General features: G+C 43.3%; 1 protein-coding gene, 1 long non-coding RNA gene and 1 pseudogene across 16 annotated transcripts; all 3 read left to right on the top strand.

The window, feature by feature from the left end:
• Nucleotides 1–181,016: 181,016 nt before the first annotated feature.
• NTM (neurotrimin) lies at nt 181,017–1,150,832 on the top strand. Of its 15 annotated transcripts, none has more exons than XM_030829620.1 (10): nt 181,017–181,434; nt 722,704–722,788; nt 958,998–959,230; nt 1,024,450–1,024,575; nt 1,122,930–1,123,064; nt 1,125,345–1,125,465; nt 1,129,715–1,129,866; nt 1,132,767–1,132,802; nt 1,144,538–1,144,570; nt 1,149,468–1,150,832. In XM_030829620.1, the coding sequence occupies exons 1-10, from the start codon at nt 181,353–181,355 to the stop codon at nt 1,149,566–1,149,568; spliced, it is 1,104 nt and encodes a 367-aa protein (XP_030685480.1). In that variant the 5' UTR covers nt 181,017–181,352; the 3' UTR covers nt 1,149,569–1,150,832. The 15 variants fall into 15 exon arrangements, with proteins under 15 accessions (XP_030685480.1, XP_012351441.1, XP_012351440.1 ...); XM_012495987.2 differs by lacking the exon at nt 1,132,767–1,132,802 and adding an exon at nt 475,753–475,871; XM_030829615.1 differs by lacking the exon at nt 181,017–181,434 and adding an exon at nt 579,913–580,484.
• Nucleotides 195,777–195,891, top strand: LOC115830561 (annotated as a pseudogene).
• LOC115838622 lies at nt 852,307–874,914 on the top strand. Its single transcript, XR_004033678.1, has 3 exons — nt 852,307–853,117; nt 857,339–857,348; nt 874,900–874,914. It is a non-coding gene; the product is annotated as an uncharacterized LOC115838622 (long non-coding RNA).
• Nucleotides 1,150,833–1,153,433: the final 2,601 nt, after the last annotated feature.

Raw genomic sequence — 1,153,433 nt, 5'->3', positions numbered from 1 at the left:
TTCACAGCCACCTGTGACAGGCCTGAAAGCCTGCTCCTCCTCTCCGTCACTGTTCTCTCCCAGCCCTTTCTCACTGGTGTTTGCAATCCTTCTCGGCTTCACTGTCTGAAATATGTAGGGATCATAACTTGTGGGTTCGTACAGGAAGCCAGCAGCCCTTCCATAATTGCCTCTGACATGGAAATACAGGAGCAAATGAGTAGCATTTGTCGCTGTGTGAAAGAACAAAAACCTCTACCGAGGAATTAAAGCCATAAATATCTGACAGGGCTCCTACCTGTGAGCTTGTTCCTGACATCTGGAATGGCAGCTCACTGGAGCCACTCTGCTGTCAGCATCCTGCTGCACGCTGGCTCCAGTGAAGCTGTGAGAGCGGAAGGGACCAAAAGGGGAAGTGGGGGGAGCCAGTCCTGAGGGTGGGGGACTTCCAAGGGAAACCTGGTGACAAACAGGTCACTTTCCCTTACCATGACCACAGCGACGAGGACGCCCAGACTCACTCACTCCCACTTGGAGCCGCCTGAAAGCCTGCCTGCCCACAAGAGTTCCTGTCCTTGCGAGAGGCAGAGCAGCTTTGTGGCTGATCTCCCATCTGGTTGACAGGAATGACAGCTCGGAGTTGTGCTCCCGGAGGGGAAAGTGCTGAGGGCAGAGAAGAGGAAAGAAACTGCAGCTTGGGGCTGCCCACACGGTCGTGGCAGGCTCTAACAGGCTGCAGAGATGAGGGAAGCAGGCAGGAAGCTCAGAAGCAAGCCAATCGATGACCCTTAGAAGGTGGGAATTTTACTAATGGGGCTCTCTCTTAGCAGATGTTTACTATTTCTGGAGGTGGGAGGGATGCTGGCGACGGGGATTGCATCCTATGCTGGAAGCAGCTGTTGAATGTGATTCTGTCATTGTGGAGGGATTCCCAGGCTTGGTGCTTTTTCCTGGGACCAACGGTATTTGCTAAATGAAATGGATCCTTAGCTACTCATGACAATTTGCCCAGTGTTTTTTTGTTTTGTTTTGTTTCATTGTTTCTGGCTACTGTTATGAAGTGAAAGCACAGTGTTTTTCAGGGGCCCTGAGTTGAGTACTAATTGGAAGGGTACTGACTGGAGGCATTTCACCTTTGCTTACCTTGTATCTCTATCCATCATTCAACATGTGTGGTAGTGTGATTGAGCTCCTGGATGCAGACCAATTCTAGCAAGCCATTCCTCATAAGGATGGCCTTGGTGGTTGCTGGAAGCTCTCATAGGCCCTTCGTGCCTTAGTTTTCTTATTTGAAAAGTAGGATGCCAGGTGCGGTGGCTCACAGCTGTAATCCTGGCCCCTTGGGAGGCTGAGGTGGGTGGATCACAAGGTCAGGAGTTCGAGACCAGCCTGGCCAATTTGGTGAAACCCCGTCTCTACTAAAAATACAAAAATTAGCTGGGTGTGATGGCGCACGCCTGTAGTCCCAGCTACTTGGGAGGCTGAGGCAGGAGAATTGCTTGAACACAGGAGGTGGAGGTTGTAATGGGCCGAGATCACACCACTGCACTCCAGCCTGGTGATACAGCGAGACCCTGTCTCAAAAAAAAAAAAAAAAAAAAAAGAAAAAAATATATATATTAGCTAGTCTTTGTTCATTTGGGCTGCTATAACAAAATATCTTAGACTGGAGGTGGCTTATAAACAACAGATATTTATTTCTCACAGTTCTGGAAGCCAGGATGTCCAAGGTCAAGGCACTGGCAGATGTGGTGTCTGGTGAGGGCAACCTTCTTCTCACTGTGTCCTCACATGGTGGAAGGGATAAGGGCACTTTCTAGGTCGTCTCTTATAAGGACACTAATGCCATTCGTGAGGGCTTCATCCTCATGGTCTAATCACCTCCCAAAGATTTTACATCCTTATAATATCACTATGGGGATTAGGATTTCAACACATAAATTTTGGAGAGGTGTACGGTTCAGTCCATTGTACAGCTGCACATCGTTTTTTGATTGCTAAAGTGAGTAAGGATCTGAGATTTGAGGTCTAAAGAGCTGTCTTCCTCCTGTCGTCTACCCAGACGAAAGCAGCTGAGCTTTTGTCTTCCTGGTTCTACATAAAATTGAGACAGATGAAAATGAAGAAAATGGAAAGGAGTTCTTCCCTACAATAATTTAGGGATAGAATTGAAAATGCCATATTTTTATGTATAAACCAATTTTGAGATTCTATGAAATGAAGATAAAAATAAACAGCAGGATTCAAGATAGATGCAGGCTATCCTGTTTTACATCAAGGCAAAAATGAGTAGGCATTAGTTCAAAACATTTCCTTACTCCTGGCTGTCTTGTAGCTTCCACTTTCAGGCCCCAGTGTGGCTGATGACCAGCAGAGGAGAAAATTAGGGATTTTAAGTCGACCTGCTCTGCAGGAAAGCGTAATGCTACAGCTGCCAAACCAGATAAACGTACCTGCCTTTTGACCTATTTGTGGCATCTCACCAAGACCTTGGTATAGATGGACTCTTCTTTGCTTTAACATTTAAACATGTTGCTCTACCATTCCTTGAGTTTTCATTACTTTTAAGACATAGTGGTGCAGCTTAGTAAGAAAGAAAGAGTGTGGGCTTAGAACAGAGTTTCAGCTCCACATCCTGACTTCCCTACCAGTAAACCATGGGACCTAAAGCAAACTTTCTTCTCTATGTCCTGTGGTCTTACCTAAAAGTAAGGATACTAATCCTCGCCTGCCTGTGTTGTGGAAGGGTAGGGGACCATGACTTTGCTCAGCAGATGGTGGAAGGGTAGGGGACCACGCCTTTGCTCAGCAGATGGTGGAAGGGTAGGGGACCACTCCTTTGCTCTGGGCACTGAATTAATTTTTTCCTGTGCTCCTCATTCCTAGAAGTTGGCAGCACATGCCACTGCTTCTGCTAAAGGAGAGAGTAAATAACCTGGCAATATAAGCTAATTTTGTGTTTATTTTTGTAAGGGAGGATGGCTGCTTTTAGCCTCACCACTTCCAACTTGCAACTCAAGATGGTATGTTCACTGAAGAAGCAAAGATAGTACATTTGACCTACTAGGCACCCAGGAAGTGAATGAATAGTCATGCAAGTAAAACATCAAAGACTTGAAAAATTCTTCTAGGGGTTTTCTGTTCAGAGGTCCAGTCTTTAGGATGTAAAAATTAAGTAAATAAGAAAATTATGTTTAATTTTTTTTTTGGTTTTTTTTTTTTTTTTTTGAGACAGAGTCTCCTTCTGTCGCCCAGGCTGGAGTGCAGTGGTGCAATCTCGGCTCACTGCAAGCTCCGCCTCCCGGGTTCACGCCGTTCTCCTGCCTCAGCCTCTCCGAGTAGCTGGGACTACAGGTGCCCGCCACCACGCTCGGCTATTTTTTTTTGTATTTTTAGTAGAGACGGGGTTTCACCGTGGTCTCGATCTCCTGACCTCGTGATCCACCCGCCTCAGCCTCCCGAAGTGCTGGGATTACAAGCGTGAGCCACCACGCCCAGCCTATGTTTAATTCTTTTAAAAATATTTTGCAAATTCCCATTAAAGATACTGTATCTAGGGGAGTATATGTCATATCTTGCCATCTATGTGAAATAATGGGATGGAAAGGCATACGTGTTTGCTTATGTATGACGGACTGTTTCTGGAATGATTCAGAAGAAATTGGTAACTGGGTGACACTAGGAAGAAGAACTTAGTGTGAATCGGGAATCAGAGGAAACTATTTCACTGGGTGCTCTTTGGCCCTTTTGAATTTTGAACAATGTGAATGTATTGATTAGCTCTTCACAGTAAAAATAAAGAAAATTAAAACTTAAAGTAGAGATTGTATCTTGTGAAAATCAATGTACTTTCTGTTCATTTCTAAGAAGTTAAATATTTGTAAAACTATGCCATGGCAAATGTACTTCAAAAATACAATGTCGACTCTAGTTAATACCCAGAGAAAATCCCCTTATTTTGTATCCATTATTATGCTGTTATGCTGGCTCACCAAGGATTTAACTCTCAGAGTAGTATTATTACCCCTGTGAATTCTGTGTGTGTGTGTGTGTGTGTGTGTGTGTGTGTGCGCGCGCGCGCGGAGAGACTCCCCTGGCTATGGCTCAGCCCTAATGAGGCTGAGGTCTTGGGTCTGACCTGCAGATGACAAGTTAATTGCACTCAGTTCTGGGGGCACAGAGTGTGCCTTTCACCCTGATTAGCTGCTTGTGCATGTGGCGATTGGCCTTGCAGCTTGCAGTGGCAACCTTGGGTGCAAGCCTGATGAAATCTACACAAGTTCATCTCTGAGTAGAATGACAAGTGGGAGGTCAGGGGAGCCCCATGTAAGGGTGGAGCCAGTCTGGGTGAGGATGGGGGAATATATGGGATACTTACAAACCGGGGATAGGTCTGCCAATCCACTTTCTGCCCACTGCCCTCCTCTTCTCTTCACACTCTTGACTTTTAAACTTTGTGGTTAGAGTTGGTGCAAGTGCTTAAGTGGGCTGGGAAGGGGGTAGAGGTGTTGCAAACATGCATACCCAGCTTTATTGGAAGTTCTAACTAAATATCTGAACACGTTTTGGGAGTCGGCAGGTCTGGGCTTAATTCCTCCTCTGCATTCTGCCTCAGATCAGCACTTGTGATATTTTAGACATGAGAAAGTTTTCAGAGTGACATGCAGGGTGTGTGTATGTGCATGTGTGTGGATGTCCCGTGTGGGGCATGTGTGTGGGAGATGCAGAATGCGAAGGCTGTGCCTCCCTTCTCAGTACTGAAAGTTTTCTAGATACCACTGAGGGTGGGAGTGGGCTGGGGGGGTTCTAGTCCCTGTCTAACCACATCTGTGCCTCCTACAAATTCCCACATAAAAGTCCCAGGCTCGCGTAGTGACCACCAGGTTGGAATCACAGTTTTAATAACATACACTTGTAAAACTTTATTTTTCTAGCCCTGCTCCCATGCTAATTGTTTCATTCATTAGGACTGGACAACACTTGGAAATAGGCTTATCTTTATTTTGCATATGAAGAAACTGGGGCCAGTCTCGAGAGCCTCCTTCAATATCAAGTCTTGAGACTCACACTATTTCTCATCTATGAATAAGAGGTTTGGGGATATTTGGTATTTCTGCATCATGGTCTGATTCAGAAGCCAGGAAAACATGGTAAGAGTAGGGAGCTTGCTCACAAATTCAACTATATTCCTTGAAGATCATTTTCACTGGAGCCTAGATTGAAGCCAAATTTGGGGCCAGTTCTCATTTCACCTGAAGCTAGTCCTAATAGCTACCTGTTAGTGTTCATTGGTGCTTACCTAGCAGGAAGTTATTGGTAAATATCATGTGTTTACCCAGTAATTACACACCCTTGCGAATTACTCACTAATTACGCTCAGCAGGTGCAGAAGTCATTAACACAACACACCCCTGGCACTGGGGGTAAAGGAGGCAGACCATGTTGTATTAATTTAGTAATTGCTTATTATTCACCCTATCTGAGGGTAGTTTCACCTCAGAACAATGAGAAAGAGCTGTGTGGTCCATCTGCTGAAGCCGTTTGTCACTGCAAGTCAAGGACAGAACTGAGCATGCGGCGGTGTGGGTGTGATTGGCCTCTCATTCTCCTTGTGTAAACTATGTGAAGAGCCAGACCGGGGGGATACTGGAGGTCTCAGGCCAGCCTTGATGGCAGAAGAGCTGGCCTTAACAGCCGTGTTGCCATTACCCATGTGGGTCTGTCCTCAGCAAATTTAAAATCCTTAGGCCAGCCCCTCAATGCCCAGCATGTTCCTCAGCTGCTGTGTGCTCAGGGAATTAAAACTAATTTTAATATTAGCCCTAAGCAAAGCACAATTAGAAAGATAAATCTTCAGCAACTTTCTCCTACCCAGGCCTCTCCACTGCCACCTCCCAGCCCCGTCCCACCTCCCTGCCATCATGTATTATGAAGCCCAATATAAACGGCTTTGAGATTATCTGTAGCAACACTAAACACATTTGTTCAGCTAATTAAAAGTTGGTTGAAAGTCAGGCAGGGAGCAGTGGTGTGAGCCCTGTGAGGTGTCCTGCCTCCAAATGCTGGGAGGAGGAGACAGCTTGGTAGGGACCTTCCCCGCTCATTCCTTCAGATGCCCAGGCCGCACATCATTTGTTCCTGGAGCAGATGCTGGCTTATCATGGCCACAAGAACCTATAAAACCAATGGTGAGATATAAGGCTCCCTTAGACGGAATAAGGCTCCCTTAGACTTCAAATGTCCATCTTCATCTCTGGAAATAACTGTTCATCTTTCACAGCTTTATGTCACTGCAGAGAGACTCTCCTTGTTTTTGCTTGGTCCCCTGAAGGAGGAGACCAAGATGGCAGGCACGTGTCTGGCAACTTAAGGAAGGAGTGTCCATGGGGGAAATCAGATTGGCTTCCCCTGGGGGCAGGAACCATGGTCTGGAATGATGGCCAGGAAGCGGGCTACTGTCTACTTACCCACAGGTTAGGGGGAGCTGGGCTCTCTGTAGACATGAAGACAGCTAGATTCTCAATTAGGGAGAGAAAAGGGGCTTTATGATTTAGGGGGAACTTGGCCTGTGGCCTGGGTGACTGAGAACTTCCTGCTTTACTCTGTTGAAAATGGGCTTGGCTAATGATACTAGGCCATCTTGGGTAGGAAGACCAAACTCTATTTCCTAGTTCTTATTTATCTTTCTTCCAAGAACCAGCACGAGGTTGCCTTCTAATTCACGTGTCTCACCATTTCACTGAAGATTTACGGAACGTGCCCCCTTTAAAAGTGTTAAGTACTTTGCTGTCAGCATCACCATCACAGCCTGCGAAGTCGACACTAAAGAGAAAGAAGTGGAAAAGGCAAAGTAAGAACAAAAGCCAGCCACGTCACAGGGCTCAGAACTCGTCCTGACAGCTGGGGATGTCCCCTCCCTCCCCAGGCCTCACATGAAAGGGCCCTTTCCAAGCTGGCTGGAGACTCTGACCCCCATTTCTTCCAGTCCTGAGCCCCAGCTATTGTGTTTTCCCTGCGGACACCTCAGACATCACTGACAGCAGACCAGAATCCTGAGCCTTCTGTTCTTCACATATTTCCCACACCTTTTTTACCCTACAACTGTCATCTTTGGCTTTCTTTAAAAATTTCTACTCTTTATATTACGAGGTGTTAAAAACAGGGAGGTGGGGGCGTGGATCTTAGCTCAATTAGGGAACTCTGGAGTCAGCTTTCTCCCGACAGCAACACCCCCATTCCTCACCCTGCCCCAAGTTCAAGTTCTAAACCTGGAGCGTTCCACCAACCCGCTTGCCCTCATTCTCTGCGGTGCATACCCCCAGATCTCTCCTGTTAAGTCTCCCAGTTGTCCCCAATTTCGTGACCTGTGGCTGGTGCTCTAAAGAAACAGGCAGGATCTCGCTAGCACCCTAACCTTGAAGCTCTGACTGCGTGGGTCAGGGAGCTCTGAGAAAGGAAACCTGTGCAGAAGGTTGAGGTAGAAGGAGGTGTGTGCATCACAGCTTAATCCCCACTCGCTGGGCCGCAGGTGCTTCTAAGGCACTCGCAAGTGCACCACATACAGCACACGCACTCCTCCGTGCCTTTTCTCAGGCTCTTCCTCTGCCTGGGATTTCTTTCTCTACTTTTTTTTTGTGGGGAGATATTCTTGGTTCTCATTCATGGATCATTCAGGGTTACCCCCTTTTTTGATGCTTTCCCCAGAGATCTTGAGGCTGACTTAATCCCTCTCTCCTGTGATTCCCTGTTGCCCTTAGGCATAGACAAAGCATATGGGGATGGGGGGTGGTTCTTCCACTAGTTTGCAGGCTTGTCTCTGAGATCTGGTTCTCGTTTATCTTAACATTCCTAGTGCCAAGAGTGATACCAAGACACAAAGTAGGTCCTGAATGAGGCCGGAGTGAACGTAACTCCCAAAGCAAGCCAGCACTTTCCAAGGTCACCTTGACCTTTCTAAACACAGTCCCAGGGCTTTGTGGGAAGAGGACTGACATCTCTTAGTACCCACTATGTGCTAAACACTGTGATAAGTCCCTTACATCTGTTCCTTCGTTTAATTCTTAGAGTAAGTGAAATGGGCATTTTCATTCTGTTTAAGATGCAGAATTACTTACAGAGGTTAAGATAGCTTAGGCTGATAAATTGCAGATTTCCTATGCAAACCCACATTTCTCTGGCTCTAAAGGACATATGTTTTCCCAGCCTTTGCTGTCTCCTCAGGGAGCTGAGCGGGAAAAGAGTATTTCCTCTTCGCCAGGAGCACCCACTTCTGAGACCTGCTTTGTTCCAGCTTTGTGGGGATTTGTCCATCCCCTTTGCAGAGATTGATTGACCCTGCATGGGGGAGATCGGGTACATTCCCTTCCTTCAGGGTACCTCTTTTAAGTCTCTGACGTAAACACATAATTTCTGACCAAATCCCAGGCTCTCCGTTATGCACTGTCTTCTATTTTCCAGCCGCGTCTGCAATTGGTTGCATGGAGAAAGTCTGCCTGGCTCTGGAGTGGAAACTCCACGAATTCACTTTGAATGTAGGGAATTCACAATCGCTGCTTGAAAACAGTCCCTCTGAGCTGGCCCACCCCACTTCTCTCTTGTTAAAATGCCACTTATTTGGCTTTTCAGCCATATAAAGGTTTTATATGATCTATTATGTGGTGCTTTAATTACTGTTGTTTATTGATTATGATTGTATTCGAATTTCCATGGATTGCCAAGAATGACTTGGCAAAGGGCACACAAAGACAATATTATAATATCATTACCAGGAAGGCAGTAGGCCTGGATTACAATGTGAGAAGCTAAGTAGCAACTGAAGGGAAGGGACGGTCCTCCTGACTGGTGTGGCTGGCGTGTAATTGCGAGTCTGTAGTGGGTTGCTCATCGGGCCTTTGTTTGGAGTAAATGCTCCTAGAAGGAAGCAGCTGAGAATCTTCCCCAGTGTTGTGTAGCACTTGGTAGGACTTCAGTGAAATGTGCTGTACTTTCCGTACAAAAATAACAGCAGCCCGCTCTCAGTGTGTTTGCCAGCAATAATGATGCCTGTGCTGGGATCTGGCTACATATACGTTTGCACTGGATCGCCACTGCGATCAGGGCCACATATCCAGTGAAAGAAAATGCCCCACATGAGTACCATTGCTCTCCACTCATCAGCCTCATATTATAAGTGGCCAACAGCATGCAGGGTTCATTTACACTAAACCTCAATGCTCTGTGAAAGGGCTTTGCTAGAAGCTGTACTCGCTGGACCATCACAGCTTGCTCATTGGCCACTGATTTATTGAAATTTTCATAAACGCCCATCCTGTGGTAGGTACTCCTCTCTCCCACCCCCCAACCTTAGTAGTTAGGGATAGGGAGTGCATGGTCGTAGCTACAAAGAATTTAAAGATCTAGCACCCATCTTCACGGAGCTCAGCATCTGGTGGGGGTAGACAGAAACCCAAAACAACAATAATATCACCCGATAGGCGTTCAGGGTTTGACTTCACCACCCTCTACACTCTGATAATACTAGGTCATTACCAAGTGGTCTGCATTCATGTTCTGAGCTGCAGAACCAAAATGTCAATGCATTCCCTGCCCCCAGAATCACGTATTTATTCTCAGAAAAGATGAGCTAAAAATCAGCTCTTTGAGGAAGGAGCCACTTCGCTTGCTCACAGTTCCAGTGGTTGCTAGTCTCTGCCTTCAGTCAGAGAAGGCATCCTGCTTCTTCCTTCAGAACTTTGGGCTTTTTGGCAGAAAAGATCCTGGAGGAAAAGTGTAGATCTGCCAGAATTGAATAAAAACATCTTCAGAGAGGACAGATAAAAGGGAAGAGAGCAGCAGGTCCTCAATGGGCAGACAGGCAGCCCTATGAAGAGAGTCGCCTTCAGGGTAGCAGGTTGAGGACTGAGCAGAGGTCTGCGGTGGTGGGCATAGGGGGAGAGTCAGGGCTCAGCCCTCTCCACGGAGAAATGGAGGAAGCCAGCCGTATGTGTGCAGAGTGGCTGGGTGCCAGGCGGGCACGGGGAATCTTCAAGGGGATAAATACTCAGAGATTTCCAACCCTTTTGGGATGAGTGCCAGGGAAAGAGGCCAAGATTCCAGGGAACACAGCCAGGACAGGGTTATTATAATCCCTAGGAGGATTCATTTGCCAGCTACTGAAGCAAAAGCAAGCAGCACCCTGAAATGGAGACTAGCTATTTCGGAGCAATTAGCCATTGGTGCCTGCTGTTGTCTTTGGAGAAGCTCCAGAAGCCAGTAGGGTAGAAAGGAGGGCAGGGAGCCCTGGTCTGCTGCAGGGGAGATGACTCTACCTTTGGTATCTCCCCACCTGACAGATCCCTGCAAATCCAACACCAGACCTGAGATCCGAGGGGCTTCTGCTCCTACTGGGTTCACGCCCTGCCCTCAGGACAGCACTGAGCCATCACAGGCGACACATATACAGAACAGTCCCTGGCTGCCCAAGAGCATAAAGTCCAGAATGTTAGAGCTGACCAGATTCGCTTCTCACATCAGGATTTTGAGCCTGGCACACATTAATACTTTAGAGAATTTGCCTTTGGGGGACAGTGAATCATCCCATCATCCCAAATTATTCTATGTATATGCATTGTATATGTATATGTATAAAATTGTTCTGTGTAGATGCATTTTTTTTCTGGTGAGAAGATCCAAATATTTATTAGAATTTCAAAGGGCTGTTATTTGTTTATACTACTTTGTCCATTCTTAGCCAAACAGAGAAAGGCTAAAGAGGTCCTTACCCCGCCCATATTCTCATTATTGCTGTCAGATGTCACTCATCAACATGGCCTCTTTAAGGGTAGTCCAACAAGACCTGGACATCTTTGGGGTGAAGGCAGGATGGGGGACAACTGCACTTAAAAGCTTTAAGCCGCTGCTCCATAAAGGATTCCCCGGTGACTTTTTTCTCTCCACATTGCCTGTTCGGACAACTTTCCAGGCTCTGGTCTCACTGACTTCTATGCCTTTGGGGTTTCTTTCTGGACATCCTGGGCCTTGGAGCCTCTGGTGACAGTTTCAGCTCATTTGCTTTGGTCTGAGATCCTGCAAAATCCTGAGGCATGGCTTGTGTCCACTGCCCTGTGTATCTCTCCTGCTTTCCAACGGGCTTGGCTACTAATCCACTGGAGTAGAAAGAGGTGCTATTGCAGTTGAATAAAACAGCAACAAACTTCCAACTTTATGGAGCTAGAGAGGCAGTGTGTGTCTGTGTTTTGTTTCACAGCATTGGATACAAGAAGAATGGATTGGGTGGGTGCTGCTCCACCTGCATGGGTAGATGAGACCAGAGGGGAGCCAGGCAATGCATAGGGTGTGGAGATGCTATCCTAGTGGTAATAACGTTTAAAACTTTTATGCCAATATAAAGGAGTCCTCAGCAACTCTTTAAGGAAGGATCTTTTTTTGTGCATTGCAAAGTAACTCTCCAAGTCTTTGTTGTGTGTACTCACCATTCTCCATCCTGATCTTTTTCCCATAGCCCTCCACTTTCAGCCGCCTCCCCAAAACAGAGCTGTTGCTCAGGTGCTGCCCATAGCCAGGGCTGGGGCATGATGCCTTCACCCAGAGCTAGGAAGATACCAGATACCTTGTGATAAGATCATTGGAGGGGATTAGCACTTTCTAGGCTGAAGTTGAACTTGAATTACCTTTTGAGGAATCACATCTCTATGGACCTGTGCTTGCACTGCAACAGTGGAGAGAAGAGCATGACCCCAGCAATATTCTGCAGGAAGCAGCTCCAGCAAGTTCTGTGCTGGATGCTGAAGGGCGAGAAGAGAGAGGAGATAATGGGGTATCACAGAGGAGTTTGCATGGCTAATCCCAAGGGCTTCAGCTTCAGTCCCATCCCAACCACTAAGGAAGCGACAAAGCTGCCTGTGACTCTCCCTGTCCCTGGAAGGACGGGCTGGGAGCTAGGGACAGAGGCGCAGGACACAGCAGCAGTGTGCGTGCTGCTGCTGGGTCCGTTCTCTTTGAAACTAGATGAAGAGAGAGAAGTAGGGGAAGAAGGGGAATTGCTGTGTCGTCACTGTGTTTATTTCTGACCCCCCCAGAGGACAGTAACTGTGCAGGTGGCCTCGCCTCCTAGTCATGCATATCTGTGCATTTCCTCACCTCCCCTTCCTGATCATGCTTCTCAAGGACTCACATTTGAAGAAGTTGGTATTTCTGGAGCACTCACTTTTTGGGACACAATCTAAGGAAGAGGTAGTTTAGGATGAAACATGTTTTTTAAAGCCTAACCGAGGTGAGGCCTCTGCCTTGACACGGGTCCCCTAACCTTAGGACCAGGTCATGCTCCACTGCACCTAGACACATCCCACCTGTCTGGCACTCTTTTTGTACACCAGCCTTGCCTCCTTGCTCCACCTCAGGCTCCCGGGTGAAGGAACCTGCTTTGCATGCCTTCCTCCCTCCACCCCATGTAGCTAGCACAGGGCTCTGAGGAGGGACAGGGGCTAGGCAGCAAGGGGGCAGGGCAAGTCATTCCTTGGTGCCTCCCCCTTCCCAGGGTGCTCCTCTCTCCCCACCACTCTGAGCATTTGTCTACAAGTCAAAGACACAGGGGCACACACAGGATGTGCCCACAGCAAGACAGCACTGTGATTTCTGTGCTCTAAAGATGAAGGAGCTTATTGCATATAAATGATCATGCATCTTTCAATGGCTTTGCTAGTATCATCAGCTGGTTGGCTGGAGACGTGCCTGTCTCCTCCCTGGGTCACCGCCAAGTTACCATTCTTTGCCAGAGTTATCTTCTGATTAGGACTCTGGGCTCAGGTCATGCCTGAGGTAGTCCTTTAGCTCCCGCTTGGGCAGCGTAACTATCAAAGGCCTCCTGGACACCTGGGTGTGATACAGGCGGCCAGGGGAGGGGGTCAGATGGCCAAGCCTCAGGCTGAGAAGTCCAGGGGGTGACTCTGGGGCAGGACCTGGGGCTCCTGCCCATGCTGCCTGCCCAGCCGCAGGGGGCCTCTGCTAATGGGAGGGACCTGTTGTCAGGCACAGCTGAGCCCAGCTCCTAGGGATGGGCACATGCCACAGAGGCCTGCAGGGCTGACAGGAAGTTGGTAGCAGGCACGGGTGCAGTCTGCCACCCTTGCCTGAGAGGCAGGGTCTGGCTCCCGCACCATCTGAACATCTTGATTTGCTGCTAATGAGCAGCCAACACCCACCAAACCATGTGGCCCACAGCAGCTGAGACCAGAGCCTCCAGCCCCTGGCTCACCAGGATCCCCAGAACCCATGGCCATGCCTGCCCCGAAGCTGACTGGCAGGGCCTCCAGCCAGCGAGGAGCAAGGGCCTGGCTGCAGGCCCAAGGGAGGCCAAGGGAGGCCTGGCTCCCCAGCTCGGGTGCCACGGAGCCCTGCAGCTGGCTGCACCCGGATCTCCTGAGGTGGAGCAAGGATGAAGTCCCAGCCTCATTATCCTGCTTCACACCCTCTCCATGCCTGCATGTGCTGGATGCTGTTATCCCTATTTTATGGACAAAGGAATGGAGCTGAGGAAGGAAAGACAGCCAGGAAACAGCTCACAGGCAGCAAGGCTGGGAAGCGACCCCAGGGGCACTTGGCTGCAGAGTTCATACTTGACAGACTTGAAGATGGTATCGCTTAAAAAAAGAAAAAAGAAGGATTTGTCTTTCTGTGCCTGGCTTCTTTCACTAAGCCTGGTGTCCTCCAACATGTTGATTCATGTTGTCACATGTGGCAGGATTACTTCTTTTTGAAGGCTGAATAATATTCTATTGTATGCATACACCACATTTTAAAACCCATTCATGCGTTGCTGGCCCCTTTGGTTATCTCCACATCTTGACTGTTGTGAGTAGTGCCGCCATGACCATGGCAGTGCAGATAACTCTTTCAGATCCTGATCTCAACTCTTTCGGAGAAACAGGCATAAGTGGGGTTGCTGAATCATGTGGTGGTTCTGTGATTCCATAGAGGCATCTAAAATAGTCCTACTCCTAGAAGCAAGAATAGAATGGTGGCCGTAGGGTGGGGGTATAAATGTTAGTTATGCAAGATGAGTAAGTTCTAGAGGTCTGCCGGGCAACAATATGCTTACAGATAACCACGATGTGTTCTCCACTTAAAACATCTGTTCAATTCAGAAGATAGATCTCACATTATTTTCTTATCACAATACAATATTTTTTTTGAAAAAAAATGAAAGAAGGAAAGAACCCATGATGACCCCATCAGCATATCATTCATGAATTTCCTTCAAACATTATGATTCTAAATATCAGGAATACTGGGGAGAGTAGAGTAGTAGTTATCTTGTACTCACCTGATACGCGTAAAGCATGCTTTTACGTCTGTCATCATATTTGATCCTCGTAACCACTTTCATGAGGTGTGTATTTTCTAGGTTTTTCAGGTATGCCTAAAACCCAAGGTCCAGGTGAGTAGGAGGCTCCCTGGTTGCACAGCCTGCCCCCACCTTTGGACGCTGGCTCAAGTGTGCTTCCCACTTGGCACCTGGAGCCATTGGCAGAATCGGTGTTGGAATGGGCACAAATCTACCCCAGGCCTTTGCCCTGCTTTCAAACCCCTTGCTGCCCAGCTTTGGCCCGGTGCAAACTGATGAGTCTGTTCCAATCACTGCTCATTTTTGCGGTGTGATCCTTCAAATCCATTTGTTCCATTATTTGATTAATCCAGGGGATTAAGCCAATGTGCAGAAGCTTTGATGTGGCAGGAGGAGTGTTTAAGCATTTCTCTCTCCCCCTTGAAGTGCTTCTCCCTTCTGGTGGTACTGGGGAAGGAGAGGTAGGGCACATGCAGGTGAGAGAGAGCATGTGGCCCTGCAGATGAGAAAGGCAGCAGAAATGAAGGGAATGATCTGGAGCCTCACAGTTTTTTACTGGAAGTAAAAAATCAATCCATGACCTTAAAGAAGTTTATGAATTCCTTGCTTAGGAATCAATGCACATCGATTTTTGGGCCTCTGCTTTGGTTGTACTATCAAGCGAGGAAAGCTGTATTTTGCTGGCGTTGGATTGGGGATGAGCAAGTGCCATTTCTCCCACATTGCCAAGAGTCAAAAAGAAAAATGAAAAAAAAAAATCTGTTGCCCAGTGAAGGTCTCAGTCCAGAGCCTGGGTCTTCGGGCTGTGTCTGCCAATCTCAGGGTTCTAGGCAGCTCTGTCAGAGGACGAGCATCATACATTCCTGAAAGCAGGATCCTGATTTTTCCTCCCAAACCCCTTTCCACGGCCCCAAACATTTCCACCTACAACCCCCCTTTCCCAAGATGGTTTTCTAAGCTTTGATTTACAGGGTGAAGGGTTGCTAGGAGAAGAAACGGTGGGAGATAAACAGAATGTGTCATGGAAAGGCACCTTCATAATTTCCATTGGAAGAACACTCTTCCATACACTATGTCCTTTGATCATCAAGCTCTGGAACTGGCTGGAGCATGTATCAGTTCCTCATTTACAAATAGGGCATGGTGGTTAAGGAAGGTTGGGCCTTGATTAAGACCCTCTAGCTGATAGGGCCACACCCAGCACTTTACCCAGCATGTCTTCATCCTAGTCTCCTACACTGGGGTGGCTCCTATGATATGCAGAGGACAGAACAGCTCTGCTGTTATGGAACCTCCAGGCTAAAGGAGAACAACCTTTACATGTAGGGCAAATGTGTTGGCATGTACATGAAGCATGTGAAGGAGGTAACGTGATGGAGTCAGTGTACAAGGATACGCTCAGGGACCCTGAGGTAGAGAGGCCGGCAAAGACATCCTGAAGGTATGGCCTGGGTTGCTGCAGGAGTTGAGTCGCCCTGGGGATGCCAGGTTCAGCATCTCCAACACTGAGCAGCAGTTATGGGGCACAGGCTCGCAGGGTGGCTCAGCTGCTGGGGACACCGCCATCAGAGATGGCCCTGGCACGCGGCACGTCATGCCGCAGGGGATCTCTGCATCCCAGCACCCCACATTCCTACTCCTGAGTGGGGCTGCCATTGCCTGGTGCCTTGTCCAGAAGCCCAGTGTCCTGCTGTCTTCCCTTCTGCGTCCGCTCAGTCAACAGCTCTTATTCTTTCTCTCCATCGTTTAGACAACTTTAATAAGAATTATTAGTCCCACACTGCTTTCTTCAAGAGCTGTATCTGGAATATTCTTTTTTATTTTTTGGTTGTGATACGAAAAATATGAGTTCTACTCTCATAAAAATTTTTTAAGTGTACTGCATGTTGTTAACTCTAAGGACAATGCCATACGGCAGATTTCTAGAACTTATTCATCTTGTAGGACCAAAACCTTACACACAGTGAACAGCAAATTCCTCTTTCCTTCCCCCATCCCTTGGCGACTGCCATTCTGCTCTTTGATTCCATGAATGTGACTACTTTAGATACCGCATGCAAGTGAGATCATGCAGTATTTGTCCTTCTGTGTCTGGCTTATTTCCTTTAACACATTATCTTCCAGGTTCATTCATGTTGCCACGTATGGCAGGATTTCCTACTTTTTAAAGGCTGAATAATGTTCCAGGTCAATGTTCTTTATCCATTCACCTGTCTATGGACATTTAGGTTGTTTCTATATCTTGGCTCATGTGAATAGTGCTGCAATGAACATGGGTGTGTAGATAATTTTTGAGATCCTGCTTTCAATTATTTTGGATAAATACCCAGAAGTGGGATTGCTGGATCATATGGTGGTTCTATTTTTAATTTTTTGAGCATCTTACATTTTTCTTGAATCTGGAGTCCATCCTCCTCTCTTATTCCCCCATCTTTCTTAGTTCATTCAGGATCTCATAATTTCTTACATGAAATACTGGTGTCTCTTCCTTCCATGTGTGTATTATTTAATTTTTTAAATGGCCATTGTGGTGGAGTAACCAACTTTAGCTACTAATAATGATTTCTCCTGTTTTTTATTTATCCATTTTAAAACAATAAGTCAGAAGCACTGGCCAGCACTGTGGGCATGCGGGGACCCCTGAGTGGGAGATGGTCCCCCTACTGCCTGGAATTGCTGGAGCACTTCCCAATCCTTGGCTCAATCTGTGAGGCAGCATCGCCTCAAAATCTGTGGTTAAAGTTTTCTAACAACTTTATCAGACAGGACACTTAAAGGGAGTTCCAAAAATGCTATCAATCTTATGCACCTAAATTGGTGGCCTGCAATTCCCAGACACTAGCTCCATGTATTATCAATAAATCGGAGAGACATTGAGATGTCATGTTGAAACAGAGCAGAGCCTCATTCCTCTCCCTGCACCACCCTCACCCGGAGTAGCCAGAGGGGGCTTGCCAGGAAGTGCATCTCATCATTTCACTCCCAAATTTAAACCCTCAGGGCCTCTGGATGTCTGCATATTTGAGGCCACAAGTCTTAGTAGGGTCCTGGGTGCCCCAGCCCCAGCCACCTGTCTCCCCAGCCTGCTTCCTCACTAGCCAGCCTCTCTGTTTTGTTCTCTTCATGGAATCACTTACCAACCCCAGCAGGCCCATGCCCTTCCATGCCCTTTATCAGACAACAGCTCTCCTCTCCCAATCCCCTTGTCTCCTGGACAACTTCCAATCGACCTTAAACTCTTGTCCTCAGACATGAATTCTTCCAGAAAGCCCTGCCTGAGTCCCTGGGCTGAGCCCCGACTCACCTCCCATGGCAACTTCTCAGAGCTGTCAAGCTGCAGGGCAGCTCCATGGTGGGCTTAGCGTTCAGTGGGCCAGGCTGCTGGGCCAGGCCTTGACGTTGTCAGCGCAGGCTGGTGACAGGCAGAGATGGTCCTTCAGGAGAAACCTGCCCCTCCGCTCTTTACACCACGGAGGGCACAGTGGGTAGAGATGAATTTGAGGCCTTTCGAGGGTTGGCTTCCATCAGGCTGCTAGCACAGAAAAATATATACCAGTAGCTTAAAATGAAAGATCAAGAAATAAGGTGTTAGCCAAAGTGACTTCTGGCAAGAAAGGTTAGTACTTTGGGAATAAAGTTTCCTCCCTTTACTTGGGCCTGTGGGTCCTTCTTTTCACTGAGGTCTAATCAGGTTGGGCTCCCTTTGGGCAAGTCCTAGAACCTGGGAGAGAGAGAGAGAGACAAGTCTCCCCACCCCACGTCCCCAAAGGAGTAACAAGCCGCAGAGAAAGAGGGAGGGAGGGATCCATAGACCATTATGTGTGATTTCCATTTTCCCTTCCCTCATTCTCTCCTTAAGTTCTTTTGCATCGTCACCAGATAATTTAGCCAGCCCTTGGACATGGGGGTGGGAGGTCTTAGACTGGAAAACCTTGAGCTGATAATAATTAGGGACTCTGATCAGTGTCCATCACCACATTTGCTTGATTTTGAGGACTAGATTGGGAAGGGTTGGAAACGGAGGCTGCACAGCTGATTGTGCAGAAGGGGCGCTGGCATGGGGCATCCAGGGGGTTTGTTCCTTGGAGGAAGATGGCATAAGCTCCCAGCCTCCTCCTGCAGGCAGCAGGCAGCAGGCAGCAGGCAGCAGGCAGCAGGCAGCAAATAATCAGCCCTTGGTGGCCCTTGTGGCTGGAAGCCAGTCTTCCATCAGCACTGGCCTCACTTCTGAGCATTCTTTCTGCTTTTGGGGGCACATAGTTCTGCGCGAGTGTATGCATGATGTGTGCTGTGCTGGGTTCATGCATGTATATGGATGAAGAACATAGAGAAGAAAACATGTTGTTTTCTTTCTTCTCTCTCAAGTGTTTGCCCTCATTTTGCGTGGAAGGGAGCATCAATTGGAGGATGCCTGGCTCAGAATGGTGTGGAGCTTCCCGGTGCCAATCTGAGTGTGTTTGGAGAAGGAAGGGCAGAGAGGGGCTCGAATGTAATCTGCAGAGCCTACTCCTAATCAGAGCAGCCCATTCCATAGGCTGACTGGGAAACGTGAACACGAATCCTCAGTGCTGCCTGGGAACACTTGCTGAGAATACACACCAGCTCCGTGGTCAGTTAAAGGTGCTCTTTGGGCTTGGGCCGCAGTACAGTGAAGGAATGCAGCCAGGAAATGACAAGGGTGGCGGCTGGGGAGCACCAAAAAGCACAGAAAAGGGGTGAGCCTCACAAGTTGTCAGGCTTCTTGATTTATTTTGTGGAAAATAAAATTCACTAAAAAAAATACAATAAAGGGGAAAATAAATAGCTTAAAGCCCGAATGAACCAGCTCCTTGCAAACCAGCCATTCTACTCCTGATGGAGAAGGCAGCTGAGGGAATTAGCAAGCTGAATCCCTCCAGCCAGCAGCTACAGGCTGTCCTGGGGCTGGATAGCTCTGATTCAAGATATTCCTTTTAATATGTATTCTGGGGGGGGGTCATAGGGTAGGGGAGTGAGGAGCTATATATATATATATATATTCTTTTTTTTTTTGCTGGGCTAGACAAGAGTTTCCCAACCACAGCACTACGGAAATTTGGGGCTGGATCATTCTTTGTTGTGGGTCCACCTGTGCACTGGTGGATGTTTAACCATGTCCAAAGTCTCTACCTACCAGATGCTGGTAGTTCCTCCATCACCAAGTGTAGCAACCAAAAATGCCTCCATTGGTGGATGTGCAATGGTGGATGTTCAGCCGTGTCCAGGATGTCCACCTGTGCATGGGTGGATGTTTAGCTATGTCCAAAGTCTCTGCCTACCAGATGCCAGTAGCTCCCCCGTCGCCAGGTGTAGCAACCAAAAATGCCTCCAGATGTCCTCCAAAGTCAAATGTCCCCTGTGGGGGAGGAATTGCCCTTGGTTGAGGAACCCTGACCTATACTCTGTTCTGGGACTTGACATGTATTATCTGGCTCATTTCTCACTGCAGGCAGACTTTTCCCTTCCATTTGACAGAGAAGAAACAAGCCTGGGACTAGTTTCCAGGTCTACCTGATTCCAAGGCCTAGAGCCTTTCTGTTACGGGCCTCTCCACTGGAGCAGAGTCTGTTCCACTATTCCTGACTGATCTGTCCTCTGCATCACAGTCACTAATGGGGGAGCCCTTCTGGGTCCAGTTTGACCTCAGCTGTGACTTCAAGAATATATGGAAGGCCTCCTTTTCCTCTTTTTATATTTTTATTTTATTTTATTTTTTTGAGACACAGTCTCACTCCTGTCACCAGGTTGGAGTGCAGTGGTGTGATCTCGGCTCACTGCAACCTCCGACTCCCAGATTCAAGCAATTCTCCTGTCTCAGCCTCCCAAGTAGCTGGGACTGCAGGTGTGCACCACCATGCCCAGCTAATTTTTGTATTTTTAGTAGACACGGGGTTTCACCATATTGGTCAGGATAGTCTCAATCTCTTGAGCTCATGATCTGCCTGCCTTGGCCTCCCAAAGTGCTGGGATTACCAGTGTGAGCCACTGCGCCTGGCCTCTTCCCTCATCTTAACTTCAACCACACCAGATAGTCTATGATAAGAGAGTCTATATTTTAGCTTTAAGTTAAACCTTATTCTACTGGGGTAGGTTAGGGGATGGGAGAGGGAAGAACCTGGAAGGGATGATCCATTAAGCTGATTCATATCTCAGTATGAATAAATTTACTAGACCCAAACTGGAAGTGCCCTTTCCTCCCAGCCCCCACGTCAATCAGAATAATACTGAAATAGGAGACGTTGTAAGCAAAAGCACAATGGGATATCCCTCCTTCCTGGTATTAGAAACCTTAGAAATAAAAATACTGTGTGCATTCATAAGGTTTCCAGTAGCTCACTGTGATAATCTTTGTAGAAATACTATCATTATGGTAGAATTAGTACCACTAGTAGTATTCTCAATGGAGGAAACAGTGCATAAGAATTGAAATGTTTCTAAGTGGTCATCATTGATATGTATTTTTATTTATCAATTAAGGGCCTTATCTATTTCTGTCTGAAAATTTTGAATGGTCCCTAAACAGGTCTCCCTGCCTCCAGTCTCTGGCCTATCCATTTGTCCAATCTTTGCCCTTCACATTTATGTGAGACTGACTTCCCATATTATAAATCCACCCATGCCTTTCCCCTTTCCATGCTTGGAAGGCTCCCTCTCAAACCTCGAGATACATTTCACATTCCTTGGCATGACTCACAAGACTTTTCTTAATGTGCGTTAGCCCTACTCCTTGCTACTCCCACATCAAGCTTATATTTCAATCACACAGAACTAATGGAAATTATCCAAGTGCATTTGGTTTCCTCATTCCTTTATAAACTTTTGCACCTGCTATACACTCTGCCTGGAATAATTTTCTCATTTTTCTCCATCTGGCTAACTCTTTCTTGTCCTTGAAGACTTAGCAAGGATCTCTTCCTTCCAGACAGTTTCCCTAACTCCCTTTTCCCTTGTCCACTCCATTTGCCTTCCACAGCACCCCATGTAGGCCACAGTGAGATCCCATGTCCTACCACAGGAAAATTACTCCTTCACTAGCCTATGAGCCTCTCCAGAGCAGGGAATGTATCATCATTTTATCCTCAGTGCCTAGCACATGCCTGACATAAAGGAGATGGAAGAGATATTCAGTCAGTATTTGCAAGATGACCGGCTAGCTGGCTGTGGTTTAGCCCAATCATTTTCCTTCTTCTTTTGACACCCTTACTTAAATAATATTCAGATTTTTAAATCTATTGAAAACCGTCTCGATCAGAACTTCAGAACTGTTAAGTTATTTTGGGGGGATCAGCTATTTTTATTACCCCTCTGTGGAGTGTTAATCAATTAAGCCTCCATGTTCAGCCTCTTCCACCATTCAGATGCTTAAAAGCCAGAGGGACTGAAGCTGGAAAGCACAGTGGATGTCAGGATTAAAGCAAAGGGAGCATCTTCTACCTTTGCTGGATTTGAAGTTCGCTTCTGATACATGTGCACTGTTTATCATTTATGGTTAGTTTACAGGTTTAAAATGATGGAGAGTTGTTGATATTGGGTTTCAATCATACCATGAGGTCTTTGTCTTCCTTGTTGGCTATTAGCCATCTCTTTCCTAACAGCAAGATGTTTCCTTGCATGCAGTAGGTGCTGTATAATTGTGGACCTACTGTCTGACTGACATCAGTAGCAGGTTCTTCGGCATGAGGGCAGAGAATGAAAAGAAACCCGATTAGGTTGCCTTATCCTGAGATAGGTCGTGGTAAGATTTCAGTCTGTGCTGAGCTGAGCATGTTCTTTATTTATTAATTTATTTTGTCTGCCCACTCACCTTTCTTCACAGCTGCAAATGTCTTTTGATAACAACTGTGGATTATGAAGGGTGTTAGAAATGTGTTAGGAACAGAAGGTTCGGAATTCTGTTCAGCTGTTAATAACTTGTGAGTTGTGTCAGCGTGCATAGCGGCAGCAAGCACTGAGCTAGAGACGGTGGCATGGGCACTGCCTCTGGGCCCAATGCCCGTGGACCTCACTTTCAGTGAGGGTTTATCAGGGGTGCTGCTAGCCACCTAAGGGAAGGGTCCTGTGTTGTGGGATCTTGGAAGAAATCATGTGTCTGATGTCATCTGCAGAAGGAAAGGAGTTTTCTTCACTCCTGGCTACAGTAAATCCATTTGTCAGCCAAATGTAGTACCAACTTGGCAGTCCAAATGGTCAGGATGTGAAGGGAATTAATAAAAACTTTATAGTAGCACAAATGAATCTAAAACAGACACTATAGGTAATGGGCTGTGTTCACTAAAAAAAAAAAAAAAGTAACTGAATTTAGTATCTCCTTTCCCTGTTTAAGTCCAGGGAGAAGGGGCAGGATAATGTTTGTAAGGTCTTTTTGAGGAAGATGGTGTTGCATTGTCTCTGAAGAGGAAGGATTAGATAGTATTGTTTGCATTGCAGAAGCAAAAACTGTACATTCAGAGACAGAATTGGAGCTTTCCCAGAGACGGTAGAGGGAGAGACCCGTTCTTCAGCATCCCCAGGTGCAAGGCTGGATTCCACCAAACAGGCTGCGGGGAAGAACATAGACAAGTATATCCAAAGCAGAGTGCCGGAGAGAGGGATAGCAGATGACAAGTACCAAGGGCCAGTGTTGGGCAGAGATGTCTGCAGATGGCTGCAGAAATAGAAAAAATAAATATCGGGACAATCATTTGACTCTACGGAAGGAGAGATAGGAGGCCTCAAATTATTGAGGCTGGTAGCTGGGAGCTTAGAGCAGATTAAGTCTGATTTTGAGAAATAAAGTAAAGTGACATTTATTGGATTCTGGTAGCATACCAGCTACATATTCTTGGAGAGGCTCAGAACATCATAGAAACATGGGAGCAAAAATAAACAGATTGTTGATGGAACTCCATGTCATGCTAGCAACTGTACGTAATACTAAAAACTTGTATTCTGAGAAATTCTGATAGTCCATGTTTTTATAGGGGTTTAGAATTTGTTGCTGCTCTCTAGCTTTCCTCACTAGGAAAAGAGAGAATAGAGAAGTAATTTGGGATCGTCAGTCTATTTTGGTTTTTATATGGAAGCCACATTCAAGCTTGCCTCTTGTTGGAGATAAAGGTCTAATCTTAGAATCCATGTCTCACTGCCTTGAAGAAGGTCAAGTGCTGTGGTTAAAGAGTGCTCACTCTGGAGTAAAAGGTGTGTGCCTGGGTTCCCATCTCTGCTCTGCCCCTTGGTAGCTGAAGGACCTTGGTGAAGTCCCTTAGCTCTACACTCTCATGTTGTCTCCATCTGGGAAATGCAGTTCTTAGTAGTCCCTACTTCACAGTGCAGTGGAGGGTTCAGATGTGATGGCACTTGCTTTTTTTCTTTTTTCTTTCTTTCTTTTTTTTTTTTTTTTTTTTTTTGAGAAGGAGTCTCGCTCTGTCACCAGGCTGGAGTGCAGTGGCACGATCTTGGCTCACTGCAACATCTGCCTCCTGGGTTCAAGCAATTCTCCTGCCTCAGCCTCCCGAGTAGCTGGGACTACAGGAGCGTGCCACCATGCCCGGCTAATTTTTGTATTTTTAGTAAAGACAGGGTTTCACCATGTTGGCCAGATGTTCTCGATCTCTTGACCTCATGATCTGCCCACCTTGGCCTCCCAAAGTGCTAGGATTACAGGCGTGATCCACCATGCCGGGCTGGCACTTGCATTTTAATAGAGGAGAAAAGAAATACTTATTTCTATCAATAAAGAAATACTACTCTAGTTTTAAGTAATGAAAAATGATATGAAATAAGTCAGGCAACAGATTAGAGGGTTGGGCAGAGAGTGGTGGTTCTTTATGTCAGGTGGTCAAGGAAGGCTCACTTCCAGAATGTAAATTAGTACAGCCACTATGGAGAACAGTATGGAGGTTTCCCTACAAACTAAAATAAAACTACCATATGATCCAGCAGTCTCACGGCTGGGTATATGTCCCCCTAAAAGGAAATCAATCTACTGAAGAGAGGTCTGTACTCACATGTTTGTTGCAGCACTTTTCACAAAAACCAATATTTAGAAGCAACCCAAGTGTCCATCAACAGACGAACAGATAAAGAGTACTATTCAGTCATAAAAAAGAATGAGATCCTGTCATTTGGAACAACCTGGATGGAATTGGAGGACATCATGTTAAGTGAAATAAGCCAAACACAAAAAAACAAACTTCCTATGTTCCTACTCATCTGTGGGAGCTAAAAATTAACACAAGTGAACTCATGGAGATAGAAAGTAGAATGATAATTGTCAGAGGCTGGGAAGGGTAATGGTGATGGGGAGGGGTAAGTGGGGATAATTAATGGGTACAAAAATTTAGTTAGATAGAATAAATAAGATCTGGTATTTGATATCACAACAGGGTGACGGCAGCCAATAATAATATATCATAAATTTGAAAATTACTAAGAGTGTAATTGGAACATTTAAAACGCAAAGAAATGATGAATGCTTGAGGTGATACCCCAGCTACCCTAACGTGATTACTATACATTGTATGCTTGTATCCAAAGATCTCATGTACCCCATAAATATACACATCTACTATGTACCCATAAAAATAACACAGAATAAAATTAAAATAAATTAAGAAAAGAAAGGCTCACTCTCAGATGGCCTTTTGGCAGAGACTACTGGAGGTGGTGGGGGCAGTGCGGAAATGAGCTGATACACATAAAGCCCAGACTATCTTTCCTGCCCAAAGTGAATGTCCCATAACTGCCTGCTGCCCTGTTCCTCAGTATACAGAATCTGATTCAGGACAAAGTGTCTGTTCAGGAACGTGGAGCTTGGTAGGGTAGACTTTTTACTGTCTTTCTTGTATCTAAGTCTCTGAGTCCACAAGCCTCTGACATTAACACAGGGTATAATAATTTTCTACCTTGGAGATGCTTTAACTATCAAGGCACAGCTCTGGAAAGATTGGACAAGCAAATACAAAGAACAAGATGTAAAAGACACAAGGGGATACACACAGGGAAGATTAAAAAGAAAGCGTGTGTGTGTGCGTGTGTGTGTGTGTGTGTGTGAGAGAGAGTGAGAGAGACAGGATGAGGAAGAAAGCAAAGATAACAATGGAAATGAGATGGGAATAGGTGTAGAAATGAAGATATGCTTTTTAAAAAATTTAATAAATATAAAATAATAAACACAAATATAAAATATATAACTCAAAATAAAGGATGTATTTTGAGTTAATGGGTTGCAGTGGATTCTCAGTGGGTTTTTGAGCCCCGAGTTGCTTGCAGTGCATTAGCTGGACTGTGTAAGGAATTGGCTCCCAGAAAGGCAGGATCATTTGTTCTCAGTTCTGTGTGTTCCCTACCCTCCTACTGCTCTGATGTCAACTTTTGACATTTTCCATCGTGCAATTTCTACACTATCACCTGCCAGCCTTCCCATAGTACTCGTGTTTGTTTGATCTCATACAAACTCCCCTCTCCGATCTGTTGATGAAATAATAAATCTGGGACCTTTGAAGATGGTGCACTGCAGGAGAGCACAAATGAAAATCTTTCCTCGATACTTAAGCGTTATGAATGCCGAGCCCCCAGTGCTGATTCGGTCTATACCGTACACTTCCTTTTAGACACATTTAGAAAAATCCATCAAGCAGGAGTCCCTAAAAGCCTGTAATTTTCCAGCCAATATGGGCAACACACCACATTGGTAATGGAAGATTCTTGTAAAGCAGCATGATCCGGAGCAAAGCTACCTATTTATTTGATTTAAATTGTTTTAAGTACTTTTGAGTTCCTGGTGCGATAGCAGGAAGCTCACATGATTTAACTTGAAGTCATAGATCTGACCCTCAAAAAACTTAATGTCCCAAATAACATTGCTTATTTAGGATATTCATATTTCTAAAACATGTTTTGGATCTCTCATAGCACTAGCTGAAAATCTGAGCCACTCAAGGGTTGTTGAGTACATTTTAGGCTCTTTAACCTGGAATTCACAGTTTTCCCCAGCCTGAGTTCAGGAATCTTCTAGCTTATCTCACACTTCTCTTTCATGGAAACCTTCTGTTCTGACCCCTTTGGCTAACTCATAGCTCCTGAAGGCTACTGGTCCTCACAGACACAATCCCTGCTGTCCATACCCATCCATTCTTGAGAAGTTACTGCAAACCCCACTTTTTCCAAGCATCCTCTTGCGACTCTGTTTTCTCTTCTAAATACACTAGTTTTTAGAGTAGTTTTAGATTCACAGCAAAATTGAGAGGAAGGTACAGAGAGTCTCCGTATACCTGTGCCCCGACACGAGCATAGCCTTCCCATTATCAACACCCCCCACCAGAGTTGTACATTTTTTACAACTGATGAAGCTACATCAGCACATCATTGTCACCCAAAGTCCATAATTGGCACTGGGGTTCACTCTTGATTCTATACATTCTATGGGTCTGAGCACATGTACGATGACATGCATCCACAATTATAGTCTCATACAGAGTAGTTCCTCTAAAAATCCTCTGTGCTCTGTCTATGCATCTTTCCCTTCCCTTACCCCCTGGCAACCAGTGATCCTATTATTGTCTCCAGAGTTTTGCCTTTTCCTGAATGTCATACAGTTAGCATCATACAGATCCTACAGATTCCTTTTTACATTGGCTTCTTTCACTTGGTAATATACATTTAAGTTTCCTCCAGGATTTTTTCATGTCTCAATAGCTCATTTCTTTTTAGCTCTGAATAATATTCCATTATCTAGATATAGACCACACCTCACTGCTCCTTTTAAATCTCTGGTAGTTCTTACTGTCTAAACCTATTCTGTCAGATGCAGGAGCCACTAGCTACATATGGCTGTTTATGTTTAAAATAATTTAAATTAATCACAATTACAAATTCAGTTCCTCAGTCTCACTAGTCATTGAAACTGTCAATAGCCACAAGTGGTGAGTGATTACCGCATTTAGACAGCCCAGATGTGGAGCATAGAAGGTTTTATTGGATAGTGCTGCTATGGACTATTGACTTTGTCATTAGATATGATAATGTATTGAGGTTCTACTATAGTTAAATACTTTGCCATATTAACATGCATTAACTCATTTACTTTTACTAACAAACGTGAAAGGAAAATAAATCTCAGGACCCCGAAATCACTAAGCCAAAGGGAAAAGCCGAGCTGGGAACTGCTTAGGGCAAACCTGCCTTCCATTCCGTTTTTGAAAAGGGTAACTACTAAGATAAGGAAGCTACATACCGCCCTCACAATTTGACCATAAGGAAATTCCTTGTGGACAAAGGACAGAGAGGGCTCAAAGTCATCCCTCTGCTTACACGAGACAAATGCCTATCTGATTGCTTCCTTTGCCCTATCATCTCACTAAGCCAGATTAAGGCATAAGTGACTATTCCTATAAATTGTGTATTCAGTGAGATGCTAATCAGAAACTGAAAATAATGCAACCATTTGTCTTTTATCTAGCTATGACCTGGAAGCCCCGTCCCAACTTCGAGCTGTCCCACCTTTCTGGACCGAACCAATGTACATCTGACATATATTGGTTGATGTCTCATGTCTCCCTAAAATGTAGAAAACAGAGCTGTGCCCCAAACACCTTGGGTACATGTTGTCAGGGCCTCCTGAGGCTGTGTCATGGGCGCGTCCTTAACCATGGCAAAATAAACTTTCTAAATTGATTGAGAACTGTCTCAGATACTTGGTTTACACAACCAACTGAGGATGGTGCTCTTATAATTCCCATCCTGACTCCAAGGCTCTGCTCTTACATAAGTCATTGTCCTACCTCCCATTTGCTGTGATATCTCCTATCTCTCATTGCCTCAGATTTTACTTCATTTCTAATCATAAAATACCTGAATTGAAAATGGCCTGCAGATTGTCCCTCCCAACACTCTCATTATATAGATGAGAAAACAGAGATCTCAAAATGGGAATACCTTATCCAAGATTGCAAAAGTCAGGTCATTGGCAGAACAGGGATGAGAACTGAAGTCCCCTAATTGCCAGTCCGTTGAAGCCTTGTTCAGCCCTGTTTTCTAGAAGGTGGGGGTTGTTTCACAGTTTTGTAGCCCCGTAGCAATTAGTATAAAGCCTTTGAATTAGATAGTGTTTGAGACAAAAGTATGCATCTACATTTGTCACAGGGCAAGAAGAGCAGGGGGTGTGGTCTAGTTTCCTCAAGCAGGGAGTTGTGGGAGGTAAGATTAAGAGTATCTTTCACATCCCTCCCTGGGCTGAAATCTGGCTTCTTCTCGGGACCCAGAGCAGATGTGAAGTGATGTTAAAGAATGAGGTGGTTGGCAATCAATGACAATAACTTATTCATTCAACAGCATTCAACAGATATTTATTCGTCGAGCACCCCCTGTATGCCAAACGCTGAGATAGGTTCTAGGGTCCAAGTGTCAGTAAGAAAGCCTGGGAAAAAACGTGCACATTCAAAACTAACACTAGGAGACAAAGGACAGTTGGGAGCAGCAGGAGCATGGCTGGGGATGGGAGGAGGAAGAACAAGTTGTCTTTTGCAAAGACAAACCCTGAGCCTGATGAAGCGGCCTCCTCAGAGAATGCCTGGTAAATGCTACAAGCGAGATCAATTTCTGACTTTTCCACTGTGCAGGAGAAGCCTCCTGACCTCAATGGAGGATCCCTGAGCTATAGAACTGACAGGGGCTTCATATTTGCAGCTGGAATTTACACGCGCCTCTGCCCTCTTCCACGGCCAAGTTTCCCTTTAAATGGACATTTGAGCATGCTCTGATTTTCAGCACTCCCTGGGGAAAAGAAAGAAGAAACCGGGCTGGCAGAATGGAGGTGAGGGAGGCGGTGGCTGTCTTCAGTGTGTACTCCCCTCCTGAGCCTGGCCAAGAGCTCATGCACTCTTTGCTCTGCCCTCTTCCTCTGTGTGCCCACTCTTCTGTCACTGTTCCTGCTCAGCCCCCCCTTCTGCCTTGTTTCCTAGCCATCATCCTACTCCAGACCCTGATTTCTAAGGACAGAATCTCAGAGAATACTGGCTGCAGCCCAGGGGGGTGTTTCCCACCTTTCAGCTCATCTCCTTACCCCCTACCCTTGTCCTGTCTGGTCTATTCTCAGCCCTCTGACCAGAGTGACCCTTTTAAACATTGGTTGCATCATGTCACTCCTCAACTCAGAACTCTCTAATGGCTTCCATCCACCCTGAGAGTAGACTCCAGCCCCTTTCAAAGGACGACAAGGCTTTATGGCCTGACCCCCAGCTGTCATGCTCCCTCCTGCTCAGCCAGTTCCAGCCAAACTGGGCTTCCTGCTGTCCCTCAGCCATCGTGAGCATGCCTGGCCAAGGGCTGCGCTCAGCTCTTCCCTCTTGCTGCACACCCTCATAGCTCTCGCTCGTTAGTGTCCTTCACTGTAGACCAGCTGGGTTAGACAGAGAGCTCCCAAGGAGAGAAGATGGGAAAGACGGCCAATGTCACTTTATCAGAGCACTGTTCCTCACCATGTCTGGTTATCTGCAGCCTCTTTACTTGGTTTGAGTGTTTTTCTCTGGAGCACATATCAGACACGGCTGAATCCAGGAGCTCTGTCACTTTGGAAATCTTGCCCACCATGCCCTGTTCCAGTGTCATTCCTCTTTCCCCAGCATTGCAAGAGGCCACCTGCTTCTCTCGGCTTTCACCCCCACCCGGCATCCTCCATGCCAAGAACATGCTTCCTAGCCAGTGGTTCCTGGAAAAACACAAGAGCTGACTCCCATGGCGCCACCTTGAGATGGGGCCTGTTTACCACTCTGTGTGGTGAGCGGGGAGGACCATTCTGCCTAACTAGGCCTGGGCCTCACATCTGTCTCTGAAAGGAAGTGGGAGTGGAATCAGCTCCTCCCAAAACACAGGGCTTGAGATGGACAGGAAATGGGTCCCGAAGGAAAATCCAGGCCCAGTCAGCCCATAAGGAGAAGGGGAAATGAGTACTGAACATGTGAAAAGAACCCATATTCACTAGACTCCTGCAAACCCTTCCACAAGTGTGTCCAAGCCTCTTCTCCCTAGGGCCATCCTGTCTGCATCCTACAATCATTTTGAACTCATTAAATATCCCCTCTGATCTGCTACTTTCCTGTTTGTAAGTCTGTGGTCCTTAGAGGTTAAAGTCTAGATGTCTTAAACTAGCATTAGAAGCCCAGCACAGTGGCCTGGCCTCTCCCCTCTGTCTCTGTGTGGCTTCTCTGTGTGGTCCTCCAGATACACTCACTGCCTGCTGTTGCTTCCCATGCTTTTCCTGATGTGCTATGGTGCCTGTGACCTCCTATGTGAGAACTTCCTGCAACACTCGGACACACTTTGCTAAAACCCTTTAGTGTTTATCATCTCCGCATTCTCTGTATCTTCTCTTGTGTTGTTAGGTGTTCACTCGAGACTTCGCCTTCCATTCCCCCAACCCTGCTGTAGGCTACTTGAGAGTGGGGGCCATTTTGCATATTCCTTAGTAGCAAAAATGCTTCCTAGCCAATGGTTCCTGGAAAAACCTTAGCATTTGTTGGGAACTCAAGAAACCATTACTTATTGTGTAAATGCCACTGTTCTAAATTTCAGCCTTATTCCAAAGAAGCTGTTTCCTCTTCACCAAGTCCCCCAGATGGATGCTTGGACCTGGGGTTGTGTTGCATTGAGAAGTCAATGGGTCATCTGAGAAAACTGAAAGACTCTCCACTCTGTATCCCCACCTTCTCCCTGGCTCCTTTTGCAAAGTTAGGATTTTCTCACCAGGGTTTAATATAATCCCCTGAATTTTTGCTATTTGCCTTCTGTTTTCTGGAGACAAGTTCCAGGGCTCTGATCTGGGCTCAAGAGAGTAGAATGTAGATATTCAGAGAAGCAGAATGACCTGCTTTCTGCATCTCCACCCTCTACTCCACTCCTCACCAATTTTGTGTCTCTCAGAGCTCTGCTCCTGTTCTCACTGTCTTCAGGTACTGCTGGGTATAGTAAACCTTGCCTTCCAGCAAGGAGGTCGGTCTGGATAACTTACTAGCCATGTGACCTTGAGCAAATTATTGCTGTGACCTCTCTGAGTCTCAGTTTTCAAATTTGTAAAATAGGGATATAATATGAATGTCACAACTGTTATGCAGATCAAATGAATAAGGAGTGAAAAGGCTTCTAACTGTGCCAGACACGAGGTAAGCACTCAATAAATATTAACTGCTTAGAATCTCTCTGTCGGACTCTGCCTCTCTTTCATTACAGCTGACATGAGGTTGCCATCTAGTGGGCTCCCTGCTGACAGCTGTGAAGGGCTAAGCAGCGATGGGTGCCCTGCAAGGACCAAGCCCCCAGGGGCTCCTGAGGCAGGGAGCTTGGAGGTCTGCCTGAATCTGAGTGTAAGCATTTGGATTTCTCCCTTGTGTGGTTCCATAGCTCAGTCCTGAGGTGAGATCTCTCATGCATCTTTGGCGGCTCCTTCCCAACCACGGAGAAGAAACCCTAACCTGACCCTCACTTGGCTCTTGGTCACACTTCCCGCCAACTCCTGCTTTGTGCTGTCGTGGCAAGCAAGGCACGAGGGCTCTGTTTGGTTTGGAGCTTTCAGTTTTATTAAGCTCAGGATCTCCCCTATTTTCAGCAGTTTTCCTGATTACCAGATGGATTGGGTGTGCTGAGGGGGCATGGCCAGTGTTTCTATGGAGCAGAACACCTTTGAGTGAATGGGAATCAAACAAAACCAAGAGAGGCTCTTTAAGACTAAAATCTTACCATCAAAACAAGCCTTTGGCCAATCAGAACCCTGTTGTTAACCATAAAGAAACTGAGAAACTTGAGGCCACAGAGGAGGAAGAAATTCACCAGCAGGCAGAAGTCATTAACACCACACAGCATGTCAGCAGTGTTATGCAGATGCCCCTCCAAAATTATCACCATGGGCATGCGGCTGGGACAGTCCTGTATTGGGTGCCTGCCCCACAGAGCTCAGGGACCACATGAACATGTCAAAGCATGATATGAAAGGGTCGCAGGAGTCTTGAAGGAAAAACATGCTTAACTTTAGCTGGGCTGTCATCAAATTAGGTTGGCAGGAAAATGCTTTTTTTTCCTGCATAACCACTATTAACACCCCATAGAGCGATTGTTCCTGAGAACATGTTGTAAACAATACAGAGTTACACACAATTCTGTGCTAGATTGTGTGTAAAACTGTAGGAGTTCATTCATCCACTCAAACATATTTCTGAGCATCTGCTGACCACCAAACCCTGACGCAGCAATGAGAAGAACACAATTCTTTCCCTCGTGGAGCTTGCATTCTTGTGGGGAGAGACAGGCCACAAATGAATATGTAAAACATTTGATACATCAGATGGTGATGCATATGGTGGACAGCAATAATCTCTACCTGAGGTGAAGTGGACAGGGGTTCAAAGGGTGAGGGTGATGGACTGATATTTTACATAGAGTGGTCAGGGAAGTTTCTGAAGGAGATTGGCCACATGGTCATTGGATGGAAAAGCATTCCAAGCAGAGAAAACATCCCTGAGGGCCTAGTTCCAGAGGCTGGAATGTGCCTGCTGCATTTGAAGGACTGAAAGGAAGTCAAGGAGCCTGTCAGGTGAGAGGTGGGGTGTGAGGAGAGGAGATTAAGGGATAAAGGAGGCAATGGTCAGAGTGGGATATTGAAATGATATTGGAAGAGGCTTCAAGAGTTGGGGGACGGCAGGGAGGTCAGGAGTGAAGGAAAGAGTTGAATCACATCTGGAGGATCAATGACCCTGCAGAAACAGGTGACTCAGGGACCCAGCACTTCCCCAGCACCAGAGGTGAATGTGTGAGCTGCAGTTCTCCTTCCTGATTTAGGTAGAGGCAGGTGGCTGGTCTCTGTGACAGGTTGTATGCTTTTCTTGGTCTAAATGGCTTCTCTCAATCCCAACCCATTAATGAGATATTAATTAGGTATTATTGTCCATCATATTTTAGAAAGTGGGGAACTATGAGAGCACTTAGATGTTGGAAGTCTTTCGCAAATCAGCTCTTGGAAGATGGGATGAGATAGATCTGCATGGTTCTGTTCATATTCTTGTTGAAAATGACTCATTTCCAGAAGCTAGATAAGCTTTCTTTTTTTTATTTTTAATTGTGGTGAAATATATGTAACATAGAATTTTTCATATTAACTATTTTTAAGTGTAGAATTCAGTAGTGTTAAGTACATTCACATTGTTGTGTAACCAGTCTCCAGAAGTCTTTTCATCTTACAAAGCTGAAAGCCATTAATCAACTCCCCATTCCCCCTTCCCCCAGCTCCTAGCAACCACTCTTCTCCTTTCTGTCTCTGTGACTTCAGCTGCTTTAGGTACCTCGTATAAGTGGACTCATACAGTAGTTATCTTATTGTGATTGGCTTTTCTTCATGTTGCATAATGTCCTCAATGCTGTAATGTGTATTCACATTCATCCATGCTGCAATGTGTGTCAGAATTTTCCTTTTTAAGACTGAACAGTATTTAATTGCAGGTATATTTGTTTAACCGTTCAACTGTCAAAGGATGCAGCTTGGGTGGCTTTTGCCATTTGCCTTCTGTGAATAATGCTGCTATGAACATGGGTGTACAAATATCCCTTTGGATCCCTATTTTCAATTGTTTTAGGTATATGCCCAGAAGGAAAATTGCTGGATCATATAGTAATTCTATTTTTAATTTTTTGAGGAACCTCCATACTGTTTTCCAAGCAGCTATACCATTTTCGTTCCCATCAGTAGTTCACAGGGGTCCTAAAATCTATACATCCTCCTCAACACTTATTTTCTGTTTATTATTACTTTATTGATAGTAGCCATCCTCATGGGTATAAAGTGGTGTCTCGTTGTGGGTTTAATTTGTGTTTCCCTAATGATCAGTGATGTTGAACATTTTTTTCATGTGCTTATTGATCATTTGTGTTCCTTCTCTGGAGAAATGTTTACTCAAGTCCTTTGTCCACTTTTTAATATGGCTGGCTGTTTGCTAGCCAAGCATTTTTACTGACCACTGAGCTAAGGTAATAAGTATAAATAAATAGGCCAAGCTGGGCTAAGAGTTTACCTGTTCAGACTCCAACATTCCAGCTGGTGACTTCCTCAGCAACTCACCGCCATGATCAAGCCTCATGCTCAGAGTGGCTGTGGATGCTCATGGTGAGAAAGGAGTGACTGGTGAAACCAGGAAACCAGGGCTGACTTTAGGACCCTAGCTTTTATCCAAACTGAGGTTGAAAGATAAATTATTTGTGTTAAAAACACAACAACAAACAACGACGCATCCTTTTCCTTTTGCCCTCATGGCCCAATCTGAAGCATTGCCACTACAGCCACCCCAGCAATTATTACCATTTCCCTCTAACTGTCACTGTTACTGTCCCCAGACATGGATCAAGGGCTTACTGCATCTCACATATGCACCCCGAGTGCATAATACATCTGGTGCCCCTGTGGCTAGAATCAACCTGTATTCAAATCCCATAGGTAAGAAATAACCAGCCATTCGAGTCATTTGAATGGCTGAATATACTACATGTCTGAAAATGAGAAGAATATCTGAGTGTTTCTTTATGTTTTCATCCATACCAGAGAATAATGAAGCTTGTCTTTAAAATTTTTAAACAGAAGCTTTGGTCAGGCTGGGTGGTTTACAGAGATTAACTTAACCTCCTCGTAGTGCTCAGAAACTAACCAGAAGGCTCTCCGAAGTCAGGCAATTTTATAATTAAGTGGTAACTGTTTTTTTTGGAGGACTTTTTCTTTCCTGGGTAGCCTAGAGAAAGATAAACAGCTGCAGGAATCAATAAGCATCAAGGTCATAGGCTGAATTATTTACTGATTCTTTGCTGTTTATCTAAAACTTTCCTCTCTACAAGGAAAAATTGTGTCTACTTCACAGAAGATTTAGAACATACCTGGTTTAGTTTCACGGTTGTTGTTACTGTCTTTACCCTTTTAATGGCCGAGCAACATCACTGCCTTCCTAACAGAGCCTGGCAAATGGGAGAATGGGAGGATCTGATGACCCGGCTCATTCACCACGCTGGGTCAGGATGGGGGAAGCCTGAGTGGGCTCTGAGCAGTAGGAAGCACGGGGTGGGTGAGGTGAGCCACAAAGACGTGAGCCAACTGCACACAGGTTCATCATTGTGCATCTCCCTGGTGGCTGCAGCGTCTTCCATCAGGTCTCCTAACTTTCTTCTTTTCCATGCTCCACCCACAATGGATTCTCCAGTCTACCATTAAAATGGTCTCTTCTCGGCTGGGCGTGGTGGCTCACACCTTTAATCCCAGCACTTTGGGAGGCCAAGGCGGGCAGATCACGAGGTCAGGAGATCGAGACCATCCTGGCTAACACGGTGAAACCCCGTCTCTATTAAAAATACAAAAAAGTTAGCCGGGCATGGTGGCGGGCTCCTGTAGTCCCAGCCACTGGGGAGGCTGAGGCAGGAGAATGGCGTGAACCTGGGAGGTGGAGTTTGCAGTGAGCCGAGATGGTGCCACCGCACTCCAGCCTGGGCAACAGAGTGAGACTGTTTCAAAAAAAAAAAAAAAAAAGGATATCTTCTTAACCCTCATCTGTTAAGACTTTTGTGAAGAGGCCTTCCTCGTCCTCTCTGGAGTATCTAAATCAATCTACATTCTCTGTGAGTGCTGCAGCTGCTGTCCCCCTGCAGATTTCCTGGTCACAAATCAGGTTGCTCTCTGCCTTTCTCCCTAAACTCTTAACATACATCTTTGAGTTCCTCAAACACACCTTGCTCTTTCCCCTCAGGTTGCACTCAACGTTGCTTCTGCTGGAATAACTTACCTCTCCTTCCCAGGGCAGGCCCTACTCATCCAAGTTCTAACAGCGCATACCTTTTGAAGCTAACACATCTCACAACCCTCATTAGCGGTCTTGAGTCGTTGCAGGTGAAAAACCGTGCCCACACGATGTCTATTATATCACTAATAATAGTTCAATGCTGAGCCCATAATAGATAGTCAATAAATATTTGTGCAGCTAATAAAGGAGTCTCATAAGTTACCATGGACTACTGAGAAAGAAAAAGAGCTCAGAGAAACGTCGCCTACTAAAATGTTGCTGCAAAATTCTATCGGCCTGTCTGAAAGCTCCTTGCTTGCCTAGGATTGAACTTCACACTGACAGGAAATAGTTGTGACTGCTGCAAGAAAGCACAATATTTTAAAATTTAGTATTAAAAACTTGATATATTAGGAGACAGTTGTCTATTCATAAGAGGATTGTGATTCCTCTAAGCAAAACTGGCCATTTCCGTCTTATTTTAGTATTGAATCAACTTGTATACTGCCTTCAAGGAATACACCTGTTCTATAAAGCAACAAGACACCTGTATCAAAAATATCCACTTTTTGATGGGTCACTAGCTCTTCTGAACATTAGCATGTTGATTATCAGAGAAGGGAATACAAGGAGCTTGGAGGGACAATGTAATCTAGATATGCCTGCCCTCTACCAATTCTGAATTAGCTGAGTTAGAAGCACCTACATCCAAAGTCAAATTGACTTATTGTTATTTCATGTTCTTTTTAGGCATAGTCCCAGTTTGTTTTGTTTTTTCCTTTGGTAGGTAAGGCTGATAGGTAGCTCTGAGTTTGCTGAAGCACCTCTATAAATCTAAATGGTGCCAAATATTTGGATGAAAGCTATTTGAGATTATGTAAACAAAATAGCTGCGTAAATAACACAGGAGTTTTCTTTTCACTTGTATTTTGGGTGCTTTGCAGATGAATTGAAAACATGTGGTTTCCTGGTTGGACGATGTTACTCTCAGGCCTTGGGTGTTAACTGTGGTTCCAGGCCAGGCACCAGATCCTTGCTCAGTGCGCTCTCCTAGCCAGGAATGGTTTCTGAAAGAGCTTCTTGATCTGCATTAAGGGTGTAGATCCCAACGATGTATTCATTTTCTCTTTTTCCTTTCTCTCTCCTTCACCCCAGCAACTATTAATGAACTCAAAATCAATCTGTCTGGTTGCTTGATGAGATTAGAGGACTTTCACTGGTCTTATAACTGCTCATAGGAAACCAGATGCAGCAATCCGTTTATTGGGAACTCTCTTTCTCTCTCTGTATCTCTGCTATTGATTAAGTAATGCCACCCCGGGGCTTGTTCCTGATAAAGCTGCTTCAGAGAAAGCAAAATGATGGGCCTCCACACAATCCTGGCAATTATTCTCCAGCCCGGCACCAGAGCAGGGATGGCTTAAGGTAAGCAAGGCAACGTGTTGATGCTAAGCAGTCCCTCCTGAGAATCTTGGTGTTAATCTGCAATAGTGTTTATTTTGAGACAAGATTTTTACAGAGGTTAGGCAGGGGCTGGGAGGCTGTACAGGCTATAACACTGGCTGTTTGAAAGGATTCAAATAACTTGGCCGGGCGCGGTGGCTCGCGCCTGTAATACCATCACTTTGGGAGGCCGAGGCGGGTGGATCACTAGGTCAGGAGATCAAGACCATCCTGGCTAGCACGGTGAAACCCCGTCTTTACTAAAAATGCAAAAAATTAGCCGGGCGTGGTGGCGGGCGCCTGTAGTCCCAGCTACTCGGAGAGGCTGAGGCAGGAGAACGGAGTGAACCCGGGAGGTGGAGCTTGCAGTGAGCCGAGATCACGCCACTGCAGTCCAGCCTGGGCAACAGAGCGAGACTCCGCCTCAAAAAAAAAAAAAAAAAAAAAAAAGGGATTCAAATAACTTGATAGTAGGAATCCAATTCAGCTTTGCTGAGTGTTCCAAACTCCAACCCTTCATATGATCTTAATTATTCTAATCCTGATATACAGAGACTGACGGTTAGTTATGTCTCCATAATGACTCCTGAGGACGAAAGGAGAGTGTTAGAAACAGGAAAACAGGAGCAGCTGAAGCTGGGAGGCAGGAAAATCTGCAGCTCAGAAGGAGCTAGGTGTGGGGCCAGGCTTAGGAAAGCCTGTGTAGTATGGAGAACAGGCACACCCTCCTCCTTTCATGAGGCAGCCTGCAGAGGTTGAGAAGGATGAGGGGCTCATCCTGAGCCTAACAAATTGACACCGGAATCTATATATGTCTATTGTTTTCTTTTACTGAAAAGCCACATTAACAGCTTTCCCTAGGGGGTCTTCACTTCTTTAGAGACTAACAATCAACTGCATGTGTTTTAAAGAAGTCAGTGGACTCTATCACGGATAAAGTTCGCGACAGTAAAAGTAGGGGCTGGATTCTTTTCCAGAGTCCTTGTTCCCAGTTTAAAAAGTAACAGCAATTTCTCATTGTTTTCTTTAAATAGGGATAATACAGGGATTGCAGGAGAAATTTGAGTTACTATGCAAATTTATCGGCTCTCTTGGGCAAAGAAAATTAAAGAGGTACTATACAGTATTAGTTAGGATTTATTCTAAGCTGCTATTACAAAGAAAGCCACCCAGTAATGTAGAGCTTAAACAAAAATGGAAATCTCAGCCACTTTATCACAGCGTTTCTCAGCCAGTGGGAAGATGGACAGAAGCATGAAGCTCACATACAGATTCCTTTTAAAGCACAACCAGGAAATGACAGAGCTTTGTCACATGGCCACACAGCCAGGCAAGGCTGGAAAGTCAGCCTTCCACTGGGTACCCATGTTCCGAGACTAAAGACAGGAGTTCTGCTATTAAAGGAAGAAAGATAAAATGATATTGGTGGACAATTCGCAGGCTCTGCACAGGTAGAAGTAAAGTAAGACAAAATGGAACTCGAATTAACATATCAATCTGCTTAGATCAAAATAACAACTGAAGAATAAAAGAGAGGACTAAAGAGAACTTTAGATAAATAAAAGAAATTAGATAAAGAGGAGCAAACAAAGTTGTGTATACTGGAAGGAAGGATTGGAACAGGAAAGGAGTATGTAGTCTACTTTCGAGTTTTCAAAAATTCAAGTCCAAAGTAGCTGAAACAGGGCTTAACTTTAATCGGCTGGGATGCTTGATAATAGGAATCCCATGTGAAAATTCATTTTAATTGGGCTGGAATTGAAAATCTATAATTCTGTAGCCCTTTATTTTGAAATGCCCTTCTTTATTCATGGTAATATCTTTTGTTCTACTTTGTTTCCATAGCATCTCCAGCTTCCTTATGGTTAATTTTTGCATGACCTATTTTTAAAGCACATCTATTTTTTGATAATAAAAGATTTCTAGTAGACAACATGGAGTTTGGTATTGCTTGTGTATTCGGTCTGACAATATTTGCCTTTTTCTTTATGCATTGACCATTTACATTTAATATAATTATTGCTATAATTGGTTTTAAGCCTATCATTCTACCACTTGTTTTGTATTTGTCTCGTGTTCTTTAGACTTATTTCATCATTTTCTGCTACTGTTTGGATAAAAGATAGATTTTCTATTATCCCATTTATATCCACTGTTGGCTTATTAGCTATCTATCTTGTTTACTTTTCTTTTAATGGTTGTTCTAGGGTTTATAATATGCACTTAAGTTATCATAGACTGCCTTGAAATAATATTATTTCTCATGTAATGTAAAAAATGAAACGAATGTCCTTACATTCCCCCCGCTTCTTTGTGCTGTTGTGATCACACATTTTACTTCTACATATATTATAAAATCCCATTATACATTGGTTTCTTTTTGCTTTGAACATTCATTTATCCAGTAAAGAAATTAAAAAGAAAACAGAAAATATCGACCTCCTTAAGTGCTCTTTTTTGTGTGTGTAGGTCTACGTTTTCATCTGTCATTATTTTCCTTCTGCCCAAACAACTTGTTTCAATATTTCATATAGGAATGATTTACTGGTAATAAATTCTTTCAGTTTTTGCTTGTCTGCAAAATATTTTATTTTGTCTTCCCTTTTAGGGACTATTTTCACTGAATGTAGCTTTTTTCTCTTTTTAATACTTTTAAGATGTGATTCTATTGATTTAAAGCTTGCATAGTTCCCTGCTCTAATTCTTATTACATAAAGTGACTTCTTTTTCCTCCAGCAGTGTTTAATACTTGTTTAATATTTTGTCTTTATCACCAGTTTTAAGCAATTTGATTACAATGTGCCTCAGTGAGGTTTTTTTGTGTTTATTCTGTGTGGAGTTCATTGACCTTATTTCATTTCTGAGTTTATAGTTTTTATAAAATTTCTTAAAAACTTGAGCCATTATATTTTAAAAATAATTTTATACCTTACTCTCTTTTCCTTTTCTTTCTACTACTCCTGTTAGATGTACATTAGGCCACTAGATATTGTCCCCAAATCACTGTGGCTCTATTTATTTTATTTGCAGTCTTTTTTCTCTGGATGCTTTATTTTAGATAGGTTCTATTATTGTCTTCACGTTGACTGATCTTTTCTTCCACAGTGTCTAATCTGTTGTTACTTTCATCCAGTAAAACTATTATTTTATAAATTGTAGTTTTTATTTCTATGGCAAGGGTTGGCAAACATTTTTCTAAACAACAAGCTAATAAATATTTTAGGATTCCCAGGCTAGTTTCATCCTTCCTGGAACTCTGTCCTACAACATTCAGTTGCCACAGTTTTCTTGAACTCTGTTCTCTCTCCTTGATTCATGAAGGCTATTACATATTGTTCGGGTTACCCTTCCTGAATGCAGTTTAGAAATTTCCTCCAGAAATTTTCTCTTCTTTCAGCAATTATTACTTTTTGTTTTCGTTGTTTAATGTCTGAAAACAGTTAATTCATACATTTTGTTTAGTTTTCTGATAGTTTATTGTGGTCAGTTAAGCCCAATTTTTGTTACCCCCATCATGGCAGGAAGCAGCAGCCTTCTTAGCCCTCCAAAAAGGAGTGGTCACAAGAGAATCCCTGTTGAATATTTACATGCAGCTTCTTAATATATTCTTCTATGACAAAATGGCTAATTGTTTAAGCCTCTAACTAATAGTTGTATAATAAGTAAAAGAATCCTGGTAGGTTTGGTGGTGTCTGACCTGTTTCATGGAATGATGCTACTCTAGGTTCAGTAGTGGTTGACATCATGAGATTATACAGAAATAGTAGTTGTAATCTGAATTTTTTAAATGGAGAACTAATGTTCACTAAAATACATTGGCAAAACATTCTGCTGAATACTGGCAAGTTATATCACATGGCAGAAATATTATTGAAAAAACAACTTTTACTAAAAACTCAAAATGACAATAGCAAGTATGAATTCAAAATTACACTCATTTCTTTCCACATTAACACTATTTTAAATACATTTATGGTATATATTCTGAATGGACTGCAACTGTGAGGGACAAAGGAGGTGTGTTTCTGGGTGATGGTTTAGTGTGTATAAGCAGCTATTCTAAAAGAAGCCTAGTAATTGAAGTTTGATGTGTGCTGTAGGGATTCTCCTTTGACTTGAATATTGAGCAGCCACTCAAGTCGTAGCTGAAAGAATAAATATCTGTTCAACTTTGTCTTTTAGTTCCTCCATGTTGGAAGCAGCTAGGACTGGGGAATGTCTGGACATAGAGTTGGTGCTCATCGTCCTGATGGTGAAGGAAAGAGCAAGGCATCTGAGTCATTTTGGAAGGTCTCTTTTTTGACAAACAAGATACTTTAGGGGGCTCTCTCTAAAAGAGTACATACACTGGGTACACAGTCATATTGGGGCTTCTCTACAGAGGATATTTCAGAAGTTTTGCAGGTAGTCACTGTAGTGACAACCAATGCATCACTGGTTTTATCAAAAGTGCAAGGCTAGCGTTGTCAAGTACAGAAGCCAAGATAACAGCAAGGTGTATACAAGCTAGAGAGCATGGTTTCCAGAAAAAAAAAAAAAAGACTAAACAGAAATCACACACAAAATGATATGCCTACAGTTGTACAGTTGTTGTGATAGTGTCTGTGGTGGAATGAGGGCAAAAGTGCTCAGAACTGATGTCGGGGGTTCAATTTAGTTTGGGAGTTGAAGGCTGAGAAATGAAACATGCAAAGTTAGGAGAAAAGTGTGAGTGAGGATGGGGTAGAGATCCAGATATGGGAAGGAACTTGTTAGTTTGAGGGAGAAAAGACCAATATGAAGGGGCCCAAGTGAGTGAGGCACTTGAGATTACATGATGACAAAGTTTTTTAGGGGCTCAGCCATGCTGGACCATAGAAACGATTCTATGGCCTTGAAGGTTTGTTCTAAGATCAACGGGAAAACTTCAAATGCTTTGGAAATGTAATAGTGCTGGGATCAGATTTGCCTCTTCCTGGAGAAGGGATTGGAAAGAGCTAGGAACAGATGCAGAAAGACGGTGCACAGGGGTGGAAATGGGGTGAGCTTTCCATGATTTGCAAGTGGTCTCTGCCCTCCTCTCATCCTGTTGCATGGTTCCACCAAATTAAACCTCTTCTATAACACTTAGGGAATGGTGGCCATATATTAGGTAAGTGGACAAAGAGGAAAAAAGAAAAATGGCACAAGTAACCTGTCTCCATTTCCAGCACTGTCATCATGCCCAGTCCTTGACAGGCTCTCTCTATGGAGGGACCTGATGCATGGTGTGGATGGTGCCTGTTATGTGTGGGCTGTGGGCTGTCTTTCCCATGCTGGGGGGATTGTCAGAGGGAGCAGTCATGGATATCAGGGTATCATCTTAATGAGTTGGGATATTGTATCAACCTCAGCAGCCTGGTCTGCAGTCAGATCTTTTAAAATTCCTCTCGCACTCCTGCCTTTTAGAACAAAACTGTGTTTCTACTTCATCTCTACGCTGAGTCACCTTGGAAGCAGAGGACTTTTCTCTGGGAGCTTTACTTCCCCAATATCCAGGAAAGGCAGAAGGCAGGATATTAGGGTCTACCTCTCAGTGGAAATTTAAACAAGAAAAAAATGAAAAACGATAAAACTTTCATAAGGGGCATATTAGCTAGTCATACATTCAGTTTGATTCCTGTCATTTAGAGGCAAACATATTGAATAGCTGAACCTCAATGCTGGTATGGCCTTGCATTGTGTTTTTTGTTTTGTTTTGTTTTTGTTTGTTTGTTTGTTTGTTTTTGAGACAGGGTCTTGCTCTGTCACCCAGGCTGGAATTCAGTGGTGCCATCAAGGTTCACTGCAGCCTCAACCTCCCAAGCTCAAGTGATCCTCCCACTTTACCCTCCCAAGTAGCTGGGACTATAGGCGCACAACATCATGCCTGGCTAATTCTTTTATTTTTCGTAGAGATGGAGTCTCACCATGTTGCCCAGGCTGGTCTTGAGCTCCTGAGCTTAAGTGATCTGCCAACCTCGGCCTCCCAAAGTGCTGGAATTACAGGCGTGAGCCACGGCGCCCGGCCAGTGTTTATGTTTTGTTTTTGTTGTTTGTTTTAGTGATGAATAGAAGAAAGAAAATCAGTAAGGAAAATTCCTGTATAAAGGCTGAAATGTATTTTGTGTTTTTTCTTCCCATCATCCAGGGTTAGATAACCACAAAAGCACTCTTTTATAGCACTTAGGGTAAAAGATATTGTAAAAATATCCTCTGTGAAAGACCTTAAGGTCATTCGAGACCAAAATTATTCCCACTGTACTTAAGCTTAGTTTCCATTTCTCATCTCCAGAAAAGTTGAAAGTAATACTACTTAGAAGTGGTCTGTGGATTGGGGCCAAGCCACAAAACATGAGCTACATGTACAAACCAAAAATAAGCATTTAGAAATTTTCATAAAAATGTTTGTAACTTTATGTCTATTCCTTTTAATCTGATCATAAAGAATTTGGACTAGTACTTTACACATCTTTTAAGATTTTGTTTCATATTCCTGGTAACTTATTTTTTTCTTTCTTTCTTTCCTTTCTTTTCTTTCTTTCTTGCTTTCTTTTTTTTCTTTCTTTCTTTTTCTTTTTCGATTTTACAAAAGTATTTGATCCACAATGGATTGGGGAATCAAAAAGAAAAAAACATCTTGACCCTCTCTGTATTATTTGATTTTTTTTGCAATTTCTTATAAATCTATAATTATTTCAAATAAGAAGTAAAAGCAAAACAAAAATAGGATAAAAGAATATGTAAATAAAAAGCTGATCCTTGACCACAGACAGTTAGAGAATCAGTAGCCTTGGACCCAATCAGCTACACGTGGGAAGAGCAACTTACAAAAGAGAAAAAACATCTTAAGGTCATGGTCGGTAGTTATGGCTGGATTCATCGGGATATAATGTGGTGCTATTTTCTTATCTCTTATGTATTGCTACAATAATGCTGTGTAAGAAAAGCAGATAAAAAAACACAAAGCCCTGTGGCATCAAACAATGGACATTCGTTTAGCTCACTGGCAACTCTTCTGGGCTGGAATCTCACGTCTCTGCAGTCAGCTGGTGGCTCCCTGGGAGGAACTGGTCTAGGATGGCCTCTCATGAATGGTCTGGCCCCAGTCCTTGTGGTCTCTATTCTCCAGCAGACATGCTTGGCCTTGTTCTTACGACAGTCACAGGGTTCCAAGAGAGCACACAGGAATGCAAGGCCTCTCGAGGCCTGGGCTTGGAACTGGGACGTGGTCATTCTTACTGCAGGACCAGACTGGATTCTAGGAGTGGAGGAGTGGGCTCCACTTGAAAGGGCAATGGATAAAGAAAGGGAAAGGATTGGGGCCATTTTGAAACAGCTGACCAGGACCTGGCTCATTGTTTGAGCTTCCACATTCTCTGTGATATCAGGGTGATCTCAGATTCCAGATGCTAGTGCTTGTCGTCCCTACCCTAAGGGCTGTTGATGAAATATTGCCCCTTTCCTTCAAGTGACCAAAATAGACACAATTAATTGATTCATGTACTCTGCTCATTAACTTGAATGTGGCTTTTAGAATCTTTCAGAATTGGATTTACGTGTTGAAATCTATCACTCAATACTACAGTTATGGACACACAGCAGGTGGCTCAGGAGTCCCACAGCCCCTTCAGAGGGTGCAGGACATGCACTGGTGGTTAGAGGTGGTGGTGACCATAACCTCTCGGATATAAATCTTGACCCTTCACAGGTTACTGTGGCCCAGTTACAAGGCCTGAGGGCATCTACTACCTATTGAAAAGCAGATTACAGCCAGACATTTGTCAAGGAAAACGTGTTCTCCCACATATGACGAGTAGCCTTAGGTTGCACGTGGGGTCCTTCAAGCTTCTCTGGGTGAAGACACAGTGTATTTCTGTTAGTTTTGAGGTTATCAATTATAATAGATGTGGTTACAATAATAGAAGTTCTCAGGAATGGCATAAAAGGACGCTGAATGCTTTAGGTCACACACTGGGTCTGAATTCCAAGCATTCATAAAATCGTATTGTGTATGCTCTCCCATAGTCTTGGAGAAAAGAAGCAGAAGGCATGGGTGCTGGAGGTTGTGAGGTACGATGAGGCTTTTGCTAATACAGGAATGATGCCCTCACCCACTGGGCCATAGGATTGGCCTCCCAGGATCAAAGAACATGGGGAGCCATCACTGGTGAGCCATGGAGACTGGGTGGGGGCGGGGTGGAATTCCTGACAAGGGAGAAGGTCTTCCTACCTTGGCATTCTCTGAGGTTTGCCTCTATAACAATGACAAAGCTTCCGAAGAACAATTATGGAACCCTGGGGACTTCAGAAAGGCAGAAACTGTGCATCAGCTTTTCCTCCACAGTATCTCTGTGCTAGACACTATAATAAGAATGTCGCTCAATCATTCTGAACCTTTACCCCATTCCTGTGAGACTCTAGCCACATGTTAGAGAGAGCTGAGAAAGAAGTTTGTTGCTCAAGGTTCCACAGGGGTCAGTATATAGCTCAGATATGTGACACTGAAATTTATATCCTTAACCATTTCTAACACTCTATGGCCTTGTAAGGATTTGGGAACTTTGGAAAAGGCAGGGGTTAGTTTCGTTTGTCTCAGAGATAAACACAAACTTCCAAGGTGGACGAACTGCACAGACTTTGGATACAAGGGAATGTTGAAGCAGCCATAGCTAAATCACAGGCACACCATGAATCTGAGCCACTTTCCTTTGCAGTCCATTGAAGGCACAACAGACCCCCTGTAGCCTTCCCAATGTGCTTTGGTCAATCAAGGAAGACTCAGCCCACTGAAATGCAGGCAGACTAAGAAGGGTGTCTGTAGGGGCCAGTAGAACAGGCTTCGGGGCTCAGATGCACAAAAAGCCTCTACAGAGGTGGGATTTGGAGATTGGCAAGCTCCCTGGGGCTTCATGGAGGAAGAATTGCTCATTACACAAGTCCAGTGAAAGGGAGCTTGTGTGTATGAGAGCAGGCAAGGGAGGAAAAATACTATAAGGAAATGTAAACAGGTCCTGGAAGTCTATCTGGTTGGTCATGCTGGGACAGCAACAGCAACCTGCCTGGCATGAAAAGGCCCCCAACGTGGAAGCTGAGACATGGGCAGAGTTCAGATTTTAGAGAATGGTGCCCCTCGGCTCCCCAGAACCTCAGTTACCAGAACCAAGACAGAGCATCAGAAGGGAAAGCCTGAGAATAAGGTCAGCTTGAGGATGTCACGTGACGATCCCTCAGTTCCCCCAACAGAGGACTGTATTAGTTCCACTCCCCTCACACAGGCCTGAATCACTGTTGATTCACGCAGAGTGATCAAAATGTCCAGATATTGATTGCAGAAGGCTTGGGGCAAGGAGACAGAAAATCCAGATGGTTTTTATAGTTGAAAAGGGGAGAGATTTTTCTTGTTCTTGGTATATTCTCTGCCTCTATTTTGCTTTCATGCAGATCCAAGATTTCAGAAAGAGGGTCTGCCGAACTCTATTTAAATTTTTGTTCTTTTATGTTGAAGTATTTTGAATCAGTAAATTGTCACAGTTTTTTATTGGCTGGACCCAGGAAAGCATGAAACTGGCTGGAATTGCAAGAGATATTTGAGTTAGACACGTCAGAGGACTTCCTGGCCTGAAGGGCACCAGCATGAGAGAATAAAGTTATTTCTGTCGCTGTCATACTTGCTTTTTTTTCTCTGCCCTTTTCCTCTCTCTTTGGAACATTTTTTTCTCTTTCCTCCTGCATTTCACTCACTGATTTCAGCCAGAACGAAGAAAGAGCTTCATTACTATGAACTTGCTTGTGGCTGGAGGAATTGAAGTGGAGACGCTGTCTCCCGTGAGCTTGGAGACTGCAGGGATGACAACCTTATGTGAAATTTATGTGTTCTCATTTTTGTTGAGTATGACTATATTTCTGTACATTTTATTTCACCCTTTAAACATTTATGTTCCTGTGTTATGATTAATTAAGTGTAGTAAAATGAAGTGTTTGCAAAGTTAAAAAAAAAGCCCTCACTCCCCTGGAGTCTTTGTACTGCACATTCTTTTCGCTCTTGCCAGTTCTTATTTCTCTCTGCTCTTTTCTTCGATTTGTCACCTTTCTTTATTCCTTCCTTTTGTTCCTCTGGGCCAGTCCTTCAATCCCCACTCCATTAAAGGCCTTGCTGATGCAGAATACTTTCAAGGCAACAGGGGTTTATTCCCACTAGATAATCAACTCTCTTCTCTTCTCTTTCCTCCTCTCCCCTCTCCTCCCTTTCCCTCCCCTCCCCTTTCCTCCCCTCCTCTCCTGTCTTTTTCTCTTCTCTCATTGTCACTCATTTCATCTCCTTCTGTTTCTTCATGTCATCTGATACCTCCCATAATATGTTTTGTTTTTTGAGATGGAGTCTCCTTCTGTCACCCAGGCTGGAGTGCAATGGCGTGATATTGGCTCACTGCAACCTCCGCCTCCCAGGTTCAAGTGATTCTCCTGCCTCAGCCTCCCAAGTAGCTGGGACTACAGGTGCGTGCCGCCACACTTGGCTAAGTTTTGTATTTTTTAAGTAGAGATGAGGTTGGCCAAGCTGGTCTCAAACTCAAGCTGGATGACCTCAAGTGATCCACCTGCCTTGGCCTCCCAAAATGTTGGAATTACAGGTGTGAGCCACTGTGCCCGGCCCCGTAATATGTTTTATCGAGATAATAGCAGTGACCACCATAGTCCATCTGTAATGTCACAAACCAGGTGAAACCCAGTGAGAGAGGCCAGCAGAGTTCTCCTGGCCCCAGGTGCCTATTTGGTCAGCTAGGAAGATGAGTTAGGAGCTAAGAACATTCCTGGATCATCCTCTCTGACATGCAGGCCGACAGTCTTAATGAAGTAACTGGAAGTACGAAAAAATTTACCCCCACACTTTATTGCTTAAACCTTCCTATACTTAATTCTGAATCAGTCAGAAGAAAGGCTTTGTAGAATGTGATTTTAGAGATGCCTCAATACATGGTTTAGTAAATTTACTAAGTGCTTCTGAAAAGGACTTAAAGCTACTACTGAACAAACACTCATTTATCTAAGTCAGTATTTCTCAAACTTCAAAGAACCTAAGGCACATTCGGTGGGCTTAGTAGACTGCATTTTCCCAGGCCTCACCTCTAAAGAGCCTGGCTCAGGATATCTGAGAAAGGAGCCAGGGAGCTGCATATTAAACAAGGTCCCCAGGTGATTCTGAAGCGGAAGGTTCACGGACTGCACTCTGAGAAGCCGAGTTTAAATGAATAAAAGCTGTCATTATTCTTGAGATGAAGGCGAGGAAAAAAATCGTGACTACTCCCTGACATCACACAAGTATTGAGTGCTCGCTGTATGTAAAGTTCTGCGCTAGGCACTGAGTGGGAGGCAAGGAAATAGAAGCCGAGGTCCGTATCAGCAGTTCTCCATCTGTCTTTAATTGCTCCTCCAAGTTTTGAAACGGGGCTAATTTATCCATGTCACAATGTGCTTGGGTACCCACTTCCGCATTCGCTTTCCTAGGCCTCCTACATTCGGTGTTTGACTACTGTATAAACACAGAAACTAATCAGGAGAATAAGGTAATACTTATATTATTAATGGTAGTAGTAATAGTAGGAGTAGCTAAATGCAGGTCCTGGGCTATGTCCAACCGAAAGATGTCCTGTGGTCTATATGAAGATGATGCTGAACACATTTCACAGCATGGCCTTTCTTTTAAAATTCTTTGAAAGTAGGAAAGATATGATGCATGCCTCCCTCTTGCCTTTGATGAGAAATGGTGTTTGCATGCCTGCCATTCTGCTTCTGACCACAGCTGGGATCTCAGAGCAGGGATTTCAGGGCTGCATCCCTGAGGTGGGCCTAAGCCCCAGTGGCTCCCACTGGGAGAGTTCCTTTGACTGCTTTAAAACTCCTCAGCAGCCACCCCGATTGCATGAGATCTGCTTCTTGACTTCCTCTCAATTATGGTTTAGTAGTCAAAGATGAGTGGAATGTTCTTGTTGCATGTCTCAGGGCAAGAGAATTTCCTTCCCTTTGTTTCACCTGCAAACTGTGCACACCCAGCCTAGAGCCAGGCTGGTGAGATGCTCTGGAACACCTGCAGGCTCCTGAGAGGCAGAGGCTGCAGGAGCGCAGCTCTTCAGTCCCCAGGAGTGTGCAGCTGCCAGGTGGGGGCATCAGGACTGGAGGATGTGTGTGTGTGTGTGCACGCGCACGTGCATGCGGACGCGCACTTGTGCATTTGTGTGTGTAGTCACAGCTGTGCCCGTCCCTGCCCCAGTGAAAGCTATGGATTTAATCCCCAAGCATACTCAATGAATCAAATGCAGGTGTGGATTGTGGACCCCAGAAAGCCCGTCCATGTACTCCAGGTAAGAAATACTGGTCGCCGGGCGCGGTGGCTCACGCTTGTAATCCCAGCACTTTGGGAGGCCGAGGCGGGCGGATCACGAGGTCAGGAGATCGAGACCACGGTGAAACCCCGTCTCTACTAAAAATACAAAAAATTAGCCGGGCATGGTGCCGGGAGCCTGTAGTCCCTGCTACTCGGAGAGGCTGAGGCAGGAGAATAGCGTGAACCCGGGAGGCGGAGCTTGCAGTGAGCCGAGATTGCGCCACTGCACTCCAGCCTGGGCGACAGAGCGAGACTCCATCTCAAAAAAAAAAAAGAAATACTGGTCAAGGTGGAGAAGAAATATCTTTGTATTTCTTGAATATAAGTGGGGGACAAGGCCTAGAAAAGGTAGCTCTCAGAAAGGTGGGTGAGTCACAGAGGTGATTTGGAGCACCTTAAACTGGAAGTTCCACGGACACTGGGAGTTCCTTTACCTGATATTTTAATCATTTTCACTCTGGCCTGACAGGGTTCAAAGTGTGCATGAAAAGTCATTATTTAAAAATTAATGCATGTATAATATTTAATCACTTTTGTCTATTCAAAATATATTATACACATACATTTTTTGAGTGCCTATTAGTGTATTGCGTAGGACTAGGGTGGAGAAAGGAATTACTATTTATCAATCAATTATAGATTGAGTCTTTTAATTGATTCATTGCTTTTCACAATGATGCTGATGTGTTTATTTTTTACCCCCATCTTACAATGAGGGAATAAAAGCTGAGAGAGTTTAGATTACTGACCCAAGATCATGCAGCTCGTGACAGTGGTACTGGTCTTGATTTCAGAAAGCCCTTTTTCTTTGCCCTCTGCCCTCTGCCCTGTGGCCTTGAACCACCCACCTGTCAGGGGCCACGAAGGAATCACAGAACTGAGCACAAAATACAGCCCCAGGTGTTCCTCCTCTGGTCCTCCCAGCAACCAACCCGACTGGCAGCTGCCATCGGAATCACATCTCTACGGTAGAGAAGCAGAGTGAACATTTCCAGTTAGTGTCAGGGACGGTGCCAGCACCCAGGCAGCTGTATGCCCACCCCGTGTGCTTTTCACTGCCACTGTTGTCTTACATTCCTACTGTGGACACCCACTACCTCCTGCAAACACATCCTGCTTCAGGCTGGTCCCTCCCGCTGCCCTGCCTGCTCCGCTCCGAGGAGCCTGTCCCCTGTGTCTCACAGGATGGGGGCCTGCAATGCCTGCCTGACTCCAGGTGTATGTCCGAGGAGGTAACACCCTCCTCACTATTCATCACATAACAAAAAACTCTTTGGGAAAAAATAAATTAAATCCAGACCAAAAAAAAAAGCAAGCCTTTCCTCCAAGTTAATTAATTTGAGCACTATTTTCAGGAAAAGTGTTTCTTAAATCCCTATCGCTGAAGGCAATTTTCTTGCCACAATCACTCAGTGTTCCTGGCAGAAAGGAGCATAATCACTCCTTGACAGAAGGTGACTGGCAGAAAGAGGGCTGAGGGGAAAGTGAGTTTCTATAGCCATGGAGGAGCTGCAAGCGCCTCAGAGGACACCCCGCCCCCAAGGAGGCTCTAGCGCCTGACCAGGGAGGTCTCTCTGCAGGGCATGTTGACTGCTGTGTGTGTGTGTGTGGTGTGTGTGTGTGTGTGCATGTGTCTGCGTGTGCATGTGCCTGTGCACATGTGTGCATGTGTGTGCATGCACGTGGGAGTGGTGTGCTAGTGGATGGAGAGAGTGGCAAGATCTTTGCCTCCACAGGGATCCTGGACACATATCCGATCCTTGACAGGGTACAGGGTTGCTGGCCTCCTGCAGGCTGGTTTGCCTGGGCCACACATGCTGGCATGTGCAGGGGTCTGCTGAACTCAAGGCTCTACCATGCATTGGAGGGCCACACGTCCTTGGTTCCCTCCATGCCTACTTTAGTGCCTCAGCGTCCTTCCAACTCCAAGTTGGAAGTTGCAGCTGGGCTCTCTCGGGGTTGGAATCGACTGTTATTGATGGGAGAGCTGTGACGGAGATTTTCCCACACCTGGAAATGGGGGTAAAATGTACGATCAGCATGGGGGAGCATGCCATTTCTCTTTCTGCTTGGAGGCAGCCAGAAAACTGTCTCAGCCCCAGTGCCCTTAGCCATTAAGAGTAATAATAGCTTCCATTAATCAAGCAATCAAGCACTAGGCTAAGCATTTTATGTGTTTGCATACATTATTTCTTATAATCTTTCAACAACCCTGAGAAGTTGCTATTCTAATCACTAGTTTACAGATGAGAAAACTGAGGCTCAGGGGGAACATGACTCACGCCATTCATGCAACACAGCCAGAACTTGATCCCTGGAATACATTACTGTCAAAGCCCTGCTCTTAACCAGTCCACTCTGATGCAGCCTGCTATCCAGGTTAGGCACTCCTCAGGCCATGGGCTGATGCAAAAGGAATGGTGGTCCCTGAATGGCCTTGACTGGGAGGACCTTTAGAATGAGGGGCTTCTTCTGTCCTCCAGAACTGAAGATTTATCTGACTTTGGATAGGGCAAGAATATTTTTCCTTCCCTAGCTAATGGACAGAATTCACTCCTTCACTGGTTGGTGAAGTGATGCTGAAGAGAGACAGTTCTGTGAATAGCAAGGCGACAACATCTGAATGTACCTGTGTGCACCAGGGCTGAGATGAAGAACAGCAAATGGTAGGCAAAGGCCCACGGGATGCCTTTGCTTCTTGCTAGCATGCTTACATCATCGTTGAGGCTCAAATGATTCAAGAGCAAATTAAGGATAAAATACTTGCCTCTCTGGGTTTTGTGAGCATTAAATAAAATAATACATGTAAATGGCTGAACACAGTGCCAGGCTTAAAGAAGTGCTCAGGAAAGGGTAACTAGCATTATTAATTATTTCCTTCTCCGGGTGGTAAGTAGCAAAGCTGCAGCAGTTCCTGCTGCACATCTGCACCTGTAAGCACCAGGGCTTGGAGCCAGGTGCGTCTAGATCCCATCTGGACCTGCCAGACTTGTGACAGTGAGTACCACACTTCCCTCTCTGAGACCCATGTTTCTCATTTGCAAAAGGGGAAATTCATGGTCTCTACCGTCTAAGGTGATGTATGAGAAAAGGGAAAGAGGGGCTGGGCGCAGTGGCTCACGCCTGTAATCCCAGCACTTCGGGAGGCCAAGGCAGTTGGATCACAAGGTCAGGAGATCAAGACAATGCTGGCCAACATGGTGAAACCCTGTCTCTACTAAAATACAAAAAATTAGCCAGGCATGGTGGTGCGTACCTGTAGTCCCAGCTACTGGGGAGGCTGACACAGGGGAAATCACTTGAACCTGGGAGGCAGAGGTTTCAGTGAGCCGAGATTGCACCACTGTACTCCAGCCTGGTGACAGAGTGAGACCCTGTCTCAAAAAAACAAAAAGATAAAGAGGAAAGAGGAGAGAACACATCTAAAGCATAGCACAAAGTCATGGCACCGAGTAGGTGCTCAAAAAATGGCAGCTATTATTGTTATCATTATTATTATTGAACTGCTTATGCATCAAATCTGTAGGCGTTGTCTAAGTTCCTGTTGAAACCTAGGAGCTGCGGAGAGTACCTTCATTGCCTGGAGATGAGAATATCAGCACAATTCATAGTTCATTAGAGGAAGCGGTGTGTTGTTAAATGAGTCCCCTAGGAGTTAAGGACACTTCTAAAAATTGTTTCAAGTCAGTCTATGGAGTATAAAGCAAGGACAGAAAACAGTCTTTTCCTCAGGCCTCTTTCGTGCTTATGTTTTGACTTTGGTCTCAGCACGGCTTCCATCTGAGGAGGTGCCTGTCTCCTCTCTTCTCCAAATCATATGGATTGGGGACGCATGATTCTGGGTCCTTGCACATCACCTGAGAAGCATCTGCTAATAAGAGTGCAGAATGTGGTCACCTTGCACTAACCCCATGGCTTTATCCATATTCCTCAGCCTTGTCTCTCAGACCAAGCCAGACTGAAAGGTTTTTGTGTTTCTAGTCCTTCCTCTCCTATGTCCTAAATTTATTTATTTAAATTTTATGCCCTTCTCCATTTGGAATATATTTGTCTTCAATCCATCCATCTACACACATTTGTCTAATTCAGTGGCTCTCAGCCTGGCATATGTTTGAATCACTTGGGAGAATTTAAACATAGAAATCTGAATTGGGGGTGGGAAGGAGGGGTCTTGGGTATCGGTTTCTCTTTTACAGCTTCCCAGGTAACTATGCAACCCCATTTGAGAATTAGTAATCTAGTTCTTTCTCTATGTTGGCAAAAATACCAGCCTTGCAAGATTGATGAGGAGATCCAAACTGAGATCATGTCTGTGGAAGCTCCTTGTCAGCTATACAGCAACATACATACAGATGTCTCTTGTTGCCTTTGGCTTTTAGACAGATCGACACGTTGGCTTCCAGGTGCACTGCTGCAGGTGAGCCGTGAACACAGTTTTTGCTGTGCAGTCCTCATCTCCCCCGTTGCTGCTTTCCACAACCTCCGTTCCTCTCTGACTCTCCCTGGGCAACTTGTGTGGACCTCCATCTGCCTCAGGGTGTCTCCCCAGCCTGGCTGACTTCAGAGGTGAATTCATGCTGCAGATCCATGGAGAAGGACACAGCCCTCAAATTCATGTGGCTTGCAAACTGATATAGTTACTGAAATGAAATAGTTACTGACAGGGACGAAGGTGCCTCTGTGTCCTATCTTGTCCACCTAGGGCACTGCTTCGTGGAAGCAGGCCTTTTGGCCAGGTCTACCAGATGATTAACACTTTCATAAAAACTGATACCTTACAGCTGTGTTCATCAAATCAGACAGCGCCTGTGTCAAATCCACTGTCTCACAGTGTTGCCCTGTCCCTGATTCCACACATGAAATCAATTACCACACATTAAGGGATGTTTAATACTTTAATGGAGCATTTTTCTCTACCATTGTTTGCATAGAGGGGACATGAGGAATCATTACCAAGTGACCAGCAATGGATTTTGTATTGGCAGAGAGGAGAGGCTGGAGCTTAGTGAAGTGAATTCAGAATGCCCCAGGAAACATTACAAAGTCCCTATGCTGGGGCTCCTAGTGGCTGAAGAGGTTGAGAAAGCTGCACGTGGAGTGCGGATTCACTGGAAAATTCTGAAAGTCCATGTGCAAATCTGGGGAATGCCAATCACTTCCTCTGAATCTCATAGATGTACACCTCGGCTCACACTCACATTCTCCAGCCATCCTGCCTAGTGCTGGCTTTTGCTCATGGTAGGGTTCACACGGCACATTCCTCACCTGAGGAGGAATAGTGTCATGGCTGAAGGCATGGTGACATGGCTTGGCTGTGTCTCCACCCAAATCTCACCTTGAATCGTAGCTCCTATAATCTTCATGTGTTGTGGGAGGGACCTGGTGGGAGGTAATTGAATCATGAGGGGCAGGTTTTTCCCATGCGGTTCTTGTGATAGTGAATAGGTCTTATGGGATCTGATGGTTTAATAAAGGGCAGTTTCCTTGCACACGTTCTCTTGCCTGCTGCTGTGTAAAACATGCCTTTGTTCCTCCTTCATCTTCCGCCGTGTTTGTGAGGCCTCTCTACCTATGTGGAACTGTGAGTCCATTAAACTTCTTTATAAATTACCCAGTCTCGGGTATTTCTTCACAGTCGTATGAAAATGGACTAATAGACATGGGCTTGAAATCAGACCATAATGACATGAATCCCAGCCCCAGTCACTTCATGGCTATGGGGCTTCAGACAAGTCACCCAACCTTTTTAAACTTCAATGTCTTCATCTATAAAATGGGGGTCCTACCCAATAGGACTGCCCTTGGAAGAAATAGAATTAGAAAAGCTCAAACATATAAAAGCATTTAATTCTGCGCTTGGTGCTACTTCATAAACATCAATAAATGCTTTAGAATAAAAGTTTTCTTCTCTCTCTTCCTTTAGTCACAGAGCCACTTGTCCTTCAATCATACTAAGTATCCTCTCAGCAATATCGTTTCTGGAGTCAGCTCTTTCTCTTCGTCCCCCTCCTCCACCCTCGTCAGCAAAGGGGCTGGCCTGGCTTATCTCTAAAATCCTTCCCAGCTCCAGTCCTAAATGTGGCTGGTGAATTCAAATAAACACAGACACATACACCCCCACCTCTCTTACATGCACAAAGACAAAGAAAACGGATGAAGGTTAATTTTTTTGGCCCCTGCTCATAATGACTCATCCGTAACGGTTTCTACTGGTTGTATTTTCTTCTGTGACAGAAACAATTTACTGCATTCTTGCAGAGCCCATTTTCTCAGCATGATCTGGTTGTGTGGTGGTTTGGGAAGTAATTTACTGATATTTTGCTTCAAAATAGCTTACAAAGACAAAGGGGTTTTGTTGACACCAAGGTGCATTCCTTATGGGCTAGAAAAATAGGATAAAACCATTTAAAAAGTAAAAACATGGTATTATCATCACTTTGAACTTCAGTTGTAAATCACAGACCACTAGTTGAGACTGGCCTCTCCTCCCCTTCATTTCTGCGTCTTGCTCTGTGTGCCAGCAGTGGATTGTTTGTCTGCATGGGCAAATTCACATTCCATCTTGTTGGAAGCAACTTTTGTATTTGATTATATTTCTCATCCTTGGAATGCCAGTGTATGACTTTCTTCTATTTCTTACCTGTCACTCTATGAAAAGCAAGCAGCCATCGCAGGGCCCGTAACTAAGCAGGATCACAGAGCCCTCGCCTCCCTGTGTTCTGTCCTTGGTCCCAGCTCCTTTTTTCCCTTGGGCATTCCTCAGCTTGGTAGCATTGACTCTACAGTAGTTCCCCCAGTCCTCTCTTCAGGCTACAGACTAGAAAGCTGCCTGGAGGATCCTTACCAGTCCCTGGCTTTCAGCAGAAGCAGTGATGCTGTCCTTCTCATCTTCATCCTCATCCTCTCCAGGGAAGGAGCATCCTCAGCCTCTCTCCATAATCTGCTCCAGCCTGAGCTCTCCAAATTAGACAGGATTTAGGCTTCTTCTTGGTCTTAGAGTTGGCAGGCATTTGTTATTGGTTTTGCCCAAGGTTTTATACTCATTTTAAAATTAATAATGATTTTAGAATTTTATAATGGGCAAGGTTTATGATCGTCAGTTTAATCCTATAAGCCTAAATCCTAAACCAACATGAATTATGCTCAGGGTGGCCTAAGCAGCTGCACAGATCTTTGATTTCCTGAGAAGTAGACATGAGTAGGGAGGAGAGAGGAGCAGCTATTGTCAGCTCCACACTGTGCCCTCCCCAACTGGGGGACTGTGGAAATTGACTTCTAAAGGAGAGGGCTCCAAGGACCTAACATGTGTTACGTTTGTTAGTAGGTTTGCTTAAGTTGCACTTAGGAAATTAGAACACGATTTCCTCCATTTTTTCAACAACTGTTAGGTTACTATGCTGAATTTCTGGGCATTTTGTAATCTACATGTAACCATTTGCTCATTCCCAGGCATCTGTGGAAGACCTACTACATGTAAGATGCTGTGCTAGAAGCTTCAGAAAAGATTTTTTTCAATGGCCACTAACTTGGAGATGCTGCCAGTTTAGTGGGGGAGGGCAGCGTTCTCAGACATGTAAGTATTAAAGTTCTTTTCTTTCTATATTTGTTATCTTCTGCTCCTTTAGCTGACTAGATGGAGCTCAAGTGGTTGGGCTTCTCAAGTGTCACTGAGTTCATATGAGTAATGTTCCCATCTGCATTCATTTCTGATTCCTGACATCTTGACTGTTTCTTTCCTCTTTCTCTTCCTGCCAACATGATATAAGAAGATAGACATTTATTTCTAAACCAAAGTACCGAGAAATGACCCATGAAACTGTCTTAGGAGAGATCACGTTTCAGAAAAGTAGTCTAGAATCCTGCCTATCTCATTTTTGTCTGTCCTGATTTCCTTGCAGCCTGGGCATGCGCTAATTTGTTCTGCATTGTCCTGTGACAACTTGGTTGCAAGGACAGAAAGTTAATTCTCTATTAGTCAGGTCTCTAGAGCTATGTAGTCAGGTAAAAAGTCCAATGGGTCTTCAGATAGGATATTTAAGGCCCAAATTGTATCACTTCCACTCACGCACTGCCTAGACCCACAGCCAGCACCAGCTTTCTTGAGTGGCCTGGGAGGGACAGCACCAAGATGACGCTGACTGTGATCACACAGTTTAGCACTGGACCTCTTCTGGGCTACTTGGCCAAATTAAGGCCATTATCTTCCTTGTCCTTCTTTCATGAAGGCTGCTGATCTCAGCTAAGTGGCCCTGGGACCCTGTGGAGAAGGCTGACAGTCTTCTTGATCTGCCAGGAAGCCCAGGAGAGACACATGTCTAGTTAATAATAGAATCAGCTACTTGACAAGGCTCTTTTAATTTATTAGAGGGATGTCTCAGATAGCAGGTGGTTGGTACTAGGGAGGAAAAAAATGGGGGAATAGTGTTTCTATTTTGTATATGGCATTGGCTTGTGAAGCAACTTCCACCCCTAATCCCTTTGACCCTTTTGTAGCTCAGCTGACCAACAGGGGAATAGTTATTTATAGTATCCCTTCCCCTCCTCTAACTGAGATCAATGCATTTTATTTAATTGACATCACCCCATCATATTAGAACATTTAGAATTTGTCTTTATGGCCTTCTTTATACCCCAGGAAGGGCTCTTGAGGGCAACGCAAAAGGGCAGCTTTGGGTGTTGAACGGGGTCTCCATTAATTTGGGATGAACTGAGTGTCAGAAAATTGAGTTTCAAGGGCAGCCTAGGAAACTTGTCAATTTCAAGCTGTCTGCTGTGGAGCCAAAGCATCCTTAGTTGCTGGATTTTGGAGGCTTGTTTACGTTCGTTTATGTAATAGCTACAGTCCCCCAGGTTGATTAAGTAATTTCTTCATTTAGAACATCCTAAATTGCATGACATTTGAGAGATTTCCTTGACCTTGTCAAGGGCAAATGCTCACTTTGTTGCTTTTCCTTATTCTTTGCTTAAAGACAACAGACTGCTTTCTCCCTCACGACAACTAGAGGTGAGTGGAAATGACCACAGATGTTTTATGATTCTCAAGCCCTTGCAGTTGTACTCCCTAAACTGGCTAATAACTTCTCTCCTGTGTGTTCTTGTTCTGTCTTCTGTAATTTTTCCTCCCATTTTCTTTCCATGTCAAAATCTTTGCCCTTTACGTGAAGCATAATAATACTTAGCATTTATGCAACACTTTGCATTTTTAGGGCCCCGAATGATCAGTAATGAGCTAATCCACACATGGTGATGGTTGTGCAGCAGGCCAGCTGTTACCCCATTGCACAGATGAGAAAACCAAGGTCCCAGTACAGCAACTCCCAATCGAAAGCCAGGCAACCCTTGCACATCCGAGTCCCTGGCTTCAAGTGAAGGCTTCCTTCGCACTTGGCTCCCAGGAGTAAAATCGAGAGAGAAAGAGAAGGATCAGAAGTTAAATTTTCCCTACATGCTTTCTTTATTAAAATTTAACCTGTTCCCATTTTCAACTATTTCTTTAATAACCTGCCTGAGCCATAGAGAATTGCAGGCCAGTTCAACAGGAAGCTGCCTGCATTCCACTTCCAGTGCCACCCATGACTTAATAAGGCCCATCCTTTCTCCTGTCACCAATGTCACCAATGGAAGTTGTACATGCTTCAGGACTCAGGACGCATTCCTCCCCAGTGCCTCTTTCTTGTCTTCTTGGGCCGACAGCTGGCTGGTTATCACAATCATCTGAGTGCACCCACCTCCTAGGGCAGCCTCCTACGCTATATTTGGTTAGCTTACTTATGAGGATGTCACACACACAGAATCAACAACCTTCCTGTTCTTGGGCTCTGCTATGTTTATTGTGTCATCACTTCTGCAGGAATCATCTTCCTCTTTGAGATAGGAGTAACCTGGATGAGTCAGACACAATGTGCTTCTTTCAAAGCCACACTGGTATTTCCCAGCACTCTGCGGGAATACCACAGAATACCACACTGGTATTTCCCAGCACTCCAGCTCTGGAGGCTTCCCCAACTCTTGAAAAAGTACACTTGAGGGAGGAGATAGGGTGAGGCTTTTGTTGGCAGAGTACTGAAAAAAAAAAAAAAAAAGATTTTCTTGGAATCAGCGCCACCAGATGACTTAGGGATACTATAAAAATGAGGCCATACTCACTACCTGGAAGTCAAGAGACCTCAGCAGCCCAGGAGAAGGCCATGGTGGGAGCACACGAAGACCAAGCTGGGACCGCCTGTGGTGGCAAAAATCAACACCCAACACTCAATGCCCAGATGCAGATGGGGTTCTGGCCATCAGGGGGCACTGTAGCAGAAGCCCTGGAGCCCTAGCTGTGTATTGTCAGGGCCACTGCGTTTCAGGACTCCAGGGAGTGCCATTCATGTCGCATACACTGGGAAAGGTGCCACCTAAAGTCAGCACAAAGTGGCGGCCCCGAGTGTAGTTCATCCTGCACGATAGTGTCTTCTCCAGTCGATATAAACCCTGGGAAGATGCTGTGTGTAGTGAAATATTCCTGCAAACTCTATCGAAACATGTCAGTTTTCCTTGATCAGCACAAGATGAGTGTTCAATAAAACAGTGTATAAGGTTAATTACAAGGGCATTCCACATAGTGCAGTCACTTTGTTAGTATCACGACCTTTTATATGTCATGTGTGACAACACTGCAAAGTGGTTTGTACTGTTCATTAATTGTAACTTGGAACTTCCTTCATTTCAAAGTGGGCATTTATAGGCACACGTCCCCCAGATCCTGGGTAGGTGGAGATTGTTTTAAAAGGGGGATGGGGGTGACAGTTTCCCCAACTGTCTTCACTAACATGCTTGCTTTTTAATTTTTTTCTCTTTCTTCTTTCTCTTTTGTTTTTATCCTTCCTTTTCTTTCTCCTTTCCTTCTTCCTTCTGTTGACAAAGGTGAAACGAGTAAGATGCCTTTTAAGGAGCTCTGGGTGAGTGCACTACCTTCTACTCTAGAAAAACAGAATGAAAATGGGCTGGCTGCAGAAACCAGGATCTTGTCTGATCCCTAGGTGTATTCTTCCCTTTTCCTTGTTCTATGCTATTTCTCATGCTGCCTTTGTGCCTTTGATTCCTGACTTTTTTTTTTTATGGAGTTTGTATATGCTGGAATTCAGATGCTTTCAAAATTTTTTTGACTGAAGCACAGTATGAAATAGATTTTATAGCTTCAGCTCAGAACACACACAGAACTATACACTCAATACTCACATAACAAACAAAAGAATCACTGAATAACATTTAATCTTAAGATGGAGGATGTACTCTGACATTTTATATTCTAATCTGTCTTTTCCTATTTTATTTCATCTATTCAATTTCACTTACAAAAACACTCAACCATAGCTCACTAGAATTATTTCATAGCTAATTAATGGATCATAATTGATAGTTTGAAAAACTCTTTTAAATGATTATTAACTCCTGAATTACTCCTGTCTCTTAGTGGTCTTTCACTCCTACCCAATTTCAGCATGTGCTTGATTGGATTATTTTCTTGAAATCCAAATGATGACACCAATAGCATAGATTAAAGAGCACATGAAAAAAAAAATACAAAAGAGCATGCAGATAAGTTTGAAGTACATTAAGTTGGTCTAAAAAGCTTGAAATCTCACATTTTATTCAATATTTTAAAAGGTTTTTCCCTATAGTGTTATAATCTCTACCTGTATTTGAAGAAAATCCTGACAGGCTCATGACATTTTTGCTCCGTGCTAAGCAGGTATACACACTGGCCAGTCAGAATGAACACAGGCAGTAGGCAATCTCTATGACAGCACTGTGGCTGGCTGGTTCAGTATCAGATTGGTTCTTAAGCAACAGATCTTCTATTTAAGTTACAAATACAATCTGAGTTTGGGAATTAGAATATGCAGTCTAGGATTAACATCACCATTCTGAACTGAATTTAACATCAAATCAACCCTGCACCAGTGTGACAGTAACCTTCCTCCCAACCCACTTGGAACTTGAAGACAGCCTCTGATGGGGCTGGGCAGAGGAACCTAGGAGGAAGGATGGTCACAGGAATAGGGACGTCCTTCCCTTCCCTGTAGAGCAATCAGGCCCTGGCAGCTGAGGAAAGGTGCATGTTCATGGCAAAAGAACAACATGAGGTCCCACGGATCCTCCTTGCCATTGTATTCCTCTCACACTCTGGCGGGAGCCTTCTTGGGCAAGACTCAAAGGAGGTCAGGCCCAGCTCTCTTGCTCTGGCATGGCCATGCCTGAGCGTAGGAAGCATTGCTCACTCAGACTAACTGGGAGTGCAGGCTAATTGGGGGCCACCTTCCTATTCCACCTTTCCCTGTGAGTCAGGTTCTGGCCACTTGCCCTGACACTGACCACTGGAAACTCAGCCTCACAACCTCTCTTGGGAAAAGAAGGAAGCCCCTCCACCCGCTATCCCCAGGGGCTGAGTCTGAAAGCATAGTGATAGCTATTGGTAAAGGAAAACTCATCATATCCTCCCTTGACCCTTTATGTCCTGAAAGCAGGAAAAGTGTAGCACTGTACAGAGTTTTTATTAATTTCCTTGTGTAATCTACACTGTCTGACCACTTGCTTTGGAATTTTCTACCTACTGCATCTTGGCATCTCTGCTAAAACTTCAATTTTTCTATCTTGTCACTCTGTGAAGAACATTTAAAGTTACATGTGATTATAAAGAAAACATAACGGAATTTTTTGGGGCATTGTAACTCTTTGTATTATTGTAAGCCAGGTCAAATTAATTAATTTCAAATTTGTCAATTGCATTTGCATCACTTAATTATATCTTTCTTGACAATAGATCTGTTGTATTTTTTCTTTACAAAATTCATGTAAACTTGCTTTCAGAATAATCCTTTTATATTTAGGATTCACTACTAAAATAACAGCAAAATGAAATCTGCAGCTCACTCTTTTCAGTCTTCACAAATGAAATCTTAAAGTAGATATTCCAAAAAAGGAGACTTGGTAGCCTTCTGCTCAGTTACCACAATGGGACTTGGAGGGTCAGGGAAGTTCAAGATAAAAATCCCCAACCCCAAATTATTTGCCACACCCAACTTTGTCAAGCCAAGTATGAAGTAAGGGGAGGAAAAGGGAAGGCAGCTGTCAGTCATTGCAAACTGTCATAATGAAGTACCATAAACTGGGTGGCTTATGAACAACTAACAGTTATCTGTTACACTTCTGAAGGCTGGAAGTCCAAGATCAATGGGCCAGCAGACTCTGTTCTGATGAGGGTCCATTTCTTGCTTCTTGGTTTAGACATCCATCTTCTCATGGCATCCTTACATGGCAAAAGAGAATCAGAGAGTTTCTGGGGTCTCCTTTATAAGAGGACTAATCCTATTCCTAAATTCTCCACCCTCATGCTCTAATCACCTCCCAAAGGCCCCACCTCCATCACACTGGAGGTTATAATTCAACACATGAATTTTGAGGGAGACACAAACATTCAGCTCATAACACAGCCAAGTTAAGCCATAAAATCAGGAAAATAAAGGACCCACCACGGTTCAGGAGATCAGGCTGGAGGTTCAGGAGATCAGGCTGGAGAGAATAAGAAGACTAGGGAGGGTCTACAGAGCTGCCAAGAGGACCTGCCACGTTCTGTGTTCTTAACAATGGCAGGTACAGTCAATTTCCTAGTGCACTTGAGCCCAGCTCCAGGTGACCCTGTGTGTCCAGCCCACAGGTACCTTAGTCTTCCTGCCTCCTGCTTGCTCCCGCCCTCCCCAGGTCTAACAGCCAGTCATGGGAAGACAACTGTGATTCAGCTTTGATCCAGCATTCCAGGTGGCAATATTTTCCTGTTTTACTTTCTTTTGGTGGAGATTAAAATATTTTTACTATTAAGCAGCTACTACCTGACTAAAAAGAATCTGCTTTTGGGGTGAGGGTTATCAGGGGGATACTATATGGGAGCTCTGTGTGAATTGTAGAGGAACACAGAGAACTAAGTGTAAGCTGAGGGCAAAAGATTGCTATTTTAAAAAAATGACTTCATCCACTTGTGCATTATAAGGGAGTAGAGGTTTTATCTCAGGGAAGATGACTCTTTTGTTTAGGAAAGGCAATTAACAGGCCTTTGGGTTAGGGTCCAAAGCCCAGTCTGCAGTGGAGGACTGAGACAAAAAGGAATTAAATCCTTCTGCATAATAAAACAGAAGCCTGGACCAGAGAGCTGTGTCACATTTAATTTAAAGCAGTACAGTCCAAACTGGAATTCCAGGTCTTTGCCAGATCTTCAACAGAGCCCAGGGTTCTTGAGCACTCAGTGACCCTGGGATCTTCTAGATTTCCTTCCTCCAAGGTTGTTTCTTTCATACAAACCATCCCATGTCATCGTCTCCATCTTGCCTGGAAGATAAAAGTCCGTCTTTGTCTCTGTTCCTGTTCCCACCATCTTGCAGGACCTCCTACTAAGGGGTCAAGCCCGCAGAGTCAGGGCCCTGGAGGCCATGATCTGTACTCCATGGTGACCGCAGTTCTGAGAATTCTTTCACATGGCTATTGTCTTTTCTCTTCCAGTGAGCAGAGGAAAGTGGGGAAACTTGGTAACATGCACCTGCTGAACCCCACATGGGCATGATGGGGACAATTCTATGCTTTTACATAGTAATAAGTTGTTATTGTCCTGAAAGTCATTGGAAATTGCGTGGAAAGGAATGGAATTTAGGCACCCCAGGAGCCTAGGTAGTCTGACAATGATAGGTGCTCTGGGGATAGAGGACAGGACAAGTCCATCCCCTGTGGCTTCAGGGCAATTCCCAAACACAGGGGAGAGGGGAGCCCCTGTGCTCCGAGACAAATCAGTGACTATTTAGAAATAGTGGCATCTGGAATTAAATTTGATACAGTTTCTCTTAGAGCCTAACATTTCCCTCTTTTCTCCAAAACAGCCATCCTTGAAAATGGATCTTTGGGGCGTGAGGAGTGGATTGAGGTGAAGAAATGCAGAGCTAGGATGGCGGAGGGAAAGAGAGGGAGACCGAGAGCCCAGGGGATTCAGAAATCTGGAGGACTGTGCTGGACTTTCTAACAGGAGAGAGCCACTTGGGAAGACTGGATGACTGGGGCATACTTAGATGATGGAAGAAATGATGGCGATGATAACCCACAAGGAGATAATTCACCTCCAGTAACGTCAGAGCTGTCTTTTAGGTTCTGAAGTTAGCACAGGCCCTTATGAGTGGAGGGGCAGCTGTTCATTATCCTTACCTGCCTCGCTTCACCCCAAGATGGTCCCCTGTCTCACTGGTGTCAATCAACAGCAAAGATCCTATCCTCTAACTACCTGCAAAAACACTGCTTAAGGTGTCGCCCCCTCTTCATGGGAGTAGACATATTCTCCTTCTCTCTCTTCCTCTCTCCCCACTCTCCGTCTTGTGATGGATTGATTGATTCATCTGACCTCTGAGATTCATCATCCATCACCTCTGAGATGATCTTTCACTCACAAATACAGATGTTCTTTAAACTTCTAATTTTTCCCCTTCGTTTGGATCCCTTGCTTAGTTGCTTCAAGAATTGTCTCCCCCCTTTTGTCTTCCTGGCCTCTCACCTTCTTTTCCTCCCTGCCTCACCCTGTTTCTCTTGGTCTCTTTCTCAATCAGTAAGGGAAAAGCAAAAACCGATTTTAATTATGGGGGGATAAGTAGAAGTAGTGCCAGCTATATACCTGTATCAAGCAAAAGGCAAGGCATAAGCTTTGAAGTGAAATGAGACGCATTCAGCAGCCTGAACCATCAGCCTCAATAGCTCTTGATGTAACCTAAAGCCTCCTTCAAGAGCACCACACCATCTCCATTACCTCCTCATTCCTGTCCAGTTAATCTTACTTTCCTCAAGAATGAACTTCCGTGTGTGTGTGTGTGTGTGTGTGTGTGTATGTGAGAGAGAGAGAGAGAAAGAGAGAGAGAAAGAGTGTGTGTGAAAGAGAGAGGAAGAGAGAGAGAGAGAGGGAGAGGGAGAGAAACATTTTATTTTATTGTTCTACTGTTTGGTTTAATTATGGGTATTGCACTGTTGTTGTTTTCTACAAAGTTTCCTTGCAACTCTATAATACCAGTACCACATTTTGAGCTAGATGTGCATTTGTGGGCTAGACTAGAGCACTATTTATAACATCGTTTCTATGGGAAAGTTTATTCCAGGTCCCAAGCAACTAACTTAAAACTGAACTTTTTGATTACAACATGGAACAAAGCGTTTGCATTGGGAAGTGCTTGCTCATGAATATGCAGCCTGGGTTTGTGGGGTGAGTCGGTATGCGCTTCAGTTAGCACACTGGCATTTTCTCTATGTTCTCCTACCTGTTCTCAGCAAACAAATGGCAATTGGTCATGCTCTGGGCAATTTACTGACGCAGAACCACTTGTGACAAGGCAGATGGACCCCTACTTTACTTAAGGGGCTCACATTCAGGTGCATAGTCCTAGGATCCTGTGAAAGGTGAGTTCCACAGAAATGTTTATTCTTATAGAAATACAATCTACAGAGGGCTCTGAAATCAGTTTCTTTTCTGGTAGGCCTTGGGAGGAAGCGTTTTATAGTAGCCAACACCCAAGTGCTCTTTTGCGAGCTTATATGGGTAACCTTAAACTAGTCCATTTAACTTTTCAGACTCTTCACGAGGAGGGTTATCATGAGGTAAAAGCAGAATTTTACTGGGAAAATGTAATAAGCATGATATGCATACACACACCCCTTTCATTTTACAATCCTTGTGATTGATTGGTTGTACTAAAGATGGTCAATGGAGGATATTTTCCTGAGCTAAGAGGAGTTTGCACCACATGGATTGGAGACTTTAATCTTCCAAGCATTTACCTCCAGTGATGATCATCTGGGGAAAAAAGAAGTTGCCAGGGCAATGCTGTCCCAGCCCCTAGCTCCCAGAATGAGTCCCCTGTGGAGAGCCATTTACACTTAGGAAGAAATGTGATCACCTCATGCTTACTGTGGTGTTTGGGGTGATTTGAATTGCAATGTGGTGTATGCAATCCATAGAGTAAAGAAAACTGAACCAGTGTCATTAAAGCTTGAAGTGTTGAAATAAGTGGCCTGGGACTGGCTTCCATGGTGATAAGAGATTCATCTGGTAGCACCAGAATAAAAGAAGTCTCACTAAACACTGGCCGGGCAGCTGCTGCTCGGTGTGAACATCCTGGGCATGCAAGGGTTGGGGAGGTGTGTATATATATTTTTTCTTTCTGGTCACTGATTTTTCTGTCTTAGATAAATGATTCATTGGAATGCCATTCTCTATTAGGAGAGGATCCAGCTTACTTACTCTGAGGGTCAGAAATGTTTACAAATTCCTCTAAATTATTTCCCCACTCCCTTAAAAGATAAAGAGTTGATTTGCCTAGGGCTATTGCAAAAGGGTTCTGTCCACAGAGCATTAGCAGCTCCTGATATACAGGCACATTTGAAGCGGCTGGCGGCACCACCCTTAATAACACTCTTCTTTACAAAGTGCTCATTGTTAAATATTTATGAAGCCTTGCAAGATGGGCCCCTATCACTGCTAGGGCATATATAAGTTCCTTGCCCTCCCACAGTGTGTGGAGCTGCTCTGCAGAAGGTAGGTGCAGAGTCTTTCCACTCCACCCCTCTGTGATGCTGCTAAAACTGCATGTCTCTGAGCTGATGAAATCACAGACTCAGAGGAGGGCTGCCTGCAGAGGTGCTGGCAACAGAGCCAAAGCGGGAGGGGTGGGGGGTGGAGGGATGCGATTCGTTCCCAAGTAAGAGCCAAGGCAGGCTCCCACCATCACAATCTTTTAAATATTAATAGGATCCAAAAATATATTCATAAAAAATGAACAAAACTAAAATAAAAGGAAGAGCAATAGACTGGGGAAACGTTTGCTGTAAAGACGAAAAATTTAAGGTTAGTCTTTCTCTCTCGCCGCCCCCCCCCCCAATCCTGCACAGCTCACTCAGGTACACAGCTCTCCACAGCAACAGCAGGGGCGCGGGACCCGTTGGGAAGAGAGAAGAGTTGCTGAGCCTGAATGTGCTGGCGCAACACCTGGGGTCTTGTCGCCTGAAGTTTCCAGGGCAGGAGGCCTGGGAGGAGCCTGAGGTTCTGATCCCAGCACAGGCTCCCAGGTGAAGCATTTCACTAGCGTCCATGTGAAGAGACCACCAAACAGGCTTTGTGTTAGCAACAAGGCTGTTTATTTCACCTGGATGCAGGTGGGCTGAGTCTGAAAAGAGAGTCAGTGAAGGGAGATAGGGGTGGGGCCATTTTATAAGATTTGGGTAGGTAAAGGAAAATTACAGTCAAAGGGGGGTTGTTCTCTGGCAGGCAGGAGTGGGGGTCACAAGGTGCTCAGTAGGGGAGCTTTTGAGCCAGGGCGAGCCAGGAGAAGGAATTTCACAAGATAATGTCATCAGTTAAGGCAGGAACAGGCCATTTTCACCTCTTTTGTGGTGGAATGTCATCAGTTAAGGCAGGAACCCGCCATCTGGATGTGTACCTGCAGGTCACAGGGGATATGATGGCTTAGCTTGGGCTCAGAGGCCTGACATTCCTGTTTTCTTATATTAATATGAAAAATAAAATGAAATAGTGGTAAAGTGTTGGGGTGGCGAAAATTTTTGGGGATGGTATGGAGAGATAATGGGCAATGTTTCTCAGGGCTGCTTCGAGTGGGATTAGGGGCGGCGTGGAACCTAGAGTTGGAGAGATTAAGCTGAAGGAAGATTTCGTGGTAAGGGGTGATACTGTGGGACTGTTAGAAGAAATATTTGTCATTTAGAATTATTGGTGATGGCCTGGGTACGGTTTTGTATGAATTGAAAAGCCAAACGGAATAAGAGAAGGAGAAAAACTGGCATAAAAGGTCTAAGAATTGGAAGGACCCAGGACATCTAATTAGAGAGTGCCTAAGGAGGTTCAGCATAGTCCTGCCAGCAAAGATTATTTATTTACTTCAAGAGTTAAGAGTGGCGGTTTGGGGATAGCACCAGGAGATATCAGCTGTGATGGCTTGGAGAAACAGTGTAAACCGGCAGTGTAAACAAAAGCAGGGCACGTATGAGTAGTTGAGAATGGCGAATAGGAGTATGACTAGACAGACGATAGTAGGGATGACAAGTTTTTTGGGGCACAGTCCAAGTTGGTCTGGTGTCTGGAATGAGACTGGAGCCTAATAAAAAGGAGCATCCAAACAGGACCTCAAACGGACTGTACCTTGTGGCATTCCGAGGACAGGCCTGAATTCTGAGAAGGGAAAGTGGTAAAAGTATTGTCTAGTCCTTTTTAAGTTGGTGGCTGAGCTTGGTGAGGTGTGTTTTTAAAAGACCATTAGTCCGTTCTACCTTTCCTGAAGACTGAGGACCAAAAGGGATATAAAGGTTTCACTGAAGGAGGCTTTGAACTGGGGGAAAAGGTGGCAGTGAGGTGTGGTCATAGTCCAGGAATAGTCAGGGAAGCAGATAATTTAGTTAAAGTGTCTCGGCCTAATAAGGGAACTGGGCAGGTAGGGATAATTAAAAAGGAGTGCTTAAAAGAGTATTGTCTAAGTTGGCGCCAGAGTTGGGGAGTTTTAAGAGGTTTAGAAGCCTGGCGTCAATGCCTACAACAGTTATGGAGGCAAGGGAAACAGGCCCTTGAAAAGAAGGTAATGTGGAGTGGGTAGCCTCCATATTGATTAAGAAGGGGACGGACTTACCTTCCTCTGTGAGAGTTACCTGAAGCTCGGCATCCGTGATGGTTTAGGGGGCTTCTGCCAGTGATTGGGCAGTGTCAGCCTTCAGCCACTAAGCTGAGAAGATCTGGGAAGGAGTCAGAGAGCCTTGGGCCAGAGTTCCAGGGGCTCTGGGAGTGGCTGCCAGGTGAGTTGCACAGTCCGATTTTCAGTGGGGTCCCGCACAGATGGGATGTGGCTTAGGAGGAATCCTGGGCTGCGGGCATTCCTTGGCCCAGTGGCCAGATTTCTGGCACTTGTAGCAAGCTCCTGGGGGAGGTTCTGGAGGAATGCCTGGCCACTGCTGTTCGTTTGGAAGTTCTTGTGTGCTGGAGATGTGGCTGGGGTTTGTCTCATAGTGGAGGCAATGAATTGCAACTTTTTTCTATTATTGTACACCTTGAAGGCCAGGTTAATTAAGTCCTGTTGTGGGGTTTGAGGGCTGGAATTTAATTTTTGGAGTTTTATTTAAAGTCAGGGGCAGATTGGGTAATAAAATGTATATTGAGAATAAGAAGGCCTTTTACTTTTTAGGGTCCAGGGCTGTAAAGCATCTCAGGCTTGCTGCTAAAGGGGCCATGAACTGGGCTGGGTTTTTTATATTTGATGAAAAAGAGCCTAAACACTAACTGATTTGGGAAAGGTCAGATAAAGAAAAAGGAGCATTAACCTTGACTGTGCCTTTAGCTCCAGACACCTGTTTAAGAGGAAATTGCTGGGCAGGTGGGGGAGGGCTAGTCGCAGAAAGAAACTGTAAGCCGGACCAAGTATGAGGAAGGGAGGTGATAAAAGGATTATAGGGTGGAGGAGCAGAGGCTGAGGAAGAACTGGGACCTAGCTCAGCCTGGCTAGGAGGAGAGAGGTCAGATGGGTCTGTAGAAAAGGAAGATTAGAAAGACTCAGCGACACTTGGGGTTGGGACTGAGGGGACAGGCAGGAGGGAAGGAAGATTTGGGATGAGTTGCATTGGTAACAGAGACTAGGGAGGGACCAATGTGTAAAAGAATGCCTGGGCATCAGGCACCTCAGACCATTTGCCTATTTTATGACAAGGATTATTTAGATCTTGTAGGATGGAAAAATTGAAACTGCCGTTTTCTGGCTATTTGGAACCACTGTTGTGTTTGTATTGGGGCCAAGCGGCATTGTAGAAGAAAATAAGGCATTTAGGTTTTAGGTCAGGTGTGAGTTGAAGAGGTTTTAGGTTTTTAAGAACACAGGCTACAGGAGAAGAAGGAGGAACGGAGGGTGGAAGTTTGCCTATAGTGAAGGACAGAAGCCCAGAGAAAAGAGAGAGTAGAGACCTGGAGGGAAGGGGTTCGGGGGTTCTTACCCTCCAGAAAAGTGGGAAAGGGGTTGGGGCTTGGAAATAAGGGGTTGGGGTGCAGAGATAAGAGGTTGGGGCATGGAAATAAGGGATCGGGGCACAGAGATAAGAGGTCGGGGCACAGAGATAGGTCGGGGCATGGAAATAAGGGATCAGGATGCAGAGATAAGACGTCGGGGCATGGAAATAAGGGATCAGGGTGCAGAGATAAAAGGTCTGGGCATGGAAATAAGGGTTCGGGGGATTCTTGCCCCCTAGAAAAGCGGTACTTGCCGCTAAGGGTAAAGGAGAAGGGGTTGGGGGGTTCTTGCCTCCCAGAAAAGCAGAGAAGGGGTAGAGACACAGAGAGAAGGAGTTGAGGGGTTCTTGCCCCCCAGAAAAGTGGTACTTGCTGCTAAGGGTGAAGGACCAAGGCAGGCACCCCCTCGTGGTCAGACACCTCTGAAACGTGGGTTAATAATCAGAGAGGCATCCCTGCAATGATTAGACCAAGGGAAGGCTGCCTTCCTGAGTCCATGACCAGCGCCAGGGTTTTGGGTCCACAGATAAAACGTGTCTCCTTTGTCTCTACCAGAAAATGAAAGGAATTGAAATTAAGAGAAGGGAGAGATTGAAGGGTGGTGCCAAGATTGAAAGGAGAAAGTGGTTGAGGCGTAGTGAGAGAGGTTGGAGAAGAGAGTAAGAAAAGGCCACTTACCTGATTTAAAATTGGTGAGATGTTCCTTGGGCTGGTGGGTCTGAGGACCCGAGGTCGTAGGTGGATCTTTTTCATGGAGCAAAGAGCAAGAGGACAGGGGATTGATCTCCCAAGGGAGGTTGACTGATCCGAGTCACGGCACCAAATTTCATGTGCGTCCATGTGAAGAGACCACCAAACAGGCTTTGTGTGAGCAACAAGGCTGTTTATTTCACCTGGGTGGAGGTGGGCTGAGTCTGAAAAGAGAGTCAGTGAAGGGAGATAGGGGTGGGGCCATTTTATAGGATTTGGGTAGGTAAAGGAAAATTACAGTCAAAGGGGGGTTGTTCTCTGGCAGGCAGGAGTGGGGGTCACAAGGTGCTCAGTAGGGGAGCTTTTGAGCCAGGATGAGCCAGGAGAAGGAATTTCACAAGATAATGTCATCAGTTAAGGCAGGAACAGGCCATTTTCATTGCTTTTGTGGTGGAATGTCATCAGTTTAGGCAAGGACCAGCCATCTGGATGTGTACGTGCAGGTCACAGGGGATATGATGGCTTAGCTTAGGCTCAGAGACCTGACAAAGCAGGAGCTGCCACTGCGGCAAGTGCTGGCCCACGTGGAGAAGCAAGGGCTGGAGCCCCGCCCCACAGCATGTCCTGAGACGGTGGCTTGTTCTGCATCTGCGATGCCTGACACACTCGCCGTGACCTAGGCCTGGGCAGCTAGCTAGTGTGACTGAGGGGACAGGGTTTTAACTTTTGTTCATTCACTTAGTTTACATGTAAATAGCCTCTTCTTTTCTTTTTTTTGAGACGGAGTCTCTGTCTATCGCTCAGGCTGGAGCTTAATGGTGTGATCTAAGCTCACTGCAACCTCCACCTCCCAGGTTCAAGTGATTCTCCTGCCTCAGCCTCCCAAGTAGCTGGGACTACAGACGCCCACCTCCATGCCCAGCTGATTTTTGTATTTTTAGTAGAGACAGGGTTTCATCATGTTGGCCCGGCTGGTCTTGAACTCCTGACCTCAGGAGATTTGCTCCACTCGGCCTCCCAAAGTGCTGGGATTACAGGCATGAGCTACTGCACTTGGCTGTAAATAGCTGTAAATAGCCATATGTAACTAAGGGCTGCCTGTGGGAGAGGTGAGGAAGAGGCTCTGACAGTCAGCTTGGGAGCCAGTTCTTGCCAATGGAAGGGAATGTCTGTAAGTGGGTCCCAAGTCCAAGCCCCTTGTGAACTCTCAGTGCCCAGCAGGCTCCTCCTGCCCTGCTTATGTCCTTCTGTGCCAAGCCCCTGACTGAGCTGCCACCTTGTTCTCTGGTTTGTCCTCCTGCTCCCCAGTGAACGGTGCCAGCCCCAAAATGTCACCTGACAATCAAGGAATGTGACAACCTGCCCCTCTCCTGCATGCGCCTGCCTTTGAGAACTCCACTCTTTCCAAAACCCCAGATGCTGCCAGGGCCCTGCCTCTGGTCAGAGGTCCTCTGTATTTGAACAGCATCTCCTTGAGTGCCTCTGCAGAAGCCTCGCCCACAGAGTGGGTGGATCCACATTAGTCCCCACCGACCCAAGAGCATGGTCCTCCCCACCCCGTGCTTTGGGTTGTCGGCCACACGTTCTTGTGAGTGCTGGCAAGGCAGCTTGAAGCAGCGAGAAGGATCTCAGGCTCCAAGTGCAGAAAAACATAGATGCAAAACCTGACTTGCTTCTTCCTACCTGTGAGGTCTTGGGCAATTGTAACTTTTCTGAGAGTCAATATCTTCTCCCCATCATGGAGTTACCATTGTATCTACCTTTCAGTAATATAAGGACTAGATATAGTATTTACAAAATGTGTTCTGTAAATGACATCTGTTGATGAGGAAGAGGAAGATGATAATAATATAAATATAATTATATGCTTTACTTCTTCAGCTAGACCCACCACCTCCACCTCCATCTATTCCTAGTTTATTCTCTTTTCTCAATGACCCCACAATAGTCCCAAAGATTTAAAAAACAAAATATATGGGGACAATTCCTAAGAGAAATTGCCAGATTTACCTTACTAAGTAGAGCACAAGTGAGAAACAATGCAAACACTGAAAGAAAAAATTTGCAAATTTGCTTAAACCTGCTAATCATTAAATTAGTGAAGAGAAAACCACTGCTCAAACTATTAAAGAGCCTGCTAGAGCAATAGAATTCTGTACTGGCAGCATTGTAAATTGGTATAAGAATTCCAGAAAGCAATCTGCTAAGAGTCATTCATTCAGTAGACAAGTATTGAATGCCTACCAACCAGATATTTTGTTAGGCTCTGGGGATGCAGAACGAATAAGGCCAGATCCTTATTCACAAAAGCTTATGAAATGGTTGGCATACATAACGTGTCATCACAAAACTTCATCTTCTTGACTCAGTAACCACAAGTAAATAATATTAAAAAAGTATTTTCATATATTGATGTGCATTGCTAAACCGTCTATAATAGTGAAAGACTAGCTACCTACTACCCAAATACCCAAGCAAGCAATGTTTAAAATTACAATAATTTATTAATAGAATAAAAGTTAACAGTGAAATCCAAATTACAAATATGAGAACTATAGAGACATGACAAATATTGCCAAATGGAAAGAATACAAAATAGCATTTATATAACAATTAAGTATGAAAAGTTGTGTATGAATAACCTAAGAATCAGATATCAGTGAATTTTATCAATGGGGATTTTGTTTCAAATAGAAGAAGAGGATTGTGGCAGTCACAAGAGCTCCTGATTTTGACTATCTTCACATCCCACCCTTCCTACTTCCCAGATCATGGTATCATGGTAGGATGGCAAGTTCCTGACCTTTTTGAAGTCAGGCAAAGTCATGAGATTTGCTTAGGCCAAAAACATGTAAGTGTAAGAGCCACATGGTTTTTCTCAGGGGGGTCTTTCTCTTAAAGTGAAGCCAGTTCTCTTCATATGGACAATGTACCACATTCCTTTCTTCCTACCATTGCAACTGACAGCACTTTATATGTTAGATGTTCTGTCAACCTGAATTCTGGAGTGAAGGGATATGAAACAGAGGCCCAGATGACCTGAAATGTATACTTAGCAAGTGTGAAAAAATAAAATTTTGTTATTTTGAGCCCTGAAATGGCTTTTCTAAGCAATATCCTGATCAGTACAGATATGTGTGTTGTTGCTTTTTTTTTAAACTTTGTAGACAGCTTATTATTTCTGAAGGGATCCTGACATGGCTTTGCAGAGCTGTAACAGATCGCAGGGTGCCAAGAGCTTTATGTCCTTAGACCCACCACCTAGGAGAACTCCTTGTACGTCTGGAAGCATGAATGGGTCTGAACACCACCTGGTATGTTCTAAGCCAGTAGTTCTAAAACTTTTTGGTCTCTGGAACCCTTTATGTCCTTCAGAAACATGAGGTTCTTGGTGTATAGCAGGGTTACCAATTTGTGTACATTAATTTTGTATTCTGAAACCTTGCTGAATTCATTTATCGTAGCTATACTATACACCAACAGTGACCAAGCTGAGAATCAAATCAACAACTCAACCCCTTTTACAATAGCTACAAATAAATAAAACACTTAGGAATATATCTAACCAAGGAGGTGAAAGACCTCTACAAGGAAAACTACAAAACACTGCTGAAAGAAATCATAGGTGACACAAACAAAAGGAAACACATCCCATGCTTGTGGGTGGGTAGAATCAATGTCGTGAAAATAACCATCCTGCCAAAAGCAATCTACAAATTCAATGCAATTCCTGTAAAAATACCACCGTCATGGCCAGGCGCAGTGGCTCACACCTGTAATCCCAGCACTTTAGGAGGCCGAGGCAGGTGGATTATGAGGTCAGAAGATCAAGACCATCTTGGCTAACAGGGTGAAACCCAGTCTCTACTAAAAATACAAAAAAATTAGCCAGGCACGGTGGCGGGCACCTGTAGTCCCAGCTACTTGGGAGGCTGAGGCAGAAGAATGGCGGGAACCCAGGAGGCGGAACTTGCAGTGAGCTGAGATCGTGCCACTGCACTCCATCCTGGGCGATAGAGCAAGACTCTGTCTCAAAAAAACAAAACAAAACAAAAAAAACCCACCATCATTCTTCAAAGAATAAGAAAAGAAAACCTTAAAATTCATATGGAACCAAAAAAGAACCCACATAGCCAAAGCAATATTAAGCAAAAGGAACAAATCTGGAGGCATCATGTGACCTGACTTCAAACTATGCTATAAGGCCATAGTCACCAAAACAGCATGGTACTGGTATAAAAATAGGCATATAGACCAATGGAACTGAACAGAGAACCTAGAAATAAAGCCAAATACAGCCAACTGATCTTCAACAAAGCAAACAAAAACATATTGTGGGGAAAGGACACCCTATTCAACAAATGGTGCTGGGATAATTGGCAAGCCACATGCAGAAGAATGAAACTAGATACTCATCTCTCACCTTGTACAAAAATCAACTCAAGATGGATCAAGGACTTAAACCTAAGACCTGAAACCCTAAAAATTCTAGAAGACAACATTGGAAAAACCCTTCTAAACATTAGCTTAGGCAAAGACTTTATAACCAAGAACCCAAAAGCAAATGCAACAAAAACAATGATGAATAGGTGGGACTTCATTAAACTAAAAGGTTCCTGCACAGCAAAAGAAACCATCAGCAGAGTAAACAGACAACCCACAGACAATCTATGGAAATTGTGGAGACAATCTTCACAATTTATACATCTGATGAAGGACTAATATCCAGAATCTATAGTGAACTCAAACAAATTAGCAAGAAAAAAACAATCCCATCAAAAAGTGGGCTAAGGACATGAATAGACAATTCTCAAAAGAAGATATACAAATGACTAACAAATATTTGAAAAAATGCTCAACTTCACTGATGATCAGGGTAATGCAAATCAAAACAACAGTGCAATGCCACCTTACTCCTGCAAGAATGGCTATAATAAAAAAAAAATAGATGTTGGCAGGGATGCGGTGAAAAGGGAACACTTTTACACTGCTGGTGGGAATGTAAACTAGTACAACTACTATGGAAAAACAGTGTGGAAATTCCTTAAAGAACTAAAAGTAGAACTACCATTTGATTCAGCAATCCCACTACATTTGATCCAGGTAATTCTCTGGGTATTTGACCAGAGGAAAAGAAGTCATTATACAAAAAAGATACTTGCACACACATGTTTATAGCAGTGTACTTCCACAATTGCAAAAATATGGAACCAGCCCAAATGCTTACCAATCAATAAGTGGATAAAGAAATTCTAACCATATATATGTGTGTGTGTATATGTATATATATATATGTGTATATATATATATATACACATATGTGTGTGTGTATTTATATATATATATATATACACCATAGAACACTATACAGCCATAAAAAGGAATAAAATAATGGCATTTGCAGCAAACTGGATGGAATTGAAGACCATTATTCTAAGTGGAGTAACTCAGGAATGGAAAATCGAACATCCTATATTCTCACTCATAAGTGGGAGCTAAGCTATGAGGATGCAAATGCATAAGAATGATACAATGGACCTTGGGGACTCAGGGGGAAAGAGTGTGAGGGGGGCGAGGGATAAAAGACTACACATTGGGTACAGCATACACTGCTTGGGTGATGGGTGCACCTAAATCTCACAGATCACCACTAAAGAACTTACTCATGTAAGCAAACACAACTTGTTCCCCAAAACCCTATAAAAAAAAAAAGAAAAATGAATAAAATAAAAAACTAGAAACAAATGAGGTTCTTAAAAGGAATTAATATTACATGTGGGTTATTGCTGTGAATATTGCCATATTAGCAATAAAAACTGAAAAAAACAAGAGTATCAATTAATGTAAAAGCAACAATAATAATTCCTTTACGTAGTAACAAAAAAGAGTAACCATATTTTCACAAATAAAAAAAAGTAAGAGAATGTGTCATTATTTTACATTTTGCCAGTATCATTAATGTCTGATTTAATAGAATTTAGCTAGACACTCATTTCTGTTTTTGTATTCAATCTGTTGGAATAAGTTGTTTTGATCAAAGTATCTGAAAATTTGGCCTCATACAGATATGTAGTAGGGAAAGAGAGAAAGACTCTAATAGACTTTTCAGGTGACTGTGGCTATTCTTCTTTGACACTGACCCATAATTGACAGGTAGTAGTAGCTTTTTAAAGGCCAATGAGACGTGGAATCTGACACAATATCAGGAAACTTTTCATACTCTCTTATATAAGAATTATTGGCTTATTTTATACTTTTTGTTATAGTTTAAGTTCTGGGATACATGTGCAGAACGTGCAGGTTTGTTACATAGGTATAAATGTGCCATGGTGGTTTGCTGCACCCATCAACCAGTCATCTACATTAGATATTTATCCTAATGCTATCACTCCCCTTGCCCCCTACCCTACAACAGGCCGTGGTGTGTGATGTTCCCCTCCCTGTGTCCATGTGTTCTCATTGTTCAGATCTCACTTATGAGTGGGAACATGTGGTGTTTGGCCTTCTGTTCTGTGTTAGTTTGCTGAGGATAATGGTTTCCAGCATCATGTCCCTGCAAAGGATATGAACTCATTCTTTTTTATGGCTGCATAGTATTCCATGGTGTATATGTGCCACATTTTTTTATCCAGTCTATCATTAATGGGCATTTGCATTGGTTCCAAGTCTTTGCTATTGTGAATAGTGCTGCAATAGACATACATGTGCGTGCGTCTTTACAGTAGAATAATTTATAATCTTTTGGGTACATACCAAGTAATAGGATTGCTATGTCAAATGATATTTCTAGTTCTAGATTCTTGAGGAATCACCACACTGCCTTCCACAATGATGGAATTAATTTACTTCCCACCAACAGTGTAAAAGTGTTTCTATTTCTCCACATCCTCTCCAGCATCTGTTGTTTCCTGACTTTTTAATGATCACCATTCTAACTGGCATGAGATGGTATCTCATTGTGGTTTTGATTTGCATTTCTCTAATGACAAGTGAGGATGAGCTTTTTTTTCATGATTATTGGCTGCATACATGTCTTCTTTTGAGAAGTGTCTGTTCATATGCTTCGCCCACTTTTTGATTTTTTTTCTTGTAAATTTGTTTAAGTTCCTTGTAGATTCTGGATATTAGCCCTTTGTCAGATGGATAGATTACAAAAATTTTCTCCCATTCTGTAGGTTGCCTGTTCACTCTGATGGTTGTTTCTTTTGTTGTGTAGAAGCTAGTCAGTTTAATTAGATTCGATTTGTCAATTTTAGCTTTTGTTGACATTGCTTTTGGTATTTTAGTCATGAAGCTTTTGTCCATGCTTATGTCCTGAATGGTATTTCCTAGGTTTTCTTCTAGGGTTTTTATGGTTTGGTCTTACATTTAAGTCTTTAATGCATCTTGAGTTAATCTTTGTATAAGGTATAAAGAAGGGATTCAGTTTCAGTTTTCTGCATATGGTTGCCTGTTTTCCCAGCACCATTTATTAAATAGGAAATCCTTTCCCCATTGCTTGTTTTTGTCAAGTTTGTCAAAGATCAGCTGGTTGTAGATGTGTGGTGTTATTTCTGAGGCCTCTGTTCTGTTCCATTGGTCTATATATCTGTTTTGGTACCAAGTACCATGCTGTTTTGGTTACTGTAGCCTTGTAGTATAGTTTGAAGTCAGGTAGGGTGATGCCTTCAGCTTTGTTCTTTTTGCTTAGGATTGTCTTGGCTATTCAGGCTCTTTTGTTGTTGTTGTTCCATATGAAATTTAAAGTAGCTTTTTCTAATTCTGTGAAGAAAGTCAATGGTAGCTTGATGGGGATAGCATTGAATCTATAAATTACTTTGGACAGTATGGCTGTTTTCACGATATTGTTTCTTCCTAAGTGTGGAATGTTTTTCCATTTGTTTGTGTCCTCTCTTATTTCCTTGCGCAGTGGTTTGTAGTTCTCCTTAAAGAAGACCTTCGCATCCCTTGTAAGTTGTATTCCTAGGTCTTTTATTTTCTTTGTAGCAATTGTGAATGGGTGTGCAGTTATGATTTGGCTCTCTCTGTTATTGGCATACAGGAATGCTTGTAATTTTTGCACATTGATTTCTTATCCTGAGACTTTGCTGAAGTTGCTTATCAGCTTAAGAAGATTTTGGGGTGAGACAATGGGGTTTTCTAAATATACAATCATGTCATCTGCAAACAGAGACAATTTGACTTCCTCTCTTCCTATTTGAATATTTTCTCTTGCCTGATTGCCCTGGCCAGAGCTCCCAATACTATGTTGAATAGGAGTGGTGAGAGAGGGCATCCTTGTCCTCTGCTGATTTTCAAAGGAAGCACTTCCAGTTTTTGCCCATTCATTATGATATTGGCTGTGGGTTTGTCACAAATAGCTTATTATTTTGAGATATGTTCCATCAATACCTAGTTTTTTGAGTGTTTTTAGCATGGAGGGGTGTTGAATTTTATCAAAGGCCTTTTCTGCATCTATTGAGATAATCATGTGGTTTTTGTCTTTGGTTCTCTTTATGTAATAGATTATGTTTATTGATTTGCATATGTTGAACCAGCCTTGTATCCCAGGGATGAAGCCAACTTGATTGTGGTGGATAAGCTTTTTAATGTGCTGCTGGATTTGGCTTGCCAGTATTTTATTGAAGGTTTTCACACCAATGTTCGTCAAGGATGTTAGCCTGAAATTTTCTTTTTTTGTTGTGTCTATACCAGTTTTTGGTATCAGGATGATGCTGGCCTCATAAAATGAGTTAGGGAGGAGTCCCTCTTTTTCTATTGTTTGGAGTAGTTTTAGAAGGAATGGTACCAGCTCTTCTTTTTACCTCTTGTAGAATTTGGCTGTGAATCCATCTGATCCTGGGCTTTTTTTGGATGGTAGGCTGTTAATTACTGACTCAATTTTAGAGCTTGTTATTGGTCTATTCAGGGATTCAGCTTCTTCCTGGTTTAGTCTTGGGAAGGTGTATGTCTCTAGGATTTTATTCATTTCTTCTAGATTTTCTAGTTTATTTGCGTACAGCTGTTTATAGTATTCTCTGATGGTAGTTTGTATTTCTGTGGGATCAGAGGTGGTATCCTTTTATCGTTTTTTATTGTGTCTATCTCATTCTTCTCTCTTTCTTTCTTTATTTTTTTAGCTAGCAGTCTATTTTGTTAACCTTTTCAAAAAAACAGCTCCTGGATTCGTTGATTTTTTGAAGGGTTTTTCATGTCTCTCTCTTCTTCAGTTCTGCCCTGATCTTAGCTATTTCTTGTTTTCTGCTAGCTTTTGAATTTGTTTGCTCTTGCTTCTCTAGTTCTTTAAATTGTGATGTTAGGGTGTCAATTTTAGATCCTTCCCACTTTCTACTGTGGGCATTTAGTGCTATAAATTTCCCTCTGAAGACTGCTTTAGCTGTGTCACAGAGATTCTCGTACGTTGTGTCTTTGTTCTCATTGGTTTCAAAGAACTTATTTATTTATGTCTTAATTTCATTATTTACCCTTGTTCAGTTCCCATGTCATTGTGTGGTTTTAAGTGAGTTTGTTAATCCCGAGTTTTAATATGATTGCACTGTGGTCTGAGAGACTGTTATGATTTCCATTCTTTTGCATTTGTGAGGAGTATTTTACTTCCAATTATGTGGTCAATTTTAGAATAAGTGATATGTGGTGCTGAGAATAATGTATAATTGTTGATTTGGGGTGGAGAGTTTTGTAGATGTCTATTAGGTCCACTTGGTCCAGAGCTGAGTTCCAGTCCTGAATATTCATGTTAATTTTCTGTCTCATTGATCTGTCTAATATTGACAGTGGAGTGTTAAAGTCTCCCACTATTATTGTGTGGGAGTCTAAGTCTCTTTGTTGGTCTCTAAGAACTTGCTTTATTAATCCGGGTGCTCTTGTATTGGGTTCATATATATTTAGGATATTTAGCTCTTCTTGTTGCATTGATCCCTTTACCACTATGTAATACCTTTCTTTGTCGTTTTTTATCTTTGTTGGTTTAAAGTCTGTTTTATCAGAGACTAGGATTGCAATCCCTGCTTTTTTTGTTTGTTTGTTTGCTTTCCATATGCTTGGTAAATATCCCTCCATGCCTTTATTTTGAGCCTGTATGTGTCTTTGCACGTGAGATAGGTCTCCTGAGTACAGTACACCGATGGGACTTGACTCTATACAATTTGCCAGTCCGTATCTTTTAATTGGGGCATTTAGTCCATTTACATTTAAGGTTTATATTGTTATGTGTGAATTTGATCCTGTCATTATGATACTAGCTGGTTATTTTGCCCATTAGTTGATGCATTTTTTTCATAGTGTCAATGGTCTTTACATTTCGGTATTTTTTGCAGTGGCTGATACTGGTTTTTCCTTTCCATATTAAGTGCTTCCTTCAGGATCCCTTGCAAGGCAGACCTGGTGATGACAAAATGCCTCAGCATTTGCCTGTCTGTGAAAGATTTTATTTCTTCTTCGCTTATGAAGCTTAGTTTGGCTGGATATGAAATTCCGGGTTGAAAATTATTTTCTTTAAGAATGTTGAACGTTGGCCCCCACTCTCTTCTGGCTTGTAGAGTTTCTGGAGAGAGATCTGCTGTTAGTCTGATGGGCTTCCCTTTGTGAGTAGCCTGACCTTTCTCTCTGACTGCCCTTAACATTTTTTCCTTTGTTTCAACCTTGGTGAATCTGATGATTATGTGTCTTTGGGTTGCTCTTCTCTAGGAGTATCTTTGTGGTGTTCTCTGTATTTCCTGAATTTGAATGTTGGCCTGTCTTGCTAGGTTGGGGAAGTTCTCCTGGATAATATCCTGAAGTGTGTTTTCTAACTTGGTTCCATTCTCCCCATCACTTTTACGTACACCAATCAAATGTAGGTTTGGTCTTTTCGCATAGTCCCATATTTCTTGGAGGCTTTCTTCACTCCTTTTTATTCTTTTTCCTCTAATCTTGTGTTTGTGCTTTATTTCATTAAGTTGATCTTCAGTTTCTGATATCCTTTCTTCCACTTGATCGATTTGGCCATTGCTAACTTGTGTATGCTTCACTAAGGTCTCATGCTGTGTTTTTCAGCTCCATCAGGTCATTTATGTTCTTCTCTAAGCTGGTTATTCTAGTTAGCAATTCCTCTAACCTTTTATCAAAGTTCTTAGCTTCTTTGCTTTGGGTTAGAATATGCTCCTTTAGCTCAGAGGAGTTTGTTATTACTCACCTATGAAGCCTACTTCTGTCAATTCATCAAACTCATTCTCCATCCAGTTTTGTTCCCTTGCTGGCAAGGAGTTGTGATCCCTCGGAGGAGAAGAGGTGTTCTGGTTTTTGGAATTTTCACCATTTTTGCACTGGTTTTTCTTCATCTTCGTGGATTGATCTACCTTTGGTCTTTGATGTTGGTGACCTTCGGATAGGGTTTTTGCATGGTCATCCTTTTTGTTGATGTTGATGCTATTGCTTTCTGTTCATTAGTTTTCCTTCTAATAGTCAGGACCCTCTTCTACAGGTCTGCTGGAGTTTGCTGGAGGTCCATTCCAGACCCTGTATGCCTGGGTATCACCAACAGAGGCTGTAGAACAGCAAGGATTGCTGCCTGCTCCTTCCTCTGGAGGCCTTGTCCCAGAGGGGCCCCTGCCAGAAGCCAGCCGGACCTCTCTTGTATGAAGTGTCTGTCGACCCCTGCTGGGAGATATCTCCCCATCAGGAGGCATGGGGATCAGAGACTCACTTGAGGAGGCAGTCTGTCCCTTAGCAGGGCTCTAGGGCTGTGTTGGGAGATGTGCTGCACTCATCAGAGCCAGCAGTCAGGAACGTTTAAGTTTGCTGAAGCTACACCCAGAGCCATCCCTTCTGCCAGGTGCTCTGTTCCAGGGAGATAAGAGTTTTATCTGAAGCCCCTGACTGGGGCTGCTGCCTTTCAGAGATGACCTGCCCAGTGAGGAGAAATCTAGAGAGGCTGTCTGGCTCTATTTTCTACTCTTAATAGATATTTTACCTATGCCTAATTTCATAACATCAGGTACTGGACACTAAAAAATACTAGTGTGCTGAGTTTTTCAGCTCTTCCAAAAGCTGACACATTCCATTACACAATATCAAAAAAATCACATTTATTAATATAATTACTGATTACATCAGAAACTGAGTATCGGAAAGCTGTCAAGCTCACAGTGGTAGACACATGTTTTTTTTATTCTGATTTTTGCTCAGAAGTTCAACTTTTATCATTGGCAACCAGTACTCTCAGTTGTTTTCCTTTAAGTGACAAGCTCACTTTGCTCATTTTTGAGAAGATGCCTGCCAAATGCCCAAGTCTGAATAACCACAGTTTGTCTGGAATTTGTTATTTCAAGCAAAGATTGTGTTACAAGGAAGAAAGTGGCTAGTTCAGTGCACAACTCAGTGGCATGAGTGCTGTTCCTCAAAATAGCCATCGTACTTCATTTAGCAGCATATGTGCTTTATCGGTTTGCCACACAGAATATGAAAAGGGTCTGTATTTAAGGAATGAGATTTAATAAAATTAATCTTTTTTCCTGTTTCATCAAAGAGCATGCTTAAGTGAGCTGGCTTCTCTTGCCTTGACTGTGAGTGTGTGGCGATAAAGAAGAACCCCATGGCTGCTGATAAATTTGGGTGCCCCTGGCTTGATTTGTGTTATGGGGCCAGCAGTTTTACCCACAATTACTTTATTTCATCAGTGCAAATGTCAACAGAGGTTAAAAATGAAATAACTTTCTTAGTATGATTATTAAAATAATTTTGACCACAAAGACTCCTGAAAGCGTGTCCAAGACCCCCAGGGTTCTCTGCAAACACACGACTGTTCTAGTCTATTGCAAAAGTGGCATGTCACAATAGCACCAGCACTCCTCTTCTTCACTATCCTGCTTTGGAGAATCTATCTGGCCTTGGGGAGGGCACTTTATCTATTGAGCTTCAGTTTCCTTGTTTGCAAAACAATAGCATTCATTGACTTATTTATTCATGCATTCAACAAATATTTACTGTCTTGTGTTATATGCGCTGCTAGTGCATAAGGCCTTTGGAATAAAGCCATGAAAAGGCAGACAAAGTTCTTCAACTCACTTTATGACCTAGAGGAGACCAAAACAATACGTGTGTGTGTGTCTGTGTGTGTGTATGAGTATTTATTTAGATAAAAACAATGTAAATATTTAACAAATAAATACATGAATGAAACCACTACACTGTTGTATGCACTAGAGATTTCATTTGGTAAATTAAATGAACCAAAGGGCTCTGATAAGAATTAGTGGAGTGGGTGGCACAGGGACACAGGATGGCCAAGGAAGCTTCTGTTCTGAGAAAGTGACATTCAAGCTAAGACCTAAGGGGTTGAAGCTACCAGACATGTATCTTTCCAACTCAGATTTCTTCTGATTCTGACAGTGCCCAGTGGGGCACCTGAGAAATGTCTTTGAGTTCTAAAAGGGGTGGTGAATAAGTGTTGGAAAGGGATAAATAATACCAGTATTAATTAACATATTAAGCACATATTGTTTTCTGGGCAATGTTTTAAAGAACTTATTTTTATGAACTAATTTAATCTTTACAATAACTTACTGAAGTAAGGTTCTATTACTCCCATTTTGTGGAAGATAAAATTAGGACCCAGAGGTCCCACAGCTAGGAAACAGCAGAGACACGATTCAGACACAGGAAGTCTGATTCAAGAGGTATTCGCCATTTCCTGAAGTAGGTAGGAAGTATTTTACTATTTCTAAAGCACATAGAGATCCCAAGATATGAGTATGTATTATCATTATTATTGATATAAATATGTTTTTAAAATACATAAAACTAAGTAATACAAACTGAGTTATTTTTAAAAATTATTTCACAAATTATAGAACATGTTATCTATAGAGCTGGATAAAATTGTAAGGGTAACAACGGGAATAAAGTTGGAGCTATATTGAAGGGCTAAGGCAAAGAAACATATGAACTGCCTGTTTTTGGCCTTGTTTTAAACATGAAAGGGAAAGGTTAGTGATCTGAGTGTGTAAGGTGTTGGCTCTCTAAACTGTTCTCGCTTGAAGGGCTATTCTAAGAGCAAAGTGTGGAGGACTCTACGATTGTGCGTAACTGGGGCACACCTCAGGACAGCTCTTTGGATCAATTTATTCCAGCTGCCTCTGAGCTCTGGAAGATGCTTCCGCTTGCCCTTCCCTGAAATCCTTCCCTACATTATTAAAGAGGCTTCCCTGTTCCCTGTTCATTCACACGCACTAATCTTGGCCCAAGGAGAGTTTGGGAGCAAGGTCTGGCTGTATTTTCTCTGAGAGGCAGCACTGAGAGAGCTGCTTTTGAAATTCTCTATTTGACAGTTTTGCAGCTGGGCACCAGGCATGGTCTGTGAAGGCCAAGTTTTTATTAGCAGCGGCTTTTCTTCTTGCTCTTAGGCTAAGGTGATCCTGGAACACAGGCATGCTTGGTCTTGAGTTTCTCTTGGGAGAAACAATGGATTTTGTTCCTTCTCTGTTTCTTAAGCAATATGCTCTAAATTGGGTCCATCTTCTCAGGATGAAATTTTTTAAAACCAGAAGGCAAGGGTTTGGAGAACCTAAAGAAAACCATTAGCTGAACAGTAGGGCACAGTGAATAAATAATTTTCAGAATTTCAGAGGCAGTAGATGATAACGTAGACACATGGAATTGGAGAAGAAGGTTCATGTAGAGTCAGCACGGTTGGGGGGTTCTGAGCTGAAGACCTGGCCCATTTTGACAAGCTACCTTACGTTTCCTGCCAACAGACCCAATAAGCATTCTGATTTGTCATAGGTTTATGTCGTGTGTTTTTTAGCTAGTGCATTTTTATCAGTGTGGACAAAACGTGAATCTGGATATTTTAATGCTGCTCTGCTTGGAGCAGCATCTGAGCCATCAGCAAAGAGAATGGGAGTCAGTCAGTCACTTAACCAGTGGTAACAGAGCTGGGCACAGACAGTGTGCAGCAAACCAGACAGAGCCTGCCCTTCCCCAAGGAGCTGCCTACACCTATGTAGATGCTGTGCATGGCGTCTCCTGCTGCCGACATGCACATTTAGTGAAGTTACTACTGTTAAGATAAATATGAACACTTCATCCTTACAAAAGAGCTAAATAAATGCCTTATTATTACTATTGCAACTGATAGTGGGTGATATGGTTTGGCTGTGTCCCCACCCAAATCTCATCTTGAATTGTAGCTCCCATAATTCTCATATGTTGTGGGAGGTAATTGAATCATCAGGGCGGTTTTCCCTCTGCTGTTCTCCTGGTAGTGAGTAAGTCTCCCGAGATCTGATTGTTTTGTAAGGGGAAACCCCTTTCACTTTGTTCTCATTCTCTCTCTTGCCTGCCACCATGTAAGATGTGCATCTCACCTTCTGCCATGATTGTGAGGCCTCCCCAGCCATGTGGAACTCTGAATCCATTAAACCTCTTTCCTTTATGTGCATGGGGCCTTTATACATTACCCAGTCTTGGGTATGTCTTCATTAGCAGCATGAGAACAAACAAATACAGTGGGTAATGGTAGTAAATAATTAAGCGTAGGTATACCAAGGGTTATTTATGCTGAAGGAAAATGAGTGCAGGTTTTTCATAAGAATGTGGTAAATAAAAATTTTAGGTATGAACTCTTTCTTCTTCCCCCCACCCCAGAAGATGCAGTTTTCACGTGCCTATGACCCTTCTTGCCAAGATGTAGGCGATAGCTTTCTGTAAGCACTGTCCTTGGGGGAGTTTAGATAAATACTAAAAAGTATAAATTTCTGTGTTATTAAATATATAATTTAATGTGCAGCAGAAACAATAGTCTTGAAAATGAAAGCTTTTGATTTGCAAGTGCTGGGCTTCAGAGAGAAGAAAAGGCTCAGGGCATAAAATATGTGCCACACCAGCAGCTGGGTAGAAAATGCATGAGAGAGAAAAATTTAGGGTCTACACAACCAGAAGAGGTGACCCTTTCCAGTTGCAACGGTTTCCAGAGAGGTGTGGAAGTGAATATGAAGACAGTGTCAAAGCTACGACATCAGGAAATAGGACCCCTCCCTTCCAACCCATCCTATGGTCAAGGGTGGGTGGAATATCTGAGAAAATAAGCTTAATACGAGGATGACAGAGAGGCTTCTACCTTCCTTCCCAGCTGCAGGTGTACTTGGGCAGGGGCTGCCTTAGCTGCAGGGTAGTCTGCGTTGAGTGAGGTGCTAGACAGATGGACCCAGGGGCAGCTTCACAGCATACGTGCAGCATGGTCCAGTGCCAAAAGAGCAACTGGGAGGTCCTGAGCCTGCAGCAAGGCACTAAGGGATGAGAGAGTAGATAGAACTGGAGTAGCCTGTGCCTAAAACAGAGAGGATGCACAGTGTTTGCTCCTGGATCTCACAGAACATTCTGGAATGGTGGATATCAACAAAAGACACCAGGGAAAAATGACAAGGACCAGAGGAGGCAAGTACATCCCAAAGGTAACTGACAAAGGCAGAGGGCAGGAGGGAGCAGGTTGGCAACCCCTGCAATAGTCCCAGATGATAAAAACCTCCCCTCTTCCCCCTCCTGTTTTGTTCTGACCACCGCCAGGATTGGGGGGTTGCATCCGAATGTGTGCTGGATGACAGCTCTAAGGTGATGTGTTAACAACAAGAGCTATAATCACTTAATTTATAGGGAAACTATGGGGGGAAATTGGAAAACTGGACAATGGACGGGACTTTTAAATAGTTAACGTGAAGACAGACTATACATACACACACGCACGCACACACACGTATCACTCACACATATTCAGTCACTGAGGCAATTTCTGCTTATAGTGGAGAAACCAATCACATCAGTGACCAGGCTAAACCTACGCATTTTGTGGGTGAATTTAAATTTCAAGTGAGTGCAGAGTTGTTTTGGATCATCTCCGCCAAGTTGCTGCCTAGCATGACATGCCATTCATGTGCCTAGATCAGTATAAATATGGATACCCCTGTATGAATTAGGCAGGGAAAGTGGGACAATTTGACAGCCCCTTGCTGAGACACAGCGGCTTCCATCCCTGGGAAGGGCCTGAATAGCCCAGTGCAGCCCTGATGGACTATAAGCAAGAAAACAGCAGCCCGGAAAATGCAGATGCTTTGGAGATGCTGGCTTGACAGACTGAAGCCTGTTTGTCAGACAGGCTGTCACCTATCAGAGTTTTAAATAGGAGCTTTCTATGGGATGTTACGTAACTTGCTGGTTCACAACAGCCCCAGTGGAACGGAACGGGGGCAGCGCCAATGAGAAGCAGCTGCAGGATAGAGGACAAGGCCCTGCTATTCTTTTCCTTAATGGATTCCCTGCCTCCTGCATTGCCATGCTTGAACACACAACATGGGAATGGAGGCGCCTGCTCTTTAAGGGCCGTGTCAATCAAGGAAGGGACATTACGTGTGGCAAAGTTGGAAAGAGAGCAGGGTAGAAAGATGTAGGTTCTCTGTGGTGGCTGATCCCTTGGGCTAGTGCCCTGGGCGATGCAGGGGGCTCACCCCAGCGCTGCCCCTGGTCTACCAGGCTGGCATCGCCCTCCTACATACCATGTGCCAACTGAAGGCTGATGGTTGAACTCAGTTCTCCCCTTTTGGGAAGGGATGTAGGTTCAGTCCCACAGAGGGTGTGAGATGAGATGTTCATATGTTTGAAATCATGTAATGGTGTGTGTGTTTTTTTAATGTTCTCTGGACATAATATTGCTGCTTTGGTTTGTCTTCTCTTCCAAGTAGGACCTAGTTCTTTTTTTCTCTTTTTTTTGGAGATGGAGTCTCACTGTGTTACCCAGGCTGGAGTGCAGTGGTGCGATCTCAGCTCTCTGCAAGCTCTGCCTCCCAGCTTCTCACCATTCTCCTGCCTCATCCTCCCGAGTAGCTGGGACTAAAGGCGCCCACCACCACGCCCAGCTAATTTTTGTATTTTTAGTAGAGACAGGGTTTCACCCTGTCAGCCAGGATGGTCTCGATCTCTTGACCTCGTGATCTGCCCGTCTCAGCCTCCCAAAGTGCTGGGATTACAGGCGTGAGCCACCACGCCCAGCCTAGAACCTAGTTCTTTACTGCCCCTTCAGTCAAGTTGAATCCAGTGAGAGAATAATCAGTCACAACTTACCCTATGTCATGGTGTAGTCCTGAGAATCTATTAGTAAAGTAAGTTTGGAGATGAGTTTTATTTTAGAGGCCCTAGGGGAGTTGGCTATTTTAAAGACTCCTGATGTAAGAGCGAATAATTCTATTGTGATGGGATGAATCACTCTCTACTTTCTGATTTATCTGTTTTATAAGTTTGGAATTTTGCATATTAAGTTGTTCTTCCCTTATGTGTATTAGCCACATATTGCTGAGTCATCAAAGGGCCTGAAGCAGAAAGGAAGACTTTGGATGTAAGTTTTCACATAATCAAATTTTATGTAACCAAAAAGAAGAGCCCTGTTAATAGGCAAAGGGGCTGTACTAAAGTGACTGGAATTTTCATACATTTGTAGCAGTCACCCTGTGTTATATTGGGGTGACAGCATTCTCTGACATGGAAAGTTGAAGACAGTATACATAAGCTGCTGTTGAAAATTCATAAGGATTGGTTATTGAGACTGTCATAATTGAGTTGCAGTGTCGTGGTAGCTATGCCAGTGGAATAGCAGCAGTGGCTGGCAACACCCAGTTGTAGTGTACTATTTACAAAACCACAGTGATAACTTTCCTTGGTTATTCCCCTCCCACACTGACTCTGGGTCTGCCCATGCAATTTCTGATGGCTGATAAGACAATAGCAAATAGGGCATACCCAACAGCCTGAACATTTCTCGTGTTTTGTGGTTTGCCCTTTTTGGCTGCTCTGGTGGATCCTGGGAACACCACCATGAGAAGGAGCCTAGGCTAACCTGTGGATAATGTGAGACATAGGAACAAGTCACATTTATTGCCCCAGCAGACTTCCCCAACCACCAAATGAGGGAAGGCATCATAGAGCACATGGCCTCATTTGAACCACCAGCCAGTCACAATGATCAAACCATTCCAAACAAACTGCCCAAAACTGTCCAGGCACCCTACAAGCATTCATGAAAAATAAGAAATGTTTGTTGTTCAAAGCCACAGGTTGGGGGCAATTTGTTAGGCAGCAAAAGCTAACTGATACACAAGTTAAGATTAGTAACTTGTAATATTTTGTTTGGGAGAGGAGAATTGTTGGGATGACTTGAAGTTGATCCTGCTTGGATACCAAAGCCATGTAACCCAGCAATAACTTCATTATATAATGGGGAATTTAAATACTAAAGAAATTTAGAAATTTAGAAAAACTTACAGGGACTATGGTTAGACAGAGGTTTATTAAATAGTTAACCTAGTCGTGTATATAAATGATTGAAATATTTATAATACAGGTGTGATGCTATCTCACAAAGGGATTAGCAGATTCCTGCAGCTATGGACAACAACAGGCAAAGTCTCAGAGTTGGTCCTATCTTGTACAGGTTTCTCCTGGGGCTTCATATTTGTCCCTGCAGCCTGGTCATCATCTTATGTGATGATAATGTCTCTAGAGAATGTTGGCTAGCAGTGCTCTGCAATATCCCTCTTAACTAATTAAAGTCAAATTTATGTTGTTTCAGCCATTTTCTTTTAAAAGCTGCCGCTGCTACTGTTATGCTGTTATTATTAGTGGTGTTTGTTATATCTTTCAGCTATTCCTGTATTTTTGCCTTTGCATATCCACACATTGCAGGGCACTGTGGGTGTGAGACATTTGCTTCAGTCTTGTTAGGAAAAGCAACTTTACTTTAATCTGCTATGCTGTGTACTTGAGGCATAGCATTGATCCATGCTGGTGACAGCTTTCCCTGACCTCCACTAACAGTGAGCCGTATGACCTTTCTGTGGGCCGTTTGCACCCACTTCTCAATACTGCAATCTCCCTTTAGTCATCTGCCTCCTAAACTTAGGTTTTGAACTTCCTGGAATGTTAAGGGACTGCGCTGGCTATGCAGTTGTTCACCTCCCTAACCACATGTTCTGCTTGTGCTGACCAAATTAAGCACACTGACTACACCCACCCCTGGCTAACTTGACCCCTTCAAGAACAGCAGAATCCCCCGATGGCTACCCTTCTGCCATCTCTTCTCATCCTCAGATTCAAGGATTCCTCTCATTATTATGACCCTCTGGTCAATTAATTTTGCATTCTCCTCATAGCCTACTGGGGTGGCTATGTCTCTTGCCCTGTTCATTTTGTATGAGCAGGCCCATAATAGTCCCAATAATCCTATTGTGATGGCTAATTTTGTCTGTCAACCTGACCGGTGTGCCCAGACATCTGGTCACACATTCTAGTTGTGCCTGTGAGGGTGTTTTATGTGGGATTAACGTTTAAATTGGTGGATGGAGTGAAGCAAATGACCCTCCCTGTTGTAGGTGGGTGCCTTGTCAATTTTTGTGTTGCTATGAAAGAATACCTGAGGCTGGGTCATTTATAAAGAAAAGGGTCTGACTTGGTTCATGGGTCTGTAGGCTGCACAGGAAGCATGGCGCCAGCATCTGCTTCTGGTGAGGGCCTCAGGGAGCTTCCACTCATGGTGGAAGGTGAATAGAAGCTGACATGGAGAGATTATATGGCGGTAAGTGAGAGAAAGGGGTGGAAGGTGTCAGGTGCTTTTTAACAACTATAATTCTTTTGGGAACTAAGATAGTGAGAAGAGAACTCAGCCATCACCAGGAGGACTGCACTAAGCCTTCATGAGAGATCCTCCCCCATGACCCAAACACCCCCGACCAGGCCCACCTCCAACACTGGGGATCACATTTCAACATGAAACAGTGGCATATCAAAACCATAGAAGTAGGCCTCATCCAAGCCACTGAATATGGAACAAGACTGCTGAGTAAGAAGGAACTCCTCCTGCCTGATGACTTGAGCCGGGACATTGCTTTTACTCCAGCCTTCAGATTCAGACAGAAACACTAGTCGCCTTGGGTCTTGAGCCTCCTGGCTTTTGGGCTGGAGCTACACATTGGCTCTCCTGGGTCTCCAGCTTGCTGGCTGAAGATTTTGGGACTTCTTAGCTTGTAGAATCATGTGAGCCAATTTTCTCTTTCTCTACACACACACACACACACACACACACACACACACCATATTAGTTCTGCTTCTTTGGAGAACTCTAGTATATATTAATTTGTAAACTGTTTGTCCCAGGAGAAAATAACAAACCTTTCTCTCATTTTTTTCTTTTTACTCTTTGAAAAATGTCCCCCTTTTCTTACAGTTGTTGAACAAAGCATAAATGGTGATGCTTAACATACATCATCCAAGTCATAAATTCAATTTATTCTAGAAGAAACTGTCAATGAACATTCTAAAATTCTTTAATCCTTTTTCGATCCATGATAAGTGAATTTTATTGAAATTTGACTTGAGAAGACATTAACTTGGAAATAAGTACTCCTCTCATGAGCTATTTGATAGAATTGTAAAGAAAACAAAACTGCTTTGAGAGAAAGCGGGGAGAGGCTGAGCAGAGATGTGCATGGGTTGTGGTGAGAATGAGCCCTGTGGAGAGGAAACTTAATTTGACCTCTTATTCTAGGCTGTGATCTAGAGGAAAATGAATTTAATTCAGGCTAGTTCTGTGGCAAAAACTTAGTGATGTCCCTGAATTAGGCCTTGAGTGATTTAAAAATTAGAAAAACAATTTAACCTGAGAATAACAAAGAGTGGCCTATGCCATAGGCAGGATGAGCTGAGCTTCTCAGTGCCAAAGGGGCCAAGAGAAAGACCTCCAGGCTACTGGTGGCTGAGGTGAGAGAGAAATAGACAGGAGGTTCCCAGGAGCTGTCCAGGCTCCATGCAGGATGAAAGCCATGCCAAACAGTTTTGAACAACACGAGGCTGCGTCCTTGTGACTTCCTCATTTGTATACAATTCCACTCCAAGTTTCTCTGCCACTCTGCCACAATAGCAGATGCTCCATTGACTGCCTGTGTTGTGCTGGAAAGGACACAGTGTGGGGAGTCAACCCCAGAGTTCAGCTAGAGGTCGGGGGGGGACACATATTTGGAGGGAAGACTGGTCACCCAGGGCCTGGCAAACAGGTCACAGAGCTGTGTTCAAATGCCTGCGGAGGATCATTCTATATCAGATTTGCCGAGAGGTGCATATCACTTCGGGGTCTGTGAAGAGAAGGGCATTCTGGCAAAGAGACTCGCTCTTTTGAACACCAGTGGATTTCCTGGTCACAGGGCAGGACAGCGAGGAGAACAATGCTTTTTTGGAGCTGGACTCTATGCTGTGTCCTTCTTCTGTTTTCTGCTCACATCTGCTGGTTCCTCAGCTGTCTCCTGTTTAGGTTTGATGTGGAAATCTGGGACATCCCGCTACTAATAGATGCCAGATTGGGAGCTGCCTGCAGCCAGGAGCCTGGTTTCAAGCCTGCTCATTAATGGGTTCCATCTCCAGTGGCATCTCTGTGTCTGTGTCACAGAAAGGGCAGCCACGTGGGAAGCAAAGAGCTTTACCTTGGTGCCTCCTGGGGGTGCTTCAGGAACAGTAGACAGGAGGGAGGCTCCAAGCTGGGAGGCAGACAGAGCTTCTAGACCCACAGCAGGGTGAGTTGGGAGGCAGGCAGGATTTCCAGACCCACAGCATGGTGAACAGTGACAGGCATGAGTGCCCTCGGGCAGGTGCTCACTCGCTGACATGCTCATTATCCCTCTGACCCTGCAAAGGGGTTTGCCTTGCCCTGTTTAGTGAGCCGGGTGAGGGAGTTTCTCTTGTTGCAGTCTGGTGTGTAAGTGTATAAGAGAAAAGTATTCTGAAAGTAGAAGAGAAAAGGGGAGAAAAATCACACTTCCCAGAGCTCTTCTATAAGCAAGGAGAATTTTCCAGCTGGTATCAATGGCGAAATAAGTTAAAGGAGCTCAGATACTTAGCTAGTATGAGAAAACTAGAATTGCTCTTGTCAAGATTAGCAATACCTCCCCTAAAAAAAAAAGATTATATACATTGACTGTCTTCAGTTAATTTAATTCTTTAATATTTTGGGCATTGTCATTCACTTTCTTCTTTTTGAAACCGGTCTTCAAGTAAGTTTTTGACTCAAGTATAATATATACATATAGATACAGGAAAATGCACAAATTAGAAGTGTACACATAAATTAGTTTTCATAGAGTCAGAATACCCATGGAACCACCACCAAGGAAATAAGACACTGCCAACACCCCAGGAATCCCCTCATATCATTTCCGATTCACCTGCCACGTCTCCAAAGGTAACCGCTAGCCTGATCTCTAACGCCGTCAATTTGCTTGGCCGGTTTGAGTGCTCTACAAAAATGGGATCACATATTGTGTATTCTTTTGTTTCTGGCTTGCAGTGCTAAATAGTAGGTCTGTAGCATTCATCCACGTTTTGCATATAGCTGTAGTTTATTTATTCTTGTGTAGTATTTCATTCCATAGAAAAAATTTAATGGAGCATTGCAGTGTTAATAGACATTTGGGTTATTTCCAGTTTGTGTCTACTAGGAATCCTACTTTTATGAAAACCATCATACATATTTTTTGGTGCCTGTATGCACACATTTCTTTTGGTCATCTACCTAGAAGAGAAATTTCTGGGTCATACATCTACCTTCAGTACATATTGTACATACTGCAAAATCATGTTCCAGAGTGGTTGTAACAACTTATACTCCCACAATCAGTGTATGACAGTTCCAGTTGCTCTGTCTCTTCAATGACACTTGGTATTGGTCTTTTTGATGTAAGATGTAGTCATATTTCATTATTTTCAGTCATAGTGTTGTGATTGCTAATGAAACTAAGCACTTTATGATTATTTGGCATTTAGAGTTCTTATTTTGTGAAAGTCCTATTCAAATCTTTTTAGACAGAACTTTCAGAAAGGTAGAATTAGATTATCTGATATTACCCAATGTTATCTAACATTTGCTCACTTTTTAAAATTAAAATTTTGCTCACTTTTTAAATCAAAATTTTGTCTTTTTCTTATTGATGTAAAGGCATAATGAATATATTCTGGATATGAGTTATCAGTTACATATATTGCAAATATTTCCTTCCACTCTATGGCTTTGACTTTTACTTTTGTAGGTGTGAAAACATACATTTTTAATTTTAATACAGTCCATTTTTCTCTAGGATAGTATTGTTTATATCCTTTCAAAAATTTACATAAATCAAGGTTATGTAGATAGTGTTCTTTCTATCTCCTAGAAAATTTATTTTGTTTTCCTTTTACATTAGAAACTAAAATCCATCTGAAATTTACTTTTGTATATGATGTGAGGTGGAGAGTAAAATTTTATTCTTTCCAACATCGATATTAAATTCATTCAGCACCATTTATTGGAAAGATTATCCTTCCTTTACTCTGCCACAGTACCAACTTTTTCATAAACCAAGTGACTATATTTATGTGGACTTATTTCTGGGCTCTCTATCCAATCACTGCACACACTGCACTTTCTTAACTAGTGTACCTTTATAGCTGCGGGGAATGAGTCGTGGTATTTAGCAAGTTAAGTCCCCTAACATTGTTCTTCTTTTTCCAGATAGCTTTGGTTATTTTTAGCCCTTTGTATTCTGATAAAGTATCAACTGGTCAATTTCCACTAAAACCTACTGCAGAGATATTGATTCATGCCGCATGGAATCTATGCATTAATTAAGGAAGAATTGGCAGCTTTAAAATATTAAATCATTAAGTCACCAATAAACGTGGTCCATTTCTCCATATATTCAGATTTTCTTTAATTTCTCTTAGTAACAATTTATAGTTTTCTTGTATAAATATTGTACATCTTTTCGTTAAGTTTATTCCTAGTGTTTGATGGTATATAAACAATATAGTATTATAAAAATCTCATTATTGGTGGTATGTAGAAATATAATTATTTTTGTGTAATTAATCTGGTAATTATTGATTTGCTATACCTGTGTATTAATTATAATACTTGCTTTTGGTAGATCATTCTACATTTTCTAGGCTCCCCATCATGCTCCCTGTGAATAATGATGGCTTTATTTCTTTCATTCCAATTATGATGCCCTTTTTTTCCCTGCCTATTTCATAGTCTGTAATTTTCAGTACAGTCTTGAATAAAGATGGTGATAATGGGTATCTTTATCTTGTTCTTAGACTCAAAGGAAAGTTTTCAAAATTCCATTAAATGTTAGTGCCATGGTTTTTTTTTTTTTGTAGATAATTGTCATCAAATTAAGAAAGTTATCTTATATTTCTATTTTGGTAAGAGTTTTGTGTCATTTTATATCATAAATGGTGTTGAATGCCATCAAGTCTTTTGCATCTGAGGAAATATTATCTTTTATTTAGTCTACAATGTGCTCAATTATATTATTTTGTTTTAGATTTGTGAAACTGTGATTTTGAGAAAGAAGGCATGTACTTTTATCTCTTTTATAATATTTGGGTCATGTTTTGATAAGAAAGTTATGCTGGCCTCATAAAACTAGTTAAGTTCAATCTGCTGTGTAACACATTTATTGGGTTTATAATTTCAGAGTTTATTTTCCAGTTCAAGAATTTCTGTTAGAGATAGGTGTAGAGATTGCATTCTCCAGTGAAATTCTTCATCTTGTCCTTCATTTTACTGAACATATTAATTACAACTATTTTACATTCAGTTTTGAAAAGCCCAATCTGTATCATATGTGACTGTTTTCTGTTACTATTTTTATTTTTATTTTGTCAGTTAATATGTTTGGTATTTTAAAAAAATCAGACATTTCATATAAATAATTAAATGGCTCTGGCTAATGTTGTCTTTCTACAGAGCAGTTTACCTTACTCTCTGACGGCCATTAGAATAGAAACAAATCACATCAATCCAATCACAAAGTGAGCTAACAAAGGCAAGGTTCCCCATTGCAAAGCCAACTCTGGGTCTTTCTTACTCCTAGGATCTAGCCCTTCAAAGGTACTGACTGAGATCCAGAATATAGCAAGTACCCCCAACACGTTATTAAATCAATGAATAAGTGAATGAATGTTGGCAATAAAGGAGGAGGGTAACTCTGAAAAGAACGATGAGAAAATAAACATTTCCAAGTGATAAATAAGGTTCAAGAATAAAGGAGAGGAGGGATCATCAATGGTAAAAAGTTTCTAGCCTGTGAGTCCTCGTACTACTGATAGGAGAGTCAGTCACTGGAAGCATAATGGAGGTATTTGGAATGAAGACAGTTGGAGGAAATAAGGCAGAATGCGAGTTCCATTTTCAGCTAGATAACATTGGGTGATATCAGATAATCTAACTGCAGACTTATGGTACATGGCTTAATATATGTGATATGAATCAGTGCTCTGAACTGAGAGAGAGATGTCAAGTTACCTCCAGCCTGAAAGTTACAGAGTGGGCCAATTTTATAAGTTTATATAGGTATGCCAGCTGTTTAGAATGACATTTGTGGATATAGCAAGAGGAGATTTGGACCACATGAAAACAAAAATTAAAACTTGAAAGTTCTGCCTTTTGACAAGTCCAGTTATGACTTGAGTTCCCTTCTAAGTTCAAAGAGACTTTGAATGAACAAGCAGAAGATATTTGTTCATTATTCTGAGAGGAAACCCTTAAGGGGCTGTCTTCCCTGCTCACCCTCCTGGATCCCTCAGTCCCAGAACCACTAAGCATGGTAAGAGGAAACATTTTTTAAATAAAAGAAATCACTTTATTGCTTCCTCAATACTCCCTACATAAACTCTTGGGTATTTTTTTAAGGTCTTGATTAGTCCACATTCCTGATCACCTTAATTGTTCTTATATTTGCCTTACTGCACATCTACGCGTTAATCAAATACATAATTCAGCACCAGAATATGCAGTTTGGCTACAAAACTCACCTGTGTGGCATGGTAAACATTGTGTTGAAAGTTACTCAACCATTTAAATTTATTTAAATTCATGATTTCCAGTTGTGGGCCTCTATATTTTCTGTGGAAAATATTCTAGGCAGTCTGATGGTAGCGCAGAACCACATTTCTCTCTTTCTGAGAGTTGATAGATAGAGCAGGGCTCCAAGTAATCGTGGTTTCTGCTAAGACTCCAACATGAATTACAGCCCTGTGTTCCAGGAGCCCTTTAGTATCCTAGGGTTTGTAATAGATGTTTCTAATTCTCATGAAATTATTGGACAAACATCAAGGAAAGATGTTTTACAATGCAAAGCTAATGCAGAGGGTCGTTAACATTGTTATTATAGACAATCAGCATGATTTAGCCAAGACCTTTGACAAGGGTATACACCTGTCTGTGAATAATATGTCTCTGTTTATTACCCAAGCTATTAATTAGACTAAGACTAAAGACGGGGTGGGGCTCATGCTCCAGAGAGTGTCTGAATGGCCGAGAGCATGAGCTAAGAGGTCGCAGTGACTCCTTCATAGATGGGCTATCAGCTGCTCCTGTTCTGCTGTGGGCACAGACACAACAAGAGACCTTACGTCACCTGAATGCCCTACCCTTAAACTCAAATTGCATCTTCTCCCAGAATTCCACATAAAGTGAACTCTGAAAGCAACTTGTATCATTTCTACTATTGTGAAGTATCCTTACCACTATTTTGGGTATTTAGATCTCCTGAAATATATGCCTTTCTCTAACGTACTTCACCAGTGCTGAGTTATTTCTTCTTCATTGTCAGGACAGAATATCTATTATAGGAATAACTTGAGTCTCAGGTTGAATTTTGGTAAAGTAAGTGAGAAATTACCTTGTAGTATTTATTTTTATTTATTTTTATTTTTATTTTTGAGCCGGAGTCTCACTCTGTCACCCAGGCTGGAGTGCAGAGTCACAATCTTGGCTCACTGCAAGCTCTGCCTCCCAGGTTCACACCATTCTCCTGCCTCAGCCTCCTGAATAGCTGGGACTACAGGCGCCTGCCACCATGCCCGGCTATTTTTTTTTTCTATTTTTAGTAGAGATGGGGTTTCACCGTGTTAGCCAAGATGGTCTCGATCTCCTGACCTTGTGATCCACCTGCCTCGGCCTCCCAAAGTGCTGGGATTACAGGCGTGAGCCACCACGCACAGCCCACCTTGCAGTATTTTTTTTAATTAAAAAGTAAAATAATACTTCTTTAGAAAAATATAAAATAAACAATGTACCTTAATTAACTACCACAAGAACAAATCAAACAATACCAAAATGTTTGATAAATGGCCAAGGAAAACACACATGAGCTATGCATTGTCTTTCTTAATTAACTTGTAACCCATTTACGTGTCACTCAAGGCTGCTCACAGCTGGGCTTTCTATAAAGCCATCTATATAGTCTGGAGCTGGGTAGCAAGCTTTCATTGTCCCCTGCTCCATCTCTTACACACGTCATTCACAGGTTGGTAGGTTCAGAGTCAATGTCCTTGTCCCTTTTTCTTACTGCTTGTACAGTTTCTCTGTTCTCCATTATGACTCATTATTTGAGTGGATCTTTCTTTCCATTTCTTGGCGGTGGGGTCATTATCCATATCAGTCACTGTAACCTACACTAATGGCTTTAAATTCTTGTTGTACGTCAGATATTCATACCTTTCCAAATGCTTTAAATGAATTGCCTAATTTAATACAGGAATTTGATTCCTTGTTTTTGGATGAAGATATGGAGGCTTTGGAGGTACTACACTGACTGTCCCCGCAGGAGGTTAATGGCACAGCTGTGAGGGAGGCACACCCAGTCTTTTCTCTACTTTCCTGCTTGCAGAGAGACTGTAGTAAATCCCTCAACTTTGATGTGCCTGTGAGTTTTATTACAATGCAGATTCTGACTCTGGGATCTGGGATGGGCTGAGTCCACATTTTTAACCCACTCTGTGGGGAGGGTGGTGTCACTGGTCCTGGATCACCTCTGACTGCCCAAGGCCAAGAGAGAATTCTTTCTTCCTCCAGGAATGGGGTGGGGGGAATGGAGGGTAGGAAAATTTGCCTGGCATCAACTAAAATCTGAAAGTTTCTTTCTAGTCCTACCCTATTGCATTTTCTAAATCCCTAAGGGGAAATAAATTCAGTGTTTTTTTTTTCCCCTCTCTGCCTCCGTCTCAACAGACTGCCCCTGTGGACAGCATGGGGGAGGGCTCTGTGTGTTCCAGAGGGTCTAGCACAGCGTTGCCCCTCTGTTTTTCAGCAAACACCCCTGGAGGATGAGCTGCAATTGGGCAAGCGCAGAACGTTTGATCTTCTTAGAAAGGCTCTCTATTGTTTGCTTCAAAAATGCCCCAAGGCTGCCAGTTTCCCCAGTTGAGGCTTTAAACATATGATGGCCATTTATCTATTTTCAGTCCTTTCAAATTCCTTCTCATTCTTGTGATTTGGGACAGGGGAGAGGGCAGCACCTGAATGGCCGCTCCTCGCCATTCATTATCCAATAGATCTCTATTAAGCCAAAGAATTTTTCTGCAATTGTTTCTTTCCTTCTCCGGATAAAGACCTCCTTTCACCCATTATGTCTCTGATCATTTCGCTGCCCTTTTCTGAAACTTCACTTTGTTGGCTCTGCTTTCTTTGAGGCAAAGATGATCAAAGCAGCTCTAAGCATGCCGGCAATTTTTACAATAAATAGCATTTTCTGGGTTATTTTTCATTTCCATTTTAATGCAGCTCACTCACCTTGCTGGTGCTTTAAACTGTCCCTGTGCGTTCTCTGTGGCTTTATATCAAACAGGAAAGTCATTTCCGATTACATGAGAGCACTTGTCCCTATCCCAAATTCACCTTAATTTTGTGATTTGAAAAGATTCAGTAAATTGTAGCTCCATAATGGTTTCCTTTTCTTTTTCCTTTTCACCTCTTTGTTGTTGTTGTTGTTGTTGCTGAGTTTGTTGGAAGCACAGTGATCTGCTGCCATAGCCACGAGTAAATTTGAATAGAATCAGGCATTTACGAGTTTTTCAAGCTTCATCAAATTGTAGACTTTTCCCTTGACAAAATAGTGCTTCTGGAGCTCGTGACACCTCTCACTTTCTGGGTCTTCCAAACGGATACTAAATGGCCTCCCAGTTGCATCTGTTTCTGCTTTTTCAACTCCAGCTTACTCTTACTACTACGGCAACTATTTGCCAGGTAACAGCAGTTCCTATTAATGGCTAAAATTCATTGAGCACTTACTATGTGCCAGGCATATTTTAAGAACGTTACATGTGTTAACTCATTTAGTCCTCTCTATGACTCTTCAATAGGTTCAATTATTATTCCATTTTACAGATAAAAAAATTAAGGTGCACAGAGCACTTGACTATGGCCATATAGCTAGTAAGTGGAAGAGGCAGGATTCAACCCAGTCATTCTAGTTCCAGGGCCTGAACTTTCTTCAACTCGGATATGTGTAACTATGAATCTCTTAACCATTATATTTTATTGTTCGTTTTTACTGCTTTTAATAACTTTACTATTGTTGTCTTGAGTTGATAGCTAACCCTTAGATTGCTCCTAATTTTGCATATGAACAGCTTGGGTTTTCTATCTAGTTATGTTAAAACCAATCTAGTTAAGTTAAAACCAATCACCTTCTTACTATGTAATAGGCAAGCATGAAGTGCTTTCTATGCCTTATCTAAATTTCAGTGATAGTATGCCCTGTTCGAAGAACTTCATGTTTCTATCTCTCATCCAAATGAAACTGTATCTCAGTCTGTTACAAACACCTTACTGATTAAAATAAAGGAGTAAGCAAAGCTCAGAGCCTCCAGCTACAAATCACTGAGGCAGTACCATGCTTGTCACATTAGATATTAAAGGGTTTGCCCATAGTAGACACTGAGCACTTTGAGGACGGGGCCGTGCTTTCTTCATCTATATATCAAATCTGTACTAGTCTCTGAGGAAGGTTTAAACACACTTCTTTCAATGGTCCAGGGATTGATTCAAAGCCACCTAGAATCTGAGAGGAGTGAGTGTGGAAGGCTGGGTGTGGTGCTCCTAATTGAACTACTTCCTTTAGTGCAAGGGCTCTGGAAGGTGGTTCCACATTCATCTTGTTTCTTCTAAATTCTTTTCTTCTCCCTGCACTTTGAACAATCCTTTCCCTGTTTGTGCCTGGCAAATGTTGTGGCTTCCTCTGATCAAACGTTGTTGTCTTTAGAGGAGAGAAAGGGAGATTCTGGTTTTGATGTAACTGTTGACTGTACAGACCTGAGGGGCTGAGCTCATTTTCCCCCAAAGTTCCTCGTATGCCTGTAATTCAATACACTGTCACTGGAAGGATTCAAAGACCCCGTTTGTTCCATCCAGGAAATCGATTCCATTGACTTTGTTTTTTGTGAGCTAGCCCCCTGACCTCAGAGAGGTCCTCCTGACACTGCTTTTATATTCTGCAGCTCTTGCGGATGGCAGGGAAGGGTGGAGGACCCAAATAACGCACCTCAAATCCTTAGTGGGTGTGGGATTCATCAAGACATCTCAGTTTCCCCATCATGCCCCAGGCATGTCCCTCAGTGTTCAGAGAGGACAATCCTTAGCTTGCAAAGCTGTCAGTTAGTGAGCCTGCTCCAGTACAATGCCAAACGCAATGCCCAAGCATAATAATCAATTTTGGAGGTGTTGAGATCCTTTCCTGCTGTTCCCTTACTTTTCTCTCCCATCTCTATTTCCTGTTGACTCTATACTCCGAGCAGAGAGAATCAAAGTCGTTATGCTAGTGTACAGGAAGCAAAACTGAGGCAGAGAAAGACTGGCCTTTGGTTTGATTTCATAACAGTTCAAAGCACAGGCCTAGCACTTGGCTCAGTGACAATTGATCAGAGCAGCCTTTACTCTCAGTCAAGGACATTCACTCTCCATTGTGGGGAGTTGAGTTCCAGAAATCCAAATGCAAATATAAAATCATACCAAAGAGTGTCTAATATAGCATAGTAACAATAATAATGACACTTGCATTCATGTAGGGCTTTCAGTGACTGAGAATGCTGTACAAAGTATATTTGTAGATCACCTTCTTCCAAACTCACATCAACAGAGTGCTATTTCTTTGGTGCAGTACAAAGTTAAATCAGTAGGAAATCTTTCAGTTACAGGTAACAGAGGTTCATTTCGTGTTTTATTATAACAAAGATGTGCTGGTTGGTAGTGGCTTATGTAGATTTAGCAGCTTAATAATGTCAGGGCTCAAGGTCAGTATGTCTGCAATGCTATTGACGTTTTCATGGTCATAAAATGGCTGCAGCAGTGCCAGAAATCGTGTCCTGCATTCCAGTTAGGAAGCATGGCACAGAGTATTCTTCTGTCAGGGAGGAAAACCCTCCCTGTTTCCATCTTATTGCCTAAAATAGGATTAATGGGCTGAGCTATGTTTCCTAAGATCAAAAGCTCCCCTCTAACTCCTAAATAAATATGGGACAAAATTCTGCCTGTTAGCAAGAAGAACCATGTTTTGGGGAGGCAATTAGCAGTACCTGACACAAAAGGACATTGGCCTAGAAGTAAAATGAACAAAGAAGTCAGGTCTTTTTCTTTCATTTGCTAACTGAGGCACATTGTAAAACTCCTTATGCCTCTTTGCTCTTACCTATAAATTAGGGATAATAATAGCCTATTCCTCTCACAGGGATGGAGTGAGAAAATATACATATGCAGAAATGTTTTGAAGATTGTAACGTACTGTGGAAAAGCAAATTATTACATCTAGAGCATTTTTTTCACTTGAAGGGATATTTAAAAAGCATAAAACTGTCTCTTCCTACTGTGACTCATAACTAGATAGAAAACCCAAGCTATTCATATGCAAAATTTGGAGTAATCTAAGGTTTAGCTATCAACTCAAGACAACAATAGTAAAGTTATTAAAAGCAGTAAAAAGGAACAATAAAATATAATGGTTAAGAGATTCATAGTTACACATATCCGAGTTGAAGTCCCAATTTCAGCACATCTGAGTTGTGCCATCTTGGGCAATTCACTTATTTTCTGAGTCTTACTTTCCTCATCTGTAAAACAGAAATAATTCCCCCCTCACAATGCTTTTGAGGTATTACATCACTTGAAATATATACAAAAGAGCAACACTTAGCACGGTGGCTGGCATTGGAGATGAATTTAATAAATGTTAATGAACAAATAGCAGTCATTACGTGATTTACTAGAAATTTCTCCTCCAATGCTTCCTCCATCCCTTCTAGAGCCAGGTGTTCCGTGTCTCAGGGCAGTGATGGCCTTTTAACATATTGAACATGTCCTGAATTATCTCAACCCTCACATTAGTTACCCCACGCTCCAGATTAACCTTTTCCCAGGATGGTTATTGACAATCTACTCTCAGTCTTTGCCTCCTGTCTCTTGATTTGTTTTGGATTTACAAGGAGACTCTGTTTTCAGCCCTGAGGTTGCAAATGAACTCATTCCTCTCTTTGCCTGAATCTTGGCCCCCTGTTACTTACTGAGTGAAAATGGCCCTAGCTTTGTTTTCAACTGGCTTGGAGGACAGCAGGGAATAAGACATGGCAAAATGTCAAGAGGCCTGTCAGGAGAAGGGAGACTCTCAGATATGGGCCCCTCTATCCTGTGTCAGTCCCTATTATACCTGCATGAAGATGCTTCAGAACTCTGGGAGAAAAGGAAGAAGGTTGCCCATAGCCTTAGGATTTTTGGCATAATTATTTTCATCTTAAAAAAAAAATGTTTTACATGTGAAGGCTGTTGTTTGAAGACTTGTCTGAAGCTGGTTTTCTTCATTAGAAATATAAACAGTAATTGAATTACAACAGGAGCACACTGTAATTTAAGTTAGAATTGCAGGAGGGCTGGTCCATGGAACAGGGGTTTTAACCCTGGATGGGTTAAAAAAGAGGCTGCACATACCCCTCCTCTGCTATAAAACAGGAGAGTTTTTATTATTATTATTTTGAGACAGAGTCTCACTCTGTCACCCAGGCTGGAGTGCAGAGTGCAATGGTGTGATCCCGGCTCACTGCAACCTCTGCCTCCCGGGTTCAAGCAATTCTCCTGCCTCAGCCTTCCGAGTAGCTGGGATTACAGGCACCTGCCACCACGCCGGCTAATTTTTGTATTTTTAGTAGAAACAGGGTTTCACCATGTTGGCCAGGCTGGTCTTGAACTCCTGACCTCAGGTGATCTCCCTGCCTCAGCCTCCCAAAGTGCTGGGATTACAAGTGTGAGCTACCGCGCCCGGCCTAAAACAGAAGAGTTATTATGTAATGTCAGTCATTGTCTTTCTTGGCATCCCTTAGCTATAGCCACTCATGCTTCCTAATCTGAGTGTATTCCTCCCTCCCTACCTCTTGGCCAGAAACAGCAGTGGAATGGCAAGCTCAGGCCCATTGGGTGGTGGAGAAGAAACTGCAATGATGAGCTTGGGATAGACAGCAACTCCAGATACCCACCAAATTGCAGCCTCCTCTCCCTCTTTCCAACAATTCTTACACGGTGTTCAATCTGGAGGGTGGATTTCCTGGTTTTTACATTCAGAGCTAGTGTTCATTTCAGAATCAGGACCTGTTTATCTGGGCTTTGCACCTGCTCTTTCTTACCAGCCTCCTCCAGCAAGGGCTGAAACGGGCTTCATTCTCAGCCCTGAGCTAGGTCCCATTGGGAGGGGATGATCCCTGTGTCCAGAAAGCCCGGTTACTATTGTCATCCTGAGCATGTGCCGCCAGTGCCTATGTTGGGCCCGTGGACAGGACAGCTGAGCTGCCAGCTACTAGAATCACATGAACTTCTTCTTGTCAGCCTTTGTCTTCCTCTTTCTACAGAGCCCCCAAAACTAAAAGCCTGAGCTTGCTCTGTAGCTAATCCACCTGAACCATGAGAAATCATATCTTCGTGCATGAACTTTCAGATACATTTAGAGCCAAGCTTTCTGTAATACCCTGGGCTACCATACCTGAGGAATACGGCCACATGCACAGGTGCTGGGACAGACATAACTGGATTCGAGTCCTGAGTCTGCACATGCTAGCTGTGTGTCCTTAGGCAAGTCACTTCCTTTTCTGAGCCCTCAATTCCTCATCTGCAAATGACATAACAAAACCCACCTTCACAGTGAAGCAATGCGTCTAACACACTCAGAATAGTGCCTGGTACACAGTAAGCGGCAATACAAAGTACTCATTATATTACCATGCATGATTCGGGAAGGTAAACCTTTGGTTTAATCCTGTGATACCTGGCTGCAATTGAAAACATAGTTTTAAACATTGAAATAAGCAGAGTTGCATTGTGAAGCAGAGTACAACATTCATATAAATCTTTCAGATAAAACAGGTAACTTCTCAAAACTTTCTTTCTGTTGTGTGTTGCTTTGGGCTCCCCCTCTGACAGCCTGAGGGGAGAAGCTTTTTTTCTCTGCTCTTCAAGGTATTTCAAAGACTTCGGTAATAAACAATAAAGCTTAAGTCAGAAAGGGAAGAATACGGGAAATATATTTGCAGGGAGAAGATCAATGTGTTAGCTACGGATGGTTAAGAAGGAGGTTTAGATTATTTTTGGCTCTTTTTACACAGACATTTACCCCTATTTCGTTGGTCATCTCTGTCCAGCCCCTCCTACCAAACAAATGTTCCCTTCAGGGCTGTAGGGAAGATATTGTGGGAATGTTATCTGGAGGGAAGCTGGTTTGGAAGCTTTGTGAGTAGGAATAAGTTTCTCAAATTCTTTGGACCTCAGTTTTCTCATCTGGCAAATGGGGTTTCTAATACTTATCTCACAGCATTGTGGGATTAGATATATGTCTCTAAGCTACCACCCACATTTCCCAGCCCTACCCAGAATCAGAGCTGTTACCAGCCAGGCCACAGTCGCCTCCACCATGACCTGGGCCCCTGCAACATCCTCCCAGTCAGCGTCCCTGTTTCTGTTCTTTCCCACCCTGCCTCCAATAACCAGAGTCCAGCCAGCACATCTTTGAGGAACTGCACTAGCTTCATACCTTTGATCTCTTGCAGCCCTCTTTTGGCTTTGCATTATGCTTGGAATAAAATCCAGACTCCTTACCAGCAATCGCCCAGGCTGCCTCTCCTCCTCATGCTCCAACCTTCTGCCCGGGACCACACTTCACTTCTTTGTGTTCCTGAGCACATTGCTGTCCTAGAAACTCAGGCTGCCAGCCCCTCTCCCGGTTGCGCTTTGTTCCGGTCACCTTGAGGCTCATCCATTCACATCCTTCAAGTCTCAGATGAAATGCCACTTCCTGTGTAAGACAGAAGGCAATGGAACCCCAGCGAGAGACGGTGAGCCCTGAACTAGAGCTTCTAGCTGATTTCCCTCCTCCTGGCCTCACTCTTTTCAAACCCAACCTCCACATGGCTCAGAGAAAGAGAGCTAAAGCATGAACGGATCACTCTTCTTCTTAAATCTCCTAATTCCTCCCCGCGATTTGGAGGATAATGTTTAAGCTCATGAATTTGGCCCATAAGACCCACCACAGTGCTTCTGCAGCCCTAGCCCCCTTGTGACCCTCTGGGCATAGCCCAAGCTCCAACTACCTCAATCTGTTTTGCTTTCGTGCTATCATTTCTCAATTCTGTATCTTTTGTTCACGTTGCCCTGTGTACCTGCAGTGCCCCCCTGGCACCTCCTCCAGGAAGCCAAGCCACCCAGTTTGCCTCAGATGCCCCTCCTGGTATCCCCATCAATCTCTGGGCCTAACCTGAAGCTCCCTCTCTGCTTGGTGTCATTTCTTAATGTCTTTATGACCCTAGGGTCTCACTAGGCTCCTGATTCTCAGCATCTCTGCACTGCCCAAGGTTCACAGTGCACCCCTGGAGTGTTACTCAATGTTTGCTGAATGAGTGAATAAATAAATGAACCTGTGATTCAATAACAATCTATTTCTTGGTGCATTTACTTCTTTGATTCATTTTGGGCATTATGAACTATCTTCTACTACACTAATATAACATAATGTACATACTCATCTGACTATATTTTGGTCAGCTAATCGATTCTGTTTCCTACTCCCTTGTCTTTTATGTGCTTCTATGCAGCTGTGTGAAATGATACCCATAGCTGTCATTTATTCAGCACTTACTCTGTACCAGACACTGTTTAAAAGCTTCTTTCCATGTGTTAAGTCTTGTAATTTTTTAAAGAACCTTCTCAAGGAAGTATTATTATTATCATCATTCCCTGTTGTAGATGATGAATCATAGGCAGAGGGCATAATTTCCCCCATCCTGCATAACTGGTACAAGGCAATACCAGTCTCGGGGCCTATGCACTGCTGCTCTAGGGCCTGGCACTGATCACTGGATGGCATTTTCCTTCTTCTGCCAGAACCCACCTCTTCTCTCAGTGAGGCAGCCCGGAACATCACTTGTCCTCATTTTGGTGTTCATAGGACCAGTCCGAGGCACATTTTGTGTTTTCCATGTTCACATTTGTCCTTTCAACATCCTCGTTTTTCCTTGTTCTTACCTGATGCCGTCATGTGACTCCCTTATGCTTAGGGTAGTGGACTGGAATCATCTGGAAGGCCTCTTAAAGCACAGACCATGCATCGCACTCCAGACTCTCCGTTCAGGAGGTCTGTAATGGGGCCCAAGGTCTGGGGTTTCTCGCAAGTTCCCAGGTGGTGCTGCTGCTGCTGGTTCGGGGGCCATGCACTGAGACCTACAGTCTAAGACCACTTGCAGCTCTGCCCTACCCCACCTCCCCAGCACATGGATTTCCAAGTTATTTTCTGATTTTCTTACTCCCAATCTCCAGTTTTACTTGTTCTAGTGCTTATTGCCCCAGGGACTTGCTCCGGCCCCTGCACACTTGATATATGTAAAAGTGTTGTGTATAGTTAGGTATTTTGTTACCCCAACTAAGTAGCTGATTTGCTTCCAACTGAAGGGTGGGTGGAAGGCGTCCTGGGTGGGTGGAAGGAGTCCTGGGTGGAAGGAAGAGGTGGGCAAATGGGTGATACTCAAGCTCTCACCTGCATGCATCGCACCATGTTGGTAAATCTTTCCCACCTCTATGCAGGTCTGGCCTTGGCAGGGATCCATGGAAGTAAGCGACAACCCTCCTTTTCACCCACAATTCTGCAGAGAAGCCCAGCCTTATCTATGCCTTGTTCTTACTGCACACCACTCAGGGAATCACATTAAAGCAAAGAATGATATTTGCATACAGGCATTCGATAAAGAATAGACTCCCTAAGCCGGAAACCACACAGCCCATAATTGCTGTAGGTATCTAAGGTGTCAGGCCTCTGCTACCCAGTGAGGCTGCAAACCAGCTTTTTCATCATAAAGGAATGAGCTGCCAATGATTTTCATAGCTTGATTAACGCTCTTCAAACCAATCTCCATTGGGTGCAGAAGTGAAGCCAGAGGAAGATGGATGTTTCCTATTACTTGACGTAATGACTGTGAGGCAGGCTAATGAAACCTTTACAGCCCGAGTTTACAGGAAAAAAACCAACAAACACAGATCAATACCTGAGTTACAGTTCCAACGCATTGATAAATAGATGACAGGCTGTGGGCCTGGCCCCAGCATAAGAAAAGAGAGCAGGAAGAAATGTTGGGGGATGTTGAGAGGGAACTGGAGGCAGAAAGAAGAAGAAGGGTTAAACCACAGTGTGGACTGATGGGCCCAAGGGCACCGAGAGGAGGTTGTGAATCTGAGCACGTGTGTGTCAAGGGAAAGAGAAGGACCAGACAGCCAGGAGGTGAGAGGAAGTAAAAAGCGGAGAGGCTGCACCGCCAGACTGCACTGAAGGAATCGGGTCCGCAAGTGAGGCTGGGATGCACACCCTGGCCAGGCTGCTGTCATCCTGAAATGGGCAGCCCTTCTGATTTTCCCCTGCACTAATTAACACTTCAGCCCCACTGCTTGCATTCCCAGTTCTCATTATGATTTTCTTCTGGTGACACAGGCATCCCTTTGTTTCCTGAGTCCTAGGATCAGGTCCCCGACGAGGAACAACGATGCCTGGACTCAGCTTCAGCCTCTGTTCTTCTACCGTTCAGAAGCCACCCTCCGGCAAGGTGACCCCAGCTGCTGGATGGGGCAAGCCCAGGAATTCTCGGCTTCTGACACATCGCGCATTCATCTTCTCCGACACTGTTCCCATGCACAACTTGTGGCTCAGGTTGGAAATGCAAATGGAAAAATGCATAGCTGTAACCCCTCCTCCAAGGCCTCCGTCTCTCTGCTCATATTCACTGAGGCTAGTGATCCCCGACTTCCCACTCGCTGGCCCCTCCTCCTCCCCTTCCAACATAATACGCTGTTCACTTATTTATTGCATTCATTGTCCATCTCATCCAAATCTATTCTAGAAAAGGTTTTTTGTTTTGTTTTGTTTTGCTATTTTTTAGTGTTTTGTCCATTGTTGTGCCCCCAGTACTTAGCATCTCATTTGCTACACAGCAGACACTCAGTAGATATTGGTCGAGTGAAGAAATGATTGAGGACAAGTCATCATGCTTTTGTCCTAGCCTCACTGGGAACCAGCTATACAGCTATTGCCCTGTGTCTCAGTTTCCTTATTGGGAAATGGGGATAATAATCCCTGAAGAAACAGATGGATGCATATATACAAACTATTTATATGTTTATATATTCCTATTTGTAAAGTGTTTGTATATTCACATATGTAAAGTAAAAAATGTAAAATGTTGGATAAATGTAAGGGATCCACACTATTTGCAGTGCATGGACACCTGTCATGGTAAAGAAACTGGAGAAACAATCACTAGCAAATAGATCATACTGAGATGTGTGTGCCTCCATGAAAAACCTCACATTGTCGAAAGTGCTACCTGTTCTAATCTCCTGTTTGTGAAGATTAGCCCTATTTCTTTACCCAAAATGAAGTTATTTTGGGAGCCCAGCACCCCAAAAAATTAGATCCCAGGCCATTGCACTATGTCTAAGGGGTATGTTGTGTAAGATGTGCACTTAGTGGAAATTGGACAAAAGGCACTATATATAGAATGTGAAAGTGGAGTTTTCAGGACCTGTGCTTTAAATATCAGGCATGACATCGTCACCAGCACCTCCAGGAGTGGAGCCGGAGGCAGGATTCTCTGGGGAGTGCATTTCCTCCAGTTCTGCTGATGCAGGAGAGATGGGTGAATCAGCAGTAGGCGGCTGAAAGTTTGATAATCACAATTTGCTCTGGGTGATAAAGTGGGGCCTGGACTGAGGGAAACAACTGGGTATCTAACTAGGCTAAACAAGAGGGCTCAGGGGACTGGCAGGAGAAGGACACTGTGCTTTTACCTCCTGATCAAGCTTTTCCCATCTGGTCATTTTATTTGTCAATTTTTCCCATTTCATTTACCAAGCCGTTCCCTGACTGTTAGCGCCTCTGGCAATAGCTCAGCCAATCATTCTGCCTTGGGAAGTCTGCCTGGCTAAAGTGCCCAACGTGGCCCCACCTAGGCCTTTTCCTATGAGTGCCTCTCTCTGTGGCCCAAGCTCTTCTCCTCTCTGCCATAATATTAGATGTGGGATCCACAACATGCCTGCAGCAGAGAAACCCAGCCACTCTCATCCTGCCCTTTTCCTTCCTCATGAAACAGGGTTGCGGGTTGGGCTGGAAAGGGGCTGAGGGGGTGAGTTTAGAGAGAGGAGACTGGAAATGAGGTTCCTAGCTCCATCATCATTAGCAATGTGACTTTGGGGATATTGCCACACCTCTCTGAGCCCCATCTTCCTTCATACCGAGATGATAATCCCTCTCTCATAGTCTCTGGTGAGAACCAGAGACCAGGAGACGAAAGTGCTGACACATAGTAGGTGAGGAGTACATGACTATTGAATATACACAATGGTCTCTCGAGAGCTGTCTCTACTCTTGAATTTTTGAATTCCTAAAACCAGAAGGGAAGGAAAACCAACACTGAATAAAAGTGTTAGGCTGTAGTAGGTGCCTGGTGTATGTCATCATATCACTCCCCCAACAGACTTACAAACTGAAGAGTAGTATTCCACCCCTCTGGTTTGCATATGTCCCCCAAAAAGCATGTGCTGGAAACATAATCCTCAAGGCAACAGTGTGGAGAGGTGGAGCCTGATGAGAAGTGATTAGACCACAAGGGCTCTGTGGTTATGAATGGATTAATACCATTATTAAAGAAGTGGGGTCTTTAAAAAATAATGAATTTGTCCCCCTTTTGTCTCTCTTTCACTCTCTCTTGCCATTCTACTTTCTGTCATGATGACACAGCAAGAAGGTCCTTGCCAGATACCACCTCTTGATCTTGGACTTCTCAACCTCCAGAACTCTGAGCCAATAAATTTCTGTTCATTATAAATCACCCAGTCTGTGGTACTGTATTAAAGCAGCACAAAATAGATGACGAAACTGAATTATAGAGAGAATTACTAACTTGTGCAAGGTTAGGCTGCTGATAAATCACAGAGCTGGAGCTCCATACTGGTTTTGATTTCAAAGTCCATCCCTTTCCTCATCACTAGGCTGAATCCTAGGAGACTGAAGGTTAACCAGAGAAAATCCCAGACTGCATGACTAGTGGAGTTTGCCCACAACCCCTAGGCATGAGACACGTGGTTTGTAAATCACATTGCACATGCCAGTATGTCTGCTGCCACCACCTCACTGCACAATAATGAGAACCACCTGCTTCAAAACAAAGCAAGGAAAAGAAAAGAAAGCTTCACTGTGGTCTGGAAATAGCTTCAATTAACAGTAGCACTCTAGCCCAGCACATAGGCAGATTATGAGGCAGCCACAAGGCATAGCCCTCTGCAGCCAGGGCCTGGGCAGAAAAACCTTGTGGAGAGTAGTATCCATGGACCTCCAGCTTTGGATTTGATAAAGAGAAAAAGATGAGCTAATATTCATTAAACTTCTAATATGTGTCCCTCATGGTACTATATACCTCCCTATACTGTACTTTATTTGCTTCTGAAAATAATCTTGTGTAGTGTATCTTACTCCCATTCTACAAATAAGAAAAATGACTCTCAACAAAGTCACCCATCTGGAGAGCAGAGTCAGTAGCTAAGTAAAAGAGTTCAGCAGAAGTACTGAGAACTGACCAAAGGCAGAGTCCAGAGAAGCAAAGAGAGGGAGAGAAGTTCCTACGCATATACTAGTTCTATTTGCTGTAAAGTACTCCCTGTCTACCCAACCCCATCCTAACCTAAAGAACTGCTATTCAACCTTTGAGAGTCATGTAAGTCATCACCTCTCTGAAGCCTTTCCCAACATCCCCAGTGAGGTCTTGTAATCTAAGGACCTGACATAGTGCTTAGAATACAAGCGCCTGCCTAATAAGTGTTCGGTATTTGTCGACAGATAAATAAGTGACTAAGCAAAAGTCTAGAGCTGTGTTGTGCAACAGAATTCTTGCAATAATAGGGATGTACTTTAATCTGTGTTGTCCAGAGCAGCAGCCAGCAGCAACATGTGGCTTTGGCTGTTGTATAGGACAACACATGTCTGGATACCTGGTGCTTTCTGTGCTCCCGCCATTGCTGCCATCAGAAAACTCATTAACCATGAAGGTTGTGGGGGCCAATCAGGCCCAGCTGATTCTGCACTTGAGTAAATCCAGCCATGCTCCTTGGAACGTGGCTAGCTCATCCTGTAATGCCTTTTGAGAACTTCTACTTTCGTTAGCTATTTGTTCAAGATAGCAATTTATAAGGAAATATGAGAATTTGATTCTCTGTGAGCACCAAATCCTTCCATGACAGTAAGATGGGCATCTTCATCTCTTCATAGGGTCATTTTGGGTCCATTTTACTTCTCAGCTCAGCACTGTGGGAAGCTGACCACAGATGGACAAAGCTCAAGCATTTGCAGTCTCAAAGGAGGGATTTAGGGTAGAGATTAGGGCACAGAGAGGGCAACACCAAGGTTGAAGGCATCTCCTTGGGAACACTTTACTATCTTCCAGGGTTCAAACATCAGGGCACTTCAATAAGTATTCCAGGAATTGGTACTTTAGGAACACATTCATACTCATTTAGATTGATCTATTCCTTCTTCCAGAGTACCTGTGACCTACCTTAAATTTCAATAAAGACTAAGGAATGGCAGGAGGTGAGGCGGGAGCTTTGACACTCTGTAGACATCTTTCACACAGAGCTGTTAGGCCAACTCTGAAGGGATAGCAATCTACTTCCTGCCCTCCAGTGTGGTTGAAGAAGGAAATCATAGAGGGCTAGTGGCCCCTGGGTGATGTGAGGTCTCTGGGTTTTAAGTAATAGAATCACTGCTCTTCCCAGTTGGACTGGGCTACCGTGGCAGGCACCAGCTGGAGGCACCCTGTGTCTCAGCTCTGTTCTGACCTGAGAGCTCGCTGTTGGAGAAGCCTGTTGAGGCTCTCTTCAGGATGTGAAGAAGGTGTAATAGTGGCTTTCACCCAGCTTGGCGGCCCTGGTTCTAGATGTTTGTGGTTTGCTTGGATATTAGGTGTAAGGGAGATAGAGTGTGGGAGGCTGATACAGTCCTGTGGGTGATTCTGGGATGCCAGGCAGAGCTGGGTCTCACTCTGTCTCTGAATTCTGCCCCTAACTCCCCACAGTGAGGCCACATACATTTTCCATCATGGAGCGCTCCTGTTCTCCCCACTTTCCTATTCCAGGCCCCCTTTCCTCTTGAGATGCAAATACACTTTTCCTTTCCAGTCTGAGCAGTACAAGATTCTCTAAATTAGGGTGCTGACTCTGGGAAGAAATGCTTAGTGAATGATGGCTCATGGTTGCTAAGCAAATCTGAGCTGCCTGACTTCTGCATGGAGTTCTCGGGATTCTCCATGGAGTGACTAAGAACGGAACAAATCATTTGGCCCAGAGTAATGGGTTTCTGTGCTATTAGTCGAGGTAGCTTAGTGTAACAGAAAAAAGCAGTTTTTTCTTTTACTGGTTGTCAGGAGTTCTCTAGATCTGCCTCTGTCACTGCCTAACTTGAGAACTATGACCTCTCAGAGCCTCAGTTTCCTAATCGATCAAAAGAGGGCATCGGATCAGATTTTATGCTTGTTGAGCTGTATTCCTCAGAGAACACGATGGAATGGTGGTAGGTGGGACACTGGAATCCCCACTTCTGCTTGCAGTGGATTACTTATGTGTTTATCTCTTTTATTGATTTACATCTCTGCATAAGATTTGGTTTGAAAAAATATTTGATGGCTATAAATAATCTGAAGTCCCTGGACTAGATGATCTCTAAGGCACCCTTGTAGCTCTATAATTTTAATGTAGCACCTGCTAATTGGATCTGATCATAAACCCAGGTCAGAGACTAACAGCTTGAGGTAAGAAGTCTTGAGGCTGTGTTTCAACTCATTTTAGCAATTTGCTCACTTCTATACATCTGACCCTTGAGGTTAAATCTGTAGCTGTTTTTGTGCATGAGCATTTGTGTTTGTGAGTCCTCTGAGCACTGAGAGAATGTGCTGAAGATGTCTCTCTCATTTCATTTCTCCTCTGAGGGGCCTGTAGGATGGCACACAGGTCTGCAAGGGAGACTGAGCTTTCTACCTTTGCCTGGAGACTTCTGATGCCTTTGCCCCAGGAGGGCTCACCACACAGGGAGTCAGGGCAACCTTCACTCACGGGTGATGGGAGACGTTGTACCTTATTCCCCCTCTGAAAAAATAATAATGACTTATGAAGCACTGGCCAGGGTCAACCGCAAAGATAGATAGATCTAATGACTTTTTCACAAATACCCATCCTATGCTCTAACACTTCAATTCACCTCTTCCTGTCCCTCTACAATTTGGGTTTGTGCTCTAGGAATTACAATAGGGAACCCACTCTTGGAGTGAGAGCTAAAGAACTCCTCTACCTCAAAGTGTCTTTTTTTTTCTTTTAAGATCAGCTTTATTGAGGTACAATTTACATATGATAAAGGGACAGTTATAGAACTCCAGTGCATAGTCTACAAATTTTGAGAAATGTATTTTCATGTGACTACCCCCCAATCAAGATAATGGAGCATTTCCATCACCCACTCCACCACCATGTCCACCACCATGGCATACCATTGGTAGGCTACTATAGCATGGGGTGAGGAGTGAGTGGCTGGCTGATGGAAATGCTCTGTGTTTTGATTAGGTTTGGGTTACATGGAATTTACATGCATCAAAATTCATGCAACTGAGCACTTAAAATGTGTGCAATTTACAGTTGAAATTGAGAAAGATTAAGTAAATGCCTTAATGCCACACATTTATTAAGTGACTGATCCCAAATCTGACCCAAGGACCATTGAATTTCAATGCTATCCTCGTCATTACCATGTTACCCTGCCCCCGCTCATGACTGTATTCATAGATGGAGGTAGTGCAGGTTGGGAACTAGCACTCTGGCTTAACCTTCTCATTGTATAAAAAAGAAAACAAACTGTTAGAGGTGGGGCAATTTATGTAGCAAATTGGTAGTGAAGCCCAGACCAGATCCCATACTCAGGGTTTCTCAGTCTAGTGATGGAGCTAAGAATGGCAGTGTCCATATCATTATATCGGTTATGAGTTATCATATCACAGAACTTGCTCAAACATGAAGAGATATCAGTGCCCTAGTTGATTACAGTGATTGTTCCTATGAATATGGAGCACTTTACAGTCATACTTCTCTCACAGAAGATACATGGAATCAGGTGGAGATCTTGTTAAAGTACAGATTCTGATTAAGAAAGTCTTGGGAGTCTCAAAAACATTTTGAAGAATTCAAAACCAAAATTAAGTACATTGTATTAAAAAATTCCCTGAAGATTTCCTCTCTTCCTGTGGGGGAAACACACACATACACCAGCCTTGACCCCAGATATCAGTGAGCTTCTGATATCAGCCTTAACTTGATCACCAAAGTCTTGACTATAAGACAAATTCCTGGACATGGATTGATTGGTCACACCCACAAACCACAACTGAATGTTTTATTGGCTTACATTTTCCAGCTGAAATTAGACACCACAGGATTGACTATTTTGATTGACTTTGCATCTGGGTCAGTCAAAATTGCGGGTCCCAGGGAAGGGCTATGTTACACTAAGAGCTTTTCATTTTGTGCCGCCAGAACCACTTTTGGCGAGTGATTGATTGATAGATCCCAATCCAAATCTAATTGCTCATGCTTTCTGCCCAGAAGGATTCGGGATGTATTGATCTCTGTCCAAGCTCATCTGGGGAGAACAATGCTTCTATAATGGAGAGAGTGCCACTTGGGGTCCTGCATTGTGCTGCTTTTGTTTTTCCTGCCAACTCAGACCAAGGCTTTATCTGCAGAACTTTCGGCAGCTGGCAGGCATGATTCTCTGCCGGAGACAAATTTGATTCCCCATTCCACTGCCTGTCCTTTGATGGCAAATTCATTTAGGCACATTACAGTCATACAGATGCAGACTGACCCAGTTAGCTCTACATGCGTTGTGAATCCAGTTAATTGTGTATCAACTAATTGCATAATTCATTTATTAATGGACTGAATTAAAATCCAAGTGTTGCAGCTCCTCTTCAGGATCAGTGAGAAGAAAAGCCTTGGGAAAATTTCATTTTTCAGATCCATGATCCTCCCCTCTCCAAAATATATTCTCTCTTTTTCATTTGGGAAAAGAACTATTCCACGAAACAATTAAGGATGAGATAAAAAATAAAACATAGCTACATTACTAAAACTGCCTTTTTTTTTCTTTGAGACAGTTTCACTCTGTCACCCAAGCTGGTGTGCAATGGCACAACCTCGGCTCACTGCAAACTCTGCCTCCCAGGTTCAAGTGATTCTCCTGCCTCAGCTTCCCCAGTAGGTGGGATTGCAGGCACGTGCCACCATGCCTGGCTAATTTTTGTATTTTTAGTAGAAACAAGGTTTCACCGTGTTGACCAGGCTGGTCTGAAACTCTTGACCTCAAGTGATTTGCCCAGCTCGGCCTCCCAAAGTGCTGGGATTACAGGCGTGACCCACCTCGCCGGGCCCTAAAAATGTTAATTCTTTATATCCAGCTGCATATCATTAGGATACAGATATTAACAGATTACATTGGTGCCCCCCAAAACAATAGTTTTGAGAAGACATATTTTGAGTTTAGAAGAGGGTCCAGATTTTCCCGTGCACCTCCAGGTGACTCCTCATGGGATGACTGTGCTTACCAAGTGGTTGGAGTCACGTGAGCTCTCTGTTTCCTAGAAGAGAGGTGCCCTTACCTCCCGGCATCTCCCGAGCCCTCGCCTTGGATACTGGTTTCTTTGGAAGGAGGTTACCTCTTGTCAGCTGCCAACAACAAGAAGCAAAGGCCCAGTGTTGTTCCTTGCGAACAGCCTGCCAGGCCTTACCCTTTCATCACCAAAGTCCTCCTTGCTGCTGGTTTTGGAAGCACATCATCAAGCTTCTTGTGAAGTAGCAGAAATACATAGAATAAGTCTCATTCTACATCTTATGTTGGGCCTCCCCAGAAGGAGCCCTGAGATAAGAATTTTAATGTAAATATTTTATGTAGACGGGGGACTTCAGGAAGCACTGGAATAGGAATGGGGAAGAGAGGAACAAGAAGAGCCTAATGACGGGCATGTTATTAATGAGGTTGTCCCTGGGGCAACTGGGCTCTAGCTGTTTGAAGACCTCTAGGAGACCACTTAGAGCATCCTTGGTGGTCTCACTGCAGGGATGAAGGAGGTGTTGGGTTTGTCCTCCAATTCTCAGATGTCATTGGCTGAGGGCCTCTCCTACAGCACTCGCTCCTTGTCTTCTGTGGTAAGGCACTCTCCAATGGCAGGAGAGAAGGCTGTGGGGTGGAGAATCTCAGGTGTCTACACTGGGGTCCTGTGGACGTGCATGGGGACATCGAGGGCCAAGGGGATACCTGATTGGCACTGAGAGCCTAGAGTAGCAACCCAAGGGCTTTCACCAGATCAGCTTTCTTCTTTGACTCTGGCCCCCTTAAAACCTGAAAAAGCTCACTCCAACCCAATTTCATGGCTTCCATTCTGTCTCCATTGTGGGTCCAGAAAAAAATGACCTCTGGTTCTAGAGAGAAAATATTCCCTCTCCATTCCTTGTTTTACACCCTTCTCCACCTCCCAGAGTCCTAATTTTCTGCCTTAGGATAAAGTCTCTTCCCTAAGAGACTCTCGGTGTGCCACACAAATTCCTTTTAGGGGAAGCACAGCCATGCCTCCAGGAGTGTATTCTGTCCCTATATCCTGATGAACAGTTAGAAAGTGATCTCTCAGTGGAATGTTTTCCAGTATATGGATTGGTAAGTCCTGTATATTATTACCTTGTATATTAATAATAATAATAATAATAATGCCTTACCTTTCTATTGTTTTTATAATTTCCAATGCACTTGTATTTTCTGAGCCGATTCTACCAACCTCCTGGGAGAGAGGCATTATTAGATATTACCAAGAAGAAGATCAAATACCTAAGAGGGTAATTCAGTCCCTAAGGAGTGAAAATAGCTATTAGGAACTGAGGCTTCTCAATCGGTTGACCTGAATCCAATTCTTGGCTTCTTCGTTCACACGCTGTGTGCCTGAGACAATTTGCTGGACTTTTCTGAGATTGTTTTCTCAAACATGAAGTCAAATTTGTAATAGTCCCACTCCACTGGAGTGTCTTGAAGCTTAAATGGAATAATGGAAGGAAAGACTAGTGACTGGCTCATAGCAAGTGCTGATAGACCCTGTTGTTACTATTAACTGACTCAGTCAGAATTGCCCAAAATAGACAGAGCTTGAAGCCAGATCTTGTGACTATAAGTCTTGTGTTCTTTCCCACCATTTCATATTTTTGGTTAAATTCTGCAATTGACCCCAAATCATGCATTTTGGTGTTAGATTTGTGCTGAACTTTCTCTCAATTCCTATAAAATACGATTCAATCACAGTGCATGACTTGGGAGGAGGAAGTTTTCAATCGTTGAAAAATAGAAATAAAAACATTCATAGAGCCATAGAGCTGCAGCCTCCGTGAGTTTAGTAGAACAAATGCCATGTACCCAGGACAAAACCATCTCAAGCAGAATAAATTTGCCTTTTTATGCTGAGAGGAAGCTGAAATGAAGCTTTCAGGGTCTTGGTGTCATTGGCATCATCTTTATGTTCTTAAATGAAAACAGAGAAAGGATTTGCTTTATTACAGGAGAAAGGGCCAAATGTGTTTGCTTTCAAGTACAGAGTAAAATGAAATGCATATTCTCAGGGAGGAACTTCATTTTGATTACCCGTCTGGAAGAGGAGAACAGGAAACGGCCGCCCATACCCATCCTGGCCCCCCATCTTCCTCTTTTTATTTGTTATTGAAGCAAATGAAGCCAATTGTTGGAAATTTCTGTGCAGCCCTGAATGCCTCAATTGTGACTCTCACAGAGATTAATGCATTTAATTTACCTCTTTGGTATATTCGAGACACTATTCAGCAGCCAATTGGGAGTTCCTCGCCCTGTAAGCTGCTCCATGATGAGATACACTCTGGCTGTCTCTACCTCACATGCTGCAGAGGACTTCAGTTCAGCCCAGGGAGGAGGAGGGCGGCCCTGCATTTCCAGGCTCCCTACCCCTCCTCCACAGGTGGCCATTAGTGAAGAAAATTGGAAAGAGCTGAACTACAGGGACAGATGAGCACAAAAGACCCGCATGTACCATCTTTCTGGGCATTATGGACTGTCTTCTCCCACAGTGTTCTCATCAGTAAAGAAGTCACTTCTATTTAAGTAAAAGTTCCCTATGTATGGGGCAAATCAAGGGGACTAAGTAGTTTTCCTATGGATCAAGTAGTTTTTAACTTTTTGATATTAAGTATTGACTTTGGCATTATTTCCAAGAGAGACAACACTTTCTGTCCTTGTTTCTTTATTCCCAAATGTTTAATGAGTACCTACCTGAAGCGAGGCACAGCGCTAGGTCTGAGGATAGAGTCAGGACAAGTAACGCATGGTTCCTGCCCTCTGTGCCCTAGCCTGTTGGATGGTACACAACCACACAAAAGTCTACCCCATTACAGTTTTGATAAATGTCACAAGAGAAACACACAGGTGACCTAATCTAGAATGGAGGATTCCAGGGAAATTCTTTTTGAGGAAATACGTTGTAAAATATATTTTGAATGATGACTGAGAGCCAAGGGATAAGGAGCATTTCATGGTTGAGGGGAGAGTTGGATACAGGTGTCATCACTTTCAGCCTTCAGCTTGCTCCATGGCAGGTGTCTCATCAGGCTGGGGTTGGTCGTTTTGTTGCATCTCTAAAATCTAGGTACATTAGGGCTAGCACCCATGAATTGCCATGGGGAAGCTATTCTGGGAGGCCCCCTTTGATCTTATGGTCTCTAGGAGGCCCTCTTTGATCTTATGGTTTCCAGTCTTAAGTGCATTGCATTGTCTTAAGAGCTCCGTGGGAAGAGAGAGATTTTCCTATTTATTTTCAAGATTTCCTGGGTGTCTACCCTCAGTATATGGCTATAACTTGCTTGGTCTACTCTCTCAAAAGGATGGGAGAATATTATAGCTACTCTTCACTCTATTCTTCCAACCCCACTAGGAGTATTTTCAGAAGGAAACAACATCCAAAGATTTACCTTTAGAAATTGAGAAATGAAGCTTTAGCCCAAGACTTCCTCAGATAACTTTATGCAGTGTCAAAATAGGGATGAAGTACCTATACAGTTCCCTACTCATACATACATTTCCCCTGATACTCAGAAAATATACTGATGAGGCCACTTCAAAAGATGAAACTCAGCACGAACATAGTAGGTGATCCCTGCAGAAGGTGAGCAAATTTTCTAGGCCAAAGCAAGGTCTCAAATCCAATTTCTCACACACATTATAGTATGGTGAGGATTTCTCCCATGGCTAGAAGCAAACACAGTTTTAAAAATTCAAATCATGGATAATTCATGCAGAATTGGAAACTAACGTTTTTAAAAATGTTAAATGCATGTTTCAAAGCCAACTTCAAGTATAAATTGAGTTCCTAACTTGCTGCATGCTATTGGGAGCTCGTTGTTTCTATTGGGGCCTTAGTCCTTGAAGTTTCCAGTATAGGACTACTGCCATCAAGATACTCTTTTCCCAATTGTAACACAGATGAAGGACTTCAGAAACACCAGAGGAGGGTACTGTCTGAAACAGTTTATTGATTATTTGCATCCCTTGTTAGGGAAAGTAGACCGAGGGTTGGGACACCTAGGCCTCCCTCAAAGCTCTTTAACAGCCTTATTGTAGAAACTGGAGGAATGTGTGGCCCCTCCCCTGCCTCTGTGACTTTGTTGTCTAGCAGCAATTGTAATCGTGCTCTCTTCCTCCCTGCTTGCCCTAACCTGACTGCAGGGACTGTGAGCTCGAAGAAGGAGAAACATCATGGGGAGTGATATGTGAGCCTCAGGAGGCTTCATCATTCACTCTGAAATGCTGGCACCGAGTCAAGTTAGTTCTTATGTGACATTAAAAACCTCACTTCAGTGAGGAAAACAAACAGATAAAGAACACCAGCTAATGACTTTGGAAGGCCAGAGAGCAGCTGAAGTATTGTTTTTTTAAATGCAATAGATTTTAAAAGGCATTTCCAATAATGAATATGTCATCCAATTACTGCACTCTTCTCATTCTGAACACCTGTCCCAGTGATTCTCAATCCTCAGAGTGACTTTTATTTTTAACAATATTTATTATCATGAGTGTTATCACATAAGATGAAATCAGCTGGAGATAGAGGTTGCATTCGCTGATGGCATGGAGGCACCGTGCCCTGGGGGAGGCTGTTTTTCATCCTCCTTTGGATACTGCAGTTGCTTTGCACTGCTGTCTTTGACAGTCCCCAGTGGACATGGAGGACCATCTCATAACCACTCTTCAGGGTAAGATCGCCCTAGGGTGCCCCATGACTCTCATCTCAAAGGATCCTTAGTATTTCACAAAGCACTTGCTTGGAGAAAAATCTAAGAACAGCCTCACTTAGCATCCAAAGACCAGGGCTTTGGGGAATGGGACTAAGTAGCTATGTCACCACCATGTAGTGTTTCCTATTTGCTTCTGAGGAACTGCTAGAGAATTGTCAAGAAAGCAGAGAGGCAACAAGGGCAACGACTCAAAAATGCCTTCAGTGCGTCCTTTTTGTTCTTCAGATAGGGCCCAGAAATCAGGCAAATACTACTTATACAGTTCCTACAATATCCCTAGCATTGGACCTGTCACCTATCCTTAACAAAGGATCTAATAGGAAACGAAAGCTGTCCCATGTTAAACAGCATTTCATAAAAGAATATTCTTTAGTTATTTATTCAATATTTACTGAAGGCCTACTATGCATTTTACATGTAGACTTGATATACCAAGTTGAATTAAAACAAAATTCCTGTATTTAATAAAGTTCTGAGTAGAAAGGCTTGAGTAAGTAAACAGAGTGGCTGGGAAGCTTGAACTGGGTGGAGCCCATGACAGCTCAATGAGGCCTGCCTGCCTCTGTAGACTCCACCTCTTGGGCCAGGGCATAGCTGAACAAAAGGCAGCAGAAACTTCTGCAAACTTAAAGGACCCTGTCTGACAGCTCTGAAGAGAGCAGTGGTTCTCCCAGCACAGTGTTTGAACCCTGAGAACGGACAGACTGCCTCCTCAAGTGGGTCCCTGACCCCCGTGTAGCCTAACTGGGAGACACCTCCCAGTAGAGGCTGACTGACACCTCATACAGCCAGGTACCCCTCTAAGACAAAGCTTCCAGAGGAAGGATCAGGCACCAATATTTACTGTTTGGCAATATCTGCTGTTCTGCAGCCTTCGCTGGTGATACCCAGGAAAACAGTGTCTGGAGTGGACCTCCAGCAAACTCCAATGGAACTGCAGCTTAGGGATCTGACTGTGAGAAGGAAAACTAACAAATAGAAAGGAATAGCATCAACATCAACAAAAAGGACATCCACACCAAAACCCCATCCGTAGGTCACCATCATCAAAGACCAAAGGTAGATAAAACCACAAAGATGGGGAGAAACCAGAGCAGAAAAGCTGAAAATTCTAAAAACCAGAGTGCCCCTTTTCCTCCAAAGGATCGTAGCTCCTCACCAGCAATGGTACAAAGCTGGTTGGAGAATGACTTTGACGAGTTGACAGAAGTAGGCTTCAGAAGGTCAGTAATAACAAACTTCTCTGAGCTAAAAGAGGATGTTTGAACCCATCGCAAGGAAGCCAAAAACCTTGAAAAAAGATTAGACGAATGGCTAACTAGAATAAACAATGTAGAGAAGACCATAAATGACCTGATTGAGCTGAAAACCATGGCATGAGAACTATGTGACGCATACACAAACTTCAATAGCTGATTCGATCAAGTGGAAGAAAAGGTATCAGTGATTGAAGATCAAATGAATGAAATGAAGTGAGAAGAGAAGTTTAGAGAAAAAAGAGTAAAAAGACATGAACAAAGCCTCCAAGAAATATGGGACTATGTGAAACAACCAAATATACATTTGATTGGTGTATCTGAAAGCGACGGGGAGAATGGAACCAAGCTGGAAAACACTCTCAGGATATTATCCAGGAGAACTTCCCCAGTCCAGCAAGGCAGGCCAACATTCGAATTCAGGAAATACAGAGAACACCACAGAGATACTCCTAAAGAAGAGCAACCCCAAGACACATAATTTGCAGATTTACCAAGGTTGATATGGAGGAAAAAATTTGAAGGGCAGCCAGAGAGAAAGGTCAGGTTACTCACAAAGGGAAGCCCATCAGACTAAAAGCAGAAACTGTACAAGCCAGAAGAGAGTGGGGGCCAATATTCAACATTCTTAAAGAAAAGAATTTTCAACCTAGAATTTCATATCCAGCCAAACTAAGCTTCATAAGTGAAGGAGAAATAAAATCCTTTACAGACAAGCAAATGCTCAGAGATTTTGTCATCACCAGGCCTCCCTTACAAGAGCTCCTGAAGGAAGCACTAAACATGGAAAGGAGCAAGCATTACATGCCACTGCAAAAACAAGCCAAATTGTAAAGACCATTGATGCTAGGAAGAAACTACATCAACAACAGGCAAAATAACCAGCTAGCATCATAATGAGAGGATAAAATTCACACATAACAACATTAACCTTAAATGTAAATGAGCTAAATGTCCCAATTAAAAGACACAAACTCGCAAATTGGATAGAATCAAGACCCATCGGTGTGCTGTATTCAGGAGACCCATCTCATATGCAGAGACACAAATAGGCTCAAAATTAAGAGATGGAGGAAGATCTACCAAGCAAATGGAAAGCAAAAAAAAGCAGGGGTTGCAATCCTAGTCTCTGATAAAACAGACTTTAAACCAATAAAGATCAAAAGAGACAAAGAAGGCCATTACATAATGGTAAAGGGATCAATTCAACAAGAAGAGCTAACTATCCTAAATATATATGCACCCAACACAGGAGCATCCAGATTCATAAAGAAAGTCCTTAGAGACCTATAAGGAGACTTAGACTCCCACACAATAATAATGGGAGACTTTAACAACCCATTGTTGATATTAGACAGATCAATGAGACAGAAGGTTAACAAGGATATCCAGGACTTGAACTCAGCTCTGCACCAAGCAGACCTAATAGACATCTACAGAACTCTCCACCCCAAATCAGCAGAATATACATTCTTCTCAGCAGCACATCACACTTATTCCAAAATTGACCACATACCTGGAAGTGAAGCACTCCTCAGCAAATGTGAAAGAACAGAAATCACAACAAATTTTCTCTCAGACCACAGTGCAATCAAATTAGAACTCAGGATTAAGAAACTCACTCAAAACCACACAACTACATGGAAACTGAACAACCTGCTCCTGAATGACTACTGCTTAAGAAACGAAATGAAGGCAGAAATAAAGATGTTCTTTGAAACCAATGAGAACAAAGACACAATATACCAGAATCTCTGGGACACATTTAAAGCAGTGTGTAGAGGGAAATTTATAGCACTAAATGCCCACAAGAGAAAGCAGGAAAGATCTAAAATCGGCACCCTAACATCACAATTAAAAGAACTAGAAAAGCGAAAGCAAACATATTCAAAAGCTAGCAGAAGGCGAGAAATAACTAAGGTCAGAGCAGAACAGAAGGAGATACAGACACAGAAAAACCTTCAAAAAATCAGTGAATCCAGGAGCTGTTTTTTTTTTTTTTTAAAGATTAACCAAATAGATAGTCTGCTAGCAAGACCAATAAAGAAGAAAAGAGAGAAGAATCAAACAGATGCAATAAAAAATGATAGGGAGATATCACCACCGATCCCACAGAAATGCAAACTACCATCAGAGAATACTATAAACACCTCTACACAAATAAACTAGAAACTTTAGAAGAAATGGATAAATTGCTGGACACATACCCCCTCCCAAGACTAAATCTGGAAGATGTTGAATCCCTGAATAGACCAATAACAGGCTCTGAAATTGAGGCATAATTAATAGCCTACCAAAAAAGTCCAGGACCAGATGGATTCACAGCCGAATTCTATCAGAGGTAAAAACAGGAGCTGGTACCATTCTTTCTGAAACTATTCCAATCAATAGAAAAAGAGGGAATCCTCACTAACTCATTTTATAAGCCAGCATCATCCTGATACCAGAGACACAACAACAAAAACAACAAAAAAGGGAATTTTAGACGAATATCCCTAATGAACATTGATGCGAAAATTCTCAATAAAATACTGGCAAACCGAATCCAGCAGCACATCAAAAAGCTTATCCACCACGATCAAGCTGGCTTCATCCCTGGGATGCAAGGCTGGTTCAACATACGCAAATCAATAAACATAATCCATCACATAAAGAGAACCAAAGACAAAAACCAAATGATTATCTCAATAGATGCAGAAAAGGCCTTTGACAAAATTCAACAGCCTTCATGCTAAAAACTCTCAATAAACTAGGTATTGACGGAACATATCTCAAAATAATAAGAGTTATTTGTGACAAACCCAGAGCCAATATCAAACTGAATGGGCAAAAACTGGAAGCATTCCCTCTGAAAACTGGCACAAGACAGGGATGCCCTCTCTCACCATGCCTATTCAACATAGTATTGGAAGTTCTGGCCAGGGCAATCAGGCAGGAGAAAGAAATAAAGCGTATTCAATTAGGAAAAGAGGAAGTCAAATTGTCCCTGTTTGCAGATGACGTGATTGTATATTTAGAAAACCCCATCGTCTCAGCCCAAAATCTCCTTAAGCTGATAAGCAACTTCAGCAAAGTCTCAGGATACAAAATCAATGTGCAAAAATCACAAGCATTCCGATACACCAATAACAGACAAACAGCCAAATCATGAGTGAACTCCCATTCACAATTGCTACAAAGAGAATAAAATACCTGGGAATCCAACTTACAAAGGATGTGAAGGACTTCTTCAAGGAGAACTACAAACCACTGCTCAACGAAATAAAAGAGGACACAAACAAATGGAAGAACATTCTATGCTTGTGGATAGGAAGAATCAATATTGTGAAAATGGCCATACTGCCTAAGGTAATTTATAGATTCAATGCCATCCCCATCAAGCTACCAATGACTTTCTTCATAGAATTGGAAAAACTACTTTAAAGTCATATAGAACCAAAAAAGAGCCCGCATTGCCAAGACAATCCTAAGCAAAAAGAACAAAGCTGGAGGCATCATGCTACCTGATTTCAAACTATACTACAAGGCTACAGTAACCAAAACAGCATGGTACTGGTATCAAAACAGAGATACAGACCAATGGAATAGAACAGAGTCCTCAGAAATAACACCACACATCTACAACCAGCTGATCTTTGACAAACCTGACAAAAACAAGAAATGGAGAAAGGATTCCCTATTTAATACATGGTGCTGGGAAGACTGGCTAGCCATATGTAGAAAGCTGAAACTGGATCCCTTCCTTACACCTTACACAAAAATTAATTCAAGATGTATTAAAGACTTAAATGTTAGATCTAAAACCATAAAAACCCTGGAAGGAAACCTAGGCAATACCATTCAGGTCATAGGCATGGGCAAGGACTTAGTGACTAAAACACCAAAAGCAATGTCATCAAAAGCCAAATTAGACAAATGAGATCTAATTAAACTAAAGAGCTTCTGCACAGCAAAAGAAACTACCATCAGGGTGAACAGGCAACCTACAGAATGGGAGAAAATTTTTGCAATCTACCCATCTGACAAAGGCTAATATCCAGAATCTACAAAGAACTTAAACAAACTTACAAGAAAAAGATCAAACAACCCCATCAAAAAATTGGCAAAGAATATGAACAGACACTTTTCCAAAGGAGACATTTATGCAGCCAACAGACACATGAAAAAATGCTCATCATCACTGGTGTCATCAGAGAAATGCAAATCAAAACCACAATGAGATACCATCTCACACCAGTTAGAATGGTGATCATTAAAATCAGGAAACAACAGGTGCTGGAGAGGTTGTGGAAAATAGGAATGCTTTTACACTGATTGTGGTAGTGTAAACTAGTTCAACCATTGTGGAAGACAGTGTGGTGATTCTTCAAGGAACTAGAACTAGAAATACCATTTGACCCAGTGATCCCATTACTGGGTATATACCTGAAGGATTATAAATCATGCTACTATAAAGACACATGCACAAGTATGTTTATTGCGGCACTATTCACAATAGCAAAGACTTGGAACCAACCCAAATGTCCATCAGTGATAGGATTAAGAAATTGTGGCACATATACACCATGGAATACTATGCAGCCATAAAAAAGGATGAGTTCATGTCCTTTGTGGGGACTTGGATGAAGCTGGAAACCATCATTCTGAGCAAATTATCTCAAGGACAGAAAACCAGACATCGCATGTTCTCACTCATAGATGGGAACTGAACAATGAGAACACTTGGACACAGGGTGGGGAACATCACTCCCCATGGTCTGTCATGGTGTAGGGGGACTGGGGAGGGATGGCACTGGGAGAAATACCTAATGTAAATGACGAGTTAATGTGTGCAGCACACCAACATGGCACATGTATACATACGTAACAAGCCTGCACATTGTGCACATGTACTCTAGAACTTAAAGTACAATAATAAAAAAGGAAACTTCTGATTCTAGTATCTTTTAGTATCTAGGGGATACTAGAATCTAAACTATGTTTAGATTAGATTGTAAACTAATCTAATTTCATAGTTTAGATAGGAATGATAACAATAATATTTTAAGTACCTGGAAAATATTGAACTACTCAATTTATAGATATCTTGTAGACAAGACTATGAAGTACACAGAAATAACTTGCCCAAGATCATACAGATACTAAAGAGTAGATTTGGGATTGGAACCTAAGAAGTTGGTGTCCAGAATGCAGGCATTTAACCACCATGTTCTACAGCTTCCCACAAAGATGGGCGACAAGGATAAAATAACTACTCTTTTTGAATGCTTAAACTGTAGGCTGCCAATGTGCCAACCATTTAACATGTCTTCATAGAATTTAGTGTTTAGAACTACTCAGTCAAGTACTCATGAATCTTGACTGTAAGAAATAGGCTTAAGTAAAAAGAAGAATTAACACAAGTAGATCATAAGATGAAAGAATGTAGGGCAGATCCTCCAGCAATAGCGACTGGAACAATAGATATGTACACTGTTAGGATTCTCCTTTTTTCTCATTCTTGTTCTCTCTCTTATTCTCTATTCTCTTTCTCCCTTCTCTCTTTCTGCTTCTCTCTCCCTCTCTCTCATCTTTTATCCTTGCTCACCTCTTTCTCTCCTTTCTCTCCTCCTCCTCCTCTTCCTCTTCCTCTTCTCTTCCTCCCCCTCTTCTCTCCTCCCCCTCCCCCTCCTTCTCCTTCTTCTTCATCTTCTTCTTCTTCTTTCAGTCTCTCTCTCCATGTCATTTTTTTCCACCTTCCATTTCACCTTCACTGCCTCATTCTTATCTACTACATACAAACTTTTTTTTTCACATGTAAGAGACAAAGAAATAAAGCAGCCCACGGCTGATACATTTACGTCTTTACCATCCGTGTAAGAGGTTTCTCCCTCAGCTCTAAGAAAATTCTCAGTAAAGACATAGGTTGGCTTTCATCCTATCAAGTCTAAAGACTAAACGCAATGAATAGCAAAGGAAGGTCATAAGAAGATTGCCATTCCCATTCAGGCCACACATTAGACTGAAGGGTATGGGAAGTGAGTATTTTCCCCTAAAAAGTGGGTAAGTAGGGGTGCCCACTGAGAGAATCATTAGGAACTTAATAACCAGCCTAGTATGTGGCTATAAAGTATAGGTTCGTTGATATCCTTTATTGCAGATGATAAATTGAAAATGAGAAGAGTTAAGAAATTTGCTGAAAGCATCATCTTTTGCTCATAAGAGATCTGAACAAGGTGGAATATATGGTGTGGCCTGGATCCTAAGCCATACTGGCATGTTGTCAGGAGTTGAACTATTTAATAATCATCCAGGAAGAGACAGTGCTCACTCTGCTTATTGAAGAAAGAGCAGAATTCGGAGTGGCAGAGAAAATTACTCCAGGAAAACCCACAGGAGGCAGAAGAAAGAGTTAAGCTGACATGAAGGAGGCTCGGGAAGAGGCCAGTCTCAAGGAAGTGGAGTGTTTTTTGCTGTGGTCAGAATAATGGGACTGCCATTTGAGTCCCTTCACAGAGGCCAATGGGATAATGGGTTCTTTGTACCCAGTGCACAAATGCTGCCTCATGGTTGGCACCAAGGTGATTTGCAGAGCCTTCTCTGTGGAGCTAATACCTGTGGCTGAAAGATCAGAGTTCCCTCAAAAGAGCAGTGCATGATCTTGAGGCTAATCATCTGTCATCACCCTCCTGGGGAATAAGTGGGTGTTCCTTTTTTTTTTTTTTTTTGAGATGGAGTCTTGCTCTGTCGCCCAGCTGGAGTGCAGTGGCGCAATCTCGGCTCACTGCAAACTCTGCCTCTCCTGGGTTCAAGTAATTCTCCTGCCTCAGCCTACAGAGTAGCTGGGATTACAGGTGCATGCCACCATGCCTGGCTAAGTTTTGTATTTTTAGTAGAGATGAGGTGTCACTATGTTGGCCAGGCTGGTCTCAAACTCCTGACCTCAAGTGATCTGCCCACCTCAGCCTCCCAAAGTGTTGGGATTACAGGTGCAAGCCACCATGCCTGGCCAGGTATTCATATTTTTATCCAAACTTGGAGATCACAGCCTTGACCTGCATTTTCTTCCATGTCTCACATCCTCACAGTTTGGGAATTAGAAAAACAAGGATGCCCAGGTGAACTATGCGTACCAGAGTCTATGACTAAGCCATGTATCTGTCATTCAGACACAAACCTGCTTTGAAACTGGAGCTTCCCTTGAACGCTGGGTTACCAATTCTCATCTCTAGATTATGTGGTCATGCCCACTTCAAATCATTCTTCCTAAGCCTTCCTTGCCCGAGTCACTTTCTCTAGGAAACTTTGTTTCAGCCTCAGCTGATTCTCTTTTTTCTCCTTTTCTAGGCTTCTGACAGTCTTTACTAAGTGCTGCTTCTGAATTTTATCCATTTCATCCTTTCTTCTCCTTCTTAATCAGCACGTTTTCTTCCCCACTCTGTCCTCTCCTTCTGGTCACATCTCCATTTGTGCTTCCTGGCTTTTGCTTTTCTGGTTGGCAACTAGAGCATCTTCTATCGTCAGAAACCATCTTCTAGCTCTTCCTGCCAGGTGGGCTGGAGCCCCCAGGAATGTGCCCAGTCTCTTGTAAATTTAAACCCAATGACAAAATCACCAGGGCCTCTAAAAAGAAAGCCCCAGAATCCACCATGGGTGGCTTTGCTGCCTCCACCCGGGGAACAAATATCGCTTGCTCATTGAGAAGTTTCTGGATTTGTATCTCTGCTTTGACCTCAGTTGAAGTCCCTCTACTTAACCATCACTGTTGGGGACTTTTTAAATGACCCCACAGAATCTGTTTTATTCCCACTATCTTGTTGCAGAACAAAGACAGGGGCTGTCTTCTGAGAATGAAGGAGAGAATCAGAAACAAGCAAACAAATTAAAAAAAAAAAAACTGCTGCAAATCTTTAAAAATACAAATTGTGAACCTTGTATCTGTACTTCCTATGCCCTCTCACCTCTAGAGCACAAATGCAATATATTCCCAGTCCCTATGTGGGTCAGCCTCAGAGCTCTATTGTTTTTCAAGACCAAGTCCAACATCTAAAAAGCAATTGAAGTTTGTAAGGTTTCTAAAGTCTTCATTCATCTCTTAAACGGGATAGTGTTTCTTTATGATCCTCCATGACTTCTCTTTCTGTCTTACTGCCTCCTTTTTTTTTTTGAGTCAGAGTCTTGCTCTGTTGCCTGAACTGGGCAACAGAGCAAGACTCTTGCACCACACTGGGCTAAATTTTTAACTTTTTTGTATGGATGGGCTCTCACTCTGTTACTCAGGCTGGAATGCAGTGGTGAGATCATAGATCACTGCAGCCTCAAATGCCTGATTTCAAGCTATTCTCCTGCCTTGGCCTCCCAAAGCATTGAGATTACAAGTGTGAGCCCCTGTACCCAGCCTACGTTTGTTTTTGTTATGTCTTCAGCTTGACCCTTTGACCCTTTTTTTTTTTTTGCTTTTTCCATTGCTAAGATTTGTGTTACCAACTACAGCAGAGAATATTAACCCAGCAAGAAGAACTATTCTAAAACATGTGTATCCGTGTGTGTGTGTGTGTGTGTGTTCCAATACTTTATTAAATGCTTTTTCTGCCATATAAGTTTATCTGTTTTTTAAAATAAAGTCAGCAATTGAGTTGCCATAGGACTTTGGCCCAGGGAGACGCTTACAGGCTGCAATTTGGTTTTGAGAGACTACTATCCTGTGTTGGAAGCATATTTGCACATTTTGACACAATGTGCATATAATTCTTAAAGAAATTCCCAGCTTGATTTCCCAGCAAGACAGATTTTGGTACTTCTGAGCTCTAGAGGTGGAGGTGGACTGGCTTTCATCTAAGTTGTTTCAAGTCACTTGGCAAATATTTCACTAAAATCTCCTGCCAGTGAGAAAGGCATTCCTCTAGTAATTCATAATGTTTGTTGAAAGTTTCCTCTCTGTAGATTCATAAGTTTCCCAGTGTAGGATAAGTGTAGCTGACAAAATCTCCTGCCTTCAAGAAGCTTGGAATTGAGGAGAGATCTCTTTCTCTTTCCCTTATGTATATGTATACACATTCATACAATACAGAAACTCTTATCAATCTACATGTAAGCAGCTATGAAATAGAATTCAAACTTAGTATACATCCTTAAGTATATTAGGCGATTTGTTGAGACTTCCTGGATGAGAAGCTAATGAAAATATTTTCAAGAGCTGTACTTCATAAATATTAGTTTTTGAAACAAATTATTTTTTGTATCATTACAGAATGCAAAATTATTAAAATCAAATATGTAACTTTCCTCTCAAAATTGTAGTCCAGCCAATTATTTTTGATTCACTCATTTCTCAATTATGTATCAATCCCTGACTTTGTACTGGGCTGGGAACTCAGGATAAAGAGATGAATAAGCCATGACCCTTACCCTCAAGCCCAGCTTCCATGGAAGCAACAACTGTGGAAACAGCATCTCAGCAAGCATGTGGCGAGCCTAACCATGGAGGCTGCACGGTGATTATGGGGGCATGGAGTGTGGATGCACACATTGGGTAATGGGGCAATTAAAGAAGATTCTTGAAGAAAGTGAAGCCTCAGATGTCTTGTCAAGGGCCTGTAGGGGTTAGCCAGGCAAACAACAGGTAGAAAGAGCATTGTAGCAGAAGCCACAGAGAAGCAACGACAGAGATGAGACATGGCCCAGGCAGCTATATGTGTGTTTGTGTTGCGGTGGGGTGGTTGACCTCAAGTTGTTTAAGCGCAAATTCCGAAGAAGGGTGTGTTGATAGACAAGAGTGAACAGATAGGTAGACGCCAGATAAGGGAGGTCTTATGAGCCATGTGAAGGATCTTGAACTTTCCCTGTAGGCAGAGTGGATGATGGTGGTGGATGGTGATTTTAGTCTGGGAGTAATTTCGCCAGATTTTTATTTGACATAGCTCACTCTGTGATGAGGCTGCATTAGGGAACAATTAGCAGACGGGGAATCAGTTAGAGATCTGCTGCACTAATCCTGGTGAGAAACAATGGGTGGATAAATTAGGGAAATTGTCTTAGGGATGAAAGAGAAAGAGTCTAGAAATCCCTAAGAGATAAAACTAGCAGGGCTTGGAAGGTGATTTTTAATCACGAATCATCTCAGCAAATGCCAACTCTGTTCTTCCACTTGATCAGTTCAAAGGCCCTTGGAGTCACCTCTGGCTCCATTTCTCTCCAATAGAGAGGCCTGTCCTCTAGGATTCAGCACCTCCACTGCCAGGACTGTGGACCTCACTGCTAGTGTTTCTCAGCGAGAGTGTCGCAGTGGCCTCCTGGTGGGTCTTGTGGCTTCTCCCCTCCCCCTCCTTCAGGTTATTTTCTGGAATGCAGAGATCCTATTAACACATGCATGGCCAAAATCCCCCATAGCTCCCCATCTTACTCAGTAGAAACCAAAGTCCTCAAAATCCCCTTCAAGCCTGCATGACTGACAGCTGCCCTGCTCCGTACACCTCCTGCCTTGTCTTCTCTCCCACCATTCCTTCCGCTCTGGGCGCCTGCACCTCCTCTGTCCTCCTATTGGCCAGGTGTGCTCCCACCCAGGGCCTGAGCCCTTGCCGTCTGCTGGTGCTGGAGGCTATTCCCTTGGTGAATGTGTGGCTCACTCGCTCATCTCTTGCAGTTCTGTCTTCACCTGGCAGCTCGGCGAGGCCTTTCCAGACACCCATGTGGCACTGCCGTGCCTCCGATGCATTCTATCCCCTTCCACATGCCTCTCCTTGACCCTCTCACAAGCTGACATATTTCAGTTATCTTCCTTACTGCCTGCCTTCTCAGAAGTGTTGTCTGCTCTGTTCTCAGCTGTATCCATAGTGCTGGAACGGTGCCTTTCATATACAGGGTGTTCAGTAAACTTCTGCTGTTGAATGAATAAGTAAACAAAAGAAATTGATCTGATAGAGAGGTAAGAGAAGGGGAAAGTGTGAGAGTCTGTGTGGAGGGTGGTGTGACCAAGTGTGACAAAGGGCACAGAGATACGAGGCGATGTGAGGGGTGTCGATGAGGTCTGCAGTGTGATGTGCTCTGTAGATGTTATCATTTAAGACAATAGAACACAGGAGTGTTCATGGAGGATTCCACAGGACAACATGCCTGTGAAAGCAGGAGTCCACTGAATATTATGATGAACAGTGAAACAAATGTACAGACACCCCCAACCCATGCCATATCAGGAGGCAGTGCATCCCACGTGGTTGAATGAAGACATTTTCAGCAAGATTCTGAGAGAATGGAAGAGTTTACATTGATGGGGAAGGCTGTCCTGGAATGAGAAACTCCAGGAAGAAGGGACAAGAGCAGTGAACCATTTATCTTTTTAAAACGAAACGTCCACCCTTGGGTGCTCTGTCCAACAGCCAGCTTGTTTTCCTATCATGGATGAGGCAAAGGCATCTACTGCAGCTCGGATGAAAATGCTCAGAGCCCAGTGCACTGCCTGGCAGGCACCGAGTGGGATGTTTCTGTTCCCACAACCTCTGTCCTTCTGCTCGCCTCCAGGACAGACACACTTTGGCTCCTGTTACTTATCTGTGTGCAAACACCACACAGACACTCGGAGAGACAGCCAGTGGTCTGCATTTTCTAATGTGAGCTTATGCTGTGCAAACAGCTTTATTGTCAGCCCGCGTGCACAGAAAGGCCCACAGCAAACAGATGCTCAGCCCCGCCCCATCTTACTAGGGTCCTTGTGAGACATTTGGATCACCAGGTATTAACATTCCCCACCCACAATAAGTACATTTCATGCCTCATATTCATCTTCTATACCCTGCTCCATACAACATTGCCCAGTGTATAGCACTCTTAATTCTTTCCAGTCATTCCTATAGCCGACCATACTCTGTGTGTGTGTGTGGGTGTGCGTGCGCGTGCGTGCATGCAAGTGTATGTGTGTGTGAGCACTGATATGGTTAAGGACACGCTATTCCAAAATGTAGCACCTTGGTATTTGAGAAAACAGCAGAAGCAAGAAGATTGCTCTCACTTCCCCCACATCATTTTCCCCTGAAGCGAGTCATGAGCCCGTCATTCCAGAGCTGCCCTTCCTCTACCTGGAGGGAAGGAGCGCCCTCATCTCTGAAGACACCTTGACACCGAGCAGAATCTGAACAAACAGGGCCTTGTTAACTCCATCCCCAGTTTATTGCCATTAGATCCAACCCTTATGTCCAATCACACTTCCCCGCGGCTGCCGCTCTTCATCAGACCTCAGCGGAAAAACGCACGCATTCCCTTGTTTTGGGAGGCGTTTATTTCTGAAGGTCCTCACGTTACATAAAATTTGTGTTAAATACATATGTGTGCTTTTCTCTTGTCAATCTGTTTTATAATATGTGGTAACATGAAAAAGTATTTGTTTTTCCTACAGTATACACGTATATTATTTGTATTAATATGTATAGATGTGCATATATAGGTATATAAATTTTCAGATCTTGGATAGCTGACACAGGAAAGTTAATATCACACTGAGAGTGTGTGCTGCAGAGTCTTCAGATCTGGGTCAAACTTCAGCTCTGCCAGTTACTAACTTTAGATTTTAAATGAGGTATGTAACATGTATAAGCCTTCCTTCTTATCTGGAGAATGGGGATAATAATATATGCCTTTCAGAGTTTGAAAATAATCCATTAAGTGAAGGGAGATAGTGTCGGGCTGAATGTTACTGTTATCGTTAAAAGTACAATAAAATACCATTGGACCCTTAACAGAATAAGAGATACGTATAAAATTGGAAAGGAAAGAAATCTATGGAGACAGAAATGTAAGTCGGTGTGTTGTGTGTTAGCTTCTGTGATAAAGCACTCAAGGGCCGCATTCGGGCCGGGAGCCCTGGAGAGTTCCCTGGCGAAGGCACCTCCTTGGACTGTGTTGCTGAGAACATTTGGGATGGGATGGTCCAGCCAGCAGTGCCCTGGCATTCAGCCTTGTGCCCTTCCAGAAGCTGGTGGCAGGGCTAACTGTGACCATCTGCCAGGTACCCTCAGTCGAGCGTATGGGGTCAGCTGAGGTTCTAGAGGGGTCTGGTCTTGACAGACTCACGTTTCCTAGAGTCATGTTCTAATAGACATGGTGGGGCTGTCCTCATCTCTTGTTTAAAAACATTTTCTCTTTGCCCATTCTCTTCATGCCTCTCCTCACAGGAGGCAAGGATAGAAGGCGAGGCACAGGCCACATGGGGCTCAGAGAGCCTCCCCCCTGATGCAAAGCCTGGGTGGCCGGGAGGTGTGGAACATGCAGGTCCACTGGCTCTTGCATTCCTCGGGGCCTCTGGTAGAAAGTAAATAAAAGATTCTGCTCTCTGGGGCTCTTAAGCCATCCTCCCTGGAAACCAGTTCTACTCAAAAATGTTTAATTAGCATGCTCCCACCTTCCTAAAAATAGGAAAGAAAAATCAATAAGCACTAAATGGCTACAATCCTTGGATCAAAGTGGTTTTAAGTAAGGTTGTCTTCAGCTTTAGACCTTCTCTCACACTCTCCATCTGCAAGCAGAAGAAGCAAACTTGGTCCTCACACCTGCATGGGTGCTCACAGCAGCAATGGGTCCTGTTAACCTGCAGAGGTTACCAGCTGGATTTGTAAGTAAGAAGGGACATTTCAAAGTCTACTTCCAAACCCTTGTGCCTTCAACTCTGGTGCTGAGATGTTTGCTAAGCTTAGATATTTGAGATGAGGAGGGCGTGTGGATCCAATCAATGTAATTAATTCTGACAACCTAGGTCCTAGGGTCTTTGCACGGGCTGCCTCTGCCTGGGATGCTCTTGCCCTCGGCTGCAGGGCTAGCTCTCTCACTTCCTTAGGTCCTGACTCATACACCACTTCCTCAGTGAGGTTTTTCCTGATCCGACATTCCAAAGTTTCCCCAGGTTGAGACAACATCTCATTCCCCTCTCCTGCTCCATTTGTATTCCTTACCGCTGACCACTTTCTAACAGGGTAGATATTTTACTGACTTGACTTGTTTATTGTCTGTCTCCCTCTCGAGGAGGTGAAGAAGAGATTTTTGTCTGCGTGGAGCTCTAATGTATTCCAAGCCCTTGGAATAGTGCCTGGCATTTAGAAGGAATTCAGTCAGTATGGACTGGAGGACATCCAGTAGTTAAGAACCGGCCTTTATGGGCATCTCGGAGGCTCAGATTCCAGGTCCACCTCTTAATAGCTCTTCACCTAGGGCAATCCTTTAACTTCGCCTCTCTGCACCTTGGTCTCTTCATCTGTAAAATGGGGATGATAGTATAGCACCTGCTTCACTGAGCTGTCACAAAGATTAAGTGTGTCGATATGTAAAGTATTTAGAACAGAGCTTTGACGCATGATGTGTGCTTTAAACGTGTTTTTATGACTGTCGTTATTTTAAAAAGTCATTCAGTAATTATTAAGTACTTACTTTTCCTGGGAACCACATCATGAACATATAAAGCAGTTAGAATCGTATGTGGCGCATATTAAGTACGTAATAAATATTAAGTATTATTTTATTTTATCTCCTTTAATACTCAAAACCACACAGATACTATTATTAATAGATACTATTATTATTATTATTACATTTGGTGAGGTTACTTCACTCCCTCAAATCCACAGGGTAAGGCTCAGATCCACAAAGCCATCCCCAAGCACCCCACAGCCATGCCTTTGTTGTGGGACTACCCACCTGCCTCCATCCGGTTTCCAAGGCACAGGTGCTGTTGCTTACATACAGGCTGGTTCTTTTTTGCCTAGTTGGTTTTAATGGCTATGAGAGAACACTCTGAGGCTCCTTGGATCACCCTCCACCCCTAAAAGTTCAAATTCAATCCAAGCCTATTCTCTCTCTTACAGGAGGAGTTACATGCAATTTATCATATGGGTCCTGTTGATTGAAATTGTTTAAATTGGCTCAGTACAGACACTATAAATCCAGAGCACAAAGCTTCTGAACCAGTCTGGTTTGGGAACTGAGGCTGTGGCTTTTCCCTGAGGGCTTGCAGTGTATTTGCTGCCCTATAAAACCAAAATTATAGCCTGTTCCTTCCTGCAGCACCTGCTACCTGGCAGAGCCACACCGTCTTCCCTCACAGCCGAGGCTGATGGGGCTGGGAAAGAAGCCCCACAAAGCCATGGCTGGGGTCGTGGAACAGGCAGAGGCAAGCGCTCACACCTTCCTACTGTCTTAGGGTTGAGATGAGTTTTCAGAGCTGAGGGTGGGGAGGCAGGCAGTCGGCAGTGAGTGAGACAGTCAGTTTTGAGTGGCAGCACTGCCTGTAGGGATATTTCCAAGCATCACCCATGACTAGGTTTCAGTTTCTTTTTGCATCATGGCCTGAAATCCCCTCTTGCCCCAGTAAGGGCAGGTCAGCATGGCCAAGAGGCCTTGCTGCCGTTTAGGAAACAGTGTCCTGAATTTGTAGCTACTGGGTCCAGAGCTTATCCCAGGAGGAAATCTGCGAGTGAGTTGCAGGAGAGCCTTTTGTGTGGAGGCAAAAGCTAGTGATGAAGATTTGAACCGCCCCTACATCAAATGCAACAAGACAGGCACTGTCTAAGTGGGGCAACTGGAGAAGTCACCATAGGTAGGATCAGGGAAGGGGAGATAAAGAGGAATGGCTGCATCCATGCAGCGCTGCAAGAAAAAGACAAATCTGTATTCTGATGGGGCTCTATCCGTGGGAAGAACAAGCAGAGGACCACAGTCCATGAAAGCCGCGGGTGCAGGATGAGAGGAAGGCAGAGTTGAAGGGAGCATGACCTGCAAGAGCAGATGGAGCATTGGAGGGAAGGGGAAAGTGGCCCCACTAACTCGCAGAGCTGAGCAATGTTGCAAAGAAAGCTTCCCTTGCTGGGAGGCCCAGGCGTTGGCTGCAGAAGTGGCCTTAGCTCTTTTCATTGCCACCCCTGTATCAGAGGTGAGGCTGATAGCAGGCCAAGGAGTCAAGGAGGCACCGAAGCTAAGGGGAGGCAGATGGCACAGCCAGCTCCGCGTGCTGGAAGGCCCTTCCTGCCCCCACATAAATTCCATAGCTTATTTGCCCTTTCTTCCTTTTATTTTTGTCTCAAATGTAAAATTTGGTGTCACTCTTCTGGGGTAAACAACAAACTGGTCTTTGGAAGGGATCTACTTGAATAGCAAATATTACAAAACAAAAGTGACGAGTGTAAATGCGTCCTCTTATGAGGGCATAAGAACCTTGCTCAGCTGCCCCATTGAAGGACACATGGAAAGCTCAGCTTCCAGGGCAGGAAAGGACGATGGTATCCCCTTCTCCTGGGGCACAGTAGGCACAACCCGGGGGTCTAAGCAGATGGGAGCAGGCAGAGCTTCCTAATGGGTAACCCTGGACAAACGAGCCTAGGGAGGGAGAGGTGAGTGTGCTGGGCTAAGGAAGCGCAAGGCAGAGCTGGTAAAGAGGCTCAGCATCATGAGAACAAACAGCTGGGCCCCAGAAAAGAAACATGGCAGCCCCAAGTCAACGACGGAGCTCAGTGGTCTCCAGCTGTCTCATTCCTTTGCTGTTTCCCACCATGAATCAGGGGTCATTTTTCTCACGGGTCATCTCTCCCCCATTTCCTCTTTCCTCTCTGCACAAGATGGAATCTCAGAACTCCCAAACATTTTAATTTTTTTTAATGAGGAAGCAGCAAGCTGACCAATTTCTTGGAGCACAATAGCAAAATATCAGAGAAAAGTAGAACAGTATCATATAGATTTTTCTCAGTCCATTTTCCCTCCTAAATATTCATCCAAAATAGAGTATTAAACAGTAAAAAATAACAATGCTTTATTATGCAGTACACACACTCGAGTGTGCGTGGCACTGTTGTGACACCTGGACTGCTTGTCTGTCTGTTTGTTTTTCCTTCTGTTTCCTCTTCTCTCATTGGAGTGAGGAAAGAAGAGGGGAAAGGGGAGCACTTAGAAGAAGGGGCACAGAGGGGCAGAGGGACCAGGATGGGGCAAAAGGGAGAAGAGGAAGACAGAACACAGAGGGTAGAGGGGCAAGGGCGTTAGTGCTCAAACACCTGCCATAAATTAAAATGCTGAAATCACACTCCTGGTCAATAGTTTTTGAATTGTTTTTAATAGGAGAAATGTAAAAGTGGCTAGGAGTGGAGCTAAAGGCAAATTTGGTTTTTCTCTTTAGACTAAGACCATTTTCTGTTTTTGGCAAATCAGATTCTGCTTTGAAAGTAAAGAGGTGGGTGGTGGAAGCTAAAAATAAAATCCTAAGCCCCTGCCATAGGCTGAGTGGACCCCTTCTTGGCAAATGGGATCCCAGAGAAACCTTAAAAACTAAGTTCCCAGCCACGGCAAGATGGGAGGTCAAACACATCGTGCTGCGTCCCCTCCCTTTTGCCGTTTAGACACAACAACCAACCAGCATTAGCAGAGACCATAAGACAGATGGAACGGACGCTTTGTGGCAACAAGATTTCAAATGATAAACAGGACCTAAGGCCGTGCCAGGCAGTGGTTAAGTCACGCACCCCAGACTTAAAGCAGAAACTAGGTTCCAATTGTCACGCAACCCACACTTAAAGCAGAAACTAGGTTCCAATTGCCACAACGGTCTTTCTTTTTCTCTAGCAGCTAAACAAGCACTGGCCTTGAGATAAACAACATTAAAACAAACACAACTCATCAGCTCACAAAGACTGACTGACAGACCCCCTGTTTCACCAGCCATGACAACACCTTAGATTAGACAGGGAGTGATTTCAGTAACTTTCTCCAGGTAAGAACACTGACCACGCAGTGGTTCTGGCTGGTTTACAGAGACTGTGCACTTGCGTGCCTTCATGTCCTGAGACTTTTTGACAAATAAGACCTAATTGTAATACATTTAAATGCTCCGTCTCCACCCCAAAGTGAACATGGGTCATATGTTACATGCATGTTTGTTCAGTACGTGTGTGTCAGGATCACCTTCGTGAATATTCATAGCTCCTCCTGTCACCTGTTAAACAGGTATGTTTAGCCAACCCATTCAGCATAAAGCTCTTCGTCCAGCTCCTCCTCCTGCGAAGTGCCTGCCTGGGTTTGGCCGAGGCAGGTCTCTCAGCCCGTGGGATGGTCATCTTGCAGGCTATAATCCTCTATAAGAAATAAAGTTTCTCCCTTTCCTTTTCTAAATTTATAAATTTGGATTTTTTTTAAAGTTACCAGTGGTGTGGGAGCTTTTATGTATTCTCTCAGCAGAGTAGGAAGAGAATCCCAGAATTAGAAAATATGGAATAATCAGATTCTGTTTAACGCCTTTCCTGGCATCCAGGGAGATTACACCTAAACCACTTAAGCTGAAGTCTCAAGGGTTGCAGTTGGTCCCATTTCTATTAAAATCTTGCCTAACAGGAGAGCACAGTAACTTTTTTTTATTAAAGAGGAAAAGAAAAAAGCTGATGATGATACTAGTCTAACTCTAAATGATACTAGTTCATCTAATCACTCAATGATGCAGTATGTTTACCATCTAATTTCATCCAAAACACCCTAAACTGAAAATAAAGTGCTGCTTAATAGTCACGCAAAGATGTCATTTCATTTTGCTGAATGTTCTAGTAGCAACTACTAATTATTTCAATGTACTTTTTTTCTGTAATTATTTGGAACGAACTATTCAGCACTCCCCTATTAACTTCAAAAATATTTCAGTGTCCTACAGAAATTCAGTAGTATAAATTTAAATAGCTTTTTCCCTCCTTTCTTCAATATGCTGGGAAGACAGCTGGATGAGGTTGAGGGAGGAAACACATCTTGTACAAACAGAAACAACCAAAGAAGAGTAAGAAAGAAATAAATCCCGCCCCTGAACTCTCTCCTTTTACATCTGGGCTCCTTTCTTCCCACGTTCAATTTTCTTCAGGTTCCTGAGGGCAGGGTTATAGTGCTAATCCCCCAGGTCTTCCTTTGGATGCTGAAGGACTGAGCAGCTAATAGAGAAATGGCAGATGCAGGGAGCAGGGCTGGTGAGGAAGGCAGTTGGGAGGAATTCTGTTGCCTTCCTGGGGTGTTTTTAAATCAGTCTCCTCCAGAGCTAACCCCTGATTCTTGTTGATATCATTTAGAATGAAGAAGACAGGGTCAGGCGTGGTGGTGCACGCCTGTAATCCCAGTGCTTTGGGAGTCCAAGGCAGGCAGATCACTTGAGGTTAGGAGTTCCAGACCATGTTTCTGGCCAACATGGTGAAACCCCATCTCTACTAAAAATACAAAAATTAGCTGGGTGTGGTGACATACCCCTGTAGTCCCAGCTACTCGGGAGGCTGAGGCAGGAGAATCGCCTGAACCCAGGGAGCAGAGGTTGCAGTGAGCCAAGATCGTGGCATTGCACTCCAGCCTGGGTGACCAGAGAGAAGGACCACTCCTAGCCACCCGAGGAGCTGGATTGCTAGGCTTGGCTGATCCTGACAGGGGCTCCAATGTCCGTCTGAAAAGGAGGGCACTATTCCATCCATTCCTCTTCAGGGCACACTCTACCCTGAGGGCCACATCACAGCCACAACTTCAGCAGCACAGGGCTAAGAGGGGCTGAGCATTGGCATGTACTGAGTGGTGCACCAAGTGTCCTACCCAAGGAACAGTAAGGCTGGGAGGATCTCATCTAGCATCTTCCTTTGACCAACCTGTGGTACAAACCTTATGAGCAGTAGATTTTCCCAGAGCAAGAGGAAGAAATGATAACAGCAGGTGAACTCACCACCAGCATTTGGGTTTCTGCTGCAAGTGTATTCACTGCTCCTGAGTCCACACATCTTCATTAAAACCTCGTCATGCATAGCAAGCACTGCTGAGAGAGCTTGTCATTTTACAATGCCCTTGTGCCTGCATTCACCTATGTGAGAGTGACTACCAGGTGTGGGAGTAGGGACGCCCAGCTCCCCCGTGGGCACAGCTCTGAGGAATGCCGTACCTGAGATAAGGCTAAAGCGAGCCTCTGGGGTCTCCTGCTTGTCTAGTTTCTCCTCTTCCCTGTCCTGTCCCTCTACCTCCAATGGATCCTTTGGGAGCTCTTTCTCAATAAATCACTTGCATGTGATGAAAATACAACATAAAACATGGCATGGTACCATATCTCACACAGTTTAATAGCTACCTATGTGGCAGCAATCAAGAAATGGGGGGGTGGAAGCAGTGGGAGAAGTTAAATCATAGCCCCTCGTTTTCTATAACTGGAAAGTCTCCGCTTTCGTGTGCACGTATTATAACTCCTCATTTAGTGTTCTTAACGATACCGAAAAGGAAATCTCAGATAGCCACAAATTAAGTAATTTTTTTTTAGAGAATAAAGAAGCTGCCCAAGAAATGATTAATTGACAAAGGAAGACTTCTAAGAAGAGGTAATTTCTGTGTGGACAGTACAGAAAGCCCCAGAGTCAATGGTTGGGCATCATTTTGTTCCATGGTCCTTTAGAGTAGGCTGGCCAGAGGGCTGAGCAGCTGTGGAGTGATTCCCTTGCAGACCGTAGTGTGGGTCCTGCCTAAGCTCCAAGGTAGAGTGGACCCACCTCTGGGGAACTTCCAACTTCAAAATGCCATAAGTTTTTGCTTTTGCCTCTCATTTTTACTGACTGAGCCAGTAAGTAAAACATAACATTCACATATAATCTAATGATGTTTAAATACTTGAATGTCTATTACTTCTCTGATCTTCTCAATGCTCAAGTGCATTACGTAGTGAATGATGAAATGGGGTCAGAGACAGAAGGCAACATTCCCCAGGTCACTCCCAAGCTCTTGGGTAGTTAAGTGGCGGGGATGTGGGGGAATCTGCTTGCTTTGACTGTCTGAAATTTCCTCCAATATCACGATCAATACCTTAATTTAGATGTTCCATGGGTACATCATAATTCTAATGTTCATTCTCGTTTCTCTAAAATTTTTCTTGCTCCCAAATGATCCCCACTCCTTAATTTCTTATAACCATTAAATGAAATGAAAAATGCGGAATTCAGCCTGGATCCTTCTTCTTCATGATGCTCATGGCTAACCCAATCATTAGTCATCATTTTTAGGCTCACTTTTCATTCATAAGCCTTTTTTTCTTCTCCTTCTTACTAAGCATGTGTCTTCCATTTGCATTCCTGCCTGTCATCAGGTTTGTCCCCTCACATCTGTCCTCCATAGAGTGCATTTCCACTGAAAACTGTGCAGTGGCCTGCCACATCCTTCAACAGAATGAGGTTGGGGGTATGGGGCTCAGGCCACTCACTGCTTTCCCCTAGGAGAGGCCCTGCAGGAGAAACAAGTCTGTATAGCCTGAGGGCTCCCAGACATAAAGTTTGAAAGTCATGGACTTAGTGAATAAGACTATCTTGCTGTGACCATAGCAAGCTCCTCCAAGACCTGGCCTCAACTTCTTTCCAGTCTCATTCCCTGTCATTTACTGTCTTCCAGTTTATATTGCATAGGTAGAAAGAAACACTGAGAAAATATTAACGATTATTTTTCTATATTTGTTTTATAGATGAGACTACTAAGACATGGCATAATTAAATAACATGCTCAAGGAGACACAGCAAACACATGCGTGAGACAGCATGAGCCCAAAGTTCACGCTTTTCCTCACAGCATGGCACCGTCTGACACCTCCAAGGAGGAATATTCCTGAGCAAAGTCCAGGATGCACTCTGTTTAGAGAAAATAAAGAATGCCAAATATTTAATTCTGGCCCTTAGAAAATCCAAATAGAAACACTTAAGTAACCTTACATGTACTCAAATAAAAAGTGCAATTAATACAGCTCTGAGAAGGATGGGTTCCCAATCTATAAAATATTGACCTTACCAGGTTGTGAGGATTAAATACAATAATGTATATGGAAGGGCTCTGCAATCTTGAAAGCAGAGAGCAGCACAGGTAACATGGATGAATTCAGCTATCCAGGTGACGACAGGGAGTGCCGATGAGTACCTGATCCTTTTAAAGAACCCGAAGCTACTCAGTTCTAACACACCTTTGCATGAGACTCAGAAAGAAGGTTCTCAGTGTGGGTAACATTTCTGAATTCCTAAAATAAGTCTTCCTGTTTTTAAATATTGGCAACTTTTAAAATCACTATGTGGGTCAAACAAAACTTCGGGAATCATGCAGAAGGATTTGGCCATGAGGCTGACAATTTGCAACCTCTGCCTGGTTAAGGGCTTCAGGGATGTTGGCACTGTCACGAGAGCTGAGTGGACCCTCGCAGAGCAAACCACCAAAAGCAAAGGAATTTGGAAACAGACTGGGTGTCCTCCCAAGATGCTCTAATTTTAGTGTGTCCAGAAGAAGGGGAATAATGATTGTCTGCAGACAGGAAGCAGACATGATAGGTGAGAATCATCAAGCAGGCAGAAAATTAGAAGAGGCAGAATCAATCTGCTCTTCAGAGTCAAAGGACTCAATCAAGGTGGAAAAAAATAAAGAGAAAACTGAAATCAGTGAGTTCCAAATGGTTTATTTTGAACCCTGGCTCCAAAAGGGAGTCACATAAAATGCTGCTAATATCTTTTCTAGGCACTTTAGTCTGTTCACTCAAAAAAAAAAAAAAAAAAAGAAAAACAAAACAAGACGCTATCTTCATGCACTCATGCACTTAGTTTTCTAAAGGACTCATGAATTGGATCCTGTCACTCTACTACTTAGAACCTTTTATGATTTCGCATACTATATCCAAGAAGATAAAAGCTAAACTCAAAAATGTCAGCAGATAACCAGAAAGTATAAAACATTTTCAAAAGAATGAAGTGGAAAATTAAACGTAAAAAGCACAACAAACCTTTTTTACTCCTAAGTCTCATTTACCTAGTCTTCCTCATGCTAGCTGATGGCAATTCTGTCTGGCTAATTGCTTAGGCCAAAAAACATAGAGTTGATGCTGAATCCTCTCCCTCTCTTTCACCCCATAACCAATCCAGCAGGAAACTCTTGGCTCCGCCTTCAAAATATATCCACAACCCAGACACGTTTATCATTTCTAATACTCATACCTGGACTCACCCAACATCTTCTCTCACTTAAATTCTTGCAGTATCTTCTGCTTCTCCTCTTGCTCCTATATTGGTAAGAACAGGCTATATTATGCTCCAGAAATAAGTCACACCAACTTCTCTGTGACTTAACCACCAGGGTTACTTCTCACTCACTGTCACATTCGACATTGATTGGAAGAGGAGCTCTGCTCATCAGAGCCTCCGCTGGACCCAGACTGACAAAGCAGCCCTCATCACCAGTCACAGGGTAGAGGCCAAATTGCCCACAAGCCTTTAAACCTTCTACCAGGAAGAGAAACCTATCACTTCTGTTTGCAGCTCTGTGGCCAAGTTAGTCCTATGGCCATGCCTAACTTTACGGGAGAAGGAAAGTACAACTCATTCATGTTCCAGGAGAACCAGAAATAATTTTCGGACATTACAAATGACTATGACACCTCCCTAGAATCTGTATTAAATCCAATAGCCCAAGTAAGTGATCTTTTTAAAATCGTAAGCCAGGTGATGTCACTCTTCTGATCTCCATTCCTCCAGAGTCGAAGCCAGAGCTCCCAAGATTAGTACATGGTGCTACCTGATCTGCTGCCCCATTACCTTTCTGGCCCTACATGCCCCACTTGCTACCCCTTCCAATCCCAGTGCTGCTGACCTCCTTCCCATTCCTCAAACAAGTCAGGCAGATTCCTGTCTTTTAACTTTGCACTGGCTATTCCATCTGCCTAGAACACTCTTCCCCAAGTATATACGTAGCTATCTCCTTCACATCCTTCAAGGTTTTGCTTAAATGTCATCTTATTTAAAATTGCATCCACACATCCCTATGTTTGACTAGAGAATCCACAATATCCAAGCTGCATTTATTGAGAAATTAGCTTAATCCCTTAAAATTTCAATATCCTCCCATGTAAGATTAGAATGACAGGGCTCACCCTGCTAGACTATTATAAAGATAGAATGAAAAAGACACACACATGGTGTTATACTTCTAGCTGTCACTCAACATGAGGCTGGTCTCTCTTGCCCATCCCCAAGCATAAAATAGCATAATGGCCACTTAACGGTCTTTCGTAGAATCCCATAATTTTGGAGAATTGGAAGAGATATTTAAGACCATGTAGTTTAGTCTTCCCTTTCTCTATATCTTTGCTGATGCTAACCAAAACCCCAAAAAGCAAAGCAAAAATAAAACAAAACCAATACAAAACCCCCAAATCCTATGGCCAGATAAGTTGAGAAAAATGTTTCTCCTATTTACGGTGAGCTGTTGGACACTCAGAAGTCGCATTAACATATTAAAAACTCTGAGCATTCTTGGAGTAAAGAAACCTTTCAATTCTGTTTAACCCAGCATCCCCCAAACTTAATTGACCACAGCACCCTCTTCTTTTTTCTTCACATTAATGCGCATTAACATACTGTAGAACTAATGTTCTGTTGAACACACGTTGAGAAATCCTGAGCTAGTCTAAACCTCACATTTAATTGAAGACTAAATCATAGGCCAGAGAGATTAAGTGTTGAGTCCATTGTGACCCAGAAACGGTATGGGACTGTGTATTAATCCATTCTCACCCTGCTAATAAAGACATACCTAAGACTGGGTAATTTATGAAGGAAAAAGGTGTGATTGACTCAGTTCTGCAGGCCTAGGGAGACCTCAGGAAACTTACAGTTGTGCCAGAAGGGGAAGCAAACACATCCTTCTTCACATGGCAGCAGCAAGAAGTGCAGAGCGAAGTGGGGGAGAAGTCGCTTATGAAACCATCAGATCTCCTCGTGAGAATTCACTTGCTATCACAAGAACAGCAGCATGGGGGTAACTGCCCCCCTGATCCAATTACCTCCCACCAGATCCCTCCCACAACATGTGGGGATTATGGGAACTACAATTCAAGGTGAGATTTGGGTGAGGACTCAGTCAAACCATGTCATATTGGAACCCAACTTTGACATAATTCAGCGTCAAGTTCCTCATTTCTTACTTACTTCATAATAGAGAAAGTCATTAAACATGAAAAATATACTCGTTTTCCATTTACTGACACTGTCAGACTCCCACTTCCCACCCTGGTTCAGGACTCGGGGCTTTCTTTCCCTGCCTGTTTTCATGCCACATCCCCCACATTGTTCTTGCAGAAAGGGATACTCTTCCTTTCACCACTGAGCGTCTCTGTTCAGTTTGGATCTCATGGCACAGAAAAAAATAAAAATTTGAGAACAAATGTCTGGGCAGAACTGTTAGGTACTATTTATCTGTGCCTAGGTGTCTCACTAGATTCTATGTCTAAATGAGGGGGAAAATTGCTCCATAAATAACAGCAATAATCACCCCATGGCTTTCCCGTGCAGGAGAGCTCACAGACTGAGGGCTGCAGACAAATGATCTGCCATTCTCTAGACCCTCTTCCTGCCCTCAAAGCCCCCTGCACCATGAGCCACCTACTACATGCTCATGCCTTTTTTATCATTAGCTCATATTCTGTGTAATGTGATGTGACAGGTGGACTTTTCTGGGGATAAAAGTTTTCAGCTAAGATGGATGGGCTGGAGCCATGGGTTGGACATACACTATTGGAAAACATAGCGCCTGGCCTAGGTATATAATACTTCCTTCCCCAGTGTACCCACAGTTAAAGAACAATGTATAAGAGCTATCTCTGGAGTGATACCTAGATCTACATTGTTATTTACATCCATGAAAAGTATGCATTTCAATAATGTATTTATTCTCAGGTATTGTCATATTAGATGCAAAATGATATCTCTGGCTGACATGTTGTGAGTAACACAGCCTTTCTTCTCTGCTCTTTATGTGATCCTGGCTCTCATAAGCTTGTTTATGTCTCACAGTAACCCTATGAGATGGGCAGGGTTGATATGACATGCCCTTTTTGTAGGCAAGTAAATCAAGGCACAGATCAGCTATTAGAAATTTAAAGAGGCCAGGCATGGCAGCTCATGCCTGTAATCCCAGCAGTTTGGGAGGCCGAGTTGGGGGGATCACTTGAAATCAGGAGCTCGAGACCAGCCTGGCCAACATGGCGAAACCCCATCTCTACTAAAAATACAAAAATTAGCCAGATATCGTGGTGTATGCCTGTAATCCCAGCTACTCAGGAGGCCGAGGCGGGAGAATCACTTGAACCAGGGAGGCAGAGAATGCAGTGAGACAAGAATTGTTCCACTGCGCTCCAGTCTGGGTGAAAGAGTAAGACACTGTCAAAAAAAAAAAAAAAAAAAAAAAAAGAAAGAAAGAAATTTAATTTGAAGAGGTTGGACGTGAAACTTTATCATTTGTCTCTAAGTCCTGGACTGTCTTCTCAGTATGACTTGTGAGCTAGAGAAGTCTGGCCCTGCTCTCTTAGCCTTGTTCCTGAATGAGCTGCCTGACTGGTGACGTGGAAACCACATGTGGTAGAATCAAGGTGAAAGGAGCTGTACATGCCCAAGATGCCCGCTTTCAGTGGGGAGCCCACTGCCATCCCTGTAGTCCATAGCTGAACAGATAACCTTTTCTCAATCTATCTCCTCACCTGCGCTAACTTCAGTTAGGGGAAAATTTTGTATAATTACATTGCTGATGTCGTCTATTTTTTGTGTAATAAATCTCTATGGCTTAGTCAACAAGAGATGTGTACAAGTAGTAAAATGCATAATTTCTCCCCAAGTAAAAATAGGTTTAATGTGTTAGTTTTCCTGATCATAAATGCAACATGTTTATTGTAAACAATTCAGACAACAGTGACACATATTGAGAGGATACAAGCATAACCTTATTTCCCACTCCTGAAAGGCAGTCAGCTTTGAGGTGGGCACTCTCCGGGCACAGCCCTCACTCAGCCTGCCCACATGCCCTGCAGGAGACAGCACTGGCCTCTCTAGCTCTGCTTTTCTGAGCTGGCTGCTTCAGCGTCAACCATGAACACTAGCAAATTTGATCAATTCTGAGGGGTGGCAATGGGAAAAGAAGAAAATCCTGTCTGGCGTGGTTCTAAGGCATCAGTTCTTGACTTTCAGGAGATCATACACCTCTTTGAGACTTTGGTGAAAGACATGGATACTTTTCAGAGAAAAAAGCATCTGCCTATATTCATAGAATATTTTACATACAATCTTAAGAAACATATGGACTCCCAAAAGCCCATCTATAGTTCCCTTGAATATATAGATAATAATAATATATAAATAATAATAATATATAGATAATAATACATTGATAGACTATAATACATACATAATATACAGATAATAATATATATAGATAATATGTAGATAATAATATATAAATAATAATAATATATAGATAATAATATATTGATAGAATATAATATATAGATAATATACAGATAATATATATAGATAATAATATGTAGATAATAATAATATATAGATAATAATATAACCTTGAAGGCTTCAATTTGAAAAGACTCTTGTTGTAAAAGAAAATACAAATGTTCATAACACAAGTCATAATCTGTATTTATGTATTTATTTATTTACTTATTTAATATTTCTCTCCCCTACTAGATTATAAGCTTCACAATAGCAGGGACAATTTATGTTGTTCAAAGATGAATACCCAGCACCCTGTAGGGAATCTGTGTCTCAGTTATCAGTAAAATGAATTAACAGATACATGAATGAATGAATGAATGAGCGCTTATTGGTGTTCCTTCTGCCACCAGAAGCTACTTAGGCTTTTTGTAAATAGGTGGACTGGCTAGGGAGGTTTAGGGAGAGAGGTGTTTCGATTTACCTTTTCTATACAAATATAAAAACAATGGCAGGGTGGGAGCCCCTACCTTTAGGGGAGAGATGGCATTGATTGTTTGAAGGATGGTAGTGGCCCAGGTGTTTGAAAACTATGCCCAATGGTCTATCACAGGAAAGTCTTTTCGTCTACTTAGGAGAAGTTGCCTTCCCCTGACCCAGGACAGGAAGGCATAACCCAGAATTTCCCATTGTTTTTCCAGGCCCTTGTTCCCATTATATTATTCTAAGTGCTCACTTTTCTCCGAATTCAAGGTCGCGCCTCTCTCTCCCTCATACTCTGTACCTAGAAGGTCAGAGCATATTGTTCACACTCACTAAATTCCTTACCAGTTACATTTCAATAAGAAACAATGTTCTTTGCTCCAAATAACTGCTGCTGCTCATTGACAGGTTTGCAGCTGAAGAGCTGCTTGGGCTGCATTCCAGTGAGCTCTTTCTCAAGAGAGCCTATGGTTCAGCCTTGAATACATGGTGCAGCAGGGCCTCAGAGAATGGGAAAGGAGCACCTCATTCTCCTGAGATATTAAGCAACGCACAGAGCCAGGGCATCATCCCTTGGCCTTTGCTGCATGTCATTACCTTGTTCAGTGTACTCAGCACTAATTGCACAATAAACACAAATGTGCTTGGTGAGCTGCGCAGTGTAAAGCAATAAACTGGTTGGGAAGATTAGATCACAGCCACACCACTGGGGTAAGAGGTGCAGGCAGGCAGAGGGGGTGTGGAAGGAGCAGGGACCAGTGGGTGGAGTGATGCTGAGTCTGCCCACTGGGAGGCAAGAATTGCTCTTCAACACCGGACCACAAGAATGCTCTCGTCCCTTGCTTCTTCTTCCCCCTTGACCTCATTGGCCTCTGAGACCTCCTAGATTTTAACCAGACTGTTAATGCCTAGTACCTAGCAGGCAATCAATAAACACATGCTGATTGCAACTAGAGAATAATTTAATTTAATTATTCAGACATTTATTGAATTTCTCTCTTCCAGATATTGTACTAGGTGCTAGAGATGAGATGATTTTCCTCTCTAGTTCTAGTCCAGAGAGAAAATTCACACATAAACAATTTTTAAAAAGTACAATGTCTTAAGAGCTAGAATAGACTTAGACTATTGTTCTATAAAAGTACACAGAAAGAAGTAACTCTCTTAGTTTACAACATCAGGAGAGCATATAAGAAGCGATCTGTGAGCGTGTATTTACCCAAGCCACATCTATTGAGCATCTATGATGTGTCAGGTGTTGTGTAAAGCATTAGGAAAAAAAGATGCAGAATCATTTTGGTTCTAAAGGAACTTACATTTTAGTGGGAGAGACAGACAAACAATAAGGCATTCAAGTCTAAGCACTTGTGGTGGATTGTAACAGCATTTACAGTCATTGGTTTCATCCTCTGTAGGAGTGCACTTGCCCATTCTTGCCTTGCCTCCCTGAGAGAGGAGTATGTTTTTCTGCCTCATTGATGTTGGGCTTGGCCATGTAGCTTTCTGTGGCCAGTTGAATGTGAGTATATGCAACCTACGCATGTCCTATCAGAAGCTTTAAATTCTATGGCATTGTTCAACTCAGCCTCTTATGTTCCTGTGTCATCTGCCATGAGAAAGGCATGTCTCAGAAGGGGGCTTCCCTTTAGGCTTGAGTCCTAGGAGAGGGAATACATGGAGAAGACCTGAACTTGACCCACAGCCTGAAGCAGAGATTCATCAGCTAGCCTAATCTGCAAACATGCAACATGGGTAACAAAAGATATATATTCTTGTTTTCCTATAAACTGCTGAGACTTCGGAGTTGTTTGTTATGTAGCATATCCTTGTTAAATCTGCCCCAGGAGTGTGGTATAATAGAAGTAAGCAGAGAATACTGTGAGGAAACATCCAATAAGTTCAAAAGCAAGCCTTGAGTAATGGTCAGCAAAAACTGCTTTGAAGAAGAGATGCATTAAGTCCTGAGTAAAGAGAAGTTGGAAGGAGAGGAAAGATGATCAAAGAAGTGGGACACTCATACAGAGGCTCAAATATAATAGCTAGCATGATATATTCAAGACCATCTGGAAAATGAAGATTGGTTATGAGCTTACGTACATACAAGGGAGAGTGTGGAGGACAGGCTGGGGAACAGGTTAGTGGGAGATAAGACTGGAGAGGTAAGGAAAACCATCTTATGAAAGACTTCTGGTGCTATGCCAGCAGTTTGGACTTTACATTTTCAACTATATTCACTGAAGGGATTTAGAAGAGGGGGTAGGGGAAGTAACTTGGCATTTGAAAGTGATCATTCTGGCTGCATTTGGAGGATTGGATAAGAAGAGATAGAAAGCCTGAGACAAGGGAAGCAGGTAAGAAGGTGTTGCCATGTAGATGAGAGAGACAGTGCAAACAGACAGAAAACGCTGCGGTCTGGAGATAGTCAGGGACCAGGATCTAGAAAACTTGGCAGACGATGAGAGGCAAGAGAGAGATGGGAAGGCAAGAAGACTTCTAGATCTCTGGAGGAGCAGTAAGTGGATGATGATGCCATCATCTCAACTAGGGAAATTGTGTAGGGATTAGGATTAGGAGTGGGTGATGGGAGAAGAGAGTGAGTTCAGTTTGGGACACACAGTGCTGGTGCCCCTGAAGCATCTAAATGGAGATATCCTTTAAATGCTGGATCTGAGTCTGGGGCTCAGGGGGAGATCTGGCAAGAGACAGAGACTTGGGAGTTGTTAGTATAGAGATGTGAGAATGGGATTTTGTTTTGCGATTTTTAAAACATGATATGTTTAAATGGTATTAGAAAAGGCCTGGCAAAGAAAAGTGAAGTCGGAGAAGAGGAAAGAGGTGATATAATGAATGGGAGGAAGTCTCTGAGGAGGAAGAAATGCCATCTGGGGCATTGAGGAATGACAGTGGAGAGAGACCCTGGATCCCATGGTGATGGGAATGGGAGGGGACACAGTGCAGGTGGCTGTGGGCACAGAGTTCTTAGAAGAGGGAGAAGAGCTTGACAAATGTTCATGTTATGTTCCTTTGGAGTCCTCACTCAGCACCTTATCAATGAAGCCTCTCTTTACCACCTATTTAAAATATCGATTCGCTCTTTCCCCGCCCCTTCTTCAATTTTCTCCATGACAGCTTCCCTATCAGACGTACTCTTTGGTAATGAACTTGATTGTTTGTTTACTGTCTGTCCATTCCCAGTGGAATAGAAGCTTCACAGGGGCAGGGATTTTTGTCTGTTGTGTTTACTACTATATTCTTAGCAGCCTCTCACAGCCAGACGCATCCTGGGCTCATAGAAGAAACTCCATAAATACCCGCTGAATGGATGAATGAATGATGACTTCTATTTTTCCTCCAGTGAAATGGGAGGCAAAGTCGTTTCCTAAGGGAGGAGAAGAGAGTATGACAATGGGGAAAAGACATATCTAAGGAAGGACAGACGTGTTGCCATGCAACGTTAAGGCCCCAGGGGAAGGTAGAGGCCATGACATTGTTTATGAGTTGTGATTTTCTCCAAAGTTTCTCAGCAGCTCCCATATAGAAAGGGAGATGACAGTTGGATAGATCCAGGGTTGAAGCTTTTTCTGGGTCAATATAATGGAAAGAAAGAGGGCAAGAACATTTTGGGAACTTGACAGGAGTGAGTAGGGTTGAAATGTTAGACCATGGAGTTTTGCCTAGATAGAGAAAGAAATAAGAACAGAAGGGAACTGACAGATTGGGAAGGAGGAAGGAGCAGCCTTTATGGTAAAGAAATCGAGAATTCCAGGCACAGTGCATTGAACATCCTAATGAATGGTGGCAGGGAAGGCATGCCCTGCGTGAGATGGAGCTGGATGAGCGGACTTGACAGGAGGTGCGATTAGTCTCAGCCGGGCAAGGGTCTTACATACCGTGCTTAGGGATGGCTCTGTGGAAGGGGGTCTACATTTAGAATCAAGACCCAGGTTGAATTTAGACTCTGGAACTTACTAGTGTGTGATCTTTGATGAATTCTTCTCTCTAGGTCTCCATTTTCTTATTTTAAAACTAAGGATAATAATAACATTTTTCTCATGGAACATTTATGAGGATTGAAGGAGATAAGATATGCAAATTCAACTACTATATTTAAGGAAATACTTTAGATGGCACAGACACTGCATATTGCCTGTATGGAATAAGTGTTCGATAAATATTGGTATTCTATTGTGTTATTGGTTTGCCCATTTGTTTTTTGTTTTGATAGGTCTTGATTTACACACATATATAACTCTGGTGGTTGTGTGGAAAACACATAGGTGGGAGAGACTGAGTTGCATGTGCAGAGAGGCTGGGAATGTCACAGCCAAGATGGTTGTCTTGGCAGGAAACTGGACGAAGTGAGAGTTTCATTTGACCTCTCATTAACTTTTCTGTGTCTAAGGAATTGGGTATTAGGAAAGATGAATTGGATTCCTTATAGTTTATGTTGAAAGACTGGTCAGATTCAAATCCTGACTCTTCCATTTATTGGATATATGAGCTGGATTAATTACATCATCTTTCAGTTTCATTTTTTTTCTCATATGCAAACTAAGAAAGTAAAGTTCACCTCAGAAAGCTACTGTGAGGATAAAATGAGATTGTGTATCCTAAGGGCATCTGACAGAGGTCCCATCTGGCATTAAGCAAGTGCTCATTAAATGACAGTAGTGTTTATTGTTGAATTTGTCATTATTGGTGTCCATGAGGTTTCTGAGGTGGGGAAATCTCTGAGTTTTTTCCAACAGGTAAATAGTCATGACCTCTGGAGTTAGAAAATAATATGTGGAGAAAATAATATGTGGTTAATATATTATTTAGGACAGGTGCTAATCTCCACAACAAAGAGATACTAAATTACAGTGCTGTCAACAAAATAGAAGTTTATCCCTCTCTCATCTAACAGTCCCACAGGTAGTGGCACAGAACTAGTGGAGCAGCTCTGCCATGCTCATGTGGCTTCTGCTTCTGAGTCCAAGGCAGCTGCTCCAGTTTATTCACCCCTAAAACTCACAGGGAGTTCCATTGCTACAAGAGGAAAACGGGTAACAAGTAGGTAAGAAAAGAGAACAAGGCGCCTCTGGGAAAGGGAAGCTGGGTAAGAAAATGGCAAAGGCACATTCATTTTAGGCATCTGGAAGACTTGGAAAATTCTTAGCAAGGTGAGGTTACCTTTTCATCCGCCAGAGCTGAATCAGAGGTAGCCTGGTCCACGTAGCTGAATTACAGAGAGCCTCAGAGCCAAAGATCCAAGAAGGGGTTTATCATAGAAGCCTTATAGGTGGAGAATTGGGTAGTCTTCAGGTAGGACCATCATCCCAGCTTGCCTAGGACTGCTTCAGTTGTATCAGCGAAATTTATCACTATCAGTGATAGTTGATCAACTTATCTCAAGGATTCATTTGTGAAATTTCTTTCCAGTGATTCTTCAGTTACTGCCAAGTAGGAAAGCTTTTCTTTCTCCTATCACCACAACAGCAAAACACACACACATACACTCCAACCCCAAACTTCCCTATTGGGTAAACATGCTATGATCAATCTCTTCTGGAATGATAGGGCTCAAGGAAAAATACAATTTGTTCACTTTTTTTGGCATTCTTATGTACTAATCATATAGCAAGTACTACAACAGGCACACAAGGTAAAAGGACAAATGAGGCATGAACCCTGATTTCAAAATGTTCAAAGTCAGTTTTGGAAGAGAGATCAGGAAACTGATGATTGCAATAAAATATGTAAGTGGTAAGTGCTATGATGAGAAGAAGCCTGGGATCTGTAGAAATGCAAGGGCAGTATGTCTGGCTCAGCCTAAGGAAAGCAGGGCAGGTTTCCTGGACATAGTCAACTTAAATTCTTACCTGAAGGAGGGTTATTAATTACTCAGGCAAAGTAGCTATTGGAAGGAGGATGGTGTGTAGGGGAGAGGAAGTTGTGTAGGAAGAAGAAAGAAGGAAGCTAGCCCAAGCAAAGGGGGCAACTGAATGGCTGAAGCATAGATTAGGCAAGAACAGACTTCACAGTTGACGCTTAAGAAGGAGTCATGTTGGTTGAATGACAACCCCACTTCTAAAATCTCCCTACACTGCCAACTGTCTACTTGACCAGGGTGCTCTTGCTTTTGGAAGTGCACTGGGATCCTAGTAAGTCACTGAGAAGTGAGATGCTCCTTTTGAGGACTTCATCTTTAACCAGTGCTCAGTATTTTGGAAAGCAGGTGAATGAAGTCAATCAGGGTCTAGAAATCTTCCAGGAGTCCTGCGTCCATGTCCTCAGCATGTCCAGCCAGGGAAGATGCAAATGCGTACCAGAAAACGCGAACTCTCAAAATGCAAGGGAAGCACGTGGGAACTCACCCTTCTCCCCAGAGGTGCCTAATGCCAGCTGTGTATTTTTCTCTAATGGAGCTGTGTGTAGGGTCCAGGAAAGTTATGAAGTTAGAGGATCTTCCCATGTTTTCCATGAATAACACAAAGTATTGACTAAAACAATTTGTTAATAAAATTACACATAGCTGTGATCAAATCCAATCAAAATATTAATCTATATTTATATTAACATTTGCCAGAACTCAAATTGAGTGAGCTTCTCCTCCTGGAACCAGGTCCTGTCCTAGTCCAGGCCTCATCTTATTCATCTCTTTCACCCTGGCTGCATATTTTTTTTTTTTTGAGATGGGGTCTTGCTCTGTTGCTCAGGCTGGAGTGCAATGGCACAATTTTGGCTCACTGCAACCTCTGCCTCCCTGGTTCAAGCAATTCTCCTGCCTCAGCCTCCTGAGTAGCTGGTATTACAGGCGCATGACACCACACCTGGCTAATTTTTGTATTTTTAGTAGAGACAAGGTTTCACTATGTTGGCGAGGCTGGTCTCAAACTTCTGACCTCGTGATCCACCCGACTCAGCCTCCCAAAGTGCTGGGATTACAGGTGTGAATCACTGCGCCCAGCCCCTGGCTGCATTATTAGCAACACCAACAGGTACTTCTGGGATGTAATTCTTGGCCCTGGTCAAAAAGAAACCCTTTGGAAGGTGTCTCTTTTCTTTTCAGGTAAGTCTCCTTTACCAGCTGTCACAACCTCAGACTCTTTGCTGAATAAGGAAGAAAAGAGTGGGGCTTGCCTTTCCCTGTCAGTCAGCCAGGAGGGCAACACCTTTGCTAGGAGAAAGGATCTTACCTGAACCTGCCCTGACTTCTGCATCTTTAGCTGGATTCCTCTCTGCCTTTAATGGGATGACGGTTGGGAGACACTCTTCAGAAGGAAAATTGAAATTGGTTCCAATGGCAGATCACTAAACCTCTATACCTTAGGCAAGGCTTAAAGTGTGTTTTGAAGATCAGACCAGGTTACATTTTGTAGAGGCAAAATGTCTTTGCTGGAAGGATTTCTGCTTTTCTGTTCTGGGAGCAAATGAACGTCTCTGTCTCCAAGACCTCCTGGGGGTCCTTTTTTCTCTAGGGAAATAAAAACCCATCTTTTCTGTTCAGTCTCCCGCCATAAGGCACCTCACACTCCTCAGCCAGCAAGATGCATTGGCAGTGATGGATACACCCCAATTCTCACACACATCCCAACAGAGTTGGAGAGTGAGAGGGCGCGAGGAATGATGAAGAACACATCTGGAAGGCATTGTGCAGTGAAGACTGGAGGCGTTCCCTCGCCTGCACTTATGAAGAATTCATGGGTATTCTTGCTGCAGCCACTTCGTTTATCTGGATCTCTCACAAAAGAAGCATGCATAATTGAATTGTCAAAACAAGTGCCTCCTGCAGGAGAGTGGAGGGATCTGCGTGCGGGCTGTCTGGTGCATGCATGCAGTGTCTGGTGCATGCATGCAGCTGTGCAGGATATGTTCTCTGACATCATCTTCTGTGGCCATCGCATTGCTTTATGTTTAATGCCTCAAATGTGCCACACTATTTGGTAGCAAGTATTGTGTATCTAAGTAGATGGATGCCGGACCGTCACTATGGGGTGGGTGATGCAGCGAAGACCTGCACAGTCTCCTGGCTGGTTGGTGTAGAATTTCGATTGCTCTTTTCTAACTGCAAGTCTTGCCACATTAATGGTCACAAAATTAACTTATTAAGCTACAGTCAGCATTTTTTTAAAAAAAGAATAGGATAGAAAAGATAAAAAATTTCAGGATGGACACACACACACCTCACAATGTCTCTTGATATAAAATGTGAATTGTGATAAAAACAACTTGAAAGCCATTGATGTATCTGTCTTTTAAGTCCCTCTTACGCCTGAAATTCCGTCATAATCCTATGATGCTTCTACTTTGTGTTGAGCCTCATGCAAGGCACTGTGGGATATGAACAGCTTTAACACGTATTTCTAGTCTGGGGGCCTAATCCAGGGAAGCAAAAATCAGCTGATATGTCTAAGCTCCTCCCCTCCACCAGGCACATGGCTACGCTCTCATGTGTTATTTCTTTCAATTTCAGCAAAAATCCTGTGAGACATATATTGTTCTTTTTTATGTTCCAGGTGAGGAGACGGGTTGAGAAAGGCTAAGTCCCTCCATTTAGGTCACATGGCGATCATGGAGCACAAGACATCACATGAAATAACCAGGGATGATAGAATTTGGGATCACAACTCCATTCCAAACTTTGATACAGGCAATAATGATGACAGAGAATGCATGGAAGAAGAGATCAATGTGAAATACTCTGTACAAGCAAACTGGTTGTCGTGTTGTCACCAGTTTCGTAACCTTTGTTTAGGAAGCTACTTTTAGTTGGAGGGACAGAAAAAATATAAGTACAGATCAATTCGAAAAATACGGACTGCGTTCCAGATACTGTGTTAGCAATTGGAGCACAGCAACATGTTTTAAATATCCCTGCCTTCAGGGAGCTTCACTTCTAGAGGAGGAGGTTGCAGAAGCGAGCATTGGAGGAGTACGCCCATCTCTATAGCTGAAAGCATTTCAGGGGGCTCGAGCAATTTCCTGGTACCTGGAACATATAGTTGTAAAGGAGCGGCCCGTATAAAAACATGGTTTTTTCCCCAGCTCCGAAGTTTCACTTAGCAGAGAAAGAGCAATTTACTGAATTGTATAGAATGGCTGGAAGAGCGAGGTGCTTTTTCAGAGCAGCCAAGAATATAGTCAGGGAGTTTCTCAGGCATGGGAAGGCCCTTATTCAGCAACTCTGAATAAAACCCAAGGTGTATTTAAACGGCCAGAGTGCAGGCTTGGATAAGATTCATTCAGCCTGCTCTATGTTCGGAGCTGCCTGGGCATAGCTCCAAGGGCCCAATCATCTTTTAGGTGTCTCATCGTTGCCTCTCAATCATGTGTGTCTTATTATTTCAAAATTCCATGCCAGGGCTAAATGACCTCCCTTGTGGTTTACTGGTACCCACCATCCGCTTTTCTCTAGCATTTCCTCGTCTCTATCAGAGCCAGCTCTTTTGCCCTGGATTTCCTTCTTTGTCCTCTTCTGTGTTCCCCTATTGGCTTTTTGCTAAAGCTCAGCAAAATGTCTCTTTGTCCATCTCCTCTTTTTCTCCCACTCATGTCATTCCCAATTCATGCCTCAAAGAGTGCCTGTAAGGCATCCGTTACACACAGAACACATGCCGACTTCCTCAAACACCTGCTGTCTCTCAAACTGAGCTCCTTTAGGAAGTTTTCCCTGACTCAAGATCAGAGAGACACGATCTCACCTTACAGAAACATCCCCTTTATAAAACTACTTCTTAAAATGAATTCAGTACAGCAGATACACAAGATCATTAGGAACGGCAGCTGCTTTAGCTTTGCGATGTGGCCTTAGAGCAGGTGTTTCCAATGGAGGAACCCCTTGTCTTTCTACTACATAATTGAGTGGTACCTGGCATGCTGTGGAGTTCAGCCAACAGAAGCAATGTGGGAATAGACCAATCCATTCACGCACAATTAGTGGATTTCTTATGTTCTGGGGGATACCAAAGATTAAAACATAAGCTGTGTCCTTTGGTAGGTTACACTGGATCTGGAAAGGGGGATGCAGGTATATTAGTAAAGCACCCTTGACAAAAGACAGAATCCTAAGTGGAAGGGCATGTATGATTCTGGGCTGCTATACCGGGCACCTTTATTAGTTTGTTTCTCTTCTCTCTCAGGCCCAACAGGCCCACAATCTTTCCAGGAATGATCAGACAGCTCTTCAGCTCTTTGCTTCCCCTGCCCCCATGGTGCATCCCTGCATTTCACCTGTCCTGCCTTCCCAGCAGTCAGGAGATGGCTCCCTGAGGATGAATAAGGAAGGGGATTTCATCCTCTATGCATCGTGCTCAGTGCCAGGATGGGCATCCTGATGAGCCACTGGGAGCAAGTGCAGAGGGGATGAAATAATACAAAACTCAGTACTAAAAAAAAAAAAAAAAAAAAAGGAAAATAAAATAAAAGCAAAATATTTTCTGCCTATTTTTTCCATGCAAACTTCTCAACTCTATACAAATATTTGATGATTGTATTTTCAAATAAAGAAATGAATATGGAAATATGGAAATATCCAAAGTGAAATATGAAAGCCACTCTTCACAGCTGTCTGTCCATTGATTCCCCTCTCAATATATAGGTACATTTATACCTGTCTTTTATCAATAAATGGGATGCTATCTTCATTGCTATTTAATTTTTTAAATATAATAATAGGACAGAGATACTTCCATGTGAGGACAGATATCGTATACCAAAATTCATAGAGCTACATCTCATTCTTTTCAACAACTATATAATATTCCACAGAATGGAAGAACAAACATGTACTTTAAAGTATCTCTTCTTGGCTTGGCGCAATGGCTCATGCCTGTAATCCCAGCACTTTGGGAGGCTGAGGTGGGCGGATCATGAGGTCAGGAGATCGAAACCATTCTGGCCAACATGGTGAAACCCCATCTCTACTAAAAATACAAAAATTAGCTGGGCGTGGTGGCATGCACCTGTAGTCCCAGTTACTTGGGAGGCTGAGGCAGGAGAATCGCTTGAACCCAGGAGGAGGAGGTTGCAGTGAGCTGAGATCACGCCATTGCACTCTGGCCTGGTGACAGAGCAAGACTCCCTCTCAAAAAAACAAAAAAGAAGAAAAAAATCTCTTCTAGTGGACATCAATGTAGTCCTTGTTTTTATAGTTACATACAGGCTGTAGTAAACACACTGCGGATGGTTCTTTGTGTCTTCGTGTATTTCTCCACAATAAAGGACCTAAGAGTAGAATTGTTGACTCAATGGGAATGCACATTTAAAATGTTGATTGACACTGCCCAAGAGTGGTAAAAACACTCATTTCTTTCATCCTCAACAAGTCTTGATCTGATCAATATTTCTACAAATATTACCAATCTATGGCACGTGGTGGAGTAGCGAATCCTGTTGTTGTTTGAAGACCTTTGCTTGCTAATAATCTTGAACATCTTATGCTTCATTATGTATTTGATTGTCTTTCCTTTCTGTGTATTGTCTGTCGCTTGTCTGTTTTAATATTGGGGTGTTTCTGTGTGTGACAATGCACTGGCTGGCAAGGGGAGCACTGTCAGTCCCTCAGGGATCACCTTCCGGGTTGGGACCCCCCTTGCCCAGGGTCACACCCTTCCCACATCTGACTATATTCAATGACTCATTGAGATGTAGGTGCCATGGCCTGGCCATCTCAGCCCCTGCAAGACAACTCTGTTGGGACAGTTGAACTCCAGAGATCCCCATGGGGTCTGCTTGGTGCTTTTGGGCCAGCTTCATAGCTCAACCTCTTTCCCTGGCCAATCCTACCTCTTTTCCCTTTTCTTCAGGTTTTGGTACCCTAACAAGCATCCTGTACCATTGCTCCATCTCAGAGCCGGCTTCCCAGAGCCTCTGCCCTGCAGCAGACTGTCTGCCTCTATGCTCATCGTGCCTAACAGGACCTTTTATACTCTGGATACCGAGTGAATGCTGGCAGTGTAATGGTTGCCAAATTCATGGAAGCAAAACTCTTGCCTTTTCTCCAACTTCGATGTCAGCCCTTTCCATTAGGTGGCAGAAGCTGAATCTTAGACACGACCATCATCAGCCCTTTCCTGGTCTGGGTCCAGGTTTGGGAGGGTCCTGGTGGCAGGATGTGGTGGATCCTCAGTCACTTTTTGTCCACATTGGCATTCCCTGGGGAACACTTATTCCCCCTGGATCTTGGTGCTCAAGTTAGAGCTGACTCAGCCCTTGCCCCACCTCAAGTTGACTTTACTTGCTACTTCAGTGCCATTACTGCATGTACTGGGATAACTTGGCTATTTTTATGCATGTCAGGCGTGGGGGAAATGTGTGAGAATGTGTCAAGTACATCCTCCAAGACACACCACCCCTCTTCTCTCCCGTAACACTGGGCTGAGGGGAAGGAGTGGAAACACTGGGGGCTTGTTCCTCCCTGGGCTGCTTCACTTTGGAAAAGGGACTTCGGACATCGGATTCTTTGTTTTTTGAGTTTTCTGTCACTAGCAAACCTTGCTACCCCTTGCCCCCTGCTGCCCCAACACACTGCCCCTGCAGAACCAGGCACAGTCCCTGGCCAGGGCTGGGGCAGAATCTCTACCTCCTCAGCTCTTTTACTTCCCTTTCGGCTGCTCTTCTTCCTAAGCCAATAGAATCTTGATTGAGAATCAAGACAATCAAATCTTAACATTGAGGTGACTCCAAACACATTTTTCCAAATAGTTTATCTACGCTCCGTCCTAGGCTTTTGAAATTCAAAAACCGTGAATGGCCTCTTTGTTCTCTGCGTAATGCTGTGTCATCTCTTCTCTGAGACGATGAACATAGAATGCCTGGGTTGCTGCCAAGTGGGGAGGGGCGGTTGGTGGGGATGGGGTGGGTGTAACAGGAAGTTAGAGAAAAATCAGTTATTACATCAAAATATTATTCCACTGCACTGGTGTTTCTTTCACTTGTCTTTTAACTTTGTTTATGGAGTCTTTTGTCATGCAGACATTTATAATTTTTGTACAGCAAAACCTGTCAATCTTTTCCTTTATAAATTCTAGGTTTTGTATCTTTCTTGAGAAAGCCTTCCAATATATAAATTAAAAATAAATTCTCTGATATTTTTCTCAAACACTTTAGAATTTTGCTCTTTACCTTATGCTCTTAAATGCATTTCGAATTAATTTTTTCGTACAGGATAAAAAATTAAGAGGCCTCTCTCTTTCTCTCTCTCCCCTACCCCTTTTAGATAGACAGCTACCGTTTTTTAACACTATTGATTTTATAGGATATTTCCTAACTGATTTAAAATTCCATTTTCATTATCAACTAAACTCTGATAGATGCACAACTCTTATTCTAGACTCTATATTCCAGAATTTTCCAGATCATAGTAAGGACGAGATAGTGTTATATTGCTCATTCAATTGGCTTCCATTCCTGTGTACATTTTGTGAAAATGAATGTGATTCTAATGTCTAAAAATAACGTTTTCGTGCAACATGGCTGCTAAATTCAACAAGGTACTTCATTTTTAATCCACTCAATATAAACCCAGTGAACTCTTCCAATTCTGGAGAAAAACAAATTGTCTATCCTGGACTCCTAAGAAATTGTAAAAGATAATTTTGACTGTACATAATTTTGTACATTATGAAACTCCATTGTTTTCTTTTAATATACTGATAGATAAATTTTGAAATATTTTTGAGGATTATTGTACTCAGAGTTTCTGCCTCTTGAGTAAATGTTGGCAATTCTATATTCCTAAAGAAGCTTCTATTTTATATAGATTTTCAAAAGATTTGGTTTAAAGTTGTACCCAGCAATTCTCCTAATATTTAAAATTTAATTCACGTCTTCTTTCTTACCTCTACTGTTGCTTGGACAACACATTTCCTTTGATCTCACTGGCTTGAATTGTATGTATTTCATTTTTTTCAAATAACTATATTTTATTTTTATTGATCAAGTTTTCTGTTTTGTTTCTGTTAGATCTTTCTTCTTTTCTGGCTATTCGTTATTTTCATTGACTTTACTATTCATTTTCAAGTTTTCCTTAGAGCCAATGTTGGCCATTTGGCAAGTTCTGGCCAAGAAAAAGTACCATTTTTATGTGTGAGAGAAACATTGGCTTTCCTGATAAAAGAGGATAGAGAAAAGCTGATAAATCCTTTCATATTCTGTTTCTTCCTGCTTGTACTATGGATGTAATGTCTGGAGAACCAGTTGACATCTTGAGAGACAAGGCAAAGACAAAGGGAATTGCAGCAACATTGGTCACGTTCTCATTTAGCCACTGAACCACTGAGCCAGTGACAGTCTGCTCAACTCCAGACTTCTTTCTGAGTGAAGAAAAACAACAATAACAACTAATTCTCTTTGTTTAAGGTACTATATATATATATATATATATATATATATATTTTGCTACCTGTGAAATATATACAACAAAATAATAACAGACGTATGCCTACTGAATTTATTTATAATCTTTTCTACCATCTAATAACTTCATTTAAGCCTATAAATTTCCTTTTGTCACTTTCATGAGATTTAATATATAAGGCCGGGCACGGTGGCTCACCTCTGTAATCTCAGCACTTTCGGAGGCTGAGGCTGGTGGATCATTTGAGGTCACGAGTTTGAGATCAGCACGGCTAACATGATGAAACCCCATCTCTACTAAAAAAAGTAAAAAGATTAGCCAGGTGTGGTTGTGGGCGCCTGCAATCCCAGCTATTCGGGATGCTGTGGTAGGAGAATTGCTTGAGCCTGGGAGGTGGAGGTTGCAGTGAGCTGAAATCACGCCACTGTGTTCCAGTCTGGGCGACAGAGTGAAACCATGCCTTGAAAAACAAAAAAAAAAAATAAAAAATAAAAAAATAGAAAAAGATTTAATATATAATGTTCTCATTCTTTTATCAATATTTGTAATTTTCACTGGAATCCCTGTTTAGGATTTTTCTCTTTCGGAGTAAAGAAAAAGAATTTCCTTATTTCTCTGCTAATTTCTATTATTGCATTTCAATCTGAGAATGAGCCCAGAGCATTCTGATTGTTAAGGTGTATGCAGACTTTGTTGACCTAAAGGTGATCTGCTTGTGAAAATTTCATTGCGTTTGGAAAGGCTGAGCATTTTCTATTCATGAATTTAAGTTTCTGTTTTTTTTTTTTTTTTTTTTTTGAGACGGAGTCTTGCTCTGTCACCCAGGCTGGAGAGCAGTGGCGCAATCTCCGCTCCCTGCAAGCTCTGCCTCCAGGGCTCACGCCATTCTCCCACCTCAGCCTCCCAAGTAGCTGGGACCACAGGTGCCCGCCACCACGCCCGGCTAATTTTTTGTATTTTTAGTAGAGATGGGGTTTCACCGTGTTAGCCAGGATGGTCTCTATCTCCTGACCTCGTGATCCGCCTGCCTCAGCCTCCCTCTGTCTGTTTTTTATACCTGCCTATCTCTCCACCCATCCGTCCATCTTATTCATTTAATTATTTTCAGAATGTTGATTTTTTACTAATATCACTGTGTGCTATGTGTTTTTATTATTTGTGCTCTCAGTTTTTTAAAGTTGTGTGAATATTTTTTACTTTAATTGAGGAATTGTCAATTTGTCCTTGCATTTCCAAAAGCTTTTAATTTGATAAACTTTTTGTTCATTTCATCAAAGCTCATGACTATTATTTCTTCTTAGTGGATTACACTGTTTATCCTATGAATACCTCTGTGTTTCTCATGGTTAGTCTTTTCATCTTGATTTCTGTTCCTTTTGATATTAACACCATTGTATCTGTTTTCTTGTTACTATTTTCCTTGCATATTATTAAAGCTTCTGGATTGCATTATTTTAGATGTACCTTAACAAATAGTATAAATTATATATTTTTTGCAATCTTCAAATCTCTGTGTTTTTATAGAGAAGGTTCATTCAGTCATATTTATTTGGAGTAGTAAAATGGGAAGACTTTTTCTAGTCACCTGCCTTTATGTTCCCTTCTTTGTAGTTGTTTATTTACCTCTTTCAGATTTTTTGCTGTATTTTTAAAGTTCTCTGTATTTCTGTTTTTGTCTTTTTTCCTTCTCAATAGTTTAGAAGTTATTATCTTTCCATTTTTATGCATATTATTTATACATCTTTAACATGTGGAATTACTTTTTTTTTTTTTTTTTTGAGAGGGAGTCTTGCCCTGTCACCCAGACTGGAGAATAGTGGCCCAATTTTAGCTCACTGCAACCTCTGCCTCCTGGGTTCAAGTGATCCTCCTGCCTCAGCCTCCCTAGTAGCTGGGATTACAGGCATGTGCCACCATGCCTGGCTAATTTTTGTATTTTTGGTAGAGACAGGGTTTCTCCATGTTGGCCAGGCTGGTCTTGAACTCCTGACATCAGGTGATCCGCCCGCCTCGGCCTCCCTAAGTGCTGAGATTACAGGTGTGAGCCACTGTGCTCGACTGGAATTCATGTATTTTTCTAAAAATATGTAGAGCTAGTCATTATTCTTTAGCTTGTCTTTTCTTCCTGCTTTCTTGTTACACTGCTGTCCACCTAACAAACCCTTGGTCTCTCCCATGTCAAAAGTATCTGACATTTAAGTTTAAGATGTTAAGAATTATTTATTTTTTACAAAACCATCACATCAATAATGATTTAAATTGAATGATAAATAATACTGGTTTATTTCTACTCTACTATTACTGTTATCTCTATACTTTGGCATTTAGAAAATGCTTTCTTTCTCCTTTACTATTTTTTATAAGAATCACTATGTTCAATAAAACTGTCCCGAGATTTGTCAGTATCTGGTGAAAGGCATCTTCCAGCATAGCACCTTACAGGAGGTGTCTCTAGAACACAACTCCTACTTGTTAGCTCACTGCTATGGCCTTAGTTTGCGGCCTTCACATTTTTTGCCTAAGCTTTTTTTGACCTCCTAATTGGTCTTTCTGCTGCCATATGGGACTTAGCATGAGCTGAAAACAACAACAATAACAACAACCACAACAAAAATTACTTTCCCTCAAACCACGGAGATTCTAAAGTTTTTTCTTTTGTGTCAGTTATTGTCACTCATCTTGATTAATTCAATAACCATTATATGTATAACTGCTGATCAGTATCCCACTTCAACTATGAACAACTTGACAGAAAAATCATGCTAATAGTTGTATCTCTAGTAGTTGGACAGTGTCTGCCTCACAGTAGGTGCTGAATAAGCACTGGACTACTAATACCATAACTGAGTGAATACATGGTGTCCTCCTGGATGGCGGGGGTGAATTGTCACAATATTTAGACCAGACAGAGCCGACCACAGTGCCTGAATGCAGCTTGAGCTCAGTAACACTTGTTGATAGCTTGATTTATGAATGCACATCTTTAAGTCTCTCTAACTTGACAGAGAAACATAATACAATCCTATGCTATATTTAAAGGAAACAAAGCACTCAGCACTTCTGTAATATGAACAATGCTTTTCTAAAGTGGGGACATCATCTGGAATCAGTAATTGCAATGTAAAGGCTGAGGGGCAGACCTCATGCATTCTTTTTCTGATTTGATTATATTGTGACTGCTTGATTATTTTGCTGCTCACTTTTCCTTCCTATAAGATAAGGAAGAAAACTAAGGTGAGTAAAGCATAGTATAATAACCAATAAACATGTGAAAATTCTGGTTGTATTTTCACTACTTTCACTTTCACATGTGATTTTGATTGAACTACTTTAGTAAATGCAAAACACAAACTGGAAGAGAAAGAGTGTGTTAGGCTGTCTTTGTTGTTGTTGTTGTTGTTGTTGCTATAGAAAAATAGCTGAGGCTGTAATATCCTTACAAAGAAAAGAGGTTTAACTGGCCCACAGTTCTGCAGGTTGTAACGGAAGTGTGGCGCCAGCATCTGCTCTGCTTCTGGTGAAGCCTCGGAGAGCTTTTACTCACAGCAGAAGATGAAGCGGGAGCAGACCCATCACAAGGTGAGAGTGGGAGCAAGAGAGGGAGAAGGGGGAGGCCAGACTCTTTGAAACACACCAGATCTCACATGAACTAAGAGAGGACTCACTTATTATCAAGGAGATGCTGCTAAACCATTTGTGAGGGATCCTGTCCCACGATCCAGTAACCTCCCACCAGGCTCCACCTCCAACAATGAGGATCACATTTCCACATGAGATTTAGAGGGGACAAACTTATAAAGCATATCAAAGAGGGAGAATGTGGTGTGAGTGTGTGTATGACTGTGCCTTCAGCTTTTATTAGGAGTTACATTTCCTTGCCCCATGTAGGTGTCACACTTTTGCAGTGACATTTCTACAAACGTTTCATTTCTAATGACATCACACACAAACATCCTCATTAAAGCCATGTTTGCCCCCAAAAGCCTTTGCAATGGCACAAGGATGTTTCTGGACTATTGTAGCAGGCACAAACTGTGTCTGTGTGTGCACAGTTCTCTTGACAGTGACAGGAAGTTGTGAATTGAAGGCCCCTAATCTCATCTTCTCCCAAGAATAGACCTCCCTTTTGAATGAGATGGATGTGGGGAACAACGTTCCACCTGGAATTACTTCCTCTCCCATATTTCAGTAGCCAGTTGTCATGTATGTGTCAATATATACCACCCCCAGAAAGCTGTTTTGGACTAAATGCAAGGAAGATATACTGAAGCTTAATTTATCTATTAAGTCAACAACCTGCACTTAATTTACAAACAAAAGAAAATAAAGACAGAAAGAAAAGAAATCAAAGGTAGAGACAAAGAAATCAAAATTATAATGTAAAATCAGTCTTTATTTCCTTAAAAACTTTCCCCCAAAATAATCATATATCTCTACTTAATTGAAAAAAACAATATCCTCTAGTAGGAGACCTAATATATGCTTGGAGCATCTTGAGTGCCAGTGGCTTTACATGTGCACTGTGTTTAATCTTGTGAGGTTGTTTTTCTTCCCCATGTTCACTAACGGGGCATCTGAGACTCAGACAGCTTAAGTGTCCTATGACTAAAAGCTGTGTATACACGGAGACACATATACTGGGGGAAGAAGCCAGGTCTGCCTCCCCTCAATGGCCATGCCATCTATTCTGCCTGTAGGCCTCTAAACTAACTGCAGGAACTTTCTTCTTTCATAAGGTGTTTTTGTTAATATTTTTATCATTGTCATTATGTTATCTGCGCATAGTTTGTTTTATGTTGTGTAGTAAGTAAAGATGACCGATTCCTGGACATTAAGAAGAGGGTAGGGTGTTATGACACCTTGGTTCCCACCACCCCTTCACTGCTGCCTTATTGTTTGTTTTTGGCTGGGAGTTTCGCTTTTCAGGGAAAGTCAGGAAATCCAGGTTCTATTTTTCATCCTGTTACTTTTCTAAGATCACTTCCAGATGTAGCATGCTATCATTTTCTTTTTTTCTTTTTTTTTGACGGAGTCTCACTCTGTCACCCAGGCTAGAGTACAGTGGTGTGATCTCGGCCCACTGCAAGCTTTGCCTCCCAGGTTCACACCATTCTCCTGCCTCAGCCTCCTGAGTAGCTGGGACTACAGGCGCCCATCACCACGCCCAGCTAATTTTTTGTATTTTTTAGTGGAGACAGGGTTTCACCGTGTTAGCCAGGATGGTCTCAATCTCCTGACCTCGTGATCTGCCCGCCTCGGCCTCCCAAAGTGCTGGGCATGCTATCATTTTGTATGCCTCAGTCTCCCACCCTAAAACAAAAATGACAATAACAAGCACTGATGAACACATACTTAATAAGTAGATTATGAGGTAGGATATGTAAATGCACTTTGAAAATATAAATGCAACTTAGAGATATACGTGTGTTTGTGGTTAGATCCGTTCATATATCATGGTCACAGAATACATTGCCAAGGGCCCCAACATTCATTAATTTGCTTTCCCTCCCATTTAGCTTTGATCTCAGCCTCATCTAAAGCCCAGCAGAATGGCAGGAAGGACTTGCACCATGGGCAACGAATCACAATTCTTAGTGAGACAAAGGGCAGAGTGTATGGGTATGGGTGGGTGGCTCAGAGCACTTCAGAATGATTCAGGTAACTGTCTCCCTCTTTCCTCTTCTGGGCATAAATCAAGGGCTCCGGCTTTCTAGGCTGCCAATTCAACACCTTTTATAGGCACTTAATTCACTCAGAAATTAAAAATATATACATATCCCTAGCAGAAAGTACCATTATTCTTCAGCATGACACATGATTTGATTTTAAGCCTTTATGTGTCTTGTCTGTATTCTACTGTGGGTTAGAATCAGTCAAATGTCTGTGATGAGCAGCCCTTGCTGTCTGGGCTAGTCACCTCCCACAGAGACTCCACTGATCCCCTCCTCGAGGAATCTTCTCCCACCCCTGTAAAAGTAATCAGCGTAGCTTTTGGTGGGGGCAGCACATGGGCAAGTCGGGTGTATGAAAAGACCATTGCCCCATGCCCACCTGCTGCCAGCTCTCCTATCTCCTCTCTGGAAAAGCAACCATCAGAATCACAAAGAGGACCACGTCGGTCATTGTTGTTGTCAAACCCAGTCTCTCAGGTTTCTATCCTCATCCTCACTTCCCCTTTCCCCATATTCCATATGCCCATACCCTGCCCAGGGTTCCAGGGATCTTCTGGTCTCACTATGTAGGTCTCACTCCTTCTTTTATAACCTGTGCTTGCTAAGGAAGCTGAAACCCCTTCACCCTGAGCTTTTAGTGATAGGCCACAGCTTAAATTGTCCATCTTTATAAGAGGCATGGTTGCATTTTTAAAGACTTAGAATTTGCAGTTATAAAGAGTACAGTTTTGGGTAAACAAGCCAGAGTGAATTTCTTGGTCAGAGGATTCTTCACAAGGGGCCATCCGATCAAACTTTGAAGGCATCCAGACACATTCTGGAATAAAAGAAACAACGTTGGACAAGGACCAAATGAGTTGATTCTATTCCCAGTTCTGTTGTATGAACTTAAGCATGCGATTGCCCTTCTCTGGACACCACTTCTGAGTGTAAAATGACAGCATGAGATACTCATACAAGGGTTCCTAAGCTGTATTTCCGAGTCTTCCTCCAAATTCAGCTGGTGGAGTTCAATTGTTTTTAGATAGTATTAAGATAGCATGAAGCCAAATCATTAAAAAAATATAAATCTTTCCCTAGACCATACTCTTCCTCCCTATAAAGTCTTCAAAACAGATGTGTCCATGGACAGAAATGGCCAAAAGCAGTAAAGTGACACTTACCTGTCAAATAAGCTCTGTTATCAGCCCCAGTACAGGAAAGTGGGTCTGCTCCAGGTATCCCCCAAAATCTCCCCACCATCCTTGAAGCCTGATCTCCACTCCTACCATTGTACTGTGTCCTGTTCAACTGGCTGGTGGGCAGCAGACTGCAAATAAGAGGTTTCTAGGGCCCACGTGCACCAGAGCTACTCATACATGTGATGTATGGGGGTGGGGGATGGGGCTAAACCACTGTCCCACGTCTGCCAAACTAGACTAGAGATTAGCACAGGATGGGAAGTTGTCCACATCCAGAGGGCCAAGAGAGGCTTCTCTAGGGGAATGACCTAATTCACCATCCATTCCACTGTATAAACCTTCAGAAATATCAAATTTTATTGCTTTCACTTTCTTACTCAGAATTAACAGCAGTGATCTTCTCAAATTCAGTTCAAACTGTGTAGATATTCAAGACTCTCTAGTTTAGGCCCAAACTCTGTGAACTCTCAGTACTCTTGAACCACAGCCTCAAATTCATCCACGTTGGATCATTGCTGATTTCCACAGAGCTTTATGTTCACATCCAGCCTTTACCATGCTATTCCCTTCAGTTTAAATAAGTTCTTACTTTCTTTTATTCCAAACTGATCAAGACCAATGTTGCTCTGGGAGTTCTCACCGACCATGCCAGGCTACCATGATCTTTGCCTTTTGAGTCCCAGTTTCACTTAAAGTATAGCCAAACATACTATAAGAGAAAGAGCAGGCTCTTGGGTGTTCAGAGACCTGGCCAGTTACTCTCTGTACAACTGGGGATAAGTTAGTTAACCTCTTTACTTGAAAATTAAGGATAATAGTATTTATCTTCTAGAAACACTGTAAAGATTAAACAAAATGACATGCGGAATTTTCACACAGAAGCCGTTCATGAAGTGGTGTTTTGCTCCCACTTCCAGAGCCCCAACCTTTGGAAGAAGAGGGATTTGGTCCATTATGATTTCCTCTATGACCTTATTTTAATTCTAATTTTATGTCAACACTGGCTACTTGGTTTTTTTTTTTAAGCAAACGGCTTCAGATGCCTACATCTCTGCCTAAGGCATTCTCTCCCACAAGCATCACATACTATCCGGATATTTTCATTGTATCAGGGAAAGTCATGTGGGAAGGGCAGGAAAGCAAGGACATTTCTACTCATGGCCCTCCAGATGGATGCCTTTAGTCCAGATCCTCTGAGGTTTGAGGGACAGAAGCTCAACTCAGACTAACTTAAGCAAATAGAGGATCAGGAATTCCGAAGGGTGGGTGTCTGGGTCCATACATGACATGTCCTCCTTTCAGTGATGGCCTCTCCTCTTGTTGCTTCTTTCCTTTTTGTTGACTCCATTTCCTTGCAGAGTTCTCCATGCGTTAGGAAAGATGTCCTCTAGCTGCAGCCCCTCTTTCCCCAAAGCACCTGGAAATTTCTCAGGAAAGAAATTGATTGACCAGGCCAGGGGCCTGTGCCCACTCTTATGCCAAGAGTAGAGCAGTGCCTACTCCAACCACATCCAACAGATTCCCAGTGTTCTGGGGATCCAGATGCAATAGCCACCCTGTCTACTACAGACCCGGGAAAAATATCCCTGACAGTGAGCATCCTGAAGGCACCGACTCACACTGTGAAGTTCATGTTGAATATTATCCAGCACACTGATTGGTTTTCTCAAGCAAGCTGATCCTAAAAACCAGGAGCCAATATGTCTGCATGTGCCGATCACTGTACTGGGACATTTATAACCTTCGTTTTAATGAATCTGCAACTCTGTGCAGTAGATATTATTATTTCCACCTTAAGGATGAGGCGGGATGAGATGATGTGAGAACACTGAGCATTACTGGATTGAACTTGATCAATGGAATTAGACTCGAATCCAGGTCTTCTGATTTTAAATCTTAAATTACTTCTGTTATACCGCTCTATGGTAGTTCTTCTTTTTGAGATGAAGGTGATAAATATAAATCAAGGCCAGATGACTATGCCTGTAATTCAATTAGAAAACACTGAAAACTCCTTTTGTAGGACTTTGGGCTTACATCCCTGTGTCCTTAATTTCTGGGCTGTTAACAGTTACACGTTCATTTTAATATCAGGTTAGGCAACTTATCAGTAAATCAGAAAACCTGCTGCTCTAAGTCAAATTCTCAAAGTAGACTCACATAATTCAGACATTACCTGTGCCTGGACCCATTCCATTCCCATCCAAAGTGACCATGCTCAGAGCCCCATCCAAGATGGCTGCAGCTCTCCCTTTCTGGGGAGAGTCCCTTTAAGGTAGGAGGCTGCCTTCTTACCACCATGGTTTTCACCCTCCCTGAAGTGGCATTGCAAGTCAAAGCTGAACCCGGCCCAACCCCAGATGTGTGAGGGCAGGCTGGCTTCCTCTTCCCCTAGGGCAGGCTCCTCCAAGCTTCTGGGCATGTAAGATCACCCACCGCATGGAGCCTCAGCAGAGGCAGGCCACAGCAGGCGGATGGCAGCAGAGCAGCGGCTTTTGTTAAGTCCTGAACATTATTTCAGCACTGCTCTTTAGATTTAAGCTCCTGCAGTTCTTTCCATAATAGCTGATAGAAATAAAAAACACTGCCTCCACACCCCTTCCTCCCTCACTCACAGGCACACACACACCCACCTCCTCCTCCTCCTCATGGTGGCATTCTGTCTGCCAGTCCTTCAAGCCTGGCCCACCATGTGTGAGTGATTATGCATCCCCTCTCCTATGTCTGCTGTCAGGGTTCAGCTGGGATTTGGACAGCAGGGCAGCCAGGTCCCACAGTGAGCTTACTGGACTTATTGTCTATCGTTGGGTAAGGTGACAGGTGTGCATGGGGGCAGTTTACAGAGAATCAATCCCTATTTGTACTAGCTCATTGCACACAGTGCAGATTCCTAAGCTGCCCGATGATAAAAGGTTTATGAAATGCAATCCTAGCTGCCCTCTCCAAAGGAGTTAAAGACCTCATCTGTTTCCCCTTCCTTATTTTTTATTTTCATTTTTATGCCCCTTCCTTGTTTCTTATCTGCAAACAGAAAAATCATGTCTGTAGTAAAGTTCTTCTAACTTCAAGCAGTGTGGGTGGTGAAAAATTATCATTCTGTCTAGAATTTAAGGTCCCTTTCCGGACATTAATTTTGTCTTACGCCATTCATCCCCCTCTGCAAAAAAAGTGGACTCATGAACTGGGAAGTAAATGGTGCATAACATAAATCTGGCTAATGCAAAAGGCAAAGTGAGTCCTCCAGACACCTGATGAGAAGTACTTGAGCCTTCTAACTCAGAGGAAGGAGCTCTGATTGTTGAGGAGGGAACTGCGATTTCAAAGTGTCCCCTTCCAGTCATAGCTCCCCCCAATCATAGCTTCCCCCAGTCAGAAGTTCTTTAGTCATTGCCTCACTTCTACTGGCAGAAATCTCTAACCATAGTCACGAGCCACCCCAAAGCAGAAGGACCAAGCTGTGCATTCTTTGGGGTAGTTGCAACAATGGAGATTCTCAGTCCTAAGCCTGATAGATCCTGAGACTAGAATGGAAAATGGAAAGGAAGTTTGCTGACTGCATTGATGAGACCTGTTCCATTAGGCAACAGATGTGCTTGGTTGAATGAAACCCTTCTGTGTGTAGCCTAGGATCAGCTTTTCGATTTGTAATTACAGCAATGAGCAGCTGACTGATCCAACATGCCTGTATTGGTGATGCTGTGTTAAACCCAATAACAAAGGAGGGAAAAAGATGCCTTCTCTAGAAGGAGGTTAATGAGGTGCTTTTGTGAAACCTGGAGGCCATTGGGAAATTTTACTTCATGTGGCAAATTCAAGCATTGAAAGAGCTATAGCTCTCAAGATAGTTTAGCATTTAGCAGTGTTCAGAACCCAAATTAGACTTCTGGTTCGGCAATCCCTGAGGATATATTTTGCCTCAATGAATGCACAAAGCATAATGCTGAAACAGCTCTGTCCAGGAGTCTTAGTTCCCAAGCACAGATAGCTTCTACCAATGACACATGGTAGGCCACATCCATCTCAATTTGGTTAAAACAGTAAAATTAATGAAAATTAGTTGATGGTTAGGCTATGGTTGGGATGGGGGTGTAATTGCTATCCTGTTTCAGATGTGGAGTTGAAATGACTCAACCTAATCTTGCAGCCCCTAGGGGACAGAACTGGGCTTTGGACCCCAAGCAAAGCAGCCCTAAGTCTGTGCTCTCATTCAACAAGTCATGTCAGTGACACCCAGTGTCTGTGCCTGCCAGGTACCAGACATGGTTACGTCACCTGTGTGCAGAAAGTAACTGCCAAGGTTCATATTGTGCTAAGGTTCATTTAGAAAAATATTTTCAAGCTTTTATTGCTGTACAGAAGGGTAGGATGGGGGATCTCAGAAAAGTCAGTAGAACCTCAAATATACTTGGTGTATTTCTAACTCTAGTTTTTAATTCATGGTATTCTTGTCCAGCAATATCCTTCCCTCTGCCTCAGATCTAGGATCAGAGTCACTCTCAAGGTGTTCATGACTCCCATCATCTCCAAAGAACTTTACAAAACTATCATAGAAAACGGCCACCTATCATGTGCTGTCTGATGAAATTAATTATATGTACCAACAATTGGAAACTCAGTTAAGATTGAAAGCAGTATATGAGTCTTCCTGTAGTTTTGTATCAACATATGTATTGTTTTGTAATGTTTATTAATAATCTTGTATGCTATTGAAAATGACAAAAAGATTATACGCTAGGATGCTTAATATCTATTTGAGTCCCTCACAGTATTTAGCACAGGATATTATTTTTGAAGTTGATCTAAGATGAAAATGCTTAGGTTTAAGTCCTGATTCCACTCCTTAACTGTTGTGTGGCTGTAGACAAGCTTTTTCTGAGCCTCAATGCCGTCATCTATAAAATGGGGATGATAATATCACAACTTCATAAGTTGTGAGGATTTAATGAGAAAAATGCATGCAAAACACTGAGTATCATGTCTAGCACATTGCAAATAAATATCAATAAATGTCAACTCTGATGATTAATTTCTTATCATTTGTACACACACGGGAGCTTAATAAACATTGTAACTGTATAGATTTATTATAGTTCAGGGTGAGGACATTTACAAATGTTATTGTCCACCTCTCCTGATTGGCACTAAAGACTTACCAGTGGCCCATGATCTTTATCATCATTCTGGAGAGAAATGAAATGGTGGTGAAAGGAAGCCACCTTCCTTCTGCACTGCACTGTTATCACCTGCCGTCACGGTTGTTCCAAAGCATTTAATTACACATGTCACTGTGCTGAGCACCGCACAAAAAGACTCATCTACAGATAAAATTCTTGTCCATTGGGAGCTCACAATATCAAGGACATTTTGATAGACATGTGAATTAGAACTTGATGGCAAGAAGAAAAAAAAAGTACCAGTTAACATAAAACATCTTTAAAATGAGAAGGAGTATAATAAATTATTCCAGTTCTATAATTTTATAGACAAGAAGCCAAGGTTCACAGAGGTGAAAGGACCTGCCTCAGATCTCTTGGTTGTGCAGAACCGTGAGTAGGATCTTCAGGTCCCCAGATCTTGAGGTCCCAGGGCCCCTTCCTCTCAAGGTCACAAGATCCCACATTCCAGGCAGTATTGTTCTTATTCATACACAGCACAAGATAAATTTCTGGGAGGCCAAGGCTGGAAGGACTGCTTGAGGCAAGGAGTTTGAAACCAGCCTGAGCAACATAGTGAGACTTCATCTCTATAGAAAATTAAAAAAAAAAAAAATTAGCTAGGCATGGTGGGTAAGGCAGGAGGGTTACTTGAGCCCAGGAGTTCAAAGTTGCAGTGAGCTGTGATTGCGCCACTGCACTCCAACCTGGGTGACAGAGCAAGAGTCTGTCAAAAACAAAAACAAAAAAGAAAGAAAAAAGAAAAAAACCAAGGTAAATTGTACATGTTAGACATGTGCAAAATGGCAGTGATGTTTTCATTTCACCTGTGTACACTAAAATACAAACAGACGATGAGTACTTTTCTTCTATGCAGTCTGAAAATACATTAACATTTTTATGGGGTTACAAGGAAGTATAATAATTAGCGGTGGAGTTCTGGAAGAATATTTTTAAAATGTGTGTCAAGGCATAGTAGGGGTATGAATGTGTCAGAATTAGCTAAGGAAGGTTCTGTGAGAAGCTACATTTTCTTTTTCTTTTCTTTTCTTTCTTTTTTCTCGAGACAGGGGCTGGCTCTGTCACCCAGGCTGGATTGTAGTGGCGCAATCTCGGCTCACTGCGATCTCTGCCTCCCAGGCTCAAGCAGTTCTCCTGCCTCAGCCACCCAAGTGGCTGGAACCACAGGTGCGCACCACCATACCCAGATATTTTTAGGGATTTTTTTTTAGCAGAGATAGGGTTTCACCATGTTGCCCAGGCTGGTCTTGAATTCCTGAGCTCAGGCTACTGGCCTTCCCCGGCCTCCCAAAGTTGTGGGATTGCAGGCGTGAGCCACCATGCCCAGCCAGGAGCTACATTTGCTAGATTTTTTGTCCACATCTTCTAACTTGCTTCTCATAAAGGGGAAGCCAAAAATTAGAATAAACTTCCAGGCCCTAGAATTAGATCTCTTAAGAAATCATTTATATCCATTAGATTATTTCTGTTCGGTTTTTATTCTTTCCTATCACCGAGGAGGTTAATATCTTCAACTCTCTGAGGAACTACACAAAGTTTACACTCAGAAAGCCCCTCCGCATGTCTAACCTGAATCTTTCTCGCTGCAGTTTAAATCACAGATGCTTCTATTATTGCTTTGGTGGATGTGGATTGACCAAGTCATGGGGAATAAACTCCTGCTTTGTTTTCTTTTGAAGAAGGTTCTCCATCTTCGGACTATAGAGCTTCTTCTCAAATACTAGGTACTTTGTACCTTTTCATTGTATCATATACACATGGATGACTTTAGGAAATTTATTTTTAAAAAGTGAATGAAAAAGAGGAGTAACATAGATGTTCTGAAACAGAAGTGACAGGAGGAGAAAATAGAAAGTTATTTACTATTTTCAAAGCAACTAAGTAGAAAGGTTGATGAAAGAGAGAAAAAAAAGCTGTCACTGAATGATATTTCCATTGGAGGGTAAAATAGGTACCAACAAATGAAATTTGACTCATCTTTACAAGTTTCACTGAGCATGAAAATGTCCCTTTAAAATTTCCCATAAGCCATGGCTGGCTATGGGATTTTTCCAGTGCAAAGGGAATCTGAGTTCAGGAGGCCAGGGAATGCCAGGGGGAAAGGGATTTTCTGATACTCAGAAGACTCAGAGACTGTCAGTTTAAAAAATGAAAGTAATATAGAAGGGGCAAAGTGGCATTTATCATTCTATCTCTCCAGGCTCCTGTCTCTTTAATCAGCTAGCCTGATTTGCCCAGTAAATGATTCCTGAGAGTGTGTGTGTGTGTGTGTGTGTGCCCGCGCGCGTGTGTTGTAGCTCTGTCAATCCTTGGATTAGAACCAATGATTGCAGCTTGTAGGAGGGCTGTCCAGGGCCAGATTGTACAATGTGTCTCAGTGCCAGAGTATGAGTGGAGATAATTACGGAGAAGTCATACTCTCTCACACCCTCGGCTTTCTTGTTGTGTCCTTCAGCAAAACAGTGGATTTAAATCTCCTTGCACAAGCTTGAGAGCAACACAATCTATCAGGAAAGAAAGAAAGAAAAAAACCGAACCTGACAAAAAAGAAGAAAAAGAAGAAGAAAAAAAATCATGAAAACCATCCAGCCAAAAATGCACAGTTCTATCTCTTGGGCAATCTTCACGGGGCTGGCTGCTCTGTGTCTCTTCCAAGGTAAGAGCGTGCTATTGATTTGCCTTCGGTAGACCCAGGAATTGTACAGTGTGCTTTAATAAGATTTGCAGACTCCCCGAGTCGGCTGTGCTGCGCTGTTTGCAGGTGGAGGAGAGAGCGTTTAGACAGCATGGCTGGGACTTCATTCTCCCGACTAGGCTGTGAGAATATTGATTTGATTCTGGCTGCTACCGGAATGGGGGAATGTATGTGCATAAGTAAAACGTGTTTGGTGCTCCCGTTAGGTCTGTGGTTGTGTGCTAGGCTCCCTGGCTTCACGCACATTCTTGCACACATACACAACGGAGCACACATGTAAGCAGGGGGAAATGACAGATTCGGAGGGCAACAGCGTTGCTAATGTGTTGCTTATGCGACTGGGAAGAAATTACAAGAGGAAACTTTAAATATCGGCCAGCGAACTTGCCAAGCTTTTAAAAGGAGCAAAGGGGAAAATGCAGGCTAGAAAGAATCAGGTGCTTCCTGTGAGGTTCTGGTCAGCGATCCAGCTTCAAGGGATGAGTCAATTTGCAGCAGCGGGGGACAACTGTATTAGTTTTAAATGTGTTCGGGGTGTGTTTGTGGCTGGGGTCGGAGGTGTGGATAACAATCAGATAAAAGGGAGGGGAGCCGGGGCTCTGAAATTCTAAAAAGCTTTTCGAAGTTGAAGGGAGAGAGGCAATAAGAGTCGAATGCTAATTTTCTGTTTATTTATCGGCTGAGCCGGGAGCCCTGGGGGCTGCGGTTGAGTGCAAGCTTTGATGTTCCCAGTGCTGTGTTCTGTGCATTTGGAATCGGCCTCCACCTTCAGTCCATTTGCTGCACCGTGCCCCCCCACACCCCATCCCGGCTCTCACGTCCGTTCGTTCCAGCAACAGAATTATCCACTAATCTTCTTGCTCCCACCTGCCCTGTCCTTTAGGGTAACCAGTTTGCCTCTTTCCTATTAAACACAGCTAAAACTCGTAAGGATCGAGACAAGCTGAGAAACTTTCCCAGGGTGGCCCAGCAGGGCTGTGGGGGAGGAGCCCTCTCTCGGGAGGTGAGGCTCAGTCCTATGCAGTTGTATTCCCAGAGGAAAGTTCCCTCTGACCTAGTGAAAAACGATGGGGAGTCCCACCCCCTCGCCCTCTTCTCCCCCTGCAGTATGGAGTTCTCCTGATCTGAGCTGAGTCCTGAGCTGTAGTCCTGCTGACTCTTCTCCGAGGTTAGGATTTAGGGATTGCTGCTGTCCTCTTGACATAGGTTGCAGTGGCTGCAGTGTGGATCCACGTAAGGTGGGCAGAGAGACCAGGCTGGAAAGATCATATGTGTACACCCTTGACTGGGGCTCGATGAAGAAGGCAAGGGGTGGGGACAGGAGGGATCCGTGTCGGATGATAAGGAAGTCCAAGGTGGTGAATCTTGCAGGGATGCCCATGATGTCGTCTGCTGCACCCAACCCCAGGAGGCACGGGCCTCAGGGTCTCCCCGCTCTCCCCTAGGGGCTTTGGTGGGTGTTTGAGTGAAGGGAGTCAACTTGGAGGCATCCTTGATTGACTCCTCTTATATAATGTGGAGCAGTATCAGCGTGTGTGTGTGTGTGTGTGTGCGTGCGTGTGTGTGCACCCCTGCTTGTTCTGGGTGCGCAAGAATGAAGTGGGGAAGCTGAGTTCAGGATCGGGCAGTTTCGGAAAAGCAGTTTCTATGGGAGCTGACAGCAAACATGAAAACTAAGCAGGCAAGGGGTAGGGTGAGGGGTCAGAGGTAGGGAGAGGGAAGGTCCCAAGCCCTCAGTAATTTCTATCTGTCCTGAGATCCATGTCTCTTCTGTCTGTGACATCAAACTGGAGACAATGACCAAACTTCCACCATCAACAGCTCTGCTGGCTGCATGCCAGGAGCCCCAGGGCCATACTGAATTTACATATAAATTAGCATACGTGATTTTTTTTTCATCAGAATAAATGCAGGGAAGCATAATATTTGCTCATACTTTGAATCGTCTCTGAATAGATGAGTAGCAAAGTGGTGGTGCAAATTTAAGGTGCCATCAGATTCTGTGGTTGTTCCTAACTTGGGGTAGGGGTGGCGGCCACGGCACTATCTCAGACCTTACTTATCACATTCTACCAAATCCTGAATTTCTCACAAAGAATGATGGCCTTATTTGTGCTCCCCTCACCCGGTCAGCCCTGAATAGGCTTCAGTGTGTCGTAATAGAACAAGGCTGCCCAATTTTAAGGCAGAACGACCCCCAAAGACCCGCATATTGCATGCCAGTCGGATGTGGCAAAGGTGATGTCTGTTTTCTCTTTCAGAGGAAGGAAGCTGAAGTCTGCCAGCTATCTCTTATCAAACTTGCAGAATTACTGAGGCAGCCCAGGTCTTGCCTGCAATAATCCACCTCTATTGCACTGACCCAGTGGGACTAGTTAGAATGCAGTACACATTCCAAGGCGATTTTTTCTTCTCCTCTGTTTTTGTTTTAAGCTGGTTCTTCCTAGAGCTGCTACTTCCTGTGCCTCCTGCCTCTTGAAAAGGTGTCTGGTGCTAGTGACAGGTTAGGAACCCCTCCCTGACCTGCTCCTCCCCCCAACCCAACCAGCAACCATGATCCAGCTTAGGTAGGAAGGGGGGTTTCTGAGGGAATCAGCACTGATTAGTGACGCCGACAGGAGGGGCGATTAGCTCCCGGGGGCTCTGGCCCTAAGATACACCAGGGTTGATTAAGTAGAGGCATCCCTTTCCTGGGAGCAGACGCTACAGAACTGGATCAGGCGCTGTCCTTTGCAGCACACCCACCGCCCACCTTCTGCCACTGAGAGCCTCTGAAAGGAATGGCTGCTTGTGCTGCAGCTTCCTCTTTCTAGAAAACCGACCATTTCTCCTTCGAAGGATTGTTGTTTCTTTTAACACCTTCCAATTTGCTCGGCTAGGTACCTCCCTTACCTTTCTCATTTCCTCACCTCTCTTCACATCCTGCATCCACTTAGCAGCTAGCTTGAGACACAGACAGGGCAGAGGAGAAGGAAAAGGTGCCTCGAAGAGTTCACACTCCCCTTCGCGCAGCACCCAGGAGGTGGGTGGTGGGCTCCGTTCAGCTGGGCAGGCCAGCCAGGTTCCTGCCATGCACAGTACACATGTTGTGCCAGCAGCAGCTTGAGCTGGGCAATGCTTCTGAGATTCATGGGTGGCAGATGAGACCATAACAATATTTACTGGCAAAGTGGAAACCTTAGCCTGGGATGATGGGACGCTGGGCCTGACATAGGCGTTGTAGGCTCTTGGAAGCATGGCAGTAAGGGGAGGGGGTCAGGGAGCCTCATCCAATGGAACCTGCCTGCCAGGCTTGGGGCTGCCCACTTGGGGCAAGTTCCTGGCAAGGCGTGCACAGTGGCACAAATGTAGCTCACCTCCACCCTTTGTATTAGGAGGCCACTTCACCAACGGGGATGGCCCTCTGAGCATTCGCTCGAGCGTGCCTGGGGAGCGTCTGCCGTGGCCAGCAGGTCGCGCTGCATGAAGACCATTCTTGAAACTGCAGCTTTAGTTACCAGGCACAGAGCCTGGTCCTGGTCCTGATTCTTCCCATTTTTGGTTCCCTTAAAGCCAAATATAAGCCCCCAAATCTCGTCTTATCAGCTGCAATGTGCAGTCCCTGACTTCTGTTCTTTCTCAGTAACCTTCTTCTATAGCGCTGGTTTTAATTCAGGCGTCCTGAATAGTGTCTTCAGTTGTGTCTCTTGGGTCCCTGCCTGAGGTGATAGGGTCTAGATTGCCTGCTGGCCGTTCCCTGGGTTCTGCTCTCTGCCTGCATGCCGTCTGCCAGGCTGGTACTGGCTCCTTTTCTTGATGGGCCAAACAACCTGGTGTTGATTTTAGCCAAAACTTATCCCTTGGGATGAAGTGAGCTCTCTCAATATCCCAAGAAATGGCAGAATTTCTGAATCAATATGGGGCACGTGATTCTGACGTGTGCAAGAAACACATGCTGGAGAGATTTGCAATGCTCTTGCCATTCAATCATAGTAGAGGCACACTTTGGGTAGGATGAACAGGTCTGTGATTTGGCTTTTTTCCTAGTATTTTGGATTCAAGCTCATGATCTGCTTCTGCCCACAAACTAGAATGCTGAAGGTCAACAAACAAACAAACAACAAACAAAAAACCCACATTGCTCTCTATCTTGCTGTAGCAGAGATCCTACGAATGCTTCAAACACCCAATATGCATGGTCTCCAGGTTTCAAGCCATTTCTAGTGGTCTGAACATAGCTCCATGGGGGACATGTACATCTAAGCTCAAATTTCTCTGTTTTCTGTAGGGAAAAATCTTTCCCTCTGCGGGCCTATCGCCCCACCTGCCCGCCAGGCCGGGGAGTGACTCCCCTGGGTGTTGTAAGGACTCATTAATGCTTGTAACACTCCAAACATGTGGTGCTAAGTGGAACTCCATGCTGAGATTATATTTATGCAGTTTACTTCCTTTCTGCTCTATTGTCTTGTTACAGGTTTACTTTATGTCTATAGTCATTTGAAATTCAATAAAACCAATTAAACATAAAAAATGAAAGCATACAGTAATAAAGAAGTCGGTGGCATACAGATTGGAAGGGTCAAAGGGTACCATCCTAGTGTTCCTAGAAGCGTCTCCTCCCCATTGTGGGAGGGTGCCTCACCTTATCAGAGAGTGCACTGGGGAAGGGCAGAAGGGCTTTAGAAGGCAGTTGCGGGGAGCATGCCTCCCATCCCTTTGCAAAAGGAGGCTTCAGTGTGGGACTGCAGTGTGAATGGTGGAGAGGGGGAGCACTAGGGAGGATGGAGCTGGAGGTAGGAGTTTCAGAAAAAATAGCTCTAATCTGGACTGGCAAAGGGTGGGAAAAAAGAGCTCTAGCTTTTGCTTTGACTATGATTTTGGTCAGTAACCTCTGAGAACTTTATTTTTTCTTTCATGTATGTATGTATGTATGTATGTATGTATGTATGTATGTCTTTCTTTATTTATGCAACCTTCTGGATTAAGCCTGCTCTTGCTACCACTGCTTAAATTGAAAAGATATAGGAGTGCATCCGTTTTCCTTCCCATTCTCTCTCCCTCCTTCCCTCCTTTTCTCCTTCTGCCCACTACCCCTACTTCTCTGTTCTTCACCTTAGCTTTTTCTCTTTCCATTTCTCTGTCTTCCTTTTGTTTTTCCTTCTCCTCTATGGGAAAAGTAATTGATCAGTTGACAGATCTAGGTCAAGCTGGCAGGGGTTGCTCTGCTTCATGCAGGCTTGCCTAGGAGAAGGAGGGGAGAGCCTGTCTTCACAGTTCACAAGGAGCCCAGCTGATGTGATGGAAGCGGGGAGGGAGGCCAATGGACCATGGGCGAGTTCAGCCCTCCCCAAAAGGTTCTCTGGGATCCTATTAATTACAGAGTCTTCCATTATTTGATATCTCTCACACTCTAATTTTCCATATCAAATTTATCTTTGCCTATTTCCTGCTTTTTTTCTCAGCTTCTATAAGCTGCCTGTTTCGGTTTTTCTTTTTCTTCTTTCTACTTGCCCCTCCTTTCTCTTCTCCTTTTCTACTGCTTCTAAAATCATGACAGGAGATCACAGAATCTCCCCTACTTAAGTCATATTAGAGAAATGGCCTTTTGTTTATTTGCAAGTGGAGAAACAGAAACCCTGCCAGAAGAGCTCTGTAAGTCATTTGCAAACTGCAAAACAAACCAACAAAGATTCACATTTTCATTGCGGAGAAGAGAGTATTTCAAGAGAGACTGTCAAGCTAAGAAATCAAATATTGGAAAACACATTCTTCAGCTCTGTTACTAAGGACATCTTAGGTTACTAAATTTGATTTTTTTTTTTTAGCTTCTGTGAGAGTATTGCCCTTTGCGATAATAAAAGACTGATCAAAAGACTGCTGGTTTTGGCTTTACTTACTCATTCAAATTCACTCTCCAGCGGTGCTTCCTTTGCTCATCTTGGAAGTGTCACCAAACTCTCACCCTAACACAAAATCCATCTGGTTGTTTATTTGTCCACTGGCTCAGTCACATCCAAGTGTTTATCGAGTGCCTACTACGTCCGGTGCATTGTTTTAGGTGCTGGAGATACAACAGCGATGAAAAAGCAACTAACGAATAAGACCAAAGACCTAGTTGCATCTCTCAGATTTGGCTTGGCTTGGCATCCTTTGTCATAAATGGAAGGCAACAACAGCAGTACCAGAAGCAAGGGTGGAGACTCCATGACACAGCCTCTGGCCTCCTATGCAAATGATGATGGATGGCAGGAAAGTAACTAGCCCTCAATCCTTGTTTTGAGACAGGGGGTTGGGGAGAGGAGGTGCACACCCTGGCTCTGGGTTCTCATAACACAGAGATGCTGCCTTTGCTACTCCACACAACCTCTTGTAGAAAAGGAGCTCATGGATGTCTTTGGTGTATATAGGATGGGGAACGCTGCTGTGAGTTCACTGTCTTTGTGGTCATTGTCTTGTGTGTTTGAGTTACTGGTTGATGCTGAACATCACTGTCACCTCTCTGGCCTCTCCACCTCCTTTACGCCCTGACTTCTGCACAGAACTGGAGGGCCAAGAAGATAAAGGGAGAATACCAGATAAGGCCAGGGAAGAATTTGCCTCAGACAGCTTTTCTGCATGAGGCAAATACTATTCATCTGACCTCTAGGAGGGATTCGGAATTCAGGGTAGAGCTAAGATAACCTCCTCTATGAGAACCCTTTTAATTTGCTACCCAATCATCACATCTTCATTTAGAGTTCCTGGAATAATACAAATGCATTATTAACAAAAGGAATTCCTTTGTTTTCTTCTGGTGGGATACAATGTTTTGGACGTCACATTGCATAGTTGTTCTCCTACACACCCATCTTCTTTCAATCCATGGATTGTGTTTGCAGCACTGTGTGTACAGAGGTAACAAAGCTGCTCTGGTGCTCATGCTGTGTACTATAGCTGCACCCTGAATGCTTTAGGAGGGCTGCTGCTATCTGCATTTCCATCATGGTGGTGGTGATCATGCCTAGGTTTTCTCATAAACCCATGATTCTTCCAAGTCCAGTGGTCTAGAGCAATTATACATCTCCCAACTTGATCTCAGAAGTCAGAATGATCCTCAGCGGGTAGGTGCAGTCTGCATTTATTTGCAATACTCTGTCTGTAAGCCAGTGGTTTGCAAACTTGCCATACCATAGAATCACCTGGGGAGCTTTATAAAAATACCAATGTCCGGACCCTATCACAGACCAATTAAATCAGTATCCCTTTGAATGGGGCCCTACACTGATATTTTTAAGAGCTCTCCGAGAAGGCCTAATCTGTAGTCAGGTTGAAAAGTGTACCTCTAAAGCCATCTGAACATGTTCAAAGACCTTGGGTAAGACACATCCCCTATATGGGCTTCAGTTTTCTCACTCTAAAATAAAACACTTGGACTAAGAGATTTTCAAGTCTCATTCCAAGTTCAACATTTGGCAATACTGCAATTAGTCTTTTTGAGTATAGTTATTGATAGGTAGTGGTGCTAAAAGAAAATACTCAGCACCAGCCTCTGCCTGCAGGAAGGTAAGAATATAAACAGCATCACAGATGAATGAACAGAGTCAGAACATGTAAGTGGTGTGTGTGCATGCAAACTCTACATGCTGTCTCATATATCTGATGTTGTGTATTCATATATGCATGCATTTACTTACCTGTAAAGCATCCTTAGAATGGAAGGACAGGATTAACTTGTCATGGGTAGGGGGAATAGAACTGATAATGACTCTCAATTGATCAATTCTTAAGCCTTCCTACAAGACAAATTCAGGAGGCATTTGATTGGGGGTCAGAAAGGAATGTGTTTGAGGTGGATTGGAGAGTGCTCAGCAATGACGAGCCTTAGAAGAAGCTCCATCCCTAGGTGTGAGAATTACATATTTCTCTTCTACCTAGCCTCCGTGCCCCTCCCCAGGAATCAGTTATCCAGCTGCATGGCTTCCACTACTCCCTCCTTCTCATGCTCAATAAAGACTCATGCTCAGAACCTCAATGACAATTTTTGCAGCTTCATATGTTAGGTAGAAGTGATGCTGGCTCCTCTCACATGGCCGGGAAAGCTCCTGTGGTGTGTGCAGGAGTGAAAACTTGTTTGTTTTCTGATGGAGTCAGCAGATCTAAGAGGCACATTAGAGCAGGGCTACTGGCAGATTTGTGCCAAGTTTAGTCTCTGGGTAACCCACACACCCACCTGGCTGCCCAGAGTGTTCATACTGCTGTGCCAGACAACTCCTGATTCACAACCAGCTCAGGCTCAGAGGGACTTTCAAGATACTTTATTTCAGTTCCTCGTTTTGGGCTCTGACCCCTCAACAATGCAGCTGCAGTGGTCCTCCAGCCTCTATCTCCAATGACAGGAACTTGCATGTCTTCAGAAGTCCATTGCATCTGACTGTCAGATTTCAGGAAGAGAGGAGGATGGGAAGAAGAGGCAGGGGAAGAGGAAGGAGAATTAGATTCTGCCTTCTTATAGAAACCAGCCACATGTCCTGTATCTGGAGAGTGGTTATAACATAGCGGCTGCAGGCCCAGATTGCCTTGAGCCAAACCTGGCTCTGCCTGTTTCTGGTTTGAGATCTGTGGCAATTGAATCAACCTCTGTACAACTCAGCTCCTCTTCAATAAGACAGAGATAATTATAGGACTTACCTTGTAAGGTTATTATAAGGATTAAACAAGTTAATGCAAATAAAGTGTTTGAATACTGCCTTGTACATAGTAAGCTCTCAATAAATATTACCTAATTCTACTACCCACAGGACTGGTCTAATTTTTCTACAACATGACTGTTTTCAAATATTTGAAACTCTGATTTCCTCCCTTTCTCCCCTGAATTTCCTCTTTACTAGGTTAAATATTCCAAGGTTTGCCTCCTATTTTCCATAAAATCATCCATTAACAGAGTGCTGGTGGTTCTTCTCTAGAGTTGTTCTGCTTCCTCTGCATCCTTCTTCCAGTCCTCTCCCAGTGTGTCCTGGTAGCCCAGCATATGAGAGCCCAGCATATTACAGCTTCTCCTGATTCCAAATCCAAGTAGAATGAAGTCTCAGCTCTGTGGCAAGGCATGTGAAATCCTAAGGGTCTGTCCTCAGTTTGCCTCTCTCCTAAACCGACGCACTCCCTGCTCCATGGCCTCTTTGGGGTTTCCTGTTGCTCCCTCTGTAAAGCACACAGGCATGCTGTTCCTTCGGCTTATACTCAGGCCCTACCCTGCCCCTCTCTACCTAGAAAATGTTTTTGATATTTTCAGACTAAATTCAAAGTTCGGTACCCTTTCCTTTGAGTCTTTTTTTTTGAGATGGAGTCTCCTGCCCAGGCTTCAGATGCAATGGTGCCATCTCAGCTCACCTCAACCTCTGCCTCCCGGGTTCAAGTGATTCTCCTGCCTCAGCCTCCAGAGTAGCTGGGATTACAGGCACATGCCACCACGCCCAGCTAATTTTTTTCTATTTTTACTAGCGATGGGATTTCTGCATGTTGGTCAGGCTGGTCTTGAACTCCTGACCTCAGATGATCCGCCTGCCTCAGCCTCTCAAAGTGCTGGAATTACAGATGTGAGCCACCGCGGCCAGCTGAATCTTCTTACTCCTTCTCTTATGCTTACCTTGCACTTTTTCTTACCTTTACTGTTCATATCCATAACATGTTAGTGTAGGTGACCTATTTACATGTCTATCTCCCCTTACCAGGCTGTGGGCTCCAGAAGGGCCAGGACTGTCTTATTTATCTTTATATACCTAGTACACATAGCACAGCCCCTGGGACAAATGTGATACTCAGTGTTTATGGATGAAAGGAAGGGAGGAAGACCTGAGATCCCACTAGGTATTTCAGCTGCCCTATAACTCTGTTGACTCAAGGTGAGCTGTTGTTCATTCAACTCTTCCTTATCGTTTGCCTGAGTTGTTTCAATAGGTATGCAAGAGCCTGACCTCAGAACTTACCCTTTCTATTATAAAGCCATTTTCTTAGATTCAACTCATCTCTTCTTTCTGACAAATCCTTTTTTAAGATCCTAAATCTTTTTCCCCGTCTATTAGTAATCCCTCCTGGCTGTAATCAATAATAAACCAGATGTTATGGGTACCTATGTAGTAGTACTTGTGGAGCTCAGTATTTCAGGCTAAACTGACTCAAGAGTGGAAAAGTCATTCTAATGGTGAACTGCTCAGATCAGTAGGGGAAGGGGGAAGAACCTACGCTCTACATCTAGGTGAGGTGCTGGCATCAGAGGGAAGAATGGGGACAGGGAAGCTTGAACCTAAGAAAAGAGGAAAATGACTGGATGAATTTATCTAGTTAGAGAAGGTGAACTGGTCCAATGTTTTTTAGTTGTTTCTTCAAATCTAGTCTCTCTTTCTTCTACAAAGCTGTCCACCAGGGTACTTGACTTTCTTCCTGAACAGTCAAGAGGAAACTCAGCCCAGACATGGAATAGATTAATCAACAGCTTTTTTTCTCAATGCAATTGGTGATACATGAATATTTATAGTTGGATAAACCATTTTGCTAATTCTGAAGACAAATAAGAATTAACTAATCATTCTACATTTTCTTTTCCTTTTCCATGAAAACTTCCTAATAAAAGGATCTAAATGCCATATTGTCATTTTTTTTCCATTATTTTCTCATACTGCTAACTCCTTGTCCAAGGTCAAATAATTTAATAATTAAATCCAGAAGCTTTTTCATGGACTCCTAGAGTTGTGAGATACCATGGCATTTCAGTTGCCCAGTCTCCTCCCCAAGGCAACAATACCATCTGAACTGTGTTGATTAATTCCTGCTCAAGAATTTCGGAGATTTCTAGTGACCAGACACTCACTACCTGAGTTGTGGCTCTCTCAGTTCTGGCTGCCCATCAGAATCACCTCTGGAGATTGTTATAAAGCAGACGCCCAGGTCTGACTCTCAAAAATTCTCCTGGCACAGGTCAGAATAGGGAAAGTTCATCTCTATTTCAAAAGAACAGCAGATGATTCTATTGGGAGGTACAGCTAAGCATAACTGATGTTAACACTCTTTTTCATAGCTGATAAACTATGTGAGAAAGCACTTTGCAATTCTGGCAGGCATTTTTGATGCCTCCTCAATATCAATTCTATCCTTTCTCTTTTGAAATAGTACTCTAAATTTTTTCATAGTAGGAATATGCCCATTTAAAATACTCAACTTCCAGATTCTGTTATAACAGGGTATGGTCATATACTGCGGTTCAGGCCAATGGGATACAAGCATAAGATGACTGGGTATGGTGTGGAGGGTTGTACTTGGATGGCCTGTGCTTTTTGGACTTTATTATTTTCCCTTCTTGACTGGAAGACTGGGATCCTTCCTGGAGGTGCAGGATCCCACTTACCAACAGGAGGACAAAGAACATCTATCAAGAATGACAGAGAAGGACGCTTGTAGATCAAACCACATGGACTTGCTGTTTGGGTAAATAAAAAATAATTGAGTATAGGTAATTTCATGTATCTCAAACTGATAGGGGGAACTCAGGTTCAAGATGACATAGCAGTTGTACCAGCTCTAGAATGCATAGTCATAAAGTTATCATCACTTGTGAAAAAAAAATCTCCATTTAATTAGTTTTCTTTTCCTTGCAGCTGAATACAATTCTAATGAATCTATGTGGAGCAAAACTTTGCCCCTCCTTAAGTTTTGCCTTTAGAGCTATCAGGGTAGGAGTAATAGTGTATGAACCACTTTCTAAGAGATGACTATCATAGACCTTACTTATCTTATCTTGGCATCCTTCGTTCTTTCTTGTGATCATTGCATGGCACAGTTTCTGGAGCACTAATCATCCTGATCATTATCTTTGAAACATGACCGGTTTGAAAATGATCAACTGAAAAGGTGTTGCCAGAGCAGACTCTGCCAGCTATAATCTGACTGGCAAAGTAGAAAGTGAACTGTTACTTAGCAGATTTTGGACTTTATAGTTACGTAGGTTCATTCAATTATTGTGTTAGTTTCATTCTTTTTTTCAGACATGCCACATCCTTGGCTCATTTTGAGGCTGTATTTGTTCCTCTCACGAAAAAACTGATTCCATAAGACCTCGCCTATCCTTGCTCACAGGTGATCTTCCCTAAATGATCTTTTTAAACACTTAAAACTTTATTGCCCCTGTGTCCATCGTTTAAATCCATTGAGATTATTTTTGGATCCCGATGAGATGTCTTCATCAGCTTTTTGTTATCTCCAAATGATACAGACATGGCATCTCCACATAATTGACTCTAATGCTAAAAGAGCAACATAATCGATCTGAAAGCATGGCCAGGTGCTTACTTCCATTTATATTTCATCCACGTTAGAATTATTTGTTCAGACCCTACCAAGTATTAGGCACACACAACAACAAGGCAGGTGTAGTTCCTGCACTCAGTTAAACAGACAAGTGACTACCACGTGGTAAGTGCTAGGATAACAGCAGGTCAGTCTGCTATGGCAGCATTTGGGAGACTTTTCAGGACAGGAAAGTTCTCTGGAAGGAAGATATGTTAAAGCTGAGAGTTAAAGGTGAATAGATTTAACCAGGTGAGAGGAGAGATGAGTGTTACGAGTGGAAGAAACTGCATATGCTGATGTCTACAGGCAAGAGAGCATGGTAGGAGTTCAGGATTCTGAAATCAAATATGGCTGGATTGAGTGTGTTTGTATGGGGTGATGGGAGGAGGAATGTAGGTGGAAAGACAAGAGGTATATGTAGAGAGGTAGGTAGAGGTCAGGGCTAGAACTGTTTTCACTGGAGATTTTATACTGAGGGAAAAGGGTGCATTGAAGCATTGTATGCCTGAGAGTAACATGATCACACTTGCAGTTGTAGTGGCCAAACAACATGATTTGGGTTAGTTGAAAATGGTAATGTGTCACTCTAGTTACAATATGGGAAATGAATTGAAGTTGGGCAAGACTAGAGGAAAGGGAACCTCCTCAGGGACGTTGCAACCAGTTAGGCACGAGGTCACCAGAGTGACAGTTGCAGAGAAGGAGAGATATGCGTGTATTCAAAAGTTGTGGAGGTAGAAGGGTTAAGACTTGGAGATGGATGGGGAAGAAGAGGGCAAGTAATAAAGAAAGTGTAAGAGGACTTCTGTTTTCTAAGTGAATGTTTTAAAGGTGGGTTTTAGAGAGATAGTAATTAATGCAATTTGGGTCATGATGGATTTAACAGTAGCTTTCCAATATGAGGTTAGCTAGATGGATCTGAAACTCTGGGTATGAACAAAGACAGTCTTCAACACAGATACAACTAATTACCCAGGGAAAGAGTAAGGAATACATAAAAAAGAATTGAGGGCAAGCACTAGTCTTTAAAGGCTGGGAGGAGAAGGGATCTGGGAAAGCAGATTGACAAAAAGTGGACAAATACACAGGAGAAAAATCTGGAAAGTGTGAGGCCATCAAGGCCAAATGATGTAAATCTGAGGAAGGCAGGAATGTCAGCAGTGTCAAATGTTTCTAAGGGATCAAGGGAGATTATACTTAGTTGCAATAATCTTTTCCATGTTCTTGGGGATAACAGTTTTGTGGGGCGGAGCAATGGGGTGGGGATACCAATAGAAAGAAGAAGTGGAGTCAGAAAATGAGTGTAGTTATTTCAAAAGGTTTTCTATTTAAAGAGAGAGAGTGAGTGAGTGAGATGGGCAGGGGCCAGGGAAGGAGAGGCAAGAAGGAGGATGTGGGGATGGCTGGCCAGGTGAGGCCCTCAGGGAATACAAACAGGGCGAGGAGTGGCAAATCCTGAGAATGGGTACAGAAAGGAGTCTTGAAAAGAAGAAGAAAGACTGCTTCCATTACTCTTTAAAGTGAAGAAGGAGAGAAGTGTTTGAGAATATGCATTATGATTAGATTCAGCTGCAAATGACAAAAATGATGCAATTAGACTGGCTTAAATAACATAATCTGTATCCCTCTGGTTATGGAAATACTCTACTTTGTCTGTTCATGGCTAGGGAGGTGTTCCCTAAACTCAGGCACCCAGGCCTTTCTGCCTTCTGGACCTGTTGCACATGGCCTTGCCTCCACGGTCTAAGGCGGCAGCATCTGTGTGCCAGAGTGGACTGAGGGAGAGATGAAGAAGAGGCAGGAGGTACCCGGGCATTGCCCCCTGCAGATGCTCCTGGAGGCCATGACGTGGCATGCTTGCTCACCTCCTCTTGGCCAGGACTCAGCCACATTGCCACACCTAAGTAGAAGAGCGTGTGGGAAACTCACAATCCCCTGTGGATGATCACATGCCCAAAGTCAGGGGCCTATCACCATGGAAAGAGGGATGGACATTAAGAAACTATTGGTCACATGAAAGGAGGAAAAAGTGGTATTCCCTTGATAAGGATGGAAGAGGCCCTCAAGTCCATAAGGTACACATATGGTTAAGGCATTGCCACCATAAAACCATGATGTTTCAATATCACTAGTCATTAGGGAACCACAAATGAAAACCACAATGAGGTACAACTTCACACCCATTAGGATATTACTAACAAAATAAAAAAGGAAAATAAATATTGGTAAGGATGTGGAGAAATTGAAACCCTTGCGCATTGCTGATGGGAATGTAAAGTGATGCAACCACAGTGGAAAGGGTTTGGGGTTTCTCAAAAAGCTCAACAGGCTGGGCTTGGTGGTTCATGCCTGTAGTCCTAGCACTTTGGGAGGCTGAAGCTGGAGGATTGCTTAAGCCCAAGAGTTCATGACCAGCCTGAGCAATATAGAAAAATCCCATCTCTACAAAAAAAAAAAAATTTAAATTATCCAGGCGCAGAGGTGCACACCTGTAGTCTCATCTACTCACGGGGCTGAAGTGAGAAGATTGCCTTGAACCGAAAATTTCAAGGCTGCAGTGAGCTATGATTGCACCACCACACTCCAGCCTGCGCAGCAGAGCAAGACTCAGTGTCTAAACAAACAAAATAAAACAGAACAACATTAAACATACTAAATCAGTCAGTGAATTGGAAAAAAATAAGCTAAACACGGTATTACCATATGACTCAGCAATTCTACTCCTGGGTATATATCCAACAGAATGGAAAGCAGGGCCTCAAACCGGTATTTATACATCAATGTTCATAGCAGCATTATTCACAATAGTGAAGGTAGAAACAACCCAAGTGTCCATCATCAACAAATAGATAAACACAATGAGGTCTGTGCATAAATGGGTATTATTGTCTTAAAAGGGAAGGCAATCTGACACATGCTGTAGCATGGATGAACTTTGAAACCATTATGCTAAGTGAAATGAGCCAGACACCAAAGGACCGATAAGGTATGATTCCACTTACACGAAGTACCTAGGGTAAGCAAATTCATGCAGAGGCTATCAGGGGCTTGCGGGAGGAGGGAAACGGAGTGATTTAACGGTCACAGTTTCTATTTGGGATGATGAGAAAGTTCTGGAAATGAATGGCGGTGATAGTTATATAATATTGTAAACATACTCAATGCCACTTAATTGTACACTTAAAAATGGTTAAAAGTGTGAATTTTATTTCATGCATATTTTACTAGAATAGACAAATGAAAATTAACAAAAGAGATAATCAGCTGTCTGTGGTGTAGGAAGGAGGAAGGTGGCAGGAAGTTAAAGGAGTTTGCATTTGCTGGCTTTTATTTGCCCTGAGTATAATGCAGGGAAAATAGTGTGTGTTTGCACACACCTGTGTCCAGGTCCACGTTTGTGTCCATGTACCTACAGCCTGGTTTTTCCAAAGCAAAAAGGACTGAACTAATTGCTTCTGTAATGGGAGAGACCGCCGACGAGTGAACCAGAAAATCCCGTGCAGTATTAATCACTTTTCCCTCATGCCACTGTCTTTTCTCTGGATTTTAAATAAAAATATAATCTACCCCAGTCTTCTTTCTTTATCCCTTTTTTTTGATTCTGGTCCTACCATTTAGGGCCAACTCCCAAACATATCCAGAGCTCATTACTTACTCTTTCTTGCATTGCCTTTTTAAGGAATTAAAAAGATATGTTTTTATCTTTACAAATTACAAAGCATATTCATATCAAATACATTTCTTAATCTCCACATCAATGAGAATATCCTTTCTAATCCCAGTCTATCATTAACTGTAGGAGCTCAGTTTTTTCCCCAAGCCCTTATTTTCCTCATCTTTCAAATAGGATATATGAATTTCCTTGGAAGGTAGTTTTCACATTTAACTGAATTAACTGTGTGAAAGCTCTCGGCACTCAATTCATATTTCAAAATTAAAAGCCAATGTTTTTGAAGCTCTCTGACAGCACAGGTACTCGGGACTGGACCTCCCTATCAAAGTCATCTGCTTCCCTCTCTTGGCTCTCTCTCTCTCTCTCTCTCTGTCTCTCTCCCTCTCCCTCTCTCTCCCTCTTTGTCCCCAGCACTCCCCTCTTCACTCTGCTCCATTGCCCCAGCAGACACTGCACACTGGTGCCCTTCCACAGCTCCATACCTTTGCAGGAGCTGCTCTCTAATGGGAATGTTCTCCTGCAGGCTCAGGACAGTGGAACACTGTACATTCTCATCTTAGTGTTGAGTGATGATGGAGTAAATAAGACCAGGAAAAGAATTTAAGAGGCTGAGAAAGGAGAACAACAATAGCAGAAGAGGGTGCCTTTAGTTAACAACAAAGTATTATATATTTCAAAATAGCTTGAAGGCTTGAAATGTTTCTCCCACATAGGACCAATGTTTGAGGTGACGGATATCCCTAGCACCTTGATTTGACCATTACACATCCTATGCATGTAGCAAAATATCACAGGTACCCCATAAATATGTACAAATATTACGTATCAATAAAAACATTTGTGAAAAGAAAATACATCTGAAACCCACTCCCCTCTTAAAAAAAAAAAAAAAGGAGAACAAAAGTTTGTTAAGACTGACTCTAACCCATCATTTTTATACTTAGCCTTCCTGGGGACCCTGGTTTCTAATCTGCCCTGGGAAAAGAGAAAGGAGTGTGTGACACCTAGCATCATTAGACTAGGACTCTTCAAGTGTGGTCTCCAAATCAGAAAGTATGGGGCCGGACCCCAGCAATCTGTGTGTCAAGAAGCCCTTCAGAATATTCATCCTAAAATTTGAGAACCATTGATTTAAAGGAGTGCGAAGACTGAATGTCAGGAGCTCTTTCTGAAAGGGCCACTCCCAGGACTGGACATGTGGAAGAGGAAGCAGCAGCATGGACCCTGCCTCCTGGGAGGGGCCTCGAATACTCTCACCTTAGAAAAAAATCCTTTAAGCCACCAGGACAGAGGAGGCTAGGTGGTGTGTAAGCCGTATAAATATGTACATTCACTTATCTATGTAAGTACATATAGATTCCCTTTGGCTAGGGCTGCCAGATTTAGCAAATAAAAATCCAGGACACCACATATATTTAAATTCCTGATCAACAAATGATTTTTATTATGCAGAGCACATACTAATACTAAAAGACATTTGGGTTTTGGTTTTTTTTTTTTTTTTTTTTTTTTGCAATTCAAATTTAATTGGGCATCTTTTTCTTGTTTTTAGCAGGCAGGATCCTACCTTTTGCCCGTAAGTATTAGGTACATAGTGGAAATAGCCTGATCAGAATCAATGTCTAAAAGGTAGAAGTGGGTTTTAATGGCCTATTTATTTACATTTTAATAGGAATGTGTATGAGTTGGCAGGGAAGAAAAAGAATGCTGCTCTTTCTGGCTCCTGGTGTTATTTTCAGATCTGTATTTGGGGAAAGAGAAAGCAAGGGAGAGAATATAGGGAGAAAGATGGTGGTTGGCCTGCAGTGGTGGCTCCTGCCTGTAATCCCAGCAGTTTGGGAGGTCGAGGTGGGCGAATCACTTGAGGTCAGGAGTTTGAGACCAGCCTGGCCAACATGGTGAAACCTCATCTCTACTAAAAATACAAAAATTAGCCGGGTGTGGTAGCATGTGCCTGTAATCCCAGCTAATTGGGAGGCTGAGGCAGGAGAATTGCTGGAACATGGCAGGCAGAGGTTGCAGTGAGACAAGATCATGCCATTGCACTCCAGCCTGGGTGACAAGAGCAAGACTTCATCACAAAAAAAAAAAAAAAAAAAAGAAAAGGAAAAAGAAAGATGGTGGTCGAAAGTAGCCCCCATGCCAGCAAGTCCTCCCGCTAGTCAAATAACTGAGCATATATTATGGGCTGGGCCCTGATCCACATGACCCTGAGCGAGACAAGCAGCAACGCTCTAGGAGGTTGAGCTCCCTGCCTTGGGCCTGGCTCCTGGGCAGGTTTCCTGCAGCCACCCCTTACCTGCCCCAGGTGACAGGATGCCACCTCAGAGGGTGGGACCTTGATGCTGTGGCTGGGCAGTGAATGACAAGCTTCCTAATGAGATGCAGCTGGGGGAGTGGCTTGCTGACAGAACAATTTGCCGGTGCCCAGAATATCCGCCCAGCCTCGGCAAAGCGGCAGCCTGGCGGGCATCAGGAGGAATTTCAGGATTTATCATTCGCCTTGGTGGCGGGTGTGCTGTGAGCCGCCCTACTTCCCGCTGTGCTTTTCTAGACCTGCAGACTGGATGGGCAATCCACCCAGGCTTCTAGAGCCTCGGGAAGAACGTGTAAAACTATTTCCTATTTTTTCCTCCTCCTGATCAGCTTGTGTTTATGTAAATCACTGGAAAAGCAGTTTTCGGCTTATTTTCACAGCTTAAGGGCTTCGTGAGAAGCTTATTATTGAAAAATTAGAAACTGAAAGCAACTTCTTAGACAATGAAATAGCAACCCAGAGACTGTGTGTGTAAGGCTGGGTGTGCTGTAACTGGCTGCGTTACAAATAGGAACTCCCCTGGGATTCGGTAATCAAACACGTGGCAACAGGTTGTCTGTTTCAACAGAGAGTGAGTAATCAAAGGAGATTTGCAGTTAATCCAAATATAACAGAGAAGCATTCAAGGGAAGCCCAGGAAAAGGAGACTAGAAGGGTGAGGGGTGGATGAGGCCAGAGCTTCCTGGTTTGGAGTTCCAGATGCAACAGAGAGAATTGGGAGAGGGGCAGAAGGTTAATCTCTCTGAGTGCTCGTGTTGGTCCATTTGCATTGCTATGAAGGAATACCTGAGACTGGGCAATGTACAAAGAAAAGGGGTTCATTTGGCTCATGGTTCTGCAGGGTGTATTAGTGTGGCACAAGCACCTGCTCAGTTTTGGGTGAGGCCTCAGGAAGCTTTTAGTCATGGCCAAAGAGAAGGGGCGCTTTCATGTCACACAGTGAGAGAGGGAGTAAGAAAGAGAGGAGAGGGAGGTGCCATGGTCTTTTAAACAACCAACTTTCCAGTGAACGAGAATCCATGACTTTGAGGAGGGAGGGAACCAAGCCATTCATGAGGGATCCGCCCCCATGACACAAGCACCTCTCACCAGGCCTCATCTCCAACACTGGAAATCACATTTCAACATGAGATTTGGAGGGAACAGACTATCAGCAATGGAGGAACAAGCTGCACAGAGGAAGGGGAAACTGAGGCCTGGCTATACATTGAAGCAAACCAGAAAAATAACCTGAGCACTTGGCCCTTACACTTGACCAGTGATGTAAAATTTGGGAGGAATTAATTAGCATTCAGTGATTTACTTCAAAATCCTGAATCCTACACTGGATTGAGGTCAGGGTGGAGAAGGACTTGCTCCATCTCGATGGGCTAGAAAGAAGAAAGTGGTGCAGGCCTGGGAGACAGTGGTAGCCATCAGCATTTCAGGAAGACACTTGAGTTTGCATGTGTATCTCCGTGGTTCTCAAAGTGTGGTCCCTGGCTGGCAGCATCAGGGTCCCCTGGCACTTGTTAGCAATATGAATTCTCAAGCCCCACCCCCAGAGAGCCCTCTGACTCTGGACCTCTGAGAGGAGGCCCAGCAATCTGTGGATCAAGAAGCCCTTGGCCAGGCGCGGTGGCTCACGCCTGTAATCCCAGCACTTTGGGAGGCTGAGGCGGGTGGATCATGAGATCAGGAGATCGAGACCATCCTGGCTAACATGGTGAAACCCCGTCTCTACTAAAAATACAAAAAATTAGCCGGGCGTGTTGGCGGGCACCTGTAGTCCCAGCTACTCGGGAGGCTGAGGCAGGAGAATCGCTTGAACCCGGGAGGCGGAGCTTGCAGTGAGCCGAGATCGCACCACTGCACCCCAGCCTGGGTGACAGAGCGAGACTCCGTCTCAAAAAAAAAACAAAACAAAAAAAACAAGCCCGCTGGATGATTTTGATGCATACTTCCGTTTGAGTACCACCAGCAGACCTGGTTACCTGGCCAGAGGTACCAGGAGGTGCTCACTCAGGCTTCCTATGTGGGCTTGTGTGTGAACTACTACGCCCAGTCCCAGGTGAGGTCCTGGAGCAATTCTGTGCTGACCCATCTGTCCTGATCTTCCTAACCACACGGGGCTGTGGGGAAAGGTACATTTATTACACGTGTACTACTACCATGCGCCAGGCACTGCTAAATGTTTTATGTGTGATATTTTATTTAATCTTTTCCTCAACCTTGTGAGGTAGGGGTTGTAGATAGCATTTTGGTGCTGAGAATATTTGAGTTCAGAAAGGCCAACTTGCCCAGGTCTCTATGTTTCCTGAGCCTGTACCCTTATTCATTCTCACATGGCCTCTCCGCCACATACTTCTCTGTCCCCACATGCTTTGGGTGCCACCTACACAAAGCAACTACCAGCCTGGCAGGGCCCCAGCTCTCCACTGCCAAGCTTGGCCCTCCCCGCCCCACTCCTTGCCTCATGTTAATTTCCCACCTGAGTACTGAGTACTTTATAAATAGCAAATCTAAAATGAATTTTCTACCAGCGATCATTAGCTCCCTTGACATCCATTAAACATTCTCGCAAGCAGAGTGAAGTGACAAAAGGGATTGATTTTTACAGTATGCTTAATAGGGGAAAAGAAAGAAAGGTGTTGACAAGTCTTTTTTTTTTTCTGTCCTGATATCACCAGGAATTTGAAATCAGTCAAATGACTTTTATCTGAAAAAAAAAAAAAAAAAAAAAAAAAGAAGAAGAAGAAGGCTAGGATTGGGTGTGGGAGGAGAGGGTTGGGAGACGGAAACAGGCTCCCAGCACCCTGTGCGGCTCATTTCTGCACCCGTGACAGGTAAACATAAAGTTAGTTACCTAGTGCCAGCCACCAAGATGAATATGTCAGATTTAATGCTTCAAAATATATAGGGTCCAAGCCAGGGAAGGAGTAGGGGGGAGTGGAGGAGGAGGAAAGAAGACTGTATTAAAGGAGAGGGAAAATAACCAATCTTCTGCTGAAACTATTGGAAGAATAAATGTGTCGATGCAATAGTTGAAGTCAGAGAAGGCTGGCATATGAGGCACTGTAGCTGAAAATTTAACTTTGATTTCAATTTTCATATTTGTCAGCAATAATTAGATTCAAGAAATGTTTTGCCACTGTTCTAAAATACTAATAAGTAGAGGCCTTTGTAGTGTGGTTAATGGAGTCTTTTTTCCTAGTGGTCTAGGAAAATTCCATTAAAGCAGAAAGTCATACTATATTACAGTGTTTCAATATACATTGACTCTGCTGCCGCGGTGATATCATCCCAGGGATGGGAGTCCCCTGTGCAACCACAGAGCCCCTGACAGGGAAGGGGTTGGGGCTTCATAGGCCTTAGCTGTCTTATCATTACAGACCTCCCTGGCTCATGGGTGAGGGTAGGGGAGAGAGAAGAGCAAATTCAATAAAGCCTCGCCTTGGGAAGGATGTGTTTTATAAGCATCGCCTCCTGGAGCAGGTTGAAGAGAGGGCAGGAGGAGTTGATGGGCTCCTGCCTGAGGAGAGGAAGCACTTGCCCTGCTCTGGACACCTGTTGCCTGTTCCTTTAATGAAGAAGCTCCACCCAGTGGCAGAATCTACATGCACTCCTCCTCCCAAGCCTCAGCCTGCTCTGAAAGTCTGGAAGGTTCTTTCTCTTGAGATCAGAATTTGATTAAGAGCACCAAGGTCTATTATTTTTGATTGGCTTTTCCCTGGAGTGCCTGTGCATCTCTGATATCTCAGGTAACTCCCTGCAGGGCAATATGGGGTGGATTGGGCTTCACCTGCTTTAATGTAGAGGTAAGTGAAGGGTTAAGTGTATTGTAACCACACGCTCCAGAGAGTCCCTGTGGATGAGGGAAGGCCTAGGGCATCCTCATCTCCCTTCTACCCTACTTTCCACACTACTCTCCTGCCGTCAGGGATTAATAATCACATGCTGGGCTTATTCAGATGGGCTCTCTCTGTCTGGAACGCCTTCTCGTAAGCAGATGGCTGCTGCAGCCACCTGTTAGCCCATCTCCCTGAGTCCAGGGAACTCAAGGACCCTGCTCTCAACTGTCCTTCCCAAAACTCTGAAGTGGATCCCCAGACTGGGATGCCAGTCCTTGACGAAAGAAAGCCCCGTGGGCCTGTGTGACGTCACCCGCCTCCCCGCACATGGGCTCGTTCATGTCAAATTGTGCTCTTCTTGACATAGTAGTAGAGAGACTTGGAATTTACTAATCCTAAACCATAAATGGGAAGTGATGGAGGAATGGACAGATGGCAGGTGAGGGGAGGAGGGTCCCACCAGGATTACCACCTAGACCTGGATAAAGATGACTTGCAGAAGCCACGCAAAGCAAAAGGGAGATCACGCCCATTCCATTAGTGCAGGGCAGCTCCCTCCCACCCCTCCCTGTGCCCATCCCTGGGTGCTTCTTTCCTGGCCCCATGCCCTCCCCTTGCTGCCCCCACCCCCACCTCCCAAGGTGAACAGAGAGTGAGGGCCTGTACTTCTTCCCAACAGTGCAAAGACCCACCTTTGGCCCATGCCTCTCTCTCTCTGCCCCTCCTTCCTTCCCTCTTTCCCCACCAATCGCTGCCTAGCTGCAGCTTCACTTTTCTCTAGTGGCATGTGCCAGATCTTATCCCTGTGAAGCACTTGAGGATGAAAGAAGGAAGGGGATATTAAATCCACCAGTGATACGCGCAACTGGGACAGGCTTTTGTTGTGTCATTTCCTACCTCCTTCAGCCTATTAAGCAAACAAAAGTGCTTGTGGAATGAGAAATGTAAATGGCCAATGCAAGCCGATTAATCCTAGATGTACAATTCCATTAATAAGGCCGCTTTTTAATAGGCAGCTCTGGCAGCAACAGCAGGCAGGCCAGGAATTGATGTATTCTCTGTAATTGTATTGCAACTAATAGGATATGAAGAAAATTGTACCGGAGAAGCAGGTCTTTCAACACGATTTTCCAATCAGCTGAAATAATACTTGCAGGGGAAAGCCTTGAAAAGGAATGACACACACACAAATACAACATGGTCCAGAAGTGTCCATGATTCCCAGTCCCAGCTTGAAGTTTCTTTCTTTCTTTTTCCCCTGACTTTCCTCATGGCTCTGTCTACTCCACTCTCGGTTTTCATCTCTTCTTCCCCATAGGTAATGCCAACACCCAGAAGAGTCTGGTCCCATGTGGAGGGCCTCCCAGGGAGATCCCCCACTCCTGCCCCCCCAGCCTTTTGCCTGTCTAGGCCCCCTCACTGGCTGAGATTGCTTGGTCCACCTTTTGAGAAGTCAGAGCGAGAAGGAGACAGGCTGGGTGCTCTCTGGAGAGAAGACTCAGTGTCGGCCCTTCTACTAATGCTGGTTGTTGAGTGACTTTGGAGCCATGCCTTCACCTCTCTGGATTCTCATCTGAATGAACCTTCCAGCCCCAAAATGCAGCAGCTCTGAGTGCATTTTCAAAGATCAGGCTAGGAGAAAAGCTGGCATCCTTTCACTTCAGGACCAATGAAGGCTGTCTAAGAAGAAGAGCCCTTTTCTAAAGGGGTGTCCTCATTATCTGAATGTCCATCTACTGAGAAGCCCTGAGGAACTCAGGCTTCTCAGTGTTGAGCTCAGCTTTGGAAATCAGGCCTGTGTACATGCTTAATCATGGATAAGTTGGTCAATTCACTCCTTCCTTCAACAAATATTTGCAGGGTGCCAATGGTGCACCAAGGCACTGTTCTAGGTTCTGGGAATGAAGCAGTAAATAAAGCAGGTGAAACAGAGATCAATCCTTGCCCTCATGGTGCTTGCAGTCTATCAAGTCAGCAATGCTTTTGGTGAGCCTAACAGCTGGGGTGTTAGCCACGGGACCTTTCTCTGAGACTACTTAGGGATGGGAACTAAGGCCCCTCTGCTGTTGTTTACTTGGCCAAGGTGGCAGTGGGAGCCAGGCTGCCTTCACATGGCCCCTGCCAGCACCTCTCAGTCCTGCTCTCAGCCTCTCCTGGTCACTGGGTCTCTGTCCTGCCCATTTGTGTGTGGACTCTGACCCTTCCTTGGTCACAGGCTGGAGAGTAAATATAAAAAGAAATGGCAATGCACATTTCAGTTGAAGTCCCCAAGGAAACTGATATGATTGCTGAACAGAAATGGTTCCAATAAGGGCAGAGAGGAATATTGCTTTTATAGCTTCTGGGACATAAAACATTTAGAAAATGTGATTGACTGGCAGGGTCTAATTTATCATTTATCTCATTCCCTCTGTTCTCACACTCTCTGTCTTGCTCCCCATAACACCCAGGCAGACACTTATGTGCAAACTTTTTTCTCTCTTTTTTCTTTCCTTTCTTCTTCTCTCTCTGAGACTTGGATTTATCATCATTCCGTTAAGCAGGAGAACTCCTGTGGCTATTTATAATTAATGCTCAGAAACCTGCCAATCCATTTAATGACACTAGCAGGTCATGGCCCCCTTATAGCTCTCCATTAATCATCATTAGAACAGCTCTGAGTTTTTACATTCTTTTTAAATGTTAATTCACCTCTGTAATGCTCCTTTTAGTTAAAACTGTAAAGGGAGAAGTGGCTGGTGTCTGCACGCTGCCCGCCTGGGAATGGCGTGGTGGGGTTGATAAAGTCTGGCTGATTTCCTCTGTTCTTTTTCTCCTCTGACTCCTGTTCCTGCTACCAGATGTCAACCCAGTTTATTCTTTGGTTGCCTAGATTTATCTTCTAAAAAACACCCAGTGGCTTAAAGTTCTGGGCAAATAAACATATTTGAATACCTTTGGACTCCCAAGGCTCAAGCAACAACCTGTGAGAAGTTCTTGGCTTACCCACTAAGACCCAGGGTCCTGATGTGGCAGTGCAGCTCCTAGAGGTGAGGGGGCAGAAAGAAAGGGTTCTGGAGGTGAGCAGGGTATAGAACTGTTCATGTGATTTCCCAACACTCAAGGGCAGGCTCCAGAAAAGCAGGTAAAAAGCAGTCAGGTAAATAGTTATCTTTCTATCAAGAGAGCTGACAACTTGCTTCATTTTTGCTACTGATGGGCAATGAGACTGGGCAAAACATTCAACCTCCTTCCTCACCTACAAAACAGGGTCCATATCTGTCATTTCCAAGGATAAGGGTTAAATCTATAAAATATTAACTGTCATTGAAATCATCCTGGACTTTTAAAACCGATCTCAGTGCCAGGTGTAGTATTAGTGTCATTCTTGCCCTTCTCTGCCACTTTCTTATGCACAGCTTGACTTCCAGCTCTGCAGCCTTCGTCCCTGTGGATGTATACACCTTCACACCTCTCGGTCTGTTGCTTTTAGGTCGTATTTCACCAGCCATAAAAGTATATTTTGAATCATTAAAACAAATGTGGTGAAAGAAGTTAAATTAAGAATGGGGAACATACGGCTGGGCGCGGTGGCTCACACCTGTAATCCCAGCACTTTGGGAGGCTGCAGCAGGTGGATTACTTGAGGTCAGGAGTTCGAGACCAACCGGGCTAAGATGGTGAAACCCTGTCTCCGCTAAAAACACAAAAATTAGTCAGGCACTGTGGTTGGCAACTGTAATCCCAGCTACTCGGGAGGCTGAGGCAGGAGAATTGCTTGAACCCGGGGGATGGAAATTGCAGTGAGCTGAGATCGTGCCACTGCACTCCAGCCTGGGTGACAGAGTGAAATTCTGTCTCAAAAAAAAAAAAAAAATTGGGGAACATAAATGCGAACACCAATTCTGTTATTGATTAGCTGTGCAACTCTGGGAAGCTCATGTCACCTCTCTGGGCCTCATTTCCCTTACTTCTGGACTCCATATTTTTAAGACGCCATGATCTAGTAAATGCTGTGATTTTATTGCTTTCCTGTGAGTCTTCCCAAGGGGCTATGACAGTGACTCAGGAATAACTGGGAAAAAGTGGTCCTGTTTTGACCATCTGAGCTCTTAATTTTTCTTGTCTTGTCAAGTGACATGCCCCAGAGTTGAGTGCTCTAACAAAAGCAAACACAAATATATGAGAAAAATAGACAAGACATTTTTAATTCATTTTTGACTCACTGTCTCATTTTTCTAGGCATAATCCATCTTCATGTTAGCACTTTGGAACCATACACTTGAATTTACTTTCAAGGCTGCCTGAAATCTACATGTTCAGCTGAGAGGACCCCTCAGGGCCAGCTAGATACCAGATGCCTCATCAGTTTTATCATTTTACCTTTTTAAGTACTCCTTCAAAATAGCTTAGCCTCATTTTATACAGGGGTGAACTGAGGCTTTAAGAAGTAATGTGGCTAGTCCAAGGCTGATGTATTTTGTAGTTTTCAAGGTCATGAGTCAAGCCTAGCTCTCCTGAATTGAAGCCCAGCTTCTAATTTTGTATTATTTCATCTTGCTTTGCCCACTCTCATAGCTTTCTTTGGGCTGGCATGAGGCGATACACCTTGAATGAAATAAAGCCATGTCCTATCAGTTCTCCTGTTCTGGCATGAGTTATAACTAGTGACCTCTGATTTGGACTAGCAACCTCCTTTCCTGAGTTTATTCTTCATTGTGTTCAAGTTCCCTTCGGCATCAGGATGTACAAATGGGCTTCCTGGGGGTTTTCTATAAGAAAGCCCCCCAGCCATGCCTTCTCTTTTCCAGTCTTTGTACCTGTCCCCAATTCTTACAGGGACAGTCATACTTATCTCTCCCTTCCCTGCAGAGCACCGCTGATAGTTTAAGTAGACACGAGTCCCCAAGCTGGGCTTTGGCCATCTGTCTGCCCTTCACTTGAGAATGCAATAAAAATCTGCTTGACAATTATGTCAGTACAAAGGGCAGAGAAGACTGCATGTCAAAAAGCTGTGTAAAATTTATTCTTTCAAAGGTTGTATCAAGAATATTCTGGCCAAAAAGAGCTCTAATAGCAAGTGATCACTGTGTCATCTGCCTCTTTTTCACATGGCTACTTTCCCCTATTAGTGGATTTGTGTTAGTTCTGCTTGGTACCAAGTTAATAACAATAAGACCTTATAATAATGTAGCACTGCATATGTTTGAAAGGGCTTTCGCGAATCTATTATATCATCAAATCTTCATGACTGCAGTTGGATTTTAGAATTGAAAGGGCTTTGGAAAACATTCAACCCAACATTCTCAGCTGATTATTATTGATGTATTTTGTTTAGCTTAAGTAATGTATCTTTATTAAATATAATTTGGAAACCATTCAAAAGAAGCTTTAAAAAGATTTAAAGTCACTCATGCGTAGTTACATTTAATGTTTTTTTTTCTAATTTTTTCTTATTCTGTGCCATGGTTTTTATTATATAGTTATAATCATATCATTTATATCTCATTTTTTTCTTTTAAGAATAGATCAGAAACAATTTTCCATGTCGTTACATAGTATTAGTGAACATTATTTTAATTCGTTTCATTATATTACATCAAGTAGATGTACAATACCACTGCACTATGTTTGGACATTTATGTTGTTCTAATTTTTTGCTCTCGTAAATAATATTTCAGTGAACATCTCCATGATTATGGCCTTATTCCACTGTTACGATTATTTCCTTACACACAATCACTATAAATTCTATTACCACCAATACTCTTACTTTACTCGGGGAAACTGAGGCATGGAAAAACAAAGTGATCCCAGACCCCACATTCAGTTAGAAAAACAATACAGACCCCAAGTGAGGTCTTTTGTCTCGTGGTTTCACATTACTTCTATTATATATATAGTGGTTCTCAGAATTTCTAAATAAAAGGCTTGAATATTACATGAAAGTAATTTTATTTTTAGTACCCAGTGGTTGAGAAAAAATTACAATAAAAACTGCAATAAATCTTGTAGCACCTGTAAACAGCATGTATGCAATTAAACACAGTGGCATTCATATGTATTTGGAAGTGGTGCGAACAGTGCACGTGGAGAGAAGTGCATTGGAGCTGCCGACAACACTTCATGTGCATATGGACCCTAAATCCCTTTTAAAACTCCCCTCTTTGCCTCACACCCCAAACTCACGTCCATTGTTCTTTAAAAAGAAAGCATCCTTCGTTTGCTGCCAGGATGTTCATTCCAAGCTGGAGTCCATGGGGACCATAATTATCTCCATTTGAACCTCTCCTGCCCTGAATTTACAGGGATAGCAAGTGTGGTAGAAGAGAGATGGACCCACTATTCTGAATATTGAGAGCTGGAGCAGTCCTGCAGTGAGATTGATGTACAGACATCAGGGCTCTGCAACCCAAAAGAAGAGTCTCCAGTAATAACAGTAGTTTAAATTTGCTGACTGCCTACTAGGTGCTAGGTACAACCCCAGTTGCTATGTATGGATTGTATCTGTTCATTTTTACAAGACTGCTGTATTTGTCACAGTTTCACAGATGAGGAGACTGAAGAGGATAGTTGAACTGACACAGAAACTGAGTGATAGGGGGGGGCTTTGAGCCCTGAAAGTGTGGCTGCTAATCCTATACTCTTACCCTCAGCACACAGAGCCCCTCACCCAGTGTCCCCAGACATTTGAGAAGAGGTGTGATGAGGCTGGCCATGGTGCTCATGTGGTCAGCTCTTGTTCTAATCCTTAGCGCCCATTTGGAAGCCAGTTATGGGGAAAGCACAGTGTAGGACTCTTGGGACTCTGCACCTGACTGGCTGGCTTTCCAAGATCACTGAGATGGCTCTTCCTCCAGCAAAGAAATTAATGGATTGTTATCCGGACAGCAACCTCTTTTGCCCATAGGCTTGGTGCTCTGTCATGACTGGAAAAGTAACTATGCACAGATCATGATTATGGTATTAGATCAGGTACACATGAAATTGCTAATATGTACCTATTTTGATGTATGAAAATATCATTTTCATGAGATTCATCCTAATTTGTGCTATGTATGGGGCCTGATTGCCCTAACAGCTCATCACTGATTGGTAGCATATTGTAATAATGAAAGAGAAATGGATATCTAGCCACCCGACCCACCCCCCATCAGCATAAGGAAGCCGAGAAGGGCCCCAGTAAAGCTGAGAGCATTGGAGGATGACAAGGCTGAAAATGAATAGACAGGACGTCACCTGTCCTTTCTCTCCAATCTCTCTTTATGTCCCCTCAGTTTACCAGCTGTCCTGAAGCAATTGCAGCTCAGTGTCTGTTCCCACTAGCTTTTGTGAGGGCTCTGCTGGGGCTTTTATCCCTTGTGCTGAAGACCAGGCTCATTTTCTCAAACACAAAGCACCAGAGGAGCTCCATCCAAATGCACAATCTTTATTCCTGGACCGTGTCTCTAGTTTAAATTCCTGGAGTGTTGGTCAAAAGCATGGGATTGAGAACTAGAGGGACCTTGGCTTGAATCCTGATTCTACCACTTACTGTGTGACCTTGAACAATTTATTTACTGTCTCTCCCAGCTTTGGTTTTGTCAACTATTAGATGATTTTGACAATTAAAGTCCAGAATAGATGTAAATGTGTTGATGCATTGTCGACACGGAACACATTGTTACCTCCTTCTTTTCTGAATCTGGTGACTAGAATAGATACCAGAAAAGAAAATCCGAAGTTTCTGTTTTCACAGAGAAACCCTATGTACTGAACTGTAAGCTGATACCTAAGTTCGAGTAAGTATTGATATGCTTATGTGGACAATGTACCAAAGTATTTGAAATGAGGAATGTTTTAGAAAATCTGGGATATGTGTTATCATTTAATCACTCTCCCTTCCTTGAGCTTTGAATAAAACCACTTTTCTTCCGGCTCTCTTTGGGTCTAACATTGGGCCATCTATGTTTCTGGAGTCTGATACTGAACTTCTTTAACAATACCTTCCCCACCACCCCCGCCACCTGCCACACACACACACACACATACACACACACACACACACACACACACGCAGAGAAATAGAACAAAAAGGAGAGTGAGGCATGCATAGACAGACAGAAAATTTGAGACAGAGAGAGACAGGAGAAGTGGAAAGGAGAGAGCAAGAGATAGATCAAAACACAATCATAAAAGCTGAAAATATTTAGCCTTTAATTAAAAACAAAACAAAACAAAACAAAACACCTGGAGGCCTTAAAAAGCATCCCTACACCACACCAAGAATGAACTCTCAGGTCATCTAGCTCATCCCACCAGAGGGCCGCATCCCATCAAGAGAGCTGTAGCATTTGAGAAAGTGTCTTTTTTCATGGTGGACTCTTGGGAAGTCTCTTCTTAGTTGTTTCCTTAGGCAAAAACATGGATTTTGAAAACAGGTAGACAAAAATTCGAATCCCTGATGGGCCCTCTGCTGGATATATTATCTGAGCAAGTTATTTAACCTGATCAAACGGAACTGTAATACCTTCTCTTAATGTTGTTATAAGCATGAGTGCAGTGATATGTAGCCGTACTTGATACATAGTAGGTACTCAATAAAGACATGATTTTAATTTCGGGAATGCAGATGTCCTAGTAGTGATTACTTCTTTCTCTGTCTTCCATTGGATATCCTTTATACCCACCTGTGTCCCTCTACTCTCTGAAGATACTAGGCATTTGAAAAAGATGTTCTACTTGAGACTTGTAGAATGGTAAACTATTAGAAATGGTAAAGAATTTCCTCCAGATAAATTTTATCATTGAAAACTTCTTCATTACCCCATAATTATCCTCATCATTATGTGAGTCAGGCCACTGGAAATATATATATATATTTTAAGTTAAACTAGGACCTTCACCGAGAGAGACTAAACTATGACTAATGGCCACTGCTTGGCCTCTTAGTTACAGATGTAGGAGAGACTGTTAGCCATGTTTTGCTCAGCCATCAAAGTCTTGGCAGAAGACACCTTGCTCTTGTGGAATAGCATGCCCTGTGAGCAGGGAGTTATTCTAAGAGAGTTTCTAGATGTAGTGCCAATTTTGGGAAGACAGCTGGCAGGAATTGGGCAAAGGGTCTTCATTGACTTATATGGGTGGGTGTATTTGGCTTCACAGAGCCCTAAGCATAGATTGTATTCCAAAAATAATGTTATGGATGCAACACCATGAAAATCACATGTCATGTCATAACCACCATGATGAAATGTTGGATCCATATTTAACAATTATTATGATCTCTGCTATAATAGTTCCTTACACAAGAACTTGTCTAGGATTCAGCAATTTATACTGAGGTGTTTAGAGGAGCATGGTCAATGGAGAAAATTGCTTATCTCCCCTAGAAAAAGAAAACTAAGTCATAAAAAAAGAAAACAAATATTGGAGAATCCTGCTTGCCCAATGGCCAAATGGGGGTTAGCAGATTAGTTTCCATGGGAAGGGTCAAAGAAACAAGAAACTAAGAGAAAAAAAGGAGCCACACAGAAGATGGACCACATTATTGGGGCCTATAGGAAAATAGCACAAGCCAACCAATGGGGAGAGCCAGTCCAGCCAACAGCTCCCTTGTGCGTGCCCACTCAGAATGGAAAGATACACAGAGACTACGAAGAACCAACATAAGCCTGCAAGAGAATGCTACTGTCTAAAAAGTAATTCTTAAAGCATATAATCCAGACTGAAAAGTCCAGGCAGAATGACCTATCCTCTGGCCATATAAGTACTATTGAATCTTTATCAGAACTCTTATTAGACTTTTACAGCGTCTGCTGTAGTACCCTAGAGGCGCTCCGTAGGAATGATCAAAGGGCCTTATCATAGGGCCTATGAGGACTGTCATAAGGAAATGGCGTTGTCCAGAAGGAGAAAGAAATTTAAGGGGTGACTTAATAAATTTCACAATTAAAATAAAGGATACTCCATGTGGATGACAAGCAGCTGCTCTTCATTAGGCTTTGGGGACTGAAGAAGTCGAAATCCAATTTAATTGCAGTAGAAAAAGCTTAGACTGCATAAAAGGAACAGATAACCAATCTGCTTACAACTTCTTCCAGATTCTGAGATTTTTAGGCCTCCTGAATTGTCACTGTTCTCTGAGAGGAGACACCGTTTACTTACAATCCAGTCGCAGACAGACTCACCTCTTTGCTGGAGGTGTCCCTAGTGGCGACCATGTAAAACAATGAGACATTCAACTGAGTGAGCAATGGCTCAAGTCCACCTCCGTGTCCCAAATGTTACAGCACATCACCTACACGTAGACCCCCAGTTTTTCACTCCATTCCTATTTTCACTTCACTCCTTACTTTCTATAGATGCTTTGGTCCTATGATCACTTTTGCAGACACTCTCAACTCTCTGGTTCTCTTTCTTCTCTTGTATTTTTCTGGCAAAATCTCAAGTCTGCTTGACACCACCTATCCACTTCCTCTGATCCTGAACCTTCAGAACTAGACATTGCTGGCAGAAACAAACAAACAAACAAACAACATCAACAACAAAAAAACCCAATGTGGTCTGTGTCATTTTAAAACTTCAGAGTAACTGATTGCAAATGGTTGTTTACTACTGCCCAGGAATCCCACTATGCACTGTTAGGAGGTTTGCTTTTCTTCCTTCAGAGACATCTAATTTGTATCTTCTCCCCCTCCTCAAAAGTTTTATAATCTTCCAAAAATCTCCTTATTCCCACTTGGAGTAATGACTCATATTTCCTTGAGAAAATAGAAGCAATCAGGAACTAACTTATCTTCCAGATACCAAATCTCAGTATACCTGCCTTTCATTTGTAAGGCCCAAACTTCACTCCTGTTATAATGGAAAAAATATTTCTCCTCATTTTAGAGTTCATCATCTCAATTTATGCTCTGGGGCCTCTCCTCTCTCCCCTCAAGGATTTCAATCCTGGAATTATCTTCCTCTTTCTTCTACATCATTGCATATTTCCTCTCCACTCGGTCACTTTCATCAGCACATAAATCTCACCTAGTATCTCCCATATTTAAAATGGCAACTACAACATCAACAATCTCTCTTGACCTCCCATCTTCCTTTAGCTACAAACACATGTTTCTGCTCTTCTTCTCAGTAAAGCTTCTTACAATAAAGATCTTTATGTACAGTCTTCACTTTTTCAGCACTTGCACTTCCGCTCTCCAGCCTGGCATTGGTCCACACCACCCCTCTAAAGCTACTCTCATCAAGGTCATCAGCAACATTTATATTGCCAAGTGCAGTGCTCAATTTCCAATCTTTAATCTACCTCTCAGCAGCGCTTGACATAGTTGACCCTTTCTGTCTTTGTGAAATTGTTCCTCTTGGCTTCCCTGGCACCGCACCCTCCTGTCTTTCTTCTTACCTCACTAAACCCTCCTCTATTGCTTTTGTTTCCATCTTCTTCTCTGTATGCTGGTCCGCAAGAGCTTGGTCTTCAGGCACTTCCTCTATCAATCCACTTTTCTGGGAGCTCTCATCCAGTCCTGTGGTTTCCAGTGACCTCCATATACTGGTGACTGCCAATTTTATATCACTGCCCAGACCTTCCCCATGAACTCCAGATGAATAAAGACATCCCACACTTAATATGTGATTTTGTTCATTGCTTCACCCATATTTTCATGTCTCTGAAATTGGGACACATCCTTCAATCGATAGCATCTTATAATCTGCACTTGCCCAATGGAGAGGTTTAGCTGCCATTGCCTGAACAAGCACGAACTTCGTCACATTCCCTTCCCTTCATTGAGTGATAGGCATTGCTGGTACTACATGTGTTAGGGTTAATTGCCATTTAAAATTCCTTCAAAAATGATTCTTTGAATCACACAGTGATTCGCCATTGAAATAAAAATTATCACATACACAGAAATGCATAGAAAGAGAACAGCAGGGTATAAATTTGATAACAGGGAAGTGCATATCTGTCTATGGAAGAACGACCACAATTCCATATTCCCCTGCAAAACAACAATTAAGGGCTTTGTGGGACCAAAGATAGAAAGAATACCCACAGCTGACAATTTTGTTGTTGAGACACATGAAAAGTTGTCTGTTACACTTCAACCTAAGGCAGCGAGAAATGGGCAAATCCCTTGGAATAGCAGAAGAGTTCTGATCAAGGGAGGCCGGTATGACCAATTGAAAGTGTCCCCCACTCTTTCTTGGTAGCATTTAAGTTAATTACGCACCTTAGAATAGATTACATCTGTTGACTGCCAATTTTACATCACTGACCAGACCTTTCCCATGAACTTCATCGCATCCATTCGATGCAATATGTGTTTCAAATGGAAATTGTAATCCAACCATCTTCTGCCCTAGTGAGAGGCTGTTTTTCCCTGAGTCTCCCCTAACTTAGTTAAGGGCGCACTTCTAAACTTATTGCCCAAACCAAAACCTAAGATTTTTCCTTGTCCCTCCCTTTCCTTCACCCTTAACATCAAATCCCTTAGCATTTCTTGTTAGTTCTACCTGCAAATATATCTCCAATCCATATTTATTTGCGTTTACGCCAATACCTTCATGAAATGCACCTTGCCTGAACTCTTGCAGTCGCCTCCAGGTGGGTTTTGCTGCCTGCACATTTTCAACCCATCCTTTTATCTCATGCCTCCTACAATCCGTTCTTCAAACAGTAACCTACATTCTTTCCAAGCATACATCCAAGTTTGTCACTCGACTTTATACTTGGAATGAAATCCACACCCCTCCTCTGTGGTCTGTTGGCTTCCACCTGCCTCTTAGAGACCCTCATACATCCCCATCTTCCTCAGTGAGTATGCTCCACTAACCCTATCCCTCCTTCTGGTTCTTAAACTTGCCAAGTTTGGTCTTACTTCAGGGAATGCACACTTGCCATGTCTTCTTCCTGGAAGGTTTTCCCTCCAGATCTGCTGCTGCTGGCTGCATTCCACAATTCAACTCCTAGAGAGCCCTTTCTCTTTCACCCTATTTACTTGCACTCTGTCCTTCTCTATCAGGTATTCTGTGTAACTTCCTGCAACTTTCTGAAACTTTCTTGTTAATTTGTTTGCTTGCGTATTGTTTATTTCCTCCAAATAAGGTGTTAATTCAAAATGACAGGGTATTGTCTTGTTCATCACTGATCTTTAAGACTTAAGGTAGTATTTGGTAAATAGTAGATAATTGCTCAATAATGTCAGAGTTAAAAAGGGAAAGAAGATTTCTTTATTATTACTGGGAAGTGATATATGAATGTAAGAGCATCATCCCTCCAAAACATTAAATATACCTCCTTTCTATCTAGAAACTGGGACAAGTTGTTTAACTTCATTTACTTTTTGGTCATTTATTAGTTTGGTGGCCATATTAAAATCCTTATCTCTCTGAGGGATTTTAAGAATATATTGAAATAATTTACACAAACAGATATCTTGCCACACAGTCAAGTCACCCTTACTACAGCAGCCCTGCCTTATCCTCACGGAGTAAGTTCTAAGATCCCCAGTGGATGTCTGCAACTGTTGGATAACTCCAAACCCTATATATGCTATTTTTCCTCCTATACATCCTATATATAACATACGATAACGTTTAATTTATAAATTAGGCATACTAAGAGATTAATAACAAAAACTAATAATAACAAAAATTATAGCAACATACTGTAATAAAAGTTATATACATGTGATCTTGATCTCTCTCACAAAATATCATACTGTACTGTATTTGACTATTTTTCGACTTCAATTGACTGCAGGCAACTGAAATGTGGATAAGGGAGAATGACTGTATATCACTCTGAGAAGTGGATAAAAGCTCTTTCCCTCCTCCCAAAGTGCACAAATGTGCTCTAGGGAAATGGATAAATGTACACGCATAACTAGCTTTTCATTGAGCAGCTCCAAAGACCACAAATAAAGGCACTTTCCTCACACAAACATCGGTTCACATTAAGTCTCTTTTCAAGGTGATTAAAACAACTCAGAATGTTAAGACGTTCCCAATATTGAAGACCCATGTCTGTCTCTAGCCACAGGCAGTGGCTTACTATTTTCTTGGTCCCAGAGCCAGACCAGCTAACTCCACTTACCATTTCTATCAGTGGCTTGAGGGTCTCTAGAGAATATAGTTACAAGACTGGATTCTTAAAAGGAAGAAAAAAACCCAAGGCTCTCGGGAGAGGACCGTAGTGACTCAATGTGCCTGCCGTGAGATTCAGTAAGTTTTCACCTAATTAGATCTGTTACGTGGCCAGAAAAAACAGTGTCTCAAAAGACAGCCCTCTGCACTGGCACTGTCCTTTGCTTGTCAGTTTGTATACAAGAGCTACATACAATGCCCTGGAAAGCAGCACTTCGTGGAATTGTGTAATATTTTATAGCAGCATCCAGTCTGCAGACTCAAAATCTCAGTGACTAAGAACAAAGGTGAGACATGCAGAACATATGTGGGAAACATTCCTTGGACCCAGGGGTGGGACAGGGCAGCCAGGGGAGGAGGAGGCTGAAGAAAGAGAAGAGCCACAGAAAGGTTGAAACTGGGGACAGAAGGCTTCCAGCACCTCCCCTGCATGCTATTTGGGCTTTGTCATACTTTCTGCCTTAACTCAAATACTACGGGGTCATCCCTGATGAACTCGGTATAAACGGGAAGGAGTCATGGGTCAGAAACACTTCCTAGGACATTCTTGCCCTCGAGGTTTCCTGGCTTTGCAGCTGGAACCAGGGCTGGCTCCTGGGCAGGGAGAGAAGATGTTTCCTGATGAAGTTCGGACCCACCCCTTTCTCTGAGCAAATATGCCAGTAGCATTTGGGTTAATGAACTGTGCCTTTTAATAAATGGTTCTTATCTCACCAGAGTGGTGCTAAATTGTCAGGATTTTAAATTAACTTAATAGTTTCGTGGATGGTACTTATTCACTGGTTACTCCGAAAGTAGCGCGGCCCCCAGCCAGGACTTCTTATTGAATTATGCAACAGTTAGTTATTTCATTTAGGTTTAAGGGGAAATGTTTAGGATTAATGTGCAATGCCTCAATGCCCCCCTTAATGGGCATTTCCAGGCCTCGCCTAAACTAAAAGCCAGTTATTAATCACTGGGTCACTCAGTTGTTCTGTCGACTGAGAGAAGCAATTGCTCTGGTCCAGGAATGGCCAACACCCTCCCCGGCCAAAAGAGGGAGAAAAAACGCCTGTCTTCTCTTGCTCACGTATGCAAAATATTTGCTGAGATGTGCAAACCCGTATCCTGCCTGTAAGAAGCTTACATGAGTTAGAAAGTGGAAGTGCTAAGACAGAGGCAGCTATGAAATTCTTGGACTTTTGAAGAGGAAGAAAAATGAATTTTGTGGAGAGGAGAGGCAGAGTAGGGGTGAAGCATCTAGAAGGTGCTAACATTTGAAAACTGTATAACATTTATGTGATTGAAAATGTGAAGAGCATTCTAGGTAGAATTTTAATATTGTGCCTCTCTACCAGATAATGATCAGCCTTTGGGCAAAAGGAATTGCCACTTTTGAGTATTTATTTTGAGGCTGGTGTGAGTTCATTGCAGAACCTTATGAGGTATCAACCCGTTTGTTTTCACCTTGCAGATGAGAAAACTAGGGCTCCGCGATGGTAGATACCTCGTCCAAAGCTCCACGATTTTTGGCACACAAAGATTCTAACTCAAGCCCAAGTTCAGCAGTGACATTGTTTTCTTGTATTCTCAGCTAAATCACTCCTGCCCTGCAGACATCACATCAGCACTCAGATCATCTGCAAAACTTTTGTCAGGGATTCCATTCTGTCATACCACAAACCTGACTTTATTGTTCAGTGGAGGGTGAGGCAATTCCTTTAATTTACTCCGGAGGCACCATATCATCCCAAAGCAGGTTCACCCATCATGCATCAGAAACTACCTTTGGAGAAACAGAAATCAGGCAGCATGTGGCAAGTATCAGTGTTGTGCCAAGCACCGTGCCAGGCAGGGGCTGCAGCAGGCAAGAGGTTGCTAAGACATTGCCTGCACCCTCCAAAGCTGTCAGGGCCCACAGAGGGGGAACACTGTCCCCGCTACCTGGAGATATGCAAGCCGTGGCAGAAATCATTGATGTCAGCAAACAACTAACAGGCAGGTGTATAGTCAAATACTAACTGTGAAGCGAAATCTAGTTAAGACTGCAAAGTATTGACATCAAACACTTGTTTGAGAAGCAGAAGGAAGCAGGAAGGTGTATAATGGAGGTTGAGAATGGACACTTACCCCTTTGCACTTTGAGTCCTCATTCAAGCTGCCCCTGAGAGCCCCCATCTGGGCTACAAAGAGGTGTTGGAGGGAGGAAATCTGGAGAAGCTTAGGCACAGCCTTCTGGCTGCCTTCCACAGAGAGGTGCAGGAGTCCCACGGTAGTTAACTCGGACCACCCTGCTGGGAACTTCAGGTGTCTCTGCCCCCGGGCAAGGACTCTACTGTGACTGAGGAGACACAGAAAACTAAACCTGGCCCTTTCAGCTTTTCTGCTGGTCCCTGGGAGAGGCACAAGGGGCCTGCTGAGTGGAGTGACCTTGAGAAGGTCGAGCAGGCCTCTGAAGTGGTGCAGCGGCATGGGGGCAGGGGAGCGGCATGAGCCATAAAGGAAATATTGTCTATAAAAGCCCCGTTTTCCCTTTCTTCTGGAGCAGGCACAAGGCACTGACTTCATTTTGCATTCATAAAGCCTGCCTTTGGAAGCGCCTTTAAGAACTGCTGCAGGAAGCCTGAAGAAACATGTTGGAGGGTCAAACCCACGTCTCCTTGGGCTTCCTTTCATCTGTCATAAAAACAAAAATCTCTTCTTTTTTAATCGCCTCCTCCTGTAAAAAGGGCTAATCTTTTGTTAGCAGCAGCCTCCCATGGCACAGCATCTCAGCAATTAATATAAAAAAAGCAAGGAAGATGCAGGTAGAGGAGGAGGCCTCTAGCTGAACAGGAAGAGGGCCTGGGAGTCAGGAAGGAAGGGTGAAGGGTGGGAGAGGGGGAGCTGGCCAGTTTTCCCCAGAGCAGGGAGCAACAGATGGTAGCTGCAAGGCAGGCCAGGCACGGGTCTCAGAGAAAACGTCTTATTGGGTTCCGGGTTTGGATGCAAATCTATAAATGTGGCCAGAAAATCCAAACTAGTTCCATCAAGGAGGGTGCAGAAGCCGGGTGTGGTAGCTCACACCTGTATTCTCCGAGGTAAGCGGATTGCTTGAGGCAAGGAGTTCAAGACCAGCCTGGGCAACACAGCAAGACCCCATCTCTATCAAAACTAAAATAAATAAATGAATAAATTAGCCAGGCCTGGTGGTGCACACCCGTGGTCCCAGCGATTTAGGAGGCTGAGGTGGGAGGCTCACTTGAACCCAGGAGTTTGAGGTTGCAGTGAGCTATGAGCTATGATTGTATCACTGCACTCCAGCCTAGGTGACAGAGTGAGACCCTGTCTCAGAAACAAACAAACAAACAAACAAAAACCAAACCAAAACAAAACAAAACAGAACAAAGAAGGATGGAGGAAGGCATTTCAGTGGGCCACATCCTTTGGATCTCTTCTTCCTGAGACACTTCTCTGATTTCTTGCGTCAATCTTTTTTGTAATTATGTGGCCTTAACGGAAGAATATATCCTTCAACTCTGTTGTAAACAAATCGACATTTTCTTTATTTCTGATTAGGGCCTTTGCTTTAGGATTATATTTCTAAAACAAAATATGCTATTACCCTGCTTAAAACCCATTTATGCCTGGTGTTCCATTATTGGAACGCTAAACATGTGGGGGTTATTTATATCCTACTGCTCAAGGTCATCAGCAAAGTCTACATTTTCACACTGAAAAAATTGTAACCACAGGCATAAATGGGTTAAAAACCTCCCAGGATGCCCCATTTTTCTTAGGCTAAAACTCCAAACACTACAGCGTTGGTTAAGGCTCTTGAGTCCTGAGTTCCATAAACATTTCACCCTACTTTGCTGCCAGACCCTTATACCACATACTTCTATCCTCATATCCATGACTTGGCCACGTTCTGATGCAGTTTTGTCCCTGGGGGTTCCCACCTGGCAAATCCCTCCTCGATCGTTAAGACTCTGCTAACTTATCACTTTCCTTGTGAGAGTTTCATGGACTCCTCGTGGGGGTTTTAATCATTTTCTCTCAGCTGCTTGAGTGGAAGTCCATGTGCATCGCTTATAACGCGCTTATGAAATTGTAATGCAATGATTGGTTTATATGGATAATTTTAACCTCCAGATTTTCAAAAGCATGGAGAATGGCTTACCCTTCTTTCTAGCACAATGCCTGGTTCCCAGTTGGCACTCAGCACACGTCTAAGCTAAAGATTGCTAAGGATGTAACAGTATAAGACAATAATCTACCCTCAACACTCAAAGGTAAGATGAGAAAGAGGAGGAAAAGGCTTCCAGATTGCAGTGATTTTATTTCACCAGACAAGACTAAGGGGATGGAGAGAAAAGGCCTCCTGAAGTATTTAGGTGGGGCTGTGTGTGTGTGTGTGTGTGTGTGTGTGTGTGTGTGTGTACTTGAGAGCTGGTGAAGCCAAGTAACATTGAGATGACTGCAGTCTACAACTCTTAGGGGTCCTGAAATCAGGGAAGGGTGATATTCTTCTCCCAAACTTGGAGGAGGAAACCCCTGGTGTCCCCACGTCTCAGTTGTAGGTGGGGATGCCTTTCCGCCCACCAAGCCAGATTTGCAGAGCACAAAGAGCATTCCGGGCATATCAGAGCACATGGCTGTCACTTCTTTATACTTCTTTCCCAATTATGTGTCTGGAACAGAGCCCTGAGGACAGTTTTATGCAGCAAAGGGAACAAAACTATAAGCAGCATTTGTCTTACTTGTGTGAAAAGAGCGGTTGCAAAATCCCTTGCATGGTTAGATGAGAAAACATAGCTGGGCCCCCCTGTTCTCGAGCCTGGGATTCCTGGACCCAGACCTATGTGGACCCTCATCCTGGGGACTGAGGCCCGGGTGCCAGCCAGGCAAAGTGTTCTTCAGTGTCAATGCAATTCTAAGAGCAAATTTCCTTTCATTATATTGAACCCTAAGAGCTATACATTTTCCTCACCCTTTCCTGTTCTGTGTTAGCCTGGAAACTCCTGCCAGAAGGGATGTGAGAGCTGAGAAGGCAAGAGCAGCATTTGTTTGGGGCTCATGGGCCTGTAAGTTCTCATCATGAAACAATGATGGACTCAGCAGGTTAGGACCTATGAAATTTACCAGGATAGACCAAGCCCCAGGCTCAGCATGTATCATGTTTTGGGGTATTTCAGTTCCGTGGAAATGATACTGTGCAGAAGAAAGGAAGGAGCAAGCTAAGGAATGGGATGGAAAAGAAAAGCCAGCAGTTGTTTATCGGTGTGTTTTCAACCCAAAGCATAGATTTGCGACTCTTATATTCGCCTGCATAATCTCTATCACTTCAATTTCTACATAGTCTAGAGTATTAAGACACAACTGTCCTCCTCTCTCCTCCCCACCATATCAAATTAGACATTTAGATAACATAGCAAAAGTAAAAGAGTTTGTTGATTCACCCAAGTGATTGACAGTAATGAATTTGTTGCTGAGTGATGTGGTTTATTGATGGCACTCGTATCTCATCTGCTGTCTGTGCTTATAAGTACAGTATTGGTGCTTAGCTTGTTGAGTTAATAAAATCTACAAAGTGGTTTTTAAAAAATAATATGTACTTTAATGCCATTCTCAGCAAAAGCAACTCCCTTCTTATGGGGCGTGTGTGTGTGTATGTTTCTTAATCATCAGTAATTACAAGAAAGGGAAAATGTCTGCTTTCTGCTGAATTGTTTAAGTGGAGAACCCTACAGTAGGAGAACCTTCTGTCATCAACGGTTTTAGATTCTGGGTGGAGCCTGGCCCAGTTACTGAGGTCTTAGGGCAAAGGATAACATTAAACCTTTAAGACCCAGCAAGACCTTACACTGCCTTGGGGTGAAGATGAGGCAGACCTTCTGTACCTGGTTTTGTGAGGTTCTCACAACTCTTTGGTCCCCTTCCTGCCTCAAGTCCTCCCTTGTGCCCATAGAGTAGATAATGGCTGTCCTTTCAAGGGATAGAGTCAGGCGCCAGAATAGAGTTGGTGCCACTTTGTAACCTCCTCAGAGAAGTCACGGCTTGCAAAAATATTGTTATCCGTGTTAGTGAAGTAATTAAAATGAACTAATCATTTTCCAAAATATTTATGTATTGAGAGCAATTCCAACTGATTGCCTTTAAATAGCATTTTATTCTGTTTCAGTAATAAACAGGAGCGTGCTTCCTTTTGCTTTCTGGAGCGCCAGCCCACCCACTGTGGTGAAGCTGCCGGAGCGGTGTGAGTTGAGTACAAGTTGAGAACAGTGCTGATCAATGGCATGGCCGAACCTTCCATCCCTGAAAGGGCCCCTTGGCTGCTCTTGTCCGCAGGCCAGAGCCATTTTGTCAGGAGCTTTGGGAAGAACTACCATTCTGCAGTTACCGTGGAGTTTTCTCCCCAAGTGGGAATCTTTGTCAGCTCAGTGCTATTTCCTTTATATCACAGTCTGAAAGAACCAGTAGTCTGATTAAATTAAGGCCTGCACACAGACAGTTGGGTTGCCAAACCTAGGGATGTTATTAAAAATAATAGTGTTTATGGCTGTGTTGTCTTTGAAGGTGCAAGTGAGATGCATGTTCCTGCCATTTGGGCAGCAGGTTCCTGGCAGTCTAAACCCGTGGGGACAAGCAGGACAAGTTACGGGGATGAAAAGGCAGGAAAAATGAGTCCACATAGTTACTGTGTTGATCTGGCTGTGAGGAGGGCAGGGGAGACCATGAGGACAAGGCCTCCTGTGGCCAAAGGCAGAGGGAAGGTGCAGGGAGAGTCTCTGGTAGAGTAATGGAATCCTCGTTCTTAGACCCAGCTTGACCCTAACTAGCTATGTAATTTTGGGCAAGCCTGCAACTGAACCTCAATTCATCGGCCTTACCTGTGAATGATAGATCTTTAAGGTTTCTTCCACCAGTGTCGTTCCTGAACTCTTCAGAAAGAATCTATATGCAGAGAAAAGGAGGAGCAGGGTATTCTGGTGAAAGGTGGGGCAGCATGAAACAGGTAAACTCTAGAGACACATGTTGCACTGTAGCTCTGTCCACCAGCTCTGGGAGATGAAGCAAACCCATGTCCTGGGGGCATGGATTTTCTTTGAGCAGAGGCTGGAGAGCTGAGGTCTCTTCCTTCCCTCTTCAGGACTGAGTGGACAGTCTGCCTGCTGCCTTTGCCTCTGGTCTGCCCATTGCTGAGCTTGCACTCTGCTGGGACCCCAGTCTCTGATCCCTGTAAAGGGGCCAGTGTTAGAGGCCGGACCCAAGTTTCTCCCATGATGAGTGCTGCTGTGTGCAGATCAGGGCAGCAGATCCGGGATTGCCACTTCCCTCAGACATGTTCTTTCTGAAGTTCAGGAGCATTCGGGCGTGAATGGAGTCCTTTGGAGGGGAAAGGATCAAGGGCAACACTCTGTGAGATTCTTTGGATGCATACACCATGGTCTCCCATGCTCTGCCCTGGCTGTTTGCCCAGCATCCCTGGTTTTTGCAAGTACTGGCATGTGCCTGCTGCCAGTGATGGACAGAGATCCTTAATTGGTTCCTCATTCCTTCTTTAACTTTGTCCAAATCAGCCTGCCTATTTCTTCATTTACAATGTCCTGCCTTCCCATTAATGTACTTGCATTTTTCTAAGTTCTTGCAGGTTCTTTCTAACCTTTCAGAAGCTTGCATGTTAGTCCTTCCATTGCCAAACAGGGTTGTCTATACAGTGCTGCTACCCAGGCCTTTGGAAAGCAAATTGTGCATCCCTAAGCTCTAAGCCCCAAACCCAACAGATTCCAGTCTCCCCACTTGTTTCTGACTCCTAGTGTGAACAATTGTGATGACTCTAGTGTGCATCAGGCATAAGCAAGGTCAGATTCTTCCCTTGAGACGGATAGGACCATTTATTATTAGCGAATCCAATAGCAGGCCATCTGGAGAGATAACAAAGGATGGAATTGGAATGGGGTTGAGCTGTAATTGCAGACTCTTAAAAAGGATCCTAGGTGTGATTTTCTAAGTCAATGGGTTTTGAACTTAAAAAATTAGTGGCACCTTTCTACAAAGAGAATCTCCTCGCAGTGCCCAATATATAAAGCAGATGAAGCGAGTTTGCTCTGGAAGAAACTGGATCGGCCTGATGCCTGGTGTGCCTCAGCTCTTCCCAGAAGCTTTTGGAACCCCCTGTGAGCCCTGGCTGTGGTGAGCACACACTGAATGCTATTCATCTAAGCTGACAAACTCTTCTCCAGGCAAGGTCATTATGGGAAATGCTTAGCTAATTTATATCCATATTGCTTGAGAATATAATCATATACCATATTATTAAGCATAAACAAAATAACCCTAAATCAGTTATTCAAATTGCACATCTAGTAAAGAGTAGAACAGAAACCAGGACTGTGGGCACCTGACTTTTAGGCCAGGACTCCTTCTCCTAAACCAGTAGCCCAGACAGTAGCCACCTATCACCAGGAATCTGTCAGAAAGCAGATTCCCAGGCTCAACTCCAGGCCTGCTGGATCTGAAAATGTGGAGGTGAGGCCCAGAAATCTGTATTTTAAGAAGGTCTCCAGGTAATTCTGATGTATGCTGAAGAACAACTGTCATGGCCTAAACCGCGATGACTCTTGAATTTCCCCATTAATTTGGAATTTTCTTAGTGGTATATGGGTTAATATCTTGGAGGTTTTTGGCCTCATTGTCTTTATGTGTTTATTTTGGTAGTGGGCACAGGGGGTAGTAGGGAAGACATAAACATACACACAATGTCCTTCATTATTTACTTTGGGACTAAGGTTGTCAGACTTGGAAAATGAAAATACAGAATGTCCAGTTATATTTGTTGTTTGGATAAACAATGAAAACTATTTTAGTACAAGTATGCTCCAGAAAATATTTGGGACATAATTGCACTAAAAAATAATTTGCTTTTTAATCTGAGGTTCAAATTTAACTGGGTATCCTGTATTTTATCTGGCAACTATATTTGGTACAGATCATGAGTTAGGAAGTTTCTTCTTTTCATGTTTTTTTTTTCTTCGCCTTTCTACACCCAAAGCCAGGGACATATCTCAATATTGTGTTCTTATTTCCAAACCCCTTTCTATGTTGGTAAGAAAACCAGGGGGAGAGAGGAACTAGAGGGTACGAATGGTAAATGAACTTAAACTTCAAACTCATCGAATTTTACCATTATTATTTCACTTACACATTTGCTACATTATAGGAACTGCTGAGTAAGAAGTCACGAAAATCTTTGTCAAACACTTGGTTGCCTCTCCCTGAACTCCCTTCTACCCTTCAAACACCATAGCCTGTCTGCCACCTTTAACATTGGCTGATGACTTCTTATTTTCTACTCACTATGCTTGGGGAGCCAAGTAGACTTACCAGCAAAATCAGGTGCATGTGTATAAGACACAGTTAGACTCAATAAACAGACTCAGTCTAAACTTCCATTGTATGTGAGGACAGGGATGGGGAACATCTTGGGTGAGGCAAAGGAAGGACCACTGGTCTTACCATAAGATCTTCCAAACAAACTTGAATTTTAAAATAACTTGATTTAAAAATCAAAGGAACAGATTTAAAGTCTTGTTTTTGATATAATGTCCTTTTAAATAGAATTTGAATTAAAGAGTGGGTTGGAAGATTGGGAGGAATGTTAGCAGAGAAGTACAAGTGGAAAAAAAGATAAAAATAAATGTTGTTCTCATTATATCTTTTTCTGATTGCCTTTGGTGGCGAAATGATCAGTAGACTTGTTTTCCAGTCTCAATTCGATTTCAATATTAGCATGTAACCTTGGGGGAGTCACAAAGCCTTTCTTATTTTCAATCTTTTCATTTGTACAATGAGGATATTTGTAGAATTAGACAACCTCTAGTTTAATGGCTAATGAATTGTATCTTTTTCTCAGGATCTACTAAGTTCTCAGATCTTTCCATTAATCTGAATGACAGCTTAAACTCATAGTTATCCTGACAACCTCATGACAAGCAAAATATCAGCTGATCAAACACCATTTGTTTCATCTATAGGACTGTTCATTAAACAAAAAAAATAATTTCCCCTTTGCCTTCTACAGTGAAAGCCTACCCAAACTGTGGGCTCAGGGCTAACTCTAATAAAATACCATGTTGGACTCAGACCCCTCTGATCTAATTAGTATAACCCATATTTGATGTGGAATGCTTTCCTGGCTCCAGAAAGAATTGTATTTTGTTAGATATTAAGAGACTTGTTATTTAGTATTAGTGGGAACTGGAGAGATAAGTTAATTGGTCTAGAGCAAACTTGAAGGCAGCGTGTAGCCCTATAGGTATAGGGAAGGGCTGTCTAGCCCTTAGTTCTGACCTGGAGTTTGGGTTATTCTGAATACTGTAAACTCGCCAGGGAATTTATATTAAGGAAAATCAGGGCTACTGTTGCTGGATGAAATTATTGATTTAGATGTAAAATGACATGTTCATTATTTTAATTGAGGTGTTCAGTTTGGCAATTTCAGTAAGGGTTGTGAAAATGATCAAGAAATAAGGAACAAAGAACCTAAACTACCATAACTCTCCAAAATCCATCTGGACCAGCTCTCTTCCTCTAGGAAGATGGGGCCTAATCCCCGAGAAGGAAGTCAGTCAATCAGTCAATGATTTTCTTTCCCTCAATCCACAACATGCACTGCTAGAAAGTTGTATTTTATGTCTCACCTAGAAGTCCCTTTGGCAGTGTAAGAATTTTGGAAAACAGTCCATGGTGGAAAGTGTCCTGGGCTTTTGGCAGTCTCCTGACAAGTTTCGTTACAGGTTTCATTTGCTCTTTTAATGGGATTTTTCTCTGAGCTATTGGCAGTCAGAGAGGTTCAGACAACTGGCTGAACAGGAGGCATCATAGGATCATAGAATTGTAGCGCTGGAAGGAACTCCTGGGCTTGCCATTCAGACAGCAATCATTTTGTCTTAGGTTCAGCTAGGAGGTAGCGAGGCTGGGATGATTCTATCCAATTCCTTTTGCCACATGACTAGACTGATAGAGACCTTTAAATGTCAACAAAGCAATTTTGAATGGGATTCAGAGCTCACTAGGAAGCTGGTATCAAAGCTGTGATGTTAGAGGACTCATAGAAACCAAACGCCTTGCTGCATCCCAAAGGCAGCGTTTTGCATGGGCTTCAGGCTGCCACAGCTTTATCAGCACGTCTGCATTTGCAGTGATGGATGCTAGAAGCTATGGTGCAGATCTCTGTCACCACATCTGTGAAGGTCAGACACCACCTAGAGATATTCAAGTCTCCTTTGTTTCCCATCTTCCACTCACAGGGATTGGTAACAGTTCTTTCAAAGACTGGGCTTTAAGGAATTGACAGCAGGTAGAGAGGGAACAAACAGCATGTGAATGCAGAGCAAGTGGTGGAGGCCGGCACAGGGATTAGGGGCACCATTATTAAATTGGCCTCGAAAGCCCACACATCCACTCACAGACTAGACATGATTATGTTCCTGTTTGTCTCTGTGCAAAGCCAACTACTTGTACCCCGGTAGGAGTCCCTGGAGAGGTTAGGAGAGATAAAACCAAAATCTAGATTTCCCCGGTCAGTCTATTGATTCTCTATTAAATTGCAAGAAAGCAAAACAGATCACCAAGGTTTTGTCTGTCAGGTGATGTTTGTGTATCATATGTGTGCAAAGTCTCAGAGCCCGGAGGGCCTGTACTCCACACCAAATCTCCTATGCATTAAAATCAAGGTGGTGCCTCATGAACACTTCACCTTTTGTTCTTTCATTGCTAAGTGGGGAGAGATAATCACTAAGGTATGCACTTACAAGACCAGTTTAGAGACCTCACAAGTCAGGGTGAGTTGAGCAACTCCCTTAGGTAAGCTTTCATAGACCCACCCATCTTCCCATTTACCCACCCATCTATTCGTTCATTTATCCATCCCTCAAACAAATGACTCAGCCTACCATGAACTGAGAACTGAGCTGAAGCTAAGTATACCTTGGTTAAAAACAAACAAACAAAAACAGACCTGGGCTTCGTCCTTGCCATTATTTTATAGTCTAGTAATGGAGTCTAGTCCTCAGTCAGAGAGAACAGCTAAACTGCTGGTAAATTATTTGCCTGATTTTCTTACCTTATATGTGTATGAAAATCTGTTATTAGGTGCAAGTAAATCGGTGAGTACTACCACAGTGCACATGATGAAATAGTGGAGAATAAGACAGGGGTAGAGGGAGGTTTCCACAGGTAGAATGTTCCAGAGAAGGGCTTCTGGAGAGAGGACACCTAGGCTGAGGCCTGAAGGATGAGAAGCGACCAGGGATGAAAAGAGCAGACAGAAGAGCATTTCAGGCAGAGGGAGCAGAATGAGGGGAGGCAGTGAGGTGGGGGAATAGCTCAGCATGTTTCAAGGGACTGAAAGAAGCCATCGTGGCTGGGCTGGGTAGGTGAGGGAAAGAGTGAAATGGAATGAAAGGGAAGGGGACAGAAGCCACATCATGTAGGTGGTTGAAGGCCATAATAAAAAGTTGAATTTTATTTTAGGTGCAATGGCAAGACATTGGAGGGAGGGATGGAGCTATAAAGGATTCTTTGAGCTACTGTGCCCAGAGGAAATTGGAGGGGGGCAGTAGTAGATGTCGGGAGGCCATTACAGTCAAATAAAGTGAAAAATGCTGGTGGTTTAGACTGAAGTGAATGTGGGGCAGAGCTGGCTGCCCACCATTTTTGGAGAACTCAGCGTGAGCCATCTGTGCCCAAGAATGCTGTTGGAGGATTCTGCTAGGCAGCTACCATCAATCTGCCCCTTCCTTTGGTTGTTGGGAGTCAGGTGATCAGCACCAGGTGCTGTGTCCTGCTCTCACGTAGCAATTGCTCAATGGCATTTCATAAGCGATGGTACAGTAGGCTGCATAATGAGGGACCATTTGTCCCTAAGGGTGTCTAGGCCCCAGTCTCTGGGACCTACAAACAAGATGCTGCCTATGGAAAAAGGAACTTTGCTGATGTGGTAAGAATCCTCAGATGGGGAGTTATCCTGGATTATCCAGATGAGCCTGATGCAATGGCAAAGGTCCTTATAAGTGAAAGGCAGGAGCAGGAGACCTGATGATGGGAGAAGTGGTTGGACAGGTTCTATGAGGGGCCATGAGACAAAGCATGCAGGCAGCCTCTAGAGGCTGAGAAAAGGGAGGAAACAGACTCCTCTAGAACCTGCAGGAAGAACCAGCCCTGCAGCACCTTGACCTCAGCATAGGAAGACTGCTTTGGTCCTCGGCTTTTCAGAACTGTAAGGTCATAGATTTATGTTGTTTAAGGCCACTACGTCTGTGGTGATCTGTTACAGCAGCGATAGGAAACTAACATAGACAGCAATGCTGAGTACATTGCGGAGGCTCAAGGCCCACTTCACTGGCAAGATCTTTCTCTTCACCTCCAAACCTCCATGTTCTAGACCCACTGGGAGCTGGAGACCGGCTCCCATTCTTATGCATCCCTGGCTCTTTCCCTTCTGCAGGGCAGCCATTGAGGGAATTCAAGCCTTGGGCATCTGGAACTGGGTGGGCTCAGGAGACATAACCAAGAAAAGCAAACAAAAAATGCATTTGTTTTATTTCTTTTTCATTTTTTATAAAAGTCCATTTTAGTCAGTCTAGGGAACGATGGTGAGAGTGTCATGTCTTTAGAACCAGCATTTGTTGGTAAATGCGTGGTCTGGTTCTCCTCCATGATGTAATGCTTCCTCTGCTTCACGCCGACCACACTCTGGAGCTTCCCACCCATTCTCTAGCCTTGGCCTTTCTCCCTTGCCCTGTCATCTCTTTCTCCAGTCTCTCTTCATCCCGAGCAGATGGAGTGTGTACTCTTAGACCTGGAGTCCAGCACGCAGGCCCCTGCGGGTGTGAGATGGGCTGGAAGCTTGAAGAGAATTTGACCTGGAGGGAGAAGCATGCCATCTTATTAACTGCAACTTTACTTCAAGAAATCATGCATTTGCCCTGATATCAGTATGTCCTGTATCTGGCTGCAACCTGCCTCCTACCCTGGAGCCTAGGGAATGGCTGACTCTCATGCTTCCTGCCCTGGATGACCAAAGGCCCTTGGCTAATATTTTTTCTGTGAAGCGACAGGGTTCACCTGTGCAAGAGAGGACAGAGGCTTCTAAGATTTCCAATCCCGCCTGCACATGGCCCTTCTCCTGCCTGGAGGCCAGTGTGCAGCCCTGCCTGGGGGGAGAGGAGGCATCGGAGGGATGCTGAAGGTTCCTTTGGGTCCTTTGACCTTTTCCCACATAGACTCTTTTTTTGATACCAAGACTAATGATCTGGTAACCCTCCAGAAAGGCATCCGGGAACAGGGGCTTAATTAGGACTCATTTATAGGAAGCTACTGCATATGCAGTTCCAGCCGGTTTCCCTAAGGGCCCACGGAGGAGATGATGGGGAGGTGACATGGGTCAAGATTTAGACTCTCCCTTTCTCAGAACTGTCTCCTATATCCTACCTGGTTCATGCTTCCCATGCTCCACCTCAAATTTTAAACAAGGGCAACTGCTGACTAACCTACATATCTTTATTAAGGACTACCCACCTTAGCCTAGGGAGATGCATATTTAGCATTGTGATTATTTGGGGTTAGCTATTTTCTTCTCCTTATGAATACACATGAGGATTTTCCTTTTCCTCGTAACTTTGTTATGGTGGTTGCCTTGCTAATAAGGGTTGTGCCTGTAAATGCATTTTACTTCCTTAATTACCAGGGGATTCACATGCTCTCTGGAGATATTAACTGTTCCGATGTCCTGTAAGTAGGCAGTGGTCAGGAGCACAAGCCCGTGAAGAATCCGTGGATGGAATAACACTGGGAGTTTGCAAGTTCAAATCTGAGCCCTGCATTTTGTCCGCAACGTAGTTAACTTGATGTAGGCATCCTGTCTACTTTGCCTGATGGAGGAAGGGAAGGGGTGTGGTTTATTTTGTCTGAGCACAGGAGAGCTCAGGATTCTGACAGGCTGTTGCAGGGATAGCTGGGACATCTGAGAACAGTCACATTTGAATGTTTTGGAATATTTCAGAACTTGATGCCTGGCCAACTTCAATCTGCTGCCTGCCTTCTTCCTCCTCTGCCAGATTCTCCATCACACCCTCGCCGGGGTCTGAATGTTTATCTCCTCCCCACAAGGTTTCCCACCTTCAGTCTGATTATCAGAATATTACCACTGGAACCAGGTGCTTGGAAGTCAGTGTTACATTGAGAAATGTATGTCACATACCTGAGTCTTTAAGGGAGCCATTAGTTTTTGATCAGGCACAAATTAAGTAGAAAATCAGAAGCGGCAAAGTCCTTCTGGAATCTGCTCTGTGACATATTTCTTGGGCAAATCTCAGAATTCCCCAAATTAACAAGCATCTTTCAAAGTAAATTGGGCCATCCTCCCCGCTCCAAATCATACAGAACCTGAGCACTTCTAGACAACTATCTGGGCAGGAAATTGTATGAGAGCACTTTTCCCTCTCCCGCCCTTCCAAGGAATGTATATCAGTATAAATCAAGACGTCAGCATGCAGGAAGTCATTGCAGATGGCTAATTTTACTCCTTCCTCCTACACTTCAAATCCACTTGCTTATTTGATGCATTTTACATGTGAGATTTATTTTTCCTTCTAAATTTTAAATAGTTGTTGAATATTGAAGGAATCATCAGCTTAAGATCAGGGACTATATACCTTCCTGCTCTTGTTTCTACTTTGTGACCATGAGTGAAGTAGTCTGCAAACAGAAAATAATCAATAACAAGATCTACTTTTGCTGAGCATTTATTATGTGCCAGGAATTGTATTAGACGCCCTACATCTTTGCTACACAAAGTGTGGTGCCAGGACTATCAGCATTTTCATCACATGGGAGCTTTTTAGAAAGGCAGACTCTCAGGCCCCATCTCAAAGTTGAACAAGATTCAACATTTGAACAAGATCCTTAGATTATACATATGCATATTATAGCTTCAAAGGTGCTGCTTTGCATCCTTTCACTTATTACTTAGAGTAACTCTAGGATGTAGGACCTATTGCACCACTTTATAGATGAGAAAACTGAGGCTCTGGAAAATTAAACAAGTTGTCTAAGATCTCACCAACTAAGTGTCTGATAGGGGATTTAAATTCAATTTTCTTTTTCTCCATACTACATGCCTTTCTAGTTATGCTATGATGAGTTAGAGGAGAATCCACTCATAGTAAAGATTCAGCACCCCCAAACATCTGGGTTCTCTAAGTTTTGAAGTTTTCTAGGATAAGGATGATGTCATTAAAATGTTTAAAGGTGTGGACCTGTAGGACCTCTACTAGTGTGTGTAGTTCATTTATTCATTCACGCAAAATGTGTTGTTGTTGCTGAGCTTCTTTCTATTGGCAAGTGGTGGCATGATAGGTGCTTCCAGGGGTACAAAGTCGACTAAAGGGCTTGGTGCTTGCCTGGAAAGATGTTTGTTGCTGACAGTCGTGAAAAGGCTAGCAGCCCTGAGACCATGAGCACTTTCTGATGTCAACTCAGAATCCGCAAAAGTGGCAGGCTGCCTGGAGGTCAACAAATCCAACCTGACTTGCAGGTAATAAAGTATCTGGTTCTGTCTGCATTGTTGGTCAGGGTGCAGCACCTTCCATCTCTTATCTAGGAAGGGAATTGTAGACAGCAATTCCAGTTCCTCCAGTGACATCAGCAGCCAGACTCTGCATTCCAGCACACGTTTCTCATAAGCAGGGTGTTTCCATTTCCCCGAGCCTTCTTTAGGAGGAGGCTACAAGCGGTGCCCACCTGACCAGCTGGTTAGGGAGGTAACCCTGTGCATTTAACTTCCACTTCACACTCCCTCCTGAGTGGAGAATGAGCTTAAAGCTGCCATGCAAATAAACTCTAATGGCTTTCTTCTTGCATTTACATTATTAGGTGTTTCTTTGACTGATGTTATGATGAGAAATGAAAAATGCCTTGCACCATTACATCAAGCACTAATGCAGAATAGGAAGAATTTCTGCTCTCTCACTTTTTTTGGGGAAAGAAAGGAAAAAAAAAGAAAGAAAACAGCAGATGGGAAATCAATTGGATCCCTACGTCCTGCTAAGGTATTTGCATACAGGCTTGAGTAGAGGCTGCCAGGAGCTCAGTGCCACTCACACTGCACTGGAGACAGGGTCTGTGTCTTGCCTCTTCTGTACTGCAAAGGCTACGCCAGCTGAATTTCAGTTTCTCAGGGAAGTACGAACCACTTAGACCCATTTGACAGGCAGGCAAACTGAGTTATGCACCTTCCTCAAGTTATTTCAGATAAATGCCTGGAGGATCTGATTGACCTGTGAAACAGCATGTTTATCTCAGCAGAAACATGCTGAGAAGTTACTCTCTAGTTTGCAATTGCTTAGTTGTTTTTTATTTCTTTTCTTTTCTTTTTTTTTTTTTTGAGATGAAATCTCGCTCTGTTGCCCAGGTTGGAGTGGAGTGGCACAATCTTGGCTCACTGCAAGCTCTGCCTCCTGGGTTCATGCCATTCTCCTGCCTCAGCCTCCCGAGTAGCTGGGACTGCAGGCACCCACCACCATGCCCAGCTAATTTTTTTTTTTTTGTATTTTTAGTAGAGATGGGGTTTCACCATGTTAGCCAGGAAGGTCTTGATCTCCTGACCTCGTGATCCGCCGGCCTTGGCCTCCCAAAGTGCTGGGATTACAGTCGTGAGCCACCATGCCCAGCTTTTTTTTTTTTTTCTTTTTTTTTGAGGCAGAGTCTCGCTCTGTCACCCAGGTTGGAATGCAGTGGCTCGATCTTGGCTTACTGAAACCTCCGCCTCCTGGGTTCAAGCAATTCTCCTGCACCAGCCTCTCAAGTAGCTGGGATTACAGGCACCTGCCACCATGCCTGGCTAATCCTTTTGTATTTTTAGCGGAGACAGGGTTTCATCATGTTGGCCAGGCTGGTTTTGAACACCTGACCTCCAGTGATCCACCTGCCTCGGCCTCCCAAAGTGCTGAGATTACAGGTGTTAGCCACTGCGCCTGGCTAGCTGTCTCCTTTTAATGTGATGTTTGATACCTCTTGGAGTGTTCGTTTTTGGTTTAGGCGGGCTGAGAAATAATTTAAATGAAATAATTTACGTGCAAGGTTCTGTGCAACCTCAGGCCATAGCTTCCCAAAAACGCCCTGTAGTTCCTGCTGAGAGTTACATACCCTCACACCTAAACAGTTTGGCTTCAGGTGCCTCAATCAATAGCAGCTTTTGATGTTAAGGCTCAAAGACACTAAAGCAAATAATATACACATTAAAAGCCCAACAACATGATAAGGGGAACTTAGAACTCTGAGAGAGGAAAGAGTCCAAAGGCTTCCCTGAAGCCAGGGTCGAATATTGGCTATCCTCCACAATCACTAAAACAACGTGTTGATAAGACACAGCCAAGTTCATGGTTTCTGGCACTAAGGAAAGCCCCACACCTGCATAGTGTCAGTAGTGCCTTTGAAGGAGAAGGGCAAAGCAGGACCACTTAGGAGATTTTGAAGCCTGGTTTAAGGCAAGTCTCTCAGTGCAGGAGCTAGGGAGGGGGCTGATCAGCATCTATAGGAATCATGATGTAATCATGTAGGATCGCTGGATATAAAGAGTCTGGGGGTAGAAACTGTCCTTTAATTTTTTTTCTTTGTTGGTAGCTTAATGGGTCTTTCAGTAAGTTCTTGGGAGGAACATTAAAGTTATTTTCAACTGTTATCTTCCTGGGAAGTAGCAGAGTTGTGTTGAGGAAGAGAGTAAAATAGTCAAGACTTGTTAATGTAGCTGGTAATGTGTGCAGAAAGCTTGGACTCTCACCAGGCGAGACATGAGGCTCATAGTGGTGGAGATGCTTTCTGGAGGTGGTGACCAATGGCCACGCCTGCTGGGAGGTGGCCGGCCAGTGTCCCACTTTGGGAGGCATCACTGAGGGCTGGGGGGTCTTCTAGGCATGTGCTTCAAGCTCCTTGTCCTCATTAGGCCAAGAGGTCATCTTTCCCTTCGGAGTCTTCTCAACCTTGCTGAAGACTCCTGGTGGCCATAATCTGGGTATCAGGATGAAGTCTGGGAACTGAGAATGCACATCCCTGATTCCATACACATATTTCTTTGTGGACCCCTTGAGTGAGGAGGACAGAAATCCTGCTCCAGGACAGTGGTGGGAAGGGCGGCTGCGCAGGGGTTAAGAGCCATGGGAAGCCAGTGCATCCCCACAAGGGCATGACCCTGAGCTCCTCCGCACACCCGAGGAACCCTGCTTTTAGCTCAAAGGAGCCCCATATGCTGTGGAGAATTCCTCTGCTACCAGCCTCTAAGAAGTTGTACTGAGCAACTGTGAATAAAAAACAATTAAATTTGCTAAAGGTCTGCTAAATCAGATCTAATCTCTTTGGGGACTTGGAAAAAACAAGCAAACAAAAGAGCTGAGTTATCGATTGCTGCATTTCAGCGGCTCTTAATCTGAAATGAAATCAGGACCCAAAGGCCAGAGACCCTGATATCCATTCTGCTCTTGTCAGAAGGCCCACCTGTCAGAGCCCGAACTTCTGCTCAACGGCTAAATTAGTAGGCAAGTGGCAGGTTGCAGAGAGCTGCGGCCATTGGGCTTTCTTGGGGCACAAAAGTGGAAGAAGAGCTGGCATATTTTCTTAAGTGTAAAGCAGTGGAGTAAATTGAGTTCACCGGGTCAACATTCCTCCTCCCCTATCCACAGAAGCACTTCACCCAATCAGCAGACTTTCTCTCCAGCCTTAGATCTCCCTTTTATGAGATGCTGTCACTCTATTATCCTCCCCCAAGTTGGTCTTTACCCCTTTGACCTTCAGAGGTGGAGAGGGCAGGAGGGCAATGGTTCTGGTGGTCAGGGGCTTGCCAGGGAGGAAAAAGATGCTGACCTTGAATAAACTACATATGTAGCTTTCCTGAGTTAGGTTGCATCTGGGATGCAGTGAGAGGTAGCAGCAGTCTCGCCGTGGCTGTCCAGTCCAGAAGCAGAAGACCAGCACCTGAGATATCAAGGTATCCAATTTGGGGATGCTTTTTCTGTGGGTGTGTAGAATTGCAGGAAAGACCATAGCATATTCCCTGAAGTAAACCGAAATAAGGTCTGGGGTAAAAAATTTGAATCTTTAGGCATTAACTGTGAAAACATCTAGTCAAAATGTCTTTAAAATGACAGCTTCTCTTATTTGTGCTGAGAAAAAAAAAATAAATATAGCTTCTCAGTTTACCTTCTCTGATCCAGGGACAAGAAAGAAGAAAATGACCGCCGGCCGGGCACGGTGGCTCACGCTTGTAATCCCAGCACTTTGGGAGGCCGAGGCGGGTGGATCACGAGGTCAGGAGATCGAGACCATGGTGAAACACCGTCTCTACTAAAAATACAAAAAAAAAAATACAAAAAATACAAAAAAAATTAGCCGGGCGTGGTGGCGGGTGCCTGTAGTCGGAGAGGCTGAGGCAGGAGAATAGCGTGAACCCGGGAGGCAGAGCTTGCAGTGAGCCGAGATTGTGCCACTGCACTCCAGCCTGGGCGACAGAGCGAGACTCCGTCTCAAAAAAAAAAAAATAAAAAAAAAATAAAAATAAATAAATAAATAAAAATAAAAAAAAAAGAAGAAAATGACCAATACCTCTTCTTAATAAGACCCCTTGGACTCTATACTCTCCGGAAAACCACAACAGGATTTATCTCACAGGGTGGACAAATCTGAAAACATTCTAAATAAAAGTTTGAAATTCCCATTTCGCAGTAAATGTGGTTGGGCTTCCCTTAATGCCTCCTGTCCCTCGGTGTTCTACCTGCACTTCCCACTTCGCCTGGTGTCTCAGCTAAACTTCTTGAAAGTGGGTCTGTAAGTCTTCAGTTATCATGTATTACACAGTTCATTGCAAATCAACTTCCATCAGGACACGTGTCAAGGTCAACCACGACCTTACCATTGACTCATCTTTTCATTTCTTCAACGCGGTTATTTTGAAGTGTTGACACGATGGGCCTCCAACCTTGAAGTGCTTTGCAATCTTGACCCCCAGGTCGCTGCATTCCTCCACTCCTCCTTCTGCCTCTGTGAAACCCCATGTTTGCTTTTCTTCTCTTCTCTGAGCTAATATCGATATTTGTTGAGGTTTCATCCTTGTCTCTCTTTTACATGTCTATATACCATCTGGGTGATGTCTTTGTTACATGACTTCTACTCTCAGTTTCACAAAGATGACTCTGAAATTTACATCTTTCACCAGATCTCTCCCCTGGGATTGAGGTTCATATTTCCACCTACCCATTAAACATGTGGACTTGAATATGCAAGAGGCCTCTCAAACTCAGTATGTAGAAAACCTTATTCTCAAACCTTCTCCTCCCCTTCATGTTATTATTGGGATCAATAGCATCTCAACCACCAGGTGGCCCAAGCTGAAACTGTTGGTACACTTGTCACTCTTCTCTCTGCCCACCTCCTTATTCAGTGTAAGTTCACACTTCTTAGCTGAGCATGTGAACATCACTGTAAGTTGGCCCAAACTGCCTTTCCAGGCTGCACCTGCATCCAACCTGGGCCAGTTTTCTACGCTTGAATATTTCCTCCTTACTTCTTGATTTATCTACACATATCGACTATGTGTGGCCTCTTTCCTCTTCCATGCCCTCAGTGCCTTATCCTATGAGACCTGCTTTGGATGGCAGCCCTCTTGCATGCCCTCTCTATTCTCCTCAATGGACCTGGCCACCTCCTCATGGTCACTCCCACATGACATGCTTCCCCCTCTTTGTGTCACACTGTGTGTGACACATCTGTCTTCATCCACTGGACTTGAGGAAAGAACAGGAAGAAATTAATACTTTAATCTTTGTATCATTTCAACCTCTTAGCACAATTTCTGACACATAGTAGAGCCTCAAAAAATCCTGGCCTGATAATTGAATAAATGCTTGGATTAGAAATAAATTCTGGGGTGATGGCTTACGCCTGTAATCCCAGCACTTTGGGAGGCTGAGGCGGGTGGAACACTTGAGGTCAGGAGTTTGAGACCAGCAAGGCCCACATTATGAAACCCCATCTCTACTAAAAATACACACACAAAAAAAATTAGCCAGGCGTGGTGGTGGGCACCTGTAATTCCAGCTACTTGGGAGCCTGAAGCAGAAGAATTGTTCGAACCCAGGAGGTGGAGGTTGCAGTAAGCTGAGATCGCACAGCTGCACTCCAGCCTGGGTGACAGAGTGAGACTCTGACTCAAAATAAAGGAAGAAATTCTGCTCCAGACTAGGTGAGTCATAAAGGTATATGTGGTTCTACCACAGAGCCCTCACCTGAGAACTGGAAGGTGGTGATGCTTTGCGTCTGATTTTTAAGGGATTGGAGGATGTTGACAAGAAAAACTGAAAATGAACGTTGTGATTCCCTAAGCCTCTAGGGAGACAGATGCCAAGGGAGGGGGTAGCTGCCTTGTAAAAGAGTTCAAAGAGCATAGGAAAAATGGAGAGAACACCTGGGTTCTCCCTTCCTTCACAGTGTGAGCAAGGACCCCCCGCCCAGCCTCAGGGTTCTATTTGTAAACACGGTCAAGATACCCACTCTACAAGGTTGTTGCGAGAGCTCAGTGAGTGCCCTAAATGTTTTCACAGTCATTTGAGTGTTATTACTTTTTAGAGTAATCATCTGTGATGCTAATGATAATGATGCTTGTGAAAAAAATACGAATAATAAAGACAAAAAGTGACACACAAATAAACAGCTGTATATCTCACATGGGAGTGTGGAAACAAATGAAAATATTGGAGAACACCAGAGCCACTCAAATTGACAACTCTGGTGTTTCCATATATGCTATTTGAACACATCCAACTGGGGGTCTCTCGTGCAAATAAATGATCAAGAATGCATTTTTGTCTTGTCTCCATATCACCAGGGTTTTCTGCTCACACAGTATTGCGCTAATGTGCATATTCAGTAGGATTTATAATGCAATTATGAATTCATACCATAAACCTTTCCTGGTCTCCTGAAATAGCTTGCATTTCCTTAAGATGTGTCCCAAGGCACTCTGAGCTTACCCTTATTATGGCACTGACATTGTAATTGTTGGTTTACTTCTCAGTCTGTCCCAAATATTATTGGAGCTTTAGGACAGGCACTGTGTCTTGTTCAGTATACTCCTGTTACCTGGTGTAGAATGAAGCACTTAAGTTGTGCTCCAAAGCTATTTGCTGGCCTTTACTCATTCATTAAATACCTGTTTGTGGAGTGCCTGTCACTGTGCTGGGCGCTGGGATGTGGCAGCATCAACCACGTTCACTCACAGAGACTATAGCCAGGCAGGGATTGGCCATACAGAATTATTTAATGAACACTGTAATAATTGCAATAAAACAAAAATACAGCACGCTTAAGGAATGTACAAGGGTCCCAACCATGTGTAAAGGCATAGGTAGTTCTTTGAGAAAATTATATTTTTAAACTATAAGGAAGAGTTATCCATACAAACAGTTCCAGGGATGGGGGTGATGCTAGGTGGGTGAAAGGAAGAATCCAGAATGACTGAAGAGCAGAAAGTCTAGGATGGGAAGGTGTATGGACTGCTGTGACGGCCACACACCTGAAATCCAGGGAGGTACAAGGACTTGCTTTCTCCAGGTTCCAAGTCCATTAATAGCCGAATAAGGACTGGAATGCACAGCTTCTTCTCCTGGGCCACACTGTCAAACATACAGCTGTGGTTAGGAAAATGAGAGGAAGCCTTGAGCGATGAGAGAGTGACAGTGGGCAAAGATCCAGACCGATTACACAAAGGGAAGAGGCAAGTTCACCCTGAAAGTTGCCTCATGTTCAGGGGCACTTCATGCTTCTTCCCGAGCCCTGGCGCTTGTCCTGTACCTTATCACAGTGCTCCAGCAGGGCTGACAGGTCCTCTGCCCCCCACCAGGAGCTGTGCCTGTTTTCCTCTGTTGGAGGGTCTCCCTGCACGCTACAGCAGCCAAGACCTTTCTGGGCCACATAGTCTGAATGACCTGCCTTTCCCGAATGCTCTCTCCTGGCAGCGTCCTGCGGGCTGCAGCCCTAATAGCCCGTCTCCCCATAGGCCCTAAACGTGTTGCTGGATCATAGTTAGTATCTTCCCCACCCACCAGGCTGTCTCCCGAGGGACTGCAGTCTCCTGCAAGCTGTAGGGAGATATGCTATGGTGATTCATATTAGCTTGATTTGCAGCCGTTCCACACAGTGTCGCAGAGATCTGCAAAATCCCCACAGTCTTGATTAGGTTTGCCTTTTGCTGTTTATCAGTGGTACCTGTCTATTTTTATAGCCACCCTTCAGCCAAATTCAGGATTGCAGATTTCACGGCAGGAATCATTCCCTGGTCATGTGCATCTCTCATTTGGGTGTCTGTGGGCAGTGGGAGAGGAGAAGAAAGCAGAAAGGATGCCCAAAGGGAACGTATTTGACATTGTGAGGGCTGCTTTTCTGGTGAGGGCACCGGTTCTTGGTATTCTCTTTCTGGCCAAAACATCTCCCTCTGTAGACCCCTCACATACTTAAACTTCGTTGAGTTGGTGGGTGGACAAGATGACAGGCAGATGATGAGATAAAAAGATGCCATTAAGCACATTCCCCAAATGCCAGAATCACTAGGTAGAACGCCAAGTTGTCCTCTCACCCAGCGCCCACCTCTGCAACTCAGGAAAAGAGAGTAGCCCAGGCCAGTGATCTGCTTACCTGCATCCCTCCACAAGGAAGAAGCTCTGGGCAGCAGAGACTCTCGTGCTCATGAGCCATCCACCGCCTCCTGTGTGGCTGGCCCAACATCACTCATGATTGCAGTAAATATTTACCATCTCATCTGTTGCTCACAACCACCCTGATCTGGATAAAGTCATTTTGGCTTCTATGCCCATTTCACAGATGGAGAGGTGACCCTCTCAAGGTTACACAGAGCCTGGAGCCAAGCGTGCATCTCCTAATGTCGCAGCCACTGGGTGAGGGTCTCCTTGTTACCCCAACCCAGCTCCCAGGAGTTTCCACACAGTCCAGCAAAGAATCCCACTCCCTACCCCTCCCCATCAGACACTCCCCCACACCCAACCACCACCCAAACTTCCCTGTTTAGAGTGGTAGAGGGAGGGATGATAAAAGGTATAAGGGAATGAAACTTTCTTATGTTTGATGATTCCTATTTGATGAATCAAAACAATATTTAATGAGTGCAGGAGGTTTTGAACCTACCTAAAATGGAGGGAAGATTTAGCCCTCTGCATTTCCAAGACCTCATCTTTGTCCTGTGTGAATTCTTACCATTAATAGCAAAATCGCAGACAGGGGGAGTGTTACATTCCTCCCTGAGAAGAGAATGCCATTGTTGACATGGGAAGATGGTTCTTGAGAAGGGGTTGGAGGTAGGCAAGCTCATTCATTCTTTATTCCCTGCCAGTCCCTGAGGAAATAATGTCAGACAACAAGGCCTATCCCTTCATGGGCTCTATAGTTTAGTGAGGAAAAAGGATATTAAGTAAATAATTATCTCATTACAAATTGTGATGATGCTCAGTAGCACAAGTTTCTGTGTGAGAAACTGACAGAGGATCTTGTTTATGTTGGAGGATGTCGGGGAAGACACCTTTGAGGAAGTGACAGTTAACCTGAGATGACAAAGATCAACCCTGCCTGGTTAAGTGTGGTTAATGAATTGTTCAAGGCCACATGGTTAGGACAACTGAGACACAGTACAGTGGGGCTGGGGGACTAGGGGTCAGAGGTCCGCAAGTCTGAAACTTAAAAATTCACGTATTTTTTGTGAAAATAATTAAATATCAATAGTACTATAAGTGTAATTTTCAAAAGAAAATTGACTTTACTCTCCTCATCCAAGAATTCCATTCTCCAAAGGCAACCATTTTCAGCTCTCACCTGTTTATTTGGATATTTACCTCCAGATTTCTCAGTAACATGTTTATAGAGTTCCTTCACAAATTCTAGACATTCATCTACTACAAAAGATGAAGATTTAGCATTCTTAAACCTCTCTCATCACATTTACTTCTTCCATTTTCCTAAAACATAATTTTACATGACAATTATTCTTTGAATCAATTGTCAGTATTCAAATTATAAATATTAATGCAAATAAAACCAAGTAAATTATGATTACATTGACTTTCCTATACAACATTCTGTTTTTCCTGGAGTTACGTATTTTCTGTGTGAGTATGTCTATTTTCTCCCCCCAGTTTTCCCATTTTCCTGCTGTCATCTGGAGCTCCCATCACCATTATTCAGGCCTCTCTCCTATTTTGGAATCCCAGCCTCCAGGGCCTCATGACTTTTTATTTATTTATTATTACTATTTTTAAATTCCTCTTGTGTTTTGGAAGAGTGCACTTTTCAGTTACTTCCTGAGGAAAGGGTAAGCAACTTGCTTCACACATGACTGTTAGTTTGGTTGGGTATAGAATTTTCACTTAAGAGGAGTTTTCCTTCAGAATGTCCTCTATTCTCTAACTTCCATGGTGGCTCTCTAGAAATGTGCCACTTTGATTCCTACATCTTTGGATGTATTCTAGATAATTTTTTTTTCTTAGGAAGATTTTAGGCCACTCTTTTTATCCCTGCTATTTTGGAGTTTCCTTAGGTATACAAGGTGTTGATATAGACTTCTTTTTAAATTATACTTTAAGTTCTAGGGTACATGTGCACAACGTGCAGGTTTGTTACATAGGTATACATGTGCCATGTTGGTTTGCTGCACCCATTAACTCGTCATTTACATTAGGTATTTCTCCTATTGCTATCCCTCTCCCTACCGCCAACTCCACAACAGGCCCCAGGATGGGATGTTCCCTGCCCTGTGTCCAAATGTTTTCATTGTTCAGTTCCCACCTATGAGTGGGAACACACGGTGTTTGGTTTTCTGTCCTTGTGATACTTTGCTCAGAATGATCGTTTCCAGCTGCATCTATGTCCCTACAAAGGACATGAACTCATCCTTTTTATGGCTGCATAATATTCCATAGTGTATAAGTGCCACATGTTCTTTATCCAGTCTATCATTGATGGACATTTGTGTTGGTTCCAAGTCTTTGCTATTGTGCATAGTGCCGCAATAAACATACATGTGCATGTGTCTTTATACTAGCATGATTTATAATCCTTTGGGTATATACCCAGTAATGGGATTGCTGGGTCAAATGGTATTTCTAGTTCTAGATCCTTGAGGAATTGCCAAACTGTCTTCCACAATGGTTGAATGAATTTACACTCCCACCAACAGTGTAAAAGCATTCCTATTTCTCCACATCCTCTCCAGCATCTGTTATTTCCTGACTTTTTAATGATTGCAATTCTAACTGGTGTGAGATGGTATCTCATTGTGGTTTTGATTTGCATTTCTCTGATGACCAGTGATGATGAGCATTTTTTCATGTGTCTGTTGGCTGCATAAATGACTTCTTTTGAGAAGTGTCTGTTCATATCCTTTGCCCACTTTTTGATGAGGTTGTTTGTTTTTTTCTTGTAAATTTGTTTAAGTTCTTTGTATATTCTGGATATTAGCCCTTTGTCAGATGGGTAGATTGCAAAAATTTTCTCCCATTGTGTAGGTTGCCTGTTCACTCTGATGGTAGTTTATTTCACTGTGCAGAAGCTCTTTAGTTTAATTAGATCCTGTTTGTCAATTTTGGCTTTCGTTGCCATTGCTTTTGGTGTTTAAGTCATGAAGTCCTTGCCCATGCCTATGTCCTGAATGGTATCGCCTAGGATTTCTTCTACGGCTTTTATGGTTTTAGGATTTCTTCTACGGTTTTTATGGTTTTAGGTCTAACATTTAAGTCTTTAATCCATCTTGAATTAATTTTTGTATAAGGTGTAAGGAAGGGATCCAGTTTCAGCTTTCTACATATGGCTAGCCAGTTTTCCCAGCACCATGTATTAAATAGGGAATCCTTCCTCCATTTCTTGTTTTTGTCAGGTTTGTTAAAGAGCGGATGGTTTTAGATGTGTGGTGTTATTTCTGAGGCCTCTGTTTTGTTACATTTGTCTATATATCTATTTTGGTACAGGTAGCATGCTGTTTTGGTTACTGTAGCCTTGTAGTGTAGTTTGAAGTCAGGTAGCATGATGCCTCTAGCTTTGTTCTTTTTGCTTAGGATTGTCTTAGCATTGCGGGCTCTTTTTTGGTTCCATATGAACCTTAAAGTAGTTTTTTCCAATTCTGTGAAGAAAGTCATTGGTAGATTGATGGGGATGGAATTGAATCTATAAATTACCTTGTGCAGTATGGCTATTTTCATGATGTTGATTCTTCCTATCCATGAGCATGGAATGTTCTTCCATTTGTTTGTATCCTCTTTTATTTTGTTGAGCAGTGGTTTGTAGTTCTCCTTGAAGAGGTCCTTCACATCGCTTGTAAGCTGGTTTCCTAGGTATTTGATTCTCTTTGAAGTAATTCTGAATGGGAGTTCACTCATGATTTGACTCTCCCTCTGTTATTGGTGTATAGGAATGCTTGTGATTTTTGCACATTGATTTTGTATCCTGAGACTTTGCTGAAGTTGCTTATCAGCTTAAGGAGATTTTGGGCTGAGATGATGGGGTTTTCTAAATATACAATCATGTCATCTGCAAACAGGGACAATTTGACTTCTTCTTTTCCTAATTGAATACCCTTTATTTCTTTCTCTTGCCTGATTGCCCTGGCCAGAATTTCCAACACTATGTTGAATAGGAGTGGTGAAAGAGGGCATCCCTGTCTTGTGCGTTTTCAAAGGGAATGCTTCCAGTTTTTGCCCATTCAGTATGATATTGGCTGTAGGCTTGTCATAAAAAGCTTTTATTATTTTGAGATACATTCCATCAGTACCCACATTATTGAGAGTTTTTAGTGTGAAGGGAAGTTCAATTTTGCTGAAGGCTTTTTCTGCATCTATTGAGATAATCATGTGGTTTTTTATCATTGGATCTGTTTATGTGATGGATTATGTTTATTGATTTGCATATGTTCAACCAGACTTGCATCCCAGGGATGAAGCCGAATTGATCGTGGTGGATAAGCTTTTTGATGTGCTGCTGGATTCGGTTTGCCAGTATTTTATTGAGGATTTTCGCATTGATGTTCATCAGGGATATTGGTCTAAAATTCTCTTTTTTTGTTGTGTCTCTGCCAGGCTTTGCCATCAGGATGATGTTGGCCTCATAAAATGAGTTAGGGAGGAGTCCCTGTTTTTCTACTGATTGGAATAGTTTCAGAAGGAATGGTACTAGCTCCTCTTTGTACCTCTGGTAGGATTCGGCTATGAATCCGTCTCATCCTGGACTTTTTTTGGTTGGTAGGCTATTAATTATTGCCTCAATTTCAGAGCCTGTTATTGGTCTATTCAGGGATTCAACATCTTCCAGGTTTAGTCTTGGGAGGGTGTATGTGTCCAGGAATTTATCTGTTTCTTCTCGATTTTCTAGTTTATTTGCATAGAGATGTTTATAGTATTCTCTGATGGTAGTTTGTATTTCTGTGGGATCAGTGGTGATATCTTCTTTATCATTTTTTATTGCATCTATTTGATTCTTCTCTCTTTTCTTCTTTATTAGTCTTACTAGCAGTCTATCAGTTTTGTTTTATTTTCAAAAAACCAGCTCCTGGATTCATTGATTTTTTTGAAGGGATTGTGTGTTTCTATCTCCTTCAGTTCTGCTCTGATCTTAGTTATTTTTGCCTTCTGCTGGCTTTTGAATTTGTTTGCTCTTGCTTCTCCAGTTCTTTTAATTGTGATGTTAGGGTGTCGATTTTAGATCTTTCCTGCTTTCTCTTGTGGGCATTTAGTGGTATAAATTTCCCTCTATGCACTGCTTTAAATGTGTCCCAGAGATTCAGGTACGTTGTGTCTTTGTTCTCATTGGTTTCAAATAACATCTTTATTTCTGCCTTCATTTCATTATTTTACACAGTAGTCATTCAGGAGAAGGTTGTTCAGTTTCCATGTAGTTATGTAGTTTTGAGTGAGTTTATTAATCCTGAGATCTAATTTGATTGCACTGTGGTCTGAGAGACAGTTTGTTGTGATTTCTGTTCTTTTACATTTGCTGAGGAGTGGTTTACTTCCAACTATGTGGTCAATTTTGGAATAAGTGCGATGTGGTGCTGAGAAGAATGTATATTCTGTTGATTTGGAGTGGAGAGTTCTGTAGATGTCTATTAGGTCTGCTTGGTGCAGAGCTTAGTTCAAGTCCTGGATATCCTTGTTAATCTTCTGTCTCATTGATCTGTCTAATATTGACAGTGGGGTGTTAAAGTCTCCTATTATTATTGTATGGGAGTCTAAGTCTCTTTGTAGGTCTCTAAGGACTTGCTAAATTTATGAATCTGGGTGCTCCTGTGTTGGGTGCATTTATATTTAGGATAGTTAGCTCTTCTTGTTGAATTGATCCCTTTATCATTATGTAATGGCCTTCTTTGTCTCTTTTGATCTTTGTTGGTTTAAAGTCTGTTTTATTAGAGACTAGGATTGCAACCCCTGCTTTTTATTTGCTTTCCATTTGCTTGGCAGATCTTCTTCCATCCCTTAATTTTGAGCCTATGTGTGTCTCTGCATGTGAGATGGGTCTCCTGAATACAGCACACTGATGGGTCTTGACTCTTTATCCAATTTGCCAGTCTGTGTCTTTTAATTGGGGCATTTAGCCCAGTTACATTTAAGGTTAATATTGTTATGTGTGAATTTGATCCTGTCATTATGTCAGCTGGTTATTTTGCCCGTTAGTTGATGCAGTTTCTTCCTACCATTGATAGTCTTTACAATTTGGCATGTTTTTGCAGTGGCTGGTACCAGTTTTTTCTTTCCATGTTTAGTGTTCATTCAGGAGCACTTGTAAGGCAGGCCTGGTGGTGACAAAATCTCTCAGCATTTGCTGTCTGTAAAGGATTTTATTTCTCCTTCACTTATGAAGCTTAGTTTGGCTGGATATGAAATTCCGGGTTGAAAATTCTTTTCTTTAAGAATGTTGAATATTAGCCCCCACTCTCTTCTGACTTGTAGAGTTTCTGCTGAGAGATCCTCTGTTAGTCTGATGGGCTTCCATTTGTAGGTAACCCGACCTTTCTCTCTGGCTGCCATTAGAATTTTTTCCTTCATTTCAACCTTGGTGAATCTGATAATTATGTGTCTTGGGGTTGCTCTTCTTGAGGAGTATCTTTGTGGTGTTCTCTGTATTTCCTGAATTTGAATGTTGGCCTGCCTTGCTAGGTTGGGGAAGTTCTCCTGGATAATGTCCTGAAGAGTGTTTTCCAACTTGGTTCCATTCTCCCTGTCACTTTCAGGCACACCAATCAGACGCAGATTTGGTCTTTTCACATAGTCCCATATTTCTTGGAGACTTTGTTCATTTCTTTTTACTCTTTTTTTCTCTAAACTTCTCTTCTCACTGTATTTCATTAATTTGACCTTCAATCACTGATACCCTTTCTTCCACTTCATCAAATCGGCTATTGAAGTTTGTGCATGCGTCACGTAGTTCTCATACCATGGTTTTCAGCTCCATTGGGTCATTTAAGGTCTTCTCTACACTGTTTATTCTAGTTAGCCATTCATCTAATCTTTTTTCAAGGTTTTTAGCTTCCTTGCGATGAGTTCGAACATCCTCCTTTAGCTCGAAGAAGTTTGTTATTACTGACCTTCTGAAGCCTACTTCTGTCAGCTCATCAAAGTCATTCTCCATCCAGCTTTGTTCCATTGCTGGTGAGGAACTGCAATCCTTTGGAAGAGAAGAGATGCTCTGGTTTTTAGATTTTTTAGCTTTTCTGCTCTGGTTTCTCCTCATCTTTGTGGTTCTTTTCTACCTTTAGTCTTTGATGATGGTGACCTATAGATGGGGTTTTGGTATGGATGTCCTTTTTGTTGATGCTGATACTATTCCTTTCTGTTTGTTAGTTTTCCTTCTAACAGTCAGGTCCCTCAGCTGCAGGTCTGTTGGAGTTTGCTGGAAGTCCACTCCAGACCCTGTTTGCCTGGATATCACCAACAGAGGCTGCAGAACGGCAGATATTGCAGAACAGCAAATATTGCTTCCTGATCCTTCTCCTGGAAGCTTTGTCCCAGAGGGTCACCTTCCTGTATAAGGTGTCAGTCGGCCCCTACTGGGAGGTGTCTCCCAGTTAGGCTACACGGGGGTCAGGGACCCACTTGAGGAGGCAGTCTGTCTGTTCTCCAAGCTCAAACACCATGCTGGGAGAACCACTGCTCTCTGCAGAGCTGTCAGTCAGAGTTGTTTAAGTCTGCAGGAGTTTCTGCTGCCTTTTGTTCAGCTGTGCCCTACCTACAGAGGTGGAGACTACAGAGGCAGCCAGCGTTGCTGAGCTGTGGTGGGCTCCACCCAGTTCGAGCTGCCCAGGCTGCTTTGTTTACCTACTCAAGCCTCAGCAATAGTGGATGCCCCTCCCCCTGCCAGGCTGCTGCCTTGCAGGTTGATCTCAGACTGCTATACTAGCAGTGAGCAAGGCTCTGTGGGCGTGGGACCTGCCAAGTCAGGAGCGGGATATAATCTCCTGGTGTGCCGTTTGCTAGGACCATTGGAAAAGTGCAGTATTTGGGCAGGAGTGTCCCGTTTTTCCAGGTACCATCTGTCATGGCTTCCCTTGGCTAGGAAAGGAAAATCTCCTGACCCCTTGCGCTTCTCAGGTGAGGTGATGCCCTGACCTGTTTTGGCTCACCCTCTGTGGGCTGCACCCACTGTCCAACCAGTCCCAGTGAGATGAACCAAGCACCTCAGTTGGAAATGCAGAAATCACCCATCTTCTGCGTTGATCACGCTGGGTGCTGCAGACCGGAGCTGTTCCTATTTGGCCATCTTTGGCTTTTTTCTTTTTTTAACTACTCTCCTGTGTACTTAATACCTTTCTCTTCTATCAGTTTTGAAAATGGTATCTTGTTTTAGTATTCATTTGTTAATTTTCTCCTCTTGTTTTCTCTTTTTCTTTCTGGCAGTTTTTTAAACAGATGTTTTATTATTTTCTGTCATTTATATTTTCTATATTTTTTGTTTTGATTTCTAGGAGAGTTCTCCAACTTTATCCTCCTATATTTAAAATTAACTTTTCTTAGAAAAATTTAACCTATAATTTCTAGGAGTTCTTTATTATTCTCTGCTTATTGTTATTTATTTGTTTTTCTGTTGAGAGGTGGGTGATAAAAGCCCTTTGGAAACTCTATACATGAGTTTGTTGACTCAAGGGCTTCTCTCTAGGTTAATTAGGAGCTACACATTTTGGTGAAGATCCCTCAAGTGTCAGTAATTTTTTCTGTATTCTTGTGGTTGGCTTTTTCAGAGAAAACTCTTCCAATCTGCTTAAGTTCCTCCTTCTCTGCCTCTACCATGCTTTGTTACCAAGTGGTTCTCAAACATAGGCTGCATCAGAATCCCTGGGGAGCCTGGGACAACACAGCCTGCTGGCACCCTGCCCCTTCACAGTTTCTGATTCTGTAGGTCCAGGACGGCCCCTGAAAGTGCATCTCTAACAAGTTCCTTGGTGATGATGATGATGCTGGTTTGGGAACTACATTTTTGAAAACCACTACTCTAGAGAATAAGGTCTCCATCTCTTCCCAGGAAAGCAGTTTGGCTCTCAGTTTCCACAGATGAGTGACAGAATGTAACGCTTCCTCATAGAGACTTTCAATAGTCATCTTGTTTTTTGTGCCACCCCTCACCACAGCCTCCATGAAAAAAAAAAAATTTATGCCCATGTCTGGAGGTTTGCAGCCTGAATCAGCTTGCTTCTCCTCCCCAGGCATTTCAGTTTTTGCTTTCCCTGCTCTGCTGAATCAGTTACCATTCATTCATCTGCTTTCCATCCTATACAATTTTGCCAACGTGTTTCATCTGCTGATGTTTTCTCTCATTTTATTTGTCTATATAGATTGTTTAAACCGTTGTTTTAAAGGGGTATTGGGAGGAAGTAGAAGTTAATTCAGTTCTTCAGGCCACTGTAATTAGTCATGTCAGGAATTATTTTGATTGCAAGGCATTGTCTTTCTTTCCTATATTAAGCACAGCTCTTTTTGGTCATGCAGTTAGAATGAGCTGATGCGTCTCCAACCAAAGCCCAGAGACCATGAATGTGCCATTATCCTAATCATGCAAAGCACTCTCATTTCTATTCTTGCTGAGGGAGGAATGCTTCCCAGAACTAAATTCCTAACTACAGAAAGAAGAAAAGGCAGTTTGAGAATTTCTTGACTGTTTGGAAATTTTTCTAGCACAACAAGCTGTTTATCCTTTACTCTGATTCTTATTGAATTAAGGAAGGAGAAAAGAAATCAATTCACTCTCCATATGCTGCACAGCAAAAACCACCACTCACAACACTATGGAATATGTAGGGAAGGGGAAAAAAAGATAAATCCATCAACTAACAAGATAAGTGCCTTGTTCCTCCATCTGTTACTGCTGTGTCCTTATCTAGGATTGGAGCATGGCAGCTCTGATATATCTCTTGTCAGGTATTATATTCCAAACCCATATGAATGAATTTTCATGCTAGTAACCATCCATGATCTAGCCCAGCCACAGCTAAATTTGTCCTAAGGCACCAACTGTCTTTTTGCATTTGGAAGTCCATTGAATTCACAGACGGGAATAGGGTTGTCTGCTGCTGCCAGAGGATGGTATCTCTCCATAGCTTTTCCAGCAAGGCTGTCTCTGTTGTGCTAGAGCTGGTGCTGATGACTTACTTGATTCACTCCTGAGGAAGTGCTGATGTTCTTCCAGGAGATAGGGAAAACATTGGAGGCCTGGAGAAAATGTCTATAGAGGGCCCATAGATGGGTATATCTACAAGAGATTGAATCATTATTGAGGTGATTGATTAGATGCACCAATCCTCAGATCACAGGGTAAAAATTCAGAAGAGTGTTCAATTGGAATGATATCTCACGCTCTTCAGCAGCCCCAATTATGCGATGATGATTTTCTCATTCACAAACAGAGTTTATTTTCAGGACTGAGCCTTAACTGAGCATCCAGGTGCAGAAGCGGAGATGATGACATGTGGCATGGGAACCCGTGATTGTGGCATTTCTGACAAGGGCTGAAAGTCGCAGTAGACAGATAAAACTTGTTTGCATCCGTGGTTGAGACTGAGACTCACATTTTATTATAGCAATTGTGTGATCCATCTATGCTAACATCATGGTCTTCATCATCATCCTCATCGATGACAGCAATAGCAGCAGCAGCAGCAGCAGCAGCACTACAACAGAGGGGACATAACAGCTTTCAGTGTGTGGTCAAATTCTTTTTATTTTATTTTAGACTGGGGGTGTACCCATGCAGGTTTGTGTCATGGGTATATTACATAATGACAGGGATTGGGCTTCTAGTGTACCCATCAACCAAATACTGAACATTGTACCCAATAGTTAAGTTTTCAACCCTCATCCCTTTCCCATCTTCCCCTATTTTGGAGTCCCAAGTTTCTATTAGTTCTGTCTTTATGTCCATGTTTACCCATTGCTTAGCTCCCACTTATAAGTGAGAACATGCAGCATTTGACTTTCTGTTTCCGAGTTGTTTCACTTAGGATAATGGCCTCCAGGTCCATCCATGTCACTACAAAGGACATAATTTCATCGTTTTATGACTTGATAGTATTCTGTTATATATATATATGTATATTATATATATATATGTGTGTATATACACACACACACACCACATTTTCTTTATGCAATCAATCATTGATGGACACCTAGGTTGATTCTGTGCCTTTACTATTGTGAGTAGTGCTGTGATAAACACACACGTGCAGGTATCTTTTCTATATATAATGATTTCTTTTCCTTTGGTAGATGCCCAGTAGTGGGAAGGCTGGGTTGAATGGTAGTTCTATTTTTAGTTCTTTGAGAAATATCCATACCATTTTCCATAGAAAGAGATATTCTTACCTGTTTCCATCTCCGTCTTCAGAACTTGAGGGCATCTAATACACAGTACGTGTGGTGAGTTGAACAGGGTAAGCTAGATTTGCTGCAGTGTTTCAAGAGAGACGCAATGAGTAACTCAACTTTATAAGTGGTAGAGCACTGGAAAGAAGGGAAATGGGTTGAAAATATTTAGTAACAAAATTCAACAATGAAGACTGGCCATATTGTAACAATAAAGAAGAGGGAAAGAAGAAGCTTGTCTTTTCCATTTCAAGCTAGAATGCCTGGGTGTATGGTTGTATCACATTTGGAGAATAAGAGAAAAGTCAGTCATATTGCAGAAGAAAATATATTTCCTTGGAATATACTGAGATTGCGGTGCCTGTGAATCATCCAGAGAAGCCTGTCCTGCAAGTAGTGAGTACATGAGTCAAACTCAAGGGAGATGCCCAAGGCTGGAAATATATGCATCGAGCCATCATGCACAGGTGGTGTGGTAGGTCGCCTCTAAGATAGTCCCCAGTGATCCCTATTGACTGATCTCCATGCCTTGTGTTATCCCCTTCCCTAACTGTGGGCTGGACTTATTTATTCAATTTTAATGAGTAGACTACAGAAGCAGCTATGGGAACTCACTTCCAAGGTTATGTTATAAAAGGAGAGTGACTTCCATCTTAAGATGTCTTTATCTGTCCTTCTTGAATCACTTGCCTTGGTGAAAGCCAACTTCCATGGCATGAGGTGTCACTGTGCAGAGACCCACCCACCTGCCAAGGAACCAAGGCCTGTAAGAAGCATGTGAATGAGCCTGGAGGAAGATACCTCCATACCTACATTTGAGTCTTCAGATAAAACTATAGTTCCAGATGATACCTTTGCTGCAACCTCATAAGAGATCTTGACCAGAGACACTCAGCTAAACTTCATTCTGCTTCCTGACTACAGAATCTGTGAGATAGAAAATGTTTGCATTATTAAATTGCAAGTTTTAGGGTGATCCATTACAAAGTAATAGATAACTTATATAGTTAGTTAAAAGAATGAGAATAGTTGAGAGCTGAGCTCATTTAAGAAAAGGTGGTAGAGAAAGGGAAGTCAAACCCCGATGCTCAACAGTGGTTACAGGTTAGAACCAAAAAAAAAAAAAAAAAAAAAAAAAAAAAAAAAAAAAAATAGAAGCCAGTATGGGGGAGAGAAGGAAGAAATGGAAGAAACAATAAGAATTAAATGAGAAAAAGCAGGGGCAACTTGACATTATAAAAGTCCAAGGAGTGCATCTTATGGAAAGAGAGAGAAAAGGGATCAGATTGCTCATATCAAATGCTGCAGATGGCTCAAGTAATACAAGGTTTGAAATGACCTACAAGTTTTGCAGTTAGGAGGTCTTGGGTGATCTGACTAAAAGCAGTTTCAATAGAATAGGGAGGATAGAAACTAGAGAGTTGGGGCTTGAGAAATAGAAAGGAAAAGAGATCATGGACTATGTTTTGAGAAGAATTAATTGAGGAAGGAAGGAGAAAGATTTGATGGTAAAGAAGGTCATGGCATAAATTGAGGGCTTTGCATGGAAGGTCCTTGAATGTGTTTATGACTATACTAGAGCCTTAAGAAGCGGGGTTGTGGGGGGGTGTGGCACAGAACATTTAGGTTAGGTTAAAGATGACCAAGAGAAGAAAGCCATGAGACAGAAAGAGTGGAGAAGTTGGGGTCAAGGATACAAGTGGAATCAGTTGACCTAATAGGGCTTTCTGTTGGCTAAGACTGGAGAGAAGATGTAAGAGAAGGTTATATGTGGGTACAAATGTGTTTCCTGGAAGGATGATGAGAAATAGTGAGATTATATTAGACCTTGATTTTCTCATAAAATCAGGAAAGGGGTATGTATCAAATCAGTGCTTCTCGAACTTTTCCATAAGTAAATATCTTAATGAGAGAGAAAAGTAAGTGCATATCCATAGCAACCTGAAGTCATAGTATAATACCAAGAAGTCAGCAGCAGTATTGGAATTTCACATCAATTATTAATCTATCCTACTTGTATGATGATCCTTATTATTGCCATTTTTAATATAAAACATTTTGAATTAGTGATAATATTTAACTTTCCTCCCAAATGATTAGAGCACACTGCATGCTTCTGAGAGCTGCATTGTATTTCTCCTGTGGCGTGTGTATCTCTGTACATTGCCCTGTATCCCTAAGGGTATGTATACAGCCATGCAGAGACCCAGCTTTACACTATTAGCACCCACTGACACATTTGCACATTCAGATTTGAGATTCATTTAGTTCTCATTGGTCACCTTAGGAAGCACAGTGCACCATCTGAATGCATGAATGAGAAAAAGAAAATTCACTTTTAGTTGAAGAGATGAGGTGAGAAAGCAGATAGGCAAAGAAGGCAAGACCTGGGGATCACTGTCTAAACTGGGTAGACCTGTTTGGCATACCAGAGATAGGGCTGTGACCTTGTGGGCTGTGACAGATGAGCTAACCAACTTTGAGGTCAGAGATGGCTTGTGGTAATCAGTCCCAGAGTGTGGGAGCAGGAGAGAGAGAGACATGGAAGTGTTTAGAGGTGTACTAGTGTAAGTGACCAGAACACATGTGACTTGCTTGTTTTTCCAAATGATAAGCCTGGCAAGCATTCACAATTCCTGCAAGATGAGATTTATCCAAGTACCATCCAACCACCTTTGCTTTTGGGGTACACTCTATAAATTATTATGAGCCCAATTATTTTTTTCTTTGAGGTCAAGGGTTAGCAAACTCAGCAAAACCCACTGGTCAAATGCAGCCTGCCACTTATTAGTTTCTACTGGAACATAACCGTGCTCATTAATTGACATACTGTCTATGGCTGCTTCTTCCCTACAAGGATAGATCTGAGTAATCATGACAAAGACTTGATGGCCTCCAAAGGCTAACATAGTTACTATCCAGCTATTTGTAGAAATCAATTGCCCACCCCATTCTAGTTTGACGTATCTCAGCAACTAAAACTTCCAGATAATTTCTGCAGAGTTTTCAAATATCCAACGTAAGACATCACACATCTTAAGTCCAACCCAATTCCCCAAGCCTGTTGGAGGAAAGGCTATCTTATAGATCAGAGATTTCCCAGCCTTCATCTTAGCCCCACTTCAGTTTGGTGCTGTGAGGCTATGGAAATGTTCTGTGCTAAAATACAATTTGCGTTCTGGACAACTGTTGCTATTACTGTCCCTAGGAGAGAACTTCCCAGGCCCGGCTCAGCCTCAGGGTGGTTTCCCAAATTCACCAGCCTGCAGATAGAAACCGCCTGTGCGTTGTCTCCATTCACCCTTCCCAGCTGTTCTCCTCCCAAATTTTCCTTTTCTTTCCTTTTAGAATTTCCAAACGAGCACACTCAGAGTTTTAGACAAACTCTGTTCTCTCTCTCTTCTGTGATGCTCAGTAGAGATGATAAACAGTACTAGTTAGAACATTAAAAAAAACATGAATTCTTCATATACAAGGGTTTACTCCATCCATCCCACTTAGGCGTGCATTCGCCTTCCTCTGCCTCCCCTTTGAAATCCAGAGCTTCCCGGAGCCAACTGAAGCAAGAGCTCATGGCCTCACCCACAGCACTTGGATCCCATGTAGAAGTCATAAGTGCTTCTCTGACTCAAGGTTTGGGATCAAGTCAACTCTAAGTACACATATGTAAGGCCATTGCTGACTACATGTGATTCACGAGGGTTAATGCAGTTTGTAAGACCCGGATGACTTATAATGCTCAACATACTTGGAGGCCTCCATCTTTACTGTTATCTAGAGTATTTCTAGGACACGTGTCATCATTTGAATAGGTCCCAGCTAAAAGTTGGCTGTGCTCCTTCACAGTGACCAGTGGAGAGGCTGATGGAGAGCAAATACTTTTAACTGTTAGCCTAACTGAAAAGAATGTCAGAAAGGAAAGATAGAAATGGAATATCCATATGACTGTGTAAGACACACCAAAGCTGGAAATAGTTATTTTTGCTTTGATAGTCTCCTAATTTATATGACCCAAGCTAAGGCTTCTGCTTATTAGCATGGGTCATTGAGCTGTCTGTATTTGCAGGGAGATGAATATTCTCCTTTAGAGCGACTTCCAGGCTTTCAGGAATTGTATATGGGGATAGTACCACATGGTTTTGCGATGGCCAAGAGGGCTGGTTGGAGTGCCCCGGATGTGATTTTGGACCCCCCAAGGTTAGGGGAGTTACCTCCTCTCTGACTTTTTCCTAGGCCGCTGCTTCTGTTTATCATTTTATCTTTGCAGATTTCACGTGCTAACCATGAAATAAAGAGACGCCCCTTCCCTTTGCTTCCCACTTGGGCCCTGATGAATTTTGGTTGCCTCTTCAGAGGCTCCGAAATCCCTGCTCTAATTTCAGTTAGAGCGCTCTCTGTGGCCGTGCAGGCTGGGGCTGCAGAATCGATTCCTAATGCCCACATTAGCGCTGATTCATCTCTTTCCTGAGCTCTAGCACCGGCAGCTCTCGGGAGAGGGAGGGAGTGAGAATTGAGCAATCTTTCAGAAGAATAAATATGGTTTGTTTGTATTTGTATTTGTTTCCACGCTGCATTCTGATTGCATCCCGTGCCTTGACACCACAATTATTATTAATTTCCCCGTCTGCTCTTCGATTCTTGCTGCCACAAAGACGAGATGATGGATAATGTTAGATGTGGTAATTGGATGAGTTGGGGGAAGGGAGAGGAGAGGGGGGACAGATGTTTCATTATGAGATTTTGCATCTCCATTTGGGCCTCCAGCACAGAGGCCTGAACCGCAGCCGCCATCATGCACCACAGATGAGGGTTCCCGTTTGGGGCAGGTCTGGCCTAGTTCTGCATCTCTGCTCCACTTCCTCGCCTTGTACTTCTGCGTCTTGGGCAGTCGGGTTTCACATCCATTTCTGGTGAATGCTGAAAAGTCAGTAAGATGAAACCTAGAAAGCTGGACCTGGTGGCTTGGAGGGTTGCACCCCCACCCTGCCCCGCTGTCAGACCACGTCTGCCCTATGCCACCTCTCAGCATGTGTGCTTCCACGTGTGGGTGTGGTAGCCCCAGGTGAGTGCCCACTCTCAGAGATGAGGAGGCTGGGCTACACCAGGAAGGAGCTCAGCAGAATGTCCTGCGCTGAAGCCGCTGCCTTTGTCCTCACCTTGCCCTGAGTGAGGGGTTGGAGCAGCCATCACAGCTGCACCATCTTCTTCTCTGTGTGGCATCCAGCCTCTCTGTTCAATAATCTGTCATCCCCACCGATAATTTTTCTGCCCCCATGGACTGATCCCCAGGGGGTTCACTGTCCCTGCCCCACACATGCCAGCCTCCTGTCCAACATGATGCAGGCTGGTGGGAGCAGCCCTGGCTCTTGAATACACACCTGAGCATGCAGCCTGGCCCTTCCAAGGAGGCCAGGTGGAGTATTTCCTAGGATGAGATGGTAGACCTGCGGCCCAGGAAGACCTTATGGGTGCTCATGGAACTCTTATTCATGAGAAAACCAGCAGAGGCTGCTGCACTTCCAATTTCTTCTTCTCTGAACAGTTCTCAGTCCATCAGTGCAGAGCACATGGAAGGAAGAGGCTACCTCAGGCCAGAGAGGCCGACCCTGTCCTTGAGGCACTCCTCCAGGTTGCAGGAGAGAAGGCTGCAGGCTGGAGAAGGCCTCGAAGTCCAGCCTCTCTGTCCAGGGCTGATGGTCCCTGTGGTGGCCCCAACCAACAGGCCAGTGATGTTGGTGGCCCAGAAGTCACGACAAGCCTGCTGCATTCCAGTGGCTTTCAGCTTCAGCTGGACTGTAATAGAGTGGCAGGAATGGTGGCCTAAGTCATTTTAGGGAGTTTTGCAGGGGGCATCTCTAAAGCCCCTGCTTCTGCTTGGAAGGAAGCTTTTGTCCATCCACTGAGAACCCTCTAGGAGACAGCAGCAATGGCCTACAATAGGCACATTCAAAGAGCAGGGGCAAAATGTGGTGGCGAAGAAGAAGAATTTGGAAAACAAAGTCCTGTGTGCTCCCAGGGAAGGGGAAGAAGGGAGGGTCTCTGGTGCTTCTGAGCTATAAATTGGCTAAGTCAGATTAGGTGCTTACATTTATTTTTTTCTCATCAGCACGGACACCGTGGCTGGTAATGGAGCTGCCGTGCAGTAACTCATGCATGAGATTAGCAACACGGAAGGACAGCCAGGGACTGCTGGTTGTAGGCGGGCATGGGTGAGAGGAACTGGAGGGTGACCAGGTGTGGCTGCTCACTCAGGTGGACTCCCACAGGGGCATGGAGGTGGGGCTTACATTCTGAATTTCTAGGCAAGGAAGGGACCCTGGAGATCGTTACAGTCCAGCTTCCTCGTTGTGCAGATAAGGAGCAGAGGTCCAGTTTGAGGAAGGGACTTGCCCGGGGGTGCACGGCAGGCTGGTGGCAGAGTGTGGGCTAGGCCTGAGTCCTGTCATCTTGCCTGCAGAGGGATTATGGTGTAGGGAGGAGAGTGCCTGCGATGGCTGCACAGCCAGATGGTGATTCCAGCACCGGCCAGATCTGTGCTGCCTTCATCTCTCATCAAACCCTCTCTTCTAATTCCTCCATGCTCTCTCTGTTCTTGTGGTAATATCCACCAGCTGGCCCTTCAGAGAAGCATGTGTGTGTCCAGAAGTATGGAGGCCGCAGGTGTACTAGCTGATCCTGTCCTCCCCATGCAGGACTGGAGAGGCCTTGGAAGCCCAGCTCGTGTCCCACCTGTACACTGCCTGTGCAGAAGCCTGTCCCTACAAACAGGCTCCACTGTCAACCCACTCTGCTTGCCAGATGAAAACCGGGTGAGTCAAGAAAAGGCGGCTTCTACCTGCTCACTCCACTTGTTCGTTCCAGGCAACGTCCCCATGTTTACTCATGCACACATTGGATTAGGAGACCTGGAATCTGAGTTGTTCCAGCAAGCTTTAGCTAAGGTCATGGTTACCTCCATGAAACTGCTGCTGTAAGGGCCGCAGCTGGAGTTATAACGACTTCTCTCCTTTCCTGCAGGTCCCTGCAGGCAGGCTGCTTTCTTTTGTCTCTGAAGTCACTGCCACTTACTTTGTCCTGCAAAATAACTTCCCAAAGACTACACTCCCACGCGGGCCAGTCTTCCCAGGTCCCACCTTCCCTCCTTGTAGTTGCTAACTCCTCTCTTGGTCCTCGGCTTCATTGCTATTCATCCAGTAGATGAGGAAGAAAGACAATGTTTATGCATGGGGCGAGGAAGTGGGGGAGTCATAACCTGAAGTGGCTCATGGCTTCCACCCACCATCTATTGGCCAGAACTCAGTCAAAGAAGAGCTGCTATTACCGTTGACAGTCCCTTGCTGCTGTCACTTCTCCCTGGGCCCATTCCGCCTGGGACCCTCCTCCCTTTTTTATTTGATGAATCCGCACTCTGACAGCTTCCAAGTCAGGTCTTGGTTTGACCCCAGGGAAGCCTCCCTTGAGTCCTTGTCCCGGGCTGCTTGGCCAACCATGTGCACGTAAACCCTAGACTGCCCTTGGCACCTTCACACTCTTGTGCACGCTCCTCATCCATTTTTCTGATTAGACCAGCGGCTTCTCAAGGTCAAGGTCTCAATTACATCTTTTATTTTTTTTAATTTTAGTTTTTAACACAGCACTTCATATAATAGATCAGTGGTTCTTAATAGAGATTATAACTTACAATCACTAGTAGGCCTTCTAAAATACCTGTGCTGGGCTCTACCTCCAAATAATTAAATTAAAATCTGTGAACGTAGGGTCTAGATTTTTTATAGCTCAAATATTCATTCAGGGTTATGAACCGTCGTAGTAGATGCCTCAGAAATGTTTGATGAATAAATAAACCTTTATTTCTCCAGAATTTAGGAGTGCAAAGGAGACAGGACGGGGCAATGGGACTCTTGTTGGGGTCCTCAAACTCCCTTGGACAAGTTGTGCCCATTTCACATGGTCTATAGACATAAAAATTGATATTAGCCATTTAAAATAATCGTTCAAATTTGTTCTGGGTACTTTAAATGGAACAGGACAAAATTTCCTTCTTCTAATTTCAGAATTAGAAAAAAAGGTATACCTGCCAAGAAAGAAAAATAACTAACAAATATTTTATTATAAGCACCTGTGGACCACCAACTCTACGCCTATATCCAAGTGGGACTCTGAGCAACATATGACATATGGAGGCTTAGATTTTTGAGCTTAGCCAGGAAACCAAGTATATGCACAAGAGAGAAATGTATAGATGAGTATTTTCTCTGGATATTTTAAAGATACATTACTTAGTACAGATAATTAGAAAAGAAGACAGCATACCATCAGGTGCTAATTATGCAGTGCAGAAAATAATGCAAAAGGAGTGAGAGGTGGGAGAAATTCCTCTGGGCTGATGTCTTAGAGAAGGCTTTGTGGAAGAGCGAGACTGTGGGTGCAGCTGGAAGGGGGTCCCATGCAGGAACTGCTGTGGGCAGAGGGGAGCCTTCCCAGGCCAGAGGACTCTCGTGCAGATTCAGAAATGGGCATGGTCGTCTGGACATTTTGTAAGAGATGGGTATGGCTGGAACAGGTGTTTAGAGGAAGGAACATGAAGTCCAAGTGTTTGTGGATGATAGACCAAATGACAGGGAGGCTCTAGCGGCAGAGGTGAGATCCTTGCTGGAGCCATGAGAACTAGTGCTGGTGTGTGATCTGGGGGCCCTGGGGTCCCCTGGGGCTTGGAGAGCTGACTCTGACAAGGGCATGCGTGAAGGAGGGATGTGAGGAGGAGCACACACAGTGGCCTGCAAGGAGACCGTTTGGGCTACCAGGGCATGAAGGCATCAGGCTCTGGCCCACGATGGCAGTGGAGGGAGGGGCATGAGGCTGTGAGAGCCTGGCCATCTCCAGTAGAATAGCTGGCAAAGCATGAGACACCCTCCCCCTCTCTGATGACCCTGGCTCCTCTGGGCTGCTGCCCCCTTCCTTGTACCCTGAGCATCCTCTCCTCACCTGGTCAGAGGCCATTTGGACTCTGGATTTGCAACTGGGGCAGAGATTCCTCGAGAAGAAGTGGGGGGAGGGATTGATGCTATTTTATCACCATCAAGGACTTCTGAATGTGTGGAGTTTTCTGAGTTTAATGGGCTGAGAAATGGAGAGGCATTTGTTGGCAGTGGCTGGACTCTCAACCTGCTGTGCTGCCGAGCGCCCCGTGGCCTCCCCGCTGCAGGCCCCACTTTCTCTCTGAGCTTTGCTGTGGCACAGACACACTCTTTGCTCACCCACAGTCCATTGGTGGTCTCAGGCGAGGAGTCCAACTTTGAAGGCATCCTCTTTTTAAAGCTTGGGAAAAGACATTTCCCATTTCCCGAGCTCAGCACCTCCACAGAGGGCTACTTCTTTTTAGTGTGTTCTGAATTAAAACAGGCCAGGAGGAAGCCTTCTGAACCAAGTGACATGTGTGTGCTCATTTGTAGGAAGAAGTTAATGATAACTTTTTTGCCATCTTGTAAAGCTATGTGGTGATATGGGAAAATGTCCTCTGCATGACAGGTGCTTCGTTTGGAGAGCACTATCGACATAGACATGTATTTTAGTCCCTATGAAGACACTGAGGCTGAAGGGCTTCTTGGCTTTCCCAAGACCCCACAACTAGTTATGGTTCTTGGTATAAGCCCAGCTTCTCAGATTCCTGAGAGCTCCCGCACCCTTCTCCTGCAGCGCAGACAATACTGAGAATCAGGCCACAGAGGTGCTGGTACTTTGTGGGGTGGGATTTTTATCACGCAGATGACTGAGGCTGCTACTTTATTTAACAAACTTTCAGCAGGTGTGCAGGGCTGGGGGCAAGGGAATAGCCATCTTCATGGCTTGGCAGCCCTTTGGGACTGTGGAATTGTCAATGTCCTGGGTGATAAAAGCATGCACGACTCTGGTTTCTCTTTCTCTGGGGCCAATTCTCCCAAAGCTGTATTTCCAATGGCTCCAGCTCAGCAGAGCTGTCTGTCCAAAAAGCAGAGATATTTCAGGGCCATTGATGCTTCCTGAATCTCTGAGTCCTCCCTTCTTGCCCACACTATCATCTCAGGACCAATGGTTGAGGACAGGGATCCAGATCATCAGCCCTCAACTATCATAGGCAGAGGAGAATCCCCCAAATTTATGGCAGTAGGAGCTCCTCTCAGAGATGGGAGGTTAGGACACAGGAGAAGAAGAAAGAAATGTCTTCTGTAGCAAACTCAACCTCTGCAACTTCCCCATATGCACCTTCAAAGAGAGGAGAACTCTTGTAATGATAATGAGTAACAGTGAGTAGTCTGAATTTTTTCATTTTTAGGAGGCTTGGGGAACAGTAACTACTTGGTACCAACAACCCTACTATGAATTAGGCCACAAGTATTTTTTCGCACGTGAAGAATACAGACTACTTTTCTCTAGAGGTGGGAAAAGAAAGAGACTACAAAGAGACATGTACAAGGGAAAGACTTTCATTTAAAAAAAAAAACGAAAAACAAGCAAACAAGAGTTTATCCAGGAATTAGCAAGCCCACAAGGAGCCTTCTGGAATACCCACCTTCCTGGCGTATTGATATATTGTATGTTGGTATAAAATATGCAATCTAAATGAAAGGGAAGTGTCTAAAGTTCCCGAACCTCAGCTTCCACGTTCACATGGAAAGCAGGAGCCATTTGCCATCTCTAATGTTTGCTCAGCATTGGCTGCAAGTATCTGCCTGGGGAGGACGGTGTGATAATGTCCACATGTCCCTCCCTCACCAGCAGGCTCAGGGAAGGAGGGCTGAAGAGCCTTTAGGTGTGGGGTTCCCACAGGGATGAGCCTGCAGTCGTGGGCTGGGAAGTGCAAGCTGGGCTGAACCTGTCTCTTGTGCAACCTTCCAGCATCTCTCATCATTTCCATCTGGGACCTTCTCATCAAACATTGCTCCCAGTCTCTAAGCACGTTTATTTCCCCAATGTTTTATAATCAGATAGAGCTCAGCTCACCTGTAAAAGGATTACAGCATCTCCCCTTATCTGCAGTTTTATTTTCCATAGTTTCAGTACCTGCAGTACAGTATAATAAGATCTTTTGAGAGGGAGATCAAATTCACCTTTAATACAGAATATTGTTATAATCATTCTATTTTATTATGAGTTATTGTTAATCTCTTATTATGCCTAATTTATAAATTAAGCTTTATCATAGGTATGTATGTATAGGAAGAAACATGTTAACTTATATGGGGTTCTGTACTAGCCACTGTTTCACGCACCCAGTGGAAGTTGTGGAACACATCCCCCTTGAATAAGGGGGGACTACTGTATTCCCTTTTCTCTCTTAAAAACAGAATATTTCCTTTCCTCTCTATCCTTGTCTCTGAAAGGCCACGTGTGGCTATGGCAGGCATCCTCTAACACACCTTTACCCACTTTGAGTGGAGAGCAGAGTCTCTACACACTGCTGCTTCCTGCGCTTTACAGAGCTAGGAGAGCTAGGGCCATACTCAGGGATTTTGTCAGTCAAGGTAAGGGAGGCAGAGAGGCAGAGAGCTTATATCCATCCCACAAAGCACACATTTGCTGGTGCTATAAATTTAAGGAAGTTGTCTTCACAGGCAGTGTGTTTGCATGGAGTGATGGGGAGAGGGGCGGGGAGCAGCAGATAAAGGGCTTGACTTAGAAATTAATGACAGCTGCATTGCATCCTGATTTGTGGACATCCTCCACACCCTGATTTGATATTATGCTGGGGCCACAGAGAGAAGAAAAATCACCTGAATATATAAAGCCTGTATTTGGCATAGTTTAAATAATTTTAAATGAAACTGTCAGGCTTAAGTCTTGAAATGTACCTCCAGCAAAAGATAAACACAGAGAGGAGAAGGGGGTTCTATAGGGATTGGGGAAGACATCACAATCTTTAATATTTTTAATCAGTCTGTCCTCTCCAAACAGTACACATTGTTGCAGATACCCTTGTAGACTGCACATTTTCTGATTTTGTGTGCATGCTGTTCAATGCAAGCATGATAGTTCCATTTCAGAGGCTCAGCAAGACTTAAAATCTGCTTGGCCGCAGCTGGGCCAGTAAAAGCATCAGGTGCTGTCAATGGGTGACTCAGTAATCGACCTGAAATCTGCAACTGTAATGCGACAGCTGCAGCCAGCCCCGTGGGTTCATAAGGCCTGGCCACAGGTTTAGATGCAGGAGGTGCTACAAGTAGACAGCCAAAGCGGAGGCTCACCCCAGAGGCTGTGCTGCTCTCTGAAGGCTGCAGCCCCACCTCCGCATGATCAGGCTGCTGCTGGCATTCCCACTGTCAGACCACTGAGCTCAAGTTCTGCCTTCAAGTGCTAAAACCATCCTGAGGGCCTGACCACAAAGGAGTAGAACCATGAATCGGTAAGTTCTATCATTCTCTCAAAGGAACTTGTTCCATAGAAGAAAGTGGGTCCACTGAGGTAGGGGAAGAGGCTGAGAAGAATGGAAGGAGAGTCTCAAAAAGCTTAGGGAGAAAGGTTTAGCAATGGTGTTCGCAGTCAAATAGAGCTTTGTTAAAGTTCAGGCTCAAATAGAGGTCTGAGCCCAGGGCTGGACAGAGGAATTGTATTATACAAGGGGTCTGGATGTGACCCAACAGGCCTTTGCTTTTCTGAAGCAAAGCAGCTCAAGGCTGGTGGATGTGCTGGGAGTGGTAGAGCCTTGGCAAGGAGGACTGTCAGCAAGGCAGCGGGCGTACCTCAACTTGCCACGTCACCTCTGTTGAAGTCAAATAGAGATGAATGTCTAAGTTTGACACATTTTACCTGGGAAACAAGAATTGCGTTTTGAGGTCGACACAGTCTGGATGGTCTTTGAACAAAGAGAAAGTTGGAGGTTTTATAAAAAGGAGAAATGTTATTCATTGTTCTGAAAGAAAGTTCATTGGCGCTAGTTAAGTCTTAACCCATTTGTGCCTAGGTTGCAAATTTTGTGTGTGCGTATGAAAAATAAGACCTTGGCAATGACCTTGAGCAGTAGGATATAAACAACGACTACAAGCTTAGCGTTCCAATAGTGGAACACTAGGCGTAAGTTGATTAAGGAGCCGGCGAGCTCTGACTGGTGAGTGACGATGGTGGGTAAAACTGGTCTCAGTTTGTTTCAGTAGCAGAAGATTGTTTCAGTCGCTATTAGATAAAACTGGTTTTCAATTACACTAGGCAGTTCCAGAAGCCAGGCTAGCAGAGAATTATATTCTTGAAGCAATGTTATGCACCCTGAGTGCTTTTTCCCTTGGCCTCTTGATTCTGTTTTGGTTGAGTATGACAGGAATGACCCAATTTATATAATCAACGTTCATACCTTCCCTGCTTCAGAACTGAGCTGGGACTGCCCTCCCTCCTTCGTTCTCATCAAGCCTGCTAAAGCCGAGTGCCCCAGCATGGCTCCCAAAACAGACAGGCCCAGAAGGCCAGTGTGGCTCTTTGCCTCAGGGAGGGGTGCTGCAGGGTAAACAGCTTGAAAAGTTGGGGGTTCAGCTCAGCTCTAAGAGAAATGGGACTGAGAAGGGAAAGGGGAGCCCAAAAGGAAACCTTGATATCATGAATAATGTTAATTTGGAGCCAAAGAACTTCCTTGCCGATAGAGGAAATCGTGTCTACTCATAAGGGCTTGTGCATGCCTGCATTTTGAGTTGGGGCTAGAGTTGATGACACTAGCGTGTTCCTTTGAGGTTTACAATTCTATTTTTTCTCTTATATGGACGGATCTCTGCTTCAGCTAAATTGGATTATTTGCTGGATCTAAGCTTCCTGTGCTTTCCTATCTCCATGATTTTCATGCTCTTCTGACTCTTGAAATGTCTCCTCAGTTCATGCAACACCATGTGTGAGGTCCTATGCTGGATGACGGAGGTCCAGCATCATATAAGATGCTTCAGCAGTGCTCAAGGGGTGCAATGTTTATTTCAGGGAAATGGACTTGTAACATATTATAAATCAATAATTCAATGAATATCGAGCATCCTTTCTGTGCCAGGAGCTGTACTTGGTGCTAGGGATATGGTGGTGGACAATGAGAGAGTTGCTGTCCTCCAGGATCCCAGTGACAACAGAAGGCAAAACAAACTAGCAAACATGTAACATGAAGTAAAACAAAGAAGACTAAGTCCAAGAGAGTGTGTCCTCTACCTTTAGATATGGTGTATGGGAGGAGCTTCTCAGATGCAGTGCCATTTAAGCAGAGACATGAAGTGAGAGCACACAGATGGCCAGAAAGGAGGCCCACTGCGTGCAGTAGAGAGGTGAGCACAAGCTGAGAGGCCACAGGAACACAAAACAGGGGTGGAGGAAGGGAGGAGAGCAGCAGGTCAGAGCGAGACTGGCAGAGAGAGACTTTGGCCAGCCACGAAGAAGCATTTGCATCTTCCTCTGAGGAAGATGGGAAGCCACTGGGGGTTATTCCGTTTCCTGAAAGGAAGATGATTAAGGGAACAGGAAGTATGCCAGAAATGATACTGGGGCATGGTAAGTTCACAGTGCCTGTGAGGTAGCAAAACGGGTACATTAAGTAGGTGTTTGTGAAATCTGGAGTTCAGGAAGAGATTGGGACCAAAAATTTTGGAATCATATGTGCAATGCACTAAATGTTTTTGTCCTCCCCTCCCAAATTTATGTGTTAAAATTTTAACTCATAATTTGATGGTATTACAAGGTAGTGCCTTTGAGCAGTGATAGGTTATGAAGATGGAGGCCTCATGGATGGGGCCACTGTCTTTATAAAGGTGGCCCCAGAGAGCTCTCTTTTTGTGCCAACGAGAAGGCAGTGATCTGCAACCCAGAAGAGAGCCCTCACAGAACCCAGCCATGCTGACACCATCAGCTCTGACTTCCAGCCTCCAGAACTGTAAGAAATGCATTTCTGTTGTTTATAAGCCACTCACTCCACAGTATTCTGTTATAGAAGCCCAAATGGACTGAGGGTATGCAATGTATGCATTTGAGACTGGATCACTAGGGGATGAGTGTGAGTAGACAGGGAAGAAGTTTGATTACTGAGCCTGGAGTTAATCCAATACTCAGCAGAGAAGGAAGAGCCTGGAGGCGGGAGGATGAAAAGGAGAGAGTGGGTTCTTGGTTTACAGGTGCCTTATGCAGGAGAGCAATCAACAGTACAAGTGCTGCTGGCAGGTGGAGTGAGCTGAGAACTAGGAAGAGACTGCTGGGTTTGGCTGTGCCGAGATCACCCGTGACCTGACAAAAGCCTTTCTGATGCAGTGATGGAGACACACAGATGTGCACATTTGGAGGGGAAACCCCATAGTAGAAGCATTTATAGGGCACAGAGGAGAGTGGTCAAGAAGACCTGCAGAGCTCCTTCCCCAGACTCTGCCTAGCAAAATCTCACCATCACAAAATTCATCTGTTCTCACTTACCTTCCCTACCCAACAGGACTGATTTTCTTTCTCCTTCTAACACCCAGCAGGATTTTCATGACATGTGTTACTGTCTGTCACTTAGGATAGGGGCTCTGGGTGATGTGTTACTCACATTTGTATCTTATCTCTAGCACCTAGCACAAGGCGTTCGGCAGAATAAACACTACAGAAAACATTTGCTGAATTAAATTTTGAGAGGAGTTACCAATCTCAGGCCACCCATTCCCAGGGCTGTCTAAACTGGGTTGTCAAATGCTGGAGCAATGATTTGCAAACTTAGTTCACATCAAGTCACCTGGAGGGCTTATTCAAACACAGTTTTCTGGGTTCCACTCAAGAGCTTCTGTTTCAGTAGGTTTGTAGTCCAAGCATTTACATTTCTAACAAGGTCCTAATTGATACTGAGACTTCTAGTTCAGGAGTTGCAGTTGGATACCCACTGCCCTAGGGCAAAAACATGATTTCATTCAAGCTTGTCCATTACTTGGCTTCCCTGGAGAAGCTAGCTCTTGTTTCTTTGTGCATAAAGGCATCTGGCCAGATTGCACAGGAGAATGTGAATACCACCTCCCCATGCAGTTAAAATGCCTTCATGGATCTGTGCATGCGCCTCCCACATGGGGGTGCAGACATCTACGCCACTCTCAGAAAGCAGATCAGACAGCTGCCATTCAGGACCTACTGCGTCCAGGGGCCACAGGCCTCTTGCTCTCACCAGCAAGGTGCTGAATAAACAGGTACACATTGTCCTCACCTGCTTCTCTACAGTTGTATCACCCAGGTTCAGAAAGGGCTTGGTGTCTTCCAAAAATATTTTTAAACTATCCTATAGATGTGTTCATTTCACATCACTGAAAGGCTAAATTCTATGTTCATCTGTAGGATTGATGAGAATAAGAAGTAAGTACTATGATAATACAGTAGTATCAGTATTTATTATGAATGTTCAGAATTTCAACTGTTACACATTGCCAGCTTTCAGAAAGACTATAGAAAAAAAGAATTAATAGGATGATTATGAGTGCTTAGAAAGGAAAATGGCATTCCCTGGAAACAAGCATTGATTCACTATGAGTAAGTCCTGTTAACCTAACTCATTTCCTTTTTCTACCTAGTTACTTGTGAAGAAATTTAGTAAATTTCATGTTTTAAATCTAAGCATGGTCCTGGGTGGTGGGTGAATTTGTACCTAGTTGAATGACATTCCTGACAGTATTGAGTAGTGGGTCTGTGTCAACCTGGAGGAAGGCCTTAGTCTTCAATTCCGTCCTGTTTAACCTTTTTATCAGCATAAGATAGAGCTACTGAAGACATGCAGACCACACTTTCACCTGATTCAAGGCTGGGGTGGATTAGTTATTAGCATGACAGAATCGGATTTGAAAGGATCTTGACAGGCTTAGGAAGTGGGCCAGGTTTTGTATTTTTTTAAATAACACAATTGTCTCAAAGCAGTGAAAGAAAATAAGGCTCAGTGGTGGAACTTAAAAAAAAAAATGCTTAGGAATTTTAGTTGCCAGAAAGTATGATGTGTCGTTAGTGTGTGTAATTTCCCCAAAAGCTGAGACATGGGACTGTATTGACAGACCGACAGTGTCCAGAACAAACTTTGTTTCCAGCATTATAAGCAGTCAGGGATTGATAGATGGAGTAATGTCCTTCATGGCCCAGATGATGGATAGACTAGGTAATGTCTTCTGATGAGGAGTAGAAGGAAGAGAGGGAGCCTAGCCTGCAGTCTGGAGAGAAGAAGGAAGATTTCAAATATTTGAAATCTCTCACTTGCTTCTCACTCATTTTGAATGGCCCCAAAGGCGAAAAGTAAGATCAATAAATGAAATAATAGGATTACAGATTTTGGCTTAGTATACAAGTAACATTTTTAGTATTCAGAATTATCTGTAGATGACATAATGACAACAATAATGATGATGATGAAGATAGCAAAATCTGTAGCAACTCATGCAGTTTCATAAAGTACTTCTTAATCCAAACACTATGCTCCATTCATCGGGCCATCACACCAGGACAGTGCGTGCTTTCTTTTCTTTTTTTCCTTCTGAGATGGAGTCCCGCTCTGTCGCCCAGACTGGAGTGCAGTGGCACGATCTCAGCTCACTGCAACCTCTGCCTCCCGGGTTCAAGCGATTCTCCTGCCTCAGCCTCCTGAGTAGCTGGGATTACAGGCACCCACCACCACACCCGGCTAATTTTTTGTATTTTTAATAGAGATGGGGTTTCACCATGTTGGCCACGCTGGTCTCAAACTCCTGACCTCAAATGATCTGCCCGCTTGGGCCTCCCAAAGTGCTGGAATTATAGGTGTGAACCACCGCGCCCTGCCAAGAGAGTGCTTTGATGTCACTGGGGAAATTCAGCCCTTGGCTGAGCAACAGTGTTGCAGAGGATGTTCAAGTATTGATAGAAAGTTAAACAAGATGACCTTATGGTACGAAAATACTGTGATTCTGAGCTTTCTTAAGTTTGTGCACAGTCAGAACTATTAGTACAAAATATTTGTATTCTTCAAATAGTTTAGATCATTTTCTCTGGATGTTTTCAGGTATAAGGGAAATTGTGAAGATGAGGGTATTGGTTGCAAAAGCTACCTTTCCCTACATCTGAGAGAGGGATTGCCTGTGAACCAGAATCTGTGGGTGTGCCTGTGGGCAATCACTGTTACTTTACTGCCAATCTTCTGCCAATAAGACTTGGGTTGGCCAGTGCATTGTAATCCCAACTCCCTTACTGTTGCAAAGTAGAATGTCTACTACTCAATCAGCAGATTGGGTGCCTTAGAGATATAGAAATCTCAGAAAAGCATCTCATGAATTCTTGTATCTTCCATGTCTGTCTAGTGACTGATACTTACCCATATTTAACAATTTTGAGTTGGTGAAAAGAAAATTAAAAAAAAGCTAAAGTGTCTGTGGAAATGACATTAAGAGATGGGAAAGACCTACGAACATGCAGAAGCTAAAAAAGTTGAACTCAGAGAAAAGAGAAGGGCGCATACCAGGGGTAGGGGGGTGGAGGAAATGGGGAGATGATGGGCAAAGGATATAAACTTGTAGCTATAAGAGGAATAAGTTATGAAGACAAATGCAGAGAACAGTAATTCTGGTTAATAATAATGCATTGTATATTTGACATTTTTGAGGAGAGCAGATCTTAAGTATTTTCACCACAAAAAAAAGAGATAACTGAGGCAATGGGTATATTATCTACCTTGATTATGATAATAATTTTACAATGTGTATGTATACCAAAATGTCACACTGTATGCTTTGAATACATATAATTTTTCTTTGTCAATTATACCTCAATAAAGCTGAAAAAAGGTGTGGGAGATAAAAAGCAGAGACATTCAAATTAAACATGCCTTTATCTTACATCCCAGCAAGACCAAGAGAAACAAAAACACAGGTTTATGCACACACAAAACTGCATGCGAATTTTTGCAACAGCTTTATTCATACTTTTCAAAAACTGGAAACAACCCAAATGTCTCTCAACTAGTGAGTAGGTAAAAAAACTGAAGAACACCACACAGCAAAATACTACTCAGCAATAAAGAAGGAGCTGCTGATATTGTTACATGTTTTGTGGCTGAGCCTTAAATGCAGATCCAAGAGGCTGAATACTGTATGATTCCATTCACAGAACATTCTGGAAAAGGTAAAACTATAGTGGCAGAAAACAGATCAGGTCTGGGGTTGTGGGATGAATTGACTACAAATGGGCACAAGAGAATTTTTTGAATGACAGAAATGTCTTATATCTTGATGATGGAGGTGACTACGTAACTGTATGTTTGTTCAAACACATAAAACTATGTACTTAAAATGGTGAATTTTACTGAATGTCAATCATACGTCAGTTTTAAAAAACAAACAGTGATGCAACATTTAAAAACACAATAATGACAAAATAAAGAGGCTAGTGAGGACTGGGGTCAGCCTTATAAGAAGGAAGGATGCAAGTGGCACGTTGAAGTTAGTGAATTCGGTTCAGTCGAGAAGAAAGGCTGAAGATTGTCAGCTAAACGCTGCTTTTCTTTGTCCCGAGTCCCCTCTTCCTTGGTCGAGAGTGGCCACTGTTTCAGTTGAGGGGATCTGATTGTTTCAGTGGTTTCCTTTTGTCCTGCATGGATCCTGGCAAACTCCAAGCGTGTTCTGCCCTCTCCCTAGCACTGGACAATAACTTCCAGGAAGGGCCTGGCAGCAAAACTGCCTTCTCCCTAGAGCAGACCCACCTAAGGTGGTCCACCAAGGCTTGTGGCTCCCAGCTGAAAGGTGACAAACAAAAGGCTAACCTGGAACTAGGAAGGGTCACTTAGCTACTCATGGAAAAAAAAAAAAAAAGATATAGGTAAGAATAGGTTATTTGGAAGATTCAAATACAACTTTTCCACATCTTCTTTGCATGCAGTGCCGCAATTGCCAGCCCTTTAGAGAGCTGACCTCTGGCCCAGGTCTGCCCTGAGGTCAGTGACTTTACCTCTTGGACCTTCAGCTTTCTCTTCTGGGAAAAGATATAAAAAGGTTACAGGAGCAACATTCCATTCTATTGCCCTCCTATCCCACGGCGGAGAAAGCAGCCAGAGATTGTAGGATCTGAGCACAAGCCTTGCTCTCCATCCACAGCTCCTGGAGCTGCCTTAAATGACAGCAGCAGGTGCACATGGCAGGATCCTGGAAGCAGGGGCACGTGCATCACCAGGAGGTCCTAGACCACAGCAGAGAGGCATGGGTGAGGGTAGCACCCGGCTCTGCCCCTCAGTGTGTGACCTGGGCACAGCTGCGCCAAACGCTTGACTGCCATTTTCACAGCTGAGAGGTGCAGCTTGTCATCTGTACCTTGCTGGGTGGCCACTGGGGCCCCAGGCTTGGGGATTAGCATATCAGCTAGGCACATGGTGAATATTTAGTCAATGACAGCTGCTAGTATTATTATTTAATGTATTTGTATTAAATATCCTATTACATACTTATTAATACATTTATCAAAAATAAATCTATTGGATTTATTATGCATTATTATTACTGTTATCGTGAACTAGCTTTACATTGTCCTACCTTTATAAACCTGGCCCCTGCAAATACTCTGCTTCCTGACGCTTCTTCATTGCTGAAATCGTCCATGTAGAATCCATGCTGGGGCATCGGCGCCTCTCAGCCTCAGCCCGAAGCCACAGTGCCAGGCTGCATGCTAATCAGGCGGTGGCTCCAGGAGAACGGGCCCAGGAAGGAGAGAGGATGGGGCCTGGAGGCGGCAGCCTGCCCTGGCAGCTTCTGGCTCCCAGAGATTGATTTATCACCAGGTTTCTGATGAATGTGTGAGAAACAGGACTGGCGATAAAGCAGCACGAGCCATAATTAAAGTAACAGCTCTTGTTTTTTAAACCCTGTTTATGTGGTGCTTGGCTTTCTAGGCAGTTTCCCCGTCTCCCACTTGAGGACCATGAGTTTCCTCCCTCTGGAGACTGTGGATGAGGGGCTGCTGAGGGAGGAGGGTGCAGAGGGGCCGGCAGGAAGAGCGGTGGACGCGGCTCCAGGAAGCTGGCCCCTTGGTCCTTCATGAAAGTGTCAGGCAAAGCAAGTCCTTGGAGACCAAGCACCATATGGAAACGCTCTGGGAATGCCGCAGGGAGTTGCAAACACACCAGGGAGCCCTGGAACTTTAGAAGACCAGAGAATGATCTGTCAGGACACCTGGACCCACCCTCACTACACCCGCAGCAACGCAGGGAAAGCTGGGGGGGCAGCAACAAGGGAAAGGGGGCCCCGTCACGAATTCATGACTGAACTGCTCTCTGGCAGCCGTCTCTAACCTGGGTGGTACATTTCACAGGTTATAAATTAACGGAGGCGCCACAGCAGATTTGCCTCCCTAACAGGAGTCCCACCCTCTCTGTTTCCTTCTCTCTTCCTGGCTCCCTCCTCTTCCTTTTCACTCTCCTTTTCCTTACTGCCCCCTCCCCAACTCCGAATTTGGCAAATATTCTACAGTCTCAGGCAGTCTGACACCTCGAACAAGCTCACAAATCAGAGCTGTCTTCCGCCCCAGTCCTGGGAAGCAGCAGTGCCCCGAGAGGCCAGGACGCCCTTCTGCCGGCTGAGAACCACATTCTGTGGAATTCTGGCTGATTTCCATCTGTCAGTGTCCAAGGGGGCTGCGAGGGATGTAGGAGAGCCACAAGCAATGTTTAGAAAGTTGGTCAAATCCTCCAGGTACTTTTCCTAAAATCCCCAAGCCTCTGAATGTGCCGGGCTGGGTTGATAGCTCTCCTGGACAAGACCCCCTGTTTTCATTTTGACTCCAGGTTTCCAGAACTGTGATTTAGGAGTGGAGGCCATTAAAGCCTTCGGAAAAATCACACATGTAAACACACACGTTATACACATATACACGTGTATACTGCACTGAGTTTAGCTGTTTCCCAATTCTCCCCAGTGATGGATAAATTCCAAGAATGGATGACCCCAGAATGATTTATATTTGGCTTTGCTGTATGTTAGGCAATTAATGCACAGGGGCATGACCCTCCCATTTGGGCTTTGCTGGTGACAAATGAGTTTGCATTTCTTGAATACTAACCAGCTGGGTGGCGAGGCGGAGCTGCTTAGGGATAAGCTTTGGACAGATGAGCCTCCCCATAGGTGACCTGTGGGTGCCTCTGTCCTCCAGGATGGTTGGCCCCACACACGTACCATCGCCCATTGCTTCTCTGCAGCTCAGACTGGAAAAGGGAGCTGTAAACTCTGAATTACACTATGATCTGAGAAAAATCCAGCTTCCTGTGTTTTTTTTTAATTAATTTATTTTTATTATTATACTTTAGGTTTTAGGGTACATGTGCACAATGTGCAGGTTTGTTATATATGTATCCATGTGCCATGTTGATTTCCTGCACCCATTAACTGGTCATTTAGCATTAGGTATATCTCCTAATGCTGTCCCTCCCCCCTCCCCCCACCCCACAACAGTCCCCAGAATGTGATGTTCCCCTTCCTGTGTCCATGAGTTCTCATTGTTCAATTCCCACCTATAAGTGAGAACATGCCGTGTTTGGTTTTTTGTCCTTGTGATAGTTTACTGAGAATGATGTTTTCCAGTTTCATCCATGTCCCTACAAAGGACATGAACTCATCGTTTTTTATGGCTGCATAGTATTCCATGGTGTATATGTGCCACATTTTCTTAATCCAGTCTCTCGTTGTTGGACATTTGGGTTGGTTCCAACTCTTTGCTATTGTGAATAGTGCCGCAATAAACATACGTGTGCATGTGTCTTTATAGCAGCATGATTTATAGTCCTTTGGGTATATACCCAGTAATGGGATGGCTGGGTCAAATGGTATTTCTAGTTCTAGATCCCTGAGGAATCGCCACACTGACTTCCACAATGGTTGAACTAGTTTACAGTCCCACCAACAGTGTAAAAGTGTTCCTATTTCTCCACATCCTCTCCAGCACCTGTTGTTTCCTGCTTTTTTAATGATGGCCATTCTAACTGGTGTGAGATGGTATCTCACTGTGGTTTTGATTTGCATTTCTCTGATGGCCAGTGATGATGAGCATTTCTTCATGTGTTTTTTGGCTGCATAAATGTCTTCTTTTGAGAAGTGTCTGTTCATGTCCTTCGCCCACTTTTTGATGGGTTTTTTTTTTCTTCTAAATTTGTTTGAGTTCATTGTAGATTCTGGATATTAGCCCTTTGTCAGATAAGTAGGTTGCAAAAATTTTCTCCCATTCTGTAGGTTGCCTGTTCACTCTGATGGTAGTTTCTTTTGCTGTGCAGAAGCTCTTTAGTTTAATGAGATCCCATTTGTCAATTTTGGCTTTTGTTGCCATTGCTTTTGGTGTTTTAGACATGAAGTCCTTGCCCACGCCTATGTCCTGAATGGTATTGCCTAGGTTTTCTTGTAGGATTTTAATGGTTTTAGGTCTAACATTTAAGTCTTTAATCCATCTTGAATTAATTTTTGTATAAGGTGTAAGGAAGGGATCCAGTTTCAGCTTTCTACATATGGCTAGCCAGTTTTCCCAGCACCATTTATTAAATAGGGAATCCTTTCCCCATTTCTTGTTTTTGTCAGGTTTGTCAAAGATCAGATAGTTGTAGATAAGAGGCATCATTTCTGAGGGCTCTGTTCTGTTCCATTGATCTATGTCTGTGTTGTGGTACCAGTACCATGCTGTTTTGGTTACTGTAGCCTTGTAGTATAGTTTGAAGTCAGGTAGCGTGATGCCTCCAGCTTTGTTCTTTTGGCTTAGGATTGGCTTGGTGATGCAGGCTCTTTTTTGGTTCCATATGAACTTTAAAGTAGTTTTTTCCAATTCTGTGAAGAAAGTCATTGGTAGCTTGATGGGGATGGCATTGAACCTATAAATTACCTTGGGCAGTATGGCCATTTTCACGATATTGATTCTTCCAACCCATGAGCATGGACTGTTCTCCCATTTGTTTGTATCCTCTTTTATTTCATTGAGCAGTGGTTTGTAGTTCTCCTTGAAGAGGTCCTTCACATCCCTTGTAAGTTGGATTCCTAGGTATTTGATTCTCTTTGAAGCAGTTGTGAATGGGAGTTCACTCGTGATTTGGCTCTCTGTTTGTCTGTGATTGGTGTACAAGAATGCTTGTGATTTTTGTACATTGATTTTGTATCCTGAGACTTTGCTGAAGTTGCTAATCAGCTTAAGGAGATTTTGGGCTGAGACAATGGGGTTTTCTAGATATACAATCATGTCATCTGCAAACAGGGACAATTTGACTTCCTCTTTTCCTAATTGAATACCCTTTATTTCCTTCTCCTGCCTGATTGCTCTGGCCAGAACTTCCAGCACTATGTTGAATAGGAGAGGTGAGAGAGGGCATCCCTGTCTTGTGCCAGTTTTCAGAGGGAATGCTTCCAGTTTTTGCCCATTCAGTATGATATTGGCTGTGGGTTTGTCATAGATAGCTGTTATTATTTTGAGATACGTCCCATCAATACCTAATTTATTGAGAGTTTTTAGCATGAAGGGTTGTTGAATTTTGTCAAAGGCCTTTTCTGCATCTATTGAGATAATCATGTGGTTTTTGTCTTTGGTTCTGTTTATATGCTGGATTACATTTATTGATTTGTGTATGTTGAACTAGCCTTGCATCCCAGGAATGAAGCCCACTTGATTATGGTGGATAAGCTTTTTGATGTGCTGCTGGATTCGGTTTGCCAGTATTTTATTGAGGATTTTTGCATCAATGTTCATCAAGGATATTGGTCTGAAATTCTCTTTTTTGGTTATGTCTCTGCCAGGCTTTGGTATCAGGACGATGCTGGCTTCATAAAATGTGTTAGGGAGGATTCCCTCTTTTTCTATCAATTGGAATAGTTTCAGAAGGAATGGTACCAGCTCCTCCTTGTACCTCTGGTAGAATTCGGCTGTGAATCCATCTGGTCCTGGACTCTTTTTGGTTGGTAAGCTATTGATTATTGCCACAATTTCAGAACCTGTTATTGGTCTATTCAGAGATTCAACTTCTTCCTGGTTTAGTCTTGGGAGGGTGTATTTGTCGAGGAATTTATCCATTTCTTCTAGATTTTCTAGTTTATTTGCATAGAGGTGTTTGTAGTATTCTCTGATGGTAGATTGTATTTCTGTGGGATCGGTGGTGATATCCCCTTTTTCATTTCTTATTGCATCTATTTGATTCTTCTCTCTTTTCTTCTTTATTAGTCTTGCTAGAGGTCTATCAATTTTGTTGATCTTTTCAAAAAACCAGCTCCTGGATTCATTAATTTTTTGGAGGGTTTTTTGTGTCTCTATTTCCTTCAGTTCTGCTCTGATTTTAGTTATTTCTAGGCTTCTGCTAGCTTTTGAATGTGTTTGCTCTTGCTTTTCTAGTTCTTTTAATTGTGATGTTAGGGTGTCAATTTTGGATCTTTCCTGCTTTCTCTTGTGGGCATTGAGTGCTATAAATTTCCCTCTACACACTGCTTTGAACATGTCCCAGAGATTCTGGTATGTTGTGTCTTTGTTCTCGTTGGTTTCAAAGAACATCTTTATTTCTGCCTTCATTTCATTATGTACCCAGTAGTCGTTCAGGAGCAGGTTGTTCAGTTTCCATGTAGTTGAGCGGTTTTGAGTGAGTTTCTTAATCCTGAGTTCTAGTTTGATTGCACTGTGGTCTGAGAGACAGTTTGTTATAATTGCTGTTCTTTTACATTTGCTGAGGAGAGCTTTACTTCCAACTATGTGGTCAATTTTGGAATAGGTGGGTGTGGTGCTGAAAAAAATGTATATTCTGTTGATTTGGGGTGGAGAGTTCTGTAGATGTCTATTAGGTCCACTTTGTGCAGAGCTGAGTTCAATTCCTGGATATCCTTGTTAACTTTCTGTCTCGTTGATCTGTCTAATGTTGACAGTGGGGTGTTAAAATCTCCCATTATTATCGTGTGGGAGTTTAAGTCCCTTTGTAGGTCACTCAGGACTTGCTTTATGAATCTGGGTGCTCCTGTGTTGGATGCATATATATTTAGGATAGTTAGCTCTTCTTGTTGAATTGATCCCTTTACCATTATGTAATGGCCTTCTTTGTCTCTTTTGATCTTTGTTGGTTTAAAGTCTATTTTATCAGAGACTAGGATTGCAACCCCTGCCTTTTTTTGTTTTCCATTTGCTTGATAGATCTTCCTCCATCCCTTTATTTTAAGTCTATGTGTGTCTCTGCATGTGAGATGGGTTTCCTGAATACAGCACACTGATGGGTCCTGACTCCTTATCCAGTTTGCCAGTCTGTGTCTTTTAATTGGAGCATTTAGCCCATTTACATTTAACATTAATATTGTTATGTGTGAATCTGATCCTGTCATTATGATGTTAGTTGGTTATTTTGCTCGTTAGTTGATGCAGTTTCATCCTAGCCTCAATGGTCTTTACAATTTGGCATGTTTTTGCAGTGGCTGGTACCGGTTGTTCCTTTCCATGTTTAGTGCCTCCTTCAGGAGCTCTTTTAGGGCAGGCCTGGTGGTGACAAAATCACTCAGCGTTTGCTTGTCTGTAAAGTATTTTATTTCTCCTTCACTTATGAAGCTTAGTTTGGCTGGATAGGAAACTCTGGGTTGAAAATTCTTTTCTTTAAGAATGTTGAATATGGGCCCCCACTCTCTTCTGGCTTGTAGAGTTTCTGCTGAGAGATCAGCTGTTGGTTAGTCTGATGGGCTTCCCTTTGTGGGTAACCCGACCTTTCTCTCTGGCTGCCCTTAACATTTTTTCCTTCATTTCAACTTTGGTGAATCTGACAATTATGTGTCTTGCAGTTGCTCTTCTCAAGGAGTATCTTTGTGGTGTTCTCTGTATTTCCTGAATCTGAATGTTGGCCTGCCTTGCTAGATTGGGGAAGTTCTCCTGGATAATATCTTGCAGAGTGTTTTCCAACTTGGTTCCATTCTCCCCGTCATTTTCAGGTACACCAATCAGACGTAGGTTTGGTCTTTTCACATAGTCCCAAATTTCTTGGAGGCTTTGTTCATTTCTTTTTATTCTTTTTTCTCTAACCTTCTCTTCTCGCTTCATTTCATTCATTTCATCTTCCATCACTGATACCCTTTCTTACAGTTGATCGCATCTGCTACTGAGGCTTCTGCAATCTTCGTGTAGTTCTCGAAACTTGGCTTTCAGCTCCATCAGCTCCTTTAAGCCCTTCTCTCCATTGGTTATTCTAGTTATCCATTCTTCTAAGTTTTTTTCAGAGTTTTTAACTTCTTTGCTATTGTTTTGAATTTCCTCCCATAGCTCAGAGTAGTTTGATCGTCTGAAGCCTTCTTCTCTCAACTTGTCAAAGTCATCCTCCATCCACCTTTGTTCCATTGCTGGTGAGGAACTGCATTCCTTTGGAGGAGGAGAGGTGCTCTGATTTTTAGAGTTTCCAGTTTTTCTGCTCTGTTTTTTCCCCATCTTTGTGGTTTTATCTACTTTTGGTCTTTGATGATGGCGATGTACAGATGGGTTTTTGGTGTGGATGTCCTTTCTGTTTGTTAGTTTTCCTTCTACCAGACAGGACCCTCAGCTGCAGGTTGGTTGGAGTTTACTAGAGGTCCACTCCAGACCCTGTTTGGCTGGGTGTCAGCAGCGGTGGCTGCAGAACAGCAGATTTTTGTGAGACCACAAATTCAGCTGTCTGATAGTTCCTCTGGAAGTTTTGTCTCAGAGGAGTACCTGGCCAAGTGAGGTGTCAGTCTGTCCCTACTGGGGGGGTGCCTCCCAGTTAGGCTGTTCAGGGGTGAGGGACCCACTTTAGGAGGCAGTCTGTCCATTCTCAGATCTCCAGCTGCGTGCTGGGAGAACCACTACTCTCTTCAAAGCTGTCAGTCAGGGACATTTAAGTCTGTGGAGGTTCCTGCTGACTTTTTGTTTGTCTGTGCCCTGCCCCCAGAGGTGGAGCCTACAGAGGCAGGCAGGCCTCCTTGAGCTGTGGTGGGCTCCACCCAGTTCGAGCTTCCTGGCTGCTTTGTTTACCTAAGCAAGCCTGGCAATGGCGGGCGCCCCTCCCCCAGCCTCGCTGCCACCTTGCAGCTTGGTCTCAGACTGCTGTGCTAGCAATCAGCGAGACTCCGTGGGCATAGGACCCTCCAAGCCAGGTGCAGGACACAATCTCCTAGTGTGCTGTTTTCCAGGCCCATTGGAAAAGCGCAGTATTAGGGTGGGACTGACCCGATATTCCAGGTGCTGTCTGTTACCCCTTTCTTTGACTAGGAAAGGGAACTCCCTGACCTCTTGCGCTTCCCGAGTGAGGCAATGCCTCGCCCTGCTTCGGCTCGCTCACAGGGCGCTTCACTGACTGTCCTGCACCCACTGTTTGGCACTCCCTAGTGAGATGAAACCGGTACCTCAAACAGAAATGCAGAATTCACCCGTCTTCTGTGTCGCTGGGGCTGGGAGCTGTAGACCGGAGCTGTTCCTATTCGGCCATCTTGGCTCCATCCCCTCAGAACCAGCTTTCTGTTTTTTAAACTAGGAGTGCTAGACCGGTTAAGGCAGGAGGCTCCATGGCCCACCAGAAGAAGGTCATTCCTATGACTTTGCCCAGGTTGCCAGCTTACTAGGTCTTGTCTTCCAACCATTAAAGTTCTTGGCATACCTGGGGTCTTTCGCCCCAGGCCCTGAGGCCTAAGCCCTTGAGATCTGTGTATCCTGGGACCTGTGATTTTACAGAGCAGAGCACAAACTTGGATTGAAAGTCAATAAAGTATTGAATTCCACAGTGAATGGTCTTTTTTTTTGTCAGAATTCCAAATTGGGCCATTGTTAGCACAGACAGACAGGACTAGATACTCCCCTGAATGCACCAGAGCCATTCACAAAGCTTGGTTCTGCAGGGCCATGTAGCAGGAATTATACCTAGCTTCATAGAAAAGGTCTGTGGTTGTCCCTTGGCTGTCCCCTGGAGCCATGAAACCCCTCTCTGTCCTCCAAAGCCACAGCAGGGTAACCTGATACTTGCTAATGACCACCAGATGGCTGATGACCACAAGGGGGCATGGCCCTTTGAGTGCCCCTTCAGCGTAGAAGCTATCACTCTGCAGGAGTGTCAGGCAAAGCAGGATGTGTGTCTATCAGGAACCTACAAGCTTTTGCCCAAAGCCATCAGCCTTCAGCAGGGAGAAGAGCGACATGTGAGCAGGTGCATGATCTATTCCAGATCTTCTCAGAGCCTGCCCATCCCTGACAGCCAAGGATTGTGCCCATCAAAGGAGCCCACAAGAGAAATCAAGGGGCAGAGGGAAGAAAACAGCAAAGAGGAGTGGGAAGACAGAGAAGGAAATGTTAACCGAGAGATGTAGGAGGAATTCAAGCTACAAATGCAGCCCAGGTTTATTGACTTCTTCTTAAGGGTCAGGCCTCGTGCAAAGTGCATTTTATTTAATCCTTACCACAATCTTATTACAACAGGTGCTATTATTGTCTCCATCTTAGAGCTAAGGGAACTTGGACTATAAGCATTTAAGTAACCTGATCTAAGATGCATAAACTTGCATAAGGCTTAAGCAATTGTAGAGGTTTGGGAAAAGTGACAACTAAGGTCAGCTCTTGGAACTAACCCCTCCCTGGGGTTGTGCAGGCTGTGTGCTAGCCCTTCCTCAGTTTCTCTTTGAAATGAGAATCATTCTGCTAATCTCTCTCCCTAGCATGTTATGCTGCACAAGTTATGTGCATTAATTTCCAGCATCACTAGCCACTCAGTAATTATCTCCATGAATTCCCTCCTTTCCATTGAAATTAGGTAGTTGGGTATATCATGGTTCCAAATCACTACAGTTGCTGATAGAGCAAATAGAATTAAGTGTATAACTACTATACTTAGAAATGAGACAGCTTTTTTGAAATCAAAATCACAATTTTTTTCTCTTATTTTAATTTATTTTTGTTGTGTTGGAAATTTGCAGACTTATTCCTCACTCAATGTCACACTTTCACAACTGCAAGGACAAGGGGAATGAAATCACTGGCCTGCTTTCCAGCTCACTTCACACTCACTGACACACACAAACATGTGCACACATGTGCATACACGTACACACATGCACATGCAAACACATCATACAGGCTCCCAACCCAATCCTTAGTTTTCTGGCCTAGAGGGACTCCAAAGAATTGCTTCAGTAGTTTGAGAATGATGAATGACAATGTCTTTAAAATATATATTTACTATTAGTAAAGGAAAGCTAAGGAAGGGAAAGAGTAGAGGAGAAAAGAAGAGAACATGAGAGGAACTAAAGACAAAAAGGCGGGGACAGATGGGCCAAGAGGGCTAAGAAGGAGAGGGATCCCAGGAGGAAGTGAATTGTAGCTCAGAGAAGCCCTTGCTCCTGACAGTCATGCCCTTGACTGTCTCCATTTCCGTGGGAGATGTGTAAATTTCTCTCATTCCCATAACTCATCAGTAGTGGTCAGGAGGGAGCCCACCTCCCACCAGGAGGGCTCTGGACTTCATCAGCCCGGTTACCCTGCCTCCAGACATTGGTTTTACACAAACTAAAAAATTCAGCTGCACTTCAGAACTCTATTATCTGGCTGAGTGGAGAGCTGGCCATTATGAAAGCTTCCCTAGACGTTCTGGTAGTGATTCTTCTAGGTAGAAACCTGCTCTGGCTACGTATCTGCTTATGTTCACAGCCCTGAGATACCTGAGTGTTGGACTAAACCAGTGTTACTCAAACTGCAGGCTGCAACCAATGAGAGGTTATTAAATAATTTAGTGGCTTCCACTTACGATTTTTTACAAAATAAAATAGAATTACTGAAATGCTCAACATATAGAAGGGATATTTTATGAATATTTTATTTTGGTGGAGTGTGTGCTGTGTGGGTCACAGTCTAGACAGGCTAAGAGCCACAGGACTGAATGACCTGGGAGGTTTCCAGAGAGTCTGTGACCTCTGAGTGAGCTGCTCCCCTAGCCACTTAAATCTTGAAAATAGGGGCCAGGATGTCTTCTGATAGCAAGCTCCCCCATGTTTCCTCTGTCTATTAGATTCTATATTTAAGAAGATTCCAACACATCGTGGGCATCCAAAGCGTTCCAAAACTTCTGGAGTCACCTCTTTGGACAGCTCCCGAGGAGTGCAGTGGGGGAAAGGGATGACATAGGGTCAGTGTGAACTGATCTCACAGGAAGGGCATTTAGTACTGTGGCTTCCACATTGCAGAGCCCCCTTGGCTGGCAGGTGCACAGCCTGCCCACTCGCACTTTGCCTGCCCCCCTTCCTGTCTGTCTGCTCCAGCCCCATCTGATTGACTGGCTGGCTCAGGCCACCTAATGAAAGGCAACACCCCATATGACAAAGCCCATGCTGTGTAATGGGTTGATTGACATCCTCAGGATGTGATTCCGCATGCAGCCCCACTTGCAGATAATGTGAATGGTTGAGGAATTAAAATGTTGCTCGGTGCTTAATGAATGCGGCATGAACCTCACGTTAGCACATGCCAGCTGCATCTCTGAGAACCAGGAAGCAGCAACAATTTCTAAATTATTTATCAATTCCCTTACCTCCACCCCAAAAGAAAGTCAGCTTATGCATTTATTTATTTCATGGGCCGATATGCAGAGTAATTGCTTTGGTTTTTTTGAGTTTTTTTTTCTATAGGTTTTCTTTTCCTGATGCTACAGTGAAAAAAAGAGAGAAAATATCATGTCAATGTCATTTGAATCATAATAGCTACAAATTCACTCCCCTGAATAAATAGAGAAGCTTATTTATCAAACACAGACAAGATGTCTGTCGAGTTGTTAACAGAGGAAGAGAGATTTGAGTAGGCAGGAGCAATTCAAAAGTTTGCATATCTTCAAAACTCCCTAGGGAGGTGCAAGCAGCTTTTTTCCCCAGCTAGGAGCTTTCTGTTTTGGCAGCTGATTGGCCAGCAAAATTGGCTGTTCCACCTTCACAGGGTGAAAAGGGGCAGGTGGCTCAGGCATCCTAGCTGAGCCTGGACCTGGCAGGTAAGAGAGTGCTTGTCCGCATTCAGATTCTTGTCCATTTAAGGCAGAACAATTGGATGAAATACCAAGGCGAGTAAGCAGATGGAAAGCGTTGGTTGTTCTTGTCTGTGGCCTGTGGCCCTAGCTTTTTTATTCTGCTTTATTTTTTCATCTTATCCTGGCAGGGCTGGCTGCTGCTCTCTGTTGCAAACACAAGCTCCGTTTCATCCTTTCCCTGGGTTTCCCCACCCATGGCCAGCCCCTCTGCATCCCCACTCCCCACCCGCTGCCACTGTGAGGCCACCTCTGCTGACATGTGTGGGCTCTGTGGATGCTTCTGTAAGAAGCAGCACAATGTAACTACGATGGCTACTATCTTTGCAGTAGGGCATCTTCTAAGGGTTTTACATATATTATCTCATATAATTCTCAGGATACATATATTATCTCATTTAATTCTTATGATATCTTCCTCAACTATGAGGAAGATAAGCTGTTTTTATGATACTTTGGTGTAAGTCAGAAAACCACATTCCAGGAAGGCTGATGACTTGCCCAAGGTCATTCCCAGGATTTGAGCCCAAAGTCTTGTCCACTACGTTATACTGCAGCCTCAGATAGATAGATAACTCACTGCAGGTCAGGAGACCTGGAGGCCATCCCTGACAGCTGAGTTGTCTTGGGCAAGCTGCCTATACCTCTCTGGGACTCAGTTGCTAGGCAGCTGATAGGCTCAGTGTCATAATGATAGGGTGGGTTTAGGACAAGTTTGCCTGGGGCTAAACCCAGGTACTACCGCTGAGCTACATTAGGTAGGTTACTTGAGCTTGGTTTTCTCATCTATAAAGTAGAAAGATGATCATAGTACCTCCCTCGCTGGAATGATTTTGATGATTCAATAAGTTCCTACATGTAGAATAATGAGAGCCAAGCTTGGAGCATAGTAAGCAGTCCATGTTCATTATCACTATATAGATTTTGTCTGTGTGTCCATCTTTATAGCATGAGGGGATTCAATGCAATGATATTCTAAAGTCTAATTTGGTTTGGAAATTCTATGAATCTGGTCTGCAGTTACATTTCCTTAGAGCTCTGTAGCTCTTTGTGGTATTATTCCAATGAGGACAAAATTAGAGGTGAAAGCTGGAGCGACCGAGCCGTGGACTAGCTTGCACCTGTGTATCTCATCTATATGGACACTGCCTGTCCTCTTCTGTCTCTCATTTCATATGATAGTATGACCCTCACATTATCTGCCATGGGCGGGACAGGGTTACTTTCTCTATTTTAAAGACCTGTTCTGCTATTAGCCTGGGGTTAGAAAGTTAGTGGGAAAGTAGGACTCTAATCCATATATACCGCTTCCAAGAGAGTTCTCAGTTGTCTGAAAGGCAAAGGGATTTGAGCCTTCTGAGTTCAACTCCCAGCAAGGAGGTGCCCTAGAAAAGCAGCTTTTGTCCAACTGTATTAGCCATTTTTCACTCCAAAATAAAAGACTGGGCAGAGCATCCTGGCTGTATTTCACCAGCTCATTTTTCTCTAAACACCAACATTTACCAGCTTTCCTTTTTCTGATGAGAAAGTAATTAATCTTGTCTCCTCTAGACCCTCACACTGGCACACGTTGCTACTGTCTTGAAGGCAGATGGTTCTCTGGGAGAGGAAAGTGAGACAGTCCAGAGCAGCAGGAAGGCTTGAAAGTTCAAATCCTGGCCAATGGGGACCAGCACAAGTTGCCCCAAAAGGCTCCCCCAGTTACTTTGAGGCTCTCCTCTGGGAGCCAGCTCTGCACCTGAACACGCTGTCTTGGCTCACAGGCACATGAGCAGGTCAGACCGTGAAAGCAGCCCTGGTCTGCATTTGCATGCAATGGGGCTATCAAAGGTCCTGAGGGGAAGGGAGAGGTGAGAGACGCCTGAACTTAAAAGGGAAAGCAGCCAGCTTCCGGGAGCTTTTGTCAAGCCAGAGGCAGAGAAGTGATGCTGATGAACACTTGCATTTCCAAGCTCCAAGCCTTTATTATCTAGACCATGTAATCCATTTCTGAGCTACACTTTGCTCGCCGAGTAGAAATTTCATCTTTCTCAGGCGATCATAAGCTCAAACTTGACAGGAAAACTTCCTGCCATACATTCTTACATCCTCTGCAGCCTAACATCAAGCTAGGAACATATTAGATGCTCAGTGAATTCTTAAACAATCAAATGCGATTGACCAAACTGAAGCTCACAGACATGTTATTCATATATGAGTATTGTCAGCTCTTACTAACTCAGGCTGGGGAAGGCAGCCTTAACCTAGATAACTCCACAAGAATGGCTAATCCCCAAGATAATTATATCTGTGATTTCTCTTAAACACGATGCACAGTTCTGTTTACCTATTTGCCTTCCCAAGGAAGGTTTTCCTTGGTTAATCCAATCGGTCATTCAATCAGTTTTTAATGGAGTGCTATCTGTCAGGCACTGTCCTAGGAAATTCAAGGGTGATGAAGGTAGCCCTCATCTCTGCCCACTTGGGACCTATCACATATGGGGAAAAGACAGATAGGACACCATCATCACATGAGTTATTTTGTTGTAATAGTTACATGTGCTACTGAGGGATGGTGAGTGTTTTAAGAGTGTGTAATGGAAAGCCCACTTAGAGCTGCCTGAGAGGCAGGGTGGGCGTGAGGGAATTAGTCTTATATTTATATTAAAACTTAGGGAATGAGTGTGAATATTCCAGGGGCATTGGAGGTTGAGGTGACAAGGTTAAGATGAGTTCTCATTTCTGATTATGAGAATATCTGCACAGAAGCATGCCGGTAAATTCACTCTGTCCGAAAGGCAGATGCCTACTCCAGGGTCTCCAGCATAGTCTGCCTTGCTTATGAATGAGAGGGTGGAAGAGCTGCTCCTGGAGGTTCTATCTGGGATCTGGGGTTGTAGGGATTTACTCCGATCACTAGCTGCTTGTCTTTCCACCCTGAGTGTTCTGTGGAGTCAGTCTGGAAATGAGCTCTTTTTGCCAATGACTCAAAGTAGGAAAAATAAAAATTTGCTTATGGAGAGATTCCAGTGGGAGCATGGATACGCTATCTGGTGCATAATGGCTGTGAATTCCAACCAGCCTCCTGAAACCAAGACGTTTCAATTAACAGGAGGCACTCCAAACCTGAACGTCTCTCTTTCCTGGCTTTCCAGTCAGAATGCTGTTGTATAAATAACAATAAGCTGGCCCCGTCAGAGGCTGTAATTGAGTCTCTTCTTTCTGCTGGCATCAGCGGGATTCCCTTGAGTGATTTACTGTGTGGCTATTTAATTGCGTGACACATGAGGAAGTCAGCCCTGCTTTGTTTAGTTACATTTGGGTATCCCCCCTGCATGGTATCAGCACCCACTCTCTAGAAGGGCTCTCTAGCACCATTCTTGTCCAGGAAATGATTGCAAAGGTGTTAGCTAAGACCAGGGACAGAGAGAAATGGCTAGATGTTTGAAAAAGGAAGGGAATGTGGATAGAAAAGAAGATGGATCCCATGAACAGAATAGTTACCTGGTTTACAGATTTAACTTGTTCTGAACCTAACTAACACTGAGTGTCTGTGTATGTGTGTGAGTGTATGTGAGTGTGTATGTGAGTGTGTTGGATGTGGCTGTTAAAGGAGGGGAAAGAGCGTTAGAAAGTGCACATAATCACAAAATACAAGTTAGCAAATATTAGGTGTCATAAGAAAGACACAGTCATTTTTCCAAACAATTTCAGCACTACTTTCTTCCTGGGTAAAGGCAATGAGGAGAAGGGGGTAACTTTAAAAAAGCTGATGGGTGTTTGACAATGAATAAATGTAATTTTATACCTTATAATAGCTCTCTGAGGTAGTATTTAGCATACCCACTTGATAGATAAAGAAACTGAGGCTGAAAGACACTGCTAATAAGTGGTAGACATTCAATCCAGCCTCATGCCTGTCTGACTCCAAAGCCCACGTTAATTCCACCACCCCCCAGAGACTGAGTCATCCCTTGATCTTTCTTCAAGCTGCTTGTATACCACGTTGACTAATTACTCCGTGAAATATTAATTGATTTTCCACTGTGTACATAGAATAGATTTTGGTCTCGTAAGAATATGAGGATCAATAATAATACTAATAACAATGAAAATAATAGCCAATATTTCCAATAGGGTGGTTACTATTTTCTAGGCTTTGTTCAGAATATTTTATAAATATTGACTCATTTAATAAGATAGTTGCACCTAGATAACTGGACTTCGAACACATCCCACCATGCCCTTGAACAGTGAGCCTCTCACCCCTCATTATCTGGGGCTTGGTAGCAGGCAGGTGCAGAGAGGAGGCTGTAATCCACTATGGAGCCCAAGGCAGGCGGGGGTACCTTGGGCTGTGGCATGGCAGCTCCATGTCCAAACACAAATCTCCCATGCTTTGACAACTGCTCCAAGAAGGTTTCCTAAGGGAGTCCATGAGCAGAATGTATGGATCCTGATGGGGAGGGAGAGCCTGTGAATCAGTAGGTGAAGGCGTATTCATCAGACACAAACTCATGCATTTTTTTTAAGCTCACTCACAGGGGCTCAATTTTCCTCCGCTCCTGGCGATACCACATGTAAAGATAGCCTTTCTCCTCTCAGCAAAGAGGCAGGGATAAGCAGGGTTTCAATCATATTAGAAGAACTAGAGAGTGGACATTACTTAGAATTTCCTAGCTGCAAGGTTTTTGAGAAGTTTGGAGGCATAACTGAGCTAGGAGGGGGAAAATGGAAGCCAATGAGGCGTGGCCATCCCAGGTATAAAAGCTCCATGGTGGAGAAGGGAGGGGGCTCACTCTCCTGTTCACTCTGCTTATTTCAAACAGAACCGCTCTCCCAGCCAAATCACATGGACAGCTCCAGCCTTCCTTGTCTCAGAGGAGGAGGTGGCCCTCTCCCTGCTAAGAGCTGATTCTGCCCCATCTATCCTTCCTTCTGTCTCTGGCGTCTTCAATCTCTCCTTCCCTTTGACTACCTTTTCTTGATCTACTTTTCTTTTTCAAACTATTGAGTTTTCCCTTAAAATTAAGAATAGAAATAAACCGTAAACATGTCTTCTTCTGACAATGGTCTTATCTTTCTCTTTCCATTATCATCCAGCTTTCTTTAAAAAGTAGTTCACACCCCCACTGTCTTCACCGCATTCTCTCATTTTCACTCCTCAGTCAACTGCAATCTGGCCCCTAGTCTTACTTTTTCATTGAAATTACTCTTATTCAAGTCAGAAATAATGACAAAAACTACAAAGCGCTTTCAGCATGCTCTGATCTTTCTCTGAACATATCCACATCTCTCATCTTTGTAACAGTTGACACAATTAACCCACCCCCTCCATCCGGAAACTCTTCTTCCTCAGCTCCTGTGGCCCATTCCTCTTTCCCAATTTTCCTCTTAACAGGGTTGGTTTCTTTGGGCTCTAACTGTAGCTCGCCTCTTGCTCTACATCTTCTCCTTGGCAATTTCATTTACACTCATGTCTTAAAGTCTCATTTACATACTAGTAATTCCCCAATCTTGATCTCCAGTCCATGAGTTCCACCCCTACATGCCCACCTGTCTGCCAAACAGAGTCACCTGGATGGTTCCCAGGTACCATATGCCTCAGGCTGTTTATATCCAACATGTCATTCATCATCTGTAGCTCCTGCTCCACTTTCTTCTGAATTCTCTTTCTTGATTTGTAGCATTTCCATCTGCTCAGCTGCCTAGCCAGGAACCTGGACTTTTCAACATTCATCTCTTCCCGTGCTCCATTTGCCAGTCTTGAAATTTTTATTTCAAATATAGGCCCATTTTATCATTCCTGATACCACTCTCTTAGTTATAGGGTATCATTATATCCTTCTTGGACTATCGCAATAGCCCCTATTCTCCTTACGCCACCCAAACCTATCCTCCATACTGCTCCCAAAGCAATGTTTCGAAAATGTGGAGCGGGCCATATTAGTACCCATATTTGACCAGACAAAGTCCAAGCTTCTTTATGTCACGAAGAAAGGCTTAATGTATGTGATGCTGGGCTTTCTTTCTAGCCTCATTGCCTGCCCTTGCTCTTTATGGAATAACAATGTCGTGCCACTTGTAATTACCCCAAACAATCAAGGCCAAATGTTTTCTAGCTGTCTTCTCAGAGTGTTCCTTCTGCCTGAAACATCTCTCTTCCTCTCTCCTCCACCATCTCATTGACTACATCATCTCTGTAGTCTGTTCTCCCAGTTGGCTGGGCCCAGTTGGTTATAGATATGAGGAAGTAACTTTTGCAAGCTAAGCCCAACCTTTTAAGCAGACAGAGTAGATATCTGCCCACATGGTTTGAATGGTGGGGCTTGAGGAAGCTGATAACTAATTATCTTTTATTATTTAAAATTATTTCATTATAGGGTTATTACTCTGATTTTCTTTGCATTTTTGTTCTTGGAGAGGTTTCTACATATTTTTCTGAGTAGAGTTTAATCCCCTAAGCCTTTGTGAGCTCCCACACATGAGAAGGGGGCCATGACAGGTACAGAGGGTGAGCCTCTCGGCAAAATGGGACATGAAATAAAAAATTGCCCTGAGGAGGAGGAGGAGGATTGAAATGCAGGGAGCTGATAAACTGCTACATATCACAGTCAACATCGCACATCTTGCTTGGGTAAATCATGTGGATGATCTAGTAAGTTAGGATTCAAGTTAATACTTAGATCACTTAAAATGAGGAAATATAAATATTTTTCCTGAATAATACAGAATTGTCACCCATGAAGCCCTACATTCATTTTCTTAAAGGAAAAAACTGCCAGAGATAGAGTATTTGTTTAATGGGATTTTATGAGATGAGCCAAAGTATAACTGGGCTTTAGAAATGAAAGACAAAGATAATGAACTCAATACCTTACAGGTCACGGGAGACACAGTGAGGAAAAAATGATGTTACTGTGAAAAGATTGGGAAGAGAAAAAAAGAGGCAGGAAGATAAAGACGCATTAAAAAAATGTGTTGACCATCTATTATCCAGACACTGAGATATGGGCATAATCCCTGCCTTGGGTATTTACCTGGAACTTGGCAGGTACTCAGGATAAATATTTGTGGAAGGAAGGAAGGAGTGAAGGAAGGAAAAAAGGAAGAAAGGGAGGCAGGGAGGGAAGAAATGAGGAAAGGAGGGAGGAAAGCCTGTGTATTCTTCTTAGTCTGTCTAAGGTGGGTGAAGTTAACTAAATCTATACTTACTGTTTAGCTTTTCACCCATTGTATGTTCTTGCCTATGGTATATTCTTCTAGAAAATTCATAATAAATCCATTCTCCACTAAGGTTTTCCATGCTATCTACGGACTGCATATCAACTCACTGTGTTAAATGTGATGAGTTATTTAATAGACAAGTGAGTGGCAGGGTTGGGGTCTAAAACCAGGTTACCAGTAGGTCCCCAGCTAATCATGTACCTGGTCCCTGTGGCCATGCTTAGGATTGGAGGAGGTCTCCCTGCTCATCTAGACCGCTAGCCAGGCCAGCCATCTGCTACTTGTCTGGAAGGGGGAAGAGAGGTGGCATGGTGCTCAGGGCTGTGGCAGGTCTAGTCTTGGTTTCCTAATCAGTCTATTATTTACAGGCTCCAAAGTAATGGGAGGAGGGGCAGGCTTATGACCTGTGATGAGAGGGGTTTATGTGTGTTCTGGGCCAGTTTTGTAAGACAGCTGCTCCTATAAAGGATTTATCAAGACAGTAAAAGAAAAAGGAAAGAGCCTAAAGACCCTCTAGTGAAAACAGCCTTTTTATGGTATGAGAGTATAAGAGGGAACACTTTGAAAAGAAGCCACACTTCCCCTGCCCACCCCACCCACCCCTTATCCTACTCAGCCCACATAGGCAGAAAAGCTCTCTAATCTTTATCTCAGGGGCTAAATACTATAAGCATTTAAAGTTTATTTTTGTCTTATAATGACATCCAGCCTTCACCACCATACCCCGGATAGGTTTTCCTTTAATTAGGAATGTCTTTCCTCTTTGGGCTATTCTTGTGGATGAAAGTGAGGAACTTAGGGGGCACTTGCTCTGCATACCTCGCACCCCATGTTTTAACAGAGTGATAATAGATTCAGCTCGATAGGCATGTCTTAGGTCTCAGTGATGGTTTGACCCAGACTCTGGGAGGGTAGCACAGCTTGGAGGAGAAAGGGTAATGCTTGGAGGAGAAAGGCGAATGCAGAACCCCAGATGATCCATGTAAGAATCATATCTATTTGTATCGGTGTGATCACAAGCAGCAATTTTAAAGAATCCTAGTCACAACAAATCTCCATCTCAGAGATGAAAAAAACAGATTTATGAAGTCAGAATATAGCGGAAGCAGTGAAGAAACCCATCCAGATTCCACAGCTATCAAGGAACGAAGCAGGGACCCTAACCCAGGTCTCCCAACTGCAAGTCTTGTCCATTCTCTTCTACCCCACTTCTGCCTTTGGGTTGGTGTTGCCATTCTCGGTGGCCAGAGCATCCAATCTGAACCAGGTCCTCTTCTAGTGAATGTGGCTGACCACTGAGTTGGGAGGGAGAGGAGGAGAGAGTACAGAGGAGAGAGGGTTCATTGTGATTCCAGGACACAGAGGATGCGCCCTCCGCTTCCTACATCAGCTTGAATGTTGGTGGCCAGTAAATCATATCCGCCCTGTTCTCCTTACTCTCTTCTACCTCCCTGAATAATCTGTTACAACCTCTTTGACTTCATAAAACTATTTACTGATGAGTCTCAAAATACTGTTTCCTGGATAGATATGTTTTCTAGATATCTATTCCCAGATGTATCAAAACTCCCTAAAATACATGTGATACAACTGCACGTATCAGTCTACTCCCTGCTCTGCATCCTGTTCCTCGTCCATCAGAAGGCCAACTTTATAGCGTGTGGGTCACACTAGATTTCTTCCCTCTCCTTACCTGTAACGTTTCGCAGGCACCAGATTCTGACAATTGCCATTCCTTAGGACAGCGGAACCTGCTGTCTACCTTCCTTGCCTTCCCTTGCATTACACACAGCGACTTTCTCGCCCACACTGCACTAGAGACCCAAAGCTGACCTTTCTGCCTCCACTTATTTCTTCTCTCACTGCTTTCATAATAATTCTTCTTAAAGAAACAAATTCAATCAGATCACTCCCCTTCGTAAAATAATCTTTCAGGGCAAGTATTTTGACTTTTCATGGCCCAGCCAGTATCCGCCATTCACATTTCATTTCTTGTGGCACCTAACTTTTCAGCCTTACAGTTTCCTGCATGGAAACTTCCTTTATCTTGTTTTTGCACTCAAAATTTTGCATATCGTGCTTTCATTGCCCCGATTAATTTGGCTTTATGTTTGTTACGTGGCTACTTCAAATTTGGGAATTACCCCCTATGGGGCACACATCAGGAATTAACTCTTCTAGGGAGCATTTATGAACACCTTGCCTAAGAGGCAGGTAGCATACCAGGGTACCATGCGCATATTTCTGTCATAGTGGTTATTACATTGTAGTGTAATTCTACATTCAGCCAGCTTTATCTGCCTCATCCACGTAACTGGGAGACTCTTGTTTTCTGCATCTTGTATGTCTAGTACCTAGAGAAATGCCTGAGGGTAGGAGTGTTCAGCAACACAGTTGCTAAATGAATGAAGGCAAGCTTCATATGGACTAGTAACCTCTGTGGTTATCCAAGCACATTCATAATCAGAGGCTCCAACCACGACCACGATGGTTATAATTGTTAAAAGTGATGCTCCCATTGAATTTCTTCACCACACAGCTCTACAGGAAGAGACTCACAACTCTGATGTTCCTACCCAGAAAAGATTACATTTCGAAGGTGTCTAGTTTTATCCAATGAAGTTGTTTTAAAATTGAAACTAGTCATCTCAGCTCTGTGAAAGCAGCGAAGTGCTTCTTCGCATAGCCCAGCACCTACATTTCAATCCAGTCGGACTCTTTACTTGGTCCTGCCCTATGCCTGTGTTGGGTGTTGGGAATAAAATGTGGGTTCCACGCAGCTCCAGGACTGGAGGAGCTTGGTGAACACTCACTCGGCCAGGGCAGCACTGATTCCTAGTGCCCTGCACACCACCTTGCAAAGCCAGGGGCTTAATAAAGCCTTGTTTATGAGCATTCTGGCCATGATGACTCAATTATCCAATTATTCATAATTCATTTAAATAACCACTAAACTTGTTTTGAGCACCTGCTTATATGCCTTTTATATAGAGATGAATTAGAGACATTCTCTCTGCCCTTGTGCAGCATTTTAGGGCTTGGTGAGAGAGAAAAATGTACCAACAGGCAATTATAATACAATGGGAAATGTGCTAATAGAAGTCTCCACAAAGGGCAGGTTTTCCGGACTGAAGGAAGAGAAGAGAATATTCCAGACAGACAGAACCACATGTATAAAATGTGAGAAGGGTGGGAGAGAGCATGAGAGGTTCAAAGAACTGTTAGAGAACAGCTGGGATTCATCACAACATGAGAGCAGATGGGTTATTTGGGGAGCCTGGAAGAAGGAATGGTGAGAAAGGAGATTGCAGAGGCAAACTAAGGGTCGCCTAAAGTGGAAGAAAGAGAAAAAGGAGGCTGCAGCCAGACTAAAGTTTGGAACTCCTCACCTTAGGCCCTAGGGAGCACCATATGGCTCTGGAACAGCTAGAAAAGTGGGAACTGCAATTTTCCAGGAAAAGAATGGTTCTGGAAATCTGGACCAAATAGAGAACTGTTGAATTAATGTAAGAAAGGGATGATGAGGAAATGATCTGGGGCTGTGGCAGCAGGGATGGAGGGAAGGGAGTGATTCCAAGGTCATTGGGAGGTGAATGTGCAGGTGATATGCAATTGTGTATGAAAACATCAGCACAGAAAGCAAGTCAGGCACCCAGCTGCACACTGAATTAAAGCAGGTGTGAAAGCTTGGGAAGAAATATTAACAACATTTTGATAATTTTTTTTTAAATCAAAATGTTAAAAAAGTATTAACAAAATATCAAAATTTCAAATAGAGGCAGGGTCAGTATTACTGATTTTTCCTTCGGCCTGTGGCTCTGCTATGGCTTGACCTGGTACTCTACTGATCCTAGCTTTATTTAAACTTTTGATCTGTCATTCATCATAGGTTTTTTACATTGATTTCATTTTGAAAAAAATACTACATTCAATTATTGTTTATCTTGATTATGCTTTTTTTTTTTTTTTTTGCACTTTCTTAAATTTTGCACTGAGTCAAGTGCTTCAACCTAGTCCTAGCCTTGGAACAGAGTAGTAGCAAGAGAGAGGGGGATTTATCAGGAATGATTGCAAGGGTAATGTCGAGCAGGATGCATTGATGTACCAGCACGATGCCTTATGCCACTAAAGGACAACTCTATCTGTTCCTAAAAGTGACTTTGCTTGGATAGTGGGATACTACCTTTCCTCTACCCATGAAAAGCTGTCATTTGATACTAGGCATTTTCGCCAAATGAAGACATCATACAGACCCCCCACCTCCACCTCGACTTCCTCCGTCTGAGCAAACTGAGTTTGGGTCTCCCATGATGAAACTCACATGCAGCTTGTGTACAACTTCCCTAAATGCCACAAATGCCTCAGAATAAGTGTGGAAATTGGTTTCTAAGCTCCAGCAGTTTCTAAAATAGGGGTGGTTTAAAATAAAGCAGTATGATAAAAGGGATTCCTATAGAGCAGATTGTGGGAAATAGCAGTGAGCCTCCAAAACAGAAAACCTGGGGAAAGAGTCAGAAACGGCATCTAGCCATTCCTGAGTAAGGGGGCATGGGAGGTAACCGTGGTCTTCCAGAAAGAGTGGCCAGCTCTGCCTCCATTAACTTCAGTCTGGGTGGGGGGGGTGGTGGGGAAACTCATTTCTTTCCATCCCCTGAAGCTTCTTTTCACTTGATATCCTGGCTTGATGCAGATGTAATATATTCTGTCAGTGCAAAACTTGGGCTGAAAAATATTGTGGCCTTTGAAAATTGAGGAGGGAATTGGGTGGGGATGTTCCAAATTAGTGGCAATGTGCAGATGAATACACTGGGCACAGTGGGGTAGAAGTAGGGAGGGTGCTAGAAGTGTATTTCTAGACCGATGACTGCATATAAAGCAATGCTTGAGTGAAGAAAACAGTAGAGTAGGTAGAAATGGACATTGATATAGAGAATTTGATACTGATGGATTGTGAATGGAAATTTGAGCTTCAATTTCCTTAGACGAGTGGGAGAGAAGTTTGTCTTGTAAGAATATGGACTTGAGGTAAATATTTAGCAGAATACTGAAGGTCAAGAGAAGTAGAGATTGAATTAGCCAAAGATATCGAACGCACTGGGAAAAGTCCTAGAAGATCCCCTGAACATGGAGACAGTGAAAGTGTGTGGCTCCCATCTCCACAATCACATGATTTGTGTCTCTGGCTGTGTTCAGCTTTCTGGGCAAAGGCTTGGAGAAGGTGAGTCATAGGACTGACCCCAGTTTGGGAAGATGCAAGGCCTGTGAAGGGTGGAGGGTACTGGATGGTGGAGAAGAAAGGGGAGAACTTCAGATGCGGTTAATGTCAGGGGCAGTGTCTGATGTGGCCAGCAATGGCAGACATGAGCCGTGCTGCTAAGCCTCAAGCTTCCAAGTATTATGCAACCTTTTCATAACACTAGAAAGAGCTGAGGGAGCTGTGTGGTTGCAGGGCCCTGTTGCAGGGCAGCACCCTAGGTCAGCAGAGGCAGCCACACAGCGAGTGCTTTCTAGCAACTAGGGCCTCTTTGGTCTCCTTGGCATCCCCTTACCATCACTATGGGCTCTGCATTGTTAACAGTACAATCTCTGCTTTTGAAACGTAGCCACACAGCCCCACCTTAGGTTAAAAAAAAATAAGCCTTATTTACTTCTCTGGGACACGTTTAGGAACAGGCCTGGTATAGAAGACATTGACTTTGTAGCACCTTAAGTCTCCACTAGTCCTCCTACACATGATGAAAATGCTCATATATGGGAACCAATGATGAGGGCATAATCCTCAGGTTGATAATTAAGATAGATGCCACTAACATTTCTTAAACCATGCTGCATACAGCTGTCAGGGCATGAGGGAATTTGAGAAGGCGGTATATAATTAACCTAGTTGGAATTGGGCCAAGGGACCCAAGGTTAATGGCCCTGGGAATGGGAGCATTAATGACCACTAATGGTCAAGCCCCTTTTCATGTCTTACTCATTAGAGCTACCTTTTATATTCTGTAAGATCATGGCCTTTGGTCTCAGGACCAAGGGTAATGGAGAGTTGCCACTCCCCCAGACAGTGTGTTCTGCATTCTGACAGCTTCTGTCCAGCTCTTGATTCCCCCACCCATCACAATCTTCAGGTATAGTGTAGAGCAGATCTCAACACACTCCAGCCATCTGCTGAGCCCTGCTGATGAGAGCTGAGACATATACATCATGCATATTCATGGGCAAAAATTGTTTCAGGTTTTTATTCAACAGATCGACAAAAGCATGACATCCTCTTGCTTTTACCTGTTTGGCCCTGGTGTTCCTTTCTATATACACTCCCTGGGTGAGCTGGAATAGAATCTTTAACCACTCTGGGATGTGTCCTCCCTCCATCATATTTGATGGCCACAAGAATCATTAACATGAATCTTCACAGGCTTGCACGCTGCCTTGATTGACAAAGAAACTGCTATTTTTGTCCACTCTGTTTCTCCTTTCCCTATACCTCCAAAAGAGGTTTAACCTCCAAAAGAGATTTCTACCTCATAAGCTAATCTTCTGTGATAAGCTTTTATGATGCAAATTTGGGACAGTGGATAGACAGAGACAACTAGAGTAAAGGAGATGAGGGTACAGACTCGGGAGAGAAGAAAAGGCAGAAACAGAGCAAAAGAGAATGAGAAAGTAAAATTCACTATGGGTGTGATTTGTGTGGGGGAGTCAAGCATGGGCCCTGGGAAAAAGGAAGCTTCAGGCAGCTGTGTTGTATGTGAGAGAAAAAGCACACGCAGAGGAAAGTTAATTGTAAGAAGTCTAGCTGATGGTTATCAAGCAGATCTCTTTTAATCTTCTTAGAGGGCTACAGGTAAACATTGGTATTAGTTTTAATTGCATCAGGTTGTTGAAGCGTTTTCCTTTGCATGGAAACCCTCAACACTGGGTCATATGGGGTTCTGGGATGAGATGAGTTTCCACATTTAACTGGAAGGCTGAAGTCAAAGCTTCGAGAGAAGCTCAAACAGGGAGGGTGGCTTTGCCTCCTCCTTCACCTTAGTATTGGACATACATTCTGTGGTTCCAACTTCCCTAATGAGTTTTAAAAACCGGAGTGTGTTGAATATTGCTAGAGACCAAGAAGTCCCCTACTCTCTGTGGTGAGAAGGCTCTCAGGGTTACACATTCCTTTCAATTCTCACATCAAGTCTCAAGAGTGGGCATTACAAACCCATTTGTAGACGTGCAAACTGAGGCCTAGTGCCATAGAGTGACTTACTCACTTGTGGTCATGAAGTTAATAAGCAGCTCCACTCAGAGTAGGAGTCTGAATTGTTATAATAAAAGGGAAGGTGAAGAAAGAAGGACAGACACTGAAAGTGGAAATTAAGTTCTTAAGGAGAGGCAGGAATTCAATGAAAGCTACAGGGCTCTTCTCCAACTTCCCTTGCCAGGCTCATCTGGAGGATTCTCTAACACTCAGTGACTTTGAGTCTTTGTTGGGAGAGTGAGAAAACCAGCAGCGAAGAAGAGCCGCTGTCCCTCCGCTGCGTTGCACCCTGCGTGAAAGCCTCTGCTGGCTGCTGGCCTCTTCCCCTGCCTAGGCTCTTTCTTTGGACCCAACAAAAGGGCAGTGGGGGAAGCAGAGCCTGTCTTCTGCCCTTGGCAATTAAGGTCCAGGTAGAGGCAGGACAAAGAAGACTTCTGCCTGGCGCTGCCAGCCTTGGCATTTCCTCCACGAACCTGCAAGATAATTCATGCCATTGAATCATCCATAATCAGATGCAGTGACTATCATTTTTGTGTGTGTGAACATCTCACTGGCTGAACACAAACATCTCAATAGCCATGGCGCCCTAATTTTCTTTGTCGGAGACAACAAAACCAAAGGTAATGAGCAGGAGGAGGGACTGAGTCCCAGGGGGCACATTCTCTGGAGGAGTCTCCTGGGCTTAAATACATCTAAAGTAGATCTAAAAGAAAGCAGTGATTACAGGCTAATTTTCTGCCTGCATTATGTTAAGTGTCCTGTCTCTACACGAATGGCAATTGCTTTATGCCAGAAATCTTTTACTGAATTCCTCTTATTGGTAAATTTTGTATTAAAAAGAGACAGACTAAAGAAAGGTTTTTTCAATTTAAAGGTGAGACTGTGAGGATGCCAGTAAAAGATACAAGACTGGCACATCTCCAAGAGTTGATTTTCCTTTTCAAATGCAAGTATTGGAGAAGGCAAAATGGTCCTTCCTTTGAATTTGCCAGTTAAGGGGTGGAGGCTCCCAACTTTATCTGGAGGAGGACACAGCGCTGCCTCAGGCAGCACACTGGGTTCTTTGCTAAGAGAGCTGAGGGGGCTGAGGCAAGGGGCAGAGGTGAAGAGAGGCTGATGCATTTGGCCCTTCCTGAGTCATCAGATGGCCATCCACAGGAGAGTGAGACGGACACCTGAGACCCTCTTCCTCCTGCGTGGACACTGCCCCTTTCCCAGGAGCAATGAGAGTCAGCCCAGCCATGTCACTGACTCCCTCCTCCTCCTCCAGTCTGGGTCTGAAGTCCTAAAGACATTTTTTGCATGCTCTTCCTTCATTCACTCCTCATTCGTGCCATGAATAACTCCTAAGCATCTTCTATGTTGCAGACAGTGGGCCACACCCTGAGAATTCAAAATATCATTATAAAAAGGAAGTGGGAATTATGGTAGTCAAACAGAAATGGAACATAAGCATTGAAATCAGAGAGATCTGAATGGAAAATTCCACCAAACCCCTCCTTGCCTTGAATAAATACCGAGATCTTATACTTGAAAAATGGAGTGGGAGGAGGGAACTGCTGATTCCTACCTCAGAGAGTTGTGGAAAGGATTAAATAATATCTTTAAAGCAATTAGCATAGAGTCTGTAGTATTCAATGCCCAATAACCACGTGTTGATTCTGCCCTTATTTGAAATTCTCAATTGGTACCAGAGCCTTCCCCTATCCCAGAGATGCATCTGACCCACAACCAGCAGGGCATCATGCCCTCCAGGCCATGAGGCACGTACCTTCCCCAAGTAAAACGCAAATCTATGGTCCTCTTGACAGGAGGCGGGGAGGAAGGATGAAGGATGAAGGCTGTGACATGACCACCTGGTAGGGCAGGGGGAATTTAGGATCAGTTCCAAGTGAAGGCAATGGGGATGCGAGAGAGGCCCTTCTGTGCCAGCTACCACATCAGGCATTTTGTATAGATTATTTTGCAGGTGTGTGTGAGGGGTGGGACTCCCCATCCAATCTAATCTCAACAACTCCAGGTGAATGTTTGTGGTGAGGTCAAAAGACAAATACAAAAGTGCAATGTCCCAGAGCCACTGAAGAGAGCTAAGCGTTGGTCTTTGGCCACCAAGGCATGTCTATTTCTGAGGATGTGTGGCAGGACCATTCATTCCAAAAAGAAATGAAGATTTATGCTGCATCTGAGAATAAGTGGTAAATTAGCAATAAGTCAACTTTTCATCCAATATCCCCTGCAGACAGGGTATCGATACCAGGAAAGATCAGATTATTCTCCAACCATCCCGAATGGGAAACTGGGATTAATTTATACTTGTCTGTATGTGTCACATGCCAGTGCTGAAATGGGTATTGTGATTTTCTTGACCGGTTACCTCCAGTGTTGAAAGCAGCCTCAAGGACATGACTGTGAGGAAGAGAAGGAGGATATTGGTCTTCATTTCTCAGAGATCCTAGGCAGAGATTGCAGTCCACACTTCACCTATGATGAGTTATGTGACCTTGGGCAAATTATTTCTCTGAGCATGCTATAGCCTCTATAAAATGGGGATTGTGACATCTGACAGAATTGTTGTGAGGTTCAATTTAGATAACACAATTTAAATACCAAGCAGAGGAACCACCATTTACTGGACACTCAGCTGATATTAGCTCTCTGACACAGAATACAGAATGAAGGACACTTGGCAAGGGTTTAGTGTTTGATGATGATGATAATGATAATAGCAGCATTACTGTGGGTGTTCAGAAAAGAAGACAAACACGGGACTCTATTGCCTCCAGAACTTGGCAGGGAGTTGAGTGTTAGAAGTGGAAATGGGGGTGGTTGTAGCTTTGCTGATTCATGCTACCAGAAAGGCACTGAAGTCCCAGTTCCAGGCAGCAGAGTCATCTATGGCATGCAGGACTCCACGTTGTACAAGGATATAGATTCATTGTGCTGCTTGGTCACTCAGCTCAGTCTTCTCCATCTCAGGTTCCCAGGGCCAACTGCCAATTCATCTCCTTTCCCAGCAGTGAGGATGCTCTCCGATGGGGATGGCTCTCAGCTCCCTGACCTGCAGCCGCCCAGCATCACCTCTTATGAACCCTTTGGAGCCTGGCAGAAATTGATTCCCAGATTGAGTTTTTCTGGTCAGGAATAAGCAGGGGTGTGAAATAACTGAACTCCATACAATTCCGTCTTTTGGATCCACTGGAATTTGCAGCAAGTTTCCTAAGACACTGGATTATCTCATGTTCAAGTTGAACAACTTCCATCACCCCGGCAGCCTGTCACCTTCTTCCTTTCCATTCTAATCACATTCTTCTCCAGCTTCTCTTTCTCCTTTATCTGCTCATTTCTCTCTCATTTAGTCTTGCTCAAAATTGCACTCCAAGATTCTTTTTCCTGCCATCCCTCTTAGGAAGCAGACGAATAGCGGGATGCCAGCCCTGGATGGGCCATAAATAATGCATGATGCCCAGAAAGAGCGAGCGGCCCTCTGATTACAAAGAGAAGATCTTTTGATAACACATTATCCTATTTACTCTTTGTAATGCCACCAGTTCTTCATTCAGCAGCACTGCACACCCACTTGCTCACCAATTTGAAACCCCAGCAAAAAAACCATGTTCCTGCTGCTGTCTGATCCTGGCTCCACCACCAGGAGGGCCTGTCAGACATCCTCTTCTGATGCCTATGCTGCCATCCCTGGGCCCCTGGAAGCCTGCCAGAAAGGTGGTCAGTCTTTTCTCAGTTCAAAGAATATGTTTCTTTATTTTAAACTCGTTATAGCCTCGTGTTTTGATTCTTGCTGAACTCTGGAGACGATAAAGGCCTCTAACTCAGCCCCTGATGTATATAAATATAGTACCGAATAAGTCCCATATTCAGGACACAGGGCTTAATGAATACTGGATGCCCCAAACAAAACCCTGTAGATTTTTATTATTTCCAGTTTCAATGAAGGAAATTATGACTCAGATAAGCTAATTGATTGGTTCAAGGTTACCGAGCTAGTAAATTATAAACCCCAAATTGAAATCCAGTAGCCATGACTTCCTGTTCCATTATCATTCTTTCTTTCTATGGGTTAGGATTTAAAATTTGGAGACAAGGATAGGTGAGTATATTAGCCAGAGTAACAATAGAAAACAGAATTTTATTGTATTCAAGTGAAGATATGGTAGTGAGGAGACAGTTTACAGAGGTTACAGGTAGGGTAAACAACACCTAAAAGGAATATGGAGACACTCAATGGTTTGTAAACAAGAAAGCTCTTGCCACTTCTAGGCTTAAAGAAATTGGGGAAGGGATAATGTTTTGGAGCTGAGGGGAAGGCTGGAGCCATGGAGGAAGGTCCGCCTGCCGGATCTCTAGCTTGGAAGGCTTAAACACTGACAGGTGCAGCTCTGGAGAAGGGACGGAATGGGGAAGAGGACCACTTTCTTTGTTCAGGCATTTGCCAAGTTCAACTAGAAATAGCCAGCAAGGGAGAAGCTGATAGAGTTGGTGGGGTCTACATTTCCTGGCACAGAGCAGAGCCGGTAGTGGGGAAGAGTCTGGAGAGCAGTCAACACATAGCCGCCAGTGCCTGGTCCTTCTTCACAAGGCTGCAGGTAAAAGAGCCACTGCCTTCCTACCCAGACTCTATACCTACAGGGGGAATCACCATGAAGCCAAGAAAACTCAAGCTTCAGGGGCTTTTCCCATTATGTATTACTTCATAATACTCCACCCCAAACCTTGGGGGGTTCAAACAAGAATGACTTATGATTTCTTGTATTTCTGTAGGTTGGCCAGGTGGTCTTTCTGCTTTTTCGTGGTGTCAGCTGGAGTCACTCACACAGCTGCATTCGGCTTGGAGCTCAGCTGGGGTCTGAAACATACAAGCCAGCCCCACTCACACGTCTAGGTTTTTCAGTTCTCTGGCACAGAATCCTTATCTCTGCACATGATCTTGTGTCATTTTATTTCCTAGCCTGAACTTTTTTTTATGGTGGCTGGCTTCCAGAAGGGCAAAAGCCGTCAGGCCTCAAAAGATCTATGTCACGACCTGACACAGCATGGCCTCTGCCTCATTTTATTGGCCAGAGAAACTTGCAGCCCAGCCCAAATTCAAGAAAAAGGGATATAGATTCCACTTCATGATGGCAGGTGCGGCATGTGCATACAGGGTGGGAGGAATTCTTGGAGGCCTCTTTTCGGCCAGTCCACCACAGTCCGCCTTCTCACTATAGCAATTCGTGCCCTTCTTATGTGGAAAATATATTCCCCCTCACGCATCCAGAATTTTCATCCCATTATTACATCAAACCAAAATCCAGTAATCTGTATTGGGCTGAGATGTGACTGTGGCACTTCTTGGGCTAAAGAACTGTGAGCTGAAAATACAAGGTAAATCCCACTATATCCAGCATATAATGGTGATATAATGCTAGTACAAGCATAGGATATTTGTAATAAACACTGGCATTTAAAAAGGCAAAGAACAGGAAGCACATCACAGTTACTGGCCCATAACAATTCTAAAATCCAGGAAGGCATTCATTCACTGTGCATTAAGCTTTCCTGGGAGCAAAGAATTTTCTGTGATTAGCAACAAGCTCTGCCTCTGTGACAGTTCTTGATTCAAGCCAGAGATCCGGCAGGTAGACCTTCCTCCGTGGCTCCAGCTCTCCCCTTGGTTCCAAACATTATCTCTTCTCCCTTTTTCTTTAACTGTTATTTTCAACTTTTGGTTGATTCCACCTTCTGGCCTCTTTGCTATGCCATCAGATTCATTCTTCCTTTTTCATAAGAAATGGCCCATGTTTGCAGCTGAATAACTTTCTCAGCTTGCTTTTTTCCCCGTAGAAAGCTTGTGACTCAAATGCCTCTTTTCACTTTGAACTTCCTTATCCCTTTATTCGACGTGGTAGTTCTCTCATCATGACAATTCTCTTTAAAATATTGTGTGTCATTCATTGACTTCACTGAGGTTCACTCTGTGCTCCATGCCCTAGCATAATTCTTTCAGCAACTAACCTCTCGCTACTTTGCGTGTGTAAAGCAACATCGCTATGATTTCCAGGACTTCTTTTGTCTGGCTTGGAAGGTCTAGGAAACATTGCTTTGAATCTTCCAGAATTCTTAAGAAGGTGTCCTTCAGCCACAGCCTTGATTTGATCTTTACCCAAAGGCCCATATTTTGTGAATCTTTGCCACCTGGAAAACTATGCCGGGGGGCCCTTATGTTTTCTTTAATTTTTCTTGAAAACTGGTCAATTCTTTGGCTCCTCTCTCCTTTGCAATGCCTCAACATACACTACTAAAAGAAGCCACTTGGCATTTACAATTTTATCTGGCCTTAGTCAAGTTCATGATGTATTCACTTACCTCTCCATTCTCTAAGCCTCTCTTCTTTACTCTCGGCCTTAGTCTTTTTCTGTTGCTATAAAGGAATATCTGAGGCTGGGTAATTTACAAAGAAAAAAGGCTTATTTGGCTTATGGTTCTGCAAGATATACAAGAAGCATGGCCCCAGCATCTGCTTCTGCTGAAAGCATCAGGCTGCTTCTACTCATGGTAGAAGATGAAAGGGAGCTGGTGTGCAGAGATTGCATGGCGAGAGAGGAAGCGAGGGTGGGGGGAGGTGCCAGTCTCTTTCTAACAACAAGTTCTCACAGAAACTAATAGTGAGGATTCACTCACTACCAGGGGAATGACACCAAGTCATTCATGAGGGAACCACCCCTATGAACCAAAAACCTCCTACCAGGCCCCACCTCTAACCCTGGAAATCAAATGTCAACATGAGGCGTGGTGGGGCCAAACAAACCATATCCAGACCATAGCTCCCCCTAACCTGCTACATGATCTCAAAGCCAATACCACAAGTCTTAGACTTTTGTCATGACAGCATCACACATCTAATAAAATTTCATTGTCTATTGTTTTCATTATCTATTGCTGGGCAGGAAATCTTCCAAAAACTTAGTGGCTTAAAACAACAACAAGTATTTCTTTGCTCATGATTTTGCAATTTGTGCAAGGCTCAGCAGGGTTGACCCAATGCTGCTGCCCATGGTGACAGCTGGAGTCATTTCCATGGCTGAGTTCAGCTGGGTGCTCCTCTGAAGTTGAAACATCCAGAAAGGCCTTATCTGCTTATGTTTTGGGATGGTCTAGTGCAAAAAGAGCTAAGAGAAACAGGGCCTGTCACTTGAATTGTCTGCTTACAAGACTGTGGAAGAGGCACTAAGAAGATAGTCACCTGGTCATGTTTTGTAAACTACTAAAGTGAGACATTTTAACCGCAATCAGTCAGGACTTCCATTGCTTTTAACCTGACATAACATTCATCATATTGCAGGTGGCATTGCAATGGCAAAAAGCATTTTTGGGATTCACCTGAGAGAAATTTGAGTTGGGATGCCTTGAGTTTGCATTTAATCAAATGTACTTTATGTACCACACATCATGTCTATGCATATTACATTCTTGCTAGCTGTTCTGCTGTAGGGATGGCTTTCAGAAATGTGTCTACTGCCTACAATGCAGACACAAGTGTCCCCCAGAAGTCATATGGTGCAATATGAACATGTCTCATGTGGCCCAGTATTGGGGATATGTGAAGAGTGGAGGGAATTTGAAACTAGTCTGTGGAAAGTTCTACCAAGTATCATAGACCTTGAAAGAAACTCAAAGTTTTTCAAGACCAACATCCTAAGAATTTCTATAACATTACCAATCACGATTTGGGAAGCTGAAAGAAACTGTCTTGAGCTATCAATTTAAAAAAATCAGTCAACTATGCTGGAGTTTATACTGAATTATCTCTCCGTTCTTCCTATAGGAAATGGTAACATAAAATTCTTTGCATTTGAAGACGTGATAAAAAGTATATAGCTAAGAATATAGGAAAATATTACAGAAGTACATTGGGGAGATATTTAATAACAATATTATTTTCTTGGAGTTTCTGATGTTTGTGGGTATATTTTAGATTTAAAAAAATTATTACTTGTGATTTCTCATTTTAATTAAATACTCACATCCATACCTAATTTTATATTTGTAATTGCATATTCTTTTCTTAAAGAGCACCTCGACATGGTATAATATTCAAGCCCCACTGATCTGGGCCATGTTCATGCCTAGACCAGAGGCTTCACTCTCAAAGGCAACGTGAAGATGTTAACTAATAAAGTACTGGAGTTGGTACTCTCTCCCAGCATGAAGAAATCGTGTTCAGTGTAAAATGACTTACCTGTTTTGCATTTCTGGGGATGATAGGGAATCAGAGATACCAGAACGAGATAAGACAAGATGAGGAATGAGAACAGCTAAGATGAATGTCTGAATGTCACCTTATTCAGTGGCTTCAGAGACAGACATGGGAATGGTAACTTTAGGCCACAGGCCCCACTCAGATCTGGCGAAGATCTGAGGACACAGGGAGAGCCATGCTGCTTATAATAATGCTGACAATAACGACATAACTCCTTTACCTAATTATTTTGTATTCGGCACTAGCTTGAGCACTTTATATGTATTAGCACATGTGATCTGCCTAACGACTCTGCAAGACACTTTTGATTGCCATAGCCATTTTGGAAACGGAAAGAAGGCATGGAGACATGCAAGAATTTGCCCTAGCTCACTCTGCTGGCACCTGCTGGAACTGGGGTTCCATGAGTCCATCTGCTCCAGAGGCTGCTGGCTTAACAACTCACACCTTTGCATTTGTATAGCACTGTGCAGTTTATCAAGCAATTTTACACACAGCATCTCACTTACAGTCCTAATAGCCCTGAAAAGTTGGCAGGGCAGTTGCTGTTACTCTCATTTTATGGGTGATTAATTGAAATCTAAAATTGCAAAGTGACTTATTCATGATCACCCAGCTATCAGTGGTGGTATTGGAGCCGAAAGCCAACTCTTGAGTGCGTTTCATTTTCTCACATTGTGTATTAATAAATTTCAGTATAGTTATCTTCAGTTTCTAAGACATCTTTATGTATAATGCTAACGCAGTACCTTCCACAACTTCATAAAAAGGCATTGTTATTATCCCAATGTTACCAAAGAAAAATATGTAGTTTAGAGAAACAAGTCCTGGTGGTATGGCTCCAAATTCACAAGCCACACTCTCTCCTGCACAAGCAGCCACGGCCCCGGTCTACCTGCTAAATCCCAAACACGACTTGGCCCTTCCGTTGCTAGGGGAACAGAAGATGGATTCAACACCTCAAGACTTCAAAGTGCACGGTGGGTTCAGGGGGCATTAAATAGATCCATGTGTCTGGATTATGAATATCAAGTTGAAAAAAATGGGACCAGATGGTGGGGGCTTTGAGTACCATGATGTGAACGTTAATTTGCAGGGAGTGAGCACTGAGTATACACAGACCCGTACTAGATTCTGTGAACAAACTGAATACATAAAAGTGTAGTCTTAAGCTGCAAACTGGCCTTTTGTTTAGGAGTAACCTGTATGAGAGAAGCAGGAAAAAAAGCAACTTAGGGCCAGGTGCAGTGGCTCATGCCTGTAGTCCTAGCACTTTGAGAAACTGAGGCAGGCAGCTCGCTTGAGCCCAGAAGCTCAATACCAGCCTGGGCAACATGGTGAACCTCGTCACCAGCAAAAAAAAAGAAAAAAATACAAAAATTAGCTGGGCTTGGTGGCACATGTCTGTAGTCCCTAGGTTGGGGCTGGGGTGGGGGTGCTCAAGTGGGAGGATCACCTGAGTCCAGGGAGGTTGATGCTGCAGTGAGCCGTGATCACGCCACTGCACTCCAGCCTGGGTGGCAGAGTGAGATACTGTCTCAAATAAATAAAGCAACTTCGAAGTATTTATGAAAGAACAGATAAATGACTTAAAAGACAATTATAATGTCCAGCGTGTTTTAAGATCATGGAACCATACATTAAAAGGAATAATCATAACCATAATACTTAAAATGGCCCCAAGACCCATGGAAAAAAAAGAGCTCTGCTTTCTCTGTGTGTTTCGTTTTAAGGTGACTGAGCAGGTGATCCAGGTTGTAGCTTCTCTGGTGGCCATTCATAAAGGGGAAAATTCTCTTTTAACTCACAGCTCTTTGGATTAATTTTTCTTCAGCTCCCGAATGTATAACAACCACGACAACAGCGCTGATAGCTGCCATTGGTTCATGGCTTACTGTATTGGGTAACTCACATGTATTACATCTGATCTGAAGCCTCTCTGCAAGTTAGATATTGGTACCCCCATTTCACAGATGGGGCAGTGAAGCCCAGAGACATTAAGTGACCTTTCCAAGTGATAAATCACAGTTAAACACAGGTATAGAAGAATGTAAGCCCCAGAAACCTTTTGCTACACTGTACCTCCCTATTCCCTTACCCAGAGACCAGTACTAGAATTTCATTTTCTATTCCATCGAGGCTGAGAACTCATTATCATATTCACAGCATCCAGAACTGAGCTGCACCTACATAGCCAGCCTATTTTTTTCTCTGTAGCCTCTTATTTCAACTCTGCTTTCATGCCAAATTTATTATCATTTCTCCTCAAATACCTTTTATTCTTATACTGCTAAATGTCTGTCATTCAGCAACTTCTATTTACCTAGATTTTATCAAGTACTGTACTCAACATGTACACAATTCTCCCTCTCTAGAATGCACTTTCCCCTGTCTCTACCCATCAAGATTTTATATATCCTTTAAGGTTATGCTCTTGCAGCTCAGACACACAGAACATGTAAACAAATTGTTACTATTGTTGTTATTTTCATCATCAGTTTTCCAACAAAACTTTGAGCTCCTACAATGTCGAAGCTCTGTGAGTTAGCAGAGATAAAATTACCAATAAGCCAAGATATTGACCCCCAGGAGCTATGATCAGGTTGTGGGAGGAGAGGGCTATTTGGCATGAGCAGGCGATAACACACAATAGAGTACGGTAGGAACAGCTAAAGGTGCCATGGAATATAAAATCCATTTTGGCGTTCTCATAGAAGGCTTTCCAGAGGAGGTACTAGCTCATGCCTGATGAATATGGTGAAGTTAGCCAGGCAAATACAACTTCCATGTTATGGTAACCAATTGCACCCATTTGCTGGGGCTGGGAGTTTTTGTGAGATACGGAACTTTCAGAGCTATAACTGGGACAGTCCGGGGCAAACTCAGATGATTGGTCACTCTATTGCATGTGCAAAGATGATAACCAGAGTCTGGCAAAATATCTTGAATTGAACGTATAAATGAATGGATGAATGTTTCATCTATCCATGAAAAAAATAATCTCCTACCAACTGACCTCCTTCCAAATATCTGCTAGCCAACTTGACCTGAGTCTATGTAGCTCTGCCCTGCAGGGTCCTGTCCACTGCGAACGCTCATTCAGGGGTTTATGTCATAGCAAGGTTTTAACAATGAAGATGCAGCTGTCACCAGAAGGTGGGTGGAGGCAGCTCTGGGAAATCACTTTCTCTCTCCCTCTCTTCCTCCCAAGTCTGTGTGCTTCATTAAAATATATATGACAGGGCCGGGCGCGGTGGCTCACGCCTGTAATCCCAGCACTTTGGGAGGCCGAGGCGGGTGGATCACGAGGTCAGGAGATCGAGACCAGCCTGGCTAAAACGGTGAAACCCCGTCTCTACTAAAAATACAAAAAATTAGCCGGGCGTGGTGGCGGGCGGCTGTAGTCCCAGCTACTCGGGAGGCTGAGGCAGGAGAATGGCGTGAACCCGGGAGGCGGAGCTTGCAGTGAGCCGAGATGGCGCCACTGCACTCCAGCCTGGGCGACAGAGCGAGACTCTGTCTCAAAAAAAAAAAAAAAAAAAAAAAAAATATATATATATATATATATATATATATATATGACAACATTTCTCCTCATATTATTGTATCACACTGTCCTTAATTGCATAATTCAACATCTTCAAGGGTATTTGGAGGAAATTTGGATGGTTCATTGACTGGTATTTGAAGGAAGCTGAGAATTAAATTTAAAAACATGAGGGAAAATTAGTAGCAGAAGAGACTGATTGAAGGGCTGACATGGGCCGACTCTGAGCTTTTGGGTCCTGCCCCCTCTCCACCTTCATTGTTTTTGGGTCTTTGGGCCTACACATGGCCGCTAGTTCCCAGCATGGTCCCAGGGGATAGCCAGCACAGCCTGCCACTGGCCATTCAAAGAATCCTGCTGTCGGTAGTCCTCTCTCCCACAATCCCCCGCCCCTGTTGTTTCTGTTGTCCTTGTTTGTGATTTTTGACATGCACTTTGCAGATTGCATGCTTTTGCTTGCTCTGTTGAATGCACACATCCTTGGCTGATTGCAATCATGCTGATTGGGAGTTGTGGCCCAGGGGCCAGGAAGGCTCTGCACTGCCTGTGCTGTGGTGGGGCTTGCTTCTGCCTGTCTGCCCCACTGACTTTTCTCTCCCATGATGGCTTCCTGGAGCTTCTTTCCGGCCGCCTTTGCGGTGCTGGGCCAGTGTGGTCGATACTTGGGAGTAGGCTGCCCTCCTTCTCTTGGCTCAGGTGCTGAGATCATGTGCTGCAGCCTGGGAGTGCGGCCAGAAGAAGCAGGCCTGGAAACAGGGCTGAGCAGGGTGTGGGGTGCTCACGGCCTCCAAGGCCCAGGGCAAACATGCAAGCCCCAAACTGCTTCAAGCTGGGGAGGGGGATTGGGTCCTCCTTGAGGCTCAGCAGAAGGCCCCAGGTTAAAGTCAGCTTCTTGCTCTTGCTCCCAGCCAACCCTAACTGATTGCTTCCACAGGGAATGTGCACAATGATACATTTGACTTCACTGGTGGGATGGATTTGCTAGCAAAAGAGACTGCTGGAGGGTGAGAGAGGTGTCAATTTATCAAAAGGATGTTGAGAGTTTGAAAAATGATTGCAAGAAATCTGAATTCTTTTCCAACTCTGCCAAACTTGAGGTGTTTGGCTAAATTCAAAGCTGAACTCATTAGGATTGAAGGAAAGATGACTTCTGTGGAAGCAAGTGAATGTCCCTTGACGAAGAGCTCAGAAGGAAACAGATCTCTCCCTTCCCACGTCTCCCCTGCCACTGGGATTTTCTGGGTGCCGTTCCTACAGTGTGGCTAGAGAGTAAGAAGCATTTTAGGGTTCTTTCCAGTTCTGGAATCTAGAAGTCATGGCTGCGAATAACCTAGATAACAGCTTTTACACCCCCTTCACCTCAAAGGATGATGCTTTCAAGGTCCTGTGGACAGTCAGACGGAGTTCAGCCCCATGTCTGGTGACACTGCCTCTGTGCACCTGTCCCTTGGCAGCATTTCTGCAAACCCTACCTTACTCTCTGGGTGATTGTGCTCACCTGAAAAAAGGTCCACCCTTTGTGATAGCACTCAGCGTCTCGCTGCGGACAAAGCAGTGGGAAAAATCCCTGGGCAGGCGAGGCCTGCACAACCACAGCCAAATGTAAAGGGCACAGAGGCCACAGACATACCTCATCCCCTTCATTGCTCCCCTGAAGGGTCCACCAGCAGCTCTGGGAGCCATAGGCTGAGTGGGTGAAGAAGAGCAAAGCCCCCTTCACTGGGAAAGTCATTCTGACCCAGTATCTTCATCAGCTTATTTGGGAGCATTTAGCTTGTTCCAGTTCAACAATGCATTCAGTAAAACTGTTAGTGCCTGACATGAATCCCAAATGGGTGTGTGGCTGCCAGGCATGCTGGCCCAGACAGCACCTCCTCCCCCCATCTCCTTCAAATGAAAGCCAGGTGATATTAACATGATTAGCATGGATAACATGAAAAATGACAGCAACTTGGGAACAGGCACGGAGAGTTTTTTGGAGGTCTCAGAAGACAGCACAACCAACCACAGAACTCAAGGCAGCACTGGAACCTCAGGCCTCTCCCTCTGGTTTCCTCCTGAACCTAGATGGGAGGTGCTGTTACTGCATTCTCTCTAGCAGGAGGTCGGTAATTCAGGGATTGGGCTTCGCTTCACAGTGAGGCTGTGCAGGTTTTGGAGGAGAAACTCGGCTCTATGTGATCTGTCCAGAGAGGAAACCCCTATGAAATGGGGCCTCCATCTCCTGCCTGTCTATCCGTGCCCCCAGCCCTCAAGTTTGTACCATAGGTTACTATTTCTTTTATTTATTTATTTTTTCAAGACCAAGTCTTGCTCTGTCACCCAGGCTGGAGTGCAGAGGTGCGATCTCGGCCCACTGCAACCTCCGCCTCCCAGGTTCAAGCAATTCTCCTGCCTCAGCCTCCCGAGTAGCTGGGATTACAGGCCCCCACCACCACGCCTGGCTAATTTTTGTATTTTTAGTAGAGATAGGGTTTCACCATGTTGCCCAGGCTGGTCTTGAACTCCTGACCTCGTGATCAGCCCGCCTTGGCCTCCCAAAGTGCTGGGATTACAGACGTGAGCCACCGCGCCTAGCCCATAGGTTACTGTTTCTAAGAGGCCCTTTCTGAGAGTCTATATGATGTGTGGTGCCCACGTTGGGAGTACAACCACATTAAAAAGTGCCCGTGGGCAGGAGCAGCTTTGACCAGAGTGTAGGATACAGTAAATTCCTCTTCAAAGTTTAGCCTGTTAATTTCCTTTAAAATTCAAGAGGCAGAAAATTGTTACGTACCATGAGTTCTGAGTCTTCTCTCCAAAGAACCAATGTGTCAGTATGTTCAGCTTGCCTGTCCTTTGTTCTTCATTTTAAAGCTTGACTTCCTCGTTCTTTATGTCTCCTTGCCCCTAGTTTCAGTAAACAACCCCCTCCTAGCCTGTATCACCTGCTTTGTCCTTAGTCATCCTTAGTCACCTGTTCTGTAACCATCCCTCCTGCCAAAACTACTCACCCCGCCACTCCGGCTCATACCGTTGCTCTCTTTAAAATAGCCAATCAGAATTAGCTCCGACTGTGTGGTCCAACCCTAGCCAATAGAGGAAAGACACAGCAGTAGGGACTAGCTGCGTTAGGAATAAGACCCCCTTCCCCTCCTTGTCAGGTGTGTTCTCTCCATCGCTCCATCTGCGAGATGCATCCTTCTACAGAAGTAAATTGCCTTGCTGGTAAAACTTTTGCTTGACTGCTATTGTCACTTGGTGGCACCAAGCATTTACTTCCAACAAGAGGTTGGGAGTAAGGGCTGTGCAGTCAGACAGACCCAAGTTCAAACTCCGGCTCTACCATGTACTGGTAACGGGACTTCAGACAGAACTGAGCTTTAGTTCCTGCATTCTGTAAAAGAGAGGTAAGGATATTACCCACCTCCAGAGTGGCTGGGAAGAAGAATACACGCTTGGCTTGGCACGTAGCTAACATTTATTGAATGCTTATTAACAGTTACTGAAATCATACTTTTTTTGTATTGTTACTTTATTGATTTTTTTATTATGATTAGAAGTTTCTTCTGAATCCTGCAAATGGCTCTGACCTCTACCCTTGCCTATGACCTTTCCTTCCTTTTCTTCCAAACACACACACACACATACACAGAGCAAGTTATTGCCCATTACATCTGCTCTTTCCCTCTGGTCTTGTTTCATTAAAAATGCTAATTCCCCCAGCCTGCCTTCCATCTTGGCATTTGCATATACATGAGCAGCTCATTCCTATTCTGGAATGGTGGCCTCTGGGCTGATCTGGGGCCTGAAAGAGAGCTCTGTTGGGAAGGGCTGGGATGAGCCAGGCCCAAAGCTGCCAGGAGGGGGTGGCCACTGGCTGGGCTCCTCATTTGATCTCCTTTCTTCTTGCTTGCCCTCTCCTGGAGGCACCTGCTGGTAAGCAGGAGGATGCCAGCTCATGCCACGGGGACTTCTGCCTGGCATTGTCTTGCCAGTGTCGGTTCCAGGCAGGAGATGTGACCTGTGCACTCTGCAGTGGCAGGAGGCTGGTGCTGGCACTGAATTCTGGGGAGGCAGCATCACTTGGCCAAGCATCCCCCGGGACATTCTTTTCCAGCACTTGGAGGCACACTCTGGAGTCCAGTCGCGTTAAACAATAAAGCACAGTGATTATGACAGCTCACGGAGCCTGGAAGACATTATGACCACTAAGCGGGTGTCCATAGTTCGATAGGAAAATGTCAGGAAACATAGATTCGATGGTTCTACACATTCATTTTGGAGTGAGTGATGTGGCAGACAAAGCATTCTTGAGATCCATGCAGTAGGTTCAAATACTATCTTGTCACTTAATAGCTAGATAGCCTGGGTACTCATTGGCTCAGAGCCTCGGTTTCCTAATCTTTGATATGAGCGTAATGATGACTCCTTCCTAGAGGGGATGTCGCGACAGGAACAGTGCCTGCTCACACATCTGCCCCCCACTCCCTGTCATCTCCGCTGTCCCCAGCCCGGTCTGAGCCACTTTCCTCTCCTATCTGGAACACTTCAACTGCCTGCAGAAGGTCTCCCCACACTTCACTTTTGCTTCTTTCCAATCCATTTTCCACACCATGTCGAAGGTGCTTGTAAAAACACAAATGGGATCATATCATTTTTTTCCTGCTTTAAACACTAACCTGGCTTTCCCTTCTTCTTGAGGAAAAAAGTTCAAATATCCCTAATGCGTCCCCTGTGACTCCTCCAGTCTCATCTCACTCACTCCTCCCCTGCTAACAATTCTCCACCACACAGGCCTTCTCTAGTGTTATCAATATGCTAAATTTCTTCTGCATTGGGGCAAAAAATCCCCTGAGCTCCCCAGCCAGATTAGGATCCCCTTCACCCGCATCAGTGCACTCTGCATTTACCCTGTGGGTTTAGTGTGTACTTCTTTGTCAGCTGTATCTACACGTCTATTATTTTGTTTATCTTTTATTATTTTAGGAATCATTTCTTCTCTTTGAGAAGCCACATCACTGCCAAGGAAACCCCTGGGTGATGTGTGTTCTGGCACAAACCAAGGGACAGAAGGGCTGTGTGTCACTGCAAATGCTGGGTGCAGTGGGTTGTGCCCCCGTGCCCGCCCTGCAAGTGTGTCGCCCTAGGTCTCAGGCTGTATGGACCTGGCCCTGTGGGCCTTCTCACTCCCACGTGACATCAGTGGCCATGGGCTCCAAACCTTATAGTCCGTGAAGCAGAAGTTCTCCCTCGTTCTTTCAGAGGAGGCGGGAGAGAGGATAAGCACCATCCAGCTGAGAAGTACGTGGACTCAAGCTCAGAGCAGCTTCCACTCCTTCCTTTCTCTCTTTGAACAGGTTGTACATTTTACTGGCACAGATTAGAACTTTAGTCCCAGAATCATTAGGATCTAAGATGTATTTATTCTATAAATATTTATGAAGTAATTCTTCTCAATGAACCCTGTTCCCTCTGCTTTATTTTTATCTGCTTATTATCTCCTTTAAGTCGAACAACAGTCCTGCTAGGTAAGTAAGTATTCTGACTATTACCTTCATTTTACAGATGAGATAACTGAGGCATAGAAAGGTGAAGTCATTTGCCTCAGACCCTATAGTTATTTATTTTATACATATATAAAAAACATATATTTATTATGTATATATAATATATAAAACATATTTATATATATATTATATATAAAACATATATTTATTATATATAAAACATATATTTATTATATATAAAACATATATTTATTATATATGTAAATATATATTTATTTTATATATATAAATATATATTTATTTTATATATAAATATATATTTATTATATATATATTTATATATAAATATATATTTATTTTATATATATTTATATATATATTTATATATATTTATATATATAAAAATATATATTTATATATATATTTGTATATATATAAATATATATATATATTTGTATATATAAATATATATTTATATATTTGTATATATAAATATATATTTATATATTTGTATATATAAATATATATTTATATATTTGTATATATAAATATATATTTATATATATATATACGTATATATAAATATATATTTATATTATATATATTTGTATATATATAAATATATATTTATATATATATATTTGTGTATATATAAATATATATTTATATTATATATATTTGTGTATATATTTATATTATACTTTAAGATCTAGGGTACATGTGTACAACTTGCAGGTTTGTTACATATGTATCCATGTGCCATGTTGTTTTGCTGCACCCACTAACTCGTCATTTAGCATTAGGTATATCTCCTAATGCTATCCCTCCGCCCTCCCCCCACCCCACAGCAGGCCCCAATGTGTGATGTTCCCCTTCCTGTGTCCATGTGTTCTCATTGTTCAATTCCCACCTATGAGTAAGAACATGTGGTGTTTGGTTTTTTGTCCTTGGGATAGCTTGCTGAGAATGATGGTTTCCAGCTTCATCCATGTCTCTACAAAGAACATGAACTCATCATTTTTTATGGCTGCATAGTATTCTGTGGTGTAGGGGATTAAGAAAATGTGACCCTACAGTTATTAAGTGGTGGAGCTAGAAGCCAAATTCAGATGGTCTGACTTCCAGACCTGCCTAGTTACACAACCACAATCCAACCAGAGGGCAGCAAAATCTCTGCCTTCAAGGGGTTTGCATTCTGGTGAGGGTAACAGACAGCTTAAGGGTGAATAAAGGCAGGAAGCAAATCCTGTCTGTCAAAGAGTAGTGAGTGTTGTGAAGAATGTAAAGGCAGGAGGGGCAGCCTGGGGGCTTTGGCAGAGGGGGTGATAACTGTTGGCAGGGTGGTCAATGAAGGCCCCTCTGAGGAGGTGAGTTTGGGGCAGGTGAAAAGGAGCTGACTGTGTAAAGAGCCAGGGGAGAATGTTCCAGCCAGGAGAAGGGGTTGAGGACATGTTTGAGAATTGCTCCTGGGCTGGAGCCTGGGTGTGAGGAGGAACTCGCAGGAGATGATGTTTAGAGACCTCAGGCTCTATTCTGAGTGTACTGGGAGCTACTGGAGGGTCTTCAGGAGAAGGATGCTATGATCTGATTTATATGTTCAAAAGGTCATGCTGGCTGCTTTTTAGAGAGACCAGTGACAACATTTCTGCTAGTCCAAGTAAGAAACGATGGCAAAAGGGCTGTTGTGGTGAAAGCAATGCAAAATGGGATAGATCTTGAGTGTGCTGTAAAGGTCCAGTTACAACAGCATTTGTTGCAGAGTTGGATACGGAGGAGGTTAAAGAAAGCAAAATCAATGGCGATTGCAAGGGTTTTGGCCTGAGCAACTGGTTGGATGGTGACACCATTTATTAAGATGGAGAAGACCAGAGGAAGAGAAGGTGTGTATGTGTGGGTGAGTGTGTGTGTGTGTGTGTATGTGCACACACAAGCAATGGATGAGCCTGGAACCAACAGCTCTGGTATGAATGTGTTAAATTTGAGACACCTGTTAGACTTCCAATAGAGATGTCACAGAGATGACTGGGTCTATGAGTTTGGAGTTCAAGGGAGTGGTGGAGGCTGGAGACATCAGCCTGTAGATGGTATTAAAGTGCCCAACTAGAAGAGTGCTCACAGAGAGAGTGTGGAGACAGGGTGTGCTGCTGGAGTCCGAATGTCTGTGTCCCCTCAACATTCCCATGTTGAAATCCTCACCCCCAAGAGGATGGAGTTTGGCAGTGTGGCCTTTGGGAGGTGATTAGATCATGGGGGAGAGGCCTCATGAAGGCATCATGATTACTGCCCTTGTAAAAGAGTCCTGAGAGAGAGAGCCCTTGCTGCTTGAACCAGGATATGGGACCTCACTGAACGTGGAATCTGTTGGCGCCTTAATCGTTGACCTCCAGCCTTCAGAACTAGGATAAAGCAGTTTCTGTTGTTTAGGCCACCCAGGTTATGGCATTTGATTAGAGCAGCCAAAACTGACCAAGACCTGGAGATCTGGGAGGAAAGGGAGAAGGACCAGAAATTGAGGCTGAGGAGAAGAAGGAGCTGGGAGCGGGGGACAGTGCCGTCACAGAGGCAAGTTGATGACGGGTGCAAGAGAGTAAGGAGTCGGGGCCGTGCTGCTGCATTCCCCCGGAGTCTCTGGCATTCTGACCCGCCCCCCCCCAGGCTGACGTGGTTCCACATCGCTCATCGCCTGCTCACACATGTCAGGCATTTGCTTGTTGTTTAGGTCATCGTCTGTAACTAAAACGTAGCCTCCAAAAGGCAAGGACTTTTGCCTCCCTTGTTTATTGACAGATGTATCCTTGGCACCCAGGACCAGCCCAGCACATCAGAGCTGTGTAACATAGCATCTGATCGAATGCTTTTGTTGCCTGAGTGCAGGGTGGAGGATGAGAGACCTGAGATCAACCTTGGCTTTGGTAGGGCAGAAGTCATCATATCCATGGTGAGATGTGATTCCCTCTGGCTGATGGAGATCAAATCCTCACTGGATTCTGTTCAGGAGACAAGGGGAGATGAGGAAGTACAGACAGAGGAAACAGACAACTTTCTCAGGGAGATTTATGGGTCAGAGACGAGAGGGACTGCAGTCAGGGTCAGGGAGGCCTTGGTTGTTGCCTCTTTGTTTCCAGATGAGAGGAAATAAAGACATTTGTGTGCAGAGTGTGCATGCCCACAGGAACTCTCCAGTAAGGGGAGCCGTTGATGATGAGGGTACAAAGGAATGAGAGCCGATGTCCTGTGCCTAGGGGAAGGCGTGGAGGACTCTGCAATCCTGTGCACAGGTAAGGGGCTGTCTGCAGGTAGACCAGCTTCACTCAGCAGAAATAGGAGGAGAGCTTAGAGCAGGAACATGCAGGGTAGATCTGGGGAGGATAAGGTTGAGTGTTGCAGTTTCCATCCAATTGTTCTGGCTCCGTAGTAATGTAAGAAGAGAGGGCCTCACCGAGGGGGAGGTCAGAGACAGCAGAGGATAGAGGAGGGCTTCCTCTGGAGGAAAGGAGAGCAGATGCACCAGGAAGATGGACTGGGATTGTTGGATTGTGTCGTGTCCACTTGATATTTGAGATTACAATTTTTTTTTTTTTTTTTTTGAGACCAGGTCTTACTCTGTTGCTCAGTCTGGAGTGCAGTGGCACAGTCACGGCTCACTGCAATCTTAACCTCCCAGACTCAAGCAATTTTCCCACCTCAGCCTCCCGAATAGCTGGGACCACAGGCACACGCCACTATCCCTGGCTGATTGTTTCTCTCTTTTTTTGTAGAGAGAGTCTCACTGTGTTGCTCAGGCTGGGCTCAAGTGATCCTCCTTCCTTGGCCTCCTAAAGTGTTAGGACTACAGGTGCGAGCCACCACGCCCCACTGAGGTTATACATTTAAACTTAAGCTAAATGGCATGGTTGTGCATGTTTCTCTAATCCATTTGGCTGCTCTATTAGAGGTGAAGTTAACTGGGGTAGGAATTAACTCAGATGCCATCACCAACCCCTACACTGACTACCTTTGTTAGGGTCGTTGGTGCTTTAAGTCCAGGTAGGTCAGAGCACGAAGTCCAAAGACATGGCCGTATAAGATCTGGATCCAGAAAAGGTGCTGGTCCAGCTGTCTTTGACCCACAGTCCTGAGGACTGCTCATCCAGGGCACCTGGCCCCACCAGCTTCCTCCAGGCACTGCTTTCTGGACACAGTGGCTTGTCCCTCCACATCCCCCTGCCAGCTTCTAGCCCCAACAGCCACCTCTGTCCTCACCCTTCCTTTGTCTCGCACAGCGCATGCCTGAATTCAGCCTGTTTGGGTTGCCTGTTCCCACTCTGACTTGTGAATGCGGACCCCTTAGGCTCACGTTCCGGAGAAAACAAAAACACCTCTCCTCTCCTGATATGGGGATACCCTCAAATTTGGTGGCTCTCGGCTGCCCCCACCTGCCATAAATCAGATAAGACCGCAGCTCCCCAGCTCAGCCCTGGTAAACCCCTTGGGGCTTGGCAGGAATGGCTTTCCCGGATCGAATTTCTTGGCAGAGAATTGGAAGGGATTTAAAATAACTGAGCACACCATACCACCCGTTTCCAGCTCCAAATAGAATTTGGAGTCCATTTCATACAGCGCTGGGGTTCTCTCACCCACAGATGGTGTTACCAAAATTGTGTGTGCTGCTGCTCTGTTTGTCTCTGGGCTAGTCTACCTCGACCTGCACTGCTGGCCTGTCCAAACTCTTCCTGGCCTGCGAGCTCCCCGGCCATCTGGGTGTCGGCGTGCCCCCACATGTCTGTCAGCTGCCAGACTCCCTGGATCTCTGTCTATTGATTGATCTGTAAATTTCCTGCACGGGGCATCCATCAGCCGTCCACCCCCTCCACTCCTCCTGCATGCACATATGCCTGCCTGCACCCCGCTCCAGCCTGGCGGAAGCTTTCTCTCCTCTTTTGGCAATTGGCGGTCATGTCTCAGAATCCACAATCTGTTGATTCTTTTTGGAATCAACACACTCTCTCCTCCACACTATCTGACCTGGCTGGACAACAGGCAGAGGCTGTTGGCATGAATGCAGGGTGCTGTTCTATACCGCAGTGGGGTATACTGCAGGGGAAAGAGGTATGGTCTCAGAGTCATGAAACCTACCTTCTACTTGACCGTCGGGAAGTCACAAATCTCTCTGAGTCATTCTTCACATCTAAGAAATAGGGGTAATATTACCTGTCCCACAGGAGTGGTTTGAGGTCTTGATGATAAGATGTCTCTGTGAAGCTCAGCTCACAGCACAAAGTAGGGATTTAAAAATGCTCTTTCATCTATGGTCTATGGTAACCATCAAACATCTAATGCTAACAACTATCATTTATTGAATAATTATTCTCAGTGTGTTAAGGACTTTATATATTTCATTGTGTTTAATTTTTACAAGACTTGATGATTTTGATCATCAAAGTATGGTTCCCCAAACAGCAGCATCAGCATTACCTGGGAATAGTTACAAATGCTGAATCTCAGTCTCTGTCCCCAAGCCTTTTCCAGCAGAATTGGCATTTTAACAAGATTCCCAAGATGTTGAAAGCGACATCCTGCCATTATTTACCCCCTTTTCACAGGTGAGGAAACTGAGATCTAAACTGGGTGCATAATTTGTCCTGGATCATACAGCAGGCAGCTGGCAAATCTAGGTTCTAAAACTGGCTTCCCAGATATCCGTCCTTCACCACCATGGCAGAGTGTGTTAATCAATGTTCACACTCACGCACATGCTGACACCCACGGAAAGGACACGGTGGCCACTCAGCAGGTTCAGAGCCCATGATCCAAAATGCCCAGGGTGCAGAAGACCGAACCCAGTTGAGAACTATCTTCTCCTTTCCCCAGAAGGAAGTGCAGCAGCAGGAACATCAGAATGCAGGCTTCTATTTAACTAGCTGTGTGATCCCGCGCAAGTTACTTCACCTCTCTGGGCCTCTATTTCTTAGATTTACAAAGTGAGATGATTTGCCCAGATGTAACAATGTACCTCTCTTATTGCCCTTTTGTCTCGTTGGTGATTCTGTTTTGACAATCATACCCATGAGAAGCCTGTGGGTGTTTCTGTCTGATGTCAGTTATCATTCCGGGAATGGAGTTAGTATGAGGGAGAGAGAGAGAAGATGTAAGAGGTAGTAAGGGAATGGTTGAATTAAAAACCTGGCTTTCCTTAAAATGACTCATTCTCAAGCATAGACAAATCAGGGAGGCCTGTGTCAGTTACTCCCTGTGATTATTCCTGAGCCTATTTGTGGAACTCCAGGCTCTTTCCGTACATCATTCTGAGGGCTTTTCTCAGGGGGTTTATGGACCAAGGACATCTGGTGGCTGAGGCTTTATGTCTGTTGGTGTGATCATCCAAACTGGGGAAGGGCCTGTAACGCTCCCAATGCTGGTGCCCGAATATCTTTAATTCCTTCTGAAGGGTCGGGGTTATTTCTCCATCGGGAGCGCTAACGGGATTCTAATACCCTGGCAAATGGGATTTTTTACAACTGCCATCCTGCAGTTACTGAGATGGCGTGTTGCTGGGACGGCCGTATAAATCCTGTCAACTCACTCCAAGGAGGAGGTGGCCACAGGGAGAGGTGGCTGCCTCCAGTGCTGGCGGCCTGGGGGGCCCTCTGAGGGGTGTCCAGGTTCTAGTTCTCAGGATGAGTTACTGTCTTTGCCAGGGAGGGATGCTAAATCATGGGAATGGGGCAGGGCACAGCCCCAGGGCCTCAGAGAAGCCACAGGAGTTTGATGGGAAGGAGGCAGTAGGCCCCTGGGAAAAGTGCTCTTCACTTCCTCTCCTTTTGCAGTTTGGTTTTCCAAGGCCTCTGTCTCTGAGGGCTCATGGACACAAGACCTAAGGATATTTACCAAAAGCAGGTACCTCTGTCCTTTTAATTCCAGTGGAACAGGGCCCAGAGGAAAACCTCAATGGTAGATATTAAGGAAAAGGAAAATGCAATAGAACCCATCGTGATGTTGGAGTTAAACTCGATGCCCCAGGGTAAAATAGTTGTTCCCAAAGACAGATATTTACATAGATCTCTCATGTGCAGATGAATGACTCTCCAAGCCTGGGTTCTCTGTGAAGCTAGGTCCCTTATATCGGTACACTGTTTACAGACAACCTCTCATTTTGATCACTGGAATAAATCAGAAAGATTGAAGGGCCAGATTATTTTCTTTCCACTTCAGGGATGAAAAATAACATTGCAGGCCTTAAATAACTTGTTGCAGGGAACTTCAGTTGAAATTTGCTCAGTTAATATTCAAACCCAAGATTTTGTAATTTTTAAACCCCATCTGTCCCCTTGCCTCTACACCATGTCAAATCTTCCAGGAGGAGGATGCCAGCTGATGCTCCTTTCCTCCTCAAGGTCACACTGCCTCAGATGGAAAGCTTCCCTAATGACTGTTCTGAAGTTGGGGCTTTGGGGTTGCTTATGGGCTGGAGGTTTCCCCAAAGACCACCCGGTTTTGGTGCCACTCTGCATGTGCTCACTCCCAATAACTCCACTTTGTTCTCCCTTTACTCTGTCGGTGTCCAATGTCTGTAGATTCTCACTGGTTTTGCATTTCTTTTCCTAACTTCAGTCACCTTCTTCTCCCAGATACAGGCAGATTCTTCCCTGGCCTTACATCGTATTAATACAATGAGCACCTCTTATCCTTACCAGAATGTAAATTTCTTGAAGCCAAATCTTAAGCAAGCAGTTGCTGAGTGAATAACGCTTGCCTAACTAGACCCTGTGAGAGATAGGAAGACATAGAAGACGCAGTTCTAGTTTTTGAGGAACTTAGACATTTCTTGTTGAGACAGTTTATCTCCATACGTTAAAAATCGAAGTGATTTCTAGTTCTTTACCACACACAACAGTTTCACCGCGGTGTCTTAGTCCATCCTTCCACTAATCATGAGAGGAGGTTGGGATTCTAATTCTTTCTTTAGAGATAAGAAAATAGAGCTCAAAGAGGTAAAGGAGCCCTATGTCACTAGAAAGCTGTTTAACTAAAGGTCCGTATTCCTCAGTCCATTGCTTCAAGTAGCGTAAGTCTGGTAGAATAAGATGATGCCAATTTTCACAATATAAAGACACATACCTCAGGGCTTCAAAGCAAGAAGGAAATTACTGAGCAGAAGGATTAGAAAAGGCTTTCTGAAGGAGGTGATCTCGGGGGTGGGCCAGAGACCATGTTTCCCATGTCTCTAGAGTTTCTTCTCCTTGTCTCAGTAGCTGAGCTCCTGGCGGTGCCTGCGGAGGAAAAGGTTATGGGCCTGGAGGCCGCATAGCCATCATCAGGGTGAAATTTACATGCGGGATGAAGCAACACAAACTGTCCCACTTAGGGGGAAAGCTGTGTGGCTCCATTTCGGAGAATGAGCCTGCACTGTGTGGTTCTTTTCACTCTTGCATCCCTCTGCCTGCTTTGCAGGACATCCGCAGCAGGCTCACTACTCATCACCCTGGCTCCATGGCCCTGTACTTCCCGCCGCTTCAGCCCACAGCAGCAGGGCATCTGTCAGGTCAAAGCAAAACCTGCTCCAAGCCCAGTAAAGCACCTCTGTCTGTGTTTTCTCAGCACAGATGGAGAGTGGATGGGTCTGCTTATCAACGGCCCTTTCCTGTTTCCTAGCCATCCAAAGGAGGGTGCTTGGAGCCAGACAGATCTCAATTCAAATCCGGCTCCAACTCTTACCCGTTACAAGACTGTGGTCAAGCTACTAACTTCTTCTAACTGTACAATAACTTCAGCCCTAATTTTAAAAAAATTCTCAGAACCAATTTCTATCATATCACTTTTATGATCATTTGATGATTGTTGCTTTTGTTTTATGATCACTAGATGTTTATAAAAGTCCTGGGGGCCTTTGTAACTGGATGAACAAATGCTCAGCTCATCCTGTGCCCATCTCTTTCTGTCTGCTCATTTCCCCAGCCCTGCAGTCAAGGTTTGTGCCCCAGTTAGAGTCCACTGGGTCTGTGGGGGAGCTGGTGCAGAGCTCGGCCTCCTGCCCTGTCCTGGCTGGGGTGGGTCTGCACGGCCCGCTGGGCCGTGGGAAGAGCTCCCTCTGCAGCAGCCGGTGCTTCTTGATTCTCTGGAAGGAGCCAGCAGCCATCTGTGTGGAAGGACAGGGCCATACTGTGTCCTAACCTTGGTTCTGCCTTCAACTTAAAGTGCGGTTTGAGGAAGTCACCCTCTCGGGAACTCCAGTTCTTCAGGTTAAAAAAATGGATTTGGAAGAGACTAAGACCTCTTTAGGGCTGTTGGCCAAATTGAGGGAGACAGTGCCCTGTGCTCCAGGCCGCGTGATGAGTGGTGCTTCTAGGAGCTCATCGTACACTCCTCTGAGACCTACACCACATACAGAGGCATCTGAGCAGGGAAGCAGGTGGTTGGTACACACGGGTTCCTTGGATCAGAGCAGAAATTCAGGAGGAGCCAAGCCATCCCCTCAGGCCCCAGCCAGGCCATGAGCCCAGCAGGTAAGGCTGGGACACCAGCCAGCGGGAAGAATGCAGCAGTGCCATGCCCTAACTGAATCAAAGTCTGAGTGCCAGAGACCCTCTGTCTTCGCCTGCCGCTGGCCAGGGCTCTCGTGGGATTCATGCGATTACCCTGTCAACTCCAGCACACCCCTCATTTCCCTCCCTGCTTAAGAATGGTTTAAATCAGCAACACTAGTGCTTCCAAACTTCAATCTGAAGCCTAAGGTCTCATGTAAGCTAGACTTTGGGCTTGCACCTAAACAAACAAAACAGAAACCCCGAGGTTATACATATTCCATGACTGGGTTCAATCTCTGCTTAGGATTGATTTTTCTCCATTCCCAGTTGCGGGACGCCAGAATGATGGGATTATTGTCTTGGGCAATGACACTGTGGCACCTGGCAGCTGCGTCCTCCACCTCCTTTCTGTGCATACTACTAGATAGGCAACATCTAGTTCCGTTCGGTCCCCAGAATCCTCAGCTCTTACAGCACAAATGAGCCATTTGCTCAATCCCATTATAACTGAAAGCACTTTGCAAAGCCAATCTCTGTGTCAGAGGGTGACCTTTCAAAATATGGAAGCAGAAGAGCCTGTCCACACCTGGGATGGCAGGCGCAGGGCCCGGCCCCTATTCTGTGGTCCAGAATTTCCAGCCATAGTGAAGCCAGAGCCACCTGCTGTCTAGACAGATCGCCATTGATATTGGAAGGGAAAAGAAACAGCACAGGGGCTAGACAGGTAAGCACCTACTCAAGTACCGAGACCCACAAGTTCCAAATTGCATATTCCACTTGCTAATTCCAGGCCTAATCACCAAAGCTCTCCTGCATGGATCATGAGCCTTGGGGACACGAGTGGATGAAACTGCTCGGCTTCTTGTTGTGTGCCAGTGGATGCATGCACACTGTGGCATGTGCTGAATTGATTATGGAAAAATCATTTTTGAGTTGGTTGCTTTGTCTCTCATTTGTTCACTTTCTGAATATATTTAAAATCTCTGTCCATGTCCTTGCTGCCAGCTCCTACTGCAAGGCCTCAGTAGACCACGTCTGCCCCCCTTGCTCTGTGCTGCCCTTGCTCCGCCAGCCCAGGTAGGGGCTGTCCTCAAACCAGAGCCTGGAGACAGGCCCATGTGATCTCACCTGGATGGAAAGCCCAGAGGCCGACTCCCACAGCTGGGTGCCTCCTGGAGGATTCCCACCCACCAGGGCAGAAGCCGAAGTCAAATGCCAGGGCTGTGCTCCTCCCTCCCTACTGCCCTCAGTTTTTCTCAGCTGGGCTTCTCCTGGTCCCTCCACAGCAGGCTCAGCCCAGTTCTGAGCTCCTGAGCTGATGGCAACAGGGAGGGATGGAGAAAACAGAGCAGGCCGTGGAATCCTCTCCCAGCCCTGGCATGTGCTGGCTGGGCCACAGGATGCCTGGCTTTCTCGCCTCCACTCTCTCGTCTCCTTAGCCACCTTCCAGACCAAGATCCATGATGAGGGTGCAGGGAGACCCCCAGATACCTGTGTGGTTCCTGAAGGAACAGCCCTATGCCCCCCACCCTCTCCCTGTCTTGACTCAAAGTTGCTTCTGCAAAGTTTTTCTTCTCTTAGTCTTGATCAATGGCTCAATTTAGCATTCGATTATTCAGTCCTATGCTTGGCACCACTGAGATCTTGGGACATTTCCTCTTGTCCCTTCCCAGCCCCTTCTTCTCCAGCTGCACTTAATACCTTGTTTTGCTCCGTGACTGGATCATTTCAGCCTGTGACACTGCATCCTCCTCACATTCTCCAGGAAGGCTCCATGGCTCCCCGTCCCTGAGCATCACAACCTTCACTGTGTGAACGCATAAGCTGTGGCCCTTCCGTGGCTAAGGGCCTCACCCAAAGTGCCAAGCGAGATGGATTCTTTCCACCAGTAGATCTTGCTTTCCAGACAAAACAATGTAAACTATCATTGCTGTTGCCAGGAAGCCTCCCTTCACCCACAGGTTGGAGGAGACATTGCGTCAAGCCCTCAGAGTAGGAGTTAAAGGCTCTGCACCCATCCTCTGGGGTTTCCATAGGAGACATCCAAGAGGTCCACAGACCACAGAGATGGCCAAGCCAGCTCGACCAGAAATACTGACCAAAGACAGAAAAAAAAAAGTCCTTTGAAAACAAGTCAAGGTCAGCTCTTCCCTGAGCCTGTGACATGAGGGGAAGGTGCAGCAATTTCAAGTTTGTTGGAGACAGGATTAAGGACTGAGAGCGGCTTCCTTCCCAAGTCCTTCTTCCACTGTCAGATACAGGGAAGACAGAATGAAAAGACTGATATGAAAGTGCCTTGAACTTTTTTACGTTCAAAGGAGCTTTAAGGATCTAAAGTATTATGATTATCTTTTAGCAGTGTGATAATATTGATTATACAGGGGCCTGGTGAGGTGTCTCTGGCTGCGTCCACAGAGTCCTTGGGAGCTGAAAATATTTATAAGTATTGTTGTGTAAAGGTCCCTGGCAGACTGAGATTCAGAAGGAGATTTATAAAGGTAGTGCAAGGCCGTGAGGTTAAGTTTTATCTTAATTATGTGTTGGGAAGTGGCTTTCCAGGGTCAGAGCCTCAGGGGAAGAGAAGCAAATGTCCCTTGCCTGCAGACCCTCACCCTCCTGATAGAAGCATGCTCTGTGTCATCTTTACCTTGGCTTCTGCCTCTGGAATTTATGCTTCTAAGCCTTGGCCTAAGGCTTCACCAGGAGAAATTATTATTAATGATAATAATAATAATGGTAAGTCAGCTGACAGCATCGCTAATGTCCCAGGGGAGAAAGCATAAGAAAATTGCCTCTCACATAAACAGTTTCTGCTACAGCTGCTGAAGTGGGAAGAGCACAGATTTCAGAGTCAGAGAAAATGGGGTGGCAGTATCCCCCCTGATATGTCCAGTCTCTGGCTAGGCCCTTATTCTAAGTCTCAAGTTCCTTATCTGCAAATGTAGGTAATACAAATACCTACTTGATAGTGTTGTAGAATTCCAAGGAGAAGGAACATTCAGCTGACTGCCCAGCACGTAATGGCCATCAAGTGACATTAGGTATTATTAATATCGGCCTTATTGGCAGTCTTTGAAAAGACTCAGGGTCACCTCCCAACAATTTTAAAAGGCAGCTACGAGAGCCCACACCCAAGATGAATGAATCTGAATCTTTAGGAAGGTGGAATTCAGGTATCTGTATTTTCCTTACTGTATTATGTGTTACTTTTTTAAAAACATTAAATTTGTTTTGTGATTTATTTATTTATTTATTTATTTGAGACAGGGTCTCTTTCTCCCAGGTTGGAGTGCAGTGACGCAATTTCGGGTCACTGCAGCCTGAACTCCCAAGCTCAAGCAATCCTCCCACCTCAGCCTCCCAAGTAGCTGAGACTACAGGTCCCTACAGGTCCATGCTACCACGCCTGACTAAGTTTTGTATTCTTTTTGTAGAGGTGGGGTTTCTCTATGTTACCCATGCTGGTATTGAACTCCTAAGTCTCAAACGATCCTACCACCTTGGCTTCCCAAGATGCTGGGATTACAGGCATGAGCCACCATGCCCAGCCTTGTATTTTATATATATACACAAAGAGAGAGGGAGAGAGACAAGGTCTTCCTCTGTCACTCAGGCTGGAGTGCATGATGTGATCACAGTTCACTGTAGCCTTGACGTCTTGGGCACAAGCTATCCTCCTGCCTCAACCTCCTGAGTAGCTGGAACTACTACCAGTGTGTGCCACTATGCCTGGCTAAGTTTTATACATTTTTTTTGTAGAGATGGGGTCTCCCTATGTTGCCCTGGCTGGTCTCAAGCTCCTGGGTTCAAGCAGTCCTCCCACCCTGGCTTCCCAAAGTGTTGGGATTATAGGCATGAGCCACTGCACATGGTGAGTGTTACTTCTGATTCTGGATTTGTACCAAGAATCAGAACCACTTGGCCTCACCCACAGTGTTTACAAGGCTGCAGGTAGATGATGCTTGTCAATTACCTAGAGTGGTGCCCAGCACTCAGCGTGGGGAAATCGTGGCATTAGAGAATGTTCTGGGAGCCCAGTCCTCTGCCTGTGGTAGATGGCCTTTCCTGCCTCCATGTGAGCAGTTAATCACCTGAGGCGGCAACTTGGTGCTCTATCCTCCCTCAGCATGAACATGAGCCCTTACATGTTAGGGGGTAATTGAAGGTGAACTACAGAGCTGGATGGACTCCCCTGTCCAGAAAACAAGTAACCAACGAGGTAGGAGTTCTACGTGAGTTCAAGGCGAGAATTGTAAAGATCATTTTCTGCTGGTACTAGGGACATTATTTTAGGAATGTGTGATTCTGGCCTTGGAAGCCAACCCTGGTTCAAAGCAATAACTCACATGTAATAAACTTACAGAGTTATGACCCCAGGATCGGAGATTTTCTCTCGTTCATTTGGCTACTTCAGCTGCATCAGGTGTTTAAGTGTAGAAATTGCACATATAAAGCTTCCTGTGGACGCCCAGCCTAATTTACAGTCATTTTTGTTAAATTATCATATGTACTACCATGGTAAGGCTGGAAAATGAGTCCATTCTCTGCTTAGCTTCTAGGTGGAGAAATAGTCACAAAGATAAGGCTTTTGCATGTGGATTTATATGGAATTAGGGTTTAGAAAATATAAACCACTTGCTAAACTTTGTCACTTTTCCAATGAGCTAAATGGAACTTATTCATCCCCTTAATAATGATGTGTATTTGTTGGGGTTTTAAAAGTAAACATACTAGCTATAGAGAAAGCATTACTTGAGTGAATGGATGTCCTCTAATCAATGTTTTATTTCTGAAGTATGCTTTTAATTTCTCAAAGTGCTTTTACATATATTATCTCATTTGATTTACACAATGGTCCTGTGTAGCAGAGAAGCAAGTGTTATGTAATTCCTATATTCTATACATAGAACAGATGCTTAGGTTGTTAATTCAGGGGCGTGTAGTACATTTCTAGGGCTTCTGAATTCAGTCTTCTAAATCTCAAGACTGTGCCCTTTGTGCAGGTTGACCCTGACTCTTTTCTTTTTATTTTTTTTATTTTTATGAGATGGAGTTTCACTTTTGTTGTCCAGGCTGGAGTGCAGTGGCGCGATCTCGGCTCACTGCAATCTCCGCCTCCCGGGTTCAAGAGATTCTCCTGCCTCAGCCTCCCAGGTAGCTGGGAATACAGGCACGTGCCACCACGCCTGGCTAATTTTTCTAGTAGAGACGGGGTTTCACCATGTTGGCCAGGCCAGTTTCGAACTCCTGACCTCAGGTAATCCACCCACCTCGGCTTCCCAAAGTGCTGGGATTACAGGCATGAGCCACCACATCTGGCCCCCTGACCCTTTTCAAAAGTTACACCCCCATTATGAGAAAATATGTATTGTATTAATTGGGCTTTGGAGGTGAAGGACTGGAAAAGCATCAAAGCGTTTCTTGCGTGACTGCTCAGAGAGCAGGTGGTTTCTTTGTCTCTGTCTCTGTCTATTTCACGCTCATCCTTAGTGGTAACGAATCTTTGTGCATCTTCTTGGGCTCTTTTAAGTGGTTTCCACAGTAGATATAGGGCCACTTTAGATTGCATTTCGAGGTTGGTTGCTGGAGCAAGCAAATTGAATATGGCATATAGAGTGGCTACCTCTACTGATACAATAAGACGGGCATGGGGGAAGGGTCAACAGTGGGAGTGGCTCTCGGCATGCTTCAAGGAAGAATCAACAGCCTGACTGGGAAATCTTTCCCAGTTTTGCAGCAGACGTGAATCTTTTGGGTGTGATCACAATGTCTGACTTCTCATTGCCTATGCTGTGTGCAAGGTCTGAGCTGCTGATTGGGTCTCATTTTACAGATATCTCAATCATGACCTCCAAATGGATGCCTGATTGTGTCTACACCCAAGACGTTGGTGAAAGATTCTGAATAATGTGTGGAAAATTCAGAATCTGGCTGCCTGAATGACATGTGAAACAAAGACTCCAGGGTCTCTGTACTGGGGACCACAGACTCAGAAACTCCCTTTCCTTTTTACTGTCACCTCCATCCTTGTTTACGGCACGGCCTGAAGATCAGCACTGAGTGCATCGCAACGTTATAATTGCAGGAGGAATTATTATGAGGCAAAACAATAGGCAGGCTGGAAAATGGGGGCGTAGAGGCCTGAATGAGTGCTGCTTCTTTCTGCTTACTTGTCAAATCCTGTGTGTCAGATACGCCCTTTCTGCAGCTTTCCTAATTGATAACTCAAGCATCACTCTTTTTTTTTTCCTTCTTTTTTTTAAGCTGATAAGTGTGGAATCCAGACTCGGGTCTAGTTTCTTCTTTGTGTCTGCTCTGGCTCAGGCAGAATAGCATTCTAGTCCTCAGCATGATCCTTGAAGAGACTTTACAAGATTCCTCTACCTGTATTGACCTGCCTTCAGATGTTTGATCTAACTAGTTCATTTTCCAGCCAGCCCCCACTCTTTTGAACTTCCCTTGCTTGCTTTCTCATTACCCACCCCTCCCTCTAGCTCAGATACCCAATGTTGCATGGTCCATCTGTACCACTCAATATTCTGGATATCAGCTTAGCCATTCGAATTAGCACTAACGCAAACATCCTCATTTACATGGAATGCACAGAAGGTGACATTCTGTCTGTAACAATAGGTTATAATTATCATGTCTCTCATTTGTATTCCATTTTACAGCCTCTTGAATTGTTTTCACATGCATAACCCCATTTGATTATTCTCACAGTGTTGAGAGGTAGGCAAATATTCTTTCATTCCTTCACTTACCAAATATTGATTGAGGGGCTGGGGAAGCCAAGGTGATGAAGACAGGCAGGCATGATTCCTGTCCTAGTGGAGCTTATATTCTACACAAAATGGATTTTGATTTGACAGCGAAACGGAGGCTCAGGGAAGTTAAAAGACTTGAGTCACCCATGCACTAAGTGCAAGAATGGGGACTGGAACCTGGATCTTCAGATGCTTACCCCAGGGCTCCCTCTAAGTCTCCTTGCTGTTTCTCAGAGGATGCAGGAAGTCCTCATTCTGCACGTGGGCTGTAGTTCAGAAGTCCTTTTTTTAAGCTGAGTACTTAGAATTCAGTACACATTTTCCCATAGAAATTATGTTATAAATGGTTACTATGCTACAAGGCCATCCAACAAAAGCCCAGTTAACCCACTGAACCCATAATGTAGCTGAAGCACGCTATTAATAGGACGATTCCTTCCAATGCTACACCATTGGGGAGGAATTTCATTGGACTCATTCAAAATTGATGCTGTGTGAATAAAATCACTCTTTGGCCTTTGGATTTCCTCAGTGACTCACTGTAGGCATGACACTGTGCTGGTGTAAGGGGCTCTCTTTCCTCCATTTGCGTACTTTCCTCATCTTTCCTGCTTTCTCTATTTTTGTATGCATTGCAAGAAGCTAATGTGTATAAGCACCAGGCTTCGTTTGTATGGATTGCATGCTATTAAATGAGTAAGTGCTTGTCTGGCTTAAGGACAAATATATGGCTGTTTCCATAGATACCCGACCTTAATAACTAATTAGGACAACAACACATTTTCCAAAGCCTATTTCTGGGCATCTCAGATATAGCATCCCGCAAATGTCCTGTATTGTAGGTGTATTTTTCTTTTTATTTCTCTGTAGTAGTATCAATAAATAAACTATAATGCCTTTAATAGAGACTAAATGAATAGAAATGAGGAGTTTTGCCTCATGATGTCTTGAAGTAGTGCTAAATAAATAGATTATGCCTCACCTGCTCTTCTGAACAAGAATCGGATGCGCTCCCCTCAGTGCCACTTCATGAGGAGAAGCCCTGAGTTTCAAATTGAGAGCCAGGGGACATATCTCTTCTCTCTTGTTCCCTTCCACTGCCCTCTTCTCCCATTTGAGGCTTCACTGGGACCTAGAACCTGCTTGGTAGGGAGCTGTGGAGTTAGTTATGAGCAACCCAACTCTTCTTTACTTTCAGGTCTTCATAGAAGGCTGTATCTTTAGTTTTATTTCTGGGTTAGTACCTAAGAGGTGGTGAATAGAGTCTTCAACTTCTATCCTCATCAACAGTTGCATTATAAAATTGCCAGTTAATAAAACATCACATTTCTAAGTGACCTAGAATTCCTTTAGTGCTGGCAATGAAGGGACTTCCAAAAATCATAATATATATATTAAACATCTAACACATGGAGGCATAGTTCTAGGTGCTTTATAAAGATTCTTTTAAGTCCACCTGATGATCAGATATTAAAACTTTTGAGATATTATCAATAAAGATATTATCAATTTTAAGATAAACAAACTAAACTGAAAAGTTTAGGTGATTTGTCTGAGATCAAAAAGATTATAAGTGGTAGAGCTGGGTCTTGGAACCAGGAGTCCATTGGGCGGCATTACACCAAGAAGTTCAAAGGACTCTGGGAAACAACAAATGTCTCATCTCTTTGATGTCTGTCCACCATACTTCTGTGGTGTCCAGGATAGCCATGCAATTTGATTTATGAACATCCTTAGATCTTGACCCTTTCTTAGAAACTTGGGGAGCAGGAAGAGCTTTTTAAAAATCCTTCCAAATACAATTGATCTATGATGGTTAACTTTGATTCTATCCTTTGTGTCTTATGACAGCTGCCAGTCATTGCTGGCATGAAATGGATTCCTACTTTATCTCTACGACTTAGAAGCTTTATATGTATACTACCCTTAAAAGAAAAAAAAAAAAATCTCCAAAACCTACCTACTCAGCATTCTTCCTTTCAAGTACATATGTCTCAGTCCATTTCGGTGTTTCTACAAAGGAATAACTGAGATTGAGTAATTTATAAATAGAAGAGGTTTATTTGGCTCACGATTCTGTAGGCTGTACAAGAAGCATGGCATCAGCATTGGCTTCTGTTGAGGCCTCAGGGAGCTTCTGATCATGATGGAAGGTGAAGGGAAACCAGTGTGTGCAGAGATCACAGGTAAGAAGAAGGAAGCAAGAAAAAGAAGCAAGGTGCTTGGCCAGGCGTGGTGGCTCATGCCTGTAATCCTAGCACTTTGGGAGGCTGAGGTGGGTAGATCATGAGGTCAGGAGTTTGAGACCAGCCTGGCCAATATGGTGAAACCCCATCTTTACTAAAAATAAGCTGGGCATGGTAGCGTGTGCCTGTAGTCCCAGCTACTTTGGAGGCTGAGGCAGAAGAATCACTTGGACCCGGGAATTGGAGGTTGCAGTGAGCCAAGATCGTGGCACTGTACTCCAGCCTGGGTGACAGAGTGAGACTCCATCTCAAAAATAAATAAACAAATAAACGGAGAAAAAGCAAGGTACCAGTTTTCTTTTTTTTTTTTTTTTTTTTTTTTTTTTGAGAGGGAGTCTTGCTCTGTCGCCCAGGCTGGAGTGCAGTGGCACAATCTCGGCTCACTGCAAGCTCCACCTCCCGAGTTCACGCCGTTCTCTTGCCTCAGCTTCCCGAGTAGCTGGGACTACAAGCGCCCGAGGTGCCAGGCTTTTTTAAATGACCAGCCTGTTGGGGGACTCTTGTGGGAACTAACAGCAAGAACTCACTCATCACTGTGAGGACAGCACCAAAACATTCAAGAGGGATCCACCTTCATGACCCACACACCTCCCATTAGGCTCCCCTCCCACACTGAGGATCACATTTGAACCTGAGGTTTGGAGGGTCAGCTGTCCAGACTAGAGCAGCATTCCAAAAGGACTCTGTGCATATATGAGTTGAAACATGCTGCCCTGTCCTCAGAATGTAATTAAGACCCCCTGTTTCCATTCCTCTCTACTACCTGCTTCCCCCTTTGTAATTGCTGAAGACCTTTATGCCTGGATTTTTCATAAATTCATGTTTCTCTTATTTCTAATAAAATAATAGGTTAAACATCCTTTGAAATTATAAGCAAATTAAAATTTAAATTGACGTGATTTATATGAAAGGATCACCAGGCAGATATATGAAAAGACTACTGTGGAAAGTGACTCTGGGTTCCTGGATTAGAGAGATGTGTAATTTTACGACTGCTAATCAGCCTCATCGATGTATGTTAATTTACTGCTTGGGTCATCCGGGATCTCTTCCCCTCCCAGACTTAGCACCCCCGGCTGACTTTTGAGTGAGTTCAAATTTCCTTGGGATCATTGATGACTGCAATTACTGGGAGAATGAGAAAAGATTTTGGAGAACTAAGTCAAGCCCTGTACGCTCTCAGTTGGCTTGTAAGTCAGGTGACCAAATGCATTGCTAACAATATTTGCAGAACAACAGAAAAAAAAAAAAGCCTCCTTGTTGATATTTGTGGTGTTTCATTTTTAGCTAATGTAAGTCTAGAAATAAAACAAAATGGTCTGCTGAGATCTTTACTGATATGTATTTCATAACAACCACTGAGCAATTCACAGTTGAATTGATGAGCTATCAGGGTTATGTGTTTCTGTAAAACAGAGACATCTACCTTGGAAAAGCTTTCTCCAGGGAAACAGATCTATTTGAGCTAAATCAAAACAAGATTAAAGTGTGATTAAAGTGCTGCAAATACAACCTACGTGGAAAGGTTGGAAGAACTGGGATTGTTTAACCTGGGACAGAAAAGCTGCAAAGAGATTTCAGGAAAACTTCAAGTGTCCAAAACCCTGACTCCACTCACTGCTTTCCTCGGCCTCCATAGAGTATAGAGCAGCAAGCATGATCTTAAGCTGTATTATTGGGGATTTAGGTCAGTCAATGGCCTTCAAGCCCCAGCTGTTGCACGTTAAAATCACTTAGCAGCCATTTAAAACATGCTAATGCCTGGGTTCTACCCTAGACTAATGAATATCCAGAGGTGACGACCAAGCATTAGTACTCCTTAAAAGCTCTGCTGGTTATTTTAACATGTAGCCAGAGCTACGAGCTGCTGGGTTAACTAAAGGAAAAAAGTTCCCGACCACACATTCCTCAGAAACATGAAAGCATCTATCATGTTTTTAAAATCTGAGTGCATCATATTTGAGATGGATTGGTTGTGGTTGTACCAGCTGACTTAGTATCCCTTTTTCTGGAATGCTGGGCCATTCTTTCTGCTAAGTGGCCAGGGAGCATGAGATCACAGAGAGTATCTCAGTGTAGGTTCTAGAAAGATATTTGTTGAATGAATGAGTGAATAAATAAATGAATGTCAAGAGAACTCCTAGGACGTTAGCTGACAGTTTGTAATACTAGTTGTCAGAGATGGGTTTCAAGAATGGCTTCCCAAAAACAAATGATGGTTAAAGTAAGAAAGTGTCACCAGATTTTATGATTCAAAAATCACAGCTAAACTTCAAGACTTTCATAACAAAACTTGGTAAAGATAGAAGTCAGAATTCAAAAGTGAACAAGGAAGGTAGTAGTGTAGAAGTGTTGGTAGTGTATGTTAATCACTCCTTTATGAAGTTTAGAAGAAAAGGAAGGGTCAGGCGTGGTGGCTCACACCTGTAATCCCAGCACTTTGGGAGGCCAAAGTGGGCAGATCACTTAAGGTCAGGAGTTCAGGGCCAGCCTGGCCAACATGGTGAAACCCCGTCTCTACTAAAAACACAAAAATTAGCTAGGTGTGTGGCACATGTCTGTAATACCAGCTACTCAGGAGGCTGAGACAGGAGAATAGCTTGAACCCAGGAGGCAGAGGTTGCAGTCAGCCGAGCCACTGCACTCTAGCCTGGCTGACAGAGCGAGACTCCATCTCAAAAAAAAAAAAAAAAAAAAAAAAAAGAAAAGGAAGAAGAGACATTAAGGTATACCTGGAAGTGAGAGAATTCTCTGTGCGGTTTGAAAATAGAGAAGTGGGGTGGGTGGGGAGAGTAAGATGTAAGATGCTGAACAGGGTAGCATAGCTGAGGGAGGAAGACTGCAGAGGAGACGAGGTTGAGAACACTGCAAAGGACTTCTCACCATAATTCAGCAATAATTCGGGTAGTGTGCCTTTGGTCTAGTTAGCTTCTGTTGTGTAACAAACCATCCTGATTTGTGAATGGGGAATTTGGGCAGAACTCAGCTTGGTGATCCTCCCACTCCATGTGGTCTCAGTTAGGCCTAGAAATGATATTCACCCGGTGACTGGGCTGGTCTGGAGGATCCAAGACAGCTTCGCTCTCATGCCTTTCTGCTGTGGAAGGCCATGCCCACACGGGTTCCTTCTTTTATGGTGTCTCAAGATGTTTCTACATGATCTTTCCAGTAGGAATGCTGGGCCTTCAGTGGCAGCATCAAGCTCCAAGAGACCAAGGTGGGGGCTCTCGGTCCTCCCAGGCTGGGCCTGGGGCTGACATGTGACCCCTTCTGCTGCACTCTGTTGGTCTAGCAAGGCACCAAGCCCAGCCCAGACTCAGAGAGAGGGGAAATGGAATCCACCTCTCAGTGACAGGACTATCAAACAACTCATAGTCATCTTTAATCCACCAGGGTCACGCTCTAGAAAGAAAAGCACAGAAGAACAGTTTTGAAGTAGAAAATAGTAAAAGTGACTAACCATAGCTGCTGATTAACCAATTAATCTTGAACTGTTTTCTCATCTGTAAAGTGTGGTTAATAGTAAGACCTGCCTGAGTCTGAGACTGGGTTTTCCAGGAGACAGAATCTGAGACGCAATTTAGCAAATAAGTTGCTAACTGGGGAGTGCCCTTGAAATCAGCACCTGTGGAAAGGTGGAGGAGGAAGCAGGAATGAACAGAGGGATAATTCAGACTACGGCACTGATCAGTGGCGGCCGGGACCAGCCCCACAGGGAGGGCTGGAGTGAGGATGACCTAACTCTTTGGGCCCTTGGTTTGTCTGAGCCTTGGTTGCCTTAGCTGTGAAAGGGGTCAATAGTTCTTGCCTAATGGCACTGTTGTGAGGATTGAGTGAGAGCACACATGCACCTGCACACAGGAAGCCTGGTACAGGGGATGCCTGATAAATGTTTAAGGTGATGGGATGCATCCTAAGTAATTTCTGAATGGAGCAAGGGGGCAGTAATTACTCATCAGAGTAATTCTCAATGGGGGGGAAGATTGATAGACCTCTACGCTTAATCTTGAATGTGGCCACCTGGGGAAGGGACGTGGCCCCAGAGAGGTCTCTCTCCAGCAGGATTGATCCCCAAAAGGGCTGAGAGCCATAACCACCTGTCTGCCAAGGGCACTCTGGGCAGCTGAGCAACAATCTCTCCCTGAAGTGGGACCTGGGCGCTGCCCCCGGTGCCCATCACAGGGCATTGGCAATGCTTATAACGCACTGGAAATCGCATCCTGTACATTGGAAGCTCTGTCTGAATGTCAGCTGCTGTTGACCAGTAGTTGCCATAAAGGGTTTGCAGGCGAGACAAGGGAAGTGGTTTGCTAAATGATGATGTGGAGAAGGACCAGAAGATAGCCAGTGCTTCTGTGCAGGGGCCACACCAGCATTTAGCACAGTCGGGGTGGGCCAGGAGTCAAAGGTAGCCAGAAGGAGCCTAGCTAATGGACTGGGCAAATTTGGAAAATTGCTTATACGTTCACAGACTGGTGTCAGTAAGGTGGCGCTCTCTTCACTGTGTGAATGAATGAAAAGGTCAACAGACTACACTGCTTTGCTTTCCCGTGATTATTCAGCATCACTGGGGCGTGAGGTAATGGGAAGATAATGGGCTCTGGGTTCAGATCCCAGCTCTGCTGTTCCCCAGATGTATGAACTGTGGCAAGGTAATTAATCTCTCTGATCTTCAGCCCCCTCATTTTAAAATGGAGATCACAATAACTTGTAGGGTTACTTAACAGTAATGTGCGTGTGTGTGCATGTATATATACATACATTTTGCCTGGAAAAAAAATGCCTGAGATCAACAAGTAAACATTTCTATGATACACGGAGTTACTTGCAAACTGTCTCATGGCTCCATTTAGAAATTACCTAGGCTGCATCCCAGGGTGTTGAGATTCAACGTAAACATTTATCAAGCATCCATTGTACCAAGCTCCCTGTTGTGCAGGTGCAGGTGTGCTCTTGCTCAATCCTCACAACAGTGCCATTAGGCAAGAACTATTGACCCATTTCACAGTGAAGGCAACTGAGAGTCAGAGAAAGCAAGAGCCCAAGGGGTTAGTTAGCACGTTAAGTGACACAGTCAGAATATGAGCCCATGTCTTTGGACTCCCAGTCTGACCCCCATTTTACTGCATCACAGTAGAAAAGACAGTCACCCTAAATTGAGGCACAGGTTAAGTATTTCTCTGCACCCCAGCTGGGGATGGTTGAGTGGGCATGTGTGGATCTACAGTGGTACTCACAGTAGGACAGGTCAAGTGTGTGTTTCAGGTGGGCTAATCACCATAGGTGGGAGTGTGTGTCTCCAATGTCTGCTTGGATTGTCTGCTTTCTTTGGAATAATTAAGAGAAGGTAAAGGAGGAGGAAAAGGACTAAATAAATCATCTTTGTACATTTTAATCTGAGCTGTTTTCAAGCAGTGTGATAAGGTAGGTTGTCGAAATGTCAGCTTCTCCTTATCTCTAATTGACTTAAGTAGAGGCAGCTCTAATCCTTGTGTGCACAGGAGCCTGGAATGGAGAGATGAGGCCAATTGATTCCTACTTTTTAATTAACAGGTGAGCTGCTTAAAAACAATAGTATATGGGGGGCAGGTTGGGAACAGAAAGGAATGTGAGGGAGGGTCATCTCCACCACAGTGGCATTTAGAGAAATATTAACAAGTGTCAGCATTTGATTTGAATCAGGGACTGGAGCAGAGGTAAAAGTTATGTCTTATTCATGGGTGTGGTCACAAAAGACTGCTGCACTTCTCTCCATGCACAAATGGAAAGACCCTTCGATTTTTGAAGTATCATGAGGGAGACCTCAAGGTATTCCCTTGTGCAAATTGCTCCTCATACTGTCCCCCATGTTGCAGCCAGGAGCAGTTTAGTTGGTGGTTTCAGTCCTATCTAGTCCCGAGCAATGACAAGTCAGCCTGGCAACCTATTACAAGTCTCACCCAGCCAGTGCATCAAATCTGGAGGAACTATGCCCACACTGTGTCTGATGTACCTATGTGTAACCCCCCTGGTCTCCCAGAGCTGACTAGCTATTCTCATCCTATGTGCTGGTTCTAAATGGATAAGGCTCCTGTCCTCGTTCCCTTGGGTCTCCTTATTCTGAACCCAACCTGTTTGGCTGATGCCCTCATTCCCTACAAAACAGTTTTTATTCCCCCACCCCTGGGGGCTGGATTTTATATTCTGGACCCTTCTCCCCTTACTTCGTCTCTAGTTCTATAACCAACAGCTTAGTGACATCTACGATCACAATTCTCTTCTGCATTCATTGCACGTGACCACCACCTGGATATTCTTATCACCATACCTCTTCCATTTCCCAAATTAGTTCCCTGGCATACTCTTACCTGGATGGGTTACACTAAGATTTGCTCTATTTCCTGGATATAGGCCATTGAACTCTGTTCTGCCTTAGTTGGGGATAGAGAAGGAGGAAGAAGCCTCATTACTGAATTTGCTTCCCAAGACCCATCCTTGGAAAAAGCCATCTTATGTCATTTCTTTCTTCCCTGCTATTTCTAACATCCGAGAGTTCTTCAGAGCCAAGCAATCATGGATCATGATGCTAACAACGTTATGGGAGCATGCACTAAAATACACGGGACTTTTAATTAGCGTTCTCAGTATATTAATAGATGAGAGGCAGGAGTGTGGACTAGATGGGCTCTGAATGTTTTCCTTTCCACGATTTAACAATCTGGCTCTTTGGTAGATTTGGAAAGTGATAAATCGAATAACTATTGAGGATGTTCAGCCCATTGATCATGTACTAGTTGAATATCCCTAATTTAAAAATCTGAAATCTGAAATGTTCCAAAATCTGAAATGTTTTGAGCATCAACAGAAGGCTCAAAGGAAATGCCCACTGTGGCCCTTCAGGCTTTCAGATGAGAAACGCTCAACTGGAATAATGCAAATATTCCAAATTTTTTTAAAAAAATCTAAAACCTGGAACACTTCTGGTCGCAAGCATTGCAGATAAGGTGTAACTTTCACCTCTCTATCTTTATGCTTGTTTTCATTCTGTCTGTTTTTATTTAACTTCTTAAAATCTTTCCCAAAGTTCTGTTATCAGGAAGACACTTTGGTCTGGGAATATGCTTTCCCTCTTCAATAGAATTCATGTAAGTTCCCTAAGGATTGGCACCGTGTTTGATCCATTGAGATAGCTCCGTAATAAAAATAACTAGCATTTATTAAGCACTTACTTTGTGTCTGAAATTGTGCTGTGCCCTTTACATGTTTAGTTCGCTTAATGCTCACATCTGTTCTATGAGGGAGGTGTTCTTCTTATTTGCATTGTATAGTTAAGAAAATAAAAGCTTGGGGATGTTAAGAAACTTTCACAGGTTCACGTAGCTACTCAGTGCCACAGATGCTTCACCAATATGCAATACAGTCTTCCTGCATCTATCCCGGTGCCCATGATGACTTCTTATTCTGTGTTTGTTGAATGAATGTTGTGTTAAGGCACGGATTCTGTTTCCAGTTCTGCTGCTAACTAGAGTAATCTTCTCTATATAATTGAGCTCATTCTTTTTATCTACCACCTTCCACAGATCCCAGTACAGAGTAAGTATTCAGTAAATATTTAATAAATGCATGCTAAATAAATGGATGAATGAGTGCTTGATCCCAGAAGTCTCTTCTACATCTAACAACCGATGACTGTAGCTTATGTGGATCTCCTCTTCCCTGACCTCTCATAGTGCACTTAATGTTTAGACATTTGATTTGATTTGGTTTCATCTTTTGTTGGTTTAGTGTGTGTGTTTTGTATTTCCCAATAGATTGCATTCTATTTCCTTGGTATTCCCCACAGTGCCTAGCCCAGTGCCTAGATGTCACGAGTGCTCAGTAAATATATATTGCAATGGAATTGAGTATCGCTTCAGCACACTTCAAGCCAGAAGAAACACTGAAATTAGTCACCTCCTGAGTGTTGTTTTCCTCTTTAGAGAAGCTGTCATGCAGTTTCTGCTAAACATGTTTTGGACAGGTCAGGGAGCAGAATCCAGGCCGTGGCTAATGGCACAATTTGACATCCTGCCACAGTTTACCCACCCATCTGCCCATAAGGGCTGGTCCCCAGATAGAAAAGGTATTTGTGAAGCTCTTAGTAAATCCAGAGGACAATCATGTAAAAGATAGACTCTTAGATAATTGATAAAATTTCTCTGAGTGAGTGGAACCCTTAGGTTTTTGTAAATATATATAAATGCTTGCACGTGCACACGCAAGACTCAACTTTGAAACTCAAGGGAAAAATTAGACTCTCAACCTTGCTCCTTTCTGATGAAGGGGAGCAAAAACAATTCTCAGAGGGTAAATAGGATGGGGAAATGCAGACGGGCTCATCAGTGCCCAAGGAAACCAAGAAAGGGCCACAGGGGTGTCAAGGCTCTCGAGGGAAAATGTGGGTTTCTACAGCGTGGGAGACTCCAGAGATTTTAACACTCACCAACTGAAATCAAGGCTGCTCGGTGCATATGTTGATTTCATGGCATGGATATTTATACAAGAATGATAAATCCTCTAGGAAGTGATTAAGAGAAAAATCAAAAGAAAGACTGAAAATCCTGGGCCTGGAGTGACTGCCCACCTACCTTTAGCTGCCTCCCCTGTACCTAATGGACTTGATATTCTTTGCAGATAGGTATAATCATTACCGTTTTGCAATTTCATGAATAATCTACCCTTGGAGGGAAAGAAGTTTCTTATCCTATTCTGCCAGCCTCCTCAGCCACCTTCCCTCCCCCCAACCTATAATCTAAGGACTCCACCTCTCCACCTCACACACTATTACAGAGTTTGTTTGAGGAGTGTACAAGTGCCTTCTAGAAAGAGGCAGACTCTGGGTATTTGTTTCCTCTAGTGCTATCATCCCTCCCCATTGGATGCATCTGAGGAAGGTGAATTACTTGGGGCTGCCTCTATATCTTGAAATCCTTCCACAGATCAGATAGAAAATCAGTTTGCAATTATATGTTTACCCCAAGGACAATGTCCCCTTCGTCTGAAACCCTCCAGTGGCTGTCACAGGGTGTGGTGCTTAGTAGGTATTTAATAAATACTTGCTGAGTGCATGAATGAAAGAAATTCTAGGAGGGTTTGAGATAGACCTAGACTAGTGTGGTGGACACTTTATATCCTTTTTAAATTTACTTTCTACCCTGCGAGAAGGTTGAGCATATGAGAATTCAAGGGCAAAAAGAAAAAAGAAAGAATGAATTTACTGTGAAAGTCATCTAGTAAAGTTGAGTGCCTTTCTCAAAAAAAAAAAAAAAAAAAAAAAAAAAAAGACTGACCACTTCTTTTACTGGGGGACTTGAAAGCTTACAAAAGAGAAAGGAGGGTGGGAAAAAGGAGGGAAGGGAAAACACTTTCCCCACTATAGGGAGGGCTGGAACTGTGAACAAAAGCCCTATGATTCACCCAAGAATAGAAGCTTAAAGGACTCCAACTACATGCCAAGGCACCAGAGGTCCTGCCAGCCTCAGCTCATGTGGGGCATTTGCCCTTTGATGCAGCCAAGAAAGGGATTTAAGCAGCAAATGGTGACCTTAGAACAGCTGTGCTGGAGGGCCAACGACCCCCTTAACCTCACTCTGACCCTAACTGCCTCCCCTCCTAAATGCTAAAGGGAGCAAATGAGTTAATGATTAGATTAGAAAGATCAAGACTGTGTTGTCCATAGAATCACCTATCAGAAAAAAAATATGGAGGCAATTAAGGAAGAAATCTAAACGACACCTTGCTAGGGGTGGGAGAGAAGGGAGAACAGTAGTGGGAGGTAGGGATGACCAGTGAGCACGGTGATGATGGAGGCTTCTGCAATAGATCGCTCATTACACACTCAGTGCCTGCCATGAGCAACAGCTTCTCTGGCCACCATTTAACGGGAACCTGTTATTTCCACTTCATAGATGCGAAAGCTGAGGCTTTGGCAAAGCCGAGTGATAAGACCAAGGCTCCACTGCCAGAGCCAGAATTTTTAATTCTTTTAGACAGGATCTTGCTTTGTTGCCAAGGCTAGATGCAGTGGTGTGGTTATGGCTCATTGTAGCCTTGATCTCATGAGCTCAAGTGATCCTCCTATCTCAGCCTCCTGAGAAATAGCTAGGACTACAGGTGCATGCCACCATGCTCTGCTAATTTTTTTTGTGGGGGTGGGGGTAGAGATAGGGTTTCACCTTGTTGCCCAGACGCACCTCAAACTTCTGGGCTCAAGTGATCCTCCCGCCTCAGGCTCCTGAAGTGCTGGGATTACAGGCATGAGCTGCTGTGCTCTTCCCAGAATCAGGATTTAACCCCAAGTGTGTTAGATGTCATTGCAAAGTGTAGTGAAGTGGAACTTAAGGAGGAAGCACTTTCTTTTATCTTTCTTGATGTTTCTCTTTCACTATTGCAATTGTAACAGCTTTCTCTGAGCTGTTAAGACTGCCTGTTCCCTTGGCATAGAACTAAAATAAAACTAAACACAAGCCAACCTGAGTAATTAAATATTTATTGAGTTTCTACTATGAGTTAGGAGTGTTACTCTGAGCTGGGGATACAAAGTGAGTGAAACACCGGGGTAGAGGGGTTTTCATAAGATGCAGGTGAAATGCTTTAAGAAAACAAGCATGAGAACATTAAGTCTTCTGATAGGAGGGGAATTAACTGAAGCTTCTGCAATAAGCTGATATTTTGGAGGGCAAGATAGGGAATGGCATTTCAGACAGAAGGAACTGCATGCACGGAAGTGTGGAGTCTGACAGCTCCTGCATTGCAAGGGCAAGGGATTCCTCCAGGCCGTTAGCTGGGGAGAAAGGAAAAGTCACAGTCAGCCTGCAAGATCTGCTGCCTCCATGTATGTGTGTTGCTTGGTTTTTGGAGTAGTGGTGTTTGTGGTGATTTTCATTTATTGTAGTAAAATATACATAACATCAAATTTACCACTTTAACCATTTTAAACCTACAATTTACTGGCATTAACCACATTCACAGTGTTGCACAACTATTACAACCATCTCCAGAATTTTTTTTAAATCATCCCAAACAGAAAATATGTCCCCATTAAACAAGAACTCCCCATTCTCCACCCCACTCCTCCAGCTCCTGGTAACTTTCTGTTTCCTGAATTTGCCTATGCGAGGCATTTTATGTAAGTGAACTCATTCATTTGTCATTTTCAGTTGGCTTGTTTCATTTAGCATAAGGTTTTCAAGATGCATCTATGTTGTAGCAGGTATTGGAACTCTGCTCCCTTTTGTGGCTGAATACTTCTCCAGTGTAGTTGGTGGGACGGTAAACTAGTTCAACCATTGTGGAAGTCAGTGTGGCGATTCCTCAGGGATCTAGAACTAGAAATACCATTTGACCCAACCATCCCATTACTGGGTATATACCCAAAGGACTATAAATCATGCTGCTATAAAGACACGTGCACACGTATGTTTATTGTGGCACTATTCACAATAGCAAAGAGTTGGAACCAACCCAAATGTCCAACAACGATAGACTGGATTAAGAAAATGTGGCACATATACACCATGGAATACTATGCAGCCATAAAAAATGATGAGTTCATGTCCTTTGTGGAGACATGGATGAAGCTGGAAAACATCATTCTCAGTAAACTATCGCAAGGACAAAAAACCAAACACCGCATGTTCTTACTCATAGGTGGGAATTGAACAATGAGAACTCATGGACACAGGAAGGGGAACATCATACTCCGGGGACTGTTGTGGGGTGGGGGGAGGGGGAAGGGACAGCATTAGGAGATATACCTAATGCTAAATGACGAGTTAATGGGTGCAGGAAATCAACATGGCACATGGATACATATGTAACAAACCTGCACATTGTGCACATGTACCCTAAAACCTAAAGTATAATAAAAAAAAAAATTTCCAGTGTATACATACATCACATTGTGATCACCCACTCTTCTGTCATGGACACTGGGTTGTTTCCACTTTTGGGCTACTGTGAATAACGCTGCTATGAGCACTGGTCTGCATGTATCTGTTCAAGTCCCTGCTTTCTATTCCTTTAGGTGTATACCCGGAAGTGGAAGAGCAGGGTCAGATGGTAACTGGACGTTTAATTTATTTGAGGAACTGCTAAGCTGTTTTCCACAGCAACCGCACCATCGTACATTCTCACCAACAACGTACAAGGATTCGAGTTTCTCGTCATCCTCAGTAGCACTGACTGTTTTCTATTTTTCTTTTTACATAACACATTCTGATGAGTGGGAAGCAGTATCTCATTGTAGTTTTGATTTGCATTTCTCTAATGATCAGTGATGCTGAATGTTATTCTCCTGTGTTTATGGCCTGGTATGTATCTTTTTTTGAGAAACGTCTATTCAAGTCCTTTCCTCATTTTTAAGTTGAGTTTTTCATTGTGGTTTTGTCGTTGAATAGATAAGTTGTGACTACCAGGAGATCTAGTATTGGAACTAAATGTCACCAATAAAGGTGCAGCTTATTTTTAAGTTTAATAAGACACAGCTCTGCCTTGCTGAGATGTGAGACTAAAAAAATTTAAATAATTTTTATTGTTGTTGTTGTTCTTGTTCTTATACATTTTCTTGAATAAGTGACTCTTCTAGACTCCCCCATGGCCAAAAGTAATAAAACTCACAGCAGAAGTGGGAATGGCAAGCTAAATAAAAACCCAGGAAAACCACTGCAAAACCGTCTGCGGATGTAAATCATACTTTGTGAAAGCCACTGGATTAGAAACACATTATCCTTGTCTGATTCGCTCACACCCACATGTTCCTAGTAAGCGTCGAGCATGATTTACACCCTGACATTTAAGGAACAGGGAAAGGGTGATGCTGCGCGGCCTTGATAAATGCCTTTCTCTGTGTCTGATACACCAGCCCAGGAGAGAACGGGGTAGATGTCTCCATCGCTGAAATGGGAGGCCTGGGCCTTCTGCTTAAATGGCTTCTCTGCCCAGCCCTGACTCAATCTGGAAAAGCAAAGTAGGTGCTTGGCGCAATGACTATAGCCCAGGGTTTGAAGATCAGAATTTCTGGCTTCAAATCCTCACCTGCCCGTGTTATTGAGGTGGGTTCAGAGCGTCCCTTCTGTGAAATGGGGGCAGGAGTCATGGCTACGGGATTGTTTTATGCTTCCTGTGAAATAAGGCATGTTCTACATGCATAGTCAATCTGCCAGGAAATACAGTTGGAGAGATAGATGCTGCAGGAGGATAGAAAGCTCAGAACAAGCAGAGAAAAGGCTACAGCAGCCACACAGACATTGAAAAACAAACTGCAGGTTTTGTCCAGCAACAAAGCCAATGATATCTAAGAACTAGAAGTGTATTTGCTGTGTTTTCCCATAGATTTGAAGCCCCCTGTCCCATGACACAGTCTTCCCCACCCAGCGAGGGATCCAGGGACGCGCGTATTTCTCTGCTCACCTCTCATTCTCCGGTGGGCCTTGGCATTTCCAGGCAGTGCTGCTCCATAAACAGTCATCCTAATGGCTCCTCTGGGGTCTGGAGGGGGGCGGTTAGCTGCATTCGTGAATTCAGCATTCAGTCCCTCCTATCCTTCAATCCAAGTGAACAGCTGGCAGTAGATACCGATAGCAAGGAAAGAAGCCATCACTTTGTTGGATGTTTCCCTGAATAATAAGTGAACTGCTTACGACATTTCTGAGAGCATCCAAACAGCCATCATCCAGCCGCGGCCACGACCAGGCTACTCAGCAGAGGGAGCAGCCTCTCTAGAGTTTGAAACATGGGTGAAGTGGAAGCTCTCCTGATGCTCATGGATATGAACACTAAGACATCGGACCAGACACACAGATGCACGCTCGCACCACGCACACGCATGCACACACATGCACACACGCACACATGCACACACACACGTGCACACACACACACACACCCCACACACTTTAGAATTAAGTTTTAATTATTAGCTTGTGAAGCATCCCTGAATCTTGGTTCCCTCCTCTTTAAGATGGGGGTAACACCTTACCAACGATCTCCTGAATGAAATAGGACGGCATGTGAGACAGTCTGTGGTACATCATAGATGTTCAAAAATGTTTAGTCCTTCAGCTCCTCACCCAACATAAAAGAAAATCTTGTGCTTGTTCCTTTGCCCAGATAACAAACCTTATTCTGATATTTTGGGGAGAGCACAGGAGTGGAAGAAAAAAAGAAACTTTTCTAACCATCACCTTGATTTCCCTTTTGGGCACACAGAGCCATTATTGAAAAGTCCCTTGCTAAAATGGTTGTACTGTGGCCTCTGCAGGAAGAGGGGTGTGCTAAGGCCAAGCCAGGCTGCTGGAGTGCCTAGAGCATAAAGCCCTTCTGAGCATGCTGAGCCCTTGATGACTGGCGTGGACTCGGCCCCCACTCCCTGCACAATCATGCGGCACAAATCTCTGTATTTTCAATGGAAGGAGCCGCTCCAGTGGCGCTGAAGAAAGAGGGAAAAAATCCTTTTCTTACAGGCAGGTTTGCTCTGCAACCACCACTGAACGTGTTTTAAAATTCACATTGAGTTTGCCTCTCAGGTCCTTGATGCTGCTCGCAGAGGGAAGGTAGACGAAGGAGGCTCGTTCGTCTGCGTGCCACTGTGTCTAGGGTGGTCCCGGGGACAGCTGTTAGCTCTCTGGGACAGCCAAAGCACGATAGGCCCTCAGCAGAAGAAGGACTTAATTAATGAATGCATTGATTGAGTGCCTACTGTGAGTCAGGCACTGTGCTAGTGCCAGCGGAGGCTGGGGAACAAGGCACAATCTTGTCTTCTGGTATCTTAAATTCTAGCCAAGGGTGCAAACAGTTATTCGGCAATAAAAGAAATAACTCAAATCAGTAATATGGAAAATGTCACACAATACTCTGGTCCATGATTGAAACGGAGAGGACATTAGGGGCTATGGGAAGAGATCAGTTATTAGCTGCTTCCTGCAGGCCTCTGACCATAAAACAAGCAAATATTTCTAAGGACCCCTATGCTCATCTCCTCGTCTGATGCTATTTTGAAATTCTTGTCAGTCTGTTAACTGCTATGCAAACGGCATAAATGTTCTTATGAGAATCCCTGTCCCCTCCCATTCCAGGTGTGCAGGCTTCACACTTAAGTCCTCAAAGGAAAGAAGGCAAACATTGCAATTACCCAAAGAGGAACTTAGCATGCCACATGCTCTGTGTCCATCTCCTTTGGAACAGTTATCACAGAGCCTTGATACTCACCTGCCTCCCTCATGGGACCACAGACTATTCAAAGAAAGGGCCTGGTCGAATCTGCTTCTGTAGCTTCTCCTTGGCCACTGCCTGGGATAATGACTGACACATAGAAACCACTCCCAAAGCATGGTTGAACGAGTGCTCATAGAATGCTACTGACTTAATGTATTGCCACTGGCATATAGGTCTGATATCCATGGAAGAACTGCTAAGAGTGGACAATGTTTTGCCAGAAAGAATGAATGCTTCCTTGTCAAAAAGCCATTATTGTAACAGAGGTGTGGGTTGGGTGGTTGTGTAGTAGCACTCACCTTATTTCCACTTTTCCTCAATAGAAGAACTTGTGGTGTGGGGTCTGTGTTTAACCATATCTTCCCTAAGGCGGTTCCAGTAGGCGAATGGGTACTTGCACCCCAGTAGCCATAGGAGGAAGGTTCTTGTTCTTGTTTGGGTTGGGCAGAAGACATAGGCAGGGGTACAAGGTGGTAAAGTAAAATGTACTTGTACCCCTAAAATTTCCCAAGCCTGCTATGTGAATGCTGTCCAGCCCTGATGGCAAATCAGAAAAGTGGATGCCCAGGAGAGAGCAAATCAATGGCACATGGGCAGACAGCACCAACAATGAGTGATTATTTGTGGAGCACCCACTGCATTTATTCAGCATCACCCTGGTTACTGGGGGGACACGCACATAGCGTATGGAGCCCACAGGTAGTAAGTGCTTTATTAGAGTGTGTTAACATGTAATTACATAGAAGATAAACTAAAGTTTTTATTATTTTTATATGAAAGTTATCAAACTTACAGAAAAGATGAAAGATTTTTACAGTTAATACCCAGAAACCCATCACTAGATTCTACAATTAACACAATTTAATTCTCTTTATCAGAAATTTACCTATCTGCTACTCATCCATCAATCTGACACTTTCGATTGTATAAAGGTAGATTCTACTTGAGGAAACACGATGTATTTGCATGAAACAATTACTCAGTATTTTCTAGGACAGCGCTAAATAGTGAGACAGAGGCACACATCTGGATGGAGTTAAGAAGGTGATCATCCGTGAGGAATAATATGTTCAGAGACTGTTTCATGGAGGAAAGTGGGCCTGGAAGAATGTACAAGATTTGAGTAGAAAAAGGGAGAAAGGGTGGTCTTTAGGTGTGCGGAGTCATATAAATAATGCCCAAGGGGACCCAGCCCAGAGGAAAGGTGAGTGGCCTCCCTCTGCCCAGTGTTACACCTGGCTTCTGGCCAGCCTGAGGCTGTTCTGGTGCCCGTGAACTCAGACCACCCTCATCATCCTAAACATCCCCGACCTGGGGGATGAAAGCTCAGTATGAATGCCTCCGAGGCACTGCAGACCCTGAGGGAGCTGGGTGTCTCTCTTATTGAGTGACTCATAGTAGGCATTCAAGTGAAAGGTCCACAGGGATGAGCTGCTTCATCTAAGTGAAGTTAAAAAAAAAAAAAACAATTGAGTTGGATACATGTGAAACATGGGAAATGGAAAAACAAAAAGGAAATGAGTGAATTTGAGGCCCCATCTTGACAACCCCTGATAAAGACCAGAGAGCTTGTTTGCCTGTCTCCCAAGCAGGGGCAGTAACACAGACCTGATTGAAAGCAACAGGCGAGCCTGAGGAAGAGCTGCCACCTTCCGGTGGGGCACCCACAACAGGCAGCTGCGCAGGGTAGAGGCAACTTGTGCGTCCCGGGCTGACAGAGCTGCTGAACAACCACTCCTCCACCCAGGTGCCATCTTGGGAAGAGGCTTCCGAAGATCAGCTTTAAAAGGCTCTTATTACTTACGGTCCTCCCTGGGACATTTGCTGGTAATGGGAGTCAAATGCAATCCTTGCTTGTGCTTAAAAGGCAGACAAGATGGTGCAGAGCAATTACTGAGTATGTCTGCACAATTTTGAAAACCAGCTACCTGTCCCCTGGCAGGAGAGGCTTTGGCTGCCTGCAGCTGGAATGCTCTATCTTGCTTTTGTTTTTCTCTTTTCTTCCACTGTCTCCTAGAACCGCCCTCCCAATTCACCTGCATTGTTTCTACCTCCTTCCAGTCACTGCGCTAAGCATGGATTCCAACTGTTCAGGGCTCCCTGGAGAAGAAACACACACCTTCACTGTGCAGTGGTCACCCAGTGCTGCGCTGGTCAGCACACAAGCAGGGGACCCTGTAATGACAGAACAAAGGACAGCTGTCCTGTGAGTGGTCCAGCCATGCTCGGGCCGGGAGGAATTCATGCAGCACACCAGAGGGATAAGCACATTCATTTTGTGACGCAGCCTCTGTGTACTTTGTCAGCAAAATGGAGAACACTCACTATTTTCTCTGGCTTTTAGGATTTCCATATTTATTGCTTGTTTGCTACCACTGGGGAGAAGGGAAGAGGAGAAAACAACAACTTCCTTCATTTGAAATTTTAAAACATGAACATGTGAGCTTTACCCTCCCTCCCCTGTCCCCCTGCAATTCCAGCAATGCATAGGACTGTAGAATGTTACAGCTGGAAGCCCTTGAGAAATCTAAACAATGGTGCCTCATTTTACACGCAAGGAAATCACAGGCAGGAGGTAAAGGGGCGTGGCAGGAGGTAAAGGGGCGTGGCAGGAGGTAAAGGGGCATGGTCAAAGTCACACACCTAGTTAGTGGCAGCCCTGAGACTAGCACTGGTGTCTGCAGAATCTTATTTTTCTTATTGCTGGGCTGTGTGGGTTCTGTTTCGATTCAAGTCAAGAATCCTACTATGTGGCCAGGCGCGGTGGCTCACGCCTGTAATCCCAGCACTTTGGGAGGCCGAGGCGGGCGGATCACGAGATCGGGAGATCGAGACCATCCTGGCTAACATGGTGAAACCCCGTCTCTACTAAAAATACAAAAAAAAATTAGCCGGGCGTGTTGGCAGGTGCCTGTAGTCCCAGCTACTCGGGAGGCTGAGGCAGGAGAATAGCGTGAACCCGAGAGGCGGAGCTTGCAGTGAGCTGAGATTGTGCCACTGCACTCCAGCCTGGGTGACAGAGTGAGACTCCGTCTCAAAAAAAAAAAAAAAAAAAAATCCTACTATGTGTAGGAGATCCTGCTCTGTATATTCTGTATATGGTACTGTGCAAGAGGCTATCCACTACCTGCTTTAATCCTGCCAATGCCCCGCTGGGGTAGGGTTTACTTCCATCCGCTCAGTGGTTCTAGTTAGCGCCTGATCATGGGGCTGGAGAAGCTCTGGAGCAGACCTCAGGCAAAGGCTGCTGGTGCTCTCTGGACTGTCCTGTCCTGTGAAGGTGGACATACAGGATAAACACGGAGCAGTAAGGAGCAAAGTGCCTGGCACGCAGGAACACGCTAGTTGTTTGTTAAAGGGCAAGGTGGGAATGATGTTTGTCAATAGGTACAAAATTTCAGTTTGAGGGAATAAGTTTTTGAGATCTATTGTACGGCATAGGGACTATAATAATGTATTGCACATTTCAAAATTGCTAAGAGAGTAAATTTCAAATGTTCTCACCATAAAAATAAGTATGTGAAGGGATGGGCATGTTAGCTTGATTTTTAAAAAAATTTTTTTGAGACAGGGTCTTGCTCTGTTACCCAGGCTGGAGTGCAGTGATGTAATCATAGCTCACTGCCATCTCTACCTCCCAGTATCAAGCAATCCTCCCACTTCCGCCTCCTTAGTAGCTGGGACTTCAAGTGTATGCCACCATACGCGGCTAATGTTTGTTTGTCTGTTTGTTTGTTTGTTTGTTTGTTTTTGTGGAGGTGAAGTTCTACAATGTTGCCCAGGTTGGTCTTGCACTCCTGGGCTCATGCAATCCTCCTGCCTCAGCTTCCCAAAGTGGTAGGATTACAGGCATAAGCCAAACAGCCAACCAATCATGGACCCAGGAAGGCTTTGCAGAAGTTCCTTCTGGAAGAATTTCAGCCAATAGCCAAAATTGAAGGAATTAGAAGGAAGGTATTTTGGGCAGAATGGAGAGGAAGAAGCAGGATGTGTTCAGGGAAGAGCGTGTAGGCAAATGTGAATGGGGATTAACACTTGTGCACCAACAGAGAAAAGTGGGGCTGGAAAGGAGTTCAGTAATTTACGGGATGATATTAATTAGGGCCTATCATGTGTGGGGCAATCTTGTAGGCCTGTGACTTAGCAGACAAGGATGGGAAGCACCTACTCACACACAGATGATGCTGTGATGGCCAGGGCCTGAGAGCCTAATTCCATGGGACCATTTGAGGTAAGATCTGAATGACAAGAAGAAGCGGGCTCTGAGAAAAATCAGGGCCAGAGAGCTCTCTAGGCAAAGAAAAGGAAAGCAAAGGGCTTTGAGGCTAGAACTAGAGACCCTGTGGAATGAATAGAGGTGGACTTACCAGCAGGAGAGGACCTGGGGCATGGGAGTAGAGGTGAGACCAGGCAGAGCTTGCAGTGTGCTGCAGGAGGTTGAATTGTATCTGAGCTACTAGGAAAATGAGAGGCCCTATGTTATCTGGCCTCGCCTCTATCCTGGACCTCATCTCCATGGGGAAAAACTCATCTATGTTTGCCCAAGACTCTTCCAGTTTTAGTACTGAAAGTCTCAAATCCAAGGAACACACGAAGTTCCAGGCAGGTGGGCAGGTGGTCACCTTAGCTCCCACCTCATCCTTGCTCACTATGGTCCTGTGACAACTATGTGGGAACATGCTGTGGAGTCCCTTAAAAAGCTCTGGCTGATTCATTAGAAAATGCACAGCAACTCAACATTTCTGAAAACAGGACCAACATAATTATAGCTATTTTTTTTTTTTTTTTTTTGAGACAGAGTCTCCCTCTGTTGCCCAGAATGGCAGAATGGAGTGCAGTGGCGTAATCTCGGCTCACTATAACCTCCGCCTCCTCAGTTCTACTGATTCTCCTGCCTCAACCTCCCGAGTAGCTGGGACTACAGGCACGTGCCACCATGCCCAGCTAGTTTTTTTGTATTTTTAGTAGAGATGGGGTTTCACCATATTAGCCAGGCTGGTCTCGAACTCCTGACCTCATGATTCACCTGCTTCGGCCTCCCAAAGTATTGGGATTACAGGCGTGAGCTACCATGGCCAGCCAGCTATTTAAGCATTTTTTTAAGACACTGACAACCTCCAAGGCCATTCAACTTACATAAAAATGCCTTTCTGTGGAAATTTGAGGATTACTTTGGCTGTGGAGAGGGTAGTAGGTCAATTGGCATGGCTGAATATAAAAAAGGTCTTCTCTGTCCAGATGTTTCTGTTCACATCCTCTTGTGCAGCATAGTTTGGAATATTTCATCTTCATTCTTCAAGACTTAAAGGTGTATCACTACAGTAAGCAGAACTTAAAGCAACAGGCCTTTGCATGGCAATCCCAGCTGAATCTGCACGAGGCCCTTATCTAAAGCCAGTTGTGAGAGAAATACAGTAGCCTCTGTGCTCATTACCTCTAGAATTGCATTTTCTAGCTTCTCATTAGGGAGCGGTGACATCAGAATAGGACCTTGCCCCTTTAAGAATCTTTCCCAAGATAATGGGATTCATGATCTCACAATCACATAAATCACTGCCAGCCCCCTTAAGTCAATTCATATTTCTGTAGTTCGTTAGTGGCGCGAGAGGAAATTGCATTTATTATAATTGCCTCTAATTGCACCAGATTAGTGATTACAATTATTGGTGGCAGCTGATTATTCATTAGGCCTCAAATCAATCCCCATGCTGCTTCATTACTCGAAACAGTAACTCTGATGAGAGGTCTAAAGGAGGCCACGTCTGCCCTTTCCACTAAATGGCAGGCTGCCTCCCAGTGCTGCATCTAAACAAACACCTGAAAATAATTTAGGACTTAAAGTGACAGAGAACCCTCCCTCGCCTTCCGCCATGTAATGCCTAATCCCAACCCAGCACTAACTGATGAAATTATGGAATCTGTTAAACATCACCAAAGACTATTTGGAGGTCCCAGAATGCTCCAGAATTGCTAGCTTTTCCTGGATGCCTTTCTAGGTTGCAAAATGAAAATTTCAGAGTTTTCCTGGGTTATTTCTTCTGGAATATATGTTACCTACAATACATAAAGAGAACAGACCTTAGAGCCACACAGGCCAGACTTAAATGAGCTATGTAAACCTAGTCGATTTTGTGAGCTAGGTAAAGTCAGTCAATTTTGGGAGCTACGTAAAGCCAGTCAATTCGTGTGTGAATTTTTGGGAGCTATGTAAAGCCAGTCAATTCGCATATGAATTTTTGGGAGCTTTGTAAAGCCAGTCCATTCATGTGTCCTGTTTGAGCTGTAGAGTAGTTGCTAGATTGTGCATAAACAAGCAATGAGATCTCTGCTTCTCTTGTTCACCATCAGAGTCTATCATCTAAAATAGTGCCTGTAGAGAAAAGAATACAAAAACCATCTAAGGAGTTAAATATCTACCTGCAAGGGTTGTGATGATGGCTGAATTAGATAACATATTTAAGACTTTGTGTTGCACCAGGTAAAAACTAGTTGCTCAATTAATGTCAATTCCTCTCTCCCCTACTTCTTCCATGCTATAACATCTAAATTTATATCTTTCATCTTTATATCCTTTATCCAGTGTGTCTCTTTATACACAGGCTCAATATTAACTAAATTTATCTTTCTGGTGTGTTCTTCTTGGTGAACATCAGTATATATGTAATAGAAGTGCAGCTTCCAGAAGACCGTTGCCTCATTTACTGGTAGCTACAGCATGCCAGGCACCAGATCTAGAGGGTTAGAGAGATCAACAGAGCATAAGTATTGACCTTGAACAGCTGACAACTAAATGGGAATGACTGTCCATTCTATTTCCATGTGTTGTTTGCATTAAAGGAATATCCAAGTTCTAATGAGCCCACAGGGGATGGAGAGACCCGGCACAGCTCGGAAGGTCAAGAAGGCCTCAGAGTTAGCTTTTGAGATGAGCCTTGAAGCTGCGTAAATTTTTCCAAATGCCTTAACAGGTCACTAGCCTTCCAACACACCATGTAGCACCTGAAGAGACAAGAAGAGAGAAATGAGCACGTCTTCAGAGCTGCACTGTGAACTTCTAGGTGCTTGATACATGAAGATAGTGACAATGTTAAGTGCCATTTTCCAGACGCTCCCATGGGTAAAACTTCTGTAACTAAGCGATCTTTTCTTCTCTTAGCCACTGACATCTCAGAAATGTGGTGACATCTTGAGGTTTTCCTCTATGAACTTCTGTGAAACCTTAGGCTGCCTTTGGTGACACAGAACCCTAACCTATCCTTTCTCCAAATTCCCAGCTGACCCAAATGTACCCCCATTCTAGCACCCACATTTATCAGCTCCCTCTACTTCTCACAATCCCCCCTACTTCCACTAGTGAGTTAGTTCAAAGAGCGTAAGTGTCTTCAGGTGGCAGGACATTCATTCAGAGCACACCATTGTCTGTACTGATGCAAGATTTCCTGAAAACCAGGGAGGAAGGGAAGGAAGAAAGAGCCTCTGGGTGAGGAGGTGTGCAGCCTGGCTCTTTGTCAAGTCTTTGTCCCACGTGAGAGTTAGTGCTAATTTCCCTGGTTGCTTAGGCTTGAGCCCTGTAGCATGTCTGACCTACACCCAGATCCTCTAGGGATGTAAGCACAGTGATTCCCAAAACAATTGAAAATACGAGGCCCATAGCTTGGAGAACATGACCCTGGTGCCCCTTCCCTTGGACGCCTTCCTTGCACACATGGTTGCCAGTTATGCTGCCTCCCAGGGAAGCTGAGGATGAACACGTGACTTCTTTTAGCAGAGTGAACGTACCTCCTACCTTAAGTCTCTTGTGCATCCTACTTGTGAGCCAGTTGAAACGTTGCTATTTTCTCCAGAGACTCCCCTGTACATCGAGGCCATGTAACCATGCAGGAAGAAATTAACCTTCTTTTCCAGCTAACATGTTCCATTACCTCCCCTGTTTTCAAAACTTCCCATATACTGGCAGTCTCCTCTCTGAAGGCTGCTCTTTTAGACAGGAAATACACAGGGATAGCATCACTTCCAGAGAAACAAGAGAATAGACTGATAGATCAGAACACCAGATAATGCCTTCCCTTTCTTGGCAATGGTACATATCCCTAACCTCTTTACCAAGACCCACAGAAGAGCAGGGTCTCTCCTGAAGGGCAACAGGACACTGATCCACTGTCTTGTCAAGGAAGTTGTGTTCAGTGATTTTTCTGATTAGGGAGAAAGTTGCTACAGCCAGCACCAGAGGAAAGCTGTCTGGTGATCGAGGACCTTGGGGGTTTGCCTGGGCTACTTTTGGAGGCTGCCCAAAGCCTGCTAGCAGCTCCCACATGAGCTGGGGAGAGGCTCTCCTTCCCTCTGCTCCAGCACAGCTTCCCCTAATTCTGAACTTCCATAGAAGCACAGGTCCGAGCGCCCTTCCTTGCCCAGTCCTTCATCAGCTGGTGCCCGTAGCCCTGCATCATCCTGGTAACAGTTGGTAAATGAGTCCCAGTCTAGCCGCTTATGCAAGATGGTTGTGCAGTAAGAACCTTCATCCTTATGGCAGGCACATTAATGCCAAGTTTGCTCATTCTAATTAATAACAGTCAGTAAACACCAAAGAGAGCTAATGATGATTACAGGCCGCAGCTCCTGTGTGTTAGCAAACACACCAGGCAGGTGGCCTCTCGTCTCTTCCCAGGAAAGAGGCTGGGTCCTCCTCTTGCAGAGATGTCTTGCCTCCTCAAGGCCCCTACCCCCATGTTTGGCAAATCTTGGGTTACTTCTCAGCCTGGAAAAGACCAAGATGCATGCAGGTCAGTCCCATGGAAAGGATCATGGGCCGACTTCAAGATTAGAGAACTAAAGAAGCAGGAACTTTGATCTTTTAGGGTTTCCAGACATCTCTTTCTGGCACTTGGAATAAAACAAATTTTTCTTATTTAAAAATATTTTTTCCAATTTCAAAGTAATATAATTTGCTTCAAAAAATTAAAATACTACAGAAGCATAAAAGAAGAAAGGGCGAGTCTCCCTTCGTCCTCTGCGGAGGTGGGATTCAGTGCCTGGTTGGTTTGTCTACAGTTCTCATCTCCCCTACCTCCTCTTCTTTCTTCAGCTCATACGTCTATTCCCGGTATGCAAAGCTTCCCATTCTACTACCAAATTATCCCTGTTGTGAATCCTTTATTGCCCATTTGGCAAAGCCTTTACTCATCCTCTATCCCTAGACTTTTTTTTTTTTTCTCTGACTCAAGGATTCTGCCTATGGTAATATTTTCTGTGACCCTGAAGGCAAAATGAGAGTTCGGCTCCATGGTGGCATTAGGATACCTCATCTCGGAATGTTTTCTTCTCTGAATTCCAGGGGTTGTGGCAATTAAACATAATTACATCTACTTCCTCTCATTCAGGTATGAATCTAAAGTTGGAGAATGTTTTATTTCCTGCTCCACAGCCCTGGGCATACAAGGACCTGCGAAGAGTGGACTTGTGAATCTGACAGAGCCTCCTGGGGGCGCCGCTTGCTCTGTGTTTTGAGCTCTCCAGGCGAATCTCTGGTCATCTAATCAGATAACTTGATGGCAGTGGGTGGAAGTGGTTTGAGGAATAGGACAGGCCACGGTGGTTTCAGAATCTTACCAATAGCTTGATCATTTTCTGAAGGACCCCAGAACCCTCTCAATCTGTCATTATTTTTGTTGCTCTTGTTAATCCCATCCTTCTTTTTACAAAAATTTAGCCCACTGGGCTACAAGGGTAATATGTCTTCTATCACTGTCACTGCAATTCAGGTAATATTTTCTTTCTTGTTGGACTGTTAACTGTATCCCACTGGAACCCATTCTCTGAGAGTTTAAGAATGAAAAGAATATAAATAAACAGTGAAAATGGGTGTCATTTCTAAGGATGTTTATAAAGTGATCCAAGCAGATACTCAGGTATAACCAGAATGGCTTATTTTACCATCTTTTTAAATGCATGAGACCTCTTCCCTCTGTTTCTTTGTCTTTTTCTTTTTTATTTTCTTGTGTCTGTCTCCTTTTCTGTGTGTATTAGCTTTTCCTCCATTTTTTTGTCCTTGAGGACTCTTTTTTTCTCTCAGCTTTCCTTTTTTTTTTTTTTTTTTTTTTGAGACGGAGTCTTGCTCTGTCACCCAGGCACCCAGGCTGGAGTGCAGTGGCGCGATCTTGGCTCACTGCAAGCTCCGCCTCCCGGGGTCATGCCATTCTCCTGTGTCAGCCTCTCCGAGTAGCTGGGACTACAGGCACCCGCCACCACGCCCGGCTAATTTTTTGTATTTTTAGTAGAGACAGGGTTTCACCATGGTCTCGATCTCCTGACCTCGTGATCCACCCGCCTCGGCCTCCCAGTCAGCTTTCTCATTCTCTTTCCTTTTAGTCACAATAAAGAATTGAAGGGCATTTTCAAGTTTGGTTTGGTTCATTAAATGCATTCATCCATCCATTTATTCATCCATACATCTATCCATCCACCCATTTATTCCACCAGCGTTCACTGAGCATCAGTCTTCTTGACATCATTCTCTTTGCTAGGTTCTCAGAATAGAGAGCTGAGCAGCTGATCCCTGCTCTCAAGCCATACTGAATCAACAAAGGGAGAGAGACATGGAATCAGATAAACTGTTAAATCGTGAAGGACACAATGGGAGTTTTAAGAAGGTGATAAGCAGGTCTATGGGGACATATCAGGGAAACTTCCTAAAGCAAGTGACATTTGGGCTGAATATGAAACTGAGTTGAAGGTGTCATCAAGTAGAGGAGAGGCAGGGGCCTGGGCAGAAGATAGATTTTTAGGCAGAGGGAGCTGCAATGCCTTCATGCAAAGAACATCTGAATATCTGAGCATTATCTAACCTGGTTGGGGGGGGGTTACAGTGAGGCTTGACTCAGGGAATGACTGCTGACTTTGTCCATCAGAACCTGGCTGTGTATGGGTAGTCAGCTTAGAAAGTGGGAGGGGGACCTTTACATGTTACCTAATACACTGCTGTGGAATTTGAATTTTTATACTGTGAGCGTCATTTACTTTTATCAAAAGAAACACTAATAATTTATAGCCTCATGCACCATGTTACAGTGTTAGGTCTTTTCCTTTTTGCAAGCAGGGAGATAGGAAAGGTTTGAAGCGGAGCAATTGCATGCTTCAAGTTGTGTGACTGAAGCTTTGTTTCCTATCCCTTCACTTTAAAATAGGTTGAGTATAAGCTTTCTGTATGTGTCTGTAACAAACTAAACCCAGTTCTTCTTTGCCTCAAAATAACCCTGGATTGATTTTATCTTTCTCTTGGTCTGTGATCCTTGATACAAACAAGGTTCCCACTGCCCCGTTAGCCATTCCACTGTATCCCTGGCCATTGTCCTGTTTCCCTGGCATCCCATCGCAAGAGACCTGCTTTTACTTTCACCTTCTGCACAGCAGGGATTTCTGCAAAAGCTGAAAAATTGCCTATCAATCCCTGGCCAAAGTCAACTATGTCATGTTCTGGGACTCAGGAGGACAGCCTGTGCTTACCTTCCTGCACTCCACTGGTGCACCAAGCTGTCCTGCTTGCTCCTCTCCTTTAGCGCTTTTCCATTTGGCTTCATCTTGTTCCCGAGCAGTGAGAGAGACCCAGCAGCCTCTGTAGCTGCCTGGACCACTGGAGGAATGTAAATGGAGCAACCACATAAATGAGGAGTGACAAGCACCACGCTGAGCTCTCTGCAAACTGCCCAGTGACCCTAGGAGGGAATGAGAAATAAATTAGCCTTGGGGTTTGTGAGGAAAGCAGGAGGCCCAGAAAAACTCTTCCTCTTTCTTTCCATTGCTTTTTAAACTGTGCCTTTTGTGTCCTTCTAAATCCACCTACCAGGCCTCGGGAGCCCCCAGGTGTTCCCCCAGGCTAGGCTGTCTTTTCCTTGTCCCTAAACCCCCTGAGTTCCTTTCCCTCCCTTTCCATCATGCCTCTGAGTTACTGTTCTACGATGCCCTCCTCCAACCTCCTCTTCCAAGAAGCCCTCTGTGGTGACCAGAGCATGGTCAGAGACAGAACCAGATCCATGCACATATGTGTCTTTCCACAGGTCAGAATTTTATTGATGTTATTTCAGCCATGACCTACACAGAGTTTCCAAAGTGGCAATTATTCTTACTACATCTCACTTGGTAGTCAGAGGAGTGAGCACACAAGCCCTAGCTCACCCACAAGTCAGTCAATATTGCAAACTATATATAGTAGGATACTTAGTCGTTATATAAATGTTATAGATCAACATTTTCACCTCAAACAAAGTAACATTTAACAACAAGAGAAAAGGGGGTAGGAAAAGGGGGCTAATGAACCAATCCCAGGAGACTGGCTTGGACAAACAGAGACTGCTGGGCTGATCCAGACGATCTTCAACGTCTTGCAAGGGAAGAGCCTTTGAGGTGGGCAGAGCCTTCGGTGGCAGATGCCAGGTGCTAACCGTGGGTGACAGTGGGATGGCGTTCAGTGAAATGGTTTCGTGGACGGTGAAGTCCTGCTCTTCTTAGAGTCCTTGAGTCCTCTGGTAAGAGATGATGTAAAGAGTGTGTCCGGTTATGCCCTTTCCAGGTTGAGGTAGTTTCTGTTGATGAGGTGAATGTCTGGTCCTCTTGGCATGAAATCATTTGAGATGTAAGATGGAGTTCTTTTCTAAGATGGAGTCACTTACGTTAAGAGTGACTATACTGTACACCCTCTCAAAGAGTTTGCTCTGAGTTCTCTCCTGGTCCCCTCAACTCCAACAGATGTGGATCCTGCACATCAATGGTATCTCCCTTTTTGAAAATCCTTGAAGGGGAGCCAGGATTGATAAATCTTTGGCATCTCTCAAACCTCATAGCACAGGGCTAGGCAGTAGGTGGCTGATTAGCCAATGCCTAGGAGGCGTCTGAATAAGATTGCAAGCTTGTTTTCAATCACACCAAGAAGAGCAGGAACTTGCAAGGAGACAGAGGGGCTCAAACTCATCATCTACCACATACTAATTAGGTGACCTTGGGCAAGTTCCTGAATTTCAATGAGTTTCTCTTTCCAGAACTGTGAAATAGGGATAATGCTTCTCTGGGAATTTTAGTGACTGTTAAATTAGATATGCAAAGCAAGTAACTCAGGGCTTAGATTTTACTTGGTAGTTAATAAATCTTAGTTTCTTTCCTTCTTTAATCTTGGCAAGAATTTTTCCCTTTGGCCACAAGCATGTTTTGCCTCCACCACCACCTTCCCCTTGTGCATTTTTCCAAGTTGATCTTATCCAGGAAAAAAACATCCCCCAGGCAGTACATCCAGGTGATGCCTCGAGGAATGAGTCAAGAAAGGCATAAAAATTATTATTATTTTTTTTAAAAGCCAATCTCCCTAGAAAGGAGGGGTGAAGCCTGATCATCTTTTTTATATTCAGAGTTCTTTCTTCTCCCCAGAGACTCAGAGCTATATAAATGTAAAGTTATAATAATTATGATAATATTTAGATTAAATGTGATGCTGACAAGGTTTTATGAGATACAAAAGTTTGCTGATTCCCACTGGCATGGGTAGAGCAGTCTGCCTTCCCCATCCTGACTTCTTTCTATTCCGATCCAGAAAGACTGCCTGTGGGGAGGGTGAGAGAGAAGATGTGAGACTGACAAGTGTTGCTTTATTTATTTATGTGATATCTATCAAATGCACCCATTGCCTCCAGGTCTCTTAGTATATCTAAATCCAGCAGTTAGCATGTACATGGAATGAAAAGAAACAAGCCCACAGCAAACTTCCACTATGAACCAAATATTTAAGGTCAGTTACCAAATACCTGGGAATTGGGAACACTGAGACAGAAAGGATAGCAATGAAGAAACTACAATAAAAAAGAACTTTATAGCCAGTGACAAGATTACACTCAAACCTGGGGGTCCTGGGAGGCAGAAGTCACAGCTTATACATCCTTATTTTTTTGTAGGGTGCTTGTGCATATGCCATCATTAAAAGTAGGAATGAATGAATGAATGAACAAACTACAGACAGAAAAGCTCCTCATCTCCACCATTTACTACACTTTTTAGTTCCCCAAAAGCGATATCAAGAAAACATAGAAAGAGTTTAGAGGCTGGCTGGGGAAGAAAGCTGTATCTTTTTCTGGGATATCCTCAGATCCCATTCTGGAGTTTGACAGCAGAAGCATGGAGGCATAGAAGCTGAGGCCACTATTGGGAAGAGACGTTGTGTTTATCTGAGATGGTACCTGTGAGAACTTGACTCAGCATATTGCAATAAATTGAGTCAGCAAAAATTATGTCTAGGGTCACATCCTATATAGAAGAAACCCCAGGCACAAAATTGTTTTAATTTTCAAATTAATTTTAATTTTTAATTAAAATTAAAAATTTTTTAGACAGAAGGAGAGAAAGAGTCAAAGGGTTGTCAACTGCCTACAAGATGTCGGGCACTAAGCTAAATCTTTCATACATATTATCCCACAATGACACCATGGAGTAATGATTGTATCTTTAATTTCTCTGGAAAACATCAACAACAAAACAAAATGCCTTGTGCTCCAAGGAAGAGAACTAGCCTGCCCAAGCCACAAGGGGCTGTGCTTTCTGGGACCCACAGCTCTTTGCCCCATGTGTTCAGGTGTCTTCGATCCTCAGAAAGGGTTTTCAGTCAGAGATAGATTCATTCTATTGGAGGTTATTCAAAGCTATTACATGCAGCCTTTAAAAGATCTTCATTAGTGGAGAGGCTGGGGAAAAAATAAAATATTCACATGAGGAAATTAAATTCTTCCCCAAAGATGATTAACATCCTAACACTTAGTTCCATCTTTCAAGTGACAAACCATGATTCTAGGTGATGTCTCTTTCCCGGGCCCACGTGTGCATATCTGTATTATGTTAGTGCAGCTAAATGCGCTGTGACTTGCATTTCACATCCTGCAGGGCGAACTCAGGCACAAACATTCAGTGTTTACATTGCTCAGGGGAGGCATGAGGCTCTGGGATGAGAATCACATGAGAATCATGGCATGAGAATCAAGGATCTGCACTGGCAAAAGAAGCTGGAATAATAACAGGATGACAAGAAGAACAATAGATAACAACATTAAATATTTACTGTGTGCCAAGCACAGTTCTGAACACCTTACATGGAATGTGTTAATTAAGCCTCAAAAATTGGGAGGATTGCTTGAGCCCAGGAGTTTGAGACCAACTGGCCAACATAGCAAGACCCCACCTCTACAAAAAATTTAAAAATTAGCTGAGTGTTGTGGCATGCACCTGTAGTCCTGGTGATAGGGTTTGAGACTGTGTCCCTGCCCAAATCTCATGTCAAATTGTAATCCCCAGTGTTGGAAGTGGGGCCTGCTGAAAGGTAATTAGATCATAGAGGTGAATTTCCCCCTTGGTGCTGTTCTTGGCCTAGTAGGTGCATTATCATGAGATCTGTTTGTTTCAAGGTGTGCAGCACCACCTCCTCTCTCTTCCTCCTGCTCTGGCCATGCAAGACATGCCTTCTTCCCCTTCGCCTTCTGCCATGATTGTTAGTTTTCTGAATCCTCCCTGGCCATGCTTCCTGTACAGCCTGTGGAACCATGAGCCAATTAACCCTTTTTTTCTTTATAAATTACCCCGTTTCAGGTATTTCTTTATAGCATTGTGCGAATGGACTAATACACCTAGCTATTCCGGTATAGTTCCACAGTTGGCAAGGTGCCTACAAACACCATTAGACAATGCAGCAGCCTGCAGCAAGCAAAAGAACTACACATGCATTTTATAAAAGAGGACCCAAAAGGCCAAGTCAACATCACTAGGTAACACAGCGAGGCAAGTTAAGACCCACCAGAATTAGGAAGGAAAGAAGGAAAGGAGCTGGAAGGGAGAGAGACAGGGTCAGGAAAGAAGAGGAAAAGAGAGAGAGAGGAAGAGAGAATAGAAAAGAACCCTGCCAACATCAAGTGTTGATAATGATGTCATGTCATGGTAAGTATCATGCATGGCTGGAAATAGTATAAAAGTGATGCTGTTGGTTTGGAAAACAGTTTACCTTTATCTACCAAAACTTAAGATATGCATGCCATATGGCCCAGAAATTAAACTCCTGGTTAAAACAAATGTGTGTACATAGGTACTAGGGGACCAGGGCAGGAATGTTTCTGGTAACCTTGTTTAAAATAGCCTCAAGAGGCCACTGCACTCCAGCCTGGGTGACAGAGTGAGACTCTGTCTCAAAAAAAAAAAAAAAAAAAAAAAATAGCCTCGAGGCAGGTCGTGGTGGCTCACACCTGTAATCCCAGCACTTTGGGAGGCCAAGGCAGGTGAATCGCGAGGTCGGGGGATCGAGATCATCCTGGCTAACATGGTGAAACACCGCCTCTACTAAAAAAAAAATACAAAAAATTAATCGGGCACGGTGGCGAGCACTTGTAGTCCCAGCAACTCGGGAAGCTGAGACAGGAGAATGGCGTGAACCCAGGAGGTGGAGCTTGCATTGAGCCGAGATCACGCCACTGCCCTCCAGCCTGGGTGACACAGCAAGACTACGTCTCAAAAAAAAAAAAAAAAAAAAAAAAAGCCTCAAGATAGAAACAGTGCCAACGTCCATCATAGAATGAAGACACAGGTTGTGGTGTGTTCATTCAATGGAATGTCAAACAGTATTGAAAATTAGTACATTCAAACTACGTATCACAAGAAAGACTCACACAATCCACACCAAGCTACAGTGGCGAGAAAAAGAATACATATTGCTTGACATTCCATAACAGGCAAAATTAAACTCTTATGTTCAGGAATGGATGCTTAGGTGGTAAAACTTTAAAAAGGAAAAATCAAGGGCATGGTTATAATAAAATTGAGGACAGGAGTTGTGCTTTGTGAGGAAGGGGAATGTTTGTTGGGGAAGGGGCAGGAGAGGCCATGAGGGCTTCTGGGTGCTGGCAATGTTCCTTTTCTTTGTCTGGGTGGTGGTTACAAGGATCTTCAGTTTACAATAATCCATCAAGCTGCACATCTATATTGTGTGCACTTTTAATGCAGTGTATATTCTACAGGTTTTTAAAAAGGCTTAAGCCACCTGGATGAGAACACAGACCAGTTGCACTCTCCTGAGCACGAGATGTGTGCTGGTCATGACTTACCAGGCAGCTTCACCTGAGGACCCACAGATGCCTGGCCTGCATGTCTGTTCCTTCTCTTGTGTTTCCTCATTTAATGAATGACAGCACCATCCCATTCTAGAAACTAGGGAGGCATTTTGTCTCTTCCTGCTCCCAGGTTTTCTGTATTCCATTTGTTTCTAAACCCAGTTTATTTCCACTTCCTACACATTTTGGAAACTTATCTTCACCCTTCATGCCCACTACCAAAACCTTAGAACTGTGTAATATTTAACCTATATTGTGGCAACATTTCCCCATTGTTTTTAGTTGTTGGTCGTGGTGTTTCTATTCTCCCTTCTATATAATTTTATTTGCTTCACTATTCTCAGAGGGACCCTCCTGAAACACAAAGCAAGTTATATCATAGTTGTAAGATCATCATCATTTCCCCATCACCTGTAAAGTCAAGTTCTTACCTCTCCATGAGGTACACATGGTCATCTACAACCTGTCGCCCACATATATTTTCACTCTCATTTCCAGTGAACTTGACCACTTGATACCTCAAGCCCTCTTAATCTATGAACCTGTTATTCCCTGGGCTATCAGTACCTTTGTTCCTCCTCTTTGCCTGGTCAATCCCACTCATTTATCAACTGTTCAAGGACCAGATCAAATGAATCTTCCTCTATGAATGCTTCTCTTCCAGCCTTTAAATCCTGTAAGAGTTGACTCTTCCCTCCTTAGCTTTGTTTAATTCTTATGAACTAACACATGTTCATGCTCTTTTGCTATAATGTGTTGTCATTTTCATCTCCCTTTCGAGATCATGTGGCTCCTTCATGGCTTTGTCATAGTGATGCCCATAGTTCCTAGGACAATGCTTGGCCCAAAGTATGCTCTTGACGAAACTTATTGAACAAGCTGAATGAAGACTAAATGATTTCAGTGATGACCCTGTGACGGTTTGAAGCTTAAGGCATACCCTGAAGAAAGCAAGCTCCTCCAATATTTAGTGGCATATCAGCTGATCAAAAATACAATATTTAATCACATGAGACTTTTGGCAGGAAAAATTAAGATCCTCAGGGATGTAGCAATTTATAAATAAGTATTGCTGCAAATAATTTTTCTTTATATATAAAGGTCACTTAGATCACCTGCAAACACATACACACACACACACACACACACACACACACACAGAGACATCTACAAAAAAAAAAAAACTCATTGGTACAAGGAATGATAGAATGCTATTTCTTAGTACTCTGGTCTACCGTGTCCTCCTGGGTTCTTCATTGCTGTTGACTGCCATCTCAGATAATTCACAGGTGGGACGCAAAGGAATCCCTGAGGTTTAAATTGTATATTAGCACAACTTTGAGGTATATCAAAGGTAATTAGGTTGCAACAATGTTTTTTGAAATCACCTGGATTTTTCCATCCCTTCCTTTTTGGAGAAACTCAGCCTCTGCTTGGATGCACTTTGCTTTGCCTTCTGAAGACATCTTCCAGCTCTGCTCCTGAGTGGAGGAAGGAGGCTATTGATGGCAGGGCACCTGTCCTAGTTGTCCATTCTAATTAAACTTTTCAAGGTGTCTCTGGGTGGCCAGATAAGCAAAACAAAAGACCTTAGGTCTTTTAAAAAAGCTATACACTTTCTAAATCACCAATGTGGGCCATGTGTGGTGGCTTGTGCCAGTAATCCCAGTGCTTTGGGAATATGAGGTGGAACAATTACTTGAGCTCAGGAATTTGAAGCTGCAGTGAGCTATGATCGTGCCACCGCACTCCAGCCTGGGCAATGGAGTGAGACCCAGTCTCAAAAACAAGAACCAAAAAACAAAAATCACTAGTATGTGATCAATACAGTAAATTCCATACACATCCTAAATATAACATAAATGCAAACATTGTTCTTAATCTGTGGCAAGATATATGTATACCTTGTGTTATTTGGTTTGGTTCCTTTTTGTCTGGTTCTTAGGAGGAAGACAGGATAACAGAGCAGAATTCCATTAGACAGGGTTGTCATTGGGTCCTTGTGATTAAATCTATATTGAGGGCAGTCTTTCAAAGGTGAAAATCTTTGAAACCCATAAGGAGTTTCCGGGTCTTTTCTTGGCGTGGATTGTAGAGCAGAGCCCTCCACTGCAGGACCATTAACTAATGGTCCTGAATTGCCTACACATTCCCAAAGTCTGCAGCCTGTGGCATACCCAATGACAGGTAGATTTGGAGTGAGTAAAATATGGAGTAGTCTGGGAGCATTTTGTTGGCTCCTTCTTCGATTTCATTGGTTGGTCCCAGCTCAGTTGTCAGGTTTGATTTTTAGATGGTGTCTGGGGAGAAGAACATTTCTAGCTCTTGCTCAGGCAGAAATGGCCCTGCTCCTGCCTTCCCCTTTGTTTGCCAGCATTGTCCTCTAGGGGGATGACAACCCCATGGCGCACAGAACCGCTTCTCTGATAGCATCTCTTCCGCAGGGCAGCTACTGCCCTAGGGAACTGACTGAGTAGAGACATCCTAAATGCCAAGGAGTGATGGCACCATGAAGCCCCCAGACATGGGCCCCACGGGTGGCAAACAAGGAAATGTTCCAGATGCCAAAGGTGCTGCCCTTGTTTATGACCGAGAGGAAGTTAACCCATCTCCAAGGGAACAGAGTCAATGGAAAGTTTCTTGCGTTTGCCAGAAAGTGATAGTTTCATATGTTGTGGATGAAAGTTTGTGTTCTGAGAGCTGTCATGGTGGAGGCATGTCCTTGGAACCGAAGACAAACAGAGGCAGAAGATTTGAGAAAAGAGTGAAAATGAACACAAGTGACAAGATTAGAAAGGAGGATGCCTCTAATGTCAAATTCTTATCCAATCCCCAAGTCACCTTCCCCTGGCAAGAATTAGGCCCTTAAAACTGGAAGTCACAACCACCTCTCCCCTTCCCCCAAACAGAGGGAAGTAGGTAGACAGAATATTGTCATGAGTATACATTTAGAAGAACAATCTCCTCTATACAGATTACATGAAAAGCGGAGTATTATAACTTAATGCTTCAGGTTACGCTTTTACTAGAAATGATATTTAATAATTAATAAGTCAGAGTACCCAAGTTTAAAGCCTGGTTCTGCTACTTTCAAGTTGTGAATTCTTAGACAAATTACTTAAAGTTTCTGTGCCTCAGTATTCTGCTCTGTAAAAAGACCACATAATAGCACCTAACACATAAGAATTTTTTTTTTTTTTTTTTTTTTTTTTGAGATGGAGTCTCACTCAGTCAGCCAGGCTAGAGTGCAGTGGCACGATCTCGGCTCACTGCAACCTCCGCCTCCCGGGTTTAAGTGATTCTTCTGCCTCAGCCTCCTAAGTAGCTGGGACTACAGGCGTGTGCCACCACACCCAGCTAATTTTTGTATTTTTAGTAGAAATGGTTTTCACCATATTGGCCAGCCTGATCTTGAACTCCTGACCTCGTGATCCACCTGCGTCAGCCTCCCAAAGTGCTGCCATTACAGGCGTGAGCCACCACACCTAGCCTCAGGAATTTTTATAATTAAGGGAAAAACCATATCTGAGGAAATTATGTTGTGAATGTTAGCTATTATTGTTGCATACTGTCTGGGACAGAACCCTAATGATAGGTGTACACAGTATCTTGGTGTCTGTGCATGCGTGTGTGTGTGTGTGTGTGTGTGCGCCTGTGTCTGCAAAGGGGAATTTCAGGTGATTTGTAACTTTTTTTTTTTTTTAACAGTGTGTCATGACAGCCAGAGGCAGGTGATTCCAGTATTTTAAAGCAAACATATAGATGAATATTATCTCTCCAGTTAAGCCAATGGAAGAAGTTGGGCTTAAAGTTGAGTAACTAGAGTAACTAGGTTGCTATGTATGTCTCGGTGGCCAGTACATGCTCTGTAATCAACGAGTTGTTTTGTGAGTTGGGTAACCTGGTCAGAGGAATGAAAAAACAGATCAAGATTCAGAAAGCAATGGCCTTCACCTCCTCCTGATCATTGACACCCCGACCCTGTGAAAGACACTTGACCGTTTTGTGCTTCAAGCTCCTCCTGTAAAAGTAGAGACGTGGACAAGAGTCCATTTTTAAAGTGTGAAGGAGGTTTAAATCCTTTCCTCATCATGACTGAGTGATACTGCCAAGATCTTTCAACATTAAGTGCCTATCAGGCCCTCTCCTTTCAGGAAGTCTAGGTTCCTGGACCTAAAACCAGTAATAAACTTATCTTACTTCTAACCTGGAAGACACATTTTTAAATTAATATGACTATGCTGTATCAGCTCTGTGATGTGCCGCACAGGGATGTGTGGGTCTTTGTGTTTGGCTACAGGAGGCACTGCTGTTGATCCTATTGTACCTTACTCAATTACATGCTTCTTGGAGCATTTGAATGAGGGGCTAGCAGGCGGTGTGGGGGCATGGGGTGGGAGTGGAGGGTGAGTAGTGGTCTATCATGGCGGTATCTCTGAGAAAATGGGCAATGTCAGCTTACAATTGGAATATCAAAAGAACTAAGCCCCAGAGTCAATCATATAACTCACTTTGCAGCATGCAACTCAGCTTTTGAGGGGTGGTACCTCTGCTGCTGTCTAGAAATTCTGCATCAATGTGACTGAAAAGAAAAACAGTTACCTACCAATGAAATGTTGTCCCCTACGGCCTTCCATTAACTTGTTCTGTTTAGTACTGACATACAAAACCAGGAAGCGCCTTAATGAACTTGCTGAGCCTTTTGTACTATGACATTGTTCTGTTTGAGCCCAGCCTCTTGAGAAACAGACACCATTCTGGGCAAGGCGGATGCTTGAGGTTGATGTGGGCCTGGACTGGAGTTGTCTTCTTTCCTTTGGAAGTTCTTCTGTGTGCTTCCTTGGGAGCAGCACAGAGCCCCTGCGGCCCTCCCTAGTGCTAACCCCTCCAGCCTGGACACTCTGCACAGCCCTCTTCATACCTGACACACTCATTCTGATTAGCTTAAGATACAGAGACCTGGAAATATCCATACCCATCCAGCAGCCTGTCATGATTCAGATTGTCAGGGGATTGAAGGACAGACAGGGAGGCCTGTTTTCTAATCCTTAGGGTTTTATATAAAGATGTTTCTGGTTTTATGATTCCAGAGGGTTCAACCACCTCTCTTCCTTTTCCTAGAGCTACAAGTCTGTTTCGTTCTCAAGTAGTTAGGATTTCCTACCTTTTTGGTATATGCACATTCTATTATTAAAACAGTTCCAAGGTGATCCCCTGAGAAGTTTAGACTATTATTTGCTAATGGGGTTGGCAATGTCCTAGTAACGCAGGCAGCGTATGCCTTGGACTAAAGAGTAGGCAGCTGGAAAGTCAAACAAGTGTTATCAGAATAGCTACACATAAGGTTCACGTCTTTGAGAGGACAGTGTCAGCTGGAGGAGAAGGGATGGCGTCCCCTGCCCTCGCTGGATCTCTGCGAGTGGCTTCATGAAGACTGAACAGGACTTGAGCCTGTAGGAGATGGAAGATTGATTTCAGGTTTCTTATGTACCATTCTACAGTGTGTGACCCATGCTGATCTCAGAAAACGAAAAAAAAAAAAAAAAAAAAAACAAAGCTAAGCAAATGCAGCAAAACTTAATAATTAGTGAATTTCAATAATGGACATGGGTTTATTTTACCATGTTTCTGTGATGCTTGAATATTTTCTTAATAAAAAATCAAATTCAATATCGAATTGACGGATTCATTATGGAATACCTGCGAGGAGGTTTTAAAAGAACAAGCAGGAAGTTTGCGTTTGTTTACTTCCCATGGCCAGCATGTTTTGTGGCTGACTTGGATTTCTCCTGGTGAGCCAGACTCCAGGATCACACATTTCCAGCCATGTGCCCAAGGCCTGGTCTAAAACTCTTCTTTTTATTCTCTTTAGTAAAACATATGGCTATTCCAAACAGTATTTATTGTGTTACACACAAAAAAACTTATCAACTACTGCTGGTATTTCAATCGAGTGTTTCTTGACAGTTCTCTCGTAAAGTGATTAACCAGCTGTCTTTTTACTTTTAAGAATATGCTTTGCTTCTCCACTCTTTTTTTCCTATTCACATTCTTAATATCCATCAGGAAAAGCAAGGTATATTCACCACGCAGTCTCAAATGTGTTAGATAAATTCCTGACCCTTAAGAATTTTGTCTTTAAAATAAAGGCAAAACACATAAAATAATGTCTCAGTTTCAAAGGTCATTATACTTGAGTTCTATATGAGTCAAAATATAGGTTAAGATGCTGTAATCAGGCCTCTCCCAAAACAGTGGCTTAATCAAGGTGGAAACATATTTCTCTTTCAAATAGTGGTCTAGCACTAGTGGAGTAACCCTGACAGCCACAGCTTTAACTCTAGCTCCAAAGTGGCTGCTTCAGCACTTACCATCACACCTATGACCCAAACAACAGGGAGGAGTAAGGGAACATGACAGGCTCACTTTCATTCCTTCTTAGACTTGGCCTTAAAGTGTATACATCCCTTCTGCTGTCATCCCATGGCCCACCTAACTGCAAAGGTGGCTGGCAAATGCAGTCTCTAGCATGGAAAACAGGGACAGATATTGGTGAAAGCTAGAATTGTCTGCCTCAACCAGCTAGTGACAGATCAGAACTCAAATTCAACTGTTTTGACTCTGCATGTGGTGCTATTTAAAACAGGAAACAGCAAGTTAAAAAATGATTTGTTCACAAAGACAAAGGAGCACAATTGCTGCCCCACGTGTCTTCAGGAGGTCCTGCAGGTAAAAGTTTTGAACCAATCCTGTGAAGTAACTGGCCTTTGCAACTCACAGACAGAAGTGACTCTCCCTATTCAGTCACACTTTTTGGTTGGCTTTATCTTTCGTGGGAGGGTAGGAGGTTTTCCAGCTTTCTACATGGAAGATCCTGTTCTTCTTCACTTTGAGATTGCAGAGATAGCTACATGAACATAGATCCCCATAGTCATAAATGCAGTCAAAGAAATTTTGATTCAAAAATACATTATACAAGGTCATAGCCAGAATATATGTTCCAACATGCCATCAATTCTCTAGTAATCATATGCTACTTAAAAAAAAATCAATACCATGAGGTTGGCTGCAGTATAACACACAAGGAAGAGAACCTTTTGTGGAATGTATTTTCCATTAGATTTTTGTCCAGTGCTCTAAATTCCAGAAGTGATCAGCTTCCTACATGCTTTATTCATTCTGCTGACTCCTCCCTTCCTCCTTTCTTCCAGTCACATCTTTTGAATATGAAAAAGCTATATTCAAAGCTTAATGTATTCTTCCTGAAAAACCTTTAAGGCCATCTCAATAAGCACAACCATTTCTTATTTAATAAACAATCGCTCTCTCATTAAATGTAAATTAGTTCTTTATCCTTAGCTGTATTTGTTGAATCTATTACTTACTGTGTTTACCAATTTTGTTTCCTTTGGCTCCAAAGCTTTCTGTAAACTACTCATAAATATGAAGTTGGAAGGAAGGCCCTTTCTCTGTGTGTAAGCACCTGCACAAGCCACTTTGAACAGCCCTCTTCTTCAAGTCAGCTCTGTCTTTCCCGTGCCCCCAGGCTGACCATCCCGGCTACCTACACATAGGGCAGCAAGATTCCGGGTGGCGTGCAAGGCCACCCTGGACCTTCGTCTCTCAGAAAAGCCAGTGTCCACCTTCCTAGTTCTGTGTTGCAGAAGTCAGAAGTGGCTGCAGGTGCAATCTGAAGGGAACAAGCGCAGTCAGGCTTTTACCGAGGAGAAATGAGTTATTTCGGTGGCAGCAGCATTTGGCGCTTCCATTCACTGGGCCCCAACGTGTCCAAGTTTCCTGGCTTAGAAGGGCACAGTGTAAGGCCCATCTGTTCCAGCAGGCTTTCCCTGATTAGATAGGATGCTTGGCAAACAGAATCCCAGATAATGGATATTTGAATATTTTTGTAATTTCCAGGCTTGTGCCTAACAGCTTAGCAGTTGGCCCTATGTTTAAAGAAAATGGGTAATAATCATGACTAATGTGGCAATTTCCATTCAAAAATTTCCAATGGTGCTTAATTAAATCTTCCAATAACATTTGGAAACAAAAGTTCCCCCATCCGTTCTATCCACGAGGAAGAAAGAGTGAAAGGATAGTGGGTGGACTCTTGAGACACTCACTGTGGCCAAACCCAACCAAGGCACAAAAACTGTGGCCATTCACTTAGTTACAGACCCCAGACGATCCCCTACAACCCAGCCCTTTAAATGGAACTGGTCTATTTTCATTCCGTCAGTCCCCGCTGGGGGACAGGCAGGAGGTGGAGTGAGAGAACAATTTGTCAGTATCCCAGATACTCTGTTATTCCTACCGCACACAGACACAACTACTGCATTGCCCCACACTTTCCCTTCCTGGCCCGAGAAAGCCTCATTCCTTCTGCCTTCATCATCACCCTTCTTCTTCACCTCCTTTTGTTTCCTTTGCCTCATCTGTGAAATCAGGCAAACAGGACTCACCCTTTACCCTCTAGGGATGTTGGAAGATTGATAACATGTCAAGAAAAAGACTGGATTTATTTGAATTTCACAATGTCCTATTTAAAGAGAGAAGAGGCAACTGAATAAAGAAATTTGGAAGCCACTCTCTGTCATTTTATTTTTAAGTCATTTTTCTCTCTGTTATTACTATTTTTTATTTTTTAGGATTTTTTTGGTCTGGTTCTACTGCAATTCAAAGTGTTTTGTGAGGGTCTCAACTGGTGCTGGGAAGCAGGCCACGCGCTGAAGCAGGGCAGAGAGAAGGAGGACGCAGCGAGTCAGGCCTGGGGACCGACAGCCCTGTCACGCTGACTTATGATGGATGAGGGAAAAGTCTATTTCTCATCCGCAGTGGGGGAGGTGAAGTGTAAAGAAAGATGCTTTCGGAGTCTCTGGGCGATTCATCTTGCAGCAGATAAACTCTAGAAGCTACAGAGTTGTGAGGGAGAGAGGAAGAATTGAAGAATCAAATTCATTATGTGAAGTATAATCTCATGAGGAAATATCAAAATATCAAAATATGTCAGCAGCACCCAAGACGGGAAGGTGGGGAGAGGGTGGGGAATTCGCTGATGGTATTTGTCAGTTGCTAAGCCAGGCGTGGAGGGGAGAGTTCCTGGGTTCCACTGCTCTCCTGCAAACAGCCTTCCCCACCAAATTCCCAAGGAGGCCCGGCAGAGCCCAGGGCGTGTCATGATGGATGAAGCCAGGAGACACAGCCAGCACACAGGAGACCTTTTTGAAGGCGCTCTTCCCCTGTCTAAAATTCACTTTCACTACTTTTCCTTCGTGTTTCTTAAATTTAGACTCTGCAGAAGGCTAACATAGAGGTTAGATATGCATAAGTAATTCCATTAACAGTGGTACAGGGTGCTTTCTTTCTGGAACATTTTGTAATTATGTCTTTCCTAACCACTTCCTGTGTGTTTCCAAATTTTAGTAGAGCTGTACCTGGTGACAAACAGCCCGAACCTTGCAAATGAAAATAATTTGGGGACCCATTTCCTGCCCCTTTAACTGTGCTTAGTAGACTGGAATTCTCTGAGTCCTGCATATGCATGAGGTCTGCAGACCTGGGCCCTCCATGGCCCCAGGGGGAGAAGATGCAGGAAGCTTCTCTGACTCTGGGCAAGGGGCAGGCTCTGTCATTTCCATCTCTGTCCCGCTTCTCATTCCCAGAGTGACCGTGGGCAAATCACTTTCACCTCCTTGAGACTCAGTTTCCACATCTGGAAAGTTGAGATAATAGCTACCTGCCTCCTGGGGGAACCTGCAAGGCTTAATTAATTAATGTTTGGCAAAGCTTCCTAGACCTTTGCTTGAAAGAATCCATGCAAGTGCAAATTATTATTATTATATCACTGGAGCCTTAGCTCCAATTTTGCTTCTGAGGCTAATGATTATTTCTTTTCTGAAGGAAAATATTAATTTTAACTCCAAGTAATTTATCCGGTAGTGGAAAAAAAAATTACCATTTGTCAAGGACAGCACTCTCTAAATGGAAGTTCTAGCAGCCCTTCTCTGGGGAAGATTGCAAGAAAAATCTTCCTATTTTACCATCATCCCTGGGCATCTTCTGTACAAGGCTCCTCCCCACTCCCCTTTCTTCACTTTCTTCCCACCAGGTGGTGGGTGTTAGCCTGGGCGGGCCAGGGCCAGGGCCGGGGCCAGACCTCAGCTGAACTTGCTTTCTATGTCTCCTGTGACAGATCCAGACGCTTTTTTTTTTTTTTTTTTTGGTTCAGCACAGAAACCAAATACCACATATTTTTAAGAAACAAGACTTAATACCCTTGGATTGATTCAAATAACTAGGCACCCTCTCTATTAAAAGTTTCAAGCCAATTTACTGTGTCAAATGAACCCCCTTCCCCAAGACAATGGCCTGTGCTTTTTATGGTGATAAAAATAGTGCAAGGCATTTGTGGTCGTTTTCTCCTTTTTGGTTTTCTGTCCATGAGGCTTAATGAATGGCCTGGCTCACTATGCTAGGTTCACAATGGCCTCTAGAGCAAACCATCTCTACAGTTCCTTCGCTGTTTTTAAAACAGCCTGCAAGTGCTTATGTGGCTGCATTGCCAAAGGGAGACCTGACACTGCTCCCTGGACTTTGCTCTGGTCCTGCAACCCGAGGCCACCAAGAAAGTAAAATTAGTCTTTGCTTCACTAGGAACACTGTAATTGCTTATCAGCTTCAGCTGCAGAAGCAGACATTTTGTGCAAGGCTTTCTCTGCCAGTGGTTTATGCCCCTTGATTCCTGCATGTTCTTTTGGAATTAGCCAGTATCTACTCCATTTTACTAAGGGAGGAACTGACTAACCAAGAGGTCCTTTTCACTCCCTCTTTCTTTCATCCTGGTGCAGATAGTCCCTATGCCACTCTATTTATTTATGCCACCTTATTTATTTATGTGTGTATTTTTAAACAAAGGGAAATTATTTCCCATAATTCTGGAGGCTGGAAGTCTGAGATCAGAGTGCCAGCATGGTCTGGTTTTGGTGAGGACTCTCTTCCTGGCTTGCAGACAGCCACCTTCCCACTGTGTGCTCACATAGTGGAGGGATAGGGTGGGTGGGGGAGAGAGAGAGAGAGGGAGAGAGAGAGAGCAAGCTCTTTAGTGACTCTTCTTTTTCAATTTCTTTTTATTTTTCCAGCTTTTTTGAGGTATTGTTGATATACAAAAATGGCACATAATTATTGTAGACCACATGGTGAGTTTGGACATATGTGTATACTCATGTTATCATCACTACATCAAGGTAACAAATATATCCATCGCCTCCAAGAGTTTCTTCATGTTCATTCATTTTACTTCTTTTATTTTAAATTTTAATTTTTTATGGCAAGAGCACATACCATGAGATCTAGCCCCTTAGCAATTGTGACTTTAATATTCATTTTCCTCTTTGAGCCTTCTTCAGACATTGCTCCCTTCAAGAATATTCTCACAACACACATGCTCAGACACGTGCTCACGTGCACGCACACACACACACACGCACACACACACACCTTTCTTCTGTAAGTGAAGCCCTTCGCTTTCTCTAGGTCTGCCCATGTGTGCACTGCCCAGGCCGCAAAGCCCTTTCCCTTGCTGTGTTTCTAGTACCTGTCACCTACACCACCATGCGGTATGGCCCAGGATGACATACTCCTTTGGTCCTCACATCTCAGATGCTCGCAGTACCCCTCGGCATGAGAAGGACGGCACTTCTGAGGGTGCCGCAGACACCCTGGCGCTGCATGTTGATGGTCTGCTCACCCCAACACTGTCCCCTGTGAACACGGGGAGCAGCCCCCTTCCTGCAGCTGACCTCTCACCCCCTTTCCAGGGACCTCCTGCCTCTCTGTCCACCTCCAGCCTCAACCAAACACCAGTAGCTTCCTGAACACTTTGTTTCTCATTCTCTGTGCCCTTATCCATGCTTGTCTCTCTGCCTGGCATGGCATGAACTCTTCTTTCTGCCCAGAAAAATCCAACCAATATTGTTGGCCCAGGTGGAGCGTCTCCTCGTGAGGTTTCCAGGTCTCCTCCTGCCTCCCTGCTGCCTCCCAGGCGGTGAGAGCGGCGTTGGTTCTGTTCTCGCGTTGTCACCACACCTTGTACACAGCTCGGTTGTTGGCATTCTCCATGCTGGGCTGAACATCTTTGTTGTCATGGCTCCTTCCCCTTCCAGCCGCAGGGCATTGTGAGAGTAGTGTCTGGACTTTATATGGTACTCGATAAATATTGGATGCATAACTGAGTGAGCAAGTAAGTGCCTTTATGTTCTCCATTTTTAGAGCAAAACTTAATCATACATTTGAGTCATTCTGCAGTTGTGCTAGAAAGATGTCTGAGAAATCTGTAAAGGGCCCTGAGATCCTGTGGGGACTCTGCCCCGTGACTTCTGGCCACCCTGGATCCGGTGCACCTCACTGGAGTCATCTAGAGCCCCCATGTCCTCAGCACAACCATGTAATTCCGTTGCCTATCTTTTGCCTAGCATTCTCAAGGGAGAATTGTGGTGCTTGTGCGGACCCATCTGCATAGTCAGGAAGTTCTATTTCTGTCTGACCTGAAGTCCTATCAGCCCCACACTAGAAAACACTGGGTTTTAGAAGAGGATGAGAAACCTGTGTGCACCTCAAGCCTGAAGTGGTTAGGAATGAAACTGTGATGTCGCTATGAGATGATATTATTAGAAACCTGTTAAATGGACTCCTGGCGTGTGCTCTTAACGTCTCTCCCTTCAAGAAAACTGCCCCACACCAGGTCTCATTTTGTGCAGTCAATATAATCTTCATAAGACCTATCGCAGCACTTATGGTGCTAGAAGAAATTAAACATTTAGGGGACTCCTCCAGCGCCACACTGATTGAGCTCAAATGATGCTGCTAAATTGACAGATGCATTTGTCTGTTCTTGCTAGCCAGTAAGTCTCCCTTGCAGAATGTACAAATTCCTTTACAAGGAGATAAAAACAAATCAGGTGCTTTCTCCAGGAGGGAGTCTCCCCGTGCCTGCCACTGGTGCATGTGTGTGTGTCTCGATGTGTGTGTGTGTGCGTGCACGTGTGCTAGATGCAAGGGGCATGCAGAAGGAGAGCCAAACTGCTGCTCAACTCATCATCCACGCAGTGTGAGTCTCGAGCCTTCCAACTGACCCTCTTTTCCCCGCCATTCTGTTAATTGAGCTAACTGTGCCAACTCCTGAAATGCAAGGACAGTCTTGTCAGCAGGGGAAGGCACCTTGCACCTCTTAGCCAAATGCGGCACAACTTTAAACCGATTAATAAAACTCTTAAAAGGATAATATTGTTGGGCAAAGTGCTAAGGTTTCCTGCTTTTGCTTGGGTTGTATTTTTATTAAGCTGTAAGCCTTGTTCTGAAAAAGAGAGAGGGAGAAGAGGGAGTGAGAAAGAGACAGAGACTTTTATAGCCTGCAGCCTCTTGTTTGCAGATTATTTTCCAAAGATGCTCAGTAGAATATCAATTGCTTATGATTAGAAGTCCTGCCAGGTACTACCTTGAACAGAAGAGGCTTTAGAACTGAAAGCAGCTCCTCAGAGAAGCCACACATTTTAGTCTTGGAAAAATCTCTCAGCTGAAATTTGACCCTCAAGGTGGTCAGAGCTAGGATGTGGGGGTGGAGCTTGGGGGGCGGGGTGTAAGCTGGGGAGATGGGCAGGTTTGGAAGCTCCCACTATTTTACCTAAGGAGCATGTCATTTCCTCATCACCAGAGTGACCCTATGGGGACTGGGGAAGAGAAGGGCTGGGGGATGCTTGGTGGGAAACCTAAAAAAAAAGCCTAGAGGCCGGGCACAGTGGCTCACGCATGTAATCCCAGCACTTAGGGAGGTCAAGGTGGATCACTTGAGGTCAGAAGTTTGCGACCAGCCTGGCCAACATGGCGAAACCCCTTCTTTACTAAAAATACAAAAATTAGCCGGGTGTAGTGGCACACGCCTATGATCCCAGCTACTTGGGAGGCTGAGGCAGGAGAATCGCTTGAACCTGGGAGGCAGAGGTTGGCAGAGAGCCAAGATTGCACCACTGCACTCCAGCCTGGGCAATAGAGCGGGACTCTGTCTGAAAAAAAACTCAAAAATCTAGAGTCTGGCCAGAGATACCTGGGAAAGTTCTGACCTGGAAAACCTAAAAGACGTCTTCTATTGGAAGCATTGCTGCACAGGGCCCATCCTATTAACTCTTCCAGTTCATGAGGAATACAATTTACCACAAACATTAAAAAGTCTTCTTTCCATTTTAATAAATAGTGATAATTTCTAAATGGAAGTATGAGCCTGCATCCGCTCAGTTGTCTAAATGTTAAAGTCATGCGTGTTTCTTCCCCAAATTATTTCATAAAGATGCTACTTGAATCCATTCCACTTTCCCATCAAAATGAGAAGATGGCACCAACGAAGGCAGAACAGATGGGAGAGATGGAACATCACCTGGGTTCCCAGGGACCCAAATTCTTACAGACATTTGTAGTGACAGAGGTGCAATCATAGCACATGGTATGTGCCCAGTAATTACTTGCTGAATAAATAAATTCATAAGCAGTAATGATGGCATCATTATTATTACTACTAGAGCATAGCAAACACTACTGAAACCGCGTCGTCAGCTGAGAGCACAGTCCTACGTGTTTTACGTATAGTAAGTCACAGAATCCCCTCAACAGCCAAAGGAGGAAAATTCTCTCTGTTTCAGTGGTAAGGAAAGTAAGTTCAATTTGCCTAAATTATTATTAATTATTCATAAATGAACTCTCCTCCAATCATAAACAGTAAACAAAAAAGACGTGGCAAAAGTGGTTGGCATCTCTAGAGTATCGACCACATACCGGGCTCAGTCCTGGACTATACCTCAGTAAATCTTCACAGTCCTCTTGTGAGACAGTGAATATTAGATCCATTCTACAGAGAAAGAAACTCACTGGCCTGTTAACCTTCACTTGATGTGGTATCGTCATTTCACAGGTGAGGAAGCTAAGGCTTAGAGAAGCTAAGCTCTTTGCCCAAAATCACATGGCAAATACCAGAAGTTAGATTCTAGCCCAGAAAAGAAGAGTGAGAAATTCTCCTAGTCTCATATGACCTCATAGCAACTGTCCATCTAGAGACCTTTGCGTAGTTTTGATTGGTCAGATGTGAAAAGAGGGTGGTCTTCCCCCAATGCAGGCTGCACCCACACTTCTCATGGGAGTCTTTCAACACCACCACTGACGCAATCCAACACCACCACTGACACAATCCAACACCACCACTGACACAATCCAACATCACCACTGACACAATCCAACATCACCACTGACACAATCCAACATGGCGGGAGGAGATTTCTTCTGCACATACTGGCCCTAGAATCCACAGCCTAGGTCCACTCACCTCTCTGATGGTTCCTCATTCCACCACGGCTGGTTGAGTATGGAGCACTAGCATGCATTCAAAGTCAGCCTTGCTAATTAGAATATGAGGGGGCCTTAGTAATGTTGGGGAGGATTACAAATATATCAGTTCACATTACTGATCTTGGCCCAGCTGTATACTTAATAGCTCCCAGATGCTCTCTCTTTTTCAACAGCTTTATAGAGATACAATTCCGTAACGTATCATTCACCTGTTTGAAGTATCCACACACTTGGCTTTTAGTATATCCATAGAATTTTGCATCCATTACTGCAATCAACTTTAGAACGCTTTCATTATCCCAAAAAGAAACCCTGAATTCCTTAGGCATCTACTCCTGAATGCTACCATTGCTCCAGTCCTAGGCAACCCCTAATCTGCTTTCTTTTTACTGTTGTTTTTGTTTTCTTGTTTTTTTTTTTTTTTTTTTTTGAGACAGAGTTTCACTCTTGTCGCCCAGGCTGCAGTGCAATGGCACGATCTTGGCTCACTGCAACCTCTGACTCCCGGGTTCAAGTGATTCTCCTGCCTCAGCCTCTTGCATAGCTGAGATTAGCCACCACTATGCCTGGCTAATTTTTGTATGTTTTAGTAGAGACGGGGTTTAACCATGTTGGCCAGGCTGGTCTTGAACTCCTGACCTCAGGTGTTCCACTCACCTTGGCCTCCCAAAGTGCTGGGTTTACAGGCATAAGCCACCACACCTGGCCCCTAATCTGCTTTCTGTCTTTATAAATTTACCTATCCTGGACATTTCATATGTCTTTTAATGACATTTTTTATTCCTACTTATGCACTCAGGTTTTTCTCTATCTTACTTTTCTTTTTTTCTTTTGTTTTTTTTTTTTTTTTTTTTTTTTTTTTGATACAGGGTTTCACTCTGTGGCCCAGGCTGGACTACAGTAGGGTGATCTGAGCTAACCACATTCTCAAACTCCTGGGCTCAAGCAATCTTCCCTCCTCAGCTACCTGAGAGCTGGGACTACAGGTGCCCACCACTACACCTGGCTAACTTTTAAAAAGTTTTTTTGTAGACACGGGTCTTGCTACATTGCCCAAGCTGGTCTCAAACTCTTGGCCTCAAGTAATTCTCCCACCACAGCTTCCCAAAGCTCTGGGATAATAGGCATAAGACACCATGTCTGGCCTCTATCTCACTCTTCTAGGCCTGAGAAAGACCTGGGCCTTCTTGACTCCAGCTGCATGCCCACACTTTCCAGCCTCAGAAATGTCGCTTTAGAATGGGCTGAGGTTCTGTTCTGGCCTGTGGTCCCCACTCAGGGAAGCTCCTAGGAGCTTGTCTTTTTCTTTTAATTCCTGCATTCTTCCCAGATATCATTTATTCTGTCTATATCAGTCTTCCTTTTCCTCTGATCTTTGCTCTTAAGACTTGTAAGTCTGTGCTCCCATAACTGAAAACTGCACAGAATCACTCCAAACTTACCGAAAAGGCAGATTCTTGGACCTCAGCTTCAGAGGCCTTCATTCGGTTCATGGGAATCAGCATTATTTGTAAGGCCCCCAGGAAATTCTGAAGTGGGTGGTCCTTTGATTTCACTTTGGAAAGCTCTAACTGTCCTCTAGTAATACTCCTCGGCCACGTTCCAGGAACATTCTCCATTCCTTGGTTCTGGCTCTGGTCTAGAATTGGTTCACAAATGCTAAAATTTTCTAAAACCTAGAAGCGATAAACGAACCTTGAAAGAGATGCCTTTAGAACAAATTAAAAGGAGTGACTTAGTAGATCACAAATTTGTAGAGTGTTTACCCATAGGAAACAGTGCAGGCTATAATAATAATTTAAAAACAAGGCCAGGTGCGGTGGCCCACGCCTGTAATCCCGGCAGTTTGGGAGTCTGATGTGGGTGGATCACGAAGTCAAGAGATCGAGACCATCCTGGCCAATATGGTGAAGCCCCGTCTCTAATAAAAATACAAATACTAGCCAGGCGTGGTGGCGCGTGCCAGTAGTCCCAGCTACGCAGGAGTCTGAGGCAGGAGAATCGCTTGAACCCAGGAGGCAGGAGTTGCAATGAGCCAAGATGGCGCCACTGCATTCCAGCCTGGCAACAGAGGGAGACTCCGTCTCAAAAATAAATAAATAAATAAAAAATAATAAAAATTATTCAGTAAACAGAATTGCCTATTACATGCTAGGCACTGCAGACTCAGAAATGAACGAGAATCATGCACCCCTGGCTCTCCAGAGGGAACAAAGTGGCAGAGAAGACAGCCATGGAAGAGCTGATTAAGGCAGCATAGCAGTGCAGAGCAGTAGTTAAGAGCAATGGCTTTCCAATCAGATGTGCTGAATCCCAGTTCTGCTGTGCAGCCTCGGGCAAGTCACTTAGCTGCTCTGTGCCTCAAATTATTGATTTGAAATGGGGATAATAGTGGTTCCTCATGGGGTTGCTGTGAGAAGTGCTTCAGACAATGAGGTGCTCAGGAAGTATTAACTATTAGGTAACTAATTAACCATGTTTTCAATAAATGCTGGAGTTGGGGAGGGGAAGTGCAGTTAGTAACTTGGCAGGAGCTGCTCACTTGGTCTGAAAGACTCTGATGAAGTCACATTGCAGTGGCTCCAAGCACCATACTTGATGATTTACATATATTAACACGAATCCCCAAAATCCTGTAGAGTAGGTACTATGCCTGTGTTAATTTACCCAGGAGAAAACTGAGCTTTCCAGAAAGTTTGAGCATCTTGCCCAAGGTCATAGAACTGGAAATGGCGCCAGCTCCCAGGCAAGCTCTTAGCATGACAGGCCAGCAAAAGTGCAATTCTGAGAGGAAAGCTCCATTATTAGTTATTGGGGGAAACCAAAACATTTTAAAATAACTGTGCCCTCTCACAGGCTGCCTCTTGGCACCACAGTCAAAGGAGAATGCTGGGCTGGAAAAACGCTGTGTTTAGGGAGACAATTCTTCTGTCCTTCTGTTTATGTTCTTTGTTAAAGAGCACAGTGTAAAGAGACAAAAGAGATTTCGGATTTCCTTCTCTGAAACAGATCCCACAGCACAGAAGGCTGCAGTCTGAATCCTGTACTATTTAATTAAGGCAATACAGGACTTGTCCTTTCAGAACTAGGTCACAAATGTGCCTCAGCTCAGAGACTCCTTTTTGGTAATATGGGCTTTGGGAGGAAGAGGGCACATTTGAAAAGAAGTGAAATCTGTCTTCCAAGATACCAGCTTTCTGTCTTGGGCAGGGCACCGTGGGCTAGGCAAACAATTGAAAAGAACAACAACAGCAATCTGAGACCCTGGGTGGGCCAATTTAAAAGAAATTTGACCAATACCCAGACATTTCATAAACTCCCATTGAAATGCACAAAAACACGCGCATCGGGTCAAACCCACGGTGCTTGGCTGGTGGGTCAGTGTGCAGCCGGGTGCCCTCTGGCATGCACAGAAGGATATAGGCACACACAGGGCAGCCTTTCTCTTTCAGAAAGGATACCGCTGGCCCCAGTGCTTCCTAGGGAGGCCACAGGGTTGGACCATCAGAGGTGTCCTGATGTACAAGGGGAGCCTGGCTAAAAGGTACAGTGATCTGTGACAAGATTCCCATCCTAGAACCCAGGATCCCTCTGATACACAGAACAATTGAAGATATTTGCCCCCTAAGGACACCCTTAGGCATTATTCTTCTCCAGAATTAAAAGAACCAAAACTGGACCATCCGTGACTCCTGTCCCAATCTTCCCATCCAGGCTGGATGTTACCATTTTCCCCACCCCCGCTTCCTTCCCTTTGTCTTCCTTTACCTGGCTATGCCTTTTTGATCTTTGGTGTGACAAATTCCAGCTGCCACTGATGTTCATGTAGAGCATGTTTCTCTTTCCCTTGGATGACTGTGCGTGCAATGAAAGACTTTGCAGAGACGGCTCCCTGAATAGAAATGCACGCCCGACAAACAACACGAGCAGCTCAGACATCCCCACAGACGCTCTGGGAGCTGAAAAAGCCCACGTCGCCCTAGAAAAGAGGCCATTAAGGTGTGGCGCGATTCGCACTTTCAGGCAGAAGCTTTTTAAGCTGCTGTAGAGCCCAATCAAAAGGAGATGAAAACTTCAGTTTCTCAAGATACGCAACTCTTCTGCTGATGAAGGAGAATGCTCCTGGGTGCAGGTGGAATGAGAACGGGTTCCTGGCACACACTCAGCAACCTGGTGAGGAGAGCTCGGACCGTGTCACCGTCACCTCTTGTCGGTTTGCTCTCCATTTCCCCTGCAGCCTCCAGAGCCAGCATAAGGGGCTAGAGAGGAGGCTCAGGACCACGTAAAGATGTCAGTGGAGCTGAGCAGGAGAACACCACTGACTCTTCACTCCCTCCTCTTGACGTGGCCCTGGAGAATCCGTAAACAAGAAGCAGTAGCAGCCGAAGCCCAGGAGCACGTGCTGGAGAGGGTTTGGGAGCTACCGGTAAACTTTGACCTGCTGCCTGGAGCCCATGTCCTCTTCTATCATTCCTAGAAGGAAAATTAGACCCAGAAGCCCGGCTTTGGAACAGGGAAGACTGGGGTTTACATTTTGGCTCTGCTTATTTGTCATTGTGTCCCTAAGCCACAGTTTGCTCATTTGCAAGATGTCTGTTTTTCAATACTGTAGAAAGGAACAGATGAAAAGTCTTGCATAAAGTGCCTCACAGTAGAAAACCAACATAAACTAGCCCGTGTGATATTTTCAAATGGCAAGAAAACGAAGGCAGGGACTCCCAACCAGCAGGGGACAATTCAGTTCGACTGAAAGTAACTTCAGTTTTCTCCCATTGTTGGGTAGAAACAGAATTTCTACTCTCTCTCAAAGTCTTACCAGGTAGGTGACCACCTCTCCCAGGCACATCCCGCTCCTCCAAGGCCCCGTCTTCCAAAACAGTTCCTTCTCCTGTGATTGCCAGGGAGAAGCTGGAAGAAAAAGAAATAGAGACTATTTTTGTTAACAAGTGCCTTCTATCCAGCTGACATTTTTCTGCTCCCAAATCTCTCCTGAATTAGAGTCGTACCCCGTACTGTCTCTCCACGGAAAGGTTGGGCGCTTTCTCTTAAAGAGTGACAACTTGAAGGCAGGCTACTCAGTCATCTCTCAAATACTGGTGACCAAATGTGCCTGTCCCCACGTGGATTTCTTCTAGGGGGCTGGAGCACTGTCCACCTGCGGGCACTGGAATCTCCAGGAGTTTCTTCTGCTCACCAGACACAGCCCCGTCACATGAGCCACAGCAGCCTCATGCTAGCTTAGGGGATAAAGGCCTGCAGGCTCTTTTCCTTATTTTTAAAGCAAATTGCTCTATTCCCTCTCGTGGCTTCAGCACGTGGGTGTTGGGGAGGAATTTGGCTGTGCGGGTGTGGGAGCTAGACGCCCAGTGTGGTGTCTGGGGAGGGTTGATGCACAGCAGCTCTAACGTGCTTAGAGAGTCAAGGCTGGCTCGGCCTTTGGAAATCCAAATAATCTTTAAATGCCAACTTTATGCTTCATAATTATAGTGGACCATTCAGGGGTGGCTGCAATTTAGGAAATGATATCACTGCGCTCCCCAGTCCAGTTAGTGACCCATTAGCTAAAAGCTGCCCTGAGTGTCCACAAGCCCCCATTCTCAAAGCCCCCTCGGTGCCCCACTCCCTTTAATTCTTTCAACATCTAGGAAAAAGATGTCGTTCATACTCTATTTTACAGAGGCATAAATTGAGAACCAGATGGTGGTAATGTGACTTGTCCCAGGTTATGCAGTGTGTGAGGGGCTTTCAGAGTCCCAGGCGTAAGGTATCCCCACTGGGCTACACTGACACACCCGAGAAATGCAAACTAGAGTATGTGTGTGTGCATGTGTGTGTGTGTGCATGACAGTGTGTGCATGAATGTGTGTGTGTGTGTGGATGAGTGTGTATGTGTGTGCATGAGTGTGTGTGTCTACACATGTACCTTTACATTCACTTGGGGATGGCTGGGATCCTGTCCAGTGATCTACAGTCAGTTCCAGTCCCAGAGTTCCCTGGGTGAAGAAGAAAGAGAAGTTAGGAGAACAGTGGAAGGAAGCGGTGTGGCCTACACTTAGTAAAGGAAGCAATATGATTCCTCCTGGGAAGTCGGTTGTCTCCCCAGGCTTGGAATGGAAAGCAGCCTCCAAGTCCCTTGGCATCGAGGGGGGCTGCTCCCTCCCCACTCCCCACTGTTACCTCTGGGAGGACCTACGCCTGGCACTGAGGGGGCCTTTGGGGCTATTTGATAGCGGCAATCCTCCTGATTAGCTCCTCTCCAAAAAGCCCCTACTTGGCTGTGGCCTGAGGTCTCTCAGGCTTGGAAGAGGCTTTAGACAGCAAGCACTTCAGTCTACGTTTAGTGCAATAATCTCCTATTCAGCAGGAATTCTCAAAATTTTTCTCAGAAAACCAGTCCGTTTGGATGACTCTTTGATAAAATGGGGATACAGCCTCCATAATTCACCAGTTTAGGAAATTGCTGGATACCTACCCTCCTCTGAAAGAGTCACAGTGAACTTCGGCATACAAAGGCTCTGAGAAGTCCTGCAACAAGCAAACCAGTTTAACACTGTTAAATTATGGTAAGACTAATAGGCTTTTTTATAGACACACTTTAATCATCTTCAGTGACAGGAAGCCCCCATCACATTAAACCTTTCTTCCCAAAGTACGCTTACAGTATATGTCTTTGGGTCTATATATTTTAATTTCTCTTCTGCTTGAAATGTTCCTGGAGTACAAGAACTATATACCCCATTATTTATATGACAGTGCACAACATATAGAGATGTTCAGTACTGCTCTTTCCAATAGGACATCTAAGGAAACTGAAATAATAGGAAGTGGCACAGTCTAACTGCAGAGCATAGTTAATGAAATTAGGGTGTTTTCTTGTTAGATCACTATAACTCTTAGAGTTGAGATGACCTAATGGGAATCTACCTTTCTGCAATTCCCAGCCTGATCTTTCTACTTTCACTCTATTTCCTTCTACTGTTTAGCTGAATATCTTCAAGAAAGTAGTTTAATGGTAGCGAAGGGAGTGGAAATAATAAAAATAATGGCTTATCCTTCCCCAGTTCAGAAAGACTTCAAAGTGCAGATGATTTTTCGTAGACCAGCCCTTGGATGGCATTTACCTCTAACGAACTGACATACTCTCCCTGGCTCCTGGAAGCTCCTGCTCTCTCCAGGCTCACTGGGTGCTCTGTGGATTCCAGATGAATTATCTCAAGTGGCAAATATACCTTAAAAGGAGGAGAAGTGCAATGCGTCTTCTAATGCCAGGGTTAAAATTTCATTTCATTCCTTGTCTGATGCTATTCAGGACTGTTATCTTCCTTCATGCTCAATAGGCAATAGAAATACATATGTCGGCAGAAAGCCAGGCTCAGACACGGTATCTAGAGAAGGTGGGCTGGAAAAAGGGAGTCAGTATGATTTGTGCTCCCTTCCTTCCTCTGCTCCTACCAATTAGAGAAGGGAGGGACCCAGCCCCCAGACCATAAATAACAGCTCGCCCCTGAAGGAATATGGCTTTGTTCACACTGGCTGCATATTCTATAGGTTTGCATCCTTTTCAACTCTTCTCCAGCACAGTTGAACAAATACGAGAGGAAACAGCAGGATGTGGATATTTGAGGTCTCTTCTTTCAAAAGAACAAGGATTGGTCCAGCTAAATGCATGGAAGATAAAGCTCTTCCTAGCACCCTCTTTCCTCCTATTCTGGTTCCCCATTCCTTACTTCTTAGGGTCACAGCCCTGACCTGCCTTCACCCATCGTCTTACACTTCTGCTCGATTCTCCACCCCCAAGATTATCAGAGCTTACCTGTCTTTCTGCTTCTTCCTTTCAATGTTCTCTCAACTAGACACACAGGAGAGGCTCTAGTTCACACCAAACCTTCAATGACTGGCAAAGACTGCCTCTATGTAAACATAAGAAAATGCCTAATTCAAAAGAAAAATATACTCTCTAATGGTAGATTCCCACAGGAGAGCTCATGAGAATAGTTTCCAAGACCCTTCCAAGAGTGGCCAAAGGGCATCTCCCTGCATCAAATTTGATAATAAGATGATCCCTGACATAAATAATAACATAATTGTTAATGGCAAAGTCTCCGGAGTCTGACTACCTGGATTGAATCTTAGCTCTGTCAATTTCTTACTGTGTGATCCTGGAGAACTTCTTAATTTTTTTCCACAAAATGCGGTGCAATAATATCACCAATGATATGGTTATCGCAAGATTAAATGAGTTAATCTTTGCAAATGTTTAGCACTGTGCCTAGCCCATTGTAAATACTCAAAAATATTACCTCTCAATACATGGATACTAAGATGAGGTCATGTGGTATACAGGCACATTTCAAGGACTTTGGGGTCAATAAAACTTGAGTTTGAATTTTGGCTCTTCTGATTACTGGCTGTGTGATGGCAACCAATTTATTTAACTTCCTTTTAGCATCAGTTTCCTCACTGGTAAACAGGAATAATTGCATTTCGCTCATTAGCACTGTTGTGAAGGTTGAAGAAATCATGTGTTTGAACATACCTTGTAGCTAGGAGGCATCAATAAATATTTGGGGATGGGGAAAACATCCTCTGAGCAGATAGCTTGAAAAAAATGACAAGGATTCTTTGGGGCATTTAGATGTGTGCATTTCAATAATGGACTTGCTAGTCGCTCTGTCCTGAGGCTATCTATCAACTCTTATAGCACTTCTGTGAGGCACAGAGCAAATGTGGATAATGGTGTCTCGATTTTATTAACAAAGTGAGTGTCCCAAGAACCAGTCAATATAGCATAATCAAATACAACTCCAGACAGGCAGATTGCTTCCTTCCTCTAAAGCAGTAGTTTTCAAATTGTATTTTGCATTTCACTTTTTCAAGAAGGATCTAAAATAGGGCATTATTATAATATATAAAATAGTAACATTTCTTGGAATGAAAGTGGCTAGGGTTGTGCCTGCTCTGTTTCTCCTTCATACCCTGCGGTGGTGTCTGCAGTACCTCTAAGGAAATCTAAGCCTCCGCAGGATGCAGCTTCAAAACCAATGCTCTAAAGCCATGGAATTTTCTTCAGACTCTTACAATGTGCAGTATGGATTAATAGTGATTTCCTACTGTCTTAGATTTATTAAGATTAAGTCATGTCAGACAAACCTCATTTCCTACTTTGACAGTATTCTCCAGGGAAATGTAGTGAATTGGTATTTCAGGAAGGCATTTTACAAAGCCTTTTGTAATAGCTTTATTGGAATGACAAAGAAGTTTACACTGAATACCAGTAAAATTAAGTGTATTAGTAAGTAGATGAACAACTATAGCTAACAGGTGCTGAACAACTAACTGATCAATGTCAAGCGGCAGGTTGCCAGGACACATAGGACACTGGCTGTGTCCTGTATCATTAAACATCTCCATCAGCAAGTTGGATGAAGACATAGAGATGACACTTACCAAATTTGTGCATGACATGACATTGGGAGGAAAAGCAAATTTATCAGGTGATCGAATCCAAAAAGATCTTGTCAGGCTGACGGAATGGGCCATATCTAAGATAATGGAATTTCACAGGGAAAAAAACGCAATATTTTATAATTAGGTCCCCCAAGCAAATTATTCAAATATAGGTTTATGTCATATCTTATGTCAGCTTCAGGTATAATCTATCTAACGGCAGGAAGTAGAGGCTCTTTGAAAGAGTCTTTCAGGTAGATTTGAGCAGTAGATAATGGGATAGAGAAAAAAGGCCAGTGCATTTAGGGACAAGGTGGATACTGCAGGGGAGAGCTGCAGGGAAGTGGGGTGGGTCAGAGTGGGTAAGTATTCCAGTGAGAACAGAGACAGGGGAGCTACATACATAAAATAACTCTTTCATTCATTCTTTCTGAATATATTCATCATGAGGCCAGAGAGTATGGCTTTTAAGGGCATAGGCTCTAGACTCAAACTATATGAAATTCAAAATTGGCTTTGTTACTTCCCAGCTGTGTACCCTTATGCAAGTTACTTAACTTCTCTGTGTCTCAATATCTGCATCTATGGACTATATTTGTAACTATCTCCCTCACAGGGTGATGGTGAGGATCCAGTTCCATTGGGCTTATGTAGTATTTATTATTTTGACAGTTTTTCACTAAGTACACAGCCTGATTGAGGAGGAAGAATGAGATACATTACCTCTTGTGAAGAAAGGCTGATAAGGTTCAAGCAGAGTATCCCATGCGGGAGGTTCACAAGGCCTGGAAGCTTAGCAAGATAGTCACAGGAAAAAGACAGAAAGCCAGGAATCAGAACTGCATAACATGGAGGAAACTGAACTGGGGGACTAAAACAGAATTTAAGCAATCAAAAGAAATGCAAGGTCGGAGTCCAGCTAACAATTGATGGGGAGCCTGAGGTGTTGGGCTGCTGTTCTTTAAATCTCCTGTGTTTGAGATCTGGATTGATTACAGAGGCAAAATCAGGGTGGAGACTGTTGTAGGGTCACAGGGACGCTGCTCTGAGGAGCAATGGGGGATAGAGGCTGGAAACTAGGAAGGGCCTCACAGATTGGAGAAGCAGAGCTTATCATAGCAGGGCAGCAAAAGAAGACAGAAAACAAAACAAAGCAAAACAAAACCAGAAATACAAACTATCTGTTTTGCTGACTGTAAGTTTCCCATAAGTTACAAGAGTGAGGTTCCCTCTCCCTTTTATAGTGTATAAAACAAAATATTCAAGAGTGCTGCATTACTATAAACCAGTCAGGCAGTCCCCTAGAGTACTGTCTAATCATTGCATCCCATTTTTAAAAGGTTTGAGAGGCCCCACGTCAGCTTGGAGGATAATATTACAGGAGCCCATAATACGTGAGCAAACAAAATAGACCTTGTAATGTCCTTGTGGGGGAACCAAGGCCATGTCCATATATGGGAAGAAGACCTCTTAAAATATTTGCAAGGCTGTCTTCTGAAGGAAGAGTGGTTGATCCTTGCTCATTATGCTGCCAAGAACCAGAAAATGGAAGCTCCAGGAAGGGAACAATGCAATGGCAGAGATGTAGGGCTTCACCTGGGGAAGGGCATACCTCCCACGGCTGGGAAAATGTGCTCAGGAGTATTCCAGCATTGCTTGAATGGGCTAGACGGAAGTGTTGAAAACCTTTCCCCCAACATGGCATTCTATATTTCGATAAAAACTACTATGAGACAGTTGAGTGAGCCCCATGATTTTGGCATGCATCAATGCCATCTTTAGAATGGCTGCCCTGAGCAACATTTTTCTCTGCCATCTTCGCAGTCATTCCTGGGAAGCAAGCTGTAGTTCTCTGCCGAGCCAGGAGGTAGAGATGCCCTATAATATACCCAGAGAGCCTGCAGGGAGGGCTGCGTGATGAGGTTGAGCGGTGGGCTATCTGTGTGGATTGGCAGCCATAAAGGAATCTGAGAGCTCATCGGCCACCATCTGTCTTCATTTTGCTAACCCCCTCTATTGGATGCCACAAGCAGCTCACTTCCTATATTTATAAACATCCCCAATCAGTCATTTCTCTGCCCGCTGTCACATATTTGTGGCATTAATGCTGGCTGCTTTATCACAGATTGGACTTCATTTCAGGCATAACTCTCATATACTGTGGTTCTGAGATCTTTATAGCCACATTACGGTATATGGCTGAGTTGTGATTACACATCAGTACTGTGAGGCCACAGACAGCGATTTGGCCCTCTCCCACCCACCTGCCACACCTGCTCTCTGAGGGAGCTATAGATCATGCTAGTGACGCAGGAAAATGGGATCTGCGAGGGAGAGAGAGAGAGAACAAAGGTTAAGGCACACACTCTCCAGGATTTAGGGTAGGCCAGGGCTGTTCCATAGGACTGAGAACCCACAGAACTGTCTCCTATTGGCAAAGTGACCTGACAGATGGAGAGTTAATGGGAGGGGTTGGGAGTTGAGAAGGAGTAGTCTATAATTGAACTGACCTTTCTGGTTGCCCCTGATCTCAAAGCCGACAGTGGGCGGTAGACTTTCTTTTCTGATGTCTGAAATCAGGAATGTAAGTTAGCATTTCTTCGTACTCCCTTGCATCATGCTTGTCCCATTCATAAGATTGCTCTCCTTGTAGAGATGAAAAAAGAATCTTTTTTTGTCCCACTGTGTTTGGGTTCTTGTAGCTGTCATGCACGGATCCCAGGAACCACAGTCACAGGGGAAGTCGCAAAAGTTCTCTCTCATGGAAGTCACAGTGGCCACCAAAAGGTCAAAAGTAAGAGCTATGCTTGGTCAGTAGACAACAAAAGAGCTTGGAGGCAGGAAGCAATAAATTTTAGGGAATTATGAGGCCCTGGGTTATTGCTAAAAGGGTGTGGGGTATGGGGTTTGCCACACTCATCTTCAGAGAGAGTATTTTTTTTTACTCTGGAATAAAACAACTTTTTCAAGTCTTCTTGGCCATGGCTTCTCCTTACAACTCAGAGAGACAGAAGAGCTCTTTTCCCCTTGGTGGGCGGAGTCCACTGCTGTTGCGGGTTGCTGGCAGTCTTCCTGGCTCCTGACTGTCCTCCCACCTCTATTTTCCTCTTGCTCTCCAAATGTATAGATACTGTCCTTTTCCTCGGTCCCCAGGGAGGCATGGACCACAAGATATTACTGAAGATTGAGCGGTAACAGAGGAGAGTTGCTTCAAGGAGAGGGAGGAAGTCTAATAGAGTCAGATGACAAAATTACAACAAATTTAGTTGAAGACTCCATTTGGATTTTACTTTTGATTTTAGGATCTGTAAAATAAAATGAGTGTTCCTATGAGCTGAGGGTGTTGGCTTTACAGGCAAAAAAGGGCTGAGGAAAGCATAAACAGAGAACAAAAAGCAAATTGGCCTTTTTTAAGGGGTACTTTATAGAGTTCAGACAAGGGGACTTCCTCGTTATTCTGACTCGGGCTGACCAGAATTGCCTGCTTTTTGGAAAACTGGTCCATTTCAAAGTTCGGTTTGATTACCGAACACTTAACACAAGTGACTCCATTCTGGTTTTGGTCTGTTCTGCCTGGGCCCAGGGCAGGAGACTGATCCCCTAAAATGGCCTCCCATGCACTTTGTTTAATAAGAGATTTCCGACTTCACATCTGAAGCCCAGCACTTGCAGCCTTTCCCTGACATCCACACTCTGCTGGTGCCCTGATTCTTCCAATTCCAGGGCCCCACACTGCCCCTCACTCTCCCCGCTCCTCTCAAGGGAAACAAACTAGCTTTCCTAATCGTTCTAATTTCCCAGACAGGGTGCCCTGCCCACAAAGGAAACAGGCTTTGCCATGACTATGCAGAGCTTTTTCATCCTGATGATCTCAAAATCCCCTTCTAGAGGGGCTCTGAGACTTCACTCTGCAGATCAAGAAGCCCACCAGTCCTCACCCACCCGACTCCCACCTTCCCTGCCCCTGGAAGTCAGCTTTACCCAGACGAGTTCTGCTCCCAGCCTCTAGAATGCAGAACGGGCTGCTGCTTTCAAATCTACACTTCGGTGGAGTTTCCTATACTAGTGAAATCTGTTTTAAATGAACATCAAGAATAGCTTTGAAAGGGAAAATATGGACTCGAATCTACGCCGACTGGCACCAAGCGGCATGTGAGAAACGTGGGGAAAAAAAGTCCAGCTCTTCCTGCTCGTCAGCTGGGCCCTCCCCCTTCCGGAAAGCTAACTGTATGTAAATGAATCCCTTCATCTTTTTTTAGACTCATAGCAGTTGCTGTGCTTCTAAATTTAAGTAATATATGCTAAAGTTAACTTAGTAGTTAAACTATGCTTTGGAGTTAAACTGCCTGCATTTTAAATCCAGGACTTACCACTTATTAGTTTTTATTTTTGTTTTGCTTTGTTAATTTTTTTTAACTCTGGAGAAGTCTCCATGTTCTCATCTGAAAAAAAAATATTATTTACTCCTGCATCGGTAAGAGAAGAAATCAATGGATGCCTTCAAAACACTTAGGACAATTTGTGGTGAATAGTTAACACTCAATACTTAACAAAGTTAATACTCAATAATTGTCAATGTCACATTCCCCACGTCCGTTACTTTCCTGTTAGACAAACAACCCCCACGCCCCCTTCTCCCACAAAAAAAAAAAAAAAAAAAAAACCCAGCCCCTTCTGAGATTGACTGGTGTTTGGGGTAATGCCATCTCAGCAGAGCTGGGCACTGGGAGTCCCATGGTGTCCCGCTCTGTCTGCCATCCCTCTGCATTCAGTCTGTGGCTTCATGGCCTGTACTTTCTTTTAACTGAGGTTTTCAGGAAATCAAATAGAAGGGATTTCTGTAGGACGATGGCTCCGAATGCTGCTTGGATCTTCTAGATGTTCCTCTTTTCACACATGGGTAGTGTCTCCCTGGCTCTCTTTGATGATCCAAATGCGTCACTAACCTATTTCCACAGTGCTGGGGACGCTGTACCGGGAAGCTGCCTCTGAGTCCTCAGTACCAACAGAGCAGATTATGTTCCATGCTCTTCCAATTGGATTCAGATGCCTAAGCTGAATACCAGCCTGCTGGCCCTAGAGAGTAGAGAAGACAGCCTCTCTGCACCTTGAATTTTTCACTCATTTCAGAGAAATTCGTAGCCTCATAGCAGTACCTTCCCCATCCACCTCCTCAATATACTGCACACATTTCATTATCTAGTTTTTTAGCTCTTGTGGCAAATAGATATTAAAATATTAAATCTGTCTAAGATATCTTCTTCATAAAATATTAAGAGAAAATGTCTCTGTTAACAATGTTTTAACATGAAATAATAAACAAACTGCTGTAATTGGGTATTTTTCTTCTGAAGGTCATATGCCTCCATAAAAATCACCCTGGCAAGTGTGCAATTCAGAAGAGTAATCACGCCTTACCTTCAGACACTGTGCTTTTTTGTGTTCAAAGAGCATTCTTTAAACATTAATTAGTTATTCCACCAAATATCCTAGGAGGTGTGGATTAATATCTGCTAAACACAGATGGTGACTCAAAGGGAGAGGGAGGCTGAATCCTGCCTCACATCACACAACAATTTGGAGACAGGACTTTTTAGTTTAATCCTTGTGAATGGACTAGCAATAAATCACAAACTGGGGCAAAGGAACCAAGGAGTATTTATTCTAAATTTCTTATGGATTTCTTCTGTTCTTGGATTTGTATGAAACCCATAGATGCACCCCTGAGAAGTGCCTTCATGGATATGAGTCCACTATCAATGGACCCCTTAAATCAGAGAGTCACTGTCCCAAGGGTCTGCACCTAGGCACTGTTAGAATGAAGCTCTCTCCTCCTGCCTAACAAGATGGGGACTACTTGCTTTTGAGTCCATTTTAGCTACAAGTGATGTTTTATGAACAGTAGAAAGAAGAGACATGCTGGCATCTTCCTGGGATCCTAATACACTAGGACTACTACAGGCAGAAAGCTCAGAGGTTAACTGGCTGACAACCCTCTTTGCTGACACCCACCATGAGTGAGTGTCTCTCAGTCCCTGCCCTGTGCTTTTGCTAAGGACTTACGATGTTCCCATCGCATAAAACCACTTGCAACCATTCCCAATAATTGCAGCATGAAAAGTGAGCTGATCAGCATCTGACTTTTATGGCCGGCTACTAACTCAGCCAGCATTTTCTAATAATACTTTGCCTTTATATCCCAGGATCGCAGAGCAATTTATGAAGATTAATTAGAAGCGCCTCAGAACTCTCCTTCTTGGTGGAGGCAGGGGCGGAGGCCATGAGAGGGGAGTTAAATGAGCCTCCCTGGAGTGTGGGAAGTGAGAATTTTAAGTGAGGGCTCCTCTGGTTCAAGCCAGAACTATATCTGAGAATAAAACACTGGGTCCCATTAGTAGTCAACAGAGAAACAATCTGTCATCTGATATTCCAAAAGGATTCAATTGGGAGGAAGTAACTAGCCTGTATTTGTTTATTTTTTATTTGAAAAATGACGTAAATACCCAAATTTGTTAGCACCCCTGGGATTTTGGCAAGATGCCCAAGATATCTGCAATTTTGTGAGATTACAGCTTGTGTCACCCTGGACGGAGCCATTTCACTCCTTGCCCTTCAGTGCCCGCAGCCTGTAGTCTCTGGTTCTCCGAGAGGCTGAGGGCGAGCTGGGATCCATGTGACCCTTTGATGTCTGATGGGACAGAGGCTGGCCCTCTCCGGGCCTCCCCCTCTCAGTGCTGCATTGGGCCTGGTGCTGCCAGGATCCGCTTGGCAAAGAATAGGGAACGATGGTGGAGAAAGGACTCTATCAGGCCATTGAAGAAGCGCAGCTGCTGAGAGGCCAAGGAGGGGTGCAGTGGGGGGGAAACTGCAGTGACGTTCTGTTTTGTTCTTGCAACCAAGGCACAAATTAAGGCAAAATTAGAGACTTTCTTTGGGCTATTGGACGGATGGGAGGAGGAGGAAGACGGGGAAGCAGAGCTTTTAAGGACAGCAATTTGAGAACATCTGAGACAAATCTGTGGCTGATTCTTTTTTTGTGTGAATTAGTTAGTGACTTTCTTTTTGGATTCCGGAGGGGTTTTTCCCCCCTTCCTTTCCCTTTTTGCACCATGCACATGTAAATGTGATTGAGAATTCTTTCGTCAGATCTGCTGCCTTGGCAGCCTTCCTGCCAGCTGGCCTGGCTGGGGGAACCCACGCTGGCGGCTGATTGCGATTGACAAGTCGGGGCTTGGTGGGAGGAAGTTCGCCATGGGAGACACTCCTCAGGCCCTCCTTTGGGGCTTAGTTCCTGCAGGAAAGGAGGGTAGAAGGGACCCCCCAGCAGGACTGAACTCTCTGCCCGCAGAGGGCGCCCAAGCCAACACCACCATGTTGTGTGGCCATATATCAAGCACAGTTGTGAGCGCAGAGGGTGGCTACTCTCGCTGGGGCACCATCTGATGCAGAATCACTGATGCCCAGAGTCGAGTAGATTTTGAAAGGCCATGGAATTTACATCCTCCTTCTCTATCTCATTTCGTGCCTCTATGTAGGGCATTTCATCAAAACACCGGGATAGAAGTAAGTGTAAAAATCTTGCCTGCCCCAAATGGTTGTAGTATGTGGTTTGTCCTATTTTTTGCTTTTCTGTTTCAGCTCATTTTCTCTTTGTGTCCCTTCCTTTTTCCCCCTGTGGCTCCAGGCCATGTTGATTTGCTAGTGTTTTTCCTTACCATCTTTCCTTTCTTCTCCCTGCCCACGCAGATTCTCACCAGTTTGCCAGAACCTCACTCAAGGCCCACAAGTTCTCTCTGCTCACTAAATGGGATTGTGTTTACAACTGTTGAGCACAGAAACTTACCTGTCGTAACTGGTCTCTAAAAGGCCAGTGAAATTACACACTCTCATAGGTAATCTCGTGTGTGTGTATGAGTGTGTTAGTCTTTTAAAACAATATCTTAGTTTTTCCTTTTTTTTTTTTTTTTTTGAGATAGGGTCTCTCTGTCACCCAGGCTAGAGTGCAATGGTGCAATCACAGTTCATTGAAGCCTCAACCTCCCAGGCTCAAGCAATCCTCCTATCTCAGCCTCCCAAGTAGCTGGGACCACAGGCATGTAGAGACAAAGTCTTACTATGTAGCCTCATGCAATCCTCTCCTCCTTGAGTATGGGCTGTGCTTATTCTATTATTCTTACAAATAGAATACAGCTGTAGTGATGGGATGCCACTTCCACAATTAAGTTACGAAAAGCCCATGGATTTCCTCTTGGGCAAGTTCTCTCACTCCCTCTTGGATTACTCATCTCAGGGAGCCAGCTGCCATGTTGTGAGGAAGCCCTGTGCAGAGACCCCTAACCTGCTAATTGTCATATGAGTGAGCTTGAGGCAGATCTGCTCCTCCTCCTAGGCAAGACTTTAGATGAGACCACAGCTCTGGCCCACGGATTGACTGTAACCTTAGGAGGAACCCTGAGCCAGAGGTACCCAGCAAAGCTCTTTCCAGATTTTTGACCCCAGAAACTGTGAGATAATAACAGTTTGTCGTTTTAAGCTGCTTTGTTTGTTACACAGCAACAGATAATTAATACAATGGGTTTTCTATAAGATTCTTTTCTCCTCTTAAGGTGCTTTAAAGAAAAAGACGGTTTTCAAAAAGAAAATAGACAATGAGCTTCAGCATGAAGAGACTGCTTTTTAAGTGTTTTCAACTCTTTGGAAAGAACAATCTATATCACTTATCTCACACTAACCATTTCTGAACCTAGAGCAACTTCAGCTATTGAAAGGTATCAGGCAATCTACTACATCAAATTAATTTTAGTTAACTTAAAAAATAAGTGACGCTCAATTGGGAGGCTACAGAGCAAGCAGAGTACTCAGAGAAGAGAAGGACACTAACCAGTGCTAACTGCACCCAGTTATTACTCCACATGACTTGCATTGTATTATCTCATTTCATTTACCCATTCATGCTCTGGAGTAAGTTCTGCTATTATCTCCATTTTACAGATAAGGTAGCTAAGGCACAGAAAGTTTAATTACATTTCCCAATGTTGTATAGCTTTGATAGGCTGAGGTGGGCAGATCACGAGGTCAGGAGATCGAGACCATCCTGGCTAACATGGTGAAACCCCATCTCTACTGAAAATACAAAAAAATTAGCCGGGCGTGGTGGCAGGTGCCTATAGTCCCAGCTACTCGGGAGGCTGAGGCAGGAGAATGGCATGAACCCAGGAGGTGGAGCTTGCAGTGAGTGGAGATCGCTCCACTGCACTCTAGCCTGGGTGACAGAGCGAGACTCTGTCAAAAAAAAAAAAAAAAAAAAAAAGGCCTTACTTCAAAGTCCACACTCTTGACCACAAATTATTCTGCCTTGCCATTTCAGACAATTTCAAATTATTAAATATAATCCCACCTTAGAACTCACAAATATTGGTTAATTGAAAAATTGCTGAATAATATAGATGTAGAATGAAATTGATACTATATTATATATTTTTTAATTTTATCCTATATAGGTAAAGCTTATTTCACCAGTCATAACACACACCTGCGTGAGTGGAATTGTATCTTAAATGCTGCACTGCACCCAGTCCAGGACCCTATTCTTTCATGACTGTGCATCAGAAACAATTGGAGGAAGTAAGTAAGACAGGGGCCAGCACAGAGAGAATTACAGTAGTTGACAGCATGAAAGAAGAGGTGGTCAGAGATCAAAACAAGTTCAGGGCTGGTGGAATACAAAGTGAGGGAGAGAAAAACCAAATCATCATCTTTAGGATGAGGCTGATGAGGAAGAGTGACCCATAGCTGAGCATCAAGTAAGTCAAGGTCACAGAAAGACAACTAGTAATAAAGCATGCGTGGAATGCTTGCTATGTGGCAGGCACTGTTCTAAATGATTGTCATGTATTGTCTCCTTTAATTTAACATCACCATATGAGGTGGTTACTAAAAGCATCCCCATTTCACAGATGAAGAAACTGAGGCACAGAGAGATTATTGTTAACTCCCAGCCACAATTAGCAAATAAAAGGGTTAAGACACAATGAGAGTTCTGCTGCAAGCTCACTCAAATGACTGTTGGCAGGTTTTGGTCTCTTGCCAAGCAGGCGTCTGCACAGGGCTTCCTCACAACATGGCAGCTGGCCACCCCCAGGGAGCAACCCAAGAGACAGTGAGAGCTTGCCCCAGAGCAAAGCCACAGGCTTTGTATAACTTAATTTTGAAAGTGACATCACATTATTTCCAAGATGGCCTGAAACAAAAATCCTTTCTCTTGAGCACTATTGTAAATTTTCTTGGCAATATAGTTTAAGTCAGTACTAGTGTGCCATAGTTATGAAGCAAATTTGAATTAAGGAATGGGGATATTTATCTTTTGCTATGTTTTATAGATGCTGGATCTGGGTAGGGCAAGGACACAAAAACCAGTGATAGCCAGAGGGATTTGCCATCTTGGTAACTTGCTTCTACCTAGAACCAAAACAATCAAAAGAAAAGGTCTGGAATAATTATTTAGTCCTGCTATAATTTTACTGAACATCAAATTTTTAACACTTGTAATCAACCTACTATGGGGAATGGCATCAGGCTAGTTGAGTATAGAAAACTACGTCAGACAAGGTCTCTATCTGCTCATGAAGACATTACATGTAAATATTAACTCTGGGCAATGTGTACTTATTGTTAAATGGGGTAAAGACATTAGCTGCCGGATGATTTTGAGAGGACTCGCTGTGCGCTGGTGTGCTGAGATTTGGGTTTTGAACAAGAGAGAAAGAAAGAGAAATGGAGTTAACAGGTGTGGCTCATGCAATGTGAAAGTGGAGGGTTTATATGGGAGAGTAGTGGAGCCTCAAGCTGCAGAGGACTCATGCCTGAGCACGCTAGGGGAGAGGTTGGTTTTCGTCCTGTAGGGTGGACACTAAGGTTTGTGAGAAGACAGGTGGCATGATAAATTAGCATTTAAGTCAGATTAACACAGCAGTTACACAGGAAACCATGCCGTTGTTAACCTGGAAAAATTGTGTGTGTGTGTGTGTGTGTGTAGGCTCTGGTTGCAGTGGGAAGGCACGAGGCTAGAAGTCAGAAGACCCAGTTTCTTGTAAATATCTTACCATTAATAATACACATGAATTTAAGCAGGGCTTTCTTCTCTTCCCTGGGACACACATTCTTCATTATAAAGTGATGGGATTGGAGACTCTCCTGAAGTCCTCCCAGCACTAGCATTCTGGATTTTTCACACTGCCATCCGCCTCAATTAGTGCTGTAATTAAAAGCTGACTACATGTGCATTCTCCATCCAGAAACTGCAGTCCAGGGCTTCTCACATGAGCTTCTGCAGAGCCAAAACAACCCTGTCCTCTTCTTTCTTACACATGATGATGAAACCAAAGTGTTTTCCTCCTCTCTGGCTTATTTAACCCCAAATCATTATTTGTTCTTTTGTATCTTATGCCTTTCATGTCCTAGGTTTGAAGGTGGTGTGTACATGGCAGAGAGGCACCATCCCACCCCTTCCTCATTACCTTTGTTGAAAAATGTTCATGCATCCACACATACACATGTACACATACACATGTGCACACACACACGTGACACCAGGTCACTGCCTGGCCTCACTGCTGAGGAGACGAAAGCAGAGTTTCCAGGGCACTTATTGTGCCTCACCTGGTGTCCCTTAGCTGGAGATGTGAGGCTTATATCAGGTAATACAGAGTGGCAGGCTTGATCCCCATGTAAGTAGTACATTTCGGAAAGTAGCAAAGAATATTTCTTCTGCGCTAAAACCCAACAAAGAGGCAAGGGATACGCTCTTCCCCAGCCACATGCCAGGATCCTCCTAAATGCAGTTACTCACCAAGGAACTGGAATGTTCTCACTCCAATGCTGGAGAAATGACTCCCAGGATAATCTGTGAATGTAATTTGTCTTTCAGTCTATTTTGGTCAATCTCTCCCCTGCACCCAGCCCTTGACCTTGCTGCTACTGGGAGGCTCATTCTCATGGAGAGGGGGAGAACCTCTGCCCCCTCCCCAGTCAAAAGTCATCTGTGTCTTTTCTGTTTTTAGAATCAAGACTGTCTGACAGCAGTGATGACCCCGGGGGCTTGTGTCATAATTCAATTCCCATGGTGGGGGAGCAGGTGGGAGCAGAGATACCTGAAGCACCCAGAAGTGGGTTTGCCCAAGAGCTGAGTGTTCATTAGACTGAAAACAGCAAACAGGTTGATACCAGAGGAGAAGAACCAAGCAACAGGCTGGAAGGCCAAAGTAACAGCCTCAGAGTTTAAGAACAGGGGCAGAAAACAGTGCAAAGCGGATCCCAGAGATAGGGCCAGAGGAAATGCTCTGGATTGGTCTCTGGTGTCCAAGCAAAGTGCTGAGCCAGGTGTCTCCTGCATGGCAAGAGGACAATTGGATGGCTTCTTAATATCCCAATATCAGGCCACTGGCAGCATTTACAAGTTAGTATAACAATAACATTCCTTCTGTGAATGCTTACTCATGGCCAGACACTGTGTAAAGGCTTTAGAACACTATCAAAACTCATCTGCATGGCAATTGATGCGAAGGCTCTTTTCCCCATCTTGTAGGTGAGGAAACGAGCTTCCTAAGAGAACTTATGAGACTTGTCCAAGCTGTACTGTATAAACGGTAGATGTAGGGTTTAACCCAGGCCTGGCCCCAAATCCAATGCTTTTAATTACTGAACTTAATTACTGAACACAACTCCAAAGGGATAGCATGCGAGTGGATACCCAGTCATCATTTGGGCAGTGCTCAGTGGCCCTGAAGTGAGGTGGGCTGGAGGCAGGACTGCACTCTCAGGAGAAGGGCTCCAGGTAATCTGAGGTGACAGGAGCAGCAAGCAGGCTGGATGAACCAAATGAAATCCTTGGGCGTAGTTTCAGTGCATCCATTCCGGGAGAGTCAGCAGCACTGATTCAGCCAGCGCTTCAACTTCTTAGGGAAATTTCTTGCCAGCTCAGCTGTTAAGACTCAAATTCCTCACCTCCTCCCAGCCCCCACTGCAGGGTTCTCTGCTTGCTGCTCTCATCTTCCCCATGTCACTCACTCATCGCAGAACCAGAAGGCTCAGCCAGCACTGAAAGGTCCCTGGGGAAAGGGGGTCCCTCCTGGGGGGCCCAGATCTGTAACAAATGACTTCCTGCAGAGACAAGCTGTGCTGTGCTCAGAGGCCCTGCTGGGGAGGGACGAAGCCTCCCGTGGGCCTGCTTGGTCTATCTGCTGCTGACAGTCCATGGAGCTGAGCTGGGGGAGATGGAAGGGGGGCACACCCTGCCTGCCCACTGGGTTTAGGACCCAGCCTGCTGAGATTCGTCCCATCTGACCACCCTGCACGGAGATGCATGGATTCCCTGCCTAACAAGACTATCTACTGGTGAGCTGAGCCGGGTACTTCCCAGCTCAAATGAGGCAAGGCTTGAGATTTGCTCCCCGAAAGGGTCACAGATAAAGAAAACCCCAACTCTGTTGCCTTCAGCGTGTCTTTCACCAGGTAGATAGGTTCTGTCAGTCACATGGAGGAAGCTTGAGAGTGTGGATGGCTCAGCTCTGCTCATCACAGCCACTGGGAAAATACCCAGAGCGCTAATGTGCCCAGTAGCAGGCACCAGCATGAATGGGAAGGGGGCATTTCATTCACAGCTGAAATGTATTTCCCTGTGTCTAACCTGAATTCCTCCTGCTGCAAGGTAAACCTCCCTTCCCTTCTGAGTTTATTAGAGAAACAGTTCTTGTGTTATGCTCTGGGTAAGAACTACTCAGTTGTTGGAAGCCCATCCCACAGCCTCACCTGCTGGAAATCAGTCACCTCTTCTTTTCCTCCCCTTATACAAATAGAACACTTTTGCCCCTGGTTGGATAATGATGTTCCTCATAACAGGTTAAGTCAATGGTTAAGTCAGTGATGAGGGGTAGGAAACTATTTTTATTGGGCATCCACTATGCCCTCACCCCACTTAATCCTGTTTAACTTAGTATTTGTCAAAGGATCAGAGGAACAGCTCTGACTATGGGAGGCAGAATTACTGGGGCTCTGCTAAAAAAATGTGGTAGAGCCTGCTGGGCCTTCAGGCCTAGACTGGAGTCCTCACACCGCTACTAACTGAGAAGCTTTCAGCATGTCCCTTCACCTCTCTGAGACTCAATGTCCTCGTCTGCAAAATGGCTTTGAGCAGCAGCTATATCCTTTTAACCTGAGATCCACGAGGTCTAGCCCAGGGCCTGGAAATCACGAACGCTCAGTAATGACTTGTTTAGTAAACAGGGCAGTGCTTGAATGATTCTGGTACAGATCATTCAAATAACATATTTAAAATGCATTGCAAAGCTTGGCATATAATAGGTCTTTCCAAAAAAAAAAAAAAAAAAAGCTAGTTTCTTTTGTCCTGCAGTAGTGATGAAAGCCAAGCAACCGGGACCTGAAATTTCCTCTCTCCTATTCACCTCCCCAACACAAATACACACCCCCCAAACACACACACACACACACACACACACCATAGTTCAAAGTTGATCTTTCGGGGCTGTTTCATCCTCCTTCCCCACTACTGCTTGCTCCCTCACTCTACCTGGTCTCCTTGCCAGCCCTGGCCTGCCACACTCCCCATGCTGCAGCCCCCAGTTCCCCTCTCCCTGGCCCCTGCCTCCCCACAATGCTGGGCTCAGAGCAGATGTGCAGCAGCCTGCCATCATCTCTGATGCTGCCCATCCCTGCCAATCTCCGGCCACGTCTGGCAGCTGGAATTGCAATTCTCCTTGTTTACAATGCATTGTAATTGCAGACACAGGCTATGCTGTCACTTGTAATTTTATCTTGTCCTGTTCTCCCTGCACACTCCCTTGCCTAAGTGTCAAGCAGTTGCCCTTGTGAGTGGTGCTACTGGCAGGAAATGTGCTCCAACATGCAGCAAAAAGCAAACTATTATTTGTTTCTCATTCTCTCCCTCTCCACTCAATAGATGAAATAGGCAAAGAGCAGTCCAGTCCCTCCTGCAGCCCCCACCCATCCCTACACCTCTCCTTCCCCAGTGCCATTAGTTCTTCTAATTGCTAGGTCTCCTCTTTCGGTTTGGATTTTGCTTCAGGAAGTCTGAAGATTACAGGGAGAATTGCCTTCCCTGCTACAGTTGTCTTTCAACAAGTGAGGGAGCAATTGCCTTGCTTAGCTCTCAGCAGGTGGGGTGCGAGCATCTTCTGGAGACAGGCTGCTGGCTGGGAGTTCCCAGCCCGTCGTGTCAGGCAGGGGACTGAGCCTCACCAGGGTCCATGGGCTCAAGGCAACTCTGCCTGTGGATCTCAAGCCAAGTGGAAAGGCTCCCCTGCCCCGCCCCCCTGCCATAGCATGCGCTGTTCTAAGTGGTTGACATGTTACCCCATTTTTTCCCTATTAGAGCTTTGTAAAAGCCATTATTACCTCTGCTTCATAGATGAGAAAACTGAACCCAAGTGCCTAGTCAAAGGTCATTCAGCTGATAGTATGTGGGCAAAGCTGAGATTGAAAATTCACTCAATCTCGTTCTAAAACCTCTTGTATTTTGTTGTATTTTCTTTTGTTTTGCACCACATTCTGTGGCCTCATGAGGGTCATGTTTGTCTGTGTTTGTGGGCATATCAGTTTCTGCACTTGGCAGATTTCTTTATGATTATCTGTTTGTCTTCTGTCTGCTACTAGACTGTAAGCACTCTGAAGGCAAGGCCTGTGTTTCATTTTATTTCCCCCCTGTGGTGCCTGCATGGTGCCTAGTGGATCTTTTACATAGATTTGTTAAGATGAATGCATTCAGAGAGTCAATATTTGGTTAGGTTGCTCTCCAGAGATTGCTAAATTCTATGCACCAGCCTTATATAGTCTTGTTTCTGAGGAACATGGACGATTGTTTGCCTCTAAATGCGTAAGGATGATTATTCTAGACAAAATTAGAAGCCAGGAAAGCTCAGAGTATATATCTCATGACAATTGGATTCAAGGAAAATAATACACACTAATAGGTCCAATTTGTTTGTCATTTATAATAATTTGGCACTGGGGAGGATCTGGGAAAGAATTTATGCTAAGTCCTGTAGATTTTGTGAAATCCAATACAACTGTCCTGTACCAAGAACTGAGTGCTTGCATTAGTCGAGTATATTAGGAGTTGGTTCTCTTCAGCTCCTTTCCCCCAAAGTCTTATGTAACATTCTCATATTACATTTATAACAAAAGGAAAGTTTACCAATTTTTTTCAAGACAGGGTCTTGCTCTGTCCCCCAGACTGGAATGCAGTGGTGAGACTTCAGCTCACTGCAACCTCCGCCTCTCAAGCTTAAGTGATTCTCCCACCTCAGCCTCCCAAGTAGCTATGACTACAGTGCATACCACCGTGCTCAGCTAACTTTTTTAAAAAAAAATTTTTTTGAGATGGGGTCTTACTATATTGCCCAGGCTGTTCTCCGACTACTGGGCTCAAGCCGTCCTCTTACCTCAGCCTCCCAGAGCGCTGGGATTATAGGCATGAGCCACCATGCCTAAAAGTTTACTAATTTAATATTGGTAACAATTCTCCTTCTGATGAAAATATTGCAACATCTTGCAGGGAGGTTGAAGGAAGGAAATGAGCTCTGGCTTGTTCACCTTCATTGAGACCTAGAGAAGTTGACAGGGAAGACAGGAGAGTAGGTCGCTATGTACTCTAAATATTGCAGTAATTTCTCCTCTCTTCCTCTACCGGCCCTCACATCCCTACTCAGTCACTCAGTAGCCGTGTGTCTTTAAGCCACTTGCTCAATCTCTCTGGGCTCTGTTCTCTTACTTATAAAACTGGTCTAAAGATCCATCTGCTTCATAATATTTTGCTGGCTTAAGTCATATAATGTATGCAGAATGCTTAGCCCAGTGTCTAATGCACCTGCGTCTTTAATTAAGGGGAAATTCCGCATCATAGCTGTTTTGCCATTTGGGGAGTAACGACAGTGACTTGAAGGAGGTGGGATGGCGGTAGCTGAGCCTCAGCACGGGGCTTGCTGCTCTGTCTAGGGCTCATCCAGCCACAGCAAAATCCCAGGCGTGGTCCACCAGCGAATCACCTGCTGGGGTCTCTACCCTCCCTCCACACCACCATGTGCCTCCACCAGCTGAAGGCAACAGAAAGCTTTGATGAGATCCAATTAGGAATAAAGACTGTACATTCAAGAGGGCTGAGCAGTTCACACGGAGGGGAAAAAGACCCTGAAATTAGTGCAAGGGCTCAGCTTATGTATCCTCACAAGCTAAATAGTGAAGAAAGATGTGTCATTTAGTAGGACTGACTCCTGGGGGCGTTTGCCTCTCATCAGCTGAGACACTATTATTTTGCAAATGACATCTCCATCTCAAGCAATTGTGTTTCCCTCTTATTCTAAAACACACATAAATAAATGATATTTAGAGAGCTGCTGACTGTGGAGAAGGCTTGCCTCAGATGAAAGAAAGGAAGCTTGTATTTGCGGGAACGGACTCTTCACAAACCCCTGGGATGGGCTGTGTACAGATGAAGGTTTTGCAATGACAGAGAAGGCATATCAAGCTTCTGTGCCTCCTATTGGGAACTACTGAGGACTTTGGAAAATTAGAGGGATTTGCAGGAAGGCAAGAGTAGCCCAGGAAGACCTCAAAAGCAAACCCTAAATACTTCAGAGCAGATTCAGGGACAGAGCTAGACGGAGAATGGTTTACTTGTGTTGAACAAAAAGCAGTAGAAAGAAGCCAGGGGTTCCTGTCAACAGGACATGAAATACAGGAGCCCATGCCTGGATTGATTGACATGCTTTGTTTAGGAGCGAGGTCCTTTTGCAGTCACCATCTGCATGGCAGGGTGGAAGAATGCCCTGAGTCCTCATCAACATTTGCTAACAGTGTGACCGGGACACTGTTTTCCTTGTTTGTAACATGAAGCTAATACCTCCTTGTGGCTGAACCTACCTCACGATGTTTAGCTGGAAGACTTTCTATTAAACTCCGAGGTGCTGTTGACCTGACTTTTCATCCCCCCTTGATGGTAGGAAACCTTGATCTCAATGCCTTCTAGTATCTTCAGTTCGATCTAATGTCTGTCTTCCTTTTGTTGTCAAATTCAAGATTATTATTTAAGTGAGAGTCTAGGGATCAGCAAACATATTTAGTAAAGAGTGAGACAGTGAACATTTTAGGCTTTGGGGACCATAAGGTCTCCACTGCAAATACCAGACTCTGGCATCACGGCATCGTAGGTAAACAAATGACAGTGGCTGTGCTCCAGTCAAACGTCATTTACAAAAGCAGGTGGCCGGCGGAATCTGGCCCAAGGCCCATAGTCTGCAGACCCCTGACATACTCCATCTGGGTTTTCCTCCTCTGCCAACCTCCTCATGCCATCCCCTCTCTAGCCTTCCTTTCCGCTGAGCTAGGCAGGCAGTGGGGACAGCATTCATTTAGGGTTTGGGTAAATCTGCGGGAACAGGAAGCATGTCTAAGGACACCATGGAGGCCCCAGCCCTTTCCCCAAGCCCTCGAAGGTCTTCTACCTGTGTCCCTGTGTGCAGCCCTGTACTCCATCAGACATCCCTGGGGCTGGAACTCGGACCGATTCTCCCAGTTAATGTGATACTCAGTGTATTAGTCAGGGTTCTCTAGAGGGACAGAACTAATAGAAAATATATATATATATATATGAGTTTATTAAGTATTAATTCACACGATCACAAAGTCCCACAATAGGCTGTCTGCAGGCTGAGGAGCAAGGAGAGCCAGGCCAAGCTCCAAAACTGAAGAACGTGGGTCCGATGTCCGAGGGCAGGAAGCATCCAGCACAGGAGAAAGATGGAGGCCGGGAGGCTATCAGGCTCTCTTTTCACATTCTTCTGCCTGCTTGTATTCTAGCTTCGCTGGCAGCTGATTAGATTGTGCTCATCCAGATTAAGGGAGGGTCTGCCTTTCCCAGCCCACTGACTCAAATGTTAATCTCCTTTGGCAACACCCTCACACACACACCCAGGATCAATACTTTGTATCCTTTAATCCAATCAGGTTGACACTCAGCATTAACCACCACACACAGGTTGGGCCCTTAGGAAACTTAGGGGCCCCTTTAATGCCACGTGGGAGGTTCAAGCTGTCTGTAGCACTTGCTCTGTCTTCCTCTTTCTACCCCTTTGTGTCTGCTTCTGTCTCTCTGTCTCTCTCCGTCTCTCCTCCCCTTTCCCCCTCACCCTGCCTCCACTGGCGCTGCTTTCCCCACCAGCTTGTCAGGGAAGCACCTGCAGAGGCTGCGCTCAGCAAATTCCAGCTGGGAAACACAATTCCAGCTTCCCACCTCCCCTGTCCATTTCAGCTTCCGGATTCTGGGCCAAGGTCCTCTTTTATCCTACCTGGACATATCAAGGCCCAAGGTGCACAAGTGCCTGTTCCTGTTTCCACTGCACTGCACTGCCCTCTACCCTTACCCCTGGGAAGGAGGGACCTTGGAGTGCAATGGTCCTGTCCCTGAGTTTTGTGCTCAGTGTCTCCACAGAAATCACCCCTTTTCAGGTGCCCCAGAGTGAGGGGGAGGCAAAAGCAAGTGGAGAGAACATTCAGTTAAAATCTTCAATTTCCTACCGTTGGTCTGTGGATCAAGGGAGTGCACATCTCCCAGCGCCAAGCAGCCCCTTGTTATCTTTATTATCTTTGTTAAGCCTTATTAGCTTTAGGAAAAGTTCACCCAGAAGAATTCAACAGAGTCCTTTTTGCCCAGGATGAAGAGAAGCCCATCAGGAGTCCATAGCCCATTAGAAAATCCCAAAGAGAGATCAGCCACAAAACTGGAAACGTGGCCAGTCTGAGTGTCCCAGGCCCCAGGGACAGGAGCCACAGTCCTCTAACCCTTAGGCTGGGGTCCAGTTGGCTCTGCTCCTTCAGGCTCCATGGAGGAGCAGGGCAAGGGGTCCCCTGGGGGCTGAGCTCAGACCCTGCCCTCTCCAGTCTGGAAGGGGAGGATACAAGGATACAAGCAGACACCCAGTGTATGGGGACACAACTCACAGTTTATCAGAGGTGGGAGAATTCCCCTGACAATCACTCTTGCAAGAGATGCCTCAAGGGAATATTAAGGCTAGGTCACATTTTCAGAATTTCAGAAACTTTTCCAGAACTGTTTGATCTTCTAGTTGTGGTGCCAGATGGTAATGTCCTGGTGAATTTCCATGTTCCCAAGTGGAAGGGTTTGGAAATGATAAACAAAACAAAACCAGCTAACAACAACAAATCCTTTGCACTACACGCTTGTCCTTCTACGCTGTCCTGGTTATGTAGATTCCGTTAGTCAGGATTCTGTGTGGCTTTAACAAAACAAAGGTCTATTCCTCCCACACCGCACAGAGGGAGCACAGGTCACTGTGTGTGTCACATGCGTGCACTCAGGGTGGGAAGCTCCCCTCTCCATTAGTCACTGGGGTCCCAGGCTGATGGGAACTCCACCGCATTAAAAGCTGCACCATCCGAACCCCTGGCTTCCACCAGCACTACAGCGGCAGAGAGAACTTCTCTCTTCTCTCTTTCTTTCTTTTTCTTTCTTTCTTTCTTTTTCTTTCTGTCTTTCTTTTTCTTTCTGTCTTTTTCTTTCTTTCTTTCTTTCCTTTCTTTCTTCTTTCTTTCTTTCTCTCTTTCTCTTTCCTTCCTTCTTCTTTCTTTCTTTTTCTTTCTTTCTCTCTTTCTCTTTCTTTCCTTCCTTCTTTCTTTTTATTTATTTCTCTCTCTTTTTCTTTCTTTCTCTTCTTTCTGTCTTTCTTTTCTTTCTTCTTTCTTTTTCTTTCTTCTTTCTTTCTTTTTCTTTCTTTCTCTCTTTTTCTTTCCTTCCTTCTTTCTTTTTATTTATTTCTCTCTCTTTTTCTTTCTTTCTCTTCTTTCTTTCTTTCTCTCTCTCTCTCTCTCTCTCTTTCTTTCAGACAGGGTCTTCCTCTTGTCACCCAGGTAGAGTGCAATGGCACAATCTCAGCTCACTTCAACCTCTGCCTCCCAGGTTCAAGCGATTCTCCTGCCTCAGCCTCCCTAGTAGCTGGGATTACAGGCGTGCGCCACCACGCCTAGCTGCTTTTTGTATTTTTAGTAGAGATGGGGTTTCACCATGTTGGCCAGGCTGGTCTCGAACTCCTCCTGACCTCAGATGATGCACCCACCTCAGCCTCCCAAAGTGCTGGCATTACAGGCGTGAGCCACCACACCTGGCCTGTTTTTTCATTTTGATGCATCAGCCCCTGAGTGTGCCATGCCCTGTCTACCCAGTCTCCAGCAGAACTAGTCACATGGCCCTGTATAACCCTGTATAACTTCAAGGGGACGGAAGGGAGAATCTGTCGGAGTGCATGGATATTTGATGAGCAGTAAATGGCTCTGCCACATAGATCTCAGCATCTTTTAGACCCTGTTAACAGCTGCTTTAGAGAGAAACATTTTATTGGCCATATGATGTATCCATTCATTCATTCTAAATAATTATTGAATCCCTCTGTGCTAAATACATTTCTAGTCATCGAGGTCGTAATGGTGGGCAGGAGAGAACCTGCCCCTCCCTCGGATGGCAGCAACAATGAAATATTGTCAGGTGACACATGCTGTGATATGCAAGGGACAGGGCACCCCAGAAGCACAGAAAAAGTTTATGTGCCTGGAGTATGTCGGGAAAGGCTTCCCAGAGAAGTCAAGGCTGCAGCTGACCCATGAAGAATGGTTGGGGATTTCTCCCAGTCAGACCCTAGATCTGTAGCAGAAAACGCAAGTCAGGAATCCTGCCTCCCTGGGCAGAGTTAGACCCTGCGGGTGACCCCCTTCTGGAGTAAGGACAGTTAAGGAGTAGACGATATGCCCTAATTGTTATAAACAGAGACTGCCTTAGGCTGGTTGTTTTCCTTGCCTTCTCCAAAAGAGTACACATCACCTCTCCGAGGCGGCTCACCTCCGGGGGCCGAAGTTGAGCCACGTGGAGGAACTTGCTCAATCGGCTTCTGTTATAGGTATGAAATTATTAATAACGGGGATGTAGCTGTGCATGTTTGGACCCTCCTCCCAACAGCCCTCTCTGGGGAACTGGGGTGAGGGTTGTAGGGAGACACCTTGCTGTTTAATAAATAATAGAAGAGATTCATAAAGTGTCTGGGAAGCACATTCCTCATGCAGAAATGTTACGGAATAACACAGGATGAATAATAGAAAAGGTTATTGAAAAATTCATAATTTCCAAGTGCCAGTGAAGGGCAGCTCCTGTACAGTCTATTTGCCTGTAGAAAAGTGATTAAAATATATATTATTGTCCTGTCTATAGGAAAATGTATTATTAAGTGGATACTAGCATGACATTTGAAAAATCCATTTCATTCCATTTAGCAGCAACGGGCTTTTGGCTGCTGCTTTGTGCAGCAGGTTTCACAAGCATTTTAATAAGCCATTTAAAAAACAAAAAGGGTATTTTAATTATGGCCCCCTGCCTCCCAGCCATGCTATTGCTTTGCATTTACAGGTCTTCTGCCAAAGAAATTTTAAAACATATAATGGGGAATGTAAATGTCCTGCCTACGTTTAGTAGGTCCACTGCCAGGAAAGGAACCTGACCACTGGCCAGGAGGTACTTATGGGCTGCAGGAAGGCGGGATGGGAGATAGGTTTGCCTGTCCAGACACAACAAGAAGCAAAGCCTCAGTGTAAGAGGCCCATAACCCCTGCCAAGCCTTAAGTGTCACTACTCTTTTGTATAAACATTCACTTTTTTTTTTTCCATGTGAAACCAGGAGTTACTTTTGAGGTCTAATGAGAAACAGTTCCTATTTCTGAATAATGAATTGAGTCAGGATCAGGGATCATCTGATTTGCCCATCTGCTTCTTGGCAAAATGCATCTCCTCAGCTTGAAGATCATATGCCCAGTACTGCTTGGAGCTGGATTCTGAATAGATTCACGTTTGGAGTTTGGGATGGGGCACCTCTCCATGCCTTGCTCAGTATTCAAATTCTCCTATAAGTTGGTTAAGGGCCAGGAGGCAGGATGGGATCTGAGAGGGGCGGGCCACGCCCTTTCAGCCTCAACCTCTGATTTGGCTTGGACAGGTCTGTGGTCCAATGGTCTTTCGGGGGGCATACAGATGGACAGTGGTGGCAGCGAGGTCACCCCAGCAGTTGGTGTAGGAATTGAGGCAGAAGGAGCATGATGGGCCACAGCACCATCACAGTCCCAGTCTCTTCTCTGCTAACTGCATAAGTTTGGCAGAGTCACCTGACCTGTGCCTCTGCATTTTAATAATGAACAAAACCTCTTTGGGTTTTAATGACAAAAATAGAGCAATTTACATCACATCATAGTTTTAAACATTTTGTTTAAGACACTTTTTAATAATTAAATCATTTGTTTTAATGAAATCTCATTTGGAAGCAGATAAAATTGTTTCTCTAGTTGAAGAGGGATTAGGGGACTAAAATGCTCCCACCTCAAACCCCCTTCCCTCTCCTTTTTTTCTTTTTTTTTTTTTTTAAGGCAGCCCCAGGAAGCCTGTAGCTCTGATTCCACAGGGATTCCTGGAGCACAGTACGAAAACCAATGCATTTAATGATATAGAAGGTCCCTTCTGGCTACGAGTTTCTCAAGTTGAATTGTGGCCTGTGTCTGACTCATTGGGATGAGAGAGAATGGCTTTTCTGGCCTCATTTTTACTCCTATTTATTTAGTCATCATATATTTATCCATTTATTCAACAAACGTTTACTGAAAACTGCACGTGTTGTGTTTATTCTAGAGTACTGGAGTGAGCGCTGTCTGAATATGGATCATGAGCAAGGCATACTCCTTGTTCTCTCTAATGAAGGAACAGGCACCTAGACAGGGTGCCATGTGGTTCAAAACACAGGAAATAAGAGTTATATTGGGGGCACAAACAGGTTTTTTACTAGTAAAAATTATGAATTAGGTTTAAAAAGAAACTAAATATCTCTCTAGTTTATTTTTTAGTCCACTTTATTAATTAAAAGTACTTATTTCCTCCCTGTATGGATGGCAGATTGCTACTCAGGCAGGCTGTACCAGGATGGTGCCTCAGCTGCTGAAATACTGAAATAGTTCATTTGGGTTGGTGAATAGATCCTGCCAAAATTCCCTGAATGGCCTTTGCTGTTCTGTTACCTTAAACCCACCTATTTCCAACATTTTCTTGATTAACCTATTCTCCTAAACTGTGATAGTAAGGACAGGGGTTTCCATCGCCATGCGGTGCGGTGTTCAGAGCCTGGACTGGGTGGTTAATACCAGTATCTCACCACTTATTAAATAAGTCGAAAATATCCTTCTCAAAAAGTCGGTCTCTATCAATGCTTCCCTTCGATTCCAAGTTCCCAGAAGACTGGTTTTACTTAATATTCACTCCCCATAGAGTTCCCAGTGTTTTCCTGGCTTGACAATCAGATAGTGAAACTAACATCCCTCTTTGGCATTTTAAAATTGCTTCGGATTCTCTACACTCTCCCTAGGTGATCTCATTTAAATGGCATCTTTATGTTAATGACTCTCAAATTTATATCTTCAGCCCAAACATCTCTGAGTTCTAGACTCACACATCCATCTGTCTACTTGACATCTCCACTTGGACACCTTTCAGAAAGCTCAAACTTAACATCCTCCAAATTGAGCTCCCTTTTTATGTGATGCTATATATCTGTCCCCATCAATTGTGCCTATGTCAGTAAATGGAACCACCATTGACTCAAGAGCTCATGCTAAATGCCCAAGAGTCATCCTTGAAGCTTTTCTTTCACTTACCACCTATATTTAATTGTCAGCGAGTCCTGTCAATTCTACCTGCAAAATATGTCTTGTAATCAACTTTCCTCTTCATCTCCACTACTGCCATCTTAGTTCAAGGCACAAATGTATTTCTACCCAAAAACTAACCAGTCTGTCAACTTCTACTCTTGACCTGGCTCAATTAATATTCCATACAGCAGCAATGGTGATAATGTCGCTCCTTTGCTCAATCCTTCTAATCTTCCTCCATTGCAGTGAAATAGAAACTTCATTCCCTAGACTGTAAACCCTGCACCTATGTCCCATGCTTGCCTCTCCCCACTAACTCGGTGCCATTTATCATTTTCTTCATGCTAAACCACATGGGTTCTCTCCATCCCTCCAACATACCCACTTCAGAGTCTTGACTTTATCCTCTCTCTGCTTAGGCCAGTGCTTCTCAATTATAATGTGCGTATGAATAACTGGGAATGTTACTAATGTGAAGAATACCATTCCACAGATTTAGGGTGAGGGCCAAAATTTGCATTCCTAATAAGCTCTCAAGTGATGCTAACCCTGCTGGTCCATGGACCATAGTTTGAGTAGCGTGGCTTGAGTTACTGCTATCCCAGCTTTATTGCTTGGCTACTTCCTCCTCATTTAAAAAAAATCAGCTTGATTGAGATATAATTCACACAACTTACCATTCACAAGCTTAAATTGTGATGGTGTTTAGTATATTGACAGAGTTGTGCACCTATAACCACAGTTAATTCTAAAACATTTTCAAGACCCCATGAAGAAATTCTGTACCCATTAGCAGTCACTCTTGACATTGTCCCGTACACTCAGCGCTGGGCAACCGTTAATCTACTAATGTTCCCACAGATTTGCCTATTTTGGACGTTGAATATCAATGGACTCATATACCATGTGGTCTTATATGACTTACTTCTTCCGCTTAGCATCGTTTTTCAAAGTTCATGTGTGTTGTAGCATGCAGGTTTCATCTCCTATTTCTTTTTATGGTCAAATAATATCCCATTGTGTAGATCTGCTACATTTTGTTTATCCACACATCATTTAATAGACATGTGGATTGTTTTTACTTTTTACCTATTATAAATAATGCTGTTATGAACATGCTTGTACAAGTTTTAGTGTAGATATATATTTTCATATCTCTTCAGTATTTAACTAGGAGTGGGTCGTATGATAACTCTGTGTTTAAAAGTTATAGGAACCACCAAACTGTTTTTCAAAATGAGGCCACACCATTTGACAGCCACATCAGCAGTGTGTGAGGGTTCCAATTCTTTGAGTCTTCCTCAATCCTTGTTATGATTTGTCTTTTTTTACTATAACCTTCCTCGTGGGTGTGAAGTGGTATCTCATTGTGGTTTTGATTTGCTTTTCCCTAATAAGTAACGATGCATATTTTCATGTGGTTATTGGCCATTTGTATATATTTGTATATCTTTGGAGGTAGGACTATTCAGATCCTGTGACCATTTTTTAAATTGAGTATTTGCCTTATTATTGAGTTGTAAGAGTTCTTCATATATGTGGGATACTAATCCTTTATTAACTATATTGTTTGCAAATATTTTCTTCCACTCTGTAGCTTCTTTCACTTTCTCAATAGCATCTTTTGAATCATAAAAGTTTTAATTTTGATGAAATTCAATTAATCTAGGTTTTCTTTTGTCACTAGTGCTTTTGTTGTCATATCTAAGAAGGTATTTCATTGCCCAAGGTTGCAAAGATTTACACATATATATTCTTCTAAGAGGTTTTTTTTTTTTTTTTTTTTTCATTTTAGCTATTATGTCAAGGTCCATGGTCAAATTTAAGGTCTTTTTTTCTTTCTTTTTTTAGGGAGGAAGGGGTGGGGGAGTAAGAATCCCACTTCCTTCCTTTGTATGTGGATATCCAGTTGTCCTAGCATCAGTTTTTAACAAACTATTCTTTCCCCCATTGAGTTTTCTTGGCACATTTGTCAAAAATCAATTGATCATATACTATATATGTAAGGTTCTTTTTTCCAGACTCTATTCTATTTCATTGGCCTATATGTCTGCCCTTATGTCAAAACCCACACTGTTTTGATTACTGTAGGCTACTAGTACGTTTTGAAATCAGGAAATGTGAGGCCTCCAACTTTGTTCTTATTTTTCAAAACTATTGTGTCTATTGTGGGTTTCTTGATTTCCATATTAATTTTAGGATCATCTTGTCAATTTCTGCAAAAAAAGGCAAATTGAGATTTAGATAAGGATCATGGTGAATCAGTCCATACATTTAGAAGTTTAACATCTTTAAAGTATCAAGTCTTCCAATCTATGTTCACAGAATGACTTTTCATTTACTTGGGTCTTTTACATTTTCTTTCAGTAATGTTTTATAATTTTCAGAGTGGAAGTTTTGCAATTATTTTGTTAAAATTATCCCTGAGTACTTTACTCTTTTTGATGTTGTTGTAAATGAAATGATTTTCTTGATTTCACTTTTGGATTGTTAATTGCTAGTGTAGAAAAGTATGATTTATTTTTGTATATTTATTGTGTACCCCGCACATTTGCTGAATGTATTTCTCAGTTCTAATACTTTCTTAGTGGTTTCCTTGGAATCTTCCCTGTATGGGATTATGTCATCTGCAGACAGTGATAGCTTTAATTCTTCCTCTCCAGTCTGGATGTATTTTATTTATCTTTTTTGCCTAACTGCCAGTGCTATGCTGAATGCAAGCGGCAAGAGTGAACATCCTCGTACAGTTCCTAATCTTAGGGGGAATGTTTTTACTCTCTCCCCAGTAAGTATGATATTAACCCTGGGTGGTTTGTATGTGTCCTTTATCAGGGTGAGGATGTTTCTTTCTATTCCCAGCTCGTTGAGTGTTTGTATCATTTAAAGTTTGAAAAAAAAAATAAATAAAGGTGCCCTCTTCAATTTGAAGTCAGCTTCAATGGTTCCTTAGTAGAGAGCCCTATTCCTAACTGCCTGGAAGCCTCTTCTTGGACTATCTCCCCTGAGGCAGCTTCACCACCCCACTCTATTAATCATTGTTTCAGTTCTGTGCTTTCTCTTTTATGTTACTTATTTAAAATTGTAAATATTCTTTCACTATTCTTTTCTTTTTTCTTTCTCTGCCTCACTGCTCCCAAGGACAGCGAGGGATCAAGTTCGTCCAGTTCACTGCTGTGTTTTTTGTTTGTTTGTTTTTGAGATAGGGTCTGGCTCTGTCATTCAGGCTGGAGTGCAGTGGTGCCATCACAGCTCACTGTAGCCTCAACCTCCCTGTCTAAAGTGATTTGCCTACCTCAGCCACCCTGGCTCAAGTGATTCACCCACCTTCAGGCACACACCACCATGCTGGGCTATTTAAAAAAATTTGTTTTGTAGAGATAGGCTCTCAGCGTGTTGTGCAAACTGGTCCTGAACTCTTGGCCTCAAGCAATCCTCCTGTCTAGGCCTCCCAAAGTGCTGGGATTACAGGTGTGAGCCACCACACCTGGCTGACTGCTGTATTTTCTGCATCTACCACAGTTCCTGGAATACAACAGTTGATCAGTCAATGAATACTTGTTAAATAACTGAATAAATAAATGCATTATTGATGTCCTAGGTAGATAGATGCTGAGTGATTCCTCATTAAATAGATGCAGAAGAGACTGATGGCCAGTGACTGGACAGTGATGACAGTAATGGGTTTGGAAAATAGTAGAAAAACTTTTACAATGGAGGATTTCAGTGGCCAAGACAAAACAAAGTAACACATGGGAACTGACTGCAAAAAGTGTTCTGTCAAGGGGGTGGGCACACTCATACCCCACCTGACATCAGGATGTGTTGTGTTCAATAGTCTGAGTTGTTAGCAAGTACATTTTGTTTCTCTGTAGGTCAACAAAGAGCAATAATAGCTATTAAACTCTCCCTGGCAGTCTAAAATCCTAGGCAATGGGCCAGCGTGCTTTAGTGAGTTTTCCTACCCCAGCACAAAAAAAAAAGGCCGTGGTTTAAGAGACCACATGTGGCTGGCTAAATAGACCTCTAAATGTATCTTTATCAGCCGTTTCATCTCATTTCTTTTACCACCCTGGAGTTAAATCTGTCCATTCCTCAGCCTCCTTCTCCTGAACCCACATCATGATCATCTAAATTAAAATCTGGTATGGGTTTCTGGGTAATCCCCTTCGATGCCCTGAGTACCGCAGGATCTGTGTGGCTCAAACCAAGCATACAAGTGCTCATAGCTTTTGAGCAGCTAAAATGGCTTTGTATATCTCACACAAATGTCTGCATCACTTGCGACCAGCCAGGAGCTGGCAAAAAAGACACATTTATGGCTGGAGGTTTTATGAAATTGTGAGTGAAATTGCCTTTGAGGGTGGCTCAGGAGGCCCGAAGCTGCTGACCTTCTTGCCATTCTTTGTTCTCTCCCTCAGAGAGAAGAGGAATGGGGCCCCCGTGCTTCTCTGCTGTTTTGTGGTTATAGTCCTCCCTGTACTGTGTTTTGTTTGTTTGTTTTTATAATAAATCTTGCTTCAGTAGGTTATCCTTGGGTCACATCAGTGGCCAAAGTAGAAATTAAAATTTTGCATGAACAAGTAATAACTTCACCTGGGCCAATTAATCCCAACCATGACATGACCCATAATTGCAACTTTGTCATTTTTCTATTTCTTTCTTCCCTCAGTGATGGCCTCTCCCTCCTGGGGTAGGGGAATATGTATGAAAGAGCTTGGGGTCAGGGTTAGCAGAGCCTGCCTGTAATGAACACTAGTTGCAAAATGCTAGACGAGCTGTGTGAACCCTCCAACATTCAGGCTTTTGTCTATAAAACAAGGTCTCTAATTTTCATGTAGCATTTATTAAAAGAGAATGAAATTGATGATTGTTGTACGTATTTACCATCACTCTCCATGCTAGATTGTAAACTGGACTGTAGACTCCAGGAAGGCAGGTGATGATTCTATTTTGTTTTCTGTATTGCCAAACTTTGTACACATGGTTTGATCAGTAGACATTTTTGTTTTTTTGTTTTTTGCTTTTTTAACTATTATTATACTTCAAGTTTTAGGGTACATGTGCACAACGTGCAGGTTTGTTACATATGTATACATGTGCCATGTTGGTGTGCTGCACCCATTAACTCGTCATTTACATTAGGTATATCTCCTAATGCTATCCCTCCTCCCTCCCCCCACCCCACAACAGTCCCCAGTGTGTGATGTTCCCCTTCCTGTGTCCATGTGTTCTCATTGTTCAATTCCCACCTATGAGTGAGAACGTGTGGTGTTTGGTTTTTTGTCCTTGCGATAGTTTGCTGAGAATGATGGTTTCCAGCTTCATCCATGTCCCTACAAAGGACATGAACTCATCATTTTTTATGGCTGCATAGTATTCCATGGTGTATATGTGCCACATTTTCTTAATCCAGTCTATCATTGTTGGACATTTGGGTTACATTTTTGAATGAGTGCATGAGATGACTTGATAGAAAAGAACTCAGTGCTCAGGGTGACATAGAATAGGTGTTCAGGAAATCATCCTTCCTTTCCCAGTTTGAATGTTTCTCAGATGCTTCATATCAATTGACAGTTTAGAAAAACCTCAAGAAAGAAAGTTCTTTTTTTGGAGCTTTGTCCATGTGAGGAAGTCCCATCATTTCTTATGGTGACAGGCCTTGACAGCCTCATGCCTCCTGACCCCAGAGGCTGTGCCTTAATCAGATGTGCGTGAAGCCACGGCCCTCGATTCTAGGCCTTGCTCCTGGGAACATGTCCATTCCCGCCTTTCTTTTAGGCCTATCAATTATTCCTTGCTCTTTTTGTCTTTCTCTCTCTTCCTTTTTTACATCCCCTCTCTCTTTCGTATTTTCCCTGTCTCTATTTCTCTCTCTCTCTGTAAATGTACCCTGCTTGTAGAGCTTTCTGTGATGTTTTCTGGCCCAGTTGGTTCATTTATTAAAGATAAAATATTTTCAGAGACACTGGATTCAATAGTGTCCTACAATGAGTTTACGATGAAGTCATGATGAAATATCAAACTTGGAATCTTGAACCTATTGGCTTTCCTGCGTTTATGCTACTGACATTAGATGCAAATACTAGTTAAAATAATAATGTAAAATGTTTTCTTAAAAACCAGGGGAGCTCATTTATGGAAATAAGCCTATTCACATGCCCAAAAGTTAAAAGTAACAAAACTGGGGGCGCATGCATCAGGGTGTGGACAGGAAACATCCACCACAGTTTTCTCTGAACCTCAGGAGGCTGAGCTGGGTGAAGGCTTGGGTCCTGCAGGGCTCTCTGGTTCTGTGCTCTGTATGTGAGAGATATGACTGCCAGGGTTCCTTTCCCTGAGGCACCCAGGCACGACCTTCCTGACAGGTTTTTCTCAGCCACACTGAGAGCTTAGGCCTGGGCTGCTTGAGATGGTGTTCTGTTTGCATTGTTATGCCTGGCTTAATGATAAGGCTTAGAAGGGTGGTCAAAGTCCTATTATCAAAGTCATTTAAACCCAGACAGGACTGAGTCTGAGAGAATGCGCTGCAGGGAAGCACCTTGCCCACACTCGGTAATGGAAGCTGTGACCTAAGCCTTCTCCATCTCTTATTTCAATTTCCCCCATGTCTGCTTTCATACTGTGTGGTTTCCTGACTGTGACTCAGTCTGGGTTTCCATCGGCAGGCTTGGACTTAATCCCGAGAAGATCGAAGACGTCTTGATGGGGCAAGGCGCTGGAAAAGCAGACTGTGGTTTGCATTTGAGCTGGATTCATCTCTGGTGCTTTTTGTATGAGTAACAATGCCAAGCCCTGGGTCTGACACTTAATAGATCCTTATTTGCAGAATGTGTAAATAACTACTCTCCTTTATTCACTCCTCTTGAAGAGCCAAACATGCTTCTGCCTTCAACCCTTCTACCCAGTCCCTAGTTCACTTAATATAAATGCTAATTAGGATGTGGGTTTAAGGTCACTATTCCCTCTCAGGGAGAAGGGACCAAAGATAGGCTTTCCATCTGCAGAGGATGGCAGCGCTCAGGATGCCTGTTTTTCTTTTGCTTCTACCCCTTCATCTAGTAAAGAAGGTGGGTATCCCTGCTCTTTGTGACGGGAGAAACACATTTCTTTCGTTGAGTCATTTGCACAGTTCTGGCATAATCACCCCTAGCAGCATCTTGTGGAAAACAAAAATGCAAAGGCACAGATGACTCCAGCTTCCCACAGTGGGTAGCCCTAAATAGGACACTTGCCAATGGCACCAAAACAATCGTCAAACTGTCCAACAACGAGCTGGGTAAACTGAGAGAAAATAAACCTAGTTTGAGCAAACAAACAAAACTAGGGACTCCAGCAAGGGCGGAGTAAATGGAGCGCCTCCTCCACAGGGCAGGATGCCGCAAGCCCCTCACGGGTGCAGAATCAAAGGCTTTGGATTAAACCATGGCAGGAAACCCAGCTCTTTCCACCCAAAACAACTGCTGAACCAGAAGAGGAAGAAAGAAACCCATTAAAAACTTTGTTCCTGGGGCTTTTATTGGGGCTTTTGGCCCACGGAATTCGTTAGTAAATAAGTGCAGGATTCTTCTCTTATGTAGAACAGTGGGCTCAACCCAGCTGGGCAGGCGAGATCCACAGTTTCATTTAGAAGAAAGCTGTTGTTCAGAAAGCTCTGCACCAGGAGCAAGGAGAGCTTGGTTTTAACCCAAGGTTACACACTGGAGCCAAGGAGCAGAGTAGATGATAACCTGACTTAGGGTTTAAGAGAGGAAGCATTCAGGAGAAGCTCAAGCCCCTGAGAAGTGTTCTAGGAGGCTGCAGAGCACCGGCAGATAGATGGCATCTGGGCAGGCAGGGGTAAGACCACACAGGGAATGGAGGAGGGGGTGAGTAGTAGCATGAGATGAGGATGCCTGAATTGGTGGGAGTGAAACGTACGTGGGGATATGCTATGAAATGAACGCTGAGGATCCTAAATGCTGGACCAAGGAGTTTAGACTTGATCCTGACATCAGTGGAGAAATGCTGAAAGGATTTTAGAGCAGAAGAGTGAAATGAAAGTGGCATTTAAGAAAAATTGATCTGATGAAAGTGTGCAGAATCGATTAGATTGGAGGCATTAGAGGTGGCCAGACAAAGACATGCTGACGTAAATAGTAGGATGGGAGCTGAGGGGCACCTGGACTGAGGTGTTTGTAAGAACGGGAAAGAGGCGTGGAGGAGGGAAGCAGTTCAACATCCATCTCTGAGTGTAGGAAGGGGCATCGGGGACCAAGGAAGCTGAAGTCACGCTTCGGGTTTTTAGCCTTTGCACCTGAGGAGGGAAAAGGTGGAAATATGGTCAAGGAAATGTGAGTCAGGAAGAGGAGCTGGCTTTAGGAGGATGATGAATGTGGCTTTTCTTAAACTTGTTAAGTATGAGGTAACAGCAGGATATCCTAGGATAGGAAGGTAGAGAAACTCAATTAGAACTTGAGCTTCAAATAACACCTTGGATCTGTGCAGAACTAATTCCTGGCTCCTGCATGTATGATAGCATTTTATAATCACACGCTACACGCTGCGTATGAACATGAATTTGGTAATTACAGGACAAATCCTCTGGCTCTCTGCCTCTCCGGCTCCTCTGTGTGGAATCAGATTGCTCTGGGACTGAGAGAACAATAGATCAAAGGGGAATCCACTTACATAAAGAAGGAGGAAAAGCACAAGGAAGAAAGACAAAAGATTTTTCATTCAAAAGGAGCTGAAGACCTAAACACACATTACTCCTATTGCTAACAGCAAGGAACTGGAGCTAGAAGCAGAACGGAACTAATGAGAAAATAGAGGCATTAGGAAGGAAGACCTCGTGCTGGAACTGGGCTGCAATTCGGTGGTGGAACAGAAGTTTCCAGAGCTAATGTAATGTGTGAAACGTGTCAACCAAGGTGGGAAAGACCAGACTTTCCCCACACAGAGCTACAGTGATTTACTTACATACCTGTGTTCGTGGGCACATGTTTCTGAAGATGGTCAGAAGTCAATTCTGAAGATTAATTGCTAACTGTGGCAGCTGTCCTTCAAGGATGGCTTCAGGGACCCTCACCTCCTGGTACACACACCCTTGGATAGTTCCTTTCCACAGTCTGCGAATAATTGAAAATGGCAGAGGTGATGGCATATGACTTCAGAGACCAGGTCATAGACGGTATTACCACATTTGCCTTCATCTCTGTGTCGCTTGCATGGGGGAAAGCCAGCCACCACATCCTAGGGACATTTGAGCAGCTCCTCAGAGAAGCTTTCAGTCATCACCAGCACCAATTTGCCAGCCATGTACATGGGCCACCTTGGAAGTGGATCCTTCCACAGCAGTCAAAGCCCTGCCTGCAACCCCAGTCTACCTCTGCCTTCAACCTCAGAAGTGACCCTGAAGCGGAAGTGCTCAGCCAGGCTGCTGCTGAATGCCTGCCCCACAGAAACTGTGAGCAGTAGTGAAGTGTTATGGGAGCTTAGGCTACGCCCTGATTTGTTATGTAGCGACAGATAACTAATACGCTAGTTTCACAAAATGTTCTAGAACTGTGGAGAGTGCTCCTCTCAGTTTTTAATGTGAAGAATATTTGGGCTGCTGTGATGCATCACCAATCTATTGAAATGTATGAATAAAATGTTTTCAGCCAAAGTCTATCCAAAAGGGTGCAAAGCCTCATGGAGGGAAGCAAAGCTCAGAAAAAGAAATGGATGCATATTAGATGTCAAACATGTGCTTACTGAGTTAAATTGAATTGAAATTGCAGACAGTTACAGATGAAGCACTTTACATTGTCACCTCACATGTTTATCAAACGCTGAACTGCTGACAACAGCGTGCTAGTGGAAGGCTTCTGTGGTTAAACTTAGCACAGTGGAACACCAGTTTGCCCAGCCACACCAGTTGGAAGATGGGCTGCAGGGCCCCACTAAGAGCAGCCTCTCTGGCTCAGTCTCTGGGCACAGGACAGCAGGAAGCCTGTCCCCAAATCCCTACCCGGGTCCCTCTGTGGCCTGGTTGTCATCACTCCCTTTGCCTCTGCTGCAGGAACTGGCAGTTTTGTAATAGTCACAGTGCAGCCTCCCCTCATGTAAAGCAGGTGGAATTATCCATAGCTGCTACCATTTGAGGCAGAAGCTTAGTTCCCTGGGGCTGGGCACATTTGAGGACACTCGAGGTGTGCTACATGCACTTCTGTGCGCCTCCCTGGTCTGTCCTCCTCATTCAAGCTTCTCTTCCTCCATTCCCACTTCCCTTACGGAACTTTTTCCTTTTCCATCTAGCACATTTCTTGCGGGAAAGGGTGGGTAGGGAGCTTTTCCCTGGTGGCTGGCCATCAACCCTCAGGTCTGGGCACTCTCCTCGCCCTTGAAGCTCATAGGCCACTCCTACAAGCAGACCCTGATGCCCTCGCCACCCATCCCACTGACCAGGGACACCCGCCTGATTTCTTAGTTTGCCCAAGCCTGGGCCCCCACCCAAGGTATCTGAAATCATATTTTACAATTATTCCAAAGCCCCCACGGTCCTCAGTGAGGAGCACATTTTTCTTCCAGCTGGTGCAACGAGGAGGCTTCAGCCCCCGGCCTCAGGTGGCTCCTTGGGACAAGCTGTCCCCCCTTTCTGATATTGATTCCCAAATTCCAGGCAGAGGAGGGAATCTGTGATAAGATGGGCGCTTCTTTCAAATCTAGTAAATATTATAAACCTACTACGACTCAAGCTCAACCGTCTCATTTTAAAATGGGACTAATTCCAGCTTCTGCTAGTGTGCCTTGCTGACGAGCCAGGCGCGGTGCTGAGAACATGGTGTGTGTGGTCACATTTCATCCTCACCCACCACTGAGAGGTGGTGGAGCCAGCTCTCCTGGTTCACAGGAGACACGGAGCCTCCGAGAAGTTAAGTCACTAGCCCAAAGCCACACAGCCTGTAAGATCTGAGACCTTTTTATGCCCTACTCTCCTAAAGCTGGCGGGAGCCTGGGAACACCACGTACCTGCCTTGCTTTGGTGGCTGAGGAGACAGAGGAACCCTGGTCTCTGGCTCCTCACTCCTGGCTTTCTCCTACTCCCAGCTGCCTCCCTTTGTCTGTGAAATTCTCTTTCTACACGCAGACATGCACCATGTTTTTCCCTCCCTGCTCTGCAGAAAGCCTCACATAGTGGTGTCATAGAAGGACTTATGAGTAACCTCTCAATACCTGGGTGCACCATGGGGCGGAGATGCCCAGTGCTTGCAAGGTTCACTGAGATCTGGGGCGATGGGCTACCGACAGCCTCGAACTAGAAGGAAAGACTTTAAGGAGCTGCCTCCCTCTGCGAGAGCTCCCTTCTCGTGATGCAGAAAACAAGCGTCTAAAGAGGGACCGTGAGCACAGTGGACAGGGCTCTACTTCTAGGATCATCCTGTATGACCTGAGGAGGGAAGTGGTTCCCGTAAATGCCCAGTGCCCAGAAGAGCCATGCAGAGTTCAGAAGGAATCCTGCCCCATGCTCCATGGAGACCCACCCCTGGCTGCAGCTCTGTTATTAGCAATTACAGCTTTACAATGGAAAATAAACACTTTCCCCAAAACGGGTCCGTTCTTTTTGTTTTAAGCTCTTATTCTTCCCAAAGGGGACAAAAGTGCTGATGATCTGCAAAGCTGTGAGGGGGCTAGACAGGAGGGCAGTGACCCAGAGAAAGCCCGTCGGGCAGGGGTGCAGGATTATTCCTTAAGGCCAGAGCTAGTCTGCAGCTCTTCTGTGCCATTTGGCCCAGTTTTCTGGGGCCAGCTCTGGGTGACTTTTTCTCTGCAGTCGTCACTGCTTTGTCAGTTCTTGTTCAAAGGTCCCCTGAGTTGTACAACTGCCATTGTCTGTCTCAGACAGTTCTTACACTCTCAGGTCTCAGAGCACATAAAACTGTTGCAGCTGCATATTGTCCATCAAGACTATGAAATTGGAAAACATGCTTGGATTTAGAATGTGCTCAGTTGAAAGTGAGACACTGGAGATGCCTCCCTCACGTGACCAGCAGCACCGGCCCTGCCCGCCTGGCTTTGATTCCAGCTGTTTCTCTCACACTCTCTGGCTGGCTCACCAAGCTCGTGCCCCTCCATTCTGCCCTCGCCTCCTCCCACCCTTGACCTTTGTGGTGTGGTGGAAGCAGATGGTCTTGCAGCCAGACAGAGGTTTTTCCCCTTGAAGTTGCTTCTCCATCCCAAAAGGCTGGTGAGCAGATACATTTCTAGACAAAGCAATATTCTATCTTCTCCAAGGCAGCACACACAATGGCAAAACACTTGGACTGAGAAGTTAGGCTCTGAAGTACCTGGGTGCTAATTCTGTCTCTTTTGAACATAACACAGTCTGGGACTACAGTCCAGTTACTGGGTCTCTCACAGCCTCAGATTCCTCTGTGGCAATATAGAGATGTCACAGTATCTGCATCATGGGGTTGGCAGGCGAAGTGAAGGGGGCTTCAAAGTTTAGCACCGTGCGTGGCTCATAGCAAGTTCTCTCTCTCTCTCTCCTTTTTTTAGAAAGAGTCTCTGTCTTGTCGCCCAGGCTGGAGTGCAGTGGTGCAATCTCGGTTCACTGAAACTTCTGCCTCCCGGGTTCAAACAATTCTTCTGCCTTAGCCTCTTGAGTACCTGGGATTACAGGCACCCACCACAATATTTGGCAAATTTTTTTTTGTAATTTTAGTGGAGAGATGGGATTTGATCATGTTGCCCAGGCTGGTCTCAAACTCCTAACCTCAAGTGATCCACCTTCCTCAGCCTCCCAAAGTGCTGGGATTACAGGCATGAGCCACCACCCCCGGCTGTAGCAAGTTCTTAATAAACAAGGGCCTCTATTGTGTTATGGGATGTTCAGGCCATGGCTCCTGTTAGCTCATAGCTCCCAGACAGCAGGGATTTTTGTACCACGATTGTTTTGTGAACCCTCTGGCCCCTAAGGCTGTGCTGAGCATGTACATCCCAGGGAGCTTACTGAGTCGTCGTGGAATCTGCTGCTGAATGAACAGCCTGTGGTTGGGGCCAGTGAACATGGCAGGACCTCTGCTTCCCTTGGGCAGTGGCTGGGGCGTAGCCTAGGGTCCTTCCCAGAGCCAAGTGCAAGAACCGAGGCTAAGCGTGGCTGTGTGAGTATATTCAGCATGTTAGCTGCTGCTTCACATCCTTGAGTGTCTCTCCAGAGAATCCTCAGGACACGCTATCCAGGGCTCTGTGCTGTTCTCAGCTGATGCCTCTGTTCCTGCAATTGCATGGCCTATTTCATCAGGAGGTAGCAAATCATCTACAAGTAAGGGTTACAGGCTCTGTACAGGGGACAGAGATGAAGGACAAATTGCATCCTCTGCGCAGTGCTGGGGAGACTGCACCTGTCCCCTGCCACCTCCCAGGGCAGCTCCCTTTCTCCTTCCTCACCCAAGACAACCTGCTTAACATCCCTACCACCCAGAAATGGGGCCTGGGAGTTGGAAGACAGAGGAAAAAGAAACATTTATCAAACTGGAGAATGGGAAATGACCACGGACGGAGGCAAGCGGGAGAGAGCCAGGCCTCCACAAAGCAGAGAGGAAGCAATTTGACAATGAGGTGAAAATTGCCACTGCTGATTCTCCTGACACTCTGAGCTTTACTCATGGGCTCAAGGAAACCTGTCCCCGGCTCAGGGCTCAGGGAAACGTCTGCAAGCAACTGGTAATAGTTTAGCAATGGCCTGGTGACTTAGAATGAGATGGAGGCCGCGGGCGGCACCAGGGGACATACCTCCTGTTTGTAACCCAAGATGATGAGATATGGAGACAGTTCTCTTCCCCACCCCGCTCCTCTGGTGACTGAGCCAATCAGCTCAAAAAGCCACAGGGACAGAGAGAACATGCGGTCAGGAGGAAACTCAGATTGAGACAGGGTTTTACAAGCATACTGTCGTGAGGGTGTGTGTGTGTGTGTGTTTGTGTGTGTGTGTGTTGTTTGGTTTGGTTTTCCTACAGCTGTTTTAATGAATGCACCTTCCCCTCATGCAGCCCTCCTCCTCTGTAGCATATCTCTGCTTTATGGCAAATGGGTTTTGATTCTGAAGCAAATTGACCTTGAAATAAGTTCCAGGATTTGAGTTCTTACACCCCAGATGCTGGGTTTGGAATGCAGACTGCTCAATCAGCAGATCCCAGCTCCAGCTCCTGCATCTGGAGGGGGACAGTGCATTTTGTCAAACTAATAGGCAAAGTCAGAATTGTGGGGCTGGATGCTGCGAGGCTGGGGCAGGCAGACCCTAGGTGTGTTGCCGATGTCAGGGTTCCCTCAGTCCTTCTCTCTGATGGCGTGTGTGTCTTCCTGTGTAACTGAGGCCACTTGGGAATTTTGCGGAGAGGGCTGAGAGTGGAGGGCTGCAAGAATCTAGAGTGACATGGCTACAAAGCTCTGATCACAAACCCATCATGTCACAGGGAAACAGTATATTTTGTGGAAAGAAAGTGTGTGCTTCATACGTGCATATGTGTATACACAGAAGCCAGAATTTATTTCATTCCTACGTCTAAGAAGATTATCTTCATCTTGGTTTTGCTGAGTTCCCGATTCTACTGAGATTGTGATTTAGGGATTTTGTTGTAACAGACCCAAAGACAGCAAATATTTATTGAGCATCTACTGTGTGCCTGGCAATGGAGCAACTATCTTTAAAGTGAAAGTATGAGCTGAGCTGAGTCCCCACGTGACTGCATGTGCTCAGCATGAGGCAAGTGTGTGCTCAAGGCTGGTGTCTGAGTGCTGAGCAGTACAGGTGGTGGATTTAATTTAAAGGAGATTCTGGTGGCTTTAAGGTGTCCAAGTGTTATGTTGTTCTGAACTGAAAGATGAATTGAACTGGCAATATAGGGGCCTGTGTGAACAGAACTAAAATGTCCTCCACCCATTTTCAGCTTCCACAACACAAAGGATTGTTGAAACTCGGTTCTTTCCCTTGGGGTTTTTGTTTTTGAGGCTGAAGCAATGAAATAGATCACTGCAAAGACAACCAGATGCCTTTTGTAGATGATAGGGGTAAATCTAGATCAGAAGGCAGATAGGTAGGGGGTCAGGAGGGAGAGCCACCCAGTGTGCTGTCTGACCTTGAGATGGACAGGGAGGGGGCTGTCTTAGAAGAACCAGAGCCTCCGGGCCAGTGCTGGGCTACTCTGATGTGGCCTGGGCCAGAGCCTTTGGGATGAGAGCTAGACAGAGAAATAGGTAGGGAGTTGGTGCTAAAAAAGCAATCCCAGAAAGGCTTGAGGCTGCTCATTTGCATGCTGTGCATTTTCCTTCCAGTAAGGGAGACCTTTGGGAGTGATTTTTATAGAAGAAGCAGTTAGGTATAACTCTGGTTACAGCAGAAATTCAGTAGATCCAAGACCTCAAAAGGCCTCCGGAGGTTGCTTAGTGCAGCCCCTTCCCCCAAGCAGGTCTGTGCCTGCAGCCATTCCAGAACAATAGTGTTTCATTTTAAATATTTCTCAGGAAGGGTATTTCATAAAGTCCCTGATGCACTGGTACCAAAACAAAGCCTAGCAGAAAAAGAACCAAATTTTCTCTGGACTACGGCCAAGTGCAATCCAAGATGGATACAGATGTTGCAAAAGCAGCCAGTTAGTCAGCAAATGTGCCAGTACACCTCTTCTCTGTGCCCTCTGCTGATATGCTTTCCAAATTAAATTAGTTCAATATTGCTTGGGGCTCCTATTGGACTCTGATTCATTCTGGTGGGAGCAACGTTTTAAGTTCGAGGAAGAGAGGTGGGCAGAAGACTTTGCTCCCAGTAACATCAGGATGTGAGCCCACTTTAACCTCCCCTATGCTCAGATAAGATGGAAATTGAGCTTAAATGCTAGTTACACACATTCTATAATTATCTTGCATTTTAGCAAATTCAGGGATAAATGAGTATTGAAAAGCCAACATGTTCTGGAAGCAGAAGACTTAGAACATGTTCTATGCGTGGACAGACAGGAACATGTTCCAATGAGCTGGAAGTTGTGTGCAGTATAAGACTGCCCAGTGCATCCATCACCAACTATTTATGCCACCAATGCAAGATGGTATTCCTAAAGAAATGAGAGTGAAGACATAGAAAATCATAATTGTCTCGCATGCTTTTAGAGCATATGTAGAGTGATTAGGTAGGACAAAAATCCTGTGAATAAAAATATGATGAGAATGGAAGAACTAGTGCTAGGCTTGAGAGGTATGCAAAAACAAACATCAATAGCAACAAAAAGATGTTAAGAGCTTTGCCTTTGGAGGGCGTAGCTGGAGTTTCTGAGATGCAGTAGCACTCCACAGTGAATAAGCCCATGAGAGAATGTGCAGACATACAGTCTGACAACAAGGGAAGGCATGCTGGGCATTGAGTGGCAAAGCCTGAATAAGGAAAGTGGAGGCAGTCAAATGGAAACCTGCCATGGTTATCAAGGAAGTTTCCTTTCTTCTTGCACCATAAAATAATAGGGGGAGGCAGCCAAGACTTACCAGTCTCCCAACTGCTCCCACTTTAACTTTATGTAAAACATTTGACACAGTCAGAAAAACCTGGAACACATATATCTCTAGTAACACTTTGCTGGGACACACACCAAAGGCTGTGGGTGTACAGAGGATGAGCAACTCTTTTGCAGTAGCTGAAGGTCAGGAAGGAAAAGCAGAAAGAAAGAAATTGAAAGTAGATATGGATTTAGTACTATGTTACAGCATTTTGTCTTTAAAACCATAGTTTATCAGACTAAAATGGTGGGCCATTGGCAACAGACGGAACACACCCAAGAAAGAGGGAAGAAAGAACACAGTTGGTCACGAAGTGAAAGAGTCAAGACGCAAATTTTTCATATAGCCAAATGGAATTAACATTAGATTTTATGAAGAGCAGCAAATGTGGTGTAGAAAAAAATGTAACAGATTAGTCACCCAGTAAAATAGCAAATAAGGACATGGGAGTAACATCTATCGCTGAACATTTTTTGTTTTCCTCGCTCTGTCACCCAGGCTGGAGTGCAGTGGCATGATCTTGGCTCACTGCAACTTCTGCCTTCCGGGTTCAAGTGATTCTCCTGCCTCAGCCTCCTGAGTAGCTGGGATTACAGGCACACACTACCAAGCCCAGCTAATTTTTGTGTTTTCAGTAGAGATGGGGTTTCACCATGTTGGCCAGGATGGTCTTGATCTCCTGATCTTGTGATCTGCCCACTTCAGCCTCCCAAAGTGTTGGGACTATAGGCATGAGCCACTGCACTTGGCCCCACTGAACATCTTATATACTAAAGCACAGAATAAAAATAGCCAGTAAAGATAATATGAGACTATATCCAAGAAGGCAAGTTCTATGACTCTAAGTTTGAAATAAAGTTTTCTTTACAGATATTTTCCCTGATTTCTAAGCCTCTTCAGCTGCACCAAGCTTCCCCTCATGTCTGCAGCTAAAATCCTTTTCGAGTCATCATCTTCTTTAAAATCCCTTTCCTGGTCTTCCTACCTCTTCCCATCTCCCTTCCTATTCACTACTCATGAGGCAGAATGGTCCTTTTCAAACATAATTAGACCACATCACTCCCCACTTACATCTCCCAGTGACTTCTCATTCCATGTAGAAAATAATTCAAATGTTTCAACTGGTTCACAAATCATCTCACATCCTGGCTGGCCCATGATCCCATTCCTACCACCTCCCCTTGCTCACTCAGTCCCAGCTACATGGGCTTCTTGCTGTCCCTCAAACACACCTGGCATAATCCTGCCTCAGGGCCTTGGCACCTGCTGTTCCCTCTGCCTGAAATGTTCTTGCCCCTGAAATACATATGGGCTGCTCACTGACTTCACTCAAGTCTATGCTCCCATGCTATTTCCTAATGGAGTGGGTCCACCACCTGCAGGCCTGCACTGTCCTTCTTCATAACACATAGTGTTCTGGGATTGTAGATCATATATCTGCTTGTTATTGTCTATTATCTGTCTCTTAGACTAATATGTACTTTCTATGAGAGCAGCAATTTTGTCTGTTGGTCCACTAATATATTCTCCATTCCTAGAAGAGTACTTGGCACATAGTAGATGTTCAATAACTACTTCTTAAATGAATGAATGAATGAATCATAACTATAAATTATGCTAACCGGTACAGCACTAGCCACTAACTAATGTGATGCTGCCAGACAAAAAGCCTGTGATTGTATGTTGAAAGAAAACAGAAACCTGAATGATGTAGCATGTGAGAGCAGGAAGAGAATTCAGGGTTAACTGAGCTCACTCCCTGTTAAGGTAATGAAACTCAAAATGTCTAATAATTTATTAATGTTCACGTAGCTAGTAAATGGTGGTCCAGGCATTAATTTAGGTCTCTGTATTCACTGGCCAGAGTCTTGCTTGTTTACACTACCCAACTAGGTATTTATCCTCTAAAAACTAGGATTCTAATAGAAAAATCCAAATGTATTAATTTGACGATAATTGAAGAACAGGTGTAAAGCATCACTTTTCTTGCCAAGTGGTCAGGAGATGAAGAGGGGAGAGGAGAGACGTTCCTGGGGGCATCTCTGGAGAAAGCTTTGTCTGTATGTTTCTAAGTGACGGTCATGGCCAAATACAAGGGCAAGTGTGCTGTCTGTCTCTAAATGCAGACCACACATCAAGTGCCACCCTGTCAAAGAGGAAGCTACAGGCCTGGATTAGTGGTGTGTACCTATAATTCCGGACCTTGGGAGGCTGAGACAGGAGAACTGCTTGAGTCCAGGAGTTCAAGACCAGGCTGGGCAACACAGTAACACCCTGTCTTTATAAAAAAAAAAAAAAAAGTTTTTTTTTTTTAATTAGCTGAGCATGGTGGCCTGTGCCTGTAGTCCCAGCTACTCAGGAGGCTGAGGTGGAAGGATGGCTTGAGCCTGGGAGGTTGAGGCTGCAGTAAGCTGTGATTACACCACTGCATTCCAGCCTGGGCAACACAGTAAGACCTCAACTCAAAGCAAAAAAAAAAAAAAAGGAAGCTACAGACAAGTGGGGAAAGAATTGTTTCCATGTGGAAGCTTTTGAGAAACAGGGCCAATATTTGGGGGCCTAAATAACAAAGAACCATATAGAATCAGGGGCAAAATGTCCTTTCAGTCTCTCTTTGAAGTCTCTCTTTTGGAAAAGTACATGAGGCAGGAAGGCCACATTCCCGAGAAGGGTACCGTGGCTGTGGTCCTGGTAGGTCCACGCTGGAGAAATGTGCGGGCAGAAGACATTAGCAAAGGGCCTGAGTGGGAGGATTGGGGGGGGACCATCCACAGGAAGCCAAACTATTCCACGGGGAAAATGCAACAAAAGATAAAGTTCCTGTAATTAGGTAAAAGTGCTAAAAAGCCAGCAAGTTTCATCTATTAAAAATAATGTGACCTCATGGGTACCCACAAGCTGGTGAGAACAGAGGAAAGATGTACAAAAATAAAATAGGTGAATATGTGTTTCATTTATTTCTTAGTTTGCATAATCATAAGTAAACAAGCGTGAAAGTGATGCCTCGGGCCCCGGGCCATGTCCATCCTCGGCTCCACGGCTCAGGGACAGCCGCTCATTTGTATGCTCAGTGTCGCTGAGATTCGACAGCATTTGGGGAAAGAATGAACAAATAATTTATTTCTTACTTGAAAAGTTAATTCATTTCTATTAGTATTTCATTTATTACCTCTAAATTGACCAGATTATTAAATTAACCATTATTTGGTAGCCAAAATTTTGCTGTATACACAGAATATAAATTGATGATATCTACTCTGTGACCAAACAGTTAAGAAAGCACTGAAGTCAAAGGAAGAAAAACGGTGTAAATCTGCTTCAGTTCTGCCTCTAGGCCACTGTCTTCCGTCATGTTCTGTTGCAGGCAGGATGAGACAGTAGAGATGTATCCTGATGTTCCCCTCCCTGACAAGAGCACCCCAGCAACTCTCCTGTTGGCCCTTGAGCTAACAAGCTGAGGAAGCGTACCGACCCTCCGGGAGTGCTCCTCGGGTGGCATTCATCTGCCAACGTCACGATTTTGCATTTGTCACTAACATACTGGTTGCCTTCCGTCCAGATGCTCTCATTGGTACACTGGCCTTCAAATTGGAGTTCTCTTGAATAAAACAGAGAAAGAGGAAGAGGAGGGGAAATAGCTCTGAAGAAACAGCTTATCTCAAATGATCTCAGAAACTCACCTGCTTAGGAGACCCACAGCAATCATGGGGTGCCCATAGATACAGGGGCTTCTCTACATTGGAATTTTACTTTGTAAGCCCACCGCACAGTGGAGAGACTGCCTTACGTGGCAGTGTGGGTGTGAGGTTTGCAATCAGACTATGAAGGCTGACTTTCGATTCTCTTGTGTGATCGCTGGGTGACCTTGAGAAAGTCACTTTCCTTCTCTGGGCCTGAGCCCCTTCCTTGTCAGTGTGGACGGCCATCCTACCTCCCAGGACTCTTTTGAGAATCCAGTGGAAATACATGTGAGAAAGATTTGCACCCAGTAAAAATCACATACAAATATGAGGTATCATTAGAATGAGTTCCTTTTGATTATTCCATAACTAAAGCCCTTGGCTCAAGTCCGAGACAGATGCCATGCTGCCCACCGAATTCCATTTTGTACCAAATCATGTTAGGGAGTCCAAAGTATTTCCATTTTAAAATCCCATCTCCGGCTGCTTGCATGTTTAAATGAAAATTCATTTGGATAGCAGCATGCTTGGAGCAAGACAGCAGTAACTAAATAAACAACTAATCAGCGATGGGTTAGGCCTCTCCACAGGGAGGCGGATGGAGGACACTTGCAGTGCACCTGCCTGGAGTGACCCCAGCAGATAGTTGTGGGCTCCAGTGTGTCCACCTCTGGGCCAGGCCCACTCTACCTCCCTTAAAAGGAAGCACACAGACCAATTTAGGCACCCAATGTGTAGGCTGGGAATGGAGAGGAGATGGTGTGTGTTTGCTTTGTTAACTTATCCATTTTTGTATATTTTTGTATCCTGCTTTTCTTCCACTGTTAGCCAAGGAAAAACCTCGGGGCTGCCGTAGCTGGGCAGGAGGAAATGAAGGGCCTACCCTGGCCACTCCACCCTTGAGCCTCCTCATCCACTCTCACCCACAAAGGCAGTTGCTCTGACCGAGGTCACTAAAGGCTCTTAATTCTTTCTGTGAAAGACAGTGATGGAGCCATGTCAGGGTGTTTTTGCCCCAGTCATTTCCTGGGGCACCTTGTACTCTGTGCAGAGGCTGTGTCCTCACGTTTGTGATTGAAGGCACAGGCAGACAACAGGGTTCAGATTCCATTTTCTTAGCTCATGAGGGCGATTCTCTGGCAGGTCCCTTAGTGCGGTCCAGCCTGGGTATCCTGTCCATCTGCATCCTGCCCTTTTTCAAGGACCAGCTTTTCAAGCACATCATTCAGTGGCAACATGGCATCGTGTCTCTGCATTTAGAGGGACACTGATCAGCACTGTGATCTCAGGCAGCTGATCTCAGATCATGGCAGCACAGTGGTCTCATTAGCGTCCTCATCTGTAGAATGGGCACTGCACAGAGCAGTCCTAAATATTAAATGTGGGCCTACAAGTAGAGAGCTAAGCCAGTGTCTGTGGCCTCATAAGCCAGGGACATCACAGGAGGTCTTCCCAGTGGCTCCCACCCAGAGCTCATCCTGCTACAAGTTCTGAGCCATTGGAGAGCTCCTTCTATTATTTGCTGACTCATTAGGGCCTGCCTTTGACCGTAGGATTCATGGCCACTCATAGTGTCATATTACTCATAGCACTTAACATTTCACTGAGCATAGGATGGACATTTAACAAATGATTGTTTTGTGCTTTGTGAAGTCAGATGCGCCCATCCACACCAATCGTGGAGGAATCCACAGCCTGTGCGCAGGGTGAGTCCTCTATCTTTGGTTCATGCTTCAGTTTGCTGGAGCCATTCATTCATTCTTTCCTGGAATAGGTCTCACATGTCTACCGCATGCCAGGAAGCCAGGAGGTGGTGATGATCCGGCAGCCAGGATTTCTGTCTCCACAGAGCATACAGTTTAGTTGGCTGCATTCATACACCTAAAGCATTTTTGCTCCCTCAAAAAAGAAATTATCAATGATTCCAAGTACTTAAAGATCACCATAACCTGAAAAGCTTGCTGGGTTGTAAGTAACAACCTCACCTTATTCTGTTTATCTGTCACTGAGCTGGAAACAGTTACAAAGTAGGACGTGCTACACTGCCTATTGAGTTTATTTCGTCTTTTATACAGAAATCAACCTTGTAGAGGGAACCACATCATTTTAAAAAATACTCAAGCTCTATTTTAAGGGTGTAAAGTGATCACATTTTCTAGAGATGAATGCACCTGACTACATCAGAGGCCAAAATGCAGATGTGGTGGGCCACGCTGATAAGGTCCCCCCATGACAGTCTTTAGGGACCCCTCTGAGCAAGGGGAGACTTTCTTGTTCCATTTCTGAAAAGTGGCAGAGGAAGGAACAGGTGCCTTCGGGATTCAGAGTTAATGAAATCCACAAAAGACAATCCAGTCGCTTCTTGGGATTAATATAAATTAGTCCATTGGAGACTTCTTAGAGAAAGAAAAGGAGAGAGAGACAGAGACAGAGAGACAGACAGGCACAGAGACAGACTGAAAAGATGAAGGAGGGAGGATAGAAGAAAGGCTTCATTTTTTTTTTTCAGATAACATTCCCCAATAACATACATATAGCCTGGTGCACAGAATGTCAGCTCAATGAATTGTCGCAAACTAAACACACTCAAATAACCAGCATGCCAATAAAGACACAGAATGCAGCACGCAGGAATCACCAGGCCTTGTTGTGCTCACAGCTGCCCTCCTCCACAAGTTAACCTCCAACTTGATGCCAGGCTCCCTAGACAAGTGTGCCTACTTTTCAACTCACATGAGTGAGATCAAAGAGATTCTTCTCCTCTGTGGCTGGCTTCCTCTGTTCCACGTGTGTTTGTGAGATTCAAGCATGTTGTGGCCTATATTTGTGGTTGTCGCTCTCATTGCTGTGTAGTGTTCCATTGTGTGAATATGCTACACATTATTTTATCTACTGTACTTTCGAAGGGCATCTGGGGAGTTTGCAGCTTTTATCTGTGGCGCGTGGCTACAGTGCACATTTTTGTACAAGGCTTTTTTGTGAATATATGCCCTTATTTTTATAAGGGATGAGATAAATTCAATTTATTTATTAAAATTTAATTTCAAGAATCCAAGTAACTTTATAGATGTTGAAATTATTACATAAACAGTCATAGAAGTCTTCAATGTTCAAACACACATGGAGAATATACCTATTAAACAGTACTGAGGAAAATAAGTGTACTGAGGCACTTCTTCAAATATGTCTTTGTAGTGATTAGTAACCGCTGTAGTGTTAATAATTACTAATACTACAAACGTATATGAACTATTCATTATTATAAATGCTAATGCTTGGTTGTTTGGGTAAAGAGTTCTATTTTGTCCCTAAGATGAGTGAGGACATGTATGAAATACATAGTAATTGCTGATTCACACTTACGGGGAAGTTAGCTCTTCTTCCAAAGGGTGGCAGCTTACCTCAGTTGCAGGCAAAGGATTCCTCAATAGGAGATGATCAGCTTTAAAATACTGGTCTTGCAACTCCTCGTGTGTAAAGCAACAACAAACATTGCAAACCAGGAGGTGATGGGCAAAAGGGGAAAACAGGCATTAATTAGAAGACATTTACACTCACTCAGATGATTGAACTAGAACCCAAGAATCTGCAAGGAGGCAAAGGCTCCTAGATAATCTCTACTTATTCTCCATCTGTGACCTGCAGCTAGCCTTCTTCCATGGCCCAGTTCTCCCCAACAAAACGATTGCCATCCTCTGCTTCATAATGTGCCAAGAAAGCAAAAACTAACTAAATGAATGAACAAATGAATGAGTAAAGAAAAAGAGCCCAGCCCTTGTTCCCCGAATTGCTTCCTCCACCTGCTCCTAATAGGGATGCCACCTTATGAATTACAGCTGCCTGGGCAAAGCTCTGAGGAACCTGTAGGGTATCTCACTTCCCTTTCACCTGCTGTAGGGTAAAGAGATGCGAGGCTCTGGCATGTTTGACAAGCTGATTGCTCCAGCGGGCTCAGGGGCTGGAATGGGAGATTAATTAATGCTAAAAGACACAGTTTGATGTGGCAATGAAATTTCGATTATAATAATCTCTAATTATCTTGTACCTTGAGTGCCCTGGCTCTCCCAGGTATTTCTTCTTGGTTGGAAATTGCTATTTGTGCATGAAATAAAGCAGGCTGCTTTTATTTTTTTTTTTGGTGGGGGTTGGGGGTATGGGGAAGGACATAAATAGGAGTGGAAAAAGAATCTACACTGCCATGTTTGAGAGCAGAGGAATGTCTGAGGTAAGAGTGTCTCTTTGAGGAAAGTAGAGCATTCGAGGAAAGTGAAGTTCACATTACTTTATAGCAAATGTTACTAAGACAAGATAAAGGAAAATGTAATAAAGATACTAGACTAAACTAGAATTCTTATATCTTGACTATTGATGGCCAAAGACCTCCATGACTAGATTATACCATCTCTAAGACTATTGGAGAAAAAGGGTCAAAGACAAACTTAAACCTCATCTGGGCGGGCAACATGGCTCATGGCTATAATCTCAGCATTTTGGGAGGCTGAGGAAGGTGGATCTCTTGAGCCCAGGAGTTTGAGACCAGCTAGGCAACATACTTACACCCCATCTCTACAAAAAAATAAAAAATTAACCCAGGCGTGGTGGTGCATGCCTGTGGTCCCAGCTACCCTGGATGCTGAGGTGGGAGGATAACTTGACCCCAGGAGGTCAAGGCTGCAGTGAGCTATGATTGTACCACTGCATTCCAGCTTGGGCGACGGAGTAAGACTCTGTCTTAAAAAATATATGTGCATATATATATATATATATATATAAAGCCTCATCTTTCCAGGTGCCATTAGGATTCCTCTTCATAATAGGGATTCCACTCTAGAAAACGAATACAGGTTTCCATGTTTTAGTGCTTGGACAAAGGAAATAGAACTTCCATAGAGAAGAAGAAGGATTTCTCACTCCCATCTCTGACGGTGTATGCCCTAAGTCCCCTGCAACTGAAATATCTATGGTAATTGTCATGTTTGTAAAGACAATGTGGACTATTCCAGGCTGTGAAACTCAAATTCTTCAAGATTGCTTAGAAAGTTGGGAGGACCCACGAAGCCACTAAGGGAATTGACAGAGTCCACCTTCTGGAAGAACACAGAGGGAGGATGTGAGGAGACAGTCTCCCACACTCCACAAACTCTGCAAAGCATCAGACTTAGTCACAGATCTTCCACGGGTGACCCCTTCCTCCCAGTACTTAATTAACTTTTCTAAATCTGTTTTTCTCATTTGCAAAATGTGGAAAAGTTATTAATAGTCTATGAAGATTATCTTCATGTGATAATAGGTTCGGCCCAGTGTTTGGCATGTAATAAATGCTTAATAAACACAGTTATCACCAAGAATATTTTAAACATTCTCAAGCCCTTTGCCCAAGCACACAGACATTTTACAAGATTTTAGGTAGAATCATGAGTGTGTGTCTGTGTGTCTGTGTGTGTGCATGTCAGCATATTGGAACTAACTGCCCTTCAACTTTATTTTGGGCCTGTCTGGCAACCAAGAGTCAGACACCAAATGGTACTCATGTCTCTCTCATCCTCACTCCCAGTACTAATTATCTTGCTCTCTAAGAAAATGGCTGCCTGCCCCTGAGCCTTCTTACCTGTCAGGAGTATTGGTGGTGCCTCCAGACCAAGGGACACCTGAGTTGAAAACTGGAAAGGACCTTCCTCACTGTAAGACACTAAAGGGTGGGCTGAAGTGCTAAAATGCTGTTCACGTTTTTAAAGACCGAAAGGGGGCCCTGAGGAACTGCTGCAGCTCTGGGGCAGAGGCAGATGTCTAGTTGGGGTGACAGGCCATGAGCCCAAGAGCCAGGGGTGTGGAGCACAGGTGGAGAGTTTGGCAGGAGATGGGTGCAGTCCTGCCCAGAGGCAGGTGCTTTACTCATTTGGGGGCATCTGTGCATGGTGTGGTGTGGGTGGGGACCAAGTTGAAGGAATCAGCAATAAGCCATGTCTGTCCAGTCTGTTTTCTGCTCTGTGTTAGTGCATGGATTAGGAATAGGGAGATTTGGGACAATGCTCTGTGCAGCTTGTGGCTGAGGGTTTGAGGAATTTTTCTATCATTCCTTTAAATGAAGATGACAGAGGTCTTCCCAGGGACTTAATAATAGATTCAATTAAGAATAAGGCCATGTGGCTGCAAATACATTAAAGATTTTTTTTTTTTCATTCTGTAGAACAAGTACAGAATGTCTATGTCATTTCAAACCAGGCTCTCTTAATCTGTCTAGTTGTGACAGAATGGAGTCAGGCTTTGACCTGAGCCCAAAGAAGCTGTCCTGTACCCCACCCACCACTGTTCCCAGCTTGCATGGCTGCCCAGGCCCTGGAAGGGTCTTACAGTTAGAAAAGCTTTATATCCTTACATGAAGGACAGAACAGGCAGCTATATGGTGAGGAAATGTACAGACACAAATATCCATATATTGAATAATTGGCTGGCTGGGGAGAATGGAACACTCTGTTGCCTCTTACTCACACTTATCTGCTTAAAATTGCTTCTACTGATGGAAGCCCCAGGAAGAAGGCAGCTTGCTTACAAGAATCACCCTGGAGGATGCATGGCTACATGCACACAATTTCGAAACGAGAGTATTTACATTCGGTTGGTGCAGCTGAACAGAGGACAGAACCTCATTTGCTTTCCATTACGCTCATACTTGGTGTGTAAGAGTAAAGGACTCAAACTGGTATTTTGCTAAAGGAGTGTATCTGTTAGGACTAGGTTTCCCTGCAAGTAATGGAAACCTGGAAAGTAGACACTTAAATAATACAGACATCCATTTTTCACATGCAAAATTCTAAAGGTAGGGAGTCAGGGCTGGTGTGCTGCCTCTGTAATCTCCAAGGATCTGTGCTCCCCTGCACCATCCCTGGTGTGATGCTTGGCCTCATGGTCTAAGCCAGAGCCACAGCCATCCCAGAATTCTCCTTCCAAGCAGAATAAAGGGAGAAGGAAAGGTCAAAGAGCATAAACCAAGTGTTTTAGGAAAATTATTGGAAGCTCCCACACAACCCTCCTGATAGCTGGAGCTTAATCACACGGCTCCATCTACCGGCAAAGGAGGTCGGGCCACAGTCTCTACTAAAAATCAATGATTCTATGAAGGTGAGAATGGATATTGGGATAGAAAGTTAGCAATCTCTGCCTCAAGTCAGGAGAAATCTATTACATTTAATATCTAAAAATCTGATATTCCCAGGAGTAGATGCTTCTTAAATATATTTTTTTCTCTCTGCCAAGCCCTAACTTAATCTCTTGTGACTAATCCTAGCTTCAAAGATTTGGACAAGCTCTTTAGATTGAATCTAGGGAAAACCTTGGAAATGTTCAAGTTTGCTTTGACTTTTCTGTGTTCTCAGTGTTTCCATTTTTGCATTCTACTTGAATTAAAGAAGAATCTTTGCATGATAAGAGTTTACCAATACTGATGATCGATCCCACAAATTATTTCCTCATTCCTCTGCATTCATTCACTTTGCACAGTGCGTACAGCCCAGTAATGGAAATGTGATCTACAGTCAGAGGACAAGTCAAAAAGTTGAAGACTCTTATAGAAGATCAAATCAAGATCCGATAGGCTCTTTTAGAAACTTGCATTTCCTCTTTGCTGTATCCCTCCCGGGTCAGATCATGATTATCACCGCCTGCAGTGGGATCTCTGGGAGGTTAATTAGTTATCTGTATTGCAGCTCGAGTCTTTGAATAGTTTTCTCTCCTTATCGTTGGCATACTACATGAAATTTTAACTAGGGTTTTTAGGGATTTAGAATTTTTTCCCCATGAAAACTTAATTTTGAATGGTATCTTTGTGATATTGTTCTTGGATTAAAAAACACTAAAACTGTGCTTTCAAAAAGCAAAGCTTTTCTCAATTATTATTGTCTCATATGTCCCACAATGGCCAGCTAGCTTTTCATTACCATCCAGTGAACTCTGCTCTGCTGATCAGAGTGAAATCAAATAATTGAGGAAGTACGGCATAGCAGTTAGGCATTCAGGCATGGATTCAGAAATATGCGGAATTCAGTAGGGCTCTGGCACCTACTAACAATTTGGTTACTCTCCCTGCCTTTCAGATTTGCACCCGTTAAATGACAATAATACCTGTTGTGAGGTGTGGTGAAGAGTTTATGGGACAATGTATGAAAAGCACGTAGCTTACTAAGTGTTCAGTAACTGCAGTGTGTGTGTATGTATCTCAGGCAGAGAAAACCACGCAAATCACAGAAAGCACCTGAACTAAAAAAAATTTCAATCAACCTAACTTGTCAATTTCAGATTCTGTTTCCTGTCCATAATATTGCTAGAAATTTTCAAACCAAGGTAGATTTTTAAATAATAATGTACTCTGCTCTCTAAAAGTCCTGTCTTATGTTAATAAAAAAAATGAAAGCCACTAAGAGATTGAAATATTTTTAAAACTACGTTTTCAGTACAGACAGTAGCAATTGACTCACAACAAAGAAGATGTGGAATTAAGCACCGTAATACCTCCTCCCACGTTCCCATTAATTATGTCATTATTTTTCCATTGGCATTCACTTTCATTTCTACAATTTCTGTAATTGTTTGGTCCTAATTTTAAATGTTAATGCATTAAAATTCTACAATCAAAGGAGTCTGTTGCCTCCTTTTCCTCCACTGTGATTGGCCCATGCATTCTTGTATGTTTCAGAATGTCTGCCCTGTGTCTTTCGGGCAACTCGGCTGCCATAATGTTTTGGGATGACATTTTATTTCTTTCTAATTCTGGTAAACACTGCTCTAATATCATCTAGCATCGAATGTTACCTTGGAGAAGTCTGAGATTATCTTTTATTTATATTATTTTATTTATTTCCGGGGACTTCTCTTTATTTTTTTCCTAGATGCTAGATATTTTTTACTTTATCCTCAATGCTAGATTACTTAGTAAGCATGTGTTTCAGCACCCATTATTCTGAAACAATTTTTCAAGGAATTATGGAGTACTTTTTAGATCTGCAGATGTGGGTATTTCTTAATTTCAAGGCTATTCTTCTGTATTATGTACTTGAATATTTTTCACTGTATTTATTTGGTGCTGAAGCTCTTTGTGTCAGGGATAGCATTTTTTTAAGTTGGATTTGCTCCATATTAATGATCTTCTCCCTAATTGCTTGAGTCATGTTGTGTTGTTTTTCTCAGCACTGACTAACAATATCTCAAATCTCCCCTTTATGCCAGTGTTTGAATTGGCCCTTGTGCCCTCTCTTTTATTACTGGCTTCCAATTTATTAGTCCTAAAATGGTCCTCACTTTGGTCTTGGATCCACAGTCTCACTTCTTCATCTCAGTCTGAAGGTTTATAACTTTTTCTTTAAGTCTTGTTTTATATTTATGTCCATGTTTCTTGTTACATAATTGTACAGGACAAAGCTCTCATGGAAAATGGTCTTAGACCATTTTCACCTTAGCTTTTCTTCCAGACAGGGTTCTTCCTTTGACATTTGAAAGCAGAATTTCTTTTTTATTTCTTATTTGTTCTTTTCCCCCCTTTTCTGTAATATGTTTGTAGAGCTGCCATAGCACTACTTTTCATCTTGGTCATGCTTGGGCAGCTTTGTTCAGACCACCTATTTGTTCAGATGGTCTCTTCCTGCTGCATCCAAAAGCTACTCAGAGATGCAGGTGTTTGCCATTCTAATCCGCTTTGCCAAAGCCTGAGGCTCCAAAGTGGGGGAGATATCAGCTCAGCCTGTTTGAAGCATGTCTTAATGACTGGGTTCTGATTTATCATTTTGTTGTTGTTGTTGTTAAATGCTGACTCCCCAAAATCTAGCATGAACTGGGGAGTATTTCCCCACTTCATTTTGGAACACTGAAGACCACATCAGTCAGCAGAAAACCAAACCTCTTTCAATGATTTTCCCTTTCTTTTTCATGTATTTTACCAATCACTTATGTCCCATCGACTCTAAATGGAACTTAATGTCTTGTGTATTGAATTGAAAGTGAGACTCTACAAAATTAATTATTATGGCTTGATTCAATGTCCAATCTCTGAAACTTAGAGTTTTCTATAAAGTTTTGAAGGTTTTCCTGTCTTCTAGTCTTCAAAGGAGTTTGTTTGCAGCATATCCTTTTCACTGTTTGTATCAAGGTTCTGTCTCTCTTTCCCTCTCTCTCTCCCTCTCTCTCTGTCCCTCTCTCTCTCTCTGTCCCTCTCTCTCCCCCCTCTCTCCCTCCCTCTCTCCCTTTCTCCCTCTCCCTCCCTCTCTCCCTTTCTCCCTCTCTCCTCTCTCCCTTTCTCCCTCTCTCTCTCTCTCTCCCTCTCTCTCTCCCTCTCCCTCTCTCTCTCTCCCTCTCTCTCTCCCTCTCTCTCTCTCCCTCTCTCTCTCTCCCCCTCTCTCTCTCTCCCCTCTCCCTTTCTCCCTCTCTCTCTCTCCCTCTCTCTATCCCTCTCTCTCTCCCTTTCTCCCTCTCTCTCTCTCCCACACACACACACACACACACACACAGCCATAAAATTTAGAAGAGCAAACAGCTGGACATAAAACCTATTTTGGTCTTCTTAATGAATCAGAACTCCTACCACAGAGAGCGATTTCTGAATCAAATTTTATAGGGAGGGGTTCTGTTTCTCATGGTATATTACGCTCCGACAATGCATATTAGGGCAGAGAGAGAAAATGAGACAGCCCAAAATCATGAATATCCAAAGCAGCCCAACTCTATCTCTTCAAGGCTATGTTGAACCAAAACCCCCTTGTGAGCTGTTTTGAGTTGCAGATCTGTTTGCAAATGAGCTTGGAGCATACTGGGTAAACAGAAGTGGTTGGTAAATTCTATTTCACTTCACCAGTGAGCTGAAAAAGCATTGGATAATATGTTATGAGTTGTAGATCTGTTTGATTGCATTGTTGCAAAGTGGGAATTGTTTTGCAACATAGATTCTTAATCACGGAGGCATCTATGATTGAATGCGTCGAAAATTGGCTGAAATTGAAAGTTAACTATACTGCAGACGGCTTATTCTGGTGTATAATTGAAAATAAATTCTAATAACTCTTCTTGAAAGAGCTGCTCAGAGGAAATTTCAAACCCCCTGAAAAAAAAAGTGCTTTCTCAAAGAGACTGTCTCTCTGCATAATATAGTAATGAAAATAAAGCTCTAAGACTAACTAGCTTCTCTATGATGCGAGTGCACTGACCAAAATATGTCGATGTTGAACACTTGCAGAGCGATTTTGTAATGTGCTTCCTAAGCCTTTATGCTGAAGAGGTCCTACCATTTCTCTTTGAAGTCACTTTAGGATCATTTTATACAAGGACAACCCACTAGACAAAAAAAAAGAGTGAGCTTCTTTAATCAAACAGCCTTTAGTTTGAATTCTTGCTCCAGTCTTTGTGAACTTTGTGACTTTGGCAATATTTTTGTTGTTGTTGTTTTGTTTCTGAGCTTCAGTTTCTATCCTTTGTAAAATGGGTTTAATAATATAATCTAATTTTATCTTTTGTATACTTGTAAAAATTACAAATAATATATTTACATGAATAGTACTTTGTATATAATTGGTATTCAACACATTATAGGAGTTAGATTTGGATATGATATGTGTATATATACAGAAGCTGCATATTCATTTCAGTATCATTCACATATGAATATTCTTGCTTAGATTTAGTCATGCAACAAATAATGACCTTTTGGTCAACAACAAGTCGCATATTCCACGGTGATTTCCTAGGATTATAAAAGAGCTGAAAACTTGCTATTGCTTAGTGCTGTTGCAGCCATCGTGCGTCATAGTTCAATGCATTAGTTGCTTGTTTGTCCTGATGCTGGTGTAAACATTTCTCCCTAGAGACTGACTGCTACCTCTAGGTGAAAATGAGACTTTTTAAAAGAGTGACACCTTCTCAAGAAGAGCCTCAGGCAGGTTCTTCAGGAGGGTTTCCAGAATAAGGCATTGCTATCACAGGAGATGGCATCTCCTGCATGTTACTGCGCCTGAAAACCTTCCAGTGGGATGAGACATGGAGGAGGCAGAGAGTGATATTGGTGATCCTGACCCCATATAGGTCTCAGCTAATGTGTGTGTTTGCGTCTTAGTTTTTAACAAAACAGTTTTAAAAGTAAAACCCAAAGCAAATTTAAAAATAGAAAAAACGTATAGAATAAGGACAGAAAGAAAATGTTTTTGTACAACCGTATGACGTGTGTACTAAGTACTAATATTACTATAAAAGAATTTAAAAAATAAGAACTTGTCAAGTAAAAAAGTTGTAATAACAAGTTGAGCTCAAGTTAATTGATTATTGAATAAAGACTTTTTATTAACTTAGTGTATTTAATTTTTATTAATTTAGTGTATTTATTAATTTAGCGTATCCTAGGTGTACAGTGTTTGTAATGCGTACGGTAATGTCCTAGGCCTTCATATTCCCCTCGCCTCTTCTCACTGACTCACCCAGAGGAACTTCCAGTCCTGCAAACTCCATTCATAGTCAGTGCCCTATATAGAGGCACTAGTTTTTCTTTTATGCTATGTTTTTACTGTACCTTTCCCCTGTTTTGTTATATTTAGATACATGAATATTTGCCATTGTGTTACAGTTATCTGTAGTATTTAGTAGCATCACATGCTGCACAGGCCTGTGGCTTAGGACCAATAGGCTCCACGGTCTACCATCGAGGTTCGTGTAAGTGCTCTATGATGTTCAGACAATGGAGAGATTGCCAAAGGATGCATTTCTTAGAACGTATTCTGTGGTTAAGTGACAAGTGGCTGTATTTAAGCCCCTATCCTCCTCCATTTCTGCACACCTATGGGCAACAACTGAGTAGGAGAATCAGAAGAAGTCACAGAGCCCCACCACGGAGGACAGTCCCAGATGCAGAAAAACTAGAGTTCCGACTCTGGCTCAAGGTTAACCTCTCTAAGGCTACATTTTTTTCCATCTGTACAACTGAAGTAACAGCTTTATATATAGCTGTCCCTTGGTATTCGCAGCAGATTGGTTCCAGGACCCCCACAAATCCCAAAATTCAAGGCTACTCAGGCCCAGCATTCCTCCCTCTGGAACCCTCGGAAACCAAACGAACTCTCCCTATCCACAGGCTTGGCATCCTGAAAATACCTTGCTTTCCATCCATGGTTGGTCGAATCCTGAGTTCAGAACCTGTGGACACGGAGGGCCAACTGAATTCCAGTGCACTGCGTTGTAACGTAAAACAATGCAGACTGCCTGGCATCTGTGAAGTTCTTTTTAAACGTGTGCTTGTAGCCGTCCCTGTTTGTGCACTGCTCCAGAGCACATGGAAGGAGAACGGGCTTCTGAATGAAACAGATCTGGACTCCTCCTGACTCGTCCTCCAACAGGCTACAAAACCTTGAGCAAGTGACTGTACATCTGTGAGGCCACATTCCCACGTAAAATAGAGATTATAACACCTTTCAGCGGAAGGAAGAGGCTTTACTGAGATGGTGAACCCGTAGGCACTAACCACGTTAGCTGTCTCTTTAACCCCCCTCAGCTTGTTGTCAGCCAAGTTTTGAGCAGCAGTGGACTTCAGTGTTGCTTTTTTCATGGTGGCTTCTGCTCAGGAATGGCTAGATAGATTGTCATCTTTGAGATGAGGAAGAATCCAGATTGCCCTTAAAGCTGGCTCTTTCTGTGTCCAGAGAAGTCCCCTGTTTCCCTCTTATCTTCTAAATGAAACATCTGCTTCTTTGTCCAAGTCAGCAGATGCCAACCTGGGTGCACAAGCTGTCTACTCCGTTTCCCGGTCAGCTCCAACGATGCTGTGCTCACTTCCCTTCCAAAAATAAGTCCAGTGAAATCTGCGATGCATAGCCAGGACATCCATCCTCGGCTGGCTATGGTGAACGTGGCCCCTGAGCTCGTCTTCTCCTTGGAAGACCAAAGTCACTCTCCATAGAGGGAGCAACTAAATCACAAGAAAGGAGACACTCCAGGTGCCAGGGCAGTACTCTTGAAGGAATGTTTGTGCATACTGAGGGTGATTTGGGGGCGCTCTGCACACAGCCACATCACATCTCCCTCCCTTGTTCTCGAACTGGGTTCAAGGCCCACCCACCTGTATTCGTAGGTCTCTTCCAGATGGCCCACTGTCTAGATCATACTGCCTAGGTGTGCTGTACTTTTAACACACCAGGTGCTCTCTACTTGTAATAATCCTGTCTCTTCTGCTGGTGAGTGAAGCCTGGCCTACCCCCAAGGCTGATAAGTGGCAACTATGTATCTGACCCCCTCATACCATTATTGAGGTTAGTAATTATCTTCTCATCTCTGCTCCCCTTCCTCACCACCGACCTTCTTTCCAGTTCCTGTGCCCAAGCCAAAAGAACAAAACCACACCATTCTTTTTTTTTTTTTTTTTGAGATGGAGTCTTGCTCTGTCGCCCAAGCTAGAGTGCAGTGGCATGATCTCGGCTCACTGCAAGCTCCGCCCCCCAGGTTCACACCATTCTCCTGCCTCAGCCTCCCAAGTAGCTGGGACTACAGGTGCCCACCACCACACCCAGCTAATTTTTGTAGTTTTAGTAGAGACGGGGTTTCACCATGTTAGCCAGGATGGTCTCGATCTCCTGACCTCATGATCCGCCCGCCTCGGCCTCCCAAAGTGCTGGGATTACAGGCGTGAGTCACCGCGCCCGGCCTACCACACCATTCTTAAGTAGATATTTTGCATGAAATTTGATCCACTGAAAGCCAAGCTGGCTCATCAACCTAATGGTGCACAAGAGAAGGTATCTGGCAGAGATGTTACGAGGATTAGACATTAATTAGTTCTTGGAATAAATGTGCTCTCAACAATGGTAGAATTTTCTATTTGCTTCGCAGACTCTGATTCTAGTCTCTTCCTATAGGTCAGCTTCTCTGTGGACTGATGACGAACAAAGCAAAATATCTGCAATAGCCCCATGTCCTCAGTAGCCATATTTAACCAGGTCACATGGCTACACCGAGCGTAACACAAGCCTTAATGGTGTGACCACAGTGATTTTAGGAGCTCCTTCAGTTTGGCAAATCCCAGTTCTTATGCAGCATAACCTTTTCTGGGACGAAGAGCATAGATACATCAATTCAGGGTCGTTACCAATCACAGGGAAAATGCACCTTATTCATAAGGTTAGGAACCTTTTCATTTAAGAGAGGGCAGTCTATAGACAGTTTTTTAAATTTAAGTTTAAAAACTTTTAAAAACTTAATTTGAAAACATGCTAACAAAGAGGCAGGGTGTGGTGGCTCACGTCTGTAATCCCAGCACTTTGGGAGGCTTGAGACGGGCAGATCACCTGAGGTCAGGAGTTCAAGACCAACCTGGCCAACCTACTGAAACACCCTCTCCACAAAAATACAAAAATCAGCCGGGCATGATGGCAGGTGCCTGTAATCCCAGCTACTGGTGAGGCTGAGGCAGCAGAATCGCTTGAACCCGGGAGGCGGAGGTTGCGGTGAGCTGATATTGCGCCACTGCCCTCCAGCCTAGGCGACAAAGCAAGACTCCAAAAATAAAAAAGAAGAAAGATGCCTAATAAGTAAATCAGATAAAGAAAACATTTTTCTGGAATTGCTCTGATAAAATGAAATGGGCTGGCTTCAAGTCATACCTGTTATGACATCCCATTTCTACCCCCTTCTAAGGATAACGATAACATGCTGAAAACCTAGATTTTAGTCCCAGACTTTGCCACTAAATAGCCAAGAAATCTTGGACAATCCGTTTGGTCTCAGTTTGTTTTTTTTTTTTTTTAATTTCTAAAATAGAAACAGTATAATTCTCCCTGTACACCATATGAAAAAAAACAAGTTTAAATTAAAGTTTAAAGTTAAAAATAGCTTAGACTCATTAAGTGCTTACAGGTATTCTTCTGAAAAACTTTGTATAAATAAACTAATTCAATCTTCACAGCACCTTCATCAGCCAGCTACTACTATTATACGCATTTGATATATGAGAATACTGAGACACAGAGAGGTCAAGTAACTTGCCTGAAGTCACACAGCTGTCGAGTGTCAAAGCTGAGAGTTCAAACCTGGCCACGTGAGCTCACGCTGGTACAACTATCTCATATTGCCTTTGTAACAAATAAGACACTGGTAGTCACAGCAGTGTGTATTCTAGAATGTTAAGATGTCTTTTTAGCATAGAAATAATTGTAGACATACCATTTGGAATGGGAAGTGATACTACTACTTTGGATCTTTTGTTTGTTTTTCTTTTGGTTTGGGGATTTACTAAGAAAGTTGCTGACTGTGCCTTCTTCTCTTTGCTGATAGCATTTATTTTCCAGAGACAATGGCAATTTCTCAGATAAGAATTTGATAGTTGAAATGGGAATGCCATTTTCAATAAAGAAATCTTAGAAAACTAAAAAAATTACACGTGCTCTGTTTGATATCACACCACAGGCATCCTACCTCATAGGTCAGATATGGTTCTGCATAGCTGGGAACTGCAAGACCTAACTATTTTCTGTTTAACTAAGGGGTAGAAGAATCTCTTTCTGAAGCACAACCGTTGCCTCTGCCCCACCATGAAAGACCTCTCGCGCCCTGTCTTGGGAGAGGCTGGTAACCTTTCAAAAAGTGAGTGGCCCTGGCTGGGCACGGTGGCTCACGCTTGTAATCCCAGCACTTTGGGAGGCCGAGGCAGGCAGATCACAAGGTCAGGAGTTCGAGACCAGCCTGGCCAACATGGTGAAACCCTGTCTTTACTAAACATACAAAAATTAGCTGGGTGTGGTGGCGGGCGCCTGTAGTCCCAGCTACTTGAGAGGCTGAGGCAGGAGAATCGCTTGAACCCGGGAGGCGGAGGTTGCGGTGAGCCAAGATCACACCACTGCACTCCAGCCTGGTGACAGAGCGAGACCCCGTGTCAAAAAAAAAAAAAAAAAGTGAGTGGCCCAATTTCTCTTCTGGTTCTGTTGAGCTAGGGAGACATGCGGGTGTCCATCCTGGATGAGGATGGTGGCAGAGAAGCTCCAATTCTGAGAACGTCTTCTTGTTTTCTTTCTTCTGTGATCTCGTGCTGGTTCTGTAACCTCCTTGCAGCTGGGAAGAATATAATCTTCAAAGGGTTTCTTAAGCCTGAGCAAAGGATGAGACCAAACCGAAGGAAACAGTACTTCCTGATGCTGGAAGGATAAATACGTGCAACCTGTTCTTATGACAATAAGACAAAGACTAAAAGCAAAAATGGGTTCAGTAAAGGTTTAGATGCATAGATCCCTAAAAAGATTATTCACAACGGAAGATGCAGCCTTTGTTCATTCTCATCCGTGGAACGTAAAGCCCAGGGAGGACTCATTCCTCCCATTAGAGGCTTCCTGCAGGCTCTCATCAGCCATATTTTGGTGTTGCCTGAACCATGAGATTGACCTAATTTGCCATCTTTTGTCTTGCTAATGAGGCTGGCTCTACCCTACTGCTTAGAGAAAGATCTTGTGTGACTTTCCTCGTGAAATGTGAGACTTGGAGTCCAGAGGCCACACTTGCAGGATGTCTCACTCCACAGGTGATTTCAATTAAGTGCTGTGCCTACTAAGCCAGTCACCTCACCCTTCTTAATATGGAAATTACCCATGAAGGGTTTAAAAAACCTGTAGATGTCCTTGTCCCACCCACTCTAAAACTACTAAAGCAGAATCTCAAGGAGGGACCTAAACATTAGACTTGTTTAAAATCTTCCTAGGTAATTTGGAATAAGAATGACTGTATCTGGCACATGGTGTCTCCTCATCAATAACTAAAGGCAACTGATCTCTGTCTTTTCTTGCTCACCAGGCTATAGAATTAAGCAAGCTACTCGCATTTTCCAGACATGAATATCAGCACTCTATATTTGCTGTCAGTACCAATACAAAGGGAATCATAGGGATGACATGGCTCAAGAGACACAAAATTGGTCTACACAAGCAACCGCGTCTTCTTAGGAGCAGTCTCTCTCTGCTCATTTGCTACTTGTGAACAATTACTGGCTGTCTACCCTGACACTGCTTCCTAATCCCTCTGGTCAGACTTGCATTCTCTATCCAGGTCAATATGATAATGACAACGATTATGTTTTCCTTATTCACTAGACTGAGGAATTCTGTAAAATGGCAGCATGACTTTGAATGGGAAGTCGGAGTTTTACTTGATATTCTACTGCTGTGATCTTAGAAAGCCACCAATGTTGCTCAGCCTTAGTTTTCATTGTTTTTTTTCATTGATAAAAAGAGGGGAGTTAGACTACATTGGTGGTTTTCAAAATCTGTTTCACATTGGAACACTTTAAAATAAACCAGACTGAAGGGGAGCGTCTCTGGTTGCAGCAGATCTTAGGTGGTAGAGCTGCAACGTGCCTCCGCGAAGCCTCTCTGAGACCTCCATGGATCCCTGGTCTGGTGAGGTCAAATGAAGAGAAAGTCTGAAGGTCATTCACTGATACCTGTCTGGGGTTTTGAACAGTCAGCCTGCCTGCCATTTCCAAGGGGGAAGCTATGGGTTGCCAACCTCTTTTCTTTGAGAGGAAAAGACTAGATAATTGGCAGTGGCCACAAAAGGTGCACTACTTGCAAACTAATTCAGTGGATAACTGAGTTTCTTTAAAGCTCCAATATTCTAGATTTTTTTTTTCCTTTGATGGCGTCTCCCTCTGTTGCCAGGCTGGAATACAGTAGCATGATCTCAGCTCACTGCAATCTCCACCTCCCAGGTTCAAATGATTCTCCTCCCTTAGCCTCCCGAGTAGCTGCAACTACAGGCACACGCCACCACACCCAGTTAATTTTTGTATTTTTAGTAGAGATGGGGTTTCACCATGTTGGCCAGGATGGTCTCAATCTCCTGACCTCATGATCCGCCTGCCTTGGCCTCCCTAAGTGCTGGGATTACAAGCGTGAGCCAATGTGCCCGGCCCCAATATTCTAGATTTTAAGACATCCAATCTTTAAAATGACTCTTTAGTGAAGTGGAGAACAAAAGGAGACACCCACTAAAATTCTGGAAATGTTTAGAAGAGCCATTTCCTGACACACGGCAGCCACTTGAAGCAGTTGGTCAGGCTGGATAAACAGTGCTAAGCAGGCAACATGGAGCCTCACAGACATGAAGGTGTGGGAAGCAAGCTCTAGCTTGTGAAGACCACCAGGAACCTGACTCCCAGGCGTCCTCCACACATTAGAGAGCCAAGGCAGTGTGAAGTTGAGTCAGTATTTCATTCTGGAAACTGGAGAGAGATCCAGATAGTTGCTTGTCAAAAGAATAACAATTTGGGGATGTGGGAGAAGTGACTTTGAAACAGATGAAACAATATAAAACTCCGATAAACTCAGGTATCACTCTGGAATTAATGGAGGACAAATTGGATCTGCTGTTAAGTTAAACACCCATCTGCTCACATCCCTGGAGCCCATAAATTTGTGGGGCTAATTAGTTGTTGCCCTCCTTAGAGCAGCAGGGGGCTAACCACATTCCCTGGAGTTTTGCTGCAGACATGGCCCATTCCCTGATGCCTGTCCAGACATCCGAGCTACAGGGGAAGGAACAGAAATGGAGTTGGCCCAACCTGGGGTCATCCAAAAAGTTTGGAGGACATAGTGACATCTCCCATGTCCTCATCTTGACCTTTCTGAAAGATGGGGTTGAGGAATCTCCAAACTAATTTAAATTTCACCCACTATTTTTTTTTCATTACTACAACAAGCATTGCGTTTTCTCACCTATCCAATTATCGTTCTGTCTTCTCCTCAGTCCCCCTCTGCTACCTGACTTGACTCCTCTAAAAGCAATTCTCTCTGTACCCAAAATGTGAAGCCTTAATATAGGCTCTTCAGCATAATCGCTTCTTAATTAAGTCAGGCTATGGCTCCGTTTCCCAGAATCGTTTCCAGAGGGCTTAATTCTACTTCTGCTCAGAATTAATATTTTACATTCTACACTTAAAAGAAACAAAAAGGAATGAAAGAAAAAAAAACTCAGAAGAGGGGAATGAGAAAATGGTTGAGGGGAAAAGAGAGATCATATTTCAATTCTTATTACAGAAGCATCCAAGCCCCTGTCGTTATTTTCAGCAAGTAACACTCAATTTGTGACATTCACTTTAGCAAAACAAAGCATGGATCAAGGTAATTAAATGGCACAGCTCAGAGTGAATTAAGGGATGATTCTATCAACAGGAGACTCCTGCTGATATGACACTTTCCATGTGCCTGCTTTGTTCTGGCCATGCCAGCTGTGGCCCAGGGGGCTGTGGGAAGCCTGCTGACGGTTCCAGCACATGGTGTATCCGGGTGTGCATGGAGCGGCCCAGTATGAGCACTGTGTACTCATCATGTCAGTAGAAGACCCAGGGGATGAAGGCTATTAGTGACATTAAGGCCCCTTCCTCAAGAGCTGGCCAACTCTTTACCTTTGCCCTGGATCAGTAGTCCCTAGGGCTCTACTCGGCGCTCTCTCTCTCTCTCTCTCTCTCTCTCTCTCTTTCATGTTGCACAGAAGCTTGTGGATACATTTATCCTGAGATTACGGTGAACCTAATCTTCTAGAGGGAAGTGCAGGACCCCTGGTCCTACTGAACCACCCTGTCTATCATCCATTCAACAGTTTAAAAAATACGCATTGACTTCCTACTATGTGCTGTCTGGTTGCTGGAGCTACAATAACACAGTGCAGAAACATGTGCTGCCATTACCCAGCCTGCAGATCTGTGGGTCACAGAAGACAGGGCCAGGCTGAGAGTTCACTTGGACAAACTCAGTACTGCGAGAGTTGTAAAAGAAGACTGAGAGGTCTCCAGACTTGAGACCAGAGGTGTGTCCTGAGGATACACACTGCCACAACATGGGTTCTGCTTTGGATTTTGGCAGTATGGGCATAATCATGTATGCACAGACATTCTGAACTTCTTTGATCATCATTCATTATAAGAAGACTTCTGCAGAATCTCCCAGGAGAATACAGAGTGGTGTCAGGGGAATGGATTCAGAGGCCGTGGAGCGGGAACTCTGGTGGTATGGCTTCGGCTGAACGTGCAGGAGGTTGCATGCAACCTCCCTGAGAGATTCCTTCCCTCATCTTCCGCTTCCGCTCCTCTCTGCCTCCTAGCTGAGGCTGATACTGTCATTAGGGGAGGAGCAAAGAGCCAAGGGAGGTTGAAGATGCTCAGAGGGACCCATTAGACTGAGTATCTATTTACCTACTCATGTGGAATACATGAATATATGTGATTATACCTAAATATGTGATCATATCTGAACTTCTCATTCCAGTGGCTATGGTGTGATGTTGATAAGCTGCATTCTAGGACCTGCGACTGGGGCTGCCCCAGGGAGTTTCCCATTCTGTTCTTTTGATTATTAGCCAGATAGTCCCATCAGTGCAGTCTCGTGGCTAGCAAACCATACCAGCGAAGGGGAATTTCTACTACTTAGCCTGCTCTTGCTGAGGGACTGCCCAAATTCATTACTCACCACAGAAGTTTATTTTCTAAACACCATATAAGATAACAATGCGGTATACCAGCAGGAATTGAGAAATCCTTTCATATTTGGATTTTCTTCATCATGGTATATAACTCTTAGAAACATGCTTATGATAAGGGGCTTAGGTTATAGAATTTCTCAATTTCCTTCCCTAAATATTTTATCAACATGGTGGATTTTTCTTAAGAAGATTGAAAGATACATTTTTTTTTTTTCCATTTGGCCAATTTGGGTAAGAAGGGAAATTAGGTTTGTTTTTTTTTTTTCCTAAAAAAAGAATTTAGGATGCTGGCAGTGAGCCCATGTATGTTCAGGTGTTTTATAATGGGAACTAGAACCTCTTCATTTATCTCATTTTGTTATACTTGCTACCAAACTCCCCCAAGTGCTTCTTCGACAACAGGTAGGCTCACAGCATTGCCAAGCGTGTACTCTGTCAGGATTCCCTGGGTCCAGGTTTGGTGATCCCTGTACCCTGTGTCCACACAAAAATGTACCACAGATTGAGCCCTGACCAGACTCTAGGCCCTATTTTAAGTGCATTATTTATAGTAAGTATACCTCACAATAGTCACATGAGGTCAATAATATTAACCATTTTATAGCTGGAAAATTGAGGCATAGAGAAGTAAAGTATCCACCCCAAGGTGATAAGAAAGCAGCAGGGTTTAGTTTTAATGACAAGGCCCTGCACTTGAAAATCGTATGAGGCTGCTGCTTTGTGAGGCCTTCCCAGTAAGAGGGGTCTCCTTTCTCCTCGCTGTGCGTTTGCTCTTCCCAGCCTTTCTGCAATGCGCCCAGTCATCCTGAGTCAGACACCAGTGGCTGGAGAGCAAGCAGAGGCAGCAGACGTGCCGGGGAAGGGAATGAAAGGGCATTGACTTTCAGTCACGTCAGACACCTTCAGGCCTACATGCTAAATAGGGAAAGGAGTTCTGGTATTAAACCAAACCACAGGAAATCTATTCTTTCCCCTCAAGTGAAATCTTACTCTTTTACAGAAACTAGTTTTAAAAATTCACCTCTTCCATGAAGCCTTCATCTAAATATGTACTTTGGCATTCTTCTCGTTCTTGTGCATTTAAGTCCATTTTTTTACTCATTAGTACATTGTGTCTTTTAAAATATGTGTGCATATATGTTTTTTGTTTTCTCCATTTGATTGGAAGTTCTCCTTGGGAGTGTCAAATGTTCTGTCTCTCATATTTCTTTCAATGGGATCTTGGATAGGTCTGTGGACATGGGGTTACATGGATCATATGGAATGGATGCACAGCTGATGTTGGGGTTGAATCAAGACCTTAACATCCCTCCATACCATCAGAAACGTTCATGATGTTTGGCCTTTGCAAAGTGAGATACCAAGGCTTAGCTTCTAACCGTGAAACTGAAGTATGAAAGCTAATATCAACCTTAGCTATAGGCATGTCAGTACTAAGCACATGTGTGAAAGATTTAGAAACTGCATGTATGCACATAGTTAGCACAGAGATATTGATAAGAGGAGAAGCCCACTTCATGGGCAGGCTTCAAGGGCAAATACACAATTGATCATCTAAGACAGGGTCAGCAAACTGTGCCTATGGGCCCGATCTGACCCATTGCTTCTTTTCATAAATAAAGTGTCGTAAAAACACAGCCACACTCATTCTTTCTCATATGGTCTGTGGTTGCTATCATGAGACAACAGCAGTGCTGAATAGTTGAATCAGAGAATATAGGGCCTGCTAGCCTAAAGATCTACTACCTGGCCCTTTTCTCTATTTCTATTTTTGATGCGTATAAAGAAAAAAGTGGATCCTTTCTTCTAAACACACAAAAGAAAAAGAAATTCTACAAGTCCAACTTTCTTCCCCAGGCCTTAACCCATTTCTTTTCTCTTCTACTAGTATCGATTTGAAAAGGAGATCCCCTGAACTTCTGTTTCTGCAAGTCAATTATTTCTTTAGAATATTCAGTGCCATAGTCTATTTATATGCAGATTTTTGATGAAGTTCCAGATTTTTTATTGTGCTCTACCTTTTTAGAGGACATTTTAGCATAAGTGGTACGAAAATTTTTTGTGTATTGTCTCACACTTAGTGTCATTTTTTTCAAATCTTGCAATTTAGCCAGGAACTTCTAGGGAGATGTAATAACCATCAGATACCTCCAACAGAAATGTATAGTGGAGAACTGAGAAAAACATGAACTCTAAAGAGGGTTTCAATCTCAGCCTTATCAACATTTGGCGTTTTGTTCCAATTTTAACCTACTATTCCCAGTGAGACATATTTCCTGGTTTTCAGTATTGATTTTTATATTATAGAAGACATACAAGAATGTGTTCACTATTTCTGGGCCACATTCACACTATAAAGTGCTTGCTAAAGAGCATGTAAAGCTCTAGGTCCAGAATTAAATGTGGACGGAACACGCAAAAGGGGAGATTAAAATAATGCGCTGCCTTGCAGGGCTCCCAGGCCTTCGGCTGTGTGTGAAAAGTTTACTCTTCATACCCTAGCTGTACCACCTGATAACTCGGGGTGAACTCATCTTAAATCCCACACGTTTGATCGGTGGGATTATATCCCCCACCAACTTTCCTTAACTAAAGGTCAAATGGATCGTGGAGAGGGGTCCAGAAATAGCAAGGCATGTCCTGGAGACTCGGAAGCATTTGATGCAGGGAAAATATGAGCGCTGAGCAAAGAAAGAAATTCAGGGCTTACTTCAGACTGGAAAGTTGCACCATCAAGGATTTTTGTAACTGCACGGATGGACATCAATAGGTGATTAAAGAGTGCCGAGCATGGAACGGTGCATCTCTAACCTTCGGGGATGGCTTCACAATGGGCAGCCCCTCACTGTCTGTGGGCTACTCTGTGAAATATTGTGGAAGGAGGTCATCTGGGGAGTCCCTTAGCAAAGAAGGGTACCCTGAAGAAGGGCAAGTGATGAGAAAAACTTGGGGGTGTGTGATCTGACATACAATGAGCTGCACAGTCTGCCAGGTAATTTTTATATTTTATCTCATTTGATTCTTGCCAAAGTTGTGAATTCTATAAATCATGTCCATTTAATAAATGAGAGACTTAAGCCTTAGGAGAGTTAAACAATGTTTCCAAAAGTATATGATTTGTAAATGATGGAACTGGGGTATAAATTCATATGTGATTTTTATATTATACCATGCCGGGTCAAAATATGACTGCCCCAGGATTTTTCAGGGACCCAAAAAAGAAGAAAAAATTAATGTATTTGTACTTTATAGTTACGTTTTGTTTAACTATCTAGAAAGGATAATCTTTTTGTTAACTTTTATTTTGGGTTAAGGGGTACATGTGCAGGTTTGTTATATAGGTAAACTGGTGTCATGGGGGTTTGTTGGACAGATTATTTTGTCACCTAGGTGACAAAGCCTAGTACCCAATAGTTATTTTCTTCTGCTCCTCTTTCTCCTCTCACCCTCCACCTCCTGATAGGCCCCAGTGTCTGTGGTTCCCCTCTTTGTGTCCATGTGTTCTCGTCACTTAGCTCCCACTTATAAGTGAGAACATGTGGTATTTGGTTGTCTGTTCCTGCATTAGTTTGGTAAGGATGATGGCCTCCAGCTCCATCCATGTTGCCACAAAGGATGGATTTTGTTCTTTTTTATGGCTGCATAGTATTCCATTGTGTGTATGTACCACGTTTTCTTTATCCAGTCTACCATTGATTCCGTGTCTTTGCTATTGTGAGTGGTGCTGGAATGAACATGTATGTGAATGTGTCTTTATGATAGAATGATTTATATTCCTCTGGGTATATATATACCCAGTAGTGGGTTTGCTGGGTCAAATGGTAGTTTAGTTTTCAGCTCCTTGAAGAATCACCACACTGCTTTTCACAATGTTTGAACTAATTTACACTCCCCCCAGTAGTGTATAAGTGTTCCAGTTTCTCCCCAACCTCACCAGCATTTATTTTTTGAATTTTAATAATAGCCATTCTGACTGGCATGAGATGGTATCTCATTGTGCTTTAGAAATGATTATTTTAATTCTTACTTTAGGTAATTTCCTTTAGGCATATATTGTGTCCTGCGACAAGTGCAGCTTCAGACCTAGTTCCCTTTGATAACATATAATCTTACAAACCCCACTTCTTTGTAATACCAACATGCCTTAATTATTCATATTATGAAAACAGAGGCAGTAACAGTGAGTGGATGGTAGGATGTAAACTATCATCACACTCTTGTTTCCTCACTATACTTATTAAATGGTGGGAAGATATAGAATCTAACATATATTGCATATTTCTCTGGGAGGCCTTTTTAAGGAATATTCAGGAACTACTTTTGGTGGCACATCCAGAAAGAAGAAACAGAAGAATAAAAACCACCCAGGGTTACATGAATTCAAAGGTAAAGTAAGGACTTGACAAAGAGCAAAGCATGAGCCTGAGAGAAAGGCAGCCCTTGAGGTCCCCTGATGATGTGCCCGTGTTTTTCCTCTCATCAAGTACTATGGCAGGTGCACGGGGGAAGGTTGGTCACTCGAACAACCACCTTTGTTCAGATAATCACTGCCGCTCAAGCCATAACATTGTAGTGGAAGATGGCAAGCTCAGATCAAGTGATACCTTTGCCCAAATCCTAAGCAATAATGATAATAATTAAAACACTGTGCATGGCACCAATGAATGGTAAACAGGGGATTTACTTACATCAATTAAATCTAAAAGTCATTGCTTTGATAATCATATTCAAGTAAAGGGTAGAAAAGGCACCATGGTGCGTCCAGAAACAGAATGCAGTGTCTGTTTATGCATATCGGGGAGGGAGTATGGGAATAAGTATTGAACAGGATAAAAAGTGGTCTGAACATTCCCAAGTACTTTCCATCACCTGGAGAGAGCTCCATTATTCATAATCCTAAAATGCATGGGCTGATAATTGCCTTAATCACCAGAGAAACATGGCTGAGATGTACTGAAATAAGCCATAAAACTCATTACAAGATAACAAGATTCTATCTATTCTCCGAGGTCACACTAGAGTTCCATAAGGTCAAGGAGTTAATCGCCTCATTCAGTAGAAACACCGTAGATAATAAACTCTGTGTGTGTGGGGGGCGGGGGGCGGGGGGTGCATGTAGTTTAAGCCTTTCTAGGTTCTAAGCCAATATACATGGTGACCAGATAGGTGAAAGGGAAGTGGATGATAGTCCATGAATAACCAATAATTTTGTGCTTTTTTTCTTCTTAACTTTTGGGGTGAACATTTCTTGTATGCTAGTAATTATTAAATAGGCTTGTTTTGCAAAGTTAGCATTTCCCAGACTGACCCCCTTCCCACCTTACGATCTACTCAATTCTAATGACCTGCCCATAGGTCAACAGCGGTGCCAGGGCTGTGGCTCTAGACTTTGGGCAGACACGCTTCTTTCCCATTGGTCTGATGAAGCACACCACAGACAGTTACACAGGAAGGAAGCAGGAAGCTTAGGCATCACCCTTCTCACTGCCTCGGGTTTCTGGAGGAGGGAACAAGGCCCAGGGAGGTGTAATGCTGTCTAACACCACACAGACTATTCATGGCATAGCAGGACCGTGAGGCAGTTCCAGGTACCATTTCACTAAGACACCATGTTCTCTGATAGGCAATGCGGGAAGCAAATGTTCTTACTTGAAGATGAAATCTCTGGATTCCCCAGTGATTCTAAAAACAATGCCCTCCTAAATTTGGGGGGCACATCCTCACAGGTGTGCTAGTCAAGAGGTGTGGCCTTAGAGTCACATTGGTTCACTGTGGCGAGGGACCATTGCTTCTCCTACATTGCTGTCCTCATTGGATGATGTTGGTCTGCATTCGTCTTCTCTGCCAGACCTCTGCTCCAACATGGCTCCTCACTCTTTGCCAGAGCTTTTGAAAGTCCAGTCCAGCCTTCAGATTTAGACTTCCCTGGTTTCTCAGTAAAGACTATTTTACTATGAAAAACAGTAAAAATAACAAGACTGCTGAGATGTTTTCGAAGATAAAATGAGATTATGTGCCTGGCTCACAGAAATTTCTCAATAAACAGCCATCATCATCATCATCATCATCATCATCATCATCATCATCTATTTAAGAAGGGCTCTGTTGAGGGATATAAGAACAGTAATTTACTATTTCCCATTATTGCTATGGCCTCACCAGAGGAAATTAACTTAAACTACATCAGAAAAAAAATACCGAATTTAAAAAAATTACTGGGAAATTCTGTTATATAATTTCAAGAAGATATCGAGAAACCTCTTGGCCTCCTTCTTCCTCAGGGGTTGGTGAATGAGTCATTGTCTGGAGACCCGGTGACTCCAACGCCAGCTCCACATGTTTTCTAGGCATTTAGATACTATTAATCTTCAATACGTTGCATATAAATTTAATCTATTGACCAAGATTTCTAGTTTTTTGCTCAGTTCTTTGTTCTTGGTTCACATGGTTTACAAATATGTAGATACAAAAGACCAAGAATGCTGTCATTTTTAGTTGAGTGAGCAACAAACCCTAGATCCTGACTTTTGCAACTACCGACTGTTGTCAAAAGTATTTTTTTAAGTTTGCTTCGTGAAAACAATTTAAATTAAGCTCCTCAAATATGCATTTGTTGAGGATTTACTTTGACAGATACTGTGTAGGTGGTTATTGCAGAATTAATCCTCAGTAAATGTTTTTAATAATCATTTGATTTTCATTTAACACACAGTAACCACCACATAAATTCTAGTTGTGTATCGCTAGTTGAAAAACAAGTTGAATAAATACCAACCAGTTATTAAAAACATTTATGGAGAATTAGCTACTCATTGTTATCTGCTTTCAAATCAATTGCACATCTTCCATAGTAAACTTTAAACAAGATTCCCTGGCAGCTGCTGTGGAATAAATCTCTTTCACCAGCATTGGTAGGATTCTTGGACATACATTCAGCTCAGGACTAGTGCATTTAAATCTTTGTCTCCTAGGCTGGGGATAAAAAGATCATAAAGGCCGGGAGCGGCGGCTCACGCCTGTAATCCCAGCATTTTGAGAGACCGAGGCAGGCGGATCATGAGGTCAAGAGATCGAGACCATCCTGGCCAACATGGTGAAACCCCATCTTTTACTAAAAATACAAAAATTAGCTAGGCATGGTGGCCCACGCCTGTAGTCCCAGCTACTTGGGAGGCTGAGGCAGGAAGATCGCTTCAACCCGTGAGGCGGAGGTTGCAGTGAGCTGAGATAGTGCCACTACACTACAGTCTGGAAACAACGTGAGACTCCGTCCCCACCCCCGCTACCCAAAAAAAGAAAAAAGATCATAAAATGCAAAATGGATTCCACTCCAGGGGAAGCTTAGGTCAGCTCATCCGCTGGCTGTTCTGAGGTCAGGGAACAGATAGACACAGGCCCAAACAGCCTGAGGTGTTGGCCCCCAGCAGAGCTGCTCTTTATCCTGGAAGCAGACACTCTCCCATCAGAATGCTCAGAATACAGACACGGGATTGGGAGCATGTCGCTTGAGTTCTAGACTTATGAGTTAACAACTTGTGACCTTAAGAAAATGACAACCTTCCCCATATCCATGTCCTCCTGTGTAAAATGGGAATGTAAAAGAAGATTGGCCCCATAAGGCTTCTGTGAGGGTCAAAGATCCTAAGAAAGGCCATAAATGGCTTTGCACATGGAGCAGCACCTGAATAGAGACATGATCATTGTGGTTTTTTTCTATGAGAAAAGGCTTGAGATAACACTCACAGTTCCTGATGAGGCTTCCTTGGCAACCAGATATATATTTACTGGGAAACTCGGTGTACTCAGATTTCCAGTGGCCACAAACCAGAACAAAGCAAGGTGGTGCCCCAGGCCTGGTTCCCTTGGCCTGGGGCCCAGACCCGAGGTTATGCACAGCTGACAGAAGAACAAGAGGCTGCAGGGGCCCAGGCTCATCTCCTGACATGCCCAACTCACTCTCACAGTTGATGTTTTTGGAAGGTTGCTGCTCGGCACTGTTGTCAAATACTTAGCAGCCCAACTTGGGGCAAGACAGCAGCTGGCTCACCCTACCTGTGGACAGAAGCAGAGTGGGTTCTGGAGTGGGCAGGGGGATTTGTCAGCATCTGGATTGTGACGGGTCCAGCATGCCCTCCCCTGCCTGTTGGGCAGCGGGACTTAGACCTGCTTTCTCAATGAAAAACAAACAAACCAATGAGAGTAGACACAATAGGATTTCTCCCTGCTGCAGCAGGGCAGGAATCTGAGCAAGTCAAGACACTCTAGACCCTCCGATCAGGAAGTGCGCCCTGGCACAGGTGGCCGTGAGTGGCAGTCACTCTGCCTTCAGAAAGCCACTTGGAATGCAACCTGCGCAATTGCCTTCATCCTTTACGGCCCTGCCAGGCTGTTTACTGGAGCAACCTTATTACCAATCTCCAAAACATCTCCATAAAACCCACAGATCACAGACTGTAGCATGATTACAGCCACCACCCTATGCGACGAGCTGCTGCAGTTTCTCCCAGGGACGGGATGAAGCAGGCCTCCTTCACCAGGTTCCCATGGGTGTGTCCTGTGTGGACCACAGAGCCAGCTCCAGAAAGGAGAAGGCAGGAAAGAAGAGACTTCGGTCCCTGCTTTGTAGTCTTCCTTTCTTAGGGATATTTTTTTGAAGTTATCTTTTTTTTTTCTTCCTTTGTTCTTTCAGTCTCACATGTCTCCCTCCACCGGCTGTCTCTCTTAGCCTTCAGAAACAGATGTGGCCCACCAGAAAGACAACCTCACAGTCTTCCTTGCTTCCACGGGAGGACTGACATCAGCCGGAGGGCCCTGGGGGAGGGGAAGGCTCAGGCCTCGCTGCCTTCAGCTGCGGAAGAAATCTCTGATGAATTTCAAAACCTGCCTTTGCTTTGGATGTGATCAACAGTCACAGTGGGGCCTCTGTGTTTTACTATATGAACAAGCTCAGAGGGAGGGAGAAAATGCAGCCGCCTGCCTCTGCCTCTCCCCTGCCACAGTGGCTGAGTGGAGGGCAATCCTCATCTGTGCAAACTGTGAGATGTTTAGCAGGATACAAAGCTGGAGCCGGCTTGCTGCTGCTACCCGAGTGCCTGGAGCTGAGAGTGTGGGGCACCCCTGTGTGTGGGGTCCTGGCGGAGCTTCCAGTATGAGAACACAGGTGGGGACCACACCAAAGCACCCCCTCAGAGGGCTCCACCCGCGGCCTCTCTTCTAGGCTGTCCTTTGGAGGAGTGGCTTTCGGAATGAACAGGATACATTGGTGATTATAGGGCTGGAAATTATATAATTTCATGCAAGTAAAATTCCTGTCTCAGGTTGTTACAGCCTCCAGCCTTATCAGGAAGGTGGGCAGGTGCTCATTGAAGGTGTTTGTTCAATATTTATCGATTAAGCTCAACAATACCTTCTTCTCCATCAGCAACAATGTGACTGTCTCTTGGCTTCCCTGCCCATCAGATGGAGAGTTCATTCATTGATTAATTCAACAGACAGCTCTCATGTGCACAGGACTGTAACCGGTGATGGGGGGAGGAGACAACCTTGTCCCTGTCCTCAGGAGGAGGTTTGGTGGGATCGCGGGGTTCATTTTTAAAGGCATAAAGTCAGAATCCTCTGGCAGCAGGAGAGGCAAGAAGAAAGGAGGTCGTCTGCCTTTTCTTTCAGTGGTTGAAGCCCCTTTCACCTAAGGCTTCCTTTCCGGGCGCAGTCCTAGAATGTCAAGGGAAAGCCAGGTGACCCATCCACCCCCAGCGCCAAAGGCAGGGCTGGTGTCTTTCTGTGTGTCCCAGGTAAGCCTGGGAGGAGGTGAGGGGACCTCACAGCCACAGGAACTGCAGTTGTATTAAGAAGCAACTTCTCCAGTCCCGACAGGCTTTTCTTCCGAGAGTCTCACGGTCCGTCTAATGCGGAGCTTCTCAGAGTCCGGTCTCTGCCAATAGCAGTGGCATCACCCGGTCATGTAGTTGGGTGTTTGTCCCCTCCAAATCTCATGCTGAAATGTGACCCCCAAGGTGGGAGGTGAGGCCTGGTGGGAGGTGTTTTGGTCATGGGAGCGGATTCTTCATGAGTGGCTTGATGGGGTCCTGGAAGTAATGAGTGAGTTCTGGCTCTGTTAGTTCACATGAGATCTGGTTGTTAAAAAGAGCCTGGCACCTCCCACACTTGCTCTTGTTCCCTCTCTCACCATGTGACACACCCACTCCCCTTGCCTTTTGCCATGAGTGGAAGCTCCCTGAGGCCTCACAAGAAGCTGGCATTGGAGCCATGCTACTTATACAGCCTGCAGAACTGTGAGCCAAATACACCTCTTTTCTTTATAAATTACCCAGTCTCAAGTATTCTTTTATAGCAATGCAAAATGGATTAATCCACCCAGCTACTCAGAAATGAAAAATCTCAGGCCACATGCAAATGTACTCAATCGGAAATGCTGGGCCTGGGGCTCACACCTGTGTTTTACCAACCGCTCCCCCCCGCCACCCTACCCCCGCCCCCCGCCGCTCCTCAGGCATGCTGTAGCACCCTGCTGCCCACATTTGGCTGCATGTTGGAATCAGAGAGTTTTTAGAAACGGGAGTGCAGGGTGCCACTCTCCAGGATTCTGATGTGATTGGGTTGGGATACGACTTGAGTATGCGGGTTTTTCAAGTCTTCCGAAGTCATTCTTGTGTGCAGACAAAGTTGAGAACTACTGGCTTAGCATCTGACAGCTCAGCTGTTAAGAAAAGGGGGGCTCCCATCCTTACCCTACACCAGAGCTATCCTTCGTGTTTTCTGGAATTCTTAGCAATTTCCAGACACTTGCTCCATCATCCAGGAGAAGATGCTAACTAGTAGCATTTAATCTGGTACCTTCCTCCTTCCTTTTTGGAGGCACCTCACAGAAAAACAGGAAACCTGAAAAAAGGCAAGGTCAGCAACAACCTCCAGGGCTTCCAGAAATGCAGAGAAGTCTCTGGCTTGGTTGTTTTTGTGCAGGGGCTGCTCTCAGCTGCTTTGCTGTAAAAGACACAGATGCGAGGCTGTGGGCTTGGCCTGCTGGTGGGCTGGGACCGCCAGCCCCTGCCGGATCCATTCCCCACTCAGGAATGGTAGAGAAAGGAGGCTGGGCTGGCAGGGAGGACAGTTGAGATTCTCTAGATGTTTAGCACATTTTTCTATCTGACTGTGGAAATTAATAAATATGCTCACCAGAATGAAAAGTCTCCTACCCAGCCAAGCTCTGTGTGAGGCAATCAAGGGAAAGGAAAAGTGCTACCCAGAGAAATTCTAGTCTCCACTGGAAGACTCAGAGCAGCACAGAAGCAGTGCCTTTCTGAAGTGCTGGGACCAAATCGATTGGCCATCTGGGCACCTGCCCCATCCCATCATTGAACCTGTGCCCTAGGTCCCGGGAGGACCTCCTCCCTCAGCCTGGGAAGGAATGGGAGGGCAGATGAGGGACAGCCTAGACCAGTGGTCAGTTCTGCCTCCTTTTCCTTCATTTCCCTCAAATCCACCAGATTCTCGTCTGCCATTTTCCTGGGCCTCAGTATTCCCACCAGCGAAGTGTTACTGCCAGACCTCGTGCTCTAGGGCATAGAGGAGACGTGGGTAGGTAAAGGGAAAAGGCTTTGCATTCCAGTAGTGTTTTATGCAGGGAAAGAAAAGACCTCAGGAAAAAAAAGTGTAAGAGATTCGTCTCCATACCGCCACCATCCCAGTTACGGGGGTGGCTGGAGAAAAGATTTTAAATCCACCCACACAGTCTTTTAAAAAGACTTGCCTAAATATACTGCACCTCTAGATGACCCCACTTCATTTCTCCACCTAAAAAGACACAGAAGCAACTCTCGCTTTCTTTTCCTTCCTATGATGCAGCATGGGCTGTGAGGAGGCACTTCTGAATCCGGTGAATAACTGCAGGCATTGAGGAACCATCCTCCCAACCGCATGGATAGACTTGGGACTTGACGTAGCTCCTTGATAGATGCTAAGGAGAAGGAGTTGGAGGCTTGGCTACCTGTAGCCTGTGTCACAGATATACTGCTGCAGGTCACAGGAGGCAGAGCTCCTGCTGATGGGTTTTCCAGTTCCGGTTTGGACAAAGGAGGAGGACGGGGCATGACAGCCGGGGAGGAGGAGGAAGGGGCACTACCTCGTTCTGCCCCTGCACGCTGAGCCCTGGCTTTTTCACCCTGTTTTTCTTGTCCTGGAGGCCCAAAAGTCTTCAGAGCGGGTGTTTGCGACAGAGCTAGTCTAGCTCCAAGTTTGGAGTAGGTATGCAACTGTCACTACAAACACTTCCCAAGAAGATGACCCACTTCTGCAGAAAGCACTTGAACTACAGGTGGAATCTGCTCTTTTTAAGTTTGACCGAGTCATCTGTGCTCCGTGAGCCACCGTGGTGGTCTGGCACTGTTGTTCAGCTCTGGGAGGCTGAGGAGTGTCCCTGGCTCTGGAACTGAGGGGGTTAACCGAGTGCTTCTCTGCACTGTTAGCGGGAGGAAGGCGGGCCTGGAGAAGGACAAGCTCGTCAGATGAAACCCTCTTTGAGCAGCTGAGCTGTTTCCACTTGTGGTTTTACAATGGGCCTATAAAGACCAGCCAAAAAAAAAAAATCATCGAAATGGGTCAGGCGAGGGGACCCTTGAGTGGAGGCCCAGCATCAAGCACTGGCCCAGTCTGAGAGTTAGCTGGGGTCTAGGGTTCTGATCCCTTTGGAGAGGCAAGCATCTGAGGCCAGCCTTAGATCTGGGAAAGGTCAGTGGGGAATTCCATGGCAGAAGAACTATGCAGTGCAAGAAGGGAGAAAAACAAGGCAAGCTTTCCCTGGCATGGAAGAATAAAGGGCAGAGGGTGGACCAGTGTTTTTAATGACGCATGTCAGCAGGTAGCTGCTCGCAAAGGGCCAGCCTCTTCTTCGAAGTTTTTGTGGATGGTCTCCACCAATTCCAGTTTGTTTTTCCTTTGTATTGTTATAGCACCAAATAGAAGGCACTTCTCCTCTGTCCCCTCAGAGCACCCCATGCCTACCTCTGTCTTGTCACTAGGATGCTATATTACAGCTCAGCACCTACTCATCTGTGTGCCTTGCCAGGATATAAGGAGGCAGGCATCATATCTGTTTTCACTGGAGTCCCAGCACTATCTCAGCATATCGCAGTAGTGTGTATAGACCCACAATCTCTTATCTGCAAATTCAATATTCACAAAGGTCTGGAAACCTCAAGCTTTCTTACAACTCATTTTGCAGAAAACCCTGGGCTAGATGTTGTCAGGGTTGCAAAGTCAAAATGTAGGAGCAGAGTGGAAACAGCAGATTCGAATACATGGCAAAACAGAACAGAACCACAGGGCAAGGCAGGCAGCAAGCTGTTGAGTATGAGGGGAAGAGTGAGATGTGAGTGACACATTCTGAGATGAGCTCTGAAGAGACCTGAGGGGCCAGGTGGCACTTAAGCTGGGTTTAAATTGTAGATAAAGTTTGCAAAGATAAAGGGGTGGGGTGGGGAGATAATCGTGGGACAACGTGGTTTTCTATTTCCCTAACTTTTTATAGACATATGGCTCTCTTTCCGTTAAGTTTTCAGTCTCTCCCAGGGCTAGGATCTTAGTCCCATTTCTTCCATTCTGTCCACTGTACACAGAAAATGCAGTCGCTTCTCAGAATTCTCCTATTCAATAAGAAATTATTCTGGGACTTACACATAGAATGCGCTTGAGAAGATTTTCTTGAATGAATAAGAACTTAAGGGCCTGTAATTTGTTTTCATTCATAAACTTTATTTTTGGAGCAGTTTTAGGTTCCAGTAAAATAAGGGGAAAATACAGAGCATTCCCATAGACCCCTTTTCCCAGCCTCCCCAACTGTTAACATTCCACACCCACGTGGTGCAGCTCTTACATTCATGAACCTATATGGACACGTCATTATGCTGATGCCCGTTTGTCCTTGCATTCTCTCTTATTCAAGAGTAATAGAGGAGGCAGAGGAGGACGGCATGCCTTGTTCTGATTCGGCAGCCTCTCTTTCCTCCCCCTACTTAGAGGTTCCTGGTCTGCGGAGAAACTTGCCCAGATGCAAAGCCACCGAGCAGAGACAGCAGGATCACAAGCTTTAAAAGGTGTAAACGGCCGGACGCGGTGGCTCACGCCTGTAATTCCAGCACTTTGGGAGGCCGAGGTGGGCGGATCACCAGAGGTCAGGGGTTAGAGAACAGCCTGGACAGCATGGCAAAACCCTGTCTCTAATAAAAATACAAAAAATTAGCTGGGCATGGTGGCAGGCACCTGTAATCCCAGCTCCTTGGGAGGCTGAGGCACAATAATCACTTAAACCAGGGCATCAGAGGTTGGCAGTGAGCTGATATCGTGCCACTGCTCTCCAGCCTGGGTGACAGAGCGAGACTCCAAAAAGAAAAAAAAAAAAAAAACAGATGTAAGCACTGAGAAGGCAGAGAGAGCATCCCTGTGCAATAGAGGAAGACACGTAGGTGTAGACACTAAAGATGGAAAAGACCTCTGGTATCAGTTCCCTCCTTCAGGGTCCACAGCAGGGGAAGTATTCAAGGAACTGCTGCCTCTGATGTCTCATTGGCTGACCACAGTCAAAACCACACATTTTTCACCAGCTCCCAGGGCAGCTGAGGCCAAGTGATCTCTTCTTCCATGAGTGTGGCCTCAAGAACAGAGGCACTGACACCACCAGACCCTTAAAGTGTTTTGCTCTTTACAGTTTGCAAAGCACATTTAAAGTATCGTTGCAGCCTCACCACATCCTAGTGCGCAGGGTGCTTCAGGGTCCTCATATCTCACAGGTGAGAGAGCTGCAGGGAGCAAGGGGATAGCCCTTCATCACACTGGGTGAGGGAGTCGAGCCAGACCCTGTATGCTGAGCCCTCAGCCCAGGCTTTCTATAGGGCATGGTGGGCGGGCCATCGACTTCAGCATCCTCTGGCCACTGCTTGTGATAATACCAGATCAATTGTATTTAGTTTTACATTCATAACGAGAAAAAAAGTGTCATCCTTCTGAAGTGTGGTGTTTTAATTTATATATAGCAAGAAACATTTCTGAGTCAAATACTGTTAGGAAAAGTTTCAGCATAGATCTTTACCTCGAACGCTCTCCAAGTCTTTAACATACTAATGTGATCGGGATGCGATATTTGACCGTAATTCCGTTTCTGGCAGAGCATCTTGATTGGAAACCTCTTTGGGGGATGCAGCAACAGAATCGGGGGACACATGGCTGCTTTTCTCTCCAGGGCTCAGCTCTGAGCTGTCCTCCATGGAGGGTCTCAGAGGAGCTTGGAGGAGGAAAGATGGAAAACTGAAATCTTTAAGAAGAGGCTAAAAGGAACTGAGTTATTCAGGCATAAGAAGAAGAAGACACTGGCAGGACAGTGAAGTCAATTTTCCGATATGCGAGCACGTGAAGGATCCGCTACATAGCATGGTGGGCGAGGGGCTCTTCTTGCAGGTAGAATGCTCAGAGCCTGGCTTCCCTGCAGCCAACAGAACCGAATCAGTCGGCCACAAGGAGCTTGCTGCATGAAGACAGGGAGCCTCTGGGGCCAGGAGCCGGGCAAGGCGGGGACTCAGCATCTCAGGGTTCTCAAAGTGTCCAGTAGGACTCGTAGAACTCGGGTGGACCAGTTTGCATCCTGTATTGAGGCAGGGGACTGAAAACAATGACCCATTCAGGTGGTTGTTGGCCTCAGGGTGCTGCAATGATGAGGTTTTCTGTAGAAGCAAATCTGAAAGACAGATGCTGCAGGATGAAGCGGGGGATGGAGACCTTGGATGAATTCATTCACACCCAAACCAGGAGGGCTGAGAGGGTGAGGGTGAGGGAGGGAGAGAGGAGGAAGACTCAGAGCAGAGGCATTTGAAAGAGCCCCGAAGCCACCAGGTGGAAAGTCACCCTGCGGGGAGCTGACCTTCCTCCCTCCTCCCGAGAGGCACCAGCCGGTGCTGACCCTGGGTCCCATCTCTGTGACCTGTGAGAAAAGAGGCGAAAAGCGGCTCCTCGTGCCTCAAAACCTTGCTGCCCACATCTGAGGGCTGGCCTTGATCTCCGGGTCTGTGCACCCCCCCTTAATCCTTCCTGACCTTTCATCCATGAAGCAGGGACAGACGGTGTGGGGCTAGGGTGGTGAAGAGGGACGGGGGAGGCAAAGAAACAAAAGGAAAATCACGAAGGGAGACTGGGCCCTGGGGATGGGCTACTTGCAAAATCTTCAGTTTCATTAAATATAGAAAGGTAGGATGAAAAAATAATATTCACTCATTGTTACAGTTTCAAAGTCAGAAGCTGGCCTTGATTTCAAAGAACTTGTGTGTAATGTGATGCATGGCTTTCTCTTCTGTCTCTTTTTATAGGTAAGTGACATTTCATTCTGCTCATCCCCAAGGCAAAGTTGGATGTTTTTAAAGTGGAAAAAAAATGAGCGGAAAAAGAAACGGGGAAGGTGGGAAGAGGTGGAAATGGAAGGGCACAGGTAGGTGCATACTCAATTCTTCATCCTTTGCACGGACTAGTGGGGGGTCTTCCCCCCAGATTCGGTGGAGAATCCTTTCCTCAGGACGGAAGGTCCAGGTGGTGACTGTGGCTTTTGAGATGATGAGAGCTTTGTTCTTTGAAAGGGGTTTGTCCTGTGACACAATGGCCAGCACTTTTGCTAGAGGTCTTTCCTGGGTGAAGTTCCAAGTCAGAAAGGATTTGAGGTTTTGCCCGCTAATGCTGTGTGTCAGCTACATTGCTGTGAGTAGGGCCTAGAGGAAGTAGGGAAATGTGTTCTGGAGAGGCAGGATTCAAACATTCCAGGAAGGAAAATCAAGAACAAGAAAGAATGTCATTCCTGACATGATCAGGCAGTAAATAGCATGGAAATTTCTGGACAGAAAGGAGATTTGTGGGAAAACTGAGATCTTGTATATTAAGAATTTTTTACTTAATTTTAAGGTGTATCCAACCACTGTCAATGTATTTTTCTATTCCTGCCTGGTCGCCGAGGCTGAAACGTCACTTATTTTCTCTTTAGTATGAGGCAGAGTAGCTTTCTAAAAGATCTGGGGGCTGGTTTGTCATTGTAGTCACTGTACCTTTTCTTGGTCAGTCAAGAAAGGCATTTTGAAGTTCCAGCCTAGTTTTGGGTTTCTACTGCTCTTAAATATAATTGCTTTCCCCTAAGAGTAGAGTGAAAATGCTCCTTTCCCCCCGCCCCCGTGAGTTGCCAACAATCCACTGATATAATTGATGGCTCTGTCCCACATGTATTTGTTATTTTCTTAGAGAGAGAAACGTAAAACATTCTGTTTAACAGTCTATAAATCCAGACTGGAAACATAAAACTCAATTCAATAAAAATATTGAACATACTCAGTCTTATGTCCAATTAAAGGAGATTAACAGAATGAAGTGGGGGCTGGGTTAACAGTAAGGGGAAAAAGACAAAAACAATTTCATCTTCAATACTGTGTCTAAGGTCTCAGAGGAAATGCTCTCACAAACACGAGAGAAATCTATAGGCTTCGGAAATCTTCGAAAGAGACAAAAATACTAGAATTTGTTATTGAAAGTGTATAATTCTGTTTCTATCATTTGAATACACAGATGTTCTTTAAATCTTCTTTCCCTTGCTTTTAACAAAGAGGAGGGATAAAAGAAAACTCAACGCCCAGCTTCCCCCTCTAAATTAGGAAAAGTGTCACCATATGTTGAAAATGACAAAGCGTCTTTTTTCATGATGCCATGTCCCCGTCCTGTGGTCTTTCATTTCCTCCGAAGACACTGTGACTCGTGGCACATTTTCATGGTTGCAGACACACCTGGGAATGCTTCTTGGTATTTGCCCTGCATAATGGGGAAAATTAAGCTGCCACGTATCTGGCTCCTAGCCTGAGCAAGGGCTGTACGCCACCCCCACCCTGCTTTGAAAATTGAAAATCTGAAACCAGGAAGCACTCCTAGAAGCTGCCCAACATGGCAATAAGAAGGTGGGTTCTTAGCCACGTGGCTTCCTGCAGTGCCTCTGCTCCAGCCAAGGCCTGTGGATCAAGGTTGATGGAGTCACTGATTTAGTGGGAACATTCGTGTGTTTTTGAGTGTCCACAGAATAAGGGCTACAATATAATTGCTTTCTGGTCTTGAGGTCCTCCCGTTTCTGCATAGGGTAGGCATTGCATGGGTGAAAAGGGACGGCCTTCCCTCCTGGCTCCCTGTGGACCTCAGAGCTTGCCTTGTCAGCTTGGGGCGGGGAACGCTGAGGGGCCCAGCTTACTGTGATGGATGAAGGCAGTCCCTCCGAATTTCCCATTAATAAGGAGGTAATAGAGTATATGTTAATTTTACGAGAACATTTTCCACAGAGTATGTAAGTCCATGGGATATATTTGAATAGTTTTAATATGCTATGATTCTCAGAACCATGGGAATGACATTCTATTTGCACCTGCCTAATAAACAGCACATTCCCCAGCACTACTGGGCCCTGGTGGAATAAGAGGACAAAGGTGTAGTGTTTACAGGCACCCCCCACCCCCAACACACAAACACTGGCACGTGCTCACACACACGTTCATATTCCTACATGCATACTCACAGAGCTGTGATTTTGCCTTTGAAAGGTGAGAAGGAGCAAAGACATTTTTCAGAACCAGATCTGGCCGCTCAGTGTTGTTTCCCAAGATACATGTGTACTGTTTCAGCACCCTCATCGCTCACCAAACGCCTGGCCCCGTTGCTGTGTTTAACTTCACAGCTTGGCTGCTGAATGCGCCAGGCTCTTCATTGGCTTGGAATCCGTCGATCTGACCATCTCCCTAGCGCCAGTGCCCCAGGTTGGCACAGTTAATCATCTTGGGTCCAGCACTGATCTCTCTCACTCCATTCCTGTCTCTGCCTCCGGTCCTGAGGCCTTCCTTGACCCCTCTGTCTGTCTGCAGCACAGGCCAGGCCACTGAGAAGGTTTCTGCTTCTCAGCTCTGGTTCTCTAGCTTTGAGGGAGCAGCAGTGAGTGCGAGGTGGACTGTGCGCACCGCTTCTAGCAGAGATGGAAACAAAGAACTGTATGGTCTTCAACAGCAAGTCACTCCCTTGGCAGCCCTGGCAAAGCCAGCTTTGAGGATCGCTGAGGTTCCCACTCTCTCTTTGGACAAGGATGTTTTTGTTACCTTTTTTTTTCTTTTTTAGCTAAGCCTTACTAAGTGTCAGACACCTTACTAAACAATACACACAAACACACACACACACACACACACACACACACACACACACAGATTTATCTTGTTTTCAAAGCAATTCTATGATACTGGTTTTATCATCTTCTTCTTACAAACAAGGAAATCCAGGCTTAAAGCGATGAGATAATTTGCATGTGACCTTGAAGCTTGAATTAGAGCTTGTGTCTATCTGACGGCAGTATTTGTGCACTTAACTGCTTTGGGATGAAAATTCTATCCCAAAAGAGCAGAAGGTGACAGGAAAGGAAAGTCTTTGGACCACCCTGGGCTCGCTCCCCTCTAGCTGTGCAGATCGACCAAACTCTTGGCTGCCAGGCCTCTCTGGACAGGGCTCCCCAGTGGAGCCAGCACAGGGAGGTGACAAAGAGCTGGGCCCAGATTGAGAAGAACCCAGTTTGAGGCCTGCATCTGCTACCAATTTGCTGTGTGACTTGGGCAATTTATTAAGTTCTCTGAACCTCTCAACATGAGGACAGAAGCATGGTAGTATAATACTGCATAAGCTTAACCAGAGACCAAGTACCTGTAAAAGGATACTCTGACAATATGTAATAATTATCATTACTTGAAAAATCCCCTCTCACTGTGGCCTTCCAAATTTCTGAATCTAGTTCTTGATTTTTCTAATGAGGTCTAGAATTTTTGCCAATACAAGGAACAGTTCTTGGCAGCTTTCTGCATCTTCACTTCCTTTCAATACCAGGCCTAGTGGAGAGCAAAATTAGCCTGCCAATCACTCAGAGGCGTATGGGCCCCAGGAAATTAAATTCTCCCTCTCTCCAGCTGTCTATCCCCAGTGCCAGGTACCAAATGAACATGCGCCATACGTTGCGGTTCCCGTGTCTTCTTCTTCCTATATGTTAATTTGATAATTTTAGTAAAATAAACCAAGTAGATTTGAGATGTAGTTCATTATCCCCAAAGTCAAGAGATCATAGAATGCTGTAGAATGCCGTGAGTCAGAAGCGGGCCACTGTTCTCTTCCGTTGTTTTTTGTTTTTGTTTTTGTTTTTTTTTTTAGATTTTAATATTTCCTTTTTCCGGCAACATTTAAAAGCCACTCTTTTACATCTGTTGCCGTCCTTTAATGACAGACAGAGTAAAGGGACGATTGTTACTCAGAGAAACTAAACAAAGGGACGAGGATCACTCGGCACATCCTCGTGTGTGACTGACTTTGAACTCCTGGAGCCCATATCCTCTGCGCTTCTGTTGGGCACGGGAGACACAACCCACAGAACTGCTTCCTGCAGCCACGGATGGGTACCCACCAAGCCTTAGGGAGAACCGTGCTCTAAATGCCATCTGTGTTTGCCAGTGGCATTCACACGTTCCCTCCTGTCCCGCAGGGAAATTAAGAAGGGATCTCCTCTCAAGGCTGACACCTGGAGACAGCGGCTTCCTCTTACCCATCCTTCCCACACCTCATCTCTGGAGTGAGTTATCTTAATCCTGACATTTGCCCAGCTATTCAGAATGTAAACCTTTTTGTACTACAGGGTAACAAATATTTTGGGTAAACAGTGATTGCACTGATGTGGAAAGCCAAGTAGAGATCCCTGGCAAGTGAAGGATAAAGAGCTTTGTCCATACTGTTTGGTCACTGTTATGGGCTGAACAGGGTCTTTCCAAAATTTACATGTTGAAGTCCTGACCTCCAGTCATTCAGAAGGTGACTGTATTGGGAGATACTTAAAGAGGTGATTAGGGCAAAAAGAGGTCATATGGCTCGGCCTGAATCCAATATGACTGATGTCCTTATAGAGAGTGATCAGGACACAGCACACAGGGAGGAGAGTTCATGTGAAGACACAGAAAGAAGGCAGCCATCTGCAAGCCAAGGAGAGATGCCTAAGAGGAAACTGACGCTGCCGACACATTGATCTTGAACTTCTAACCTGCAGAGTGTGAGGAAACAAATTTCTGTTGTCTGAGCTACCCGGTCTGTGGTATTTTGTTATGGCAGCTCTAGCAAACTAACAAAGTCACAAAATGCATTCATCTAGACTCAGTCGCAATGTCTGGGAACAAGCAGAACTGGCTGAACTCCTTAGCTCTCAACCTTACTGCCATGGGAGAAGCAGTGCCGTAGAATATGGCTCATGAGACGTCCACACCCTGCCCCTGGCCCTGCCTCCTGTCTTATAATTGCCAGAGGGTTCTTTTATTTCAATGAAACTTACAGTTACAAACAGCTACGGTCAGACTCATGGATTCACTTCTAATGACTAGCTTCACTGAGGAGGAAATCATTGACCGCAATATACCACAAATGCACAAGGCATCGTGAGGGCAGGAGACCACCTGTCTGCCCCCAGCCTGGCCTACCCCATTGGAGCCATGCCTACAACCACCCCTCACAGAACAGAGGATCCCAGAATGAAGTGACATACTCGACGAACACATCCAATTCTGGCACCCTGAGATGGGAGATGCCTATGATCTCTGGGCAGAGGTTGACTGAAAGCCAAGTAGCCCTGGATGACATTCCCAGAGTCCCCGACCCACAACAGGGTCCTCAGCCTCTCTGGTCCACAAATGGATAAGATCAGTGCAACAGAGACACCAAGGGACTTGGTGAAGGACTCACAAAGCTGCACTCACTAAAGGCTGGTGACACACTGCCATTCCAGTGGGATGACTTACCAGGGAGGAGGGCATTCTTTTCCAGCTGTGGCTGGGATTCACATTTCTGGAAGCTGAGCTATTGATCCGTGCCTGGGTGAGTAAAGATCCAGGTCTCACGTCTGAGAGATTCAGCCCCATGCATTGGGGTCTGGGGCCATGCAGTGTCCTCTAAGGAACTGACTTGGAGGCCTAGGGAACCCTGGCAGAGGGGGAGTGCTTTGGCTGGCCCCTTGCTCCATGCCATGGCCTTGGTTCTCACGATTACGCTGCAAGGAAGTAAGTGGGTTTCAGGGCTGGCTTATTGGATCTTGCCATCCCACCTCTGCACCCTACCTGGGACTCCTTCATTTAAAGCTCCCTTTTCCCTTAAAGAGGAGGACCCCAATTCTGGGCAGAATCTACAAAGCCTGTGGATCCTGGCCTCTGCTTGCACTCCAGCTCTGCTCTTCTGTGGGTTGTTCTTGTTCCAGCCACCTGGGCTTTGCCGTAGTCTTTACTCCTTCTGCCTAGAAAGCACTTCTGATCCCTCTGTTCCAGGGTGACCCTCAGTACCCTTAATAATTCAACCGAAGACCCTTCCTTGGGAAAGCCTTCCTGATCCCCAGGCTGGGTGCTCACCCTGGAATCCACCCTTTTTCTTCCATGCATTTGTTTTGCTTTGTACGTAAGCATTCATTGGTGCTCCGATTCCAGCTCCCCAGTAGGGGAGCAGCCCCGCGACAGCAGGTGATACACCTGCTTTTGCCCCCAGTGAGCTACCCAGAACCTGGAACCACGTGAGTACTAATCCTGGTCATGGAGGGATGCAGAGAAAGTTTCCTGCCTTACCGCAGTGAGCAAGTGTTCAGCCTCATGCTTCTCTCAACAGGAATAGCCCAGGAGTGAAACATCCCTGAGCAGACCTTGAGACCTTGAGGGCTTCTCACCCTGATCTCACCTTGGAAGCACCCGGGAACTTTTAAACCCATGGACGCCCTCCCCACACGCCTGAGATTCCAACTCAAACAGTCTGGGTGGGCTTGAGCATCTGCAGGTGTCTCCTCTGTACTGCCAGGATTGGGACCCACTGCCTGGAGACACCCTGTCTTCCCACGGCTGGGTTTTGATTAGTTGAACTCCAAGGGCACCTCTCTTCCAAGTTCTTAATAGTCACAGTTGCCGCACACTGTGCAATCCACTTCTGGTGCCTTGTGCGGCTTGAGCCTCACAATGATGAGAGATAGCTTTTGTCATTCCTATTTTGTGGTTGAGAAGCTGCAGCCAGGGGAGGTTAAGTATCTTGAATAAGGTCTTGCAACTCGCATGAGAAGAGGCAGGATTTGAACTCATGCCAATGGAACACGAGCCTGGGCTGTTAGTGTCTATATTATATCACCTTACGTTCTTGTGGTAGAGGACTTTGGAAGCACTTTGTGTCATGCATATATGTGTGCGTGTATATCTACCTCTATTTATCTATCTATCTATCTATCTATCTATAAATAAATAAATATCTTCTACAGCATTTACTATCAGCAATGCCTGAATATTCCTAAGGATTCCCAGGTAGTACCACTAATTGTGAGTGGAGATTTAAAAAAAAAAAAAAACACCTTGATTATATGTTACAAGTCCCTAAGTGGTTGGGCTGTGGCCCCTCACCTGCTTGTAGCTTTGAGTGGAGAAAGGACAGCACCCGCGTGGCCACCACAACAAGCTTTCCTGACCCTTTCCCTGTTGGATAGGAACAAGGCGGAAGGTATAATGAGTCTGAAGCAGAGACTGAAGATGACTCCTTTCTTCCCCCTTCTAATCCCCAGTTTCAGACAAACATGGGGCCCAGAAGTGAGTGAGGGAATTAAATTAAGGAACACAATTTCTCCCTGGCATTGAACTCTGACTAATGAGTCTATTTCTGGGTAATAAGAAGGAGCAGGAAGTGACAAGGCAGTGTAATGAATTAGTGGCCCAGAACCTCGTTAGTCAGAATAATCTTTCCACGAAAGATAAATGATGCAAACATTAATTATAAAGCCAGGGTAGAAATGCATCCCATTATTTGGCTTCCTAAGAAATCTATCCCGGTTATTATGAGGCATTTCAAACAACAATAATAATAATAATAATAATAATAAAGGCTCAGTGAGAACTTTAGTCCTTGTGGAGACTTGTTCCACTGGTGGTGGCCAGTAGGGGGAGCCCAGCTTCCGGCTTTCGAAAGGGGCTGGAGCTTGGGGAAGCGACCGTGCCCCTCTGAGTTTTGTACCAGGAAAGACGCGGTAGAGTCCCTGTCCCGGTTTCTCTGCGCCCCGTAGGGTTGGTCATTCAGGGCTGTCCACTCTAGTCATCAAGATCCAGATGAGGTGAGGAGTTTCACTAGAAGTTTCCCCCATCCAAAGAGAGAGAGAGAGAGAGAGAGAGAACAAGGCTGAGGATTTTCCAGGAACTCTGGCATCTTAAAGGGGGTCAGAGATCAAAACCATGGAGGAAATAGAGGTTAAAGGTCGGGCTCTGGAATCAGCCAAGCTGAAACCCTGGCTCGCCATGATTGGAAAAGTCCCGTAGCCTGGTTTCTTCCTCTGAGAACTGGTGGATACCAGAGGCACCTGGTTAAGGAGGTTTTTTATGAGCATTAAGTGAGGTGTGCACGTAAGATACTTAGCATCCATTAAGTGTTTCATAGATGCCATTGATAATGTGTTTTTAATGCAGAGTGAAGGTTGTAGAGCTGCAAGGCATGTTAGGGGCATTGAAGGAGGCTCCCTTGTTGCACAGGTTGGGGGGCGGAGAGCAACGTCACTCAGCAATTAAGCAGTGGGGGCACCGAGGCTTCCGGCTCCAGGCTCTGGTGAGGCTCTGTCATCTCAGGCTGTTTTTCGTAGCCTGGATTTTTGGTCACAGCATAGAAGGGCGGCAGCGGGGGAAAGACAGGAAGCTAAATCAGCCTCAAGAAATGCGCTTGCTCAGACCGTTCCTCAGGAGGGCAAATAAACCAGTACTAAAAACTATAAGAAAGTATCCTGCAGCGCCGTGGTAATAAACTTGTCCGTGACTTCACGACTTAGAGGGTCCCAGCTTCTAAAGATTTGAGCTATCTCTTGCCCGCAAAGGGGCCGGATAAGTCATTTGCTGAAGGGAGAGAAGTTTGAAGCAAAGATGCTGACACTCTCTGGAGCCTCCTTCCAGGTGGCATCAGATTGAAGCGGAGGCTGCGAGCTGCTTTTGTTTTGAAGGCTTTGTTGGTGTCTGACTGGCAACTCTTGGTAATGAGAGAAGAAAAAACAATTAATTGGAAATGAATTTTAATTGTCTCTGACTCCTCATTTGTAGGCTATTAAAATGAGTTCCCTATTAAAATATCACATCAGCTGCCTCACTCCAAGATAACAGAAGGCACCCCAAAAGCTCTTCTCCCGCCATGTCCAGTACCCACTCCACCCTCATCCCTTTTGGCAAAAAGTGGGCTTGGAGGTTTTAAGCAAAATGAGCCAAAGAAGGAAAAATAGAAAAAAACTGCTCTCAAATCTTTCCTTTTTCTTTCTTTCTTTCTCTTTCTTTCTTTCTTTCTTTCTTTCTTTCTTTCTTTCTTTCTTTCTTTCTTTCTTTCTCTTTCTTTTCTCTTTCTCTTTCTCTTTCTTCTATCTTTCTTTCTCTTTCTTCTTTCTTTCTTTCTTTTACATTTATTTATTTTTGCTAAGGAATGCATGTCTGCATTCATGTATTATTCTGTGGCTGTCTGTTTCGTTCCCATTTCTGAGTGCTGTGGCAACGTGGCTTGGAGAGCAGGGCTCCGCTGGGGCTGGGCCTTCTCTGCTAGCTGCTCACTCTCTACCTGGAATTGAGGCTCTAATGGGGCTGGGGTGAGGCCAAGGGAAATGAACATGTGGTACTGGGGCAGGAGACAAGGCTAAGAGGGCCTGAGAGTCGAGGGCTAGGACTACTGTGTCCCCTTCTCCTCCCTGCCTCACTTGCTCCTCTACCCCACTGGGTCAGGGAGGTTCATTTCTCAGATGTGGTTGCTGTCTGAGAGGCATAGCCCTTCTTGGAGGCCTCAGATCTAAGCTAAAACCACCTCTGACACTGCCCGGAGAGGTGGCTGTGTGATCAGAGCCAGCTCCTTCCCCTCTGCCCCCTCTGTGAGCAATCCTGGGTATTCACTCAGTAGATGCTAAAGGCCTGGGGCCCAGGAGGCTCCCAGGGAATGCGGCCCCCAGCCCCTTCTGCAAACAGATGTCCTTCCCTCTGCTTCACCGTCGTCGGCAGATGCTCCCCTCTTCCTCCTGCTCTGTCCTTTCTCACTCCATCCTCCCTTCTCTTTTTCCTGCCCCCATCATCTTTCTTCTGACCCTCCCAGCCCTGTTTCTCTCCAAGCAAAAGCGCCAGGGATTCCTCCCCAATAGGCTCTGCTCACGAACTTGCTAGGAGGCTTTGGCCCTTGCCTTTCTAGGTAAGGGCTGCGCTCAGCAACTTTATGGATGCCAGGAAGGAGCCATTTCTATCTCCCCCAGGCAGAGGCAAAATCAGTCTAGAAGGCCAGTTCCACCCCTTGGCTCCCTGGGGCGCTATCTCGCGTCTATACTCATCCTCCCTGCCCAGCCCTATCACTGCGCAATTTATTTATGGAAGGCCAGGGACACCTGTCTCCATCCTTCTAAATTACCTGCATATTCACGGCATCAACTACAGCTCCTGCTTGCCTGGGCCTCATCAGCTCTGGGCTTGCAGAGAATGCAGTTGAATCCATGTTAGCTCTGGGATGGCAGAGCCTACTGGTGGCTGCCCTCACCCTCCTCAGGAGCCCACGCTGGGCTGGGCATATCTGCGGCTTGGCAGAGGTGGCAAATGGCTCAGAGCTCTGTGAGAACCGCCAAGAGTCAGTGGTCTAAGAAGCAGAGGCCTTGGGCAAATTCACAGGCCACTGGAGAGTGATAAAGTGCCCATCGACAGTGGTCGATCAAAGAAGTGGCATCGAAAGTGGCAAAGAGAAGTGTGTCCCCTGAGCTTGCCTCAGAATAATGACCCGGACGCCTGGTGGAGGCAATGATATCTGTTGGTTTGAGAGCTAAGACTCCTTTGAAGGTCAAGTCAAGGTTTGGGGGCTCCAAACCTTGGACAGCAGCAGGTGCTTGGCTCAGGGACAAAGAAGCCTCTGTCCCGGCTCCACCTGAGAGCACTGGGCTGGCTGTTGGCTGTCCCCTGGCTGCACCACCACTCAGCAGCAGATGGCCAGGGGCCCGCAGCGTGCCCTCGCTGTGTTCCTCTCCGCGTGCACGTCCCTTTCTCTTTGTCTTTCTACACAAATTGCCTGTTTCTGGAGTGGACTTGGCTTTCCACACCATGGGTCTGGGAGGACCGGCCTTCTTGGTAGGCGTGGGAGGAAAATGCCTGAGTGGTGCTGTCCCTTCCTCCCCACCAGGAGCAGAGCAGCAAGGGGACCCAGGGGGGCCTCAAAGCATAGCACAGGCCCAAACGCATTGAGGGTTCAGGCAGGGACGCCAGCGAGCCAGGCTTCTGGGGCCAGGTGAAGGCAGAGGCAGCCGACCTGAGCAAATGAGCCTCCTTTGAAGGCACTGCCCACTCACGGACGGCACTGGGCCTGCTTCGTGAAGCACGCGTGGGCGTGTTTGGATGAGCGCTGTGTGGCTCTGCAGCTCCGAGGAAACCGCATCACACACCCCAGACAGCTGCAGTGCCTCACCTTTTCAGTCTCCCTGGGATTCCAGGCCATTCTCTTCTGCCTGGCCTCTTCCTATTCACCCATCAGACCAGGCTCAGACCCACCTTGTCTTTGTTCATGGTGCTCTAGGCTGGCATTAATTGTATGACAGAATATTTATTCACATATATATTTTCCCACTAGAATCTGGTACCAATAGAAAAGGGACATAGTAGGGCCTCTGTGGAGGCTTATGGAATTCAAATACCTATGGACCGGCCTTGGCCTCTTCTTTCTGGCCTTCGGAAGAAAGACTTTGTGATGACTTCTCTCTTAAAACAGAGAAGACCTCGGTGCTGGGGTGGGGGTGGGGAGTGACCGTGTTCCTTGTCTATTTCCTTAAAAAGAAACAGTGCGGGTGGAGGTGGCGAGTGACCATGTTCCTTGTCTATTTTAGGCTTTAGCCTAAAAATAGATGGGGATGGGTGAGAGAGAGGGCTGGGGAGGGCAAGAGGGTGAGAAAATTCCTGAGGTTTCTGGTGGTAAATTGTGAGTACAACAATGGGTCAAGAAGGAGACTCCAGCACCCTTGCTGAGTGCCCACTGGGGTACAGCTGGTGACCACGGGGGTGCTCAGGGCTGCCTGTGCGCTCCTGAGTGGAGAGACTTGCGGTTGACCAGCCCATCTCCGCTAACGTGGTAGGATGCCTGCCTTAGAGGACAAAGGAGGCTGGTGGCCTTCTCTGAGCAGGGCCTTATGGTAGCCCCAAAAGGACCACAGGGCCCTTTCTGCCAGATCAACACTAGTGCTTCTGCCAGGCCCCAGGCCTGTACTTTGTAAGAACTGCAAATTGTGTCCTCATTGTCTGTGTGTATGCGTTTCAATGTGTGTGTCTTTCTTCTTATCTTTTTGTCACCTGAGTCACCTGCCCACCTCTGGACAAAGCTTGCATTTAAGTGTGATGCCAGACAGTGACATGATGCAGTTAGGGGGTGATGCGTGCTGCTCTAATTTTGTCTGCTTTTGGGAACTCTGCAAAAATGCTCTTCCATCCCTCACTAGGAGCAGTGCTGGGCAAATGGTACTAAAGGGACCTGTGCCTTGGGGGGCCCAGGTGACACCTGAGACCCTCTGTAGACAGCATGGCAGCCCTCTACTCTCTCTTGGCTCCCCCTCCTGAGGCTGGAGAACAGAGATCTCACGTTTGCAGAAGGCCTTTTAAAACAAAGTGCCAGAACAAGGATTTGACATCACCAGTGAGGAAAAATAAATTCATTTTTGCCCACCCCCCCCCACTCCCCCGTCTGTTGGTGTCAGACTCTGATGGGTTGAAAGGCAGCACAAAGAGAAAGAGGGTGGGGAGATGATGGCAACTCAGAGAGATAATTGACTTCAGAAATGCTATGTCTTGGATGTAGGAAGAAAACAAGTGAAAATATGTTATTTTACAACCTTGATACTCCTGACCTCATGGAAAAAACATATACACACAGCATAGGGGTGGGCAGGTAGGCAGGAGGAAGGGTCCTAGCACGGGGTGCGGGTGCCCTCGCGTGGCCGTGAGAAGTAGTGCCACATGCACACGTTCTCTTTCCCAGAGAAGCAGACGTGCTGCACAAGTGCTTGGCCACCGCCTACCTTGAAACTGGAAAGAGCTCACTGAAAAGGAATGCAGTTCATAAAAAGTCTTCCTTCTCTACCCAAGACATTCTTGTCACTCCTAGGGCTGTCATTCTTGAAAAGGAAGGCTGGTATAGTAGAAAGAAAGCTGAACCCTAAAGCTCAGTTTGGTGTTTGTGGCTTAGCGGCTGCACACCCTTGGTGGATCTCGGCTTTGCCTCCTGTAAAGTGATCAGCATGACCTGGATGGTGCTTCTGCTGCCCTGCAGCTGGGATGCTCTGGCCTTGAGGATGCTGAAACACCAGAGAGCTGGCAACTCGCTGGTATCAGCTGGGCAAGCGAACTCTTTGTGTGGGATTGCTTCATTTCATTTGAAGTCATTCAGTGCTATGATTGTAGTCTTTCTCTGGTTCCCATGAATCTGGTGTTGGCTCAGTGTAACAGAACCAGCCTTCTTGTCTCCATTTGCAGTTTCAAGAATATTGTCCTTGTTATATGCCAGCTTGATTTCCCTGTCTGGTTACCTGTAACGCTGCTTCTCTGAAACTCTCTGAAGGAGAGAAAAACCTTCCCCGCGGGATATAGGTTGTCAGGCACCTAAACTCATTGCAGCTCCAAGACATGCATGGATTGGGGACCAAGATGTGGGGCTCATAGTTTACAGAATTTGGTCTTGTATTCTCCCTTTCATCTGGATCTTCACACAGCTACTCACTTGCTGCTAGGAAAGAAAGCTCCCAGTATGCCAGATGGATTCCAAAGTCCCATTTCCTGCATTCATCCCACCATATTTGAAGGCTCTGTTCTTTTCAAATGCTTAGCCCGTGTGAGCAGACCTCAACCTTCGCCTAGCACCCGTCTTCCAGATCCTGCCTGCGCTTCCAGATCTCCAGTTCCATCTTTACTTTGGTTCTTGTATAAGACGAAGACAGCATTTATCTTTTCTGTTTAAACCCTTGGGATATTTCTGTTTAGCAAGACAGCAATTTCAGGCAGCTACACTGTTTTATTAAGTGTATTAAACAGCCGAGTAGCTCATCTGTTGTCGACTGGCTTTCTTGGCTCAATCCCAATATATCATGGGTGGTTTCCCCAACACATTTTTAAATTCTTATTACTGACTAGGATATGATTTCACAAATGTTATTACAATAATTCATTAGTATCTTAAGTAACCAGTAATAAAGACTGAACCTTTGCCAAATGCATTGTTATAACCTTTTTGGAATGGTGGCCACATTAATTAATCACTGCTTGTTGAGTGCCTACTATGAGCAAGAGAATTTGCATTTTTGTTCTTCCATTTCTCATGACAGCCCAATAAGGGAGGTAGGATTATCTCATTTTAACCAAAGGAGACTCTGAGGCTGAGGGAGGCTGAGCAGCTTACTCAAGTTCTCACAGCTGCTATATCCTAGAGGAGACCAAATCCACACCCAGCTTGGACTCCAAAGCTTGTACATTTCTCATCATGACCCTCCACCCACAGACTGTCTGTGTACAAAATTCCACAGAGGGCCTTGACTCAGAAGATCCTCTGCCAGCATTTTGCCTGTGGTTTTGTTGTGTCAGATGAAAGTGACTCAAGATTTCAGGCAGAGATGTTTTCCGTTTAAATCCCCCAAAATAAAATGGCCCTGTTTCTAGAAGAGAGAAAAGCTCAGACTCTGCTTGACTTTGCTTCCAGGGGCCAGAACTGGAGTCCAGATCCATAATCTGGGAGGATCTTTTATGGCTTTCACCTTTGGTGTTGAGAGCACTGGCAAGCAAACCACTTGGACCAATGGTTTCACCCTTGGAAACTTAGCCGGGTAGGTCCATGTCACCATGGGACTGGACTGACATTTAGCCAGATTTTGAAATGAGAGCCTTGAATCTGAACGCTTGCTTTTCTCTTCTGGAGAATTTGATGTTTAGCAAGAGGCTGTTGGAAGACACAAAGGTCCATTTTGTCTCAAAACAGGTGAACGTAGGGAAGAGAAACTGAAAAAGGAGGCTTTGGGAGCACATAACTGTTTTCGAATATTTAAGTGCTGTTTGGTAGAAAAGGAAGATGTTTTCTGTATAATTACATAAAGTAAAACCAAGACCCACGGCCAGAAGTTACTTGGGAGCAGTCTGCTCAATATAAAGGAAATTTTAAGGGTCTAAACTATCCAAAGAAGTGAAGGGCTGCGCTGGAGTTTTTCTAGCACTGAGGGTGTGTGTGTGTGTGTGTGTTTGTGTGTGTCTGGGCCTGTGTACATGCGTGTGTGTGGGTGTGTGTGTGTGTTTGTGTGTGTCTGGGCCTGTGTACATGCGTGTGTGGGGGTATGCCTGTGTGTGGGCATGCATGCGTGACTGTAAACCTGCATATGCACATAGTAGAGGGAGCACGTAAGAGACAGGTTTTATCAGATGACCTTCACAATCCCATATTTTCAGGAAGTCTATAATTGAAGTTTTTAACATGGGCCTTCAGGCACCACAGTTAGCCGTGGGAGAGACAGATTTGCTCAAGAAGTCAGTCTGGTGCACTTTTTCTTCGTTGAAAATTTTAAACCTTCAAAAATGTAACAAAAGTAGTGTATGGAACAGCTTCCCTCCGTGTTTACTAAGCATCTTCTAAGAACAAGGGGTCCCCTTCCACAGCCGCAACACGATGCCTGAATTCCAGAAACTTAGCCCAGATCCACTTCAGCCTCTGGAGCAGTCTGAATAATGTCCGCTATTAGTCACCCCACGACGGACCCGTCCACTTAGCTGCGTTCTGTCGCCACATCTCTTTAGACTCTTCGTATCTGGAGCAGTGCTGTTGCCTTTGTCTTTCCTGACACTGACATTTTTGATGATGACAGACTGGTGGGTAGTGTTGGGCGCTTTTCAGATGTTGCCCAAATCACCAGCAGCTAGATCTGCCTCTGGCGTCTGATATATATGGAAACCGTACGGTGAGACGGGAGGAACTCTGTGCCCTGGTGGCCCCAGGCCCCTGAGCCCTGCCCTGCTTGCAAGCACAACTTATGTGGGAGGCCGTGAGTGCCAGGAATGGATGCTCAAGGCCTGAAGTCTGTCCTGCCACCTCAGGCCATTTGAGTTTGCACAGATCACCTGCCTCCCGTGGAGGTCCACTTCCTCCTCTCTGCAGTGAGGACCTTTCATGGCAGTGTTGGGAATTACATGGCATATTATAGGCAGAAGTCCTTCATAAACTCTAGCAAAGTGCTAGACCAATGCAATCGTTTATTATTTATTTTTACTATATTAGCGAGGTGCCTGAAGCTAGAACTGCATAGTGAGATGGAAAAATTTGTGAGGAAAACTATGGGGGAAGATGAAAGCCAGGCTGGCCAGGCAGGACGGCTGCATACGCAGCCACACATGGCCCTGAGCTCTTCTCCAGTTGTCAGATGGTGATCCCTCCGTGCCCACTTCCAAAGCCTCTGGTACCAGCAATGCCCATGGCTTATTGAGCATTTACTGAGGGTCAAGCACTTTGCCAAGAGAAGCCCAAATTCTCATAAGAACCGAGAAAGTTCCTATGAGCTCTATGTTAAGATGCAGAGATAGAGTTTCAGAGATGTTGTGTCATTTGCTCAACCGCACGCAGTCAGGAAATGTCAGGACTGAACAGCACTTTACCAGTGCCCTGCAGAGGCCTGGCATCCCTGGTCCCCTCCACTCCTCCTGTGCCATCCTTGGTGGCCCTATAACACAGAGCCTTGTGACATACAGCTGGTCAGCAAGCCCTACTAGAAAGTCACAGGGTTGATTTGAATCTGCAAGTGATCAGCTCTCCGGAAGCAGGACCCTGTCTCTTCACTGATATGCAGATGTATGCTAATAGGCTCCAGAGTCACCCTTCCCTCCACGACCTTCTCAGCTTTATTTATTTACTGACTTGATGAAGTGAAGAGGCTGGAGAACTAAGGAATTCATGAGTATTGCAGCTTCCAGAGGCCCCTGGTAACAAACTGCCTGTCTCCCTTTTCCTGCCTGGGGCCCAGACTGGACTGGGGTTTGAGGGAGGAGAGAATACAGGTGTCCTGACCATGTGCTGACGAGGCCCTGGACAGCCTTCTAAGGGCACACCCTGGGCACTCCTGAGTTGTTGCCATGTGGGTTTCAGCAGGGTCTGGTGGCTGGACGGCCTGACCATCACAGGGGTAGGTGGCTCAGCCCTCTGGCTCTGGGCAGTGCCCAGGTCTGGCCCAGCGCCGACCACTCAGCTTTCCACTCTCTGGTATCTCTGCTGTATTCAACACAGAAGCCAGGAGGGCAGCTGAGGTCCCAAGGGCAAGGTCTTCTGAGCCCTGCTTGATCACGGCGGAGAAAGAGGAAGCGTTTGAAACAGATGCCCTTCCTCCCGTACTCTCTCTCCCAGCCTGGAGCTGTGAGACGCAGGAAAGGCCTGACTACTGGGGCTGGGAGTTTTAGACATTCTACTGCCCAGTGCTGCTACATGTCACAGTTCCTCAAAGGCATCGCTCTTTTCTTCCTTCTCTTTTTCTCTCTTCCTCTCCTCCCATCTCTTTCTTTGGCAAGAGCCCTTGGAGCTCCTGTTTCCTTTCCACCTTGTGGAAGAGGTTGTCACTGGATCTGTCCACCTTCTATGACTGAGCCTCTTGTGTCTGGACTTCTGACACTCCTTGTGAAGCAGAGGCATGGCCAGAAACAAGGAGAGACCAAGGCTGTCCGGGGCGGGGCCTGCATATCGGTGCATGGAGAGAGAGCGGTTCAGGAGCCCCGGAAGCAGCTACCTTTGGCTAACACGTCCGTCTTCTTGCACACAGCTTCCTCTGACATCATTTTATCATAGTTATTGCAGCTCTCATGTTACACAATTGCTTTTAAAATAACAAATATCTCATTTCTGGAGAAAGTGCTCCCAGACAGCAGCTGCTGTCCCTGTCCACTCTCTTCTCCATTCATGCTCCACGCCAACTCAGGGCTGGAATCCCCTCTAGGCCACTGTCATTTGCTCCATGATCTGCTCACAAATGGAAGTCAGACCCCCTGACATTTGGGAATCTGCTCCCTCCCACATCAGAGCCTGCTCCCGCCAGCTCTTCACCCCTCTCCTCCCCTGTGCTTGAGTCCAGATGGCCCCCATGTGCAAAGACACAGGAGGGCATTCCATGCATGAAAAGAAGAAAGTGCAATGGAAAGAAGTAGGGAGGGGGTGCCTGTGGAGTCATGTCCAAACTCTAGATCAAATAGAGGAAAGGAATGTCATCATGCCTGCCAATCCTAATCATTTTTAGTGCCTTTAGAAGGTACTGGGTTGAGAAGGATTCCAAAGCCAAGTCTGGGCTCCACAAGATAGGCAGCCGTGATTGATTGCTAATGCCTGCGTGGGCACGGACACAGGAGTGTGGGCATGCCTCTGCCCAGCTTTCAGCGGTGCCTCTCCCAGGAGCTGATCGCTGTGCCTCTGATTATACTTTTCCCTCTGCCATTTGTGTCCAGTTTCTCCCATTTCCCTCTGATGGCTTCTAGATAACTAGTGCCCCCTAGTAAGGTAGTAAGAAATACTGTAAAAATGTTACAGCATCTGTATCACTTGAAACTTATTTGAAATGTAAAATCTTGGGTCTCACCACAGATAATACCGACTTGGAAACTCTGGGGTGAGCTCCAGAGCGCTGGGTTCTGACGGCCCTCCCAGTCATCCTGATGCAGGCTGACATTGAGAACCACTGTTAGGAGGAGAATGAGAGGCATGGGCTTTGCGATGGAGAAGGCTAGTGCTGATGTTTGACTAACTCTTTTTTTGTTTTTAACAAAGTCATGCAAAGGTGAATCTACTAGTTTAGGATTTTCTGAGTGAAGCGCCTTGAGAAAGAACTATATTTTCTAGCAATATTCAGTGGCAGATTTTTATCGAGCTTCAGTAAATCCCTCCTGGACAAGGGGAGATGAGGCTCTCTGGGTGACTGCATGATGTGAACCCAGACAAAGACAGTCCGGGAGCCCAGACCCCCCATCCTTCCCTGGTATTTACGTCTCTGTGTTGGCCATCACAGCACCTTGCCCTCCCTCACCAAGGGCTGGCCTGCTCATGAAATTGACGTTTGGGATTTTACTGAAATGAGTCAGAAAAGATACCAGATACGGGCTGTTAGAGAAACATGGGAATACCTAATAACATGAACTTTTCTGTGGATTTGAGCACGTCTATGTGTGTGTGTCCATGTACTTGTGTGTGTATGTGTGTTTCTGTGTCTGTGTGTGTGTGTCTGTGTAGGCACGTGTGCCTCTGTGTATGTGTGTGAGATTGTGTCTGTGTCTGTGAGTGCCTGTGTGTGTGAGCATGCGTGCGTCTGTCTCTGTGTGTGTGCCTGTGTCTGTGTATGTGCCTGCGAGTGAGCATGTGTGCCTGTGTGTCTGTGTTTGTCTTCTTCTGTGTCTGTGAGTGCCTGTATGTGCGTGCGCATGTGTGTTTCTGTCTGTGTGTGTGTGTTTCTGTGTCTGTATGTTTCTGTGTGTGCCTGTGTGTGTGAACATGTATGCATCTGTGTGTTTGTGTCTCCTTGTGTGTGTGTGAGCATGTGTGTGTCTGACTGTGTATCTGTCTCTGTGTGTGTGTGTATTTCTGTGTCTCTGTGTGTGTGTTTGTCCTGTGTGTGTGTATCTGTGTCTGTGTTTTTGTGTGTGCCTGTGTCTGTGTGTTTGTGTGTGCCTGCATGCATGTGATCATGTGTGTGTCTCTGTGTATGTCTCCTCGTGTGTATGTGTCTGTCTGTGTGTATGTCTCCTTGTGTGTGTGTATGAGCATGTGTGCATCTGTGTGTGTTTGTGAGTGCTTGTGTGTATGGTGGAGCACGTGTGTTTCTGTGTCTGTATGTCTCCCTGTGTGTGTGAGCGTGTGTGTTTCTGTGTCTGTGTGTATATCTCCCTGTGTATGTGAGCGTGTGTGTGTCTGTGTGTCTCTGTGTGTGTGTCTGTGTGTGTGTGTGTGTGTGTGTGTGTGTTCTCACCCTCACCCTGTGGCTAGAGAATCTGGCTAAGTGAAAAGCAATTGGTAGGCTGAGCTGACCAGTCCTTCCAATCTCAAGTGCTGTCTCTGGAAAAATCACATCCAGGACCCAGCCCCTAGGGCTGCAGGCAGAACCGACGCACCTACTGACACCTTTCACTCCCCCTCCACGGGCAGTGGCTGGGTCATCACTGGGTCATCTCTCTGGCACGAGGGACGCCTGGCTGACTCCTGCAATGTCTCACCCATTCCTGATCTGAACGCCTTCCTCTGTCAGCTACTGATCGAGGCAGCACTGTTGGCATGCTGTATAGCTGAGGAGCCTCTGTGTTCCTTCCTAGAAAATGGGGCAATACCTGTCTGGAAGGTTGTTGTGGGGACTAATCTAAGAATCTCTGTACAAAAACAGCAACTGTGGTTGCAGGCCACGGGGTGTTCTGCAAGGGCCCGGAAGGACCAATTCAGAAGAGCCTCCGCGTGCTCCTGCTATCCTAACCCCATCAGCTGCACGGAGTCGTGGGAGGCTGAGGGCCCTGCCTCCTTGTGGCATGGATGCAGCTGCCGAGCTGGAGAGCAGTGCCCTTTCCTCTGCCAGCCTGCTCAGGGCTGTGCCCCTGGGTGGGGACCAGTGAGCCTGCCGGCCTTAAACACTGCAAAGTAGAGGAGCCCGGCATGAGCCCGATTCTCACTTCCCCTGGAGGCCACTGACACGGAGATTGGGTCCTTCCTTGTTACTCCACTCTGAGTGCATCTCTGCTGCCATTTGCTCTCAGCGTCTACACTGAAAGCTGCCCACATCCATTCAGTTCTGACAGCCATCTCCGAAAGCAGCTCCCTCTCGGTGCTGGATCCCCTCTGTCTCCTGGGGGCCCAAGAGAGGGGCCGACCCGGTACCTACTGGATCATGGTGGCCGCCGCTGTTTCCTGGGAAGCACGTTGTGCCCACACTCCCTCTGCACATTTTACCTACCAGCCGGGACCGAGGTGTGAAATGGGATGAGCTGGAAAAGGCAGGTAGATGTCGTACACATCCCAACACCAGCTCCCCACCGTTCTCTCTCTATCACACAAGCACATGCAAGGACGCAGGCCCGTGCCACTTTCTAGGAATTCTGTGGCGAAAATAACAACCCACAGTCATCTGCACAGCAATTATTCTTCATTATAACTGAACTTTCCCTCTAAAAGCAAAGCTTCCCTTTATTACTGCAAAACCCAACCAGAAGGTCTGCATGCTTTATTCCTAATCAAAAGAAGAATGCTAACACCTCCCTGGCAGAGCATGACTCTCTCTACTTTAGCAGCCCCCGCCTTTGTTTCTCTGGTTTTTGCTCCTCTGAAGTGAGACGAGAAAGGGACTGGGGATGTGCACATCACAGGAGCCCCTTCGACAGGGCTGTCTGCTGCAGGGCACTGTTCAGGGTGCACAGGAGGAGGGGAAACAGCCCCTGCCCTCCAGCTCTGGTACCTAAGTCCCCTCTTGGGAAATAAAGGGATAACGCAGTAGGCTCCAGAAGGAGTCTGACCAGGTTGATGCTTTAGGAGCCGAGAGTGGGGGTGAAGGGGAGCAGGCACATCAAGGAGGCTGATGGACCCTAATTTTGCATGATAGGGTGGGTTTGTAGTTGCAGAAATAGACCCCGGATGTGTCCGAGGTTCACTCAGTCCGTGTGTTCACCCTAAACCTGCCCTGCAGAGGGCGGGAACATGAATCAAAAATCCTATCGTGATTGCTCTGGACGGGGCTGGCACGAGTGAGGTAACCTGATGCTCATGCCAGCATTCATGCTCATATTTTGGGGGGCTGCAGGGCGATGCCAAAGAGCAGGTGGCTGGAAGTTTTAGAGGAAGGTCCCCTGGGGGGCACTCTGGGTTGTCCTTTGTCATCGGAGCTGATGGCCTCCCAGGCTGACTTCTCCCCGGGGTCTTCCCAGCCCTGGTGTGTGTTGCTTTGTGAGGCGCTGACCTGCTGGAGGGTGGGATGTACTTGCACTTAGCAAGGGCGTTCTGAAGGGCAGGCGGTGGCAACAGGTTATTGGGACTGAATCAGACCCCACTTGCTTTGGAGTTCAGCAGAGTTGGGTTCTAATTCTAACTCTACTACTTACTGGCTGGCCGTGTGCGGAGAATTCGAGATCACTTAACCTCGCCTAACTTCACTGCTTCATTCCGTCTGTGGAATTGGAAGAATCCCCTCTGGATTTTGCTGTGGGAGTGAAATGAGCTCCTGTGTGTGTGGCACTGAGAGCACGGGGCCTGGGGAGAGCAACGCGGGGCGGGCGGCCTTCACCACGAGGACGTCCTGACAATAGTGACTCTATCTGGCTCTGCCAAGGATCCAGGGAGGATCCTTCTGGCTGGGTGGCAAGTGGCGTCTCGGAGATTATAAAACTATAGTCACACACCCCCTTCCCACCTGGAAACTATAGAAAGGCAGTTCCCCCACACTCCCTAGTGGGTAGCCGGCTCCACTCTGCCTGGAAACATTTCTCAACAGCCTCTGAGCTGCTGGCAGCATCCCCTGGTGCCCTCCCCAGCCTGCAGCTTCCAGGGAGCTGGGAGGAGCAGCCCTCGGGCTGTCTCTGTCCTCTGGCTGACACAGTGGCTTCCTTTATGTAGGACACTGGCCCCTCATTTGCTCAGCTTTGGGACGTGCAGGTGGACACTTGGCCCAGTCCCAGGCTGGAGGCCCTGTGGCTTTCCCAGGCCTGCTCGTCATGCCACCTCCCTGCCTCTGTGTGAGAAGCCTCCTTTCCCCAGCATTCCTGCATTCCTGAGAGCAGGGGGCCTCTGGAGGCAGCAGTGCATACCCCAGCCCTGGCGATGACTGTGCGAGATACAGCCTGGGCCAACCCCCTGGGACTCCATGTCTCCAGCTGTGTAGGACAACGATACTCCCAGCCCCAACATGGTGAAGAGCCTGAGTTGGAGGTGGGCAAGGAGACCGGGGGCATGAGTGAGCCGCGGGGGTGAGCAAGCCCCCACTTGGGTGAACGCGAAGCCGTTCTGTGGACGCTGGCCCAGAGCCCAGAAGGAAGACCCACTCTGAGCTGCCCAGGGCTGGGATAGGACCATCTAGGTGGAAGGCTCAACACAAGAGTGAGCTTTCTAGAAATTCTAAGTTGGAGTGAGTTTTTAAAACAATAGCTTCCATAGGTGTCATGCGTAATTGTTACAAAGCCCCTGTGAGGAGGGATTAATGATGGCCCTTGGAGATCCTTGCAGAAGCCCAGCAGTTGGGCCCTTGATAAGATCAATCAGCGTGGGGGGCAGCTAGCACTGCCCAACCCCAGTTAGTCCCTCCTGATGCACTGCTCAAGCCGGACGAGGCTCCCCAACCAGCATCCATGGGAAGCAGGTGGGGGCTGGTGGAGAGTCGGGCAGGCAGGCTGACAGCGCTCAGACTTCCCCAGAGCTGAATGGCAATGTGGGGTCGCGGCAGTTTGTCTCTGATCTCGTCTGTCTCTGACCCTCTATTTACTCTGCTGCAAACATGTTGGCCTCCATCTCTAGCTGGTCCCCTGTAAGCCAAGCACATTCCTGCCTCAGGGCCTTTGCGCTTTCTACTTTTCTGCTTGCAATGTTCTGCCCCCTCATAGCAAGTGAATTGCTCCTTCACTTCTTATCAGAAATGCCCGCCAATCACCCTATTTCAGTAGACACAGAGCCACAGCACACTCTCTCCTTTTTTTAAAAAAACCATTTTGCTTAAGCATTTCAGTGTGACATAGTAACATTCATTTGTTTATTTGTTTAGTGTCAATCTACCTCCACACAAGCAAGGACATTGTTTTGTTCACTTTTTCACTCATAGTTTCTAGAATATCGGCATAAAGAAGACACTCAATACGTAAGTTTTTAGAATCTAGTCATGGTAACTAGAGAGTATTTCCAGCTCTGACATCCTCCAGCCTTATCCTACATAAGAAGTGCTATCCTTGGCTCAGGATGCTTACAAAGAAGTCTGGAGCTGGCCCTGCCTCCCAGGATCTTCCCATGTCAAAGGAGTGGGAGGAGAAACACATAAGGGGATAAACAGCCAGGGGCTGATGAAGGTCCCCTCCCCAGTCCCCACCAGGAGAGCTACATGCCACAGGCCACAGACCACGGTCTCCCGGGAGGCCTCTCTCAGAGCAGGCTGGGCCTGGGTACTTGCTCACCACCCTGTCAGGAACTACAGTTGACCCTCAAATAATGCAGTGGTTGGGGGTACCGACCCCTTGCTCAGTTGAAAATTCATATATAACTTTTGACTCCTCAAAAATTTAACTCCTAATAACTTACTGTTGACCAGAAACCTTGCTGAGAACATGAACTGTCAATTAACATGGATTTTGCATGTTATATGTGTTATATACCGTAATTTCACAATAAAGTAAGCTAGAGGAAAGAAAATGGTATTAAGAAAATCATAAGGAAGAGAAAATATGTTTACTATTAATTAAATGGAAGTGAATCATCATAAAGGTCTTCATTCTCGCCATGTTCACCATGAGTAGGCTGAGGAGGAAGAGGAGGAGGAGGAAGAAGAATCGGTCCTGCTGTCTCAAGGGTGGCAGAGGTGGAAGAGGTAGAAGAGGCAGAAGGGGAAGAGGCAGGAAGGGCAGGCACTCTCGGTGTAACTTTTACTTTAAGCGGATCCGTGTATAAGCGGATCCGTGCAGTTCAAATCATGTTGTTCAAGGGTCAACCGCATCTGGTTCAGAAACTCCTCTATGAGGCCCTCATGGCTCAGCCCCACCCAAATATGGCTATAGCGAGGCTGGCCGAGAGGCACAGATCAGAATGGGGTCATTTCCTTTGATTTCCTTTGATATTTTCAAAGGTAGAAAATAATTTCTGGCATTTTCTAAGAAGCACTTAGCTGTGGGCTGGAGGTCGGAAAATGTTCCATCTGCTGGAAATGCTAATTAGAGGCAATCATAACCCAGACTTGACCTTCCAGGGCGCACTGGAGTGAAGCGGCGCCCTGGTGGGAGGGTGTGGGGGCAGTGGAGCCCGGGCCGCAGGGCCACGTTCTGCCCCAGTTTGGGACAACCTGAACTGCTGGACTCAGAGACAGCAGGGACTGAGCTGGGAAACACTCACCTCACTTGCAGGTCAGGACTCGGGGGCAGGTCAGGGCTCAATCCCAGGGCCCCTCCACATCATGCAATGCTTCCCACTGCTGTTAGAAAGTAGCAAATGATTTCACTAACCCCACGTTCCAGGGGAGAAGGAAAATTGTACCTGCATGAAACGTGACAACACCGTCACGCGTGGGGTCAGCTGGTTGATAGCCATGAATTGCGGTCTGCACCCTCCCAGCGCCCCTCCCACCCCAGTTGCTTGAATGTGATCTCACTACCCAGAGGGATGCCTGCCCGTTCCAACTGGGGCTTCGGCCAGGGACACAGGACATCAGTGCACTCGGTGACTCTAATGAGGGCTACAAGGAGGTCAAGGTTTGCGACCCGCTGTGGCCTGGGCCTTCCAGGGTCCCGGCAGAGCCCTCTGCTCCTCAGACCATCACCAGCTTGGCCACAGGCTAGGGGCCTTCGTGGGCATCAGCCTGGGGTCGGCATCCCGCCTTGCCTGTCTTCCCTGTCCACCTCACCTTCGCCCCCCAGGTGTGGCTGCACAGTGGGGCAGCCACAAGTCACTTGAATTAGTGCCGCCCAAGTGCCTCGGGTGGGAGTGGGGGATGCTGCAAGGGACGCACCGAAATATGAATGTCCAAGGCTCGTGCTCCTCAAAGAACAAAACCACTCCACAGGAGTGCCACTGGGAGAGGGACAGGCGGCCACAGGCGAGGGGGCCCCTGGGTCTGGTGGCGGAAGGGCTGTGAAGTCCCGCTGCTCCTCCCTGGCCTCTGCTGTAGATCTTTGGATGGTTTCCAGCCCACTCCCACCCCACGTATCCTCTAGCCCCACTCTCACATCCCCTTGGTGCCGAATGCGTCCTAGCAAAGCAATCCGTGAACGTTATTTTTAAAAGAAAACTCATTTACCACGCAGGCCTCTGGAGCCGTAGATGGAATAGCCCTCCTCTGAATGGAAATAGTGGTGTAATAGCCTCCCCGGGGCTATCATTGCACTGACATTACAGCAGGCTAGTAAACCCCGGAGGGGTGCGACGCGCGCTGCCAGGCAGTTCTCACATCTGGATGAGGAGCCGCGGATGCCGCGGGGGCGCGCCTGCAGCTCCCCAGGACGGCCACCGGGGGGCACCCGCGCTCCCCGAGCCGCGAGGCTGCCTCCACCGAGCTGGAGAACAGGCTCCCAGCGCAGGCGAGGGTCCCCTCTCAGCGGACTCCAGACAGCGGGGAAAGCAGCCTGCCCGTCCTCCTTCTGTGCCCCTCCTGGGTTTCTGAAAGCGGGTTTCAAAGCAGGGTTGAAAGGAAGTTGGGTAGCACACGCCACTAACTCAGAACAACCTTGTTAATGGTTACTTTGAAAGTCCATGAACAATGCCTTCCAAACATCAGAATGGGATGGCACATGTCATTTCTCTTTTGGAGAAGTCAGTGAGTTTAGCTCCAAAACCCCAAAGGCTAACGTCCCGGCTCCTCCCTCCGCCTGCTGCTCCCAGGCACACGCAGGGCAGGCTCTTCTCCGGCTGCCTCCTCTGTGCCCCGGGTTGGTCTTGCCCTGTGGCAGCGCCTGGCCTGTCGGCTTCACACCCCCAGTGACTGTCCAGTATCTACCAGGCAGCAGGGCCCAGTTCATGCTGTGAGTTGAGCTTGATGCTGCTTCTTCGGGGTGGGGGTGATGCGTGTGTGGAAGACACCAGCTGCTCCAGAGATCAGACACCCAAACTGTCAGTCCTGCTGTCTGGAGCACCATTTTGAAACAGAAACTAGGACCTTCAGAAAATATGACCATCTTGCAGACCAGTGGGCAGGTGTCCCATCCCCGTCTGAGATGGTGTCACCCCTGCTCAGAAGCCTGTGAAGCCCCACACATTGTAGAGGTGTTTCCTTAGAGCCCTGGTGTGTTCTGCAGGACACACTCTTAGTTAGCTAGTTGGTTTTTAAAAATGCATTTAGTTGGTTTTAATTTTACACGTGCATATCCTTCAGTGAAAACGAGAGCTACCAATAAATTGGATGTTTGTCAAGGAGAATCCCCGCAGCCCCCGAGGAAGGCGGGAACTCTCCAAGGATGTCTCCACACCCCGAGCTCTGCTTTTTACTTGCGAGGACCGAGCCCCTTCTCCTGGGAGCCGGTGCACTGCCTGTGGCTCAGCATGAGGCGGCGGGGAGGGCCCAGGACCAGAGCCAGGCAGGAACACAGGTGGCCTGGCAGGGAAGGCTGCTCTGGTCCTGCCTTGCCTCCCCACTCAGTATTGCCCGGCCCCTCAGAAGCTAGCCATGGTAAAAAGGCTTGGCTCAGGAGGGGCTGGAAGGACTGAGAAAGGAGAAGGGTCAGAGCCAGGGCAGAGTGAATCTGTGTCTCTTCTGATCCCAGCACAGGACAAAAGCTCTTTAGAAAAACAACTTTCAGGGGCTTAATTCAAGACTATCTCAGTCCCTAGGCCAGACTCATGAGATTCATCCCCTGGAATTCAATTTCCCCACAAATGTGGCTTTTGGCCCCATTGCCCTGGAAGCACTCATTCCTTTACAGATGTTCTGAGGACACGTGGAGATGAAGTCCTTTAGGAGGGGCTGGCCAGGCCTGAGCGGCCTTCTAGGAGGATGAAAAACGGAAGGCCAGCAAGGGTGCCATGGATCTTGGGTCCTCTCTGTCCCGTCTCCCCTCCCATACCGCAGGCTTGGACTGCACTCCTCAGAAGGTGGGATCAAGGCTGTTCTCACCCTTCCTGCTGGCAGCTGGCACCCCAGGCCACCTCCTCCCACCCTTGCCACCTGCCAGCCTTCCAGAGAGACTCAGCAAAACCAGTTATTATTGGTCGTATACCTATTACCTGGGTAGAGGGATTCTCATGTACACGGTTGTCTCCCTAGTCTACACATGATGAAATTCTATGGGATAACCCTATGCTGTTGTGTTGGCAATGACAGCAGAGAGGACATGAACCTGATGGTCTCGCAGGCGGAGACCCATGTTGCTGAATTCATGATGAGATCTCATGATCGCTCGTGATGAGATCAGCACTTCTCTCCCCTCACACGTCTGTCCCTGAGCTCATCTATTTGTGGAACTGGGTAGAGGAGCACACCAAGCTGGCAGAGAAAAGGCCTGGAATCCAGATGAGAGGAGAGAAAGGTATGACACCCAGTGAGGCTTCCCTGAACACCTTGGTGCAACTCACGCATTCACAGATATTCCATTAGGAATATGAACAAAACCGCCAGAATTCCGGAAATCGAGGGGCAGGCATTCTCCCAGGGGGATGCATGTAGCAGGTAGAGATGTGAACCCCAGTACCATGTGCATGACACACAAACACCCAGAGATCAGATGGTCAGAAACCCGGCCCAAGCCAGCCCAGCGTACCTAGTCAGTCCCCGGGGACTGTGGAGAGGCTGCACGGGCTCAGCGCCCACCGACACGGCAGAACCGAAGCACCGAGGGGACTCCACCCTTACCCAGAAGGGAAAGCGTTCTCTGCCCCCAGAAACACACCGTGGACGCTGCCTTGTACCGAAATACAGAACAAACTTCCCGTCTGCAAAATGTCAGAGCGCGGGGAGCGGGGCCTGAGTGCGGGAGAATGGCTGGAAGCAGTGAGAAGCAGCCTGGGGTCCGAGGAAGGCCAGACGTGGGTGCTAAGCGCAGGCCGTGGCGCACATCCTTGGGGAATAACATGGGAGGATTCCTCCTTATAGCTTGGGATCGTGGAGCAGAGCCAGCCTGAGGCACACGGCGGGTGAAGACGGGACTCGGAAGGAAGGAAGCTGTGTGTCCTGTCCACCCCGTCACTCCTCCATCAGCGCGGAGAGAAATGTCAAGGGGCGGGGGGAAGTGGAAGCTGCCTTGGATCAAACCAGGCAGGAGAAGAGGAAATCGTCAGCAAGGGCCCTTGGAGCGGGTGGGGAACCAGGGGCTTTATCACTCGGCGGGGCCTTGCCCTTTCTGGAAGGATGTGCGGTCTGGGTGGGCGAGTCTCTGACGGCAGAGGATCCGGAGCCTGCCTCACTCCGGAGCCGGGAGCCCTGGGCTGTGCTCTACGCAAAGCCTGCAGCCCCCGGAGGGCGCACCAGGGGCCCAGGCCACCCCCGGCCCTGCACCCACAGCCTACGGCCCCTCCTCCTGTAGTGCCAGGGCGGTTCCTTCAGTCCTTAACATTCGCAGAACGTAGTTCAGATCCTCAGGCCCAGCAAGCGCCCCTCTGTCGGCGGCCGGGGGCCGCGGGGTGTGGGCCTGGGCCCAAGGCGCTGCCCAGGTGATAAGGCAGCTTCTTCGGCGGCCGCTCCTCTTCTGCCCCGTGCACCCAGGGAGTCCACGTCACGAGGAGCTCCGGGTCCAGGCTGGCCGAGCCAAGACCCGCAGGGCGTGGGCAGGCGTGGACCCCACCTCACCTCGCTCCCTCCTGGCCCCCCTCCAAGGCGGTGTCGTCGCCTGGACTCCATCCCCTCGTCTTCCCTGAAAGCCCCCCACCCTCGACTTCCCTTCCATGTCCTTCACTGTTTTCTCTCCTCCTTCCCTTCCATGTTGCCTTCTCCTGAATATAAACCCCATAAGGGGTAAAGATCGCAACCCCAGGGCGCAGCCCCCACGCGGCCCGGCGCCCGCCACCCCGCGCTCCCGCTCTTCCCGCCAGGTGGCGCTGGCGCATTCCTTCCGCGGCGCGGGGCTGAGCGAGCGGGGCGGGGCGGGGCTGAGCGAGTGGGGCGGGGCTAAGCGAGCGGGGCGGGGCGGGGCTGAGCGAGCGGGGCGGGGCTGAGCGAGCGGGGCGGGGCGGGGCGGGGCGGGGCTGAGCGAGCGGGGCGGGGCGGGGCTGGGGGCAGCAGCCCCGGGGCTAGGAGGGAGGCGGAGCATCCACAGAGCTCCGCCAGGTGCCAGGAGTCTTTCATGTGTCACGTTACTCATTACTCATAACACAAACAAAACAAGAGTGCTGGGCGAGGTAAATATCGTTAGCTTTTCTAAATGAAGAAGTTAAACATTATGGCTTCTGATCGGGAAAAAACAGGGAGCTGGACCCCCTCCTGGATGGGACTGCGGGCAGGCTTGGGAACTGTCATCAAGGCATCCCACATGGCCCCTAGGTAAGCACGAGTGAAAAGTCTCAAAGGGAAGGGAGAAAAAACAGAGGAAAGGGGCAGGGAGTCACAGGCTGATACTTTGCCGTTCTTTACAACCTCGGTCTTTCACTTGTCCTTCCACTCTGGAGCTTGAAACCTTCCCTCCAGGATGGACTCTGATGCCCCCAGACCCTGCCTACAAGAGGTGCCGCCTCCTATGCAGACCTCTGAGAGGTGCTGGCACAGGGCTTAGCCATCTCCCGGGCAGACCTCTGGGTGATACTGGCACAGGGCTAGTCCATCTCCCGGGCAGACCTCTGGGTGATGCTGGCACAGGGCTTAGCCATCTCCCGGGCAGACCTCTGGGTGATGCTGGCACAGGGCTAGTCCATCTCCCAGGCAGACCTCTAGATGATGCTGGCACAGGGCTAGTCCATCTCCCGGGCAGACCTCTGGGTGATGCTGGCACAGGGCTAGTCCATCTCCCAGGCAGACCTTCAGGTGGTGTTGACACAGGGCTAGCCTATCTCCCATGCAGATCTCTGAGTGATGCTGACACAGGGTTAGCCTATCTCCCATGCAGATCTCTGAGTGTTGCTGACACAGGGCTAGCCTATCTTCCATGCAGACCTCTGGGTGATGCTGGCACAAGGCTAGACCATCTCCCAGGCAGATCTCTAAATAATGCTATGTCCTTTTCGAAGAAACAGAGAGAAAGAGGGGATAGAGAGGAGATAGAATGAGAGTAGATAGAGGAAAGAGAGAGCATTTCCATTTTGGCATCTGGACCAAGAAATGCAGCCATATAAAACTTCTTACCTAAGCTTTGATGTGGCATCAGGGATGAAATTGCCTTCCCTAGCTTCATAAAGGATGTCACACAAATGCAGAGAATCAGGCAAGAACCCAAGAAACCGAATCACGCAAACCTCTGTGTGACTCCTTCAGGGCTATAGACCCTGAAAGTAAAGTCGGAAGCAAAAAAGGGGTTAAAAAGGAGACTTGATTGACTAGTGATTCCAGGAAGGAATCAAAGGGGTGAATGTCACTGAGCATTCAGGGTTAGTTTCAGATGCTTCAGCCAAGAAATCACATGGCAGGTCATTAAATGAATTTAGCTGGGATTCTGGGTTTTACATTGTGGTTAATTAATCTATGTAAGTATTTATAATGGTAATGGCAGAGCAGGGACCATCAGCCAAGACAAATCATTAGAAGGCGAAGTTGGGCAGCCTGCAGATGGGTTGGGGAGGGGAGGGGTGGGACTGGGAGTTTGGCCTTGCAGGGTATGACTGCGTTCTGGGCGTGGGGGTCAGGGCAGAGGTGGGCTGGGGGAGCTCACGAAAAATACCAGAGCTCAGGAGTCAACACCCTGGGCAGGCTGACTGCGAGTGGGGCAGAGGCTGATTCAGGGGATTGCTTTCCTCTTTCTTAGTTGTTCTGTCTCTGTGAAGGATGAGGAAAAAAATCTCCAGCTGAAAAATGTCACCTTCAACCTGACACTGGAGCCAGAGCATTTACAAATCTGCCTGTCACCATGACAGCCTGACAGATAGCAACCTTAGCCGGGACAGAGTTAAATCGCCACGATAAGTCTTGCAAAAAGTTTTGGCTCTTAAGATTTTTATAATCAAGACAGGTTAAGGAATGGGGGGCATGGCTTCCAAACATGAAGGAGACTCAGGCCCCGTGCCTGCCTTCCCAGGAAATCCAGCAGCTGCAGGATTATCTATTACCTGAGGGGAGGTGACAGGAGAAAATTACCTAGCACCAGCCCCATCTGTTGCTGAGCACCATTTATTTCACCTTCACTTAATTCACTTGGTTTATCATTTTTCCTTTGTCTCAGTGTCATCCACCCAAACCCTACATATATATGCCCTGGTGTTCCCAGCTGGGCATTGTGGCTGCAGAGACAAAGCCTCTGGTATCTTTTCAATGAGCTGCAGTCACTATGGAGTGTCTCTCTCCTCCCCTCTCCACTGTCATTTCCTCCATAATTGATTAGAAACTGGAAGCGAGAGAGAAGCTGTGATTGCTTTTACAGCCTGGGTCTGCAGGTGGAAGCACATTCCTGTGTTTGACTTCGTCTCTGGAGACCTGTCTCTTTCAGGAAGAGGTGGAAGAGTATTCATGAGGTATAGCAGACTTGTGTCACTAGGAAAGAGATTGCAAAATCTGGGCTCTCACACTATTCTTGGATGCTTGGTCATCCACCTCTCCCCAACTTTTGTTTTCTCCTCTGTCACATGGATTTAACACTTGTTCTTCTCCCTGCGAAGGTTGTTCTGAAGACTAAATGAGATCATATTTGCAGATGCTCACTACATCATATAGAGGCCTATTCAGTGAGAACATGCATTACTTAATGGTGCCTTGCATGGGAGAATGGTTCAATAAGGACCATTATTATTAGTGAGAATGTAAGTAATAGTGATGACTTGTTACCCTTGCAGCATCTACTCTTCTCTAGTTCCCAAGCTACAGACGATTTTCATTCAACATTTATTCAGTCTCCACGGGCAGCACTGTATTCTGTCTTAGGACTGTGGTGATTTTTAAAAATGCAAACAAAATGCCATTGCTGGGTCTAGAAGCTGAGTCTGGTGGGAAAGGCCTGGGACAGAGTGGGAAGTAGGGCTTAGGTCTGCACCCAGCTCGGAGTAGGGGGAGTTGCCGGAGAAGGCCTGATGGAGAAAGTGACATCCCTCTGGGTTCTGAAGAGCTTGGCCACTTGCTTGGTGGCGGGAAAGGGCGTGCCAGGCTGAAGCGGGAAATGCAGTGAATGCGCTCAGGCAGGATAGGGAGCTGGCCTGGGAACCACGGGCTGGCAGTCCCTCCGAAGGACGGCTCCGGAGCCGAGGCTGGACGTGTGGACAGAGGAGCTCTCCCTGAAGGAGCAGATTTGGTTTTATGCCAAGACCATGAGCTTTGCTGAAGGGCATAAAGGCTTTTAAACAGGATCAGGTGAGCCTGATGATCACTCAGGATTGGGTGGGGCGTGAATGCAGAGGAAAGATCAGCTGACAGTGTAGGAATCTAGAACTCGCAGAGAAACTGCCTGCCTTTGGGGCTCGCTCAGCGCCCTCGCAATCTGAATGAGGCCTGGGAAGGGAGGAGCCCCAGCAGAGGGGCAGTCGGGTAGCCATGAAATTGCGACCTGCTGCCACCAGAGGGCAGTGTTGGACGGGCTGGGAGGCGCGCCGCCGCCGGGAAGGTGCAGGAGAGAGCTGTCTGCCAGAGGAAATACACGATGCGTTGTCCTGGACATTCTCACCTTAAAATGTTCTGGGCCACGGACAGGCTGAAGATTTTAGTACCCACCCCCTGCCCTGGAAAGAAAAATCTCTGTGACGAGATATGCACTGGGTTTGTATGAGAATTCAGAGTGTGGCCTTAGTGTCTTGGCCAGGCACCCACATGCTACCTGCACGCCTCTGGCTTGGTGTTGGTTTTATTGTGCTTGTCCTAACCCTAGCAGCTCCCCCTGAGATGATGTCAAAGGCTGCATTGGGCTAGTTCAGAAAGGTTTCCTGAACGAATGACTTTACACAAACCTTCATGCCGGCACATGTTTTCATACACATTGTCTCATTGAATTTTTAGAGTGATCCGATGAGGCACATATTCGGGTTTTATAAATGCAATTCAGAGAAGTTACATGATTTTGCGGGAAATGAGGTAGTCGGGTTTTGATCCAACAGCTCAGACCCTTTCCTCTGTACCCAACAAATCTTCTCAATCTCCTTTGTCCTTTGAAGTGGGGTGTTTTTCTCTTCCACAAGTGTCAAATCTGTGAGTAGGGCGTGTTTAGGAGCAATCTCACCTGCATGCCCACCTTGAGAACTAGGCGATGGAGCAGCGGGTCAGATGGAGAACCAGAAAGAGTGAGCATTTATTGTAACAGAGGTCCTGCGTGAACGTTTCCCACGTAATCCTTAAGGCAACCCCATGGGTAGGATTATCATCCCAATATTCCATTGAGGAAAGAGGCTCAGAGAGGCAAGCTTTCCCAAGGAAACACAGCTAGTATCTATCAGAGGTCTACGTCCCTTCACACCTGTGCTCTGGACTCTGCTTCTGCCCCGAGACTGACAGCAGCTGCAGTGTGTGTGCCGCTCGAAGGACAGGCCTGGAGTGCATGAGAAAAACTGGACGTGTGGTGCAGAAAGGTGCATGTCTAATTATCATTGCAATAAACTAGCTTCTCAACAGAAAGTGTTGTTGATTTGATAGACATGAAAGAACCCACAGCCAAAGGGAGCCGGCCCCTGGGGGAAGGAGGCCGAACTGTACTGGACAAAAAGAGCTGTTAGCCTCAGAGAGAACAAATGTCCTTGGCAGTACGGGGTGTGGGGTGATGTTGGGTGCTCATTGTTGCGTGATGACTGGAGAAGGATGACACAGCACAGGACACACCCGGGGAGGCCAGCAGGAAGGAGAGTTGGGTGCAAGCCCAGGAAAGCAGGGCTTGATGATATGGTTTCGTATGGGAGTCTCAACTTGCTTGAGTTAAGGTTGTCTGGGAGACATGAGTGACACCAGCACCCAGCACCATTACTTACTAGGCTCCAAAGAGGAAGACATATCAAGGTGTAGGGACCTTCCCTTCTGCCCACAAGCCTGGATCAGACCACACAACATTGTGTTTCCATTTTCCATCTGGATTCTGGACTCTTTCCAGAGAGTCATTCTTTCTCTATTAGTCCTTTTGTTTCGTATGCCCTGTAGCTAAGTGACCCTCCACTGTACCTAACCTCTCTCAGCCTGATTCTCATGTGATGAATGTGGATGATAACTGCTCTCCTAATCTGACTGCTATGAGAAGGGAAAGAATTGGCATAAATAATAGCAATTAGCTCAGGCAATGGCCCATGTTAAAGACAAATAAATGTTGGTTTTATCTCTTGTTTCACCTTTGTGTCTCAAACAGGCACACACACACACACACACACACTCACACACAAGGCAAACCACAACCCTTGCCAATAAATCTATGCTAAGTCAGAGTTAACTTAGAAAATCAACATGGTGCAGAGGCTTTTAAAGGACTGACATTCCTCGGGTTATGGAAAACAATAATAATAAATCTTAAGGAATGTCACCTTGCCCCTGGCACTGAACACAAGAACCCGTTTCGTTAGTGGAATAGCCCTGAGTATATGGAGAAAAGCGACAGAGATGATCTGTTCACAGCAAGGAGAGAGTGGCAGTTTTTAGACGAAGCCAGCTGGGGGCACAGTGGAATTGCCATGTAATTGTCAGGCTCTTTGCTTATTAATTTCTCAGATTGCCTTTCAAGATAAGGACACAAGGTAAGATAGATGTGAATATAATAACCACAGAGATTACAGTCATTAAAATTTTAGAATGAACTGGAAAATGTGGACACATCAGTCTGCGGCCAGTCGGATGGGCTTCTCAGAGCCTCTTGGAGACACTGAGGGCTGCTGCCTGTGCCACGAGCATGGGGCAATTTTGAAAGCCTTACATGATCTACTGCTGCAGCTTCATCCAGAGTACTGTCTCATTGTTTTACATATTGGCTGATTATTTTCCATGCCCAGGACCTTTCGTGACTTTGGAAAATTGTTGGCCCTCCGTTATCTCCTCAAGTATCATGTCTCAGCCCTCCTTCTGAAGCTCCTGTTACGCATGTGTTGGGTCTTCTCACTCTTAACTGCTGTTCCATAGTCCCGATTTCTGTATTTCTGGGTGACTTTCCAGGATTTATCTTCCAGTTCAGTAATTTTATCTTTTCTGACAATGTTTAACCATTCCTTGAGATTTTGAAATTTTCCTGACTTGATTTTTTATTTTCAAAACTCTATATACTAGGAATGTACTTTTTAATGTCCTTTAATTTATGTATTTGATTCTTACGTATTTCCACATGAATTCTTGCATAGTCCCTCTTGCGTTATTTGATTACTTGCCATCCACAGGAACCTAAGAAGGTGTGGTTTGTGATTCTTGCTCATGCTCAGCTGTTTTCTCCTGTGTTTGGTAATTTGGACTAAGAGAACAACTTCAGGAGGAAAACGTGGGAACTAGAACTTGTGTGTGGCCTGGGAAAGAGCATGTTCCTCCCAAAATAGTTCTATATTTGCCTCTGTCAGGGGCTCCAGGAGTGAATCCACGTAGGAAGTATATATCTGAATCCCAAATTCATCTGCAGCACAAACCTGCAATTACACATTCACTGGAGAGACACAGCTGCTTCATCCAGAGCTCAGGTCAAGACAGACAAATTTCTTATTGTCCCCATGTTAATATTGGAATCTTTTTTCTAATTCAACTTTTAGAGGCTCTCTAAGGTTCCAACCTTATGGAATATTCCACAACCTTCCAGAGTGAAAGTGTCATTCAGTTCCTTGCCTCCGATTCCTGCTACATCCTGGCCACCTGGGACACAGGAACAGAAGGTGTACCCCCCACCCTACCCCAGTGCTCACACACTCACCACTTTATTTCATGACTCCTTTGTGTCCTGGGTCCTTAGAGAATTCCCTTGTTCTATTGCAATCATAATTATCACTAGCGACATCATCATCATCATCATCATCATGGCTGACGTCGATTGAGCCCTTGTGCTACATGTGTGCTCTGCTCTAAACACTTTCCGTGAATGCTTCATTTAACCTGCATAACAACACAATGAGGCAGATGCTGTAATTATTCCCATTTTACCGATGAGGGAATTGTGATTTCCTTTAAAAACCAGACATTTCCCATCGGAAAAAAAAAAGTCCTAAAGATTTAGCTAATAGTTTTATAAGAGGAAGAGGAGAAAGCCGAGGAGAAGGATAAGGAGTTCACAAAGGAAAAGGATTTTCCAAGGCGTACATGGCGAGTTCACATCAAAGTCAGAACCAGCACCCTCTGTCCTTGCTCTCAGGCCAGTGCCAAGCTTCCCTGTTAGGAGTATTCTTTTCATGAAATTCTACTGATCTCTTACATTGTAGCCCAGATATGATTTGCTGAGGGATATATGAGAGAAAACCTATGGTGTCCTTTCCATAAAGCATACCTCGACTGCTTTTTTCAAATCTCTCTCTTGCTACTGATCTTTCTAACTTACCTTGATATTGGGAAGTGTGGTCTTTGGAGCCATGGATGGAGAATTAGGGAACTAGAGAAACATAAGGGGTGATGGAATTAATTCATTGTATCTTGATTATGGTGGCGACTATTCAGGAATATATGATTGTCAAAATTCGTTGCTTGTTGTCAAAATTCGTTGACTTGTTCACTTAATATGTGTTCATCTTAATGCTTGTAAATTACACCTTAACAATGTTAACTAAAGAGGTAATTAAACTCCCACATTGGACAAGGAGGGATCTAGAGCACTGAATCTGCACAGATTCTCTGAGCTCAGTCTAGGAGGAGAAGTGGGGCTGAACTACACAGAAGGTGTTGAAATTAGAAATGTACTTTCCAGGAATAAATTAAAAATTGAGTTTTTATCCACCTACAATAATCAGGCACTGTGCCAGGTCCTAGGACTATAAAGAAAACTATCTCTGATATAAGCTTATAATCTAACAGAGAAGACAAAAAGTAGAAAGCTTAAATTCTGCGAGTAAGTGCTATGATACAGGCAGGAGTGGGTTGCAAAGAGAAGCATCAAATACAGATGAATGGCACAAAAGGCTTTCTGTAGGACATTCATATAGAGCCTGAGAAATCAGGAGAACTCCTCCAGGATCACTAGCTGTATTAGTTCATTCTCATGCTGCTAATAAAGACAAACCAGAGACTGGGTAACTTATAAAGGAAAGAGGTTTAATTGACTCACAGTTCAGCAGGGCTGGGAAGGCATCAGGCAGCTTACAATCATGAAGGAAGGGGAAGCAAACATGTCTTTCTCCACATGATGACAGGAAAGAGAAGTGCCAAGCAAAAGGAGGAAAAGCCCCTTATAGAACCATCAGATCTCATGAGAACAGCATGAGGGTAACCGCCCCCATGATTAAATTACCTCCCACCAGGTCCCTCCCACTACACCTGGAGATTATGGGAACTACAATTCAAGATGAGATTTGGGTGGGGACACAGCCAAACCATATCACTAGCCAAAGCAGCAGGTGTGTGGTGTGTGTGTGTGTGTGTGTGTGTGTGTGTGTGTGTGTGTGTGTATTCAGTATCTTGAACTAGACCAATGCTCTTCAAGATCTCTTGACCATGTAGAAGCCAGGATAACATATTCAGCTGGAAGCTAATTGTGAAGCTGGGAAATTATGCATGTATAGTGATGTTGGGCACAAACTCATGTTATGTTCAGGTAATAAGCAGAGCATTTTGGGCTCCTTTCTTTAGGAGTTGCCTAATTTTACTTCATTTGTTATTTCTGATTATATTGGTTACCAGCCAAAAAATTGTCTTTCTTGGCCAGAGACTCAATGCCTTATTCTAAACGTAAGGAAAATCCTTCCTTTTGTTGAAACTTCAGAAACTTTCTAATTACCTGCCTTTATTCAATACCTCAAAATCAATTGTATGCCTGTGATAGTGGTTTGCATCCTAACACTCTCTTCTCCTCATTCCACACTTTCTCTTGAAGAGATCCCCCTTTCTCCCATAGTTTTAGTTACCTATAAGTTCACAACTGTTCATTCCATATCTCTCGCCAAGATCTGCCTTTTTAGCTTGACCCAGTTGCGTACTGGGTCATTATGATCTTCTAGCTTCATGATGACCTAGTTGTTTATTGGGTTACGATAATGGCAAAGATTTACACTGTGCTTACTGTGTGCCAGGCACATATTAATTCATTTAATCCTTACAGCAACCCTTTCAGGAAGGTGCTAGTATTGTATAGCATCCTGTTGGATGCCTTCCAGGCACCTCATACTCAGTGTGTGCAGAGCTGATGTAACCCTTATTCCCCTGAAACCTGCAACTCAACCTTCTGTACTTCATATTTTATTGACACCATCTTTTAACCAGGTGCTCAAACATGAAACCTAGAAATTGTTCTTGACCTTTTCCATATGCAACCAATAATTTACCACCAAAACTTTTCCCTTCAACTTTTCTTAGAAGTAGCATCGTGTAGTGGCTGCAGGTTTTGTCTCTGGAGTCAGACAGCTTAGATGTGAATCCTGGTTCTGCCATTTAATAGCTGTGAGTCCTTGCAGAAGTTTCTTAAAGTTTCTGAACTCTAGTTTTCTTGTGATAATTAAATGAGTTAAAACATGTAATATGTTTAGGACAGTGCTTGGGACAAAGTAATAAAATATTTCTTTGTCTTTCTCAGTTTCCAGTTGGTGGACAGTACAATATACTAAAAGAGCAAAAAGCAACAAGGGTTTTGCTAAAGAACAAAGCAATTGGTGACATACAGACCTGGGATTATGTCAATTTTTTACCACCTACTATAGGCATGACTTGGGCAAGCTGGTGAATCCACTGAGCCTGGTTTCTTTATATATAAAATAAAGATAATACCACCTACCCATAGGGCCATTGCCAGGAATAAATGAGAAACTGTATGTAAATCACCTAGAACCATGCCTGGCATATGAGGACAGTATATGTTATTCCTTTTCTCCTCCAATCACTGGTCTTGAATTCCCTCATCTACTACTAAGAAGGAAATAATTAGCTGCTCTAGAAGCAACTGGGCATGGTGGATGGGCCAAAAGAAGGGAGCCACTCCATGCATTTGTCAGTTTTGCCAGGAACTACAGGATCCAGAGGCACGGGCGGGGATTCTGCCTCTGCCATCCCTAGCTCTCTAGCCTCATAAATCATGGCTTATGTGTTTATTCTTCACCAATGTCCAATACTCATATTTCTGGAAAAGTATATTCCTCAACCTTACCATCCTCATTACAGCAAGTAGTGGGCTCCTCAATGCTGAGGGCCTTGTTATTTCTTCATTTAATGATGTGTCCATGGGGTCCTAGGGCGTGAGGGCCTAGATAAAGGCAAGGCTGTCTCTACTCCATCAGATGGAAGGCCAGGAAAGCCAAGGGAGGGGTGGAAATAGGAGGTAGAGGAGTAGATGTGTCATGGATGGACTCCAGTGCAAAATGAAAATGTACAACCCTGGTTTTAAAATTATCAAGTATTTTATGACGGCAATAGCAGAGCATTAAACCAAACATGGGCCCTTCTGAGCTTGAGGCCCTATGCAACTGTGTGTGTCAGACAACCATGGCTCCTGTCCTTGGTGGGAAACACATGGCTCCCTTTCCCACAGTGTCCTGCTGCCTTCTCTCAGATGCTCACAAATAGCCCAAACCACCCTCAGACACGACTTTGTCTTCTTTCCTCTCTACTCAACTTGGACATTAGGAGATTACCTTATGAAGCAGAGTTCCTGACACCACATCTTCCATCTCACCTTCACCAGGGATCAGCCTACACTTGGAACTCCTGATCTATCAGGGTCTGCTTTTCCAATGAGCATTACTCCTTCTCTCTAAAATGAAAAAAAATATGGTAGTGATGAAGTGTTGATTCTTAAAAGTCAACAGATAGTGAGTGCTAGTTTAATTCCACATAAATTGCTTTTAGCATAAATTCCTATTTCATCTTTAAAATGATCTCATCATCACAACAGTAGCTACTGTAATAACTCCGTCTTACAGATAACATACAGATTTGGAGAGATCTAGCATCTTGTCCAAGGTCACACAACGAGCAGGTGGTGGCATTGGGTTTAGAACTCACTCTCCGCTCTCGACTCCTGAGTGAGGGAAGAGTGCCCAGAGCGTGGAGAGGCGCATCATGGGATGAAACAGAGAGCAGCAGCAACAGAAAAACAGGAAGAAATGAACCATCTCTCTAATAGAAAGATGAAATACTATCAAGATACCATGTTTTCCCAAGTGACTATTGTTTTAAGGCAATTTTAAAAAAAAAGTAATAATTTTGTTTGGTTTTGTTGGGATGGCTTTCTGAGAGAATAGTGTTGATTTTTAGCTACAGGCAAGAAAACTGTAAAATAGAAAAATAATACAGGATAGGACGAATAGCCCTGGCTATTTGGAAACATTTCACAAAGCTGCAATTATATAAACGGTGAGTTTTAGGCATAAGAGTTGATAGATTGATGTGTATAACAGAATAGATTGCCCTGAAACACTCTTATACAATATTGGATTTTTTTGTATGAATATGACAATTTGAGAAATCAGTTAGGGGAGAAGGGGATAGTCATAATTGTTGTAGCAATCACTGATTAACTATTAGTGAAAAATCTATATAGATCCCAACTCTTGGATTATAGTTGGATTATAGAGAAGAAAGTAGAAAAGCAAAGCCATGAACATTAGAAGTATTGAGTTAGGAGGAATAAGTTCTGGTGTTCTATTTCACAACAAAGCTGAGTGTACTTCATAATTATGTGTTGTATATTTCAAACTAGCCAAAAGACAGTATGTAAAATACTCTCTTCACAAGGAGATGATGAACATTTTAGGTGATTGATATGTTAATTACATTGATTTTATGACTCCAGAATATATACGTGTATCACAATACCACCACTTTGTATCCCATAAATATATACAATGATTGTTTTTCAATTAAACGTTTTTAAAAATGTAGAAGTAAATACAAATAAATATACATCAGGACTTTGGAAGGAGAAAATCTGTGTAGGCCCAAAGCAATGACATAAATAATGGATGAAAGACTGATGAATTTGGCTGCATTAAGATCAAATCTCTCTGAATGTCAAACATCATAAAATTTAAAACAGTTATGTCAACCAGATGGCAGAACAGGAAATCCCAGCTCTTGTCTCCTCACAGAAACACTGCTTAGAACAATGAACTCACAAAAATACTTTCACAGGAGCCAAAGAATCCAGATGAGAGGCCACAGCACCTTGGTGGAGCACAGAAATAAGAAAAGCTTCATTGAAGAGAGTAAGAAGGAGTTTCACATTACTGATGTCACCACCCCCAAAGGCCACTCAGCCTAGTGTGAAGAAAGATAGCCTTGCATGAGGGGAAGAAAGCGAAGTGAGTAGCCTACTTTGCTGCAGACCCTACACCAGGACAGCTCCAGTGAACCCCAATTCCAGGTCTATAGCCCCAGTCCCCAGGCCTGCCTCGATGGCCCCGGGATCCAGACCCACTTCCATACCAAGCCAGCCCCCACAGCTCCAGCCTCTAGGGTTGCATCCACAGAACCAGGCTTTAGACCCACTTCAGCACCCAACCAGCACTAGTGACTTCAGACTCCAGGTTGGCTCATGTGGTTGCAGGCTCTAGGCCAGCCCTTACAACCCCTGGTTCCAAGCTGGTTTATATTGACTTAGGACCCCTGAGGACTCAAAGCCTAGGATAACTCAAGCACCAGGCTGGTTCCCACAGAACCTGGCTCTAGGTTCATCTCCATAGACCCAGTCTCCAGGCCCATACCAGGGGACCCCAGTGCCAGGCCAGCTTTTGTGGATTCAGAATGGAGTCCCATACCTGTGGACACAAGCCCCAGGCTCATCCATGGGGACCAAGGCTCTAGTCTTGCCCTCACATCTCCAGGCACTGGGCTGGCTCCTGTGGACCCAAGTTCCATGCTCATTCATCCACTGACCCAGACACAGGCCTCTCCAGCATGAGGACTTCAATAGCAAACCTCACTATGGACCTCATTAGATGGCCCTACCCAAAATCTCTGTAGAAGCTGACTGGTGAAGGACTTTACATAACAAGGCAATATGTAAAAACTTGAAAAGATGCCTATATTTTTAAAATGCAGACACCAGTGCAAAGCCACAAGGATCACGAATAGTCAGGAGAACATGACATGACCAAAGGAACAAAATGAAACACTAGTAATGGACCACAGAGAAATGGAGATCTACAAACTTCCTGACAAAGCATTTAAAATAATAATCTTAAAGAAGTGCAATGAGCTACAAAGAACACAAAAAGATAACTAAAAATCCGGAAAATAACACATGAACAAAATAATAAGTTCAACAAAAAGAAACCATTTTAGACAGAAATCTGGAGATGAAGAACATAATGACTGAACTGAAAAGTTCCACAGAGAACTTCAACAACAGATTTGATAAAGCAGAAAGGAGAATCAGTGAGCTCAAAGACAGGTCATTTTAAATTACCCAGTCAGAAGAATAAAGAGAAAAAAATGTTGAAAAACAGTGACAAAAGCCTCTAGGACTTACAGGACAAAATCAAGGAACCAATATACACATTATGGGAGTTTTAGAAGGATCAGAGAAAGAGAATGGGGCAGCAAGGTCATGTAAAGACATAATGACAAAAAACTTCCAACATCTGGAGAGGGAAGTGAACATCCAAATCCATGATTCCAAAACAACCCCAAATAGATTAAACAGAAAGAGACTGTCATGAGGCACATTATAGTTAAATTTGAAAAAGTCAAAAACCTAGAAAATTTTGGAAGCAGCAAGAAAAAGTGACTTGTATTCAAGGGAAACTTCCCCATAAGACTATCAGCAGATTCTCAGCAGAAATCTTGCAGGTAAGGAGAGAGGGGATGATATATTCAAAGTGCTAAAAGGAAAAACACTGTCAAGCAAGAATACTTCACTCAGCAAAGCTATCCTACACAAATGTAAAAGACTAAAGACTTACCCAGACAAATGAAAGCTGAGGGCACTCAACACCACTAGGTTTGCCTTTCAAGAAATGCTCAAATGAGTTCTTCAAGTTGAAATGAAAGGACACTAACAATATGAATGAATAAAACTCATTATAAAGGTAAGATTCAGAATACTACAATACTGTAATGATGGTGTATAAGTTACCTCTAACTCTGCTATAGAAGTTAAAAGATAAAATCATTAACTATAGCTACAATAATTTGTTTAAAAATACACAATATAAAAAAGACATAACTTGTCACATCAATAACATATAATGTGGGAAGAAGATAAGTTAAAGTGTAGAATTTATGTATGCAGTTTAAGTTAGGTTGTTTTCAGATTAAAATAGATTTATAACTATAAGATATTTTATAGAAGCCTCATGATAACCACAAAGAAAAAACCTGTGTGAGATACATGAAAAAGAAAGTAATTAAAGCATACTATTACTACAAAAAAAATCAAATCACAGAGGAAGACAGAAAGAGGGGAAGAAAGGAGAACAATGCAGTCAGAAAACAATTAACAAAATAGCCAGAACAAGTCCTTATCTATCAATAATTACTTTAAATGTAAGTGGATTAAAATCTCGAATCAAAAGGCATATAATGACTGAACGAATTATAAAAGAAGATACAACTGCATGTTACCTTTCAGAGACTCATATTAGCTTTAAGGACAGATGTAGGCAGAGAGTGAAGGAATAGAAGAAGATAATCCATGCAGATGGTAGCCAAACGAGAATAGGAGTGGCTATATTTACACTGGAAAAAATAGATGTTAAGTCAAAAATTGTCAGAAGAGACAAAAAAAAAGGCCATTATATAATGATAAAGGGATCAATTCATGAAGAGGATATAACAATTTTAAATATGGATGTGCCCAGTATTGGAGCACCTAGATACATAAAAATTAACAAAACAAAAAGGAGAAATAGACAGCAATGCCATAATAGTAAGGGACTCAAATACCTCATTTACAATAATGTATAGATCAGTCAGACAGAAAAATCAATAAGAAAACAATGGATTTGAGCAACATAATAGAGTAAAGAGATCCTAACCTAAAAAACTTAAAGAACATTCCATCCAACAGCAGCAAAATTCATATTATTTTCAAATGCACATATAACATTCTCCAGGATCGATCATATACTAGGCCTTCAATCAAGTCTTAAACAACTTAAGATTTAAATTTTATCAAGTATCTTTTATAACCATAATGGTATGAAACTAGAAATCAGTGACAGGAGGAAAATTGGAAAATTTACAAATATGTAGAAATTAAACAACCCATTTCTGAACAATTAATGTATCAAGGAAGAAATAAAAGGGGAAATTTTTTAAAATCTTAAAACAAACAAACATGAAAACACAACATACCAAAACACATAGCATGCAGCAAGAGTAATCATTTTTATATTACTTTATTTTTAACTGACATAATAATTGTATACATTTATGAGGTACAATGTGATGTTGTGATATATGTACACATTGTGAGATGATTGAATCAAGCTAATTAACATATTTTAACCTCACTACTTATCATTTCTTTGTGATGATAACTTTTAAATTTTACTTTTTAATGACTTTGAAATATACATTATTAGTAACTATAGTCACCATGCTATGTAATAGATCACTAAAACGTAATTCCCTGTGTAAATGAAATACTCTTCCTGTTGAACTAAAACTTTCAATACTTTGGCCAACATCTCCCCTTACCCCATCACCTCACCCCTGAGTCCCTCAAAACTGCTATTCTACTCTTTACAAGTTCAACTTTTTAAGATTCCACATGCAGTAAGATCATGCAGTATTTGTCTTTCTGTGCCTGGCTTATTTAACTTAGCATAATGTCCTTCAGGTTCATTCATATTGTAACGAATGAAGAATTTCCCCTTTTTAAAGGCTGAATAGTATTTCATTGTGTGCATATGTCACATTTTCTTTCTTCATTCATCCATTGATGGACACTTAGTTGCTTCCATATCTTGATTACTATGAATAATTCTGCAAAGAACATGACATTGCAGGTATCTCTTCAATATACTAATGTCAATTCCTGTGGATATATTCTTAGAAGTAGAATTGGTGGATCATATTGTAATTTTATTTTTAGTTTTGAAAGGGACCTCAATATTGTTTTTATAATGGTTATACTAATTAACATTTCCACTGACAGTGTTCAAGTGTTCTTTTTTCTACACATTATTTCCAGCACTGTTTATCTTTTATTTTTTTAATAAGTCATTCTAACAGGTCTGAGCATTTGCTTTTGACAAAATTCAATATCTCTTCATTATAAAAACTTCTCAGTAAATTAGGTACAGAAAGAATGTATTTCAACATAATAAAGATTATAGGTGACAAGTACACAGCTAACATCATACTCAATGGTGAAAAGCTGAAAACTTTTCCTCTAAGATCATGAAGAGGACAGGATGCCCACTGCCACCACTTCTACTCAATGTAGTATTGAAAGTTTTAGACAGAGCAATTAGGCAGGAAAAATAAATAAAAAGCATCCAAATTGAAAAAGAAGTAAAATTGCCTCTCTTTGTATTGAAGGAATTTTATACAGAGGAAACTCTAAAGACTGACTCTACCAAAAAACCTGGTAAGACTAATATTTGAATTCACTGAAGTTACAGGCCACAAAATCAACATACAAAAATTAGTGAGAACTAACAATAAGCTATCTGAAAAATTAATTAAGAAAACAATCAATGTGGGTAAATATTTTAAGCAATATAACAAACCATTAATACCCTTAATATATAAAGAAATTTCTAAATAAATAAGAGAAAACATAAATTATTCAATAATAAAATAAACTGAAAATATGAAGAGCTAGTTGAAAATATATGAATGTTCAAGAAACGTAACAAACTTCTAATCACTTTTTATCAAATAATTTAAATTAATATAAAATTTCTATGGGCCTCTGTTTGTTTCATGAATTGGTAAAGGTTAGAAAAATATTGACTTCATTTTGGCAGTAAGTATTCCTAAACATTAACATTAGAGATGTAAGACAAAAAGCAACTTGGCTGCATGAAACAAATATGTTAAAATATACCTGTGTTCCCATCAATAGGATTATTTCCTAGAGTGATTCAAAAATAACTGAGAAAAATATTTTTGTAAAAGGCTGTTTATTGTACTGTTTTAGGAAATACAAAAATAGTGGAAGCAACCTAAATACCCAAGAGAATGATTACACACAGTCAATATAATACAAATCATGAAATAACTGAAATTTACACATTTCATTTATTCATTAAAAATATATTGAGGCCCTTCTGTATGTTTTTATGGGCATACACCCTGAAATACCAATGAACCAAACAACAAAAGTCTTTGCTCTTCAGAAGCTTGCATTTTTGCTGGGAGAAAATGGGTAAGAAGCATAACGTAAACCCCAAATTCTAGCAAATGTTGAGAGATGATAAATGTTAAGAAGAAAACTATGTCTGGGTAGGTGATGGGGCAGAGCAGGGAATGAGGAGGTGGGGTTGCAGTTTTAAAGTGAATTGTAACTGTCCTCACTTGGAGGTATCCTTTGAACAAATGCGTGAAAGCAACAATGGAGCAAGTTTTGTGGGGAGAGAAGAAAACATTCTATACAGGGAATAAAAGGTGCAAAGTTCTCTTTGCAAATAGGAGCATTGCTGGTGTGTTCAAGAACAGGAAAGAGGTCAATATGGCTGGTACAGAGTGAGCAGCAGGGAAGGACAGGATAATAAAAGTAAGGTGAGGAGGAGGGAAAGAGTGGTAACTACCTAAGTGTGGGGTTGTGGAGGCCATTCTAGAAACTTCTGCTTTTACTCTAGGTAAATGGAAATCTATTGGCAGCTTCTGAGCAGAGGAATGACACGAAATGACTCATGTTTTAAACAGATCCCTGTGGTTGCACTGGTGTTTGTAGGCTCCATGGGGCAAGAATGGAAGCAGGAAGACTCGTTAGGAGGCTATTTTGCAATAATGCAAGAAATAAATGAAAGTGGAAGCAGTAGAGGTGACAAGACAGGATTAGTTTGAATGCAAAGGCAACAAGATTTCCTGATGGATTGGTTGTCAGATGTAAAAATAAGGTAGGAGTCAAGATTAACCTAAGTTTTGGCCTTGGCTCTTGAAAGGATGGAGTTGGATAACAGAGATGAGGAAAACCTTGGTTAGGGAAGACCAGCAGTTATTTCTGGACATGTTAACTTTGAGATGTCTGCTAGCCTTGTTGACTAGACAGTTGCAGCTTAGGGCAGGTGTCTTGCACAGGATTGACCAACTTGAGAGTTATCAGTATATAAATAGTGTTTAAAGCCATAAACCTTGAATAAGATCCTAAAATGGAGCGAATATAGATACAAAAGAGAGTTCGCCCAAGGTGTGAGGCTTAGGTACTCCAGCACTGCCAGGAAGGAGGGAAGAAGAGAAATCTGCAAAGAGGTCGAGAGGAAAAAGTCCTGGTGATGGAAGGGAAAAATAAGACAAAACAGAAGAGTGTGGTATCCTGGAGGCTAAAGGAAGAGAGTGTACTGTAAAGAGGAAATGCTTAACAGTGCAGAATGCTGCGACTAAGTCCAGTGTGATGACTGAGAACTGCACACTGGATTAGCAATGCAGAGGTCATTTTGACCTTGACAAGAACAATGTGAGTGCATTGATGGGGGTCAAAGAGGGGGTGGAGCAGAAAGCCATGAGAGACAGAAAGGCTGAACAAACCCATTCACTGGTGTCAAGATACCAGATTCTTTCACCAACTCAGGACAACTCTCAACTCTTTCTATGGCCTCTATCTTCTGCTTTCCCTAGATCACTCTTGTCAGCATACAAATATTCTACCATTTCTCTTATCGATTTTTCAAAACTACTTAATGACATGGAAAAATGCCCATGATATCTTGTTGTATGCAGTGCATAACACCAAGAATATTTAAGGTGATGCCACCGTCCCCACCAACAAAAGCCTCACCAAGAAGTCCATGCTCCCCATGGCTGAAGAGAGTAGGGGTGGGGAGGAAAGAGTTGCTCTCCCAGAGCCTTCTCTGGCTCTAGTTTTTCTCCAGCTCTGTACTGAAATCTTATTATTGGTTTTGATTCTGGTAGTTATTTTATTTCTGTTGTGATATCTACTCAAACATGAGAGTCAGTCCCTTGCCTTTAATTCACTAATGGAGTGGTTTTCAAAGTCTAATACCCAAACCAGCACCATTAACAGCAACTGAGAAGTTGTAAAAAATGCAAACTCTCTGGTTCCACCCAAGATTCAGTGAATCAGAAACTCTTGGGTTGGGACACAGAGTCTGCGGTTTGCAAGCCTTTGGAGTCATTCCGATTCACTACTCCAAACTCTCCACAAATTCAAAGCTATGCTATGTAGGAAATGTTTTCATAGAGGCATTTGTGGGTTACCTAGAAGGATCACACCTGATCGCACCCTGCAAACAACTAAAACATGATGGATGGATATTCCTCCTCATAGAAATGCCTTTTCCCTGCCCCTGTCCCCACCAAGGAGTATTTCTGGCTACTGCACTGGTTCCCTTCTCTCCAAGGCCTCCTTCTTTTCCCCTTCTTCTCTCTCCTTATTCTCTCAAAAAGGAATGTTTCCAATTGTCTTTGAAAGAGCAATTTAGTTGCACATAACCTTTGTTGTCTTTTCACTTTACAATGCTTGTACCCTCAAGAACATCCTCCAAATAAAGACAAACAATTCTTAAGAGGAGGAGTGCTGCTGTTAGCTGTCAGAACTACCTTCTCGGATACTTCTGTGTATATATTTATAGAGCTAAATATGTGTATGTGTACACATACACTAGAGATAAATAGAAATCATCATATGTATACACATATGTATTAATAAAATGAAATGTGAGCAGTTACCCACAACTAGTGGGATAATAGATGGCTTAGGTTTTCTTCCCCTTCTCTTCCTACTTCTTTGCATTTTCCAAATTTCTTGCAGTAGATACATTTTACTCATAGAGACAAGTGATTTTTTTTTTTTTTTAAGACAAGATCTCACTCTGTCACTCAGGCTGGAGTGCATTGGCACAGTCTCAGCTCAAGTGATCCTCCCACCTCAGCCTCCCAAGTAGTTGGGACTACAGATGCATGCCACCACACCAGCCTAATTTTTGTATTTTTTGTAGAGACGGGGTTTTTCCATGTTGCCCGGTACGTCTCAAACTCCTGAGTTCAAAAAATCTGCCCACCTCAGGCTCCCAAATTGCTGGGAGCCATGGTGCCCGGCCAAGACAAGTGAAAACCAAGGAAGAAAGAAAGCAGGAAGGAAGAAAAAGAATGAAAAAGAAGGAAGGAAGAAGTAGAGAAAAGAAAAGAGCAGCAAGCCAGCAACCGAGAGGGAGCCCCCATTGGTCAGGGCTGGAGGTCACAGGCCTGCTCATGGTGGTGTGTATGTCCCCAGTATTGTGTCTCACCCTCTGCTGCTGCCAGGTGTCTCCACAGAACAACATAAGGCTAGGAATTTAGTCTCTCACTGTAGGGAAAACAAGGATGTCATGCTATATACCGGGTGTGTAATGATAAAGAAATGCAAATTTTTAGAGCAACAAAACAGAAAAATGGTTAAGTACATGTTCTAAATATAAACTACACAATGCCACAATACAAGTAAAGAAAAGGAAGGAAAACATAACAATCTGGTGAGGTACAAAAGGGTCTTGTTGTCCCTTAACTGCGATGAAGTTCTCTCTCCAACCATTTCCTTTTTGTCCTCTTCCTATCTACATGGTCCAGCCTAGTCTGTCTCAATTTATCCTCAGCTATTAAATGATGTTAAATGCCTCATTAACACTTCTTGCCACCAGGAGCAATTGTGTCCCAAGTGACTTTCTTAACTTCTCTGGGCCCAATTCATTCTTTTCTATTTATTTGGAGAACTAGTATCTGAAAAACCTTCCCTCTCTTCATTTTAGTATGTTTTCCTTTCCTGTTTATCTCCACAAAGTATATGTTTATACTACAAGTAGGCAGTCATATCATTTTTCCTCTGTATTTCTAAGTCTTGCTCAGGCCAGCTCCTCTTATTTCAGAGTAAGTTCAGTATGCTGTGTTGTTAGCAGTGGCAAATCTGTGCAGGTCTGCAGCTACCTCAATTTTTGCCTCCTCAGAAGAAAGACTTAGACTGAGGGACATAAGGCAGGAGAGACCAATGCAAGTTTTAGAGCAAGAGTGAAAGTTTATTAAAAAGTTTTAGAGCAGGAATGAAAGGAAGTCAAGTACATTTGGAAGAGGGCCAAGCCAGCGACTTGAGAGATTTTAGTGCACGGTTTGACCTTTGACTTGGACTTTGTTACATTGGCATTCCGCATGTGCAGTGGCCTGCCAGCTCCTGGAAGGGGCTGCATGTGCACGTGTTTACTGAAGCTGTGCACATGCTCACTTGAGGCATTCTTCCCCTACCGGTCGAGTATTTCTAGAGGAAGGTCATGTACCAGTTAAAGTCTGCCATTTTGCCTCATAGGGCACATGCTTGAGTCCACTCACCCAACTTCTGATATGTTACCTGGAAGCTGCTGATCACCAGCTTCAGATTTTTTTTTTTTTTCTTAAGACAGAGTCTCGCTCTGTCACTCAGGCTAGAGTACAGTGGCATGATCTTGGCTTAATGCAACCTCCACCTCCGGGTTCAAGCGATTCTCCCATGTTAGCCTCCTGAGTAGCTGGGACTTCAGGCATGCGCTAGCATGCGCTAGCATGCCTGGCTAATTTTTTTGTATTTTTAGTAGAGATGGAGTTTCACCATGTTGGCCAGGCTCGTCTCGAACTCCTGACTTCAGGTGATACACCCACCTTGGCCTCCCAAAATGTTGGGATTACAGATGTGAGCCACCACACCCAGCCGAGATTTTTTCTATCTGTTGGGAGACCCCTGTTCCCTGACGCTGGCTGCCAACTAATGATCATTTTAGAGAAACAGTGTAATAACTGCCTGGCCATCTCCTGATGGTCACCTGACATTCCTGCCACAGGGGGTCCTTTGCCACCTTGATCACGTCTGACTACTTACTGTAACAGTGTCATAGGCTAAACACATGCCACTATTTGGAGTAGCATAGTGTAAGGCATGTGTCCCACCTCTTCATGTACAGTTGTCCTCTATTCCACTCTCACCAGCCTTTACCCAGTGTCATCCATGCTGCATTTGACACCACCTTCCTCCCGTTCTACAGAGGCATGCCCAGTGTCCACAGCCTTTTCAGTTTACCATGGCTAAGAAACAAGACATTATGGTTTGAGTGGTGCTATTTTACCTGGTAAATGCTCATTGACATTTATTGAAATTGGTGCCTTAATTTTATAAGCTGAAGTGGTCATACAGTCACACTTGCTTAATTAATGCATCCTAATAAAGAAGCAAGATCTGTTTGTGCCTGAAATTGTGCTTGGTGCTTCAGGAATAGTCACAATAACAAACACAAGGACCTTGTGATACAGAAACAGAAAAGGGTAAGTATTAGGTATGTGGTTATTAGATGGGGGCCAGGCCACCTCAGATACAGTGGCTTAAACAAGATAGAATTGTGTTCCCCTCTCACCTGACAGTTCAGATTATACAAGAGAAAGAGGCAGTGCAAAAATGGAAGGAGCTACAGAATTACTATTCCTCTTTACAGCAAGATTGAACCAGATAAATCGTAAGTTCCTTGTGTAATGAGTCCAGCAATACTTCCCAAAGGCAAGTCAATTTGCAGAGCTTGGTGAAACCTGGGTCAGAGGTGAGTACGGGACAAATAAGAGGAAAACATTTTTTAGCATTTTAGACTATTTCATCTGCCAATCACTGTTGCCATTTTTATGTATATGTTTAACAGCTTTATTGAGGTATAACTGATATATGATAAAGAACAAATATTTAAAGTGTGCAATTTGGTAAGTTTTGACATATCGTGCACATTTGTGCAATCATCACAATGATCATAGTGAATGTATCCATCAATCCAAAAGTTTCCTCATTTCTTTTTGTAATCTGTCCCTCCAGTCCCTCCTGTCAGCCTCCTTTCCTCTCCTTCTATCCCCTCCCCCAGCTTCAGGCAATCACTGATCTCCTTTCTGTCACCATAGATTCATTTGCATTTTCTAGAGTTTCATATATTTGGAATCGCACAATATGTGCTCACTTTTGTCTGGCTTCCTTCACTCAGTGTAATTATTTAGAGATTTATCCATGTTGTTGCATGTATTAGTAGTTCATTTTTATTGCTGAAAAGTATTCCACAGTATGCATATATCGTGTGTTTATGCATTCACTGATTGATGTACACTTAGGTTGTTTCCAGTTTTTGGTTAGTAAAAATAAAGCTCCTATGAGCATTCAAAAGCCAGTCTTTGCATGGTGTCTTAGTCCTTTCAAGCTGCTGTAACAAAACATTATTAGAGCTGTAACAAAACATATATAGAGCAGCTTGTAAACAACAGAAGTTGGTCTCACAGTTCTAAAGTCCGAGAAGTCCAAGATCAAGACACCAGCCAATTCAGTTGTGGTGAGGACCCACTTTCTGGCTTATAGATGACACTTTCTAGCTATGTCTTTACATGGTGGAAGGGGACAAACAAGTTCCTTTGGGCCTTTTTTATAAGAGCACTAATCCCATTCATAAGAGCACTGCCCTCATGATCTAATCACCTCCCAAAAGACCCTACCTTCTAATACCATCACCTTGAGAGTTAGAATTCCTTTCAACATGAATTTTGGGGGTACACAACTATTCAGACCATAGCCTATGGTCATATGGTTTTACTTCTTTTGAGTTACTACCTAGGAGTGGAATAGCTGAATCATATCGTAGGTGTATATTTAGCTTTTAAGAAATTCCCTGTTTTCCAAAATGGTTGTACCATTTTTCATTCCCACCAGCAGTATATGAGAGTTTAATTTCTTCCATATCATTTCCAACTTTGGAATTTTCATCACAGCAATTCTAATTCTGATAGTGTTATCTCACTGTGGTTTTAATTTGCATTTCCCTGATGACTAATAATGTTCAGCACCTCTTCGTGTGCTTACTTTCCAACCATGTGTCTTTTTTGGTGAAGTGCCTATTCAAATAATTTCATTGCTTTTCTTTTTCTCCATTGACTTGCTGTATCATCTTTATCAAAAATCAGTTGTCTTTGTCAGCATGGATCCATTTCTGGACTCTGTTTTGTTTCACTGACCTATTTTTCAGTATTTATGCTAATACGATACTGTTGATTACTAAAGCTTTTTGTTGTTGTTGTTGTTGTTGTTTGAAATGGAGTCTCATTATGTCACCTAATCTGCAGTGCAGTGGCACAATCATAGCTCTCTGCAGCCTTTACCTCTTGGGCTTAAGCAGTCCTCCTGCCTCAGCCTCCTAAGTAGTTGGGACTACAGGCACATACCACTACACCCAGCTAATTTAAAATTGTTTTCTAGAGATGAGGTTTTCTTATGTTTCCCAGGCTGGTTGTGAACTCCTGGGTTCAATCAATCCTCCTATCTCACCCTCCCAAAGTGCTGGGACTACAAGCATGAGCCACCTCAATTAGCCTGATTACTGTAGCTTTAAACCAAGTCTTCAAATCAGATAGTGGTAGGCTTCCAACTTTTTCTTTTTCAAAATTGTTTTGACGATTCTGTATCTTTTGTACTTCCATATAGATTTTTAAATTAGCTTGCCAATTTCTACTAAAAAATTTCCTGGTTTTGGATTGAAATTTTATTGAATTTATACATTAATATGGAGAAAATGACATTTTAACAATATTGAGTCTCATGACTGATTAGCTCAGTATATGTCTCTATTTATGTAGCTCTTCTTTAATTTCTTTCACTGCCATTTTGTAGTCTTCAACGTACAGATCTTGGATATTCCTTGTCAAATTTACCTCTAAGTATTTAAATTTTTAATGACCTTTTTGAATGACATTTTAAACATTTCAATTTCACATTGTTCATTGCTAGTGTATAGAAATACAACTGATTTTTGCACAGAATTTCTTGTCTTATAACAATGCTACACTTGTTTGTTCTAGTAGTTTTTATAGATTTCATCAGATATTCTATATGGCAATCAAGTAATCTACAAATGACAGTTTTACTTCTTCCTTTCCGGCATGAATGCCTTTTATTTCTTCTTCTCACGTTATTGTATTAGCTAGATTCTCCAGTACAATGTTGAATAGAAGTCATGTGAATGGACATTCTTGTCTTGTTCCTGATTTCACAGGGAAAGCTTTCAGTCTTTTATCTTTAGATATGCTGATAGCTGTAGGTTTTCTACACATGCTCTTTATCAGTTTGAGAAAGTTCTTAATTTGCTGAGAAGTTTATAAAAATTAGGAACAGATGTTACAGTTTGTCAAATACTTTATTAAGATAATCATATGCTTTTCTTATTTTAGTTTGTTAATATGATGAAGTACATTGATTGATTATTTTTAATGTTAAACTAGCCTTGTATTCCTGGGATAGATTACACGGTCCCGATGTATACTTTTTATAGATTTTTGGATTCAATTTACTAACACTATGTTTTTTGGAATTTTTGCATCTCTATTTATGGGAAATAATGGTCTGTAGTTTTAGTTTCTCATAATGTCTTTTTCCAGTTTTGTTTTTAAGGTAGTGCTGACCTTATAGAATGAATTGGGAATTATTCTCTCCTCTTCAATTTTCTTGAAAGAGTTTATGTATAGTTGATATTATTTCTTCCTTCACTGTTTGGTAGCATTTACCAATGAAGCCAGCTGAGCTTACAAGTGCCTTTGTGGGAGGACTTTTATCTACAAATTCAATTTGTTTTGGATCTTGCTCTTAATATCTATTTGGTGAGATCAGAGCAATATTTACTATCTGGCCCCATCACTGACACAGGATACTCATGCATACCCAATTCAATGCCTCATGAATTATTGGGTTAATCAAGTTTCCATTCTGTCTGGTAGGAACAGGCAGTATCCCTGGCCCCATGTGAGTGCTGGGCCCTGTTCCTTCAAATCCTCTGGGAAGGTTCTTTGCCTGGCCTTTGGGAAGTTTTATTGCACACATGCCCTGATCAGCCCTGCTGGATGCTCAAGGGAACCCTCTGCAGATCTCAGGAGTTCTCTCTGCAGGTTCCTCCTCCCCTGGTATTCTATTCTGAGCACCCTAATGTTGCTGATCTTCCAGGGCTTTCAGTTGCTCAGCTCTGGGAGTCCTCTAGCCTCCACCTGATTACCTCTCCCTGCACCACACCTGGAAATGCTCTCCAGGAAGTCAGCTGGGACGAATGCTGTGCTCATCTCGTTTTCCATCTCTCAAGAGTAATTATATTTCATTGCCTGGTATCAGTGTCTTGGAAACCACTGCTTCTAGTGTTTTTGTTTTTATGTTGGGTATCCCTTTGTCCACTGCTTACAGCAGCCTCAACCTCCCAGGTTCAGGTGATCTTCCCAGCTCAGCCTTCTGAGTAGCTGGAACTACAGGCACGTGCCACCACACCCAGCCCCAGCTAATTTTTGTATTTTTAGTAGAGATGAGGTTTTGCCATGTCACTAAGGCTGGTTTCAAACTCCTAGACTCCGGCTATCTGCCTGTCCCACCCTCCTGAAGTGCTGGGATTACAGATGTAAGCCACCGCGCCCAGTGCTTCCAGTGTTCTGTCTCTCTTGTTATTCCTAGTCTTGTTGCTGTTTCCAGTGGGAAGGTGATCAGGTCCCTTTTACTCCCTCTTGGTCAAAAACAGAAGTCCACCCTTTGCTCTTGAATATATGAGAAATTGTGCATAAATCCTCCTTGAGAGACAACCGTTTCTCTTTGTCACCTCCATAATGTCAGAGAGAACATTCAAAGGGAGGGGTGAAGATAGCGCTTCTAAAAAATGCATAGCTGTGAGAGCTGGAATAAAATATGCAAGGGTCATGAGGAGGTGCTTGTAACAGAAGCAGGAGACCCCATAGCCTTGCAGGCTTCATGTGGTAGAGGGAGCAATGCCTCAGGAGGGCCAAGTCAGAGAAATATTGACTTTCTGAATGGTCCTCTGGGTGTTGTAGGAACTTGACAACAAGCTGTTTCATGCCTGTGATGCCAAGCTAAACGTGCTATGTATTTGCTAAGTGTGGAGGCATTTATGAAGGCCAAGGGGACCCCACTTATTTTAAGCGTCCTGTTGTGCTCCATCAGTGGTAATGGGGGTTGAGCAGCCAAATCATCATGCATTACCTCCGCTGGGAAATTCACTCTCCAGGATCTAAGTGGAAAAGTAACAACAGTTTCAACTTTAGGCGAAACTCACAAGGGTGCAAGTTGGAGATAACTGGAAATTACTTTGGTCTGACTGTGCCCAGATGGTGGACTTCCTTTGTTGCAAGGTGCCATTCTCACACTGATGTTTATGCTCACTATGTGTGTATTTTTGCTGTAAGCTGCCTTAAGACCCTTTGTGGGAGGAAATATAGGCCCATCACCCTGGAGGTTCTGGGAGTGCTTCCTCAGAGTGAAGAAACCATGATCCAAAAAAGGAGATGGTCAACACAGGCTACAGATACTACTGTTTTGCTTTTAGAAAGCAATTGAAAAGTTAGCAATAATTGTACACCTACATTGTGCCACGTAGTGTGCAAGGTGCTTGACATAAGGTACTGCGTTCAACTCTTACAACAAGCATATATGACAAAATGGTCTCATTTATGAGAAGCAAATGAAGACTCAGAAAAGCCACATGCCTTGATAGATACAGTGTGTTTACCTTCAAATCCCAGGATTTGTGATTATGCTGCCTAAAGACTCTTTACCTTTGGATGGGGCTGTAATTAGTTTATTCTGTAAGGTTGCCCTGGAAAACAGAAAGCTCTTGGGCTTTGGAATGCAACACACATAGTTTAGAAGATTAGTTCAACCTGGAAAAGTCATCTATTTATATTCAACAGATACATATTGTAGGTGATGAAAGAGGGGGGAGAATAGATCAGATGAGATTCTTACTCCAATAAAACTGCAGCCTAGTAATGGTGGCAATGTTGAGATTCAAAACCAACTTTGCCCAGCACCTAAACTTGAACTCTTTCTATGACATCATTCTGCCTTCCTGATAAAATTTAGCATTATACTGACTTCCATTTGGCTAATGGACTATTTTGGCTCCAGAGGCAGCATATTATAGTGGTTAAAACTTCCAACTGTGAAACAGGCTGCATAAGTTCTCATTCCGTCTCCACCACTTACTATCTGTAAGATCTTGGGTAAATCACCTAGCCTCTCTCTGCCTCGATTGTTTCATTGATCAAATAAAGGTAATGATAAGGACTTACCAGGTAGGGATTTTCTGAGGGCTAAATGACTAGAGAACTTAGATGAATGTTTGATCCATCATAACTACCAAATTATTATTATTATCATCCTTGCCTTCCTTGCTTATACCTAGAAATACCTTCTTATCTAGAGTTAATGGGGATTGTTTTACTTTCCAATGAAAAATTATTGCACATTAAATCAATGATTTTAGAACTAGAAAGAGCAATAGAAAAAATATTTTAAAATAATATTGTCTCTACAAAAAAAAAAAACAAAAAAACCTCCTGCCAAATTAGGGTAAGTGACCCCAGGAAACCAGAGTAACTCAGCTAATTAGTAGCAGTGTTATTACTGGAACCCAGGAGACTGCAAGATTTCTCTTTCCTTTATGTTACAATGCTACCCTTATTCCACTCAGATTTTATCTTAGCACAATTGCTTTGGTGTCAAGAAGATATGGGATAAATTCCTGGTTCCTCTATCTTCTGGCTGGAGGGCCTGTGCAAGTTACCAAACCATTTAGAGTCTCAGTTTTTTCCATCTGTAGTGTGGGGATAACAGTGCCTCCTTCCTTAGGTTTTTGTGATCATAAAATGAGATAATGCTTATACTAGATTAAGCACATTGGCTGACATCATAAGAGCTTTATAAATATTAAATATTCATGGTGACTGACAGCACTGGCTTTGAAGTCAAATATGAGTAGATTTGAGCTCCATCTGCATCTACCAGACTTGCGTGAATTTGGTCAAGTTACTTAACTTCCCTAATCCTCACCTTCATCTCGTGATCTGTACATTAAGAACTGTATTGCCAATATCTTTGGGTTTTTGTGAGGATTAAAGAAAATAATGCGGGCCGGGAGCAGTGGCTTACACCTGTAATCCCAGCACTTTCGGAGGTCAAGGTGGGAGGATCATCTGAGGTGGGCAGTTCGAGACCAGCCTGACCAACATGGAGAAACCCCACCTCTACTAAAAATGCAAAAAAATTAGCTGGGTGTGGTGGTGGGCGCCTGTAATTTCAGTTACTTGGGAGACTGAGGCAGGAGAATTGCTTGAACCCAGGAGGCGGAGACCGCGGTGAGCCAAGATCACGCCATCGCACTCCAGCCGGGGCAACAAGAGTGAAACTTTGTCTCAAAGAAAAAAAAAAAAAAGAAAGAAAGAAAATAATGCTTGTAAAGCAAAAAACACAATGCTTGGCATAAAGAAAATAATGCTTGTAAAGCAAAAAACACAATGCTTGGCATACAGTCAGTATCCAACAAATAATAACACATGCAAATATCATTATAATTACTGTCATTATTATTCTTTTATTCATCTGGTCTCTATCAAAACCACTATGTGATTAAATAATGTTCTCATAGGTTCTGGACCTGCAAACCATCTCACTACACTTAAATAGGGGACTATTCTGCATCTCCAGTCAGTCATTTTCCCCCAGACCATAATCAGTAAGAGTGAACTATTTGGCTTTCAAAATGGCAGCCTTCCTGTTGCCTGACGGCCAAAAGGAAACCTTTGGTGAGATTGCTTTCATATGAACTCGTAACCATAGAGCCAGTTTGTCAGGGAATTCTTCAAGCACATAAATAATTGAACACTTATTTTAATTCAGAAACATGCAGAACTCAAGATCTTTGCTAATCTCTACAGAGGGTGAAGGAGGAAGAAGGTTAATCTACTGATGAGAGTAAGTACCCTGTTAGGGCTTCATTTTCTGCTTTCTGGTAGATTCTATTGATGAAGACGACCACAGTAACAATCACAGTGGAACACTTGGCTCATCTGGAGTAGCTTTAACACACTTGGTGTGAGCTGCAGGGCCACTAGAGAAGTGACAAAGCTACACCCACAGTGGATAAATTACAAACAAGGACACCGTCTCCCATTATGATTAGCTGGCCTGGAACACCAGCTCTTCCTTATCTATTGTTGGTATGGTACAAGTACAAAATATATCATATGTATCTTTAAGCTCTAACATTCCCAATGAGAACAGAGTGACCCAGAAACATTATGTGAAATATCTGAAGTCTCATATTTGGTTCATGGAGGGGAGGGACCAGATTCCAACTTCTGGGCCACAATTTATATTATTACTTTCTTATGATTTCCACAGTTACTGCATTTGTTATTATTTCTTACTTTTTCAGATGAGTTAGTAGTCTGCACAGACGGGTTAAATGGTGTGCCATCTGGGGCCACATAGCTATTTGATGGCTGATGTGAGACAGATCCTGTTCTTCTGATCCTCATTTTGCTGTTCTTTCCACTACACAATGGCAATACAAAAATCCTCCTTCTGGAGTCTAGCCATTGAAAGTTACGAAGCATTATCTCTGCCATTCACATCATCCAGTGGTGTTTTAAGCTTGTTTGCCATGGCAACCATCAACATATTAAGCCCTTCAAAGCAGGGTTGGAAAGGCAACTGCAGCTCCGCTATTGTTCCTGATGATGGATGGGAGAGTGCAGAGCCAAGGATCAGTTACTACTGATCCTCTTCCACTCAAGCGATGTAGATTACACAGCAGCTGGACCAGAATTCAGCCTTCTCCATGGAGGTTTCCTATATGGTATGTGTGGCATGATGGGTTTATGTTAAACACATAGCAAATAAAAACAGAAATCAAGATGGTAAAAGGTCACTCCTTTCTCCTTCCGTCCCTCCCTTTCTTCTTTATTTCCTTCCTTCCTTTCTCTTTCCTTCCATCCATCTTTCTTTCCTTCATTTATTTCTGTGCAAAGGATAGCAGAGTCCTAAATTCCATGTTAAGTATATTTCAGTGAAGCAGATAAACTTGGGCCATCATCTCCCAAGCATCTAAGAAAACAGACAATAAACTTGATGGGAAATATAACTAGATAGTTTGCTTCTTGTGTCTCTCCTTTTTAATCTTGTTTGCCCTCCCCTAATATATTCAACAAAGAAGTGTGCATGTGTGTGTGTGTTTCTGTTTGTATCTGTTTGTGTGTGTGTGCATGTGCATGTGTGTGTGTGTGTGCATGAGAGAAAGAGAGACAGACAAGAGGAGAGAGACAAAGAAAGGGAAAGAGAGATTTGTAAAGATACCGAGTATATCTGCTAAGAAGGCCTAAAGGCCAATGTAATTTCTTTAAACCAAATAAAGAATTCATGGTCATGTGAAGTTTCAAAATAATTTCCCAGTTTACCATTCCTTTTCAGACATCTTTTTAAAAAGAGGTTATTCAGAACAAGTCAGAGGAGGGAGGGACTACACTTTTCAAAAACCAGGGCTGTAATTAGCGCTAAGTAGACACACGTGCTAGAAGGGAGTGCTCAGGTACCTGGGCTGCGGCTTTGTTCTCCTGTCCAGATGCTGAACCAGCTGCAGGGTGGCCAGGGTGCCTGTGCCCCTCACCTTCTCTGCTTGTCTGATACGTAGCTGGAGGCTTCTCTGTCTGCCCATCTGGCTCCTGGCACCAGGAAGTAAAATTATTATTATTTTTTCCAAATGAAAGGCTTTGAATCACAGCTGTTAATTACTAGATGATTATTAAAAACACATATTGCATACTGAGGTTTGAGAAGAGAACTCAAGCGTGCTGTCTGGCCCTACTCTCAGGGGCTCTCAGCCTCAAGTCGTGTACACATTTCTTTAAAGAACACAAGGTGTTTTTATTACACACGCAGACAAATGCAAATAAGAAGGGAAGTGAGGAGAGCCCAGAACCCTGTTGAAAGTTAATAGAGACTTTTCCCCCTGCACATCACGCCCCAGAATCTCAAGTAGTTTATCATAGCCCAGTGCAGGTCTTGGATTACCTCCATTTCAAAACCTGCAGCCCCTCCGACGGTGCTGACTGAGGCCTGCGCCCCAGTGATGCCTGAGAAAAGAAAGGAAAGACAAGGCCTGGCAGAAGGGCACTCATAAATTATAGACCTCAGCTGTCATGCTGGGGTGCTGGATCTCGGGTGAAGGACAGATGGAGGCTGCCTGAGCAGGCACAGCCTGGGGTGGGGAGAGCAGCCAGTGAGAGGTGGATGCTTTGCATGTCAGGGGAAATGACTGGAAATTATGGCTGGGCAAGCAAGAGGCAGCAGGCTTGGAGCTTGGACTGTGTGTTGGAGTCAGGGGAGGGTGGGGCTCCGGATGTTCAGGAGCCAAGGGGTAGGTTTACTGTCTGGGAACTCAGGTCCAGGGACAACAAGTTCAGGCCTATAATCAAGGAGTATCTTGTTCTTTCTAAATTCTCAGCATGATGCAAGGCACTGTGGGGAAAAAAGACATCAAAGATGCGGGGATGCCTGTTCATGGGGTTTACAATCTAGTTGGCGACGAAGGCCACAATGGATGGAGTACTTCACAAACAAGGGAAGACAGAAACCTTAGTGCTAAACTTACATATTCAACAAATATTTATTGAATACTCATCATGGCATGTGTTAAGTACTATATTAATGAACAAAATAGGAAAATATAAAATAAAATCTTTGCTCTTTTTGGGCTTATATTCTAGCACAGTGAGACAGGCAATATACAATTTGAGGAAGTAAAATAGGCATGATATAGGCAAATAAATTCTATGGAGAAAAAAAGTCAGAAAACAGTAAGGGTAGCCTTGGTGAGGGTGAGCCTGATTAGAAGTAATATGACCAGAGCAGCCTCCAGAGAAGAAATGACTTGAAGGAGATGAGGGAATGAGCCGTGTCGACATCTCAGATAGAGGAAGCATCCCAGGCAGAGGAAGCAGCCCCAAAAAGGTGTTGAGTTAGAAGGAAAACTTGCAGGTTCCAGAAACATCAAGGACATCACAGTAGCTGGAGGGGAGTAAGTGGAAGGGACAGTGGGGGCCACTGGGTCAGAGAGGAAAAAGGGGAAGCAATGCACCTGTAGGGCCTTGAAGGCTGTTAGAAATATTTAGCTCTTCGTTAGGAGTGAGATGGGAACACACTGGATGGCGTTGAGCCGAAGAAGGATAGAATCTGACTCTCATTTTAACAAGATGCCTCTGGTTTGCGTGATGGCTCTCAAACTTCAGTGTGAATCAAAACCACCTGAAGAGCTTGTGGAGCGACAGACCACTGAGTGTTGAGGCCTCTCGCTAGATTCAGTGGGTCTGGGGTAAGGCCTGGGAATGTGCGTTACTAACCAGTCTCTGGGGATGATTCTGTTACCGGTCTTGAGGACCACACTTTAAGATTTGCTCTAAGAGAGGCAATAGGAAGCAAAGAGGGATAAAGCATCCTGGACTCCCTCCCAGAGGAGGTATATTGATTCAAGGCCCCAAAGAAAAGGTAGGATTTTGAACAGGAAAAAAAATACATGAGAAAAGCAGATTGGTTATGTTTCTTCTCTCCCACTCTACCTGCTGCTGGAAAGAATATAAAGAGGTCTACGCAACATCTATTTACACAATTATCTGCCTAGAGCTCCCTCTAGCGACCCTATCTTTCTTGTGGCAAGCTCTAGCCTCCTTGGTGCACCTTTTCAAGGTTTACCTCTTCCTATTATGCTTAAAAAAAAAAAATGGTGGTTGCACAAGTCAGTGTGTGTCCTTGGTTCTCCCTGTGGTCCACTTGCTTCCTCTGTCTCCTGGCCCCTCTCACACTTGGATTGCTGCCATCCTCTAATGGCATCTAGAGACACCAGCCCTTTACTTTACTGGCGAAATAAGCCCTAACCCATGGCTACTGGGAGTGACAGGCTTTTACTGAAGGCTTGTTGGTTCTGGAGAGTGATAGCACAGCACAGAACAGAAAATGGCTTAAAATTGGCTACCAACCATCACAGCCCTAAAACCTCCTCAGCCATCCATGACTCTGGGAATTTCCTTGTTGCTCCTCTTCCCAAGCCTCAGTTTCCTGCCTCGTAAATAGGCTTATTACATTTCCAAGAACCCAGTCACCCCATTGCTCTTTTTTGTTTGTTTTGTTTTTGAGACAGAGTCTTGCTTGATCATCAAGGCTGGAGTGCAGTGGTGCAATCACAGCTCGTTGCAGCCTAAACCTAATGGGCTCAAGTGATCCTTCTGCCTCAGCCTCATTAGTAGCTGGGAACACAGGTGGGCACTACCATGCATGGCTATTTTTTCCATAGAGACAGGGGTCTCACTATGTTGCTAAGGCTGGTCGTCAACTTCTGGGCTCAAGCAATTCTCCCTCCTTGGCCTCCCAAACCACTGGGATTACAGGCGCAAGCCACAGCACCTGGCCCACGCCATTGCTCTTGAAGCTGATTCCCGTCAACCAGTCAGGCTGCAGCCCCTAACCCCTCTTACACAGCCAAGTGGAGCAGCTCCTCTCTGTTGCCTCCTAACACTTCCTCCAGTCCATGCCTTTATGGGATTTGCATTTTCCAACCCCAAACAGCTAACAATCTTTGTGAAGTCAAATTGTCCCTGTTTGCAGATGACATGATTGTATATCTAGAAAACCCCATTGTCTCAGCCCAAAATCTCCTTAAGCTGATAGCAACTTCAGCGAAGTCTCAGATACAAAATTATGTACAAAATCAAGCATTCTTGTACACCAATCACAGACAAACAGAGAGCCAATCATGAGTGAACTCCATTCACAATTGCTTCAAAAGAATAAATACTAGATCCAATACAAGGATGTGGGACCTTCAAGGAAACAAAAGCCAATGAAAAAAGAGGAAAAAAATGGAAGAAATCATGCTCATGGTTGAAGAATCATACGTGAAATGCCATACTGCCAAGTAATTTATAATTCAATCCCCATCAAGCTACCATGACTTCTTCACAAATTGGAAAACTCCCTGGGTTTTCAATTAAAAAGGAGCCTGCTTGTGAACTTGTGAGAGCCGCTTCCTGCAGCAGGAGGAGTAATGCTGATTAGGTGAGTTAGAGGGGCCAGCCTACCAATATGCCAGGAGAGGAGTTTAGACTAAGTAAGAAAAAACGCATTTAAGGTTTTTGTTCAAAGGCAGACAGTCTTTGACAACATCTAAGGACAGTCACTCTGGCAAAAGTCTTCAAGACAGACTGTGGAATGGAGAATATGGAACCAGGAAAGTCAGTCCCAGGCTGACACTGATGCGAGAATCCAGGAGAGGTCTGCCTTGCTCTCCTTTACCCATTTTTCAGGCTAATCTGCTGACATACAGCTCATTATGCAAAGCCCAGTTTCCATGCAACCACCTCCATTGTCTTTCTGACTACCCAAAATGCAGGAAATCCCTCTGTCTTCTGCATGTTTTAGAACATGATATATAGCATGCATTAAATCCTTACTGTAGAATTTTTGTACGTGTTTATTAGAAAATAAGCTGCATGAGAGCAGGACCAGCTTGTATACCATGTTGCCTAATGTAGAGTTGAGGTCAGAGTAATAACAACAATAATAATAGCAGCAAACACTTTCTAAGAACTTACCTGCTCAGCCAGGATCCCTCTTTAGGTGTACATTAGTATAGTGAAATGTAAAGATGTGAGTGAAAAAAATATACTCGGGGTATTTTCTCTAGCATTCAACAACAATCAATACAAAAGACTCATGTGACTAAATATGTGGGATTCTTTCCCACCAACAAGCAAGCAATCAATTGCACAGCAGACACCAGCTGGGTGGCATCCAATCCAGTTTCATTCTGACCACCATCTACCTGGAGATAGAGTCAGATCCTACCTGTTGAGGGCTCTCAGTCCCACAAGACTGTTTCCCCACTTCTAATGCCCATGGCAAGCCTATGCATCTGACCAAGCTGCTACAAATCAGGAATTCCATGACCTTGTCCTTGGGTTTGATTGTTTTGCTACTATGGCTCACAGAACTCAATGAAACATTTACTTGCACTTACCAGTTTATTATAAAGGGTATTGCAAAGGATACAGATGAAGCGATGCATAGGATGAGGTACAGGGGAAGGGGCATGGAGATACCATTCCTTCCCTGGGTGATCCACCCTCCAGGAACCTATCCAGAAGCTCTTTGAACCCATCTTTTTGGATTTTTGTGGAGGCTTCATTACATAGACATGACTGATTAAAACCCATTTATGCCAGTGTTCCATTATTGGAACACTAAGCATGTGGGAGTTATTTATGTCCTACTGCTCAAGATCATCGCCAAGGCCTGATTTTTCAAATTCGAAAAATTGCAACCTCAGGCATAAATGGGTTAAGCCATTGGCCATTGGTGATCAACTTAACCTTGAGCCCCTCTGGAGGAAAACAGGTAGGGCTGAACATCCCAACTCTTTCATCCTGCCTTTGTCTTATGGGTGACAAGTCCCTGTACTGAAGCTACTTAGGGACTTCTAACCACCAGTCAACTCATTAGTGTACAAAAAGACACCATTTTGGAGATTATAAAGACTTTAGGAGTTGTATGTCAGGAAATGGGGTTGAAGACCAAATATCTGTTTTACAATATCACAAATGATATATGGTATAAGATAATGCATCATAGGGTTGAGACACAGTGTGTAATGATAAGAAAGAACTATCGATTTAGGAGTCAGGCTATATGGATTTGAAACCTAAAATGTCCGGGCATGTACTAAAAATGTGACCTTGGGCAACTTATGTAACTTCTCTGTCCTGAGTATTTTTGTCTGCTCAAAGGGATTGCCAATGAAGATTAAATGAGTTAATACATGTAAAGGATGCCAAAGAGCTTCTGGAATGACCTGAGTGTTCGATAAGGGTTAGCCATCAGGGCCGTTAGACACAACGGGCATTTGAGAAATATTGGTACAGTGCAGTCTGAGTTCACACCTGTGTACCTGGGTTATTGTGGACTGCTAATGAAGATGGGATGTCGAAAACAAGAGTTGTTCTGTGAAAACAAGTTAATTTTCACAGTATATCAGTTTGTAATTGAGATATAATTCATGCTGCAAAAATCACCCTTTTAAAGTGTACAATATGATGTTTTTTAGTAGTTGCAAAGTCGAGCAACCACTACCACTATCTAATTCCAGAATGATTTTTATCACCCCCAAAAGAAACCCTGTACCCATTCCAATCACTTCCCATTCCCCCTCCTCCCAGCCCCTGGAAACTGCCAATCTACTTTCTGTCTCTATGGATTTGTCTATTCTGTATATTTCACACATATGAAATTAATCAATACATGGCCTTTTGTGTCTGGCTTCTTCATTTAGCATTTTGTTCATGTTGTAGCATAAAAAGCACTTTTTTTCCTTTTATGGCTGAATAATATGCCATATTTTCTTTATCGATTTATCATCTATCAATTGAAATTGTTATCAGTTGATAGAAATTTGGAATATTTCTACTTTTTAGCTATCATTAAGAAAGCATCTATGAACATTTATATACAGAGCTTTTTTTTATACATAATGTTTTCATTTTTCTCGGGCATATATGTAGGAGTAAAGTTGCTAGGTCAGATGGTAATTCTATATTTAACATTTCAAAGAACTGCCAACCTGTTTTTCAAAGTGGCTTCACCATTTTGCCTTCCCACTAGCAATGTAGGAGGGTCTCCACATCCTTGCCAGCACTTGTTAGTGTCTGTCATCTTGATGATCACCATCCTAGTGGGTGTAAAGTGGTATCTCACTGTGAGTTTGACTTCCATTTCCCTAATGACTAATGATGTTGTGCATCTTTTCATATGCTTACCAGCCATTTGTATATCTTTAGCAATTAATTTTAATATGATATATTTGAGATTGAGATAGCAGACTTAAGTAAAATTGACTAAGAAGTGATATATGCCACATAAAGACATGGACACGTATGTGGAGCAGATAAGGCTAGGGTTAGAGATTTTGTAATAGTGAACGTGCAGATGGGCACTGAAGTCATAAAGAGGAGAAATGTCTAGTAGGGAGAGAAGGCCAGGTTCGGTGGCTCACATCTATAGCCCCAGCACTTTGGGAGAAAAAGACAAGAGGATAGGTTGAACCCAGGAGTTTGGGACCAGCCTGAGTACTATAGTGAGTGAGACCTGGTCTTTAGAAAAAAAAAATTTAAATCAGCTGGGCACAGCGATACTCGCCTGTAGTCCCAGTTACTCAAGAGGCTGAGGCTGGGGATTGCTTGAGCCTAGGAGCTTAAGGCTGTAATGAGCTGTGATCACACCACTGCACTCCAACCTGGGTGCCACAGTAGACCCTATCTGTTAAAAGACAAAAAAGAAGAAGTCGAAGATAAGAGCAGGGAATCTACAAAAGTCAGGAATGGATCTAGGGTGCCTCTTTGAGAGCAAAATTCAGATTTCAAGTTCTATTAGAATCAACAACCTGCCCAGGGTCAGTAGTTTCTCTCTGATATAAAACAGTCCATAGAAAGGTCATTGCCAGCTCCAGGAGCCAGACAGTAAGATCTCACCAAGTTCTGCTATAAAAAAAAGAATTCTAGTTAGAGGGCTGTTGCCCAATGCTTCAGTACATAGAACTACAAGGCTGCTTTTTTTTCTTACTCCAATGAAATACTTTTAAGTTTAAGAATATCGAATTGTTTTTCCCTTATGATTTCTTATGCTATAAAAACCCCACAATTTGATGGAACTCATCTGACTGTTGGTTCTAACATTTTTTGTGGCCCACCTCCTCCTCCTCCTGTGTGGGGTCTTCCCTTATCCCTCAACATCCAATCTCTTGACCCTAATTTTGCTCTACTTAGAGGACTCAAACGGAAAATCACAAGCATTGTGCACCTTTCTCTTCATTACGTTCACCCGGTTTCTTTAGATCTAACATATGTAGATCAGCTCCCATTTTTGTGTTGCTTAAAATAACTCGTTTAGTCTCCTTGGGCAGGTCAACACTTAGTCTTGATGCTGATCTTCCACTTGTGAGTGAGATCAAAGCATTTCCTTGTATATGATGTTATTTAATCAGCTCCAAATTCCTCTAGAAAAGGCCTTAACTGCTCCTGTTTATTCCTCTTATTTCAGTTCATTTTATGCAGCTTCAGACACAACTGACACTCATCCAGGTCCATTAGTGGAAAATAAAGGTCGTGGCTGGGGCACCAATCATCACCTTTCCAGTCTTCCACATGGACCTGGGCCTGCATATGTCAATCTTTTCAATTTTCTTCTTGATTTAGTGGAAGCAGTCAGAGCAAAACTGGCCCTGAACATTGGCTGCAAAGCTTCCTCAAAGAAATTGAACTACAGTGGGCAAGTGGCTGCCTGGACTCCATGGCTCAGTTCACCAAAATCCGTTTACAGGAGAAAGGGCCTCCTCAGTGCAGTCTCCCTTATGCAGAAAAGACTTCCTGTGCTGGGTATGCTTGTTATTGTTGGCATCTGTTCCATGTATTGGTGCTGCCAGGAGGACCTCTCCCCCAAGCCTGTATCTGTACACGTTATTGTGCATCTGAAGCCCTACCAGTCTTGGTAGAGCAGAGTGGTTATGAAGAGGCAGGAGCTTTCAAATTCAACTATCTCTGCCACTTTTTAACTGGGTGATCTTGGGCGCATTTAATTCAAACTCTCTGGACCCCCACGTATTCATCTATAAACTGAAGATAATTAAAGAACCTGTTTTATAGGGCTGTCATGAGAATTAATGAGATAAGCTACAGCAAGTTCTTGGTACAATAGAAAGCACAAAATCCAGCTTGCATTTTGTTACTTACTAACCCAATTTGTTATTTATTCACCCAATTGTCCGAGCTAACTTCTGAACCCCTGTAAATATTCGCTTCTCTCTTCATTCCTGCTCTTTATATCTAATTGTCCCTATTTTCTGCTCATCTTTATCATAGAAAATCTCTGTAATCCATCACCTTTTTTCCACCGGGTGGGAATCAGGCCTCACCGTGTCTGTGGGTCCTGCCTTCCACCCTCTACCCCCTCTCTGTCCTGTCTTTCTCAGCCTCATTGGAGTTGTTTTCTGAAACACAGAATTGGTCATGCCAAATTGGACAACGAACTCTCACCGTGAGATTTCAGTAGGGGAAATTGGAAGGCAATTTACCAATTTTAATTTTGATGAAATGCTCCCAAACTTTTGGTTTTCACGGGTGTTTCATTCACAGAAAGTCTCATTATCTCAAGCCTAGTGCACTACTGTTGGATGCATATTACATTTATGTATTATGTTATCCAACAACAGTGCACTGGGCTTGAGATAATGGGTTTCATGTATTCCTAGAGGGTACTGGAGTAATTCTTAGCAAAGTCTATTTGTGTTGACACTTTTGCCAGGATACAGAATCTACAGATGAGACATATATTTTCTGGATGCACATATACTTTCTCATGTGCTTTTGTCATTTGTTCCCAATGATATCTTTCAGTATTTTTATCGATTTTGTTGGTATAATAGAATGTTTTACATTAATATTATGTCAGTGATAATTATTTATTAATTTATATAGTTAGTATGATGTACATATATAATTACTATGATGCATAATAATCTATCATATGGATGTGCCATAATTTTTTAACATTACCATATTGTCGATCATTAAAATAATTTCAGATTACCTGATATTATGATAACGCTGTAAAGAGTAGTGTTCATAATTTTTTGTCTACATTAATAATTATTTTGGAATAACTTACTGACAAATATTAACCAAATATCTAAACCTTGGTTTAATGAAAAAATTATTTCATGTCAGCTAACAGTCATGTTACTCTCCTAGGTAGAATGTTGATATCCATTTCATCTCCATGAACTAAATCCAGGGCCCCTTAACATGGTGTCCAAGGTGTTTTATAATGGATAATCCAGTCCTCTCTTTCATCATTTCACTAACAAGGACTTTTCTCTTGTTCATTTCCTGGATTTTCCCCCATTTGACATCATGACATTTTCCCATGCCATTAAAATTTATTGTAAAATGTTATTTTCCCTCTTTTCTTTTCTTTTCTTTTCTTTTCTTTTCTTTCTTTCTTTCATTCACTCGTTCTTTCCTTTTTTTTGATGGAGAGTCTCAGTCTGTCACCCAGGCTACAATGCAGTGGTGTGATCTCAGCTCACTGGCTCACTGCAACCTCCGCCTACCAGGTTCAAGTGATTCTCTTGCCTAAGCCTCCCAAGTGGCTGGGATTACAGGCACACACCACCATGTCTGGCTAATTTTTGTATTTTTAGTAGAGATGGCGGGGGGGTTTGCCATGTTGGCCAGGCTGATCTCGAACCCCTGACCTCAAGTGATCCGCCTGCCTTGGCCTTCCAAAGTGCAGGGATTACAGGCATGAGCCACTGTGCCCGACCTGAAATGTTATTTTCATAGCTGCATAATAATCTGTCATATGGATATGTCATAATTTTTTTAACATTACCATATTGTTGATCATTAAGATAATTTCAGATTACCTGATATTATGATAATGTTGTAAAGAGTAGTGTTGTTCATAATTTTTTGTCTACTTTAATAATTATTTCTGGAATAACTTATTGACAAACTGAAATAATTCTTACAATAGCAACTGATGGCAGACTGCTGTGGGGCACAGACGTATCTGACAACAAAGGGACCCTCCAGTGGGGCCATGCAGGAGGAGAGACAAGAGAAGACAGGGGACAAGTCTATGTCAATAGCTTCCCACCCATAATTCTACCCCCTCATCCTCCAACCCTGAAGCTGAGTTCCTAGGTGAACTGAGGCTGTCCTTTTAGTGGTCACTCTAGAAACGAACCTGGTTTTGGAGTGTTTGAATGGCCACTGCCATGGTACCATATTGAAAGATTTGATGGGGCCCACTTTAAGATCCAGTACATTGCCCTTGACCCTTTCTGACTCTGATTTACATTTTTCTACTTAGTGAGTCTTTTCTTCCTTCCCTTCTTCTCTTCCTCCTTTTCTGCCTCCTTGTCTCTCTACCCCCATCCTTTTAACAAATATGGACCTAATAAGTGCTTAGCAGTGGGCTAGGTAGAGGAACCCAGATACGAATAAGACACAGCCCCTGCCGAGAGGGGTGAGCCTCATCATTGGCAGGATGCAGTCAAGAATGCCTGCTTCCACCCCTGACTCCCAGGTATCCCTGTGCTCATATTGCCCTATGTCCTCTTCCTTTGGGGTAGCTACACTCTCAATACCCCAGCTCTTCCCCTTTGCTTTACTCCAAGATGAGTGAGTATCCAAGTTATTGTTGCCACTATGAACATCATTATTAATAAACTAAATAACTATATCAGTATTACCAACAGTGCAATATCCCCCTCTGCCACTTCTCACAGTCATTATTATACCTCCTTTTATTATTTCTCCACCCAGGAGCTGTTCAGACAATTAAAATCCAGTAATAAGAACAAAGAATAATTAAAATAACACCAAGAACGATAGAAATGTGATGACAAATACTGAAAAATCTGAGGAAATGTAACCAAGGGGCTAACTTCACTGTGACAGGTGCTAACAAGATCAGCGAGGAATATGTGACAAAATCCTTCCTGAGAACTTGAAAATTCTTTCCATCTGACTCAATGGCCTTTTTGCCACTGAGGTCTCCAGAGGTGCTAGATTGTATAACACTTATTTAGCTGATCCTGCCAAAAACGTGTTGCAAGGCAGGGGGGAAAGAGGAGGAAAAGCAAACTTTTTCATTGGGAAAGCCAAACTGAAGACTGTTTCTCCTCTGGCTAGATGTTGGCAAAGCTCCAAGGCTGTCTTCACAGCTGCCCAGGTCCTGGAGAAAGCTTTGTGGTATTTAAATGGGGTTCCCACTTCATTTCCTCCATCTTCTATGCTCGCTTATAGGTTTCGACACTCAGTGTCTCCATCTGAAACATAGATGTAATGTTCAGGAAACAGTTCACGAGAAAAGCCAAGTAAAATGTGTTTTTATATCCAAAATATGCAATAGAGAAGTGACAGTCATTGTGATGCAGTTAAAGTCGTTGTGATGAAATACACAGGTATGAAAAACCAGGGGGATGTGTGGGATTGTATTGTCTGAAACAAAATCAGGTGGAAAAAAATAAGAAAGAGCTAGAATAGGCTAGTCTTGTTCCACATATGCCCTGACAAAGTGTTTTTGAGTTTGAACAAGAATACATCACTGAGTTCTACCTTTGATAGATGCTAAGCCACCACCTGTGTTTCCATGGTGCTCTGCGGTTTTGTTGGGTGCTTTCATGACCCTTAGCTCAGTCGCTCTTTCCATGGTTCCTTCAGCAAAGATCGATGTGTCCAGGCCCACGCTGTGGTGGAAAGAACACAGGAGTGGGACTCAGAAGCCTGTGCCGTTCCTTAGATTTCCATTCATAAGATGTATATGTATATATATATATATATATATATATATATATATATATATATATATATATATATGGATTCTTGCTTTGTCTCACTGCAACCTCTGCCTCCCGGTTAAAGAGATTCACGTGCCTCAGCCTCCCGAGTAGCCAGGATTACAGGTGCACGCCACCACGCCCGGCTACTTTTTGTATTTTTAGTAGAGATAGAGTTTTGCCATGTTGGCCAGGCTGGTTTCAAACTCCTGGCCTCAAGTGATCCTCCCGCCTCGGTTTCCCAAAGTGCTGAGATTACAGGTGTGAGCCACCACACCCAGCCTCATGAGATAAATATTAAGAAACTAAGGCCTACGAAGGTGACTTCTCCAAAGTCACCTGCCTCAGTGGCCCTGGACTCCCAGAACCCTCTACAGCTAGTGCTAGAATCCAGTGTTAGTTCTACGCCACCAAGCTATTTGGTTTCCAAAATGTCATGAAAGTAGTCACAGCTCTCCTTCACACAGTCATGGGAACCTCTCCCTTCCTTCCAGTAACCCTCCAGGCTTCTTCTACTGCTGGGGAAAATGTTCACACATTCAAAAGTCCTTAGCAAACACAGTATATTAGGTGCCTCTAAAAACCACATTATCTGTCTGAGGTCCAAACTCTTCACTTACAAAACTCTGTGGTGCCCAGTGGGAGGTGCAGCCGGCCCACCCCATGCCCTTTCTGCCAGTCAGCCCAAATTCAGCTGCTTCTCAAGTGGATTTCACTTTCTGTTCCATCTTACTTGACACTTCATCAGCTGGAGATGGCTCTGAGATGGTTTTCTGTTAGCTCCATATCTGCCAAAAACCTCTCACTCCTTGGCAAGGCAGCCGAGGACACAATAAGGGAGAGAAAAAGAGGTAGATGATGAGCGTAACTCGATTTTGATAAAAATAGTGCAGACATTTCCGCAGCTTCTCTTTGGGTGGCATAAGGGGAGAGGAGGGAGACAGAAAGGGAAGGATGAATGAGGAGAGAGGTGTCATCCCTGCTTCCAGCCTGGAAGGAGGTTCATTTATCTGCGTTGAGAATTCAGTGTTGATCCATCACATTTGCACATGTTATTGTCACATACGTTTACTTTAAAACATGCCATCCTTAATGGAGGATGACTACGCAGGGAGCAATGTCATTGCAAGAGTCTCATACAGTGACTATCCTCAGGGGGCTTAGAATCATGCCTGCCTCTTCATGGGCATGGCGGTGCTGTACATTTATTTAGCATGCTGCTACTTCTGGATGTCAAGCTGTCAGGCTAATGGTGTTAAGGGCAGGGAGGGAATGGACAGTTACTGGGTTCTGATGGATCTGGCATCTTGTAAGGCATCCCACATAGCAGAGCTCATTTAACGGAAGAGAATTGGTCTTGTGAGGTGAGCTCCAACCACTCTGTGCAATAAAGGCTGAGGAAGGAAACAAAGTGGCTGGAATGATTCCAAGTGAATTGGAAGGGTCGAGGCAGAGCCACAGATGTGGGGATGGTGGATCTCACCTTTCTGTCTTAAAAGAACCACCTTCAGCCTGGACCACAAGCAGCAGAGATCAAGAAGAACCTTTGTTCTGAAGTTCAGTGGGCAGCACATTTGTTCCACTTCCCTTCTCAGTAGAAGAGAAACCATTCATGCTATTTGTTTTACTGTACGTCTATTTTTATCTGGTATAAACTGTGTTGATTTTTCAGCATTTTCTTATTTGTTATTTCATTTGCCCTCCAGAACTCAGAAGAGGGCACCAAACATCATTTTACTTCCTCCTCCCCGATTCTGGGGGAAGATGAATAGATCTGGGTTTTGCAATGTCTGTGCTCTCTGCTCCCTCTCCCTTCTCTCTTTCTCCTTACGTGCCTCTGCTTTCTCTCCTACCCTTGCCTCTGCAAATACCTTCCGCTTGGAATCCGATTCTTGATTTCTGCCCTGGAGTGAGCAGGCGGCAGGATGGGGGTGGGTAGAAAATATTCCCACTCTCCTCAAACTCTGTCAAAAATATAAATGCCCAGTACAAGGTTGACACCGTGGCCCCAGGTTGCCATTCTCTATATTTTCTTTCCTTTGTCCGATTTGGTTTCTGAAGTTAAATGGTCTCTTTTTTGATATGAAAATTAATTTCTGGACAAAAGAAATACGCCTACGCAGGGGCCAAATTTGTGTTGTCTCCCAGCACGGCTGTAATTACACTGTAGATCAAACTGACGCCTTCGTTTTCAGGGGCTTTTTTCCCTCTCTGATGTCCCTGAAGCTGCCAGGCTCACCAACAGCAGCAGTTTTCATTAGCAGCAAAGCCAGGGGATGCGGATGGATGGCCGGGGCCAGCCATCACTCCTGAGTTTCTCTCCTCAAATTCTTCTTTTGGATGGACATGTGCAATCCAGGCCAATGCGGGGAACTGCAGGACTCAGGGTCCTGAGTCGCTTGCCACAGTGTGGGGGTGAATGGCGGTGGCTCTGGGGTACCCCTCATCCTGTGGGTTTCACCCTGTGGAACAGGCACTACCAGGCTTCTCTTTTAAGTGTCAGACACAAGAAGGGCCTCACACATTTCCCATGGTCTCCACACATTTCCCATTACCTTTCTGCCCAGCAGAAATCTGTGTTCACCTGCTAAAAATGGTCACTGTGAATTAGTATCAAGCTGAGAACTTGTGAAATAGGGCAGAACGAATGCAAAATTTTCCAGAGTCATAAAAGTGAAGTGGTTTTACGCGGCATTCAATATTGTGAGTTCTAGAGGAATTTTCAGGGAAACTATGGCTCCCTTCTTATCCTAACTTTCATAGCCCATTCTCAATTACCCATACATAGCTCCACTGTTGTTTGTTGGGTATAATTAGACACTATGTTTGATGGCCCTCAGGTGGACATCTATGCTTTGCCAATAAGCCATGAATTACTCCCCAGAGAAGCTTGTTTGATTTTGACATCTACAAGGTGAATACAAGTTATTTATTCACAATGTGATGAGCATTCCTTCAATTTCCCTATAATATGTTGAATGTAAATGATTCGTGCGTGGAGAGAGGAGTGCTTGGTCAGACTTCATATGTTAGAAAGTCAACCTGGGTGGTGTCAACAACTCCCATCAAATGAGTCAAAGCCCCAGAATGAGATTCTGTGGTCTCTTGGATTGAACTGGGGGCCAAGGGATGTGGGCTTTGATCCCTGCAGCTTTGTCACTGGCCCTGAGTGGCCATTCATCTAATTTTTCCATCTGCCAAGTGAAGCAACAATCCCTCCCACTGCCAAGCTTACAGTCACATTACAAAGATGATTGAGATTCCATGCCTCAGTGGACTTCAGGAGGAAAAGTGTTACCCTCTAAATCCTTTCTTACACTCCCATACCCACAGGTTTGTTTTTTTTTTTTTTTAAGACTCCAGTGTTAATAGTGTTTTGACTGCTTTCAAGATATCAAAACAGCTTTTGTTGGAATGAAATAAAAGAAGATGGCTTTTGGAACAGAGCATTTTAAGGTTCAAATTTCAACTTTATCATGTATGAGTACTATAAATCAGTCACTCACACTCTTGGAACTTTATTTTCCTCATCTGAAAAGTGAGGATAATAATGGCTCCCTTGAAAGGCCGCAGGGATAATGAGCTGCCATTATTGTATCAGTGCAATTCCAGCATGGTGAGAAAGGTTTGTGTCTCTTAGCTGCTTTCTGACCGGATGGCAAGCCTCTCCTTACCTCACACCGGCCGCCGTTGGCATACCTATGTGCGTGCTGTGTCCTCTGTCGTTCCTGTGGAGAACTCTAGAAGTCAGGGAAGCTCAGTGCCACATTTTGGAACTTGTCAGCCATAGAGCAACCTACCTATTTACTTCCAGTGGACGAATGGGAAGGTATTGCTGTATCACATAAGGACTCTCCTAGGGAGGGCAGTGTTAGCAGCATGAAGAGAGGGACATTCCAGTCTTACACAAAGTCCCAGATGGGAAATGGCAGTTGCCAAAGGCAGCCTGAAGGGCTGCTTTCTCTTCGCTCTTCAAATGCAGACACGTCTATAGCAGCTGCTTGAAGATGAAGACCCTGGAAAACCATGAGCAAGGGGGCCTCAAAATGACAGGGAAACACCAATAATGAGGAGGGAGCTAAACGCACAGTCTCTTTCACCCAGGAGTGTGATTATCTGACATTTTGGTTTAATGAAAAAATCAATAGTTTTGGAGCCAAGCGTGGGTTTGAAGCTTCACTCTGACACTTCACTGTGCAGATTGCTGAGTAAGTTACTTTGGTCACCGACTCTCAGTTTTCTTATTTACAATACTGGGATAATACCTCACTCCCAGGGCGGATGAATGAGATCACAGTGGTGTGGTGGAAAGCATGGGGTATGTCGTAACAGTGTCTTCAATTCCCAGCCTCACCGGTTATACTTCTGGGTCTTTAGGAGAGCTGCCGGCATCCATGTGCCTCGATTTCCACATTGTAAAATAAGGGTAATAACTATTGCCTGTCTCAAGGGGTGTTGTGAGGGTTACATATGGAGCCATAAGGAGTCTAAGGTGCACAAAATGAATACTCACAGTGAACGCTCAACAAATAGTTCCATTTTTAAATTAATAAATGGCTGTTAGTAATATTATTTTATTAGTTTTAGCTTATTATCCACAAAATAGTTCTTACCTACTAATTGGACAAGGGTAGAACACTAATTAAATGATGTGTGTCATTTTTAGTGGCTCACACTAAAATCCATAGAAAAATGTTTATTTTCTTCAAATTTTTCTTCACTCTGGGGTTTCTGTCCTTCTAATCCATGAGTCTCTCTCTGTCTCTGTCTGTCTCCTTCTTTCCTCTCCATGCAGTAAAACAGAGCTGCAGGCAGTCAATTTCGAGTCAGTGGGCTGTGAAAAGCAGTTAGAATAATAGTTTATTGACCCTGAATGCGGCATGGAACTGAGGGCCGGCTGGGCTCAGGCACAGGGTAATGGTCACAATAGAAGTTTGATCATCTTTGATCATTTCTTTGACCTTTAAGAGACAAGGTGTTGCGGGCATGGTGGCTCACGCCTGTAATCCCAGCACTTTGGGAGGCCAAGGCATACAGATCACAAGGTCAGGAGTTTGAGACCAGCCTGACCAACATGGTAAAACCCCGTCTCTGCTAAAACTACAAAAATTAACCGGGCATGGTGGCAAGTGCCTGTAATTCCAGCTACTTGGGAGGCTGAGGCAGGAGAATTGCTTGAATCTGGGAGGCGGAGGTTGCAGTGAGCCAAGATTGCACCACTGTACTCCAGCCTGGGCAACAGAGTGAGACCCCGTCGAGAGAGAGAGAGAGAGAGAGAAAGAGAGAGAGAGAAAAAGAAAGAGAGAAAGGTGTTTTTTGGAGCCTGGGAGCACCTCCAAATAGCCCGAGTCCAGGGGCGATGGCCTACCCAGAAGGGGCTGGGCTTGGTTGGAAGGAGACAGGTGGAGGAGGGCAGCATGAGGGCCTGAGTTCTGTACTACTTATAGGAGTGGAGCCTTCATCACCGGGGGTCTGAGTGCCTGAGCACGAGGGATGCTGACCCCCATTTCAAATGTGTCCCAAGCACAGACATGCACACTGTTTTCTCAGACTACCTTTGGAAGCTGGACTTTTCTCCTAAGCATTGCAGTGATATGCCTTCTTATTCACTCTGGTGATCATGGATTTTCTGGTAGAAACGTAATCATAAATAAAAAGTACATCTTTAAACTACTTTAATACTTCCGTATTGGAAGCAATTTGCTTGTAAGTGGAATTATTAATAAAAAGATAGTTGAAAGCAGAGACTAAGGAGGAAATTTAAAGAGAAAGAGGAGAACATGAATATATAAATAAAGGCTGGCCGATATTTTTACATAATTTGTGAATTAAAAAATGAAAATGTATTGTCATAGACTATATAAACTCATGCTCCCTTCGATAGCACAGCTGGTAGAGCAGAGGACTGTCGAAGACACAGAATCAACCTAAACGTCCATCAATGGTAGATTGGATAGAGAAAATGTGGTACATACGCACCATAGAATGATCTGTAGCCATAACAAGGACTGAGATCACATCCTTGCAGGGCCATCAATGGAGCTGGAGGCCATTATCCTTAGCAAGCTAGCACAGGAACAGAAAACAAAATACCGCATGTTTTCACGTATAAGTAGGAGCTAAATGATGAGAACACAGGGACACAGAGGAAAACAACACCCACTGGGGCCTATTGGAGGGTGGAGGCTGGGAGGTGGATGAGGACCAGGAAAAATAATTAATGGGTACCAGGCTTAATGCCTGGGTGTTGAAGTAATCTGTACAACCAACCCCCATGACACAAGTTTACCTATGTAACAAAGCTGTGCATGTACTCCTGAACTTAAAAGTCAAAAGATAAAAAATAAAAGAATACATAAACTCAAAATGTGTAAATTCAGGGCAAATTTTGTCGTGGCCTTTGGAAAACATTTCCAAACAATAACTTGTTACTTTATTTTACAAGCCAAATGTTTACTTCATTGCTCGTGTTGGAATTTATTTATTTTATGATCCTTTGGTTCTATTTATATTGTGATAAAGACTATAAAAATGACTTTTTTTTCTTTTTAGAAGAAATCACCAATACAGATAAAAAGCATACAAATATCATTTGGTATTTGTAATCTGAATTATGATACGGTTTTTCCATTGGACTGGAAAAATAACCTTTGTGAATTACATAGAATCTATGATTTTAGGCAAGCTGTTTCCAATATTAGATAAAGAGCACTTATGTCAATTGTAGGCTGTTGTGAGTTATTTGTTTTCATTTAATGTCTTTTTATTTAAAACAGGGAAAGTCTGGTAAACAAGCTGCTCAACTAAAAATAAAAAAAATTCCTATTAAATAACCAATGTAAATAGAATCAATTGCTATGGGAGAAACAGAAAGAAAGGATAATGCCTTCAAGAAGAAAAGAATCTAGGTGAAGGGCAAGAATATAGAAATAAAATCATATTTTATTTTTCAGAACAACAATGCAGCAAGTGCACACATTAAATCTGCATGAACTGAATGTGGAAGCGCTTGTCTACTGAGGAGATAAGTGAAGGGGGGCCTCTTAATGTTGACATGAGGGCCCAATAGATTCAACTTCACTTTTATCAGTTGCTCATGCATTTATGTCAACCACCCGAGGTCTTTAGCTTTGTTTGATTGTTCAATTCAATTATTGCAAGAAAGGAGTTCAGAAAATAGTCTTTATTTATTTTTCTCTCTCATAATGTATGCCATTGTCTCAACATAAGTTGGGACTTTAGACGTATATTTAACAGACCTGAACACAAAGACTTAACAAGTTGTTTCTTTATTATTAACGCTTTCCTAATTGTGCATTTCACTGGTTATTGTTAATGGTTTTTTTTTCAAATTTTAGAGATAATAATTCTTGATTAAGATATGTCCATTTCCAGTGTCTGGTAGTTATTTAAGAAATAATTTTGATAGAGATAATATAGAAGTGGAAATAAAATGTAGAAGCCATATTGTGAGGTTTATCTTTAGAAAGTTTTCCTTAAAAATCTTGTTATTTTCCAGAAACCAGATGTGGTGTGTTTCTGCAAAAATTATGAAACAAAATAAAACCAAATAAATTATACCACCAGAATCTTCATAGTACTCTTCCTAAAAGGAATAATTCGCCATGCAGATTTTAAAAGCGTTCAGGATCATAGATTCAATTAAATTTAATTGCCATATGTGGAGTTCCTACTAAGTGATGGGCCAGAATGACGGCATATCAGGCAGAGTGATGACCTACCAATTCTGCAAATACATCTGCAAGCCGCTGCACCTGTGGCTTTCCTTCCATAGCTCAAGGAAAATAGGCAAAAAGCAATAAGAATAGGAGGTCATGTGAAACAGCAAAAGCAGCCATTCTTATTCTTTTGAAATTGTGTACATCCTTCAGCATAATACAGATAAACTAGAGTTTTGATGTATCCAGTACTTGGGAGAAGAGCTATTGCATCCAGTACAATTCCCCAGTGCATATTTTACCATTTAGTCTATTCATTCTGGAACCTGGACCAAATGTATACTTTGTGGTTATTTCCATTTTTCTTATGCCATATTGTGATACCAATAATCTGCTATCATCACATTAGTTCTTAAGATGAGACCCAAATGACCATTTATGCTAGAAACTCTTGATATTCCAAAATTAGCCCATACTTCAGAAGCAGGTCCTATTTTGCTTCCTGTCTTTGGAGACAGCAACTTTCTCTGTAACTTGAAGCATGTCTCTTAACCTTTCCTGATTTCCCCATCTGTGAATTAGAGGTAATTATTCCTAATTTTAAGGAGCCATTGAGAGGATTAATTTGTTAATGTTTGTAAAGTACTTTAGATATGTAAAGTGCTCAGTATTACTAAATTCCATACAAATAATTTGCAATTTAACATCTAAAGGGACTGAATAATTGACTTTATTCTTGTAGACTATATTCTTATAATATTTTAGCAAATCTGCAAATATATGTTTTCCCATCTAACATTTGTACAGAGATTATTATTGTTTGTAATATAGAACATGCAAATCAACCCCTCCTTCCTACTCAAGTTAATAAAAACATAAAAGGAATGACTGTCATTAGAAGCAAACTAAGTATCCTGGGGGAAAGTATCTCCCAATTTTAAAAATTGCTGGCAATTCCCTTTTCAAGCAGTCTGCAGAAAAGCTGTCAGGAGAGGTAAAAGGAAGAAAGAAGAAGTCTATTAAGGAATTGGATATGGATTAGACAATTAATGTGTTTTTTTTTAAAAGATGAATTTCCTAATTGTGTTGTTCCTGGACTCTGAAACAATTTTAGTGGACCAGCACAAGTGTCCTCTGCAGTTATTTAAGGACAGACTACATACTTACCCTCAAACCCAGTTTATTCAGGGTGCAGGAATAGAATATGGAACTAATTGGACTCTCCTTAGCCCCAAAGATGCTCAAATCCCAGTTGTTCTGTATTCCTCTGACATAATCCCACCACACTGGTGTGTCAGTGCAGCATTTGTGTCACATCTGAATCACTGGATACTGACTAAATATTAGACAGTTGTGGGCTGCTAGCTGCGTCTGCATTTACCTCCTTGGCAAATGCAAGCACTTTGAGTACTGACGCAGAAGGGTTAGACAGAGCTTCAAATGGTGATGCAGCTGGAGCCATTTCTGGTGTTTATAAAGGGATGTCAGTCCTAAAACAAACCCCGACACACAGGGGCCTGGACTTCCACTGGGGTCGTGCTGACTTGCTCTCTGATTGACGGTGCTACCAGAAACCACTTTATGGAGTTATAGCCTTGGGTGACAATGATTATGGCTTGTAATACTGGGGCTGTATTTCCTCGAGCTTTCCCTGTAGGACTTGGAGGGATTCCTAAAGAGAACAGAGTGCATGTGCCCTACACAGGGAATGAGGAGGTGCCATTCAGGGAGCCTGAGCTGGGACAGGTTAAGGGCACTGCTCTCAGTCTCCTCATCTTTTAAGTGGGGAGGGTTATCAAAACCTGCCTTGCAAGATGAGGCCAAAGTGATGGAATAACTTGGAAGGCGCTGAAAAGTTTAAAAGCCCTGTGCAAACATTGTAGTATCAGAATCACTATTTTTGCTGTGATTGGAGCCTTTTCCCTGGCTTAGTACAGCTTTCGGCCCCATCATTCTGCCCTCATCTTCCTTGGTTTCCGAATTACTGTAACAAGGGTTCAGTGGCACATATGGAAAGGATCAGAGGACTGGAGTTGAAGTCCTGACTCATCACTTCCTGATTTGCTCTCGTGGCCTTAGCTAAGTCACTTCATCTTAGAAATTCCATTTTGTTACTTGTAAAATTGGGGCAAAATATCTAACCTATAGTAGGTGGTGAGAAAAAAAAATGAGACAAATGAGACATCTATTTTATTATAAAGCATTATACAAATATGTTAGGATGATTATAAATATTTCTTGGGAAATATTTCTAGCTCTTAGGGAAGCTAACTCCTTTACAGAGAGTAAGAGAAGTTGTAGCACTAAAATAAATCCTTTTCAGTCTGCAAAAAACCCCTGTTTAATTCACCGAAAGAAGCATTTCAAGGAAATATGCTCATTCTCCAGTCTGTGTCCCTCTTTCTGCTGCCCCCATTATCACGTGGGCTGGCGGGAGGCTGCCAACAAAAGAACAGGGCCCTGTGAGGGGAGGCAGGGGCATTCCCGACCGTCAGCCTGGCCATCGTCCATCTGTCCAGGAATGTTTCCTTTGCCCTCTTTCTGGGACTCGTCATCCTCTCCTACTGCCATGGATATAATCAGAAGGACAGCGAAGGTAGATGTGGTGGGGAAAACAACAACAAAAATCCTCCCGCAGAAGGTGACTTTCAGGGCTGGTGAGATTTAATTTATTTCCCTGTGGCAACCATCAGGGACGGACATCTTTCACAGGCTGGTCGGGTACATTTCTTACACGCTGGCGGCATTTGGACGTATGCTGTGCCGCTCTTTTTCAACCCCAGAGAAGTAAAACATTGCCCAATGGGGAGCTCTCCATCGACTTGTATGTGGGAAAATGATGTGGCCAAATTGGTGTGGCGGAAGTTTTACAGAGAGGAAAGCAGGAAGCAGCAAAGAGAAGGAAGACAGGTGCTCATGAATACGTTTTTTCATTATGTTCCCAGGCACTGAGTTTGCCTTTCTTGATCCTTACGGTATAATTTTCCAGATCAAGATAAGCATTAAGCATGTTGTCTATCTCCTCCTGTACAATTTGCAGTTTCAGGTTGTGCTCAGATTGATAGAACTGTGAGTATGCAGAGACATTAATAAGCCTATGCATTTAAATAACCTTTATCTTCCAAGGAGCTCAGTTTTATAAATGATGGGACATTGCTTTTTTTTTCCTGCTTCATACGCTTGGCATTTTTATAAAACTTTGAATTTCAATATCATCCTTCATGAGTCTAGTGTACCCTCTGAAAAAGGCAGTGATGTCAACAAATTATTATAACAATGAGTCAGTGATACAGAAAAGAATCAGAGGACTGGAGCTGAGGTCCTCACACATCACTCACCAATTTGCTGTAGTAGTCGTAGCCATGTTACTTAATCTTAGAAACTCAATTTTGATACCTGTAAAATTGGTGTAAAAATATCTAACGTATAGCTTTGTGGTGAAGAAGAAAAATGACACACATATTTTTAAATAAAACATTCTATTATACATATATGTTAAGATTATTATAAGCCTTTCTTAGAAGCCACTGCATACCTTAGGAGCAATTTACTTTTTATGCTAATATGCTAGAGGGAAACTAAGGCACAGATGGAAAATGTGCTTCTCACTACTACAATCTATAAACCAACAACTCCCCAAATTCTATGTGCAGTCAAACTGTCCTATGAACTTACAACTCACTCATTGAGTTGCCAGCTGACTAACCCACGAGCACCCGAGCTCAGCATCTCTTCTGGATTTCCCCCACAATCCTGCTTCCCCACCTGAGTCTTTCTGCAGAAGCTGTTCTCTCTTCCAGTTGCTAGCACACATATCTGTGCCTTTGGGTTGTGTCTCCTAAATCTTTCTCCCGTCAGCCTTCTGCTTGCCATTCAAGCTACCAACATCTTAATGAAGCTCCTCTTGTGTCCCTACTAAACGCAATAGCTTTGTAGCTGGACTCTCGGCCTTCGTTGTTCCCCTTCCACACCCCTGAAGTCATCTTCCACATCTGAGCCGAGTGGTGTAAATAAAATGCAAAATAAACCATGTTGCTTCTAAATGTCAAACACTTCTGTGGGGCCACATGGACCATAGGGTGATCTAAAGCTTTTCTGGATCTCGGGATCCAGAGGAGAGTCTTTTATCACATGACCTCTTAAATGTCTGCCACTGCCAGTCCTGCCTCTCACTGGAACTGCCAGCAACAGCAAGGGAATTTCCTGGAAGCTCCATGCAATTTTTTCATGTCTCTACCATTGACATTGTATTGTCTTTGCATAGAATCCCCTCCTTAGCCTGACAAGCTCCTCGTTATCCTGTGATCCCAGGAATGCCTCCACCAGGACACGACCAACACATCACCACTGTGTCACCATGATTGACAACATGCCCTCCACTGTACTCGCCGGGGACCACATGGCACCTGCCATTGTGCATTGTGACTTTAGTATTACCTGATACATCTTTCTTAGCAGAATCCATTGATTGTGTTCAAGAAGTGTTGATGCTACTGTTCATACGAGATAAAGGTGCCATAAGCTAATTGTGTTCAATTAGGTATTAGAATTGTACATGCTTGGTCATATAGTCACTCAAGCAAGTCTGTTAAGGGTTTACTACGTGCCTTATATTCTAGTAGGTTCTGGGTACTGTAGTGGCAAAGTGGTTCTTGGTTAGGCGTCCAGGTCATGTATCATGTAGTACATGACGGTGGACACACGCTTGCCATGCAGTCACCAGGACTGTGGACATTGTCTGAAAATAGTCGCAGAGCAGCAGATAATTCTGGATTCTCACCAGCAGGGGTCAGTGCAGCTAAGCAGACGCCGCACACCCGGCTAACATGCAAAGGCATTAGGAGCTCGGTCTTGAATTAATATCATTCTAAACGTTTTCTATTTATATGTGAAAATTCACATTTCTTTGCCTTTTGGGACCAGGCTAGATCTATTCATTCTCCTTTAATGGCTTTGTAAACACTGTGCCTTCCATGACCTGCCCCCTCCTCCCTGTGCCCATCCACTGCCTCTTACTCCATGAAGTGATTTTATTTTGATTGTATTCGTTTCCTATAAGGAGAGAGGCTCTGAGTGAATCACACATCGGTTCAAATGACTTTCTGTTTTGAGAATGTTCCCAGGGGGGTGCAATTCTTTTAATTTATTTAATCCGATGTGCTTTTTCAGAATGGCTGTCCTCTGCAAAACAGATGGGAGGGGACTGCCCAGCACTACTTCTCTTTCTCTCCACTCCCCTGGAGGCTTGGCCTCTGGACAGAAAGCTTGCCGGAGCGTATGGGACTGGACGGTGCCCAGTGCCAGGCGGCCCTGCTTTTCTCCCAGCACGGGGGCTTTTGACATCAGATGGGCCCCGGCTTGGCCTTTCTCTTGGGTGTACCTCCGTGGCCTGCCTCCTTATTTTGTTCACACAGAAAAGAAAGGACATAAAGTAGCATATGTCCTCAGTACTTAGATCATGACCATTGCACATAAATAATCAACACTCTTTGGGCACCGTGATAAATCAACAGTTTTGAAACAGGAGTGGGCACTGGAGAAGCTATGACAGATGCAGCCAACCTTACTTCTGGATGAAGTTGTTCTGAATCAACTCAGTATTGAAAATCATGAAGTGATCAGGAGCGTGGCGGTACAGATCACAGGGACCTGGGTTTCAACCCCAGCTTAGCCACTTCCTAAGAATGTGACCTTGGACCAATGAAGATGTGTAAGCCACACTCTCCTGGCATGTAATAAGGGAATTATACTGTTACCACTCCCAGGGTTGCTGTGAAGAGGAAATGACAGAGCTTACAAAGTGCTCAGAGCTGTGTCTGGCACAGAGTGGGCATCCAAAAATGGCAAGAAGAATGCATGTCATTATGACATTTACAGGCTACATGCTATAGGAAAATCATTATTTTTCTTTTAATAATTGAAGGAATTTGACTTGTTAGGGGGTCCCTATCTTGATCCTTCAGCCCCCGGGACACAGTTCTGTTATTGACTTATGTTCCTGAATTGTCACTGTTTTTTTGTTTGTTTGTTTTGTTTTGTTTGAGATGGAATTTTACTCCTGTCACCCAGGCTGGAGTGCAATGGCGTGGTCTCGGCTCGCTGCAACCTCTGCCTTCCAGGTTCAAGGGATTCTCCTGCTTCAGCCTCCCAAGTAGCTGGGATGACAGGTGCCCACCACCATGCTCAGATAATTTTTTTGTATTTATAGTAGAGACAAGGTTTCACTATATTGGCCAGGCTGGTCTCGAACTCCTAAGCTCAGGAGGTTTGCCCTCCTCAGCCTCCTGAAGTGCTGGGATTACAGGCATCATCGTTTTATGTAGAGGATACCAGGACATTTCCCTGCCAGCTGTGCAGGGCAGACACCGAATCTTAAACATTCCTGTGTTTCTCGCATTGGGCAGAGTTCCTGGATGCAGCAGTTGCTCCAAGAATGCCGGATGAAAGCAAGCTGGGCGTGCTGTCTGGGAACCCTGTGAGCCTTGGTTTGTTTCCTTACAGTGCCCCCTGACCTTAGGTGGCAAGCCATTAGGCACCTGCTTACACTCAACGGAGAGAAAGCACTGATCCCCTAATGTCATCATTTCTCTCTAAGTCTGTCTTTCCAAATACTTACCTTGCATTTATTTTTGAGAGAGAACTCTTTTTATTTTATTCCTCAGACTGGGTATCGCCACTTTTGTCCGGGATCTACACATCCGTGTGGTGTGCCTGGATCCTCCTCGGTGTCTCCTTGGAGACCTTAAGTTATGGCCTTCAGTCACATGTACATTGTCACATACCCATGTGTTTTCACTGCCAGGCAAAGTGTCATTCTGGCAACAAGCTCCTCACCTCCTTCCCCAGAGCTTGCTACACCGGCCTGCCATAACAGTTACTGGAGCCACTGCCGGGTGCCTGGTTCCGACCGCCATCCAGGTCTTTTTTCTCTCTACTTGGTGCCTCCATCAAACCAACTGCTCAAGCCAGAGACCGAGTGGCTTCCTGGCCACCCCCTTTGCTACAATCCTGGCTTCTAAGTCATTATTACATCCTGTTGATTTCATCTCCAAAATGCATCTTGAATTTTTTCATTTCCGCTTTCCACCACGGCCCACCACTTGGTCATTTCTGTGTAACCACAGCAATAGGCTCTGACTAGCATCTCACTCTCCCCATCATTTAAGTCACTCTCATTGCTGGAGCCTAGGTGAGATTTTGAAAGCCTGAATGAGCCTGCACCCCTCCTGTTTACCTAGCAGTGACTTTCTCTTCCACTTTGGATCCAATCCTAAGCGCCTCCCAGGCCTTGGGGAGCCCTGTGCTGTCCGGGGCTGCCTGCTCTTTCTCCTCACCACAGGCCTCCTCCCCTGCCTCGGTGTTTCCAATCCCAGGGGCCTGCATCCAGGCTGAGAGGACAGCATTAGCCCACCTCCACCCTGAGACTCCCACTTGGGGCTTTTTCTCCATCCGCAGGAAGCCTCCACCCACACCACGGCCACTGCCTCCCTCCCTCCTAATCACTCTTCAGGCCATTTGGGATGCCCATCTGATTGCGTATCCCCTGATACTCTCTCTCAGTGTGATCTATTTATTTTTAAAATTATACTTATCGGTTGGGCGCAGTGGCTCACACTTGTAATCCCCACACTTTTGCAGGCCAAGGTAGGCTGATCACAAGGGCAGGAGATTGAGACCATCCTGGCCAACATGGTGAAACCCCGTCTCTACTAAAATACCAAAAAAAAAAAAAAAAAAAAAAAGCCAGGCACGGGGCTCACGCCTGCAATCCCAGCACTTTGGGAGGCCGAGGCGGGCGAATCATGAGGTCAGGGGATCAAGACCATCCTGGCTAACACTGTGAAACCCCGCCTCTACTAAAAATACAAAAAATTCGCCGAGCGTGGTGGCGGGCGCCTGTAGTCCCAGCTACTCGGGAGGCTGAGGCAGGAGAATGGCGTGAACCCGGGATACGGAGCTTGCAGTGAGCCGAGATTGCGCCACTGCACTCCAGCCTGGGCGAAAGAGCGAGACTCTGTCTCAAAAAAAAAAAAAAATTAGCTGGACATGGTGGCACGTGCCACTAGTCTTAGCTACTCGAGGAGCTAAGGCAGGGAAATCGCTTGAACTCGGGAGGCAGAGGTTGCAGTGAGCCAAGATGGTGCTGCTGCACTCCAGCCTGGTGACAGAGCAAGATTCCGTCCCCCCCTCACCCCCCAAAAACATATATACACTTATTACCATTTATAGCTATATAATTATGTTCACGTGTTTGTTTAACATCTGCCTCACACATTTGATTATAAGCTCCATAACGGGCCAAGATCATATCTGTGACTTACATCTGTGACTTGCCATTTTAGACTCAGTGGCTGTAGTGTGATACCTGACACGACACTGATGCTCAAAAAATTGCTTCATAAATGCAGAAGCCAACATTGACGTAATTTTTCAGAATATTTTAGAACTCAATTGACCGCAGGGAAATGCGAACCAAAACCACTAAGATACGATTGCACACCTGTGATAATGGCTAGAAGTTGAAAGATTGATGGTAACCACGTGTTGGGGGGGATGTAGAGCCACTGTAACTGTCACACACTGATGGTAAGAATGCAAAATGCTAGAACCACTTTGAAAAGTTGTATGTTTTTTCCTTATAAAGTTAAACACACGGGGCTGGGCGTGGTGGTGTGCACCTGTAATCCCAGCACTCTGGGAGGCCGAGGCAGGCAGATCACTTGAGGTCAGGAGTTTGAGACCAGCCTGGCCAACGTGGTGAAACCGTCTCTACTAAACATACAAAAATTAGCTGGGCATAGTGGCGCATGCCGGTAATCGCAGCTACTTGGGAGGCTGAGGCAGGAGAATCTCTTGAACCTGGAAGACAGAGGTTTACAGTGAGCCGAGATTGCACCACTGCACTCCAGCCTGGGCAACAGAGTGAGACTCCAACTCCAAAAAAAAAAAATGCGAAACACACAACTACCATATAACCCAACCATTTTACATCTTGGTATTTGTCTAAGATAAAATCATATGTCTACACAGAGACTTGTACACAAATGTTCATAGCAGCTTTATTTATATTAGCCAAATTTGAAAACAATCCATGTTCATCAACAGATGAGTGGATAAACAATTAACAGTAAATCCAAAAAATGAAATATGACTCAGCAGTAAAAAGGAATGCACTATTGATACAAGCAACAATGTAGATGAACTCAAACCATCACGATGAGTGGAAAAAGCCAGACCCAGAAGAGTACAGATGGCAAAACTCTATGATTCCATTTATATGAAATTCTAGGAAAGGCAAAACTAATCAAGTGACAGAAAGCAGAAATGTGAAGGTCTGGGGCTAAAGAGCCTTGGGGATTGACTGCAGGAAGCATGAGGTGACTTTCTGGGACAGTAAGAGTGTGATTTTGATGAGGGTGGTGGTTACACAGATGTAATATTCATCAAAACTTATTGAGCCACGTCACTAAATGGATACATTTTATTGTATATAAGTTATACAATAAAAATTGGTTTAAAAACCTCAGTTGAACACAGCAGGGCACATAAGTTTTGAGTGTGTGTATATACTGGATATATCTGTGTATGTACTGGATATATTCATGTATATGAAAGGTACAATGTTTCACTCTTGGCCTAGGAGGAATCCCAATGACCCTGGGGGTGAAGACCAGCAAGGGAGTGGAAGGGAGAACAATGACCTTCCCCTTGACAGTATTTTCAGTTTACCAAAGCAAAGTGAAGCTTGGGCTCAAGACATTAAGATACAGATGGACTGCATGTAGGGCCAAAAAATATTGGATGACCAGCTAAATTCTAATTTCTGAATAAACAACAAGTAGTTTTAGTATAAGTATGTCCCATGCAATATTTGGGACATATATCTTTATTAAAATATTTAGCCATCTGAAATTCAAATTTAACTGGGCATCCTGTAGTTTTGTTTGCAAAACTTGGCAACTTTTCCAGCATGGTGTATTATCACCAGGATGTTCAAATTCATATGTGGAAGGATTTTCTTTTGAACACGTTTTGCATTTTATAAAGCTATTCACATAGAAAATAGGGAGCAACACTATATAGTGAAAGTATTGTGGATTTTAGAGTAAATCAGACCTTGATTCTCATGCCAACTTTGTCTCCTAATTCATTCTGAAGCTTTGGCCAAATTGCTTAACATGTCTGCAAAGTAAGCATAATAACCTCTAACTCAAAATTTTATTCGAGGAGAGGCAATAGAAGCACTAGGTTCCTTGAATCAGGAGGACTGTCTGTCTCCTTTCCCACTGCTTCTCTGCATTGGCCAGGAGAGACCACTGTCTTAACTTCTAGAAACAATTTAAAATTGTGAGGCCTGGACAGGAGACAAGAGAAGCTCCTCGCCAGCACTGGCTCTAATTCTGAAAGGGCTCCTGGGTTGCATCTGAGCTATCACCATCAATACCCCACACTCTCATTGGTGTTAGTGAAGGGCAGGTGTTGTGTCAGTGGTGGTAGAAAGGGGAAGTCATGTCATTTTTACTGTCTGCTAATGCTTCTTGAGGAAAAGAGAGGAGGCACAGAAGTGAGAAAGAATAGGGGTGGAGGTACTCTAGACAAATTGGAAGGGATCTCCTCTTGTTAAAGAATTGCTGGCGGGGCGTGGTGACACACCTGTAATTCCAGCATTTTGGGAGGCCAAGGCAAGAGGACCACTTGAGCCTGGGAGTTCAAGACCAGCCTGGGCAACATAGGAAGATCTTGTCTGGGAGGCTGAGGCAGGAGAATTGCTTGAACTCAGGAGGCGGAGGTTGCAGTGAGCTGAGATCATGCCACTGCACTCCAGCCTGGGCAACAGAGTGAGACTCCATCTCAAAAAAAAAAAAAAATTAGCTGAGTCTGGTGGTATGCACTTGTGGTCCCAGCTACTGGGGAGGCTGAGGTGGGAGGGTGGCTTGAGTCTTGGAGATCGAGGCTGCGGTGAGCTGTAATCACAGTGCTGCACTCCAACCTGGGTGGTGACAGAGTAAGACCCCTGTCTCACGCACAAAAAATTGCTATAAGCTGGGATTATCTTATCTCAGGAAAAAGAGGAAATTCTGTTCAAGATGAAGAGAGAAAACGGGCTAGTCATCTGGCTTACTTGACCTGACCATAACACATAGTCCTAGGGTACTGGGTGAAATTTATGGCCAGTAAATTCCCAGCCATTAAAAGGAAATGTTTCTTTGTCTGCTATGCAGTTGACCTCCGAGGAAGGTCAGTGAAGCAGAATCAGGGACTATGCTTAGAAAGGGGATCCAGCAATTTTATGGTTCATAAAAACTTGGCTGATGATGTGGCTTAGAGCAAGGGCCTCAAATGCCACCTCAGAGCCCTGAGCCACATCCCATGCCTTCAGCAGGCGCAGCCTGTCTTTGGGCTGCTGCTCCTAATTCCATACGTTATCTCCTTCAAGGAAAGGGGCAGCATCTCTGAAACAGCTGCATCTCCTCTGTGATTCCAGTTTCCACCTAGTAGGCCCAGTGCAGTGACTCCAGCTCCTTCCAGGTAGCTCCAGCTCTTGCCACCGGAAAGATCACTTCTTTCTTTGGTTCTTCAGTCTTAGGCCTGATGGAGACGTCCTGTCACTGCTAATCTCTGTGTAGTCTCATCATCTCCTCTTTCACTTCTCTGGAGGCTTTATAACCAATTCCCTTACCAAATTCCTTCTACTGGAGTCATGCATGGACTCCACCTGACTAGCTCCTCAGCGATGTACCAGGTCACACCGTTTTCCCCAGGGGTTTTAACTTATCACACTAAATAGGACTAATATGTAGCTGCACAGTCCAGGCAAACATGAGTGAAAGAAGATTTGGGCACTGACTCTCTTCCTGCCCTTCTAGAACCGATTTCCAGGGGTGTGTTAGGGCCATATTCAATGCCAGGTGAGACGGGGCTGAGTAAAGAGATGTTTCCATTAGCTCAGGCGAAGTTGAAAGCATCAAGCCCTGACATTGTCCAGTGGAGACACTGATGTGACTTGAAGTTAAATCCTCAGACGGTTATTATTATTATGTTTTTTGTTTTCTTAACAGGATGCTATTCCTAAAGTATACATATAAAATCAGGATTCAAAGTCATCTAATTATTATACAAAGAAACAACCAGAGTAAGAGTAGTGGGACAAAGATTAGTAAAATGTGCCAGAATCGAGGAAAGAAACCCACCCCAACATTAAAATGCAAAGAACATTTTTAAAATGTCATTATGGAAAGTATATTCTGGGAATAAAGTGGATAAGTAGATAAAAGATTTAATGTTTAGCTATTACGCTACTAACTTCAAATTTTCAACAGAACTCCATTGAATAGTCTAGTTTCTAAATGGAGCATATTTCGAAGAATCTCCAGATGGTCACCAGGCACTACAGGGCTCTGCTGAGAGCAAGTAGCCTTACTTAAGCAACAACTAGAGAAACCCAAGATTTAAGTTCAATAGAGACTATTTTAGTCAGTTTCACTCTATCCCAGTCGGTGGCCAGTAGTAAGCTTCATTTAAATATATAGCTACAAATCATGCCATTCTTTTCATTTTCTTTTTTAATCCTTTAATACAACTTCTGTCTCCGCCCCCCCCCCCCCCCCCCCGCCCCCCGCTAGCTAATTGTAGCAAACTCTGATGATGTGGGCTAGTGATATAGGCATATTTCATTTCTGGCAAATGGATGTTATTTACATTTGAAAAAGTGAACCATACTTCGCTTTCATTATGAAACACTGTCTTCAAAGCAACATCCCCAAAGCTCTTTTAATGACAGAGGAGAGGGAGTGAGAGATTGTTTTTTCAGCAGGAAATAACTGTCCCCAGACTTACCAGTTTGGTATACTTACAGTTTTCTGCCTATTTTCTTTCCTCTCTTTCTTTCTTTCTTCTTTCTTTCCTTCCTTTCTTCCTTTCTTCCTTCCTTCTTTCTTTTTTCTTTCCTTCTTTTTTTCTTTCTTTCTTTCTTTCTTTTTCTTTCTTTCTTTCTTTCTCTTCTTTCGAGACAAACTTTCACTGTGTCACCAGGTTAGAGTGCAGTGGTGCAATCTTGGCTTACTGCAACCTCAGCCTCCCAGGTTCAAATGATTCTCCTGTCTCTGCCTCCCGAGTAGCTGGGATTACAGGCACACACCACCGTCCCAGCTAGTTTTTGTATTTTCAGTAGAGATGGGGTTTCACCATGTTGGCCAGGCTGGTCTCAAACTCCTGACCTCAAGTAATCCACCTGCCTCGGCCTCCCAAAGTGCGGGGATTACAGGCATGACCCACCGTGTCTAGCCCTCTGCATATTTCCTTAAAGCCTGTACCTGCCTAGATGATTCATCAAAGAAGCCGTGACTCTTGGAACATGAGTGGGTCACCCATTTTTATTAAGAGAAGGAACCACCCTCAATAACTCCATTTCGTCTTTGAGAAGTTTGGTCTAGAGTCATCCAAAGAAAATAAAGCATACACCTCTATGGCTATTGTTTGGATTAAATTCTTTGAAAACCTTCACACCTTTATGATTCCACTTAGAACATGCTGACATCATAAGGTTGACAGCTGCACACCCCTGTGCATAGGCAGGATCGGAGTCACACATCTTACTGTACTCTCCATACCCTGGCACTGTTCATGGGCATCTTTATAAGACCTCTAAAGAACCACTTCAGGCTCTTTTAGGGAATGAGAAAATAATTCCATCTTCATCGTTCCAAGAGAAGTATTTCTGGGGCTGCAAAACCAATACCACAGAGGATATGATTGCCTGGTGTTCTGGAACCTGAGAGCAAACAAAAGACAATATGCCATTTACACAGCTTTGCAGAGCTTATTCAAACATACATTGGGACATGGACATTTTCATTAAGCTTACCAACTTTTCTTTCCTCTCTCTTTCCTTACCTCTTCTCTCTTCCTCCTTTTTTTTCAACTCGTTTGGAGAACACACTAATATTTGTAACAATGCTATTTTCCTGGAGTAAGAAATTCACAACCACATGAAACACATTTGTAAGAGGTTAGAGAGAAGCCTGCTTTTCCATGGGAAGCTAGTTGCTTGAAAGTGCTCAAGGTTTTTTTTTTTTTATGATTTTAGTACTCGGCTTGTTAGGGCTTATTTTCATAGCTGCTACCAAACTTTAAAGAATATGCTTTATCCAGGTCATTAATTTACCTTGCTGAAATTGATAATCTAGGAAGCAAGAATCCATTGAAACTTTGATCCCATATGGATTTATCTCTTCAGGAAGGGATCCAAGTTTCATTTTATTTTTAGTGCTTTTTAAGGTATTCTTCACAGGAGGGAGAGAACGATGTGAGAGTGTTAATGAAAAAACTAAATAACTTTCCAGACATGAACCCATCATCTGAAAAACAGAAGCTAATTTTGAATTATTAAAGGAGGCTGGATCACAACTCACCACTGAGAAATCGAGGGAGGGAAAATGGTGTTTGGGAAGTCCAATTATTTCTGAGCCAGAGACAGTCTTATTAATTTGGGCAGAAAATTAATTAGGCTAATTAGAAAACCTCATTGGAATTCAGCAAGGAGTTATAAGAAGAAACATGACAACACTGGAAGTGCTGAGAGAGGGAGAAGGTTCTATGGGAGAGAAATGAGTTTTTCAGGAAGCAATTGCAGGGTGATTCATGCATATTGCGGTTGATCATTGGGTCACTTCGGATGGAAGCAGCAGCGTTTTTATAGACTTTCTGTTCCCAGTTGTGGGTCTTCACTGAGTATTAAAAATGATGTCTGGTGTATGTTGTAAGGGAAAAAAGAAAAAAAAATCCCTAAGATTTATTCCAAGTCTTCAGTGGGATTTTATATTTATTTTGGTATTTCCGATATGCTGGTTCATCAGCATGGCGCATTGTTAAAAAGTGCTGGGTGGGTGGTTTTTTATCTTCACGGATTTATGGAGTCCTTAAAACATCTGTTCCGTTCTGATTCCCCCGCTCAGTACAAAGACGTTAGTCAGGGGAAGCGTCTCACACTGCACTGTTTCCACGCACTGACGTTGGCAGCGGCTAATAGAGATAACCCTGCTGTGACAGTCAGTGCTGTCTGGGGGCTGGGGAGGGCCCGGGGTTCCATCTCCGGGAAGAATCTCATGGGATCTGGGCCCTGCAACACAAGGGCCTTTGAAGTGAGACAAGGAGGAGCCCCAGGAAGGGTCGCCGGGGTGCCTAAGCAAACCTGCGGAGGGAGCTAAGGAAACCTGGTCCAGGGGACGTCGGAGGATAGGAAGAGGACTGTGCCCACGATGCTGCAGAATGATCTCCACGTCCCTCCGAAGCCCCTATGACAGTGACGTCTTCCTTTCTGGAGCTCTAGGGAAAGGAGGAAGCTTCCTAGCTCCTGGGAGAGAATTATCAGGGCTGCTGTTGTTTTTGAGAAAATAGCTGCAACCCAGCCAAAACTACCGGGATGGAGGGAATCTTAAATAAGATGTTTTTCATGTGGGGTGGGCAGGGCAGGGGAAGGGGGGGAGGACAGAACTCTTGATGAAAACTGGTGCCAGACTAAATCAGAGACGCCGTGAAAGTGGCAAGAGGGAGGGAGGAGAATCGACATTGCAGGACCTGGTATGCGCTGAGGCGTTTTCTATGTGAACACATCCTATTCCTCACAGCAGTTCAGTGTAGTAGGCTTGTTAGTCACATTTTACAGGTGCGGCAACTGGAATTCAGAGGGCTGAAGTCACTTAGGATCCACACCTAACAAGAAGCTGAAATTAAAACCCAAGGGTTACAGATGGAATGTTTTATACCCCCCTCCCCAAATTCCTGTGCTGAAGGCGTAACTTTTAGCATCTGAATTATGGTATTTGGAGATGGGGCCTTTGAGAGGTAACTAGGGCTAAATATAGTGATGAGGGTGAGGCCTGTGTGATTGGAATTAGTGCCCTCATAAGAGGAGTAAGCTGGGCACGGTGGCTCATGCCTGTTATCCCTGCACTTTGGGCAGCTGTGGTGGGGAGATCACCTGAGGTCGGGAGTTGGAGACCATCCCCCTGACCAACGTGGAGAAACCCCATCTCTACATCTCTACTAAAAACACAAAAAATTAGCCAGGCGTGGTGGCGCATCCCTGTAATCGCAGCTACTCAGGTGGCTGAGGCAGGGGAATCGCTTGAACCTGGGAGGCAGAGGTTGTGGTGAGCCGAGATCGCGCCATTGCACTCCAGCCTGGGCAATAAGATCAAAACTGTGTCTCAATAAATAAATAAATAGGAGGAAGAGCGTGCACTCTCTCTCTCTCTCCTCTGTCTCTCTCTCTCCTCTCTCTCTCTTCACTATGTGAGGATACAATGGGAAGGCTGCAAGCCAGAGAGAGATCCCTGATCACAGCCCAGCCATGCTGGCATGGCACCCTGATCTTGGACTTCCAGCCTTCAGAACTATAAGAAAATGAATTTTTGTTGTTAAAGCCAACCAGCCTGTGGCATTTTGTTATGGCAGCCCAGGCGGACTGATACACCAGATTCATTTGTTATCAAAGCCCCAGCACTTCCAGCAGCACCCTAGCAGCTTAGGAGCACCTTCTTTGGTATCTGAAGGAAATGGACACTCTTTGCCTAGGTTCCCATGTGGCTCAATAGAACAATGGTACAAAAAGCCCTTAGAAAAGTTCCGATGGTCCCAGGATTGTGGGAATTGTCTCTGCTTATTTGGAGAAGGACCCTATTTTTCACCCTCTTCTGAGGCAAGATAAAAAGGATCACAAGATTAAAAGTGAGATACCCAGGGGTGGAGACACAATGACGACAGAGGGTTTGAGTTCTACGTGTTCTTCATCCCCGTAGCATAGAGACATGGACAGATGGGCAGCGTGGTCTGCATGCAAGCCAAGGGCAGGTTGGCACTGAATACTGGAAAATGACGACCCGAGCTGGAGGGCCTGACGCCAAGCAGTCTGCTCCAGCTCCCCAAGTCCAGCAGGTGTGACGGCCCTGTCGCCCTTCCTTGGCGTGGGCCTCTCCTGAGGCCATCCTTTTCCGATCACCAGGTTTGCCTGTCAAGTTGAGCCAAGTAACGAGACAGGAGTCAATTTGTTCTCCCCAATAGACTGCTCCTCTGTCTATTCCCAGACTCCCAGGTGACCCCATTATGATAATGCCCAGCCTGACTGCTCTTAGAACAGGCCTGATGGAGAAGTGAGAGCTTCCTTGAAATGTGAATCACAGAGAGGCTGGCAGACCATGGCCCTGTCCCCTGCTGGCTCTGGACAGGAGCCTTCTGCCTCCCCACTGGCATCACTGAGTGATGCCATGTGCTTATTCATGCTGCCTGCTGCTGGCAGCCCAGGAATGTCGCATCATGCCATCCATTCAAACAACGGGCTCGGTTCTGCTGACACCCAGGGAGACGGGCGGATTCAGGGTGTGAAATGTTTTGCCATCACTCTGGCATCCCAATCTAAATTCAGTCTTTAGAGCAGGGCTTGGTTTCATGGTCTTCAGGTAGGGGATGGTGCCCCCATGCCAGACCTCCATAAACACACCTTTATATAAAACCCAGGCAGCCTGACTGCCAAGCTTTGGTATAAAAAATTAGCAAGTCAGTGAGTCAACTGGATATTTGATTTAACATCAAATATTTTAGTCTTTCCAAATATTTGGGTATGTTAATATTGTGATAACACAACCAAAGAGATGTCCTGATGCAGTGATTGAGTGTTTGAATAATTTTCAAAACAGTAATATTCTCTACCCCTGGCAAGCATTCCACACCACGTGCACCCACTAGTCATTGAATCAATGCAGGTAGTTGAAGAGTAGTTACATAACACTTAGCCAAGACTAAAGCTAAATTTTGAGATAATTTAAAACACGGAGATTAAATGTATGCCGCATGATAAGCTGTTCAGTTAAGGGGATTATATTATCCAAGTGATTCATAGCCTTAGACAAATTACTTTGTGTTTCGGGGGTGATAAAATCCCTATACATGTCTGAATCTACAATGGGAAGTTGAAGAGCTCTGGGTACTACAAACCCCAGGGATCCTCATTCCCAGGCCCATGCTGCTCTGCTTCTTATCCATAGGCCCACCTCTCTCTCTCTTTTTTTTTTTTTTGGCATTGCTTAATGATTTCCTTTTCCCCTCCATTCTGTACGCTGCTTTATATAGTGCATGTCACTGTAGTTCCAGGATAATTTATTATTTAATTATGTAACCATTACATAATTCTTCAGCTTTAGCCTTCAATGTTTTCATTGTTGTTAATATAACTGCTATCAAGACATGTAAGTTTTATTTATTGTTTCCATTGAGGAGCAATAATTATATAACTCTGAAATTCTGCAACTATTATTTCTATTTGTTTAATTATATAACTATAACAATATTAAACCTCTAAAACATTTGGTGATAGATTTATGGTGAAGATACTAGGAGACAGCAATAATAATGATGTATCAGAGTAATAATAAAACTAAATAATAGCATTAATATTAATATTAATGGCCATAACAGTAATAAGCGGCAACATTACCACTTGCTTTTTGTTCACACTGTATTTGGTCTCTTTAATGGGTTTCTTCCCAAATCTCTGTGGTTAATTAGCTATATAACATTTGGTACTCAGCAGTGGGTGCAACTTCATTTCCAGACTTTACCTGGCAAAGCTGTGCTTTATAGAACACCAGATGGAACTGGTCTCTTTTGTCCTTTTTTATCAGGCTTGGAGAGGGCAGATTTCCTTCTTCCTCATGTCACCTGGGGAACTTCCATAGATAGGACACCCTGTGTTGAGAGACACAGATGTTGTAGAATCCCAAGAACCCGAGATGTGTTTGGAAAGCAGCTGTTGAACTGTTGGATGAGCCATTATGGTGGAGAGAGCGTGGGGTTTGGATTCCAACAGATCTGGACTGAATTTTGGCTCTGCCACTAACTGGGTAACCTTGAGCAAATTACCTAACCTCTGTGGACTACAATTTTCTGATATCAAAAAAGGGGATAATTATATAATACAGTAATGTCTGCATTGCAAGACTATTGTGAGAATTAAATACAATCATGTGTGCAATTACATGGGGTATAATTGATGCCTGTTGACAGCTGTGTTTTGGAGCTACCAGTTGATGAGATTAACGGGAGAACATGACTTGAAGTTGCTGTTTCCTACAAATCACCTTGTCCTCACCTTCCCAGGAGCTCCCTCCTCACAGATGCCCCAGAGACATCACAACAGTTAAAGAGAGCTAACCTCTAACACGATGAGTGATCACTATGTGCTGGACACGTCACACACACCATCTGATTAAATCGTCACAGCTATCCTATAAGGGAGCTGTGATTATTTCATCCAGGTGAGGCTTGAGAACCAGGAAGAGTAGAAGACATGCCAAAGTTCTTGCCGCTCACTTGTAGTGGAGCCCAGCCAGCGCCTCTTCAGTTACATCCTGAAAGCCACTTAAAGAATGCTCTGTATGAGAGCTGTCTTCCTGGGACACATCCACTCCCTGCTTCTCCTGGTGCTCATACCAATCCATTCTCCACAGAGCAGCCAGCCTGATCACCTTAAAATGCAAAGCCAATGCCATTATTGCCCTTCTTCAACCTTCCAAAGGCTTTCTGTGGCTCTGAAAGTAAAACCAACCTCCAGTCAGGGCCTAAATCTAAATACCTTTATGATTTGTGATTTGACTTCCGCTTATCAAACTCCTGTCCTCTCACTCTTCATTACAGTCCAGGGCGCCGCACCTTCAGAGGCTACGCCAGGTTCAACCCCCATCTCTCTAGGGCCTTTGCACTCAGTTTCCTCTTCCTGGAAGTCTTTCTATCTTATCCTGTAGGCCTCGGCTTATGTATAATCTCTTCTAGGAAAATTTCCCCCAAAGCTTCATGTAAATCAACCCAGCCTCACGTCCTGTATTCATTAGTACATGTCCTATTTATCTCATTTATAACATGGACCATGTATACAGCCATCTTCCTTATTCTTCTGATCATTTGGCTTTATGTCATGTGTCCTTCACCAAAATATAATCTTCATGAGGCCAGGCACAGAGCCCGGCTTCACAGTCATACCCCATCCGCTGCTCAGCACCTGCAGCAAAGCAGACACTCAGGAAACATTTGCTCATGTCAGTCTAAGAAGAATTAATCTAAGTAGAGTGTTTAGCCAAGATCGAGGACTGCAACCCCAGAGCATAGATTCAAGGAGCCCTGAATATACACTCCCATTAGCTGCAGTTACAAGTGGATTCTTAAAGGAAAAGAAGAGGCAGTTTCTGAGTTGATTACCAATAATTTACATTAAAATAACGTAAGCTATTGATTAGCTGTACATTGTTCTTTGTATCAGAAATTCCAGGGACCTGAATATAATGGGTGAGGCAGCTGGTTAGGAATAAAATGACTAAACAATTGCCCTGGGCACGGAGGGGGCTGACTGAGGTCCCGTACTCTTGTCTTTTTAGACCCGCATACCTCACACAGCTCAGACAGCAGCCAGCTGTTTCTCTTTCCTCACTTAAGGAAAGAGTGACCACTTGCTCTCATGTGTCCATATATGCCCTTTGGGTTTAAATAGTTCCTGTGTGATGGGAAGCAAAGCAGGTTGCATTTTCACTTGAGGAGTTGATGACCAGCATCCAAGTGACACAGCACCCATCTCCAGAAGCTCAGGTCTGATGCTGGGTGTTCAGGGATCAGGGCCCAGGACCCGAGAGTGCAGCAGGACTAGGCTGTGGTCAGCCCAGGTGCAGAGAGCGATGTGACAGAATGGCAGCAAAATCAGATGCACCGAGGAGCGAGGGAGAGCCAGCTTGTCACCTCGCCACACAGGGAGGTACGTCAAGGCTGTCATTATAAACTGGTATTTGAGCAGGAACTCTGGGGCTCATTCATAACACTGACATTTCCAGGGGTCACACAGCAGGCCCCCCCCTTCTGCTGAGAATCTTTCGTTTGTACAGTTATCAACCGCAGAACTCAGACAGAGCAGCCTCCATTATTCCACCTGTCCTTGAGTTATTATTTTATTGAAGCATTTTCCTTCCTTGGGTTATATATATGTGTGATTTTAAAAATATAAATGACATTATTTATAGCAAGGCGTTCTCTCCCCTTTCCACTGATGATTTTCCTTTTCAATCAGATTCTCTTCATTCTTACACATCCCATTTGAGTCACTGCCACGTGAGTAACGGGGCCCATAAATATTCAGCCTCAGCCTCTTGATCCCTTTCTTAATCCCATTTTTCTTCTCACTTCACCTTCACTAGGATATTTCCCGTCCTTTTTTCCCAGTGGCTTTGTTACCACAACCGTATCTTTTTTGCTTTGTCTTAGCTCCTATTTTTTAATGTTTAAATTATTCACTAATATAGCAAGTAAATGTCAGTTAACTATTTCAGTCATCTCTCTGTGTGTGTCTGCTTTTGTACCTAGAACTTCTGGACAAGGCAGTAAGCAAGTCTCATGTAAGGATCAACAGTTCAGGCTCCAGATTCCCGATTTACTAAATTCTCAAAGACAAATTACTTAACCAAATATGGTTTCTTCAAATCCAAAAAGATTTCAACAATCTTACCTCATAGGATTGTTGTAAGAATTAAACAAGAATATCCATGCATTGGCCAGCCACAGTGGCTCATGCCTGGAACCCCAGCAGCTTGGGAGGCTGAGGCAGGAGGATTGCATGAGGCCAGGAGTTTGAAACCAGTTTAGGCAACATAGCAAGATCCTGTCCCTACAAAAAAAGAGAAAAAAAGAAAATCTACATGCTGTGGACTACATGTTTGTGTCTCCCCCAAATTTATATTGAAACCCTAACCCAACCCCCAGTGGGACAGTCTTAGGAGGGGGACTCTGGGAGGCGATTAAATTTTCATGAGCTCAAGAGGGAGAAGCGCCCATGGCAGGATTTGTGAGTCATAAGAAAAGACAGAGGTTAGAGCAATGTGAGGACACAAAGGAAAGAAAAGCCTCTGCAAACCAGGAAACGGGTCCTCGCCAGACACAGAATCTACCGGCACTGTGACCTCGACTTTCCAGCATCCAGAACTGTGAGAAACAAATTTGGGAAACAGATTTTCGTCTTTTAAGCCCCTCAGCCTTTTTACTGAACCAGGCCCATTTGCCTGACACATGGCAAGCCAATCCCTGAGACTTCGAGATTTGCAGCAGAGAAAGGCTTTATTCATGAGACATCCAAGCGAGGAGACAGGAGAGCAAGTCTCAAATCCACCTCTCGATGGATCATTCGTAGGGTAGTTTTAGGATAGGACCAGGGGGATGGGGAGTGGGTGATGAGAGGTCACGTGTTGATTGGCTGGGATGGAGGAAATTCCAGTGTCCATGGATCAGGCTATTTGAGGACTTCCTTTTTTTTTAAGTTTTTAATTTTTTATTTTTTGGTCCACGGTTAGAGTTTCAGCCTTCTGACATCAAATGTTCACCCATTTAACACTTGCAAACACTTTTTTTTTTTTTTTTTTTAAGATGGAGTCTTGCTCTTGTCACCCAGGCTGGAGTGCAATGATGTGATATCAACTCACTACAACCTCCGCCTCCTGGGTTCAAGCGATTTTCCTGCCTCAGCCTCCCGAGTAGCTGGGATTACAGGCATGTGCCACCATGCCTGGCTAATTTTGTAATTTTATTACAGACGGGTTTCTCCTTGTTGGTCAAGCTGGTCTCGAACTCCCAACCTCAGGTGATCCGCCTGCCTCGGCCTCTCAAAGTGCTGGGATTACAGTTGTGAGCCACTGTGCCTGGCTGGGAAAACGTAATTCAGGACTGGTTTGAGCTGAATTCAGAGCTGAGTCTTGAGTTATGGAAAAACAACTTCGCCAACGTCCTGTGATCCATACATCAGGGTGAAAGGCTATCTATAGGATCATTGCAGAAACTGAGGTGAGGCAGTGCAGCTGAGTAAGCAGGACAGCTAACAATGGGTAAACAAACAGCTAAAGTCAATAACTGCCTAGAGAAACTTCAGCTACTGGCTACCTCATCATTAATGGCTATGTGGCCACTGGTTTTAAACTCATGGTATCTTGTTATAGCAACATGAACTAGGCGTCATGTAAATTGCTTCACAATGTCTTGATACATGGGAACTCTATTATTATCTTTTGTTGCTGTAGCAAAAGTGGAAGCATTTATGCCACCAACAGCACCAGTAGAGAGTAGACATGACTTCTAATCCGTGGGTCCAGAGCCCAGGCCAGTGTAGACTGGACAAATAATATGCCCTAGACAAATTTTTGTATTACTTTTGAAAATGTGCAGTGGCCATTATGTTTAATAGTATAAAATGATTTAAGTGCTATTGATATTATCAGATAATAGTAAACCTTAATAGGGGAGGTGTAGGGTCTTCATGTCTGTAAAAGCAGGTAAACATTGACCTGAATTACCATCAAGTACGAAGACCAGGCATAGAGCATGTGCTCCAGGCAGTTCCCTCCCAGGGCAACAGGCTATTAAGCATCCACTGGCTTCTTTTCTGATGCCCCTGCACTTACCTCACAGAGATTCTCTCCTAAGGTTTTCCTAGGTTTAACATTTTATTCCCATCTCAAAATCCATTACTTTGTTTCCCCCCATTCTTTCAGTTCTTATTTTATTCTCCAATGATTTGGTTTTCTCATTTTTTTAAGGCTAAAATATCTCCTACTGAAGCTACTCTTTCAATTAGGGAGAAAAGCACTCAAAGCCTCTTCAAGCTTCTGCCTCTGAAACTGCTAGCAGGGAAACTCCAGTGCAAAAAGATGAGAGTGGATGCAAACAAGGAGGAAAGAAAAAGAAACTAAAGAACAAAGAAGAAAAATAAGCGTTCATGAGGAACTAATTATTCTGGTATTTATAAAGAAGTTATTGTTTCGTTTCCTTTTTTCTCTGGAAGATCAAAATATGTGTATCTCATTAATCCCAGACATTTGGATGACGCTGTCCTGCATGAGCTCCACACAATCCTGCCTGCGGAGCAGATAGCAGGAGCTCGCTTTTACAGACGAGGCAACCAGGAGATTCAGAGCATTGGTGAGAAGCACACAAGATGGCACAGCCAGTAACTTGGATCAAAGCCTTTGGTGTCAAATGCTGTGCTTTTCCACCTGTCCTTGAGGGAAGGCTTGAGGAGAAAGAAGCACCGAGCACGCATCTCTGCCTGCATATTCCAAACCAATGGAGAAACACACCGGGAAGCCACATGAAGGATGACATCAGCTTTGCCGCTGGTAATGAATAGTATCTATTCTGGGCCCTTCTTTCATTGGCAGGCTGCTCGCCACCATTTGCCTGAGCCCAGGAGCTCATATGCTCAGGAAGTCCCCCAGGCTGACCAGTCAGGCAGATCTCTCCTTCCCTCTGAAGAAGAGCCTGTGAGAGGGAGAAGAGGGCCAGTGTACGTTTCCAACTTACATTCTTTCACTGACATAGGAGGGCTGATCAACAGGTTCCTCCCAAACTGTCCATGTTACTGTTTTGTGTGCTCATTTGTTTTAATTAAATCCTTCATCCAGCTAACCAGGTAGCGGGATTCTAGTCACCTGATTTGCCTGTCCCCTGACAGAGGAGACCAGAAGGCCCCGCTGAGCAGCCCAGGCCTTTGCTTTCTTCTCCTTTTGCACAAAAGGTGGAAAACTCAGGGTGTTAATGTCAAAGGGAAGATGAGGAGCTGTAGCTCTAGACCTAGTGTAGGCTGAGAGAGCTGGAGTCATCAGCACAGTTGACTTTGTCTCTTCCTTCTATCAGCCACAAAAGTACTCACATTTCAAATGACAAAACACAAGTCTCAGGCTTCTAAGAGCAGTCAGTTCAGCTATCTTCCTGAGTTCTTAGGCGAGTCTGAGAGGAATTAGGTGTTTCCTTTCCAGGCCCCAGGGTTATGACCACTTCTGAGCCCTGCCTTCACTGAGTTATAAGATTTCTTTAATAAGAAATGTCTGGTAAATTAAATCAATAGTCTGTTGGTGAAGATGATAGCTCCCACGTGCAGAAGTCCCTAAATTCTGAGCTTCACGAAACTGAACTAGATCTGTCTGAAGTCCTCCATTGTTTTTTCTCTCCCAGTTGGGAACACTGGCACTTCCCAACTTTGCTTTACAGTTTCAGCGTCAGCCTCATTAGCATCACCACCGGCTTCCTCACTCTCATTTCCCACTGTTTCTTGAATCAATTGGATCAGAAACATCAATCATTGAAAAGACACCCTATGCGTCTGTCCCTGTTTTCAAAGTCTGCGGCTTTTGGTGTGGTGCAGTTGTTCTTTCTGCTGCTCTTCTGTGCCCCAAACAGTGGTTTTTTGCAGATCTTCGGATTCAGGATGACGTCCCCTTTCATATTTACTGTAGCACTGGTGACTCACAAGAAAAGTCCTCTAAGCATTTGCCTAGAAAAACTTGAGACCCACCGCTCAGAATGAGCTGTAAAATGCAAACACCACAACTGTAAAACTTGTAAAAAAAAGTTCGGCAATAAAAAAAATATAGTCTCCTGCTCCATGGCATCTTGGAAATTCTCAAACTCCTGCCTCCATCTCACCATAAAGCTTTTATCAATTATGTTATCCTTGTTCATGACTGCAGTAAAATGCAGTTTGGTTTTTATGCAATTCTGTAAGTGTGCTGCTGGATGGGAAGGTCTCAGGCTTTGTGCTCTGTTCTGTGTCCATTACATAGATGATAGGTTTGGAAATGAAGATGCCAGGGTTTTAGTCATAATTGTCACAGAATATGACTAGGCTAATACCACAGTCTATTCAGGTACACAATTCAGGATTTCAGGGAGCATGTTCTAGGTCTTAATCGTCTTCATCATCTGATTAAACCCAGTAGCAGCTTAAGATTACAAGGCCTCCTTTTGGCCCAAATCTGTATTTTAGAGTCAGAAATTTCAGTATTTTCAAAAACGGTGATGCCGTGATTGAGTCACTGAAGGCGATTGTCTCAGATCCAGCCATGCCAAGCACCAGCTGTGTACACACTGGAGCTCAGAGATCTCCTCCTCAGAGGTCTTCCTTAGCTCCTTCTCTCTCCTGTGGAAGGCACTCAAAGCTCTGTGACCAGGAGGGAGTACAGTACAGAGCCTCATCCCTGCGTTTCTGAGACAGTCAGGTTGTTTCTCTTTGATTTAAAATGATATCAGAAGAAATTTAACAGTCTATTGATAGTAGTGTGAAATAGTATATGCTTTATGAAGAAGTCTGGATGAAACATGACAAGCTGAATTGGCCCCATCGTGGGAAGACATCATCCATAATTCCCAGGATTTTTCACCTTCCTTTTTCTATCTTCTGATGCCATTTTCAAATCTATTTTTCATTATTTCCACCCAAACTAATGCCAAGGATTAGGATTAGGATCCCTAATCCCTAATCCTCCCAACCTTCACTGATGTTTGTTTATGTTGCTTTTCTACTGCCATTTAACTTAAAAGTTATTGGATTTCTACTGTATTTTGAGCTCTTGCTAGTTGCTGATTATCAAGCTCCTGATTTGAATAGACACAGTCTCTGCCCTCAGGGAGCTTGTGATCTGAAGAGACTGTGTATGCATGCATATCTTCTAGCCACAATAGACATGGGGATATAACACATGTTCCTTGTTATATAGTAGGCAGAATTCTAAGGTGACTCTCTAGTCCGTCCTCCCACCCCTGTATACACCCTGTGTAATCTCCCCAACTTGAATGTGGGAGGCACCAGCAAGCGTCATGAGACATCACCCCTGTGACTAGATTCCTAATCAATTGCCTTTAATCAAAAAGGAGATTATCCTGGGTGGGCCTGACCTAATCAGGTCAACCCTGTTAAAGGGGAGGTATCAGAGAGACCTTCTTCTGCTGGTCTGGAAGCAGCCTACGGGAAAGGACCACATGTCTAGAATTGAAGGACAACCAGCAAGAAAACAGGACCCCAGCCTTGCAGGTGCAAGGAAATAGTTCTGCCAGCAGCCAGAGGGAGCTTGAAAGCAGATCCTTCCTTACTTCCAAGTCTCTAGATGAGGATGTGGCCAGCTCACACCTTGACTTTAGCTTTGTGAGATTCTGAGGAGACCACCCAGCCCGAACATAAGGACTCCTAATCCAAGGAAACTGAGAGATAATATTTGTGTTGCTTTAAGATGTTAAATTGGTGATAATTTGTTTTGCAACGATATAAAGTTCACACATGGAGTTTAGACCAAATGCAAGAGGATGAGAAAGGAGGAAACAGGTCGTTCTATCCGAGAAGTGGTGGAAATATCATAGAGAGGAAGGCATTATCTGAGGTGATACTTAACTGAAGAGTAGACATCTTTTAGACAGACAAAGAGAAGAGATATTTATGGCTGCAACATCATCCACAGTATGTTTGTAGAACTGATGTACTGACATAACTAAAAGATAGGCATTTTAATCTGTCCCTGATGTTAGAACAAAATATCATAGACTGAGTATCTTATAAATAATAGAAATTCATTTCTCATAGTTCTGGAAGCTGGGAAGTCCAAGGTCAAGGTGCCAGCAGGTCAGTGGTGAGGACCTGGTCTCTGCTTCCAAGGTGGTGCCTTGTTGCTCTGTCCTCCGGAGGGGCCAAGGCTGTGTCCTCACATGGTATGAGGGATGGAGGGGCAAAAAAGGGCCAAGCAGCTTTCTGAAGGCTCTTTTGGAGCCCTCGTGAACTAATCACATCCCCAAAGCCCCACTGCTTACTACCATCATTTTGGTGATTATGTTTCAATACATACAGTAGAGAGCAACACATATGTTCAAACCATAGCACTAGGGTGCCTATGCTTACATTTCTTTTTCCTTAAGATGGAAGTTTTAAAATTTTATTTATGAACTTTTCCATGGGTAAAGAAGTGAAGTGAGCCTTTCTTAGTTTCCCATATCACTAATGGCCCCCATATGTGTTGCTGTTCAGCATTTTCTGTAGCCCCTTTTCAGCATTAGTCTCATATTGATGCATTTTTAAATCAGAAATAAATTATGAATGCACACAGCACAAAGTTGAGTGGATTTCTTTGCCATATCTTATAACATTTTCTTTTCTTCCTGACTGCTCATATTCTGGTATGGCTAATACGTTGCCTCAAACTCATAACCTAGCCATCTAAAGTCACATACTGTCTTGTGAAATACAATGTCTTTATCCAAGAGTGGTTAGTAACCTGACTGCGTTCCAAATTCATTTTGCCCTGCGCTTTCACTTAGGGTGACTAAGCAGCGCATGATCTTCCATCGTTTTATTGCATGGTCTGGGTCCTCGTGCATCATTCTGTCAGCTACGACTGCTGGACTCATTGTGCAATTCCCACAAGTGTATTAAAGCCCAAATACAATAGTGTTAAGGACCTCCAATTCCTGACATCTTCCGTCGTCTCATTTTTAAACAAAATAGTCAATAGCCTTGGTGTCATTGACTTTGCCTTTCTCTGTTGTTCCAATGTTGTTCCAAAATTGCTCTGAAACCTTCCACCAAGCTTACGGTACTTAATCATCAGCGAATTCTTCATAAATGTCAGTGCGAAACCCATCAGCTCTAAGAGATTTGCTTTATCTCCATAGATTTTATTAGGCTTCTTACCCCTCAGGCACTGATTTTTGCCCCTTGCAACCTCAATTTCTTCTACTTAGTAGCATCTCAGGCAGAACAGGGATGGGCTTCTCCATTTCTTCTTTGCTCCTCATGTCTGTCTTCCCCTTGGGGAAGCCCATTCTTATCATTCACAGTAATCCTTGACTTTTCACACAATTAACATACTTTCTTAGGGAGCTGGAAAAATCACTGTCAAAAGTCCCTTTGCCATAATTCTTTTTGGTAAAATAGTACACATTTTTGTATTGTTTTCTTTCTGAAATAGTCTTCTCCACTGTGTATCATTCCACCTAGGCCAATTGAGCATCTATTTGTCAGAGACTTATTCATGACATGCGGAATACATGAGGAGTGTAATATTTTTTGGCTCCAAATATAATTTTTCTCCTTGTTTTAGGCAATTGTGAGGTCACAAAAAATTGTAGCAAGAGTTTATTCTACAACTTGCCATTAAGGGATGCCCTCAGAGCAGTTCTCTTTGTGGTTTCCAGGAATGCATTAAGCTTAAGGTGAAGATAATCTGCCTCAGCATTCAATATAAGAGTATCGTTAACACTCTGAGTGCCGCTGTGGGCTCTTCCTAGATGCGTGTGCCTTTCAGAACCGACTGGGATTTCAGAACTGCTGAGAGAACCTCAGGCTGCTGGAGAAATTCTATAATGTCTCATGAGAAACAGAGTGCACAAGCTCCTTTCCCCTTTCTCTTCCTCTCCGTTCCCTGCAGTGGTTTCCCTAGGTTCAGCAAATGCATATCTCTCTGGGAGTTTTGTTTCCTTGGGAGTTGAAAATAAGCACTCCAAAGGTGAATGCCTGCCCAGTTTACAGTCAGCATGACCATTGCTTCTATTCAAATATCCCTAGACAATAATAATTCAGCACAGGGCTCCTCCAGGGGAATGCTGTGCTTCCAGCAAATCTGCAATTTGCAAAACAGTCACTTGAGTTTTAAAAAGATATATTTGAAAATATTCAGAAAAACAATGTCTGTCTCCCAAAAATGTTAGATTTGGAGCATTACAACTCATCTGTGCTTGATGCCTTTATTTAGTTTACTTGGTTTAGTGTAATTATTAGTTCATTTGTTTTAGTTTAATAACTAATAATAACTACTTATTCATTCACTTGGTTTTCGTTTTTGCGGTGCATATCACTTGCTTAACAAGGAAAAAGATTATGTGTCTCCTTCCTGGAAGTGGAATTCTCTGTCAGGCAAAGATGAGATGACATTTTGGGTGATTTTTAGACAGCAGAAATCAACATGACTAAACATTTGGTCATTTTAGTTGCTTTTATTTAATAAATCCCCAAAGAAAAAACATTAGTCCCTGTATTGCCCTCCTCCCTCTGTTGACACCACTTACAGGTAGTCATTTAGGGAACATCTCTTCCGGATACCAGTTTTGATAATTTCTTCCATCCAAAAAGAGTAATCCTTAAGCAATTCTTGGTACATGGTGTATCCTGTAGCTCTGTCTGACTTAAGAACAGCATGAAAAGAATTGTATATACTTGGTATATTTATTCTAGGAGCTTTTAATTCAAGATGTACAGTAATGTAAGAAACTCAGTCAACATGGTGTCTATGGCCAAATGAAGGCTTCTGTGCCAAAACACAGTGGTAATGTGAGATAAATGTGGAGCCGGTGCAAGTTGGGAGAGTAGCTATGCATAATAAGTGACTATTTAGGATAGTACATTTATTAGGGCAGACTCAGTGCTTTGACAAAGATAACCCACACTGCTCATTGTGTTTCCAGCATCCATAGGCCAGGAAGCTCACCAGAAGTTCTTTCCTGGAACAACTGTGGGGCCTGCTTTATTTCTCTGCATATATCTCTGGCCCCTGTGTCTCTCTCTGTCAAGGTGATGCTGAGTACCTTGAGGCTACCTGAGTGGAAGCTCCACTCTTAATTAGGTTCAAACTACAAAGCTCTGCCACTTTGCTTAATTGAGAAGTTTTGGTAGACATTTGTGGCTCAAAGGCTTTTAAAGTCTTATTTCACATTGTCCTCCAGAAGCTGTTTCCAACCTGTGCGACTCCAAATTTCTGATACTTTAATTCTGTTTCTTTTTGTGTGCAAACCAGCTAATTCTATCTCGAACTCATCTTTCTTGCAATACCTTGCCAAACACAGTGAGGGAAGAGCAACATATGCTAGCATTCTGGCTCTTTCCTGCTACTTCCTTGAGATGCACGGGCTCAGTAGGCACTTGGTCTGCCTTCCATGTTAACAAGGGTGACAGTTTTACCAAATGTTTCACTACAGCAGAGCAGCAATTTCCAGCTTGCTAGGCCTGTTTCCTCAGTATCTACCACAAAACTGCTAAGCTGGTGTCAGATATTTTAGACTTTTTTTTTTTTTTTTGGCAGCATCTACTTCAAGGCTTTGACTTCTGTATTGGTTAGGGTAACGTTAGCTGCTGCAACAAACAAATTCCAACATTGAATGGCACAACAAAACAAGTGTTTATTTTTCCTTATACATAAATTCCAGTGTAAGTGTTCCTGGGCAAGAAAAGATAGATTTCCTCCACATGATGTCACAGCGATCCAGGTTCCTTCTGCCCTGTGACTCCACTATGCACTAGAGCCTTTGAATCCTCAGCATCCAGCCAGCTGGAGAAAGAAGAGTAGGAGGCTTTTGTGGACCAGCCTTGAAGGTGGTACATATTACTTCTGCTCGATCCCATTTTGCTAGAACTTAGTAAAGGCTATACCAATGTATAAGAGACAGGTGAAGTGGTCTCTGGGCAGCTGCTTCTCAGCACCAACAGTGCATATACTACAAAAGGTTGAATCATGAATTTTGGGTGGCAGAAAGTTGCTTCTGCCATACATAGAAAAGGTTTTGGAAGAAATTATTGATTTCTATTATTGAGGGAAGTACTCAGTGTATTTATATATATTGCATATAACATCTCCACCAATGCCCACTACTGCCTTGGTAGAGTGCCCTCTCTTTGCAGGCCTGAGGAGAAATACTAGGCTCAATAAAGAAAGCACATACATTCACATGCATGCAAATATCCATACACATACATCTTAAGTGAAGATCTTTATTGTGGACAATATGATTCCAATTATATTCATTTTTATTATATAAGGGATATTTTTAAAGTTGTGAGATATATAAGCCATGTGTTTCTCTCCCAATTTTTATGAGTACATCCTCCCCATCCCCCACCCCATGCGATCCTAGTGTGAGTCTACCCAGAAGCATGCAGTGCCAGGCTCTTCTCTAATGCTACCATTCTTAGCATGAGTTTGATACCTGCTCTCCACGGCATGCTTTCGAATTCTGTGTTCTTGATTCAGAAAAATGGCATAACAAAGCCCCAAACCCCAAAATCTTTACCCTCAGTTTTTCAAAAATGACTTCCCAAAGTATTGTTAGTAATACTGCAAGTTCCCTCTAGTTCCCTTGCAAATTGACATACTAAGATATTACAGTTGCTACCAAGTTTCTGGTGGCTTTAAAAACTTTTACATTACATTAGTGTAATGACAGGGTTTATCTACAGCTTATGACTGTGAATGCTTCAGCATACATTTCCATTAATAGAAACACTGTAGATTTTACATTAATCATAAAGGGAATTGATAATTGCCTACAGGAGTTTTTAGCTATGAGCAAAAGTGTTTGACCCAATTATGCTTGCATGGTGAGGGACAAATATATTGAATTATGATGCATAGATCATTGGTGGATTTCAGGGAAGGAAAGAAACTATCCCAAGGGAATAAGCCAGAAGTGAGCAAGTATTTACAACTTGAAAACTGATAATACTGTCATTACATCAACTATCACAGCTCAGAAGTTTAACCCCACTCAATACATAGGATGAAAAGGTAAACCTGGGCTGTTCAATAATGTTAAGCACCTGTCATTCAAATCCCAATATCCAGACGGGTGTGTTGAGAAGAAACATGCAACCTCTACATGTAGCTGAAAACTGTAGTGATAATTGGTGACTGGTTTTCCAAAAAGTTAAACTGAAGCTAATGCCACAGTCTTCCACCTTTGAATGATCTGCCAAAAGATAAGTTTCCAGTCTTAATTCAAAAGCCATCAACTACATTCTTTGAAAGTTGTTTAAGATTCTATTTGGTGTTGATAAAGTTGAATGAGAAACTTAAAAGTGATTTATCAGACTTAATTTCAAAGTAAAGTCCCTTTCACATACTTAACCATTCGAAGCCTGAGGATTATTTTTTTTGCTATTATGAATTGAATAGAAGTCAATTACAAGAGAGAAGAAAGATCAATCACTTTAGTTGTCGTCAGGAATTCTGCTTCTACCACAAATTACAAGTTCCTCAGATTCTATTTTCATTTATAAAATGAAGAATTTAAACATAAAAACTAGCTCCAGCATATAGTGATGGCAAAATTCATATGGAGTACAGGAACTTTAGTCTCATTATATCTTCCTCTTCAATATTGACTGTCTTTCCCATTTTCCCAAAACTTCTGATGACTAGCTCAATTTTCCAGTTAACTATTGTAGTAGGGAGAACTCTAAGATGGCATTCAAGATCTTCACCCTCCAATGTACACACCGGTGTACTACTTGATCTTTGAGTGAAGGCCGAAACTGTGAATAGGATGGGATAGTCTATCATAGCTCCCTGGGCTAGGTTATGCTACATGGCAAATGCTGGTGGGATAGTCACCCCTGTGATTACATCACATTATATAAGTTTTCATCATAGTAAACTGGGGAGCAATAGGAAGTCAGTGAGACACGATCCTACTGGCCTGGAAGGAAGCAAATGGCACCGTTGTGGAGTGCCGATGGGGCTATGCCGATGGGGCTATGCCGACGGGGCTATGCCGACGGGGCTATGTGGACAACAACCACATCTCAGTAATCATCTAGGAACTGAGAATGGCCCCAGCTGGCAGCTCATAAGATCACAAGGACCTCACTTCCAACATCACAGGAAATGAATTCTGCCCACACAAATGAGCCCGGAAGAGGATTCTAAACCTCAGGTGAGAATCCCAGCCCTGGCTGACACCTTGATTTCAGCTTGGGCAGATTCAGAGCAGAGAACTCATGGAATTATGACCCATAACAACTATGAGATAACAAACGTGTGCTGTTTTAAACTGCCTTGTCGGTGATAATTCATTATGCAGCTGTAGAAAACTAATACAACTATATACAAAATTTCCTGTCAATATTCAACTCATTCTTGTATTTCATTGTATCTTTATTCCTTCTTGCAAAAAATATTTTTTAAGCACCAGCAATATGATAGATGGTGCCCTTGCCACCAATGATATAACATAGTCTCTGCCCTTTATTTTTTGCAGACTAGTAAGGAAAATAATTACATAAACAAAGTAGATTAAGAAAGTATCACATGTGCTCTAAGAGTAGTTTCTACCTGAGATAGCCAGGGCACAAGGAGGAAGTCAGTCAGTCTACCTATGGAGCAGGGGAGACAAAAGAAAAGATTCTACTATAAGCTGCAACTCAGGGCAAGTGGTGAAAGAGGAGCAGATGTTCTTTAGGTGGAGAGGGAATAAAAGGGCATTCTGAAAAGAGAAGCTATAGGAGTAATCACACAGAGATGTCTTTCTAGGAACTGTAAGTGGGTAAGATTGGTGAAAAGGATGGGAGTGCAGTCTAGAGGTGCATGGGATTAGGAAGACATAACTTAGAGAAGCACTACTCCAAGTGTGGTCCAACGGGGAACAGCATGGGTGTCACCAGGGAAAGTGTTGGATGTACAGAATCTCAGTCCCACCCACTCCCCTATATCAGAATCTACGCCTTCACCACATCCCTCGGGCATTCACAGGCACTTTCATAGGTTTCAGAGTCTTGAGGCTAGTAAACCTGGATGCTGTCTTTCAGAGAAAGGGAAGATATTGAAATGGTTTAAGTTGGATAACAACATAGCCAAATCCATCTTTTAGAAATAGCAGGAATAAGGAGGGGAGGTGGATTCGTGAGGCATGGAATAGGAAGCAGAGAAACCAGTTAGATCCTGATTCTAACGTCCAGACAAGAGAGCCACACAGGGACAGCAGGTGCAGAGAGGAATGCATAAGGAAGGCAGATCTTCATGAGGCAGATCATCCAGGGTGTGAATGATAGATGAGATGACCTCACCGAGGGATAATGTCTTATTTAAGAAGTATCTTAGCTGTCTGCTTGAGACTATGGGTCATTCTCAAATGTAGGAGATTTATTTTGGACACTTGGAGTTTGAGATGCCTGTAGGACTGAAGTAAGGTATTTAGGAAGAAGTGGGTGTTTGGGTCTGAGATCACTAGGAGAATCTGGGTCATTAATTCAAATTCCAGGGACTTTCAGGGTTTATCAGAAGACATGAGAGTGAATGAATGCTTCCAAGCTGCTAATTTCTGTTCAATGTTGTTTTCTAATATGCTTGACACTTCTATACTCAAGATTTCCACGGCACTTGATTTTCCCTCTTCCACCTTATTAAGAGAATATTTATGAAAACACAAAAATATGTCCAATGTTAAAAAGTTTGAAGTGGACTAAGTACATGAAGCAGCCTTTAGAATCTAATGTGAGAGGGTCCTTATGGTTCCCAGGTGGAAGGCGAGGCTGTGATGGAGGAAAATCCACCCACCCATTAAGTTTCATATACTTTCTTCTAGATGGTTAAATACAAAGAAAGAACTAATAACCATAAGGAACTTGTGAAAAGATTTGCTGGAATCTGTGTTGTACTTACAAGATGAATATCATTACACCTAAAATATAAGGGAGGAAACACAATCTTTAAAAACTTACACTACAGAAACCAGAAGACAACTTTAGAAAGTATCTTGTACATAATTTCCATAAAGGCAAAAAAATCACTAACTATGAAAAAGAGATAAAATAGAAAATGATGTAACTGCAGACTGATTTAAAAAGAGAGCTCTATTATATCAAGAAATATTTCAGGAAACCATAAACTCAAGAGAAGGAGTATAAGACAGAAATAGCAATCTAAAATTTAATCGGTAATGCAGAGAACACATTTGAGAATTTTTTTCAAAATTAAAAGATAAAGAACAAAGAAGTAAAAAAAAATTAATGTAGAAAGCATAAAAATTTTGATCTCAAGAGAATTTAAGTCCATAAAAACAAAACATACTGAATAGGAATAATATTCGAATAAGAAATAACTATTTCCTCAGTTGAATAAACATTTTAATTTACATATAGAAAACATTCAGGAAATGCCAGGTGAAATAAATGAAAGAGAAAAAGAACATGATAATATATGAACTCAATTTAAATATGCTATATATTAATTTATTATTGTTAAATATGTGCCACCATAGCAAATACTAAGTAATATACTGTTGAATTAATTAATGAAATATAGCATAAAATAAACATCAAAAGGCCAATAGTGAGGTTTCCGGAATTTTGCTTCTGGCAATGAGAGATTAGTACCAAATTCCCTTCAACTGTAAGCAACTAGAAAATGGCACAAAGTATATGAATCATTGCTTTTTGGATATTGGATGACAGTCAATGAAGACAGTGATCCTTGAGAAAATAAAACAGATGAAGTGAAGCCCATGGTCCACTCTGCACTCTGCCTAGAAGCACTCTCTGGAAGCTCATCATCTTGCTAAGTTAAATAGAAATCAGCATTCATTGAGTCTGAGGAGACTGCAGAAGGAGGTATAAAGGACTGCAAAAATTGACACAGAGGTCTTCTAGACTTTATTGGTGAACACGAAGAGGCATTAGCATAGGGTGAACCTGCACACGGTGTGGTGGATGACTCCTAGAATTCATTAATGGTTTGTTTGAGTTCTGACCAGCCGGAGTGGAGAGATTTTACTGAGCAAGTGGGACATTCAGTGAAGACAATGGAAGGATTATAATACAGGAAAACGTTTATTATTTGAAAAGATCAGCAAGATTAATAAATCCCAAGAAGGCTGCTTAATAAAATACAGAAGAGATGATAATTAGTGAAACAGAGACAAAAGAAAAGCTATCACTACCACTTCTACAGACATTAAAAGGATAATAAAAACTGTAGGTCAATAAATGTCAAATTAGATGTAATGAAAAAATTTCCCCTAAACCAAAAATTACCAAAATAGTCACAAGAATAAATAGAATACATATATAATATTTCCACAAAAAAAACAACTGTAGGTCTGCATGGCTTCACTGGTTAATTATACAAAATATTTAAGGAGGAAATAATAAAAAATCTATAGAAATAATTTCAGGAAATAAAAAAGAAACACTTCTTAGTTAATTTTATAAGGGCATTATTACACTTATATCAAAATCGAAGAAATTACAAGGAAAAAAGCTTTATTAATCAAATTACGCATAAACATGGACACAACAGTCCTTGACAATGTATTAGACAATTAAATCCAGAAATATATAAATAGGATAGTTTATGACAAGTATATTTTATCCTAGGAATTCAAGGTTGGTTTAACATTTAAAAAGCAATTGATATAAATCTATATTAATAAAATGAAGGGGACAATCAATAGAAGTGGTAAAAGCATTTGATAAATTCAACATTCCTTTATGATACAAACTCTCAGCAAACTAAGTAAAGAAAGTAACTTTCTCAACCTGATAATTGCAATCTACAGAAAACCTGTAGCTATTATACTTTATAGGGGACGGAATGAATACTTTCCCTCTAAGAATAAGAACGAGAAAAGAATATCTGCTATCACCACTGCTATCTGTTATTAAGCTGGAGGTCCTAGCTATTGCAATAATGTAAGAAAATGAATAATATGTATACAGATTGGAAAGAAAAATGTTAAATTGTCTGAATTTATGAGTGGCATGTTTGTGTACATAGAAAATTCGAAGAAATCTACAGAAACACAAATATTAATAGGTGAATTTAACAAGGTTGTATGATTATAATACCAATATATAGAAATCAAGTTTATTTCTGTATATTAGCAACCAACTGGAAAATTTAATTAAAAATCCTATTTACAGGATCATCCAAAGCACAAAATATTTAGAAATGAATTTTTAAAGATTTGTATAGGACTGTTCACTTGAAACTACAAAACATTGCTGAGGAAATATAAAGGAAATCTCAATAAAAAAGAATACACAGTGCGCCATATCCATGGGTTGGAAGATGATAGTCTTGAGATGTCAGTGCTTCCCAAATTATACATATGCTCAACAAAATTCTAATCAAAATCTCAGCATATTTTTGGGGAGAAATTGACAGTCTGACTCAAAATAGCCATACACATATGTTCCACTGATTTTCACCAAGGAGGCCATGATGATTAAGTGGGGAAAAAGATTCTCTTTTCAATGTATGGTACTCAAAAAACTGAATATTTATATGGAAGAGAATAAACATCCATTCTTACCTCATGTCATACACAAAAACTCAACTCAAAATGAACCACAGTTCATATAAAAGCAATAATTATACAACTTCTAGAAAAAAAAATAGGAGAAAATATGTGTTGGTCTTGAGTAGGTAAATATTTCTTAGACCCAAGACAAAAAGTACAAACTGAAGAAGAAAACTTAAGCAGTTAAACCTCATCCAAACTGAAATCTTTTACTCTGTGGATGTGTAAAGAAAATGACAAGATAAGACACAAAATGGAAGACAATATTATCAATGCATTTATTTGGCAAATGACTTGTATCCATAGTCTATAAAACAGTCATAACAACTCAATCCTGAGAAGACAAATTATCCATTTTTTTTAAATAAGTAAAATGTTTAAACAGATACTTCACCAAAGGCTAATGAGAAAGATCAATAATCACATGAAAAGAGGCTCAACATCAAGCAAGTCATAAAGAAAATGCAAATTGAAACCACAATGAACGCCTCTTCCCACATTCTCGAATAAATAAAAACTTAAAAGACTGAAAAAGAAAGTGTTAAGGAGGATGTGGGAACAAGTAAAATTCTCAAATATTGCTGGTAGGAATGTCAAAGTTGTACAACCATTTTGGAAAATAATTTGGTGGTTTCTTCTAAAAATTAACCATACACTAACATATGACCTAGTAATCTCTATGTATTTATATAAGAAAATGTTCATAGCAGTTTCATTTTTGAGAGCCAAAACTAACACTAATTCAAACGCTCATCAGAAAGTGAATAGATTAAAATTTATATTAGATTCATATAGTGAAATTCTATGGAGTAATGAAAAGAAACTTTGATACACAAAGCAGAAGGAATAAACTCAAAAAACATTATGCTGAGCCAAAAAAACTAGATCTGAAAAAGAACATATATGATTCCAATCATGTAAAGTTCTAGAATAGGTGAAACCAAACTGTAGCTAGAGAAAGCAAAGCCACATTGCCTGGGATCCAGGCCTGGGGGTTAGGGGTTGCTGAAATACACTGGAGAGGGACATGTGTTGGGAATGTTCAAGAGTGGTGATTACAGTGGTGGTGACACACACACGTATACACACATGTGTAATTGTATTGTACACTTTCAAACTGCACACTTTAAGTGGTCGCATTTTATCACATGCAAAATACACCTTAATAAAGTTGGTTAGAGAGTTCACAATCTTTCTAAATTTATCTTTTTAGCTTTTTCCTTATTTTACAAATTCTTTCTCCAAATACCCGTATTAATATTTTCATCAGTGATAACCTACTAAAATATTTTTATATATTTTTATTGCTCATGTCAAAGACCCCATGTAAGCACTCTTTGCAAGACACTTAGTCAACTCTACCTGATATAATAGTAATGTATAAAAACTACAGTCTTTAAAATCTTCCTTACTGTGTGTATACGTGTGTGTGTGGGGTGAGGTACCCATATTTGTAGGTTTTCTTTTACTGATGACATACTGGACTCATCATTTTAAAAAGGAAAGAAAAGAAAACCTGCAAGACACAGCTAGCCTTTGCATGTATAATTTTCCCCACCAGTCTTGCTGGAGCTGACCCATACAGCTTCTGGCCTTGTAACATATCCGGGTGTGGGCAGTGGCGGGTGGGAGCCCAGCAAGCCAACCACAGGCAGAGTGAAAACACCTGAAAGCACCTGAGCCATGGTGAGGCCAACGTCGGATCAGAAGCAGAAATGATGATACGAATTTTAACGAGTTAAACATAGTGCAAAATGAGACAGAGATAAAAATAGATCAGATAGAGTCTCAAAAGTGAGATGCAATTCTTCTAGATGTCCAAGAAAGCTAATTCTACAACTGGGCCGTTGGCAGCTAAGGCTAACAAAGAAATTATGTAGTATTACTTAATTATCCTTTTCCACTGAAAGAAAGAGCATGCTGGTTTTCTGAAAGAAAATATGTTCGTGGAGCAGAACTCAAGCCAGAATTTACTATAAGGACAATGAACCTTTGGTAATGAGGTAAATGATCTCTTCAAGAGAATTTTTAACAAGGCAGAAATCTTGCTCAAAGACACTGTTCTTGTGCCCAAGACTGCAGAGGAGGTAGGACTAAGATAGAGACCTGATGAAGATGGTTAATTTGGGACACAAGGTTACAGTATTTTTTTAATCTGATAACCTAACAATACAATGCAAGTAGGAGTAGGAGGGGACAGAATGTGTTTTATAAAGGCTGATATGCCTATTAAACAGTCTTTGTCAAATATCAGAAATATTAGGATAGCCTTTGGCGTGTGCCGGGGTTCAGGTGGTTTATGATTGAATTCTCTAACAGGTACCTGTAGTGCAGGCATTCTATGTTGCTGTGATGACCATATGCTTTAGATACCAGATGGAAGGGAGGCTGTCATTCTGCTGGGAAGTTGAGGAGACAGACAGAAGGCTATCTCACTTCAGAGCAGGTGGAGACAGCAGGGTTTCTTTCAGGGAGAGCCAGCATTTTCTTCGGGGAAGAGCTTTCTATCTTCTAAAGTACTTAAGCATGTGTTTGGTTAAGACCCCAAAGTTCTAAACAACCTCGGAAAAAAATGGCATTAGCTTGAAAATTTTTAAGACAGGTCTTGTAGCTGACCACCTTATCCATCAAAGGAACTTCAGCGTTCACTCTGTGGAATATCTATCTTTAGACAGACTACACTTTGATGTGTTTTGCCAAGATGACTAAGCTACAAGAGGAGATAAAAACATCACCTGTGCATCGGGGTTATATCTGTCTTACCATGTTTACACTCACGAATGCCTTACAAATTCTGTGTTTGCAGTTTGGGTAAGAGTAATGCGGAGATGCTCAAGTTCAGATTCTTCTTGAGAACAATTACTAAAGTCAACAGAGGCTGGAGGAAAGCAATTGCTTAATTCGGCTTTATTTAATGACCCAGATGATTACTGAGCACCCTCCAAGATAAAGAAAGAGTAAAATACAGATGCTGTAGGGAATTTTTTTAAAAATAGTAAAACCTAGTGTCAGAGAGCTTGAAATATACAGCCATGATTGTGTGATTGATCTTTTAGATTTATCATGCTATTTAAATATGAAAAGAGAACTAGAAAACATGTGAAAGTCAAGCTCCAATGGATAGCATTTAAATTAGAGATTGTACCTGCAGGAGGCTATTCCCATCATCAACACTGGTTAGCAGAAGGGTTTAGATGCACGTCTGAAGAGGCATTCTTAGACTAGGCTCTGTTGGCTACAAGCTATTCCTGTCCATTGAGCTAAACACTAGTTTAATGAGTACTGAAAATAGGCTTAACTTTAATTATCATGTGTTTTCTTTCATGTGAGGAAATTTTATAAATGGAATTATATAAACTCTGGCTTCCTATAAACATCCATGCATATGCTATTTCGTGAGTATTAGTATTACTAAATCTTCACTTGCTGTTGTGTTTGATAACTAAGACCAAATCTTTGAATATTAACTACAAAAAATAAACTCATTAAGGTAAACAGATTACTTTCTAAAGTTCCCAAGTTAAAATAGTTCTCAACCCATTCTAACCTCCAGTAACCTTTTAATTGTTATAGTTTTACTTAGAGTCCCTCTACCCTTGGGATAAAACAACAGTTTATTATGATATAATATTTTATAGTTAATTGTTCAATTCTATTACTAATATTTAAATGATATATTTGTGTCTATACACAAACATGAAAATACTTCACAGTATTTTTATTAGATTTTAATATTAACATAATACAAGAGTAGTATTATTATTATTATTATTATTATTATTATTATTATTTTTGAGACAGAGTCTCTCTCCGGCACCAGGCTGGAGTGCAGTGGCATGAGCTCGGCTCTCTGCAGCCTCCTCCTCCTCCTGCTGGGTTCAAGTGATTCTCCTGCCTCAGCCTTCGGAGTAGGTGGGGCTACAGGCACACAGCACCACGCCCAGCTAATTTTTGTATTTTTAGTACAGACGGGGTTTCACCATGCTGGCCAGGATGGTCTGGATCTCTTGACCTCGTGATCCTCCCATCTTGGCATCCCAAAGTGCTGGGATTGGGCGTGAGCCACGGCGCTCGGCCAATACTGGATTTTTAAACCAAATTTGGAAGTTTTACTGTTTTCTATGCCATGGGATAGTTTAAATATTATAGGAATTTAAAGGTTAGTTGAATCTCAGCTGTGAACCCTTCTGGTCCTCGTGCCTACTAAAAATGACAGGTGCTTAAGTTGATCTGTTCAGCATTTCTACTTTCTAGATGAATTTTGGTAGTTAGCATTTTGCTAGGATAGCATCCATTTTGTCTACGTTGTGATTGAGTTTCACATAGTATTCTTATAAAACACTTCAATCTGTCTGGACTCAGTGTTTTGTTGTGATTTTTTTTTCTTTCTCTTTTCTCAGTCCTAATTGTGTCTATAATTGTTTTCTCTGTTTTCTTCTTCATCAGGCTCACAAAGGACTTTTCAATGAACTGGCATTTGAATTTTCTCCCCTACTCTTTTTAATTCGTTCCTTTGTTTTTAATTCTTGATCATATCCATGTTAAGTCCTTCATTTTCGGTCTGTTTAATTATTTTGTTGTTCTTTCTGTAATTTCTTAAGATGAGTTACTATATTCTTCAATTCATCTATCTTCTTACTGTTACTTTTTTTTTTTTTTTTTTTTTTTTTTTTTTTTTTTTTTGAGACGGAGTCTCGCTCTGTCACCCAGGCTGGAGTGCAGTGGCGCAATCTCGGCTCACTGCAAGCTCCGCCTCCCGGGTTCACGCCATTCTCCTGCCTCAGCCTCTCCGAGTAGCTGGGACTACAGGCGCCCGCCACCACGCCCGGCTAATTTTTTGTATTTTTAGTAGAGATGGGGTTTCACCGTGGTCTCGATCTCCTGACCTCGTGATCCGCCCGCCTCGGCCTCCCAAAGTGCTGGGATTACAAGCGTGAGCCACTGCGCCCGGCCTCTTACTGTTACTTTTTTATGAACTATGCCAACTTAAAAAAATTTATTACTCTTTCCCATTATAATTATTTTTGTCAGATCCTTTCTGCCTTATGGATCATTTCATTTTATATAATTGCTGTATATTATATAGTATATGGAGATTTATACCTAATACATCTTAATCTTTATCCATTCGATGGCTCTCTTTTGTGTTTTTATTTGTAATTTTTAAAATTTATTTTAATTTTTTGACTGAGTCATTGATAGACATTCTTTTGTATTTTTAGAACTTCCATTCTACGTTATTAACAGTTATCGTCTTCTCCGCTGACACAATCAGACGTGTTTTCTCTCTATTGTTTGAAAACAACATAAAATACAATTTCCTCGCCAAGATTGACTTTCACCCATCAAAATGCCCGATTTCCTTTCCCATCCTCCCTCATGAGACATAATATTTGGGAACTGTTTCTTCCTCCTCCCCACTTACCTCACAGCAAATCTTTGGTATTTTTTAGGGTGCTTCTCCCACTTTATTTTCTTCCAACTTAAAGTTCTAGTTATAATGCACTGTTCTAGGCAGCATTTAGACTTTTTGGGGGTCCATGCTCTCCTTTTCAAGGGTGGGTTTGAACACATTCTTGGGCAATCTCTCCCTAGCCACCTGGGAAGGAAGATAGAGAGGCGCTTATTTCTCACCCTCGTTTCTTCTTCCTCACCCCTCCCTCCCTGTGGTCTCTGTTCTGGCTCATTACCCGTGTGCTGAGCTGTTCTTGAATGTTTCCTTCCAGGGGGCCGGGGTCTCTGCATGGAGCACTCTCTGAATTAGTGCCAAGTCTCGAAATCTTTCTTCTGCTCTGACAAGTGAATGACATCTTGCCTGAACACAGGAGTCTAGTGTATTGCAGTCCTTTTCTCTCAGTCATCGCTGGATGTTATGTTTCTTCTAGTTTCCTGTGTTGCCGATGATTCTATTTCTTTTTCCTTTGTAAGTGACTGGTTCCCCCTATACAAGAGTTCCTAAAGTTATATAGTTAAATAGAATTGGGAAATTTCATCGCAGTTAGAGTATTTTAAAAAGACACATGCCCAGTGAAATAGAGCTGCTGAAGATGACAAAGTGAATTTAAAAATAATAATAATAATAAAGAAGAAGATTTAAGTGGAGCTCAGAAGTATTGCTGCAGTTGAAAAAAAAAAAGAAGAAAGCATGGGCCGGGCGCGGTGGCTCACGCCTGTAATCCCAGCACTTTGGGAGGCTGAGGCGGGTGGATCATGAGGTCAGGAGATCGAGACCACCCTGGCTAACACGGTGAAACCCCGTCTCTACTAAAAATACAATAAAATTAGCCAGGCGTGGTGGTGGGCGAATGTAGTCCCAGCTACTCAGGAGCCTGAGGCAGAAGAATGGCGTGAACCTGGGAGGCAGAGCTTGCAGTGAGCCGAGATCGCGCCACTGCACTCCAGCCTGGGCGACACAGCAAGACTCCATCTCAAAAAAATAAAATAAAATAAAATAAAATAAAATAAAATAAAATAAAATAAAAGCATGCTTCTCAATGAAGTAAACAACACATTTTGTAGTTAAATTAAAAGAGAAAGTGTCACCGTTGAGACTCAAATTAGTGGCCTACAATAAAAGTGTAAATTATATTTCAAAGTACAGACTAAAAGGATAAGAAGATGACAATTATGAATATGGACATGAAAGCTTAATATGCAAATAAAAATATTTCATATGGAGAAAATGATTGATAAGATCAAGATAAAATCCGAGCAAATCATAGAAAATTATTTGGGCAAGCTGAAGAGAGACCTGAGCCTGAGTGGGTTTGCTCTATTCCAGGATAGACTGATGAGAAAAACACATGCCATTTTGCACGTGTCTTATTGCACCATCATATTGCAATGACATTTCTGAATCTTGATAATCTATTATTTTTCTTCTTCAATACATTGGGATTCAGGTAATGTTGTGAAATTACTACATAGGTGAGGGGAAATAAAGTGGTCTCTTACTCTGGGTGGTATAAAAATAGTAAAGTCTCCCCTACAGACACACATTTCCTTTTACCCTCTTGGCCTCAGAGGCAAGAAGGATGCATCCCATGTATTCAGCCACTTCTAGGCTTCCTGGTCATTTGAGAGAGTCAGGCCATTCAAAGTAGGCAAATGTTGCAATGTTGGCCTTCACCTGGGGTCCTCACAGACTGTTGTGGAATAGGCTTGCCTTAAGATTCCCCACTTTCTGGTCCTGGACCAAAAAAACCCTGTGGCTAATATCTAGTCCTCTTACAGTTCACAAGACAGTAAGTCCTGTGGGAATTCGCTCCATAGCAATTTCAGCAGTTACTAGCATCAGAATTGCCCTTTGGTCCCAGATGTGTGAGTCAAGAGGCACAGATTAAAGTTGCAAATAAGGAGAAAAGAGAAACATTCAGATCTGCAATGCGAAGTTTGTTTTAATCATTCGGAAATACCTTTGGAGCAATCTCTATCACACTCAGAATACAAATAGCAGCAATAACTACGAATTAGTATTAATGCTTTAAGGTTTACAAAACACATTTGATCTTTGAAGTTACCCTGTGTTATGGGTGTTATTGTGAGAAAACAAGTTCAAAGTAGTTTAGTGCAGTGCCTACGTGTACAAGTTGGCAAAAAACAACAACAAAACTAAGGCTTTGTCTCTCCAAGTCCAATGATTTTTGCATAATCATTTTAACCAGCAAGAGGAGGTCAAAGCTAGTTTCAGCCTGTTGACTTTAATCTAAGTGTATAATAAAGTAGTAAGGTGTATGATAAAGCAAACAACTCCCAATATCAAGATGAATAAAGTTCTTGCAGATATTCTGGTTAAGGAGGAGTTATTGTCTTGAATCCAATACAGTGTTGTCTTTCTAAAGCCAAGGACAGTATCATTTTTGCTTGCTTGTTTTTGTTTGTGTTTATCCTTTTATTAAATGTAGTGAGTGAGTGTGATTAATATATCCATCAATATGTGCATCCAGAGAAATCCACATATCATGAATGTACAACTTATAAATTTCCCTAACTGAATACAGCTATGTAACTACCACCCAGGTCAAGCAACATAACATCACTCACATCTGAGACGGCCCCTCAGGCTCCTTCACAGTCTTTGCCTCCCCTGACAAAGACAACTATGACCCCGACTTCCAACAGTTTAGAAGACTTTTGCAAGGACAATCTTACTTGCCATTCTACACACATCATGTAACACAGAATATCTGCTGTGTTTGATAAATATCTGTTGGATGTGTGAATGAATGAATGCATCAGTGAGTAACTGAGTGAGTCAGTGATTAAATGAAGAGACCCTTAGAAGACGAAGTGTTACCAAATATGGCTTTGGAGGCAGAGTTTGAAGTGAGGTTCTGAGCTTAGCTGGTTGTTTAATTTGAGGCAAGTTATTTAACCTCATTGAGACTCAGGTTCCTTATCTATAAATAGAAACAGCAGTGTCTATCCCATAGGACTGTTTGTCATAAGCCTAAGGTTAATGTATATAGAACCAGTGCCTGGCACCTGTAGGCTATTACTGATACGTAATAATTGTTATTACAAGAGAGGGATCCAGCTATCTGCATTTGGCGCATGAATAACCTCCTTACCCTGATCTTTTCTGTTTTAAATAACTTTCAAATCCTTTCAGAAATGATACAATTTTAATACAGTGGAAAATGTGTAACCATACCCAGCATATCTTAGCAAAAATAAAAACAGTCATGTACCTCATAAATATATAACTGCTATCTACCCATAAAAAATAAAAATTAAAAAAGCACACACAAATAAACAACAAATGCAAAAGAAACAAACAGAAAATATTTGGCAGGTAATGCAACTGGTTGGTGTCCTGGAGTAAGTTTAGGTGGAGATCTGGTTTTCTGTTCCTTTGTCTGCAGTGCCTGCTGGTGATAGTATGTTCTCAGATTTCTGACACTCCAGGTTTGAATTATTCCTGGTGGTGGTGGCTCACCAGCCAAGCCTGGTTGGATTTAAGCTGGAATAGATCAATCAAATTCCCACTCTACACCTTGGGTGTTCGAGTCCCACAATAACCAAACCTCATGTGATCTCCACCCCTACAGCCCATATTCTTCACCTCTATTTAATGCCAACACCACCTCTTCATAAAACTCCCTCTTTCTGGCCACCACCCCCAACCTCATTGCTTCCTCCCTCTGTGGCTTAGATGGTGATGCTGAGACATCCATAACAAATGGGCACAGTGCCTTCACACTGCTCTTTCTGAAATGTCATGTGCAGCCCCTTGATCTTTGAATTGGTATTGCTTTCATCTAGCTTTCCAGTTAAGAAGAGTGGGCAATTCGTTTCATACGTAAGAAGAAAGATTGGGCTTTAAAAAGGTTTGTTTTCTGTAGATCTAGTCAAATATCTGTTTAGAATATAAACACTTATGGAAGAAGTCATATTCACATTAGTTAAGTTGCTTAATTTCTCTTACTAACTGGTTATTTCTACTGTAAAATGGAGACAGTCTGGATTGGGTTCTCCAGAGAGCAGTTAGGGAAATGCACATATGGAAGTTGAGTGGACAGAGTCCCATTAAAGTGAAGGCCCTGGAACCGCTCCTTAGCGAGAATTGCCAATGTACTTAGAAGGGCTTTTTAGTATTTCCATGATCGATCTACATAAAAAACAAAACTGCAAAACACGAAGGACTACCCACGAATGTGGACCGAGAGGTTTGTAGGGAGTCTGCTATGTTGGAAGAGTAATTTTCCTATTAGTAACAATGGTAATGCTACTATTATTTGGTTGCTATGGTTTCTTTCATTGTTATTATTAATGATAATAAGAACATTATTTGTTTGGTGTCTGTTGAACTTTGTGAGGTGAAAGACCATCTCTGTCTTTTTGTACCCTATCCTCAGCACTTAATATCTAGCACAAGCTAGGGTCTCATGAGACTCAATGACTGAATAAATGAAAGACAGATACACTGTGCCCAATACTTTGCTGTGTTATCTTCTTTAACTTGAAGCAACTCTAGCAAATAGCAAGCATTATCTCCACCTTACAGATTTTTAAAACTGAGTAGCAGAGATGTTAAACAATTTCTCAAAGCCATAGCACCTATGTGTTTCCATCCTGGTCAGTCCGATTCCAAGAAAGTCTAAACAGCACTTACCACTGCTCTGTAATAGTTCAGGTTTACAAGGTGGAAGCCTCTTTTAGACCACTGGAAACCCCTATATTATCCTGTCACACTTCCCACCTCCTACTCTATTATTTTCTTTCCTTTTTTTAATTTTATTATTATTATACTTTAAGTTTTACGGTATATGTGCACAACATGCAGGTTTGTTACATATGTATACATGTGCCATGTTGGTGTGCTGCACCCATTAACTCGTCATTTAGCATTAGGTATATCTCCTAATGCTGTCCCTCCCCCCTCCCCCCACCCCACAACAGTCCCCAGTGTGTGATGTTCCCCTTCCTGTGTCCTTGTGTTCTCATTGTTCAATTCCCACCTATGAGTGAGAACATGTGGTGCTTGGTTTTTGTCCTTGCGATAGTTTGCTGAGAATGGTGGTTTCCAGTTTCATCCATGTCCTTACAAAGGACATGAACTCATCATTTTTCATGGCTGCGTAGTATTCCATGGTGTATAGGTGCCACATTTTCTTAATCCAGCCTATTGTTGTTGGACATTTAGGTTGGTTCCAAGTCTTTGCTATTGTGAATAGTGCTGCAATAAACATACGTGTGCATGTGTCTTTATAGCAGCATGATTTATAATCCTTTGGGTATATACCCAGTAATGGGGATCGGCATGCTAGGAAGAGGTCCTGGCAGAAGTTTCTAGAAGCAAAGGTGGAAAGTGTTGAGGCCTGTGCATAGGTCTGAGTATCAGCATACGGGCTGAGGGCCAACTCTACCTTCCAGCTGCTGTGCTGGGCTCTGCTTCAAGTCATTTCTATACCAGAGAAAGGTAGACTGGAAGGTTCCCACCATGGAACCACAAGAATGACTAGAGTGCTGGAGGGATTGACTGGTGAGATAAGATTAAAAGATCTCAATATTTATCATTTTTCTAAGCCGAGACTGTGGGACAGATGGATAACCATTGACAAATATTTGCTAGGTGTAATCACTTCAGACTACTGAACTTGTGGACGGCTCTCCAGGCAAGGACATGCTGCTTGTCAGAAGGGAATGAAGGGGGCTGGGAGGGTGTGGAGTGCCACCGTGTGTGCTGATCCTCCCTGACACCACCTCTGTGTGTAGGGCCTGTCTCGCACCTCTGGCTTGGGAGGGTAGATCATCTCTGCGCCTCTCCTGTGAGCAGTCACAATGGTGTTTTGAGTACAAGCCAATCACCAGGATAAACATTTTGTAATGACCCAACTTAAGGCAATGGAAGAAAGGGACAAATCCTTCAACTCAGTGATCTTCATAGTAATTGATTTGCAATAGCCATTAGCCTAAAACTCACCTTCCATCTTCATGCTCCGTAGTTTCTGTGTAAGTGAATGCTATAACATGAGGAGATTGCCTTTACTCCCCACCCGTCGTTTACTACTTTGTTCCTTGGGAGTTAGCCTAAGAAAGAAAGAATTTTACTCCTTGCTACTTTTTACCTATTCATTCACTGAGTTCTACAAGTGCTTGAATAAAAAATGGCAATAGACTGACACAAAATAAGTGCTGGATGAGTGTTGAATGAATGAATGAATGAGTAGTGCATATGCCGGCAAAATTGTACCTTTTAGAAGTCATTTTTAAGACACAGTGCCCTAGAATGCATGACATCTAAAAGCAGAGATAGCTTGTGTAGGATTTAGAACAATGGTGAGCTCCACATACCATGTGAAAAGCATTCATGTACTTTGGAAACCCCTACCTAGATTATGCTACATTAAAGAAAAAGCCCAGTGCAGAAAGCTGCCATAGGTAACGGCCTCTACAGATAATACACGATGGCCACCCTTGTCACTGCAGGGAGTGTTGGGGAACCAAGGCTTTGCAGTTAGGGGAACCTGAACCTGCATGTCAGTGCCTCTCGTCACTGGAGGGGCAGCCTTGGGCAAGCTACAGAAGTGCTCAGCTGTGCTCCTTCCTGGACCCTGTAGCCAAAGGGGGAAAAAAAACAGCATTAGTGATGTGATATTTATTTAAACTGTTCACATCTTGTTTATTCTTGCCTTTTTCATTGAAAGTATTGTATAAAAGTATGCATCTCAATTGCTGAGTTTTTTGTTGCCCCATTAAATTTCACTCCAGTGGTGAAGGCTTACTCACAGCAGCCTAATCCCAGCTCTCTCGTATCTCTTCGTCTTCATTTGAAAAATAGGATAATGATTTCTTCCTTATAGAGTTGTTGCTAGGATTTAATGAGATAATGCAGTGCCCAGGCGCTCTTGATATATGCTTAATAAGTGGGAGATGTTATTGTTATGAGCTATTTACTTAGCATCACTTAAAAAGGGAATAGGGATATTTTAGAACTGTCCTTAAATACACTATTGGTATAAAGTCAAATGCTTGATATGCAGCTTGTGGAAATGATACCTGGTTGCCTCCAAGTTGCCCTTTATTGCTCTTGTTTATTAGTCTGTCTCATAGCCAGACACTGCTGTGTCAGGATACAGCATGACGTTTGCATAATGGCAGTCCCCGTGAGAACCCTGGTCCCACAGAGGCATGGGAGACCCTTGTAGGAGCTTGATTCCCATCTAGGCCAGTACAGTGCCAGTGCCCATAAGCTCAGGGTGAACAGCAGATATTTATGGCATTTTCTCTCTGTGCTGGGCATTGCCTGAGGTGGTGGCAGTGTAGTGGTTCAGGTCACGTTACTGCCTTGCAGGAGCAGTTGACTGGGGTGGGGCAGCGGGAGCACGGAACTCTCAGAGCGATGGAATGCCTGCCCCATGGCAAGGATGCACAGGGTGCTCTTGAACCATAGAGACGGCCTGCCTTGTCTAGTGTGGAGGGATCATTTTCTTGGAGTAAGCGATGCCTGAGCTGCAGCATGGAAGTGGATAGGATATTCCAGATGGGAGCAAGGGAAAAAGGTATTTCAGATTGAAGAAGTCATGTGCAGGGGAAATCAGCTACCAGCCAGCATGTGTGTAGAGGTGTAATGATCAATGCCAAACAGGAAAGCATAACTCACACTAGTTATTTTCCCAGGGAAAATCTAGGGAACTGGCCACAGGAGATTGAAGGACTGGAAGGGCAAAATGAAATATTGAAGGCCTCCCGCAGCTGGGGAAACAAAGGAAGAGGTTAAGGTGGTCAGAAACTAGAACTTGTACCTGTGGAAGAGGCCCTGCACAGGTGCGGCCCAGCCCTCTCAGGAGTACAGGCTGCTGCCTGCCTGGCTGTGCTCGTGACTCAGGAGCACGCAGGAGGCAGGAGGGTCATGCGGAGCTGGGAGTTGGGCGTCTGCAGAGGGGCATTGCTGCTGCTACTGGTTCCTATGATGGTGAATAGTAGGTGTTGAAGGAAGATGGAAGCAGAACTCACTTCCCCTGGAACTAGTGGCTGCTGCTAGTATAAGGGCCTTTGCAGAGAAAATGCCACAGAAACCGCAGGCCAACACAAAGGGACAAGTGCCTGTCCCCTTTTCTGCCTTCCACCCTTCTTAGTGACCCCTTCTGAGGAGCCAACAGGAAACCAGTTGACAAAGAAGAAATGGAGTGTGTAGAGTCCCAGCCTCAACATCGCAAGGCAGCATAGAGAGGGTGCATCTGGAGCCGAGAGACACAGGAGCTTATCAGGAATGTGGGATGGCCTCAGCATCAGCACATGCGCAAGAGGAGAGGCTGGAGCTGGCACAGGGTAGGGCCCTGGGGAGGACAACACAGTAATAGCAGTTCCCTGTCATGTACCGATGACGGCAATGCCTGATCTATCAGGAGGATGCCTCCCTGTCTTCCTTCCTTCTAGAAAGAGTGGCATTAACAAGTCAGTGTGGGAATTGCTTTTATTACACTTACAAATAGTCAAAAGTGGTCCTGAGCAATTCATTGAAAATATTTAGCTAATGATTAAATAGAAATATCTTTCTTCCTTTTGTTTTCTCTTAGTAAAGCACTTAATTGTTTAAAGACTAAAGGAAATATTAACACTTAGAAGGCTCTAATAATGTAATTCTAATTAAATGCTTTTTAGCACAAAAAAGATTTTGACTAATGTGTTTAGTAAGTAATGGTTTTCCTGAGTAATCTTTACAGCAAGTAAATGACTTGAGATCATTTATTAGAAACTAGTGAGGTATGTTTTTCATTGTTTTTTCCTTGTGGTTTTCAAGGGTGAGTAAAAGGACATCGATAAAACAGTGAAAGGCAGATTGACAACTATCTCTGCTCCACATCTCCATCCACACATTGTTATAGAACATTTGCTCTAGGTGGGACTCTATAAGGGAGGGCATGATGCAGCAAGCCCTGAAAAAAGACCTGGCTCCTGCCCTCTAGGAATTGATCATGGAAATGAAGACACTAGGTGGACAAAGAGCATTTGAGTATGACTATGGCAACACATTTGTTTATTCCGGATAGAATCGAAGGAAATAGGAGACAAATGGGACCTGTGCAAAGATATGCCTTTTCCTCTAGTTGATGACCCACTCTGGGAGTTGTTACTTACTTTTATGTTCTTTTGCTGATGAAGGCAAGAATCCCTCAAATATTGAAAAGTAATAACACAAAGTATGGTAATGGTAATGTGTATAAATCAATAATGCACTTTAGAACAATTACTAATGTAACTCCCAGGTGTCTTTTCTCACAGATGGATTTTTATATTCGCTGGAAAATAACAATTACTTTAGTATGTATCACTAATTAAAAACTGTTGAATAATTTCCAACAGATATTAAGTAATTATTGGCAATTCCGTGTCAGCACCAGTAAATAATAATCTCACCTTGTATCATATAATTAAAACTACAATGGCCCCCTCCACAAATTTTAAGCAGTCATAAATAATTCCAATTGTGCACAAGTAGCAGCCACGCATTCAACTCGGTTTTGTTTGTAATTTAAAATGACATTTTTCATTTGATGGCTGATTTATGAAATTAAAAAAAAATCAATTTGCCTTTCATAATGGTCTAATGCCCTTTGGGGATATACCAGATGTTCGACTGCCCAAGGTTGGCAGCTGGGCAGAAAAAAAATTAGCCAAGCATATTGATACAAGACCTAAACAAGAAAAGGGTAGTAATAATGGGTGTCAGGGTAAAATAAATTAACTGACGCTTTGCTGTAGCGTGGTCCTTGTGATCTCCATCTTGACAATGTGTGTGGGTGTATGGACTGCCGTCTGCAGGCTCCCCTGGGCACCTATCTGCTCCTCTTTCCCGTCGCCATTGTTATCATGGACATAGCCAAGAACTGGCACAGTGCTGCAGTTCTTTTTTCCTTCTCCTGCAAGGGAACAACATCTAGGAAAGAGGGAAGATGGAGACTCCTCCAAATGCCTTATGCATCTGTCCTCCCGTGGCCTCGCTTCCCCCAGAAGAAGGACATGGTAGCAGAGGTGGCAAGGATGAGGAGTCTAAAGCCTGACTACAAAGCAATTCCGTTGTTTCACTGATCTATCTAACAAATATTTATTGGGCATTTACTATATGCCGTGTACTGTGGTTGGTGCTGATTTTAAGGTTTCCTGACTTTTAAAAGGAGGTGCAATAAACTTTCTTTATTCCTTCACCTCAAACTATTTAAGACCTATTGATCTGTATCCATAAAACAGTATGTGGCCATTGTCCATTTCTACTAAGGTGTGAATATCAGCTAATATATAGACAGAACATCTGCAACTCTATTGATTCAGAGATATCGTTCTGGGTCATTTAAGATGTCTGCAACCTCCTTCCCTGTAGATGGATAATAACCATCTGTACTGGCACCTGCCTTGGGTTATTTAGGTGCTTTCAGGAAGCAGATGGTAACGCCCAGTGAACTTCTAACTGCTTGTTCGGTGATATCTCCCCTATTCGATTGCTATGGTCCATGACAGGAGAGTCCATGTCCGTATTAATTAACAATGCATTTCCAGCAATTAGCTCAGTGTAAATATTTGTTCAATTAATTGTTGATTAAAATTCCAAAACAGAAAAAAGGGCAGACAGCAAATTTGCCAGCAACTCTTTTGGTAAAGCACTTTCTTGTTTAATTGTTAACTTTTTTTGTTTAGTAAAGGACTTCATTGTTTATAACTAATATCTCTCACTCTTTATAATCAAGAGTATACATCTTCAAAGGTAAATATGGCCATACATATTATATCCCACCCTACCCCACTCTAATTAGGCTCATCCTATATGATCCATCCTTAGAGTGTGTGCTTCAAACTATCCCATGCTAATGCACAGAGTCAGCCTGGAGTGTAATCCTCTGCACAGAATTCTTGGATGTCTAGCTCCTGGGACACATCAGGAAGTGCTCTTTTTTGAGCTAATGGGCATCTTCACTCATTGAATCAAGAAGGCATATTGCAGGTGTACAAACAAATCAAAAAGGATTTTATTTATTTATTCTATATCCTCAGGTAATGTGGGGCCATACGTAGGGTAGGATTCATGAAGAGGTCTAGGCTGGGAAAGAGGGGAGGCAATTCAAGGCCCCTGAAGATCACAGGGAAACTAGAAGGCTTTGGGTTTGGAGCCAGCCAAATACATCCTGGCTCAGTGGAGAGTTGATTTCTATCTGTCAACCAGAATTGAGGAGGCAGGTTCTGGAGCTTTAAATACAATGATAGCTGATCCAAACAGTAATGTCAAGTAGACTGTCTTCCCCGGGAGGGGTGGGGACAGGAGAGGACCTATAAGAAGGGAGCAACATGAGAAATAGAAGATCAGTATGTCTGACTTGGTGTGCCCTCAACTAGAGTCCTAGTGGCCTGCAGTAAACTATGGCAGCAGCCCAGGGTGATGGAAGGCATCTGGAGTTGGGTGTCAGGATGATTTTAGTTTGTATCCTAGTCCACCTGTCCCCATATACAAGAACTTACCTAATTTTTCTAACTTTGATGAAACTCCTTGCCTTTATTTGAAAACGGGGAAACAGTAGACATCCCTAAAATTATTGGAGGATGTGATGAGATGATGGACACAAAGCACCTGGTGTGGTTTTCAGCACACTCTAGATCCTCAGTCAATCTCAGATCCCCACACATAGTGCCAAGCCAGCGGAATGGGTGATGCTGAAGGAATTGAAGCTCTCTCTAAAGTACAGGTACTTACAAAACAAACAGATTTTCAAACACAAAGGGTTTATGACTTTTGGAATCTGAGAACAGGGTTTAAAGAAGTAATTACAATCCCCATTGTCTCATCTGGTAGAACTTACCTAAACAAGTGGAGTTTCCCATTTTACTGAAAACAAACCAAGCAGGCTAAACGGTTTTACTTCTATTTTGCCCATCATTCTGTGTTTGTGACAGGAGACTGTGCTTTAGAGCTGTGAGCTTCACCTTCTGTCCCTTCCTGGCCCCAAGGCTCTCCATGGGAATTGTGAAACACAGAACCACAGGTGTCTCCAAAGGAAGCAACAGATCTTTTCTTCTCTCTGCAAAAGATTCGTATAGGCTAAAGAAATTGCATGAATACATTTCGCTTTGTTTAAATAACACTTGGTTTTGCTGCTTTTAATCATTGGTTCCCCTGAGCCTGGCATGCTTTCTGCAGCACACACTGGCTGCATACCTAACAGATATTTTGAATACAACAGCTTGACTCCCCTGCTGCTTGGATGATAGCAATTGGCTAGGTGTTCCATCCTCTTCCTTCTTGCCCGCTCTATGGTTGCAAGGAGATTTCAAGTGCAATTTGGCCTTGCACATCAAACAGCAATTTTCCTGCAGACATCACAACCTCCAAAAACTCTACCCTAATCAAATCTATCAAGCCCAATTTAGGGGTGAGCTTGTGTCTGTTTATCAAGGAAATGGAGTTGAAATTGCCCCCTTTAATGGAATCACAGCTGCCCACCATAATCTTTCACATGGATGTTTGAATTAATAGTAGGACATGGCCCGTGCTCTCCAACCTTGGAATTTGATTCCAGTTATAGGAAATTGCTATAATTTCTGTTCTGGGACTCTCAGAGATGTTGGGGCATTTGGGGCTGGGGTTAGAATTAATGTGTCAGAGGAATTTAAGAATTCAGAAGTGGTTGGGGGAAGATTAGCACTTTCACACAACACCCAGTGGGTCACCTCTGCATCAAATCAAACCTGCTGTGACCCATGTGAACTACTTTTACCAAGTCAAGGAGAAAGAGCAGAGGAGTGTTTTTTTTCTGAAGTTCAAATTCTAAGTGAGAACACAGCAGATATGGATAGAATGTTATTTGCCCTTCTGAAGTGTAGGGCAGCTCACTTGAATCAATTGTGTGTTTGGAGTTGCCATACTGGGTGGCCAGCAACCCAGCTGAGATGTCTAGGTCATCCCCGAGCCAGGGAGAAAGCTGGTAGCCAGTCCTGGGGCCCACTCATTCACTCCTATTGTTACCTTGGGACATTGTATTTCCCCCGCGGAAGCCTCAGTATCCCCTTAGAGGTTGTGTTCCGCTCAGCTTGGAGACAGAGCCTGTGGCAGTTTCACCATAGCACAGGGTCATTTCACCTTTTAAAATGGCCTTACCAAAGGACATTAACTTCCTCTTTCAAGCACCTTAGCACCTTTTGTTTATATCTTGCTATGTAGACCCCTTTTTCTCTTGCACATTTTTGTGTTTGTATCCTGTGTCATCTCGTGCTACAGAAGGGAGGTAAACCATTCCTAATGCAATATTGTAAATGAGGAAAGCACAGCTAGATGACCTTTTCAATTAATGGTGGCACGGGAACCAGGCCACCTTGCACAAACCCGTGCTCTTCCCGTAACACGTTCTGATGTCCTGAACCTTTCTCTCAATCTCCTTGATCAGAATGTGAGCTGGGCACATCTCTCCTGAGGCAGTGTCCATGACCCCAGCCCTGTGCCGCCCACACAGGCCTGGTTACCTCTGACCTCTCAAGGAATTTTCTCCTCATCTTACCCTCCCCTCAAGAATTCATTCTGATAGAGGGTATTTCAGGGAGACATGCCTTGTATAATTTTTTTAAGTGCAGTATAATAAAAAAAATTAAAATCCTAAAAAAACTAATTCTGAGCATTACAATACATAGGTAAGAGAGAGTCTCTTTCCCTGAAATACACCTGAAGTTTTCCATCTTTCAGTTGAAATAAAAGACTCCTAAATTAGAGAATCATAGACATTTAATACATGTGGGGAGAGAACCTATTCATTTTCTTCAAGAGTGGCTAATGCCTCTCACAAAATTCTCCCATTTAGAATTAATTCAGCTTTTCTCTTGGATTGCTTTCTTGTTTCCTTTCCTCCTGCATTGTCGTGCCTCCTTTCATTTTACTTGGGCCATTTGCATGAAAACAGCATTTCAGCTACTTGGGGTTTTATCTGCTGCCATTTACTCTCCCTCAGAATTCATAATTCCCTGCTATCGCCTCCAACTCTGCACCCACCACGCTTGGGAGGCCTTCAGGTAGGAGCGCACACGCCACCCATCCCCATGAGCAGCACCCTCTGCGGGAGCCTGGAGGCCTGGCTGTCTCCAGAGCAGCCTTGCTGGGACAGAAGGATTGCCGGGGAAGTGATGGGTGGGGGCTTAGGGCCGTGAGGATGAGTGGCCAAGCTCTCTCCCTGTGCCATCAGCAGCTCTGCCCTTGTCTGTTATCAATGGTCGGTATGTGTGGGGAGTGCAGAAAGCTGTGGCTCCTTTCTTGTGCAAACAGAGTGCTGTGCTAACCTTCCTCACTGCACTCCGTATAGCTAACAAATAGAGCCTGAGAAACTGTGAAAAGAAAGCGAGAAACAAAAACTCAGTGTTATTTTCCCCCACTTTATACGATTGCCTCAGATTATCGATTGAGCTTTATCCATTATGCTGTGCAACAGCCTTTGCTGCTGTTGAGAATTGTGAAAGGGTGCCTATTACTCAGGAGAGAGCCTGATGGGTTGTGGATGTGCTTGTGAGCAGACAGATGCAGCCCAGCTCCAGATTGTTGAGTACTGAAAGGACTATAGACATCAGCAAATAATTCTAGCACATCGTTTACCTGGCACCCTCCATTTCCAGACACTTCACAGAGCTGTGAGGTAGCAAATACAGGACATTTGAATGAGATTTTCCCCTATGGCAGGACGTCATCCTCATTCAATTTGTGGGGTGTTTTGTTCCTTTCACTGACAAACATAATTGAGAGGGGACATTATACACAGAGTTTCCTGGCATCTCCATGCTTCTTCCTCTTTTGCCACCTATTTCTTCCCAGAAAACTCCTCTCTTGAAGTTTATCACTAACATATTTTGGGAGTGGGTTTTTTTTTTTTTTTTTTTTTTTCAGAGTCTTGCTCTGTCACCAGGCTGGAGTGCTGGAGTGCAGTGGTGCAATCTCGGCTCACAGCAAGCTCTACCTCCTGGGTTCAAGCAATTCTCCTGCCTCAGCCTCCCGAGTAGCTGGGACTACAGGTGTACACCACCACAACCAGCTAATTTTTGTATTTTTAAGTAGAGACAGGGTTTCCCTATGTTGGTGAGGCTAGTCTTGAACTCCTGACCTCAAGCAATCCGCCCGCATCAGCCTCCCAAAGTGCTGGGATTACAGGTGTGAGCCACTGCGCCTGGCCATCACTGACTTATTAATTATCAAATAAACTGGCTGAATCTCAAGCCAACCTACTTGTTTCTGCAGCACTTGCTCCCAGCCACCAGCTGCTCCTCTCTGTGAAATCCACCTTCCTGGCCCTCCAGATTTTGACCTTCCTGCCTCCCCCGACCCTGGCTGCCTGGCCTCTGCCCCTTGCAGGCTCCTCCGCCTTGTCTGCCTCCTGAGTGAAAACATTCTCTAGAGTTTTGTCCTCAACCTTTCTCTTGTCCTTTCTTTTCTTTTTATACATTCTTTTCCTTGGTGTTCTCTTCACCTCCCACTGTCCAATTATCACCTCTGTGGGAATGATGCCTAAATCTGTTTCCAGCCTTGACTATTTATCCAAAAATCTCATCTTGCATCTATAATTGCCTTCACAGTATTACCAGCTCTGTCTTCCTTGCCCTGACATAAAATCTGTCTCTCAGGCCTGCTGATCTGTTGATTTTAACTTTGCTATTTCGTACCACTCCTTTTCGTCTCCACCACCTGCATCCTAGTTTGGTATTTTATTACTTCTCACTCAAACTAGCAGAACAAACAATTAGTTAATCACTCTCCCTTCCATCTCTTGCCCTACACACCTCTGCTAGATTAATCTTCCCAAAGTACAACTCTGACCCTCACACTTTCTAATAAAAAGCCATTAATGATACCCTTATTTTTGCCAGGAAAGTTAAGTCCAGCTTATTTATTGAGGCATGGGTGAGGGGGTCAGGCCACACTCGTAAGTGTGACGTCTGCTGTTTCCTGTGCCTACTCTGATCTATCTCAAGCCCTCACCTTCTTACTCTTCGCATGCACCCAGCTTTCATGCCATAAAAGGCAAGAGAAGTTTCCTGAACATCCACACGCAGTGAGACCTCTGGATTTGATCCTGCCATCCCCTCTGCCTTGGTCAGCATTCCTTTTCCCATCCCGTCCACCTCACCACCTCCTTGCTCATCTAACACAGTCTTTATCATCTTTCGAAACTCACAGCAAGGGTTATATCCTCTGCAATGTCTTCTCTCAGCCAACCTGACAGTATCAGCCATTCCCTTCCTTCTACCCCCAGGCTGCCTGCTATGTCTCTATTGCTGTGGTTTGCATGTGTCCTCCAAAATTCATGTGTTGAAGCTTAATTCCCACTGTGCTAGTGTCAGGAAAGGGGACCTTTTGGGAAGTGATTAAGTCATGAAAGATCTACCCTCATGAGTAGGTTAGTGCCTTGTCAAAGGGCTGGAGGGAAGTAGCCATGACTCTTTTTCGCCCCTTCGGACCCTCCTGCCATGGGAAGACACAGCGTTCCTTCCTTCTGGATGATACAGCCACGTGTGCTCTCTTAGAAGGGATGACATCAGGCACTAAACCTGCTGGCATCTGGATGTTGCACCCCAGCCTCCAAAACTGTGAGAAATAAATGTCTGATTTTTATAAATTAATCACTCTCAGGTATTTTGTTAAGGAAGTACAAATAGATGAAACATTCATATTATAATATATGCTTCTATAAAGTAGAGGCCATCCTCACCATCTTCATCACTGTAGCCCCAGCACCTAACATGGAATAAGCATGAAATCAGGGCCAGCCTCACCTTCCAACCCAACAGAAATTCGTGTCTTTACATGAGCATGTACTATGCCTCCTTCTGTCTTTGCTTTTGCTCTGGTACTTCCTTCCCACAGAAATTTCCTCTCTATTATGGATTCACCAGAATTCTACCCATCCTAAACAAGGCTCAGCGTACATATCTTTTCCCACAAGAAGACTTCTTTGATCTCTTCTCATTCATCCTACATGCATGTGTGATATGTGTGTGCGTAAGTGTGTGAACTCCCAAACATGAAAATAGTATGATTTACCATTATCAGATTATATTAGAATTTGGATTCAGATAATTAAAGCTTTATTCCTTAATTTAAAAAAAGTTTGCCCTACTCTAATAATAAAACTCACCTTGCAGGGGCAATAATACTAATTTCTAACAATAGAAAGATCTTATGATAGCACCTGGAATACAGCAAATGATCAATAATGTTAATTCATGTTCTTCTTTAAGAGACTTAACATTTTATGACTTCAGCATATTCATACACTTCTTTATTGTCAATAATAGAACAAAACTCCCAGTGGAAGAACAATATCTTGTTCACATTTCTCTTGCCAGCAGTGAATATCAGAGATTCTTATATACTTGTATTGCTTGGGATATTTATTAAATTTAACAGAGCAAATGGATTTAAAAAGCTTTATGCTTTAAAAAAGAATATAGTTTTCTTATTTTCACAAAATTAAACATGATGTTTATGGTCATGCCTATAAAATGTTGGACTTCACACTTTTCGTAAGGAATATAACCACATGATAACATATTTTCTATGGGAAAATCAGATTTGACATCCATTGTTTCAATTTAGCGTTGTTAGCAGAAATTTTGTTCCTTTTCTCTGTTGTATCTTTATATAAGCATGAAAACATGAAACAGCATTGACTTGTCAACATTTTTTTAAAAGGTGGCCAATGAGGTAAATTAGATTACCTGCTAAATTCCATGCAGTAATTGAGTTTTTCTATAAGTCTAAGTGCAACATCTTTGAAGAAATTTGTTTTCCACTATGGGGCAAATTGTAAATAATTGTTTATATGCACTCAACTGCTATGACCCAGAATCTTAAAAATATCTAATAATCATAAAATTTGAAGCTCTCTGGACTTCAGTTTTTCTTTCGAAAAAATAAGTGTGGTTAATAACTGCCCAAAGTTGATATGAAAACTCATGTGAGCCTCTCAATTCCAGAGTTTGTCTTTGTTTCCACATCCCTGAAGCCTAGTAGAGTGTTTGGAAGAGAAAAAGTGCTCAACAACTATTTATTAAATATATAAAGATTACGAGAAAGATTGTTGAGGATGTTAAACTGTAATATAATACAACTTATGTTATCTGTATTACCCTCTCATTTTAGATGGGGTAATGAGGCCCAGAAAGGAGAAGGAATTTGCCCAGTGACACACAGGAAGCTAGTGGCAGGGCAAGGAGTGGTTCCCGGATTTTATGCTTCCGGGTCTCATGCTCTTCCCACACATCACACCGTATCTCTCATGTCACAGATGACATACACTCTCTGATATTAGAAAAACCAGTCCAATTCAACTGATATTTATGGATTTATTATTAGGCTCCAGGCATGGTGCTAAGCACTGCAGGATTACAAGATGAGTTATACAGTCTCTGCTTTTAAGTTCACAAATTTACATGGAGGAGAAAACACATAAACCACTACCAAATAGTTATTAGGGTATAAATATTGCCATGGGGATATAAAGAAACTATTGGGAGCTCACAGTGAATGGAGTCATGATGCTGGATTACAGGAGGAGCAAAGTTAAAGGCTTTTCATGGGAAAAGTGTTTTAGGCTATTCTTTGGAAGAAACACAGGGCAGTCAAGCTAAGAAGAGAAGGAACAGTCCAGTCCAAGGAAAAGTACAGAGCACAAAGGCCCTGCCTCCCCCACGGCTGTGACTGAAAGGAGTTATAGTAGTAATTATGGAATAAAGACTGAGAATATGAATTTACCCAGGTCATCAAGGGCTAGGAATACCACGCTTGGGAACTCAGGCTTTATTTGATAGGGAACGGGAGCTTTTAAAGGTTATTTGAAGTCAGGCACTATCTTTTTGGGAAAACCATTCCAGCTGCAGTAGCATAAAAGTGGAGGGACTGGAGACAAGAAAAGCTACAAGGCCACTTCAAAATCTAGAAAGCTTTCTCCAAATAGGGACGTAGTGCTAAGAACAGAAAGGATACAGCAAATAGGAGAAACATTATGGAGAAGAATTAGCAGCGTGGGCTCTGGATTCAGACTGGCTGTCCCTTTGTGTCTTTATGCAAGTTAATTATATTATTTGTGCTTGGTTTCATCATCAGCACAATGGGGCTGGAGCACCCACTCGCAGTATTGGAGGTGTAAAGTGCTAAAAGGGATGCCTGTCTCATAGAAAGATCTCAGTAAGTGTTCATGGTGGTTGTTGAAACAAAGATGTTAACACAGAAGGCAAGTCTCACCAGAGCTGGCACCCACCACTGTCTTCAGTGCCTAGAAAAGTCTTTGGCACCTGTTAGGCATTAAATTTTTTTTATTGCTTTTATCTTATCTTCTTTGTATTTTCTCCCTTTATACCCTTCAGACCTGATCATATATGAAGTTATTTGCATAACGACTGTGACTGGAGTCTTCGGATAGTTTGCGTTGATATGGGAAAGATTATTAATGATATCATGATTTTCTCTAAAAGTGACTATCACTTTCAATGTGTTGGCAGAAGCCTTGGGAAACAAAATGTTCACGTGAAGGTGAACATTTTGGAGACATCCTTCCTTGAATTTGATTCACAAGATCAGTGAGGTAAGGTTCAGCGGTGATGATTCACAAGCCTAGGGCTCTGTCTTGGCTGGACAGGTGACTCACTGGGTCACGAGAGCTCTATGCTTTCTCTAGGACTCACTTTACTGATCTTTGAGATGGGATTTATTATCTGACCCCTATAAATGCTATGTTCATGAATTGATACGCGTTGATGGCTTAAGGGGAGGAAGGAAGTAGGCGGCTGATAAAACCCTCTGGTTTACAGAGTCTGCATGGGTTCCTAAGATAATCAGGAATTGACAGTCCAGTTATATCTCCAGGGACTGGGATTCTCTTTGTATTTGTTCGATCAGAATTCATTTTCCTTCATTAAAATATCATTATTGAAAAATATCCTTCCAGCCACCTGCAGCAAAGCATCTAAGATGGGCCACACGCACTGCCTAGTATGATGTAAATAAGTGTAACTAAGACATAGTCTCTGTGAACTTAAGAAAGGCATATCTGTAAAAAAAATAAGTCCGATCAAAACTTAAAAGGCTCTCATAGAGATATATACAAGGTGCAAATGAAGGAAAATTAGCTGTGCTCAGTGGAGTGGGTGTTGGTCCAGGGAAGCCTCACAGAGGAGTGGTCATGAGCTGGATGTCTCAGGGTGAGTCACATCACATGGGTTGTGGGGAGAGGAGTGCTCCTAGCTGTGGGAGACGGCACGTGCAAAGCTTTGACAAGTCATCACTGAGAAGCAGCACAAATAGGAGGGGAAATATTCAAAATTAGGCTGGAAAGAGAGAAAGGAGTCAAGTACATAGAAGCATGCCTGTGCACACACACAAACACACCCAGAGGCTGGTGGGACAAAAGAAAAAGCTTATTGGGGTCAGAGAGACCTAGGCTAAAATCCCAGCTTCTTGATCATTTCATGTCTCAATTTTCTCATCAATAATAGAAGATACATCACACCTACCTAGAAATGCTAATGTGAATAGAAATGTAGCAGACTTTTTACGAACTGGAAAATAAAGGAATTAGTGGATATATACGCAATATGTGGATATATCAGCATTAGCATTAGCTATATGCATAGACCATTCTGTATCTACAAGATGTGTGCAGAGAGAGATACTAATGGATGGACTGATTGATTGGTTTGGTGATAGATGCTGAACACGTAATTTGTTTAGTCCCTTCCAGGATTTCTACAAAAGTCTTTGAAAGAATAGTAAAATTATATGTATACCACGCAACAACAGTGCTGATGGGTCAGCCGGTAAGTAGCCATCCTGCCCATACTGCCAGATTCCTTGGGAGATCTTGGGCAGCTGATTAACACTGCGTGTGTCTGATTCACCTTTTCAAGTCATAGAGCTGCTGCTCTGCATCTAGACTTCCCTGTCCCAAGGGATTTGCTGGCATCAGTCCCTGGCCACGCCTCATGGAGCAGCTGATCACTGCTACGGCCCCGGTGAGGCCACCCGTGTAAGACCGGGGTACCAGGGAGCATGGGAGAGAATGACAGGCGGGTTTCACAGTTATGCCCAGCACTTCAAACTGTGTTTGAACACAGCTTTCTGGATTCCCGAGATATGTTCCTCCTCTCCCCACTTTTTTGTCAGCTGCTATCTCAGTTTTGTTGCTGTGAAATCTCCTTTCTCCTTTCTGGAGAACTCTTCCTGATTTTGATCTGAGGCAGCTGTCGTCTGGTGACAACCAGCAATTTCTGCTAACGGCACCAATATAAATCCTCGGCTTCCCCCTCAGTTCTTGTCAAAGACGTGGGCCAGGGTGCCGAGTGAGACAGCAGCCCCTCTGTGCCCCGAAGGTAGGTGAGCTATTGGGCTCTGCCAGCTGTCCTTCGAAATCACCTACGAGATTTGTTTCCAAATTCCTGCTTTGACGTGGATGTATGTTTTGATAGAAGGTTAATGCATACGTGAATACACAACTTTTTGATTTATTGTCATTGTGAACTCATCACTCTTTCCTTTAAATTAAAACTCCCTCCAGATGGGGATCTGTGACACAGATTTATCGATCTGCAATAAAACCTCACTCATAATCTCTACAGCTGCCCATTCATCTTCTCGAGAAAGAGAGTTCATTACTCTGGATGTCCCAGGAATGAAAGCAAGAAGCTAACTTTCTCCTTTGTTCTACTCCTGTCCCTCCTCTGCTTAAGGCTTCTCTCCTCCTACCTTTCTCCTCCACGTCCTCCTCCCACGTCATGAGACCAGCTGAATCCCCCAAACACATTGACTCCCTGTCCCCTTATATTTCTTCTCACTCCCCTGTCACCCACCTCAAAGATGCCCTACAATTTTGTGGGCACCCAGAGAGTGCTGTGACATTGAATCTGATTTGTGGCAGTATAGCAATAGCGTAGACCTCTGCTCTGCTCCTTCCAGATGCGTCTGCACCCCCCAATCTGGACAAACCACTGTGGACTCTGGTAGATGAATGAGATCATTAGAAACGGGAGACTCGAGCAGCCAGACTGATAGGAATGAGCACGAGCGGTAGGTGGGCAGGTACCAGGCCTGTGTCTGAACGGGTAAATATGGATAAAGAATTCTTACTACTCTGCGTTTTGCTGGGTCCAGAGAGCCCTCTGATTTATTGCTTAGGAGATATTCCGGCGTGAGCACATGATCCAGGCTGCTTCCCCTGGTCAGCAGATGGTTTGGTCACTGTGCCAGGAAGCAGAAGTTGCTGCTATCTCAGACTCAACAGAAGGAAGGGCAAAAGGACTTTTAGAGGGATCAGATGGATTGCCTAGTCAGCCCAGTGGAGTATTGAGTCAGTGCTGGAATTGTCTTGGATTTCCCTACTGAAAAATAAAGCGCGGGCATCATCTAGTCTAGTGGATTTCCATGGAGTGTCATGATACACTGGTGTGTTGCAGTCAGCTTATGGTGTGATGCAATATTCCAATGTGTCACAAGTAATTTATTACTTCTAATAATAAAATACTAAAGTTTGCAAATGAAATACTTTAAAAAATCAGAACAGATTCAAAGCTACATTTATAATAATGTGATTTTCACTCACATGAATTCCATGTGCATTCCTGAGTAGGAATGGGATGTTGTTATGGCTAACCTGCCGGAGATTACCCATTGTATATAGAGGTCTGGTGGTTGTGTGGCCAGTATCCACCACTGGGAGTTGAGAATTGCTTTTCTGGTCTGTCTCTCCCTATTAGGAGGACTGTCCTTAGAAGAATTCCAAGTCCTCATCCTTCGTGTCCTCATAGCAGAACAAAGGATGCAGCCTCTCATCATCATTTAGAAATAGCAAAGTCATAACCCAGACCCAAGCAGCGATTACTAATGTCAGGGCTTGAACCCAAGTGTACAAATCAGCATTTCGGTGTGCACATCCCACTGACCACTATCTCCTCCAACAGGCAGGCTTGAGGAGCTTGGGGCAGAGGCAAGGCACAGGTGGAGGAAGAGCGAGTGGGAAATGAATCATCATTTATCACTGTAATCGGGAAGCTACCCCAAGCAGGTTTAATCACCCCATGCAGGGAGGGCTGCAGAGCAAGTTTATGGTTTACAGTGAGCAGGCTGACACAGCTGATTGATGTCAAATATGTCATGATGTATATTGTAAAGCAGGGAGATTTAATGGTGTAACTCTATGGCAGGCTTAGAAATGAGTTGCTGCAGAGTGAGGCGTGATGGATGGGCTCATTTACATGTAAAATTGCCAATGGCATTGACAGCATTGGTATGTGAGGGGAAGATAAGAGGCACATAGCAAGATTCACTCTTGTCCTAGTGTTGGAATATTAAAATACAGCTGTGGCAGCATCTGGAATTTGCAGTGGCCTCTAAAGATAAAATTATTTTTTACCTTTCAGCCCTGAGATAATCTACATCTTTTATAAGGTTTTCTAAAATGTCACCATACCGTTCCTAGATGATGCTGGTATGAAATTCAGTTGTATGGAGGTTGTTAGCAAACCAAGACATTCCATGGCTTTTGTCTCTGCCCAGCCTAACAACCACCCAGTGCGTGTAGAGTAACAATATGAAAGACCAGATAACTGACTTTAAAACTCCATTCGGTGTCTCCCAAACTCATGCACTCTTGTGGTTTTTCTCTACCCTTTGTCAGAAAGATAATTAGTCAGCTTCTCTCTCTCTCTTCCCCTTCCTTCCTCTCATTCTCCCCCTTATTTTCTCCTCTAATGAGGCTGCCATTATCATATGTGGGCTAATGTCTGTAATATATGAGATTACAGGGAATTGATGTATCCTTTCAGTAAATAGTGATGTTTGGATCACCTCCAGTTAAGCATTCAGGCGTGAGGATAGACTCTAGGACTTGAATTGGCTAACTGAAGAGCACTTCATATTTGCCTCCTAACATTAGAAAAATGACAGTATGACATTACAGCCTGTCTTCCCTTCTCTCCATCCCTCCTTTTTCCTTTCCTCCTCCATACAACGTACACCAGGCATTGTGCTAGGGACTGGGGCACAGCACCAAATGAGATGCTAGGGATGCCAAGAAAGAAAGAGCCTCACACCGGAACTCCGGATGGCTTCTACAAATGCCTGAGAGGAGCTAGGGCAGTGCATGGGACAAAGGTGGAGGGGATCTGTCTGATAAACAGGGGTGACATCTCAGGGGAATTCATATCTGAACCAAGACTGAAGGGGACTTGAAGGTCGCAAAGCAAGGGAGGCCAAAGTGGAGAGGGGAGATGACTGCAAGGAAAGAATGGTGCCCATGTCGCCACAGCAAGAAAGCATTTAGCAAATTCAAGGGCCTGTGAGGAGCTTGAGGCAGGAGCAAAGGAGCATGTGAGGAGGGACCGCCAGGAGATGAGGCTGGAGAAGCGTCAGTACCCCTGCCAGTCTCCAGCTGGCTCGAAGGTGGAGACTATTGCACCATAAGTCATCCCTTGGCTTTGCCTTTAATAAGTTGGGTCTTATTTCTGGACATGATTATCAATTGTGGTAAGGAAGTTATGTTGACAATCACAAAAGTTATCAAAGTTTTGCCTTCGGGGGGCTCAGTGTCATTCAGCATGTAGTACTAAGTGCTGAGGACTTACCAAACATCAATTTAGTTTAAGGTGTCTCATGTATTTTTTCAGTAACCAGATCATTGCCATCATGACACCGAATGATTTTTACACACAAACTAATAGCATCTGTGCTTTATGATTCAATCATTCTTTCGTACCTTCAAAACATATCTAGTAAGAACCTACTAAGTTCAAGGAACACTGCTACGCGCTGGGGATGCAAAGATGAATAATATGAAATTCCTTCTCATAAGCTAATGAGGAAAACACATATGCAGAATCATGACCAACTCATCATAGATGGAGCTCCTGTGAAGGATAGATGAAGGCTGTAGGGAGTACAGGAATTTATGGCCTTTCTCTGGGGGAATCTGGGATGCTCAACAAAAGAGATATGTGAACTTTATCTTAAAGAATGGTTAAGACTTTTCCACAGGTAGATGTTACAGATGAGGGAGCTTAAAGAGTTTGGATGCAGACAGCTCAGCCACATGGAGTTTCATTGAGTTCCCCCAATAAAATCAAAGTGGTATTATAATTATTAGATACATTCCGCTCTACAAATCATCTTTTCTTTCTTCTAGAAACTTGACTGCAACAGTACTTCTGTGATGCTATTGGCAGTATAACTTAGTGGTTAGGACCAGAACCTCTAAAATGACAGAGACCCGGGTTCCAACTTCATCTTTACCATCTAATAGTTGTGAGGCCTTGGGGGAGTCCCTTCAACACCCAGCCCTCATTCTCCTCATTTGCAATAATGCTACTTCACAGACTTCATGGAGTATTAAAAGAGGTAACGTACTGGACTCAGTGTTGAGCCCACAGTAAGAGTTAAACAAATGTAAGCCATGTATGATTAATAATAATATTATTATTATCTGCCATTTAACACCTAATGAAGCGTTGAATGAACCACAACCTAGTGACGTTATAGAGCTGATGTACTTCCCAGAGACCTTAATAGAGCGCTCCGCTCTTCTCTCTTCAGAAAGAATGTGCTCCCATTGCAATAAATCACCAACACAAAAGTGGGTACACATGGTCCCTGTTCTCTGCTGGCCACTTTGGGTTTTACTCTAATTATTGTGCTATGTTCCCTGGCGTTTCCCTTTTTGGCTACTCAGCTGAAAACTTCCTGAATGCCTAGTTTACTTCCTCTTCCAGATCATTAACAAAGGGGCTCTGAAAGCCCACACCTGGCGCCACTCCACCAGCTCCCAACTAGGTGCCTCCCCAGCTGGTCCTTTGCCGAACCAGACTGTGTGTCCACACAAACGGTTCTGATCACACACAAGTGTTGTCATCCTGAAAGCACAGGTTCTGGAACGTTTCCATACGGTTTCAGATGGCAGTACCTTTCACTCCTCAACTGTACTCCCTGCTTTAAAAGGAAAAAAAAAAAAGAAAAGAAAATGTATCAATGGTGTGGATCCTAAAAGGACACCTAATCTTGTCCGTGGGTAATCAGTGCAAAGAAAATAAAAGTAAACAGACAACTGGAGTGGGGAGGTGAGCAGCAACACCATTTAAAACCATGCCCACTCCTTGCTGCGCGTCTTGCGTTTTGCCTCCGCTGCCCTGCCGGGCTACGTCTGCAGCCTCATCCACCACCTCTGCAGCTGCTTTTCATTCGTGTTGCTACACTCACTCCAGCGTCCAGTCTGGAAACCTGGGCTTTCATCTTGATTTCTTTCTATTCCTCAGCCATCACATGCAAGCAACCATCAAGTAAACTCTGACAACCCAGCTTCCTATATATCTCTCCAAACCCGCTACCTCTCCCAGCTCTGCTGCCAGCTTCCCATACCAACACACTGCGGGCAATGGATCTTGATCTTCTTCATTTTGCCCTCTGCCAGTCCGTTGTCTATTGAGCAATCCGAGATCTTTAAAAACGCAAGCGTAGTCACCTCGCTCTGCAGGTAGAAATACTCGTGTGGCTTCTGTCACCCTCAGGATCAAGCTTGCACTCCTCCGCTTGGCTTAGAGGGACCATCTGGACTTTCCCGGCCCTCTCATTGCCTTGCGGCCTATGGCTGCTCTTCTGCCCCCGCCTTCTCCCACCCCGCCTTTCTGGGTGCACTGGCTAACTACAGTTTTTGTGTCTGATAAGAGTTTAAATAGGACTGCCTTCTGGGAGCTGTCCCACCGCGCCCGCCTCAGCTCTCTGCCCTCTTGCACGCTGGGCCAGCTTCCCCACCCTCCATCCCAGCCCTCGCCCACCCTGTGCTGGGCGAGAGCTGCTGCTCAGCTGCTGTCTCCCTAGCTGGGCTGTGCGCAAAGAGCAGGCACCGCCCCTCTTCCTCACAGCAAGCTTCCAGCAGGGTTCTGGGGCACAGGCAACGCTCAGTATGGACTGGTGGGGCTCTTAAAGAATTCTCTTGAAGAATCCTTTTGAGAAGTAAAATGAAGCCAGCGAGGAACGAAACCAAATTTGTCCTGTGCTCTGCAGAGGAAAGGGGGTGGCTTACCCAGCTCCCACTTGCGCCCTCCTGCCGCCCGCGCCTCTCCCCCAGCCCCTCGGATCAGGATCCAGCCTCTCCCTTCTCTCAACTTGACAGTCAGCAGAAGGGCCTAAATTGGGATATTTTCCAGAGGCAGGTTGAGTAAGCACTGACTGAGCTGACCCTGATAGAAATACTTAAGAAGCTTTGCAGGGGGATTAAGCGGCTGCCTTTAATCTTGCTTCCTTCAGGGTGGCGGCGGTGGGAGCGGATTCCAGCGTGTTGGCAGGGCTGGGATGAGGGTCCTGAACCCCAGCTGGTCTCTGCAGGAGGCGGGGCTTGTGAGCTGGGGAAACTGGGAGTTGGAGATGGGGAGAGAGATGGCAGTGAAAGTGACCATGGTTTCCATTTCAACCTTTGAGAACCTAACTGAATTGCCTTCTCTTTTCTCCTCCTTTATTTTCAATTCAGGAAGCTTTCATATTTCCAAATGTGAGGTGCTCTCATTACTTGCTGGAAAATTCTGCCTTTTTTGATTATGTAACGACCAAGGCTAAATCCAGAGATGCATAAGCAGAAGAGGATTTGTTCTGGATCACACCAAGTGAATCCATGGAGGGAAACCTCTGAGGCTCAGTCACTCATCACGAAAGCATCTCAGATGGAACAATTCTGACTCAGTATGCTATTTTCACCAGGGTCATGTGGCCTAGCCTGGGAGTACAATGTCCATCCCTTAGTCCCTTATTCTCCCCAAATAACAGTCAACCCCTAAGATTACCTACCATGGTAGTTTTTTAAAAGCCCTGGAAGAGGGGAAATGATATTTTTACTAAATCTGGGGTACGTATCTTCCTGGATACCCTGTATCTTAGAGGCTTTGTTAATAGAGATTACAGAAGAAATGATGGTAGTTGACTTCTGGGTGGGGAAACAAGTTCATTGAATATTAAAGCAAAAAAAAAAAAGAATTTAAAGATTATTTAGTCCAATTTATCACTGGCAAATAAAGAACCTGAGTCTTGGAGACCTGTCCCCAAAGCGTACACCTCTATAACAACCCTGCCGGATTAGAATTAGATCCCACCTTCCTTCAGCCATATCAAATTTGAGGTTTTAGAGATGAAGTATTCTGTAGGTCTGTGTCTTTCCTAGGAGCCCTATTCAGAGCTAAATTGAGCTATTCATTATTTGAGCCTCCTTTCAGCTTGAGGGCTTAGAGTTGAGGTTTTAGGTCGAGAGTCCATACTTAGCATAGCCTAAAACATACCGGGCACTCAATGCACGTTAATTAAATAAATGTCAAATTCGTGTGGTTTAGTTTACATGTATTCTGAGTGGGTTTCTGAGTGTCTGGAACTTCCAAATATTTTACTTAATTTTCCCTGAGATTTTTAACTATTTCCTCTCCTTCCTGTGGCACAGCATCTATTTACAAATATTTCTGATTCTGGCCACATGTTGTGTGGGCATTTTAAAACCCAGGGGGCACATGGGGCTGCATCTCCTAATTTTGGTTTGGCTGGGTCTATTATTTTAGGTTTTAATTTTAGTGTATTTTGGTCTCTCCATAATTACTCAGTCTTTCTTTGCATTCACATCCAGGCTGTTCTGAGCACCTGTATCCCTGAAAGGCTCAAGCATATCATTGTACTTGTGTATTAATTGTGTATGTGATTCATTACTACTGTACCTCGAGCAATACGACCTCAGGGCATATACATGACATTTAAGGCTAACAGTGATTTCACATACAGCATATCTGCTCAAAAAATAAAATCATCTTTAGAGATTTAGGGGGAGAATTTAATGGATAGTACTGACTTTTTTTTTTTTTTTTTTGAGATGGAGTCTCGCTCTGTCGCCCAGACTGGAGTGCAGTGGCGCAATCTCGGCTCACTGCAAGCTCCGCCTCCCGGGTTCACGCCATTCTCCTGCCTCAGCCTCTCCGAGTAGCTGGGACTACAGGCGCCCGCCACCACGCCCGGCTAATTTTTTTTGTATTTTTAGTAGAGAGGGGTTTCACCGTGGTCTCGATCTCCTGACCTCGTGATCCACCCGCCTCAGCCTCCCAAAGTGCTGGGATTACAAGCGTGAGCCACCGCGCCCGGCCAGTACTGACTTTCTTTTTTAAAGCAAACTCTTGACCCTAAAACTACTTCTTTCCATCTTTTGCTTCAGCCTGACCTAGAAGTAGCTTTGACTTACAACTGGGCACCTCAGGGGCTCCTCTCCCAGCAGATTCACTGCTGCTGTCATCTCTTACCCAATGTTCATGTTTATTGGTGGCGGGGAGAGCCCACCTGAACATTCAAGGAATACTCAGAGTTGTAGTGCAGCATGCAGCTGGGTATATACAAAGATTTTCCTGGGAGGGGCCTCTGAGCTTCCACGTGGATGGTTCCCTCTGCTCCACCTCCTTCCACCCCTCCGGTCCTACCTTTCTGAGCTGACACATTGTCCAGCACCGCGAAGTTGGCAACACATCCCAATTAACAATAATTGCCAGCCCTTGCGGGCACTGACTAGACTCATTGCAGCCCCTGTGTACCATGGTTTACACTGAAAGACACCTCATGGGAGCTGAGGGGGCCCTGGGGCTGGTGCCAGCTCCGGTTGCTGGATTTGAGCTGTACCACTCAGTCTTTATAAATAAGTGGCAATCCCATTGACTGTGCTGTATTCCAAACAGATTTTTCACCTGCAACAACACTGAAGATGATAGGCGGGGGAGCAGGGGTGTTGACAGTACGCACTTGACACACATCAGCGGCTTTTGGCACCCACCAGTCATCAACTAAAGGAGTCTGGGAGGGACAATAGCCTGAAATCTCCCTCCTTGCTTCAGAACCCACCTTCACGCTGCAGTGCATCCTTTACAGTGATTTCCAGGGAATTAATTTAAAATTGCTCGTTCAATCCTGTCGGTGTCTCCTCAGAGGGCTCCCACCACCCCAGGCCTGCCTGATTTCAAGCCAGACTCGCTCCTATGGACTCTGAGAAATAGGTAAAACATACTTAAACAAAACAGAGGACAATTTTTAAAGGAGTTATAGAGATTTTCACCTAGTGACATAGACTAAAATCTCAACAGGTGCGAATTTATCCTTCCTGGAGGAGGGACTATATCCCTCTTGACTCCAAAGACATAGATTCGCACATTGATAGAATCCACGGATTTGTGTAGCTGGATTGGGATATTAGAAACCATTAATCATAGCTCAGCACAGCAGTCAGCCTCTTGGAAAGTTGTTGGGGGTTGGGGGCAGGCTATTTAACATCTAGTCAAGCAGAAATACTCAGTTGCCAAAAACAGGCCACACTGATTCATCCAACAGAGGTACCATTCATTCATTCATTCATTTAATCATTCACTGGATAGCTATTGCGCGTCATTTGCGTCAGGCCTTGTCGGTAGCTGGAGATAATGAGCGTGAAAGGCGGTTGCTATCATGCTTATGCGCTTACTGATCATCTGAGTGTCTGTCCTTCTATCCAGAATCTACGAAGAGTATAATGGGAATTACAAGGTCTTCTCTCTGCCTTTTACTAGATACACATCTTTGATCTCCTGGCAGCGATGCGGAACACAGAAAAGGAACTCAGTACAGTACCATTTATGCTGGTTGTTCTGCATGAGTTCTGGGATTTGGGGCTTCAAGGTCACACAGCTGTCAAATCCAAAGAAACCATGAAGATACCTAGCTATCATCCCCTCCTCTCTGTTTAAACTGTTGAGGACACTGAGATTTGAAGTTTAGTTTACCTGCCCAATGTTGCAAAGCTAAATTCTGGCAGGGGTGAGACCACACCTCACCTGCCTTCATGGCCTGCTGGCTGCTCTGTCTACTCTGAAGTTCATGACGAAACCCCATGAGTCCAGGTGAAGAAGACTGTAAGAGATCCTCTAGTTCAAAGCTTCTCTACTGGGGAGACCCTGTAGTTCAAAGCTTCTCAACTTTGGCTGCACATATCTAGGGACCCTAGGGAGCATGCCACACTACAGAAGCCTGAGCTGCACCCCCAGAAATGTAAGTTTACTTGGTTTGGGGTCAGGTCTGGGCATCTACATTTTTAAAAGATGCCCTAGATGATTATTGATTTTAGGGAAAACTCAAACAAACCATACGTCCTACTGCCCTGCTCGCTCACATACCCACTTACTCATTCATTCATTCATTCATTCATTTCACAGTTTTCCTCAAACATTAGCAAGAGAGACATACATAAAAAATCTCCAAAGTCATCCACATCCTGTGTCTGGAAAATCCTGCCAGGCTGTTGGCACACCAGAGGCACTTTCCAAGTTCCTCACCCAACTTTTAAATATCACTAATAAGCAGCACTAGCCACCATGCCCACGAAAGCCTGCAGCTCGTCCCCATTTCCAAGCTCACCTTGCCCAGGAGTCACTCTGGAGCCCTGCCACCATAGGATGGAACCACGTCCGTGTTCAGGGCAGTGGCAGAAGGGCACCAGGGGCTTGTTGCTCTTTATTTACCTTTAATTATAATTTTCCTGTGTGTCTCTGCCCTCCCATGAGAGCAGCAGCACCCTGTTAATGGGATTATGTGGTCTGGATGCTGCTGTGGATGTGTGTGCCGCTCCTCCGTCTCTGAATTTCACCCAGATAATTGATTTCGGTCTGTTCCCTGACACTCGCCTTCGTGGCACAGGGTGTTATTAGGGCCTTTGTTCCGTTTTTGAGTGACAAAGCCTTTACATGCCAGCCAAGCAAAAGCAATTGTTGCTTCTCTCACTTTTCTTATTAACTAACAGAGAATTGCAGGCAGCTTGAAGCCCGCTGAGAGAAATGATAACATAAGCGGCTGCTTGGGCGCAAACTGGGTCCTTTCAACCACAACAGCCTGGTGAGATTAACAAGGGCCCCTCCTCTCCTGCAACCTCTGGATCCCCACTCTCCATCTTCCCTGTCTGTCTCCCTCTGCCTTTCCCTCATCGCCTCTGTGTCTGCTTCTGGAAACCCTCTGGTTCTCTTAAGCACCAAGTGGTGGTGGAGAGGAGGAGTTCTCCAAGATTCTGGGTAGGCCTGCTCCATGCCTTAACTCCCTGTGGATTGGAATCACGCATTCCCATACTGCCCCTAGTTGGTGTTTCTGTGTTTCCGTGCTTGCTTTTCATTTTTAAATATGTATTATGAAAGAATTTAGACATATAAAAAAGAGTGTGAGAAAATGAACATTAGTGTATCTACTACGTAGATTAATTTTTTAAAATGGGACCAAGGCCACATGAGAGTCTCTTCCTGATCTGCTCTCCCTCTCTCCCACAGAGTTCACTATCCTTAATTTGATATCTGTCACTCCCAGGCATCCATTTACATTTCTACCATATACATGTGCACCACTAAGCAACACAAAGGACTGGCACTTTTTTAAACTTATAAAGATATTAAATACCAGGTGTATTTCACGATCTGAAAGTTTTGTAACACTTTTTCACTTGGTAAGTGAGCTGAAGTGTTCTGTCATCAATCGCAATGTTGTACTTAGCAATCCATTTGTTGCACGATGTTCAGGGTTTAAGGTGTCTCCATTCATTTTGCTATTACAAATGTGGCCACTATGAGTATTTGGATTCACACCTCCTTATGCACACACAGAAGCCTTTCCTGACATACAAACCTAGAAGGGTTGTAAGGATTGTTCATCTTCAACTCTAGTAGGTAACACCAAGGTGCCTCCAAAGGGTTTTTTTTTTTTTCTAATTATGTAATAAGATGAAATGTAGGGATTCGTAATCCCATTTCACACGCAAGTACAAAGATGATTTCTCCCTGTGTTTGGCTGGGAAGGCGACAGCAATGGGGAAAGGAAAATTACTTCCGCCTAGTTTCTATTCTTGGTCTCCCACTATCCCAGGTACCTAAGCTGACAAGAAGCATCACCATCATCCTAATGGAACTGGGAACTCATTCCTGTTCCTACTTCCTTGGTAACTTTGTTTTCCATCCTTGAGCCATTGGCAGGTGAGATCCTTAGTCATGACCTGCTCTCTCTTGTGGCCCAGGCAGGGCAATTCCTGCTGTGTGAAAAGTGCTGTGTGGTCAGCACTGTGTGATCAGTTACCCAGAGCTCTGAGCTGATCGGCATTCTGTTTCCATGGTTGCTTCAGCAAGTCGGTGGTCACACCAGCAATCACTTGAGTCTATCCTGAATTTGCATTCTCATGCTAATTTTGTGAACCACAATCAAATACTTCTCAGATGCTGTCTCCTCATCTTTAAAATGGGAATGATTGTACACACCTTTCAGAAAAGTTGTGAGAATCATGTAAACAAAGCAAAGCAACAAGCACAATGTTTGATACTCTGTGGTCATCCCATAAAAAGCATAAATGACTTTAAAATGCATGCTTTGCTCTGTGTATGTGGTGTGAGGTGGAGGAAGGGCTCTGGGGTTGGGGAGAACCATGCCCCCACTGACTCTCTTTGTTTGGATTCCAAATACTAGGGTTGGAAGACACTGACGAGTTTTACACCATTGACTGATCCATGATAGTTTAGAAAGGAAGTTGATTTCACAGAACTTTCTTAGGTCTACTAGTTCTTACCCCAAAGAGGCTAGTAAAACTAGTTTCTTTGTGGACAAAATACTCAAATGTGTATATGACACTTCTGCCTTGATTCTGTACCTAAGTGAAATTTTTCTTTGAGAAGGTAGAATTTCCTTCCTTTATCAATAAAACTCGGGAAAGTCAAAACACTTTTAGAGCTCCCTTTAGAGGTACAAGAAAGGATGGAGTTCAGAACCCATTGTATGCTCCTGGGCACATAAAGTGACAGTACTGCTATGCTGTCTTCTTCTTAGCAGTTCTTGTTTTCTCATGCAGTTGTCACCCCATTTAATTACCCCTCTGTCTTTGTTTCCATCTTTATGCACTCCCCTCTCCTCCCTTCTTCCTTCTCACTGCATCCTCATGCTTTCTTCTTCATTCTCATGGCCTCCTGGCACCTCCACAATTCACCTGCTTGTCCCCAAAGACTCTCACGCAGCTTTCTTGAATGACCGATTACTGGAAGGAACAGAATTGTTAAAAACAGCAATGTTTTCTATACACCAGTGTGTAAAATGTAAAATAACAAAATGGAATGGCACTAAATGAATTATAGTTTTTTTAAAAAAACAAATTACCCACCTGTCAAATACTATTAACGCTCGAATCAGTGTGAAGAATAAGAACGTGTGTACAGAGGGAGCTTTTCTTCCTTTGTAAAACAAATACCGGCCCCTCATAACAGCTGGTTTCAGTGTCTTGAATGAGCAACTGATAAGGGGAAGGAAGGTAGAAAACTCTCCAATAAGTCATTTTTCATGGTGTCAATGTAATGTGTTACTTTTGTGTGTAATTCAGATGCGTTCTCATATTTGAGTGAAGGGTTCATTAACTTCCCATTGCTTAATGATATTCCATAGGATAGGGCAAATGAGAAAGGGGAACTTATGAAAACAAAAGTGAGAGTGGAGGTGGGTTTTCAATGTTGAAGGAAATACCTTGTTTTTGTGAATACGCTACAAGGTAGCATTTATTTGGACAAAGAACAGTAGCTTTTTTTCCTTCCTTTCTTTCTTCCTTCCTTCCTTCTGTCTCCCTCCCTCCCTCCTTCCCTTCCTTTCTGCCTTCTGTAGTTTATTTTGTTTTATCTTTAATGCTGACAGGCAGGAGACAAATGCACTTGTTCTTTAATCCAATGAGATTGTTTTCCCATAGAAGCACGTCTACGTTAGCGTTAGGAAAGGAAAGGACAGTTATATTACTTGGGAGGGGAGAGACACTGCCGGTGACTGTCACAGGGTATCCCAGAGACCATGGAAATCCTTCATTCACTCTTAGAGGGTTATTTTCTTCCCTAACATTGGTCAAAAGTAACTGCCACTTAGGCAGAGCAGAGGCCACACATGTCCTCATCCTTCAGCCTCTCACAGCTTTGTTGAATTCATCTAAATCTCTCGGTTCTGTTCTCCACATGACGACTAAGAGACCAATGCAGTAGGTAAGCACGAAATTAGAAGTGGGTAGACTGTATTATACACAGATTTAGCTCACCTGGCCCACCAGAGACACGGCTCAGACCCTGGTTGAATTAAGGAATTTGCTATGAACCCTCTGGCTGACCTGTGGCAAGCATTCTAATTAATAAGTACTGTATCTGGCTTTTGTTCTCTGTTAACTACAAATAATTCTTCTTCCTTGACTTTAATATAATAGAATACAGCCTTTAAAGTGCCTTGGGGAAAAAAGAAATATAGAAATAGAAATGATTATTAATGTTCTTGCCTAATTGAAAGAGTATTTTCCTATGATAGTTATACATCTTCTAATTACCTCAATGTGCATTGCTTAAAATTTAAACAAAACAAAACAAAACACCTTTGGGTTAGAGCAGTAATTGTGTTTATATTATTTCAGCTAGAGCTAAGTGGATTTCAATGGCTAACCTCAAATGTATAAAGTTGTTACTTTGGCCTATGTTTGCATTTAAAGTGCCCAAATGCAAGGGCTTAAGTCAGAAAGACGTGAAAGCGCATGGAATAGTTCCCAGTTTCTGTTTGTTCTTTATGCAATTCAAGACTGCGTATGATTACAGTGTTGGTTGCATTTAAGTGCTTTGTTTTCCCTTGGGTTACAAACATCTAAGGGAGGCGGGAGGATAAGAGGATAAAGAGAATTGAAAAGAATTCTCAAAAGGCATTGTGAAGCACATCAGCTGAGGAGTGAGTTATAAATGAATCTAACAGAGAGACATTTAATTTCCTTCCACATAAGCTTGAGGCTGAAGAGGAAAACTTAGTGGGCATAACTTTACTTACAAGGAACAGCAAATTTTAACAACTCCTTGATGTAGGGAAGAATAATTCAAGCCATTTGGTAGTAATTAGCCATTACATTTGTTCAGCATATTGGAGTTCATTGTCCCCTACAACTTCTACATAATTGGGCTCCACAAATATTTGTTGAGTGTCCGCTAAGCTCCAGACGTAGAGCTGGGTTTGGGAACATTAGGCTTAAAGAAGTAATAGCCCCTACTCTCAAGGGGGTCACGGTGTACAAGATGGACACATAAGATAATAGAAGGTAATGCGGCAAGTTCTGTAATAGTAGAAAGAGTAAATCCTTAGCTGTGTAGAAGAGTGAGCAATTAATTCTGCTTGGACTACATTTAGAGCAACCTAGAATGTGTATTGATGTAAGCATTCATTCATTTATTTATTCACTCACTCATTCAAAGAGCAAATTTGTTTTTCTTGCCTGTACTGTGACAGACATTACACTGGTCAAAGAATGACTTGAGTGATACATAATTATGAGCTGAAGCATGTTGAATAGTGAATGAACCTTACTTAGGCTGTGGTCTTCCTCAGGGATGCCTTTCTTTATTTGGCTGTGGAAATGGGGAAAGAGTAGGAGTTTAAAAAGTAAATGAGAGAGGGAAAGTATTCTGGACAGAAGAAAGGGCTTGTGCAAAGCTCTGCTGTAAGAGGCAGAACTCTAGATGCTGGAGGACAAGGAAGGCCAGTACAGCTGTAGCTGACAGAGCAGGAGGAACATGGCGTGCATGTTAGTTTGCTAGGGCTGCTGTAGTAAAGTATCACAAACTGGATGGACTACAACAACAGAAATTTATTGTTTCACAATCCTGGAAGCTAGAAGTCTGCAATCACAGTGTTGGCAGGGTAGTTCCTTCTGAGGGCTATGAGGGAGAATCTGTTCCAGGCCTCTTGCCCAGCTTCTGGTGGGTTTTGGGCAATTGTTAGTGTTCCCTGGTTATAGATGCATCACCCCAATCTCTGCCTTCATCTTCACAAGGTGTTCTTCTTGTATGCATCTGTGTCCAAATCTCCCCTTTTCATAAGGACACCAGTCACGTTGGATGAGGGCCTCAGCCAATTCCAACATGACCTAATCTTAATTTAACTAATTACACCTGCAATTATTCTGTTTTCAAATAAGGTGACATTCTGAGATATTAGGGGTTAGGACTTCAGCATATGAATTTGTGTATGGTGGTGGGGGGTGGGGACAATTTAACTGCTGACAATCTGGGATGAGGCTAGATATGAGGCTAGCACTTGATGTCTTTGGCTTCTTCAAGGACTGGTAAGTCGTGTTATGGACTTGGTTCTTTATCCTCAGAATTTGAGCAGAAGATGCCATGGTCAAATTTTCATTTCACAAAAGTGTCCCAACCTCTGCACTGTATGGGAAGGTTGGGTGTGGACAGACCCATTGAAGACAGTTGCAGCCATTCAGGTGAGAAATGATAGATTATGGTATACCAGGATGGAAAAGATGGACTGGAGAAAAATGGATAGATTGGGAAGATGTTTAAAAGGCAAACAATTAATAGGACCAGTTAATGGGTTTGGGTGATAAGAAGAGGGCAGGGTAAAAGATGAAAACTGGATGGAAAGTGGCATCATTTACTGACACAGGGCCAGATTTAACAGAGAAAAATATGAATTCAGTCTTGACTATGAAGAGTTTATAGTACCATTTAAATATCCTAGAGGAAATAGTGAATATGTTTTTGGAGGATTTTTGAGGTTAGAAAAGAGGTCTGGGCTAGAAATATAAATTTGGAGATTATTGTTTCATATATTAATGCATAAATTAAACCATGCACAAGAATAAAATGTCTTGGGGAGAGGGTAATATAAAGTGGAGACAGCCTAGGAATGTGCTTTGATAAACTCCAACTTTATAGGACTATAATAAGGGAAGATGCCTACAGGAGAATCAGAAGAAGAGTGAACAGGTGAAAGTAGCCATACAAGTCAAAAGAAGAAAATAGTTCAAAAAGAGGCATGATCACAGTTTTGATTGCTGATGGTTGAGGCAAATGAGATGGGGCAGAGGAGGGAGGTGCCCGCTGGATTCCATGACATGAAGATGAATGAAGCCTTAGCATGTTGGCAGAAGAGGGAAGAAGAAGGAAGTTAGTAAGATGATAATAAGGAGAGCTAGAGGTAAATTTGACAAATGCCATGAGTCCCAAAAAAGCGATTTTAACAAGAAGGTAGATGATATGGAAGGGCGGATGATCATCAGGAAGGACGCTTCTAGACTCTGAAGCAGATGTCAGAGTGAGAGAACACAGAGCCAAGGGTGCAGACAGCAGTGTCCTCAGTAGATAGACAGGCTTGGACAGTCAGCTACGTCAAGGGATTGGTCGTAATATTCTAAAAAAGTCAGAAAAAGTATTCCAAATGGCGCAGTGGAAGGTGAAAAAAGAATGGAAGAAAGAAGAGCAAAGGCCAGGAGTGGGAGGGCAGGGTAGGGAGGAATCTTTTCATTTGATAGTGACAGAGATGAGAAGGGACAAGAACCAGGGTGGTTAGTGGTTCAGTCTCAAAAGTCCCTTTCAGGAGGCTGTAAGAAGATATATACTGGTCCCAAACTGCCAGAGCGTTGGCCCTCTGGAGCTCTGGTGATATGAGCTCCAGGATCTGCAGTTTCTTCCTGTAGGAGTGGTGTGCTTGCAAATCCAGGTGTGGAGTTTAGGTACTCACATGGCATCGAGTAGTGGCATTTTATCTAGCTGGAGTGCAGAAGAAAGGTCTGAGAGTCTCTGTCCCTCTAATTCATGGCTGGAGGTGGTAGTGCCCCCAGGGAGTGCATTAATTCATTTATTCATGCATGTATCAATCATTTCTTTTATTCATTCGACAAACCTTTTTGAGTAGCTACTTTGTACCAGACTCTGAATACACATTGATGAATTAAAGCTATTATTCCCACCTTTATTACCCTAAAGTCTATTTGGAAAGGAGGAAATAAATAGAAAACAAAATCAACAAACATAAAATGTAATTACATGTTAGAAAACTGCTATAGAGGTAAAGGCAAGATGCAACGATAGGAAATAAAAGGAGAGCCATACGTATACAGGTACTTTGAGCCTGCACAGTGTGAGATTTTTAAGAATCAGATGGATCTGGCAATATTAATAGTTGGAGACCAAGGCATCCTGGCAGAAGTGGGAAAGGCCAATGGGGACAATAGTGGGTTCACACACAGTGGGTGACAAGGAGTGGCTGACTGTGTTGTGGAGAAAGGATTGTAGAAAGGGACAAAGGGATGTAAGAGGGGTTAGTGGATTCAGAATCCATGTGTTTCAGTTCCTGGGTGTCCCATTTCTGTTTAAAACAATCTGCCTATCGTTTGTGTTTTGTGGACACATTTTCAATGTCTCATGTTTTCTCCAAAACCTGAAGCCATGAAACCACACTACTCCCCCTTTATCACTGTCCTCTACCGTGATCTTGCAGACAATCCAAGATCAGGAAGTCAACTAAGAGAGAAAACAAAAGTCTATATTTTCACACTGAATAGTTATCTTGAAGTTCAAGTTATGTATATGCTGGTAAATTACAGATATCTGGTGTCCTTCCCCAAATTAACTTGTCACATTCTAACAAAGTGATCAGATTTTATGGACAGCTACCTTGTTAATTTCTAAGTCCATTCTCGAAGCTGTCCTCTACCATCATCAGGTACTAATACACTCCAGGTCTCCTATTAACAGACATTGGCACACAAACCAGTTCTCTACTGGATTAAATTTTTCTCAGTGTTGGATCCTTATTTTTCTACATTTTGTAGGCAGAGCTGTAAGATGGTTAGGCTCATGACTCTGGAGTCAATCTGCCTGGGTTCAAATATCTCACTCAACATATAGGTATGTGACCTTGAAAAGCTATTAAATTCTACCAGCCAAATTTTCCTTATTTGTAAGATGAAGAAAATAAAAACAACTACCTCTCAATAATGTTTTTAGGTCTAAGTGAGATGAATCAGGCAAAGCACTTATCACAACCTTGTGTGTAGCAAGTACATAGTAAATGTCAGCTGTTATTATTTGTACTCTCATCATCATCACCATTACCACCACGACCACTTTCATTGTTAACACCAGTATCACCACCACCTTCACCATTATTGCCAAACTTGTCACTACCACAATCATCACCATCATTGCCATCACTGCAACATCATCACCATCACTCATCATCAGCATCACCACCACCTTCACCATCACCACCACCACACCATCACCACCACCACAACTTTCATCAATATTGCCAACATTACCACCATCACCACCACCTTTGCCATTATCACCAACATTACCACCATCATCATCACTACCACAAACACCTTCACCATTAATTCTGATATTGCCACCATCATCACCACCACCTTCACGATCATCACCAGCATCATCACCGCCACCTTAACCATCATTGCCAACATCACTACCATCACTACCACCATCACTGTTACCACTATCTGATTGTGATCACCCACGGTCTTTTCTTTCCAGGTTTCACAGCATGTCTCCAAACCAGGACAATGCATACAACTTTTGCTCATCCAGCTTCTTTGTTCCCTCTTCTCACTAACCTAGTCTCTATTCTACCTTCCAAGTATTAGAGTATCTAAAGCCCAATTTAAAAATTGAAACTCTTTATTCAGTGCAATTGATCATAAGAAAATTAAAGCTAGTAAAAATGTTCCTTTTAGCCTGATGACTACTTACCCTGTCATGACCATCTTTTATTTCTCTCTCTCTCTTCCTCTCTCTCCATCACTCTCCCTCTCTCTCTCTCTGCCTCCTTCTCTCTCACATACACACAAGTACTCACACAACTTATATTGAAAGTTCAAGATCATACAACCTCCTTAATCAACCCTTTGCCTAAGTTTAGATCCAGTAATAAGAACTTCCAGAGCATCAATTCTCCCTATCATTTCAGAGAAAACATTCTTTCCGTTTAAGACTCACTTAAAAAAATGATTACAAATTTTATTTTAGATCCACGGGGTATACGTCCAGTTTGTTACTTGGGTATAACATGTGATGGTGAGGTTTGGGGCACAACTGATCCTATTAGCCAGGTATTGAGAATAGTATCCAATAGTTTATCAACTTTGTCCGCCTCCCTATCCCCTCCCTCTGGAATTCTCCAGTGTCTATTGTTCCCATCTTTATGTCCATGAGTACCCAATGTTTAGGTCTCACTTATGAGTGAGAACATGCAGCATTTGGTTTTCTGATCCTGCATTAATTCACTTAGGATATTGGTTTCCGGCTGCATACATATTGCTGCAAAGTACATAATTTCATTCTTTCCTATGGCATAGTATTCCATGGTGTATATGTACCATATTTTCTTTGTCCGATCTACCATTGATAGGCACCTATGTTGATCCTATGTCTTTGCTATTGTGAATAGTGCTGCAACAAATAATATGTGTGAAGGCATCTTTTTGGTAGAATGTTTTATTTTCTTTTGAATTTATAACCAATAATGAGATTGCTGGGTTGAATGGTAGTTCTCAGTTCTTTGAGAAATCTCCAAACTGCTTCCTACAGTGACTGAACTAATTTACATTCTCATCATAGTGTATAAGCATTCCTTTTTTTCTGCAGCCTTGCCAGCCTCAGTTACTTTTTGACTTTTTAATAATAGCCACTCTGACCAGTGTGAGATGGTATCTCACTGTGGTTTTATTTGCATTTCTCTGATGATTAGTGATGTGGAACAGGTTTTTTTCATATGCTTCTTTGCCTCTTGTATGTATTCTTTTGAGAAGTGTGTGTTCACAGTTTTTGCCCATTTTTAAATGGGGTTATTTTTTGCTTTTCGAATTGTTCAAGTTTATTATGCATTCTCAATATTAGACCCTTGTTGAATGCATAGTTTGCAAATATTTTCTCCCAGTCTATAGATTGTTTACTCTGTTGACAGTTTCTTTTGCTGTGCAGAAACTCTTTCATTTGATTAAGTACCACTTGTCGATTTTTGTTTTTGTTGCAATTGTTTTTGAGGATATAGTTCTTTCCCAAGGCTGACATCCAGAATAGTGCTTCATGGGTTTTCTTCTAGCATTCTTATAGTTTGATGTCTTACATTTAATCTTTAATCCTCCTTGAGTTAATTTTTGTATATCATAAACGGCAGAGGTCAAATTTCATCCTTCCGTATATGGCTAGCCAGCTATTCCAGCATGATTTATTGATAGTGAGTCCTTTCCCCATTGCTTGTTTTTGTCGACTTTGTCAAAGATCAGATGGCTGTAGGTGTGCAGCTTGATTTCTGCATTCTCTATTCTGTTCCATTGGTCTATGTGTCTGTTTTGTACCAGTGCCATGCTGTTTGGGTTACTGTAGCCCTGTAGTATAGTTTGAAGTCAGGTAGTGTGATGCCTCCAGCTTTGTTCTATTATTGCTTAGGATTGCTTTGGCTATTTGGGCTCTTTTTTGGTTCCATGTGAATTTTAGAATAGTTTTTTCTCATTCTGTGAAAAATGACTTTGATAGCTGGATAGGGATAATGTTGAATCTATAGATTGTTTTGGATGTTATGGCCATTTTAACAATATTGATTCTTCCAAACTATGAGCATGGACTGTTTTTTCATTTGTTTGCATCATCTTTGATTTCTTTCAGCAGTGTTTTGTAGTTCTCCTTGTAGATATCTTTCACCTCCTTGGTGAGCTGTATTCCTACATATTTTATTTTATTTTATTGCAGTTATTGTAAATGGGATTGCATTCTTGACTTGGCTCTCAGCTTGAATGCTACTGGTGTATAGAAATGCTACTGATTTTTGTACATGGATTCTGAAAATTTACTGAAGTCGTTTATCAGTTCAAGAAATCATTTGGTAGAGTCTTTAGGGTTTTCTACATATAGAATCACATCAACAGCAAAGAAAGATAGTTTGACTTCTTTTTTTCCTATTTGGGTGCCTTTTATTTCTTTTTCTTGCCTGATTGCTGTGGCTCGGACTTCCTGGGACTCACTTTTAAAATTAATAATAGTAGCTTCCTAAACATTGGAAGGCTCCTTTTCAGGTCTACATCTGTAAAATTTAGTAAACAACTAAATTTTTGTAGTTTGCCCTTGCTTACAAGGCATATTAACAAATTTATGCATGTTGAAGTCCCAGCACAGATATGAGAAAGGACTAGTACCTGCTTTTGCTGATAAGCAAACCCATCCATGAAATAGATGATATGCCCATGTCCTCATGGCTGGAAAATGGCAGAGCACAGCCCTAAATCTTAGCCTGTGCCATCCACACAGCAGAACCAGGCTGGGCCACATGTGCATTCTAGTGGGAGTCCCAGCCTGAGTCTGGTGACTTCCCCAAGCCTCCAGAAGGTCAGGGCTGCAAGCAATTTGTACAGTGTTCATGCCACTACTTAAACCTTCCCAGTCCCAAATTACTAAATGTGTAAACTGTTTAGATCTTAAAGCTTATGTAGCAAATAGCTTTCTCTTGAAAAGCCACTCCATAAATTCTAGGGGAAAGTCTTCTGGACTTGTGTTCATGCTATGACTTTTCTGTAAAAATTAGACAACAGCTACTTTGACTTTGGATCTAAATTAAAGAGATTGAATTTTACTTGACCACTCTTTGACTAGGCCAGTGTTCAGATTATCTCAGGGCTTATGAGTCCTTTAAATATTCATAAAAGCATAAAAGATCCCAAAATTAATCCCAAATTAATTCTCCCAACATTAATTTATTCATATGTAATTATATATAATATATATAATATAATATATATACGAAAAGCCTAGTACATGTATATGTGAAGTAATAAAATCAATATTAGTCCATTCTCCTACAGAGGAAGCTTTTTCTGCATACAGATAGATGAACAAAAAGAAAGCACTTCATTCCAAAACCTACTCAAACTCCCAAATCGCCCGTCAAAACACGCCACACACACACAAAAGCAAGCATAAACATTCAGGTCAAATTCCGGGTGTTAGAAGAGAAAAAAAAAAACAGAGGTCATATATATGCATGATGCTTCCTCTTCTCACTCATGGGTTCAGAGTAATTTTTTCACTTGCTAACTCAATGTCAGAATCTGAGAGACCAAATTCAGTCTCAGCAGCCAGGGGACTGAGCATGTGATGTTTGGCAAAGCAATCATTACAAAGAAACCTCACTTCTAAGAAAGAAAACCATGGATACCCTGAGGAGGCTTTGACCTGTATATTTGTTCTTTGATGGTAAAAAGGAATCATGATTCTAAAGACTCACTAGCAGTAAAGAATTTACTATAAGCCTTAATTTTAATCCCAATACAGGACACATTTTGTTGTGATAAATCCCAGTAGCCTATGAAAATTAATCTTAACTTCACCCTCAGCTTGGATATGAGGCAGCTTAGTGTAGGTTAACTCAAAACAGGGTCTGGCATTGGGGTTCTTGGTCCCTCCCTTCTAATTCCATGGCCTTAGATGATTGATGAAGGCTTTCTAAGCCTCAGTTTCCTTGGCTGTAAAGTGAGGAAAATAATAGTAACTCCTTCCAGAGTCACGCTTGAGATAAATTGAGGGAAGGTGTATGTGTATAGGTATGTATGTGCATATGTATGCACATAAACACACACACGATTAAAAATAGATATAGACATTTAAAAACTGTTAAGTTCTATCCAAATGATAAGCTAATTTGAAAATATAATTTAAGGTATTTGTTATAATGAGATTTCTGCTTTACTAATTATGAACTAATTTGCTCATAGGGTGAATAAAGTATTTATGACATGGTAGAATTACAGTTGTCATTAATACCCGTAAAATAAAGTTTTTCTCTACAATGGTAACTAGCCCAGAAAACATTAAGCTCACAAAATGTATCCTATTGGATGTATTTTGAATAGAAATTTATATATAGTTCTTACCACATATTTTAGATTTCACCTGTTCACATTTTCCTTAGCTATATTGTGTGATTTTTGTATGGAAGAATTGTGGTGCAGTGGAAAGGTGAGCTTTACAGTCACATAGGCCTGAGTTTTACAGTGCACTCTGACATTTCCTAGCTTTGTCATTGTGACTAATTCACTTTCTATTGCTATCAATATCTAACAATTGGCAGACACTTAATATGCTCCAGGAAATGTGCTACATGCTTCACATACACTACCTCATGTAACCCCCAGCATACACTATGAAGTAGATACTAATTGTACCCCTATTTTACAGGGAAGAAAACTAAAGCACAGAGAGGTTTATATGCCTTCCCTAAGGTCACATAGCCAGTAAGTGACAAAGGGATGGAAGACACTCATGGGGGAAGCCAGCTCAGGAGACTGAGTGCATCTGTAGCTCACACATGAGTCAGGACGTGACTGTCAAGGCTAAATGACACAACCATCATGAATTGAAGTCTTTTCAAATAGCATTCAGTGACATGAACACACATTGTTCCTTGGTTGGTTCTCTCCTTAACCCTGCCATGTTTTTCATTAGACCCTGTACCCTAAAGGAAGGAGCTCTGCCTCTTTTCTTCTGAGGAGGCAGGATAGCCTAGTGGTTAAAGATGGGGGGGGGATGCAATATTCAAGGGCATAAATTCTATTATGCAAGAAAGGTAACTTCCTTTTTCTTCCTGTAACAACTCAATTTCTGTTTCAAGACTTTATTTTGCCCAAAGACAGAAATCTTCATTTGGAAGACTTTTTTCTTAGAAGTTTTATAAATTCTACTTGCTCTTATCCCCACCCTATGGTATTCTCCATTTCCACTCAGGACTCATCTAAGTTCTGGAAAGCTTACATAGCCTCATGGAATGAAGATGAGGTGGAGGTAGGGAGAACATCTGGCATAAGTACAGGCTCTTCTTTATCCTGATATCTTCTCTTTCGTTTGTTCATTGGTTTCTGTTCATTTTCTCTCTTGGCCTCTGTTTAGTCTCCGTTTAATTCTCTACCACGGTGCTAACCAGAATAGGGAGGCTCAGGGCCCACCACACTCACGTGCCTTGAGCTGGCTTTAAAGGTTGAAACTGAGTAGTAATCAGGCTTAGGGCATCCTTCCTTCTCACTCTATATTTTCCCAATACCCACTCCCTTCCACACCTATGGCCTTAACTATGACCTATTGGCCATTTCTTTGATTTAATTCCATGGTTTTTCATCTAACTAATTACTGATTTATCCTTTACTCAGTCAATACGTGTTTACTGAATTGTTTTCATGTGGTAGGCACTGTGCTTGGGGTTGCAGCTATGAGTAATTAGAATAGGGTCTGATGACATGGAGCTTCTGTTCTGGTCCCTATCATCCTAATCATCCCTGTCACCTTCATCATCACCCCCAATGCCATCATAATAATAATCATCATCACTATGAGCCAAGAATCCTCATAATAGTGTGTGTATGTATATATATATAATACATATATATGTATAATCTGCACAGCAACACAGTGGGATAGTAAGATTATTATCTGTACTTTACAGGTGAGGAATCTGAGGCACAGAGGGATTGTGTCACTAAACACAGTTCACACAGCTACTTTACTACTAGAGGCATGATCCAGTCTAGGCATTTTTGCTCTGTAGCCCATAATTTAGATCGCCCTGCTATACTGCCTCCCATTGGATATGTGACCTAAAACATTTGCTTCTTTAATGTCTAACAAATATGGTGGAGTTGATGTTCATTATGGTCAGGGGTCAGGTAGCTAAAATCCTCTGAGAGAGGTCACCACTATTGTAACCCTGGCCTTTAATTCATTCAACAAACAGCTTTAGCATTCTTACTATGTGTTCAGTATTGTTCCCAATACTGAAAAATACAGCAGCAAAGAAGTTCAGCTAACATCCCTGTCCTCATGGGGCTTACACTCTGGAGAGCGGATGTATTATAAGCAGAACAGGAAATTTTAGGAGATGGTAGATACCAATTATTTGTTTTCTACCAAGATTTAACATATGTATTTGGGCTCAGATCTGAAGATATTTCTGTTTGAAAATTGAAAATTCTGTTTGAAAATACATGTGTGTTGTATGTGTACCCTAGAGTCTATGACAGTAAACGAGTGCCATCGAGAATGTTGCTGGGATCACTTGTAAGCTTTCTAGTCCGAATAGTTAGGATATTCACGATATGTATATGACAAAAGACTTATCTCTAGGATGTATAAACACCTTCTACAAATAAAAAATATAAAGACAGACATTCAATAGAAATAGAAGAAAGATTTAAACAAGGACTTCACAAAGTGATCAAAAATTTGTAAAAGGACTCAACCTCACTAATCATTAGGGAAATGTAAGTTTAAACCACGATGATATATTGCTATATATCCACCAGAATGGGTAACATTAAAAACAACTGGCAATACTAAGGGCTGGTGAAGATGTGGATTAACTAGATCTCTCATACCTTGCTGCTGAAACCTAATTGGTACAAATACTCTGGAAAATTATTTAGAGCAATTAATTACAGAATCTCTCATTGTTCCTCTCAGCATGTATTTCCCAAACATAGATATATACATGCACCAAAAGACATTTTACAAAAGTGGTGATAGATGCACTATTTGTTTTAACTCCAAACTGGAAGCAACACAAACATAAACAGTCAAATGGATATATGGATGGGGACATATCCACCCAATGGAATATTCTAAAACACTAAGACTGATGACATACACATGTCATAGAAGAGTATCACAAATACAACGTTGAGCAAAAGAAGTCAGACACTGAAGAATTTATACTAAATGATTCTGTTTATATGGAGAGTAAAAATGGGCAAAACTGATCTAGTCATGAAAGTCAGGCCAGTGCTACTTTTAGAGAATGAAGACAGGCTGCAAGAATAGAGGCTTCTGAGTACAGGTCATTTTCAATTTCTTTAGCTGCTGGTAGTAATGCGGTTGTGTTTACCATGTGCATACTTATCAAGCTGTATGCTTATGATGTGCTCATTTTTTCTATATGTGTGTAATGTTTCAACAAAACTTTTCTTAAAATTAAGTTATTTACCACCTTATATTTCCTGCTTATCCTTCTGTTCTCCAAGGTTTCTCATGAAATTCTAATTCTGTTGAACTAGTTCGAGAGCTTCTCCAAGCCAGAATTCTTGCTGTTTCATCTTGTAAGCCCCCTTTAAATCTTCTTGGATCTAAATAGGGAATGAATTAAAAGATTTTCTATGGAAATTCTCATTTGCTTATGTAATTGTGTAGCACAGTGCCTGGAACACTGTATATAGACAGTGAATTTTGACATATGAATGAAGGGATGAATTAATGTTTTCTAAATCATATTAATCAATTTGTTTATTATCTACACTAGTATGCAATTTATTTAAGCCTAGGAATTCAAACTCTGCTTTTCCAATGAGCACATTCCCCTCTGTATGCTTCTCTCCATGTCATGAGTGGTTGGACCTTTATTGAGTTGCTGCAGAAGTCAGTTACCCAATAAGGGATGCTTTGTTTACTTTAAATATGTGAAAAATGGTTTCATTCCTCAGGGGATTATTAATTACTGGTTTACTAATTACTCTGGAACTGATTTTACAGAAAAAAATCTAGGCAGTTGTTTGAATGAATTCTTATTTAAGTGAGTAATTAGTTGGATCAAAATAATTGACTAAATTAAGAAATTCTTTAATAGACATTATTTAGGTGTCAGTTTGATTTTGCTCCTGGTGATGTGTAACAAATCCATTGTGTGATTAGTAATAAAGCTGTCACTCCTGAAGGGATCCTTTTTAAAACTAAAGGAAAGTCTCTTTTGAGGCTGGAAAAGAACTCAAGTACACATAAGCTATGAATTATTTTGCACTTTGTCCTTAAACTTCAGATTACGGACAAAACTGAAAACAAGAGTCAAGGTACAGGAAAACAAGTACATGCATATTAACATAAAAAACTCCGGTGGGGAGGGAATAGATATATTTCAAGCCATTTCGGTGTCAAGACCAAAGTAGGTGGGAGCCACTTCATAATATGCATTTCCACACAGGCATCTACCAAATTTGCCTCTTTGTCAGGGATCAATTCAAAATCAAAAGGTACCTCCTCTTCCCTGCCTTCTCTTACCCTCATCCTCTCAATTAAGTATTTAGTGATTCCTAATGCCACTGTTTTCTAGTATATTGTGAAAATCCTAAACCACTCTTCTCATTATAATCTGGGTATTCACTGATAGACTGTGGCCTGCTGGAGTGATTGTAATCTAAGAAAGTAGCCTAGTTATTGTACAGAGAGTCCAGAATGAGTTACTATTGAGAGTCACATCTAATGGGGTCCTCACTGAGAGCCCCTTTTCTACTTTGCAATTAACACAGTTTTTCTAAGATGAAACAGATCACCCTTAAGTAATAATACTCCTTCTGCTACGTTTGGCCTGGGTGGTCCCGAATCCTCTGTTTGAAGGTGTCCTAGACGAGCCCAGCCAAAGGTTTTTCAACGGGCCCCAACTCCTGGGTGGAAAAGGTTCCCGTGCACCCGAGAGCTATGCGTGGTGTTGCGGGAGACCTGTCACTGCTACCTGCCGTGATGCAAGGCCCCAGGGAGCCACCCGGGTCCTCACCGGGAGATGTGGCTCTCTGTGGCGGCGTGCCCTGACGTGGGAACACATGTTCTAACTGGAGATGACTTTAACTGCCTGAAGTCGAAAAAGGTTGTGTATAATAGCAGGTTTTATACTAAACCAAAATAAATTTTCTCTAACGCGAGTTTTCAGACAGGTTGTCCTAATATATTAACTTCTGTCTGTGTTTTGAATAGTCAATTTCACGGTGAAATGAGTTCTTAATAATATATTTACCACCTGGGAAAAATCTCCCAGCCATCTGGAAAGGAGAGGGGATTTAGTGCCTCCAAACAGAGATTGGATTTTTTTCACAGTTATTTATTTATTTTTACATCAGGTAAAAACTGGAAGGAGGACTCGGTTCCAGCATCACGGCTGCAGGGGGCGGGGTGTAGACGGCACAGGTCCTGCGCATGCTCAGTGATCACTCATCCCGGAAGTCGGGCTTCGTCATGTGTGTCAGGACTCCAGTCAACGATCCTGAAGGACCAGCCTATGTTATATTAAGTACTGGTGGGAAACACAAAAATAGTACAGCCGAGTGTCCGCCTCCTTAATGATTTACATAACTATGGGAGTAGCAGACGTTAAAAGGTCAGAGCAATGGCTTTGGTTGAGAAATAGTGGATTCAATTCCTGATGTCATCTATTAGTTGTGTTGCAAATTGCTAAATCCCACCGAGCTTCATTTTCTGCATTTTCCACAGGGAAATAATAATGTCTATCTTTCGATGTTGTTGTGAGATTGGAGATACTGTAGGTAAAGTGCCAGTATCCAGGGTCAATATGGAAGTGATCATTGGAAAATATGGAACAGAGGGAGAAGGTTAAAAATTCACGGTTGTGTGTGCATACAATGTTATATGCGCACTCAAACCAATCTGATAGAAGATATTGGAACTGGATAGATAAAACAAAGAGGGGGTTTATTAGGTTTTGAAAAGAATAGAATACAAACTATAGAATAAGAATACAAAAATACATTCCATCATTCATTCATCCAAAAAATATCCACTGAACATCTACTGTGTACCAGGTATTCTTGGAGGTGCTTCGTGTGCATCTATGAATGAAGCAAATATTCCTCCCCTCTTTGGGTTTAGATTCTCACGGGAAGAGTGGACAGACAATCAATGGTAAATGTAATAAGTAATCTTTTTTTTTTGTTTAGATGGAGTCTCGCACTGTCGCCCGGGCTGAAGTGCAATAGTGCAATCTTGGCTCACTGCAACCTCCGCCTCCCGGGTTCATGCGATTCTCCTGCCTCAGCCTCTTGAGTAGCTGGGATTACAGGTGCACACCACCACACCTAGCTAATTTTTTGTATTTTTAGTAGAGACAGGGTTTCACTACGTTGGCCAGACTGGTCTCGAACTCCTGACCTCAGGTGATCCGCCCGCCTCAGCCTCCCAAAATGCTGGGATTACAGGCGTGAGCCACCACGCCTGGCCTGTATATTTTAAGGTAAGTGGTTAGGTAGAAAAATATAACAGAAATGGATTAAAGAATTGGGAGTTTCAGGACCAGGGCAGGTTGCAATATTAACAGGGTATTTGAGGTTAGTGTCATTTATAAGCTGATGTTAGAGCAAATATGTGACGGAGATGAGGAAATGAGTCGGGGGACATCTGGGGAAAGAAAGTCCACCTGAGGAAGCAGCCAGGGCAGAAGCCCTCAGGCCATGCTATCCTGCTCAGTGTGCAGCAAGGTCAGCAGCAGTGTGGCTGCAGCTAAGTGAGTCAGGGGAGATTAGTGGGAGTTAAGGAAGCAAGATAACAGGACACCAGAAAAGGAGACTTATAGGTCACCATAAGAACATCGACTTTTACTCTGACAGTCACTGGAGGGTTTTGCCCAGAAGAGCGAAAGAATTTAATGTACACTTGAAAAGAATCATAGATTAGTTGGCTGCTATGTTGAAACTAGATTTGATTGGGTGTGAGCAAATGCAGTTGTTGGGAGAACAGTATGGAAACTGTTGTATGAAAATGATGGGAGATCTGACCCAGATCTGTGGCCCAGGCCAGGGTGGTAGCAGTGAACTATTGGGAAACCATCAATTTCTAGATGTATTTCCAAGGTAGAGAGACACATGACTTCCAAAAGGACTGAAATTTGAATATTAGAGACAGGGAGAGGGCAGCAGATCTGACTACAAGCCTTCACACCTGGACAACTGGAGGATGGACTTGCCATCAGCTGAGACAGACGATGAAGGCTGTGTTGGGGAGTTCAGGTCAGGCCTTCAGCTTTAAGGACATTGCACTTGGTGTGTCTGTTAGACACAGGTAGAGTTGGGAGTAGGCGATTGCATATACACTCCTGCGACTCAGGCATGTACCAGACACATGCATTGGGATGTTGTGATACGGATGCTATTTAAAGCCACAAGGCCAAATCAGATCCCCAAGGAAGGGAATGGGAAAAGGAAAAATGGCTAAGGATTGAATCCTTAGGAATTCCAATATTAAGGAGTAGGTGAGCAAATGAGGACACAGAGCAAGACACTGTACAGGAAAATCCCTCAGGAGACAAACCAGGAGCATGTTCTCCTGGAAGCCATGTGAGGAAGGCACATGATAGAAGGTGGAGTGATCAACTGTGTCACACGCTGCGGATGGACCAAGTAAGAGGAGGTCTGAGGATCGACCATGAGATTTGAAAACAGGGAGCTCAGTGGCAACCTTGAGTCCATTTTCAGATATGACAGCAAAAGAAAATTTAAGGAAGAATCTGAAGAGATAGATAGGACATTAACATTGACAACTTTTATGAGTTTTTTCTTTCTACAGAGGGGAGCAAAAACTGACACCTGTCCAAAAAAAAGAGGTGTATTTTAAAGAAGTGAAATGACCTAAAAATGAAGAACGTGTTTATGTGTCGATGGGAATGACCCCCAGGAGAGAATGTGAAACTGAACAAAACTGTGTTTTCCATCCTACATTAGAGGGTGTGGAATCTGGTGATGGCTCACTGGAGGACCTGGAGGTACAGATGCAGGACAGCGGGACCCCGGAAGTGCTCTTTTGATCAGTTTTATTTTTCTCAGTGAAGGAGGAAGTGAGGCCATCGGGCAAATCTGAGAATGATGGAGGGAATGTCAGAGGTGGAGGATGACAGAAGGTGTGAAATGAAAATGTTCATCTAGAGGAGTGAGATGGTGAATGAACTAGTGGGAAAGTATGGTCTTCCAGCAGTACAAGACCCACTGGAGGTTTTCAGTGATCAGTTTAAACTGAGATAATTCAATTTATGGTCAGTTAAATAGATTTAGTACACATTTTTGAGACATTTTATAGGTCATGCACTGTTCTTGGCTCTGGAGACAGAAAAATGACTAGGAGGTTGTTCCTCTCCTCAAAGTCCTGCAGGGAGAGAGACTGAAATATGAAACCAATAACTATAATAAATTGTAATAATTCTATAATTGAGTTATACTTATTGTTTGGGGAAGTACTGCCAAGTGCTGTTGCCAAATATAGTGACACAGCAAGATGGTGGCATATTTCACATCAGAATCAGAATGTGGTTCTCCATAGTGACCTCCCATTTCCTCAATAAACATTTATTAAATGTTCAGCACTGTGTGCTAGGTGTTAGAGCTACAATGGCAAATAAGATCGTTTTTGCATTCAGAGAGCTCACCATCAAATACAGTGATTTCCAACCTTGGCAGCACACTTGGGCATTTTGAAAAATCCTGATACCCAGGCCATACCCCACACTAATAAGTCATAATTTTTTTTTAACATTCCCCAGTATTTCCAATGTACAGTCAAGGAAGAGAATTGCTGATCTAGGGTGAGAGACAGATAAGAAAACAGAAAATGGAAACATAGGTGTGGTAACTGCTGTTGGATAGGGAGGCACAAGCTACTAAGGGAGCCCTATTGAGGGGTCAGTCCTGCAGGTAGAGGGGCCATGACAACTTCCCCGAGGAAGAGCCCCCTGAGCTGAGTGAAGAGTGACCGGGGTCAGTGTGGGAAACGGAGGAGGGAAGGAGATCACAGCTGAAGGAGCAGGAGCGGCAGAGACCTGGGGACTGAAAGAGCATGTCCCACTCAGAAATCTGTGATTCAGTAGAGTCGAGCCAGGGCCACAAAGCAGGAAGAAAGTGACAAGAGATGCCCAACAGCTAGTAGGCAGGAGCCACACTAGAACGGGCGAATGCAAATTTGTTTCCCCACTACTGTCAAACTAATATTCAAATACAATCAGAGAAACCTATGGATCATATAAAATCAGTTAACCCAACTTGAAGCGCATGAGCAAGCAGCACCTTGAGAGAGCCTCGGTGGAGTCAGAGGTTGGGGGAGTTCCTTTACAGAGCTCTGAAGGCTGGGGTGAGCGACAAGGTGGCTTTAGGGCAGAAGTTTCTGAGCAGGAACTGGTCAGACCTTGCAAACCATTTTAATCGCCGGAACAGATGGTGGTCTTTTCTTTGGAACATTTGAGTCCATGAGAAGGTGTTAAGTCAGTTTTTCTCTTGTCTTATTTGGATTATAAGGGTCTGAATGAGCTCCTGTGAAAACATTTTGAGCTTACAGTGTTTGCGTTGTGTGTCCTGGTTCCATAGAGTTTATCTGTTGTGAATTGCAGCACAGTTTTGCAAGTGGTGGTTTCCGTTTCATTTCTTACTGTATTAAGAAAATGTGGTGCGGTAAATAGAGCACCGAGAGGCGGTAGTCTCCCATAAAATATGGTGTCCACGAATCTGCTGACTCCTGGAGGTGACCTAAAAATGAACATTATCTACTAAGCATGTTCAATGCATCCAGGACAAAAAAATCTTGAACTGACCTTTTTGAAAAAGACATTGCAACAGAAGTACATTAATTGAGTATATCAACCACTAAGTATGAAAATCCACAATGTTTAGGCAAACACCATTAAATTTACTATCAAAATTTCTAATATGAGGGCAAGCAAAGTGGCTCATGCCTGTAATCCCAGCATTTTGGGAGGCTGTGGCTGGCAGATCACTTGAGGTCAGGAGTTCAAGACCAGCCTGGCCAACATGGTGAAACCACGTTTCTACTAAAAATACAAAATTTAGTCAGGCGTGGTGCCATATGCCTGTAATCCCAGCTACTCGGGAGACTGAAGCAGGAGAATCACTTGAACCCAGGAAGCAGGGGTTACAGTGAGCCAAGAGGTACCACCGCACTCCAGCCTGGGTGATAGAGCAAGACTTTGTCTCAAAAAAATAATAAATAAAAATAAAACGAAAAACAAAATTTCTCATATGAATATTCCAAACATATAGGAAAGTATGATGAATAATAAAAAGTTACTAGCTACCAACTTTCCTCATGTCTTAATATTTTTGCCAAATTTATTTCACACATTATTAATAGAGAAACAAAACATTAATGTAAACTGAATCTACCTGTTTATTCTTCTCTAAATCCATTTTCCCTGCTCCTGGCTCCCCTCTCTAGAGGTATCCAAAATTACGAAGTTATCAGATTATTCTTCTCTAGTACATTCATATGAGTTTAAATAAACTATAATATTGTTCTACATGGTTTTGAACTGCTATAAATGATCTCAGTCTGGTTAGATTCTTCAGTTACTTGCCTTGTTTATGTAACTTCATGTTTCTGAGATTTGATTTATTCCTCTTAGATAGACAGATAGACCACCCATTCATTTTAATCCATTTTATGACTGTTACCACTGTTTGGCTCTCCATCATTGCAAGACCTTTGGGCTGTTTCCACCTGTACAAACAATGCTGCAATAAACATGCATGTATGTGGCTTGTGCACCTGTGAGCGGGAATTACTGGGGGTGGGATAAAAGCACCTTCAACATTTCTAAATATTGCCAAACTGCTTAATAAAATGGTTTTACCAGTTTAAAATCTCACTAGACTGCATGCGAATGGGCAATTTTCTGGGTATATAATGATATCTTATTGTTGTTTTAATTTGTATTTTCCTGATTGCTAGTGTGGTTGAATGTCTTTTTATATATTTATTAGCCATTTCATTTTCCTCTTAGTGAATTGCCTATTTTTCCTACCAAGTTCTTTTTTCTTCTTTGTCTTGTTGGTTGGTTGGGTTTTTATTCTTTTTTTTTTCACATTTTTGATATGAATTCTTTTTTACATGCATTGCAGTTGCAAATTTTTTCTCCCAGCCTGTGTCTCGTGTTTACACTTCATGATGTCTTCTCTTTTTTTGTAGAGAACTATTTTTCTTTTAATCAACTAAAATTGTATTTTCTTTGATGAGTTTGTGGATGTGTGTGTGCATTTGTGTTGGCATAAAAAATAATTTCCTACCTGAAAAACATAAAAATACCTGCTTATGTTTGTATTCTAATAATGGCAAAGTGTTGCTGTTGGTATTTAGCTTTTTAGTCGATCTGCAGTTGATGTTTGTGTGTGATGTGAGACAGGGGCCTTGGCAGCATTTGTTGATTACAGGAATCTTCAATGTTGTTTCTTTCCTTAATCCAGTTTCCATTTGGTGTGGTTCTGTATTGGGACTTTTATCAGCTTCTGTTGGTTCATTTGTCTTTCTGGGGCCCATTCCATACTACCTTAATTCCTGTAGCTCTGAAATGCATTTTGCTATCTGGTAGGATGAGTCCCCCCATCCTACTCTTCAAGTTCATCTTAATTATTCGCGATACTTTGTTCATCGCTCTAAAATTAACTGCTAGTACCACGCAACATTCTCTTGATATTGTCACTGAAGTTGTATTAAATAAAACTTATAGAATATTTTCGTATGAACTGACATATTTAAGATGTTGTTTTTCTCTGCCCATGAACATGTTATATGCTTTCATTTATCTAGGTGTCATTTTTTTGGTTTTCAATAGAGTTTTGTAATTTTTGCGGGAAATCTCTTATACATGTTTTATACAGTCGGTTATTCTCACAAACTCTATTTTTGTTGTTATTATAGTGTCTCTTTTAATTAATCTTTTTGTTTTTGTACAGTTCACGTTTTAAAATTTAATTGATATTTCTATATTCATCTTATATTCAGCAACTTTTCTAAACTCACATATTAATTCTAATTAATCATTGGATTCACTTAGATTTCCTACATAGATAATCATATCATTAGGCAGTTTGTTGTTTTCTTGTCTAATCCTTACTATCTTCATTTCTTTGTCCTGTCTCACTGTGCTGACTCTGACCTCCAACTCACTGCTGAATGAAGCAGTGCAAATAAGCATCCTTGCTTTGTTTCTGACTTTAAAGTGATTGCCTCTAATATCTTGACTATTAAATAGGAAATTTGCCATATACTTTTGGTGAATGCCCTTTTTGAAGTTAAGGAATCCCCTTTAGATTCGTGGTTTTCTTTGAATTTCCATCATGAATTTATCATATTTTATTAAATAGTTGTTCTGTATTCTTTGAAATAAAAAACAGTGATCTTTTTCCTCGAAGTTGATTACACATTTAAGGAATTCAGTGAATAAATCTACTAATTACATCCAGAACCTGGCTCAAGGAAAATACCTCAGACAAAAATAAATGGAGGTTGGGTGAGCTTGTGTTTGTGTTCTGGAATGGGGTTGGAGAAGAGCGCCTGACTGAAACGGAAATCTGTTCCTTCAATACTGGCACTCTACATTGCTGCTTCTCAGCGTGTGGTAAAGCAGCAGCAGCAGCCTCCACAGGGTGCCCAGAAATGCAGAGTCTCAGGCCCTCCCCCAGCCCTACTAAACCAGAATGTACATTTAACCGGAGAGCCAGGGGAACAATATGCATATCCAAGTTTGAAAAGCTGGTTTACATTGTCCTTCCAATACCACAGGCGAATCCATTCACGTTATCTAGTATATCTAATTCATCTCTGGCACTTAAACCAACTTTGCATGCCTGAGATAAAATTCCTGTCATTAAAAAAAAAAATACATTCCTGGATTTTTTCAAGTATCTTTTCCTGCTCTCCAAAACCACTGTAATATTTAAAAAAAAAAATAAAAGAAAAAAAGACAAAAATATACCTTTGAACTTAATTTGCTAATGTTTACCCAAGGATTTTTCCTTCCCTGTACATGAGAATGACCTCTAATTTGCGTCTGTGGTCTTATCCTCTTCTGGTTTTGAATCAAGGCAGTTCTAGATACATAAGTGATCTGTGGAGTGTTTCCCATTTTTATCCACTCTGAAACATTCCATTTAGCTTTTGAGTTATCTGTATCTGTGTTATTGTTGGGACTCACCTGTAAATTCTTCTGTGTCTAATTATGGTTGTTAACTTTTTAAACTTCTGATAACATTTTGTTTTAAACATCACATGTATAATTTGATTTTCCATGCTTTAATCATTTCTTTATATATTTTCTTGTTTTCAAATTTATTAGCAAGTGTCATTCCTGTTAATTAAAAGACCCTGCTGAATTTATTACTATATACCAATTTGTTGTATTCCTGTTATTGCTTGTTTATACCTTTTCTGTCTTTTTTCCTTAACCTATGTTAAGAGAGGCGTAAGAGTTTTGTTGTTCTTTTCAGAGAGCTACTTCTCAACTTTGTGAATTCTCTCGGATTTTTACTGGTTTTCTAAGTCAGTAGTTTCTTCTCGTACTTTAAATTATTCCTTTGTTTTACATATTCTTTGGGTTTACTCTGTTGATCTTTTCTAATGACTTTAGTAGATGATTACCTCATTAATTTTTAATATTTATATTTTTAAAAATCTCCCCTTAAATACTATACTGTTTTAACTCTATCCTGAGTAGTTTAACATTTAATATTTCATCAACATCTCTTTCCAAATATTTTAAAATTGTTTGTATTTTAGATATGTTAAATTTGAGTCTGAATGAAATTTGAATTTTAAATATACCTATTGTATATGTTATTACTTGCTCTGTAGTCTAAATAGTACATATTCCAGGGGTACTTGGTAAGGTATGTATTACTTATAGAAATCTGTAGTTTCTATAAGCACCAGCAAGCGTCTCTGGGGAGGCTGAGGGCAAACATTTCAGAAATCGGGAGCTGGGGCTGGGCTGAGGAGGCAGGATTAGCAGCGTCTCTCAGGCTGGGAGCTGAGCCCTAGGCTCAACAACAGAAATGCAATTATTTGAGGAAAAAAATAAAAAGAGTGAGGTAGAAAATCAGGCAAGGAAGGGCAAGGCATGGGAACAGAGCTGGAGCAATCAGGAACTGGACTGTTTAGCAAAACCTGCACTGAGAAAGGCCTAGGGTCTTGTTAAGGCTCTGGCTTAAAAGCTATAAAGTAGAAACTTGATCATGACATGGTAGCTAAGGTTCCTGCTTCTGTGACTGCAGATTTAATTTCAAATCTGTGTCTTTCATTTAGTTGTAGGGTCTATGGTTGTCTTTTCTATAAAGTAGGAATAATAATTATATCCCCCATATTGAGGAATATGTAGAAATTAAATATTGAGGATATTGTGCAAATTAACTAGTAAAGTGGTGAGTATTAAGTGATTACTCAATAGCAAACTCAATGAATTTCACTCTTATTATATATTTAAATTATTTTAATTACATAAGTTTCAATTCTTATTAAATAAATTAAATTTAATTCTTATTAAATTCTAATAAGAATACCTGTAATTGAGAAGAAGTAGAAGGGGAGGAGGAGATAAGATGGTAAAGGGGGGAATGAGAGGAGAGGAGGTACAGAAATAGACCATTGTACATCTGTGCAAGGATAGGTCCTGCTTTCAGGACCTGTAGACTGTGGCCAACCTGCAGGAGGAGTCAGGAAGCTGTGGCTCATTTCAGGCAGAGCAAATGTGTAGGAATCCCACAGTTCCTTCAGGAATAGAAACCCAGCAATATTCTTCCCTCTTCTCCCCACTTGTTCTGGAATTACAATCAGGTAAAAAATCAGTCCAGGTTTGATGAACCATTTCTTACCTCTAGTATTGATTCCCTAGTCATGCCTCAGAGCTCAGCAGTAGGGAAATACCTAAAAAAGTAAAAATAAAATAAAATAAAAACAACAACAAATTGCGGATGGATGGGAAGTGCTCTTCACACTCTGTGACTGGGGAGGAAGACATGCATATGAGGAAGTCTTGTTGCTTCAGTACCATCCCTCAATGTCATCCTCAACTGTCAATACTTCAAATATTCTAACTGTATTTCCATCCAGTTGACGAGATTTAAAATTATTTTGAACAATGTCTTCTGTTTGTATGTCTCATTGAGACCATCCTGGAGGCTGGCTACCACACATGGGAAATGTCCATTATGTATTTGTAACATTTTTAACCAGTAAGATAAACAGTTGTTCTCTTTATTCTTTATTTTATTCTTTTATAATGAAGTTTGCTGAGTATCATGTAGATGTGTTATATCATTAAATGGAATTTCATTAAGGGGTTCTAAAGATCAGGTATAAAGTTGGTATGAAAGAAAAGATACACTGAATATATACTTTTTTCTTCCTCTAATAAAAATTCCCTGTCCTCCAGGCAGGTCTAACTTGTGTATTTCCCCTTGGTTACAGATAAACAATCTAACAGCTGTAGATGAAGACATGATGCCTGCAGTAGCCATAACTCTCCAGTTGGAGTTTCCTTGATTTTTCTTATTAAATAGTTGATCCCGTTTTCTTCTCATCTGATAAGGTTAAACTGCAGCCATTTGGAATGCTTTTCATCTACATGAAAGTCGCCTTCCTGACGATGTGGTAATAACAATGGTAATATAGCATTCAGCTGCCTGCCAGGCTATGGGGAAGGTCACAATGGATATTATTACAGAGAACTCATTCCTCCCATGAAACATTCATGCTTTATAGCAGCCTCTGCTTCACTGCTTCTTGAAGAGGTCCACTTCCCTTTGACCTTTGATAATGGCATTGACGTGCATGCTCATTTGGAAAATACTATTAATAACTAACATTTAGATAGTCTTTACATTTTACAAAGAGCTTTCACATCTGTCACCGCCCTTGGTTCTCATTCCAACTCTAGACTGCAGATGTCAGATTGGCCCAAATCGCACACCTAGGAAATATCAGAGCCAGAACTAAAACCCAAACCTTCTTCTCTGAGTCCCTGATCTTTTAATTACATCACAGTGCACAGTGGAGTTTCGACGCTGTAATTCTTACAAACTAGGGCGTGTTATTTGAGCCAGTAGCATATTATATTACTTGTCAATGTTTTCAGAAAAGGATATCTTAAATAATTATTTGCCAAGTGGATGACTTTTCTTACAAAAACAATTTTGCTGCTTAGGAAATTTGTTTTCTCAACTGTAAAATAGGTGTCTAATCATTTCTCCTAATAATGACATGAGGCTAAATGAATTCATTACCATTAGGATTTTTAAGCTTCCCTATTTTGGCTTATCGATGGCATGTTTCAAGCATAGCTCGGTACTATAAGAATTAAGAATTTAGAGGAAGATAGTGATGTAGACCCTGCTCCCAGGAAAGACTGTAATTTATACCAGTTGTTCCTAATGTGTTTTGGGTCAAGTAGAACTATATTAGGCCATTTTTGCATTGCTGTGAAGAAATATCTGAGACTGGGTAATTTATAAAGAAAAGAGGTTTGATTGGCTCATGATTCTGCAGGCTGTCTAAGCATGGTACCCACATCTGCTTGGCTTCTGGGTTAGCCTCAAAGAGCTTTTACTCATGACAAAAGGTGAAGTGGGAGCAGACACTTCAGTGGTGAAAGCAGGAGCGAGAGAGAGAGAGGGGGAAGTGCCACACACTTTTAAAGGACCAGGTCTTTGGAAAACTCACTATCACAAGGACAGCACCAAGCCATGAGGGATCTGCCCCCATGATCCAAACACCCCCAACCAGGCCCCACCTCCAGCACTGGGGATTACAACTCAATGAGAGATTTGAGCAGAGCCAAATATCCCAACTACATCAAGAACTTTGGAATCTTTTGAGGACAATGACCCTTCCTGGAAAAGTCCCCACTGACAAAAATTATTGGGCAACATTTCAGAGGCCTTTTTGTGTTAGCTAATGTTCATCTCTGGTTGCCGGTTAAGACCTCAGATCTAGAGGCAAATAATTTGCACTCAGGTTGCTAAGTGTAGGTTGCAGTGACCATCAACAGTAACCTAATGCCCAGAATTAGCTTTAATTGCTTGCTAATATTAGTGTAGATGTAAACACTTAATTAGCGTAAATACAAATCATTCCATTGACAGGTAAAATGCACCTTTACTTCCACAGTTGCAGCTTTGGGTGTTTGGGTTAGCCAACTGATGTAAAGAATTGCCACACAATTAATAACAAACAAGGATATTCACTTAGTGCATTCATTAGGTTAACTTTGCATACTCGAAGCTATTAGAAGACATTAGCCCATTGTAACCAGGAGAAAAATAAAGCTAGCACTATCTCTTTGCCTCCCCCACTTCACTTGGCTCCAAGCTTAGCCACTCTGATGATACAGTGCTAAGAAGTCACACTTTTCTCCTTATAAATGACTCCTGGCCCCTGCAGAATATGCATGTCTACTAGGGAGACACAGAGTTGGGAGGCTTTCGGGAGACTGGGGGTAGGTTTCCTTTCCTTAAAATGAAAGTTTGACTTGTCCTTCCAAAAATAAGGTCTTTGTCTTCCATTTGCTTAAAGAAAACTGAGAAACAAAAAAGGGATTAGCTGAATTTCCTTTGGGTAGGTATCGGCTGCTGATCAGAAGGGTCTAATGAGGTGAGCAGCAGCAATCAATGTTCAAAGGGAGGTGGTGACAAGGTCACCAGGTCAGGCGATGCCATCGGATTTGGCTGTGATTGTCTCGTCGATAAATGTCCTGGCAGGAAATTACTATAAACAAACTGCAGCATCTTTTTAATTCAGGTGTAGGCTGAGGCGAGGGCACGGACCCATAGGATTTCTTGAGGAGAAGAAGAGGCAGCAGGTTATTTCTCAGATTTCTTTCAATAGACAGACAAATCTATGAAGCTGAGCTGTGTGTACAGAGATGTCCCCTTTTCCCACCTGTCTTGTCTCGTCTTTGCAGATCGTCATTCCTACCACTGCCGTGTTGATGCTGCTAGTGGCTCAGCATGGGCCCTCCTGAGTGTCCACATCAAAGCTGAGTTGAGACTTGCTTTAGTCCATGGGGAACCAAAATTTGTCATGGTCAGCTAGCTCTTCATGTCTAAAGGAGAGTATTATGAGTTCAGGTTATATATATTTATTGGTGTCAAATCGATCTAAATAAGTTATTAACTAAAAGTATAAAGTATAGTGGAGGTTCTAGTGTCCAAAATCTTTGGTATCATAGAGCGGTAGCATCCTTAGAATCATAGAGCTGTTGAATACTTGGCAAGGAAGGAGGCTTGGGAGGATGTACAGTCCAGCACTGGCATTTCAGGTAAAAAGCTGAAACTCCAAGTCATTAGGTGATCCCCTGCTCATAAGTCTGCCCTCCTGCTAATAGAAAAAAAATATTTTATCGTTTTTGTTGTATGGCTAACATTTTCATTCACCATGGACTTTTATCCCCTAATAAATCTAAGGCGTGACATTTCACATTCTGGCTGATCTATAACATCACATGCCCTGGTGAGAATGGCGTGTGTGTGTGTGTGTGTGTGTGTGGCCAAGTGAAGGTGGACTCAGGGGAAGCCTTGCCTTGTCTGCAAAGCTTCTCCTTGCCCTTTGCAGAGGGCTTGGCATCTTTCTTCTGTGCCACTGATTTTTATACAAATGCTAGTGCAGCACCTTTTAGGACATTCTGTCATTCTGTCCTACCAGGTACTGAACTGCTTGAGGGCAGGAACCATAAATTAGCAATTAAAAATAACTGCCACATGATGGGCCAAAGCATGGCCCATAGATTATCTAACACTTCAGTAGAATAGGAGGCAGAGAAAATGACGCAAGATAGAGAAGAAGGAGAAAAAAGCAAGGAGGAGGAAAAAGTTGTCATTTTCATAGAGTTCTGAAGAAGCTTTTGGTCACTTTGCATTTCATCTCCTAAATCAATTTGCCTGCCTGGAACCCGGGTGTGGGGTGCTCGCCATGTTGAGGATGAGCTGGCTTCATTACCAGCTACTGGACTTGCAGATAGAATTGTCCTTGATGTTCCAAATAGAGAGAAAGGCAGAGACTGACAGAGCGGGAGTGTGGGGAACGCTCCTGCAGGGACAGAGTGTTCTAACGTGCTGAGGTGGCTCCCCACGGAGCCATGAGCTGCGTGCAAATGGCAGTCAGTGTGTGCTTTGAAGCCTCCAGCCTTGGGAACTTCAAACCAGGAGAGGACAGACAGATGATCTATGGGAAATTAATATCTAAAAGGTCTAAAATCTGTTCTTCCTGTCACCTTAATCTCCTGCCTGCTCACTGACAGTATTTACTTTCTGAACATAGTGAACATTTAATACAACAGAGGCTCCCACACGCTTAACTTTTCTAAAACAGAAAATCTTACATTTCAATACGATCCATTTTAATTATTTTATTTCTTCACTGCATTTTGAACTGATCCTTTCTCTAGGTTTTAGAAGTTTTCCTTAAGGAGTAGTGTAAATGAACTTTGAGAAAAGAGGCAGGCTAGCAGGTGGAATGCCCTGCCACTGCTCTGGCAGCTCTGCGGTCACCTGGTGGATGCTCATGGCATCATGTGGAGTAACCTGCTAGGTCAGGGTCATGTTTTCTGCCTCCTACCTTTTGATTTATTTTGATTGCTGGAATAGATCAGCTCACTTTGAAGTATACCTAGGAAGGCTATATAATTTGTCTATACCCACATATTCACCCACCCATGAATTTATCCATTCACTCATCCATCCAACTATTCATCTACTCATCCATCCACCCATCTAACCACCCATTCATCCAGTCATCAATTCACCCATCTATTCACCCACCCATCCATCCACCCATCCATCTATCCTCCATCCACCCATCCATCCATCCATCCATCTACCCACCCATCCATCCATCCACCCACCCATCCATCCATCCATCCATCCATCCATTCATCCACTCATCCATCCACCCATTTATTCACCCATTCATCCATCCCCCTACCACCCATCCATTTATTCTCCCACCCACCTATCCACCTATCCATCCATGCATTCATTCACTCACTATTTGTGCATTCAGGAAGAGAGTCAATCTACAAACATCTTTAGAGTACCTACTGTATGCCCAGAACTATGCTAGATGCTGGCAATAAGAGAAGAATAATTTGTGGCTCTTCCTTTAATGAGAATATGTTCTACACAGTCTGAGCACCATAAGCAGACCATTTGTTTTTTTAAATTTCCAACTTTTATTTTAAGTTCATGGGTACATATGCAGGATGTGCAGGTTTGTTACATAGGCAAACATGTGCCATGGTGGTTTGCTGTGCAGATCATCCCATCACCCAGGTATTAACCCAAAAATCCACTCGTTATTCTTCCTGATCCTCTCCCTCTTCCTCCACCCCAGGCTTGGACAGGCCCAGTGTGTGTTGTTTCCCCCTGTGTGTCTTATGTTGTCATAATCTAGCTCCCACTTATAAGTGAGAACATGCGGTATTTGGTTTTACGTTCCTGCTTTAGTTTGCTAAGGGCAATGGCCTCCAGCTCCATCCATGTCCCTGCAAAAGACATGATCTCATTCCTTTTTGTGGCTGCATAGTATTCCATGGTATAAACGTACTGTGTTTTCTTTATTCAGTCTACCATTGATGGATATTAGGTTGATTCCATGTCTTTGCTATTGTGAATAATGCTGCAATGAACATACAGTTACATGTGTCTTTATAAGAGAATGATTTATATTCCTTTAGGTATATAGCCAGTAATGGGATTGCTGGATCAAGTGATATTTCTGCCTCTAGGTCTTTGAGGAATCACCAGACTGTCTTCCATAATGGCTGTACTACTTTTCACTCCCACCAACAGTGTCAAAGCATTCCTTCTTCTCCACAACCGTGCCAGCATCTGCTGTTTCTTTCTGAATGAGTTATACATTCCTATTTTGAATAACAACATATTTATTTTTGGCATAATTTTCTAGAAAGCTAGTAATAGAGATTATACACTAGAAGGGCCTGGAGTAGATGCATGGTCCATCTGTAGTAGGTTAGGAAAGCAAGCCCAGACACATTGCAACAATTCTACTTATTACCCTCACAAAGAAAGCACTGATATATTTTTTACATCTCATAACTGAAGTCATCTTAGAATAAGGTGTTTTCTAGAGTGTTCCATGGGTAAAGGCAAAGAGGGTTTTAATCCTAGATATAAAGAGGCTCTCTGAGCTGTCTTCATGGTAATCGTGGTCAGATAAAGTACACAGTGATTTAAAAAGACATACGAGTTTCTTCCTTTAGGGAGCTACCAGCTGAATGAGAAGGTACAGCATTAAACAACACCAAATTGTTTTTAAAAAGGAAAACTTCTTTTGCTCACGAGCACTGTGTAGACAATAAAGAGATGTACAGGACAGCTGGGGAATTCGCATGGTGTGGGCAGGTAAAGTCTTTCCAAGGATGTGACATTTCAGTTGAAATCTGAAGGAAGAGGGGAAACCAGCACTGCAAAAAGCAGAAGGAAATGTACTCTACACCAAGGAAGCATCAAGTGCTGAGTCTCGACATCAGCATGAGCTCAGTATATTGGAAAATCAAACAAAGGCGAATGTGCTTGGAGCCCAGTGTGTGAAGGAGAGGGTAGAAGTAAGTTCGGGAGATAGGGGAAAAATTAGGCCACAATAAGGAGTTTGGATTTTGTTTTAAGAGCAATGGGAAGACTCTGCAGATTTTGAAGGAGTGTGAGTATTTAATCTATTGTACAAATGCAGATGCTTTTGAAATTAAAAGGGGCACTCTTAATCATTAGACCTGGACACGGGGCATAAGCTGGGTGCTGTGGGTAACTTGGGACGTAGGTTTTCCCTGGTTTCAAGTAGTATGGAGACACAACTTCTGTTTCTAAAAGATTGTTCAAACTGCTTAGCAAATAATACATAGGAGAGTGAGGGTGGAAATGCAGACAGTATAGACCAATGCAATGCACAGATTTGGGAAGGGAGGCCTGAAGATGCGGATGTGTGGGACCCGTGCTGATGGGAGCATCTGGGCCCTGTGTCTGTGAGGTGCTGAAATGCAGCAGAGTCCCAGTCCTGGACAGGGAACACAGGTGATCTGGCAATTCTAGATCATTAGAATGAAGAAGCACCACTTGCAGCTTAGAAATGGTAAATTTAGAGCAATTTAAGCAGAGGACTTTTTACCCAGCAGGTAGTACGTACAAGAAACTTGCTACTCCAAGACATGGTTCAGACTCACAATCTATCGAGGTTAAAAGAAAGTGAATGGAATGAGTTGCTAAGGGAAACTTGGTTATTTTGGGTATATCCATAATGTTTTGATATTAATTTAAATGAAAGTTTACCACAGCCTCTCCATACCAAACTCAGAAGCAACAGAGGACTGAAAACCTTTGTAGGTAACTCTGACAATTTTCACGTCTTAAACTCCCCACTCTACCGACAAGCTCAGATCTTACTCATTCCAGCAAAGAAAACAAAACAGATGACACACAAAAAACAACGTTTTCTTTTGTTTCTGCCTTTCCTTAAACTACCACACCATTTTCCTTTTTCCTGTTATTGCCGAATCTCTTGAAGTAGCTGTGTATGTACACTTGATAGCCTTCATTTTCTTGCCTTCTGTTGCTCCTTAAATCAGTGCCTTTTAACTTTCATCCTAACAATGTGTTTAAAGAACAGTCAAAATTCTCCTTCAGAACAGTGGAAATTCCTTAATATCAAATGCAATGGCATTGCTATTCGGATCCTTCTGTCTTGTTTGCAGCCCTAGGAGGTCTTTAAGCTCCCTACACATCAGAGACCCTCACATCCCTGCATGGATTTTGACCTCCTTGGGATAAGGACTGTGCCAGATCAATCCTCCATCCTCAAGAGCTAGCCTAGTGTCTGACACACATCAGATATTTATGAAATATTGTGGATTTGGATTAGGTTTAAAATGGCCTACCCTGTTCTCTGCCAGATCCCCACGCCTGAAGATAGTGAATGTCCAATAAATGCTTGTTGAATACATGAAAGAAGAAACTCCTGGACTGATTAGACAGTCACTGCATATTTATTGATCCCTTCTAGGGCACAATACCGTGTTAGGGGCACTAGTACTTGGTAGGGTGAATAAAGTGAGAATCTCACAGACGTGGTCTTCATTTCCTCATCATCCTTTCACTCTTCAGCAGCTTACAATGCTAATTTTTTCCACATCTCACTGCTACTGCAGAAACTCCATCTCTAAGAGTATGGCAATGTCCTTAAAAACATCATATATAATGACTTTTTCTTAGACCCCAGGAAAATTATATATTGCATAATTTTATAATTAAAAGATGTATTAGAGATCATCTAGTCTAACAGCCTCCAAATTTTTCAACAAATAATACTCATTTCTTAATCCCCATAACAACATTTTCAGGAATGTCTCACCAAAATTATATTCAGCAACAATTTATTTTCTCCTTCAAATAAAGGCATATACATATCTGTTCTCAAAGCCACTGACCAGCATTCATTCACAATTGAATATTTGTTAAGTTATTATGACCCCAGTGCTGTGCTAGACGACAAAAATTAAATGATGAACAAAGCAGATTCCTTTCTTGATCTTATGATCTAGTTAATAGGAAAAATCCAAGCTTCCCATACTAGTTTATGTAATACCAGCCAAAGAAAAGAAATGTCTTACTTAGATTCAACTGTCCTTTGAAGATGTATGTATTCTTTTATGCATGTGTTTGAAAATTTTAAAATATGCCTGACTACATTGGAGGCTGTACTATACTGTGGGAATGTCCAGATGTGAAGCCATTCACCTGTTCTAATAGCCCATTTTACAGGCAAGGACATTAAAGCCCATCCAGAAAGCTTTATCGTAGCTTGCTAAGGATCACACATCTAAGCAATGATAAAACTGGGGCTAGCACCCAGATATGCATTTCCAATTCTGTGCTTTTTCCTTTTTTCTCCTTTGATAAAAAAGCCCTTGATCCTTTTTTACCTTTTTATATAATCTTAAAGTATCTAAGAAGTTTGTTAGCATTAGAACCTGTTTAACTTGGTTTAATCCAGCATTTTCCAAATGTAACTTACCCACTATCTCTATGCATCCTCTTCTAAAATTATACTCTACCCCTGAGTTATTTTATTCCCTTCCTTGAATATGCCTTGCCTTCCATGGCTGTGTCCTTTCTCACACCATGTCTTGGCCTGCTGCAGCATCCCCTTCCTATCAGCCCATCTCAATTCCAGACATCTCTCCAGCTTCCCATTCAGTGGCCCTCAATGAATCCAGCTGGAAATCATCATTTCTCCTCTCCCTCCCATAGTACTCACTGGCTGTACCTTTCATCTGGCAGTGAAAATGCATTACTCCTTGCTGCTAGTTATCTTTGTGTGTTCACACGTCTTTTCCTGGGGATAGGAACCTTGTCTTGTTCTTTATAACTCCCACAGGACAAGCAGTCAGGAAAAACAGAGAAATTTGAAAGCCAGTCAGGATTTCTCCTTCTCCCTCACCCTCACTAAATGACACCGCAAATTTGTACATCTTTCCTATCCCCATTGCTAAAGCCTTAATCCTGGCCTGTTATTTCTCGTTTAGCCTGTGTTATTGTCTCCTAACTTGTCTCCTTATCTCCCGGCTCACCCACCTCCAATCATCCTCCCTGCACCCTCCTGCTAGATGACCTTTCTAAACTAGAAATCTGATCAAGTTATTCCAATGACATCTCATCATTTGCAGGATTGAGACTCGTCTCCTTCATGTAGCATAAAAGGCCCTTCACTGTCTGGTTCCTGACAGATCTCCCCCTTTCTCTGTCTCCCCCCATTTCCCTCATACCCCTCTCTCTGCCTACTCCATCTCTCCCAGCCCCTGCCCCGCCCATGCCTCATCCTTCCTTCCCAGTCTACGCTTTATCATACTGAGCCCTTATGAGGTTCTGGAATACATAAGTTGTTTTGTGATTTCTGTACATGCTACTGTGTTTGCTTGAAATGCTAACCCTTGCCTTCCTACACACTCTCTTTTCTCCCTGCTATATTTTTTCATTTCTTTCCATTGGCTCTGCTTCTGTTAGTTACTTTGCGGGAAGCTTCTATGAATAGGCCAGGATGAGCAAGTTGATTCTCTCCCTCTCTCCCTCTCTCTTTCCATTTCTCCTTACCTGCCCCCACCCATGCACATATTGTTAGACACATTGCGTTGCAATTATTGAATTACTTGTTTCCCCAGTTGGACTAACAGCAGAGGGGGATGCTGTTTGGACAATCCTTGTATCTCCATCTTCTACAAAAGAATCTGGCCAATGTGAGGAGCTCAGTATTTGTTGAGTAAATCAACACATGTATAAATGGTGACCATTCGTAGAACCCAGGAGGTTTTCCGCACGCTGGTGGGCTAAGTGAATATCAAATCGGATGGCAAGTTAAGTGAGAAGAGCCCTGCAAATGAGGCAAAAGCAGCTGCAGGTGCTTTCTTCTTACCTAAGCAGACAGCGAGCTGACTGGCTTTGCTGAAGCAGCTCTGCAGCATGTTGAGCCGCAGCAGCTGGCATTGCTCTTGTTTGAATCCCTTCTGGAACAGGGAACGAGGGAGTGAAAGACTAGCACGTAATCTGTGGGGCTTAATCTTTCTTTGCAAATCCCCAAATAGTGTGAAATTGGCAATAATCCAGGCAACTCCAACCTTCTGCTCACCAAATAGTCTCCACCCTGCTTCTACAGAGGGCAGCTCAGGTGTTTCAAATGTGGAAGTTGCTAGTAGAGAGCAGCTTCACTCCTGTAACCTGATTCATTCTCAGCCTGGAAAATGGAATGTAAAGATCACAACCTCAGCCAGGCAGAGTTTTGCCTCACTTCAGCTCCTAGGAAATCATTTCAATTCCTCAAAGTCGATTTTCCCCTTCAACATCCATCCGTCCATCCATCCGTCCATCCATGTGTGCATCCGTCTGTCCATCTGTCCATCCATTCATCCGAGAGCCACATCAGGTGTCTTCCTGGTGCCAGGTATGTTTCAGAGAATATGAAATTATGTTTATAGAGTTCACAATTTAGTAAATATTTTGTGTCATCTAAGAATTCTCTAAAAATCTATAATCCTGACCAGTAGGAAAGATAAAACTTTTGAAAATTAAGGTTTCAAGAAAGCTCTTATTTCTTAAAACTGTATAGAGGACTGAAAATCTGGAGCTAATAAGGACCTTGGTATGGTTGACTTTCCCGTATGTGCTACTGGGAATCCAGGTGTCTTGAGGGACAATTAGGAGTATGACTGCCTCTTGTCCCTTTCGAGTAGTCCTTTGAGGGTTGTTTTATCTTTCTCTCATTCTAACCATATTTTACAAGTCTAACAAGACTTGAGAAGGTGATGCTCTGAGACTTCACTTGTGTTCTTAAGACACATACTCGAGTGGGATCTTGGTTCCATTGATTTCCAGTTCTGTGACTTGGCTGCTTTCTATAACCACTCTTTCCCTTGGTTTCCTCATCTGGAAAATAGGAATAATAATAACACTCATTCCCTAGTGCCTCCCATGGTGAATGCTAGCTGAAATCAACATATGTAAAAGGCTTTGCAAATGCCTGGTTTAACTGAAGTGCTCTACAAACAGTATTGAAGAGGATGATGTCGATTATGATCGTAAAAATAGATTGAGACACTTTGTATTTCCATTTTAGAAGTGCCCCCCCCCCACTTTTTTTTTTTCCTCCTTTTCTCCTTCTGAGACTATTGAAGGTTGTTCTTATCAGTAAGGGCAGCTTTTCCCCTTTTCTCACTTCCTCCCCACTCCCCCTTTGTCTGGAGGTTCCTTGGCAGAAAGGAACATGTGTTTCTGATATATGAGTAACTCTGATATCTATTAGAGTCTTCTGAGTGCAGAGAGCTTAGTCACTCCTGGGGGATGATGCATCTATATTGGGCCTCAGCTCCTATCCACAGCCTCCGTCAATGTCAAAAAGATCTCAGAGCAGGTGTGAGGTTTAGGATTGAGGGAAGGACAAGAGCTAGTGAGACAGCCTTCACTGAGAGAGGGACTGACGGGGCCCCCATGACCACCTCATGTTTTGAGGGTCTCTGGAAGGACTCCTGAGACTCAGCACACAGTGCTGCTCATGGCTGGGCTTTATTACTGTGCCATGGTGAGGACACAGGGCTGGATCATAAGGGGTCAAGGCACAGGCAGAGTCTGGAGAAACCCATGCGCGGCTTCCTTATGCTCTTTCCCTCCCACGAGGGTCCCACAGAGCCCACTGTCCCTCCACAAAAATGCAGCAAAACATGTGTGACGTTTCTGCCCAGGGAAGCCCAGTAGAGACTCAGAGTCCAAGGTCTTAACCGGATAACTGGATGCTGGTCATATCGGCACCCTCTCCCTAGCAAGTACTAACATACCAGATTCCCAGAAGGGAAATACGTATTCAGCATAAACCACATTGCTTGCACAGATAATCTAGGCACAAGGAGCCATCCTTACTAGTTAGGGAACAGTGGAAGCCTTCCTGAAATCCAAGTTTTCTGGTGCCAGCCAAGGACCAACCATGCAAGCAGGCCTTTCTAAGGGCAGCAGGCCCCAGGACGTACACTTCCACCACCGCCTGAATTCTTAGCTACATTTCCTTGGTAGAGGTGATGGTGGGGCTACATCTTCTTTCTGATTTGCACAGCCTTCATGGACACACGTTTATCTCCCTGTGTCTTGCTGGCTACATACTTACGAAAAAGGCCTGGGCCAGAGGCATGATAATGCCAGACACTGATGTCCACCACTGGGCACCTCCTTGTGAGCTGGCACCAATTAGAATCAAGCCTGATTTTCCAGGGGCTGTTGCACCCTGTCGGTTGGCCTCGACTTCCCTTAGGGTGTAATCTTAGTCCCCTAGGATTTCTTCAGCCCTACCCCTGGCTTTCTGGCTTTCCCATGGGCATTCTGTTACTGAGAGCTGAGCATGAAGGGGACAGTGGAGGCAGAGAAAAGATCCCTGTCAGCTGGCAAAAGAAGACATCATTTCCCATTGCATGTGAGCTCTCATGAAGAGCTAGGAAGGGCCTACACATCAACACCAAAATATTAATAAAAAGAAGGCTGTACGATCCTATCCTCAAGTGCCAAAAAGACTTTAGACCAGCGTGACCTGTGGTATAATTGCACAATTTCAAGCAGCCTTTCTAAATTAAAACGTAATCCCCCAGCAGTGAGGGGCTTGCGCGGCCCCTCCCCATCCCTGGGATTCATTTCTCTCTTCCAGGCCTATCTCTTTCCTGCCCTAAATCTCTTTCCTTCTGTCTCTCTGTCTGTTCATCCTTCTATGTCCTCTATCTAGCTTTTCCTTTCTTGATAAAAATTAAGGAAAAACAACTTGATAGATTTTCCGATAACCTTCTAGAAGGTCTCACCGGGTTACATTTTGCTTTAATAGCATTTAAGCCAATCTGCCTGATGTTTCTGTAAAGGTCAATTAAATTCACCCTAAAAATTTCACTCCTGGCTCATTATACAATTGGAAAATGAATTAGAAGCACATGCTGCCCCAGAGGTTTCTGATATTTCACTAATGAATATGTCTTAAAATGCAAAAAGAAAAAAAAAGAGAGCGAGAAAAGAAAAAAAGGTGTTGTAGGCCACACAGCAGCTTGCAGTGCTACCAGCTGGTGCAGAACATCGCCACAGGCAGTGGTCTGAGACTAGTGAACACTAGGTAGGCCTGTCTCCACTCCACATTCAGAAGTGTTCACAGGTCCCAAATGCGCATGGGTCTGGTCAGCTCTTCACCACGCCTCTGCACATCCAGAGCCCACTGTTAAACCCCAGGGGTGGCATCCAGCTCACCTGACTCTTCATTAGCTGCTCTTAGTGTGGTCTGAAGGACCACAGTTCAGTTTAATATCAGCCTGAGCAAAATGTGATTCTGCAGGTTAATCTACAAGGAGCTTTGTGGGCAGAGCACATGTGTTGCAAAGCCAGGTCTCAGTTGATCTGGGGATTCTCAGACTGTGATAGCATTGTAACTGTCTGAGGAGAGAACAGCCCAGTGGAGGAGGGAACATGCATTTCTGGGTCACTCTGAGGGCACAACTGGGGCCAAAAGTACAGAGAACACAAAGTCAAGTTTGAGACCAACTTAAAGAAGTAATTTTAACTGGCTTTCTTTCTCCCCAACTCCTGCCAAAAGAAAGCCATCAGACAAGATAGCAACTTCCTTGTCCCTGAGGAAGGCTTCAACAGAGCCGAGCAAGCCTGTCCCAGGAGTCCATGTTTCAGGTAGAAGTCTCCTTAATTCATTCACTCATTTCTTCATTCTGCATATTTATTGCTGTGTCCTAGACAGTACTAATCTTGAGAATGAACACAACAGCCTAGTTTTTATGTATGAATTGAGGGTTTGTTTTTTTATTTTTGTTAGACGGTAAGGTTATGTTTTAAAAGAAGATTCCATATCTAAGTCCCTCGTTTCAAAAACTGTCCTAAAATTCAGATTTTTGTTCACACTGGAGTTTGCAAAGGACTTTCATGTTCCTCTTACAGCAAAGGCTGTGACTTTTCTGCTCTCATGAAACTGCAAACTGGTATTTATTTTAGGACAAGAGGGCTCCAAACCTCGAAATATTAGTTATTGGATGTCTGTCTTCAGGTTTAAGTATAAACCTAGCTGAATTGACTGAAACATATAGAGACAATCTCTCAAGCCTTTCAGAGTGGAGAGAGGAAGCCTGGTTGCTATCCTCCATGCCTCACAGATGTTCATATAGGATTTTAGGATTCCAGACTGGAAGGGCCATTGGGGTCATCTCACTGAAGCTTATCCTGTCTAAAACGAGGAAGCTGAGAAGGCTTCCCTCGGGTAGTACAAGAACAAGACATTCTTCAGCCAGGGTCTCTAGACTCGAGAGCCGTGTTCCTTCTACCATACTGACTTCCTCCATTTGCAAGATTGTGCTACGTTCATACATAGTGTTTTGGAAGGTGGAACCAAAGTTTCTAGGAAGAGCGAGGTTGCAAACCATCATGATGTGCGTCGAGAGTGGCCAATCAGGCGGTGAAGAAAGGGGGCCCTGGTGAAGCCCTGGGCGTTTGATCTCAGGGCTGCTGTCTCTGGCGCCCTGATGGTGCTCCTCAAAGCCTGCTTCTGAAAGATTTCATCCAGGTGCGGTTGATGTTTCCAGTTCCATTTCCTGGTATCTCCATGTCCTTGTTCTTTATTGCAAACCTGGTGTCAGCAGATGTTCCTGGGGTCCTCCTGACTCCACTGTGCAGCAGGCTGAGTGCAGTCAGACTGTCATTGAGAAGTACTGTAACCCGGGTCCAGGAAGCGATGCTCCAAGACACTCAGCCACTCAGCATCACTGACATTCAGCATTTTAACCTTGGAACTGCAGAAATATAATCCAAAGCAAAGGCCGTGGGCTAGAGATTCATGATTAAAAAGGGAAGGGATTTCCCTTTCCTTCTTTCTAAACTGAGCCTGCAAACCATAACATTGAAAGCTGAATACCGTCCTGTCTGACGTCCACAAGACCAGGGTATGGAGAAACATGAGCACAGACTCAGGTCCCTCCCTCCTCCCATCTGCCTTCTCTTCCCTAAAAATCTTGCACAGGTTCAGGATGTCCTGCTGCCAATCAAACATGAGCTCCCATGCCACATGGCTGGGGAGGACCAGCCAGCCCTTGTGGGCCTGGCAAAATTGAGGACGCATTTTGATTCACTCACATTTAAATATCAGAGATAGTTTTGATGATATGCTATGTAACTGAACATAATCAAATTTCAGATAAACCAGAGCAGGCCCCAAAAGTGCACCTGATGAATTTCCTTGTAGAAATGGGGTGTTGGCAGAATAAGAAATGGAATGTAAGGAGTGCCTAGCATAAGAAGTCAGGGGGGTCAGGGAGGAAAGGAGGGAAGGGAGGAAGAGAAGTGAGAGGCAGGGAGTTAGATCAGTCAATCACACAATTACCCTGAAGACAAGAAATAGAAGGACTATCTAGTTTAGGATGTTATATATCCTCTTGAAATGTAAAGTTTTAGAAAAGAAAAGGGGCAGGGGAGAAAAGCAATCCAACGAAAGACGAAACAAATCCATCAGGGCAGAATCCATCAGGAAGGAAAGAGTGTGGAACGACTCATTTGCTTAATGCGGGCTTCTGGTCAGTCCCTGGAGCTTGTGTGACAGCAGGATTCTCCTGCTGCTGGAGAGCCTAATAGGCAGGATTGGTCCAGCAGCTCCTCCCATTGGACTAACTGGTTTCAATTAAGACTATCACAAAAGCTAATTATCATTTAAACCTGACTCTCAGGCTCACTATCCCTCTTGCTGTAAATGGATTGCTTAATGGTCCCAGTGCAAGGCTCTGAAACCCTGGAGGTTTCCTATTATTTCTTTGCCTCCAGCAGGGACCAGGGACTTCTAGAGTGTTAGGTTTCAAGGGAGAATAAGAGTAGCAATACCCTCTTTCTTTTTCACAGAAACAAAGACTGTTAGCATTGAGGGAATGTGCGATTTTGGTTTTGATATAGTCGGACCTTCTACTGCATGAAAGAGTTTCCCTATGTGCCACCTCTGACCAGGATTTCCTGACATTGTTTGAACACAACTGGTGACAGGGAGCTTGTTACCTCCTGGTCCATTTTGGACAGTTCTCATATTCAGAATGTCTCTCCTAATGTTGAGCTGATGTCTGCCCTTTCCAGGTTCTTTCCCAGTTCTGCCCTGTAATGTTTCTGGGCTTAGACAACTGACAATCAACTGAGCCAGCAGGGCCTGAGCTTGGGAAAGAGGAAAGCTTGGCAACTTCTCCCGCACCGGCCCAGTGGATCTCCCACCTCCAGCACCATTCTGTGTGGGTGTTCCAGGTTCTGAGACCTGCCTCAAGTTTCCCAGTCTTTGTTAGATGAGCACATGCTTCATTTACTGGGCTGTATCATGTGCTCTATCCTGAGACAATGTGCAAGTCCCCAAAGGCAGGTATTAGTGTCCCCATTTACAGATAAGAATGCTGAGGCTTAGAAAGATTGAGTAGCCTACCCTTGAACACATGGCTGACAAATGGCAAAAGCCAACACTCAAGCCCCTTCTGTTGGATCCCAAAGCCTGTTTTACTATGTCACACCAAGAGAAAATTCAGAGTATACAGTTTGCCAGGCAAACAATGTGCTTGTGAGCATAATATAAATCAATGTGTGAAGTTGGGAGTGTCCAGAAAACCCCTGAATATGTTGTATTTATATGAACTATGTGATTGGTTAGCACCGGAGCTCTTCTAAAGGTAATCACTATATTTTGCTCACCCAGCCTAACAACTCCCTCGTGCTCTGCACTTGATAGCTGGTTTAAAAATCAAAACCCCAAACAAACAAACAGAACAATGCTAGCAGATTCTTAGTATATTCACATACACATGCTTAGCCTGGCCTAGTGGGGCAGGCTCCCTGCCCTCACACCCTCCTCAACCCTCTTATGCTCACAGGTGCACACATGCAGGTACACACTACACACACACTCACATATACACCAAAAACACAGGAAGACACCCCACACACTCACACACCCCACCTGCTCTCACATGTCGCACACACGCTACACACATATATTACATACACATGCTACACATACACCTCCTACACTCACACATGCTGCACACACATGCTACACACAGGCTACACACACATGCTACACACACGTTACACACACAGGCTACACACAGGCTCCACACACATGCTACACACACACACACTGCACACACAGGCCTCACACACGCACGCCGCACACACTCTCATGCTGCACACACATACGCACGCATTGGCAGGTGCTTCCTTTTCACCCTTCTTTTCCCATTCGGTCTTATCCCAAATTTACATGGGAGTAAATGAAACAAAAAACAAAGCCGAGATTGCCTATGGGGGTGGGGCTGGCCCCCTCAATGGCATCTGCAGGTTGGCTAGCTGTGCTTTTTAGCCTGAGGCCTATTCCTCAGTCCCAGCTCCTTGGGGCCAGAAGCCTGGAACAAACCCAAGGGCAGGCCTTAGGCACCGGGACCTGGCCTGACTCGTCTGTAGGGCCAGGTTGGCCATGCCTTCAGAGCTCCAAATCCCAAAGGAATGAGTATGCAATACTAAGACCCACCTCAACATTAATTTAGTGGGTGCCTGTGTGTCTTCCCCCCCTTGCGAATCTATATGGACTAAAAATATCTGCGCCCTCCATGGCGCCTGAGACTGCTGACAAAGGAATTTGCATTTGCAGTCAGAAACACCCTCGGATTACTTTTGAAATCACCTCCCTTACATTTTAAACAGGTTGGTGGATTCATCATTTAGGCTGCCACCAGGAGGCAGCTATTAAGAGATGTGACTGGGAATGGCATTTTTCTTAAAAGGTTAAAAAAAAAAAAAAAAGTGGCGATTTCACTACAATGTCGTGATTTTTTTTGGCTTAAAAATAAAATCTGTTTGAACCTAGGATTCTTTAGACAAACTGATATCTTTAGGGAAAGTACGTTAAGAGTAAATGTTTTTGGAGGAACCAGGTGTCTTCCCAGTTCCGGTGGAAAGAGAGCAAGGACAGTGCGCAGCAGCCAAGATGGAGAACAGGGAGGAGGTGGGGGAAGGGGGCTCTCCCTTTCCTTCTGGGCCTCTTGGACTAGGGGAGGGGAGGACAGGGTGCAATCGCAGGATCAATTAGCAGCCCAAAAGTAAATTAGCCAGGAAATTAGCTTTTCAGGTGTCCAACTGTGTGTGTCTTCTCAAAGACTGCAGTCCTACCCATCTGCTATTTACACTTTTTGCAGGGCTCGGGAAAGAATGTGGTTCCACTTACACATCCAGCCTGCCAGAGAGCAGGCCTCAGGGGTGCCTAAAAGCAGAGGGGAAGTTGGAAGGATCCACAAAGGCTAGAGCAGAGAAGTTGCACATCTGCCACAGGTGCAGCAAGGAGGAAAACGCTGTGTGTGTGTGTGTGTGGATGGGGAGGTCTGCCTATATGTTTGTGTGTCTGCGTGTGTGTGTGACCATGTGTTTCTGTATGTTTATGTCTGTGTGTATCAGTGTGAATAACCACATGTGTATGTGTATGTGTGTCTGTGCGTGTCTGAGTGTGTGTGTCTACCTGTTTATCTGTGAGTGTATGTGCGTATGCATGTGTGTATTGTGTAAGTGGATCTGTGTGTGTGCATGTTTGGGTGTCTGTGTGTGTCTGCCTGTGTGTGTGTGTACATACGTGTATGTTGCATGCATGTGTGTCTGTCTGTGTATCTGTATGTATAACCATGGGTGCATTTCTTCATGCATGTGTCTGTATGTAGGAGTCTAGGTCTGGGTGTCTGTGTGTGTAAATGTGTCTGTGTGTATGTATATGCCTGTGTGTATGATGCGGGCGTGAGATTTGCAGAGAGGGTGTTGGGGCACAAAATGAGGACTTGGTTTACACAAAAGCACAGGCCACAGGACCCCACCACCAGCAGATGGAGCTGAAGGTACAGTTTGCGGGAGGCCCGGCTGAACTGCCAGCTGTTTCCGTTTGCTGGAGACCTCAGAAAGCATGACCATGTTGAGTGGAAGAGCTGTCTGCATGGAGAGAGAGGAAACCCCGAACACACCCTGGAGTCTGCTTCTTCACTACGAAGCCAGTGTTGTTTTGACTTGCTGATTGAATTGCAGGTGGAAACTAAGTACATCACACCTTGCTTTATTTTAGTGTGTGATTGGGCGATAAGGGTCCCCCTGTACCCAGTTTAGAGTTAGAATTTTAAGCCGGGCGCGGTGGCTCACGCTTGTAATCCCAGCACTTTGGGAGGCCGAGGCGGGCGGATCACGAGGTCAGGAGATCGAGACCAGGGTGAAACCCCGTCTCTACTAAAAATACAAAAAAAATTAGCCGGGCGTGGTGGCGGGCGCCTGTAGTCCCAGCTACTCGGAGAGGCTGAGGCAGGAGAATGGCGTGAACCCGGGAGGCGGAGCTTGCGGTGAGCCAAGATCGCGCCACTGCACTCCAGCCTGGGCGACAGAGCGAGACTCTGTCTCAAAAAAAAAAAAAAAAAAGAATTTTAAAGTCTGGATAAACCTTAAAGAATCCAAAAGGCATCCTTTTGCTTCACAGATGAGAAAAAAAGGAGCTTAATTCTCTGGTGTTTTTGTTTCCTCACCCTCACTCTGTCCAACCCCCCCCAGCCACCCAGCCTTTTTTGTTCCAGTCTTTCTTATCCAAACCTCTCTCCTACCTCTTTTTCCTTCCTGTCCAGTACAGTCTTTCATCACCTCTCACCTGAGCTCATTCAATGGTCTCCTAACTGGCCTCCCTGCCTGTGGGCTTTCCTCACTCCAGCCCCCTCCACACCACCACAAGGTTAACCTTCCAGCACGGCTCTGATTGTGTCGGGCTCTGTGCAGACCCTTCAGTGGGCCCCCACTGCCAGCAGCCGCAGAATCAAACCCTGCTGTAGCCTGGCTCCAGTCTGGAAATGACACACCTTTCCAGCTCCACATGGGGTCACCTTTTTTGTTCTCCCTCTTCGAGAGCCAAACTGAGTTTCTTGCTATGTCCGTGCACACCCTGAGCTCTGTGTCGCTCTACCTTTGTTATTGTTTTCTTTTGCAATTTGTCCTCATCGTATTTTATTTCCAAATGACTCCTCAAATCTCCCCTTCTCATGCTACCTTCCCTATAAGGCCGTCTTGATGACATCAGCGAGAAAGATCTATTTCCTGCTCTGATCTCTCCAGGCACTTCCTCTTGACCCCTCTGCTGCAACCTGGACCTTTCACTGTGATTATCTGTATTCACATCCCATCCCTCTACCTTGAAGGGAGTCACCTCTTTGTTTTCCCACTACTGTTGCACACAGGAATTCAATAAAGTTTTATGGGCAATTGAATACAAGTATTTGATCTTACATACATTTTTCCCAGCTCAGACTGCATTTTACACGGTTTATGGCGGTTTCCTCAGCTCAGTCTTTCCCACTGACAGACAGCGTGACCACGCGCAATCACCCCCCAGCCCCTCGCAATCTGGCTTCAGTCTCCTCAACTCTTAATTGAGAACATGAGTAAAAATTAGTAGATTTCACTTTTTTTTTTAATGTGTGTGCTATCCCCTAGTGGCAGGCAAGTTTACCTCCCCGGCCCTCTCCCTTCCTTGATGACTGGAAGAGGAGACAGGCACAAACTCACAGCTGCCTCTCCCCACCTATGTGCTATGACTTGATGGAAAACCGTTGTTTCAGAGGAGGAGTCCTTTCCAGCCCTGCCAGTCATTGTGTGATTTATAACGACTCCTACCTTTCACAGCTTGAAGACTTCCCCACTCTCCTTCGGGGTAGATGTGGAAGCAATATAAGAGTGAAGAAGTTCTGCTGTCTCCGGCATCTGTTAACATTTCACTGGCTTCCCGAGAAATTGGCTCATCCTTTCCTTGCTCATCTTTTGTCCCAAATAAAATTTAAAATTATTTCAGATGGCTTAGTCGATGCCAGCTTGTAGCCTTCCAACTGCTATTTCTAAAAATTTATGCTCTCATTTTATTTTATTCTTAGGAGGATGATAGACTTTTAGAAACAGAAGGAAACTTCAGTGATAATTCAGAAAATTTAATTTAATTGTAGATCTCAGGTCCAGGTGCCACCGTCCCATGCTTTCTTCCTTGTCCCTTGTCCTTCCTCATCTAAGATAGCTCCTGGAATTCCCATTGGAATGGAAGCAAATCTTAAGGTTAGAGCCTGGCCCATCCAGCTCTGAACAGTTACTGCTGTGTGAGCACTGCTCTGTGAGCACGGCTCTCACTCACCTTCCCTATGCCTTAAGGACTTCACTGTCGCTACAGCTTTAGGTCAGCTGGTATTTGCTGATCACAGACTATGTGCTATGCAAAAGTCATCTTATTTCATTCACACCTCAGCTGTATAGAGCAGACTAATTTTACAAGATGGAAAGCAGACACAGGAAGTTTAAGTAACTTGATGAATGCCCCTCACCTTCAGGAGATGAAGCTGCGATAGAAGCCTGGGAATTCTGACTCGAGTCTTTGCTTTTATCGAGTCCATTTTCATGCACTCTCGTGAAGGCAAAAGCTTAGGGGAAGGAAAAATAGTTCCATGCTGAAGTCATAGTAGAAAGAAAGTGGATGGACTTTGGATTTAGAGACAGCTGAAATGAATCCTGGTTTTACTATTTACTTATATGATCTTGGGAAAGCTACTTTAATTTTCAGAGCAGTTGTTTCTTTATTAGCAAAATGGGATAATAATACTATTGCGAACGAAATAGCACACTAACTGAAGTTCTACGTGTGCTATGCCTGGCAGTGGCTCCGGGTTGAATATTGGGTGCTCTCTGAATGATGGTCTCTTTCCTCTGAGTGGAAAGCCTGGCAGCCCTTGTCCTGCCTGATGGATGCCCCGGCCTGGTCATTTGTCTAGAGCTTAGCCTAGCCTAAGGTCAGATTCCAGGCTGTGAGCCAGCGAGGGCCCTCCTCTTTAAGCAGTGCCCCTTTGTAGCTCTGAGCAGCTTCTCTCACCTCTCCGTACCTTTTCTGAGGTTCAAGGAATTCTATTCCCTTGAATCTTAAGGGGCAGAAAGTGCTGATAAAAAGACACCAACCTGCAAAATTTAGAAGCCAATTCTCAGAGAGAAAATGATTGAAATAAAACCCTTTTAGCACAGGACACAGCATTTCTCAATCAGAAATGAGCCTAAGAAATAACCCACATGTACTACCCAATACTTAATTTTCAAAAAACTTATATTCGGTCTCCCCACCTCTCCCCTAAAAAGCAAAATATTTGAGATGAAGATTCAAATATGTCTTTTAAAAAATATTCCTATTTCAGAACTGCTGTAGTAGGTGGAGCAGAAAGAAGGTGGTAAGATTGGGTCTATTTAAGGACCTGACCTAACCTAAATACAGAATCTACAAGCTGCCATACAGAAGGAACAAATGTGAGAAAGCCCATCTGAAAGCATCATTATATTTTTATGACACTGTAGCTGAATCTATTGTGAGTTTATTATCTGTTGCTGCACATGCAAAACACTACCAAGAAAGAGTTTGTGTGATCATGTGAGTGGGTGTGCTTGTGTTTTAATCAGTGAGAACATGAAAACCAACATACGTTGTCCCTCTGAGTCTTGGCAGCTGAGTTAAATTTAGTGCTCAGTGGTGCTCAGTTGCCCAGCCCAGGTGGTGCCTGATACATTTCTTTCCTTGTTCATTTTAACTTTGTGTTCCTATTTTCATTTGTAGCTATTCTGCTTCATATATATTTTAACATCACAAGCTGTCTCAGACCTTTTTTCCAAGTAGGTGGAATATAAATCATGAGTAAATAAATAAAGCTACTGAGGCAATGAGTGACTTCTGAGGAAGTGGAGGTATCACAGGCAGGCAGACACAGCATGACTGAATGTTATTATAGTGTGGTTTATACTATGATGATAAAACTGTAGCTATTAGCTATCAAACATTGTTTATACATTGTTGCCTCTTCGATGTTTATTAATTGATTTGTATAAGCTTACATAAATAGTTTATCAATACGAATACTTTGCATTTATGGGCTTGTTCTCTCCCTGTTATTCCAAGGAGATGCATGGAGACAGGATTGCACCTGTCAGCTGTTCCTCTCTCCCTCCCCTCCAGAGACTCATCATGTTTGTGGCTTCTGTAGGCCACCCTGCCCTGGGCTCCCTGGAGAAGTCTTTCTTCCTTTTCTTTCTGCATTTGCCAATATTGGTCCCCTAGGTCTTTCCTTTGTCATCATGTACCATGTCTTCTTCTCCTTGTTTCCCTGAAGCTCCTGCAGTTTCTCTCTATGAAGAATAAAGAGCTTCAGCCAGTTTCAGTTCTAAAATTTGGAGGAATGTGTCATTATCTTCAAGGGATTTCCAAGCTCTCCCTGAAGACATGCTGTGTACACATGTCTTCATGTACACTCCCTTGGCACATTCAGGAGTTTCATTTATTCTTTCATGCTACTGGATTGTGTGTCAGCGCCTCTAAGACATCTTATTACCAAATCATTCTCCACTGGGTACAATTCCACCAAATCCCAGCCATCCTCCACAAGAGTAAAGTAGGGTCACGCAGATCTGAAACAAACTATTCACAAACAGGTGAGGAAACAGAACTCGGGAGCTTGGGCCAGCCCTTAGTTAACCTTGAGGAAGTCCTTCCTGGAATTTTACTGTGGCTCAGCAGCATCTGGCTTTTGGGTGGGAAGTGGCAGAATGGTTATGCACAAGGAGAAATAGATATTGACATACTTAGGAATACTTAGATTCGTCGATTTCTTAGTGTCCTTCATCCTTGTTGTTTCATTTGTCTTGATTCCCCAAAAGGGCCAGTGGCTGCCTCACATATTGGCTTGTTCAGCCAAGATCTATGATCATGTTTTCCGCTTCACAAAAGCCATCCTATTCACATTACCAAACAGTTACCTATCATTTTCTGGCTCTCTGTCAAATTTTGGTAAATTTTGCAGAAGCCCAAAGGAGTTGGTATATCTCTCTGCATGTGTTCATGTATAGTTGAAAGAATATGAATGGTGTATTTAATGAGTATAAAATAGAATTGTAGTACTATAAGAACCCATCTAATTTGGTGATTTATATTTTTATGTCAGTTGATAGTGGCTAGATTGAAAGCTGGTACCATTAAGATTTTGTTAAAAAATTGTAGTATTATACTGTGGGGTAATTAGACCAGATTTATAGGGGACAATGTTGACACTTGAAACCAGCAACAGAATGATTTATAATCCTTTATGTATGTACCCACTAATGGGATTGCTGGGTCAAATGGTATTTCTGCTTCTAGATCCTTGAGGAATCACCACACTGTCTTCCACAATGGTTGAACTAATTTACACTCCCACCAACAGTGTAAAAGCGTTCCTATTTCTCCACATCCTCTCCAACACCTGTTGTTTCCTGACTTTTTAATGATCGCCATTCTAACTGGTGTGAGACACATGCACATGTATGTTCATTGCAGCACCATTTACAAAGCAAAGACTTGGAACCAACCCAAATGCCCATCAATGATAGACTGGATAAAGAAAATGTGACACATATACACCATGGAATACTATGCAGCCGTAAAAATAATGAGTTCATGTCCTTTTCAGGAACATGGATGAAGCTGGAAACTATCATTCTCAGCAAACTAGCACTGGAAGAGAAAACCAAACACCGCATGTTCTCACTCATAAGTGGAGTTGAACAATGAGAACGCATGGACACAGGGAGGGGAACTTCACACACCAGGGCCTGTTGGGGGATGGGGGGCAAGGGGAGACATAGCATTAGGAGAACTACCTAATGCATGCGGGGCTTAAAAACCAGACGATGGGTTGATGGGTGTAGCAAATCACCATGGCACATGTATACCTATGTAACCTACGTAACAAACCTGCACGTTCTGCACATGTATCCCAGAACTTAAAGTGTGTGCGTGTGTGTGTATATATATATATATACACACACACGCACACACTTTAAATGTATATATATACATATATATCAGTTAGAATGGCGATCATTAAAAAGTCAGGTAACAAGAGATGCTATATCTCCCCTTTCCCCCCATCCCCCAACAGGCCCTGGTGTTTTCTGCTCCTGTGTTAGTTTGCTGAGAATGATGGTTTCCAGCGGATATATAAATATATTTTATAATATATATTATATATATTATATTATATTATTTTAATATATAATTAATTTATAATTAATTATATATTATTTATATATATTATTTATATATATATTATTTATATATATATAATTATATATATAATATAATATAATATATAATATATGATATATATAATATATAATATATAATATAATATATAATATATATAATATATAATATAATATATATAATATAATATATTATATAATATAATATCAGCAACAGGGTGTTAGTCCCAAGCCTTGATGGTTGCTTCAATGTGAAAAGAAAATAGAAATAAAGTCCTTCTTGGTCTCACCTGGTCTCCCACAGTTCAAGGTCTGGAAAGAGGTAGGCTGGGGAAAATGGGGCCCATCACCTCTCCTGCACACAAATGGGATCAGTCATTTTGACTGACAGTCCAGCAAGATGTGGAACAAGAGCTATAAATCTAGGGCATGTGGCATGCTGTGTGTCATCATGCTTGTCATCCTGGTTTTAAGTGATTTCTTTGAGGAGGAATTGTGTTCATCATGATGGCTAATTTTTTTCAATTGTTTTTAAAAACAAAAAAACGAAGCAGCAGCAACAACAAAATAATAGTAAGACGTTCTCCACTACAGAAATATTGTTTCACATCATATGAAACACATTTTTAACCCAGAGTTTATATTTCAATTGATTAAGTTTCTTAATTGTAACATTCAAATCTTACAGGCCCCGATTTTGAGGGTGGCAGTTAAACCTTTACTATTTTACTGTTTCTTGTGCATTCTCAGCCAAGGACTAGCAATGAGTTTAATAAAAAATTTGTCTTTTGCATAGATCTATGTCTATTCCTTCTAAAACTGCCTAAATTGTTCTCTAAACTAGTTCGTCTAAATGTAAGGAATAATTAGGATCATTTTGGTTTGGTTAATCCAAAGATTAATCAGGGCTGCATTATTGCCAAAGGTCTTATTCCAGCCCAGGAAAAAGATCATAATACCAATTCTCAACCCTCATCAGTTGGATTTTCTGTACCAGGGATAGGTCTGCAGTAATGAGAAACTTAGTTGTGATTTGTAATTGAAGAGAGTTTTTCTATTAACTAACTATGTAAAGAACAAACTCAGGAAGGCAAGGGCTGAGGTCCCCTTCTTGGTGCCTATTTGTATGATGGGACCTGATGGGGCAGCAGCCAGCCAAAGGCAAGAACAGGGACTTAAGCTGAGACAGAACTGGGGCCTTGTCCTGGATTCTCCACTTGTTCACTGCGCCTTGGAAAAGCTACTAAACCCTCATGAGCCTTATTTCGCCACATATAGAATGGGTTTAATACTTTCTCTTTAAAATGTTTCCCCTCACCTTCTATCCTTCCTCACTTAATCAAAAAATTCTGGTTTATTTGTTTAATACATTGGGCTTTCTGGAAACATTTTATGTAGAGAAAGTTTCCCTACACTTTAAAAGAAAAAAAGAGATTGAACATCACTGCTTATAATAGTTGGTGAGTTCCTTGAAGGCAGGATCTGTGAATAGTTCACACCTCTGTCTTGACAGCCTGGTTGAGGACCTGGTATTTAATATGGTAGGCTCTGAATTTTTGGAATGTTGAATGAATCAGGGAATGAGTGGATGAATCTATAATAATGCAGAAAATTTATTTTTTCATGTCCTTCAGCCAAGCACTGTTGTGCACTACGGTGCTGTTATATTAGACGAAGAATAGAAAGTTAAAAAGAAAAAAAAAAAAAAGCTATACCCAAGGCGATCAGAGAAACCTTTTGTAGCATTGTGACATGTCACGGATTTTAAGTCACAAGAAAGCAAAAGGATCCCTCAATAGTTTTTGTACACAGCCTTGCACAATTAATCGTGTAATAAAGGCTTTTGGTAATCATGACTTTGAACATGATGGTGAGCCTCCCTTCTGTGGGCTTCATGGACACTGTCCTGGAGCCGGAAGTGGCCAGCTGGCAGGGAAAGAGCTCTTTCCCACTCATGTCTTTGTCCTTTGTTTATTCTCGATTATTCCCTTTAGTGGAAGGCTTTCCAAGAACTATTTTTCAGTTCCTGGAGGCTGCAGCAGGGGCATCCTGAAGGGTAAGCGGTGGCAGAGGCAGCGAGGAGCCTCCCAGGCTGAGGAGGAGCCTAGTGCAAGGGAGAGTCAGGCCCAGGAGTGACACTCAACAATTTTGTTTTGAACTTCTCTGTTATTTCCAGCAAAGCGATTTCCGTGACATTTTCTTGTGGCATTTGAAGGGGGAAAAAGTAGATTTTTTTTTTCTTTATCATATTTTTTTCCTTTTCTCCCTCTCCAAAGTGATTTGTCTGGTCTTTCTCCAACAGTCAGCACTCCTCAGAGTCTAATCAACAGTGTGCATGTTGAGAAGGAGGCATGTGTGTGCTTCTCCAGCTGTGTGGGTGCCTGTGTACATGCACGTGTGTGCATGCAGTGAGGCAGCAGCTGTGGGCACATCAGGAGAAATCCTGTCACATAAGGCTTGTGATGAAGATGCCGGTGATAAACAAGCTGCTGGAGGCCCACTGGGTCTCCTCCACTCATCTCCCACCACATTCAGACTCTCTGGCTAGTGGATTATCCACAACCAATCTTTAATCCCTGGCTTGGTCTCAGGTGCCTGGCCCTATTACTCTCCTGATGTGTGATCATGAAAAGACCAATTAATTTTAATCTCAGCCCAAGCAAAATATAATTAGACAAATCTGCTAGAAGAATATCATATGAGTCATTTCAAAGCCAAAAGCAGGTCAAATTCTGCCATTGGAAGGCCAGAAGACAATGTCATGTTTTCTCTTTGTACACTAGAACCACCCTTAAAGAGATATCACTTATGCTACTCTCAACAGCAACCGGAGCTGAGAGAGGCCAGGTTATATGAGTGAGACATCCTCATTTTTTTCTGTCTATGAATAAAAATAACACTGGCTATGCTGGAACGGTAGTGCAAAATTTAATGAAATAACACATGTAAACTGTAAAGTACTATATGAGGAGAAGGCATAATTTTATGAACACAAGGCATAACTTTTTTTTTTTTTTTTTTTTTGAGACAGAGTCTCGCTCTGTCACCCAGGCTGGAGAGCAGTGGTGCCATCTCGGCTCACTGCAACTTCAGCCTCCTGGGTTCAAGCAATTCTTGTGCCACAGCCTCCCAAGTAACTGGGATTACAGGCACGTGCCACCATATCCGAGTAATTTTTGTGTTTTTAGTACAGATGGGGTTTCTCCGTGTTGTCCAGGCTGGTCTTGAACTCCCTGCCTCAAGTGATCCACCGGCCTTGGCCTCCCATTCCCAAGGCGTACTTTTTACTGAATGAACGCTTGTTGTGCTGCGATTGTGCCCAGCTCCCTGATCTGCAGCAGTCACTCTTTGGGACAGTTACATCCTCCCTCCTGTTAAGGATCTGCATTGTTCAGTGCAGCCTGCCAGGACCCATGGAGTCTCACCACGTTGGCTTTTCTCGCCTGGCCTCTTGTTTAAGTTGGTTTTGGGATTTGATGGAGTAGGGCTATCTTCAAGATAGGAACCTGGCCAGAATTCCTGACTTCAAAAGAATTCTTAGGAAGATTCTCACATGACAATGACTGCACTCACAGAGCCCCAGAAACCCAGCAATTCATTCTTCCGGGCCCTGAGAGGGCCCTTTTGTATCCCTCCCACCCCTATTCCACCCAGGATGCAGCAGTCACAAAGCAATAATGAAATATATCTATCTCGGGCAGGCTTAAATCTCTATTGGGTCTCCATTTTTCTTTCTTTAAACACTTACGGAATAAATGGAATTTATAATCAGAAACCATAAAATGTCAGATTTATTACTCATCTTGATGACAATATTTGATAACTCGTGTATATTTCATTGCATCTTTCTACTGCCCTGTTGTGGAATTTTACTTTAAGGGACCGCGCCCTCCACATCTGATACCACAGGAGAAGGGTCTCCTTTGGAGTCATGGGCTCAGAGTTGCTGTGAGGGTGCTCAGCTCCCTCCAGGTGGGGTGGGAATCTCAGCTTCTCAGGGCAGGGCTGGCCTCGTCCCACTGGAGAGTGTTCTCAGGACACCTGCGTTGGAGGCATGCCGGGGCTTTGTTACTGACTTCCATGCTGGAAATTCTGTATTTGTAGATTAATTCCTTTGGTCCTTGAAAGCATTTTCTTTTCATATGTTCTTTGCTATCATTCTGCTGTTCTCAGGAGGAAAACGTGTCCTCAGTGAGTTTGGGGATTCCGTAATAAAGAGACATCCTGTGAGAAGGGGGTTGTGGCTAGAGTTGGGGACAGGAAGAAGGCGCGGGAGGGAAGAAACAGAAGTGGGATTCAAAGCGAAGCTAGCATGCTTGATCATTTTGCTTGGAAGGATGGACTTACCCTGTTAAGCTCCTGATCTTTTCTTTAATAAAAATTATGTCTTGGCCTGGCATGGTGGCTGGCGCCTGTAATCCCAGCACTTTGGGAGGCTGAGGCCGATGGATCACCTGAGGTCAGGAGTTCGAGACCAGCCTGGCCAACATGATGAAACACCATCTGTATTTACTAAAACTACAAAAATTTGCCAGGCATGGTGGCACATGCCTCCCAGCTATTCAGGAGGCTGAGGCAGGAGAATTGCTTGAAACCAGGAGGCAGAGGTTGCAGTGACCCGAGATGGCACCACTGCACTCCAGCCTAGGTGGCAGAGGGAGACTCCATCTCAAAAAAATATATATATACATATATATGTGTATATATATGTACATATATATTTGTCTTATGTTCATACAGCACTTTACAGCGTACACATATCTTTTCATTAAATCTTGCACTACCTCTCTGTCATAGCCATTGCCATTTTTATTCTTTAGACGGGAAAAATAGGGATGTCTTACTCATATAAGCTGGTCTTTCTCAGTGCTGGCTGATGCTGCACTCACGAGTAATATCTCTTTAATGATGACTCTCTCTTAAAATAAAGTGAGAGGGGGAGATCTTTGCCTAAGAGGAGTTCCCACCACCCGTAAATACTCCAGTGTTCACCTCCCCAGAGTAACGGCTCTCAAGTCCTTGCCACTATGTACCCTGCCCATCAGGAAATTGACACTGATGTCAGTACCACCTCCAATCCACAGAACTCACTCATCTTTTGTCATTCATCCTGACAATGGCTCTTTTTCCTTTCTGGCCCAGAATCCTTCCCAGGAACACACACTGAATTCAGTTGTCATAACCTATAGTCTCGTTCAATCCAGAGCAGTTCCTTGGTCTCCTTCTACCTCTCAGCAAACATCATGTGTATTCAGGCTTCTCATTCTGTAAAATGACCTCGAACCTGGATCTTTCCACCTTTTATTATGGCCCATCCCAGGGGTGCATCTGGGTGGAAACATCACAGAAAGGATGCTGTGCTTTCTTGGGGGCCTTCACATCAGGAAGCACAGCGTCCACCCGTCCCGCACCTGGAGATGTTAAACCTGATTCCTCAGTCAAGTTAGTGACTGCCAGAATTTTCCACCGTATGGACAACTTTTTCTGGAAACAACATAAAAACATTGAAATTTTGGGTCATCTTAATGACGACAGCCCTACTCCCAACCACCAATCTTCAACGCTCTTACTTTTAAACTGAAGTAAACCTATTAGGTGAATTCAAGAATATAAAGCAAAATAGAGGGTTTCAGAAAGGTGGAATGGAAAATAGTCCTACTCGTCAGCTTTGTAGCAGTATAATGTCTTGGGAAGAACATGACTGGCTTCAAAATCAAAACATATTAATTTTTTGAAAAAAATACTTATTTGAAAAATATTGATTCTTTTGTCACCTTTGAATCAGAAAGATTGGAATCTAGCTCCTGAGGTCTTGTGGATAAACTTCCAAAAAGATCCTTGGCTCAAGCTGTGGCTCTTCTCTTGCAGTCTTAAATAGTTGTCCCAAATTCCTTTCCTCTTCCTAGATTCCATATATAGTCTTCTTTATGTTTCAATGGTCTGTGGCCTTAGAATCTTGAAGAGTTGAAATAATTATCTGTTATAAGAAGTGGGGTGTTAGAATTTTTGTGTTTGTCTGTGTAGTGTTTGCAATTGTTGGTTTGCTTTTTGCTTTTGCCACCTTCAAGGATTACAATAGATTAGTGCATAGAGCCATAGTGGACAGGAGATAAGAGGCTGGAGACATCGAAACATCAACTTTCTTCTTTCTATTCCACCTCTCTACCCCCTCCCACATGCACAAACACACATGTGCACACAACCATCTGGGCAAATGGCTAAATCTCTTCCGACCCAGCAGATAAGTCATAAAACTCTCAGTAAATAGAACCAAGAAGACCAATTTTGAGATTGACTTTTCTCTCCTTTTTTGAACCACTGCTGAAGCCTTAAGGAGGCTGCAGCCCTTGCTGGTGCTGGCTCTGGCAGCAGAACTCCTAGGCATGCTCAGTTCCACAGCAAACAGACCTGGATCTAATGCTGAATTATAGGCTAGAGAAGGAGAGGACTCAAGGGGCAGATAATCACAGGCTATAAATACCTTCAAGGTAACAATGCAAATGAGGGAAGGGAATTATTCATTTGCTCAGCAGATGCTAGGACAAGGAGCACTAGCTTGGAGCTAAGGAAGAGAAAATTTAAGCTGGGGATTAGCAGAGAAGCTCCTCACACAGAGAGTTTCCTGCCCAGGGCTCTGGACTTGGGAGTCCAGTGCCAGGTACCAGGGACAGAAGCATGATAAAGGCATTGGAAAGAATTCCTGCTCGATTCAAGGGTCACAGGGCTAACCTACAGCTTTCTGGTTGTTATCTATATTCTTAGGATGACATATACACACTCTCATTTGCCTCCGGCATTTAATTTATAGGCTGGCTGTTCAGGAAACAAATTCTTCCGGTTCAGTTCCTTGTGGCACCTGGAAGGATAAATTCCAAATCTCACTGTTTTTTTTTCTTTTGCCCCCAAAGCTGGGGTTAGCTGAAGTCATGATAACTAATTCTAAACTCTGATAGGCGCTAATCCCATATGCAAAGATGTAGGGCTCCTGAACTACATTTGGCAGGTAGGGAACTGTCAGATGCTTAAAAGATATTAGGAACCACGGAAACAACATTCCAGTGGTAACCATTACTGCTTAAATTATTGTCTACTTTCTGAATGTGTGTCTTCATGGAACTTGCCAGAACCTTCCTATGGAGAGGAGTCAGTGTATTCCCCTGTGGTCTGCTTTCCTTCACAAATGTCCATATTTTCCACCCTGGTTTCATGGCTCATTTCCTAAGGAGGCCTTTGCTCAGCTGTGTCCAACCAAGTCTGGGCTCCATTGTTTGTGATTTGTCTTCCATTCCATTGCCCTCATTCACATGCATTGAGCGCTTAATATGAGAAATTAAGACAGTAAAGACATAGGCAAATAGAACTTTTTCTTACAACCCTCCTCTCAACGGTTTGAGGGAGCACTGCAGTAGTGAAAGGTACATGGGTTTGAAATCAGAAACACCGAGTTCCAGTCCCAGATTGGTCACTTTTTAATGATCGGAGTCATTTACTTGACTCTACAGAATTTCAGATTGGGGATAATAAAATCTACCTAAAAGGTAATTGTGAGCTCTCAATTACACACACACACACACACACACCCCAAAGCTTTGACGCAGAGGAGCAGCCAATACTTTGTGGACACCAGCATTCAAAACACAGTGGATAAAGTGCACAGACAGAAAGAGTGTGAGGCAGCATTTTACTCCTCCCCTAAGAAAAGCTGAAAAATGCAGTAAGGACATTTAGAAGAGAGAAAGATATCCCCATTTAGGAAGTACCAAAAAGGCTATAGGGTTGTCATATTTTCAGCCTATAACTTGTTTCTCTCTAATTACTGAGTACCTTGTCTACCTACTCTTCACTACTGGGGAGTAATGGGGGAACAGGACAGGTGAAGGTGAGAAGCCACCTGCATGCTGGAAGAGACAGGGCTGTGGATGCAATTGCTATTCCAAGTACAGGCACAGCACTTGCAAGACAGAAGGTTGTGGGGCTGACCAAAGGGTGTGCTGTGCCCATCTCCATCTCCAGTAGAGAACAATGTCACACAACTTTCTTCTCTTTGCCTAACATCAATTAATTGTGATGTAGAAAATAGGGTGAAATCCAGGAAGAGCTTCACAGAGGAAGGATATTTTCCAACAAAGGGCCCAAGTGAGTGTCTTGCCTATAGGGAAAGGATAACAGCAGAATACATATGTATATTAGTCAGAATTATCTAGTGGATCAGAGTTGGTAATCAATAGGGTGTGTGTGTGTGTGTGTGTGTGTGTGTGTGTCTGTCTGTCTATAAGAAAAAGCGAGATTTGAAGAACTAGTTAATGGAATTATAGAGACTGGCAAGTTCAAAATCTACAAGATGGGCCAACAGGGAAGAGCTGATGTCCCAGCTCAGGTCCAGGGGCCTTTGGCTGGCAGAATTCCCTCATCTTCAAGGGAGGTTAGTCATTTTCTATTAAAACCTTCAACTGATTGGATGAGGCTCACCCATATTATGGAGAATAATCTGCTTTACTGACAGTTCATGGATTTAAATGTTAATCTCATTTTAAAACACCTGCACATGACATCAAGAATATTTAATCCAATATCTAGATGCTGTGGCCCAGACAAGTGGACACATAAAATTAACCATCACAACATAATAGAGAAGTTACTTCATCACACTGGTGCTGAATACTGCTCTCTTTACATTCGGAGTATCTCATGAAGAGAGTGGGGTTTGGACTGAGCCTTCCATGATGGCAGAAGTTGAGAGAAAATTCAATTCAGAATTCCGGTGAGGAATGATGTATCTGCTGGATAGAAAAAGAAAGGGAACAAATATTCTGTGCTTATTTGTGGTGGGTTCTGAGGCAAGCAAGTCTTAGCTTAATTCAAGAGATCTTATCTATCATATTTAAACATTTAGGCTTGCTGCAAAGAGCAATCGATAAAATGTAGGAGTTTCTACTTCACTGTTTTTTTTTTTTTTCTTTTCCCGAGAAAATAGGGAATAGGTCAAAAAAGTTCAGGAAAATAACGAATGACTGGGTTGAGGAGGAAGATCAGGCTGTACAAAAAGCACAAGCAGTCACATTCCCCATGACTTAAAGTTGATAGCATACCCTGAATGCACATTTCTACTGAGGAAGGAAAAGACGGGAGCACCTGCAGAAAGGACTTTTGTGCTCTCTAGCCTCACACCCAGAATATGACTCAAACTGTCCCCAAAAATGAGAAAATCAAAGATTTTTTTTTTGGGCTGTTTGCTACTTGTCAAAACTTATACGTCAGGACATAACCTTTTCACACCAATTATAGTGCATCTCAAATAATTAAAAAGGAAAAGTCAAAACACGAATATTTCATATTCAAAGGTCATGATATCTCCAGTCTCCTTCCCAAAGCTGGAGACAGGGAACTGGTGGGCTTCTCCATATGATACCACAAAATCCAAATGGAAATCACGGCTGCTTGTATACAAGTAGGTCACATCATCCCTCTCAAGGCATCCAGAGCCAGAGCCCGTCCAGATCACAGAGAGATTCTCAGACACCTTTGAGTTATGGCTGTAGTCACAGAGCCTCTAAATTAACAGAGAAGGAGAGAGAAAAAACAGCACCAGGTATATAGCACCATCACCGTTCAAATTAAGAAACTGAAGTCTAGAGAGGAGTGATTTTCTCTTTGCGACACAACTAATTTGTGGCAGAATCAAGCCTCAGACTCAGTTGGTTTGACCCTCATACCGTGCACATTCTCTTTGGCTTAGTTTAGGAACTCAGTGTCTGAAATATTAAAGCAAAAGGTGGTAGAGGGAAGATGACAAGCCAGTACCAAAACCAGGCTTGGTTTCCCTACTCCTTCAAAGGCGGTAGGCTGTAGTTGATTTTCAAGGCAAACTTCACCCCCTTCCACTCCCTAAAAGTAGAAAGGGCAGCATCATATCTTTGTACGTGGACAGGCCCTGCTATTCATGGCCAGATGGCGTTGAATGGGAGTGGGTCTCGACTTTTCTCTTATTAAAGGGATGCATGTTTCTGTGCACTGGGGGAGGAAGTGGCCATACAATAGCTACAAATAATAATATTTAATATTTACTGAATCCTTAATAGGTGACAGGAGCTATTCTAAGCCCTTCATAGGGATAAACTCATTTAATCTTTACAGCAATCCTACAGACTAGATACTAGTAGAGTCCCCATGTTATGGATAAAAACACTAAAAAGTTGACCATTCATGGTGACTCATGCCTGTAATCCCAGCACTGTGGGAGGCTGAGGGGGGCGGATCACCTGAGGTCGGGAGTTTGAGACCAGCCTGACCAACATGGAGAAACCCTGTCCCTACTGAAAAAATACAAATTTAGCCAGGCGTGGTGGTGCATGCCTGTAATCCCAGCTACTTGGGAGGCTGAGGAAGGAGAATCATTTGAACCCAGGAGGCAGTTGTTGCAGTGAGCAGAGATGGCGCCATTGCACTCCGGCCTGAGCAACAAGAGCAAAACTCCATCTCAAAAAGAAAAATGAAAAAAGAAACAGCAACACTAAAAATTAGAAGGTTTTAATATTCCCAGGTCTCATAGCTAGAATAGGGCAGAGCTGAGGTTTGTGACTCCGGAAACAGTGTTCTGAACTCCCATACCACAGTGACCATGTAGCTTTGGGCATCTAGAGGAAATATCACCTGTAACAATTATGACATTCCACAAATAAACAATCCTTGGGTCTAGCACATGGAAACACGGGGCCCAAGGAAAACACCAGAGGGCTCCAAGAAGAGCACGCAGTGATGGGAAATCATGGAAAGGGGGCCATTTGGGAAGAGGCTCGCCATCCTGTCTTGAGCTGGTGATTGACAAATCCCACAGGAACTGTGTCACCTGTGGGTTCCTGGGACAAAACACTTCCATACGAGGAAAGAGGACAAAGGCTGTTTTGTAGAACATAATGGTTAATAATTCTTGAGTGCTTCCTGTGTGTCAGGACTACTCTTAGCCCTTTAGGTGCATTCAACCTTCACAGCATACCACGAGGCAGGGGCTGTTAGTGGCTCTATTAGCTGAGGCACAGAAATTTGCAGAGCAAGAGCCCAGCCTTGCAGCTGGGTAACAGCTGATGCTGAGACCCACGGTTTGCGTCAAGCAGTGTAATCCCTCATCCTAATGTAAAGAAGAGCCTCAGAGTGGAGCGGGTTTGACAGAGGCCACAGCTCTGAGGAGTGAGTAGGTCTGCAGGTCTGTGAAGACTGGACACCACAACTCGCCCAGGAAGCAGATAGGATAGGGTTTATTCATTCATCGAAGCTGAGCACCTACTGCGTTCCAGGCACTGGGTATACAACAGCAAACAGGCAAAGACTCCTGCCCTCACAGGGCTTCCAGCTGGAGAGGAAAAGGTGATAAAGGGAAGAGAGATCCGGCATATCTGTGAGAACCAATCTAGCATGGTGGAGCCCTTCCCTCAAGCCTGCACTGGCTGCACAATTCCGGGCAGGTGGGGGCCCTGCGGAGAGCCAGCTGACACATAAAAATGGCCTTTTGCATTTCTGCTGACGTGTCGTCTGTATCTGATGGAGCAAAGTCTTCATTATGAAATTAGATGAAAATCCCGATGCACAGACTAATAGATAGCATCCCACGCTCTTCCTCAGGGGCTGAGCAGCAGAAACTGCAAGAGCAAGGAGCAGAGCCAGAGCCTGCCCCACCCCATCCAATTCCATTTTCATACCCACCTGTCATCTCCCCACAAACGTCATTAGCTCACAGAGGGGAAGGAGTCTCATTGCATTATCAGCCACCACAACAAAAGAGCTTTTTGTACTCAGGCTGTGGTTAAATTATGGAATAACTAGATACATTTGATACAAGAGGCTCCCTGATGGGACAGGGCTCCCTGGGGCCCAGGTTCCTTATCTCCAGTGCAAGTGTGAGCGGACTTTCTGCTTAGGAAGGCTGCACATGGTGGCCACTGAAGACCAGAGAGGTGGAGTTGATGAGAAAGCAAGGTACAAGAAAGTGGGGTATGTCACTCTGACTTCTGCACTGGAAGACTCTTGGGTTCATTCTTTTCCACCCAGGGAGAAAGAAAGTGGATTACTCCCTTGAAGGCTAAGCACCTGACTCCCTGCCTTTCCTTCAATCTCCTAGTTTTCCCAAGAGAACCCTCTCTTCCCCACCAGCCCTGCCAACCAGTACAGTTTCAACCTTGCTGTTCCCTGAGGGCAAGCCAGGCACAAGCAAGGCTCAGTGAAGCCAGTGCCTGAGTTTGATTTAATCTTGTCTGAGTTTGATTTAACTCTGTCCTGGTTAAACGCTTTCTAGCCATCCTTCCCTGCCATGTATCTATTTGTAGTGGTTCACACCATGAAAACCACCAGCTTCTATTTAATAAAACCAAGCCCCCACACTCCTACTGGCAATGGAAGGGCCTTGGACCTTCTGGATGTCTCTAATTCCTGCGGCTTCATCCTCCTCGACGAAATTCTCTGCCCAGGCAGGCTGTGGAGGAGACTGCCTTGGCTCGGGAGCCTCTTCCCTGTTCCCCACCTGGGGTGCGATGGTTTTGCTGGGGCAGCAGATCACTCTCCAGTCCTAGGTTGAGTCACTTTAGCTCATATTTGCACTCTACCTCTAAAAAGATCCTTTCTAACTGGGTCCAAGGCACACCCCTTGTGTTTATAGAGTAAACTGTCCATTTGGTGGCTGCTGTCTTGCTAACTTGGCAGGGATTGCTGTTTGCTTGTGTCTCCTTCTGTTTCCCAAGTGCAGGGCTACACTAGAGATTCAGGTGAGTTCCTGCAGAGGCCAGGGAGCTTGAGGGAGCTTTCCTACAAAGCTCTGACCATTACCGTGGTAAGATGACAGAGCCAAGCTTTGCTAACAGATGTTTCTGTGCTTTTTAGCAAGGAGAAAGGCAGACGATGTGTCTGCATGCATCGCTGAGGAAGGGCTTGCTGGTCTTTATCTGCCCCGCTGGGATGATACTAAGACCTCTCATTTATAGAGTGCCTACTGTGTGTTAGGCACCGTTCTGTGCATTGTCTCATGTAATCCTCATAATAACTCCATAAGTGAACACTATCATTCTCATTTTACACCTTGTCTAAGGTCAAATAGGAAGCTGGTAAAATTCCCATCAGTATAGCTCTAAAGCCCCTGATGAATAAGTTCTGGAGAAGTAACGTACAGCATGATGACTGCAGTTGATAACAATGTATTGTACACTTGAAATGTTCTAACAGAGTAGATCGTAAGTATTTTTGTCACACACACCAAAAAGAGGTAACTGTGTGATGTGATGGATATGTTAATTAGCTTAATTGTGGCAATCACTTCACAATGCATACTTACATCAAAACATCATGTTGTACACCTTGAATATATACAATTTTATTTGTCAATTATATCTCAATAAAGCTGAAGAAAATGAAAAGACTGAGTGCCTGGGAACAAAAACAAAAACAAAACAGTAAATCTAGTGAATCCTTATTTGCAACACAATGAAACCCAAACTGTCTAGCGAGCCTTGTGGGCTTCTTTCTGGCTTCTTCTCCTGCCATTCTTTAGGCACAAGTCACTTCTCACTGTGTCTTACCAAACAGGCCATGATCCCTTAAAGCTCAGCTTCTTTGTTCTTTCTGTTGTGTGCTAGAAATTACCCGATTCCGCTCTCCAATTGGTAACTTCCTACCAATTCTAAAAAAACTACAGACCCATCTCTTCTGCTAAGTGCTCCCAAATCCTTTGATCCTTAGATGGACTCATCTTCAAAATTTCAGACTTGTTAGATGCCATCCTCTTTGCTCCCATCGCAGTGTAGGGAACGTGTATACACATCTGTCTTCCCCATTAAGTTATGAGCCACCAGAATGCAAGCACAGGACCTCCTACTGCACTGTTGCCCTTGTATCTAGTTCAGTATTTGCTATATTATGGTGGCTTATTAGATGATTATGTTAGCACTGTTCTAGGCACTTTATATGAAGGAGGTACTATTATTGTCACCTTCAGTTTACAGATGAGAAAACCAAGGCAAGACGAGAGTAACTTGCCACATTTATCCCTTTAGTAAGTGAAGGAGCCATGATTGAAATCTCAGCTTCTGGCTCCAGTGCCTATACTTTCAGTTGCTACTCAAAACAGCTTTCCAGTAAAATATTTGATTAAAGAATATTTTACGAGGCCAAGCTGGGTGGATCACCTGAGATCAGGACTTCGAGACCAGCCTGATTAATATGGTGAAACCCTGTCTCTACTAAAAATACAAAAATTAGCCAAGCATGGTGGCATGTGCCTGTGGTTTCAGCTACTTGGGAGGCTGAGGCAGGAGAATCGCTTGAACCCGGGAGGTGGAGGTTGCAGTGAGCTGAGATTGCACCACTACACTCCAGCCTCGGCGACAGAGCGAGACTCGATCTCAAACAAAGAATGAATGAGACCATGGATACCACCCAGCCTATTTTGGAGAGGGCATTTCACACCACGGAGAAATGCGTTGTTCATTCCCCTCCAGCTCATGACCCATTTTGACCCATCTGCCAACCCGGATCTCCTGCCTTAGAAAGTGAGCTTGGCACAGGTGAGGGCTGTTCTCCTTTCGGTTCAGCCCCAGGTTTGGTTCCTTCAGGTCAAAGGTCACATTGCAGCATCCTGAGACAGGTCTCTTGTGGTACCTGCCTTCCCACTCTTTCTCCCTCCCCCTTCCACTTCCTTGTCAGAGATGTAAAATCCTCATAGCCATCTCTGACGCTGCTAACCACAGGCATTCAGGAACAGTCTTGCTCCAAATCCTGCCTCCTATTTTCATATTTCCTGTGGCGTTTTATAGAAATAGCAGAACAATTGCTCATCCACAGGGGGTAAAGGGAGCAGGATTTTATATAATTAAATTTTAAAGTGACAAGTTTTTCCAGCCTGTGGTGTAGGTAGAGGGAAGGCGAGATGGGATGAAGACCTCCTGTGTTTAAAGAGAAGCCTGGTCTTGGCATCAGCGACATAGAATCTAGCTTTATTCCTCTTTATTTTTTTTTTTATTTTACCAGTGACAAGGACTGTGGACATAATTTGTACCTTCAGTGCAGCCTCCCTTTTTGTTGAGCTGCAGCAGCACCGAGTGCTAAATGAGTCCCTTGTCAAAGGCTGCTTGGAGTCACCCACTTCCAAAGGGAGCGTCTGGATTTTAGGAAGTGTTGGTAATTTATTTCCATCTCCTGCACCAGTGGAAGAGAAAACAAAATGATGGTTCATCTCCCAAAAGGAACATTCTTAACGTGATGAGGGACAGAGATCAGAAACATCTGTCTGTAGCAAACGGGCTTGGAGTTTCCCCATAAACACAGGTTTCCATGCAAACCAAACAAAGGAGCATAAGATACCGGCCAGGCGGATTCCACTTCAGCTCCCAGATTGAAGTAAGTCTCACAGCCTCCTTCCTTTTAAGGTAGGGGACCAGAGGGCCAGCCTGGGCTCTGATGGCCACACCCCAGCCCACACCCCCAGCCAGGCTGGCCTCACACATCACGCCTGAGTGCACAGCACACCACTCTCCAGCCATTTGTTCCTTTGATGTGTGCTAAGCAAAACATAATTACCCACTTTGTCATATTGCATGTGACTTTGACGGCCCAGTGTGTGGGCCTTTTAAAAAAAATACATTAGAAGGTCCTCAAGGGAAAACAGTGCTCCTTTTGGGGTTTGTTTCAGGACTTCTACAAGGTTCTAAACAACAGACTCAGTGGAGCCTGTTTGCCTAATAAGGAGCAGCGACTTTGTCCTCACCACCTGTCACTTACAAATAGAGAGAAGGGAGAGAATAAGAACAACAGAGTGGGAAGTGCAAAGAGATGCACATCCGAGGTTTTCATGAAGAAAGTGGGGGAAGGAAAGTAAAGGAAACCAAGAGGCATGGAGCACAGTAGCGCCCCTCTTTTGCGTGGTAAATTGTTTCCAAAACCAAAGATGGATGTCTCTGCAGGAACCCTCTCCCTCCACCTTCAGAAACTTCCTACTTAGGCATGCATTTAGCTCCTTCCCAAATCCCTTGTATTCAAAGTCTCATTTCTGTTGTTCACAGAGACTCCTCCTTCTTAGCACACCCAAAGCTCATCTCTCCAGCAGTGCCCTCCTCCCTGACCCAATTCTCTGCTCCAAAGGAAGGTACCTGGCTACTTTAAGATAGCAGAAATATGCACAGCACACACAGGCCCTCTCTCTCTCTCTCTCTCTTTCTGTATCTCTCTCTCTCTCTCTTTATCACACACACACACACACACACACACACACACACACACACACACACACACATATCCACCACACCCCTGACCCTCAGAGCCTTCCCCTCTTTGTAGAGACACACACCGTACCCCCTGGAAACAGAGCTTTCTAAACACATTCTGAATCTACAAATGCTGCTAGGGCTCAGGTTGTGAGTTGCCTTAAATGTGAAGTCTGCTCATGACTGCAATTAATTGGCATTGCTGTGCTAATGGTAAGGCAGCCTCCTGTAATAACCACCAGCAGCCTGCTGAGTGCACGGGGAGACAGTGGTGGGAGCTGAGCCCTGTGCGTTGTTTACAGTAGAGGAGATGAGGAAACTCATGAGCATTCTCCTTTTTGTAAGGCAAAGTTTCACAATTGGTTGGTATTAGCAATTTTCAATCATCTTTTATTAGTGCTAGATTGATTTTCTGGGTTTTTTTTTTTTAATGTATAAAAGCAGAATTCTATGAAGAACTTTCATCCCTGGTCAGTTGATTAAAAATAACACCACTACCCAGTTGCCTATCAAGAAGCTCAGAACGAGCTCCTGGTGAAAAGCTCTTTGGATGGGAACAGATACTGTGTGCTGCCGATGGTGCCACCCAGACGCATGCTAAGTGAGATGGTTATCTCAGGGATGAGGTTGACTTGAGCATCCCCTACTAATTGTCTGTGTCTCTGGCCGAACCACTTTTGACAGTGGGATGGCAGGTCTAGGGGATTTGTCAGAATCATTCATTCCTTCAACGTTTTCTGTACTCATTCTGGGCAAGCACGTCCCTGATTTCTGGGTGCAAATGAATTCCAGCTCTCCTCTAGCCTAGCGAGAGGAGAACGTGCGAATTTGTCTAAACTATGCCAGCTCTCTGGGGCTCATTTCCTCATCTACAACATGGGTACAGTGATTTAGATGACTTCTATGAGTCTTTTCATCTATCAAGTAAATTTGTCTAATAAAAAGACAAAGGTCTTAGAAACAAGCTAATCCCTTGTAGGGAGGATACCATATGTTGACACCCAACTATAACACAAGGCAGTGTGTTCAATGTGCTATAGGAGACACAAAACATTACAGGCATTCAGAAGAGAGAGATCACTTCTCACTGGGATGACCAAAAGACAGGACTCCATGGAAGGGTTGCGGGGGCGGTCAGTCGAAGCATGTCTTGAGGGATGAATAGTGTTGATTGACAGAGATCGAGATGAGGTATAAGACAGGGTGGACCACAAGTTAGGGAAAGCACTTGGGAAGATGCTGTCCAGGAGTATGGGGAATCTAAATGGTGTGGTGACTTGACTTCCAAAAAAGGCCTTTTCAAAAAGAAGAAGAACATTTCACGGGGCCACATGCTGCCAAGAAGAGATCAAGGAGTTTAGCCATGGCATCCTGAGCAAGCAGCTCTCCAGATGCATAGCAGGCCTCTGGTACCCCAAGGACTTTGCCCACTCCACCAGTGGCCACTGGAAAGCACCCCTCAGGGCTCTCTGCAGTAGGAGTTGTGTCACTGTTCCTTGAGCCTGGCAGTGTCTATAAATCCCATGTATTGTTCTGTGGACAACAAATGCTGCCTTTTCCGATATTCAGAAGCGAGATAAATGGCAGGCCTGTTACATTGCTCGGACATTTTGGACTTTCTTTCTCTCTCTTCTACATGTCCCATTTTTTCACTGGGCCTACTTCTTGACAATGGTCCTGGTTCTCATTCATCTGCTCCTGAGTCATAGTCTCTCTTTCGCCCTTTGTAAATTATCTCTGTTATCCTATCTAAATACTCCTTACTCTCTCAAATGAGCCACAGCCTAGGGAGTATTTCTCAAGGAGAGAGGGTAGCTTCTTGTATTTATTAAGCTACAGCCCAGTAAAATACACTGATTTGGAGTTAGACGACTAAATTTGAAACCAAGGTCTTCCACATTCCACTATGGGAACTTTGTCAGCTCCTCCTCTCCTTCCTCCTCCCCTTCTCCTCTTCCTCCTCCTGTTTCTTCTTCTTCTTTCCTCCTCCTTCTCCTCTGCCTTCTTCTCCCCATTTAAGGCTTGGTTCACTCATCTGTCAAAAGGGACATGGTTCTGCTAGACAGGGTAGCTGGGTGAGAATTACATTACATGATAAAGTATAATTTATTCTGCAAATCTAACATTTTGATATCAATTATGGTTATTGTAACCGTGCAAAGAGAGATAATCTTTCTCATTCTCAAAAGTTTATCAACCATTTCATAAACAAAGTAATGCATGTGAATTACAATTGTGTGCACATATTGCATAACTCCTCTCAGCTGTGAGTAATTTCCTTTGTTGTCAGGAAGCCCTGGCTGATTTCTAATTTAAAAGTAGGGCATGCAGTGCTTTGCCCCCTATTTTTCTCTATGTATTTTCTACTAGATGTGGGATGCCCCCAGTGACTCTAATGAGCATTTGACTGCATTGTCGTCATGGTGTGGGATGGCCACGTGCTGCCCTCTTGTTAATAGACTTCAGGGTGGAGGAAATTTAAAGACGCTGCTGCCTCCAAACTCATCAGGTTCTCCTGTCAAGGAGCAGGTGACATTGTGGACTGGGCAAGAGGGGTAGCCATAGTTTTGACCTTGCCCAGGCCAGCCCAGCACCCCCAAAGAGCCAGAGCTCCTCCTGACAAGAATCCACCATGAAGCGGGGCATCTCATTGCAGAAGGCCCCACAGCAGGGCCACCTCAACATTTCAGCCTCCAGACAGAAAACTCTTCTCCTGCAGCCTGCTGTTCTTCCCTGGGAACAGGCTTGGCATACCCTTTCTCTCCCTTAGGGCAGAGCTCTGAGTGTCACTTATGGAGCCAAGAAGTCACTTTGGACCTTTGAGCTCTTGTTGGGGGATTCTATCTTGTCTGGAAGGGCAGAAGGAGGCAGAAAAACCAAGAACTTTATAGGAGAACAGCATATTCAGCCCGAATGTAGGATGTGGTCATTGTCGTCTGGATTATTTGTAGGGATGGGTATTAGGGCTAGAATTTTAAAGATGTGAACTAGTGTATCAATTACTTTGGGTGCTCAATTGTTCAGGTGAAGTCCCTTTGAAATTGCAGCATTGCTGGCCTAAAATATATTTGAAAGTGAGAATGTAGGAGGAGCAGAGGGGGAGCCAGAAGCCCACTCATGCAAATACAGGGATATAAATGACTCAGTTTCCTCCTTCGTAAAGAAGAAAATGATTCGGAGTTGCTTTGTTGGCAGGTTAGCTAATGAGGGGGTGTTGTGTTAATTAACGTTGCAAAGAATTGTGAAAGCATTAAACTTTAGAAGTACCCTAGTGCTTCTAGGAGTATTATTCTTGGTGCATTAACAGGCTGGGTCTGCCAATGTCTATGAGAGTGAGGAAATAAAAGAAAGCTGGAGCAGAAGGCAGAAGACGTGTGGACACAGCAGCACCAGCTCGGGGCTGAGTGAAGGAATCTCAAAGTACCATCTTCAGAGCTTTAAAATATCTTTCTCCCAAGGAAATGGAAATGGAACACTTTGGATGTTTTTGGTTGCAAGTAATCAAGCCCCTTACAGCAGATGCTTAAAAAGTAAGGGCATCAAGGAAGCCTGGAGGTGGGGTGTCCCCACGCTCAGCAATGGCCTCCAGGACCCAGGACCTCAGAGTTGGTCTCCGCCATGCTCGGCACGTGAGATCTGCATATCATGAGTGAAAGGTGGCCACGTTTTTCCATCTCTCACACCATCACCTAACCGTGATCAAAGATAATAATCAAGTGGGCCTGGAAGAGGGCACATGTTTCTTTTTGATGAGGGAGGAATATCTAGTCCTTCTACTGTGTAAAGTGACCTGCATAGCTGCAAAAGAGACAGAAAGGTGAATATCTGGCATTTTTAGTTTCTGTTGTGGGAGGCAGGCTTTGCCAGTAGGAAAGAAGGAAGGAGAGAGAAAGGCATTTTATATAGAAGTCAGCACCGAACACCTCTGCGAACAATGGACTTCTGGATAACAATCTGGTGTTTGCTGGGAAATACTCTGTGAGCACTGGGGGCAATTGTGCAGCTTCTCTTCAACCGCCAGCCACATGCTTGCCTAATTAGGAGACACAAGCCAGTTGCTCTGCTGTCTCCACCTCTCCATGTGTTCAGGCTTGGTCTATAAAGTGTTGGCTTAAAGGCACTTTTACCCATACATGGGTCATCCCCACCAACAGATTCACCCTGGATGTGCATATGGGGTCCGCACTGTGGCCCTTCCACATAAAAGAGTAAGGGAGTGAAGACTTGGGAAGATTTACGAACTCTGCAAAACTGGATGTGGTAAACTATGCGTATGGCAGCTCTGAAAAGCAGTACTGAGCCTCTGCTTGGGGCCTGACAGACATGGAGGCAGTTCTATTGAAACACCAGGCAGAGGGCCTAATGAGAAATCAGTCAGATGTGCCGTGACACTGCCTAACCCACAGGTTTCCATCTGCTTGCACCCTTCGCTTCCAAACAGAGCAGCAGTTGTGTTTGTTCAGTGACCAACTGGCTGTCCATCGCCTCACCTCCTCCAGATTGCAAACCACCAGCAGAAGCCCAGGCTCCTCCCTATCAAAGCAGAGCAGCCCGGGAAGGTTGTTCATCCTCCTCCCTCTTTCTTGATGCATTTTTCATCATTAAAGGGAAAATGTCATTTCGGTGACAGATATTAGTATGATTGGTGTCAGGAATGAATCTCTTTCTCTGTCAGCCTTGCTTCACACAATCCTAAGACAATGTTCTGTTAAAAGGCCACTTCCATTTCCAAATCCAGCAGTGTGTGAGAAGAGCAGGCTTTGCTGTGATGGATGGGTCCGCCAAAGCTGGCGCTGTGCCAAGGGGTGCGGCTGAAGCTCGACCCTTGCACACCGGGCAAGCCTGAAGAAGCTTCTGGGAAGCTCAAGCCTTATTTCTGGAGGGATTCTGCTGAGAACATATCTTAAAAACAGAAAACCTGCAGCTCTATTCGGTGATTAGGTTTTAAGAGGTGGAAGATTTGCCATCATCACTGATATATAGAGTCCCATAAATCCAAACCCGTTTATTGGAAGGCTGATCTGGAAATAAAGATTTTTATTTTCTGGCAGCAGAAATGTAGGTCGACCTCTCCAGATCTTTTCCAGGTGCAGGCCTGGACTTTGCATGGGCTGGAAGTAACCATACATTTCACCCGTACAGTGTGCCTCATCTGACACTCTGCATACCACAACCTGTCAGGACTCATTTACAGCTTCATTTTCTCATGCATGAAATAAAGGTAATAGTACCTAGACTACCTTTCTCAATCACTGAGAGGTCATTTCACTTCAATGAATATTTATTGAACTCACGCTCAGGGTCATATACTTTGCTCAGTGTTGGACTGGTACAAAAATGAACCAGAAATGGCAACTACCTTCAGAGAGCTTACAACCTAGTTGGTAAGATCAGACAAATCTATAGTCCGTTACAATGTAGATACACATACACACATTTACAGAGTTCTAGATTGTGAAATATATATATATATACATGCATACATATGTATATATATATGCATGTGTGTGTATATATATATATATATATATATATATATATATATATACATGTCCTTTAAAATAATTGATTTCAACCAGTAGAAAAGAAAGCATGGGAAGCATTGGTTAAACTAATGTTTCATGGAGGAAATGGAATCTGAACTGGTTCTTGAAACCTCAATAGGATTTAGAAAGCTGTGGTTGGAAGGAGGGCTTCTTGGCAGAGCAAAAGTCTGAGCATCTACATAGTTTGTGATATGCAGGGCAACTTTCCAAGAAGAACATCTAGTCTAGGTTGATTGGGTCCTAGGATGTTACACGAGTGCAAAAATGAGGCCACAACAAAGACTAACAGTACTTAATTAACTTGGGATACTTCTTGATTGTCAGTCTTAAGAGTTGGGTCTTCATGTCATAGGCAGGGGGAGCCACTGAAACTTCCTACATAGGGCCGCGCGCGGTGGCTCAAGCTTGTAATCTCAGCACTTTGGGAGGCTGAGGCGGGCGGATCACGAGGTCAGGAGATCAAGACCACGGTGAAACCCCGTCTCTACTAAAAATACAAAAAAAAAATTAGCCGGGCGTGGTGGCGGGCGCCTGTAGTCCCAGGTACTCGGAGAGGCTGAGGCAGGAGAATGGCGTGAACCCGGGAGGCGGAGCTTGCAGTGAGCCGAGATTGCGCCACTGCACTCCAGCCTGGGTGACAGAGCAAGACTCGGTCTCAAAAAAAAAAAAAAAAACTTCCTACATAGGTAAAAGACATTATCTGATCCCTGACTGAGAAAGATAAAGCTGGCTTCTGCATGTGAAATGCTGTAGATCTGTTCTTAACTTTTTCTAACATAAAAGTCATTTAAAATATTTTATAATACCCTCATTACTGTGCAGAAAATAAGTTCACAGATAACATATAACACCTATATACACACTTCAAAAAATGACCTATATAAAGCCTGACTGAATCTGAAGGAGAAATAAATAGAAAATGATTGATCATAATATAAATGTAAAATAAATATTTGGATACAACTACACCATAAGATATAATGAAGTGCGGAAGCGTCTATATACAGAATCACCATGAATGTGACAGCTAAGCGACAGTAGAGACTGATACAAGGATGTAGAATTAATTGATGGCTCAATATGATGAGAAACATTCCTACTGCGTATGTGATTTTTCAAACTAGTGAACATTTCTTGGTAAGGACGTGAACAAATCAAACACAGTCTTTCTTTGACTTGCAGGATAGTTGCATTCCTGGAGAATTAGTGAATATAAAAACCTGGCAACAATATCTGTGTTTATATGTCAAATGGAGTACATTTTAGGCTTTTTTTTTTTTTTTTTTTTTTTTTTTTTTGAGACGGAGTCTCGCTCTGTCGCCCAGGCTGGAGTGCGGTGGTGTGATCTCTGCTCACTGCAAGCTCCGCCTCCCGGGTTCACACCATTCTCTTGCCTCAGCCTCCCGAGTGGCTGAGATTACAGGCTCCCGCCACCATGCCCGGCTATTTTTTTGTATTTTTGGTGGAGACAGGGTTTCACCGTATTAGCCAAGATGGTCTCAATCTCCTGACCTCGTGATCTGCCCACCTCGATCTCCCAAAGTGCTGGGATTACAGGCGTGAGCCACTGCGCCTGGCCTAGGCTTAGATTTTTAAAAGAAAAAGGTTTCACTCAACTAAATGTCTGGCAGGCATTTGACATCCGTGGCTGAATAGCCATGCATTGCTGCGTCTCTAACCTCTGTGGCCTCTGTACACTAAATGGCAGCAGTACCTCTCCAATTATGTGGTGACCAATATCCACTCAATTTTCCACTCCCACACTCCAAGGAGTGTGCCCTGCCCCTGTTAAGAAGCAGTGATTCAGGCAGAAGCAGGGTTAGAGGCAGAGAGATGAGTTAGGATTTAATTAAAATAGTAGAGAGAGAGGGAAAATTAAAAAAGCAAGGGAGCCTTGGTGGTAGCATTGGGGACTGGCAAGAAGGAAACAAATTAAGAGGCACTGATCTACCAGTGAGCAAAGGGTTGGCAATGCCCTTGGTAAAGTTTACATCACTGTGCAAATATTGTTGCAGTTGGAGTTAAATGTCATCACACTCACTGTACAGAAATGGTATCTAAAGCACTGAAAAGGTGCAATGACTTTTGCAAAGGCACAGCACAGGTCAGGAATTGCATTAGACACCCAGTGCCTTAGACCTACACTTTTACTGTAATTACTAATGCAAAGGAGCTTCTACTCAGCATGGGGAATTATAAGCAGAAAACTCGAGTAGAGCAAATATAAAGGTATAAATAACTTCTGAAAATAGTCAAATTCCAAGTATTCTATTCATCACCTCTTGATGGAACACCTGGGAAACTCTAGGATTCCAAACAAAGACCAATATTCCACAATCCATCCACTTTTTTTGTTTGCTCATATCTCTAAATATTCATCAGTAACATTTGAGACAAAGGAAAGAGATAATTATGAGGGGAGAGTTTTTAAAAGATATTAAAGGTTAACAGAATTCTTGGCATTTGTGTCGTGTCAATTTCCATGTAATTATGCTCAATTCCCAGAATTCAGTGTCAGTTGTGCCTGTTAATGCTTAAAGATGATATCCTTGGAAAATAATTTATAAGATCATTTCTCAAATTTTTCAGATTCAAACCAAGCACCCTGGCTAATAGGCTGATTATTATTAATGTTATTCTTGGGTGGAGAGTGCTACGAGGTCGTAAGTGGGATGTTGGGATCAAAGTGGATTTGTTATGAGAGTGTGGTTAGCTATCTCTCCTAAGAGCAGAATGACTGTTCTTGAAATGTTTATATAACCTGATTTACAAGCCTCTTCTATTTTTGTTTGATAAATAATAAGAATGTGGGAAAGCACCCCAGTTCCCTGGAATATGACTGCCTCTTAGAAGAAGGAAAGGGGTCCAGTGCTGATGTCTGCCTGTGGGGAAGTATGACCAACTGGCCTTGTGGAAAAACATTGAGATGCACAGGCCTAGATATTTTTTACATGTTTATTCATTCATTCATTAATTCTTCTCTCATTTATCATTGAACGTATTTTACCCATTCTTTGCTGAGATTGAGTGATTATAAATAAGACACTCTCCCCTTTTCTGTTCTCTTGAAATTGTGTACATTCCCTTTGTAGTATTGACTCCAATTGTGATTCATTGATTATCTGTGCAATTATTTCTAACATTCATCTCTTCCAGCAGTCTGTAGCCATGGAGGTTGCATACCAAGGATATGACAGTCCCTGATGTAACACGTCACCTCCCTAGGACATGCTTGTTGAATAAATGTGAGAAGGGTGTTTTCATCCCAGCTGGGCAATCAAAAATAATCTTTTCAACTAACTTACTCTGATCTTGATTTGGGAGAATATTTTCTAAAGCCAGTCCAGTCTTGGCCCACCATGTTTTTCAATCTCTGGGGCTCTGTGCATTTATGCATCTGTGTCTTCAGGAAATGAATTTGAAAAATGATCTAGTTTCCCCCACCTTCTGTTGAGGCCAATCCTGTGGAGCACAAAGTCGAGAACTCAGGCTCATGCATTATCTATTGTTTGGGATGATTGCTGTCACAATTCTCTTCCACTAGAGTGAAAAATGAAAAATTCCATGAAAAACCAATTGCTTCCCATCCTGCCCTAGAAAGCAGGCTGACACAGGGACTCATTGAGGTGGTGAGAAAGAGCTAAGACTCAGAGTTTAGAGACGTATGTCATAATCCAGCTCTTCCAGTTGCTAGAAGTCAAACTTTCAGAATGAGGGAGCCAAGTGAAGTGAAGGATGTGTCCAAGGTAAATTCAGAGGCAATGTACAAAAAACAAGTGAGTGCACAGAGGAGCAGGGGTCCCCAGCCCAGTGAAGAGTGAAAGTCGGAGGTCATACATGGAGGAAACAGCCAAGCATGTGAAGGATTGGAAAGCAAGGCAGGCCAACTAACCCTGCCTAAAGGGATCTGTTTTCCTCCTCAGGAGGCATTTCCACAGAAATCATGCACACACTTTTCATAGTATTTTTAAAAAATGCCTTTACCAAGTGTACATAAACCTTCTACAAGGAGTTGTAACATAAGGTAGGTGTGTGTATTGCAGGGGTGGGAGAAGGGCGAGATAAGCATAATTCAAGTATCCCCAGCCAGGCAGAAAATGGAATTACTGGGTAGATGGGACCATGACATTACAAAGGTCACACTGGGTCACATAAATTCAGATGTCCTCGTTACCTGCTTTGGACAATGGCAATTTTACATGAGTCATACTTCAAAGGTTAGGGATATATAGCAGACGCCTCTAACCTAACAAACAGTATGGGTATATCACACATTAATTTATTCAAACCTTCTCATATCTTATTTAGAGATTATTTTTGTCTGTATAAGTTTTATTCAGACATACTTGTTTTTATCCTTTAACTACTGTCTTGATTTCTTGGAGTTTTTTTATTTTAGCTAGAGTTTGATCATTAAGTATGTGTTCACTCTATCCTTATACATCGTGAATACCAAATGTCATCATCAATTTCATATTCCTCGTTTGTAGAGATTTGGAAGTCCCTACAAAAAAAAATTATTTCAATTTTTGAATTTTCCCCAGCTGTGCTGGTCACTTAAATACAACAAATATTTATCAAAACCAATTATGTTCCAGGCATTGTCTTAGGTTTCAGGAATGTAACAGAGAAAAAGACAGAAATTAGACCATTACGTGTATTCTGAGTGTTATGCGAGGCACTGATGCAGTGAGCAGATGCCAAGTCCAGTGGACTAGCACAGTGAGGCCTTCATGAGCCAGTCAGGACCCAGAAGGGTGAAGACAACTCAGCCCGAGAACCTGGGGACTGCATCCTAGGCAGGAAGTGGAAGGTGCAAAGTCCCTCAATTGAGAAAGAAGAACCTCTGAGGAATTAAAATTGTAATACAATAAAACAAAATCTGACATGGCTCCAAAAGGGAAGAAGAAGTAGTTGCTAAAGCTGAAAATACACAGATGCCACATCCTGAGGGCTCAGAAACCACAGAAAGGATTTGGAGCTTTATTCAAATTGCAGTGTGGAGCCACCAAAGATTTAATCGGGACAGTGACAAGGTCAGATTTCAGGAAATCTTCCTTTCAATGTGGAGATTGAAACAGAGCTGGCAAGAGCAGAAGGAGGACATCCACGTAAGATGAATTTCAGGAATCCAGATAAGAAAATAAGGAGATCTTGGCTTGGGCCAGGCAAGGCAGTGGAGGTTGAGAAAGGTGGATGGATGTAAAATATATTTTGGGGGAAGAACACAGGAAAAAGACAGAGAGAAAGAGGGAGAGAGAGAGAGAGAGAGAGAGAGAGAGAGAGATTGGGTAATGAGGGGCAGTGATAAGAGGGAAGAGATTAAAAGTGACTCGATTTCTGACTTCAGCAGTTGGTTGCATGAAGTTTATTATTTGTGGGATACAATGATAACTACTATAAGCAATACTAGGAGAATTTTTACGGAACAACTTTGAGTAAAAATAACATTTCTTTCTTGTTCCTATTTTTTCTAATACCCTTTTAGTGTTTTTCATAAAAAATGTTTGGGCCAACACTTGTTTTTTGGCAAAAATTCCTGATATCTGCAGAAAGCAATCTATAGTATCATGCTCCAATATGTGTTGTAAGGACCCTAGCTCGGGAACTGCTAACCATCACTGATTCCAAGATTACTTTCCTGGGTTGTAAAAGAATAATCAGTAGCAACCATTTGTGGAGTTGGTACTACAGGCCAGGTACTTCACTGGTACTTCACATAAATTATTTCATTTAACTCTCACAGCAAATATAAGAGGTAGGTATTATTCCTTTTTAATAGAGGAGAAAATGAGACTCTGAGAGGTGAGAACATTTTCCAAGGTCAAGCTGGTAATTTGTGGAACTTGGACCTAAAGTCAAAGCCATTAACTCCAGCATTCATGCCCAAACCCTTCCACATCACTGTCTCTTCATCGACTGCCTAGATGCCAGCAACTTACATGCATACTTTATTTTTTCTAAAGTATCTTCCATTATATTTGGCCACCTTTCCACATATCCAAATAACTTTCTGGATTATTTGCAGCTCATCAATGTGAGCTAAAGGTTTAATTACTTAAGGGAACCTAATGTCTTCTGCAAACTTGGGAGAGTTCTCTATGAATTCCCTTTGACAGATCATTAGTAAAAATATTAAATTTGATTTGTCCTAGCAACTGTCCCTTGGGGAATCTAGTATTACTACTTTGCCATATAGAAACATGTCAATCTACCCTTGATTTATATCTTAGCTTTAGGCAACTCTCTGCCTTTGGAAAAAAAAAAAAAGATAGTCTTCTCATTACCCACTTTTCTAAAAGGTATGTGTGATTCTGATACCTTGTCAAAACTGTTGTGAAAGCCAGGGTAGACTATTTCACGTGTTTTGGTTTATTCACATGCATGCTGACAACATTTTCCAAATTCTGCCTCCTCCAGGTTCAAAGCTACCTGAAAAGCACATAAGTTCATTCTCCTAAGACACTCACAAGTTGCTCCTTCTTTCTCACGACCTGTAGTACCACTGGTAGTTTTGTGCTAAGCTAGTGAAGGAACGCATACCAAAGCTTTAGGGAAATCATTTCTTTCTGGGAGGTGCCACCCATGTCAACCACAGGTTGGGAAAGAAGCACAAGGCTGTGATGCCCTAAGGGCAACCTCAATTACTTTATTTAGAAAGGCCTTGAACTCATGATGATAATGCATACAGGTGGACCAACAAGGTGAAAGTCACAGTGACTCACAAGCATACAGAAATGCATTTTATTATTTCTTTGTAAGAGTCAATAAGTTTGTCAGAGTCAATAAAATAGATGCTGTAAATTGAAGTAAAGAAGAAAAAAAGGAAGTGGATAGTTTGGGTATTAGTTTAGCTAGAAATGCAAAGAAACTTGACCTCTAGGGCAGTACAAATTCAAGCCTTCCACGAACAAACAGTTGAGAGTATGTTTATCTTCTTAAAATGTGTGGGTGCCTTCCCACCACTTCACCCGCTCCTCACTGGTGCTTTGTCCCCTCCATACTACCATTCCTGTCCCAGGGCCTGCAAAGCAAACAGTGAACATTTATAAATCAAACTTGGTGAACTAAACGTTTAGAACCTTAGAGCGAATGATTGTAGTCTCATCCAGTTCCCACTTCCCCAAGGAAAGTTCAGAATCTGTGCAGCCTTGATGCATTGGTTTAAAGTTAACTCAGTTTGAACACTAACCCATCTAATTAGGTGTTTTTCTGAAATCTACGTCTCAGTAGTCAACTGATCTGATGAAACCGGTATGGTGTGTCCGTATATGTTTGGTGTGGAAATGTAAATGGGTTAGAATCCCAGCAAAATAACATCACAGCAGTTCAGCCAGGTCCACATTTCTAATAAAAAATATTGATTGATTTCAGGGATAGCAAAGATCAGTTCTACCCAATTACACTCTTGCTGCCCCTTCTAAAGCAGCGTGACTCAGGAATTATTTCACGGCACTTAGCCTTTTATATACAACTACTATTATAAAATGTTCTTTGTGACACATAAAATTATATGTATGTATATGTATCCGTGTGTGTACAGAATATGCTATGAACATATGCCTAAATGGCTTATTTAAGAAACTCAGGAGAGATTGAGATAAAACACAGCAGAATGAGTCTAAACCATGAGGTCCAGAAGAAACAAACACTGACAGAAAGGAGAGAGAATCCAAATAAAAAGAAAAGGCAGAAAGAGGTAGATACAGGAAACACAGAAAAAATCCCTTACGGAAGAGAAGAAAAAAAAAATAGGGCCACGGAAAGTTAAAGGACAGACAGTGTGCAACCAGTCCAACAGACCTCTAAAGCTCTTCTAACCTGGATATTCCAATAGTCTAGTCCTGGAAGGAGGGTTTAAATATTCTCTTTATGGCTGTATGCCTAGCATAGACTGTATCTAGACAGCCATGTCCCAGCTAGGCTTTAGGGGAAGATTCCCAAATGGGCAATTAATTTAGATTTAATAGGACAGTTACTGTAAGTTTAAATAAATGCCAGTTAAATATTAACAGCATATTTATTGAAGATTAACGTTGCTGGTTGCATTGTGGGATTTTCTTTTCCTTAAAGAAACCCTTTATCGGAAGACTTTTAATCATCTTGACTCTTCCATCGCTTGCCTCAGATCCAGGGCAGCTCATTAATTACTTTGTACAACAGTTTTCAACATTCTGAAGTGATTACCTAGATGAATGGGAAGAATGGAAGGCCATATTAGAAGGGCTATTTCTGTGCAGGAAGGATTGATGAGTGAATTTGATAAGAGTGTTGAGAAGCATTATAATCCTAGACTATTAGAGTTGGAAATATTCTGGAAGCCATCTCATCCAAACTCCTCATTTAGAAGGCAAGAGGAAGAGAGCAGAGCTATTCCATTGAGCTGGTAAGGGGCAGACTTAGGGCTGGAATTCCAGACCCTGGATCCCAGCCTCTTACTGAGCTGTCACCGTACTCTGAAATTGTTCCTTTAATTCTGCAAAAGTGCATTAACCCATTTGAGTGAATTAGTCATTAGACCTTCTCAGTGACACACAGATCATGAAGATTTTTTTTTTGTTTTTTTGACAAAGGAGCTAAAAATTCAAAAACAAGCAGTGACTTATCTAAGGTGACAAAATGACGGGCCGAGTTGAAGCTAGAACTCAGGTCTTTGGGTTTACAAAATATATTTGCACAAATGTCACCTCCAATACAAAGTACAGTTGGACCCATACGTTATTATGCAAATTCTTATGTCATTAAAATTTACTTTGTCTGCTGTTGTTTTTGGATGGGGAACAAGGAATAAAACCTCTAAAGAAAATGAGGGGAAAAGGTCAAACAGAGACAAAAGTTCTAGGTGATTGTTTAGGGAGAGTGGAGCGAAGGGGTAGAAGTAAGCCAAGTTCCTCTGACAGTGAACTTAGGGTTTTAAACTCCAAATTTGTACTTGATAAAACTGCCATTCCTAGGGCTCTTTCTGTTTGAGAAGCCACTTCCCTACTCTGGCTGGGCTCAGAAACATTAGAACTGGTATCTGTGTGCATGTAGATGAATGTCTGCAGGTTAACTCTTCCACAGAGGTTATAAGGCCAATCCCTGAATGTAGAAATTAGGAGAGATGAGGCAGGCCCAAGATGTTCTTATCCAGTGGTTTGTTTAAGATGGAGACCTGAGCGTGTTGGGCCTTGCATGGTCGAAGAAGCTTTGGATTCAGCCATCAGGCACACGGGAGCAATGAAGGGCTTAAAGGCTCATGGAAGGAGGTCAGACATTGTGGCTCACTTTATAATGGGATGGAGGTGTCCTGTCTTTTTGTCAGGTGGATTGGCTACTTTTCTGTTGTACTTTCAAAGTTTCCCAGGCTGCTACTGAAAGAGAAAGCTGCCTCCTCTTTTGCAAGCACAGGCTGTTTCCCACAGGCCTAGAGAACAGAGGCCTGACAGTGGGATGGGAGCTGGGGGCCATGGCTCTTCCTGCTGTGGGTGGTCTAGAGGCTGTGCTACTTCCTCTCTCCGACTACATCTCAGCATGACGTTCCTGCTCTGTCCCCCTTATGCTGTGAACTCTAAGAGCATTCCCAGGGCCTGCACTCAGCAGTCTGCTCCTGGGTTCTCTGCATGAATGTCACCTGTAGGCTGACTCAGAATGAAGGAAGCACAGCCAATGGCAGCTCCTTCCAGTCCCAGCGTGAGAAGCCTGGGAGCAGCCAGGCCTGTGCTAAACTCTTTGCAGCTACTCCCTCATTTCATCCTCACAGCAGTACTGAGCAGTAGGTACCATGAGGACCACTATTTTACAGATTAGATTAGGGCATGTTCCCAAGGCCCCACAGCTAGTAATGGAGAGGGTGAATATTTGACTTCTGGTCTGAGTCTAAAACCCAAGGTCACAGTCCTTCTTATTGGATAAATATGTACTGAATGAATCCATGACTGCAGGAACACACAATGTTGATGGCATTAGAGGTTTTCAGTGAGACACAGAGCACTCCCGAGGTGCCCATCCTTAGTTTGTGTGAGCACCATCTGAGGCTGTCAAGGCAGTTTCTGCTCACACTCCTTTCTGTCTTGGGTCGTGTAGCGTCGGTGCCGTCTTCTGCCATCCATGAGATTGCTGCCCATGCTTGCCCATCCCTTCATCCCACTCACTGTTAAGTCCAAGTTAATGTCATTTCCTTAGGGAAAAGTTTCCTGATCTTCCAGACAGGATGAGAATCTCCTATCTTGTCTTTTCCATTTTTTTTTTTCCTGACAGCATTCATCACAATTGTATCCACTATTTCATAAAATCCTTTGTTGGATGTCTGTCTCCCCCGCTGGAAGTGCACTTTATGCAGGGGAGACCCACGTTACTTTTGCCTACGTCTCTCCCATTCATTGCTTTCACTGGCCCTGTTGAGTTGATGAAGGGCTTCCCAATATTTAGAAGTCCTTCGCAGCACCCCACCCCTCCTAATACCCCTTCCAATGAAGCTAGAGAACCAAGATTGTGCCTGGGAATCTGGATAAGTGTAATGAGACAAACCACTTCCCACAGGCTAGGCAGACCTCAGCTTTTTTGTCTCAGCAATGAGAAAGTTCTCAAGGGCTTATGGGGGAGTGCAGGGTGGAGTTCATTTAATTTTCATGAATGTTAATAGATGTAAAACCACTGACAAACCCAACAGCACTAGACCACATGCAACTCAAGGGCAGGGGGCATGTCTTTATTTTTGTACCTCTCAACACAGTTCCTGGTACGCACAAGGAACTCAAAATCTGCTTGCTGGTTTGTTAACTAATTTGAGTTCAACCAAATAATTTGATACCCAAAGTGATTCTGGGCAATCATGGTAACCTGTCCTCTGTAGGTCTCTCTCTTGGCCACAGATGATGCAGCAGCAGGAGTTACTGTAGTGGTTAGCTCTTAAATATTGTTCTTATCTGACAGGCAGAGTAGAAAGAACCCCGGTGTAGGAGTCAGGAGTTCTGAATTCTAGTCTGGATTGGCCAGTTTATAAACTTTATGCTCCTATGATCAACTCCTCCTCCTTCCTGGGGCTCAATCCTTCACTTAAGAAATGAATGGATTATACTAAAGATCTTCCAAGGTCCCTTCTGAATGTATCATTCTGTGATGTTATGAGTCCAGGGTCTTATTATGACCCAAAACTTAGATAAAAAGGGAAGACTCTGCCCCAAAGACCCCTGGCTCTCAGGCTGTCCCCTTTGGGCACCTGCCTTTTGCTGCATTGGCACTTTGATTTTGGCTTGTTCATCCTGCTCCCCCTGACTTTTCTGTCTACCTCTGATTGTTCTACCCACCATCTCTCTGCTTTATGTGTCTCTTATAAAGTTTTATGGATTTAAAGTCCATAGATAGCCTCACCTTTGCCATTCCTTCATGTCCTCCTTCTCAATTCTATTTGTGACCTCTTTTCTCTCCCTGGAGCCCTCTTCCCCCTTTTTAAGTTGCCCCTTTGCTCTTTCTGCTGAAATCCTGACATGTTGGACTATAGCCCAGATGAACCACGATTTTATTTTGATCCTGTATTCATAGAGAAGCAAAAAATAGCATATATTTTTCCAGTTCCCAGCCCTTCCCTACTGCCCTAGAGGCATCTCTTTATCCAGATTTACGCCTCCTTTTCTGATTAAATCTTCCAATATCTATTTGATGTCACACCACTCTCTAACTGCCCTGCATTTCCCATCTTCTCGCCTGCACTCCTATGTGAGATCTCCACCAGGAGAGGGGAGCCTTTAGCCTTTTTAGACAAGGAGAAGCAGAGCTGGCATTTGTTAAGCTAGTGCTCCTCTTTTCGTCTCTTGTGTGTGTGGAATAGTGACAGCTCTTTAGCTGGCCCCAGCTTGCTCTGGGTAACATGGAGTAAAACAAAAACAACAGCTAATTTCTCTTTCATTGGGAGTTCTTCTCTGTTCCAGCCCTGCTTCAGTGTACAGATGCCAGGGTTGCCTGAAATCTCCATCTACTGCTCCCTCACCTGCCTGCCAACCGTCCAGAGTCCGCGTGGCAGGCTCTTCTCTCCTCCCTCCTTTGCAGTCTCAGGATTATTAAAGGGAATATGATTGTTTCCTTTTGCTCGGGGAGTGTGTATGTGTGTACATGTTTGTGAGCTTGAAAGGCATTGTCCTATAGATATTTTTATAACCTGAAGCAATTACAGCTGTCAGCACAGAGACAAGCTGTGACAAGTTGATTTATGTGTACAGTATATGTGTACGTAAGAAGGAAGGGAAGAAGGAGACGGAGATGGTGGGAAAGAGGGTGGAGGTGGGGGCTCGTTAGGAATCGGCTTTCAAGGAGGAAGAAAGGAAGTTGTTTCTATAAAGAACACAAATAATGAAATTGCTTTGAATGTCATCCCTTTTCATTAACTCGGATATGCTGGGAAAAATAAAATAAATCCAGCAGTTTTTATGAAGCAGGAGACAGGATATAAGATAAGCCACTAAATGTTGGTTATATTTAGTGATTAAGGGCTGGGAAGTGAGTTGACATATGATTTTGATCTTCATCTTTTCAAACCACTTCAATAGCCGGTTTGAATAAAATGGATTTTGTCTTGTTAATTATGCGGGCATCTCTGACCTTTCACCACTTTCTAAACTTCTACGTTTGAATAAAGTTTGGATCCCCGCGCCCACGAAGCAGGTATGAGGTTGCAAGTGCCTTTTCTTTGTCCTCCCTGTGAGTTACCTGAGCTTGGCTGGGTTTTCTGCTGCAACTGCTGGATTGCTAAGCTTAGTGCTCTCCCTTCCCGGGCAGAGACAAAGGTGGTTTGATTGTCTTAGATCAACTGCATGCAGACTGGTAGAAACCAAACATCTCAAAGAGCCTGTAAGAAGAATTATTTTCCTGCCCAGACATACTAATGAAGCGATGGCAGGCAAATGTATTAATAAAGCATCTTCCATCTTAAATGGATTTCTAAGTATTTTCCTGTAGAGTTAATCATATATGTAGGCCCCTCGTGAAAGCCTGTTGTTGTCATTATCCACATCCTTAGATGCAAAAACTAATGCTCCTTTGTACCTACCTGAAAATTCGATGCAAGAGCCAGGATTAGCATTTATCATGAAGGGAATCATCCCTGCCATTCTCAGGCCTGTGGGGAAATGACTCCAAAGCTGAGCATGAGCCCCTCTCCTTTCCTCATGACTAGCATTTGTTTCCACTTGTTGTAGTGAGGATGTGTTTAAGTAGAGGGGTTGAGGGAGGAGTATGAGGGATGGTTGAAATGAATGGATGAATTATTACAGGTGACCCCTTGGCTTGTGGAGAAGAAGCCCAAATTCAGCAGACTGAAAGTCAGCAAACATATCTCACAGCTTTAATATATCATCATATGTATCTTAACATGGTGAAGTTATTCAATTTCCTGTTTCCGCAATTGCCCATTGGAAAATGGAGACACAACAGAAACTTCCAAGAATGCACTGGTGCTAAAATAGGTTAATTTTTCTCCTTTCCTTTCAAAACTACAAAGCTCTTCTGCTCCCCACAGATGTAATTGTTTATTCCTGATAGTAAAGTCATTTGTTGCAGCCATAAGTTGACAACTGACAGTTTTGGTGTTATATATCAAATGATCCCCAGTGGCCAAAAGTAGCAGATGAGTTTCCCTGAGAATTTAGTATCAGAAAAGTCACCAGAGGAGAGGAGGGAACAATTGGCCCAATGATGAGTTAATGCAAAGTATTTTGAGATATTCACTGTAAAGTCGCTTCACTCTTGCTGGCTGAGCACGTCTTAGTCAACTATGATAACGGAAAGGCAAGGCGTCTTAGTCTTTCTTTGTTACCCAGGAGAGTGGTTTCCATTTCTCCAAAGCCTACTTCTGTCCTATCTCTATAAAGCAGTTAGTGTGAGGGAGATTTGACTGGTGAAATGTTTGTGTCCTCTCCAACGTGGTATCTACATGTAAGTGATTGGTACTGCTTGAAGGTTGCCAGGATGAGTATTGTACCAAAGCCCTTATGGTTATGTGACTCAGTTATAATGGTTCAGTCTCTTTGATGCCAGATGGCTTTTTGGAAGATCATTTTTCTGTTATTTAACAGTTGTGAACAACAACAACAAAAAGCTTCCTGGTTGTGTTTGATAGAACGTCTAGGGGAAAAACAAAGCCACTGTTGCCTCCTCTCTATCCCCAAGGAGAATGTGGGTCAGGGCTGGAGCCCGGCTCTGGGAATCCCTGAGAAGGGAGCATTATTAATGTCACCACCACAGTGTCTGCCGAGCTGCTCTGTGCTTCCCCATTGCACAAGGACCAGGCCCAACCGGGGAAAGGAAATGCAGGCCATTCCCTCAGAGCCGAAGTTAAGGGAGAAATAATAATACAGGCACAGGAGGACCAGCAGCAGCCAGAGAGGAGAAGTGACAGGGACCGAGGCAAATCCAGTCTCTCCCTGGGTTTCAAGAATTTGAGAAACACACCTCTTAAAGATGAAATCAGCTGTGCGAGAGTGTGAGGCCCAGGAAACCTGGGAGTCTGCTGTATAAATACAGCAAGTGGCTCACACTCATCCACCCAAGTGAGCACTTTTGCAGGCCCAGCATCTTTTAATGGCGACAAAACAAGAATAAAGAATGTAAGTGGGTGTCTGAACTTGACCAACATTTTGATGATGTGATTTTTCCAGTTTCGCACACTAAGAGGCTTCTGTGATTTTGGATTTGTTTTATACATGGCAGATCTCTAGAATGGTAGTGTTGAGTCTCTGGGGTTTTGAGCAGCTTTGTGGGGGGCTGCTGGGCGGGTGCTGTACTACTGAATAACTATGAGGTTCTTCTAAAACATCCTCCCAACACTCTGAGTTTACTCTGAATGCTAATGGGATTAATCTGATCATTTTACAGGTGCATGTATGCATGCTGCAGGGTGTTCCTTTCCCAGTTAATTAGTTTGTGACCCTTATTAAGATGTCTCAAGTCTGGGGCTGATTAAAGCTGCATGGTGACTTTGTCTTTTTTCCTAATTTGGAAGCGCGTAAATGGTTAAACTCCTGGCCTGGGCTGGGCTGGGCTGGGCTGGTGCACAGCCTGGGCCCGGCGCGGCGGGGGTTAAGGTGGGCGCCCGCGCCCGGCGCCCCGCGCCCGCCCGCCGGGATGAGAGCGCAATCCGCGCCGCCAGCCCGCCCGCCCGCTCGCTCCGAGGCGGCACCGGGAGAAAGTGGCGGTCAGGGATGGAGCGGCTGCCATGACAACCCCGGCGGTCGGGGCCCGCGCGCGTCGGGGCTGCTCCCGGGAGGAAGGCGGCGCGGAGGCCGGGGGCGGCCGCTGAGCTTGGCGTCCGCGCGGCTCCGGTGCCGGCTGCGCCGCGCCTTCCCCAGCGAGCTAGCGAGCTAGGGGGCCGCCGCGGTCCGCTCCCGCCGCCCGGCCGCTCCTTCCTCGGCCACCGCCGCAGCCCCTGCCCCGCCGAGCCCCGCCGGATAGCGGCGGCTGCAGCGCGCATTTGGGCTCTGGGGAAGTTGACCGAGGCGGCTGCCGCAGGATCCCGGGTCCGGGGATTGCACGAAGCCCGCGCGGCCGTCTCCTCCGCGCGCCACCCCTGCGCCTCCTGCGAGCTCCACTTCCCATCTGCTATTGTTTCCGATTGTTTTCCGGTGGCGAGCCCGTCTCCGAAACTTACAAAGTGTTGGATTTCCCCTGTTGGAACTGAGCGACTGCAGACCGCCTCTGGGTAGCTGGATGAAGCCCACCCCGTCCCCTTCCGGTACCAAAGTGCTCACTCCTCTCCAAAGTGCCATGTCTGAACTGCCACTGGGAAGAAGCGGCTCCTGAGACGCGCCCACACCTTTCACCTGCCTCGCGCTCCCCCCTCCTCGGCCGCCTTCCCGGCCGAAGCAGCGAGGAGGGAGCCCCCTTTGGCCGTCCTCCGTGGAACTGGTTTTCCGAGGCTGGCAAGCCGAGGCTGGATTTGGGGGAGGAATATTAGACTTGGAGGAGTCTGCGCGCTTTTCTCCTCCTCGCGCCTCCCGGTCGCCGCTAGTTCACCGCTCAGTCCCCGCGCTCGCTCCGCACCGCACCCCACCCACTTCCTGTGCTCGCCCGGGGGGCGTGTGCCGTGCGGCTGCCGGAGTTCTGGGAAGTTGTGGCTGTCGAGGATGGGGGTCTGTGGGTACCTGTTCCTGCCCTGGAAGTGCCTCGTGGTCGTGTCTCTCAGGCTGCTGTTCCTTGTACCCACAGGAGTGCCCGTGCGCAGCGGAGATGCCACCTTCCCCAAAGCTATGGACAACGTGACGGTCCGGCAGGGGGAGAGCGCCACCCTCAGGTAGGGAGCTGACATTATTCTACGAATTGATGATTTGTGTGGGGTGAGGGTAAAGGGCAGGGGTGCAGGTGTGTGCACTGAGGCGTGCCTGGGTTGGCGGAGAGGTCGCTGGTTCCCTGGGCTGCACAATTTATGGCTGCGCTGGGGGCTCTGCCCGGGAATGTGGCAGTCATAGGGAAAGGCTCAGAGGTTCTGGCGGTGAGCTTGTTCCCAAAAACTGGCCTCTGCGGCTCAGGCACTTGTTAAGGGTGAGGGGTGGCTGGACCAGGTGGTCGCTGAGATTGAGGGACTTGTCCCTGGCACTGTCTGTGCCTGAGCCTGGTGGCCGTGGTGACAGGGGGCTTGGAGGGGCTCCCCGTGAGCAGTCTTCTCTGAAGTTAATGAGTCCCAAAGGAGGGGTCTGCCTTGGAGTGAATGCCCCCACTCGCCCATGCCATGGGGCTTTGCCAGCCCTGGCTCCTGCACTCTGGGAGAGCCACTGTTTCGCCCTGGGCCTGACTGTGCCCGAGCTTTCCTGGGGTGCCTTCATGCCGTGAGCTGGTGGGCAGACAGAGATGCTTTCTCCTGTCTGAACGTGGCTTTCTGAGGCCCAAGTCATGGAGTCTGATTTGTCCGTGGAAAATGGCATTTACTGGAGTGAACTGTATTCTGTTCCTGCTCTCCACCAAAAGAGTACGTGCAAAACTCGTCTACTGAAGAGAAATGAGGTTTCAGTGTTGGGTTGGGTCCTGATTGGCTCCTGGGGTTAAGGCTTACAGGCACTGGGGGAGGAGGAGAAGAAGAATCTTGGTTATGCTTTGTGTAAGGTAGAATGATTCTATCTCCCTGATTACCTTGCCTGCAGAAACACTAACTCAATTTCCAGTGTTGATAAACCACACCTCTCATATGAGGGCAAAACACTTAATGATTGCAATGGGAAATTTCATTCTCTGGAATTTTATAAGAGAATAAGCATGAGGTGGAAGTTAAGAAGGTTCATGGGAACGATTTCCCTGCCTCTCCTTGATTTAGTCTGCCCTCTTAAATAAAGTTTTCCAAACTAAGCAACAGAACTAACCACAAGGCAACATGGCAATATTCTTGTCCTTTGCACATGAAGATTTCTGGAAAGATAACCCTGGTGCCGGTGTCTACTGTTTTGCCCCTCTGATGACTTCTTCTAGGATTGGGTTGTTTTGGACTGTGTACTTAAGGCCATATCTATAGGACAGAAAATGGTGAAGAGGAGGCAATGGCAATACAGAGCTGAGTTATCAGGACATTGCCAAAGGAAGTGTGTAATTTAGGGACCCATGCGGGGCTGCAAGCATCCAGTGATCCTTTGTCTAGGGAGAGCTTATCCTCATGGCTCTGGTGAACTCATAGTTATTTGTTGGCTCATGAGACCCACCTCTTCCACTCTTCTAAGTAAAAATAAAGCAACTTCCTTCCCCCACTCTGAAATGATTGTGTATCTGCTTTAAAAATGGATTTCAGGGGAGTTACAAATATGCAGTGATTTCAGACTACTTAAATAAAAAACCAAAAATGAATGTCTAAAGCAGTAATAATCAAGGAAATTTAATGTTCTCTGGATGCCCCCTTCGTCCCTAGTCCTTGCCTGCAAGGAGGGCCTCCCAGGGACAGAGACATTCTCATATGGGGAACACTTTAGATATAAATGGGATTTTTTTTTTTTTTCAGGGAAAATGTGTAAGGTAGCTCTGTAGAGATTTGAAGATAAATAAACAGGAAGTGGGTCCTGGCAGACAGAGACCAGGCCAGGATCTGGTCTCCAGAAGGTAGTCTTCAAGGCTTATCAAAATCAGGCTTGTCCAGAGGGTGGCTGCGTTCAGCAGAGGCTGAATCACAGGACAGGCCTGGGTTAGGAGGAGCCTCTTTTGAAATCGCATTATCATGTACTGGCTGACTTATCTTTCTTTGTCTTCCCTTTCGTGGTTCTTTTTTCTCATTCTGCGGGTCCCCCTCTCTCTTTCAGCACTAATGTTTGTTTGCATTTTCACATGTGTTCTCAACCCACTGGTATCATTTGGGTATGGATGGAGATGGCAACATGGTGGAGCTTCCTTTCTAGACCCTTGAATTGGCCCCTACCCAGCCAAGTTCCTTCTGGAACATCTCCTGCCATTCTGTGCCAGCCTCAGGGGCTGAATGTCTTCCTGACACGAAGGAGAAAGGCCCTCACAGTGGATGGAGCACTACAGGGCAGGGATTAGATGAGCTAGGGTCTGAGCGACACCAGCCCTTGACCGTAGACCTGACTTAGGATATGAATCAGGCAGCAGGTGTAACAAGCAACCAGTATGGAGGATGCTCAGGCCTCTCATGATTGTCAGCCTTCTCAGACTCTGATGCGCTAGAACAAGGAAGGGCTGCCCTGCTGGGATGGACTTTGGTGGGGTGGAAGCCCCTGAACTCTCAAACATAGGTCCTGCATTTTCTTGTTCTGTGTACACAGAGGCAAGTAGGAATTTCAGAATGTATTCTGTTTGCATAAAAATTGCTGCATTTTCATGTAACCTGACTGCAGGTTGCAACAATCTAGTAGTTCAGAGTTCTGAGTTATTTTCTTTTTGCTTTGTATTGTGTGTGTGTAGCGGGACAGAGGATCCCCTCCTTCCTTCCTTCCATCTATCGTTCTCTCTTCTTCCGTTTGTTTTTTTTCTTTTTTTTTGGCTAATCATGTGACCAAGCTGTAAGGAACCACAACTGGGGAGACCAGAGCACCAGTGCTCTGGCCTGGAGGGCGCCATATCCATCTTCCTATGGGTGATTGGGTGATGATGGTGATACATGTAGTTTTCTTCATAACCAGCAGAGGACTTTTTGCTCTAATTTCATTTTATTCTGCTTTGTTCTCACCAACATCATATTTTGAGGATCTTTTGCAGTCCCTAAAGAATAATTGCTCAGCAGAAGATTCTAATGTGAGGAAACTTTTAAAAAATGTTTTATCTTATCCAAGTAGCTCTAACAATCCTTGTGGAGGTATTGGGAAATGTTTCAATTAGCATAGCATTGACAGCCTGAAAAGAATTACAATTTGCAATCTCCCACTCTCTGCCCTCCTGCTGACATTCTGTAGGCATATTTCTTAAAAGGGTAAGGTAAAACAGAATCTGCAGTAATAATACTATTAGCCAATGGTTATTGAGTGCTCACTGTGTGTTAGGGAGTATCTAAGTGTCTTAATAATATCTAAGCTATCATTCAGCCTCATAACATTAATACTTTAATAACAGCCCTATGGTGTAGGAGTTATTGTTATCCCTATTTTACAGATGAGGAAACTGAGGTGTGGAGAGTTTACATCCTTTGACGAAGGTGGCACAGCTAGGAAGCTTTGAAGCCAGGCTATGAAGCACTGGTAATAATCATGTTAATAAGATACATAGTACTATCATTGGTCTGTTACTGTATGAACATTTTATGGAAACAGTAACATTTAATCCTCACAACTCTCTGAAATAGACTTAATTATTCCCCGTTAAGGCCCAGAGAGGGGGAATTTACCTGAAATCACATAAGCAGCCAGTGGCAGACCGGTATGCTGGTCAGGACTCCACTCCTTGACTTTGTACACCAGGCTTCCCAGGACTGTTCAGGACCCTTTGAATTCGTGTTCCTCTCATTCCTCTGTGGCACTTAATGTCTGCCCTATTCATTTTGGCTTAGACCCTGTTTTCCAATGTTATCTCTCTGTCTTCTTTCTTACCTTGGGCTGCAGAGCACCCTTGGAAAGCGAGAATCATGCCTTGTGATGGCATGAGCACTGTGCTGGCAGATGCTTACTCAAACAAAATGAATGAAAGCCAAACAACGATATCCCCCAGCTATATTCAATTTATCTCCTTACCACATTTCTCTATCATAATTTTATTTTAAATTTCAACTATGGTCAATCAAAAATGTATTGAGTGGTTCTTTCAAGAAGGGGACTGTATTAGTCCGTTTTCACAGTGCTGGTAAAGACATATCCAAGACTGGGTGATTTACAGAGAAAAAGAGATTTAATGAACTCACAGTTCCACATGGCTGGGGAGGCCTCACAATCATGGCAGAAGGCAAAAGGCACATTTTACATGGCGGCAGATGAGACAATGAAAGCCAAGAGAAAGGGGAAACCTCTTATGAAATCATCAGATCCTGTAAGACTTATTCACTATCACGAGAACAGTATGGGGAAAACTGCCCCGATGATTCAATTATCTCCCGCTGGGTCCCTCCCACAACACATACAAATTATGGGAACTACAATTCAAGATGAGATTTGGATGAGGACACAGCCAGACCATATCAGGCACTGAGCTGGGTGTTTGGGTGTGGAAAGGCATATGGCCTGGACTTGGCTTTTGGGGGCTTGGGTCCAACTGGAAAAGCTGGCTGTGGACAAAGAGGTCATGGACCTTGTGAGGCAGAGTGCACCATGAAAACGTGGGCGATCACTCTGTTCATGGCTGGAGCAGAGCCCCTCTGTTGGAGTGAAGGCTTTCTGTGGGTTGGCAGGACTGCACTAGCTCCTAGCTCCTGGGTGGAAGTGAGCAGACATCAGTGAGGAATCAGAAAGCCCCAGATGCCCAACTGCATGGGTGTCATTCACTTAGAGACCTTCACTAAGCATCAACACACCTGTCACTGGCAGTTTCAATGAATGCTATCCACATTTCAGAGATTCCCCACTTAAGGCAGCAGCTAGGAAAGTGCATTCTTTCCTGGGGATCACTTGGTAGGTGGGCATCAGAGGCTGAACTCTGCATTCTGTCGTGCCTCTAGCCCATAGGCTTAGCAATGGGATGATGTTATTTTTCCAGGGTGAGTTAGGAATTGAAGGTCTGAGAAATGTTTGCAATTTAGGTTGAGTTTTGACATGGAACTCCATGGAATCACACAGACTAAATGTGGTTTTGATACTTGAGAGGACCCAGGGAGTCACCCTCCAGAAGAAGGAAGCTGTGGCACTTTGCTCATGTCATGTCAAGTGCTTGGAATTTCATTTGATAAGCAGATGGATTCTCTGGTAGTCCCTCCAGCTACTCCACAACCTCTTGAGGGCAGAACTAGGCCTCCTCCAGGCTTGCCTCCTAATCCGCAGCACATGGCTTGGCCTGTGGAATTTGCCAAGAAAATCCGAAGGACTCTCGTCCTGCCTTTCCCTTCACTCACTCTGTTGTGGACACCCATAAACACAGCTTATTCCAGCTGCAAAGCGTTTCCTCTTGTGGTCCCCCCTGCTGGGAATACCCCTACCTGGATCTTCCCATGGACAGCTGTTTCTTATCATTTTGGCCTAAGCTCACACAGAATTCCCTCCCTGATGCCTTTCCTGATACCAAATCAAACTAATCCTCTACCACTACCACCAGTCTTAACCCTGGCATATCATCCTGGACTTTTTCTTCAGAACAATCATCTCCATCGGAAGTTATCCCATTCATTGTTTGGTAATCTGTGTATGGTTTGTCTTCCCCAAAGGGACTGTAAATTCCTTGAGAAGAGATATGCTCTTTCTTGTTAGCAGTGTATAAGCAGTGTCTGGCAGATAGAAAGTGTTCAATAAATTTGTTGCATGAATGACTGCAGGAATGAAGGCCTGAGATCACGTCTTCTTCTCCTTGGAGTCTGTGTCCTTTTTCCTGGACTGTCTTGTGTTGTCCTTGCCTTGGGCATGTTACTTCCTCAGTGTCATTTCTGACTGGGCAGCTGTGTGAGGCTGCTCCTGTGGAGGTGCTGGAGACAGGTTACAAATACATAGAAGTCATTGAACTTGTGTCTGTCTGTCCAGGCCACAGATGGGGTGTGTTGGTTGTCCATTATTTCATATTTGCACCCACGACACTTGCCTTCCTTCTGCTGGGTCACTTCCCCACCCGGTCCTTAAGTCTTTGAAGAAGCAGTGATAGTCAACCCTAGGGAAATTAGCATTTTCAAGATAAGGAGGGACACAGAAAAGCACTCTGCCCATCCTTTCTCTCTGTTTGTGGAGTCTGCTGGCAGTGGTTGTGGTGGTATAACTATTGATCCGTTGTTTATGAGTTCACCCGTTCAGAATAGCAATGCTATTCAGGAGGCCTGTGCTGCTCCCACTGCCCTGCCCCCTCTCAGGACCGGCCACTGGGCACTCACCTCTGGGCTTGCCGGGCATCCAGCTGGTGTCCTGTGGCTCTGAGGAGCAGGGACAGATGGGACCAAGGAGGAAGGCTCCTGGAAGCACATTCAGCTGCCGAGGAGCCAAAAACTAAAATGGGAAAACTAAAAACTCAACCAAGCATAGGGCAGAAGGAGTAGGAGTATGCCAGTTGTCACTGAAAGCCAGAGGAGGCTACAGGAGGCCAGCTCAGTTCTGTAACACCCCTCATCTAAACCATAAGTGCTTTGCAGAAAAATGTCTCCTTTCTCCCTCTTTTAAATGCATAGCATTCTTGAATTTGAAAGGATTGCAGAGAGCTGGGAGGTCAACCAGCTGGTTTTACAGATAGTGGAAGTAGTGATAAACAGTCTTGCACAAGGATGCCTTCCAGAAGGGTGTGGGGGCCGGCAGCCAGTACACTCTCCATCCCCAGGCTGTGAGCTCTCACTTGGGGCTACGCATGCTGAAGGAAAGGCCATGTTTTCCTACTAAGTGCAAAAGCATCCTCCTGACCATGAATGCTTTCAATGCATTTAGCTGACATTTATCAGCATATTCTCTCCTGACTGCTGGTTTAGTCTGTACCACACCTTGCATTCTTATGCGTTGACTCTCGTTCCACGTGGGACAGCTGTTTGCCGTGGGTCAGGTCCTGTGCTGAGCAGTTTACCAGAAGAACCTCATTTAATCCGCACAGATCCCCCATCAAGTGGACACAATGATTACTCTGATTTTACAGAGCAGGAAACCAAAGCGCTGAGAGGCACAGTGAAGGTATTTTCCCAGCTCACATACTCAGGTGGGTGCTGAGCCTGGGACTCAGGATGGGTGGTGTCTGACTCCTAGGCAATCCCCCTCTGTTCCGTAGTGCTGGTCTCCTTCTGTCCCTTCTATTCTTCATTGCCAAGAAGGCGATGAGTTTGGTTGTCTGTCCTTGTCGTGGTGCACGGGAATCCCCTCTCCTGAAGCACGAGGAACAGGGCCTGGGAGTGTTTAAGGTTTTGTGTCGTCCATGGCGTGGAGACACAGGGACCCAGCTGACCTCTACAGGTCCCTTCTACTCACATAACCCTACACTTTCCATAGTTTGTTCAGAGGAAGACTCTTATTCCAGGTTCTTCCACTGATCTTTGGCTTTAGGTGTCAGCAATCTTGGACTTTCTCACCAGGAGTTAATAATACCACGAACATTTCCACGTACTTCTCTGGAATGCGATATTGAACCAATCAAGGCAGACACCAATTCTAGGAGGATTCTACAGGCCAGTCAGTGGCTCTGGATGCCATAGCACCAGGGGAACAGGAGGGACCAGCTCCAAAACGTTTCCTTTTTCTCTTTTTTTTGTTTAAACTAGTAATAGGCATCTCTCCTGGGGAATCTTGTAAAAAAAGATAATTAATGGTAATGGCATATTTGTTCTCTTAGGTTGAAAGTCTCCACTGATGAGTAAAATAGAACATTATCCTTGTGATATTTGAGGTCATTTTGCTTCCTCAGGAGTAAGTGGATGGGTTCCCACTGTGTAATAGATAACTAATACTAAATAAATAATAAGCAATACTACCAACATCATTATAGATTGTCAAATATTTTTAGGAAACCAAGGACTTATTGGGTTTAGGATGCAATTTCAAATTGTATGTGTGAGCTGAAGAGAGAAGGAAGCAACGGGGAAGTTTACTAGGAGTACAATCATTGGAGACAAACATCTCCAACACACAAGACCTTACTGACTCATAGGTACCAGGAGTGATAGGCTAGAAAGAAGATAGAGTGGGAGACAGGAATCTACAAACTCTGGCTCAGGCAGTTTGTTTGATTGCAAACAAAATTTGTAATCTCTCCACCCTGCATTTAAAGAGGACCATTATTACCCATCTTAAAGTGTTGTTTTAGGTTACAAATGAGATAACACACACAAAACATAGTATATAGTTATAACTTTCTTTCTCTATATATGAATATATATGTATGTACATACGCATGTGTGCATATATGTGTATATAATATACACACATATACCAATTTTCATTATAAACTATTGTAGTTTAAACACTTTGGCAGATACACCGTGTCTTGTTTCTGAAAGATCCAATTATAGGTGGACAAATCCCCCTTTCTCCACCTATCATTGTGAGTTTTTTTGTGGTGCCTCTCCTACACATCTGTTTAGAGATTCTTCAGTTTCAAATCATTTCTTGAGATGTTTGATTTCTGAGAGGGAGTGAGAACCAGAAGAAAGATATTTCTTTGTTTTTCTTAAAAAGATTGTTGCATAGCAAGTTGTGACAGTTCATGGCTCTGAAGATGCATTTCCCACCAGAAAAATTCATCCAGAAGGTTCTGTGGAGCAGGTTATCTGTGAATTCATGCATAGATTTCAGATTGCCAGACCCTTTTTCCTCGGAGAAATGATTTTTCCATGATAATTCCACTGGAGTCAAATGGTAAAAAACAGGGTCTGGGATAACGTGTGTTGAGGAAGGGGCAGTTTAAGACTCCCGCAGCTTTAATGTTCTCTAACTGTAAATCTTCTCTTCATTCATATCTGCTGATCGTTGGGAGGCAGGCTCAGGGCTTGAGTGGTGATGGTGAAAATAGAGAAGGAGGCTTCTTTGCGTTTGGGAATTTAACTTTTGGTCAGGTCTAGAGCAACACCAGTGCATCTGGCGTTAGAAACTGATCTCAGTATTCACTGCTGGGATCACAGGAAGAGTCCTGTCCATTTCAACCCAATGTCAAAGGGCTTAAATTAGTTTAAACGTAGTGAACTATGCATAGCAGTCTTGATCTTTCATGATTTGTTTTTCTTAAATCTCATTTATTCACATTGTTGAATTCTTTGGTTTTATTTGGGTGTATTTGGGCAACTTGCTGTCTTATCAGTGTGAAATGTTTTGGCTTAGAAAGCTTTTGGGGGGTTAGATTTGTCTTATAAAATGAACATATGAACTAATCTTACAATCTTGCTGATGGATTTCTGAAAATAATAGAATTTTTAATGAAAACAGCATCAACCAATAGACTGATGGAAAATTAAAAAAACTAAAATCGACCTTCAAACAAGCTTTGTTGGGTTCATGGAGTCAAAGGAAGATGTATCTGTGTGAAAATAGTTTTTTAATCTTCTCCGGCTTTCAAACGGCCTCTAATGTGCCGGATGAGTGAAAAAATGCTCTCACATTCAGAATAATCATCTTTGGACAAATTTACCTGTCAGGAGGGCTCAATCCCGAACTCTAACCCATCAGAAGCTATAAGTAAGAAAAAGAACGCATGCGAATTATTTTTAATTTAGTGCAGTTTTTATACAGAAAAGCTGGAAATAGCAATGCTGTGGTGTTATGGGTTGAGTTTTGTCCCATCTCCCCACCATTAAAAAATTATATTGATGTCCTAACCTCCAGTAGCTTACAGTGTGACTTTATTTGTAAATATGGTTGCTGCAGATATAATTAGCTAAGGTGAGGTCATACTAGAGTGTGCCTCTAAACCAATGTAACTGGTGTTCTGGTAAAAAGATGCCTATGTGGAGACACAGAAGACACGCAGGGAGTGACAACAAAGGCAGAGGCTGTAGTGATGCACCTGCAAGCCAAGAAATGCCACAGATTGCCAGCAAGCAGCCAGGAATTAGGACGAGGCAAGGAGGGAAACTTCCCTACAAGTTTCAAAGGGAGGATAGCCCTGCCAACACGATGATCACCATGATTTCAGACTTCTGGCCTCCAGAACTGTGAGACAACACATTTCCACTGTTTTCAGCCCCCCAGTTTTGGTACTGCATTATGACAGCAGTAGGACACTGGAACATTTGCATATTAAAGAAATAATTTTGTTAAGTAATAGTAACAATCATGCAAAGGACCACAGATAGGCCTGGTTAGATCACCCAGTTCCCAACTATGACACGAGCCACTGTAGTCCACAGAGGAAGTGCCAGAGTCCAGAATGCTTCTGGGTCTCAGTCGTGAGTCCGGCCTCTCCATTACAAATCCTAAAGAAGCCAATCAGGGTGGAAATGCTTGCCCTTTCATTCCTCAGAGGCCATCAGCAGAAACCCTATTGTATCTTCTCAGTTATCTCAACCACCTCAGAAGTCACAGACCCTCAACCTCAGGGCCATGCATCATTTTCTAGATTCATATCCCAACATCCAACAGCCTAACCCAGTTACAAACCTCTTCCTCATCCTCCAAAACTTTTTACTCTCTGGACTTAATGATCTGTCACCAGCAACATTTTTACATTTCCAGTCTCTACTTTGAATGTTCCCCCCTTATTATTTTTTTTTTCTTTTTTGCTTTAGTTGAAACTCAGCTGTTCCCTGGATTATTTCCACTCCTGGAGTCCTCAAAAGTGGCTGTTTTTCTCCCATACCTTGCTGACCCTGAGGCCTGAAAGTTCGATAAACGTCCTCCTTGCTACTCATTATGGCTGCTGGACATTCCTTTTTCATCTTTCTCGACATGTCCCGTTAGAGTGGCGCAAATGCCACCTGGCTCTGTTGCCCTCTGCCCCTTCCTTGCCGTAGTCATCTGCCATCAGTTCTGACCACGCTTCTTCACTCTGGACCTCCAGACCGCACGCACATCCTGCTGCTCATCTACAGAGCCTTTTATTGTTGACATTCAAACTGGGTCCTCCCAGCCAGTACCTTTGACACAAGCCCATTGGACCACGGCCAGCTACTCCATCCTGCCCTTCCCTCAGTCTTTCTGATCTTAGGAATTGCAAACCTAGTACATCTTATTTTTTTCATTCTCTCCTGTGCTTCATCTAATTCATCGCTAAATTCTGTTTGTCTTTTCTTTTAAGAGTTATCCTGAATCAGACCACTTTTTACCATCTCAAGCACTACCTCCTTGGGCAAAGCCACCACCGTCTCTCCTCGGCTATTCTGGTGGCATTTTGTCTGGTCTCCCTGTTTCTGCTCCTGTTCCCCTGGAGTTTATTATCTGCCTAGCAACCCCAGCTACCATTTCACAAGAATTACCTGACTCTGTTCAAAACCTACAGTGGCTTCTGGCTAAACTTAGAATGAAATGCAAACACCTCGATGGCGTAGAGGCTTTTTAATCACCTGGTGCCTGTCTAAGCCTCATACCACTCCCCACGTCACTGCTGCCTCACTCGTGTGAATGCAGAACGCTGAACTTCTCTGCTCTTCCTGGAACTTACTAAGACTGTTCTTGACTTAAGAAATGTTCTTTCCTTTCTCAGGATCAGCTATAAACTTACGTGCCTAGACCTTCGTTGAATTCATGCATCTACTCCAATACCCCGTTTTAAAAAAAAGGCTTTGCAGACCATCCTGTTTGAAATAGCCATGTCCTCAGACCCCATCTTTCTATCCCTCTACCTAGCTTTAACTTTCTTCACAGCCTGTAACACCTAGAGAAGTCTGTTATTTATTTATTTCTTATTTATTGCTACTCCCCCTGAAATGCAGGGTCCACCAAGCTGCTGAGTTTATTACTCTCATTTATAGTGATTACATTACTGCCTGGGACATGGGATCTATTACAGGATATTTGTTGAGCGAATGAAACGTTTGTTAGGAATCATAGTAAGCTATTAATAGTGAAATTATTTATCTTTTACTAGAAAGAGGAAACTCAGGTCTGTCTCTGTACTGGCATGGGATTGGGTGTTATTAAACAGAGTTCAGATAGGGTGTGCGTGAGCTGGCGTGTTTGTTTTCTAGGTCAGAGAGTGGAACGAGACATTGAGGAGGAAATTGTCAGGCAATGTGACACACTTCATAAAATCTACACATGTGCAATCTCAAGGGCTTTTAAACAATCCACTTTCACAAGGGGTTTTATGGAAAATCTAATAAACACTGGAGAATAAGGATTATTCTGCTCAAGGCCTACAAACTTTGGGGGAAGGGAAGGAAGTGAAATGGCAGCTAGAAATCAGGGTGTGAGCCTGAAGTTTCACACATCAGTCAATGCTCAACCTTTCACGTTAACCTTTCTCTATTAAGAGAATTGTACCTTAGAGCTCTAGAGGCTAACGATCAAGTGCAGGGTCTGGAGACAGACCCTCCTCCCATCCCCAGTTTCAAATTCTGGCTCAGCCACTGGGTATATGACCTTTGGCACATGGATTCGCCTTGCTGTGCCTCAGTTTATCATCATTTGAAGGGATTAATAATAGGGGTTCCGGGCCAGTGTGAAGCGTGAAGTACTCAGAGCAGTGCTTGGCACTCTGCATATACTTGGTGTTAGCCTTACATAGCTGCGGAAGGACCTGGCCTGCAGTGGGCCCGTGGTGGGCAGAGGGCAGGGTGTGCCTCTCGTGACCCTGGAGCTATGTGTGGAAATGCACAGTGCAGGGTGCAGAGCTGGGGGCCGTGGCTGACACTGGTGCACACTCTACAGTTACACAGACATCTGGTGGTGGGGTGGCTTTTGAAAAGTTATCAGTGCAGTTCATTGTTTTTGGCATGTGACTTGTGGTCTCTGGCCAAGGTGACCTGGCTTTTAGTCCTGGCTCTGTCCCAATGCATCATGTGGGGCTGCTAAGAAAATGAGCATTCCCAGGCCTCAGGTTCACTCTGTGAAGTGAGAGTACTGCTCTGTTTCGTTCTTTAGTTTTGAGGAAGAGATTACTAGCTGCTCAAATCATACGTAAGTTTATTTTCCCCCTGAACACAAACTCGGCTGCCTTTCCCAGCCTCTTTCGAATTTAGAGGTGACCATGTGACAGCTCTACCCAAAGGAATGTGAGCCGAAGCTCTGTGTAGGTTGGCCCAGAAAAACATCCCCTGTGAAATTCTTTATGTTCTTTCTCCTTAGACCATCTGGATGTTGATGTCCAAAATTACCTTGGAAACCTGTGTCCTGTTTGGCAGAGCTCCATCGGCCAAATTCTTGAATGACAGCACAGAGCAGGGCTCTCACACCCCCACCCACCAGCTGGCCAGGAACCTTGTTAAATTATTACCTAAAGGAAAAACAAACTTGTATTCATGCTTCTGAGAGTTCAGAGATGATTTGTTACAATAGCTAGCATTATCCTATCTAAGTCAATACTCAACCATTATGATTTATATTTTCTGATTTCAGCTGCATAGACATATACAGATGTAGTTTCCGAATCCAGACCTAAGCACTTATTACAATTTCTTGGCAAGACTTTTGGTGATTTTTGCATGTGTCTGAAAGTGAGAACCGTGGCCTTTTCAAATGGAAGTCTCAAATGTTTGATTTTCATTAGCTTGACTGTTTACATCTGTGGTCCAAGTAACATGTCTGCTTTATTCTACAGGAATGTGAAAACCAGTGACAAGGAAAAGTTTTACCTTGAGGCAAATGAGCACATATCCATAATGGACATAACTCAAGACATGCTATAATTGGTGAAAATACCCCTTAGATGATAAATTACTCATTAATGGCTGGAGGTCACTTATTTAGTATAACCTTTTATGCCAGAGATATTCTAACATCCAGTGTTTTAATTGACACACACTAAAGAGATAGATAGGATGATTTGTAGGCTTGTTCTCAAAAATGTTAAAGAGAAAGAAGAGAAAACCACTATTAGAGTTCCTTTTTTTTTTTTTTTTTTAACAGGGTCTTGCTCTGTCATCCAGGCTGGAGTGCAGTGATGCAGTCTCAGCTCACTGCAGCCTCAATCTCCCTGGGCTCGGGTTACCTTCCCACCTCAGCCTCCCAAATAGCTGAGACCACAGGTACATGCCACCATTGCCCAGCTAATTTTTGTATTTTTTTGAGAGACAGGGTTTCACCATGTTGCTGAGGAGGTCTCAAACTCCTGGGATCAAGCGATCTGCCTGCCTTGGCCTGCCAAGGTGCTGGGATTACAGATAGATGTGAGCCACCACACCCAGCCAGAGTTCCAAGCTTTGAAGAGAAACCAGGTGGTGGAGAAATCGTGTATGGATTTGGATAAAGGAGAAAGGAAACTGTGGAAAGGGGAAGAGGCTGAGCCAGAGTTTTGGGTAGGAGACGTACAAGGAATGGAGGCAATGCAGAGACAGGGGGCAAGAGTCGGGTGGCTTGATTCCACCTTTTGTAATTCAGGGGTCAGGGATCTTGTCTTATTTTTGTTGTTGCTTTGGTATGCTGAACAGGGCTTGGCACATAATAGGCGCTTAGTGTATCCTTGGAGAATAGATGGATGTGTTTTGCTGTGTTGCTTCAGTAGTGCCTACTGTACATCTCCTATGAGCCAGGAACTGTTCTAGGTGCTAAGTTCCTCTCTTACAGAGTGATGTTTAGTGAAGGAGATAAGGTTTGCAACTTGTATGGATTAGAACAGAAGGCATCTTCTCCTAGCATGCAAATTGCGCAGACCAAGTAGCAGTAGGCATTCCTCACTGACGATGTTGTTCACTAGAGTCCCTGGCTGAGTAAACAGAGTGCCAGCTGCATTATTTTGTTACCTTCTTCAGCCCTTGAGCAGCGCACAACCTGCACAACTGTACATAGCAGGAACCAGCTGTCAGAAAACAAGTAAACAACGCAGCACATGGTGGAAAGTACTGGGGCAGAAAGTAAACTGTAGGGTAGGGGACAGAGTAATGTGGTGTGCAGGGAGGGGTAGGGGCTTGCGTGATGGTCAAGGTGGTGAACCGTGGGGAGAACCATGCAGGGAACAGTGTGCTGGGCAGATGGATCGGCAAGTGGAATGACCTCGTCAAAGACGAGCAAGGCAAGGAGGAGGAAGGGTCAAAGCTGAATAAGGGGCAGGCAGTCAACAAAGGGATCTGGGGGTCCTCGGTGTCTGGAAGTGCTCTTACCACGTCAGAATTAAGGTGTGAATGATGATAGGAGCACAGCTCTCAGGAGATGGGAATGAAATAAAAATCCCACATAAGCGAGTGGCCCCAACACCTGTGTGGATTCACTTGCTGTGTACAGAGGCCTGGTAGTTTCCATGTGGACTTTGTGGATTTGTGGCAACCCATATTTGACGTGTCACCCCTGCAGCACACACATCCAGCCGTGAGCTTCCAGGGTTTTCTAACTGAAATGTCATCCTTCTTGGGTCCGCTCTTGTCATTTTCACTTATCACATCTGAAAGTTATAAACGTTTAAAATGTGCATGATATCCAATTTGACGTTTTACCTGTTGCCATTTCCAAGATATTACACTGTGAAATTAAGCTGGCATTTTACGATCATATGTGGATGTGTGTGTAAGTATAAGTAGGCACGTATTTGGAATTAATGGACTCATAGAAATCAGAGATGGATTAGGCCTAATGAGCTGTTCAGAAGAATTATTTAGCACGTATTTCATCTCTCTATTCGGTAATCAAACCTACACAGTGTGTATGCTAAGGAAGTGAGATTTTTGCCTTTTTAAAAAATTTCTTGGATTATCTCCATTTGCGGCTGAAAATTTAACATTGCACCCTAGAGCATTTTGCACCAACTTTATTAAGCATTCAGTCTGACATTTCCCTGCCCCTTGGGTTACCTTTGTTATTTAAAAAGTAGTTGCTTTCCTAGTTACCATTAATATACAATTAGTAGTTGGTGCTGGGCTCCAAGCACCACACCAGGGTCCTGGCCTGGCCTTGGAGCCATTGTCAAAAAGAAAGTCTTGCCCAAGTCTCTGGGGCTGAGTTAGGCCTGACCTTCAGAATGTAGCGATTGGAAGACTTGGAGAGTTAAGCCTAGGTGGGAAGTGTGTATATTTTGTTTGAATTTTTATCCACAGTAAATGGATGCAGCTTTGTCTTTTCACCTAAGGCCTATGGTCACCTTCCTCTGGAAGCCACGTGCACTTGACTGGTGCCACTTTGGCTTCTGCTAATTCCTTGAAGCACACAGTTTCAACAGACTTTCCAAATACTATTCACAACATGGGGTCCCGAACTTACTAACAGGAAGAAGGAAAGCAAATATGGGATACTTGATAGTGTAGAAGGACACTTGATACCCAGAGGAGGATTTTCCTGACACTGTTACAGAGACACAAAATCACAGAGCCCTGTGGTAGCATCAGAGATGGGGTCGCACATACTCAGCTCCCAATAGCCAGGAGTCTACCCTGTGAATTTTCTTTACAGCATGGCTGGATATAGTATTTACATATTTATCCTAAACATATATACTCAACTTGTAAGTCTGCATGAAACATGTGAATTGAGAATATGTTCTGTAGTGGGAACAATGGATTCTGGTGTTGGGAAAAACTTAAGCTGGGCCTTAACTTGAGCTGTAAAATTATTAACCTAATCTCTCTGAGCCTTTATTTTTTTTTAATCTGTGAAATGGGGCTAAATTATATCTTAATACCTACCTGACAGAGTTGTTAAAAGAATCATCACCATAATATTAATAACAACAGAAACCAAAATCGGTAGAAGCACTTAATGAGAACCTATGCTTACATGATCAATGCTTTGCAAGGGTTACCCGAGGGTCTACCCTGTGAATTGTCTTTACTGCATGGCTAGATACTTATACTACTTATCATAAGTATTTTTAATAATTACATAAGACAAGATATAAAATCTTAAGGATTGTACCTGGCATATATGAGGCACTAAACCAGTTATTTCATATTGTTAATACATTCCATTAGCAGAAACAAGCTAAAATGCTTAGGCATGGATAGAGGATGATGGAAGACGTTCTGGCTCTTGCCAGAATCTCCAGACACAAACCTTTTCTGTGATCTCCTGTCTGTGTTTTGTCCCACTACAAACTCTGAAGTCACCATTCCCCATGGCTTGCTTAGCCTGGTTGCATTTTCCACCTCCTTCCCCGCTACTCTTTCTCAACCACCCACCCACCCCCAGCAAGTCCAGTTAAAATCCTGCAAACAGCATCGTTCTCACCCTTTCCTTCATTTTTTCAATCAGTACAAACCTGTTGTTTTCTCATGTTCCCATAGTTTGTTGTTTAAAATCATTCAATTATTTATTCAGGAAAGAAAGTGTCCCACATCTGCTAAGTGCCTAACACTGTTCTAGACCCTGAGACTTGAGAAGACAATGAAGAAGTAAGTGGCTGCACAATGCGATGTCCAGTAATGATGAATGCTCTGAAGAGGAGAGCAGCAGCTAGGGAGGGGAAAGGAGGAAGTGTGTGAGTTTAGACTCCCTGGTTAGGGGAAGGCCCTCCTACGCAGGCCTTGAGTGAGAGCTGATGAATGAGGGCGTGAGCCGGCCCACATTTAGGAGAGGGGTTTCCCAGGCAGATACAAAGGTGCCGAGGAGGGATCATCCTTGGCCTGAACCAATGGGGGCAGATGTGGGCGTGGCCTGGTCCAAGCCACAGGCCTTGGTGATGGCTTTGGATTTTATTCTTAGTCTTACGGGAAGCCTCTGGAGCAGTTTGACAGTTTGAGCTGCTGCATGTTAGCAGTTTTTTTTTAATTTTAAATTTTTTGTTTTTCTGTAACTTATTGCCCTTATAAAAACTTCCCGTTTTTTTATATACGGCAAAGGCTGTATTTTCTTTGCATTTTTGTGTTAGAGACAGGACACAGCCCTCGTGTTGAACCGCCTCTGCACCCCCACAATTTCCTATGCCACCTCCATTGTTTTAAGCACTTAACTGTGATACAGGACAAAGCTCATTTCTGCAGACTTTCTCTTTTGTTTGGTTCACACTGATTCACAAAGTAAGAAGCCACTTCCAGTGGTCATATCATGAAGATTTCCTCGAAGGATGGTGAAATCCCACGGAATTACAAGTCCGCTTGCTTTCCCGGGTGAATAAACACCAGGCCGCTCCCTGGACTTTCCTTGTCGTTTGTGATCAAAGGCTCAGCTACCTCGTGCTCATGGTCCTGCGATGGCTGAAATCCGTGAAATGTCCAGAAAGAATGATTTGTCATGAATGCATCAGCAAAGAGGCTATAAGCTTCTATTCTTATTTTCTTATCTAATTTTAAACACTTTTTCATTGCTTTAAAAAAGTAGATAATTACTGTTCATTTAGTGTTGATGTTACTGCCTTGGTCAGTGTTGGGGCTTGTTTAACCATTCAGTGTACACCAGTGACTTTTTGGTCTGTATTTCCCAACAATTACACTGAGTTGCAGAGAAAATATTAATTAAACATACCTCTATTTTAAAAGGCAATATTAATATATAATTCCCATTAGAAATACATTTGAAACTTTTCTGTTAACTCTTTACTTTTGTCACCAGAGCCTTCCCTTCTAGACAGTGGAAGTGAGTGGGACAGGTGGCCATATATGGTCTGAGCAGGTGGGCAGAGGAAGAATGCAGGGTGCTTGTTGCTCTCTGGTTGGTCCTCCTTCCTCCATACTTATTTTCACCCTTCTGGCCCCTCACGCTGGGCCCAGCTCACGCCCTGCACTCAGTAAATGTTTAATGAAATGCTTACTCGAGGAGCACAATATTTTATGTGTACAGGGAGCCAAATGCATATTATTTTCCTTTTGTTATGAAATATTTTATATACCAGCATGCGCGTAACATATCTATGTATAAAAACATAATACATTGATCACCTGTGTTCTCTCGGCACAATCTAAGAAATAGAACCTTCTATTACCTGTGAAACTTTCTGCATTCCCACCTATTTTCTACCCTTTCTTGCTTGAGGAGATCACCACTGGCCTGAATTTTTGTTTATTTCCTTCTTTCCTTTAGACTTTTACCAAATATATAATTATTCTCAAACAACATATTATCTAGTTTTTCTTGTTTTTCCCTCCAAATAGAAATAAATTTTATGTATTCTCCTGCAAATGTTTTTCATTTAATCTTATGCATTTTCTAATAATTTAAAATTAATGTAGTCCTGAATGTGAACAAAGGCAGAGCTCTAACCCAGTCATTTCAGATAATTAACAGGTCTACAACCCATCCTTCAGAAGTGCTTTGATGCTCTTTGACCATGTGTGTGTGCGTACACAAAACACCTGCTGAAAATATTAAATAAAAGCAGAAAGGCTTTTACATCAACATAGTCGTGCTCAGAACGTTTCTGCATAGTGGAATTGCGAGTGACATAGATCTTTTTGTGTTTTCTCTAATTATTAAATTAAAAAAATTAAATTTTGGGTTTTCATAACCAGATAGGATTAGTGTCATAAGAATAGGTTCCTAGGCCAGGTGCGGTGGCTTACATCTGTAATCCCAGCACTTTGGGAGGCTGAGGTGAGTGGATCACTTGAGCCTAGAGTTCAAGACCAGCCTGGGCAAAACCGTGTCTCTACACAAAATACAAAAATTAGCTGGGCATGGTGGTATGTGCTTGTGGTCGCAGCTACTGGAGAGGCTGAGGCAGGAAGATCACTTGAGCCCACGAGGTCCACCTACAGTGAACCCAGATGGCGCCACTGCAGTCCAGCCTGGGAAACAGAACAAGACAGTGTCTCAAAAAAGAAAAAATAATAATATATATATATGTGTGTGTGTGTGTGTGTGTTCCTTTTGACCACACACTGATTCGTGTAGGCCATGGGGCTTTTTGCACACACATCCCCATGTGTAGGGCATTGTGCTAGGTGGTTTGGGCTACAGAAATAAATAAGGCACAGTTCCTGTCTTCCACATGCCCATGACCTGGTTAGGAATGGGGAGCTTCAGAAGCAAGACCTCAGGAAGTGACTGAGAAGGAGACACTGCTGGTCTAGAAGGCCACCTTGTAATCTGGGATATGGTGGGGGGTGGTGCAGGAGCATAGAAGGGACACTGGCGGTTTGGAGGAGAAGTGGTGGCAGGAAGGGGCCTGAATCTATGAGGGCTGAGGGTGGCTGTGCCATGGAAGCCAAAATACAATAGGGAAATGGAGCAGCAAGAGGCCACCAGCTACAGCTGACCCATTTCTGGCGGGAGAGAGGACCTCAGAGTGGCAGGTGGCCTTCGCGAGTCTTTCCTGCCACGGCCGAGCCTCGATCCATTTCCAGCTGAGCCCAGAGCAGCCAGGACTTTCAGAACCAGGAAGACTGATAAGCGTGTCTCTGGATGGCTATGTCAGGTTCCATTTTATTCAGCAAGTATTCATTCCGTGCCAACCATGTGCCAGGCACTGTTCTAGGCTTTGTGGAATACAGTAGTTGTCAAACATAATAAAATCCCTGTCCTCACAGCACTTCCCTCCTGGTGGAATGAGACAGTGAACAAAATACATACAAAACATAGAATAAATTAACTGGTGACACATGCTGTGGAGTGGGGCGGGTGGATAGGAAAGGAAGATGAAGCCTACGATTTCGAATAGGATGTCTAGAACAAGAATAATCCCTTGCTTATTGGTATAGTTTAAATTGTCAACAAAAACATGCGTTATTTTGACATAAGAAACATCAGGAAAAAGGTAAAGACCACAGTTGATTGCAATATATGCTTTTTTCAACATTCGAGGAAAAGAGATTGTGCATGCTGTATCGGAAATACGTATTAGTGTCTAAAACGGTGCAGAGCCACAGTGTCGATCTTCATTTATCACCCCAATTCTTCCTGGATCTTAATTGCCCCTGTCAGAAAGAATAACAAATGGAAGCACTTCGTCCAGCTTCTGCACAGAAAGCCTGTCTCTGATCAGCAGACGAGGAATAGGAGATGATGCTGATGGTGGTGATTAGTTATACCTTAATGAGCGTGCGTTGGTCATCAGTCTGTGTTGCAGAAGGATTCGCGCCCTGCCCACAGGGGACTTTCCAGATGCTGCTGAGCTGGGCCTGAGCTGCAGGAGGTACAGAGGCTGGTTCGAACAGCCGATCCTTGGGGCAACTTTTAGGCCAAGGGCCTTTGGAACCGAATTGAGTGGAGCAATTTAACTGCCCGGGACACACGAAGCCTCTTAAAAGCAATGGCGGGTGAATAAGCCAGAAGTCATAAATAGACAAAGTAACAAGCAAATAATGGGATTAATAAATAGACAGGGGAGCAGAGCCAGGGCTGTGAGCTGAGCGCCACTAGATCAAGAAATGTCAGCTTTTCTCTCAGCTTTTCCTCCACAGCGCCAACTGTCAGTAATTTAACTAACATTTTGTAAATAAATGTGGCACTCGGACAGCTGTCAACGCGCCTGCTATGAACACTCCTTTTGTCACTAAAAGCTGGCAGTGACGCTCTGCTTCTCCTGCAAGTGCAGCCAGCACTGCCAATTGGCTCCTGGTCCTGGGACTGTCAGGGAGTGCGTGGGGCCCTGGGGCAGGGAGGCGGGTGCCTGCCCCAGAGACCTCACTCTCCTACACCCGCAGGCATCTCCAGGGCTCAGCTCTTTCTGGTGCGCTTGGCCGGTTTGTAAGGTGCTTCCGTCAAAAATGAGAGCATTGTTTTCCAAACACCTTGTGTTTTAGCTGGGAGTTCCGTGTCCCTGACCATCTAGTTACCCCGCAAATGATTTGCTCTTTCTAAATAAGACATTCATTTATCTAGGTTAAAAATACGAAATGCACTGCTTTCCACTCTAGCTGCTGGGTCATTATTTCAGGTTATGCAGCCAGAGTCTTCTTGTGCTGTAGTTTGCTCCTGAATTTGAAACTAATGGCTCTGGACTGTGCCTTAGGTCTCCCAGGTTTAATCACGAAGTTTTATTAAGTTAGTGCTTTAGTGTCCTCTTCCCGGAAAGACTCTATCTCAAAGCTTCTTAACCTATACCCAAGCAGAATAAGGAGAGGAAGAATCTGTCTTAATATCAAAGTCCCATGGGCAATGAATTTGGGTTATTGAAATATATGAAATCTAGCTTGGTGAGGAAAAGCGTGAACTGGGTAATTAAGTAGTCAGAAATATATTAAATAATAATAAAAATTCTAGTGGGCATTTACTGAGCTCTTTTTTTTTTGGGGTGGGGGAGATGTTGTTTTACAAAGTGCCTTACATATTACCTCCTTTAACACTCAGAGCCCCATGACCATCCCAATTTTAAAAATGAGGGTCTGAAATACAGAGATGTTGAGGAGTCTTTATGACCAGAGTATGGCTGAATGGGGATTTGATCGCAGACAATTCAGGCCCTTTGATCCCAAGGTCCTGTGTTCTTAACAACAGCACTGGTCTTTTTTATTTATAGTTACCATGTGCATGGGGTATAAAATTACCAATTTTTAAGAAGCAAGAACACAATAAAATAAACTCCATATATAAACGAAGGAAGCATCTTTGACCTTTTTTTTTCTGGTGAATGAGAAGGCTCTTTATTGTATTGTGGCAACCCATTGAGAACATTAGTCCCTAGAGTGTATCACAGAGTAATATATGGAGAATACAAATAAATGATTAAGTGAATGGGCTCTGCAGTCACCTGAGAAGTTTGCTTAGCTTCAGAGGCAGAATAGTCGTAGTAATTAATAGGAACTACCTTGTTGGGATGTTTTGAGGATTAATATAATCTGTATAAAGTCTTTACAGTGCCTGACACAGGGTAAATATTCATTCATTCATTCATTGAAATTTTTATTATGTGCATGTGATGTATCATGGATTCTGCAGTGAATGAGAGAGACATAATGTATTCTTGGAGCTTATGGTCTTGTGAGAGAAGATAGTAACAAACAAAGTAACATATACAAACATCTCAGGTAGGGGAAAGTGCTGTGACGGAGGCTGCCTGGGTGGCTGGTGGGCGAGTGGATGTCTCTCTGAGAGGAAGTGACATTTGAGCTGAGACGTCAATGGAAAGAAGGAGCTGGCCCGGCAAGGATCTGAGAGTAGGACACTGCAGGGAGCAAGTGTCCTGTGCTGGAGGGAGGGAAGAGAGACCCCTGTGTGTGCAGCAGCATAGACAACGGGGAGCGGTGGAGCAGACACACCTGCAGGGTCTGTAAGCCAGGCCACAGGTAGGGACCTCTTTTCATTGTGCAAGAGGAGGTCATCAGAGTGTTTCCAATGGAGCAGTGACATGCTCCGAGCCACTGGGTGACAACAGGATGCTGCTGCCTGGCCCCTTGGAGACTGGCTTATAAGCCTCAGAAGTAGACACTGCAGTATTCAGGTGAGGGATAGTGGAAGATTTGGCAATGATGGAGGCAGTAACAAGTGAGAGATAGTGACAGGTTTGCTGGTGAAGCAGACTAAGCTGATGGGGTTGATAAGTTAATATGGAGGGTGTTACTGACTGCAATGCTTATGTTCTCAGCTACTTAAAAGTAACAGAGTAGTGGTGGTTTTGTTGTATTAGTGTTAGTGTGGTATTTACATAATGAACTATTTACAGCTTGAGAGGTACTCAGAGATTTCTTTGCCACATTACTACTTTGAATTAAACATGGACAACCTATTTGGGAAAGCATCACTAGCCACCTGCCCTACTTAACACTGATTCAGAATGTCTGCTTTTTGTTTTTACTTCCTTTTCCTACTTCACTTATGAGATCGAGATTGATTTCTTGTGTTTATTAGTCATAAGTATTTGTCCTAAAAACCAGTTTTTGGCCACTTCCATGTCCAAAGTTCCCTGGTGGAGTTATGTTGGAATTGGAGGGGTTACCTGCATGTGTGTGCACGCGTGTGTGCTGACCACAGATAATTAGGGTTAGGAGAAGGGTGTCATGAGGATAGGTGGGGGGAGGGAAGGGGAGGGTTCCTTGGCTTGTTTCATCAGATTTCTTCTGCAGCTCTCCTACTTACTGCAAGGACCAGGTACAATTTATGTTGCCTGATTTCCTCATCCATAGAATGATATATTTTTAATTAGGACCTCTTTCACTAGTCTCCTTACCTGTAGAATTTTAGATCAAAATTACAGAAGAATCTGTCCTAGATTCACACCCTGTCTCATGTAGAACAAAGAACAAGGAACAGGCGGAGGAAGACAGTGGCAAATCTCACTTTTTAATAAAATAGTGGCATTCACTATCATTAATACTGATACTTTGTTCTTAGGTTAAGTCAGCATTAAAGTACCAGCATTGTAATTTCGCTCAGTTATTGCAATAGCTAAGAGTGATAAAAAGAGGGGAATCATGGAAGTTTTATATATATATATATATGCATAAAAATGGATTCTTAAAGATCTCATTAACTCCTAAGAATATCAATATAAAAATTGGTGTTGAGAATGATGGTCAAGAGACAGCAACATTTTAAAACATACAAAATCACATTCAGCATTCTCAGTCTCTCAAGGCATTCAAGTGAGCCATATGTTTTAAGCAACTTGTCATTAAAGTTGGTTAAAATTAAAATAATAAGTTTGAACATATAGGATTAAACTTCAGTTTATCTTGGAATTCATTTCTATCCTATATTGCATTCCTCCATATAATACCAGAAAATGGAGGTATCTCTAAGACACATTTTTTTTTATCCATCCTGAATTTTGAGAGCCTTCTTTGGAAGTGCTGTTTTCTCCCATGCCTTTTTATCCAGCCTTGGACATCGCTAAATTCTGGGTTAGCAAACCACTGGCCAAAAGGAACTTGTTGCTGAGTGGTATAATGGGCATTGGAGACTCAGAAGGTGGGTGGGTAGGAGGTGAGGGTTGGAAAACTACCTATTCCATACAATGTACACTACTTGAGTGATGGGTGCATGAAAATCCTAGACTTCACCACTGTAAAATTCATCTATGTCAACAAAAACAACTTGTACCTCCAAAGCTATTGAAATAAAAACAATTTTTTAAAAAACTACACACATGCATACACACACAAACACACACAAACAAAGGGAACTGGTTTCCAAGATCAGCTACTGTTCTGGGGAAAACATTCTAACTATGATACATCAATGGATGGAACTGAGGCAGACACAGAACTTACTCTGTATTAATAGCAGGGTTATCAATCACTTACTATGTATCAGACACTGCTCCAAGTGCTTATGTGCATCTCATAACAACTCTAGGAGGTAGATTCTGTTATTATTCTGTTACAGGTGATGTAACTGAGAACAGTTAAGTAACATACTCAAGCAAACTGCTTAGCAAAGAGTCAAGCACAGTTTTCTATTCAGTCCCAAAGGTAAGCTTTTTCTTAGGTCCAAAGAAAAATGTCCCACCCACCTACTATTTTAACTCTTTAGGTTTCAGCTATGAAAATGTGAAGAAAGGAAGCAGGAAGGAAATTATTCCCTGTCTATATTGTGTATCGAAAACGTCTACTCTTTTATTTCTGCAGAAACAGAGATTCTGCATTTTCACTCAGGAGTAGAGTCAGCAGTTTATGTGTGTTTTTTTAATACCCTCTTAGCAGTTAATTATTCCTTTTAATAAATGCAATGAAAAAGAATTGTTATTGGACTTGTACTTTATTGGTTAGTAATTTATTCCAGCAATTAATGTTTTTTTTAATATTCTGTGTATTATTTCTTGTTCTATTAGACAGATATGACAGGGAGATAAAATGTGAGCTTACACAGGAGCTGTGTGGGTGGAACCCTCTGGGCGATGCATGGACCACTGACAGGTATTGGTGGGTGGGGGTACATGTTGTAGAGAGAGCCCTTGAGATGCAGTGGTGCCTTCTCATTATTGCAAAAGTGATTGAAGTCGTATGGACAATTTCTTGGTCAGAGGTGAATGAAATAGCAAAGTCTTTCATATACCACATAAAAATTTTCATCTGAAAGTGACTTCTGGAATCATACCTCTTCCCATTTCTCTAGTTACAGGCTAATCTAAGCATAGGTGTACTCTACACTTAATGCCCTGGTAATCTGGTTCTGGGTCTAACTCTAGCGATAAATTATAATTTTTTTACTTCTAGTAGAAATTTACATAGTTTTCCATTTAGAAAGCTGGCCCCATGTTAGAATTATAATAAAGGGCAGGAGGTATGGATTAATGTTATTTTGTAGGGCATGTTCAGCAAAATGTCTCAAAGGGCGGATAAAACATGAGATTCTTTCTTTAGGTTGCATGTAGCAGGCCCTCTGAACTTGAGTGCCTTTTTGGTGAGATTACTGAGCCAAGCCTGAAAATAATGTTGTTTGCTATGTCTGGATCCTAATAGGCATGCTCTTAATTAATTTAACTATTACCCATCATTTGTTCATTCCTTCAGTCATTTCTCTAACATGTATTGAGTGCTTACTACGCGCTGGACAGGATTGTAAGTGGTCAGGGTACACAGGTCACCCAGAAAAGGTCCTTGCCCTCATGGAAGTCACCTTTTAGTGGGAAAAGCAGATGATAAACGTATAATTAAACAAGGAACCTTTTGACGACAGGGGTGTGAAGAAAAGGACAGGTGATGTGATGGAAAATAACTGGAGTGTGTTGATTAGGAATGGACTTTGGAGATGGGAACAGTGGACCTGAGCCCCGAGGGATGGGCAGGAGGCAGCCATGCACAGAGCCTGGGAGGAAGTACAGAATTCTGATGAGAGAGAAAACAAGTATGAAGCTGTGTGGCTGCAACCGTCTTGGCAAGTTAGGGAAAGAAAAAGGAAGTCACTGGGGCTGATCACAGTGCTAAGCATGAGAGCACTACAAGATGAGGTCATGGAGGTGGGCAGGGACCGGCTTGTGCCAGGCCTTGCTGGCAGGGTGAAGACTTTGCATTTTCTCTGCATACAATAGAAAGGATAAGAGGTTTTAAGCAAAAGAATGGCTTGGTCATGTGTATGTCTTTGAAACACCCTGGCTAATCTATGTATGATGCACAGTGTGGGTGGGGCAGGGTGACAAGAAGAAAAGACTGTTCCAGAGCTTCCTGTGGCCATGCCTATAAGAGGCGATGGTGGTGGTGTGGAAGCAGGTGTGGCAGTGAATAAACAGAGATGTAGAAACAGCGTGTACATATATTTTAAGGAGCACTGAGGACATGATGCTGGAATTTGTGATGAGAGAGTGGAAAAAATCCAGGCTTCCGAGAGCTGACTCAAGCATCTGTTGGGTTATGATTCTTTTAACCAATGTGGAGAGACTGGTGGAGTAGGTGGGAAGGAGAGAAATGAGGGAGCAAGAGGACCCTTAGATACACGAAGTTTATGATGTTTGTTTAGCATCAAGAAGAGTTTGCAGATGGATTTATGATTGCAAAGCTCAGGAAAGAGATGAGACTTGGGGATTTAAGTATGGGAGAGATCAGCTTATATTTGTTCTTAAAATCTTGAAATTGGGTAAAATCACCAAGATAAGGAGAAAGTATAGCTAGAGAGGAGAATGGAGGATCGGCGTCCTGAGCTTCTGCAATATTTAAAGGTTGGAGGGGAGAGGAGCAGAGAATCGGCAGCCAATGAGGTAGGAAGCAACCCAGGGAGACTTTGAGACCAAAAAATACAAAAGAAGGAAATATTTTATGGAGAGAGTGACCAATTTTGTGGAATGCTGCCACAACCAGGAGTTCTGGAAAAGGAGAAGTGAAAAGTATCCATGGGACTGGATAAGATGATAGCTTGAGGATTTTGGCAAGAGAGGTTTCAGGAGAATAGTAGAAAAGGGAAGAAAAAAAGTTGGTAGTAATTGGAGAGGTAAATCAGGTCAAAATAATTGGTGGGTATGTGCATATGTTCAGACACACATTAACTAGTGCATGATTGCATACAGATGAGAAAGTTCCATCTCATCTGTGCCGACGGAGGGAGTGTGGCACTAGAGAGCAGAGGTGAGAGGTATAGCACAAGCAGAGGGCTGGCACACCTTTGGTGTGAAGGGATTTCTGTTGCTTGTTTTGTAAATCTTTCTTCTCTTAATACTCCTGATTCTTGCAAGCTGCTCATCCGGAACAATCTGATTACTTATTTTTATGAATTTTCCAACAGGACAGTTGAAAGCATGAGGAATTTACCAAATGAAGAAGTGGATTTTCAAGATTCTTCTTTTACCCCCTTGAATGATGCTATGCTCTGTGCACAGAGGGGCAAATTAGGAGAGTAGCAGGGAGGGATGCCAAATCGGAGTAGGAGGGATGTGAGGCAGTGACCGTGGGTGTGTGAGGATAGTAGAAAGTTTGATTTGAGGAAACCTCACTGTGGGCTACTTCATTATCCTTAAGACTTTTACTTGTGTGTTCCCTCTTGTCTAAGTAGTTCTGCTCTAGAGTTTCGAGCTGAACCCAGAAGGAAAAGAAACCTATTTGAAACTGTGTAAAACACCTCCCTTCAGAGAGCTTTTCTCACTGTTTTTAGTCTCACTGAAGATGATCCCAGGGATGACGATTCTGCAGAGATCTGGCTTGTCTTTACATCACATCTCCAACCTGGAGAGCCTTGCTGGATGCTTCCCCAGGATAGTAGTTTATTATATTTACTCCTGATCTAATGCAAAGCGCCACGTGCAACTTATGTACAGTTCCATGACTAAATAGTACAATGGAATCACCACAAAATATTATCAGCTCCTCCCAGGCCTCTGGTTGTTGAGGAAGAAAAGTGGGTGGTGCTTGTTGGAGATAAAACAAGATGTTAGTGGATATACATTGTGAGATAAATACATATGTATTTTAAAGTTTACTGGAGGGTATCTGTATTTACTTGGTTTTCCCCAGTGTTTTGCAGATGGTGCAAAGTATACATACGTGCACAATGTATGTACACTGCCTGTCTTAGCAGACAATACCTTATAGACAGTCTAGTTAACCTGAGCTAGAGACTCTTACCTTACAAATGATTGTCCCAAAGCCACGTTTTCTTATTTTATCTCTTTAAGCAATACTATGTGACTTTTGGGATGAGAATGTCTTTTATCTTATTCTAGGTTTATGGAATATTTGAATATCTGATACCAGGCATGGGGATCCACCTCTTTTTGTGCCCAGCCAATAGTCAGTGCAGAAGGGGATTTGTCACTGAATCTGGCATGTTGCCCTAACATTACTACAAGATTGAATTTTGATAATTATCACAATTATTTAAGTAAATGGATTAACCTTGCTTTGACAGTGTAGTTTATGAGCTGATACAGTGTCTTTAAATAGCATTTCTTAATATGGGTGCAAATGACTAAAATTATCAAAGTAAACCCCTGCATGAAAAGCTTCCTCTTAGATGACTCTGTTGGCTGGAAGAGCAGGTCCCCATGGCAGTGCAAATAGGGCACATGGAGGGGTTAAAGGGGAGAGGGAAGATATTCTAGAGGGTAACGAGATGACAGGCACGTTGTACAATTTCTCACACATCTGATTTATATCTACATAATTTTAAAAATGGGCAGTAACTTAAAAGTCTGATTCAATGCCACTTACTAGTTGACATTTTTCAATACTGTGTTTGTGTGGCTCTATTTTCTAAATGCAACAGAGTAGAAACCTGTTTTCCTACATCATTTCTCTGAGTGGGAATTAAAAGCCTGGAGTTGCATCCTGGGCTTCTGTTCCCTTCTCTGCCATCCCTGCCCCAGCCACCACCCTTTTGGGGAGAGTTAGAATAGCATCAGCAAAAGAGCCATGGGGATATGGATTCAAATCCTGTCTCTCACTCTCCATAGCAGGTGTGGCCATGTGACCTTGGGTGAGTTACTTAATTACTTAGCTCCTTACTTCTGTGTAGTGTCTTACAAGTGACAAAGCATTTCCTCATATTCTCTGTACTTGTCTCTCTCTTCCCTAGGACTTTAAGCACCTGGAAGGCAGGGTGTATGTCTTTGATCTCTGTATCTCCAGTGCAGAACACTGTGGAACAAAAACAGGGTAAATGAATGATAGAACTTTGACTCCTACCACAAGCCTGTGAGGTGTCAGGAAGATTGGGATAACCTTGTAAAGCACCTAACACAGCTCAATAAAAATGGACTCTTGTTATCATTGGGTAACAGATATTCGCTTGGAGAGAGAAAAACAAAACCAAAACCAAAACACTAAATAATGGGCTTGGCTTTCAACCCAATTCTTCTGTTTCCACTCTACTTCATTGCCCTTTAATCTAGGTGAGGTGTAGATCCATTCTAATGGGCAGGTGTTTTCTGCATAATCATCTATATTAAAGAACACACTTACAGTTATGGAACATCATCTCATATTATCTACCTCATTTTTCTTTCTTTGCTTGCTTCCTTTTCCTCTTTTCTTCTCCTCTCTTCTGGAGACATTTATTGATTATCCATTTAATGCCAGAGTTTTGTTAGGTGCTGGGGATTTAAAAAAACGAATAAAATGCTTTGGGAGGCCGAGGCGGGCGGATCACAAGGTCAGGAGATCGAGACCACGGTGAAACCCCGTCTCTACTAAAAATACAAAAAATTAGCCAGGCGTGGTGGCGGGCGCCTGTAGTCCCAGCTACTCGGAGAGGCTGAGGCAGGAGAATGGCGTGAACCCGGGAGGTGGAGCTTGCAGTGAGCCGAGATTGTGCCACTGCACTCCAGCCTGGGTGACAGAGCGAGACTCCATCTCAAAAAAAAAAAAAAATAAATGAATAAAATGAAAGAAGTTATCATATCACAGGAAGATGGGCATTTAAACAGCTAGCTGTAAAGTAAATGGAATATGATGGGGCAGAAGCAGGTAAAACTGCTATGCAAAAGCAGAGAGAGAGTGGATTAGTAGGGCCAGCCGCTGTAATAACAACCCCTAAATCCCTGCAAACTAACACAACACATATTAATTCTTACTCATGCAATGTCCATGCATAGAGTGGTTCTCCTGCATGACTTGCAGGGGATGATTTGGGGACTTGGACTCTCTTCTTCCTGTGATCCATATTGGAGTCCTTACTTTGATGCAAGTGGGCAGAAGAGAGTAGAGAGTGATGTAGTATCTTTTGGGGCCAGTCCTGGAAGCAGCACCTAGAACTGCCATGAGTTTCTATCTGGAAGCAAGGGGGCTGGGAAAGGCACCCTTTCTCTAGGCCTGGGAGGGGAATGATGATGGTTTGGTGGGCACATAATATTGTCTCTGCACAGGGAACAGCTATTTCTATACGAAAGTCTGTAGATCCAGGAAGATGATGCAGAAGGGGGCCATTTGTCTCAGCTCTTCAAGAATGCATAGAATTTAGGCTGGGTATGGTGGCTCATGCTTGTAATCCCAAAATTTTGGGAGGCTGAGGTGGGTGGATCGTTTGAGGTCAGGAGTTTGAGACCAGCCTGGCCAGCATGGTGAAACCCCGTCTCTACTAAAAATGCAAAAATTAGCTGGGCATGGTGACACGTGTCTGTAATCCCAGCTACTTGGGAGGCTGAGGCAGGAGAATCACTTGAGCCTGGAAGGTGGAGGTTGTGGTGGGCCGAGATCAGGCCACCGCACTCCAGTCGGGGCAAGAGAGTGAGACCCTGTCTCAAAAAAAAAAAAAAGAGAACGCATAGAGTTTAGCTATGTGGGGCTACTGCAGGGCATTCCTGGCAGAGAGACTAAAAGCTAGGCATACAACTCTGGGTTTTTGGAATCCAGTCAAGGGGTTGGAGTCGTCAAATGGAAGAGGCATCTGTAGCAGCCTTGAGTGGTCACTGTGGCCTTCTGGCCTCTTCTCACCTCCCCTTTCCACCATCCACTTGGTGTTGAGTTGCTAATCACTTTGGTTTCTCAGTCTCCAGACTCCTGTGCTAGCAGAGGCCGCATCTCCACTAAGGAAGCTCTCTTGCTACTGTGCCCCTTCCCCTAGCTGGTGTGGACTCAATTTCCAGGCTCATTCACATGGAAGCTGCACCCAAGTCATCAACTCTGGGCTGGTGACACAACAAAGAATGGGTGGCTAGAGGTCAGTCCCAGAGCCAGCTCTGCTGCCCTGCAGCACCCAGTTGGGAGGGCCCAGTTATCTGTGCTGCAACAAACCTTTGGATGGTTCTAATGCAGCTACAGTTTAAGAGTCACCACTTTTCCCTGTTTCTCTTTTCTGAGTCCACTCTCCAGGTGTCTGATTCCATCAGTCTGGGTTGGCGCCCTGCCAGAGTGAACGAGACCAGTGGGGCAGGTGTGCAGGCTGTCACTTCTACTTCTCCGGCTCCTTTTTTCCCTTCACTCTCTGAGCACCTACCCTCAGTTCCACCTATCACTTTTCCCAGCTAGTTTGCCCAAGCATGGATAAAGAATTTTAGAAATGCAACTTTCCTTTTTTTTCTCTCTCTCTCTATAGGTGCCAGTTCTGTCATTAGAAATGTCTTGCCAAATTAGAACACAAATAAGCCAAGAATACTCTTCAAAATGCAGATAATCAAAAGCACAGCATTGGAATCTGATCATCCCCCACACATCCATGGTGACAGCCCAAGTTGCTCTCTTAGAGTCTGGCAGACATTCTAATTCCAACTTGCATTTTTCTAAAAGGAAAAAAAATACCTGTTAGACTGATATTCCTTAAAGAAGATTCTTTCTTAGAGGAACTTTATAAAAGCCATATTTAGGCGTTATTTGTATGTGAAAATTGTGCTCTTCCTGCTCATAAACTTTTCTGAACCATTTTTTTTTCTTTTTTGTGAGAGCTTAGAAAACAGCTAGTAATTTGAAAACAACCTATGTGACACTGATATGCTTTTGGTAGCAGATAAATGCCACTGGCTGGTGCAAAGACTATTTGCTTGGAAAATGTGAAGTGCTTTATATCTAGAAATACTAGGTACAGAGTAAAATTCTCCATTTGTTAAAAAGAAAATCAGACACTGACTTGCAGTAGTGAGTTATGTGCTGGGCTTTATTAATCCTTCTGCTCATATTGCTTTAGACATAGGAGACGGGCGCTGATTAGTGGTGAGCTTTTGATGAACTACATTTGGGAGGCCCCAGTTTTGCAGGAGGGAGCTCAGGCAGGTCACTGCTTCATGCACAAAATATAGGGAACACAAACAGCAGTTTGGATGTCCACAGCTCATCTCAGCCTTGCTTCCACACGAGGAACAATGATATCAGCATGTAATCTCAGCATTTTGCCCTTGAAATAAAATTCTGTCCACCACTGATATCCAGTAGCTCACTCCTCACTAATTCAAAATAGGTCCCAGTGGATTGGCATCCCCTCCATCTGAATTGCAGCATGCACTTCATCTCCTCCTGTTTAAAATGAGGATGAGCACGCTTAGAGTGTTTAAGAGTTGGAAGCTGCTTCAGGGATAGGTATTTGTAGTTTCATGAATTATTTATTTAAGCAAATGTGTACAGCACACTTATGTGTTGGAGTATATGCCTGATCACACTCGAAAGGGTGTCGTGGAAATGTATCATGCCATGGCATCACCATTTTGACATGTGTAGCGCGGGGAACGAAAACACTGCTCCTGGGATAGAACAGGATTAGTTCAGTTTGGAATCATTTGGCTCTCATGATGCAAGACTAAGTAAATGCATTTTATCATCTTCCCTGTTGTGTAAGGATAAAACCCAGCCTGGATCTATTTGGGCTTCATGCCTGGAGTTTTGAACTAAACACAGTCCCATTGGTGTGTAGTCAGATTTCATTGTTTTTGGTTTTGTTTTGTTTTCCCCTTTCACCAAGCACAAATCCGGAAAAAAGGCAGTATGTGCATTAAAGGTTTGTGGTATTTTCCTTACAAGGTGATTCACAAAATTGCATAAGTCCAATTTTTAGCTATTTGTGTAAAACAAACAGAGGCTCTCTTTCCCTATTTCCTTAGCATCTCCTGTCGCACGCACACACACATAGCAAGAGGTCTGCTGTAGCACTTAACGGTGCATTCAGGTGTTTAATTTGAAGCAGTGCCGGAAGTGGGATGCCTGAACTCCACAGCGCTGTCGTATCTGGGCATACACAGCCTTGCGTCAACCTGGAACCCTTTACCCCACTAGGTGTGGTTAGTGGCACCTTCTTCACTTGCTGGTGGACACCTCCTTGACTTTTTTTCTGGTCCATTTGAGGTTAAAGATTGAGGGGGAGTGAATCTAGAATGAGCCCCTAACACATGTAAGCCTATATCCTTCTCTGAAAATAGTAAAAAGTGAAATATCCAAACTAACAAGTTAACCAGGTGTTCAAGATTTACCTAAAATTGCCAACATTTCAAAAATCATTTAAGAAAATAACCCAAATAACTCATCAGCCAGCCGGTATTTGTTAAGAAGAAAGGACAAATTGCATCCTTGTTAATTTCCCCTGTGGGATAGTCTCAGAACTGTACAGTGACCTCTCGCTGACGTTCCTGCACCTTTAGTGATATGCTCCCAAAGTCTCACTTAGAAGAGTGAATATAATTGCTCACTCTGATGGGTCCATTCGGGAATCTCCAGGAGACACAAGTATTAAAATGAATAGATGGCGTCTGGCAAATCTCTTCCTGTCAGCGATAAGCAATCTTGTCTATTAAATGTCTCCCAGTGCAGGCAGATAGTATATCCCATGCCTGGTCCGTAGCAGGGTGCAGGCTGATGGATTGAATGTATCTATACATTGTATACAGCTAATGAACTGGGGTTAGTTATGTAAGAGGAAGATTGATAGAACCCAGAAGTTATAGCCAGATTCAGTCCAGAAGGAGAATAAGAAAGCGATCCAGGAAATCGGGGTAAAGGGGGAGATAAATCAGGTAGGTAGACATTATAAATACCTGGGAAGCTGGGTCATGCAGGCAGTGGGAGACTCGTGGGAGACTGGGAGACATGGGGAAATGGACTGCTGATGAGTGCTTCATGCCTTCCCTCCTTAGCACACTTGGGCTGGACAGACATATGTGCTTTTTAAACAAGAATCTTTCTGAAACCTGGAAGCATTAGTCTAAAAAGATGTCGGACACCTTCTGGTACCCTTATTTTAGAGAGGAGAATGCACCTAAGTCACATACATTGCCTCAAGGTCAAATAGGCCATTTCCTGGTCTTTGTTGCTCTGAAAATAAAAAAGAAAATGTAAAACATATATGCAATTGTTAAGAAAAAACAAAAAGGAGAGAAAGAGAAGGAACTATGCCTGTTGCTAAAAGCTAGAGTTCAGTGTTTTAAGAAATAGAATGGAAAAGTTTCCTTGAAGAGAGCTTTCTCTTTCTTCTCCAGAGGAGTCCACAGGTTGTCATGGATTTTACATTCATCTCTAGCTGTGCACAATGTACACAATATGAATCTTCACAAATGAAATATGTTCCATATATTGATCTGTGATTTCTTTTCGCTACAGAGAGTATATCAACAATATGCTCCCATGTCTGTATGTATAAATTAACCTTGTTTCTTTTACCTAGAAGAATAATAACCTATTTTGTAAGGTTCCATAACGTATTTCACTAGTTCCTTATAAATTTATGTGCATATTATTTCCAATTCTTCTGCTCTGTCAAACAGGCTACCATGAGTATCTTCATGTATACAGGAAAGTGCCTCTGAAAGCAAATTCTTGGCTATAGAGTTACTAGGACTAATGGTATACAAATTAAAAGCTTATAAAATACTGAAAATTACCTAATATAAAGGTTATTGGAAGGTACAATGGAATGGAAAGTACATGGATTTGTACAGACATTTCCAGAAAAGCTGGTGAGTAGTGGGGTGTTTCTAAAATGTGACATTTGCCACACTGGTAGTTAAAAAGTGTCTAATTTGTATATCTTTAGTTATGAAGTTTAGCATCTTTTCATATATTTACTGTGCATTTGCAATTCATTTTCTTTATGTAGCTTGCTTATATTATTTACCTGTTTTTTACCCATCTTTTCATTGATTTTCAAGGGCACATAATGTGTTTAAATAATTTGAGCATTGTTACACATGTTATAAATTACTTCCCAGTTTATGGTTTGCAATCTTTGTTTAGCCTATGTATTTTTCTGTATAAAATGTTTAATTTTATGTAGTCATATTACTTTGCTTTTCTGGTGTCTGAGCTAATGTTTAGAAAGATCTTCTCCATTCCAAGATTTGGACAATATGAATTATTTTCCCGGGGGCTTTTATAATTTAATTTTTATGTGTAAGTTGTTGATGCATCTGAAATGTATTTTACACCAGAAAGGGGAATCCAGCTTTTTTCCTTCTGTATGATTAACTAGCCTACCTCCTCCCACTGATGGTATGTAACTGGCTCTGTGTGTCTGGATCAAATTCTGGACTCTCTTTTATTCCATTGATAGGCCAGACTATTGCTGGGCCAGTTCTATGCTGTTTTCAAGTTTTGTAGTTTCGTAAACTGTTGTAATACTTGTCAGGGATACTTTCCCACATTAACTGTCCTTTTCAGATTTTTCCTAATTGTCACCCGAGGTGCAACCAATGGTGGGGGACAGGGCAAGAAGAAAGGAGGGGAGGTCACGCCCCTCAGTGACCGTGTGGTCCTGACAACCCATGCGGACTTCTGGCTTCTTGGACACTTGCTGCTTTGTGTTGAAGAATGTGGGCATTCACCTGTTGAGTCCCAAGCCCCAGAGAGCTTTCTTTGACACTCTTGCTAATCGAGCCTTCCTGTTGGGAACACTGTATGGGTCCAAGAGCAGTGCTGTGTTCTGTGGCCTTCCTTCTGCCTCTAGGCTCCATGCAGCTGGCCAGAAAAAGGCCCCTTCCTTTGCATGATGGTGGTCTTGACTTGTTCACCATGATGCCTTCTTGCATTGTGCTCTCCCTACCTGGTATTGAGGGAATGGGTTTATCTTCCCGCTGATGCCACTTGTCCTCTGCATTATGTGTGAGATAACTTCTGGACCACTTCAGGAACCCTCCCTGCCTGTGAAGTCATCTACTCTAATTGTCTGGGAGTTCTACACCCCTGCCAGCCTCTCCCCTCCCCGGGACTGTCTGCTTGTCTTTATGAAATCCCAGCACCTACAGAGAACCAGGCACATAGAAACAATCAGAAAGTGGTTGGTGTAAGAAGGAAGAAAGGAAGGCAGGGAGGTGGGCGCAGGGATGATACACGTTTGTATGAAACATTCACAGTGAATAGAACATCCGTGAGACACAGGGCCGTGGGGTCTGTCCATGGAATTCATTTTCTCAATTTATTTAGTGCCTTAGCCCTCAGGGGCCTTGTTTTCTCACATGGAAGCCAGTCAGTCACGTATATGGGGGGTGGCTAACATCCCAGTTAATAACAGTGGCGTTGGCTTCAGTCAGATCTGAATGTGAGTGATGGTGTTCTCTCCTAGGGTTTTGTGATTAGTTTAATTTACTTAAGCCTGAACTTTTCCTCCTGAGATTAGCATGAGGTTTAGGTGATATAATGCGTTGAAAGCACTTGATGCAAAGCCTAATGTAAAGTAAGCACACAATAAACATTGGCTCCTATGAATAGTATTTATTATTAGTAGTAGTATTATGATTATTTTTATTATCAAATGGTAAGGTGGTCCATGCAATGCTATCTTTGGCCATAAGGCCATTGGTGCTGTGATGAGCAAGTTATTGTAATAGAAGTTAAGCTCAATGGGCCGGGTACAGTGGCTCACGCCTGTAATCCCAGCACTTTGGGAGGCCGAGGCAGGCTGATCACGAGGTCAGGAGATCGAGACCATCCTGGCTAACATGGTGAAACCCCGTCTCTACTAAAAATACAAAAAAAAAAAAATTAGCCGGGCGTGGTGGCATTGCCTGTAGTCCCAGCTACTTGGGAGGCTGAGGCAGGAGAATGGTGTTAACCCGGGAGACGGATCTTGCAGTGAGCCGAGATCGCACTGCTGCACTCCAGCCTGGGTGACACAGTAAGACTCCTTCTCAAAAAAAAAAAAAAAAAAAAAAAAGAAAAGGAAAAAAAAAAAAGAAGTTAAGCCCAATCATTATCATATCCAAAGGCTTATTTTGGGGGAACTGCCAACACTTAGTCCTTCTCATTTACCGAAATCGGTGGTGCTCCTCTGGTGACAGAGTCTTGTTCACAGAGGAGAGAGTGTTCCTCAAAGGTGACTTGCTTTGCTCCTAGAAGGAATGATTGCTTGACCTAAAATCAGTATCTCCTGTTCAGCCCTTTAGCCATAGGGCCTTTGTACTTGCTGTTCTCTCTGCCTGGAAGGGCCATCCTCATGGTATCTCAAGGGCTTCTTTTCTTACTTCTTTCAAGATGGCAACGTATCAGAGGCACCCATGCTGGCAACTAGTATAAAATGGCCCCACCACCCCACTGCTAGGCAATCTTTAGCACTTAATGCCCTGAGAAATGTCCATATGTTTTTATGTTTGTAAAACTTTATTTTATTGTGGTCAGAATACCTAACATGAGATCTACCTTCTTAAAACATTTTAAAGTGTGCAATACAGTACCGTTAATTATAGGAACATTGTTGTATAGCTGCTCTGTAGAGTGTGTCTTGCATAATTGAGACTTTATGCCCATTTTACAGCAACTCCACATTTCTCCCTCCCTCCAGCCTCCGGGAGCCACCATTCTACTGTGACTGTATGTGTTTGGGTATTTGGGATACAGCATGTAAGTGGAATCGTGCAGTGTTTTCCCTTCTGTGACTGACTTATTTCACCTAGTATGATGTCCTCCAGGTTCATCCATGTCGTCACATATAGCAGGATTTCTTTCTTAGTTAAGACTGAATTGTGTGTATATTGCATACTGTTACATGCATTAGTGTATATTACTGCGTTTTCTTTAATCATTCATCTGTTGATTGACATTTAGGTTGTTTACACATCTTGGCTATTGTGACTAGTGGTGCAATGAGCATGGGCTTGCTAATATGTTATGTACATTTATTGTTTACCTATTGATTTCCAATTGTTCCTCACTAGAACCTAAGCTCATAAAGGTAGAAGCTTTGTTTTGTTCACTGATCCTGTGTCTTCAGAATCTAGAACAGCACACTGAACTAGACTCAAATCCCAGCACCTGTTTCTTTGTTCTTATTTACTAGAATAAAAAGCAATCTCAGTCGAGTTTTAGGCATTGCACAAAGAAAAACTTCCAGCATGATTGGAGACATCATTGGCTCTGGCGCCCTTGGGGATTTGGGGTCTTGTGTTGGGTCCACCTTGAGTACTGGCACTATACTTAGAACAGTGACCCACATTCCCAGGGTCTCCAAGGTCCATCCTCCTGAGTCACGAAAAATGTCCTGTATGGCCAAAGTCACTTGTAAGCCTGTTTTTTTTTTTTTTTTTTTTTTTTTTTTTTGAGATGGAGTCTTGCTCTGTCGCCCAGGCTGGAGTGCAGTGGCGAAATCTAGGCTCACTGCAAGCTCCGCCTCCCGGGTTCACGCCATTCTCCTGCCTCAGCCTCTCCGAGTAGCTGGGACTACAGGCGCCCGCCACCACGCCCGGCTAATTTTTTTGTATTTTTAGTAGAGACGGAGTTTCACCGTGGTCTCAATCTCCTGACCTCGTGATCCGCCCGCCTCGGCCTCCCAAAGTCCTGGGATTACAAGTGTGAGCCACCGTGCTGGGCCGTAAGCCTGTTTTTATTTGAATGTCCCAGCCCACTCGAGCTGGTGCTGTCAGCTTTTCAGGTCCTTTTCAGAAGTCCTGGGAGGGTAGAAAGCTCTGTGCTCATGTTGGATGGACATTTTCTCTTCCTTCTAATGCCCAAAACTCCTATCCATTCGTCCTGTTGAGACTCTCCTAGCTACTCACACTTTTCTCTTCCGACACTTTGCACACTTACTAGTATTTACTATTTGTAACTATTCTGTTATTGTTTTCCTTACCAAAATGAAGGATGCTTCTCTGTTTGTTTTGTTTCCTTCCCTGTCCTGACTACTTTAGTGCTTGACCATATTTAGTGAATATTTCTTGAACATTATTGGTGGATTGACTTTGTTTCCTCCCCCCTTCCACACCACATCCCAGTAGTGGTACAATGGGAATCCCAGACTTTAAATCTGTCTTCAGTGCCACTTGCCTGGGTTGCCCTAGAGGCCTCCTGTTTTTCATTTTTCCTTTGCCCTACAACGTATGGTAGGTGACCCAGAAGGGTCCCAGAAGGATGCTCCTGAAGTTTGGCCCACAACATCTTCCCGCTTTTCCACTGCACACAGGTCTTTGCAGACTAATAGCACCTGGATTCTCTTGCCTGGTTTTCTGGGCATCCAGCACACTGGCTTCAACTTTTCTTTCCATCTTACCTCCACTATCTCTGTCCTCTTGCTTCTGCCAAGCCAGGTGGTTCACCTGCATCATCTATATCCTGGCTTTTCTCTTGTACACTTTGTTCACTCAGTACTCTCTGTCTCAGAAGCCCACTCACTCCCCTTTCACCCTCATCCTTCCTTTGCATGTTTAGGTCCTACCTAAGCTGAAAAAGAACAGAGTCCGGTCAAATCTTGACTCTTCTTGGCCAATGGATGGTACTTCTCTTAGCCTCTGTTTACTAAAATGTTAAGGGGGAGGAGATAATGGCACCTACCTTATCAGGACACTGTGAGAGTTACACTAGATACTGTATATAGACTGCCTGGCATACATGCTCCATAAGTCTAAATTATTATTTCTCTTCAAAGCCCAACTCAAAAAATAAAATTCTTCTCTATGAACCCTTCTCTAATCTTGCCACATGTGGCCTCTCCTTCCTGTACTTCCTTCTGGTTCTCTTGGAGTTGCTGACCACATTGCCACGCCTTAGAACTCATCAGGAACGTGTTCTGTCTTCCCATCTATCCGAGGTGGGAGGCAAGTTGAAGTCAGGAATTATTCTTGTGTTCTGCACAGTACCCTGGACATTGCTGTTGTCGGTAATTGTTTTTTTTTAATGGACTGAATTATTTTGCTGCTGCCCAGGCTGCTTTCCACTACAATAGCCTGTAGCTTAAGCAAGGATGGGCTATTTTCACTTTGGTAATGGGCCAGCATCTAGGCCTTGATTTTGAGTTCTTAGTATGGTACTGTGAAAATCACTAGTGTTGAAAGGAATAAGATCAGAGGGGGAATAAAAAGGCATTTGATGAGGCTCTTAGTGTAACAGTATGTCTCACTCATCTTTTTTTTCCCTTAGCCTTTGAAATAGACAATGGCCTTGAGCCTTCTCGGCAGATGGACCATGTTTGTGCCTTAGCCACTTAACAGCCATTAGCCTAATTCCATCCTCTGCAGCCAAATTAAATAATAAGTAAAAGCCTATGAAAAGCTGGTTTGGAGGCAATGTTACTGCCTTTCACTTGACAGCCTTCTCTGAAGCAGATGCTTCCTCTCCACCCTATTAACCTGCTCCTCTGAATAAGGAGCTGTCCACACAGAAGCAAAGATAGAGGCCTGCAAGAGAGTGGTCTGGATTCTGGAGATGGGAAAATCCTGATGATGAAAGTCCAGCTTCTTTGGAAGTCCAAAGCAGGAGGATCATGAGGTCAGGAGTTCAAGACCAGCCTGACCAATATGGTGAAACCCCGTCTCTACTAAAAATACAAAAATCAGCCAGGCGTGGTGGTGCACACCTGTATTCCCAGCCACTTGGGAGGCTGAGGCAGGAGAAATGCTTGAACCTGGGAGGCACAGGTTGCAGTGAGCTGAGATCATGCCACTGTACTCCAGCTTGGGTGACAGAGCAAGACTCCGTCTCAAAGCCCAGCATCCATCCACTACTCCCACCTCATAGGCCACATACTAAGAAGATGAGAGCTTTGACCCAAAGTCATGATAATGCGATTTCTGCTTTGATTGGTCAGTAGTAAATGATTGCTATTTGTTAGTAGATAGTATATGACCTATAAAAGTTCACAACAAGGAAGTAAAACCCTGGTCTTATTCCTAACAAGTCTGATAATACACTCTCTTTTATCACACTTTTTTTTTTTTGCCTCTGTGTCCTTGCTTATAGATTCCTCCTCCTGAAATACTTCTTTCTATTCCGAAATCCTGGATACCCCTCAAGGACATCCTAAATGTCCCTATCCTCATAAAACACATCTCCGATTCTCAATCTCATTCTCTGACTCAAGAACCTCATCCTCCTCTGAGCACCGTTTACCCGTAATCTGAACATAATTTTTAATTGTATTACTATTTTCAAACTTGTGTTATAGATGTATGCACCTGACGCTTACTACCAGGATCTATGTTCCTTCAGGTCAGGAACTCTATAGTCATCTAAATACTTCCTACAAGTTTAACCTTATTTGTATTGTGTTTGTGTGTGTACACATATATGTACATGCATGTAGGTATATATTTATATACATACACATATATACTCAGTAAACATTTTTTGCATCAATGCATGCATACTTACGGGCATTTTAACTTTTTATTTACACACTCTCTCTATCAGCTATCCCTTGGTGGCCTCAGATTTTTTCTGCATGTAGTCAAATAGGTCTCTGTGTTTGTGAAAATGTTTCTGTCAACTGCGGACACCCATAACTTGATTGTTAAGGTGTTAGTTTGAGAGATCTAGACAGTGTGACTGCATTTTTTTCAACTTAAAGATTGGCAGAAATCTAAAGCATCCAACTCAATTAATTTTCTCTAAAAAAGAGGAAATTTATTACTCCAACACAAAGATACCCATTACAATGGTTATGCTTTATAAATAAGCAAACATGGATGTCAGGTTGGGATAGCTCTGACTGGTGACCAATGCATTATCTCTATTTGTCTCTTCTTGCCCTTGCTATACATTCTATCATGATAGGCCTTGATGCCCCAGAGGACAGAAAGGAAAGGCACCTTAGAGACATTTTGCTGTTGTTATTCTGATCTTGTGGTGGCATACAGACTTAAAGTCTCTGATATTAGAAATACACACTAACTTGTTTGTTTGGGGCCAGTTTTAAGAATTTTGAAAATTCAGAAGGTAGCCACTCATCATGACTCTTGGGTAGAAAGCACCATGTTCAAGTTCCTCCAGCTGCTAGCAAGGACAAGCATGGTGAAGGTAAGGCAGACCCTGGTTGGCTTTCAGGCATCAGGGAAAGACGGGACCATCTGTTGCCATGGCAACATTCATTGGTTTTACAATAAACATGGACAATGAGGTGCTAAGCCTTCTAAAAATAGATAGAAGGCTCTATTTTTTTCCATATTTTTATAAGATAGTTTCACGATATATCTTAGGACTAAAATTGAGATCTATCTTCCTGGTTACAAGGGGCGAGCGTAGTATCCATAGCTTTTTGAATGGCAGACTCCAAGTTTGTGTGACTTGAGTATGCGTGTGTGTCTATGTGTATACACACAGTTAATATTGAGAACAGACCCTTGAAGACCACTACACCTACCTATGGAGCATGACATAAAGTGAAATGTAGCAATAAAATTATATTAAAATATTTGGGAAAAAATAGACAATTTTACCACCTAATCCAAAGGAGGGAGCTTTTTCTAAGCGAGTAATTTCACTGAATTGATGGCTTTCTGTGTCAGTTTTCTTTGCTATTACTGGCCTGGGCGACATTAAATCTGGCTGAGGCTCAGCACTGGACAAAATACAAAATGATCACAGGCACTCAGGCTTCTGTAGAGCATCAATTCACTTTCTAATGAAAAGGAAGGAGTAAAGAGAGTGAGGGAAAAAAGAAAATTGTTGGCAAGCTAAAAAGAGTTTAAGAAACGAAGAGGAGAAAAGGTAAAGTGATCAGAGGTAAGAAAAATGAGGAGAAGAGAGATAAATGGTGTGCCATAAAGAGAATGTAGACCTTTAACATGAATCTGATGAACGAAGCCACTCCATGGAGATGGAGAAAGCCAGCCTTTCCTTCCCTCCTTAGCAGCCACTATTTCTGGTAATATCAAGTCCATCTGTAAGGCAGGCAAGGCGAATTTATTGTATTTAATAGATTCCAACTAAACAAATCAAATCGGAGGGATCTCCAAACTCTACTCCCCGTGGCTAGATGCTAACAGAGCTGTGATTTAGGGTAAGCCCTCCTTTTTCCTAAAACAACCACCTGAGAGGATGTCTCCTGGCACGCGATGTCCTCTGAAAACCAGAGGCCAGTGGTTTTGGGAGCCAGACACAGGCATTGTAAATAGCACAGGATGCTTCACTCAGCAGACAGGGCAGGAGGCCTCAGTAGATGTGCAGAAGCTGGGGAGAGGCTGGGCTAGCCTGCTGCTCTGACCAGACCTAGTGAGGCAGGAGGATGACTGTCGCTGCTCGGTGTCTTTCCCATCACAGCAGCGAGGCTGCAGGCTAAGCCTTCACCTGGACACGATCAGGGACTCTGGCTCTCTGAAGGGAGACGGTGATCTGTTTTCTAATGCACTTCATTGGGTCCACATGAGGCCAACAAGTCAGGTTCCTCAGGGCTCCCGATGCTACAGCAGGAAGATGTACATTCATCCCTGTCCATCAGCGCCTCCCAGGGAACCTGCGTGTCTGATTGAAGTAATTTCACCCATAGTGCACAAAGTGTGTACTCAATCAAATTTTATAGAATACGTTAAGCTTTTTTTTTTTAAATGAAAGCATTATGTTTGTTGTGCAAAGTTTTAGGGAGCAGTGATAAGCAAAAGCAAAACAGAACAATTAAAACCATCTGTAATTCCCCATCCATGTTCATCATTGTTAACACAGTAGTGTATGTGCTTCAGTCGTTATTTTCTACAGTTATGTAATTATATTTTTCACTTAAAAATGAATTCAATCTTTTGCTACCTACTCATATAACTTATGTATATACGCATCTTTCTGTTTCATTAAATATTTTATGTTATATTTTATTGCTACACAATATTCTGTCTTCTAAATTGACCATCATTTAAGTAGTAATCCTCAGTGGTGAGAGAGTTAGATTGCTTCCAGTGGTTTTGCTATTGTAAATACTGTTCAGATGAACATCCTCATTGTCTTTATTCACAAGCATGATTACCTCCTTAGGATATATTCTTCCAGTGGAATTGTGGCAGAGAATATGCAAACAGCAGGCTTTTTGACACCTGCTGTCAAATTGCCCTTCAGGCAGGTACCCTGTGCACCTCCAGCCTCAGCCTCAGCCTCAGCCCGATGACTGGTTCTTCGTGCTGTCACCCCTCACCAATGCTACCTATTATCATTTTGTTTAGGTTTGCTGCTTGATAGGTGGAAATGCCATGCCTTTGTTTTAAACTGCGTTGCCTGGAATAGTAATGAGTTTGAAATTTTCCCCAGATGTTGAAGGGCTACTTGATCTTTTGTCCCTATTACCTAGACACATGGATCCTGGCTGGGCTCTGGGAAGTGGCACTATGGCAACTGCTAGGCCTTCCGTCTCCTTGGAGAGGAATTAGCGGGAAAATGATGCCTCTTCAAGTGTGTTTTTAAGAGTTTAAAACATAAAGGGGAAAATGTAGATGGCCAGAGAGATAAATTATAAATGGAGGAGAATTATCATAATTTTTAGGAAAGGTAAAACATCAAAAGATACATAAATGATGAAAGAAGAAAATATCTTAGGAAGCCTACTTTCCTAAGGTAGGAATTGTGTGCTGAGTGTGTGGCATCAAGACCTGGAAGGACCCATCTCCCTCCCACCCTCCCAGTGCCCCGACCTCTCACCTCTGGTGCTGTGCTGTGACTCCACAGGGAGATTCTGTGCCAGTGCCCCCACCAGGGACTCATCACCACTCTAGCCCAATGACGCCAAAATAGCCTTCTCCTAAATATAATGTCTGCGCTTTGACTTTTAAAAATAACAGCAGAAAATGCCCAGAGGGGCACTCTGTGACGTCCAAGATTCCTGGGGCAAAGCAGCCCCTGGAGCCTGTTCTTAAGATAGCTCCGTCCTTGTCTTGCTGAATTATTTACAGAACCTGTGAGGGCAGAGGCTGAGTGAGGCACTTCCTTTCTGAACATGCTCAGGCACTCCCTGGGCCGGGCAGGGAAGCCAGTGTCTTGAGGATGTCTGCTACCCGGTGTCAGGGAGTCTGCCATTGATTTTCTTTAGAACAAACCTCGCTGCAAATGCCACAGATTTACATTAGCCGCACTATAGAGACCCGGTCAGGGCCAGGCGCAGAGACGTGGGGAATGCCATGTGCTGATTTCTTTTCTCCTCTGGACAGTTGCTTCCTTTCACTTCCACATCTGAATGGCAGGGAGAAGCCGGGTGCCCCCACATTTGAGTCAGAATGTGACCTCTAGCATTTGAAAGTCCTACTTATTAAAGATATGATCAAAGTTGTCCACATTAAAAAGGCATTTGGGAGCGCGGGGATACGGAGAAAGATGATGAGCTTGATGTTTGGATTGATTTATTCTCAGCAGAGGTGATTCCAGCAGGCTTTCCCAGGCAAGTTAGGACACTTTAGCATTACTCTGGGTATCTGGCCAGAGTTTTCAGGGGTGATAAACAGTGAGGCTCTTAAGAATGCAGGAACCTTGGGTCATCTCCTGCATTCCTAGGGTACTGCTGAGCCTGGGTTCCCTCCATCGGTGTCTCGGGGGGTTGGGGGTGGGGGAGTTGAGCCACAGTGGAGAGGAACTGTCCACATGGACCCTTCCCTTTCTTCCAGCTCTGGTGTTTGCCCACAATTCCACTCACTTAAAATTTGCCTTTTTCTTCTAGCTAGGTAGCTTGCCGGGGGACACTGGGTGTGAGTCAATGGCCTTCCTTTCACTCTATGGTCAGACTCCATTTTTGTGGGACAGCATCGGCCTGAAGCCAGGCAAAAGGCCCAAGTCATGTAGTAAAAAGTGTGCAGGGCTCAGAACTGGAAGCAAAACTCTCCACCATCCAGCTTGCTGCTATTAATCAGATACTGTAACTGCCTGGAAAGACGAGCAAACAGGCTTTATTCCTCAAGCACCTATTTTGTGCTGTCTCCATTGTATCCTCTGTGTTACCTCATTTAATCCTGTTAATCATGGTTTGGGTGGGGAATATCATTTCTAATATGCATATTTAGTAACTGAGGTTTATAGACCTCCAAGGTCATGTAAACTACGAGGTGGCCATGCTAGAATTTAAACAGCAGTTTTTATTTTTGTGGAAGTCTTGTTTTCTTTCCAAGATATTACAGCTGTCTTACTTCACAAAATTGTTCTGAGGATCAGATAATTATAACGTGTATGAGAGGTAAAAGAAAAAGTCTAACCAATGTTTGGTAGTGTGATTATTGCTTTTATATTCTAGTTAGTTTTTCTGTGATGAAAAAGCAAGTTTCCAAATGCCCTGGCTTTGAAGGTTAGTAATGCAACTTGGCCCAGTCTCTGGGTTTATCCCAGAAAGCCAGTTCCCCTCCAACCCCCTCCTGCAGGTGCAGTTTTCAGCTGGGCCCTCAGACACAGCCCACTTTGCATCCCACTTCTTGGGAAAATTTTTCTTAATGTTCACTATTGCTAAGATCATTCTGAAACCTCTCCCTGCACCATTGTAAGACTAGTGCATTCTTAAACCCTGCAGCCCAACTGTTAACTGTGATTTTATTGTCATTTATTCCCACAGACAATACACATAAAAATAAAGGTAATAAGTGTAAGAGCATTTTAATTGCCATCCCACTAGTCTTAAATGTCCACTGTTTTTATATATCACCCTCCTACCCTAGAAAATTTCAGAATGGAGAAGATTAATTTATCATCTTATCCTCGTTTCCTGATCTCAAATTGGAAGGTGGACAGTTTTTATCTTACTAGAGAGTTGTTTAGGGTCAGGAAATTTTTCGAAGGAAAGTCGAGATAGATGGATGAATAGGTGGTTGTGTGTGTGTGTGTGTGTGTATTATATATATTAATATTAATAGAGAGGCTTCCTTTGCGGCTTCATGCAGAATGCTTAAAGATCCTAGAAATTTTGCTCTAGGAATGGAAGCAGAAGAAGCCGCAGGCTTCATGGTTGATTGCTTTTCTGATTGGTGCCATAAAAAAAATGCATTAGAGAGAGAATGTTTGATTTAAAGAGTGCCTAGATGCCGACACCACCTCTGTTTGTTTTCCTTCCTTTAGCAGAAACCTTGTAAAATTTTTATGAAGCATTAATGGATCTGAGATTTTCTCAAGCAAATTTTATGAGATGAGCTTAATCCCACACATCCGACCCAATTTAGCAGTCTTTAGAGACATAGAACATAAAAGGCACTCAGAAGGTATCCTGGGTGCCTCAGTACTAGGGGAGTGATGGGGCAGGGGTAGGGTATTCCCTCCCCCTCAGTGCTTTGGTAGACTCTCAGGGGTTGTGGGAGAATAGAGTGAAAAGAGACCCCACCCACAGAGAAGACCGCACAGGTAAGCCAAAACTTTAGATAGTAAATCTTAATTCATAACTTAGCACTGACTTCAAGAACTTCCCCTATATAACTGTAGTCTTTGATGAGAAAATCATGCTTAGGGAAAACAAAAAAATTATTTGTATTAACAGGTTCTGTGCTGTCAACCTGGAATCACTGGCTTTAATCTAAGAAAGAGACATGAACACCCTCCTTCATCCACCCCAATTTGTTTTCTGTATTTGAAACAAAAGAGCCTTGAAGAAGATAAGTTAAATTTTTGTGTATGTTGATGAGTGCAGCTACGTTTTGTAATGTGAAATTTGGCCTCCCACAAACCAAGCAACTTGATGAGCCTCATCACACTAGTGGGCATTTAGCAGTTCCCATCACTTACCTGTTTATGCTGAATCTGTACTACTCTCACGAGTTCTTGCCCAGTAATGTGTGAATTCCATTAGATTTATGGTGATGAAATGAGGGAAGAGAAGTTTTTTGGAAGAGAAATAGGAGCCTTCACCTACTAAGAAATCACTGTGGCCTATTCAAAAATGGTCAAGGGTTTGGGATTTTACCCTACTTTCAGGCAAGCAAGTCCACATGCCACTGTTTCAGGGGTGCTGGCAGAAGAAACGAGACTCCAGGGTCAGAGATAAAAGACTTTGTTACTCATGGCACAGCAGGCAGCATGAGCTCCATGTTCATGTCAGTGCTTTTTGTCCCCCAGGTCTCAAGAGGGTGATGTGTATGGCCCAAGTAGATGTTCCGTGCTGAGGTGGTTTGCACCACAACCAAGTAATCCCTCATTTAGCAAACTCAAATCTTTTGTAATGGGCTGCCCGCAAGTTTGCCCAATCTTTGCTCAGAAGAGAGGGGTTCTCTTTATTTTACTGGACATAAAAATCTGCCTTGTGCCATGGAGGGAGACACTATTTCTGTCTTAAAGTTCTTTGCTATATTAACATCCTTGAGAAGATAGTCATGGCCAGGCATAGTTGCTCACACCTGTAATTCCAGCATTTTGGGAGGCCGAGGTGGGAGGATCACTTGAGCCTAGGGGTTTGAGACCAGCCTGGGCAACATAGAGAAACCCCATCTTTACAAAATAAAATAATTAAAATAAATTAGCCAGGTGTAGTGGTGCATGCCTGTGGTCCCAGCTACTAGGGAGGTTGTGGTGGGAGGATCACTTGATCCCGGGAGTTCTAGGCTGCAGTGAGCTGTGGTCACACCACTGTACTCCAGCCTGGGTGACAGAGTGTCTAAAACAATACTTTACCTTGTTTTCCTGCGGGTGAATATCCTCATGAGTAGACCACCTCATCAGCCACTCTGACTGATCAAGGTTGGTACCAAATCCATTCAATTTGTCTAATACAGCATTTAATTAAAGCTACTATCAACAGGGTTTTGTGCAGCAGGATGAAGCTGTTCTACAGTACTGACCTCAACCTTGTTCCCTAAGATCCCAGACCTAACCAGATGAAGAAATGCCATAGACAATCATGGTCCAGGTGAGAAAGGAAAGGGAAAGTTTTCCTTACATTTCTATATTAACTTTCTCGCCTGTCTGAGGCATGAATGCAGGTACAACAGCATGTACTAGATATTGCACAGACCTGATTAGGCTTGCAAAGAGGCAGTGGAGAGTAGTTCTGTTACCCATAACAATCCTGGTCAGTGCATTGAAGCTGATTTGCATCCCTTCCAGGGCAAGGGTGTTATCTCCTTAAATACTTGAAGTTCTCTGTGAGCACCTCTGTAGTGTAAAAGTCACAGTGTGTTCAGAAGGGGCAAGTTAAGGCCTGCTTCCACACAAGAAGTACAAGCTCGAGGGTGTTCATGGTGCCCCTGGATGGAAAGTCTTGTTTACAGTTGTTGGGACCCTCCCAGGTAAGACCTCCATCCATCCAGAATCACAACTTGACATTGCCTCCAGTGTCACCTCCTACATGGTCGCTAGGACTTAGGGGCTTCAGTTCTGTTAGAATAATTGAGTCTAACCCCTGTTTTTGAGGGACTTACTGCCCTGTGTATCCATGTCACCAGCTGGATGCCATTCATCTGGCCTGTGGAACCATGGAGCAGTGACTCTAGGAAGGGAATCGGGGAGACAATGGCGGATGTTGACATACGTTTTGTGATGATGTTCCAGGAGCTGGCCCCATCCCCTAATGTTCCAGATAAACTGCTCAGTTAGGTTAAGGGGAATCGTGATCAGATTGTGTTGAGAGCTGTCAGGAGGGGATGCTGGACCCAGAAGTCAGTTAAATGAAGATATTTGCAACAGATTGGGAGAACTGTATCAGGTCATTTTCCTCATAAGGAGGATTTCTGGAGTGGTTCTATGACAAAAGATCCAACCTGTTCCCTTCCAGGGTCTACAGTATTCCTTTCCAAGTGCCTGAGGTTTTGGTCCCTACTCTGCAAAATTGGTCTGTTACGTCTAGTAGCTCTAACTTCATCTTTTCCAATTATTTTCTGCTGATACCTGGAACTTTCATCCTGAAGATTCAGGTACAGGAGGGTCAAGATTGCTTTTTGAAATTCACAGAGATGCATCATGCCTCCTACTTTGGCCTGTTTGAGCACTGTGAGGGGATTTGGACAACAGTGTCTTCAACCTAGTGGCCATCGCCTTTTTCATCCAGGAGCATGTCAGTCCAACAAGAGAATTCAGGCAGCCTAACCAGATTTAAGCATGAGTCCCCTAGATCCTTTTGTAGCCCGGTTGCTACCCAAAGGGTGGGCCAACTATGCTGGCCTGGGGTTGCTGTTAAGGGAAGAAAATAACTCATGTTCCCAGGAATGGTCAAGCAGAAATCCTGAATTTGAAAAAACCTTCATTGTTCCCTCCATTTATTTTTTCCTATTGATTATGCAGGAAATGGCAGGAAAGAGATGATCCCTTTCTTGGATCAGCCACTTTTGGGGGCCAAGGCACACTATTAAGGTGTGTGGAATGGGAGGACATGAGGGAAAAAGAGACAGAAATCTTTCTGATTCAGTTTTTCAGAGGCTCTTCCAAAGCTTGGTGATACCAGATGCCTGTGGATGATGGGGAGAATTAAAGCCCATCAAATAACCGTTGACTATCAAATCCATTATTTAATCATGTTTGTGATGAAAGGTGCAGCATTGCTAGACTGAAGATACTCTGGAAGGCCTAGCACATGACACAAGTTGGTCTCAAAGGCCACACTAGCATGGGTAGCAGAATCAGATTACACTGGAGCAGCAGCACTGTATCCTGTAAGAGTGGCCGGCAGTGAGGCAGTATCAATAGCCCTGAGAGGGGGTCAAAAGTCAAACTGAGTGAGTGAGTCTTCCAGAAGTGGGCAGGGGTAATTCCCCATGCCATGCAACCTTTCCCACTGAGACAGAGATCACCTTTTGTCAGGAGTCACCAAGTCTGAAATGCAGTGGTAGTCCCTGCATTCAAAACATAGAGTCTTTTACTGTGTGCCTAGTCTAGGAAGGCAGACATGTTGCCACATCTAGAATGATGATGGATCTATGCACCAATGGTGTACGTGTTTCACCAAGGCTCTATCAGCAACTTGATTTCGCCTGGTCTCATGAGGGAACAGGCCTTTGTTGTGTCATCTCTGTGAGTGGCCCAGGTGGTTTGTGGGTGCCTACACCCATCAGATTCCCTTCATTCTGAGCCCCTTCCCTCCTCATGGCTCCTTAGCATACTTTCCTGGGTGCATATGTCCTGCAGTACCTCTTGAGGGAGCACCAAGAAATACCAGCCCCTCTCGTAATCATCTTTCTCTTTAAAGCAGTTGAGGTCAGAGTAGAGGGGGTAGGAAGGATCAAGGGGTGTGAAGGTCGAGAGCAGTTTCATGCCAATAAGCAAGGCACAATCAACGAAACACGTTTGTAATTGTTATGGACTGCACATTTGTGTCCTTCCAAAATTCACCTGTTGAAACCGTAACCCTCAATGGGATAGTTTTTGGTTATGGGGACTTTGAAGGTGATTGGATCATGAGGTTGGAGCCCTCATAATGGGATTAGTGCCTTTATAAGAAGAGACACAAGACAGCTCCCTCTCTGCTGTCCTCCCTGTGAAAACACAAGAAGGCAGCCATCAGGAAACCAGGAGGTGGGCCCTTGCCCTCCCGATCTGCTGGGCACCTGGATCTTGGACTTCCCAGCCTCTAAAACCCTGAGAAGCAAATGTTTGAACCACTCTGTCTATGGTAATTTGTTACAGATGATCTAACTGGCCAAGACACTAATGTTTTCAATCCACACAAAGTTCTGTATCTTCATTGCTCCTGCCATTTACCCTGGCTGTGGACCCTTGGGCTCAGCAGCTGCAGCCTTCTTGTCAGCTGGGGCTCAGGTTGCCACCCCATTCTCATGAAAACATCCCTCCCTCCTCCCACCCCAAGTAGTGTGAGCAATGACCACACTGTCCTTCAGCAGCTCGTTTTATTCCTACTTCTCACTGTAACCTCCAAACATTCATTAATAGGTCGGATAGTGAAGATCCTTACTCACTGCATCCCCCACCCACCAGTGTGAAATAGCATTTGCTACAGGGTGTCAAGGAGTCATTTCGTATCCCTGACACAGCCTGGGATGCCCACTTCCTTAATTTTCCAGAAAGCTACATCTTTGTCAGCATCCCATTCTCATCACTGAAACCTGTCAGGAATGGTGGTGGATCTGAGATTTTACCCCATAAAAGACACGAGACTCCTGGGTCCTAGACAAAAGACTTTATTACTGTGGCACAGCCAGTGGTATGAGCTTCAAGTTCACACCAGCTCACTGTGTTCCCCAAGCACCCCAAATCCACAGATGTGACCCAGAGCAGCCCAAATGGAGGCTAGACACTTGGGTTGGGTTTGCATGACAGCTGGATAACTCTGAGTTTGGGGAACTTGGATCTTTTATAATGGACTGCAATTAAACCTGCTCAACTTTTGCCTGGGAGGGAAATATTATTTTTGTTATACTGGGTGTTAAAGAAAACATGTCCTCTGCTTAGGAGAGAAATATTATCTCTGTCTTTCAGGTTGTTCAGTCTACGAATATCCATGAAAAGATAGGTCGTCTTCTTGCAATATGTGCAGAAATGCAAGGCACCCATGCAGAATATCTCCTGTGACCTTGCTAAAAGGATTCTAGCCAGAGGCACTGAGCAGGTTATTGTTGGAGCTCTACTCCTATGTTGAGAGCATCTCTTGATTCAGCCATTATGTAGGAGAACATGCCAGGCTCTGGAATAGGCACAGGGTAGTGAATAAATAACACAGTAATGGTTTCTGCCCAGACAGAGCTTATACAGACAAAATAATAATGATGACAGCTACACTTATATAGTACTCACTATGCACTAGGCCTTTTCTGAGTAATTTATATGTACCTACTTATTTAATCATCAGAATGACACTTTGAGGTAGATACTATGGCTATCATTCTCACACTTACAGATCAGAAAACAGAGAGAGTGTGATAGAGTCAAAATCCAAGCCCAGGTAGTTTCTGAATTTATGCTTCTAATCTGTCTTAGTATAACTAAGGACACTAGTTAAACTTAGTATAACTCTGTCTTACATGGCTTCTGGTGGAATTACCACACAGGACTATAAATTCAGTGATTTTATAATAAAAGATGAACTGGGGTCATCTAGGAGGAGTTTCTAAGACAGACCAAAGGGCTGCCCAGAAGAAGAGATATCTAAGAACAGTCCAGAAGGGTGAGTGGACATTAACCAAGGGAGCTGGAGAAGAGAGTTCTCAGCAGGGAAATCGTGTGTGCAGAGGCCCAGAGGTCGGTTGGGGGCCTCCTGAGATGACAGTAACATCTACTTAGATGGGTCATTTGTTGTAAGGCACACATTTATTTGGAATAAGTCAGCTGGTGAATTTCCCCCAGACTTCTAATTCACAGCTCTTTGTTTTCCGTGTATTTTTAACTAAAATATGCCACACTTCTACTGTTGAGATATCACAGGAGCCTCTAAAGTGTCAGCAAAATAAGCCAGGGCATAGCCGAAGTGACAAGTGAAACCCAGCATTATTTGAATTTATTTTGATTTTTGTAGAATTCAGATGTCTAGTTATTAATATTAAGCAAGTAGAGAAATTAAGGCAAGATACAGATGGGATTATGGGACACAAGAAAAAAATATTCAAAGCTTCAAAGACTTTTTGGATATGAATAGCTTCTTTGATGGTCTCTCTTCATTATGGAATCCTGTTAGGCATCATTGTCCCTGTGATCAATGGCTAGATCTGGCCATCATCATCGTAAGCCTCCCAGTAGCCTGGGTGAGGGTCCCTGGGTTGTGAGTGAAGACTGGTTATCCTGGTCTTTCCCATGCTAACCTTCCACATGCTCATTCCACAGTTTTATGCAGTATCACCAGCTTGAGAGTGCCATGTGATCTGACAGCTTTGAATAATTGATGCCCCTCATACTAAAGGAGAGTTTAGGTTTTGTGGTTCAGCAGGATGCTTTACTCTTGTTGACCTTAACCTTCAGAGGCACTCAGGCATTACCAAGAGATCAATAAAACTTCCCCTGGCTGGTCTGTGAGGACAGGAACCTGACAGAGAGTGATGATCAAGAGGAGAGGATGGGAGGATTATGTTGGAACCTGGGGAAGAAGAGGGAGGATGTGTGGGGTAGAGTGGGGAAAGGGGTGGAAGTAGAATAGGGGAGCATCACAGAATGAGGGAGACAGGAGCTCCAAAAAGGATGAAGTGCATGACAAAGCAATGGAAAACAAGGGTTGAACAGAGAAGAGAGTATCAGGAGGATCATATACAGAAGCCAAGAGGATGAATGAGGGACGCACAGGCCAGGAAAGGAGCTCTGATCTGTAACCCTCCTCCAGTCTGCGGTTGCAAAGCTGTACAGTGGAGGGAGGTCACCAGGGACTCAACGTCTCCTGGGAAGCAGACAAGGAAATAACTTACAGAGTGAGGCAGAATAAAATAAGGGTTGTAAGAAAGGAATGCAGTCACTGCTGGGCATTGGAGGCACATAAAAGGGACTTTAATGCTTGAATGCCAACTACATGCTAAAAGGGCATCGGCACATTATTTATTTTAATCATTTATTATTAATTGTATTATTAAATGTTATAATTACTACATAATATTTAGACTAATTGTCAAATGATAGTCTCAGGTAGGAATTATTATCCTCACGCTAAAGATGAAGAATAGAAGCTTAATGAGGTTGAGTGCTCTGAGTAAGCTCGCTGATCAGCGGTGGAGCTGGATGATGCTTGTGACTCTGAAGCATCTTCCAACTCTTGTCACTGTCTCAGGCTGCCACCCAGAAAGGCAAACATTGGAGTGATTTATTCTTACAAAGGCACTGGAGAAAACTTCAGTGGACTATCAGCTAATTGAAGGTGAGGACTGTGTCTGAGTTTTCAAATCTGCCATGCTAGCATGGTAAATACTGCATAAGAATACTAAACAGTACATGGAAAAAGGAAGAGTTGGAGCTTGGGTAGGTAGGTAGAGAGCAAAGGAGGGAGGGAGGGAAGGGGGAATGAAAGGAGGGAAGGAGGGAGGGAGGGAGGAAGGGAGAAAGGAAACATGAGAGGGAAGGGAGGAATGGTGTTTGTGCAGAATCCAGAAAAACAAAGTGCATTTTTCTGGGGGTGGTGGTAGGATAAAGAACACTTGAGGGTGAGTTAATAGCATAATCAATATAGAGTTTGCATTTGTGCGATAAAGAATGACAAAAATTCACTCTAGCCAGAGTCTAGATGGAAGAAAATAGTGGGAGATGAGTTTGCCGAAACAGAATGGATGCTGATTCATTCATTGATGCATTCAACAAATATTTACTGAGGCAGAATAAAATAAGAGTTGCAGTAAAGGCACAGCTATGAATAGGCACTGCTAAAAGAGCCTAGGATACATCAGTGAACAAAACCAACAAATACACTTGCCCTCACAGAGCTTACATTCTAGTGAAGAGAGACAGACAATAAACATAATACATGAATAAGTTCTACAGTATGCAAAAGGTGACACATGCTATTGGGTAGGGGAAAAAAGCAGAATAGCTGAACAAGAGTTACAGGGGCAAGTCCAAATAGTATATTTAGGGTAAACCATTAGGGAGGCAACGTTTAGCAATATCTTGAAAAAGGTGAAGGAATGATTAACGCATTTTCTTAGGAAATAAATTCCAGGCAGAAGGGACAGGCTATGTAAAAACCTGAAAGCAGAAGTGGACCTGGAGTGTCCATGGGCAGGGGTGGCTGGGATGCAGAGTGTGGTGTCAGATAAGTAGTTGGATGGAGAGGTGACAGCAGTCTTGATCAGGTTAGGTCTCAGGGACCCTCTCACCATGAGAGAAGCAGGAGCCAGTGGATGGCTTTGAGCAGGGTAGGGGTAGAATGAGATGTGTTCTAAAATGGGACACTGGCCTCTATGTGGGGACAGACATGGTGGCAAGTGGTCAGATAGGAAGCTGCTGCTGTCGTCACCCACAGATGGTGGCGAGGAAGGTGCCCAGGGTCAGATTGTGAATACCTTTAGAAGAAGAGCCAGTAAGACTTGCTGTTGGGTTACGTGTGGGATGTGAGGGAAATAGAGGAGTCAAGAGCAATTCCAGGGCTTCTGGCCCAAGTTGCCACTATCTAAGATGGGCTATGGTGTGGGCAAAGCAAGTTTGTTGGAAAATATCAGGAGTTCTATTGTCCACATTAAGATGAAATGAGTGTTAGACATAAAAGCGGACATGCCAAGTGGACAGGTGAATATAAAAGAGGCTGGCATGGAAGAGCGATGTCTGGTAGGAGATTTACACTGGAGCGGGTTCATCAGCACACACATGGTATTTAAGACTGTGAGATAGAAGAGATCATCAGATGGAGAAGAGGAGAGGTCCAGGCATCATGGGTGGTCTCAAATGCCATACCCACAGTTTGAAACTTTAATTTATGATCAGTGGGGGGCAACTGATATATACTTTTTGAGGATAGGCATATCACAGTCTTAACTGGGCTTGTTTCATTGATGCTTTTTTTTGTTTGCCTGTTTTGTGCACAGACCACGCTGAGGTCATGTGTAGGTTGGCCCTGGGAAGGCCAAACATGAGGCTGGTGCACCGAGCCACATGAAGGTGGGATGAGGACCAAGCCAGGACCATTTCAATGGGCCAGAGAGGAGCAAGGAGCAGGCAGAGATAAAGGGAAGAAGGGAAAAGACAACCAACTTCCCTTTCAGTTCAAAACAGCAATCACCAGATCAATAGAGAAGAAAACATAATTTAAGCCTGAAACGAAGGTTTTTGTGTTTTCTTCTCTCTCTTTTTTTCTGCTTGAGGCATGGCAATGGTTGATAATGCTTTGCTTCCTGGGGACATAGCTGACAACAGTGGGGAAGGAAATAGAGACAAAGTTTTCAGTATTTTAGAAATCCGGTTTCTATCTGAACGGTGTAGGGTGAGGAGCCTGCTTTTCTCATTAACTGGTCAGCATGTTCAGATTCTGGGAGGGAATTTTTGAGACAAACAGATCTGAATGCCTTCAGATAGAAAGATGGAAATGTTTCTCCTCCCCAAAGTCCCTTGACCTTTTCATAATTGCCATTATACCAACTGTATATAGGAATCGGCTAGAAATAACATATGTCAAATACCAAACCATGTGCCTACACGTGCTAGCTAGTGTTTTACCAACAAGAATTGGTACAATTTTAAATCACCTTTGTACAATTATCACAATGTATTCTCACAGTGATCTTGTAAAGTGAATAAGGATCTCCTCCCCTGCATATTTTACTGGGAAATAAAAATCAAAAAACTAAGACGTAAGCAGGCTAAGTGACTTGCTCATGTCAGAGAGAAACAGAACCAAGAATCAAACCAATCTGTGAGCGGAGGTCTGCTTCTCCACTGTGTTTGCTCTCTGGAGACAGAGGGACCATGCCACTGAATACACTGGACCCTAGTATCTAGTGCATCCTCAGGCCCATAGTTTGCCATTGAACAGTTCATGATCCTCTAAACTTGGCATCCTCCCCAGCAACTGTTTCTTAAACATATTAAGGTTAAAGAGTGGCAGGTGGCGGCCCTTCTTCAAATCAAAGTAGGCTCAAGGGCTCACATCTGTAGATACAAAGGGCTGCCCATTTCTGTGTCTCCTGCCTGATCTTGAAATTACCCATCTTGCCTGATCAGGATTTCCGTCTTCCTGACTCCATGTGCTTTGCTTCTGAGTCTTTCCGGACTGCCCTCATGTGCTGTAGTAAAAGTGTAGTAGGGTTTCAAGCTGTGGGGTTATTGCTGGAATATTTTATATCTAACAGGCATTGGGGTGATAATTCCTTTTTCACTTTTATAATTCACACATATCCTCCCCCGAAATACATTTCGTGTAGAGCTTTTAGGCAACCGAACACCAAGAGCCTTCCACCCCCTTAATTCTCCTGATCCTTATTTCAACTATTTCCACACTGGCTTTTTCTCTTACTGCACTTTGGGCCAACTGAAGGCCAGTGGTGTTGAAGAACTACCTTATGGATTCATTTGTCAGTAGGCAAGGGGATGCTACCTCTATACCTGAAACTTCTATAATCAAACACAGTTAATTACAGGGCAAATACAAGACAGCAGCAGGGCTTTTAAAAATCAATTAGTGTGCAATTCAAGATTAAAAACAGAAGAGGGCTAATTCTATTTTTCATTTGGATGGTAGGCTGCTTAAGGAATAATAGTACAAAGACTGAAGTCATTGCAGGAAGGATCAGAAGTATAGAACGTTTACCCAGGTGTCTTTCTGAGCCCCTTTCCTCCTCAAAGTCATTGCAGGAAGAATCAGAAGTATGGAAAGTTTACCCAGGTGTCTTTCTGAGCCCCTTTCCTCCTCAAGGCTCGGTAGCATACTTTTCTGGGTTCATGTGTCCTGCAGTTCCCCTTGAGTGAGCACCAAGAAATACTAGCCTCTGTGAATGACGAGTGGGGGCTTCATGAGAGCTGGAGGTGGTTGAAGACAGCTCACATTCTCCTAAAACCTCTGATGGTGTTTTCTCTTCCTATGCTAGAATCTACTCCATTCTTTCAGGTGTACTCTGTATGAATCATATGTACTTGTTCATGTTTTTCTGCAATTACTCAAAACTTTGTCTTCTTGACATATGCTCTTTGTCCATCAGTTCCAGAGAGCAGGCTCCTTTAATCTGTTGGCTTTGGAGACTGAGCAAGGGGAGGCAGGGTGAGTCCTCCATGCCTTTCACTATGGATTAGCCACGTAATAGCTGTCAGGGTTTCATGGTTTGGGGTTTTGTGGCATATGATGTGAATAGGAGCACTTTAGACTCTGGGCAGATCTATCTCTTTGAAGTTCTCTTATTATGTCTAATTTTGAGTACTATACAGAATAGCTATAAATTTTGACAGTGACAACATGCTCTCTAACCCCTGGCAACCTGCTCCTCTTCCCTTTTCAATGTTTTCATTTTAGTATAAAGAAAGAGCAATGATAAATTTTTTATTTTTATTTTTTGAGACAGGGTCTTGCTCTGGCACCCAGGCTGGAGTGCAGTGGCACCATCATGGCTCACTACAGCCTTGACCTCCTGACTCAAGAGATCCTTCCACCTCAGGCTCCAGAGTAGCAGGGACCACAAGTGCGCAGCACCATGCCTGGCTAATTTTTTTTTGTGGACATGACATTTCTCTATGTTGCCATGCTGGTCTTGAACTCCTGGGCTCAAGTAATTCTCCTACCTTGACCTCGCAATGTGCTGAGATTACAGATTTGAGCCACTGCACCCAGCCAATAATTCTTATATAAAGGCAATGAAAGCAATGCAATTAGAAACTTCACCTGCACCCTGTCACAACCAAATCATAATTGTCCTCATGCATTCAGGTCAAGAATAATGGTGTTAAAAGCCACTTGTCATGGCTCCAATTTCTCTATGTTGACCTGAACTCAGCTTGTGCTAGTCTTGGGATTTGATTATATGTTTTCTGTTTGGCTTCCGTGTTCTACCTGCCAGTGGGCTTGGGGACCTCTTGCCACTCTGCACCAGGTAAACTGGAACTCCACATGGACCTTCTGATTTGGTAGCCTGAGCTGTCATTCATTTGTCAGGCCTAATGTTGCTAATCCTCTTCTGGAAACTTTATCCTTCCCGAATTGGGCCACCTGATTCCTAGCTGAATGTTCACATCTGCTTCCCATTCATTCCTAGGACCTGCAGACAGAGGCAGCAGGTACAGTTAAACTGTGATCCTAGCCTCTGGGATTCAGCAACACTTCCGCCTCACTGCTTATCTGACCATTTTTATTCCCAGGCTTAGGTCAGTTATGATATACATTCCAATCTTACACCTGGGCTCTCCCCTCATTCTTTATTCCTGATCCCACTCATTATTCTTCATTATTTTTACCACAGATGCTGGGTGGTTGAGGGTTGAGTTAATCACATCCCTCAGTTCATAGCACATCATCATCCCTGACAAGGGGATCACTGATCCCCAAAAGTGTTATCTTATTTTTCCCCTCATCTCTGATTCTATGCCTTGTCCCTTTCTGCTACAGCTTCCCACACCAAAGCGTTTCATAAATTTCATTAAATGTGCATGTGTCTTTATAAAATGTGATGGTGCATTGTATGCATATGTCACTGATTTATCCATTTATTTGATTTATCAGGGCTGTCTTTCCAATTCCCCTCTAACCCAAACAAGCCTATGAAAAACAACCCTTTACAAACCAATGAGAAATTTCCCTAGTTTCATAGCCAGCGGTGATTTTGCTGGGTCATGGGACTCCACAGGCTTAATTGTCTAAATAGCTGCCATATTGCTTTTCAATATGGATTTACAAGCGTACACTCGCCAGTAGAGTGCAAAAGTGCCCATCTGCATGCATCTCCAACAAAACTTAGTTTTTTCTAATCTCTGATTCCCATTTTTAAAACCATGTCCATGGGTGTAAAATGTCACCTCACTGTTATTTTCATTTGCATTTCTCTGGTTACTGGTGTGAGCTCTTCATTAATCTCTATGCTTTCTTGGCTTTTTCTTATGTGTATTACTGATTCTTTGGCCTATTTTTTGATTGAAACACCTATCTTTTTCTTGCAGATTTTCGGGAAAAAATGCTTGGTATATTCAAGATGTTAGTTACTTCTCAGTTGTAGATATTGAAGATATGTATCATTTTGCTTTGTCATCTATTACCATTTGTCAGTGGGGCTCTTCATTTAAAAGCACAGTATAGTGATTAAGAGCATATATGCTGGAACCAAGCTGCCTGGATCCAAATCTTAACTCTGCCCCTAAGCTATGTGACCTCAGTGATGGTCCTTAATCTTCTATCTATAAGTAAAATTTATATATTAAAATTACCATCTCAGCTTGAGCAAAATTCTGAGACCCCATCTCTACAAAAAAAAAAAAAAAAATAGCCAGATGTGGTGGCTCATGCCTGTAATCCCAGCACTTTGGGAGGCTGAGGCAGGTAGATCACAAGGTCAGGAGATCAAGACCATCCTCGCTAACATGGTGAAACCCCGTCTCTAGTAAAAATACAAAAAAAAGTTAGCCAGGCGTGGTGGTGGGTGCCTGTAGTCCCAGCTCGGGAGGCTGAGGCAGAAGAATGGCCTGAACCAAGGAGGCGGAGCTTGCAGTGAGCTGAGATTGCGCCACTGCACACCAGCCTGGGCAACAGAGCAAGACTCTGTCTCAAAAAAAAAAAAAAAAAAAAAAAAATTAGCCAGGTGTGGTGGCACACAACTGTAGTCCTAGCTACTTGGGAGGCTGAGGCAAGAGGATCCCTTGAGCCTAGGAGTTTGAGGTCGCAGTGAGCTGTGATTGCACCGTTGCACTTCAGCCTAGGCAACAGAGTGAGACTCTGACTCAAATACATACATACATGCATACATACATACATACATACATACATAAAAATAAAGTTACCTTCTTCATTGGGATTTACTAAAACCGAATGAGTTAAATTGTGTAAATAACTTACAATAGTGTCTGGCCAAACATATGCATACACATACATGTATATGTATAAGTTATATATGTATTTTCAAAGAAAACAAATAATAATTTCTTTTTTAGCTTTATATTTTTGCCTTTTCCATTTAGGTAATTAAGATGAAGTCTATCTTACATAATAAAAAATTATCTTAATGTAACAAAAGGTAGGGCTGTAGCTTTGTTTCCTCCCATGTCGTGAGCCAGTTTTCCAGTATCATCTACTAAACTGTCTGTCATTCCCATTGCTTTGAGGGACTACTGTTTTCATATGTTGGGTTCCTGTATATACATGCTTCTTTTTCTGTGTTTCTGCTTGGGTCTCCACATTACTTTTCTGTTTATCTGTGCTGATGGAACCCCCACATAATGTGGCTCTCTTGGTTTCCATAGGCTCTCAATAACCACCCTGGAACAGAGGCAGTGTCAGGGCATTAACATAAACATGTTTTTAAAGATAAAAAAGAGTGCCATTTACAATCTCATGTATAATTTTAAATGAAAGAAAGCCTGTGATTTTGGGGCACTTTGAGTGAATTGTGTGTCAGCATTCTCATTTTGAACGTGTCTCATTCAGAGATGTCTAAATCACTTTGTGCCATCTTACTAAGTAGAAACAATTCAACAATAACCAGACAGATAAACAAATAATCAAGCAGACCAACAAAAATGAAATAAACAACATGTACTTAACAGTTTACTTAAGTAAACAAAAAGATTCATTCTTTAGGGTCTGTGAAGAACTCTAAATGACTCCGCTTTCCCTAAAGAGTGTTCTCCCAATCGGGGCTGCTTTTTTCCTCTGTTCCCATCTATAGTCATGTCACCAGGGATGATCGAGCAAAAAAGAAATGGAACAAACACAGTCAGATGTCATATCAACTTTAATCCTTTTTGTGCATCCAGTTCTTCCAACAGGATACAGAGGGGAAGTTGAGCACAAGATTCTGCAGCGGTAACTCAGGACTTTTGGGAATTTCAAAGCCTAGAATTCTAAATGTGAGGCCTCTCACTTAGCTCTGACTTTACAGCATGTGGAATAGTTCAGCTCCTCACCATCCAAGGCAAGACTGGTGAACCTTTATTAGTGCTTCTCATGTGAAGCATCCATACTTGTTCCTCCACTCCACAGCAAATCCCTAAGGGCGGGAGGGGAGTGCTTTGTTCTTCTCATCTTGTTTTTAGAAGAGTAACTGGCACAGGCCAAGCCCTGTGGCTCATGCCGGTGATCCCAGCACCTTAGGGGGCCGAGGTGGGCAGACCACCTGAGGTCAGGAGTTCGAGACCAGCTTGGCCAACATGTGAAGCCCCGTCTCTACTAAAAATACAAAAATTAGCCAGACGTGGTGGTGAGCGCCCGTAATCCCAGCTACTCGGGAGGCCGAGTCAGGAGAATCGCTTGAACCTGGGAGGCAGAGATTGCAGTCAGCCAAGGTTGCACCACTGCACTCTACCCTGGGCGACAGAGTGAGACTCAGTCTGAGAAAAACAACAACAAAAAAAGAGAAGTAACTGGCACAGCATAGGCATTTAATATGGGCTTGGACTGTGTGGTTCACTCATATGCAGATTTTCTTCTGCCTCTGCCACCCCTGAGGCTGGAAGACCAACTCCTCAGCCTACTGCAACTGAAGATGGTGAGGACGAAGACCTTTATGATGATTCACTTCCACTTCATGAGTAGTAAATATATTTTTTCTTTCGTGTTATTTTCTTAATAACATTTTCTTTTCTCTAGCTTACTTTATTTTAATAATACAGTATGTAATACATACAACATACAGAATATGTATTAATTGACTGTGTTATCAGTAAGGCATCTGTTCAACAGCAGGCTATTAGTCATTAATTTTGTGGGGTGTCAAAAGTTATATCCAGATTTTCAACTATATGGGGGCTTGGAACCCTAACTCCTGAGTTGTTCAAGGAACATCTGTGTTCGAAGAATGAATGAATGAATTGTGATAAAGTTGTGTCTGTGATAACTTATTCCTTACCCAAAATGCATTTAGGCTAGCTTTTTTTAAGATAGGAGTCCTTTTGCGTTTTCCTTAGCACCTCAGAACATTTGTCCTATAGACAATTTGAACAGTGATGAACATTTGCGCATTTATAATCTACATGTGAACTTATACCTCTTTGCTCTCACGTTAATGAGTTCAACACATAGTGAGTTAGCATCTTCCATGAGCATAGCATAACATCTGAGAGGTGCCCAAAAGATACGTGTAATGTGAAAAGAGATTAGAAGATGTAAGCATGGGCTCTTGGGTCTGACTGCCTGGGTTCAAATTTTGACCCTGGCATTTATAAAAAACATGACCTTGGGTAAGTCACTAAAATGCTCTTTGCCTTAGTCTTTTCATTTGAAAAATATTTTTTTTTCTCATAGAGTTATTGTGAAAATTCAGTGAGATAACATATGTGCAAGGCTTGGCACATACTTAGCACTGCATAATTATTAGGTCCTGGTGTTTTTACAGTCTGACCTACAAAACTTTCAAATTTAGAGGGGGAAATAAGATAGAGACTGGAATAGTCTAAACTTTTGAAAAGGCTAAAACATATCACAAATGTCCTAAATTATGTATGCCTATACTGTGTCCTTCTCTGAGCCTCCACTCCATTTATTAATAGTTTGCAAAATCCTTCACGAGATCTCCCTGCATTGTCAGGTGAGTTTTCTTTTCTTAGTGGAGTTCTTTAGACAATGCAATCCGACCTATCTTGTGCCTTAAAAAATATTCAGGTACAGTAATATAGCTGCCTAGTTTCTTTGTATTTCTTTCTTCTTATTTTTTTGCCTTAATCTTGCCTTCTTTTTTTTTTTGAGACAGAGTCTTGCTCTGACACCAGTCTGGAGTGCAGTTGAGCAATCTCAGCTCACTGCAACCTCCGCCTCCTGGGTTCAAGCAATTCTTCTGCCTCAGCCTCCTGAGTAGCTGGGACTACAGGTGCGCGCCACCATGCCCAGCTAATTTTTGTATTTTTAGTAGAGACAGGGTTTCACCATGTTGGCCAGGCTGGTCTCTATCTCTTGACCTCATGATCCACCCGCCTTGGCCTCCCAAAATGCTGGGATCACAGGCGTGAGCCACTGCGCCTGGCTGAATCTTGCCTTCAATGGAAAGCCTGGTCTTCTAGATTGAAGACTTAAAATGTTAGGGGAGGGGGGCAAAAAACCTCCAAACAAAACCCAATAAAAGCTTAAATAAGGGCCTACGTGAATGAATTTGTCATCAAATGTGTTTGGGTTGCTTGCCACCCTATTTAACGGTGTGTTTGTTTTGTGCCTTTTCTGCCTAAGTCGGTGTGAATGTCTTTTCTCCACGGTTTCCTTCCTGTGATGACATAGATGGGTTGGATTCAAGAGTCCTCAGCTTACTGCTCTTCCACTTGAAAGGAAGAGGGTCATGAGAGGAGAGGATTTCTGGAGTGGAGTTTCAATCTCTGTGGTCATCAGGAAAGGGAAAACATTCTGCCCGGGATTTCCTGCCATTTATTCTGGAGAGCTTTGTGTTGTGCTCTGTGCAGGATCCGAGATATGATTAACTCAACTCTGGAGTCTTTTGGCAGAACCAAGCAGCTCTGGCATCAGAAGAGAGATGTCTTTAGGCCTAACCTGCCCTCCCTGGGGTCTTGTTACCTGCTCAAAAAGAACCCAGTGGCCTTTGAATGCATTTTAAATCTGTGATTGGTGCAGTTTGATTGTCCTTCCTTCCCTCCTTCCCTCCCTCCCTCCCTCCCTTCTTTCCTTCCTTCCTTCCTTCTTCCCTCCCTCCTTCCTTCCTTCCTTCCTTCCTTCCTTCCTTCCTTCCTTCCTTCCTTCCTTCCTTCCTTCCTCAGTTTAACTCAGCTTTCAATAAGCTTAATGGAATGAAGTTGAAGCGATGAAAAGAGAGGTGATAAGAGAACCATGGGGACGCTTAGACCCGAGCATGGGTGAGTGCAGGAGATGGGTTGTTCTGATTATTCTTGCTCCTGTTTTGCCTTGGCCACCAGTTGGCCAGGTCGGGGACAGTATGGTTTATGGACTGCTGTCACTTGACTCTTCCTTCTCAGTTGCCTTTTACCTTGGATGAGTTTTCAGTGTTCTCTTCCCACTTTCAATCATAAGGAGTTGTTGAATAGATTCATGTTTTCTTTCATTCTTCCTTCCTTTTGTCTTTTTTAACTATAAGAGATGGGCACACTGTTCAACACACAGATAATTTAGAAGAATGTTTCAGTATCATTTCTTCCTCTCCACCCTCTTTCACCCCAGTTCAGTCATAACTGAAATCACAAATGAATGGATCCAATTAATAGTAAAAATAAAATGTCCAGGATGCTCTCTGGAATTCTGAGATCCATAGGTCACAGGCAGACTCAAGAATACAAAGTCTTCTTCAGGCCTCTCTTTCTAATTTGCAGAAGAAAACAAACTGTTGAGTAGTATTTTGCTTTGAAAAGCATCTCAGCGAAAGTGCTACATGATAACGCAGCCCTCATTTCCATAATTCTGCTCCCTCCAGAGCACAGGTACATTTAATTTCTCACAACTGTTCCCTAAATGAAGAGCAGCATGAGGAATACACACAGAATGAAAAATATCGGTGTGTGTGGGTAGTACACGACCACTAATCTTTCCTGACATTTACTTTCACTCATGAGCACAGGGGTGACCAGCCCCACCAGTCCTAGATGCTGAAGATAAATGTCAGCAACATCCATTGGAAGCTTTCTATGCATACATGCATATTGGAAATCAAATATATTTGGCTTATCACACACTGAGGAACCCATCCCTTCAGAAATGCATGGATTGATCTCTGCTACCCCACTCACCAGTGCCATTTGGTAAAGTTGGGGAATGGTAGGATAGTTCGCTGCATTTTTAATGGAAGGAAAACAAAAAGCAACTATGCATAACAGTTTTTACATTATATGCCTTCAGTGCTGTGTGCTGTCACCCCACATGTTGTACTGCCAAATTTCCCAAGAGCGTCTGCTCTTCCTATTGTGAAAACAATGAGCTGGTGTATGTCATGCAAGGCTATTCTGCCCATGCCAAATAGCTCTGTATGTTTTATCTGTCCTCACACTGGGTTCCACCAATCACTCAGGTGCATACCTCTTCCTCAGCCCTAGGCAATAGAAGTTACAGCAATTGCTTTCCTCACATAAAGGAAAAAAAGGATTTTGGTCTTAAGGTCTTGCCAGCTCATTGACTAATTTACTCCTAATCCTGAATGTATAAAGCCACTTGAACATTTCGTTTGTGTGACATGGTTAAAGGCTTATGTAAATATACCTAGTAAGGGCTAGGATTGTAGATTAAAGTCAGAAAGAGGTGATTTTGTTCTTTTTGACTAGATACTGTAAATTCTGATGTCCAATTAAGATCTGAAGGAGAAACCTTTGTAACCCAATGCAATGTGAGTTTCTTGAAGAAAAAAAAAAGGAAACAAGTCTCCATTCTCAGGGACCCATTAACAGCTCAGTACAATGACTCTTTATGTGGCCTTTGATATGCAAAAACAGCCCAAAATAATTTATGGGGAAAATCAATTATGAGCTGAAGAGAAAAAGAAAGTTGCCCAGATTAATTACCAAGTCAGGAAGGATGGCAGTGCGAGCACCTGGAGTTATGTCCAAGGGGGAGGCCCTTCTGCAAAAACGCTTCACGGTCAGAAGAAGGCTCTGTGGTCAGGAGAGAAGGGAGCCACATGAAGTCAGATGAGCTGAGCTGTGCCTTCTGGAATGCTGAGAATGAGAGCGCATATCATCTATTCAGTGAGATAAAAAGGCTGCTTCAAAACTAAAGGTATATTTCATACCCTAGAATATGAAGTGCAAATTGACAATGGATGGAACAATAGCATCGGCTAGAAAGCCTGGAATAAAACCATCACAAATTGAATTTAGAGAACTTATGAAATCTAATTTTATGCATGTTTTATTTTATTACATATTTTTCTTTAAAACAGTAATAGACTCAGGGATGTTTGCAATGGAGGGGATTTTAGAACACCTAGTCTGGTGGGTTTCAAATTATTCGGGTCAGAGCACCTATTCTTTTGAACAAATCTTACTCATTATTAAGAAATTAAAGCAAACAAAGTCAGAAGAAAAAAAACAGTAGACCCGCTCTGGCTAAGGGGCTGATGAGGTTGGAGTCTCTTCCCTGTTGCCTATGACCATTCCTGAGGCTCCCACGGCGGTAACCTAGGGCTCTGTGGAACACTATCAGAACTCACTGATTCCTAATATTAGTTCCCACACTAGAACCATGCATACTCTACCAAAATACGTTTCCTTAGTTTAATAAGTTTGTTAAATATTGCTTGCATAACCCAGAGTTTGGAGAATTACATTAGCACATTGAAGGCTGTGAGAGTAATACTTCAGTTTTGAAATGCATTAACATATGTTTAACCTGGTTTTTCACCTGCATACTTGAATGTACCTGACCAGGAAACCCTTTTATCAGAAACACGTATTAACATTCTGTGGCAAATAAGTCCCCTAGGATGCAGTTTAGAAAACAAAACTCTTGTCTGGGTTCCGGTCTAACTCCCTTGTTTTTTAAATGAGGGTACAGAGCCTCCGAGAGCATGTAAATCACTCACTCTGGGGTACATACTTGGAAGCAAAGTTAGGAACCAGACAGAGGATTCTTGAATCCATGAAGCTTAGGGGATTTTCAAACATATTTTCTTTAATATTTCCACATGTCTGTGGGCAGGGAGCAGTCACGTTCTATTCTTTTGATGCTATACACTGAAACACAGAAAGTCAAGGTTACCCAGTCAAACTCTAGTATAATCCTTCCTTTAGTGCCCTGGTCGGCTTGCTTGGTGCTAAAAGAAAAAAAATCAATCCATCTCCCTGCTGAATGGAAGAGGATAAAGCTGTCCAATTTTTAGATCTTAGACTGATATTTAAACTAAAAGAAGAGTGTGATAGCATTATTAACAATTGGCATAGTAATTTCTTGAGCTTTAGAGAAACTAGTTTACATTCGCAACATTTAGTGACGATTTAAGATGTTTTGCTATGTTCACATTCAAAAATTGGGCAAACCTCTGGCCAAAGTGAAGTACAGCCCATATGAGCTGTGGAAATGCAATTAAAAGGAGTCATAGAGCCTTCTCAACTGCCTGGGCTTAATTAAGATATGATCTGTCAGTCTCTTAGTGGCCATTAATTCATTGTCTGGTAATGCAATAAGAGGTTATTGTTTGAAGCTGTTTGAGAGCCACTTGCCTCATTGTTAACTCAAAATTGCCCAAAAGGCAGTACTACGATGTCATTTTCCCTGCCCCAAAGAGGACATGACATTGAAAGACATTTGACATCTACATTTGACAACACTTGAAATGGCAACATTATGGCTTAAGCATTCACAAGTCTATGGATATGATAATGGAACTGGTAACATCTAATTACTAACTGGCAATTAATGATAATAGCCCTTTGTGAATATGTAGGGCCATTCTCTATAGGGAGCTCCTTGCTCTTTGCACATATTAATTAATATAGATAGGCAGGTAGGTGATAGAAAGGTGGCTTTATAACATTATTGCTGCTGAGTAAACTGAGTCAGGTTCCAACTGTACCTTATAGATGCACAACAATTGCTTGCTGTTTTGAAACTAAATGGATTACAGTTTTAAAGGTAATTAAAGAGGAACGAGAACTGTAGGGAAGTGAAGGGAATGGATGTCAAAGGAAAATTCAGGGTATCACCAACTATTTGAATTCTTGATTTACTTCTCCTCATGTTTCTGGAACAGGAATTGGTCATTTTTCCCGGATTGGTAGGCAGATATGAAAAATTAAGTCAGCTTTCAGCAAAATGATGTCTGGTATATTCAGAATAAGGCTGATGTATTTTCTCCCCACAGAACCCCATTGATGCTGAATTTTTATCGCCCAATAGAATTCAACCTGGTTGTTATTATCCCATTGGTCCTGCTAGATAAAACCCACGTGTATTTGCCAAACACCCACTTGAAAATGGAAAATTTAATTAAAGACAGGAAACTGAATTTAATGATCTCTATTGATCTCTTAAATTCCCCAAATTGTTTCATTATGGCTTACTTATTGAATTTTCTTAAGGAATTCTAAAATAAATGAACAGTTATCTGAATTTTGCAGTGTTGTACATAGAAATAGAGTGAGTTTTCACCATACTTTCAAAAACAAGTGAGAGTCTACCCCACTAATTCATATATTATTTCATTCATAAGCATTTATTGAGCACATACAGTGTGCCAATGCTGTGCTGAGCTCTGGTTGTACTGATAGAAAAAGCTTTGATGTGGCCCTTAAGATACTCAGTGTGGTGATAGAAAGGAAGTTAAACAAATAAGTACAATCCAGAGTGACCAATTCTACAACAGAAAGATGAGCAAGTTATGAGGAGTAATGAGGGCAAAGAGGAATGAGGGTTAACTTTGTGAGTAGCCCCTGCCTGGCTGTGTGATAGGGGTTCAAATCCGACTCTATGGGAAGTACTTCGTTCCACTTGCCTATCTACCTGTCATTACTTCAAGTCGATTTCATAGTTCTGCACTTTGGGCCTGTGGGGTGTATGCATGTGTGTTTATAATAAGTTTAAATAAGGTAATCCTTTTACAACCTCACTAATCCCTATTGGGATTTGTTTGTTTTGATGGAACGGAGGGAGATGAGATTTGGCACATAGCAGGTATTCAGCAAATGCAACCGCAGCCTGAAGAGTCAACGTGGACAAATCCCAAACAATGTGAGCCCTTTAGGAATGCTCCACTTTGTGTTTCCTCTGAATCGCATGAGGCTACCAGATGAGGACAGGAGGAGAAAGAATTAAAGTGTCCTGACACTGTGCTCCACGTTGTGTAGGTTTTAACTGGGCACCCATTTTTCCACCTAAGAGCTCCAATGTGCCTCTGTTTGACCACGTGGCTTTCCGGTTAGCTATGTGACAGCTGGATGTCCCAGCACTTCTTTCTCTCTCTCCCTTTCTAATCACAAGCTGGAGCAGTTTTGGTGAATCTCTGCAGGCACTTCGTCCTCAAGGGAGGGATGATTCATTGGCATGAAGCTGTTAAGTGATTAAAATAAAACACTTCTATGGAAATGTTCTGCTTACTCTGTGTTCCCAGACACCTCTGTAGTATGTCTGTGGCAGGAGAGGACTGTAGGGGACACACATCGTCTTATCATTTTCTCTCTTGTTACAATATCCAATATTTCTGTGCTAAGGCAGAATTCGAAAATTGTAGTTCAATTCAGATAACCTTGTGTGCGCTCTTGGGCCCTTGAAAGGAGAGAAAACAGGCCTGGTGCAGTGGCTGATGCCTGTAATCCCAGCACATTGGGAGGCTGAGGCAGGTGGATCACCTGGGGTCAGGAGTTCAAGACCAGCCTGGCCAACATGGCAAAACCCTATCTCTACTAAAAAAAACAAACATTAGCTGGGCGTGGTGGCGGGTGTCTGTAATCCCAGCTACTCGGGAGGCTGAGGCAGGATAATTGCTTGAACCTGGGAGGCAGAGGTTGCAGTGAGCCAAGATTGCACCACTGCACTCCAGCCTGGGTGACGGAGCGAGACTCCATCTCAAAAATAGAAAAGGAGAGAAAACAAGCAAACAAAAAAGCCCACAGAAAACAACAAAACAAAAAACACTAAAAGGAAAAAAAAGAAACCCTGCAGTTTGAAATTATGTCCTAGGTTGCCCATCTGCCCAAGGGGAAAAGTCTATGAGAAACATACTGGGGTGGAGGGAGGGGGGACTTGGAGGCAGCAAAACACTGTTCTCATGGAAAGGGAGACTGCTTTTTGTTTGTTTTGTGCGCAGGGACTTGCCCTGATTGGAGTAGAGTTTGCAACCCTCCCCAGTGTGGGGTTTCTTTGTTAGGAAGATCAAGAGAAGGCATAGGGAGTGCAAGAAAGTAAAGAGAAAAGGGGCAAGAACAAGGATGAAAGGAGCTGCAGAAGGGAAAGGGACAGCGATGGCAGGAATGGAGAGACAGGAGAGGTGGGATGAGGAAACAGGGAGGATCATGGAACAGACAGAGCTGCTCCTGAAAGTGCAGGAGCAGCTGGGAGAGGGGCTTCTGGCTTCTTCCAGCCAGGATGCTCCCCTATGGAAAGCAGGGTTTCTGGGTCTGTCCCGTGTATGTGCCCTTTAAAGCAAGTGGCACTGGAGACACATAAAATGAAAGGGGGGGGCAAGGTGGAATAAAGGGAAAAATTATTGTAATTCTTAAACAGATAACTTTAAAAAGCAGTGATTTAGGTTCTTTTATTCATTACATATCATAAAGGACCCAGGCTGTGGTGCCCATTGGTTTTAAAATCTAGGACCCTATTAAAACCTTTTCTTGTTAGTAACTCAGAGCTTTGGAAACTGGATAAGAAAAAAAGCCAATTTAATCAAGGCAAGATTTAACACAAAGAAAGGACCTGATCTTGCCTTTCTGCAGAAAAACTTTCAGGATCAAATGGCTTATGATTTTCATTTACCTAAAGAATCCCAGTGGAATCAGCAGTTGGGGAGGGGAGGGATCATTTCATTAGCTTGCAGGGCATGCCCAGATTCAGTTTCTTCACACAGTACTGGCTGCTTCCTTAGCTACTCAAAGGAAAATGATTTTTTTTTAGTCATACTACATGGAAGAACACCCATTACCTAAAGAAGGGGCAAAAGCAAATCTGCCTAATATCTGAAAGTAGGAAAAGGTTGGTTGGTTTATCTTGACCTCAATAGATCCCATTTTCAATAACGTGTATTGTACCTTCAATCCTCAAATGATAATGTGGCATTTGTGGCATAAAAAAAGAGACGCTGGAGTTGGGGAGACACAGGGTTGAGTCCAACCTCTCTTAATTATGTAAATTATTAAACGTAATGAATTTAAAAACATAACTGGTCTCATTTTTCACCTCTCTAAAATGGAGAGTATACAATTGTATCTTTTTTCTTTTTTTTTTTTTTTTTTTGAGACAGAGTCTCGTTCTGTCTCCCAGGCTAGAGTGCAGTGGTGTGATCTCGGCTCACTGCAACCTCTGCCTCCTGGGTTCAAGCGATTCTCCTACATCAGCCTCCCAAGTAGCTGGGATTCCAGGCATGTGCTACCACACCCAGCTAATTTTTGTATTTTTAGTAGAGATGGGGTTTCACCATGTTGGCCAGGCTGGTCTCGAACTTCTGACCTCAGGTGATCCGCCCACCTCGGCCTCCCAAAGTGCTGGGATTACAGGCATGAGCCACCACGACTGGCTGTAATACTGTATCTTCTATTATATAAATAAAATTCTCTGAGTTGACTCAATGTAAATTTATGACTTGCTCACTCAACAATCTACAATGAACGTTTCTGATTGTTGTTGAGGAGAGAGGCTCTGCTCCATGTAGTCACTCAGGGATCCAGGCTAACCAAGGCTCTGCCATCTTGAACACATGACATCCAAAGTTCCCTGAGCATTAGCTTCCAGCCAAAGGAAGAGGACAGAATATAGAAGAATACATAAGGGAGATTATTAAGTGTCATATGGTATATACCACTTTTTCTCACATTCTTTTGGCTAGAATGAAATCACTTGATCTACCTGCCTGCAGAGCCAAAGAAAAGGAATCTAACCTAATTAATGCCAAGAAAAAAAAAGACACAGATTTTGGTGTACAGGTAGCAATCATAGCTACAGTAGGCATTTAAGTAAATATCCATTTGTACCCTTCTTCACATACTCAGAATACACAGCCCCAAGGTAGACTACTCAAAATCCAATTCAATTATTTCATTCAGCTCAAAGTCCGAGTTCACCTGGTGGTATTTACACCTTTTTCTTCATGATCAGCCATGGCTGTTTATGGATCACTGACCTATAACTGAAGAGATTGCCACCCCTTATTCCAAAGTCCTTTTACATGGGGTAGCAGGATGGGATTATCACAGTAACACACCTTATTTGGAAAATGGAAGCATTGAAGATACACAGCAGTTACTGGTTCATGGGTGATATTTTTGTCCTGGCAGTGGAGAAGCTTCTTATTTATACTCTGATTCTTTTCTCCAGGAGGAGATTTCTTATCTGTTGTTAGTGGGGGCCCCCTGGCATCACACACTGGATAGTTCTTCTTTATTCGGTATCCTCCATGGCCACATCTGAAGTGGTCACTGTGGAGTACACCCTCCTTGGGGGCTGAATGAATTATCTAGCTCATTTTCTATGAGTGCATGTTGGGGTGTTTGGCAGTTGGTTTACAGTCCCAGGCTCTTTTAAAGGAAAATTGTAGTTTTTCAGCTACACAAAAACTGTCAAAAGTATTATAAGCTTCTTCCCTATTTATTTTCAGGCAGATCCATTTGCCACATGAAAAAAATAAAAAATATAAATAGATATAACTCATAGACCTACATTATTGCTTTCTTTTTGTGTTACTGTGCCCTTTTTCTTCTCTTAATGTGGATGCATTGGGATCCTCTGAAAGAAAGGGCGTGGTAAGGAAGGTAAAAGCCTTGATTTGATAATTGCCATGAAGGTGAGGCCTTTCGTCCAATCGGTATTATTGAGCCTTTGCTGCTTAGAAACATTTTTTTAATCTTCTTCCTGACATTTGAGATCCAGACTGAGTTGGTGTTTCCAAACATTTCTGAAATCAGTCTCTCATTACCTCCCGCTTCATTTGCTTGAAAATAGGAGCATTTCTTCTGAGCTCATCTCTTGTGATCATCAGTGTAAACAAAGAGGAGGAATCAATCCCAGAAACGCTTTGGCTCTTTCTGTCCATTTCTTCTAGAGCCGCAGGTTCAGTAGCACTTGGTTTGCCATAGAAGTTATCACAAGGGACAGTTTTACCAAACATTTTGCTATTTCACAACAAGGGTCTACAGAGTTCTATCCCATTCTGTTTTCTTGACACCCATTGGCCAAGGGCAATCTATGAACACATTTTTTATTTAATCATGCCAGAATCCTACTCTTGGTACCACTTTCAAAATTAACTAGGGGCACATTAGTTGTTATAAAAAATAAACCTGCAAGTCTCTGTGGAGTAACAATAGCTCTCCATCCTTTGCCCATGCAACAGTGCAACACCATGCTACTGGCAAGCACGGGTGTCAGGCTTGGCCTCAGGCGGCATCCGGGAATGGTGCATCAGGAGGGGTTGCCTACCCTCAGTTTGTGACTTCCAAGATCACCACGGGTCTTGACATCTTCCTGGGGGAAGGGGAGAGCACACGGTGTCATAGGAAAAAGTTATGAAGGGGCCAGGATTAGGCAGTTGTGCATGTTCCTTCTACACTCATTCCACTGGGTAGAATTCAGTCACAGTGTCACGTAATTGTAAGAGGTGGGAAATGGCATCGAGTAGGGTGCCCAAGAAGAAGAGAAAACAAGTTTTGGTGAGCAGCAACCAATCTCTCTTACAATATCCCACACATATAACTGTTTTAAGGACTGAAATAGGCCCGTAAAGAGTCTGTCATCAGGACACAACACATAGTGAGTGTTTCACGAGTGTTTGCTCTGTTCACCTCCCTCCACCCTCTAGGCAGCCCCGAAGTACCCAATAAGCACTTAATAAACACAGAATAAATGAATCAGTATTCATAGTTATTTCCCCTCTGAATTGGAGAACTTTGAAATCTGACCCTGTTTTGGATTGAACTATGCTGGATCTCTTTGGATCTGATTTTTCTTTGAATTAGAAACATCTCTTAGGAAACCTAGACTATCTTTCAAAGAACCCCATCTGGCCTATTGGAAACAGTTTCAAAGTTGAAACATCAACCCTGACAGGTCCTTTGGCCGCTAAAGATGCAGCCCCTAGGGATATGTCTCTGCTGGCTATTCACATGAAATAGCAGAGATTGGATGAGAGTCATCTGCTGTTCTGGATTTTGCATCCTCTTTAAACACATCTGCCTTTAAACATCCTTTGCACAAAAGCTTAATTTTCCCTTCCCTAGGTTTTAAATCACTTTGCAGACTACAGAAAAAAATTACAAAAGGCCTGTTTTTGTTCCATTCCTTTTCTATACTTGACTATCACGTTTGCTTCTTCTACCTGACGTTCATTGTATTGTTTCAGTTAATTAATTTAACATGTATCATGTCATTAAATATGTGGGTCACATTTATACACAACTTACCAGAGTGAAACTTGCTGTAACCATCCTATCTAAAATTGCAGCTCCTTCTGTCCAGAACTTTCAATCTCATACTCCTATTTTAACGTTTTCCTTAACACTTTAGCTGCTGGCATGTGACTTATTTGGTTTGTATTTGCCTTCCTTATTAGGAATATAACCTCCATGAGGGCCAGGGATTTTTATGGTTTTCATTTATGGCTCTATTGCCACTTCCTAGAAGGTGCCGGACTATAAAGGGGGTTCAATAAGTATTCATTGAATGAAAAAAATGATCCTTATTCCTTGGTCTTAAAAAACTTAATTCTTATGGGGGAAATCTGACACATTCCAACATAATTATAGTTCCAACACAACTCCAGCATAATTATTAGGCAAAGAAGATTATATTGGTTATTTTATGACGTGTCAGTGTTAACCAAGAGATAAAAGGGGAAAGAAGAGAGAGAAATGGTTGTTGCTGAGGATCTTTTATTCTGAGCAAATTTTGCTTACATTATTTCATTTATTTTAACCAATGTGGTAGTTCTAAAAACAGGTGGTAAATAGCCCATATTACTAATGAGGTAACTGATGCTCTAAAAGGCAGTTATTTGTCTAAAGTTATATAACTAGCAAGTGGTGGAGACAAAGTATTCATCAGGTCTGTCTGGTTTTAGTATCTATACCAATTATTTGCAAAGTTGTTCACACTAACCCTTAGAAATAAGCCTATTTTAACTGGAACACACTCCAGACAAGTACATACATGCACACTCCCACACAGATTGAAATTATTTAAGATTTTGCTATTTGCAAAACATGTTATTCTGTCCTATTCTTCTATTCCATTCTATTCTATTCTATTCTATTCTATTCTATTCTATTCTATTCTATTCTATTCTATTCTATTCTATTCTATTCTATTCTATTCTATTCTACATTCCAGCCCAATCCCATCACTTTTATCTTTTAAAATTTGACCGATTAAGCTGTTTCTGCAACAAAACAAATGTATTGCAACACAGACTTTGAAGATCTTTGCTTTTAGGCACATTACCTCGTGAGGAAAAGAACTGAAGATTTAGACCACAAAATGAGGACTAGAGAATACTTTATTTTGGAGACAATATTTGAGATAGGCCTTGCATAATGGATTGAGTATAAAGAAAATATTAATAAAACTTTTATCATTTCAAGCAATATTACCTCACTTAGGCTTCTATCAAATAATCCAAATGCCCTGTATTTTATGATGAGGCTGAAAAAAAGTTAAAATACTCAAATGTGTGGCTTTCTTCATTTGAACAGTCAGCCACTCAGTCAGAGATTAGCAATCATTTGCTTAGGAAGTAAATATTGAGCATGTGCTGTATGCCAGGCAGTGGGCTAAATGCTGCAAACAGAGATGACTCATGAGCACTGTCTACCTGTAAGGAACATATGTTTGTTGCCTTAGTCCAATCTGGTTGCTGTAACAAAATACCAGACTGGGTGGCTGATAAACAACAAACTTTTATTCCTCACAGTCTGGGGGCTGGGAAGTCCAAAATCAAGGCACCGTCTGATCTGGTGTCTGGTGAGAGCCCATTTGCTTAGATGGTGCCTTCTTGCTGTGTCCTCACATGGTGGAAGGGGCAAGCAAGCTTGCTGGGAGCTCTTTCATAAGGACACTAATCCCACTTATGGGGGTTCCACACTCATTACCTAATCGTTCCCCAAAAGCCCTGCTTCCAGATACCAGTACCTTGGTGATTAAGTTTCAACATAGAACTTTTGGGGAGACAAAAATCATTCAGACTATGGAATTGAAGGTTATTGTCTGATAAGATATTAACCTTTCCCTGAGTTGATTTGTTAAGGAACCTTTGCGCAAAGGGTATCCAACTCCACTCCACTGTCAGAGGAATTGGTGATCTGACCTGGCTATATGCCGGGCATCCTGGGGACACTGCGTTGCTGTCTCTCCTTTCTTCCGTCATGATACAGGATTTGTAAGTTAAAATGGAGCTATCCTTTGTGGCCTGGTGACATAGTGACTGGCAGTGGTGGATGTTCCATGTGAATGATGGCTGTAGACGTGGTGAGGTAGGTTGATGGGTTTTGTCATCACTTCTTTTATCTGAGATCAGGTTTTTTCTCCAAGCCAGGAAAATGAACATTGCCACATCCATTTAAATCAGAGATTCGCTAGAGAAATTGATATGTGTGGTTCCGTAGGCAGTGCCTTCATTTTGACAGTTTTCTGGGTCTGATGAATTGATGGCCAGCAGAGGTAGTTAGGTACGCAGCTGAGCTTACACAAAAAGACCTCTGTCTAGAAGGCTTCTAACAAGAGCCTCCATTAAATAGGCTTTATATGCTGAAAACATAGTACCAAAAACACTGTTATATTTCTTTATTTTAAGCCTATAGTAGTGAGCTCATATTATTTTGGAATGGATAAACAAAGAAAGTAAAACATATAAAAAATGAATAAAATAAATATATCAGCTTCCTGATTCTATGAATCCAGCTATAGTGGGTCCATAACCTTCTGCACCAGTTTTTGTTTGTTTTGTTTTGATTTGTTTTAATTGATACAATAGAATTTATTGGTACTATGTTTGATCACTGAGATAAATTGTTAAATATGCTACTGCTGATTCCCTTTTAAAATACACTGGACTGAAAGTCCTTTGAGGATAGTTCTATGTTATTATGTCTCGTGTTATCCCCTGCATGATGTCTTCCAAAAAGTAGCTGCTCAAAAACATACTAATTAACAAATTAGTGTCAACTGATATTTCAAAACAGAAATTTTTAATTTATAAAACACTTTCATATACATTTCATCATTAAAAAAAATCAACAGTAATTTATTTAGTGGTTTGTTCTTATTGGTGTGTTTAATCATATTTGACTTACTCATCACAGAATTAAATTACAATATGATATTGTGGTAATAGTTATACATGGCATAAAAGAAACAAACTCTTAGTAATTATTCACTTAACTCGTGGGATCAGAAAAATGCCAGTGTACTAAATGTTAGCCTAATAACTATGGGCTTTGGTATGTTGTTTAGAGGAAACGACATCAGTTAATCTGGCAGGATATCAAAGTGAAAAGTAGTTAAGAGATTCTAATGTGTATCAGTCAGACTGGCTAAATTATGCTGCAATAACAAATGCTCCCAGTATTTCAGTAGTTTACAACAAAGGTGAGTTATATACACATGCATATTTAGATACATGTACACGCACACACAAACACATACACATACACTTACTTACTGGACCAAAGCATATAGGAATAGATTCTGTTTAGGTCATGCAGTCTTGCTTCAGAGGGAAAAGAATGGCACAACCATGTGAATTCTCTTAAAGCCTTTGTTTTGTAGTAATACATGAGATTTCTATTTCCTTTCTCATTGGCTCGAGCAAATCAAATGGCCAAAACTGATGTCAGTGGGGATAGTAATATAATTCTTTCATGCAAGAAGTTGTAAATATTTGGAACAATAAAGACATCCATCTATTACTGTTATTATATGTAGCTGGGATTTTGAGACTGGGGTAGAGGAATCAGTCTTATTGATTTTGATCCCCAAAAGCAACCTGTAAATTTGGCAGAATAAATTTTATTCACTGCATTTTATGGAGAAGAAAACCTAAGGCTGGAATTATTCTTAAACGTTTTCAACTCTCATAGCTGATAAATGGAAAATTCTAGATTTGAACTGAAATCTAAATCTTTCTTCCTAATCTCAATCGAAATCCGATACTCTTCATAATATGGCCATGCTGCATATGTAAGTGTGTGGATGATGCCAGGAACTAAAATGAAAAATGAAAATGTTCAGATAGAGGATGCTAGATAATTTGTTTTTAAATTTTCACTTAAATATTTCATATTCTTTTACATGACCAATATTGAACGTTCAAGATAGTTCTCACTGTACATGGGTATAATCATGATTTTCAGCATTAAGATTCTCATTTTATCATTTGTGTGGGTCTGTGTGTGTTTGCATGTGCGTGTGTGTCTATAATGTGTGTGTGTGTCTATAAATTCAGGTTCCTTCAGTCTTATACAAAACCTTAACAAAATGTTCCTATAGATCCTGCTAGAACTGCTGACTTTCAAATCAGGAATTAGTTCTGATTCTGTTGATGTAAACCTGAACACAGAAGAAAAACATAATCCACCTTCCTGCGTTATTAAGATTTCATATACACAGTTTTTATAAAAAGCTTGCAAGGGCAAAATTTGCATCAAGCCTAATGTAGCATGGAGGATTTTGTCTGAGCTAGCAAAGGATCACATTTTCATCTCCTGTGAGGCAGGGACTGAACTCTATAAACTATTTTCCACATATATGTTCTATTAAAAATAGTATCTCATTTTGACTCTTAGTCTGTTTTTATAGTGAGTGGGCTCTGAACCCAGTTACCTGATAAATTACTTTCTATATGTGTGATATACATACTGTCTAACCTGAACAAGAACATTGACTTCAGGTGCAAGGAAAACCAATACTGCACAATAAATGGGCTCAACGACTCATTCAGTTCGGTTAATGTTTACTATACCTTAAGCACTGTAGTATGTACCATAAAGCAGATGCAATGCCATTCTAACTACTGAGGAGGTTTATGAAGAGATGAGTTATCTAATCTTTGATAGATACCCTTGAAACAGGACTTAAAAGAGGTGTTTTCTTGTTGTTTTTTGTTTGTTTTGTTTTGTTTGTTTTTTACCTTCTTTCTTGTCCCTGCAATGGGAAAATAAAAGAAATAACCATGCATCTCTTCCGTTGCATAGTTGAGAACAGCAGTTCCACAATAAGAGAGTCTTGTTTGGGAGTCAGAGATTGAGTTACTATAGTCCACTTTTCTATCCTTTTCTCCCTTTGACATCTTCTTATTAATTAGTAATTAATAGGTGATTGATTAAATGATTACATTAATCTTTCATTTAATAAACACTATTGAGGACATTCTATGTGTCCAACACTGCCAAATAATAGAGAGCCAAGGAGATAAGCATAGCCTGTATCCTTCATTTTAAGTCAAATGAGGGAAACAGACAAGTGTCAATGTTGATGTCACATGACCAAAGCCATGTCAAGTATGAACATTTTATGTAAAATGTAGCTGTTTTGGGACCCAGGGAAAGAATGACTTTTCTGCACTTAAAGGGCCTCGTAAGGATTTCTAAATGAAGTGGTTCTTGAAATAAGTCTTCATGGATGATAAGGCTAATTACCCAGATAAAGAAAGGGGGAATGCATTCTGGACATGTACCTGCCATTGCATTCACAAAGGCAGGCAAGAAACAGCAGGTCCAGGCATGCAGGATAAGTAGTTAAGCCTGGTGGAAATATGGGAAATTTGGGAGGAGGAGAAAGGTTGGAGATGATAGTGGACAGGTAAAGACAGAAGTTATATTTTCATGAAGTGCTTATAGTCCGTGTTTATTAATCTGCATCATTTTGGATGTATATATGGAAACCTGGTCAATCTAACTTGGAAAGAAAGGAAAACTTGATAAAAAAAATACACAGTTGATTCTTGAACAGCGTGGGTTTTAACTGCATGGATCTACTTATACACAGATTTTCTTCCACCACTGTCACCCTGAGACAGCAATACCAGTTCCTCCTCTTCCTCCACCTCCTCAACCTACTCAATGTGACGACTATGAAGATGGAGACTTTTATGATGATTAACTTTCACTTACTGAATTGATAGTAAATCTACTTTTTCTTCTATGATTTTCTTAACATTTTCTCATTTGTTACTTTATTATACAAATATGATAGGTAATACAATACATATAACATGCAAAATATGTACTGATTGACTATGTTACTGGTAAGGCTTCTGGTCAACAGTCGGCTATAATAATTTAGTTTTGGGGGAGTCAAAGTCATACCTGGATTTTCAACTGCATGGGGGTCCACACTCCTCACCCCCACATTGTTCAAAGTTCAGCTGTAGAATGAGCTCTTGGTGTATAAACATAAGACTATAACTTTGCTTCAAAAATAGGCACCAAGGGCAGGAATCGCATCAAGGACCTCAATTCTGCTGTTTTCTCATGGCTTTTTTATTCTCTTTATGCAGAACTGCTTACTCTACTTCTCTAATCTACATGATGGAACACAGAAGAGCATCTAAGATTAAATCTTACCCACACAATTGCCTGAAAAGATTGAATACTTTTCTATGTTCCTCTTACAAATTCACTTTGAAAGGAAGTCTGTTTGGTTAGCTTGGGTCTGGTGCCTACACTTGCACTGGTGTGACTGTGGTCAGGGTGTGAGTTGTGCCATAAAAGCATTTTTCCTGTGACCATGAGACTGGAGAGGAATGGTTGCATTGGAAATACCCAGAGAAAAACACTGGAAATTTTACAAAAGATACCCATTACGTAAATGGTCCCAAATGCCAATCCACAGAGACGGTGCTTCATACTAACTTCCAGGAGTTTGGGAAACATACTCAGTACTTCTGGGGGTTTACCTACTACGTATTCTGATTTGGTAGATCTAGGACGGGGTCTGAGAACCTGATTATAAAAGTTCAGTAAGTTATTCCAATGCCTTGATAGATTGGGAAACATTGTAAGAAATTTAGAAGAGAGGAAACCTTAAGAGGAAAACAAAATCCTCATAGGATCGATTTGCATCATAGTTCACCCACTGGCAAATAGTCTGGGAGAGAGAGGCTGCAGGTGAAGCAACTTCCTGGGAGTGCATTACAGTCATCCAGGAAGGGAGAAAGGTCTTACCTAAGGCAGGAGCCATGCAAATAGAGAGGAGGGCTATTGGGAAGGTGGAGTAGGCAGTTCGTTGTCATCAATTGTATCTGAAGGACAAGGAATGCATCTAGAACAAATCCCATATTTTTGGCCTGGGTAATGAGGTAATTAAGTGATGGAGGAGGAGAAATGGGACTTGTAGTAGAGGATGACAAGCTGGGTTTTGACATCTTGTGTTTGAAATGCCTACAGGGCCTCCAATTGTGCAAGTCCAGGAAGCAGTTGTATATATAGGGATTCTGAGCTAAATATAATGCTTTTGTAATCATTGTTTGCAAATGATAGATGAAGACAGTGTGTGCAGATTTCCTAGGGTGGATATAATTAAGAACAAAGAAAATAAGTCTATGAATTTCAGAGACATACAAAAGTTAAAGGGGATTGAGAAGAATGGAATAGAGCAACCATAAAGAAAAGACAGGCTGAGCGGTGGCTCATGCCTGTAATCTCAGCACTTTGGGAGGCTGTGGAGGGTGGATCACCTGAGGTCAGGAGTTTGAGACCAGCCTGGCCAACATGGTAGAAACCCTGTCTCTACTAAAAATACAAAAAATTAGCCGGGTGCAGTCGTGTGTGCCTGTAATCCCAGCTACGCAGGAGGCTGAGGCAGGAGAATTGCTTGAACCTGGAAGGCAGAGGTTGCAGTGAGCTGAGATCGTGCTATTGCACTCCAATCTGGGCCACAAGATCAAAACTCAAAAAAAAAAAAAGAAGAAGAAAAGACATAAACAGCAGCATAATAGAAATCAAGGGAGCTCGTGTCTCTAAAGGTGGAGAAAGACATTAAAGAAGACAGTATTAGCCAATGGTATGAAACACTTGCTTTAAACATGCTCACTGGATTTGGCTAGTGACAAGTCAGGTATTACCTTGAGAAGAACAGTTGTATTCTTTATTGTTATTTACTTACATATCTGTCTTCCCTACCTAATGGTAAACTTCTTTTGCAGTCAATGAGTAAACATTCTTAGGGGTGGGAAAGGAGTTCTGAAATATGTAATTTCTGACTCAAAGAGCTCACAATTTAATGGAAAGACAAGTAAAAAGATGATAGGAGAAAGTGAGAGTTGCTGATGGAAGTCTAAACAATATTAGGGGAGCCCTCAGGAGGGATATCTAACCTCTCAACCAAGTAAGCACTCAATAAAAGTTTATTAGCACAAAATACATGCTGGGGCAAAAACAAGTGGTATCATTAGAAGGTGCACAGAAACAGGAGCATCTAATGTGAGCGGGTGTGTTGGTGAGATTTTGTTGAGGGAAGCAACTTCTTGTCTGTTTTTTTATATGCTCGTGTTTTTCAGGGTTTCATCATAAGCACACTAGCCTCCTGTGGCTCTACACGGACACCTAGGACTATTTCATCCCACTTCAGTAATTTTAGCTTTTGGGCCACTAACTCCCCAATTTATGTTTCTGGCCTTCCCTGGACACCAGATCTATTTCTCTAGCTGCTGTTTGGATATTCCCCCATATATCTCACACATACCTCATATTAACAAGGCCCAAACTGGGCTCTGTATCCAACTTCATATTCTGAATTTCTACTCCTAAACTCATTATGCACCTATTCACTAGATACCTAAAAGCTGTCCTAGATTCCTCCCCCTCTCTTATTCCTCATTGTTTGCAGTTTATTTGAAATGTCTTTTATCTGCCATGTGCATTTATGCTGCCACTGTGGTAGTTCAGACTGTTGTTCCCTCTTATTTGCATTACTGAAATGAGCCAGACTGCCTGCCTTAGATCCCCCGCCCTCTAGTGCACCCTCCACAGCTTGCCCAATCTCACCTTTCTATCTCTTTAAGCCCAAGTCCTGCTTCAGTCATGGATGCTCCATGGTAAGGATGGGTTACCATCTAAGCACTTAGCAGGTCATGAAACACCTTCTTTACCTGTTTTCAGTCTAGGCCTATTCAGCAATATTTAACAGAATCTAAATTTTTCATTCTTTGTGCCACACAGTAGTCCAGGTGCTAGGATGCAAGCACCCTTGCTGTGATGGGACTGCCATTCTACTGCAGACTACAACAACAGAATGGAAGGTTGAGGATCTAGTGAGTGTCTGAAAGAAGGACCTGTAGGGATGGGACTGTGTAACTGTGCATCTGGTTTGGTCTGGGTGCTGTGGTGGTATCATTGAGGCTTCTCAAAGGAAGCTGTGCTGAGGCTGAGGCATCGAGAATGAGGAGGAGTCAGCCAGGCAAAGTTGCAGGGGAACAGGGCATGTGCCAAGATCCCAAGTGGAAGAGAGTGTGAGATGGGGAAGAGGGGCCAAGGCTGAGAGAGGAGACTGGTGCTCAGCAGTGGCCAGATCATGTTGGCTTGGGCATGTTACTGAAATGCCAGGGGTTTGGTCTAGGTCCCATTGCTTGCTACACAGAAAGCCAACCACCAAGACAACGAATGAGGCCAACAAAGAAGGCTTTATTCAGGTGTCATCAGCCGAGGAGACAGATCAGTCTTAAATTCATCTTTCCCTAATCAACTAAAATTGGGGGTTCCTACAGTGGGAAATGAATGTAGCTACATGGAGGAAAATAGGAATTAAGGACAGGTAAGGGAGCAGTCCTGCTGAATGAGGGGTCTGGCATCTCATTGTCTGCATGTGGTGATCTGGTGAGTTTCAGTTCCTTGACATTATCTGGGAGGCCCGAGGGTCAGTTTCCTGAGAAAGGAACTCAGATAAAACAAATGTCAGTTTCAAGCTTTAAGACTGGGAGCATTAATTTCCATGTTAATTAAAAAATACATAAACATAAATTCTATAGGGAAATTGGGCCAGTTTCAGGGGGACTGCCCTAAGGAATTTGGACTTTCTCTTATGGGTTGCATCACACATCTGAAGAGTTTTCAGTAGGGACATGATCAATTTGTGTTTTAAATACAGGATGCTAAAGATTGTGAGAGGAATGGATTGGATGAGTCCAAAAGTTAAGGAAAGAAAAGCAGTCACCCTGCTGTTCCCCTGACCCCCTCCCTTGCACCTGCCATACCCAGCACAGCACCTGACACACATGTAGAATAAATTAATATGTGCATATCCACTACAAGAGATGGATGCGCTAGGCATAACAGATGTCTGTATCTGAAATGTGGGTTGTTCTTTTATATGGCCTTCCACTGTGCAGTTCCCTCTACCTGAAATTTCAGCTCTTCTCTCTAGGTGCTGGAAAACTCCCATCCATTCATTAAGATGCTACTCAAATCCCACCTACACACCTTATCTTCTCTAATCCTTAGAGCAGCCATATGAGGCAAATGTTTTATCTCCACTTTACAGTTGAGAAAGTGGCTCAGAAAGATTAAGGACTCGCCCAGTGACACGTAGTGGTGTCCTGGGATTTACAGCTGGGTCTTGTCATCTTCATACTTGCTTTACCCACCACTCTTCGAGGTTCCTGGAAGCATGAGTGATTAAGGAGGAATCATTGCCAGTTCCGTGTCATTACTGCCAGCCCTCTCTGAGGCACACCTGGCTCCCTGGGAGTGTGTTTATGCTCTGCCAGGACTCTCCTCAGCCTGCATTCTGAAGCATCTCCTTCCTTGCTCTGCCACACCCCCGCCCCTTTAGATGGACGGAAACCCTCCTGTAAATGGGAATTCACACAATAATTCATCCAAACATATCACTGGCTTCCTATCTCTCTCTCTTTCCCAGCCTGGACAACCCATAGCCTCCACAATCGATCACTTTACAAACACAGTCAGCTTCACTGTGGCCTCTCCTGGGCTGGCTGCTAGGCTGGCCTAACAGCTGCAGCTGGACTCTACCCTGGGCATTTTAAAACACTGTCACCTCTGTTTCTTTGATATTCTCTGAGGCCTAAAGTCAGCATACATCACTTCTCCTGCTTGTTTGGGTTCTGTACGTAGGGGCTTGACAGCCAGAGTGGCTTTGCAGAAATTCACGCCCCTGGCCCACCCAGCCTCTCACCCTGCCTGGAGGGCAGATCACCCCTCAGTGTGCTTCTGCTAGGAATGGCCACACTGCATGATTCCTGTTCCTCTGTCTATGAGTTCTGCAGGATGACTCTGGCTTTTTCTGGGTATGTGCAGAACACTGGGCCAGGCTAATAAGTTTAGAAGAAGATTTAAGACTCCAGATCAAGGCACAGGATCAGATTGTCTCAGTAATAGTGACTTGAAAGGACCCTCGATGGGCCTCAGCTAAGAGCTGGCATGGAGGTGGTGAGCATGCGGGCAATGGGTTTGCAGGCACAGCACAGGCTGTGGCTGGATAAAAAGGTGTTCACACCATCATTGACAAATTTCTTTCTGAACCATGTGGAACACTTACAATGATCTGAACTGTGTTTCTCTCCATTTTCTTTTCCTTTTGTCTTTTTGCTCTCTCTTTTTTCTTCCTGGAATGCTGGTGTCACAATAATTGGAAGATGCCCTTGAAAAAGTGTTCTCGAGCCCGTGATTCCCTGGCAGCTTCATTTTTCATCTTTCCAATGAAGGTGGCGTTTGCCCAGACCCTGTTAGTTATGAGGCTGCCTGTAGAACCTTCAACTCCCATTGTGTGTGGTGAATAATACTGGGGTTTTGGCATTTCAGTGCTTTGAACTGCTGAAGAACCCTAAAGCCAGGCTCATATGCACCTCCCCTCCCTCTCTCCCACCTCCCCTTGCTTCCTTTCCGCCCCTCCCCTCCCTGTTTCTTCCACCCCAGGACCCACCTTTGCTCAAGGCAACCCCTCCCACCCCGTGGTGTTCCCTTCCTCTTTCCTGGAGGCCTTGTAAATGTACAGACCATTTAGACTTTAAGACAGTGGGGCCACTTTTCATCTCAGGCCAGGCTGCTGCCTGGTTTTACGGGGTCATAAAAGTCCTGACAGGAGTCATAAAAGCCTCCAATTGCACTGCAGAAACCCTTGGAGTATATTTTAAGGGCCCCTGAGTTTTCATTTTGCTGCTTTTATGGGGACTCGTAAAAGCTGCGTGAAGTGAGCCCACTGATTGGCTGCTCAGCACGGTGGTAGTTAAAATTACAGCTTTAGACAAATTGTTCCAGTCCCAATAAATCAGCATCCGGCATGTGGCCGGGGGAAGGCTTCTAGCTCTGCTGCATCCTGGGGCCCCCCTTGTCCTACCACACAGGCAAGGCTCTGCTTGGGGCCACCCTGGCCAGCCCTCAACCATTCCCTGAAGCCATTCTTTGCAAAGGGGATAGTACTTAACCAGCTCTTTTGATGCATTTTACCACATAGCTGGTTGACTTTTTTTTAAATTTCCAAAAACCTGATTTTTAAAATCAGATTGACTTATTTTTCAATTCAATTGTTAGAGAGACACAATCTCATACTCTGTAGGTCACCCTGGCCACAAGTACTACAGAGTACAGCCTGCTTTCTCTCCATTGGTCCCCACATCCCATCTCCCTATACATGGCCTTCTTGTCTTCACATTCTTTCTACTGTTGCCTTGGTGTATCTGTCATACCCCTACAATGGGCCAGTGGGGATGCCATTCTCAGGACCCATCCTAATTTCCCACTGGTTATGCCTGGCAGAGAACCATACCAGCGTGGGTATTACGAGAGACTGCTGTGTTTTGTGCTATTTCAACTTTTTAGGAGCTTGTGGCTCAAATATATCACCAGTCTAGCAGATTCCCAAGACACTGATTGGAGAAGCAGAGATTGTTTTCTCTTCCCTTCTTTCCAGATCCAGAATCACTCAGCCCCAGCTGAACTGCCATGCTGACAACCTGAGGATCAAGCATACCCTTCATTTGTGATGTGGAAGTTTAACCATTACCATTGTGTGTACTCTTCCTTCGCAGGTGGAGAAAGCTTTCAGGAGAGGCTCTGAGGGTGCAGAAGCAAGGAGGGGTCCCTGCAATATGCTACTCCTGTTTGTGTGTCCCCCTCTGTTCCCATGGCAACCACCTCTCCCCCTTGCTATTTCTAAAAAGCACGTGTGCTTGTGGGAGTACCATTCTGAAAAAAATGATGCTTACTCCTCCTTTCTGGATCTTAGCCAAGTCAATACTTCAAGCAGCACGAGGTATCTTATTACTTAAGCAATGCCCTACTGATGTCAACTGGTAGGAGAGCCAACTGAAGTAGGGAGAACAGTTTGGGGTAGAAAGGAAGAAAAACAGGTACTGTCAAGCTGTGGGTTAGGAGAAGGCATTAGCCTGAGAAATAAGACCAAGATACATGTGAGGAAAACTCCACCACCATTAGTTCACTTTCAGAGTCATGGCTGGTAGATGCTCCCTTCCTTCCAGAGCAGGGAGGAAAAGGGATGCAGGCTTTGCTGCAAATTTCCTGCATAAGTTAGTAGAGAAAACAGGTTCTCTTCTGAAATATGCTTCTGTTTTGAAGAGCCTTGTTCTTTTCTTAAATAAATGAACCAATCACAAAGGTTACAGGCTATGTGAGAGAAAAACACATCTTATTTCTGTCTTGCTCTAGTTTTATATAATTATTATATCAACTGTGGCTGATCAAAGCATTCATTAAAGAGAAACTATCTCTCCCATGCTTTTGTTACAGTTTGGAGAGATTTGACAGGCTTTATACATCTCTGGCTATATTTCCCTTCTTCTTTTTCACGGTTGATTTTGCTCTTCTTCCTCCCCTCCTCCCCTTCCTGTGTACTAGTGATTTCTAACATGACTTTTTTTCTTTTCTTTTTCTTTTTTCCCCTTCCACCTAGCCTAATAAAATCTCTCTTAAGGCATCAAGGGAACCATGAACCAGAGCAACTCTGAGAGTTATATCGGTACATTCAGGTGAGCACAGGCTGACTTCCTGCCTTAGAGCAGCCCTCAGCCCACCCGGAAGCCAGACAAGGCCTCCACTGCACACACTCCCAGACAGTCCCTGCCTTCCCCATTGTCTTTCTCAAGGGCTCTGATTTCTAGGCTGAGCTTACTGCCCTGTTCCAATAGCCTCCTCCGAAAGATAGGCACATGTCTGACACTCCTTTGTCAATCCTTGGGGGAGTTCTGTGGCCAGCGAAAGATTTCCATATCATCAACTCCTTGTCTCTTTGCAAATGCTCGTCTTTCAATGTGGTTTTTGCTACTCCTTCTTTCATTATCCTCATGCTGTTCTTCCTGAGGAAGTTGTTTCAGTTTATTTACCATAAGCGTGTTCCCAAGGGGATTTCAGCCATGCAAATGAATTACGGAGGATATGACTTCAATGTGCAAAGCATTTGGGGTGAATGTGTACAAGTACATTTTTCATATTATGTGCCCCTCTATCCCATTGTGTGGCATGATTTTATCTCATTCTGCTCTGGACTAATGACAGACTCCTTCAGACATTTATAAAAGTCTGCTTTGATCTTTCCTCTATATTTCATCTTGCATTTATTTATTCACTCCCTCAACACACAAAGCATAGACTATATGCTGAGTACTTCGCTGGTACCAGGGGACATGGAGATAAATAAGAAATAGTCTCTGTCATCTTGGAATTCATAAACAAATAGAACAGGAAAAAATGTAATCAATTACTTACTAAACATTGTGGAATATGCAATGATATATCAGGAGGAAGTAAGGGTAAGAAATGACTTTTTAGTGGTGTTTATCTTACCTGGATTTTTCTCAGGAGGAAAGAATAAGGAAAGGGCATTCCAGATAGATAAAACAAAGTAGGAAATTCCCAGAAACATAGAACAGCATGGTATGTGTGTAGCATTCATAGTCATCTGACAAAGAAGAATAGGTGGGAAAGGTCTTGAGCAGAAAAGAGGCTGAAGAGGAATCCAGGAAGCATATTGTGAGGAGCGTTTTTATTGCAGGATGCAAAACATGGGTTTGAGGTTGCTAAAGAAAAAAAGTGGCATTGTATGATTCCATATGAAAGTAGGGCATTGTGTTCCCTTTAAGTTTAGCAAATACTGAATGCCTGCTGTGTACAAGAGTATACTGAGTGTAGAAGAAATACAAAGATGATGCAAAGATGTATCTTAGTACCACTTTTTAAGGATCAGAAATTTTCTTGTATAGATAGGGCATAAACATATATAAAGGCTGATTTATAGCAAGCTGTTGTGTGAGGCCATTCTGGCATTACTATAAAGATATACCTGAGACTGGATAATGTATAAAGAAAAGAGGTTTAATTGGCTCCTGTTTCTTCAGGCTGTACAGGAAGCAAAGCATGGCACCAGCATCTGCTTGGTTTCTGGGGAGGCCTCAGGAAGCTTTCAACCATGGCAGAAGGGAAAGGGGGAGCAAGTATCTCCACGTGGTGAGTGAGGAAGCAGGAGAGAGAGAGTGGGGAGGAGGTACCATACTCCAGCAACAGATCTCATGAGGACAGCCCGAAGCTCTGAGGGATCTCCCCCCACGACCCAAACGTCTCCCACCAGGCCCTGCGCCAAACACTGGGGATTGTAATTCAGCATAGGATTTGGCAGGGACATATATTCAAACTATATCATGCATATACACACGAGCAGGCACACACACACACATACACACACACAATCAGTCAACAGTGTAAAATGAGATGACAAAACCATACATGAGCAATTGCCAAATGATATTAAGGACAAACAATGATGGATGTAGAGGAGAGTGTAATTACATAGGCATGGATGGCCAAGGAAAGCCGCAGAGAGGAGGGAAATGAGTGGATAAGGAGAATGGGTAAGATATGGAGAGGTGAAGCCTCATGTGTAGAAAGACTTGAATAAAAGAGCAATGGCAGGGACCGTGAAAGAATAGTCAGAATCAGTTAATGAATTAGGCTCACAGGGGTGGAGAGTTGATGGTGTCCATGGTAACTGGGGCTGGAGGTTATGCTGCCTGAAGAGGGTGGAGGCTCTTCAATGTCCGATTAAAGGTACTGGACTTTTCTCCATTGGCAATAGAGAGTCACTGAAGGTTTTGAATAGGGAAGTGACTTGATATTGGCTGGACTTGTCTTGTGAGCTATTTGTGGTAGCTTTACTGTACAAAAGCCATAAAATTTAATAATTAGTTACTTGGAACATTAATATGCTGGTGTATCATATATTTTAATAGGAATTCAGGAGTGGGAGTTTTCTGATAAGCGACTGAATTGGGAAGATAACGGAAGGGGAAATTTTGGTAGAAGAGGATAAGAATGAGAATTTTGAGTGTCAGTGATCAACAATTAACCCTACATCTCAATTCATCATAAGCAAAAACAATTAATACTCTGCAAATACTATGTAGAAGAATGAAATGATGTGTTGGTGTCTGTCCCCCAAATTGGAGGCTTCTGGCCATTGCTTGAATAACTTTCTGCCTCTCGTATTCTCAAACTTAGGTTTTGCTTTTTTTTTCTTTTTCTCTTAGTATCCATGCTTCTCCTGAATCATTCCTCTCCCCAGGAATGTCAATCTACTAAATTTTGGGGCAATACAATGCCTGGGTTTGAATTCAATTTCTGCCACTTCCTTGCTCTGTCTCTTTATCAATAAACTCATTGGGAAAAGTGGAGAAAATCATAGTAACGATTTCTTAAAGTTGAAGATTGAGTTTTATAAATATAAAGTCCTAGACCAAAGCCTGCACCTAGGAAGCTCTTAGCCAGTGTTAGCAGCCATTATTACTGTTTACTGTTAATAACAGAAATTACTATTAAAAAAGAGGAAACAGGAAAAACTTTTGTATTCAAGAAGCTTTTACTGTCTACCTGTCAAAGTTCCTGAGCAGCAGCTGGTTTCTGGCTTAGAAAATAGGGTTAGGAAAGTAACTAGTGAGAGCACTAAACAATAAAATGCCCTGCCATAGTTGTATATGTAATTGACTTTTATAGTCAATTCTGTTTCTATTTCCTGCTTCACCCTAATGCTAACCCTGGTCTGAGCCAGAGTTATTTCTCTCTGCCAGTGGTGCACATCAGAAACACCTGGAGGCTTGTTGAATCCAGATTCCTCCACCCACACCCTTAGAGTTTTTTTTTTTTTTTTTTGACGGGTTATTTGTTGCCCAGGTTGTAGTGCAGTGATGCAATCACAGCTTAATGCAGCCTTGACCTCCTGGGCTCAAATGATCCTCCCACCTCAGCCTCCCTAGTAGCTGGGACCACAAGTGTGCCCCACCATGTCTGGCTAATTTTTAAATTTTATGTAGAGACAGACTCTCCTTATGTTGCCCAGGCTGCTCTTGAGTTCCTGGGCTCAAGCGATCCTTCTGGCTCAGACCTCCAAAGTGCTGGGATTACAAGCATTAGCCACTGCACCTCGCCCATGATTTGCATTTTTAACAAGTTCCTGGGTAAAACTGATCCTTGTGGTCTGGGGACCACACTTTGAGAATGTGCTTTCAGCTCAGCTCTGTTGTTCACTCAAGAAGAAAAGGCTTTTCCTGGTAGGTCTGTCTCTAGCTCAGTCACATGTCCCACTTGGAGCCCACTCTTTCCCATGGTACAAAGCCCTCCTTCATTACCTCCTTGGAATCTACACAGAGAAATCCCCGAGCTTTACTGTTTCTGGATCTACCACTTACAGAACCAGCTTCATTGAGATGTTTAAAATTGATTTCTCACCTAGCCACACAGATTCTCTAAAAGGTCAAGATTCTCATGTAAACTTCCTTTTGGACATTCTTTAGCCGCTGGATGGCCCAGAGCCCCTTCCTCATAGTTCAGGATTCATTGTCTCCTTAATCAAACATTAGCATAATGTATTAGCATATCTATAGCACAATTATATTTTGCTTGCTCTGGTCCCAGTCAGACTAAAGGCTGCCTTCAACCTCGATATAAATAATTTAGAATGTTTATACCAAAGGGAATTATAGGGGAGGGAAGGGAAGAAAGGAAAGAGAATATTTGTGTGTGTCGGGGGGATGAGGGGGCATTGGGAGAGTAAAGATGGTGGCAAAAGGTAACTTAGATTGCCACTATTTACCACAACTCTTTTCTAGGCTATTCCCAATAAGAAAATGTGAATTATATCTATTCAAAATACAGATACCATTTTGAACTGCTTTAAATCCTCTCCTGCCTTTAATCTCATTACATCTGTCAAAATATGTCTCATTTACTAAGTAAAAAGTAGAAGCTGGTTTCCAGCACCTCTTTCTTATGGCCTGATCCCTGTGCAAATGCATTTTCCTGTGGTTCATCTTTGAAAGATCTCTCTTCTCTTGTCTGGTTAACTTCCTCAATGACCACTGATATCTTTGTGCTACTTTATTGTCCACTTGGAAACCTGATTTCCCTTTATTAGTGTCCTCTGTAATAGGTTAGCAGAAATCTTATATGGTTCCAAAGAAGTTTCTCTCTCTTTCTCTCTCTTTCTCTCTCTCTCTCTCTCTCTCTCTCTCTCACACACACACACACACACACACACAGACACATACACAGGTGCATTGTGTCAGCTGGAACATCGGCATATGTGTGGTAGGATCACAGTCATTCAGAGCTTCTGAAGTTCATGGTACCTAGGGGATTGATTCAGCTTTCAAGTAGCTGTGGATGGTAAGATTAAAAGGACTGCTCTCCTTGGGGACTTTTAAGTAATGACATTATTGGTAGTCCTTTGAGCAGCATGGAGAGATGTTTGAAATATGAAATGCTGACAGTTTTAATAGTTGCATTTAGAATGGATGATATTTGCAAAAATCGCTACTTCTTTACCTTCCCACGCAGAATGACAATGGGATGCTAGGACTAAGCTGACTTCAGTATTCTTCTGCAACTGATGTGAAAATGTTATAGTTGATGGCTCAGGATCAGTGCAGGGATGGTGAAGGGGCAGAGGATGGCACTATGAAATCATAGTATTGACACAGCTGGTCATTAGATTAAGTCTAGTAAGGGAGTTTAAAAAAAATCACTCTCCAGGTCCCATGCATGGAGATTCTCATTCTGCTGCTCTGGGGATGGAATTCCATCAGCTGAGTGTGATAGCTGGCCAGAATTGAGTAGTTTGGGTTTAGATGGTGTCAGAAAGACTGGAGAATAAATCTTGTCTTGGGTGATGAATATCTACAAAACCTTAGGTAAGACACATTTTCTGAGTCTCAGTTGCCTTATTCTGTGGACACTATCTTTACTGGATGGTAGACAACTTGAAGGCAGGAGCTCTGTTTTCTCTTTGTCATCAGCTGCTTGCATTGTGGCAGACAGATAGATAGTGGGACCCTGGTTAAATGGTTTGGAATAAATGATTGAGTGAGTGAAAGATGAATGAATGAATGTTGGAAGGAAGGGATATATGAATATCGCATCAATTTGTTGTGTGTATTAAATGAGGTAATTTTATGTATTACTCCTGACAGATAGTGGGGATTCTAAGAAGTTACCATCTCCCTTTTCCATTTTCATATCGTACCATCCAACTTGCTCATTGTGTGGTGTTGTTTTCATATTTCTACCTCTTCCTTTTCTCTTTTTGAAAGAGGAAAGAGGTGCTCAGTCCTTATTCCTCCTATTTTCTGTTTCACCTGCATCTACCCACAGCAGTTTCCTTAGCATACATTATTAGCTCGCCTAGACTTAAGGAACTACCTTTCTAACTCAAATCCTTCCTGTATCCCTAAAGAAAATGCGTCTTTTTTGTTAGAAAATTTTAAAACAACAATAACCTAGGTTTTGAAGAAATAAAAAGTAAAGATTTTAACCACATTTGCGTGTTTCAATTATTAGTGTTTTCCCTGTGGCCCATTCATGTGGATAAGAGACATCTCTGCATTATTATCTTGTCAGAAATACAGCCCCTTTCCCTTCCCCTCATCTGATTAGGCATTCTTCTCTTTTGGAAGCCTTATCCCATTTGGCTAATGCATCTTGACAACTCCTTTAATAAGAGTGCTTGGTGTTCGCATTCAAGGATGCGTAGGAGTTGACAGAAATCTACCTTGTAATCTTTCCATGGCTTGAAAATAAAACCCAGGGAGACCTAGCACCTGCATCTCTCAACTCAAAAATGGCGAGAAAGCTTGAGGGGAGAGGGATGGCCATTGATTTAACAGAAACAGTTTTATTTGTTTGTGGTTTTTTTTCCCCTCTCTTCCTTGTGAAAAAGCTAGCAGAGGGAGGGAAAATTGGGGAAGCAGAAAATGTTTCAATCTACCTAAAAAAGAGGAGAATAATAACCCAACAACTAGAAGAGCCAAGAGAATACGAGAAGGCAGGCTTCTTTTGAAATAGATTAAAGGCTTTATTGCAAGAACATCGTAGGACAAAGGTGTCTCTGCAGGACTGGGAACTTCAGCAAAGCACATAAAACCTCATTCTCAGACTTAAAGCCAGCCCTGGAAGAGGCACTCCACAAAGCAGTGTGTGCCTAGGCACCTATTCTAAATTCAGGAGAGCTCTGCAGTCATTTCCTTTGGGGGTGAGGCTTATGAGGCTGGTGTAATAAGGAATATAACTAGGAATCTCCTCCAAAGAATGAGTGTAGACCAGGTCAAACAGAACTATTGTGATGCATTTGTCCTCCACAGTCCCAGGGTCTCAAGCCCCTTGTCCTCTGTGGTTATAGGATAGCCTGGGGCACCACTGTGGGACTGTGGTGATCATGGGTGCCACTTTCTGAGCACTTCCTGTGGTAGGATTGTACTTCCTCCTTGGTGGAGAAGAACATTGACTAGTGCTGGCCAATGAGAGGCAGCTACAAATGACATGTGTCACCCTGTGGGTGGGCTAAACATTTTACTTCCAGTGCAAGACCCTCCTGGGCACTCTCTTTCCTCTATCATGACAACCAGTGACTTTCAAGACTGTGACTGCCCTGCTGGGGGTTCCTGAGTGAATGGATGAAAAAAGCTCCTCCCTGTCACACCTGTGACGGATGTCTATTGTGAATGAGAAATACACTTTTGTTGCTTTAAGTCACTGAGACTTTCATGTTGTTGGCTATTTCAGCATAACCTACTTATCCTGACTGTTACAGAGTCTGATCCTAATGCAAAACCTAGCCAGGAATTGAAGCCTTTTATTCAGTGGCCCTTTATTTTTGAAGGTGAACATTCTACAGGGTAGTTTGGGTAAGTGGCAATAAGGGAATGGTGCTCATTCATCCCAGGATCACTTAGGAGCACAAATAAGACCGCCAACTGATGCCAGGCTGCACAGCAGGACACTAGGTCACCAGGAGAGTCAGGAGGGCATATCTCTTGCTGAGCGTTACGAAGCACAGCAACGTGTGATTTGGGGCCTGTCAACAGCTATGGACTCAGTAAACAGCCCTGAAATGTGAGGTCTCCAGGCAGATCTTTCCGATGCTCTCTTTCCTTGCAGCCTGCTTTGCTTTATTTATGCAAAGAGTATATCCCTGGGGGAAAAATCAAGTCATATCATAAGTGCATCAGAGAAGCTTACTATTTAAAGAAATCTATGGTGAATCCTTTTGTGAAGGAATAATCATCCACCTGATTTGCATTTGCTTTGTAAATTTTGTGTATCAGGTTTTATGAATTTGGGGCACATCATAATTCAGAGCATCAAACATAGAGTCCAACAGAGCTGAATTTTCATCTTAGGTCAGCTAAAACACAAAGCTTGCCTTTGTCATGGGGGACAGAGTGAGGGGCCAACTGAGGATGAATTTTTTGCCTAGAAATCTCTGCAACTTGAGAATGGAGGTAAAAGGTAGATGGTGAGAATAACCCTGGATGAAATTAGAGTTGATATAAGGGAGGTCAAAGAAGGGAAGGGCTACGAGGAGTAGGAAGGAAAATGTTAGGTAGGCGTCGCTTCGATTTGAGAATAGGCCTTATACTGTAACAAGGAATTTGGGGGAATACACCTAGTCTTCTGTTCAGGCCCCAAATGAAGCAAGGCAAGAGAGGGCACATCTTTACGTACCAAGTGTGACTAAACAGGGAATTGGGGTTAGCTCTTGACTCCACTGTGTGGGGATCATGACGTGGTGGACTGTTGTCTAAGACAGGTGGGAGATCAAACGCTCACTTTACCCCTCGCCACTCATGGGATGCATCTCTTTGGACAAGGTTTGCATTTGTAAAATTCTATTGTCCTGACTTGAATCTTTCTGAGTCTTGGTTTTCCATCCATACGCTTAAGGTCTTTGTCCCTCCTGGCAGGACTTGTGTGAGGATCAAGAGACCCTGAATGTCAAGTACCTAATATAGCTGACCTCAGATAGGACTCAGGAAATTAAAACTATCAAGATTGCTGACTATATATTTATTTTTTTCTAAGATTCTAAATGTTAAAGTGTTAGTATAGTGTGGAGTCTATGACAGGTTTTTATAGATATTTGTGGAAAGAATGAACCATCTAGTAGCCTAAGAAGTGTGGGGAATGAACACCAGATGTGAGTGCTGAAGGGTCTGGAGCCTCTATCTGTGAATCTTATACCTTTCCTCCCTGGCATTACAAATGCTCCCCGTTTCCCCCTGAAAGCATGTCTGTTTCACAGAATCCACACTGCTCACAAAGATTAAAATCATTTTCAATGACTCCATGGTTTGTTTTTTTTGTCCTTTCTGTCTTACCACATCAGGTTATCTGACCATTTGATTTCAACAACTCAAAGAGCTCTTCATTTTTTCCCTTTCCTTTTTTCCTTTCCTTTTCTTTCTTTCCTTGTTTTCTTTTTTTTTTTTCCTGTTGTCAGAGCCCTAGGAGTTTCTTTTCCCTTTTTAATTAAGAGCGAATGAAGGTAACAAAATGTTTTATAACTGGAGAGAATTCACCAGCAGGACACCAAGGCAGAAATCCACATCCTGAAAGAAAGGCAGGCAGAGACACCAGATCAGCGCTGTGGGGAATGTGTCCTGCACACGCTCTGCTTCCTGCTGACTGATGGCCCAGCCCTCCCTCTGCCATCAGCCTGGAAGCTTTACCTCTGGCAGAAGTCTCCCTGTCTTTTGTTAGGAAAAGCTACAATTGGAAACCTGCTTTTCTAAAGCATTTTTAAACACACAGTGTGCTCCCCTGAAATACGCCTGTGCCTGCAAGAGTCCTGTAAGTTAATTCCTGCCACCCAGGGAAGTGTCCTAATTTTCCCTGACTTTTACTGACCTACTCCTCATTGTGTACCTGGCTATCTTTAAGCTGGGGGACAGTTTGAGACTGGAACAGCAAATTTCATGGAAGAGGCTGGCAGATGGGTATGTATGTGCCGATGTAAAGCCAGACTGAGGCTAAGAGAGTGTGAGCAGAAGAAAGGGAATAAAATCCTACTGCAGACAGTGGTGTGGAAAGGGATGTCGTTTCTGGCACTGACACTGTACCTGGTCCAGTGCCCTGGCTGTGCCATCCCGGCAGCTCTGGGGCTTTCTGACAGTCCTGAGAATGGAGCACAAGCCCCCAGGGACGTCTTTGGAGCCCTAATTCCGGTGCACTGCTTTCGTGCACTCTGTTTTGCACGCCACACTTGGAAGATGGCATTATAAGACTGCTTCCAAGGAAAGCGTGCTTTTATTAAACTCCTAGACCAAATTGCCTCCCTGTTGACCTCTTTCTTTGTCATGAGACGTGATGGGTTATTACATTTGTGATTAAAAAAAATGCATCATCGGTGTGTTTTGCCTTTTCAATTTTGTAGGAAGGCGATCATGATACTGGTTCTTAGAGAGAAGGATAGAGAAGAGAGACCATATTTTGTGGTTTAAGGAACTTGCCTCTCCGAGAAGGTTGCCCCTTTTTTCTGAGTTCACTGCTGAATGTGTGGCTCAAATGGCCGTGGAAGGTCACTGAGCTGACCGAATACACGTTATATCAATTCTGCACAGCATGAGTGAAGAAAATGGACAGACAGTTTCTTAAGTGACTAGATTGTAGAGATCAATACAGATAATTTTGGAATTTTTAGAAAATCCAAACACTTATCCTCACCACGACTGTTCATGTAATACCTCAGCAGCTTCTTGCTTCATGTCAGCTTTGATCTTACTCTCTATTTGGACCTAAATGTTTCAGAAATGATTTCTCCCTCCTATAAAACATACTGAACACAGAACTGAGTTCTTGAAACTCAACTTACATGTGACAAAGCTATACTCCCAGCTTTTAGCTCACCTTGGTAACCCAGATGATGGAGAAGACAAGGATAAATATTCCTTTTCTCTGAGGCTAGACTGATGAAGTTATAGGATGACAGATACAGTCTAAAGGTCAGTCGCTGGCTGCTCTTCCCAGAGGCCCTCTGCCTCATACCTTCCCAGCCTCTAGTCTCCAGTCTGCTCCGACCTCTGCTATACTTCTTTGTGCTAGAAGAGTGATTTGGTCATGTCTCTCCTCTCCTTGAGCAAACCTTAATGAATTTTCCCTCCAATGGCCAGTCCTGTCTTATCTTGGCATTTGAAGCTCTTTATTAAGTGACCATTTCTACTGTCTTTTTTTTTTTTCTCCATTAACTTCTGCTAGGCTCTCATATGAACTCTTTATGGCAACTGAATGCTATCACAGAAGGACCTCTTGTACTTTCTCCAGCCTGGGGACTTGGTCAAGTATCTTTCTGTCTCCCTGTAAAGTGTTTCCACCCTGCATTTTTGCCTATCACAATTGTACAGTTTCCGCAAGGCACAGCTGTGTGCTATTTCTCTTAAAAATTCCCTGATGGAAGTACCATTTATTGGTGCCAAGTGACTGAGGTTATATTCACAGCTCTTGGACAGGGCTCTTAGACTCCCCTTAGTCTCAGTTACTTGTCTATGTATAACCACTAAGCACCCTTCATCTTAATCCCATACATGAAAGTTACCTGATATTTACATGTCGATCTCATATGGGCATTATCACAATGTATGCTCTGTGGCATTGAGTTGTTTTCATACATGTTTAATTATAAGCACCAGCAAGCATGGAACCATTTCTTATATGATTAATAACCTTCATAACAATTAGGTCTGTGATTTGTAAAATTTGTTCCATTAAATATGTGATTGAAGAACTGAATAAAGTCACCTCTAGTGAAAATTCTACTTGATAGTGATACTATGATTTGAAAAATAATAAACTGAGAGGAGAACTCCTTGACAACAGTTTACTGCACTGTTTCTAACATTTAACTTGAAGTATAAATAAATGGATTTTAGCAAATCAACCTCTCTTTGAAGTTAACTGAATGCTAACTGTGTTCTGGAATGAAAGGGTTCATGCATCTCTGTTAAGAAATGCAAAACAGATAACGGCAGCGGAGTCAATAAAGTCAGTGCCTCATCTTGAACTGGGTGAGCGGTCCCTAAACATTTACTGTGTAGTTTCTTCAGCAGACTGTTTATGTCTAATGTGTTCTTTTTTTCTTAAAAGAAAAGGATATTTGCATTTTTGATTTACAGTCGTATTACTTACTGTGTACCTGACCTTTACAAGCATTATCCAAATTAATTCTTATAACAATTCTATGATTTGGAGTTATAATGCACATTTTAAAGTTGAGAAAACTAAGGGTGTAAGTAAGTTGGCCTAGGTCACACAGCTAAGTGAGCTGTAGAGCAATTATTCCAACCCAAGCCCATCTGATTTCAAAATTTAGGTTCTCTCTAGTACCTCAGTGGTTTCTACGTGTGCTCTACCTGTTTCTGCTTCTTGGACTCTGTGCATGCTCATTCCTAAGCCTGTAATACCTTTTCCCTGTTCCGTATCTCAAAAAGTGTCCTTCTTTATTCCCAATCCCTGTTCTCTCTCAGTTTGGAAGTAATTGTTCTTTTATTGCAAATTCTCACAGCACTTAGATTTTTATCTCAAACTCTTTAATGTAATTAATTGTTTTCATCCATATAGTATAGTCATGTGTACCTTTATGTACCATATCTTCCTTCTCACATAAGAAGCTCCTTGAGGGCAGAAGCGATGCTCTTTGATTCATTCTGTATTCTTCAAGATGGACTAGAACAGTGTAGTCACCTTGTAAAACTATGTGGTGGATAGGGTCGGGGAAGAAAGGAGAAAGAGGGAAAAGGAAGAGAGGAAGAAATCAAACAACCAAACAACGATAGAAGACAGTATATAATTAAGTGTTAAATTGTGTGGTTCAGACTAATTATAAATTCCTTTAAAAGAAATGCAATTTTATTACTTTCAAGAACATAAAGTTAAGTTAATTGATGGCTAACAAAATGTTATCAAGTAGCTGTCTTGTCATTCCCACTGTAATTAATCAGTGCTTTTGGCATAAATGAAAAAGTGGACTTAAGCTTAGCCCATCTCCAGATTATTGAGAATTTTAAATTAGCACAGTCTGAAATAATGAAGTTATCGCCACCCCTTGGGTAAACAGACGTCTAAAGATGAAAGCATATGGTGATAAAGAAGACATATAAGAAATTTCTAAACATGTTTTTTTCTCTTTAGTGGTACTAATAAGGGAGTCCTTAATTGTTAAAGCACATACAGGACCTTATTTGCCAAAAATTGTAGCACATTTGCTTAGAATTTTGAGTTATGTCTTAATTCCTCTTCTCTTGATTAATTTAAAGACTCATTAATTCATTTTTTTAAAAAAGAAGTTCTAAAAAGATTATTTAGAACAAGCTAAATCCATACACAGTAGTGAAGCTGCTGCCATCACAGAGTGGGTGGGAAGAAGGGGCTAGAAGTGGTAGGAGAGGATGCGGGGGCCATTCAGAATATGCATCAGGAAGAGGAAGCACTGCTGAGTGGCCCCAGGTTTCTTTCTTAAGTGACTTTTTGGAGAAGATTAGGGAATGTAGAGGGATAGAGAGATTTGTGAGGAAGAATACTGAGTTAATTTTGGACTTACTGTGTTTGGGATGCTTATGAGATATCTAATTGGAATTGTTCATGGAGCAGTTCACATACAGATCTAATGCTCAGAAGTGAGGGTTACTTGAAGATAACCAATTTTTGAATCACTGACGTATAGTAAAGGAAGATTTTCACAAGGGGCAGCCGTGTGAAGTCAACAGAGAATAGAACAAGGAAGGGTACCAGGAAGATTGAAGGTAAGGTTCAGAAAAAGTTTAAGAAATTGTTTCGAGAAGTGATATCCAAAGAAGTCAGAGAACCACTTGAAGAGATTGGTGTCAAGAAACCTAAAAGAAAAGATTTTTAAGAGGGGATCTATTAAATAAGAACTGAAAAGAAGCCGTTAAATGTTGCGCTTAGAGGGTCACTGATGCTGGCAGCTTATCGTCCTAGTGGAAAGGAAACCTGACTGGAGCTGGTTGTGAAGTAAGAAGTGAGAAAGCAGCGATGTCTGTCATAGACCATTCTTTAAAGAAACATAGCAGTTAAAAGAGGTAGCTAGTGGAGGACTTGGGAGAAACAAGGAGATTTGGGAGTAAACAGGATCTAGAAAAGTGGTGGTAACATTAGTCTTGAACAGGGACAGCACCAACTCCCCTGCTGAGAGAAGAGTGGCATAGTCCTGAATGTTTATGACTTCAAGATAGATCTGATGAAGAGTTCAGCTCATGATTTCATTTGTGTTAGCTTTGCTTAGGCATATTTTATGGACCATAAAATTTATCCACTTTAAGTGTACAATTCAATAATTTTTGTGTTTTTTGTTGATACATAATATTTGTTTGTGTTTATGGGGTACATATGATATTTTGTTATGTGCATAGAATGTGTAGTGATCAAGTTGGGGGGTTTAGGATAGCCATCACTTGGGTATTTGTCATTTCTGTGTGTTGAGAACATTTCAAGTGGTATCTTCTGGCCATTTTGAAATGTACAGTACATTGTTGTTAACTCTATTTACAACTCTGCTATTCAATATTAGAACTTATTCCTATATCCTATGTCCTTATTTTTTATTCCTATATCCGTTAGCCAACCTTTCTTCATACCCTTCCTCTCCACCCCTTTACAGCCCTCACATCCTTCGGTAATAATCATTCTACTCTCTACCTCTGTGAGATTTTTGGCTCCCACGTATGTGTGAGAACTTGCGATATTTGTCTTTCTGTGCCTGACTTATTTCACTGAACATAAAGACCTCCACATCAAATGAAAGACATGATTTCATTTGTTTTTATAGCCGAATAATATTCTATATATTCTATTTTGTGTAGATGCCACATTTTCTTTATCTATTCATCAGTTGATGGACAGTTAGGTTGGTTCCACATCTTTGCTATTGTGAACAGTGCTGCAGTAAATGGGGGTGCAAAGCTATCCCTTTGATAAACTGGCTTTTTTTCCTTTGAATAAATACCCAGTAGTGGGATTGCTGGATCATATGATAGTTCTATTTTTATTTTTTGATAAATCTTTATATTGTTTCCATAGTGGTTGTACTAATTTACATTCCCACCAGCAGTATGTAAGAGTTCCCTTTTCTCTGCTTTCTGCATTATTTTTTGTCTTTTTGATAATAACCATTCTAACCTCAGTAAGATGATATCTTGTGGTTTTGCTTTGCATTTCTCAGATGATTAGTGATGTTGACCATTTTTTTCATATACCTGTTAATTATTTGGATGTGTTCTTTTGAGAAATGTCTATTCAGATCATTTACCCACTTTTTAAGAGAATTACTTGTTTTTTTTTTTTTTTGCTGTTGAGTTATTTAAGTTCCTTGTGTATTCTAGATTATTTCCTTATTGGATAAATAGTTTGCAAATACTTTCTCCCATTCCACAGGTTGTCTCTTCACTCTGTTGATTGTTTCTTTGGTAGTGCAGAAGCTTTTTGGCTTAATATGGTCCCATTTGTCTATTTTTGTTTTTGTTGTCTGTGCTTTTGAGATCTTAGCCATATAATCCTTGTCTAGACCACTGTCCTGGAGTGTTTCCCCCATGTTTTCTTCTAGTAGTTTTATAGTTTTAGTTCTTACATTTAAGTCTTTAATCCATTTTGAGATGGTTTTTTGATATGATGAGCAATGGGGTCTAGTTTCGTTCTTCTGCATAGGAATATCCAGTTTTCTTCAGCACCATTTATTGAACAGTGTGGTCTTTCTCCAATGTATGTTCGTGGCACCTTTGTCAAAAATCAGTTGGCCATAAATGGGTGGATTTATTTCTGGGTTCTGTATAATGCTCCATTGAATTATGTGTCTGATTTTATGCCAATACCATGCTGTTTTGGTTACTATAGCCTTTTAATATATTTTGAGTGCAGTAGTGTAATGCCTCTGCTTTGTTCTTTTTGCTCAGGATTGCCTTGGCTATTCAATATCTTTTTTTAAAGTTCCATACAAATTTTAGGATTTTTTTTTTCTATTTCTGTGAAAAATGTCATTGGTGTTTTCACAGGGATTGCATTGAGTCTGTAGATTGCTTTGGGTAGTATGATTGTTTTAACAGTTTTAATTAATCCAATTCATAGGCATGGGATACCTTTCCATTTGTTTCTGACATCTTTAACTTTTTTTTGTCAGTGTTTTGTAGTTTTCCTTGTAGACGTTTTTTACCTCTGAAGTAAAATTTATTCTTAGATATTTTATTTTATGCAGCTATCATAAGTGGGATTGTTTTCTTGATTTCATTTTCAGCTAGTGCATTCCTGGTGTATAGAAATGCTACTGATTTTTGTATGTCGATTTTGTATTATGCAACTTTACTGAATTTTTAAATCAGATCTAATAGGTTTTTTGGTGGCGTCTTTAGGTTTTTCTAAATACAAGATCATATCGTTTGCAAAGAGGGACCATTTGACTTCCTCCTTTCCAATTTAGATGCCTTTTATTTCTTTCTCTTGCTTGATTGCTCTGGCTAGGACTTCCAGCACTATGCTGAATAGGGGGAGTGAAAGTGGGTATCCTAGTCTTGTTCCAGTTCTGAGAGGAAAGGCTGCCAGCTTTTCTCATTCAGTATGATGTTAGATGTGGGTTTGTCATATATGGTCTTCGTTATGTTTCTTCTCTGCGTGTGATTGAGAGATTTTTTTTTTTTCACGCAGGGGTGTTGAATTTTATCAAATGCTTTTTCTGCATTTATTGAAATGATCATATGGTTTTTGTTCTTCGTTTTGTTGATGTGATGTATTGCATTTGTTGACACCGTATGTTGAACCATCAGTGATTTTTTAAAGTGAGTGTATAGAGTTATGTAAGCATCACCGCAACCCAGCTTGGGAACATTTCCATCACTCCACAAAGTTCCCTTGTGGCTACCCACAGTTAACCTCCATTTCTAACCCCAGCCTTAGGCAACCACTGACATAATTTCTGTATCTATAATCCTTTTCTTGACATTTATATAAATGGAATCATGCAACATGTAGTTTTTGCATCTGGCTTCTTTCATGTTTTTGATGTTCCTTCTTATTGTGTAATAATATTCTATTATAAAAGTATAACACATTTTGTTTATTAATTCACTAGTTGCTAGACATTTAAATAGTTTCCAGATTTGATTTCTTATGAATAATGCTGCTATGAACATTCACCTACATGTCTTTATGTGAACGTATGTTTTCATTTACATTGTGGAGATCCCTAGGAGTGGAATTGCTGGGTCCACATGTTAAGTTTATTTTAACTTTGATAGAAACTGCTAACTGTTTTTCCAAAGTGGTTGTAACATTTTACATTTCCGTCAACAATTTTTGAGTTTTCTGTTTTCTCTAAATCCTTACCAACACTTGTTATTGTCTTTATTTTTTATTATAACCATTCTAGTGGATGTACAATGTTATCTTCTAGTGGTTTTAATTTGCATTCTGTTAATGACGAATGACTTTGAGAATCTTTTCACATGCTTATTACTACTCATGTATCTTCTTGTGTGAGGTGTCTATTCAAATATTTTCATTATTTCTTAATTGAGTTGTTTATCTTCTTATGTTGTAAGAATTTTTGTATATTCTGGACACAAATCCTTTATTAGCTGTATGATTTGCAAATATATTTTCCCAGTCTCTGGCTTTTCTTTTCATTTTTTAAATGGTGTTTTTTTTGAATCACAAAATTTTAATTTTGATGAAGTCCAGTTTATCACTTTTTTCTTTTACAGATATTTTTTACTTTGATATCTAAGAATTTTACAATCCAAAGTTATGAAGATTTTTCTTCTATATTTTCTCCTAGAAATATCACAATGTTAGTTCATACATGTAGATCTGCTATGTGTTTTGGGTTTTGTGTTTGACATGAGGAAAGGGTCTATGCTCATTTTATTCACATGGATGTTCAGTGTTTCTAGAGTCACGTGTTAAAAATAGTCTTTTTCCTCACTGAGTTATCTTAACACTTTTGACAAAATTCAATTGACCATAAATGGGATTCATGACTCTTGATTTGCTCCTGTGAATGGGATTTAATTTTGGAATCTCAATTTTATGTTATTGATCTAAATTTCTAACTTTGCATCAATACCACACATTCTTGATTACTGTAATTTTATAGTAAGTTTGAAATTGGATAGTGTAAGTCCTACAACTTTCATTTTCTTTGTTTTAGTTTTTTCTATATCTTTTGCATATCTGTATATAGTTTAGAAACAGACTGTCAATTTGTATCAGCCTGCTGAGATTTTAATAGGGATTGCATTTAGTTTATAGATCAATTTGGAGAGAATTGCCATTATGATATATCGAGTCTTTAAATCCATGAACATGGAATGCCTTTTCTTTTATTTAGATCTGTTTTAATTTCACTACACAGTATTATGTAGTTTTCAGTGTAGGCATTTGTTACTGTTTAATTTTTCTTGATGCCATTGTGAATGGAATTATCTTCATTTCATGTTAGGCTTGTTTATTATCAGTATAAAGAAATACAATAGACTTTTGTATGCCAATGCTCTTTCCTGAAACCTTGCTAAAATTGTTTACTAGTTCTAATAGTTTTTTGTGCACTCTTTAGAATTTTCCATATCCAGGTTGTATCACCTGAGACTAAGGACAATTTTATTTCTTTATTCAATCCTTTTCCTTCTTTCTCCCTCTCTCCCTCTTTCTCTCTCTGTCTCTCTTTTCCTTCCTCTCCCGTTTCCTCTCTCCCTCCCTTCCTTCCTGTCCTTTCTCCCTCCCTCCTTCGCTGTCTCCTTGTCTCTTTCTTCCTTTTCTTCCATATTGCATGGGTAGGACCTCTAATACAGTGTTGAAAAGAAGTGTCAAAATTAGACATTCGTGCCTCTTTCCTGATTGTGGGGGAAAACATTTAGTCTTTCGTCATTGTTGTATGCTGTTAGTTGTGGATTTTTCTAAGGTACCTTTTGTAGGAGTGAGTCTAATCCTCTTGGTTGAGAAATTTTTGTTGTTGTTCATTTTAAATCATGAATATGTGCTAAATTTTTAAAAATGTTTTTCTTTATCTTTTGAGATGACCATGTGGCTTTAAAAAATTTATTATATGGTATATTTTATTAATTGATTTTCATATACTGAATCAAGCTACCATTTTTGCAAAAAGTCCCACTTAGCGAGGGTGTATGATCTTCTTTAAATATTGTTGGGTTCAGCTTATTAATGTTTTATTAAAGAGTTTGGCATCTATGTTTATGAGATATAGTAATCTGTATTTTTATTCCTTATGTTTTTGGGCTTTAATATTGGATGACCCTAGACTCATGAAATAAGTTGAGAAATTTTTCAACTTTTTCTGTATTTTGGAAGAGTTTGTGAAGTATTGACATATTTTGTTTTTAAATATTTGGTAGAATTCACTTCTGAAGTCACAGAAGTGTGGCTTTTCTTTGCCGAAGATTTTTCATTGCTAATTTAAATGCTTGATTTAGTTTTATTCAGATTTTCTACTTCTTCTGGAGTCATTTTTGGAAATGTGTGTCTTTCTAGGAATTTTCACATTTCATATAAATTATCTAATTTGTTGGCATAAGGTTGTTAATAGTATTGTCTTCTAAGCTGTTCATAGTCTGAACATGTAGTCTTTAAGGGCATGTTTCCAGGTTTTATTCAACATTGATAATATTTTTCTTTCTCTTTTTCATGGTTAATCCAACTAAAAATTTGTCAGTTTTATCAAAGAGCTTACTTCTTGTTTTATTGACTTTCTCTAATTTTTTTCATTGTTTCTCTTATTGTTATTATATCACTGGTTCTATTTGATTTGAATTTAGTTTTCTATTCCAGTTGTTTAGATGTAAACTTAGGTTATTGGTTGAGATCTTTTGCCTTTTTAACATAGATGTTTACAGGTATAATGTCCCTTAAGCACCGATTTAACTGCGTTCCATAAATTTTGAATATGTCAAGTTGGTTGATAGTGTTGCTCAAGACTTGTAGTTCTGTTGTTTCTTGACATTGGGTATTGAAATCTCCAACTTTAAAAGGTGACTAGTCTATTTTTTCTTTCAATTTTGTCAGGTTTGCTTGCTGTATTTTGAGACTGTGCTTTTAGGTATGCATACCTATAAAAGTATTACATCTTCCTGGTATATGAACTGTTTTATCATACTGAAATATCCCAGTTTGTCTTTGAAATAGTTCTAGCCTTTAAGTTTATTTTTTCTGGTATTAAAAAAAATTTCCACCGGGCGCGGTGGCTCACGCTTGTAATCCCAACACTTTGGGAGGCCGAGGCGGGCAGATCACGAAGTCAGAAGATCAAGACCATGGTGAAACTCCGTCTCTACTAAAAATACAAAAAAAAGAAATTAGCCGGGCGTGGTGGTGGGCGCGTGTAGTCCCAGCTACTCGGAGAGGCTGAGGCAGGAGAATGGCTTGAACCCGGGAGGCAGAGCTTGCAGTGAGCCGAGATTGCGCCACTGCACTCCAGCCTGGGCGACAGAGCGAGACTCTGTCTCAAAAAAAAAAAAAAAAAAAAAAAATTTCCTTTCCAGTTTACATGCCTTCTTTCTTGTGGTTACTGTTTGCATGGTATATGTTTCCATCTTGTTACTTTTAACCTCTTTTTGGCTTTGAATCTAAGGTGTAGAAACCTGAAATTATTAAATATTTTAGATTTTTAGATAGCTTATGATAAACTGGATCTTACTTTTTTTATCCAATATGACAATCTTTGCCTTTTGTTTATTTTATTTTATTTTTGTTTCTATTTATTTATTTTTTTTAGGGGGTACATGTACAGGTTTGTTACAAAGGGATCTTGCATGACGCTGAGGTTTGGAATATGACTGAATCTCTCACCTGCATAGTGTGTATAGTACCTGATAAGTAGTTCTTCAATCCTGTACCCCTCCCCACCTTGTATTCCCCCATGTCTATTATTCCCATCTTTATGTCCATATTTACCCAGTGTTTAACTCCTGATTATAAGTGAGAACAGGCAATATTTGATTTTCTGTTTTTGTGTTAGTTTACTCAGGACAATGGCTTCCAACTGCATCTATGTTGCTGCAAAGTATATGATTGCCTTCCTTTTTTATGTCTGTGTAGTATTCCGTGGTTTATATGTACCACATTTTCTTTATCCAATCCACCATTGATGGGCACCTGGGTTGATTGTATGTCTTTACCATTGTGAATAACACTAGTATCTGCCTTTTCATTGTGATATTTATATTATTCATATTTACTGGTACTTAGTTTTATGATTGGATTTACATTTGACATTTTGCTATTTGATTTCTCTTTTTAAGTTCCTCTATTTCTTCTACATTGTCTTATTTTGTATTAAATAAATATTATAGTGTACCATTTAATTATTGTATTAACACTTTGTCTATTTAAGTTAATTTTTAGTGGTAACTCTAATGAGTATGCTACACATTTTAGCTTATCACAATCTACTTTAGATTGAGAGTAACTAAATTCTGGTAAAATGTAGAAAATGTCTGAATTTATCCCTCATATTTGAAAAAAAAGGTTTTTCTGAAAACTAAATTTTCGGTTAATAGTATTTTATTTTCCTTTTGGTACTTGAATATATGTTATCCCATTGCCTTGGCCTTCATTATTTCAGATGTGAGGTCACAGCCATCTGAAACTTCTCAGTGTTCCCCTATAATTTTTTTGGATGGCTATCAATCAATTTTTCTTATATGGTTGTTTTATTTTTTTCTTTGGTTCCAAAAGTTGGATGATTATGTGTCAAGATGTGGCTCTTTTTGTAGTTATCCTACCTTGGATTTGTAGAGTTTTTTAGATATCTAGATTAGTGTTTTTAATCAAATTTGGGAAGTTTTCACTATTATTCATTGAGTGTATTTTCTGCTTCCTCTTTGCTTTCCTTATGGGATTCCCATTATTATATATGCTGTCACTCTGAGGCTTTGTTTATTTTTCTTCTATCTTTTTTCCCCTCTTTTTCTATTGGATAATTTATATTGATCTATTTCTACGTTCATGGATTCTTTCTTCTGTCATCTCGAATCTGCTGTTGGGTCCTCCAGTGAGATTTTAATTTTCTCATTGTACTTTCTGTTTCCATAATTTGCATTTGGTTCTCTTTATACTTTTGTTTTCTTTGTTAGACTGTCTACATATGGATTTTTTTGTTGTCATATATTCCTTTAATTTCAAAAACATGGTTTTCTTTAGTTCTTTAAACATATTTATGTGAATGGCTTTGAAATTTCAACTGGTAAATTCAACATCTGGGGACAATCAGAGAGTTTCTATTGCCTACTTTGTTTTGTATGGGTCACAGTTTCCTGTTTCCTTGCATATCTCATACTTTTTTTTTTTTTTTTTTTTTTTTTTTTTGAGAAGGAGTCTCGCTCTTTCACCCAGGCTGTAGTGCAGTGGTGCGATCTCGGCTCACTGCAAGCTCTGCCTCATGGGTTCACGCCATTCTCCTGCCTCAGCCTCCCGCGTAGCTGGGACTACAGGCACCCACCACCTCGCCCGGCTAATTTTTTGTATTTTTAGTAGAGACGGGGTTTCACCATGTTAGCCAGGATGGCCTCGATCTCCTGACCTCGTGATCCACCCACCTCGGCCTCCCAAAGTGCTGGGATTACAGGCGTGAGCCACTGCGCCCGGCTGCATATCTCATACTTTTTTTAAGTGCATGTTTTAGAAAATATATTTTAGCAAATATTCCTAGCCTCACTTTTCCTGCAAAGGTTGTATTTTGCTGTTTTTTCTGTTTATGTCTTTCCTTGTTTAGCAAACTGGCTAGGCCAATCTGTGGAATCTGTCTTCTTTGCTGTGCATGGCACAGCCACTAATGTCCTAGGGATTTTTTGTTGTTTTTTAATTTTCTTTAATTTTATATCGTGTTTTAATTTTCAAGTCTCTCTTCCCATAGGTTGCCCCAGGATTGAGTTGACATCCAAGGCTTAAACAGAAGTTGTGCTCAACCATCTTGAGCCAGTTAGTCCCCTTCTGATAGATTTGCGTATGGGTAGGGAAGCACCTTCAAAGTGCAGACCATTTCCAATGTCTCCTGATATTTGCTTCCTACTGAGTCCTGTCATGTCCTTTCTACTCATGTCTCCAACTTCAGTGTCAACTAAGAATACAGGCCTGACTTGAGCCCTCTCCAGGCTATGGTGTGTGTGCATGCAGATTTATACTTGCCCAGCCCTGAGCAGAACCTGGGGTAGTCATTGGCCCTCCCCTCTAGCCTTTGAGAGAATGACTTCTACCAACAGTGCCACTGGCTGTGGTGTCACTCACCATTCAAAGTAAGTGAGCCTCTGAACCAGGGCAGAGATGCCACTGGTCCTCAGGTATTACCCTACCCTGGAGCTCTGAACCTCCATGACTGAGCTGGGGCTGGAGTCAGAATACTACAGAGCCCCACAGTTCTTTTTTTTTTTTTTTTTTTTGAGACGGAGTCTCGCTCTGTCGCCCAGGCTGGAGTGCAGTGGCGCAATCTCAGCTCACTGCAAGCTCCGCCTCCCGGGTTCACGCCATTCTCCTGCCTCAGCCTCTCCGAGTAGCTGGGACTACAGGCGCCCGCCACCACGCCCGGCTAATTTTTTGTATTTTAGTAGAGACGGGGTTTCACCGTGGTCTCGATCTCCTGACCTCGTGATCCACCCGCCTCGGCCTCCCAAAGTGCTGGGATTATAAGCGTGAGCCACCACGCCTGGCGAGCCCCACAGTTCTTAACCAAAGTTCAGAAGTTTCACAGGAACATATGCTTCTCAGATTGTTAAGATTTCGTTCAATTACCACTCCACTGGAATGGTTGATTTTGTCAATTTTGCTCGACTTTATGCTCTGTTTTCTTGGACAGAATATTTGACAGTCTTCTTTCTTTGCCATAACAGAAGTCACTGGTCTTTATTTAGCACTGTTCTCAGACATTTATATTTGTAGCTTTGGGTGATGTTTCTTCAGAGTCCGCATGATATTCATTATCACAGCTCTCTAAATTTGTAAGTATACTCTTAGTCCCACGTGGCCCTGCAAAGGACACTGCCCACTCTTTGCGAGTTGCCTTGAGCTTAACTAAGAGCTCTCTAACACTTAGGTTCCTAGATCCTACCTGACTGTGAAGTAAATTACAAGTTCATGTTTGTTGAGTATAATAATGTCAAAAGACAGTCCCTAATCCACGCTTCTCTTGAATTCCCTGGTTAAACTCAGGGGAAACATTCCACAGACAGCTTTATCCCTGAAGTTGTCATGTGGACTAGATACCTGTAACTGCATGGAATCAAGTACAGCAGGAAGAATCTAAGAAAATGTGCACTGTGGTCCTTTAAGATTTGAAAGGTGCAATTCAAAGGCTGTTAAGACCTTCAGCTGGTGGTAATTGGATTTGTAAGACAGTGCAACATGTGATAAAAATGCTCATGTTGGATGGGATCCCAGTTTTCTTCTATCCTTCCTATTAATGTGATAAATGTTGCTGTCTCAGCTGATAGGGCCATGTTGGATAATCAGATTGGAATCAAGTTTGAGTTCCTCAGGCTGGCTCCATGTGAAGCTCGTGGGAAGATGTTAAAAAAAAAAAATACTATAGAGAATACAAGGAGGACCTGGGTTTGCAGAGGGGAAAATTTTACTTTGATTAGGAGGCTCTGCAGCGTGGGGAAGACACATTTACCATAGACCCTAGTCATGTGCTGCCGCCTGGGCATGTCGTATCTCATGGGGGACTGTGGGACCTTATCTCCATTGTTACTGGGCACGTGCCATCCTGGACCCTGGGGAGAAAACAACAGCAGCTCTCCATGTGGGTGTTGGGGCAGAGAGGAGCCAAAATAATGTTGGAAAATTAAACCTCTCTTAATTAAAGCTGATGGCAAACAAACACAAGTAATAATGCACTACAGCTGGGAAGCACAAGTACAATTTGAAGCTGAACAGCTGTGAAATTGAGCCTTCTGGTCACAGCTGGGCCTGTGAGAAGGCCAGAAACCCTGGCAAAGGTGTTGACCCTGGCTGCAGGGCTGGCGGGGCTAGGTTGGGCAGCCAGAGTGGCTTGCTGTCCTGGTTGTTTTGGAGTTTGCCCCCGCTCCAGTGTCTAGCTCTCTTTGCATTTCCAGACTCCTTCTCACCAAGAGCACCCCTCTGTCCGACAGGATTATTTAGGGTTCTTCTTGAAGTGAACAGCATTATTGCAAGCACTAGAATTGAGGGGATAGAAGAAAGATATGCTTGTTGTTGTTGTTGGTTTTATTGTTGTTGTTGTTGAGATGGAGTCTCACTCTGTTACCCAGGCTGGAGTGCAGTGGCACGATCTCAGCTCACTGCAACCTCCACCTCCTGGGTTCAAGCAATTCTCCTGCCTCAGCCTCCCGAGTAGCTGGGACTACAGGTGTGTGCCACCACGCCCAGCTAAATTTTTTTGTAGTTTTAGTAGAGTTGGGGTTTCACCATGTTAGCCAGGAGTTCTCGATCTCCTGACCTTGTGATCCGCCTGCTTTGGGCTCCCCAAGTGCTGGGATTACAGGTGTGAGCTACTGCACCCAGCCTTTTTTTTTTTTTAATGTAATAAACTTCCCACAGAGAGGGAAGGAGGATAGGGTATGTTTGTTTTGTGTTTTTAAAATTGTTTGCTCTCTGCATTTCCCCAAAGACGTCCAGGCTGTGCCTTTACTGTCAGCCTGTTTCTTTGGTCGGTGTCTGCCACTGTATTCCTGACCTGCAGACTTGAAAGGCTTGTGCAGTTGTCCTGGCCTTCGGTATCTGAGGGGCACTGGTTCCAGGATTTCCCTCCAATATTAAAATCTGCAGATGCTCAAACCCCTTACCTAAAATCGGAAAGTATTTGTAGAAAATCTATGCATATCCTCCTGTATACTTTTAGTCAACTATAGATTACTTATAATGGCTAATACAATGCAAATGCTGTATAAATCTTTACTGTATTGTTTTGGATTTTTTTTTGTTGGTTTTGTTTTTGAGTAGTTTCGATCCCCATTTGGTTGAATCTATGCATTTGGAACCCGTGGGTAAGGAGGGCCAGTCGTACAGGGCAAATGTGGGACTGGTTCCTCTCTAAAGAGAGGGATAAAATACACCTCAGATGCGCGGATACAGTCTGGCTGCACTTACGCTGGGATAGGTATATTCTGGACTTTCCCTGAAGTTGTCAACTTCTGACTCAGTCACATTCTTGACCTCTGAGCATGTAGCTATCACTTTCACTTGCATGTTAGCCTTAGTCCTCTTACTCATTTGTCTGTCAGATTTAGTTTTCTATGGAGGTTAGGAACACACACCGGCCACAGGCACTGAGTGTCAGGATTGTCAGGATGGACTACACTATGCTGTGGAAACAAATACACCCTGAGATCCTAGTTGCTTAATGCGATAAAGTGAATTATTAGTCTCTTTATTGCCTGGAGCAGGTTGCACAGACCCACAGAATGCCCCTCCAGTGACTGGAGACTCCTGTGTCTGATTTCCTTCCCTCGTGTGGCATCAGCACCTTGGAGTCATGGGATTCAGCTACAGAGGGGAGAGAGAGAGGCTAGAAGGCCGAGCAGTGGGGTAGCAGGAAAGATTGAGCAAGATGTTTCATGGCCAGGCCTAGGACTGGCCTTTTTCTTCATCTTCCATTGTCATGTAGTCATTCACACGCTGTTAGACTCACTGTAAGGGAAATTGGAGAAAGAGGTCTGTCATCCTGCGTGCCCAGAATTTGGTGGGCAGGTGGTCAGTCTCTTCTACATTTTAACAGTCTATCCAATTATTGAAGTCTTAATGCCTGGGCTTGAAGGGATCTTTGGAAGCAATTTTGTAATTCTTCTATCTGCACCTAAAACACCTTAGACTAGTGCTTCTCAAAATGTGGTCCTGGGACTTGGCAGTGAGCATCACTTGGGAACTAGTTAGAAACGCACATACTCGGGCCCCATTTCTGACCCACTGTACGAGAAATTCTTGGGGTTGAGTCAAGGAATCCACTTCAGTCAGCCCTCTGATGCTCCCTAAAGTTTGAGAGCCACTGTCCTAGATCAGCAGTTCTCACTCCACTGTGACTACCCACTGGGATTGCCTGGGGAGCTTTAGAATGTTCTGATAGCTGGGTCCACAGCCACAGATTCAGGCCGAATTGGCCTGGGGGTGTGGCCTGAGCTGAAGATGAGGAGCATTGCCCTAGAATGATTATTGAGGAATAGCTTTTATCCCGAAGTTCTCCATGAAAATAGATTTCATATGGCTCCAGTGGCACTTACTAATCACTCAAAGGCCATGGGAGCAATTGATTTTCATGTCCTAAGCACTTCCCTTCCCTTTCAATTGGAAGCAACCTCCCAGCTTTGCATAAAGTACAGACAAAATAGAGATTTGAGAACTTGGACATGGAATCCTGATTCTGTCACTGACTCATCACGTGGCCCTGAGTAAGCCAGTTAATTTCTCTGTGTCGTGTGTCTGTAAAACGGGAGTAGTAACACTTGCCCACAGATGTTGCCAGCATTATCTAATTAATGAGCACAGAGTGTTTGGGAAATACAAAGTACTGTACAAATGCTAATCATTATGATGAATGCGGTGCATTTTGCAGATACAAAAGTGCTGTGTATATGCTCATAATTATTATAATTATTGCTAATACTGATAATATTCCTACTGCTAATGTATTTCCCTTGCAGTAAGAGCTTAGTGTATTCTTTGGGTTAATATCTTGCCCCACATGATCAGGAAGTCTTGCTAAGCAGCTGTTAAATGCCCCTTGCTCTCCACCTTTCAGAAAAGTGTGATTCATCAGGAGTACAAATAGTCATGTATGAAAACCATCCTGGGGTCCATTTATATGAGACATCCCTGGCTGTTAGGTCACTGCCAGATCATGTTAAAGAAACTCTTCTTTAGGTTCCAGAAGTGCCCAGAATGTAGAGTCATCTTCTTTTTCTTGTATTTTCATCAGAGGTATTTTTTTTCCTTCTACTGGTTTTTTATCTACAATAGCTTTGTCATCTGCTTTCATATGGTGCTAAATGTGCTGAAGAAAATTCTAGTGTGTGTTGGTGAGTGTTACTAGGTTCCAATGCTGACAATTCACAGATATTATCTGCAGCAATTGGTGTTGAGAACAAGACAATTATTTTTGCTGTGGTTTTGTTTGTTCAGTTTTAGCTTGGGTTTTGATTGGAGGAGAAGTGTTGGGGAAAGGCAATTGTTTCTCTCTTTTCACTTTGCAAGAAGGGAATGGTATTGAGGATTGTGGGACTGGTTTGAACAAAGCAGGCTAGAAATAAAGAGAGCAAATAGATGATTTTAGGATGCAGTCAGCAGTTACAAGACCGTTGTTTCTATCTTCATGTTCCTTCTGTCCTTCCGACACCCACTTCCTGGTTATTAGATGTGGACCTCTGTATTTTGTAGACCTTGTCTATGCTACTGCTTCCTGAATTATGCATAGCAAATCGGGCATGAAACTTACAAAAGCAACTCATCCTGAGAATTATCCCAACTTAGTACAAGGCTTAAAAAACAAACAAAAACAGAGTTTACTGACTGTCCATACCATAGATCCCCAATGGTCCAACTCTTGTCTCCATTTCAAAAGCCCTGATGATCCTTTTCCTTTTCCCCTTTTGTGGCCCCACATGATATATGAAATTTCAAATTTATTTGCCTTGGGCTAGAACCACAACTACGGATGAATTTATGCTGATTGTCCTACACCGATCTGAATCTCTGACTGATAGAGAAATCCCTGATAAATAAAAATGGGAAAACAAAATAACGATCAATTTATGTAGATCAGAATTTCTTAACTGTATCATTTTCATTTTCTCTGAAGAACATATTTTAACATTTATTGCAAGGCAAGTATCCTGGCAACAAATTCCCTCAGTTTTTGACTGTCTGAGAAAGTCTTTAGTTCTCCTTCACCTTTGACGAATAATTTTGCTGGATACAGAATTCTAGATTACTGGTTCTTTAGTTTTAATACTTTAAATATTTCACTCAACACTCCTCTTCTTGTATGCATGATGTCTGAAGAGAAGTCCAATGTAATTATTATCCTTTCTTCTATATTGGTAAGCCCTCTTCCCCCACCCTCAGTTTCTCAAGTTTGCCTGTCTTTGATTTTCTGCAGTTTGAATAAGATATGCCTAGGTGTCGTTTTTTGGTATTTTGATTAGTGTTCTCTGAGCATCCTGAATCTGTCATTTGGTTTCTGTCATAAATTTTTGGAAATTCTCAGTCATTATTGCTTCAAACATTTTTTCTGCTGCTTTCTGCCATCTACGTCTAGTAATCCCATTGCATGTATATTACACTTCCTTTTGTAGTTGGATATTCTGTTCCATTTTTTTCAGTTTTTCCCTTCAAATTTCAGTTTTGGAAGTTTCTATTGATATTTCTTCAGGTTCACTGATTTTTCCTTGGCCATATCCAGTCTATTGATCCAAGGCATTCATTTCTGTTATGATTTTTTTCATTTCTACCATCTTCTTTTGAATTCTTTTTTACAGTTTTCATCTTCTGCTTACATTCCCCAATTGTCCTTGCAAGTTGTCTGCTTTTTCCATTAGAACCCTTAGCGTATTAATCATAATTACTTTAAATCCTCAATCTGATAATTCCAACGTCTCTGCCATATCTGAGCCTGTTCTGAGGCTTACTCTTTTTCTTCCAGCTGGGTTTTTTTTTTTTTTTTTTTTCGTCTTATAGTATGCTGGTGGTACTTTTTTCTTTAAAGCCAGACATGATATACCGGGGTAAAAGAAACTGGAGTAAATAGATTTTTTGTTTAAAGTTTTATGTTTCTGGCTAGGGATCAAACTATACTTATTGCTTGTTGTAACTGTATGTGTCAGAGGTTAAAGTTTCCTCTGGTGTTCTTGTTTTTGATTTCCCTGTTGTCCCTAGAAATTTATTTTCGAATACCATCTGAGATACAGAATTCTTTCATTTGCATTCCCGTCTTGTTATGATGAGCTACTCCTATGGATGTGACCATGGATGTCGGGGGAGGGAAATGTTCTATAGACCCATGAGTAGGCCTCAGTGTTTTACTAAGCCTGTGCCCCTGCACTGTGAGCTTCAGAAGTGTGTCTCAGGGTTGCTTTTCTTCCCCCGGTTAAGGTGAGACAGGAAGTGTAGAAGGGGCTGCAGTTGGGTATTTTCCCTTCCCTGCATCATTAGGCTCTGGTAATATAATTTCCATTGAGGGCAGGCCTTCATAAGAACAGGATGCATGTGTCATATTTCAAAATGGCTGCCTTTGCTCTCCCCCTGCTGGATGCATGAGGGGATTTTTCTTTGATCCTGACTGTGAGAACTTTCTAGGGCTCTTGAACCTCCTAGGGCTCCTATTGAAGTGTGGAGTCTCCCAACGTCCGGAGCTCTCACGTTTTGACCCCTAAGACTTGTGCACACTGAACCTCCAGCAACTCATCAGTTCCGTTTTAGTTTTTCTATCCTGATACTGGTTCGAGGGATTTATGGTTGGTTGTTGTGGGGTTTTTTGGTTTGTTTGTTTTTTTGCTACTGGGCTTCTGCTCTTATAAGTTGTGATTCTCTGTATCCACCTGTATTTTCCAATTTAGGGGCAGTGTTTTGCTCTGTGACATCTCTGAGGATCTTTTTTTTTTCTTTTTATACTTTAAGTTTTGGGGTACATGGGCACAATGTGCAGGTCAGTTACATATGTATACATGTGCCATGTTGGTGTGCTGCACCCATTAACCTGTCATTTAACATCAGGTATATCTCCTAAAGCTATCCCTCCCCCTCCTCCCACCCCACAACAGGCCCCGGTGTGTGATGTTCCCCTTCCTGTGTCCATGTGTTCTCATTGTTCAATTCCCACCTATTAGTGAGAACATGCGGCATTTGGTTTTTTGTCCTTGCGATAGTTTGCTGAGAATGATGGTTTCCAGCTTCATGCAAGAGTTGTTGATTTTCGGTTTGGTCAGCTTTTTCCTTTTCATGTGAAAAGCATGATGATGGTGACTCCAGCCTGTTTAGATGCTGGACTGGAAGCTGGAAGGTGTTTGCTCCAATAATTATCACTTAACAAATTCAGTCCACATAGTCCATCAGTCAAAAAATAATCATATGGGCCTTTAGTTGTGAAAAAGTGGGAAATAGAGTAAACATCAGCTTATAGTTACCACTATTTGTTCTTATTAATGGACTTTTTTGAAGGAAAAATAAGAAAAGCATATAAGGGAGGGAGTGGAGGAGGTGGTCAGAGAAGAGGAGTGGGTATAAAGTCATTTCTGCCTGTTATTCATGAGGAAAGAATTATCAGGACCTTCATTACCACCCCTCATGTTTACATAGGACAGGCTTATTTACGAGGCATCAGCAGTGTTCCACATGAATGAATTTGTCATATAACTAAGCTATCATCCTTTAAATGGAACTTAAAACATTGCAATCCTTTTTGATAGAGTTCTTTTTCTAAAATATATTATTGTTCTGTCTTATTGAGCAAAACATGGAGAATATCATTTGTCTTATTTTGTTACTCAGGTCATTATTGAAAACATCAGTCGTAGAGTGACTCTGTTGTAATGTGGAGTAGGTAACTGAGGCCATCTGCACCTAAACACACTCCCTGTCTGGCTTCCTAATGCCTAGCTTAGCTACCCCTCTCCCCAAACACTCCTAAAACCCCTACCCCACCTACTCCACCTAAAATAAAATTAAATGTGTTAATTACTATTTTATTTGTGTCTAAGCTAGTCCAATTATCTCCTAAAATTATCTCGTATATCACTTTGTGATATACATACAATAATTAGGAAACCCAAACCAAAACACTGTGCTGTAGGATAGGGAGAATGGAGCCTATTATTTAATTACTCACCAGACGTTATGCACGAAAATCGTTTTCTGGCCTATAGGCTAAAAAGTAAATACATGCATAATATGTCATTTGTACTGTGGTGTACTATGGAGAAAAATAAACCATGGCCAGGGGCTTAAATGGGACTAGAGATAGAGGTGGTCTTGGAAGTACTCTTTGTTAAGATAATATTTAAGCAGAGATCTGAAGGAAGTGAAGAGAGAAGCCATTTGGATATTTTGGAGTTGGAAGAGGGAACCGCATATGCCAAAGCCCTGTGGCAGGAGTACGCTTTGGATCAGGAAACCTAAGAAGCAGATATGACTCTGAGAAAGGGAGCAAACGCAGGAGTGAGAGTGAGAAAGGGAGAAGAAGCAGGAGATGAGAGCAGAGAGGTAGTGTGAAGCTAGATCACTGAATTAGTCAGCTAGTGCCACGATAGTGCTGCGTAAAACTCATGGGCATACAAAATAGCATTTTTTCTCACTTTGGACTTGTAGGTTGGCTGTGAGGACTATAGACTGAAAATTGGGCTCGAGCTTCTTCCATATGTGTTCATTCTGGGGCCCAGACTGAGGAGCCAGCAGCTACTCACCCAGACCTGGTTGATGGAACACCAGGGCGCAAAATCACAAGCTAGCCACTCATGCACATTGCAAGCCTCAATCCTGTCTACAAACATCATGTAGGCCAAAGCAAGGCACAGAGCCAAGCTCCAAACACAGTGGTGGGAAAGTATACCCTGCCAACAGTAGGAGGGGAAAAGATATGTGACCAGTTATTCAATCCACCACACAAACCAGAAAGAGTGTGGTTTTTGACTTTTACTCTTAGTGTGAACGTCTTTAACTTTTACTCTTTTTGTAAAGGGAAGTCATTAAGTCATATTGATCTGACAAGTGACTTTTTCTTTTATTTTCAAAGAGTAACACTGGGACCATGAGGAGAATAGATTCCAAGGGTCAAGTTGGAGGCAAGAAGACCAGTAAGGAGACTTTTGCCGTGTTCCAGATGAGAGGGGATAGTGGCTTTGACCATGGTGCAGGAGTGGGGATGGTATGAAATAGTCATCTTCTGGATTTGTTTTGCAGGTAGAGTTTCGAGAATTGGTTGGTAGATTGGATGTTGGTATGAGATAAAGAGATGGGTCAAGGAGGTCTTCAAGGTTTTTGGGTGGAATGATGAGTAGGGAAGACTGGATGAAGTTCAAGTTTGAAGGTTGAGGGCAGGGAATCTGGAGTTCTACTTTCATCATTAAGGCTTGAGATACCTCTTAGGCTTTCCATACAGATACCAAGTAGTCAGTTGTATATATGAATCTAGTGCTCAGGAGAGAGGTGCAGGCTGGAGACAGGGTTGAATGAAAACTGATAATAGACTTAGACATGTCTTGGATGTTGAAAATAATATTTTACTCAGTGAGAAAGCATGATTTATATAATCTCTTATGTGTTAAAGTCTTTAAATATTCTTGTTCTCATCTGGTTTTTCCCTCCAAAATAACATGCTCAAAGGCCCTCCCACTCATTAATCTTTCTCCTTCTCTGTGTTTCATTTTTAATTGGCATTTTTGAAGACTAGTCTGTCTTTATTTTTATTAATTTATTGATCAACTGAAGTCTGTATTATGGCTGCTGAGGTTATTAAAACTGTTCTGACCGAAGTTCTCACACTGTGCACACATCCCAAGTGGACTCTATGCTGCTGACTCCACCACTCCATCCCTCCACCACTGACCATGTGTCCACCACTGTGTTCAAGCCATTCCACCGCCTGTCTCTTCTGAAGCCCTCTCCCACTTTGGCTTCTGCAACTCTGCTCTCCTGGTCTTGTTTTCTTCCTGCTGTTCTGCGATGCTCTGGCTTTGTCTCCTTGTGTGTGCTTTTTCTCCTGTGCTAACCCCTTAGATGTTGGTTCTGTCCTTGACTCGAAGCTCTTAGCCCACTCTGTGGGAAGTCTCATCCATTCCTTGGATTTTCACTGCTGTTTGGGTATAGGAGCTGCACACTTCATTGTCTCTGACCCTGGCCTCTCCCTCGAATGTAGTGAAAGTATTTCCAACTACATGTAGGATATATCCAAGTCAATGTTCAATGATACCGCAATTTCAACATATCCAAAATGAAACTTCCTGTGGTGATTTGGGAGGTAAGAGCCATCACTCTTCCTCTATGTCTTAGTGACTAGGACCTTCTTGTCGGTGTCATAATCGCCAATCCCTACTCCAACACCTGTTCAGCTCTGAATTGTCTTATAATGCTCTAGAGTGAGATGTCCTCCAAGTCACCCCTTCAAGTTTTCATTTACTCATACTTTAAGACATCTGATTCAATCGGTGTCTCCTCTAAGAATGCTCCTCTGGGTTTGTAACTAGGATACAGCATTCTTCCTTGGTATTCTGCCAACATTTTATTCACATCTCATCATATTATGTTGACGTTATGTGTCTATATTTTTCCCTAACATCCTAAGTTAAACTTCTCCAGGGCAGAATGCTATATTTATCATCTCAAGTACCTAGATCAGTGTCTAACATTTAGTAGGATTTTAGTAAACATTTTTGAGCTTAACAGAAAGGATTAATTTGGATTAATGAACCTAACCAAAGGTAAATAAAGGCTCAGATACAGCCATATATGCCTGGTCTTCTAAACCTCATAGCTTTACCTCTGGGATTCATAATAATGTTGATCCATGCAAAAGCTTTTTCTTTGTGCCCGCTACACACAGATAATGAGAGTGCGCTCATGGCTGCAGGCAAGTAGCACTGCATGATTGACATGAGTTCTGACAACTCCTCCGAAAGAGAAAGTAGCCCAATCATCCCCAGCTAGATGATGAGTGTGTCTCATGTTATTTTCAGGCAATGTAAGGTTTTATTTTTGTCATGCACCAAATGGACTTGGTGTCAGGCAGTCAAATGTCTGGCAATCTGCCTAGCTGAAGAGATAACATGAGTGGTGAATAGAACATTATTGTGTGATAATGATTTCCAGCAGCTATTGAAAATAAATTCCAATGCAAAGTAGAAAGCTTTATTTCCAGGGGAGGAGATATTGATCCTGTGGCCACTGTAAATAGAATGAGAGTTGCAGGTGTAGACGGAAGTCCAGTCTTGTCACAACCATTGAGATCTGACTAGCAGAAGGAACTGCCTCCTGAAGGCAAATGAAAGCTCACCTGTTTAGGAATTGCTTGTTGCTCCCCCTAATGCTGTCACGTTCCTGTAGGAATGTACCATGTGAACCAGATGCAGCATGAGAAGCATATTACCACACAATTCTTAAATGCAAAATCAAAGACCTCTGCAGATCAGCCATAATTGGCCATGGTATGGTCCCTGGGATCTCGCTTGGTTCTTTAAGAAAAATGTTTTTATGAGTCAGAGATAAATCCGGAGCCTAGATTACTGGATTTGTTTTATAGACTTAATGGTTGATTGAAACAGGAATCTCATATACTTTATATACAATTTGAGATTGATGATGTGATTAGTCTTCATTAGGTTTTGACAAACTGGTCATTACAACCTGTCTACTTCATAGAATATTCAGTTTTAAGACCTTAAAGATCATCTCATCTAATTCTTTTATTTTTCATGAAGGAGACAGTGACCTTAAGATGGTCTCATAGTTAACTTGGACACTTTTTTGAGGCATTATAAAAATACATGACTTTCTTAAACCTTACTAGGATTGTGCATTAATGCAAAGCTGTTTTCTTTGGGATGGCACTTATTTCAGAATGAGAAAAATCTTCCCAGAGACCTTGCAAATGCTTCAAGTTCTGGGAATTCTAACTCTCTCTTGTTTCACAGGCTAGTGCACATAGTTTATATTCCTTCTGTGGATAAATGTAGACTATCTGGTGCTCTCATCTCTTTCCTGCCTGCCCAGAGATCACATGCTAGTAGGCACTACCTGTCCTGGATTGCCTCACCACGATTTGCTTCACCCGTCTCAGGGGTGTCCTGAACTTCAGTGTGACAAACTTCAGGATGTATGTTAAGTGCATCTGTGCACCTCTTAGTGAAGGACATTTGCAGGATGTTGGAGATCTGTGGCTGGAAGGTTAGCAGGTCAGAAGCTAGCTCAAGTGGGCAACTGGATAATGGCAGATGGGTTTACATTCAATCCAGATGAAATCCCAGAGGGCATTTGGGTTAACCCTCAGCAATGGCTGGATGGTAACTCTGTCGTGTTTCTCTGCCTTTGACACCTAGTTTTGCCATCAGAAGGTTGTGAGTTTAGGGACAAAGGAACCTGGAGAGAGGAGTAGACTTTCTTTTTCTCTCCTCAGAGTCTCAGAGAAATGACCGCCCTGCTCCTCCAATGGACTGTGCCCCACTTTAACTGTGCCGAGGCTGGATGCTTTGCCAAAGGCTTTCCTTGTTTCTTCAGTTGATGACCATAGTTCTCCAGATCTTGACCTAGTTGCTAAATCCCTGTGCTCATCAAAAATGTTCCCACTACTGTGGGCAGATGATATACATTCATGATATAAGCACATAAACTCCAGAGGGATAGTGCCAATAGGAGCATATTTCTGGTCTCCCAGCATCTTGATTATTCAGTTTTAAACTTGCTTATGCTCATATTTCTGATGTTTGTCTTCCCATGGTTTTCATTAACAAAAAAAATCTGTTTTGCTGTTGTTTGCTTTGAGTAACTGAGAGGACTGTGGACTGAGAGAAATTTAAAATGTCCCTTTCTAACAAACCTTACATTAACTTGATATTCAGGCTCTCCTAGATGTTCATTTTAATCTATAAGAAGCTGTGTTTATGATTCTGTCATACCAGAGTGAGTCCCCTCTTTTCTCTACTTCCATAGCTCTTGTTGTCTATACCAGCCATTGGCAGTTAATTATATACTGCCTTGTGGCATGATAATTTCACTTTGTGTGTCTTTATATCATTGATGTAAGTGGACTCGGATCCTTGAGGGAGAGAATTGAGTGTCATGCTTCTTTGTTTCCTCTAACACCGAGCAGAATGCTATATGCATAGTCGGCTGTCAAACAATATTTGCTGAATGATCCACCACACAGAATTTCTTAATGCCTCTGCATAATGGTCCCAGAGAGAATGTTGCATAAAAAGAGACAATATTCTTCCCAGTATTAAAATATTCGGTGAAATGCCACAATAGTGATGTTTCAAAGGTCTGCAGATTAAATGTTTCAGGGAATGTAAATTGGCTATTGGGCTATTGGTGCGTGTGTGTGTGTGGCAGTGGGAGGGTTGTGTGTGTGTGTGTGTATGTGTGTGTGCCCATGTACATGTGTAATGTTCCTGTGTGCGTGAGCCCCGTTGCTTTCATCTTGAATTTTGGAGCCCTTTGTCAGTCCCTCTGATTGAGGAAGGAGGATGCTGGCTGGGTAATGGATGTCTTGCTCTAGCTGGCAAGGCAGTAATGCTTCAACTGGAAAATCATTAAATCCCAGATTTCAGCCTGTCTCTCTGCCACCTCTCATCAGCAGCAAATCTGCTTTAACAGCTAAGAATTCCCTTATCTCTCCGTGAATGTGGACCATGTGCTGCTGCTCTCTGTAGATGGGAGATACAGCTGCATCATTACCCGGGGGTGACAAGGATATAATTTACAGGCTCAATCAGTTCTAGTTACCATGTAATTACAGAGTTATTACATGGTCATTTGTTCCTGATGGACACCAGCGATCTCTTATCCTGTTCTACTGTGGTCTGTTTCTTGTCTTATGCTACTAAGGATATTTAGTTTCTTCTGCATGGAGTGTTAAATGGTGTACTAGGGAGGAAGGACAGAAACGATGTGGGATAAGATGTTGATTATGCTGCGATGCTATTTGTTCTCCTCAATTGGCCTGGTGATAAAAACAGCATGCTGTGGCTTTCCTCCCCTAGGCTCCAAGTTCACATTTTCTTCATAAGAGAGGCTGGAGACAATATTGTACTTGGCAGCATGGGGGAAATTGGGTGTAAGGAATATTCTGACCCATTCCACTCAGCGAGGAGATGACAATATCAACCCCAAGATTATGTCACTGCCTCTTGTAATTTGAAGCTCATGTTAATGCAGTGGCTGTTGGAAGAAAAACTCCTTTTTATAATGAAAAAGGAGAGGAGACCATTTAAGTGTGTAATTCAGTATCAGGGAGAAATGATGAGAAGGTTCAGTAACCTGCCCAATGTCACCAAGCGAATGGTGTATCTGGAACACAAATGACAGAGCTTCGCCTCCTCCACTCTGATTCATTTCAGTGAATTCCTGTCATTAGGAGGCAACACACTTTTAATAGCACAAGTACTGGAAACCATGTGGAGAAATCTGAATATTCCCTCATATTTGCTCGAATGACCTGGGATAAGCTCCTTTCTTAACTCCTTGTTTTTATTAAGAATTGATGTGTGTGATACCATGACACATTCTGAAGATGTCTAATATAGGTGGATTCCTAATCCTTGGGAAAATGGACTGAAGGGCCATCTGTCTTGCTATTAGAAAGTGTGACATCCATATGGTGGTGTGGGTGGTATCCTGGGGTCAGCACTGGATGCAAGTCAGGAGGCCTGAGTCCTGTCTTAGTTTTTCCACTGAGTTGTGTGATTCAGAGTCTGCTACTCTGCCTGCTGGGGAGTCAGTTTCCTTCTCCAGATGCTATAGTTCGGATGTTTGATCTCTGCAAACCTCTGCTGAAGTTTGATCCCTGATGTTGGAGGTGGGGCCTAATAGAAGGTGTTTGGACCACAGGGATGGATCCCTCATGAATAGATTAATGCTCCCCCTTAGGGGGTGAGTGAGCTCTTGCTCTGTTAGTTGCTATGAGATCTGCTTGTGGAAAAGAGCCTGGTAAGAGAGAGGGGGAGCCCTTCTCTCTCTTGTTTCCTCTCTCCCCTGTGATCTCTGCACATGCTGGCTCCGTTCACCTCAGCCATGAGGGGAAGCAGCCTGAGGCCCTCACTGCCATGCTTCTTGTGCTGCCTGCAGTACCATGAGCCAAATAAACCTTTTTTCATTATAATCCATCTTGGGTATTCTTTTATAGCAACACTAAATGGACTGGGACACTGGACACTAGTCAAATAGGCCAGACAATTGCTGAGGTCCTCTCCAGCTGACCATCATCTGTGACTCCATGATTTAAGTTGACCTGCAGAGGAGAGTCAGAAAGCACTATGGTTTCACTAAGGCTGAAAAACAGAGGTCATGGGATGAGGATATTCAGTGTTGTTATCAGAGAAGCTTCTTCCCACTGGGAGCCAGAAAGGTGCTCGCATGCACTCTGCATTTCAGTTGATGGAACGCTGTGAGTCATTAACACACTCTCCTACTTCCCTCCAATGAAAACACCTTGCTGATTTAATTAAAATACATTTTTTTCTTCTTTTGAATGTCTTTGAAAATGGCACTAATTATAATGTAGCTGCTATGTAACTAATATGTGCAGGTAATATTGTGATTATATATAGACAGCCATATGCTGCTATGCAGCCAGTCTCATTGCTGTTAAACTGCTGAAGCAGATAACTCCATGTCCGCGCACACAAAGTAATTGCACCAAACTAATTTGTGTTTGCAAACAGATCCCAAATTAACTATGTAAATAGGCAGATCTGAAAACAAAATATTAGACTGTGCATGTGTGCACACACATGGGGCAGAGAGGAAGTGGTTTTTCACCTGCTTGAAAGATGTCACAGGACTGGGGCTTCCCTGTGGCATGTGTTGCCTTGTGGGCCTCTTGGTCCCACTGAACTCCTGTCCCTCATTAGTAAGTCTGAGTGATTCTGTTCCAACACAGGTGACTGAAGGCAACCTGAATTTGTTTTCATTAGGGGTAAAGGGTTATCTTGATCAATCCACCTTTCTTGATGGTGCTCGCTGTCCCTCATGCATTCTTTGACCAATGATTTTTCCAAGACAGCTGGCCCTGGCTGTGTGTTGTATGTGGAGTGAAGATGTTCTTAATGCAGAGAAGCTCACGGGTGTGATTGAGGACAGTTTGGTTCCTCAACTTGCAATTGTTAGCGCCCCCAGGAGCGCACGATCCTTTGAGTCTAGCAGGGCTATTTGAAATCTGGTTCCACCTTGGGCAAGTCACATATCCTTTCTAAGCCTCAGTTTCCCTGACTGTAAAGAGGGGGTGAGATTGGAGTTTCCTCTTGGGGCTGTTTAGAGGATTAAGTGAGCAGGCGTGCGTGTGTCGCATTTAGCACATTAGATCAGTGGTCAGTCAACCCTTGCTGCTGTTGCTGCACTTACTGGTGTTGTCACCCCTGGCGGACCAGCACACTTCCCTGTGGGCCCTGGCAACAGTGTGCTGACAGCTTGCATGGATATTCCAGATGAGGAGGTCAGCCTCAAAGAAGAAAGCCCATTTTAATCAGGCAAGGTGGGCCCCAAAGGACGTCTTGCCTGTCTGCCTTCCTCACGTCCCCGTGTCGCTCCTGCACTCAGCGTCTCCCTCTCCTTCAGCGTGGAGCCTGTGGACTCCAGCTCCACAATGCTCTACTTAGACCTCTGCTCTTCCATTTCCCGATATGCTTCTTGTGTTGTAAACCTTACTCTCCCCAGGCTTATTCTCTCAAGTCTTGCTCTATGTCTGAGCGGTTATTTGAGTGAGGGCACCAGTCGGGTACAGCAGCCACACTGGTGTCCATGGGGTATTTGTGCCAGGTAATCCCTCTGCCCAGAACACTCTGCCCAGGGAGATGTGTGAGGCCCGGCCTGGTCTTGAACTCTGAGCTCAGGCAATCTGCCCGCCTCTGCCTCCCAAAGTAGTAGGATTACAGACATGAGCCACTTTAAATATTATAGTTGCTTATTATTATTTCTGTTTGTATCTCAGTTTACTAGTCTGGGAAAAGGGCCTTAGCAAGAATGGCCATTAACTAGAATGGAGGTCAAGTGGGAAGTAGGATGGATATTTCTGAAGGATTCTAAGACACCAGTGAAAGCTGCATGCACCAAGAAATGGGGCAGTTTGGGTGACACATTTCAGGAGAAGAGCTTGCACTTTCCTCAGCACACCTGAAGGCATTTATTTCATTAACCTAAGATTAGGAACAGCCCCATGACAAAAAATGTTGGCGATATTGATATGAACAAATAATTAATCCCAGGTGCCACCTGCTTTCTCCCAGGTCCCCCTATGATCCTTCTCCTTATGCTAAGGGGCCTTGTTCCCACTCCCATCCCCAGGCTTAGGGAGTTATGGACAGGACAGTCTATTATAACACTTATAGCCATTAAAATGTGAGAACAAAGCCTGCTCTGCTCTCCTGTTTTTTAACCTCTTTGCTGAAGCATAACTTCTGTCCATAGGTGACCTAACCTGTTCAAGTCTTGAGGATTTTTATCTGTGCATGTTCTTTGGTTTCAGATTAGGATTCTGAACATCAGTTCACCACTAGCTAGCTATTTGACCATGAACAAGTTGCCTGACACTCAATGTCCTTATTGGTTTAAAAAAGGGGGTCATAGCTAACTCCACGGTGTTACGAAGATTAAATTAGTTAATATTTGCGGAAGTACCTAAGACAATTCCTGGCATCTAGTAGACATCCAGTAAATTTTAGTTTTGCCCTTTGTTCCTAAAATAAGCATGCTGGAGTCTTCAATACCCGACATTTAAAAAGAAGTGTTGCGGTTACATTTTTCTGGATTGGAAGCTTTCTTTGTGTGAAACACACGTATCACCTGTACCTTTTTGTTATTTTTGCTCTGCCTTTGTGTGTGTGTGTGTGTGGTGTGAGAGAGAGAGAGAGAGAGAGAGAGAGAGAGAGAGAGGGAGAAAGTGGGAAGTGGTTTGTTTTGGGGATATCATTTTTGTTCCTTTTTGTTGTTGTTTTTTAAGTTTGTGAGCAAGGTGATGGGCAAAAAACAGAGGAGAAGCCAAGTGTATCTGAAGACAAGAATGTGGAAGTGAAGAATGTTTATGAGACTCACTCTAACGTGCTGATAGCAAAGGACTTTTGTTCATCAGATTCCCTCAAATGTATTCAGAATAACCTTAAGCATATTTAGTCAGTCATACATTTTATTTTTGTCTCTGGGCATTAATGTGCTGACTTGTGGGATTATTAAACTATAATTCCCCAAGATATATTTCTGTCTCTCAGTGGGTATGAACGTGCAATTATTAGCAAATCCAAGATTTAGGAGTCTTGCTTCTCTCTCCATGGTAAACGGGAGCAGAGGAAGGGTCATGGCTGATGACAGCATCTGGGTCAAACAGCCCCCAGTACTGCTGAGTTGCTGGGCAGTCCGGAATGATAGCGGAACGACTGTGGTCTTTGGAAGCATAAGACATGAGGCTTGCTTCTGGCCCTCACGTTTACTAGCAGCACACATTTCAGCAAGTCACTGACCCACACTGAGGCTTAGTTTCCTCATAGGTAAAATGGGGAGAATACCTGTCATGTTGAGAAGATCAAATAAGTGTCATGTATTAGTATGTTAATGAGCTGTAAAACAATAGCTATTGTTATATGTTGTTAGTGGTCTTGAGTTATCACTTAGATTTCCAATCTGAGGACTGAGTATCAGGATTGTAAGCTAATTATCATGAAGGCCTGGCGTTCTATTGAACTTGTTAAATTTATGACTGTGTATTGTTTTAAATGAGTAAGCAGTAGGTTGCCACAACGTAATCTCCCTTTTATACTTCAAATTGCAGGTATGTGTCTACACATTTTCCTCTAGACTCAAAATGAGGAATGCATTTGGGTCAGAATCTAGAGGAGGTGTTTTGCTTAGATCATAGATGCTGAATAGCAGCCCCTCATTCCTGTTCTGTGAGAGCTGTGCGCCATGTATCAGTAGAAGAATGGCCCCATTTCTAGAGCAGCTATGGCTACTGGGACTGGAAATGCCCAAGGGATGTTTATACTTCCTGCTGGTCAATCAGATCTTTGTATGGGCTCCAGATGTGTTGCTGAAGAGGAACAATTTGACCAAACAAAAACAAAACAAAAAGCTGATGTGAGCCCAGCCTTTTCAATGTCCCAGATGCTCGGGTTTTCCACAGCATCGCTCTTTTCAATGAGTGCTTTTAATGTTATGCTGACATTTCCCTGGACACCTCCAGTGAAAAGGCTCTCGCTGTTGGGCGCTGCCATTGTCTGCCTCCAAGAAGACAAAGAGCCTTTGAGCTTAGAGCTGGGAACACAAAATTGGGTATGAGATGGGTCCTGCCATCAGAAGCATGCAGACATCATGGTCAGAAATACCTGTTCACAGTGTTCTGTCACAGTCAAGTATTGTACAGACCATATAAGGCAGGGTAGAATAGATAGGATACACAAAGCTAGATTACTTTTTTAATTAAACAATTATTTATGTAACATCTGCTATGACATTGTATATAATGTCTGCCATCCCCATTACATCAAATCTCCATAAAGACAGTATCTCTTGTTCATCTTATATCCCTGGTTTGTAGGACTCTATCTGGTATATAGTTGGTGTACAAAATAAATATTTTAGAGCCATATTTCATTTTCTGAGCTTATTACTGTTGATTTATGCCTCTGTTACATAAGTGGAAGTATGAAGAGGCCTGATTAAAGTGAATACATTGTAGAGGCAGGGGCAGTTCTTATGATGCTGTAGCATAAAATTGCAATTGAGAAATCCTATTCCATCATTCTAATGGCCAAGGGATGGGTAGAAGACATTGCTTTTTGGTCGTAGCTGAGGAATCCTAGGTTTAGTCTCACATTCTTGCTACTGCTTAGCTTTGGTTAGTCTTTCTGCAAGCTCCTACATGGTCACTAAGGACCTGAGCTTGGTTTTAAGACTTGACCTAATTCTTCATCCTTCAAGCAATATGTGTTCTGGTTAATGAGTTTGTCAGAAGCAAGAGGAACAATTCTAACCACCTGTCCCTTAACAAAGGACACTTTAACAAATGAGAGCCATGTGCATTTCAGCTAAGATGAGGGAGGGTGCTTTCAGCCAACTGTCAAGAGCTCATCAAGCCCCTTCCTGCATCTTCTGTCACTGTACAATTATTGAAGTGTAGGGTGTAGCAAAGCAAGAGACCTGGGTGCACGATGGCCCTACATGAAGCCACAGACTCTGACTCAGCCAATTTTTACAGATTGTTGATTTAGGTTCAATTATAGTTTCTGCAAGATTGGAAAGGGGTCACCCATTATGGCTCTTGGCCACTGCTTCTGGGTCATCTCAAGCACATGATTCAAGTATTCTCTTCAGAATGAGCTGGCAGACGCAAACAAGCCACAGCATCAGACTTCATGGGAAGTCTGGGGACTCACCATTGTCGAGTAGTATCAGGTGGTGTCTGGAGGGGAGAGAAGAGAGGTAAGATTGAAAATTCATTCAAAGAATACAGAGTTCGGGTGGTATGAAAGATATCATCTGGAAAATGTCACTTTGTCCCGAGAACCATTCTCCTGGTTAAAGAAGGCCCAATCTTGGGATAAATGGCATTACTGCCATCTCAGCATTTTAAGAAGACAGACACCAAGTGTGTGTGTGTGTATATATCTGTGTGTATGGGTATGTGTATGTGTGTGTATGTATGTGTGTGTATATATGTATGTATGTGTGTGTATGTGTGTATATGTGTATGTGTATTTATGTGTATGTGTGTATGTGTGTATGTGTATGTGTATGTGTGTGTGTGCATGTGTATGTGTGTGTTTATGTGCATGTGTATGTGTGTGTGTTATCATTTAAATGGGCCTTATGCACTACCACAAGGTCATTCTATAACTTGTGGCACTTCAGTCTCAATAACCTCTGCCAATAACAGGGCTCAAGTGATAATAAGTTTGCCTGTGTGACTCTTTCTTCCATGCAAATATAAGGCATTTGTATGTTATGGCTTACTTTTTCCCTGCAATACCTGGAAATCAGAGTCAGTGAGACACTTTGTGTTTCAGAGTTGGGAAATCTGAGGCCACAAAGAAAAATAAATTGTAGAATTCAGTAGATGTGTCTGTTCAAGAGGAGGACCCCTCTTCTGAATTTCCTCATCCAGTAGCACCTCTTTGTGGATCTTCTCATGAGTCCATATATTTTCTTATTTCCATGTTCCTGGGGTGGCCCACAACTGAGGGAAGCAACAAGCTGCCCCGTTGCTATCATGGGTGTGATAGGAACCAGCCTCCACATTGGGACCCTCGCCAGTTCTTGTCCTCTAGTGACTTTTATCCCTGAGCTCCCAGTGCTTTTCCCGAGCACAACTCCATGGGACACTGCCTAGTGGAAGAGACCACAGCGGGATGAAGGAGGAACTAGAAAATCTAGACGAAATGGATAAATTCCTGGACACAGGCACCCGAGACTGAACCAGGAAGAAATTGGATCCTTGAATAGACCAATAATGAGTTCTGAAATTGAGACAGAAATAAATAGCCTACCAACCAAAAAAAGCCTAGCACCAGACAGATTCACAGCTGATTTCCAGAGGTAGAAAGAAGAGATAGTACCATTCCTACTGAAAATATTCCAAAAAATTGAAAAGGAGGGGACTTCTCCCTAACTCATTATATGAGGCCAGCATTAGCCTGATACCAAAATCTGGCAGAGATACAACAAAAAAAGAAAATGTCAGGCCAATATCCTTGATGAACATTAATGCAAAAATCCTTAGTAACAGCGTTAGCGTTTCATATCAGGCTGTCTGTTGCATTCTGTTTATTATTGGGATACAGTGCTCTTGTGATAAGCAGTTACACATCTCTTTGTACTTATTAAAGGGTTAAGTGCTGGCAGTTCTGGGAGGCAATTGCCATTTAAAGGAACTAGAATAAAAGATGATGTTGAGAAGGAAGTGAAGTGGAGAAGGAAGAAGTCAGAGGAATGAGGGGGAGGAGCTGGGATAAAGGAGCCTGCCCTTACAAATACATTGGTAATTAGACTGTGCTCTTTAAAAATTAATAACATTTTTCCCATTGATTATTCTACATGTAGAGATATCTGAAGTTATTATTTTGTGTATTCCCTTATATGTGGCTTCTTTTACAAACATACTAGTATGGTCTTCTATGCAAGTATTTATTTTTCAGACACAATATGAACGGCAATTTAATATTCTATATCATGATTCATCCACCATTTTCTTAGGTTTAATCCAACCAGAAAGGTACGGGATATACTTAGCTCCCAAATATGAGTGCAGCTAGATCAGAGACAGGGTTTCCTCAAAGCACATTTCTCAGCATCCGTCAATAGCAGCAGGGTTGAGGTTTTCCTTTCTGGACTCTTCCTTTTTCCCACGGCACAGCACGTGGGACATGGCAGCCACATATGTCAGTGTTCCTGGCTAACTTTCTTAGAGACCCTGGAACTGGTGACCCTTTTCTCTGAGCTCTTTCTGAGCTTCTTCCATCTCTGGAAATCTGTCCGAGGATCTGGAGCGGTGTTGTTTTGGATGGGAAAGTAAACAATGAGTGAATACTGCTCTTCTCGTTCTGCATAGGTTGTGTGTAAAAATAGAATTGCTTATATAAAGACTCCAAAATGGAATTTTATCTGTGCATTTCTCTGTCATCCCTTCCCCTTTTAGACTATAACCATCCAAGGTGTATGACCTCAGGTGAGTTACTCAACATATTCAAGCCTCAATTTCTGCAAAATGGGGATAATAATAGTGCTTACTTCCTAGGATGGTAATGAGGATTAAATAAGATAAGTAAAATAATATGCGTGAAGTGCTCAGCACAGACTGGACTAGCGTGTGCAGAGCTAATGCTGACAGTTCATGCTATTTTGTCGTTATTGCTATCATCCTGAGCTCTTCCACAAGACAAACCATATTGTATTTATTTTTTGTTGAAGGCATTCAATAGACGTTTGTTAAATTGAACTAACTGTTTTAAGTAAAAATAAATAAGAAAAAGGAAAAGAAAAAAAAAACCCACCCCTTTACATAACAACACAGCACTACTACTGGCCAATGGAGAAATCATACATCTTTACTGCTGTGAGTTATTATACTCTCTGAATAAACATAAGCCTTTCATATGACCTAATGATTAATGGCTTATGCAAAGAAATTTTAATGCCATTAATAAAAAATTAAGCAGCAAGCTTCCCCCACTTTTTTGACAGTGTCAGGCTTTCACCTGTTCTCCTGGGGACAACAGGTTTCCGGGAACATGCTGAGTACAGATAATAGATCATTCCCAGGTGACACTCCCCTGTGTGCCTCATGTCTTCCTGGGCAGCATGTAGGATGGATACAAGGCACTCTTTAGAGAAAGGCAAGGGGTCTTTGTGGGGAGGAACAGAGAACACAGCTGAGCACTGGCTTACTCTATCTGTCTGTCTATCTATCTATCTATCTATCTACCATATATCTATCATCTATTTATAAATCATCAGTCTATCTGTTATCTATCTATCACCTGGTTATTCTCTCATATTGAGTATTTACTCTGTGTCAGGAATTACATTAAGATCTTATTCAGTCCTTATAGCAGCCCTAGGAATTTCAAGGTTAATCTCCGTTTTACCCATGGAACCCTGGGCTTAGAGATCATTTCCTGTTCTTGGTCATATGGTGACTAAAACACAGATCTGGAATTGGAATGTAGGTCTGTCTATTTCCCAAGTGTTTGCTTTAGCCTTCTTTGCCTCCATCCAGTCTTCTGTGCCCCCACGGGCTGGGATCCGACATAGGTATCACTCATTCTAAGAAGAATGAGCAGGATTCTGACACTGAATGCTCCAGAAGGGAAGTTTATCCTTTTAACTAAATACTCTTTCAATGTTGTGGTCAAATTTCTCACAAAGTCTCCAGGCCAGCCTGATGCTGAATTCTGAATATCCCTTATGAATATTTTGTCCTATTAACTAAATAGTCGTTCAGTGTTGAGGTCAAATTTCAAGCAAAGGCTCCAGGCCAGCCTGATGCTGACTCCTGAGTCTCTCTCATGAATACATTGTCTCTAAGCCTTTGGTCAGCTGTGCTTCCAATTCAAATGCCAGTTTTCTTCAAAGGCTTGATCTCAGCACCTCTTATTGATTTTGAAGCAAAAGCTCCACATTTTCAAAACTAGGATTCCTGGTCTGCGAGGCAGGGGAGTCAGCTAGAGCCTGGTCGTCACTGGCATTCTGAGCAGATAGCAGCCTCCTAGCCACAGCTCTGTTCTTGACCCGGTGACCAGGCAGGGCAGTTTACAAGCGCAGCTACAGACACATGCCCTCCACAGGCCTCCTTCCTCTTAGGCCCCACTGTTTTTCCACATAACTTTTCTGAGTCTGAGAGAAGAAAACTGGCTTTCTCTAAATCAACAGTAGGGGCCTCATTTAGGAAAGCCAGAATTTTCTGTCTTACGTATCATATTATATCCCTGACCTGTGTGAGACCTCCTGTTGAGGTCAAAGTTGGGTGGACGCCCCTCTTGATGTGTCAGTGTGGAGCTGGATTTCCCTTCAATCCCTAATGCCCTCACTTTCTACCCAACTTAGCATTTCACTTGTAATTAGTTCCTGTTAACTTTTTTTTTTTGTTTTTTATAGCTGAGTATGTTTGCATGTATACACGGGCTCATGCTTGCATGCCTGCTCTGCTTAGCTATGTTTAAACTGTTAGAAAGAAGAGACCATTCCTTCTTTATGTGTCTTTTGGATAAGCTCAAAATCTAGGGGTGTACAGAAGAACTTCAGATCACACTGCTGTCTGACCAATCCCTGGGGTTCCTCTCTGCTGCCAAATGTGAAGGAACACATTGTTAGACAACAATACCCCCCATGCTGCCACCTCCTCCCTCCCTTCAGCTACAAAGCAGAGCCCAAGAGCCTCCTGCAAAGAGAGAAGACCGATTATATTTTGTAGTTTGTAAAGATCTCTGGGTCCACGCGATCAATACATTTCTGGTCCCTGTGTGGGGAATTGTTAAGTCATTCTTTAGCACCAAGAATAGAGGGCCAGTACTTCCTGGGGACTAACAGGACGACCATGACAACCACTGAAGCTTTTCTTGTGTTCACCTCTGGAAACAGGAAAAGAACAGATTCTTCTTACCCTTCAGAGTGCAAAGGGTTCTGCATTTCTTGTCATAATTCCGGAGTCTATGTGAAGCCTTGTGTGAGAAAGTAGTGTGAATACGGTTGATGTTTGTGTCAAGATACAACCACAGTGGCTCAGGGACCCAGAAGCTGAGAATCCCAGCGCAGGTCAGCCTGGTCTCAGCATTCTCATTCTGACATCCTCAAAACAGACTGACACCCCCAACCAAAACCCAGCAATATCGACAAGAAGAACACAAAACTAACAAAAACACCAGGACTACAGAGCTGTTTTTTTTTTTTTTTTTTTTTTTTTATAGCAGATACTACATGTAAACTGTGGCCTCTTTCCTTCTGCACCTGTTTGTGTGGGGTGCTGGATCGGGGGCTTCTGAAGAGTCAGCCCTGACTGTGTAGGAGCTTCAAGGCTGACTGACCCGGGAGAGAAGGACTTCTGCATTGCTGCTCAGGATTTTTGTTTTTATTTTTCTGTTAATTATGAGCCCAGAAAAAGGGAATTTCGATTTTTCAGATATGACCAGGTCATAGGAAATGCAATCGAAGGGAAATATAATTGGAGGGAGATGTAGCCTCCTGACTTTAAGGCCACACACCTCACATACCTAAGGACAAGAAACAAAAGAGCAAATCAGACACATCTGACAAAAGTGAGACAGATACAGCATAAAATATGTCTGAAAACAGCAACAACAACAACAACAACACTTCCTCCAAGTGACCCCCGGAGGAAGACACCCCCAGGTGGCCCAGGCATGGAGACTGTGAGACTCACATCTACAGGGCACACTTCTAGGAGAAAGGCAAGGTCCCCCTTCATGCCATGGGGCTGGCCGCACCTGAGGAGGGAGCCACGCCCTTTCATCCATGGCGGTCTCCTCCCCGGAAGCGAGGCTGGGCTGGGGCAGGGGTGCGGTTGTGAGGCTGAAGAGCAGCCAGGAGGCAACCGTTCTAGTGAGCAGAGGATCAGCTCCTCCAAAACACACTGGCTCTGGGGTCTCTTGCAGGGGTTGTCAGTGAGAGGTGTGCGCCCTTGGCTGTGACCTGGGAGTTATCAGCATGGCTGGAGATGAGATGTACATTGCTCCATCACCCTCACCTGGGACCAGGTTTTGCCTATCTCAATGGCAGCGTGACTGGTGGGACGTGACACCTCTGGGGAAGAGGACCAATGCTGTGTTCAGCCAGGGGTGCAGCGTAGGAAAACCTGACAAAGCAAGGAGGGACATTTCAGTCTAGCTCCGTCACGAGGGCGGCCACCAAGGTTTTTGCCTGTCAGACATGTCTGTGATTTGATGGAGGAGGAGCCACTTTCTAGGGAAAACTGATGCCTCAGTTTTGAGAGTTTCCTTTGCTGGGTGGGGGGCCCTTCCAACAGTTTTTGATGCACAAAGATCTGCAGCCTCCTGAGCAGGTGACTCTGAAAGATGCAGTGTCTCTCAGCTTTCCCACTGACCTTTACTGAATTTCAGACTTGGGCTATCCCAAAAGGCAGTCGGAAATTTGCTCAGTGGCATTTACCTAACTGAGGCCACTGGCAGCATGACACAGTTGGGTGACTTTAGGGTTTAGAGAGAAAATGCTGGCAGGGGACTGGGGAAGGGAGAAGGGTGGGATGGGGGGAGGGATGAGCTTCTCTTTCTCCTATTGCTATGCATTGCTCAAAGGCAAGCTGGCTGGCTAATAGTTACCCAGCCAGGGTCAAGCAGCTGGAGAGGGAAGTTAAAGAAATTCACAGCCAGGGCCCTGAGAGTAGCCTGTGAGCACAGCTCTGTCCTGCGGCAGCAGAACCTTCCATGGCTGGTCCTCAGAGTCCTGAGAACCAGCCCACCCCTGTGAGGATTTTCTTGCTCTGGAAATTACTGAAATTGATTCATAGCAAAGATGGGAGGGAAAGGGGCTGGGCAAATGATTTTTTTGTATAGCAGGCACTGTGTTCACCATGGGGAAAGAGAGAAACTGCCCCTGCCTTCACAGATCTTACCATGAAGTGGGGAGACAGGCGAAAACATGCAATTACACAAATAATTGCTTCCAATTGAGATCTGTGCTTCCAAGGAGAGGTGTGTGCTCTGAGAGGGTTTATGGGGGCAAAGCCTAGATTGGGGCATCTGGAAGCTCCATGAGGATGAAAAGGAGGCAGCTAGGGAAGGGCAAGATAGAGAACTGCCTGTGAGCAAAAGGTGCCTAGGCCAGTAGATGTGGGGCACGCAGACACCTGCAGGGCCAGTGTGTCGAGAGCAGAGGCAGAGGTGGAGCTTGCAGGGCTGGCCGGTGTCTCTTCTCTTTTGGCCTTATTTGCCTGCTTCTGGCAGTTTTCTTTTCATACTTATATGTATTGCCTCCAGCCTTGTCTGGTTCTTCTGCATAACTGTGGCTGCCTTGTAATAGGAACTTGATAAAGAAGACTTGACGAAATCTGAGCCCTGTAGCGTGTCGGGGGTGGTGGAAAGGATGTCTTGGTGCCGGTGGGTTGGCTGACCTTGGTCAAGACAGATGCCTTGCTCCTTGGTTAGGGATTTTCCCTGTGGAGTCCGATATATGTCGGTTTGAATTGTAACCCTGTGACTTTGGTCGAGTAACTTAATCTCTCAAAGTTTCAGTCACACTGGTGGAAAAATACAGATAGTGCCTACCTTTATTTATTTGGAACATATGACAATGATTTTTTTTTATGCCAGGCACTGTTCTAACTGCTTCACAGATATTAGCTCATTTAATCCTTACAGTAACCCTGTGAAGCAGGTACCATTATTATCCTGATTTTATAAATGAGAAAACGGAGGCCCTGAGAGATGATGACATGGCTACTATATGTTAAAGCCAGGGTTGGGAATGATGGAATCTGGATGAATCTGCAATCTCAACTACTTGTATTTTTCTTATATTTTCACTCCGTGTGGGTTCTGGAATTGCTGGGATACCAAGTGTCTGCAGTGACTAGGAGGGAAAGAAGTAAGATTTTTGACCACAGGGAGCCTTATCCTTCTTGGCATATCACTTAATATTTTCCTGTGTCTCCAGCCCCCCAGGCTCCGACTGCCTGGACAAGCAGCCCCTGATGATGGTCAGGCTGACAAGCTGCTGGCAGTACTGGCGCAGGATGCCAAGAGCCCCCTCCTCCCCAGGAGGACCCCTTAGACAGCAGTGTCAGTAGAATCCTGGCTAAGCCCTGGTCACTCCTCACTCCTCATCTAACTGCTCCGTCTACAGTTTCGACCCGGAATGTGAGGAACAAAGCCATATGTGAGCTTTATCAAGTGCTGAGTCTATTTCAGGAAAGACTGTGGAGAATGCATCAAAGCTGGTTGCTTATTGCACCATGATCCCTGAAGATTGGATCCAGTTCTGTGGAAGCTGGCAGAATAACGGGCCCAGACTGACCAGTGAGCTCACTGAGGGACGTTACTAGTTGGTCCAGTGCTCATCTGCCAGGTCAGAGATAGGTGGGAGGCAAGAGAACTAATTAAATTGGCAGTGGACATTTTACCTCTAAAATATAGGGCAAAAAGCAAACAGGCCTTTCATATAGAAGCTAATTATTAAAGGAAAGTAAAAATATTGGGGTGTTAAAGAAATATGTGACTGGTTTAGAAAATTCTCAACAGATATTTATCCCAAGGAGGGAGATTTACAAAGCCAAATTTGCTCTTAATCCTTAATCCACAAAGCTGTGATCCCACAATTTCACCAGGAATAACTGACATGAATGCTAATTGGAACTCTCCCTTTTTCCCTCCCTCCTTTTTATGTTCTTGGACACCGGCATTCCGGCATTCTCTCTAAGTTTGGGAGTCCTGGTCTATTTCTCCCCTTAGACAGTGATGTTTGAATACCACTACCCACCACTATCTTTGGCATTCGTAGTGTAAATGGCACTTTATCAGTTGAAAATGTGAATCCTGTCAACAGCCCCCAGCTCTGCCATGCTTATCAGGGCAAGGAAGAGGGAGAGTGAGATTCAGAGAGATGTGCTCCACCCTGTTCATTCCAGAAGAGTGATAGATAATAACATTTTCAGGCAAGAAACAGCAGGAAATCTAACACAGGAATTAAGGCACCAAATGGGAAAGTCAATTGCTTATTCACTCCAAGTTTTGTATTTGAAAGGAATGTTATTTGATTTGGGGACTCCCTCATTCTCCCTTTCTTTTTTCTTTTCTTTTTTTTTTTTTTTTTTTTGAGATGGAGTCTCGCTCTGTCACCCAGGCTGGAGTGCAGTGGCGCGATCTCGGCTCACTGCAAGCTCCGCCTCCCGGGTTCACGCCATTCTCCTGCCTCAGCCTCTCCGAGTAGCTGGTACTACAGGCGCCCGCCACCACGCCCAGCTAATTTTTTGTATTTTTAGTAGAGACGGGGTTTCACCGTGGTCTCGATCTCCTGACCTTGTGATCCGCCCGCCTCGGCCTCCCAAAGTGCTGGGATTACAAGCGTGAGCCACCGCACTGGGCCTTCTCCCTTTCTTTTTTCTAGGGGGCAAGTGGAATAGTAGAATTCACTCTTCACAATCATATTTTCCAGGCTCACTGTGTGTGTGTGTATGTGTAAATCCTCATTTAAACTTTTACTAATGTTTAACAAATGTGTATTTCTCAATTATGTCAAAGCTCCCCATAAGTAAAAGAAGGAATCCCTGGATTTTTTTTTTCTCATGGTGTCTCTTGTCACTCTAAAATGGACCTAAACTAAGAGGTAAAATAACAATAATGAAACAACAACAACAAAATACTGCTTTTGTAGTGCTACCCATCTTATTTGTACAGTGTTTGATAGCTTTCCACTGCATTTTCCTTGCATTTCACCAACATCACTAGTTGCTGTGGTATACCACTCACAACAAAAATAATGAGCATCTCAGCCCTGGGCATGCATGATTCAGCGTAATGCTTGCAATGGCCTTATCGGGGGTAGCTGTCATTGTCCTCCTTTACCAATGAAGACACAGGCTTAGAGAGATTGAGTAATGTGTCCAAAGTCACCCACCTGACAAGTGATGGAGATGAGATTTGATCTGAGGCTTACCTGATGCCAGGGCCTGACCAGTTAAAATGGTCATTCTTCCGGTGACAGAATTGAGGCAGAGGACTTGTGAGGTCACCCATAGATGAAGAACAGATCCAGGCACAGAACTCTGGTCTTGTTAATGCTCACAGCTGCTCTTCTTACTTTGCCAAGGCTAGGAAAAAAGAGCATCCAGTCACCAAACAAACTCATGCTACAGAGACTCTCTAGTCTCTTTCATAATGCAAAGGAAAAGGATTCTGGAATTCTAGATCAAGCTGATAGGTGTTTTCCTTGGATTGGGGAATGTAGAGGGATTAATGAGGACAGGAGGCAGACCTTATCAGGGTGAAATAACATGAATAAATGAGGATGAACTACTCTTTCTTCCTACCCAACTTCTCAAATAAATTTCTTGCAAAATTAAGTAAATTCTTGCTTCAAAAACTCAAGTGGAGGATTTGTCTTGTTTGTTCCATCTTGTTTGATGAATCCAGGTGTTTTCTAAAACAGAAGGCACACAATGTATGCTCTTTATTTTTTTGTGCTCATTACCCTAATTGGTGGGTTTCCTTCCAGGATCGGCAGCCAATTCTCCACTAGAGTAGCATCACTGGACCTTAGGGTCTATTTACAATAGCAGATGTAGCGGTCACCCAATAAAAAAGCTGCTGGGCGTGGTGGCTCACACCTGTAATCCCGGCAATTTGGGAGGCCAGGGCGGGTGGATCTCTTGAGCCCAGGAGTTCAAGACCAGCCTGATCAACATGGTGAAATCTCATCTATACTAAAAATACAAAATTTGCCAGATGTGGTGACACGCACCAGTAGTCCCAGCTACTCCAGAGGCTGAGGCAGGAGAATCACTTGAGCCTGAGAGGTAGAGGTTGCAGTGAGTCAAGATTATGCCACTGTACTCCAGCCTGGGCAAAAGAGTGAGACTGTCTCAAAGAAAAACAAAGAAAATAAATCAAAATATTGTTTCCACAGTGCAGTGTTAGCCTGCTGTCTCAAAAGGGCCTGAGATTTGCTATATAGCCAAGCTGTGTGGACTCCATAGGAGACTCAGGATTAGCACCTTAAAGTCTTGACTGGGTTTTCTTCTTTAAACGAAGCTGTAGATTTAGCCACAATGCCATTTGTCTGCACTTACTACTGGATGGACACAGTGGATTCTGATTTGTAGTCCTATTCAGTGAAAATAGCCAAATCATTGTGAATACACTTTGGTGTGAAATCCTTCTTCTGAAGAGCCCAGAGCAAATTCCCATGTTAGGGAGAGGCAGATGGATGGAGGCAGAGTTAGCTCACAATGAGTTAGAGGAATGTTAGCATCTCCTTGACTATACTGTAGCTGGTAGAATAGAGTGTATTCCATATTCTAAATTTAGAATACAGTCAATCTAGACCCAAGAGAAAGAGAAAGGAGGGGCAGCCGGGGATATACTAACTTATGAACTTGAGATTTATAAGCATTATCAATCTTGAATTGAAAAAGTGAATCCCTTGAGGGAGTACTGGTGGCATTGCAAAAGCTAACCCAAGTATCCATCTAATTTATAGCAAATCTAGGCATATAATTCCCTTAGATGATGGAATTGAGATGGAGGACATGGAAAATGATCAGACACCCTTCCTGCCTGGAGTGTAGCTCAGAATGAATTATCTGTGGTTAAGGGAGGGGTCAAGGGAGGAAATGGTGGTACTGGTGAGGCATTCCAAGGGCTTGGTGTGAGGATGCAGTAGGAAGTGACGGGATGCGAGTGGGTAAGAAGCAGGGCCCACAGAGACCCCACAGGGCTGGAAGGTAGCAGCAGGGTATTTATGGTGCTCTGCCCATGGTCAGGTGGTGCACCTTCCAGGGACATCACTGCTGTGGACATGTAGGCATTCAGCTTTCTGCTGGCAATGCAGATGTAACAGTGGTTTTCAATAGCTGGAATCCACACTGAATGAGTATGTTGTGTGTGTTTATTTTTGTTGTTATTTAGTTGGGTTTTCCTCAATCCTCTGAAAGGTCTTGACAAGGGTATTGCACACTCAGTGATGGCCATTAACAATAACAATAATAACACTGGTGACATTTACTGCACATTACAGGGCACTTGTCACTGTGTCAATGTCCTTAACCGAATTACCTCATTTTACCACCAGTGTGCTATCATCACCCCCATTTTGTAGATAAGGAAGGGAAGACTCTTAGAGATTCGGTAACTAATGCAAAGTCACACAGAAAAAGTGACTGACTGCGGAATGCGGGTACTCAGCTGCTAGGTTAGGCCTTTCCTCATTAACTTATTTATAAAGGAATTTAAAATTTGTATTAACTAGTTTATAAGTCTCAAGACATATGTAAAGAAGTTCACTTGGGCCAATAGCCAGCATGGCCTTGTGGTGAACTCCCTGACTTCCTACCCTGGATCCATCACTGACTGGCTGTGAAACCTTGATCTAGTCATTTAAGCTTTCTGTGCCTCAGTTTCCTCATCTGTGAAAGGAGTGGGGGTGATGTTCGTATGTACCCCATAGGGTCGGTATGAGGAGTAAATGAGCTAATATTTGTAAACCTCTTAAAAAAGTGTAGTCAGCGCTACGTAAGGGTTTGATAAACAAAAGCTGGGAGGACCAGTGGATTAAATCCAAGAGGGTCTGAGTTTCCGGCTAAGCTTTGGAATGGAGTGAGGCAGATTGCAAAGGATGGGGCTGGCCTTGAGGTTGGATCCTATGTGGCTGTTTCTTTGACTGTCAATCTTCATTCTTAAATCTTCTCACTTGAACACCTTTTATTGGCACTAAATTTGTTTTAGGATAATGAACGCAGCTGTTCCAATTATGGTGCTCACCCCACTCACCTCTATGTTTCACCTCTCAAAGACACCACCTCTCCCTTGGGACTAGCTCTGAGCATGGTGAGGCCGGCATGCCCAGGGCTGAGGCTGGCACTTGGAGAGCCCTAGCATCAGAGGGGTTAACACATTATCTGGGCATACTCAAATAGTATGAGCCCATCAAATAAACAAACACACCAACTTGCAAATGAATAGAAACATGTTTATTAGAGTAGAGGAAAAACAGCTTTTTGGCACATTAACACTGTGGCATCAGGAGTGGCAGCTGCAGCCTGGGACAACAGGCAGGGAGGAGGAGACAGTAAATGTGCATTTTCAAAGTGCTTAGCATCAGGAGAGGGTATTTCCAAGCAAAGAGATGTGTGTGCGTGTGTGCATGTGTGTGTGTGTGTGTATGCGTGTGTGTGTGTGTGTGTGTGAGAGAGAGGGCAAGAGTGAGAGACAGAGACAGAAAGAGAGAGAGAGAGAACCATCAAAGCAGTACAAAGGCCAGGAGGCAGTGGTAGTGTGCACATAAGACCTAGGAGGATGTGGGTTTGAATCCCATCTCTTTCAGGGATTGGGTGGCCTTGGGCCCTTTACCTCTCTGAGCTTCTGTCTCCACACAATTCTCTTATAATCTGTCCTTGGCAGGCCTGTAAGTGAAGATCATATGAGATGACCTGTTTTAAGCATCTAGCACAGAACTTGGCACTCAGAAGCTGCTGGATAAATGCCACTCCTCACTGCAGTTCTATGTTAGAACATTCCAAGTTTTGCATGGTTCCTGAGGAGGGAGGCAGCTGTGTGTTCAGGTAGAAAAGTATGAGGTGTGGGACAGTGGGAAACCCTCATGAGCAGGTTTCAAGTGAGAAATAATTCCTTTTTGCAGCAGGCAGACGAATTGGAAATGACAAACTCCTCCCATTGTAAAATTAAGAATTAAAAGTGTTTATTTTATTCAATAAATACAAAACCATGACTGTAGTATACTTGTATTCCAAACTTTGATGATTTAAAAAGGGAAGAGAGAGAGAGAACGGCTATGAGAAAGAGCACAAGACTACATCCTGAGTTCCTACACGTCATCCCCCATCCCCAAAATAGCAGCTCCACTTGTATACATTGATACATTTTCAGTGTAGCAGTTCATTGGCAGAGAGGTGTCCAATACCTAAAAATAGCTTGATAGCTCCTAGCATAGATCATCTGCCATATCACCTGATATTTCATCTTCCCCACTAAAATGTAAGCTCCCTGAAGGCAGAGATTAATAATGCATATAGGAGATAATCTTTGATATTTAGGATGAGGCAATGAATACATGAATGAATATGTCAATGAATGAATTAATCAATGGATGGAGAGACAAGGAGAATGAGACCCTCTTGGACTCAGGGAATCTTATATCTTTGAACATTAAAATTATGTTTCTGTCTTTTCTTGCTCTTCTCAACCCACCTTGCCTGACAGTTTGTTACATTGTCAAATTCTGTCATTTCTTCATTTAGCTTGCCCCTATTTCACTGTTAGCCAAATTCTTACACCCACACAGATGATCCTCAACCTTTGTATGTTCAACTCTTGCACAGTCCACAAATCCCCCAGTGCACTCCACGGAAACCACTTTGCAAACGCCAAGCCTGGCCTTGTGTGCCGCCTTGATGAATGAGTCATCACCAGCCGTGCTGCCCACCAGACAGCTTCTTGGTTCCAGGGGCGCCGCCTGCTTTGTCCTATAGCAGTGTTAGTACGATTGTTTGAATACTTCACTGCATTCTTCCCCCACAGAAAAATGAAAGTGCTGATACCAGTGATAAGAAACATAGGTTTCATAAACTTAACACAATTGAGGCAAAGATGGAAATCATTTGGCGTGCAGAAAAGAGCCAATGTTTAGCCTCAGTCGGATGCTTATCATACTTGAGCTATCTGACTGTGTGCTCAGCTGTAAAGGAAAAGAAAAAAAGAAAAGAAAGAGAACACACACAATGCAGTCAATATTGTCAGAGATTAAGTGTAAAATATATGGTGTATTTTGGAATTTTTTTTTTTTTTAGGTTTCTGGAAATGCAGATATAAATCTAGTTCGTTTTCACTCTCAGGCATGTTTTAGCAATGTGATGTGGTAGTGCAAAAACCTCTTCCCTGATTTTCTTGTCCTACTTTGTCAAACAGACTCAACTGTGTGTTTATATTTTCAAGAATTGTAGTAATGTCTTTTCAGTTGCCTAGTTTTTAAGAAAACATCTTTGAAAATAAATACTTTCAATTTTTCCTACTCCTCCCAACATGAGTGTCCACCATGAGTCCCCTTTCGCCAAACACTTCATGTTCCTCTGCATTGTGGTGCCCCTTCCTTTCCTCTCTACTTCTGCATCCTTTGCGTTTCCTCTTGAATCCTGTCTTCTCCTTCATGGTCTCTGGAGGGGACACTGCGGATGCTTAATGTGTAAGGGGAATCACACAAACATAGTAGACCCTAAAGAAACATTTTAGTTGGATTTTGAAGTGGGCCTAGACTCCACATGTTTTTTTCTCAACATCTTTTTTTCCCTTTCTCAAAATATCCTGCAGCCAGGGACTTCTCTCACTGGCGCTGTTGGTTGTTTGTTGGTTTCTTTGTGCCTCATCAGCTTCCTGTACCTCATTTCATGATCATTTTGACCTAAGACCATTGCCCAGTGGCTTCTCATTTCCAAGATCTCTACTTGGGTCTTTTTTTGCAAGTCTGTGCTTGTCTCATAACTCCTAGTGTTGTTCATGACTGAAATATATTTTTATCTTTCTGTGGACATGAAACCTACATATACACTCCTATTCTCATTGCTCCATTAGCTCTGATCCCTCTGATTTGAGTTCTGTCTGTTGAGCCTCTTTTATTTTGTTTCTTTATTTGATGTTCATGGTGGCATTCTTTGTGAAATGTTTGGTGATTCTGGATTGAACCCGTCTCTGTAACACTGAATGGCCATTTGTCTGCTTGTTGCCTGTCCTTGCATTCTGATGGAGGAAGTGGGCGGGAGGTGCTGCTGCTGGAATGTGTGCTGGTTTCAGTAAAAATGGGGAAGGCCTGGAATGTGCTATGGGGCAGTGCGCTGGTCCTGGCTGTGGTGAGTCCTTGATCCTCCCACTGTCACCTGCCTTGAGAACTCTGCCCTGCAAAGTGGATTCAATCTCCCTCCTAGCCTTAAGCCATGCACTCCATGTCCTTCTGTTTGGTGTAGAGATTTAGCCTTTCTGACTTCTCCCAGTGCAATGAGATGACTAATGCTATGTTGCTTCCAACCATCTCGAGACTTTCATTCCCCTCTTGACATGGGCACTTGCCATGGTTGCTTCTCTCTGCTTGCTATCATTCAGGGATTATTCAAGTTCCTATTCTTAGTATGTTTCTCTTCCCTTATTTTTTGTGGCTTTGGCTGGGGCAGGGAGTTCAGAAAAGAAGAGAAGATTGTAGCAAGCCACCTAAAACAGGAAGTTGCCTTCTTCTCTGGGTCTGAGACGTACTGACTTCCAGAACATCAGGAAACCAAGAGGATCACAGCACAGGGCCTGAATCCTCTTGTTTGAACCTTGTTGTAGATGTACAACCTGTGCATTTCACACGTAGGAAGCAGGGGTGCACAGTGGGTGCTTGCTCTATATTGGATGAAATTAAGCCAATGTTTCCCACAATATGTGTGATAGATATTGTGAAAATGTGAAGTAGAGGGGGAGTGAGAGGGAATTCCGTGTGCTGGTGGTATCAAGCGTGCAAACTCAGTTTAAGAACTCCTTTCACAAAAGTTTTAAGATTATCCTTTGTAGCTTAAAAAACCAATATAGACAGAAAAGAACCCCCACTCTGGTGCTTTCTCCCTTCTTCCATTCCTGCCTTGACCATCCCTTCCTCCTCATAGCCTAGAAGCAGCCCCCGGGCCTCCACCTTCCCTTTTGGTTGTCCCCTGACCCTAGTCCAACACTTGCCTCTTTGTAGAGAGGAGCTTGTTGGACACGTGGGATTCACAGGCCAGGTGGTTCAGCAGCCGGACAACCTGGATCCTCCTGACCCTCCTCTCCTCATGGCCAGCCCAGCTCAGGGCTGCCTCTGAGAGTCTGACCTCCACAAAGGAAGATGAAATGTAGAGACGCATTTGCTGCCTCCAAGTAACAGTGCTTCAGGTGTTTACCTTTCCTCAAGTCACGGAACTGGAGAGCAGGGCAAGGCCATAGGACTGTCTGTTGAGCGATTGACACATTCATTGTATTTTGAAATGAAGAAACTGACCCTAAACCTGTCAAGTGACTTTCCCAGTAAGTTTGTGGTACCGGCTGAACTCAAGTTCAGATCCTAGGTTAGCAGTCCTGTAAATTGAGAAACAGAACCTCACTACTCAAGCCAAGCTGATGTCTACCCCAAACCAAACATCCAAGTATGCATTGGGGTAGGTGCTTTGTGACCAGTTCCCATGGACTCCACTTCAGAGCCCTTCGAATCCTACCCCGCCCCACACCGCCCCCCACCACCCCCTGCCTTGTGCTCTGCCTCAGCCTCAGAGCCTGGTTTATTTCTTCAGGGTATTTATGTCAAGGATTCCTAAATTTGTTACTCAGTTCTTTCCCCATTGATTCCCAGCTCCATTCCTCAGCCACACACCAAGCTACACAGTGCCTCATGGACTCCCCTCCTGCAGTGGGTTCTCTGGAGCCCCTCCTGCAGCATTTTGAGGGAGGTGCCTATTTCTTCCAGATTAGAGACCCTCCTGTCCTCTAGATACCTGTAGCTCTCCAGGATCCCCCAGCTTCCTCTAGACAGGCTCATATCTCAAGCAATGTGCATCCAGGAGGGGGTTCTTCCCTCCACATGAGACATAGGCCCCAGGTTGAGTGGCAGAACTGCTTCTTCAGGCCAAAACCCAGGCGTGCTGCCTCAACACGAAGACCACACTTTGGCATTAAACATCTTTTCAAAGTACAGTACATCCACCCCCTGGGCTGTTTGTTCTAGATTCTTTCAACACTTAAGTGTCTTATTACAAGTCTCTTTCCTGTTCAGGGAACGGGCAATGAAATTGTATAGGCAAGGGGTACTCCGTTTACCTGGTGCATTCAAGGCTGAAGACAAGGAGACATTATCCTCCAAAATCCTTTTTTTTTTTAAAGCAAGTCTGCCCTAGAGTAAAGTCTTCCTAAATTTTGATTGTTGCTGTGCTATGAACAGAGGTTGTATCCATATTTAATGGAACATAGCAGTGAGAGAAACTGGAATATTGGAACTGCTGTCCTCCGCTGATGAAAGGAGGTTGTAAATAACATTTTGCTGCTGGTAAACAGGCAAAATAAATACAGAAATATGGAGCCATGCAAAAAACATTCGACTCTGTCACATGTTGTTGGTGGAAACCACTCATAGAAAATCAAACACAGACTTTGACTTGCAGTCACAGAAACAGTATACTACATGGAGTTTCTTTAGGATTTGCAATCTCTGTGCAGTTGCAGGCTCTGCTTATGTTATCTTTTCATGAGGGTCTAGACCTGAGTTTACAGAATGATTTAGAAATCAGTGTATTTCCTGCTTCATATAGTGTGATTAATCTTTTTTGATTTTACATGTCTACAAATGGTGTTAGTGGTCATAACTGCAAACTATTGCGATTTTTATTGGTCTAGAATGTGAATGTTTGTGTTAGAGCATCTGCAAAAGCAAACACTTTGGTATGTTGAAAAAATAATGAAGATCTAAGTGATTTTAAGATGGCATTTTGTGAATGCATGCTAAAATGCTGCTAGATTTTTATTTGTTTTACTGCTAATGCTGCATTGAAGATATAGTAGTGCTGCAGCACAATTTTTTTTCTATTTCTTCTTTTCCTTTGTCCTTCAAAAAATACCCATTCTAGTTGCAATTTTTGTTCAAAAATCAAGATAGTCACACATTAAGATAAGTTCACTGTCTAAGAAGTAAATAAATGTAAAAGTAAAGCATCTCATAGCAGTTATCAGCTGTTTTGTGTCATACATAAACATTTTGCTTATCATTGGCATATTTTTTGTGTATGTTCTAATAGAATGGCCAATAAATCAAAGTCATCTAAATGTCTTTATCAACACCTTAGGTATTACACTCACTGATGTTTAGCATCTTTCATATTGCAATTATAAAGGTCCCTCAAACCCTGGCTGATAAATTATTTTAGGTTTCTTGTGAAGAAGGGTTGTGTTTAACTATTAATTTTCATACCAGCTTATACCTAATAGAGTGTGTGGCTAATGAATGTGTTGAATTAAATTGAGTTAGATTGAATCAAATTGAATTCAACAGAAATAAATTGAATTGTATTGAATGATAAACAGGAGAGGGACAATGCATGGTGATCTAATAGCATCTGATAATAACAGAACACTGAATTTACACGCCTAACTTAGGAGATATTTGATAACTCATGAGTGGGAAAATTGCCCTTCTCCTATGTTCCTGGGCATCCTTGCCAAGTGGAGAGGAATGTCACAGGAAACCTCAGGCAATTATATAGTTCAAGCATCTTCTGTATTTGTGTGGCAGGAAATTGTGCCAGAAGGGTCACAATTATTCTGTATGTCACCAAGCAGGAGCTCCATTTTTACAGATTTTTTAAAAAAATTTTCTTTTGTTCAGCAGCAGCTGGCTGTGTGAGGGCACTTAGGAACAAGTGATGTGAGTGTGTGTGTGTGTGTGTGTGTATGTGTGTGTGTGGATCAGATGGGGGTATCATTTGCTAGTTTTAATTGGTAGATTCAACATCTTCCACTAACCATGCAGAAGCCACTGGCTGAGATGTTACCATGGTAAATCAAACTCCGGTGTGTGATTGGTAGACTTCTGAGGCAGGTACAGTCACTCTAATCAACTCCAGGAAAGTCGAGGCCATCTGGTTTTGCCTCACCTGGAAGTAATTTACCACCCCAGGCGCAAAAAATTTACCCTGAGGTCAGTAACAGTAAGCCTGCCTCAAAGATGTTCCAACTGAGTATGGAAGAGGAGTGGTGTGACATAGTAATTTCTGTTTGTTTTTATATTTTCAAGCTTGGGAAAGTGAGGGGGCTAATCATGCAAACCAGAGCCAAGAATAGATTTGGCAGGTGCTGACCCAGCTAGTTCCAGACAGCAAAGTGAAAACTCCTGAAGCTCATTCTACAGCACTGCTTTAATGGTCCAGTTCAGAATGTCTAACTAATTGAGATTTTATAAAAGGAACTTTGACTAAGCATCAAATTGCTCAAGAATATGGAGGAAGAGACAGGCTTTGTTTTTTTATTTGAGTAGTAAGGAGTGAAATTGGGAATATTTGCAAGGAAGGGAATCTTTCAACAAGACTTCACTCTAAAAAAAATAAAAGTATGTTGGGCCATAAACATTACGCATAGCTATTTAGGATTATAGATATTCTTGTAATCAGACAGGATGTAGCCAGCCCTAACCAAAATATACACAGTGAGAAGACTTCAGAATCATTAGCTCTTTGGAATAGTTAGAAGAATGTGTTCGGTTTGTATGACATTGATTTGTTTTGGCTGCACTTGAAATGTGTGGTCTTTGCGAGTCAATAGAAATGAAGTCCTTTATTGAATAGGAAAAACTCCATGGAGTGAATTATACAAAGAAATGGAAGGCCAGGGTTCTCAGTCTCCTGTGTATTTGTGGGAGTGGATGCCAGGCAGAATGGGTTGGGCTTTCGAAAGGAAAGCTCAGGGGCTTGGGAGGAAGGTCAGTGTTTTAGACTTTTTGGGCTGCTAGAGCAAAATACCATAGACTGGGTAGGTTAAAACAACAGACATCTCTTTTTCACAGCTCTGGAAGCTATGAAGTTCAGGATCAAGGTCCCATCAGGTTCTTTGTGTGGTGAGGGCCCTCCTCCTGGTTTGCAGATGGCTGTCTTCTCCTTGTGTCCTCATGTGGTAGAAGGGGCAAGGGGACTCTCCTCTCCCTTTTGGGAGGCTCTGGGAAGTCTCTACTCTCCTTACCTAATTACCTCTGAAATGCTCCACCTGCAAATACCCTCGCATTGGAGATTAAATTTCAATGCATGAATTTGGGGACACAAACATTTAGCCTATGGCAGTAGGAATAGCAAAGTCAGATTAAGGGACAGCCATGGAGAACGTCATTTTGGAAGCTGGGTTCTTCCAGAAGTGTGATAATCCCACAAGGCTGGAAATGGGAAGGCCCTGAAAAATCAGCTGGTGTGACTTCTCCATCTATTAATGAGAGGGTGGAAGGCCAGAGGGCAATATAGATAAGGAATAGATAAGGAATAATCAAAATAGTGGTGGATTCCAATTTTACAGTACCCTGTTCAGAGATGCACTGAGCCAGAAGAGCCTGAAAAGCTACTGGAATCGTGTGTCTCCCCACCCTCCGGTGCCCTAATTGTGCAGTTATTTCAGACTTAGACTTCACTCATTTTACAAGTTTAATACTGAGGTGGAAGGACTGAGGTGGAATTGCTCTTTGTCCAGATTCTCTTTGTTCTTTGGCTCAAGAGCAGTAACGAATGGACAGACGTGTCCTTCTTTCCCCTGCCTGGAGAGGGAACACAATTAGGAATCCTGGTATGTGAGTCTCCACTTCATCTCCTCTACAAAAAGAGGCAGACATAGCACTTGTGATAAGCCAGCTCCTTTCACCATCTTCACCCTAAGCTTTTAGTCAACTCTCCGGAGAGTCAGACTCTATTAAAACACACTTACCATGACCCACAAAGCAACACAAAATTAAGGAGCAGGGTGCTGTGTCCTTGAGCATGTGGGCACCACACCATTCCCTCTAAAAGCTAACTCAACAAGGGAAAGTGAGGAGGGAGATCACTTTGGAAAAGCAGTGTGAGGGGAGAGAAAGGAAGAAAGGTAAGAGTGAGTGAGTCTTTTGTGGGTTGCACATTCTCTTTAAGAATATGATAAAAATTATTTCTTTCTCTGGAAAACAAAATGCATAGGATCACATATACATTGCAAGTAATTTGGGGTTCAGAAGCCCATATATAGACTTGGGTAAGGAGATCTAATCTATCTATCTACCTATCTATCCTAACAACTGCAATTTAGCGAAGTTACATACATATATGTGTCTTTGTGTGTCAGTGTGTATATAATTGTTAAATTGCCATTGTTAGGTACATGTTACATGCATTGAAATATGGCATATATGTCAAACACAATCCCTCATTATCCAAAAAGGTACAAGAGTGAATAATGGGAAAGAATTGAGCAAAGACATATTCAAGGTGACTGTCAGCAATGAAAAGTTAATAGTGAGGCCTCCTACAATGTAGTGACTTCTTTAAGGGAAGGGATTTGAAGCCATGGGATTTTGGATGATTTAAAATGAGCCTCACTAAAGCCCTGGATCACACAGTGGCGGAAACAAACCTGAAAATAGCCAGAGTAGTAGGCAGAGAAGACTAACTGATCTCTACTCTTTGAACCCCATGGTTCCAGTCCATTTAATTGTTCTTCAGGCTAACAACTTCACTTTCCATAGGGAAGGCAGTGTAAGCGACCATGGCCTGGGGTTATGGGTCAGAACATCATACCTCAGTATTGTAAATGAATAAACATTTCAAACAACCACTGCATTTCATTGGTTTTCCAGAACATGATTCATTTTACCCGTGTTTCCTCATTTCTGGTTAGTTGTGAAATCCAGTGCAATATTATGGATTTATTGTCACACTGAAAGGATGTGTGTGTATGCTAAAATTCAAAGATCACATTTGCCTCTGCTCTCACAGGAAGAGGTTAGGGGAATGGCACATTCCACTGGTTTGTCTGTGCACAGGAGTGCAGGGCATGTGACTCTTGGGGAAACTCCTACAGCTGGCTCTCTGGATCACCAGGAATCATGAAAGCAGGCTTTGTAAACATTGCATGTATTCCCAGACATTGAACATTGTGACATTTCGTGACCAGCTCTCTCAGAAGAGATGCCAAGTGTAGATGTCCTTTCTGGAACATCCCTGCATAATTAGGCTGCCCCCAACTCCTCACCACATACATGCAACATTTTCCTGCTGTTGAGTAATCATTTGTGCTTGACTAGTTTTCTGCCTCCTCAAACATCGTCTCAGGGCAAAAAGGCACAGCGTGTAGAATATGCTTCTTATAGCAGGGTTAACCAGGGCTTCCTCATCTCATTACTAGAATCTCCTGCACCAGATTCCACACTGGCTCTCTTCTCACTTCATATCTTGTTCATATGATTGTTCATATCTTTCTACCACTAGATAATGATCTTGTTTAGGAGACAGATCTAGGTTACAGTATCTTATATTTTCTAATTATTCTGTGAATTAAAACTCATATCATAAAGTTAGAAACCCTTGGCATGCCATTCAAGAATTTAAATTCTGATTGGAACCTAACTTTTCTAGCCTGGTAGTGGAAAAATGAAAGATGATAAATCATGGGTTCTAATCCTGACTTTTCCTACTTGCTTACTTTCTGTTATTGGGTACTTGGTTAAGTTTAAAGAACTGTATAGGCATGTGACATACATTAGTTCATCGTAACAATTGGGTGAAGCAGGTGCTCTTATCTTTATTGCTTACATTAAACCCAGAACGGTACAGAAACTTATCTGTGAGCACGTGGACTGGCTTCATTTGAATTCACATCCATCTGATGCCAATAGCCATGCTATACAGCCTTTCTTTGTGTATGCCTGTGTATCCTTGGTAAGTCTTTATTTTTTTTCCCAATGTAAATTGGGGTTGTGGGGAGTGTAGACTAGACCAGTTGTATTCAATATTTTTAGTTCTCCATGTCTCCCATGAAGCACAATTTGAAAATCACTAGAATACCTCTAAAATGATGCCTACTCTAACATTCTAATTTTATCCCTTTGTCATTATCATCTCCCTTCCACCCCTTTTCAGCACCATGAATCTCCTGGTTCCTCCATTTGAACAGTGTCTTCTTCTCAGAACGTGCTGGTCATTTCTGTGCCTCTACTTCTTCCACAAGCTCTGCTCTCTGTGAATCTTTCTCAGTCTCCTCCACCTGAGGAACTGTTCCAAGGCTTTTGCATTTTGCTTACATCTTTATTGTTGTCAGCCAGCCCTGTATTAAAGCTCACTGGATATTCATCTGGACCCTTCTATAGGTTGATTCATAAATTTTTATGATGGAGACTGATGACTTTCTCATTTTAGTTTTCTGTAGGATCTGTGTTAGTTTCCCATGCTTGCTGTAACAAATTTCCACAAACTGGGTGACTTAAAACAAACAGAAGTTTATTCTCTCACAGTTCTGGAGCCCAGAAGTCCAAACTCAACTTCACTGGCCCCACATCAAGACATTGGCAGAGCCACAGTCCCTGCAGGAGCGTAGGGGAGAATCTATTTCTCCTCTCTTCTTTCTTCCGGTGGCTTCTGGTATTCTTTGGATTGATACATTATCTCATTCTTCAAGGCCAACATTTTCAAATTTCTCTCTGATGCATATTCACATTGCTTTCTCTTCTATATATGTTCAGATTTGCTTCTTTCTTGCTCTGATATGAATTAATTGCATTGCGTTTAGGACCCACTAATATACTCCAGAGTAATCTTCCCATCTTTGGATCCTTAACTTAATTGCATCTGTAACTTACCCCCACCAAACACACACCATATAAGCTCATGTCCACAGATACCAGGGATTAGGATGTGCATGGCTTTTGTGGAACATTTTTTTTTTTCTTTTGAGACCAGGTCTTGCTCTGTCTCCCAGGCAGGAGTGCAGTGGTACAATAACAGCTCACTGCAGCCTTGACCTCCTAGGCTCAAGAGATCCTCCTACCTCAGCCTCTTAAGTAGCTGGAACCATAGGCATGTGCCACCACACTCAGCTAATTTGGAGAATTTTTGTATTTTATAGGGTTTCACCATGTTGCCCATGCTGGTCTTAAACTCCTGAGCTCAAGTAGTCTGCCTGCTCCCAGGCATGAGCCACTGTACCCAGCCAGCTTTTGTGGAATATTTTTTAGCCTCTCACAGTGTGCCCAACCTTTGGCTTCCGAAGATTCTTGTCTGTCTCACATGCAAAATACATTTTCCCCATACCAACATACCACCACATTTCAGCCTGTTACAGCATCAACTCATATCCAAAATCTTACCTAAGTGTCATCAGCCCCAAAAGTCCCAAACTCAGCATCTAGATCAGGTATGGGTGGTACTATGGATATGATCCACCCCAAGGTAAAATTTCTGTTCACTTGTTGACCTGTGAAACTAGAAGATGGGTTATCTGCTTCTAAAATTTAATGGCAGAATAAGCATAGAATAACAATTGTAGATACTCCTATTCCAAAGGAGAGAAAATGGAAGGAAGAAAAGGTTACCCAGACCCAGGCACCTTCCAAATCCAGTAGGGCAAATTCCATTAAATGCAAGGCCTGGGAATAATTCCCTAAGGCTAATATCACTGCCCTCTGGGCCCATAGCTCTGCCTTCTGGCCTTGCAGTTCTGGGCTCTGGTTCCAAAGCTCAGGCCTCACAGTCATCTTTCCTTTTATCATGAAGGGTAGCACATGTTTGCAACTTTGTAGTCGTATGAGCTTATTTTCTTTCTATGGAATTTTGGGAGTCTAACAACCTTCTTTCATTTAGTCATGTCCTCGATCCTTTCAGTCTAAGCTGGACATGTTTCTACTGATGTAATATTCTCAAAAACCTGGTGATTCTCCTGTATGTGTCATAGGGATTCATATTATTAGACAAAAGGGTCCTCCACAGAATTTCTTAGATAATCTCATCTTTCTTTCTGACTTATGCTGATATCCATGCATATCCGAGGGTCACATATCCATTCCCTTCGGTTCTAGCAACAGGGTGTTCAGTCATATACTTGGTGTTCTCTCCAGAGGACATTTTGTTAGCAGTGGGTCTTCTAATTTTAGCATATTTTGAAATTTAAAGAAGCTGTTAATTTCTAAATCAAGGGTCTTTTTTTACGTAACACTTCTTTCCTCAATTAATCTATTTTTGCTTACATTTTACTATAAGCAGAAACGAGGCTGCACCTTGAGTACTTTGCTTGGAAGTCTCATCAGCTAAATATCCACATTCATGGCTTATACTAACTGTAAAACAATTCAGCCAAGTTTCTGCTTCTATATAAGACAATTTGCCTTTCTTCTAGTTTCCAACAACATGCTTATAATTTTTTTTCTGAGACCTCACCAGAAGGGCTTCTATGGATTAGCTGGTAAAGACAATCTGGGCTTTTTCTATCACGCACTTACGAGTTCTTTGAGCCTCTACCCGTTGTCCAATTCCAAAGCCAACAGCACATTTTTAAAGTGTATTTCTTCTAGCAATAACTCACTTCCTTATAGCAAAATCTGCATCAGTCAGGGTTAAACCAGAGACACAGAACTAGTAGGAGACATCATAAGGGATGCATTGCAGGGAGTTGGCTCACATGATGATGGGTGCTGGCTAGGCATGTCTGAAATCTGTAGAGCAGGCCATGAGGAATGGCAGCTGGAGCTTTCTGGCACAGGCTGAAGCTGCTGTCCACAAGTGGGATTTCTTTCCAGAAACCTCAGTTCTGCCTTTAGGGCCTTTCAACTGATTGGGTGAGGCCCACCCCGATTATCTAGGATAATCTCTTTTATTTAAAACCAATTTTATTTTTGAACATTAATCTCATCTACAAAAATGGCTTCACAGCAATGCCTACATTAGTATTTGATTGACTGAATGGGCATTGCAGCCTAGCCAAGTTAACATGTCAAACTGACCATCACAGGTTAGTTAACAATGTCACACAGCCAAGTTAACACGTCAAACTGACCACCACCGTGCTTGCCTGTATTATCCTTGATGCCTGTGTATCTGTTAAAATGAAATACTATGATAGTAGAATGTTCCCTTCATATCAGTGAGGAGATCATTTGATTCAAATGTGGGAAAAATTAAAGATCATGAAAATACATTAGCCATGATTATAATGGAAATGCGGGGAAGGGCATGCTAAATACTTAGAAGAAGCTAAACTTCTAATGAAATGAGATCTCCTCAGCTGGGGCTGGTGGACCCAGATGAGCTTCAGTGGGTCATGAACCTCCCAGAATTATATGGGGTGTGTGTTTTTGTGTGAAAGAGAGAAAGAACATTTTTTTTTTTTTCTGGAATTAGAGTTCATAGCTTTTATCAGATTCACACAAAAAAGTGTGTTGCATAATAAATTTAACTACCTCATATATATATGGTAACCAGGTCATCCATCAGTAGCAATAGGCCTGTATTAGGAGTCCTTGACTGTGGATCTAATAAAATCTTCTGTGCTCGTAACTCACACCTACCTGGATATTCTAGAATCAGCTCTTGGAGAACTCAGAGGTAATGCAGATAGTGGTTCTTATAGGGATTGGCTAGGGCAAAATTAGGAGATGCTTGTTGTACCAAAGCCTACTGGTATGTTTCCTACTAATAAATCATGCCTGATGCCTCCAAGTCAATGACACGATAGAGGAAGTGAGTGATGAGGCAGGCAGCGTAACTCTGTGAATGAGCCAACCCCAGCCCTTCCCGTGACTTAGAAAGGGGTTAATGCACACAGATGGCTGCAAACCCCCCAAGCAGCCAGCATACTGTAAAACAATATTAACATCGTTGCCTTTTGAATACCATGTCTTGTAAACCCCAGGATATGACAAGCCTCTTTAGAATCTTCTTTGATTGTGTTACTCAGACTCCCGTAGGGAAATAGGGAGGGGTAGGGGTAGATACCAGAGGAAATGTGTAATTAGGAGTCTCTTAGAACAATAAGGGTTCTCAAACATGTATGTGTGCAACTGATTTGTTGCTTTTGGTATTTCTGTTGGTGAGTAATTAACTAACCATGTTTTGGGGGCAGTCTGTGCAAGCTTGGGCAATCTGATTGTTGTGAACCATGGGGAAAGAATAGTTGCCTTTAGCTATATTTTCAGAAAATACCAAGTGGAGATGTGAATGGAAAGGAAAGAACAGATTTTCTGGAGAGATGCCATTATGGTAATGTCAGAACTTCCTTTCAGTCTCAGATAAATCTTTCTTGTTATCACCTTTATTTTTAGTTTTACGCAAGACAGGAGGCCCAGTTCAGTTGGAGAGTGCCATGTACACAGATATCCCTGCCACCTCCGCAGGAGAGAGGAACAGGGGCCTCTGCGGGACTCTGGCTCCTTATTTTATGGTTGTGATTTCTCCTCACTGTGGTGCCTGTGTGTGGGGTTTCAGGGAGAGGGGCCTTTTGATTTGACTGCTGAGAAGAATAGGGTTTTCTCCTGGGAACTCTTCTGAGAGAACAAGCTTTTGACAAACACTCTTTGAAAGTTACTCTATGGCCAGATGCGTGCAGATCCGAAGATGGTGTCATTTGTGAAAAATGAGGCTGGCTTATGAGCTGGGTCCATTTGCACACAGCCTGCAGCCACGGAGTCCCTCATCTTGGAGATGCGCTAGCTCCTTCTGTCCTGTGGGCTGCTGGGGCTTTGTGTCACTGGCATCAGAAAACAGAATTTGGCAGTTCTCTAGGCTAAGGGTTTCCAAACTAAGCGTCCTCTGTATTAACAACGAGGAGCCAAAATGGGGACTTTTCTATTCGTGAAGGGGATCCAATGAAAATAAACTGTTTTATTTTGGTGACTTTGAGTATAGGAATTGTCTTCTCTGGACCTCAGTTTATCTAACTAGAAAAATGGGAGCAGAGGTGCCTAGTTATCTTTAGGAATGTTCTGTGACTTAATGAAGCAATATTCATGTAATGATTTGGTGGTGTAAATGTCCCCAGCAGTGCGTGATGTTAGTTGTATGTTTGCCAAACACCCAGCTCCTCTGGTAAAGGTAACCTTTGTAAATGGCAGGCTGTGAGTATTGTTAAAAGGACGTATGGCTCCACCTTCTTTCCAAAAAGATAACTGAGGAAATATAGGGCCAGTTAAATAGCATAGAAAGAGGTTCAGAGTGCCTTGACCTGGAGCAGTTTTTAAAACCTCAGGCCAAAACTCCACTAGGAAACTCACCAAACTAACCATTATGGTCAATTTCATTTTGAAATAAAGCACCCTAATTCATCTGTCCAGGAGTCCAGGTTCCTGTGTGGCCCAAGGTTGCATTCAGAGGTCAGAGTAAATCCTGTTGCTAAAGAGCCACTCCTTCTAGAAATAGCTTTTTTTAATGTCAGCAATTTCTCAATTCCATTCTTGGGTTCTTCAGTTCTGTCTCATTTCTGGCCACAAACCTGTTTGGGGTTTGCTCCACCATAAGTCAACACATGCACCTGCTTTCCCATCAATTCCCAGAATGCGGAGGACACTGTGGGTCTGCTAAGGGGCTTCTTTCAGAACTTCTGGGGTCCACATGGTTGGAATGTGTGCTAACAGGCTGGTCTCACGGTGGCAGTTCTAATTGGCTGAGGATGAGTCTTGAAATGTCACAGAAAGATTTATCTCTCAGCACAGATTCTCCCTCAACTAATTTTGCAGTAGGCCACCAGATAATGGGTTGTTTGGAAAACAATACGCAGTTCTCAGATGCCTTTCTGTGTTGGGATGAACTTGGTAGGCTATTTTAAGCAAAATGGCTCATGGCAAGGAAACTCTTGACTGACTTACAGGCCGTTGGACACTGGGAACACCAGGCCTTGCTTGTGAGGGATTTGGCTGAGCTGGTTTCTCAGGGTCCATCACCATTCTTGTGAGGACTCAGCACACAGGTGGGTGGGGAAACCTGCCTCACAAGTTTGGCTTATAAAGAAATATGGGGATTGATATCTGGATCCTTTTATATCAGCAGCAAGGATTAATTTTAGAGAAGATATTTCATAAAAAATGGATTCTTCCCTACTCTCAGTTTCCCAGGAAAAATATATTTGCTCGATTTGAAGGTACCATTGACTGTTAGCTGCTTGTTGATTTTTATAACAGCTTTTTTTTAGGATTAAGAGAAATACAAAAATGGGCACCATGTTCAACATACATACAGATTATAAGATAAATTTCTATTTCAGAAACATTGCAACACTATTTGCAACAGCCGAGCTATGGAAACACTAAATGTCCACTGCTGGATAAATGGATAAAGAAAATGTGGAATTTACATACAATGGAGAAATTTGTTAAAGAATACAAACTTACAGCTACACAGAATGGATAAGTTCTGGTGTTGTATACCACTGTAGGATGACTATAACAATAATACATTATGTAGTTTCAGATAGCTAGAAGGAGGATATTGAATGTTCCTAAAGCAAATAAATGATAAATGCTTGAGATGATGGATATATGAATTACCCTAATCTGATCACCGTAAGTTGTATGTATTGAAACATCACTATGTACCCTATAAACATGTACAATTATTAAGTGTCAATTTTTTAAGGGTATATAAAGATGCATACAGGGAATGCTGCAATATGTGACATCATGGATGGACCTTGAGGACATTATGCTGAATGAAATAAGCCAGTCAGAAAGGACAAGTACTACATGATTCCATTGATGTGACATATCTAAAATAAGCAAATTCATAGAATCAAAGAGTGGAATGATGGTCACCGGGGGCTGGAATGAGTGGGGAATGAGCATAGAGTTTCAGTTATGCAAGATGTATAAGTTCTGGAAGTCTCCTGTACAGCATTGTACCTATGGTTACTGTATTATACAATGAAAATTTGGTTAAGAGGGTAGAGCTCATGGTAAGTGTTCTTACTACCATCAAATAAAATTTTAATAAAGAAATATTAAAATGTGAAAACATATTTTGTAAAACTAAGGTGCAACAATATTTTTGGTGACTCACCATTAAAAGTCCTACATACAGTTGCTCTAGAATTCTATTCTAAGATGGGATTCCAAGTTGATTTTGCATTTCTAAGGTTAGCAAAGCATTTTGTCTTTTATTAGTTGTTTTATACATATGTATACCTAAGTAACAAGAAAATTTCTGGTGATCTCAGGTTCATACACAGCTCTTGTCATTTCCAAACAGCTCTGGATTTTTCGAGCTATTATTAGCCTGGAGAGTATAGATAATTGCCGTCTACACAGAAGTCTAAAAATAAACTGTTTATTCATTTTTCTAAAGAATTTTTTTAGCACATAGCATCTTCCCAGAAAGGTTTACAAGTGCTTAGATTAAAGGATAATTCTTTTCTCTCCCCACCATTCCCCTCTAAATTTCTGAAGAAAATGTGAAACAGCCTAAAGGCAGAAAAGAAAGTACAGTAAAGGTCTTAATCTATCTTTCAGAATTATTGAAAATTGGCTGAAAATCTAATTCTTCTTACGCAATAGGTAACCTTTTTGTTGGTAGCATTTACCTGAGCTAAGGTAAATGTCGACAGCATTGGTGGGTATGTAATCAATAGCATACTGTCATCATTTTTTTTTTAAACAACAGACACAATCGTATTGATTACTCCATACATTTCATGCTAAATAGCTGTATTAATCTGACTTAATGAGTATGTGATGTTGAAACAGCTGTCCTCCAACTGTAACCTGTTTTTAGCAAGAATCCTGCTTGCCAAATACTTCTTTTTTTAATCTATAGCTTCTACTTGATTCTTGTGAACCAGGGGTCAGCAAACTTTTTCTGTCAAGGGACAATTAGTAAATACTGTAGACTCTGTGGACTACGCTATTACTGCTGCAACAACTCAACTCAGCCATACAATAGAATAAGCATGGCATCCCAATAAAAATTCACTTACCAGATCTGCAGGTGGGTGAGACTTGGACCATGGGCTGCATTAGCTGATCCCCATTGTGTTCCAAGGTTGGAGAAAGAAAGCAAAATCAACATCATGATTTGTTGAGGCCAACTATGGAGAAGGCATGGTTTAACAGTGTGGTGGACAAGCTGGGCAAGTTTTCTGCTTTTCTGGAGCTAACATTCTCATGGAGAGTGGGGAAATTAAAAAATCAAATCTAATAAGTCAGCAAAATAATTTCAGTTGACAATAAGTTCTATGGGAAGAAAAGATGATTTAGTAAAGAACGACTTAGGACTTAAGAGGACATAATTTGTAGGGGGTAATATGGGAGTTTGAACATGAATCCATGTTTTTGAGTCCCACACCAACATTTTTCTAAGGAATCTCTCAACCTCATTTTTTCTATTTATAAAATAATTAATATCAATACTTATTGCATAGGGCTACATTGAAGATCAGATAAGCTTTATGAAGTGTCTTCTGTAAAACAGCAAAGCCAATTACAAATTTATTATATCTTATCAATATTGCTCTTGTCATCATTTTTACTACCCATCTCTTTATTGTGTCTCGTGTTTTCTTTGAAGTCTTTTTTTTCTAAAACATAACAGAATCTTTAAATTGGATTGTGTGAACTGCAATTCTTTCCCTTCATATTCCCTAGAAGAGGATTTCTCTAAGTCATTGACAAGTTGAAACTGCTTTCTTCACATTAAGCTGACTTGAGAAATCAGTGTTTAATATTCACACTTTACCTTACCCTACTAGAATATCAGTCATTGCCACCAGCCAACCCTGTGGACTTGTTGGTGACACATGAGAAGACACAGGGTGAGCTGGTCCACACTTTGAGATGAAGAGTGTGAAAAGACTTACAATTTGGTCTTGCATATTGGAAGCCTTATAAAGACATCTATTGATAACAGTGATGAGTGACAAACTTAGATAATTAAACCTTTTTATCTTCAATTCTTTCCTTGATTTGAAATGACAGACTGAAATGGCTACTACTGTGTTTCCACTTACTGGAGGAAGATCTCAATAAAAGTTCGGGCCTCGTGAGAAATTCATGCCTACAGAATGGAAAGGGCAAGAGGGAAAATAGCAGCAGCTGTCTTTTGCTGAGCCCTTAGAAGCCAGGAACTGGGAAGTGTCTTGGATTCAACTTTTCCTCAACCCCCACTATCTAACCCTCATCACAACCTTCAAAGGAGTAAAATTCTCCCTTTCCACAGGAGGAAGTGGAGACTCAGAGAGACTAAGTGTCTTCTCAAAGCTGTCTGACTCATAAGGGGCAGAGGCAAAATTCAAGCCCAGACCTGCCTGATCCATAGCCAATGGTGTGTTTACCAGACAGTGGTCTCAAAATGTTTTTGATTGCTTATAGCCAACAATAGAAAAACAAAGCATGAAATATAAAACAAACAAGCAACAAGAACAAACTTTATTTTTTGGTAGAGAAAGGATCTCCCTTTGTTGCCCATGCTGGTCTCAAACTCCTCGCCTCAAGAAATCCTCTTGCCTCAGCCTCTCGAAGGGCTGGGATTACAGTTGTGAACTCCCACACCTATCCAACAAAAACTTTTGAGTACCACTCATAATATACATATATTTATTGGCAAGTTAAATCCTCATACCATTATACTAATGTATATTGAACAAATTATGAAACACTTGAAAAATAGAAATGTATAAAAGGATGCACTAAAAATAAATATACATGGAAAAACTCATATTTTCTTCCCCCACACGAGGGGATCATCACTTGCCTCTCAGTGTCTACTTTGAACACCATGACACTAAACCAAATAGATACATCAGATCTAACAATATTTGTTCTCCCCAGTAAAGTCAGTTTAATCTCTGTTTAGCCTTGCCTACGTAGGCTTAGTTTCTCAAGGATTCCAAATGAGGACTGCTTGTCCTGGTGAGGCTGGTGAGCTGCCGGAACAGACACACTCACAGATGTGTGGCTTCGAACCTCAGCAAATCAATAGCACAGGGTTAGCATGTTGCCTAGAGTAGGGCTTAGTTTCCCTCGGCGTGGCTCAGGCTGCTGCAGCACACTTAGCACTGGGGTACCTGGGTGAGTGCCACCGATGACACTAGCAGTAGGCTCTGGCCATTTCAGAAAATGAACTGCTTCTTCCAGCACACAAATATCTTGCTAATTAGCAATTAGCCATTAAGGGAGAAGAAACGGAGGGGAACTGGGAGCCTGAAATAGTCTCCTAAGAGACATGAAAAAAAAGCAGCACTTAAAGTAAGCCAGATAGAAACTGGGAGCTGCTTCATTTGGGCAAGATGTCTCGAGCCATTTTTCTAAATGTTTTAGATTCAGCAGAGGACCCCAATGCATTCTGCCAAGTGCATTTTCCTTTAATTTTTAAATGCATTCAAATTTCAAGGGGAATTTAATCCATATGTTTCTGGTTCTTTTACACTTAACTCATCAAAATGTTGTTCTTTAAAAGCTGTTTGATCTGTAAGGCTTATGAGCCTTTGTTATAAGCCTTTTCAAAACCTCTTTCCCCTTTTTGAATCAGCAAATGGAATTTTGCCAATTCTGAATGGGATTTGAATAAGGAGAAGTCCAACTTTAGGATTAAATGCAGAACCTCAAGAGTATCTGACCTGACTTTGCAGAGATGCACACTTGACCCTGGCATCCTAGGAGGACCGACAACATCATGGGGTCGACCCAGTGGCTGGAGCATGCTTGGTGAGCGCGAGCCCACGGAAGATAAGCAGTGTGGTTCAGGGCCTGTGCTTCTGTTACAGAACCAGCAAACCTTAGACTTACACATTGTCTAGCCCATCCTCCCACCCAATGAGATTTGTGGCACATAATAATGAAAATAATGATACTAATCAGTAGCCAACACCCATGGAGGCCACCTATATTTCCAGCTGCTTTTCTACACTGTTTGTATGCAACATCCATCTCTCATAATCCTTATCAGAATGCTGTCAGGTAGATGTGGAGTTAGTAAAACTTAGTGGACACAAGTTTAAGATTTAGAATCAGGCAACCTGGGTTTGAATCCTAGCATCAACACCTGTAAACTCTAGCGCCCCAAGAAAGTTCTTTAATGCTTGCCAAAGGGCGCTTCCATTTGCAGTTGCTCCTGTTACCATCGTTGTTAAGGGTGATGTTGATGCTATCCTTGTTCCAGTGATGGAAAAAGTCTCTTTCTCCTGGTGCAGCCGTTTTTATTGGTAACTTAGAGTTTTCCATATTTTCTCTTCATGTGTCAAAATCTCCTGTTTTACAAATTATGCCCATTTTTTCTAAAATAGAGTTAGGCTAACTCCTCTTTTGCATGGCAGACCTTCACATTCTTGATGACAATTGTGAGCATAACCTGGTTGCATGTTCCTGACACTAAAACTGTACACAATGTTCTGGATGGGGCCTGTCCAGTATGAAGCACTGTAGGACCTTGCTGTCTTTTGTTTTGTATTTTATACTATTAATATGATCGCATAATCCATTAACTTTTGGGAAGCCACATCACACCTTTTTGTTCATCTAGAGTTAATATCAACTAATACAAGTTTTCCTTTTCATGAACTGTTCATAGGGCAGTGTTCCATCTCTTGTAATTCTGTAGTTGATTTTTTAAATTTGGAAATATGACATTTTCTCATGGGCTCTAATTTAATAAAAAATAAATATGGATTTAATGGAGAAAAATATACATGGTACAGGGTTTTGATGTTAAGTGTGGGTATGATAAATATGAAGAGTTTCTGTGTTCCAGTTCCTATATTAAATTCATAGCCCTCAAATTTTAAGCTTTCAGAGCCTCATCCTGAAGAGTCGTTGTGAAACTCAGGTACCTAAGTTTTATCATGAAAGAATGCTGAAAAACGAATCAATGCCCCTTGGCCCTCCCATTGAGTAAGCAACTGAAAGTGAGCTTACAGCCTGTGTGGGACATCTTTTAATTTGCCAAGTGACTAAATGTGCAGTCACTGCAGCAGGCATCCACCAGCTGTGCCCACATGGCCCACTCAGCTGGGCTGCTTTTCAAAGAGCAGACAGGGCTTGCTTATCTTAGTACCAAAACTCCATGCCAAAAAGATCATTACTGGGTTTAAGCATTTGTGCAAAATCCCCAGCAGCCAAGAGTAGACAGCTTTGCTTGACAAAGGCAGCTAGCTTCATTCTCCAGACTAACGGGCAACTTTGGCTACTACTGGACACCATGATAAAATGGCTGGGCACAGAGACTGTCAGCTCTACTGGTGATTTTCGCCATTTGGCCATTTACCTTTTACCTACATTTCATCTCTGTATTCCCTTGGGCTCTGGGAAGCCCTTTAAGCTTCAATGACCTATTCTGTATGAGTGCTGGACAGTTCCTGCAGGTTCTTACTTAACCTGAGAGCTTGTTAAATGCATCTCCATGGAATATCTTCTCTTGTTAATAGTTGTTAGTTTGGATTTTAATCTAAAAAAACTATGAAATGTGCTTGTTTCATATGATGCTTTTCTGAGAGGTTGCATGGAGATGTAATAGTTGAGTAGCTGATGGCAAGTGGGAATGATGGTAATTGACTAAGCAGCAGCACCTGTGTTCCTGATATGTACCCAGTCCAGTGCTAGATACAGTAAAAATGTAAAAGTTTAGGGCAAGGTCCCATCCTTTACCCAGTTTTGAGGACTACGTAATATAGTTGAAGGGAGAAGTTTCATGTAAAGGAAGTAAGGTAAGTATATAAAAGAATAAGCACGTAGATGCTAAGGGGTTTGGCAGAGGCTGTGAATGCTGTAGTTCCTCACATGAGGAAGAGTTCACTGTTACTGGGAATATCCCGGAAGGTAAGACTTGATCTGGGCCTTGGAGCTGCATAGGAATTAGATTGGTGCAGGAAATGGTGGGACTTGGAAATTGAGAATGGATAATTAGAAATTTGTCATGTGGAAAACAAACACACATGCATACCTATGTATACATATTACACTACAGAAACAATAACCCAAGACTACTTCATTTTCCTTTAATTCCCTAATAACTAAACAGTACCTGATTGTGGGCTCCAATAGTGATGCACATTGGCATCTTATAGTAAGACCTTTTTTCCCATCCCAAGAGGATGGACAATACATCTTCGAAAGCCAGAGTGGTTGGCCAGGTGCAGTGGCTCACTCCTGTAATCCCAGCACTTTGGGAGGCTCAGGTGGGTGGATCACAAGGTCAGGAGATCGAGACCATCCTGGCTAACACGGTGAAACCCTGTCTGTACTAAAATACAGAAAAGTAGCTGGGCGTGGTGGTGGGCGCCTGTAGTCCCAGCTACTCGGGAGGCTGAGGCAGGAGAATGGTGTGAACCTGGGAGGCGGAGCTTGCAGTGAGCCGAGATTGCGCCACTGCACTCCAGCCTGGCTGACAGAGCGAGACTCCATCTAAAAAAAAATAGAAAAAAGCCAGACTGGCTCTTTAAATCTACTAACACTTGTATGAAGTAATAGCTTTCAAAGTAGTGTGTGAACCAGCTACTTGGAGGGGTGGGGCAGGAGGATCACTTGAGCCTAGGAGTTCAAATCTAGCCTGGGCAATATAGCACGACTATATATATATATATTCACACCACACACACACATATTTTTATATATATATGTATACATATATATAGTGATTAAAATAATGCAATTGCTGGCACAGAGAATATGAAAAACAACTATATTATTAGAGGACTTCAAAAATTCATGGAAAAAGGGAATTAAAAGATAAAAAACAAACAAAAAAATCCTTCATTTCTCAAAAAAATCTTCATCAAGGTTAAAACACTTTTGTAGGTGATGATCCTAGCCATTTAATCCATCCCTAAAGAACTGATGGTCCCGGGAATGACACAGAATTTTCCCCCCTTAGTTAAGCTAAATCCAGTTATTGTTTCACAAAAAGGAAAAATTAGGCACATGGACACATTGAAAGGTGAGGAGGGTGGAATTTATTAAGCGAAAGGAAAGCTCTCAACAAAAAGAGAGGTCCTGCATCCAGGTTTCCCCCTCACAAATTGAATACCAGGCCACCATTCATGAGCTGAAGAGGCAAGGCTCCTCCCAGCATAAGGCATGAATTCCTGGTGTCTCCACCCCATTCCCCCGGTATGCATGCAGGTCCTTAGTCTTCTAAAAAATCAATGCATACTCCACATTGATTTATTTTCCTTACTGGGCATGTGTTAAGGGACAGAATTTTCCATCATGGGCATGATTAGGCAAGCCCCCTCTGCACAATGACTTGGGCAGGTCAGAGGTTCTCTGGAGACTCCTCCCTATTTGCCTAGGCATTTGGCTGTCTCCTCCCTCTATCATTCCCCCATGTAAAGAAGTACATGTAACTGCTGTTAGAATAAGGACAAGGATGAAGACTGATCTTAACTGATCCTGCTGCCAGGGGCCACTGTTTGGGGAAAACGGCAGTCAGAGGCCTAAGGGTCCCTGGTAAAAGTGGCCATTGTTCAAGGCTCTGGTTGCATGACCGTTTGGAGTTTGATAGCCTGAAGCCAAGAAAGGACAAACCAGGTTATTAGAGGACATGTACCAAAATGAAACGTAAGCGAGGGTAAGGACGGCTCAAAAATTCTGAGGCTGCCGGCAGGTTCAGATAACTTTTGGCTATAGTTATTTCTGCTAAGATTTGGGTGCATGGGCCTTTGTTTGTGGTTAGCTCCAGCCTTGGTCTTGATTTTCCCAAAAAAGAAACCTCCAGGTTATGGGCACTCTGTTACTCCCATCACCTGGCAGGATTTGCAGGATAATTGCCCAGAACTGGAATATTGATTCAGATTTTTATATTACCCATCCCTTTTTGTTTCTTCTGAGTTGCAGCCAGACATCACTGTTTACTTCAGAGGAATGAGCAGGATTAGTTTAAAATGTAGATGAAAAACTTAAAAACAATGAATGAGTCTAGAGGTTAGTGACAAATGTATGATTAGCTTTGAAACAGAATTTCTCTCTCCAGTCCTTATTTTTGTTAAAAACAAATAGTGATAGGACTGAGTTGTTTGCAAAATAAACTTTAGTCTTATGCTTGGCCTGATTATTTGCATAAAGTGCAGCAAGAATAATTACTTTTACATGGCTTTTAAAATTGTCTTTGAGGGAACTTTGTTCCACAAGGAATCTCAGATAGGATTTTTTAAAGCTGAGCCTAGCCATGGGTTTCTACCCTCAAATATACCTATGAGTTGGGTGAATTCCTCTCCTTGAAGTCACAAGAATATGGAGTTCCTGGGCCTGTGAGAAAGTGACATTCTTTACTCACCACAGGTGAGGAACCCCGTAAGGGGACTGTGTAGACAAGGTATGAGACCAATATCCCCAAGGGGCTTTTATTGGCTCTGCAAATTGAGCTTGATTCGTTAAATGGAAGCAGACCCTTACAGTCAAACCCTTAGCAAAAGAACCAGTTTCTCCAATTGCATCCTATTGCAAAAGAAAACAGATTCTTATTGCACTGATGCAAATAATCATATTGCCATAAGATAAGAATACTCACAGATAGTTTTCAAACTCTAGAGGATCCAGGCAGAGAGAAACAAATGTGCTCCAAATTTTTTCACAGGAGTCTACCTTACTCAATTATTAAAGACTTTAAATAGTTCAAAATAAAAGTGTCCTTGACTCAGAAAAAAAAAACAAAAAAAAAACATTAGTGATGTTTTAAGCAAAAGTTAAAAAAAAGATTACTTCAGTTTTCTATTAGTTCAGTCCATTCAGATAACTCTTGTTCTGCTTGATATTCGTGAAAATTTCAGCTCTTCATAAGTCCTGTATGTTTTTCCTTTATTCCAATGTCACAGTTTTCAAAATTATCAGAAAACTGCATTTGACAGCACCTGTCAAATTCATGTAGCTGATTATAAACCATCTTTTGAAGGGGATAAAAACAAGATAACAATTGTCTATGAATAAGCAGCATATGTCCAGGGTTGCTACAATCAAAAACATGATTGACAAAGAAATTTGCTTATCTTTGTGGTTTATAATGCTTAACACCCTTGATTATGATTGATAGCATATACTCAGACATTAGAATTTTAGAAATCCCATACAATTTTGCAACATATACTAATATTATTTACTAAAATATAACCTGAAGAAGATTAAACATCATTTTGGTAATTCCATGTACCTAAACATGTCAGATAATCCTGTTTATCTCTCATCTGGATGCCTCAGGGACCCTCTGTGTCATCCAAAAGAGAGAGTTCAGGAAAGAAAACCTTGAAGCTGAAATTTGATTTTGGGAAGCCTGTTAAATATGGTAGAGGTTTAAAACACTTGATGTTATGAAATAGAAATTCAGATGACCACAAGTTATTTATTTTGCCAAAATGATGACTTGAAAATTTTTTCAGAAAGGCGAAAACCTTTACTCATTAAGAGGAAATACTTAGCTTTCCAAAAAATGTCTCCTGTCCTTCTTTCTTTTCCTTGGTAGTCTATTCATGAGACAAACAAAAATATTTCATTATCTTTTACTATTACATGAAAATCTTGTACCAGGGAGAGAAAGCCAAATTTTACTCTTGCATTAGTTTACTATTGATGTCAACCTCAATTTATTAAATGAAACCTTATAGAAAATTCTATGCAATCTTAACCAGCTTGACCATAAGCTGAGATTCTTGTAAATCTTTTATAACCCTTTACAGATTTTGCTAATGAGTGGATTAGTGCCTTAAGAAAACCTTTTTGCTTTTATTTCAATGCTCAATTTACAGAGTTTAGTCAATGTTCACACACAGAATTTCGTTTGCAAGTTTAATTTTTAGAAGCTTTCTATAACTTGTTTAAACCTTTGTCTTTATCTTATCTAATTTAAAACAATGTTTTATCCCAAGGCAAAAATGTACATTTTCATGCCTTCTTATGATCTTTTACTAAAGACACATTTTACTGTTCTTATACACCTTGCATGTAAATCTATTTTCAGTGGTCTCAATTACATGATATAATGGTACTTCTTAGCAATTTTTAACTTTAACATAAAATCTGGTAGATTGTTTTAATTATGCAGTAGGTGCCGATAAAGTTTTACTCTTTCTTGCATAGTGAAGGGTGTGGTTAATTCCATATGTCCCCAGGCCTTAACAATTGTGAAGCAGGCAAGTGGAGCAGTTCTCAACAGCTAAAGAAGCAGTTTATAACCTTAAAACATTTAGCAAACCTAGTATCTGACCTGTATAATTTAGACCACCTATTTACATTTTAACAACATTTGCATTTTACCAGTAATCTTTAAGACTGTTTTTATTTCTCAAAAATTAAAGTCACATGAACTAAAAGGCATTAAAGCTTTTATTTTGCCTTCAAAAATATTTGAGTTAAGCACTTATTTTTCTTTAGACCAATTAATTAGAGCTCTTTTTTATAGATATCACACACAACACATACATAACCACACAGACAGAAGAAGATTCAGTTGTTATAAGATATTTCATTTGCCAATCTCCTAATTGGATTATTGGTCCCTGGGTGGTGCCCTTTAAGAGCAGGGTTAGGAAAGCATGCTGTTTTGTAGGCCCTGATAAACAGACACAGCTGGAAGACAAAACATATTTTGAGAGGGATTTATCTGCCTCTATTTTCCAGGGGTTCCAAGAGGAAAGCAGAAGTCTCTTTCAAAATGGAATCCACGGTGCCTTTTCTGTTTTTCCCAAGGAGTCTCAGAGCATCAGAAGTTATCTTAGGGCCCCTCATACATGCATTAAGAGTGGCAAGACAAGGCTGGGCACAATGGCTCACGCCTGTAATCCCAGCACTTTGGGAGACCGAGGTGGGTGGATCACGAGGTCAGGAGATCAAGACCATCCTGGCTAACATGGTGAAACCCCATCTCTACTAAAAATACAAAACATTAGCTGGGCATGGTGGCGGGTGCCTGTAGTCCCAGCTACTCAGGAGGCTGAGGCAGGAGAATGGCGTGAACCCGGGAGGCAGAGCTTGCAGTGAGCCAAGATCGCACCACTGCACTCCAGCCTGGGCAACAGAGCAAGACTCCATGTCAAAAAAAAAAAAAAAAATAGTGGCAAGACAAGGTGGAGAAAGGTAATTCAGTCAATTGAGGACAAAAAAAACTCTTCCAGCAAAACAAGATCCAAGAAGAGAAAAACATAAAGGCCTTTTAAATATACCTATAACTTGGATATCCCCTTTTAATTAAGCTGAGTTCTATTTAAGAAAGTCCTTTTAAGTCCCTTATTACCTGATGTTAGCCACACCATGTGTCCAATATTTCTGGCTTTTGAACTTTACCAAAAGTGACCTCACAGGTGAAACCAACAAGCCTCAATTAAGACGCTAAAAGCATACCAGATTAGCTACAGCTTAAGCCCAGTCTCATATATTCATTTTCATTAATCAAAACTTTACAGAAAATGTAAACAGTGATCCTTATCATTCCTCTTACTGGTTTGCACAGGGAGACAGAGGCCAAAAGTCCAACAAGTAAAAAATATTTTACCCTTTTGCCAGTGTGTCAGGCTTCTGGGTTCTCTACCCCTGAGCTCAATTCTAAGCCAACCAGTGTCAGGTTTTGGAAATTAACTTTTCTCAGTCTGGAAGATGCATCTGAGGGGAGCATCCTATAGTACAGGGGCACAATTACCCATCTGTAAAGAGAGGACAGAGGACTAAAAAAGAAGGCTTTCTTCTTCCAAAGGAGCCTTGGGGGTTCAGGATGCATTCAAAAGGAAAGCAGACTGAAGATGAATGGCTGCTCATCTAGAAAGGGGGGAGCCCTGCATCCCTGGTTACTTTCTCTTCCTAGTGAATACCCAGGATATGTAAGGGAGAGAAGAAAAAAGCGTCCTTTTTCCTTCTTCTGTCCTTATATCCCCAAGTCCCAGTGACCTTGATAGGGTGCCACCCATGGTTGTCAGTGTGGCTTTCATCCATGGTAAGGGGAGGCCTGGGGGTAGGATTATCCGCTTTTACCCATGCGCTGCCTTTCCCTCTGCTGTCAGTAGCCTTTGAGTTTCCTAGACCTCATTTATGCCATGGATACTAGCATGACCTTTATCCATGAAATAGGAGGCTTGGCTTAATCAGCAAGAATTAGTCATGCTCACCTACATTGTGCCTTTTAACTTCTGTTGTCATCTCCCTCTGGATCCCTCAGATCCAGTTTTCTTTCCTAGGGGTTGAACCCAAGGCTTGGAGTTGAGTTTGGGACAAAGGAACTGCCTCAAGGAGGTGCCTGGACTCATCAATCCCCCAGTCACCTTCACCAGACTGGCTGCTACCTCCTTATCATAAGCCCAGTGCTAAGATATAGCTGTGGAATAAGGTCCTTCTCAAACAAGGAAGGGGAAAAGGGTGTCCTGTTAATTGTGGTCCTGGTCTAATAAGATGCCTTTCAAGAAAGAAAACCCTCTCACATAAAAGTTAACTCCCGACAGGGTGGAGCAAAGGAAAAAAAAAAAGCTTAAGTGCTGGGCCAGGATGACCTGGGGGAAGAACCTCTTGTTCCTTTGCAAATGGGTTTCTCCAACAGGGAGAGAAACTTTTGATTGCTGTCAGATCGAGTTGGATTAATTGGCCAGGGGAAGAGAAGACTCTGTGGACGTGGATGCATAGTGGGAAATGCCGGGCAGCCGGCTGTGTAGGGCCCGGGCCCCTGAGGCCCCCTTGGGCCCCAGGCAGCGGCTGTGGCTCATTCCCATCCTGCGTGGCCATTGGATGCCACATAGACATGCAGTGGACACAGCCATGCACCCCAGCCAAGAGGGAAGTGGGGCAGGGAACCACCACTCACCCGTACATCCCACATGCACACCTGTGGCCATTGGGATGGTGGTGGAACACCCCCAATATTGTAAAAGAAAAGATAAATGCCATTACAGTACCAATAAAAGGAAGGAAAATACCATAGAAAATACAGGGTTGGATTGAGGCCGACATTCCCGACCCCTGAGAGCGAGTGGGGTGGGGGAGGTGGGGCAGTTTCCCCTGCTCTCAGAAAGTCTGAGGATGAGAAAGCTCAGAAATGAAAGGGAAAGATATTTTTGGGTTCACATTTTACTCACCCTTCCTCATGTCCCCATACTGGCCACCAAAATGATGCAGGATTTTTTGCTCCTTAGTTCAGCTGAATCCAGGTTCTTATCTCACAACCAGGAAAAATTAGGTACATGGACACACTGAAAGGTGAGGAGGGCAGAATTTTTACTAAGTGAAAAGAAAGCTCTCAACAAAAAAGAGGGGTCCTGCATGCAGGTTTCCCCCTCACACACTGAATACCAGGCCAGCACACACGAGTGGAAGAAGCCAGGCTCTTCCCCAGCATAAGGCACACATTCCTGGTGGCTCTACCCAATTCCTCCTGTGCGCATGTGGGCCCGTGGTCTGAGCCACTCTACATTGATTTATTTCCTTTACAGGGCATGTGTTAAGGGATAGAATTTTTCACCATGGGCATGTTTAGGCAAGCCCCCTGTGCACAATGACTTGTGTGGGTCAGAGGTTCTCCGAGGACACTTCCCTATTTGCCTAGGCATTTGGCTGTCTCCTGCCTCTGTCAGGAATTTAACTCTGTCAGTGCAGTCTTTTTTGCATTATTAACTGAAGAAAAATGGGTCCCCTTTAAAGATTTTTTTTTTTTTAAGATTTGGAAACAAAAAGAAGCCAGAAACAGCCAAATCAAGACTGTAAGAGGAATGCCTAATGATTTCTCATTGAAACTCTTACAAAATTGCCCTTGTTTGATGAGAGGAATGAGCAGGAGTGTTGTAGCGGTAGAGAAAGGCTTTCTGGTGAAGCCTTCCCAGGTGTTTTTCTGCTAAAGCTTTGGCTTACTCAAAACACTCTCATAATAAGCAGATGATATCACTGTTTTGTCCTCCAGAAATTCAACAAGCAAAATGCTTTGAGGATCCCAAGAAACTGTTACCATGAGCCTTGCTCTTGCACTTTGGCTTTCACTGGAGCACCTCCACTTTGTCTTGGTAGCCATTGCTTTGATTGTGCCTTGTTTTTGGAATCATACTGGCAAAGCCTTGTTTCAGTTCTTCAAAGAAATGCTTCAGGATCATGCTCCCACTTGTTCAAAATTTCCATTGAAAGCTTTGCTTTTGTCTGTAGCTTATCTGGGTGCTAGAGGTTTGGCACCCATTGAGTGGAAAGCTTGCTCAATATTAATGTTCTAAGTCAGAATTTGGTAAGCTGAACTAATTGAGAAGACTATGGCATTTGCTATTGTTTCTGCTGTTAATCATCAGTGTCTTCAATTAGGACACAAAAAAGATGAATTTTTTCATAACAAATTGATGTGAATATCCTGCCCTGGCTTCATCTTCAACATTGTCTCCTCCCTTCTTAAATTCAGTTATTCATTTGTAAACTACTGATTTCTTTAGGGCATTGTTCTCATAAACTTTTTGTAAAGCGTCAGTGATTTCGCCATTTTCCACCCAAGCTTCAACGTAAATTTGATGTTTGTTCTTGCTTCTATTTTACCAGAATTTGTGTTGCTCTGATAAAGGCTTTTTTCAAAATGTCTTATTGTTCTTAGTGCCTCAAACTAGATCCTGTTCAGATGTTTTATAACCAGTTAGTATGAGTTTATTTTGATGCAAAAAATTAAAATTCAAGGTTTTTTTTATAATAGGTATTTTCTATGATCATTTTAAATACTTCTTGTATTTACACTTCATGGAGCCCTTAGTGTATGCTAATCACTCTTCCACATGCTTCGTATATATTGTCTCATGTCATCCTCACAATATCCTTGGAGGGTGGGTATTATTATCCCCATTCACAGACAAGAAAATGACTTATAGAGAGATTGAGTAACTTGCCTAAGGAAAGACAGTTAAAAAGTGATGGAATGAGACTATAAACCAGGTATTCTGACTCTAGCAGAAGGTGAGCACTTAAACCATGGGCTATATGTAGGAAAATAATCTAAATCTGCCTGGCAATTAAGCATTTGAAAGTCACCTTCTTATGCCTTGTCTCCTTGGCCCTTCACACCTTCCCTATGGCAGAGAGCGTGTTAGGCCCACGAAAAAGCTGGGACACAGAGAAAGTTTCTCTTAGGTTTTATAGTCTCCCTTTCTGCTCAGACCTCCTGTACCCAGGGTATGAGTCTTCCCATGCCCCACCCTCTCAATGTTACCTTCCCATGCCATGAGTCTTCCAGTGCCCCACCCTGTCAGTGTTACCTTCCCATGCCCAGTAACTTCATCTCCCCTCCGTCTTAGGGTGCCATCCATGGTTACCCTCTGAGCTTTGTGATCGTGCCCACTGTCTCTAGCTCTTCAGTCACTGAATCAGAAAATTTAGTGAAATTCAGTCACTAAATCCTTCCCAGCTTGAGTTATTTCTCTTCTTTGACCTCATTGGAACCTAAAGCTCCTTGAACACTCTACTTTTCCTCAATCCCTTAGCTACACCCTTTCTTCACTTTCTTCCCCATCCAGCCTAGATGTGGCAATGCATGGCTTCATCTATCACCGTCAGACTCTTCAACCTCCTTACCCCACTGTCCTCCTATCACATTCTCCTGGAAAAACTCCACTCCAGAAAAAATTCACATCTTAAGAGTTTACACTTGCTGCTGTTGGGGAAAATCATATATTTCTATACAGTGGTGCCTTCACAAATTAATGATCTCTCACCTCACCCAGACCTACCAAAAAAAATGACAGTCCTCTGTCCCTGTTTTTCTCTTTCTCCCATTCTCTATAGTGGCCACTTCCAATTTTCTCCATTCCGCACAAGCCTTTACTGTGTCTTTCTTACTCAAGAGGATTATTGGCATTTTTCCTTTGGCAAACTCTTTCTAGGTTTCGGCTTAAAAATTATTTTCCCTCCTGGACATGGTGAGAAACCCTAGCTTATAATCCTAGCACTTTGGGAGGTTGAAGTAGGAAGACTGCTTGAGCCTAGGAGTTCAAAACCAGCCTGGTCAACATGGCAAAACCCTGTCCCTACTAAAAATACATATACACACACAAAAAAACAAATTAGCTGGGCATAGTGGCACATGCCTGTAATCCCAGCTACTTGGGAGGCTGAGGCAGGAGAATCATTTGAACCAGGGAGGTGGAGGTTGCAGTGAGCCAAGATTGTGCCACCACACTCCAGACTGGGTGACAGTGGGATTCTGTCTCAAAAAAATATATAATTAATAAAATAATAAATTATCTTTTCATAGTTGACTATATTTCTCAATTTTAACACATACAACATATTTATTTTATTGAGACAAGGTCTCACTCTGTCACCCAGGCTGGAGTGCAGTGTGGTGATCATGGCTTACTGCAGCCTCGACCTCCCTGCCTCAAGCAATCCTCCCACCTCAGCCTCCCAAGTAGCTGGGACAACAGGCCTACACCACACACCTGACTATTTTTTAAATTTGCTTGTATACTTGGTGGTCTGCTTATATTACCCAGGCTGATTTTGCACTCCTGGGCTCAAGCAATCCTCCTGCCTCAGCCTCTCAAAGTTCTGGGATTACAGCCGTGAGCCACCATGCCCAGTCCCACGTGTTTTTGTTACCTGTTTAACTTTACCATTATCAGTAAGTTGCCTGAGGTCAGACAACATGTATTGCACCACCAGCAACTACACATTTTAGTAGATGCCCAATAAGTATTTGTTGAAAAAACAGATGAATGAATAAATTAATGAATGAAGAAAACATAAATATACCATCATACAAGAGCTCTCATAACTTTTTGCCACCAAAGCTGTGAGTCCTGCTTCCCTTCTACCTTCAATCCTCTTAAAGAAAAGCTATTCCACCCAAACTTAGATCTTCTAGCAATGCTATGGACCTTGTTCACACCTATCTTCTCAGTAACACCATTTGATAATTTTTCTTCTCTTTCCTGTGCCTTCAGTCTCTCACTTTCTGTTTCCCTTCAGCAATTGAACATGATCAAATCTATTTCATATTTAAAATCATTGATTTCTTGTCCAAATTCTGTTCTGTCTCTTCCCTGTGATAGCCACAAACAATTCCTAGGCATTATTTATACTTGTTGTCTCTTCTTTTTCAGTCTGCATTTAGTCCTTCCTCAGTGTGCCTGGCCTCTGCCCTGCCACTCCACTGAAAATGGGAGATCTCACCAAGATGACCACTGGCTCTGCTCTTGTTCCTTCCAAGGGGGATCTTTGCACTTGACCCACCTGACATCCTCAAGTCACTCAGCACCTATCTCCTTGCTTCTGCAAACCTTAGTTCCCGGATTCTCTGGGCCTATCTGCCTGTCTTTCATGGTGTTCTTTGGGATTCTACTTCCTCTGACAGTAACAGCAGTATTGGTGTCCCCCAGGAGTTGCTTGTTGAGTCCATCATGCTCCAAGGTTCCAGTGCCAGCTATATGCTGATGGCTCCCTAATCGATAGCTCCAGCTTAGTCTCTCCCAACCCTCAATCATTGTTTTCTTGGTGTTTCCATGTAAAGATCTACAGACATCTCAAATTCAGTGGGCCTAAACTGACAGTATTATCTTTTCCTCAAGCTCAGTTTCCATATGGTAGTGGTCCCTTGCCAAGAGGATAAAACCGGAGACCTTGGTATCACCCCAAGTCCTCCATTTTGACTTCCCAAATCTGTCCGAAAACTAAACATTTCTTTCCATCCCCATCACTCCTTGGATAACTCAAGCTGCCTGATCTCTCATTGGGATTATTATGGCAACCCCTAACTGGCCTTCCCACCTCAGGCTGGCCCTGATCCAATTCATTCTCCATGCTGCAGCTAGAAAGAGCCTTTGAAATGGAAATATGATTCTATCCTTACACTTTTTAGAAGTTTCCATTGGCATTCTCATTATATTTGGGATAAAATCTCACCTTTGTAGCTTGGGTTTGGGTGCCCTAAGCCTTCCATCATCTGATGTCTTACATGTTTCATTTCTACGCTCGAATCTTCACCTATTCACTCTGTACCTCTCCATATACTCCTCATAACCCACATTCAACTCTGGCAATACAGACTCATTCCCGTTTCTCTCCATGTTCTCTCTTGCATCTAGACCTTTGCACATGCTGTTTCCTCTGCCTGGTCTGTATTAGACATGCATGCTTTCCGAGACCACAAGGGCATGAAACACTAGAAAGAGCACAAGATTTGGAACCAGAGACTCAGCTTACTGGCTTATTTTTCATCTGTCTATCATTCATTGTTCCATCCAACAGATATTGGACTGAGCACTCTTCTCTTCCTCCCTTCCTCCAAAACACACTTTGCCTGGTATCTCCTGCCCATCTTCATGCTGCACTTTAGACATCAACTACCCAGAATACCTTTCTTTAACACACACACATACACACTTATAAATCTCTCCTTTTTGATACTGCATCGTACCCTGAAACTCTCTATCAGAGCAATTTCTTTCAGTCAGCAAATATGTGTTGGATGCCTTTCTTTGTTGGGCACTGTTTACTTGTCTGTGTAACCAACAGGGTGGCATGCTTCCTGAGGGCTGTGACAGTGACTATTTCACAATTGCATGTGCCAGTAACTAGTACTACTCTTGGGTTAGGGTAGATTCTCAAAAATATTGTAGATTCTCAAAATATATGTATTTATGTTGTTAAAAGAAAAACTTTAGCCGAATTAAATTTCAGAGTTTAATTGAGCAAAGAGCCAATTAAATCGGGTAGTTTCCTGAGCCAGAGTAGGCTCCAAGACTCCAGCGCAGCTACGTAGTGAAGACTTATGGGCAGAAAAAGGAAAGTGATGAACAGAAAATGGAAGTGAGATACAGAAACAGCCGGATTGGTTACAGCTCAGCGTTTGCCCTATTTAAACATGGTTTAAACAGTTGGCCACCTTTGATTGGCCAAAAACCCAGTGATTGGCACAAAAGTAGGCTATAGTCTCTTTACAATTTTATCTAGGTTATAGTTCACCATGCACAGAGAAATCTTTAGGCTGAACTTAAAATATATAAGGAGGCAGGTTTAGGCTAAACGTGATTATTTAACAATGTATTGATTTGCTGGCTGGCCAGCTGGCTGGATGGATAGAAAGGTGGAAAGATAAGTTGGCAAGCTGGATTTCTGGTTCCACATCTTGTGCTCTTCCTAGGGCACCTTGCTCTTGTGGGCTCAGAAACTATGTGTTCCTATGACAGACCTTCAGATACCCCTCAGGGAGCACTTGCTGTCCTCCGTGGGTGCAGCACTTCCTATCTGTGGCTACTCGGGTGTCTCTCTCTCATTTTTCCCTGCCAGACTCTCAACCCTTAAAGATTTCAGTCCTTCTCTTTAGGAAGACCAAAAATGAATGAGAGTGGCATGGATTTGAAGGATGCACTGACTGAAAGGAAGAGCTGACTGATTTGTTTAGATTGAGTAGTGCATTGAGGACACTGGTCCCCAGGTGTTGGTAAATAGAAGCCCCTTAAGCAGAGGAGCAGCAGGCTTTTCCTCCTCTTTCATTATGGTGATGATGATTATTTTTGTGGTTCCCATGGAAACAACCAGAGCGAGAGAACAAAAATGTCAGGGAGGTTAGAATGATGAGACAGCCCCCATATGCTTAAGAAGACTATATGCGTCCATGTGTGCATCAGTGTGTATGTGTGTGTGTGTGTGCACTGCCTGCACGTTCTGCTCCAGCACACTGCTGGGTCAGGAGAAGTTGTGATGCTTATTCATGGCATTTGTTACAGTCGGTCTCAGCAAGGAGACAACTCTCAGCTTTTAGCAATTAGGGAGTCTCTGTAGTGACAGCTCCATCATAGCAGGGAGAGGACAAACAGAGATGGAGACATTCCTCATGTGAGCCAGAGGAGTGTCAAAGAAGAAGGCAACTCAAAACTGGAGTTGCCGGCCTGTTCGGCGCTCCCCTCTTTTTGTCTGAGAGGGCTCACTCTGGGCACCTACTTTGTGGCTGCAATGGGCACACTGAAGGCAGCTGCCTGCAGATCTGAGGATCCTTGAGCTCTTCATGTGCTGCTTGCACTTTTGCTTCTCCCCGCCTTTCTGATTCTTTGCCTAATTTGGGAGTGGGAAGAAAAGCCAGCCCGGGGCTCTTCTCAGAATGGTGAGCCAGAGCGTGAACATCTTGAGCACTGAGAGAGTCGCAGGAGCCCCTCCACAGGAACCCTTTCATCCACTGTCTCCGCCAAAGCTCTGCAGGGACTGGCGGCTACCTCTTCCGCATCACTTGTGGCCAGGATGTTCAGGAAGCACAAGGCTCTAAGTGGTGTCTTAACCACAGAAGGCGTAGAAAGAAACAGACTTGAAAGCCCTGAACTGAGAGGGAATTCATTCTGATTGAGCGGAGAACACAGAAGGCCAGAACTAAAGAAGACATTGGGACAAAGGCAGCTGCTGTCCATTTCAGGCTGAGTTTCCTCCTCAGTAGTGGGCATGCATGTCCAAAAAGCTCAGGACTCCATCCCCCAGCCATCCTTGTGTCTAGGTGTGGTTGTCACCCACATGGTTGTATGTGCTACTTCCAGACTTTCCACCAGCTGTGTATCAGCATGCAGCGTGATCCCAGAAGACAACGTATTAGAAAGGGGGGAACTCCATTAACCTGGGCTGCTTCAAAACTGCCCAGAGCAGATTTTGCTCCGGCCCTAGCCCTGCCCAATGACCAGGAACACCCACGCTGGACTTTACCTGGGCCAAAAAGACTCTTGTCGTGTGTCAGCTGCGGACACTTTGGAGTTTATTAGTTCCAGTACTGACTACCGCCCTAACTGCTGCAGCATCCCGCTGTGGGAGGAAGCAGGATGTCATTTCTACCCCAACCCCACTGCCCCCAGGCCCCATGATCTGCCACAGCTCCTCTCTGACAGAGTGCAGTCAAGCCTCAGTGACAGATTCTGTCTCCTAGGCCACTCTTTTCCTTCAACACCGTTCTATTGACTTTCTCTCCCCATACTTTTTAGTCTTTTTCTCCCCCCCTTCAATGTTTTTTTTTCTCTATCTTTCTGACCAGCGACCTTTGATTGCAAGGAGCAACTCAGTTTCACATTACTAGAGTAACAGAGTGTGTTGTAATTGGCCGGGAATTGGTCTTGAAATGTCAGGGAGAGATTTATTTCCTAGTGCAACCTCTCTAGGTGCTAATTTTGCTATAGGCTGCAGGATAATGGTTCCCGCTCACAATGGGCGAGAGTTCCTAATCAGAATACAAGGCTGTAATTGGGTTGAAGGGATTTTAAATCATTAAAGTTGCATTTAGAATGGGGAATAGAAATAGAACCCCAAGATTGAATGACTCACTTAGTATTTAATGAGGGAGTCATGGAGTATTACTTATAATATTCTCTTAATGATCTTACAAGCAATGTAACTCCCCCCACCCTCTAGGGCCTATTCACAAGGCACAATTCTGCAGTCTCAGACCCACCACTCTGGAGCAATTAATTACTGACCCATCAAGGAGCAATCAGGCTCTGTTCGGCCAGCAGAAGCGCTGATTTCTTCCCCCAGTGTCCCCTCACTTTCATCTTCCTGCCTGCCTTGGTCTAGGGCCTGCGGGGAGGGGAGTCGACATTTACAAGCCATAAATCATCATGCAGTTTTTGGAAAGCCCAGCTCACCATGAGAGGAACAGGGTGACCAAGGGTACCTGGGGAGAGTCTGAGAGGAGAGGGTATCAGAAGGAGGCTATGCTGGCCCTGGGAATGTACAGTCTACAGGATTCAGAGGATGTTCTCCGGCGCTGCAGACACCAAGTGTCTGGCACATAGTAGGCACTAAATAAATTGCAGCTTCCCACGATATGACTATGACCAACGGTCCCTAACCCAGCTGAGTAGGTTTGTTTCAGGTGGCATGAAGCTCCAGCAGTTATTTTGGACTTAATCTCTAGGTAGATCTGCAAGGCCAACGTGCCTGTAAATGGAATTCCTGAGAATTTAGGTTAAAGAGAGGCTGCTTAAGACACGTGTACCCCTTCCTTCTGCAGGTTCAGAAACAGCTCAGCTCTCTAGAGAGAGCATGCAAGTGTTGTGTGTGTGGTGGTCGTGTCATTGCTAATGGTCCTTCCTAAAGGGAACACACATTTGGAAATGTGATTGACCTGGTCGAGTGGCCCTGGAACCACAGCAGGTCACTGATCCTGACTTAGCCTCACTTGACTGTTGGCGCCACGTCGGCCAGGACGCTGGGGACACTGGTCTGTGTTGCACTGGAGGCCAGGATCCTCCTGGGTGCTGATGGCTCACTGTTTTAAATCTCATCGGGGAATGTCACTCATCCATCCTGTGTCAGGCCTCAGAAAGACGACTTCCATCTCTTCTAGTATTTCAAGTAAAACAAAGTCTATGGGTTTCTTTTATGATACCTCAGTTGTAACTTCTATTGTGTTGGCATAACAACTGAGATATAATGAGTCAATAACGCTCATATGACCTCCTAGGTCAGGCTGGCCTGGGAAAAAGCTTTCTATTTGAGAATGTCTTGAACATAGAGCCTGGAAGGTAGTGGAGACTTGGTGAACACTCGTGAACACCTGATGAAAGGGCTTCTCCTCAATTACGTCGATCTGATAGCTTCATGCAGGTCATTGTGATGAGGACCTTTTCCGTAAAGGAGCCAGAGGGAAAAGGGTTCCGGCATTGGTTGAGTTCCTCCCACTTGGGCAGATGGTAGGCTGCTTATCACACAAAAGTGGACTCATCCGCAATGCCCGTTTTGCAATTGAGGCAAACTTTACCCTTGGGGATAAACTAAAATATTCTACCAGTTCTGCTTTTGCCCAATTAAGGCAAAAAAAGATTTGTGGCAAGTATTTTGCTGTAATAGGTATTGTTATGAATATCCATTGATCCTGCTAGAAATAAATGCGTCATGATGTGGAAAGTTAAAACAGCTAGGATATTCTTTAATTATGAGGTGTTGACTGATTTAAATTTAGTAACTGTTAAAATATCAGTAGTTATATCATTAGTTTACCAAAAATTAAAAGTGATAATGCCTGCTTCATACAAATCAGAGCCAAAACAGTGTAACTTTGTGCATGAAAGAACATGCTCTGCTTGGTGTAATTAGTATCTTCCCCCCAAAATTGTGACTCATGATAAATCTAATAATATCTTAAATGCAAAAAAGATAGTCCAATATTTTAAAGAATCCCATAGAGAATCTTTTGCATGAAGAGCCTTTGGCATTGCAGCCATCTCCATTAATTCATCTATTCTGAAACTTCCGGGGTCTGTGCTTTTCCTGTAAAGACCACCTCTGTGCATGATCAGCTCTACTGTTGCTTCATGAGTGGCAGCTGTCTCCTACCCACGTACTTGAATGACGAAACTAACGCTCCAGACCACGCACCTCAGTTGCCTGCAGATGATGTCCCTGTCCCGATCTAATGCCAGTGTTTTAGCTTTGCCTTTTCAGTCTTCTATTTCAACTCCAGGCAAGTCTGGCTACCAGCCCATAAGGTGCCTTCTAAGAAGTGGGAAACTTGCCCCCTGTAGGCAAATATAGCCCCACAAGTACAAGGCATGGCGAACTTGTAGCATCTCTATGTGAATTCCATCAGGGGATGTAGCCTCAACCTGGGGTTGATAGCTTAACAAGCAAATAGTACCTGGACTTCAGCTTCACGTGCTTCCTTGGCCGGGCACCCTTGTGCAGTGAACAACCTGCACAACCTGTATACAGCAGCCCTGCAGCTTATACTGTTTTGATCACAACCAGAGCAATGTCCGAATAATCTGCCAAATATTTGTGCAAATATTATGTTCATGTTTAATTGGGAGCGATAGTTTTGTCTTCCTTATAAAAGGAGCAAATCCCCAGAAGCTGGTCAGGAGCACCAGCTGTTTACTGCCTGCAGAAGCCGCTGCTTATCTCCTTGTAACCACCTGCGTCTTAGAGATCCATGTCTTAATTAACTCAGTGTTATCGAAACTGAAATTGTAGCAACACTGTAACATCAAATTGTAAATGAGAGATAAAGGGGAAAGAACTCTGCTGACCAGGAAAGCGAGCCTGGAAACTGTCTTGAGCGGTAGGTAGTTGGCTCCAGGTTGACTGGTGGCAGCCTGCTGAGAATTAGAATCAGAGACTCATACATTATTCCATTTGGAAAGTGTCTTGGAGATCTTCTAATCCAGCGTGGTCAAATATTTTTTATCTCATGACCCACAACTTATTCTTCTGATGTTCAATATATGCTGATATTTTCTATTTTATCTTATTTATTTCATTTTAAAAACTCACGGATAAAAATCATTCCATTGATTTCATGACCCACTACAGATTCACAACATAAAAAACCGGAAAACAGTGATGTAGTCTAATTTCTAAAATCTAAACGACTGAGGGACAAAGAGGTGAAGTGACTTGCCCCGGGTAGGTTATCAGTGGGTGTTGTTCTCAAACCCAGGTCTATAGACTCCTTCGCAGCAGTTCTGTTCCCTGAAATCTACTAAATCCTGCCACTGCAGGACAGCTCCGAGAAGAAAATCAAGTCTTAGCTTAAGAAACAGGTCTTCTTGGGCCCCTGCTACTTTCCGGATAACAAGCCTGAGTGCCTACATAATACACAATATACCCTTTGAGGAGAAGGTCAGGTGCTTTCTCACATAAAAAGCGTTGTAACAACTGGTGCTTTGAATGCCTCACTGCATTCCCATGCTGAAACAGTAGGGGCGCCGTGCCTCCGAGTCTTGGTGTGCCTCCTTAAAACCTTACCACCCTGGGCTCCACCCCATCCTTTTTTTCCTCTTTCATTTCCTTCCCCCACTTTGCACCATTGAGATCTCTTTCGACTCACCACCCCCTGAACTTCTGCTTTGAGACACTGGACTAAAATCGTGAACAAAATAGGCATTCTCACAGAAACAGTAATTCCAAATTAAAACAAAAATGAAAACAATAACTTATTACACTATGAGAGACCTTTTTACATTTCTCTGCCTATATTTGCATGTTTTTAATATATTGAAAGAAGTTTTCCAAATGAAAGCTGTCTGACTGATAACCACACCCATGTGTCCCATGACAATCACTCTTGGGAGCAATCTTGGGATCAAAACAGAGTTTGTTTAGTATCTTTATGTGATATTGATCAGCATCATTGATAAAGTATGCACTGGATGTTGTTTTCCCAGATCGGGGATTGATTTGGAAGAAGGTTAGCCAGCACCACTATGATCTGACCATGGGCAGGCAGATCATCACACTGGGGGACACATAGGCCCAAATAGTATCCAGCAGATTGAGTTTGCATTATGCAAGCCCCCTTTGAGTTTCTCCCACTAGCACATGCTTTTGTGACAGTTGAATTGCCAGCTATAGAACTGGGGTGGCAGGAAGCAGGCCATCTCCATTAGCTTCTTTTGAATCCATTTCTTCATTTCCTTTGGCCCTTGGCATGTGGGCACAAACTTACTCGAATGGCCATATTCACAGAAGCACAACTTTCTACAGCAAGGTATTATCAGCTGTTGCTGTCTTTGGAAAGGCTTTATTCTCTCCTAGCTAAGGGAATCCCTTCTTTCCTTCCAGTGTTCACTACCAGCCCCCCACCCCCACGCATACATATACAGACACTGAGCTGTGTTTTGATATGTGAGGTGGGCTATCAGCTGTGATTTAATGACGAGTATCACTGTCAGAATTTACAAAATGGAATTTCATCAGATGGTGAAGGAAGACTTCTGCATAGAAACTACAGAGGGAAATTTGACAGCTTTTTCAATTCAGTTATCAAAGCATTTGCAGTTCAAAGCAGGTGAAACAATAATGTAATCTTAGCACTGAATGCTCATTTGTATCTGAGTGTTTCAATAAATAAAATGGTCAGGGAAATGAAAGCAGACCTGTTGTCTCCAATCCACTAAATTTAATATCCAGGGTATTGACTGACAGCTTTTTATCACCATAATTAGTATGGATTGTTCCTGAGGCCATTGATCAATCTTTCCTACCTCTATGGACTTGAGTGGCTGTTTTCTTCCTCTCCTGCCCTCCCCACCCTTTATTTTAATATTGATCGTGCCAGTTGTGTTCCGCCACAGAGAGGCTGCTCACTTAGACAAAAGAAAACTCAGGATGAAGAGAGATGGCTGAGCAGCAGCCACTTCTAGGTGGCATCCACCTGTGACATCACTCTACCTCATCTATGTTGACCTTGTAACTTGACCTCTTGGTACCAGTGACCTTCAGCTCCTCAATATGATAACCAAGCACACCGTCTTCCCCACTATGTGGAAGTTACACAAAGACAAGCTACAGAAGCCATGGTCAGGAAATATCTGTTGAATTAATGAATACCCCTTCTGTAATGTCGTCAAGCTAAATAAGGGAGTTTGTATAGACCAAGGAACACAACCATGTGTGTGTGTTTGTGTGTGTGTGTGTGTGTGTGTTTGAATGTGTGTGAATATCTATGATGTAACCTGTTCCATATAATGCAGGCCAGAAACCTAAGACCTTCTTATTTCTCACCAAGTCCTTCCAATTTGATATTGTCCTCTTCTCAGTCTATCTCTCTATCACTAGGCGTATATGCTGTGTAAGTGTACACCTCACTATCTCTTGCCTTAACTATTGCCATAATTCACTATCTCATTTCTCTGCCTCCTGTCCTATCTCACCTAACTCCAACCTTGCATCTTCAAATCTTCCACACAGAGGACAGGCAGGTTTTTGTAAAATATAAACTATTATAGTCCTTGACTGTTTCACATCTAAGCTCCTTGTCATGGCACAAAAAGCTTTCTGTAAGCTGATCTCTCCTCCCTACTTCTCAGCCCCATTTCCCACCATTCCTACAGGTCACACTCCTGGAAGGTAGAATTGCAATGGATCCCTTCAGTCGTTGCCTGCTTCATGCCTCTAAGTCTTGGCTTACGTTCTGTATTTTGCCTGTAATAGCCTTCCCATTCTTTTTCTCCTTGACCACTCTTTCTCATTCCTCAGGAATTCGTTCAGATGGCATCCCTTTCAGAAAGCATTATTTTAGCTCCCAAAGTACCTTAACTATGACTTCTTCTCTCTTCTGAGGTTTTAATAGAATATATACATATACTTTTTTATGCATCTCTATCCCATACTAGAGAATAAACCTGAAGGAGACAGGGAGTGGCTATGTGGTTTTTTGTTCTATCTCCAATGCAAGGCACAATTCCTGGCTCCTAGGATGTGTTTCTTGCACTGGAAAGAAGTATTCCTAAGAAGAGAGTCAGTGTGCCTGAAGAGCTGGGGCATCCATTATGTCAAAGTGGATCTGTCATGGGGCACACAACATGCCGTGCCATAGAACCGTACCACGAACAAGAGCAAGTGGATCTCACTTATTCTCAGAGTGGTGAGAAGAGATGGGAAAATATCCCTTCTTCTTATCAGCAGGTAGCAAGGTATCTTTCTGACCTTAAAGAGTTCAGGTGTTGTCAACGGGTTATTTTCCACAGTATGGAAGAGTTTTGCTATCTACACACTGGAGTAGTTTTCTCATTGGTCTTCCTAATGGAATTTCCCTCTGCCCCACTTTGTAGTACAGATCACCCATTTGCATAACTTTTCGGAAGGATGTTTCCTGAGGGGAGCAGATGCCGCGCATTTCTGGGAGTGCCCCATGAGCCCACGCTGACCTTAGATAGCCCCCTTGCTCCCAATCTGCATGCTATGTGGAGCCTGTCTTCCCTGTTCCTGGCACAGCAGCCTGCCCCAACAGTTACAGGTGCTCGCACACATCAAGTGCCTCTTGTTGAGGCATTAAACCAAGTGCAACTTTTCCGAACTGAGCACAACAGAGCCAAATTGGACTGGAAAGGCCACAGGTTCCTCAGGGCCTCAGGGAGCCTGTGGCATCTACATTGCAAATTGGCCCCATAGAAAAGCAACTGATGCCAGGGCCGGCCTTCATTTCATCCCTACCATGCCTGTTGTGGAACCTCAGCGGCAGATGTTTCTGGAGGTGACCCCCTAGATGCACACAGGCGCAGGCAGCACCTCCTCCTCGCCGGCCTCTCTCCAGGCGTATGTAAGACAGATTTGACGGACTGATACCAACTGGCACATCATCCCGGCCAGATTGGAATCAGGCCCTTCTACCGTCTTTGGGGTCCGTGGTGGCTCCAAGTAAAATGTATAAAAGGAACGTGATTCCTGGCTACAGCCAATTTTCCCTTTGCTATTGCGCTGGCATTTCTAATCCGGGGCATTTTGTGGCTGTGGAGCACATCACTACAAATACAGTCTCCAGCGTAGGAACGTTGATATTTGCAATCATGTGAAAATGCCTTTTCGTATTCCTGCGAAGAGTTTGTCTGGATAATTTATTTATTTTAATGTATTATTTAGTGCAAAACTATTAAGTGAGCTTTAGGTTACATTGTTACGTTGTTGCTAATTCTGTTATGTATAGCTGGGGCGGGTGACAATATGGAGGGAAGACACCTATGGCACCTACTCTTTCCTGAGATTTCTGCAGCTTCTGCATGTAGATACTTAACCCTAAAAGGGAAGGTAGTATGCATATTTTGCCTCCTGGATTCGTGTCTCGACTGTGCCACTGAGTGGCTGTGAATTTAGTCAAGACACTTAATTCTTCTGAGACTTCATTTCCTCACCTCTAAAGGTCTTCCCAGGCTGGAGGGTTAAATAACGTGATGCAGATGAAAATGCAGAGCAAGGAGCCTGACACATAACAGAGGGTGGGCAAATGCCTGTCCTCTCCCTTGCTGTCCCTTCAAGTGGCCTTCATCAGCAAACCTAGAGTCACAGCACCTCTGAACTTCAAATAGTCTATTAGTAGCAGAACCACATTTTAAGCTATACTTATGGTATACACCAACTTGATTGTGTGTTGTTTAGGAAGGTCTTTCTAGAGAGTATATCTGATGGAGACAGGGACTATGTTTTTCGTTGTTGTTTTATTCCCAGTTATGCAAGGCACAACTCCTGGCACCTAGGATGTGTTTGTTGCACTGGAAAGAAGTAATCCTAAGAAGAGAATCTGTGTGCCTCAAGAGCTGGGGCATCTTTATGTCAAAGTGGACCTGTTATGGTGCATGCAACAGGCTGTGCCACATAAAGCTGTGTACCAAAATATTTACAGTAGAAATTTTTGAGTGATGAGATTATAGGATAATTTTCCTCCCTCCCTCCCTCCCTCCCTCCCTCCCTCCCTCCCTCCCTTCCTTCCTTTCCTCCTTCCATCCCTCCATTTTCCCCATCCCATCTTCTTTCCTTGCATCCTTCCTGTTCATCTATTTTTTTCCTAAAATTGATATAAAGTAGTAAAAGATACAAAAATACTCTAGCTCTTTAAAAATTGATTTCAGCCAGGTACAGTGACTCAAATCTATAATTCCAGCACTTTGGGAGGCCAGGGCAGGAGGATTGCTTGAGCCCAGGATTCCGAGACCAGCCTGGGCAACATAGTGGGACCCCTCCTACCAAAAATAATTAATAATAATAATAATAATAATGGGTGTGGTAGTGCATGCCTTTAGTCCCAGCTACTCAGGAGGACAAAGAGGGAGATTGTATGAGACCAGCCTGGGCAACATAGTGGGACCCCATTTCTACAAAAAGAAAAGAAAAAAGAAATTATCTGAGCATGGTGGTACAAGCCTGTAGTTCCAGCTACTCAGGAGGCTGAGGCAGGAAGATCACTTGAGCCTGAGAGGTCAAGGCTGCAGTCAGCCGTGATTGTGGTACTGTAATTACTCCAGCCTGAGTAACACAGGGAGATCCTGACTCTCTCTCTCTCTCTCTCTCTCTCTCATATATATATATATATATATATATATATATATATACACACACATATATCTCCATATTTTTATACATATATAAATATAGATATATATATTTCATTTTATATGTATATTTCACGGGAAGCCAAATGAGGAGGGCAACATTGAAGTCAAACAAGGAAGCTCATCGCTGATGAGCTTTCACAATGTTCTCCTTCTTTCACCGTGAGGAGACCTCAGGTTCACTGTGTTTGCTCAACCCATCTGACCCACATCCCCATCACCTTCATCCCAGTGGGTAGAAGGATTCACCCAAAGCTCCAACAGGCACAGCTGAAGGAGCACAAGTTGAGACCTGAAGTCTGAGCATGGCTTAAGATGGAATGCCGTTTCCTGAAACCATGCCCCATATTTCCAGATGAATATGCTTGGAACATAGAAAATTCCCAAGGGTGTAGAACACTGGTAAGTTCAGAATAAATAAAGGTGTCTGCTTATTAATGTAGTAGTACTGTTAGCTCAGAAAACTGTAGAAAAGAGAGCTATTAAAATTCAATGATTAAGAGAGAAACATGAGAAGAGAAATCAAAAGAGAGGGAAGAGGAGCATAGTAAAGAGGACCATTAGGAAGTGGAGAAAGAAAGAAGAGGTGGGAGAAAGGAACCAGAGGAAGACCATGGTAAGCAGGAGGAGTGGATAAAACAACGGGAAGAGACAAAACCCCAGCAGGCAGCAGAGAAGCATTGATCCTGTTTCCAGGGTCAGTATGAAACTCAGGCACTGCAGCAGCCAGACCACATGACTAATTGTCCTTAATTGTCATGAGTTGACTCTCCAGGCTGGGGGTCCCAGGCACTTTTCTCAGATTGGTTGGCTGACACTGCAGGCTTCTGTCATCATGCAGCCTTGCTGTCTGCTTCATGCTGGCAGACATTGGCTCGGGGTCCACCTTCACTCTAACCATCTTCTCCGTTTTAACCTAAAGATTGTTTCCATATCGAGAAAGAGGGGATGTTCTAGGTGGCACCTGTGCATGTGTGGGAGGGAGGCAGAGATAGAGAACCTTGTAACTCCCTCCACCAGCCTGCCAAGTCCCTGCTGTAATCCCAGGCCCAGCTCAGCAAGGGAATCTTAAACCTGAGTCAATTTGAGGGTGGCATGGGATCATGTGCTCCTTGGCAACCAGGGTGCATATTGGTCTGTAATAAGTCAGTGAAATAGTGAGGTTCAATTACTTACATGTTCCCTGAAGCTGAAACAATTGCCATTATCCCACATAATATTACTTGACCTACATTTTTACTTGAAAGCCTTCAGCTAACAATTAGTTTGAATGTTGAGTTATAAATGAACACATTCATATTCCAGAAATGAAAAGGGAAAGGGGAGTGATACCAACACGGCTCCCTCTCTTCCCCCCCTCTCTTTCCTTTGCCTTTTGTATGATATTTCAACTTAGCCTTTCCAAGATGGAAGTCATTGGAGAGTTTGTCTAAAGGGGGACCATTCAGAGGTAATGAGACAACTGGGCTTTATCCGGGAAAGGGGCAGCTTGGTCGGTGCCAAGGAGATTTGAGCCATCTGGATTAAAAGGGTCAAACTCTCCGCAGGCAGCAATTAAGCAGCTCCATGTGGAGAAGCCACGTGACCACGCCAAAGGAGCTGCCAAGAACAGGAGATTAGTAAACAAAGTACCCAGCAGGCAGTGTCCAGGTTGGTCACTGCTCTGGCCACTTGGCATTTGCACAGCTTCCTCTCTCTTTGGCATCCCATCTGTCTGTACCCACAGCCTACCTATAAGCTATCTGCAGAGTTTAAACAAACTCAGGCAAAACTGAATTTATTTAAAATGTTAAAAGTCCAGGGCTCAGCTGATCGTGATGATACATCTTAGACATACATAGCATCCCTTCCCAAGTGTTGTGGCAATGCCTCAGATGTCTTTGATGACTCTTCGCTGCCTGTGAAAAGCCCAAAGGTGTACTGCCATTAAGCTGTGATGTTTAATTCCCTGAGCATGATCATTTAGCCATAGATAGTCACAACTAGGTTAGGAAGCATGTGCCTAGATTATTTTAGTGATTATTTTAGTGCAGGTCTTTGTGAAAGCTTGAGAATAAGCTGAGTTCTCCTTTCACTCTAAGAATCTTTTTGTTTAAAAAAAAATCCATAAAAGGCATGTAAAACTCCCAAACATATATGCCTTTTTTCATTCAGTGTACATTTATTAGCCAGGCACTGTATCGCCCTTGTGGTTAGAATAGAGACTCATTCTCAGGGATGTTACCCCTGTGGCCAAAAGAAAGAGGCACAGGCATTGGGATGGTCAGCTACTCCCTACATAGAGTCCTCTTCTGATTTCCAGTCAAGTCAGTTTCACACAATACAAAACTAACTTTTCTCGAGGATTTGTAACATCTTGAAGTTTTCATGTGACCTGCAATGGGCTAATGTAGAATGGTAGTTCAAGTAAAAAATTTATCCTTTTTTTTTTTGAGACAGTGTTTCACTCTGTTGCCTAGGCTGCAGTACAGTGGTATGGTCGGAACCCACTGCAGCCTCAACTCCCCAAGCTCAAGAGATCCTCGCTCCTCAGCCTCCTGAGTAGCTAGAAGTACAGGTGCACCACTATGCCTGGCTAATCTTTTTTTTTTCTTTATTTCAAAAAATTTTTTTTGTAAAGACAGTGTTTCACTTTGTTACCCAGGCTGGTCTCAAACTCCTAGGGTCAAGTGATCCTCCTGCCTTGGCCTCCAAAAGTGCTCAGATTACTGGCATGAGCCACTGTGCCTGACTTTTACTTTTTTTGAATGAGTTAACAGCATATTACTGTGCAGCAATGTATCATGGGAACAATCTATGAAGTGTTCTCATTGTTCCTAATGTTCTCGACTTCCATGACACATTACTCCCTAGTTTTCTTTGTCCAGCTTTCCTGAGCTCTGCATGATGCACTACACCATCTTGAATGCTGTCGTGCTAAAGACTTGACCCTTGTCTTCTGTACCCTGTCTGCACATACACACCTGGAATCTCTTTCATAAATTGATATCTTTGCTCCAACATCTCCACTGAGTTCCCGACTTAGAGAGATAGTGATCTGATAGAAAGTCCCACACAAGTGTATAATGATCATTTTGTTTTACTCAAACCTTGTTAATGATGCCTACTCCTTCTCAAAAAAGGACACCACCTCCCACGCTGTTGTTCACACCAAAATGCCGCATACAAACTTTATCCCTCCTTTATCTTTCCTCCCCATCTCATAATATCCATTGTTTCTAATCCATTCACACATTTTGTTGAGTGAACTTCCGAAATATATCCCCACTTCATACCTTTACCTCTATTTCAACAGCCTTTAGTTTAATCCGCTGTCATCAAAACGACAATAGCTGCATGAGCCTCCTAACTGACCTCTTTGTTATTTTGACTTTCCCTTGATACTCTGTTCTCCATCCCTTGATACTCTGTTCTCCAAAAGAAAGGCAAAAACATATTTTTAAGGAATGAAATAGTGCCATTTGTAGCAACCTGGATGGAATTGGAGGCCATTATTCCAAGTGAAGTAACTCAGGAGCGGAAAACCAGACATCATATGTTCTCACTCATGAGTGGGAGCTAAACTCTGAGGACGCAAAGGCATAAGAATGATACAATTATCTCTGGGGACTTGGGAGGAAGGGTGGCGGGGCGAGGAACAAAAAACTACACATTGCATGCAGTGTACACTGTGATGGGTGTACAGTGTGTGATGGGTGTGATGGGTGTACATTGTGTGATGGGTGATGGGGGCACCAAAATCTCAGAAATCACCACTAAAGAACGTATCCATGAAACTGAATGTCACCTGTCCCCGAAAAACCTATTGAAATAAAAAATTTTTAAAAAATTAAATATTTTTATTATTATTGTACTTTAAGTCCTGGGGTACAGATGCAGAATGTGCAGGTTTTTTACATAGGTATACATGTGCCATTTTGGTTTGCTGCACCCATCAACCCATCGTCTACATTAGATATTTCTCCTAATGCCATCCTTACCCCCACTCACCAGCCCCCAACAGGCCCCACCGTATGATGTTCCCCTCCTTGTGTCCATGTGTTCTCATTGTTCAGCTCCCACTTATGAGTGAGAACATGCAGTGTTTGGTTTTCTGTTCTTGTAGTAGTTTGCTGAGAATGATGGTTTCCAGCTTCATCCATATTTCTCCAAAGGACATGAACTCATCCTTTTTTATGGCTGCGTAGTATTCCATGGTGAATATGTGCCACATTTTCTTTATCCAGTCTGTCATTGATGGGTATTTGGGTTAGTTCCAAGTCTTTGCTGTTGTGAACAGTGCCACAGTAAACATAAGTGTGCATGTGTCTTTGTAGTAGAATGATTTATAATCCTTTGGGTATATACCCAGTAATGGGATTGCTAGGTCAAATGGTATTTCTAGTTCTAGATCCTTGAGGAATTGCCACACTGTCTTCCACAATCATTGAACTAATTTACACTCCCACCAACAGTGTAAAAGCATTCCTATTTCTCCACATCCTCTCCCTCGCCCCTTCTACCATGTGAGGACACAGCAAGAATGTGCCATCCATAAACCAGGCAGTGGGGCGTAACCAGACCCTGAATCTGCCGGCACCTTAGTCTTGGATGTCCTAGCCTCCAGGACAATGATAAACAAATTTCTGTTGTTTATAAGGAAAACAATTAAATATTTGGAAAACATGAATCTTCTATTATATTGCTCCCCTGCTTAGAACCTTTCAGCCAAACCTTTCATACTTAAAATCCAGTCTGCTCATCAAGGTGTCAAGACCTACAAGATTTAGCCCCTACATTCCCCTCACCTCCATGTCCACTGTGTCCCACTGGGCCACTTGGCCAGCCATGCTGCTCTCCTCTCACCTCTGGGACACCACATTTTCTCCTCTCTCAGCACACTGACTGTGCACAGCATTGTGTACTGTACCCAGTGTGTAGTCTTTTATCCCTCACCTCCCTCCCACTCTTTCTTCCAAATCCCAAAGTCCATTGTGTCATTCTTGTGCCTTTGGCATCCTCATAGCTTAGTTCCCACTTATGAGTGAGAACATAAGATGTTTGGGTTTCCATTCCTGAGTTACAATTTGCCTGGTTCTCCCCTCTTCTGTCCCCCAGTCCTCCACCTGACAGGCTCCTGCTTACCATTTGGATTTCAGGACAAATGTTACCTCCTCAAAATGGACTTCCTTAAAGACATAACAATCTTTCACCTGGGCTCAACTCTAGCCCAATGCCCTGTGTGTGTCTTCAGAGAACTTACTGCTCTCTGCAATAAACTTGCATCTTTTTTCTTCCTGTTTCTCTTCTGAGTAGTGCATAGGCTCCAGGAGGGGAGGGCCTATGCCCTGTCTTTTCTGTGCTATACCCCAGTGCCTAGAGCTTTGCTTGGTGCAGATTTGATGCTCAAAATCTAATTGCTGAACAAATGAATGAATGATTTCATAAGTGAATAATGCACTCTTCTTTCCATAAGTTTGGTTTTCCTGGCACCAAAACACTTAGGAAATAATATGGTCTTCAAAGTTCCTGCATGTCTTATCTCTGCCAAGGACAGTTGCCTCTCCAGAGAGCTGAATTGTCGACATATGGCTGAAGTGTGATCCAGTGGACTGGAGGTGTGCACTGAGTATATTCCTAATATCACATTGCCCTGTGGCATGGGGCTTAATGCCTTTCCATTTTTGGCTGAAGGGCTTGACTGCAAATGCTTTCAATCATATCTATGTTTGGTTGAAATTTTATGACAAAATATAACTTAGAGATAAGGATTTTTATTTGAAAATTACATTAAAATATACTGTTATTTCTAGATATATGTTCAAGATTTCAATGAATCAACACAGAGTTGCTTATTGAACTTCTGTATTCACATAGTATATGAATTCTCACTTTCTGTCACAAGAGAAGTAAAATTTAGGCCTAGCATGGTGGATGATGCCTGTAATTCCAACACTTTGTGAGGCTGAGGTGGGAGGATCACTTGAGCTCAGGTGTTTGAGACCAGCCTGGGCAACATAGAGAGACCTCATCTCTACTAAAAATAAAATTTAAAAAATTTTAAAAAATATTTTATAATAAAAATAAAAGGCATGGTGATGTGTGCACCTGTAGTCCCAGCTACTTTAGAGTCTGAGGCAAGAGGATTGAAACCAGGAGGTCAAAGCTACAATGAGCCATGATTGTGCCACTGCACACAAGCCTGGGTGACACAGCAAGGCCCTATCCCCCCCCCCCAAAAAAAAAAAAAGAAAAAAATGACAGAGAGAAAGAAAACTGTGGTCCAAAGTTTAATCCCTGTTTAAAACAGAATGAGCTAGTCTCCTTGGTAGCAATGCATATGGCAGGAAGTCCCCAGAAATTTATGTGCATGCCTATATGTGTGTACGTTTGTGTTGTGTGTGTATTTATATATGTGCACATATATAAATATATATGTGTTTTTTATATATACATATATATTTTTTCTTGATTCCTTGACTTTTTAATCTCCTTTCTCTCTATGTTTAAAAGTTTTAGAAAACAAAAACAAAACAAGCCTTCCAGTCAAAAAGTTTTCAGCACAAGATAAGTGAACAGAAGGGATCTATCATCCTGAACTGTTTTTCGTAAGCTGTCATACAGCTTTAATGCAACACAGAGGTTTGGACACAAGGGTAAGCATCAGGCATCGAGGAGCTCAAATTCCAATTTGTAACGCTGCATTCCTCTGCAGTCCTAAGCAAGCCAGTATGGCTGCTCAGTGTCACAGTATGCCCTGTGTAAAATAGGGATTGTTTTAGGAAGATCAGTGAAAGTTTAAGAACTGACCTCCTGAAAAGAGTTGTAGATTCCTCAGACATCAAAGTCAGCTAAAGAAAAATAAGCGCTGGGCTTCAGATTCATTCCACCAAATGACTTCCTATCTAAATTCTACAATAGGTAAAATAGAATATGTTTCTTCTAACCGATCAACACCACCTGGAAGCTGGGTCTGTCTCCATAATCCTGGTTAGTAATAAAGATGCTTCACCACTCGTTTGAATTTTCTGGCGAGGTTGTCAGCGATTCGTGCTTGAGGCAGAAGGAAACCAGTTTGATTCTCGCATAGGCGTTTGGCAAAGGAAGAGAGAAACTTTGCTTTTCTCAACAGAGGCTAGAAATGACTCAGACTACAAATAGCTACTCTGCCATACAACAAAAGGTCATCCCTCCCTCTCATTTTTCCTTTCCCATTTGTCCTGAATGAAGGCCAAGCTATATTTCCCCTTCTCTGTTTTCTCATCTCAAAATGCATAGCCTTCTTTATGTGGTGCATTCTAGTTCTGGTTGATGCGTGACCCAGGCTAAGACAGTGTTATGCAGATTGGAGCATCTTAAACAGACCACAATTGAATCAGTCTTGCCACCATTTGTCCTGTCCACTATAAGGCATTGAATGGTAAATGAAAGACACTAGTGTCTTTTATTCAGCCTAGTTCACTTCTTGCACACATGTTTCATAGAAGGGTACAGCTCAACTCTTAGGGGAAAAATTACTAAGGAAGAAAGAAAAAAAATGAAGAAAGACATTTTCAGAAACCATTCACTTAGTAAATAATGAGATGTCTTAGAGAATCCCTTGTGTTTCTCTGATTTGATAGAGAATGATGTTTCAGGTTTGGTATGGGAATGACTGGTGGAGTCAACAGCAAGAAAATGAGACTCCCAGTGGGAGGGTGTGTATTGCCAAGTACCATGTAGGCAACACTGAATGCAGCCAAGAGGCGGCCTTCCACTAGAGAAGGCATCCTGCTCTCTAATCATGACGTCCCCGGGCTCTCAGAGGGCATAACTTGGACCGAATGCTGTTTTGGTCTGACACACATTTTCTGGGACTGCTCACTTACACACACACACACACACACACACACACACACACACTTATGTTACATGGCAAAAGTCTTCTGGATTAGCAGGAGGGGCTGCTGATCAAATGCACCCCTGGGCTTCTATTCAGATTAGCTTTGAATGAAAACAACACCAACTCTGTTTTCTTATTTGAAAGATCACAGAGATAATCTTCCTTGGTCACAGTTGGGGAAACAGCCAGAGGGGGTCTTGTTACCTCCAGAAAAGCCCTGGAAGATATCTGAATTCCTGCTGGGCCTATTGGACCATCTTTTATGTTTTTAGACAGAAGGAATCTAACCCAGTGAGATTCTGAAAGCAACTCCTCCCAGTCATCCTCTCCTAGGTATTGTTTATATCTGGGCCCATCCCTCAAAGTGTTTGTTTTTCCATAGATGCATACATTATGCACACTACCTGATTGCTTTGATCAGGTTAAGGATGGGAGCAGGCTCTACTTGCGAGTCTTGTGGCGCTTCCACGCAGCCCATGCCCAGTCTCGGCGAGGCACTTCACCTGGGTGGTTGGTAAGATATTCAACTAGAGACTTGCTTCTTAAATAATGTTGGAATCATATCCACGGTTGTAATAAACACCTCTGTGATTTGCATTTAAATAGTATTTTCATCCAGAGATCACAAAGAGGAAAGCTATCTTAACATCCTGACTCGAATTTCTCTGTATCTGAAAGCCAGTCTGTGTGCACCACGTACACATTGTCCCTCTAGGTCTCATTCAGATCTGTGTACCCTACTGATCAAAACAAGCGTTTGCTTGCATTAGGATGGAAGACCCCGGCAGCTCTGGCATGCGCTGGATTCTCTCGCCGCACCCGCTTCATCAACCTGGATCCCCATGAGCTCTGATTGAAATGCCTCCACCACTGGCTGGGATGTGAGAGGCACTCCCAGATGGTACGCTCAGTGCCAGGCAGTTAACACAATCATTTCTTGGGTTGTCAATGAAGCCAATTGGATCTGGAAATGATTGAGAGGCAGTAAATATAGACCCCAAAGTCACCTTAGCAGTCTCTTTCCAGAGTACGGTTGTGCTTCGAAGGACTCCATGCAATCCTAAGGCTCACTGTCCAAGCCCTGGGAGGACTAGAGAGACAAAGGGCTGGCTGGGCTCAGAGACAGGAAAGGGCACAGAAGTCAACATCAGGCCCCAGCTTTCAGCCCCACTGATGGCTGCTCCATGCTGATTCCTCAGTTTACCCATGCTGCAGCTCTTTCCACCTGACTCCAGGCTTTTTGTTTCTTTTCATGTCATTCTTCATCATCTTGTGGAAGGATTTTTTTTTCATATTGTACAGTTGAACTTATTTCATCATCAACAAATTTTTCTCTTTCCCATGGATCCTTTAAAAGGCGTCTTTTGAAGATGTATTTCTATTCAGATGCAAACTTTTGTTTAAAAAAATAAAAGAGGTGTAAATATGGAATGTTACTGAAAAGATCTTATCTTGCTTTTGACATGACATCTAAAAATGTGTTTAAAATAAAGAGCAAGTGTTGTTCAAGGCATGTGTCAAGGCAGTTGGCTTCCTGCAGTGAGAGCTGGGTAGTACTTTGTACACTTTTCTGCCCCTGCGAAAGCCTGTCACAGGTTAGGACCCTGCAACCCAGTGTCCTCCTCCGTAAATGTCCCTTTCTGATCAGCCACGAGAGGGCAATGCAGGGCACTTGGTTGGCTGCCTTGGTTGGATTGCAGTTGGTAAGTTATTTTCAATGAGGGAAGCTACTCAGACTATGACAGTAATTATATCAGTCTCATAAAAAGCCTGCTCTCCCCAACTTGCTGCTGCCCTTTTTCCTTTGCTGCCTGCCTGCCTTCCTTTCCCATACCCCTGGCCATTGGCTTTGCATTTGCAGATCACTCACTCATGATCCTATAGAGCAGAGCAGAGTATGTGAAATTAATGTTTGCATTTTAAACTCTGAACTAGAACAATAGGTTGTTTCTAGGGGGAAGGATCTTGGAGCTCATCAAGTTTAGCCTCTTTAAGATGAAGAAACCTAAATCGGGAAAGGTGGCCTGACTCGTTCAAGGTCACACAGTATCACGGGTAGCCTCCAGGGGCATAGACATTCTACAAATGCCTACATTTTCTTTATCCAGTCATCTGTTGTTGGACAGTTAGGTTGCTTCCATATATTAGCTATTGTGACTAATGCTGCAGTGAACATGAGAGTGAGGACAATCCTTTGGGATAGTGATTTCATTTTCTTTGGATGTATACCCACAAGTGGGAGTGCTAGATCCTATGGTAACATTTTCGGCAACATGGATGAATGTGGAGGGCTTTAGGCTAAGTGAAATAAGTCAGACATAGAAAGACAAACACTGCATGATCTCACTTATATGTTGATCTAAAAAAATCCAACTCATAAAAGCAGAGTAGACTAGTGGTTGTCTAGGGTGGGTGGAGTGGGAGAGAATGGGGAGATGCTGGTGAAGGGGTACGAAGTTTCAGTTCCATAGGGTAATTCTGGAGATCTAATGAACAGCTTGGTGACTGTAGTTAACAGTACTGGATAGTATACTTGAAGTGTGCTGAGAGGGGATCTTAAGTATCCTCACCACAAAGGAAAGAAAAGAAAAAGAAAATGGTGAGGAGGCGAGGTGATAGACATGTTAATTAGCCTGGCTGCAGTGATCATTTCACAATGTATATTGTGAAAACATGAGATTGTACAACTTAAATATATACAAGTTTTATTTGTCAATTATTCCCCAAGAAAGCTGAAGAAAAGAAATGTAATAACATTAGGGCCAAAAACAAAAGAAAGGTAGACATAGGTAACATTTTCCTGTCAGGAATACACAAACTTCCAGAGGCATTTGGGAAAGAGGAGATGACCCTGTAGAAGGAGGCTCAGCCGTCGTCTGGACGATGATGTCCCGTTCTACACACGGTAGCCTCGGTATTCAGCCAGAGACCCAGGAACTATTGAAGAAGCCATGACTCAGTGTTTCCGTGACCACTTGCCCTTGTCGTGTTAATGTTTGCTTAATTTACAAAATGATGATGTTGCGTTCCTCTCCCTTCATTGATCATCACTCAAACCTTGTAGGAGCCTTTACATGCCAATCATTCACACACTGTGTGGCAAGGGCTGGTGAGCCCTGCTCTTCCATCAGCTCCCAACCTGGGAAGATCCTTTCTCTATTGGGGCAAATAAGCAAAACAACCTAAAAATGCCTTTGCACATGCTCATCCTCCTCCTTGTAATCTCTTTGCCCCATTCATCCATTGGTTGACTGTTATAGCTTCTTCTAAACTCAGCTCAGGTGTGGCCTTCTCTGCATCTCTCTGAGCATTTCTCCTTTCTCCCAGTTCCCTGGATTAGGCACTGTATTAGTCAGAAACCACTCTAGGTACAACAGTAGTTGGACTTGGTTACACATGTGATGCAAGGGCTGAGAAGCCTACCAGGAGAGGGCAAGGCAACCAAGACAGTAAACAATGGTTGATTCGACTACCCTATTCCCACTTCCACACACATCCATAGGGCTGGAGGGACACAGGGTGAGACACTGCTTTGAAGTAAGGGCTGGGCCAATCCAGCAAGTGCTAGGACCATGGATGTAGGGGCTGGAGCCACTGGGAGACGCTGCCCATAGATAGTACCCAAACAGAAGTGGGGGGTGATACTTTCTCCTACTCTTCCATTGACCAAGACAGTGCTGAAGCCAGAGGGAGAGGAAGCCTGGGAATTATAGGGAATGCAGTTTCTGGACACAGAGCAAGGCAGAGACGGTAGGGAAATGAAAAAGGGGACAGATACATGAGTCCCGCACCTCTTCTCTGGACTCTCACTGCGTCCTGTACTTAACCACCCTCATAGTAGTAACTATAGAGTGTCCTTAATGTCATTCATAGCAGCAGTGTTCCTTCTACCTCAAGGACCTAGCATGGTGCCCAGCACCGGGAGATATGGAAGGAAGGCATGCATAGGTTTGGGAAATTGTGATATGCCATGGAAATGCAAGTCATGATTATTAAGATCCAGCCAAAAGCGTGAGCTCTGCTGAGGATGACAGTTACAAACCTTTCTTCACCACATCTAACAGATGGATCAGCCCCTTTCTGTGATGCTGTCCTCATTTGCAGACTTGAAAACTAGTGCAGTTAATTAAAATAATATGAATGAATGAAATACAGGTGTAGGGAAGAAAGAACAACGCTGCAAGGAGCCCAGGCCGAAGGAGAGTAAGAGGGAAAGTATCCATCGAGGACAACACAGAGCTTCTTATGCTTGTATTTTCTCAAGAGGTGAGACTATTTCCTGGCATCATCTGATCAAGGCAGACTCTCATCAGCCCCCAAAGTCATCAAAGTCCAAAGTTCCAGAATGACTCACATTCATTTCTAATTCTGCATTGGAAAATTTCTATTAGAAATCATGAGTGTTCATTTAAAGTGATTGTCTTTTTGTATTGCAACTACATTCTCCCAGTCTAGTTAACCCTCTAGCAATGCAAATGTTACTCAGTCTTGCTACACGAGGGCAAAGAGAATATTTGCCAATGTCTCCATAAGGGAAGGGGGCATTGCTTTTTGTTCCTTCTCTGGTTGATTGAGTTTGAAAAGGTTAGAAAAGTGTGTCAGTCTTCAGACTGGAAACTCTGAGCATGGGCCCCTCTCCCTAGTCTGTGCCCCACCTTGTTTGGCTTCCTGGCCGTATGATGGACAATGCCAAGCTAAGCTTCTACTGATGGAAGCAGTGACAAGTCTTTGCTCTCAGAAGTGAAGGGCTGTGATTTGACAAAGGGCTTTGAAATATTCTGATATATAAAGCATTAATTTCATTAATGTAATCAATGCTAAAGAAGCAGACCAGCCAGGCCCTTTAATTCTTCCCAGGCTAAAATCTGCTGGGCCGATGTGATATACCAAAAATAAAATAGTACCCCTCTCCATACTTCCTGTTGTCCACACAGGAATTTATTGGTCTGCATTGGATTTACTGTCTGATGTATTTGTTTATTTGGGGTTTTGTTTGTGTAAGTTCCGTGAGAACAGGGACTTAGCACTTAAAAAATACTTTACTGCTCTGTTTCTGAATCTAAGAACAAGCACACAGTGGGCGCTGAATAAATGAGCATTGTACAAAATAAAAAGTACCCCAGACACCTGTCCTACTTCAGGGCAACACTGAGCTGTTAGTTACAGGTATCTGTCCAGTTCCTTGTCTGTGCTCAAGTACCTAATTCAAAACTGAAGAAGAACTTGGGCTGCCTTGGGACCAATGACTCCGCGCTAACTTGAACTAAATCAATTTTGTCACTCCCATCTGCCTGCCTCCATGTCATCGTAGATTAATTGCAACATAATATAAAACACATTTATATCGCATCTTCACAATAATTTCAGGGTCCTTTACAGTCTTACAATCTAATTAAGCGGTAGCTTCAAACATGAATTTCTTTAGTATTTTAAAAGCGTAAGTTGAGCAGATAAGCTTTTTTTTTTTTTTAACTTCACTATTCTAAAACTGAAAGACCAGCTGATTCCAAAGTCCCTGAGTATTATTAATTACCAGTGGCTGCAATCAATGCACAAGGCTTGTCTAGAAAGCTATTTCCTCCTTAGGTGAATGGTTGGGAATACAATATATGGTAATCAACAATTTGAGAGGGCTGAGCATGGATTGAGGCTGAGAAAAAGCTGGGACTTGGCATTGCATCTCTCCTGTGCAGACGGCAGAGAATAAATCTTGACTTTGCAAGGAAGATAAAGCAAGGTGGAGGTGTTTTCATCGCAATCGCACAGCACGTAAATGGCAGAGAGAAGAAAGAAACCTCGGAACACGGGCTTCCTCTCCAAGGACAGCTACTGCTGTTTTGGAGAAAGCTGATCTGCTCTTATTTCACCGTGAGAGAACTTCTGTCCTCAAGAGCCATGGAAAGGGGACCAGAAATAGATGAGAGCCCACCAACAAAAGGAATGATGAAGTGGCCCTTTAAATAAAAATCTCTGGAGCCCCCAAACTCTGTGGATGTTCCCTTAAGTATTCAAATGAGATTGCAGCATCAGATTGGTATGCATTAGGCTGGTTTCAATGAAAATTAACATGTAATTGCTTCAAATGAAGTAAGTGAGGAGGTAATCTGTTCTTAAATTGGATTCCCAGGATTTTGTGGTACCATAATGCAGCTGTGAAATGAAATATATTTTAAGGATGATGTCCTCAAGGGGGTGAAGGGGCTGGGAGGGGGAGGAGTAGAGATAGATAGTGTATAGTAGAAGCTCCTCTCCCCCCAGCCTGCCACATTCTTTCTCTGTCTCATTCTCCAATTGCCAGCGGATGAAAAGATGTTCTCTCATCCATGGGTGGCCCCCGTGCTCTGGGCCCTGGGACCTGGGCAGACAGTGCCCCACATTGGCATCAGCTGGTCTCCTCTACTTCTTACTGTGTCTGGAGCTTATTCCCAGAGGCCGTAGCTCTCCAGGGCTGTAGCTCTGTGGTCTCCCTGCACACTGGATTTGTAAGGAGAAGGTGCTCATCCTGAAAGTGGTGTCTACTGAGGTCATCAGTGGCTGAAGGGTGCACTGCTACAGTTGGGCAAATTTTCCAAAGCACACTGTGCAGTAAGAAAAACCATCACTCCTTGTACTCCTGGTATCTGAAAATGGGGACACATGTGCTTGACATCATGACTGACCCTTCTGATATCAAAGAGTGGAGCTGGGGTAGCAGCAGCAGGAACAGCCAATTCCATTACCACCACCGGCCTCCACAGCATGGGTTCAGCCAGACCAGGCGCCCCTGCCAACAGTGATGATATGGTCTGTGAAGTCTGAAGATGAGCCTGGGAATAATTAACCTTCTTACCCTTCAATCAGGATGGGAAGCAGCTGGGTGAGGAGTCAGTGCAGGTTAATGCATTAAATTGTTTGCCTTTGCCATCCTAGGCTGAAATGGGATTTTCCGTCACAATGGAAATAAGCTGGCAGTCTTCTGGTCCCGTGGCATCACGTCTCTCTGCCAAAGAGCCATATCTGATGGGCTTGGGGGACCTTCTGCACCAAGGCTACAGAAGGGCAGAGCTGTTAAATGAAATGCAATCACCTGGCAATGCACAGGCAGTGCTGGGTTAGGGTTCACACAGCAGAGCAGTGCCACTGGTCTAGACTGAGTCCGCATCAAGGGCTAGCGTGAGAATGGCATGGCTGCCTGTGCATCAGCCCCTGGGGAGATGCAGATTTATAATACGCTGTATAAAGAATATATGCTCTGGTGTAAAAAGCCCTCATCAGAGCTAGAGAGCAGGGAAATTAACAAATCTGCGAAGAATGTGATTCTGGGCATTCTCTATTGCACGCGAATCAGGCGGCCCCCAGTCTGAGCCCCCCGCTTGCCTTCCCTCCCAGTCACAGCTTGGTTCTACAGCTCGGCTGATGATTTCTTTTTTAATTCTTGTCTTTGTTTCCTCCTGTTTATGTTGCTATTTTCTTTCTGCACATGTCGAGCAGCTCTGGCTTTAAAACTGATCAGAGCTAATGGCTCCTTCAAATGTAGACATTGTATTTCTAGAGTCTCTCAATATATGGGACCAAGATTTTTGAGAGAATGCCAGAATGTTTCTGCGCTTCCCAGGAGTTGGAGACTTAGAAATTGGAAGAAGGGAAAAGGGAGAAGAATGAGAGTGAGGGGTGAGAAAACTCAGTTTACCCGACTGAGCTTAGGTCTCCCTAAAAACAGTGGCCTGAGACCCTTAAGACCCAGCTAATGGCTTTTATTTCCTCCTCTAGGGATGGCCCTAAGGTTGCAAGAGACAGTGTCTTTGCTGTGGGCAAAAGAGGGACCAGACTACGACCAATGATTAAATTTTGAATCACTCCATATAAAGAATAGGACCTCTGGCTACTTTTGAAGACCAAATCTGTAAACCACATTGGATAAATCATCTATGTTGCTGGCTCCTTTCTTTCTTCATCTGGTGGTAGGCATAGAATACTATTTGCCTCCCTGCTTAGGGTTCTGCAAGGATTAGTAGGCATTAATATCCACAGGAGTCCCCGGAGAGGCATGCCAGTAGCAAGAAAAGAGAGCTTAGCATCCATTTCTAGATTGTCCATGGATGTGGAATCTACTGTACAGTTTATTTGTAGTCTAAACCCCAAGGCGCCTCTTGGTAGAGTATGCATAGGCTGCTACAAGCTGTGCTCTGCTGGAAGAGGTGGGATGGAAATGTATTTTGTGGGACGTGCGTGTGTGTGTATGTTTGGGAGAGAGAGAGCATGTACACTGGTAATTTTTCCATGATCTAATATCTTGAATTAATCATTGTAATGCCTTTTTCTGCTATCAAAATATGTCCAGTGGTCACCTTGATATGCTCATCTGGTTTAACTCTCCTCAAAATTTGCAGTGTTCACAGGAGAAAAGTAGAAGGGGCCAGCGGTTTTATTCCCATTTTAGAGATAGGGGGGGTTTCACCGCAGGAGCCTGAGGATATGCAATTCATCTTAATCACTAAAGTCGTCTCAGGCAATGACCTCTATAAGCCCTTCTTCCCTGGACCTCATTTGCTTTGAATATGAAATCAGGGTCAGGGTGTTAATGTCCTACTCTTAAAATGCAAACTAACATCAAGGTCTAAGTATAAAAAGTAAAATATAAAACAAAATGCATAAAGTTGTAGTGACCGTAGATACCACAGTATAACAGAAAATAACTGAAAAAAAATATGAATCTCGTATAAGACTCCTGGGGTCAACAGAGGCGTGATGAAATGCAGGAGATGAGGGACAAATGGAAAATGCCCCAGCTCCATTTATTTAAGTAAAAAGACTATGAAGTACAGAAAATATGAGTGAAAAGCTGGTTCATTATAGGATCCTGTTCCCAGCTCTATTCTTGCCAATCTCCCTTTGACCTAAGAAATCCTCTCCTGTTTCTCTCTTAAATTCTACCTCAGAACCTTTAATTCTCGTTTTATTTTCCTTTCCCATGAGTAATTTGTGTCCTCACACAGCTCTGCGTCCCTTGATTCCAATGGGCAGACCCACCCCTCTGTTCATCCCCTCTCTCTCTAACAAGCCTCCACTGACAATTTTGCCAATAGTTTTCATGCATAATAACTTAAGTGCATCACTTTTCTACACACATGTTATCAGTAGAGTTCAATTCTTCTGCTCCTAGCCTTTGTGCCTGGTAAATATATTTCTTTGACGAGTGTTTTGGAAGATGGCTCCATTTTATGCATGTGCATTAGTGCCAATTGCACAAAGCAGAAACACAAATTACCTGTATTCTGCAGACAGATCTAATCACCTAGACACCATGGGCTGGCATTCATTGCAGCCTCCACCTCTATGCATGAAACTGAAAGGGGAGCACCTAAACTGCCTATTAATTTGAAATGTAAGCAAAGTGCTATAGGCGCTGAATTGCATGTTTAGGAAAGCTGTAGCAAGCCATTGTGCTAGGAGCCGTGCACTTGGTGTGGGCCTTTGCTCAGAACAGACAGGCCTTCTCTTTGGGAAGATGTAGGGCTGGGGCGCTGGGACCCTGCCAAAGTGACCCCTGCCTGAGACTGGAACAGAAATGAGATAAATAAACAACAAGGGAGGCCAAAGAGGGGTGTGCCCCCTGGATAGGACACTTGGAGGGGCAGATGTGGATTTTGCCCACTATGGTGTTCTGTAAGATTCTTTTCCAACTAGTTTTATTTCAGCAACTCTGTAGTCAGCAAATCAGCCTCCCCTGGGGCTGTTAAAGTCAAATCCAGGGGGTTTTCATGGGAATGAATACTTGTAACATAAACTGGGGCTCCGCCTACTGTCAGACTTTGTGAGTTTTTTCAGGATGGCTGAAGATGGGTCTCAACTACCTGGCGGGGAGGGAAAGAAGTCCCCTCTGTAAATGAACTGACACTTGTCTGATAAAAGTGGTGCCTTTGCTCTGAGCATCTGAGGGCAAATAAGCAGCAGTGCCACCTCCTAAAGGGAAGGGGTGCCTCAGAGCCCCAGGGGTGTCCTGAGCAAAGGGAGCACTTTCCACACCATCTGCATCTGGGAAACCTCCCAGCCAGGGACTCACCCCTTTCTCCCAAATCTCATGAGCTCCTTAGTTGGCGTTTCTTTAAAGATACTTAATTTTGCCCTTTTCAGAATTTTTCTAGGTTTGTAGCTTGTCACAATGGTGCCCAGAATTAGATTCCTGTTGCATTGTCTCTCACACACACACACACACACACACTCACACACACAGACTCACTCATTCATCTAATTGGAAACAAAAAGAACAAGGGAGATGGGAAACATGGACTCTAGTTGTTCTCCTTCCTCGCCACGTTGAATGTATTTCCTCATGCTCCCCTGGCTGGCCTCCTCCTGGCACACTTTTCCTGTCTTCTCTTCTGTGCATCTCCCCATCAGCCTTGCTTCTCTGCATCTCACTCCCCCTTTGCTTCTCTCTCTTTTCTCTCATCTGCAATGAGGCTGCTCAACTGCCGGAGGGTCAGAACTGTATATCACTGAGGGATCAGCATGAGGGCCACATTGTCAAGGAAAGCTGTCATCAAATTTTACAGCTTCATGTAAAATGCACTGTCCATGGCAAGGACAGAGAAGGGACTGGAAAGGCACAGGGGGCAGTGTGGGGAGAAGGGGTAGTTAGAAGAGAGGCTTTCTCATAGGTGAAGGGGGAGGTAAACCTATGTGCTTTCTACAGAAAGGTATTCATGGCGACAAATCTGCTATCTTTTCTAAACACAGCCATGTCTCTGGAAGCCTCACTAGGAGACCAACAATTAATAACAGTGTCAGTTATGGGATGTCTGTGTGGTCCACTGCATAGAACGACAGAGGAAGCTGATCCAAGCTTTGAGTACCAGGAAGCCAAGAGTAGCGATGTGGATGGGCCTATGGCCATTCTGTTTTCAGAGAGAGCTAGGGAAATCTCCTGCCACGGGTCCTTCCCATACACAATGCTATATGCACACTTGATGAGCCAGTCAACAGGTGCCTGAGTACCTGCCGTGAGACCAGCTGGCAATAGCTCCTCTGAGGCACAGCAGAATGGACCCCGTGCTAAAGGCATCAACAGCCTGGGTGGGCAAACAAGACCAGCCCAGGATTGTCCATTAGAGAACCACGTGTGTGCCGGTTACTGACCAAGAGTTAGGTTCCTACGTGTGCACAGCCTTCCCTCGGATTCCATTCCTTAGGACTCTGCACCCATCCCATCCCATCCCACTTTCTCAGGACAGAAACCAGGAGGCAGAGTTGTACCTTGCCTTAGAGTGTCTGTCTCCTGGAGACCGTCACTAGAATTCAGTGCCTGCTCTGTAATTTAGTAGCTTCGTGACCCAAGGCAATTTATTAAGCTTCAGTTTCCTTGCAGGTAAAGTGGAGATATTTTTGTTTACTACCACGCAGAGTGGCTGTGTGGCTCACATAACGTGATGTGAGTAAAGTGCTTTGCATAGTGCCTGGCACACGCTAATGATCAATAAACGTTATTCAGGGTCATTACTGTGCTATGCCCCTTCCTTTCCGCTATTGCCCCTCCCATCCCCGGATCTTCGATGGGGCCCTGGGTTGTACTTCCTGGTGTCTCCTGTCTCCATCCCTTCCTCTCCAGCCCCTGGGGCCCCGCCCTCCCTGAGATCTCAGCAGCCCTGGGTGGGCTGGCCTTTGGTGATTCTGTGAGTGCTCTCACTCTGCAGGGAGAGACGGGCTCCAAAGCACAGGTCCCAGCACAGTGCCGCCCTGTTGGAAGCTCTTGGTGCCTATGCCTTAGATTCCTTAACGTAACTTAAAATGCCCTTCATGAAAGTACTTCTCTTCACCTGTCCAAGTTTGTTGCCCATCTGGCTCCCCATTTCCACCCAGACTACTCAGCAGCTGCTCACAATCATGGTTCTCAGCTTTGCACATCAGAAAAAGTTGTGGAAATTGTTTTGAATATTGTGTGTGTGTGCGCACGCGTGCGCGTGGGTAATTTATAAAGTACAGGCATTCATATAAAGCTCCACAATGGCTGAGTGTGGTGTCTCATGCGTGTAATTCCAGCATTTTGGGAGGCCAAGTGAGGAGGATTGCTTGAGGCCAGGAGATTGAAATTGTCAGCCTCAACAACATAACAAGACCCTGTCTCTACAAAAACAAACAAACAAAAAACAACCAAAAGAAAAATAGCTGGTCCTGGTGGTCCTAGCTTCTGTGCTCCTAGGTACTGTAGCTGGTGCCTGTTGTCAAAGCTACTCTGGAGGCTGGTTGGAGGCTGCGGGGGCGATGATTGTGCCACTGCACTTCAGCCTGGGTGACAGCATGACATCCATCTCCAAATGAATAAGTAACGCAAGCTCTACAAGTGGGCCTGATTTGCATCTTGAGTCCTAGAGCACCACCTTCCCAGACACACCCTGCATTCCTCACACTGCCCGCATATCTGTCTACACTCAGTCCCTAGCAAATGGATGGGCTCACAGTGGGGATGCAAACAAAGATGGGGCGACTGACTGAGTGAATCAGGAAAGGATGTTTTCATTATATTGAGTGAACCAGACTAAGTCAAACCCTCCCTTAGAGTGTAAAGTAGAAGATAAAATAATGTACTGGTGTGTGTTTGTGTGTGTGTGTGTGGTGGGGTATGTGGTATATGTGGTGTGTGGTGTGGTATGTGATGTGTGTGTAGTGTGTAGTGTGTGGTGTGTGATGTGTGTGTGGTGTGTGACGGTTTATGTGGTGTGTGGTGTGTAGTGTGTGCTATGTGATGTATGTGGTGTGTGGTGGGGTATGAGTGTGTATGTGGTGTGTAGTGTGTGGTGTGTGATATGTGTGTGATGTGTGTGTGGTATGTGGTAGTGTATGTGGTGTGTGTGGTGTGTAGTGTGTGCTATGTGATGTATGTGGTGTGTGGTGGGGTATGAGTGTGTGTGTGGTATGTGTGTGGTGTGTGGTGGTGTATGTGGTGTGTGTGGTGTGTACTGTGTGCTATGTGATGTATGTGGTGTGTGGTGGGGTATGAATGTGTATGTGGTGTGTAGTGTGTGGTGTGTGATGTGTGTGGTGTTTGGTGGGGTATGTGGTATGTGTGTCATGTGGTATGTGGTGTGTGTGTCACATGTAGTGTGTAGTGGGGTATGTGGTGTGAGTGTGGTGTGTAGTGTGTGGTGTGTGATGTGTGTGTGGTGATGGGGTATGTGGTGTATGTGTTGTGTGGTGTGGTATGTGGTTTGAGTGTGGTGTGTGATGTGTGTCTGGTGTGTGGTGTGAGTGTGGTGTGTAGTGTGTGGTGTGTGATGTTTGTGGTGTGCTGTGGGGCATGTGGTGTATGTGTTGTATGATGCGGTATGTGGTGTGTGTGTGTGGTGTGTAGTGTGTGTGTGTTGTGTTGTGCGGTATGTGGTATGTCTAGTGATATGTTGTGTGTGGTGTGTGTGATGTGTGTCTGTGGTGTGGTATGAGGTGTGTGTGTGTTGTGTGGTGTGGTATGTGGTGTGTGTGGTGTGATATGTGCTGTGTATGTGTATTGTGTGGTGTGGTATGTGGTGTACGTGTAGTATGGTGTGTGTGTGGTGGGGTGTGTGATGTATGTTGTATACGGTGTGTGTGGTGTGGTATATGTGGTGGGGCATGTGGTGTGTATTGTGTGTGTTGTGTCATGGTGTGTGTGTGTGGTGTCTGTAGTATGTGTGTTGTGAGTGTGTGGTGTGTGTGGTGGAGTGTGTGTTGTGTGTTGTGTGGTATGTGGTGCGTGTGTGGTGGAGTGTGTGGTATGTGGTGTGTATTGTTTGGTATGTGTGGTATGATGTGTGGTACGATGTGTGGTGTGTGGTGTGGTGTATGGTGTGCGTGTTTTGTGTGTGGTATATTTGTGTGTGTGTTGTGTATTATCTGTGATGTGGGTTTATGTGGTGTGTGGTGTGGTATGTGATGTGTGTTATGGTATGTGGGGTGTGTGTCTCTGTGTGTGGTGTGTGGTGGTGTATGTGGTGTGTGTGGTGTGTAGTGTGTGGTATGTGATGTATGTGGTGTGTGGTAGGGTATGAGTGTGGTGTGTAGTGTGTGGTGTGTGGTGGGGTATGAGTGTGTGTGGTGTGTAGTGTGTGGTGTGTGGTGGGGTATGTGATGCGTGTTATGGTATGTCGGGTGTGTGTCTCTGTGTGTGGTGTGGTATGTGGTGTGCATGTTGTGTATGGTATGAGTGGTGTGTGTGTGTGTGGTGGGGTGTATGGTGTGTGGTGTAGTATGCGGTGTGTGTGGTGTGTGCATGCATAGTGTGTGGTATGTCTGTGTTGTGGTATGTCGTGCATATGTTGAGCGGGCTGTGGTATGTGATGTGTGTATGGTGTGTGTGCATGTGTGGTATGTGGTATGTGGTGCGTGCATTTTGTGTATTGTGGTATATGGTGCGTGTGTGTTGTGTGTGTGGTGTGTATCTGTGTGTGCTGTGTGGTATGTGTGGTGTGTGGTGTGTGTGTGGCTGGGTGTGTGCTGTGGTATGTGGTGTGTGTTGTGGTATATGGTGTGTGTGTGTGTGTGTGTGTGTGTGTGTGTACTGTGTGTGTGTGAGAGAGATCAACAGGGGTCCCAGGCAAGGGGGATGAATGGGCTGTTGGCAGAGGAAGAAGCGCAGCCCAGCAAAGGTGGAGCCTCGCTTTCCATAAGCACCTTGGGTCCCCAGGCGCCCCTGCGAGATGTGGGCGTGGGAGAGACTGAGTGGGCGCAAGGGTCTCGCCACCTGGGTATGTGAATGAGTGCAGAAATACAAACAGCTCCGAGCCAGAGGATCCCAAGTCCATCAATTCTTTGCAGAAGGAAAGTCTGATGGATTGAAATTGTCAGCACAAGAATGCTGTGAACAATAGCAGGGAGATACTGTTTCTCTCCAGCCCAGCTGTGGTGAGTTACTTCTTAATGGCAAGGCAGGGAGATACACACCACGGACAATGCTGAGGGTGACAGGAGATGCCTGGGCCAGTTATTTATTATGGGAGAGGAAGGTGTTCCTTCTACTTTTTTTCCTTCCATCACCCCCTTCTTTTCTGTGATAAATGGGGGGTGAGCTGTTTGTGTTATGCAGAGGCTGACAAAATGAGGCGATCAGATTGGAAATCAAAGCTCTCACCATGGCTGGCAGTGTGCCGGGATTTCGCAGCCACCTCCCATGGCGGGGGCAGGAGGAGGGGGAGGAAGCAGCTGCTGTCACTTCTCCCCTAGGAGTTGCTTTTGGTTTTACTTTTATTTCTCCCAAGAGAAGAGCTGGAGAGGGCAGCCAAACTAGCACAAGAAAGAAAAGGAGAAAGAGCCCTACCAGGAGGCAAAGGGAGAGGGAAGCGAGGAGGGAAGAAGCCTCCAGAATGTGCCTTTTTCCGATTTGTGCTGGCTGCGACCTTGCAGCCTGTTTCTCTGCCAGCTGCCCCTCCTTTGCTGTGAGAGGTGTTTTCTGTGAGCTGCAAAGCGTGGTTTAATTTACAGGGTGAGTTGGAAATGATTCAAGCATCTGCTCCTTTCAAATGTTGGGAAACTGAGGCACAGCACATTAAGAACTCTTTAACTTGCTTCTTTTGGGCCTTATTGTCAGTCTTTTTTTCCTGAGAGTTCCAGAAACTATTTCCATCTCCAGCTTTCAGGATGAATAACTTATTCAGGCCTTTGCTTTTCTGGTGCATTCTCCCAAAACTCCTCCCATTTCAAACTGCCCCCCAAAGTCCCTTAGCCTGAGTCTTATGGGTTGACTCTGCCCTCTGGTGGATCGAAAGGTGGTGAATGAGGCGGAAAAGGGAGCTCGTTCCAGCAAAACATACCCTGGCAGGCTTCCCAGGAAAGTCTTTGGTTAAAGCAACCCGAACCCAAAATGAATACAGCTCAATATGCTGTGATGTATTAATATCCTGATAAGCGAGTCAGAATGTGTTTCCAAATAGACCTATTATATAAGTGGCAATAAATACTAACCTATCTCTCACCTTGCTGCGGTGAGCGCATAGAGAGGGATCTGTAGTGTGGGATTCCAGGCAGTCTTGGCGATGCTGACCTTCCGACGGATGGGGAGTCCTGAGCCCTCTATAACACAGGTCCCCTCTGACATCCACATCACACAATCATGCCCTTTGCCCACCTTTTTAATGACTTTCTATTTTGTTTTACAACCAGCAATCTGCCGCATGTGCTGGTCAACAGTATCTATCTTTTCTGCTGTGGCTTGCTGCCTTGGATGCTTTTATGGGCATTGATTCCCTCCACTGCTTCCCCAAAGAGGTTCTTTTCCTTGAGCCAGAGCAGCATTCCGGCGGATTACAGTGTCTGCCACTCTGCACTCCAATTTATTGCCATCCTGGGCTTTATTCTCTCCTACATTCACAGCCAAGCCTCATTCATTTTGTTTTCTGGGGCGAGCAAATGGAAGAAGTTGCTATTAATAGGAGAAAGAATGTCATGCCGGCAGACTTAGTGGTGTCTAACTTTATAGCCTGCAAGTCCCAGAGCCAAGCTCTTGTCTTAGATCCACCCTTCCCCATCCAAGGGACTGAACCAAGTGGGATGCTGGCCTGGGCATTGGCTGTCTGAAAGATTTACACTTTTCTGGCTTTCGTCGACAAAGGATATTCTCATATTTGGGCACTCTCATCCATATGTCCTCTCCTTTTCCCTGTGACCATCAGTTTACATTTGGCAGAAGGCTATCTGGGGTTGTAGATGAAGTCTGAGGGCAGATGGCTGGGGACACGACGCTGGAGAGAAGAAGCACATGGCAGTGGTATAGGATGGTTTGCTTCTCAGCTTTCCCAGACACTAAAGTATATGAATCCAATTAAAGTTGTTCTGTGAGTGTGTTTTTTTTTTACATTGATAAACATGTTTGCTAATCATTTATCACAAATTAAATAGTAGAGCAATTTCTAAACAATGTCCTACAGATAATGAATGTCTTTTGAATATGCATACAAAATGTTACATCTCAACTGTTGCTAGTCCTGTTTACTCTCTCAGCTGTGGAATTTAGAAGCTGCCCAGGGACTGTAGAGAGTACGACATCAGATGTTGCCTCTCCAGGGACCATCCTCAGATCTTTGTGGACTGGCCCTAGGCTGTCCAGATGTTTATCTCCTTCATGCAGAAACAGGAGCCTCAAAGAATCTTCCAGTGGGTTATAGTTGTGGGTGTAGGAGTTCACCCAACCAACTTAACTTGCCAGGTGATCACACAGGTACAAGAGGCTGATAAGGGGCCGGGCTCGGTGGCTCATGCCTGTAATCCCAGCACTTTGGGAGGCCGAGGCAGGCAGATCACAAGGTCAAGAGATCAAGACCACCCTGGCTAACACGTTGAAACCCCGTCTCTACTAAAAAAAAAAAAAAAATTAGCCAAGCGTGGTGGCGGGCGCCTGTAGTCCCAGCTACTCAGGAGGCTGAGGCAGGAGAATGGCATGAACCCGGGAGGCAGAGTTTGCAGTGAGCCGAGATTGCGCCACTGCACTCTAGCCTGGGCGACAGAGCGAGACTCCATCTCAAAAAAAAAAAAAAAAAAAAAAAAAAAGGCTGAGAAGGTCACAAATCACTATCAACAGTGTGGAAATTTTTCTTTGGGTTGTGGGGGATGGGTTGGTGTCACTAGTCCCAGCAGGTTATTGAGTGAATAATTCTCTTTAGAAAGTGCCCCTGGAAAAGTGTGGTTTGCAAAAGATGTGTGTGTGTGTGTCTGTTGGTAGGGTGGATGGGGTGGGGTCTATTGGTCATATATTCTAGAAAAGGAATTTGGAGGTGGCTGTACAGGGACTTGGTATCCAAAACTGTTTGCATTTCTGGAAGAGCAATGTTGAATAGCGCATACAGCTATGTATGTGTTGTTACTATTGAATATCTAGGTGATGGTTTAGAACCAACTTAGGGGATAGTTTTCCTGCATCTCACACATATATTGATTCAGAGTCTCTGGCACTATCCTCAGTAAGGTAACAAAGGGAATCAAACAGATCCCAGGAGCCCTGAGTTGAGGTGTTGCTGTCCCCAATGAGCCGATGTATCAGTACTCTGGGTAACTTGACCCAGTAGCTTAGACCCTGCGTTCCCATTCTGGCTTTGAAGACAGGAGAAATGTATTTTAAGACAGAATTCCTAAAGACAGACCTCAGGTGGGTTTTTCATGCCTACCTAGAAGTAAGGTCAGCTTCGGTTAATCTACAGCTTCCTGTGGGCTCTACCTCAAAGTCATGGAACGAAAGACTTCTTAGGAAATAAAAACTGATTTTTGTCATTATTTTTCCTCAGTGCACACACAGAATATCTGTCCTCCAACACCAGTCATTTCAAAATGGGGCTCCTAGGACTGTATTAGAAAGACCAAGAAGAGCATACAGTACAGGAGGTGCCAAATGGATACAGCCTCAACATTCTAAGCTTTGCCAAAAATGTCTGTCTGTCTTCTCCCACTGTTTCCTCACTTCTGTTCTCCTTTTTCATCTTCATCTACCTCCATTTTCTTGAGTTGTCTTGTGCAGTTTTGGTCAGGCTTTTTATTGAGAACAACGTCAACTCCTGCCGATGACTGTACAGCCTTCCTCTTTCTCTCTGGATGTTCTGCTGATCATTGAACATTCTTAACAGGTTTGGATGAAGCTGAAATGTAAATGTATCCTATTCTTAATTAGAAGAATCCAGTTCCAGAGTCTGTTAGGACTTTGGGAGTAGGAGATTTGTTTTCACAGTAAATATTCTCAGAAGGAGAAGGGAACCTAGTCTGATATTCCCAGAGGTGACCACTAATAGGAAATCATCTTGACAGATGAAACCACTCGCATCTAGAAATCAGTTGAGTAGCGGCATGAGGGAAAGAAAGTGAAGCCTCGGAAGTGGGAGTTGGTTCAGCTTTGTTAGGGAGTTGCAAGGAGATACCACACCAGTCAGAGAAAGTCACAAGATCAAGAGGTATGGAATGTGGCTCTCAAGTGGAAAAAAAAGGAAGGTACCACATTTTCCATTCTCTTCCTTGTTTTTTTTAATTCCCGTGATAATTACAATGAGAGGAGCAATCATGTTGCTAATTTTACTTCATGCGTTTAAGTTCTAATTAATACTATCTGATTCTTCTGCGTTCTGCTGAGGTGAAATACAGCCTGCTCCTTTGCACTTACACCCTTCTTTCTCTCAAGAATTTGCATAGGAAGTGAAGGCACGTTTGCATGTATCGTATTTTAGTAATTGGCATCCCTGCCTTCACAGTGCTACACCCCTTTCTAGTCTAATCTCCTGGACCTTTCCTCTCTCCATTCACCTTGGCAAATGTGGAACAGCTAAGGGTTTCAAACAGCCCTGCCCCTCAGAGAGTAGGGAAGTTTGATGGAGTTGCCGGCAGGAGACCTAAGCCTCCAGCAGGCTCTTCACCGACCCCTACAGAGCGAGATGGGAGCTTTCTCACAGTGAGAACTGCACGGCTGAGGCCTCATGGACATTACCATTGTCCTGTACAGAAAAGGAAACCGAGGCCCAGGGTGATGAAGTGACTTGCCCACAATCACACATTTCATAGCCTCAGATCTGGGATTTGAGATGTGTCTCTGCCTCCAACTTTCTTATGATGATGCTGTGAGATATGAATTATATGAGAAAGGGCTTTGCATGCTGTCATGTGCAAGGAAAGTTTGAGCTATTCTTTTTCTGGTTAATTAACAAAAACATTGTCATGAAATGTCTGCTGCATTCTCCGTTCTCATTTTGCAAGCTTTTGTGGAGCACAAAATGTTGCTTTGTGACTTCTAGTGGCATAGCTCACATGTGCTATAGATGCAGGCGTGTTAGGCTTCTGGCAGCCCGGTGTGAGTAACCATGGAGAACAGTTGGAGAGGTGCCAGTGTTGGGGCTGAGTGTGAGGCCAGCTATTGTCTCAGAGACACCTGGTTTAGGACAGATGCCTGCTACAGTGTGCCTTCACTTCAAGCAGCTGATATTTACTGACTGTCTGTGATAATGAACTAGGTACCATGGAAGGCACAATAGGTTGTGAGAGGATTAAGGAAAGAAAGATAAAGAAAATACATAGGCCCTGCCTTCAGAATTGCCATGTGGGCTGGCAAGGGTTATGATGGAACCCTATGAAAGCACAGCCTTGTTGGGTCAGGTGTGTGGGCGAGCAAGTAGGGAGGGGTGCTGTAGACACAGGGGCAGCGTGGGAAATGGGTTGGGGCATGGGAGAGCATGCCACACTAAGGAAGCTGCAGGATCCCAGACCTCAAGATCCTGGCATGTTCTTCTGAACTCTTTGAGCTTCGTCCTGAAGCCAGTGGGAACCACTGAATGCTCTTGAACAAGTGATTCTCAAATGGATTTGTTAGAAAGGTCCCTGCAGCAAAAAGAGTGACTGGACTGAAGAGGGTTGCATGTGGGACCGAAAGACCAGGTGGAAGAGGCTCCCGCCCCCACTGCCTGGTGTTCAGAAGATGGTCCATTTAAGTTTAGGAAATGATTTGAGCTTGTGGTTGGAGGTTCAAAATTAGGGAGAATGCATGCAGGGAAATAACTAGCTCTTCTACAGCCCGGCTAGAGTCCCTTCCTACAGAGACCAGTTAATAGAGAACATCATCAAAGGCACTAAGAGTTTCTGTGAAGGACTTAGATAATTATTTGCCCAGTGTTGGTTGAAGTAAATTACTTTGGAGTGAAAGCTGATGCAGCTCAAGTGCCTGAGGACACATTCCTCTGCCTGACATTTTATACCTGTGCGACCACTGCCCGGCCCCCATCTGCACCCCCAACCCCCATCAGGATCCTGCCTGCTCCTTCTTTCTACCAGGGTGGGAACTCCAGCAGGGGAAGGAAAACAGCCCTCCCCTAAAGGCTTCCTTTGTTTGGTTCAGACTAGGTCATTGTACTTTGAGAGTTAAAATTGGGTCTATTTCTTTCTGTATCCATCCGGTGTTTGTCATTCAATTGCCTGTGCAGGTTCCCTGCTTTATTTCATTAAGTAGCTGCTATCTTCTTTGTATCATAAGCTCCTAAACTATAGAGTAAGGAATATGTTTTGTTCTGAAGAGTGAACACTGCATCTTCACAGGCGTATAAGCTCAATAAATAAATGTGTAATGTTGAACATAGTGATGTAGCCATGTATTTGGTTACTTGGAAAATAATAGGGAAGGGAGGGGACAATGGCATCCGCACTCAGAAGGTTTGTAAACATTAACACCTCTGTGCTCCTGCGGAGTCCCTGATACTCTTCCCCTCAGTACTTACATTGACCCTCATTACCACAAGAACAGGGTGGGGTAGAGACCATTTTTCCCCATTGACATATATGAAAACTGAGTCACAGAGACTAGGGACTCAGGCTTGTCGCAACACAATGGATAAAGAGAGAAGCACCCCACTGGACTCCATGGAAATCAAGCTACTAGGCATGGTTGCTGCCTCTCTCAAATATGAACAAGCAAGCTGAGGTGATCACAGATAAAATATACGAATGCATGGCAGCTTCCAGATGGCAGAAATCTTGTTAAAATCTGAGTAACACCCAGTGCATTGTCAAGCTTTCAAAATGTTCATTGCAAAATCTTACAATCCACTCACCCCAGAAAAGACTATTACTAATTTTGGGTCAAAGAATCAGGAGATGCCCACTGTCATCCAAAATCTTTCTTGAAGTCAGGAGCTAAATAGCCTTAGGCTTATGAAAGAAAGAGCTGCACAGAGTTAACCTCTGTAGGCTCCTTATCGATAAATTATCTCCCATGTCTCTCTCAGCACCATATTTATACTCATTTGTAAAGTTCTCAGCAGAAACATCACTTCCACGAGCCCTTCCCTGACCCATTAGACAAGGCCGGGTTCCTCCACACACATCTACTTTCTGCACAACCCCCATAATTTCCTATCGTAAGAAACAGCACACTTCTGCATTATAATCCTGTCTTTCTCTGCCTGTCTGCATGAGTCTGTCTTGTTTGCCTCTGCATTGAATTCCTTAAGAGCTTAACACAATACGTGGTACATAGCAGGTGCTCAATGAACATTTGGCAAATAAATGGGCATATAATCCTATTCTAATGCACTTCAGTTCATCCACATCTTTGGAGATAACTACCTGAAAGGAAGTTTAAGGGTAAGTTAGAAGCACAGGTCGGGGGATGGCTGTGAGTTGAAAGGTTACCCAGGGGGCCTAAGGAATGGGCCACAAAGACCCCTGACACACAGCCCTCCCTGCCTGCCCTGTTTAGGTGGATTCCAGCACCTTAAGAGCATGTCTGATTAGATGTCTGATGGTGAGAACGAGGCCTAACATATTTGGGAAAGGCAACTCCCAGGAAGAGGACGTTTCCATGCTTCTGTTTCTGGCGGTGATGGACTTCCCTGCCCCCATTATTTCTTCACCCTGGCTTGCTTCTTTATTGCTTCCAAATATGATTTTTTCTCCTGCATTCAGCTCTGCTCATCCGCTTTGCTGCTGTTGGGAGCGTACTTCACAGCCTGGCATTTGAGGGCAGCTGCAGCCGACTCTAGTCTTTCTTCCTCAGTGTTCTCTCTCTGCTCTCATCAGACCAAACCTTTAAACATTTGTCCCAGAGCCACACCCACAATCTTTATTCTTTGTTTGTTTAATTAATTAATTAATTTTAAACAGTCTCACTCTGTAGATGGGACTATAGGCACATGCCACCATGCCCAGCTATTTTTTTTTCTTTTTTTGTAAACAGGGTCTCACCATGTTGCCCTGGCTGGTCTTGAACTCCTAGACTCCAGCCATCCTCCCACCTTAGCCTCTCAAAATGCTGGGATTACACGCGTGAGCCACCGTGCCTGCCCCATACCCATATCTTTAGATACCTTTTTCTTCCTAGGGAGAACACCTTCTCACCTCTCTTCTATTTATTCAGCTGATCTTTTGTTTGGTTGGTTGGCTTTTAATTTTGTTTTTTTATTTCAGTAGGTTATTGGGGAACAGGTGGCATTTGCTTACGTGAATAAGTTATTCAGTGGTAATTTCTGAGATTTTGGTGCACCCTTCACTCGAGCAGTGTACAGTGTACCCAAGGTGTTGTCTTTTATCCCTTGCCACCCCTGACCTTTTTCCCTGAGGCCCCAAAATCCAATGTATCATTCTTATGCCTTTGAGTCCTCATAGCTTAGCTCCTATATATGAGTTCAAGAACATACGACGTTTGGTTTTTCATTCCCGAGTTACTTCACTTAGAGTAATAGTCTCCAATTCCATCCAAGTTGCTGCAAATGCCATTATTTTGTTCCTTTTATGGCTGAGTAGTATTCCATGGTGTATATATATTCATATATCACATTTTCTTTATCTATTCATTGATTTACAAGCATTTGGGCTGGTTCCACATTTTTGCGATTACAAATCATGCTGCTGTAAACATGTGTGTGCAAGTATCTTTTTCGTATTATATAATGACTTCTTTTCCTCCGTGTAGATACCTAGTAGTGGGTAGATCTACTTATAGTTCTTTAAGGAATCTCCACACTGTTTTCCATAGTGGTTGTATTTTTATTATTATGTCCTTTATTAGTTTCCTGTCCACATGCTCCCACCACCCACTGAACTCCCCAAATCCTCCCCTCACCCAGAATGTCCCTCATTAGTACCTAAGCCTGGCTGGATGGTGTCCCCTCACCCCTGTGCCAGTGTCCCAGGAGACAGAAATATTCTTGGCCCTCCAAGCTCTCTTAGGCCAGGGCCAGAAGGGCCCCCACTCCCGGCTTCTGGCTGCAGGCTCTACCTTGCCCCGTGTCCTCTCTCCCAGAGGCAGGGCTCACCTGAGAGGTTCCCTGCTCCCAGTGCCTGACTACAGGCCACCCTCCATCTTTCTAGCACCTTCCTTTCCTTGCATCCTCCCAAATATCTCACACTCCCTCTCCGGAAGAGTTCCTTCTGATCTCAAAGTATTTGTGAGATTTACACATAAGATTGCCTTTGTTCTAGTTCTCTAGAGGCAGATTCTGGGATACGGATTTGTGTGGTCATGACTTATTAGGGAAGTGGGCCCACGAGAAAAGGCAGAAGGTGTGGGGGAAGCCAGGCAGGACAGGGCAAGAAGCCAAGTGGAGGCTCGATTTTAGGCAGAAAGCCACCAGGGTGACCAGGCCCTTTTATAACTCCCACACAGGCCACACAGGCTACTGCTAGGGGCCACCCTGGGGGACGCAAACCCCAGGCACTTGGGGCTGTCTGTGAGATGGGGGTGCAAACAGAGTCTCAGGCTGGGCTGTCAGAAGCAGAAGCACCCAGAACCCAGGGAGCACACAGAAATGATGGAAGGGGCCGAGGGGCCTGGGCTGAAGGCTGACTTCCTGCTTTGCCCTGCACAGGGAGAGAGACAGTGTAGTGGTTATGCAAATGATGAGACCCCCATCGAGGTGAGGGAGGGCTCTGGAATGACAACAGTCCCCAGCAGAGGTAGTGTCCTCCCGCTGGGAGCTTTCCCCTTTCTGGAGGATGCATCCTGTTCCCCAAGGTGCCATGTCACCTAGGTAAACTATCTGGAAAGATCCAGTTACCTTTTCTGCACTTAATTACTCACATTTTCTTGTTTTAGTGAGTGTTGTCTTTCACAGACCCTGGGGACCCCTTCCTCCCAGCCTCCTCACAGGCCACTAGTGAGAGGAGAGGCTTCTGTGGGCTCTACAGGACAGGGAAAGAGAAGGATGAGCCTCCAGCCCCTGCAGTGTGCATCTGCACATTGGTCCTGCTGTCCTGTCCCAACTGTGTCTCACCTCCGTAGATGGTAGAAACGGAGCTCAGAAGCCAGCAGCCTCTCTCCTTGAAGGATGCCAGTCCACTCACCTACTGTGCCTCACTCTCACCTAGGCCCCGGGCAGTCATGTGGGCACTGTGTTACCACGAAAGGTGAGAGGATGTGTGGCCAAGGTCACTTAGTGAGAGAACAGACAAGGCCCACCTTGAACCCAGATGTCCCCTTTGTCCCTCTGGAGTTCTAGCTGTATTTGATCTTTCTTCCTGTGAACTGTGGGGTTTGGATGCAGCAGAGACTCTCTCTTCTTTGGTTGTGAACAAGATTCCTTCTTTCCAGCCACTCCCTCCCACCACACATGGCCACACATGTACATCATATGTGTACATGGTCCCTGGGGCAAAGATCAGGTGCACAGGCAGTCTGCCTGCTGCCCAGTTCGCACACATGGGTGCCAGGCTTCACGCACACTAACTGGAAAGGAAATGGCAGCTGCGTGTGGTCTGGGGTATGATTTTGGTTTCCCAAGCTGTGATATTTTCTTTTCCCCTTCAAGTCATGTTCAAGTCCTAAGTATGGATGGTGCCTTAAGGTGATAGGAGTGTGCTAGAGGCAGGATCCAGGTCGGGTTCTGGGGTTTGATGGTTAAAGTGTGTCTTGACAAAGAATTGGAGGTAGAACTAGCCCCAGAGATGAAGCCAGGAGTGACACACATGTTGGCTTCCCCAGAGGCCAGCGCATCCTTCATAGTCGCACCAGGCCTTGGACATGGGAGGAGCAAGGTAATTCCAGCCCCTTTTCTAGTGTGACTCCATGTGGCTAATCTATACTGTTCTTCCCAGTTTGCCTGAATACATCCTGGTTTAATCAGTGTAATTGCAAAAAAAAGTGTCTGATTTGGACAACTGCCAGGCTGGCCTAACTTGTCCAGGGACTGAATGAAGCCCCATTTCTTCATCCAGTGTGTGCCGTAGTGTGGGGTGACACACACTGGCCAGTGAGGGCAGGACTGGAGACAAAGCAAAGATGGAGGAGAGCCTGCAGATGGATTTGTTTCACGGACTCCTGTTTCTTCTTCCCAGCTCCTTCCCTGCCAAAGAGGGCTGTCCCCTGAAGAAGAAAGAGACAAGCTCAAGTGTGCTACCATTTATAACCGTCAGTGATTCTTTGAGCTGGCCTTTGCAGAGTTCTTCATTTTGGTTCCCTGCCTGTTCTTTGTCTTCAGGATAAAGTGCAGACTCTTTCACGAGGGCGTATTGCACAACCTACCTGTAATAGTCAGGGATCCTACAGGGAAAAGATGGCATCCTCAAACTGGGTAATTTGAGCAGAGTTTAATAAAGTGGATATTTACAAAGGTGCAGCCAAGGTCTAGGAAAACTGTAAGGGACAGTCAGGACCCTGGGGCCACGAACAGGAAGGCACCGTTAACACTTTTAGGCCTGAAGGTATAAGGGGAAGAGATCATGGCTGCCACCAGAGAGGGCTGTGTGGAGAGGGTCACTAGCCAGGGGCAGTGATCTTTGATGGAGGGATATAGACAGCTGGTGGATGGACCCTGCTTCCTCCCCAACCCTGACTCCTGCCACTGCTTCCCAGTGGCAGAACAACAGGAGGCCAGAGGGCAGAGAGCCTGTCCACGTGATCCATGCTGGTCAGCCTGCACTGGGTGGTGGATATGCGGACACACAGAGAGCAGCAGGCTACCTTGCTGGCTCTGTCCCTGCTAACTTTTCTCTTCTACCCATGCCTTCTATTCCATAAGCTCCCCATTTCCATCCTTCCTCAAACTCACCAGTATTTTCCCCAGCTCCTTTGTGCTTTGCTCATGCTTCTCCTCCTGCTGGACATGCTGTACCTTACTCTTCCTTGCTGTTTACCAAGCTCTTTCCAACCTTGGCAGCCGCCTCAACACCTACCAAGATCCAAATTGCCCTGAAAGCAACCACGAGTCATGTGTGAGGGTTCTTGGAGTAGGGAAAAAAATTGTGTCTACTTCCTGCCTTCCCAGAGCTCCACATATGACAAAAAGATAAAGCATGGACATTCTGCTTCCAGTACACACCAAGATAAAGTATGTCTGGAAAACACTCATGGGGGAATAGCAAAATTTTGCAGAGAAAAGCTTGCCAGTATATGAATTAATATTTAAACTTGACCTTGGTGTGGCATAGGAATTTGTCTAACAAACAATAAGGAAGGGCATTCCAAATAAAGCAGGAAGTCACAGAATTCCCAATGTGAACAGAATGTACAGGAAACAGTGAAAAGTGGTCCGGTGCACCTAACAAATGTCATGTTCGAAGTCCTAGAGTGGGCCTGAGACAAGGGAGCTGATGCCCAAGGTCAGGAGAGGAATGTCCCAGCTCAAGCTGGAAGAGTGAAGTGCTCTTCCTCCACTCTTTCATTCTGTGTAGACCCTTAGTGGATTAGATGGTGCCCTCCCACATTGGGGAGAGTGGGTCTTATTTATGAAGTCTGCTGATCATCTCTTCTAGAAACACCTCAGACACACCCAGAAATAACGTGCTACCAGCTGTCTGGCATCCATAGTTCAGTCAAATTGACACAGAGAATTAATCATCACAGAAAGTGAGGTGGAGCTTTGTAGGGATCACTCACTGAAGTCCAAGCTCCAATGGCAGATGGAGTCCAGCGTGAATTCCCACTGAACTTTCGGCACTTGTGGGCTCTTTCCTTTATGAAAGGTTGGTCTCCATGACAGGGTTCCAGAGACCCTCCTCTGTGTTTGGGCTATTTTGAACATGCTGGGGAAAGAAAAGGAAAGAAAAACGTCCAGGTTACCTAGCTTTGGTCACCTAGGGGAAAAAGGCTCCACCGTTTGTGGCTCTGTGAGATGATAAAGATGTCCCACATTGCCCAGGTTACCTTTTGCTAGAGTTTAGAATTTAGAGTTCTCGACTACATGTGTGTAACAGAGTTATTGAATCAAAAAAATGGCTTGTGGGAGCTGTGACTTACAAATAAGATATGACCTATTGAGCAAGCCCATTCTTGCTTCAGCATTGAAATTAGTGTTGGGCTTTTGTTGTGGATACAAATCAAAGTGTTGTGCCATTCATTTCGGAAAAGTCATGGCCCACCAAACTCAACAGAGTTTGTTTTGAGAGAATGCTACTGTATTTGACAGCGACAGGAAGGACAGATGGTAGGTGTGCTTATGGAGAATTTTCTGGAGGTCCACAGAGCAAAGGCTTCTTGATTTATCCCTAAGACATTACAGAAGTGGAGGGGGACTTCCTCCTTGCACGATTCTCACACATAGTGACCAGGCGTTGTGGGAGATGTGTGCATTTGTATTTGTGAGTGCAGGTTGGTGGGGACATGCAGAGTAATTATACTCACAAACTGGGCCTTTATTGGATGCAGGCCTCATGGTCTTTTATCTCTCGAGAGTTTGTGAAAGATGGGAGATTTTAATCAAATAATCAGTGGACAGATATTTATTGTGTGCTTACTTTGTACTCTACACAATGTTCTGTAGAGACACAAGTGAAAATAAGACATGATCCTTGCTTTTCAAGAACTTAAAATCAGTCACGTCAGCAATGTGACATCCCTAAGATGAGAAAGCAGTACACGTTGTAGACTGTACAATAGGTTTGTTTGTTGAATTTTTACAATAAACAAAAGAATGTATTTACATGCATGTTTCTATTTAATCTTCTCATTAACCCCATGCAAGAAGGGAGGTTGTTTCTACTGCAGGTGATTTAAATGAAACCCAGTGGCGTGAGATAACCTCTCTGAGGCCTGAGAGGCATCAGGAACAGAGCTGGGACATTCCTTGTAGCAGTCAGACTTCAGACCCTGTTCTCTTCGTTCTCCCGGAGCCTCTCTCTGACTACAACTACCTCCTAGCAGCGTGGGACTCACAGTGCAGTGTGTGTGCTGCTGCTTTTGGTTTTGTTTGTCTCCTTTTTCCTCCCCCTAATCCTTTCACCTGTATCATAAGTGTGCTGTCTGCTTCTACCTAGGCATGATTAGCCCCTTACTTTCATAGCTAGGAAAGATTCCGTGGCATACCTCCATTTTCTTATGTAATGCAAAAATGGTAATAGTTGGGAGATGGGAGAACAGTGTGTAATGTGAATCTAAGTCTAGTATTTTTGTCTCTCTATGACCCAAATCAATTTTGTAAACTTCCACACAAGTTTAGAGTCTAAAAGAAATCCAGTAGGGTCAACATTAGCAGCCTCAGCTGTGAAGCTTTCTCTTACGATAAAGGAGGAAGGTGCAGCTGATATCTGAATGCTCAGCGTCTTCGTGGTGAAGTATCCTGTTTTGTTAGTTTCCCCCAGGGAACACTTTCTCACAAGAGCAGATGTGGAAGATGTACATGCCAACACCATGGCAGCGTGTGTGGGTATTTCTGAGCCATTTGCATCGTGATGTTCCCCTATTATGCTGGAGGGGAGGGGCGGGGCACAAGCCGAATGCTCAGAGGAACCAAACTTAGGGGCAGCTGGAGCATTTCTGTGTGATAAGAGGCAATTGTGACCAGGTGCTGCGAAGGGCGGAAGCACTTATTTTGCTGTGGTTTCAAGCATTGCTTGAGATGTGCTGCCTTTCAGACGCAGTTAAAGGGCCATTTGATAGAAGGAAGGGTTGGACCGCACACTGTCTGGATCCATTATTGCCCTCAGATCTTCAGGCAGGTGTGTTTAAGAAAGGCCAAGCCTGGATTTTTCTGTCTTTTTTCAGTAATCTGTCTCCTTATTTCAACACTCTCTTTGCCCATCTTTAGAAGGTCCCAAGCAGACACTCTCGCTTCTTTTTTTTCTTCCAATTCCCAGGTTCTCTCTCTCTCTCTCTTTTTCTCTCTCTCTCTTGCTCTCTCTCTGTCTCCCCCAACCACTCTCTCTCTCCCCCCCACCCCCTCTCTCTCCCAACCTCCGCCTCTCTCTCTCTTTCTCCCCTCCCCCCACCCCTCTCTCTCTCTTTCCCCTCCCCCCCACCCCTCTCTCTCTCTCCCCCCCCCCACCCCTCTCTCTCTCTTTCTCCCCCCACCCCTCTCTCTCTCTTTCTCCCCTCCCCCCCTCTCTCTCTTTCTCCCTCCCCCCCCACCCCTCTCTCTCTTTCTCCCCCCCCCCCACCCCTCTCTCTCTTTCTCCCCTCCCCCCCACCCCCTCTCTCTCTCTTTCTCCCCTCCCCCCACCCCTCTCTCTCTCTTTCTCCCCTCCCCCACCCCTCTCTCTCTCTTTCTCCCCTCCCCCCCACCCCTCTCTCTCTCTCTTCTCCCCTCCCCCCACCCCTCTCTCTCTCTTTCTCCCTCCCCCTCCCCCCCCACCCCTCTCTCTCTCTTTCTCCCCTCCCCCCCACCCCTCTCTCTCTCTCTCCCCTCCCCCCCCCCCCCCTCTCCCCTCCCCCCCCCACCCCTCTCTCTCTCTTTCTCCCCTCCCCCCACCCCTCTCTCTCTCTTTCTCCCCTCCCCCCCACCCCTCTCTCTCTCTTTCTCCCCTCCCCCCCACCCCTCTCTCTCTCTTTCTCCCCTCCCCCCCACCCCTCTCTCTCTCTCTTTCTCCCCTCCCCCCCACCCCTCTCTCTCTCTCTTTCTCCCCTCCCCCCCCCCCCCCCCCCCCCCCCCCCCCCCTCTCTCTCTCTCTTTCTCCCCTCCCCCCCCACCCCTCTCTCTCTCTCTTTCTCCCCTCCCCCCCACCCCTCTCTCTCTCTCTTTCTCCCCTCCCCCCCACCCCTCTCTCTCTCTCTTTCTCCCCTCCCCCCACCCCCTCTCTCTCTCTTTCTCCCCTCCCCCCACCCCCTCTCTCTCTCTCTTTCTCTTTTCTCATCCTAAATCCAAAAGTAGCTTCAGGACTTGAGTCCATACTTTTATGCTTCTATTTCTGCAGTGCACATCTTGGGCTTGCTTAATCATTTATTTTGCTTTTCCTCTATGTATAAATGCAGTGTATGTGATAAAACAACTATTCATCAGAAAGATATTCAGGACACAGAGGGTTGCATTTTTAGAGCATTGGAACAGTAGGTGCAGCTGCAGAAAATTGCAGGTATGGCAGTGTTCTTTCTCTACCGTACTCGGAGCTCCCATGCATGAGTGAGCATGTGCACATGTGGTTGGGTCGTCTTGGCCAAATATACCCTGAATATTGACACAGGTGGGGTACCCTCAATAATCCCTGCTCAAATAATACAGGCCTATTCTCTAAAAGAAGATGCTTATCCAGAAGAGGAACATGTTGCAGACAGACACACACAGACTAAGAAGGGGACTGTGGCTCGGTACTGAGATGGAAAACAAATGCCTTTTCCAGGCTTTATTTCGTTTTGTCTGGATTCTTCCAGGATGCTGAGTTTGCTAGGCCATGGGCTGTCCACAGGGGCCACACACAGGAGGGGAGGGCCGCAGGAGGGATGCTGATGGGAAAACCATTCACAGAGGCACAGAAGGCTAATGGCCACTGCCAGAGGGCTGCAGTGCGGGGCAACTGGAGGGCAACATTGAAGCTGGAGGACAGAAGGGAGCTGGAATTGCAGGGCCCAGTCCAGAATCCTCAAGGGTACAAAGCTTGTTCCTTTATTCTTCATATATGTGGCAGGATGGGCAGAGAGGATGCCAGCAGTGGGAGGGCGGTATATCTGTAGGTTGTGGACGAAAGGGGAAAGGCTTTGCAGGTCTGGTCTGAGAACATCCTGCCCTTTTGATCGCCCATCTCCCACCTCTTATTGGCCTATGTTGCATTAACTTGTGACTATTCCTGAATATCTGATGAGCGGCCATCTCCAGTTCAGCCCACCTGGATGAATCAGGAACAGTGGAGTTTGAAACCTTACTCACTCTGACTTAATCACCAAAGTTAGCCACCATCCTGAGAGAGGTGAGATATCGTAGCACGTTTCAGGAGCAGTTTCGTAGAAGGACTATGTCAAGGGCTGTCTCTGAAAAGAGAGAACTCGTCGTCTGAATGTCCCACCTCCAGAGGCTTCTCTGTGGCTGGGGGAGCAGTTATGCTCGTTTTCACTTTTCTTTTTTTAACCTAGGAGCAATGTGTCCTCTGCATTGTTGAGGAGACTGGATAAATGAGACAGATAGATGGGGGCAGGTGTGTGGGGGTGACAGAGTTGGCCGCCAAGGTACCTTTGTGATCCATCTCTGCAGAAGCCGGTGTTCGTTCCGTGGGGATTCAGCAAGACTGATACCCAGCAGTGACAGTTTGGACATCTAAACGTGACCTTGGATGTGTTCAGAACCGCAGCTGGCACTGTGCCAACTTCTCAGAGTAGTGTATCACAGCCGCAGAACCATGCTGGAAATTGGCTGCGTTCTGAGTGGTAGTGCATCTGCAGACGAACCTCTCTGGCCCTGTAGTGCGGTGCGGTGTTGGGGGACGGCTTCCATTTCTTTCAATTTTCAGTAATTAGATGCTCATAAGGAAGCCCAGGACAGTCCTCTCGTATTCATGGGGAGGTTGTGAGATGCCCTCGTTGTAGGCATCAAAAATAATTATTCAAGCAGTTTAGTGTTTGTCAGTCAGCGTTTCCTGCACCGTGGCCACTCACCTGGTACTTGTCAAATTTCAGCGGCTGGGGAAGAAAATAAAGGACTCTGCTTCTGGTTTCCCAGAACATATGGGTTATAGGGAAGTTCTCTCCTGTAACGTATCAGAAAACTGTTTCATACCATGGTCCTTTCCTAGTGCCTATTCACTCTGCAACTCTCATTTTTTGCCAGGAAACACGCATCTAAGTTAGAGGTTCTCAGCGAGCTCTCTAGACCAGCATCAGCAGCATTTGGAGTTCTGTCAGAAATGCAGGCTCCCAGGCCCTGCCTGGGCCTACTGAATCAGAAACCCACGGAGTAAGGTCCCAGGGATCTCTTTTTTATTGGGTCTTTCAGGCGATTCTGATGCACAGTGAATTTGAGAAGAACTGATTTAGATGTTCTTTTGGGAGGCCCTGTAAGAACGCTAAATTTGGAAAACAAAACAAAACAAAACAAAAACTGGCATGAACCCTGCTTCTACAGTTTAATATCAGCACGGTTTCCGTCAATATGGCTAATGTTTTTTAGCCTCAGCTAATTTTGTCTGTAAATTGGCAATAAGTGAACCCAACCAAGTTTGTGAGATGATAAAATAGTGCATATGGTGGGCTCATGTAGTCAATTAACATTGACCATGAATGTGAATTCATCCAGTTCCCTGCTTGGACCCAAGTGAAGGTCAGAGCAGTGGCCACCCTTCAAGTTATTAATATAAGCTATCCTAGATACATTACTAGCAAAGCAAGCTGCAAAGTGTGTTTTTGTTCTTGAGAGATTCAATCCTATGTAGTTCCAAATTCATGTTTCAGACAAGGCAGTACCAGATGACAGTCATGGGGTCTACAAGGAGCATAAGGGAAGGTACAGAAGGTACAATGTCAGGTGCACCCTCTATCGACTGCAGTTTTCTCCTTCTTGCTCACCCTCAGAGTCCATTCTGGATATTGTCATCAAAGCCACAAGAAAGGCTTGGAGCATACCCTTGACCAGTTCAAACTTCATGTGCATTCAAGTTACCTGGACATCTTATTAAAATGCAGAATCAAATTTGTTATCTCTGAGAGGAGGCCTGAGATTCTGCATTTCTGACAAGCTTCCACCCAAGTGCTGCTGATGTTGCTGGTTTGCCAGCCACACTTTTGTGTAGTGTGGTGCTAGCTCAGTGCTTCTCAAACCCTCATGTGCACAAAACTCATGTCTAGATATGAACTTCTAGACGTGACTCAAGGAATGACCAGGGGCCATCAGCATTGGCATCATCTGGGAGCTTGCTAAAAATGCAGAATCCCAGGCCCTACCTCAGACCTACTGAATCAGCATCTGCACTTCTGCAAAATCCCCAGGGGGTTCACGTGCACAGTAAAGCTTGAGAAACATGTGGAGCTGGCATCACAACTTTGTTTATTTCCATGGAAATCTGTGCTTGGTTTAAGGCTGTGTTCTCACCACCTTGAAATCCTTATTCATGCTTGAACAAAATACTCTGTGTTCTTATTTTGCGCTGGGCCCCACAAATGATATAAGTTGTCCTGGACAGACTGCTCCATATTAGTGGTTTTGAAACATTAGTGTGTGTGTGTGACCCAATTGAGATGTTGTTATAAATTCCCAAATATTCTGAATCAGTAGAATGGGGGTGAGACTAAGAATCTGTAATAAACCTCTCCTGTGATTCTAGTGTAAGTAGTCCATGTGCACTTTGAAAGTTAGTCCCCAGACCTTCTCCAAGCTAGGCCTTCACTCATTTCCATGCTGTATCAGAATGGTGCCAGAGAGAGCCCACATCTCATCTGCATTGCCAGAAAATGCAATAAGCTGCAAAAAACTTGTTGAACACCTGTGCCAAAGTGTTTCTTTTTGGGCAGTATTTCCCACAAGAGTTCTCAGCAAACTATCCATCTGCACCTAAGTGATCCTTCCATAATGTTGAGACATTTACATAAGCAAAGCAGAAAGGATGCACAGTACAGGATGTCTCATGGGGACAGGGGGTCTCCTGAAGAAGCAGGTGTGTGCAATAGCACTTGTTAGAATTTTTATGGTCACAAACCATTTTGAGAATCCAATAGAAGCCATCACCCATCCTCAATGAAAAATTCACCTTTGCACATTATGAGTCTCACATAGGACCAGGAATTAGAAGACTTGACTGAGAGGTCTGACTTCTATACTTTTAGCTCTCATTCCTTGGACAAGTCATCAGGCTATTCAGAACCCTAGTGTCCTGATCTTTAAAGTAGAGAATGGGTAAGAGTGTCAACCTCACAAATTTGTTGCAAAAAATCAAAGGAGACATTGAGCTGTAAAAGTGCTTTGTACCGTGCAAAATAATGTATACATTTGAGGCATCATTATACATCCTCTGCTGCATTGTTATTTCCAGCATTATAGTCAGGATCAGGACACTGTGTTTGTAAATTTAGCCCAAGGCCATGGAACAGACTTGCTGTAGTAAGAGAGGGAAATGAATATAGACAGAAAGACATGATGAGGACTTGGCGAGAGTTCCTGGGAAATTTAAAAGTGTAGAAAAGAGAAGGGAGCTTCCACAATTCAAGGACTCCAGATGCAAAAATAAAAGAAAGAAAATCTATTTTTATATGTGCAGACAGTTTTGAGATTTTGGAAAGTGGCTTTAGTCTAGCAGTAACCGAACATTTCTGCCCCTGGGTATAATGAAGATGAATAGCAATAGTGGTGGTCTGTATTTAGTTTTGACTGCAGAAGCCTTCTGTGGGAATTTGCTATTCTGAGATGAGAGGAATGATGTTTAGTAGTTAAAAGCTGGGTCTCTGATCTAACACATAATTATTGTGTGACTTGGAGAACTAGTTTAGCTTAGTTTCTCTGCTCTTCTAGGCTTTTTCCAATAAAAGATTCTTCATAGGGTTATTATAAGTATTGAATGACTTAGTACCCTAAACACCTAGACGTAAATGTGAAGACAGAGAATCCTTCACAGTTCTCCCTTTGCTCAAGGATTATCATCACCCAAATCCTTGAGCAAAGGGAGAACTGGTAGTATTCGAAGTATCCAGCCATCCTGGGCATGCAAGGTACCTCTAGGTTATAACTGAGATCGTATTTGAAGTGGTTCTGTGCTCAAGTGGTTTGAGAAGCTCTGAGCAACATTCTGAGGCTGTAATCCCATAAGGCCTTTGCTGTGTTCCAGAAAAGTCCACCCCTGACAAATCAAAGGAAATGTATACACTGGGGGAAGGGAGAAAGACAAGATATTCTAGCCTTGCCATGAAGACCTCCCTCTGATGGCTGCTGTCATCTCTCCGTCCCTTGACGTACCTGTCTGGTCTTCCCTTCAGGTGCACTATTGACAACCGGGTCACCCGGGTGGCCTGGCTAAACCGCAGCACCATCCTCTATGCTGGGAATGACAAGTGGTGCCTGGATCCTCGCGTGGTCCTCCTGAGCAACACCCAAACGCAGTACAGCATCGAGATCCAGAACGTGGATGTGTATGACGAGGGCCCTTACACCTGCTCGGTGCAGACAGACAACCACCCAAAGACCTCTAGGGTCCACCTCATTGTGCAAGGTAGGTGGGCGGGGCTTGGCGGGGAGATCTGGCTGGCCAGCCTGGAAAGCCTTCTGGTAAAAGTTTTTTCTCTGATCCTCAGCAGAGATGAGTTATCCTTGTTCTACGCATCTAGGGTCCAAGGCACATTTCTGGTTGTCATTTTGCAGTTAGAAGCTAAATTTTCCAGTCATTTTCATTGAGTGGAACTAGGAATTGTTTTTTTCATTTTTGTTCCAATAATATATTTTCTCAGGAATTTATCTTTTAATTATTGCTCTTCCTGGCTTTTTTCTCCCCTAAGTTTTAGTTAGTTTTTTTGGTTTTTTGTTTTGTTGTTTTGTTTTTTTAGATTTCATCCAATTCCAAGATTGTGTTATGTTTACAACCAGAATTTTAATGTACTTTTGGAAGTATATGTATGCCATGCGCCCCTCCAGCCTTGAAAGAAAGCAGAGCCAACCAGGATGCACTGGGCACTGCTCTCAGCTGCGTCCTTCACAAGCACCTGCTTGTTTCCAGCTCACTTGCACCTCCTCTCCTCTCCCAGCCAGGGGTTTTGGATGCCATTTCTCCCATGTAATACTGGTGTCTGATTCTCCCTGTTTTGATTCCATCCCAACTCTCCTGGCCTTCTTCTCCTCCCCTGGCTCCTAGCTCATGAGGCCATGTATGTTTGTGTGTGTGTGCGTGTGTGTGTATGTGTGTGTGAGTGAGAGAGAGAGAGAGACAGACAGAGAATATGTGTGTTGGTTCTGCTCTCTCAGACTCTGGGAATGGAGCTCACCTCTTCCCACAAGGCAGAGCCAGTCCTGGGGCATTCAGACAACACTTAACCCGGTTGAAGGATTCCTAGTTAGTGAGCAAGAGCTGGCATCACACTTGGCCACTTTCTGGCTGTGAGACTTTAATCAAGTTATTACCGTGTCTCAGGGTTCTATTTCTGTGAAGGGGGTCAACGTGAGGATTGAATTGTACACGTACTGACATAGAAAACACGTAGAAGAGGGCCTGGCACATACAAGTGCTATTTCAGTATTAGCTGTGGAGCTTTCTTTTCTTTTCTTCTTTTTTAGGACTCTTGTAATTTTTAAATTTTTGGAGCATCTTTTACAGTGGGCCAAATATCTTATTTTGTGATGTCAGCAGTGTAGTCCCTGAGCAGCAGCATGCCAGATCCAGTGCTGGAGCCCTTTCCCAGGCTGACCCCGAGGCCCTTTCAACCAGGGACGTGTAGCTCCAGGATGACAAACTCCTCTCCTAGGGGCCCCTTCCACCAGTCCCCTTGTCGGTGTGTTCAAGAAAAGGGTAAAGAGCTATGGGATGATTGGTTAGAGACAGAATAGGAAGGAAGGCAGCTTGAGAAAGAAGAACTGAAGTGAGCTGGAAGAAGGAAGGGGAGGCCCGCTGTTTGACAGTAGGGGAAGGCGGAACTTGGGTCGTGATCAGCACTGTTGAGTGAGGCAGGGTGAGCAGGACTGAGAGGAGGACACATGAGAACAAGGTGATGTTGGCCCTGGCTCTGGGCAGAGCGTATGCCAGGGCACATGGGAATCCCTCATGCTGTGGCCCACGTCTGGTCATGCCAACTTTTTATTATATTTTGCTTTCTCTTTCTTCCCCAAAGGAAAATACAATGGCTGTTTAAAAAATGATTCTTTAAATGAATACTTTTTGAACTGATGCATGCAAACAGCAATTTTAAAGAAAATAGAATTGCATAGAAGGTATCAGAGTGTATTAAAAAGAGTGGAGTAGGTATTGCCATGTGAGATTTTTGTTTCAGTTTGTATACATTTTTTAATGTAAAATACGTTTTTTATTGTGGATAGGGAGGCCAAAAATGCTTGAGAATCTCCACTCTGTGGGGAGGGCTGGTGAATGCCCCAGTGCCACCGTCTGCATACTCTACCAGGTGGTGTTTTGGAAGCTCTTGCTCAGCCCCCCTCCTGTCCTGCCCCAATCCCTACACACTTAGTGTTGAGAAAAGAATCCTAGCATTGACAATGAGAGACTGGGAACTAGGAACTATTAGAGACATTTGCTCTAGGAAGCAGGGCCTTATGGAACTGGAAAATGGAATTGTGAAAAGTGCTAATGTCTCCTTGAAAACTGGATCATGTTTTTGTCATTTTCTTTGTTCAGCCACCCCCACTCACACACACCCCCACACCCCTGCCCTGAACACCTGGAAGAATGCCTGATACAAAGTGAACATTTAATAAATGCTTATTGAAGCAAATGGCTAGAATTAGAGCCAGGCGATCTTATATGGGCTCCAAGAGAGACGGCTGGGTGTTTGTGGGGGTGAGATGATGGGAGGGGTGAGAGGATGGAGTCTACATCAGTCTTCACTCACATCCAGGCTAATGGAAAATGTCTAATCCCTGGCTAGGTGTTTACATCTGTGACTTGGCTAGGCGCTCTCTTTGCGTGACACACCACCTCAAGTATTGGAATCTCATCTTGGGCTAATTTTCGAATGTTGATGGGTGTATTGATCTGGAAACAAGCTGGGTTAAAAAAGGCATTGGTCTTGTACACAGACTCAGCCCAAGCTAATCCTCTGTCGATATGCCTGGACTGAGTATTATCGACACTTTAATGAATAGAGGACCATAGTTTTTTCAGAGCCAAACTGACCCCCTCTTCAAAGCAATCAGACAAACTAAATAGAGCCAGACTCTTGTGCTTCTGTATTGGAAAGAGGATGCACCACCATCCTGGAATACAAAAAAAAAAAAAAAAAGGGAAAGAAATATATTTATCTTGGGATTGTTTATTATACCAAACATAAACCCTAATTCCCCTAGCAGAAGCTGACTATCTGGATTTGAAGTTGCTATTCAGCCCTGAGCTTCTGGAATAAAAGTTGGGCATATTAGGTTTTCAAAATGGTATTATGATCATTTAAAAAAAGAAATAAAAACAGCAACAACAAAAAGGAACTAAATTGATATTCTGCCCGTGAGTATGTATATTTATGTTTATGTAGTCAGCTTCATATGTAAATAAACCCTCACAGAAGGAAGGTAATGGCATCTCACAGCATTGCGCAAGCTGCTTCAGGTCTGGGGTATGTCTTTCCCCTTACGGTCAAATATCCCATCTACCCCCTAGTTCTCTGTACTGGATTTTCTTCCCCTGTGGTTCTGATCCAATATGGTTAGTTCTTGCAGACAGCCATGAGGCCAAGGCGACCACATGGGGCAAGTCTCTGGGGCAAGCTAGGAGCAAAGGGCATCCTTGGGGAGGAGGGTGATGCTGGAGCCAGTGTGGGAGGGAGATGGAGGGGAAGGCAGCAGAAAGGAGGAGACGAGAGAACTGAGCCAAGTAGCTACTTGCCAGGGTGGCTATTTTAAATTAAATTTAAATTAGCTACAACCAAATAACATTTAAAATTTGCTTCTTCAGTCACACTAGCCAGACTGAAGTGCTTCCACAGTCATGCAAGACTACTGTTCCCTTGTGTTAGTTCATTTTGCATTACTATAAAGGAATGCCTGAGGCCGGTAATTTACACACACAAAAAAGAGGTTTATTTGGCTCATGGTTCTGCAGCCTGTACAAGAAGCATGGCACCAGCATTTGCACGTGGAGAGGGCCTCAGAATGCTTCTATTCATGGCATGGCGTGAAGGGGACCCAGTATATGCAGAATTGCATGGTGAGAGAAAAAGCCAGAGAGAGCAGGGATGGTGCCAGGCTCTTTTTTACCACCAGCTTTTGAGGAAGCTAACAGAGCAAGAACTCAATTGCCCCACCCCCTGCATTTATCTATTTATGCTCCATCCCCATGGCCAAACATCTCCCATTAGGCCCCCACCTCCAATTTTGGAATCAACTTTCCACATGAGATCTACGGGAACAAACACCCAAACTACTGCACTCCTGTGTTGAACAGTGCAGAGAGAGAACATTTATGTGAACTGCCATTGTGAAAAGCTCTATTGGGTAGTGCTATAAGGGGTTCCTATTGTGGATCAGCAGGTGTTAAAGCTGGAATGGCTTTCCATAGCTTGAAGGGCTAGGTATATTGTGGAAAGGAGAGTGAAAGTTTGTAAAGAGGATGGAAATTTTAAAAAGATGGTGCTCTTTTAAAAACAAGAGAAAATTGTTGAAAAAGATGGAGTAATGGATTTCCTAGGTTAGCTTCAATTGTTTAAAAAGGTGGAGTAATGGAGTTCCTAGGTTAGCTTAGACAGAGAAGAGTCTGGAGTCCAAGGATGTACCTGTAGGAGAGTAGGCAGAGTTCAAGGGTTGGTTAAGTGTGAGCATGGGGGTGATGACTCCACCCAGGACACTGAGATTTCTGCCTGTGAGCCCAGGGGAGATGAATAGTAACATGTCTAAATATCACATGTCAAAACTGATTCATCAGCAGAGGGGAATGAGTTCAGATACCTGGACTTCTTGACTTTGAGATGCCTTGAATACTCCCCTTCAAATGTGAAATGTAAGAAATACTACCCGTGGATTTGCATGTCCTGAACATAATCTTTTTGTCCAGAGTGGGGAAGATTCATCTAAAATTTATTAACATTTAGGTCTAATGATTTCCATCTCTTTGACCTTAGGGTTTTTTGCTTAATAAATGTAATTAATAAGTGGTTCTCTCTGGAGTCTAGCCGAATATTTTATTCCTTTCACCCTCTTAATTCTGCTACCAAACCAAGCATATTTTACATCTGAAAAAGCCATACTACTGTCTCCATTGTTCCTTTGGACAAGGTTACATCTTGGAAAACAGAGTGGATAAAACACTCAGTGGGAATGAATTGTTTGCCAAATTAAGGACAGCTTGAGAAGAGGTCTAAAAGGCCCCATCCGTGTTTCTAAGAGCCCATGAATGGTGGTAGAGCAAAAGTGTGCCATGGTTGTGCACAGAGTGTTAAGAAAGATCCTCCTTACCCAAGTATGGAAAACTGACTTCTCAGTTTTGACTGTTGTACCTGCAGGACTTCACTCTCACTTAGAGACACATTTGCATGACAGAGAACAGTAGAATACAGTGCTTATAAAAACAGGGATATTAGTGTAATAAAAAATTTTAAAAAAGCTTTTAGCCTCTTTATCAGTTTTCCAGGCCCTATCTGGGTTTCTCTTTTGTCACTGGAGTATCTAGTCAGCCCCTCCCTTTTGTTTGGTAAAATGAGTTTTCCCATTTCTTGCTGGGCAGAATTAATCTGAAAATCCCTGCTATTGTTTGATAGTTAATTACCTGCCTTTGGAGTCAAACAGCTCCAAAGCTCAGGTAAAGAAGGGAAACACAAATGTCTATGGAACAGAGCAGGAATGAGGGAAAGAATCCAGGACATTCTGTTCACTTCATGTGTTAAAGTAATTCCAGAGAGAAAGGGACTAGACTAGGGAGACATCCAGCCCAGGCAGTGATTTGCAAATCATGGAAGTATGGCCACATCAGCCCCTCATTTACCTTTGATTGTCTCCCTGTTTCTGACTCTGTCTCTTACCCACTTGATTTCTACAACCGTGTTTCTTTCCAATCCTGAATAATTAGTTGACCTTGTCAAGCAAAAGCTCATTATTATGATTCAGAAAACAGGAACAATAACTTTTAATTTCTAGGTAACTACACCCCAGAGACCTCTCCCCACTCTGAATCTGAACTGAAGGAAATTTGAAACACAAAATATCAAAGGAAATAATGTGACCTAATCCTTCCTTTGAAAGCAAAGCTTTCTGCCTCTGCAGACGTGTCACCCAGACAACACCACACCCTCCTGGCAGGACAAGGCTCCCGGAGAGCTCTGCAGATCTTTGCACCGACATTTCCCATTCAAGCGAGTCTATGGTAGAGGAAAACATCATGATCCAATTCTAAATAGACTGAAGTCACCTTCTGAGAACATCTGTGTTCTCCAGATGTCAGTAGCCCTGTGTGACAGATAGTGGGGGCATACTTATCCCAAACTGCTTTCAAATGACCTCTCTGTTTCCTGTCCCATTCAAGAAATAGATGAAAATGTATATTTGGTCTGGTCATAAGACTGTGCATCTAAATTTGATAGAACTTTGAAAAAGTCAGGAAATTAAATTCCACTACAAAATTGGAGCTCTCCTCAAAGCACCCTGGAGAATGACAAGGAAGTAGGGCATTTTACCTGAAATTGATGTACACTATCTAGACAGCATGCAGATGAGGCAACTCTGTTCTACCTGGTGAGTTTTAAAATTTCTTCAAGCAGTTACTGACAACGGAGGGACAAAAATTGACAGAAAGGCTAGAGCACATTTCAGTAAAGTCACCTGAAGCATCATCTGTCTGCTAAGCCAAGTAGGGCAAAATGTAAAGACTAAAGTAATCTCAGCAAAATGCCAGAGTAAAAGTCATATTTGTTGAATAATGGCGTTTTCTTTTCCTTTTGACATGGCTGGGAAGGGGTCCTCATGTTCTCTACAGAGTTTGGAAAACTTGGCATCTTTTGCAGAAGAGTAGATAAAAATAGGGTCCCCTGTTCTAGCCTTTCACACCCACTCATAGAGAATGGAGCAGAAAGTTTAGATGACCCTTATTGCTTTACAGCAAGCACTTACAGAAGTCAGGCAACATCTCTCCAGGTAAGCAGTTAGGGCTCCCATGGGAAAGTTTGTGAGCAGCCACTGAGTTTTTACCCCTTAGGGGCTTTTCCACAGGGAGTCTTGGCTGCCTCTGAGCAGCCTCAGATTCTAACACCATAGGATTGAGAAACATGGCTCTGATTCCTTCTGGATCTTGATTCTTTCTGCAGCTTCCAAGTGAGAAATGTCATTTATTTTGGGGAAAGGACAAACACCAGATCCTGAATAATCAGCTTTTTCAAGATATATGCCTTTAGACTCCCATTCCCATATGAGAGTGCTGATTTATTCAAGCTGCACTTGAAGAAAATCTTCTTAATTAAGGGTTGGATGAGGTCTCTTTATGGTCTCGTGACCCAACACTACAGATCTGTCTAATCCTATAATATATCCAAAATTTTCCTCATTACCATATTCCTAACGGTTTCAGAAGGTCACCCATACAGAGTGTGTATACAGCAATATCAAGAGCAGCTGACTTGGATGCCATCACTGTTAGGAGAAGATCCTTAGACACTCAAAAGACCCAAAGATTCTGGTTGTTCCTCTCTTCTTAATAAAATTAAAATGCGTAGCTTCTTGGGGCATGGGGAGTAGTTGATGAGAAAGGTTTCCGTCCATCTATTGTCAGATTGAAGACACTCTACTGACCCTGTTGAATTCCATTTAACTGTATTTTGAAGCCAGGTCCTGAGGACACAAAGATTCAGACAGAGCTCCTGCCCTGTCCAGCAGAGGAGACCACTATACTAACAAATATCTGTCTTATAAGGTAACAGGGATTAGGATATTTGGGCATATAAATGCTATGAATACACTGAAATAGAGTAATTGAATTTACCTGCAAGATTAGACAAAACTACAAAGTTACATTTCATGAGGGTCTTCAATGGGCAGTAGAGTTTTTTTAGGGGAACTGAGAGGAAATAGCATCCCGAACAGGAGCAATCATGTGTGCAAAGCTTGGAAGGCTTCACGTGTATGGTGTGTTGGAGGAAGAGTGAGAACGCTAATGTGGTCACAGGGCAGAGTTCCTGGGGTGAAATCACTCAATATATGACTAGAAAGGTAGGCTGCATCTCAGTTTCAGGTGGAACCAGATAGGCTTCCAATAGGCTTGTTTTTTTCTGGTTGTCCTGCTAGAATGCTACTTTCTTTCTCAAGGAAGTGCACATTAGATTGTTCTGACAATGGGCAAATACTCAAATGATTGTCAGTGGAAAAGAACATGACAAACACCTAAGTCAGTAAATCTTGGGTAGAAACGAGATATATTGGAAGGGAAGAATGTATCGAGTCCCAACTGGTTCTATGCCTCTTGCATGGTTAAGACACAAAGGGGAAAGATTGCCAAAGACTTTTCTACCAACACGTCGATTTTCAAAAGCTCTCCAATGTATGTCTTACATCTGAATTTGTAATAATGATTCTTCTTCCATAGTACAGTAAGGTGCATCTCTTTGTGTCCTAGCACATAGAGGGTGTGGTACTGGGTTTTGTGCTGTCATGGTGATGATCATGGCAGAGAGGGTGAGGATGCTGCCAAGGATGAATGACAGCTGCAGGAAGCAGTCCCCAGCCCTCAGGTCCTCAGCAGCCTCCTACCTGAGAGTCTTCATACAAATGAGAAGACTTCCTGTTTCTGATGTCTCCAGGCTAATTTAGGCTTTGAGGTGTCACCACTTGGAGTATATGTTAAGGCATATTCCTGTTGAATGTCGCCTGCAGTAAATAATTGTCTAACGTTGGTATGAAATCTAATTGGCTGCCGCTAGAGCTTGGCTCAGCAGAGGAATTCACTCCTGGAGTTTTTGGAGCACCACACTTTGCTTTTGAGAGATCTTCATTTCATGTTATTTGAGAAAGAATTTATTGATGCAAAATCAGGGCAGTTTAATTTGGTGGCATGTTTTCTTTATGTCTCAATTATATATTCATGTCTTTGTGGTAAACTCAGCTGGTGGGGGGATTAAGAATTCAAAATACAGGATTTTCACTTGGCAAGTAGTGCTTTCTACTGTGATTAATTGGGAGTCTGCACAATGAACCTGGTGTTGGCTCTGTTGGGGATTTAATAGCTTAGTAGAAAGAAGTAAATTTCAGGATTTAAGAGTTTTGGGTTACAGTCTGAATTTTGATAATTACGTGGAAAAATGATCTCCTTATTTTAGTTATTCCAGATTAGATATTCCCAATTAGATACCTTTTATAGAAGTGTTTTTGTGTCCCATAATTTGATTTGGAGAAGGGTGCCAAGTAGGTGCAGGGAAACAGAAGGGCACCCCTCATTGTTGTGATCATCTACCAGCCCTAAAGACTTCCAGGTGCTTATATCCATTTGTCTTTTTCTGTCTTCTTTCTATGGATGCAGTCCTCTAGACGGGGAATGCACACATGTCCTGCTGCTGATGTGGTTCCCTGTTCCCAGAAACCTGTCTGGATCACATCCCGTTTCTCCAGCCTCAGCTGCTTCCGTGGAGCTCTATTGCTCCTGGCTTTCTGGCCTTCTGACCAGGTGCTGTTCCTCAGCTCTTGCCACCATCTCCTGTGTTCTCACAATTTTGTCTGGGCATGTTTTATGATGTTCTTATCATCCTAAAACCTGGATTTCACAGAGGGGACCTGTGTGCTAACACTGTTCCTCATTCTGAGGGCTAGGCTGGCCAAGCCATTTCTTCCTACTCTGAGAAAGAAAGATGAGAAATTTTGATTATTTTCCCTTTCACACATAAACCATCATGTGTCAAGTCCTGAAATTGGGAATGGATGCAAAGATGGATGAGATGGGTACCTACAATGGGGATGTGCAAAGGGGTGGGGTGCAGGTAGGGTGTGGAAGGGCAGCAGCTCTCACAGCCGCTGGAGAGTCCCTGGGCTGAGAGCGATGGCTGCAATCTTGGGAATCAGGCTTTGCTGTCCCAGAAGGCCAGGAAAATAATAAAGTCTTTTGAAATTGAGTAGTGTGGCGTTTCAGCTCCCGACTGTTAGAATGAAAATAGCGATTCTGCTACACCCACTTTGCGCCCCTCACCCCCCATTTCTGCACTTGTAGCCTGAGTGATCTTTTCAAACCCAAATCTGGTGGTTCCTCAAGGACTTCTCTTTAGCCCAAGAAAGCCAGTTCCTTATGAAGGAATTGATAGTCCTGGAGGCCAGGCTCCAGGGGACCTCTCCTCCCAGTTCGTGCCATGTCCTGCCTCACTATTTTCATTCTAGTGTATTTTTTCTCGTTATTTCTGGTCACAGGCCCTTTGAACATTCCCTTCCCTCTTCCTGGGATTCTCTTTTGCTTTTCACCCAGTCGGTCCTATTTATCCTTCAGACTTTGACTCAAATGCCATTTCCATAGAGAGCTTTCCCAGACCTGCTAACCACTGCCACTCCCCCCTCTGCCAGGAGCTAGAGCCTTGCCCTTCTTCCTGGTTCTTGCCACAGTTAAAATGTGGCATTTGTCTGTGTGACTGGTTGATTATGTTGTTTTTCCTGAGGTCAGGAGGCCTGTGTCCTTGTGCATTCTATCCCCAGTGCCTGGAATTTAATGGAGCTCAGGGACTATTTGTTGGATAATCGATCTGTAAAGTTTCTTTTTTATTATATTATAATTATTCAACAAAATGATGCATTGTTTTTTTTCATTACTAGTTGTAGTAGGCTGAATAATGGCAAAACAGAGATATCAGATTCTAATCCCTGCAACCCAAAAATATACTTTGCATGGTAGAGTCTTTACAGATGAGATTAGTTTAAAGATTTGAGAGAGGGAAACTGTCCTGGGCCCTAAATGCAATCACACAAATCTTTACGAAAGGGAGGCAGAGGGAGATTTGATAGGAACACAGACAGAGGAGAAGGCAGTGTGAAGACGGGAACAGAGGGATGTGAAGATGCTGACCCTCAGGGTTACAGTGATGTGGCCACAAGCCAAAGAATGCCCGCAGCTGGCGGAAGCCAGGAGCACCAAGGAGCAGATATCTTTCAAGAGCCTCTGGAGGAATCACAGCCTTCCTGATATCCTGATTTCAGCCTAGTGAGAGTCATTTTTGGACGTCTAGCCTCCAGAATCATCAAAGAATCAATTTCTCTTGTCTGTTAAGCCACTAAATCTATGGAAATGTGTTACAGCAAAAGGAAACAAATACAGTGACCTTCAATGTTTTGAATTCTTAATGGCTGGAAATAGGAAAAACAAAACTTGATATTTGAAATCTGCCCCAAATTTAGTCTTTGTCACTGTGAGAGATGAAGTAACACTCATCTTTTTCATTATTTCTTTTTAAAAAGAATCTCCTTGGAGAAGCACCCTTATCATGTAAATGCAATGAGGCATCAGCTTTTTGTCCTTGGGGTATCTACAGGAGCAGATGGAGTCACCCACATTTCAAAACTGAGATGATACTTTGTGATGTTGAAAATTTCTGTCCCAGGGGCCCTAGGGTATGGAAGCAGGGAGGGAAAGACACCTCTGCCAAATATGGTTTTAATGAGAGGAAACCACTGATGTTGCCTAGCATTAGGCTGTGAGATTTGGTTTGTGAATGTGGGACCAGAGTTGAAGATTAAAATCGCTAAACATTCTCTTGTTAACTGGGAGAGGGGCCTTGTATTTGTGTTTTATCTCCACTATGTGTCTCATAGGCATCTCAAACTGAAGATGTATAACATAGATCGCTTGAATTCTAGCCTTCTTTCCCGACCGTCCTTCGACTCCAACCCTAAACCTGCTCCTCCTGGAGTCTTGCCATCTGGTAAATGGCAGCTGCATTCTTCTGGTGGCTCATGTGAAAGCTGCAGTCCATCTTCACTGTTTTCCCTTTCCCGTCCCCTTCCTCAATCCTGAGCATGTCCTGCTAGATTTCCTGAATTCGGAGGTTTATCCAGTCCTGCCTCTTCTGCCCTCTCCCAAGCTGCTGTTACCTTTGTCTGGAGTGTTCTGCAGCTTTCTACCTAACTGGCCTGCTTTTTTCATTCTTATTCCCCATCATCTGCTCTCCATGCTCAGCGAAAGCATTTCTGTGCAGGCTTCGTTGTTCCTGATTTAGTCACTTCCTGGCTCACCTAAGGTCTTTAACATCCCTACTGTGACCTAAAAGGTCTTCCTTGGTCTGACCACCAGTGTCTCCCTGGCCTCCACTCCGCACACACTCCCTTTCTCTTACCCTGTCTCCACTACTTCTTGATATGCCTGTAATACACCAAGGCGGCCTCCTGGCTTCCGGGCCTTAAAGCTACCTCTGCTGGTGCCCATGCCAGGTGTCCTTGGGGCTTTCCCCTTCTTAGGTCTCTGTTCAAGGCAGAGGCCTTGAGACCTCAAGGCAGAGGTCTCTGTTCAAGGCAGAGGCCTCTGTTAAGGCAGAGGCCTTCTTCACCACTTGCATAAAATAGAGCTTCCAACCCCACATCATCACACCCTAGCACCTTTCTTGCCTTATTTGTTCTTTATAAAGTAACTCACCTATTGGCATAATGGATATTTCCGTGTTGGAGAGTGGTAGCCTGTTTCACCCCCTCTAGAACATGTGTGCCATGATGGTGGGGCTTGACCTGGCGTGTTCATTGTTGTGTTCCAAGTGCCTAGAACAGGGTCTGGTGCATAGTAGGCACTCTGTAAGTATCTGTCAAATAAATGAATGAATGAATGAAAACAAAGGCCTGCCGTTAAGTGGACTTCATCATTTTTTCTCAGCATTTGCCCTCTCTTTGCTCAGGCGTGAGAGCATGAACTTCTCTGTTACTTCTATCAAAATGTTTTGGTCCCTCTAGTCTCAGACCAGGTGACATTCAGCCAAGTTTTGCAGGATGCATTTTCTTAGCGAGATAAAGAATTGAGCCAGATTGAAGGAACAACTCACACAGCAGGAAGGATTCTGAGAGAACAAAGATGGGTCACTCCAGGCCACTGCCTGGACAGAAAACAGGAATGTTAGGGGAGCACCACAGCCCGGATAGCAGGAGAGGGCCAGATCTCTGCCACCCCCAGGGTGTGGGTTTCACTGTGGAGGGGATGTGGAATTATAGGAAGAGTTGAACAGGGAAATTAAATGAGTTGTATTTCAGAAAGATCTCTGGCATCAGAATGAAGGATGGATTGGAGGGGACTTTGCAGCAGGGAGACTGAGAGAGAATGCAAACAAGGCTGAGATTGTATTATCCTGTGTTCCTGACCGGGAGATCCCCCCTCTCTCCTTGAGGGGCTGGACAAACAGGGCTTTAGAGCAGCTGATCCATGGCCAGAGGGCACATCTACAGGAAGAGTGGAAGGGGTCCCATGGCCACATGGTTCCAGTTTTCCTGGAGGATCCTATTCCTGAGACGCGTTTATTCTCCATGTGTGGTTGCTAAGGGAGTAAGTCAATGGAATTTAAAGTTTACACTTTTGTAAAAGTTTCAAGTTTATATGTTTACAAATAAGGGAAAAAATGTGCCAGACTTTGTTTCTGTTTGGAATTCTGGGAATATGGCCTTTGGATTATGGACATGAAATCATGTCACCAACAGGAGATGTGGTTTGTGTGAACAAAGGGTAAAGCTTGAAATAAGATAGGATAAGACAGGATAAAGAATCAGGAGAGCCTTTTAAATAGGAGAAGCTATTTGAAAGCAGAAAGGAGAACAGGTTCAGAGGATACCAAAACCGGAGACATCACAGAATGTTTCTCTGACCACTCATTCCTGCTACCTGCCTTGGAATCTCTGGAGGAACTTTCTAGAAAAAAAAGAAGAGTAGAGACCACTCCACAGACCCGCCGAACCTGAAGAGTCCAGGTGCAGGCGTGGGTGTGGGGGCAGAACTGGGAATCACAGGCTGGAGCCCAGCGAGCTAAGGCCAGAGGCAGCTGAAGGTCAAATTGGGAACGTTTCTTACATCAAATCCTAAATGAGGTTCATGCTGATGAGTAGGAACTGTGTCAAATAGGTGAGCGGGCGTGTTCCAAGTTTCTAATTACAGTGTGGCTTTCATCTCCCTGAGCTTGTTGCTGCACTGTTGTTCAAATGAAAACTGGGAAACAGATATAAAGAGCTGCTCCCCTAAGAGGGTCGGCACAGGCTTATTCCACCTTCTCCCACCTTGTTTTTCTAAAGACTTACCTGGCTTTGGTCCCTCACCGATACCACTGAGACGTGGCAGCCATTCCTTTGCGCTCTTTGGACAGGGCAGCATGCGGCCCATTTGGGAATGGCAGTAGAATAGTCAAGAAATTCTTTTTACCTGTTTCCGGGGTTCATATGGCAGATGAATTTTTTGTGCAAAAAAGCTTCCTGTGATTGAGTCAGTCTGGTCAGTGTGGTCGCACAGGTGACAGCTAATGCACCAGGAAGTATCCTCAAGGGCCAGCCTTGGCCACAGCTGTGCATGAAGCTCATGATCTGGTGGGCAAGGGGAGCTGAAGCAGGTCCTTCACCCCTCTCCCACCAACATATGAAATGCCTGCCTCACCTTTCAGCCCAGGACCTCGTTGAAGAAAGATGCATATATAGCAATCATCTTTTCTTCCTTCCTTCACTCATCAAATATTCCGTGAACATCTACTATGAGCCAGGCATCATGCTACACTCAGGGTAGAACACGAATGCCCTACTTACCCCCAGAGAAATAATATGTGGGCGGGTGACTGGAGAAGTCAGTAGCTCCTTATAACATAGGGAGAGAGCTGGGCTGAGTACCAGGGGCTATGCCAGCACCCAGGGGAGGCCCCTAAAGAAGCCCAAGGTCTTTGGACATGAAGTTTTGCCCAGCCGAGAGCTGAGGAGGATTAGCTGGGTGGCATCGGGAAGGTGACACCTTCCGGACAAAAAATGACGAGTGCAGGATGGGGCACCGCTGAGGGCAGGGTCCCTGTAGAGAAGGAAAAGGCATCCCCCGCGGGCAGTGAGAGAAGGAGGAGGGTGAGAGGAGAGACCGGAGAGGGAAGCCGCAGCAGATGGCCCAGGGCCTGGAAAGCCCTGCCGGTGACTTCGGGATATTTCTTAAGGGCAGAAGGAGCCAAGTTAGGGGAGAGCAGACCCAATTCAGGAGAATTCCTCACTTGGTTTCAGTTTTGACAAGAGTGTAACTTGGAGCGATGCAGAGACCAAAGGACCTCCATGGTTCACAGCTTTGTGGGATCCTGCCTGCCTGCCCAGGGCTCCCCAGCGGAGGTGAGGAGGAGCTGAGCTCCTGGTTTCATACTATTCGCGCTCCTCCAGTGAGACTTCAGCTGTCGACGGATTCTCCCCCACTGGAGTGAGTGCAGCACCCTGTTTAGAAGATCAGCAGAATCAGCAGATGGACACCCTTCTTCCTTTCCATAGACAGTTCTCTTCTTTGCTATTTTCCACCTAGCTCTTGGAGGCTGTTTCTCATTTGGTCTTTCCAGCAGCTTTTTTTTTTTTTCCACAAAATGTTCTTTTTGTCATCTTCTGCCTGTCACCGTTTTTCATCCTTTTTTTCCTGTTCTTTTTCATGGTGTCCTATTTCACTCTCTTAGGCGCGCTCCTATCTGACCCTCCGGTTCTCTCACAGGTCGCCAACCCCGTTTTTCATGTTGACCTTCGGTTCTGGGCACTGCGCGCCCGTGCTCATGCGCCCTCCAGTTTCACATTTGCCACAGTCTTCTTCCCCCCAACTTCCTTTGCTTCCTCTCCTCTTCTCCTGGCGCCCCCTTGCCGGTCGCCGTCCCTGCCTTTTTTTTTTTTTTTTTTTTTTTTTATTATACTTTAGGTTTTAGGGTACGTGTGCACAATGTGCAGGTTTGTTACATATGTATCCACGTGCCATGTTGATTTCCTGCACCCATTAACTCGTCATTTAGCATTAGGTATATCTCCTAATGCTGTCCCTCCCCCCTCCCCCCACCCCACAACAGTCCCTGGAATGTGATGTTCCCCTTCCTGTGTCCATGAGTTCTCATTGTTCAGTGTCCGCTTTCTTCCCCGTGCGCAGCCCTGTGCACCCAGACTGCGATTCCCTCCCTCCTCCCGCAGCTGCGCCATCCCCGGACCCTTCTTGCTGGGCTGCTTCTCCACCGAAGGGCCCCATGGGTTTCGCCTCCAACACTCAGGGCCCACAGGGCCGTTGTAGAGAGGATAAGATAATCAGATGCACCTTTTTATTTATTTATTTTTTATTTCACTTAATAAGCACGTCTTGAAATTGAGCTGCAGTTTCACTCGTAATAGATCATTTCCCTTAGGGATCCCACATCCAACCCTGGTTGAAATTCTCTCCGTGCACAGTGCAGGGAGGGAAGACGCTAGGTTTCAGGTTTCTTTCTTGAGATCCAAACATGTTACGTCCTAATGTAAAGTGCGTGGTTCTGGGAGTGTGTGTTTGTGAGGGGAGTGTGTAAGCGTGCGTACTTTGTCCCTTCTGTAATGTGGTATTACGCATTACAGGTATAGGATATACAATGTAGGATATACAGGTATAGGGTATAGGAGTGTATTTGTGTTTTGGGGGGAGTGTTTATGTGAGTGTGTATGTGGGGGAAGATGTGTATGTGTTTGTGTGTTTATGGGGAGTGTGTATGTGAGTGTGTTTGTGCAGGGAGTGTGTATGTAAGTGCTTGTGTATGTGTGAAGAGTGTGTATGTGTTTGTGTGGAGTGTTGATGTGATTGTATGTGTGTTTGTGGGGCATGTGGGGGTGACTGTGTGAGTGTGTGTATGTGTTTATGTGGGGCATGTGTGTATTTGTGGGACATGTGTTAATGTATGTTTTTGTGCAGAGCATGTGTGTGAGTGCTTATGTATGTTTGGGAAGTGTGGGTGGGGGGAGTGTGGATGTGTGAGTGTGTGTGTTTGTGTGGGGAGTATGTATGTGAGTGCTTCTGTGTGTTTGTGAGGAGTGTGAATGTGATCGTGTGTGTGTGTGTACGTGGGGGACATGTGTGAGTATGTGTATGTGTGTGGGGCATGTGTGTGTTTGTGGGGCCTGTGTGAGTGTGTGTGTGTTTGTGTAGGGAGTGTATATGTGATCTTGTGTGTGTGTGGAGCACATGTGAGTGTGTGTATGTGTTTGTGTGGGGCATGTGTGTGTGGGGCCTGTGTGAGTGTGTGTGTGTTTGTGTAGGGAGTGTGTATGTGATCTTGTGTGTGTGTGTTTGTGGAGCATGTGTGAGTGTGTGTGGGGAGGAGGTTTCTATCTGTCTAGGAGTGATAGGCGTGATGGACATGGAATACTTAGCCCGAGTGAATGCGAAGACCACAGAGGGAAAAGGGAAGAGCAGCTACTCAAAGGGGCTGATGATTTACCTAACTCTCCCCTGGTCCACCCGAAGAGAAGGATCAGTTGCGAAAGTACCAATCACCAGAAGTGTGATGGCCACTCCGCCAGCCAGCTGGAGCCCAGTGGAAGGAGTGTCTGCAGAGAGGCCCTGCCTGCCGTTTGTTCTGGCCCAGCCAGGAGCAAGCATCTCAAGAAAAGGGGATTTCCTGGAACAGTGCAGCAGCCACAGGACTGAACTGTGGGTTGAGTCCCAAGGGTCTGCTCTGGCTCCTCTAGGCCCAGAGGCCTCTTCTGCTCCAGGCTGGGGTCCTTTCCTAGGGCACAATGACTCGGGTGCCCCCAGCTAGTCTAGTCATGGAAGATTGTAAATACAGCTTCTCATGTCGCCGAACTTTCAGAGGCAACTGTAGGAAAACAGTAGCAGGCAGATTTCATCATGCAGTGATAATGCAATTTATATGTATAGCTTATTGAAACCTGATTGTGTGGCAGCCAAGAACTGGATGAAGCTCATTATGCACACTATGTCATTTAATGTTCAAACAGCCCTGTGGGATAGATGCTGTCATTTCCCTTCCTTTAGAAATGAGGAGACCAACTAACCCAAGGAAGGTTGCACATCGGTAAGTGGCAGAGCCGGAGTTTGAATTCAGAAAGTCTGACTCTTCACAGCCCACCTCAAACACTAAGCTTCCCCTTTGAGCAAAGGATCAGGTTAACCTGACTCAAAGGACTATATCCCAATTGCCAGCACAAGCATGGGCTCAAGTTGTTTTAGAGACAGAAGCCGCCTTAGAGGCGACCCTAGCTGGTGATTCTCAGCTCTGCTGCACATTGCAGATACTTGGTGTATTGTTAGGCCATACCAACGTTGAGGTCCTCCTCAGAAATTCTGACTCAGTTTACTGGGGGTAAGGCCGTGGTGTCTTATTTTATTTTTTTTACTCCTGGATGTTTCTGTTGTTTACCTGTGTTGAGAACCACTGTCCTAATTTTACAGATGGGAAAACATGAAACTGGAGAGGTTAACTGGCTTATCCAAGGTCATGCTGCTGGTTAAGTGCAGTAGCAAGGACTACCCCAGATCTCCCATCTCTCCTCCAGGGCTCTTTCTCTTGCCCCTTGATGAAAGATAAATCTTTCCTTATATGTGTGAGGGAACAAAATACCATATGGTGGATCAGAATTTGGACTGAGACACCAACAGGTTTGGAAAAATTGCTGTGTAATCTTGGGTTTTATGTGTTCTCTGGCTTTGTTTTTTTTTTTTTTTACATCTGTAAAATGAGGTTATAATAAATCCTGTCTGGCAGGATTCTTGTAAGGTGATAACATGAGATGATACCATAAAAAAGTGCCATAATGTAGCCCAGCATATGGTAATTGTTTTTGCTGTGTGGAAAGGACCATCCATTAAACATCAGCCTCACTGGGCATTCTCATGAGCTCAGATGGCAATCATCACTAATATCAACTTTGGGTTTTCAAAAGTAGTACACGATTAAAGAATACCTTTCTTTATTTGACTGTGAACTCATTAAGGATGATGTGTGCTGTGTAAATGCACTCTACACAAGATGACATCACCTGTGGAGGCTCAGTGACGATTGCTGATGGAATGTCTGGCCATTGGTTTGGCTGAGGTAGAACCAGCATCTAAATCTACTGTTGCCATGTTGTCCTTCTAACTTGTTGTCACAAATGGGGACACTTGATGTTCTTCCACAAGTTCTTCTCAATCTCATCACTAAGGCAGATGTGAAGACATTCATAATGCTGATCACGGGCACATCTCTGACCCTGTGAACTCCCGAGGCCTGTTTTCCGTGGGATGATTTACATCAGGAGACACGATTGTTTCCATCACTGGTTTCAATACCATCCAACAAAGATGCCATGGAGATTGGAGCTTACTCTCTAAGGATATTGTCTGTCAGCTCATGCAAATGCTACTCTTCCTGAGTTTCCCCTTGCCTCCTTGGACTCTGTCTAGACGGCTGTTTTATTCTCAGCTCCCCCTCCCCTGTTGTCCTACACATAGTCTTCTGTTCTTCTCACTTAGGCTACATGCTGTCCAGTGACCCACCCAGGCCCGGGGCTTTACCTGCAGTGCTTTCACCCATGATAGTGATATCGTTATGTCCAACAATAGCAAAGACTACATTTGTAGGAACCTAATGGAATCTCCTCTCAAAAGTGGCACAATGTATTCAAAATTAAACAAATCATCTTGCCCCACCTCCCTTACCACCCCAAATTCCTCTTGCTTCTGTATCAGCAATCTTGGAGTGGTAAAACCCAATTCTCAAGATAGAGGACTAGAGATCGTCCTTGATTTGTCCCTTTCCGTAGCACTCCTCATTCAGTCATCTGCTCCTATAGATGCCCATCACTCACGATTCCCCATCTTTGCTATCATGGCCTTGCTTCAGCCATTTATCCCATTTACCTAACTCATTGCCTTCCTACAGTCTCTCTCCTCCACTGTGCATCCTGTGTCACATGATCGCACTAAAATAAGAGCAAACATTTATTGGGTCCTTTCCATGTGACAGGTACTAGGCTTAACTTACAGAATCTCATTTAAATCTCCCAACAATCATAGGTGGTAGATATGAGTGTGATATGAACACTTTTAGATAAGGAAACTGAGGGAAACTGAGGCTTGGGGGGGTTTAGTCTTGCTGAAGATCATCCAAATAAAAGATGGGGCTTGAACCCTTATCTACTATGGAAAGAAGCCTGACCGTGGGGCTGTTGCATCCCTAAGAGGCTGAGCTCTCTCTCTGCTTTCTCAAAGCATCCCTCTGCTAAATGCTGCTTCTTGCAGAGGTCTTCTTCTTTTATTTCTTTTTGGGCTCTCCTGTTTCCTTGGAAATGTTGATTTCATTGCATTTTCCTAATATTTCATGCTTTAATTTAATTTATTTGATGCTACTGTACAGTGCCTTGAGCACCTCAGAGGAAGTGAGAGTTTTATAAATAAAATAATTATTATAGCTTGCTGTGATGGCAGCCCCTGAGCTATTTAGTAGATATATCAATTACTCTCAGTGTTGAAAATTTTCACCTAAAGCCCTTTATGGCCCAAGTTTTCCTTGGCTTTTAATGCTGTATCTTGCTTGTTGTAGTTTTGACACAATCTTGTAGCACTTTTCTTTACTATCCCCATCAGAAGTGAACAGACAGCAGCTCAGCAAAAGTGCCATATAATGTATTCTGGAGAACATGACCTAGTTTTCTTAACCTTTTTGAATCATTTAGTTCCAGGTGTCATTTACTAGACCTATAATGTCAGTTTTGCAATGAGTCAACCCCCCTTGCCCACCTCATGGTCTCTATTAGTGAGACCTCATTATCTACTAGTCTGTTGCAGAAACCTCACCCACGATAGTCTGGAGATGGGTATGAATTAATCACAACACTATTTGGCACCCAGGATTTCAGGATTCTAAACTACAAGGCTTATGCAGACAAAATGTTTGTCAAAATCTTGAAAGGAAGTGAAGCTCCAACACATGGAGTAGGGTGAGTGGATTAGAGAGTGCAGTGGAGAGAACTCTCTAATGAAATTCAGTTTCCTGCAGCTCAGAATGCTATGCAATCCACATAGTAATCAGAGAGAACTGAAGTAATTTTGCATTCCTGGACCCAGTATTCTCAAGATGCATTAATCAGTCAGTGGCAATTTGCATTCCTACTAAGTGCAAGCCACTGTTCAATATGCTGCTTGTGCTAAATTGGCCCATTCCTCCACAGTTCCTCCTTTCATGATGAGTGAGTCTGGTACATGTCATAAGATTCCACCTCTCAGGAATACACCTAAATATGGCACTGACCATCATTCCTAGCATTATGGCTACTTTCTGGATCCTGCCTGCCTCACAATCTCATAGCACTTCACTAGCAAGAGATGTGAGAGAACCGTTGTCATCTATTTAGTGTTTTAGAGGCATGTTGAAGAATTCAGAGGATAAACCAATGGCCAAGCTAAGATTTCTCCCTGGACATCTCCCACTCATGCAGTTAGACCTGACTTTCCTTTTCTCACTTCCATCATGGCATGTTTTTTTATTCTACTTAAAAAAATACACTTTATTCTATCCTATTTTACTGTATTCTATCTTATTCATTCATTCAATAAAAATGAGCTTAGCACTTGCTGTATGCCAGTTATATGACTGGCATGTACAGTGATGAGCAAAATTGACATTGTTCTTTATTTTTTGGAGTTTGAGTTCTTCTCTTCCTTTTGTTTTTAGACATTTTTTATTTGTTTTGTAGGGATGGGATCTTGTTAGTTTGCCCAGGCTGGTCTTCAACTCCTCAAGTGATTCTCTTGTCTCAGCTTCCTGAGGTGCTGGGATTACAGCTGTGAGCCACCATGCCAAGTCTTCTCTTCCTCTCATCTTGACTTGCCTCCCTCTCAAAATTCTACTCTCTTTGTAATCTGTAGTTGTATTAAAGATTTCTAAAGAAGTTTCCTCATTAACCAGAAACAATACACTGTGCTGTCTCCATTTTGTGTTTTTTAGCAAACATGGGAGTAGCCAATCTGTCCATTATAAATGAGTTCATTCCCATTCAAGCAATGGCTGTCACGTATCTTGCCTGAGGCTTCTTATGTTATGAGCAACATAATGGCTTCAGTTGTCTGTACTTTTTCCTAGCTGCACTGAGATCCTTAAATGAAGGGAAGGCACAATAACTCAAAATAATTTATTGTATTATACATAGTAGTCATGCATAGTTCCAATGACAGGAAACACAATGAACTTGTTCAAGGTGGATATGTGTAACCCTCTCTCCGGGCCAGGTAGAGGCTGTTAGTTGTCTAACAACTATTCTTCCCCCTAGCCAAATACGAATCTGAAACAAGCTATGACCCAGATATCCAGACCAGAAAGAAACAGATAGGATGAAGCCTGTTTTGCCCACAACAGAAAGAATAACTTCCAATGAAAAACGACTAACTGGAAATACTTCAAATTGCTGTAGAGAGTGTAGTGGAGAGAACTATCTAATGAAATTCCGTTTTCCTGCAGCTCAAAAATGCTGTGCGATCCACACAGTAATCAGAGGACCCAAGTAATTTTGCATTCCTGGACCCAGTATTCACAAGATAGATTAATCAGTTGGTGGCAATTGGCATTCCTACTAAGTGCAAGCCACTGCTCAAGATACTGCTTGTGCTAAATATGTCTATTGCACCACACTTCATTTGATGATGGATGAGGCCCAAACAACTCATCAGATGCCACCTCTCAGAAATACATCTAAAGAGGGCAAATCCTAGGCCCATTATTTTCCTCTCATTTCTCCAAATAGCTTGTGAGCCTAGGTGGCCTTCTTGCCTGGATCAGGACAATCCTGGGTTGCTGGTTAAAGATTGACTTGGTCCATTTGCCTCTACTCTATTAGGTATCTCATATCACTTTCTTTGTAATTCTGTGGTAGCCCTTTAATAAAAATGGCCAGCAAGCCCACAAGATAACAGAATAGGAATCAATGAGACCTGCAATTGTCTGCATGCCAGATTCTCCTGTCAGCCTGGCCTCCAATCCATCCTGCCAACTCAACCTCCTCTGGGACTGAGACGTTTGAAAACAGTGCAGCAGCCTCATCTCCCGGGCAGTGTTTTTCTCCATCATTTGCTTTATTAAATATTGATTTTCTGTTGCATTATTAAACCTTAAGTCCAGAGCATAAATTCTGGGCTGATACTTTAATCTGGCTCTTCTCATTTTTTTGGCTTTTAGAACTGATTTTCAGGCCAGCTCTCCTGGGGAATCTTTAAGTCAACTGAGGGCCAGAGACAAACCTGCCTGTAGGAAAGGGAGGAGCCCAGAGTTGAGAAGGAGCTTGCCTTGCCAGTGCACTATAAATAAGGCTGTGCCTCTGTCAAGCATATGTTCACTTTACACGTGTCTTAGACATAGAGGCTTATGCTCCCTGGGGTTCAGGTTATAGTGCAAGGAAGGACTTTTAGATTCCCACCACCAAAACTATTGAGTAGGCAAATGGTATGCAGAACTGATTTTAGAGTCAGACATCACAGAGCTCTCCAGATATTATCAAACTCATTATCCATCCACCCCCTCCTTCTTTTGGTTTCTAATATTCTTAGGGTTTGAGTCAAAGGTTATAATCACACAGGCATTTGGATTTCCACTTACTTTGGGCCTCTGGTTCATTCTTATTTTCTCTTACTCTCTCTTCTCTCTAAGGGCCAATGGTTGAGTAATCAGCTGTAGCAATCCATTGTAGGATGGAGCCATCACACACTTTATGAAAGTCTTTCTGAGAGAGCCAGGCATTCTCAACCAGTCATATTAGCCAGAGTGATATCTAGGTTTAATTTTTTACTTTTTTTTTTTTTTTTTGAGATGGAGTCTCACTCTGTTGCCCAGGCCAGAGTGCAGTGGTGGGATCTCAGCTTACTGCAACCTCTGCCTCCTGGGTTCAATCAGTTCTCCTGCCTCAGCCTCCTGTGTAGCTGGGACTACAGGAGCCCACCTCCACGCCTGTCTAAGTTTTTGTGTTTTTAGTAGAAATGGAGTTTCACCGTGTTAGCCAGGATGGTCTTGATCCCTGAGCTTGTGATCTGCCCTACTTGGCCTCCCAAAGTGCTGGGATTACAGGTGTGAACCACTGTGCCGGGTCAATTTTTTACTTTTTGAATACTTCTTAGACTGGCACTATCATTGACTAGGATTGGTGATTTTAAAGATAAGAAGCAGAATACTGACAGACAAGCATGAGAAAAGAAATGCAAGTCAACATGCGTGGAGTTTCTCTGGCAGGACTGGGGTATGTTGCTGTCTACATGGATGTTTGCAGAGAGCTGTGCCTATCTCCCTGTCTGATTTCTGTTCATCCCATCTTTCTATTCAGTTCATCCCATCTTTCTCCTCAGTTATCCCATCTTGGTGTGTTAGGTCCTGCATCTCCAGAAATCTAGTGTTAGGAAGTTATTCCAGGACCTAGCAGAGCCTCTGTTTAGGAAAAGAGTGAATTTGATTCGCTCTTCACTCTGGAATGGAGAGGGAACACAGGTAGCTCGTGGGGCCACAGAAACCAGCAACTACAAACCTTCAGATGCTGTGGGCCAAGTGCTGACTGAGCCTGGACAGCCACATCAGGTGCTGTTGTAAATGATTCTTGGGGAATATTTGAGAGAAACAATGTGAAGATCAGGGTGGAAGAAACTGTGTCCTTCATTTTCACCAATACTCTTCATGTCACCAATAACCATAGGCCTCTAAAGAATAAGACATGTTCTCTTTAAGGTCATGGGGATTCCAGATCATAGATCTTCCTCCAATTCCATTTCCAAAGCCTGAATTCCCTCTACCATAGGTATATAGCTAGGGAGTATCTACCATTTATTTGAACACTGTCAGTGATGAGCAACTACCTACCTATTCATCTAGGTCTTACTTCCTTTAGAAAAGCTCTATTAGATGCACATATACACCTCTCTCCCTCTAATATCTACCTCTTGGTTACTTCTTTATAACCACATAAAATAAGCTGAATCTTTTGTAATGATAAAAAGTCCTTGGCATTTAATTAAGAGCTATGAATTTTGAGTCTTACTGTCTATGTAAATGTCTACAAGTTATAGGCCAAAATGGCTGAATATTGGCAGTTGCATATGTTTCAATCTAATATTTAATTTCTCAGAGCTCCAGCTTTCTCATTTATAAAGAACTTGAATATAACCACTCATCAGTTTATTGTGAGGAGGAATTGAAGTTAGGCAGAATACCTAGCATTGGAAAGCATTCTATTAAAAAAAATAAATTTAACAAATATTTACTAAACTCTTACTCTGTGTCAGACACTGTGGCAAGTGTTGGGAATAGGAAAATGAGTGATAAATGTTCCTTGACCTCATGATGGGGATTGCGGTATTTGAGGATGCCTATTTTAGTTCTTAAGTCTTCCCTTCTTCTGCTAACTAAATAGAGCAAGTATCACCTACATTTGTCTTTGTACTCAGCTCATTAAATTATAGTTATCTCTTCACCCAAAAGATATACATTTTGGGGTACAAGAACCATTTACTAAATGTCACATGCTTTTCTCCATAAATTCTGGTTGTTTGGCATGTTTGTTGTTCTTTATCTTTCCTTGTGTGAAAGATTCTGGTGTCTTCACTTATCTCTTCAGATGTTAGCTGACTTTTCCACAGGGCAGCACAAGCTCACAGAGGTCAAACAAGCATGAGTATGCTGACTTCCATTCAGTCACCTCTGCACATCCTGCTGCTGATCCTTTATCTCCTGTCTTAATCTGCCCAAGCTGCTATAACAAAGTACCATAGACCGGGTTGCTTATTAAGAACAGAAATTTATTTCTTACAATTCGGGAAGCTAACAAGTCTGAGATCAAGGTTCTGGCAGATTTGGTGTCTGGCGTGGCCTCACTTCCTGGCTCATTGATGACGATACCTTTTTGTTGTGTCCTCACATGGTGAGAGTGGTAAGGGGTCTCTTTCTAGCCTTTTTTGTAATGACACTAATCCGATTCATCAAAGCTTTACCCTCATAACTTAATCACCTCGCAAGGCTCCACCCTCAAAAACCATCATCTTAGAGGTTAGGATGTCGATATATGACTTTTGGAGAGACGTTAACATTCATTTCATTGCTTTGTCCTTTCACACACTTGGAATGCCTCTATTATCTCTTTGATTCTTCACTATTTCTGCATATTCAATTTTTGTTATGATTAAAAACTCATCTGAATTGCAGGAATTCATTAGAATAGTTCAAGAAGATTTATTGGATAGAAAGATCAGAATTTGTGGAAACAAATGCAGGAAAAACAAATGAGCCCTGTCTATAGGGGATACCTCTGACCGCTACTCTCTGCCCCTCTCTTGTTGGGACTGTGTAGTCTCCTTATTCATGCTTCTTTCTGCAAATCTCCTATGGTGGTCTCCTCAATCTCTTACTTGGGGTTTCTCTAATCCCCACTAACTTCATGTCCCATGTGGCCTTGGCCTATACTGGTACTCATTCAGAGATCTTGATAGATCACAGTCAACTAACTCCACATTAGTGCCTTAAATTCCACATAGCAGAACAGCAAGTCAGACTGTCTTCATTTGAATTAAGTGACCAAAATGAGTTAAGTGAGTTAAGTTTGGACCACTCTTGGTCTGAACAGCTATTGTTGAGGTGAACATAGAGATCATATGATACATGATGCAATTTATGTCTATTCAGGGTTCTGCTAATTCAGAAATTTGTTAAAAATACATTGTTACCAATTGACAGATCTCATACAGAGGTGTTTGATAATGTCCACATAGTGAAAGCCAACAATGGTCTGCTTGAACCTTCTCTGCCTCCTGTCTAGTTCTTCTCATCTACCTCACTCATTTTCTGGACCTATCCATTGCCAAGGAGATGTCTCTGCCCAAGAAATGGTCTGAAAATGTGTTCAGGGACTACAAGCCTTCTCTTTAAAGGACAGGATGTGGGGGAAATGCCTTCAGTGGCTGGAAATCACCCTCACTTGAAATGCTTTGGCCTATGAAAGAAGGAGACTACTACAGTCTACTGAAATGTCAATAATTAGAAGCCAAAAAATTTATTGGAAAGGCTCGCCATTATTCATGCCAACTCCCAATTCTCTCCAGCATGTAGCCTCACAAGATATATAATTTCCCATTTGTGTATAGTGGAGGGTTCCAGGTCACATAGGAATATTGAAAATGGGTGGAGAACCCAGAGTCTTCAGGCTATTTCTGTCTCAAGTTATTTTGATTTTCCCTTTTGATGCTGTCAGAAACTCTGGACATGATCATTTGTGCTGGAAAAAGCACAACTTCTGCCCTTTGTTTCGATCGCTTTTGCCATGTGTGATTGGTGAATTTGATTGCTGGCCACAGAAAATTGCATTTGTGTCAGGAGCATTCTGAACAGATCAATGTAGGAGGAAACCAGGCAGGATCAATTGTAATACCAAAGGACCGGTATAAAAAGTCATGCAACTCACATGTCATCCTATAGCTCTCAATGTCTAAACATCACACGGATTCTTGGCCACAATTCATTCGTTAAACCTCACAGTATGCAGTGAGGTCATGTAATGTTTGATGCTAGACATCTAGAAGAGTGGGAAATAACACCATGTCAATCCAACTGTCTTTATGCAGAGAATCTGCAAAAAGTGAGACAACATGTAGTAATACAAATAATTATTATAGTCACTCCATATATTTTCCAGGGGCTGGCTATGTCCTCTATATACATTTCTAATTTTAACTTCAAGAGAAGTTAAATCTCTTTATCATTTCTATTTTATAACTAATAAATCAAACCTGGAAGGGTTAGATAATCTGTGATTGTCCATGAGTGTGCAGCGAAGTGGGGTCTCCGGAATTCTGTTCTGACTGGCTCTGAATGTCATGCTTTTAACCGTCTCTATTTATTGTCTTTGTGTTTTTAAACCACAGTGCCATATACCAATAGGAATAAGCATTATCGCTGCCACTATTCTTGTTAGTTTACTAATACTGCTAGATGTGTAGTAAACTAAGTATTTCCTCTTTTCCACGAAGGGACACTAGGGTTCCAGGGGGGCAGTTACTCATGTGATTACATCTGTAATATTTGTATGCATCTGACTTGATCAAGCAGTTTCCCTGTCTATTATGAAAACCACCTTGTGGAGGAAGTAGGGCAAGTATCATTCATTGCATGTTTGAAGTGAAGAGAGTGAGGCTCACAGATTGTGACTTGTGCCCAAGAATGGAGAGTGGAGCTAGGATGAGAAGTCAGGCCTCCCAGCTGCAGAGCTACTGTTCCTTCCACTGTCTTGTTCTTCTGTAACGAATAGCAGTTGTTTTTGAAGATACCACAGCCTAAATGGAATTAACTTTCTTCTTAAACGTTGGACTGTCTCCAGCCTCCCACTTTCTTAAAAATGTGGAAAACAAACAAAAACCAGTACAGAACACTTTAGCCAAAGAGTGTGTCCTACTCTCTTTAGACTTGGACCATGTCTTATACACCTGTTTGGTCCTATCTGGTCTCTGATAGGCTGCCTTCAACAGAGGGAAGCAGTGGAAAAAGCTTAACTGACTGCTAGAAGACAAAATTTATTTCTTAATGATACTTAATGATTTAGTCTCAACACTGTTTATTAGCAAAAAATGTTTAGTGATGGTATCCTGCATTCTAGGCTCTCACTGGGCACTGAGTAGCTGGGCAAACTTATACAGGACACTTAACTTTTCCAGGCCTCAATTCTGTCATCTGCAAAATAGACTTATGAATGCCTTTTTCCCTACTGCAAAGAGTTATTGTAAGAATAAAATTAGATCATGGAAGTGAACTGCTTCTATGAACTAATGAACCCCTGTACTTATGTGATGCATTATTTTAGGCTCTAAAAAAAATTGTAAATGTATCAGCAAGTTAAGAATGTACCTTGCTACATGCCCCCAGGGTAACAGAATCAATGCTAGTGCAGTGACTTCATGGACTCAGGTATGCTGGATGAGGAGCGGACCATGACGGGCATTGCTGTGTCGCCTCTTTATCCCTCCTGTGGAGGGGGCTGCCTTCAGCAGGGTGGAGCTGCTGCTCTTCGTGCAGCCATTCTCTTGGAACTGCTTTCTCTGAATGGCGTGACTTTTGTAGTATTTTCTTCTTTTCCTTTCTCTTTCTGGCAATGGCTCTTTGAAATATTATTTTTGCTTCCTTGATGGCTGGGCTGCATAATTGATGGCCTCTTGGGGTTGCTGGAGTCGTGCATTTAAACCATGATCGCCTTGGCTCCAACACCTCAGAGTTCATTACTTTTTGAAATGCTTCACGTCTGTTTGTGTTCAGATTATTGTTGCTCTGGAGAGGGAGGTTATTGTCAGGCAGAAAGAGGAGTGTGGAGCAGAATTCATGATAATCACATTCTCTTCTCTTCTTGGATGAATATTTCTGGGTAACAAGACTTCACATTTATCTGGCATGGCTGTTCTGAACCAGGGGACCCAGGACCTTCACTTTCCCCCTGCAGCCTGTTGGAGGGAGTTTAGCAGCATTTGATCTTGGAATGTGGGAGGCTGCTGCTTTGCAAATAAAGTGGGTAATAAAAGTGCCCAGCCCTGGTACTAGAGAATGATTTAGTGCAGAATGTGTACATGCAGGATTTTTAATTAAAGGTTTGGGGTGCACTTCATTCTCAGCGATGGTGTGGGTGGAGGGAGCATGCCCTCTCCACTTGAGCTATGATCTTCTCTCAGTTCTACAGTGGTCGTCCCATCCTTCCCAGCCCTTGTCTCTCTGTCACCTCGTGGTGCACCCACACCATTATCACTCATGTATGTCCACACCCTGGCTCCTGCTCTGCACGCTGCACCAGCTCCATAAGCATTAGCACCCCAAATTTGGTAAACCCAAACAAGTTTGTGTAAATTTGGAATATACTAGAACCTAGTTTATATGGCAAATGAAGAATAACTCCTCTAGGTTTCCAGAAATGGAGATTCAGAGTTGTTGGGGAGGCTATAACTGAGAACTTTCAATTCAAATTCTGCCATTCTGTGCATTTTTATTCTCAGACTAAAAAAATCCTACCCCCCGCTTTTTTTTTTTTTTTTTTTTTTTTTTTTTTTTTTTTTTAAGACAGAGTCTCGCTCTGTCGCCCAGGCTGGAGTGCAGTGGTGCAGTCTCGGCTCACTGCAAGCTCCGCCTCCTGGGTTCATGTCATTCTCCTGCCTCAGCCTCCTGAGTAGCTGGGACTACAGGTGCCCGCCACCATGCCTGGCTATTAAATCCCACCTCATTCTTTAATACCGAAATTATCCAACTTCTTGAGCAGCCACCCTTAGAAGTTCCCCACCTCATTCATCTCAGGGAAATTCTTCGGTTCCCCATTGAACTTCCAGAGCTCCTTATTTGCATCATGGCTGCAACATTCTTTACTTGTTTTTGTAATTCTCCATCTTATGTCTGTTCTCTTTACTCTCACTGTATCTCTTGAAGACAGGAGCTAGATTTTTTGTTTGTTTGTTTTATTTCTGAATCACCACCATCTAGTGTGGTTCCAACATATGCTTGACACTAAAGAAAGGTTCATTGAATTAATCCATGAAAGAATTCTGTTTGATCAAGTCACATTTCGATTTTCCTGTTAGTTAAGTGTAACTGTATGTGGAAGAGAAGTAGTGTTGTGTGTGAGGGACATGCTGATTCATCCGTCCTTTGGAAATACACACAGCTCCTCATTCCAGAGGGACAGGTAGTCAGATACAGTTCCTTGGGTGGGACTACTTACACAAAACCGGGTGGTAAAAAGTAGGCATTTCTAAAAGATGAGTTTGGTCAAGTTTGGTCAATTATGGATATAGAAGCAACTTTCCAGGAAAAAAAAGAAAAAACCTGTTTCAGAAAGATTTTTCATCTCTATAGGAGATGAAGCACTTACAAGTTGAAGGCAGTTTCTTTTCTTTTTGCAACATAGCAAGTAGAAGATATTGTCCCATCTTGTTATTTGAAAATTCTAAATTAGGTTATGCATGTAACAAAAATATATGCTGGTGTTTAACAAAAAATAAATACTTGAGGGATTATTTTTTGTACATTTCTCAATAGGACACCAAGTATAGATATCTTCCCAGATTATGCTTGACATGTGTTATTATATTCATATATTTCTTAGTATTCTGGGATTGAGGAAGAATTTTAGCCTCCTTGAATCCTAGCTGAGTATACATGCCTAAAGTGTGTTTTGTTTTTTGTTTTTTGTTTTGTTTTTAGACAGAGTCTCACTCTTGTCACCCAGTCTGTAGTGCAGTGGCACGATCTCGGCTCACTGCAACCTCTGCCTCCTCGGTTCAAATGATTCTCTTGCCTCAGCCTCCCAAGTAGCTGGGATTACAGGGGCCCACCACCACATCTGGCTAATTTTTGTATTTTTAATAGGGACGGGGTTTCACCATGTTGGCCAGGCTGGTCTCAAACTCTTGACATCCGGTGATCCACCCGCCTCGGCCTCCCAAAGTGCCAAAGTGCTGGGGTTACAGGTGTGAGCCACACTGCCTGACATGCCTAAAGTTTTTATTGTTACTTTGTTACTCAAACTTCTCCTTGACACATTACAGGAGAATGCTAGATTGCATGGATTATAACAGTCTAAAGCTCAGCAAAGTGAAGGTGATTATCAGAATTTTAAATGCTGTGACATTTTGCTGCCAAAAAGTAATTGATTTATTAAAGACATTACAATACATGCATGATTCAACATAAGAGGTTCCTTTGAACTTGTTCAGTACCAAATCCTGTGGGAGACTATTCGCTTTCAGAACCACGGACAGAAACTCTCTTTCATTCAGATTCAGTTGTCCTTACACAAGTAAATATTATAGCTCAGCAGTGGCACTCCAATCCACTGGCCACAGTATGATCCAATTTAATAGCTTTAACGTTCCAACTGATGGGTACTGGAATGTTAATACATTGTTTTCCACTTATTTTGCCACAAAGTGGAATAGGGGACACAAGTGGATGACTTTATAATGCATTATTATTACCTTCACTTTGCTAAAAATAAAGATACTAATTCATAACAAATCAGATAAAATATATAACATTTTAGAAGATGACTGATTTTTTCCTAACAAGCAACTTCTTGGTAATGCTAGACTGGAAAACACTAAACAAGAAGCTATAATTGAGTTCAGTGATTCCACACCTGATCACTGAACCAAAGAGACTAATGAAATGCCTAAAGCTAATAAAAAATCTTGTTGTTGAAAGCAGTGAAGCCCCAACAGGGCATGGGGTAAAATACCGAAGGATCGGGATCTTCATCTGTTGTATGACTATGACTAATGCACTCATCCTGACTGGGTAAACTCTAGTTAATTCCCAATTGCTTCAGGCAATGGATCAAAGCTTTTAAAATACAGAGACACTGTCTTAATCCAGAGTGCTATTTGCTTCCATATTCACTGTTGATTATAAATGTTCCAACGCAATTTTATTTCTCCTCACTCACATGACAAAAGAAATGGAAAATTGTAATGGAGTAATTCAGGAGTTTTGCTGAGTCACTCACATGAAATTGGATTATAAAATATATAGCCACATTGATGCCCAAATTAAAACTATTTATAGAACACAAGCTGATAGACGTGTTAGATAACATGAAGTCCAACCTGTTTCCTTACAGATAGGGAGGCTGGCTCTGCAGGATCTCATCTCTTGCCTTAGGTCACAGAGATAAACACATGGTTGGGAGGGGCTTATTGCTTGATTGAACAACAAAGAAGAGAAGGAAAGATAAACTTTAATAATATGTAAGTTATTTTGTTTCCATTTTTATTCAGAAAAGCTACAAGACTTCCTTTTTACTCAACAAAATGCCATATAAGTAAACATAATTCCCACTTTGGCTTTCTGTCGGGAAGCTTAAAAAGAAATTTCCAGCCTAACCTAAAAATTTATGTTGACATTTATGGTTTCCATAAGAGTTATTCTCTTTTTCCTTGGATTTTATTTTATGTGTTTACCCTTTTGTTTTGTGTTTTCGTTATAAGATTCCTCAAATTTATTGGGGAAATGGTGAAATATAAATAATTATGAATAGGTTGATAGGCAGCCTTTTCAAATGTAATGTAATCATATATAAAATATGACCTGGACAATTGACACCTTGTGTATTTTTTGTGGATCAACTTGGCTGTGAATCATTTGCTCATCTTAAAAATTAAGGGTGGTGGAAGAATGTTCGTCATTTGTCTCCCAAGAATGCATGATGAAGGTAATTAAAAATGAAGTGAAAAAGAATAAGAATTTTATTAGTGTAGATATAGGTTATGTAAGAGAGGAAGTATTTTTATTCAGAACAAAAATGTTTGTAAAATATTAAATGAAAACATAGGTTAATAGAATTTAGCATTTAACTTTTCAATTGGAGTAATGAATTCAAAGCAAAGAAAAACTTGGGCATTTCAGTTATCCAGTTCAAACAATTACATTAATTAAGTAAGCGGGATTTAGCTTTTTATTCCTGGTTTTTTTTATTTTTCCATTCATTTATTGAGTACCTGCTATGGTTTCAGGCACTCTATACTGTCTGGGTATTCAGAGATAAAAGAGAATTGCTCTTCTCAAAGAGTTTTCAGGAAACGCCACCCTCTGCTAAAATTTAACACCGTGAACTGCTGCAAGATGCTGGGGAAACAAAACAGAGGATCAAAACCAAACCGGATCAAGGTGGAGTGGAGCTTTGAGGAAGGCTCCTAGAAATGAGCCTAGATTTAAAGGGCTAAGAAAAATTGTTGTGTAAAGATTGAGAGTCTGCCAATCCAAAGTACCCGAATGGATGCACAAGAGAAAATCCTACGGAGAGAAGGGCAGGACACGGATCCTAATCTAGTTTACAGTGAATAATGGTTGAAAGATGGAAGTGGGTAGGCAAAGGCTCTGGTGTACATTTGTGTGGAGAGAGAGACAGAGACAGAGAGAAAGTTTGGGTGCATTATGGTAAAAGATAAGATGGGAGAGCTATAAAAGGAGGCAGTCCGGAAGGGCCTTGCTTTACACCTCCAGTTAAGGAGTTTGCATCCTGTGAAATGAAAGAGAATACTTCAAAATGTTATAAGCAGATGAGATTTGCATTTCCACAAAGATCCTTCCAAGTCATTTTGGAAGATGGTTTGAAGAGGGATGAAGCTGACCTACTGTATTATAGTAATTCAGGGGAACAGTGTGGATGGCCTAAATGTAGATAGTTAGCCTTGGTGATGCAGGAGATACCAAGTGGAATGCATCTTACCAGCAGAGACCCATGGGGCTTGGCGACTTGTATGGGAAGAAGAAAAATTGAAGAAGAATGGGGAATTTCCTTGACTGAGGGGTAGCATGCATAGCAGTTTAGCATGTGGACACTGGGAGCAGACTGCCTCTTCTAAAACCTCGCTGTTTGATCCTGGCATGCTTCTTAACATCTCGGTGCCTCCATTTCTTTATTAGAAAATAGTGTAGCACTAACAATAGTAATGTTATTTTTATACATTTTCAGAAAATTATTGGAAAATCATCACCCTTTCTTAAATCTCTTTAAAGGCCTATGGGAACCCCGTTTGAAAGCTTTTGAAATATACAAAAGGGATTGATTGTCTATGGAGAGAAAGTGATTCATTCAATATGGGACTTCACATTCACTTTGTATTGTGTATTCACAGTCTAATAAATTATTACATAATTTGTGAAAAGATGAAAGAGAAAAAGAACATCCTCAGGGAGGATGAAATAATCCAATAGAGAGATGTTGGAGATGATTAGTGAAGACATTCAGAAGGCAGAGAGAAACTGACAGTTATGTTAAGTCTAACATGACTTTCAAAGAAGCTACTAAACAGTGATGGATTATTATTAAAGGAAGAGATTAGCCAAGAAGTAAAGCAGGCAACTTCAAAGGAACAAGAAAAATGGGAGAAAAAGTCACTTCAATCCTTAAAAGAAAATGACAAATGATAGAAATTTTTATACAACTGAATGGCTTCCCATAGGCAAGTAGCTCTGGTCTTCTCTCAAGTCTAGAACTGCAAACTCACAGGTTTTCAAGTCTAGAAAAGTGAAAACAAAAAACCAACCAACCAACCGAACAAAAAAACGAAAAACCCACAAACCCTCTCAAGCTCTCAGACTTTTCTGTGAAAACTTGTGTCCTGGGCAGCTGGGTTTAAATTCCATCAACCTAAGGACCTGAGTTTCCAAACACTATAAATCTAATATGATTACCACCAGAGTTGGTAGTTCAGCTCACCACCTCCACTCCACCCAGCCTTAGAGAATGAAAAACTAAAACCCGGTGAGGCTCTCCCATCAGGTTTTCTTTCCACTGTATTCTGCTGTTACAAGCCCCAGGCCAACATGGGCCCCTTCCTGGAAGAAGCTTCAGGAAAAAAAAATGGGGAGAAGATAAAAGAGGAAAGAAGTGATCAATTTAGTTCATCATCATGTACGTAAAGTCAGTAAATTTAGGCTATTTAACTTAAGAATCTCAGAATACGTTATACAAGTAAGACAAGTGATTGTGCTCAGGACACAAGCAATTGCCTATTGCCAAATCTCATGGCATTTTTTCAGTACTCTTTCTGTCATAATTGATGCAGTTGCTACCACTCTCCTTACTGATGATACTCTTTCTTTACCAACTTTTCATGAAACTACTCCCTCTTGACTTTCACCCAACTCTCACCACTCCATCTCAGTTTATTTTCTTTATCCACCTTAATCCTTCTGATGAGTCATACATGTTGGCTTTCCTCTGGGTTCCACGTTTGAATCTTCCTTTTATGTTTTTCCCAGGTGATGCTACTCCGTCATGGCCTCAGCGTGAAGATTATGATTTAGGCAGTCATCCTGCTGTGTTCTGCCTCATTTCTTTTCTAAATTCCCAAAGGATTACAAGTTGTCTATTGAGATTCTTAGCTTTTATGTCCTGCAGACAACTTGAGCTCAGTGTATTCCAAACTGTTTTTGTTATCCTTGGTACCTAACTAGATTTTTGGTTTCAATCAATGGGGATTGATTCAGGTTGACTTAACAGAAACAAGGAGTTGACTGAAAATATATTGTATAACTCATGGAATTGACAGAGGTTTGATTCAAAAATGGGAAGGGGGTCAATACACAGAAAAATTACAATGTAGGAAGTCCTGCCAGGGCATTGCATCCACTACAGCTTAACAGTGGCACTGATGTTGGCACCATTGAAACACTGGCATTTGATGCCTCTTCTGTTCCTTCTGATACCTCTGAATGCTGGACATCCCAACAGGAGTGAATTCTAACTGTCTCTGTATCTTTGCATTTTTAACTATGTATGCAAATGCCTTGACAAGAGCGTCCAGTAGACAGAGACCAGGTGACATTCCTATGCAGCACCTATTAGAGTACTATAAGGCAAGTCTGAAATCTTATCAGATTTCAAAATGGAGTCACACTATCTAGTTTTTTTGTTTGTTTGTTTGTTTGTTTTTTAATCTAGGAAGGGGGTTCAGATTCTGGGTAGTAGCTTAAAGGAAAGACAAATACCCACTGCATATTTCATGAGGAAACCTTTTCTTCAACCATTATTTCCCATGTTAACTAATGCCACCAACATATCATATCAGCCAAGCTAGAAACTGCCATCATTTGCTAGTTTTTCTTTCACTTCTTAACACACCTGTTTTGTTAGTGGTGTTTATTATTTAAATTCCTAATCTTGCAATTCTATCTACCAAATACTCCTTTCCCTTGTTTTCTATTCTGCTCTTTCCACTCTTATTGAAGCCGTAGGTCATGACTGGAGAGGACTTTAATATTTTTAAACAGTGATGTACTAGCTAAGGATGCATGCTCCAGTGTCTGATCACCTGCATTTGTATCAAACCGCAGATCATGCTCACTCATTGTGCAACCCTGAACATTATTTAATCTCTCTGTGTGTCATGTATAAAATCAGGGGAATAATAATATTACCTGCCACACAGGGTCTCTGCAAGAACAAATTGAGGCTGTAGGTGTAAAGCATTGTGTATGCCTACAAGCAATGTGCACACAATGATGGTGACACTAAAACTGGAAAGTAATAGTGGGGGGTGAGGTGGTGAAAACAGTAATGACGGCAGCAGTAATCTGGTAGCTATCTCTAATAAGTACTCTCTTGAGTATGCAGTCTGCACTGCTGCCAGCATTATCTTTCCAAGCAAATCTGCTTAGAATCCTTGGATAGGTCCTCATTTCCTATGGAATAAAATCCAAAGTCTTTAACAAAGCATGTAAACTTCTCTAAAATGGGGCCCCAGATTATCCTTTTACCATCAAATTCTGTCACTCACCTTATAGTACAGGAACACAGACCAACTCACTTTCCAACATTTTAAAGATTTTACTTACAGGTTTCACATACGCTTTCTGCTTCCTAGAACACTCTCCTTTGCTGCCTTGGAACTCACATTTTCTGTAAGGCCCAAACACATGGTGCCTTTCTTTGCATTTTCCTCCTTGATACCCTCCCTGTGTTCCTGTCACACTGTATATTTGCATCTCACATGGTGCTGTACAGTCCTCGTTGCATATATTGTCAACTTCTACACCTGCTGGCACACCCTTGAACTTAATGCTCCTATCTTACCTACTACCATCTCTGTTACATAAGACCAGCACATAGTAGTTGCTCAGGGAATGGTTATTCTATGACTGCAATAATCAACACATTTGTAATGACTCTTCAAGGACTCAGAAACCTGGAGAGGCATGCCAACCAACTTGTCCCGATTAGTTAACCATGCCCCACTGGCCACATTTGGCAGTGACCTAACAGGCTCAGCATTTGAGGGCCTGGACTCTTGATCTCTGCTTTCATCATTTCCACTTTGTGCTTGGCCCCAGACACCATGGAGAAACTTTAGCATGATACCGGGAAGACACAGTCGGTCATTTTTTTCTGAAGGAATTTTCATGACACCAGAAACTCTAAATTAGCAGGCTTCATAGTTACGAGACTCTGGAGCCAAATTTGCAATCACCATTAAGACAAAGAGACAAAGGATTGTGCATGTCCCAGCAAGGTATTCTAAAACAGAAATCGCTACTGCCTTTAACAACCCAAGTGTCGTCTGAAAAATCTCCATGTTCTTTGAAAGCACCGGACAAGTATATCTTCCCTAGATCTACATGGTCATAGAAACTTTAGACTCACCACCTCCAAGAAATAAAGTGTGGAACTTGGTGTAAATTGCTTCGATTCCTGTTTCTGGAACTTAATATTCAATAAAAATTTAGGCCATCGCTAGATTTTTCAAATGACACCTGTGTTGTTAAAGGCAGTAGTGATTTCTCTTTTAGAATACCTTGCTGGGACATACACAGTCCTTTTGCTCTTTGCCTTAATGGTGATTGCAAATTTGGCTCCAGAGTCTCATAACTATGATGCCTGCTAATCTAGAGTTTCTGGTGGCATGAAAAAATCCTTCAGAAAAAAAGGACCAACCGTGTCTTTCCAGTATCGTGTTAAAGATTCTCTACGGTGCCTGGTGCCAAGCACAAACTGGAAATGATGAAAGTGGAGCTGAAGATTTTGTATTTCAAACATTTTACTACCGTTTTTGAGAGCCTCTTTTGAAAGGAGTGAGTTTACGGGGGTGTCCGTAGATCTTCCTGTTCCATATGCTGTGTTTACCCACAGAAGAGGGAACTTTCCCTGACACTTCTGCCTCCTCACCAAGGCAGGGAAAAGAGGTCCTCTTTTTCCTCTGCTCCTTTGTTCTGTTCTCCCGGGCTGAGGCTGGAGATCCAGTTGATCCAGATAGTCACTGGCTGCCTCCCAAGCAGATTCCTCTCCCAGCTCATCCTCTTTGTGCTTCCTTGGCACAGCTGTGGGGGGCAGTGCACTGCCCCAGTTCTTACATCTCACACCCACGTGGGTGCTGCTGGTTCTTTTAAGACTTTTCTACTGAATACTGTATAAATGGATCAGATTGGCTTAAGGTGGAGAGTTGCTTCTTTTTTCTTGAGGCAGGACACAGGAAATTCTTTCCTGCAGACCCTCACACTCCAGTTGTCCGGTCCTGGTAGTTAAAGGTGGTGAAACCCTCTCATTCGCCTGAAGCCTGGCTCTTCCCTCAATGGTTCAGACGTGGAAGGAAAGACCAGAGAAAGATTGGGATTTGGGCCATAAAGCTTCAAAGCTGCATTTTTTCTTCTAAATGTAAATTTAGATTATTTGTAATTACACAATATGAATTTGATGAAGAATGAGCTACACAAAGATTTTGGGGAAAATAATATTCATTTCTAGGCAGTTGACCTTCAGTCAGATTCACACAGCATCACGAATGTACCATGTCATTGTGAACCTATGCTACAGCTTCATGGCGTCAGAGGTGCCAATTCAGAAACTGTGTGGCTGGACCTTCTGCTTTCAGCTTACCTTTTTTTGTTGTTCTAATTTATCTTGATTTAGATTAATACTGTACTCTGCCACAGCACACTGGATTATTTTGCTGAGATTGTTTATATGGGGTGGCATCCTTCTGAGGGTATTTGATCTGTTATTATCCCACTTTCTCTTAATTGTCATATCTAGGCTCAGTGCTCTAGAAACAGAACTTTAAAAGTGAAAAACAAAACAAAAAACTCACTGCTGAAAGACATTTCACACTGAAACATCTCTTTCTGTGTCTTGCTTTCTATCACTATCACTGTCACTCCCCCCATATGTGTGCACATGTACATACACGTGAATGCGTATGTCTGTGTGTGTACACACAGGCGAATATCCAAACAGACATTTATGCACACATTTTCTTGAGATATCAAGGCTTTTTTGTTCCCCATAATGTATGCCTCTTCTCTCACTTTTCTTTCTTAAGGGAGGAAATTTTCTTCCATCAGAATATCACTCTGAGATAAGCCCTGCATTTATAATGCACACAAAGACTTTTTCCAGTACTTGTCTAGTGAGAAGCGATGCCCAAAATTAGAGCTTGATGCCTTCCAATTATCCTATTGCACATGATTTTGTTATACCACAAATAGTTATTTTCTTCCTTCCCCAGCAGCTACATAAATGGGTCGTGGTAATCCACTCCAAAACAAATGGCTCAGTATTGCTAACTTTGCTGCATATAACTCAAATCTCTCCATTAATAAAGAAAAAGAATGTCTGGTCATTCAATAATAATTTTAATGTAATTATTTTTTAAAAATATGTTGGTCAGAGTCACAAAAATAGCCTGCAGATCTTTGGCATGGAGGAGGGTTGGAAGTTAGTTCTCAAGAGCATGGCTTTCATGAAAACTGGGAGAGAGCCCAGGATGGAGTAGGAAGGGGCTGCAGGGCTGGGTGGCTTCCATCACTTTCACTTTATTTTTGGGCTTGGATTCTCTAATGTCGACCCTGCTTTGTGCTCAGGCAAATAATGGGTCAAGGCACTTCAAAGCAGACAGCTGCTCTGGACTTGATTCATCCTAATCAAAAATAACTGCCGCCCTTGCCTATTCATTGCTTTCCCACCCTAGAAATGGGGGATTAGGGGAAGAATGAAGTCAAATCTAAAGAGTTCTGCCTTAGATAGTTAAGAGAATGATTGAAATCAATAAATCCCAGGCTTTCGGGAAGCCCACTTGATTCCAAATTTACTAAAGACAGAAACAAATAACTCCGACAGGAGCCTCTGGTGACCAGAACTCCACCACTGAGCCACTGCAGTGGCTCTCTCATCACTGGGACTTCCCAGCAGGAGCCTATGTTTTACTCGATTCCACCTAATTATGGTACTCTCCCCATGAGGAGTGTAAGTCACAGTGAGAGGGCAACAAAATGGTTGGGAGACACAGCCACCAAGGGAAGCAGGCTGTGGATGGCCAGCCCCTGTGAATACACTAGCTTGTCTCTTTCCAGCAGCCCAAATCTCCTTGGAGGAAATCCCAGCCAGTCTTGGATCTCTAGTGCAGCCTTCTCTTTTTAGTTTGACTGGTATCCCAGCTTCCCGAGGAACCTGCAGGCCACTTGAAATTCATGATGACAGCAGCAGATAGAGACTCCATCTTATCCACGTGGCCACTGCTTTAGACAGCCTGCTTTTTTTAATTTTATTTTTTAATGTTTTGTTTCGTTTTGAAATGTTCAGGCTTTCGGGTCATGGCATTGCAGCCATTCGTCATATTTTTTTTCTTTAACGATACGTAAATACTTTCATGGAGGTTGTCTTATTTGGTTCTCAGAAGGACACTATAAGACAAGGCAGTTATAATAATTTCAGTTTTATAAATGGAGCAAATAAACCCTAAGACATCAAGCCACTGGCCCTAAAATGCACCAGGGATAGGACTCTTGCAGATTTGCCCATCGTCCAGTTCTCATCCCATTACTGCTTCAGAGCCCCCTGTGGGGATCCCTGTGATGTCCTCAAACGCTAGATGGCCCCCTGTGGAGTGCCCCCAGGCTCTCACTTTCACAGGGGGGTTTGTGGCAGCCATAGGTCTATGAATATGTCCATTGCCTTGACTCCATGTCTAGGAGAACATTGTCTACATCTGAATGCCAGGATCCACATCTGTTCAGTTGAATAGACTCCACTGGATACATCAGAGAAGCAGGGCCAGACTGGCTACCCGTACCCTTTCTAATCTCACTGTTCAATTCCTTGGGGAAATATGCTACTTTGAGGATGTCTTCAGAGCCTTGCTTCTCTTTTCTTCATTTTCACTGGAAAGGAAGTTGCTCAGATGGTGTGTGTGTGTGTGTGTGTATGTGTGTGTGCGTGCATGTGCGTGTTTTAAGGATTGAATGCCCTGAAAAAACAAGATGAGACTCTACAAGTATGTTCAGCAACACCATATCTGGCTTCTCTGTCCTCGCCTTCATATTTTTCTTAGCTGTTCTGTTTTAGTTAGCACCAATATAGTGCTCCCCACCCACGTATCCCTTTAGGGTGAAATGCCTGCTCAGTGTGCTTGGGAAAGGCAGTATATTTTAGGCAGCCTGATAAAAGGCTCTAATAGCCCCAGATTAATGCATTCATTCCTAGCCAATTGAAGGATTCATTACAGTGCTCAGGCTGAGGCTCCTCTGACAAATTTGCCCTGGGTAATGAGCCATTCAGCAGCTAGCTACCCTGTGCTGCTGGTGACCTCCAGAAGGGGCAGTGAGATGGAGCTGAGCAGACACAGGTGGAGTGCAAAAGAGGAGAGAGATTTGAGGCATCTCTGGGCTTTGGGGAGCAGTTGGAAGAGCAAGAAGGTGCTTCTGAGACCACATCTGCCTCTGGAGCTATGACAGGAGCGTGATAGGGTATGTGGCGCCTCTGTACCTTCTGAGCCTAAGAAGTGAGGTTCAGAGCAAGACAATGTACATCTCTGCTTTGAAAGTGAGCATGGATTGGGTAACTAAAAAGAGAGTGATACGTAGGAGAAACTTCCAAAGAATTGCAATCTGTCCCTCTGACTAACATGTCTACGTGGAGACTTCCAAAATGGAAAATGAGACATAGCATAACAGAAAGCAAGAAAGCCTCCTAAAGATAAGCTAGCCCAGCAGCTCTCCAGAGTATGACTGTACCCTCCAGGGAACATTTGGCAATGACTCGAGACATCCTAGTTTGTCACAACTCTGTGCGTGCGTGTGTGTGTGTGTCAGGGAAGAAATTAGCATGAAGATGCTACTGGCATCTAGTGGGTATAGACCAGAGATTCTGCAAAATCCCGCAATGCACAGGACAGCCCCACACAACAAAGAATTATCCAGCCCCAAATGTTAGTAGTGCTGAGGTTGAGGAACCCTGACTAACCCAAACGCCTCCTTTTATAGGAGACAAAGCTGAAGACTTGAGAAAAATGCCTGGCTGAGGGGCCAGAAACCTGTGTCTTGTCTCCCTCCAGGCCATGACAGGCTTGCTTTTGAATGCTGTCCTGAAAAATACTTTCAGAAATGAAGAGGTTCCTTCTCCTCCCAGACTCCAGGGTACCCTTCCCAGCTCACATCTTCAGAAAGGAAAATTCCACTGCCTGCCTTAATGAACTCACGCTGGTCTCTAAACACTTTAGTCTAAGCATATCTCTTCTGGGGGTTAGCTTATTATCTTTATTATGCATTTTAGAGGTGGATGTTACTGCAGATAAAAATAGGAATTCCCAGAGGAACCAGCACCGGGCATCATGATATGCTGTATGTGCAATGTTGTTGCAAACAGTTCCCCATGAGGGTGGGATGGAGACCCCTGCACATACACATAACTGTATCTCACAATTATTAAATATTGATTCATCTCAGCAGGGGCCTGTGTCTGATTTAAAATAAAGGCAAGTGCATTAACGGATGCTAATCTAATCTAGACCTATAGCACTGCCCCCTGGGCTGTCTCCACTGACCCTGGTTCTCTGATTGACAGTGTGCATGGGAGCCATTTCCTCTGCCAACCATTTTGACTCTAGAAATGAGCACGCATGAGTTTATATCTGGAGTTATAGGATATGTGGGATGTGAGCATAAGAGCTTAATAAGAAAGAAAGGAGGCCTACATGATGATGAATAGCAATTACAGGGAATTAGATTAGTATCAGCATCTGGAGTAATTGTAAACATTTTCTGGTGCTGATGTTTGATAGTGTTGGGAAGGGGGGCAGGTGGGGGATGATAGAAAGGAAGAGAGGCCAAAGATAAGAACAAATATGCAAGTCCATAGTGTGTGCTTAATGGAACTGAGATTTATTTCTCTGTGTGTCTTTTTAAGCCTCTAGATAGATCATGAAAAATACAGCCAGCTGGGAAAGAAATAGCCCAAATGTAATTTAAAGGACAGCTTTTTAACCAATACTTCAGCTTGGAGACACCTGTCCTATGTTCCTTGAAGATGCTCAGCTCAGGCGAGAAGTATTAAAGTTGCTGATTTATCTTCCGGAGCACAGACCTATTTTTAATTTATTGCCCAGTGACAGGTTTTTTGTTTAGCTTTTCTGTGTTACTCAACACAACCTTCTCAGTGAAGAAGAGCTGCCTGCAGGACATTGTTTTATTTCATGTTCCAGAGCCTTAGAAGAAGGAACCGAACTTGGACTTCTTGAAAGCATGTTGACACTTTCTCTAGCTTCATGGCAAGCAGCAAATTGTGCACCAGGAAATATAGTTGCCTTGTCCACTGATTCACAGCAGATACACGTGCGCACACACACACACACACAATACTTGAGTGCCTTTTAGAGTGTGTGTGACAGCAACAGTTTAATCACTCCTGTGTCAATAGTTATGTCATGGAAACCTTTGCCAGAAATTGTCTTTTAGTGCTGTAGAGCCACAAGAAAGAAAATATGTGTGATTCAGTTTATGCATACAAATGAACAATCATCTGTGGTGCTCCTACTATTCGCAAGAAACACTGTTCCATGCTGGGGGCCATAAAGGTGAAGCACACAAAAGAGATAAAAACATTATAGGTCTTGCCTTCTAGAATCTCATATTCTTGTGGGAATGATAGGTACATATACTAATAGTTGCTAAGACAAACTCTGATATACTCGATCAGAGTGGTTTGAACAAAGGGCAAAGAAGGAATAAATTAATTCTGGCCAGGAGAGTTCATGTATTCAACAAAATGATTTGAGCCCTTGTTGTGTGCTGGGAATTGTTGGTGGAAGGGACAGAATGTGGACAATATAAGGTTTGGTTCTCATAGCTGTTACATTCCAATGAGAAGAGAGAGACATCAGACACTAAACAAATGAATGAGAATTTCAGAGAGTGTCATGAGCCATACTAATAACCAAAGCATGGTAATGAGATAGGCCAGGAAGCTATATGAGGTAGCATAGCAAGGAAGGGCACTGAGAAGGGGAAATGTGAAATGAGAACTAAATGATAAACAACTAAATATGTGACACTCTGGATAAAGAGCATTTCAGGAAATGAAAGAAACTATGAAGGCCTGAAGGCCCTTAACCTTGGCATCTTTAAGAGATAGAAAGGGCCGGGTGCGATGGCTCACGCCTGTAATCCTAGCACTTTGAGAAGCCGAGGCAGGTGGATTGTGAGGTCAGGAGTTCAAGACCAGCCTGGCCAAGATGATGAAACCCCATCTCTACTAAAACTGACAAAAATTAGTCGGCCGCTGTGGCAGGCTCCTATAATCCCAGCTACTCAGGAGGCTGAGGCGGGAGAACCGCTTGAACCCGGGTGGCCCAGGTTGCAGTGAGCCAAGATCGTGCCACTGCACTCCAGCCTGGGTAACAGAGTGAGAATCCATCTTAAAAAAAAAAAAAAAAAAAAAAAAGACAGAGACAGATAGAAAGCAGATCAGGGAACTGAGTGAATTCTGGGCAAAATAGTCCAAGGTAAAGTCAGAGATTTCCTTCAGGGGTTAGCTATGTAGCATCTTAGAGACACAGGTATGGACTATGAATTTAATTCTAAGTTCAGTCAAATGCCATTGGAGGTTTATAAGCAGGGGATGATATTATTTGATTTTTTTGTCATTTTGCTTTGTTTTAGTTACTCTAGACATGATGTAGAGAATGGAATGTCCATGCAAACAGTAAAAACAGGAAGACCACTGATGTAGTAACAGTAGAATAGACTTGGGTAGTATTTACCAGAGGGGAAAAAAACAGGTCAGTGTCTACAAAGCTAAAAAGCATTGTTGCAGCCCCCCGACCCCTGCACACTGCCCCTGTGGAATGCTTATGCTTGCGGCCACCAACCAACGAAGTGCTGTTGCTGGTGGTCTGGGAGCAGCTTAGCCACCCAACCCTACCACCATGCTAGAGTGCTTTAAAACCTCAGCTCCCTCTACAAACGTCTGGTGCCAGTGATCTGGGAGCACCTCGCTCCCACCTTCCACTGCAGCCAGTGCTCAACCTCAAGTTGAAAGATGACATGGCCATTTTAGGAAGAACAAAATTGAACTTCTGGAAATTAAAAATTTACTATAAAAATTTTATAATACAATTGGAAGCATTAACAACAGAATAGATGAAGCTGAGAAAAGAATATCAGAGCTTGAAGATCACTCCTTTGAGTCAATGCAGGCAAAAAGAAAATTTAAAAAAGAATTTTTAAAAATGAACAAAACCTTCAATAAAATGGGATTATATAAAGAGACCAAACCTGCAACTCATTGGCATTCCTGAAAGAAGAGAGAAAACAAGCAACTTGGAAAACGTATTTGTGGATATAGTCCAAAAAATTTTCCCAATCTGGCTAGAGAGGTCAACATGCAAATTCAAGAAATTGAGAGAACCCCTGTGAGATACTATACAAGATGACCATCTGCAAGACACATAGTCATCAGACTCTCCAAGGTCAAAGTGAAAGAAAAAATATTTAAAGGAAGCTAGAGAGAAGGGGCAGATCACTTACAAATAGAACCCCATCAGACAAACAGTGAAACTTTCAGCAGAAAACAAACAAGCCAAAAGAAATTGGGAGCCTATTCTGAGCATCCTAAAAGAAAAAAATTCCAACCAAGAATTTTCTATCTTGTGAAACTAAGCTTCATAAGCAAAGGAGAAATATAATCTTTTTCAGACAAGCAAACGCTAAGGGAATTTGTTACCACCAGACCTACTTCACAAGAGTTCCTAAAGGGAGTGGAAAACATGGAAAAGAAAGAATGATACCTGCCATACTTAAGTATGTAGCCCACTGACACTATAAAGCAACTATGCAATCAAGTATATGTAACAATCAGCTAACGACATAATGACAGGATAAAATCCTCACACATCAATATTGACATTGAATATAAATGAGATAATCGCCCCACTTAAAAGGCATAGTGTGCAAGTTGGATTAAGAAGCAAGACCCAACAGTCTGCTGCCTTTAAGAGATACGTCTCATGAGTAACAACACCCATAGGCTCAAAATAAAGGGATAGAGAAAGAGGTATCAGTCAAACAGAAAATGAAAAAGAGTAGGGGTTGCTATTCTTATATCAGATAAAAGAGATTTTAAACCAAAACTGATCAAAAAGGACAAAGAGAATCATTGCATAATTATAAATGGCTCAATTCAACAAGAAAACTTAACTATCTTAAATATGTACAAACCCAAAATCAGAACATCCAGATTCATAAAACAACTTCTTAGAGATCTACAAAGATATTTAGATAAACATGCAATAGTAGTGGGAGACTGCAACACCCCACTGACAGCATTAGACAGATAATTGAGGCAGATATCTAACAAAGATACACTGACTTAAACATGACACTTGACCAGTTGAATTTAATTGGCATCTACAGAACACTCCGCAACAACAGAACAACAACAGAATATACTTTCTTATTATCTGCGTATGGCACATATTTTAAGATCAATCACATGCTCAACCATAAAACAAGTTGCAATAAATTCAAAAAAGTCAAAGTCCACCAACCAAAGTCTCAAACCACAGTGCAATAAAAAAAGAAATTATTAACAAGAAGATCTCCAAAAACCATAAAATTGCATGGAAGTTTAACAACCTGCTCCTGGATGACTTTAGGGTAAAGAATGACATTAAGGTAAAAATAAAAAAATAAAAAAAAAATTTGAAACTAACAAAAATGGAAAAAAATAGATCAGAATATTTGGGACACAGTTAAAGCAGTGTTAAAAGGAAAGTTTGTAGTGCTAAAAACTTACATCAAGAAATTAGAAAGATCTCAAATTAACAACCAAATGTCATACCTAGAAGAACTAGTAAAACAAGAGCAAACCAACCCCCAAAGATAACAGAAGAAAAGAAATAACCAAAATCAGAACTTAACTGAACAAAATTGAGATGTGAAAATCCATACAAAAGATCAACAAAACTAAAAGTTAAGATTTTTTTTTATTACTATTATTATACTTTAGGTTTTAGGGTACATGTGCACAATGTGCAGGTTTGTTACATATGTATCCATGTGCCGTGTTGGTTTGCTGCACCCATTAACTCGTCATTTAGCATTAGGTATATCTCCTAATGCTGTCCCTCCCCCCTCCCCCCACCCCACAACAGTCCCCAGATTGTGATGTTCCCCTTCCTGTGTCCATGAATTCTCATTGTTCAATTCCCACCTATGAGTGAGAACATGCAGTGTTTGGTTTTTTGTCCTTGCGATAGTTTACTGAGAATGATGGTTTCCAGTTTCATCCATGTACAAAATGGGAGAAAATTTTTGCAACCTACTCATCTGACAAAGGGCTAATATCCAGAATCTACAATGAACTCAAACAAATTTACAAGAAAAAAACAAACAACCCCATCAAAAAGTGGGCGAAGGACATGAACAGACACTTCTCAAAAGAAGACATTTATGCAGCCAAAGACTACATGAAAAAATGCTCATCATTACTGGCCATCAGAGAAATGCAAATCAAAACCACAATGAGATACCACCCCACACCAGTTAGAATGGCGATCATTAAAAAGTCGGGAAACAACAGGTGCTGGAGAGGATGTGGAGAAATAGGAACACTTTTACACTGTTGGTGGGACTGTAAACTAGTTCAACCATTGTAAAGTTAAGATTATTAAATAAGAAAAGAGAGAAGATACAAACACCATCAGAAATGACAAAGGTGACATTACAACCAACCCCATAGAAATACAAAAACTACTCAGAGACTATTACAAACACTTCTATGCACACAAACTAAAAAACCTAGAAGAAATGGATAAATTTCTGGAAACTTACAGCCTTCCAAGATTGAACCAGGAAGAAATTAAAATCCTGAACAGACCAATAATGAGTTCCAAAATTGAATCCATAATAAAAAGCCTACTGACCCAAAAAGACCAGGACCAGATGAATTCACAGTCAAATTTTACCAGATGTACAAAGAGCTAATACCAGTTATACTGAAATTATTCCAAAAAATAAAGGAGGAGGGACTCCTCTCTAACTCATTCTATGAAGCCATCATTATTCTGATACCAAACCCAGGCAAAGACACAATGAAACAAACAACAACAACAACAAATCTTCAGGTTATTATCTATGATGAACATATGAACATAGGTACAAATATCCTCAGCAAAATACTAGCAAACCTAATCCAGCAACACATCAAAAAGTTAATTTACCATGATGAAGTAGGCTTTATTCCTGGGATGCAAGGGTGGTTCAACATGTACAAATCAACAAATGTGTTTCACTAAATAAATAGAATTAAAAACCAAAATAACATGATCGTCTCAATAAATGCTGAAAAGGCTCTCAATAAAATTCAACATCTCTTCATGTTAAAAACCCCTCAACAAATTAGGCATCAAAGGAACATGCCTCAAAATAATAAGAGACATATATGACAAACCTGCAGTCAACATAATACTGAATGGACAAAAGCTGGAACCATTCCCCTTGAGAAATTCAAGACAATTATTACCACTCTCACCAGACCTATGTAACATAATACTGAAAGTCCTTGCCAGAGAAGTCGGGCAAGAGAAAGAAATAAAAGATAGGAAGTCAAACTATCTCTCTTTACAGATGATGTTATTCTATACCTAGAAAACCCCATAGACTCTGCCAAAAGCCTCCTAGAACTGATAAACGACCACAGTAGAGTTTCAGGTTACCAAATCAATGTACACAAATCAGTAGCATTTCTTCCTTTTTTTTTTTTTTTTTCTGAGACAGGGTCTCACTCTGTCACCCAGGTTGCAGTGCAGTGGTGTAATCTCAGCTCACTGCAACCTCCACCTCCCAGGTTCAAGTGATTCTTGTACCTCAGCCTCTTGAGTAGCTGGGATTACAGGCCTGTGCCACCACACCTGGCTAATTTTTGTACTTTTAGTAGAGATGGGGTTTCACCATGTTGGCCAGATTGGTCTTGAACTCCTAACCTCAAGTGATCTGTCCACCTCGGCCTCCTAAAGTACTGGGATTACAAGTGTGAGCCACTGCACCTGGCTTAAATCAATAGCATTTCTCTACACCAATAACTTCCAAGCTGAGAGCCAAATCAAGAACACAATCTCAATTATGATAGCCACAAAAAGAGTAAGATACCTAGGAATATGTCTAACCAAGAAGGTAAAAATCTATACAATGAGAATGACAGAACACTGCTGAAAGAAATCAGAAAAGTCAAAAACAAATGGAAAAACATTTCATGCTCATGGATAAGAAGAATCAGTATTGTTAAAATGGCCATACTTCCCGAAGCAATTTACAGATTCAATGTAATTCCTATCAAACTACTAACATCATTTTTCACAAAATTAGAAAAAAAAAACTGTACTAAAATCTATATAGAACCAAAAAAAAAAAAAAAAGACCCCATATAGCCGAAGCAATCCTAAGTGAAAAGAACAAAGCCAGAGGCGTTATGTTACTTGACTTCAAACTATACTGCAAGGCTACAGTAACCAAAACAGCATGGTGCTGTTACAAAAACAGACACATAGACCAATGGAACAGGATAGAGGCCTCAGAAATAAAGTTTCATACCTACAATCATCTAACTTTTAACAAAGTTGACAATAACAAGCAATGGGAAAAGGACTCCCTATTCAATAGATGGTGCAAGATAACTGGCTAGCCTTATGCAGAAGATTGAAACTGGGCCCCTTTCTTTTACCATATACAAAATTTAACTCAAGGTGGATTATATGCTTAAATGTAAGACCTAAAACTATAAAAACCCTTGAAAACAAACCGAGGAAATATCCTCCTGGACATCAGCCTTGGCAAATAAATTGGGACTGAGTCCTCAAAAGCAATAGCAACAGAGCCCCAAATTGACAAGTGAGACCTAATTAAACTTCTGCACAGCAAAATAAACTGTCAAGAGAGTAAACCGACAACCTATAGAATGGAAGAAAATATTCACCAACTATGCATCCATCAAAGGTCTAATGTCCAGAATCTCTAATGAACTTAATTCAACAAGCAGAAAACAAATAACCCCATTAAAAAATAGGCAAAGGACATGAACAGATATTTCTCAAAACAAGACATACATGTGGCTAAGAAATACATGGAAAGAAAAGCTCATGATGGCTAATTGTTAGAGAAATGCAAATCAAATCACAATGAGATACCATCTCACACCAGTCAGAATGCTATTATTAAAAAGTCAAAAAACAACAGACTTGGCAAAATCGTAGAGAAAAGGGAACAGGTTTACTCTGTTCGTTGGAATGTAAATTAGTTCAGCCACTGTGGAAAGCAGTGTGGAGATTTTTCAAAGGACTTAGAACTACCTTTCAATGCAGCACTCTTATTACTGGGTATATACCACAAGGAAAAGAAATTGTCCCACCAAAAAAAAAAAATACACTCGTATGTTTATTGCGGCACTATTCAGAATAGCAAAGACATGGAACGAGCCTATGTGCCCATCAGTGGTGGACTGGATAGAGAAAATGTGGTACATATACACCATGGAATACTACACATCCATAAAACAAATCAAATCATGTTCTTTCCAGTAGCATGGGTGGAGCTGCAAGCCATTATCCTAAGTGAACACCAAATATGGCATGTTCCCACTTATAAGTGGGAGCTACACATTGAATACACATAGGCACAAAGAAGGAAACAATAGACTGTAGTGACTACTTGAGTGGGGGAGGATGGGAGAAAGATATGGGGTGAAAAACTACCTATTGGTTGCTATGGTTACTACCTGGGTGACTGGATCATTAATACACCAAATTTACCCATGTAAACTCACAATTTACCCAAGTAACAAACCTGAACATGTACTCCCTGAAGCTAATATAAAAGCCAAGAGAAAAAAGAAAATAAAAAGCACTGAATCCAGTTTTTGGCCTATGAGAGTGAAGCTCAAAGGGAGATCAAGGCTGATGGCATGAATTTGGAAACCATGGGTATCTGATAGCAGTTAAGCCACAGATGGGTTGGAAGGGAGTTTTAGTTAAAGAACAGGGCTGATGGTCATGAAATAGATCTTGTCAACATTTAGAGTTTGACATTAAGGAGGAGTAGCCAGTAAGCTAATTAGAGAATAAGGACAGAGTGATAGCATCCAAAGATGGAAGGGTAGATCTGGCTCAAATACTGCTGAAAGATTAAATTATATTGAGGACAGGGAATTGGGCATTAGATTTGGTAAGATGTACCTCCTGGGATTTGGTTACACAGAGACTGGGGAAAATGATTCTATTAATAGTTAAATTGGTGAGTGCATATTTGTGTGTGTAATTCTATTTTTGATCTTTTAACATGTCCTGAGTACTATGTAAATCATCTAAATTACCATTTATCATAACCACCCTACTAGGTATTGTATTTTTTTTAATTTTGAAAGAGAGATTTTTATTTATTTATTTTTAATTTTTTTATTATAGTTTAAGTTCTAGGGTATATGTGCACAACGTGCAGGTTTGTTACATATGTATATATGTGCCATGTTGGTGTGCTGCACCCATTAACTCATCATTGACATTAGGTATATCTCCTAATGCTATCCCTCCCCACTCCTCCCACACCACAACAGGCTCCTTCCTGTGTCCAAGTGTTCTCATTGTTCAATTCCCATCTATGAGTGAGGACATGTGGTGTTTGGTTTTTTGTCCTTGCGATAGTTTGCTGAGGATGATGGTTTCCAGCTTCATCAATGTCCCTACAAAGGACATGAACTCATCATTTTTTATGATTGCATAGTATTCCATGGTGTATATGTGCCACATTTTCTTAATCCAGTCTATCATTGTTGGACATTTGGGTTGGTTCCATGTCTTTTCTATTGTGAGTAGTGCCACAGTAAACATACGTGTGCATATGTCTTTATAGCAGCGTGATTTATATTCCTTTGGGTATATACCCAGTAATGGGATGGCTGGGTCAAATGGTATTTCTAGTTCTAGATCCCTGAGGAATCGCCACACTGCCTTCCACAATGGTTGAACTAGTTTACAGTCCCACCAACAGTGTAAAAGTATTGTTATTATTTGCATTTTGAAAAAAGGACACTGAGAAGTTAAATAACTTTCTTAAACATATGTCTGTTTATACATTTATTACTTATTGATTTGAGAGACAAGGTCTTGCCATGATGCCCTTGCTGGGGTGCAGTGGTGCAGTCTTGGCTCACTGCAGCCTCAACTTCCTGGGCTAAAGTGATCCAGCCTCCTGAGGAGCTGGGTCTACAGGATCATGCCAGCATAAACAGCTAAGTTTTAAAAATTTTTTTGGAAAGATGGTGGTGTTGCTATGTCACCCAGGGTGATCTCAAATTCCTAAGCTCAAGCCATGCTCCCACCTCAGCCTCCCAATGTGCTGAGATTACAGGTGTGAGACACTGCACCTGCGCTTATACATGTATTGAATACGACTGAACTGTATACTTAAAAGTGGCCGAAATGATAAATGATAGATACATTTTACCACAGTAAAAACTTTGAAAAACTATGACTAGTAGATAGTAGATTCAGGATTGGAGCCTGAGTCTACTTGGCTCCCGAGTCTGAGTTCTTGGCTATGGTCATATCCTGCAGATTTGCATAGAGCCCTTACTGAATATTAATCCATTCAGATAGAGGCCAGTGTGTGATATTTATCAAGCATAATTAGAGAGAAGAGTAGAAGGTAAGTGGGGAAGGAGGAGTGCCTAGTGTCTCAAGACAAATACTTTAAAATTTATTCTGTGGGTGGACAGAGTTGGCAAACTTTTGAACTTTTGAATTCTTCACTCATTTAGTATCAGCCATCCAGCCAGTATCTAATAAGGCCCTAGTGTAAGACAAGATGTGTTTAGCTAGGACTAAATGATAAGCACCGTTTCAGACATGTAGACCTGAAAAGCAAGCATCTTGTAAGACAAGGTAAACATCATCAACCAAGGCAGGAAGTACGGAAAGTGGCAGTGAATTCTTTGGTAGAACAGTCACAGTCTAGGGTGGCTAGAGTGCTAAATGGGAGAAGGTCTTGAATGACAAAGCATGGGTTTTTAAATTATATTATGTGGACAGCTATGATTAATGAAACATAAAAGATCATGAAACATCAGCAGGAGAAATCTAAGAAAGGCGTGACACCACAGGTAGGGATGCTTGGTGACTGCAAAGCATGGTAGAGTGTAGTTGTTCACCTAATTCATATGGAGTAGGTTTATTACATGGTTAAAGATACCAAGGGACTTAGGTTCTGAATTTTTGTTAGTTTTGAGGCACAACATTTGCTTCTATATGCTTTTCTGTAATTGGACATATTTTGGATTGCGTGGCCAAGCTCTTTGATGTGCAGAGGTAAATGAATGCTCTTCAGTGGCACACATCTTTTACAGTTCTCAATAGTAAGAAAAGATGCTGGCATAAAACCCACACAATTGCATTTCTCATAGTAAGTGGTCAGGTGGCATCTTCCCCTCTGTATCCATAGATAGGGAAGAAATTCCTTCCTGAGTGATACCGGGGAGCAGATGGCCTTGTGTCAAGATTCATTGACATCCTGATGGGCCTGCTTTCTCCTGCTGGGAACTGGTGAGGGAGAAAGAAGAGTTATTGTCAAATTCCTAACTTGCCCTTTTTGATATAAAGTTCACTTGTAATTTTTTTTTTACTTGTGTTGCTAATGCATTTTGTTCTCCCAAGTGTGAGAGACCTAGCTTCCTCTGTAGCCTTTAATTAGTTTCTGGATGATGACATCTCTACTGAGAAGCAACTGGTTGCGTCCCTCCAATCTCAGGGGGAGATAAAGGAATCTAATAAAGACATTCGGTATTTCTAGGTGATGTGTTTGACAAGCTTTGTATTAACAAGAAGTCATGTTGAAACTTTTCTCTTTCCCCAACTGCACTGCCTCACTCGCTCCAGCACTGTGACATTTCACAGGGGGATTAACAGAGCTGCCATTCTTGCTGAGAAGTTGTAGTTTAAAACAGACAGACCTGTGTCTCTACCCCTCATGCTAAAGGGGAAGGAGCTTCGCCTTGATCGGTTCACCAGCCATAACCTTTATGAGGGATTTAGTGGCAATAAGGTTTTGGAACACAAAATCAACGGAAAAGTTTCTTTTGACAGCAGTGGGACCACCTCCCACAATTCAAGATTCAAGGTCAGATAATGAGATGTGTCTTCTTGCAGCTGCCTAGTTATTCCCTAAGACGGTGGTCACAAGGAGTATAGGAACAACTCAAGTTTTAATTCTAGCACGAGCAATATTGGGACTCTAGTGCTAGAGAGAGGCAGAAACTCTTCTCAGGGCTAATGACCCTCCTTTGCTGAACTCAACTGTGCTGTTATTTGGAGAACAAGAGAAAAATCTCTGGAATTATTTGCACTTTACTGCAGTCAGGGGGTGAGGTGTGGTGGGGACTTCACCACAGCCTTCTTACTGCAGTCAGCATAATTCCCTGCTGCATACAGTTTTATAGCTTGTGTTTGAGTGCATAACTACCAGTGCTTTTAGGCAATTAAGAATTAAAGTGCCGATGACGCCATGAAGGCAGCTGAGAATGTAAGTGAGCTTGACGCTGTTGGCAGCCAGCAGATTGACAGCTTAGAAATGCAGGTTTCTGCAGAGCTGAGAGCCGAGAGCGGCGACCACCTGGGGACAGGGGCTTAGGCTCTATCTGGTTGACCTCCATTTGACCTGAGTGAGGCAGCCTAGGAGAGAGGAATGATTATTACCTGAGTATCTCTTAAGGGCAAGAGGAGAACATTAGCAGAATCATGGCTCAGAGTCCAAGAGGTTACCATGACTTATACATACATATTTACGTATTTGTTTACCTGTATGATATCAAGATGTAGAAATACAAACTTCATCCCGGGGTAGAGTAATGGCACAGACTATTATAGCAAAATGTTTTTTCTCTCTATGAAGTGGGTTTCTGAACAGAAGCAAGAGCATCCAAGGGGCAGAGTTAGCTAACATCTTGATTTTGCAGACAAATGACCCCTATTGAAGATGCAGTGGGATTACAGAGGTTGAAGTCCTTAGAACTAGAACGGAAGTGTGTGTACCTAGAGTGTCCCTCTAGCTGAGGCTGGAGCTGCCAGGGCCACCCCCTACCCATGAGTTCTCTAAGCCTAATGGAATGGGGTCTCGTTCCATTTCTATGAAGATCTTTTGGAGATTGTGCAAAAAATCCATCTAAGGGAGAGAAGCAACTAATGGAGTCTGGTATACAATAGAAGTGGCAGTCACCATTGCATAGCTTACAGTATCTGGTCACTTGAGTTTCATGAATATCAGCTGCATTCTTGCTTTGGGAAAGGAAAGTCACAGTAAGGTGCCAGATGCCAAGAGAGCAAAAGACACAGCTTAACGAGGCCTTGCGGTTGAGCCTCAAAGGATATGGCAAGGCTATGGCAGTTGGAAACTATAGGAATAGACAATTCCTGGTGAGAAGAAATTAGAAATAGTGATGTCAGAAATCTCTTGCCAGCCCCTGGCTCTGAGGAGAGGATGGATGTGAAGAAACCATGCATGTCAGGAGATGTTGCTAAGCGCTATAAATAAATCCTGGTCAGCACATCAGGGTTGGTTTTTACAGCAAACAATTATGCTGTTTACCACTGATTGATTGAACTCTGAATTATCTCAATCACAATAGCATTCATTTGCAGAGTGATTAGTAATTCACTAAGTGCTTTCAATTATACCTACATATTTTATTTGATCCCAAATCCCTGTAGGAAGAGCTTGGGTCTGAGAACAGCCACTTTCTAGCTCAGTGGCTTTGAGCACATCATTAGCGGGGTAAAACCTCAGTTTCCTGGATGAAAAGGGAGAGTATATGGGAAGCCCTTATTAGGTCTTCAACAAATATTAGTTTTCTCCCATGAAGAATAATATTAAAAAGCCATATTTCCTCTATTTTTACTTCTGTTCTCTTCCTCATGAAATTATGTAATGAATTAGATTAATTGATTCCTTCCTTGTTGTGACATTATTTCAAGTTTTGAGGATCTTTGGCTTGTGTACATTTTGGCTGTCAGTTTTCAGGGACACCTTATTAGAGAATCTGCAGTGTGTCTGACATTCTCCATGATGGTTTTGGGTTAGTTGTGTAACCTCTCCAAGCTTCAGTTTCTCGACTACGCAGTGGGGGATCGTGCCTTAGGAGTTAATGGTGAGGATTTACAAGGGAGCAGCAAATGTGGAATACCTGGCAAAGTGCTCAGAGTAGAAAGTGTTCAGGGTTTCTTTTCTTCCCACTCCATCTATCCTCCCTTCGTGAACTGGTCCCTAAAGAGTGAGGCCTGGTGGTGAAGGGCAATAAAGCCAGTCATATATGCCCAACCCAAAGCATGCACTGCCGTACATGGAAAACACGCACAGCTGGGAAACAGACAGCCCTGTCTGGATGGCAGGTCCACATCATGATCACCGATACATCCCTTATGTTTCCATGTTAAAAAATTGATGAAAAGACACTTCTTAGTAATTTCTTAGATATGACCCACATAATGGGGCACTTATGATTACAGGCAGTTGCTGTGAAATTCAATTTTTACCATTATGTCCCGAAGCCAAGAGGCATGGAATGAGGAAAGAATGGTATGGACTTCACTCTCTTATGTCTCCATCAGGAATGACTAAAACTGGGTCAAGAGGCAGAGCTCATAAAGACTTCCTTCCACATTTCAGTTGATCCTGAAAGGAACAAGTTCCAATCTTCAGAACCACTGGTTTATGACTAATCCTGAAAAAATCACTAGGTTTTTTTCCCAGAGCTTCAGGATTTTCTAGCAAACATGAATGGTTTTACTATGGAGGGCGAGAGAAGGAATGAGATGTAACAAATGACAGAAGGGTTCTAGTGAAGAGAATAATAATCCACCGAGGTTATGCCATTAAGGAGCTTTCTACATTTTCAGGCTCTCATTTGGAATTCTGAATGTCTGTAATCTGACCCTTCCCTTCTTGAAAATGATGGCAGCAAGCACATTGCTGACAAAAGAATGGGGTTCTGTTGCACAGCACATCCTAGCCTGGGGCCTGAGTCCTCATTTAAAGATGCTGTTTGTCCTCAAACCTTGAGCACATCAGCAGGGGGTGTGGTCCATCCCAATGTCCAAACCAAAACAGTCCCCTACTGCACTAAAAATCTGTGTTTCTCTTCATATTGGTCTCTAGAGGTACACATTTTTAGTAACACTAAGAAAGGACATTCGATGAATGCTTTATGTATAAAAAGTGATTTCTTAACATTTTAATCTGATCCGCAGAACATCTATTTTGAGGAGGAAAGATAGGTATTGATATATAATGAATACAATCAGAGACTCTAATGATTGCCATGTACTTATACAGCTAGTAACTGTGGGGTGTGGGCTTAAAACTTCGGCTTCTGATATGAAGCTTAGGGTTCTTTTTTTTATCAAAAGAGACCTTAGGGATCTTCATGTATATTCCCATGATTCCATGTGCATTTGTTATTTTTCTAACCCATATTATTTCTATTTGAAGAAACACTGCGCGGTGGCACATGCCTGTAATCCCAGCACTTTGGGAGGCTGAGGTGGGCGGATCACGAGGTCAGGAGATCGAGACCATCCTGGCTAACACGGTGAAACCCCGTCTCTACTAAAAATAACACACACACACAAATTAGCTGGGTGTGGTGGCAGGCGCCTGTAGTCCCAGCTACTTGGGAGGCTGAGGCAGGAGAATGGCATGAACCTGGGAGATGGAGCTTGCAGTGAGCCTATATCGTACCACTGCACTCCAGCCTGAGCAATAGAATGAGACTCCATCTCAAAAAACAAACAACAACAACAATAACAAAAAAAACACTGCAATTTTCAACTGTATGTCCTCGAACAAGTTCCTTGACTCCTCTGGGTATCAGTATCCTCATCTATAAAATGTGGGAAATAATTAGGATGACCAATGCATCCCCATTTGCCTGAAATGCTTTTGGTTTCAGCAGTGAAAGTTTTATGTCTCAAGAAACCCTCCAATTCTGGGTAGACCTGGGCAGTTGGTTGCCTTAGAGAGAATATCTATTTGTGGGGTTCATACAGTGAAAAATAAAATAAAAGTAATATAGCCAAACACCTGTTATACAGCAGGTATTTAATAAATGGTAATTATCAACATCATTATGTTCACTTACAGTCCTTGGGGGCAATTTAAAGATCTTGAGGAAATTCAGTCATTTCAATTTATTTGCATTTGCATACAGCCTTGAGAGAACACAGTAATTCATTCACTCAGAAAAATTGAACACAAACGATGCCAGGCATTATGATATGTGGTGACCATTTCAAGGAACGGGACACCAGTGGAGCTTACATTGTACTTAGGAGAGGCAGACAGTTGTGTAGCAAGCCAGGCAGGCTGGGGGTTCTCTTCTAGAAAGGGGGTTTGAGGAAGGCTTCTGTGAGGAGCTGAGATTAAAATAATTAGACAGAACCAGTGTGAGTGGCAGGAGAAAGGCAAGTGTGAAGGATGGAGTCAAAGGTGGGCTTGAGGCATTTGAAGAGGACAGGTGGCCAGCAGGGTGAGGAAGGGAGAATGCTGTGGGAAGAGCATGGAGAGGGAGGTGGCATCCAGAGTGTGCAGGGCCTTTGAGACCAAAGAAGGAGTTTGCCTTCATGCTCCGTGAGAGATTCATCTCTCCGTTCAGTCTGGATGAGAGAAGGGAAGTCCTAACCAAGCACATTTGCCACAGCCTGAATCCCACCTGAACCACTCAGCTGTGCCTAGGCTTTGCTTGGGTACACAGTGGCCCTTGGGAAAAGGTGAATTTTTCTCAAAACCAACACCCGCTTGGTTGCATCTTTCCAAGCTTTCCGATCTGGGTTGGACATTCATGCACCAGGCTGTTCTCATAGGCCATAGTATCTCTGCACATGGTCTGGAAGCCAGAAAGGTTAAGAGCACTCCAGGTTTGTCCCATTAATTCTGTAAAGACAAAGGTCCCTAAAGAGGCCTTAGCAGTGAAGCAGCCCTCGCTGTGAGGACTGCCCTGAGGAGATGTGGGCATCTCCAATCTTCAGGACAGAGGAGAGGCAGGAGGGGAAGCCCCACTGCCAGCCAAGGAAGCCATCTGGGATCTGTAGATCTGCATGCGCTGTGCAGTTACCTGGTCCAAGTGGCTGATGTGCATTCTCAGCCCCACAGGACTGCACGGTGCTTAATAAAGCATCCTAATTTGGATTTAATAGGATATCCACTGTGTGCTAAAAACAGCAAATTGCTATTTATTAATGACATAATTATTAAAACTCAACACCTGGGCAGTGGAAGCTAAACCAAGAGTAGGGAGGTTCTTCAGAATACTGTTTTAATAATTATCTTATTTAATTATTTACACATTTGAATTAAAATTCAATAAGAGCCGGATTAAACATTAACATAATGTATTAAACATGGAACTGTATCCAAACAGCATGGCTCCCTTGGCTTCTTTCTTCCTAAACATATCCTAACCACTCCTTGGTCTTTCTGTTTCTATAATTGGTATATTTTCTAGATTCAGCTCTCAGAAGCCAGGAGGCACCACATACATGCCTGTGGGGAAAAGCCAATGACCTTTTCAAAGGACTCATCCACTCATAGCAGGTCTAATTTACTATTGGTGCATCAGTTCTTACCCCTCTGCTCTTTACCTTTCATGTGGATTCTCAAACTGGGATCTTGCCCAGACCTCTGATCCTCTGATTCCAACTGCTAACATAATAGTAATATCCTTCCTGGATGTCCCTTATCATCTCACCATCAGCAAGTCTAAGATAGAATTAATCACACTAATGTTCTCCTCAAAAGTAGTTTCCCCTAGAAGGTCTAGGGGTCTCCCTGTGCAGCCGTCCAGATGCTACTGAACAGAACGGCATTCCTGCTTGACCCCATCTCTCTGGTCGTCCTCCTAGCAACCATTTGTGCATTTTTTCCTGGGCATTGCTCTCCAATCCATCCCTTGCTTTTCATTTTTTCAGGGCCCACAGTTTAATCCAGGCTTTGAACATCACTGTCAATTGATTTCTGTGACTCCAGTTTCTGTATATTTTACTCCATCTGACACAGTTAACAGCTTCTTTTTCTTAAAATAAATTTTTTAAAAATTACGACATTTCTTTTAAAAAAATTCAAATGCTTGCCACTGCATGTAGGATAGAGCTAAAATCTAGGCACTAGGCATTCAGGCCCTTCCATCATCTGGCTCTCGTTCACTTCATGATCTTGTATCCCATTTTTCATTGATTCTGTCAAAATTTATGGACTGTCCATTCTGTGTTGACACTGCATATATGTGTTTGCCAAGCAGATGCAATATTAAAACTCACTCATTGAGCACTTCACATTGCCAGAAACTGTTCTCAATGCATTTCATAACTTACTCCTATGTCTTTGAAACAGTCTTTATGAGGTTCAGACAATTATTAGCTCCATTTTATAAATGTGGAGAGCAAGACACAGGCAGGTGAAGTAACTTGGCCAAGGTTGCCCAGTTAGAACACAGTAGAGCCAGGTCTCAGCCCCTGCTCTGCGTTGCCTCTTGTAGTCAATAGACATTGTATTTCTTCAGTTCGTGGATTTCTGCCTTCCCATCTGTGCCCGTGCAATTCTGTCCCATTTGAAACAGCTTCACTTTTTCTGCCTAGATACCTGTTTCTCATTTATTGATACCTAAAGTAAACTCCAATTTGAGGTGAAGCAGTCTCTGGCACTCTTGCTAGCTGTTATCCTCCCTCCTAGTAACTCATAGCACTTCAAGTTTGTACTGTTCATTCACATTCAATCACACATAATTTTCGAACATATTTGCCTTATTATTCAACTCTCTGGAATGTTTATATGCCCTGTTTCCCAAAACAGATTGTAAGTTCATAGAGGGCCAGGCAAATTGGTATATGTCTGCATGTCCTTCATATCCTAGCACACCGTTGTGTAACAGTAGGTGTTCGCAAAATGTTCATTGAATGACTTTTGGCCCAGCCTCTAAAGCAAGGGTCTCCAAACCTCAGGCCACATACCAGTACTGCTCTATGGCCTGTTAGGAACCAGGCCACACAGCAGGAGGTGAGCAGCTGGTGGGTGAGTGAGTAAAGCTTGTTTTGTATTTACAGCCACTCCCCATTGCTGGCAATACCGCCTGAGCTCTGCCTCCTGTCAGATCAGTGGCAGCATTAGATAGGAGCACGAACGCTTATTGTGAACTGCCCATGCAAGGGATCTAGGTTGTGCACTCCTTATGAAAATCTAATGCCTGATGATCTGTCACTATCTCCCATCACCCCCAGATGGGACCCTCTAGTTGCAGGAAAACAAGCTCAGGGTTTCCACTGATTCTATGTTATGGTGAGTTGTATAATTATTTCGTTATATGTTACAACATTACAATGTAATAATAATATAAATAAAATGCATAATAAATGTAATGAATCATCCTGAAACCATTCCTTCCCGCATCCCCAGTTCATGGAAAAAATTATCTTCCATGAAACCTGTCCCTGGTGCCAACAAGGTTGGGGACTACTCCTCTAAAGTAGACTTCTTCCATTATCAGTTGTGCCTGGCCACAAAATGTCTTACTAATAGTGCTTGCCTTATGTTGTCTCCTTTGCCTAGGATATCTTTCCTCCTTTTCTCTCCAGATGCGGTTAATTTTTACTTACTCCTAGGGCTGAACTTAGGTATCACATATCTAAGAAGCCTCTTGTGACATCCATGTCAAGGTTGGCTTAGATGTCTGTCCTCTGTGTCTCCATAACACCTGACTCACCATTCTGTGTCACCATATATTAGAATATTAGGCTTCTGCATCTGTTTTTATGCTTTGAGGCTGTGAACTCCTTGAGGAAAAGGATGGTATCTTATTTAGTTTATGTCTCTAATGCTTGCCACAATGCTGGTATATGGAAAGTGATCAATGAATATTGAAGAAGGAGTGAATGAATGAAAATAAGCAAAACAATTCTAGTATGTTTCTAACAGTCTGAGTGATGAGAAGTCAGATACAGAATGTATCCATGGAAACAATATAAAAATATAAGTAGCCCTATCTCACACTTGGTCAGAAGCTTCCTTATGAGGATGGCTTAGCTAAAACCACAGTGCACCCTAATCAATTCAAGTAGTCTTGAATACTGACAATGTACTAGAAGTTGCCACCTAGAAAATCATATTTTGACTCCCTTAGCATCTTAGGCATATGCCAATTTGTTTCTGATAATTAGGATTGCTCCCCTGGTCAAACCACCTCATCTCTATGCTATGAATGATCTGTCTTTCTCACTCACCTGAGGGCAGTTTGCCTCCTTCAAACTGTATTCTTAGGCAGAATTTAAAGGACAGCAAGCACTTCTCCAACTTCTACCTCATGAGTTGGATATTTTCCAATTATTAGTGAGGGGAGACAATTCTAGATGATTCTTCCAAGCATGAGGTGCGATTGTCTCATTTAATATACTTACTGCACTGACAGCTCTGGCCCAAACCACCTTCTGTCCTACTTGGGGACTGTCCATTGTTCTCTAGTGTATGATTAGCAGATTAGCTATCATGTAGGAAGGCAGGAAAATGAACTCACAGTAAGCCCTTCCAAAGCAAGAGTAATTCATTACCCGGCCTGATTTCCACTTAAAATGTACTTTAAGCACACTTCCAGCTACAAACCCTAAATCACCCTGTGTTCAGAAAGTCCATCATTTTTTATTTTATTGCATGGTGTTGGCGTGACATAATCCCTTGCAGAGCATCTCGGAGTACTTTACAGATCCATAAATTACTTACCTGCACAGTTGAAGCAATGTCTGCAAGGCCAGCACAGACATTCTGCAGGCAGCCTGTCCTCCAGGAAGCAAGCAAGGCTGTGCGGGTGCCAAGAGTGAGCAGGGGTGGGGACCAGCAGATGTATGGTATGGTGTTGGGGGGGTGGGGAAAGAAGTGGCTGGTGCCTGAGATGGGAATGCTCTAGTTAAAACTCTGTGAATACAACACATCAAAGTGTCTATTTTTGCAATGATCAATTTAAATGATTCCAGAACTAAGAGAATTTAGAAGTTTGTACCCTTCAGGCAGTCAGCAAATCAAATGCTCAGTCATTAACTCACCAATTACCTTTCTGTCCTGGAAGGCTCAATGTAGCTTTTAAAATGATACAACCATAAATTGCAATGTTATATCTTAAAAGTCCCAGACTGTAGAGCTAGCATTCTCTCTCCTCCAACCCTTGTCCATGTCCACTCTCCATTATTTCTGTCCCACCAAATGCTTATGGGAGTGTAATTAAGTGTGTATGTGTGTGTGAGTGCGTGCATGTGCAGAGACACACTCCCTCTCTGTCTGAAGCTCAATGAGGATGGAAATCTAAAAATGATTAACTGGTGCTTACTCTGTGTAACATACCCTATTTAGGACAACAAAAAACTGAAAAGTTAAGTGAAGATCTTTTTAAATATCTTATATTAATGTAATTTATAGTATAAAAGGAAAGGTGGGATACATGTTACATAAAAGTTTACTTTAAATGCCGTATAGGAGATACTACAGTGCTGTGGAATCCCCAGGAAGGAGAGGTCATGTCCTCTTGAGGATCACCTGGACAGCCTTATCAAAGGGGTGGTAGTTCTCTCAGGCTTTGAACAATTCTAATAGATGTGGATAGGCACAGAGAAGAGTGTAAGCACTGAAGTCAGCAACAAGGGCATGGGGATAAGGAGACAGCTCAGTGCAGCACAGATAATACAGCACATGCTCATTAATGATGAGCATTTCGGTTGGGTGGATGCAGGACATATATGGAAGATAACACTGGAGAAGGAGAGAAGGAGAAGAAGGCTAAGATATCTTTATAAACCCCCTTTTCACGAAGGAAAAGATCCAACACAACTAGGAATGAGTGAGTAATGGTTCAAGTAGAGAAAAGACCCCCATTAAAATTTGCAAACCCATCTGATTTTAGTGTGCGGGCCCCACTCTGACCTCGCAACAAGCAATAAAGTCATCGCGCAGCTTCCCTGGGCTCTCCGGCAGGCCCGATCACATTGTAAGCCAGGTGGATGGTGTGCTTTAGAATTGCACAGCATGGTGGCTCTGAGGAGCACTTATTCAAGGAAAGAATATAACATGAAGAAACAGAAGAGTGCTGGATGGAGGGGACACTTAACTTGCCAAGAACTAAGAAGTCAAAACCAGCATCAGTAGGTTTGAAAGAAAGTGGCATTTGCTTTGGGCCTTAAGGATGGCTGTGAGTGCACTTTGAGAGGCCGAGGCAGGTGAATTGCTTGAGCTCAGGAGTTTGAGACCAGTCTGGGCACGTGGCAAAACCTTGTCTCTACAAAAATGAAAATAAAAATGAACCAGGAATGGCGGCACATGCCTGCTTGGACTGAGGTGGGATTGTTTGAGCATGGGAGGTCAAGGCTTCAGTGAGCCGTATTTGCACCACTGCATTCCAGCCTGAGTGACAAAGTGAAACCCTGTCTCAAAATAAAAATGAAAACGAGGATGGCTGGGAGTTGCCCAGGAAGGATAAAAGGAAAAATATAACCCAAATACTTGATGCCCAGACAGGGCATGATGTTCTGGGGAGAACAAGGGAGTCAGCAGAGGTGGGATCACAGGGGATGGCCATGGAAAGGTAGGCTGATGCTTGATTCTGCATGGCCTCATGCCTACAAGGAGTCAGGCTATGACCAGGTGGCCATGGGGAGCCACTGGAGCTGTTTAGACAGAGATGTGATATGATCAGAATTGCATTATTTCAAGACATCGTTGAATGCAGTGTGGAGGATGGCTCATGGATATGTGTTGGAGGTGGGTGGGGGTGAGTGGATACAGGAAGAGGGTGGAGGCTAGGAGAATAGCTATTCCAGTGTTGCAGTAGAATTTATTCCCGTTCGGACTCCCTGACTTTGTGTTTAAATAGTAGGAAATCAAAGCTAAATTCAAGATAAGACTTTTTTATGTTTAAGGTAATTCCTCTAATTTCTCATCGTTAACTTACTGTAGTCCATATATTTTACTCTCTGGACTGTTCTGCCAACTACCATGTTAAGACAACTAAGAAATGTTTCAGGAGGATTTTTATTTTCATTCTATCTTGTTTCCACAGTATCTCCCAAAATTGTAGAGATTTCTTCAGATATCTCCATTAACGAAGGGAACAATATCAGCCTCACCTGCATAGCAACTGGTAGACCAGAGCCTACGGTTACTTGGAGACACATCTCCCCCAAAGGTAAGAGAACAGTTTGTTGCATTGCATTATGAGGATAAATGGGGGAATTTGGGGCCCTTGGTAGGAGGTTATGGGTGCTGATACCGACTCCAAAGGAGTCTACGTTTTTGGTGGCTCGATGGTAATATACTCATGGCTCTGCAGAGAACATTGATGTTCTCTGCAAAACAGGCATACCCTCTAAGATTTCAGAATTCATACCTCATTATCTCTCCAGTCCCTTGGAAATTAATGCCTGTTGTCTCTGGGTGAAATGGTGGTAAGGTGTTCTGGGTGAACTTTACATGTTGTTTGATGATGGAACGAAGCTTTAGTGGCAATTGTTCAGCTGGTTGTTTTAAAATAGAGAAAACACATAATGATGGGTGAGAGCTTTAAATGGCCGTATTCCTAAAAGGAGACTCTCCAAGTCTGTGCCTCTGCAGCCTTGCCAAAAATCTGGTCACGAGCTGTTTTTGTGGTTTTGTTGTTGTTTTACTCTGATTGATCCTAGAGAAAAAATATAACTTAATATGTGACTAAATTGCAAAAATTTACTTTATCTGAATACTCAGATGTTATGTAGACCAAAGTGTTGTTTTGTGCTTTCATGGATTGAACATTAAAACCTTTAGAATTTGAGACAAGATGTCATTTATTATTAAGCTAGCTTTTATTTGGGAACAAGAAAGATAAAAATATTTCATTCTTAAATATTTATTGAGTGCTTGTAATAGTCCAGCCTCTCTTCTAGGCACTGGGGGTTACAGCAGTAAGCCAAAGCGGTGAAGTTTTCACACTCATGAACTCACATTCTCATGAGACAGATGACAAAAAAAAAAAAAAAAAAGAGTATGCAATATAACAGGTGGTATTAAGGGTGAGAAAATAGAACAGGATGTGTTGACAGAATGACAAGAACTTTCTTCAGAGAAGGGCTCTGAAAAGAAGATATTTGTGCAGAGAAATGAATAGTGTCCTTAATGGTGTTGCTTATTGCTGATTAATGTGAAATGTGTGTATGTGATTATGTATGTATATATGTGCAGGTGTGCACAGATGGAGGAAGGTGTGTGATTGGCATGAAAGACTCATATTAGGGGGTGCTTTTGGTCTCAACTCCCATGGAAGGGAAAAGTGGGAAACAGAATTGGGCAGGTTAGAAGCTGGCTTGTGCATTGGGACATCTCGGCTGAGCCTACGGGGAGCTCTGAAGCTAGGATTGCCCTTCAGAAGGTTCCCTTATTGAGGTGATGGAGATGTTCCTCTATACTGGCACAGCAGTCCAAATTTAGGCTGATCCCCAAACAGGTGTGACTGTGGGCCAGGCATCTCTCTTCACGTGAGACACAGGGGGTTGACCACCAAGGGCTGTCCACCAGCAGCCGGTCCTTCTGTGAGGCATAAGTCCTCTGCTCCTGAAGGTGGCTGTGCATGACAGTGTCCACTATAGTTCAACATTTTAATAAATCAGAGTAAGACTATGAAAGGGCCCCAAATACCAAATTCTAGACAGCGACAGTTGGCCCTGATGGATGTTCTCAGAGAAGGCGTGACATTTTCAGTTGTGTGTGGCCTGAATTCCTGGGAGCTGTCCTGGGCCACCATTCTTGACACTGTAACTGTGAACAAGGGGTCTTTGAAAGCTATTCATGTGTCTGCCAGTCTCTCCATTTGAAATGACCTCACATGTGGACTGGCCCAGAATCGGGGAGGAAGCTTCAGCTGTGCATGAGATCATTAGTGATGGAGAATGGCCCTGGGCCCTTCTGAAGGAGGGGCCGTTCAGACAGATGCATGCTAAGTCTGCGGTGTGCACCATTCATCACAGCCCGATGTAAGTCCCCAGTGCTGGAGCATGGCAGCCCACTCTGTGCCTTTGGAGTCTGCAGAACATTTATCATCAGGGTAGGCTTCCTGTGCCTGATGTCAAGAGGCTCTGTCTTCTGTTCGATGTCTCTTCTCATTTCCTCATCTGGCCAGTTCTTTGTCCTTTTCTGGGTGTTTCTTCCCCCACTTCTCCTGCATGCATCTCCTTTTTGTCCTGCCATTTTATGCCTATAACTTCCCTATAAGTTATTTTTGTTGTTGTTCTATGCTTTGGCTTTCTTTTGCAGCCTCTGAAATGTTTCTGCTTTAATTTCATTATTTTCCACATGCTCTCTCCCCTCCTTGCAATTGTTTGTTGTCTTCCCCTCTGACGTTTGAGCCTCTTGGGTTTGCCTGGCTGATGTTCACAAGGCTGTGTGTTAGAGTCTTTTGTTTCCCCTTTTGTGGCCATGGAACAGATTCATTTCCCAAGAGAACTTTTGCCTGAGCCTGGGCCAGGTGTCCCATTTTACTGAGGTTTTAGCTGCTATGGAAACAGAAGATGGATCAAGGAAAGAGGAGCAGGACAATCAGAATGTACCTGTGGATTAATTTACATGAACAGTGATTTCCAGATCTCAGGTCCATCTTAGTTATCCCGGATTCAAACTCATGAGACATGCCAAGCAATAACTAATCACCTCAGAACTCACCAGGGTGCCATTTCCCAGTGACTGATTATTTGGAGATCAGAGATGTCACTGGGCTGCTGCCCAATATGAACTGAAGCTGGAGATCCTCAGCAGTCAGGCCTTCATCTTTCCCCAGTAGTATTTCCTAAAGGAGGCTTATTCTAAATAAACCAGGATGGGCTTGGGGTTCCTTGGAGAAGAAGATGTGCACCTTAGCAGAGGCTCCAAAGAAGGAGCGCTGTCGTCATCTTTTGTGTCATTCCTCGAGGGTAGATCACAGTTCCATCAAGATCTTTCTTACATGCGAACCCGCCAAATCCCTGGATGAACAGCTGATCAGGGCTAAGCTCGTTCGGCAACCCTGATGACTTCATTGCATTTTTTCTCTCCAGACTGATCTGTTTGTTCTGTACATTTCTTAAAAGTCCTTGTTTCCTTCATTATCACTTATGTGGTGCTGCTTGCGATAAACTTATATAAACCTCTTTAGATTGTGCATTTCTAGTCTTGACTACCTTATGTGGAAAGGAGTACAGAAATGTTAAGGACTATTTTAGACGTGGCTCATATACTTTGATATTGGGCAGCTTAGGAGTGACCATCAGGTGGAAAAGGAGATAGAGGGCCCTGTGTAGCACTTTATATCAGATAGAGAAAATGTCAGTTGTTCATGTCCAGTGCAGAGAGGGAGGTAGGGCCTCCAAGGCCACCTCTTGGCGCTTCCATTGATTGTTTGAAATAATTTCCATATATTATTATGAGCATTATGCCTTTGTAGTTCCCTTCAGGAATTTATCAGAATTCAAAGAGAAAGTGAACTAGCTTTTTAAAGATTCCTGCCGTGACTCTGCACAACTGGTTTGAGATGGGCAGATGTTGTTTGCATCTGCAGAGACCTTGGTCTTTTCAGGAGGAAGAGCCCCCATCTCACTCCTCTCGCTAGCAGGAGCCATCTCCATCTTCATGAAGACTTATTGACCACAAGCCAGAGTCCTTCTAAGTGCTAGGATAGGGTACTAGGTGCATAGGCACCGTCGGTGGAACCCCAACCTTCTGTAGGTAGAAAAAAGAAACAGGGCAGCAAACTGCCCACTGTGCCTGGTGTCATGACTCTGTGCTTTGCCCTTTGTCCACATCTAGACCTTCAAGAATGTGTTTTTTAGCACAGCCCTTAAACTCTCAGCTTTCTGTCTCCAACAGAACAGCGTTCATGCTATCTGGTTCTCCTGAGTCTTCACTATGTAAATAGAAACATGATCTCTTTCAATATACTCCAGAAGATGCTGTGTTGGACCTCACTCTTCATAGAAAAGCATTCTGAAAGCCTTATAGTTATGTTACCAGTTTCAGTTGAATTGTAAGAGCTTTAAAGACAAGGCTAGGATTCCTACATTGCCACATTCCTGAGAGCCCAAAATGAAACTCAGGTGAAGGAGTGTCTCATCACTTATCTGTGGGTGTCACTATCCATTTGCAGTCAGGGATCACTGAGTGTCCTAATGCAGCTCCCATCTTGGGTGCACTTACCTTCACCTTTCTCTCATCAAACAAGACACCGACAATAAAAACCTCATCTAGGCTACCTAGGTAACACATTGTACTGAGATATTGGTAGGCAGATTCAGCAAAGCCCTGCGAGCTGTTCACAGAAATGTCCTCATTTCCAGTTTATTTTCAATGTCCCTGTCACATGAGTTCTTTGAGATCAGAGTTTGCATCTCACTTCTCTTTGATTCTCTCCTTCTAGCACAATGCCTAGCACCTAGGAAGTATTTAATAAATATTGGTCAGTTCAGTGAATAAGCACTGATATTTGCCAGTGCCCCAAAGAGGCATGCCTGTTCTCCGAGTTCAAAGACTATCTCGATCCTTGAGAAGTTCTCCTTCACTTTGATGTTGGCATGGAGACCTGGAGTGTTTCCTGCTGGCAAGTCTCCAGGACATTTTCTCTGGTCTTCACAGGATCTCCAAGCCTTTCCTGAAGTCCCCTTGAGGGGACCCTGCTGTGGCAGGACTCAACTTGTCCTTGAAGAAGAAACTCCTTTTCAAGTTTCCTTTTGCAAGAAGAGAGGAGGCTCACAGGTGACTTGGACGGTGGGGGTCATCCATGAGCTCCCTTCTGCTGTCATGACTGCCTCATTACAATTGCTCTTCATCTGGCCATTCTAGTGGGCATCTGGCCCTTTTGGTGCCTTGCTGTATCAAGTACTCCTGTGTCTAAACCCCAGTTGGCCCCCAACCACAATTTCATAAGGCAATCCCAATATCACCTGGGGGATTATTTCAACTGTATATGAAAATTTGCCATTCCTTATAGGTTAACCAAAGAAAAAGGAAAAGAAAGAAATCAATCAGTAGAAAAAAGAAAAGTACTTTAAATTCAGTTCCACTCTTGTGCCTCTTTCTGTGTGTGTGTGTGTGTGTGTGTGTGTATGTGTGTGTGTATGTGTGGGGTGTGTGTGTGTGTTTCTCAGGTTCTGTCTCTCTTTTTCCTTCTTTCTCTCTAGCTCCTGGTATATGAATTGAGGTGGGTTAGAGAGCAAAAGAGATCTTCCCTAGGGTCACATAAAGACCCTGGGAGCAGAATTAGAGCAGAGCCTTCTGTCTGTTGGATTTCAAGCCAAGCCCTTGTTCTGCAAGCCTTTCTCTTTACCTAACGTGAAGTGGGTACACCTGCGTGGCCTACTCTCCATACCGGCAGGGCTCAGTAACCTTCCTCAGCTGCCAGATATCTTCCTTCCCACCTCAGTTCTCCTGTTCTCCTTGAAGAGGTCCAGTGGACATTTGGCTACCCTGTTTCTTTTTTCTGGAGTTTTAAAAGGCACCAAATTGATGGGGGCAAAGTGACACCCAGATAAGGGTTCTTCTCCTGGCCAATGCCCTGAGCCCTGTGCTCCCCCTCCCCTTCCCCAATATCCTCACCCCACCATACATGCACCTATTTTCCTATTTGTAAGCACTGACAAGACCTTCTCCCTAGCCAAGCAGGACACTGAAGCACTAATTGGCACTAGAGGTATCACAGCTTGAGTTCAACCAGAGCTGGCAGGCTCCATGACTCCAGTGACAGCTCTGTGAAAAAGTGTCAGGAGCAGAGCTCTGGCATGCCATCGGCTGGCTGCAGCACCCTGGCACTAATGAGCAGCCTGTCAGCACCAGCATCTGGGGTCCCGTGTGGCACTGAGATCATTAGAATGGCAGAGGAGAAAGACTTCCTCAGCAAAGAGGAGCTGGGGAGGGGAGAAGAGGACAAAATGGAACTAAAGATATCACCTTACCCACAGAGGGCAACCACCCAACACCAAAGGACTGAGAAGAAAAAGGGAGAAAGAGAGAAATCAAAAGGTTTTCTAAATCCATCTATGCCAATTCTAGACAACTCTTGGAATCTCCTTTTCGTTGGGTTGCCCTGTCAGTAATCAATATGGGCTGTAAATCCTTGCAATAATCTAAGAAGGGGCCTCAGTGATTAAATTAACTCTTTAGTCTTAACTGTGCTATGAAACCTGGAAGTCACACAAGTCTCTAGGAAGGAGGGACCTAGGGTGTAAGGCAAGACTTGAGATCTTAGTCTTTTTGCTATTTGTCAGGGCAGGCTCTCTACCTAGGGTATCTCCTGCACTGCCAGCTGCCTGCCTATCTTCTGCTAGAGTATCAGAATCCAGGAGAGGCAATTAATAGAAGGAGTTTTCCCTCTGTTATTCCTTCCCAGAGGGAGGTACGGGGACTAGTCAGTGTGTCCACTCTGTATCTGCTTCCTGAGGCCAAGTATGAATTATCCATCTTGTTGATTCTTCTGCTTCAGGACCAGAACTGGGCCTTCAGGTCTGAGCATTAAGCAACGCCTGGCTCTTCTCTGAGGCTTCTGCTACTAACAATGACTGCATTTCCATGAGCAAAGGCAGCAATGTGTCTGAAAGAGATAGGCTTTGAAGGCAGGTCCAAGGGGATTTGTATTCCCTTGCACTACTCACTGGCTGGGTCTTGCTGGAGTAGTGATAAACCTCTCTGAAGATGTGCTTCTTTATTAATTTCATTCTTGCTTCTTGGCATGAACCCTAGCATTTTCATGATTTGGTTCTAGACCCCATTTGCTCCACACACCACAGTCACACTAACAACTTGACATTCTCCACACACTAGATGTCTTTGCCTTTGCACACCCCATTTGTTCTCCTTCCATCCCCCCTACTTCTTTTGGTTTGAGTTCTACCCTTGTTTCAAGACCATACTCAAATGCTACCAGTTTGAAAGCCTCTGGTGACTTTCTTCAGGCAGAGTGATTCACCCATTTCTTTGAGATCCTACAGCACTTTGCATGCATTTCCAATTATGGCACCTCTTACAGGTACTCAAGGGCCTCTGACTACTCCTGTCATGCCAGGGATCATGGCAGCCAGGGACCGCCCTAACGCTGTTTTGTGTTTAGTGTCTGATAAAGTACCAGATGTTTTGGGGTCTTGTAAATGATTGTTGAATGAGGAAGTATCTGATACTGTAGATGTAGTTTTCAGTCCCTTTCTAAAATTAAGTCTCTCTTAATTTAATATGTATAATATTATTAAATGTAATATAATATAGTGTATCCCTTTGCATCAGTTTTGACTGTGGATCATCTCATATTTCCCAAACCAATCAAAGGAATTCATAAGAAAAGGCCCTCTCCCGCACTGTCTTCCTCATGTGTGCTCAAGTCTGAGCTTTAGACTCTGTGAAATAGAGATAATACCTTCCCACATGGATATGACAAGGATTAAACATGTGCACCAATGGAAAGCTCCTGGCCCCATAACAACACATAGTATGTGTCCAATAATGTTAGCTTGTAGACCTTTAGCCAGCCCCCTCCTCTTCACTCCCACCCATGAGAAAAGAACAGAAGGGAAGGAAACTCAAATTATTTTTTTTCTGAAAAGATTGAATCTTTATAAACGCTCAACTCAGTCCATTGCCAGAATGGATAGATATTCAAAGGTGCTTAATCAGCACCACTCTCATCTCCACCATTTTCTAATTAACATAGGTGCTTGATTAAAATTACCAGTACCCCAAGAAGCTATCCCAGGAGGGCCAAGTAATTGCCATTGCAAAAGATATTACAGTAGTCATTGATGGTGGGAGAACAAAAAATAATTGCATCATAATGGAAAGCGGCCAGCTTCCTGTTCAGAGTAGCTGTGAAACATACAGCATTAGGTTCAATCTATACAGAAAAAAAGGGATTAATTATGACAAAGATAAACCAGTGGTACAACCTCAAGTTGGAGAAAAGTGTCCAGAAACTCCTTACACAAGTGGTTTAAACACAGATAGGCAGACCAAGGTGGGAGAGAAAAAAACAGAAGAAGACATTTATAGATCACTCTTTAACTCTGTCATTCTCTTTAACTGTAAAATTACTGCTGGATAGATGCAGTTAGGGTACAATTCGCCAGTGTCAATAAGGGTTTTTGTAAATTTAATATTTATGATCTGGTTTAAAGCATTATTATAGCTGTGTAACTTCCTACTTCAAAGAAGAGAGAAATAATAAAAAGACTAGTGGGGAAATTAATGAGTTCAATATGCTGAATTGAGAACATATGAAATCAAGCCTCATTCTAGAAACCAAGGGCAGGAGTGCATACCACAGACACTGTTTGTGGTTTTACCCAATTATTTTAAAACCCTTGAAAAATATTGTAGAATCAGACGTCTGCTGAATTCAGACATTGCTAACAGCATCCTCCCCCACACTCTCCAGAGTCTTAAGCTATTTATGCCTGTACTTGGTGACCGTTACCATGCAGAACTGTTTTGATGGAACAAATAAAGGAAACATAATAGCAAAAAGATTGTATCATCCTCCCCACAGAGGCCAACCAGCCATAGCTCAGTAAGATGCAAAGTCTCATTAAAACGGTAGCCCCTACGGGGCAGGAGACCCCATCTCTCAATCAGCGCCCATAAGAGTCAGCACCGCCTGGGAGTGTGAGAAGGTCCTTAGTGGGATATCTCACTGCCCATCACAACCAGGATATCTCCTGGAGTCACATCGCTGTAGACCAGCTAAAGGCTTGGGGAGTTTCTTGTGTAGGACCCTCCAAGCACTGCCAGCCAAACTGGGAGAAACTTTCGGATGAAAACGTCCTTATCACTAGGTCCTCAGGTGTATTGTTCTGACTTTGTGCCTACTTTTGGATCCTGAGTCTTGTTTTGACTCGTGACGACTACCTTTCTCCTGGAGTCTAAATAACACCAGAGGCAGTTTCATTCAATCATAACAATAGCTAACAGTTGGTGGATGCGCAAGAATGTCAGGGGCTGTCTTCTAAAAACATTTCTGCATAGTAATATCTATTATTCACAACTAGGCAAGACAGGTCTTCTTATTAGCCCACCTTATCAATGAGAAAACTTAATATGTTTTTCCATTTGAATGAGGCTTAGGGATATCAGGCTAATGGGCCCAGGTTACACAGTGCCACACTGCAGACGTGGGTTCCAAGCCAGGCAGTCGGTCTGTCTCCAGAGTGCAGGGGCTTCATTGCTGTGCTGGGTAGTGTAGTTCTCAAAGGGCAGTCTCTGGACCATTGCATCAACCAGCATCACCTAGTTCATGCCCCAGCCTTACTGAATGACAGCTGTAAGGGTGGGGCCCAGAAGCCTGATTTTGACAATTCCTCCAGGTGATTGTGATACATGCTCAAGTTTGCGAACTGCTGCTGTGTAAATGTGCTCTGCGCCCAGCAATCTTCTTCATCAGCGTTATGTTACTTAATTCTCATGGAGGTCCTAATAAGTAGGTGTTATTTTTATTTTAGAGATGAAGACATGAAAACCAGGGGGCAGGAGAAGGAATTTGCCCACAAATACTAAACAGCAAAGGTGAAATTCAAATCCAAGTCTTTTTGACTCCAAAATCCATATTGTTAATGCATATTGATTTCCTGCTTGATTTCTAGCCTACTGCTTCATCTTGCTCTCTGGGACATGTCTGTTCTCTGGTTTCATCCCACCTACCAGCTTGGGGCCCCCGGTCCTTGGGTTGTGCACATTCTCACAGCATTCTTACAAATTTACCCGCACCTATGTCCTCATGCTGGACTCCAGGCTCTGCTGTGTGCCAGGTCTCTGCATTCCACCCTCCCCAGCAACCTCAGGCTTCTTCCAGTAGGTCTGGAGATGAGCACCTGAGTGGCAAAGGACAGAGCCCTTGCGTGGAGGTTGGACCTCTTCCTCACTGGCAGCTGAGCTCTTCCAACTGAGTCAACCTTTCTCTTTCCTCTCTTCCACCTGGATGGCCATGGCGCACAGGATGGACACAGCCTCTCTCTGACTTGACTTATGTTTTCCTCATGTTAAATGCTATCACTCACTCAAATAATGCTGTCTTGTACATTGATTGTTATTAGAAGATTGTTTTATACCTTAACAGCTTTAGACATGAAAAGAAATTGCCAGATTCCAGGGTATGTGTGTCCTTTCTTATCTGAGTCTGTTCAGTTTCCCCACCTGTCTTTGTGGGAGTTGGCATTCTTCATCTTCCTAGCTGTGTAAAATGCTTTTCTCTCCAGAACCAGGACAGTTGAAAGGGATTGAGCAGAGCATCATCTCAGTTCCTCAAGGCCCCAGTCTGCCACCTGGCTCTCCAAATACCATGGCACAGCCGCAGCCTGCCTTTTGCACTAGAACCCGGAGTCCTGAAGATGTGGCCCCTTCCCTGGGAGGCTCATCTTGTCCCTTATTCTACCCAATAGTGGTGGGTTCTTCTCTGCTTACTGCCCTCACCCCCACACACCCCACCCTGAAAAACAAACCTCTTTTCCCCCTTCTAATCCAGGGTTAAACAGAATGACTTTGGACTTTACAGTTCTTCCATAATAGATTCAGGACTCCCCGTGTTTAACTGATTTGCAGCCCGGGAGGCTGTTCCTCCCCTAATTCCTTGCATCACTGCCTCGCCCTTTATGGAGTGCTTTGCTGAGGTGACTGTGGTTGAAGATACCTGGCCAGTTATCTGCATGATAGAAAAAGACAAATGGCTTTCTCCCTCATTGATTTATTTATTTCGACACATACCAATCCAGAAAAGGATTTAAGCAGAGAAAATGGTATGGATTTTGTCCCCAGGAAAACCTTTTGGTAAAGCAATTTTGATTAACTTATTTGTTCAGTAAGTGTTTATTGAGCACCTGCTGTGTACTGGGCAACTCTCTGAGGTACTAGAGACCTATGAGTGAACAAAGCAGACCAAAGCCCTGGCCTCCCAGACCTTGTATGCTACTGAGAGGGAGAGAAAATCAGCACGTGGATGAGGAAGCCTTGTAATATGTTATATGGTAATTGCTTTAGGGTAAGAGGCAAAGAGATGATCAGGTGTGTGTTTGAGAGATTGTAGACTTAAATAGAGTGGGTAGAATGGATTCATTAAGGAGATACCTCATGAAAGGGGGACTGACACTTGCATAGCTTGGCAGGAGTACTCCTGGCAGAGTTCACAGTGACTACAAAGGCATGACATCAGGACCCAGCCAGCACGCTCACGGAACATCGACATAGCCACATGGCAACAGAACCTATTTAAAACCTTCCCTCCCTGCACTAGACTCTAAGCTTCATGAGGGCAGGAAGCATGCCTATCCTTGCTCACTGCTGTGTGCACCAATGTTTAGCACCAATTTGCCTCTCAAATCATACACATTCAATACATATTTGTTTAAAAAAATAAGTGAATAAAATAAACATGAGCTTATAGTTTGAGTACTTGAGCAAGCATGCTGGAAAGACACGAGTTTTGAGTCAGAAATGGCAGTCCCTTAATTAGTGATTTCAAAGAATGACAAGTTCAGGCCAATGGCGGGGGTAGTTTATGGCTAAGACAGAGGGGAAGGCCCATGAGAAGACGAGGCCAGGTAGGTGACAGCGCAGGTGTCTGAGGACTCATCACAAGGAGCATTGCAGGCACCCCAGGTAATGCCTGGGGCTAGTGACAAGTCAGGCTGTGAGCCAAGTGTCAAAGCCCTGGATGAAACTTGAGGGACTCAGGATATCAGTCATTGGCAGAAAAGAAGAGAGGGCGGAGCAACCTTGCCAGGTGGCAGGAGCTTCAGACCAGCAGGAGCAGGGCTATTCAATAAAAATGTGAAAGAGAAAAGGTCTCCATTTGAGGAGGATCCTCCACTATGAGGAAGATCATAGCCCCAACCTCTGCATGCCAATACAGACAACTCAGCATTTTCTTGAGAAAGCTACCGAGGAGGCACTCCCCTCAGGAAACAGCTGGGTTTCAATAAATGAAGGCAGTTCAGGGAGCACTCTGCCTGAAGGCTGATGGTCTCGGGGAGCATCTTGCTTATGTTGTGGGTGTTCCAGAGAGCCCAGTGGATGGGTGTGGAAGGTGGGGAAGAGTGAAAGATTGGCCAGAAGGGGGAAATTCTTTTCTCTAGGGGAATGAATGGGCTGGAGAGCCTGATGATGTTAGGGGAGCAGGAAGGGATGCACATGCCTGTACGCACCCTGACAATAAGAGATGAGGTATGTTGGTGTTAATCCCACATGTTCCCAGTGGAAGGTGGTGAAACCTCACCTCACAGATTTCAGCTGCAACCTGTGTCTGTGGCAGGGCAGAAACCCCTTTTCTTCCTGCCCCTGAAGGTACCGTAGTGGCAGTAAGTGGGTAGTTCTCCATAGGCCAAGTCTTCCTGTGGTCCAGAGTAAGAAAACCAATCTTCAGGAAGGCAGTAGAAGGTCAAGGGCAGAGGTCACGAGATAGTGGGAGTGCAGAAGAGAGGGTAGGGCTTAGAGATATGTTGGAAGCCAAACTGCCAGAACCTGATGCTTGGTCCAATGTGAGATGGGAGTGAGGGTGGAGGACAGGCTAGGAAAGACTACCAGGTTTCTGGTTTGGCCTCCCTTATTGCCTGTTCGGGAGAACTAGGGGTTCTGTGTCCAGCTTTTCTCCTGTGTGGCAATAGGTAGGGTATTATGGACTAGCTGATGTCTGATTTATTTCTGCCTGCTGATCCATGTGGGTTAGCTCTCTTTTCTACAAAAATGATCATAACAACTCCAGACTCATTTTTTAAGAGAAGAGGGATTTATAAGATTGAACAGAAATGATAGAATATAGCAGATACATGATAAATAGGCAGAATGAATCATCTTTTATTCAATAGATATTTATTGAGTAGCTAAAGCACAACAGTGTGTATTTGGTGCTGCAGATTGCATGGTGAATTCAGCCTTTGCCCATAGGACTTCAGTATGGGAGTGTAGGCAATATTCAATAAATAAATATGCAACCCAATGCCAGGGAGAGGTAGTGCCATGGAGAAAAATTAAAAAAAATAAAGACATGGGTGGAGAAAGCCAGGAGGAGCTGCTTTCGTTAGAGAGTGACTTTAGTGCTGCAAGAAAGCCAGCTCAGCACAGAGCCTAGAGACCCAAGCGAGATGAGACAGCAAGGGGTCGTATGAAGAGAGGGTGTTCCAGGCAGAGGTAACTGCAAATCTGAGGCCATGAATGGGGAATGCATTTGGTACGTATGCAAAACAGCAAGAATTCTGATGCTCAAGGAAGTGATGTAGGATGCTGTGACGAGAGCCCCTATAGTCAGTTCATGCATGAACCTGAAAACCATGTGCAAAACTGTGGGACTTGTTCTAATAAAAATACACCAGCACCTTTTAAGCAGGAGGGCAAAATAATTTAATAAATGTTTTCTTTTTTTACCTTTTTTATTTAAATTTATTTTTTATTGTACTTTAAGTTCTGGGATACATGTGCAGAACGTGCAGGTTTGTTACATAGGTATACATGTGCCATGGTGGTTTGCTGCACCCATCAACCCGTCATGTACATTAGGTATTTCTCCTAATGGTATCCCTCCCCTAGCCCCCCAACCCCCTGACAGGCCCTGGTGTGTGATGTTTCCTTCCCTATAGCCATGTGTTCTCTTTGTTCAGCTCCCACTTATGAGTGAGAACATGTGGCATTTGGTTTTCTGTTCTTGTGTTTGTTTGCTGAGAATGATGGTTTCCAGCTTCATCCATGTCCCTGCAAAGGACATGAACTCATCCTTTTTATGGCTGCATAGTATTCCATGGTGTATATATGCCACATTTTCTTTATCCAGTCTATCATTGGTGGACATTTGGGTTGGTTCCAAGTCTTTGCTATTGTGAACAGTCCCGCAATAAACATACATGTGCATGTGTCTTTACAGTAGAATGATTTATAATCCTTTGAGTATATACCCAGTAATGGGATTGCTGGATCAAATGGTATTTCTGGTTCTAGATCCTTGAGGAATTGCCACACTGTCTTCCACAATGGTTGAACTAATTTACACTCCCAACAGTGTAACATTGTTCTTATTTCTCCACATCCTCTCTATCATCTATTGTTTCCTGACTTTTTAAAGATTGCCATTCTGACTGGTGTGAGGTGGTATCTCATTGTGATTTTGATTTGCATTTCTGTAATGACCAGTGATGATGAGGTTTTTTTCATATGTTTGTTGGCTGTATAAATGTCTTCTTTTGAGAAGTGTCTGTTCATATCCTTCACCCACTTTTTGATGGGGTTGTTTTTTTCTTGTAAATTTGTTTAAGTTCTTTGTAGATTCTGGACATTAGTCCTTAAAGAATTACTTTAACTGTGAAGAGAAAGATGGAGGGGAAGGGGCGTAAAGATAGCCAGTAAAGGCATAAAGGTATACCAGTTAGAATATTGTTGATTTCGTCCATCAAGAATTGATGACGTCATGGACTGCAGTGGTAAGATTTACAATGTAAGAGTATGTTAATCTGGAATATATTCTGAAACTAAGCTAGAAAGTTCATTGATTGATTAGATGAAGTTTGTGAGAAAGAGCTCAGTATTAAGACTGACTATAAGATTTGTGGCCTGGGCTGCTGGTATATACCATGCTGGTAATATACTATTCTTGGCCATCAAAAACTCCAAGAAAAGCAGGCTTGTGGTAGGAAAGACTTTGGTCCTTTAGATATACAAATGGAAATATTGAGTAGATAGTTGACTATGCCAGGGAGCTAGAAAAATGCATATGGGAATCCTAACCATACAGATGGTGTTTAGAGCCAGAGGCTAGCTATCCCACATGCAGCGTGAAGGCAGACAACAGCTCTGTAGGCCAGAAACAGTGGCACTCCAATAGTCCAGTGTCAGGAAAAGGATGATCCAGCAAAGACAATTGGGAGATGAGAAGGAAATCTCAAAACCAGTTCAAGGAGAATGTTTCATAAAGAGCAGGTGTGATTACAGCACAAGTGTTGCTTAGAAGTCCAGGGAGATGAGGATTAAGATTTGGCAAAATGCACTTATACACATGAGACATTGGAAAGAATGGTTCTGATGAAGACAGTAGATAAAAGATTAATTAGAAAGAAGGAGAATGGGTTAAAGAAGTTGAGATAGTAATTAATTTTGCTGAGAAGTTTCACTACAAAGGGAAGCAGAATATGGAGGGTCAGTGGTGGGAGGAGAGTGTGAGTTCAGGATTTTTTTCTCTAAGTCCAATCTGCAGCCTAATATCCCTTGGTCCTTTACTGGCTGTTATTGCGGTGTAATTACTTGTCTCAGTGTTCTCAGTTGTTCCTTCTCCTCAGATAAAATAGGGGAAAGAGTTAGCCAAGACTGGCCTCTGCTTTTTGAGCAATCTGTACATTTTGATCTTCAGCCAAATGACCTCAAAATTTTTATGTGTGGCTTTTGGGTGCTCTGGGAATTTGGAACAAAAGTCACTATGTTGCTAAAGCAATTGACTGTGGCTGACATTAGGTGCTTTGTCTGGAAGTGAGACTATCTGCTGCCAGCCCTAATGAGGATTCCACTGGGGATTGATAGTTGTGGCACTTATGGGAAACATTGCTTGGAGTGGGAACCCACTTATAAGAAGGGTCAGGGGACACAGAATGATTTCTGCTCATCCCCAGTCCCTCCTCAAGGACCAGAGCACAAGTTCTCAAAGTCCTCAATATTTAACCCTGCATGACTAGATACTTACCTGAAGCAGGGGCGTATGAATATATCTATTTTCAAAAAAGATGCCAAAGCAGGAATCAAGTTAACCTTTTGAAGCCACTCCTCTGGCCCACACATGAGTGTCCAAGTGAAATCCCCTCCTTGTCCAGGAGAAGCTCTGAAAGGAGTGGAAGTGCAGGGGCAACCCAACGCAACAGAAATGTGGACAAACACTGCCCAAGTCGTATTCTCAGGGGAGTAGGGCTCTGGGGAAAATACCTCCACTCTACGTAGGTCCATGCCCTGGGAATTCTGTGAACATCCCTGCTGCCTCAGTGCTGTGAATTCTACATCAAGGGGGCAGAGGAAGCAGGCAGCCTCAGTGTTTAGGCTTGAATAATGTTAGGGATGAGGGAGAGCTCACCAACCTGGAAAACGCACCTGCCGCCATACCTTGCCTACCTAATCCTGGCTTGCAGGTGACTTCCTGGGTATTCATCCAAAATGCTTCTCTTCAGAGTCCTAACAAACCCATTCTCATTGCCACCATTGCCCTAGAGGCACTCCTTTCTTGTAGAGGGAAAGCCAGTTTATTGATAGGATATTGTATAAGATGGGGAATAGGAGAGAATAGCTTACATCCATCTCTGCACCCACCTTCTCCCCAGAACTCATGGCTCTTGAGAATTTGGAGCAAATTAGTGAGAGTGACCACAGTGTTTTCCTCTGCATCATTCTGCTGTCTTTAGTTTTGCTTCCAGCTACCCACATGGACCACCCTCTGTCCTGCTTCTGAGCGGTCACGTTCCTGCGTGTGCTGACATGTCTTCTCTCTGCATCACCACAGTTTCCTAGACCTCTTGGTTTGGGTCACTCAGGTGTTGTCATGGCAATGACATCCTCAGTAAAGTAGCACTGCTCATGTTGTCATGGTTATCAGGACCTCTTGATGGGAGCCCCACTTCAGTGTTGTCATGTGGAGAGCAGGAAGGAACCCTAGGACCTTCCAGTAAGCCTGGATTCTTAGGCTAGGCATGAGTCATCAGTGCCTGAAAATGAAGGTGGTTATGATTAGGAAAATAGCAGCTGCCTAAAATGGTGAGATTCTAACCACTTGAGAAATGAATAACTGAAAGAGGGATCATCATCCTCATCACCGTGATCACCTCCTTCCCACCTCCTCTTCATCCTCTGCATAGTGTCTGATATTTTTATGGTAGCTTGGCTATGTTCCAGGCACTCTTCTACGTGTTTTCCATTTGTGAACTCCTCAGTTTTCTTGACAGCCTTATGATGTAGGTGTTCTTGCTGTTCTTTTGCAGATGAGGGAACTGAGATGCAGAGCACTCAGACCACTTGCTCACAGGTGTACCCTAACATGCAATATGGCCAAGACTTAACCAGGCAACCTGGTTCCAGAGGTTTCACTCTGAACTCATTGCCTATTCTGTTTCATTACTAACAAGAAAACTCAAGATGAATCAGTCTAGTTACTGAAGGCGTTGCTAAATTATATCACCGTCTTTGTGGCTAGAATCCATATAGTTTATGTTTTTTACTAATTTTAAGTTTTTATGTTCATTTGATTCCAACAACTATCTGCAGTTAGTGCGACTATTAACTGTATTTTACAGAAAAGAAGATCAAAGTTTTGAGAGTTCATAATTCCCCAAGGAAAGTTGACTTCTAAACTGTGTTGGACTAGGTCTGAATTCATGACAATCTATAGATTCAGAAGCTAGTGTTTTGTCTTGTTCTATCGCATATCATGCCATGTTATATGGCCCAGAGTCTGGCTCTGGGGAGGAAAGTGGTTCACCCATCTAAGATAAATGGTTAGCAGCGGTCACCTCTATGGATAGAAGGACCACATGGCAAGTCTTGGCATGTTCACTCAAGGAGCCATTCACCCTCTTTTGCCCTCATTATTCTATGCCTAAAAATTCCACTGTACAGTAGCTACTTTATCTGTTGCCATATAGGCAAGAGAGCAGCAACCTTCCTTCCATGGCAACTGCCGTCTTAGAATCTGGGCTGCTTTGAGCAATTCATTTAACTTGTACAGGAGAATCCCAAGAGAAGGTTAATTGGCTCTGTGTCTAATATAAATGACAATTAAACACAAATAAGTTACTTAGAAGCTGGCCTGTGAGAAAGTACAGCTTTTAAGAGGGAGGAAGCTTGGCCCTGAGAGTGGATGCATCTTCTCATTCGAGTACAAAGGGATTGATTGGAGGGGGACATGCTGAGTGGGGAACAGCAAAGCTAATAAAGACGATTATAAACAGTAGCAGCAAAGGCTTCTCATTTTTTAAATTATCTGCCAGCACTTTACCTATATCAGCATGTTTATCTTTAGAGCAGCATTGTGAAGTAGGTAATAATGGTATACTATTATCCATATTCAAAAAATAGGGAAAGTGAGGTGCAGAAATGTTAGTTAACTTGCTGCAGGTCAATTCAGAGGTGCGGGGCTGAGACCTGCAGTCAGCCTCCTGGATGTGTCTGGCAGGATTGGCAGCTATCTTTTCTGCATTTGGACTGGGTTCCAGGACCTGGGCCTGGAGCTTAATCAGGGGCATAAGGATGAACCTCAAGGCTCCCTTTCTGCTCACCACTCTCCAAGCGGCCGCTCCTTGCGCACTTTGCCCACCCTCTGTGAGCCTTCGCCATCTCCTTTGTCAAGTTAAGACCGTGATAGGATGTATATTCCTAGCTTGTTGTAAAGATTACATGAGGTAACTCCTGTAAATGCATGCCCGGGCCTGATAGAAAACAAATGCTCAGGATTGGTGTGGGGGTGCATGCCTGTAATCCCAGCGCAATGGGAGACTGAGGGAGGAGGCTCACTTGAGCCCAGGAGTTCGAGACCAGCCTAGGCAACATAGTGAGACCCCATCTCTACAAAATAATTTTTTTTAATCAGCCGGGTGTGGTGATGTGCACCTGCAGTCGCAGCTGAGGCAGAGGGATCACGTGAGGCCAGGGGGTCAAGGCTGCAGTGAGCTATGAACACACTACTGCACTCCGGCCTGTGTGATAGAGTGACACCTTGTCTCTAATAATAACGGTAATAATAATGCTCAATAAGTATCATCACAGTGGTCACATCACAGGTGGTACACAGAGGGAGCATTAGAGTTGGTAGTTATTCCTGTCCTCAGCAATGTGTCATCTTAATCTTAAAGATGAACATACTGTTTATAGCACAGAGTAAAGTGCTGGATATGGCAAGCTAAGATGCAAATGTCCATCTTCAAGACCTTTACACAATACTCCATTTTCTCTAATGCAGAACTTGGCCTATACTATTCTTAGATGACCTGTTGGTACAAGGGCTACCATTTTCTTTTGGCAGTGTTTCCAAGTCTCCGTGTCCGCTCAAGTGAAATCCATAATGTCTTGTAAGTTTCCAGTGGATTTCAAAGCCTCATAATTAACATCCATTTAATAGCGATAGCGAATGACTGCTTGTTGCTTTCTTAACATCCTTTCTTTTACAGGTAAAAGGATAAATTTACAATTAGCAGCCTCCAATTTGCACAGACACAAAAGTTTAATTAAGGGAGCAAAAAATGATTGAAATTTAACTGAAAGTAATACTATGATCTAGGTTTTAATAAACCAAAACAAATGGATACATTCTTACTTCTTTTTTAAAGGGGCACTTTATTCAAAATGTGATGGTCCAGTCTTGAATTGAGATATCTTTTTGTCATTGCTGGGTAAGCAACTTCCTAGCCACATTACACAAAGTGAATTTAGCTATGAGCTATGAGCTGGATACCAGTCTGCCCAGTGAAGAGCCTCCTTCATTCCTACTTCCATAAGAAAGTAACTTGGGAATACAGTCAGTGCTGTCCATAGGCCTTCATAATATCAAGATGCTGCTATCCTCATTTGATATTTAAACATCAGCTCTGATGCTGTTTTCATGCACTTTTCAAATGAAAGCTCTCCCCTCTGCCTAGCTAATGGATAGGGCAGTACAGCGGGAGGAGACCCGTCTGCCGTCCTCCCTAGGCGATGTAGCTGCCAAGCGGGTGGAAAGCAGAGCAAGAGAGCCAGGAGGTTCACAGCAGTGTCTCTTTCCAGATCCAAGGGAGACACAAAAGGGAATTAAAAACTTCACGTTGCGTTGTCACTCTACCCGCGTCTCGCCTGGGAGAGCTCTGCAGCTGGAGAGTGCTGAGAAGTCAGCCCTTCAGAGCAATTACAATTCATATTGACTATAAACTTCCCACTGTGCGAGGAAAGGAAGGGAGGTGCTTGCCAAGCGCTCAGAGGGGCGAGTGTAAATTATTTCACCATCTGATGATATATACCATGTTGGCAAACATTAGGGGAAAAGAGAAGGAGGAGAGAAAGCAAAGAGTTTGTGGGGAAGCTGACAACTGATCATCCGGCGTTCATGAAAGGAACTGGGTCCCGGGCACACTGGTGGGACAGGACAAGTCGCCCACCTGTCGCTGCTGCAGCTGGCTTGTCTATGGTCTACACTTGGGTGAGGAAAGCTTTTAACCTGATGTCCCAGCTCACACATAACTAGAGGAGAGGGCAGGGAACGTGGGGAAGTGAAGAGCACTTTGGTCAGAACACTTGGTTTGCCTCTTTGCTCTGCCAATTACTAAGTGGGTGACTCTTAACAAACCAATTAACCTCTCTGAACCTTTGTTACCTCATCTGTAAAACAGGATCAGAATATGAAGATTAGTAACAATACATTGGAGGTGCTTTGTAAACATGAACACATTATGCACATTATCCTTTATTAAAAGTTTTGTATTAATTATGCATATTCTTTTGGGCAGTGCCGAGAAAATAAAAAAGGCAGAGAGGAGAAGTGTGAACCCACCACAGAGCAATCTTCTCCAGATAAAGGGGTTTTAACATTTTTGCAACACAAACTCAAAAAGCAAAAAATGTAAGCGGTGTGTATGACCGTTGTTATAACAACAGCAATTATCATTTGTTCTCATTATCGTTTGCTAAGTCCTGCATTTATTTACACACAGCACAATTAATCTGAAAGTTCACCTAACCATTTCACAAATGCTACGGTGGAATGGAGTCTAAGGAAATGAAGAGAGTTGAATGTTAGGACACAGCTGGGCAGTGCAGGAATCAAAATGTAAATCACCGGGCAAAAGGAACAACGGGATTGATGCCAGTTTTAGAATGGGGCCGGACAGGCACGGGGGCTCACGCCTGTAATCCCAGCACTTTGGGAATCACTTGAGGTCAGGAGTTCAAGACCAGCCTGGCCAACATGGTGAAACTCTGTCTCTACTAAAAATGCAAAATAAAATTAGCCAGGTGTGGTGGTACACACCTGTAATTCCAGCTACTTGGGAGGCTGAGGGAGGAGAATCACTTGAACCTGGGAGGCAGAGGTTGTGGTGAGCCAAGACCGCGCCACTGCGCTACAGCCAGGATGAAAAATATCTCAAAGCCAGTGTTGACTCTTACTATCTCATTTCATGTCACTAGGGATCAGCAGATTAAGGCAGGTAGGTTTACGAATAGCTTGTGAGCTCACAATGAATTTTATATTTTTAAGTGGTTGAAAAAATTAAAGAACAATCATATTTCATGGCTTGTGCAAATTATTTGAAATTAAAATGTCATTGTTTCTAAATAAAGTTTTATCAGAACACAGCCATGCCCATTTGTTTATGCCTGCTTTTGTCTTATGATGTCAGAGTTGAGTAGTTGCAACTAGATTGTAGGTATAGGTTGGCAAAGCCTGAGATATTTATCATCTGGTCCTTTAGAGAAGTCTGCCAATCCCTGCACTGCATGAAGATGGACTCCTGAAGGTTCTGAACACTGTTATTAAAATTATTATTTTCCTCCATACTCCCTTTTTGGTGCCTTTGCTCAGCACTCTGTGAAGTTGCAATGATGATAGTTCTTATATCCATTCCACATGATGGCCACTTCTCTGTCTTCCAAGAGTGGCCCCTGCCACCCTCCAGGGGTCCTCCCTGGCTTGTAGATGTTGTGCTCCACTCGACAGCTGTGGCTCACCTTATTTTCAGCCTCAGCTACAAGACACTTTCTTGCCTCGTCCCTGACTAGTCATCTCTGCCTCCATCTTCATTAAGCAAACAATTCTATATTCTGACCATTTTGGCTTTTTTGGAGTCACTCTTAACTGGAGTTAACAAAAATCTGATTCTTGCCCTGGATCTTTGGTTATGCTCACTGGTCTGCAGTTGGTTCTGATTCTATCTATGGGGAAGTTTGTTTTCGGATAGTGGCACTGGTTGGTTTGTTTCTGTAGCACACAGCATTCTGTGGCAGCATCTGAGTCGGTCTTCGCTAGTACTGCCTTAGGGGGGGAATCATCTTCCCTTCCCTTTGCATCAATCAGCACCTTCAACCAAAATGTATCATTGCATACTCCTTACCTCCGCTGGTTTCCAACCCGTATTTCACCATCAGCAGCTCTTCTCCCTGCCTCTTCACCCTCTCTCCCTGTTTTCTGTCTGGAATCTCTCTGTAGCAAAAGTTTATATGTGAAGCAGAGGTGGCATGCCTTAAGTTGACCAGAAGATCATGGTCAAATGAGCCCTACCCAATTTACTACATTTCTTCTGAATTCCCTAGGTATCTCCTCAGGACCTCTTAGAATCCTGTAATTACAATTTCATAATTTCAAAAATACTTTACACGTTATAATAATAATGATTTCAACAAGAAGAGAAAGGGACCACTTTGTCATAGAGATTTCTTTTCTATTGAGATGGACTTTGAAATCTTGTCACTTTCAAAGTGAATCTCAATTTTTACATCAAAAAATTACTAGTTATTGTTAACTGTTTGAAGTATGTGTCATTTATATTCTTCTCCATAACTTTGTTACTTTTAAAAATGTGTAATATGTGTTTGTGATAATCTTATAAACTGAGACTTTAGAAATAGATTTTCAACGTTAGATTCCAGTAAGATATGTTTAGCTGAAACAGATATTGAATTAAATCAGGACGGGCCTTTGGTGAACCAGCAGGCAACATGCCTACCTGTATTAATGTGGTTCTCCCCTTTGCTGTGATGCAGAGCACTCCATATGATCTGAAGACTCTGTTGTAGCAGCAGTCTGACTCATGACATTCCCTAGTTGTCAATGAGATGAATTCTGGAATGAAGCCGAGATTCTAAAGTCAACCCACATGGGTTTTCTAATGCAGGGGGAGTCATCTCTGCTTCCATCTTCATTAAATACCATTAGAACCATCTTCTGACCCCTCGAGATGAGAAATGTTGGAGCCGCCAATGATGCATCAATAGGAAGCAAGGTGGGTTATCAAACCCCCAAGAGGCTTTAAGTGTTCACTGTGTGTGGGCGTGGGTATGTGTGAGTGTGTATGTGTGTGTGTGTCCAGTCATCACACATCTCCAGCCTCCAGAATGTTCTTCCTCTTGTGTTGTAAACTGGATTGAAAGGTCGTCACATTTTAGAATTAGCAGATGCCTAGAATGTAGTACTTTTGGTAGCACTGAAATAGGAGAAACAAAACTATAAAAAGGAAGTTCTATTTCTTTCCTACTTTTCTTTTTCTTCCTCTCCCTGTGTAGCACTAACTCATTTGCCCTGCAAACGTCCCTTGGGCTTTTTATCAATTAGCTGAGGTAATCCAGGCTGAGCCACATGGGGCTCAGAGACCACCCTACCATAAGCATCGACATCTGACAGGGTGGATTTTCCAAGAGAATTCCACACAATTCTATATGGGCCTGTTTATTATCCCATTATTAGTATTTTTAAAAGTGAACCCCCTGGGAAAATTTTCAACTGATTAATATTCACCTCTGCATATGCAGTCTATTTGAACAATGTGGTGTTTTTGACAATTATCAGAACTACTTAGTATACCCCCAGGAAGTAGTCAGTGATCTGCTGTTGCTGTTCCATGATATGGAATACATGTCATCAAAATGTCTTCAATTTGGTTTAAAAAGTCAGCCCTCAATTTTTTGACAGGCACACATACACACACACACACACACACACACACACACACACGTAACAAAATTGTATAACTCGCTTAATTCATGATAGTTTGAGCCAAATGGCTGTTTGCAAAATAAAGCCTATGCTTGAAAATGATTTCGTTGTCATTGAAGGCATGAAAAAGTATCATTAGCCAACTTTTCTGGAGCATTTATTCTTTACCAAGCCTGAGTGAAGTGCTCTACATCTGTGATCACATTTAATCTTCATAATGAGGTAAGTATCATTGTAATCTTCATTTTACAGATAAGAACGTTGAAGCTCAGAGAGGTTCAGTGATTTTTCCAAAGTTATATAATAATAACTTTTGTGGCAATTTTTTATTAGCTCATATCATATCTATAGAAACTGATTTTACTTAGAAGGAAAACAGCACTGGGGGAAGATAATAGACTTGGAATCAAACAGACCTGTGTTTCCATCTGCTTCACATTTGTCAGCCGCTTCTCCAATTGTAAATTGGGAGGAATATATACCTCTAAAAGTGGGACCGCATAACTATTCCACATCCACTGTAGGCATAATGGAGCACTAATCAACAGCAGACATGATTACTACTGTTATTTAGATGAGAAGATGGGGAGGGTACCTATACTTGAATCAACAGGGATGGACAGAGCAATGAAAAGGTTTTGAATCAAAATCAGAGGCAGGGAAACCATAGCACTGCTGTAGAAGGCAGAAGCACTGGGCTGTGCTAGTGCTCAGAAGTGTCGGAGAATTCTTTGCGCCACTCTCATCTGTGGCGGTCTAATCTCCTGGCCTGGAGAATGGCTGGCCTTACTGACTCCCTCAGAAAGAATGGAGTGAGGTGGAAACAAGGCTGTGTGATGTCCAAGGCCAGGTTACAGAAGGCCACAGATCCCCAGGCCCAGCTGTCAGAGTATGGAAGTGCAGCAGCCCTAGAGAGGACCCCAGTCCCCCCACGATCTGGCCAGAAACCTCATGGAAGACCCTGATGGGATCTGCTGGTTGAGCTCATTTCACCTCAGATTCATGAGCAGAAAACTAAGATGGCCATTGCTAGTGTAAGCGCCTGTTTTGCAGCCATTTGCTCCTCAGCAGTAAACGTCCGGAACGTGGGTCCATCATCCTGAAGAAATGCCAGATGCTAACTTAGATGTCCTATTGTCCTTTGCTCCTCATGTTAGCTTCTCTGTCCCTCTGCACTTGCTTCCTTTGGTCAAGACAAGGTGGACTTACGGTCTCGGCTACACAAGGGCCTTTCCAGTGCCCTCAGTTTGCGATCTGACCTCAAGGTTTTTTCTTTCGGATCTCAGTCCGTCACAGTGATCCCAGAGTTTCTGTCAGATTCAGGTAGCTCCAGAATCAGAATCCTGAAATTTTGTCTTGATAATTAGCTCTTTACTCTCTCTGCCTTTGGGCCACTGACCCCATCAAAATGGCGGAAAGCGAAAGAAGTCCGTCCTGTGAAGAGGTCTACTTTTTCAGCCCATTTGTGGACATTGTGACTGCCTGACAAAGCCGCGCTCAGTCTCAGCATCTCAGGCTGAGGGCTACACTGTGGAGATGGAGGTGGGGTGGGTCCCAATGCTAGTCCCTCTCTCTGGAACCCACAGGCAGAGGCCTCAAGCCAACTGTCCTTCCCTATAAATCAGAAGCAGGGCAAGTAAAAGCTTGGACGTCTTCGTCTCTCCATAGCCAGAGGAAGTCAGCCAGTCCCAGGCCTCGGCTCTGAGGAAATTCGCCGAACCCTTTCAACAGGCTTGAATTCTGTCGGCAGCCCAACCATCTCCTTGTTTACTGTTGAAATAATTACTACTTTGCCATAATATTAGCTCTGAGCCGTGACTCCATTACCATTATCACCGGAATATTACCCATTTATTATCTCCCAGCAACCCTGGAAGATGAATACTGGGCTTCAGAGACCAATTGTTTTACAGCAGACAGGATCTTGGTGTGCATTGTTTAATGAGGTAAACTACATTACAGCCAGCATTAATTTGGCTGCAGTGCACTCCACTAAATCACTCTTAACCTGGAAATCTGCCGCTCTTTTTGATGTGCCCTTAATCGGCGAGGATGGGAGACATCCTTTGAGAAGAGGCTGGAGCTGAGGGGAGAGAAGAGGAAAGGTTAAAGGTGAGCGAGCCCCGCCCAGAGATGTGTGCATAAGAGTGGGGAGGATTGTGGAGTGAGGGACCAAGGGAGGCAGGAGAAGGAAGCAGGCAGAGGACACGCATCCTCTGTTCTGCTGGTCCCAAACACCTGGGAAGATGCAAAGGTGATATGATGGCTGAAAATAACCCACATGCTTCCCCTCTCTAAGCACAGGAGGTATGAACCCACAGAATCCATTTTCTGACCACATTTGGCTTTTCTCTTCTATTTGGCATCTTCAGAATGACCACAGCAACCCACAACAGACAGAAGACAGAACTAGACAATGAGATTGTCTTTTGGCATGAGGTTGTCTTTCGGTATGAGAGGCAGGGCAGCCTCCCAGAGGTCTGGCCATTTGCTGAGCTCACAGGAGCCTGCGTGCGGACTCGCGGAGCTCATTGCCTTAGGTGAAACGCAGCTGGAGACACACCGAGAAACAGAGGAGCAGATGAAAGAAGTTTCTGCATAAAGCCTCCCTTGTCACTTACATTCTTGCTGTAAGCTGCATGAAGTCACCTGAGGACTTTGTTAAAGTGCAGATTCTAATTCAGCAGCTCTGGGGTAGCCTGAAAAGTCTTCATCTCTAAGTGGCTCCCAGGGGTTGCTGATGTTGCAGGTCCGCAGCAAAAGGAGCCTTGTTTCTCTGAGAAATGTCTGCACTGCCTTGTTCAAGACCATGCTCCATGCAGTCTAATAAAACAGCCGCATAGTTACCGTTTTTGAGGTGGGCAAACAGAAATGAATTCCTTTTGCTCCATCAAATGCTGACAACTTCTATACAGGTCCTGGGGTGAATGAAGCACAAAAACTTCTCAGAAAGAATATCCCAGATACAATAGACACCAGAGACACTGCTGTAAGTCGGTGCCTTCAGATTTTTTGGGTAGAGAACACTGTAGTCCTAAAATGTCCTAAAAAATTACTTTTATATTACCAATTGAGAAGGAATCGACAGGGCTTGAACTTCGGATTCTCGGAATCCAGTCTAATGTTTTTCTGTAAAGAAAAATAAATTTATTTTCTGCTATGCCACTGGTGAGTTTCCCAAAATTATCTGTTTTCCTGATGTTGAAAACCTTTTCTCTGCACAGCCTGAATGAATTTAAAACTTAAGCAATCATCCCATAAACCTAGCCCAGATAATCATGATTGAAATTTTAAAAATTGTTTATTAGAAAATTCCAGTTTCTTCTTTAAAAACTAAGGTGGGGCTGTTATGTTTCTCAAAGCCTCTCTCAGTTTACCATGTTCATCTGCCCAGGCACCACCATCATTGCCTTTTACTGAGAGAGACAGAAAAAAAGTCTTTGTGATTTAATATGTAATCTCAAGAATAGCAGAACTTGGCTGACGGTATAAATTGGGAATGTCTTTTACTGCACATCTTCCCTCCCAAAACTTTCTATTGTACCCATCTTGAAAACTTATAATGAATAGTTTTTATCTCCGGCCATACATGTGAAGTGTAAGGGGTGTGTGTGCATGTCTGTATGTGTGGTGTGTTTCATCCTCTGTAAGAGTAGCGTAACAATAATAATTCTTCTTTTCAAATTTTATCATAATTAAAGAAAAAGGACATCACTAATTTATTTTCATATTGTCTACCAGGCTGCTCCACTGGTGTCTGGACTACATTTATCTGGTTTGGGAGCATTATGCCTCTCCTAGTTCATTTATCCATCCATTCATCCATCCAACCACCCATCCATCCATCCATCCAACCACCCACCCATCCATCTATCCATCATCCATCCATTCATTCATCCATCCAACCACCCATCCATCCATCCATCCATCATCCATCCATCCATCCATTCATCATCCATCCAACCATCCATCCATCATCCATCCATTTATCCATCCAACCACCCATCCATCCATCCATCCATCCATCATCCATCCATCCATTCATCCATCCAACCACCCATCCATCCATCCATCCAACCACTCACCCATCCATCTATCCATCATCCATCCATTCATTCATCCATCCAACCACCCATCCATCCATCCATCCATCCATCATCCATCCATGCATTCATCCATCCAACCACCCATCATCCATTCATCCATCCATCCATTCATCATCCATCCAACCATCCATCCATCCATCCATCAATCCATCCAACCACCCATCCATCCATCCATCCATCCATCCATCCATCATCCATCCATCCATTCATCCATCCAACCATCCATCCATCCATCATCTACCCATCCCTCCATCTGTCCGTCCATCCATCCATCCATCCATCCATCCACAAACATTTGCTTAGCACCTACTAGGTTCTGGTAAACCTGGAAAAACAAGTAAAAATTAGAAAAGTAAATATAAATGAGACATGGTTTCTGTCTTTGGGGATTTCATAATTTATCAGGAGAAACAAATATAACTTTTTGTGATACCATTTGGTGGTACATTTTAGTCCTTCTCTTCTTTCCTCAACTCTATAAGCAGTTTTCTTTGTAGAGATAATCTCTAATTCTTTTTATTGAACCATAGATAAAAGAAGGAGTGGAATCTAGCAGAAAGCTAAGAGTATAAACCGGGTCTAATCTTGAAATGGTGATTCTAACAGTCTTCTTGGGTGAGTCTCCAATACAACTACAACTCTAGTTCTTTCTCATAGGGTCTCCAATTTTAAAACTGGGCATTACTAACTTGACTCTTCCATCTCAAGAATGTTTTTACGTATTCCAATGAGAGATTGTCCTGTTCCAAACATGGGTGGAACTCTCAGCTTAGCTCTAGAGAGCAGCTGTTTGCTGGAGACTACACATTTTCCAGAAGAATGCCATCCTGTTGAAGACACTTTGCCACTGGCTTTTTCAAGCACCCCAAAATGGGAGACTGCACTGAAGGAAATTTGTTCAAAAGAACTTGAGAGATTAGGGGGTGAAATTAGATAGAGAAAAAAATTCTAAACATGGCGAGATATGTCATCAGTAAAATGCACTTTGGCATAACAAAGTTGTGAATTGAAACAGTTACAGAAATATTGTGGCTGGGGAAATCCCAAGTGTTTCTACAGTTGAACATCCCTGATTAGAAAATCCAAAATCAGAAATGTTCCAAAATCCAAAACTTTTTAAGGACTGACATGATATCACAAATGGAAAATTCCACACCTGACTTCATGTAACAGGTCACAGTCAAAACACAGCCAAAACTTTGTTTCACACAAAAAATTATTGAAAATACTGTCTAAAATTACTGTTAGGCTATGTGTATAAAGTATACGTGAAACATAAGTGAATTTTATGTTTAGAGTTGGGACCCGTCCCCAAGCTATCCCATTATATATACACAGATATTCCAATATTTCAAAAAATCAAAAATCTGAAGCATTTCTCGTCCAAAGCATTTCACATAAGGGATACTCAACCTGTATTAGATAAATTAAGAAATTTGCTTTATGTAAACTTTAATATATGTATTTCATATATAACAAATTTATATATAATGTTTTTTTCCTTTTGGCACATAAAGCCTGTTTTATTTGGTTGGTAATCATGTGATTGGTGCTCTGAGGCCAGTTTAATCATTTTTACTGAATAGTTACCATGTGTTGGACACAATGCTATGCAATTAAATTTAATATTATTTAGTCCTCATCCCCTCCTAGCAAATACAATTCAGTGACGTCTAGTTACATGAGCCAAATCAACTAATGGGATATTTTCACTGTTGAGCAGGGACATACAATCAGAGTAATTCAAAGTCGTAAACACAAACAGCACCCTTTTGGTAACTGGCTCTGTCCAGGCATGCTCGCCTCTTGCCATGACCTCTTGCATGTGTCTCTGTAAAATGAAGCTGATGATGAATTGTTCTGTACTCCTAATACTAAAAATATCTGCGATATAGATGTAAAACTTCTGGGGTCTTACTTAAAAGCTATCATGAAAGTGCACAGTTATTTTGCATGTTTGTATACAAGCCTCATATCCACAAGTGCACTTGGATGCACCCTCCAGTCCTGCTCTCTGATTTCTAGTACATCCATCAAGCTCAATTGCCCATACACAGTAGAATTCTCTGATAAGAAGCAGCATTTGGGAGGAAAATGTAAACTCGCCTTTGTTGTGATGGTCACAGTATGTGTGTGCTGTGTTTTCCCTCCCTCTGAGGCAAATTACTGTGAGTAAAACCCATATTGTGCTATCAGATGCAATCCCAGCCTTTGCTCAATTGTACTTTGCAATGGCACAATAGATTGTGGTTGTTTGATACCATCTCATTTGGTTATTTTTCTCATGTTTGTTTATCTCTCAGTTAATTGGAAGAATTCAAGAGCCTTCAGTAGGTCTCTCGGTCCTTAGCCTCAGATCAGCTAGTGGAGCCTTCCCCATCCTGGGTAACCCTCTGGAAGTCAAGCTGTCTTGACTTGCATTATGATCTTTCTTTATCCGCTCTCCAGAGAATACCCATCTTAACAATTAAAGTACACACAAGAAAATGACTGAGGATTTCCTTTTGGCTTCCCTGGAAATGGAGGATCAAGCTGAGTAAATTCTCCAAGCTTCTCAATTTGTGAAGAAAAAATGTTACATTTAGGGGAAAAAAGGGGGGGTCCTGCTTAGTTAAAAAAAATGGTGGGTGGGGACAGTGTGCAAGTGGGATAAAGAAAGAATAGCAAAGAAACAAGAGCTGTCATTTGGGCGTCTTGCTAGTTTTTCTTCTATCCTGGTTATCAAAAGAGCAAAGAAATTCTACTTCCCTTTTCTCTCCCTCAGGTACCCTCAGGCCTGCGCAGCCTGGCCTGGGTTTGCACGGCTTTCACATGGCCCGAGTAGCCACCCTGTTAGAAAGTAAAGCAAGAGCAGCCACAAAGTCTGAGATTCATGAGATCACTCCACAAATTAAAACCTTTTATCAGCCTCTAAGAGCTGTGCAAACTAATTAGACTTTGGCCAAACTTTGCCAATGACTCCCTCGAGGTATTATTATAAAATTTTGAGCTTGGAAATGCGTCCCCATTCTGTCAACATCAGGTTGTTTCAGCTACGGAAATCGAGCTCCAGCTCATTTTAGCTTCCATGATGTGCTTTGCATAAGCTGTGGCATTTTGCACTGGTGTGGCAGGGAGGAGAGCAGTACAGCTGTATTTGAAAACACATAAGGATGTTTCCCAGCAATATGACTTCAGACACAGGGACTGAGTTTCAAGAAAAACCCACTTTTGCCCCTCAATTTTAAGCAGACGCTGCAGAGTTCTTAGCTTAAGATGTAAAGGTGAGTACTCAACATCCAGGTCTAACAGCTTCTAATTTAGGGAGGACATATCACTTCCCTTCTCAATGTTTTTGGCTCTTCATATGCAAATGAACAGCTCTTACTAACAAATTACTGCTCAAATCTTTGGTCATGTTTTGAAGCAAAGTCTGGGAGAGGAGGCTTTCTGGAAGAGCTTGGTAAAAAGTCAGTAAACTTTGATTTGTCTCAGAGAATTTAGGTTCATAAATAGCAAGGGTGCAAACTCCATGTGACTCAACAAATTTTTGAATTTGTCAAAAAATATTTATCAAACATATATAGGCTATTTGGCATTATTGGAGGTACGTTGAGGCATTGACAGTGCCATGTATGCCAGTGGAGCCGTTCCTACTCTTGCTCTGAATAACTGTCTGTGGGGCTGGCCTGGGAGTGCAGAATCCCTCTGCAGCAGATGTGCCCTTCTGCACGCTCAGAGTCCCAGGACACAGTGGACATTGAAGGGGAAGAGAGAAGTACAGGGTTTCCCTCATCCTTAGCCCACGACTGGAGCAGGGGGCCAGGAAATGAGAGGTGGTATTTGTTTCCTTTGCTGAAAATGGAGTGAGGTGACCTTCCGAGGTACCCAAGCAACTTATAACAGTGTGTTTTTACCACTTCCCAGGGCTGACCATCTGCCCAACTTTTGGACCAATCCTGGGCCACTGGTGGAGCCAGGAAGCCCAAAGGGTCATGGAAGGGGAGACTCTTGCCCAGTAGTCCACAAGAGGGCTGTGCAGCTGGCATATTGGCCCACAGAACCCCCAGCCCTGCAGCATGGCTCCGAGCCCTCACAGGCCCAGAGCAGAGGCAGGAGTGGAGGCTGCCAGGGTTTAGACCTCCTTCACTAAAGGGTCCCCAGGTTCATTTTTGTCTCCGCCATCTGCCATCCCGTCTCATGGGCTCTCATGATGGGCTCATCAGGTTCTTGAATTCTTTCCAGTTGTCACTAATTACACTGCAGATCCGTAAATCATTCCAGGCTGGGGCTGACAGGGAGAGATGGGCCCTCTGCCATGCTGAGCTCGGGGCTTCCTGCCACACCTGCAGCCAGTGGCCCTAAGGCAGCCGCTGATCAGTGCTCAATGTAGAAGGGAGGGGTGGCCAATCCCTCAGACACCCATCCCCAGGCTCTAGCCCTGGCTGTGGCCACATATGTGTGCTCATCCTGGAACTAGGTCTCAGGTAATGCAACCCCTGGAAGAATGTAGCTACTGTCTCTGCCTATAGGTTTTTATTGCTGTTTGAATATTAAAGACAGCTGCGAGGAAAGATGAGCTTATTTCTTCTGGAGTTTCATAAAGTTGAGACAGCACTTCTCAAACTTAGTTTAATAATGCAACAGACTGATTCATCAATTCTGGGACTGGGTCTACCAATCTTCATGTTAAATGTGTACCCCAGGTGATTCTTGGGTGGTGATTCAGTACCCCACTTTAAGAACTACTGTACACTAACTTACACTTTATCTCTCTCTGGCTCTAGGCTATCATTGACCCTCTTGTTTCTGGATCGGGTGAGAACCTTCTCTTTTCAACCTTGTTATTCTAATAGGGACACAAATGTCTTCGGATCAAAAACACACTAGCTTCTCTGTGCATAGGAGCTATTCACAGTGCAGATGCACAGGCCCCTATGCCTGTCACTGAGAGAAAGCCTGTGACCTCTGGGTGTTCTGCAGCCAGTGTGGTGGGCCGAGAGGGAGCCCCCAGTTCCCCCAGCCCACCAGCTCACTGCACAGATTGCTGGCTAATGGGGCGGAGCTAGCTGAAGTGCCTTCTATTAATGGAGCAGAATATAAACAGAATAAAGCCTTCATTTCCCAGGCTGTGGTTTCATTATTAATATGCTTTACAGTTCACAGGTTGTACGTTTGCACCCGTGTTTTCTCAGCTGGTGTAATCTGCGGCTCTGAGTGAGAACAGTCATAAAATTTTCATTTCCAGTTGAATGTGCGTCCAATTCGCCGTGAAATGTTCTATCTGTCGTGAATATTAAGTGCACTGAAGCAGTGGCTGCTGGATTAGGCAGACAGGTTCCCCGGCCCCTCCCAGGCCTGGCAGAGGACAGAGGTTTGCTGGGGCATGGGTGGAACTTTAACAGGGAAGCTGCACGGCATGAAGTCTGTTTTCTCATGGCCGCCTCCTGGAGCTTTGGTGGAAGAGAAGGGACCTACTGTCCAGGCAGGGGAGAAGTCAGAAATAATGGAAACTGTGCACCTCAGGGCCAATAAAAAGCATTCAGACAGGAGGTGAAAAGGCACAGGAAGTTCAAGTGCAGAGTAGAGAAGTGGAGGGCCAGGTAATGCCAGGGCAGAGGTGAGGAGGGAGGGGATTGCAGAGGAGAGAGCAGGCCTGAGGGGAGCATGCACTGGGGAGGCTGGTTGGCAGGCATAATATTAGAAAGAGCAAGCAGAGCATTTTATGCACGGTGCCTTTTTAGACACATCAATAAAGCGCTGAGGAGAGAGCACGATGGAGGAGGTGCAGGGAAAGGCTGGGAGTGACAGCAATTAGGAGAGCCTTTCTGTCCGATGGCCTGCAGCCCTGGTGCGGGGCAGAGCGTCACGGGGACTCTGTCCTAAGAACAAATGTTTCCTACTGCCAGCTGGCCTGCAGTGGATGTTATTTGCCTCCCAGCACTGACTTAGTATCCCTTCCCCTCATGCCACTATCTGTGCTCAGCCATGCCAACTGGCTCTTCCCTCCAAACCCTTCCTCTCCTCTTTCTTAGGAGTTGCAGCATTGTGCCAGTTTCAGGGTTGAAACTCCTCGGTTGTTTCTACAGTGTGCAGAGGGAGCCAACTCCAGTAGGGGTAGAAAGCCTGTAGGATTCTGATCTTCTCTACTCATCCCAGCTGCTGCGTCAGGATCTTTTCTCCCCGGGGGGCCACGTGGCCCTGTCCTATATGGGTTTGATGAGAGAGCTGCCCTAGGCTAGAGGAGAATGAGAGGCAAATAGGAAGACTGAGCAGAGAAAGTGGAGTCTCCTTGCCTTGGGCCCACAGCCTCCTTAGCAACAGTGAGTGGAACTGGCTGTGCCCTGCAGGAGAATCCCAGGAAGACACCTGCTTTGCTTTCCCAGAACTAAAGTGCTGATTCAGGCAAAGGGGCCTTTGCCGCACCTCCCACACAGGCGGGACTCCTCTAAGCCTGCCCGGTGGCCCAGGGAGGGTGTGAATGACTGGGCGCATGCGTGTGTGTCTCCATCGACACAACTGCACAGTGAAAGTCAAACAGTTCATTCTACATCTCTTGGCTTTTTACAGTTAAAGCTCCCAACAGCCCAGTGAAACAGAAATGGTGATTTTCCTCCTTTATAGGTAAGGAGCACCGCACAGCCACAGATTAAGTGATTCTGCTGAGGTCACAGAGCTGAACTCCCAGTGGAGGCAGAACAAAACCCCTTTATTCTGATCTGGAGCCATATGCACTCTCCTCCTCCTCCAATTATTGATAGTTGACTCCCTCTCTGGTTTCCAATTGTTTTGCTTTGGATAATATTCAAATAATTTTGTGTTTCTGAAATGCACACCTGCGGTGAGGAGTGAGTTGAGAGGAAGAAACTGAAAAATGAGCTGGGCTGAGATATTAAAGTGGTAGAAGAAGAAGAATTTACCAAGTGACGTCCTAAACACATGTAGTTATAGCCCGGGAAGGCATCGTCTGTTTCCTGTCGGCCATCCTTTCACACGCCAGTCACATACTGACTCACCTTCATTGTGAGCAGATGCCTTGAGAACAAAGCTCAGCATCCAGCATGATGCCTACAGCAGGCAAGACCCGGCCACCCTCTCTAGCCCCAGGCTCACTCCCTGCCCTTGCTCCCCACTGTCCTGCATCTTCCCAGGGTGGACTCCAGACATTTAAGCTTTGCAGATACTGTTCCCTCTGCTGAGAAAACCACTCCATCCTCCTCCCCTCCCCAAACCTGGTGCCCACCCTCACATCTTTCCAGAGGCAGCAGACAGGCTGCCTCTTTGGGAAACCTTCCTGGGCACCAGTTTTCACCCCCAAAGTGCAGGCTCTCCTCCTGGGCTCCTCATGAACTTGACATGCACACATCTCAGGCTCATCATTGATCGCCCTGTGGTTTGCCATCTGTGTGTGTGTCCAGCTCACAGAAGAGACAGGGAGGTTGTCACAGACCCTAGAACATCCATCCTTGAACACATACTCAGGGACTGGGCATTGGAATTATACAAATTTGGGGTTTAAGCCCAGTGTTGCCACTTAGTTGCTATGAGGCTCCTGATGAATTGTATAACCAGCTTAGGCCTCTGTTTTTACATCGCAAAAATGGGGATCATAACTTCCTCAGAGGCAGGTTGTAAGCAATCAAACAGTGAGGAAATACATATATGCTATAGAAAACTTAGATACTTTTGCTTCCCTTCTCTCTAATAGATGTCTCTTCTCTCCAATAAATGTTTACTGGGTGAATAAATGAATAAGAAAAAAACATATAATGAAGTGCAAAATTGTTTGGTTCAGACTCAAACTATACTGGGGATTCGGAAGGAAAATATCATCAAAAGGAAGTATGGCCAGGGTCTTCAGGCAGGAGCTGGGCCATGGAGGGATCCTGGGTTCAGGGATAAGAACCCTTTAAAGTTGGATCTAGGAGAACACCCTCTGCACAATCTCATACCTTCCTCATTTCCTTTCCTTCTGGATTTCCCTTCTTTTCTCTCTCTCTTTCTCTACCCCTGTCTCTTTTCTACCCTCTGATTTATTTCGTTTATTGGACCTGAACATTTAGTAGACACTTGCTACCTCACTTTACCCCCTGTGTATCTCTAACCTTGAATCTGAACTAGTTAACCCCTGATAAAGGTCATTTCCGGCCCTTAAATCCTTGGATTTTCCAAGAGCCTCACCTTCTCTCCACAGGCCCTAGAGAGAGCACCTGAAATGCCATTAAATGGTCACAGCCCACAGCATCCAAACGTGGGAGAAAATGGAGAAATTAGGAGAAAGTGCTCCCAAAATGTTCTTGTCTGATAAATCTTTAATTCTACCCCTTGTGGCTCAGAACTCCTGCCCTTAAACTGCATTCAGAATGCATTCCGCCAGTGTCCCATTCTCAGGGAGGGAGAGACAGGGGAAAAAACTGCTCATCCTTCTCCTGGCTTGTCACTGTAGAGTTGAGATAATAATAGTCTTTTTCTGATCCCCTGAACTTTCCCATCTGCTTCATAAAACAATGGCAATTTTTTTCCGTTGCTCTGTCTTCCTCTCTCTCTTTTATTTTTATCCTCCTACACTATAATTTAAAACTGTGGCAGTGCTATAGCCCTTGAGTTTTTTTTTTTCTCTTTCTTCTCCCCTTGCTTTAATACATGACTGTTATTTAAAATGGCCTTTCATCTGAGCACCAGGAGGCGGCCTGAGCAAGCTGCCTCCTGCTTTTAGAGAGGGAGGGTAGGGCCACTGTGGTCCCTGGTCTCGCCTAGCACCTAGTTCTTTTCAGTACTGCCATGCAAATCAGAAGTGTTGTTTGTTCTTTCTGAAAGAAGACATCGGAAGCCAAGGTCTGGAAGTGCCCCTACCTCAGAAATGGACATCATATCAAGCTGGTGGCTGTCAGTGGTCCACCATGCATCAGGTCCAAATAAAGCAGTTTCAGCTGAAGGCAGTAAATTCAGTGTGCCCATTGATGCCAGGAGGGGAACGTGTATCAGCCACTCAGCACGGAGACTCAGCCGTTGCTATGCAGGCGTTTGCTCAGCTGCGCTGCCAGTCACCATTCAGATGCATCTCTCCTCAGCTGGATGGGCACTGCATAGGAAAGGGTGGTGGTCAGGGACTTCTTTCCCAGGGGAAATGTCATCTATTTTGGGGATCAGAAAGGAAGGCGTCGGACACTGGTGTTTCCCATACCAACTCTGCAGCATTCCCTGCCATGGATGCTCGTTCAGCTGCTGCTTTGGGGCACTGGCTGGAAAAATGCTCCACACACTTCCTGTCTCTGTGACAGTTCAGTTCCATGAATGCACCTGTACCTCTGAAAGTGATTTTGGCCTTGTCTTTGCTCTCCAAGCTCTCTCCAGAGCCCCCTCTGAACTGGCATCAGCAAAGCAATCATATTCTAAATGAGCTTCATGAAGAATATGCCATTGCAGTAAAACACCAGGGACAGGATAAGGCTGAAGGCTAGAAAATAAATTGTGTGTGTGTGATGAGAGGGTGTGTGTGTATGTGTGTGTGAGGGTAAGGTGTGTTCCAGCCCTCATGAACGTGGTGATCACTTCCTTCTTGGATTAAGCAGCCCTCCTGCCAGCTGGAGAAGGAACTCCCTGAAGAAGGCAGGGACCGCCTACCCCCAGCTGATGTGCTGAGGAGGCCACCCACCTGCAGGAAACGGACAACATTTTAATCCTGGCTACGTGGGTTGTTTCCTTGCGTGATGCCCAGAAGGACTGGCGGCAGGAGGAAATTCCTGGAGAACTGGTCTCTTGTGTCAAGTTGTTGGATTTCAAATCCTAGGTGTCATTGCTTCAGTCCCTACTTCTCCTTGGGATCCTCCTTTCCTTTAAACATTGGAAATGATTCTTAAAACCATGTATAACTATTAAGGTGAGAAAGGCTGAGACATCAAGATCCAGGATTTTCTCCTGAGTGTGATCTCTCACCCTGATGTGGTGAAGGTCATGGCCTCCAGCCAGGCACTTTCTCTTGGTTTTCTCTTCAACTCATTAAAGGACCATTTTAATCAATGTTTTTACCTTCCCCCCGATAATCCAATGATGTCCAAAGAATTTTAATTTTCTCTATCTTGGCCCAACTTCATTGCCATTGCTGGTATATAGCTTAATTAACAATCTATTTTAAGATATTGTTTTAAATGATTTTCACTTATCACCAATTTATCACCTTCTTTCTCTTTATTTCTTCCTGCATCTTAGACCTTACATCTGGGATTATTTTCCTTCTGCCTTAATCCTCTTTAGAATTTCCTCTGGGATAGCTCTGCTGCTAGTGGCATATTTTCTCAGTTTTTGTTTAGTGAAAATGTCTTATTTTGTCCTGATTCCTGCACGGTACTTGTTCTGATACAGAATGTTAAGTTGGAAGTCATTTTCTTTCAGTTTCCTAAGGAACATTTGGCTCTCAGTTCTGCTGTTGAGAAGTCAGCTGTCAATCTTATTTTTATTTCCATGAACGTCATCTGCCTTTCTCCCCAACCTCCAACAACCCCTGTTGCTTTTAAGATTTTTTCTTTGGATTTGGCTTTTTGCAAGTTCACAATGCTGTGTTAGCTATAGATTTCTTTCTTTAACTTTTCCTCGGATTTGTTAGTATTCTGGAATCTATGGATTTTTTTTTATTACTTCTGGAAAATTCTCAGCCATTGTCTCTTCAAATATTGCCTCTTGTCCCCTTTTCCCTTTCTTCTCTCCTTTTGGGACTCCTCACTAAATGTAGACAAGACCCCTCCCTCTGTCAATGCCCTTATGCATTATTTGGCATTCTTCATCTCTTTGTCTCTTCACATTATCCACTTTTTTTTTCCTTACTTAACTTACAGTTAATTGATTCTCTCTTTAGCTCTGTCTCATATTCTTTTAGACCTTTACACCAGTATTTTTAATTTTTCTTTCCTAGAAGTCCTATTTTTACTTTTCTTCCTCGAATATGCTAGTTTCCTTTAATAGGTTTATTTTCCAATATTATTAGTCAAGTTTGTCATGCATTTCTTTATATAAAGATATTTGTTTTACAGTCAATGTTTCATGATTCCATTATCTGATATATTTGTGTCTGTTTCTGTTTTCTATTTTATGCTGTTCTCACTCTTAGTATCATGTTTTCTTGTGTGCCTGGTTACTTTTGGCTCTGTGAGGCTCATTGTTTTTTTTCACAAAAAGCTGAAAAATTTTGAGCCCTAAAACAAAAGCATGTTATGACTTGTATTTACTTCTGCAAGATGACCGAGGTCTATGTAAACTAAATTAAGGGTGTCTAATTTCCTAGCTAGCCCAGGTAATTCAAACCATAACACAATTTCTTGGAGAGAATGTTTGTCTTTTGGTTCACTCCCACCTTGGGGATGCAGCTTTTTGGAGTCTCCACTTATTGTACAGAGGTTTTCCTATTAGACTCCATCACTTCAGAAGGGTGTTGGGCTTTGATTCCTGTTCCCCTGTCCTTTCAGATTGTCAAACAAAGGCTTCAATTTGCCTGACTCAGCAAATGCCCTCAGGTCAGGAACGAGCTGTCTCTTGGTTCATGTTTTATCTTTAATTTAGGGTCTGGTAATTCTGTACCAGGAAGGAAGCTTTTGATGCTTTTAAGAAAGATGTAAACTGTCTCATCCAGTTCCTTTAGTAGTTTTCAAAGGGAGGGTAGCCTGAATAACCTAATCTGCAGTACCTGTTTAAACCACATCGCACATCTGCTCTCCATCCACAGCCTGAAACTTCCTTATGTGATGATGAGCATACCTATGAGGAAAGGGCAAGGCATGTGGAAGCCACTCCACTGCTCACCAGCTGTTTCACTTTGTACAAAGATCAAAGTTTGTATCTTTCTGTGTCTCAATATCCTTGGATGTGAAATGGTGGGACCAATAGCCTGAAGTGCCTATGCCTACCCCACAGGGTTATTCCGAAGCTCAAAATGATCCTCGGTGTGTATTTTGCTGGACTCAGTGGTGTATGTATGAATGTGTTGTTTGGAATTTCAAGCCTACTACTTATGTGTGGGACTTGGAATTTTCTTGCTTGTCAAAGAGGGGAGGGCCAAAGGGCAAACGTAGGGCCAGGACGAGGCGCAGGCTTCTACCCATGAGAAGAAAATCTTCAGGCTAAAAGTGACAAAGCACAGCAGCAGTAAAGCTCAGGTGCTCCAAACCTGAGGCTTGCCTCACCACCCAGGCAGAGAGTGATGACTGGGAGGCAAGGCCATGGCCTTCTGTTTGGAATGTCTTGAAAGCAGATTTGTCCTCGGAGCACTCCCTGCCGCAAGCCCCTCAGCCTCCCTCCTACCTCTCCTTTTCCCTCCCCTCTTAGCCAGGGCTGGCCACTGAGCATCAGTTCTACTTGGCAGGCCTTCTTTTCCTCATCTTTATCTTAACATTTGTTTCCCATCTTATGAAAAATTGCTTATCTACCTACAATCAGCCTTTCAGCTCACCTCCTCATCAGCTCCTTTATCAGCTCCACTATCCTCACTTCTCTTTTGTTTCTGACAGGCATCATGTAATAAATTCTTAATTTGATCAGCTTGATATAGCCCACTGGCTAAACAGTGAGCTGAAGCCAGGGCTGGCTGCAGGCATATCCCATACTTTTCAGCCACCCATTTTCTTGAGAGCAGAGAGTCCCCAAAAAAGGGTGGAAATGGGAGAGGAGCAATTCTGTGGGGCATCTGGCAGCAGGAAAAGAAAGCCTGGAACAACAGTTTTCCATGGGGAAGCCTGGAAGACAGTGTTGGACAGAGGCACCTGAGGCCAGAGATGTAGATGGGTAGATGAATAAGAAGTTGGTTAATAAAAGAGAGAGAAAGACAACTTGCAGCTTTGAGATACTTCTTGGTAATTATAGATGGGAAGCAAAGGCTTGGATACATGAATACCTGGGTCTTTTTGTCCTGATATATGGCTGGGTAATCAGAGCAGCCATCCATGTGCACCGTGATTTCTGAAACCATTGTCCAGAGTGACATTGACTGTCCCTGGAAGGTTAATGGGTATTTACATAGGGAGGAAAAATGTACCTTGGTTAAATAAGTTTAAGCAACTGTGTGTGCTCCATTTCCCATTTGGAGATCCATAGGCTATAAGAACTTAAAGATTCTGACAATTCTGCACTTAATCTAATGAACCCAGTTTCCCCAGACTTGTGTGACAAAGGTGTCCTCTTTGCAGAATACTAATTACAGTACCCTCTTGCAGGATACTTAGAAGAAAATGTTGATTCTAAAGCCATAGTAGGCTCTGCTTTACCTCTGCTGCTGTTAAGGGATTCTCTGTCCAACAACAATGCTTCTAGAATGGTAACTGTGAGCAAAATGTCCTTTCTGGAACACATCCCATGTCCTGGAGCTTAGGATCTGGTAATCTTCTATCTTACTATCTGATGATGATAATGACCCCCCCCCCATTTATTGAGGGCCTGTTAATCTCCTAGGTGCTTTTTCTATGCATGACTTCTAATCCTCAGTATGATCCCACAGGAGAGATAGCATTACCCCATTTCATCTATGAGAAAATTGAGAGTCGGGCTTATTAAATAATGTGCCCAAGGTAAGCGGCTAAGCCGGGATTTCATCCAAGGTCTGGCTAACTCTAACATAGTGTATGTTTCCATCACACTATACCCATTATGAAAATGGGGCAGATTTCAAAAAACAGAGCAGAATGATTTAAAAGGCAAATAAATTTAGCAGCCTGTCTAGTTATATACAAGGACCACTTATTGATTGAATGCTAGCTCTCGGAAAAAAAAATCTGAAAATTATGTAGTCCTATTATTTATTTTTCCCCTTGTAAATAAAGAAACTGAGATCTGTAGAAAGTGAAATGACTTGCTCAAGCTCACGTGGCCAGCTGGTTTCAGGGTCAACATGATCACTACCAATCACCCTGACTTCCAGTCCAGAGTTATTTATACCCATAGTGACCTTTTCCCCCTCCTCTCAGAGACTGTTTTTCAGGCTAAGACTTGCCAAAATGCTCAATTTGCGGTGTGAAGATGATAAAGACCTCCTCAGGCCTGCCCTCAGCTTGGCCCCTCTATGAGGAGGCATCAGGAACAAAGTCTGTCCTTTTCATCTGCATATCCTGAGGACCTCGCCCAGAGGAGATAGGAGCTCAGCTTGCCATCGTGCTGCACTCTCCTGAGTTCTCCCTGGATATGGAATCTGGAGAAATGAGGCAGTCTCTGCAGGTTTAGCTGGGAACTCAAGCCAAGCAGGGGCTGGAAAGCAGCTCTCTGGACTCTGCCAAAGCCTCCTCTCACCTGGTGTTGTTTGCTATCCAGACTCCTCCTGTCCACCAGCTCTTCTAGATTTGAACTGCCAAGTAAAGCCGGCAGCCAGGCACTTAGCCCTTAGATGCACTGACAGGGTCTGTGTGTTCTACTGAGCATCCGGCTAGAGACAGACCTTATCTCCTGCCTGCCCCTCCCTGGGGAGTGTCTCCTCGCAACCCGTCTTCATCCCCAGCATTCTTCAATCTCCTTCTCACCCACTTGTCTCCTGGTTGCTTCTCCTATTATTTCTGTGATTCCTCTCTTCCTTTTGTCTTTATCTAGAACTGTTGCTTTGTTTCCCCCTCACCTTTTCCCATGTTTCATAGAAGGCCAGTCTCCTTTTCCCCACATCTCTGTGACACATCCACTGTGAATGCACTTTGTTTTCACCCTCTCCCCAGCTGCTCAGTCCTCCCAACAGTGTCTCTCTGTGCTCCACCATGGCATTGTTCTCAAGTCACTGCTACCGCTGTCCTTCCTTTGGCCACTCTTCCCTCATTTCCTTTAATTTTCTTTGACCTCTTTGTATATGTTTTCTTCTCCAATGTGATCCCCTCTCTCTCTCCCATTTCTATAAGAGACTCGGTTTCTGTATTACCGGAAGACAGCACCACCATTCTGTGGTGATGGTGATGGCTGCTGGGTTAAAGGAAATCAGTGTCTCCTCTTCTGGATGGGTTTGGATGGTTTCCAGTGAGGTCAGAATCCTGTTGCACCTGCTGGGATTCTCCAGCCTGGAGTTCTCATTCTTGGCGCCGTTGATATTTAGGATGGCTAATTTCTTCTTGTGGGGGCTGTTCTGTGTATGATGGGATATCGGGCAACACCCCTTGTCTCTACCCACTAGGTACCAGTAACATGCACATCCCAATTGTGATAAACAAAAATGTCCCCAGGCATTTCCAGATTTCCCCTGGGAGTCAACATCTTCCCCATTTGAGAAGCACAGCCCTAGCCCACAGCCTGCAACCTTACTTCTAGAACCACATGCTGAGTTGAGGTTTCCGATGCCTGTTGGATAAGCAGAAAAAGATGTGGAAGTGGTGGAAGCTGTCAGTGGAGACACAAAGAAGCATGTTTGCCAAGATAAATTTGAGCCTGAAATTTTTTTTTTTTTGTCTCTTTGGTTTGAGTCTGATCTCTTTCTACTCCTTTCTTTTAGCTCTTCAGCTCTCTTTTGGCTCTTCTTTTAGCTCTTTCTTTTAGCCTTCTCTCACTGTAATCCAAACTTCTTTCTCTCCTGACAACATGACGCTCTTGAGTCGCAGACTGCTAAAAATGGCTCTGATTAAGCCCTTTAAGTGATTCCTGCAGAAGTGGCTCTGACGGTGTTCCATCTGTACCCTCAGAAAGGTCAAGGTGTCACTCGGCTGCTCGAGGGAACTCTGCTTCTGGGCTCCCAGGTGGTTAATGCCTGTTTGATTAGCTGTAAAACAAAATCCAGAAAATGCCAAGAGGCAAATCTCAATTCACCGTTCAGAATGAAGCTCACTGCCCAGTCAGAGAAGAGGGTGCAGAGTGGATGGTGAGCTCCACAGCTGTTAAATTCGCAACAGGTAAGCCAGCAAATAGACTCAGTCCTAATGTGGCTGCCCTCATCTGCTGAACCACCTGAGTCACCTTCACCTTTCTGCTGCTGACTCTTGGCTGGAATGTGGTTCAGTCCTATTTGCTCTGCTTTCCATGCAGCTCTGCCTTCCACTTGGGTGCCCACTTCCATTCCAGGTGGCCTCCCCCTTCCCTGCTCCACTGCCGTCTTGTTGCTTTCCTTCCAAGCTCACCTCTACACCCAGGAAGCTGGTCTCGGTTGCACATCTTCACCTCGCTCCTCTCACAAATGCATCTCACTCCCAAATCTGCTGCAAAACATCAGAACCAAAGAATAATAATAAAAAAAAATAGACATACCCAGTGAACGTCCTCCTCCGTTGAGCACCTCCCACCTTCTCTTCTGTCTCCCTGCACCACATCTGTGTATAGTCCTTCCTAGAAGGTAAATGTGGAATATTCTGTCTAGGCTATGCACAGGATGGGATCCCAGGAAGCATCTCCTCTTTCAATTCTCTCTTGCACATACCACACACAGTGGTTCTAACACCATGGTTGTCTTGCTTTCCAACATCCTTTTCATATATTTTCCAAATCCCAGTGTGGTCCTCCCATGTGCAGCCCTTCATTGAGGAAGACAGCACTACTGACCAGACCATAATCATGACCACAGCATCTGGAATGAGCAACGCCCATCATCCAGTGCTTCCCTCACCCCTCCAGTATCCATCACTGGGGCAGCATGCCAGGAATGTCGACCAGGATTTAGAATGCCATCATGGCCCAGGCCCAGGGCCAAGCTAATCACTTGCACTGTTTGGCCTCTGCAACAGATACACTTTCTTCTCTCACTGAACCAATCAGCCACCTTCCACCTTCCACCTTTGAGTTCCATAACTTTGCCGGCTTTTTCTCATTCTCTTTGCTCTTATTCTCATTCCTGGCTCTCTAGGTCCTTTTTTCACCACGACATTCCTAAAGAGAGGTGCTTGCTGGATGCAAGCTGGCTCTCGCTGTGTTGGCTAATTTTTACCCCCCCGGGCTCGTGTGGACTGGCAGGGCCTGTTCTCAGATGGAAGGTGTGAAAGTGGCATAAACGGCACATGAGTGCATCTGTAGAAAGCCCCTACTGATGGTTCCCAGTGACTTCAGGAGAGGCAGGGGTGGGCCAATCAGCCCCACTCTCACATATGGCCCCAGCGATTCCAGCCGCAGGAGAGTGGGCCTGCCGCCCATGGACCCGTGTTATCGTCGGGACCCCTAGCTCCCACAGACAGGATGTGTGTGTTTGTCTGGCTGCATTTTGCATTTCTGCAGGAGCATCTGTCACTCTCCAATATTTCCTTTATCATTGCAGCAAATTATTTAAACACTACCCACTGAACCCCATCTGTCACCGCGCCCCATCGCTGTCAGGGCCCTGCCTCCCCAGGTCTGCAAAGAAACTCGCTGGCAAAGGCTCTGTGCCAAACAACAGGGCAAATTAAATCAAAGCGCGCTCTGGCACCCAGGGGGAAAATGCACATCAGTTTTGACTTATTGCATGAAGCACGCTTACAAGAGAGAAAGCAGCGGCTTTTGTCACTGCAAGGGGCCATGAAAAATGAATTAGGGCCTCTGCTGAGAGAGGGCATGGAGGAGAATCTTTCATTCTGAGATGTTGTCCTTTCTCACCTTGCAAGAAGGAAATAATAAAAGGAGAACTTGCGGTGGGTCTAAGTATCTCCAAGCTTTGACACTATCCTAAAGCACTTCTGGGTGTAGAAAGGAAGTGACAAGTTGGAGACAAAAGGACTTTGAGAGGCTTGGAAATAGCCTGAGTTACATGGTGCCACCAGAGGGTGAGAACTTGAGCAGGTGCAGGTAAGAGCTAGCAGCATCCCCATCCCGGGAAGCTGGAGTGGGGAGGGACAGAGGGAAGTGCAGGCCTCATCCTCACTCTGCTCTGCAGTGTGGCCTGGGAACTCCTGAAGAAGCCAGCATGACAAGGGAGCAAAACCAATGTCACCAAACCCTCACTACACATCACTTGCTGGGATAACTGTTCTTCACACCTGATCTCTTTCAATCCCCAGATTCTCATGAGATAGGAATTATTTTTGCCTATCTTACAGAGGAGAAACCTCAAAAAGTTTAAAGCGATTGCTTGCGGTTATGTGTGGCAGGGCCAGGATTCAAAACTACATCCATCTGATTTCGAAGCCCATTGCCTCTCTTTATAAAAGAATTTCTCCTCTGTCTCCCTGCTCCCTGTGAGATGCAGCTCATTTGTTTTCCTATAATGAGGGAGGGGCCTTCGATTTCCTAATAGATTGCTCACCTGCCATCCTAATGGAGCTGGCATTTACTGTGGGTTTAGCTGCAGAGCCTTCCCCACCAGACACATTTGTACTACGTGACAGCAAGAACACATGGACAGCTGCTGGGGCATTTCTAACGCAGCCCTTCTCAGGCAGAGATCTTGGCTGGGGACAGCATGACTCCATCCTCCAGGAGAGGACAAGCCATGCGGCATCTCTAATTAGAACCCAGGCTGGAACATTCAGCTTAATGAGCTGGGAGTTGGAAACGCTCAGATGGAAATGAGTTGGTCTGGCAGAAAGGACATAGGACCAAGGGACACATTTTCTAAGCTCTGTCCTCATCTCAGTTGTTAATCATCTTCTGCTTCTGTCTCCATCAATTGGTTATTAGACTCTGTTATTGTGCATTTACCTCAAGTTCAGAGTGAACACGCATTAAATATATTGGACGTTGGCTTAAATGGATGATTTTTCCTACGGTCTTCTAGGAGGTCGCTCAATGTTGCCAAATACTTGGGCAGTTCTTGGACTGCTGACATATTTTAAATAGGATGTGCCACCCTAAGTAGTGTCTTTGCTTTTTGCCCTCTCTCAAAACTAGGGAAGTCCAGGTCAATTACCATAGTGTTGTGTTTTGCCATTGTGATTTTCTCACCTAGGGTTCTCTCTATGTATTTCTTGAGAGTTTGGACCCATATAACTTTAGCCATCTTTTGAAGATTGTTGGCCACAAAAGAGAAAGCGGACAACTCTAGACCTAGGGCCACAGTGTCAAGGGACCACTGATCTGAAATGAGCCTTTTGTGTGGCCCACTATTTCCATTCAACACAAGTAAGGAGGGACACCACGTGGAAAAGAGAATGATGCTTATGACTTTGTCAGAAATTCATAAGCACATTATTGTAGTGATCGAGTATTCGTCTGTAAGATAGTGACAGACATCCTTCATGCATGTGACAGTCAAACTGAATGTTCAGTTCAATTCAGTCAAAGTAGTCTAATTCACTAAACACCCAATAGTTCTGTTTGGAAGCATCTTCTGTGCTTAATTCCGTAAGTTTCCTATTTGTGTCCTGCCCCTGATTTAACTGCTCGAAATATTACTCATCTCTTTGTGATTTTAAAGGAAGCATTGACCACCTCCCCGCCTCGGTTTCTCTGCGAGTCACTGCTAGATACGGCTGTGGGAACAGGCTGATGATAGGTAAGAATGATGTATCTAGAATCTCTCTCCCCACAAATATATGATTTTCTAGTAAAATCGTGCTTTCAAAATAGTGGCCATTTTAAATATGAATGTAAGTTTTGATATGATTAATATTGGAAAGAGTCTTAAATTCCAATGCATAAATTTAAAAGAAAAAAAAAAGACCTTGAGGCAGGGTGAGGAACCTCTAGAGAAGCTCAAATGAAAAAAAGAAATGTAGAAACTGCACATTGCAGAGTGGTGGAGCTGCAGGGTCAGTTGTAAAATAGTTTTTTATGCCGGGCTTTGTGGCTCGTGCCTGTAATCCCAGCACTTCGGGAGGCCAAGAAGGGTGGATCACGAGGTCAGGAGTTTGAGACCAGCCCGACCAACATGGTGAAACACCATCTCTACTAAAAATACAAAAATTAGCCTGGCATGGTGGTGCACGCCTGTAATCCCAGCTACTCGGGAGGCTGAGGCAGGAGAAGCGTTTGAACCCGGGAGGCAGAGGTTGCAGTGAGCTGAGATCGCACCACTGCACTCCAGCCTGGGCAACAGAGCGAGACTCCATCTCAAAAAAAAAGAAGTTTTTTAGTTGATCACCAATAAATCAACTAGGACAGTTTTTTGTTTTTGTTTTTTGTTTGTTTGCTTGTTTGTTGAGACAGAGTCTCTCTCTGTCGCCCAGGCTTTAGTGCAATGGTGTGAGCTTGGCTCACTGCAAACTCCGCCTCCCAGATCAAGCAGTTCTCCTGCCTCAGCCTCCCGAGTAGCTGGGATTACAGGAGTGCACCACCATGCCCAGAGAATTTTTATATTTTTAGTAGAGACGGGGTTTCACCATGTTGGTCAGGCTGGTCTCGAACTCCTGACCTCAGGTGATCCACCTGCAACTAGGACAATTTTGAGTAGAATCAGTTGATGAAGGTATTTGCCTGGGTGGCGGGAGCAGGAGAGATGTACCTTAGGAAAACATGGAAACTTTTGTGAATGGGAAACAAGGGAGGAGGAGGACTAGCATTTAAGTTATTTCATGACTTTCTAATTAGCAAAGAACTCAGCCTGGCACCAAACTCAAAGCTAAAACCTGGCTGAAACAGGCAGTCTTTCTTTAGTTACCACGGGAGCCCATGGATGAATCAATGTTAAATCTAAAAAATCACCCAGCCTTTTTTTTTTTTTTGAAGATAAGAGAACATAAGTTCAGAGAAATTAAGTGAATTTCTCAAAGTCACACAGCTAATTAGTAGCAAAAGTAAGGCTTCCAGACAGTGTAACTATTTTTGTAGCAGTCTTTCCACAGCATCATGCTGTCTCTGAATTACCATGGGAATGTTTATTTTTGCTTGCTTGTTCTATTTGTTTTTAAGAAAGTTCTAAAGCTTTGCTTTGGACAGAGGTGCTTCAAAATGTGGATGATGTAATTAGAAGCAAAAGAAACCAAAAAATGAATAAAAAGACAAAAATTATTAATATGGCACTCAGTGTTAAGCTGAAATTCTGGTACAAACTTGTGTCCTCAGGTTTGACTTGTCTGTTGTTTGCACAACTAGACTATAAAATATTTCAAAAAATGATTTTATTCACAATCTGGCCAAACTGGCTTGTTTTGGCTGAAGAGCTACATCAAAAGAGGGTCACCAGATGGGAAAGCCTTCGTCTCCGGGGCATGGCCTAAAACACAGCTGAATTTTCCGGTGTTGGCAGTAGAACACCATGGAACCTTCTGTTCAAATGTGCCCTGAACCCAGTAAGTCATGAGCCTCAGCCTGGTTTAGAGAGTGGCTTCTAGGCATCTCGCCTCGTTTTCTCCTGAGCACCACTTGTAGACCTACTTTCTTTAGGAGAGGGAGGCAGAGCTGTTGGCAGCTCAGATGTGAAATGGGGTCATGGAAAGAGAGTATGCTTAGGAGTCGAAGGATTTGGGCACTGTCACTGGTTCTTATTTTAGCTGCACGGTCATGCACATGTCTGTTAGCCTGATGTGAAGGTGACACAGGTCACTCATTTCATTTAGGGGTGGCCAGGTGCACTAACCCAGTGTCCTCTTCCTTATCTGTAGAAAAGGTGGGCTTTTCATGGAGATAGGAACCGTTCTTTGGCCAAGAGAGTAGAGGTGGCTCCACCTCCCTGCCAGAACTTCCAAACAAGCTCTCAAGGGCCTTAACATGTCACCTCATTTCTCTGAGCCTCCATTTCCTCATGCTTAAGATCAGGTTGTCTTGAAGCCCACCCCACGGTGGGTGGAAAGGACTGCATGGGAATCACTGGGGCATGTATTGGAATGCCAGGTATGAGTGTACCTGGGGGGGCACAGATGCATGGCTCACAGCGCTGCAGCTGTGTGGAAACCAGCTTCCTCCTCCCTTTTGCCGTGGTTATAATACTTTGAAGAGCGGGGCATACCAGTAGGGCATTCACTGGGAAGAGGAAAGATCCTGGTCTTCTTCTTTGTTTAGTCAGAATTGGTTAAATGCAGAACTGGTAGTTCAGACTGCCCATATTCCAGACCTAGTTAGATGGAGGCATCTCTGACATTCCTTTTCAGATTGAAGGCAGAAGCACAGAAGGCCGTGCCAGCACAATGGAAGATAGAATGCTTGTACCTCATTGTCTGGAGAATAGATAGGTTGCAGGTTTCAGTAGAATAGGAGCTGCCAGTCAAACCTTTTAAATAGAATGGGAGCAGATAGATTTCAATAAAAGAAATGAGTATAAATATTGTGAGTGGAGGAAGGGAGAAAGCAGACAGATCATGTTTGACTAGTCACAGTGGGGAAACTTTGCATGAAGTTTAAATTGAAAACCCATAAAGCCAAGGTGGGTGACTGGGTTGAATCCATCCACAGCTGCAGATCCAGGGCTTGCCCCATGGGCATCCATTAAAGAGGCTCCAGCTGGATAAAGAGCACTCCCAGTCTGTGGTCTTTCCCCAAATCTAAGCCCATCCCAGCCAAGTGCAATGAGCATTCAGTTATCTGTTTTACTGGCATCCTCCAGCCCCACCCTATACAAAATCCACGAGAATTTATGGAACCCTGCCGGCATTGTGCCTGTCGCTGGTGCCTTATTAGCCAGGGGTACTCTGAAATAATTCCCCCAGGAGTCTCTCCAGGGCAGTAGCCCCTTCCACCATAGTCCCAGAGCATTCTTTGTTACCAGCTGCCTGATTTGTCCCCAAATTAGCAAACCAACCACCTACCAAGGCCTTTTGGCTCCTTCTCCCCACTGCCTCAGGTTCCCAGGATTTCTGTGTCTTTTACCCAAGGGTGGGACTTTTGGCCATTTTGTTTGCCACTGGCCATGGTTGGCTAAGGCTGCTATAACAAAATACCATAGACAGAGTGGCTTAAACAACAGACATTTACTTCTCGCAGTTTTGGAGGTTGGAAGTTCCAGTCAAGGCACTGGCAGATTCAGTGTCTGGTACTGGCTCTCTTCTTGACTTGTAAGTTGTTGCCTTCTTGCTGTGTCCTCACATGGCAGGGGGAGAGAGAGAAGGATCATCTCTTTTTTATCTATTCTTACAAGGACATTAATTCCATTCATGAGGACTCCACCCTCCTAAGCTAATCACCTCCCAAATGCCTCATCCCCTAATACCATCACAATGAGGATTAGGTCTTCAACACAGGAATTTTGGAGGAACACAGACATCTACTCCATAGCATTCTGACCCTGTCATTCCTCCCAAATGTATGTCCTTCTTACATGTGCAACACACTTATTGCATCCCAACAGCCTCAAAAGTCTTAACTCGCTCCAGAATGAACTCTAAAGTCCAAAGTCTTATTTAAATGTCATCTTAATCAGGTATGAGATAAAATTTCTTTGCGGCTGTGAACATGTGAAAACAAGTTATATACTTCCAAAATACAATAGTGGGACAGGAATAGGGTAGGCATTCCCATTCCAAGGGGGAGAAATTGAACAGAAAGAAGGGGCAACAGTTCATAGGCAAGACTAGCCTACAAGGCAAACTCCATGAGATCTTAAGGCTCAAGAATAGCCTCTTTTGTTACAGGAATATATCTTCTTTTGTTTGATGCTCTGCCTTCCAGACCCAGTGGGGTGGCAGTCCTGCTCCCACAGTTCTGCAGGGCAGGGGTGCAGCTCCATGGCCTTGGGCAGCTCTAATCCCAAGGCTGTTCAAGGGGGCCATCTGGCCTGTTGAAACTGAGGTGATGCTGCCCTGACCTCATGTGAAACTTAGGAGGCAGCCCTGATGATCTCTGAATCACTTTTTTGGGTCGTTCTTCCCTTGTCTTGAAGAATTGCACACGTTCATAGCTGAGTAATTCTAGGTAAAATCCAAGAAATCAGACAACCTTCCTTCCTTCTGTTTCCTTCAGTTTAAACCAGCAGTTCTCCTGCTAGGTCAGCTGATTAGCTTGTGGTTCACATCCACGCTGATTTCCTTATCAAGCAATGAGTCTGCCACACCCTTAGTGTTCTTTCTTTTCCAAACATGCTTTTACATTTTATATAATTTGGACCAGCTGAGAATTTTCCAGATCTTTATGTTCTGGTTCCTTTTTTTTTTTTCCCTGAACAATTCCATCTTCATTTCCCTTTCTCACATGTTATTATTAGCAGTCAAGAGGAATCAAACTGCTCCTTCAACACATTGCTTAGAAATTTCCTAAGCTAAATATCCAATTTCATCCCTCACAAGTTCTACCTTCCACACAAAACACTAGAACATCAACAATATTCAGCAAAGCTCTTTGAAATTTTACAACAAGGATTACCTTTCCTCCAGTTTCTAATAACATGTCCTTTACTCCTGTCTGAAATCTCATCAGAATGGCTTTTACCATTCATATTTCTACCAATATTATGTACACGATTATTTTGGCATTCTCTAAGAAGCTGGAAGCTTTCTCTCCAGTTTTCCTGTTTTCTGTTGGAACCTTCACCAGAATTGCCTTTAGTAGTAGACAGGATTCCTACAATGGAATGGCTTGGTCATAGGGCATGTTTATTTTAAATGTTTGTATTGCCACCCAGCTTGCCCTCCATAAAGGCTACGTCAATTAGCAATCTCAACAACAAATAGAAATGTCTATTTTCCCACACTTTGGCCCATAACAGATACTTTCAATAGTTTACATTTCTGCCAGTGTGATAGGCAGGAAATTGCACCTATTTCAATTTGCATATTCCAGTTACTAGGGAAGCTATTGTGCATATTTTTTCATATTTCATGTATTTATTGGATATTTGTATTTCTTCTGTAAATTGCTTGTCCGTATTCTTCATCTATTTTTCTATTGGGTTGTTTATCATTTTGAAAATTGATTTGTGAAAGCACTGTATACATTATAGATGTTAACCCTTTTTTATAAAGGTTATAAAGGGTGCAGATATCCCTCCCAGTTATTTTCCTGTCTTTTACTTTATTTTGTAGTATCATTTGTCATACAAGTTTTAGATTTGCATGTAATAAAATCTGTCAATCTATTCCTTTATGGCTTTATCAACTTGTGTTTTTCTTAGGCAGGCTTGCATTTATACATACACATGTATTGTATATTTGCGTAAGCCATCTTAAATCTCTTAAAAATAAAGGCAAGATATAAAGAGTTGAATGAATTAAGATAAGAAGAGTTCCTCCCAGGCATATCACATGTGAAGACAGTGGTATCTTATATTTACATACCACTTTTACTTCCCAAGTGTTTTCAACTTTATTATCTCATTACTCAGGTCTTTCAATGTTTCCAACAGACATAACTGCCAACGGCAACCTCAAGCAGCTGCTCATGTATTTACCTCTGTTGCCCTCTCATGGTAAGAGGGCAAGAGCATGGATGACAGCTCAAGTCTCCCGTCTCTTCCTATAAAGCTGTGCCTGTCCCACCAGCAGGCCCCACCATAATGGCCTTATCTAATCCTAATTGCTTCCCCAAAACTCCACCTCCAATCAACATATGAATTTGGGGATGAAGGTTCCACCACATGGAATTTGAGGGACACATTCAAACCATGGTAGTAGCTAAGGTGAGAGGATTAGCTGCATGTGTACCAGCTATGGAGACTTGGGGCAAATAATTTTCACTTTTCTTGTAGTATTGTCTTTTAAATACTGTGGCATTAGAATCTACTCTTAATTGTATGGTGGTTCTGTGAATGAAATGGCATTACTCATCTCAAGCATTTTAAACATAAATGCCCAAAAAGCCAGATATATTTTTATTAAAAAATAAAAACTGTAACAACTTCTGGCATGGTTGAAAGGAGATGGTTTTGTAGGCAAACATAGGTTTTACTTCTTGTTCTGCCATTTTCCAGCCATGAGATTTTGGGCAAATTACTTAAATTTTCTAATAGGCTAAAGTTCTTTTCTGGTCCAGAGAAGACATCAAATCTTTTCTGAATTCGTTCACCAGAAACAACCCAAACTCTCCCTTGCCTCCTGAACCCCAAACTAGTAGCTGTGTTGTACCAATTTGGATTCTTCCCTTGCATAAAAACCATGAGCACTGATGTTAATGTAATCTAAGGGGAATACATTGCCGGGAATCTAGGGGCTCATGGGATTTATGAAAAGCTGGGTCAAATGCAGGAAACATGACAGTGAAGGTGGATGGGAAGTAGGGAGCACTGGCATGATCATTGTGATGGTGATGATGATGACACCAGCCTGTGGCATACAGTCGTTGTGCATCAGGCACTATTTCAAGCATTTTTTCATGTATTAACTCATTCATTTCTAATAACAACTTGAATGAAGTATGTGCTGTTATTCTCCACATTTTATAGATGAGAAAACTGAGGCACAGGCAGAGAGGAGTTAAGTAGAAAGCCCAGGGAAACACATCCGCAGGTGGCAGAGATGGGATACACTGTTGGGATTTCCCACCTGTCCTGGCTCAGGGTTCCTAGAAGACAGACACTTAAACCAAAATCATGTCTGCTAATTCCTTAACACAGGGTGCTGTTCTAGGAGGAAGAATGAGGAAAAGCATGAAGCAGGACAGAACAGGAGGGAGAGCAAGTACAGGGGCGACCTTTCTGGAGCTGGTTACAGGTTCACAGTAATACACCTGCCTGCTTGGTCTGTGGGATGGCTCAGGAGAGTCACAAGAAACAACTGCACTTCAGGACAGTCTTCTGGGGGGAGGAGGGACAGGGATTGATCACTCCTGGTTGGAACCCACAGCATGGGGCATTGACTCTCCACAAGTCCAGCTGTGTCGCCCAGTCTCCCAGGCAGCTAGAGCCTCCCTGAGGTGAGTCCAGCTAAGGCACAGGCATAGCCATCTCTCTTGTTGCCAGTGTGGAGTGGGAAACCCTGGGTCTGTCCTAGTAGTGGCATCTGAGGCCGCCTCATTCCAACTTAGAGCAGTGTGAGCCCTGCTAAGATTGCTGCAGGGAGGGATGAAGCAGAAACTGAGACCCAACCTCCATCTAAATATGATTTTACATGAAGTTAACTCTAGGTAAAGCCAAATGGAAGCCACATGTAATGAAGAGAGGCTTTTAATCTCTTCCTCTGAGACAGTAGCATGATCTAAGTTTTAAAGACAGGGAACTCAAGAGCTAGAAGGATTATGTGATTTGAATGAGGTTTTATCGCTATTTAGACATGGTGGTGAGAAAGAGAATCCAAGTGCCCTAGATCTTTCTGAAGTTTTGGTTTTTGTTGATAGCATAGATCTAATATGCTCATAACAGTTTGGGGTCTGGTGGAAGGAGTTTCAGAGAGGAAAAGCTGTGAATGTGTGTGTAGATGGAATTTGGCTAATTGTTTTAGAACAAGCACATATTGTTGAATAACTTAGTTGACATTTGAACCAGAGAAGGCCATTAATAGATTTTGATTGTAAATGTTTTATTTGAAACCAAATGATCTTTATAGAGACTATAAGCATTAGAGGTTGTTAGTCCTCATCAGGGAAGGTTGGCGTATCAAATCGTGACAGAAATAACCAACACTGAAGTTCAAATAGCAGAGGAAAAACGGGAGGGGCCACCCACAATTTATCAACATTTTCGTGTGCTAGCACCTTGTAATAAGGACAAGCAGTATCTTATACATGTCTGCTGTACTCCCTTTCCCTGGAGTAGCTAGATCAAAGGATTTTTCCTCTGAAAAGCTCATTTAGTCTCATAGCAAAGATTCAGTAGATGAAAGACTAGAAGCGCAGTCCAGGAGCATAAAATCAATTAACTTAAAAAACATAGTGTAATATATTATAGCTGGTTACTTAGAGATGCTGCTACTAAAACATTGTAAAGATCATCGGAAGACATGTTATCATTTAAATATATACATTTCTCACTCTTTAGTTACATGATTCTCTTTAAATCTACTGAAATTTACATATCTCCCTCCCTCATGCTTTCCTTACCCATAGTTGATGGGTTTCAAATCCACACACAAGCCCTTATCTTGGGTTTTTGGACGATTTTTTTTTTTTTAATTTTCATTCAGATACCTTTTTTTTTTTTCTTCTTAAAACTCATGGGAGCCAGGTGCGATGGCTCACACCTGTAATCCCAAAACTTTGGGAGGCCGAGGTGGGCGGATCACCTGAGGTCAGGAGTTCGAGACCAGCCTGGCTGAAATGGCGAAACCCTGTCTCTACTAAAAATAGAAAAATTATCTGGGCATGGTGGCAGGTGCCTCTAATCCCAGCTGAGGTGGGAGAATCGCTTGAACTGGGGAGGCAGAGGTTGATGCAGGAGAATCACTTGAACTGGGGAGGCAGAGGTTGCAGCGAGCTGAGATCGCGCCATTGCACTCCCGTCTGGGTGACAGAGCAAGACTCCATCTCAAAAAAAAAAAACAAAAACCCAGAGACCTCATTGAAAAATCATATCATATCCATGAAACTTTCTTAATGGAGTGCATATAGGTGTTTCTTTTGCATTCAGGAAATAAACTAATAGAAAGAAATGATAGTCAAACACATCCACAAGAACACTGCCTTTCATGTTCCTGTTAGGGACAGGCTCTTAGAAGTCAAGAACTAGATTGTAGAATCCAAGCCCCTGGGTTCATACCTGTAATATTACCAAGTAATGACTTTAACAAATTTTTACTGAATGCTGAAATGTGTAAAGATTTTGCCACTATGGAACAAGAGTTATGTAAAACTTTCTGCTTATAACATGGTAGTTACAGCTTAGTTCCAATAAGACTTATATTATAAGGTAGACTTCTAGAATCCCATGTTTTTCTTAATAACTACAAATTTTAAGTCATGATGCCTCAGCCTCACATCTGTGTTGCACTCTGCTAGCTATATATACACTATTATTTTATTTCAATCTCTATCACAACCATGCAAAGTAGACATCACCCTCCTTTTTCAAATGAGGAATTCAGACTCCATGAATAGTTCAGTCAAAATTTCACAACACACATAAAATCATCAAACACCTTCTGCATCTTGTTTTATTTTTGTTTTAGAAGTTTGGCATACAATCGTGTTTGGAGAGGGAAGAGGCTGCCCATATGTTTAGGTTTGGCTGATGGTTATGATTACTAATTCAAGTGTGTGTGTCTGTGTGTGGTGTGGGTGTGTGGAGTGTGGTCTCCTCTGTGTGTGTGTGTGGTGTTTTAGATAGAGCATTAAATTTAGGATAATTTTGCATTATTTTTAAAGGTAGGTCTGAGCTAATGCTAATATTTTAGTTCCACAGAAGGAAAAAGTCCAGTTTGCTGTGAGAATAGTAACGTTGGCTACACTCTCTCTAGCAGAAAGGAAAGGATGGTGAGTCTCGGTGGGCAGCCTGGGGAAGGTCAGAGAATGCCAGCTTGTTCCTGAGTGGTCTCAGTGATGACCCAGACGTGGTCAGTCACGATTCCTCAGACTTGGGCATAATTGAAGGATCATCTGGATCTCTGCTCCTCCTAATGCCTTTATCCCCTGCTTTCCAAAGCAAGAGGGGAGAAAAGCAAAATTGAATCTGAAGGCAGACTCCATTGACCACTTTAATTAAATGTAAGAGTGGCTGCCGTGTGAGGCAAAAGGAGAAAACTCAGGAGAAAGGGCATGATATTGTTTTGAAGCAGGGAAGCCGAGGACGTACAATAGAACAAGAAAATAAAGTATGGAAGTTGTTCAACTACCGTCTGCTTCGTATGCTAGAGCATGTCTTCCATTCTATCGCAGGTGTAGAGATCTGGAGAGAAGGACGGAGAGGGCAATACTAGTGATTTTGTTTTTAAATAAGTTACCAAAGGTAATTAAGTCTTCCCTTTGTGCTTCAATGGAAACAGAATGACTCAAGCTCCAACCAGCAGGATGTCATGCTTCCTGGGCTAGACTGCACCTTCTATCCTACTAAAATGGGCAAATATTTCACTACTGTTTGGTACTTCTCTCTGTTGCCTTCTGTTAATAAAATACTCATCAATAACAATCCCATCTAATATGGCAGATTATTATATAGGTCTTATAATGTAGTTCAATTTATGTAAACAAGCCTGAAGAATAGATATTTTACAGGCCAGGATTTATATACAAATTACATCACCCATAAATGTTACAGCTAGGATTGGAATCAAGATTTCTGACTTCAATTCAGTGTTCTCTTCATGACATGATACTGACTGAGAGTGACCACTGCACTGTGGCTGGGCTGGAGGGTGAGAAAGCACAGTCATTGTTGACTGGGGGGCTCCTGGAAAGCTAACAATGTAAACATGTTCCAGAAATCCCATCACTCAGGAGTCAACCCTGAACATACACCTGAGAGATGTGTCATTTACCTCATCAAGTGATTTGTGTGTGGTTTTAAAACTCTACTGAGCTATAATTTACATACAAAGACTTTCAAACATTTTAAGGTTGATGACTTTTGACAAATTATATACAGTCAGGTAACCAAGTTAATCAAAATATAAAACCTCTCCATCAAGCGAGAACATTCCTTCATGTCTCTTTACATTTCTTTAGTCATTCTCTTTCCTCAGCATCCTACTCCAGGGAACCACTCATCTGGCGTCTATAACTACAGATAGCGTTTTATTCATATGAGATCATACAGTATATATTCTTTAGAGTAAGGCTTCTTCACTTGATATAGTCTCTGTGAGATTTGTCTTTATTTTTGCATATAGCTTACATTTTATTAAGATACCATATATTTTATTTTTTATTATTATTTTCTTTTTTGAGAGAGAATCTCTCTTGGTTGCCCAGGCTGGAGTGCAATAGCGCGACATCAGCTCACTGCAACCTTTGCCTCCCAGGTTCAAGCGATTCTCTCACCTCAGCTTCCCTAGTAGCTGGGATTACAGGTGCCACCAATGCCCAGCTAATTTTTGCATTTTTAGTAAAGACGGGGTTTCATCATGTTAGCCAGGCTGGTCTTGAACTCCTGACCTCAAGTGATCAGCCCATCTTGGCCTCCCAAATTGCTAAGATTACAAGCGTGAGTCACCGTGCCTGGCCAGAGAACCATATTTTAAAAAATCAATTTATTTGTCAAAAGAAATTTAGGTTATTTTTAGTTTAAGGTTACTATGACTAAAACTGTTATGAACATTTGTGTATATGTCTTTATAAATTTATTTTTTTTTTACTTTTTTGGGGGGTAATAGCAAGGATTAGAATGGCTGTGTCACAAGTGTATGTTAAGATATAAAAAACAATTTTGAAAAGTGGTTGAGCCACTTTACACCAAAAATATATAAGCCTTCCACTTGCTCCACATCCTTGCTCTTTGGAATTGTGCTTTGTGTGTGTGTGTATTACAATTAACTAATTAAAAGGTAATACATGAAAATGAATAAATGCAGTTGTTAACATTGTTGAGATACGATTAACATAGCTTACACCTTATTCATTTACAAATGTATAATTTTGTGGGTTATGGTATATTTAAAAGTTATACAACTACCCGTTTATTGTTGTGCAATACAATCAATTTAGAAAAAAGTTATCATCCCCAACAGAAACCCATACCTTTTGTAAGTGACCTTCATCTCACCCCCCACTACATTACCTTCCCTAAGGCCAGGCAACCACTAGCGTACTTTCTTTTCCTATAAAATTGCCTGTTCGGTTTTATATCTTTTGTCTTTTGCCACTGCTTTGTTGACTTAGCATAATGTTCTTAAGGTCCATCCGTGTTGTAAAGTCTATCAGTAGTTCATTTCTTTTTATGACTAATATTCCACCGTATGGATCCACATTTCGTTTATCCATTCATCAGTGGATGGACGTTTGGGTTGTTTCCACCTTGGGACTATTGTGAGTAATACTGTTATGAACATTCATGTATGTTCGTGTGCAAGTTTTTGTGTGGACGTATGTTTTCTTTTCTCTTGGTTTTATACCTAGGAGTGAAATAGCTGGGTGGTAGGTTAACTACATTTCACCCTTTGAGGAACTGCCAGACTATTTTCCAAAGTTGCTGTACCATTGTACATTCTCACTTTAGCATAAGGCTCTTCCAGTATTTCAGCATCTATACCAACACTTGTTATTATCCATCTTTTTTATTATAGCCATCCTAGTGGGGTAGAAGTGTGATCTCATTGTGGTAATGATTTGCATTTTCCTGAGGGCTAATGATAGGAACTGTTTTTGATGTTCTTACTGGCCATTCATACATCTGTGGAGACATGTCTGTTTAGAACTTTAGCCCATTTTTAATTGGGTTGTCTATTTTTTTTTTTTTAGCGAGCTGTAAGAGTTCTTTATATTTTCTATCTATGAATTCCTAATCAGATATACAATTGGCAGATATTGTCTCTCATTCTTTGTCATTTCACTTTCTTGGTATTCTTTGAAGCACTAAACTTTTAAAATTTTTTGATGTTCAACTTATACATTTTTTGTTGCTTGTGCTTTTGATTGTCATATAAGAAACAAAAATCATTTTGATAGGAAACCATTCCAAGGTCATCAAGATTTATCCCTATGTTTTCTTCTAAGAGTTATAGAACTTATATTATGTATCTTGAGTTAACTTTTGTATTTGGTATGTAGTAAGATACAACTTTATTCTTTTCATGTTGATATCTAGTTTTCCCCAGCATCATTTGTTGAAAAGACTACTCCTTCCACTACGAACTGTTTTGATACCCTTGCCAAAAATTATTTGATCATAACTGTGGGGTGGGAGTGTTGCTCCTAAGCTGTCAATTTTATTCCATTGGTCTATATATTTATCCTTATGCCAGTATCACAGTCTGAATTACTGTAGCTTTATAGTGATATTTGGAATCTGGAAATGTGGGTTCTCTAAATTTGTTCTTTGTTTTCAATATTGTTTTAGTTCTTCTAGGACCCTTGAATTGCCATACAAATTTTATCGTCAGCTTGTCCATCTCAGCAAAGAAGCCAGCTGATATCAGTTATTTTGATAGCAATTACATTAAATCTGTAAAATAATTTAGGGAATATTGCCATTTTAACATTAAGCCTTCCAATTCACGAACATGGGATGCTTTCCCAATTATTTAGATCTTCTTTAATGGCTTTCAATAATGTTTTGTAGTTTGCAAAGTAAAGTTTGTCACTATTTTATTAAATTTATTGCTAAGCATTTTATTCTTTTTGATACTATAGTAAAAAGAGTTGCTTTTGTAAATTCATTTTTAGATTGTTTATTGAAGATATATAGAAATACAGTTGAGTTTTGCATACTGCTCTTGTATCCTGCAATATTTCTGAGCTCATTTATTAGTTTGAATTTTTTTTAGTGGATTTCTTAGGTTTCACTGTATATAAGATCCTGTCATTTGTGAATAGATTTACTTCCTTCCTCCAGTTTGCTTTTTGTTACATTTTCTTGCCTAGTAGTCCTGGATACAACATAGAGTACAATGTTGACTAGAACTGGTTGAGATGAGATAGCCTTCTCTTGTTTCTGATCTTAGGGGAAAGCATTTTGATTTTTACCACTAAGTATAATGTTAACTTTATAATTTTTGTTTTGTTTTTGTTTTTGTTTTTTGTAGATCCACTTCTACAAAAATGTTCTGGTTAAGATTGAGGAAGTTTCCTGCTATTCCCAGTTTGTTGTGTGGTTTTTTTTTTTTATCATGAAGGAGTGTTGGATTTTATCAAATGCCTTTACTGCATCTCTTGAGATTATTGTGTGGTTTTGTACCTTATTCTGTTGAAATGGTATATTATATTAATTTGTGGATGTTGAACCAATTTTGCATTCCTGGTAGAAATTCCATTGATTCATAGTGCATAATCATTTTTATATGTTGTCAGGTTTTGTTGACTAGTGTTTTTTTTTTTTGAGGAATTCCACATATGTATTCATAAAAGATAGTGGTCTGTAGTTTTCCTTCCTTGTGATATCTTCCTGGTCTTGGAATTAGGGTAATACTAGCTGCATACAGTGAGTTGAGAAGTATCCTCTACTATTTTTAAAAATAATTTCTAGATAATAGGTATCAGTTCTTCAAATATTTGGTAGACTTTACCAGTGATCCATCTACGCTTAAGCTTTCTTTGTAACTTTTGATTACTAATTTGTTTGTTAAAATCTTATTTTGATTTTTAAAATATCTCCTTGGCTGGGCGTGGTGGCTCATGCCTGTAATTCTAACATTTTGGGAGGCCGAGGCAGGTGGATCACCTGAGGTCAGGAGTTCAAAACCAGCTTGGCCAACATGGTGAAACCCCATCTCTACTAAAAATACAAAAAATTAGCCAGCATGGTGGTGCATGCCTGTAATCCCAGCTACTTGGGAGGCTGAGGCAGGAGAATTGCTTGAACCTGGGAGACAGAGGTTGTAATGAGCTGAGATCATGCCATTGCACTCCAGTGCCTGGGCAATAAGAGTGAAACTCCATCTCAAAAAAAAAAAAAAAAAAAAAAAACTCCTTGAGCCTGTTTCAGTAGTTTGTATCTATATGAATTTGTCCATTTCATCTAAGTGATCTAGCTTATTAGTATACAATTATTCATAACATTGCTTTATGATCCTTTTTGTTCTGTAAGTTTGGCAGTAATGTTTCCTCCTTAATTTTTGATTTTAGTAATTTTACTTCTATTTCTTTTGTTTTTTTCCTCGTTCAGCCTTAGTAAAGCCTTGTCAAATAACCAACAATTGATTTTCTTGATTTTTTAATTTTTTTTATTTGTTATTTCATTAATGTCTTCTTTTAAAATAATTTTCTTCTTTCTGCCTGGTTTAGGCTTAGTTTACACCTTTTTGTCCAGTGTATTAAAGTGAAAGTTTAGGTTATTGATTTAAGATCACTCTGTTTTTTTAATATTATAGACATTTATAGATATAAATGTTCCTCTAAGTATTGCTTTGCTGCATCCCAAAAGTTTTTGATTTTTGTTATTTTTTAAATTTTCAATGTATTGTGTCATTTCCATTTATCTCAAAGTATAATTTGAAATAAATTCCAGATGACCTGCTCTTATATGTAATAAATCCCAAGTTTCCTTTGGCTCATTGGTTATTTAGAGGTGTATTGTTTATGTTCATATATTTCTGAATTTCTTGATTATTTTTCTGTTACAGATTTCTAATTTCGATCCATTGTGGTCAGAGAACATACTTTCTATGATTTCAGTCTTTTAAAATTTATTGGAACTTGCTTTATAGCCCAGTATATGGTTTATGTTGGAGGATAAACCACAGCATTTAATGTGTTCCGAGTGCACTTGAGAAGGATGTTTATTGTGCTATTCAATGGAGTATACTATATGCCAGTCTCTTTAAATTTTAGCCAGTCCAGTGAGTATTCAGCGCTGTTTCATTGTAGGGTTAATTCATGTTTTTCTGCTTAGTAATGATGTTGAATATCTTTTTATTTTTACATGGGCCACTTGGATAGTTCTTTGCCCATTTTCAAATAAAATGCATTATGTTATTTTTAAGTTATAGGAGTATCATATATTTGGGATACAAGCACCTTGCCAGATATATTTGGATTGCAAACATTTCATTTTTTGGGTTATATTTTCATTTTCTTTTTTTTTTATTATTGTACTTTAAGTTTTAGGGTACATGTGCACAATGTGCAGGTTTGTTACATATGTATCCATGTGCCATGTTGGTGTGCTGCACCCATTAACTCGTCATTTAGCACTAGGTGTATCTCCTAATGCTATCCCTCCCCCCTCCCCCAACCCCACAACTGTCCCTGGAGTGTGATGTTCCCCTTCTTGTGTCCATGTGTTCTCATTGTTCAATTCCCACCTATGAGTGAGAACATGCGGTGTTTGGTTTTTTGACCTTGTGAAAGTTTACTGAGAATGATGTTTTCCAGTTTCATCCATGTCCCTACAAAGGACATGAACTCATCATTTTTTATGGCTGCATAGTATTCCATGGTGTATATGTGCCACATTTTCTTAATGCAGTCTATCGTTGTTGGACATTTGGGTTGGTTCCAAGTCTTTGCTATTCTGAATACTGCCACAATAAACATACGGGTGCATGTGTCTTTATAGCAGCATGATTTATAGTCCTTTGGGTATATACCCAGTAATGGGATGGCTGGGTCAAATGGTATTTCTAGTTCTAGATCCCTGAGGAATCGCCACACTGACTTCCACAATGGTTGAACTAGTTTACAGTCCCACCAACAGTGTAAAAGTGTTCCTATTTCTCCACATCCTCTCCAGCACCTGTTGTTTCCTGACTTTTTAATGATGGCAATTCTAACTGGTGTGAGATGGTATCTCATTGTGGTTTTGATTTGCATTTCTCTGATGGCCAGTGATGATGAGCGTTTCTTCATGTGTTTTTTGGCTGCATAAATGTCTTCTTTTGAGAAGTGTCTGTTCATATCCTTTGCCCACTTTTTGATGGGGTCGTTTGTTTTTTTTCTTGTAAATTTGTTTGAGTTCATTGTAGATGCTGGATATTAGCCCTTTGTCAGATGAGTAGGTTGTGAAAATTTTCTCCCATTCTGTAGGTTGCCTGTTCACTCTGATGGTAGTTTCTTTTGCTGTGCAGAAGCTCTTTAGTTTAATTAGATCCCATTTGTCAATTTTGGCTTTTGTTGCCATTGCTTTTGGGGTTTTAGACATGAAGTCCTTGCCCATGCTTATGTCCTGAATGGTAATGCCTAGGTTTTCTTTTAGGGTTTTTATGGTTGTAGGTATAACATGTAAGTCTTTAATCCATCTTGAATTAATTTTTGTATAAGGTATAAGGAAGGGATCCAGTTTCAGCTTTCCACATATGGCTAGCCAGTTTTCCCAGCACCATTTATTAATTAGGGAATCGTTTCCCCAATGCTTGTTTTTGTCAGATTTGTCAAAGATCAGATAGTTGTAGATATGCAGCATTATTTCTGAGGGCTCTGTTCTGTTCCATTGATCTATATCTCTGTTTTGGTACCAATATCATGCTGTTTTGGTTACTATAGCCTTGTAGTATAGTTTGAAGTCAGGTCGCATGATGCCTCCAGCTTTGTTCTTTTGGCTTAGGATTGACTTGGCAATGCGGGCTATTTTTCGGTTCCATGTGAACTTTAAAGTAGTTTTTTCCAATTCTGTGAAGAAAGTCATTGGTAGCCTGATGGGGATGGCATTGAATCTATAAATTACCTTGGGCAGTATGGCCATTTTCACGATATTGATTCTTCCAACCCATGAGCATGGAATGTTCTTCCATTTGTTTGTATCCTCTTTGATTTCAGTGAGCAGTGGTTTGTAGTTCTCCTTGAAGAGGTCCTTCACATCCCTTGTAAGTTGGATTCCCAGGTATTTTATTCTCTTTGAAGCAATTGTGAATGGGAGTTCACTCATGATTTGGCTCTCTGTTTGTCTGTGATTAGTGTATAAGAATGCTTGTGATTTTTGTACATTGATTTTGTATCCTGAGACTTTGCTGAAGTTGCTTATCAGCTTAAGGAGATTTTGGGCTGAGACAGTGGGGTTTTCTAGATATACAATCATGTCATCTGCAAACAGGGACAATATGACTTTCTCTTTTGCTAATTGAATACCCTTTATTTCCTTCTCCTGCCTAATTGGCCTGGCCAGAACTTCCAAAACTATGTTGAATAGGAGTGGTGAGAGAGCGCATCCCTGTCTTGTGCCAGTTTTCAAAGGGAATGCTTCCAGTTTTTGACCATTCTGTATGATTTTGGCTATGGGTTTGTCATAGATAGCTCTTATTATTTTGAGATACGTCCCATCAATATGTAATTTATTGAGGGTTTTTAGCTTGAAGAGTTGTTGAATTTTGTCAAAGGCCTTTTCTGCATCTATTGAGATAATCATGTGGTTTTTGTCTTTGGTTCTGTTTATATGCTGGATTACATTTATTGAGTGTGTGTATGTTGAACCAGCCTTGCAACCCAGGGATGAAGCCCACTTGATCATGGTGGATAACCTTTTTGATGTGCTGCTGGATTCGGTTTGCCAATATTTAATTGAGGATTTTTGCATCAATGTTCATCAAGGATATTGGTCTAAAATTCTCTTTTTTGGTTGTGTCTCTGCCCGGCTTTGGTATCAAGATGATGCTGGCCTCATAAAATGAGTTAGGGAGGATTCCCTCTTTTTCTATTGATTGGAATAGTTTCAGAAGGAATGGTACCAGTTCCTCCTTGTACCTCTGGTAGAATTCGGCTGTGAATCCATCTGGTCCTGGACTCTTTTTGGTTGGTAAGCTATTGATTATTGCCTCAATTTCAGAGCCTATTATTGGTCTATTCAGAGATTCAACTTCTTCCTGGTTTAGTCTTGGGAAGGTGTATGTGTCGAGGAATTTATCCATTTCTTCTAGATTTTCTAGTTTATTTGTGTAGAGGTGTTTGTAATATTCTCTGATGGTAGTTTGTATTTCTGTGGGATCAGTGGTGATACCCCCTTTATCATTTTTTATTGCATCTATTTGATTCTTCTCTCTTTTCTTCTTTATTAGTCTTGCTAGCAGTCTATCAATTTTGTTGATCTTTTCAAAAAACCAGCTCCTGGATTCATTAATTTTTTCAAGGGGTTTTTGTGTCTCTATTTCCTTCAGTTCTGCTCTGATTTTAGTTATTTCTTGCCTCCTGCTAGCTTTTGAATGTGTTTGCTCTTGCTTTTCTAGTTCTTTTAATTGTGATGTTAGGGTGTCAATTTTGGATCTTTCCTGCTCTCTCTTGTGGGCATTTAGTGCTATAAATTTCCCTCTACCCACTGCTTTGAATGTGTCCCAGAGATTCTGGTATGTTGTGTCTTTGTTCTCGTTGGTTTCGAAGAACATCTTTATTTCTGCCTTCATTTCATTATGTACCCCGTAGTCATTCAGGAGCAGGTCGTTCAGTTTCCATGTAGTTGAGTGGTTTTGAGTGAGCTTCTTAATTCTGAGTTGTAGTTTGATTGCACTGTGGTCTGAGAGACAGTTTGTTATAAGTTCTGTTCTTTTACATTTGCTGAGGAGAGCTTTACTTCCAACTATGTGGTCAATTTTGGAATAGGTGTGGTGTGGTGCTGAAAAGAATGTATTTTCTGTTGATTTGGGGTGGAGAGTTCTGTAGATGTCTATTAGGTCCACTTGGTGCAGAGCTGAGTTCAATTCCTGGGTATCCTTGTTAACGTTGTCTCGTTGATCTGTCTAATGTTGACAGTGGGGTGTTAAAGTCTCCCATTATTATTGTGTGGGAGTCTAAGTCTCTTTGTAGGTCACTCAGGACTTGCTTTATGAATCTGGGTGCTCCTGTATTGGGTGCATATATATTTAGGATAGTTATCTCTTCTTGTTGAATTTATCCCTTTATCATTATGTAATGGCCTTCTTTGTCTCTTTTGATCTTTGTTGGTTTAAAGTCTGTTTTATCAGAGACTAGGATTGCAACGCCTGCCTTTTTTTGTTTTCCATTTGCTTGATAGATCTTCCTCCATCCTTTTATTTTGAGCCTATGTGTGTCTCTGCACATGAGATGGGTTTCCTGAATGCAGCACACTGATGGGTCTTGACTCTTTATCCAATTTGCCAGTCTGTGTCTTTTAATTGGAGCATTTAGCCCATTTATATTTAAAGTTAATATTGTTATGTGTGAATTTGATCCTGTCATTATGATGTTAGCTGGTTATTTTGCTCATTAGTTGATGCAGTTTCTTCCTAGCCTCGATGGTCTTTACAATTTGGCATGATTTTGCAGTGGCTGGTACCGATTGTTGCTTTCCATGTTTAGTGCTTCCTTCAGGAGCTCTTTTAGGGCTGGCCTGGTGGTAACAAAATCTCTCAGCATTTGCTTGTCTGTATTTTATTTCTCCTTCACCTATGAAGCTTAGTTTGGCCGGATATGAAATTCTGGGTTGAAAACTCTTTTCTTTAAGAATGTTGAATATTGGTCCCCACACTCTTCTTGCTTGTAGAGTTTCTGCTGAGAGATCAGCTGTTAGTCTGATGGGCGTCTAGTTCTAGCAGTGCTTTGTAAATTCCTTGTGTTTCTACATGGGCAATCATGTGATTGGTGAATAAAGATAATTTTACTTCTTCCTTTATAATCTGTAATCCCTTTTATTACTGTTTCCTGTCTTATTGCCCTAGTAAGACTTCCGTTGGATGAAAGTGGCAAGAGTGTACATTTTTGCCTTGTTTCTTATATAAGGTGGAAAACATTCATCTTCTCATTATTAATTTATTATTGATTTTATAAACTTACAAGTTAATGACTTTGCCTTGACTGGATGTTTTTCTAAGAAAAGGTTGCTTCAAAACAGGAGATAATAGCAAGGCACATATTGTGCTGGTACCAGGTGACCAAGGATTGTAGGAGAAGGCCTGTATTGATGAGGATAAAAAGAGATGAAAGGTGGCATTGCAATGTCTAAAAGCCTACTTGATACCTTTGCAGATTTTCCTCTAATTTGCTTTTCTTCTTTTCCCTTATGTATCTCTCAGTTCCTAGCCCAATGTCTCGCAGAGTTGGTTCTCAAAAAATAAGAATTTGGGCGTACTTGACTTGAAACCAATCAGTATAAGGGATTGTTTTTAATTTTGTTGGATGCCGTAATTATATTTGATAATGTAATATCAAAAGCATTACTTTTAGAGATATTTCTGAAATATTTCCAGGGAAAATAGTATAATATTTGGGATTTGTTTTGAAATATTCCAACAAATAACAACAATAACCAAAATGAGATTGTTATAATATTGGTAATTGTAAAAGCTTGGTGCTATTTATATCATGCTAAAATATATGTATATTTTCAAAAATCCATCCTCTGTGCTACTATTTAATGAGAAATGGGTAAATTCTGGTTTGAGGACTCTTACTTTCTGAGTTCCAAGAAATTGAAAGAATATTTGCCAATTACTTTTATATAACAGTTTGAGAACTCGAAAAATTATTGGTATTAACGAATCGTCAAACAGTCATTGAAAGACTGCTTTGGGCCACAGTCACTGCTTAACGCACTATGGTATTCACATCGGCATCGGCCTTCTGGTTACCAAATCCAATAGACGCTTCTTCCTTACCTTAGGTCAACACTCTGCATCCTTTACAGCCTACCCACTACTTATTGAGGATTTCTGTTCCTTTGCTTGGTCTCTGTTGTACTTAGCTAGTGCTGTGTAAGAAACCACCCCCAAGCTTTGCTGTGTAAACCAACCACTGTATTATGCTCTCAGATACTTTGGGTCAGGGATTTGTGTTGGACACAGAGGGATCAACCTATCTCTGTTCGATGATGTCTGTGGGCCTCAGTTGGAAAGACCTGAAGGCTAGGGATGAGTTGGCAGCAGGGGGGCTGGAGTCATCTAGAGGCATCTTCACCCATCTCTGCTAATCCGTCTGCCAGAACACACCTACACGTGGCCTCTCCAAGTAGTCTTTGTGCATAGCCTTGCTTGGGCTTCCTCCTAGCAAGGTGGCTGGATTTCTAGAACACAGGCAGAAACTACATTGCAGTTCCACCCAGACACAAGGGGAATGCAAGAGTGCAGGGTCATATTCTCCACCTCTCAGTGGGAGGACTGTCAAAGTCAGTGTGGTATGGAGATACCGTCCAGAGATCTTTGGAAAACGTATTCTCTCTTAGCTTGCTGCTTTACAGTTCTCCTCCTTTGGTACGTCTTTCTTAACCTTCATTTGGGCTTCTCTCTCTCTCTCTGTCTTTCTCTCTCCCTCTCCCTCTTTACTGCTGAAATGTCAATAATCTCCAGGGTGGCTCTGATACAGATCCTTTCTTTGTTCACTCTACGCTCCTCTCTTTGTATTTCATTCAACCCCGCAGCTATAACTTACACCAATATGTAGCTGCAATAAACATGTAACAAGCAGATCTGTACAGCTCGGTCTTCACTCCTGAGAGCCAAATCCAAATATCCACAAGACGTCCCCTTTTGAATGTCTTACAGTCACATTAAACTTAGATCATCCAAATGGAATGCAACATGGTGTTTCTTCTGTCTGCCCCTGATAGTCTTCCTGTTCTGCTTATCACAGAGAATAGCACAGCTATCTGCTGGCCCCAAACAGAGACTTGTAAGTTATTTTAGATGCCTTCTTTTTATTCCAGCTATCTTTTCAATCAATATCCAAGTCCCATCAATTAATTCTTTTAACATTTCCTTTTAATATATTACGTTCTGTCCATTTCCACAGCCACTGTCTACCTGAGGCACGTATTATCTCTTACTGGAATCATTGTGCTGTTTCTCTCACTAATCCATTTGTCTTTAGACTTCGCCTCTGCTTCCTCCTCCGTTCTGCTGCTAGAGGGCACTGTTTATCACAGAGATCTGTTTATGTGACTCTTGCTCCAATCTTGCAGATGATCACCCAAGATTCTCAGGAATATCCTACAGTCCTTTTGCCTGTCATGTTTAGATGCCAGCCCACATGCTCACACTTAATGCTCACCAGATTTTCCACTACTGTACTTTAAACCCCAGGCTCAAAAAATTATGTGTAAATACTTCTTAAAACCGTATGTCTTCATGCTTCTGATTTTTTGCGCAGGCTATTCCACCTGCCTGGAATCCTTTCCGCCATTGATCTTCCAGGCCTTTGTTTATATTTAGGCTTTAAAAATCTCGGCTTAAGTGCTACCTCTTCTATTAATATTTCCATAATAATTCACCTTCTCCACCCACACACATGCACATACCCACCAAAATTAACAAACACAAGAACTCTGTAGATTTGTGGATTTAACACTCTGCATTTCCTTTGCATACCTTCCATATAAAGTTTCACATTGTGTTATAATAATTGTATCACAGAACTCTCTGTGGGCTGACCATCTCTTAATGGTGAGGACTGCCTCAGTAATCATCCATTTATTAATTCATTCAACAAATAATGACCAATAACTCCTACTGTATGCCGGTCACTGTTGTTGAAACAGACTGTCACGGTAAACAGGACTTCATTGATAGTCTGTCTCCAGCTCATGGTACATGTTCAGAACATCAGCGTTGAATTTTTAAATCACTTCTGGACTATCATTGGTGCTCAGTAAGTGTTGTGAAACAGTTGATGAGAGAAAATTCCCCTTGATGGATCTCAACTGAGGTCATTAGAGAAATCCTTCTGTACATATAGGGCAGGGATTGTGATTTACTAGTTTGCATAATGCCAGAAAGTAAATTTGAGGTTTGCTAGCAAAGTTCCTTGGGTTTATCTTGAAGGCTGTGTTGACATCAGTATCCCCCACCCGAAATAGTAATGTAACATGGTGAAAGTACAGGACACTCCAGCAGAAACATGCTATTTGCTCACCTAGGGTGCACCAGCTCTTTAGTTTTTCAGGTGACCCTAGTCTGAGCACTCTCCGAGTCTACCGGAGACATCTCCTGGCCTCACACTGTCCTGATACTCTTCTTCTACTTCTTTTTTTTTTTCTTTCTTTCTTTCTTTTTTTTTTTTTTGTGACAGAGTTCCGCCCTGTCACCCAGGCTGGAGTGCAGTGGCGTGTTCTCGGCTCACTGCAACCTCCGCCTCCAAGGTTCAAGCAATTCTCCCGTCTCAGCCTCCCAAGTAACTGGGATTACAGGCACATGCCACCACACCCAGCTTATTTTTGTACTTTTAGTAGAGACAGGGTTTCACCATGTTGGCCAGGCTGGTCTGGAATTGCTGACCTCAGGTAATCTGCCCGCCTCGGCCTCCCAAAGCGCTGGGATTACAGGCCTGAGTCACCACCCCCGGCCTCTGATAGGCTTCTTATTGTGGATTGTCTGAATAGCTTTCATTTGTTTGTGGTTCTATAGACCCCACCCCAGATTTCAAAGCCACCTGTAGCTGTTCCTCAGATTCAACAGTCATTGCCCACAGGGCAGTCATTAGCTAAGAAACCTCTGGAGGTTTATGTCCTTTGTAGGGACATGGATGAAACTGGAAAACATCATTCTCAGTAAACTATCGCAAGGACAAAAAACCAAACACTGCATGTTCTCACTCATAGGTGGGAATTGAACAATGAGAACTCATGGACACAGGAAGGGGAACATCACACTCCGGGGACTGTTGTGGGGTTGGGGGAGCGGGGAGGGACAGCATTAGGAGATATACCTAATGCTAAATGACGAGTTAATGGGTGCAGGAAATCAACATGGCACATGGATACATATGTAACAAACCTGCACATTGTGCACATGTACCCTAAAACCTAAAGTATAATAATAAAAAATAAAAAAAAAAGAAACCTCTGGAGGAAAATCACACTTGAGGCAAATAACATTCTCTCACTATTAGCAACTTTTATCTTTTTTAAAACTTCATTTTCTTTTTCCAGCCCCCATTGCATTGTAGACATTTTTATAATGAGCATAAATGTTCATTTAATTTTATTTGGCATATGCTGCTTTGAAAGTGCCACATCAACATGGAGCATCACTCCTTCAGTAACTGAATTCTGCTAACAGCTTTAAAGGAATGACCTTGGGTGTGACCAGCGGTTCTTCAGAGCATGGCTGCATTTTGATTAGCTAACTTTTCTCTTAGCCCAGTGAGTCCACACACCAATTAGTGAAGCATAATCACAAGCCTGAAGGTTTCAGGAGTTTTCTTATAGGGAAGTAACATTGATACTTTTCTTAATATATTATTATTTTTAAGTAAATATCTGACAGTGTCTAGGTAATAAATTCTGTGCACACAAAAGCTCAGTGTGCCTCCAAAAGAGTTCAATATATATAAGTATATGCATATACATATAAGTTTTTCACAATTCAGATGCAAATAACACAGAAACATTTGTTCATCTTCAAATCATTTTAATAGATGTTTGGGTTCCTTGTCCACCCACTGCCCAATGACTGTGAGAGAACCTTCTTTCATTTACAGAACCCCAGTCTGTAAGAATAGATATCTAAAAATACAGAAGCCTGATGCCCAGAAATTGTCCTTGAAGCTTGATTCCAAAGCACAATATGTGGAGCCCAAAGGATGACCAGACAGTAAGCTTTCACATCATACATGGGTCAAGCACAGACATATTTTTCTTTTAGATTTGGAATAAGGGTTAATTGCATCATCTAGGAAGCATTCAGAAATATAGCCTTGTGAATTCTCACAATTATGAGTACTATCAAAAATTGACTTCACACATGATAAAAAGAAAAAGAAATCTTGGAATTCAATCTCAAAAAAAGTATTGTGATATTAATAACATAGATAAAATTTATTTTTATTAATTTCTGCTTCCAAACTTTCAACCTGTGAGCTTTAAGCCCACATCTTATCATATTGTTATGTTTCATTGCCAAAAGCAACTACGTATTGATATTTCAGAAATGCTGCCAGGCCTTTATGTAACTAGTTGGTATTTTACCTCAAAAAATAAATAATGCTTCCTGTTTTTACTTTTACTTATCTGGAATAAGTAGCTATTGACATCTGCTGAAATCATTATAAAGATTTATTTACCTGAGTGCAGATATTGACCAATAGGGAGCCTGGCTCAATGTTTATATTGAAGGACAATAAATTGCCATATTGACTGGGCTGAGACATCAATATTTGCATTGTTGTAAACATTTTTAAAAATCTTCATGAAATATTCTTCAGAAATTCTCTTGTCATCAGAGCCGCTGAGCTAGAGCTCTTTAGGGAATAGCTTGTGTCTGGAAGCCAGTGGGTAACTTGAAATAGCTATAAATCGTTCTGGTTTCCAAGTTTACACAAAGACACATTTTTTATTGTGATGTATAATGCTGATCATTAGGAGCTTTCAGATGACAGTCCCAGCCCCCTCCTCAAATAGCAGATTTTTGTCTACAACAACTCTGAACAGAAATACGCTCCCCGAGCAGCTTGTGTCTTGAAAATCTCATGTTTTCCAAAAAAAAACTCATTGCCCAAACAGTGAAACATCATTAATTCCAACTAGATTAATTAATTAAAAATGTGGGATGTTTCAACTCAGTTGGAATAAGTTTTTCCTTTGTGTCAAGAGTAGAAAGAGGAAGATGGTTTAGAAAAAATTAGGACAGGTAAAGTGATAAATTGAATATTTAGCCTGTTTAAGAGAGAAACATAATCTACACAAAATCTTCTCACTACCTATGAATGCCTATTAATAGGCATTAACTTAACTTCTTAACTCCAAGTTATATGTGTGAGTGTTTATATAATATATGACATTTTAATTGAGTTTTGTAATAGATACAGGTTAAACAACTTTATCAACATGTGTTCATATAATTTAATGTACTTGGAAGAAATGAAACAGAGAAAATTTTTTTTTTTTTTTTTTTTTTTTTTTGAGACAGAGTGTCGCTCTGTCTCCATGCTGAAGTGCAGTGGCACGATTTTGGCTCACTGCAACCTTCGCCTCCTGGGTTCAAGTGATTCTTCTGCCTCAGCCTCCTGAGTAGCTGGGACTACAGGCACGCGCCACCATGCCCAGCTAATTTTTGTATTTTTAGTAGAGATGGGGTTTCACCACGTTGGCCAGGATGGTCTCAATCTCTTAACATCGTGATCCAAGTGCCTCAGCCTCCTAAAGTGCTAGGATTACAGGCATGAGCCACCACTCCCGGTCAACAGGGGCAATTTCTATCATATAGTGTAAAAGCTAAACATCTGGCAAATTCTTAATTTTTTCCAAGTTGGTAAAATCATAACCTACTTTATCCAGCCCAGTAGTTCTAAGTGAGTGGCTCAAGATAATTAGCACCACCTCTTGGAGAAGCACAGATTCATCATTCTAGTGCAGGATTTGGTGCCTCATCATCTTCGTCAAGTAAGACAATTAGGACAGCATCAGAGATCAAGGAGCTCGGGATGATGTGCAAAATGCGATGCCTATTTATGCTTGAATAACAATTTGGATGAAAAAAATGGCATCTTAAAAAATATTTGCATCATGGTTATATTCCTAAATGATGAATAAAAGAAAAGAAGCATCCAATTCTCTCTGCAGTTGCTTCCACCTCTAGGCGGTACTTCATAGCACCCGGTTCTAAGTTAGGCTCAGGGACTGAGAATGCTTTTAGCGAAGAGGGATAGGAGGGGAGGCTAAGATGGGCAAGTCTGAAATGTGCCCTCCTGTTCAATGGGGGGCTTTAGAAGGGAAAGTGGAAAAGTCCTGCCAGTAATCCTGGCTGCAGATGAGACACTCAGCTCTTGCCCAGGCCCCGTGGGAGCGCCTGTTCTGTCATTGCCCCAGGGGCTCTATCTCAGTGATTCCCTCCATCCCGCCCTTTTCCTGGCCTCCCCTCCTCCTCTTGGGCTTCTCCCTCTCCCTTCCTTCCTCCATCTGAGGCAGCTGCCCAGTGCTTGTAGAAAGCCCCACCACTTCCAAAGGACTGTCCCGGCCCCTGGGGCCTCAGCCCCAGGATCCCTAGAGGATGATTTTGTGGGGATTAAATGAAATGAGGTATGGGAAAGAGCTGGCACACAGTAAACCCTCCAAGGTGAGCCCCCTCCCTATTCTGGGCTTTCCCTTGGACACCCACTGTACTGGTTGCTAGCGCTGCGGTAACCAAGTACCACAGCCTGGAGGGCTTCAACAACAGCAATGCATTGTCTTACCAATCTGGAGGCCAGAAGTCTGAGCTAAAACGGTTGGCCTAGTTGGCTCCTGGGAGGGCCTCTCTCCTTGGCAAGTAGGTGGCCGCCTTCTCCCTGTGTTTTCACATGTCTTCCCTCTGCATCTCTGTGTCCTGATCTCTTCTTATAAGGACACCAGTCCTGTTAGATTGGGCCTACCCCAGTGACCTCAGTTTAACTGCATGACGTACTTAAGGACCCTGTTTCCAAATGCCCTCACACTGTGATACTGGCGGTTAGGACTTCAACTTATGGATTTGGGATGGGAGCACAAATCAGCCCGTAACAGCTGGTCAGTCCCTCCCCTCTGCCTCCTCCAACTCTCACATTGCAAACCCCACCTGACTCTTCCCCGAGGGTGGCCTTGGGGAGAAGGGAGAGGCCAGACAGGGTTTCCACGCCTGCCTCACGGAGACCCGCCTCAGATGACCAGCACCGCGACTGCTGCACAACCACGAGGCTGAGCCGCTGCAGATGCATGCATGACTTAGGAACGTGTGCTGGTGTGATTGCCACAGCAACAGGATGAGGAAAGCACAGGTCCGAGAGAGGTGGGAGCTCATCCACCTGGGGAAGCATGAGCAGGAGCAGGAAGGTTCACTCCGGGACTGTGCTCACAGGACCCTGAGATGCAGCAGAAAGAGCAGTGTGAGGAGCAAAGTGACACTGCCTGCAGGTGCTTTCCACTCAGACCCTCCCAGCCTAGGCTTCCCTGCTACCCACGTCTTCCCACCTGGACTCCCCCTCTCTCAAGGGGCATCCTCAGTAGTGCTCTCTCAGCCCATCTGCCCCTCAGAGGCCTGGACCCCTGCCTTGCCCTCTGTGGCTTCACATTGACATTGACTGGGAGCCATCCTACCTGGTTCTCATGCCCATCAGCCTTCCTCTCCACCCTGTGGTCACAGGACTATGGGCAGCCTCTGCTCTGAGCTCTCTTTGTACCTCTCTCTTCTCACCTTTTTGTTGTTGTTAATTGTCACGCACATCTTGAAGAAGGAGGAATGAAATGTTCCCGGCTCTGACCACCTCTGTTTTTGTAAGTGTCCTCCTCCTTCGCAGCCCTGACCCAGATGGCACTGCTCCTCTCACTGTCACAGCCACCCCTCACCAGCCTGAGGCACACTTCCTGCTGTTCAGGAGCACCCAGATTGGGGCATCGGTGCACCTCGACTTGCCATGTCTCGGGCACCACCCATCACACTTATCACTTTTTCTCCATGAGTTATATTTACAGCGGTTCCCCAGGCATCAAATTGGCAAAATGAGTTTAGCTCTTGGGACCAAAGGGCACAGAGGAGATCATTTATTCTTTACATCACTCCCCTTTTCTCAGGTAGGACATGAATCTTCCCCGTCTCTCTTCTGGCCATATTTACTGCGAGTCCCTGTCCCTCAGGCTGTCTGCCTCTCCTAGCCTTGACAGATGAGTCTCACTCCACCAGGGTCTTTACAATTCAAGGCATAGTCCAGCCTCTTGTAGATGGTAATCTTGTTAATGTAGCCACTCTAGCTTATCCAGGCTGCATCATGAGAAAAATGGAGTTCAGCTCAGGGCTGGCTTCCTCGATTTGCAGAGTCAGTGGGCACCTGCAAACTAAGAGCTTCTGGCTGCGAGGAAGATCTATTACCCCAAGCACTTGGCTTGGCTGCTGGCTGACATTTGATCATCAGTACCTTTAGTTTGAGTCTCTGGTTTCTGTGAAATAATAACTTCTAATTTCCACACAGTGGAGTACAATTTACAGAATGCATCCATATATTTAAAATATTTAAACTGATCTATAAACTTCACAGTCGATATTATATCCCCCTCATTTTATCAGGGACATAAAGTAAGAGACTCACTCAAGATAACACAGTGACAAGCTAAAACGTAAACGAGTCTGGCCTATGGCAGTGCAGGCGATTTCTGTCTGTTACAGCAGGCTGCCACTCTGCGCTTCATCTCAAGAAAACAGTTTAAAAATATTAGTAGTTCTTTTCAAATGGGATTGTGTTTCTGGCTCTTTTCTTGGAAGAAGACCTGAATGAAGGATTGAAAGATTCAAAGGAAGGAGACTTAGGAGTAACACAGAAGCGCCACTTAGGTAAAAGCTAGAGAAGAACATGAAATTATATATACTTTGCATGTCCCCCACCCCCAAACACACACAGCCTCAATGAGCAAATTTGGCCCACTTATTTTTGCCTCACCACTCTGTTGTTGCTACTAGAACTTTTGATACTTCTGATAGTCAATGGTTTTCAGCTGGGCACCATCTCTGGGGCATATTTGAATATGCAGGAGCCCACCAGAATGACCGCATGGCTCTACTGGCCCCCTGTGGGGAGGGGCCAGGAATGCTGAACATGGCAGTGGCTAGAGCAGTGCACGGCGTTGAATCCACCTGACCACCACGACAATGGTGTATCCAATGAGAAAACAAACTAGGGAGATGCATCAGATTTAGGAAGCTCCGCCATCTGCTCACAGGATCCCTGAGAACCCTGGCTATTCTACCTTTCCTGCACTTCTGCCTATTGATCCTTCTTTGAAGATGCTTTTCTTCTTTGGTGCCTATGTCCTTCTCACTCTTCAAATGACTCAACTATAGAAAATCCTTTCCCTGGTACATGAACAAGGACTTCCTCCTTTAAATGCCTCTTTAGTGTATATTTATTCTTCAAAATATTTTCTAGACCATTTGAGACCCCTCAGGCTGTCGATGGCAGGGAATGTGCCGTCTGATGCTCATCCATCATCCTCCCTTGTCAGATCTGTCTAACCAGTCCTTAAGCCCTTTAGGCAAGGCCAGTTTCAGTCCTGGTGGGTGTAAAGCTGAGTAATTTTCTCAGGCACACATAATGGTGAAATAATGAAGATCATAGTCAGAATTATGATTTTGGTAAGTGGAGTATGCTGTGTTTTCCAAATGCTTATTTTTCATTCTGTATAGAATGAATGATGGAAGACACAGTGAGCTCAGGACCCAGATGTTCTGTCTGGGTACATTTCCTTCTAATAATTTGAGAGAAGCATTCTTTTATCCAGTTCATGGCATGCATGTCAGGCTGGGTGCACATGTGACTAAGCAGAGGACCCTAGAGCTGCATATGTGTCATGCCATCTGAGGTTTAAGTTCTGTAAATTATTTGGGGAAAAAATCTGGTTTATATTTTTAAAAAATGCTTAAAAGGCCTGAGAAAAGGATCAGAGAGACTGAACAGCCCCTAAAAAATACAGTTTCAGGGAGTCAAGTACAAATGAATCAGGGACTTTGACTCTGTGCATGTTTCCCAATATAGAACATCTAAAAAATGGATTTAAACTTGAAATAAATGACAGATCTAAGTATTCTGATAAATAGAGAAAGAAAAAATGTGCTAACATGCACATGTGAGCGTGCATGTGAATGTGTCTCTAATAAGCTTACATTACATGAGCTTACAATTTTTGGGTCGGTATGCATGTCCAAATGCAGGATACGGGCATACATGAAAAGCAGGAGAAACATAGTGTGCTGAGGATTTGTTTGGTGTATATGTGTCTATTTTGAAGAACATAGAAGAATAATTGAGGCTACTCATTTAATAAATATTCATGTGGTTCAAGGGCATGATATACATTGTCCCTAGAGACAAAAATTATTAAAAGTAAAATTTCAGTTTCTTTATATGCTTTGTGAAAACTAATCTCTTTTTACAAAACTCTTTAGTATTGTGTGCAGCGCACAGAGCCTAGTGTCAGTGTTTCTCTGGGGATTGAAGCAGACAGTTCTGCCAACCAGCATGGGGGGGAAATAGCCTGGGCAGGATGCAAGCCACATCGTGGAGAATATGATTCTTAGTGGAATAGAAAGCCAAGCGCCATGGAAGCCAAGACATGTGCAGGCTTACCAAGATGCCCCAAGCCATTGGAGAGAATATGGAGTTTCTCAGTGCACAGAAGATTCAGAAGATTTACTTAAAGGGCAAGTAGACCTTAAGAAGCTGTAAAACTTGAGGACATCCAAGATTCTGACATATGAAATACAATTTCTTTGGCACCTATGGTATACCATACACTCTTAGCTACTAAACTTAGCTACTTTTTTAATGCATATTTCTGTGCCTGTATGTTTTAATGCATACATCGGTTCATGTATAGAACACCACTTGAACTGAACAGAATACACAATAGTTTCACCTCAAAACATTTCTTTTGTTGCCTTTTTAAAGTCAAACCCATTCCCATCTTTTAACCTCTGTTGTTTAGATTGGATAATTTTTCTTTCTTTCTTTCTTCTTTCTTTCCTTCTTTCTTTCTTTCTTTCTTCTTTTTCTTCCTTCCTTCCTTCCTTCCTTCCTTCCTTCCTTCCTTCCTTCCTATTTTTTTAGACAGAGTTTCGCTTTTGTTGCCCAGGCTGGAGTGCAATGGCATGATCTTGGCTCACTGCAACCTCCACCTCCCGGGTTCAAGTGATTCTCCTGCCTCAGCCTCCTGAGTAGCTAGGATTACAGGCACCCACCACCATGCCCAGCTAATTTTTTGTATTTTTAGTAGAGACGGGGTTTCACCATGTTGGCCAGTCTGGTCTTGAACTCCTGACCTTAGGTGATCCTCCCACCCCGGCCTCCCAAAGTGCTGGGATTATAGGAGTGAGCCACCATGCCTGGCCCGATAATTTCTTTTTAAGTTTACTGACTTTTTACTCTGTCATCTCTATTTTGCTATTAAACCGATCCAATTAGTACCTAAAACTCAGTCCTAGTTTTTCTTACTTGCTTCTTGTGTTTGGCTTCTAGTTCTCTCTTGAGAATGTCCACTGTCATATTTGTTTTAAAAGTGTTCACCTTTACTTTGTGGGCATAATTTTACTAGCTGCTTTAAGAGCTCGAAATTTGCAACAGTTCTCAGGGATGTTGTTTGTTAATTGTCTTTTCCCCTGGGAATTATTTAGCTTCCCCTTGTTCTTTGTAGGATGAGTAATTTTTGATTATATAGTGCACGTTTTTATCTTACTAGACTCTAGATTCTGTTAAGATCCTTTGAGAATATACAGGCAGAGTTCACCAACTAAGACTCTGGGCGGTGGTTTACACAAGAGTTCAGTTCTCAAAGCCTTTGGTGTACTCTCCTGGGTCAGTTCCACACAAGCTCAGAGTGAACCTGGGACTTTATACATTGCTATACCTGATTCCTTTCTTGAGCTCCTTCTCTCTGCGATTTCCTCCTGCTCTCCAGCTCCCATGAGCCCCCTTTCTTTGCCATCTGCCTAGAAAGCAGGAGTATTAACACCATCCTCCATCCCCTCACCCCCTGATATAACCTTAATGTTACTAATTTCTTGTGGCTGAGTCCAACTCCAGGGAAAAGTCGTGAGAAGAAAGAGAAGAAAAAATGTAATAGGTATTCCTCTACACTTTTCAGACCACAGAGGCTCCTATACTCAGTTCCGCTGGTCATGAAGTAATTTTTTAAAAGTTTTAGATGTCTTTGTGGCCACTGCTGCTACTATCACCACTACTGCAAGACTGCAGCTTCAGGACTGAGGTTTACCTCAGGGCAGGGCCAAAGGAATGAAAGAAAACGGATTTCCCCTGACTCGCCATCTTACAAGCCTTATCTTTCCACATCCTCAGACCAAAAGCAGTTTATCCCAGAGTTTTTTGTTTGTTTTGTTTTGTTGTTGTTGTTGTTGTTGTTTCTGTTGGCACCTGCTGTACAGTTTTAGGATTCTGGCTGCTCTGAGTTTAAGCCAGGAAAGGAAGGAAGAAAACAAACAACAGGACACTTGCCGCTATATTGTTCTTTCTTCAAGTTTTCATTTCCCTCCACAAGCTGCCTGCTATTGTTTAACCTTCAGAGCTCTCATATATTTCATTTATGTATTTTTGTCAGTTATAATGAATGGGAGAGAAAGGATAAGATATAGTTTCCCCATAATAACTTGGACTGCAAGTCTTGTAGAGAATTAAAAATAATAACAGTAAGACTGACTAAAAGATAGTCTGATTTTTTTTATTATCACCGTACACATGTAATTTTAAACACTGTCAGTGAGCAGACATCTCCCACTGCCCTGCCCTTGGTAAATCACTGATATGGGGAAGTTGGGAGCCAGGAGTGATAGGAAATAGGGCTAAAGAGTCAGCTATGTTTGTCCTGGGTTATTAAAGAACTTAATAAGGATGGTGTCCTTCATTTTGGAGTTCTAAATATGCATTGGATACTGAGTGTATTGTTTTAATAGACCTTGTGCATAAAAGTATAGATGAAGAATTAACGTTGACCTAGTAAATTATGAATTTATTAAGAGCGAGGAACATATCAGCTTTACTTTTGTGCATTTATTCATTCAACAACTGTATATTGTGTATAACTATATGCTACAGATACAGAAATATCTCTCTTTAATGGACCTTTACTCTGAAGGGAGAGAGAGATAAATAGCCAGTCCATTTTAATACAATGTAATAAATGTTACCATTTTTTTTTTTTTTTTTTTTTTTGAGATGGAGTCTCACTCTGTCACCCAGGCTGGAGAGCAGTGGCACAATCTCGGCTCACTGCAAGCTCCACCTCCCGGGTTCACGCCATTCTCCTGCCTCAGCCTCTCTGAGTAGCTGGGACTACAGGCGCCCGCCACCACGCCCGGCTAATTTTTTGTATTTTTAGTAGAGACGGGGTTTCACTGTGGTCTTGATCTCCTGACCTCGTGATCCGCCCGCCTCGGCCTCCCAAAGTGCTGGGATTACAAGTGTGAGCCACCGCGCCCGGCCATAAGTGTTACCATTTTTAAAAAGCACCAAGTAGTTAAGATGTACAGTGAATTGGGGATGGGGGTGCTATCCCAGGGTATGTGCAGAGGTTACAGAAGGATTCTTATATGAGCTGAACTTAGCTGTAACTTGAAAGAAAACTAAGAGACAACCTGAAAAATAGAGTGTTTCCAGGTGATAGTATGACTAAAACCAGGGACAAAAGATGACATTCTTCTAGAATTATAAGTTGTTTCCGTTAGATCTGAACCACTTATGGGAAAATGTGAGGAAGAAATGATAAGGAAATAAAGAGGCATTAGATCACGATGGGCCATATAGGAATTTATGTTGTGTTTGGGATGATGGTATCGTATGGCTTGGGTATGTGAGTATGGATCAGATGTTGACACCTACCTAATATTATTATTGAATAAAAATTAAAATAGATAATATTTGTAAGTTAGTTTTATAAATGTGAAAGTCCAGCAGACCCCTCCAGTTGTCCCTAAAGTATCAGGTGATAGAAGTATCAGTGAACAGAAGAGGATGGATTCAAGGTATATTTTAGAGGTAGAATTAATAAGACTTGGTGATGGATTTGATATTGGATTCAGGGAGCGTTAAGTGTTGAGTATGACTTCTACATTTTTTTTTGTTTTTTGAGAAATGTGACTGGTAAAGGTGCCATTTATGAATAAGAGAAAAACTGAAGGAGAAGAAAATTTGAAGGAAGATAAAGCTTGAAGAATTTCATGTCGGACTTGTCAAATGTGGGATGCCTATGAGACTTCCATGTGACCATGGAATTGCCTATGTAAGTGTAGGGCTCGTGGAAGAGAAATAGGGTGAAGATATAAATGTGTGAGTTATTGCCGTAAACCTGAATGTTCAAAGCCACAGAATAAATGATATTGCCTGGGAAATCATTGTACAGTGAGAAAAGAATACCTAGAACCTAGCCCTGAGGGGAAGCCAGGAAAGGAGATTTTGAAGGACTATCCAGAGAGGTGGATGGGCAGTTAGGAGATTATGACATTATAGAAGCCAAGAAAAGCTCATTTAAAGGAATGAGTTGTCAACTATGTATATTGCTGCTGAGAAGTCTCTTAAGAAAATGCTAAGATGTGTGCCATGAATTTGGACACATGGCAGTCATCCAATGACCTTGGAATGGGTAGGCTCGGTGGAGAGGTGTGAACGGAAGCTGGATTGGACTGGTTGAAATGTGAATATGAGAGGAAGAATCTGAGACAGCACATTTGGATAACTGTTCTGAGAAGCTTGACTGTTGAAAGAGGCTGTGGAGCATGGGGTCAGTGGAAAACAGTGGTGTTAAGGCAGACATTAGAAGGTATAAAACCAACCATGAAAATGATCCAGTACAGCAAAAGCAGGTGAAGATTAAGGAGAAAGTCCAGGTAGCTGATGCAGGGAAGTCCTTGAAAAAGTGAGAAAGAAAGAAATGCATAGAACAAAAGGAGGAATTGGTTTTTTGATAGCGGGAAGGGAAGACATTTGTCAGACAGTTAGTGTAAAGTATGAATAGAAGTGAAGGGGTTGAGGATATTTCCCCATGAGAGTTGCAATGATGGGTCATGAAATCTAAGTTTTCTAAAATGTTGGAGATAATGAGATGGCAAGCACAAATGTAGATCTGTACATTTGATCATGAGAAAATGAGTCTGTCTGACGGCTTCTCTATTCTCCCTTCTCTGGCCCCTCCCCCACCTCAGTGGAGCAGGAGACAGGATCCTCAGCAGAGGACAGCATGGATGGAGGGAGGGGGTGGTGAAGCACTGAGAAGTTGGAAGAGCATGAAGAAGGAGAAAAATGAACCTTGAGAGTGCTCAAGTGTCTATGGCAGTTATGAGTGTCTGCTTGAGACAGGCACGCATGAATGTACGGAGAAGCCAGTTTGCTTGTTTTTGTGATATTCCTACAGCAGACACAGAGGAGACAGACATTCGGATTCATCTAGGATGGGGTTTTGCCAGGCTAGTGGAACAAGGGAGGGAGGTGAAGGAGTTGAGAGTATTTTCCAGGGAGAGATAACGATGATGCATTATAAAATATAAATTTTATCAAAAGGGATGTAAAAGTAAAAAAAAAAACTGAAAAATGTTGGATCGGGGGATTTAAAGCCTTGGTGAAGAAAAATAATTGTTCCCTCAAGCGACTGAACAAAGATTTTAAAAAGGTAGGAAGTTATGGACAGAGTGAGATGCTTAAATTAATGCCTTCGGAGGTGGTTCAGTTTCTGACAAGTTTCAGGTGTGAATGTGGAGTAGGTCACTGAAGACAGCAGAGCAAAAAGTCATGGAGATAAGATCAAGAATGTGAGGGGCAGGTTTTTGATGGATTGTATTTCTGGACAAGGAGGTCACAGAGAATAATGGTAGGAGTGAGGATGCAGATGGAGACTCTAAGAAGCAAAGGTTTTTATTGAATAGAAAAAATAATAACCAGGAAGTCAGTAGAGAACAGAAATGTGATGGAAGAGGAAGAGGCAGGGGTGTAATTATTTAGATAATATGAGCCTTAAAGATGTAAGGTTTGAAAAAGATGGAGCGAGCTCAGAAGTTTAATTGGAAAACAAAGACACCAACCAACAAAAAAAATATGATGTGTGGTATTTAAAAATTGGATAGCCCCCACTTGACAGGAGATGTCTCCAGGAGAGCCCACGTCCCCGCCTGAGTATGAGAGTGAGGTGGAGGCATCTCTCCAAGAATTGGGTGCTGTCAGGGAGCGCTGATGATGCAGGAGAGCTTCCTGAGTGCAGAATGGAAGGACTGCGAAAGGGTGGGGAGGATGTGGAGTGCAGTCCGATGAAGGGTTATATGAAACAGCGGGTGTGAGACTACAGGAAATCATAGGTGACTGGACATTTACACTTCTACAGGAGAGGTCAGCAAACTACAGCCCATGGGCCAGATTCAGCCTGAAGCCTCTTTTCTGTATGGCCTGAAATGGAAGATTTTTTTTTTCTTTTTACATTTTTAAATAGTTGAGTTTCAATCAAAAGGAGAATACTATTTTGTAACACATTAGGATTGTACGAAACCACAATTTCATTGTCCAAAAGTAAAGTTTTTTTTGGAGTGAAGCCACACTCACTGATTTATGTATTATCTATGACTGCTTTTGTGCTACAGTGGCAAGTTTAATAGTTGCTCTAGAGGCCGCTCAGCCTGCAAAGCCTAAAACATGTATTATACTAGTTGGTCTTTTACAGAAAACGTTTGCTGACCCTATCGTACAGAATTGGTTATGGAAGTCTCCTGGAGAACAGTGGTAACTGGAGCTGATACTGGGGTCTTCAAAGCACCGTAGGATGCTACAGTGGTGTGCAGGCTAGCTGTCCCCACAGGCATCATAGGAAAGCATGGTTAAGGCTAACACCTCCCGAAGGTGTGACTATGACTTCGAGCTTTAATGAGAACACAGTAGTCTTAGGAGCAAGCTTCTGATTTACGTAAGCAACTGAATAATTGCCATCAGCCATCATGTGCGTTCTGGTTGCTTTCTCTGTTTGACATGCAATTTTATCATCTGCTTGTGCTCTCTGGCCCTCTCACACTCTCCTCTCCTTCCCCTCCCCTCATTCCTTCGTCCCACTTTTTTATCAGCTGCCAACTCCATTGGTTGATGCATGAGCTCCTGTCTGCTCTTGCACCGTACCATGGAAGGTGCCATTCAAGTCTTAGATATGGAAATTCGTCTTCTGAAGTTGAGATTTAGAACTGAAATAAAAAATAACTTAACACTCATCAGTTAAGGTTGCTAGTTTTTTCACTCCAAGATCCAGTAAAATGTTCCTTTATTTTCTCTTGGAATTATAGGGAAGGAAGAGTTACTGGGGTTGAAGAAGTTTAGAGGAGTGGGAATTAATGCAACTTACATCGAGCAGTTGAGGACCGGAGGAGGCAGGAAGGACAGCACTGTCAATGGCAGGCAAAGCCCTTAGTCCTGAGACCAAGCAGGTACAGGAAAGTCACAGGAGCATGTTGAGGCTCATTTTGTAGTGATGGTGGCAGTTTTTTCCTTGCCTGTCCCAGGAAGGTAGAGAGTTTAATCTCACTCCTTGCAATCATTCCACTACTAATTATGGATAGACAGAGCTGAATGGCCAGGCTGATTCCACGAGGAAAAAATTCAACCTAACGGATGATGACATAAGAAAGCTCTCTGAGACAATTTTGATTAGGGCACACTGCATGCCAAGGAAGCAGGGACATTGGCTGTTAAGAGCTTTTAACTAAGAATATTTGTGAAGGTGGCCAAACCTGGCTCTTTTCTTATTAATTCCAGGCCTAGCTTGATGAAGGCTGTATTAGTCCGTCTTAGGAAATATGGAATAAAATTATTTAGCCTTAGAAGATTTTAAGACATCTCTTCATGAATCCAGCCCTCTCTCTCTCTCACACACACACACACAAACACACACAGACACACGAGAAAGAAAAACCTTAAAAAATACACTGTTTTTTTAAAGGTCATCAAAGAGTGTTCTGATTCGTTGATATGACTAACAATTGATATGATATAATGATATCATAATGAATCATGATAGGCTAGAACAGCCATCAAAACTCTAGTCAGCTAGTTTATTCATTCAACCTTTGCCCACATGATCATGTGGGCCCTTCTACGTGCTAACCCTGCTGTAGATATTGGAGATATAGAGGTGCATAAAAGAGTCACTGTTCTCTTGGAAATTAGAGTCCAGTGGGGTAAACATATATAAATAAATAACAATACAGTGTAATTAGCAATGCTAGAGAAACAAATAAACAATAATAAACTAGGTGGGGAGGAGGCCCGGAAGTTTGAATGTGACGAAAGGGTTCCCAGAGCAGTGATTGCTGGGATAGTTTTGAAGGCTGCATAGACATTTGAAGGTGGACAAAAGAGAAACAGGCACAGATCAATACAATGCCTCGTGTTTTAGGAACTTGACTGATGTGTCCAGTGGGTGTAGGGGGAAGTGAGATGGTAATAAAGAACCCAGAGTGGTAGGCAAGAGCCAGCTCATGGGAACCTTCACATTTCATGCCACGGAGCAATGTGGAGCAGTGGTAGGATTTAAGCAGAGGTGGGACTGACTCTTATTTTTGGCAATTATTTTGGCAATAAAGAAAAGAATAAACGGGAGGCATGGAGACTCATAAAGAGGATACTGTAATAATAATGAGGGCCTGAATTAAGACAGTAACAATGATGAGGAGAAGAGGAGAATGGATTTGGAAGCCGTCAAGTGAGTGGAAACAGCAGGGTTTGTTGATTGAAGGTGAGGAATAAGGGAAAGAGAGCAAGCAATGTAACTCACTTTTATCTTACGAGAATGGGGATTTGACAATGCTGCCAAGAGAGATCAGACGCAGGAGTGAGAGCAGATGTAAGGGCAAGGTGGTGAATTCAGCCTGCGGTGTCTGGGAAGCATACAGAGGAGGCATTCCCCGGGAAGTTATGGGCCTGCAGCTCAGCAGGTTCTTCAGGACGGCCATGCAGATGTGGAGATCATGAGCACAGCTGGCCATCTACTGTGCTGAGATGGCATTTAAAAGAATAGGTTTACCTGGGGAGGGGGTACAAGTGGTAGAGGAATGGGCCTTATGTGATGCTGTTATTTAGGGCTTGAGTGTCCCAAACTTTTCCTAACATTTTTCAAATTATTTCCCATGTGTTAATCATTCTTCAATATATTTGCACAACTTCTCTCATATAATTTTCAGACCCAATATATGAGTATTTGAGTAATAAATAAACAGCCACATTTTACTAAGAAGGGAACTGAGGTCCAGTTATTTCCTCAAGGCTACCAGTTCCTAAGAGATGTTGCCATACTGAAGATTCAGGAGTTCTGTGTTTGTCTGCCTGTTTTAATGTATTGCATTCTATCCAAGACCCGGGTGTGCGTGCCTATGTTTAGATTTTATGTGAAGTGAAGTAGAAAGGCACAGTAGTAGTGTGCCCAGTGAAAGAGTAAATCAGCTGTTCTTTTCCTTTCCATACACTGTCTTTTTATAGATTTCATGTAGGTGAAAATTCCACCTGGCAGTGGAATGCTAAGAACAGAGGGGCGAGGCATTCACAAGTAAGTGGGCAGGGCCCATGCACGTGTTTCCAGCAGGATGATTTGGTAGGAAGTAGCTATGGTGCAGAATAGATTTTGAGAACTGTTTATAAAGATTCATTTTTTTCCACAGTCAAAGGCTTTAATTAAATGTTACAAATAGAAGGGTTTTCAGTCATGTCTCCCTTTTTCCAGAGGCCCAAACGATCCTACTCCAATAGGCTTCCTGCTCTTCTGTAGAACTGTGGTGTGGTTTCCCAAGCTATTCCCCTCTGCACATGGGCTGGTGTCTGCCCTCTCCAGGCCAACTGAAAATACACAGATGGCACTTCCATCTCTAGTATTCCCGGCACCTTGTAGTTTTCTCCCAGAATCTGATCTGAATTTATTCATTAGATTGTCTTAACTATAGATTTGACCCCACCCCAGGTTTTCTACTCCCTCTGTCCCCCAAGTGGTCCCCTTGTCATTGAGGTTTTGCTTGATACCATCACTAATAAATGGGATTCTTCAGGAAAGCCTGCATTTTGCTCTGCGTCTGAGGATGCTGCTTGTGAAGGGAAGGCCTGGCCTCCCTCCTCCTTCCATGTGCAAGAAGCCTCTAGTTCATCAGCCAGTGGGCATGGGCCTCTGCACGCATGGGCAGGACCCTGCATCCTCCGTGCATTTCAACTTACGCTTTGGTGGGAAAAGACCTTCCCCCATTTAGTGAAAAAAGAACTCCCCAGATCGATATATCTATTCTTCAAAAGGATTATTTATAAGTTATTTCACTTCCCATCCTCCACAAAAATATTTAATGAAACATACATAAGGCTCTGCTTCCCCGTGGAGTGATGTTCTTTTCCCTACCATCAGCTACATTTTTGCGGGTTTCTTCTTGGCAGACATGTGAGTTGACATGGATTTGGTTCTGCACCATCACTAGGGAATGATCCGTGTGTCCTGGGCTCCTTTTACATCCTTTTCAGAGAGCTGTAGAATCTCTTCTTAAGGAAAACACACACCAATGCATGTACGCATAATATTATTTCCTGGTGTTCAAAACCCCTGGGGTTACAGTTCCACAGTTCTCAGATTCAGGACCCCTGCCCTACAAAAATGTATTGATGGCTAGAACATAGGCTGCCCTACTTCTCAAGGCTGTTGGGATCCCGGTGGTGAAGGTGTGATCCTGAGCACAGTGGCGTCAGGAGAACCTTAACCCTTTAGGAGCCTCTGAAGTCAATAGAATTCCCTTAAATTAATCTGGGTGAGGAATTGAAAGCAATTAACTCCTTCAGAGTTATCAGCACTCAGTACTGGCTTGTATCTCCAGTGATTTAGAAAAAGGGAAAGCAAACAGCCAAGATACTGAGGCAATATGACACTGCGGAGGGCTATATTTATCCCCTATCAATGTCTTTCAGATCAAATTGGCTGAGTTTACAAATCAAAAGCTGATTTTTTTATTTTTATTTTTTTAGCAGCCATCAGCTGCACTACTGCAAATACACAGTTCCCAGACATCAAGCTGCAAACTCTAAACACCCAGCTGTGTGCTTTCTGACTTTGATATCATCACGCGTAATAGCGGGTCTGCATGCAAATTTGAGCTGACAGGCCTCCTGAGAAGGCTTACAGCAGAAGAGCACCCAACTCCAGGGCCAGCCCAGCTTCTGAAGCCACATCTGCAAAGAAAGCACATGTCATGTTGTTATGGGAAGGGATCGCCCTCAGAAATGCATAGGGCCTGGCTCTGTGGAGTACAAAGGGTTCACTTTCTTATAATTACACTTTAAGTTGCAGCTTCTCTTTAATATGAAGCTAATTATTATTCCCAGAAGATTTCCCTATCAATCAGAAAACATTAAGGGAATTTTTTCTGCCTATCTATAAAATGTTACAGTTGATATATGCATAGCCATGCCTATTCAACCATATACATATATTCAGTTCCAACTATCAAATGAGTTCTTAATATATGTCAGGATCTATGATAAATGTTTTGTTGATATCGATAGACACACGTGTGTATACACACACACACGAAATTTACAGTTGGCACCAGTTTGTCTAATATTTTTATTGAATCTATATTTATTGCTTTATGAAAGAATCTGGTTAATAAATTAATTTAAAAACTATTCATGGCCAGGCACGGTGGCTCACGCCTGTAATCCCAGAACTTTGGGAGGCCAAGAAGGGTGGATCATGACGTCAGGAGATCAAGACCATCCTGGCTAACACAATGAAATCCCATCTCTACTGAAAATACAAAAAAATTAGCTGGGCGTGGTGGCAGGCGCCTGTGGTCCCAGCTACTCAGGAGGCTGAGGCAGGAGAATATCGTGAATCCAGGAGGTGGAGCTTGCAGTGAGCCCAGATCATGCCACTGCACTCCAGCTGGGTGACAGAGCGAGACTCTGTCTCAAATAAAACAAAAGAAAACAAAAAATACGATTCATTTGCATTTCTAGCTTATGCAAAGGGTATAGTGAACATGGAAGTTGTTTGAGGAATGGAACATGGTGCAAAAGAAGGTATGGCAAGGTGGAGGAGCTCAGGAAGAAGCAGTTTCTGTGTATCCAACAGAAAGGATATCCTGAGAGAAAGGAGGAGATAAGTTTCCCAGGTATAAAAGAAGTTCAAGTGAAGTAAATAGGAATCTGAGCTGACAGAGGCAATGTCATGGGGATGTTGCCATATGCATACTCTACAACTTCTGCACAGCTCACAAGCGGCTAGCGTGGGCCTATTTGAGAATGCTTTCTCTTATATGATGGGAACCACCTATTTAGAACAATTCAGCTGTCCCATTTCCCAGAGCTGGTCTCTATGTTTGTTGTCAACTGTGTGAGGCCTGTACTGCAGTGTTACAACAGGCAAACATAGGTTTGAGCCCTTTGGAACTTTTCCTATGAAACATCTTTTAAATTTGCCCGTTTTTGGCAAGATCATCAGATTCTCTTTTCTGCCAGCCGTGCTACCTGTATCCAAAGAAAATGTCAAGGAACTATGTGTAATATATATGTACGTATATTACATATATATGTAGATATAAAATATATTTATATCCTTTTATTTTTAGTTCTGAAACCAGAGACATTTTTTAAGCTCTCAGCAGTTCTTACCTGGGCTATGCAGCTATACCTGCTTTTTTAAAAGAAATGATGATGAGAAATTATATTTCTTATCAGTCACAAACTGTTTTAAGTCAAGAAAGTAGAGTTTTCTAGTTAAAGGATCTGTGGTGAATCCTTTGTAAGATTTATTATTATTAAGTTCCTACTGGCAAAGCAGAGGTCTGATTATTATTTCATTTCTGAGTTGAGATGTTCTTGTATCAAGGATCATGTGTATTAACATGTGCTAAAGCCTAATTAGGGTTGCAGTAAAAATAAAGATCGTGATAGCTACGATTTCCTGAGAGCTTCCTATATGCTAAGTGCTTTACCCATATTTAGTCATTTAATGCTCACAATAATACTATAAGGTAATCTTATGTTCTCCATTTTATAGAAGAGGAATCTGAAATGCACAGAACTGAACTGTCAGATAGTACCGTCTATAGGGCTCGAGTGCAGAAATACTAGAGCTCATCAGTGCCCCACAGTGCAGCCAGGGGAAGTGGTGCTTACAGCTGCTATCAACTCTTCAACCATTGCTCCAGCCTCATATCAGGCCCACAGAAGCTATCCTATGTAGATCATTCGACATGAATGTCACATTGTGGAAACACTTTTTAACACTGATGGTTTCATCCTGTTGCAGCAGATATTGCTGTGTGGATTATGTGCCCAGCCTTGTCTAGCTTAGCAGCACAGGATTGCATTGATTCCATATTACTGTGCCTCTCAGCACCCATCTGCCTGCCTGGGACCCTCACTTTACCTCAGAACTGGCTCTGGTATTTCTTGGAGTCCCTGTTACGTGCTTAAATACAAGTCTTCTTGTACCACCCCCTTTGACAGTCCCTTACATGGCCTCTGCTGCCAATTGGAGTGGGGCTGTTTTTGAGCCTTATTGGTCTGTGCTTTCCAGCTCCCAGGACTGCACTGAGTCCTCAGGGGGCCTGGTGTGAAGAAGGCCTTCCCCAGTTCATCAGCAGGCCTTGACACCAGAACTCACGGTGGCACCATACACCTCTGTATTAGTCTGTTCTCACACTGCTATAAGGACATACCCAAGACTGGGTAATTTATAAAGAAAAGAGGTTTAATTGACTCACAGTTCCTCGGGGCTGGGGAGGCCTCAGGAAACTTACAAATCGGGGCTGAAGGGGAAACAAACACGTCCTTCTTCACATAGCAGCAGGAAGAAGAATGAGTGCCCAGCGAAGTGGGAAGCTCCTTATAAAACCATCAGATCTTGTGAGAACTAACTCACTATCATGAGAACGGGATGGGGGAAACTGCTCCCATGATTCAGTTGTCATCTCCACCTGGTCCCTCCCATGACATGTGGGGATTATGGGAACTACAATGCAAGATGAGATTTGAGTAGGGACACAGCCAAACCTCTAAAGTCTTTCATGAAAACAGCTTCTTTCCTTTCTGGCCAAGCCCACTTTCTTCATCAGACCTCAAAATTAGTTCCTGGGGCTTGCACGTGTTGGTATTGAGGAAGATGAGTCTCGCCTCTGTCTGTCTTATCTCCCAGCATCTGAGCAAAACCATGCCTTCATCCAGTCAAAACAGAAAACCTTGAATGTTCATCAGCCATCATAATGGCACTGGGGGAATACAACTGTCCTTGGGTTTAACAGGAACACCTGATGCAACCTGAGACAGTGGAGAGAGCAGTGGCTGCAGAACTGGTGCAAGACTGGAATGTCGCTGCTAATCATGAGATATGGGCTAAATTTTAAAAATGATTCCTTCCAACTCTCCAATTCTGGGATTCTATGTTCTGTATCTTTTTCAATTTCTGACATCCAAAGATTTTATCTCAGCTGGTATATGTGCCATAAAAATATTAAGCAAGGAGGCAGCTGTGTCCTCTCCTCTCCAGTAGCTACAGCTGTACTCCTGACAAGCTTATTCTTGGGTATGATAAAAATGATCACTGTGGGTATTATTATTTTCAGTTATAAAGATTTTTAATGCCCAATCTATGAAGTCAGAAATGTGGATTTTCTTTTCCAAAGGGATGTTATGCACACAAGACAGTCTCTGTCATTCGATTAGTTGTAAATGCAGAGCTCAGCACTTTGGACAACACCAAACCCCTGTGGGGATTTGGGGGCAGGTGTGATCACATATCCAGCTTGCCTCATTTCCCTGCTTTGCTTGTCGTATTTCACTTAATGAAATAGCTGTATTTCCAAAAAGTTGGCTGTGAAACAAATTTCTGTTAGATAAATCATACTTCTTCATTGATCTACACTTTTAAATTCAGGATGCCTTCTCCTGAGGAAATAATTGGCCCCAAAACTAAATATAAATTATACTAAACACTTGATAAACCTTTTAAAATCACATGTTTAAAGAACATCTTTTCTGTTAGAACACTAATAGTGATGATATTTCCTAAAGTCAGGAAATACAATTATGCTAAGAACTATGACTGTAAATAGTGTTGTTTTGGGAATGGAGCCACAGGAGGGTTAGGTGAGCAACAAGGGGTCTCTGACTTTTTTTTTCATTGAATTCAATGTGTTGTTCTGGGTCTGTCAGCCAGAAGTTAGTCAATAAGAAGTTGACAAATTTTAAAATTACGTAAACTGGTTTCCTAGCTGCCTTGAGAGCCAGAGATGTCCAGGACCTGGTTCCTGCTGTCAAAGGCCTTCAATCGCATTGGAAAAAGAAGCCTCCTGTGTGCAGCACAAGACAGCTACTCAAAAACTCGATTGCAGTTGCAGGAGCAGTGGATTGGACATCAGGAGACCTGGTGTGCTCCATCAGTGACCAGATGTGTACCCACAGACTCCTCTAAGCCTCAGTTTCCCACAAGAAAAATATGAGGCTTGAGCAAAATCACTAGTTCCCAAACTTGCCTATTCATGAGAATTTCCTAGTAAGATTATGCAAGCACCTCATCCCGGGAGATTCTGGTTTAGTGGGTATGAGTGGGACCTAGAATTCTATATTTTAAGCAACTACTCTAGTGAATTCTACTGCAGACAGACTATGTACTAGCAGAGCAACTATGGAATTGTATAACCATTCATGTCCCTTTAAGCTCTTTAATTCTCTTATGATTTTAAAGACTAGATGAACTGAATGTGCAACAATAGTGCAGAACAGCCAGAGGCACCAAGAGTTAGGAGACAAAAGGGAATGTATTAGTGTCCCGGGGCTACTGTGACAAGGCACAAGAAACTGGGTGCTTTAGAACAAGAAAACTGTACAGTGCTGGAGGCTAGAAGTCAAAATCAAGTGATTGGTTGGTCCATGCTCTCTCTGACAGTGACAGGGGAGAACCCTTTCTCGCCTCTCCTAGTTTCTGGTATGCACCGGCAATTCCTGGCGTTCCTTGGCTCATAGAAGCATCACTCCTATCACATGGTCATCTTCACCCTGTGTGTCTCCACACTACCCTTTCTCTGTGCGTGTCTGCCCGAATCCCTTTTTATAAGGACACCAGTCATGTTAGATTAGGGTCTACCGTAATACCTCATTTTAACTTAATTACCTTTGTAAAGACCTATTTCCAAATACAGTCACACTCTGAGGTACTGATACTTAGGATCTCAACATACCTTTTTTGGGAGTACACAATTGAACCCATAATAGGGTGTTTGTAAGGAAGAGTTAAAATTTGAAAGAAAGTCGGTATTTGCTTAGATAGACCAAAAGGGCACAGCTTTCTAGGTGACAAAAAAAAAAAAAAAAAAAAAAAAAAGCAGTCTGTGAAGAACAAATCATCATGTTGGTCCAGGATGAGAACTAGCATGACCTGGCAGGAGAGCTGCAGCAGTGATAGTGGTGGTGTGGTATACCAGTTATTTAGACTAAGTTCTACAGAGAGCTTCTCCTGGGCCCTTCAGTATCCCCACTGCACTCCACATGTTGTCTTTCACAGCAACCCTAGAAGTAGGTAACGTTATTCTGATTGTGCAGATGAAGATACGGTGGTACAGGGGAGTTAGGTGACCTAACCCATCATGAAGCTAGAGGGTAGAGAATTGGCTTTTTCTGATCCCAAACTTTTGCCTCTTAGGACGATGATCTGTTGCCTTCTTCATAGCACTCACGCAAAATAAACTTGGGTGAATAGATCAGGGCTACTTTATGGAGGGCTTTGATAATAAGGGAGTAGAGTTTGTGTTTGATGTGACAGAAAAATAAGGAGCCATTTCTAGTGTCTGAAGAAGTGGACCATGATGAAGGGGATATTTCAGGAAGATGAGTGTGTTATTTCCACCCGAGGATGCATTTTCTTTACAGAAAGAAAAAGCAGACTTATAATGAGAAGCTGTTGACCATGAAGAGTTTCTTTTCATAGGGTTTCATCAAGTGGTTTGCCTCTTCCCCACTGATGTCTCTTAACCAAGAATATCCTTCAGCACTTTAAAAACTATGCTTGCTTGCTTTTTTTTTTTTTTTACCCAATATGCTTTGTAAGTTCCTCACACTAGTGATAAAGCACTGATCACTTCACAGCCACAGCACAAATGCTTTTAAACGAAACTTTTCCTTGATTTATTAACTCTAGAAACTCAGATTTCAGTTTAGTGTTTTTGGGGGCTTGTTTGTTTGAGGCATCTCCTTCAGGAACCTGATTTTGGGTGGTTCAAAGTTTAAACTGACCAACTTTCTCTCTGGTTTTGCCATATATGCCTCTAGCAGAGAAAAAGGTGGGTGAGAAGAAAAGTGAGCATAATGACAATGAAAGCTGAAATTTATTAAGCATATTACTATGTACAAGTCACTTTTTACATGCCTTACCCAACTTAATCAAAAAGTGTACATGTAATAACTGGTGAGCAATGAAGTCATCGTGGTTTCTCTATGATTGCACATTTGGTCCTGGGAACATAGGAAGGTGGGATTAAGCCTCTCTGTTCCTACAGGATGACTTGAGGCAAAATCTCCTTTCTCTGGAATTAGAAATTTGGATCAGTAGAGACCATATGCCTTCCCCAAAACTTGAGCTATCCAACGTCCTTTCCTACACAAGATCACCTGACATAAATATACAAAACTACACATAAATTAATGTGGCACCCATGTCCCCACAGAAAACTGATGAGTTCTCGATTTTGACTGCCTTAATCTTTGTGTAACTGCATTTCAGTCCAGGACTGTCGTGCCCCCAACAGGCCTTTCCATTTGGATGTCCGTGACAAGTTGGACCCTGCACATCTCGCTGTGGCCACAAAAGAGCATATTTGAATTATGGAATTGAAACAGATGCATGAACTTTAGCTGGAGAACACAAGAGATCCAGAGAACCTCTGTCTTTTTGTTTGTTTCCCCGCTTTGGTGATGTAATACACAGCTTCCCAGGAGACCTGAGGTCCTACCAGTCCCTGCTCCGACCCTGGAGCTCAATCCAGAAACAGCTGTCCAGAGCTAATTTATTTCCTAATGCTGCGGCACTGTTAATTTATAAATTACACTGGTAATTCGAGCTATTATTAATTTCAGATGGTGTAGGGCAAGCCTAATTAAAATATGACACCAATTGCCACACATATGTACCAAGGACTACCATTTAAAATTAATGGGAATATTAAGTGTGACACTGGTCTCCGAGATGCTTGGCACAGTAATTATAGCATTCTGGCAGGGGAAGATCTGACAAATGTAAGCCCGTGGTTGGTAGCAAATAAGCAAGGACAACACAAGAGGAATGACAGATTCTTCATTTAAAGCTCTTCTCAATTCTTCCACCCATCCTCAAATCAAGGTTAGTACCTTTCCCCTAAAGATGCTTATCAAACAATATTAATAAAGGCTACTGAGACCATTAGAAGTGTCTTACTGGTAGGAACCGTGAGTCTATTTGGGTTAATGTTGTTTGTCCTCTTCATATCCTGGTCTTTTTGGCCGTGTTTTCTACTTATGAACAGATTCCTTCTTTGTCTTGTGAATTTAATGTCTCTTTCTTGTTTGTTGTAATGGACATAGGCTGTTCTTTTCCTCTTCTGTACGTAACAGAGGCAAGAAACTTTCTGTACATACATAGTGTAGTTTGCACACGGCATGAAGATGTATGAGGTGAGGCCCCAGTTGGGCCTACTGCTGGGCAGTGGCACAGACTTATCATGGCCAAAGAGTGCTGATCAAATGGAACAAGGCAGTGGCCCTTGTTCACAAGACCATGGTCTTATTGTTGTTGCTGTTGTTATTGTTATTGTGGTTATCTTGACAAAACAGTGACTTCAACACTGTCATGGAACACATACAATCATCCCTTACATACCGCACACATCATCCCTTGTTGTATCGGTTTTTTACAGCCACTGTTTTCATGCTCTGGGCCAGCAGAAACATGTGTCATTACAGAAGGGTTTTATGACCTGGAGAGAAATGTTCCTTTGTGCCCTTTCTTGGGCCACTCATGTTAATACAGTTCTACACCCCCTGAAGCTGTGCCTCCAGCCAGATTACAGGATTAATAACTAAATCAACAGGTGGGCAGCACACGAGAGTTTCGGAGTGCTTTCGCATGTGAGTGTGTACATATGTATGTAGGCATGTTCATGTGTTAGTCTAAATAGCCCTGTGTGACCCTGTGAGGTATTAGGATTGTATGTATATTACGTTTGGGAAAATGCTTCTCAATTGCTAGGGACAGTCTTAACTTATGCCTGTTGTCTGCTAATAATCATTAATTACTAGCACCTCGTTTCCTTTTAAAGGTATCCAGCTTTAGGATGCTATCTTTCTAATTACCCTCATTTAAGAGATAAGGGAGGATAACTTGGGATGTAAGCCCAACTTTTGTTTTTCATTGTCTTTTGGCAAGGAAGCTAAGGCTCAGGTGCCTCGGGGTGAGAACTGTAAAATCTCCTCTAGCCTTAAATATCTTGGTCTTTCCTTAAATATCTTGGTCTTTCAATAACTGAGTGCTCATGGCCAGATGTCAGGCACAGAGTCTGGTATGTGAAGCGTTGTTATTATTACTCATAATTTTTCACTAAAGACAATGAGTCCCGCAATGATTAGGGGACTGAGTGGATTTGCAGCCATGTCGCCTGATGAATTTCTGACATGCTTACAGTTAGGCATCAAGTGTGGAGTCCCATTGCTGGTCTGTCTTTAGGATTTGTACCTAGGAGCTCTAGCAGATCGAAGTTTAACACATTGATTTCTGCCTATCCAATTAATTATCTGAGTCAAAAAACAGAAAGTTAAATTTATTATGTTAGTGTTTCTGCTACCTTTGTGGTGCATGTGTGTGCCTGTGTGTGTGTGTAGCTGCTGGTGTGGCATTTTTAATTAATTTATGCTCAAGGATACAGTCATAAACTTTATATTCAAGGCTCAGTCTAAGTGATACCTTGAGATCAGAAAGAGTTAAGGTGCCTAACTCAGATCCCAGAGCACAACTGCTTGGTAAGATACAGGCAGTGTAAATGTCAAAATTATTAATCACTTATTGGGACCAGTAATTCTCTAGGCACTGTGCTTTGTTCAGTTAGGAACACAAACATTTCAGCTGTTCCACTGGGGAGCCAAGGAAAAGTTGGTGGTGCAGAGGTGTAGAAGAGACGGAGGAGGGATGATCCGCACAGTTCCTCAGAATCTGAACTTACAAGTGGCAAATTATCTGCATACATAACCATTTTATACTTTGTTCTCTAAGTGAACATGTTTGGTCTTTTTTTCCTTGTATTTCATTACATGTTACTGGTTTTCCTGCAGCGGTTGGTTTTGTGAGTGAAGACGAATACTTGGAAATTCAGGGCATCACCCGGGAGCAGTCAGGGGACTACGAGTGCAGTGCCTCCAATGACGTGGCCGCGCCCGTGGTACGGAGAGTAAAGGTCACCGTGAACTGTAAGTGTTCTCACCACCACCTGCCCTGCACGTGCATGAGGGTGGTCTGTTGTCACAGCCACCACCCAGGGCCCATTGGCACAGCCAGCTACTGACTTAGGGTGGGAAGAATGCAGCACCACTTTCCACACTCTGCTTTCAGGAGCAAACATTTCAAACTCTAGTTTTTGACACTTCAAGGTGTCACAGTGTCACGTTAAAAGAAAAAGCAGCAAAAGCAACTGAATATAATGCCAAACTTTATTTGCATGGCTGGGAGATCATTAAATGGCATTCAACTCATAATTTTTTAAACATGTCTTCAAATCCAAAATTTTCCCATAATTTACTCACACAATACAGTTGTGCTGGAGCCTCTCACTGTCTAGACCAGACATCTCCATAATGGGACAAGAAACCATGTGCTAGAGTGTATGAAGGGAGTTTAGAACTTCCATTTATGGTATGTTTATTATATCTCATTATTTTACAATTATAGATGTGCATGGTATACATACAAATAGCTATGATACAGATCTTAGAGGATGTAACAATAAATTTGCTTGTTACTAATAGAGATACAGAATCCAAAAAGTTTGGGAGGCCCTGTGTGGACCCCTCATTCTCCTTTCTCAGCCTTCCAGATTCTCTCTGACATCAATCCTACTTGAATTTCCTACCTCGTTTCACTCTTTTCCCTCTGGGTTCCTCATTACGTACCTTGACTTTTAGCTCCCTACAACTTTCTGGAGGTTTTCTCTGCTACGCACATTCCAGGAAGACTTATGAAGCAATAGAACTCAATAACTAAATCGGCAAACAAGATGACTTCCTTTCAAAACTTGGGTGTGGTGGAGTTAGGAGAAGGATACTGTATCTAGGAGAATATCCAATCTTTAAGATTTAGGTTTGTGTTACATTGTGAACCCAGTCAATATAAAGCAGTTTAAGAAGCAAGGCAATAGGTATAAAAATGCTGTCATTTTAAAAATCATATCACAAGTTTTTACAAAGGGACTTAAGAGGATTTACAGTTTATAAAGATGAACTTAAAACATAAAGAAACAGAAGCAAAGAAAAAATACACTTAGGAAAATGAGTGAAAGCTAGGAAAACCTCAGCACATGAAATATTACCACAAGACCGCTAGGTGCAGGTGCAGAATTTGGCTTAGCCTTGCTAAAGCAAAGAGGGAAACATCGCCTGCTTTAAGATTTATGTTGTCCATAAGATGAAAGCAAATTAGTTGCCTGGGAGAAACACTGCTTTTCATGGTGCTGAGACCTGGAGAAAATTCTCTTCAGGGTCTCCACAAATAGAGCCCTTGGAGAGAGTCAGCAACATCGTGTACAATATTTCTGCATTAAATAGAACAGCCAGTTTATTGTGGCTCTTTTTCATAATGCCCTGTAATATAAACTGGTAGAATGTGAAGGGTAGTTTGGTAAAGACTTCAAATGAATGCAAACCAAGTGCGTAGGCCTAGCTGGGTCACCTGCTCTGGCTTGATTCAGGGATCTGTTTTAGAATACCAAGAATGACTGATCTGTATATCCTTCAGGCGATTCTCCTTGAATATTATTTCTTGCAACTGAGCTTTTGATGGGAATTGAATAGTTCGAGGTTATATACTTTTGGCAAGAACCTGGTGTGTAGAAATTCTAGAAGGCTGATTAAAGGTGCTGACTGTCAACCCGTGGAGTGTAGGGTTGATGGCCTGGCATCATCCTATGAAAGTTAAAAAGTTTAAACAGAAAAATGCTTGGGTACATGGTCATTTCAACTCTGTACAGAGGAGAACAAAAGCAGTACATGAAAGGAAGACCCAGCTTTTTCTTAGAGCGGCATCAAAAAGGTTTTTATTCTCTGGTACAATTTATGTAGCGGTTTTACCTTCTAAGTAAGCAGAACCAGGGCAGAGAATGAGAAACAAAATCAACAAATGAAGCAGCCTTCTTCATTTTAAAATGCTATAGGTCAGGTGCAGTGCCCTGTAATCCCAGCACTTTTGGAGGCTGAGGTGAGCAGATCACCTGAGGTCAGGAGTTGGAGACCACCCCGGCCAACATGGTGAAACCCCATCTCTGCTAAAAATATAAAAATTAGCCAGGCATGGTGCCATGCACCTGTAATCCCAATTACTTGGGAAGCTGATGCAGGAGAATTGCTTGAACCTGGGAGGCAGAAGCTGCAGTGAGCCAAGATCATGCCATTGCATTCCAGCCTGGGCCACAAGAGCGAGACTTCATCTCAAAAAAAAAAAAAAAAAAAAAAGTGCTATGAGACATCTTCTTTTTGCAGATCCACCATACATTTCAGAAGCTAAGGGTACGGGTGTCCCTGTGGGACAAAAGGGGACACTGCAGTGTGAAGCCTCAGCAGTCCCCTCAGCAGAATTCCAGTGGTACAAGGATGACAAAAGGTAAAGCTTCCTTCTTTCCTATCCCACCCCCATCTCCAGAAGAAACTTTTCCAGGGTCCTGATTCCACATGGCTGCAAATGAATTCTATAAAATCCTCTTCTGAACTTATCTCTATAGGGGGCAAATGTGCAAAGAAGTCTTTTCTTAACATTAATGGATTTCAGCTACGTTTTTAATGTGACCATGTAGAATTATCACTGGCCAACCAACAGACCTGAAAGGTAACTTTTTTTAGGAAAGCAAAATCGCAAAGGAAAGGCCACTGGGAGCATTGTAAGGCCTGTGCATTTTTTATAGGCCAAGAACATAATGTGTTCTGCCTGAAGCTATTTTTGCCACATTCTCAGGCTTGCATGAAGGAGTTAGGAAGGCTCTCGGGGCCCTGGGAGTGGCTAAGAAGTCAGCTGCAGCTAGCAGGTCTCCCCTCCTGTTCCAGACACTATCAGTAGCGGCGTATAAGAGTCCATGACCCAATTTAGCCCTCCCTTTGTGCCCAGGTTGTTCTTTTACTGTAGGAGAAAAGAAAAGGGACTATTCCCTTCCTTCCCGTTGTCACGGCGTCCTCGGGATATTTGTTGTGAGTCACTGAAGATGATCATTTCCAGGCGTTGTCAAATGGCATATCAGTGCAGGGATCAGTAGCTCAGTGCAGCCAGGCACCATGGCAGTTGCTGTTATCAAAGAGCCATTTTAAGGCGGATGAACAATGGAAAATGGGCAAGAGCTGCCTATGTTCAGAACATTTTCATTTAAAAAGAGGTGGTGGTATAGGGGATGCGAGAGAGTCCTGAGGTGTACGTGGGGTGGAGTAAGAGCAAGGAGTGAGGGAGGCCAGGAAGCTGAGAAGGAAAAACAATGAAGAGGGCATTCTGCGAAGGAGAGCAGCATGAGAAACCGCAGGCCAGGAGCAAGTGAATGGCTGCCCACGCTGTGTGCACATCTTCAGCCGGCCTTGGCGTTCTTTCCTTATAAGGTCAGTCGGACACCAAAAGCTCTTTCCAGTCTCTAGATTGAAAATTGAATTTTGTTTAGAACCATGTCAATCAGTTTTAAGATTCACTGGGTTTCATCATAATCCTCCCAAATGAAAAGCAGTGTTTGGTTTTTTTAAAAAAAATTTTAAAGACACATTCTGGCAGCTTCTAGTGAGATGTATTATATTCATCTAGCCCATTTTACAGATGAAAGAACTAAGACACAAAGAGGAAAACAAACTCATGAAGGAAAACAAACAAGAAATAGAGCTGGCTTTCCCCTTCTTCCAAGAAAGAATCATCAAGCAGAATAGAGTGCGTTTTCCTGATAAATATGGTTACCTTACTTAGAAATTCTCTTTCACTTATGCATTCCCTCTTCGACCTTCTTATTGTACTAAGAAGTAAACTGAGGCATAAAAATTAATTATCGAACCAAACCAAACCAAAAACCTATTGAGCTATGGGGTCAGTTCCCAAATCTTCAATTGCCTAGGTCTTAATGAAAAGTCATCAGCTGCATCCTATTATTCCAGTTCTTTATTGGAGAAAAATAGAAAAAAAAATATGTAGAGGAAAGCAAAATCTTGGAGGAAAATAAAGCAAAAGTGGCCAATGGCAAGTAAAAGGATGAAAGAAGTCTCTTCTGTGCAGCATCTGTGGTCACAATAGGGACAGCTGTCCCTGCCACCATTCACCCAGGAGGACAGAGCAGGCTGGCAGGGCCAGGGATGGTCTTCAGAGGCCCCTGGCTCAGGCAGCTTTGTTTCTGCCTTTCAGTTCTTCTGATAGCCTCTCCTTTTCATTTAGTTTAGTTAGTTTTCCCTTTGCTGCACATATATTTATTTATTTCCAGGGTGCTAGCATAAGACAGGGCTGTCTTTCCTCCTGGCACCCAGCTCAGCTGCAGCATCCCTGCCTCTGAGGTCCTGGGTCACAGCAAGTTGGGTCTGCCAGGTAGGTCTCCCAAGGCATATTGTGTCTGCCTTGGGAGAAGGCCAGCTGTAGCCCATCTCCCATTTTCAGTGAGATAAGCAGACTTCCAAGGCAGATTAAAGGAAATTGTGTGGTGAGGACAGGCAGTTTTCTCAAGAGTTAGGTGAGAAGTCTTTTGGCCACATGCTAAAATGACTCAACTGCACGCTATTGTGTGTGTTACCAACAAAGGAAGAGGAATGGAATACTATACCTACGGAAGGCCACCCATCCAACAGGGGCATTGACCAGTGAAACGCCCACAGCTTTCATAAGAAACTGAGGCCTGGAAGCAGTGTGGGATGGAGGGGAGGTGTACCTGCACAGCATGTCCTCCTAGGAGCTGCAAAGCCTGCAAAGCACTGCTGGCCCCCTGTGCTGTATTTAGCTAAAGACATTTCAGAGCTGTCAAGCAGGAGCCTACTTTCGGTTAAGTCTCTTCCCCACTGCAGAGCTGAAATCTCATTCACAGTTTGGTTATGATGGGAAAGCTTCCTCCCCATGGTGGAGGAATGGTGGCAAAATGGCCAGTGGGATCAATCAGCCTGACTTGCTCCCAGAATCCTCCTGGTGAGTGGTATGGACAGCACCCTCTAGAGGATCAATATGTACATAACAAGCTGGAAAGGTAAAAGTGGCCTCTGGCTGCACAGCCAGATGCCTCATTCCATTTGGACAGTGCTAGCATTTTAATGAAGTCGTGGACTCAGGCCAGTTCATTGCCCCTAGCTTTTGGAGAGGAAGGCTCCCAGAGGAACATCTACATAATGAAAAGCAAGGCAAGTCTGTCCACCCTATCTTCTGACTTCCCTGGAGGCAGATGTTGGGTGAGAACTCCAGCCAGACCCTGCCTCTCTTTTCTGATCAAGGTTACTGTAAGTTGCAGGAGTGGAGAAAATTATTCTGTAATCCCACAGAGACAGGTCTTCAGATAATGACAAAGCAGCTGCCCTCTATGCCAAAAACATACTGTAACCCAGGGATGGGCAAGAGTCATCTATGTCTAACTCCATAGAAATGCATTATACTGATGCCACTGTGCGGTCCACAAAGCATTTCCTCATCATTGTCTCAGTGGCCTTCACTTTCTTTTTCTTCCTTGAGTACTGTTTTTCTCAATAGCACCCATTTGCCCCAAAGCATGTCCCCTGAATCTGTTCCAGTATGCTCCCACCATGACATTGTCTGCTTGCTACAAGTTGTGCTCCAGCCAGGCCCTAAACAGGAAACAGTTTTGTGTCCATATTCCTTGAGCTCCCTCATTAAGAAGGGATTTTTGCCTCAAGAGTATTCATCTTTCCCATAGCACAGAATCAGCTTCAGGGCAAGGATTACAAATTGTTTCAGGGAAAGTAAAATGTTGGCCTAAAGCTCATTCTAAGAAATGGACATTTCAGAATCTTGCAAAGGAAAGTAGGTGGTGTCCATGATTGCCATAGGAATTGCTGTTAACAACTTCCTAAGAAGGAGGACACGTGCCTACTGACTCCAATAGCAGCTTTCTCCTTACCCTTTTATCTGCCTGGTAATAGAATCCATGGTCCTAATAATCATACCTCACTTCCCCCAACTAACTCCCCGTGGCATTTCTTTAGTGGACCCTAGACCAATGCAAGTCCTCCTGGCTTACTGGGCTGCCATTGTGGAGCTCAGGGAGACTGTCCTGGCTCTAAAGGGACATATTATTGGGAATCTCTAATCCCTCCAGACTAATCCTCTATAATAGTCTGGGCAGATCACTCCTCCCAAGCCCTTCAAAGTCCCCTGATGAGAAAATGATGATTTTTCTCCTCTTCATAGCCAAAAAATTAAGTATTATCTATACAATGCTTCTGGTGCTTCAGGAGAAATTAGATTACCAGGTGCTCAAAAAACATTTTTCTTTCAAATTCCTCACTCAGAAGTTCGAGTTTTTCATTTGCAGGGTTGCCATCATCAGGTCCATACATCTGAGCACCTACTGTGTGAATCATATTGCTGTGAATGCCACACAGCTGGCAGGGGTATTTGTTGTGGTGTTGCTGTCAGACTACAAAGCAAGGATGAGAGGCTAGAGGGATCAGATGTTCTGGTAGGAGTGCCCCTGGGCACATGTGTGAAAATCAAGAAACACGTGTCACTCACTGTGTGTGTGTGAACTAATACTACATTGCGGTGTGGTCAAGTGGATCAAATAGTGGTTATAATGATGTCTGTCAGAAGGGGGGGCAAGGAGAAGATCACGAATCCCTGGGCCTATCTTTTTCCTGTGAGGACACATAACCGTCTTCTTTTCTTTTTTTTGTCTCGTTTCTCTCAGACTGATTGAAGGAAAGAAAGGGGTGAAAGTGGAAAACAGACCTTTCCTCTCAAAACTCATCTTCTTCAATGTCTCTGAACATGACTATGGGAACTACACTTGTGTGGCCTCCAACAAGCTGGGCCACACCAATGCCAGCATCATGCTATTTGGTGAGACTGTGCTCTGAGCTGGGCAAAAAGAAGGGAGAGCTGGGTGGGAGGGCCCCTCAAGGCCAGGGTCAGAGGTTAGCAGAGTATCAGTGGACATGGAGGGGAAGAAGAAAAAGAGAGAGACACAGAAACGGAGAGAGGGAGACAGGGAGGCGGCAGAGAGACAGAGACAGAAAGAGAAAGAACGAGAGACAGTGTACACGTATACAAAGTAGTATATGTATAGTACATGTATAAAAGTAGATCTCAGAAGTGGGAAAAGGAAAACGAAAAAGAATGTTCATGTTTCATTCTATAATGGAAAAGATCCAGAGACAGGAGAAGAATACTTTACTTTGGAATGCCAAAAATGACATATGATTTTTTTTTCTCAGTGATGGCTCCTAAACTGACTGTGGGAATCATAATTGGGTAAAATAGTCAAGAACTCAGAGGGGAACGTTTGCTATTTCAGTCTTTGCTCACTGGCTTAGTGTAAAATTTTCCCTTTTCGGAAGCTGTCTGCAGTCGCTGGGACGTGAAGAGCCCTGCCTTCGTCACATATCTGGCTACTGTACTGATATCAGAAGAAAGTGAGCGAGCTCCCTTGTAAACCCTGATGCCTGCCCCTGCTAGCAGAGAGCTGTGCAGACATGAGCCTGCCTTCCTGATGGTGCCACCAGGCAGGGCTCTGGGCCTCTCATGATGGCTCCATCCCTTGATGAACGCAGATTCTCCCTAAAGGCCACAGGATTAAATTCCGGTTGGCTTTTGGGCAAATCCCTTCATACCCCATCAAGTTCTTGGCGCTTGAGATTTTTCAAATCTGTTTCCCCAATCCCTCATGTTAACAAGCACTCTTGAATGTGATGGGGAAGTAAGAGGAGGCATTTGACAGATAATTTGCAAGAACACAAATTCCTTATATTCTGAGAACTTTGGGATAATCCCATAGCCCAGCCATGTGCCTTTGGTGATAGCTTATGTGGCTTGCTCCGAATCACGAGGCTGCACTGCTTCACCACATGATCTCTGCTTGCCCATTACATCCTCCTGCATTCTACCCGGCACAAATAAGAAAGCCCAGCTTTATCTGAGAGGGCTGGGAAGGAGAAAGCCGCCCTTGATCCCTGAGCCAGTGGCTCAGAAGGGGCAGAGCTGTGATTTGAGTGATTCATGTGTCTGGCCTGTCTCACACAGGAATGATCATAAGAGCCCCTCGCATTTGTCAGGCGTTTTTGGCAGGCGTCTGTCTGCATGAACAGAGACCAGGATTAGGAAGGAACGGACCCCTCCTTCCCTTGCTTTGCAAATCTGAGGCTCCCCCTCCGTTTCCCATTAACCCCTCCCAAGTCCTGCTCTCTGCCCACAGCAGTCCTCATCCTCACAGGGGTAGTCATCTTCCCCCGGCCACCCCCCACTTTGACCTACTCTCTCCTGACTTGGTTGCGTGAAATGGTTCAGCCATTGGCTTTATCACGATTGTCTACTTCCCTGGCTTCTTCCCCATCTCAGGATAAGAATAGGGAGAAGCAGCAAACAGTTCTCTTAAGAGTTGAACAGATGACATTTATGACAAGGAAAGCAGTAAAGCGCAGGTCATAAATATGCTCTTTTCAGCAGGCACACGTGCAGCAATTACAACGTCTACTTCCCGTGCCCCCCTGCCCTATGGGTCTATCAGCATCTGCCCTGTGCTTCCTCTGGGATGTTTCTACCATTGCCAGCTCTCTGGAGTCCAGGGTTTTCTAAAAAGGACATGAAAAAGTAGTGTGTATTCATATATGTATAGAAAGAGTGGGTCACACCAACATGAGTGAATGGGGTACATGTGGGGATGTTGTTTAATGCCAGAAGTCCCGGAGCCTTAACATGCTAAATCTCTAGGGGAGAAAAAGTTTGCAGGATGTTTCAATCAGAAACCAATTTGATTTGTTAGCTTCAGTTGAGAGCTCATTCCTGAGGAGTCCATTGTTAGCAATGCGGCCTGGGTAACATAGTTCTGTGGAGCTCGCAAACCCCATTCCTGTGTGAGATGAGTATTTGCAGCCAATAGTCCGGATGTTATTGTGGCTGCTAGGTTCATTATTGAGGCTCACCATAAATGAGGTCTTTTGACAAATATGAATTTGTTAGGGAATTTTCCATGTCAGTTTCCATTAAAAGCCAACAAGCACACATGGGGCAGGTTGGAAAGCAGCATGTACTTTTTGTGAATATACAAACTTCTTGATGAAGTTTATTCTCCTGTGGCATTATAGAAAGGCAGCAAAATTATCATCATTTTGTCACCAACTTGTGCATAAACTGCACGCTGTCTCCAAGTGGCCTAGACATGGTGCAAGAGACCATAGTCCGGCTGTCCGGGAATACTTAAGCCAAACGGGAACAGGTTAGTCCTTCCCATCACAAGCACCTGATCTCTAAGGTGACAGGGTTTGCAGGGGCCTCTGAGAGTTCTGCTCCCGCACTCGTGAATCACAGTGCTCTGGGGAGCTTGTTCCTACCATGGTGCCAGGGGCAAAAATTTCTGAACGTGGTGTCCTAAAATGAAACGATGGAGGTGGGGAAGTGGGAAACAAGTCTCATCGGAAAAGCAACTTTAGTCCTTTGTTACCCAGTTGGTAGCCTGGCTCAGGATGAGCTAAGAGTGAACCCAACTGCACCAGAAAATGTATGGCATAACCAGCTCCCTGCCTTCCCAGCCACGGCATTCAATATGGAAACAAAGCATGTCAGCGTTTCTCTTGCCGCACCTTGTCCTACCACCTTTGGTTTCTGTCTTCCTTTTTTTAATATATTCCCCCAGAAATGTCTGTGAAAGGCAGTATACAAACTATATATGACAAATATATAGCACTGTATATAATATTTGTGTTTGTTCTCATTTTTCTCTCCTGTGTGTCCCTCAACCAATTTAGAACTAAATGAGCCTACGAGCTCAACTTTGTTGCAAGGTCAGTATCTTCCTTGCTTTATGTTTTGTCTCCCCTTCCCTCTATCCCAGAGCCCCCCTTCCCTTTCCCCTGCTGTGCATTACCCGAAGCTCTTGTCTGTAAAGTGTCTTAGAGGATGCGGAGGGCTATTGAAGGAGGTGATTGGGAGCCAGGGAGCCTTCAAGCTCCCTTTGCTTTGCTCATCCCTTGCTCTCACTCCCCCAGGAGGGCTGGCAAGGGGAAAGAAAGAAAGAAAAGTATTGTTAAATTCTCAATGCCCAGAGATCAGCACAAAGGCAAAGGGTAGAGAGTGAGTCTGGGACCCATAGGAAGACTACTTCAACTGACTGAGCAGTTTTCATAACAAGGGTCCTATTGATGACCTCTCAGCAGCAGAATCAGGCACCAAGCACACGATAATTCAGATATTCTGTCAAACGCATCAAATGGCTCATGAGGTTCTCCAAAGGAGGAAGATAGGCATGGCACTGCATGAGTGGTTGCCAATACACAATGATTTCTAGGGGTGCCACTGGGGTCTAGTTTAGGGCCTGACATTTAGTAGTTCTTTGGGCTTGGATAACTCACTGAGCCTCATTTAGACTCAATTTCCTCTTCTTTACGATACAGTTGATCTACCTTAAACACCTTACAGAGTTGTTCCAACAGTCAGTGAAGAACGCATATTACAAAGGTTTTGAAAACTGTGAGGTGCATGTTGAATCTCCAGGCATAAACTGAAAGACAAGGACGCTCCTCAGTGGAACGTCATAGGGGGTCCTTCACTCATTTCTCAGCCCCTTCTCCACAGTCCCTTTATATCCTCTTCCACTTCCAGTCCTCCCCTGCAAATAGCTCTGGAATCTCTTGCCTGTCTTTGCACGTCCCTTCCAATTTTCTCACTAACCTAGAGTGAGTGACTCGTTAAGACTATGACCAAGAATCCAAGCAAGCAGTGTAATAAAATGTGTGATGCGAGCACTGCCCTCACCCTAAGGACAGTGCTGAGCACAGCAGTAGCCTTTCAGGAAGGCAGCTGTGAAGCCAGGGAGGGGAATGCTTCTCTCACCTTGCATCCCAATCCCCTGACCTCTTCTCCCCACCTCACCCCACACCACCCTGTTCATCCCCTCACATTCTGGCCTTACAAACTGTCATCAGAGGCTGGCTGTAGCCTTTGGAGGTGGAGGGGGAGATGAAAAGAAATGCATTACATGGGAAGCTGCTTAACAGATGAAAAAAAGTACCTTTATCATAGAAAGAGTGAGGGCTGCATTACTCACCTTAGTGATGTACAGCACTACAGCGATGAGCCACGAGCAAGAAAATGAAACAAAGAAATAGAAAGGAAAAGTGAAGCCAATAGACTTATTCAGATTCAACCTATGATTCAACTTGTGTTTACTGAACCTCCATGTGAGCGTATTCACAGACGTAAAATAGAGAGCAGAGCAGTAGAAAAGTGGCTAACAGCTGAGGAGCCAAGGTGGCCGAATAGGAACAGCTCCGGTCTACAGCTCCCAGTGTGAGTGACGCAGAAGACGGGTGATTTCTGCATTTCCAACTGAGGTACTGGGTTCATCTCACTGGGGAGCGCCAGACAGTAGGTGCAGGACAGTGGGTGCAGCGCACTGTGCGCGAGCCAAAGCAATGCCTCACCCAGGAATCACAAGAGGTCAGGGAATTCCCTTTCCTAGTCAAAGAAAGGGGTGACAGACGGCACCTGGAAAATCGGGTCACTCCCACCCCAATACTGCGCTTTTTCAACAGGCTTAAAATATGGCACACCAGGAGATTATATCCTGCACCTGGCTTGGAGAGTCCTATGCCCACGGAGTCTCACTCATTGCTAGCACAGCAATCTGAGATCAAACTGCAAGGCAGGAGCAAGGCTGGGGGAGGGGCGCCCACCATTGCCAAGTTAATTGTTTGATTAGGTAAACAAAGCAGCTGAGAAGCTCGAATTGGGTGGAGCCCACCACAGCTCAAGGAGGCCTGCCTGCCTCTGTAGGCTCCACCTCTGGGGGCAGGGCACAGACAAACAAAAAGACAGCAGTAACCTCTGCAGACTTAAATGTCCCTCTCTGACAGCTTTGAAGAGGGTAGTGGTTCTCCCTGCACCAAGCTGGAGATCTGAGAACAGGCAGACTGCCTCCTCAAGTGGGTCCCCAACCCCAGAGTAGCCTAACTGGGAGGCAGCCCCCAGTAGGGGCAGACTGACACCTCATACGACCAGGTACTTCTCTGAGACAAAACTTACAGGGAAAAATCAGGCAGCAGCATCAGCAGTTCACCAATATCCGCTGTTCTGCAGCCACTGCTGCTGATACCCAGGCAAACAGCATCTGGAGTAGACCTCTAGCAAACTCCAACAGACCTGCAGCTGAGGGTCCTGTCTGTTTGTTAGAAGGAAACTAACAAACAGAAAGGACATCCACACCAAAAACCCTTCTGTACGTCACCATCATCAAAGACCAAAGGTAGATAAAACCACAAAGATGGGGAAAAAAAAAACAGAGCAGAAAAACTGGAAACTCTAAAAAGCAGAGCGCCTCTCCTCCTCCAAAGGAACGCAGCTCCTCACCAGCAATGGAACAAAGCTGGATGGAGAATGACTTTGACAAGTTGAGAGAAGAAGGCTTCAGACGATAAAACTACTCCAAGCTACAGGAGGAAATTCAAACCAATGGCAAAGAAGTTAAAAGCTTTGAAAAAAAATTAGACGAATGGATAACTACAATAACCAATGCAGAGAAGTCCTTAAAAGACCTGGTGGAGCTGAAAACCAAGGCACGAGAGATGCAGAAGCCTCAGTGGCCAATGCGATCAACTGGAAGAAAGGGTATCAGTGATGATGGAAGACGAAATGAATGAAATGAAGCGAGAAGAGAAGTTTAGAGAAAAAAGAATAAAAAGAAACGAACAAAGCCTCCAAGAAATATGGGACTATGTGAAAAGACCAAATCTACCTCTGATTGGTGTACCTGAAAGTGATGGGGAGAATGGAACCAAGTTGGAGAACACTCTGCAGGATATTATCCAGTAGAACTTCCCCAATCTAGCAAGGCAGGCCAACATTCAAATTCAGGAAATACAGAGAATGCCACAAAGATACTTCTTGAGAAGAGCACCTCCAAGACACATAATTGTCAGATTCACCAAAGCTGAAATGAAGGAAAAAATGTTAAGGGCAGCCAGAGAGAAAGGTTGGGTTACCCACAAATGGAAGCCCATCAGACTAACAGCTGATGTCTCAGCAGAAACTCTACAAGCCAGAAGAGCGTGGGGGCCAATATTCAACATTCTTAAAGAAAAGCATTTTCAATCCAGAATTTCATATCCAGCCAAACTAGCTTCATAAGTGAAGGAGAAATAAAATACTTTACAGACAAGCAAACGCTGAGAGATTCTGTCACCACCAGGCCTGCCCTACAAGAGCTCCTGAAGGAACCACTAAACATGGAAAGGAACAACAGGTACCAGCCACTGCAAAAACATGCCAAATTGTAAAGACCATCGAGGCTAGGCAGAAACTGCATCAACTAATGAGCAAAATAACCAGCTAACATCATAATGACAGGATAAAATTCACACATAACAATATTAACTTTGCATGTAAATGGGCTAAATGCTCCAATTAAAAGACACAGACTGGCAAATTGGATAAAGAGCCAACAGCCATCAGTGTGCTGTATTCAGGAAACACATCTCATGTGCAGAGACACACATAGGCTCAAAATAAAGGGATGGAGGAAGATCTGCCAAGCAAATGGAAAACAAAAAAAGGCAGGGGTTGCAATCCTAGTCTCTGATAAAACAGACTTTAAACCAACAAAGATCAAAAGAGACAAAGAAGGCCATTACATAATGGTAAAGGGATCAATTCAACAAGAAGAGCTAACTATCCTAAATATATATGCACCCAACACAGGAGCACCCAGATTCATAAAGCAAGTCCTGAGTGACCTACAAAGAGACTTAGACTCCCACAAAATAATAATGGGAGACTTTAACACCCCACTGTCAACATTAGACAGATCAACAAGACAGAAAGTTAAAAAGGATACCCAGGAATTGAACTCAGCTCTGCACAAAGTGTACCTAATAGACATCTACAGAAACTCTCCACCCCAAATCAACAGAATATACATTCTTTCCAGCACCACACCACACCTACTCCAAAATTGACCACAGAGCTGGAAGTAAAGCTCTCCTCAGCAAATGTAAAAAAACAGAAATTATAACAAACTGTCTCTCAGACCACAGTGCAATCAAACTACAACTCAGAATTAAGAAGCTCACTCAAAACCGCTCAACTACATGGAAACTGAACAACCTGCTCCTGAATGACTACTGGGTAAATAATGAAACGAAGACAGAAATAAAGATGTTCTTTGAAACCAACAAGAACAAAGACACAAAATACCAGAATCTCTGGGACACTTTCAAAGCAGTGTGTAGAGGGAAATTTATAGCACTCAATGCCCACAAGAGAAAGCAGGAAAGATCTAAAATTGACACCCTAACATCACAATTAAAAGAACTAGAAAAGCAAGAGCAAACACATTCAAAAGCTAGCAGAAGTCAAGAAATAACTAAGATCAGAGCAGGACTGAAGGAAATAGAGACACAAAAACCCTTCAAAAAATTAATGAATCCAGGACCTGGTTTCTTGAAAAGATCAACAAAATTGATAGACTGCTAGCAAGACTAGTAAAGAAGAAAAGAGAGAAGAATCAAATAGATGCAATAAAAAATGATAAAGGGGATATCACCACCGATCCCACAGAAATACAAACTACCATCAGAGAATACTATAAACAACTCTACACAAATAAACCAGAAAATCTAGAAGAAATGGATATATTCCTGGAAACATACACCCTCCCAAGACTAAACCAGGAAGAAGTTGAATCCCTGAATAGACTAATAACAAGTTCTGAAATTGTGCCAATAATCAATAGCCTACCAACCAAAAAAAGCCCAGGGCCAGAATGGATTCACAGCTGACTGCTACCAGAAGTACAAAGAGGATCTGGTACCATTCCTTCTGAAACTATTCCAAATCAACAGAAAAAGAGGAAATCCTCCCTAACTCATTTTATGAGGCCAGCATCATCCTGATACCAAAGCCTGGCAGAGATACAACCAAAAAAGAGAATTTTAGACCAATATCCTTGATGAACATTGATGCAAAAATCCTCAATAAAATACTGGCAAACCGAATCCAGCAGCACATCAAAAAGCTTATACACCATGATCAAGTAGGCTTCATCCCTGGGATGCAAGGCTGGTTCAACATACACAAATCAATAAATGTAATCCAGCATATAAACAGAACCAAAGACAAAAACCACATGATTATCTCAATAGATGCAGAAAAGGCCTTTCACAAAATTCAACAACCCTTCATGCTAAAAACTCTCAATAAATTAGGTATTGATGGGACATATCTCAAAATAAAAAGAGCTATCTATGACAAACCCACAGCCAATATCATACTGAATGGTCAAAAACTGGAAGCATTCCCTTTGAAAACTGGCACAAGACAGGGATGCCCTCTCTCAACACTCCTATTCAACATAGTGTTGGAAGTTCTGGCCAGGGCAGTCAGGCAGGAGAAGGAAATAAAGGGTATTCAATTAGGAAAAGAGGAAGTCAAATTGTCCTTGTTTGCAGATGACTTGATTGTGTATCTAGAAAACCCTATCATCTCAGCCCAAAATCTCCTCAAGCTGATAAGCAACTTCAGCAAAGACTCAGGATACAAAATCAATGTACAAAAATCACAAGCGTTCTTGTACACCAATAACAAACAGAGAGCCAAATCATGAGTGAACTCCCATTCACAATTGCTTCAAAGAGAATAAAATACCTAGGAATCCAACTTACAAGGGATGTGAAGGACCTCTTCAAGGAAAACTACAAACCACTGCTCACTGAAATAAAAGAGGATACAAACAAATGGAAGAACATTCCATGCTCATGGGTAAGAAGAATTAATATCGTGAAAATGGCCATACTGCCCAAGGTAATTTATAGATTCAATGCCATCCCCATCAAGCTACCAATGACTTTCTTCACAGAATTGGAAAAAACTACTTTAAGGTTCATATGGAACCAAAAAATAGCCCACATCGCCAAGGGAATCCTAAGCCAAAAGAACAAAGCTGGAGGCATCACGCTACCTGACTTTAAACTATACTACAAGGCTACAGTAACCAAAACAGCATGGTACTGGTACCAAAACAGAGATATAGACCAATGAAACAGAACAGAGTCCTCAGAAATAATGCCGCATATCGACAATTATCTGATCTTTGACAAACCTGACAAAAACAAGCAATGGGGAAAGGATTCCCTATTTAATAAATGGTGCTGGGAAAACTAGCTAGCCATATGTAGAAAGCTGAAACCGGATCCCTTCCTTACACCTTATACAAAAATTAATTCAAGATGGATTAAAGACTTACATGTTAGGCCTAAAACCATACAAATCCTAGAAGAAAACCTAGGCAATACCATTCAGGACATAGGCATGGGCAAGGACTTCATGTCTAAAACACCAAAAGCAATGGCAACAAAAGCCACAATTGACAAATGAGGTCTAATTAAACTAAGGAGCTTCTGCACAACAAAAGAAACTACCATCAGAGTAAACAGGCAACCTACACAATGGGAGAAAATTTTTGCAACCTACTCATCTGACAAAGGGCTAATATCCAGGATCTACAATGAACTCAAACAAATTTACAAGAAAAAAACAAACAACCCCATCAAAAAGTGGGCAAAGGACATGAACAGACACTTCTCAAAAGAAGACATTTATGCAGCCAAAAAACACATGAAAAAATGCTCATCATCACTGGCCATCAGAGAAATGCAAATCAAAACCACAATGAGATACCATCTCACACCAGTTAGAATTGGCATCATTAAAAAGTCAGGAAACAACAGGTGCTGGAGAGGATGTGGAGAAATAGGAACACTTTTACACTGTTGGTGGTACTGTAAACTAGTTCAACCATTGTGGAAGTCAGTGTGGCGATTCCTCAGGGATCTAGAACTAGAAATACCATTTGACCCAGCCATCCCATTACTGGGTATATACCCAAAGGATTATAAATCATGCTGCTATAAAGACACATGCACACGTATGTTTATAGCGGCACTATTCACAATATCTAAGACTTGGAACCAACCTAAATGTCCAACAATGATAGACTGGATTAAGCAAATGTGGTACATATACACCATGGAATACTATGCATCCATAAAAAATGATGAGTTCATGTCCTTTGTAGAGACATGGATGAAACTGGAAACCATCATTCTCAGCAAACTATCGCAAGACTTGCTTGTGATAAGTATAGCACATACAATCATGTACAGTATGTAATACCTGATAATAAGCGACTACATTACTGGTTTATGTATTTGCTATACCATACTTTTTTGTCGTTATTTTAAAGTATACTCCTACTTATTAAAAAAGTTAATTGGCCAGGCACGGAGGCTCACACCTGCAATCCCAGCATGTTCTCACTCATAGGTGGGAATTGAACAGTGAGAACACATGGACACAGGAAGGGGAACATCATACACTGGGACTGTTGTGGGGTGGGGGGAGGGGGCAGCGATAGCATTAGGAGATATACCTAATGCTAAATGGCGAGTTAATGGGTGCAGCACACCAACATGGCACATGTATACATATGTAACCTGCACGTTGTGCACATGTACCCTAAAACTTAAAGTAAAATAATAATAAAATAAAAAAAAAGAAAGAAAAGTGGCTAACATACAGTACCAGGGAAGTGAGAGAGCCTGGAGCATGGGCAGGCATTGCTATGGCTATGCTTTCAGAAGGACTGAGCTAGTTCTGACCACTGAGATCTTTATTCTCAGAGGAAATTGGAGCTTTTGAAACTCAGGTAGGGGTTTTTAACAAGAGAGTATTTAACAGAAGGTGTACTCAACTCACAGAGTGAACAGCATCCCATAGCAAAGGCAACTGCAGGAAAACCAGCCAGAAATACAAACGAAAGCAAACAGGTTACTTTACCTGCTCACTGAGCAGGGGGCAAAGAGCCCCCATCTGCTGAGACGAAGCTGGGCTGCTCACTTCTCTCCTATGAACTGATGACTCTGCGTGGAAGGCTTTCTGTGCCAACTTGCTCCCGATTCTTTCGATGTGCTCAACCCCTCATCTCAACAACCTTCTTGGGTGTAGGAGAATGGGTCAGCGACGAAGACTGTGGATATCTAAAATGTTATGACAGTTGGATTAGTACAGTCTTCAGTAGAGCTGCTGGACTCTTGTACAATGAGAAATTATTTAGAGAAAACAGCCCTTGCACCTGGGCTCATTTACTGCACTCATGTGTTCATTCCCCTGCCTCCTTTGCTAGTCTTCGATACAATAGAGAGCTATGTATTTTTTCTCAGGAAATACTCTCCAAGTTATACTCACCTTACCTCAGAAATACCAAGAAAGATTTACATGAATGCATGGATTTCCACTGACAGAGTACACTTGGCTTTAAGAGAAGTTCAAAGCTATTTTGCTAACCAATATCTGGATGGACTAGAAGTATTTTGATAAGAGAATTTCGTCCTTCCTCAGCATTTTCTGCTGCCATTGAAGTATTTTTCTGCTTCCCTTCTGCAAACAAAACAGATTGCATGTCACCTCTCCTATTAATATTTGGTGGTGCAGGACTCTCACGGTGATAAATAAGGACTCAAGGATGTTCCACCATCCCTCACTGAACTTCTGCACAGGAAAGTGCACTCAGGCCACAGTGCAAACTCAGCGGCTCCGTGGCTGTTCCTTTTCCACCCACTAGCCCTTTGTCTTTTATCTCCTAGGCATTAAGTCAGATTTGATGGTATCAGTGGGCTGGGAAAGGTTGGCTGATTAATGTCTGTAAACCTCACAGTGACCATCAAAGCAATTTATTAAAGAATGGGGGACTAAAGTAAACTCTGTGTATCAGAAAGAAACAATTGCAGCAGAAGAGATTATTAGTTCTTCCCTGCAGAGGATTAAAGACAGTTAATTAGGTCAAGTCATCCAGTGGTTAAGCATTTCTATGGTATCTGTGTGTCTAGATAACAAAAAGTACAAAACAAAGAAAATTCCCTCACCCTCTTGCTAGAAGGTTTGTATATCCATCTTCACATGAAACCAGCCCTCCTCTGCCCACTGGAGCCAGACAACAGCCCTTTGCTTACCTGGACACTTGGATTCAGCCAATTGGCTTTGCTGGCAAAAATATAACTTTCTGAATTGAGCAGACACTGAATATTGACTTAGAGATGGGGTGGGAGGGTTCTTTTTACTGTTGTTTTCTTCTTTTTATCCTTTCTTTCCCCCTCCTCTCCCCTTTCCTCTCTCCTTTTCTTCCTTCCTGTCTCCCTCCCTTCCTTCCTCCCTTTCTTTCTTCCTTCCTTCCATCCTTTTTCTTTCTTTTCAACATATTTTCCCACCCTCCCTGACCTGTTGTTAATATACCATTAACAAAGAGATCAATTAAATTTCAGTTAAAGTCTTGGTGTGGAAAATGCATGCTTGACAAGCTTGAATTTTCAGGGATTGTTTATGTTCCTGATAGTCAAGATGTTACTCAAAGACTTGAGCTTGTGGCCAGGACTAGCTTTGGTGGCTCAAGCAAGGCTCCTGCTTCTGGAAGCGGGACACAACACACACTGGACAGAAGCATGTCAAGCATGGCACAGAGGACAGTGCCAGCATATGCACCTTCTCCTTTGTACCAAAGCAAGGGGGGGTGGACTGGCATGAGCATGATGGGTTTAGAGTATATACGAAAATATCCTGGCATTTCCACCTCATTGTGGTGGGCTAGAAGTGGGATCAAAAGGACCCTCTAGTTGACTTGAAAGGGTTGAACAATTGCTACCTGGAAAAGCCCAAGGATGAATTCTAGCTAAAGTCAAGGATGAGCGTCAATTTTTCTTTACCTATGTGGACACTAAAAAGAGTTGGCCATCTTTCAAGTAGTGTGTGTTGGAGATTTAAAGGGAGAGAAAAAAACCCCATCTGGATGGAATAATTAAGCTGAAGTTTTTTGGGGGTCTTTGTTTATAGAAAACCTCTGGTATTTTCAGCAGAAACTTGTGCTTTCAATGCATTCTTCTTTCTGATAGTCTCAAATGCCAGGTGAAGGCTCTTCCTGTGTCCTTCCTCCAGCACAGTCTGAACCAGTATGCCCATCACTCTCTGGATGAGCCCCCCAAAACTGCTTGTGGTTTGGGGGTAAAAGTTTTATCATTACTTTATCTCCCCAAGTCTGTCTTCAGTCCCTCCTTCCTCCTTCCCGTTATCTTTTTTTCTTGGCACAGAGAGGCTCAAAAATCACTGGTACCTACATAAGACAATTAATGAAAATAGCCCTTCCCCCTCCTTAGCTTCTGAACTTGTTTCTGGGGCCCAGCAAGCCCTTCAAGGGACCATCCTTTTTAAATGCACAGGCAACATGTTATCGTCACCCCTGGCTTTTCCTTACCATCCTGCTGTACATCAGATATTTTCTCAATCACAAAACTTTGATCGTAGATAAACCCTTTCCCTCTTTGTACCTTCAGGGTGGCTTCTCAGGGTCGCTCATGCTCACTTAAATCAAGAGGGATATCGTGTGTCAGGTGATTTTAAAGAGTAGATTGAGAGCATGAATGCACAGGTATGTATTCATCTGACTTTGAGCAAATGTTTTAGTTGCTTTTAGAATGAGTTATATCTATGTTGTCTTTCTGTATTCGAGGACCTTTACAAAGAGAACACAGACTCCCGAGGTATCACTTTGATGCAAAAAGCTTTAGTGCCAATTTCCTTCCTCTCTGTATCCAGGGTGAACAACAAAGAGGGAAGTAAAAGATTAGAGATCATTCCAAATTCAGGCCAAACAAGGCATCTACTATCCACAGAAAAGGTGGAGAGACTCCATAGATTGTTCTGAGAGTTGAAGCTGGTGAAATGGAGATCTTTCACAGTCTAGGCAGCAGAGAGGGGCCAGCCTCCTAGCATTTCTACAGGGAGGTCCCAGCAAGTGCAACTGTAGCAGCACGGGTGTGGGTCAGAGCCGCAGGCTGCCCCAGAGAGATGAAGCCCTGTGGGACCAGCTTGGTATTGTCCAACTCATCAAGAAAAGTCAAATGTCAATGGTTTGGGCTCCTCTGGTACATGGAAGCTAATTCATCAGTGTTTCTAAATGCATAGCTAAATGCCAGTCAAACTTCTGCATTTCAAATACAGCATGAGCACCTACATTCAAATGCTGTAGTATAAATCCATATGTAGCAATCAACTTTATACGTAAGACCTACAGGCTTCAACTAATTAGATGATAGCCTGATGACCAAAGAAAGAAAATTGTTCTACAAAGGAGATTTGGTTTGGTGCCTCAGGCTCCAAAGGTGCAGCTGTGTCACCTGCTAAAATCAGGCGGACATCTTGGCTCTGCTTCCGTCTGTGGTCCAATCTGACTGTCGTTCACATCCTTCTCCAGACACCTGCTCACCTCTTGAAGCAACTGGCTGCCCAAGTAAACCAGAAAACCAGAGGGGGTCACATAGGAGGGCTGGGAAGTGGTCAGGACAGCAAGGGACACGGGCAAGAGGCCCAGGGACACTGCTGCACCAGGAGCACCAGCTTCTTCCTGAAATCATCTGAGGGCAAAGTGAGCATCTCCATCTGCTTTCGACCTTAACAGTGGCTTGTTTTTAATTTCTTTTAGAAGTGAAAACTACAGCCCTGACCCCTTGGAAAGGTTTGTATATTTTTCAGACAGCTGCTGCCTTGGTGGGTGTGGGGTATGTAAAACTCTTCACCTTCCTCCCAGATGCCTTCTTTCCTGAGCTAACTCCAGGAAGCAGCACAGAGGGAACCCTCCCCCGACCTTGAACCATCTCCGTGTCAATTTAGATTAACCCCATCCCCAAGGACATCCAATCCTTCCTGGATAGATCCCACTTGCAGTAGCCTAACTTCTCTTTGCTGGCGGCACTAATGAGCACCTGTCAGTGCCCAGAATAGCTCCATCTCTGGGCTTCTCTGCACCAGGCCTGCCTCTTTTCTCACACACGGATGCTCTAATGCAGCGATCTTCTCAGACCTTGGCCCTGCATGCTGCCCTTGCTTGCACCATTCTTTCTATCTCTCTAACTTGGAGCTGGAAGGGAAGTGGCGAGGGGAGGGGAAGATGGGAGGAAGGGGGAGGTTCTTGGGTGAGTCACTTGGCTACGAATAAAATGCATCTTATTTGAAGCTTTCATTCCTGCCAGATGTTTCCGATGGATAATTGACACTCATCACAGTTCTCTGGGACCCTAACTGTCCTGGTAATTAGTCTCTTTAGGCCTCCGCAGCTCTCTAATGAGATAGAGACAATAAAGGCATTCACTGTGGAGTGGAGGCGTGTCTGAATGAAGAATGGAGGCCTCATCTGCATGGCCCATGTAACTAGGCAGATGGGCTGAGCTGTCGCTCTGGCCAAGCACTGGCTTTGAGAGGGCCTTGATCCCAGGGTGCTGTGGTCCATGCCCGCCTGGACCTAAGGTCTTCATCTCATGGAATCCTTCCACATAGCATTCATTCAGCGTGGGATGGCCTGCGGGAAGCAGCCCAGCGGCACGCCTGTGGTTCTCACCTTAACCTGTACCCAGGTGGAGCAGGCCATGAGGCCACACTCTCTTCCTTCTCTGAAGATGCATCGCTGAGATAGTGGGAAGATAGTTGCATTTGAAGACAGAAGTCAAGAGACTTGGGAAAGTCACTTAAGCTTCCTGAAGTTCAGTTTCCACATGTTAGAAAGAGAGATAATAATTCTCATCTCCTACGCGAGTGTCATTAAGGTGTTGTGATAGCTTTCCAAATGCAAGCGCTCTATTTGAAATCCTAATTGACATGGCGTTGCTTCTATGTAGATAGACACTCAGCCACAGGAATTCTAACTTGTACTGGATATAGTTAGAAAAGGGGAGGAAAGGTATTTGGAAGAGGAAATTGAGGTAAAGCGGAGGGCAAGGTACGAAAAAAGTTTTTGTTTTGTTTTGTTTTCTTCAAGTATAATTTTAAGCAAAAGTAAAATGCAAAGACAAATAAATGTGGATATGTCAGCATGAGTGGCAATGCCCCCTCCTTCTTTCAACAAACATTGGTTGAATACCTGCCACGGGCCAATGAGATACAGACTCTGCTCTTAAGGAACTTACTGCATAGAGGACAGAGGAGGAAATACAAATAAGTTAGGCAAAGAGAATTATGACACAAGGTGGTAAGTATTTTACTAGTGGGATGTGTATGGCAATGAGCAAGGCAGGGAAGGCCGCCTGCAAGAGGTGTCTGAAGGCTGGAAGAGGAGCTGGAATGAAGAGTAAGAGTGATGTGGGTGAGGCGTATTTCGGACAGAGGGGAGAGTGTGTGAGGGTGGGAAAAAAGACCCTCCCCTGTGTGCACACATGTGGTTATGTGGCAAGGGGCAAGGGCACCGAACTAGGTGTGGCAAGAAGAGACACCAAAGGTGCAGACGGCAGGCGCATCACGAAATGCAGTGCTCGGTCCACTGAGAAGCTGGGCTTGGTGCTAACCTGTTGGCCTCAAATGAGGATCATGATCGATTTGGGGTAGAAACATCACCCTGGAATTAGCATAAAGAATAAATTCCAGGGGTCAAGGCCACAGGTGGCAAGGCCCAATTGGTGAACATTTTTGGGAATTGAAAGACGAGATGGTGCAGACTGTCTTCTTTGAGAGGATGTCTCCTTAGAGAGAATGCCCCTGCCTCAGGGCTACCCCTGTTTCCTTCTCCTTCTGTCCAGCTTGGTCCAGGTCTGGTGTCCTGGATGTGCTGAAGAGACAGACAGGTTCCGGGGGTGGCGAGTGCATGTACCTGTGGGGTGGGCTGCACAGACCGATATGGTCACATAGTCAGTGCCAGCCACTCACCAGCCTGAGATGGAGATGGAGAGCATCAGAGGGGCTGCTCAGGCTTTTCCCAGATATACTACAAGCAAGCGAATGGCTAGCAGGCACTTGGTGGCCTTTTTCTGTCTTCCATAGGAAGAATTTTCTAACACAACAGGTGAGGACTCGTCTTTACAAGCTCTCTGTGGTGCCTCCCAGCATGGAGCAGATCCACAAAAGAACTCTGAGGGGCATAGCAAGGAGACCAAACACAGGCACCCAGGGAGAGCGCCTGGCATAGCCGCAGGGCCATTGAGATGTGCCACGGGGGCGTTTGCCCGCTCTCAGTCGTCTCCCGAGCTGCACAGTCCCCAGCCTGGAAACAAGGTTTCAACATTCCCTTACATGGTAACCACGCCAGGCCTCTGCTGGGCTGAACACCTGGCTGTGGCATTCTCCTCCCTGGAGGCTTCCACTGGCTGGTCAGGCTGAAAGGAGGGAGTGCGGAAGAGAGGAGAGAACACCTCAGTGCAGGGAAGCAGCACTTGTTTTTCATCTCTTACCCAGGGCATCTTCTTAGTCACGGGGAGGGAGTGGGAGACGGGAGGTGGGAGTGTGCGGGAATTGAACGGGAAATGGGTTTCAAAGATGTGTGTGGATGTTCAGGAGAGCACAAGGGATGAAAGAGGCAGAGCAGTGTGCTGACAGCTGTGTGTCCTGCCGGGAGTTAAGGACTCCAGTGTGCAGGACACGTGTGGAATTGTACTGTGAGATTCACGCGTATGAAGACAGAATGTGATCACTGACTCTGTTGAGGCAAAACATTCGACCTGGCTTCCATAAAGGCCTGCTGGGCCACGTGGACTCAGAACCACCCTTGCCATCTCAGAGTCCTCCGCCTCAGGCACAGACAAGGGCCTTGGTGGGAAGAATCTTGGAGTTGCCCAGAGGGGAAGGACTTACGCAGAACAGAGGAGCATAATCTCTCACCCTTGAAGGCATCCAGTGGAGGCTTCCCTCCTTTGATTCCAAAGAATGTGCTGTGTAGGTGACAGAGTGAGCCTCTACAAAGGGGGAACGTCTGGTGATGGTTTTTGTGGACACATAGTAGTTAGATTCTAGAAGACACAACCAGTTAGTTAGTGACCGATCCTAAATGACAAGCGTTTCTGGGTTGAAATGTAAATCCGCGGGAGATTTACAGGAGTGCTCCTTGGTCACCTGTATCCTAGCACGCATGCCTTTGGTTTTGTCTTTTCTCCTTAATGCAGGGTAGAGAGAGTAAGTATCCCCTGGGCTTCTCAGCATCGGGATCTGCACCGCTGAGAAGCTCTGGCCTTAGGGATACTGCGAATCAGACACCAGGGAAACATGAGGTTGACGACCTGTTGCATTTCAATCTCGTGGCTACCTGTTTAGCCACTGCCCCCAAATTAGGGATTTATCCCAAAAGGCCAAGACATAAAATCATATGGAGACTGCCTCCAAGCCAGGAGTTCTAGACTTGATGGAATAATCCCACATGGAATTGAGAAGCCTGTTTTGATTTTGATTTGTTTTAGCCAGAAATGTCTCCAACGGCTGAGCATCCAAGTCAGACAGGCAGGTTCTGGCTTTGTTCCTTATTCCCTAATCCAGGAGGACATGGACTTAGTGAGGCCACCAGCTTTAAATACCTCTATTAAATTCAATGCAACAGCGTATGCCAGAGCAGGTCCAGTCTGAGAAGGTGGCCTAGTTCCTTGAGTACCTAATTCATCTGGGCATCCAAACTTATGTAATCTACAGAAATCAAAGCTCCACTGGTCCTGGGGTTTCTTGGCCACAAGGGCTGAGGTAGCCAGAAAACATATGTTTCAGAACAATAGGGAAGCTGCTGGGGAACTGTACTGCCTTGCAGTTCTCCTGCCTCCTGTGTTTGTCTCCATCTCAAAGAGTATCTGTTTGCAGGCCATGTCAGTGTGTGCCTCCTAGGGAAAGGTGCCCCCCACTGCCCCACCAAAGGACATGCACTGGGGCCGGTTCTGCATCTCAGTGTCCTCATTGATCTCCAGTTACATCCACATGCACAGGAAGGCTTCCTGTTCCTTTGTTTGACTCACCTCCATCCATGTGGGCTGGCTTCGGCCTTGCAGGCATGTGATCCTTGAGCTGTATCTGCTCTTCCCCCATCCAGATGGGGAAGAGGTCAAGTGCTCCAGGTGGAACCCAGGTGCCCTGCTCTGAGATAGAGTGATTGGCAGGATGGCCTCTGTGCCCAAGGCAGCAGAAGCAGCAGGCAGACAGATTGTTTTGTCCAACAGATTCTTTTCTGAGCCACAGGCCAAGCAGCTGGAGGGTAGGTGAGTATTTCAGGCAGGCAGTGCTCAGAAGTGGATGGGTGATGAGGCACTCAGCACAGTAGTCTGACTTTATTAAAGCTCTGTGTAGGATATTAATGAATCTGCCACCTTCTTCTTGAATTTGAGCCTGAGCCATGGCCTTTGCATGTTATGACACAGTAAGGAAGAAGGCCCAGGACACTTTAACCTGAGCCTCATGTTCTCTCCTTGCAGGGGAAGGCTTCCTGTTATATAGTGTGTGTGTCTTGGGGATGTGAGCCATAGAACGTTCACTTCTAATGCTGGGGCTGGAACACCACGTGTTTCACTTAGAGGGACGACTCACCAGGGGCAAGGCCAAATGACAGCAGACCAGGCAACCACCAGGCTTTCCTTCCATTTTCTCCCAGACCACTCACAGCGAGTGTGTTCTCTCCACAGGCCCAGGCGCCGTCAGCGAGGTGAGCAATGGCACGTCGAGGAGGGCAGGCTGCGTCTGGCTGCTGCCTCTTCTGGTCTTGCACCTGCTTCTCAAATTTTGATGTGAGTGCTACTTCCCCACCCGGGAAAGGCTGCCGCCACCACCACCACCAACACAACAGCAATGGCAACACCGACAGCAACCAATCAGATATATACAAATGAAATTAGAAGAAACACAGCCTCATGGGACAGAAATTTGAGGGAGGGGAACAAAGAATACTTTGAGGGGAAAGAAGTTTTAAAAAAGAAATTGAAAATTGCCTTGCAGATATTTAGGTACAACTGAGTTTTCTTTCTTTTCCCAAACGGGAAGAACGCAGCACACCCAGCTTGGACCCACTGCAAGCTGCATCGCGTGACCTCTCTGGTGCCAGTGTGGGCAACGGCCCAGCCGCTCTGCCCACAGAGTGCCCCCACGTGGAACGTTCTGGAGCTGGCCATCCCAAATTCAATCAGTCCATTGAGACGAACAGAGTGAGACCTTCCGGCCCAAGTGTGGCGCTGCGGGCACTTTGGTAGACTGTGCCACCACGGTGTGTGTTGTGAAACGTGAAATAAGAAAGACAGAGAAAGAAAGAAAAAGGAAACAAAATAAGACCGTCTGACAGCAACAACAATCCCACGAACAACAGTCACAAAAGATATCGTTAAACTTTTTTTTTTTTATCATTTTACTACATGAACATCATGGATAACAAGGGATTCTGATTCATTATTAATTTTATTAATTATATTTTCTGATATGAGTCTAGAACTTACTGCAAAAACAAGACAAAACTAAAAAAATACAACTGAAAAGGGTGAAGAGAAGTATGTTTGTTAAACAGTAAAAATGAATAGTCTACTTCTTAACTAGGTTTACAACTGGTGGACCACACACCAGGCACTAATCACCTGGTGAGGATTTGGCATATCCACCAAAAAATACATCCGATTTAACCAACATCTCCACCAGCGCTACAGACTCCTCCCGATTCTGGCATCTCATGCAGACAATACGATGCTCTCTACACAGTTTAGAAATGGAAAGGTGATCTGCACTGTATCTTGGGTTTGTTGGCTATGCTTCTTTTGATGACATATATTATACAGTATATATATACATATATTTTTTTTGTTAGAGTTCTAGCCATTTTATTTCTCTGCAGGGTCCTTTCTCAGACATTACTGCATGCTGTATATGGCGTTAGCTGTGTGTTGATCTTCTAAAAGATGATAGAGTTTACTGGTAATTGTGTAATCAGCTCCTGCCTTTTTATTTTCTTGGGTTATTTACATGTCAGAGACATTTATAAAAAGTGAAAAGATAAAAAAAAAAAAAAACCGACTAATACCAGGCGCAGCATCTTTCCAGGTGTGGCTCTGCGCGTAGGTCACCCCAGGTGGCCCCACTCTCTCCATCCTGCCCTGTGGCATTAACAGACAGCAAGCAGCTGAACAAGCAGAACCGTCAGTACCCACTTGCTTTAGCCCATTATGGGAATCTCTGATGCCTTTGTGACCACTGGAGAGTTTAATCCTCTTGGTTTATTTTATTTAATTTCCCACCTTTGTGTGAGTGTGTATGAAAGAGAAGAAAATGCAATTTTTAGGTAATCTTTTCTCCCCCTCCCCTGAAAGTCTGGGAACCAGAGAGTCCTCGGGGAGGGGTCCTGGATGTGATGAGGGAAAGGGGGATTGGGGGATCTGGGAGGGTGGGGTTGTCTCTGACTTGACATTAAAAAGTGTTCCATGTCCCTCTTCACCTGGTGTGGTACCTCATTCTACAGCGGGGCGGGGGCACAGCCTGCCTGGCTCAGGTTTGAAGAATGGGGGAGAATGGGCTCTTAAACCCTCCTGGGATGGAGGGGCGGCAAGTGCTGAGATGACAAACAGGAAGGATGTGGGACCTCTTCCATCCCCCCAGAGAGGCAAGGTGAGGGTGCGTCTGATAGGGACTGCATTTTCAGTGCCTTCAGGAGGTCCTGGCCAGGGCTGCCAGTGTCCTGCTTGTGCTCAAACATCTCACCACACAAGTGGGCAAAGGTCAAGTCTAGTCAGGGCGAAGACTTTAGGCCCAATTATTTCTGGGAGGCAGCAGAAAGTCACTGTCACGGAAAGCAAACAAGAAAACCCCCAAGAGCCAAAAAAATCTCCCCGCAAAAAAACAAAACAGCCAGCTTGAATCATTGTGTTTAGTTTTACATAATCTCCCATCAACCAGTCCTCCAAACCTAACCTCCAAACCTCACTTCTAGCCACATAAGAGGAACTGAGAGACAGAAATGGGTCTGAGCCAAAACACTCAGGAATGACGGCACTTGTGTTTCCAGGTCACCTTCACCTGAGAGGAACCAGGAAGGACTGGGACAGAGCTGTGTCATCTCCAGTTGCTTCTGGCAAGACTGAAGAAAGCTATTGACTCCACCTTTCTTTGTGTCCTTATACCCTTTCACCCCTAGCCCCACCCATGTCCCAGATGCCCCAAGTTTTTCCTGGCAGCAAGGTCTGGAACTACCTGGCCAAGCCTCAGGAATCTTGGCTGCACTGGTTTTTATCCCTCCCTATGTCCAGGAACCATGAAAGAGGAAGGGCTTTGAGTCTCCTTAGAATGAAAGTGGGTGGGTGGGATTGACCAACCCTCCCATGCCCAGCACCTCAGCAGACACTTGCCTGAGGGTTTGGGTGCAAAGCATGGCTTACTGGAATAGAGTGGGGAAAAGATAGGTGAGCTCCATATTCCTAAACTGGAGCCCAGAAACACCTCTGAATACCATGTGCCAAGGCACCTGCAAAGAGGCAGTTCTGAGGCTTGGCTGAGACAGAACACAGTGCACACAACTTTTGTCTGAATGGGAGCTTTATCTTTCACATCTACTATGTACTAGTAGATATCTACCAATATCTACCAGATGACCACCAGTAGACATTAGTAATATCTGCTACTGCTAATGGTGCTTCAAATCACTGTCATCATCCTCCCAGGAGAGAGTGCTGAGTCAGAACCAGCTTTGTAAGGGGCACTGATGAGGACCTAATTTTACCTATTTGCCAACTCAATAGTTTTCTTGCCTTGTGGATCTTTAGAGCCCTGGTTATGCAACAGCACATTCTTTGTTGAACCAGCTTTACCGTGATTGATGAGTTCACCAGATAGGAGCCCTCCCTATCTTGCCTCAAGAGGAGCTTACTCTCACCTTCTGCTAAGTGTGCTATGTGAGCCTCAGTCTGCTGAGTTTCAGTCTTTAGGGGAAACACATGGGCACCACAGGAAAGGGTACTCTGCTTCCCAGGTCTTCAACCAGTGATAGAGTTCCATCTAGGAGGACGTGGCTTTGAAAGGAGCTTATAGGGACAAGTCACAGACCTAACTTTTCTGGAAATGGGAGCTTGGTAAGAGAATGTTCATCAGAATGAGCACGGAAAACCACCCTGAATAGAGCCTGTAGTGATTTTGTCTTGGTACAGGCACTGATGGAGGACAATTGCTACAGGTTGGCCTGGATTCTAAGTATACTGGACCCCTTGTGATTCAGAGATAAGTCACTGATTATACTTTAGGATTCCTCCACTACCCCTAATATTAGGATGTCCCCTGGCATGAGCATCTCATGAATGCAAGGTGGATTGTGAGGGATGGACAGTCCCTAGCCACTCTAGCCAAATACTCCTGTAGAATCACATCTCTCTTCTTTCAGTGGAATATCTACTCCTTTCCAGCCATGCAAATGTGCAGTGGCTCTTCTGCTCCTGTTGTTAAATATTCCCCCATCAAGGCTTGTACACAGTGGGTCCAGATGTCTAACTTTGAAGCATTGAGAATACTCATCCAAGGACTGCTCTGACCAGTGGGATGTACCAAGCATATTCATGGCTGACAATCCACAAATGTTTGTTTTTGTTGCTGTGGATGGTGATGATGACAGCGATGATGAATGACAGCTA

This window comes from Nomascus leucogenys, chromosome 15 (assembly GCF_006542625.1).
Source record: "Nomascus leucogenys isolate Asia chromosome 15, Asia_NLE_v1, whole genome shotgun sequence".
In the NCBI taxonomy this organism is placed as follows: domain Eukaryota; kingdom Metazoa; phylum Chordata; class Mammalia; order Primates; family Hylobatidae; genus Nomascus; species Nomascus leucogenys.
This window is presented reverse-complemented; position numbering and strand designations above follow the sequence as displayed.

Coding starts and splice junctions, on each gene's coding strand:
- NTM (XM_030829611.1), top strand. CDS start 580,304: ATGGCACAGCCAGTAACTTGGATCAAAGCCTTTGGTGTCAAATGCTGT. Junction 580,485..722,703: donor TGACATCAGCTTTGCCGCTG/GTAATGAATAGT, acceptor TTGTACCCACAG/GAGTGCCCGTGCGCAGCGGA. Junction 1,123,065..1,125,344: donor AGTAAAGGTCACCGTGAACT/GTAAGTGTTCTC, acceptor TTCTTTTTGCAG/ATCCACCATACATTTCAGAA.